At 45.7% G+C, this 1,153,433-nt stretch overlaps 1 protein-coding gene and 1 pseudogene across 4 annotated transcripts; both read left to right on the top strand.

The window, feature by feature from the left end:
• Positions 1–196,650: 196,650 nt before the first annotated feature.
• On the top strand, positions 196,651–1,148,146 carry ARHGEF7 (Rho guanine nucleotide exchange factor 7). Of its 4 annotated transcripts, XM_078657528.1 has the most exons (22): positions 196,768–197,190; positions 301,441–301,524; positions 418,547–418,631; positions 467,837–467,967; positions 504,750–504,951; positions 534,585–534,673; positions 560,261–560,355; positions 560,939–561,034; positions 602,088–602,210; positions 675,386–675,524; positions 711,856–711,915; positions 765,132–765,278; positions 807,459–807,545; positions 835,184–835,262; positions 858,177–858,316; positions 864,496–864,720; positions 924,957–925,050; positions 941,253–941,342; positions 980,865–981,041; positions 1,058,203–1,058,302; positions 1,084,082–1,084,136; positions 1,147,716–1,147,985. In XM_078657528.1, exons 1-22 carry the CDS (start codon positions 197,026–197,028, stop codon positions 1,147,836–1,147,838), a joined length of 2,586 nt encoding a protein of 861 aa, XP_078513654.1. In that variant the 5' UTR covers positions 196,768–197,025; the 3' UTR covers positions 1,147,839–1,147,985. The 4 variants fall into 4 exon arrangements, with proteins under 4 accessions (XP_078513655.1, XP_078513654.1, XP_078513657.1 ...); XM_078657529.1 differs by lacking the exon at positions 980,865–981,041 and having other exon boundaries at positions 196,651–197,190; positions 1,147,716–1,148,146; XM_078657530.1 differs by lacking the exons at positions 196,768–197,190; positions 301,441–301,524 and adding an exon at positions 308,626–308,715.
• LOC144772878 (eukaryotic translation initiation factor 1 pseudogene) lies at positions 1,111,054–1,112,128 on the top strand (annotated as a pseudogene).
• Positions 1,148,147–1,153,433: the final 5,287 nt, after the last annotated feature.

Here is a 1,153,433-nt window from a genome sequence, read left to right as displayed (position 1 = left end):
TGGTGCAATGAGCAAGGGACTCATGTCTGAGTATACCCTTCCACGCTTAGGGTGGACAAAAATATTTACAACAAGGGGTGGTGAGGGACAGAGTCTCTGAATTAAGCAGAATACTCTCACCCAGTCAAGAGATCAGGGCTAGATCCAACACCGTTTTTTAGCTCAATGCACCATCCCAGTTTCAGAACCTGGCTGTATGCAAATTAGTCTGTTCCTGTCCCAGTGCATGATGGGAACAGGGCAAACCAAACTACAAAAGCCAATTCTTACACTGGGAAGGAAACAAGCTTCCGGGGACCGGTTTCTGGCATTACAGCCGTCTTCGGCCCGGCTTGCTTGAATCCTGATGGTGCAATGAGCAAGGGACTCATGTCTGAGTATACCCTTCCACGCTTAGGGTGGACAAAAATATTTACAACAAGGGGTGGTGAGGGACAGAGTCTCTGAATTAAGCAGAATACTCTCACCCAGTCAAGAGATCAGGGCTAGATCCAACACCGTTTTTTAGCTCAATGCACCATCCCAGTTTCAGAACCTGGCTGTATGCAAATTAGTCTGTTCCTGTCCCAGTGCATGATGGGAACAGGGCAAACCAAACTACAAAAGCCAATTCTTACACTGGGAAGGAAACAAGCTTCTGGGGACCGGTTTCTGGCATTACAGCCGTCTTCGGCCCGGCTTGCTTGAATCCTGATGGTGCAATGAGCAAGGGACTCATGTCTGAGTATACCCTTCCACGCTTAGGGTGGACAAAAATATTTACAACAATGGGTGGTGAGGGACAGAGTCTCTGAATTAAGCAGAATACTCTCACCCAGTCAAGAGATCAGGGCTAGATCCAACACCGTTTTTTAGCTCAATGCACCATCCCAGTTTCAGAACCTGGCTGTATGCAAATTAGTCTGTTCCTGTCCCAGTGCATGATGGGAACAGGGCAAACCAAACTACAAAAGCCAATTCTTACACTGGGAAGAAAAAAAGCTTCCGGGGACCGGTTTCTGGCATTACAGCCGTCTTCGGCCCGGCTTGCTTGAATCCTGATGGTGCAATGAGCAAGGGACTCATGTCTGAGTATACCCTTCCACGCTTAGGGTGGACAAAAATATTTACAACAAGGGGTGGTGAGGGACAGAGTCTCTGAATTAAGCAGAATACTCTCACCCAGTCAAGAGATCAGGGCTAGATCCAACACCGTTTTTTAGCTCAATGCACCATCCCAGTTTCAGAACCTGGCTGTATGCAAATTAGTCTGTTCCTGTCCCAGTGCATGATGGGAACAGGGCAAACCAAACTACAAAAGCCAATTCTTACACTGGGAAGGAAACAAGCTTCCGGGGACCGGTTTCTGGCATTACAGCCGTCTTCGGCCCGGCTTGCTTGAATCCTGATGGTGCAATGAGCAAGGGACTCATGTCTGAGTATACCCTTCCATGCTTAGGGTGGACAAAAACATTTACAACAAGGGGTGGTGAGGGACAGAGTCTCAGAATTAAGCAGAATACTCTCACCCAGTCAAGAGATCAGGGCTAGATCCAACACCGTTTTTTAGCTCAATGCACCATCCCAGTTTCAGAACCTGGCTGTATGCAAATTAGTCTGTTCCTGTCCCAGTGCATGATGGGAACAGGGCAAACCAAACTACAAAAGCCAATTCTTACACTGGGAAGGAAACAAGCTTCCGGGGACCGGTTTCTGGCATTACAGCCGTCTTCGGCCCGGCTTGCTTGAATCCTGATGGTGCAATGAGCAAGGGACTCATGTCTGAGTATACCCTTCCACGCTTAGGGTGGACAAAAATATTTACAACAAGGGGTGGTGAGGGACAGAGTCTCTGAATTAAGCAGAATACTCTCACCCAGTCAAGAGATCAGGGCTAGATCCAACACCGTTTTTTAGCTCAATGCACCATCCCAGTTTCAGAACCTGGCTGTATGCAAATTAGTCTGTTCCTGTCCCAGTGCATGATGGGAACAGGGCAAACCAAACTACAAAAGCCAATTCTTACACTGGGATGGAAACAAGCTTCCGGGGACCGGTTTCTGGCATTACAGCCGTCTTTGGCCCGGCTTGCTTGAATCCTGATGGTGCAATGAGCAAGGGACTCATGTCTGAGTATACCCTTCCACGCTTGGGGTGGACAAAAATATTTACAACAAGGGGTGGTGAGGGACAGAGTCTCTGAATTAAGCAGAATACTCTCACCCAGTCAAGAGATCAGGGCTAGATCCAACACCGTTTTTTAGCTCAATGCACCATCCCAGTTTCAGAACCTGGCTGTATGCAAATTAGTCTGTTCCTGTCCCAGTGCATGATGGGAACAGGGCAAACCAAACTACAAAAGCCAATTCTTACACTGGGAAGGAAACAAGCTTCCGGGGACTTCAGGTAGCAGCTCAACATTCGTCACCCCACTCATCACCGCATGTACTCTAGACCAAAAAGACACAACTTCCGGACATTCCCAGACGATATGGAGGAAGGTAGCAATCATACCACAGCCACGCCGACAAAGTCCATCCTCAGAAAAACCCATATGCATCAGTCGCGGACCAGTGACATATACTCGGTGCAGAATCTTCAGCTGAACGAGTCGCAGACGCGCCGGAATCGCGACCTCTTTAGGAGAGGATATCGCAGCCTGGCAATCCTCATCATCCAGTTCCAGCCCATCTTTAGTCCAGGCACCACGAAGCTGAACAAGCAAGTCTTAGCGAGTATTGATACGTTTTTTATAAATAAGGGAGATAGTGCTGTCTGGAATATGTCCGTCAAGCACTCTGTCTTCCAGGGGGGAGCTTTCCTGAATATCAGAACCGGTTGGAAAAACAGACCCAATGGCATGACGAACCTGGAGGTATCGAAAATATTCCGAGTCGTTCAAACTGTATTCCTGTTTCAATTCGGCAAAGGTCTTAACTCTATTCTTAACCCAGAGGTCACCTATCTTGCTAATTCCGATGAAGTCCCACCTATCAAAACCCTTGGACGTCCACAAGTCACCAAGTCTCTCCACTGCAAACAGAGGGGTTGCCCTGGACAGCTTATCTGCCCATCCAGTAGCCGCGGTCGCGCTGCCCCACACCCGCACAGCCACTTCAGTGGGTCCCGTCAAATTCTTTCTAGCGCCTCGAGAGTAGAGAGCCCTATAGTAGTTTCCCCCGGGCAACAGCCACCGACCATCTCGAATGCAGGATTTGAGACTGGACCGTACATGGCATGGTTCACAGCACACAGCTGAGATGCCCAGTAGTATCTACGTATATCAGGTAACGCTATACCCCCATCGTACCAGGGCAACGTAAGCTTAGCCAACGCAATACGGGGTCGGCCAGTCCAAATTAGTTTTCTCTGAAGGCATTCGATTTCACGAAAGTAGCTAGCCGGCACTAAATCAAGTGTGTTTTGTACGGCGCACAAAAACCGGGGGAGAGACATCATTTTGAACAGGGCCGCCCGTCCCAGGGGGGACAAGGGTAGACCACACCATGCAGCGACGTCCGACCGAAGCCGGGCGAGTGGAGGTAACAAGTTACGCTCATAGCGTATCACGGGGTCAAGTGAGACATAGATTCCTAAATACTTAAAGCCTGCACTAGAGACCGGGATCGGGCATACTCGGGGTAGAGAAAGAGGATCACAGGTCAGCGGAAAGATACACGACTTGGACCAATTGATAACCAACCCGGAGTTACGTCCAAAGGAACTCAATACATCAAAGAGGACTCCTAGCGACTTACGGGGGGACGTCAGGTACAGTAAAATATCATCGGAATACAAAGATATACGATCTTCGAAGTCAGGGGACCACCGAATACCCTTCAGCGAAGGCTCCCAGTGGAGCCAGGCAGCAAGGGGCTCGAGCGCAAGTGCAAACAATAACGGTGACAATGGACATCCCTGCCTCGTGCCTCACCCGAGAGCAAAGGGCTCCGAAACTCTGCCGTTAACCACAACCTGCCCCAACGGCTGCTCATACAGTAGTTTAACCCATGCAATAAACTTCGGACCAAATCGAAACTTAGCAAGAGTAGCCCACAAATATGGCCACTCAACCGTATCAAAGGCCATCGTGGCATCAAGAGAAACCAAGATGGCCGGCTCGCTGAGAGTCCCCGCCCTCGCGATGACGCCGTGAAGACGACGGAGATTATGCGCAGTATTGCGTTGGGGGATAAAACCAGACTGATCAGGGTGAACCAACTCGCTAATCACCGTAACCAGTCGGTTTGCCAAAAGTTTTGCCAATATTTTAGGTTCGGCATTCAAAAGGGAGATCGGGCGATACGATGAACAGCGCTCGCGAGGTTTGCCATCTTTAGGAATAACCACAATAGAGGCCAGCCTCTGGTCCCTGGGAAGGAATCCAAGGTCTCGCGATGCCGCAAACATACGAAGCAGATACGGCGCCATCTTATCCGGGCATAGCTTGTATAACTCAACCGGCATACCGTTGGGGCCAGAGGCCTTCCCCGAGCGAAGGGAGCGTATAGCGAGCGCAACCTCGTCAATGGAAAAATCAGCCTCCATTAACACCCCATCCGACTCCGAGAGACTAGGCAACTCAAGATCACGAAGCAGCAAGTGCGAGTCCTCCTCCGGCAAGCCCGAAACCGGCGCGTATACAACCCGAAAGTGCTGGGCAAACACCTCAACTATCCCAACCGGGTCAACGACTCGCGTTCCATCAACTTTCTCAACTACAGGCACACCACGATTCATTCTGTCTCGCTTATCCAGCCAAGCAATCAACTTCCCTGCCTTATCACCCACATCATACAGACGCCCCTGCTGCACACGATTCATTGCCTCAGCCGAGCCAGTCACCAAGGCCCTGTAATCAGATTGCTTAAGGGCCAGGACATGTAATTTCTCGGGTGTAACCCCTGCTTCCAACCGTTCCTCCAGGACAGCAATCTCAGACTCCAAGTTCACCACCTCCTCATTTTTGCGCTTCCTCTCACCGGCAACCAAAGACAGGGTCTGACCACGGATCACAGTTTTATAAGCCTCCCATAGGGAGACCGGGGAGGACACCGACCCCTCATTTTCAGTGAAATAAAAGTTCATACACTTGACCACCTCAGATCTGATTTTAGGGTTGTGAAAATGCCACGGATTGATCGGGGCAATCCGGCCTCCAGCCCCCAGATGTATATCAATGTGGAGCCATAGCGGGGAGTGATCCAAAATTCCTCTAGCCAAATGCTTAATTTCACGCACCGAGACCAACTGCACCACCGGCACAAGGATATAATCAAGTCTCGAGAGACTTCCATGGGCTCCCGAGTGGAAAGTATTCTGAAGCCGGCCAGGGTGCAGTTGTCTCCAACAGTCTCCCAACCCAAAGGCGTCCAAAAATTTACCCAGCCATAGCTGCGACGTAGGGAGGAGCCTGGGAGGGCTACGGTCACTCTCACCATTCACCACAGAATTAAAATCTCTACCCACCACAAGCAAGCCATCGGGCAGGCCCAGAATCACCTCACCCAAATCGGTGAAGGTAGTAGACTGCAGGCCAGGCGGAACATAAATAGACAGTATGGAAATCAACTTCCCTTCCCATCTCCCAGTAATAGCAGCGTAACGGCCTCTATCGTCCAACACCGTGCCATCAATCTCCAGAGGGAGGGAGTTCCTAACCAGGATACCAACCCCCCTCGATCCAGAGGTGAAGCCGGAATGAGCCACCAAACGGTAACCTCGTCTGTTCAGTGCATGACATGTATTGCCCACCAAGTGGGTCTCCTGGAGCAAGACCACATCCGGGGAACATCTCTTCAAATATTGTAGTACAATCCCACGTTTTATCCTGTCCCCAAGACCATTAACATTCCAGCTCAACACCCTGAGTCCCTCACCCCCATCCCAGAAGAAAACAGACCGCCCTCCCCATCTCGAAACAGCCACATGTAACCTGCAATAATTAACCCTATTTAAAAACACATTTTATATATATTACTTCTGTTAGGGGCTACAATTTATTTCTATTCTTAGATTATTAAAACAGTTACTGTGAATAATTTGCAAAACATAATAACATAACATACTAGTTTTTAGAACAAATGTTTGTTACTACCCTATGCAACAGTACTCAGTTCATCAACCTTAAATGAATGAACGTCTCAGTAGGTCCAGCTAGAGTTAGAACCTTCCACCCTGATATTAAACTCAAACCTCTGCACCGGGCACATTGGCTCACTGAGCCATTAAAAGCAACCCCAAATGGGAACAACCTGCACATTTGTATTATACCTAAATGTATGCATTTACTGAAGCCTAAGGCACTTTAAAGCTATTGTAAATGGCAAGAATGCTGTGTGCATAGTTTATTTTACCCAAATTCGACTTTGATATTTGGGGCACTTAAAAATAAATATCCTATAATTGTGTTACATATTAATCATCCTCAGAATGTACTTTACAGATTGCAGAGATTGGACATTAGACATATCTCATGCAAATCCTTAGAAAAAAGGAGTTTTTTACGCCTGCGCCAAGTGAAATTCCATATGCTAATGTCCTCATTATGCAGTACAACTTAAATTAAATTATAATGCTAGGAGGTCACAGTATGAGTATTAAGCTTTATAAATAGTAAAAAACGAATTTAGAAGCACTTATTTTTAATAATTCTTTTTCATAATTAATAATTATTTTTAATAAACCCAATCATGTTTGATAATTCCACATATAAAAGCAAGCTGCATCCCTTGCCTATCATTTTTAGACGCATTCATTTATAAGCCTAAGCACAGAAGCCTAACTTGAAACATGACACATTTTTGCGCCACTTTTTTTAAAAAGGACAATTATTATTTAGCAACAGAACCAAAAATATACTTACAAAAATGCTTCAAGAGAGGAAAACCCTTAATTGAAATGTCTTCCTGTAATACAAAATAATGAACCTTATGTTTGTAACATTTTTAAAACACTATTCTGAAATGCAAAGATTCACCTGTGCAACTGAGGGCAAAGTCCTGGCTGAGTAAACATTCCTGTCTACGGCAGTAAAAGCTCTTCTCAGTATTGCAACACGAGCATGGTGGCAGTCTTTTTCAAACTAAGACATATCAATGCGTGTTCTATAATATGCGTTTGAGTTCAGCAAAAATGTACTTCAGCTGAAGTGTTTGCCTGTTAATATCTAATACAATGTATGTAAGTAAAAAATGCTATAAGTTAATTTTTCTACAAAACACACAATTTCGTTTTTGAGGCCTTTTTTATTCCTAGTGAATGTGAATTTTAATTTAATTTTTTAAGCATTTAGACATTTTGCTTAATAGACTGAAAACATAAAAAAAAACACAAACACACATTGAGCTCATTTCAGACATAAACAGAAAGGGGTCAAACACTCAGGACACACAATACAGCGCGCTTTAGCCATTCATTTAATAAATAGCGCCATCGCTATTTACTTAAAGAAGGTGCACTATTGGGAAAACCACATAGACATTTAAACACACATTTAACCCACAGATCAATACTCAGGACAGAAATAAAGGACAGCCCACAGACTGTACTTAAACCAAACCATTTGTAAATACTAGTTGTAAGTCATATTTACAAGAAGCGCTTCTCAATAGTGTTCCAAAAGACTGCAAAAACAGCCCCACAGACTGCTGTATGTCCAAGAAACCAAAATACACTCAATTCACTAGCTTTGGCTGGCAGAACACCCAAAATCGCTCTGCATATCTCCATTCATAAAATTGCACAGAACAAAGGATCCTTGTTTGTATTTTGTCATATTTTAATTCCCTGGGGATACAAAATCACCAAGGAAGAAATATGTTTTTATACCTAAACCTATTTAGATATTCGCTCTAGGGGAGCCGGCTAATTTACTTCATATCACACTATGGTACCTTTCAAAAAAAGCAACACATTCTTCGATGTGAGCTTGAAAACTGGCATGCCAAAAATATTGCAGAATATGCAAATATTATAATCAAAGTAGTGCTTAAGGTACTCTTTGTACGTGCACCGTTCAGCAAAATAAGATAGAGAAAAATCTCCTCATTACCTGCCTACACAAATTGCAATTTGCATATCAAATCCATACAAATCCAAAGTTGGCCATCACAAATTCCAAAATTCCAAAGCTACAGTAAGCGTTACTAAACTACCTTACTCTTACCAATCAAAAGGTTGTCCAAATTCTAACTGCCAAGTTCTGAATGACCTAACGGTCTTTTTTAGAATACTCATGCCAAAAAGTTCTCAGTCAGGAGTGACATCATGTGGAGGATCAAAATCAGGAAGATCAGAAATATACTGGGCTGCAGAGACAAAGAATCCCCAGAATCTCCGTGCACAGAGTACCTCCTTAGTAGAGTCCTGTCCTGTCCTCCTCAGTAGATTTCAGTCTCCTGACAAGATCACTCCCTCAAATAGTCACTTCTCTGATGAGGTCCCCGTTGGTGCGCCAATTGAAGAAATCAAAACTCCTTCTCAGGGGTCTCACTAATACAAAGAAGAAGTTGACACAGAAGCTGGAATATAAAATAACATCTTTATTAAACTCAAATGAGTGAGACTACGTCACACAGAAGCCTTAGCAACTGAATGAGGCAGTCTAAAGAGTACAGAACACTGGGGTCTTATATATGTGAGGGTTACAAACTCAGCATAAATGTAAGGGGAAGTCCTAGCTCATGCAAGCATGCAAAATGCCTAATATGGACATGCAAGATCTGCCAAATATTAGCCAATAGGAAAACATTCAAAACAAGGCATCATGTAACCAGAACGTCCCCCTTGGGTTGTGTTTTTGCCCAACCCCATAAGTCAATCAATGACAGCACCTATAGGTCAATCAGTAATGGCAGGACATGTCTGTATGCTTCAAAAGATCTTTTGAAGATTTTTGCGATTCGCACCGTTTGCGATCGCAAAATGCTTTGATGCATGTGCCTGTATATTTTCATTTACATTCTTTATTAGCTGATTCTGCATTGGACACCCACACAAGTGAGGTATCCTTTTTATCAGAAGACCAAGGTGAATGCTGGGTGTTAGGACATTTATGCCGACTTTTATTGCTTTGACACCTATTTCTACCACTAACTGGAAGAAGGGTGAAAGCACAAAAAAATTGGAAAATAGACAATGTCCCAGTAAAATGCCAAAACTGTGTAGAAAATGTTGGGTTTCTGACAAAAGTCTGTTTTTTCCTGAAATCTGGGGATATGGTGATTTTAGCACCACAACCCCTTTGTTGATACCTTTTGCAGGGGAAAAAACAGACGCTTTCTTATGCAAGCTCTCTTTTCCCATTTTTCTGAAAAAACTAAAATTAGGTGTATTTTGGCCAATTTCTCAGTCCCCTGCAGGGGAATCCACAAACCCTGGGTACCTTTAGAATTCTTAAGATGTTGGTAGAAAAGCACGCAGATTTGGCTTAGATAACTTATCTGGACAAAAAGCTACAGGGGCCTAAGCACACACTATCCCAAATGGCCAAAAAAGGCTTAGCATGGGAGGGTTGGGGGGGTGGGGGGGGCTAGCAACAAAGGGGTTAAAGCATACTCTTTCTTGTACCACGTAAAAAAATATTGCTATGTTTCAGCTATTTCCTCAGTTCCACAAATCCTGGATACTATTACTAATGCCAGAAACCGGTCCTGGGAAGCTTGATTCCGGTCCAGGGAAGACATGGCTTGGCAGTTCAGACTGGACTGTTCCCATGAGGCACAGGGTCAGACTGATTTGCATATGGCCATGTCTGAACTGGGGTGGCGGAGTGAGCTAAAGAACGGTGATGGATTAAACCCAGATCAGTTGACTGGGGGTGAGTGTTTGTATTGTCAATGCTCCGTCCATTACCATCTTTGGTTTTTCTTTGTTCGCCCTAAGTTGGCAGGGTACGCTCAGACGTGAATCCCTTGCTCACTTTTTTTTTTTTGCAGAGTTTTATATAGCGCAAACTAGACCCGAACCGAATCAGGTATCAGAGCGCTTTACATAGCACCAGTTACGTTACATGAGGACACACTTTCATTTTAGGCACGGGGAGATTAAGTGATTTGCCCAGAATCACAGGAGGTTTTTGGCGTCGTTACCGAGGCTCGAACCCAGATCCCCAGGTCCGAGGTCGAGCGCCTTAGCCGTTAGGCCAACTCCTGCCACTGGAGTCAAGCAAGCCCGGCTGAAGACGGCTGTAATGCCAGAAACCGGTCCTGGGAAGCTTGATTCCGGTCCAGGGAAGACATGGCTTGGCAGTTCGGACTGGACTGTTCCCATGAGGCACAGGGTCAGACTGATTTGCATATGTCTGAACTGGGGTGGCGGAGTGAGCTAAAGAACGGTGATGGATTAAACCCAGATCAGTTGACTGGGGGTGAGTGTTTGTATTGTCAATGCTCCGTCCATTATCACCTTTGGTTTTTCTTTACTATTAGAATCCCCAACATCTGGGGAAAAAAGGGTGCACATTGTCCAGGATATCTTTTATGTAAACTAATGAATTGTAAGAGAAAATTGCCACAGATATCAAAATCGAGTTTGGCACTGGGTGGGAAACGTCAACTAAGGAGTTAAAGCTATGCCAGACCCTTTGCTACGCCATCCCTACTTAATTGGAAGGCTTGCCCATTAACCCCTTCCGCGCTCATGACGAGCTCAGCTCGTCATGAGCGACGACGCTCGTACGCTGATGACGAGCTGAGCTCGTCATGTAACGCGGTGTTTTTAAAAACACAGCGCGCAGCGGGAAAACCGCTAGCGCGCATGGGGTTAAACTGAATGTCAGGAAAACAGCAACTCCTGATCAAATGTTCCTGCTCCGTTCTGAATCAATCATATATATATCTCTGTAACATGCATGCATGCATGTGCACATGCCACTAACCCTACAAATAGTGTTAGACTGAGCAGGCAGGGCCTGCTACATTACCTGACAGGGTTTGGTCTTGTGGTTTGCTTGCATAGTACTGTGGCCCAATGACACTGCTCGCACTACACATGTGAGGATCGGATTAATTTGAGCAACATCTGCACCATTGTATAACCATTATTTTTAATTAAAAAACACATGTATGGATCTTGGACCAGGGATATGGGCACATAAGGCACTGCAAAGGGAAGCTTCTCTTGCCCCTTGCAACATCCCTCCGATACCTCGTCCTGTGCATGGGTATGTGCCCATATATCTGTGGTTGCTGCACACATGGTATCTTCTATTGGCTACTTTAAAAAAATGAGACTGGACAAAGTTTGAGGACTTTATGTCCTGAAACCTAAAATATTAATGATTAAGAAAAGTTAAGTTCCAAACAGGAAATCATTTAGCAGTACATCATTAAATCAGTGATCTTCTGACTTTTTGTCTTTCCCACCTAGATACACATTTTTTTATGTTAAACATATAACATAGCAAACACAAGGAGATGATGGACGGAGCACTGAAACTCCCACCCCAGTCACAGCCAGTCACAGAAACTCTCACCCCAGTCACAGATCTGGGTTGAATACATCATCATTATTTAGCTCATTTGCCACCTCAGTTCAGATCCAGCAATATGCAAATCAGTCTTGACCCTGTGCCTCATGAGAACAGTCCAGCCGGAACTGCGAAGCCAGGTCTTCCCAGAACCAGAAACAAGCATCCTGGGACTGGTTTCTGGGTAACACCCTACATCAGCCTGGCTAGCTTAAATCCAGTGGCAAAGTGAGCAAGGGATCCACGTCTGGGCATGCCCTGCCAACTTAGGGCAAACAAAGCAAACACAAGGAGATGATGGACAGAGCGGTGAAACTTTGCAGACACTCACGCCCAGTCACAGATCTGGGTTGAATCCATCATCGTTCTTTAGCTCACTTTGCCACCTCAGTTCAGACCCAGCAATATGCAAATCAGTCTTAACCCTGTGCCTCATGGGAACAGTCCAGCCCAAACTGCAAAGCCAGGTCTTCCCCGAACCGAAAACAAGCATCCTGGAACCCGTTTCTGGGTTACTCCCTCCATCAGCCAGGCTAGCTTGAATCCAGTGGCAAAGTGAGTAAGGGACCCATGTCTGGGCATACCCTGCCAACTTTGGGCAAACAAAGCAAACACAATGACATTCTGCATAGCTACTGAATATAAATGACACAAATTTTACAAACAAAACGTACAAATGAGTGTCCTCTGCTTGCATATTAAGTTCTGTGACATACTGATAAGCTTTTGTTGCACTGACATTTGGCAAAAAAAAGAATATACTGCAGGTTTCGTGTACACTTCTTCATTTTGTGATTTCATTTTGTGAATTAGCAAAGCTTTATTGTTTTGTAATTATATTGATATTGCATTTATTTGGCACCTGACGAAGCATAATGGCAGATGGTACTGTACTCCGTAATCCAAACATAATGGTTAACCCAGTGGATTATAGTAATTGTATTATATTATTGGTTAGTGTGTTAGTGTATTAGTCTGCTGCTCTGATGGAACTGTTTGAAGCATTTCCTCCAGTTATTAGTGGTGCATTAAGTTAATAGGGTTTAGGCGTGATTATTAGGGCAAGTTCATGCTAGTTGAACTAAAAGGCAAAAGTAGATAATGTAAAGTAGTTAGATATTGTGGGATTGCAAGTATAGGTTAAAGGAGGAGAATTTGTGAGTAACAAGAGTGGGATGAGTAAATAGGATTGACAAGATAAATGATTGCAGTAATAATGACTCAGTATGGAAGACGTGCATGTGACAGTTCTTCGAGGTTACTAAGGCAGGCAGAGGATGGAGTGCAAGGAGAGTATCATTCAAATAGCAAGGTAGGATAGAGCATAAAACCTAGCAATACATACAGGGCAGTTTTGGTGCAGAGTTTTTTTAGGTATATTCTGTGGAACGATCTTGAGGTAGGATGTAATCAGACGAGCTATAAAGAGTAGGATAAAAGGCTGAAAGTTGATTGCATGTAGGCTGGTGATATGTGTTGTTGCATGTTTGATTGTTCCGTTTAGCTCTTTATGGTGTGATACATAGGTGGTATGTTTCTAAGGAGATGTAGTTATCTTTGATATTAGTAGGGGTTGTTTGTAAAAGGATTCTGCTGATTTAGCTATCTTTTGACCGTAGAAGGTCCTGGAGGTTACCTGTCTGTAGACAGACACTGAGCAAATGTGGATTCTTTGTAGGATCATAATGGGAATAACCCAGCCTTAAACATCCTCCTGAAATCTAAGTGAGCCTCAGTGGCTCTAATTTTTACTGGTACGGAATTCCATAGTTTTGGAGCTTAAACTGAGAAAGTATTGTCACCAATTGCTTTCTTCAAGTAAGTTGGAATTATTAAGTGAAGTGCCAGTCTGGAGCTGTAGTTCCTGGACTGGGAGTATTTTATGATTTTTGCATGAATGAATTTGCTTCTTATAGCTGTGTGTGATGTATAGTAGTTTGAAAGGAGATCATCTTGCAATTGGGAGCTAGTGTAGAGCCTTCCGGACCGAATAGATGCTGGTTCATATATTTAGCTTTAGGAGTAGTCTTGCTGCTGAGTTGTGAATTCTTTGTAACCTTCTGATAGTTGAGAGTGGAATGCTGTTAGCATAATCAAGTCTGGAGATGAGTAAAATTGTTGCTTACCTCACCCACAGAATTGGAACACAGGATAGAGACTATCTCTATTGAAGTAAATCTGCTTAGAGTTGACCTGAGAAAAGTGGCCGACAAGGTGGCTGAGGGGAATGTTGAAAGTCTGTCGGGTGGACTTTTATCAGCTTAAGCAGAACCTCGATCTGAAGCATAGGGTGGGGGATGTGGAAGGAAATATCCGTTGCAGTAACATAAGGGTGCTGGGTTTCCTGGAGAGGTCGGACGGTGCTTCGGTACAGGAGTTCTTGGGGTGCCGGGTACAACGACATCTGTGGTCTACGGACCTTTTGTAGATCTTTGTGATAAAATGGGCACACAGGGCCCTGGTCCTTTTGCCCCCTCCCGGTGCCCCCGAGGGCGTTCATCACTAAAATCCTAAACTACTGGGATAGAGACTGTATCCTGCGAGCATCCAGGGAACAGGAGGTTCCATTATTTGAGAATAATAGGATTGACTTTTTTCTGGACTACATCAGGAAAGTACAGAAACAGAGTAAATCTTATTTTGTCTGTCAAACAGAAGTTGAGGGCAATACAATAGAAATATATGCTCTATATCCCTCCAAACTGAAAGTCGTATCCCAATGGAGGTGCATTTATTTGAACACTCTGATTAAGTATGGGACTGGCTGGACCTAAGGGACGGTGTCTCCCTGGGGCCCTGGAGAAGACGTAGCTGAGAAGAACTAGCAGCAGGATTAGGACTGGGCCGTGGAGGGGGCCAGCCCAGGGGGAGGGGGATTAGAGGGAGGTGGAGCTCCACCCCACCACCAATGTAATGATTCAGGAGGATGGCTCCATGAAGCTGATAGCAGTGGGGGGGACACAGGCACCAGTTGGGAGGGACAGCTTGTCTGACATCCGGGCCCTACTGTTGAAGGTATAGGGCTTCTAGCTGATGCTGTTCCTGAAATGTTGTTGCCTGACCCGGTGAACTCTTAAGCACATGAATGTGATTGCTGCCTGAGAGTGGTATGTGGAGTGGTCAAAGGCCTCTTTCCCATACACCTAATGTAAATGTGGCATTTTCCTGAATGAGAACTGCTGAGGGGGATGCTGTGGCGTCACCATTATGCCTCCTCCTGGGAATACATTTCTAGAGAGAGTAATCGTTCAGGTACTGAACTGCTTGTACTATATTGTGCAGGGGTGGGCTTGCCTGCCTTCCTTTTTCTCACACTCCCCCCACCTATTTTTCTCACTCCCACCTCTAGCTTACCCTGTCCTTTTTCCTCAGTTCTTCCCCCTCTGTAGTTCTTTTGATGGCTGGGCTGAGCTGGGTGGGTCGGCCTGAGTGTTATGGCCCTGGCCCTTTAGGATGCGGCCTGGGAGAAAGTGTTGGCCCTGGCACTTTATTTGGGTGGATGTGTATAAGCCTTACGCTTTCCTATACAATTCCATGGGTGTTTTTTTTTGTGGTTGGGGGTTTGTTGTTTGTGATGTGTTGTTATAGGTATGCTGGAAGGTTGCAGATTGCTGTTCATGGGGCAGTTGCTGTTCTCCTTAACATGGTCACATTGGGGATAGGTACTGATTCTTGACTTGGAACATCCGGGGCCTGAAAACTTACACTAAATAGTACAGGATGTTATGCTTTCTGAAACGACTCAAGGTCCATGTGGCTTGCCTTCAAGAAATATATCTAAGTGAGATAGCTAAAAAATGAATTACTCCACGTATACCAGGGGTGTATTGATTTGGGTAGCGCCTGGGGTCCCATTCGCTCTGACATACTTGGATGCAGATGTAGGGGGCCATTATGTGCTTCTTCAGAGTTTATTAGTTGAGTGGGACGTTTCTATCCTTGATACTTAAGCTCCTAAAACGGATGATCCAGATTTTTTTCTAAGGTGTATAAGAGCTGGTTAGCCGGGATGTGGATGTGCCGCTGCTCTGGATGGGTGATTTCGATTGCGTATTGTATGGATATCTGGACAGGCTGTGCCCCAACTGAGCATGAAACCTCGCATGACTACTCGTTGATTGAGTTGATGCAGAATCTGGGTCTGGTTGATGTGTGGAGATCGCATTTTCGACAGAGTCAGTTGTACACCTGCTGTTCCATCACGCATAATATGTATTTCAGGCTGGATCGTGTGATGTTGGCTGGGCTTCCGGTGGACGAGAGACTGAATGTGTCCTACCTAGCCAGATTTTGATTTGACCATACTCCAGTTAGTTGTGATTTGAGATGGGGAGCCTCACCAGAGCGGTGCCTGCACTGGAGGTTCCCGGTGGATGTACTTACTATACTGATGCAGAGGGCAGAGAGGCGCTGTCGCTAGCACTGACGGATTACATGGCTCGCAATTGGTGAAGTACTTCCCGCAGACCCACCGAGTCGGAGGCTATGAAGACGGTACTGCGGGGGCAATACATGGGCTTAATGTGCAGGGTGTGGTGGTAATTGGGGAGAGAGAGGCGAATTTGGCGGGATTGCAAACCGGTGATCTGGTTGAGATGTAGGGCTGGAGGGAGGAGGCGGCATTGCAACTCCACATAGCGGATATCTGGGACAGGATGGATAAGTTCCCACTGACGCAGTATCGGCAGCGGCTTCATAGTGAGGGTGACAAGTCTGGGGTCTCCCAGGCCTGGATCCGGCATAGAGAAGCAGCAGTTGCACCGGTTGCCCACTTGAGGGCACTGGATTGTGCCTTGAGTGTCAAACGGGAGGCGATAGTGAAAACTCCTGGAGGAGGTATACAAAAAGACCCAGGGATCACATAGGCAGGGATACAGAATTTTCTTGGGCTGCTCACACTTCCCACAGTGAGGAATGGGGTGTGTCTCGAATTGGAATCTGCCCACACACTGGAAGAAGTAAGGGCAGCGCTAAAGTTGCTTCTTAAACATAAAGCTCCTGGAGGGGATGGGTTCCCCCCATAATTCTATCATGCTTACTCGACCATCTCACAGAGGGACTCCTGGAGGAGTATCTAGAGGCTCACGACAGGGGAGAGCTGTCCCTGACCATGAGGGAAGGAGAAACAGCATGATGCTTAAGCCCAGGGGGGATAAGAAGGACACTGTTGCTGATTGGCCACTCACTATGTTGAATACTGATGTGAAGGTCCTCTTTAAGATGTTAGCTAACTGGCTGGGCGAAGTAGTGGGCGGCCTGGTCCATGAAGATCAATACAGGCTTATCCCAGGCCGTAATATAGGTATGAATCTGACACAACTGACACATATCCTGCACGAGGTAGAGGGGGAAAGCAAAGAGATGGTGCAAGTGGCGGCAGAAATAGAAAAGGCATTCGGTACAGTTGATTGGGGATACTACTTGGAAGAACTGAGGGTTCTTGGCTTAGGCCCAAAATTCGGCACCTGGATCCTATTACTTTATACAAGCCCGAATGCGTGGATCAGAATAGGTTCTCTCCGCTCTAAAGGCTGGGAACTGGGTAGGGGCACCCGGCAGGCTGCCCATTGTTATCCTTGTTGTTCACTTTAGCAACGGAGCCCCTGTTGATCATGGTATCCTAGGACCTGAGTCGATGGGGCATACATGTGGAAGAGATGAGACACCTAGTGTTATTTTATGCAGATGATGTTTTTCTCAGGACCCCACAGGAGTCACTCTGAGAGCTGTTGTGTATCCTTGATGACTTTGGAGCGGCCCTGGACTGTGTCTGAACAGGAGAACGTCGCTGATGTTTCCTTTCGCGGCGCTGCCAGGGACTCCGGTGGAAAACCTCTCGTACTTGGGCATTTCGATGGGAGCTGGACAGATTTCACTATCTGGGGATTACGGTCGCTCACTCAACGAAGATTCAGATGCAATATAACAAGTGCCGAGTTGTGTACTCTTGTAAGTCCTCAGTTTCCTTTTGGAACACCCTGCCCTCTCACTCATGGGCAGGACCGCTATTTTGAAGATGTTGCTTCTGCTGCGCTGTCTTTATACCTTACAGCATTCCCTTAGTCCTCTTCCCGCCTAGGTATTTAGGAAACTGGACACCCTGCTCACCTGCTCACTTCCTTGGTATGGGCAGTTGAGCGTTTCAGAGTGGCCAGGACAGCATTGATGATCAGCACAGAGAACGAAGGATTGGAGGCACTGGAACTGGAATTTTATTACTTTTCAGAAATAATGCAACATGTGGCGTGATGACTGGCAGAGGTAGTAAGTTGGGAAACCCGTTTATTGTTAGGGCGTGTGGGTGCAGAGGACCTAGTGGTGTTGATGTAAGGGTCTCGACTAGCCGGCCTTATGTGGTCAGGCGGACGGCCAGAGTGTGGCAGCGGTTGATGTACGTAGTGCTTCGTAGGGCCCCCTTTCATAGGGAACCACCGTTATGAATACTTGCCTCTCTTCGTTGCATGGAAACCAACATGACATATCAGGTATGGCGAGAGGGTGGCTGTGTACCTGGGGCACTCTGGGGGTCATGTTGACCTGTTGAATGGGGAGGCATTTGGTGTCTCTGTTATATAAGGCCATGGAGGCAGATGTGGCTCACAGGACATTGCGAGCTCGGGATGCCATGGAGCGTAACAATGGTGGATGAGAAATGAGGGCATGGTGTAGTGAGGTCGCAGCGCAAAACAAGGGGAACTAATAGTGATCTAAAACTGCCTAGGAAGATGCAAAAATACTTTCTTTTATTAGGTTGCTCTCACTGGCAGGATTAAAATGCAGTGCGTGGAACAGTATTGATTTAAAACTGCTCGCTAATTGAGGTCGACATGTTTCAGCCAAGAGATCAACGATATGTATCAGTGGCTTTCTTCAGGACCAGAAAGGTATTAGTATTCGCTGCTGCTAATGGTGATCTGGAGATCAATTATAGGAAAAAGATACAACACCAGTAATCCTGCGAAGCTGTATCAGGATTTACTGGAAATATCTGTGAAAAGAGAGAAAACAAAAAAAACAGCACAATCAGTTATTCGTGCTTCACTAGTAACATACTGTAATTACTTCTGTCATCAATAGATATCCAATTGTTATTATCTAGAGATGAACTTACCCTCAACTGTAGGATAAAACACCTCACCTCCACCTGGCTACAGCTCAGGGGAGGAGGCCCCGCTCTGTGGGAAATAAAAATATTAAATCACACCTATTCAAATTTCATGGTGGGATTCTTCGTGTTCAAAAACAATTGCTCAAGGTGTGTTCCAAAACGTAGTGTGGTGTGGTATCGCCCCTAAGGCTGGTGATTAAGGAAGAGTAGTTAAGTGAAATTTACAGGCTAGGAGTTCTTTAGGATACTATTCGGTACTAGTATCAATGTACCATATCATGCTGTGTTATTAAAGTTTAATTTATATGCTGGCTTTGTCTCCCTCTAAAAAGGAGCCTTAGTATTGTAAAATAAGTTTAAGTTGTATCACAAGTAGACGAAACCCTGTTTTTGAACTACCTTGTAATTATTATGTTACAATAATTCTAAAGAGTAGGGCCAGAAAATAGATCAGATGAAAAAAGGAGGTGGGGGTTATCGAATTACCCTTAGTTTTAGTCAACAAGACCAAGACCATTTCCATGTGAAAACCCTTTCTGACAATCATAAAAAGTACGGGTGCTTTTCTTTAAACAACTAATGAGAACTAGAGGAAACATAGAGAAAATGGCCTCAATAGCCTTACCTGTCCGTCGGTACCCCATCACGGTACTGAGCTGCCCCTGGAGGTACCGGACGGACAGGTAGGCTCACTCTTTATAGTGTGGATGATTAGAAAATTGCATCAGGTGCGACCAAGAATTGGCAGTTTCTTTCAGAAGATCCGCCTTAATGCCTTTTTTAACCCCTTCGACGCTGATGACGAGCTGGGCTCGTCATGAGGTAGCCTCCTCGCACGCTCATGACGAGCCCAGCTCGTCACGTAACATGCGTTTTTAAAAAACTCAGCGTACGGGCGGAATTCCGCCCGCACGCATGCGGTTAAGGATAAAGATACTATCGACATTGGAGAAGACACCAAGAACACAGGATTGAGACCACCCTCGACGTTTAACCCGCCAGCACATATGGTTTCGGCACGAGTGACTTCTTTTGAAGAAGCCGTGTTGCATGATGTTAGCAACATAATGGATAGAGAAATTGCACAGTATCAGAATCTGACTAAAGTGCAGAAACAGGCACTACAAGATCTGTCCCAGGATGAGACCATCACAGTTAAACCCGCTGAATAGGGGGGCGCAATCGTGGTGATGAACACGGAGGCATACAGAACAGAGTGAAAACAAACCGATAGAGAAGGGTCCTAGGGCATATTTCTAGACCTAGCATGGACACAGCCCCCAACAGTCAACGTAGAAAACACAGAATGTACACTGGTCTATAACAAATCCACCTTAAAAAACATGAACCAACAGAATCAACAAAATCAAAGTGTGGAAGAGTGCCTCAAAAGATACCCCTAATGGATAAGGATACCCATCAGTCACTGTCCGATACCGCCCTAGTCATCATCTGGGCTTCCTTACACCCCTCTCATCGTGAATCATAAAAGATGTAAACAAGGACTAGATGTATACGTCCAACATCTAATTATGAAGCACGGAGTCAGTTGAGAGATGTTGAGTGAAGGTATCAAATGATGGGTGGAGAATGAAAAAATTGCAGTGCGTGAAAGTGTGTGAAGTAATAAGTGAATTAAAATTGGGTAAATGAGAGAAACGTGAGTTTATTATTATCGCTGGGTGGTGGGTGGTGTTAGAACAGTGAATATCTCTCTCAAACGGTGTACATGTCTGGAACTAGTAGCGCTCCTCTACGGAGACTTGACCTAAAGATTACATAAAGGTACACTATCTGAATATAAGGTATCTTTCCTATGTGGAAAAATACCCATCAGTTGCCGATCCTTGACGCCCTGTTCATCATCTGGGTTCTTCCATATTGGGAAGATATGATTTTTCTTATAACCACCACTGAAGACATAACGTTATCATTACAGTGGAACCTAGTGAACATTAACTGGTGTCTAGGTGTAACTGGACAACTGTAGAGCAGTGCAAGTGAAAAGTGAAGAAGAGTGAACTGTGGAAATGGACAGAAGGACGTCCGGAGTACCGACAGGAAGTGTGGGGCTCCATGTACCTGCGCTGTGGCCAGGTGGGGTGGAGTGTTACTCTCCTCTGAATGAGAGAATGAGATTCTACTGAATACCCAGGTGATAGTTTTCTTTCTTCTCACTTTTTTCACTGAGCAGTCGCGATTATGGTCCTGAGGAAAGCAGCAGGATACCTTTAGGCTCCTATTAAGTCTGCAGAAACATGTCGACCCCACTCTAGTATTAGTGATTATTTGTTGAAATCACTATTATCGCACGCATTTTAATGATTTGGGAGTATTAAGGCTTCAATAAAATTTTCAACCTTACTACTACCCAATTTTATCTGTCCATTTGCACAGTTCACTCTTCTTCACTTTTCACTTGCACTGCTCTACAGTTGTCCAGTTACACCTAGACACCAGTTAATGTTCACTAGGTTCCACTGTAATGATAACGTTATGTCTTCAGTGGTGGTTATAAGAAAAATCATATCTTCCCAATATGGAAGAACCCAGATGATGAACAGGGCGTCAAGGATCGGCAACTGATGGGTATTTTTCCACATAGGAAAGATACCTTATATTCAGATAGTGTACCTTTATGTAATCTTTAGGTCAAGTCTCCGTAGAGGAGCGCTACTAGTTCCAGACATGTACACCGTTTGAGAGAGATATTCACTGACCTACTGCTACTCTGTGTTTGTGTATGGTTTGATTTAGAGGCTGTAGCAGGTTTAGGTCTTTAAACATCCCCTTGGGCCCTCCCCTCTCTGGTTGTTTGAATGGTGTTAGAATAACCATGGATACCATCCCATATCACAGATATTTCTAAGTTCCTATACAATCGCGAACAGCGCTGGGTGTTCAAACTTAAAAGTAACATTATTGGGTTAAATGGTGAGATACCCTGGCTATCTGTACACTAATTCTTCCCTTAGCGATCCAAAACTTAAGCAATCTCTACTTTCATTCATCTATTGTGAGATTCAGCAATATGATTACAAGAGATCATCCGCATACTAGTACATTAACATCTAGACAAACACCACATATGTTTGTAGATTAACCTTTGATTCCGATATTTATATACTTAATTCTCTCTAATATAACATTGGAATCAAGTTAGTGTGTGTGGGAGACAATGGGCAACGTTGGCGTGTATGATTGTAAAGCGCAACATTGCCCAGCTGTAGGGAGCTGGTCAACCACCCAGGGTGGAGAAATTGATGGAGGACCTGGATTGGGGCATGTTTAGGGAGAGGACGGTTTATGTCGCCAGGGGATGTCCCGCGAAGTGGGAGAAAGTTTGGGGAGCCTGGAACAGTTATCGGGGGGATTTATGTGTTCCACCAGTTGTCATAGACGATGCAGCAGCGCATGAGGCCCTGTGATCCCCAAAATGTTATCCTGTATGTATAATTTTGTGATACAGAACTGTATATACGATACTGTGAAAGTGATAAATGTCACCAGATGCCTTTTCTTTTTTTGATTTGTTAATAAAAAGATATTAAAAAGAAAACAATAACACAGCAGGATATGGTACATTGATACTAGTACCGAATAGTATCCTAAAGAACTCCTAGCCTGTACATTTCAATTAACTACTCTTCCTTAATCACCAGCCTTAGGGGTGATACCACACCACACTACGTTTTGGAACACACCTTGAGCAATTGTTTTTGAACATGAATAATCCCACCATGAAATTTGAATAGGTGTGATTTAATATTTTTATTTCCCACAGAGCGGGGCCTCCTCCCCTGAGCTGTAGCCAGGTAGAGGTGAGGTGTTCTATCCTACATTTGAGGGTAAGTTAATCTCTAGATAATAACAAATGGATATCTATTGATGACAGAAGTAATTACAGTATGTTACTAGTGAAGCACGAATAACTGATTGTGCTGTTTTGTTTTGTTTTCTCTCTTTTCACAGATATTCCCAGTAAATCCTGATACAGCTTCGCAGGATTACTGGTGTTGTATCTTTTTCCTATAATTGATCACCAGATCACCATTAGAAGCAGCGAATACTAATACCTTTCTGGTCCTGAAGAAAGCCACTGATACATATAGTTGATCCCTTGGCTGAAACATGTCGACCTCAATTAGCGAGCAGTTTTAAATCAATACTGTTCCACGCACTGCATTGTAATCCTGCCAGTGAGAGCAACCTAACAAAAGAAAGTATTTTTGCATCTTCCTAGGCAGTTTTAGATCACTATTAGCTCCCCTTGTTTTGGGCTGCACCCTCACTACACCATGTCATCACATATGGGATTCTAGCATCCTAGCTACACTAGGGAACATCATTTGAAAACATCCCTGAGCTCTCCCTCACAGTGAGGCAGTTGTTGCCCTCGGCAGGACTAGGATTTCCTGCTGGGAGGAGGAACCCATATGATGAAGCTTGTCACCCTCGGGTGAGTGAGGGTTCTAGTCCTTAAGGGATAATTCCCCCTTATTGGTTATATCTCATTTATCATTTTTGAGCGAACTTGCACTTTCACCACACACAACTCACGTGCTAAATACATAGACCAGAGGTAGTATGGTGTTATAGATTTTATATATGGGAAGTTCTCCTCTTTGGTCTCTAAACTTAATTCCCTAGGACCCTACCCCACCATTTTGTTGTTATAAGAATGAGAAATGAGCCAGGGTGTGCGCTCCTACTCATACAGTTTCTGGTCATGCGCAGTTTAAGCTTGTCCACTTTAATTTCCTTCCTCGCACTTATATGACTCCCTTAAAACTAAGCCGCCTATATTCTGACCGAGCCTTTTACTGTCCCCATAATATTGACAGGGTATATTTTATGCATTTGGCTTGGGGTTGCCCATTAGTATATGCTTTTTGGACTCTGGTAGTGGATAGGATTGCACTTACCACGGCACTGCAGGGAACCTTCCTACCTCAGTTTTGCCTGTTGGGCAATATGATGAGACCCAAGAGGAGAAATATCTTATAAGGTCCTACAATTAGCTCTGGTATTGGCCAGTAGGGACAGGCTATCACATGGATGGGGCAATGGGTACCTTCGCTAGTTCACTGGTAGTGATATGTGGTGGAGTAGTCCCCAGCAGAGGAGATCTATATGGAGAGTAGTAGGACTGATGACAAGCTGCAGCGGGATGTGGAAGCGTGTGTGAAATTGTTTCATCATTTTCTAGCTTCCGATGGAGCCTTACGTGACAAGAATAAAAATACTGACGGTTATGATGTGATTGATTGCTTCTGAAATAATACAGATCTCATATTGCTTGATAACTGCATTTTCCTGTTATTCCAATACTATGCGTAGCTTATAAATTGACTATGAACCTCCTAGGAACAGTTCTGTGCCTTATTTGATGTGATGGGTTTTGTTCGTAAAACTATGATGGTATCTGTATGATAAATTTCTTGTGCACCTAAGTTTAAACATGCTGTTTACATGATACTGTTGATGTGTTTTGAATAAAAAAAGTTGATTAAAAAACAAAAGTTGTTGCTTGCACCTTTTGAGGAAATCCAAGATGTAGAAGCAGGCATTTTGTATTCATTATGTAGAAAGTCAATTGAGACAGCCTGTCCACGTCAATATTCATGGAAAGTGTAGAGTCAAAGAAGATTTCACAATCTGTCACTTTTTTTGTTTTTTTTAGAAAACAATGTTCTTCATGTTTTAACAACTGACAAACAAGCATGGTAATTGCCACTGGAGTTAACAAGATTCATCACATCTTTAGCTGCTTTTTGCTTGGCTCCCGGTTCATCTGGCCAGAAAGATAGAGGATCGTAATTTTTCCCTTTGCTACAGGTCATTATTTCTATTTATTGCATCTAGAGTTAGGATATATAAAAGTATTTATACAGTACCATTCTTAATGTATTTTATCCAAGATGTAAATGTGAAACATTTAAGTGTCTTTCAGTTTTGCAGCCCTTAGCGAACAAGACTATGCAAGACACGCAAAAACAGTTATACCTCTGCTTACAGTAATAGTCATTGTAGAGCCTGGGGACCCTTTACAGCCCCCAACACCTTTCTTTGTAGCCCGCCCCGGGTGCTCGCGCCGGCACAGAGATGGCTTTCTGATTTCCTGGGCACCCTGGGGCTGGTGGACGGTTGGCGGGTGCGCCATCCGGCTTCTGCACATTACACCCACGTTTCGGCGGCTCGTGGCAGCCTATCACGGCTGGACTATGTGCTGCTTCTGGCGGCTCTGGTGTCCAGGATCCTCTAAATTAAATATCTCGGCAGGGGAATTTCAGATCACTCCCCTCTGTGGCTCAGCCTCGATCTCGGGTTGTCGACTGTAGGCAGAGTGGCGCCAATAGGGGCTTGGCGGTTGAAGGACCCATTGATAAAGAAGGAGGTGCTCAAGATGTCGGACCGATACTTCCGGGAGAACGAGGGGTTAGTAGATTCTGCCCAATCCCTCTGGGAAGCATATAAAACGGTAGCTAGAGGTGAGGTACTATCCCTGGTGTCGAGGAACAGGAAGGAGGGGCAGGCGGAAGTGGCTAAAAAGGAGGCGGAGGTCTTGCTTTTGGAAAAGAGGGTGGCTGCGTCGCACGGGCCGGCTGACCTTCATCTGCTGAGACTCCGTGAGGAGGAATATAGACTTCTTGTTAGGGATCGCGCGGTGGCCCAGCATAATGCTGTCCAGAGCCGCATATACGAGCATGGCGATAAGGCGGGCAAGTTGATTGCTTGGCTTGAGCGTGGGGAGTGGGCGTCTAGGCTGGTGCCGGAGCTAGAGGGGCTGGGGCCGAGTAGGGTCACCGACCCGCAGGCCGTAGCGGATGAATTCTCTGACTATGACCAGAAGGTGTACACGGTGGGTAGCAACTTTACAGAAAGGGACAACAGCAACATGATTTGGGATATAATTATGCCACGCCTATCAGATGACGATATGCGTTATCTTGATTCGGCGCTCTCGGATGACGAAATTGCACAGGCGATTAGGCAGGTTAAGTCTGGCAAGGCGACGGGTCCTAATGGGATACCTATTGAAATGTACAAATTGAACGCCAGTAAGCTCCCCCCTCACCTGCGCGCCATGTTCGTGGAAAGTAGAGAGAGAGGGGAGCTTCCATACGACCAGCGTGTGGCAAACATAGTAGTCCTACACAAAGTAGGCAAACCAAATACATCCTGTTCCTCTTTTAGGCCCATATCGCTTCTCAACGCGGAGCCCAAAATACTGGCGAAACTGTTGGCAACTAGATTAGTTAAGGTGATCACGACTTTGATACACCCAGATCAATCCGGGTTCATGCCGCCCCGGAACACGGCGCTAAACCTGTGTAGGCTGCATGGTGTTCTTGGAGGGTCCCCCTGGCTGCAGGAACAGGCGGTCCTGGTGTCCTTGGACGCCACGATGGCCTTTGATAGAGTGGAGTGGCACTATTTGTTTGCAGTATTGACAAAGCTAGGCTTTGGAAGTGGGTTTATCGGTTGGGTGCGCTTGTTGTATGCGAACCCCCTTGCGGGGGTGGTCGTAAATAACTGTAAATCGAGGGATTTCTCCCTGGGGAAGGGCACCAGACAGGGTTGCCCGCTGTCTCTGTTACTCTTCGCTCTTGCGATGGAACCGTTGGCTGCCTGGGTCAGATGGGACATTACTATACGCGGCTTGCGGTGGACGCCTACCTGGGAGGACAAGATCTCGCTATATGCTGACGATGTTGTCAGGATTCAGCCCCTGTACGGCATTGGGCGGCACGGAACTACATTTCCCATGATGCCGAGGTACTGACAGGAAGTGATAAAACCTGTCTTGGTGCGCGAGTGGTTGCGCGTAATTCTTCCTGTTTGGTTCCTCGCCGGGTTGGCGAGGATTGTCCTGATACCGGGGAGTGTTTGGAGCTGACGAGGCTGAGAACTGTTCTTCGGCGGAGTCCGTGAGTAAAACGGAACGGTGCCTGCGGATGCACTGCCTCTCCCCTGTTGCGTTGTTCCGTTAGCTGGCCCTTGCCGCTGGCGGATCCTTCTTTGTGGTACAGCGGGTTACTGCGAGCCTTCTGCCGCGTAACGCCGTATGTGAGGATACTTTAATGGTTCAGAGTTAGACATTACAGCGGGTTACTGCGTGCTTGGGAGGCAGCGTAACGCCGTCTGATTCTAGCGATTGGGAAGGTGTTCTGAGGACTTTACAGCGGGTTACTGCGAGTGGCTGCAGCGTAACACCGTCTGTATTTTGGGATCCTTACTATCAGTGCCTTATGTGCGGAGCTTGGCGGTGGTCGCAACCGCAGGTTACCGTTACTAGTGGAATTTCCTTTGGAATCAAACTTCTTTACTTTGGCTGTGAGAATAACAGCGCTCTTGGTTACTTTGATATTTACAGATACTATTATCCTAGGTAAGGGGGTAACCAACGCTTATTTCCAGGGAAGGCTTCTGTATGGTACTGTGGAGTAGCCTTCAGTCAGGGTGACTTTCAACCTTGTCTTGCTGCCTTCACATTTCCACCGTTCCTGTTGGTTCTTGGGTCCTGCATGGATCATAGGATTTACAAGCAGGGTAGGGGTCTGGATAAAAGCATTTGTGTTGAGAGTTCTGTGATGATTGACAATACACTGATGCTTTATTCTGTTTTCCTCATCAGATGGTGTTACAGGGTGTCATATGGTGTTCTGTTATAAAATAATGCAGAGGACGCTCAGGTATTATTGATATCTGTGATCTAGCGAGAATTGATGAGAGTAGTTTGTGTACGAGTATCTTATTGTTGTGTTTATGTCTTTTCAGAGCCTTTGTCCCTGCTGACCCCTCCCCTACCTGGTGCCCCTCGCTTGATAACTCGAAGACCCTGGGGGGGAACCCCATGTCAGGGTACTTGGTGATGTCAGGAGATGGTCCTTTATTCTACTGCAGCTGAATCCTGCGAAGCCAAACCTGACAGAATTACGCGCCCACGTCATTTGCTTCGCCCGGTTCGGTTGTAGTGGAATAATGGCCACCATGGATGATGTGATGCAGGCTCTTCTGTTAGTACAGCAAGGGTTGGCTTCTTCCCAAGCAGAAGCCACTGCCTTAAAAGAAAAGGTCGAGAGATTGTCCAGGAATCCGTTTGATACGAGTGCTGGGGCCTCTCAGATACAGGTGACTGTCCCTCCTCCCATCCCTCTGGCTAGTCTGGAGAGGTACTCCGGAGATCCCTCTAAGGTGCAGGTGTTCTTAACACAGATCATGTTACACTTCTCCTGCAAACCAGCTTCTTTCCCAAATAACCACTCACGAGTTGCCTTCGCCATATCATATTTAGTTGGGGATGCGGCTAATTGGGCGGTTCCTTTGGTACGAAATAATGATCACATTTTATCTGATTGGGCGGCTTTTAAGGCGGAATTTGAGCGTGTATTCGATCGTAGAGCTACCACATTTAGTGCAGATAGGGAATTGCTTGAGTTAAGACAAGGGAAAAAAGATCTGATCACTTATTTAACCACATTTAACAGGCTGATAGCCGAGACTGAGTGGCCCGAGGAGAAACGGATGTCACTGTTTTACCAGGGCCTACGAGAGGAGCTCAAGGATGTCATAGCCCAGATAGATCCCCAACCCACCACTTGTGCTGCTATGATTAGCTTGACCCTGAGATTAGACGGCAGAATGGTCGATAGAGGTGGGGACAGACGGAGATGGGACAGGGGGTCTTACAGGTATGACAGGTTTTTCCGCAAACCTATCCCCTCTCCGGAAACGGGAGCGGAGCCTATGGAAATAGGTGCTGTTAGACCGGCCCTGTCCAAAGAAGAAAGAAATTCCAGACGCATGCAAGGGTCGTGTATGTATTGTGGGAAGAGAGGGCATTTTGTAAGGGAGTGTCCTACCAAACCCAGAACCTCTGATTATGGGTCCAGTGGCAAGAAAGTAGCTGTGTCATCATCCTGTAGTCCATCACAAAGCAGCGAACCATTAGAGAGGGGGAGGTCAGATCAAGGATTGCAGCTTCTTTCCCTGACGGCTTTGGCGCTAGTGGATAGTGAGACACACATGAATATACTCATGGATCTAACACACAAACACGAGACGCATCAGGTACAAGTGATGTTGGATTCAGGTGCCACCGGCAACTTTATCGACAGCGGCTTGGTATCCCAGTTGGGCATACACAGGGTGAGATTGGGAAAGGCGGAGGAAGTGTTTACTGTTGATGGACAACCTTTGAAATCAGGGTTGATATTGGAAAGAACAGAAACGGTGGTTTTGACATACAAAATGGCTATGGAGAGGCATACTGAGAGTCTGGCCCTGAACATAATAGAGGCACCTCAGTACGAGGTTATATTGGGCATGCCGTGGTTGTGCTTCCATAATCCCATCATAGAATGGAAGACAAAAACCATAACATTCTCAGCTGAGGAATGCATAGACCATTTGTTTTCGCTGCATCAGATAGCCGTTGCAGCTTTGTCTCATGCGTATGTAGTGGCTACTGCAGAAGAGAAGGAGGTGTTGTTACCCTTGGAGTATGTACAGTACGAGGATGTGTTCAGTGAAAGGATGGCAGAGCTCCTGCCCCCCCATAGGGAGTATGACTGCCGTATCGATCTGATTGAAGGGGCTACTATTCCCTCATGTAGGGAGTATGCGCTTTCCGAACCTGAAACTAAGCATTTAAGGGGGTATTTGGACCACTACCTTGAGATAGGTTTTATACAGCCTTCCAGGTCTCCTGCTGCGTCGCCTCTTTTCTTTATATCTAAAGCTAATGGCGATCTGAGGGCCTGTGTTGATTATAGAGTCCTCAACAAGAACACAGTGAGGAACAGATATCCGTTACCCCTGATTTCTGTGTTATTAGACCAGGTGAAGGAGGCCCAGATCTACACACGACTGGATTTGAGAGGGGCGTACCATTTGGTACGAATAAGGAGCGGGGACGAATGGAAAACAGCCTTTAAAACCAGGTACGGGCTGTATGAATATAAGGTCATGCCTTTTGGCCTCTGCAATGCTCCTGCAGCATTTCAATTCTTTTTAAACGATGTATTGAAAGACTTCGTGGATTTGTTTGTCGTTGTCTATATCGACGACATTTTGATCTACTCAGTAACTCCACCGGAACAAGTAGGTCATGTGTGCAAGGTGTTGGATCGGCTAAGGGCGCATAAATTGTACTGCAAACTTAGTAAATGTGAGTTTGGGGTGAGGCAGGTTGAGTTCCTGGGAGTGATGCTGTGTCCGGAGGGTTTGCAGATGGCCGACAGGAAAGTGCTAGCTGTGCAGGAATGGCCAACTCCAAAGACAGTCAGGGAGGTGCAATGTTTTTTGGGTTTTGCGAACTACTACAGACGGTTTATCCTGCAGTTTTCCAAGGTGGCTGTTCCCATTACTAAGTTGCTAAGGAAATGGTGTGAGTTCCAGTGGACTCAAGAGGCCGATGAAGCATTCAACTATCTCAAAAAGGCGTTTACGGAAGCCCCTGTTTTGTCTCATCCTCGTACAGAGGATCCTTTCATAGTTGAGGCAGATGCATCAGATGAAGCAGTGGGAGCAATCTTGTCCCAAAGAGATCAGTGCACGGGCCAGCTACATCCTGTAGCTTACTTGTCTAAGAAGTTGAATACAGCCGAAAAACACTATACCATAGCCGAAAAGGAACTGCTGGCTATTAAAAGGGCATTTGAGGAATGGCGACACTATTTGTGGGGTGCCAGACATCATATCACAGTATATACAGACCACAGGAATCTGCAATACATGAGAACCGCAAGACATCTCTCCCAAAGGCAGATGAGGTGGATGCTGTTTTTTGCAGAGTACGATTTTGTGGTGACCTTCCGCCCAGGGGCGGAAAATCATAAAGCAGATTCTTTGTCCAGGTTAGATACCGGCGGGCGAGGACTGTTCGAAGGAGGCCGTACCAGTTTCCGTTATAGAACCATCCAAGGTGGTGAGAGCTGTAACAGCTGAAAGGTTCTTGGATAAGGTAAAGGAACAGCATTCGGTGGGTGAGTGGAATGCCTGGGTGGCTCAACACAGCGAGCGGTCAATGCGACAAGGGTTGCCGTTCCATCGCTCCAAACTGTACCTGCCCATTTCCGCTCTACGAAAAGAGGCCTTTCGGTGGTGTCATGAGTCTCCCTTGGCAGGTCATCAGGGTATCAAGAAGTCACAAGAGTTGTTGCAGAGACACTTCTGGTGGCCAGAGCTCAATAAAGATGTGGCGGTTTGGGTGGCTGAATGTGAGGAATGTGCAAGGGCGAAAGGAGAGACAGGGGGCAAGAAAGGGAAATTGATGCCCATGCCCACACCTATTAGTCCTTGGACACACATAAGTTTGGACTTCATCACAGGTCTACCCCTAGAAAAGGGGTTCTCAGCGGTCTTGGTGGTGATAGACAGCCTTACTAAACTTGGACACTTTATTCCTTGTACCAATCTTCCCACTGCCAGCCAAACTGCTCAAATTCTCATGTCTAACGTGATCAAATTGCATGGAGTTCCCGAGACTATCGTGTCGGATAGGGGACCTCAATTCATAGCCAGGTTCTGGAAGATGTGGTGTAAGGCCTTGCACATCGATTCTTCCCTATCAACCTCCTTCCATCCGCAAACGGACGGGCAGACGGAGAGGTTGAACCGGACACTGAAAAAATATTTGAGGTGTTATGCCAAAGATGCTCAGGAATCATGGGTAGATATGTTGTGGATGGCAGAACTGGCATATAACATTTCATGGCACAGTTCGATTGGTCTGTCCCCCTTCCATGCCACGTACGGGTTTGACGCTAAGGTACTGCCTATCAACATCCCTGTAGAGGTTCGTAACCAGCCTAGGGTACTGATGGAAGTCAGGAAACTGCAACATCTACAGAAAAAGGTGAGACAGCACTTGCTTCAGGCTAAGGAGGTGTATAAGAGATGGGAGGACAGACACAGACGTGACGGACCCCAATATCAGGTGGGAGACAAGGTATGGTTGTCAACTAAAAATATCAAGTTCAAGCTGCGCAGAATATTCCACCCCAGGTTCATTGGGCCATATACGGTGTTGAAGCGTATCAATCCTGTGGCATACAAGTTGCGCTTGCCCGGTTCATTGAGAATACACCCCGTCTTTCATTGCAGTCTATTGAAACCAGCTGTGGGTGCTAGACGCCGAGCTCCTCCTCCGGTGGTGTGTGATGGGGGTCTGGAATATGAGGTCAGGAGCAATAAGGATTCCAAGATGCGCAGGTGGGTGCTGTGGTACTTGGTGTCCTGGAAAGGGTATACGGCTGAAGACGACTCCTGGGAATCATGTCGGGATGTGCATGCCCCTGCGGCTGTTCGTTCATTTTATCGCCGGTTCCCTGCCAAGCCGGGGCCGAGAAGGCGTTAGGAAGGGGGATGTACTGTCAGGATTCAGCCCCTGTACGGCATTGGGCGGCACGGAACAACATTTCCCATGATGCCGAGGTACTGACAGGAAGTGATAAAACCTGTCTTGGTGCGCGAGTGGTTGCGCGTAATTCTTCCTGTTTGGTTCCTCGCCGGGTTGGCGAGGATTGTCCTGATACCGGGGAGTGCTTGGAGCTGACGAGGCTGAGAACTGTTCTTCGGCGGAGTACGTGAGTAAAACGGAACGGTGCCTGCGGATGCACCGCCTCTCCCCTGTTGCGTTGTTCCGTTAGCTGGCCCTTGCCGCTGGCGGATCCTTCTTTGTGGTACAGCGGGTTACTGCGAGCCTTCTGCCGCATAACGCCGTATGTGAGGATACTTTAATGGTTCAGAGTTAGACATTACAGCGGGTTACTGCGTGCTTGGGAGGCAGCGTAACGCCGTCTGATTCTAGCGATTGGGAAGGTGTTCTGAGGACTTTACAGCGGGTTACTGCGAGCGGCTGCAGCGTAACACCGTCTGTATTTTGGGATCCTTACTATCAGTGCCTTATGTGCGGAGCTTGGCGGTGGTCGCAACCGCAGGTTACCGTTACTAGTGGAATTTCCTTTGGAATCAAACTTCTTTACTTTGGCTGTGAGAATAACAGCGCTCTTGGTTACTTTGATATTTACAGATACTATTATCCTAGGTAGGGGGGTAACCAACGCTTATTTCCAGGGAAGGCTTCTGTATGGTACTGTGGAGTAGCCTTCAGTCAGGGTGACTTTCAACCTTGTCTTGCTGCCTTCACATTTCCACCGTTCCTGTTGGTTCTTAGGTCCTGCATGGATCATAGGATTTACAAGCAGGGTAGGGGTCTGGATAAAAGCATTTGTGTTGAGAGTTCTGTGATGATTGACAATACACTGATACTTTATTCTGTTTTCCTGATCAGATGGTGTTACAGGGTGTCATATGGTGTTCTGTTATAAACTAATGCAGAGGACGCTCGGGTATTATTGATATCTGTGATCTAGCGAGAATTGATGAGAGTAGTTTGTGTACGAGTATCTTATTGTTGTGTTTATGTCTTTTCAGAGCCTTTGTCCCTGCTGACCCCTCCCCTACCTGGTGCCCCTCGCTTGATAACTCGAAGACCCTGGGGGGGAACCCCATGTCAGGGTACTTGGTGATGTCAGGAGATGGTCCTTTATTCTACTGCAGCTGAATCCTGCGAAGCCAAACCTGACAGATGTGCTCCTTTATCTCACCAGCCCTGGGGCCTCTTTTCATAACTTCCTTGATGTGCTGGCTGTTTTTGGGAGGTATTCTGGGTTAGCCATTAACTGGACTAAATCAGTGATGTTTGTAATATCCGGAGACCCGCCGGTGATCCCGGAGACGTGCCCTATCCACATTGAGACTACAGGATTTAAGTATTTGGGTATATTTATCACGCTTGACCCTAAGTTGCGGTACGATTACAACCTGGCCTCACCGCTGGCCAGGTGCAGGAAAGATGTGGAGCGCTGGAGTGCCCTTCTGCTTTCTTTGCTCGGCAGGGCCACTCTATTTAAGATGATGGCGTTGCCTCGGTTTTTGTATGCTTTGCAGAATTCGATGGACCTGGTGCCAACCGAGTATTTCAAGGAGATTGAGGCCCTGCAGAGGAAGCTCCTGTGGAACGGCGAGGCCCGTATCGCTTTCAATAAATTGACTCTCCCGTGGTATGATGGCGGGATTGGGCTTCCGGACTTGCGGAAGTACTACTGGGCCTCGCAATTAGCTGCGGTAAACCACATAATCTACGGACTCCCTGGAGATCCGGGCTATGCGATGGATCGGTCATTAGCCCGGGTGGAATGATAGATAGAGCTTTGTACTCTAAGCCAGGGAGGTTTCTGTTGACTGGTCCGACTGCTCATGCGGTACAAGTATGGCATGCTACCACTAAATGTCTTGGGTGGGAAGGCAGATTGATGCTTGCTACCCCCTTGTTCAATTCTGAGAGGTTGGGCAGTCTGCGGAAGACCAAGGGGTTCGATAGGTGGGACTTTATAGGTATTACCCAGATTAAGGATGTGTGGGGTAAAGACTCTATACATACGTTCAACTCCCTTGTCAAACAATATAGTCTGCACCAGAACGAATACTTCCGATATCTGCAGGTGAGGCACGCTCTTGCCGCTCACGTCCCCAGGGACACAGAGCTCCCGGAGGCATATCCTCTCGAGGACCGGGTACTGGACGGACATCTCCCAGAGAAGGCTATCTCATTGATATATAGGAAGTTGGTTAATAACTCTGAGGACCCGCTGTTGAAGATCAGGACTCAGTTGAGTGTGGATGGGTTAGAGCTGGATGATGAAAATTGGACGGAGGCGGTGTCATCCCCCAGAGTAGTTGCTATCCAGATGCGGCTTCGATTGGTACAGTTGAAGGTATTGCATAGGTCCTACATTACCGGGCCGCGCCTGGTGCGAATGGGGAGAGCTGAGAGTGGAGACTGTCGGAGAGGGTGCAGAGACGTGGGTACCCTGATGCATATCCCCTGGCACTGTGAAGTGATACAGATGTATTGGTCAAAGATTCATGATAAGTTGAGAGAGGTGTTGGGGGTGAAGGTGCGGCCTGAGGCTCGTAGATGTTTGTTGAATGTGTGGGAGCCGACTGATTTGAATGCGTATCAAAAGCAGTGGGTTACGCTAGCATATATGGTGGCCAAGCGTAATATAGCTCAGCTTTGGGGCGCTAGTCAACCGCCTCGAGTGGGCAAGTGGATGGAAGACCTTGACTGGTGCATGTTCCGAGAAAGATCAGTATATGTGGCCAGGGTTGTCCGCGGAAATGGGGGAAGATCTGGGGAACTTGGAACAGTTACCGCGGGGGACTTTGTGAGCCACCCATGCCGGAGCCTGACCTAGAAGCACAGGAATCCCCTTGACCCCAGTGTTAATTGTCATCTGTTAAATTCTGTACTGTGCCATTTAGACCCGTGAGTTGATATCGTACGCTTTCGTCTGAGACTTACCTTTTCTTTATTTTGTTGTAATGTTTCTTATTGTGTAATAAAAAGATTTAAAAAAAAAAAAAAGAATTTCAATTTTATAATCACCATATGCTACAGCTTTTACATCCGGTTTCTGCAGCTTGACACCAGACCACTTGTTGTTGAACGTAATTTCAGAAATCATGGGAACAAATGAACCAGAGTCTGCTATAATTCTTAGTTCCACCTCACAAAACATTACCTCACAAAAAGATACTTCTTACTTAGAGTCACACCTCTGACACTTACTACACTACATCAACTCTGTTAAAACAACATTCGTTAGCTTCTCTCCTAATATTTGTTCTTCACATTACTGAACACTGCTAAGTTCCACGGACAAGGTACTATTATACATACACGGATGAACTTTCCAATTATTTTACACTTGTTACACCTATTTCCATGAGCTGGGCAATTAACATAGTTACTGATATGTATGGTGGATCCACACCTACAACATTTACTGGAACCTGCTGATAAGAACTTTTTGTAACTTTCGGTTTTGTAATCATCTGTTATTTTGTTTTTTAAGAGCACATACACTGACAGCATTTTATCCTCAGATATAGCTTTCACCTACTGTACAGATCGCTATGTTCCTTTTGCAATCTTGATTTTCTCATCCAATGAAGGATTAGTGCAACACAATAAATGCTCTTTCACCTTTTTTTTTTTTTATAAATCTTTATTAACATGAAGGCATATTAAACACTTAGTATGACACATTCAAGCTTTTAGATCCGTATTTGAATGTTACAGTTCTGGAAGTTATAGTACGTATTACATATTCTTCATCCGTGATTTGATCTACCCATCTAAAATCCTATATATGCGCTTCCGTATATTCATATATTAGTCATCAGAGTTTATAATTTTTTTCCCCGCTATGTGCTATCTAACATGAGCACCCCTTTTACAAATCCTAAGAGAACCCCCCCCCAAACGTGAGTCATCACTTTTAAGTATGTTTCCACACATTTCTTCCTATCAGCAAGTCTCCATGCCCCTTTGTCACCTCTCAGGTGAGTTGTTTCAAACCTTTGCTGCATTTGGTCCGTTCAGGCAGCCACCCCCTACCCCATCTGTTGCTCATCTTCCCCCTCGGAGTCCAGGTCGTCTCCTTCCAGTAAGGGTTCAAATATCTCACCCCTATAAACATTCCATGCTGCCCACACCTTGTTCCATTTGCGGGGGGAGGCTCGAAGGACGTAAACCGCTCTTTCCGTAACCATCAAGATATCCATGTTTTTAGCCCATCTGTTCGGAGTGGGCAATTCCGGAGCCCCCCACTTCTGTGCAATATCACGCTTAGCCACTGTCATGGCTAGTGTAGCCCAAAGCAGTCCATATCTATCTAGGTCGTTGGGGTCCCAGATGTTTAAGAGGCATTTGCGTGGTTCTGGCAAAATGGAAATCTTAAGTGTCTGGGAGATTGTGCGCATTATTTGTCTCCAGAATTCCTGTATTTGTGGGCAGTCCCATAATGTATGAAATAGTGTTCCCTCCTCCCCGCAGCCCCTCAAGCAAAAGGGATGGGGTGCTCTATGTATTTTGTGGAGTAGCGTTCTGGTGTAATAGATGCGGTGTAAAATTTTAAGTTGTACCAGTCTGAACTTTGCCGAAATGCCCACCTCTCTCGGGGAAGCCAAAGCTTCATTCCACTCCGCTTCATCCGCCTCGCCTATCTCCCCCTCCCACTTTTCTTTGAGTTTCAGCGTGGGGTCCTCTATGTTGTTGACCAGTTTTTTGTATGTGAGGGAAGTTGCGCTCTGTTGCATAAAGTCTGTCAATAGTCTATTCTCAAGTGGTGAGGATTCCGGCAAATCAGTGCCCGTTGGGATCGCCTTGCGCAGTGCGTGCCTAATTTGTACGTACCTAAATGTTTCTGTGGGCCTGAGGTCATACTGCTGCTGGAGTTGTGAGAACTCTACTACCGTGTCTTTGTCCCAAAGGTCCCCCACCGTGGAAATACCTATGGAGTCCCACTGCGCAAACCCTTTACACAATCTAAGGTTTCCTAAAGACCTCGTGTCCCATAGTGGTGTCATTTTGGTGAATCTTCCTTTCCAGCCCAGTCGCGCCTGTGCTATATGCCAGAGGGCCGCCGTATGCTGTGTCGGACCGTGCAGATGTTTGAGTTCCGATTTATTATATAGTACTGAGAGCATGCGGTCCGTCCCCAGCTGCGACCAGTCTGCTCGGTATGCTGGGTCGTCTCTCGGGGTGTGGATCCATTGGTTAATTATTTTAAGTTGAGCTGCCCAGTAATATAGCTGAATGTTGGGAAGCGCAATCCCTCCCTCATACCAACTTTTTACCAATTTGTCGTAGGCTATACGTGCTGGGCCATTATTCCAGAGCAGGTTGGAGACTAAGGCTGCAATTTGTTTGAAATATCGCGGTGGGACAGGATGCGGGGTGTTTTCCAATATATATAGGAACCTGGGGAGTGCCATCATTTTATACAAGGCTGCCCTTCCTAGGAGGGTGAGGGGCAAGGTCGCCCAGTGCTTAACGTCTGCACGTAGGCGATCCATAGGTGGTTTTAGGTTGTTAGTAAAGAAATCTGCTTCAGAGTGTGTGATGACAATGCCCAGGTATTTAAAGGAGGTCGTCGGTGCTGCCAAGGGGCAATCCTCCTGTAGCCGTGGTGCCGGGCCCTTCAGCGTGTATATCACCGATTTTGACCAGTTCAGGGTATAGCCTGACGACTTCCCGTGCGTGTTGCAGAGTTTCAGCAAGGCTGGGATTCCGTCGTCAGGTTCAACCATATAAATGAGCATGTCGTCTGCATATAGGGAGATTTTATCCTCCCATCCCTCCTCCCATTTAATGCCCTTAAATAATGGCGTTGTTCTAATCAGGATTGCTAAGGGTTCGAGCACCAACGCGAAGAGTAAGGGTGACAAAGGGCACCCCTGCCTAGTCCCTCTGCCCAACGGGAATGTTGGCGAGATGTGGCCATTAGCCACCACCTGCGCAACCGGTTTTGTGTAAAGTAGTCTTATCCAGGCTATATAATTCGGCCCAAAGCCCATCCGTGCAAGTACCTCAAAGAGATATTCCCATTCTACCAGGTCGAAAGCCATTTTGGCGTCAAGGGAGAGAATTACAGCCTTCTCCGAGAGGAGGTGTGAACGGGCCAGCACTCCATGAACCCTCCGGAGATTCAGCGCTGTACTCCTGTGGGGCATAAAGCCCGATTGGTCGGGGTGGATCAGGGTGTGCAGGTGCGGCATCAGACGGTTGGCCAGAAGTTTAGCCAGCACCTTGGCCTCTACATTAAGTAATGATATCGGGCGATATGAGGTGCATTCAGCCGGTGGTTTTCCCGGCTTCGGTATCGCTATAATCGTGGCCGTGCGTTGATACAGCGGCAATTCCGCCTTTTCCCTACTCTCCATATACATGTCCAGTAGGGGTCTACTGAGCTCTGAGGCCATCGACTTATACCATTCCACAGGCAGTCCATTGGGACCCAGCGCTTTGCCTGATTGCAGTGCCTGAATTGCCAGCTGAATTTCATCCTCTGTTGGGTCTGCCTCTAGGTCTTGCGTATTCTCTGGTGTTATGCTGGGGAGGACAATGTCCGCCAGTGATATTGCTGCCGTCTGCGCAGTGACGACATGGTCTGGGGTGTATATGTTTTGAAAATGACTTGCCACGGTGCGCACAATTTCCTCCGGATGTGTCAGTTCTGGGCTGTCAGCAGTACGCAGTCTCTGAATACCTCTTGCACTTCCCCCTCTCTTATCTAACCACGCCAGCATTTTCCCCGCTTTGTCGCCCACATCATAAATTCTATGTATAGTGTTTGTGATGTAATCCTGCACTGTCGTTTTGAGGTGGGCCTGGTATTGTTGTTGCCGTAACAGCAGTGTGTGTGTTGTGGCTGGGGAGGGGTTTGCTATATGAGCAGTATTTGCTTCGTTAAGTGTCAGCTCTATTTCTGTAAGTTCTCGCCGGGAATCCCGTTTGTGTCCCGTTATGGCTGCTATTGCAGTACCTCGAAGGACGGTTTTGTATGCTTCCCACAGGACTGATGGTGAAGCCACTGTCCCAGCGTTTTCAGCAAAGTAATGTGTTGTCGCTAGTTTAAGTTTCTTCCGAATTTTGGGGACTTTTAGATAGTTCGGGTAGATTGGGTAGATTCTAGCACCTTTCTTTTCTCTGGTGGTAAGAGTTATAGCGATTGGTGAATGGTCAGATATGCCCCTGGGCAGGATGTCTACTGTGTCCACAGACCCCAGTCCCACCCCCAGGAACAAAAAGTAGTCTATGCGAGATAGGCTGTTATGTACGGCGGAGTAAAAAGTGAATTGGGTTGCCGCGGGGTGTAGATGTCGCCAAACGTCCACAATTCCCAAGGCTTCTAAAAAGTCAGGGAGCGATGCAGTCCCTCTTGAGCGGTTTCTGGTGGGAAAGGTGTCCATCGCAGGGTCTATTATTGCGTTCAGGTCACCCCCTATGATTGTGTCTCCTTCAGGGAGGTCTAGGAGGAATTTGCCCAGGGCAGGCAATGCTACGGAGTGGAGTGGAGGGGATGTATACGGATACCACATTAAATGGCTTGCCCTCTCACTGGCCATGTATAGCTGCGAAACGTCCCTGGTCATCCGTCGCGCGGTGTGTAATTATAAAGGGCGATGTCTTTTTCATGAGGATCCCCGTCCCCCTGGACCCGGAAGTGAATTCTGCATGTATTGCCATTGTATAGCCGCGTCTATCAAGCGCTTTGCATGTTGTCCCTGCAAGGTGTGTTTCTTGGAGCAGAACTATATCCGGGCCCTGGCGCTTAATGGCTTGTAGGACTAATCCCCTTTTTATTTTGTCCCCTAGGCCCCTGACATTCCAGGTTAGCATGCGCAATGGGGGCACCCCTATAGTCACAGGGGCACCCTCAGTGGGTGTAGCTTGAAGTGGTTGGGTCATTTAATCGTTGGGATGGTGTCGCGTGCAATGCGTCATTAGGTTCAGTGCAGCTGTTGCATTGCGTGATGATGCATTGGAGTTTGCCGATACTTAGAGTATTAGTATATTGTGTGGATTGAGTGATGACTATGAACAGAAACATGAACAATAAAACTGTACCCCCATCCCCCCTCCCTGCTCCCCTGCTCCACGGACAAACCCCCGCCCGTTTCCCCAACATTGCAGAGTGCTTTAGTCCTTCCCCAACTATCTTACTTGCTCGTGGGGTTGGTGAGTCCCTTACAGGCACCAACTGCGCCCACCTTACTCAGCTGTACCAGGTCCAAGGTCCTTCGCGTCACACTCAGTTCTTCTCATATATAGTCAGTCTTCAGACCGGAGCCAGTTGTCCAGAGTCAAGCGGATCTTGTGTAACGTCAGATTCCGTTGCTGCCGTGTCATCTTGACGAGTCGTGTGGCTGGTCTGACTGCCCATTTGCTTGCCGTTACGGTGATTTGGCCGATCCCTGTGTGGACGGTGACGCTGCCCCACCTGCCTCCAACCATCCAGCCAGTCTTGTGCTGCCTCCGGTGTGTCGAAGAACCACGCCTTTCCATCGGCCACTATCCGTAATTTGGCAGGAAATAGCATGGAGTATGGCAATTCCCTGTCTCGTAGTGCTTTTTTCACCTCTGTGAATGATTTGCGGCGTCTGGCCACCTCCGCCGTGTAGTCCGGGAAGAAGGATAAGGTTGCGTTCTGGATCTTAACAGGTGGGGATACCCTCGCTGCTTGCAAAATTGCATCCCTGTCTCTAAAGTTAAAGAGTCTGGCCAGCACAGGCCGTGGCGTTGCTCCTGGCTTAGGTGTTCCGCCCGGAACCCTGTGTGCTTTCTCCACTGAAAAGAAGTGGGATAGTCCTTTGGGTTGCAGTTTGGTCTTTATGAGATCTTCGATGTAGAGGTCCATTGCGCCCTTCCCCTCTGTTTCCGGAAGTCCAAGGATGCGCACATTATTCCTTCGAGAACGCCCTTCTTGGTCGTCCAGCTTATCTTGTAGAAGTTTGGTGACTTTCTCCATACGTTCCATGGCTATTTGTAGTTCCGACGTGTCTTCTACAAGAGATTTCGTGACCACCTCTACCTGGGATACTCTTTCAGTCATTTTTTGGAAGTCCGCTCGTAACAGCGTGACTTCAGAGGAGATTGAGCCCACCGTTGTTTTGACTTCTGAAAGGGTTCTCATAATGTCCTCCAGCGTAACTTTCTTGGTCCCTTCCGTTTCTGGGGTAGCACCCGTGGAGTTACGCCCATTGCTTTGCGATTGTCCGTGATGGTTGTATGCAAACTTATCCAGCTTGGCCTGCGTGGATCCACTCCTAGTTCCTTTGCCCGCCATGATTCCGGGGCTTGCGGAGTCCGGAGCCGTCCCCCGCTGTGCCGTGGTCAGCTTTGTGCGACTCTCTTTGTCTCTTGCGTGTGGGTCAGGGAACAGCGGGTCGGCGTGCACCTCGTTATGTCGAGTGTCTGGTTGAACTGTCCTCTCAGCCACCTATCGATACTGCATCGATCCCTCTACGGTCGTGTTACAAACCAGTGGCCGCTGAAATGGCTGTGGTGACTGCGGTGTCTCGCTCCGCTATACTCAGTGTCTAGCGCGCCGTGTCGTTGTCTGTCCTCGATTGTGTCCCGAGCATGGACGGTTTCATTGGCCTTTATGTTGGGCCTCCCGGGCTGGATCAGGTCAGCCGCCACATCGCCAGGCTGAGTGTCTTTCCGGGTGTTCACAACCCCTCCAACGTGCCATGTATGGTGTTAACACCACTGGTCCGGCCGGAGCCCCATCAGGTTTTCTCCTGCTTTGGCGTTTAAGACCGTTGCACCCCTACTGGGCCAGGACTGCCACTACTATCATGTCAGGATGGGCGCCGCCAGCTCCTTTTGTGTTTTTGCGCGTGTTAGCGCCGAATCTATCCGTCCCCCGGGGGCACCCGCATTTACTGCTATCGGCCAACTCCCGGTGTGTTCGGCCGCACTGTCCTAGAGGGTGAATGGAGGCTGTCTCACCCGTTGTGGCCGCCGGCTATCAGTCGCGGCCGTTCTGAGCCTATCGTTGTCCCCCCGGGGGAGCTCACCGTCTTGCAGCGCGCCGCCGGCCGCTCCGTCCTCCGCCCGTCTTCACTTCCACTGCCTCTCTTTTGCCGCCGCTTGTAGGCGTCGGTAGATGTGCCTGCGAATCACAGCCCTCGGCAGTGTCCCATAAGGTGCCTCTACTGTGCCGGTCTCTGTGGTGGGCGGTCTCGTGCTCCTGGTAGGGCGCCGGGGAGCCCCTCCCCAGTCAAGCCGGTCCGGTCCCACTTCCGCCGGGGCCGGAGGATTACACAAGGTCGAGGCTTCCTTCCTGTTCACAGGCCCCTGTGCGCCAGTGCGCTGTTAGGCAGTCTCCGGTCTCCGTTTTTCGCCAAAAGTTGGTCTGGTGATGCCGCTTCGAGCCCGGACCTGATCGCTGCCGCTTCGGGTGGGTAATGTAGCGGATTTGTGCGCCGGATTAATGATTAGGCCGCAGTGCCCTCAGGAGCTCTCACGCTATGCTGCCGCCATGCTTGGCTGCTAGCCACGCCCCCCCTCTTGCACCTTTTTTAAAGAACAATTTAGAACAATTTAATCCTTTAGGTACTGATCTAAGTAATTGTCAAAACAACACAAACTTGACAAAATCCTTTAAGCAGCTACTTACTGGTCAAATGACTCAGATAAGGATTGATTCCTTGAATAGAAATTGAAACATTCTAAAACAATACGGAGTTCATCAGAAAAATGAAGTGACCGTCTTTTCTGTGCCTCTACATACACATTTCAATCATCCGAATCACCAGCTTCTATACCAGATGGGGGCTGAAAAACCGGCAAATGATCGAGCATTTATTTTTTGCCCTTGTTCCACCGATAACTCTTCCCTCACTTCCCAGAATGGTACCACATCCTTGTTTAAAGACAGCTTTTCAAGCCACCCTCTAATGACAAAGTCTTTGACACTACACAAACATTTATCTTGCCTAAGAGAATCGATCCAGTCTTTCTTATCAATACTTTGCATATTCTCCCTGACTAACAAGGCTAAGCAGTACTCGTCCCACTCATTCTTAATATCTTCCTTGTTGTCTAAAGGTAAATGACTCAAGAAAAGTGCTATTCTGTTGCTTACACCTGGAACGTATTCAACCTCAAACACAAAGTCTAGTAATTGCATAGATAATCTGCTGATCCTAGTAGAAACATTACTCAAACCCTGTGAGGTAAGCACTTTCATTAGTGGTTTGTGATCGCTCCTCAACACTACACAACTACCCCAAATAAATTGCCTAAAATGTTTAAGGCCCCAGACACATGCTAACGTTTCCCGTTCGATAACGGAATACTTCTCCTCAGTTGGAGTGAGAACTCTAGAAGCAAACGCGACTACGCGTTCGCTACATCCTCTGTCACGTTATGGCATAGATAGAGGTTGGGGATACAATTAGGTATGTATGGCTGCAGCGATACGAATGCGCGAGTACATCAGCACTACATCCCCCAAAATACCATGGGGGGCCTATGTTAAGTGTATTTTATAAAGCGCACTGACACCGAAGCTTCCTGGCACTGATAGACAGAACAGCTGGGGGGGAAGCAGAGATGACAAGATCTAGTCAGAGATGGGGAAAAGATGGGTTTTTAACATTTTTCTAAAGTTCGAGAGGGAAGGGGAGGATTTGATAGAGAGAGGGAGGAGGTTCCAAAGCACAGGAGCCAAATGGGAGAAACGGCGGCCGCCGAATCTCTTAGTTTTGCTCCTGGGGATGATCAGCAGATCGCGGTGGGCTGATCAAAGATTGCGTGTGGGGCAGTGAGGGTGAATGAGGGATTTTAAGAAAGCGGGACCAGGACAGTGAAGTGCTTTAAAAGTGAGGCAAGCCACCTAAACTGGCCTTGTTTCTGAGCCCTACATAAGCACCGCCTGCAGGGGGCTCGGGGCTTGTCAATGACGAAGCTGCACCTAGGATGATTGTGTTGGTTTGAATTGTACACGCTGGTGAGCATCCTGGAGCTGTTAGACGGCTTGGAAGTAACATCCTGTTAAACCCCACCGGATACGTGCATCAGATTCACTCATGGGCGGGAGAGCGCAACAGAGCCATCTGAAAGGCTCGGATTGCATCTCATTCACTGCTTCTCTTGTTTTTTGTTCATCAAAGACTCACGCGCTGGAGCGCGCACAGAGCCAATTGAAAGGCTCATCTCAGGAAGGGCAATTGCTTTGGTTTGCCTGCACTCGCGCTGGAGAGCGTAACGACGCCGACCTAAATAACTCACAGTCCATGAAGATTCCTTTCCTGCACTTATTTTGTTTGTTGTTTTTTATACGGGCTGAAACACACCAAGGGCTTTCATAAGGCTCTGATTCCACAGCTGCATCAGCTTCTTTATCAGCATTTCAACCCAGGAACTTCATGTCATGACCAGGAATTGTTTTGTGGGTTTGAACGCCAGTAGGTGGCCACAGTGAGGTGTACTCTTTTCATACCGGAGGATCCTTCTTAGAGCTAAGTGTATTTTTACATACTTTGTTTGAAGGCAATAACGCTGTAGGGGAGCCGCAAGCTCAGTACACTTCCTTGAAGATCAGGCTATTTCTTTTGTTTTGTTTTTTTACTTTTGTGCTTTTTGGCATTAAGACAAATGCGGCATGACTAAAACATAAGTGCTTACACAGATTCTTTACAGTCTTATGCTTAATACACGCTGTGGCTGATGCATACATATATATGTTGTGCTTGTATGTTGTTACAGGGAACACAGGGCTAGACAGCTGGAGTGAGAGAACCGGACTAGGTCTACAACTCCAAGTGAAGTCCCATCGTGTGATTTCGCAGCTACATCTTTATTGTTTCCTTTGTCCCTTTTTTCCCTTTTCCCTTTTATGGTCTTGTCTGTGGAGTGTTAATACTGTACTCACAGGTCACTCCACATTGGGGATAGGGTTACACAGCATCATTCATCGCTACCACTATATCCGGCTTTGGAGGTTAGTGGTTACCTGTTGGAGATCTGACACCTCTTGCCATTGCGACAAGACAGCTCCAACCCCTTCCCACTGGAATCAGTTGTGACAAAGGTTGTACACTTTGGGTCAAAACCTTGGAGAGCAGGAGCTTTACAAATATCATCTTTAATGCTTTCAAAGCTTGCTTGACATTCTTTTGTCCACTTGAAACTGTTACCCTTTTTTAACTTCTGTCTAATGTCATACATTTTCTCCGAGAAGTTCCGGACAAATTTCGAGTAATACTCTACCAATCCTAAAAAGGTACATACCTCGTCCTTGGTCTGTGGAACAGGGGCTTCTTTTATCGCATCAACAAGAGCGGATTAAGGACTGATGCCTTTTGAACTAATTTCACGACCAAGGCAAGTGACTTTTTTTACTGCGAACTTGCACTTAGACTCTTCAGCAATTAGACCAAACTTCTCTAAGGTAATGAGTACTGCTTGCAGTTCAGTGTCATGATCTATCCTATCTTTTCCCATGACCAGGATGTCGTCCTGAAAAAAGATAACCTTCCCCATGCACCTAAACAATTTATACATCAATCGATGAAACATGCCCACAGCCGAGGCTAATCCAAATGGAACACTCTTAAACTGGAAACAGCCAATAGGAGTTATAAATGCTGTGAGATGTTTACTGCTGTAATGCTGGGGAACCTGGTGGTATGCTGATGTTAGATCAATGGTAGAGAACCACTCCATTCCCTTTGTTGCTGCTAATTACTCTTCAATCTTGGGCAGAGGAAACCTGTTCACAAAAATATTCTTGTTCAATTCCCTCAAGTAAACACATAAGCGAATGTTCCCATTGGCCTTGCGTGCTACAACCAGAGGAGCTACCCAATCCGAAGATTCTACTTGTTCTATCACCCCTCTCTCTACAAGTTTATTGAGTTCCTTGATTACCTCCTCCCTAATGTTCACCGGAATGTTCCACAATTTGTGTATGCAAGGTTTCACATTTTCTTTAAGTCCAATTTTATGTACAAACCCTTCCAACTCACCTACCTTCCCTGAAAATACTTTAGGAAATGTAGTCACCACCTCCGCCCTTTCACGATATCATTCTTCACAATCAGAACAGGTTCTGGACTGTTTGGGTCTAGTATTATACCTGGAGCTCCCTGATCCCCCCAACCTAAAACACAAGGACCAGAAGCAGTTACCTATAGTTTACATTTCGCCTGTCTACCCTTGAATTCAAAAGGAAGTTTCCGGAAACCCAAAAGATCAAAAGGTTCCCCCGATAAACTCTGAGGAGGGATGTCGGCTTCTTCATGGTTTGAGCCAACCTTCTCACAAAATAGTTTCAACCATGTTTCCTTGTTGATGATTGTAAATGGAGACCCTGAATCAGCTACTAGTGACCCACGAATACCTCCCACAACCACTTCGCATACAGGCTTATTTCTTTTTGTGCCTTTCACACACAACACATCATCTTCCAGTACACACAAGATCTTGGGATTCTTATTACCACTCAGACCACCCGGATCAGTCGGGCTTTATGTCACATCGGAATACGGCCCTTAACCTACGTCGCCTGCATGGTGTGCTGAGCAGAACGTCTACCATACTGGAGCCGGCAGTTCTGGTGTCCTTGGATGCCACCATGGCATTTGATATGGTGGAGTGGCCCTATCTGTTCGCAGTTTCAGGTAAATAGGGATTCGGCCTGGAATTCATAAGCTGGATTCGCCTCCTAGACTCTGGCCTGACGGCCCGTGTAGTGGTAAACAACCGCAAGTCCTCAGACTTCCTGTCAGGACCCCACAAGTCTTACCTGTTACTCGTGGAGCTATCACGCAGAGATGACGTGAGCAACCTCCACCATCCCTCTCCCTCCCTGATCAATTGTGAATGTCCAGACCCAGGCAAGGATGGGACCAGGGGAAGTTGTCAAGATGTTGGGAAGGGACGTCGACTGTGAAGACCAGGTGGGAGTCTCTTTTGGGTATTGCCAGCTAGACAAAGGAACAAGCAAGTGGTTAGTGAGTCTATTGCCCGTCTGTCTAGCTCAAACACATACAACAACCATACAGTACTACAAGACTTGAATCAAGGTATACAGTCACCTGGAATTGAAGGCGTGTGCTCCTGATAGGATAGGTCTCCAAAGCGTAGTGCTATAAAATTGACAGGCAGGGTCAGCTTCATTTTCTACCAAGTCAGAAGAGGATGGTGCCTGTACTCCCACAGTCTGTGCCAGGAAACAAAAGAAACGTCACTTGTACCAGTGTGGTAGCGGGCAGAAGGCAAAAACCAGGGTGCTCCTATGTGGTGACAAGTGCAAAGAAAAGAAACCGCTATCACGCTTCCCTGTGCGTGATGCAGATAGGCAAGAGAAAATGGCGCTCCTGCGCTGTGAAAGCAAGCAGTAAGGACGCGAGTACGCTTCCCTGTGCGTGTCGCGGTTCTAGGGCCTGCGCCTTGTAAAGCAAAGGCGGTGAGGAGGCGACCACACTTCCCTGTGGGTCTCGCGGTTCTGGGGCATAAGGCGCTCCTGCGCTGTGAAAACAAAACAGAAAGAACTTGACCACGCTTCCCTGTGCGTGTCAGTTCCAGGACAACAGGCGCTCCTGCGCGATGAAAAGCAAAGGCAATGAGGAGGCGACCACGCTTCCCTGTGCATGTCGCGGTTCTGTGGCATAAGGCACTCCTGCGATGTGAAAACAAAAAGGTCGTGACCACGCTTCCCAGTGCGTGTAGTGTGATTAATTACCAGCAAGGTTTTCCGGCAGGGGTAACAGCCGTCCAAGAAGATGCCTCAGTGCGTCTTTGAAGGTCAAGGATTCCGGGAGGTTACTGGTGGGTGCGGGTTCGAGGTGTAGGCAGCCAGCGTCAGGAAACATCCAGTACTAGAAGCACAGATGGGTTTGAGTGCCGCGGCTATATGCGGTCTTACCCGGAAGTGCTTCCCGTCGGCTCTGGTGCACCTCCTGACCTGAATGCTAGACTGCTGATTTGTCTAGCGGTGTTGCACTCTACTGACAGTACCGGAACTCACCACACCACACGCATACCGCTAGTCCCCAGGGGCAGAACCATGACACTTCCAGCTCAGTATGGGCACTAGACAGGGCTGCCCCCTGTCTCCTCTCCTCTTTGCGTTGGCATTAGAGCCACTGGCGGCCTGGATCAGGCAGGACCGGTCAATCCGCGGAATGAGATGGTCTCTGGAGTGGGAGGACAAGATTTCACTATATGCAGACGATATCCTCCTTTACCTCACAAATCCAAGGGCATCATTAATTTGTCTCCTGGATGTTTTGGCAATATTCGGAAGGTACTCTGGGTTCATGGTAAATTGGTTCAAATCGGTAGTCTATGTCCTTCAAGGTGACCCGCCTTTAATACCACTAAATTGCCCTATTCAGATTGCAGCAGAAGGGTTCCGATACCTCGGAATCTATGTGACACTGGATTCGAAACTCAGGTACGCCCGTAACCTCGACCCACCCTTGCAGAGGCTGAGGAGAGATGTCGCACACTGGCGGTCTCTTCCCCTCTCCATGCTGGGCAGAGCATCCCTTATTAAAATGATGGCTCTGCCACGTTTTCTAATGCACTCCAGAATACTATAGTCCCGGTCCCAGGGTCTTACTTCAAAGAGGATGAGGGTCTCCAGAGACAACTGCTGTGGGAAGGTAGGCCCCGTATTGCGTTTTCAAAACTGACTCTTAACTGGTATGATGGGGAATTGGCCTTCCAGACCTTAAAAATACTATTGGGCATCTCAGCTGGCAGCCATCAACCACTGGAGTTATGGGCACCCAGAAGACCCCGGGTACGCAATGGATAGGTGGCTGCTCCCAGGGAGTTATTATACTAGAGCACTATATGCCAAACCCCGTAGATTTCCACTGACTGGTCCTACTGCACACGCCGTCCAGATATGGCACACGGTCATCAAACACCTGAAATGGGTGAATAAACTCACACTGGCCACACCGTTATGGAGCTCGGAGAAGTTGGGTAGCCTCTGGAGATCCAAGGGTTTCAATAAGTGGAACCTCATAGGGATCTCACGAATCAAAGATATCTGGGGAGGAGGAACAGTTCTACCATTTGCTTCACTCAAAACACAGTACCGCCTGTCAGATACTGAGCACTACTGATACCTCCAAGTCCGCAATGCATTACTTACTCACATCCCTAGAGACACAGCGCTCCCGGAAGCCTCCCCCCTGGAGGACAGGGTGCTAAATGGGTACCTCCCAGAGAAGACCGTATCGCTAATATACAGGAAGCTGATTAACAACATGAAAAACCCGTTGCTGCCGCTTAGGGGGAAGTGGAACGGGGATGGATTAGAGTCGGATGATGAAGACTGGCAAGAGGCGGTCTCCTCCCCCCGTGTAGTTGCAATTCAGGCCAGACTGAGATTAGTACAGCTTAAAATACTGCATAGAGTCTATGTAACGGGACCCGGCCCGGTACTTATGGGGCGGGCGGAAAACGATGAGTGCAGAAGGGGGTGTGGGGAACCGGGAACATTTATCCACATACTGTGGGGCTGCCCACGGATACAGCAATATTGGAGAGACATCCACCGCACATTGCGGTCTGTACTGGGAGTCGTTATGCACCCAGAAGCCCGGAGATGTATACTAAATGTCTGGGAGCCCACGGATCTCAACACCTATACAACGCAATGGGCGACGCTAGCATATATGATAGCTAAACGCAACATTGCCCAGCTGTAGGGTGCTAGTCAGCCGCCCCAGTTGAGGAGGTGGACAGAAGATTTAGATTGGTGTATGTACAGGGAGAAATTAGTCTTTGTCGCTAGAGGTTGCCTTGGGAAATGGCTTAAGGTGTGGGGAGCTTGGAATCGTTATAGAGGTGACATTTGTCTTCCGCCTGTTCCGCAGATTGATGCTGACTCGATTGATACCCCTTGACATGCTTAAAATAATAACTGTAATGATTTTTGTATAATATGCAATGTAACTGTAAGAGATGAAGTTGCCTGCTTGTACTCAATTGATGTGCCTTTTGTGAAATTGTTCAATAAAAAGAAATATATAAAAAAAAAGATCTTGGTACTCTCCATATCAGAGTCGGAGTTGCACTCTTCATCCATTTCTTCCACTACACACTTGACGGCTCTGGATTTACGACACACATGTGCAAAATGACCCCTAGTGCCACATTTTGCGCAGTTTTGCCCTAGGGCAGGGCACCTTGTTTCATGTGCTAAATGTCCTGTACTTCCACAACGATAACACTTCCCTTTCAAATCATCCATTGTATGCTTATTCTTCCCTACAACTTTATCTTCAATTCTTTGTTTTTCCGGAATGTCCTTTTTCGGTCATTTCTTCTTTACCAATTTGACAGTGTCATCAGTGCTTTCCCTTTTTGCTGAAGACACAACTGCTTTAGCATATCTAGATGTAAGTTCCGATTTACGAATGATATTAGTGACTTCCTGTTAACTTGACTCTCCATGTACCCACAACCTATCCTGTAAGCTTAGATTATTGCAATGCATTATGACTTGGTCCTTCACTAGTTCTTCTTCCAACCTTTCGATCATACAAGAAATAGCCAACTTCCCTAGAGGAGCAGCATAGTCCTCAATTTTCTCACTTGGCCCTTGCTTCCTATGGTAGAAGTTGTAACGGTCTATTGCTTTGCAAACTGTAGGTGCGAAATACACATCCAGGTCAGCTAAAGCATGTTTAAAAACGTCACCTTCATCACCTGCACGTGGTTTCTTTTCCATATGATCATAAACTTTGAGACCACCATTACCGAAGCAATGTAACAATGTGTTTTTCTTCCTTTCCGGTGTTAACTCTCAAAAACTATTAATGTAATTCATGAATTAGACCTTCCATTCTTCCCATTGTAAACTGTTAACTTCAGCCTCAATCATCATGAAAGGTTGTAGAGCTGGCAAATTCATAGTTGCCATGCTTCACAATTACTATGTCCCAACGTAACAAAGAACTTTCTTTTAAAATGTAAATAAAAGAAAAAAATTAATGAACACTCAAAAAAAAATATTACATTCCTTTTTCCTCAGACAGCTTGCTGGCCCAGTGTAAGATTCATACATAACACAAATATAACTAAATTCACCTAAAAAAAAGAAGTCACGAAGTAGACAGGCGTGCCTGTCCACCGAGTGCAGGCTGGATAAACTCTTTTCTGCATACCTGTTACTCAAATTTGAAAGGTGTGCTAGTCACAGTGTGCCAGCTGACTTCCAGTGAATACGCAGGACAGGTCGATATTGTTTCACAATTGGGATCGGCAAGGTGTGCCAATCACTGCGCAATTAACTGTGTCAATGGTGTGCCAGTCACTGTGTGCCAGAATACATCCGCAGATATACCAGACAGGCTGATGTTGCTTTCCCAATTGTGATTGGTAAGGTGTGCCAATCACCATGCTTAAACTATGCGGATGCTTGAATTTGAGCTTAACTCTGTAATAATGTGCCTGTCACAGAGTGCAGGCTGCGAACTCCCTAAGATGCCCGCTGCGACGTGCGTATACGCGCTCACGTTGCTGCTCGTTCCAATCTTGCGCATCCTCCTATGCGCATGACGTAACTTCTGCCAAGTTCTAAGCTGTGCTGGCAAGATCCTCGCGTGTGTAAGTAACAGTGCCGACCAAGCGATTCACCGTTCAATTAGTTCTCCAATTAAAGAAAAATGTTAATTTTTAGGTTTCGCCTGGCGATCCGCTGCGCAGCAGCGTTCGCGCAGGCGAAATCTTATGTTTTTACCAGTATGGGGCTTTGTCCCGCCTTCTCTTACATTGGCTAGCTCCATAAATGGAGGCTAGCCATTGGAAGATAGATCTGTCCGTCATTGCCGGAGCAGATTCTTGGGCGTTCCCGCGATTTTTACTCATCCCACCCCTTTTCGTACGTCATGCGGTGGTGGGCGGGTGTTTTTTTTTTTTACGCCATGTTTTTTTTGTTTTTTTCGTCCTGCCTTTTGCAGGAGTGGGCTGCGCGATATATGTTGGTTTTAAGGAGTGGGCTGCGCGATTTATGTTGGTTTTAAACGGAGACAAAGGAGCCGAGGTTTTGTTGTGTTGAAGAGGGGACGCGGGACAGCTGCTCTCTGCCTTCAGCCGGTGCCGGTGGTGGAGGGGAAACAAGCGACGAAAACCAGTTGGACTTTCTGTATTCTTCCCCGTCCCTAAGCAGCTTCAGTTTACAGTCAGTTCACCTTGTTTTTTCTTGCCTTCTGCCTTTTGATTGTGCCCGTTCCCGCCCCCCCTCCCGCTGTCCGTGTGCCCGTTCCCGCCCCCCCTCCCGCTGTCCGTGTCTCCGGCCCCACTTGTAAATCACTTGAGTTTGTCTGCTTTAAGTTAAAATGTATGAAGGCATAATTAGACTTATTTCCTTTGTCACTGCCTTTTTTATTTGTTTATTTTAAATGTGTAGTTCGTAAATTTCATAGACCAGTGTGTGCGGGTTCCTTGCTGTTGGACAAGTCCACCCGCAGCCCCGCCCACACAAGCGCCTTCAAATTAATTCGGGGTGTAACCCCATCAGGCGGACACACTGGCGAACGGTTCCGCCTTCAGCCTTGCAGACATGTCGGATATTGTTCGGCACCTAAATGAGTGTTGCCATGGACTCGGCCGTGCTGCTTATTAACCCAGACGGTGCCCTTTGACTCCGGGGCCCAGCTGACGTCAGCCCGATGTGCCTGGCATGGGTTGTTGGTGCTGCCTGCTGAATCAGCGCTTTTCTTTCCCAGAAGATTAGATAGCAGGTGCTCTGCCTCACTCTGAGTCCGGACTGCGCTGTGTTTGTGACACCGCGGGCGAGGAACCAGGCTCGGCCACTGCCAGACTCGGCCAGGATTCTGTTCTGGCCAGTAAAGCCCGCAGTCCTGCTAATTCCTTGTCTAATGAGTAATCCCTGCTCTTTGGATGCGCCTGGACTGCGGATGGGGTAATTATGAGGCAATCGAGTGGGAAGGCTCGGGAAGGGCAGGCTGAAATGGGATGTCTTGATTTTATTTTAGCTCGCAGTCATCAAACGATGCGCCGAATTTCATTTTTTTTGTCACTGTATTTTTATGTCTCACTCAGCACCAGAGTGGCCATGAATTTTCAGTAGGTAGTTGGCTTGCAGCCTCAACCAATGGTCTGCATGTTTCCTTTACAATCAGTCAGCAGTGTGAGTGAGACAGCAGTGTGAGACCTTTTATTTATGCTTTGGTTTTTGAAACATAAATAAAACAAATTATTTGCAATGTCAATAGCACAAACTTGCGTAAATACGTGACCTATTGCATTGAAAATGCAATACAAATCGCATTTGCGAGAGATTAAGCTATTGCCATTGTAAATGACAATGCCATTTATTTATCTGTTTTCAAAACCAACACATAAATAAAAAGTTTGTTATTCACAATGCCAATAGCTCAAACTTTTCCAAAGGCAAAACCGTTGCATTGTAAATGCTTGTTTTTTTACGTTCGCTTGAGCTGCTTGTGTGGCCGCCGCTTATCTAGGCATCTGCGCAGCGTAATTAGATTCCGTACTTGTGGCCGAAGATAATGGGTTCCTTTTCAGTCCTAGAAAATCGTCGCCAATATTCTTGTATCAGGAAGGACACTGAAACGGAATATCTTCATGAGTAGACTTTATTCCAAATGTCCTGGAGAGGCAAGGTACAACCGTCTCCTCCCGTCCGATCTACAGCTTGAGTGTCCCGCATTCCACCGACCAGAATTCCACACCCACGCCAGTATATTCCAATAGGCGAAGCATGGATGACGTAAGAGAACACATACTCTCATGAACGACACAACAGTAGTCACCTGGCAAGTTTTCTATACTCGTACTCCAGGTCTCTTCCTGATCCTCCCGGGATTACTTCACATGATGGTCTTGAGACTGCCAAAGGCTCAATCCAACCAGTGGGCTCCGTGCGGTCCTTGTTTTTTCCTCGTCGTCCATTTGTAATGGATGCTTCTCTAAAATAACCACACTGAGATGAGGATGAGGTAAGTTTTCTTCTTTATTTGTTAACTTCAACAGAGCCCACCAACAATCATCCTCCTGCACCAGGACTACAACAGTGTGCTACTGTTAATGTCTGGTAAGTTTCTGTTTATCTCTGACTGAATAGGAGCAGCCATTTGCCACCATCTCTGTAGATGTAAATGTAAATGTAGTTGAGCTTATATAGCGCACAGCTACCCGCAGTGGGTTTCCCGGCGCTTGCTTAGGGAACCCTTCTTGGTATTCCCCTGTGAGATAGCAGGGTATCCACAAGGTGAAAGTCAGGCATCCCGCCGCGAGGGGCCGTTGTGGAGATTAAGCAAACTATTGCCCAGAGTCGCAGAGTGTGAACCCGTAAGTCGAGGAGGCACCGGGGCGAAAATTATTATCGAGTCTGTGGAATTTTTAGCCCAAGACCTGCCGAGGCAGGGAATTGAACCCTGGTCCAGGACCGATCTCAGCTTCCGGGTCTGCTGCCTCTAACCCCTGAGCCACACTTCTCCACTGACTTCCAGGTGTTAAAGCACTACTCTCTCTGCTTTTGCCCATAGACGTTTTAATTTGTTTTTTTTCCTATGAACAAGTTCTCAGAGGTTCACACACAATGTCAAAATGCAGCAGGTCTGATGAATTATTTTTACAGGAAGTGAAGGAGGGAATGTGAATTTGTACTAATATTGAGAGAATCCAGTTACCTAGCCAAAGTCTCTTGGTTCCTATCACCCTTATTCTTACCAGATACACCCTGATACAGTGAACAGCTGTGTTGGTCCTTCAATAATTCAAATCTGGAATCTTCTTAGTTTGTACGAAGACCCAATTGAGTAGACAGGAGTATGATATGAAAGTATTAACAGAACGTGAGGAGGACCCAGATTAGGAGCCCCATATATTATCATGAAGACAACAGTTTGAAAATTAGAAGAAGGTTACCACCAATAGGAATGAGAAGGGCAGCAGAGAGGGAATCTTCTCCAATGTACTCTGCCAGTGACAAACTGTGAATATCGACCCAACGATAAACGGGCAAAAAAGGAAGAAAACATGTTATTCCATTCAAGACGACTGGGACTGTAATTGAATAAACATATATTAAAATACAACAAGATTAGTTTTACACACTTGAAAAGAAAAACCAGTGAGATGCCCACAACACACATGAGATATTGATAGTACAGGGAAGGAGCTTGGATACAAGTCCTTTGGGTTTTACGATAAACATAATTCTCATAATATTATGTACTGAAGAAGGTGGGGTGAACCACTCAATACCACCGAAAAGCCTCGTTGACAACTTGTGATGAAATGTGTCCGTCTTTGTATATTACGGTTATTGTCAGTTTTGTACATCTGAGTAATTCTTCCTTATAATAAAATATTTGCTTATCGTATTAGGGAGATATTTTATATTGCTAACATTTTCCATACAGTACGAACAATGGTTTAATTTGTGTCTTTTTTTATTTGATACAATAGTGTATTATATTAATGAAATACTGGATAGACTATATTTTTAATTATGATTGTAAGTTTGGATATGTAAAGGGTTGATAATATTGAATAAATTAGACATTTTTACATTAAACAGTGTTCAGTGTGAGTATGTACGTTGTTACAACGCAAGTTTTACAACGCAAGCCTTTACAATGCATTGCTTTGGGGGGTGCTGGATAGTGAATAGTTTAATTTACTATTCCAACTCCAGTCCCCGTGGATAGTAGGGAAGGTATTGGATAGTAAATTAAAACTATTCCCTATCCTAGAGCGCCCCCCAGTGCAATGCGTTGTAATGGTTTTCGTTGTAAAACCTGCGTTGTAAAGGCACTGCGTGGTAAAAGTTGCGTGGTAAAGGATGGTTCCCTCAGTGTGAGGATAGCAGAGTATATGAAAGTGAATGGTGGATTTCCCCTTATAAATATATGATGTATATGAACATACAGTGGTTACAGTAAGAGTCTGTGACACAAAAGGGATACTCTCTTGTTTATTGTTTGACCCTGTCCCTTTTTGCTAGATGGGTATCCCTCCCATATCTGTGGATCTTCTTAGTACATATGGAATTTGCAGGTGGATGAACAATATAAACTTTTTACTCCTTCCTGATGGCTAAGCAGCGACCTGCAAGTTAAAGCAGACCTTTCAGTAGACACCAACGTCCTGCGCTCTCTTACTGAGGACTTGCCAGTGTGACCGATACAGACAGACACACCACACCTATACACCTGCTTCTGCAGCTCTTTTAGCTATCTATGTCATGTTATGGATGTATGTGCGGTAACTGCTCTGTTTACAAAAAAAACGGAAGACAAGAGTCTTTGATATATTAACCTCATGGCTGCGGCGCGAATTCCGCCGCATTGCTGAGATTCCAATCGCGGGCGTAGTCATGACGGCACCCGGCCGTCATCAGCACACGCCCACCGTGACTCATGACGGCCGGGAGCCGTCATTAGCATGGAAGAGGTTAACTATTAGTCTCTGCCCAGATTGAGAACAGTTATCACTGTAAACAAGTATAGCATTACTGCTTCTGGTAAGGCCACGTTAAAAGTGCAGCAATGCTGTCTTTGTCTGAAACATCCTTTTGACAGTACTGCAAAGAAGTGCTTAAACTGTCCCAGGGAAAATGCAAGTCCTTCTGCATCAGTGGCCACTGACAAATCAATGACATATATGGGCCTGGCCAGCATTTTAGTTTTTAAAATCTGGTCCCCCTATGTACGGGTCGATGAAAGATCAACAGGACTTCAAGGGTTGCTTGGGTAGTTGTCATATGCAAGAACATAGGGCTGTTAAAAAGCAGCTGGTACAGATACAAAGATCTAGGGTTCCCGTTGTTCTAGAACTTTGGATACAGAGACCATAGATTAGGGTATTTTGTATTGGTACTAAGGAGCGCATACTCGCTTGGTTTGCCGCAGGTCCATAGTCCAGAGTCAAAGGGTGCTGAGGTGATGGGCGTGCAAGCTGCTATTTTTTTATAGCATTTTCAAAGACACAATGTCTAACATGTAAACAACATACAGACCATAGTACGACAACATCCATCATCCAGTATGTTGCAATTTGACAATTTCACCTTAAGATATCTCCTGACATAGTACAGCTATTATGCACAATTAATCAACTTGGTGCGTGTATAAATATTCAATCAGGTATTTCCAGTAGTCTCTGGGCTTGGAGCCAGCGGGCAATTCCTCCTCATATGTTTGCAGAGCGTCCTTGCAGTACGTCATGTCCTGAATACACTGTTTGATTTTTGGAATCTTTCTACTTCCCCAGCATAGCGATATTCTGCGTTTACCTAGGAGTAGAGCAATGATGCAAAATTTGCGCTTAGTAGCATGCACACCTGGAACAATACCTAGTAAACAAGTAGGAATATTGCACACAAGGTTAAATTCCAACATAACACTCAGCATCTCCACAATTTTTATCCAATACTCATTCACTGCTGTGCAGTACCACGCTAGATGTATAAAATCTGCCATATCAGCTTTACAGCGGGTTGTATGTTATTACAACGAATTCCGTTGCAACGCATGCGTTACAACGGAATGCTATATCCACGAACAACCTTTTCCTCTAATTGTTCGTGGTGACGTCATACGTCGTTAAGAGGAAACGGGTTTCTTTCCGTTTCCTCTTAAACGACGCCGAGAGACTTTAGGTGAGTTTCTTTTTATTTGGGGGGCAGACACCCCCAAGCCCCCTTTTTTAATGTTAGCCTTTACCACACATGCCTTTACTACGTACCTCGTAGTAAAGGTATGCGTGGTAAAGGCTTTCGTGGTAACCACGCATGCGTTGTAATGCATGCGTGGTTAGTGTTTCCGTGGAAACGGCCGGGTTGTAGTGACCGTTTCCCCTTTACAGCGTTGACACTTTGCATCTGTGCGCAGGCCATATTTATAAAGCCTTGCCGGGGTATAGTATGTTTGATGCAGATACTTATAGTGCACCATAGGTAGGTTTCCATTGGGTGTTAGCATACCAGTTAGAGAACAAGCTACAGTGCATTCCTCCTCTGTAAGTGGGCCATCTAGTACCACATTCAATTTCCTTAGCGCTTTATGTGTGGTGTCAGCTATATCTTCTTGCAATGTGGCATAAAGTTTAGAGACCATGTTTGTGTTACGAGGTTCGGTAAGAATCAAAGTGCATGCTGCTATTTTGTCGTATACTTTGGTGAAGATGTAGGATTCTCTGATTGGTCATGTGTCATTGGCTGCTCTTGTCAGATCCAGTGCAGATGGTCTTAGGTTTTGCAGATGAACCTGTGATTAGAGTAGTGAGTCGGTTAGTGCTCTGAAAGCTGATTCTCTCTTCTCGTGTTAGGATATCAAGAGTCAGCACTATCCAGCAGCATTGTCTGCCTCGCCTGCGGTCTGACATCAAATATTTGGGGAGAGAGGAACACAGAACAAGGAGATGGGAAGAATCCCTTGCCTGCTTTATACTTTACATTGAAAGCCTCTGGGTTGACTCCCTCACTAAGGGTTGCCTCTGGTAGTCTGCACAGGTGCAATGTGAGGGTGCCTTTCAAAGGATGTCTTTGCAGTTGCCTTTCAGTCTTGTCGACTTTGATGCAACGTGGGGGTTAATTTCTTCTTGAAAATGCCAAATATTCAAATATTTTGTATTTCTCCGGTTGGATCCATAGATCCTCCTTTGGACCCTGGAGAAATGTTTGTGAGTACCCCTACAGCAGTGAACCTATTTTGTGTGTGCTGCATAGAAACAGACCACTAGGTGGCAGCATACCCAATAGCTATTTTATTTCTCATGCCTACATACATAGTCAAGAACATTGAAGAACATCTCTTCAAGTTACATAGACCAAGTTATTTCTTTACTAAAAAGGCAAATAAAGAACTTTTCAGAGTTGATTTAATAGTTAAATTACAGAACAGAAGGTAAACATTGCAAACTGTGACAAATACTTTTCTCCGCACTGTTGGGAGCTGGATGAATACAATTAAACTGTGGCCATCATCCCAGTTATTGACTGAAGCAAATGCTGTAAAAGGTTGGAATCCTACATGTGCATTCTCGACGTTACGCAGAACGTGCCAGTTTTGTATATTTTTTTCTGTGGTATGAGTGATCAAAACTAAAGGCTCTAATTCTGGCAGTAGGAATTACGGATCCTGGATTTCACACGCTTATAGTGTGCGATTCGTATTACTGTGTCTATTCCTATAACGAATACCTACACCACTGTAGCCAGAGTGGATTCAGAGATTCAAAGGGTTGCACAATAAAGCACCAGGTGCTTTGAGGACATGTGGCAAAGCAGAAAGACTGCTTGCCACAGACTCATGTAATCCACACATTGAGACAGCAGTGTCACATTGCAGGTAATTCCATGGCTGAAGAAGCTGCAAAAGTAACAGTTTGTACTGCTGCGGTTGCTGCACTCACTTGTTCTAGCACAAGGATAGACAGAGACATCATGGTGGCTTTCAATACTGCTTGCAACACCCACCACCTGCCTAAAGGCTTTCCACTCAAGTACTCCTACAAGTTAGATGCACAGAACATACCATATGCTCACATTCCTGGAGTGGGGGATAGAGTAATACCAAACACTGATCGCAGACTGCAGTTGATACTAGCCACTCTGTTGTTTGTTGTGCTGCCAGTTGAGGGGACTTGGTGTTCCAGAGGACCGCACCAAGAGCTGCCAAAGCAAGACCGGGGGAGGAGGCGGCCACAGCCTTTTTCACAATAGAAAGCGTGTTGCAGGCTCCTGTGGTTGGGGGGCTCCGCTCTGTTCTTTGTGATGCTGTCAGTGGAGGGGACTCAGTGTCACAAGAGAACGCGCCAGGAAGCGCCAACATGAGACCTAGGGAAGAGGCAGCCACACACCCTTTTTCCCTACAAAGCATGTTGCGGGCTCCCGTGTTTGGTGGGATCTCTGCTCTATTGTTTGTTGTGTTGCCAGTGAAGGGAACTCGAAATCCCAGGAGACCGTGCCAAGGGACACCAACCGCCACACACCCTTTTGTGCTACAAAGCTGTTGCAGGCTCCCACTCTGCGAGCCATGCCAGGGCAAAGCCATGTCTGCCTGTCATTGACTGAAAGAGGCAGGGCTGGGCCCCGTCTCTTGGCTTGCCGCTTCAGACCTCAAGGAGCCCACATTTGGTTAAGGTACAGGAAACATTTTTTTCATTTATATGTCGATTGTTTGCTCCTATTATGGATTCTTGGTGCGTGTTCAAGCATGGAGAAAAACAAGTTCATTGAGAGTGGCCCATTGATTGGATGCTCGAACGTGCTGTGAATGTGGTGAGCACTTAAATAGCACTTGCTGAAAGGATACTGTCTCTTGGTTCCACTGGCTCCAGTTCCGATCAAGTTTGTGGCCTCGGAGTAAGCTCATTACCGGCCTCTCCCGATATTATTGCCTCTACCGCACGTGATGGTGCCACTGCTTCAATGTTTCCAATGCCTCCTAATTCCCCAAGTTTAAGTCACCCATTAACATGTCATATGAAGGGCCCTTGTAACATGAGGGATAATGCTGACTCCCTGTACTACCTTGGAAATCCAAGGATGGTGCGTGTTCGAAACAACCCGGTAATGCAGCTTTCACCCCAGTACTGCCTGTCACTTTACCCCGTTGTTCAGCTGCAAGGAAAGCTGATAACGCTCCTCAGCTAGAGGTAAGGATCTATGATTGTATATCATAAAAAGGCGCAGAGCAGCTATGTGAGAATTTCCTTACTCACTTACGTACTTTGTTAAAATCGGTACTTTCTCCCATAGTTGCGTGCTTAGATGCTTTGGAATCTAAGCTGTCATCCTCTGCACCTCATCTGGTTCCCTTGCCTCACGTTGGAATATCTCCACAACCTTCAGCATCATTTTGCTTGTCCACGCTCCAACCTACTCCTGCGACCATGTTGTCTGCTTAAAATGCAGGACCTTTGACTGATGGAGTTCATCCAGATAAGCATCATGGCCTGATTCACCCTATGAGTAGTGTCCATGGCCCTGCCTCCTCTAACCCTTCTACTTATCCAGCGGGAAGTTCTAGGGTAGAACATCAAATGACGACCCTGAGCGAAGCTGCACAGTTTGTCAGCATTCCAGGCCAAATGTCTGCCCGAGCAGTGGTTAATCTTTCACCGGCCGCCTGCACATATGTAGTGGTTCTTATTGGGTCTCCGACCCTGTTGAAGGACCAGAGTGAGTCAGTGGAAGAATTGTACAACAAATCTTTGAAGTGGCTGGCGAGACATAGAGGTTTTCCTATAGCTCATGCTAAAGATAGTCCAATGCATGGTGCAACGCTGTGCTTGGATTGGACCAGACACTATGGACACTTTGGAAGGCTGTGTGAGTGTTCATTTTAGGTACCCGTTTTTAGCTTGTAATCTATTGTTTGGGGTTTATCCACAGTCTGCAGGCACCTAAGAGTAATAGCACCTTGGTACCACAGGGCTTTTCATAGAGGACAGAGAATCGCGATGTTAACAGAAAGAAGTCTCCCTCCAGTGGGCTCCCTAACTTCTTTGCTGAATCAGCTCATCTCCCAGCCCTGTTTGCCTCTTTTCTCTACATGTATTGTTCCTTATGGTATGTCATTCGAGACTCTTGCCCATGACCCAGTGGATCCCTGCAATTGGCTCAGAACCCTTTTCTGCATTCCGACGTCCAACAGATTGATGCCCTTTCTTCAATTGATTGACTTTCCAGCATTTTTAATTTATCTATCGTCTTCTGACAGTAAAAGAGATATGAGACCCACTCAGTTTGCTTTATCACTCAAGCTTATGCCTCGAAACTTAAATATATGCAGTCATTTGTCTGGTTTACCAAGATAAGAAGACACTCTTCACTGGTCCTGGGGATCTGTAATCCGAGAAACATTATTTAATATAATTGTTATACATTGCATGCCATTACAACGCAAGTCGTTACAACGACGCGTTGTTACATCGCATGCCATTACAACGCAAGTTGTTACAACGACTTGCTGTAGGGGCAGAAGGTGTTGGATTTTCAATCCAACACCTTCCCTACTGTTGCAACCACTGGAGTCGAAATGGTAAATTATTCTATGCCAAATGCCAGCGCAACCCCCTACAGCAAGTTTTTCTAACGTCTTGCGTTGTAATGGCATGTGATGTAACAACGAGTCGTTGTAACGACTTGCGTTGTAATGGCATGCATAGAAAACGCATGCGTTGTAACAAGTGCAATTCCTGTAATCCCACTCCTTACATCCAGTCATCCTCCTTTACTTTGGCACCCTCAGGAAAACACAAATACAAGGCCATTAATATACCGTTTCTCAACCTATGGATGTCCTTCACCAGCCCAGCACCTCCGTACAGTGAATGATCAAATCGTGACCATTAAGAAACAAAGCCCCCACTTCATGGAAGGTTGAAAGATGACACTTAGTACCACCGGTTCGTGCAACAGAAAGAGAAAAGACCATAGAAATCACTTAATTCTGTAGGTGAAAGTGATACACACCATGCCCATTTATCAACCAACAGTGTCTATAAGTTTACGCTGTGTGCTGTCTGAGAGGGGGAACAAAATTCCACAGAGACAAAGCCCAATACAGCGTGTAGGAAAGTAGGATCTGCTTTTATGTTTATCCCCATTTTTTGCCTGGTGCTAAACTGTTACTGAGTAGTCTGCTGGGATCCTGCTAATCAGGACCCCAGTCTATCTGCTTTCTCCCTTAAATTGGTGTGTTCATTACTTAGGTACTTATCCGTCCCTAGTATATGGTACTAAGGTACCCAGGGAATAGGTACCCCAGAGGACCCCCTATTTGCTTAAGCATTCATTGTTCCACCCATGAGAGACCATTCAAAATGGAACTACAGGCCTGCCATTGCAGCGTGTGTATGTTGGGGCTAGCAGTACATACTAAAGATACAGGTTTCCTATATCTAGGCTCACTGCACATAAAACCTATAAGTCACCCCTATAGCAGGCCTTATCAATCCTGAAGGCAGGGTGCTTGCTTCTAAGTGTGAGGGTACCCCTGCATGAGCAGGACACCTGTACAGCCCACGGAGTCCATTCTCCCGAGTTGTAAGTGAAGCAGCCCTATACTGTGTAGAGAGGCACCGCATAAGTACGCGATGACCATCTCAAAACTGGCTGCAGGGGGGCGTGGCTACGAGCCGACCGTGATGGCTGCGTAGCGCGAGTGCTCTGACACCGAGGCGGCTCCTTTTACACTGATCCGACTACTAATCCGCCACCAGTGTACCATCAGACGCGGACTCTGGGTGAGGAAACCAAGCGACGCCGGCTGACGCTTCCCCAGCCACAATCGAGCAAAGATAACCGGTGGAGCTCCGGCGGTCCAGAAGGGGCCCTGCCGCGTGTGCAAGCGCCGACCTGCCGCAACACCGCAGCCCGACCGGAAGTAGCCGTGAGACGGGCGGCCGGACCGGAAAGAGCCGATGGTGACGGCGGACCACGCCGACGGTAGTTTTTGTCCCCCAGAAGCGACGCGCCATTCCAGACGGGGGTTCTCCCCCTGAGCAGCCTCGATCCACGCCCACGCTGCCCTGAGGTGCGGATACCTTGCGAGTGGCCCGTGACTGGCTTCACAGTCGATACGAAGCCTGGCAGTGATGCTTGAATAAAAACGGCTGGCTGACCTGTGACATTGCTCTTCAGGGCACAAGAGTGAAAGACTGCTGGGCTCCGGGTGGAGCGCCCTGAAGCGGAGGACGCATTTGACTGGCTGGGAGGTAGGAGCGAAGAGTGCCACCGGCCCTTGAGTCAGACAGTGGCTGCTTTCCCGAGTATTGTGCCGGGGCCCTTGAGTGCGGGGGTGCGAAGGCGGCTGATCTTGCCCTGAACCACGAGAACCGGTGAGCGCCCATATCCGGAAACACGTCCGTGACCTCCGTGCCCGCTGCTTCTCAACTCTGGGCCCAGTGGTGTGCAGCGAGGGGCAGTGGGTATAACGGCTGACGGAGGATCACCTAGTGCTGCACAGGAGCGTCAGCTTTGGGGTCCAGCAGGGTCCCTTGCGAGACGGAGGAGGTCGGACTGCACACTGCTCCCTGACCAACAGCGCTATTGACCTGCGCACCTAGTGAAGTGGTGGAACTTTGGCGATCTGCGCCATCTTGTTGCTGAGGCTGCACTGTGAAGCGGCCCCCCCACGTGCTGGCTACCTAGAACTATGGCGAACAGAGGTCCCAGGGCCGCCGCAGCACAGGCAAAGCTGGAAAAATGTGCCTTCGACAAGACTGCCGCAAATCATTCGGAGGGTCGCCCCTCCGCGGGCAAGAGTCCGGAAGGTGAGGGCCCCAAACGGGTGACATTGGAGGATCTGATGAAGATGCTTACGAGTGTACAGGCGACGGTGGGAGCAATCTCTACTGATGTTGGGCTGCTGAGGGCGGACTTCCACAAAATAACGGAGCGTGTGGCCCAGGTGGAAGTGGTAACTAAATCGTTGGTGGAGGACACCTCTGAGCTGCAGTTAGCCACTGAACGACTGGAAGCGGTTGCCAAGAAGCTGCAAGAACGACTGGACGATCAAGAAGGGAGGTCACGGAGAAACAACGTCCGCATCCTGGGCATACCGGAGTCGGAGGGCAAACGTTCGATGGATTTATACGTGGAAGAGCTAATTACGACGAAGCTGCAGCCGAGGGGTCTCTCCCGTTTCTTTTCTGTTGAAAGAGCGCATAGGGTCCCCGGGGGGACGCCGAAGCCAGGGGCGGCGTCGGGTGAGGGGCTTCGTGGGGTGGTAGAGGTGGTAATCTGCCCCAGAGGGATCTCCGACCACTCCCCGCTACTACTCACATACACGAACCATCGCTCTCATAGGTCCCGTATGTTTCCGGTTCATGCGAATTATCTGCAACACGCCCCATTGAAAAAATCCCTCACCACTACTGCTGAGCACTTTTTTGGGGAGAATGCGGGCTCAGTAGACTCCCTGAGTACCCTGTGGGAAGCGTTTAAAACAGTGTTGCGGGGGCAAGCAATTGCGTCGGTAACGGCCCACAGGAGAACGCAACAGCAAGAACTTAGCACCCTGGAGGAGGCCCTTGCAACGGCCATCTCTAGACAGGACTCAAATCCATCTCTGGGAGCCGCCCAGGCGGTCCGGCTGTACCGAATAGAATGGATGGCATATCAGAAGGAAATGGTTAGGTCCTCGATTCAGGCCACCCGACACCGGGTTTACGAACTGGGCGATAAAGCAGGAAAAATGCTGGCTTGGCTCGATAAAAAAGAAAGGGCGGGTAGAGTCATTGCACAATTGAAGTTGCCTAACGGAAGCGCGACCTCTGACGCCGGTGCCATAGTTGACCTGTTGGCTGATCACTATGAAGCGATCTACGCTCCCCAGGCGAGATTCTCGGCGGAGGAGGCATATGACTACATTAAGGATCTGGCGATTCCCTGTCTCTCACCTGAGACAGCGCTTTTGTTAGAGGCCGATATTACCGTGGAGGAGGTGAGGGACGCGACGGAGGCACTGGCGTCTGGGAAAGCACTGGGACCCAACGGTCTCCCGGTGGAACTGTACAAACAAACAGCCCAGACGATGGCCCCCCATCTCCTTAACATGTTCAGGGACAGCCTAGAAGAGGGTATGCTACCGCAGGATCAACGTCTGGCCACAATCATCCCGATCCACAAATCTGGTAAGGCAACAGAGGAATGTACCTCTTACCGCCCTATTTCCCTGCTCAATGCGGAGCCAAAGATCCTCGCCAAATTATTGGCGCTGCGGTTGGCCCCCCACCTTGCCACTCTGGTACACCCGGATCAGTCCGGCTTTATGCAGAATCGTAATACCTCGCATAATTTGCGACGTCTCCAATCGGTGCTGGCTCGCCGAGAGTGTATACAGGAACCAGCGGTATTGCTTTCCCTGGACGCCACTAGGGCGTTTGACACTGTGGAGTGGCCTTATCTATTTGCGGTGCTTCGCCACATGGGCTTCGGACCCCAATTCTGTGCGTGGGTCCGACTGCTTTACACCGGCCCCTTGGCTCAGGTGGCGGCGAATGGACACATCTCCAGGGACTTTCCGCTCGGGCGTGGGACGAGGCAGGGTTGCCCATTATCTCCTCTGCTGTTTACATTGGTCCTGGAGCCACTGGTCAGATGGGAACCATCCATTAGGGGTATCCGATGGTCACCGACATGGGAGGATCGGATATCACTATACGCTGATGATGTCCTGCTCTATCTCACCTCCCCGAGGAAATCGGTCCCGGCACTACTCAATGTCTGCGAGAAGTTCGGGAGAGTATCGGGCTATAGAATTAACTGGTCAAAGTCAGTTCTATTCATTCTTGCTGGTCGCCCCCCCCCTACCGAGGGACTGTCCGTTAAATTACACTAACGCCCCCTTTAAATATCTGGGAGTTTACGTCACTCCTGACCCGGACGAATTCCACGTCTTGAACCTGAAACCCCCCCTGGAACGGTTTATTAGAGATGTCAGGGTGTGGCGCTCCCTTCCACTCACTCTTTTGGGCAAAGCCGCCCTGTTTAAAATGATGGCATTGCCCCCTTTTTTTGTACCTCCTTGAGAACACACCGTTTCCAGTGCCCCCCTCCTATTTTAAAGCCATCGCAGCGGCAGTTTCTAATCTGCTCTGGGACGGGAAACCGGCCCGTATTGCTCAGGACAAGCAGGTGAAAGACTGGTACGATGGGGGTATAGCGCTCCCTAGTATTGAGTTGTATTATTGGGCTGCCCACCTTAAACAGATCAACTACTGGCTGCACGCCCCACAAAAGGAACCAGCCTACATGGCGGACAGGCAGAATATCGACTCCCGGGGCCTGCTGAGAAACCTTTATAGCCGCACCATCCCGTCTGAGCTACATGGCCCGACCCGTCACACTATCCAAATCTGGTATAAAGCACACAGACGCCTTCACTGCGCAAACACAGTTACACAGATGACACCCCTGTGGGACTCACACAGGTTGGGTTACATGGGCAATACTAAGGGGTTCAAGGCATGGGACGCCATAGGAATTTCAGTGGTGGGGGACCTCTGGAAAAATCACAAAGTCGTAGATTTTGGATTTCTACAGACCAAATATGGTATGGCTAGGTCCGAACAGTACAGGTTCATGCAGATATGGCATGCACTGAGAGCAGCCATTCCGGCGGGTATGAATTTGCAGGAATCTACCCCTCTAGAAGACAGACTGTTAAAGGAACACTTGCCCCAAAAAGCCACCTCCTACACATACCGGAAACTAGTTAACAACCTCCCCGACATGTTGTCCAAATTACGCTCCAGTTGGGTGGCGGATATAGGTGACCTTGATGACTCGGAGTGGCAGGAGGCTCTCTCGTCACCGCGCGAGTCTGCGATTCCCTCCAGGCTTAAGCTGGTGCAGCTGAAAGTACTACATCGTACATACTATACCAGGACGGTCCTGTACAAGATAGGAAAGGCTGAACAAGATTACTGTCTCCGTGGGTGCGGAGAGAGGGGGACGTTCTATCATACCATTTGGGATTGCGGGAGGTTGGCAGGGTACTGGACAGCGGTGATGCGAACTATCTCTCAGACTGTGAATACCTCACTGCTGCCCGACCCGCGCTGCTGCTTACTGAACATATGGGAAGCTACGGACTTAACCCATCGACAGCAGGATTGGGTAATGTTGGGCCTGATGGTAGCGAAGCGCAATGTGGCTAAACTGTGGGGATCACCTGTAGTGCCCAAACTGAGAGAATGGTGCAACGACATGGATGATGCGATGGTGGCTGAGAAGGCAGTGTTTGTTCGGAGAGGTTGCCCCAAGAAATGGGGTCTGATCTGGGGGGCGTGGAACAGGTATAGGGGAAACATTTGTGAACCACCGAGAGAGGACTCAGATGAGTGTTTATCGGATTGAGAAATAAAACTATACTGTAGCTGTAGGGGGTGCCAAGCCCTGCAGCTTTGGAGAACTCCCGACATTTACGAGAGAGGGAGGGACTAGGAACGGTTCTGGAGTGCGTCACTAATATTAATGATACTGTGATTGTGGATAGATGTCTATTTACCCTCTGGGTTCGCTTTGTGTTTTTCTACTGCTGTGACCTTGTTTTCAAGGAATGTTTGGTTCTACAGTTAAAAAAGCAGACCTTTGTAATTTCAGACAATGATAATAGCTCAGTTAAGCACACGAGGAATATTTGCCGCCGGGCCCCTGGGATGCCGGCTGAACGGCTGTGTAATTCTTTATATGGTAAATTTAACACTGAAATGTTCGCGGCCGGCCCCAGCGGTTGTAGGCCCTAAGCTGTGTCCTGACGTTCATGTGCAATAAAGGTCTTTAAAAAAAAAAAAAACTGGCTGCAATAAATCCTATCTGGTATCAACCATGTTGGAATCATACCCCCACACCGTAAACAGTGTGACAGGTATGATTCCAAGCACTGGAAGAGCCCACCGTTAGGATCTCAGTGTTCAGCCTTCTTGACCCGGACAGCACAAAATGGTTGCTGCCGCCCAGAGACACGATTCTGCCCTCCTGCTGCTGAGCCAAGCTCGAGCAGGGGAAAGCAGAACAATAGGCATCCTGTCACAAGGAGGTGTGACCACCTCCCAGAAAGGATTAAGTGTATTGGGGTAGGGTGGGTGCGCTTGCCAGTGCCATTCAGTCTGCATGAGGGGCACATTTGGTGTCAATGTGCTTAGCCCAGTTCAAAGCAGTCCTGGGAGCCATTGGCTCACGCTCTGGCGCGAAACAGGACAAAGGACATGGGAGTAACTTCACCCCTGTCCAGACCCTCCCCTGGGAGGGTCCCCTTAATCGTCCCAACCCTTTCCCAAGGGTAAGTAAGAGCATACCTGTGTGTAGGTCCCTAGATTCGTCTTGTGACAAGATTAAGATCAAACACCACTTTTACTTCTACCGCCTGGGCACTCTGGACTTCACTGGACATCGTTAGGCCCAACTTCATCTCCCTTCCAGTCTGCTGCATTGTCTGTGCACCATACAGGAACCTTCCAAGGTCTGTGGGCATCAAAGACACCTGAAGGAATCTCCTTTGGAGTGAAGGAGTCACTCCCCTGCATTTGCAGCCACCACAACTAAGTCGACCGGTCACCTGATCCTGAGCTTCTCCGGACTCCGTAAGGTTCTGCAACACAGGTGGTGGTTTCCCAAGACAACATATCCAGGGGGGGTGAATAGAATACGCCTTTCCCAACGTTTATGCAGTCCATTTAACATTATTCCTACTGTGGGGTGGAAACTACGCCACACAACCAGGGGTGGGCCTCACGTGGAAAAGCAGAAATTGTGTCTGGCATGTTCTCCTATTCGTATGTCACAATGCTCAGCTCGCCTCCTGCAACTGGCATAAATGTTGCTGCGCTCAAGCGGAACCTCCAATTGGTCACGGGTGTTTTGGTGTTCTGCCCAGACCAGGTGATGTGGGATGATGTCAGTTACAGCTCTCCCCAGACACCGTAGACTTGATTAGACTCCCTTGGTGGAACTGGGTGTCACCCTTTATTCCTCCAAGAATGTATATATATATAGTGTCTTCTACACTTGTGTCTTCTGTGTTGGTGATACGGAGGATCTTCGTTAGGATCTGCACAAATTGCTCTACCTCCCCATTAGCTTTGGGGCCAATGTGGTGTGATGTGCCTATGTTTAATGTTCCAGGATTGGAGCTATTCAGCCCACTACCACCTATTAAATGGTGGCCCGCTATCTGTTCATACCTCATCTATAAGGCCATGGGTAGCCATGATCTTCTAAAATTTCAGGATGGCTTCTGTGGCCGACATGGATGGCACTATATCTACTTCAGGGTACCTAGAGAAATTTTTGATTGCAGTCAGGGAGGCTGCCGAAAACGGCACTGGCCCTTGGACCCAAAGTGTGATGTCTAAATTCAGTAATGGCAGGGCTAGAGGGTCAGGATTACTAGGGGTTTGGTATGCCACACAACTTTGCATTGCTTCGTCTATGAGATGGTTAAGCCAGTGGAACCAGACCTTGCTCAGGAGTTGGATTTTGGTCCTCTCTAGGGCTTAATGTGATCTTTGGGCTAGTTGGATCACCTGTTGTCTTAGGCTTTCGGGAAGGACCAACCATGTATATTACATGAGGCACCCTTTTTCAGTGATGGATGGCTCCTATCGCACATGGTGGAGGGATTGGAGGGCCCGCTGGGTTTCCTCCCTGCGGTGAGCGAAGTTGTTCAGTAGTGCATCCCAGTTATTGGTCCAGACTGCCATCATGGCCAATTGGAGGCAGTCACCCAGATGGGTATTTTCTGTGACATCAAGGCATTGGGAGTGGTCTAGCTCAATCGAGCACCAATCTCATCTACTCTTCGGTGTCATGGGCATCTCTTCTTCTGCAGGACTGACGTGTCTAGCATGCCTCAAAAGAAAATCAATTGCAAAAACAACAGTTGATGGTCAGAATGCAGAACAATTTCATAGATTTACCCCAGTACAGAGACCTGGGCCTAAATCCGTCGTTTTTTGCACTCCAAACCACCTAAAGAAAATCAGGCATGGTGCAGAGGAGCCTGTCCAGTACTCAATGGTGAACTGAAATTCTTGATGCTGTACCATACACTTCTTAATCTTGGGCAGTAGTTTGAAGGCAGATTCCCTGAAAATGGTATGAGTGGTGTAGGGTCCATGTAAACTGAATGGATGGCCGTACAAATAGATGTGGAAATGGCGGCACCCACAGTGAACAGCGTTGGTTTTCTTTTCAATTTGTGAATATCTTTCCTCGTTAGAGTTCTCTTGCACAGGCTACAGGAGCCCAGTCTCTGTAACTTCGGCATTGTGATAGTCCTTTGAATGGGCATCCACTGCTAGTTCAGGTTTCTTCTGGGGTTTGAAGAATGCAAGATTGGTTTCAGCAGAGAATGCCCATTTTGTGTTCCAAAAAGCATGCTCCTCTATTCTTCCCAATACCCAGGGAGTGGAAGATTTGGTGAGCTCACTCAGTAATGCATTGAGGTCAGGCAAGTTGTCGATAAAACAGCCACAATATGAGAGCATTCAAAGGAAGCCCCTGATACAGATGTTTTTGCAGGAGCGTTGTGGATTTGCTTCTGGGTCCGGTGCTACTCATGTGCAGAAAACTGGTATCCAAACAAACTGATGCTTTGCTTGAGAAACTCACACTTTTCCCTGTCAAGTGTTAGCCATGGTCTTTTAGCCAGGCAAACACAACTCCAAGGCGGGTGTGGCAGCTATCAAGCGTGGTCAAGAATTTCATTACCAACATTTAGCAATTCTTGTAGCTCTTTCAGGACTTCTTTAATGATGTTTTGAAAAACATCCGTGGCACTGGTGATACAGGAGTTTAGATTTTTGTACCACCTCTTTACGATGTAAGGTAAGACAGTGGTTATTTGGCAGGAATCAGGGTGTAGAGGTATTTGGTGGTACCCTGAACTCCAGTCCATTTTTAAAAAACACTTGTACTCTGAGAGCTCACCCTCAATGTCACCCACCATGGGCATTAGTTGGCTCTCCCTGTTGATAGTGTGGTTTGACAGCCTTATGTCTACACAGATCCTGCCAGCACCAGGTTGGATTGGTTTCTCCTCCACCACTCTGACAGAAACCGACTGGGTGGACCCACTACCCTTTCAATGATAAAACAATTACCCAATGCACACCAATAAACAGTACAGAAAGAGATGTCTCAATGGGCATAATATTGTACAAATGACCAAGTTCAGAACAGAAAAGAGGGAAGCGAAGTTGTGCGGTTCCTCTTTAATTGTATGGATGGCCAGCCGACACGTGTTTCGTCGTTAAGCGGTAACAATGCTTGTACGACTCATCAGGGCTGGGGAAGATACAAAATACATGATGGAATAGATAGTCCACACAACAAAATGAAGTTTTTCTTGTAGCAACTAGTGATTGCGTCTAGTTCTTGGTGCGCGTGAGAGTGCAGGTGAAGGTGGTGGTAATAATAACTTGATATAAGTTCAACTGGTTTTATAGTGGTAGCACACAGTGCCAAACACGGTGAAGACGAAAAAACCGTAACGACGGGTGTCAGGAGTGATTGAATGCAGGTGCGTGAAAAGGTGCAGGTGTGGGTGGTGCCGGTCGTCAGATGCCTATGGTAACTGGGTTGTCCCCTATTGGGAGTAGACAGATGAGGGTAAGTATCCTGTGATCGTAACATGGGTGATTGTGCCAACTGTGGTGGTTCTAGATAAAATAGGATTGGTGGTCCTCCGATGGTGTTGCTGAAGCATGCAAAACACTACGCGGGTGGAATCAAAAATGTAAAACAGGAGGGGTGGGGGAGGAAATGGTTTAAGAGTGCACGCGCACGTTATTAATGTGGGAAGTAAGACGGAATTGGCTGAGTACTTCCTACCTGTAACGCGATGAAATAGGGCCATAGGTCTATGGGGAAGAAGAATGAAAGAGGGAACAAAAATGGCAAGACAATGTATCAGGTTCAATCGAAGTTGAGAAATAATAATAGCGAGGAGCACTGTACATTTGAGTACGGTCCCATGCATGGATATTATCACAAACCAAAATAATTATTGAAAAAATGTGCAGACATGAAAGACTCACCGCTAAGCCGGTGATACTTCCAACCCGGCCCCTGCTCGAGACCAGGTTACTGCTCGTCGGTAATTGGTGCTCCAAATATCGAGAGTACTGCAGTTAGGGCACGCTGTTGTAAAATACAATAAAATATTGTATTAGTGAGACCCACTGGTGGCGCATACATAAAGTAAAAGCAAGGTCCTATCATAAGGAACGGGGCGTAGTTAAGGTAACAGAATCATTCATAGAGATTGAGTCTCAAAGTAAAAGAGAAGCTCTCACCTCTGTGTTTCAGAATCGGTGCTCCAGGCAATTATGGTGTATACGGAGCCACAAATGAATAAAGCGAAGCCTCTGTTTACGTGGTGCTTAAATGTCTGGGTTGGACGATCCGTAGTGATGGTCCAAGATGCTAGTGCTCGCACAAGTATGTGCGTTCTGTGAGGGACAAGAAAGGATAGAGCGAGCATTAGTATGCTCGTTTACACAAGACCGGAAAGGCGGTCTTGTCATCAAGAACGTGGGGATCGGACTAGAATACTCCGTGCGAGGGAGCCTAACAAAGGAATAAATAGACAAAACGAACAAGGGGCTTACCAGAGATTGAAGCGAGTTGCTGGTGGCACAGTCTGCGGGATGTGTAACTCCTCACAGCGGTTCCGGGTGCGGACACGTGATTCCGACCCGGAAATGAATTTATAGCTATTCGGCGAAATTGCCCGTATGTGGACAGCTAGAGCGCTGTTGCCTCTGGTTCGGTTTCTGTTTTGAAAGGAGCATGGAGCTTGTTTCAAGATGTGCGCAAAAAGGGCCAGGGCGAATCAATCCGTCCAGTCGAGGTAATGGCATGTATCAAAGGTGTCTAGACAGTATTTGTCAGTAATTATATACTGCGTGGCGAGATATTATGGGGTTTGACAGTTTACAGCCAATATATCAATGATTTGGGAGTGAACGGAAATTGGACAAGATACCAATTACTGCGTAGATAAGTCCCGCGATAAGACAAAAAATTATATAGTATCCGCGAAAAATAGTGAAATAAGTAATCGAAAGTTATAATCATCATGCAAAGGGGTGGTCATGCATCCGATCCACGACGTGTAGAGGTGATCAGTGACACATTAACATGGGCATGAAAAGCACATAATACATCGCATCGGTCGTATCAACTCAATAAGGGCAACATGTAAAGGTAAAAAGGTAGCTGATCAACACATCTCATCCCAATTAATTGTGGAAAATTATGCAAATGATCCAGATTGGGCACAAAAGTACATGATAGCATAGTTAAATGGAAATGCCTGCAGATTGATGGTGTTGCGTGTCCATTATGACACGAAGTGAGTGACATGAGTATCGCAGTAACATTTGTGGCATGGAATCAACATACATGTGTTACAAAGATGCAGACAAAAACAATAGTGTCATAACCAATAGTAGCCTCATGGACACTTCAATGCGAGACACTGCCGCAAGGGCAGTGGCGGAACAAAGTACAGTAGGTCTGGTATAATGTTCCCTACAGAAATGACAAGATTATAGCATGTAGAGACTCGCAAGCAGGAAATGATCAAAGGGGTCGGAAATGTACACAGGGATTCAGTCCCCTAGAAAGAATTGCATCTCCTGGTCATAATTGAGCCCCTGGGTCACGGTGCGAAGGCGGAGAATCCATGTTGCTTCTAGGCGTCTTAGCTTGAGTTCTCTATTGCCGCCTCGTGCACCAATGGGGACAGTGTCAATCCCATAGAACGAAACTTGTTTGTCCAAAGATTGATCGCCACACGCAGCCGCGTGTAGGGCCACTGGATATCTAGGATCCTGTTTGTGTAGCGCCCTTATATGTTCCGCTATTCTTTCTTTTAACGGGCGGATGGTGCTCCCTACGTAAATTACTACGAGGCGGCAATAGAGAACTCAAGCTAAGACGCCTAGAAGCAACATGGATTCTCCGCCTTCGCACCGTGACCCAGGGGCTCAATTATGACCAGGAGATGCAATTCTTTCTAGGGGACTGAATCCCTGTGTACATTTCCGACCCCTTTGATCATTTCCTGCTTGCGAGTCTCTACATGCTATAATCTTGTCATTTCTGTAGGGAACATTATACCAGACCTACTGTACTTTGTTCCGCCACTGCCCTTGCGGCAGTGTCTCGCATTGAAGTGTCCATGAGGCTACTATTGGTTATGACACTATTGTTTTTGTCTGCATCTTTGTAACACATGTATGTTGATTCCATGCCACAAATGTTACTGCGATACTCATGTCACTCACTTCGTGTCATAATGGACACGCAACACCATCAATCTGCAGGCATTTCCATTTAACTATGCTATCATGTACTTTTGTGCCCAATCTGGATCATTTGCATAATTTTCCACAATTCATTGGGATGAGATGTGTTGATCAGCTACCTTTTTACCTTTACATGTTGCCCTTATTGAGTTGATACGACCGATGCGATGTATTATGTGCTTTTCATGCCCATGTTAATGTGTCACTGATCACCTCTACACGTCGTGGATCGGATGCATGACCACCCCTTTGCATGATGATTATAACTTTCGATTACTTATTTCACTATTTTTCGCGGATACTATATAATTTTTTGTCTTATCGCGGGACTTATCTACGCAGTAATTGGTATCTTGTCCAATTTCCGTTCACTCCCAAATCATTGATATATTGGCTGTAAACTGTCAAACCCCATAATATCTCGCCACGCAGTATATAATTACTGACAAATACTGTCTAGACACCTTTGATACATGCCATTACCTCGACTGGACGGATTGATTCGCCCTGGCCCTTTTTGCGCACATCTTGAAACAAGCTCCATGCTCCTTTCAAAACAGAAACCGAACCAGAGGCAACAGCGCTCTAGCTGTCCACATACGGGCAATTTCGCCGAATAGCTATAAATTCATTTCCGGGTCGGAATCACGTGTCCGCACCCGGAACCGCTGTGAGGAGTTACACATCCCGCAGACTGTGCCACCAGCAACTCGCTTCAATCTCTGGTAAGCCCCTTGTTCGTTTTGTCTATTTATTCCTTTGTTAGGCTCCCTCGCACGGAGTATTCTAGTCCGATCCCCACGTTCTTGATGACAAGACCGCCTTTCCGGTCTTGTGTAAACGAGCATACTAATGCTCGCTCTATCCTTTCTTGTCCCTCACAGAACGCACATACTTGTGCGAGCACTAGCATCTTGGACCATCACTACGGATCGTCCAACCCAGACATTTAAGCACCACGTAAACAGAGGCTTCGCTTTATTCATTTGTGGCTCCGTATACACCATAATTGCCTGGAGCACCGATTCTGAAACACAGAGGTGAGAGCTTCTCTTTTACTTTGAGACTCAATCTCTATGAATGATTCTGTTACCTTAACTACGCCCCGTTCCTTATGATAGGACCTTGCTTTTACTTTATGTATGCGCCACCAGTGGGTCTCACTAATACAATATTTTATTGTATTTTACAACAGCGTGCCCTAACTGCAGTACTCTCGATATTTGGAGCACCAATTACCGACGAGCAGTAACCTGGTCTCGAGCAGGGGCCGGGTTGGAAGTATCACCGGCTTAGCGGTGAGTCTTTCATGTCTGCACATTTTTTCAATAATTATTTTGGTTTGTGATAATATCCATGCATGGGACCGTACTCAAATGTACAGTGCTCCTCGCTATTATTATTTCTCAACTTCGATTGAACCTGATACATTGTCTTGCCATTTTTGTTCCCTCTTTCATTCTTCTTCCCCATAGACCTATGGCCCTATTTCATCGCGTTACAGGTAGGAAGTACTCAGCCAATTCCGTCTTACTTCCCACATTAATAACGTGCGCGTGCACTCTTAAACCATTTCCTCCCCCACCCCTCCTGTTTTACATTTTTGATTCCACCCGCGTAGTGTTTTGCATGCTTCAGCAACACCATCGGAGGACCACCAATCCTATTTTATCTAGAACCACCACAGTTGGCACAATCACCCATGTTACGATCACAGGATACTTACCCTCATCTGTCTACTCCCAATAGGGGACAACCCAGTTACCATAGGCATCTGACGACCGGCACCACCCACACCTGCACCTTTTCACGCACCTGCATTCAATCACTCCTGACACCCGTCGTTACGGTTTTTTCGTCTTCACCGTGTTTGGCACTGTGTGCTACCACTATAAAACCAGTTGAACTTATATCAAGTTATTATTACCACCACCTTCACCTGCACTCTCACGCGCACCAAGAACTAGACGCAATCACTAGTTGCTACAAGAAAAACTTCATTTTGTTGTGTGGACTATCTATTCCATCATGTATTTTGTATCTTCCCCAGCCCTGATGAGTCGTACAAGCATTGTTACCGCTTAACGACGAAACACGTGTCGGCTGGCCATCCATACAATTAAAGAGGAACCGCACAACTTCGCTTCCCTCTTTTCTGTTCTGAACTTGGTCATTTGTACAATATTATGCCCATTGAGACATCTCTTTCTGTACTGTTTATTGGTGTGCATTGGGTAATTGTTTTGTATTTGTTAAACGTGTGCCCTGCACACTCTTTAGAGGGGTTTAGGGCCTTTTTCCCCTCACCTTTTTGCACCCAGACCTAACCTTTCTTTACACTTACGTAAGTTGTGCGCCCAGCATTTCCCTGAACTTCTAAAAAACCCGTTCCCCACAGCTTCAATCTCATTGCACAGGGGGGCAGCCGCTACGTATTGTTATCACTTTTTCATTCCAGAGGATAGCACCTTCTATTCCTCACCATGAATCGCGATAAAGCTGCCGAAGAGCTTTTCGAAAACCTGGCAAAAGGTATGTCCACACATAGAGCTACCTCAACCAATGTTCCTAACAGTACCAAGGAAGAGGGTCTGAGGGACAAATTTGTAAGATTGGAAAAACTCAAAAAATTAGAAAATTCTAAGTGGTGGGATGGCATCACTTTGAAACAGTATGTCAGACTCAAGCGCATACCGAGAGGTTTGAGAGCACAGATCTTCCCCACATATGACAATCTAGACCCTGATCTTTTAAGTAAATGGGAAGACGCTTTGATTAACAACTCCAATATCCTCATGGATATTCTCATTGAGAGCTCTGACCGCAAGGTCGCGAAATTTCAAGCCGAGATTGCCATTCTGGAGCAGGAGATCAAAGATCTGAATCGCCCAGAATCCACTGTAAAGAACTACACAATACTAGACGAGATTCTCCTTAAACATCAGAACGAGATCAAGAGTCGTAAAGCCAGACAGTTGAAAAGGGATGAGGCTGACTACACTGACGGCAGAATTTTCACATATGACAGAAAATACGACCATATGATTAACAAATCTACACCTAAGAGCAGAGATGGAGCAAATCTTACTGATGCCAGCTCTATCTCATCAAGCAGCACTTCACTGAGCACTATCAGCATCAGTGAAGATGAGTCGAACCGCACTGACAACGAAACAAATCCTTTTTTATGCGAGATCCAGCGGATAAGAAGGGGTATCCGCACACTAGAACCAAAACCCGCAGGGGTAGGAAGGGGCGTGGTAGAAGATTACCGGAAGAAACTCAGATCCGGGAACCAGCAACAGTAACCGACACACAGGAGGGGGAGGTACAGGTTATTAATCTTTCATCCAAAATCCTCACCACTAACATGATTTCCCTTCTGAGCAAAGGCTTAAACTTTAATCCCTTCTCGAATACTGATGTATGTAGACTTAAAATTGATTTGTTCAAGTTCACACGAAAACTGAAATTGAAGAAGCATTTTTCAAATAAAATCATGATCAATAAAAACCCTACAAACATCCCTACTGAGTTTGAACCTGATATTTTAACCATTAATGATATCCAAGCCACACACCTCCTTCTCTCTCTCACGGATGTAGAACGATCTCCTCAAGACATGGACACCCTACTAGAGGAACTTAATATAGAATCAGATTTCAGCATTGTCAGTGGGCTCAAGTCGAAATCCAAATGGATCCCCACATTACCGGGAGGGAACTCCATAGACAGCTTCCACAAAAGAGTTTTGGAGGACATTGATAAACTCGAACTGAAAGACACCAAACGAACATTTAGATACAAAGACAATCTTACTCCAGGAGAACGAGCAGCCATGAACAGCCTCATCAAAGATCATGAGATCATCATTAGGGAAGCGGATAAGGGAGGGAATGTGGTCATTATGAATAAAAAGGACTATGACCAAGAAATCCTCAGTCAGTTACAGGACGACACGTGCTATCTGCTTCTGGACCACAATCCCATGGCACCACTCACGACCCACATTAACCGATCTCTTATCACTTGGAAGGAGAGTGGCCTGATAAATGAGGACGAACTTCTGTACATGAAGGTCATTAAACCATCATACCCTTGGCTGTACACTCTCCCCAAGGTACACAAAAATCAACCCTTCCCTCCCGGACGTCCCATTATTTCCGGGATTGGGGGCCCCACAGAAAGAATTGCGGAATATGTCGACCTGTTCCTGGGGCCTCTGGTACGTAACCAACCGTCCTTTATACAGGACACGAAACACATATTGAGTATTCTCTCTGACCTACAATGGCAATCTGGCAACTTTTTGGTCACCATGGATGTGGTAGCGCTGTACACCAGCATCAAACCAGATCTGGGACTCGAAGTCGTCACTAAAACACTACAGAAGCGTCCAGCCACCATGTGGCAACACACCAACATGCTCGTCTCCATGATGGACCTCATATTGAATAATAACTCGTTTATGTTCAACAATTCATGGTACAGACAAATAAAAGGAGTCGCCATGGGCTCAAAATTTTCACCATCATTTGCCAATCTATTCATGGGCGCCCTTGAGAATGATCTTATATGGGGACCCAAAGGAGCGACCTTCATTGACTCAATAGTATACTGGGGGCGCTATATAGATGATTGTTTCCTGATTTGGTCTGGCACACATGAACACCTGATGAATTTCTACAAGTATCTCAACAACAACACGTGGGATATGAGGTTCACCATGATGGCGAGTCTCAACAGGATTGAGTTTCTAGACCTAGAGATTTATGTCATGGACGACAAACTGAACAGCAGACTCTTCAGAAAGGATACTGCTTGCAATGCGATTCTGCACGCTGGCAGCGCTCACCCGTCCCACCAGATTAGCAGCATTCCCTTTGGAGAATTCCTAAGAGCTCGCAGAAACTGCAGTAACGATCAAGATTTCAAGAATACTTTGGCAGGCATGCAGGAACGTTTTAAGAGAAGAGGCTACCCAGACAACGTACTGAACAAAGCGACATCTAGGATCTTGAAAATTCAAAGACAAGATACTCTGAAAAAGAGACCCAACAAGAAGACAGACGACCCTGGCACTATTCGCATGATTACTGACTTCAGCAACCACCACCAGGCACTGCGCAGGACCTTAAGCAAACACTGGAACATCCTGAAGAAAGACAAAAACATCTCGAATTACATAGGAGAATACCCCCAAATCACCTACAGGCGAGGCAGAACGCTGAAGAACAGACTAAGTCCCACAATACCTCGAAGCAGCACGGAGGACAATTGGTTGACCAAACGTAACATTGGCTTCTACAAATGTGGGTTCTGCTCCATGTGCCGGTGGGCCAAACACAGAACTACTGAATTTCAAGACACCAAGGGAGAAACCTACTGCATCAGAACTAACATTAATTGCACCACACGCTATGTGGTTTACATAATTGAATGCAGATGCAAGAAAATTTACGTAGGGAGCACCATCCGCCCGTTAAAAGAAAGAATAGCGGAACATATAAGGGCGCTACACAAACAGGATCCTAGATATCCAGTGGCCCTACACGCGGCTGCGTGTGGCGATCAATCTTTGGACAAACAAGTTTCGTTCTATGGGATTGACACTGTCCCCATTGGTGCACGAGGCGGCAATAGAGAACTCAAGCTAAGACGCCTAGAAGCAACATGGATTCTCCGCCTTCGCACCGTGACCCAGGGGCTCAATTATGACCAGGAGATGCAATTCTTTCTAGGGGACTGAATCCCTGTGTACATTTCCGACCCCTTTGATCATTTCCTGCTTGCGAGTCTCTACATGCTATAATCTTGTCATTTCTGTAGGGAACATTATACCAGACCTACTGTACTTTGTTCCGCCACTGCCCTTGCGGCAGTGTCTCGCATTGAAGTGTCCATGAGGCTACTATTGGTTATGACACTATTGTTTTTGTCTGCATCTTTGTAACACATGTATGTTGATTCCATGCCACAAATGTTACTGCGATACTCATGTCACTCACTTCGTGTCATAATGGACACGCAACACCATCAATCTGCAGGCATTTCCATTTAACTATGCTATCATGTACTTTTGTGCCCAATCTGGATCATTTGCATAATTTTCCACAATTAATTGGGATGAGATGTGTTGATCAGCTACCTTTTTACCTTTACATGTTGCCCTTATTGAGTTGATACGACCGATGCGATGTATTATGTGCTTTTCATGCCCATGTTAATGTGTCACTGATCACCTCTACACGTCGTGGATCGGATGCATGACCACCCCTTTGCATGATGATTATAACTTTCGATTACTTATTTCACTATTTTTCGCGGATACTATATAATTTTTTGTCTTATCGCGGGACTTATCTACGCAGTAATTGGTATCTTGTCCAATTTCCGTTCACTCCCAAATCATTGATATATTGGCTGTAAACTGTCAAACCCCATAATATCTCGCCACGCAGTATATAATTACTGACAAATACTGTCTAGACACCTTTGATACATGCCATTACCTCGACTGGACGGATTGATTCGCCCTGGCCCTTTTTGCGCACATCTTGAAACAAGCTCCATGCTCCTTTCAAAACAGAAACCGAACCAGAGGCAACAGCGCTCTAGCTGTCCACATACGGGCAATTTCGCCGAATAGCTATAAATTCATTTCCGGGTCGGAATCACGTGTCCGCACCCGGAACCGCTGTGAGGAGTTACACATCCCGCAGACTGTGCCACCAGCAACTCGCTTCAATCTCTGGTAAGCCCCTTGTTCGTTTTGTCTATTTATTCCTTTGTTAGGCTCCCTCGCACGGAGTATTCTAGTCCGATCCCCACGTTCTTGATGACAAGACCGCCTTTCCGGTCTTGTGTAAACGAGCATACTAATGCTCGCTCTATCCTTTCTTGTCCCTCACAGAACGCACATACTTGTGCGAGCACTAGCATCTTGGACCATCACTACGGATCGTCCAACCCAGACATTTAAGCACCACGTAAACAGAGGCTTCGCTTTATTCATTTGTGGCTCCGTATACACCATAATTGCCTGGAGCACCGATTCTGAAACACAGAGGTGAGAGCTTCTCTTTTACTTTGAGACTCAATCTCTATGAATGATTCTGTTACCTTAACTACGCCCCGTTCCTTATGATAGGACCTTGCTTTTACTTTATGTATGCGCCACCAGTGGGTCTCACTAATACAATATTTTATTGTATTTTACAACAGCGTGCCCTAACTGCAGTACTCTCGATATTTGGAGCACCAATTACCGACGAGCAGTAACCTGGTCTCGAGCAGGGGCCGGGTTGGAAGTATCACCGGCTTAGCGGTGAGTCTTTCATGTCTGCACATTTTTTCAATAATTATTTTGGTTTGTGATAATATCCATGCATGGGACCGTACTCAAATGTACAGTGCTCCTCGCTATTATTATTTCTCAACTTCGATTGAACCTGATACATTGTCTTGCCATTTTTGTTCCCTCTTTCATTCTTCTTCCCCATAGACCTATGGCCCTATTTCATCGCGTTACAGGTAGGAAGTACTCAGCCAATTCCGTCTTACTTCCCACATTAATAACGTGCGCGTGCACTCTTAAACCATTTCCTCCCCCACCCCTCCTGTTTTACATTTTTGATTCCACCCGCGTAGTGTTTTGCATGCTTCAGCAACACCATCGGAGGACCACCAATCCTATTTTATCTAGAACCACCACAGTTGGCACAATCACCCATGTTACGATCACAGGATACTTACCCTCATCTGTCTACTCCCAATAGGGGACAACCCAGTTACCATAGGCATCTGACGACCGGCACCACCCACACCTGCACCTTTTCACGCACCTGCATTCAATCACTCCTGACACCCGTCGTTACGGTTTTTTCGTCTTCACCGTGTTTGGCACTGTGTGCTACCACTATAAAACCAGTTGAACTTATATCAAGTTATTATTACCACCACCTTCACCTGCACTCTCACGCGCACCAAGAACTAGACGCAATCACTAGTTGCTACAAGAAAAACTTCATTTTGTTGTGTGGACTATCTATTCCATCATGTATTTTGTATCTTCCCCAGCCCTGATGAGTCGTACAAGCATTGTTACCGCTTAACGACGAAACACGTGTCGGCTGGCCATCCATACAATTAAAGAGGAACCGCACAACTTCGCTTCCCTCTTTTCTGTTCTGAACTTGGTCATTTGTACAATATTATGCCCATTGAGACATCTCTTTCTGTACTGTTTATTGGTGTGCATTGGGTAATTGTTTTGTATTTGTTAAACGTGTGCCCTGCACACTCTTTAGAGGGGTTTAGGGCCTTTTTCCCCTCACCTTTTTGCACCCAGACCTAACCTTTCTTTACACTTACGTAAGTTGTGCGCCCAGCATTTCCCTGAACTTCTAAAAAACCCGTTCCCCACAGCTTCTACCCTTTCAATGATGTTGGCAACCTCTAGAAGTTCCAGCTCATATTCCACTTTGGACTTTAAATAGAATGCAATCCCTCTGTGGTGGAGGGCGATCGGCTCGATGGACTTGTTTATGTGGTGGCACATGGCTCTTTGTTTAGGCACTATTGGTGTGGAACAGAGAGGCGGAATATTGGATCAGTGGTTCAACACTTGTGGCATGTATACCCAAAGCAAACTGGGCCAGGCAGTGGTCTTGCACTGTTTGACAGCCTAGTAGGAATCCTGTCCCTTCCTGGGAGACATTGACTTTGACTCCGGGGAGGAGTCTTGGTGTCTTATCTCACTATGAAATACTCCTGCCATTTGTAATGAGGTGGTGTGTCCAAAAGCAAAGACTCTTACTTTTGTTGGGTGCAGCTTTGGGGGTTTTGGCAGTGTGTGAAATACGTCAGCTGCCATGAGGTTAGTTGAAGCTGCTGTGTCAATAAGAGCAGTAATGGGTCGACCTTGCAGCTGGATGCGACACTTTGTGGCATTCTTGGTGGGCGTCACTTTTGACTCGACGGCCTGGACGAGCGAATGGACTCACTTAGCTTGTCATCATCCATGTCACTTTTATCTTGGGCCTCGGGTTCTCTCTCAACTACGAGTGCACTCTTCTTTAAGAGATTGTCTTGTTTTAGAGGTGGATCAACAGACTTATGAAGAGTGATTTAGTTTCCCACGCAACAAGCATTTCTTTGCTAATGCAGGGCAGTCTCCGGCATGAGCTAGCTGCTTTCGGTTTACTGGTGTCTTGATTGTCCTTTCAGAGGCTTATTCTAATGAGGTAGACTGATGCTGTCTTGACAGGTCTCTGGGGGGCCGTTTCCATGTGGGCTGCCCTCACTTTTGACAGCGCTTTTGAACGTCCTAGTGTGAGAATCTCATGCATGTGCATTTTCAGGACTTGTAAGATTTCCTCCTTAGCTGAGGCACACCCCTGGATGAATTGTGCCCTCATTTCATCCTGTTTGTCAGGCAGGGAGCAGGTACTGGCCAACTCCTTGAGGCAAAAGGTATCCACAGATTTGTCCTGGTGTTAGTGTGCTAGATGGAGCAGGAAACGTTCATAATCAAGGTTGTGAGTGGTTCAAAGTAGGTTGTAGAGCAATTCGGAACGTCCGATAGGTATGTGATGACCCAGTCTCGTTGACATGACTATTTTGTGTATGTCCATCCCTGAGAGGAGCAGCAATAGTGGGCTTTTTCTGGCGTCCTTAATGGCTAGCGAGCGAAGTATGTTTCATGGTGCTCGACACATGTTCTTCATCTCGCTGCTTCTGTGGGCATGGCCCTGTAGCGATGAATGCTTTAGGGGTGGGAGGGATGCCATGCTGATTCTGCCCGTTGCGTCTAGTGTAGGATAGAGGTGCAGCCTGGCTCAGGTGGTGCGATGAAGATCGTGACTTGGAACCTGCAAAAACACTGTTGTCAGCAGAGGTGAGCCGGAAGATACAGTTGCACCATCCTCACTGGGTAGCAAGAGAGGTAACAACCATCCACATCGACCATCTTGCTCTGGATGTTAGCCAATGAGTCCATGCTCCTGCTGAGCATTGGTTGATGGGCCTGCACTGCGAGGCACAGTGAGTAGTGGGTCTCGCTACAACACGAGACTGGAGCTTCTGGTGGTAACCAAAAACGTTTTGGACCTGTGCACGTTAGGTGTAAGTGTGCAAGGCTACTCAGGCCAAGGTAGCACAGATTGAGAGCTCATGGCAGACCTGCCCCCATTGGCGGTGTGTGTATGAGGCTCCTGGGGCAGTGTGATAGCAACTTGACATGCATGCTTGTAGCAGTGTCCACACGGACTTGCCCACTGTTCTGAGGCATCTGCACCTGCTGTGCAGCACGTTAGGGTTACTACAGGAGGTGCCGGTGTGGGTGTTAGCAGCCACTGCAAGGTCGATGCTCGGAGGCTCTTGGTGCTGGGGTGGTCACGTAGCAGTATTAGGAATGATATATTGACCGTTGACTCCATTTTCTGTGCTGACTTCATCTTGTATAACAGACTCCATTTCCTGTGCTGACACAAAGTGGGGAAGGGATTTTTTTTTAGCTCTTCACTTGTTTTTGCTCCTCACCGATCGGAGTGAACTGGAACATGTTGTGTGGGATGCGTACTTGGTACCTTTTCAGGGAATGTGTGGAATGTACAGCTCTATCTCGGAGTCAAAATACAGGGGTCTGGCCAGCTTTTGTCTTGACCTTGACACAGACCAGTACGGCCAGCTCGAAGAAGGGAGCGAAGTTTTTAAAACCTTCGCCTCACATTGAGTAAAATGTATTACAGGCAGAGGATCTTGACAGGCGGATTGGAGCTCACTTGTGGGGTAGACGTGCCTTCACAAGGAGAATCTAGATTTGAGTCCCTATCGTGAGTCTTGCTGGCTGCCAATGGGCTCCCCCAGCTTGAGTTGGCAAGGATGTCAAGTGAACGATCGGTGAGGTGTTATTTTGGGTATATCATTTCTAAGTCTCTCTGCTACATGTATATATGCTACATGTTATTCTGGTTTTGAGCCTAAGTTACTTGATATGTGGGAGTCTGCATTTATCAATATATTTTGCCTTCCTTTCCAAAATATTGAATTAATAAACATGTATATAGCATTTTAAATGCACCTGAATTTGTTTTCTTGCCTCGCCTTAAGAGACTGTTGGGTCTTGTTTTATCACCTCGTCTTTTGGCAGTGTTGTTTTACGTGTGTTATTTAAAGGGGCAGCAGTGCATTTTCCTCCTCTTGGGAGTGCAGGGTTTAGGTCAAATTAGTAGCACAACAGGCCGCCAAGGAGGACAGGTGCAGTCAGAGTGAGGAGGATCAGGACAGCCACGAAGGCGGTAGCACAGCAATGACGGGCTGTAGGGGCAGCGATGCCGGCATACTGTTGCCTTCCTCAACACCAGTGTAATGTTGTGCATAGCAGCAAAGAGCACAAACATGTACTGGACAACAAGGTTCGTTTATGCCTGGCCCTGCCCAAACGGGTCAGCTATTTATTATCTATATTGGTCAAAGCCCAGTGCTGAACAGCTATTCTCACACAAGCAGGTGCAGCATATCACCCCCCCCCCCCACCTCTGTCACTAGTCACGGGTGGGCTAATCCAGATCACTTGCAACACTACACCTGTATTGATAATTCAACAATATTGAGGTGCCCCTCTGGATCTGATTAGGTGATGAGCAAGAAGGAGAGCCCAGTGTTGTATGCCATCTGCCTACCCTATGCTGACCTACAGTGTTGAAAGTGTGGTTAGGGTGACTGGATTACCTCTGTTCTGGCCGATCAAGACTGAGCATGGTTAATTTCAAGTAGATGTGGGTATAGTGCTTGCATTAGGACCATACGTTCCTCCGGCTTGATCATTACACTGGTGGCTCGAAAGGAGACAATGATGCTGAACACTCAGGCAGGACCAATAAAACTGCCCAACCTAGGAACTCACCGGGGCCCAGAGTCTGGGAGCAATTCAACAGTCATGTGAGTCATTGGAAAACAAAATTGGCTCGCTATCGCTAGAAGTGCATCTGTTCAGAGCTGATATCATTAGATACTGAAAGGTAGATGAAACAGCTCATTAGGGACATTTCTAACCTTAAATCTACCATTCAGTTCAATGCAGACCTGGCACAACTTCTAGAAGAGAAAAGTAATTCAAGGAACAGAGGCATTCTTTTTCACACAACTAGACTGGAAGGGGTTCTGAAATGTTAGCCAGTACAATCCAAATATTTCTACACTATGCTCAAAAAGACCGGAAGCTCTGGAAGTGCTTCAATGACGTTAAGAGTAAACTAAGGGTACTGAATTTGCAATATATGCTCCTGCAAAACTACAAGTGACACACAATCGCAGATTCTACTTCTTTACAACCTCAGAGTTGGATTGGCTGGAGGTGGATGGTGCGACCAGGGCATCTCTGACGTTGAAGAGATCAGGGAAAGCACAGAGTGATGCAGTGCTCAGCATACAACCAGAGATGGGAAATGGCACACTAGGAGATCTAGCGCAACAAGCACCCAAATTATTCATTCAGGAAGATGGCACATTGGTCTGGATCTGAAGGTGAGTGGCTAAATTGACTGAATTAACTTGGATAGACAGCAATGAGAACATGGCAATAAGTCTGGCAAAGTGATATTGTTCTACTTGCAATCAGGCTTATGCATTCAGACTTACTTATGTTACCTAATGTACTGTACGATAGAATCTGATATGATGATGGGGAATATGCTCAATAGAGGAGTGACAGGAAGATTTGCTATTCTAATTATCAGAGAAATGCATTGGTTCTCTCCTTGATATGATGGATTTGCTGTACAATAAAGTGACATGCTCTTTCTACAATATGTTATGTGCTGGGGGGGTGTGGGATATGGGACGCATCTTCTGGGGTTGGGTAGGGGATTGAGAACATGGGGGATTTTGAGTGAGTACCCAGCAAAGTTGAAATTTCACTACTTTGATAATAGGGCGACAAACAATCAGAGAATAGCACTGTAGGGAGGGAGTTGCTGTGAAGGACTGTTGAAATTGTTTGTTTCATTGTTGGATTCTTTATATCTCTGTATATAGTGACTACTTTACTCTTGCCACATGACTTAGTGCCCATGAATATGCAACCTGACATTTTGGTCTTTCCTTCACAGGGCCTATTGCTTTGAGATCCACATAGGGTAAAAAATGATCAGGGACCGATTTGAGGGTATACCTGAGCCTGCTCTCCTCCAGCTATGTGTTATTAAAAAATAATCGATGCATGATGCTAAATTAAAATTCTTAGGAAAGCAAGTGAACGCACGTCCCCTGGCATGCTCGGTTCTCTAAGGATCAATCAAAGCAAAGTCGTGCCTCAGAATTGTCAAAGCACGCACCTAATAAGTCTTATTCTGTTGTTTATTCAAATGAAAGCAATCTCACCCCACTTGCTGAATAAGATTAAAATCCCTTCCAATTAGTATTAGACCTGTAAGAAGAGTTAAAATGTTATAGATTTCTTCCAGAGGTGTTGCATCATCTTCTATGGGCCCATAAAATTTCTAATATGCATGGCTTGATGAGAGCTAAAATCTACCTTGCACCGAGATCACATATCACCTGGATCACCTACCCTTCAAACTTATTGGTAAGTAGTGTAACAACTCCTCTAACCGCTGCGCCTGCCAATGCAAAAATGCCTGAGATATGAATTTGGGCATTTTCAGTAGTTTCACTTATGCTTTTAAGGGTGTCTCCTGGGCGCTTGACGCCTTTAGCTAAGACAACATAGATCTAAATTTACTTTAGTTATTAATGCCATTGGCATTACATGGAACTATATTTCTCCATTATGGAATCTAAAGATAATTATGAAACTTCTCCCCTTCACCACTCTCTCGTGTATATTGCCCCTAGGGTAACCCTCTGCGGCTACTGCCTAATTTCTGGGACCTATTTACACTAACGTGTAGTGTTGTCCTATTATCCTGTTTGTCTTTTTTTGTTTGATGGTGCTTATCACACCTCATCTCCCGTGAACCCTTTCCTCCCCCTCAGTTGAACCTCCCTTGTCTCTGGAACCCTCTCTGCCTAGGGTACCTCGGGTAGATCCCCTCTCCTCCTCACTTCATGAACCTTTCCCCTCCTTCCCTTTCGTCCACCACTCCCTCCCCTCCCCCTTCATGCACCCCTTCCACCCTGTGCAGAGACACAGTGGCATGGCACCCCTTCCTCCACAAGTGGGTGCCTTGGACTCTTCCAGAGATAGCCTCTGCCATAATAAATACTATATAGTAGAGAGGCCAATAATTCCACCGCATTTCTACAATTTTACATCATGGTCCAATAAAGAGCATACATTCAATACTGTATACGCATTTATAGACATCTTGCTTGTCATTTTGAATGTTCCTGCTGACACTGCTGCTTCAAGAGTTCATTTACTTGTTTAACTGTGCTTAGAATATGAAATTTACCATCCATTAGCACTTTAATTTTGGATTGTTGTACTAGTACAGCTTGAATGACTTGCTTCCTTAAAGTATCAATCATAGATTTACATTCTCATCATGGCAAGCTCCTGACATAGACATGTCTGAGAAGATATTGAAACATCCATTTTCCTTCGTCTGGAATCTTTTTAGGTTTCGACCTGGCGAGGGGCAAAGCCCCTCCCAGATCGAAAACTATTGTCTACAGTAGGGATGTTTGGACCGCCTCTGTCTATCATTGGCTAGCTCCATAAATGGAGGCTAGCCATTGGGAGACAGAGGCTGTCAATCGCGCTTTCTCTCGAAAACGCGATTCGGGGGCGTTTCTGGTGCTTTTTTAAGCCCCGCCCCTTTGTCCCGGGCCGCGCTGCGATTGGCTGCCGGCCCGGGACACCCCCGTGACGTCATTCCCGGGCCGCGCTGTGATTGGCTGCCGGCCCGGGACACCCCCGTGACGTCAGCCAATCACAGCGCGGCCGGGACCTGACTTGTTTATTTTTGTACGCTAAATCCACATTTTCACTGTTCTTTTCACATGTATTGCTTCAGTCTCTTAGTTTATGCTCTCGCTTTTAGATTACCATCGGAAAACTAGCTTCTTTCAACAGTTTGACAGTGAGCAAGCTTGGACAGTAATTGTTCACCATACGTGAAAGTTAGGGACTGTCCATCTACGCAGAAGCACTGTTTAGTGTAAGCGACGTGGTGGCCATCTTAGAAGTCAATGTTTACCGGTAAAGTTAACATGAACAGTCTCACTGAGAAAGCTATTTAATAATAACTTTTTATTTAAGGGTCTTAGCTTGAAAAAAATAGTAATTAAATCAAATTCAGCAAGTCCGAAATATTTTGTGCATCTCCCATTTAATTTTTCTTTTTGAAAAATTAACGAGCACCTATAGTGTTATAATTGTTCCAAGTGCGCATTTGAACTTTAATTGAGCTATGTATTTAATGTCAATAAATTCTTCTCTTCAGTCGTATGTTTCGCTGTTGTCGAAGTGAGAATCTACTTTGGGCTTTTTGGTAGAACCCGTGCTTGTTTATGTCGTTGTTTCCATTGGGGATTGTGCTTGTTTTAGATTTCAGACCTGGCATACGGCAGCGGAGGGCGGAAGCACGGGCTGAGGGTTGAGAGCAGAGGACGGGGTAGTGTGTGTGTGAGCTGGAGAGACCTCCATGAGAGCCTCTGCCACCGTCTGGGGAAAGCCGTGAGTGACAGCAGTTGGAGCAGAGAGGGCAGGTGAGAAGGGAAAGCTGGGCTGAGCGCTGACAGTGAGGGTCGGTGGTGCTGACATGTTATCACGTATAGCAGGCATGCCTGAGCCACCGCCCGACAAAACCATCCCACACAGGCATGGTTAACGCCCTCCACGAATACAGCAGATTCAGTTATCTCAGACAGACATCTACCCCCCCCCCATTTCCTCTTCCAAACCAGCTATTATTCCCAGCAATCACCTCCTCTTGAATGTCTTTCCCCTTCCTCCATTACTTGTTTCCTACTCACTGCAACCCCTTCATTGTGAAAGTCATAGGTGACATCTCACCCTGCCCCTTTAGCGTCCACTCACGATCGTGTCACTTTGCATCTTCTTGTTGTTTCCCACTACTATCACCATGCCGTAACACTACATTCTTTTTCGACTCTAATCACTCATTTTAAGCATCGGTATGTAAAATTGTGCAACATTTAGAGGTGCCTCTTTGAAATACTCGTCCAATAATCCATTAAGGAAAGTTCTGTCTTCTGCAAGTACCGTATTTTTAATTCATGTTCTATAGTCAGTGTGGCAACGTATACAATAATCCGTGATCTAATTTAGCATTAAAACGCGAAGTCCAGCCTATTGTAAAAGTTCTGTTGAGTGTCGCTGCTACCATTTAGAATTTTACAATAAAGCTACACGTCGAAATATCAAGTTTTATAGTTGCTGTATCTGCTTATATATGACGCTCTGGATTCCAAAACGTTGGCACTGACAGCCATTGTGTCCTTGTGACAGCAAGGTCCATATGTGAGTTCTAACCAATCCTCCCCGCAAAACTGAGCTTCATGCAGTCAATTTTGTAACGTTGACGAACCGATTAATGAAAGATTTTTCGGTAAGGACGTCATCAACACTCAATTGCCGTGGCTTTGTATAAGTAAGCAAAACACTTGTAAATAACTTTGTAAGTAACTTCAAAACGATTTCTTGTGGCATCATATTTTTCAATTTAAACAGAGCACGTTTCCTACAGGGACATTTTACCGACACCTTTTTGGAATGTAGGATTATACTGATATCCTAGAAGCAAAAAATATTCTCATCCCAGAATGGCAATTTTTTTTTATTGTAGCCATAGTAGGTATTTATGTTATGTAACAAGGTTTTATTTGTAGATTGAAATTAACTTTTCATTTTATAGTGCCTTTCCAGATTAGACCGCTAAACCGATAGAGCATATTATTGTGGTAGTTAGCTGTTTGTCACTGATCCGGATTTGTTTTTCTAGAGCAGTGTGGGTGGAACTTTAGGAAGACTTCTGTGTTCACTGCTTCCTATTATTCTTATCAAAGTGTTTGCCTGATTATGGAGAGCAAAATGAGCAAGTAATGCTATACGCCTTATTTAGTCTCATTTGAATAACCGAAATGTGTTTGCTAATCTTAACTAGTTTGTAGTATTGGTGAAACATAGCAAGAATTTGACAGGTTTGGAAGATTTCTGAACCAGCTATGCTATCTAACTTTATGTTCATTGTTGTATAGTCATCCATTGTTGCATTTTGAAATGTACTTTTGCCCATGCTACAAATATTACTCACCAGTAATCCTACTGTAAAGACACAAGTAAACCTACTAAATTATGTTTGTGGTCTAGGATTGGATAATATTGGTATGTGGACAGTTAAAAATGTTACATTGCACTGAATGTTATTAGTTGGTCAAGACAAGAACACTAATACTGCATCCCTCCAACTGGTATCTAAGAAAAGAGTACAGCTTGGTGCCTAATGCCGTTCATCACCTTGTTAACAACAAGCTTGAAATTGTCTTTTGCCATGCTTTGTGAAATATACCTCTATAAACTCTTAGAGGTTATCCAGAAGATTTTTGTTGAATTTTGAACATGAACATTTTATCAGTGGTGATATTATTTACAGTGCAAAACTTGAATAATTATCCACTGAAGATACTATATAATAAAACAAATATATTCAGAAAAGATTACCACAACGAGGCTGTGCTGCATTTATAGTCAAATCACACTTAGATTCAGTATTAAATCCTAGAAAATACAAACCGGGATCTTCTAGGTTTGTCTCCTATTTTAGAAAAAAATAGTCTAGTGTCCACTTGTTTACGTTTTACAATTCTGGAACAAGGGTGGTTAAACGTTAAAAAGAATGTGTGTTACATTGCAATTATCCCTGTGTTTGCTCTAATAATCATTCAGAAATGATTTAGACAACTCTGAAATACTTTATGTGATTTCTTAGCATTTTCTGTTTTAGAGTAAGTTTCAGAAGGGACAACATTCCAGACTCCACTGCTGTTCTTTCTCATTATGTTTTTCGACCTGAGTTTATAATACTCGTCAGCCCAATAAAAACAAGCATTGGCATAGCCAATAGGTCTCGTTTATTTTTACAGCGACCGACTACAAGTATTTGTGTCTTGTCCGGGTTGATGGTAAGAGAATTTGCTGCACTATATTCCTATAGTCTGCTCAATGCTCATTGGATGCCACTTTGGTGTGGTCCATAATAACTATATTGTTATTAAAGGCGAAACCGTTGCATTGTAAATGCTTGTTGATTTTATTGCCTCAGATAAAATCTCTCCTTTTATTCGAAAATCCACAAAGTGTACCAAAAATGTACGAGTTTTCTGACTGGAAAAAGGGGACTCTGAGGTCTCTCATAATTGAGAAATGTTCCACTTTCCCTCAGTCTTTTGGGAGCACATATTTCTGAACTAGTTTAGCAACAAGCTTGATAGGATCTTGCCCAGTCTCTTGTCCTTCTGGGATGCCGACAAACCGTAGATTTAAACGCCTGGACCTGTTTTCCATTTTTCCATGATCTCTTGACTTACTTTAGTTGTATCAAACTCAAAGCTCTTTTGGCAGTCTTCCAAATCAGAGATTCGCTGTTTTGCCTGCGTAAATCTGGAATTCATCTGAACGAGGCTAGCATTCATAATACTAAGCTGGAGCTGAACTTCTGAGTGTGCTTTGCCGTGAGCGTGTATTTCATACAGTTCCTCCAAAATCTGTTGAAGTATGTGGCCCATCTGGATACTTACCTCCGGAGCCGTGGCTCCTCCTGAAGCCATTGAAGGAATTAAATAATCATTAGTCTGGAGGGTCTCTGTGTTCGTCATTGGCCTTGCAGACTGCATATGAGATCCCAGAACCTTCTGCACTGCTTCACCTAGCTGTGCTGATACATGATTTATTGAATTAACATCTGCTTGCAGCTCCTGTTGGGAGAGATCCTGTTGGGACCCATCCCCATTGCTAGCATCACCGGTGTAGCTTTGCTTTCTCCTGACACTCTGCAGCAGAAAAGGGGGTATGCGGGTCTCTCATCTGTGGTTATGGATTCTTTCACTAGGTCCTTGGTAAGAACATTTATAACTTGTACAGCTGATAAACTGCCTTCTTCCAGAGAGATCCCTTCCTCTGGTAGAGCCTTATTTGGAAGGGTGAAGGCAGCTCAGCACTGTGCAAAGTTCCAGAGGCAGGAGAGCCTGTGAATTTAATTGAAGTTCCTGCTGTGCTGGTACTATTAAAATCTGGGCTATTACCCCCCGCCCCCAGCCCTTGGAGCCTGGGTGACTTTTGGCTTTTCCCTGATTGATACCCGGAGCCAAACTTTTAGCACTGCCTCCTTTGGCTGCATTTGGGCGAGCTTTGGTCATTTCTGCCCCTCTGATTTTGGCAGGAGTGTGGCCCTTCCCTGCTGTTTCTCTCACTGTGAGCCACATCATCAGTCAAAAAATGCCTGGAGGCAACATGGCCCTTGAATTGTTTCTTAGGAGGGAGGGAGGGGGCCCCTAGATATCCGCTGGTTGTCTATCAGACTATAACTAGAAATTCCTTTCTGTGTTATTCAACTTTAGGTTTGTAACCAATTGGTTTTACTTACAAGTTTTAAATTTCTTGTATACAGGTAAATGATATAGGTATTGATTATCACACAACACTGAAATGACTTATTTCTCTCAACATTTTATTTTATAAAGTTAAAATCATTCATATAAAATTCATCACAGAACATTTAGTATTCAACATGTATTTTTGGGCATGCCCTAATCTAATACAAAGGTCAATCCTAATCTTTTTTAATGCCCGAAAAAATAAAATAAAATAAAACAATATCTTCATACATTGAGAATTTTTATATATTAAAATTGCAAATATGTGCTATTGCGGGTGGTCCCTTGTCGACGCGTTTCGGTGCGTTGAGATCTTTTAGGGCGCTCCCGCGCCGCACGGCCACCAGCTGCTGCGTGTGCTTCCCCTTCCATTGTGCCTTGCTGCCCGACCGCCGCCTCGTGACCACGCCCCCTCCTTCGAGCGGCGTGGTCCGTGATCAACGCTCTTCTCCCTGTGCCCCTGGTGTATTTACTGTATTTACTGAGTAGAATTGTATTTGTTATAATTGTTGTTTCTCCCGCTGTATTTCCTGTTTCTTTCCTGCCTGTTGCCGCCCTCCGTCGTCCCTCCCCGCTCCCCGCTTCCCGCCACCAACGCTGACCCCACCCCTTTTTTCCTTCTGTTCCCTCCCCGCTCCCGCCTCCCAGCTGCTCCGCCCACCCGCGCACTTCGCCATATATGGCGACCGTGCGAACGCGCAGCGTTGACGCGCAGCGGGCGCGCCGATTGTGCGCCAAAGGTAAGCCCGTCTGCGCCCGTCCGCGCCTGGACCGCGCCCAGGGCCAGGACCCCTGGCCCCCACCGACGGAAGCCGACCCGACGAACCTACAACGCCGCCGACCTCCTCGCACTCAACACCGGCGGCATCCCGGGATGTCACCGAGCTACCCCGAAGCACACCCACGGACCCTTCAGCTGCCACGCCTGCAAGTTCACCTGCATCCGGACCTACCCTGCTCCACCACCCGCCAAGCCGAACACCAGCAGCAACCACCTCAAGTGCATCCTGCTCAACACCCGCTCCGTCCACAGACACGCCATCGAACTCTGGAACCTCCTCGACACCACAGCCCCTGACGTCGCCTTCCTCACTGAGACCTGGATGAACGCCTCCTCAGCGCCCGACATCGCCATCGCCATCCCAGAGGGCTACAAGATCACACGGAGGGACCGCACCGCCAACCAGACGGGAGGAGGCATCGCCATCATCCACAGAGACACCATCCGCATCACGACCAACACCGACGACACCCTAACCACCGCCGAACACCTGCACTTCCAGATCCACACGGACCCCAGAACAACCCTCAGAGGCACCCTGATCTACCGCCCCCCAGGACCACGCACACGATTCAGCGAAGACATCGCCGACTTCATCAGCCCGCATGCCCTCCCCTCCGCCGACTACATCCTCCTGGGGGACCTCAACTTCCACCTGGAGAACAACAGCGACCGCAGCACCAGCACCCTGCTCGACAACCTCGCCAACCTCGGACTCAAGCAGCTGGTGACCACCCCCACCCACCTCGCCGGACACACACTCGACGCCGTCTTCTCATCCAGCAAAGACATCGCCTTCAGCCACGCCACAGGACTCCACTGGACGGACCACAGCTGCGTCCACTTCACCTTCAAAAGAACGACGATCCACCACCACCAGCAACAGGTTGCCCGAAGAAGCTGGAACAAGATCACAGCCGACCAGCTCACCACCTCCCTGAGCCAGCACCCTCCCGCCGGCTCAACGAACCCCAGCCAGGCCGCCGACAACCTCACTAAGTGGATCAGCAACTGCGCGGGCGAACTCGCCCCTCTGAGGACCCCGCCCAGCAGACCCGGCAGCAGAAAAGCCCCATGGTTCACCGACGAACTCAAGAGCTCCAAGAAGAACTGCCGAGCCCTCGAGAAAGTGTGGAGAAGGGAACCAACAATGGACAACATGACCAACCTCAAGCTCGCCACCCGGAAACACCACCAACTGATCCGCGCCACCAAGAAAAATGCCTACAAGGACCGGCTAGACAACAACGCACACAACTGCAAGGAACTCTTCAACATAGTAAAGGAGCTCTCCAACCCCAACGCCGGAAACAACGACATCACCCCGTCGCAAGACCTCTGCAACTCCCTCGCCTCATTCTTCCACAACAAGATCGCGGACATACACAACAGTTTCAGCATCCAACCAACGCACGCCACGACCACAGCAACGCCACCCACCACCACCCTCCGCGCCTGGACTCCGATCAGCACCGAAGACACCATCCGCACTATGAACTCCATCCACTCCGGATCTCCAACCGACCCCTGCCCTCACCACATCTTCAACAAGGCCGACACTGTCATCGCACCCCACCTGCGGGACATCATCAACACCTCCTTCGACACCGCCACCTTCCCAGAGAGCTGGAAGCACGCGGAACTCAGCGCTCTACTGAAGAAACCTACAGCGGACCCCACCGAACTCAAGAACTACCGTCCCATCTCGCTCCTTCCGTTCCCGGCCAAAGTCATCGAGAAGACCGTCAACAAACAGCTGGCTGCCTTCCTCGAGACGAATGGATCCCTCGACCCCTCACAGTCTGGCTTCCGAGCCAACCACAGCACCGAGACCGCCCTCATCGCTGCCACCGATGACATCCGAACCATGATGGACAACGGAGAAACAGCGGCCCTCATCCTCCTAGACCTCTCCGCGGCGTTCGACACTGTCTGCCACCGCACCCTAGTACAGCGCCTCGGCAACATCGGAATCCAGGAGAAGGCACTGGAATGGATCACCTCCTTCCTCGAAGGAAGAACACAGAGAGTCCGCCTACCACCGTACAAGTCAGAGGCCACCGAAGTCATCTGCGGCGTCCCCCAAGGATCCTCGCTGAGCCCCACCCTCTTCAACGTCTACATGAGCCCCCTCGCGGCCATCGCACGCAAACACAACCTCAACATAATCTCCTACGCCGACGACACCCAGCTGATCCTCTCCCTGACCAACGACCCCGCCGCCGCCAGAACCAACCTGCACGAAGGGATGAGAGATGTAGCCGAGTGGATGACGACCAGCCGCCTGAAACTGAACTCAGACAAGACGGAGGTCCTCATCCTGGGCTCCTCGCCCTCCGCCTGGGACGACTCCTGGTGGCCCCCCGCCCTGGGCACCGCACCCAAACCAACGGACCACGCACGCAACCTGGGCTTCATCCTGGACTCCTCCCTCTCCATGACCAGACAAGTCAACGCCGTCTCCTCATCATGCTTCAACATCCTACGCATGCTACGGAAGATCTTCTGGTGGATCCCCACCGAGACCAGGAAGACCGTCACCCAGGCCCTCGTCACCAGCCGACTGGACTACGGCAACGCCCTCTACGCCGGAACCACCGCCAAGCTCCAGAAGAGACTCCAGCGGATACAGAACGCCTCAGCCAGACTCATCCTCGACCTCCCACGAAACAGCCACATCTCCGGACACCTGAGAGACCTGCACTGGCTCCCCGTCAGGAAAAGAATCACCTTCCGTCTCCTCACCCACGCACACAAAGCCCTACACGACCAAGGCCCGAGCTACCTCAACAACCGAATCAACTTCCACGCTCCCAAGCGCCACCTCAGATCAACCAGCCACGCCCTTGCCGATGTCCCACGCATCCGAAGAGCGACAACAGGAGGAAGGTCCTTCTCCTACCTGGCCGCCAAGACCTGGAACTCCCTCCCGACCGACCTGCGCCTGACCCAAGACCACCTCGCCTTCAGGAAGAAGCTCAAGACCTGGCTGTTCGAGCAGTAACGGCACCCCCCCTCCTAGCGCCTTGAGACCCTACGGGTGAGTAGTGCGCTATATAAATGTCCTGATTGATTGATTGATTAGGCACCTTCTTCAGGACAAACTTTAAAATTGGCTACTGTGTATTCTTCTTTTTGGATTGCTTTTTCGTCAATCGTTCCCACTTTTTGTTGGGTTTTGTCAGTCCCCGACTTCACTATGTGCCAGTTTGTAGTGTTTTTAAAAAACAGGGGATTGTTTTTCTACGTGTCTTCGGTAATCGGTTGCGTCTTTAGAAATTGCGCAAGATGTCAGATAGGTGGACTTTTTTTCTTTTTTTTAAATTCCGCCAGACAGTCTATGGCTTGTCTTCTGCGTTTAAAATAGGCGCAGGTCTTCACTTTATCATTGATGCTGGCGGCAGACTACCCATATGTGTGGAGAAGTCTCCTCTCTCGTTGCCTGAATGATGTAGCACTCCACCGTCGACACGTCCTCTCTCCCGTAGGTTGGTATCTATCAGACTATATCACATAGGGGGATAGATACTAAGTGTGGAGGCACCGGGTGACCGCAAGCTGCACCCTCACCTAGGAGGCCTGCCTCTGCGATCACCACTGTGCTCACCAATCAGAGGGTGCACCTATAGTGACCCCTCCGTCTTGCTGTTCCTAAAATCGATCTCCTCCTTGTCTGTGCAAGCTTAGTGGATTGTGAGTATCCCTTGTGATATTGCTTTCACCTGTGGGCCACCCGACTCCGTTGGTCACCTCTGTCACGCTGCCACCATCAGATAAACTGCAAACCTTGAAATGTCCTTGCCCATCCCTCTGTCCGGCATCGTCCTGGTAGCCGTCTCTTCCACGCACAGCTGGTTCTTGCACGACCCTACTGCTACTTTATTGCGGGGTATTCTTTGCTGCTCCGTCGCTGGCAGGCTCAAACACCATACCTACTACTGCCCCAGCGGCGGTTACCTGGAAGTGGTTCGATACTGAGCATGGCGGGAGCTTCCTGGCACCACCAACACGATGAGTTTTGGGTATGTGTGCTGTATAGAGTTTTTTCTGCACAATGTTGGCATGTTTACAAATCATTTTGTTTGGGCAGCATGCAAATTGTTTGTTCCGAGGGATGGTATTCAGTACACGGCCCAAATAAACACAGCTAGATGCGAGAACATCTTTACTTTACAACAAGTACTAGAGCAAGCCAGAAGAGTAGATCTAAACCTATGCACAGAAGAGTCCACCAGTAATTTGGCAGCGGCAGCCAAGTGTCTCAGCGACTACTTTATCTCTAGAGACATAATAAATAAGGCTCCCTGTGTTCCGTTTTTACTGATTTTTACAGATAAATACAGACAGAAAACCATTTATTTTCTTGTCTGTATTTATTTTTAAATGTGGAGAAAAACGGAAATTGGGTGCTTTTTGGGTGTTTCTAAATACACTTTGCTGTGTCTGCCAAGCCAATAACTGTGTGGATTGATAGGTAAGGGGGTAAAAAAAAAAACGTAATTTTAGTAAAGAGACTTGAAAGGCAGTGAATAAGGCGGATACGGAAATGTGCATATTTTTTAAGTGCATTGATTTATCTTCTGCAGGTCTTCATATCACTGAAACCTGACAGGCATTCAAGCATGACTGCATATTTATTGGTTAAATAAATGAAGAAATGTACCAGTTTCAGCTTTATTTTTTTCACAAAAACCATAATAAATATGGATAAATACAGTTAAAGTTGACAAAAAATAAATATGGATAAATACAGACGGAAATGTCAAAGAAATAAATACCATAAACCAGAGGACATGTTTTCAAAAGTTGTATGAGGAGAGCGAGCATGCAGGATGTCTCTTAACAAGGGCATTAAAAAAGTAATGGAATTGGGGTGAGATTAAGGAAAATTTTAATTTAGAACAAAATTGTATAGTAACAGATATTGATTAGATAGGTAGGGTATTCTTGGAGCATTATATGAATCTATAGACGGGTAGAGGCGACCCTTCATCTTGTGAAATTGAGGCCTTTCTATTATTTTTTTTAATATCTTTATTGCGTTTACCTTGAAAGTTACAGTTACAACAACAGACCCAAACTGAGTCCCCACTCCCCTTCCCATTCTGACATTTTTGACTTCCTCTGTACATTGTGCTGCATTGCATGTTCCTCTGGATTGTATACACAGCCATTTAGCCAACAACCCGTAATCGGGCAGGCGGCGCTTCATCACTGCTGCAAAGCTTTTTCCTGCAATTAAGCGATCAATCCAGCCCTTAAATCAGGTGCCAAGGTGGCGCTTTGAATTACGTCCCAAGAGAATTGCCAGTACTGTGCAAGAATTCAATATTTACCCGGATGATGAGCTGCCAGTCGCTCATAACCACAGACCACTCTTTCAGTCAAGATTTTTCAAAAGATTAAATCAATTTATTTTAATTTTGTTTTCTTATGTAAGAAAGGAGGATTTAAAATTTTGTTTTTGAATTGACACAACAGAATGTATAATTTAGCTTCTGTCTAATACATTCAATATATACATTGTGGACGTAAAAAAGTGGGGGATTGTTAGGCTGTGAAATTCGCAAAAGAGAGGGCAAGTATGCCAAGTTAAAGAAAAGAGAACGTTTAAACATTTAACACATAACACTCTCGGACATCATTTGACGACAGACAACAAAAGTAATTGTAGAAAAAGAAGAAGAGGGAACATTTCCTCTAATAGAGAATGTTTTTTTTAAATAGGCCCTGCAAAGCTTTTGTTTCTGTTTAGCAGGTACAACCTACTCCACTTAATGGAAAGATACATAAATACAATTATATTCCTATAATAGACCATCAATCAATATTATATTTACAATGCGTATTTTAGAACGATTGGTCTATATGAGCAAAGAATGTAAAGAAAACGGGGGGGTCGACGCGTTTCGAATCCCAAAAATTCAGGGGATTCTCTTCAGGACCAAACAACACAATCTGTAAGACATAAATTAAATAGAAAACTGTCAGTCATCTATGTGAGCGACTCTCAACTTCCATCCAGCTCTGCATACACTCAGATCATACCTGAATATCCTTGAGATGTCTTCACATCCGTGTGACTAGAAAAATGAAAAAGTAGGCAAATTTGTCTAATGGTTTTTCTCATGAGACTTCCAATAGAGGGGTAAGTTGGTCATTGCACTTACTTGGAAAGGTCAGTCGAATATTTCTTATTTAGTCTGCCTGGTTTAGGATTCTAAACCCATCATGATTTTCTTGGTTGTCACTTGTTTACTATTCTGAAAAAGAATTAATGAAAAATGGTTCCGTGAAAATGCACTTGTATGTGTGACGTTTTTGCGCGCTGTGATATTCGCTCGTATTGCAGTGTCTATTCAGAAGTATAGTTGTTCATTCGATGGAATTATCTACACGGCTGGGCTTAGCGTTTTGTTTTTGAGGGAACAATTGTTTGAAACACGATCGAGATACTCCATAGTTTGTGATCGCGAAGGTGCTGAGGGAATAGCTAATGCGGTGCCGGTATTAGTCCTTTCGTATGGGCTTACCTTCAATGTTTTCGGTATCCTCCTTACTGAAACGCCGCCAACAATGCAGACGCCATTCATGTATTACTTCCGGGTCGACTTCATTTAAGGGATCTGACTTCCGGGTTGACATATTAGGATTTCTGGGAAATGGAGTTTCTCATTGTATATTGTGGGAGAGTCGTGGAGGTTAGTTCACCTGTGTTCACGCTCGAACTGACCTGGATGTTTATTTGCTTGATATCACGTTGGATTCATGCTTCCACTAATTCATGTGTATGAAGTTTTTTGGATATGCACTCCAAATTACATTCGTGTTCCAATATTAATTTTTATAATTTCTGAAAATCAAGTACTGACTCCTATTATTCCTTGTAGGATGTTCAATGTCATTGTTTGATTATTCTTTGAAAAATGCAGAACAAAACAGTAAAGTGAAACCCGAGGGTTGTTTACCATGATAGGATTTTCTTGAGATGTTTAAAAGCAGACTTTCATTGAAATATTTATAGGAGAATTCCTAAAGATTGTATAGTTCAGACATCTCGTTTAAGCCTCGGATGGTTGTGTTAAATTTGAGAATAAGCATTGCTTCTCTCTGTCTCAGTTTGGCCTCTACATCTCCACCTCTTGGGTCTGGCTCTATTTTTGATATTACTGTCCATTTAAAGTCATTTTCCCCATGGGATTCTTCTATCCAATGTTGGACCAATGGAGCTGTAAGTACTCTCATTTTTTTTTTTTAAAACCTTTATTTGATTCAATCAAATCAGTACAAACGCAGGCCTACAACCACAAAGGACGGCCGCAAAATCAGGAGATAGAAACAGGAGCATTGCAATTGTTTACGGTTCAAGGAGTAATCACGTTATAGTCATAATACGTGGTTGTAGCACAACGAAGCACAAGGATAAGAGAGGTTTCATTTTTATAATATTGAAAAAGAAGCGGAGGCGATATCATCAGAGGCATCACATTACACAATAGACAAGAAGGGACGGCAGGGCGCATCCCTCCACGCAATCGAAAAGCGATGGTGAGCAATTAGGCCGAAAACACACTACGCCCGCCGAAGGCAGGCCAGGAGTAAAGGTCATACAATGGCGAGCAAGGTAGCGATAACAGCATATGAAAAACCCACCCGCCCAAGACAAAAAATAGAGGCAATTGCAGATGCCCGACAGAAAAAGGATGAAAGAAGGAGATACAGCTGACCCCACTAGGAGGAAGAGAGAAAGGGACCATAGAACAAAACAAACTAAAATAACAACCCCCCCCTAACACCCGCCACCCTACATCACCGTAATGGCTATGGCCTACCCCACTAACAGCGTGCCTTTCGCCCCAGAATTACCCTAAAGAAAGGAAGTAAAGATAAGAAAGAAGGAAGACAATAAAGAAGAAATTTGAGGAGAAGGGCCGGCGATGCAGATACCCGGTCCCTCCCACCCCCGCATACTAAAATCGTATAAACAGAAGCCATAGAAAGGTACGAAATATCAGCAAGCACATAAAACGCAATCAAGTATAGTCCACAAGACGTGTCCTTAGATCACCACCAACCAGCAGGAAGTCCCTCCAAGTCCCAAACAAGGTCACCCCTGGCCACTTCTGTTAATAGTAGAAATGTTAAACAGCCTCACAGTCGGGAGACAATTCGATACAAAAGGTTCAATCGTTCCAGGCAAATCAAATAGCGCCGCCGCCCAACATCGTCAGCCACCGAGAAACAACTGACGATGCATGGAGGAGGCCAGAATGCAACAATACCCAGACCACCAACAGTTCCAAGTCCAAAAACAGGTCCGCCAAGCACGGAAAGGAAAGCACAGGATGCGGGAAGCACCGCAGCACAGCCCAGGCCCCATGTACCATGGATCGTTGGAGCCTCTCCACTCGCTGGTAAGAAAAAGGCCCCGATGAGAGAACCACTTGCGGAACAGGTGGGACAACAACAAGATCAGGAACCAAATCCATTCGCGCCCCCAAGACTGTAGACTCAGCCGGGGAACAAGATACTGCGGCAGAGGGAGACTCATCGGCACCGACTCGGGGGCAAACCACTACGCTACAAAATGGCGGGTCAGCAATGGCGACGATCCTTCCCTCCAAGTCCCGGGATCTCTAGAGCAGAGCAGTCCGCAAGGTTATCAGTGCAGATAGTATGTGGCTATGCGTAAGCGTTACCCCACGTAGCCGAATTCCGGGGGTCTCAAGTTCAGCGAGTTCTCCGTCCCCGCGAGGAGTGCATCCCGAGACGCCATCCGCCATTTCAGCCATTTCGTTCTCCGTCACTTCCCCTCCACCTCCGAGTCCAGTCCGACCATCAGAATCAACAGGTCTCACGGCTGGACTTCGACATTCGGCGCTTGGTGCAGAAAGGAGAGTCAACCAAAGGCCTGGTGCGCTCCCCGCAGCTCGCCGGGAGCCAACCGCCGGTTCCCGGACGGGACTATTAACATGGCCGGGCGTCACACCCAGGGGGAACCGGGCGACACGGCCTCTCTCCGGCTCGGCGATATCTCGGGTTCACGGGGCAACCCACTATTGGGAGTGGGTTGGCACCAACTCTCCCAGCTCGCGGCTCTCAGGCTCCCACTGACCGGCTTCTCATCCAAACCGGGGCCGCCAACTCTACGAACACTGCCGGGCGACCTCTGCACTCGAGGCCCCGGCGTCAGCGCCACGAAGGCCGGCAAGCAGACGGGGACAGTTCTTCGGATCTACTGCACGGTGGAGCCCCAGACATAGAGGGTAAGTGATCGCTGCTCTTCAACAACTTAGATCGACAAGCTTCGCTCAGGATTATCGGCAGGATAGACGTGCGGGGAGGAAGGGCCCTCGGAGCCAAGCGTTCATGCGACTGTTCCGATCGCCATCTTGGCTCCTCCTCCAGGGATGAGTACTCTATTTTTAATTCTGGATTTATTCTGTGACATCCTTTGCCTAGCTTCCTGGTTCGTTTTCCCAATGTACAGCTTGTTACATGGGCAGATGATTCCATATACGAGGTTTCGCGTTTTGCAATTCGTAAAATGGTCATGCTTCCATGAAATCCCGTCATGTTGAAACAAATTGCCTTCAATGGTAGAGCTGCAACAGGTACCACATTTCCGATGTCCAGTGATTGGGGGAAGATTCACGTAGTCCCGTAGTGTGGAGGTTCTTGCTTTCGGTACAGCTGCTCGGACAATTTGATTGGCAATACTTTTGTCCTTTTTGAAGGCAAAAAGAGGAGTTTCTTTAAACTGGTCATCAAGTTCTTTTAGTAAGTGCCAGTTTTGATAGATGGTTTCCTTCAGAAAATTGGACGATGGACAGAAAGTCGAAACGCAAACTGTGCGTTTTAATTGTTTCTTTTCTTTCCTTTTAAGCAGTTCTTCTCGTGGGGTCCACCACGCTTGTTTGATGGCTTGTTTCAATAATTTTGATGGGTACCCACGATCTATTAGCCGTTCTTTTAAGGCATTGGCATGGTTCATGTATTCATCCTTGAAGGAACAGTCCCTCCGGATACGGAGGAACTGTCCAACAGGTAGATTTTGTTTTAAACTTCTTGGATGGCTGCTTGAATAGTCCAGTGCCTTATTTCGATCAGACTTCTTTCTGAAGAGGGTAGTTACTAGCTGACCATTGGAACAGTATATATCTACGTCTAAAAAGGATAGACGGGTTTTAGATGATTGTATGCGTGCGTTGTAACAAGTGCAATTCCTGTAATCCCACTCCTTACATCCAGTCATCCTCCTTTACTTTGGCACCCTCAGGAAAACACAAATACAAGGCCATTAATATACCGTTTCTCAACCTATGGATGTCCTTCACCAGCCCAGCACCTCCGTACAGTGAATGATCAAATCGTGACCATTAAGAAACAAAGCCCCCACTTCATGGAAGGTTGAAAGATGACACTTAGTACCATCAGTTCGTGCAACAGAAAGAGAAAAGACCATAGAAATCACTTAATTCTGTAGGTGAAAGTGATACACACCATGCACATTTATCAACCAACAGTGTCTATAAGTTTACGCTGTGTGCTGTCTGAGAGGGAGAACAAAATTCCACAGAGACAAAGCCCAATACAGCGTGTAGGAAAGTAGGATCTGCTTTCATGTTTATCCCCATTTTTTGCCTGGTGCTAAACTGTTACTGAGTAGTCTGCTGGGATCCTGCTAATCAGGACCCCAGTCTATCTGCTTTCTCCCTTAAATCGGTGTGTTCATTACTTAGGTACTTATCCGTCCATAGTATATGGTACTAAGGTACCCATGGAATAGGTACCCCAGAGGACCCCCTATTGGCTTAAGCATTCATTATTCCACCCATGAGAGACCATTCAAAATGGAACTACAGGCCTGCCATTGCAGCGTGTGTATGTTGGGGCTAGCAGTACATACTAAAGATACAGGTTTCCTATATCTAGGCTCACTGCACATAAAACCTATAAGTCACCCCTATAGCAGGCCTTACGAATCCTGAAGGCAGGGTGCTTGCTTCTAAGTGTGAGGGTACCCCTGCATGAGCAGGACACCTGTACAGCCCACGGAGTCCATTCTCCCGAGTTGTAAGTGAAGCAGCCCTATACTGTGTAGAGAGGCACCGCATAAGTACGCGATGACCATCTCAAAACTGGCTGTATGAATCCTATCTGGTATCAACCATGTTGGAATCATACCCCCATACCGTAAACAGTGTGACAGGTATGATTCCAAGCACTGGAAGAGCCCACTGTTAGGATCTCAGTGTTCAGCCTTCTTGACCCGGACAGCACAAAATGGTTGCTGCCGCCCAGAGACACGATTCTGCCCTCCTGCTGCTGAGCCAAGCTCGAGCAGGGGAAAGCAGAACAATAGGCATCCTGTCACAAGGAGGTGTGGCCACCTCCCAGAAAGGATTAAGTGTATTGGGGTAGGGCGGGTGTGCTTACCAGCGCCATTCAGTCTGCATGAGGGGCACATTTGGTGTCAATGTACATAGTCCAGTTCAAAGCAGTCCTGGGAGCCATTGGCTCACGCTCTGGCGCGAAACAGGACAAACGACATGGGAGTAACTTCACCCCTGTCCAGACCCTCCCCTGGGAGGGTCCCCTTAATCGTTCCAACCCTTTCCCGAGGGTAAGTAAGAGCATACCTGTATGTAGGTCCCTAGATTCGTCTTGTGACAAGATTAAGATCAAACACCACTTTTACTTCTACCGCCTGGGCACTCTGGACTTCACTGGACATCGTTAGGCCCAACTTCATCTCCCTTCCAGTCTGCTGCATTGTCTGTGCACCATACAGGAACCTTCCAAGGTCTGTGGGCATCAAAGACACCTGAAGGAATCTCCTTTGGAGGGAAGGAGTCACTCCCCTGCATTTGCAGCCACCACAACTAAGTCGACCGGTCACCTGATCCTGAGCTTCTCCGGACTCTGTAAGGTTCTGCAATACAGGTGGTGGTTTCCCAAGACAACATATCCAGAGGGGTTGAATAGAATACGCCTTTCCCAACGTTTATGCAGTCCATTTAACATTATTCCTACTGTGGGGTGGAAACTACGCCACATAACCAGGGGTGGGCCTCACGGGGAAAAGCAGAAATTGTGTCTGGCATGTTCTCCTATTCGTATGTCACAATGCTCAGCTTGCCTCCTGCAACTGGCATAAATGTTGCTGCGCTCATGCGGAACCTCCAATTGGTCACGGGTGTTTTGGTGTTCTTCCCAGACCAGGTGATGTGGGATGGTGTCAGTTACAGCTCTCCCCAGACACCGTAGACTTGATTAGACTCCCTTGGTGGAACTGGGTGTCACCCTTTATTCCTCCAAGAATGTATATATATAGTGTCTTCTACACTTGTGTCTTCTGTGTTGGTGATACGGAGGATCTTCGTTAGGATCTGCACAAATTGCTCTACCTCCCCATTAGCTTTGGGGCCAATGTGGTGTGATGTGCCTATGTTTAATGTTCCAGGATTGGAGCTATTCAGCCCACTACCACCTATTAAATGGTGGCCCGCTATCTGTTCATACCTCATCTATAAGGCCATGGGTAGCCATGATCTTCTAAAATTTCAGGATGGCTTCTGTGGCCGACATGGATGGCACTATATCTACTTCAGGGTTCCTAGAGAAATTTTTGATTGCAGTCAGGGAGGATGCCGAAAAAGGCACTGGCCCTTGGACCCAAAGTGTGATGTCTAAATTCAGTAATGGCAGGGCTAGAGGGCCAGGATTACTAGGGGTTTGGTATGCCACACAACTTTGCATTGCTTCCTCTATGAGATGGTTAAGCCCGTGGAACCAGACCTTGCTCAGGAGTTGGATTTTGGTTCTCTCTAGGGCTTAATGTGATCTTTGGGCTAGTTGGATCACCTGTTGTCTTAGGCTTTCGGGAAGGACCAACCATGTATATTACATGAGGCACCCTTTTTCAGTGATGGATGGCTCCTATCGCACATGGTGGAGGGATTGGAGGGCCCGCTGGGTTTCCTCCCTGCGGTGAGCGAAGTTGTTCAGTAGTGCATCCCAGTTATTGGTCCAGACTGCCATCATGGCCAATTGGAGGCAGTCACCCAGATGGGTATTTTCTGTGACATCAAGGCATTGGGAGTGGTCTAGCTCAATCGAGCACCAATCTCATCTACTCTTCGGTGTCATGGGCATCTCCTCTTCAGCAGGACTGACTTGTCTGGCATGCCTCAAAGGAAAATCAATTGCAAAAACAACAGTTGATGGACAGAATGCAGAACAATGTCATACATTCACCCCAGTACAGAGATCTGGGCCTAAATCCATCGTTTTTTGCACTCCACACCACCAAAGGAAAATCAGGCATGGTGCAGGAGCCTGTCCAGTACTCAATGGTGAACTGAAATTCTTGATGCTGTACCATACACCTATTAATCTTGGGCAGTGGTTTGAAGGCAGATTCCCTGAAAATGGTATGAGTGGTGTAGGGTCCATGCAAACTGAACGGATGGCCGTACAAATAGATGTGGAAATGGCGGCACCCACAGTGTACAGCGTTGGTTTTCTTTTCAATTTGTGAATATCTTTCCTCGTTAGAGCTCTCTTGCATGGGCTACGGGAGCCCAGTCTCTGTAACTTTGGCATTGTGATAGTCCTTTGAATGGGCATCCACTGCTAGTTCAGGTTTCTTCTGGGGTTTGAAGAATGCAAGATTGGTTTCAGCAGAGAATGCCCTTTTTGTGTTCCAAAAATCATGCTCCTCTATTATTCCCAATACCCAGGGGGTGGAAGATTTGGTGAGCTCACTCAGTAATGCATTGAGGTCAGGCAAGTTGTGGATAAAACAGCCACAATATGAGAGCATTCAAAGGAAGCCCCTGATACAGATGTTTTTGCAGGAGCGTTGTGGATTTCCTTCTGGGTCCGGTGCTACTCATGTGCAGAAAACTGGTATCCAAACAAACTGATGCTTTGCTTGAGAAACTCCACTTCTCCCTGTGTTAGCCATGGTCTTTTAGCCAGGCAAACACGACTCCAAGGCAAGTGTGGCAGCTATCAAGCGTGGTCAAGAATTTAATTACCAACATTTAGCAATTCTTGTAGCTTTTTCGGGACTTTTTTGATGATGTTTTGAAAAACATCAGTGGCACTGATGATACAGGAGTTTAGATTTTTGTATCACCTCTTTACGATGTAAGTTAAGACTGTCGTTATTTGGCAGGAATCAGGGTGTAGAGGTATTTGGTGGTACCCTGAACTCCAGTCCATTTTTAAAAAACACTTGTACTCTGAGAGCTCACCCTCAATGTCACCCACCATGGGCATTAGGTGGCTCTCCCTGTTGATGGTGTGGTTTGGCAGCCTTATGTCTACACAGATCCTGCCAGCACCAGGTTGGATTGGTTTCTCCTCCACCACTCTGACAGAAACCCACTGGGTGGACCCACTACCCTTTCAATGATGTTGGCAACCTCTAGAAGTTCCAGCTCATATTCCACTTTGGGCTGTAAATGGAATGCAATCCTTCTGTGGTGGAGGGCGATCGGCTCGATGGACTTGTTTATGTGGTGGCGCATGGCTGTTTGTTTAGGCACTAGTGGTGTGGAACAGAGAGGCGGAATATTGGATCAGTGGTTCAATACTTGTGGCATGTATGCCCAAAGCAAACTGAGCCAGGCAGTGGTCTTGCACTGTTTGACAGCCTAGTAGGAATCCTGTCCCTTCCTGGGAGACATTGACTTTGACTCCGGGGAGGAGTCTTGGTGTCTTATCTCACTATGAAATACTCCTGCCATTTGTAATGAGGTGGTGTGTCCAAAAGCAAAGACTCTTACTTTTGTCGGGTGCAGCTTTGGGGGTTTTGGCAGTGTGTGAAATATGTCAGCTGCCATGAGGTTAGTTGAAGCCGCTGTGTCAATAAGAGCAGTAATGGGTCGACCTTGCAGCTGGATGCGACACTTTGTGGCGTTCTTGGTGGGCGTCACTTTTGACTCGACGGCCTGGACGAGCGAATGGACTCACTTAGCTTGTCATCTTCCATGTCACTTTTATCTTGGGCCTCGGGTTCTCTCTCAACAACGAGTACACTCATCTTTAGGAGATTGTCTTGTTTTAGAGGTGGATCAACAGACTTATGAAGAGTGATTTAGTTTCCCACACAACAAGCATTTCTTTGCTAATGCAGGGCAGTCTCCGGCATGAGCTAGCATCTTTTGGTTTGCTTGTGTCTTGATTGTCCTTTCAGTGGCTTATGCTAATGAGGTAGACTGATGCTGTCTTGACAGGTCTCTGAGAGGCCGTTTTCATGTGGGCTACCCTCACTTTTGACAGCGCTTTTGAACGTCCTAGTGTGAGAATCTCATGCATGTGCATTTTCAGGACTTGTAAGATTTCCTCCTTAGCTGAGGCACACCCTTGGATGAATTGTGCCCTAATTTCATGCTGTTTGTCAGGCAGGGAGCAGGTACTGGCCAACTCCTTGAGGCAAAAGATATCCACAGATTTGTCCTGGGGTTAGTGTGCTAGATGGAGCAGGAAACGTTCATAATCAGGGTTGTGAGTGGTTCAAAGTAGGTTGTCGAGCAATTCGGAACGTCCGATAGGTATGTGATGACGCAGTCTCGTTGACATGACTATTTTGTGTATGTCCATCCCTGAGAGGAGCAGCAATAGTGGGCTTTTTCTGGCGTCCTTAATGGCTAGCGAGCGAAGTATGTTTCATGGTGCTCGACACATGTTCTTCATCTCCCTGCTTCTGTGGGCATGGCCCTGTAGCGATGAAAGCTTTAGGGGTGGGTGGAAGGGATGCCATGCTGATTCTGCCCGTTGCGTCTAGTGTAGGATAGAGGTGCAGCCTGGCTGAGGTGTTGTGATGAAGATCGTGACTTGCAAAAACACTGTTGTCAGCAGAGGTGAGCCGTAAGATACAGTTGCACCATCCTCACTGGGTAGCAAGAGAGGTAACAACCATCCACATCGAGCATCTTGCTCTGGACGTTAGCCAATGAGTCCATGCTCCTGCTGAGCATTGGTTGATGAGCCTTGACTGCGAGGCACAGTGAATAGTGGGTCTCGCTACAACGCGAGACTGGAGCTTCTGGTGGTAACCAAACACGTTTTGGACCTGTGCACGTTAGGTGCAAGTGTGCAAGGCTACTCAGGCCAAGGTAGCACAGATTGAGAGCTCATGGCAGACCTGCCCCCATTGGCGGTGTGTGTATGAGGCTCCTGGGGAAGTGTGATAGCAACTTGGCATGCATGCTTGAAGCAGTGTCCACACAGACTTGCCCACTGTTCTGAGGCATCTGCACCTGCTGTGCAGCACGTATGGGTTACTACCGGAGATGCCGGTGTGGGTGCTAGCAGCCACTGCAAGGTCGATGCTCTGAGGCTCCTGGTGCTGGGGTGGTCGAGTAGCGGTATTAAGAATGATATATTGACCGTTGAATCCATTTTCTGTGCTGACTCCATCTTGTATAACAGACTCCATTTTCTGTGCTCACACAAAGTGGGGAGGGGTGTTTTTGCTCCTCACCGATCAGAGTGAACTGGAACATGTTGTGTGGGATGCGTGCTTGGTACCTTTTCAGGGAATGTGTGGAATGTACAGCTCTATCTCGGAGTCAAAATACAGGGGTCTGGCCAGCTTCTGTCTTGACATTGACACAGACCAGTACGGCCAGCTCGAAGAAGGGGGACGATGTTTTTAAAACCTTCGCCTCACATTGAGTAAATTGTATTAAAGGCAGAGGATCTTGACAGGCGGATTGGAGCTCACTTGTGGGGTAGACGTGCCGTCACAATGAGAATCTGGATTTGAGTCCCTATCGCGAGTCTTGCTGGCTGTCAATGGGCTCCCCCAGCTTGAGTTGGCAAGGATGTCAAGTGAACGATCGGTGAGGTGTTACTTTGTGTATATAATTTCTAAGTCTCTCTGCTACATGTATATATGCTACACGTTATTCTGGTTTTGAGCCTAAGTTACTTGATATGTGGGAGTCTGCATTTACCAATATATTTTGCCTTCCTTTCCAAAATATTGAATTAATAAACATGTATGTAGCACTTTAAATGCACCTGAATTTGTTTTCTTGCCTCGCCTTAAGAGACTGTTGGGTCTTGTTTTATCACCTCGTCTTTTGGCAGTGTTGTTTTACGTGTGTTATTTAAAGGGGCAGCAGTGCATTTCCCTCCTCTTGGAAGTGCAGGGTTTAGGTCAAATTAGTAGCACAACAGGCCGGCAAGGAGGACAGGTGCAGTTAGAGTGAGGAGGAGCGGGACAGCCATGAAGGCGGTAGCACAGCAATGACGGGCGGTAGGGGCAGCGATGCCGGCATACTGTTGCCTTCCTCAACACCAGTGTAATGTTGTGCATAGCAGCAAAGAGCACAAACATGCACTGGACAACAAGGTTCGTTTATGCCTGGCCCCGCCCAAACGGGTCAGCTATTTATTATCTATATTGGTCAAAGCCCAGTGCTGAACAGCTATTCTCACACACGCAGGTGCAGCATATCACCCCCCCCCCCGTCACTAGTCACGGGTGGGCTAATCCAGATCACTTGCAACACTACACCTGTATTGATAATTCAACAATATTGAGGTGTCCCTCTGGATCTGATAAGGTGATGAGCAAGAAGGAGAGCCCAATGTTGAATGCCATCTGCCTACGCTATGCTGACCTACAATGTTGAAAGGGTGGTTAGGGTGACTGGATTACCTCTTTTCTGGCCGATCAAGACTGAGCAGTGGTTAATTTCAAGTAGATGTGGGGATAGTGCTTGCATTAGGACCATACGTTCCTCCGGCTTGATCATTACACTGGTGGCTCGAAAGGAGACAATGATGCTGAGCACTCAGGCAGGACCAATAAAACTGCCCAACCTAGGAACTCACCGGGGCCCAGAGTCTGGGAGCAATTCAACAGTCATGTCAGTCATTGGAAACAAAATTGTCTCGCTATCGCTAGAAGTACATCTGTTCGGAGCTGATATCACTAGATACTGAAAGGTAGATGAAACAGCTCATTAGGGACATTTCTAACCTTAAATCTACCATTCAGTTCAATGCAGACCTGGCATATCTTCTAGAAGAGAAAATTGACGATGCAGAACACAGTGGAATAATCTCCGCTTTGCAGAATTTCTGGAGCGAGTGGCAGTGGGGGTGCGGGGGACAATGAACAGTTGCTTGAGCACTGAATCTGCGGCGGGTCATAATTGCAAAACTCACTAATTCCAGGAACAGAGGCATTCTTTTTCACACAACTAGACTGGAAGGGGATCTGAAATGTTAGCCAGTACAATCCAAATATTTCTAGACTATACTCAAAAAGACCAGAAGCTCTGGAAGTGCTTCAGTGAAGTTAAGAGTAAACTAAGGGTACTGCATTTGCAATATATGCTCCTGACAAAACTACAAGTGACACACAATGGCAGATTCTACTTCTTTACAACCTCAGCGTTGGATTGGCTGGAGGTGGATGGTGTGACCAGGGCATCTCTGACGTTGAAGAGATCAGGGAAAGCACAGAGTGATGCAGTCCACACCATACAGCCAGAGATGGGAAATGGCACACTAAGAGATCTAGTGCAACAAGCACCCAAATTAGTCATCCAGGAAAATGGCACATTGGTCTGGATTTGGAGGTGAGGGGCTAAACTGACTAAATTATCTCGGACAGACAGCAATGAGAACATGGCAATAAGTCTGGCAGAGTGAGATTGTTCTGCTTGCAATCAGGCTTATTCATTGAGACTTACTTATGTTGCCTAATGTACTGTACGATAGAAGCTGACATGATGATGGGGAATATGCTCAGTAGAGGAGTGACAGGAAGATTTGCTATTCTAATTATCAGATAAATGCATTGGTTCTCTCCTTGATATGTTGGATTTGCTGTACAATAAAGTGACATGCTCTTTCTACAATATGTTATGTGCTGGGGAGGAGTGGGATATGGGACGCATCTTCTGGGGTTGGGTAGGGGATGGCGAACATGGGGGATTTTGAGTGAGTACCCAGCAAAGTTGAAATTTCACTACTTTGGTAATCGGGCGACAAACAGTCAGAGAATAGGACTGTAGGGAGGGGGTTGCTGTGGGGGACTGTTGAAATTGTTTGTTTCATTGTTGAATTCTTTATATCTCTGTATATAGTGACTACTTCACTCTTGCCACATGACTAAGTGCCCATGAATATGCAACCTAACATTTTGGTCTTTCCTTCACAGGGCCTATTGCTTGGGGATCCACATACGGTAAAAAATTATCAGGAACCGATTTGAGAGTATACCTGAGCCTCCTCTCCTCCAGCTATGTGTTATTAAAGAATAATCGATGCATGATGAAGAGAAGTGTGGCTCACTGGTTAGAGCAGCAGACTCTGAAGCAGAGATCAGGCCCGGGACCAGGGTTCAAGTCCCGACGCAGCAGGGTCTTGAGCTCAATGTCCGCGGACTCGATAATTCTCGGCTCGGCGCCTACTCTAATCATGGGTCCCACGCTGCAACTCTGGGCAATAGCTTGCTTAATCTCCACAATGGCCCCTACAACACTGGGATGCCTGGCTTCACTTTGGGGGTGCCCAGGAGGGGCCTCTCACCGGGAGAGCCAGGAAGGGTTCCACAGCGCTATACAGCGCCGGGACGCCCCGTCGGGGCAGCTGTGCGCTTTACAAAATACACTACATCTACATCTACATTTACATTTACATGATGCTAAATTAAAATTCTTAGGAAAGCAAGTGAACGCACGTCCCCTAGCATGCTCGGTTCTCCAAGGATCAATCAAAGCAAAGTCGTGCCTCAGAATTGTCAAAGAACGCACCGATTAAGGCTTATTCTGTTGTTTATTCAAATGAAAGCAGTCTCACCCCACTTGCTGAATAAGATTGAAATCCTTCCCAATTAGTATTAGACCTGTAAGAAGAGTTAAAATGTTATGGATTTCTTCCAGAGGTGTTGCATCATCTTCTATGGGCCCATAAAATTTCTAATATGCATGGCTTGATGAGAGCTAAAATCTACCTTGCACCTAGATCACATATCACCTGGATCATCTACCAAACTTATTGGTAAGTAGCGTAAAAACTCCTCTAACCGCTGCGCCTGGCAATGCAAAAAATGCCTGAGATATGAATTTGGGCATTTTCAGTAGTTTCACTTATGCTTTTAAGGGTGTGTCCTGGGCGCTTGACGCCTTTAGCTAAGACAACATAGATCTAAATTTACTTTAGTTATTAATGCCGTTGGCATTACATGGAAATACTCTATAGTTCTCCATTGTGGAATCTACAGATAATTATGAAACTTCTCCCCTTCACCACTCTCTCGTGTATATTGCCCCTAGGGTAACCCTCTGCGGCTACTGCCTAATTTCTGGAACCTAGTCACGCTAACGTGTAGTGTTATCCTATTATCCTGTTTGTCTTTTTTTATTTGATGGTGCTTATCACACCTCATCTCCCGTGAACCCTGTCCCCCCCCTCCCTTGAACCTCCCTTGTCTCTGGAACCCTCTCTGCCTAGGGTACCTCGGGTAGATCCCCTCTCCTCCTCACTTCATGAACCTTTCCCCTCCTTCCCTTTCGTCCACCACTCCCTCCCCTCCCCCTTCATGCACCCCTTCCACCCTGTGCAGAGACACAGTGGCATGGCGCCCCTTCCTCCACAAGTGGGTGCCTTGGACTCTTCCAGAGATAGCCTCTGCCATAATAAAAACTACATAGTAGAGAGGCCAATAATTTCACAGCATTTCTACAATTTTACATCATGGTCCAATAAAGAGCATACATTCAATACTGTATAAGCATTTATAGACATCTTTCTTGTCATTTTGAATGTTCCTGCTGACACTGCTGCTTCAAGAGTTCATTTACTTGTTTAACTGTGCTTAGAATATGAAATTTACCATCCATTAGCACTTTAATTTTGGATTGTTGTACTAGTACAGCTTGAATGACTTGCTTCCTTAAAGTATCAATCATAGATTTACATTCTCATCATGGCAAGCTCCTGCCATAGACATGTCTGAGAAGATATTGAAACATCCATGTTCCTCCGTCTGGAATCTTTTTGATTTTATTTCCTCAGATAAAAATCTCTTCTTTTATTCGAAAATCGACAAAGTCTACCAAAAATGTATGAGTTTTCTGATTGGAAAAAGGGGACTCTGAGGCCTCTCATAATTGAGAAATTGAACACTTTCCCTCAGTCTTTTGGGAGCACATAATTCTGAACTAGTTGAGCAACAAGCTTGATAGGATCTTGCCCAGTCTCTTGTCCTTCTGGGATCCCGACAAACCGTAGATTTAAACGTCTGGACCTGTTTTCCATTTCTCCATGATCTCTTGACTTACTTTAGTTGTATCAAATTCAAAGCTCTTTTGGCAGTCTTCCAAATCAGAGATTCGCTGTTTTGCCTGTGTAAATCTGGAATTCATCTGAACGAGGCTAGCATTCATATTACTAAGCTGGAGCTGAACTTCTGAGTGTTCTTTGTCGTGAGCGTGTATTTCATACAGTTCCTCCAAAATCTGTTGAAGTATGTAGCCCATCTGGATACTTACCTCAGGAGCCGTGGCTCCTCCTGAAGCCATTGAAGGAATTAAATAATCATTAGTCTGGAGGGTCTCTGTGTTCGTCATTGGCCTTGCAGACTGCATATGAGATCCCAGAACCTTCTGCACTGCTTCGCCTAGCTGCGCTGATACATGATTTATTGAATTAACATCTGCTTGCAGCTCCTGTTGGGATAGATCCTGTTGGGACCCATCCCCTATTGCTTGCATCAACGGTGTAGCTTTGCTTCCTCCTGACACTCCGCAGCAGAAAAGGGGGTATGCGGGTCTCTCATCTGTGGTTATGGATTCTTTCACTAGGTCCTTGGTAACAACATTTATATCTTGTACAGCTGATAATCCGCCTTCTTCCAGAGAGATCCCTTTCTCTGGTAGAGCCTTACTGGGATGGGTGAAGGCAGCTCAGCACTGTGCAAAGTTCCAGAGGCAGGAGTTTGAGAACCTGTGAATTCAATTGAAGTTCCTGCTGCGCTGGTACTATTAAAATCCGGGCTATTACCCCCCGTCCCCAGCCCTTGGAACCTGGGCGACTTTTGGCTTCTTCCTGATTAATACCCGGAGACAAACTTTTAGCACTGCCTCCTTTGGCTGCATTTGGGCGAGCTTTGGTCATTTTTGCTCCTCTAATTTTGGCAGGAGTGTGGCCCTTCCCTGCTGTTTCTCTCACTGTGAGCCACATCATCAGTCAACAAATGCCTGGAGGCAACAAGACACTTGAATTGTTTCTTAGGAGGGAGTGAGGGGGCCCCTAGATATCCGCTGGTTGTCTATCAGACTATATCACATAGGGGGGATAGATACTAAGTGTGGAGGTACCGGGTGACCGCAAACTGCACCCTCACCTAGGAGGCCCACCTCCGCGATCACCACGGTGCTCACCAATCAGAGGAGGCACCTATAGTGACCCCTCCATCTTGCTGCTCCTAAAATCGATCTCCTCCTTGTCTGTGCAAGCTTTGTGGATTGTGAGCATCCCTTGTGCTATTGCTTTCACCTGTGGGCCATCCCCCTCCGTTGATCACCTGTCACGCTGCCACCATCCGATAAACTGCAAACCTTGAAATGTCCTAGCCCATCCCTCTATCTGGCGACATCCTGGTAGCTGTCTTTTCCACGCACAGCTGCTTCTTATACGACCCTACTTCTATTTTATTGCGGGGAATTCTTTGCTGCTCCATCGCTGGCAGGCTCAAAAACCAAACCCACTGCTGCCCCGGTTACCTAGAAGTGGTTAGATACTGAGCATGGCGGGAGCTTCCTGGCACCACCAACCGGATGGGTTTTGGGTATGTGTGCTGCATAGACTGAGTTTTTTTCTGCACAATGTTGGCATGTTCACAAATCATTTTGTTTGGGCAGCATGCAAATTTTTGTTCTGAGGGATGGTATTCAGTACACGGCCCAAATAAACACAGCTAGATGCGAGAAAATCTTTACTTTACAACAAGAACTAGAGCAAGCCAGAAGAGTAGATCTAAACCTACGCACAGAAGAGTCCACCAGTAATTTGGCAGTGGCAGCCACGTGTCTCAGCGACTACTTTATCTCTAGAGACATAATAAATAAGGCTCCCTGTTTTCCGTTTTTACTGATTTTTACAGATAAACACAGACAGATAACCATTTATTTTCTTGTCTGTATTTATTTTTAAATGTGGAGAAAAACGGAAATTGGGTGCTTTTTGGGTGTTTCTAAATACACTTTGCTGTGTCTGCCAAGCCAATAACTGTGTGGATTGAAAGGTAAGGGGGTAAAAAAAAAAGTAATTTTAGTAAACAGACTTAAAAAGCAGTAAATAAGGCGGATACGGAAATGTGTATATTTTCATATAAGTGCATTGATTTATCTTCTGCAGGTCTTCATATCACTGAAACCTGACAGGCATTCAAGCATGACTGCATATTTATTGGTTAAATAAATGCAGAAATGTACCAGTTTCAGCTTTATTTTTTTCACAAAAACCATAATAAATATGTATAAATACAGTTAAAGTTGATAAAAAATAAATATGGATAAATACAGACGGAAATGTCAAAGAAATAAATACCATAAAACCGGAAGCCCTAATTATAAACCAAAGGACATGTTTTCAAAAGTTGTATGAGGAGAGCGAGCATGCAGGATGTCTCTTAACAAGGGCATTAAAAAAGAAATAGAATCGGGGTGCGATTAATGAAAATTTAGATTTAGAACAAAATTATGTAGTAACAGATATCGATCAGATAGGTAGGGTATTCTTGGAGCATTATATGAATCTATAGACGGGTAGCAGCGACCCTTCATCTTGTGAAATTGAGGCCTTTCTAGGTTATGGAATGGGATTGAAGCTCCCATAACGCAGTGTCAGGCTCTTACTTACGTTTCTGCAGGAACGACATGCAAGACGAGAGGTCTCAAGATTCCGTATTCACTCATTGTTCCCAACATAGAAAAAGCAACAATAGTAAATTAAGTGAAGAAGGAAAAGGAAGGAGAGAAGGAGAAGGCGTCCCACGACGTTTCCCACTCAAGGATAGAACCAGACAGCCAGGAGGATTTCCTAACCGGAGAGACAGAATATATGAGTATGTGGAAAAGAGCTGTGTTGAAATAATGATGTAGATATGGTGTATCTCCCTACACTAGTTGAGCAATTCCCTTCTTCCACTATATATGCATAAACTGTTCGAGTGGGATCTGTGGTTCTTTATAGAAATGAAAGGTGGCAGCATCAGTGAGGTAATGCAACAATGTGGTGTGAAAAGGAAAGGAAAAGAAAAGCTCAGTAACACCCACCTATGTATTAATGGAAAGGGCCCATGATATCAGGAGATCTAAAGTGGACTAAAAAATCCCCTAGCAGCTTGCTAGTACAGCGCAGTAAACAAATATACTCTGTATAGAAACTATAGTTAATACCTCCATAACTTCAGGAGGAAATAATATTGTATTCCTCTGTTTTATAGGAACACCCTATCAACAAGCATTTACAATGCAATGGTCTCGGCATTCTTAAAGTTAGAGCTATTGGCATTGCTTATGACATTATTTTTATTTATGTTTTTGTTTTTAAAACATAAATAAATGGCATTGTCATTTACAATGCCAATAGCAGGGCAGAAGAGCAAGCACAATGAACGAGGGGGCAGGACAGCAAGCACAACCAACTAGGGGGCAGGAGAGCAAGCACAAGCAACGAGGGGGGGCAGGAGAGCAAGCAAGCACAACCAACGAGGGGGGGCAGGAGAGCAAGCACAACCAACGAGGGGGGCAGGAGAGCAAGCACAACCAATGAGGGGGGGCAGGAGAGCAAGCACAACCAGCGATGGGGGGGCAGGAGAGCAAGCACAACCAATGAGGGGGGGGCAGGAGAGCATGGACAACCAACGAGGGGGGGGAGGAGAGCAAGCACAACCAACGAGGGGGGCAGGAGAGCAAGCACAACCAACATGGGGGGGCTGGAGAGCCAGCACAACCAGCGAGGGGGGGGCAGGAGAACAAGCACAACCCACGAGAGGGGCAGGAGAGCAAGCACAACCAACCAGGGGGGGGCAGGAGAGCAAGCACAAGTAACGAGGGGGCAGGACAGCAAGCACAATCAACTAGGGGGCAGGACAGGAAGCACAAGCAACGAGGGGGCAGGACAGCAAGCACGAGCAACGAGGGGGGGCAGGAGAGCAAGCACAAGCAGCGAGGGGGGCAGGAGAGCAAGCACAAGCAACGAGGGGGCAGGACAGCAAGCACAAGCAACGAGGGGTCAGGACAGCAAGCGCAACCAACGAGGGGGGGGCAGGAGAGCAAGCACAAGCTACAAGGGGGGGCAGGAGAGCAAGCACAACCAACGAGGGGGGGCAGGAGAGCAAGCACAAGCAGCGAGGGGGGCAGGAGAGCAAGCACAAGCAACGAGGGGGCAGGACAGCAAGCACAAGCAACGAGGGGGCAGGACAGCAAGCACAAGCAACGAGGGGTCAGGACAGCAAGCACGAGGTGGCAGGAGAGCAAGCACAACCAATGAGGGGGGGCAGGAGATCAAGCACAACCAACAAGGGGGGGCAGGAGAGCAAGCACAACCAGCGAGGGGGGCAGGAGAGCAAGCACAACCAGCGAGGGGGGGGCAGGAGAGCAAGCACAACCAACGAGGGGGGAGGCAGGAGAGCAAGCACAACCAATGAGGGGGCAGGGGCAGGAGAGCAAGCACAAGCAATGATGGGGCAGGAGAGCAAGCACAACCAACAGGGGGAGCAGGGGAGCAAGCACAACAAGCGAGGGGGGGTAGGAGAGCAAGCACAACCAGCGAGGGGGGGGCAGGATAGCAAGCACAACCAGCGACGGGTTGGGGGGGCAGGAGAGCAAGCACAACCAACGAGGGGGGCAGGAGAGCAAGCACAACCAACGACAGCGAGGGGCCAGGGGAGCAAGCACAGCGAGGGGGCAGACGCACAACAGAGGGGACAAAGGCACAATGAGGGGACAGAGGCAAGAACACGGGCACAATCAGGGAAGATAGGCAAGAAAAGCGAGCACTCATCGGAGGACTCGGCAGCTTTTCGACTTCTTCCAGCGGCGGTCGGGCAGAAATGGCCCACCCCACCACTGTGGTTAGCCGGCGGATTGTGTCTGAGGCCCTGTTCTTGCTCCTGTCCTAGCGGCTAAACAAGCTTCAGCTCTGAAAATGACCCTGCAGTTTCTCTCCTCTGCCCAATCAATAACACAAGTTCTTCAAAAAACAAGCCCCGATGAGTTTTTCCATCAGGACAAAACCAAAAACATGTTTTGTACCAAGCAACTTTTTTCTATTCCTAAGGGTTCTGCTGCGGTGCAGTCAAGGAGAAAGCCTAGCTGAAGTAAACACCTCAAATATGGAGGAAAAAAAGGACACACCACTTCTAAAATGAACATTGTCAAGATGGTAAACAAACACATGAAGGGCACTCCAGTGCATCCAGATTTTCTGTCTCAGCGCTGGTCCTGCCTGACACCGGAGTCAGCCAGGCGGGAGCAGGAGGCGTGGAAAGCAGGACCCCGGCTCCCCTCCCACCCACCGGAGCCGTGGGTCTGCGCCCCGCTCGGCTCTGCCTTTAATCACGGCAGCCCTTTTCTTATTCTGCAGCTGTCTCATTCCATTCGCCCTCTCGCTGACTGATACACTGATCTCTCGGTCACTCGGCTTTCTGCTCTGCCGAGCCCATATTACTAATAACACCTCCGCACAACCAGCGAGGGGGGGGGGCAGGAGAGCAAGCACAACCAGCGAGGGGCGGGGCAGGAGAGCAAGTACAACCAACGAGGGCGGGCAGGAGAGCAAGTACAACCAACAAGGGGGGGCAGGAGAGCAAGCACAAGTAACGAGGGGGCAGGACAGCAAGCACAAGCAACGACAGCGAGGGGGCAGCGGAGCAAGCACAGCGAGGGGGCAGGGGAGCAAGCACAGCGAGGGGGGCCGGAAAGCAAGCACAACGAGGGGGCAGACGCATAACAGAGGGGACAGTCGCACAATGAGGGGATAGAGGCAAGAACACGGGCACAATCAGGGAAGATGGGCAAGAAAAGTGAGCACTCATCGGAGGACTCGGCAGCTTCATGACTTCTTCCGGCGGCGGAAAGCGCCCCCATTTTCGCTTTCTGGGCGTTGTTTATGCTGTTGAGTGACGGATGACGTCACGGACTTAAAAGCTACAAAAAACACGCACCCGAATCCAAAAAAGACGGGGCTTGAACGGAGTGACACCCCTCTCCTCCAATGGCTGGCCTCCGTTTAGGAAGCCAGCCAATGGAGAAGAGGGGCGGGTTCAAGCCCCCGTACTAAGAAACATATCATCTCGGCTGCTCAGAGTACGCTAGGCCGGGACCTAAAAATCAACAAAAAGAAGAAACAGATCTCCAAGGCTGAGGGTCCTATGTTCAGATAAGTACTTATAAATATCTTATAGCAAAGACCTTTGGCAGAGCATATGCGCTGTTACCGTAAATGTAGAGTAACTGGTTTGTTGTTATCTTTCTTTGTTTTGCAGGACTGAAGAACGAGGATTCAGGAGTCTGCGAGCAGGAGCTGCGACTAAATCTAGAGAGGAATGCTGGGATCCCACCCTTGAACCGTAACAAGGATTTAGCAGACTGCGAGTGGGAGCTATAACAAAATTCAGAAAGGGACACAAGGATCCTGCCGAAGGACCGGAAGCACTCAGGTAAGTGACCCGCTGCAGCCCGCAGGACACACGGAGCGGGCGCAGCAGGCACGACACACGGGGAATCATAGAAGCTATAAAGGTGTTCCCGAATGCCAAAGCATGTGACAGCGATGGGCTTTTATCAGAATTCTACAAAATATTCGCAGCACAGCTTGTGGATTTTGTGGTGGAATTATATAATGGAATTTAAAATGGCGGCGAAGTCCCAAAGGAATTTACTGAGGCTAGTATTGTCAGTTTTCTTTAAAAAGTTAAGTCCCCACACCAGCCTTGGTCATATCGACCCATAAGTTTCTTGAATTATGACTACAAACTACTAACCAAAATCATGACACTTGAATTAGCCCCTACTGCATCATCTGTGGTTCATGGTGAACAGAACGACTTTTTACAGGGGAGAACCCTGTCAATAAATACGAACTTCCTTGTGCAGGCTATAGATTATTTCTCTAACAAGGTTGTTAGATGTAGAGAAGGCACTGTTATACCTCTGCTCCCCCATGATTCTTCCAGTTGATATGCATCAAACTTCCTTGCTAACTCGCCCCATAAGATATTTAGGTATTTTTGTTTCACATTACATTTTGGAATTATTTAAATTGAACTACATGTTGGTTCGCAGCAAATTACGTACAATGTTGACCAATTGGCACAATCTACTGCTATCTATTATATGACTGGTGGCAATTGTTAAAATGTTGATTCTTCCCTTACTAATTTTTGTCTTCTCTAATGTAATGATTTTAGTCAAGCAATCTTTTTTATGGAGGTGGATCAACCGCATCAGCAGTTTTTATGGCAATGGAATAGACCTCGTATCAAGCGATCAACGCTCTAGTTATCCATGGAAGATGGGGTCTGTAACGCCCCTGTATGCAGAATTACTATTGAGTAGCGTTTTTGGATTGGTCTAATCATGTGGCAGAGTGAAGCCCTTCCCCTAGCTGCTATTACCTACAGAAAAGACTGTATGAATATGGAATTTATTTAACAGTTTTTCTGAAGATTCCAAAGCTACCCAAGCGGGTCGGTATAAGTTTTGGCATATAATAACTAAGAGATTCACGCACTTGCTTGAAGAATACCAGATTTCTTTGTTACGTTCCTCGATACCCTTATCCTAAAATAATGTGGGCCATTAAGTTTATCTATACCGCATAGCATAATTTCGAAATTTCTTACTAGCACCACAGCTAAGAACCTGAGAGCAGGTATCGGCTGATAAAGTCAATATTACACCTGATCTTATATTCTCCTAGCGTCAAATTCACAATCATTTGCGGGCCTTTATACAGACCACCTGCGCTACTAAGGATCATATTAGCAAAGCACATTTGGTTAACAGATTGATTGGGATGGGCAGCTGGTATTAGATTTTATTTTTGTATCTGCACGATGCTGACGCTCTTTTGGCTTTCTCCTCTATTTCTCAATATCTAAAGAATAGGATGGATTTTGCTAGCTGGGGAAAATTCAATCTGCTGGCTTGGAAGGTGTTGCATGGAGCCAATTATAAGCGCAGGGCATTTTATTCAAATCGGCTTTATATTATACCCCATACCGCCATCACCAGATGTTTCCATCCTCCTCTGCTATATGCGTAAAATGTGGGCATTCTAGAGGGGACTGAGCGCATGTTGTCTTTTCATTCCCCAAAGTATTTGACTTCTAGTGTAGGATCATGGCCTTAAGCGCAAAACTTCAGGACCAACCCGATTTGCAGGGGGCACTCTTCGGGAGTCCACCCTCTAATTGTTCGTTTAGAACAACCCAACAACAGTTCTTTTTTATTGGGTCACTGGTGGCCAAGTCACTAATCTTACAAAGGTGGAAATCCTAATCCCCACCGTCATAGGAAAACTGAAGGGCAAAAATGGATTGGGTTAGGAAATTAGAAGAACTGTATGCTCAAAGGATGGGTGCACTCACAAAAGCTAAGGGAATTTGGGATTCCTCGAGGGAGGAGTTGGCAGATGAATAATGCAAAGTCGCAATATGAGTTGCTGGATGGGTTTGGAATTATGAATCTTGATATATTCTGTTGCTATTATATGCTGGGGTACTTATTTATTGCTTGTCAAATAAATGATTTATAATGGATTATTTTCTATCGGTTTAATTTCTCTCCATGGTAATTGTAGACCATAAATCCTGATCATCGACACAAAATAATTTTTTTTTAAAGAATATGCAACAGGCGGTACTGAATTTGAAGCTTTGAGCTTGTGAGATTTTGGGTATTCTATTTGCTACACACGACCACCTGCGACACCAGGTGCGTACAGTGCCCACCAACCATATACAATTTTGCCATGGAATGCCTATGGCTTAACTGATCTAATTTAACATGAGGCTTTCCTACCATACACGAATAGGCATTACCTTGATGCCCTGCTGCTACAAGAGGCTGTTCATTTGGAGACTAGATTTGATTTCCTGGCCAGGTATGATTTTAATTGGGTATATCATGCATGTTTCAGGAAAGGTTCTGGAGTTGGCATATTGCTGCACAAGTGATTTCCCATAAATATAACGAAGGGTCATAAGGATTCTGGAGGTACTTTCATACACGTATTTGGGACATCCTTAGCCCTTAATTATCGAATATATCCCTCACCCCCCTCAGGCAAAGTACGATGAATTAAGTTTGGCACACTGCTTGCTGGTACCTTGACTGGCATTACAATTGTGGGTGGAAATTTTAATACTATAATGTGTCAACACATGGATGAATTCAGCTCACCGTCCAGCACACTTCTAGGAGTATGCTATTAAGGGGGTGGTCTATGGCCATAGGTCTCTATGACATCTGGATGAAATAGCAGCATGTAAATACGGCCTGTACATTTCGTTCTTCTGTCCACGAATCATTTCAGGTATGGTTTACTCTTTTCTCCCTGCTGTGGGTTTGCACTGCATACAGCAGTGTACATCATGACCAATGGCATCTCTTGATGGTCCCCCCATGGAGTTGAAGCTAGGTTACATACTACACCAGACACTAGGTATTTGGTGCATGGATGCAGGCTGTCTCTTAGATGGACTTCTCTGATTATATCAGAGAGGAATCCAAATCTTACTTTGACTTAAACACTGGACCAGTATCTGCACATTGTACTCTGTGGGAAGCATACAAAACTGTAATAAGGGGAAGTGCTAGGTCATATTTAAAAGCCAAAGAGCGTGTGAGGGAGGCGAATAGACGAACATTCGATATACCTACACCGTGAAGGAACACAGGAAAGTGGCTCACAAAAAGTACACCGCCTGGAGACAGTAGATAAGCTAAAAATGCTTGCACATGGAGGTGCTTATTTACAATGGCAGTCCGAAACCGGTCCTAGGATGCTTCTTTTCAATCCAGGGAGGACATGGTCTGGCAGTTTGGGCTGGACTGTTCCCATTGGGCGCAGGGTCAAGATGGATTTGCATAAGGCTGGGTCCAAACTGGAATGGCACGGTGAGCAAAAAAACGATGGATTTAGGCCCAGAACTCTGTACTGGGGTGAATGTATGATCTTGTTCTGCATTCTGTCCATCAATTGTTCTTTTTATGTTTACAATGGCAGGCATCACAGAGACATGCGAGTAATATGGGGGACAAGTGTGGGAAGCTATTATATTGGTTATATTGGTTCAAGAATCGAGACAGGGTATCAAACACGATTGCACAGTTCCAAAACTCTGATGGTGGTTATTTGACTAGTGCTCATGCCATAAAGGATGCATTTTCAGACTTTTATGCTAGGAGGGTACCTCGCCAGCAATGACTAGATAGTCCCTTCACGAATTACTGACAGAATATCGAGGAGCAAAATATCGACCTGCAAAAATATCGGTGACAAAATATCGACTACCAGAATATCGAATTCCTATCTACAAACAGGTAAGTACAAAAATATCGAATCCAAAATATCATTGTAAATAATATAGAATGTTAAAATATCGAATTTTTTAAATGTCTTAAAAAATAATGTAAAATTAATGAAATAAATATAATTAAGTAAAACATACTTAAAAATGCTTAAATGGGGGGCGTGGCCAAGATGGCGGGGTAGGAAGACGTGTCTGCCGGAGCTCCCGACCCCATCCACGGCCCCAAGCCCTGATTGCAGCTAAGTCTCCCCCCCGGAGCCACACGGAGTAGCTGCACTGTCGGGGGACTGGTCACCGCCTGGTCACCACCGCCGGCGCCCCGCAGAGCAAAACTCACCGAGTTCGCGGAGACGGACTGCGGACCGGTGTAGGAGCCGAACCCGGGTCCCGACGGATCGGTGGCCTTGAGACGGTGGGGAGGCGCTGGACTGGCCGACTGGGGTGTGCGGAGCTTCTTGACGCCTGCAGACTGCGGGGCCCCCATAGCGGTGTGGTGCGGCGCGGTGTCCGAGGCGCCTCCACTCTCCTCTCTGCGCTCCAAGATGGCGGCGCGCCGAGACCGGGGATCTCCGCCCGGACCTGAGGTCAGCCCTGGGACTGCGCAGTGAGTGCGCTGACTGGAGTGGTTGCTCCCCGCTGCTGGGCGGGACCTCCCAGGCGGCGAAGCAGACGAAGTGCCGGACACAGCGGGCCCTCCGACCGGGGCCTGGAGATCTCCCCACCCGAGGTGCGGGTGTGACCGGGGTGAGAACTACGCGAGTGCCCGGCTTGGAGGCCTTCCCAATCTTTGCGAGGCGCCGGGCGCTACGTCCAGCGGGGTTGCGGCCCTATTGAGCGCGGTCTGAGACCGACTGGACGCGGGCACCTGACCAACCTGTGGCGCCCCCACGCCCCCGGCACCGACCCTCTTGTGCGCAGAGCCGCCAGGGAAGCCCGCAGAGATTTGAGGCAGACGGGGGAGCACCCTTCACGGAGCTTTCACCCCCGCAGATGCCTCGGAGCGCACAGGGGGGAGACGTCGGAGATCTGGCTGCCCTTCTCCACAATTGCCACGACTGAAGTCGGACCCAGGGAGGTACGGGGACACGACCGTGCTGAGGTGGTGCGTCATTTGGCCGCGTGTCCCGGCCGGCCGTCAGTGAAGGCGTCGGAGCCCCTGCGCCCCTGTTCACCCCGGAAACGCAGCACCGGTGACCCCCTGGGGACTGCGGGCGCAACTTTCTCCAACTCGGCCTGGGGTGCGGCGACTCCCCTGACCAGCCGTGGTTTTTTGGGGTTGCCGTGGACTTCCGCCCGCCCTGGCGGTGGACTCTTAGGGGTGCAGGAGTGGACGCGAGAAGGAGCTGAGACGGGCACCTGGTCTTGTGGAGGAGCCTACATCATGGCTGGTCAGCGAGGGGGTAAACGCAATGACCGCACGCTTCCGGAGATCCTCAACAGACAGCCAAACAAGGGGGACAAGACCTCATCTTCGCCTGGAGCCGCTGGGAGCTCGCACTCCGGTGCGGCGGCGGAACCTCCGGTCACCAGATCCTTTTTGGAGTCTCTATTTAGCACGCTGAGGGACGACTTCCAGGCCTTGAAGCAGGAAGTAGCAGGAGAGGTGAGAGAAGTCCGCAGGGAGGTGGAAGGTTTGGGTGAGAGAGTGGACACTGTGGAGAACTCCACGCACAGACAGGATGAAGAGATCACTCTTTTGCAGCAGGAAGTGCTGATTCTCAGGGAACAGCACTTGGATCTCCAATTGCACAACGAGGACTTGGAGAATAGGTCACGAAGGAACAACATTAGGGTCCGGGGTGTGCCATCATCGGAAGAGAACCCTGATATAGTCCGGTACCTGCAGGAACTCTTTCGCATGGTCTTGGGAGAAGGGGACGATTTCCTCATTAGAATCGACAGAGCACACAGGGTGGGACCCCGCAGAAGGGCTAATGCCCCCCCCCCGGACATCCTGGCGTTCCTTCCGGACTTCCCGCTGAAGGAAAGGATCATGGCGGAGGCACGAAAAGCGCGCTCGCTCACCTTCCGAGATCACCCGGTGGCGCTATATCAGGACCTGTCTACTCTCACGCTTCAGAGGCGTAAATCATTTAAGATCGTAACGGATTTCCTCAAGCAACACGACACGCCCTACTCCTGGGGGCACCCCTTCCGTATTATCTTTCAGTGGCAGGGAGAGACTCACCACTTGCGGAACCTGCAGGACACCTGCGGAATCCTGGGCATCACCGCGGAGGAGGAAGAGTCCAACACGCCGAGAAGACGGCGCACGACTGACGGAGAATGGCAACGAGTTGCACGAAGACGAAGGACAGCGGAGGAGTCGCGGAGGCCGGGATCTCCAACTATTAGAGCGGAACGTGAAGCTGCTGTTCGGATAGCGTCCGAGGAACTTGGAGGTTCAGTGGTTGCTGCTTTGACCGCTTAATCGTGCTCCGGGGGGAGTTCATTACAGCACTGTTCCAACAGCCGGCTGAAATGGGGGTGGGGGCGAAGGTTGGACCACGTGTGGCTGGACGTCCACTAAGGTAACATTCCACGGACTGGTCCGTTAGGGCCTGTCTGGGACTATTTCAGGAAGTTTTGGGTAGTTTGGGGCGGAGGGGGTGGGTTATGCGGCTGGGGGAGGTGCGGGAGAATGGGGGGGGGAGGTTGGGGATGTTGTGGTGTGAGTTGAGGGGCAGGGAGGGAAGGGGGTGTTGGGAGTTGGGGAACGGGAAAGTTGAAGGGGGAGAGTTGGGGTTGGCCCTGTCCAGTGCTTCTTCGGTATCTGCGAGTATTCAGTTAGAGGCATACGTTCACTTGGAAGTCATTGTGTTGCCACGCACTCTGGCCCGCACACATAGACAATGTAGTCCTGACCGTCCATGGCTGAGTTAAAGATAGTCACCCTGAATGTTAAGGGTCTGAACAATCCCACGAAGAGGAGGGCTGTCCTCTCGTTACTGGAAAACTCCTAGGCTGACATCTGTCTGCTTCAGGAAACCCACCTATTGGCCGGGGATTGTCACAGGTTGAGGTCTCGCCACTTCCCTACACAGTTCTTCTCCTCCAACACGACCAAAACGGCTGGGGTGGCCATTCTTTTGTCCAAATCATTCAGGGGGGAGGTGCTGCACAAACTTGTGGAACAAAAGGGGAGACTTCTAGCCTACAGATTTAAACTGGGAACCCTGGTATTCACGGTGGGCACAGTTTATGGCCCGAACGAACAGCAAGATAGATTTTTACGCCAGGCATTGGAGGATATCACAGCATCACCTGATATATATGTAATACTGGGAGGGGACATTAATTTAGTCTTTGATTCCTCAAAAGATAGATCAGCGCAGCGACACCCGCAGACTGGGGAACTATCACAGGCGGTGAAGGCGCAGTTAGTTGCTTCTGACCTGCACGACCTCTGGCGCGAGCACCACCCAACCGACAGGGACTTTTCCTATTACTCGCACGCACACAAGACATATGCCAGGCTGGATTACCTGCTGGTCTCTGGACCGGTTCGTGACTTAGCTACCGCCTCGGAAATGGGAGTCCTATCCCTTTCGGACCACGCACCGGTCTCGGGGACCTTCCTTCTCCCGCCGGGCTCGGCCCGGAGGGGGGTCTGGCGGCTTCGAGACACGCTTCTGCACAAGAAAGAAGTAGTGCAGAGTATTGTGGACTCTGTTAGGGATTTTCAGCTACACAATTCTAACCCTGACACCTCGCTATCGACTCAATGGGGGGCCCTTAAGGCGGTCATACGGGGAGAGTTCATTGCGATTTCCGCCGCGGACAATCGAGATAGGAAAATAAAGCGAGACGAGCTCACTCTGAGGGTTAGGGAGCTGGAGCACGTACACCGTCGCACCGGAGCTCCGAGAGTCTGGAAGCAGTTGAAGGTAGCTAGGAAACTCTTGTCCTCCTTAGACTTAGATAGGGCTGAGTATGCTGCGCTGCGCCTAAAACACGCCTATTACACGGGGGGGGATCGATGTGGCCGCCTCCTTGCGGCCAAACTGAGAGTGGCACACCAGAGTCGCCAGGTGAAGGAATTGACGGGGAGCACGGGACAGGGGATCTCGGGCGATGCTGACATTGCCGAGGCCTTCCGTCGATTCTATGCCGACCTGTATGCAGCTGAGGCCGCACAAATGGGGAACCCGGAGGATTACCTTGATTCGGTATCATTGTCCTCCCTAACCCCCGAGCAGGCAGACTACCTGGAGAGAGAGATTAGGGTGGAGGAGGTGGTAGCAGCGATTTCTAGGCTTAAATTAGGGAAGGCCCCAGGTCCGGACGGCTATACCGCCCTCTTCTACAGGACGTTCTGCACAACGCTAGCCCCAGTCTTGACCAGGCTGTTTAACTCTTTTTCTGACCTAGGGGCTATTCCTCCGGATCTCCTACAGGCGACGGTGTCGGTGATTCCCAAACCGGGGAAAGACAGGACACAATGCGGCTCCTATAGACCGATCTCCTTGCTGAACGTAGATCTGAAAATCTACACGGGGATCCTGGCGACGAGACTGGCACAGTACCTTCCCGGCCTGATTGACCCTGATCAGGCTGGCTTCGTGCCCGGAAGGCAGACTGTGGACAACACTAAGAGGATAGCACACATCTTAGAAAAGGCCTCCCGTATTCCCGGGGAGAGGATGCTGCTTTCGGTTGACGCCGAGAAGGCGTTTGACCGGGTGCATTGGCCCTACCTCGAAAGGGTGATGGCGCGGTTGGGTATGGGAGAGAAATTCCGGAACATGGTGTTTAACTGCTATAAATTCCCCTCTGCGACTGTGCGAGTGAATGGCTGTGGTTCCCGGCGGTTTGCTATCGAACGCGGTACGAGACAGGGGTGCCCCCTCTCCCCCCTCCTCTTCGCGGTCTACATGGAGCCCTTCGCTCAGCGGGTTCGGCAGAATGTAGCAGTTACTGGGGTACGAATGGGTGGTTTCACCCATGCAGTGAGCCTGTACGCAGACGATGTACTTTTTATGTTGGAGAATCCGGGGCAAGCCCTGCCCGCATGTATGGCTGAACTTAAGGCTTTTGAGAGGGTAGCTGGCTTTCGGATGAATGTGGAGAAGTCCACGGCCTTGGACATTTCCCTGTCTCCGGCAACCAGAATTGACCTGCAGAGACTCTTTCCCCTGCGTTGGTCACGGACCCAGGTACAATACCTGGGGATTGCGCTAGCCCCGACATTGCAGGCAAAGGTTTCCATTAACTATGAGGCGATGGGTGTGAAGGTGAGGGAGGAACTTGGAAGATGGAGCAAGGGGACGATTTCCTGGCTAGGCAGAGTAGCAGCGGTCAAAATGACCGTTTTACCCCAAATATTGTACTTATTCCGAGCACTACCTCTACAGCCCCCCAAGGGTTGGATTCAACAGATGCAAACTGAAGTGTCCCGCTTTGTGTGGCAGGGCCGTAAGCCCCGAATGCGCCGCGCCCTCACGACTCTGGCACCGGAGGCTGGGGGGCTGGGAGTCCCCGACCTCCGCAAATACTTCCAAGCGTCCCAATTGCGTTACTTGGTGGAGTGGAGTAGGTGGGAGTCCGACAAACACTGGCTCTTCCAGGACCAAGCAGTAGCCGGGCGCCCTTTACAGGAAATACCATTCCTTAGCAGGCCACACCGCCCCCCGAATCTCTATGCTTCTTATATCACGCGAGTTCCGCTGAAAGTGTGGGACTCTACCTATCGCACATTCGATCTCACCACCTTTCCCTCGCCCTTCACACCGATTGTGGACAATCCTGATTTCACACCGGGGACAGAGCAGGGGGCCTTCTCACACTGGAGGGACAGGGGCTGTAGGGCACTTTTCCACATGTACACCGCGGAGGGGGTTATTCCCTTCCAGAGCTTTAAAGATGAATATCAGATGGCCGAGACGGACCGCATGCGATACTGGCAAGTACGACACTGGGCCTTGCAGCCGAGCGTTAGAGAGTCAGCGGATAGGAAGTTGCTGCCGTATGAAAAGTGGCTCATAACCCGCACCTCGGACGCCAAACTCATAACTGACCTGTACAGGATGCTCCAGCTCCCATCTTCCCACTTCCACATTCCTGGTCGGGAGCGCTGGAACAGGGAGCTGGGGAGGACACTTAGCCCTAAGGAGTGGGATCATATTTCGTATAGGGCGAGACACTCAGCTTATCACGTGGGCCTCACGGAAACCTTCACCAAGATTTCCACATATTGGTATCACACCCCTGAACGATTGCATGAAATGAACAGGCTCCTTAGTGACAAATGCTGGCGGGAGTGTGGGCAGGTTGGTACATTAACACACATCCTCTGGGACTGCCCCGTACTGCAAGCCTACTGGTCGGCGGTGATAGATGAGATTGATGCAAGCTTTGAGATTGAACTGCCCCGGTTTCCAGCGTATGCCCTGCTGGGTCTCCCAAATGGCTTGATGTACCCGCTGAAATCTAGGAGGGGACGGCAGATTGCTATTATGCTGGGTTCGGCAGTCCAAAACATACTAATACACTGGCGCACGCCTACCATTCCATCACACACAGGTTGGCTGCACAGGTTGTGGCATGTTCTGGGGATGGAAAAGCTGTCTCTCACATTAGCGGGAGACGTGACCGGTTTTGAGGAGCTGTGGCAACCCTTTCACTCGCTATTGGCCACCGAATTTAAGGAAATTACATGCCCCAGATACCTGAGACTGCTGCGGCTTACGCCCCCGTTGTGAAGCACTGTTCCATTGAGGGGGGGGGGGAAGCGGGGCCACTCAGGAGCGGAGGGATTCGGGGTGGGTGATAAGGATGACGTTTTACTTCCACGATACGCAGCACTGGACAGGGAGGGTGGTGGGAGGAGGGAAAGTTTGTGGGGGGGTGTTGTTTACTTAAAGAGAGGTATAGGATTTTGGGACGATGCTCCTTCTTTTTCCTTTTTTGCACATTTCCATGCCAGCCGCAGGATATTGAGGCAGCCCCCAGGGCTGGGACATTTGAACTCTCATCATGGGACAGTTCCTGCCGTGTATTTGGCATATCTGTATGTCTGTTCTACTATGCAACTGTACCTTTCTAATAAAATACTTTAAACCTAAAAATTCTTAAATGACCTTAACATTAATAAATAATTAATGTAAATAAAAAAACATGCATTTTAATTTTTTTATACATATATTAACGTAATAATATTTACAAATATTCAATATTTTTAGCGTGGGATAGCGAGAGGGTAACATTTACTATTCCCACTCCAGTGAGTGCAACAGTAGGGAAAGCGTTGGATAGTGGGAGGAAAAAATTACTATTCCCACTCCAGAGAGTGCAACAGTAGGGAAAGCGTTGGATAGTGTAGGGGTAAAAATGACTATTCCCACTCCAGAGAGTGCAACAGTAGGGAAAGCGTTGGATAGTGTAGGGGTAAAAATGACTATTCCCACTCCAGTGAGTGCAACAGTAGGCAAAGCGTAGGATAGCGTATGGGTAAAAATTACTGTTCCCACTTCAGTGAGTGCAACAGTATGGAAAGCGTTGGATAGCGTAGGGGTAAAAATTACTATTCATACTCCAGAGAGTGCAACAGTAGGGTAAGCGTTGGATAGCGGAGTACGCCGCCATACGCCTCCGGCTACTATACCGGGGACGATCGGTGTGGGAAGCTTTTGGCGAGTAAACTACGTGAGCAAGGCCAAAGGCAGGGCATTCGCACTATTAGGTCCAATCGCGGGGAACAGATCACGGATGATGCGGCTATTGCCGCGACATTTGGAGACTTCTACACCAACTTATATGCGGCGGACACACTTGACGTGCTAGCAAGCCAGGCATATTTGGAGAGTGCGCCCCTCCCGTCCCTAAACGAGGCGCAAGCAGAGTTCCTCGATCGGCCTATTGGGCTAGATGAGGTGATATCGGCGATATTCCGCCTCAAACTAGGGAAATCGCCAGGCCCTGATGGCTACTCAGCGGCCTTCTACAAGACCTTCTGCCACCAGGTGGCCCCGATTCTACGAGACCTCTTCAACACTTTTGACCAACCGGGTGCAATCCCTGCACACCTATTGGAAGCGGCGATATCGGTTCTACCTAAACCGGGCTGTGACAACACCCAGTGTAGCTCCTACAGACCGATATCCCTTCTAAATATTGATCTTAAGCTCTATACTGGAATCCTGGCGAACAGATTGGCATCGTACATGCAGCAGTTAGGGGAACCTGACAGGGCGGGCTTCATCCCCCAATGACAGACCAGCGACAACACCAAACGAGTCCTCCATCTCATTGAGGTAGGGTCCCGGACGAGGCCAGGCTGCATGTTGCTCACCATCGATGCCGAGAAGGCCTTCGATAGGGTGCACTGGCCCTATCTATAACTCGTGCTGCAGCGATTCAGTATAGGGGAGACTCTCTGCAACCGCATATTGAATTGCTATCGCCAGCCTAACGCTACGGTTCGGGTCAACGGGCACACCTCTCCGTGTTTTCCAATAGGCAGGTGCACCAGACAAGGGTATCCTCTCTCCCCAATCTTGTTTGCGCTCTACATGGAGCTATTGGCGCAGCGGATCCAGCAGCATGACCTCATTAAAGGGATCAAATTCGGAGGAGACATACACAAGATTAGCTTGTATGCAGATGACATTCTGCTCTCCCTGACAGAACCGATGAAATCCCTTAGGGCCCTCTTTACTGAGCTCCGTACCTTCGCGAAAGCATCCGGGTTTAAAATTAATATAGAGAAATCAGAGGCCCTGAACCTATCTTTGTCAGCTGAGGGGTTCACCGAAGCCAAGGGTGAGTTCGATCTGAAATGGTCCGACTCCACGATCCCATACCTGGGAGTCCTATTAGCCCCGACCTTGCAGGCTACCGCAGACGCCAATTATACCAGGCTTCGCTCCCGCCTCAACGAGGACCTCAGGAGATGGAAGCGGCACTCGCTCTCCTGGCTGGGGCGGATTGCGGCCGTCAAGATGACCCTGCTGCCGCAATTCCTTTACGTGTTCCAGACCCTCCCGCTACGCCCCCCGATAAGTTGGCTCCAACGAGCGCAGTCTGAGTTGGCAAGCTTCATCTGGAACGGTCGCCGTCCGCGCTTCCAGCATGCGATCGCAATACTCCCCCCCCCCCCCCCGAACACGGCGGGGTAGGGATACCTGATCTTACTTTATATTACCAAGCAACGCAACTTCGCACCCTGGTGGAATGGCACCAACTAGAGTCAAGTAAAAATTGGCTCTTTCAGGACCAGGCAGTCGCTGCCAGACCCCTCCAGGGAATCCCGTTCCTGCCTCGTTGCCATAGGGCCCCCAACCTATACGCGTCACAAATCACAAGCACGGTCTTGGAGGTGTGGGACAGGGTGGCGGTCAAACATGGCCTTACCTCGTTCCCCTCCCCGATGACCCCGCTCTTCGATAACCCAGATTTTTCCCCGGGCCTGGACCCTAGGGCGTTTGCAGCCTGGAGACGAACGCCCTGCAGGGACTTGGGGCACCTGTTCGACCTGAACGGGATCCTTCCCTTTCAGAAAGTGAAGGTGAACTATGGCATATCGGAAGCGGACCGCCTACCTTACCTGCAGGCTCGACACTGGGCTTTACAGCCAACAATCAGACCAGGCGCACAACGCTTTCTCACCTCATACGAAAAGTGGTTATTGACGCGCACCTCAGATAAGAAAGTGATTTCAGATTTATACCAACAACTCCTACTCACCAATAAATACACATACAACGCAGGGAGGGTCAGGTGGGAGAGAGACTTCGGGAGACAACTTACACATAAAGAATGGGAAGGCATATACCCCAGGGCCAGGCACTCGGCCTATCACACCGGTCCTCAGTTCTTCTTTTTTCCGCGCCAGCAGCGCAGATCCGGAAAAAGTGGTACCTTAGTCACTTTTTCAGTTTCATACAGCCTGATTCATGTACATGCCGTTTTGCGTGTCCCTAATAGCGAATCATAGCGATTCGCTATTGAGGACACGCAAAACGGCATTCATGTAGGAATTGCTACTTAAATAGCGATTCCTACATGTTCTTTATTTGCGAGTAGCAATTTGCTACTCGCAAATACTCCCCATTCATTCCTATGGGCCAAGAGGCCCATAGGAATGAATGGGGATTTGCGAGTAGCAATTTGCTACTCGCAACTAAGATAGCGATTTGAAGGGTGCCAGGGGTGTCCAAAGGACGCCCTGTAGCACCCCTAAAATGCACTTTTGGACAGGTGTTGCGCACACACATGTCCAAAGGACATGTGTGTGTGCTACATGCAACTTTGAAAAATGCTTTTAAAAGCATTTTTCTGAGTTTTTGCTATTTACCGACAGGTCTGACCTGTCGGTAAATAGCGGCCCCAAAAGTTCAAAATCGCTATTTCTTGATGTTTCATGAATAGCATTTGAGGAATCTCTATTAGAGATTCCTTAAATGCTATTCCTCGCATATTTGCGACTTCTTAAATAGCGATTTTTGCATTTGGTATCATGAATACCAAATGCAAAAATCGCACTCGCAAAGGGCCAGATTCTCAGAATCTGGCCCTTTGCGAGTGCAATTTACCTACATGAATCAGGCTGCTGATCTTTTTTGGTACAAAAGGGGGTGGTGATGGACGGAGCATCTGAACCAATCAAACACTCACACCCAGTCAACAGATCTGGGTTTATTCCATCACCGTTCTTTAGCCCACTCTGCCAACCCAGTTCAGACATGGCCATATGCAAATCAGTCTGACCCTGTGCCTCATAGGAACAGTCCAGCCCGAACTGCCAATCCATGCCTTCCCTGGACCGGAAACAAGCTTCCGAGGACCAGTTTCTGGCATTTCAGCCGTCTTCAGCCCGGCTTGCTTGAATCCAGTGGCAAAGTGAGCAAGGGACTCCCGTCTGAGCATACCCTGCCAACTTATGGCGAACAAATTGGTACAAAAGGGGGTGGTGATGGACGGAGCATATGAACCAATCAAACACTCACACCCAGTCAGCAGATCTGGGTTTATTCCATCACCGTTCTTTAGCCCACTCTGCCACCTCAGTTCAGACATGGCCATTTGCAAATCAGTCTGACCCTGTGCCTCATGGGAACAGTCCAGCTCGAACTGCCAAGCCATGCCTTCCCTGGACCGGAAGCAAGCTTCCGAGGACTGGTTTCTGGCATTTCAGCCATTTTCAGCCCGGCTTGCTTGAATCCAGAGGCAAAGTGAGCAAGGGACTCACGTCTGAGCATACCCTGCCAACTTATGGCGAACAAAGTGGTATAAAAGGGGGTGGTGATGGACGGAGCATCTGAACCAATCAAACACTCACACCCAGTCAACAGATCTGGGTTTATTCCATCACCGATCTTTAGCCCACTCTGCCACCCCAGTTCAGACATGGCCATATGCAAATCAGTCTGACCCTGTGCCTCATGGGAACAGTCCAGCCCGAACTGCCAAGCCATGCCTTCCCTGGACCAGAAACAAGCTTCCGAGGACCGGTTTCTGGCATTTCAGCCGTCTTCAGCCCGGCTTGCTTGAATCCAGTGGCAAAGTGAGCAAGGGACTCACGTCTGAGCTGAGCTGTTCACCCTATGTGGGAAGGGTATGCCCAGACGTGAGTCCCTTGCTCACTTTGCCACTGGATTCAAGCAAGCCTGGCTGAAGACGGCTGAAATGCCAGAAACCGGTCCTAGGTAGCTTGTTTCACACACACATCACTAACGCCTTTGCGAGCAATTTGGCCTCAACATTAATTTAAAAAATTAAGCAATAAGAGGTACATCATATGGGAGACTTTCCTGGCTTCAGAAAACCCAAAATGGTAGCTCTTCGGAGAACATACGACAGCAATCTAATTGGAAAGCCTCATTATATATTTCTAACAAAGGTTATAAAAGAAGTAAGGTCTGTTTTTTAAAGAACTCCACTGGTAACCCTCTGGGGTCTAGAGTCTTGCCCACCTGCATAGAGGTCAACCCCTAATGCACAAGTTACTACTTGTGTAACGATATATCTGTAAGAGACATTAGTTAGTGATAGATTCCTTACCTTAGAATATCCCCAGGCGTCAGACTGGATCTGGAAATGTTTTGCGTAGCAGTACCCTCGCGTGTCGGTAGGCGTTGTCTGCGGCTCCGCGTCCGTCGTCGGCGTCGTGGGCGCCGTGATGACGTCGTCGGAGTACTTAGATGCCGCCTCCGCGTGCTGACGTCAGTTCTTAGACACAGCTTTTCCGTGCCAGAAGCGCTGAGCCATGTTAAAAACCAACACTGGTGCCATTGAAACTAGGGCCCTGTAAGGGGGTAACCCTAACCCTAGATATCGGTTCGCAGAACGGGGAGGATGGGTGGGCGGTAAGGAATCCATCACTAACTAATGTCTCTTACAGATATGTGACAAGGAGTGGTGGACCCCCAGAACTGACCCTGTGATGCCTCCTTCGTTACAGACGACTCCTTGGGAAACTGAACAGGACGAACATGAAGAAATAGAACCCGGTCCCTTTAACTGGGCGTTTTCTGAGGAGGAGGCCCGACCTCCAGTCCATGTCGGTACAGCCGGATTGGACAAAACCCAGGAAGTATGGTACGGGGCGTGTGACGTCACCCCGGTGGAGCAGGAGAGGAGCGGAGTCGGAGCCGGAGAGCGGAAAGGAGGACGGAGCGAAGAAACCAGGCGTATATCGGAGGAAGAGACCGAAGAAAGCGGAGAAGGGTCCCAAGGAGAGCCAGGAGGCCAACGACACTACGAGCCGCCGTGCCACTCTCCCGGGAGAGGAGTGTGGCTTTCTCAGGTACGGCAGCGTATGGCGGCCTGGGTGGGAAGCAAGCGCGTGTAGAGAGTGTAAATAGCCCCGTTCTATCCATAGTCCTCCCCTCCTCGTGTTTCTTTACCCCGCGTTTACCCCTCACCTTCTGTACTCACTGTCCCACACGTGTGCTGAGTGTACAGCATCGCCGGGTGAACCCCTATCACACAACACGGTCCCGAGGTGCACGAACCCCCAGAGGACAGTAGCACTAACGGCCCTGTTTCTGTTGGTCTTCTCTTTCCTGGGGAACCCGGAGCCTGTGAAGCAGACGCCTTACCTGGACAGCCCAGAGGAGAGCCGCACTACGTCAGCCCAGGGGGAACTCCTACCGCCGCCAAAACGGATCCTAGTCAATTCGCCAAAGAAAGACTGACTTTCAGGACAAGAAGGACCTTAATGTTGAACACTAAACGGGGTATCCCAATAAAACCTGCTTTGCCACAACAGACTGGTGTGTCTCTAATCCCTGACCCACCTGCCAGGCCCACAGTGGTGTCAGAAGTGGGATCTACTCCCTCAGAGCAAGAAAAAGCGGACATGGAACAGGTTATCCAAACCTTGATAGATGGGCAACAGAAGTTGGAGTGGGCTGTCAGTCAACAAATCAGCACGGCAGACGCTGACAGAGCCCTTTTCCGCTCCACGATGACGCAGCAAATGGACAACCTACAGAAAGTGGTACAAACCCCAGGGACTGCTGTGTCACAGGATCGAAGACCCTTAGGCCCTCATTCATCCGGAGTGGCCCTGCAGAAGTACGTCACCGGAGAAGACCCAGACGCCATCCTGGTCAACTTCGAAAGAGCAGCCCGCGCTTGTGGGTGGCCGGAAGAGAAGTGGCCCTTCTTCCTTGCCCCCTTGTTTGTAGGGGAAGCGCAGACGGCCTACCAAGTCGCTAACCATGCAGGCACCGCCACGTATAAGGAGATTAAAGGGGTAATACTAGACCACCTCGGGATGGATGCCGAAGCATATAGGCTCAGGTTCCGGAGGGAAAAAGGGGTGGCGGGAGAAAACCCGAAAACGCTATACTTAAGACTGAAAATGGCTGCAGAAAAATGGCTAAGGCCAGAAAACAGAAGCAAAGAAGACGTCATGACCAGCATTGTACTGGAGCAGTTCATGGAGGCATTGCCGTATGGAACTCAGAGATGGTTGAAGCAGCATTCGGGTCTGACAGCCGCACAGGCCGTAGAGATGGCGGCCAACTATGCCAGAGCGGCGCCTAGGTCGTTTCCCTGGGACACAGAAAAAGCCACAAAGACACCAATGCCTCCTCCGAAAACAGAGAAAAAGAGGGCTGTATTCGAACCTATGAAGCCACGGCCTTTCCGACCGGACATAACACCCATGAAAGGGCCCCAGTGCTTCGAATGCGGAGAGTGGGGCCATATAGCCCGCTTATGCCCACGGAAAAGACCCGTTGAGGGGCCCATGGAAGTCGGATACATCCCTAAAACAGTGCTATACACCGCGGAAATGGGACCTTCCTTTTATGTAAGAGTCAGGGTGAACGACTCCCCTGTTAAGGCTCTGTTGGATTCAGGGTGTAGGCAATCCGTTATCAGAGAAAAACTGCTATTCCCCTCACAGATAGGACGGGAAGGAGAAGTGCACATCCGATGTGTCCATGGGGACGTTAAGACCTATCCCCTGGCCCGCATCATCATACACCCTATAGGAAGAGAACCATGTACAGTGAGAGTGGGGGTGGTGGGGTCCCTCCCCGAGGAACTGATTCTAGGGGTAGATAATCCTCAGTTCCTGTCCTTATTCAAAAGGGAGCTAGACCTACGCCCCGCTAAAGCCTACTTGACTGTCGAACCATGGGCCCTAGACCGGGGATTTAAATTCGCCCAGTCCAACGACCCTTCACTGTTGAACGCATGGGAGGCAGCCCATACAGCACAGTCAGAAACCACAGCTCCCACATACCCCCGTTTTAGCAAAGAATGTGATCTACTGTATAGGGAAGGAAAAGAAGGGGACCATAAACAACTGGTGGTACCAAAGGAATTCCGTGAACAAATCCTGTTCTATGCACATACCCATCTAACAGCGGGACATAGTGGGGCAGAAAAGACCACCCAAAACATACTGCGATTGTTCTACTGGCCCGGTATATACAAAGAGACCGAGGCTTATTGCCATCGCTGTGAGGTGTGTCAGAGGAAGAATCTCACCCGACCGCCTTCGGTGCCTTTGCAACCGCTGCCCATCATTGGCAATCCCTGGGAACGCGTGGGAATGGATCTCATAGGGCCTCTGCCACGCTCCTCAAGGGGACACACATATGCCTTGGTGGTCGTAGACTACGCCACCAGGTTCCCCGAGGCATTCCCTGTGAGCGCCCCGACCTCTAGGAATGTTGCCGAAAAGTTAGTGGAGTTGTTCTCGAGAGTGGGGTTCCCACGAGAAATCCTAACAGATCAAGGGACTCCATTTGTTTCACGAATGATGACTGAGATCTGCAAGACGCTGGATCTCCGGCACATTCGCACGTCCGCATACCACCCGCAAACGGACGGTTTAGTGGAACGGTACAACAGAACCCTAAAGACAACCCTAAAAAAACTATTAACTACTGAACCCAAGGACTGGGATAAAATGCTCCCCTTAGCTTCATACGTGGTGAGAGCACAGGTCCAGAGTAGCCTCGGTGTTTCCCCCTTCGAGATGCTGTATGGTCGCCAGCCCAGGTCCCTGCTCGAAATCACCAGAGAGGCTTGGGAGAAGGAAGAAGCAAACGAACAAAGATCTCTCCTTGACTACACTCAGCAATTAAGGTCCAGGTTGGGCAAGCTGAGAGATTTGGCCTATTCAAACATGAAGACGGCCCAAACCCACCAAAAACGATGTTACGACAAGGGCAAAAGATGGAGAACCCTGGAGAAGGGCGACTGGGCCCTAGTCCTGCTCCCCACTACAACGCAAAAGATGAGGAGTGAATGGAAGGGGCCATACCAAGTACTGGAGAAGTACGGCCATACCACCTATAGACTGCAAATATCGTCCACACGCACCCAAACCTTCCATATCAGTCTACTGAAAAAGTGGATAGGTACAGTACCCCGTTCTTCTAATCTGGTCCTACCAGAACACAGCTCAGGGACCACCTTACCCTACCTGCCTGTCAATCCCGAGCTAACAACCACGGAGAAACAGGACCTCCACAAGGTCCTATCCCCATTCTCCCCCTTGTTTTCGGACCTGCCGGGATGCACCCCATTGGCAGAACACGAGATCCATACCACTACCGGGAGCATAGTTAAACAGAGAGCCTATCGTATCCCCGCAGCAAAAAGGGCCGATGTGAGGAAGGAAGTTGCCAACATGCTAGAACTAGGGGTTATCAGGCCCTCAAAGAGCAATTGGTCTTCTCCCATAGTTATGGTCGCCAAGCCAGTCGGCTCGACCCATTTTTGTATGGACTTCAGAGCTTTAAACGCTGTTTCGTCATTTGATGCATTCCCCATTCCCCGAGTGGATGAGCTAATCGAACGTATAGGAGAAGCCAAATACATAACCACCTTGGACTTAACCAAAGGATATTGGCAGGTACCCCTGAGGGAGGAAGACCGCCACAAAACCGCTTTTGCCACCGAGGAGGGCCTGTATGAGTTTAATGTCCTTCCCTTCGGTCTCCATGGGGCTCCTGCCACTTTCCAGAGGCTGATGAATAAGGTATTGGCTCCCCACAACAAGTACAGTTCAGTATACCTTGACGACATCGTCATTTTCAGTCACACATGGAAAGACCACCTAGAACACCTGACTAAGGTACTATCCTCCCTGAGGGATGCCCGCCTTCACGTGAATGCCAAGAAATCACGAGCAGCATTCCCGAAAGGGAAGTATCTAGGGTTCATGCTAGGAGACGGCGTTATAGCCCCACAAGAGGAGAAAATCAAAGCGATAACAGAGACGCTGTTCCCCTCGACAAAAAGGGAGTTAAGGGCATTCCTAGGTCTGATCGGCTACTATCGCCGATTTATCAAAAACTTTGCCGACCTTGCCTCTCCCTTGACTAACCTTTTACAGAAAACCGTCAGAAATGTCCTTCCTCACCCTCCCTCCACAGATGCCGGAAGAGCCTTCACATCGCTGAAGGAAGCAATCACCACCAGCACTGTGCTCATCCCACCTAACTTTGACAAACCGTTCATTCTGGCCACTGATGCTTCCGAGACAGGCATAGGGGCGGTCCTTTCCCAAATAGGTGAAGATACCGAGGAACACCCGGTTCTGTTCATAAGCCGTAAGCTTCATCCCCGGGAACAAAAATACCCCACTGTAGAGAAGGAGTGCCTGGCCATTAGATGGGCCGTTGACAAGTTAAGATACTACCTAGAAGGGGGGGCCTTCCTTCTATACTCTGACCATGCCCCCTTACAGTGGATGCAAAAGAACAGGACGCAGAACGCCAGAATTCTACGGTGGTTCCTGTTCCTTCAGCCCTTTTCCTTCACTGTGGTGCACAGAAAGGGAAGCGACAACGGAAACGCTGATTTCCTTTCCCGTATGCCGGTCCTCCCCGATCGGGAGAAACCAGGGGGGGTGGAGTGTGACAAGGAGTGGTGGACCCCCAGAACTGACCCTGTGATGCCTCCTTCGTTACAGACGACTCCTTGGGAAACTGAACAGGACGAACATGAAGAAATAGAACCCGGTCCCTTTAACTGGGAGTTTTCTGAGGAGGAGGCCCGACCTCCAGTCCACGTCAGTACAGCCGGATTGGACAAAACCCAGGAAGTATGGTACGGGGCGTGTGACGTCACCCCGGTGGAGCAGGAGAGGAGCGGAGTCGGAGCCGGAGAGCGGAAAGGAGGACGGAGCAAAGAAACCAGGCGTATATCGGAGGAAGAGACCGAAGAAAGCAGAGAAGGGTCCCAAGGAGAGCCAGGAGGCCAACGACACCACGAGCCGCCATGCCACGCTCCCGGGGGAGGAGTGTGGCTTTCTCAGGTACGGCAGCGTATGGCGGCCTGGGTGGGAAGCAAGCGTGTGTAGAGAGTGTAAATAGCCCCGTTCTATCCATAGTCCTCCCCTCCTCGTGTTTCTTTACCCCGCGTTTACCCCTCACCTTCTGTACTCACTGTCCCACACGTGTGCTGAGTGTACAGCATCACCGGGTGAACCCCTATCACACAACACGGTCCCGAGGTGCACGAACCCCCAGAGGACAGTAGCACTAACGGCCCTGTTTCTGTTGGTCTTCTCTTTCCTGGGGAACCCGGAGCCTGTGAAGCAGACACCTTACCTGGACAGCCCAGAGGAGAGCCGCACTACGTCAGCCCAGGGGGAACTCCTACCGCCGCCAAAACGGATCCTAGTCAATTCGCCAAAGAAAGACTGACTTTCAGGACAAGAAGGACCTTAATGTTGAACACTAAACGGGGTATCCCAATAAAACCTGCTTTGCCACAACAGACTGGTGTGTCTCTAATCCCTGACCCACCTGCCAGGCCCACAAGATATATCGTTACACAAGTAGTAACTTGTGCATCTGAAAGAGACACGTTAGTGATAGATTCCTTACCTTAGAATAGATACCCCAGCAATACCAACCCCGGTGGCGGGTCTGCGAACCAATAATCACACCAGAAAGTCCTGGAGGATAGAACGGCCAAAGAAGCCATCCCTCGGGACTTGGCAGTCGAGGCAGTAGTGTCTTGCAAACGTGTGCAACAATGCCCACGTAGCTGCCTGACAGATGTCTTGTAAGGGCACTCCCCGGCCCAGGGCAGTTGTAGTCGCCGTGGCTCGGGTGGAATGAGCCCGCAATCCAACAGGGGGCTCCTTTTTAGCCAAGGAGTAACATGCCTGGATACACAAGATGATCCACCGGGAGATGGTCCTCTTGTGCACCGCTTTCCGCTTCTTAGCGCCCACGTAACCAACAAAGAGTTGGTCATCCACCCGGAATTGGCGTGTGCGATCCAAATAGAATGAAAGCGCACGTTTTGGATCCAGACGGTGGAGCCGCTCTTCCTCTTTAGAGGGGGTGCGGAGGCGGAAAGAAGGTGGGAAAGGTGATAGACTGCCCGATGTGGAAGGCCGTGACAACCTTGGGCAGGAAAGATGGCTTGGTACGCAACACAACCTTGTCCGGATGGACAGAAAGGAAAGGAGGAGTACAAGAAAGGGCCTGGAGCTCACTCCCTCTCCTGGCAGAGGTGATGGCAACCAGGAAAGCAGTCTTTAGAGTAAAAAGGCGGAGAGGACAGTTGTGAAGTGGCTCAAAGGGAGCGCACATCAGGAATGTAAGAACAAGGTTCAAGTCCCACTGAGGCATCACAAACGGAACAGGGGGGAACGTGTGTGTGATGCCTTTTAGAAATCTATTTACAATAGGGGACTTGAACAAAGAAGCTTGATCAGGCAGCCTCAGAAAGGCTGAAAGGGCAGAAAGGTAGCCCTTGATAGTGCCCAGAGCAGAGCCCTGCTGGGCAAGAGAAAGAAGGAAGAGAAGAACCTCAGAGAGAGGGGTAGCAAGAGGATCCACAGCCTTTGCTGTGCACCATGCCACAAATCTGTTCCACCTGCAGGCGTATACCGACTTTGTGGAAGGACGCCTGGCTGCCAGAATAACATTACAGACTTCAGGAGGCAAGTTAAATGGCCTCAACTGCCGCCGCTCAATCTCCAAGCATGGAGGTGGAGACTGGACAAGTTCGGGTGGAGGACCGTCCCCTGCTGCTGCGACAGAAGGTCCTCCTGAAGAGGCAGACGTACCGGGGGATCGACTGACATACTGAGTAGCTCTGGATACCAGTACCTTCGTGCCCAGTCCGGAGCCACAAGGATGACTTGGGCCCGGTCGCGCTTGATCTTCTTCAGCACTCTGGGCAGAAGTGGTATAGGCGGAAAGGCGTACAACAGACCGCAACTCCACTCGCGACGAAAAGTGTCTCCGAGCGAGTGCCGCCTTGGAAATTCCAACACGCAGAACTGATGGCATTGCGCGTTCTCTTCGGTGGCGAATAGATCTAACCAAGGCTCTCCCCATTGCTGAAAGAGGCCTTGCGCCATGTCCGAGTTCAGACGCCATTCGTGATCCATCATGCACCGACGGCTGAGCTCGTCCGCCCTGGCGTTCAGAGAACCTGCCAGGTGTTGAGCCACCAGGGTCACGCCCTGGCGTTCCAGCCACTGCCAGAGGTGCAGAGCCTCCTGGCAAAGGGTCCATGACCCCACCCCGCCCTGTTTGTTGCAGTACCACATGGCAATGGTGTTGTCCGTGAACACCTGCACTATACTCCCCCGGACAGAGGGGAGGAATGCTTTCAGTGCTAGACGAATCGCCCGCAACTCCAAAAGGTTGATGTGGAGCCGGGCCTCTGCCGGAGACCAGAGGCCTCGGATCTCCGCCTCTCCCCTGTGGCCTCCCCAGCCCTGGAGGGACGCATCCGTCACAACTATGTGCTCCGGTTGGGGAAGGGAGAGGGATCTGCCTCTGACCCAATCGCGGTCCGTGAGCCACCACTGCAGTTGTCTCGCAGTGCCCTCCGAGATCAGGACGTAGTCGGACAGGTTGCCCTGATGCTGGGCCGACTGAAACTTCAGGTCCCACTGCAGAGCCCGCACCCGCCACCTGGCATGATGCACCAGTAGGATGCAGGAGGCCATCAGCCCCAGAAGCCGCAGCGTCAACCTGACCGAGACCCGGGATATAGGCTGAAAGAGTGGAATCAAAGCCTGAATATCCCTGACCCGCTGTTCGGGGGGATAAACCCGAAACTGCGCTGAGTCCAGAACCGCTCCGATGAAGAGGAGCTTCTGAGAGGGGCACAGGTGTGACTTCGGCACATTGAGGGAGAACCCCAGCTGGTGCAGGAGGTCTGCCGTTGTCTGGAGGTGGCTGACGACTGTTTGGGGCGAGCCCGCCTTCAACAACCAGTCGTTGAGGTAGGGGAAGACTGAAACCCCTAACCTGCGCAGATGAGCTGCGACCACCGCCATCACCTTTGTGAACACCCGTGGGGCGCTGGTAAGGCCGAAGGGGAGCACGGTATACTGAAAGTGCTCGTGGCCAACCGTGAACCGCAGGTAGCGCCGGTGGGCCGGCAGGACGGGGATGTGGAAATAAGCGTCCTGCAAGTCCAACACTACCATCCAGTCTCCTGGGTCCAGGGTAGCTAAGACCTGAGCCAGTGTCAGCATTTTGAACTTCTCCTTCCGGTGGAAGCTTTTGACATTCCTTAGGTCCAAGATAGGGCGTAGGCCCCCTTTGCCTTTCTTGGGTACCAGAAAGTAGTGGGAGTAGCAACCACACCCTACTTCTGGCCCAGGAACGCGCTCGATGGCCCCCTTGGCCAAGAGGGCCGTAACTTCCTCCTGCAGAAGCCGCAAATGATCCCCCGATACGCGGTGGTACTGCGGTGGCATGGCTGGAGGGGTCGCCTCGAAGGGGAGGGAGTAGCCCCTTCGGACAATTTGCAGCACCCACCTGTCCGACGTGACAGTGCGCCAGTGGAGGAGGTGATGGCGAACTCTGCCCCCCACTGGCGTCACATGGGCCTGAAAGCACGGACTAGGAGGGTTTGGAGGCGGATGCTGCGGGGGAAGGTGTGGACTGACCTCGCCGTTGTCTCCGACCGCCGCCACGGCGGTTTCCACGGCCGCCACCGCGTTGGGTATTACCCTGCGGAGCGTGGCTGGCAGCACGTGTGGGTACACCCCTTCCGTGGCCACGAAAGGAGTGAAAGGCAGCCGATTGCTGGCGCGGGGCCGAGAGGCCCAAGGACTTGGCCGTAGCCTTGGAGTCCTTAAAGCGCTCAAGTGCATGGTCTGCCTTGTCGCTAAAAAGGCGACGGCAATCAAACGGCATGTCCATGAGTGTATTATGGACATTAGCCGAGAAGTTGGCGGACCTCAACCAGGCGTGACAACGAATCGCCACCGTCGTTGCCATCGCTCTGCCCAGAGAGTCGGTGGTATCCAGTCCACACCGGATCGAATAACGTGCCGCATCTCGGCCTTCCACAAGGGCTTGGCCGAGTTTAGCCCGTACCTCCAACGGGCATTCTGGCAGCACGTCCGCGACCGTATCCCACAGAGAGTGGGTGTAACGGCCCAAGAGGCACGCGGTGTTGGAAGACCGCAGTCCCAGACTCAGGGAAGAGAATACCTTCTTGCCGTATTGCTCGTACCTCTTGGATTCCCTGTCAGGCGGCGCCAACGGAAATGCAGTCTGGGAATTTGAGGCCTGGATCACCAGGCTCTCAGGGGTGGGGTGGGTGGACAGGAAACAAGGGTCGCCCGGGGCCAGGCGGTGGCGTCTGGCCACGTTCCTATCTACATTCGAACCTGTAGCGGGCCTGAACCAAGTGCCCAAAAGAACGTCGGCTAAGGCCTCGTTAAACGGCAGCAGAGGCTCGGCTGAGGATGACTGCGGCTTAAGGACCTCAGTGAGGAGGTTAGTCCTCACGGCCGCGACGGGGAGCTGAAGGCCCAAGGCCTTGGCCGGCCTCATCAACACCACACTATAGGTTGCCCCCTCCTCCGTAGCCACGGTAGGAGGGGAGACAAAGCTAGTGTCTGGCGAAGTGTCTATACCACTGGCCTCCCCAAGTTCACCTGCCCAGTCCTCCTGGGACTGACACTCCCGTGTCAGAGGGTCCTCAGACCCCTCCCAATCCTCCTCAGCACCCATCTCCTGGTACTCAGGGTTAGCAAATGATGGGGCCGGTTCATGGAAAGTGAACTCTCTGAACGGCGTCTGAAGCGGCGCCGCTCCGGCGCCGGAACCGGGTCGAGGGAGGCATCGGGGACAGCGCCGCCCGAGGACGGCGCCGGGGGTGACACCTGAGGAGCCGGCGCCAGGGAGGTCGTTAAGTCCACTGGCGACGACCCGGATCCGGAACTGGATCCAGCGAGGCCCTGCGGCGCCGGGCCCGAAGGCGCCAGTGTTGTCGGAGCCGAAGCACCCAACGGTGTCGGGGCCGAAGCCCCCGACCCGCTAGGACTCCCAGACGGGTCCGCTGGGCCCGAAGGCGCTGCGGAGCCCGTCGGAGGAGAGAGGGACCTCATGGCCATGAGGAACGGCTCGATCTCCTCCGGCGCCGCGTTAGGCCCAGGGACCGGAGGGTATGAGGCCGGACGCGGCGCCTGTGACTCCGACGGAGCCGCGTGGGCGGTGTCACCCGAACCCCCGGCCGCGTCGCGCGAGCGTCGGAAGAGCGATGACGTCTCTTCGACTTCTTGTGCTTACCTGACGACTTCGACCCTGAGGAGTGATGTCGACTCCCGGAGCTCCGATGGCTCCTCTCCCGCGACCGGTCCCTCGACCTCCGTCCAGACCGGGACATTTCTCGGAGCGGGGCCGACTGCCGGAATTCGAGCCACTTACGGGACCGCTCCCGCCTAGCCTTCGAAGTCAGGGCCCGGCAGTCGGAACAGGTCTTGTCGTTGTGGTCGACGCTGAGACAGTGGAGACACCGGCGGTGAGGTTCGGTGACCGACATCAGCCGGTCGCAAACCTCACAGGGCTTAAAACATGGCATCCCTACCGGCACCGTTCGGAGTCGAAGACTTCGACAGATGATGATCAAAAGATCAAAAAAGTTTAGTCGTTCGCCGTTTTGTCCGTTATTCTACTCCCGCTGACCCTGTGCTGTGCTGAACTATACAAGGCTCCTACTTGGCTGTCGAGACCCTCTGCTCCTCCCGCCTGCCTCCCGCCGCCCTGCTGCTCTCATACAATCTAGAGCGGGGCCGCCGAGTGGAGTGTGGCGAGGGGCTGCCTACAACTCCCGGCAGCCCTTGAGGTCTCCAGCGTCACTCCAGCGTCACAACCCAGCGCCAGGAGGCGCATAAAAGTGTCACCGGTTCCGGTGAGCGGGGCTTCGCCGTTTTGTCCGTTATTCTACTCCCGCTGACCCTGTGCTGTGCTGAACTATACAAGGCTCCTACTTGGCTGTCGAGACCCTCTGCTCCTCCCGCCTGCCTCCCGCCGCCCTGCTGCTCTCATACAATCTAGAGCGGGGCAGCCGAGTGGAGTGTGGGGAGGGGCTGCCTACAACTCCCGGCAGCCCTTGAGGTCTCCAGCGTCACTCCAGCGTCACAACCCAGCGCCAGGAGGCGCATAAAAGTGTCACCAGTTCCGGTGAGCGGGGCTTCGCCGTTTTGTCCGTTATTCTACTCCCGCTGACCCTGTGCTGTGCTGAACTATACAAGGCTCCTACTTGGCTGTCGAGACCCTCTGCTCCTCCCGCCTGCCTCCCGCCGCCCTGCTGCTCTCATACAATCTAGAGCAGGGCCGCCGAGTGGAGTGTGGCGAGGGGCTGCCTACAACTCCCGGCAGCCCTTGAGGTCTCCAGCGTCACTCCAGCGTCACAACCCAGCGCCAGGAGGCGCATAAAAGTGTCACCAGCTCCGTCTCGCGGGACGCCGGGCGAAGCCCGGGCCAAGGGCGGGCCCGTTGTTGCCCGTTAGTGACCGGTAAGGACCGGACCGGGCCACCCCCCTTACTTCCCTCATAGGGACTCTCTGGAACACTGACTGATCCTTAGAGTAGGGCAACATGACCAGAGGCACTAGGAGTAAAACTAAAACTGTATCAACTGTTACCCATCTCACAGGTCCGATTGACTAATTTATATCGCGAAATAACGAGGTCATCGACCAGAGTATCTCCCTGTTGGAGCGAAGGGTATCTCTAGACCTTATGAATGCTAAACACTCTTCTCTGGGCCTCCTGGCCTCAGCAGCTTCTCCTATTCAACAAGACTCTAATACCCCTTCTTTGATACCGTCTACAACCACAGTAGAAACCCACACAGTCCCTTGTTCGGTGGATCTCTCAGTAACCCATTCTCTGTTAGACTCCCTCTCGTCAGTGGATCTTGAAACTACTCCAGATTTAGAGCTATGTCAAACCCAAGAGACCTCTCTAGATAAGCAGTCCCGTGGGGTTAGGGAGGGTGCGGTTCCAAAACGGGGGGACGGTAGAATAAATGATAATCTAGTTAGATCTAACGCCTCCACGGAGCCTGAGGGGGGCAGCCTGTTCCTCCTAGCTTAAACGCATTAAAGGCCAATTATCCTCCTGCGATTATTTCAGATAGCATACCAGATAATCTCTTCAACATGGGCCAGTTAGGGGGTTCCTGTAGGACTTGTAACACCACCCCGTTTCTATTATCTAGCATCAGGGAGCTTCTTATGCATCACCTAACACCTCTGGAAACCAGTTTGAGGCACCTTAAAAAACAGATAGCAATCCTATCTGCTACACCATCTACTCAGTCTAGTTTAGATCCAACAAAACAGGGGAAAGTGAAAGCTAAATGTCCAGTAATAGCTCCTCAAATGGCCCAATCAGGTCCTTGTAGCAAGCCGACTACAGCTGCAAAGGCTCCTATTGCGCAATCAAAGCCTATTGTACCATCAGTGCCTCCCCATTTAAACTCTGACATAGGCCTGGCCACGACCAGAATAGCCACCGTCCCGTCCCAGGTCCCCCCAGGTCCAGTGAAAGATTCTGACTTAGCTGCCAATAAAAATCAGACACCCATACCACCTAAAACACCGGGATTAAAATCCTCGGGGTAGAAAAAAGGGGAGTACGGCCAAGGCGCCCCATACATCTTCCACCCGAGGCATCACCCTATACGGTCCTTCTTACCGGTGTTCCAGAACTACCGGATGGTAACGATGAACCTTCTTGGTCCCTTAAAAACAAGGTTCTGCAGTGGCTTAGTTTAAACAGGCCTTTACAGCCTCGCCATTCAAATAGAATTTCTACAGTCCGCAGAGTAACTTGGATAGGGGATGAACGTAAATCAATACAAGGTGATTGCATTATAGTAAACTGTGATGATCCTACCACAGTCGACTATATTTGCTCCTGGCCAACATTGGAAAAAAAGGGGGGGAATCGATGCCCAACGTCTCTCCTTTTTTTACCCTCCAGTGAACACCTATCAATACTTCCCCACTCCAAATTGGCAACAACCATCTGAAGGGCACTGGAATCATGTGGGCCACAGATACAGAAACAGGAGCAGAGAATGGCAGACACAGTTCTGGTACCCAGGCAGGACCCATTTTCCTACGGAGGGTTGGCAAGGTTTTCCAATCAGGAATCGTTATGACTGCTTGGAAACGGTAGATTGACCGACAGTGAATGCAACTAGTGTGAATCAGGCCTCTAGAGTTTCCGGTGGTCCTCTTAGCCCCGGAACACAATCAAGTTTGCCAGAACGTCAAACTCTCTCACAATTAACAATGTCCATCCATAAAGTTAATAAGGACAGAACTACACTAGAACTTTCTTCTGCCCTCCCTAATAAAACGTTGGATGGACCCCCGGAGGCTTCCATTGGAACAAACGCCCTAAAATTCCTAAAGATTAAGGACCCTGTTAATAACACTAAGTCAGGGACTGTGGCCCTATCGGTGTGCTCCCGATTGTTTGTTACCTGAAACTCTACCACCCCAGCCAAATGACTATCTCCATACCACAAATGTGAACTTTTCAATCTTGTATTGGAATGTTGCAGGTTCACGCGCTAAAATGTCTCTACAGCCGTGGTTGGATACGATAACCGAACATCAGATAGTCTGCCTTCAAGAAACATGGTCAACTATTCCACATCATTTAGCGGGCTACAAAACATTTCACATCCTGGCCAGTCAGGGCGCCCTGGGTAGACCCAAGGGAGGACTGGCAGTTTATGTTGCCAATACCCTGTCTCCCCTAACGATACGCAGGTCCAGAGAAGACCCGAGCTATCAAATCCTGCAGCTAAAATTTAGCAAAAATAGTACTTACTTTTTAGTTCATTTTTATAACAATCTTGGAACAACGGATTGTATAAAAATTCTTAATGAAATTACCACTTTTTTATAACCGCACGTAATGAGTTTCAGACAACCCCAGCATACGTGGTCTGGGGTGGTGATTTTAATCTTCCACTATGCACTAACTATAAAAACGGAAACTGTGGCTTACTGGATGAACATGTAGTCCATTGCCCCATTTTGCGCACACTATTTGCGGAAACATACGAAATGAGTCCTTTTCATTAGAGCTTGATTTCGTTAATAATTTAGTGGATCCTCCATCTGACTTTTTACCAACCTTTCATGGTAGGGGGTTTTCCACTACTATCGATTATATCATGTCCTCTCACAGTTTGAAGGGTCAAGTGGCAAATTTTTATACCGGGTCTGACGTTAGTAGTGATCATTCTCCCATCAGTGTTACAGTTGTTCCTAAAAATGTGTCTTTGCATTCTAACATCATTAGCCAGCTAACACAAAGCTCATTAACTATGAACAAGGTGAATGGTTTCACAGTCAAATGGGCAAAGGTGGACCCAGCCAAGATCACCGAGAGGGTTCTCGAAAAAGCTAGACCTTGGGTTCTTGACTGCTTAAATCCAGACTCTTCTCCACAAACAATTATGGCCAGTTTTCAGAAAATCTTGGAGGTAATCAGAGAAGAGCTCAAAGCCAAGCACAAAAACAAAAAGTGTACTACAGAGAGATGGTTTAATACGAAGTGTCGAAAGGCTCTTTCAAATCTAAAGGCAGCCCTCTGCAGATCTACGAGGGATATTTCGGAAATTTCCAGCTTAAGGAAACTTTATAACTTAGCCAGAGTAGAACGTAGGAGAGAAATCAAGCAAAATCTCTGGGCACAATTACACGACAGCTGCCATAAGAAAGACAGCGCCCTCTTTTGGCAAGTTATTAGATCCCCATTCCTGGCCGATTCATCAGCAGGACAGCACCTAGATGTTGCGGTGACAGCCGATGAATGGGTCGACCATTTTTCTAAAATCTTTGGGAACTCCCAACTAGATCCTCCAGGTGAAGATCAGAGGGGAAGCAGCAAGTCGGGGAGAAACTGTTACCCGATTAACACCCACTTCAATCACATAGAGGTCACGAAAGCTCTTAAAGCGTCTAAACCCGGCAAAGCACCCGGGCCCGACGGAGTCCCGCTCGACTTCTTTCTTCACAACTTCGAACTTTGGTCTCCACTTCTCACCCAGGTGTTGGCTGCAGCTGCAACAACTGGGCTGATAGATTCATGGTCGACATCAATCCTGCTCCCCATCTTTAAAAAAGGCAACCGTAACGACCCTGCCTGCTACAGGCCCATCTCCCTTCTGGACTCCATGGGCAAAGTTGCGGGTCGGGTGGTTTTGGATCGACTTCAAGTCTGGGCCCTGACCAATAACATCATGACCGACCTACAATATGGCTTCCAGAGGGGCCTTGGGACTGTGGACCAGGCCTTGAATCTTGCCCTCTTGATGGGGAAGTATGCGGGAGCCAAAGGAGGTAACATCTTTCTTGTGTACGTTGACCTTAGTGCAGCGTTCGACTGTGTCCTGCACTCCAAACTCTGGGCTATTCTTAGTGACCTTGGGGTGGACCCAGCCCTTATCGTTTTTCTCCGAGAATTGTATTCCGACGCAACGGCATGTGTCAGATTTGGAGTTAATGGCGATCTCTCACCCTCTTTTTCCATCGGAAAGGGTGTAAGGCAGGGATGCGTACTGGCTCCCTTCCTGTTTAATCTTTACACAACGGTCTTGAGCTGGCCATGCTAGAAGGAGACAGGATTTACCACAGATAACCATCGCCCAAAACCAACACTGCTATACGCAGATGACTCGGTCATTCTCGCCAGAACATTGAACAATTACAAGAGCAACTAAATAGATACTGCTCTTTATGGGTTCTCTTGGCCTTAGAGTCAACATAAAAAAACTTTTACTATGCATGTTGGCCCCAGGGTCAAGAATCCCAAACCAATTTTTGTCGGAAAAACAAAGCTGGAAAAAACATCCGCCTATCCGTATTTAGGCATTTTGGTGGATGACTCTTTAAGCTGCGACAGGCCGCGGCCAGCAGAAAACTTCTTTTCCAGCGTGCAACAACGGCCCTGGTTTCTTTTTCCAGGAACTTGGAAAACCTGCTCCTTCTGAACTGCTCAAGATATACTACGCAAAATGCCATAGCGTGCCACCTATGGCCGTGGAGTATGGGGTTATGGCCCAACAGATCCTATCCAGACAATAGAGAATGGGTTTGTTAAATACCTGCTGGCACTTCCCACAAGGCGCCCCGATCTATGCTTCCATAATGAGCTAGCATGGACTACATCACTGATACCCATACGATCCCAACCAATCCTTTTATGGCATCGCATATGGACAAAAGCTGAGTGCCATTTAACACGTTCTTTGATTAAAGACTGTATGGATCTAACAAATTGGCGAAGGATTCCATGGCTGTTTACGTGGTAATTTCTTCAGAGACCTTGGACGTAGCCTTTCTTCGAGGACCCACCTAGTGTGGAGGACATTTCGAGAAGGGAGCTAAAAAGGATCTGTTTGAGTCACCTAAGAGAACTCCGAGGCTCAATTGAGATCTTAAAATCTTCCAATTCCCAAATTTGTGCAGTTCAGACGGATAAAGGTATGCAACCATACTTGTCATTTTATCTGTCCAACCATGAGAAATTTCTGACAAGATTCCGTTTCAATTCCTTTTTTCGTTTAGTTTCCTTTCCCCAAATACAGAACTGGTCGAACTCCATCGCGAATTGTCCGTGTGACGGTGTATCTACCCAGTCAACAATCCATCAGCCTGATTCATGTACGGGCCGTTTTGCGTGGCCCTAATAGCGAATCATAGCGACTCGCTATTGAGGACTCGCAAAACGGTATTCATGTAGGAATTGCTAAATAAATAGCGATTCCTACATGTTCTCTATTTGCGAGTAGAAATTTCCTACTCGCAAAAAAAGGAATAACTCCCCATTCATTCCTATGGGCCAAAAGGCCCATAGGAATGAATGGGGAGTATCCCTTATTTGCGAGTAGCAATTTGCTACTCGCAAATAAGATAGCGATTTTAAGGGTGCCAGGGGTGTCCAAAGGACACCCTGTAGCACCCCTAAAATGCACATTTGAACAGGTGTTGCGCACACACATGTCCAAAGGACATGTGTGTGTGCAACATGCAACTTAGAAAAATGCTTTTAAAAGCATTTTTCTGAGTTTTTGCTATTTACCGAGAGGTCTGACCTCTCGGTAAATAGCGGCCCAAATTAGCAAAATCGCAATTTTTGTAAGTGTCATGAATAGCATTTAAGGAATCTCTAATAGAGATTCCTTAAATGCTAATCCTCGCATATTAGCTAATTCTTCATTAGCGATTTTTGCATTTGGGATTGTGAATCCCAAATGCCAAAATTGCACTCGCAAAAGGCAAGATTCTGAGAATCTTGCCCTTTGCGAGTGCAATTTAGCTTCATGAATCAGGCTGCAGGAGTACAAGTTCAGACCTATCCTGGACCTTCGACTTCTGAACAAAGTCATTGTGAAGGAGAAGTTTTGCATGTTGGCCCTTTATCCAATATGTCCACATCTGCAAGTAAGAGTTTGGATGTGTTTGGTGGATCTCCAAGATGCTTACTTCCATATACCGATTGCCCTACGTCATCGCAAGTATCTGCGGTATTTGGTCGGACACAAACACTATCAGTACATAGTCCTACCCTTCGAGCTAAAGTCGTCTCCTCGAGTCTTTACCAAGTGCATGGCAGTGGTGGCAGCGTTCCTGCACAGAAGAGGTCTGTTTGTCTACCCATACTTGGACGACTGGCTTTTAAAAGGACCATCCCCTCGGCAAGTAAGGAGCAATCCTCAGGTTTGTCTGCAGCAGTTACACGACCTGGGCCTTCATGTCAACATGGAGAAGTCCGTGCAGCAGCCCACCCAGACGATCCATTACCTGGGATCCGTTCTGGATACAAACATGAGAAGAGCGTTTCCTTCGGAGGAGAGACTTTCATCAATGCAGCAGAAGGGCAGGATTCTGCTCCAGACGGAGGATCCAACAGTCCGTCAGGTGGCGTCCCTCCTGGGATCCATGGCTTCCTGCATTTTTCTCATCCCCAACGCCCGGCTGAGAATGCGACTGTTGCAGCAAGCCCTAGAAGACCAGTGGAATCAAGCAACGGGTCGCTGGGAAGATCGGATCGTGCTCTCCCAAGCAGTGAGATCCTCCATCAAGTGGTGGTCTCAGCCTCGGAATCTAATGGTGGGAGTTCCTTTTCACCAGCCACTTCCAGTGCAATCATTGGTGACAGACACATCTCTGCAAGGATGGGGGGCACACATGGGGTGCCTTCAGATGCATGGGAGATGTTCCGCAAAGGAACAATCTTACCACATCAACATGTTAGAACTGCGAGCAGTCCACCTTGCTCTGAAAGCTTTTCTACTTGCGATCGAGTCCAACTTGGTCCTGAGCCAGACAGACAACATGACCACCATGTTTTATCTAAACAAGCAGGGTGGTAAGCGGTCACGCCCTCTTTCCCTGGAGTCTCAGGCGATCTGGCACTGGCTGCTAGCCCGGAACCTCTCGGTGGTGGCAGTACACCTCCCAGGAGAGCAAAATATCAAAGCAGACGCATCAGCCGGAACTTTGAAGATCAGCCAGACTGGGTGCTGCACGACGAGGTGGTGGCAGACCTTTTCCATTAATGGGGTCGTCCCTCAATAGATTTGTTTGCAGACGACGAAAACAAAAAATGCCATGCCTTCGCAACCAGATTCCACCGTCCAGGGACAAGGGGGAATGCTCTTTTGATGGATTGGTCAGGGACATTTGCCTACGCCTTTCCTCCCCTGCCTCTGATCCCGAGGGTGGTGTCCAAGCTCATCAGATCCAAAACGAAGATGATTCTGATAGCTCCAGACTGGCAGCGACAGTGGTGGTACCCAGACCTTCTTCAGCTATCGGTACTTCCACACAGGAGACTGCCGTGCAGACCGGACCTGCTGACCAAAATGGGCGGGAGGATTCTTCATCCCAATCTTCCCTCCCTGAACTTGGCAGCATGGCTCCTGAGGTCCTGCAATACGGACACTTAAAACTTTCACAAGATTGTATGTACATTTTAAAAGAGGCTAAAAGACCCTCCACAAGAGTGTCATATGCGTTCAAGTGGAAGAGGTTCTTCCTTTGGTGTGTAGAACGTCACTTTGATCCTACGACGGGACAGGAGGATGTCATTCTTCCTTACCTTCTGTATCTAGCTAGATCAGGGTTAAAGTATGCTTCTATCAGGGTTCACTTGTCGGCCATTACGGCATACAGGAAGTCTCCCAGCCAGCCCTCTTTTTTTCCAGATGCGGGTGGTTAAAGATTTCTAGCAGGGGTTGAAAAAAGTTTATCCCCCGTTCGAAACCCTTCTCCTCTATTGGAGTTGAATCTTGTACTAGCCAAGCTTATGGGCCCACCTTTTGAGCCTATTCACAAAGCCTCTTTGCAGCATCTGTCCTGGAAGGCCGCTTTTCTAGTAGCGATAACATCAGCGCGCAGAGTAAGTGAAATCCAAGCGCAATGTCCGAAAGAGCCCTACAGTGTTTTTCACCATAACAGAGTGGTATTAAGGGCTCACCCTTCTTTTGTGCCTAAGGTGGTGTCTGATTTTCATATTAATCAGTCCATTTCCCTTCCATCCTTTTTTCCAAACCCTTCTACCCCTGCGGAGACGTCGCTGCATTCCTAGGACCTCAGGAGGGTGCTTAAATTCTATCTGGAGGGTACCAAAGGCATAAGGAAAACAGACCAGTTATTCTTGAATTATGGCGCCATGCGGACAGGCTTTCCAGCCTCTAAGAGGTCCATCTGCCGATGGATCATGTCCTGCATTAAATTGGCTTATCAGCTAGCTAAAAGGCCCTTGCTGTTGTCTCCTAAAGCGTATTCCACTAGGGGAAAAGCTGCCACAGTGGCTTTCTTGCATGATGTTCCAATGTCAGAAATTTGTAAGGCTGCGACCTGGAAATCGGTTCATACCTTTACAAGGCATTACTGTTTAGAATCCGATTCCAGGGCTGATTCTCAAGTGGGCCTAGCCTCCTTGAGGAATCTGTTTGGATAGCAGTCTATCTGTATCGGCTTAGTTTTTATAAGCTTTGTTGGTTGATTTGCTGGTTATGCTACTTTGCCCGCAGGGAGATGAGGTGAGGCTCGCTATTCTATTCTAGTGCTTATGACTATTGATGAGGATCCCCTGGAAGAGAAGAATTAGTTACTTACCTGTAATCCTAGTTCTCTTCCAGGGGTATCCTCATTAAATTCATAAGCAACCTGTAACAGGGGGAGTCCGCGTCCCCAGCGGCACAGGTACTCAGTAACCTCCATCCGGAACTCAGGTCATGACTCCCCCCTCTTATTTCCACAGAACACAGACTGGACACGTTCAGGAGAACAGTATAGTACACGGGACGAAGACGAGGACGGTGGTCCCTTTAATTGGCAGGAGCTAGGGGAGTGGGAGGAGCCACCAACGCCGTCAAGAGCAACCCGCGAGGAAGCCGGGGTGTGCTTGTTCACCGGAGGCGAAAGGAGGTGTTTGGAGAGCGGAGTCGAGTGAGGAGTTGGCGGAAGAGAAGGAAGTAGAAGAGTCGGAAGAGCGTAGAACCGAAACAACATCGACGGCGGAGAGGACGTGGAAGGAAGACCTGTGGGCGGCGCGGGAGCCAGGAGGCCTTCGGCAACACGAGCCGCCCAGCCGCACGCCTGGAGGTGTGTGGCTATCCCAGGTACAGGGACGTATAGCCGGCTGGGTCGGGAGAAAGGGTGGGTCGGTGACGTGACCTGGTCCCTTGGTAATCCCCCGGTATTGCCCCGTTCCCCGAATCCTCTTTCACACCCCCTTCCTTGCACTAGTGTTCAGAGTGTTTTGCACGGGCGGTGTTTCCTCACTCCCTTTCCCTATCACGATTGAAGTACTTAACAAAATGGACTGATACGCTCCCACTCTATCCTTTCCTTTCACACGCTTCGAGACGACGACCAAGCACCACGGTGCCTTCCAAGGAGGAGGCGAACCGCCCGAAGCCGATCCCCAAGAAGAGCCCCAGTCAGGCCCACTTGCACCGATTATTTGTTTGCACAAATAAACCCTTTGAAAACGAAGACACGTCTTCTGCCCTTTTCTGCCGAACCCGCTACAGTGGTGTTGAATGCAGGCACGCCTACCATCTGTACAGTAGAGATGGATGCAGTGGTACAGCAGTTAATAAAAGGGCAGGGACATCTGGAATGGGTAATGGAGCAGCAGATCCGTTCAGCAGAGGCGGATCGCGAAATAATGAAGGCGGCCATGACGGCAGGAGCCGGGGAACCACCTAAAACCTGGACAACGACCGGGGGTGGTGAAAGTCGAGGCGTACCCCACGGCACGGCGGGGGTCTCCCTACAGAAATACCAGCCGGGTGAGGACCCGGACTCGTTTTTGCTGAACTTCGAGAGAGCCGCACGGGCATGTGGGTGGCCTCTGGCGAAGTGGCCCTTCTTTTTGGCCCCGCTGCTCGTGGGAGAGGCCCAGGTGGCCTATCAGATAGCGAACCCTAATGGAGACACGGCCTATGCAGAGGTTAAGCGGATCATATTGGACCACTTAGGCCTCGATGCCGAGGCCTATCGGTTAAGATTCAGAAGGTAGAGGGGCGCTCCGGGGATAACCCGAAAACGTTGTTCATACGACTGAAAATGGCTGCGGACAAGTGGCTCACCCCTAGTGTGAGTACAAAGGACGAGATCATGGACAGGGTGTACCTGGAACAATTCCTAGAAGCGCTGCCATTTGCCACTCAAAGATGACTACAGCAACACCACAACTTGATCACTGCACAAGCGGTAGACATGGCGGCCTCTTTCGCCAGGGCGCAACTGAAGACCCCCTCCTGGGAATTAGAGAAAAATGCAAGAGTTGGTTCCAAGGTAGAGAAAAAACCACACAGGTCTCTGGAACTCCCCAAATCGCGACCCTGGAAGCCAGAAACCCCGGTACCCAGTGGACCACAATGTTTTGAGTGCGGCAATTGGGGACATATAGCCCGGTTATGTCCTCGACGAAAGACCCCCGAAGAACCCATGGAGGTTGGATACCTACCGAAGGCGGTCCTGTATTCGGCGGGGATGGGGAACAGCTTTCGTGTGAGTGTAAGGGTAAACGGGTCCCCCATACAGGCTCTACTAGATTCTGGCTGTAGACAGTCAGTAATACAATCCCAGCATGTGGAACAATCGTAATACATCCCGCAGGAAATGGTTAGTATCCGCTGCGTGCATGGCGACGTGAAGCCATACCCTGTAGCCAACATTCCCCTGGACCCCATACTAGGAGAACCCCACCTGATCAGAGTAGGAGTATTACCTTTGCTTCCCGAAGATCTTATTATAGGTACCGATAATCCCTCCTTCCTTCACATGTTCCAACAAAGTATAACACCATCAGGTAAAAGTAGCCGAGTCCAGAACACTACCAATCTGTCCCCCCTGCCTGCCTTTGTGTCTCCAGAACCATGGGTGCTCGACCGCAGTTTCAGGTTCGCCCAGAGTAACGACCCCACTCTTTTCAATGCCTGGGAGAATGCCCACAGGAACCTAGATCAGGACCCCCTCAGGTTCCCTAGATTCTACATTAAGAATGACCTACTCTATAGACAACGACAAAGAGACGACCCCGAACAATTGCTGGTGCCCGTTTCCTTTAGAGAACAAGTATTGTTCTTTTCTCATGCTCATCTCATGGCCAGACACATAGGGGCCGAAAAAACTACCCAGAATATCCTGCGCCACTTCTACTGTCCCGGGATCTATAAAGACACCATGGTGTATTGCCAAGAATGCGACATTTGCCAAAGAAAGAACATGACCAAACCTCCTGCGGTACCACTGCAACCTCTCCCCATTATTGGTTCCCCCTTCGAGAGGGTGGGAATGGATCTCATCGGGCCGTTGCCGAAGACCAGGAGAGGACACCAAAATGTGTTGGTTGTGGTAGATTATGCAACCCGGTTCCCTGAGGCCTTCCCCCTGACCTCTACTACAACTAAACAAGTAGCAGACAGAATGCTAGAGCTGTTCTCACGAGTGGGGTTCCCCAAGGAAATCTTGACGGACCAGGGGACCCCATTCGTCTCCCGGTTAATGAAAGAAGTTTGTCACCTGTTGAATATCCAACAAATAAGGACATCTGTCTACCATCCGCAAACCGACGGATTGGTAGAACGTTTTAACAGAACCCTGAAAACAACTCTCAGGAAAATGCTGGAAGTAAGCGGATCAGAGTGGGACCAACTACTGCCTTTGGCGCTGTATGTGATCCGAAGCCAAACCCAAAGTAGTCTGGGGTTTTCATCTTTTGAGCTCCTCTACGGCAGACAACCATTGTCATTACTGGAAATGATCAGAGAAGCATGGGAGCAGGAGTTGCCCGAAGAAACCCTGAAGACCCTTGAATATGCCCAAAACCTGAACTCCAAGTTGGGAAAATTAAGAGACTTGGCGTACACCCACCTGGAAAATAACCAGCGAAAACAGAAACAAGCATGCGACAAAGGAAAGAGATGGAGGAGGTTAGACATAAACGACTGGGCCCTGGTCCTCCTACCCTCCTCTACCCAGAAGTTCCGTGCTCAGTGAGTCGGTCCGTATCAAGTGGTTTCTACCGTCGGCAACACCAGCTACAAACTGAAAATGGGTCCAGGTAAGACCCAAATATATCATATCAATATACTCAAGAAGTGGCTAGGTCCCCCCCCCTACGGGGGTACATATTGCGTCGCCCTTTCCAAGAGAAAATCCATGATCCACGGTAAACCAGCTGATCATCAATGAGGACTTGGACCAACAGGAGGCACAAGACCTACAAACCACATTACGGGAGCATTTGTCCTTGTTTTCAGACCTTTCAGGCAAGACGAACCTAGCAGAACACCACATCGAAACACCTCCAGGGAAAATCATCAAGATCAAACCATACCGTATCCCCGAAGCACGGAGAAAAGGCATTCAGCAAGAAGTACAAGAAATGCTGAAGATGGGAGTGATCAGACCCTTAAAAAGCAGCTGGTCCAGCCCCATCGTCATAATTCCCAAGCCCGATGGGTCCCGAAGGTTCTGCATGGATTTCCGCGCGTTGAATGGGATATCCACCTTCGACGCGTATCCTATACCGTGGATCGATGAGCTCATCGAGAAACTAGGGGAGGCGAAGTATATCTCGACACTAGACCTGACCAAAGGGTATTGGCAGGTACCCCTGAGGGAGGAAGACCGCAAGAAAACGGCATTTTCCACCGCGGAGGGACAGTACGAGTTTATAGTCCTCCCTTTCGGACTCCATGGGGCACCTGCCACTTTTCAGAGGCTGATGAACACCGTTCTGAAGGACATGTCGGGTTTTACATCAGCTTACCTGGACGACATTGTCATATTCAGTCCGGATTGGAACACACACTTGAAACATCTGCACCAGGTGTTCCTGAAGTTGGAAGACGCAGGGCTGAAAGTAAATGCCAAGAAATCCCGACTGGCATACCAGAAAGTAAAGTATCTGGGTTACGTTTTAGGTCATGGTCTTATCGAGCCTCAGATAGAGAAGGTGAGGGCAATAGCCGACACTCCCTTCCCAAGCACCAAACGAGAAATGAGGGCCTTTTTGGGACTCGTTGGATACTACCGCCGCTTTATACCACAGTTCGCCCAGGTAGCCTCCCCCCTGACTAATACAGTAAAACTACAGGTCAAACAGTCAGTGTTGTCCACACCAACCTTAGCGATGAAAGATGCTTTTCACAACCTGACGCGCATTATTACATCCACCCCGGTCCTTACATCTCCAGATTTCAACCGTCCCTTTTTCCTCCACACTGATGCTTCAGATTACGGTATAGGGCCCGCGCTCTCCCAAATCGGGGAAGACGCCCATCCTGTACATCAGCCGAAAACTATTCCAGAGGGAACTCAAATACCCCACAATAGAAAAGGAGTGTTTGGCCATTAAATGGGCCGTAGAAAAATTGGCCTATTACCTAGAGGGACACCCGTTTACCCTCTACACGGACCACGCCCCTTTACTGTGGATATCCAGGTCGAAATCGAACAATGCCCGGGTCATGCGCTGGTTCTTGACCCTACAACCCTACACATTTACAGTGTGTCATCGTAAGGGTAGCGAAAACACAGGAGCTGACTTTTTATCCAGACATCCCCTTCCCGAGCGGAAGCGTCCAGGGGGGAGGTGTGTAACAGGGGGAGTCCGCGTTCCCAGCGGCACAGGTACTCAGTAACCTCCATCCGGAACTCAGGTCATGACTCCCCCCTCTTATTTCCACAGAACACAGACTGGACACGTTCAGGAGAACAGTATAGTACACAGGACGAAGACGAGGACGGTGGTCCCTTTAATTGGCAGGAGCTAGGAGAGTGGGAAGAGCCACCAACGCCGTCAAAAGCAACCCGCGAGGAAGCCGGGGTGTGCTTGTTCACCGGAGGCGTAGGAGGTGTTTGGAGAGCGGAGTCGAGTGAGGAGTTGGCGGAAGAGAAGGAAGTAGAAGAGTCGGAAGAGCGTAGAACTGAAACAACATCGACGGCGGAGAGGACGTGGAAGGAAGACCCGTTGGCGACGCGGGAGCCAGGAGGCCATCGGCAACACGAGCCGCCCAGCCGCACGCCTGGAGGTGTGTGGCTATCCCAGGTACGGGGGCGTATAGCAGGCTGGGTCAGGAGAAAGGGTGAGTCGGTAACGTGACCTGGTCCCTTGGTAATCCCCCGGTATTGCCCCTTCCCCGCATCCTCTTTCACACCCCCTTCCTTGCACTAGTGTTCGGAGTGTTTGCACGGGCGGTGTTTCCTCACTCCCTTTCCCTATCACGATTGAAGTACTTAACAAAAAGGACTGATACGCTCCCTCTCTATCCTTTCCTTTCACACGCTTCGAGACGACGACCAAGCACCACGGAGCCTTCCACGCCCCATACGAGGAGGAGTCCCGGACATTCACCGAGAGAGGAGGGAGACGTCCAGCCAAGGAGGAGGCGAACCGCCTGAAGCCGATCCCCAAGAAGAGCCCCAGTCAGGACCACTTGCACCGATTATCTGTTTGCACAAATAAACCCTTTGAAAACGAAGACACGTCTTCTGCCCTTTTCTGCCGAACCCGCTACACAACCCTCCCGCCTCTCCGGGCAAAGGACTTTTATTATGTTATCAACTCTTTGTGTCATGGCTTTTTTCAGTCACCGCAAAGAACAACCGACCTAACTGTCACCCCTGAGGCATGATGGGAAGCTGGGGGTCATGAGAGCCTTAAAGGCACAGTGTCAGTTTATATCTATGGTGCTATGAGTTAGCTTTTCAGACTTTCTAGACTGTGTGTTTGCAATGCAGCCTGGGAGCTTTCTATGCTTTCAGTCCTTTATGAGAGTTTTCTACTTACTGCTGAGCATTAAAACAGTTTCAAAACATGTTTTATTGTTGTTTTTCCCTATTTCTAATGCATAATCTCATGTTATGTTGGGAATTCCTTACAGCATTGCTCAGCTCTGTTGTGTATGAGGCTGCATTTACTTATTTCCATATATATATATTTTTATGTATATATATATATATGGGGATATATATATGTGGGGCACATATATAATTGTGTTTCCGGGGTCCCGTGCATGGGCGGGAATATTCTAGTGCTTATGACTTTGCTGAGGATACCCCTGGAAGAGAACTAGGATTACAGGTAAGTAACTAATCCTTCCCTTGCATAGACACCAGATTGGAAGAGGCCGTGAGGCAGTGCCCGACCAATCAGATTATGGGGCGCCCCGCCGCCCGTTGCTACGGAAGACACCAACAACTACCTGGGCAAAGATCATCTGGACTTTTGGAGCTTCCACAATGGGAGGTCAGCCATAGTCATGGTCGACGACCGGTCCAAGTACCCCGTCATGAAGCTGGTAACCACTACAGTGTTTTCCAAAGTAAGGCCCCTGCTGGAGAAGACACTGGCGTTACGAAACTTGAGTGGGCCCCCCTGCAGGGTACGGTGAGGGGCCCCCTCCGAACTAAATCGGGAGCTCTCCTGACAGAATTCTGTGCTGAGGGGGGCCCCCGCCACACTGCAGGGGATGCGGGGGCCACTGGGAGAAGACCTTTGCAGTATATGGTCTGCCAAAGACCATCCGGATGGACAACTGGCCTTCTTTTTAGGGCACAGAGTTTAGAGAGTACCTGGAGGCACTTGGAATCAAGCACCAGAAGATAGCACCTCAGTAGCCATTAGCCTACGGCACTGTGGAGAGGTTTATGAAGACCTTGGATAAAGCCCTCTACATTTCAGTGGAGTAAAACACAGACCTTGAATGGAACTTGCACAAAACAATTACCCAATGCACACCAATAAACAGTACAGAAAGAGATGTCTCAATGGGCATAATATTGTACAAATGACCAAGTTCAGAACAGAAAAGAGGGAAGCGAAGTTGTGCGGTTCCTCTTTAATTGTATGGATGGCCAGCCGACACGTGTTTCGTCGTTAAGCGGTAACAATGCTTGTACGACTCATCAGGGCTGGGGAAGATACAAAATACATGATGGAATAGATAGTCCACACAACAAAATGAAGTTTCTCTTGTAGCAACTAGTGATTGCGTCTAGTTCTTGGTGCGCGTGAGAGTGCAGGTGAAGGTGGTGGTAATAATAACTTGATATAAGTTCAACTGGTTTTATAGTGGTAGCACACAGTGCCAAACACGGTGAAGACGAAAAAACCGTAACGACGGGTGTCAGGAGTGATTAAATGCAGGTGCGTGAAAAGGTGCAGGTGTGGGTGGTGCCGGTCGTCAGATGCCTATGGTAACTGGGTTGTCCCCTATTGGGAGTAGACAGATGAGGGTAAGTATCCTGTGATCGTAACATGGGTGATTGTGCCAACTGTGGTGGTTCTAGATAAAATAGGATTGGTGGTCCTCCGATGGTGTTGCCCGGCACCACCCACCACTATAAAACCAGTTGAACTTATATCAAGTTATTATTACCACCACCTTCACCTGCACTCTCACGCGCACCAAGAACTAGACGCAATCACTAGTTGCTACAAGAGAAACTTCATTTTGTTGTGTGGACTATCTATTCCATCATGTATTTTGTATCTTCCCCAGCCCTGATGAGTCGTACAAGCATTGTTACCGCTTAACGACGAAACACGTGTCGGCTGGCCATCCATACAATTAAAGAGGAACCGCACAACTTCGCTTCCCTCTTTTCTGTTCTGAACTTGGTCATTTGTACAATATTATGCCCATTGAGACATCTCTTTCTGTACTGTTTATTGGTGTGCATTGGGTAATTGTTTTGTATTTGTTAAACGTGTGCCCTGCACACTTTTTAGAGGGGTTTAGGGCCTTTTTCCCCTCACCTTTTTGCACCCAGACCTAACCTTTCATTACACTTACGTAAGTTGTGCGCCCAGTATTTCCCTGAACTTCTAAAAAACCCGTTCCCCACAGCTTCAATCTTGAATGGAACTTGCACCGATTTCTGAGGGTGTACAGCAACACACCTCACTGCACCATCCAATGCACCACCCAATGTACCCCAATGCACCTGATGTCATGGTTTGTCGGTCGGGCCTGCCACACTACAGTTCCCAGAAGGCTCAGCGCTTGGGAGGAGCCGACAACAACATATAGGGAGGAAGCAGCTCGACGTGATCTGTACGTGATTCTTTGTTTGTTTCTTAGTCGAGTTATCTGTTTGGAGTTCTCGTACCACGTCAACTCAGCGTTCTCGGCTGAGGCACTGTCTGGGGAAGTTGACAAGTCCCTGTTTCTTTAGTCCTGAACGTTCGGCGGCTGCCGAACGTAATCACCAGCAATTGGATTCCCTCCGTCAGCGGCTCGGCGGAGGTTGTCAGATTGTGTTCTCGGCGGAGACACGGTATGAAGCAGTGAGTAACATTCCAGCGTTCTCGGCTGAGACGCTGAAGGGGCAGTTGAGGAGGTCCTGTTTCTTTCCTGTCCTGAACGATCGGAGGCTGCCGAACGTAAGAGTAAGAGCATAGGGAATCTCTCCGTCTGCGGCTGCGGCGGAGGTTGCCCGATCGTGTTCTCGGCTGAGACACGAAATCCGGCAGTGTGGGTCTTCTTCGCGTTCTCGGCGGAGACGCGCTGCACCCTTGTTTTGGATCGTATTGCCCAATTGCGGGAAAACAAGTGAACGTTGTTCCAATTCGAGAACTCATGGCAAAAGCTGCTGCCATAACTATCGTAGATCGGGACATTCAACCATAAGGGGTAAGCCTCCAGTGAGGTCCTAGATTCATTCCTTTTGTTCCTTATAGCATCAAACTGTTATATCCTTTCTCTTCTTGGATGTACATTTTCATAGTGCAAGACAATGCATCCTGAAAGCAGTACTGATTATTTTTGTTTCATTCACGACATTCCTTTCCAACGATGATTGGAGAGGGGTTCTTTATTCTTTACGTTTGTGTTGGGGTGTCTGGAAGGTACGTCTGGAACGCGGGGCGCTGTATTTAATCAACCGTGTGTTGAAAGCATGAATGATCTTCAATTTGTGTTTTTTGTATTGTAGAATACAAGTGTTCATGGTAGAGAGACAAATCTACTACTTGGCACAAAGGGAAAGGACAGCCTCCAGAAAGCTGCTTGTGGTACGTGTTCTACTAGCGAGACTCTATGAGAGTAGTTAGAGATATATGTACTTACCCTTGTGTTTTTTCTCGTTTCAGTTGTCCCTTTCCCGTTCCAGACCCTCCCTTACCTTTTCCCTCGCTTGATCCCCTTTATGCTCTGTGTATGGTTTATCAGTCAGAGTGTAGGGTGACCAGGAGGTGGACCCCTTTTGAGCATCACCCTGATCCTGAGGAGGGGACATCCGTGACAGAATCACGTACCCACGTTAGATCCTCCTCCTGGTCAGGGGTTGTCGAAGGATGGCCACGTTAGATGATGTCTTACAGGCCTTAGTTTTGGTGCAACAGGAGTTGGTAACATCTCGTGCAGAAACCGCCACCTTGAAAGAAAGGTTAGATAGACACACCAGAAACCCTTTTGATGTTTCGACGGGGGCTTCCCAAATACAGGTGACAGTGCCTCCCCCTATACCCTTGGCGAGTCCAGAAAGGTATGCTGGAGACCCTCTTAAGATACAGACCTTTTTGACTCAGATCACCCTACACTTTTCTTGTAGGCCGGCTTCTTTTCCTACTAACTTATCGAGAGTGGCTTTTGCTATTTGGTATCTCACAGGGGATGCAGCCAATTGGGCAGTACCTCTAGTTCGCAACGGTGATCCTCTGTTAACGGACTGGGATGATTTACGAAAGGAATTTGAAAGGGTTTTCGACAGGCGAGCCACTACTTTTAGCGCTGATCGTGAACTATTAGGGTTGCGTCAGGGAAGAAAAGAGTTGGTGTCCAATATGACTACCTTTAATAGGCTAGTGGTAGAGACCTCCTGGCCGGAGGAAAAGAGAATGGCCATGTACTACCAAGGATTGAATGAGGATCTTAAAGATGTTTTGGCACAGATAGACCCTCAGCCCACCAACTGTACCGATCTCATTAATCTCACTCTAAGGTTGGATCGCCGGATGCCAGAGAGGGGTGGAGAACGTAAAAGAGGAGATCGAACAGGGGGTGGAATGGAAACTACAGAACCTGTTGGTGTAGGAGAGTGGGGTCTGCAATCCTATGGTCACCCGAGATTTTTGCTTTTTGCTTCACTGGTTTACGACTTTCCCTGGCTGTGGGCCTGCTAATCAGACCCACAGCCTAGCTGTTCTCTCTCTAAATTGACAAGCATGTACCTTAGGTGCATTTACCAATTGGTACTGGGCCACCTTATCAGTCCCTGTACAGTGTACCATAGGTATCCAGGGCATAGGTGTACCCAGGGCCTACCAGGGGCTGAAGCATGTATTATGCCACCCCTGGCTGGCCATATAAACAGACACAACTGGCTGCACGACAGCTGGGGCAAGGTGGTGTAATCACCCTTTGCTGTAGATATAGTATACCTATATCTAACCCTAAAAATGGACACATATATTCCTATCAGTCACTCCTATGGCAGGCCTTATCAATCCTGAAGGCAGAGTGCTTGGAATTATGTGAGATGGTGCTCTGGCATGAGCTGAGCCCGTCTGCAGCTTGCGGAACCAAGTCCTAATAGCTGTTCCATGATAACGCTATACCATATACTCTTAAGTGCATTATAATCCTCACGGTTAAATGCTAACATTGGTATAGCATTATCAAAACATGTCGAGTAAGGTGTCATACGAATTGGAATACTACCCCCTCGCCAATTCTGGTGACGGGGGTAGCATTCCACCCTTCTAGAGGGACACGACATGTATGTAACTGTGAACCCCGGTTAAAGTTAACTCGAGCCTTGGCATCACAAAATGGATGCTGCCATCACAGACACAAGTCTGACCTCCTGCTGCTGGGAGTCCTTCCAGCGAGGGAGGCTTGGACAAAGGGTTTCCTGCCTTGGGAGGTGCTAGCACCACCCCAGACAGGATTTTGTGTATTGGGTAGGACAGGCCTGAAAGGAATGAGACATGCCCGGGGCACACAAGGTGTCCTGTGCATACACCGGTTCAAACCAGTTGCTGGGGCATCCCTGCCCCAGCTCTGGCGCGAAACCGGACAAAGGATAGGGGGTGTAGCCACCCCCCTTCCTGGTCCCACCCAGGGGAGGGACCTAGTCAGTAGTGCAGCCCCCTTTAGGAGAATAAAGGTAGGAGCTGGTCCCATTCCAAATTAGATTATCCTGAACAACTTTACAAGAAGAAACTCTGGACTTCGACGTTCTGCTCCACAGAAGACTGAAGAATCTCCCTTGTGGGCAAGGAGTGTCCACCCTGCACAAGCAGGCACCATCAAGCGTCCAGCGGCTTCACTTTGTCGTCTTCCCTCGAGGATCCAGACTTCAGAGCCCGACGAGACCCGGATTCCCAGATCTCTCCGACCTCAACCTAAATCTGCAGCACAGCTGAGATCCGTGGGTGCGACGAGACACGTGGGACCGGCCATCTTGAAAGAAACTGCACTTCGCTTCCAGCACGACTCCCGAGGTAAACTCGACCAAGTGCTTTGGGGACTGAGAAGCCCCAGCCCCGAGCAGCTCCTGCACCGAAGATCAGCCCTCCAGCATCCACGAGATCTGCGTGGGGCCCTTCTGCCTGATTGCTGCTCGACGCGTTGTCTGGTCACTTGCCGGCTGGCTAGTGGCCTCCTAGACGACGCACTTTGAAATCTTCACTGCTGGTCTGGTTGCTCCAGACTGGCCCTTGCTCCCTTCCAAAAGAGGAGCACCCTGGACCCTCCTGGTCCACTCCAGACGCCGTTTCCACTCACCGCGTGGGTTGCCTTTGCCAAGGCCTGTTGACGCCGAATCCGGATCCAACACGGCCGACAGCGAGAGCCTGCGTGGGACAGCTCGTGCCTCCATCCTGGTCGTCGAAGACACCTCCTTGTCCACGTGGCTGCAGAGACAAGCATCCACTCTTCACCTGATCGCGACGACAGCATCTGGTTCCTTCCTGGTTCCACACCGGTCCCTGGCTAGTGACTTTGAACACTGTCACCTCTGCTTTCAGGTCATCTTCTTCACCGATCCACCCTTGGATCGCACCGGACATCTTCCTCCTGGTCGCCTGCAGCATCTGTTCCTCCAGGCTCCATAGATTTCAACGCGAGAACCCAACACACTTTGACACCTATGCACCCGCAGCCCGTGGGTGAGGTAACGAGAGCATTTCGGTGCTCAAGGGTAGTTTAACTGTCCTAGTGTCCAGATCCACAGTCGTTTTAGTCCTAACTAGTCAGGATTGTTCGTACTCACCTTTAACTTGAACTGTACTGTCCATAGACGTTGTTACGCATCTCGCGTGTGGGTTCACACTCTGCACACGCGTCCCGTGGGCCTCCTATTACTTACCTAAGGTGAAGATAGCGTAGTCCTAGCGAACCTCCAGCCTCTGGACTGCTCCATTCCTTTTATCGACTTTCACATTCCACTTACTTAGTATATGGTTTGTCGTGCCCCTAGGGCACCATTGTAATTTTGTGCAACTTATCGTATTTTTCCTAAGAGATTGTCATGTGCTTAGCCCTCTGACCTCATAAAGAGTTCAGAGGTGTTTGTTATTAATAAATATATTGTTTATTTTCATAACAACCTGTGTGGTGTCCTTTCATCTGGTATTCAAGGGGTTATATTGTGGTAAAACAGCTGGCTTCACATGCCAAAAGAGTTTAGCCTAAGACTGCTTTGTCCATGCTACTATTAGGATAGCTGGTCTATAAGGTTGACTTACAACCAATCACCATAAGGGTTGTTTAGACTGATACAAGGTGGTCACTAGAACTAGTGAACATCATATTTCAGGCAACTTCTCACATTGGTGTGCAGCGGTTGGGATTTGAGCTTGCTGTTGTTTTTACCAAATATAATCTTGAAATATCATTTGAAAGATCACATATGGTACCATAGGTACATATAACAAGCTTAGAAATACTCTGAGTTCTACTGAACCAGATGTTGTAGTAGAAAGGGCCTAGCACACCCTGACTACAACTCTTAGCAAGGGATCAGTAGGAAAACCCATAGTGTAGGTAGGTGCATCACTTACACCTCACTAGAAAGCATGTCTACCCATGGAGAGTCTTCAGAGACTCCCCTAGTGGTTAGTGACCCTCCACAGGTCCTTTCCAGATATGCATCTCTCAGTTTCCAGGAGATGAGACAATTGTGTACCTCCAGGAAATTGAAACAGGGTTCTAACCCTACCACTCCTTTTCTGTTAGGTCTCTTAGAGACATATGATGCTAGAAGGGCTTCTAACCCAGGCCCCTCTAATCCAGATGGGAGCATGCCCCCCTTAGAAGGTACTCATAGTGATCCAGACCTCCCTGAGACAGAGAATGTAGAGGAGGAGGAGGAACCATCTGGGGATGAGGTAGACAATGGGCAACCTTTAGTCAGCAGACTTACAAGGGCCAACTTAGACCTACATAGGGAGGGACCTGGGGGACCCCCAGTGCCATCCACTAGCAGGCCTAACTTTGGGGTCAGAAGAGATAGATCTCATTCTAGGGACTCCAACAGATCTGTGCACTCTCATGCATCTGCTCAGAGGAGGATGCCTTCCCCTCAGAGGAGAGAGCATGAAGCAAAGATGAGGGAAGCTACTCTGAGGATTCAGAGGGAAGAACTTGCCCTTGCCAAAGAGAAGCTTGCCTTTGCTGAGAGCAACAGTTGAGTGGGGTAGTCCCCACTGGTGGCAGCAATATCCCTAGGGATAAAGAAAGGGGTTTTGATTCTAGAAACCTGAGTAAAATAGTGCCCTCCTATAAAGCAGGAGATGATATCCACAAGTGGATAACTGCTCTGGAGAGGGCCTGCAAAGTACAGCAGGTACCCCAGAGCCAGTGGGCAGCTATATTGTGGCTCTCCTTTGAAGGTAAAGGAACAGACAAGCTCCTCACTGTTAGATATGAGGATGCTAATGATTACCAAGTCCTGAAAAATGCACTGATTGATGGGTTTGGCTTAACAACTGAACAGTACAGGTTAATGTTCAGAGATACCCAGAAAACTCAGGCTCAGGATTGGACTGACTTTGTTGATTGTGCCACTAAGGCTTTGGAGGGCTGGTTACTGGGAAGTAAAGTTACTGATTACACAGGATTGTATAATTTAATTATGAGAGAGCAACTCTTAAATAATTGTCAGAACCAGTTGTTGCATCAGCACCTGATTGACTCAGATCTGACCTCTCCCCAAGAATTGGGAAAGAAGACTCAGATCTGACCTCTCCCCAAGAATTGGGAAAGAAGGCAGACAGATGGGTCAGAACCAGGGTTAAGCAGCAGAACCAGAACCAATGTGGTGGCCAAAAGAAAGCAGACCAGAGGGTAATACTGAGAATAGGCAAAATAACTAGAAGTCTTCAACAGGGCCCCAACAACCTAAGGAGGGTGGGTACCAAAATTCCCAAAAGAAGAAGAATGATGGTCCTAAGAAGCCATGGTGCCAATACTGTAAAAGTAAGACTCACTGGTTTAGTGAGTGCACCAAGAAAGGCCAAACTCCTACCACTACTGTCCCTAAGACACCTGCACCCCCTAGTACAGTTAGTAGTCGTAGTGTACCTCCCAAGGCTATAGTTGGGTTAACCCTGGGAACTGAGGTTGGTTCTGACTTAGTTAGAATACCTACTCAGGCAGTTCTTGTTTGTACTGGGGACATGGATATGACCCCTACTGTAAGTCCTAGTACTCTGGGCAAATACAGGCAAACGCCTTTGATAAATGGAAAGATGGCTCAGGCCCACAGGGACACATGTGCCAGTGTCACTATGGTGACACCAACATTTGTGGACCCTGACCAGATCATGCTAGGTTCAGAATACCTAGTGACCAATGCTAGCAATGTCACTACCAATCACAGTATGGCAGTTGTTAATTTCTCCTGGGCCTCAAAAGGGTTTTAGTTAGTTCATACCTCCCAGTAGATTGTCTTTTGGGCAATGATTTGGAATCCTCACTGTGGTCAGATGTGGTGTACAGGACTGATGTAGAAATGCTAGGTCTCTCCTCACATGTCCTTGCTGTGACCAGGTCACAGGCCAAGAAATGCCCAGCTGAACAAGTGCTGGATCCTGGAAGAATGGACCAGACACTGCCCAAGAGGAAGAGCAGTAGGGGTAGGGCTGAGCCTTCCCCCCTGCCTCAGGTTGAGGATCAGCCCTCTCAGGAGGCTGACCCCAAGACCCCAGAAGGAACTGTCCTAGAAGAGCTTGAGCCTGAACAGGTTGAGTTTCTTGGGACGGGGGACCTTCCAGGGCAGACTTGCGGCAGGCACAGTTAGACTGTTCCTCCCTTGAACCCCTCAGACAGCAGGCTGCTGCTGCTGAGGCTGCAGGGAATGCTACTGGTGCCCATAAGGTATATTGGGATGAAGGACTCCTATACTCTGAGGCAAGAGACCCCAAGCCTGGTGCTACCAGGAGGCTGGTCATCCCCTTGTCTCTTAGATGTTTCCTTCTCACCTTAGCCCATGAAATTCCCCTTGCAGGTCACTTAGGCCAGACCAAGACTTGGGACAGGCTTGTTCCACACTTTCACTGGCCTCATATGTCTGAGGACACAAAAGAGTTTTGTCGCTCATGTGTCACCTGTCAAGCCAGTGGCAAATCAGGTGGCACAACAAAGGCCCCCCTCATACCACTACCTGTGGTGGAGGTTCCCTTTGAAAGAGTGGGGATTGACATTGTTGAACCAATGGACCCCCCAACAGCATCTGGGCACAGATGTATACTGGTGATAGTGGATCATGCCACCAGGTACCCAGAAGCTATTCCCCTTAAGACCACTACAGCTCCTGTTGTGGCCAGGGCCCTACTTGCAGTTTTCACTAGAGTGGGGTTTCCTAAGGAGGTTGTCTCTGACAGAGGTGCAAACTTCATGTCAGGATACTTGACTGCAATGTGGAAGGAGTGTGGTGTAAATTACAAATTTACCACCCCCTATCACCCACAGTGCAATGGGCTTGTGGAGAGATTCAACAAGACCCTCAAAGGGATGATAAAAGGGTTACCAGACAAGCTTAGGCGAAGATGGGACATCCTTTTACCCTGCCTTCTGTTTGCTTACAGAGAGGTCCCACAGAAGGGGGTTGGTTACAGCCCTTTTGAGCTTCTGTTTGGACATCCTGTAAGAGGACCCCTATGTCTTGTGAAGGAAGGATGGGAGTTACCTCTCAAAAAGCCTAAACTTGACATAGTGGACTATGTACTTGGTCTCCGCTCCAGGATGGCAGAGTACATGGAGAAGGCATTTAAAAACCTGGAGGCCAGCCAAGAACTTCAAAAAGCTTGGCATGACCAAAAGGCTGTCCTTACTGTTTACCAGCCTGGACAGAAGGTGTGGGTGTTGGAGCCAGTGGCCCCAGCAGCTCTCCAAGACAAATGGTCTGGACCCCATACCATCATTGAACAAAAGGGAGAGGTCACCTACCTGGTGGACCTTGGAACTCCCAGGAGCCCTCACAGAGTACTTCATGTGAACAGACTCAAGGCATTTGTCTGCAGGGAGGACATGGGCTTGCTCATGGCCACAGATGAGGGACAGGAGGAAGAGAGTGACCCTCTCCCAGACCTGCTCACTCAGAACCCTGATGATGGGTCAGTTGATAGTGTAGTCTTTTCAGACAACCTCTCTGAGCATCAACAAGAGGATTGTAAACAGGTTCTTCAAGCCTTTAGACAAATGTTCTCACTGACCCCCAGTCAGACCAACTGGTGCACCCATGAGGTGGACACTGGTGACAGTCTGTCTATAAAGAGTAAAATCTACAGGCAACCTGACCACGTCAGGGACTGCATAAAGAAAGAAGTACAAAAGATGTTGGAGTTGGGAGTCATTGAACCCTCAGAGAGCCCTTGGGCTAGTCCTGTAGTTCTAGTGCCTAAACCTCACACCCAGGATGGTAAGAGAGAGATGAGGTTTTGTGTAGACTACAGGGGTCTCAATGCTGTCACTAAGACAGATGCCCACCCAATACCTAGGGCAGATGAATTCATAGACAAGTTGGCTTCTGCAACCTTCTTGAGTACATTTGACCTAACAGCTGGTTATTGGCAGATCAGGTTAGCTGAGGGTGCCAAGGCCAAGACAGCATTTTCTACCCCAGGAGGTCATTACCAGTTTGTGGCGATGCTCTTTGGTTTGAAAAATGCACCTGCCACTTTTCAAAGGTTGGTGAACCAAGTTCTCACTGGGTTGGATGACTTTTGTGCAGCATATCTAGATGATATTGCTGTCTTTAGCTCCACCTGGGAGGATCACCTGATCCACCTGAGGAAAGTTTTGGAGGTCCTGCAAAAGGCAGGCCTCACTATCAAGGCCACCAAGTGCCAGATAGGGCAGAGTCAGGTTGTGTACCTGGGCCACCTTGTAGGTGGAGGCCAGGTTCAACCATTGGAGAGCAAGATACAGGCCATAAAGGGCTGGGCTCCTCCAACCACCCAGACACGGGTCAGAGCTTTCTTGGGCCTGTCTGGTTACTATAGGAAGTTTGTCAAGAATTATGGGTCCATTGTGACACCACTTAATGACCTGACAAGCAAGAAAATGCCAAAGAAAGTTCAGTGGACAGTTAGCTGTCAGAAGGCATTCGATGACCTAAAGCAGGCCATGTGTACTGCACCTATTCTCAAGAGTCCTGACTACTCCAAAACCTTCATTGTCCAAACAGATGCATCTGAGTTGGGTGTGGGAGCTGGTCTTTCTCAACTGAATATTGATGGTCATGACCAGCCCATTGCTTTTATAAGCAGAAGGCTGACCCCTAGAGAGAAACGTTGGTCAGCTATAGAGAGGGAGGCCTTTGCTGTGGTTTGGGCCCTGAAGAAGTTGAGGGCCTACTTGTTTGGAACTCACTTCAAGATTCAGACCGACCATAAGCCCCTCTTATGGCTAAATCAGATGAAGGGTGAAAACCCCAAACTTCTTAGGTGGTCCATTTCCCTACAGGGGATGGACTTTACAGTGGAGCACAGACCAAGGACTGACCATGGCAATGCAGATGGTCTCTCCAGGTATTTCCACTTAGAACAGGAAGACTCAGCTGGTCAAGGTTAGTTTAATGTCCCTAAGTTTGGGGGGGGGTTATGTAGGAGAGTGGGGTCTGCAATCCTATGGTCACCCCAGATTTTTGCTTTTTGCTTCACTTGTTTACGACTTTCACTGGCTGTGGGCCTGCTAATCAGACCCACAGCCTAGCTGTTCTCTCTCTAAATTGACAACCATGTACCTTAGGTGCATTTACCAATTGGTACTGGGCCACCTTATCAGTCCCTGTACAGTGTACCATAGGTATCCAGGGCCTACCAGGGGCTGAAGCATGTATTATGCCACCCCTGGCTGGCCATCTAAACAGACACAACTGGCTGCACGACAGCTGGGGCAAGGTGGTGTAATCACCCTTTGCTGTAGATATAGTATACCTATATCTAACCCTAAAAATGGACACATATATTCCTATCAGTCACTCCTATGGCAGGCCTTATCAATCCTGAAGGCAGAGTGCTTGGAATTATGTGAGATGGTGCTCTGGCAATAGCTGAGCCCGTCTGCAGCTTGCGGAACCAAGTCCTAATAGCTGTTCCATGATAACGCTATACCATATACTCTTAAGTGCATTATAATCCTCACGGTTAAATGCTAACATTGGTATAGCATTATCAAAACATGTCGAGTAAGGTGTCATACGAATTGGAATACTACCCCCTCGCCAATTCTGGCGACGGGGGTAGCATTCCACCCTTCTAGAGGGACACGACATGTATGTAACTGTGAACCCCGGTTAAAGTTAACTCGAGCCTTGGCATCACAAAATGGATGCTGCCACCACAGACACAAGTCTGACCTCCTGCTGCTGGGAGTCCTTCCAGCGAGGGAGGCTTGGACAAAGGGTTTCCTGCCTTGGGAGGTGCTAGCACCACCCCAGACAGGATTTTGTGTATTGGGTAGGACAGGCCTGAAAGGAATGAGACATGCCCGGGGGACACAAGGTGTCCTGTGCATACACCGGTTCAAACCAGTTGCTGGGGCATCCCTGCCCCAGCTCTGGCGCGAAACCGGACAAAGGATAGGGGGTGTAGCCACCCCCCTTCCTGGTCCCACCCAGGGGAGGGACCTAGTCAGTAGTGCAGCCCCCTTTAGGAGAATAAAGGTAGGAGCTGGTCCCATTCCAAATTAGATTATCCTGAACACCTTTACAAGAAGAAACTCTGGACTTCGACGTTCTGCTCCACAGAAGACTGAAGAATCTCCCTTGTGGGCAAGGAGTGTCCACCCTGCACAAGCAGGCACCATCAAGCGTCCAGCGGCTTCACTTTGTCGTCTTCCCTCGAGGATCCAGACTTCAGAGCCCGACGAGACCCGGATTCCCAGACCTCTCCGACCTCAACCTACATCTGCAGCACAGCTGAGATCCGTGGGTGCGACGAGACACGTGGGACCGGCCATCTTGAAAGAAACTGCACTTCGCTTCCAGCACGACTCCTGAGGTAACCTCGACCAAGTGCTTTGGGGACTGAGAAGCCCCAGCCCCGAGCACCTCCTGCACCGAAGATCAGCCCTCCAGCATCAACGAGATCTGCGTGGGGCCCTTCTGCCTGATTGCTGCTCGACGCGTTGTCTGGTCACTTGCCGGCTGGCTAGTGGCCTCCTAGACGACGAACTTTGAAATCTTCACTGCTGGTCTGGTTGCTCCAGACTGGCCCTTGCTCCCTTCCAAAAGAGGAGCACCCCGGACCCTCCTGGTCCACTCCAGACGCCGTTTCCACTCACCGCGTGGGTTGCCTTTGCCAAGGCCTGTTGACGCCGAATCCGGAACCAACACCGCCGACAGCGGGGGCCTGCGTGGGACAGTTCGTGCCTCCATCCTGGTCGTCGAAGACACCTCCTGGTCCACGTGGCTGCAGAGACAAGCGTCCACTCTTCACCTGATCGCGACGACAGCATTCCTAAGAGATTGTCATGTGCTTAGCCCTCTGACCTCATAAAGAGTTCAGAGGTGTTTGTTATTAATAAATATATTGTTTATTTTCATAACAACCTGTGTGGTGTCCTTTCATCTGGTATTCAAGGGGTTATATTGTGGTAAAACAGCTGGCTTCACATGCCAAAAGAGTTTAGCCTAAGACTGCTTTGTCCATGCTACCATTAGGATAGCTGGTCTATAAGGTTGACTTACAACCAATCACCATAAGGGTTGTTTGGACTGATACAAGGTGGTGACTAGAACTAGTGAACATCATATATCAGGCCAACTTCTCACAGTTGGTACGAAGGATATAGGTCCTGAGCCTATGGATATAGGAGCTATTCGACCCCCTTTGACAAAGGCAGAAAGGGAGAGCAGGCGTGCACAAGGCCTCTGCATGTACTGTGGTAGAAAGGGGCACTATGTCAGAGAATGTACTTTGAAGCCTAAAAAGAAAAACCCTTTCTATTCTGGTAAACAAGTGGCCGTCACGAGTGCGGCCTCAGTTCCCGAAGCTCCGTCTGATAGCAAGGGGGTTATGCAGGTCCGTAGCCCAACTCAGGAGTTGAAGATTCCTTCATTGGAGGTTTCCACTGGGAATAGGCTCAGAAACACACATTGTATTATCTATGTTCCTAAACACGGAACAACAAAGACACCCAGTGTCGACAATGATAGATTCCGGAGCAACCGGTAACTTTATCGATAATGGGTTAGTTGAACGGTTAGGACTAGGAAGAGTGCCTACCCTTCAGCCCGAAAATGTCCTAGCGGTAGACGGCACTCCATTAAAATCAGGTTCCATTGTGGAACACACTGAAGTGGTGGAATTAACGGTGCCTGGTGAGCTAACGGACCATATAGAAAGGATTGTGTTGAACATAATAGAGGCTTCGCAATACGAGGTGATTTTAGGGATGCCTTGGTTGTGGCAACACAATCCTTCCATCGACTGGAAGCAGAAATCGGTTTGTTTTGATTCAGACCTTTGTATGTCTCAGTGTCTGAAATCTCATGATTCCCACGTTTTTTCCTTGGCCCATGCCTATACAGTTGCCACAGCAGCTGAGAAAGACGTAGTGTTGCCTTTAGAATATGCAGGATACCAGGAGGTGTTCAGTGAGGTTAAGGCAGAAATACTCCCACCTCACCGGGACTACGATTGCCAGATAGACTTGGTGGAAGGGGCAGTGGTGCCTTTTTGTAGAGTTTATACTTTGTCAGTTTCAGAAACAGCCCATCTCAAGGCGTATTTGGATCACTTTTGTTCCATTGGATTTATACGACCTTCACGTTCTCCAGCAGCCTCTCCTCTTTTTTTTATTTCGAAAGCGAACGGAGAGCTGCGCACTTGCATCGATTTTAGACAGCTCAATAAAACCACTGTAAGAAACCGATACCCTCTTCCGCTCATCCCCGTCTTGTTGGATCAGGTGAGAGAGGCAAACATCTATACCCATCTGGATCTGCGTGCAGCCTATCATCTGGTACGGATCAGGGCGGTTGATGAGTGGAAGACGAAGTTTAAGACCCGTTTTCGGTTTGAATGAGTACTTGGTAATGCCGTTCGCGTTGTGCAACGCCCCGGCGGCATTCCAATATTTTTTGAATGACATCATGAAAGACTATCTAGGACGTTTTGTTGTGATTTATATTGACGACATTTTGATTTATTCGGATTCCCCAGCTCAGCACGTTAGTCATGTTCTCTTGATTTTGCAGAGATTGCAGGAGAACAGCTTGTACTGTAAGCTCAGTAAGTGTGAGTTTAATGTTTGCGAGGTGGAGTTTCTGGGGGTGATCCTAAATCCACGAGGGTTCAGAATGGCGGAGAGGAAGGTGGAAGCGGTCCAGGAGTGGCCAATTCCCAAGAATGTGAGAGATGTTCAGTGCTTCCTGGGTTTCTCTAATTACTACAGGAGGTTTATCTCTCATTTTTCTCAATTAGCCTCTCCAATCACTCGGTTGTTGAGAAAAGGTGTTCCTTTCTGTTGGACACCCGAAGCCATGGAGGCGTTCGATCAATTGAAAAAGGCCTTCAGCACCGCTCCTATCCTCACACATCCTCAAATGGATGTGCCTTTCATCTTGGAAGCCGATGCATCCGACGTGGCAATAGGTGCAGTGTTGTCCCAGCGAGATAAACAAACAGGACAGCTGCATCCGGTGGCATTCTTGTCAAGGAAGCTCAACCATGCAGAAACAAACTACACCATAGCGGAAAAGGAACTTTTGGCAGTCAAAAAAGCTTTCCAGGAATGGAGACACTATCTGTGGGGGGGACAACATCCAATAACCGTGTACTCTGACCATTGAAACCTCCAGTTTATGAAAACAGCCCGGCACTTGTCTCAACGTCAAATGCAATGGATGCTTTTCTTTGCTGAGTATGAGTTTACGATAACCTATCGTCCAGGAGCCGAGAACAGGAAAGCGGACTCTCTGTCCAGACAAGTGGATCTGGAAGGACAGTCGAAGAACGATCCCATGCCCATACTATCCCCGGAGATAGTGTTGTGTACCATAACTGTAGATCGTTTTTTAGAAGCAGTTGCTAAACATCATTCTCCGTTACAGTGGAAAGAGTGGGCTGATAAAAACATAAAACGTACGCTGAAACATGGCCTACCAATGTATAATAACTGTCTGTTCCTCCCTGTTCACGCCCTCAGGTTGATGGCGTTCAATTGGTGTCATAATGCGATGGTGGCAGGTCATACGGGACATCAAAAGATGGTGCATGCACTACAAAGACATTTCTGGTGGGACGGACTGGCAAAGGACGTGAGACTGTGGATAGATCAGTGTGAGACATGCGCACGAGCTAAGAGTGAACAAACAAAATCCAAGGGAAAGCTAATGCCACTTCCTACTCCTTCTCGACCAAGGCAAGTTATCAGTATGGATTTTGTGTTGGGTCTACCTCTGGATAAAGGTAGTAATGCCATCTTGGTGGTGGTGGACAGTTTCACGAAGATGGGACATTTTATTCCATGCAAGAATCTTCCTACAGCCTCGCAAACAGCTCAATTGCTGTTGTCTCAAGTGATTCGCCTCAATGGAATACCCAAGGTCATAATATCTGATAGGGGTCCGCAGTTCATCGCCAGGTTTTGGCACATGTGGTGTAAAGCATTGAAAATATCGGCTGCTCTATCGACCAGTTTCCATCCACAGTCCGATGGACAAACAGAGAGGCTGAATCAAACTCTCAAGAAGTATTTGCGCTGTTATGGTGAAGAAGCAGCTGATTCTTGGGTGTCTTTGTTGTGGTTGGCTGAACTGTCCTAAAATAACGCCTGGCACTGTTCAACTGGTGAAACACCTTTCAGGGCCAACTCTGGTTTCCATGCCGATACCCTGCCTGTGACGATTCCGAGTGATGTGATGAATCATCCCACGGTGGCAAGCCAGGTGAAGGCCCTCTTGAAGATTCACCGGCGGGTTCAGGCGCATTTGGATAAGGCCAAAGTTACCTATAAGAAATGGGAAGATCGACATCGTCAAGATGGCCCAACGTATCAGGTGGGCGACAGAGTGTGGCTCTCCACCAGGAACATACGTTTCCGTTTCCACAGCATATTTCATCCTCGGTTTATTGGGCCTTATGCTGTTGTTCGTCGTATCAACCCTGTGGCGTATAAATTGAAGCTCCCTGCTTCTTTGAGAATCCATCCTGTGTTTCACTGCAGTTTGCTGAAGCCTGCCCGGTCAGCCCGTCCCAAGGAGGTGCCTCCTGTACTGCGGGATGGGCAACTGGAATACGAGGTGCGTCAGATTTTGGATTCCAGATACAGACAAGGCTGACTCTCGTTCCTAGTGTCTTTGAAGGGTTACACTGCGGAGGACGATTCTTGGGAACCGTGCTCAGGGGTCCATGCCCCCGTGTGGGGCGCAGTTTTTATGCTCGTCATCCGGAGAAGCCTGGTGCTAGGAGGCGCTTGGGAGGAGGGCATACTGTCATGGTTTGCCGGTCGCGCCTGCTACACTACAGTTCCCAGAAGGTTCAGCGCTTGGGAGGAGCCGACAACAACATATAGGGAGGAAGCAGCTCGACGTGAGCTGTACGTGATTCTTTGTTTGTTTCTTACTCGAGTTATCTGTTTGGAGTTCTCGTACCACGTCAACTCAGCGTTCTCGGCTGAGGCGCTGTCTGGGGAAGTTGACAAGTCCGTATTTCTTTAGTCCTGAACGTTCGGCGGCTGCCGAACGTAATCACCAGCAATTGGATTCCCTCCGTCAGTGGCTCGGCGGAGGTTGTCAGATCGTGTTCTCGGCGGAGACACGGTATGAAGCAGTGAGTAACATCCCAGCGTTCTCGGCTGAGACGCTGAAGGGGCAGTTGAGGAGGTCCTGTTTCTTTCCTGTCCTGAACGATCGGAGGCTGCCGAACGTAAGAGTAACAGCATTGGGAATCTCTCCGTCTGCGGCTGCGGCGGAGGTTGCCAGATCGTGTTCTCGGCTGAGACGCGATATCCGGCAGTGTGGGTCTTCTTTGCGTTCTCGGCGGAGACGCGCTGCACCCTTGTTTTGGATCGGATTGTCCAATTGCGGGAAAACAAGTGAACGTTGTTCCAATTCGAGAACTCATGGCAAAAGCTGCTGCCATAACTATCGTAGATCGGGACATTCAACCATAAGGGGTAAGCCTCCAGTGAGGTCCTAGATTCATTCCTTTTGTTCCGTGAAGGATCAAACTGTTATATCCTTTCTCTTCTTGGATGTACATTTTCATAGTGCAAGACAATGCAACCTGAAAGCAGTACTGATTCTTTTTGTTTCATTCACGACATTCCTTTTCAACGGTGATTGGAGAGGGGTTCTTTATTCTTTACGTTTGTGTTGGGGTGTCTGAAAGGTACGTCTGGAACGCGGGGCGCTGTATTTAATCAACCGTGTGGTGAAAGCATGAATGATCTTCAATTTGTGGTTTTTGTATTGTAGAATACAAGTGATCAGGGTAGAGAGACGAATCTACTACTTGGCACAAAGGGAAAGGACAGCCTCCAGAAAGCTGCTTGTGGTACGTGTTCTACTAGCGAGACTCTATGAGAGTAGTTAGAGATATATGTACTTACCCTTGTGTTTTTTCTCGTTTCAGTTGTCCCTTTCCCGTTTGAGACCCTCCCTTACCTTTTCCCTCGCTTGATCCCCTTTATTTGAATTTGAATTTACAGGAATTTATATAGCGCACGTATACCCGGCGGTTTCATGGCGCTAGAGGATGCCTAACCCAGAGCTAGAACAGAGGAATTACTGAGGTGGGAAGGCGTGTGAAAAGAGAAAAGTCTTAAGAGCCCTACGGAATTCAAGATAGGAGGAAATGGATCTAATGTACAGGGGGAGGGAATTCCAGAAAGTAGGAGCTAGGACAGCAAATTTCAAACCCCCTGATCTGCTTTTTTTGAACCGGGGAACAGAAAGGAAGAATTTAGTGGAGGAGCGGAGTTGTCTGTTGGGACGATAAACATTGATGGCGGATGAGATGAACGCTGGGGCAGTCCCCGCCATGACCTGAAAGGTAGTGCAGCCCAGCTTAAAGAGGGCCCGTTCTTTGATTGGCAACCAATGTAGAGATTTAAGTAGGGGAGTGGTATGATGAAATCTGGGCAGCCCATAAATCAGGCGGGCAGCCTGATTTTGGACTAGCTGGAGGCGGCGGAAGGCATATGCGGGGGCACCATTATACACTATATTCCCGTAGTCCAGCCAAGAGAGGACCATTGCCATTAAAATCAGTTTTAGGACGGGAGAGAAAAGAACCGGGAGATTTTCCTTATGGTGCGGAGGGCAAGAAAACAGGAAGAGACAACTGAGCTGATCTGAGAATGGGGAGTGAGGTGTTTATTGAGTGAGATCCCAAGCGTTTTGACTGAGGAAGAGGGCGTGGGGGGAGTGCCCAGGGAAGGAGGCCAAAAGTTGGGGGACCAGGGACTGGGAGTGCTACCAGTTGATCCAGCGGCCTATAGGAAATATGCCATAAGCAATGCTACCCAACTCTACAACCTACTACCTAAAATATTTCTCTAACTCATGGACCCATTAATTAAACATGACATATTTTGACCTACTGAATCGGGTGATCAAATTAAATCTATATACACCTTATTCACAAATTATATACAAACTATATACAACCGCGGTAAATGTTGACGTCATTTGAACAAAACCTAACTATTTAAATGACCACCATGGCGATGGCATCTAGCTAATAGTAACCTGCGCTTCTGAATAACCAAGACCAGCTTGTTTCAAAAGTAAGATTTTTATTAACTAATTGTAGATAATTCAAAATATAGTTTTATAAATGCAATTTTATTAGAATTATAGCAAGCATGTTTGAAAAGTGACATAAGAAAAATACAGTCTAAGCAAGAAATTATAAGTTTAGCATTTCTAAAGTCCTAAGTCCCTAGCTAAGCTAAATAAATGAAATAGTAAAGTTCTTTGAGGATTCTTACGTGCTCCACGCAAAGTCCAGCAGCACGACACCCTCATCGGAAAGTCAGAAAGCAGCAGCCAGCCCATCCCTAGGGCATGGACTTTTTATACCTTTCTATGCTAGCTAATCTAAGTAAAGGAAAATTTTCTGCAAAAGTCGATGTCTTATTGGTCGGAGAGTGACAAGTGACATGTCACCCACATTTCAAAACTTCCATTCGGTCATATTCTTTAGGACCATTGTCTTTCTCGTACGTGTTCCAAAGCTTCCTTGATTTGCAACAATTTTAGCAAGAGTTCTCACTGACTCCATTTCACTTCCGCGGATGCCAAGTTAGCAAGTGTTCTTTTCTACCGGTTTCTGACCTTGACCACGTCCGACCAAATAAATGACAACCTTTGTTCAGTGAATGTGACTCTGATGGAACTTTTTCAAAATGGACATCTCATACTCCTTGCAGAGGTTAAATTCATCGTTTAGCAAACTCGAGCAAACTAGGCCCAAAAGCAGGCAACTTATTTTTCTAGTATAAAACAAACACAAGAAAAGTATTAATGTAAGAAATATTATTTATTCTGTTTCCACCCTTCGTTTACTAATTGATTAACCCACCCAATTAGTCTAATGTTACCTAGCACCAAGCAACAAATAAGCAGCATTTTATATCTACCAGTCTTCATGAATCCATAAAACCTTATATGCACCTAGAATAGTAGAAATGACATCACATATACAAGGAAAGCAAAATAAGCACATGCTTCTTTTAAATCTGCTGCAGTTAGTAATGACAAAAACGAAAACGACAAAATTAATTTATTATTTTTGCACGAACAAAAGATGCAACAATTATGCACGTTTATGAGCACACATGTTAAAGTCCCCGTGTGTAAAGTTTAATCTAGGTTGTGTTAGCATAACACATCACAAAACATTAATATTATTATTTATGTTATGGAAATGTGACTTCACGAGTTTAAACAGATTTCTGTTTTCTATCTCGCTCCATCAACTCCCTCATCTGGTGATTAACAAATCACCACACCACCACCCAAAATTTGGAAATTTAGACTTTCTGGAAAATGATTCAAATTCATCTGTGTCAGTATTTCTAAAAATCTGTTTCTGCAAAATCCTTGCAATTGTCATAACGAGCTCTGTGTAATTCCTGCAACTCAATCTCCCTCTCTTCTTCTTTTTTGAGTTTAAAAATTCTTCTCTTTTCCTTCATTTGTTTCTTTCTCTTATGCAACAAACAACCAATTTTTGTCAAAATGAAAATGAATATTATCACAATCAAAGGTGCCAAAATCTTGCCAAGAACTGAACTTCCAATGTCATGGAACCAATTTTTGATCGATTGGAATCTTTTTGAAAGTCTTTCTGTAAAATCTTCTTCTTCTAATGGAATTATCTCTGAATGCATCTCTGTGATGTTCTTAATGTACATCTCAATGTTCTTACTTTCATCAGGGATATATGTGCAACAATGTTGCACATGTAAAATGCCACAGACTCCTCCCTCTTTTGCCAGGAGTATGTCTAAAGCAAGGCGATCTTGAATCACCATGGATCTGATTGCAATGACCTCAACGTTCACTAATTGGAAACCATCAGCTGTATCTGTTGACAACCTGTCAACAATTGTGGACAATTTTCTGATTCTCCCTGCGTTCAGGGTTATACCTACAATAGGTATCACTGCTTGAAAAATATCTCCCAAAACTTCTGTAAAAGTTTCTCTTTTAGCCCTATTTACATAATTGTGAATTTTGAACAATCCTTCCGAATCTCTGTCAACATGGAACATTTTAGGAAAAACAATCCCAACATAACAAGTTCCATACCAATGATCAGGAAGGTTGTAGTAAGCCTTGTCACCACAAACAAAATAAATCCCAGGGAAAATTGGATCTTTTCCACCTTTGAATCCCCAACCTCCCATGATCTGATATGTATCTTCACAATTACTCGCACCCACAAAGTAGTTATCAAAAAGTGTATTATCTCTCCTAATGCAAAGCTTTCCACTAATTGGTTTGTCTATGTGAATTGCAACATTATCAAGCATTTTGCCATTATGCTTCTCATCCTCTTTCTGCCAGAACCTGGACTTAGTCTGCTTGACTATCTCATTTCTCTTGTAAATTGCTCTCCTCTCTTCAACCAGGTTCAAAAACTTCTTTCCCTCAGCACTTAGTTTGCAGGTTAAATTGTTCTTGTAAGCATACTCATAGGTGAGTTCATTAGTAACAAGGAAAAATTCCCTCATCTGTTTGGCTCTCTTATGCTTATTCAAAGCACCCTCAATTTTTAAATTGGCAAAAATCTCGTCAAAATCTGAATAATAGTATTCTAAGCGACCAGTCTGATAGAACAAGCTAGCTAACACACTGCATGTCACACCATATGTAAGAGGAAGCATATTGTATGTCACTCCCTCAGAAACAGAAGTAGGTAATTTAACACAGACATAACAATCTTTTGCATCCATTACCTTGACATATTCACTCAAAAGCTTTGTGAATGTATTGCTTGAAAAATCACTGATAGCTTTGTCCTGATGAATGTTAGGTTGATGATCAATAACTTTGCCAGTTGCACTATGTTTGTTTTGACTAACTGAAGCTTTGCTTGTCATGTTGGCTTTGTGAAAATCTTTGTTAATCTCAAATGAAATAATAACAGCTAAAACTAACCAGAGCAGAATTAAAATGAGCAGACACACCAGAGTCATCTTACAGCATCTCTTAAAAATGGAACATCTTGAGGTACTCTGTTCCATAACGTAAGGCATTTTTGGTTAGTTTTGCCTTAAAAAGAAAAAATTAAAACTATTTTAAAAATGTAATAAAAATTAATTATTTACACCCCCCTTTTAAAATATATATATATATTTTTTTTTTAACCCTAACAGTATTTCTTCGACCTTATGTCACAAGTAAAAAAAATTTCAACTAAACAACTTTTCTTCAACCTTGTGTCACCTAACAAGATTTCTTCAGCCTTTTGCCAAAAACTAAAAACCCAACAATCCTATTAAAATTTCTATACTTCAATCATTGTCACTAATTTCTTCAATTTCTTCTTCTTCTTGACTACTATCGTAAATGTCAATGACAGGTGGAATTACTAGATAAGTCCACTCAGGTGATTTATATTTCTGATTTGGCCTTATAATCCTTTTCCCTTTTCTTGTTACTACTTCGATTTTTCTTCCAACTCCAACTTCCTTTTCAGAATCCTTTTGACTACTAATTTCTTCCACCTGCTCCTTCGGCTTTTTGATCAACCTGACTCTCAATCTTCCACCAGGCCAGAAATCTGTCTTCCTCACAAATTTTCTCTTTGGTTCTGAAGCTCTTGTCTCAGACTTCCAAGATCTTTTCTTTGGACTTCTACTTTCACCATCCACATCACTTCCTTCAGTATCACAGTCAGAAACTTCAATTATTGACTCAGGAACTTCTCTATTCGGCAGTTTTACTCCTTCAGGAACTACACTTTGTCTTCCATCACTGGTACTCGGTAATTCGTCTTCCTCCTCCTCTTCAATTACCTCCAACTTCCCAGATTCTGGATTTCCGTTCCTTACTTCAGAGCTTAACTTCTGCTTTTCGATACTCTCCTGGTCAGAAATTTCTTTTGGTTCAGCCTCTCTGTCTTCAATGGAATTCACTCCATTAATTTTCCTGACTGAATCTTCAGTCGTTTTTCCCTCTGATAGATTCTCTTCTTCTCCAGAATCTATTTCAATTATCTCAGAGCTTTTTCTTGTCAATTCTTCATTCACAGGCACAGGTTCCAGATGTCGACCTCTTTGTCGATCTTCAGTCTCTAGATTTGTTTCACCTTCTACTTCTGAATCAGAATCTTCTGTAGTATCACTTTCTACATCTGAACTCTCAGGAGTAGGCACTGGAATGGTATGACTAGGATGTATCCACCTTTTCAATCCTCTGCATTTCACTGCATTTGTAGTAACCAGAATTATTTGTCTAGGCTTCTGCCACCTAGGAGCCAAACAATTTCTTCTTCGATGTACTTTTGTTCTGACCCAATCACCAGGTCTCAAATCATGTGTCAGAACTTTCTCATTTGATTGTGCTTCAGTTCCCACCTGATTAGACACAGAAGTCACTATATCAGATAACCTTTTACAGTAATCCAAAATAGCACTGTCATTTATGCTCAACAGTTTGCCTACAGGTACAAAAGCTTGCCTCATGACTCTTCCCATCAGTATTTCATGAGGACTCAAACCTGTCTTTTTATCAGGTGTACTTCTCAATGACATTAAAACAAGTGGAAGAGCATCGGTCCACTTTACACCTGTTTCCAGACACATTTTTCCAATCCTGTTTTTAATTGTCCCATTAATCTGCTCAACCACCCCAGATGCCTCTGGTCTGTATGCACAGTGTATTTTCTGCTCAATGCTTAATGCTTCACATATCAGCTTCATTAGTTTGTTATCAAAATGGCTTCCTCCATCACTCTCAATAGTGACTGGAAAACCGTACCTTGGAATGATTTCTCTGAGTAGCAATTTTGCCACTGTAATTGAATCACAATGTCGTGTAGGAAATGCTTCTACCCATCTTGAAAACAAACAAACAATCACAAGAACATATTTCAAACAATTGTGTAGGGGCATTTCAATGAAATCCATCTGCAACCTGGTAAAGGGACCACCCTCTCGACCAATTACCCCTGTACCTACAACTGATTTTCTGTTTGGATTCATTTGTTGGCATGACAAACACCTTTGACAAAAAGACTCTGCAATGGTTCTAAATTTTGTATTGAACCAAGTCTCTCGGAAAAGTCTAATCATAGAATCTCTTCCAAGGTGAGCTGGGCCATGATACAATCTGGCCATATCAGCAATCAAACAGTTTGGTAAGACTACTCTGCCATCTTTATAGACCCACACTCCATCCTCATCACGTGGTCTACAATCTGCTCGTAACCACAGATCTTTTTCCTCATCATCTGCTTCATTTTGTAAATCTCTGATCTCCTGCCATGTTTCTACAACTGTTGTTAGCATTAATGAATTTGAATCAGTTTCTTTACTCTTCTCCCGATTATATGCACAACATTTCCTTGCGCAGTACTTTGCTGTCTCATCTGCATAGGCATTACCTTTTGAGATATAATCCACTCCTTTTGTGTGTGCAGCACATTTTACAATTGCGATCTCTTTCAGCAACTGTATGGCTTCAATTAATCTTTTGATGAAAACTGCATTTTTAATTGGTGACCCTGCTGAGGTCAAATAGCCTCTCTGAGACCAGAGCTGTCCATAATCATGCACAACCCCGTACCCATACTGACTATCAGTAATGATGGTATCTCTGATGTCCTTTGATACTTCACAAGCACGAATCAAAGCAATCAATTCAGCCACTTGTGCTGAACGAATTCCTTCAAGACATGATGCTTCTTTGACATCTGCAACTGTACAGACTGAGTATGATGCTTTCAAAACGCCTCCCTCTGTCCTTAGACAGGAGCCATCTACAAAGTAGACAACATCTGATTCAGGCAAAGGTACATCTTTAATGTCCTGCCTTGGTTTGGTGCAAAACTCCATGACATCCAAACACTCATGTTCCACCTCATTTTCATCAACAATTTCAGAATCAGGCAGTAATGTAGAAGGATTCAAATTCAGACATCTTGAAATGGAAACATTATCTGCTCCTAGTATGATTTTCTCATACTTAGTCAATCTACTGCTTGTTAAATGATGAGTTTTACCTCTTGTCAGTAATATTTCAACCGAATGAGGTACAAAAACCTTCACAGGAAATCCCATTATGATTCCTTCGCTCTGTTCAAGACTGACACTTGTAGCTGCAACTGCTTTCAAACAACCTGGTAATGCTTTTGCAATGGGATCAAGAACTGCAGAGAAGTATGCAATAGGTTTCTTTAGATTCCCATGTCTCTGAATTAACACAGACAATGCACATCCTTCTCTCTCACTGCAATACAGTTCAAAATCTTTCTCATAATTCGGCATGCCCAAAGCAGGAGCTTGACATAAGCTCTTTTTCAAGTTCTCAAAAGATTCCATCTCAGCCTCATTGAGAATAATTGGATCTTTCACATCAGACCTTGTCAGTTTCTGTAGTGGTTTCGCAATTACCGAAAATCCACTTATCCATTGTCGACAGTAACCAACCATTCCCAAAAACATTCTAACCTGTCTTTGTGTTCTTGGTGGTTGCATTGCTTGAATCATTTTTATTCTCTCAACTGTCACCTGTCTTTTTCCCTTTGCAATTCTGTGACCAAGATATTTCACTTCTTGTTTGCAAAACTGTAATTTTGCTGGAGACACTTTATGTCCCTCATCTGCAAGATGATTCAAAAGTATTATTGTGTCTGTCACACAATTTTCTCTCGTTTTAGCAGCTATCAACAAGTCGTCGATATACTGCACCAACGTGGACCTACCAGGTAAGTCTAAATTTTCCAAAGACCTCTTTAACAGCTCATTAAAGATTGATGGACTCTCTGTATACCCTTGAGGGATTCTGCACCATGCAAGGGTCCTACTCTGGAATCTGAAAGCGAATATTTCCTGACTCTCTGGATGTAGAGGAACAGTAAAGAATGCATTGCAAAGATCGATGACAGTGTACCATTCAGCATCATGTGGAATCTGATACAAAATAACTGCTGGATTTGGAACCACAGGACAACATGGAACAACGATCTGATTAACCTTTCTCAAATCCTGAACTATCCTGTACGTTCCATTCGACTTTTTAATTCCCATGATCGGTGAATTACAAGGACTACTCTCAATTTCTTTTAAAACACCTTGTTTGATGAACTTTTCAATCACAGGTATGACTCCCTCAATTGTCTCTGCTTTCATTTTGTATTGAGGAATATTAGGAAATTCTATTCCCTGCTTCAGTGTAATTTTGACTGGATCGACATGTTTCATCAGACCCATCTCATTCCCAGTCAAATCCCAAATTTCAGATTTCACTGTTTCCTTGAGCTCTTCTGGCAGATTTTCTTTTTCAAACGTAGGAAACAATTTTGTTTCCTCTGTTTCCATTAACATCATTGTCATCCTGTACAATCCATCTTCTTCCATTGTTTGTAATTCAACCCCTTCAGGAGAACAATATATTCTGCAATTCATCTTGCACAATATATCTCTACCCAATAGATTCACTGGACTACTGTTACAAACCACAAATCTGTGCTTGTCTTTGAAATTTCCAAATTCGACTGGTACTGGATCAGTCAAATCAGTCCTGATTTGTTGATTGCTTACTCCAACAACTTGGATGGTATCCCCAGAGAGAGGTAGGTTTTCAATTTCCACTGATCTAACAGTAGAACGGGTAGCACCAGTGTCCACCAGAAAAGTGATGTCTACATCATTAACTTTCCCATTTACAAATGGACCAGACTGGTCAACCTCAAGAGTGGCTCCAACAACACACTCTTCCTCCTCTCTCGGGCACCGTCAGTAATAATCATCAGAATCACTTTCCTGTCCTTCTGTTCACAAAAACTGTTGTGCTGCATTTTGCACCCTTTGCCTTTGTGGTTTTATTACCTGATCATCTCCTTGAAATCCCACACCTGAATTATATCTCTGAGTTCCCCCACAATTTGGAAACGGTGGCTGTGGCACTTGATTCTGACGGTTATTCACCTGATTCACCTGTTGCTGATTCACCTGTTGTTGCAACTGTCGCTGAAGGTTTAATTTGTTTACATTCTGTTGCAACTGTAGCTGTTGCTGCAGGTCAACATCATTCTGCATCTGTGGATTTAACAATGGACTTTTTAAATTTCTAGGTGGTTTCTTACATTCGTCTCTCCAGTGTCCAAGCTCGCCACAATTAAAACAAGGTAATTTTTGTTTCATCTCCTCAATCCTTGGGTTAATTTTTCTCACAAAATTATTACCTTTTAATTTTCCTTGCCCTTGATTCGAATTTGTAGTTTGAACAAAATTCGTGTTTTTATTACCAAGACTAGCAATCTGATGCTCAGCCACTTTTACCTGAGCCCACATGGCTTTCTCCTTGAGTTTCTTTTGTTTCACTTCTAACTCATCACTGCAGTACTTCGCTTTCCTCAAAATGTCATCAACAGAAAGTGCTTGCCATCCGACAATACTGTTTCTGATCATATCTGCAATTTCTGGTTTCAGACCATAAACAAATCTGTAGACGAAATGACTCATATCTTTCTCGTCTAATTTTTCATAGCCACTGTATTGTTTAAAAATCAACAGTAACCTTTCGTAAAATGAATGGACTGATTCTTTTGTTTCCTGGTTTGTTCTTTCGATTTTTACCCAATCAACCTCTTTCGGTGGAATTTTATTCTTCAACCAGTAAATCACTTTTTCATAAAACTCCATAACAAGAGGATTTGGAGCACCTGTTTCCTTATTTCGATCAGGTTCTATTTTTGGCCAACTTATGGCTATTTTGCATTCTGTCCAAAGATCTGATGGGACAACAATATCAAAAAATCCATCCAGATCAATCCACAGAACCTTTGAGACTTTGATGAACCTGTCCACTTGCCTATACCACTCGACTGGCTTCTCCCTCAGTCTTGGAAAATCATTTGTGAACAGCAGTATGTCCTGTCTCGACCATGGGACATGAACATATCCTCCACCTGCAATCTCTCTCATTGGAAATTGTTTTGACAATTTTTCCAATTTCTCATCTTCCTTCTTTTTCGTCCATTTCACTCTCCACTTGCTCAATTCTCCCAGTTTTTTAATGTAAACAATCAAATCTTTTATGTGAATTATTCTTCCCATTGAGTTCAAACTCTCAATGTCACTTTCTGAAAAGTCTAATCTGTAATGTTTTGCAAAATTCTTTTGCCTGCTCAAATCAATCTCAAGTTCAGTTGCCAGTTCATCCAACTGATCATATTTGTTTTTTGTTTTCCACTGAATACTCTTGCAAATGAACAGTAGTTCATCATCTCGATAATAATTTAAACTGTCAGGACCAATCGTACCGATTATTAATTCCTCAATATTTGCTTTTAATTTTGCAACATCAAGTTTAGGTTTGGTCACCCTAACCTCAGGACTCTCAGCATCAAATAAGTTCAGTCTTGTCCGGATTTAATTTAAGATGATTGCAGTTCATCCAACCACTGATGAACAGCATAACAGATTGAAAGTTGTGAATACTGACAGGGGAGTGTGAAAGATGAAAGATGCTCTGTGTATGGTTTATCAGTCAGAGTGTAGGGTGATCAGGAGGTGGACCCCTTTTGAGCATCACCCTGATCCTGAGGAGGCGACGTCTGTGACACCTGATGTTTCAAAGGCATTTAAACGACAGCATACCTACCGGCCCAGGCTGAAGTCTGGCACATGTGATGCGGAAGGCCACGCAAATGAGGTGCAGAAACCAACGAAAGAGTCAGTCGGGCAAGGAAGGCGGGTGGTCAAGTCCTGGTGAGGGACCACCACCCGGGATGGAAGTTCCACACCACGTTCGAGAGAGGAGCTTTTCCACCAAATGCCTTAGCCCAGGAAAAGGGGATGCCACGTGACCCTGGAAATTTATAACCGATCTGGTCTCCACCTTCAAATAGGTTAGCTTTATACCTGTCCTTCTTGAATGCACCATACGGACCTGGGGCCCACGACAGACACCACATGAACCAGGAACAGGCCCAAACACCACCCAGAGCTCCTCTTTCCAAATCAAATCAGATTCAAGTCTGTGGTGGATTCCTCGAAGCCATATTGGGAAGGCTCGTTAATTCAATTACCGCTCAGAAACCGTACAAATAATCCGCGGTGCGCTATAGATAATAATATCCCCTTAAAGTAACAGAATACACATTATGTATTTTTAATATTTCGTGTAAACATTTCGTAGCCGTCACCTTGCTTGAAATCCATAAATCATAGAAACTGCCACTAATTACGATAAATAAATTACAGGTATGACGTCATTGTTATCGCGGAAACTACTGATCTCTGTGCAACAACAAAAGCGGACCGTGTGACATAATAATATATAAATCGCCGAGCCCACAACAACTGAATGTAACTAAAGCCATGTTTTCCCTGCTCATACGCACGGACGTCTGTGAGGCAAACGCCGAAAATGCAGCGCGTTTCGCAGCGCACCGCGAGCCAGAAGGCGCTGACAATACCAGGGAAGCTGCAGAAAAAAAATGCCTGCATGACAGGCCGGGGGTTTCTTTGTGGCAGTGGGTGTTTTCACAGTGCCAGTGATGTCATGCGCCGGCAGAGGAGGGCTGTGCTGAGCAGCACTGCAGGTTTGTGTGTGTGCACTGGAGGAGGAGGAGGAGGAGGAGGAGGGGTGGGGGGAGAAGAGGCACTTGACAGTCAGCCAACAAAACACCCGAGAGGGGAGGAAGAAGAGGGGGGAGGGCGAGACTGAGGGAGCCGGACCTACAGGACGCGAGGATCATCGCCGCCTCGCCTTCTGCATGGGGAAGGAGGGATCTGTCAGGAGAGCCGCTAGCGTCAAGGCTTCAGGTGGTGGCGGCGGCGGTGGGGGGAGGAGACGGACAAACACTGCAGGGCAAGGGGGGATCCGTTTTCAGTTCCAGTAAATCTCGGGGGGCTTCCCTCGCCTGCTCCCTGGGGCCCGTGGCCCTCTCTGGGCCCTGGGGCCGCTATGAATTCGGCGGAGCAGACCGTGACCTGGTTGATCACACTGGGGGTGTTGGAGTCGCCCAAGAAGACCATCTCGGACCCGGAGGGGTTTCTGCAGACGTCCCTGAAGGATGGGGTGGTGCTGTGCAAACTACTGGACCGGCTGCTCCCCGGCTCAATAGACAAAGTAAGTGGATCACGCCTCCCCCCTCGTGCATGTGTGCTATGGAGCTAAATGTTATCTCGCTAAACTGCGTTATTGTTGTTTAAATCCGTTGCTGTCGGTTGCCCACCATCTGAGACGCTCTGACTATAAATAATGCACGTGCACCAGTTGACGTTGTAATAGCACTGTAGCACATTCAGTAACTGAGTGAGGCGAGGGGCTGCAGGGCTCACTTGTGGCTTACACTCGCCCCAGTCAGCGGGGGGGGGGGGCATGTGTCATTACCAAGACTACGGTGGTGCACATTCTCTATATACGTGTTCGTGCATGTGTTCTGTCTTTCAGGAATATAAACTTGCTTTTAGAAATATATATTTGAAAACTGTAATTACAAATATATATATATATATATATATATATATATATATATATATATATATATATATATATATATATATATATATATGTGTGTAACAACACTGGGCAAGTCAAATTTGTGCGTTAGGGAGACAGACAGATAGATATGTGTGGTAATGATCAGTCTGTTGCTGTTAGCGGCTCAGATCTCGCTAGGGTTCACCCGTGTCTAAATACTCCCGTATAAGTATGCATGGAAACCTAAAATAACCTACTCTTAAACATTCGAATAGCAATCGCTGTTGCACTGAATGTCCCTGACACAGGCCTTCCTCCCTCCTTACGTTAATCAATGTAACGATGTGTGGGAAGCAGGGCATTGGGAGGCGAAATGCCTGCCTTACCGAAAGCCATTTGAGTGAAATGAAAGGGTGAACAAGCAGCCAGCCAGATTGCGTGTGCACATGTGGAGGGGGAGGGTAGGCAGCCGCCTACAGCCACCATTCCACTGCACGCTCATATACATAAAAAAAAACACCCACTTCTCGAGACGAGAAGCCCCATTTTTTGCAGTCACTGGTACATTGGCTTGTCAAAGCAAAGCTGCCTCTTTTAAAATCAAAGAAGGAGGCTGTCTGTGTTTGACACAAACGCTTCTATCCTGGAATAGCCTCGGTATAATCTAAACTGTTTTTTCTCTGCCATGGCAGACGCGGTTAAAAAAAATGCCTGCCTTGAGCTCTGGTGGCACCCTTGTAGAGGAACACTGAAACCAGATACGGCAGCAGCACCAGTAAAGGCGCCATTGTCAGGCAGACGTGCTCATACCCGGGCTGACTTGTAGGTCACTCTTAAAGGGGCAGTAGCACCAGGCAAAAACAAAAATCACAGTTTTGTGTTGAACATATGCCTGCATGTTTGGTCGAGGCCTATAACACCTGCTTACTTTTATACTGCACGTTTGCGATGTTGATCCTACTTGTTGTAAGGCGACATGATGTGCTCTGCAAAACATGCACACGCACACAAACGCCACACCGCATTTAGTTTGTACAGGTGGTTGTATATGGTGGGTACTTGCACTCGTTTTAGGGACATATTTTCATCATTATACTTTGACCCAGAGCAAGAGAGAGAAATCTCGAAAAGCGTGTAAGTTGAGTGTGTGTAAGGCTAAATAACCGTTGGTATTTGCAGTGCATTTCTGAATATATATATATGTATATATATATATATATGATAAGATCATATTTATTTGAGTGATCAGTCTTTTAAAAAACAAAAACCATCACACCAATGACATTTATAATAGTACTACTGCATACTTATATAAACACGTAAATCATTAATAGAATTTTTACATAGTTGGTCTAAAACACACACATATATATATATATATATATATATATATATATATATATATATATATCTATATATATATATCTATATATATATCTATATCTATATATATATATATATATATATATAGATATATATATATAGATATATATATATATATATACATATATGCTACTGGTATACCTCCAACTTGCCCCAGGGAGCGGAGCACTGTACAGGTGATTCGAGTTGTTTTGATGTTATGTTTTTGGTCAAAATCAGCTTCATGTCTAATGGGACTTGGTTGGATGTGGTCTGTGAGTGATACAAAGGCAGATGATATTTTTTGCAGGCCTCTACAGGCAGCTAGTGTAGTCCTCAGATGGTGAGTGAGGGACTTGGAGCTTAATGTCAGGAAAATAAGCAAACCAAGGTAAAGGGAGTTGGGTAGTCAAGTCTTGAAAGAACGATTGCCCTGACCAGAGAAGCTCTAGATGAACACAAGGATTGGTTTGAGGTTTCTAACAGTGTAAAGTGATAGTTGCCTAGTAAGACTTTGAAGTAATGGTTAGCAGCAACCAGGCCCCTAGACGTAAGGCTGTGATAGAGCAACTTTCTGATTTTATACTTTTATGTGTAGAATATCTATGCACAGGCTTGACATGGGGATACTGTGCATGTGAGCGCACATAGGAGAATGCAAGGTTGACAGATGAGCACCTGTTAGATATTGTATCCTGATTATGCCTGAATCTATTTGTTTTAAAACTAATAAAAATATATATTTTTTAAAAATAGGAGAATGCAAGGTGGAATTCTGTCAACTTTGTTCGCAGAGAATGCAACCCTTATTGGCTGCCAAAATACATTGCATAATTGCGAAATACAAACGTGTTTTGTTAGGTATAAATAGGAAGAAGGAAAAGGAAGAGCGTTCATGGCAGTGGGTTGGGGATTTTCCCTAGTCCTGTGTTCTTATCTTTTGTAAACTTCAGAGAATCTTTCAGGTCACAGTCCGAGTTGAAATACATCCTAATGGATCGATATTTTCCAATTTATGGCTGCAAATTAGAAAAGACTACATTTTACTTTAAAATTAATTGCCTTATATCTTCGAAAATTGTTGCTCCAATATCCCATTTCACTTATTTTTCCTTACAGTTACATAGGCCCTTATTTCAAGTGCCACACAAAATCATAAATAGGGCGAAAATGGTCTTTGCTCTTGATTTACCAGTTCACGTAGTGCAGCAGTTTTGCTCTCACATGATATATTTCTCCACCCAAATTTCGCCGGACAATAATACCTGGCGAGCATTGCAGAGGCAAAAATACACGCTTCCAAGCTTTGTTGCACAGACGGCAGTAAAACTGCAGTATTATCACTTTATCTAAGATTCTGAGGTGCAAAATTTGGATTTTAGAGGGAAACTTACTGAGGGGATAACATACATGCTACGTAGTGGTATTCCCCCCAGCCGAAACCTACACAAAAACTCACCATCCCTTGCAATTGATGCTATGGGTTCTCATTATGAGCCCCTTATGAATCCCAATGGGGCTGGTAAAGATACCCACTAGCCCCATCGAGATCCCAAGGGACCGGTAACATGAGCTAGTAACCCAATTAAGATTATGCGATATGTGATATTTCCACAGGTGTGGTGTGTTTCAGCCAGCCACTTGGGCTTCTGGAAACAGCTCAGATGTTCAGGTGAAAGTCCACGGGATGATGGTGGGATAATCATGTGAATTTTGTGCCTTATTTCCGTTTCCATTGATAATTCTTCATTTCTGAGATTACCTTCCCAGTCCCTCAGAATGATTACTGCCAGGTGGAGGTCAGAGTACCAGTCCAAAATCCGAGAGAATTATAATGTGGCACAAAGTATCTTATGAATTTGACACCATCTTTTATACCTTGGAAAAAAACTGTCCATATGTTCTAGTGGTCTTAAATGTATTACATTTATATTTGAAAATGTACAAATTAATTGTGGCGGCGTGGCAAGTTGGTACAGCCAAGCTGTACCATTAAGTTCAGAGTTTTTACTTGTATTTGAAAACATGAGCAGTCCCCTTGACCAAAGAGGGACAGGTTACGTACACAGAGCTAAATTCTTCCTACAGGATGTACCTGGTGCAGATAAGTGTGTATCCGGCAGCTCGCGGATTCCGTTTCTAGTTGAGACCATTTAATATGAGTGGCATTCAAGCAGGCAAATATATGAAGTGATATTTAAACAAGTCCTTTTTCCGCTTATTGATCATGGCCCATGTGCGAGTTCCCATTCACTGAGCCTCCCAGCAGTTGATGCAACTTCATGCCCTTCTGGCTGACTGGTGCACACTAAAGGCCCACCACATCCTCACATCTAGCTTTCTTCAGCCATTGTGCTCAACCTCCTCTTTTTTCCTGTTTCCATTTCCGCCAGTTTGCTAAAAATAGGTTTTAGATCCATGCAACCGCCATAGGAAACCATGTTTCAAGGCTGTTCCCAGCACTGGCTTTTGGGATGAGCCACTGAAACAATCAAAACAATGTTGGTTTCACTTGCCGCTTCCAAGATCACTCTGTGGATGAGCGCCCTGGAGCTGAATACACACTGGTCTGGGTCTGCAGCACTGTGGGTGAGGCAGGAATGTTGGGCAGGCCCCAGCAAATATGGGAAAGCAGAAACACAGAATGTAACTACAGAAGAAACAAGCCCTGGAAAAGCCAATAGGTTTGTGTTGGTTGCAATCCTTTTGACTTTGTAAATGCTTGTTTTGGTTTCTCCTGGCTTTTGTAAAACTGTATTTTTGAGGAACTGCTGGACCATCACCCATACAATAAATAAATATTCGCTAAAAGCTAAAATATAATTATATATATTTTCGGCCTCACAAATCATACTTTGCTATGGAAGTTCACTTTGCTGACGGGAATCAGTAGCCCTTCCAAGCTGAATCAACTAGTTGTGCCAGACTGCCCAACAGGCCAATTCAGCACTCAGGGGAACTATTTTGTGTGGATATGCTCTTTGTGAAAGAGCAGAATATCTTTTTTCAACAAATATCTAACAGTTTTTTCATGTGTTTAAGTTTGCACTAGAGGTTCTAATTGTATTCTTCATGCTTGCAGACATGCTGTCTCTTAGAAATAAAAGAGCTATGCACCGAGGTTTTAAGTGGTTTATGGGAAAGATGATGGCATGACCGTGTATTATATGAGATCAAGTACCCCCTGCCGTACAGTGTAAGGATATTGGAAGTCACTTAAGAGTTCCCTAACCTTTTAAAGCCTAGTTCCTCTATATGCGGATGGATCTCCTCAGGGAGATGGATCTCTTCAGTGACTTGCAATACCTTGTAATGTATGTCAGGGGGTACTTTATCATATATATATACATATATATATATATCCCCCCCTCCAGAAATAATAAAGCAAGTTACCTGTTAAGGAGAAAACCGGATTGTTCATTTGTTCATTTGCTGTTGTGTGCGCCCCTAAAGCTACAGGCGTTTGGTGACATATATATATATATATATATATATATATATATATATATATATATATATATATATATATATACACACACATACACCATGAGTGATCCCGACCGGTTGGGCGTTCGAAACTCGTTACAAAAAGATTTATGTAATAATAAATCTCCCTTTTAGCATCTACTAATTTTTGCCTGGGAGTGCGTTTTACTGGTTTTTTGGGGGGGGGGGGGGAGGGAGGGGGGGAATGTAAAAAAGAATAAAAAAAGATATATATAACCCCCCTGAGCATAAATATGTGGCATGGACACTGGCACTCGTTATGCAGACACGTGTAAGGTGTCAATGTGGCGATCTTGGTCACATTTTGTTACACTGTATATAAAGACACCTCATGCAGCAGTAAAGGAACTTGAAAGTCAACAAACAAGACGCATCTCCACGTCCTCGAGGCACACAGCAGTTCTAGCATGCGTTCTACCTATATGTCCTCCCTGGATACACTTTAATCAGGCTTTGCCTTGTACTTAATTCTTAGCCTCCTCCTAAACTTTAGTTCTGGTGCCTTCCACATTAGGGTCCTGTTGCACTGCAGGACTAACTGTTCTTCTACCATATAAAAGAGCAGAGTCAAGCTATCTCTTATCACTCTTCTATCCAACTGATTGACGGTATCCGCCCTCTCCAGCCCTGAGAGTTAAATCTAACGCGTCCACCACCCCTCTTAAGGTTGGTTGCACCATTAGTTTCTGATTCAGTGCATCCAAGGTTAATGCAAGACATTTTTATGCCTGAAAGTAAACAAGCTAATGTATGTGCCTTACAGCGAGAATTCATAAATTGCACAACACCCACGATAATGTGCTGTTGTGCAGGAGCGGGTCGGTGCAGTACAGACCCACCTAGACAATGCATCACATGGACCAGTAGCTCCCCACTCTGTCGCTGCACTACCACGTGACCTCATATTCCATGTTCCCACGGTCCCTTCACAAAAGTGTGTTATGCCACGCCCGTACATATATGTTTTCATGGCTGTCCTGACGAGTTTACTGATTTTAAATCTTATTACCAACCCCCATTGTCATGAAGGTATTAGTCCAACGTGATATTTATTTAACCCCATCTTAAGTGGTGACGTTTTGGCTGGACTGCCCCCCTCTAACTATATCAGAAAGTCACCATACAGTGTGACTGTGCTACTTAAGTTGGTAACTCAACTCCGTGTTTGAGCTGTGATATTCTTGTCAAGCCAAAGGAATGGAGCTTCTCTACTTTAAAAAGGTCATGGGCATCCTCATAGTTTGTATAGCTAATCTCCATTAGCTAATCTCCATCCAATTATCCCTGTAGTCACTTGCTGCGGGCCGTTACAAATAGCTGTGTGTTATATCCTGCCTATGTGTTAATGTTTCTCCTATGTTACCTGGCTCCCAGCTGCACATCCAGTGTGAGTGTTCTGAGTGGAATGTTTGTGTGATGGAGATGATTGGAATGTTTGGGTGCCTGTATGGTAGTTGAAGATGGCTCTCCTGGTGGGGCTGCTTTACATGGATGCTAACATGTAACCAAGACTTAATAAAGAATCTACAAACTACTCTTCGGCTACCTATCTTACATCACAACATAATTTTGGCGACAAGGACGGGATACAAACCCACGTGTGCAAAGCACAATGGTGCACAAACGCACCGGGAGCCGCACAGCATTATGTTGTACTGCGTGCCGCTATCTTTGTCCAGGGCAGCACGCAGGTCTCTACAATACGATTGAAGCTGCGATTGTCGTGATTGGATGTATGGAGGTTCTGTTCGGCGTCGCTTCTCTGTGACAGATGCAGATGGCACGGGGCACCTACGGCAAATGCTTCACTTTCTTGGTGGTAAGGTAGCTGTGTCTGGTTGACATGTTTCATCGAAGGGACTAGTGAACTATTTATATTTTTTATACAATAGTCAGAAAATTGGTAGGGTACTTTACAATTACAATGCGAGCTGGCAGGTGACTTGGGTATCACCATTCTAGTACTGAAGTGTTTTTCTTTGGACAAATTCTTGGCAATACTGTATGCTAGGTTTGATGACAATTCATCAACAAGCTGTTCTGCATATAGCAAATATTCAACAGTTCTGCTGGAAATTCCATCGGACAACATTCGCCTTATTTACATGTGGGAGAAGTACTTAAACAAAGAAACATTTGTTGCAATATGGGCTAGTGAGGCATCATACGGGTGAGAGGTCGCTCACCGGCAAAGTGTTTAGTTGTTTCTGGTCTTCGTTTTATTTTCTTGCCATATTCTGTAATTTTTTTTGTATCCTGCGCATTTTTTGTCATTCTCAGCATTGTCAATTTTTGGGTGATTTTGGCACGTGTATACAGCTCCATGTTCATAATGCCTGTAAGGTTGTTACTCTTACATTATATATCTTTTCTGGCGGTACATGGCAACATAGCACGTCACATATCCTACATAGGATTATTTAATGGGTATTGTTTGCCCATTTTCTTATGTCTTATAGGTAACCCTACATGAGTACTATTGTCTTAGTGGGTGGTCACCCTTTTTCAGTTTGACTTTACACACCCTTTCATGAGGGTGCTCTTAATGTTTTAGCGGGTGGTGGTCACCCATCTCTAGGTTTGTAGTTATACACCTTTCCTGGAGGGATTGTCATGTAGGTGGAATTTTCCTGTATTTGCATTACACGTTACACTCCCTTACATGAGGGACAGGAATATGTTTTAGTCCCATTTTTACGCTGTACACGACTAACCCTTTCATGAGGGATGTCAGAATGGGTTAAAGACCCATTTCTATTATTTTCTAACCCTTACATGAGGGGTAGCTGAATGGGCGTCAGTCCCATTTACATGGATTACATTAAAAACCCTTCCCCTTACAGTCCCATTTCTGCAAGTTTTTGACCCTTACATGAGGGGTGTCAAGTTGGGTTTTAGTTCCATTTTCCCAGCTTACATTTCTATTCCTTGCGTGAGTAAACCCTGGAAGGAGTACAGTTCTCATCTGTCAACATTTTTCTTATGTTTCCCTTGATATGTGATTGAATTCTCGGGATGCGTGTCACCCATTGCTACATGTTACAATTTATTTCCCTGTTCGGGGATGTGTGGTCGGGTGTTTTACACCCATGTCTTCTGTGTCTTTCTGATACAGTTTCTCATACAGTGCTTTTGAGTTTTTCTTAGTCAGCTGTCTAATTTCTTGTGACATTTTTGTAAACATTGTTTCTGCATCTCAAAATATTTCTTGTGCATCTATTTTATTCATCCTCTCTGTTTTCTTGATTGTTCAGTCCCTCTCGAGAGGTTGTATTTTACCTTGCGTTCCTGGGTTCTGAACTATTTTCTTTATATGTACATTTTTGTGTATAGTTGTTCCCACTTAGTATTGTTATTTTAGCTTCCATTTAAAAGGGGGAGTATTTGTTATATCCTGCCTATGTATTAATGTTTCTCCTATGTTACCTGGCTTTTAGCTGCTCAGCCATTGTGAGTGTTCGGAGTGGAATGTTGGTGTGATGGAGATGATTGGAATGTTTAGGTGCCTGTGTGGAGAGGTGGGGCGTGAAGATGCTGAGCAGCAGGCAGGCTGCTCCTGGTGGGGCTGCTTTACATGGATGCTAGCCTGTAACCAAGACTTAATAAATAATCTACTAATCTTCGGCTACCTGTTTTACATCACATCACAGTGTTTCAATGCAGTCTAAAAGAAGATGTCCATGACCTATTAGCGTGGCTTATGCTATCTCACATTATTTGATATGGCTTATCCTACAACTCAAACACTGCATTCAAGAAAAAAATATTTGTTACATTATCAGAAGATAGCTGTGGTGCTGGCCTAGGATATCTACTATATGTTCTTTCTCCTGTCCCCTGACCAGCAGAATATATTCCCAAGTGGGTCATCTCAGGAGCCTGTTTACCAGTGAGTGAAGAAATTGCAGACAACAGCATAGTATGTGCTTCTACTGAATTTGAGGGGGAGAGGGGTAGATAGTTCCACACCTGGAAATGAGGAGGCCCAGAAGTAAGGAAAATACTTCTGTGTGGTGGCTTACTGCCCCGTCTCTCTCTAAGTTGGCCAAATCTCTTTGTGCTCACTTTTATTTCCCACATCACTTATAACATAACATGTGTATTGTAAAGCGCACGTTCACCACTACGGGTATTTGGCACTAAATAACAGATGTTTCTTGTTACCCAACTCAATGGTACTCATTTTATCGACCTCAGATGAATTTGAACATGTGGCCATTAGGTTGAACACAGGCCCCTGCAGTAGAGGCATTAGTCCACTGAGCCACCAGACCCGCCTTATTGGAACTACTGGCCAATCATTACATGCTAATCTAGATTCTGAGGTAGTGGACAACTACATGGATCAACAGTTTGCAAAATAACATTCCTTAGCTGTGTTAATCAAGAAAAATCCAAAAAACATCAAGTTAATGGACATGTCTCCACTAAATATCAGGTGGTATTAAGAATAGATGCATTGCTTTACACATGGAAATTCAGTCCGATAAACAGTACATTTATGTGAATATGACTGATGACCCACAGTTCGAAGTAATGTTGGGCATTATCTTGTTTTCCTACCACTACACCATTGCCTTCTGACAAAATAGGCAACTACAGTTCTCGGTGCCCATTTGCAACAGCAATATTACCACCATCCCGACTATGCCCAGTCGTTTGCAAAGCCATGAATACTGTTCCTAGGTGCTATTGGGATTTCCGCATATTCAGTCCTTTTCAGTCTGAGCCACGAGAGACTGAGAGTGTAGTAGGAGTTAGAACTTAGTGAAGAGGGGTTCTTTGACTGCATTCAAGAACAAACCACATCAGCTCAATACAATGTTGTAGTTTTCAGTTGTCGAGCCAATTGATTTGATTTATCAACAATTTTCCTGTAGTCTGCTTACCTTGGTTGCTTGTTAGTGTGAGAAGTTGGCCTGGTATATGATGTTCACTATTCTATTGCGCACCTTGCACCAGTCCTAACAACCCTTATGGTGATGGTTGTAAAGTCAACCTTATAGACCAGCTATCCTAGTGGTAGCATGGACAAAGCAGTCTTAGGCTAAAACTTCAGAGAGCATATGAAGCCAATTGTTTTACCAATTATAATCCCTTGAATACCAAATGAAAGGACACCACACAAGGTATATATCAAATATATATGTATTTATTACTAACACAACCCCTCTGCACTCTTTATGAGGTCAGAGTTCGAGATACAGCACAAGTTACTCGATAAGCATACTATAAGTTGCACAAATACAATTCTGCCCTAGGGGCCTCACGAACCATAGACTAAAGAAGTGGTATAAGAAACACTTCAGGAAAGGTGAGTAGGCCTAGGGCATAGGAAATCGCTGGGGCTACACTGAACAACCAAGGGCTTGGAAGTAGGAGACCCACAGGATGCATGTGCAGTGTCTAAACACACACGCGGGTTACCATAGAGTTTCAATGGGAACGTAAAAGTTAGACAGTAGCTGATTTCGAACACTTCCGGGTGGACTACGGAAAAACCCTGTTAAACTAGGACACTTGGATAGTTATTACCGACGGGAGCACCGGAATACTCGAGTTACCTCACCCAGGGAAGCCGGGTGCATAGGTGTTCTTTCGTGTCGGGTTTCGTTGATCAATCCTATGGAGAGCTGCAAGAAAGTGCTGCTAGCGACCAGGAGGAAGATGTCCGGATGGATCCAAGGAAGGATCGGAGCAGTGAAGAACCTGAAAGCAGAGGGGACAGAGTCTGGGTCACTAGCCAGTGACCAGGAAGGAACCAGTAAGGAACCAGGCGATGTTGAGATGCAATCAGGTGAAGAGGTGAAGTTTGTCTCCGCAGCCACGTGGACCAGGAGGCGTCGACGACAACCAGGAGCTGGATACGGACTGTCCCACGAAGGATCTAGCTGTTGGCGGTGTCGGTATCCGGATTGGACCCAACAAGCCCTGGCAAAGGCAATCCACGGAGGAAGGGAAGATCGGCTTCTGTTCAGACCAGCAAGGTCTGGGGAGCTTTCCCTTTACAGGAAAGCAGGAGCAAGCCCAGTGCAACCAGGCAAGCGGTGTTGTTTCAAAAGGATGTGTTTAGGAGGGCCATTAGCCAACGGGCTAGCAACCGCGAAGACGTGTCGAGGAGAAATGCAGGCGCAGGCCCCATGCGGCACTCGTGGAGTGTGAAGGGCTGAGCTTCGGTACACTTACTGCTCGGGGTTGGGGCTTCTCAATCCCCAATGCACAACTTAGAGGATGCCACAGAAGCTGCACAATTAGGAAAAAGCAGGTATTGCAGGATGTCCGGTCCCACGTCTCTCGTGTCCGCCACGGGTCTCTGCTTTGCTGTGGATGTGGGTCGGAGTCAGAGAAGTCTGGAATTCCAGAGTCCGCGTCGCCGAGTTTTCGGGTTCCGGCGGGAGCGTTGACAAAGCAAACCGGCAAGTTACTGGTGGTGCCTGTTTGCACAGGGTGGTCACTCCTTGACCACAAGGGAGATGTCTTCAGTCTTCTAGTCGAAATGGAACGTCGAAGGTCCAAAAGTTTGTTTCAGAGTTTCTTTCCAGGATAATCTAAAGTCTCTAGACTCAGCTCCTATCTTTATACTAAACTAAGGCGCTGGATTACCTGCTAGGTCCCTCCTATGGGTGGAACCTGCCAAGGGGATGGTTACACCCCTTTCCCTTTGTCCAGTTTCGCGCCAGAGCTGGGGCTGGAGTGCCCCAGCGGGAAACATCCTTTACAACGCAACTTTTACCACGCAGTGCCTTTACGACACAACTTTTACAACGCAAACCATTACAACGCATTGCGCTGGGGGGTGCTCTAGGATAGCGAATAGGTTTAATTTACTATCCACGGGGACTGGAGTTGGAATAGTAAATTAAACTATTCACTATCCAGCGCCCCAAAGCACTATGCGTTGTAAAGGCATGCGTTGTAAAAACCGCGTTGTAAAGGCATGCGTGGTAAAAGCATGCGTTGTAATGTCATACATCCGCCCCAGCAACTGGTTTGAACCTGGCTATGCATGGAGCACCTTGTGTGCCCCAGGCAGTGTCTCATTTCTTTCAACCCACCCTGCCCGAATACACTAAAATCTGTCTGGGGAGGTGCTAGCACCTCCCAAGGCAGGAAACCTATTGTCCAGGCCTCCCCTGCCGGAGTTTCGTCTAGCAGCAGGATGTCAGGCTCGTGTCTGTGGCAGCAGCATCCATTTTGTGATGCTGAGGCTCTGTTTAACTTTAACCGGGTAAAGCAGTAACCACATGTCTTCTCCCTCTAGAAGGGTGGAATGCTACCCCTGTCGCCAGACTGGCGAGGGGGTAGTATTCCAAAGTGTTTGACATCTTACACAACATGTTTTGATAAAGCCAAACCAAAGTTAGCATTTAACCGCGAGATTCATAATGCACTTAAGAGTATATGGTATGGCTATATCATAGAACAACTATAAGGACATGGTTCCGAAAGCTGCAGACAGGCTCAGCTCATGCTAGAGCACCATCTCACATAAAACCAAGCACTCTGCCCCAGGATTGTCAAGCCCTGCCATAGGAGTGACTTATAGGTATATATGTGTCTGTATATAAGGGTATATATAGGAATACTATATCTAAGCAAGGGGTGATTACACAACCTTGCCCAAGCTGACTGATCAGCCTGTGGTGTCAGTTTGGATGGACAGCCAGGGGTGGCATAAACATGCTGCAGCCCCTGGTAGGCCTTGGATGCACCTATGCCCTGGGTACCTATGGTACACTATACAGGGACTCACAAGGTGACCCAATCCCAATTAGGTATGTACCTAAAGTACATGGAGTCCATTTTACAGAGAGAGCAGATAGCCTGGGGCCTTGAATAGCAGGATCCCAGGCCAATTAAGTCAAAAACCAGCTAAACACTAGGCAAAAAGTTGGGGTAACCATATAGTCTGATATCCACCTTCCTACAGTGAGGCGCATAACAAACCTCCTAGAAATGTTCATTTATTGTTGTCCTTACTGGTCACATTTTGACCCGAGTGCGCTCACACAAGAATTTCACATTGTTTCTTTTAAGGCTTTATTTGAAGTCAATTTTACTACAGAATAAATGTAAAAAATATTATTGCAGATATCTAACCAATAGTTGTGAATGTGCAAAACTTAAACATTATAAAAATAGGCAACATAGTACTTTTTGAGTATCCCAGCATATCAAACCATAGCAAACAAACGTAGTAGCATAAACGTCTACTGCTTTATGAGGGTTCAGTATTTATTTTTTATCATTGCACATGCATACCTGAACATAATTTATTTTCCAAACTTCATCTAGTCTCCTAGGCAAGGCGGAATGTGTCTCTGTGGCCACATTGTTATCCACTTATGGCGATGGCACAGTTACATGGAGAGTCACTCTGCTCCTTCTCGCATCTGAAGTTCCTCGCTCTTTCTCTTTCTCTTGCATCAAACATTTGAATGAACAAATGAATACATAAGCTAGAATCATTGTTGACAGAATTACGAAGAGAATTGCTCTGCTTTCTGCTCCTTCTGGGATCTGAAGTTTCTTGCTTTTTCATCATGAAGGCTGTGAATGATTTGTTCATATCATTCACACTGTTTATTTCGGGAAAAATCAACCTCATGACTCATGAGATAAGGTGAGAAGAAAAGTGTGAGAATACACTTACACTTCCATGATAAAACCACTGTGCGTTTCTCTATGCATCAAACCTTTAAATGAACAAATGCGTACATAGGCTAGAACCATACTAATAAAATATATGCTATATGTAGCACACACTGTTGCACATTGATAATCAAAAGTGCATAGGAGCTAATCAAGGATTGTAAATGAATTGTAACGTATATGGTCTGAGACCTTGATGAGCAAGTAAGCTAGTGCATAACATAGGAGACTCTTAAGAAACATACAAGTTAAAACATATGACTGTCCTATGGCATTAGTCATGATTCATAATTGCATGTCTGTCTTTTTAACACATGCCAGCCTATACTGCACAGAACATCAGGTGTATGTTGGGTGCATTTCATTAGTATATAATGAAGGGGTTAGATCAACAAAGAATGAGAACCTGGAGGGGAGCTGGTTGTGTCAAACTGAGACCTTTTACTTTAGTGAATGAAACCAATGTGACTGGTACCATCATCATACGTGGACAATGAACTGCCATTTCCCTATCAGTCTTTTTTATCACCATCTACCCACGTTGAGGTATGCGTAGAGGCAGGATGGAATTAGGCAAAGGAGTTAATACTGGACATTCAGTAAGGATTTGTGCTCGCAGGCCTGGTGTAAATTAAGCACTCACTGTTAAAAATGTGTGCCAAGCTGTCCAGGCACCCAAAGGTGTGCCAATTTTGATGTAAAGCCACTGTTTAGCAAGCAAGGGGGGGCCTGCGCAGGAAGGAGATGTGAAGAAAGCAGTCACGGCCGGCATGACTTGTGGGTGGGGGTTGGGAGGCTGCATGCGGGGAGAGGGTCATGCGTGGGGGTTTGTTTAATTTTAAAGAAAAAGAAAAAAGTTAACTTACCTTCGCCGGCCCGGTCTGGTACCGCGTCGTCTCTGCTTCTCTGCTCCTCAGAGGACGCAGGCAGCCTCCCTCCCCTCCCCTAAGCCAATCACAGTGCTGCAATGGCAGCGTTGTGATTTGTTGGGACGCCGACCACACAGGCGTCGATGAAGAGGCCATTTTTGGGTTTCGCCTGCCGAAGGCTGCGCTCTGCGCAGCTTTTCGGCGCAGGCGAAATCCTTTGTTAACTATAAGTGCTTCGGGAACGTCCCCCGGCTCCCATTGGCTAGCTCCATAAATGGAGGCTAGCCATTGGGTGCCGGATCTGTCCGTCAAGGCCGGACCAAATTCGGGGGCGTTCCCGAGAATTTTTCTCTTTTGCCCACGTCATGCGGCGGTGGGCGGGGCTTTTTTTTTGGCTGGTTGAGGTTTTTTTTTGCCATTTGGCGGCCGACCGCCGGCCGAGGAAGTCCAGGCTTGATTGACCCCTATGGCCCCACTGCTCCGCACCAGGATTCTCCTATGGAGTATACCCGTCTTGTGGGGTTATGTGTTCAGTCAGATACCTTCTTTATTAAGGCACATTAGTCCGGCGTTTTTCCTTCACCCGGTATAGAGGCAGGCAGTCAGTCAGTCATTCTTTAATTTTTTCATTTGATGGAACGATACTGCGCATGCGCAGCGTCTCCTTCACGACTTGCGGCAGCCACTCTGCACTCGCACTGAACACTGCTCACCACTTCCCGATCCCGGAAATGGAGCACACCACACCCGGCGCCACGAGATTTGCGGCATACTTATAGAAGGCCGAACACTGTCAATGTAAGGCAGCCGCTGGAAGGGGTAGGTGCAGAAGCACGAGCATCCTGCTAGAACCATGAGTAAAACTCCCCCATTAGGGGGACGAATGCGTGGTATCACTGACAGTATCTACCTACAGAGATGCTTGTATGTATGTACCTCGCCGTGTTTATCGATCGGGCGGGGGCTCACTTCGGGGGCCGCTGCTCTAATGATGGTGATTAATCTCCTCAGTTTGTCTCCGGGCACGATCACCCCCACCTCCCCCCTCCGGGGTGAGTTAGAGACGGGCTGGGAGGAGAGCGTTACAAGGGGATGCCTCGGAGGTTACTTGAATGACGGGGGCGGGTCTAAAGAAGCAGCGGTCATCTGCTTACTCCAGCCCCCAGCCAAATTCAATACTCGTGTTTAATTGCACTGACCTCCTTTCCCCGAGCGCCGAGGGAGGGGGCGGCCTCCTTCCGCTGCACATGGCGTGGGGGGTGTTCATGCAGGGCTCTGGCACACGGGGACGCCTGCCCGCAAATAAAAATTATTCGGCTCCTCAGACTGGAGACAACCGATTTTTAACAAGGTTAGACGGAGGCTAATGGGACGTGCTAATTCCTCCTACTTCTCCAGACCTCTCTGCCGCCTCTCCCCCTCCCTCCCCCAACCCCCCTCTCTCTTCGAGAAGACTGATCGGGAAGTGGTGTAATGGGTCTTAACGCTAGCTCTACATTTTTTCGCTGCTTTCTGAGAGCTCATTTTCCTAAAGTGTGTTTTTTGGTTTCGCCTGCGTGAACCCTGCCAGCATTATCACCTGCAACATACAAATGACCTGAAATGCGAAGAAAAAAATAATAATAAAATAAATAACACAACAGAGCCATGATGCAGAAACTGAACGCTGTGCGGCAACGAAGGGCATGGGGTGTTTCTCGTCACCGCCACCCGGGCCAATAGCAGGCAAAGCAGCAGGCGGCGTCAACATACTGTATAGCTCTATGGATGTATATATGTGTATATTCATGACGTAGACGCCGGGGGCGTGGGCGGGAAAGACGAGAGGGCGGGGGTCTGTCATGTATTTACTTTGGCAATACTTGTCTGACTTGTCGTGCCAATAAAGTAGATTGTATCATGTTGTGAAGGATGGGCGGGCAGAGGAGAAAAAAAGGGGAGGAGGCAGGGAGGGTAGAGGAGTAGAGAGGGCAGAAAGGGGGCGGCAGGGCAGTGCAGGGGAGGAAAAGAAGGAAGGAGGAGGGCAGAAAGAAGGGGAGAGGAGGAGGCCACGAGAGGGAGACAGACAGGGGAGGTTGGAATGAATTGCTCGTCTTGCCAGCTGGAAGGCTCGGCTCCCTGAAAGTTTTCTCGGTGTCCTTTCGCTTGTCTTCTATCGGAGCGGACCCTCAAGGTGACATCTGGCCCGCCCCACCGGCTCCGCGGCAGTGCACACGCCCCTTAGCCCCGGCACCGACCTGCCAGTCGGGCTCCCCGGATGTGGCTCGAGCGCTGTGCCCGGCTTCCCACCTGCTCTCCCGGGTCCGAAGGCGCCTCAAAGCCTTGTTCATCTAGGCTGCATCACATTGTTGCCAGGCTTCAAACCTCCGATTGGCACAAGTCTTACTGTATTTAACCAGCTTGTCTTGCTTTTGCCCAGTTCTTCTCTTAGATACTTTATTCTCTGCGTGGGTTTATTTCGGGTGACGCGCTCTGCTGCGTATCTCCCCTCGTAGCTTGGACCAGCCCGTGGGTTGCAGGTTATATTTTTTTTTAATAGAATTTCTGTTCTGACTGCCACCGACCCTCCGTTTTCTTTAAACTGGATTTATTTCAAAGATTTCCGGTGGAATGCACGTTCGCTAATCGCCACCCTCAGCCCCTGGCACGGAGCGTCCCAGGGAGTGCCCGGACCTCCTCGTCGCTTCAGTGGATATCAGTCTGGGGCGGGAAGGCTGGCTGCAGTGCTATGGAGTGCTAGAGAGTGCAGAGTGCCTAGGGAGTGCTAGAGAGTGCAGAGTGACTAGGGAGTGCTAGAGAGTGCAGAGTGACTAGTGAGTGCTAGGGAGTGCTAGAGAGTGCAGAGTGACTAGTGAGTGCTAGAGAGTGCAGAGTGCTAGGGAGTGCTAGAGAGTGCAGAGTGACTAGTGAGTGCTAGGGAGTGCTAGAGAGTGCAGAGTGACTAGGGAGTGCTAGAGAGTGCAGAGTGACTAGGGAGTGCTAGGGAGTGCTAGAGAATGCAGAGTGACTAGTGAGTGCTAGGGACTGCAGAGAGACTGCTAGGGAGTGCTAGGGAGTGCAGAGTGACTGCAGAATGCTAGGGAGTGCAGAGTGGCTGCCGAGATTAACCTAATGGCAATGTAAATGACAATGCCATTTATTTATCTGTTTTCAAACCCAACACATAAATACAAATTTTGTCATTTACAATGCCAATAGCTCTAACTTTTCCAAAGGCGAAACCATTGCATTGTAAATGCTTGTTTTCCATGTAGGCTGCATGCAGCCTACATGGAGAAAAGGGAGAGTGCGTATGACTGGTTTGGTCGGCCTTGGACAGACTAAACAGTCAGCGCCCTCAGAGTGGGCAAGCCACCCCTCCCCTGCCCTAGAGCAGGACCGCCCACCCGCCCGCCCCTAACCAAACCCTCCTGCTTTCTTGCAGTGCGAGAAGCACATACATAAAATGGTATTTATTATACCATTTTATGTTTCTGCTTCTCGCACTGCGAGAAAGCAGTGGGGCAACGCTCCTCGGCCCACATGGAGGAGTCACCCCTGGGAGAAAGGCTCAAACTGTGATTACGTTTGATGAATCAAGGGAATGGCTGGATTATTACCCATAGAGGGGAATACAGCAATACAGGAAGACACATTTAGAAGCACGTTTAGGTTAAGTTACAGAGGGCCTAAAAGCAGAAGATGGACAAACAACATGGAATCAGGCATGCTGGATGTGGTATGGGGAAATAGGCAAATATGTTGCCAAGGGAAGAGTGGTTTGGTACTTGGAGTAATGTCAAAGGAAACGGAGAGGGACTAGAAGCTAATACATTACCAGTCATGGCCAAAGAAAGAATCATTGAACAATTTCATTGTACAGAGCCATTACTCCAGCATTTTCCAGTGTTGACCACATGTTTGCATTGGAGTGGGAAGTGGCAGCGATGGCAAAATGTTACATCAAGTGTGCTTTTCGACTCTTGGCAGTTTACTTGGAAGAATCTGGCTTCTTGGGCAGATAATTTAAAGTGAGCATCCACTTGTATACTGCCACACCAAATGGACTGTTTACCGTTGTATGTAAAGTTAATAAAATCTGTATTTTATTCAGAGTATTTTCACAATATCATTTGTGCAGGTAACAAAGCTTTTCTGCAAAACGTATTATTACCAGTTTTTCAAAGTATACATACAGTGGGCTTTGGCTTCACTCAGTGGAGTATTACCCTCTCATCACAGGCTAATGGCTGTTTAGTGTATCATAACGCCTCCCATGGGGTGTGTTCATTGCAATGCATGAGGGGCTATGTTATGTCTGAAAAATACACTCAGTCATCACACATTCAATTCTTAATTCAATTTTTAAAATCATTAAGGACCTTTCTTCCCCCACCTGCCTAAACAACGAGGTAGCAGCCTCGCAAAAATGATGTGATGACATTGCTCTCTACTTCCAGGACAAAATTGACAAAATTGTTAACACACTCAATCCTAATAATGAGCGCCTAGATGATTTAGAACAATCGATGGATGAAGATCCTCCCCAGCCAAAGGTTCTGGATAACTTTTCGGTCCTCACTGATGACGTTTTTAACAGCTTGGCGCACCGTGTAACTTCGGGCTCCCCTCTTGATCCCCTTCCTCATAAAGTCTGGAAGACATTTGGCAAAGAAACCTTCCCATGGCTGAGACAGATCTGTAATCAATCGCTAGTGGAAGGAACTGTCCCGGAAAGCTGGAAACAGGCGGCGGTGACCCCGTTGATCAAAAAGTCCACCCCAGACCCGTCAACCCCGGCAAGTTTCAGGCCTATCTCTCTCCTGCCTTACCCGGTCAAAATCCTGGAGAAAGCAGTTAGCAGGACACTGTCGTGCTTTCTGGAGGATAACCTCCTGCTTGATCGAGATCAATTTGGGTTTCGACCAGGCCACGGGACTGAGACAGCGCTTGTCACCATGATGGACAATCTGCGCATGCGAGCCGACAACGGGAATGCTACTGTTCTAGTGCTTCTCGATATGTCGGCAGCATTCAATACAGTGAATCATCCCATCTTAGTGGAGAGACTTAAGAGGCTAGGGGTGAAGGGACGAGCACTGCAATGGCTCCAGTCCTATCTGGTAGGAAGTCAGCAGGTAGTGACCTTAGCACCATTCTCCTCCAGCAAATCTCATGGTAATACATGGGGTGCCGCAGGGCTCCGCGATCAGTCCCATTCTCTTTAATGTATATTTGCAGCCCCTACTCCCTATTATTAAGTCCTTTGGAGTTAGCCTAGTCAACTATGCTGATGATACTCAGCTGCCGTTCTCCTTAGAAGGTGAACATGCGATCTCCCTGGACACATTCCAGCAGTGCATGCATCGCACGGCTGGCTGGCTCAGGAGAAATTCCCTTCAATTTAACAGCGGGAAGACTGAGGTGTTGTACTGCTCCTCTGCTAGGATGCCCAAACCTTTACCTTGTGAATTTAAACTCACTCCCGAGGAGGAACCAATAGCGCCGGCTAATAAGGTACGCATTCTGGGGGTTTTGATTGACGATAACCTTCAGATGGAGTCTCATGCAAATAAGACCGCTAATGTATGCTTCTCCTTAATACGCATGCTACGAAAAATACTTCAGTTATTACCAACTGAGTCACGCCCACTGGTGGTAAGAAGTACAGTGTTAAGCAGGCTGGGCTACTGCAATGCTCTGTACTTGGGTGCCCCACAATACATCATTCAGGGATTGCATAAAGTACAGTCCGCAGCAGCAAAATTAGCACTCAACAGGCCGCCTAGCTCATCCACCACCTTGGCTCTGAGTGAGCTACATTGGCTGCCCATTAAGGAAAGGGTTCATTTTAAATCCCTCTGCCTGGTCTTTAGAGCAGTGCATGAGCTGGGCCCAATCCCTTTGCAGAAAAAGTTTTTGTGGTACCAACCCAAGAGGCAACTCCGCACCTCCAGTGCCGTTCTACTGACGGTCCCCAGATTCAAACATGCCAGGTCGAGAGGGAGGGCATTCAATGTGGTGGGTGCCCGCCTTAGGAATGAACTTCCCCTGAATCTCAGACAAACGGACTCCTTGATAGAGTTTCGTAAGAGCTTAAAAACCTGGCTCTTTCCCTAAAGCTTAATCTCCTGCTTCCTATCTATTATGTCCCGACTTTTTCCACTCTGGTCACTTTCTACAGTTGGAAGCGCCAGGATACCCATAGGGTGACAGTATGCGCTATATAAGTACCAAATCAAATCAAATCAATACATGTATTGTATATATAAAAGAATCACTTTTTAGAATTTTTTTCTGCCCTTGTGTAAGTCTTTACTACTATCGCCTTTACTGCAACCATCACTTCCACCACCATTACCACTGCTATTATCACTACCATTTACATTTTTTTTTTTTTACATATTTTATTGATTTTACATAACAAAAGTCCAGGAAACATTAGCTGGTATTGCTTACATGACAGCATAGGAAATCCCATAGGGAACGTAAGTGCAAGCATAGAAAAAATATACTGCCCCACATCTACAACAATATCAGCAATTGGCATTGACAAGCCAGGGTATCCACATCACATCACCCACTTTCCGTCATTGCTCAATATGTTCACATCTCATCTGAACATGTAATGTTATATATCTTACAAGAATAACAATCCCTGGTAACTTTGTCTCGCCTACTAAGAGAGACTAAAACTACCAACTATACCCACCTCAACTCCCCCTACAGGCTCAGCCAAAATCCTCCACACCCGAATGACCCACAATAATATAATACAATTATGTAAATCCCATGCCACGTTGTATGAACAATAATTATATCGCAGTATATTATAAACGTACATCAGCCCATATTTGGCATAGCACTTTGCTAAGAGCTCGAGTGAGTGTGTAATCAATTCATCAATATGCTTGCACATCTACTGCTATAAATTCTTCCAACATCGCATTCCATTCCATGGAAATGGGTCTTTTACGCAATCCCCTGTGTCCTTCCCTTTTTAGTACAGCACCCTCTGCCCTTCCCCACCTAACCATTTCGTTGTGCCATTCTAGTACTGATGGCAGTTTAGCAGTCTTCCACCTCATGGGAATGTTCCGCTTAGCTAGGATTAAGGCCAGATTAGCAAATTTATTAATAGGGGTTCCCTTCTTTCCTCTTGGGCCCAGCCTCAATAGGCAGTATTTCAAGTGAGTCATTATTCCGCACCGGGTCGACATCATTTATTATGTTATATACCGATGACCAATAGTGTCTTAATCTTGGACAACTCCACAGCATATGTATTTACTCCGCTTCCGATGAGTGACAGCGTGGACAACTATCCACTGTTTCTGGAAACATGGAATTCAGTCTGTGTGGAGTCAAATAGGCCATATGGATAATCATGAGCTGTATAAATTTAAACTTAGGGTCCCTGGATACTTTCCTTGGAAATTCCAACAGTGTGTCCCATTCTTTATCGAAAAATGTGCACGGCCCACTTCCATGTTTCATTTGACGCGGAGGGGCTGGAGTGACACTGCTGCCACCGTGCAAATCCCTCTGTATAGCCATTTTGTCAAATGGCTACCGTTTCCCATCAAATATTGCATAGTGAGTAGTGCGTGTGTTAATGGTTCTATACCGTCCGGAGCCTAAGTAGTGCGTCTGAATAGAGAAATTTTTGCATGCAGGAGAAACAATGTATTCGGCACCCCATGTTCCAGGACAAAGACATCATGTGGCATCAGGGTAACGTCCGAGAAGAACATGCCCACTGTGTTTACACCTGCATCCCCCCAGGCCAATATTCTCCTACTGGTAACAGTTTCCAACTGTGAGGGGAGTCCTACAAGGGGGATAGTATGGCGTAAGGGGCCACTGTCTTCGTGTATCTCAAAGCACTCCACCAGTATAATAACGCAACTCTCAATAAGTGTGGCGCGGTTCGATGAATCCTGCTACTGGGTAATAAGAGTGTATGTAAGTCCCTCGTTCCCATGACTAAAGAGTCATATCAATCTCTTGTAGATTACGGCCTTCCACCCAGTATGCCAGCCATTGTAACTGGCTCGCATAGCAATAAGCTTTCAAATCCGGTGCCCCCGTTCCCCCTTGTTTCGTGTCCAATTGTAGTTTCGCGAGCCCAATGCGCCTGCGGCCTGTCCCCCATATCAGGTCTATCAATAGGGAGTTTAATAATTTAAATACCTGCGCTGGGACGATGATGGGCAAATTAGTGGAGTAATATAACAACCTAGGGAGCATCACCATTTTGGCAATAGCCACTCTACCCGCTACCAACAGGGGCAGGGAAGTCCAGAATATTATTTGGGGTTTGAGCGCAGCTATACTGTTGTAGTTCTATCTAGGACCCTAAATTCGATAGTCCTGATTTATGCCCTTATGTGGTTATAATGAATAATATCCTTATAAAGGCATAAGAATCATATCCATATTTAGTCATAGCCCATGCTGTCCAAATTAAGCAAGGCTACTTCCCCAGGCTCCTAGCAAGTACAACGAGTTCTGTAAACAAACCAAACCTCCAGCAACCTGGGAATTCCCCATTGCTTTTGTTTTGATTTGATTTCGTCCTAGAACTCCTGTGAGCACTCTAAGAACGGCCAGTTCTTAGTGACTTCTTCATTTACGTCTTATGTCCAACCTTACGTCAAGCCCGGCACCTTTCAGGTATAAATATACCAACGTTGCCTTAAGCAAACACACAGTGGTGGTTTTGGAGCAGAGCAGCTATCTACTTGCCCGAGAGCCCAGCTGATGCGAGAGCCCACGGACGCTGCCCCTCCCTTTTGACGCACTGAGAGAGACGCTGTCTTTTCTCCTGCCGAGAAATCCAGCTCCGGTGTTTCCAGATACCTTCGTGGGTTACTGGGATATCGTATCCTGAGAGAGAGAGATACAAGACCTCCTGCTTTCTAATACCAAGGTACGGAGCTGACTAAACCCTAAAGAAAATTCTTGATTCAGATCCAACTTAACTTAAACTGCTACTTACTTACTCCTTCCCACGTATTAGGCTTAGGTCAGGTACACCGGGGTAGGCGTATTTAGAAGCACCAGTTGAGTACGTTAGTCAATGTATATAAGTATGTATATATTTTATCCATTTTAAAGTATCTTATGGCTAAGAAACCATATCAATGCTTTTACAGTATTATTTCTTAATCCTCCTTTTACTGTACGCACTTTACTTTACTATGAGTATTGCAATTGTGGCAATTCATTTCTCTTGTATGAGAAAGAAGACTGCTCAATAAATAACAACCTTTTATTGAAAACGCCCGTCTCTCTTTTCTCTGCACTCTAGTGAAACTAAGTATGCACACTTGACTGAGTGAAATAGCTGTCTATTGTTTTCACACGACTCTAGAGATACACTCTTATTCTGAGGGAGCAAAGTTGTCATGTTATATGGTTGTCAGAAGCTAATCCCTTCTTGTCTATCCAGGGAGGTTAAACTCCTCCTCGCTTATTCGAGAAAGTTTCTAGTGACCTCTGAGCTAGCTGGCAAAAACGTAAGTCTAATATAGTCAGTAGAGACCTAGTCGACCTCAGTCCTACGATTACACTGCTGAATATATTATTCCAATGCGCAAAGCCTATTGGGAATATAGGAACTACACTACATGGCGCCCACGTTTGGTAAGGCGATAAATCTAACGCAAGACGTTAGAGTAACTCAGTCGTGCTTTTTCACACAGACCCTTTTCCCGTAAATACTCCAAAAGACGTCTGGAGTGGGTAAAAGGTTAAAATCCGCCGGAACCTAGTAGGAAGAGATTCCTATGTATAGTTTTTGGTTTAGTCAACGTTGAAGGATACAGTGTTCCAAAATATTGTGCACCTAATCTTTGTTTCCTTGAAACTTCATCTGCAACAAAAACCTTTCTGTCAGTAAAATGTCAGAAAGTGAAGACGAAAGGGAGGCAGCTAGAATAGCAGCTCAACTCCTAGCGGATGACACAAGTCTCCGAGACAATGACCCGAATGTTATACTCATTCCGGTCAACATAAGAAAAACTATAACTCTTAAACTTATAGAAAACGGACTGACATCACGAGGTGGTATAGTCATATTCGTGATAGAAGCCCATGAATATCGGCAGACAGAGGTATTCTATTCATGGATAAACTTTCCAGCAGCAAATGCTGTCACATACGAGTTCCACTATTACAAAATAGAGGAACCTCTGGAAGAGTACACCCCTTTTGAGGAGGTGGAAATCCCACTAAATTACCAAGAGCACCTGCCCTGGTTTAATGGCGCCCTAAAACATAACAATCATATCACCAGGCTTGGTCCACTAGGTAGACCAGGAGCAACGTGGCCGGTTCTAGCCAGCTACACACCATATCCAGACATCGAAAAAATGTCAGTACCAGAACTTTTAGCACAGCTAAAACAACTGATTAAAATACATAGACAATTAGTCCAATATGTAATGCGGATTTCAACAGTCCAACCAGCTATTAACATTCCACAGCTGACCCCTCATCAGGGGAACACAAACAAAATTACACCACAGAACATACAATCCTGTCTTGGTAAAACACCCGCAAAACGGGAACAAATTCTATTCTGGTTAGCACAAAAAATAACTCAAATAGAGGCAGTGTTTCCGGATACTACCCCTACTGAGAAACACAGAATTCTGACTATCTGTCTTCCAATGGGGATCGCACCACATGTGGAGGACTGTGACTCTTGGGGCACAGTCTTTGCTTCCATTTACACAAAAACACATGGTGTTCCGTCCATGGCGGTAATACCAGATGTGCTAAGACAGATTCAAAAGGAATACGGTCCAGAACCTGCTTTAACTCTGGGTATGAAATTACTGAAAGACTTCAAGCAGGTCTCAGCTATATTATTAGCCAACATAAAAGGAGAAGCAGCATATGTGGCAATCCACCAGAAATTGAAAGAAACAGATATAGCAGAACAACCATTTGAACTTGCCAGAATCATAGAAAAATCCTATGAAGAACTAGGAAGAGATAGTTTGGGTGGGAAACCAGTAAAACCCCAACTAACTGAAAATCCTGAAAAGATATTTATTAAAAATAATCTAAACACTCCAAAAAAGAGCTGGGATGGAAATAAACAATCCACTCCCAAAGAAAAAAGATTCCAGTCCAGAGGAAGGTCTCCTCGGCGGAGAGAAAGATCTCCGGACCAAGGAAACAAGTCTCCCCAGAGGGAGCCCTCTGAGAAAAGATACAACCTTAGAAATAGGGATAATTTGAAAAAACCTGATAGATATCAAGATATTGATACACGTCCCTCTCGATCTTTTCAGACTTCCTCGCAGAAATCGGAAAGAAGAGGACGGTCAGAACACAGGGAAGAGCACGTCAAGTCCAAAGACAAGGAACCTGCTCATCTAAATAAAAAATTACAATTTCCAAGAAAGAAGGTAGCCAGTATTAAAATAATTAAACATGCCGAGGATACTGAGGACACAACTGAAAAACGGAGAGTGGGCCCAGACAATGCTAGACAGCGCAGCATAAGTGACCATAGCTCGCAAGATCTTGATGAATCTTCTGGAGACAGTGGACACGAATGAATACATTCAGGTGGAAACTGCAGATACCAGAGTTAGCAAACCTCATAAAATATACGAAGTAACACTGCGTATAGAGGGAGATAAGACTAGGAAAGTAAGGGGTCTATTTTGGGATAACCTTTCAAAAGGCTATGACATCCTTTTAGCTGAGAAAGACTGGCCACCAGAGTTTGTCAGGGAGTGCCCTCATGGCGAAGAAATGATTATGCCTGCCTTCTCAAATCATGTTTCAATTCATAAAAAATATACATATGCAAGAAAATGGGCAGTAGCCCAAGCCCCTGCATTATATAAAAATCATGTAGGTTGGGATGAGGACTCTCCTCCTCACAAAATCCAGTTAAAATGTCAACCAACTGCACAAAGGCAGTACCCAATTAAACAAGAAGCTAAAAAACAAGTCAGGGAGATCTTAGATCATCTTGAATACCAGGGGGTGATTGAAACATGCACCTCGCAAATGAACAATCCTTTGTTTCCTGTCTCCAAGCCAGACGATTCATATCGTCTAGTTTTGGACTACAGACACCATAACTCATGTTGCAAGACATTTGCAGTACAAAACTCACACAGTGCAGCACTAATGAATAACATTGTGCGCAAAAAATACAAAACGACATTAGACATCTCTAATGGATTCTTTTGTCAAAACATTGCACCTGAAAGCAGGTATTTGACCGCTTTCTCAATAATGGGGTCGCAGAATAATTTCTGTCGACTCCCACAGGGATTCAAGAATAGCCGAGGATTATTCTCAGCAAGGGTAACAGAGTTACTACAAATTTATGATGATGAAACACTATCTTATGTCGATGACATCTATCTCACATATGATGACTTGGATACTCACTTGAAAAGAGTAAACACCATAATACTTGGGTTTGCTGCAGAGGGTTACAAATTCAACTTTAAAAAGTCACGAATTTCCCATCTAACTGTCCTGTTTTTAGGATATGAATTATCAAGTGAAGACAAAAGCCTAGCAGACAACTTCTTAGAGAAGTGCGCTGTACTCCAAGCACCTAAAACGCTGAAGAACTTACAATCAATACTAGGTTTCCTGAATTTCGGAAGAACTTACATTCTAAATTATGCAGAGAGGGTTAAACCTCTCTATGAATTAATAAAACCTGATTTCAAACAAATCAATTGGACTCAGAAACACACAGAAATATTAAGATCATTGCAAGCAGACATGTTAGCTAAAACAAAATTGCAAACTCGCAAAAACATACGCAACCTTGTAATCCGAGTCATCCCAGGAAGATGCGGATTCACGTACCTGACCTCTAATGAGGGAGAAACGGTACCAATAGCTTACAAATCACACTGGTACACACAAGCTGAAAAAACATTCAGTCTTACAGAAAACATTGTAAATGCGGTTCAAACTGCTGTAGCAAAAGAAAGAGCCCAAGCACAAGGCAAAAGGATAACTGTTTTAACATCAGAATCAGCCTTTGAGGCATTAACAAGCCCACGTAATTTGACTACCGTGGCATTAGATCCAAAATGGATCGAATGGGAAAATTCTCTTGCTGCAGAAGACGTGAAATACTATTTTGACCCGAACTTGAAAAAACTGAAACATCTAACATATGAAAAAGAATATCCTCTGCCAATCGAAATTCTTCCCCTACAACTTTACGCCTGTGTAATATATACAGACTGATCAGCACAACCCACAGTTTGGGGTAAGCGAGCTTACAGTGCTGCGTGCGCGGTTGTTAAATGCGGGTGGCACGGAGGTAAATTGAGACCACTGGTAACTATGTCTCAATCTGTAAAAGACAGTTCAGGTCAACGTACTGAACTGCTAGCTTTAAAAATGGCGCTCGATATTGCCGATCGCGAATTCCCGACACTAATAGTGTGCGATTCGCATTACTGCGTCAAATCTTACAATAATGACTTGCAGAACTGGGTTCAAAACGATTACAAAGATGACACAGGTGCCACAATAAAGCATAAAAAGCTTTGGGAACAGGTTGTTCTTTTACAGAAAGAACTACAAAAGACTCACGTGATACATACACGGAGTCATCAGAGTGATGGCATTCAGGCTGTAGGGAATTCATTGGCTAACACAGCCAAAGCGGAAGCAACTATTCCGGCTTCCGTAGCCACAAAAAAGCGTTCAGAAAAATACATAGACGGGGAAACCATGCTGGCAGTAAAAACGTCTTCAAAAGACGACTGTGCAGCACTACCCGTAAACTATCCACTCAATTATACATACATAATAGATGCAAACTCCGTTCCTTTTGCTCTAATCCTTGGAGTGGGGGATAGAGTAATTCCAAACACGAACAGGAGAGTCTTGTTAATAGCTGACGCACACATGGGTGAAGGTCTAAGGCACCAAAAGATTAAGGAATCTCTGAAAGTATTACAATCAGAATATTGGTGGCTGGGAATGAGCCTGCAACATCACAAATTTGCAATAAACTGTCCAAACTGCAACAGAGATCGCAGTGGCGAACCAGCCGGAGTTTTGCCATGGCTCTTCGTTTAGATAGCATAAGACTATCTATACGAAATATCCAGCAGAAAAAATGCGTCCCATTAACATTCAAGACTAGATTCACTAAAATGTAGACACCAGCGCTCGGCTGACGCCAGAACTGTTATAAAAGATGTGCGAGTCCATATCGGCACATACGCAATTGGCATGCTACATTCTGACCAGGGTCCTGCTTTTAGCTCTCGAGCTTATAAGGAGGCCATGACCAGCATGGGCATTGCATTGCGGTACTCTTGTCCCTTCCATCCTGAGGGAAATGGGATTGTGGAAAGAAAAAACCGGGACATAAAGCAATCTATAACGGCGAGGGTATTGGGTTCGGGTGATGGGTGGGTCCAATATTTAACAAGTGTCCAACGTAGTCTTAATAATCTGCCAAGAAATTCTCTGAAAGGTTTCAGTCCGTACGAACTATTGTTCGGGACTAGAATGCATATTCAGGACCTCGATAGTCAGACTTCAGTGGTAGAAGAAAAATGCTTTGAAATCAAAGATCGTTTGGCTATTTTACAGGACTTAAATGAAACAAGAAAAGACCTGAGCAACGTAAAGTTAAAACAGCAGCCAACAGCTACTGAAGATAAACCACCTGTCCCAGCAAGGCCTGCCTGGATTCCAAAGATTGGGGATCTGGTCTGAGAGAAGATCGCGGTGAGGAAGGAATTTGGGCCTTCTTACAGAAAAGCAGTACCTGCCTTAGCTATCAGCGGAACAAGATCAGTTGTACTACCGCCCCTTGCTGATAAAAAGGAGAACGAGTTGTATCGATCGACCTGGTAAAACCACAATCATGTGGCCAATAATAAGTAGTAGGCCCAGTGGACTCCCAAGAAGTAGCAGAGTACCAAAACTTGCTACAATACAAGAGGTTAAAACTGAGAGACTAATCACATTTGATAAACCTGCAGTGAATCAAAAAGGACTATGCAACAAAGCCATGGAACTTATGCCTCTTGAAACCCAAATTGCAACAGTTTGTCAAAAAACACCAGTCTACAACGATGTAGCCTCAGACTATGCTAATGAAACAAAAAATGCAAAAGCAAATGAAAATCCGGAAGCAATTCCAACCATTGACAGAACTGCATCTGGCTACTTCATCAATTTCGATAACTTTTCTGAAGATCCAAGCGAACCTGAACAACAAAAACTTTTAAAGACAAATTAATGGAACTCTTTCATCAACTCAAGTAAACCTATCTGATTTCTCCATGGATTGAATTTTGGATTGTGTTAGGTGCACTTTTCCTCCTGCTTTGGCTCATCATGGTTCTTTGTTTGGGAAAATTCATTGAGGGAAAATACAGTACAATGGACACTGCAAGTCAGAACATCAACTTGGTCCTAAAGCCTCACAAGTCATCTCACATCGAGAAAAGAGAACTATCATCAGTGAATGTCACAGCCAATCCAATACATGGGACAAAACGGATTACGAAATCTATGGCCCGGTTGACCTCTTGAAATATCTACACCAGTTCAAGGTTTCATTAAATGACTTTGTAAAACCGAGTACATTCTCTGATGATTGGGACTTTGAAAGTATTAATGATATGATGTCAGATTTAGTAATGTCAGCAAAATTTACAGAACATGATTACTTACAGGGTTCATCAAATTATGAAGAAATGTATTGTTATAATCACTTTGCACATCACTATTTGCATAAATCTGCTCAGCCCAGAAATGTTTTTAATTATAATCAATGGGAACATTGTGCAACTCCACCGAAAGGTAGTTCAAAAAATTTTTACGGGAAATTCCCGTACTTCTAAGGATTTAACACAAGTGATGCAGAAATGTTTTATTTCAAAATGTTAAATAAGACAAGAATGAAAACAATGCTGACAAATACTAAATTGATCTACTCGGAAACATTTTATGAAAAAATGAACACATTTGGTTTTGATTTCTGGAAAAATACCATTAAATCAAAAACCATCTGGGGTACCAAAGATTGGCAGGTCCAAGGGTTAGAAGCATTATTTAGAGTCTGCATGATCCCAGAACAAATTATATTCTTGAATGATACCATTCAACAGACAACCTGTCTTGGCCTAGCCAAAATTAAAGACTTAAACAAACCGTCTATTCCAAAGCCAACACCTGACAGTAATAGCACTACAGATGTTGAGATAGACGTATCCTATATTTTAGGTTTAAGTATTTTTATTAAGGAAATACAGCAGTACAGCAATGTAAAACAAGAAAAGGACCAGGCAATAACAGATAGCACCTAGTATGAGAAATCAATGCTGATGTAGTCTCTAGAGTTCACCGCCACCCTCAAGGTTCTACAGTCTGAACTAAGCAAGAGCCTCTATGGGTGGCACCCTCGAGCATTGTAGTCGTGCGTCGACCAGGAAGCAAAGAACAATCCCACTGTATTTCACAGTTAATGTAACAAACTACCCCAACAACCCCCTATTCCCATCCCCTTCCCTCCCCCCAACTCTCAGTCCGGTGCTGAGCAAGGAAGTTCTCGGAAACACATAAGCCCTTTCCCATCATGTTCCCAACGTGCGTGCCCCACTCATCCATTCCCCACAGGCCTTTTAGGTGATCGGTGGTGTAAGTCTAAGGAGTCTCAGGTATCTGGGGCACGTAAGCTCCCTGAATTCAGTGGCCAATAAAGTATGGAATGGCTGCCACAGCTCCGTGAATTGGTCCATCTCCCCCGCCAATGTAAGCGAAAGTTTCTCCATGCCCAGTACATGCCACAGCCTATGCAACCAACCCGTGATCGAGGGAACAGTGGGAGTGCGCCAGTGTATTAGAATGTTCTGCACAGCGGAGCCCAAGGCGATGGCTATGTGTCTCCCTCTCCGGGATTTCAACGGATACATCAAGGCATTAGGCAGGCCCAGTAGGGTGTATGCTGGGAAACGAGGTAACTCTATGTCAAAACATTTATCAATTTCATCGAGCACCTCCTTCCAATAATCCAGTAGCAGGGGGCATTCCCATAAGATATGCGTCAGTGTCCCAGTGTGTCCACAAGCGCGCCAACATGTAGTGTCTAAGAGCCTGTTCATTTCGTGCAAGCGTTCGGGAGTGCGGTACCAGTACGTCGAAACCTTGGTGAAGGTTTCCGTGACCCCCACATGATATGCAGAGTGTCGCGCTCGGTATGAGATCTGCTCCCATTCCTTATGACTCAGCGTCCTCCCCAGCTCCCTGTTCCACCTCTCCCGGCCAGGGTTATAAATGTGTACGGTCGGAGGCTGTAGCATTTTATATAGATCCGATATGAGTTTCGCATCTGAAGCACGCGTCGCCAACCATCGCTCATAGGGGAGCAGGTTCCTGTCCGCTGCATCCCGCACCTGTGGATGTAGCGCCCAATGTCTGACCTGCCAATATCGCATCCTGTCCGCCTCCACCAGCTGGTAACTCTCTTTAAGGCCCTCAAAGGGGAGGATCCCATCCTCTCCGTACACATGGAAAAGCGCTCTGCAGCCTTTCTCCCGCCAGTGCGCAAAGGCACCCGGTTCTGTCCCTGGCGTGAAGTCTGGGTTGTCCACAATAGGAGTGAACGGAGATGGGAACGAGGTAAGCTCGAACCGTTCGCAAGTGGCATCCCAAACCCGTAACGGAACCCTAGTGACCTGTGAGGCGTAGAGGTTCGGGGGTCTGTGCTGTCTACGGAGGAATGGTATTTCCTGCAACGGTCGACCCGCCACCGCCTGATCTTGGAAGAGCCAGTGCTTATCCGACTCCCATCTGCTCCATTCCACCAGGTACCTCAGTTGAGACGCCTGGAAATATTTGTGAAGGTCAGGGATTCCCAGCCCCCCTGCCTCCGGCGCTAGGGTCGTCAATGTTCTCTTCATCCGGGGCTTGCGGCCTTGCCAGACAAATTGGGATAGAGCCGTCTGCATCATCCTTATCCAACCCTTAGGGGGTTGCAGCGGAAGTGCCCGGAAGAGGTATAAGATCTGTGGTAGCACAGTCATCTTCAGCGCCGCTATCCTGCCCAGCCACGATATCGTCCCCTTGTTCCATCTCCCCAGTTCCTCCTTCACCTTCCTGCCTAACGTCTCATAATTGACCGCTATCATCGCCGGCAGTGTGGGAGCCAGCAAGATACCAAGGTAAGGCACATGGTCCCGCGACCACCTTAGTGGGTAACGCCTCTGCAAATCTCGTCTCGTCCCAGGCGTCAGGGAGATATCCAATGCCGTGGATTTCCCCATATTCATCTTGAACCCGGCCGTTCTCGCAAAAGCCCCGAGCTCTTCCATACACGCGGGCAAAGCCCTCTGCGGATCCTCTAGCGCAAAAATGACATCATCTGCATACAAACTAACCGTGTGGGTATAACCCCCCATCCGCACTCCCGTAGCATCCGCATTACATCTCACTCTCTGGGCAAAAGGCTCCATGTAGAGAGCAAAGAGTAGGGGAGATAGTGGGCACCCCTGTCTTGTGCCGCGGTCAATATTAAAGCGCATCGATCCACAGCCGTTGACCCGCACTGCCGCTGACGGGAACTTATAACAATTAAAGACCATGCACCTAAACTTCTCCCCTATACCCATTCGAGCCATCACTCGCTCAAGATACGGCCAATGCACCCGGTCAAACGCTTTTTCGGCGTCGACCGATAGGAGCATCCTCTCCCCAGGGATCCGCGACGCCTTCTCCATTACATGCACCAACCGCTTAGTGTTATCCACCGTCTGCCTGCCGGGTATAAAACCGGACTGGTCTGATTCAATCAGTCCAGGGAGATATTGCGCCAACCTCGCAGCCAATATCCCTGTGTAGATTTTTAGGTCAACGTTTAGGAGGGAGATCGGTCTGTACGAGCCACACTGGGCCCTGTCCTTCCCCGGCTTCGGTATGACCGACACCGTGGCATGCAGGAGATCCGGAGGGATAGCGCCTGGGCAGTCAAAAGAGTTAAACAGTTTGGTCAATATTGGAGCTAGGGTAGTGCAAAACGTCCTATAGAAGAGGGTGGTCCCGGAGCCTTCCCGAGTTTTAGCCTAGCGATCGCCGTGATAACCTCTTCTATCCTAATCTCCCGGTCCAGGTAGTCAGTCTGTACTTGAGCTAAGGACGGGAGAGTCACTGAGTCCAGATATTCATCAGGGTCCCCAGTCACTGTACCGTCCTCCGCGTAGAGCTCAGCGTAGAACTGACGAAAAGCCTCAGCTATATCGGCGTCTTCCGAGACCGTGCGCCCGCCCGGCACCGCAAGTTCTTTGACTCGACGGCATTGGTGTGCAATTCTGAGCTTAGCCGCTAACAACCGACCACAGCGATCCCCCCCTGTGTAATAAGCGTGTTTCAGACGGAGCGCCGCGTATTCAGCCCTATCCAGGTCTAGAGACGACAGAAGTTTCCTCGCCGCCTTAAGTTGTTTCCAGATTCTAGGCGCCCCCGTGCGGTGATGCACCCGCTCCAATTCCCTGACCTTGTGCGTGAGTTCCTCCCGCTTAACTTTCCGTTCCTTATTTTCGGCTGCCGATACTGATATAAACTCTCCCCGTAAAACCGACTTAAGCGCTCCCCATTGAGTTGCCAATGTGGTCTCGGGGTTAGCGTTGTGAAGTTGAAATTCAGTCACAGCCTCAGTGATACGCTGCACCACAAGTTTTTTGTGCAAGAGGGCGTCCCGTAGCCGCCAGACTCCGCGCTGCACCGGGGTCGATGGGGGCAGAAAGGTACCCGAGACTGGTGCATGATCCGACAGGGAGATGACCCCGATCTCAGAGGCAGAGGCCATGTCCCGAACCGGGCCAGAGACCAGCAAGTAGTCCAGCCGTGCGTATGTTTTGTGTGCGTGCGAGAAATAAGAGTAGTCCCTATCTGCAGGGTGAAATCCTCTCCAGAGATCGTGCAAGTCAAGTTCAGCTAAATGCGTTTTCATGGTGTTCGACAGTTCCCCCGTCTGTGGAAAGCGCTGTGCTGATCTGTCTAACGAGGAATCAAACACCATGTTCAGGTCCCCTCCCAGGATGAGATGTTGGTCAGGGGATGCTGTGACGTCTATCAATGTGGTGCGGAGGAAGTGTTCCTGACGTTCGTTTGGGCAGTAAACCGACCCCACCGTGAATTGCAGGAGCCCCAACTTAAACCTGTACGCCAGTAATCTCCCTTTTTGGTCAGCCAATTTGTGTAGCACCTCACCCCTAAAGGATTTAGATACCAATATAGCAACCCCTGCTGTTTTAGTGGTGTGGGAAGAAAAGAACTGCGTGGGGAAGGAACGGGACCGCAATCTATGACAGTCACCCACCAGCAAGTGCGTTTCCTGTAGCAGACAAATGTCAGCCTGCGTGGCCTCTAACAATGAGAGAACTGCCCTTCGTTTAGTGGGGTTGTTTAGGCCTTTCACATTCAAAGTCACTACTTTCAAACCAGCCATATCAGATTAATGGAACCTCCCAGCACTAGACAAGCAAATGCGACAAACACCGACTTCTTCTGCAGATCCGCCCTTAATGTCTGGCTAATCTGAGCGAACAGAACTGAGACACCGGACCGAGCTACCCCGAACTCCCCCCTCCCGGATCCCAAGACCCCCGGACCCCAACTCCCCGACCCCTGTCTCCCCTTCCCCCGTCCCCCAACATGAACCTCCCAACCCAACCCCCGTAACCTTACATAGTACAAATAGTCCCAGGCCTGCCCCTTACGGACAGGTCTGCGGTGATTTACCTTCATGGGCGACTTGCCACCAGCACCCCACCCTCGCAATCCCGCTCCCGCCCCCTCCCCAAGCCAGCTCCATCAGTAATGCATTGTCAATCTCCCCCCGGAGTCCAGTTATGCGGTCAACGCCACTTCTCCCTCGACCTCTGAGGTCTCATGTGCCGTTCGAATTGCGTCCGCCATTCCAGATCTGACCGCAGGTGAATCCGGCCTCCGTGAGGCCCCTTGTGTTCTGCGTCTCGAGACTCTCCGCCAGCCACCGCCAGATGAACTCATCCTCCTTCGTGGTGTGGACGACTCCTCTTCCTCTGCTGTGATCCCTAAGACTTCGCAAACATCTTGAAGAGACCGCAACTGGTGCGATTCCCCGCTCCATCGGAATATTAGGCGAAATGGGTGCCCCCAGGAGTAGGGCGTGTCGTGTTGCCTTAGGAAGTCCGTCGCAATCTTGAATGCCCTGCGCTTCTGGAGCGTGGTCGCAGCGAGATCCTGATATAGCGCCACTTGGTGACCTCTAAATGCTATTGATTGTGTCTTCCTCGCCTCGCGCATAATCCGCTCCTTTAGCGGAAAATCAGGAAGGAAAGCCAGTACATCCGGCGGAGGTCCACTCGCCCGCCGCTGCGGGCCCACTCTGTGAGCTCTATCAATCCTGATAGGGAAATCCGCAGGTTCACCAAGGACAGTGCGAAACAGGTCCTGCAAATAGGCCGCTATGCCGGAGGGCTCCTCTGTAGACGGCACTCCCCGGACTCTAATGTTGTTCCGTCTCGCTCTGTTTTCCAGATCCTCACTGTGTGATTGAAGGTCTATGTGTTGGTCCCTGAGGCGGAGTACCTCCTGCTGCAAGTGCGTAATCTCATCATCCTGGCGCTGCGTGGAGCTCTCAACTGCTTCAACCCTCTCTCCAAGTCCATCTACCTCCCTGCGCAGTTCCCGTACTTCACCGGCCACCTCCTTCTTCAGCTCCTGAAAGTCATCCCTCAAAGTCCCGAACAGGGACTCTAAAAAGGATCTGGTGACCGGAGGCTCCCCGTTGCTCCCTCCTTGAGATCCGCATGCGCCTCCCGACGGTGTCGAAGTCTTGTCTCCTTTGCTGGGCGGTTTATTGAGCATGTCCGTGAGCGTGCGACTGCCTCCCTTGCCGCCCTTTTGCCCGGCCATCCTCCTCACCGTGCCGCTGCTCGTGTGCGAACCCCAGCTGCCCCCAGCCAATCCGTACTCTAATCAGGCTTGAGTTCCTGGCATGCACCTGCGCGGACCTCCGCTTTGTGGGCCGGTCCGAGATGAAAACTGCGACACAGGTTCGGGCCCCCGGCTTCCGGTCACTCATGGAAAGCCCCGCGCCATTCGGCCGCCGATGGTACTCCACCGCCCTCTCAGTGAATAACAGGCTTTGTAGTGGTCCCCCGACCACGCCGGTGTGAGAAGTCTCAGACAGCCGCCACACTCAGGGCAATGTGGGCTCCACTGGGGCCCCGTGTCTCAAAGTTCACTCCCAGCCCACTCCTCACCTCCGTCTCCGAGGCCGTGGCAAGCTCTGACCTGGGCCCTGCCCTTGGCCCCTCGGCTCCGATGCTTCGACCTGCCGCACCCCGGCCTCAGTCGCAATCTGCGGGCACCAAGGATCCTCCACCACCGGCAGCCGTCCCTGCGAGAGGGGCCTGCCCCGCCTTGCCACTGTTCCCTTCCGCCTCTGTCTCTTGGGCCCGGTGGTGCTGCGGCGTCAGCCCCGCACCGATGTCATGCCCCTCAGACTCCGGTGTCGCCCGCGGTAAGTCCGCGATGCCTTTCGCCCCCCAGCCGCGTTCAAGTAGGCAGGTGTCGCTAAAACTGTAGGATCTCCCCGGTGCAGTGCTCCGTAGGCCCTCGCTCCACCGAGCAACCTTCACCCGGTCCACCCCTCACCTCTGCCGGCCAGAACTGGGGGGTCGGGGGCCAAGGCCCCGCTCCGTCGCCGTCCAGCTGCCACACCTCAGAGTTCGCTGATCAGGCCCGGTTGCGGTGTCTACCGTGCGCCGGGACCTCTGCCCTCCGGAAATCCGCCCCGGACTGTGTGCCGATGCTGGACGCTCGCGGCCTTGGGCCTCCGCCAGCTAGGCCGCTGCCGCGGCCTCAGGTAGATCTTGGGGCGGAATCAGGTCCAGAGCACTCCTCTTCGCTGGAGCAGCGGCTAGGGCGCCCCCGGCCCGGGCCCACCGACCACCGGACCCCCTGTGTACCTCCGCCTTTCTCAGGGTATCTCGCCAGGGTCCAGCCTTCCGCCACTCCGCTCCGGCGGCGGTCCGTGCCTCTGCTCTCCTCCGGCGAGGCCGCAGCCGCGGCCTCGCGTAGCTTCTGGGGCGGGGCCGAGACCGGTTTGTGCCGCTGGGCGTCGGGCCAGGTCTCCTCTAGCCCCGGTGGTCTGTACAGCAAAGCCGCCGGCGTGCGGCCGGACTAATTCAGGCCCGTCTCTCCGTTCTCTGGGTCGGCACCGCTACCGCCGGGTCTCCGATGCGGCCCGCACCGTCACCCTCGCTCCGTGCTCCAGCGGCAAAGGTTTCTGCCGTCCGCTCCGTGGCTCACCGGAGGACCGGAGTTCCGCTCAGCAGTGCCTGGAAGCCTTCTCGCCCACACCCGGTCGCCTGGAACGGCTAGGGGGGAGAGAAGCGATGTTTAGGGCTCAGGGCCTAGGCGGGCGCGGGAGCTCGGGCAGAACACGTCCGTTCACTCCGCCATCTTGGCCACGCCCCTCGTATCCTATATTTTAAACCAAAACAGAACACATCCTGATTGGAAAAAATGGTTGATCTGGCCCACAGACACAAATAACTGTCAAGATAGATTCCTGAACAAAACACAGGGGTTAAAAATGACCAAGCCAGACCCAAGATACTCCCAGAGACAACATCCAGGGATAGTCACAACATACAGTGTAGGGAAACTCTGCCTCGAATGGCTACAGAAATCCACACTGGCTGAAATTAAGCAACACTTGACTTTACTTAAAGACGGTGCTGACTTGCGTGATTTCATAATGGGACCACGCAAACAGCGTCAAAAACGTTTCATAGGGGCCGGTATATATGCTGCATACACCGAAGCTTGGAAAGTGATGCAAATTAAAACAGCAGAAAAAATACGAGAAATTGATCGTATTCATTTGGAAAAATCATTTTCTGTTGTGGACAATGGGTTAATGACTCTGTCCTCCAGAATATATTCACTGGACAGTATTGTATCCTCTGCTATTGATATAATAGAGCAGGACTTACTAATGTTACAACACGGTCAGTCCCAATTACGTTCTATTGTACAGCTTGGCTGGACGTTGCAAAATCTGTGTTCAGGCTACGTGCCCTGGCGTTTAATCAACACAACGTCATTATTCTCTATCTTTAACCTCACTGATAAACAAATCAGTTTGGCACACAAAGGAGCAGACTATACGATTCTGAGCATTGAAAAACTTGAGAGATTACCATTGACAATGTCAGAAAGACCTGTCATTGAATGGATAATACACGGAATAATCACAATTCCGATAACAACTTTCCAATTTAAATACTGCCAAGAGTATATACCAGCGGGCCAGTATGAAAGGTTGGGTAAAGGGTACATTAAGTCATCATGGAAATTACCTTATACACACACATGTTACAGTGAAAAGAAACAGAATGTATTTCTTAGTGGAAAAAATTGCAAACAATCACTAAGCGCTATACTTCTGTGTCAAGGTATTAACCTGCATGGGGCCTGTGAGGGGACTTCAAATAACCTTTCATGTCACCTGCAACACAAATAGCGCCATTCTTTAGACGACTTTCTAACGGGAGTTACATTCTAATAGTGGACCACAGCTGTTGTGGCATGGTGCCAGGGAAAGCCTATCTCGTCAGCGTGAGTTCCATGGTCACCTGCTGTATGCAAGTATTGTATCCAAACAGCACTCCGGATACGGAGGCAACAATTTGGCCTTCTTTGAATATCTCTTCTATTCGAATTGATACTTTAAGTAGAATAAAGTCTGTACTTTTACAGACAACTGTGCCTTTAACGTCATCAAAAGAAACGTCTGATCTGCAAGTTGCAAGGACAACGGCAGAGATACATACCCCTTTATCAACAAATTGCCCCGTGCATTTCGTAGAAATGCTAAGCCAAATCCTAAATATGTCAGATACCAGTGGTATCCCACATATATTTAAGACAATTTTTTCGGGACTGTTAACACCCTTCGAAACAGTTCTGGGCATTTTTCCTAATTTTGTCCATTCTGTCTTTGGCGGCCTACCACTTCTGTTGGGACTCGTAGCAGGCATTTTATTTTTGATCCTTCTGCTCCGATATGGCAAGCCAAGTCGCAGACAAGACTCCAGCAACAATGGAAGAAACGATCCTAGCTATAAGCTATCGGACCGCATAACTAAAGTCCTTGGATTAGCCCGGCTAAGAGATCTGAATATGACTTGGTTTCTTTCATTCAGACCCATCTGTCAGAATTGCATCTTAGCTGTGCTTCGATGTATGCTATGCGGAGAAGAATGCGTGTTGGACGTCTGTCTTACACTACCATCAGCAGTACCAATGGATACAGATACTTTGCTAAGTCCTGTAACGGCTCATGCATCGTGTTGTCTCCAGCGGCTACCCATTCTGATTACGGCATTCGTTGAGACTTCACCACTACGATTGGGGGTAGTGAAGTACGAGGTGAAAGCAGCATCACCCAGGTACGACCTTCTGTGAGCATTGCTGATCCTGACATCGATGATAGCAATCATTCTCACGACTGCACTGTTGCGGCTTTTTTAAACTTAGTCGAACTTTCACCTGAAGCCGTAGACCAATTTTTTGAAAGTCTGTCTGAAATGATGTTCTCCCCTGAACAGAAAGAATAACTTTTTAAGCAACAAGCACACAGCGTTCCCTGAACTCTGAATTCGGCCTTCAGCTTTGATAAACAAAAGCTACTGAAAATATTTGGAACTATTTTTTTCCCTGAAGCGAAATTATTTTTTTTCCACTTCCAAAATATTTACCTTTTTTTGGCACATGTACTCTGCTTAAAGTAGAACTATTCTTAGAGAACAGAGCTTCTATTTTTAGGAACTCTAGAGACAATATATTACCTCAGCCTCTAGCAAATGTACAGAATTTGTATTATTATGTGATGGAATGGTCTCGACCTTCTTTTCTGTATTAAGAGCCATTTCATGTGTAATTTTCGCAATTCATTCAGCTGATATATATATGCATTTTTTAACTGAATGATACCACTGCTTGAAAAACGTACAGTACCATTACTCATTTTCGTGTATTACCATATACCATTTCAATATGCAACTTTATGTATTTTGGGGTGGGTTGGAAAACACATGCATCATTATATGTTTACTATTGCTTCGTTTTAAGTAATGAGGGACATTAGATCGTGGAGTGGGTGTTGTAGTTCTATCTAGGACCCTAAATTCGATAGTTCTGATTTATGCCCTTATGTGGTTATAATGAATAATATCCTTATAAAGGCATAAGAATCATATCCATATTTAGTCATAGCCCATGCTGTCCAAATTAAGCAAGGCTACTTCCCCAGGCTCCTAGCAAGTACAACGAGTTCTGTAAACAAACCAAACCTCCAGCAACCTGGGAATTCCCCATTGCTTTTGTTTTGATTTCGTCCTAGAACTCCTGTGAGCACTCTCAGAACGGCCAGTTCTTAGTGACATCTTCATTGACGTCTTATGTCCAACCTTACGTCAAACCCGGCACCTTTCAGGTATAAATATACCAACGTTGCCTTAAGCAAACACATGGTGGTGGTTTTGGAGCAGAGCAGCTACCTACTTGCCCGAGAGTCCAGCTGATGCGAGAGCCCACGGACGCTGCCCCTCCCTTTTGACGCACTGAGAGAGACGCTGTCTTTTCTCCTTCCGAGAAATCCAGCTCCGGTGTTTCCAGATGCCTTCGCGGGTTACTGGGATATCGAGTCCTGAGAGAGAGATACAAGACCTCCTGCTTTCTAATACCAAGGTACGGAGCTGACTAAACCCTAAAGAGAATTCTTGATTCAGATCCTTGGCAAAACCAACTTAACTTAAACTGCTACTTACTTACTCCTTCCCACGTATTAGGCTTAGGTCAGGTACACCGGGGTAGGCATATTTAGAAGCACCAGTTGAGTACGTTAGTCAATGTATATAAGTATGTATATATTTTATCCATTTTAAAGTATCCTATGGCTAAGAAACCATATCAATGCTTTTACAGTATTATTTCTTAATCCTCCTTTTACTGTACGCACTTTACTTTACTATGAGTATTGCAATTGTGCAGATTCATTTCTCTTGTATGAGAAAGAAGACTGCTCAATAAATAACAACCTTTTATTGAAAACGCCCGTCTCTCTTTTCTCTGCACTCTGGTGAAACTAAGTATGCACACTGGACTGAGTGAAATAGCTGTCTATTGTTTTCACACGACTCTAGAGATACACTCTTATTCTGAGGGAGAAAAGTTGTCATGTTATATGGTTGTCAGAAGCTAATCCCTTCAAGTCTATCCAGGGAGGTTAAACTCCTCCTCGCTTATTCGAGAAAGTTTCTAGTGACCTCTGAACTAGCTGGCAAAAACTTAAGTCTAATATAGTCAGTAGAGACCTAGTCGACCTCAGTCCTACGTCTACACTGCTGAATATATTATTCCAATGCGCAGAGCCTATTGGGAATATAGGAACTACACTACAATAGCACAGTTTAAGTTACGTCTAAAATATCCTCCGTTTCCCTGTATATCTGAATTCCCAGATATTTGAAGGTAACAGGTGCTGTCTGAAACATCCAATTACGAAACCGTATGCGATCTTTACATGTTACATCAGTAAAAGAAATACATAGGACGTGGTCTCATTTATAGAGAGACCAGAGAGCCGTTGAAATGTATCAAAGATAGTAGGTATGGGTTCATAGTCCTCATCCAAATTATTGAGATATAATATTAAACCATCCGAATATGCAGAACGATATGAATATTGGTTACAATTGTTATCCCTTTGTGACCTGTTATAGTACGAAGTTTATGTAGGAGAGGCTCTATGGCTAAAATAAATAATAAGGGTGACAGTGGGCAGCCTTGTCTGGTACCCCGCGCTATTTTATATTGCTGCAAAATTTGAGTTCCCGTACGTGCGCGGGCCGTGGGTTTCGTGTACAGCAGCCTCACCCAACTTATATATTCCTCTGGCATGCCAAATCTCGAAAGGGTATATAACATATATTGCCAGTGTAGGGAATTAAAGGCTTGACGAAGATCGAGCAATATGCATCCCCATGCAGTAACTGCTGCTGGTGTATAAGTCATTATTTAGTGCAATCTTCTGATATTAAGAGCCGTGTTTCTGCCCGGGACAAAGCCGCATTGATCAATGCGTATCAATTGCTGGATAAACTGAAAAAGTCTATTCGCCAATAACTTACTCAGGATTTTATCATCCGTATTTAGAAGTGAGAGGGGTCTATAACCTGCCATATCCATACTATCTCGTCCTGGTTTCAGGAGTGAGACCACCGTCGCTTGTAATGTGGTAAGGGGAAGTGTACCAGTATCCAACGAGGCCTGATACAACCGCTGTAAGTGAGGTACTAATAAGTCAGAGTATGCAGCATAAAATTCGATGGGTAGACCATCACACCCTGGTGCTTTATTACGAGGCAGAGCTTTTATCGTCCTTTTAATTTCCATGCTAGTCACTGGCTGTCTCCGTCCTCCTTGTGATCATTTAATAATTGCAGGAGTTGTAGACCTTCAAAGAAGGGCTCAAAGTCTGCACCATCAAATTCTGCCGGTTTCGCTTATAATTTCTCATTGTAATTTTTAAAGGCAGTATTTATTTCTAACTGGGTACAGACAGTGTCACCTTCCATATTTTAAATTTCAAAGGTAGGGGACACCGACGGGGCGCCTTTAATAATTTTAGCAAGAAGTGGGCCTGCTTTTGCATGTTGTTTCTGAGTATAAAGACAATAGTCCAAAATGCGCAGTTCGTGTGCTTCTTGTAACGGAGCCTTCTGTGATCCGTTCAGTACTGCTTCCTGCTCTAATTTACCCTGGCTGATTTCGACCTCCGTAAGCTGTTCGATTAGAGCAAGTTGTGCTCCCGCTCTTGTGCTTATTGCTACCCCCGTATCACGGTTCTTAAGGCGTCCCATTCGATTTGACGTGTGCTCGCTGTTTCTGCATTTTCAATAAAATATTTGCCTATTGCCATAGATAGTGCACTGTGGAAAACCAGGTCTTCTAATAGCATGGGTTGCCATTTCCAAGTTGGTAACAGTGCGGGGACTCTGCCCCACATGAGTGTGAGTTCTATGGGATTGTGATCTGACAATGTTTTATCCAAAGGTGTTGTGTCACTAACAAGGGCATTTAAGTTCAAGGAGCAAAATATTCTGTCTTTGCGGGTATGTAACCCATGAGGTGATGAGTAGAAGGAGTACTCCTTGCTAGTGGGGTGAGCCATCCCCCCATGTTTCTCCTATTCCCCACCCGTTTGCCGAGCCCTTGAGTGCTTCCTCTAACTTTCTACATTCTGTATTGTGCAATGCGGGGTGCAACCTGTCCAAATCAACATTGAAGTCGCCTCCCAACACCCAGGGGTATTCTTCCCACCCCACTAACACAGTGCTAAGAATCTCTAAGAATTTGTCCTGATCTGTGTTCGGAGCGTATATACTTCCCACCGCAATGTGCTCCGCATCTAGCAAACCATGTACCAGGACATATCTGCCATTCGAATCTATCTTCTGCTGTAATAATTTGAATGGGGTACCATTCCGCATCCATATCACAGCCCCACGATTGACCCCCTCCATTTCTTTTGCATTTTTCAGCTTCATCATGCTTCAGGTGGGTTTCTTGAAGAAACGCAATATGAGTTTTCCTTCAGTTTAGCTGCGCCAGTATCCTATGCCTTTTATGAATGGAACCCAACCCCCTTACATTCCAAGAGCTGTACGTATATTTACTACGATGTGTCATAAGGCCCTGAGTATGGTGTTCTGCCATGAACATAGAGTATAATAGGCCATTCTGGTACAACATAACCTGTAGGTGAGTCTGTATTTCTATGAAAACTCTCCAATACTAGGTTCCCCACATAACATTAGCGGACCAAACCATGAAACAAAGTTTAACAGGACCCCTCTATAAAATATAACATAGTGCATTCGCCAAAGGGGGGGCGGCAACCTCTAGATTCTTGACATACTTTACCCTGCATGCAATTACATTAGAATCATATTGCTCCAGCACAAGCCCCACCGTCGTAAAATAAACATGGATAATAGGACCATCAATTATCAGTGTATACAGCGATTCATACTTATCTATACACTATACTACACCAGCATCTGGAGGGCTCCGCATTCAACTCTAGTAATTGTTTGCAGTCTGTGGAGTAACCAAAGAAAACAGTGCCAGACTAGTTTCAGAGTCTTAGTGAACAGTGGCATCTTCCGAAGAGTTGACAGACACAACAGGGGACTTGGCATAATGTACCGCCAACGCTGCCACTGTCAGGAGAGCGTCTTTTTGACTTTCCGAGATCTGTTCCAGTGATGGGCTTACACTAGGTCCAGTTCTAGGGCATCGATTTTTATTCATTTTGGCTTCATCTTCACGCTGTGCCAAGGACTGTGTAGATTGGCTCGGCGGGATCGAGTTCTGGGACGCAGTAGGTGTGAAAGTGATTTCCATCCAATCTGCTACTTCCTAAGGGTTGTCAAAGAAGAAGGATTTTTGTCCAAAAATAACTTTCAATCAGGCCGGGAAGAGTAAAGCATATTTCAAATTATGCGCTCGTAGTTTCTTTTTAACTTCCTGGAAGGCGGCTCTTGCTTTCTGAACCGCCAGCGTGAAATCCGGGTACAGGGAGATCTTTTTATTTTCAAATTGGATGGGAGCGTTCCCCCTCGCTGCACCAGTATCGTGTCCTGGTCTCTATAGTTCAGTATGCGTGCTATTAGTTGTCTGGGCGGTGCCCCCGGAGGGGGAGGTCTATGTGGCACCCTATGAGCTCTCTCTACACTATAGAGTTCCGTGAGGCCTCCCCGTGCCACATGATCTCGCAGCCATTTTTCAACAAACTGAGTGGGATTAGATCCCTCACTCCTCTCCGGTATTTCCAATATACAGACGTTATTTCTGCAGGATCTCCATTCTGCAGCATCCACCCTATCCTGTAATCCTTGTAGCTGCCGTTGCAGTTGTTCTACTTGGGAACTATGCATTGTTTGTTATGGTATCAAGTCATCTAAGGCAATTTTATTCAATGCTACTTTGTCCGCTAACTTCTTATCATCCGCCTTCAACAGGTTAAGGCTAGTAGATAGCGTACCTATTTGAGTTTCAATCTCCATGCTTGATTCTCTGATTTCTTTTAGTATCCAGTCCAGATTATCAGTGTTTTGTTCAGGTTCTGTTGGGTGGGACTACATCTGTTTCAAGACTTTGCGATAAATCGCTACGTGTTACAGGATTCGTGTCTTCAAAGGCAGGTGGATCGGGCTGCTTAGCTTTAGTACGGCCCATTATGAAAAGGAGCTGAGACCCAGTACAACAATCCCTTCCTGTACATTGGGCTTAAAGCACGAGCAATTACCACACTAACGCTACTCGCTGAGGACTGTAAATGGATTCAACTGCAAGTAGTCGAAATCCGCCCTCACAGGAGCGCACTTATCAAGGCAGTCTGTTTCAGCGGTTGTGCTCAAGGCTATGGTGCGAGGGAAGTGCCAGATGCTTTGTAGTCGTATGCGTAGTGGTGCTGCTGTGTTTCTACATATGCTTAATGTTCAATATGGCTGCCTCACATTGTTGCCACGCCAGCAGGCACTCAGGGAACAACAGGGCAGCCCAAAGCTTTCAGATCAGCCGATACATTCTCGCTCCTTTCAGTCTCTCTAGGTTCCCCTCTGCCACTGGAGGTCGCGCGCCTCACCTCGTCTGTTGGTGAGCACTTGTAGTGAGTCAAGCGTGGTAACAATGCTGTGACAGCCTTCCCTTATATCGCCGTCTCAGGAGGCCGTTTCATATGCCCCTGTCCGTTTCACCTCATTTATTTTCACTCCTCTCAGCCGTTCAACAGCATGGCAGACAAATGACGTGGTGTACCTTCTCTGATGCTGCCCAATACGCTGGTGCTTTGGCTCGGTGTGCATCTATCGCCGTATCCACAGTAATGTTCATGCGCTCACGGTGTATTCACGTGACCCTCCATCCAGGCAATAGAGAAGCATCTATTGATATAATGACCCCACAGCCCGCCTCTCCGTGTCTGTATGTTAATCTCTCGAGTCCACAATGCAGCAGGAAATAGCACTGTTGTGCGTCCTTGTTGCTCACTGTTGCGCGGCTATTGGCACGGAATCTACGGCTCCGTCTCGGTTGAGGACTCCGTCTCTAGCGCTGGGAGGCCTTTGGTAGCCATGCACTCCACAAGTGTAAATTCATGCATTGGTTCATTCAAGGCAGTCGGCGCCGGTTAGATCTTTTAGTACTTCGGACGAGGGGGGGCCTATGCACTGTGGAAGCGTCACTCCAGACTCGGGTACAGGTCCGTTGCCCTCAAGCGCTGCCCTCCGCTATCTTGCTTCTCACAAGCTTCTCAGTCGCCCAAAACTCAGTTTCTGTCATACTCAGCACTCCGTGTAGTACACTCACCAATAGTGTGGGTAAATCAGTCCATAGAGTAGCTCCGTGGTTATTCCGACTACTCCTCCTCAAACCACAGTGTGACGTTTGATCCGGCACCTCCCGGCGCCCTGCCCATTCCGAACCCCCGCCATTATCACCACCATTAACAACACTAGCACCATTACCAACAGCACCATTACCACCGCCATTGCCACCAACATTACCATCTGTTTGCATGGTTTACTACATGAAAGTAAGACCTATTGGCTTTGCCAATGCTTGTATCATCTGATCTCTACTGAGAATTATTTGAGAGCTGAAGGAGAACGTAGCCTGGTAATGTATCATGGGGTCGGACATCCTAAGCAAAGCCTCCTATCTTTGGAAAATGTCCACAGTGTGATCCTCTAGCACAACTTTCTTAACCTTTTGACTATTGTTGACCCCTTCTAAATCATTACTGGTACCCAAGACCCCCCCTCAACCCCTCTCCCCCCCTCTCCTCCCTCCCCCACTGAATCATTAACTGGTAACCGGGGACCCCATTAAGTAATATATGGAAGAAGGCGACCCCGGCCTAAGCATCTTTTATGATTTGAATTGCAAAAAACATACGTAAAATAGAGAAACAAACCTCCATCAAATAAATATACAAATTATGAGTAGGGCTCCCGGTTTTATGGTATTTATCCATATTTTTTTTTGCTAATTTTACCTGTATTTATACATATTTATTTTGGGTTTTGTGAAAAAATTAAGCAGAAGCTGGTATATTTCCACATTTATTGAACCGAAAAACATGCATTCATGCAGTGATATGAATCCCCGCAGAAGATAAATCAATACACTTGCATGAAAATATGCACATTTTGGTATCAACCTTGTGCACATCTACTGCTGTTTAGGCCTCTTTACTAAACTTCCTTTCTTTTTTACCCCTTACCTGTCAATCCACACAGCTATTGGCCTGGCAGTCATGGCAGAGAGTATTTAGAATCACTCAAAAACCAAACCAATTCGCATTTTTATCCACATTTAAAAATAAATACAGACAAGAAAATAATTGGTTTTCTGTCTGTATTTATCTGTAAAAATCAGTAAAAACAGAGAACAGGGAACCTTAATTATGACATATTTTATTTAAATTCCCAAACAAATACAAAGAAAAATCAACATTTTAATTTTAATGGGAAGATTGGAGCTTTTCTAAATTAATTTGAGGCCGCTCATCGTCCGTATTGCATATTGTTTGATGCGCTTAACCAGCTCCCACAAATCAATCAGAGGATACCAACTTCATTTTCACCCTCCAATTTCGTATTCTTTCACACTTAAAGAACGCTTTAAAGTTCTCAACTTCACATTTATATACAATTGATTAATCTGTTATTATTATTTATTTTTCCAACATGTTAAGAACAACTGCTCCTTCAGATTTTCAGGGTTGTGGGGTTGGAGTGAAAGCAAATGTAGAGGTACTTGTATAGTGCACGACTACCCGGAGGCATCTCGGCGCTTGTACGAATACTGCTGAGGAACCCTTCCTGGCCTTTCCCTGTGAAGTGCCCAATCCTGGGCACCCCCAAGGTGAAGCCAGGCATCCTAGCGTTGTTGGGGCCATTGTGGAGATTAAGCAAGCTATTGCCCAGAGTTGCAGAGTGGGACCCATGATTAGAATAGGCACTGAGGCGAGAATTAACAGGTCCGATGAAATTGAGCCCAAGACCCGCCGAGGTGGATATTGAACCCTGGTCCCGGGCCAGACTTCTGCATCAGGGTCTGCCGCTCTAACCATTGAGCCACACTTCTCAATGGTAGCAAGTGATCCAAAACACACTGAAGAGGAAGGGGGCTATTTGGAAGGGTTGTTCGCCCTCTCATGAAAATGGGTTAGTTGGCCCAAATAGTGTATTTTAAAGCACTACATTCGAAATAAATGTGTTAAAAATCTATGGGATTTTCAGGCAGTCCTGAAATATCCAATTACTCCAGGCTACGGCCGACTACCTAGGAGCATTATCTATGTATATGTTTTTCAAAGGTAAATATGCACCAAATCAAAAAGTTGAATGGATGCACTGGTCAGTTCACCTTCATGACAAACATTACTATAACTAACTACCAAGCAATGTCAATGCGGCCTTCCACCTATAGTTTAGCTAAAACACCATATATTGTGAGCACTTAAGAAGTGACTAACAAGTCAGTTTGGCTTGTGTACTCTATAAATGGTCATTATTAGTATAATTATATACACCACCTGCAGAAAATATTTACATTACACATAATATGCACTGAAAAGATATGTTATGTCCCAAGCCTTTTGTGAAGATATACTGCAACATATCTTTTTTGAAATATCCCTTTATTAGCATTTTATAAAAAACAGTAACCAAAGAAACTGGCGTATGGTAATCAAGTGCCCAAACAAGATCAAAACATACATTTTTACTTCTCTCCAAGTGATCCCTCACTGTGAAAGGCTACACAGTACAAACGGAGCTGAGTGCACTGGTGCAACGAACAGCAAGAGAATGAGTCACAAAAATGCCACATGGTCAGTTTGTCAGTAGACAGTGAATTACGTTTCTTTATCCCTCTTATCCAACTACTCAGCTGGAACACCTAAGCTCTTACTCACTCACTAATAGTCCCTCGCCTCCATAGGCATTCTCTCAATCCTGACCTATCTGTGGATATCAGCAGGCCCGAATTTTTATAGCAGCAGCATTGATAACTTCCTAAGACCAGTGCTGTAAATGGGCCGGTACTAACCGGTACAGAGTACCAGCACTTTTTAATTTTCGCCCATTGAGTACCGGAACTTCTCCTAGGACCAGGAGAGTGCCAGTACTCATGGGGGCCTCGGCAGCACTTTAAACACGACCTGTTTGATTCTGCAATCCTGGGCTGAGATTGCATAGGTTGCGCCAGAACAGCAGCTCTTGTCACCTGGACACAGCAATCTTGTCGTGCTTCCCTGCAACTCTTCCAGCAGCGTGGGGTGACAGGGTGTTTTGTTTACCCTTTGATCCTGCACAGTAGGAGTTGAGAGTCCACCATAAATAATGGACGAGGGCGTGGGGCGCATTTTTCAGGGCAGTACAGCATTTTAGCATGCCATTGTTTTAAATGACTGAAAATGTTAGTTCATCAGCAATTTAAATTAGGAATTTTTACTTGAATGTAAATCCCTATCCTTGCCTCCAATTTTTTGATTACCCTCTAACCAAAAAACACCGTAAAGGCAAAACAAATTTTTTGGGTTTGGTGCATTTAAACCGCTTGTTTGGTATGGGAAACCAAGCATAATCCAAATAGCTGGTAATGCTTTTGCATGCTGGGACTCGTAGTTCCTCTTTCTCATTATAAGTAAGGGTTTCTAAAAATTCCAGCATGCAAAGCTTTGATGGCAAAATTCAGAGACGGTTTTGAACATACCCTTGTTAGTAAATGCTTTCTATATGATTATTAGGGCCATAACCATTGGACAGATGCTTTCGATTTTCTTACAATGCACTTGGATTTCTTGCATATAAAATTTGGAAAGGTTGAAAACCTAGCCCTGCTCCTGGCTCTGCCCCTAGTCCCGCCCCACACTCCACCCCCCCATTCAACCACTCCTTTTGGTGAGTACCTGCACTTATTTTTTTTCCATTCAAAGCACTGCCTAAGACTGCTGTCCAAGACGAGGCCCAACAAAAAGAATTGTTTCTATTTTATCGGTAGCAGACCCAGTAAGAATAGCTTGGCCTTTTGCACCGGTCTCCACTCAAAACCTCACTTTAACAGGGAATTATTTGCTCCCACCAGAAATCCACCATCACACTACAGTCCCACCGCATGTGGCAGTAATTTGCATTAATCCATAAAACCTACAGTTGATAAATGGTAGAAAGTACATCTTCCAGCAGTGTCTGTTGCTCCACACTGTTAATCTATTAATAACGTATGGAGAATGACATTTTTTATGTTGTTGGTATGTGTGTTGACTGCACTCAAAGATTCATTTTGTGTCAGAGAGTATCATCCAAGTGACTTCAATCGCTGGGAGGGCTAGGTATCATGGAATGACCATGTTTTATAATGTTTTTCAAATTATACATTTAAAGTGTTAAGATGCTGAGAGGACATTCGGAAGCGTTTCCTAAATACAAAACTGCACTGGCTGTCTGAAAATGTAAAAAATTGCAATGGACCCAATTCCAGAAAACAAATATATTGTTTCCATTATTTTGGCCTTTAGTGTAATTTGCTACTGATTCATTGTGTTAATTGTGTGTGCCTTTGTTTTTCTTCTTCACTTAACGTGACGTTGAAAAATAACATTTACCCAGACCCTCACCTCAAACATTAAAATCCAAAACCTGAAAGTAATTTGCTAGAAAAGGACATATCTGTAAATTATTTCGAGATTGCCTTCGTTGTGAGCTAAGGTGCTGGCCAAAGTAAGTTTTAGTATCGAACACAGCCGGTCGTGGGGAAAAAGGGTTATGTTATGTTAATTGGTATTTGATAGTGCGTAATCACCAATGGTCTCTTAGCGCTTATGCGAGAATAGCTAAACTGTACCAGCCGTTACCTGTCAGTGCACCTACCTGGTCAGAGCCATCTTGTCCCCAGGCCTGTCTGGACAACAGAGTCTTAAGCTCTTTCCTGAATGGAAGGAGAGAGTCTTCCCTATGCAGACTTTCCGGTAGCTTGTTCCATAGTTGGGGGATCAGAACTGAGAAGGCTTGCCCGCCCATGGTGGCTTTCTCAAAGTGCTGAGGGCAACTAGTACCGACATTGGTTAAGATGAAAACGGAAAGTGTTTTTGTGCGTTATTCGTTATTCAACTGGGTGAGAATGATTTGGTACACGCACCAGGGTTGTTACAACAGAGGGACATGAACGAGGATTAAAGGAAGATCCACGCTGGAGGGGAAGCTGAATGTATGGTCTGGACTGAGATGTTTCCCAGAATGATTTGGAGAGGGACATGTAAGCCTAAGGCCAGAGACAATGGTCATAGAAAGGTTAATAGGGTTAAATGTGTATTAAAATCTGTGTGTCGTGCAGTGGAATGTGACTGTGTAATGGACACTGACAGATGGAGTGTTTGTGCTTAGTTTCATTCAGTTCGTTTGAGCTCTTTGCTAGCAGGGTTGGACTGGGAAAGAAAATAGCCTCGGGCACCAACATAAAAGTGGTCTCTCTATTAGCAAATCACCTAAAAAGTGGCCCACGTTTGCAAATCGGGTGAACTTTTGAACTTTTAACACGCTGTAGTGCAATCTGGAAAAATATAAGAAATGACGTATAACTAACGCACTTTTTAATCTTTTGCAAGGAAGCTTTGCAGCAGGCCACTCAATAAAATTGAGGCTTTTATTAGTCGAATAAAAAGTGGTAGTTATAATTTCACTTATATATTGGAGTTTAACCCGTTTGCTGCTTCGAACGTTCAGCGCCAGTGCTGAACGTTCGAAGAAACGGGTGTGGCCGCGTCGGCTGTTGGTCGTGCGCAGCACCAGGGAGGTAGCTCGCGCAACGGCCGACGGCAGCAGCGAGCGGGTTAAACAAAACTAGTTTTTTTTAAAATAATATTTTTATTGTGTTTTCATTGACATGGTACATACAAATAAAGACGTAACATTTGTGGCAAATAGATCACATCGCTTATTCTTTTATAGAACATAAAGAACATAATGAGCGTTTAGTTTGTAGTTGTTGGGTGGTTGGTTACATTTCCCAGTGAGCAGGTCCGTTGCAACGGACCTGTTCTGTTGGCCCTGTGCTTGTTCCTAAACATATAACATGAACATATAACATGTAGGTGTTGGCGGCTGGTTGAAGATCTGCGTGCAGCACCGTGCCTGGTTGTCGATGCTTGTGTTGTCTGTGGTGGCTTGAACGGATCTAGGGCGTTATCTAGGGGTGACCACATCTCTCTGTTGGGTTTCCTCCAGGGTGTGTATCTTAGTGCTGTGTTGTCGGCTCCTCTTAAGAACGTTACCCAGTTTAGCCACCCTTTGAAGGTGGCCTTGGAGGTGTCTTTTCATTTGGCTAGTACAATCTTTGTGGCGCTCGTTAGGAGGAAATCGAGAAGGTTTCTGTCTTGTATGTTGATATCGGTGTTGAGGTGTACTGTTGTTAGAGTGCAGAACTCTCTTTTGAGGGTACAGCCTAGTGTCTGGTTGGTGAAGTTGAACACTTTATCCCAAAAAAATGTGACCTTGCTGCATTGGAAGATTAGATGTGCTAGGTCACCTGTTGCATTATTGCAGTTCCATAATTGGCTATTCTCTCTTAGGCCTAGTTTCGCTAGACGTGCAGGGGTCCAGTGTGCTTGGTGCAATAACCAGAATTTTGTTTGCGTGAGTACTGGTGATATTATGTTTTGCGTAGGGGAATACCACATGGTAGCCGTTTCCTGCTCTGTGAGATTTCTGCCTGTCTGGGTTTCCCAGTAGCGTTTGCTTTTATCGATGAGTTTTGAGGAAGTTGGGCGGAGGAGTTTATATAGGTGTGATACATGGTGTCCAGTCTTGTTTAGGTTTTCTATAAATTGGATAATTGAGGGGGTCAGTCTACCTAGGTTTGCTTTTGTGATTGCCGTTTTAATGGCCAGGAAGTTGTATAGTTCCACCTCTGGGAGGCCGAACCTACTCTTTATGGTATTGAAAGTGAGGGGTTTGCCTTTCTCTTCTAGGTGTCCTCCACGTTCTTATCTCTAGGGGTTTGCCTCTGTATTTTATCCTAGGATTTGCCCAGAGTGCCACCCATTTCGAGTTTTTGAGGCTTATCTCTAGTTTCTGGTCTACCTTAAGGAGGGCCAGTTTTGTTACCTTGAATATTGGGTTCCTTTTTAGTGACTGTTTATTGGCTGTGAGGAGGGATAGGGCGTTCTGAGTTTTCGAGGATGGCTCGCTCTAGGGATAGCCAGGTCGGTGTGTATTTCTGGTTTTGTATTACCCAGTGCAGTCCTTGCCTGGCTATACAGGCTGTCTGAAATGTTCTCAGGTCTGCAACATCGAGACTTCCTAGTTCTTTTCTCAATCTTAGTTTTTTGTGGGCTATTCTTGGTTTTTTTGTCCCTCCAAATGAATTTGTTCAGTGCATGGTCTATTTTCTTATGGAAGTCATCTGTTAGTGCTAGGGGGAGCATACAGGCCAGGTAGTTAACTGTTAGTATGACCATCATTTTGACTGTTTCTATTCTTCCCCACCACGTGAAAAATGTGGGCGACCAGTTCTCCAACAGGCCTTTTATCTTTTTCAGTGTACTATCCTCGTTTTGTTCGAGGGTGATTCCTAGGTATTTGATCGATTGCGTTTGCCACGCCAGCCCCGAGTATCCTAGTGTTTCTCTGGTTGTGTGTCCGTTCATGGGCATGCACTCTGACTTATCTCTGTTTAGTTTGTACCCGGAGTGGGAAGCGTAGGTGTCAATGGTGCTCATGAGCGCTGGTATGGATTCTGTTGGATCTTCTGTAATGATCAACAGGTCGTCCGCGTAGGCCGCCAGCTTGGCCGTGGTATTATTGATGGATATGCCTGCTATGTTCTTGTTGGTGAGGATGTCCTTGATCAGTGGTTCTAGAGCTAGTAAGAACAGCAGTGGGGTTAGAGGGCAGCCTTGTCTGGTCCCTCTTTGGAGGTCGAATGGGGCTGAGGTTGTACCGTTGATGGCGATCTGCGCTTTTGGGTTTTTGTACAGGGCCATGACTTTTTTGGCGAACATTTCTCCCAGGTTGTATGCCTGTAGTGTATTTACAGAATTGCATTTGTATTAACAATTTGTAAAACTGTCAGAAGCTCGAGTCACAAGACAAGCAAGGTTTTTGCTTTGAAATATAAAAGTTGTCTTTGGAAACGTGTGTCTTTTATTCACAGGCCACTCGGTGAAGTGGAACGCTCGTCCTTAGTCAGGCGGAAGAAGTGAATGAGTGATAAAAAACAGGACACTCTCTGTATCTGGTTTTGTGCAAACTGGCAGCTGCGCCTTCTATGGGGGATTCATCAGTTCTTCCCGGAGAATTACCTAAAAACCTTGGTCCAATCGCTAGTTCTCTCTAGACTGAATTATTGTAATTCTCTTCTGACTGGCCATCCCAAATCTCACCTCCCCCCCCTCAAATCTGTTCTCCATTCAGCAGCTCGCTTCATTTCAGGGTCCAAACGAAGAGACCACATCACTCCTATCCTGTCTTCTCTCCGATGGCTTCCCATCGAGGCTAGAGCTATCTACAAAACGGTGTGCATCACCTACAAAGCTTTGCACTCTTCCTCCCCTCGCTATCTGGCGATTAAACTGAAATTGTCTGGAGGCTCAAGACCTTCTCGGAATGCGGAAAAGTTCCTGCTTGAGCCCCCCTCCTTCAAAAGGGAAAAATTGATCGCGCAATCGTTCTCAGGTAATGCGGTGAGAATCTGGAACTCGCTTCCTCCTTTGCTCCGTGCCATCACCTCCATCGAGATCTTCAAAGCGGACCTCAAATCTCTTCTATTCCAAAGACACTTTCAGAACTAATTCCCTCCTTCTCAGACACCGCCAGGAAGTTCTTTAGTCATTGTAAATTTGTCTTATATATTTATATTTTTTTTGTACATTCTGTGCTTGCTGTGTTTGATATTGTGTTCCTTTTGCCTGCGTTGTTTTGATTCTATGGCCTTCTTTTTTTCGCCAGGAAGTTCTTTAGTCATTGTAAATTTGTCATATATATTTATATTTTTGTTTGTGCATTCTGTGCTTGTTGCGTTTGATATTGTGTTCCTTTTGCCTGCGTTGTTTTGATTCTATTGCCTGCTATTTTTGTTTGTTCCATTTTTGTAACAGTTCTCTCATGTAACGTAACTCGTTCTATTGTACAGTGCTCTGACACATGCGGGTAGTCAGCGCTTTATAAAAATGCATTAAATAAATAAATAAATAAAAATATGCTAGAAGAAAAGAGATGTGATAGAGAGACAGGGAGAGGAAGGGGCAGTGTTTTAAGTGGGCCGGGTCTTGCAGGTGGTTCTAAAAAGCAGGTCCTGAGACTTGTCTCTATCGGGCTCCCCATGTTTTTTCTGCACTCGCAGGGTGGAAAAAAAAATCGGAACTCTGCAGCAGAACCACTGCTTAAAGCCTATGGTGTAACTACAGAGAGCCTATGTATAGTTCTTTCCCAGTCTCATGTCAGAACTGAAGCATTTTCAATATATTATATACAACAAAGCCGTAGTTGTTGCTTATTCCTCTTATACAACTAACAACCATTGACAAAAAGCTAATATTCCTGGGTTGTGGTAGGTGTAATGTTACTTGCTGTATTATACATCTGGATGCAATGAAGCAGCAAAATACCATTCGGGCGGCACACTGTGCTAAGCACAGCTTTTAAGCTTACTGTGTTTTTAAGCCACACCCGTAATTCTATCGGCCACACCCCTTTGAGAGACCCTCTAGTTTTGTCATCCCATTTAAAGCCCTGGGTGGGGGGAAGGGAGGGAGAGCGATTGATTGAAACAAAAGAGAGCGCGATAGCAAACAGCTGCTTGCGGTGAGCCCGTGGTGCTGCGCGTGAGAGCTATGCACCCCTGCTGCCTGCGCTCAGTGGGGCGGGAACCTTTGTTGTTGTTGAGGTGCAGAAATTATTTGTCATTAGCCAATTGTTTGTGATCCAGAAGTGCTAGCAATGCCAGCTTCCTAAGTATTTCAAGCCGAGGGGGGCGGCGGCGCCTCAAAGTGTCAGCATTCGTTCCGGGTTGTTTCAATTTGAAGTGCTTGTGTTTCAGCTGTGACGCTTTCCTTTTGCGCACTATACTGTTTGGGGCAGATTTATGATGACTGGCGCATCCCCAGGGATGCGCCAGTCATCCTGCGCCACTGCTCCGCCACCCATGGTGCGCCGCATTTACAATGCGGCGCACCATGGGGCAAAAACGGCACAGATGCGTGACGCATCTGTGCCGAAAAGGTGGCGCATTGCTGGAGCTGCGTCGCAAGCGCGACGCAGCTCCAGCAAGGCTCGGGGGTGCCCCATCTCCACAATGCTGCGTCAAGACCTACGCCTGCTTCAAGCAGGTGCAGGCTTTTGACGCAGCATTGTCCTGAAAGTGACTGAGTGAAATCTTATAGATTTCACTCAGCCACTTTTGCGAGGCGCACCTGCCCCGGAACGCCCACCCTGCGCCGGAACGCCTCCTGATGGCGCAGGGCTTTACAACGTGACGCATCTCCTAGATGCGTCACGTTGTAAATAGGGCGCATTGTTTGCGCCGCCGTTGCGTCAAATAAAGTGACGCACCGGCGGCGCAAGGCCTTCATAAATCTGCCCCTTTGTGTTTTGAGTGTGTGGAAAGTTTGCATTTGTGCTGCTGCTTGGGCTAGCAGTAACACTACTGGGTGTGCTGTACCAGCGCTATGTGTGTTGTTGCGTCTGCCAAAAACCACTAGACTGCTTCCCTCTATTTTATGAGGGTGAGACAATGTGGTGTTCTTGATCCAGCTGGAAAAAAACATTATTTGGCCGTGGCACTAGGGCGAGGTGATGGGGTGGCTAGCAGCACTTCTGTGTGAGAGCGCCATGTAAATCATGGCAGTCTTGCACAAAATACTTCACAAATTGCTTGTTGTGAAGATAGCAAACTTCACACACTTATTTACGTTGTTTATTAATTTATGAGTTTGTGTACGGCCCTGGACATGTCACCTTGTGCCTTAAACATTAGGAATATTTGCAACATGGTTCTTGTAAACTTCCCACATATGGGGGGGATACACTGTCACAACCCCCATTAATCTGTGCAGGTGTACGTGCGTGGAGCAGCGGGCTGTGGCAAAGGGGTTGAGTCACAGGGCTGTGGTTACAAGTAGGCTAGCATTGAAGCACAGTGTCAGTGCCAGTTTTAGCTCTCACTTTTGACAGCGAATGGGCTTTTTGTTGCAACACATATTGTTGTCTTACAGTGGGCTTAGAGCCCGCCCTTGGTTACTGTTGGTTGGTTTCAATGCACCATCATAAGCTGTGTTGGCTTTCCTTCATCTTCTTCTTGTGTTTTTTCAGCCCCCCAGAGCACGAATGCATACTATGTCCTTCCAGTGGCTCAAGCGTAATTTTTTTCTTTTAGTTTAAGCACTCTACGAGAGTGCATGTTTTCCCACTGTCTCCCTCGTGTGCTTCTCTTCCCCTCATCCATGCTCAATGTTCCTCACCCATGTGCTTTTCGCCCACCCCTGTATTGTCTTCTTGCCCATGTCCTTTCTTCCTGCCAGATCCACGTTGCTCTTTCACTCAATTGATCTCCTACTCATGCCCCGTGTTGCTTCCCCCACGAACGCCCTCTGTGTGGTTCTGCCTTTGTCGCTTACCATCACCTGCTTTAAAAACCCACCCCACCCACGTCCCCCTGTTGCTTCCGCCCCCAATCCCTGATCCATCATGTTGTTTCTCCCACCCGGTTAAAATAAATATATATTGTAACTTATTGAGCCAACTAATGATTTTGTAGGCAGCACATGCCTGGTGTGTACGCCTACAAAACAATGTGGCTGGCTGCATCCAAAGATTTTTTCTGTGAAATTCTTTAGCCATGCTGCTCAGCATCGTCCCAAAAGCAAAACCTATTGGCTTTGCCAGTGCTGGTCTTCTGAAATTGCTCCTGCTGTGGCAGCAGGAGCCATTCTAGAAGGATGCTGTGGCAGGGAAAACCAGTGAGAGCCACAACATTCAAGGCCTGCTTCTTGCTCTAAGAAATAGCTTGCTCCAAGAAATAGCTCACCATAGTCCTTTGAGTAAAACACTCTTGTGGCAGGCCAACACTTTGACAAATGTTAGTACCTGCCATATCTACAGTAGAGGTGGTTAATGAGCAATATAGTATGCCCAAAAAGTTTAGAGCTGTTATCAGTGATCTTAAAAAGTTCCTGGATATGACATTAAGTGACTAAACCCACAGGAGCAGCCATGCCCCAGCATCCTCACACTATGCAGCAAATGCTGTTCTTCCATACCAGGATTCAGGCACTGCAATCCAGCACTGCTACTTTTAAGGTCGGAAAACACTCTTGGATATCTCGAGTAATAAAAAAAGAAATAGAAATGCGGAAAAGGCCTTTAATGGCTGTTCACCCTCCTATGACTTAAGTAATTAAATGATGAACAAGCTTGAACCAAGAAACTTAAGCATCTTGTGCTCACCACACTGCCTAAAAAGTCCATCATGGACCAAGATATACAATCACACTTAAGACCCCATATCAGACCTTTCTTGTTCTGCAAAGGCCTTCAATCTTGTGGTCGGAGTCTACCTTTTCGACCTCAAGAAATGCTTTTTGAAAGACTATCGGTCCGGGTCCCCAACTGAAGCACAGAAACCCCCATCATCTATGTCAGAGACAACCCGCTCTCCAGGAGAGGCCTTGGTCTCGAATGACAAAGATCCTGCTGTATCCATCAATAGTATTTGATACTGTTGCCCACAATACTCTTCTCAGCTATCTCAACAGTTCGATAGAAATAAACATTCTTCTAAAAAATGGCTCTCACATCATCTATCTTGTTGCACGAACCAAAATATAAGTTTCATCATTCAGTTTCCAGTTTGAAAATTTGCCAAACAGGGTATTGAGGTATCTTTTTCAAACAAAAAGAGGGTGGGAGCTTACTGTCTTACATCCCAGCACTCAGTTGGCCCCAATGCATCATGGTAAATGCAGTGCATGGTAACACTTACTTCTGTGACCATCTTTAGGTTTTCATCCTTGTTGATGCAGCCAGTGCTGTGTATCTCTAGACATGTTTCAGGATATTAGTCCTTCTTCAGTAGAAAGCAACAATTTGAGTGCTGGACATGCTGCCCAAAGTCTTCTCGGTGCGCTGTACCACTCACTGGGCGCAGGTGCATCTGCCATCATTCATCAGCTCATTAGCTCAGTGGAGACCTTTCAAACAAAAATATGGTGGGAGAACACTGCTTTACATCCCAGCACTCAGTTCACCCCAGTGCATCATGGTAAATGCAATGCATTATAACACTTACTTCAGTAAAAGTCTTTTTTCACCCTTGTTGGTGCAGCCAGTGCTGTGTATCTCTAGACACGTGCTTTAGGATAGTAGTTCTTCTTCAATATAGAGCAACACGTTGTTTTGGGGCTGCTGGAAATGCTGCTCAAAGTGTTTATTCTGCCCTTTAGTTATTGGCAGGGTGTCGGAGCATAACTCCAGTGTGAGATTGTGCTTTGTGTGCGTGCCTTGGCTTCATTTCAGTAGTCTCTTAATTGATTTGGCATTGTTTAACAATGGATATTCTTACAGAGAGTTGGATCATCGATGATTTTCTGCATTCCTCCTTCTGTTTTGATAAGAATGCTCTCAGAAGTAAAGGTGTTACCCACATAGGTTTGATAATCACATCCTCCTCTGATAACCCTATGCCATAAGCAGGTTGTCCCTATGCCATAAGCAGGTTGTATTTTGTATATGTAGTGAGACACAGAAATATTGTTGTTTTCCTAGATCATCTTCCCTTCTAGAGGTTGCTGAAAAATGTCCTACTTCTACAGATAACGATGTGGGGCAGTGGGGGTTGGGAGGTTGGGCCCTCTCCCCTTGTCTGTTGCATTTGGACCCGGTGGACGGTGTCCCCAGGGCCCATTAATGCTAGGTAGGGGGCTGCACACCCCTCTCCCTTTAGGTATTGGCCACACAGGATGGGGTCCCTGGGGCCCAGGAAGGCTTAGGAGGGAGGCAGCACAACCCCTCCACTGCTTAATTGCCTGCCCCCTTTTTATTGTAACTGGCCTTTCTTGGCCCCAGGGAAAGGGATATTTGGGGCCAATTAAGGCTCTGGGAGGGGGACCTGCAAGTCCCCTCCTCTTAATAATTGTGTTTTGGCCTCGGGAGATGGGGTCCCCGGGGCCTGAAGGCCAGCCCTATGTCGCACATGCTGAAGAAAGGCTGTGCTTAGCGTGGGATTGGCAGCCTGCTGGCGGTTTGCAAAAAATGCCTTGCTAATGACCCCACATTTTACATCACTCCTCACATCTTCTATGACATCATTGGTAGTATTACTGCAATATTTGCAGTGAAATTATTGATGAGAAAACTGCATAGCAGGTGCGAGTTATAGTTAACTCACAGAATGAGTTATAGTTATTTGAGAAAACTATAACTGGTGGATTTCAGTGTTCTGTTTAGAGTTTAAAATCTTACATTGTTACTGAACATTTCACCTAACTATAACGTTACATTAACCTTTGTTTTTTCAGTGAATATATACATCGCACAGACTTAGCTTATAGGGCCTTTCAGTCAGTCCTCTTCATATATTGGCCTGTTGTCTTATTCATACTTTTCTTCCACACACAGCATACAGAATGAGCAATATGTGGGGCCACTTCAGTCATTGGCTTTCTTCGGTGTGAGTGACCGCATTCTGCCCTTTCCCATTGAGCACATCTTTGAACAAAGTAGTCCTCTTCAGTGCCAAAGACTATTATGCAACAAGTGCACTTTTTTAAACCAAAACATATTTGTGCTATTAGCCAAGGTTCTTTATATACTGGCGAGGGGCCAGCAGTACCCAAACCGTAAAATCGTGCAAGAAATCCGAAAAAGCAAGCAATGACAAAGCCAAAACTGGCAACGAATGACAGACCTATTGACTTTGCTAATCCTTATGTAAAGGTTCATATATTCTGTCAAGACTTGGAAAGTGGATCATTGTAGAGTTTTGGCGAACTTGGGGTCCAATACACCCAGCCCAACTTTTTATGTTTCTACAGCAACCTAAACATAGATTTTTTAAATCAAAAATACCTTTTACATCCCCTATGTCATATTTCATCTTTCCATTTTAGTATGTTAGTCCTTCAACAGTTTCACACAAATGTGTACTTTGCAACTACACCTTCTTTCTTGAGGTTGTTGGCCGCACGCCTGCATTATTTAAATTTGGAACACAATCTATGCAATCACTATGTACACCAACTGCAGTTGTGAAGATATGTCTGTACCCGTTCAGTCCTTTCAGACAGGGTCTGTCCATTCAGTTTGATCGGGCTCTCAGTGGCCAAAATGATCTATTTCCTGGGTTATCGCAACAGTTACGGTGAGGGCTTGCAATACAAAAAATAACCGTTTGCCTTTATTGTCATTATTGTGTCAAAAGTACCCCATCCGCACCCGAAGTCCTTAATGTCACTTTTTATAAAATTAACCACATCCATACTGCTGAAAATGCAGAGTTCGAGGTATGTGGGCTGCTAAATTCATATCTTATGCATAGATCGCCGCCTAGTGTTGGGTCCGGATGATTGCACATTGTTGTCCTGGAAGAGTCTTCGAAGTATCACGAGATAGGTGGCTCCTCCCCTGGACTACAGTGCGCATGGGCATCGACTCCATCCCCAGATTGTTTTTTTCCGCCATTGGGTTCGGATGTGGTTTCGACGTCTCCGTGTCGGAACCGAAAACAACTTTGTTCTTAAGGCCAAAAGGCCTTCGTTACCTGCGTCGGTATTGTTTGCGTACGGTCTCGAGCGTCGTCCGACTCTCTGAGCCGGACATCTACGGAGTCAAGTAACTCTTCGATCGAGGCCCTCTCGTCGCAGCAAGACCCGACGAACTTAACATGGAGCGGAGCCCGTTCAAGTTCTGCCCCGTCTGTGGATCCAAATATCCACACATCGATGTGCCGGTCTGTAATAAATGCCTATCTCCGGACCACAACGAAGAAAACTGCATGGCCTGCTCTAAGTTCAGGTCCAAGAAGATGCTCAAGCATCGGCGCCCAGCGCCTCGAGGCCCAGCGAGCGGCGCCGGCACCCGACGACATATTCGACGACCCCGCGGAAGACGGCGGCAGCCATCATCTCCAGATTTCACCACCGTCGACGGAGGTCCAAGCCGATCCCGAGGAACATGTCGAGGGACAGGGCCACGACCTTGAATACGTCGAGGAGGTAGGGGACGACGAAGAAGTTTATGGGGCCGCGGAAGATAGCTCAGAGGAAGAGCTATGCCCCGAAGTCTACATTATTGAGGCTCAGGTCACGGGATCGCCACTCAGCCTTACCCACGACCCTGCACCGCTATCCCCGGCCCCGCCTTCTGGCCCGGCCACGGACACTCAAGCGGAGCCGCCATCTCAGATATCGAAACCGAAACCTTCGGATCCGACAGCACCAAAGATGGCCGACGTCCAGCCAAAATCGAAACCGAAACCTTCGGAATCGACCAAACCTAAAATGGCCGACGTCCAACAAAAAGTATCGAAGCCTGCTCCTTCATCGGCTCCGTCGCCCTCAGGCCCACCGAAGTCGAAGAAGGCTGTCGAGTCGACAGCGTCGCAAAAGGTGCGGAAGGAACCATCCTCTAAGACGGCCGTCCATCAAGTGTCAAGCACAGTTGTTCCGGCACGGACATCTAAGTCTGTTGACACGCCTTCGGACGCTCCTACGGCGCCGTCAAGTAAACGCGCTGTCGAATCGAAGTCGACTAAAAGCCACGGCCCGAAGGCCGCAGGCACTACGGCAGCAACGGCGTCGGCGCCAAAGACTCCAACGGAGCCGCGACACGTTGCAGCCGAAGATTCGTCGAGGCAAATCTCGACCACACCGGGGGAGTCCGACGCCACCGAACATCGGCCGTCGGTTACCAAACCCTCTGCCTCCTTCACAAAGCAGGTGACCGACTCCCTCAAACGTATTAGGGAGAAGACTTTGTCGTCAACGGCACCGCCTCCAAAGACCTCGACCAAGCTTCTCTACACTCTGCCACCTAGGGTGGCACCAAAAGCATTTGCACCAAGATCGGTGCCGAAAATCGCTAACACGTCGGATCCTTCGACGCAAAAGGGATGCTCGGATCAACATCAAGCCTCAGAAGACCATTCTGAGCATTACATCGATGCCCAAACAGGGAAATTGACCCTCTACAAGAGGAAAATCTCTTCCCAACCACTGGAATCCTATGTTATTCCACTAAAGAAGAAGAGGCCGGAACAGGACATTCCTGCCCTTGTTGAACCTATTCTGCCACCACCAAGAAGAAGTCCATCTCCTTCACCCACACAATCAGGAGGAGAGGATGATGGACAAGATGACCAATACAATTTCCCAGTTGACAATGACCCTGATGTTCTGCAGGACTCATATGACGACACTAGGGACCAAGGTGGACATCAGGTGGTACAAGATCCACAAGGTTTGGGACACGTACATCTCCAGCGGAGGATTCTGCAGCATTTAATGCTTTAATAGAACGGGCAGCAGCAAATCATGATGTGGACATGCATGCTGACCCGGTGGAGGAAGATTTTTTGTTCGACAGTTTCCCTGTCTCTGAAAGAACAGTTAAAATACTTCCTATGCTCAAAGGTGTCCTTAAACATGCCCCGGAGATCTTTAAGGAACCTACCAGGGCAAGAGTGGTGAACCCACGTATCGAGAAAAAATACAGGCCAGCACCTGGAGATCCTGCCTATATTCGGGGACAGTTGCCTCTGGACTCGTTGGTGGTCGCCAATGCCCGCAAGAGGGCAAACTCCCAAACAACGGGTGAAGCTCCTCCCCCAGACAAGGAGTCGAAAGTGCTTGAGGCATCCGGCAAAAGGGTGGCTGCGCAAGCTGCCAATGTATGGCGTATAGCAAACACACAGGCACTATTGGCACGATACGATAGGGCGCATTACGACACCCTAGAACAGCTCCTTCAACACCTACCTGATGAGTTTAAGGAAGCAGCCGAAATGCTCATACAAGAGGGAAAGCTTATCTCAAACGCTGCAATAAAGTGTGCACTTGATGTGGCAGATACAGCGGCTAGGGGAATTAACACTAGCGTCATGTTAAGGCGACAAGCTTGGCTTCGTATATCTGGATTTAAGCCTGACATTCAAACTACAATCCTCAACCAGCCCGTCAATCCTGACAGACTGTTTGGTCCAGATTTAGACACCACCCTTGAAAAGATTAAAAAGGACAACGAGACTGCTAAGTCCACGGGGGCGCTTCAGTCACAACAATTCAGGGGAAGCACTTTTCGTCGCTCAGGAGCACGTGGTGTTACCAGAGGACACTTGGGTCAACAAACACAATTCACAAAGGGTGGTGCGCAATCCTCGTACCCCAAGCAGGGTAGAGGGGGTTACAGAGGTAACAGTGCCAAGGGCAGAGGCAGAGGGAACAACAACTCCCGTTCATCTGCCGCCAACAAACAGTGACTCTCTGTCACTGCCCCCCGACCATACAACACCTGTCGGGGGGAGACTCCAGCAGTTCCTGCCAGTCTGGACGTCCATCACCACAGACAGGTGGGTGAGAAAACTTATCCAGTACAGTTACTGTTTGGAGTTAACATCCACTCCTCCCAACATTCCCCCAAGACACCGTCCTATGTCGGCAGAGCACTTGCACTTATTGCAGCAGGAAGTACTGGTGATGCTGCAAAAAGGCGCAATCGAGCTCGTACCAGTGGAAGAGGAAGGCACAGGGGTCTATTCCCTGTACTTCCTCATCCCAAAAAAGGCGGATCCCTCAGACCTATTCTGGATCTACGCCCCCTCAACATGTACATACTGTCAGAACACTTTCACATGCTGACACTGCAACAAATCCTTCCCCTGCTCAATCAAGGGGACTTCCTAGCAACCTTGGACCTCAAGGATGCTTATTTCCACATCCCACTCCACCCATCCCACAGAAAATACCTCAGGTTTACCATTCAAAACAGGCACTATCAGTTCAAAGTCCTACCCTTCGGGGTGACTACTGCCCCCAGAGTGTTTACAAAGTGTCTGGCGACAGTGGCGGCGCACCTCAGGAGACAGAACATACATGTCTACCCGTACCTAGACGACTGGCTTGTTCAAGCAAAGTCGGAACGACAGTGCGCCGCGGACATGTCCCACACTATTCAACTCCTTCACAGCCTGGGGTTCTCGCTAAACTACCCGAAGTCGCACCTTCAACCAAACCATGTGCGGCAGTATCTGGGCGCGACAATAAACACCCTGACTGCTATGGCTCAACCAAACCCAGTCAGAATCAACAGCATTCAGTCGCTAATCCAAAAGTTCAGACCGCAACACTCCCTGCCAGCGAGAGTGTTCATGCAGTTGATAGGCATGATGGCCTCCTGCATCTTCATAGTCCCACACGCGAGGTTGCACATGCGCCCGCTCCAAGAATGCTTGGCAAATCAGTGGACACAGGCTCGGGGACAGCTGACAGACCTAGTGTTGGTGACCGGTCGGGCATACAACTCTCTGCATTGGTGGAATCCACACAACCTTTGCAAGGGACGACCGTTCCAAGAGCCAGTGCCACAGATAATCCTAACAACGGACGCATCTCTCCAAGGGTGGGGAGCTCATGTGCCCCACTACACTGTGCAGGGACTGTGGTCCACCCAGCAGCAGAAGTTGCACATCAACTACTTGGAATTGATGGCAATCTTCATGGCGATAAAGTCCTTCAAAGTACATTTGTGCAACAAAGTCGTGTTGATCCGGACGGACAACATGACAGCCATGTACTACATCCAAAAGCAGGGAGGTACTCACTCACCACAACTGTCTCATCTGGCTCAGAGCATGTGGAAGTGGGCCATTCAGAGGAACATTTTCCTCATGGCGGAACACCTCCCGGGCAAGGACAATCAGATGGCGGATCTGCTCAGCAGATACAGCCATCAAATGCACGAGTGGGAGATACATCCATCAGTACTCCACCCGTACTTCCAGCAGTGGGGTCATCCAGAGATAGACCTGTTTGCCACAAGGGAAAACGCAAAATGCCAAAGCTTTGCCGCCAGGTTCCCTCACCCGGAATCGCAAGGGAATGCGATATGGATGAACTGGTCAGGCAAATTTGCGTACGCTTTTCCCCCAGCGCCTCTCATTCCGCTGGTGGCAAGAAAGCTAAAGCAACACTCGATGACTCTCATCCTGGTTGCTCCAACATGGGCACGCCAACCATGGTACACCACGTTTCTAGAACTTTCCGTGGTACCGCATCAGAGGCTGCATCTCACATCCAGGCTCTTAACGCAGAACCATGGCGACATTCAGCATCCAGATCCGCGACAGCTCAATCTGGCGATCTGGCTCCTGAAGTCTTAGAATTTGGCTACCTCAACCTGCCTCCAGAATGCATGGACATCATCCGGGAGGCAAGAAAGCCCACTACCCGAGCTTGCTATGCAGCAAAATGGAAGCGGTTTGTCATGTACTGTACAGACAACAATATCAACCCGCTGGATGCATCCATTCCTAACATCATCTGCTATTTGTTACATCTTTACAAATGCAATCTAGCATACGCTTCCATTCGGATACATTTATCCGCCTTAGCGGCTTATCTCCAGAATAGGCAACACCTCTCTGTTTTCAGGGTGCCTGCCATTAAAGCCTTCCTAGAAGGACTGAAGCGAGTCATTCCTCCAAGAACACCACCAGCTCCAGTGTGGAACCTCAATGTGGTCCTCACTAGGCTGATGGGCCCACCTTTTGAGCCACTGCACTCCTGCGAGATTCAGTTTCTCACATGGAAAGTGGTTTTTCTCATTGCTATCACATCGCTCAGACGTGTAAGTGAGCTGCAGGCGCTCACAATCCAAGAGCCATTCATCCAGATACATTCCAACAGGGCAGTGCTCCGCACTAACCCCAAATTCCTTCCTAAGGTGGTGTCACAGTTTCATATCAACCAAACTATTGACCTGCCTGCATTCTTCCAAAACCCACAAACAGTAGCAGAAAGAATGCTTCATACATTAGACGTTAGGAGGCCGCTAATGTACTACATTGACAGAACACAACCCTTTAGAAAGACACAACAACTTTTTGTTGCCTTCTCAGCACAGCACAAAGGCAACCCCTTTTCCAAAGCAGGAATAGCCAGATGGATTGTTAAGTGCATTCAAATCTGTTATCAAAAGGCTAAACGTACTTTAACAATACCCCCAAGGGCGCACTCCACACGCAAATTGGGGGCCTCCATGGCTTTCCTGGGGGACATTCCCTTAGAAGACATTTGTAGAGCAGCCACATGGTCTACACCACACACATTTACCAAACATTACTGTGTAGATGTGCATTCAAAACAGCAAGCAGCTGTAGGACAGGCTGTTCTCAAGACACTTTTTCAGGCATCTGCAGCTGGCACGGGCAACCGCCCTTAATGGAGGGACTGCTGTGTATTCTATGCATAAGATATGAATTTAGCAGCCCACATGCCTCAAACTGAATATGCTACTTACCAGTATGCATCTGTTCTTGGCATGTAGGGCTGCTAACATTCATATCGCCCGCCCTCCTCCCCGGTGCCCGTAGCGGCTGCAGATACTCTCTCTATATTCATCATTAGCATGGACATCCTTTACACTATTTCACTCCATCTCTGCCACAATGGCTAAAAACAATCTGGGGATGGAGTCGATGCCCATGCGCACTGTAGTCCAGGGGAGGAGCCACCTATCTCGTGATACTTCGAAGACTCTTCCAGGACAACAATGTGCAATCATCCGGACCCAACACTAGGCGGCGATCTATGCATAAGATATGAATGTTAGCAGCCCTACATGCCAAGAACAGATGCATACTGGTAAGTAGCATATTCATTACTTTATAAATCAACAGAATAATGGCATGAACAATTTTAGAACATCCCTTTTAATTGTGTACATCTGTTGGTTGCTACTTGAAATCGTATTTCTTATTAGACTGGACTAGATATGGAATTACAGAGTTGGAATGACATTGGCTTGAGTTTTTTTTATACAGCTAATTTAACTTTTAAAATGTTTTAAAAACACACCCAGAATGTGAATTGTTTGTGCTACAAAAAAGCCCATCCACGGGAAATACTCAAGTGCAAAACATTATAGTATTTCCATAGACAAGCATATTGCCCCTGCCCCATCCCCAAAAGAGCAACTGTTCTGGACGAGAGCTGGCAATTTAGAGAATATTGGAAATGATTGGGACAGACACAGGGAAAGTGCAGAGGAGATCGTGATGCTTGTGGGACTGAAAGAAAAGACATGTAAACAAGTATGGTTCAGAGAAAGTCGAGGGAATCAGGGGGGCACACATTGGAGAGGCTGTTAGGGATTCCAGGGTTGGTAGAAGATACAGGCTGAAAGAAAGGTGTCAACAGACAACGGCTTGATGGAGGCAGTGCTTAATTTGAGTTGGTGGTAGCCGGTGGGAGCCAGAGCGCCTATTTTTCCCAATCAGTGGAAAAACACACAGATCGGGAAGACCGAGAATAAGAATGACTGCAAAACGGTCAATAAAGTAGGACGCAGGGACCTGCAAGAATTAGATACGACACACGGAGTGTCTGGTAGTGGATTAAAGAGGCATGAGGTGGATGTAAGCCTACTAGTCTTGGTAGTATATGCGCCGTCATTTAATTACACAGGCTGCAGGCTTCTGAGCAGCGCTCCGGGCACCGGCAGTCTTGCTTTTCCAAATTAAACAGTGAATGGAGGGGCCCAGCTGGAAGTGATAAAGGACTATGTTGCTCAAGGATTGCCACTTGAACACAGAAGCTGATATATCTTTGTTGTAAGTTTGAATCTATCTAACAGTTCTTTGCCACCTAGTTGATTAATTGTTGATGTAGATGGATTCGAATCCACTGGTGTCTTATCCCCAGTCCTCAGGGACAAGCGTCCAATTCTAGTTAAATGCCACCACTTCAGCAGTAATGGTAAACCTAGCAGGCAATGCAGAAGAGAGGCAGTAGTCTCAAACAACCATTGGCCCCGAGTCCAGAATTGGTACACAATGATGGGCAGTTCTTGGGTGCTCGTACTAATGTAGATTACCCTGTCTCATCTACTGTCGACCCAGCACATTAGATTCACACAGTTGGGTTCAAATGTTTCAGTTAAAAGGGTGCGCAAGTGAGAGATTTTCGCAGGAAACTGGCTAATTGCATGCAGAAGGTGGATGATAGTAAATGTGTTGCATGAGAGATAATCTTAAGAAGGAGAAAAGATAATTTTCTTGGAAGGTGATTGAGGGGAGACATTTGTTACATAGGGGCATACAGAAACAATTGTTGTTAGGTCTCAACTTATTTAGTCAACTTCTTTTGATCGTAATCACTGTGAACAGCCAATGTTCTTTTGTATCCAATTTACTAACCTGTGGAAGAATATAAAGATGAACCAGCCTTGCCCTTTGAAGTCGCACCCTTTTGGTCGCCACTATTTACGGTGGTGAACGTTCACCTAACTAAGGGCCTGATTACGAGTTTGGCGGTGTGGTAGCAGGCCGCCACGCCAACGCCCTGCTAAGACCCCATCAAACTCGTCCGCACACCGCCCACCAGATTATAAATTAATTTGTGGTCTGGCGGGCGGTGCTTTGGCGATCCAACTGCAGTGCCTGGTAGGAAGACCCGCAATGGAAGCGCCAAATCATGTTCCTGCACGGCATGGGCTGCGAAGTCTATGCCGTGGAGGAACTGGGGAAACTTGCATACAGGGGGGCACATCATGTGCCCACCTTCATGCATCCCCTGTCCCAGAGGCAATGTGGGGCCCAGTACGGCTCCTTAGTTTCCTCACAGCTACACTTTTCATGGCGGGCTCACCTATCAAAAATATGCTTGTTTTTTAATCCTTTGAATAGTCTTTCTTACCATCACAGTATGGGGCAAGCTTATCAGGTAGCGTGGGCATGCAGCAAAATTGTGAATTGTATAGCATGACACAAGTATTCATACAGCATATTTCTAAATATTCATAACTGCAGATGTGGTCCATATCATTTCTCAGTCCCACAGAGGCTGGGGTCCCGGGCAGTGAGAAGGCAGCAGCTGTCTTCTATAGCTAGCAAGCATGATTGAAGATATGTCAAGATATGATTCAGCAGAGGTTGGGACACATATTGGTTGAATGTCACAGATGATGCCGGAAGAATATTTTGAGGGTATATAGCATAATGCACTATTTGGTCTGTGTCGAAGCTGTGGTCATCACAAACGTTCGGATTTTTCATGCATGCGTTTTCATATGTGTCCTAGGACCCATGTCCTTGTGAGATGTGTCTTCTTATGAGGCATAGGTTGGGGGCCTTCCTCAATGTTACAGGTGCTCGATGGATCTTTAAAATATTGCAGTGAAATATGTGATTTCTTTATGCTCACACATAATAATAATAATAATAATAATAAACTACCGTATTTTAAAAACAGAGGTTTCAATAAAGTGCGACATGCATAATCCAAACAGTGGCATGTGCAAACCAAGTGAGCCATAGATTCATACTGATGGCACCGTCTACAGGTGGTGACCGCCTGTAATGTTTTTCAGCTGGAGTTGATATCATTTATTGGCAATACCATCAGCCTCACTGCCAGAATTTGCTTTAAAACTGTCTTGTTTAAGGCGGAGTCAAGGTATGGCTGTCTCAGTTTATCATGGAAGGAACTGGCTAATAGCCTGATGTAACTACTGGATGACTGATTCCTTCATGTCATTTTCCTTAGATAGCCAAATATGGTACATCTGTTCCATAGCCTTCAATTGGAGTATGTAAATACCTGTGCAGTTATTTGCCCCAATAACATTTGGTATTCCGAGCAGCAACATACAGAGCCTTGTGTTTTCTTTATCAATGGGGACGGCATTTAAGATGTTCTTTGGGCCTTTACATAATTCAGATTCACGATTTCTAGTATTGTTTACACGCCAAGCTTATGGTGAGCCATTATTTTGTGTTCTGACAGGTAAATAGCATCACCTGAGTTTGCTGCACTGTAGGGGCCTCACTCCAGCTGTGCATTCCCTTTGCTTGCCACAACTCCTGCAAAATGAATCTACCGTTAGAAACTGGGGGAAATGCATGGGAAAGTTTCCTACGAACACAATACTTATCCCAACAATAACTAATAACCACTGGACTAACCACTAACCTTGGGCTCCCGAATAGTGTGTCAACCTCCATAAAGCCATTAAACGCCTTCTCAGTGGTATTAAGCGCTATATAAATGCAGTTAGAATAAATGTGTCACTGGTGGATCGCACTTGGGTTTCATTGGCTGCATTTAATGTTTGTGTGGAGGAATTTCATTTGGATGACTTCTGAGGTGTGCTGTATTAACAGTTCATAGAGCAGTCACAGGACATTCAGATGTCGATTTTCATATGACAGATAACCTCTCCTGCGAAAACACTATTGACATTTTCGTGTATTACAAATTACCGTGCTTCTTTATTTATGTTGTGTAAGCAGACTCGTGCTTGGTGATAGAGCTGTAAAGTTTCTGTTTTGCAGCAGTTATGTAGCTGTAATGCGACTAGACTGCAGTTTCAATTTTTAGTGTGGAACAACCTTTTAATGGTTTTATGGCCGTGGGTTGTTGGTTGGAGATCAGTAGGAAGTTATGAGCGTTTAAACAATATTCATTTTATATAGCGGTTCTCGTTATGGGAAGAGAAAAATACCGTTTTCCCTCGTGGAGAAATGAAATGTTTAAAAATTCGCACATTTGACCCCAGTAAAATGTAAAATTAATGATCTGTAGAAATTTTGTGAATAGCATTATGGTAATACTGGTGCTTTCTCTGGCGCTTATTGTCCTTTCTAAATAGGCTTTTCTTTTATTTTCTCTCGGTTTCGTAATATGAACTAGGAAGCGAGAGCCAGACATGGGCGGTTTTCAGTTAGTTGAACAAAAGAATTGGAGTCTATTATTTGGGCACGGGGTGGGATTGAGAACTGAAGAAAATCTTAAATCTCATGTCTGTGAGCGATTTTCTCTGTCCCTTTCTAATGTCTTTACAGCACAGCCCATACTTTGTAGCACCGTGATGGAAAAGATAATCCAGTTTTACTATGCACTTTAGTTATTAGTGTAACCCAATTTTCGAGATGTAGGTATTCTTTCCCTGCATTATATTTCCTGATTGAAACAATGTCCAAAGCTCTCCTGGCCAGACCACTCTCTTGTGCTCTTTCTGCTTTTATTGGTTCGAGAATCTCTCTCAAGCCTCCCAGTTGCATATACAAATAGAAGTTACAAGTTAGAAGCACTTTATTAAAGTAGGCCTTTGCGAAGTTTCAGTTATTCCGCAGTAATGTGTAATTCCCAAATTTCACATTACTTGAAGGTTAGACGTTTTTTGCTATTTCGCATGATGCAGGCTTTTCGTGTGATTTTTGCCTGAAGGAGACTGTTAGTGCACAAAATATTTCTGCGAGAAACATTTTCTCCTAAACCAGCTTCCTGCCTTTATCTCACAGGAGGTATACCCTGCCAGGGAAAAGTGTCTCAGTATTAACAAAATGTGTAATACTCGTAATGTCACAAAAAAATGTGTATTTCCCAGAAAACTTTGTTAATTTCTTCCACCAATAAATAATCAAAAAGAATGTATGTATGAATTAATGAATGTTTAAAGGAGAGGAATGACGAACCCTTCCTGAGATTGGCTCGGATCGGATGTGAGACCTGGGAGACTTCTTTTCGATGACCACTAAGTAGTTTCTCATACACAAAGTGTAGTTTGAATTGCAGGAAGGAAATGAAAGCATTCCTGGAACCTCTATGTTAAGGTTTTTCTGTTGTGCTTTTAAAAGATGCCCACTGAATTCCAGCCTCAGCAGTATCTCACATTTACATGTATTGGAAAGGGGCTGGTTCTTTCAGTATGGGTGTGGCTATAATTGGTGCAGAAGGTGTAGTGGCACTGGGGCCAGAGGTGTGAGGGCCCTACAGGGTAAGCTTTTACTACCCCAGAAAGGATGAGGGGAGGAATTTTCTTTGCTTGCATTAGAGCCAATGGCACCCCTTGCTATCCCACTGCTTTCGCTGTCTACTAAAGCGGGGAGGTGCTGAAATGTTGAAACTGAGTAGTTTTTTGTAACCGTTTGTCTAACTGAATCTTTGCTAATTTCTAAAGAATAAAAGACAAACAAATCGAGTAGGTGTCTGGTTGCGTTGCTTTCCCTTTTTAGGTCTAGCTTAGCTGTATAGATATCTGCCTGACCTATTTTACCAATTCTTTGAAATGTACAAAGAACGTGCTTGTGCTTCACCCAAACGAATATTATCTCACCTCACGTCATGCTATTGGCTGTTCTTTGTATCAATCCACCCTGTGTGCAATGCACATGAAGGACAATTAAATACACTGAATCACCACACTACATTTGTTATGTCATACATGACCTGGATGCAGAAAGCCATCAATTTCTGTTTTGTTTTTACACTGAAGAATGCTTTTCAAAAGCAAGCAAAATCTACTGTCTTTGCCAAAGCTGTTGTGAAATGGTTTTGCTCATGAAACCAGACAATTAGTTGGATATTGGGCATGGCCAAGAGGGGGCACGAGGCCTGCATCTTTAGTCAGGAAATATATTTGTGGTGGTAAAGAAAGGCTGGAAACATGGAAACACTTTTCCAAAAAGGTACTCCGTCTTCCATTAAACTGCTACAGGCATGACCCGACTAAAGAAATCTTTTAAGGCATAGATATAAAGAACTCCAGCATTCCTAACTATTCACAGCCTACATCATTGCTTCAGCTAAATTCATTGAGTTTACAATAAACAATATAGCATATGTTTTCATTTACTCATTATCTGTGGACTTGCATCAAGACCTACTCCCACTTTCGGTTTACGATTTTCACTGAGATACTGTACTATTCTACTATGTGTGGTTAACAGGCATTCACCTGTTGACATGGATTGACTTTTCTTTGATAGCGTATCTTCCGATGGATATTTCAATGAGGACAATGCTGAATTCCGTACACCTCAGCGTCTGATCTATACTAATTTAGTTGCCCTCTTCCTACTCCACATTCAACTGTAAGCCACTTTACCATGTCCATTTTCCGTAAATTTAATGAAGAAGCTATTGGCTGTTTCCAGGAAATGGCTATATGCCTTTTAGCCAATGGCAATCCTAAAGGGATCAATTTGATTAGATTATTTTCTCTTTTCCCACCAGGATCTCTCCTATTAAACATGCACCCAACTAGTTGTGACAGTCACTGTACTATTTCCTGCTAAAACTGAGGTATCCTTACTGAAGACCACCAGGGCTTTAAATAAGCCAGTGCTATCCGGAACAGAGTACCAGCACTTTTTTATTGTGAGAGGGAAAGTACCAGCATTTCTCAAGGGAAATGTAATACTTTTCATTGGAGAGTACCGGCACTTCTATTTTTCTATTTCAAGCACTGAAGACCATCACATACTGAAACGTGCCCACTTCCGTTTAACATTTATAGCAAATAGCGCTGAAGTCAGGGTGATTGTTGTGCTTTAATTGGGGAGTTATATACATTCTGTGTTTACATTTATAAGGAATCCGTTATGACAAGGCATTTCTTGTCACCGTTCTACAGTTTCTGTATTTTTGGATGTATGTCGTTACAACACATGCTTTTTCCCCACATGCCTTTACAACGCAAGTCGTTACAAAGTCTTGCGTTGGGGGGCGCTGGATAGTGAATAGTTTAATTTACTATTCCAACTCCAGTCCCCGTGGATAGTAGGGAAGGTTTTGGATAGTAAATTAAACTATTCTCTATCCTACAGTGCCCTCCAGCGCAAGTCGTTGTAACGACTTGTGTTGTAATTCCTGCGTTGTAAAGGTACTGCGTGGAAAAAGTTTCGTTGTAAAGGCTGTTTACCGTATCTTTTATGCCAGTCTGCTTCTTCGATTGAGTCTCCGAAATCTTTACCTCACTTTTCTTCTAATCAGTACAGGGTTGCAAGAATATATTTGGGAAATAGATTTGCCGCTTTACCAGCATCAGAATTATTACATGCGTTTCTGGTTCTTTGGTGAAGTATAGACATAGCAATGCTACTGGAAAAAACTTAGAAAGCTGCAACGGCTGTACAGCCAAGCTGACAGTACGATTTGAGATCCTTGTACCATATTTATAAACAACAAAACAGAAAGTTTGCTTGGAAAGAAAATGAAATTTACAAAAAAAACAATCAAAGTACACTGGCATAGAGTTTTTTCGGAGGGACACAATAAAAGAAATTAAATTTTTAGCAAAAAAAGAACAGTCCTAATCTGAAAATACTATTGTTAGTAACTGTGTTGAATTTTTGTCACACTTCGTGACTGCGTTTAATTCCAACGTTTACTGAAGGTCTGCCACTTCTTAGGATCTAAAACATACTTATTTATTGAACAAACACTCATTGACTTTACCTATATTGGCATTTTTTGGATTGGTAAACAGGAAATTCTAATAAAATATTATCTTGTAAAGTGTTTCCTTTTCGGCGCTCTCACAGCAGCACCTGTGCATAGCGTACTGTTAACCACACATACCAGTAGTCGGAGCTCACAGCAAGCCAGCTCAGGGCATACCTGATGTGCTAGAAAGGGTGGATTGCTTTGATGTAGAGCCTTTACATGTACAGAGTACAGCGTTTTCAATACCAATAAAGTTCCCTCCCTTTTCTATGTTAGCACTTTTACATATTTGAACCCATACCACACAAGCAAATCTTCTATGATCCTTGTAACAACAGACCCCATCCTGTCAGAATCTGCATTTTTTCAAGGGATGGCGTTACACTGAAAAGGTTTTCTCTGAAAAGCACTAACCTCAATATGTGTTTGTATGCAAATTGCTACATCTTTTATCTTTCGGGGAGATTTCGTATGATACTTTACCTCTATAGTAAATTCTTTGTGTATTCACTGTAACACAATATTCTGATGAGAGGCAGTGAGTATTCAGTCAGCCATTTGAGTCTTGCCTTTCAAAAATCGCCGACACGTCACAGAAGACCTGTTGCCCACTTCTTATCTCGATGTAGACAGTCACTGGTGGTTGGTTTGTTAACGTTTCAGTTTGTCTCTTGTTTTTCTGTGCAGGCTACCTTGTTGCGAGAGTCTTCGTTTTCTTTGACTTCGGCTGATGTTCGCTGCAGTTTGCAGTGTCTCTTTTTCAAGTTATTTCAGGTTCTTTTTGGTTACTTTCCCCTCCATTGCGCCTTCTGATGGGGCATCCATGGACCAATTATTTATTAAGTGCAGCGTTTGCCAAGCCATCTTTATACTGTTGGATCAAAACATCAAACAAACAAAAAGGAATAGGACACTTTACCCTGCACACTTTTACTCCGCATGCTATTACCCCGCAAAATAATTTAAAACGCAACGCATTCCCCATTACAACGCAATTTACTATTCTTACGTCACCGGGGTGTTACTTTGGGGAATGTGTTGTAATAGTTTGCGGTGTAAAGCCCTGCGTTGTAAAAGATTTTGCAGTGTAAAAAATGCGGCGTAATGGCATGCAGAGTCACACGTGAGGGGTAAAGGGTGTTTCCCAACAAAAAGTGTTCATGATGCAGAAAGTTAAGAGAACTCCAATGGGAAAGCAACCAAGACTTTTAAAGCTTTTTAAAAGTACAGGACAGGATATGGAGAGTATTCATTGGCACCAGACCTTGTCGCCAAATCTTACATATTTAGTTTTCGATACAGTGATGGAAGGGAAGTCAGTGGACTATAGCAAATGACTTGGAGAGTGACAATTGAATTTGGAAGCAATGAAGTTAGGTTAGTTCTGATGCACGGCTTGGTAGAATATGATCATAGCTTTAAAAGTGATTCTCTTACACACTGTAGCCCATGTAGGGATCGAAGTATGGGCAAAATGTGATCCTTCCTTGGATGCTATTTGGCGAGTGCAAAAACAACAATTGATGGACAGAATGCAGAACAATGTCATACATTCACCCCAGTACAGATATCTGGGCCTAAATCCATCTATATTTGCACTCCACACCACCCCAGTTCAGACATGGCCATATTCAAATCAGCCTTGACCCTGTGCCTCATGGGAACAGTCCAGCCCGAACTGCCAAGCCATGTCTTTCCTGGACCGGAATCAAGCATCCTAGGACCGGTTTCTGGCTATCAGCCGTCTTCAGCCAGGATAGCTTGACTCCAGTGGTGTGGAGAGCATGGGACTCACGTCTGAGCATACCCATCCCACTTGGGGTGACAAATGCAAAAACAACAATTGATGGACAGAATGCAGAACAATGTCATACATTCACCCCAGTACACAGATCTGGGCCTAAATCCATCGTTTTTGTGCCTTCCACATCACCCCAGTTCAGACATGGCCATATGCAAATCAGCCTTGACCCTGTGCCTCATGGGAACAGTCCAGCCCGAACTGCCAAGCCATGTCTTTCCTGGACCGGAATCAAGCATCCTAGGACGGGTTTCTGGCTATCAGCAGTCTTCAGCCAGGATAGCTTGACTCCAGTGGTGTGGAGAGCATGGGACTCACGTCTGAGCACGTTTTTGCATTTGTCACCCCGAGTGGGACGGGTATGCTCAGACGTGAGTCCCGTGCTCTCCATGCCACTGGAATCAAGCTATCCAGTCTGATGAGGGCTGAAAGCCCGAAACCGGTCCTTGGATGCTGGTTTCCAGCCCAGGGAGGACCTGACTGTTCGGGCTGGACTGTTCCCATGGGGCACAGGGTCAAGACTGATTTGCATATGGCTGGGTCCAAACTGGAATGGCATGGGGAGCAAAAAAACGATGGATTTAAACCCAGATCTCTCTACTGGGGTGAATGTATGACATTGTTCTGCATTCTGTCCATCACCTGTTGTTTTTGCATTTGGCGAGAAGCAGCATTCTTGACCAATTGCAGGCAGTATTGATTTTTTCGGATGTTGTATCATACACTGCGTTGCCGAAGTCCAAATAGGATTGAAGTAATGTGTTAACAACTGTGATATGTAAATGATATTCTATAAAGAGCAAGATAATTAAAAAAAAAAGATTTTTAAGCTGATAACTAATGTGGCAAGTACATTGTTTTGTTTGAAAATCTAGGGAAAAGGTTTGGTCTATGTTGATGCCCAGGTGATATGCATCCACTTGACTGAGGTAGTTCATTGGCCCATAGCTGTTGGCCAGATGTTCTCATCAGTGGTGGAAGTGGATCTAGATGTGAGTAGAACCTCAATTTCTGCAGGATTTAGTTGGAAATCTCCACCTAATAAGGGCCAACTTCTTTTGACAATCAGTGATGTTTTTGGCCACTAGGATGGATTGTGAGAATTATGCGATTGTCTGAAAATCATCTGAGTGTCTTCAGCATACATGTGAAAGCATCCCCATGAAACAAGTGGGCAATGGGCCACTTGTAGATGTTGAATAAAAATGATGCTAATGAATCTTGTGGGAAACCTGAGCTGACCTCCTGTAGATGGGCTTCAGAGGTGAAAAGACTCAATGACTGTGTTCTGTCATTCAGCACACCCAACTACCTTTAGCTGTAAAGACTGTAAAAGCATTTGGAATGGTGAATGGTGTTCAAGGCTGCTGACAAGTCCAAAATGATCAAGGCCACGACTACAACCACCATCCACGGCAAAACGGACATTGTCAATGGCCAACAGGACCACGGCCTCTCCACTTTTGTCTAGTTTTAACTGAGCTTGAAAAGGGATGGTAATTGCTTTATATAAATTTGCATGGTCAATGGTGATCCAGAGAACTAGTAGTTTCACAAGTTGACTGACAGCAGTTGGTCCTTTGTAATCACTTGGCAAGTTTAAAGACTCACATTTCTAGATGAGGCCAAATCATAGATCTAAAAGTCAATAGGGAGGGAATTACCTCTTGCATAATTTGAGAACGGATGGCTAGAATTTTATTAACAAAGGTAGCTGAAAGATCATAACACTGATTTTGGGAGGCAGTAATGTTAACCTGAAAAGCAAAGAATTTAGTAAAGGGTTGGCTTGGATCAGATACAATTGTGAATGACTGAAATGCTTCTGGGAGTTATTAGTCACTCCATTCAGTAGTTTGGTGGCTGCAGTAAAGTCTTTTGTTTCCACCGGAGCATTTTATGATATGCTTTGTTATCTGAATTTAAAAATATAGTCTGTCGTTGTGTGGCGGGTTCGAACTGCCCTGCAGGCCTAGGGCAATCATTTCAAAGGTTGGGATGAACTTAAAGGTGCTAAGAGCCCAACTGGATGCAACACTTGTACCCAGTTTGTGAGAAATCGGGTTGTTGATTTACTGGGTGCGAACCCTGGTTAAACAACAGCAACAATCCATGGCAGGGAGAAGCACAGTCACAAAATTAATCTCTACTTAACACTGGGTAGCTTGGCATAAGAAGCAGTCTAGCTGATCTTGGAAGCAATGTGTAAAGTATTTATGAAGCACGCAATAAGTGAAAATGTAACACAAGAAAAATCCTACACCAATATAGAAAAATAGAGTAAATGTTAAATTATTTGACACCAAAACGACAAAAATCTAATCAGTAGAACCAGAGTTAGGATTTTTTAATAAAAACAAGAGCCTAAAAGGTCAAAGCGCCAACCACAGACTTTAAGTCACGTGAGACCAGATCAAAGTAAAAAAATATGGCTGACTGCAATGGAGTGTGGGCCTGATACAGGAAGTGGATTGGTCCCGATGGTGCTTACCTTCGAACTAAGAAGAATTAAAAAAAAAATAATCTGAGAAGGTTAAATTCAGCGGGGCAGGGCTGCAAGCAGTGTCTGAGGAGGGAGAGTTATCATCAGGAGTGGCTGGACGAAGTCGTGCTGAAGATTTCTATGCTCGGACTTAGTCACTTTTTGGGAAGTTGAAAATCTCCAGTGGGACTAGGCAGAAAGCTTGAGTCAAAGACCATTCCAGGGGCTCAGATACCCCTTTGTCAAAAGACCGCTTAACAGGATATGCTGCTGTGGAGACTAATGTAGCAGGAGCAGCCATGAAGTCAGCCCGACCAGTGATGCACCTTGGATGGATTAGCAGGGAGGTTGGTCCCCTTCTTCCCTCAGTTCCCAGAGCAGTTTTTAGCCAAAAAGGTTCTACGTCCCAAATTTTGGATTCTGGCAATTTGGGCACCTTTAGCACCACAACTAAGCATCCGGGACTGGTGGCACAGGACTCTGTCAGACTGGGTCCAGGTTCAAGATGGTGGGAGCCTTTTATGCCCCTGTGGCTTGGAACAGGAGATTAGCAAACTATTCCTTGGAGTCACTCTGGTAGTCCTGGGCTCAGATGAAGATGTATGCAGGGCTCAAACAGCAGGGCTGGCCTCTGAGGGTTCAATACAGGCTCCAGACAGCAAGGAAGTCCTTCCAGGTGCAGCAAAGCAAACTTGTGAAGTACCACAACAGGCCACAGCAGCAGGCAGTCCTCCGAGAGTCCTTTAGCAAGTCCTGAAAGTGAAGAGAAGAGTGGATCTGAGGGCCCTATTTGTGTACCTAATGCCTCCTTTGAAGGTGGGAGACGTTTCTAGAGGTTTCTTTTGATCTGCTTGGAATTTCCTGTCTCCCTGACCTTGCTCCAAGCAGCTGCAGAGACAATGTGGAGGGGACAAGCTGCTTCTGTGAAGGCAGAGCACAGCCTACTCAGTGGCAAATGGGACTATGGCTATGCCCAGCCCAGTCCCCCCTCCCCAATCCTGCCAGAAGATGGCCCATTCAGGCACACTTGATACCTCTGCCTGCTGTGTGACTGTCCGGGAAGAATTGTATAATTAGTATAGGGAAATATGAAATTAATTTGAGCAGCACAAATGTTAGTCTGTTATTTGAATTGGAAAGGAATAATGGTGGGATAGAAGAGGAAAGACTGGAACGTTTTTAGGGGGGGAATTCATAGCACTAGAAGAGGGTTTGGGATGAGTAAAGGGGAGGTGGAGGGGGAAGAGCCAGATGGAAGGGTTTAGGAGGCTTGTTTGCGAGATCTGAATAGTAAAAGAAGTATGAAATGATGCAAGGAGGGGTTGAGGAGGGAAGAGTCTAGAAAGGGTTATTTTGGGTATCACAGTAGTGGTAGGGATTTTGGGATGAATGAGATAGTGGAGGTAGAGAATATATTGAGAGAGGTAGAGGTTGAGAAATAGGGTAGTGCATTGGAAAGAGTGGTAGAATGACCTTTGAGATGAGTTAGGGAGGAGGTAGAGGATATATTGCGAGCGATATAGGGTTAGGTATAGGGTGTTGCATTGTATATGCTGAATTAGAAGCAAAGTAATAAATATAAAGATACACAAGTACATGGAAGGTATATATGTATAAGGAGGTAATATATGTAGATTAAAGTTGCATTTAATAAACTCAGACTTTCACGCGTTGTACTTTAAATTCATTTTTTTGTAATCCAATAGTGAAGCACTTATAGATAGTTATAATAAAAGGTTTACTTATTTATGCAGTCACATATTCATGTTAATATAGAATGTATCTATAAATAATATGTACATTTATTAAGCAGAGCTAACGAATATCCATATCTTTAAAAACGTAATTACCATACACATTTATACAAAGCAATACACACATGTAGGTACACATCTATAGTCCAAATAAATGCTTATATACAGAGAGATATGCTGCATATTTATGTTAGAGAATGGTGGTTATGTGGGGAAGAGCCAATTCTTGAATAGTTTATTTATTTGAAAAGTTTTGTATAGCTCTGGCTAAACCCGGAGGTATCAGAGCGCTTTACATGGGGAGGTACAATTGCTTCAAAACATAGTTACAACAGTTTCAGGTACGTAGTTACTGGATATAGCAGAGTTACAAAGGGATGCGCTCAGGTATGGGGAGGGGAAAGGCCGGCAGGGGAGAGATTCGGTGAAGAGAGTGAGGGAATAGAAGAGGAAGATAAGGAGTGAGGGAGTACAGAGGGGAGGGCGGGGGTAGGAAAACACAAGGGGGCGACAAGATAAGAAACAGTGTCTGACGAGCTGATGGGTAGGTGATGGTCAAGGGGGGGGAACCAGAGCCATCTCCTCAATAGCTGCGTAGGGCAACTCCACCGGTCATCAGATCAAGGTTGCTCGGTCGCCGAAGTACATCAGAGGGTTAAAGTATCAGCCTGGAGGAGATTATCAAAAGGTCTAAAAGAGAGCGCCTTACATGATGTGAGGTGCTGGGTTCCCAGCGATAATGGGAACATTCCCAAACCTCCGCTATGTGAAGAATCCCTTAAGACTGAGGACTCGCTCAGAGTGGTGTCTGAGGCTCTAGGGCATGAATGCTAGGATCCCTCCCCAACAAGGGGAGAAGGAGTGCTTTGGTAAGGGGCACATTCAAGGACGCCAATAAAGGCCTTTTTCGGCTACGTGTGAAACCCTTAACACTGTGGATTCTCTCTGAGGGGAATCTGAGACTCCATGGCAAAAATGCTGGATCCATCCTCAACAAGGGGAGAGGGAGTGCTTTGGCAAGGGGCACAAACATGGATGCCGTTTAAGGACAGTTGGGCGCTAGGGGAGGACTAATACAGGAGACCGGGGGAAATGAGAGTAGGTACAGACTCCTACTGCCCTAGAGCAGCCAACGATGAAGGTAGAAGGGAAAAACCATGAAAATAAAATAAGTATTCTGCCGAACTGAACCTAGCTTAATCAAAGTCAATAACCCTTATGGTCTAAAATGGGAGGGCTGGCAGAAAGAAGTGAGTTAAGGGTGAAAGAGCGTAGGCAGAATAAGGAGATCGTAGAAACATTCCAAAGGTTGATTACTTGGTGTACAATGTGAGACACTCCTTTGGAGTGGTAATTTGGAGTCACTTGGAGGCTATGTCCTGTGGCCTAGCAGTTACACATTTTTTTGAACAGGGGTGGATTGTACCTCCTCTCCAGGTGCACACCAAAGTTAATAAGTTATGTTATAATTATTATTATTATTATTTTGAGCACGTGTTTAAATTGAGTGCATACCAGCTGTTTTTGCTTACTTACCCTTTCCAAAAGTGGCATTTTAACAGTTGTAATTTAAATTCTGACAAGAGGATTTTTCATCATCATTTAATAGATACCAAATATGAAATGCTTTCTGGGTTCCAATCAAAAGTTAGGACTTATTTAATGTAGTATGGCAACCCAATGTTGTCCTACTGGACAGGCAAGCTTCACAATAGTGAAAAACTAAATGTAAGAGTTTTTCGCTACCAGGATTTGTAAAACTTAAAAGTACAAGTCCAACTTTTTAATTACAAGGCAGCGTAGGGCCCAACGTAGGGGTGACTTCCAGGTAATAAATGGGGAGTTTAAGGCATGGCAAGGGTGTTAAATTGCCAAGTCGAAGTGGCAGTTTAAAACTGTATTCAGGCTGCAGTGGCACACCCGAGACGTTTTAAGGGTCTACTGAAGTGGGTGGCATTATATGTGCTGCATGCCCACTAGTAGCATTTAATTTACAGGCCCTGGGTATATGGTATACTACTTAACAAGGTACAAATAGGTAAATTAAATATTCCAGTATGGTGTAAACCAATTTAACCATGCTTAGGGGAGTGAGCACAAGCACTTGAGCATTGGTTAGCTGTGGTAAAGTGCATAAAGTCTTGCGGCCAATAAAAACGAATGTTAGCAGAAAAATGGAGGTAAGTAGGCAAAAGGTTTGGGAAAGAGCATCTCAAGGCTGAGTGGTGCAACACAGTGCATCTCTCTTGTATGAAAATTAAAATCACTAAGGCATTTGCGTGAGGCTAGGAATGGCTTAGTTATTAAATGTAATTGTAAGAAATACATTTCACATGCTGATGATGACCTTTGTGAAAAATGCAGTTCAGACATTTCACCTTTGTGTGTAATGTCTAGTGTTTGTCAAGTTATTAAGAAGTAACGAAAATGGGTGCGAAAAGAGAAAGAAAACAGTCAAAACCACATTGTATTTAATGCCTATGAGATACTTGGGTGCTACATTCTACACTTCCACGTTTACAATTCGGTCATGCCATGCATGGAACTGTCGGGAAAACATAAAACACTCTGGATTTACTCATTTTAAGGAACTATTTGCAAACAGATTGGATCATATGGTCCTTGTTATTCTGTCCTCTCATTGGAAGTCATGATTTGGTTCTAAGGCACACTTGCTGTTGAGCTGGGCTATTGCCCTGCCTCTTCTTGGCTAATTCTTTGGCCCAGCATTGCAATGTATGGATACCTTAAGTACCAAACTGCATTTTCCAGCAGTCTGCTGGTGTTTTTACAGCGTGCTGTACTTTCACCATTGCATATCTAGTCATAAATTGCAACGTGCCATTTTAAGCTGAATACCTTTAACCCCTTCTATGCTCATGACGAGCTCAGCTCGTCATAAGGCACACAGCTCGTGTGCTGATGACGAGCTCAGCTCGTCATGACCACACCCGTTTCTATTGACCTTCAGCACAGCAGGCAAATATCTCAAGCAGTCAAGGTGCTTATGTGAGTATATAAGTATATGTCTATTACTGGGACACTATGTGCCTAGAATTACATATTGGGCAAAGTAGCCCGTTGGTATTAGGCTATTGTGGCAAACTTTGGTTTTAAGTAGTGTGCTTCCGAGAAAATGCTATTGCGTAATGTGATCCTGCACCACAGAGACCTACCACTACCAGAACGGCCAGCAGCAGTTGAAAAAGCATCACAGAAGAGGAGTGGGCTTCCGCCCTCTCCGCGCACTGGCCCAAACACACCAGCAACTTGCTGCAATGCAAGCCAGGAAGTACCTCAACAGCTGAATCACTGCATCACCAACATCCTGTATCTTGTCAAAGGCAAGAGACCAACCTCATAGTACATAGAGGAACTCTGGCTAAGCAAACGCCACTGCAAGCAACTGAAGTGCAAATGGAGAACAAGCCAAGACACCACAGATAAAGACGTCTTTAAATCAGCTCTAAAAGATAACCTCTAGCAGGTACGGAACACCAGGCGCACAGCTCTTGCAGAGTGCATCAACGCCAGACCTAAGAGCAGCAAGAAAATCTTAACCATCAAAGATTTCACAGTGCCGCCTGACAACCCTAGCAACACCACCCACTAACAAGACCTTTGCAACAAGCTCTTGGAATTCTTCTGTAACAGAACCACCTCCATATACAGCATTTTCAACCTTCAACCAGACAGTGTTACGCTGCAACGTAACTTCCCATCATGGCTGAAGAATGGGCCCAGACCTCATGGTCTATCGTCACCACCATCTAAATCACTCCTACCATGAAGATCATCTACTCAGGGGCCCATTTAACCCTTGCCCCCACCATGCCTTCATTAAAGGACTCCTACTGATCAGCGAAGCTCTGGTACCCATCCTCAACGCCTCCACTGACTTAGCCACATTCCCGAACACCTGAAAACATGCCGTCCTGTCTGTGCTCAAGATACCATCCACTGGCCCAGCCACACTTTCCAACTACAGATCCATCTCTCTCCTACCATACTTGGGAAAAGGTCTTGGAGAAACTAATCAACGTATGCCTTTTTTCCCCTTGAATGAGGTCTGTCAAGGATCCACCTTCGCCCCCTTCCCCTTTCTAGATAACGTATACCTCAGACCACTACCAGATCTGATCTCCTCCTTCAAACCCAGGTGCTACAACTACTTGGGTGACATTATTATAAACTTCAAAACCCATCAGAGTTGGACTCCTGTGCTATCAGCCAATGCTGCTTAGCTGTAGTTGTTTGGATGCAGTTGAATTATCTGAAATTAAACACAGAAAACACGGAGATGTTAGCCTGTGGAAAAAGGCTCACCTACCACTAGACCACCATCTTGCTAAAACAACATGGCCCACCACCTAACCAATCACTTCTAACTTGATATTGTGGCGCGAGCATCAATACGTATCTCTCCCCAATACCGCAAGTGAACCAAGTTACAAAGGAACCATTCTAATATATTATCTACCCTCTACTTAGAAATTGAGCAAAAGGTATAAGGCACCATTAGTCTAGTACTTTTCTCTAGAGAATGCCAGTGGCACATTTAGAGCATCTCACCTAGAAGGCAAGAAAATTCCTTAACTTGAACATCAAATCATGCATGTCTTCTGAACTTTCTTATCTACAGTGGCTGCCTTTGGCTACATGTATGATCCTCTGAGTGACATGAATAGCTTATTGTGCCATTCAAATCTCAGCATCTCAAATCCAGTATTCTGATGCAAATCAGAGTGCTTTGCAACACTGAAGTGCTATATAGATGCCACATTCAAAGAGAGGCTGGTCTCTGTCAGCAGTACCAACCAAGGGCATAGTCTCTGTGTGCGCAAGATGTGCAATGGCCAGAAACCTGAGTGACCCACTGAACCCGTCCTATTGATGTATTTTACAATTCTAACAGCTACCATGGATCCATTAATAGAAAGAAAAAAAACTTCTGTCCATAGTTGCTTTTAAGTGAGCCTCAAAAATCATGTGGAAATTAGGGACTAACAACAACTGCCTTACTTGTTAGAAACATGGCACCACACCATCATAGTTACAAATATTGGAAAAATCCAGATTTCCAGACATACAGATTATACATTTGGCATATTTGTTCAAGGAGAATTACAAAATTCTCATGCTTACTCGTCTAGGGGACAATGAGGGAACCCTCAGAATGGCATTCATTTCTGAAACCTAGACATTCGGTGAAGTCTTGTGATATCAGACTTTCATTCATGTCTTCGGTTCTTTATACTTATAAACAAAGAAGCTGCAAGAAGTAGAATAACACTTCCGGCATGATGTGTAAATCTGAAATAATAAGGATATAAATGGCTAACTAAGAATGCCATGCCATCTTGCATGTCAAATCAGTTTCAGATGAAAATAATTCAACCCACACCGGGTAGTACTGTGTAGGGTAATGTATAGTCGGGGATGGATTTTTAATGTGACTATCGTAAAAGACAAATTTTCAGTTTTCAGTAAACTGAGTCAACGATCTAAAGAGACATAGGAAAAGTATTGGGCTAAAATGGGTACTGGAGGGGTTTTCTTGGTTTAGTTGTTATATTTTGCTGGATGAGTCGATCATGCTGAGGATATAGTGTTGAAGTGGGGTTTAACACATTTTCATAAGATATGGTCTACTTACGTCACTGACTCCTTGGCTGACTGTCAAATCATTAGGCATCACGCTAGACTCTAAACTGGATTTGACCAAACACATCAAGATTTCGGCCAAGAGTGCCTTCCTCAACCTGAAACTTCTAAACAAAATTAAACTTTTCATTCCATCCAAAGATCTCAAACAAGTCACCCAAGCATTGGTTCTGTCACGACTGGACTATGGAAATGCAATCCTCTCGGTAATACCCAAAACTTACCTTGCTCCTCTGAAAAGAACCCTCAACGTGGCAGCCAGAATGGTCACTGGAATAAAGAAATTCGATCACATTTCTCCGGCACTAAAAGAACTCAAGTGGCTACCTATAGAAATGCGGGCGAACTTCAGAACAGCCTGCCTCACCCATAAAGCCTTTCACACAGGCAAGCCCGAATATCTGGCAGCCAAACTCAAAGCACGAAAACAAAAAACCATGGCCAGGTCCTTTGCCAGAAATGCTCCCAAAATATGGAACTCTATCCCCCCCTACATCAGAACTATTCCTTACTTCCCGAAATTCAAAAGCCAACTCAAAATGCTTTTCCTCGACCGCTCCCAATCGAACAGATAGGAACCGCTTGGAGTGTTCAAAACGCCTTTGCTCTCTTCTCAATGCGGATGGCCATCTCTACTCTGACTCGTATCCTGAACGTCTCGCTGACTGTACTATATTTGCTGTCTTTTGCACTGCTCTATACTTGTTGTAAAGCGCTCCGATACCTTCCGGTCTGGCTAGCGCTATATAAAACTTCTTAAATAAAATAAATTCCATGTGGGCCTAATGTAGGTGTTAACCCATTTTCAGCAGTAGTGGGCTTCCCACAAAGAGCATAAATGGTCTCAAGTTGAACTTTCAAATGCGTTCCTTCTGATTGACCACCATATCCTGTTGCCCCATGAATTGGACACAGGTACTTTGTCTTTGAATGAGACCATGGCTTCCGAAACTCATCATAAGGTTGTAGTTGGGAATCCCAGCTCATTTGGAGAGGTGGGTTCTTGCCTGACGAAGATTCTGAGCCTTTTTTTTTTTTAAAGGTTTTCGAAGAATCTTCGCCATCTGGGCTCAAGCCATTTGTGTTTCAGTCCTTGCACTGCAGAGAAACTAGAGCATAGGGAGATGTATCATAATATATTGATACAATCTAGTCCGCTGCTGCAACACACATTCACTATGATTTGTGAGTCAACTAAGTGGAGCAAATGTAAACCTTTGAGCCAAGTGTCAAGCCTTGAGCTGATGATTTTAATGTGTCAAGCCATCTTGATGCACAGACTTCAGTCATAAAGCAATAACTGGAAACGGATAACTGCATATCAGAGCTTTTTCCACATTAATGCTAGAAGTGCTATTCCTTTTAACCACCTTGCTTATTAGCTCTGCATATGTAAAATACCTATGTATTTTTTAAGAAACACTCAAACTGGACAATGAGTAGATTGTGTAAAATAATGTGTTTAATATATTTCTTACTTCCAAACCATTTACCACATTCTAGAGTAGGCCTTAACCGCTTGCCCTTGCTAGTCCTAGATAGGAAAGTGTACAAAAGGAGTAGCTTGATTATCCAGTTGGACTGCAATAGTACCCGAGGTCCTGGCACACCAGTGGTAATCAATAGTACCCATCGGATAAAATGCCCAGTAAAGACTAAATGTGAGAGTACCTAAAAAAGGCCTCACGTTTCTATAAACAGCTCTTCCTTCATGTGGGCTAATGCTACCAGTGCCCACAGTCCTGCTTGAGGCCACTACTTAATTTCTCAGGGTGTTTCTACGTTCCCTTCTCAGTGATTTTCTACATTGATAATAACATTTCTTCAGTGCTGAATTCGATCAATTAGTTGCCATTTTAATAAATTAGTAATTTAGAGTGGTGTTGGGCCTTCTCCACTGCTCTCTGTTAACATGGTTTCTCCGTCTGACCTCTGAAGGCAGTTTATTTATTTACTCAAAGTGAAAAACAGACTAAACCATATTTGGTCACAAGAAAGATCACTTGTGTCAATTAAAAAAGTTTATTTAATTCCGAATCGACTCTACGAATTGAATTTTCCTCTACTGTAGACAGAGGAGATTCCATAGTCTGGGTCCAAGAACGGAGAATCTATGGTTGCCACAAGATCTGCAGAAAGCTTGCCGAACCCTGGAGCAGAAGGGTTGAGCAAGACAGTACAAGGGGATTTTGTCAGTCAGATATTTAGGCAATAGGCCTTCAAAGTACTTTTGGGCCAGTGCATGTTTTTTAATGTACACTCTTGCCTTTGCCTCTAGCCAGTGTAGTCTTATTCTCAGGTGTGGGATTCCATCACGTCACCGTAAACCAAAACTCAGCCTAACTGCTATCATTTTGATCAATTGGAGCATAATCGCTGGGAATTGTAATGGTTCTCCAAAGGAGCATTCCCGTTGTCATGTTAATGCAGCCTGTGACTCTTTCTGTTGACATAATGTTTTCAGTTCTCACCTTCCATCTATGAACCACTCACATGGGCCTCCATTTTATTACATTAGTTTTGAGTACCTAGGGTCCACTCTTTTGTGTTTAGCCGGTCTAACTTCGTATGCTGACCCTCGCCCTGAACAAAGAACAGAGTGGTGAGAAGTGCTGAAATGTGTAGACTGTCTACATCACTACTGATGCTTGTTTTCAATTTGTGGAAAGGTTGGGAAGAATAATAATGCCCTGTCCTCTCTGTTTTAGCAGTGTGGGAAGCAAGAACCACGGAGTAAAAAAATATTTTCATTAACACAAACGTTTTGTTCACACAGTGAGGGGAAGGGTAGAGAAGGCTTCTAATGCAAGGAGGCAACAGCAGTGTTATTTTTTCCTAATAGCAGCCGCGGCCCGTACAGGTAAGAGCGGTGGGACTGGGTGAGGGGTTTTTCGAGAGACGAACACAAGAGAAAATCTATTATTTATTTAATTTTCCCTTGTGGTCGTCTCTCGTAATCATTGCCCCCCGACCTCCCCCCACGGCCTCACCGCTTTTACATGCATAGGCTGAGACTGCTAATGGGGGAAGCGCAGCGAATAAGCTTGTCATAGAGACACATTGTTATTGTGTGTTATTTAATGCCGATCGAAGTATTTAATGGTTCTAAGTAAGATCTGCTGCCTATTATGAAAAACAGCGGAGAAGGACCATACCTTGGAAACCGAACAGTATAAGAATGAGCTTTGCTAGGTGCCTCATCTTCATGTTCTGTGGCCATAAATCTGTGACATTTGCAGTCTGTTGATGTCATATTATAGGCATCTATGGCATGTGTTTGTGGCATAGGAGATAGATTATATATGTTTTGGGCAGTAGTATATGGGAGCGTTCAATAAAAATGGCATACTTGTATTTTACGACAACACTTGTGGATTTACGAAAAATAAAAAGCTAGTATTATGGGGACAAAATATTTATTTAATATAGTGACTAGCTCTTGGTTGTAGGGCTAGAGTTCATTTACCCAAAATGAAAAACTGGTAAGCATGTTTCCTCACTATGATTGAAACAAATTCAAGCCAAATGTGGGTGTTTTGTGATATTTCCTAGTCGCCTGCAGCCTCTTACTGTTATGGTTGTTTTTAGGTCTAGTTTGAAAATAGCATTAGCTTCCCATCAGCCTTATATGTTTAAAAAAAATAATTAATAAAAAAATACATATATGCATACGTTACATAGCGGGGCTTTGGGGTAGCTCTGTTAATCCACTGGTCTGCGCAGCTGTCATTCACATTTAGCATATGCTGACAAGAGTATAAAACAATGTGTCAATCTACTTCAGCTATGTTTCTCTTGCGCCGAGTAATGATATTTTGCCTGATCGCATGTGCACATCTATCTCACAAGAATGGCATTTCAGAGCTAGGCATCGGCAGCCAGTACTTTACTATGCCAATGCTTATTTTCCTCATTCTTTTTCTTCTTTTAATACTTCCTTCTGTGTTTGAACTACAACTTCAAATTACAGTAATTCTGTAGTTCCTTTGCTTTGCACCAGTAAGAATCCTACTGTCATGTGATCTACAAGAAAAGTAAAACGAGTTTCTATTCCATGTGCACTAGCTGGCTAGGAAGCACCTATACTGGAAAAGGTATCTGCAATTGTTTTTAATGTTTAACTTTTTTTTTGCAAGTATATGGGAGCCACATTTAAGAGGTGGAATTTTATTGGGCCTATGGTTTCAAAAAACTAAATAATCGTGACAGCTTGCCAAAGGAAGACTGCATGAAAGGTAAAACTTTATTAAGAGAGAGCCTTCGCCACATCTAGTCTTTGGGGCCAGCCCATTAATATTAGCGTAACCTCACAGATACTGTACACACAAGGGTTATAATTTGAATGGTAGCTCTAGTGACTGATCGTTTCAGATGGATCACTTTGAAGGATATGAATGACTTCTATGGACTGAAATGTAGATTTGTATAACTTACTTTTCACACACTCACCCCAAAAGTATACGTCTTTCATAATACATAGCTGAAAATCTATTTTGACAAGACTGCAAAGTGAAAGGAAGTCAAAGTAAATAAAAATGCTCCTTGCATTAAAAAAAAAAAATGATAGGAGCCCATATCACATTTCATACTCCAACTATTTATACTCCTTGTAAAACAGATCTTTGTAGACTGTTAGAAACGGGGGTCACTAGTTGGCTGTGGCTGGCATCCTATCCAAGTAGGTATCCTTCTAACTAGTCCGGGTAAGGGAGTTACACACCCAAGATAACCCCAGCTCAACTCCTTGGTAGCTTGGCATAAAATCAGGCTTGTCTCACGGGCAATTTGTAAAGCATTTGTACATAAACATGCAGTAGCATAGTGAAAACACTACAAATGGACACCACACCAGTTTAGAAAAATACCCAATCTTTATCTAAGCAAAACAAGACCAAAACCACAACAAATCCAACATACACAGCTCAAGAAATCACAGATTAAAACAGTTCAGTCCATATAAAAACTATGAATGCATCACTTCTAGCACAAAGTGCCTGGGATTCATCAAAATCAAAGCCGTATACAGATGCAGGGGAGGTGAGGCACCTTAAAGGAAAGTGATGCGTCGGTTCCTTACAAGCAGGGAAGTTGATGCGTTTGTTCCTCACAAGCAGGGAAGGTGATGAGTCTGTTACTTGCTCCCAGGGGAGGTGATATGTTGGTTCCTTACTGCCATGCAGGGGATGGGAGGTGCTAGTTCCTTACTGCGAGAGGAGGTGATGTGTCGGTTTCTTACTGTGCGGGGAGGTGATTCGTCATTTCTCCGGACACGTGGGCTCATTTCCTTACTGAAGCCCTGCGTCTATGCAGACTAGGCCCACAGGTGTGTTGTGTGGAAATCCAGACACGCTGAGGTCGATGCGGCGGTGAAAATGGCGCTGCGTTGATCCTTTCAGCCACACAGCAGGGCCTGCGTTGGAAGTTGGAGCAGGTATCTAGGACGTCAGCGGCAAGGTACTCGGGACTCAGGCTGCAGGGGTCTCTGAGCACACAAATAGGTGCTGCATCGGTTCTTAGATCGCAGGGATGCGTTGTTTGACCGCACAGCAAGCTTGCTGTGGGAAAAACAGGCGCAGGAGGTTGCAGGATGGATTTTCAAATTATTTTTGCTGCAAAGCCACCTCTCCAAGAGCCCAGAACTGGATTGGCACCTCTTGGCAGGTCAGAACTCTCAGGAGGAGTCCAGGCGCTGCAGGTGAAGTCTTTGATGTCCCTGAGACTTCCAACACGGGGCAAGCACACACAAGTCCTTGGGGAACCTTAATAAGCAGGATACAAAAGGAAAGTCCAGTCTTTGTACTTCTCAAAGACAGAAGCAGTAGGTCAGCACAACTCAGCAACAAGCAAAGTGGCATTTCGCCTCCTACAGCTTCTCCAGCTCTTCTGCTTTGCAGAATCTCTTCTTAGTCCAGAAGTGATTTAAAAATGTGGGGTTGCAGGTCCTAAACTTATAACCCTTTTGGCCTTTGAAGTGGGTATATTTCAAAGGATAGTCTTTGTAATGCACCAATCTTGCCTTGCCCTGTCCTGGCTCCACACACACTACAAAGGAGTGGAGAAAGCATTGTGAGTGGAAAGACAGAGTGTCAGCGACAACTCCTCCCACCACTCTAGCCCAGGAAAGCCCATCAGCCTGGTGATGGGAAATAAGGATGTGCAGGGCACACCTCAGCTTCCTGTGTGCGACTGTCTAGAGTGAATGCACAAACAGCCCAACTGTTGATTCCATAGGCAGGCAGAGGCACAGGATGGTAAAGAACGGAAATGCCCACTTTTCTAAAAGTGGCATTTTTAAACAGTTTAAAAATCACCTTCACTCAAAGATGTATTTTTAAATCCTGAACTCAGGGAGCCTAAACTTCAAATGTCCAGCTCTTCCAAATTTAAAGTTACACCTAGAAGATGTTACCAGGCCGATCCAATGATAACCTATGGGAGAGATAGTCCTTGCAATAGTGAAAAACGAAATTGGCTGAATTCCATTATCAGGGCATGTAAAACACACCAGTACATGTCTTATCTTTCACATACACTGCACCCTGCTCATGGGGGTATCTTATGGGTGCCTTACATGTAGTAAAAGGGAAGGTTTAGTCCTGGCAAGTGGGTGAACTTTCCAGGTCAACATGGCAGTTTAAAACTGCACTTGCAGACACTGCAGTGGCAGGCCAGAGGCGTGCTTATAGAGCTACTCATGTGGGTAGCACAATTAATGCTGCAGCCCACTAGCAGCCTTTTAATTTACAGGCTGTGGGCCCACGCATTGCACTTTACTAGGGACTTACCGTAAATATATTATGCCAATCGGGGATAACCAATCTTAATTATAATCTGCACAGGGAGCACTTGCACTGTAGCACTGATCAGCAGTGGTAAAGTGCCTAGAGTTTGAAAACCAGTAAAACCGAAGTCCAGCATGCAGTCAAAAATACAGGAGGTAGTGGCAAAAAGTCAGGGGAAACCACACCAAGGATGGCAGGCCTAACAGACATTTTAGGGCAACTGGACTGACTAAGACACTGTTTTGTCGCCATTTTATCATATTTGATTTGGGGAGGATGACCTCCCAAACGCCAATACCGGTTTGTCATACCTTGAAGGTATTGGATTATGTAATAAGTGCCCTTCTCTACTGCTGGAAAGCATGTTTTTTTTATGACAACGGATGTAAAATGTAGAATTTGTCTGCATATTGTACAGTTTTTTATGTGGGACCTCTTTGTGGGTATGTTGGGCTCTCTTGCTTGGTGCAGTTTGAAAAAGCTACTAGTTTTGGTGACATTAAAAGTTCATCAGCTCTGGTGGCCATGCACAGGTTATGAAAAGTGCTGAGGAAGTAAAGACTTTTCAGCACATAAACCATTCTGGTTGCTTTTGAAAATATAACCGTGTGTGTTAAAATTAAATAATGCCCATTGGGTGCCAATATTTTAAATTTTACTATGAAAGAAAAACAATAAACATATCTGTTAAAAGTTCCACAATGCAAATTGAATTGCGCTAAAATGCATCACTGACCGAGAAACCTAAACATTATGCAACTACATAAAAGTCTGGCACAGAGAACTTACTTGAATAAAGAAGAGAGACTTTGTTAAAAAATGAAAAAGAATAGACAGCTGCCTTTGTCCCATTGCTGCCCCGGTGAAACAGTGCTCCTCTGCCTTGTATCCCATGACATGCTTAGTCTGTAGCGCAAAGTTGCAAACATAATAGCCCGCCAGGAAATGAACACCATTGCATGAACGCTGGAAAGAAGCTGAAACGTTTGCCATATCACCCTCACCCGACGGCAGTGAAACTTATCTGCCAACAAAAAGTTCAAACTAGGGACAATCTGCACACAAATTAAATATAAAATACATATTTAAGATGGGTGTGGGTGCTTTCTTATAACTGTTTTTGAGTGAGATGATCCTTGTGTGTACTTTCAAATGATAGATTCTTTATTCTGAATCAAGATCTGATAAAGAAAACAACAATTGATGCATTCTCGTGCTCAGTTACTTCCATCTTCACACTACGCACTCTGCTTTTTGCCAATGATACATCTCCACAGGACCATGAGGGAGGAGAACACAGGAAAAGAGCCATGCTCAGTTTCTGAATTCATTCCCAGATTAAATATGGCTGTGAAACAAACCTCTGACTGAATGAACTAGTGCATCGTTCATCATAGCGCTGTCATACCTTTGAGTCAAAGAAAATATTTTAAGGGCGTTTTGAAGGAGCAGTAGGTGAAGCTTGTGGCTGACAGACCTATTGGCCTCATTGGCTCTCCTTCTGAACAGTCTATTCTCTTTTTTTGTTGATTTTGGAAATAGACGGCTTTGAAGCAAAAACAGACCCATGCAAGATGCTTTTGTTTTCCGAAGCCCGTAGACGAGATGTTCCAGTGGTAGGGGACTGAGGACTTGAGGGGGTTGGACGGGTCAGGAACCTTGGAGGGGTTGCAGCTAATCTACAGATGGGCAACATGAAGCTCTGCTGTCCTCCTCCTTCCACATTCCTTCCCTCTTGCTCCATGTACTTCTGGGTGCATACAGACTGGTTGTTTGATTCAATCTTAATTAAGAACAGGTGTGAACCAGAGGCAAGATGGCGGACGAGAGCTGCGTCTGCGTGAGCAGCTATGCAGCATTCGCAGCTAAATCGCTTCCCATCATATGGATTACTAAAGATTTGCCTCTCGAATAACTGGAATTGCTCCTGTATTGTTGATCTTGACTGGCAACTTACCTGGGGGATGCACCAGGATCTTTATTGCAGTTTTCAGCGGTCCCTCCATGCAGCTTGGTGTCTCACGGCCGTTACTGTGAGTCAGCGTGTGGAGTTGGGCGGGACCAGCAGCTCGAATGCGGCTGCTTCAAAACTTCGATCACCGGCTTTGAGACGCTGCCGGTGTAGCATGGGGAGGAGGTGGAAACATACCGACAACGATAGCTGGGATAACGGCGAGATGCCTCTCAAAAATGCTAACGTTGGCTCTGGAACTGCTATGGTGTCCAAAGTGTCGAAACCAAAAACCAGAGCCACTACTGCGGCAACAACGGTCATGGAGGACATCTGCATTTCAGAGGAAACTCAATGTGCTGGTGCAAATACTACCCCCAAAAATGCAAGAACAGGGGAATTGAATCCGGCGATCATTCTTCTTTGAACAGACACCCAACCGCAGTGGATTCTGGGAGTTGTAGGACTGGAGCAATCCCTAAAATTCCCGGTATGTTTAACCAAAAAAAGAATTTAAATATAACCAATGACGGGCAAACCAATGTTCCTAACTTAAATCTCCTGCAGAAAGAAGGTCATAATGTTGATTGGGGGATAAGGAAAATGCTCTAGCGGCTAAGGATAAAATCCCCTCTGGGGCTGCATTTATAGGACCGGCTGGTCAGTCTATCCCCTTACCCGGGGGGGGGGGGGGACGCGAAGTAAATAAGCAGGAAAATCCAGCGGCGCCCATGGTTGCTATAAGTACTTCGCAAATATCAGAGCTCTCCGGGGATACAGAGTCTATTGACTCGGCTGGCAATTTCTATTCTATGTCGGACCTTTCCAATGCATTGGAATCCGAGAGCTTAGATGGGGACTGGAGAGATGATCTCAGTGTCACCAGCCTAACCAGCTCGGCACAGGATGCTCAGAACTCTGTTGTTGGAGAGGATGGTAATAATGGAATATCCCCCTCCTCTAGGTTGGAATGGGGGGGGGGGGGGGGGGGAAGAAAACACCATACGCAAGGCTCCGCAGGTCTCGGGCAGACCCGGTGATACTACAGTAGGCGTTGATGTTCAAGCTTCGCCAGTATTAACCATTGCTGCTGAAACCTCCTTAGGAGATATGGCTCAGACTTCTGAGATTACTCTGGGCACACTCTGCCAGGTTATGCTCCAGCACCGGGAAGAAACAAAGTCTGAGAACTTACGCACGCAAGGAGCTGTCCGACGGCTTCAAAACAATCTGCGACGAGTGGTTAAGACCTGCAATGAGATGGTAGCTAGAGTCGTCGAAGCCGAAGGAAGGATATCAGCGATCGAAGATGTTATGACTCAACAGAAGTCTCAAATTTCCTCACTGGAGACATTAAAGGAAGAAGTTCATTGTTAAACTGATCGATCTGGAAAACAGATCAAGGCGTAACAACTTACGAATCTTGGGCATTCCGGAGGGGAGTGAGGGGGAAACATTAGGCAATTTGTGGTTGAGCTCTTCAAGGAGGCCTTTCCGGAACTATCTCAATGGCAGCGGGACTCAGAGCTCCAACGAGCTCATAGATTCCCCTTTCAAAAGAATAACAGAACGGCCTCTATCGTAAAACCCAGAGCCATACTGATTTGCCTAAATAACTTCCTGGCTCGGGAGGCTCTCTATGACTTGGCCAGACCGGATCAGAAGCGTAAGGGGAAAGGTCAGGAGTTCTTCGTCCGGCCAGATTACTGCCAGAGCCACCGTCCAACAGCGCTGGCAATTTCGACAACTTATCCCAGCCTTCCAAGCTAAAGGGGCCCAAGCTTTCCTCCTTAACCCCTCAAAGTTAAAAGTCATTTTTAAAGAAAAGACATTCTTCCTAACCTCCGAGACCGCAGCAAAAGCTTTATTAGCATCTTTTTAACTACATTTTTGTAGTGTATGGAACGTCTATTGATCTATGATGTTACTTATGCATGTTATTACGTTTCTCAGAGGGTCTTTCAGTTGTCGGTGTAGATAATTTCTTTTTCTTTTTTTTTTTCCCCCCTGGATCACTTAAAGTGAATATCTATGTAGGGAGAGGACCTCTTTATGGTATGGTCAGATAATTTGATGGGCGCGAACTGCGAGGGGCACTATGCTTCTCAGGCCATCAATTCCAGGGTCTATTCAGTCCCTCTGCCTCAGGTGGGTGGGTTTTTGGGTGGGGCACAAGGGTTGACAAGCAGTGACAGACTTTTTTTGTAAGAGAGGCTTTGGTGGCATTTGGTGCTGCAGTATACTTTTTGGGATAGGATTCGTAGAGGACTTTGCAGTTAAAAGTGCTGTTTTTTTTACTTTGTGGTCTCTTCATTAAAACTGTATTATGGCTAAGCTGAGGATCTGCTCCTGGAATATCTGTGGCTTGAACAACAGGAAAAAAAGGGGGATTTGTGCACAAATAATACAGTGTCAGGTTCGCAACCCGGACCCCCCCCTTTACCGCATTCTGAGGCCGGACGCACGGCGCTTGCCGCAACCACCTTCACGAACCTGCGCCTTCCGACCGGCGGCGTGTAGAACAGGCAGCGTCGCTGCCGCCAAGAACTACGCTACCCAGAAGGCCTGTCACGGCATAAATGGCGGCCGCCAGTAAGGAATGGCGTTGGATATTGCCGGACACTAGCGGAGCCTAGCATACCTCGGGAGAAGCGTGAGGCCAGCGCTTGTCTCCCTTTCATGACTTTGGACCCTTGAACACTTCCAGGAACATTTTGCGCGCAACGTTCGCGGAGCCATTCCGCCCTGCGTTGTTCGACCCCAGTACCTGCCTGCCTGCTACCAAGGGGGTTGGAACGAGCAGTGCTGACTGAGAGCTGCCCTCCCGAACAGACTAACCATCAGAGAATACTAAGGGGGTTCCAGGCGGTGACTATAACCGCAGGTTCCCCAAACCTGAATACTGACCTTTACCCTACCGCAGCAAGCGGGACTCGAGCGGCATTGTCGGCCGCTACTTTGCACAGTGCCCTCCGTTGGTGAGCTACCTGGACGGGTGCTCTTGCGGAGGACGGTTGGTCCCTACGGTTCGCTCGGCATTGTCGGCCGAGGAGGGGTTCTGCAAGGAGTTGCTGACCGGTGAAGGGTATCGTTGACTTTATGTTCGTCCTGTCTCTTTGTCAGATGTGTGCTCTCTCGGATGTGACATTAAACATCCTAACAGTTCTATAACTCAATGTTGTCTGTGTGCTTGTACTTGTTACACGCATTGCTTAGGAAACTGGCGAACCAATCCTGCGCTTCTCTCGCACACACAAGGGGAACCCGGTAGGCAGCCTGAGCGCTTGGTGCACGGGTGGGTTCTCTCTGTGGCGGTCCTCACAAGCATCAGGTTGACCCTGAAGACCCAGAGGATCACATACAGACTATGAGATTAGATCTCCTCTGTCTTCAAGAAACACACTTGTCATGGAATGATAGGCGATGGTTAAACGATTTGGGTATGCCAGTATTGAGTTGTACACGTCAAGGTACTACTACAAAAGGGGTTGCCATCCTTATGAAAAGAGGTTTGGGTTGTCTCAAACGTAGTAAGGTGGATTTGTATGGCAGATGGATTATATTAGAAATTAGTATAGAGGGTAAACTATGGACTATCTGCTCAATTTATGCTTCAAATCTGGACGATCCAGACATCCTAAACTTCTTAAGTTTAGAATTAGCTGGCTGGCCCTCCCCTTTAATATTGTGTGGAGACTTCAATATTCACTTAGATCAAACTTTTGACATTCATTCTGATCTGGCTTATCAAGGGCTTAAAAAAAGACGTATAAAGCATTAAGAGGGTTAGTAGAAGAATTTGGGCTATGCGATGTCGGATTTGTTAAGAATTCTCCTACGCCAGGCTTTACATTCTTTTCTGCACCGCACCAAAAATTTGTCAGACTGGATTATTTCTTTGTCACCTCTGGTCTTTTAAGTAACACCGGCTATGAGATATTCCCTCGAATAATCTCAGACCATAATCCAATTTTGATAGAGATCAGAACAGGCTTATGCTCGACATTAGATCTGATAGTATGGTCATTGGAACAGAAACTTTTAGCGGACCCATTATATATAGAGCATATGAATAAATGGATTGAGGATTTTTTTGATTTTAATCGAGGGTCTGCCTCTATTCAAACTGTTTGGGACTCTTTTAAAGCCGGGGTGCGCGGAGAGACCTTGTCTTTTTCTATACATAAGCAAAAAAAGGCCCGAAACACATTAGCCATGTACTACAAGGCAGTGTCGGACTGGGAAGCTAAATTAGTTACTGCCATTAATTCTTTTCAAGATACCGATCATATTAAAGCTACCCTTGCTATACATAAATCTAAGTTGTATGAGATTTTTTCGGCCAAGCTTGCAGAACAGGTGGCAATTTTCCGTTCACAAATATATGAAGTGGGGGAAAATTCTGGCCGGATCCTGTCCCAAAAAATTAGGCAAAAAGGTATATAATTCGATTAATAGCATTCAGGATGAGGTGGGTCAAATATACCATCAGCCTGAAGAAATCTTGGAGGTTTTTCGGCAGTTTTATAGCAAACTGTATGATGAGGACATATTATCGTACTCCGAGGAATCTATCCTAGATTTTATCTCTCCTGACATTTTAACTAAATGGACTTCCGCTCAGGCGGCATTACTGGAGGCAGACATTACGTGGGAGGAAACAGAGGCGGCTATTCTTTCTCTTGCCGTCGGCAAAGCTGTGGGCCCGGACGGCTTACCGCTGGAATTCTATAGAGTTTTTCGTAAGGTTTTAAAACAAGATTTGCTGTCCACTTTTCTGGAAGCCCAGAAAGGAACGGCTCCAATCTCCTAGAGACAATCGATAATAATGGCCTTCCTCAAAAAGGACAAACCCCCTCTCAATCCTGCCTCGTACAGGCCGATTTTCTTAATCAATGCAGATAGCAAGTTTTTTTCAAAATTTTTAGCTTCTCGCCTTTCTGGTATAATATCTGCATTGGTTTCACACTGGCAGCACGGCTTTATTCCTAACCGCGATACCGCGGACCATGTCCGGCGAGTGATCGCTCTAATGGACTGGGCCCAGGGGACTAATACGGCACTTGGGATCACCCTGTTGGATGCAGAGAAGGCATTTCACACGGTGGCCTGGCCGTACCTCTGGGAGCTTTTTTCATTGAAAGGCTTTGGCCCTCAGATGATCACAGCATTAAAAGCATTGTACGACTCACCAACTTCCTGTATTAAAATTGGGGGGGGGAAAAGTCTGCCTTGTTTCCTATTCTTCGCGGTACAGGTCAAGGCTGTCCGTCATCACCACTTTTGTTTGCCCTGTACATTGACATATTTTTAAATAAATTGAACCAAGCGGATGATATAGCCCCCATGAATGTTGCAAATATCAACTATAGAGCTCTTGCTTACACAGACGACATTGCGGTGACTACCACCGACATTGTAAAGGCGCTACCAAAGATAGAACAGCTTGCGACCCAGTTCGGTGCTCTCTCGGGTTATAAATTAAATCTGACCAAAACCCAAATTCTATATATCGGCCCGCATCCTCTTGTACACCCGAAAAGCGAATTTTTCATTGGAACGCATAGATCATCTTCACTTATCCTTATATGGTAGAAATAACGTTTTTAAAATGCTTATACTCACGAAATGTTTATATATGTTCAGAACAATCCCTCTCGAATTCCCCTCAAGCTGTTTCAAGCAATTAGAACAGATGTCGGCTAGATTCATCTGGGTGTATAAGCGCCAGCGCAGAGCTTACAAGAAGATGATCCTCCCAAAGACAAGGGGTGGGTGGGGCATTCCAAACTTTTTGTTTTATTATTTTGCTTCAGTTTTACAGTTTATTACCCTTTTGATAATAGGTGCGAAGGCCCGAATTCCAGTGAGCCACTCACCATCAATATACAAATTTGCATTGGGAGTGGAGACCTGCGGCTGCCTTTTAAAAAAATGTTGAGCCTAGTTACTTCAAAAAAACTAAGTTCAAGATTTTGAAAGCGGCGATTGCGGTATGGAAGCAGATTAGGCGCTACTTAGGGATTCAAAAAATGTCATTGTATACACCCCTTTCATCCATTATTTTCCCCTCGATCTTTAGAGATCCTATAATGGTTAGATGGCGGAATTCTGGTATTCAGTGTGTGGGCGATTTATGGCAAAATGATCATCTTATATCCTTTCCAGAGTTGTTGGCTAAATATAATCTTACAAGTTTTGATCATTACAAGTATCTGCAAATATATAGCTTAATACTTTATGGCCCTCAAGAAAGGTCTGGGCTTCAGAGGATTCCTCTTATTGACAGCTTGTATAGCAAAAGGAGAATAGATTTTTTTTATAACCTATTACTTTAATCATTTTCAGACGATATAGCAACTGACCAAGAGAGATGGGCGGTGAAGCTTGGCAATGATAACATTCTGATAGAGGAATCTATTGCCCTCCCCAACACTCTATTGCCCTGGCCAACACTATTTTGATAACTGGGAGATCACGATCGCAACATTACATGGCTTTATTTGATTTATATTATACGCCATCGAAAAATTGCTAAATGGGGATCAACAAGGGGTTCATCATGTAGTAGGTGTGGTCTGTTTGCCGCTGATGCAGCACATATGTTCTTTTCTTGTCCTCAACTAACTCGGTTTGTCTCTGCAATTCAAACTTTCTTATCACTCTTGCTGGGTTCTTCACTTACTCTGACAGATGAATTAGTTCTAATTGGATTATCCTCAGAAATAGTGTCAGAGGGGGAAATTTTTTTTTCATTTTTATATCTATGGCAATTATGCGTGCTTGCATTACACAGGAATGGATTAGCCCAGATCCTCCTCCTTTTTTCGCGTGGAGGACTCGCCTCCTGGCTATGTATCATATGGAAATGGCTATCTATAGAACAAAGGGTCGTAAAAAAAGAGCCCTAGGTAGGAAGCTCTGGGCGCCGGTCCAGCACTGGATTCAAGGGGAGCTGGACTGAGACTGTGTCTGGTTTCAGTGTTAATAGCTGTTCAGTTAAAGTAGATTTTTTTTCCACTCTTGGTTTATGATGATCATTTTTTTCTGCTGGTATTGAGGATGAAATTCAATCGAATGTATTATAGTGTAAGTTTTTTTTATTTCTCATGTTATTAATCTGTACTATTTGAGACTGATGTAGTAACAGTTTACCCGCTTTGACCTGTTTTGATCTGTCTCTTTTACAATGTTTTTTTCTTTCTTTTGTTAACTATCTCTGTAATCTGTCCTGCTTGACGGGGAGGGAAAAAAAAAATGGGAAAAACTCAAGAATACATTTTTTCCCAAAAAATATGAAATGCATAATAAAGTTTTTTTTAAACGGAAAAAAAAAAACGAACAGGTGTGAACCAAATGTATTTGTATGTAAATATTTGCTTTAATATGCTGGAAGCATGTATCTCCCCTACATGAGGCTAGAACCCTTCCCATTTTAAAGACAGCTGTGTTGCTTTTAGACCTGTTGTGCTAACCCTCATTTCTCCTTCTACCCTTGCCAGGTCTACCCTGAGCCGCGGACCGACAATGAGTGCCTGGGTAACATCCGCGAGTTCCTGAGAGGCTGTGGCACCCTACGGGTGGAGGTGAGTGGTCTTTATCTGTGCATCTGAAGGGACATTACAACTGCTCCTGATCCAGTAGTAGTGTTGCACTGCACCAGCAATCAATTTGTTATGTGTACTAGGGATATACTCCTCAAAGCAGTGATACCCGGGATCCAAGCTGGCCGTGGTTCCTCCACGAAAAGTTGCCTTTAGACTGTAGGCAACAGAACTATTTTAAGAGGTGGTAAATATGGGTTGCTATATTGTGTCTCTGAGCAAAAACCAAACACAATCCAGCTATTTGTTAATAAAAGAATGAAGAAAATATTTGTTTTTCTAAAGAGTGTTTTACATTGTCCACAGAATACTTGGGGCCTGGTTTAGAGCCTGGCGGATGGGTACTCGGGCACAAAAGTACCAGATATCCTGTCTGCCTTATAACAAGAGCAGTTTTAGTAAATTTTAAAAGGGCGGCCGGGATTACAATCATACTTGTGAAGGAGTACTCGTCTGCTAAACTCTGAATCAGCCTCTGGATTTGACCTGAAACAAAAATGTAAATCAACCGATAATGCTCTGAGCAGGATTTACTATTAACAAAGGAGTTAAATGCTTTGAAACATATGGCAAAATATTTACACAAGTTCATCGAAGATAGTGAGCTGGAATGGGGTTAAATTTTGGACAATAACTGTAAAACATTAGTCTATGGGTTGAAAATATGGGAAAAATTGCGACAAAAGGTTTAGCGAACATGGACGATAGGAGACATGAATGGCAAATAAGAGATTGCGTGGTTAAAGGATTATGCCCCTGTAGCCATCAATGAAACCAGAAGCAATCCCCCTATTTTTAAAAGGTGAACTTTGAGATGGTAGACCTGGAACGATTGGAAAACATGGTTCAGAGACCAGAATTCAGGCTTTAAAAGGATGAACCTCAGGCTATAAAAGGATGCACCACAGTTTATAGAGTAACTGTGATTTTCAAGAAAATCTAGTGCAATAAATCAACAAATTGGATCTATGATGGGGGAATTCGGGTGTTAGCTGTGGCCTGGGTGACCTGCTTAAAGTATATCCATCAAAGCGAGTATCCGAGGGGGGCAAATGGAGTGAAAAACTGTGAAGTCAATAGAGATTCACAATATTTGGCAAGTTCCCTGGGTATGACATTTTCCTCACCAACTGAAATCTATGGGAAGCTTGTGGCTTGCTGAGAGGGTGAAAAGAATGTCAATGTAGGAGGCATGCCCCAAAGGTAATTTGGGAAGTTGTAAGCTTCTGATTTAGTTTTAGCTGTTATTTAGGAAGTTCATTAGGGTGAACACTAGTATGTGCTTCATGTCTCCTTCTACTGCATATAAACTTTACATTCAATAAGTCCAAATGATAATTGTGCAAGTGACTTGTCTTACCAGGAGAACAGCCACTTAATTGGATTTCTAGGAATATTACTTTTAGTTATTCCTTAAGTGTATATTTGTCAGGCCTGTGAAAACCCTGAAAGGTTTCATTTCCTATGGAAAAGGAATAGAATTTGGTGCAAAGCTTCCATGTTAAATTGTACCTGAAGCTCATCTTTATTAATGTCAACACTGCTCTATTTCAAATTTCATTTATGAAAATATTCTTTCACTTGCTGCATTACATCCTTGGGAAGGGGAGTTTGTTTAAATTGGTAACTCTGGGTGTCAAGTTTGGAAAATAGAAAACGGGACCATGTTGGTGCACTGGGTAAATCACTGCCTTTGATAACTCGTAAACTATGAGTTATTAAACTGTACTCATTAATAAGTGCGTGAGTTGCAGACGATAGGAAGAGTTTAAAGTGTCAGTGGCTTTGCACAGTTGTTGAAGGTCATCATCTTCCTTCATTAGCACTATTTTCACACTGATTATTAATAAGCCTCACCAACAAAAAAACAAAAACAAAAAAAAACACTTTTCCACATAGGCCATAAAATGCTCAAAAGAACTTACAAACAAATAATTCTGATTCCTTCTGCCTATAGCAATCAACAGAATGAATAGCATTTTGCACTAGACAATTAAAATATTGGCTTTCCATCTTGACCTTTAAATTGTTACACGGTGTTCTGGAGATTGATGGAATATCATTCAAACTCAACTCATTAATCAGAAGCTGCAGGATAATAAGAAAACAGTATTGGTGTTGTGAACAGGTACACTCCCCCGCTGACACAGTGTACTTCTCCTCACATTTAAGTCCTAAAAAATCCCATGTAAGTGCTGGTATTTTGTCTTGGCCTAAACTCAGAAAATTAGGTTTCACTTCTGCCCATCCATGCAGTGTTCCATTAATTGCTGGAAACAAGGCGAGCCAATAGATGGGAACATGTCCGAACAATGGCTGACACGCCTGCAAAAGAGAAAATTGTCGTTCGTGTGTTCGTTTTGCCTAAGAGAAATGGCTGTAGACTTTAAAAAATAAATGCTTCCGACATCAATAAAAAAGGCCATCAGTGGTTGACTTAACACAATTATTTATGACGTAGGCAGGGCAATTTGCTGAAAGAATATCTCCATTGACTTCTTTCAATAGCTGAAAAATAGAATAATGTTGTCAAATTTTCCCATTTGCATTGTTGCTACACTATAGGATAATGTTTGCATTTCAAGCCACGTAGTGTTATCTTCTATTCAGCTCAGCAATTGCAGAAGCGGTCTTTGGAACAACATCACAAAAGTCTATAAAAGTATAGGTCAGGCCATAAATGGAAGTGAATTGCATCAACAAAAGTACATGTAATAGAATGTTTTTCTTGTTCAATACATACTACCAACTGAGAAACATCCATCCTATAGGTCTTCATCTGCTTGCAGCAAGAATATTTTGGGTGAATTGTATTGGTTTTTACATAGAGCTTTCCAAAGTTCCTGGCGAGGCTCAGAGAGCTTTCCAGAGTAGTACAGTGGTATTATTTAGTTAGCACTTCGTCCCACTCTTGCAGTTGTTAAGTGCTCTGAAAGCATCGGATTCCTGGAGGCCATTCGCAGTGCATTGTTGAAAAGGTGTTGCGTGCAATTAACACAATAAGCTATGTTGGTATGGACTGCTAGGTTTATTGGTGTGGATATATATGATACTTTCATGCAGCCGCAGGAGCATAGATGTTTACGTAATGAGCACCAAAGGTCTCCTATCATTAAGAAATACTTATTGCGAGTGAACTGCAAAACCAAATGTAGATGGTTGACATTGTGCCATTTTCCAACAGTTCACACCATAATAGATACTATAGGCTGCTAACTCAAAAGTAATCAATATGTGTTTAATGCAAATGGGGGAGAGAAGCACGTTAAGAGCACTCTGCCTGAGTAAACAATTCTGTACACCACACTTGAAATAGTGCAATAAGGCAGTTGGCACATAAGAACAGTCAAAGAGCCTGTGTGCCATGTAGCTACTTTGGCAGTTGCTAACCTGAGCTATAAGCGAATGGTAGTAGAAGAAGAAAGTCCGCACACTGTACCCTACGAATTCAGTATAAATAATGGAAGACAAGCACAAATGCATTACGTGTGATTGACAGTAACTAAAAGGCTTTTGCTGTAATACAACAAAGTAGAAATGTTTAAAATATTAATCAAGGGACAGCTTACTTTGGCTAAATCTGTCTGATAGGAAAATTGACAAAATTGTTGCCATCTTGGCCCTGACTGGAGCGTTTCTGACCAGCTCTGATCTCGATTCATGTGTGTAGTAGATACAACACTACTACGGATGCAGTTGAAAAATATATATCCTTCACCAGTCCTCGTAATTGTTTTCCGAACACTTAGTTATGCCACGGTGTCTGTATTTGACAAAGCACTCTGGAAAAAGAGTCTACGTAATGAATGGACCCTCTGAAAATTAATTATCATCATTGACTGCCTCCACATCGGACACTGGCACATTTGATTACTTTAATAACTGGTATGGGTATTGCTCTATTGCACCTTCTCCTGACTTTGAATTTGACATTGTTTTATTCCTGAACGTAGCCAGTAAAATATACAACTAAAACTCGTAATTAAGGACGAGAGCTACTAATGTACTGATCACAAAAAAACTGTTGCAAATTGCGCACCAACTTTTTGCGACTAGTTATTTTTTTTAACTGATCTATCTATTTAATATATCTGGAAGTAAAATAACGATTCAAAGAGGATCGCAGAATGACTTGCCAAATTAATAATCAGTAGGCTGGTAGCAAAATATTACTCTCTTATTAGCTAACTTCACTCGGGAGGTGGCCTGCAAAGGACAGCAGATCACCACCCCTGTGAATGCATTTCAAAATATTTTTTAAAGCCCTCCCAGTTTCTTAAGGGAAACTGGGCCTTCTTTAAAAAAACAAAAACAAAGTCAGTTTTGAAAAACTGCATCAAGAGTTAACTGTGGTCCCCTCGATCACCGCCTACTCCACCTGAAGCTGCCACCATGATTCACAAAGGGGAAGTGGTCCGAGGGAGGGATGGTCTTCCCCTCTGCTAATCATTAACTACCCCAACATGGGATGGGTTACCTTTTCAAGGGTTTGCAACCGGAATAGCAGTTGTAAACCATTAATAAATAGGATACTTCCAATTTGAAAGGGAGGTCCCATAGCACTCCCTTACAAATTGTGAATTGATATACATTTCTAAACACATTTAACAATTCAGAAAAACGTTTTTGAATCATTAAATGGGTTTAGGACTTTACACCAGATTTATCAAATCGGAGGGTTTGTGGCCATTAAAAACATTCATACATCAGGTCCTTTCTTAGGTCTCGCTTAGGCAGCACATGCGGTCTCTTGAGACATACTCTATCTACAGTGTAGGCTTCAAGCACTGGCTCTATTTGGCAAGCCACATGCACAATTTATATTATTGTATCCGAATTGGCTATCTGCCTTTGTGACTGATTCGGAGACGGTGACAGACTGTGTGATGCAATGCCTGTGTCTGCCTCCTGAGATAGTATAACTGTCTGAGGAGAGCTCCTTCCCATCGTTTCCTCAGGCCCAGACCATAAGCGTGTACTCCTGCTAGTTTTAGCCCTGCCACTGCTAGTCCACTGATTAACATGCCATGCCTGTACATTTACAGACACGCTTGGGCAGACTAGTAGACAGTCTCCCAACCACCCATGATGGAACACAGGTCTACCACACTGCCACGGAGGGTAAACCCTGAAGGCATCACCACCACCTTACTCGAGGTGTAGCACTGGGAAAACCTCCTCCTCCTTCGCCCAAAAATATGGGCAGCTGCTGCAGGTGGGACTGCCATTGGTACATACCACATGGAGTATCCGGTGTCTTTAAAAGACAAACATGCTATATATGCCGAACAGGGCTGCTGCTCCCTGTGTCAGTCAGCGACTCCACCTAAGCCCAGAAACGTGAGTAACACTTAAACCCTACAGATTTAAGTGGTAGTATACCACTTGTTAGGGATTATTCATGCTTACCCAATTTACATTCTCTTCCTATGGCTTTTTAAGGGCTGCCGCAATTGACTAATCCGATTTCAAATGTCTTCCAAGAGGAGTCTTGCGCGCGCAGCTCTGAGCTGTAAACAGCTGGTCCATCCTACAAGGATAAGCCGATCCAATAGTGACAGATACATCTTTTAGCCAATCCGATCTGTCACAGTCATGTACCAGCCTGCCTCGTTGCCATTGGCCCTTGTTGGGTGCGTGCTGCTGAGGGCTGTGACTGATTCAGGCTTATATCCTCTGTCTTTGTAGTTATCTTCCGTGCATTGACACTCTCTCGTCAACATGAAAATTGATAAAGCACTGAAGTACTAACTGTGCCTAGGGCAGGTGTTGCTCGATACACTTAAGATGTCTCAGTTACTATGGTGAGACCTTACTGCATTGAGCTGAGCCAAAGCTATCAGTGACACTCTTACCGATTGTCATCTAGATTAGGTTTTCACTTCTTAAGTTTGGCAGATTCAACGGTCTATTGTATCCCATCCATTTGTGCTCGATTTCCAGCTTCTTCAAATTAACCATGACAGTAAGGTGGCGCTGGACAGATCCAAGGCGACTCCTCACAGCCTCTTCACCGAGCAGTATTGAACTCCCCTTAAATGAGTCCCCTCCAGCCAAAGCAACACTGTGCTGGAGAGCTCATTCTAAAATAGATTAGAAGAAAAGAAGCACAGTAACATCTGTGTGTACACGGATTATGTTATAGCTGCTCAGTGTTCACCCCTTCCTAATCCTACTGGTCTGTTTAGTTACGAAGCGCCACGAAACATTAGTGTTCTTTTCCTGAAAGCATCAACGGTGCCAGAAGCGCTTCCACTACAGAAATTGTTCTAATAAGGGGAAACCTTTTTTCCGCCCTGGAAAACAATTTTATCAACGTTTATTAAATCATAACAGTCCTTTAAGTGCAGGTTTCGAAAGCGATATTCCGGTTAACTGACAACACTTCCTTACAGGTTAGGTTGCACGTAGTATTGTTCAGTTAAGTTCCTTAAAACCCACTCACATATGTTATTTCCCAAGCCAGGGTGTCACTAGGGTCGAATACCACAGTGATTTTCTCTGATCTGTGTCCCAAGGTGGTACTTTCTGGGATCGTGTTGTCAAGCCGAGATCATATGATGGCATTTCCAGTGAATTAATCATTATTCTAAACCGTGGTATTACAGACTTGCAAATCTTCCTCTTTGATCGTCCGCCGGGCACGCCAGCCCCAAGTCCGGCAGTGACCCGTTCGTCATCGCCGCGAATCATCTGAACCACTCAGATATTACCGAACTGCCAATGCCTCCACTGTGGTACGACCTGCCCCCTCAGACCCACACACAGCCTTGCCGTAGCGTTACCTACTGAAGCTTTACTAGCCCGGTCGCCTTCGACACGAACTCACTTCAGCACCTCAGTAGCCGTGACTAGCCGATATCCAGCTTCCAGCATTGCAGCTCGGCAGTGTTTCTTTCTTTTACCATTCAGGAGTACAGGAACTCTACAGCCAATGAGCATCGCCGAGGTCTGCACTGCGCATTAGGATTGGTTGAGTTTTTACCAACAGTCCAATCCCGGGGTAGTTTACATATCAGCACTCCCGCCCAACCTCAGATGACTCCCAGGATAAATTCTGTCCTGAGATTGGCTTTCATACGACCCGGAAGTACTGGAATTAGGGGCAAATGTCGTCCATTAAAAGATCAATAACTGGGATCAGACATTAGGCTGAGTTTATTGGCGGTTTGTGTAAGTATTGACCAAGTGGTCAATTTAAGCGTATTGAATATTTATATTCATATAATTTTAAGTCCTTGATTCTTCCCGCAATGGATGAAATAAGGACTCAATTTCTATGAAGCAAAGAAAGGGTCCCAGAATTCCCCGAGCCGTTTGTCTTTCACATTATATTATTTTTGAATGTATGTCTTGAAATCTGCGCAGGAACTATTAAATGGGAACAGTTCCTAATGACCATGTGACCTGCTGTCATTAATAGACACATATTTGTCTTTGGCTGAATGAAACCCGATGTTGTCATAGACAGATTTAAATTGCGCTTTGTATAGTTTTTTTTGAGCGGGCAGGGATGTTAGGAAGAGGCGGCCATCCGTTGCATTTGATAGTTTCTGCCCGTAAATCTTCCTTTCATTGTGGTAAATTGCCTAGATTTTTTCTCTGTTCTTAAGGTGTAGCTTGATTTGCTTTTTCGGTGTTATTGAAAACGCATGCCTTGCCAATCAGTACAAAACCAGAGAATGGAATATAGTCGTGGGGGTTTCAGATTGTGTATTTGTTGACTGTGATAATGGTCAATAGTGGTTTCTTGTTTGTGAACATGTTTTAGTTGGTTTCTGCTGCTACGTTTCAGACCGTTGACAAAATGCATTTTTTTTAATGAATGTTTTCTGACTACATTATCTTTGCATAAATAATACAATTGCCATTTGACCACACTACTAAACAACATTAGAATGCAAGCAGATTATATTTTGAAGCAATGATAATTGTTCAAAGGGACATTTTTCGGACAAAACCAATGAATTGGGGTTTAGCGGCTTGATTGGATATTGTATTTTAATTGCTTTTATATAGCGCTTACTACCCCTGATGAGGCGTCAAAGCGCTTTTTCGGCGAGTAGCATGCTACTGTCTGTTATTTAGATTGAAATGGATAGTGGGCGGATCGAAGGAAAGGATTTATAATTTGATTAATTTTTTTGGCGCTCGTAGCTGTAGGAGCAGGCTTGGGATGAGTAAAAGGGAGGTGGAAAGGGAGGAGTCAGAGAGAGGGTTTAGAAAGGCTTGTTTTGGGGATCGGAATAGTAAAAAAAAAGGTATGAGATGATGCAAGGAGGGGTGGAGTAGGGAAGAGTCTCAAAGGGGTAATTTTGTAGATCATAGTAGTGGTATGGGGTTTGGGTGGAATGAGAAAGTGAAGGTAATGGATATATTGATCGAGGTATAGGTTGAGAAATAGGGTAGTGCATTGGAAAGAGTAGTAGAAAGAGGATTGAGATGAGTTGAGCTAGAGGATATATTGAGAGAGGTATAGGGTGAAAAATAGGGTAGTGCATTGTATATGCTGAATTAGAAGAAAAGTAATAATTAAGTAAAAGTAAGAAACATATAGATCCAAAAGTAATAAAGATATAGATCCATAAGTACATGGAAGGTATATAAATGCATAAAGGAAGGTAGTATATGTAGACTAACGATGCATTAAATAAACTCCTATTTTCAAAGTGTCTACTTTAAAGTTGTTATATATATATATATATATATATATATATATATATATAGTAGATCAATAGTGAATAATTGCAGCTAAATAGTTATGATAAAAAGATTCACTTGTTTATCAGTCACTTATATACATGTTAACAATGTAGAATAATGTAATCAGTAAGATGTACATTTGTTAAGCAGAACTAATGAATAGATATAATCATTTGTTTTTAAACATAAGTAATCTACACTTATACACAGCAATAAACATATAGGTACATATCTATAGTACAAATAAATGCTTATATACAGAGAGATATGCTGTCTGTTTCTGTCTGTTTGTGTATGGTGGGTATGTGGGGAAGAGCCAATTGTTGAGTAGTTTTCTGAAGATAAGGTGGTTATCTGTGGATCTTATGTTGGGGGTAAAGTGTTCCATAGTTTGGCTGCTTGAACAGAGAATGACGTTCGACCCATTGTTTTTTCTTTTATCTTGGGATTTTGAGGTGAGGTACCACTCTAGAGCGGAGATTCCTTTGTTGAATGTGTTAGGTGATTTTATTCCTGATGAAGAGTGGTCTCGTTCCATGTATTGCTTTGTGGGTGATACAAAGCAGCTTGAGCGGGGATCTTCTGGCAACCGGTAACCAATGCAGGGCTTTCAAGGGAGGTGAGATATGTTCTTGTGGTTTTATATCTAAGAGTAGTCTGGCAGCAGAGTTCTGAATTCTTTGTAGTCTTTTTATGGTTGTTAAAGGTGATCTGTGATAGAGGCTATTGGCGTAATCCAGTTTGGACAAAACAAGGGAGATGGTAGTGTGGACCTTGTGTGGAAATCCCAAAGGGAGGAAGATTTGTTGCAGCGTTTTTATAGTAACAAAGCTTTATCTGGCTAGGTTGTCCAATTGGGCATTCATCAATAGCTTGGAGTCCATGGTCATTCAGAGGTTTCTTACTTCCTTTGATGTTTTAGGCGGTATTCCCAGATCATCGGCCACGCGGTGAGCAGGTCATAATGTTTCCAATCCCACACATGAGTGTTTCCATTTTTGAAAGGATTCAGTTTGAGATGGCTTCACGTTATCCATTGATCCACTGCTCTCAGACAACTGAAAATTGGTGAGTTTCCGAGGTCTTTGGAGCATTCCAGTCGAAGGCGTATTTGCGCGTCATCTGCATAGTTATAGCATGTGAGGTGAAATTGATTGATCAGTGCCGGTAATGACTTCATGTAGATGTTGAAAAGCATGGGCGATAATAGAGCCTTGAGGGACCCCTTCTTTTTTTAAATACGGTTTGGATGAGAAAGGTGGGGTATGGATGACATTAGTTCTGTTGCGAAGGTAGGACACAATCCGGTCTAGCGGTGTCACCTCTATGACGTCTTTGTAGCGTCTTTGTAGCAGAGTGTCATGATCAACCTCGTCAAAGGAAGCCAGGAGGTCCTAGAGAAGTAGTGCAGCAACCCTGTTGTTTTCAACTGTGTTCTTTGGGTCATCCCAGATGGCAAGGAGGGCAGGTTCTGTTCCTCTTCCTGGACGGAATCCTGTTTGGAAGTTTGCAAGTATGGCATTCTCTTCAATGAATTGTGACATCTGGGCAAAAGCTGTTCTTTCTATCAGTATGCCAAGTTAAGGTCCGTTTTGAAATCGGTCTATAGTTGTCTGGGTTCAGCGGGTCCAAGTTTGTTTTCTTCAGTAATGGGCGTATGTATGACTTTTTGAGTTCTTCTGTCAATATTCCGACAGTTAAGGATTTGTTGATGATTCTCCTTACTGGAGTGGCAGCAGAGATCGTTACAAGAATTGTCTTGAAGGTTTGCGGTGGACAAGGGTCAGAAGAGCTGCCGGCAGGCCTTCTTGCTTTGACCAGGTCCATAAATTCATTGTCTGAAATCGGTTGGAAGGAACTGAGAGGCTGAGTTAGAGTATTCTTGGATTGTAGCTTTGGAAAAGGGTTATTACTGATGCTTTGACCATATTTTAGGCATGAGTCCGTGTCTGCTTTGTCCTTGTAATGATTTGCCAGTTTGTCTGTGAACTGTTGAGTAATGGGATGAGCTGCTTCTAGGCAATTTGGTTTACCACATTTATTGTGAAATCTATATAATTCTTTGTTTGCACATTTAGTATTTTGAATCTGTCCGAATAGTATTTTTTCTTCGCTTTTTTTGAGAGCTGACTTGTACAATCTGTTAATTTTCTGTAGGTTAAGTTTGTCTTGGTTGGTGTTTGTTTTGAGCCAGACACGTTGCAGCCTTCTAATTTGTTGTTTTATTTCTGTATTTCTCCAAGGTGCTTGTTTTTATTTTGTTCTATTGTTTGGTTTTTAGTGGTATCAGGATATCAAAAGCTTCCTGTAGCCACTCATAGTTTTTTAACAAAATTTGTTTCTAGATCTCTACTGGATGTTAGTTGTGTTTCTAAGTGTTCCAAATTGAGATTGTTCCACGGCCGATAGGTGGATGTATGGAAGGTTGTTTTAGGTGCATCGCTTAGTGTTGTTTTATGTTGGAAGGCAAGCAAATGGTGCTCTGACCATGTGACCGGAGTCCTCGTTTAAAAGATTGCTAGTTCTGTTGTAGCAATTATGACATCTAGGATGTGTCAAGCAATATGTGTGGGTTCGTGGACAATCGGAAGCAGGTTCAGTACTTCTAGGCCAGTGATGATTGTTTTTGGATGGGGCATATTTGGTTTGTCATACCAAATGTTGCCGTCACCCAAGATGCATAGGTTGGATTGTAGTGTTATCAGGTTTGAAACTGTGTCTAGCAGTGCATCTGGGAATGTTGCCTTACTAGGTGGAGGACTGTAGAGGAGCAGGAAGTTACAGGAGGAAGACAGTGTAGTGTTGTAAGATGATATTGATAAACGGTGTATTCCCATTCCCACAAACCCAAATTCAAAGTCTTAGTGTCCTTCAGCTGTATTCTTAATTTGTGTGTACAGGTCTCCTTTGTTTTACTTTTTGAGGGTACATACATGATTGCAGTCAATCCTTTTGTCCCCTGACCTAACATAAAACTTCCTATGTGTTTTACAAGAAGTACTACCTAATCAATAGTAGTGCTGCTCAGAAGTGAGATGAGTTTCACGCCATACTCGCACACCCCTTTCATTGGCAGTCCCTATTTGTTATCTGTGCCTATCCTTCTCAAATTCTAGTTGGCAATAATGAAATCAATGTTTGGTGTTTAAGTTTCATATCTGCAGACCATATAAAACCACTACCAGAATCAAATGGAAAATGGTCAGCGCTATATTATTGTCAAGGTCTAGCCCTATGAAGGAGAACAATCTGAAAGAAGCACATCTGTTGCCTTCACCTAACAAGCACTGGCAAAGTCAATCAGTTTCTCCTATGCGAGAGCTATTGGCTTTGCCAATGTCTTTTTGCCATGTTGTATAGCGGCATGGCTAAAAGTTAGGGATGTGGCGTGGCATCAAGGGACATAGATTAGCAGAGTAAAGTGGCATACATTAGATTGGTATAGCTTGGGGTGGCATTGAGTGGAGTGGCGTAGAGTAGACTGGAGTGGCGTGGAGTGAAGGAAAGTGGTATAGAGTGGCATTGTATGTAGTGGAGTGGCTTCGAGTTGTACAGTTGTGGGTGGAAGTAACTAAAGCGTCAATAGAGATGTCAGATAGTGTGAAAACCACATTAATAAGGAGTCTTTGTTTGTGTTAAAAGTAGGAAAGCATATTCCACCTCCATAAATAATACTGAAACGCTTATAAAATAAAAAAGTGTTCTGCAAAAAAACGAGGACAAACAAAGACAAGGAAATACAAATGTACTTGGACCATGCTCCAGCGAGGAGCAATCGCAAGAAAGAAAGGAAGGGAAGCATACGCGAGCTACGCAGTCGAAAGATTGCAAATGAGTGACAACTAAATCAAAATACTGGAAGGCTTCTAAATTAAAAATTGTGCATTGCAAAACGTTGAAGAAGAACAAAGACAAGAAAGAACACTTATACTTGGTCCATGCTCTAGGGAGGATCTAACACAAGATGGGCAGAGAAGCCTGCAATAGCTAACCAATCAAAAGAGTGCAAATGAGTTATAACGAAAACAACTAATGGTATGCTATGGGCAATATGTAAGGCCATTCCGTTTTAAATAATATTTTTCGCAGCACATGCAAAATCCTCCACGTAGAAAGCAAGTGAAGAACTGCCCCCCCCACACATAGAGTGCCTTCTAGGTTGACTAATAATCCCAGAACTTCCGTTCCCACACACCCTTTTAGTAGGATGGATGGAAGTTCCCAGGTCTTGAACTAGATGGGAATTTCGTAGTTACTAACAAAGATTACTGAAAAGTAATGTGGATATTACCCTAAATAACTGAATAACATATCCACCACTCAAATTACTTTCATATTTTTGTGTACAAATTTTCAACACTAATCTTTTATGGGTTGCGGAGTGGCATGCTACTCGTAAAAAAAAAAGCGCTTCGACACCCCATCATGGTTAACATGCGCTGTATAAATGCAAACCCTTTTCCCTCTTCTATCCCTCCGCTATCCTTCTCACTCCAAATAACTGACTAATATCCACCACTCATGAATATTTGGAATGGTACACCACTGAGCTTCTCTTCTAAGAATCAATAATACAATATATACGGACAAATGTTCCTATCAGGTTTCCCCTTTATTAGAAAAGATCAAAGTCTCTGCATCAATGTACAGCATCCATCCAGCAAACGCGTTTCGTTCAATTGTCATTGAACTTCATCAGGGCTTTTATAGTAAGCAGACCCCCCAGGATATAGCGGCATGGATTGGCAAATTTAGTGGCACAAAAATGGAAATTTAGCGGCACAAAAATGGAAATATAGCGGCAATTTTGTGGCATTTTATTTGCTCATTTTTCCTACAACAAACACCGATATCTTCGTTTTTTTAGTTATTTAACAACATGAAGCTATGTATATTTGGTTTATTCACAATGTAGACACTCTGTTTCCCTCGAAAAGCAAAAGACTGCCCATCAGCAGCCCAGGGCAGCAAAACATTCTCTCAAATGTTACTCTTCTGGGCCTTTTAAACATGAGATAGCTGTAAAGTAAAAGGTCATACTTGTGTTTCTGAAAAAAGGAAAATCCCACTTGTGGTGACGGTAGGAGCAATTAGTCTAGGGGCCCCAACAAGGTGAATATCATGGTAAATACTAATATGTCTATTCATTTTATAGACTTGAACGAGATATGTATGGCAAGAGAGATAAGAGAAGAACCAAGAGGTCACTGCCAGAGGTCTTAAGTGAAGTGTCAGAGCAGATGTAGGCTAAGACAGAATGGTCACGTGTGTTTAGCCTCTTGAATGCAGTGGATGACCTGTTGACAGCCACTACTATCCGTCACTACTTTTAACCCCTTGCACGCTGATGACGGAACCGCTCCGTCATCAGCTGCGGGTGCGCTGTGCTGATGACGGAGCGGTTCCGTCATGGCCCGCCCCGCTCGATAGAACGCTCATGCGCGGCGCGAATTACGCGCCTGCGCTGAGGGTTCTATTGAGCGGGGCGGGCCATGACGGAACCGCTCCGTCATGAGCACAGCTCAACCGACGCTGGTGACGGAGCGGTTCCGTCACCAGCATGCGGCCGCCCCGCCCCCTTAGCACTGCGGCGGAATAGCCGCCGCAGTGAAGGGGTTAATGTGACTTCAAGAAACTCGTTTTTCAGTTTTATACAGTTCATGCTTGGAGCGCTGTACATGAGCACCAGTTACATAACACAAGCAGTGCTTGAAATGGAAAAATAAAAGTGCAGGTACTCTGTACCACAGTACCTGCTTGTTTCTGAGAAGTGCCAGTACTCTCCAGGGCTCGAGTTGGGGGTACGCGCAGGTACACGGCGTCGCCCCACTTTTTTCACAGGGTGGACGCCATCCCCCCTGCCTAGAAGCTGGGCCCCACAGAAATATGCTGAACATATCCTGGTGTAATTTTCAGACACCGGGACACATTCAGCATGTGACGTAATTTTTTTTTTTTAACTTTATTTTTATTGCAGAATTAGACAATATACATCCAACTGTTCCGGGCATCCCGCTGGTAATATACTAATACGCCTCGTCTTCAACATAACTTATGCATATCACGGCCATTTAGCCCACATCCCGGAGGTCGGGCGGCGTTAGCAAATCAATATCACAATTGGTGTTTCCTGCGGGGGACCTTAGGTTCTGCCACTCGGTTTATCCAATTTCTGCTTTTCTGTAGTACCATGCGCTATAGCCCTGTCAGGCAACCAGACTTAAATCTAGGTGTTTGCATCTCAAGTGCTATCAGTGAAGTACCCAGGCCTAGTGCAAAACCTCTGTCCCATTACCGTACACCACATTGCAGAACCGTTTACTACGGCCACTCCTCGAAGGGAGTCTCCAGATTAACTGCACCACCTCAAGGACCATCTATCAAATTCCAAAAAGTGCAACCCCCCCAGAGTAACAGTAGATGTCAATATTCTAAGTAAACCTACCCCCCCCCTAAACTGTGATTCAGCATGTGACGTCATGAGGTCATTTGCATATTGTCAGTCCCCCCCATTTCTTTTTATAGAATTTGTGCCCTGGTACTCTCCAAATAGAAGTATTGCGTCTCTTTTGAGAAGTACCGGTATTCTCCCTCTCAAAATAAAACCATACTGGACAGTACAGGCCCATTTAAAGCACTGAACACAAGGACATATTCATTTGTTGAATCACATGATGTTGAGCCGACGTGAGGCTAAAACCTGTTTTCTGAGCTCGAAAGTCGGTAGCTCTAGACTTAGCACAACCGCACCCACAGAAATGGACACATTTTCAGTATTATATACACAACGGAGCCGTAATTACATCGGCCACACTCCTATGAGAGACAGCCCCCCCCGTTTTATTACCCAATTTAAAGCCCTAGGCATTCCTTATTGCTCATTTTTGGTCCCAACCTTGTTTAATTTATACACCGCCTCTTTGACTTCCATAGTACGATTTTTTAGATTCTCCTGGCGTAGGGCGATTACCTCGAATAATTCTAAAACTGGATAGTAAACTTCAACCTATACAGATTAGCATGCCACATAATATATCTGCAGCGAACGTCAGGGTGAGTAAACACCGATCAAACCAATGTAGCTAAGACTACATTTTTATTTATAGAGTACTGTACCTCCTACTGCTTAATCAAGTGACCATGGGGTCTAGGTACCTCTCCAATCCCTGTAACCGCTGCTAGCACTTTACGATATGTATACCTAAGCAGTCTTTGACACACTCACATAAGATTAATACGACCTCTGTCGTATGTTTTTCTTTCTTCGTATGCTTCGGGAAATACTCAATTTACGGACTTGTTTATCTAGTTCACAGTGGAACATGCAACAATTGCTTCCAGTCTAGATGATTAATGCATCTGGTTGAGGAATCTGCCAACATGTCAACCAACGCATATTTTAGCACCAAGGGGCCGAAGCTTTACAGAACACAGGCTTCTAACCTATTTAACTTTTCGGTTGCAACTAATGCAAAATACTGCGGAACAGGTCATATAAGTCCTGTTACCTGGCTTTGCGGACTTTAGTAGATGCTCTTTTACTTGACTCTAGTCGCTGTAGCACGTGGAGTTCTGTGTTGTTCCCCTTCTGACTACAACTTCAACACAAACGAAGTGATCATCAAAGGAAAGAGAAGACAGACTACGGAACCTTTCGTGCTACTGATTAACCAGACCCCCCAGGATATAGTGGCATGCTAGCGTCATGCATTAGCTTTTGTAACAATGCCGCAATTTCTACTAAAAGTGCCGATTTCGCGGGCACTTTTGTAAAAATTGCTGCATTTTTACAAAAGTGCCGATTTCGTGGCAAATCGCGAAATCCCGGAGGGTCTGAGTAAGGCATAAGTCAAACATCCACTTTGAGTGGCAAGATTGATACCATAGTACGTATAGTTTGGGTTATATTTACATAGGTTCGTATATCTCAACCAGAGCTGGTAAATTTCAATGAGAACTGGCCCTACGTCAGGGCCCTGGGTATGTTAGCCTGTCATCAATACCGTATTAGCGCATCGGTATGCCCAGTCTCCAGCCGGCGGAAAATCCACCACTCAAATTACTTTCCTATTTCACTATACTAATTCAACACTAATCCTTTATGAGTTCCGGAGTAGCGTGCTACTCGCCGAAAAAGCGATTAAACGCCTCGTCAAGGGTAGTACACGTCATATAAATGCATTTACGATACAATCCAATATTGTCCATCTTCTTTGTCTGAGTCCTAATCACACTAGTACATATTAAATTCACCCGTGAGCTTGATGATGCTGAAATAGCGCAACACTCTGTTTTACTTACCAAATACAAAATATGCAGTGCTCAAATTAAATCATTCCTCAGAGTAGCAATTCTAAACTGCATGGTTCAGTATCCCACCTGTAAATTATAGTGGCACACAGCAGTCTGTAAGCTACTCAAGTGGCTGCTTTTCAGATGTCTACTTGGGCCTCTCCCCAGAACTCTACCCAGGAGGTCCCCATGGCCACAGCAGAGTGACCTAGAACTGGACCTGGAAACTGAATGTGGAAAGGCCACAAACTAGAGTAACTGATAAGCTTGCCTGCCTACTTAGAGTGGCAGCGGTGTGGTATTCATATGTTGTAGCTGAAGCGAAATACAGGTTGTGGTTCACCAAAAGGATTAAGCGTGGGAGATAAATCTTCATGCTTGACCAATATTAATCATCTGTAAACTCTCACCTCCTGGAAAGCAGGTCAAAGACTGCTCTCTTGGTTGAGATTATAGTGCAAATGATTAGGAGATGGATCCTGTTTGGTTGCAGCACCGTCTGTTGTACCATGTTCCTGTTCATCCGTTGTAGGACCACTGAGTGAATCAGAGCTCTCGCCTTCTTCATCTACGGTAATCCTCTTGCTAATTGGAAAAGGCGGTGGGAAAAGGTAACGGAAGACGATGTGGCCACTGGGAAGGGAATCTTGATCTCTATAGTCAAAAAACATTGACTCAGGAGCAGCAAGCGAGCAAAAAATGTGTGTTTTTTATTCATAATAATTTTTTTTATGTTGGCAAACTAGTCTAATCACAGGAACCCCCACTAGTGTCCAATCTGCAAGTACTCCTGTGAGGACAAGAGGGGTCTAACCTAATCCCCTTAGAAGCTGATTTCCCCAGGATGTAAGCAGTCCTGAGAGAGTGAATGTCCACCTCCTGCTTATATTCCCAACTGGTGCTCTACTCTGTTCAGGGGCATTAGTGAATTCACGATTTATGTACAATCTGACGAAGTGATGATCTGTTGTGGATATCCCTGAAATACTTTTAACCCCTTCGATGCTCATGACGGAACGGTTCCGTCATGAGCGTCGGTTGAGCTGTGCTCATGACGGAACCGTTCCGTCATGAGTCCATAGGCTCATTAGAACGTTCAGCTGAAGGTGCTAAAGGGACAGCAATTTACCTTAGGGTAACCACATTGTCTATTAGTTCCTATCTGTAATATTGTCACCTCTACATGAGACCAGGGGCCTTAAGTTAACTGGGGCCACTCTGTAGCACCTGAATTTTGCATATGGGTCTCTATTAGGGTATTCCCACTTGGGAATCTAAGACATACAGTTTATGACAGGAATAAAAAGATTGAAAGCAGGGGAATTCACTGACTAGTAACTCAAAACATGTCTGCCCAGAAGCTAGACTGAAGGGCCATAAAACACCAGGTGCTTCTTCAACTGATACCTTTTGATGAAATGTCTTCTGTGAAACCACTGGCTCTGAGCTTCACAGCTCAGATCTTTGTCAGAATCCCCTGAAATTGCAAAACCAGTCTCAGGTTGCTTGTCATCTCTTCTGGAGGCGACCTTACCTGATAGGTTGGGACGGACTGTTCCAATGAGGAGCATGGTTGGTAAGTGATTTGCACAAGGCATTTGTCTAGAGTGTCATGGTGGGTGAAAAACGAAGGGCTGGAATGTGGGTCAAGGAATTTCAAGTGGCTGAGATTAATTCAAGCATTCCATCCATCACTTGGTTGTTGTTGCACCTAGGTGATGGCACAATATTACGATTGCAGTCTCCACCACATGATTCAGATAGACAACCGGCACCATTCAGAGCACAGTTTTAGTCAGTGAGGCAGTAGCAAAGAACCCAGTCTTAAAAAACACGTGCTGTCAGCTAGCACAGGTTGCTTTGCAGTGATGTCGAAAAGTTCCAAAACAATGTTAGTCTAAACAAGATGTAATACATATGGAAGGGCTGTCATTACACCTCCTCATGTTTGACTTGGAAAATAACTGACTGTGCAGGGTGTGTATGTTCTATTCCCATTGATCAATACAATCAGTAAGAGCAGAAAACTGGGTATTCGGTGCACTCAGCAGCATCTGTGGCCACTCCTGAAGCCAGTGATAGAACCAGCAGTCAGACTGCAATGCCAAAGCTTAGAATATTGCTATAATCCATGCTGGGTTGAAAAATACGTATTTGTTTTCAAAGGGGTATTTTTATGAAGAACTTAGTCAAAAGCATATAAGGGTAAATGATGTTTATTTTCCAACTGGAAATCCTTTCCAGAATTTACAAACTTCACTGAAGAAAGTTCCACATACTGGTCTAAACAGACTTTGCTTAACTTTGTGAAGCTAATGCTTCTAATAGATTTCAAGCTGCCTCTAGCAGGCTTCTATTCATGGAAACGGTTTCCAAAGTTACCCACTTAGGAAAATGTGAGCAGAGCGAGCAGGGCATTGTAGCAGCTGGGAGACCTCACAATGGTGGTCTGTTGGAGTAGGTTCCTATCAGCTCCGCTGACCACTGTCCCTTAACCGAGGACCATACAGAAGTGATGCAGCCCAGCACCTTACACTCAAGTGTTGCCGCCAGACTCTTTGCGCATGAGCGTCATACCTAAGCACCAGAACCTCAGACAGAGGGATAACTGTGAGATAAGGTCTAACGGAAATCTTGTATAGCAAATTGGTTCGGGATATGACCACTCTTAAATGAAAAGTTGTTGCTCAACAAAGATTTAACATTCAGTGTGCATAGTTTGAGTTTCATAATCATAGCGGGCTCAACCAGGACTTGTCTGCGGTGTTAAATATTTTGTAGGGTTTGAGACTGGACAAATGACTGTCTGGCTACAACATATGAGGAAGGTTGTAGAGAAGAACAAATGACATTGTACGTCACAGATAACACTGTAAGTAAGTATTTATTTGTTGATTAATTAAAATCATTACAATTAAGAAAAGATAAAAACAACCAAGTAAAACAAGCATATACAGTGGTAGATGACCATTCCATCAAGACATTCATACATTACGCAAATAATTAAAATACATTAGACTTACTAAAATGCCTTATAATTGCCCCAAAAACTATTATAGCAGCATTTACATAAAATGACTTGTGTTGGCAGATACCGATTTTAGCTGTAATTCATATAAGAACAATAATAAAATACAACATTATTACATTACACAACAATTAAAATACATAAGACTCACTAAAAGTGCCTTATAAATACTCCAAGAACTAATATAGCAGCATTTACATAAAGTGACGTGTTAGCAGTTGCAATTGCATATGCAAAATTTGACTATATTCCATATGCAAGCAATACGAAAAAGTGCAATATGCATGACTATATTAAAATATACTCCTAGTCCCTTAAGCTAAATTAACACTTTGCATCCAATGATCCTTAAGTTATGTTTCTTTACATATTTTATATCGCAATACAGATATTTATCCGTTCTACTCCCTTGAGTTTCTTCTCTGCAATAATAATAAACTTTGCAAAAAGATAAGTAAGTTTAATATTCTCTCCACTCAAACAGGTAATAATTGCTTGTCTACATGTTCTAATTCCTAATTCATTAAAGATCGATTTTAAGATGGATTTCCGAGCGTAAGCCAATGCTGGGCATAAGGTTACTATATGGATTATTGTTTCATCCCTTTGCCTACAAAGCCTGCAAATGCTTGATGGCCATTGATTTTCCCATTTTGGTATGCCATCCTTTGTCAGATATCTTCCCAACCTTAAGTGCATAAATTTATTCTTGAACTTTGGTTTTAAGTGATATGCTAAATAGGGTTGAGGCATCAGTTTACCAAAGGAATTAGCAATTGACCAGAAATGATTTCTTTTCCTTAATTCTTCTTTATCAGCTATGGCCGTTAATAGTGCGGCCATTTGATTCATTTCTTTTTTAAAAACTACTTTACTCCTCATTTCATTTTCTAAATTAGTGCAATCAAAATTATATAAGCATTCGGTTAGGTAGAGCTGCCAGTTTTTTGAATACTCTCCTTCTGATATTTCGAGCCAACAAAGCTTTGCTAAAGATCCTTCCTCCGAGCGGGCTAATGTTATTAAGGACTTCAGAAATGCCGATTGACGCGCCACAAATTGGTTTTTCAATCCAAATTCCAATCTTATGTTTGCTCGACTGATATATTTAGGAATTTTAAAAACAGCTTTATAAGTTCTAATTTCTATGTCGTCGAGCACTTTCGCGTCTTTACCCCGAAAGATGAGTCAGCAGTAGTCCAAAGATGGAATTAACTTTGCTCTCATCACCTTCATCAAATGATCATAATTAGGGCATAATAATTTGTCTCTTAGTTTCCTGAAGGCAAATGCAAGAGAACAACCCTTGGCTTCAAGGTTATTAAAATGTTGTCTAAATTTTAGACCGTCATCAAACGTAATCCCAAGGTATTTATAAGATTTCACATTTTCAATTACCAGGCCATTAATATTCCACTCTTTAGTCCTATGTTTCCCTTTTCCCATAGTCATTATTTTTGTCTTTTTTGTATTAATTGTTAGTCCATTTTGTTTAACATAGCCACTAAAAGAGTCAATTAACCTTTTTAACCCTATTTCTGTTTGGCTCAATAAAATGGTATCATCTGCATATTGCAGGTATTTAATTTCTTGACTCTGAATAAAAGGCGAATGTGAATTACTATCTTTAAGATGGGCTGGCAAATCTGCCATAAAAAGATTAAAAAGGCAAGGAGCCAACACACAGCCTTGCTTTAATCCCACATTCGTATCCAATCGACGGGTCATATGCTTTCCATCGCCAATTTTGATCTGTACCCAGGTCTGGGAGTATAACAGTATAATCATCTTTAATAAAGATTCTGAAATACCCCAATTCCTTAACTTACCCCAGAGAATATTTCGCGGCACAGAATCAAAAGCGGCTTTTAAATCGATAAAACACACATATAATCTTTGCATCCTGGTTTTGGCTCTCTCACCTAATAATGGTAATAAAATCAAATTGGTATGGGTAGATTCTCCCTTTCTAAACCCAGTTTGGAAATTGGGGATAAGATCTTCCATTGATGCCCAAGCCTCTAGTTCTTCCAACAGGCAACTAGCAAATATGTTTGCTTCTACATCGGTGAGCGTAATTAAACGATAATTGGCCGGATTATCCTGTGGGCCACTCTTATATATCGGTTGAATAACACTCCCATGCCAAGATAGCGAAATAAGACCTGTTTTAAGAACTTCATTAAAGAGAAGCATTAGCAGCTCTGGCCAGTTACTTATATCAGCTTTAAATATTACGTTCGGGATACCATTTGGACCTGGTGCTCCATTGGATCTAATCTTATTTATCATTTTTTTTACTTTATCGAGCGACCAGGGCCCCAAATCCACTCTACATTGGGAAGGGGGAATACTACCCTCACTCCCTCTATTATTTTATGCATATCAATTGGACTATCATTAAAACATTTATCATTATCTAGGCATTGGGTATCTATTTTCTTATTAAAGAAGCTCACCCAACTCACTTCATCAACATTAGCACTATTGCTTCTATTATTGCCGTTCTCGATGTTATTAATAATGCTCCAAAATAATCGTAAATCTTTGGATTTACAAGCATGATGGACTTTTGCCCATGTTGTTTCATAAAAACCTTGCTTAGCCCTCCAGATTTCCCTTTTATAACTCTGTTTTAACTCTCTGATTTTAAACGATGCAATTTGCAACGATAGCCTATTTTTGTTCCGGTGCAGTGATCTTATCTCTTTATTAAGCTTTCTTTTTTGATATAGTAAATGAGAAGAGTACCATCCTGGTTTCTTAGGATTTAATTTAATACCATTAGAGGGCTCATCTCTAGCAGATTTAGCCAACAGTTCATCACATAAATGTGCCCATAAGTCAACCATAGCTTTCCCTTCGTCATAAGCTGCATGAACATCCTGGATTAAACAGTCAAGCACTCTCAAGATTTTATCCTCAGTTTTAGCATTCCATGTTAACCTTTTAAGATTAAAGGATGTTGGTACTTTTACCAGAATCTTAGTTTCTGGTAAATGGTCTAGATCTATATCAAAATTGATCACTTGTGGATTGTGATCACTTTCAATTCTTGGGGCAATCTTGTAGCTTTTTACTAACTAATATAATTTCTCTGACATTATAGTGTAGTCTATTACAGAGGAGCTATCTGCTTTGTAGAAAGTCGGAATATTATCAAGGTCATGCATAATCTTTAAGTTGTATTTTTTAAACTCACAATCCGTCCATTGAGCTAACCATTTTGAGTCTATTGTCTGCCTTTTAAGAGCAACAAAGTGCATATTAAAATCACCAGGAATAATAAATAATGAATCCAAGTGCTCATAATATAATGTTTTTATCATCCCACAAAGCTGAGTAATTTGGGTAGATCTAACCTTCTTTTTGCAACTTAAATACACATTTATCAAAATAATTGAGTGACTTGCTATTAGTTTAACGCACTGTAACCATTTTACATGAAGGTCAATTTCAAAGTGAGAGGCTTTTAGTTTTGATGATATATATATGGAAAGACCACCACATGGGCGACCTGAGTTGGCTTCTCGTTTTGCAACATTACAGTATTCAACATAACCTATAAAAGGTTCTTTTGACGTGATCCAAGTTTCCTGAAACATCAATATACCAAAAGCCTTCAAAAAATAAATTGCATATTGATCCTCGATTAATGATTTTAGGCCATTGGTGTTCCAGGAACAAAGGATTTGATATATATCAATTCTTCGTTTCAAAATTATGATTTGCTAGAATTCCTGGAAGCCAACTCCAATCCTCTACTAACTCTGGGACTTTCTTCAATTCCTCGCAGGTTCGCAAACCAGACTGGCTACTTGTTATCTTGATGCCATATGCTAAATTCAATTCCTTAGATGCGCCTGACGCATTTTTAAAAACTCTAACTTGTTCCACTATGTCTCTTTTTTTGTCATCAATTTTTTGAGTAGCCATAGCTAATTTTTTATCATCCCCTTTTGATTCAATTGGTATTAACAACATCGGGTAGCTGGATGCCTGAACTCGCCAAAGTTTAATGCCCCATTTTTCAAATACACTACTGTTCGCCATTATTTTATCAACAATTTCTATACTTGACCAAGTTGTAATTGTTATTTCCCTATCACATTTTTCACTTTCTTTTTTAAACTCCACAACTTCCAGATTCGTTGTTACCACATCTTTAAGATCTATAGTAGCATGTAGTAATTTCAGGATGTTACCACGATTTAAGATATCATGTAGGCCTCTTGAAGTGTATTGAGGGCTAAAGGCAACTTTCCTCATATCGGGCGACAAATTTAAATGCTCAACATTATCTTTCTCAATTTTAATTTGCGGACATGGATTATCCTTAACGGGCACAGAAATCATTTCCGTTATCAAGTTGACTTCTTTAACTTCCTTTACTAATCGCTCTTGTGTCCCACAGAGGGCCACTTGATCGAATCTATTTACACCTTGCTGATAAATGTGATTCACTAAATTCTGATTAACAATATTATTTTGTGCATATTGGTCAACCACTACTTCATTACTTGATTTCCGGCTTAATTTAAACCCCAGTTCGTTACTCATAGTACCCACTTGATCATTAGAGTCCTCTATATTCTCAATATGACTAGGTTGCGTACTAATGACTTCCACAATTGGTGATTTATCAGAAGCTTTATCTTTTATTATTCTTGGAGCTTCGCCTATGAGGCCAGAACTAAAATTGTGATCTGCGTCCCCTAGTTTTTCAATGTCACACTCCATTGTTTGATTTGCCTTTACCTTAAATCCTGATTTCCTATTGGGTCCAAAAATCGGGAAATATGATTTCATTTGAACTTCCTTTACTTTCAAGGATTTAGGATCATCACTCATTTTATTACTAATAGGCTTTAATTCTTGTGCTTTCTTATTATGAGCTTTCCTTAACCTTTTTCTAGTCCTTTTCGAAAGGTTTGTTGGTTTTAATGATCCGCTTGGATCTTGGTGTTGTTTTGAACATATCTTTTTTATAATACTTGAATCATTAGTTAACCTTGAAAAATCGCTAGTCACATGCTCCTTTACCAAGCTATCATTAATTATGTCGCTTTCAAATTTCGGATAGGGGGTCTCGGTTGCTTGTAAGTTGCTATCTTCCTTTACGTGTGGCAACTTATCAGCGTCAACAGATATACTTAATTTATTTGGTTGTTTAATGATTACATTTCTACCTTGGTCATCTCTACCCGACAGCAGTTTAACTTCTTGCACCATAGCACTTACTATTGAGGGCAAATCAGAGATCTTATCGATCAACTGTGCACAGGTGCAGGTTATGAATGGACTATCCTTATCTGCTTGCACCTTCATAATCAGGTTAGTCAGATGCAAGAGTTTGGTATCAATGCCCGCCACATGGGACGCTAGCGTGTTTAAAATATCCACCTGAATATCCAGTTTGTCTGAGTGGAAATTAAGTGCGTTAGTAATTGAGCCCATGGTGTGTAAAAGGCAATCCCATAAACCCTGCGCCATACTAAGCTCACCCCTTTTTGAGTCACCTGGGGTTCCATGCTGGTCAACCTCTACTTCAGATAATGACAGTATATTCACTGATTTAGACTGCTCTATAAGGTCTAAGCTATGTTGTTTATGTGTATTAAGAATCTTCTCAGAACTGCCAACACCTTGATAGAATGATGATATATTGTTATTAAGGCTATTGTCCATTGTTATATTTGACTGGTCCGGATTAAAAAAGCTAACATTACCACCTTTAACTGAACAGTTAATTGGGCTTGGGTAGTAAGTCTTGTGTAACTAGAATTGGTTCACTTTGGCTGTCCTTAAATACAAACTTTCCAACTTCGGTACTGACTTCAGCTCCCAGATCATATACATTATCATGTTTATTTACTTTCCTAGACATACAAGGAGACAAGTCGCACAATCCGGATTCCCCTTTATAGGTCGTCCCTTGATTGGTAATTTCAAGATCATTGGCCAGCCGAGTCACCCCCTGAGCTCCCCCAACACAGACATGAATTTGTACCTGAGCCTGTATCAGACCAGCTACCATTGAAGGATGGAATGGGGGTGTGGAGACAGACGCCAACACTTTATCTGTTACAGCATTTTCGCCTACTGTTCGCCTATCCTGATTAACCACTACAGCATCCAATTTTTCCTGCAGTTTAGGTTGGATCAGATAACTATCTGAGCAACTTATTTTCTCTTTTTTACACAGCGGGGGAGGCAAAGGGGAAGACAGTGAACATTCACTAACCCCCCCACTAGAGTCTTCCTTATATGAGGACTTCCTTTTATGATTATCTTTGCGATCATCTTTGCATTTATCTTTATCAGATAGAGTTTGATGGTACTTAAAAAGTAACTCTTTATCGACGACTGCGCCACACATGGAGACCGGATATGACACAAGTCTTTACTAAGGGAGACAGAAGACACTTTTTCCTCAGCTGGGTTACACAGATTCTCCTCTGAACAGGCACTTCTTTTGTTAATTTGCATGTTTCCCTCCTGTTCTCCATTATCCTTATCCCTGCACATGTGCGGGTCTTCTGTAATCTCTGTTGTCCCCTCTGGTTTTTGAATTTGTATAGAGTTTTGTGGACCCCCACATTGGCGACCGGACCTCATCATCATTAGACAAGCAAACACCACCTTACACCATACACAGAAGACCACCTACTGCTTCTCTCTCCTTCTCACTTTTGAGTTTGTGTGCCCAAAGTTCTTAATTGAAATGGGATACAGGTTTTGACAGGGTTTGACAGATTCGAGGGCGGGACAGCTTCCAAGTGATCAATATTCCAATATTCTGATATTCAAATATTCAATCAGGGGAGCACCTCTCCACGGGTGCCTCCTCAATGGTCCTCTGGTCCTTACAGGTATGGAAAAATGTCACCCCGATCTCTGACTCATGCACCCCCACTCCCGGCGCCTGGGCGATTCGGCTGCACACCGACCCCCGTCTGGCCACCGGGACTATGAGGTACCTCAGGCTACACTCTTGCTCCGCTCTGCTCAACAACTCGACTGCAACAGCTCAGCAACGCCACCCATCAGTGACAAAGCTGATGCTTCTCTTCCTCTGAACTCAAGCAGTCCACACACGTTTTGCAGCCACCCGTCTGGAAATGTCCGTCAACGTGCTATAGAAAGTGTAATCTCCCCCAGTGTTATTAAGTATGTCTGCGTGGGGGTTATGAGGGTGATAATAGTGAGCATGCAGGCTTTTTAAATGTTCTCACTCGTCAGCTCACCTCATCTCATCTGGTGCTTTGTGCTGTACCCCATACCGCCAGTTGCTGTGTCACTGTGCCCTTCCGCATAGGCTCGGGCTCGATAATTTGTGCATGCCAATCATCGCTGCCGCTGCAGCCGAGACAGCTTTTCCCTTGGTCCTTACAGCTCCTCGCAAATCATGGACTGGGTTAGCGATGAGGGTCTGTCCTCAGACCAGAATATTTAGATGCAGTGTGTTGAAAATTGTGCTCAGATATGCAATTTACGGCGATCCCCCGTGGCTCCTGTCACGTTGGAGGGGGCTCACTGCTCCTGAAGCGCTAAAGAGTTAAAGAGCCGAGAGCAGCTCGCGGCACCTGCCGCCGCACAGGGGACTCCTGCTGCGATGGGAGGTACTCACTTCTCCGGTGCCCGCAGTTCGTTGTATACTTGAAATAAATGCAGGCTAAGTTTGGCGCTACAGCTTTGCAGCCACCACCACTTCTGACCCCCGGCACGGCAGCCTGCGACCACGATCTGCGAGCCGCAAACCACTGTGGTGGCAGTCACTGCTTCCCGCCGGTACAGATAACACTGGTGCCAGAACAAGATGAGAATGGTACAATACTTTGCGTATACAATGATTAAACTTCTTCTTTCATTGCATAAAGTATTGATTTGTTTAGGAAGGCACTTTTGTGAGTACTGTATTTCCTATAGCTGATGAAGGTTGTAAAGAGGTAGAAATTGGCGTCCCTGACCCATATTTTGTTGTTACCTCCTGTTAGCAATCACTTACGTTGGGAAAGCAAACAAAGTATGTTCGATCCAAGATTTAAATTAAATGATTTATTAAAGGGGACTGCTCTGATACCAGACTGTAACATTTTTTTTGGAACCCTTAAAGAGTTCAAAAGACACACAATTGATGGACGGAATGCTGAACAAATCAAAACATTCACCCCCAGTCAAGAGATCTGGGTTAAATCCATCATTCTTTTGCTCACCATGCCACCCCAGTTTAGACCTGGCCATATGCAAATCAACCTTGACCCTGTGCCTCATGGGAACAGTCCAGTCCTTCTTGGACTGGAAACAAGCCTGGCAGTTCGGGCTGGACTGTTCCCATGAGGCACAGAGTCAAGACTGATTTGCATATGGCCAGGTCTAAACTGGGGTGGCAAGATGAGAAAAAGAATGATAGATTTAACCCAGATCTCTTGACTGGGGGTGGATGTTTTGATTTGTTCTGCATTCCGTCCACCAATTGTGTGTCTTTTGCTTTCTTGCCCTAAGTTTGCCAGGTATGCCCAGACGTGGGTTCTGGGCTCACTGTGCCACTGGAATTAAGCTATCCTGGCAGAAGAGTGGTGAAACCCCGAAACCGGTCCTAGGATGCTTCTTTCTGGTCTAGGGAGGACCTGGCTTGGCAGTTCGGGCTGGACTGCTCCCATGAGGCACAGGGTCAAGACTGATTTGCATATGGCAAGGTCTAAACTGGGGTGGCATGATGAGCAAAAGAATGAGGGATTTAACCCATATCTCTTGACTGGGGGTGAATGTTTTGATTTGTTCTGCCTTCCGTCCATCAATTGTGTGTCTTTTGCTTAGAGAGTTTAGCAGGTTTCGGACTTGTAACTTGTTCTATTTTTAGGTGTTACTGGTGTAGTTGAAGTATGAGCTGTGTGAAAGAAGACAGATGCCATACATATCAATGTTATTGAATTGTTAGGGAATGATACAGTGTTGAGGGCTACGAAGAGTATCAACAAAACCGTAGGACAGTTTTGGCAGTTTTCATTTTGAGTTCTCTGCAAATGTGATGCAATATGTTCCACTAGCTCAATTTCCATCGTGCAAACTAAAACAGAGCAAAGATGAGACTTGTAACTAGAAACAAGATGGCTCGCCTTTGTGGTGGGGAAAGGTCTGGAACTGTAGAAAGTTACAAAAAGTACAGTACCCTAACAAGTGTGTTATTGGGACACCACAATATTGCTTCAAAAGTGGAATTCTATGACAGATAATTCATATTTTTTATCTCGTTGTGTACCCAAACAAATCAGTCATTAGTAATTGTTCTTCAATTATTTGGGGATGATATTGCAGGAAGGCTTGAGTGAAATGTTTGCTAATTTGTAGATGACGTGAAGGTCTTACATTGGGTGAAGAGTGCTAATAAAATGAGACGAAGCCTCGGGAAAATAGCTGAAACCGTGCCCTGGCACTTGACAACTAAGATCCACTGCAGCCAATTGATGGTTCATACATTCGGAGTTTATAATGCCAGAGGCATACTGCTTAATAAAATCGCAGAAAAAGGGATGTTTCATCTCGAGTTGGTTGCCCTTGAGGAAAGACACTTATGTTCCAGCTGGAAAACGCTAAACTAAATATTGGAGTCGCTGCCTCCAGGAAGCATTTTGTGTATCAGCTACTTCATTATATTTTCATATGGGTAATCCTTCTGAACTGCTAGATTGAGTTATTGTAGCATCTGATGCAGTCTGTCGTTTGTTTTAGTTTTCTTTCTGCTGACTTGCTCGCTGCATGGGAGGCCTTAACTCAATCGTACCGATGTTTCTCGGCCCTGCTCCTCTGTTCCACATTCTACCCACCTTTTTAGGCTCTCTTTTTCTACCTGTGCCATCTTGAAAAGTCACACTTCTTCTCTTCTAGATATTCCCTCCTTAACCGCTAAATGTTTTAAACTGGAAGCTCTGGAAGGACCGGTTAAGTTTCTTCCTGTAGGTCTGTTGAGACAAAGCATTTTCTTTGGCCTCAAACCCTGCTTTATTAACCTTCTTGTCCCTACATGTTTCTTCACTTTCTCATCCTCCTAAATCAGCCTACTTCAGTTCCACAGGACTTCTAAGTGTTGCTTCTTCTATTTAATTTTCTAATATCATCTATTTCTGCGGGTTGTGTCATTATAGCTTCTTGGTCGATATTTGTAGGAAAGTGCCCCTTTTGACATGGTTAAACCGCCCCCCCCCCCCGAAATGTTGATATTGTTTTTTGTTGCGACTTTGATTGAAAGTGTGCTCTGTTCCTGCTAGCCAGGTCCCCAGAACCAGTGTCTTTTCCCTAAACTGTATGATTGTTTCTCAGTTGACACCCCCTTTAAGTAAATAGTAGCCCTGGTACCAAGGGCATTGAACCTGCAGAGGGTCCTTAAGGGCTGGTGCACGAATTGTGCCTCCCTATGGGAGCTCTTGTCAAGCTTATGCAACTGCCATTGCAGCCTGCGTGATGTCCAGGAGTTCCGGTCCCACGTCTCTCGTGATGGCTACAGGTCTCCGCTTTGCTGGGGACTCGTGTCAGCCACGGAGATGTCTGGAAGTCCGTGTCCTGTGTCGCAGATTTTTCGGGATCCGGCAGGAGCCTCGAAAATGCAGACCGGTAAGATGCTTCTTTGGTGCCGGTTTGAACAGGGAGGTCACTCCTTGACCTTAAGGGAGATTTCTTCTGTCTTCCAGTCGATATGAATGTCGAAGTTCCAAGATTTCGTCTTCAGAGTTTCGTCCAGGGTAATCCAAAGTCTCAGGGAGTGGGTTCCTATACTTATACTAAGTTTAGGGGTTAGACTAACTCTAGGGTCGCACCTATGGGAGGACCTGGGGAGGGGGTGGTACACCCCTCCCACTTTGTCCAGTTTTGCGCCAGACCTGGGGCTGAGTGCTCCTGCAACCGGTTTGAACTGGGAAATGCATGGAGCACCTTGTGTGCCCCAGGCAGTGTCTGAAAAGCATTAACTGAATGCAACCCACCCTGTCCCAATACACTAAAGCCTGTCTGGGAAGGTGCTAGCACCTCCCTGGTCAGGAAACCTATTGTCCAGGCCTCCCCTGCCGGAGTTTCATCCAGCAGCAGGAGGTCAGACTCGTGTCTGTGGCAGCAGCATCCATTTTGTGATGCTGAGGTTCTTTTAAACATTTACCGGGAAAGTAAGTGTGTACATGTCTTCTCCCTCTAGAAGTGTGGAATGCTACCCCACGCCGCTAGAACTGACGAGGGGAGGGGGGGGGAAGTATTTCAAAGTGTTTGACAAAGCCAAACCAAAGTTAGCATTAACCGCGAGGATTATAATGCACTTAAGAGTATATGGTATGGCCATATCACAGAACAGCTATAAGGAAGGGATTCCGAAAGCTGCAGAAGGGCACCCTCTCACACAAAACCAAGCACTCTGCCTTCAGGATTGTCAAGGCCTGCCATAGGAGTGACTTCTAGGTTAATATGTGTCTGTTTTAAATGGTGGATATAGATATACTATATCCCAGTAAGGAGTGCTTACACCATATTACCCAGGCTGCAAGTGCAGACATGTCTTGTCATTTTGGAAGGCTTCCCAGGGGTGGCATAATACATGCTTCAGCCCCTGGTAGGCCTCTGGGGTACCTATGCCCTTGGTGCCTAAGGTACCATATACTAGGGGCTCACAAGGTAACTCCGTAACCAATCTGGTATGTACCCAAAGTACATGCAATCAATTTAGAGAGAGTACAGCTAGGCTGTGGTCCTGATCAGCATGGCCACAGCCAGACTAATGTTGAAAAAACAGTGAAACACAGCAACAAGTGGGGGTAACCATAGGAAGCAGATCCTACTCTCCTACACCAACTACTATTATTATCAATGGCCTTTCTTTGGTAGCATCACCAGCTCTTCTTAGAGGACCCCACATATCTACTGCTGTGGAGCCTGTTGCTTTCTACTAGGTTTGCCATTGCTACTTCTGGGTTTTCCTCATACTTCATTAAATATACTATTGCAATTCTGTGGACTTCCTTAGCTAGCCTCTTTGCCACCAACAGTGAAAGGTATTTTCAGTTTCCACATGTGTTGCTTTCCACATCTTTTTTGTCTACAATTTGGATTCATGGCCTGGGGATATCTCGCTGTTAATGAAAATGCTGCAGATATACACATGGGCATGGTCTTCTGGGTCTCCTTACGAGTGGCCTTCTGCTGGCTGTTGCACTTGGCAAAGTAGAAATTCTCTACTCATTCCGGATATTTTGTATTTTTTGTTATCTTCTCTTGATGATTTATCTTTTTTTGCAGCAGCTTTTAATCGTGGCTTGCCTCTTGGAGATCTGAAAACATTTTGTATCTCTTTTTAACTATACGAGTCAAAGGTGAAATAAATTATCTAGTTGAGTTAGCACCCAGGGTGCAATTTGTACTGTGCCATGTGTGCTATCGTTTGTTCCGCCCTTGGGAGCTATTGTCCCAGTGTTCAGTTTTGTCCAGGCCCATATCTTCTCTGCTGTTTACTTCTACATCCTGCTGTCTGTGATGCTTAACATTTTTGGCATTGTCTTGAGTCTCCTTGCCCTACCTTTACAGCAAGCAAATCAACACCTTTCAGATTTGGAGGGGAGGAGGGTGGTCCAGGACCACATACAAGAGGTTGGTAAAGACACCATCTTAAACAACATTGCCTTTTAAATGATTGTTAAGGGAAGGTGTTTGACATTAAAAGTACCTTTCCCAAGTCCCACCCACAGTGAGTTGCTCTTTATGTCCATGAACTCGATTGTGTTCTGCTTCACTACTGCCCCTCGGTGTCTTAAAAGCTCTTTCTCTTCCATTAGCCTTGTCTTTTGTATTGCCACCATCAGTTCACTTATGTAGAATATCATTTGTTCATATCCTGAATGACTGTCAAGCTTTGAATCAAACTGCCTCACCCCAAGTGACTGTGGGGTCTGTTTGTAAATTAACATATTATCCAAGTAGAGAGAGAAGTGACTTCTGATCGTCACATAATCTTCCTGAGCAAGGTGTCTGGTCGAATACATTGGGCCATGGGTTTTATAGTAAGAGCAATCTGGAGAGGCGGCAAAGAGCATTTTTATTTCATCCTCTCTTGTAGTGGGAAAGGCCCTTACAAATGGTTGTGACCCAGACCTGGGCCAATGGTTCTTTATAGAGAAGCCTAATAACTTCAAGAATTCTGCATCTAGATACATATTTCCATGACTTCAAACTTGAAGTCCAGTTTTATTAAATCAGTGGCCTTCTCAACAACCTTTAAAAGGCCTGCAAAAGACCACTTTATCCTTTCCACTAACTTCAATGCATTATGCAATCCTCTGTTAATTTACGTTCTGAACCAGTTTGGTATGAAAAGACATTGGTTTGAAGCATGAAGTTCTCCGACTGTTTACCAGCTTGCAATTTTTGTATCCCGATTCCTTACAGCAATGAATCTTTACTGGTAATCTGTAGCATGAATGCTCCATTCTTGAACTCATTAACACCTCCTGGTCCTGTAAGTAAGTTTTGTTCCCTAGCAGGTTGAATAACTTAGCCAGGGGCTTTGAGACCAGCCTTTCTCCTTGTTGCATTTCCACTGATATTACCCTATTTCTTTAGCTATTATATTTCGGTACAGCCCCTATCTCCCCTCCATTGTGAAAGAAGGTAATCTGAAGTCCGCAAATACTCAAATGTTAAGACCAATATTAGCTTCCTTGGAGATTATTTGCTTGTAAATCCTGAAGGTTTGGAATTTTTTCCTTTTACGTTCGTTACTTTGGTAACCTTTTCGCTCTCAAGCATATTTTACTGATGGGTTACACCTCACCTGATTGTCTCTGCTGCTCAGTCAAACAATTCTTATGATTACTCTAACCTGAACTTTTCTGCCCTGTGTTGTGCAGCCGTGTATTGTCTTTATTATTGCTCCAATCTACTTTCTATTTTTCTTGACTGGAAAACAAATTAGTGTCGGAGAGCTTACGAAAAATCGATGCTCCTTTCCTAGTTTCGAGAGATGGGAACGTAAGACTGTCTAGCAGAAAAGGAGCACAAATTCATTCCGAACTATTTACCCAGGTGGAAAAGGTAGTATTACACTTGGAGTTTGATAGGACACTGTCCTAATGACTCAAATATGTGAAATTGTTCTGCGTCCCAGCACACCCTTTGTTTCCTGTTAGGCCCTGTGCCTCAACGTGGTTTAGTTGGGCGGAGAGCTGCAGTCTACTGGGTACGCCTGCTCTTCGAATAACGCACGCTCTAGAATCTTGGCAGACACCCTTCACCTTCACCTCTTTCTGCACTTTACCAGGGACATGAGATAATAAAACGGCATTGTTCCGGCCTCCTTTTCCCCCTCGGGCATGTCTCTCTGGAAGCTCTGTATAGAGCCTGGTTGCCATTTCCTTAGTCTGTGGTTGCAAGTTCTGCTGGGAACTATTTCACTCCTAATAACATCTTGAGAAACCCACATATTGATTCTGGCAGGTTAATAATTTGCTTTTGTTCAGTGTTTCAGTAGAACATGGCAAGAATGGGAATTTGGCCAGTACATCCATTCACATGCATTTGAAAGATTTCACCTCTATTTTCTTTGACCTTTTTATTTTAATATATCTTCGTTTCAGTATGTTTGCAGACAAGGTTTCAGCCTGATCCATGATGAATCAGTAATTGATGATATGTGTTTATTGCCGTTCATATGACCCTTATGCCGTTTCTAAGCGCTGTAAATCGCAGGCTTTACTAGTACCCAATTTAGTGGTACTTAATTTAACGACTACGAAAGGATAGACGGTTGAGTTTACCGTGTCGGGATTTAAACTTGTGGCTGCTTTCTGGCATTACCAATATAGAAATTCCTAGTAAGTAGTATGAATAACTGACACCTACAAAATGATGGGTGGAGCATTGTGTAGGGGCCTGAAGAACTGCGAGTCCGACGAAGGACTAGGGGAAGCTAGAAATGAAAACATGTAAGTTGTCAAACCACGAGTTCCTTTGGCTTTCGGAAATGTCAGGAATCATTACTTTTGAAAACCTTCACTTTCTGGACAGTGGGGGTCGGGAGCAAACGTTTACACACTTTATTTAAAACTCCACCGACGTTCACAAAATAAGCTTGTTTAAAACATCACTAACTCTTTGGTAGCGTGGCTGCGCCCAAAAAGTTTGAACATCACAGAATGTAATGGATTGCTGCACACGGAGCAGTAGCTATTTAAAATGGAAATAAAGTAAGCAATCCCAGTTCCTGACTGTAACATAAACCTGAAGAATCCGAGCTGGGTTATTTCTTTGCCAGTGATCTTCTATGGAGCTAGGTGTGATTATACATGACTGGGAACAGCTCGGTCTAAAACTAATCTCAACAAAAAAAGAATGTAATATGCTCAAAAGGAAATTCCAAAAAAGGAGTGTATGTATTAAAATCACCCCAAGCAATCCAAAAAGTAGTCAACGAGCCTTTATAGCTATGTTATTTAGTCATTAAAGAAAGCCTATTGTAGGGGGTCATAGAAGTCATTGGTGTGTGAAAAATGTAGTAAAAAGTGACAGTATTTGCATATATGCTTCAGAAAGACGAAGTTTTACTTTCTGATAAGAAGCTGAGGCCAGCCTTCGAGGTGGACGAGCCACTTAAGGCTTTAGCCAGAGTCCTGGTTCTGGCTCAACTCAAGGTCCTTTTTGACCATCAAGCTTAAAATGGACCAAGCCTTAATGCTGCTTTTGCCTGCCACCCAGGCTCTACCATTATGGGCCAACAATCAAAAACAAAGCATAAATCTTTGGTATTTAAAAGGAAGAAAAAGAGGTAGCCATCGAGTGGGTGAATTGCGTAACAAATCAGAAAACCTGGTACCAATCCTGTCTTCTCTGCTTGACCAAACTATGTGAGCCTATGCAAATATTTTATTTTACATAACCTCCTTTTTCCTCGTTATCATATATGAGAGCATATCCCAGTATGTGAGTTCAGGGTGTGAGGTGTACAAAAATAATCTTATGTATTTAGGTGAAATGTATCTGGTTGATGATGAAATACCTTTTAATTTTTAAAGAGGCTATCTAATAATTTCACATTTTTGTTGCATATTTTCTGGGCTGGGCTTGTGCGCGGGCTGTTGGGAGTCCAGCCAGGCCCCTCACTCTGCTCTGGGTCAGCTCTTCCTGTTAATTTGTTGGCTCACCCACCTCTAGCCAGAATACTGAGCTTGACCGACATTTGAGCACCTCATTCTTTTCGTATTGAAACCTTGGGCTGCTGATATCAGCCGTGGGTGCCCTGGTTGAAATTCTGCATTTAGCCACAATTTAGGATTGTATTTTTGTGGTTCTGCAGTCGAAGTTCAGATTCCAAAAAAGGTGCGTTATTGAACTGATAAATCGCTCTCAGTGTGGATAAAATGAATTCACAAGAACGAGTATAATTTCTAGAATTATTATTGCCTGTGGTGTTTGACCATAAATTCGTATTCGCGGCGTCTGCCACAAAATACAATTTTTAAAATTTTTGGGGGAAATCTGTTTTATTGTTTTTCAGCCAAACAGCATATATATCGGAGTACATATACACATATAGTAGCAGTATGTCAAGGAACCACAATAACACGCCTACCACAGTTCGCATTGTAACTCTGTCACCATTAATTAGCGCAGCACTTAATTCCCGTGACATCACTCCCTCAGTAGTCTTCAGAGTCATCATCAGTACTATCATCATCAATTTCTGGCACTGGCTCACAAATGTCCCCTCTATAGGTGTTCCACGCAGTCCATATCTTAGTCCATTTTTGGGGGCATTTCCGGGTTCTATACACTGTCCTCTCCGTTGACATGATGAGGTCCATATATTTACACCATTTTGTTAGTGACGGTACCTCCACTGCCCCCCAATGTTGCGCAATGTTACGTTTCGCCACTATGAGACCCAAAGTGACCCATGTCTGTCTGAGTCTCGTGAGATCATTAGGTTCCCACACATTCAGGAGGCACCTGCGTGGCTCCGGCGTGAGTGACACATTCTTAACTTGACCCACAGGACTATCATTATGCAGAAGTTAAAGTTCTATCTCCGAGCAAGTTTCTTAGTTGATTTCAGAGGGAATCTTGCACTTACTTCAATTAAGTCTCACCATTGCTGACATGAACCCTTTTTGGTGCCTGCGAACAGAGCACCATGGGTGGCTTGCCACTGCGCTTTTACTCATTCACGGACTTCAAATATTCGTGTATATCTACATACCAGTTTATATTTTCTTTTGCACGTTTTTAGTTGTAGCAGATTGCCTTTGTAAATTGAACTGTTTCTCCCTAGCAATTAGCAGATGATTCATTTCTACCCAAACGGGTCCTTCTGACGAAGCATTTGTTAAATGTCTGTTTAATGTGTTAGTTGTCATGCCGCTGAATTTTTTAACGCGTTACGATACCTACTTGAGTGTGGGCGATATGACTTAAAAAGAAACCCATGATTCGTCTAAAAATACCAGAACAGAAAAAACTGGATAGAAGAGATAAAGCAAACCGTCCCTCAAGTGAATCTGTCCATCGTTATCCATTGCAGAATGAAGTTTGTGTATGGTTTGATAAAATATGATTCCTTATGGGGCAGATGAGTTGCCTGATTTGCATATTTTATTTCATTTAACAATATTTGTAACTTGGACTGAATACTCCAGAAGGGCACCACTGACAAGATTACTTGGGGGGTGGCATGAGAAACTGAATGATTTAAGACTTTTTGTAATGATGATGATATGTCCGGTTCATTAGGGCTGATACTGTGTTTCTCACAACTTCGTTGGTTACTGGACAAGCCAGGGATGAATTTTAAGATTTGCGTCCTATTCAATAAATATATGCAAGGTTCTCTGCCCATGTATTTTGCTGAAAGATTTCACAATGCTGTTCAAGTTGCTTGTTGTATTCTGGAGATGTCTCTGCTAACACTTCCAAGAACTAACAGTGGATCCCACGGGAATTGCTGTCTTCCTGTGCTGGATCATTGAATGTGGATTTGCCTTCTGATTCATCTGAGGGAAAATCCACCTGCAGCTGCTTTTAGGAAAGGTTTAAAAAGTTGGATTCTCTGATGTTCTTTCCTGTTCTTTACGGTCTTGTCTCGAGTTCTTTTACTCATACACATAGAATTAAGCCTGTGAGGCATCTCTTGTAAATATTAAATAAGTATTGGCCTTTATGGCATTTCTGAAAATATATATCGTTTTTTCAGATACAAGAGCAAGATGCACAAGGCAGTTGAAAGTTAGGTATAGGATATTTTAATTTGTGTTCTGAAGCGGTGCCTGTTCTTGCTCTGTATATGTATCTTATGCTTGCTTCCTGGGTATTCAGATGATGGCAAGTGATCTTTCGTCCCATCTGGAAGGCCGCACTTCATTTTGCATTGCTGATCTTGGGAGCTGTGCTGAAGTCCCTTTCAAGACGTCGCTCAAAGCTTTTTGAGTACAGGCTGACTGGATAAGGTGTAGTGCGCTGGGCTAACGTAGTCTGGGCGTATGTAAATTAGTGTGTAAAGGGAAAGGTGGAAGGCAGAGGGTCCCACAGCTAGATTCTCCAGAAAGCAGCCTGAATGGATTGATGCAGCCAGTAAGAGGAAGTGTGCTGAGGTGCCGCTGTGGACGTGTGAGGAAGAAGTATCGTGCAATATGGCTACTGGCTATGGAAAGGATACATAACAAAGGGGCACAGGCGTTGTAAGCCCCTGGCCCTCGCTACCACTAGTTCGAGGGGCCATAAATGAAGTTTTAGAAATATAAAGTTAACATGGCTTTAAGCATACAAAACAATTACAATCCGTACCATACTGTACAATGACGGGCCATACTGTACAATTTCGGAGCATTTCCTACCATACCATGTTATACAATGGCAGGCCATACTGTACCATAAAATACAATCACATACCATATCATACTATACATTGGCAAGCCACACCCTACCTTAACATAACATACCATAGCATAAAATGACTGGTTGTACCGTTCCATACCATTACATACCATACCATACGATACTATACCATACCATACAGTGACCATACTATATAATGAGGGGTCATACCATGAAATGACTGGCATAACATGCCATACTATACTATGATGGGTCATGCCATTTTATACAACACTAGCTTACCCGTCGCGCATTGCTGCAATCTCCAAAGAAAGGAAATTCAAGGAAACTCGTTATGAGAACATTCAATTTACATTGTGTCATTTTTATTGAAACTTATTTATTTTAATATGGAAAACATTTCAGTGTTGTTTTAATTCTATTTATTTATTTGAGTGCTTGTGGATACACAATTTGTTGTTTTTCCGTCTGGTGCGTACATCATTATTCGAAAGATTATGAGGGCCCTGGGGAGCCGATTTTTAAAAAGTTTTTATGCCAGAAACCTTTGCGGGAGTGTACTCAACAACTTCCCAAAGTTTCCTGGCCATCGGATGAATGCTGTTTTAATTCTATTTATTTATTCGAGTGCTTGTGGATACACGATTTTTTGTTTTTCCGTCTTGTGCTTACATCAGTATTCGAAAGATTATGAGGGCCCTGGAGGGGCCGATATATCAAAAATTTAAAAGCCTAAAATCTCTCCCTAATAGGAGATCAACTACTCATTACTCCTTATCAAAAGGGGTTTCCTTCATCAATGAGGAGCATCAATTTCTGTTTATTAGCTAGTTCCTAGACAATGGACCAAACTATGTAGCACATTTCAGTCATACATTGGGGACTGGAAAAATTAAATAACATTTACGTTTTTAGGTGCTGTGGGCGGTTTGTCTGAACTACAGTGGAGCCAAAGAATGATGACTAGGAACCAACATTCGTCCTTATAACTGAATCATGCACAGCCTGGCTTGCAACGGCAACTGTTTTCTTGCTTATTTAGGTTACCTTCTCCTCTTCAGAACCTCAGTTATGGATATGCGCTTTACATGGATTACAAGAATTATTACATTAAGTCTACTAGCTTCAATAGCATTGCAATGGCCAAAAATATTTTCAGATGTAACAGTTTAGTAGTGGTGGTGGTCTACTGAATGAGGCAGGCATGATGATTTACTAAGAAAGTCATATCACAACCATGCAGGATTCGCCAACTCCCATGCCACTGATGAGATTAAGACGTGTGTCTCCAGCATTCAAACATATAGACACAAGATCATGAAAATACTGAACAAGTACTGAGTGGAAGACAAAAGATGGCTATCACTGCAACCTTTTCACATTCCTGTAAATTTGTAATTCTATAGAATCACAGAACACTTAACCTGTCCAGGCACTGAGTTGCTTCACCTAGAATTTGGGAAATTATCCAAGGACTGGCATGAGTACACACTGACGTCCTGCTAAGTAAGTGGCTGGGCACGAATCTTGCAGTGAAATACGAGTTGGCATGGTTCACCCTAAAGATTCACCCTCCAAAGATAGAGAGCCCAATAGATTAGCCCTAAGAGGTACACACTACCAAACTCGTATTAGAGTAATGAAGCCTGTAAACTCTACTGATGGTTCCTACTTTCACTCGTTAAGTCGATACAGCAGCAACACTGGGAACTAGAATGTAATTGGCGAAGCGTGCTACCTTCTCTCTTAGCTCAATCTGCAGCTGGGACAGAGGCATAGCAGAACCTATACTGCTTGACAGTCTGTTGTAATAAACCGCAACAGAAACAGTAATTCAGCAGTCGACACCATGATAAAGGTGATATCTGACCTAAATGAAGCATTTCATCCTCAAGTGCTCGAACAATACAGTCAATTAATGAAATGAGTTTCTGGTGCAGGTCATGCACCTTTTAACACAGGATAATCTGTGAGAGAAATTGCAACTGTTTAAGAAGCTGAAATATTTAACTACACACCTACGAAACTTCACGTGCAAATGTTCGGTCAAACAGGTGATATGCAAAGCAGGTCCAACAGTGTGCAGTAATTAAAAGTAGAAACCATAACAGAGAAGCAGAGAGGGTTCTCGGGTTCATCAAACCTGTTCATTAGGAAATAAAAAACAGGGTAAGTACACAAATAAAAAGCAAGGATTATCCAAGATTAGGGCGACCTGCGTATACATCATGAGGGAGAAATTAAAAACGAATAGAAATCATAAATAATACAACAGACTGGCTAAGTGAGGTAGCATAAATATTGATGTGGGGAAGTTAGTCAAAAATAAGGAAAAAAAAGTTTATCAAAATTTTCAAGAGGTTTTACTTCACTGGCAGTAATTTACTTTATGCTAGGTTACATGAATAAGATTGCAATATTGACAGCCGTTAACTACTAGTTGCAACACACAAACTCGCACAAAATCGGTGGCTATATCAATCACGTAACGTTTTACTTATCAATCCCTGGAGAAATACACTTATCAACTCTCACCAAATACTACAGCTAGTCAGAGGGTTTCTGCCACAGGTGCAACAGTCATTCCATTACTGCTATTCACAACATATTTTCATGCCTCAGACCCTACAAGATTTTGCTATTTGCAAAAAATATCGCAAAATCCACTATGGAGCAAATTTGGGGGAGTGGGGAGCACAAACTGCGTTCTGGAAGCAAACCAGGTAAACAGATTGTTTTTAGTTTTGTGTTCTTTAGGTCTCATTTTGCAAGGGAGGACTATACAGAGACATAATGCGAACTGACTGAACTGCTCATGAAATGGGCAGTTTTTTTGGCTGTCACTGAATCGTATTTGATTATGGAGAACCACACAGACTGCTCAAATTAATTGGGGAACATTTTTCCCTCCATGTTGGGGGGGAAGCACTTTTTTGGGAATTAATTGGAATTCGCTTCGGCATACTGCAGAAACAAAATTCATCCTACACTAAAAGGTGCCATCGTGTACTCTTAGACTCTAACTCACATTAGAAGGCTGACCTGTTGTTCCACTTTTAGCCCTTCAGCATCCTCCTATTTGTTGCTGAGTGTTTAGGAAAAGGGCAAAGAGTTGAGACTATAGATGAATAAAGGCTTTAAGAGTCCTGGTTACTTTCTGTTCCTACTGCTGTCTTCATGCCACTGTGACCAGAGGTGGCAAGGGCAGTGCTGAGGTGCCAAAGTACAAGCCATGAGTATTACTATTCTAATTGATGTTGATGGCAGGGACATTGGCTGTGCGACGGAGTACCGTTATCATGAAGTTTATTTTGTGGAGTTGACCCCACACGTTAAAACAAACAGCTCTAAATAATAAAGTTTCAATGAAAACATCAAGATCAAATACAGAAAAAGCAGCAAATGGCTCTCGATGTTGCTTCTTTAGTCACAATTTCATATATATTTTTACATCTTATTTTGTTCACACCCATAAACTATTTTATATCTTGATTCCTCTTCCACAAAGTTCATCCACGGTTCTAAAATCTGCTTACACCATAGACCATATATTATTGTGTGTCAGATTTTAAAATTCTCAAAACAGACTTATGCCTTCAACCCAAGTTCAGGCATATCGGGCAAATCCGTATTCATCTTGTCTGTGCATAAACAGGACAAAAGAATAAAAAATGATCCTTCATTTCCTGTCACATTCTTGCAAAAAGGTCATCTATCAGAGCTTCTACCCCCCACCCCATGAACACCGTTTAGCAGTAAAACTATAAATAGGTAATATACCTAGTCTTAATGTGATCTAAAGCTTTTATTCTAACAAGCGTTGGCATAGCCAATAGGTCTCGCCTTTGGGACCTTATAAGTATTTAGTAATGCAGCACAATATCCTTGGTGCAACAACAACAAATGTTGCATGGGTAAACACTTATAAGGGCCCAAAGGCGAGATCTATTGGCTATGCCAATGTTTGTTTCTCTTGTTCTTGTTATCCTGGTCATATCAAGTAGCGCTCAGAGGCTATGTGATTTACCCAGTTGGGTGGTTTGATGGCTAACCACTTTATCTTTGCTGCCTGCAACCTGGCACGCCCTGACAAAGTCTTTGGGGTAAGTTGATTTTTAAACGGGTGCCATCATATGTAGATGGAGAGTCTTCTAGGTGGCTGACAGTGATGAAAATGGTGGTGAGAACAGATCATTAAAAAAAAAATTAATATTGAATTTTCCATCTTTTATTTTATTGTTGCCATGGACAGATCTAGTCGAGTCAAAATAATGGGAGAAGGCAAGCATTTGATAGGGTGATCCCATTAAACTGAACCAAGGATGAACAACTTAGAAGAAGGCGACATAGGTTTGAAGAGTCTATGGTGTCATTTTGTTTGCAAGGAGGGTAAATGGAAGCAAAAGAGAAAGACCCGTCAAATGCAAATGAGTTAAAAGATATGGCAAATAAGTAGATCCATTGCCTAAAAAATTCCTTGTTTCATAATTCTAACTTTTTGATTGAATAGTCTACATTTTACAGAAATACGAGTGTAATGTTTATAGTCTTACCTCATTATTGCATTTTCCAATTCCATTTGAGTTAAATAAATTCTATCAAACCTTTCATTTAGCTGTGAACGCTTACAGTTCCATGACCAGGGTTCCTAACAGTCTATGGTCTAGGATTTCTGTTGTACACCATTCAGCTGTAATTCTCACAAAATAAAGATGAGTATGCAGCAAAGGGGTTATGTGACACAGACAAATTGTACGTTTTAAATGAGACTTCTAATTTGCGTACAAGAGAATAAAAAGGACCCATCTGGTTAGGCTTCGCATTCACCGGATCCCTTACGCCGCTGGCTGCAGTTATATGTTTCATGACTGACTATCCTCATGATGTGCTGTGCCATCAAACAACAGCGGGGGTTCTCCAGAGGAAAAACAAGTCTTAATAACAATCATACCCTTTGCATGTTCCGACTCGAGATCACTCTTCATGACACCGTACAGTCAGTGTGAAAGAATTTGCCCAATTCAGTTGTTTCCCCTCAATTTATTCTATATATTTATAGAGCTCACAAGAAAGGGGCAACACTTGTTCACTTTAACTTGCATGGCCAATACATTCAATATGTGGACTATTGCTCGTCATATTCTGAAGCCAGCCCCAGAAACAGACCGGTGAAACAAAGAAATCTACATGGCAATCCCACAATTGTACGAAGTGACATGACAACAATGAAAATAGTTTAAAAAAAAATAGGCAGGTGAAACAAAGTAAAAGAAGTCTAAATAGCAATCTCAAAATTGAACAAAAAGTGGCTTGACAAAAATGAAAATAGTTCCAAAATAATAACATCTAATAGGAAATCGCGCACAAAACTAATATACAGATATTACAAAAAAAATATGAACCAATCTTCCAAAAGCCAGAAACTGGGTACTAGTTGTTTTTGTTGGGCTATTGGAAGAAGAAGAAAAAAAAATCAGACGGACTAGTAGGTTTTCAGAGCCAGTCAAAAAGCTGAACAAGCTGTGAAGTACAGCAGGGACGTTTCGCTTTATAGGGAGGCTGCTGGGGTTAGAGAGTGGGCAAAGCAATCCTGTTACACAAAGTGAAATGATATAAAGAAAGAAGTAGAAAAATATATTACGTTTACTGCAAAGTACTCGTTTCTCAACTATATGTTCAGAGTTGGTCTCATCTTGGTTCAAAGCAGTGTAGATTTATTGTCTTTTACAACTGAGGGGAACTTCGGCTCTCTGTGAGGGAGAGTCCCAGTCATGTTTAAGGTGGTGAAACATTGACTGTACTGCCCTGTTTCTCCACTGATCGAGGGCTTGCTTTGTGTCCTGAAAGATTCTTAAGCATCTCCCTGCACTTTCCTCCAAACAACTTCCTAAGAAAAAATAAATACATCAATAATCGAACTTCGGGTAGGTACTTCATGCACAACTCTGAGGATCGTGAAATAGGGTATCAAAGTTGAAGAGCAGGAGTGAAAATGTAAGCACACACAAAGGTATATGCCATTGCTACAAAGAAATGTACGAGTGTGAAACAAGCAGGTCTAAACTGATGCTGATGACAGAAAAAAACAAGCACTTTGTGTGAAAGTGAAAGTCCTTTTCTTGTGCAACTTCCTGGATACACTTACACATGCCTGGCTTGGCGAGAGTCATCCAGGACCGGCTTCAGCGACATGAAACGGAAAAGCAACGTCGTACATCGCGAGGAGGGAAAGAGGACTGGCGGTGGGGGGGGAGGTATGAGGAAGAAGGCCAAGAGAGCAAGGAGAGAAAGACTGAAGGAAAGGGGGGAGGAAATACCAGTGTCGTCTTAAAGATTCTGAGAGGTCCAGGCAAGTCTGTATACCAGTTTGAGGGATATGTTGTGGCAGTGAGCACAAGGTGTCTTCTACATGCAGCATCTAGCGGCTGGCGAACGCTCTAATGAACATCTGTTTCGAATTATCGTGGTGAAAGCAACCACGCTAATTCAAAACCTCACTTGTGAGAGAGAGGGGGAGGAGGTGAGCCTGCGAGTGGTGCGCGCGCTTGGGAGAGCAGTCTGCTCATTTTCAAGCACTGCACTCATGCTTGTGGCGCGCCCCTGTTCGCTTGTGGTATATAAATAAATAATACCGGATCTATTTTTGAATGAATGAATGAATAACAGATAGCTCAATAAAATAAGAGTCAAGATTCGAGGTAGTAGGAGTTTCTGCAGGTTTATTACAGCATAAGGACAGGATCAGGACAACCTGCATAGGAACAGGGGCCCAGCAGGACAACTGGGGCCCAGCAGCTGCCGGGGCTTGATCTGGGATGAGCGCGCTAACTTTTAATAACAATACATCAACTTATATACATAGCGCAAACACATAGCATTACATTGCAGTAGGCGTAACAGTGGGTGGAGCAGAAGGTGTGACGCGTAGCAGTCGCGAGAGATAACAGTAAAAAGAGGTGTAACTGAGAGTATACATAGACATGTGATGCAAACGTAACAGAATATGTCATGAATGGGCGGAAACTTTGGAGGGGGCTACCTAAGGAGCCGGGACCTCTAACCTAATGGTGCGCGAAAACTGGCAATGACGTGTTACTAGGAGAAGCTGGGGGCTACGAACTCTGTACTAGGAGCAGAGACTAGAGTCTGGAGGGTCAGAGCGACATGTACCTAAACCCTATCTGGTATCTGATGTTTAGGGAACATGTTGATATAAACTAGAAGTCATGAGGGGAAAAGCTAACTTGACTCTAAGACTGGACCATGCATTATTCTACATGTAGTGCGTGATGAAGAATATTAAATGACCATTTAAATGCAGTATTTCTCTAACATGGAGACGAGAAGGCTAGACAATGACGGAAACTATTGATGCAGTTCAGTAGCTTAGGAATGCAGAAGAGGAGGACTGAACTGATAGCTGGAACTATAACATACTTTTGGCAGACTCAGAGGCAGAGCCAAGCTGCACCGGGCACTGCGAGGCAGGAAGTAAGTGAAAGGTCGAGGATACAGGTGGGGGCTGTATCGCTCCTCAGCGAGGCTTTCAGGAGACAGGAGCTGAATCTGATGTCCGGGCCCTTTTGAGGCCTGGAAACGGGGACTTTATAATGGAATAACGTGCACACTGAGGAACGTGGCAACATTACTTTACATAGGCCTGATATTCGTAGTATTCACGAGGACTGGAAACTGACATATCAGAGGTGGACACAACTGTAATTGCGTCTTTAATCAGACATGGGGAATAACATATGCATATTGATCATGCACACATAACATATGATGGATGAGGCGTAGGGACACAGAACATGGCAAAATTTACTTTTCCACATTCCCTCCTTGTCACTACGTTTCCATCAGGAAACATCAATTTTCATGATACCATCTATCATTTCATACAGTACCATTTGCTCGTCTCGAATTGTCTTGGAACGGGATTTAGAACGGGGCTTGGGACTAGGAATACAAGAGGTAGCACACATGCTGCAAATCGCAGGGCCACATTGTATACAGAGGCAGCAGCTAAATATGATCGCTACTGCAATACCTAGAAAGGACAGGACTTTCCATCCCCATGCGGAAATTATATTCCAGAACCAACCTGACCATGTCCAGGTGCCTGGATCTTGATGTAACAGATGGGCGATTTTATGAAGTCTGGTTATAGCTGAATAAACAGACGGCGCGTTATTTGGAATGAAAATGCAGCAACTAGATCCGATGACTCTACAGGCCCCGCCCCTATCGGCCAGTATGACGTCAAGGACGAGACGATTTTGCAAAACGACAAATCTCATAGCAGATTGTTCTTCGGTTAGGTTACCTAGAGCAGAGGCAGTCTCATTTACTACAGCTTCAAGGGTTCTTGTTAACCTACGGATCAGTTTACTATTCTGGACAGGTCCTACAAAGAAGAAGAAACCTTTATTGAAATCTGTATACTGTTCTAGAGTAGTTTCAGTATAATCGACAATTGGGGACTCCCTTCTATGTCTAATGTGTACTAGATGTGTGTTTCTGTGATAATCAGATGGGGCTAGGAAAACAGGTGGTAGTAAGAAAGCGATGTAACAGGTTCCCTCCCAATCGAGGGGCAGACGGACATATGCAGTTTGACCACAAATAAAATAAGAATGACGTGAAGCTTTGAAAACAGATTTCCCACTGTCACTATACTGGATAACAGTAGTACATTCACTATGACCTACATGTATGGAACCATAACTACGGACACATAATTCGCCTTTGACTGGTAGTACTGAAATAGCAGGTAAGTCTGGAGTAGTATCAGACTGAACATTCAGGACCATGAAATTCGACGAATAATTACCTAAATTATAAACTTCATTTTCTAGATCTAAACCTGTTCTGTGGGGGAAACCTTGCTTGTCTGGAAAACATGTACTGTTAAGAAAAGACATATCGGTTGAGGATGACGTTAACGTGGACCATGCTCCACACGAACCATTATGTGAGAATGGATAAGGAAACAGTGGCAGAACTCCCTTCGGTGTCTGAAAAGGGGGGAGTCGACCACACACCCAACAATTAGTGGCATTGCTGGTCTGGTGTGAGTAATGTAACATACGGATAAATGTGTTGTTGCGCATAGCGAGGCGGTAAGAATATTCGTGAGGAGGCAGATCACTAAACGTGTGCTCTACTGTAGCATTAGCAGACATATTTACATGAGGAACTGGAAAATACAGATAGAACGCATAGCTGGTGCAGGAAATCATTATGCTGATGAATAATATGAAACTTAGAAAAACGATACATCTGATTGAACTTTGACTGACTCTCTCACTATGGGGGTCTATTTTATACATATCAGAAACAGTCTAACCGTTTCACCTAGGGGAGGACTTATACAATCAAACTGACTGGCTTATTTTACTAGACCTGAGCTTTAACTTATACTCCTGTTGCGGAGTTTTCTCTAACAAGGGAGGGGTTGTAGTAATGTCTTGTGCGGGACAGTCCTTTAAAACAATGTTCTGGCAGTCTTTAGAATCTTGGGAATCCTTGGAAATGTTCTTGGAGACTGGTTTCAATCCATTGAAAAGTTTTACATGAGAAAGATGGACCCACCCCTTCCTGCCTTCCAACTTGACGGCAGTACGGGTGGTCAAGAGGACCTGACGTGGCTCCTTCCAACGTGGTTCCAGCGGACTTGATCTGTCAAAATTTCTGATCATCACCAAGGAGCCTGGAACGATCTCGTGCGGTGCCACCTCGGTATTGTCTGGAAATGCGGCGGCAACCTGTGAACGACATGAGTTGAGGGCAGACATCAAGGAAGCTAGGTAATCTGTCAGCATATTACATGAAACATCGGTAATACTTCGGGGTCTAGGAGTACCCCACATGTTAGGGGGCCGGCCGAAAACGACCTCATACGGGGACAGACCTGATCTGGAATGTGCAACCATGCGCATATAAAACAAAGCGACTGGCAGAGCTACTAGCCAGTCCACACCTTTGTCTTTACAAACGTTTGCGATACGGATTTTCAGAGTCTGATTATGTCTCTCGACCAGACCGGCTGCTTCAGGATGGCGTACACAATGGAACTTCCACTGGTACCCTAACAACAGGGAAACGTGCTTCATTAACTCTGAGGAGAATGGCTGACCGTTATCAGAATATACGACTCTAGGGAGTCCATACCTAGGGAAAAATTCACGAACCAACTGTTTGGCAGTGGTCGCGGCTGTGTAATCTGGGACTGGATATGCTTCTGTCCACCTGGACAAAGCGCATACTACTACAAGGACATACTTGAAACCTCGACATCGCTCCATTTGAATATAATCCATCTGGAGGACCTCAAAAGGGTGGTCAGGAGGCTGGAAACCACCTTGTTCCACCGGGACACTTTTACCTGGATTAAACTGACAACATATCATACAGGTACGGACTTTCTGTTTGGCTGCAGCTCGTAAATGCTTATTGAACCAAATATTCTGGATACTGTCTAACATAGCTTTTTCTCCTAAATGTGCTGGACTATGTGCGGTATTGATAATGACTTGAACCATAGAGTCGGGGAGAAACCATGTGGCTCTACCCTTCGTTAACCATCCTTGATCTGTCTGGACCCCTCCTTGTTCAGACCATTTCTTGATTTCTTCGGGAGTAGCATGTAACTGTATATCTATGACGTCTTGTGTAGGGTCCTTAACTGTCATGCATGTAATCGGATCTGGAGTATGTGTCTGATTAACTGGAATGTCTGGAGTCTGTGCTGTAAGCTTGGCTGTGCGGTCTGCTAGATCATTACCTTGGGAAATAATGTCTGTAACTTTCGTATGTGCTTTGCATTTCATGATAGCAATGGATGTCGGTAAATGTATGGCATCTAACAGGGCTTGAATAAGGAGACCATGCTGAATCTTGGTTCCATGAGAAGTCATGAAACCTCGCTCCTGCCAGAGCACTCCGAAGTCGTGTACAACTCCAAATGCGTAACGTGAATCTGTGTAAACATTAACTTTCAGGTTCTTGGCGTGTATACAGGCTTGTGTCAGAGCGACTAGCTCTGCTGCTTGAGCGGACAGGGTATCAATACGGTGTGTTTCAATAACTTCAGTGTCAGTAGTTACTGCATACGCGGCGACTAGTTCTCCTGTACTAGTTCTCATACATGAACCATCCACATAGAGTGTCAGGTCGGGATCTGGTAACGGAATGTCTGTCAGGTCTTGTCTTGGCTTTGTCGTAATATTGACTACTTCCACACAGTCATGTGGGTCTGGATTTGAACTAACTGATGGTAACAGTGTAGCAGGATTCAGGACGTTGCAGCGTCTAATTTCTATGTGTGGCTGGAACAGTGTCAATTCATAACCTGTTAAACGTGCAATTGTCAAGTGCTGAGTTTGTGTTCGGTTCAAAAGAACTTCTACGGAGTGTGGAACTTGTACTGTCAGGGAATGTCCTAAAACTATGGAATCACTTTGTCTGATAGCTAGTGCTGTGGCTGCAACTGACTTGAGGCACACAGGCAACGCCTGGGCGACTGGATCTAATGTGCTCGAAAAATAAGCACAGGGCTTGTATTGTCCTGCTTGATCTTGTGTGAGAACAGATAATGCTGTACCTTCGCGTTCAGTAACGAAAAGTGTAAAAGGCTTACTGTAGTTCGGTGTAGCTAGAACTGGAGCTTGACATAGGGCTTTCTTTAACTCGTTGAAACTAAGTGTATGGTCAGATGTCCAAGGGAGGACAGTCGATACGGCTGCCTCCTGTGTCGTTAACTGTATCAGTGGCTTGGCTAGAAATGCATACTGGGGAATCCATTGTCTACAATAAGAAGTAAGGCCGATAAAGGCACGTACCTCCTTCTGGGTTCTGGGCTGGGGAAGACTCGCTATTAACTGGATACGGTCGGGTGTCAACTGCCTACCCCTCTTGGACAGCAAGTGTCCTAAGTATACCACTTGCTGAACACAGAATTGAAGCTTCGAAGGTGACACCTTGTGCCCCATCTCGGCTAGGAAATACAGAACCGTCAGTGACGCTCGCTCGCAGTCACGTTCAGAACGGGCTGTGATCAGTAGATCATCGACATACTGGAGCAGGGCAGTGTCAGTTGGCATGTGAATGTTGTCTAGTTGTCTCTTAAGTGCTTGACTGTAAATACTAGGACTTTCTGTGAAACCTTGAGGAGCGCGTGTAAACATATAGCTCCTTCCATTTAAACAAAATCCGAAAAGAAACTGGCTGTCTGGATGAATTGGAACACTAAAAAATGCATTCTTGAGGTCAATGACAGTGAAAAACATGGCTTCGGAATCAATGGCTGTTAACAGGGAAGAAATGTCTGGGACAACTGGGTACTGAGGAATAATACATTTATTAAGCTCTCGTAAATCAATCACTAATCGATATACTGGGGGTGCATTTGGATCAGTACGTTTCATGACTGGAATGATCGGAGAATTGCATACATTGGAGTCAGTTTCTACAACTACTCCTTGAGCCATGAGCTCGTCAATAATTTTGGATAAGGCTGCTACAGCCTCGGGTGGCAATCTGTACTGTCTGATTCGGGGTAACACTACACCTGGCTTGAGAGTCACACGATGGGGTGTGATTTGCATATAACCTACATCAGTTGGACCTTGCGCCCATAAGTGCTGTGGAACATTAGACAATCTTGAATCAAAATCTCGTAATACATAGTGACCCTTAAAGTCACGTAGGAACAGACGTATTCCCTCTGGGGAACAGCAAATGACTGCACCTAACTCTTTCAGTGTCTTAATGCCTAACAGATTTTCTGGACATGACTTAGTAAGTAACAGATCAGTAGTACGGGACAATGGACCTACTTCTAGAGTGACTGGCTTTGATATCTCATTAACTATTGGCTTTCCTGAAAATCCAAGGGAAACATTTCTTGAGCCTGAGAGCGGAGCCCCTGGAACTTCGGCATGACTAATTGTGGTCCTACTTGCCCCTGTATCGATCAAAAACTTTCTGTCTTTCCCTAATACTTGACTGTGAACATAGGGACCTTCTTGATCTACAGGTATCTCGATGAGAGGCAAGCCTACCTCCCTCTCTAGGCTGTTTCATGAATATGGCTGGTACTCTGGATACTCAGACTGTGCATACTGGTACATCTGTGATGTGACATGCTGTGTTGCAGCAATAGGCTGCGGTACTGTAACTGTCTGTTGTGCATTCTGTGGTTGAGGAGTCTGTGAAACTTGTTCTTGTCTCGGCGGACGTGGTCTTTCTTTAGTCTTACCAGTAGCTATATTATGTTTCAGAACTGCACACTCGTTTATAAAATGACCTGGCTGTTTACAATAATTGCAGTTCCCTTTAACGGGAGCTGCAGGATGACTGACTTGATTCGGACCCCTCTTCTGACTGTCTTGAGGAACAGATTGTGCAACTAGCACTTTCATTTTCGTGTCTTTCATACGTTTTCTCTCGTGTTCTTGCTCTTCCCTGATTCTATTCTGGTGATACTGGAGCATCTGGAGCATCTGGGACGGAGTATTAGCTTGCCAGGTGCTTTCGACTTTCAAAACTCGGTTTTTAATTTGTGGGCTTGAATTCTCGACTAATTTAGTAACAAAAAGGTGAGGGTATGACTCACTACTTGTCTTGAGACCACTATTAATACTGAAACATTTTTCAAACCTAGAATAAAAATCACTAATATCTTCATCTTGTTTCTGTTTACAGGCTGAGATTGCATCCCAGTCTTCCTTCCTCGTTGTCAATAATCTAGGTAAAACTTGAATCAATAATTCTGGTAATTCTTTACATTTATCTCCAAGACCGGTACCTGGTACTCGTGCCTTGTCTTCAGCTTCTAGAGCTGCCCAATCGATCTTTTTCTCTCCCACCTCCCATTCTTTTTCCTTTAGCTTTTCATACACCCCTGCGGGTAACAGGACCTTTAACATTTTAATGATATCTGGGTAAGTGTATTCTCCCATACGGAGCATGTCTTTTAATTCTCTATGGAACCCTGCTGGATCTTTGTCATGACAGGGAATTAATTTCTTCATTTCAAGAAGTTCCATCTTTGAAATCGGAGTGTATACAAACACTCGTTGCATTACGCCACCCGCCCCTTGGACTGGGTGGACTTCTCGTAACGGATTCTGTCTGTCTATGTAAAATGATTTACTTTCTGGGGGTGAGACATGAACAAAATGCGGGTTCAAGAACGTTCTATATTTGTGACGCTGTTCTAGAATGACACTAATTAAATCGGTACCTAGACCTCTCCATCTATACTGGAGTAACTCGTTCAGGATATCATGCAACGGACCTGGATCAGAGTGTTGACCCTCATACAGAGTAATGAGGTGTTGAATCATATACATACCCACCAGTCGCTGCTCGGCTGGGGGCAATTTCAGAAACATTTGTGCCACTATTTCGTCTGGAAAAGTGGTAGAATCAGTAATCCATCGGACTGCTGATCGGGCTAGTTCTTGTTCATGCATGGTACTTAACTCACTATAACCGATTCGTGATTTCAGAATATGATCGGTAGCTTGAAATACTTGTTCTAGAGAACCTAGTTCTGGTGCTGGATGATGAAAAACAGACTTGGGTTCTAGGCGTAGGCGTAAATGGCGATCTGGAAATCTGGATTTTCCTACATACGCTATTCTGGCGGAATTCTCGTCTTCCTCTTCAGGATCAGAGATACTTTCTTTCTCGCTTACTTGTGCTGCTTTACGCTGGTCGTGTAACCTTATTATTTCTTTACGGATTTTCTTGTACATACTCTCCATAGCACCGACGGTCTTGTGCTTACCCTCGGCTATATTATCACTCCACCTTGTCAGGATTCTCATTTCGGCGGGATCTTTAGACGGGTAATCTTGTTCTCTTATTAGACAATTGATCAGAAACTTTAATATCATGAGCTGGATCTCGGCTTTCCTTTGAGACATAATCTCGCCAATACTTTCTGGATCATCCGCTGTACGGATGAAACGATATATTCTGTCTAGATCTTCTTTCATATTCGGTAAGGTGACTAGATACTCGGTCACTCTCCTTACACGTAAGGAATATAAAACCATATTATATTCGCCTGGAACTGGATCATAGACACATTCGTTAAGGGTTTGCCTGATTTCTGTAACAGACTGATGTTTGGGCGTGCGCTGTAACGCTTGAGCATGTAATTCGAGTAATGTTGAACGCTTGTGTGGCGGCGGGGTTTGAGGAGGACCTCCTCCTGCGGCCCCTAGACTAGAATCGTCGACTGACATTCTTCGTCCTGGCAGGGTCGGTAATTGTAACGTGGGCTGGACTTGTATGGCGGACTGGGCCGGGGGAGCTGTTAAGGGCACCCCGGTGTCTGGAGGAGCATGAATTACCTGGTTTACAGGGACTGGCGGAGCGCGAACAGGATTTGCATATTCGGGAACTGTGTCGTCCAAATAGGACGAAATAAAAATATCAGCTGCGGTCTGTTTGTGACGTAGCTTGGTCGGAATTAATGGTGGCGGGAAATTACTAGATGCCTCTGGGGTCGCTTTTGGCAAGCCCTCGGCAAGAAGAGGATACATACCCTTAACAAGGGCATGCCTCTGTCTGTCTGACTGTTCGGCTTTGACTTGTTCACCTATCTCGATTAATTCTCTTTCTTGGGCTCGTTCTTGGGATTCTCTACTTAACTCTGACTTCCTGACTTCCTTTTCCGTTCTTTTATGCGCTTCTTTACGCCATAACTCGATGGCATCTTTCTGTGACTGTCTGGCTTTCTTTTTCCATAATGCTTCTTCTACTCGCATGATACATTCGGCATCCCATGTACCCGATACGGGCCATCTATACTTTTCTTCTAACTGTTTGGTATACTCTACCCATAAATCTAGATATAATATGGCGCTTATGCCATGTTTCTGATACATAAAGTGACCTGGACTGTCCCTAGGCGGAACAGGAACTGCTGCTTCCAGCAGACCCTTTCTAGTTTTTAACTGACGTAACTTGGAAAATATAGGCATGACTGAACTGTAATCTGGACACAATACAATATTCAATGAAAACACGAAATCACATCACACTCATACCACAACATTAAAATACATGAAGAACATTATAAATAGCAGTTCGAACAGAATATTACCTGAAATACTGAGAACAGAAATAGAACAGATTTTCTCGAGAACGGAACAGACTAGAGTTACTGGATGCACTGCTGTAACAGTACGGAACATACCGGTCCCATAAAGGGACGCATCAAGACCCGTATCCACCTAGGTGAACACTTCGTTTGTGAGTCTGGGCACCACCAACCCACGGACCAGGAGTCAATTTAGATTGGTCCTGTCTAGATACTACCTCAGCAATGGTACTCACCGGGCAGCACGGAACGGAAGGCCTCGGACTGGACTGGACGACGGACGACGAACTTCGGACTTCAGTTACAGGTGGGCCTCCGGATACCTCGGACCTTGGACTCTCGGCTTGGGCTCTGGTCGGGACTCGCCGCGTTCCTCCACCGTCTCGTTTGGATGCTGGACCGCCTCCTCCGTGGGCCTGAGGGATACTTGGAGCAGAAATATCTGCCAGTGCACGGTATGGTTCCGTCACGACTGCAGAGGGTCAGGGGGTCGGCGTGGCTTCACCGACGCGTGGGGAAAGGGCAAGTCCCTATTCGGGCGCCATTATGTGGTATATAAATAAATAATACCGGATCTATTTTTGAATGAATGAATGAATAACAGATAGCTCAATAAAATAAGAGTCAAGATTCGAGGTAGTAGGAGTTTCTGCAGGTTTATTACAGCATAAGGACAGGATCAGGACAACCTGCATAGGAACAGGGGCCCAGCAGGACAACTGGGGCCCAGCAGCTGCCGGGGCTTGATCTGGGATGAGCGCGCTAACTTTTAATAACAATACATCAACTTATATACATAGCGCAAACACATAGCATTACATTGCAGTAGGCGTAACAGTGGGTGGAGCAGAAGGTGTGACGCGTAGCAGTCGCGAGAGATAACAGTAAAAAGAGGTGTAACTGAGAGTATACATAGACATGTGATGCAAACGTAACAGAATATGTCATGAATGGGCGGAAACTTTGGAGGGGGCTACCTAAGGAGCCGGGACCTCTAACCTAATGGTGCGCGAAAACTGGCAATGACGTGTTACTAGGAGAAGCTGGGGGCTACGAACTCTGTGCTAGGAGCAGAGACTAGAGTCTGGAGGGTCAGAGCGACATGTACCTAAACCCTATCTGGTATCTGATGTTTAGGGAACATGTTGATATAAACTAGAAGTCATGAGGGGAAAAGCTAACTTGACTCTAAGACTGGACCATGCATTATTCTACATGTAGTGCGTGATGAAGAATATTAAATGACCATTTAAATGCAGTATTTCTCTAACATGGAGACGAGAAGGCTAGACAATGACGGAAACTATTGATGCAGTTCAGTAGCTTAGGAATGCAGAAGAGGAGGACTGAACTGATAGCTGGAACTATAACATACTTTTGGCAGACTCAGAGGCAGAGCCAAGCTGCACCGGGCACTGCGAGGCAGGAAGTAAGTGAAAGGTCGAGGATACAGGTGGGGGCTGTATCGCTCCTCAGCGAGGCTTTCAGGAGACAGGAGCTGAATCTGATGTCCGGGCCCTTTTGAGGCCTGGAAACGGGGACTTTATAATGGAATAACGTGCACACTGAGGAACGTGGCAACATTACTTTACATAGGCCTGATATTCGTAGTATTCACGAGGACTGGAAACTGACATATCAGAGGTGGACACAACTGTAATTGCGTCTTTAATCAGACATGGGGAATAACATATGCATATTGATCATGCACACATAACATATGATGGATGAGGCGTAGGGACACAGAACATGGCAAAATTTACTTTTCCACACGCTCCTGCAAGGTGGATGCCGCCACAAGCACGAGTGTGTGCTTGAAAATGAGCAGAGCGACGGCTTAATGCCCTCCTATGCAGCGCATGTGCGCTGCTTAGGCGAAACCTAAAATGGGAGTACATTGTTCGTATATGGTTCGAATTTCATAGTAGACTTAAAGTTCAAGAATGTATCACTTAATTCTCCATCCCCCTGCTCGCACAAGCCAGTTCTCAAATGATATTTTGTACCAGTGTCTCATTTTCCATTTATTGCTCCTCGGTTTGTTCCAAAAACCTAGCAACCTTAAAGTATAAAACCTGTCTCTTACTTATTTCAACCAAGGTGCTGTATGCCAATAAACCTTTCTAAAGGGGGCCAGCTTGTCTGTATGTTAAACGTTTAGCCTTTAAACACGCTGTCTCGGGTCTGTTATATCTGCATCTCTCCCAGATCCAAAAAAACATCCCCATGAAACAAAACAAGCATTAGAAATGCAATCGGGCTCGGATTTATTTGAGTTTGAGCTAATGGCATTGTAAATGCCAATGTCTTTTTGCCATGTGTTATGGAGTGTCTGCATGTGGTGTGTAGTGGAAGTATGTTTGTTGAATTGTAATTTTACCAATGGTGGCATGCTGTGCTTTATATGAATATGTTTAAAAGTAAAGTGTACCATACTGCGATTGCTTGGTGGAAAAGTGCACTGCCGGCTGGAGGTGTGTGTGCCTGGTGGAAGGGTGCACTGACGGCTGGTGGGTGTGTGCTTGGTAAAAGCGTGCACAGATGGATGATGGTTGTTGGTGTTTGTGCATGGTGAAAGCATTAATTGACGGCTGGGGGTGTGTTGTTGTGTGTGTTGTTTTCTGTGTGCTGCTGAGTGTGTGGTGGTGAGTCTGTGGGGGTGAGCCTGGGGAGTGAGTGTGGTGGTGAGTGTGTTGTGTTGAGTGGTGACAAGTGTGTGGTGTTGAGAGACTGAGGTGTGTGGTTTGTGTGTGCGTTATGTGTGTGTGGTGTATGTGTGTGTGGTGTTTTCTGCACACTCACACACTGCCCCGTAACATTCACACACTGCTCACCCGCACACTCCCAATGTCACCCTGCATAGTCACACACTGTTTACCCTGCACACTCATTCTGCACACTCACACAATGTGCACCCTGACACACTGTCTCAGCAGTCACTCTGCACTCACTGTCACTCTGCACTCACTGTCACTCTGCACTCACTGTCACTCTGCACTCACTCACTCTGCACTCACTGTCACTCTGCACTCACTGTCACTCTGCACTCACTGTCACTCTGCACTCACTGTCACTCTGCACTCACTGTCACTCTGCTGTCACTCTGCACTCTGCTGTCACTCTGCACTCTGCTGTCACTCTGCACTCTGCTGTTACTCTGCACTCTGCAGTCACTCTGCACTCTGCAGTCACTCTGCACTCTGCAGTCACTCTGCACTCTGCAGTCACTCTGCACTCTGCAGTCACTCTGCACTCTGCAGTCACTCTGCACTCTGCAGTCACTCTGCACTCTACAGTCACTCTGCACTCTACAGTCACTCTGCACTCTACTGTCACTCTGCACTCACTGTCACTCTGCTGTCACTCTGCACTCACTGTCACTCTGCTGTCACTGTCACTCTGCTGTCACTCTGCACTCACTGTCACTCTGCTGTCACTCTGCACCGCCACTCTGCACTCTGCACCGCCACTCTGCACCGCCACTCTGCACTCTGCACCGCCACTCTGCACCGCCACTCTGCACCGCCACTCTGCACCGCCACTCTGCACTCTGCACCGCCACTCTGCACCGCCACTCTGCACCGCCACTCTGCACCGCCACTCTGCACCGCCACTCTGCACCCCCACTCTGCACCCCCACTCTGCACTCTGCACCGCCACTCTGCACTCTGCACCGCCACTCTGCACTCTGCACCGCCACTCTGCACTCTGCACCGCCACTCTGCACTGCCACTCTGCACCGCCACTCTGCACCGCCACTCCGGCCTGGGGGGGGGTCCTCCTGGTATTCCGGGCCATAGCACCGTGTGAGGAGCCGGCAGGAGACGGAAACAGTGTCAGAGAGCCATAGCACCGTGTGACAAAGTGAGGAGCCGACAGGAGACAGACTCAGTGTCACGAGAGCCACAGCGCCGTGTGAGGAGCAGGCAGGAAACGGTCACAGAATTACGAAAGCCACAGAACCGTGTGAGGAGCCGGCAGGAGACAGACTCAGTGTCAGGAGAGCCACAGCGCCGTGTGAGGAGCAGGCAGGAAACAGACACAGAATCACGAGAGTCACTGCACCGTGTGAGGAGCCAGTGAGAGACAGACACAGAGTCACAGCACCGTGTGAGGAACCGGCAGGAGACAGACCACAGAGTCAGGAGAGCCACAGCACCGTGTGAGGAGCAGGCAGGAGACAGACACAGTGTCACGAGAGCTACAGCACCGTGTGAGGAGCCAGTAGGAGGCAGACACAGAGTCACAGCACCGTGTGAGGAGCCAGTAGGAGACAGACAGTGTCACGAGAGCTACAGCACCGTGTGAGGAGCAGGCAGGAGACAGACACAGTGTCAGGAGAGCCACAGCACTGTGTGAGGAGCAGGCAGGAGCCAGACACAGAGTCACGAGAGCCACAGCACCGTGTGAGGAGGAGCCGACAGGAGACAGACACAGTGTCACAAGAGCCGGCACTCACACACCAGCTGCAGTTTCAGGCGTCCGATCATACTCCATACAGTCCACCACTATTATATTTATATATGTACAAAATTCTCTTTTCTAGATATTTCAACTTCACTATCGTCCACAAACAATGAACTACACAGTCACAACTAAATACATTGAATTAAGATGGTATTATATGCTGTGCACAGAAGCCGAAGGAAAAATCACAACGTCGGACAAATATTCTTTTAAACGAATCGAATCCCCACGCCGCTGTTGAGTGGCTCAGGACAGGGTTTCTCCAGAACGCGTTTGGTGCACTTCACGGGACGGATCTCTTACGAACTGTGTTCACCCGACCGTTTCCGCCATTCATGTCGCAGCCAAGTTCGTATTTCTTTTAATCTTTGCGAATGAAGAACAGCGAAGTGTCCATCTCCACGTATGGACTGTGACACCTCCAGACATATGTGTGTCTAGTGTATGAAACCCTTCTGTCGCCATCCAAGGAGTTAGTGAAAGTCTTGTTCTCGGCTCCAAACTCTTCCTCTGAAGTAATTGCCGGCGCTCCTCTCACGGCTACTTTCTGTTCTTAGAGAAAGGGTCCAAGTGTCCGCTAATGATGGCCGCAGCTCTTACAACTACTTTTCGTGTGTCCGTGGGCTGGAATGAGGTTTCTCGCGCACACAGCTCACGTGCCGCAGGACTGAGCAATAAAAAATGATGTCATATTTGACACTGTGTGATTCCGGCTTGGAGCCCGCTCGAGTGCCAGAGTCTCAGGAACACTTTTTCACATTCCCGAGTGCGCTTCGAGCGGGGGAAGCCGAAGAAATGGTGAAAAAAACAAAAGGCGCTTTAATCGAAATACACATAAACATCTTTATGAGGCGTGAACCTTGCAGTGCATTGTTGCGTACCTGTCAAAAATGTATTGTATTAAAAATATATATGTACGTTTAACTTTATTGCAACACATTCTTTTTAGCGCTCTGTACCGTGCTCTGTTGCTCCAAAGCGGTGTCAATAAATTGGTAATACATTTTCCGATCCCAAAAGGATGAAAGCGCAAGGATGTAGGCTTACGGCTAGAGCGGTCGCCCTCGAAGCTGGAGAACGGGGTTCGTGTCTCGGCAACGACGCTCAACATCCGTGATTCTGGACAAATCACTTAATCTCACCGTGCCTAACAAAACAAGGAAGCTGCGCGCTGAGCGCTGCAGAATTGTGAACGCGCCCGGCCATCTGGATTCACTAACGGAGGCACCCTGACAGCTCCTAATTATAATTTATGTACTTCTTTGCGCGAGCACGAACGAAATATGCCCAAAATGGCGGAACAAAACTACATTTACCCTATCACTTCAAGCCTATTAAAACGAAAACACAAGGAAGACGAATCACTGGCCAGATGACAGAAAACCCTAAGGAATGTGTGGAATTCCTCTCGCCAAGGCCCTAGGAGATACTTCTTTTTTTTCTTCATTAACATTAGGATCTCGAAACTCCTCCCCCACTTACAGTGGGGAGGAGTCCGAGCCCTAAAAATAGGGTAGCACATACTACAGGAAAGGAGGAGGCAGGGTTCAGACTCCATTGTCCTCAAGTCGCTCTTATGGATCATGCTCTACATTTTATTCCGTCTTGTACATAGAAATGTTTCTCAAAATACAGTTTTCATAGTGTAGTTATTAAGGTTCTATGAAATAGAAAAAACAAAATCTCTTGACTTGTGCAAAATGTAATTAAAAATAGGCAATTAACCTTGATGAATTATGGATAAAAATGGCTACTTTTTTGGCGTGATAGAGATTTTGCACTAAATTTCATATTTATGCCCCCAAGCAACTATGCAACCTTCTGGATACTATTCTCAATTTAGATTTTTTTTTATTAATAAATGCATGCTTTCATGGTAATGGGAGTTGCAACTTACCTCCCAGTTGTTGCACTTCTATTCCTTGGTGCAGACCGGCTGTGATGGAAACAACCATTTAAATAAATTTCTCCCCTTCCTTCCCACCCCAAAACCCTTTCATTATTTTTTCACCTCCTAGTATCCAGGGTGAGCATGAAGGAGTGACCAGCGTTCACTCAACTTCAAATTTAATTATCTTTTTCTTGTATTGTTTTCATCATCATGAGTGTGTGGCTTCGGGTTTAGGAATTAAAGCAAATGCAGCAAGGTTCTGTCTGAAATATGTATGTGGTGCTTCAGTGTTGGTCATGGTAATCAAAAAAGCTATGCGTGCCCCTAGATGACCTTGAAGGCCCAACACTAGGTAAAGTTAATTAATTGCTTACAGACTAAGTTTGCCTTCAGAGGGTGGGTAGCTTCTGAGATTTAGGAACGGGCTTGCTCTTTCCATGTAAGAGGAAGAGATTCCGTGTGGAGTTGATTGATGGGACAGACAGGCATAGAAATTGTATAGGCTTAGTCTTGTAGTATCACCATGTCTCGGCGAAGAAGCATAATTATAGTAGAAGGTCTGAGCATGCCTTACCGTGGTTACATGCATGGGTTTGGGTTCCCGAGTTTGGCCACTGGTGCAGCAGAGGAGCGAGCACTGAGTGTTTTTAGAATGTCCACAGTGGTGAAGTTTGACACATCACTGCTTTTTTCCTGGTAACTGTTTCTTTTTCAAATAAAAAGCAGTACACCTCTGTGACCACCCTATGCCTGTTTCACAGCATTGATCCAGGGTTTCTGTATCGTTGGTATCCAAGAGTTCTGTGGCGTCTCGTTGTCTTAACATATGACAAATTCACGGAGGGCGTCCTTGAGCCTCTGGCTTGAGAAGAGAGTAGTTCAAGCATCATAGCTGTGACTGCAGCGGGCCGGTCTGGGGTACTCTTGGCCATTCTTCCACTCCATCTGGTGGTGCTACTGATGTCCATTATGATATCTTCTGTGTCAAAATCTGACCTGATATTGTTTTGCCTTTTATTAGGGAAGGTACTCTCTTTTAATACGTTTGATGTTGTTTGTGGTGTGCATTTTACTGAATCAAAACACTCCAGCCCTAAACAAATGGGAGAATAGTGAGATAATGCTAACAAGATGAATCTAGCTCTCCAGATCTCACAAAATTCTAGAGGTCCTGATGGGAGGGACAGGCATTATGCATTGCTTGTGCAATTGAGCGACACCTGAAACGTCGTCTACTGGTTAAAAGCCCAAAGATTTCCTCCTATGGCTAACCGAGTCCTATTTAAAAAAGAAAACCACTGACCGCATCCAAACGAGAATTTCTGGACCACAATGTCTCTGAACGGACCATCCTGAAGGAAGAAATTATGGATTGAAATATTTTATCTTCCAGTGTATGCCGAGGGGTGTCCTCCAGAGACAATTTGAGAGAGGAGAGGCAAAGCAGTATGTTTGTCAGTCAGTGGGGAAACTTTGTGCAGCCTGGTGAGAGTCTTAGAGGGGGGAGGGTGTCTGGTCTGGAGGGGAAACCTTACATGAGGTTGAGTGGAGTACTCCAAGAAGAATATTGGATGGATGGCTTCTGAGTGGCCCCAAATAGCAGCAGGAATAGATTTTTGCTGACTCTGCTCTGCATTTTCATTTAAAATATGGGTAAATTTGCACTTTGATTACCTACCAGCAGTTTTAAATAAAAGCTACGTTGCAAGTCTTTGGACTTATGCAATGTGTAATCCTACTGTACACTACACCAGCTAGTCTTGAAACTGATGGCAGACACTTCTTTTGCGGATTACAATTTGATATTGCTTTATTGAGGAGAGTGTGTTTTCCCTTTTAGGTTTAAGCCGCAGTGCCCAAAAAGATGGACATGTATGGCAGACTTAAAACTTTACTAATATTTTGCTAATTTATCCTTCTTTCTCACTTTGGCTGAGGTTTGCCAGAAACTGATAGCTGGCATAGTCGAGAAATCCGCTTTGGTACGTTAAATTCTAAGATTAGTATTAAGGGTGTATAGGCCAATAGTGGGAGTCTTATTTATTCAACAAAATATTCTGTTGGTTGACTCTATATTGGTTTATGCAGTTCACTCCAGGACAAGGACTGAATTAATCCCCATTTATTGTCAGAGAGTCACATAGAATGAATGCAATGGATTAAAGTTCCTGTGTTATGTGATCTGTAGATGCGGTTAGTACTTTGGGTAGATGCCAGTATTCCTTGTGACCTTCTATTGAAAACACAGAATCAGACGGGGATGTTGCGTCGGGTAGCAGTGGATCAGATGTATTGCCAGTATATTCTTAATTCTTAATTGAGCTTCAACTAAATTGCTTGTGGGGTGGCTACCTTTTTGCTGATGATGCACCACTCTTTGAGTGTTTCAGGGGTTTTCCCCAGATACACAATCAAATATGTTAAACATGGAACTAGGTGGATTGAAATTATTTGGTGACAAAGTGGATAAGGCGTTAGCGAAATGTAAGGAGTCCAGACTTACAACGTTTTCATTGGTATTTTAATCTTTCATGCCGTAGACCAATATAGATTGTTGCCTTAAACCCCTCTGAGACCTTTGTTTAGTCTGGGATTAAACATTTGGGAATCGGCTACTGTACAACAAACCTCCATGGTCCGAGAACAGATGCAACAAAAGGCAGTTGTGCCATCTTAAGCTGTGCCACAATGTAAAGTACAAAGTTCCCCAGACTGGGTAGAGAGGAGGTAGAGTATGTCGATATGTAGTGTGTATAGAGAGAAAGAAAGAAAAGCCAAAGAGGGGGGAATCCCCTTGTTGGGACTAAAACCCTCACACACCTAGCAAGCTAGATGTCATGCTTCATCATATGGGTTTGCTCCTCGCTGAACTGGCGCTGCAATGTTCAGCGGGCACCCTCAAGGGGGCTCTTTAACGGAGATCTTTAATCCCTGCCATATGGTGCATGCGGGTGTGTGGGGAAGAAAGGGGTGTAGTCGTAGGAGGTGAGGTGAATGTAAAAAAGGTGGGTCAGTCCACAATAGAATTTATTGGAGTGGCTGGCGCCCTTGGTAAAAAGGTGGGAGGGGAGATAGTTGCTACTGGTTTATGTTGGGCAAGATATCTACAACCCCCTGGTGTGGTCAACATGTTTCATGCCTACGCGGCATTTCATCAGGACCCAAAGTGGGACGTACTACACAGTGAAAATAATATAAAAGTAAAGATTAAAAATCTGTAGTCATACAACCTTATGCCAAAAGGTCATAAAGGGGCAGGCAAGGAAATCCTGCTCGGTATGAGTGACCTAAAAGAATAAAACATAACAGAACACCGTGACAGTTAACTGTTTGTCTGGCAAACTCACACGACACACATAGAAAGGACATACTCGTATTTACAAGGAGAAAGGGTAAACCAATTGGTTAGAACAGTGGTTGCATTGACATCAAGCTGTGTCTACTTAGTGGGGCGCACAGTCATATGTCATGCACAAAGAAGATACATCTTAAGCTGTAACAGCTTCGGTGACTTGGTGCTGTTTTGACAACCCAATGTATCATACGTTTCCGTTGGTAGCTAGGCAGATGGGCTTCTACTTGGGATGAGAAGAACGGTCTGTGGACCAATAGGCATACAGACAGTAAACCTAGGTTAACGTTTTCCATTGAAAGGTTTTCTTTCAGACTGCCCTCCACTTTCACACCCCAGAACAGATGCACACAGAAATAAACCTTAAATTGAGTTTTCATGAATGTTCTTACAGCTGACTACTAAAATAAGATCTAAGAACTGAACATGTGGTTTTGCTTCAAAATGGGAAATAAGAAAATTGAGATCTACTTCACACCGAACAAAGACCCCAGGGGAAAAAATTCATTTCTGGATGGTCTCCCCAGGGCAAATTATGACCGTTAATAAAAGACAATTGGATGGTGCCCCATGCTACCCAATATGCATATTTCCATATTTAAATTCTTATGGTGTGTCAAAACTGCCTGTGTTTGAGAGTGGAAAGTAGACTTTTTCAATTCAGGTGTCTGTCTTTTGGCCTGAGAGCACATTGAGTGTTCATAAAGGGGCTGGCAGTGGTGGCTGCTCATCTGTGGGTTCACAGAGTGCAGGTGTGTTACCCGAATCCTAGACTAATAAAGGAAGCTTCTCATACATGGATGGCATTTGCATTTCAGAATACTGTGACAGTGCTACACTTTAAGGATTTTCTCTGAGCATTCCAAAATCAAAGCTGACCAGGATGCTCCGATTTAATGGGGCATTGATGAATATTTTATTTAACAAGCTTTCCAGCCTTTATAGGAAGCCCACACATACAGGAGCTAAGCTTTTTGTTTGTTTTGAACAGGACAATTTAATCCTTTCAGCTTCTGATGTTAATTCAGATCATGACATCCTTTTATTCTGCTTTTACCTTATGTAATACTGACGTAACTTAAATTTTGTAGTTGAAGCATCAGGGTCAGCATACAGATCTCCTGATGGTGAAGTAGAATGTTTGTCCAGGCTCTAATGCGGTGGTGGCTGGATAAAAGTCTACTGAACAATCGGAGTGGATTCTCCACATCATTTGTTGGCGATCAGATTTACTCTTGTTTAAATTTCTTGCTTGAGTGCATGCACTTGAGTGTTCACTGACAATCCCACTGTGTCAACAGATTGTGAACAGTGGCATCTTGAACTTGTGCAGGAAAGCTATGATGCATTGGCCTTTGGTTATCTATCTATATATATATATATATATATATATATATATATATATATATATATATATATATATATATATATATATATATATATATATATATATTATATATATATCACAGTGAGCAGGTTTTACATTTCTTTATACCAATGGAATCTTCATCTAGATGTGGTTTTAAATGTTTTCAGTGCCCAAAGGTGGATCTCTTTACAACTCGCCAAACAAAAGTACCTGGTCCACTCTCGTGAGTTCCTGAGGGAGTGTGCTTGGGGATATGCAGTATTGATCCTGTTTAACTAAAAGTATGACCTATGCCTCTTCACCTTGTGACTGGGTGTTTTTCTTCCATCAAATGCTTTTCAATGGATTAAGGACATTATAAACATGAATGACTATGATTTGGTGGAATTGGCCTAGGAGGCTCTGTTAGAGTAGTCTTTTGCTTTTCAGAAAAGGGAGGCTGGCACATGTGCAAGTCTTTCCATTGCTTTGTTTACAGGAGTGAGGCAGTTTGTTTCACCCGAACCTGACAGCATGTTGTTGATACATTTGGCTCCTAAGAAGCAGAGATTTGTTGGGTATGATATCTTTGTTAAGGTGGTTGGTAAGTACAAGTGGTTCAGATTCCACAGATGATGGAATTTAGGACATCTTTATTGACTTGTTTAATTTTCTGAAGTGCAAGTTTACTACTTGCCTAGGAAGATATTTAGATACCAACTGTTATAGGTCATTTGCCACAATGCTCTTTATTATTTATTTGTTAAAGATTTTTTTAAGATCCTTGTGACGTTTTCTTTTGGAGGGTTTTATGAACAGGTTTCACCCTGCGTAGTGCATTGAGTAGTTCTTCAGCTTTGTATTGACTCTGTTCATTTGGTAGGTGTGCCCTATTATGCCCTTTCATTGTTGTTGATGGATATCTTATCATTAAATCTGTTTGGCTGGTGGCATTTAATTCAACCAGAAATATTAAACCTTATTGGGAGATTTGAAGTGCACAGTGCTTCAAAAAAAGACAAAAAAACACGGGCCTGATTTAGAGACGGATTAAAAAATAATTTAGGGCCCGAATACAATGCTGTCGGAAGAGACTCCAACCATCGGTTGGAGCCTTTCCGACAGCATAGTAATGTACCTGTCAGATTCCTTTCTGCCCGCCTCATTACAATATAGGCGGGCAGAAAGGATTCTGAGCTGTCTGACGGTCTCAGAGAGCCCGTCCGCCTGTTGAAATGCTGTCAGTAATCCCAAGGGTAGCTCTTTCTGCCCAAGGGATTACGATGTTGGATTTCTGAAGCCTTTCTGTGCCAGCCTTTCTGACACAGAAAGGCTGTCTAAACTCGACTTTGGGGGGCCCCCAGAAGGGCCCCAATGAGTGCACGGCCTCCGGTTGGATTCCGAGGGTTACCTGTGGTGCCCACTGTTGATCCCTGTACCCCGTGACAGGGAGCGTGAGGTGCCTGCCACGGGTCGCAGGGAGGAACTGCACCACCTATTTTACAATGAGAGCATGTATTCCGGCAGGAATACATTCTCTCATTGTAAAGTATAGGCATACGACCGAACCGTGTTCGGTTGCATCCTAATTAGTCAGTCAGTCGGCACTGCCGACCAGGTGTCGGTCATCCCTTGACTGAGACTGTCGGGCGGAGGAAACTCCGCTCAACCTCATAATGAGGCCCACAGCCTTACTTTTTTAGGTCTCGCCTTAGCGACGCAGCGCATGCGCTGCTCGCCTTGGCGAGACCTATAGTCGTCGCTTTTGCGAGCGAATGGGGACAGGAGGTGGCACGCGCCCGGACAGGCGATGTGCGCGCGCCCATCTCCTGTCCCTGCTCGCGGCATTTGAATAGAACGCGCACCATGCGCGTTCACTCACACGGCGACAACTTCTTTTTTCAGCCACAGAAATCTGTCTTTATAGTAAATGCAAAAGGAGGAAGCTCGCGCCTTTCAAGATCCGGGCTGTCTTCTCGTTAAGTGATTCAGAAAGGGAAAATATTGTGAAAAAAGAAAAAAGTCACGGCTCTTCTATTCTCCACCTCACTCTGCGAAAGACAATGATCCGTGGGAGTTAGTTCTGCATCACAGTTCTAATCTCCAGGCCGTAACAGTCGGCGTGTTTCATCTTCCCATCAATGATTTATGTGTACTTAACCGGAGTGACAACTACTACTTTCAAAGACTCTTAGCATGCACTCAAGCAGCCATGTAAAATACCAAACAGGCAAACACGTTTTCAGAAACAATACCCACTGAAAAATGCAACACTACAAAAAACCGGTCCGAAGAAAAAACGTGTTCTTTAAGCTCAAGCAATCTAGACACTTTTAAGCTATCCATTCAAACAATTTTAATTAGTAAAATGTTTGCTCGTCCGTAGAGATATGATTTATTCGTCAATTCCAGCCACTCATGCATGTATTTCAGATTATTTTCGATCATGTATTGCTGTATCTGTGTATCTTGCAGTGAACTCTGTTATATTCTATATGAAAGGGGAAGAACATGTTTTTGTATTTAGCATGGACGTTATGAAATGGGGGCTTATATCAGACTGTAAGTACCTCTTCCTTATCATCTTCCTCATAGTCCTTAGTTATTTGAGGTGCACACGGACTGGGGTGAGGGTGATGGAATTACAGTAATGAGATTACTGGTATTTAATCAAGGCATTCCTGAAGAACCTCTATTTCAAGGGGCAAACAAAGAAAACTGGGTAAAAGTATGGTCAGAGATTAATTTAGGAACACAGAATATAACTGTAAGGAGAACATCGCAGGCGTGAAATGTTGTATTATTTATATTATTTGGATGGGCGCGTGATGAAATTGAGGCATATTTAGAGAGCTACCATAGTAAAATAACAAATTTTACTAAAGGCATGATCCATATTCTTCCTGTCTTACTTTTTTTCCTTTGGGGAATTTATTTTCCCACATGGAAAAATAACTTCATTTACACTCCAGCAATTTTGGGAGCTAGAGTGTCTTTGGTCCATTCCCACTCTAGAAAGGGATTTTTCTGAGTGTAACAGTAAAATATGAAAGTCAGATTTGGTAAGGAAAAAGTATGGGAAGGGATTTACTCCTGGTCCTATGAGGACAAAATAATCAACTTTTAAGTGTTGCGAAAAGGTTTGCGAATACCCATAAACAAATACGTTTGTGAGTGTGCACACATTTTCAGGGCATTCCATTACTGGATTACTCTCAAGAAATTGTTTGCATGATCAAATATTTTACAAATGTAACCCCACCTTTTGTAAACATAAATGGGTTTATGCCCACGAAAATAGGACATTTGCTTAAAATAAGCAATTTGCGTGTGAAATGACACAAGCTTGAGTAGGAGGCTTTTGAGTGGCTGGTAGGCCAGTTGAAGCTCAGTGCAGGGTGGAGTGCACTGGTGGGCATCCATCTTGGTTATATTAAAGAGCACTTCAACCTAAATTTTCACCTAGGTAGTCTATGTCCTGTGTTTCGAGAGGAAACCTGACTAGCAAAGATCAAAGAAGGTTGTGTTGCTTGAGGTTGGTTTGTAAGCGAACATAGACCGCTTTGTTCCCAAATGTTTTCCCGCTTAAACATACCTGTAATGGGCTACAAGTTGCTTAGACATTTAAATGAATATGCTCCAAAAAAAGGGACAGTGGAAGAAGGCTCCCTGAAATCTGCAGATATGTAATCCCCCTCAGCATAATCATCACAGTGCCCACAGAAGCAGTGGTGAATAAAGTAGAGTTGTGACTCAGTCGAACATTGTAGATACTGGGACAAGCTCACACCATCCATGGCAGCACTCCTTAAGCCAAGCATCTCTATAACACTATTGGCTGAAACTTAGGATTGAATGATGCCACTACCAAGTAATATATTCTGCATTCCCTCTTCAGTGTTACCCGCCCTCTACTCAACCACCTGAAAGAACTTGGCACCCACTGTGATTCAGGTACCAGTTGCCTACCTCTCGCTCAACCCACTGCTGATTACCAGGACCCTAATAGGACCTGCCAAGTCTTCTACTTCCACTGATAAACCCACTGAATCACACCACACAACACCCCTTCAGGACGCATAAACTGGAGATAGCGCAACCAAATATTACAAAACAATTAACCTCATTAATTGTGTCATTGGTAATGCAGTATACAAATACATCGACAAATTTGAAATGTCATCTATGATGTGATGTAAGGCCAGGAGGAGGAAATCGTAGATGAAGTCAAGGCTGCACAGCTAAATTAACTGATAAATTTCATGGTTTAAAAAATATATTTTCTGTTTTCAATGTCAACTCAGCTTAAGTACTTTTTCAGTGAACTACAAAAGATTGTATTGATACTGCTAAATGCTACGGAGCCCAAAATGTGGACTGCTAAATATTATCGAGTCCAACATTTTCCCTGCGATGTAATAGAGTACGTTTGCTTAGAGGAATATATGACGTTACAATGCATGCAATTACCACGCATGCTTTTACAACGCAACTACTATTACATCGCATAACTTTACAACGCATGCCATCACAATGCATTTTTTTAAACTACCATTAAAATGCATTCCATTACAATGTATACCATTACAACGCATAATACTTTTAGGGCAACAGTAGGGTAAGAGTTGGATAGTGTAGGTCTAAAAATTACTATTCCCACTCCAGTGAATGCAACAGTAGGGAACGTGTTGGATAGTGTAGGGGTAAAAATTACTATTCCCATGTACCACAAAACCCATACCCACCCTAATACTAAAAAAAATCTCCATTACTTAGCTTATAATGCGTTGTAGTGGCATGCATTGTAGTGGCATGCGTTGTAGTGGCATACGTTGTAGTGGCATGCGTTGTAATGGCATGCAATGTAAAGGCAGTTGCGTTATTATTATTATATTATTATTATAATTAAGTTTCTAAAGCGCTCAGCTACCCGTAGGTTTCCCGGTGCTAAAACCAAAAGGTGAGGGGAGAGTCAGAAGAGAACTGTTAGATGTTGAATAGCCAGGTTTTTACCTGTCTGCGGAACCTAAGGTAGTTGGGTTCAGTTCGTAACTGAAGGGGAAGAGAGTTCCAGAGTGAGGGGGCAAGCTAGACAAAAGAGCGGCCACCCACTCTGGCTTTTTTAATTCTAGGAACTGAAAGTAAGTGTTGGTTAGAAGATCGTAAATTACGAGGGGGACAGTATTGTTGTGCCAAGGAGTTGAGATAAGGTGGAACTAGACCAGAATTTATTCTGTGACTGATGCAGAGGGCCTTAAATTTTGTCCGGTTTTCAATTCGGAGCCAGTGCAGGGTGCGAAGGGCGTTGGAGGTAGGGGAGGTTTTAGGTAATTTGCAGAGAAGTCGCGCGGCCATGTTCTGGACTGTCTGCAATTTACGCGTCACCTCTTTACTGGCTCCCAGAAGAAGGATGTTCCCGTAGTCCAGTCTCGAGGTGATAAGAGCCTGGACCACGGTTTTCTGAGTGTCCAGGGGAAGCATCCAAATGATTTTACGCAACCACTTAATGATGGTGATGCAAGTGGATGATGTTTTGACCACATGGTTCTTCATAGATAGTTGGTCGTCAAAGATGACACCAAGGTTGCGAGCTGTTTTGGACGGGGTAGGTAGAGGGCCCATTTGGGAAGGCCATTGCCGGGGTCCCCATAAGCTGGTGTTGTGACCGAATAGAAGAATAGAATAGAAGCGTTCTAACAGTTGCGTTGTAAAGGTAGGTCATTGTAATGACTGCATTGTAATGGATGTTTCCCACTTAAAGTCACTGCCAGGTAAGTACTTTACTGGAATTCCCACCGCTATGTAAACAAGCGGTGCATAAACACACACTTTGTACGTATAGTCCGTGCGTAAGCGAAGCTTTGCTTCTCATAAGCAAGGGCTATAAGTACAAGGTGCTTGTTCACGCACAGCTTGCAGGTTTTCAAACGCATAAATAAAAGGCGTTGTCATTTACAATGCCAATAGCTCAAACTCTCGCAAAGGTGAGACCTATTGCATTGCAAATGCTTGTTTTTTAACCTGGGAATTCTTAGCTAGAGGAACTGCATTGCATGTCCTTAATTTCTCAAATCGAAACTACACCTTTGCAGGAAACTTAGTCTCCTTTTACTTTTTCAGAATAATAGGTTACACCCTTCTAAGTCAGATCAAGAGTAAATTTCAAATAGAAGAAAACCATTGTTGCCAAGATTTTATTCCACCTATGTGCCTCTAGTCCCTCATGCCCAGTACTCATGATTCAGGTCAGCAGCAGAAAGTTGGTCTCGCTAAACCTCGTTCGTGGTGTGTAGATGTGGACTACCACTCTGGGTCTAGCTCAAGGACAGTGGTGTACGGTGTCTAGGTAAAGTACTGCACAAATATCACATATCCCATATAGTATGAATGCAGTATCTTCTGATTTTTTAAGTGCATTATCAAATAATAGCTACACATGAACACAAATCAAAATAAGTGCAAACAGGTAATGAACAATGAAATTAGTAATCTCATTGGGAATTTGGTAAACTTAGATGAAACACAGTTGCAAAGCAGTAAACGCGGTGTTTCTTAAAACACGCCTAGAGCGTAGAAATGCAGAACCACTGCAAGAAAGTCTGGAATTCTTCTTTCAGTAAGACATTGTTTGCGATTGGCTATTTTTTGTTTTTGAACAGTGAAAGGATACTGTTTCAGAATGGAGGATCACAATCTTACTATCAAAAGATGGTTATTTTATATACTTTGGTATGGATTAACGTTCCATACTGTAGGGGTTTGAGAACACATAAAACAGTATGCGGTAAAGCAACATGGTGTTCGTTCAGAGTATCAATAATGTAATCAGTGGTAGGGAACTGAGTCTGAGTTCATGTGTGAGCTCGCTGACCAATAATAGAAGCTGACCCACAAACTCTTAGGCCTCCAAACAAATTGGACTGGTCTCCATGACTCCTGCTAACAAGCTACCCATCTGGGTGGTAGACCATTGATTATGGCAGGATCAGTAAAAAAAAAATACAGTGAGGAGTGTGCTTGCCAGGCAGACTTCACTTGTCTTACCTGCATTTGTAGCGATAGATCTGTCAGCAGCCCACCTTGCTCTCCCATGATGGATTCAATTGGCTTCAGCAGATATTGGCGTCCATCTGGATTCCTTATTAATGCTATTAGGCGAGGTGCAGAGCAAGCTTGGGCTCGGGCCTCTTTTGCCTGGCTGTGGGATTTGCACAAAGTCAAGGTCGCAAGAGGAGAAGGGCAGACCTTCATTGGGTACCCTCCAGCTCCACTCGCTGGATACACTGACCGCAACAGAGTAGATGCAGATCCAAGTACACTAGATAGTAAGCTGGGGAGGGTAGTTCTGGCGTAACTTTCAAAAGCTATGCAGTTCAGCTAATGTCTGCTCCCAGTCATGGCCCAGTGCATATGCAAGTTTTCTTCCTCGGAGAGAGGTTTGGGAAAGTTCACTGCCGACCAGTCACTGCAGTGGTCTACATCTGTCCTCTGCATTGTAGCATCTATTCCTCCACCTTGGAAATGCCATATTTGGAGAGGTGTAGTGCAGCGGCCAGGGCAGCTAACTTCAGAGCACATGGTTCACGGTTCGATTCCCGGCTCCGGCGGCAGCTCAGCTCAGCACCATGTGACTCTGGGCAATAGGTCACTTAATTTCCACGACGGCCCCCAGCGCCTTGAGACCCGTAAGGGTGAGTAGTTTGTGCTTTACAAATACGGATTTACATTTACTCCGAATTAAAATTTAACAAATCGTGATGGCTAGCAATAACCAATTGTGCACCAACATTGTCCATGCAGCTTTTTACCATAACTCGTTTTATCGTTTGCAGTGGGTACAACAGAAATAATTATCTGTAATGTTTATGTAGGTGAATTCATAAAAAACCAAATGAACAGAAGAGTGCACCCCAAGGCTCTATGGTTAATTTGTACGTGGAAGTATTGAGGAAGCTTGCCTGGTTTCAACGCTTCAACTAAGCTCCTCAAAAAGTATTCATCATTTGCTTGTGCCGAACGGGGGGGGGGGGGGAGTAGTAAATAATATGGGATAGATGCATGAAGATGCCTTTAGATTGAAAAGTTTCTAGAGACAGTCAGCTTTCCGTGGCTTTGAAATGTACTTTTTAGGGTCTGTTTGGCCAGCAATCCTTATACAGTACCTACTCCGAAAGAAATAAAATGCCTGACCTAAAATACATTCTTTACTATTGAGGACGCTAACAGCCAAAGTCACTGTGTGAGCAAAGTAGACTCTTTAGCGAATCAGCAGAGGTTTTCTTGTAGACATTTTTCAAAAATGAAGGAAAATTATTGAATTTAATTTTTCGGTACAGTTTAAAATGGTATACATTTTTTAAACCATTCTGAATATACGTCCATGAACCAGCCTGGGTATTCTAGGAATGCGTCATCATCTCTCTCTTTTAGCACAGACGCCTATGTGAGCGTTTTATAAAATTGTGTGATGGATGGAAACACTGGATGAACATCAAAAAAACATGTTTTTGTGAGTGAACTTATAATCCCGTCTTCTGCTGTACATCACAACAGCAGTTTGAGGAGATCAATAGTTTGGTAGTTTTTACAATATACTTTTTATTGAAAGACAAGTTTCATAGAACAAAAGCTGACAAACGCTAAGCACCACTCGATCATTGGTTCCTTGCAAGTCAGAATAGTTGCTTTTATGGCCCAATAACCTTCAGAATGCGCACGTCTGCACCTGCAAAAAACCCCTGCTCATCTGGTGGCTCTACCCAGATTCTCCCTTTAACCTTACCCCCTATACTTGCGCCGGGCATCTCACACTTTCTCCCATATTTTTGGGGCAGCCCCTACTTTTGTAAATCACTTGTTCCACTCTCTGGCACCAATTCAAGTCCTCTTCCCAGTCTGCTATCTCTTGACGGATAGTAACGCCCCATGCACTTGTGATATTTCGCTTAGCAACCCCCTCTGCCAGCCGCAGCCAAATCTCTGTATATTTAGGCCACATCGCTTCACCGGTAATCCCCTGGAGTAGCCATTTAAAGTTCAGAGGGACCACCAGTGATACAACCTGAGACGACATCTCTGTCGTTCTCACCCAGTAACTCTGAATAAGCAGGCACTCCCAGAGGACAGGGAAAAACGTGGCCTCGCACTCACAGCCCCTCCTGCTCTGCGGAGACTCTGCTCTACCTATTTTATGCAGTAGTGTCTGCGAGTAATAGGGCCTGTGTAGTAATTTAAATTGAACCAATCTAAATCGAGCGAGAATGGCTATGTCTCGGAGGCTTTGGATGGCCTCCACCGTATATTCATCCTCAAGGTCCCCTATACATCCCCCTCCCCCATTCCACCTTCAATTGACCCAGCTGGTTTGGGGGAGTTGTCAACTAGTTTTCATTAAATTACCAATACCCCTTTGTCTGGTATGGCTTAAGTGAGTATCCGGTCCTCCAGAAGGGAGGACTCTGGTAGTAGTCCCCCCTCTTGTACGGAGCATCTGAGTGCATGCCCCAGCTGTAAATACCAAAAACGTTTAGATTCTGGTAGAGCGTACTCCTGGCGAAGATCTTCAAAGTGAATTAGAGCTTGGCCTCTCTAGATATCACCCGGGAGCTCTATGCCTATTAATTCCCACTTTGAGAACTCCTAGTCCCCCCACCCCCCCCACCTCAGTCAACTGTCTACTGTGCCACAGCGGTGTCAAACTGGGGCGTTTCCCTGTCCAGCCCTAGAATACTGTCTGAGTGTGCTGTAATATATCTTTCTCCTCGCACCATACAAGAAGCCCTCATATCCCCTCGGCACTTAGCTTCTCTGTCCACCCTATATGCCGGGTCTTGAGGGCCTGCAAAAACCCAATCATTAACCACAAGGAGCTATGAGGCCCAGTAGTATTTCAGGATGTCCGGAACCACCAGCCCCCCCCCCCATCATATACTCCTCTCTGTAATTTGCTTCAACGCTATTCTCGGGGCACCACCCTGCAACGAGTAACCGATGGACCTCTCAATCTATTTTCTTAAAACATCTGGAGGAATTCTTTATGACGTGTTTTGCACGACCTACAGAAATGGTTGTAGGCTCATTTTATATAGGACTGATCTGCCCATCAGTGTCAGCGTTGGGCTGCACCAGTGCACCACGTCTTCTTGGAGCCTCTGTGACTAGGGAAATATGTTTCTATGGAGGCACTCCCGGGGATCTCGAGTAACCAAGATCTTCAAATTCCGAAATCTCTCTGAGACAACCGGTGCCTGACAGTCTTGGGGCAGGCGTGGACCTGCATCCAAGAGTGGATACATCACCGACTTGGACCAATTAAACGTGTGGCCAAAGGGTCCCCAAAAATGCAAAACACCTGTATAATCCTAACTAATTAGGTAAGGGGTCGCATAACAAAGGATGGAAGTCCTCAGCGTTGAGGAAAATCGGCTCCTCCAAACCCCTGGGCGACTGAATCCATTGGACCAAGGGGTCTTGGAGGATCCATGCCGCCAACAGCTCGAGCGCCAAAGCAAATATCCTGAGGGAGAGTGGGTATCTCTGTTGAAGGCCCCCCCACAGCGCAAAGCTGCAAGACGTCACACACTTCACATGCACCCTGACCATGGGTGATCGGTAGAGCAGCTTGATCCAGGTGCAAAACCGTGGCCCAAAGCCCAGCCTCCCTAACACGGCAAATATGTAATTCCATTCAATGAAATTGAATCGGGTCCTGGCATCCAAGGCCTTTAAAACTGCCTGACCCGCTGTCGGCTACTGCCAGATGGAGTACTTCATATAGGCGTCGATGGTTAAGTCAGGTGCTCCTATAAGGCACCAAACCTGACTGGCCCAGATGCACAATCAAGGAAATTACCTTTCTGCAATCTGGTTGCCAGGGCCTTTGCCAGAACCTTTGCCTCTACATTTAACAGGGATATCTGTCAATAGGATCCGTAGTCTGTAAGTGGCTTGCCCTCTTTGTATAGGACTACAATAGTTGCTGTTAATGGGTCCTCGGGTTGGCAGCCATCTTTGCATTCCTCCTGGAACATTGCTAGCATAGGTTTGGCCACAATGTCTGCCAGCCCTTTATACAGCTCAACCGGCAACCCGTTGGGGCCCAGTGCCTTTCTTGACTGAAACTCCTGCAACGCTCGCGCCAGCTCTTCCTCTGTCAGATCCGCCTCTAGAATTTCCTGTTCCTCTCCAGTTAGCTCCTGAAGAGAGAGATCCCTAATCAATATGTCACATTCCGCAGCCATCACGGAAGACTTGACAGCATATAGGGCCTCATAGTAAGAGGCAAAGGCATCTGCTGTAGCTGCGTTAGTGGTTTGCATGGCTCCCGACTGTCAGTTTCTTTCAGTACCCAGGAGCGTTCCTTATCTCTTCTATCAAGACAGACTAAGAGTACTTACTTCATCCTCCACTACAGACAGGCATCACCAATGCATGCCTATGCGCAAGAGTCTCCACCAAGGCCCGCAGCTCCTGTTGGCTGAGCTGTAGTCAACGGCAATGTTCAGAGGTCCTAGTAACTCTGGCCACCTTTTCCAGTTAGGCTATTTGCTTTTCAATAGCACGGCATCCCCCCCCCCCAATAAGAGCAGAGCCTTTCCTCTAATCACTGTCTTGAACGCTTCCCAAAGGGTGTGACCGACCCCTGGTTGTCTTTGAAGTAGAGGTCCGCACTTTCACGCAGTTTGGGCCGCGTTGTCCATCGCGTAGGAACCTGGTATCCAGCTTAGGGGGCATCTGAAACTCTAGTTGGACACCTATCAGGGAATGGTCGGATATACCTCTTGCATGATGCACCGAAGACCTGAATCTGGGCCTGAAGTGTAAAGATATGAACTATTTTGGAGAAGCTTCTGTGCGAGGGAGAGAAGTACGTGTAATTTCGATCTTGAGGGTTGTGTTCTCTCCACAAGTTTGAGCAGCCCAGTGCTGCTGCAAATTTAAGACAATGGACCACCCTCTAACCCCCCCTTCCCCGTATCAGTGTTCTTCACCCTGTCAAACTCAGCATCCATGACTGCGTTTGTGTCTCCTCTCAATACCAGGATCACTGATGGCAACATCAGCAGCAACTCCCCCAGATCTGGGAAAGTTGTCCCGTGGAGTCGTGGTGGGACGTATACAGAGCACAAATTTGATGTAGACACCCTCCTGAGTCCCAGTTAACGCTACAAAGGAGCCGTGTATGTCGTGCCACACCCGGTGGAGAATGAAAGGTGCTGATTTTTAATAAGGATCCCCACTACTCTGGAGTAGTCTGTGTACCCGATGCGGGCCCGCAGAGTATATCCAAACATATCTAGGGCTCTATAATAATTACTTTGGAGGTGCCTCTACTGCAACATCACTAGGTCTGGGCCATGAGTTGCAGATGCTGCAGTACCAGCATGCGTTTTATTTTTACTACTTAGACCATTCGCATTTCAAGACCAAATGGTCAATTTGCATGTGGTATTGTGTGTCATTGGCGTAGTAACCTTAAGGATCCTACCCTTAGACACCAGCATTGGTTCCCCCATCCTGTCTCACCCTGGCCTGAGATCCCCTAGACCCCCTCCACTCTAGAGTGAGCATATAAAGCTGCTGTAGACCGAAACAAGTGAATAGTCCACTAAAACATCCCCCACAAAGTTACCCTGCATTGTGAGTCCTGAACTACCCACCAGCCCAACTTGTAGAGTGCCTGTCGCCCCAGAATAACCGTCTAATAAAAAGGGTAGGGCGAAGCCGCCCAAGTGATGAAGGTTGGGATGAACATAATAACAGAAGTTTAACATTCTCCTTGCAATTGTAAAGTACAAACGCTAAGCCAGGTTTTGTGTCAGCATGTCCTATAATTGTGGAGCTTCCTTTGGTCATTTCCCCCAGACCCCCCCCCACCCCCAACTCATGCTCATCAAGTCAAGTACGTTACAATGCCTTCTCATTTGTCGCAACTCTCCTGAGAGGCTCTCTGAGAGTACTGCTTACATGTCCTGCTGAAAAGGCGGCAATATCTAGTATCCAGCTGAGGGAAAGGTTCACCAGTCCCTATTCGCTGTGTTGCGATTTGTTCTGTGTTTTGCCTTTTTATTCCCTGCTTACCAGCCACTCTCGAACCAGTCCCACGCATCCAAAGGTGTGATAAAGTTCCAGGTTTTTCCATTAGTGATCATTCTACAGCTTGGAGGGGAGAAGCATCATTTATTTAATGTCTTTGGCCTGCAATGCCTTTTTTACTTCATCAAAGTTTTTAAGTTGATGCTGGACTTGTAGAGTAAAATCCAGGAAGGATTCCTTAGTGCCATTTACCCTGTGACAAATTGCCTGTAGTATAGCATCCCGACCTCTGTAATTTAGGATCCATGCTACTATTGTACACAGGGGCCCCAGATTTCGGGGGGGGGGGGGGGGGGGAACCCAACGCTCAATGTGCTCTCTTGACTGAGAAGAAATTGGATAGTTTTTTTGATTTGAGCTTGTTGAGGAGAAGATCCTCAAAGAAAAGTTTCATGCTAGGGCCCTCCGATCCCTACGGGACCCCCATTACTCTTACGTTGTTCCTCCCTGACCAATCTTCCTGATCCTCCAGCTTGGCGACCATAATTGTGCTCTGTTTTGCTCTTACTTGTCCAAGCTTTTAAGTTGCAAGGGCTTCTGGGAGGCAGGCCCTCACCATTTCCTGGGCCCTCTGCCCTTCTGTGCTCAACCACCATTGGTATTGCCAGGGAGCTGTAGACTATCTTTGCCGGCAGACAATGGGGCCACCCGGTACTGCTCTCGTCTCACAGGTTCCGTGTCCACAATTCAAATCTAGTTCAGCCCCTGGTAATACAGTCTAAGCAACAAAGCACTCTTAATACAACTCTAACAGTTGTTTTTGCCCACTTATGCACCACTGTATATTTAGCTTCTAGGCTCCACTAATTTAAAGATGGTTTGCAATTTTATAGAGTCCATTGAGTGTAGACTAGAGGACTTGAAGGAGTCTGAGCGAGTCTTGCATCATATAGTTGTGTTAGTGGGAGGAGGAATATCCCTGGAGCGGAAGAAGGAATCCACACCACACTGCTCCGAATGAGTACATCTTGGTCCGTTTGTGAAATGATTTTGGTGTGTGAGGCTGTGTAGGCCTGATTTGCCAGTCAAGTTCTGTCATGTATTCCTATAGGTTCTGAATCGATCCCCCTATTCCTGACCCTATTCTAGTTAAACAAACCAACAAGTTAACTAGCAGACAGCCCATGAGGCAGAAAACCCCCATGATGCAGATACCGTTATCTGACGCAGTCACACTACGGCACAGGAACGTGTTATCTGATTAGGTCATAACGCTTGCGATCTAATTAGACAAGCGATATTCCTCCAGCCCCTGATAAGGCATACGGAGTTCTCATAACAAATCAAACCTATGACAACCTGGGCAAAACCCTGCGGCCATTGTTTTGATTTCACCGAGAACTTCAGTAAAAGAATGTGCTAACGAGCAAGTCGTATGACATCCTTATTGACGTATCTATGTCCATCCTTACGTCAATCTCTGCACCTTAAAGGTATAAATATTACCGATCTTGCCCTATGCAAACACACGCGTGGTGACGAGACGGAGCAGCCATACTTGCCGAAGCCAAGAGCAGAGCAGACCCCGCTGGCAGCAGCCCCGCCTTCCTGACGCGCTGATAGACGCGCTGCTTTCTCCTGCCGAGAATCCAGCACCGGCGTTTCTGGGTAGCCCTCGCAGGCAGCCTGGAATATCGAGACCAGAGAGAGAGAGATACCATTCCTCATTCATCCTAACTTCCAGGTACAGAACTGAATAACCCCTCACAGAGAATTCTTTAGTTATTCACTTGGCAAAAACAAACTTAACTTAAACTGTAACTTTCTATTCCCGCCCACGTATTAGGCTTAGGTCAGGTACACGGGGTAGGCGTATCTAGAAACACCAGTTGAGCACGTTTAGTCAAATGTATATGTGTATGTAATATATTTTATTCATTTTAAAACATCTTATGGCTTAGAAACCATATCAATGTTTTTACAGTATTATTTTATACTATTGCTTTTAATGTATGCACTTTACTTAGCTATAAGTATTGCAATAATATCGATCCATTTCTCTTGTATGAGAAAAGAGACTGATCAATAAATAACACCTTTTTATTGAACACGCCCGTCTCTTCCTTTTCTCTACATTCTGATGAGACTAAGAATGCACGTACTGACTGAGTAAAATAAATTGCCTTTTGTTCACACAACTCTCGAGATTTACTCTTGATTAGGGGAGAGCAAAGTTGTCATGTTCTATGGTTGTCAGAAACTAAATCCCTTCTTGTCTAATCAGGGAAGTTAAGTCCTCCTTGAACATTCGAGAAAGTTTCTAGTGAACTCTGAGCTAAGCTGGCAAACCCAAAACTTTAAGTCTAGTATCGACAGTAGTAGACCTAGTTAACGTCTGGCCTAGGCCTTTACTGCTGTAGGTATTATTCCAATGCGCAGAGCCTATTGGGATGATAGGAACTACACTAAATGGCGCCCAACTCGTTTGGAAAGGGCGATAAAACTAACGTAAGACATTTAGAGTAACTCAGTCGTGCTTTCTCACTCAGACCCCTTTTCCCAAATACTCCAAAGACGTCTGGAGTGGGTGAAAGGTTATATCCGCCAAGACCTCGCAGGAGGGAACTCCTATGTATGGGTCTTGGTATAGTCAACGTTGAAGGATACACTGTTCCAAAATATTGTGCATCTAATCTTTGTTTCCATAAGAAACCTGATCTGCAAACAAACAAAAAAATAACCATCCTGTCAGTAGAATGGGAGACAGTGATGAAGAAAGAGAGGCAGTTAGATTAGCAACTGAACTCGCAGCAGCTGATGCTACCATGCAAGACGCAGACCCGGATATAATACTCATCCCGGTCATTAAAAGAAAATCTATAACCATAAAACTTATAGAAAATGGACTGACACCTAGAGGTGGTACAGTCATATTCGTAATTGAGGCACACGAATATCGGCAGACAGAGGTATACTATTCATGGATACATTTTCCAGCAGCAAATCCTGTAACAAAGTACTTCCACTATTACAAAATAGAGGAACCTCCTGAAACGTACACTCCTTTCGAGGAGGTGGAAGTACCACTCAAATTTCAAGAGCATTTGCTCTTATTTGATGGCGCCCTAAAACACAATAATCACATCACCAGGCTCGGTCCTTTAGGTAGACCAGGAGCAACGTGGCCGGTCCTAGCCGGATACACACCACATCCAGACATCGATGGGATGTCTGCACCAAACCTTTTAACACAGCTAAAACAACTAATAAAAATACACAGACAATTAGTCCAATATGTGATGCGGACTTCAACAATTCAGCCAGCGATTAAACTCCCACAGCTGACCCCTCACCAGGGGAACACAAATAAAATTACACCACAGAACATCCAGTCCTGCCTAGGTAAAGTACCGGCTAAACGGGAACAAATACCATTCTGGCTAGCGCAGAAAATCACCCAAATAGAGGCGGTGTTTCCAGACACCACCCCGCTAGAAAAGCACAGGATTCTGACTATCTGTCTTCCAATGGGAATCGCACCACACATTGAGGACTGTGACACTTGGGGTACAGTCTTTGCTTCCATCTACACAAAAACGCACGGTGTTCCATCCATTTCGGTAATACCAGATGTGCTAAAACAAATTCAAGATGAATATGGACCTGAACCCGCTTTAACTCTTGGTATGAAATTACTAAAAGACTTCAAGCAGGTCTCGGCTATATTATTACTACAGCTCCCAGCTTGCTCTGCATCATCACCGCTTCCTCTCCCTGTGGAAAGCGCCAGGAGGCGCACAAAAGGGAACAGCTCCCACAGAGGAGCGGGGGACATCACTAGCGCACACCGGCTCCAGGAGGGGTCATAGCGCTACACTGCATGCTGCACGCTGCACCAACCTGCCAGACTCAACCACGCAGCGCCGCTGGGTTCCTGACGCTGTGACTGGACTACAGCTCCCAGCTTGCTCTGCATCATCACCGCTTCCTCTTCCTGTGGAAAGCGCCAGGAGGCGCACAAAAGGGAACAGCTTCCTCCGCGTCGCGGACGCGCGCGGACGGCGCCGGGCGGAGCCCGGGCAGAGGGCGGGCCGTCTGTGGCCGTCTAGGGACGAGGAGGGACGGGACGGGCCACCCCCCTTACGCCCAGGACCGTGGACCTAGATTCAAAATGGGTAAGAGAAAACTACCCTCCCCTACTGTAGGTGGTACACCTAAGGATAAAGCCCCCAGGAAATCTAACAGCATTCTCTCCTTTTTGACCTCGGAGGTGGGGAAGTTGACTACTGAAATCGCAAGAACTGAACGCAAACTGGGGCTAGAATCATCGCTGAATAGCAAAGAGAGTACAAGCCATCCACAATCTGGTATTACATCTGTTCCCCTTGAACCAAAAATCGTTATTGCCCCGCCTAAGGAGGCTGCGTTACCTCCCCACTCCACTACTGCTGATTCTAATGGGGCTACTCCCAAACTCTCTAGCTTAGCTCGAGTATGCAGACCATTAAATATAAAGCAGACAAAAAGACAGTATAAAAAAAGGAACACGCAGAATCACAAGGGAGGAAAGGGCACGGTGGGCTCACTGGAAAAGGCTATCAGAGACATGGTGGAAAAAGTCATCACTGACAAGATAGAGCCCACACTCACAAAAATAGCCTCAGATATTATAGACGTCTTACACCAGTGCGTCGACGGCATCTTAAGGAAATGTGAACGCCTGAATGCATGCCATACAACTGCCGAACCAGCTACTTTTGTTTTTAAAGGTAATATACCGGCGGATCTAGGCACTAAATGTCCTCAACCAAATTTTGGTAGTAAAAGACCAAGGGAAGATTCCCCAGCTGCCAGGAGTGCTGTATCCAACTTGCCCTCTGGACCAGCAACTACCACGATAGTCATTCCCAGTTTAACAGGAGTGACAAATAAGCCTGCTACTCCTGTTACTACAGGTCAACAGAACCTACCTAGCCCACCCAAGCCTGTTCGTCAACCTTTTATTAACTTACCTCCCGAGGCTGCTCCTTTTGTAGCTATTTTGGTAAATGTTCCCCCACTTAAGTCAGGTGAACAAGAACATCCGCCCCAATTGTTAGCAAGGACTAAGTCTTGGGCAAATTCGACCTGCTCAGGAGACAATGAAGTTTCCAATGCCATTGTCTCTGTTCGGCGGGTGGGCTGGATTGGGCGAACTAACAAAACTACTGATGGAGACTGCTTGATAATCAACTTCAATAATCCGGGAGAGGCCCGCAGATTACTTTGGGATGCTTCACCCCTAGAGGGTTTAATTGCTGGGCCCATTGCCGTACCCTTGGGCTTTTTCTATCCTAAACCTAAACCTCACCCTTACTTGAACTTAGGTTATGACCAAGGCAGGGGATTTGATAGGACACCTAGTTTGCCCTCCCATCCTGTTAACACTCGACCAGAACCAGACTATAGCTGGTCCACGATTAATAGGTTGAATAATCATAAGGCGGTCACATACACTCCAATGTCCCTTAATAGCCCTTTAACCCTGCATAATAGATTCACGCCCTTGGCTCAGGCGGTTGAACATAATTGACGCCCAGCCATTAACACCACTATGCTCAGACAATCTATAGGGAACTGTCCCCCTCAAGGAGTTCCCAGCAGAAAGCCTAAACTCATAAGCTGGAATATAGCCGGCCTTCGCTCAAAAAGGGAGGACAGTGCTTGGCTGAACCTTCTGAACCAACATGACATCATAGCCCTGCAAGAAACTTGGGACCGCAACAACAATTTCTGGGTTCCGGGGTTCACATCTTACTTTGTCCCAGCGACCAGATCTTCCAGTGGAAGGGACAAAGGGGGCCTTATGATCCTGACTACTGTCCAACTGGCGGGAACTGTTAAACAAATAACCACTAACTCCCCCAACTTCTTGTGTCTTGAGATCAGCTTAGCCAATGGTAATAAATACATCCTTATTAATTTTTATAATTCTGTAATAGATGGACACTCCACTGAGCATCTCTGTTCCCTACAGTCTTTTTTGATTAATTTTAAAGAACGTCAAACCTCTTTGTTGCACATTATAATTATGGGGGATTTTAACACGCATCTCTGTAGGCTTTCCTGCCACATTGAAGACACTGACTGCCCTACCTCAGGCGATTACCAACACTTTGAACACAACCCCAAAGGATTGGCATTAGAAAACCTCCTTGCAAACGTTGACCTCTATGAACCGGGGTTCAATGCCTACAGTGAAAGGGTTAAGACATATAGTGCTAGAAACTCCGAATCCATCATTGACTACATTTTTGTTTCCCCTGGATTATTAAGTTGGGTCGTCTTTTACAACGCAGTTGTGGCTGCGTTTAGTGACCACAACCCAGTCATCCTTGAGCTTGCCTGCTCTGCGGGCCTACTCAAGGAGGGAACAACAAAAATGCCCGCGCAGGCTGTGCGGCCCACGGACCAAGGAAGAAGGCTGAAGTGGTCCAAAGTAGTTCCAACTGAGTTTTTTAACATTCTAAGCAGCAAAGCCCGCAATGAATTAGATATCTGCCAAGACAACTCTAAACAGGGGGAGGATGTAATCATCGCCTTTGATACCTTGTGTGCTTTAGTTTCTGATGAACTCACAGTTAAACCCAGGAAAAAGACTCGATCGACCAAGGGCTGGTTCAACAAAGCCTGCTCGAAAGCACACACTTGCCTCCTGAATGAACTAAAAAAATCACCTAGGGACAGAAGGGAAGTTGCCAGACTAAGAAAAGAATACTATAATATTATTCATGAACGTAAAGAAGCTCTTAAAAAGGATGCATGGGCCTCACTAATGGAAAAGGCCACCTTAAGAGACAGCACTAGCTTCTGGGCTATTATAAACAATCCCCTGTTTTCTGGAGAAGCGAATGATATCCTAGAGGCCAACATCAGTGAGGAGGATTGGTTAGCTCATTTTAAAATCATCTATGGGAGTGACCAAATATGCGAAACACCTACTATCCTCAAATCTAATCCCCTCAAGCCAGCACTCTCCTTTAATATGGTAGAAGTTGAAAAAGCTATAACCAACACAGTAGGGAAGAAAGCGCCAGGCCCAGATGGCGTCCCAGCCGACATGTTCAAGGCCAACGTCTCCTTTTGGGCAAACATCCTGACCAATGTCTTCAACGCCGCCAAGAAACATAGCCTGCCTGTCTCCTGGTCACACGCCACCATCATTCCAATCTTCAAGAAAGGCCAGAGGGGAGATCCGAGGTGCTACCGCCCCATCTCACTTATCGACTCGTCTTTCAAAATCTTGGGGAAAGTGATACTGGCAAGGATCGACGAATGGGCTGCCAGTAATAACATCTTATCAAATGCCCAATACGGGTTTCGTAAGGGAAGAGGGACGGAGGATCAGTGCCTCAACCTACATCTGATCCTAGGCAAATATACAGTGGCATCCAGAGGATCAATCTACCTAGGGTTCATGGACCCGTCCACAGCCTTCGACCTAGTGAATAGGTCCAGGCTGTGGGACATCCTCTTGGAATTGGGGATGGACCCTACCTTGGTTCATTTTCTGGCTGAGGCTCATCGGGACCTAGAAGCGTCCATCAGGATGACACAGGAAGGAGCCTGTACAGCTGGATTCAAGTCTACCAGAGGGGTGCGACAGGGGTGTATCCTCGCCCCAATGTTATTTACACTCTATATTAACCACCTTGAATCCACATTGGAGCTGGCAACACTCGACGTCCCGCGTTTTGGTGGACTGACCACTCCGGTCCTCCTCTACGCGGACGACGCGGTGCTCGTGGCACGTACTCCTCTTGGGCTACAAAGACTATTGACATCCTTCGATGCCTTTATGACCTCCCTTGATTTAAAAATCAATACAGACAAGTCCCATGTTATGGCTGTAGGTGGCAGAAAAAATAAGGACATGAAGACCTTCTATTGTGCTAATACTCCTATTTCCAATGTGAGAACTTTTACCTACCTGGGGGTAGTATACGACGATAAGGGCACGTGGGCACCTCAAATATCTGTCAAAACCAATGCCATGAAAAGAACAGCAGCCGCCATTGTCGGCTTTTCAAAACGTCTGGGAGGTAAGCCCACGGAAGCAATGCTGGCACTCTACAGAGCGAAATCAATCTCAGTAGTAAGATACGGGGCTTCCATCTGGGGTTATTCCAAAAATATAGAATCAATACAGATGGAAGAAAACAGATTCTTACGTATGCTACTAGGATTACCTCAATCTACAGCCACTTTTTCTGTCCATATGGAACTAGGCCAGGGGTATATCAGTGACATCATCAAACAATCCCCTATCCTGATGTGGTTAAAAACATGGCTGAACTCCAACTTAACTCTGAACCACACAATTATGAGAGACTGCCTACTTCTGGACAATATGAAAAATATCCCGTGGCTAGCATATATCAAAAAAACACTAACTTCCCTGGGCCGCCCAGATCTTTTCCATAAACCAGACTGCATCGTGAAGAATGACCTGGAATGGTTCAAAGTGACTTTTTTTAAAGTGAGAGAAATGGAGCGGGAGAGCTGTGAGCTTGCGAAACCCACTGTGAGGGAGCACTATATTTCCAAAACTACACCGGCCATTGAAACTTATTTAACAGTAGTGTCTATTCCATTACATCGCTGGTTATTAACCAAACTAAGATTTAACCAGATTCACTTGCTGTTAAATGACTCGAAGGCATGGGCCAAGCCAGAGGACTTAGCGGCCTGCAAATGTGATGGTTTTTCTCTGCAGGACACTGCTCATTTTATGTTCTTCTGTGGTATATATGATTTGCCCAGGAAAAAGTATATTGTTCCATTGCTTAAGAACAAGGGGTTCGTCCAAATCAAGCCTGCCCTATTTTTCTTAAAAAAGTTAGATTCACCACTATTTATGTTTAGTGTCGCTAACTTTTTGGTAGCTGCTTTTCGTCTTAAAAAACGTTCTGGAAATAGATAACTTATCAGTTTTTGACAATACCCGATGGAATTATTGAAAAATTTCTGCATTTTTTAAAATTCTGTAAATATCTTAATTGTTCTATTTTAACAGTGACTGCAATCCGTTGTAACTGTACCCCTTAATTATGTATTTTATGTCTACGTGCTTTTTATGATTCGTTATGAATCGAAATAAAGTCGTTTTGAAGTTGAAGTATATTATTAGCCAACATAAAGGGAGAAGCAGCAAACGTGGCGATCCGCCAGAGGTTAAAAGAGACAGATATAGCAGACCAACCAGCTGAAATTGCCAGAATCATAGAAAAATCCTATGAGGAACTAGGTAGAGATAGTTTAGGTGGAATACCAGTAAAACCACAACTGACTGAAAGTCCAGAAAAATATTTTTTAATAATAATTCACCAAAAAAGAACTGGGATGGAAACAAACAATCCAATCCTAAAGAAAAGAAATTCCAGTCCAGAGGAAGGTCTCCTAGGCGAAGAGAGAAATCTCCGAACCAAAGACACAGGTCACCCCAGAGTGACCCCTCTGGGAAAAGATATAACCTTAGAAATAGGGATAATATAAAAAAGCCTGATAGATATCAAGACATTGATACACGTCCCTCTCAATCTTTTCAGACTTCCTCGCAGAAATCGGAAAGAAGAGGACGATCAGAACAAAGAGAAGAGCACGCCAAGTCCAAAGACAAGGAACCTGCTCAACTAAAAAAGAAATTACAATTTCCAAAAAAGAAGGTAGCCAGTATCAAGGTAGTTAACAATGCCGAGAATACTGAGGACACAACTGAAAAACGGAGAGTGGGCTCAGACAATGCTAGACAGCGCAGCAGAAGTGAGCATAGCTCGCAAAGTCCTTATCAATCATCTGGAGACAGTGGACACGAATGAATATCTTCAAGTGGAAACTGCGGACACCAGAGTTAGCAAACCTCACAAAATATACGAAATAACATTGCGTATAGAGGGGGATAAGACTAGGAAAATAAGGGGACTATTTTGGGATAATCTCTCCAAGGGCTATGATATCCTTCTAGCTGAAAAAGACTGGCCACCAGAGTTTGTCAGGGAGTGCCCTCATGGCGAAGAAGTAATTATGCCTGCCTTCTCAAATCAAATTCCAATTCATAAAAAATACACACTTGCTAGAAAGTGGGCAGTGGCTCTAGCTCCTGCCTTATATAAAAATCATGTAGGATGGGATGAGGACTCTCCTCCTCACAAAATCCAGTTAAAATCACAACCAACTGCACAAAGGCAGTACCCAATTAAGCAAGAAGCTAAAAAACAGGTAAATGAAATACTAGATCAGCTAGAATACCAGGGGGTGATTGAAACTTGCACCTCACAAATGAACAACCCTTTGTTTCCGGTCTCCAAACCAGACAATTCATATCGTCTAGTTTTGGATTACCGACACCTTAACACATGTTGCAAAACTTTTGCAGTGCAAAACTCACACAGTGCTGCACTAATGAATAACATAGTGCGCAAAAAATACAAAACAACCTTGGACATCTCTAATGGATTCTTTTGTCAAAACATAGCACCAGAGAGCAGATATTTAACTGCATTCTCAATAAATGGCACTCAAAAACAATTCTGTCGGTTAGCCCAGGGGTACAAGAACAGCCCGGGGGTATTCTCAGCGAGAGTAACAGAATTACTACAACTATATGATGATGAAGCATTATCTTATGTCGATGACATTTACTTAACAGATGATGACTTGGAGACTCACTTGAAGAGAGTGAACACCATAATACTTGGGTTCGCAGCAGAGGGTTACAAATTCAATTTTAAAAAATCCAGAATTGCCCATCTGACAGTCCTATTCTTAGGATATGAGTTATCAAGTGAAGGCAAAAGCCTGGCTGACAATTTCCTAGAGAAATGTGCCGTAATCCAAGCACCTAGAACACTAAAAAACTTACAGTCGATTCTAGGCTTCCTAAATTTCGGAAGAACATACATTGCAAATTACGCAGAAAGGGTCAAACCCCTTTATGATCTGATAAAACCAGATTTTAAAAGATCCAATTGGACTCAAATACACACAGAAATTTTGAGATCCCTACAAACAGACATGCTAATTAAAACAAAATTAGTAACACGTGATAACACACGCAATCTTGTGATTCGAGTCATCCCAGGAAGATGCGGATTCACATACCTGACCTCTAATGAGGGAGAAAAGGTACCAATTGCATTCAAATCACACTTGTACACAGAAGCTGAACAGAAATCCAGCAACAAAGAAAAAATTGTTCATGCAGTTCAAACCGCAATAGCTAGAGAAAAAGATCAAGCTGACGGTAGACATATCACAGTCAGAACAGCAGAATCAGCCTTTGAGGCACTAACAACACCGTGTAATTTACCAACAACAACATTGAATCCAAAGTGGATACAATGGGTGAATTCAATCACAACGGACAAAGTATACTATTACCTTGATCCAGAACTAGAAGAATTGAAAAATCTAGAATATGAAGAAACATATCCTCTGCCAATCGATATTCTGCCTTTACGACATTACGCCTGTGTAATTTATACAGACGGACATGCTCAACCTCCCGTTTGGGGAGAACAAGCACACAACCCCACATGTGGGATTACAAAAGAAGTGTGGCGCGGAGGTAAACTAAAACCTCTATTAACAAAAACACACTCAGTAGAAACTAATTCAGAACAACAAACTGAAATATTAGCTTTGAAAATGGCGCTAGATAATGCGGATCGCGAATTCCCGACACTTATAGTGTCAGATTCATATTACTGCGTCAAATCATATAACAAGGATTTGCAGACATGGATTCAAAACGGTTACAAAGATGACACAGATGCACCAATAAAGCAGAAACTGCTCTGGGAACAAATAGCTCTTTTACAAAAAGAACTACCAAAGACTCACGTGACACACTCACTGAGTCATCAGCGTGATGGCGTTCACGTTGCAGGGAATTCATTGGCTGAAACAGCCACAGCGGCAGCAACTAAAACGGCTCCCGTAGATCGAAAAAAGCGTACATTAAAATACATTGACGGTGAAACAGTGCTGGCAGTGAAAACGTCATCAAAAGGCGACTGCTCAGCGTTACCGATCAACTATCCACTCAATTATACATACATAATCGATGCAAACTCCGTCCCTTTTGCTCGAATCCCTGGAGTGGGGGATAGAGTGATTCCAAACATGGACAGGAGAAACTTGTTAATCGCAGACGCACATATGGGCGAGGGTCTCAGACACCTCAAACTAAAAAATTCTCTGGAAGAATTACAATCAAGGTACTGGTGGCCAGGCATGAGCCTGCGTCACACCATGTTTGTAAAAAACTGCCCAAACTGCAACAGAGATCGCAGTGGGGAGAGAAACAGTTTAATACCTCGTCGGTTTACTCCAGGAAAAAGCAGGAGTAAAAAGGAAGGGTTGCGATTAACTTATACAGGCTAGTTCCACTTATAATGTAGATCACCAGCACTCGGCTGACGTCCGGACTGTTATACAAAGATTTGCGAGTCTAAATGGCATATACGCTAAGAGCATGCTATGTTTGACCATTGTCTCCACTCTAGCCCTCAAGCATGGGGGGAAACATGGCCAAATGAGCATAGCCCAGCGGGAATCTTCTCACTTCCTTCCTGAGGGTACGGGATGGTGTAAAGAAAAAACCAAGGCATAAAGCAATCTATAACGGAAAGGATATTAGGTACGGGAGCTGGGTGGGTCAAACATCTAATAAGTGTCCAACGTAGTCTCAATAACTTGCCAAGAAATTCTCTGAAGGGATTCAGTCCGTACGAATTATTATTCGGAACTAGGATGATTATCTCTGACCTTGACAGTCAGACTTCAGTGGTGAAAGAAAAAAGCTTTGATATCAAAGACCGTTTGGCTATTTTGCAGGACTTAAACAAAACAAGAAAAGACCTGAGCAACATAAAGTTGAAACAACAGCCAACAACCACTGAAGAACCACCACCTGTCCCAGCAAGACCTGTCTGGATTCCTAAAGTCGGGGATCTAGTCAGGGAGAAGATCGCGGTAAAGAAGGAATTTGGGCCTTCTTACAGAAAAGCAGTTCCTGTCTTGTCTGTCAACGGTACAAGATCAGTTGTACTACCGCCACTTGCTGGTAAAAAGGAGAACCGAGTTGTATCCATCGACCTGGTAAAACCACAACATGTGGCCGATAACAAACAGTAGGCCAAGTGGACTCCCAATAAGTAGCAGAACACCAAGGTTTGCTACCAGTACAGAGGTCCTAACGAAGAGGCTCATCACATTCGAAACGCCTACAGAAGAACAACAAGGACTATGCAACAATGCAATAGAACTCAGACCTCTGAAAACCCAAATAAAAACATTTAGCAGAGACACACCAATCTATAATGAAGTACCAAGTGAAAATGCAAGAAACAGTAATCCTGAAGCAATTGGAACAATTGACAGAACAGCATCTGGCTACTTCATAAACTTCGATGATTCCTCTGAAGGCTTCAGTGAATCAAAGACACAGCCATCATCAAAAACCTTTAAAGATAAAGCCAAAGAACTTTTGAAACAACTGAAAGAAACATATCTGATTTCTCCATGGATTGAATTTTGGGTGGGTTTTGGTGCATTTATCCTCATACTTTGGCTCATCATGATACTAACATTGGGACGCTTTATTGAGGGAAAATATGCAAAAATGGACACAGCAAGTCAGAAAATCAACTTGATCCTCAAACCACACACATCTTCACACGTCGAGAAAAGAGAACTTTCTTCAGCCAACTTCACAGCCAATCCGATACCTGGTGGGGTAGCCTGGGACAACACTGACTATGAAATTTATGGTCCGGTCGAGATCCTGAAATATCCACACCAAATTAAGATCTCCTTGAGTGACTTTGTAAAACCAAACTCATTTGCTGATGATTGGGACTTCGAAAGCATTAATAATATGATGTCTGATTTAGTAATGTCTGCTAAATTTACCAAACATGATTATTTGCAGGGTTCTACCAATTATGATAGTATGTACTGTTATAACCACTATGGTAAGCATTTTTTACATAGATCTGCACAACCTAGAAATGTTTTAAACTATAATCAATGGGAACATTGTGCAACACCTCCAAAAGGGAGCTCAAGAACCGTTTACGACAAATATTCATATTTTTCAGGTTTTAACACAAGTAATGCTGAAGCATTTTATTTTAAATTATCAAATAAGACAGGGACCAAGACCATGATAACCAACTCAAAATTGTTATATTCAGACTCATTCTTTGAAAAAATGAATACCTTTGGATTTGATTATTGGGACAAAAATGTTGAATTGAAAAGTGTTTGGGGTACAAAAGATTGGCAAGTACAGGGTATAGAAGCTTTGTTTAGAGCCTGCATGATCCCAGAACAAATGATATTTTTAAATGACACTGTTCAACAGACCACCTGTCTTGGCTTAGCCAAAATCAAAGATTTAAATAAACCGTCTATTCCAAAAGCCAACAATGTTTAGCAATAACTCTGATACAGATGAAGAGATAGACGTAAACCATATATTAAACCAAAACAGAACACATCCTGATTGGAAACAGTGGTTGTTCTGGCCCACAGATACTAATAACTGTCAAGACAGATTCCTGAACAAAACGCAGGGGTTCAAAATGACCAGGCCAGACCCTAGATATCCTCAAAGACATCACCCAGGGATAATAACCACCTACAGTGTGGGCAAATTATGCCTTCAATGGCTACAAACTTCCACACTGGCAGAAATTAAGCAACACCTAACTTTACTTACTGATGATGCTGACTTGCGTGATTTCACTATGGGACCACGCTAACAGCGTCAAAAGCGTTTCATAGCAGCCTCTGTATATGCAGCATACAATGAGGCCTGGAAGGTTACTCAAATTGAAACAGCAGAGAGAATACGGGAAATTGACCGTATTAATTTGGAAAAATCACTTTCTGTAGTGGACAATGGGTTAATGACTCTGTCCTCCAGAATTTTTTCTTTGGACAGCATTATGTCTTCAGCAATCGATATATTATCGCAAGACTTACTGTTATTACAACACGGTCAGTCACAATTGCGTTCTATTGTACAGCTTGGCTGGACGTTACAAAATCTGCGTTCAGGCTATGTGCCTTGGCGTCTAATCAACACAACGTCATTATTCCAAATCTTTAACCTTACTGATAGACAAATCAGTATGGCACAAAAGGGTGCTGATTATACAATCTTGAGCATTGAAAAACTCGAAAGATTACCAGTGACAATGTCGGAACGACCTGTCAGTGAATGGATAATACATGGGATAATAAATATTCCAATCTCAACCTTCAGGTTTCAATACTGCCAAAAATATATACAGGCTGGCATGTACGAGAAATTGGGAAAGGGGTACCTTAAAACAACATGGAACCTGCCCTATTCACATGCATGTGTCAGTAATAAAGGACAGAAAGTGTTTCTTAGTGGCAACAATTGTGCGATGTCACTAAGTGGCACACTTCTGTGTAACGGAATTAGTTTGCATGGAGCCTGTGAAGGGAATTCATACAACCTTTCATGTCACCAGCAAGGCGCACCTGCAACAGAAATAGAACCATTCTTTCAAAGACTCTATAATGGGAGTTACATTCTAATTGTAGACCGCAGATGTTGTAGTCTTATGCCCGGGACTCCTTATCTAGTAACTACCACTGCGAAGGTCAAGTGCTGTGGACGCTCGTTGTTCCCCAGCTCCTTCCCAGACAGGGAGGCAAGGGCATGGCCCGATTTGAAAATTACTTCTATTCGAATAGATACTTTAAGCAGAATGAAAACAGTGCTTCTTCAGACGCCTACCAGGCTCTCGTCATCAAAAGAAACGTATGATCTACAAGTCGCAAGGACGACTGCAGAGATACATACATTATTATCAACTAATTCCCCCGTACATTTCGCGGAAATCCTGAATGAAATCTTAAATATTTCTGATACCAATGGGGTCTCAAAGGTATTTAAGACAGTATTTTCAATGGCATTAACACCATTCAAAGCCATACTGGGTATTTTTCCAGATTTCGTCCATTCGATTTTTGGCGGACTTCCCCTGATCTTGGGACTAATTGCAGGAATCCTATTCTTAGTCCTTGTTTTTCGTTATGGCAACCCATGTCACAGACAAAACTCTGGCGACAAGAGAAGAAACAATCCTAGCCATTGGATACCGGGACCGGATATCAAAAATCCTGGGACTCTCCCAGCTTAGAGACCTGAACATGACTTGGTTTCTATCATTTCGACCAATGTGGCAAAGATGTGTTTTACCTGTATTGAGGTGTCTGCTATGCGGAGAAGAATGCGTGTTAGACACATGTCTGACGCTACAGTCGGATGCGCCGATGGATGCAGAAACATTGTTGAGCCCGATCAAGGTTCATGCTTTGTGCTGCCCTCAAAGGCTACCAATCCTGATGACGGCATTCGTGGAAGCTTCACCACTGCGATTGATGGGTAGTGAAGTTCAAGATGAAAGCAGCATCGAACAGGTACGACCTTCTGTCAGCAATGCGAATCAGAATGTCAATGAAGACAATCATGCACAAGAATGCATGATTACACCTATTTCCGAGTTAGTGGAACTTTCCCAGGAAGCTGAAGACAGTTTTTTCGAAAGCCTAAATGATATGATGTTCTCACCCGAACAGAAATAGAGACTTTTGAGCAAGCTCGCACACGGCGTTCCCTGAATTCGGCCTTCAACTTTAAATAATAAAGTCCCATGAACTATTTTTCACTCCAGTTCACGGACAGCAACTCTTTCAGAAGCCCCAATTAATTTTTTCGGTTTTTCGGGACACTTATCTTCTGCTTAAAGTAAGAAACTATTCCTAAAGAACTAAGATTTCTATTTTTAGATACTTTATAGACTTTAGCTGCCCACTGGTATGTTCACAAATATTTTATTCTGTGATGGAATGGTCTCGAAACTTTTTTCTGTATTTAAGAAACCATTTCATGTGTAATTCTCATATACCAAATAAGCAATAATGTATACAAATGCGTGATTACTTTAGCATTATTCCATAGCTTGAGTGCATACAATGTATATGTCTGCAAATTTTCCGTATATTTGAAGAATTTCAAAATGCATTTATGTATTTTGGGGTGGTAAGGTATACACACTACTCTATAGTATGTTGTACTATGTTATACTATGCCTAGATTAGTAAATATGTCCATAGTTAGCGTGGAGTGGGTGTCATGTATTCCTATAGGTTCTGAATCGATCCCCCTATTCCTGACCCTATTCTAGTTAAACAAACCAACAAGTTAACTAGCAGTCAGCCCATGAGGCAGAAAACCCCCATGATGCAGATACCGTTATCTGACGCAGTCACACTACGGCACAGGAACGTGTTATCTGATTAGGTCATAACGCTTGCGATCTAATTAGACAAGCGATATTCCTCCAGCCCCTGATAAGGCATACGGAGTTCTCATAACAAATCAAACCTATGACAACCTGGGCAAAACCCTGCGGCCATTGTTTTGATTTCACCGAGAACTTCAGTAAAAGAATGTGCTAACGAGCAAGTCGTATGACATCCTTATTGACGTATCTATGTCCATCCTTACGTCAATCTCTGCACCTTAAAGGTATAAATATTACCGATCTTGCCCTATGCAAACACACGCGTGGTGACGAGACGGAGCAGCCATACTTGCCGAAGCCAAGAGCAGAGCAGACCCCCGCTGGCAGCAGCCCCGCCTTCCTGACGCGCTGAGAGACGCGCTGCTTTCTCCTGCCGAGAATCCAGCACCGGCGTTTCTGGGTAGCCCTCGCAGGCAGCCTGGAATATCGAGACCAGAGAGAGAGATACCATTCCTCATTCATCCTAACTTCCAGGTACAGAACTGAATAACCCCTCACAGAGAATTCTTTAGTTATTCACTTGGCAAAAACAAACTTAACTTAAACTGTAACTTTCTATTCCCGCCCACGTATTAGGCTTAGGTCAGGTACACGGGGTAGGCGTATCTAGAAACACCAGTTGAGCACGTTTAGTCAAATGTATATGTGTATGTAATATATTTTATTCATTTTAAAACATCTTATGGCTTAGAAACCATATCAATGTTTTTACAGTATTATTTTATACTATTGCTTTTAATGTATGCACTTTACTTAGCTATAAGTATTGCAATAATATCGATCCATTTCTCTTGTATGAGAAAAGAGACTGATCAATAAATAACACCTTTTTATTGAACACGCCCGTCTCTTCCTTTTCTCTACATTCTGATGAGACTAAGAATGCACGTACTGACTGAGTAAAATAAATTGCCTTTTGTTCACACGACTCTCGAGATTTACTCTTGATTAGGGGAGAGCAAAGTTGTCATGTTCTATGGTTGTCAGAAACTAAATCCCTTCTTGTCTAATCAGGGAAGTTAAGTCCTCCTTGAACATTCGAGAAAGTTTCTAGTGAACTCTGAGCTAAGCTGGCAAACCCAAAACTTTAAGTCTAGTATCGACAGTAGTAGACCTAGTTAACGTCTGGCCTAGGCCTTTACTGCTGTAGGTATTATTCCAATGCGCAGAGCCTATTGGGATGATAGGAACTACACTACAGTTCTACATATTGAAAGTGTTCCAGGAGCTCATATAGCCACCACTGTCGACCTGGAAAACCTTCTCCTGATATTGAATGTCGCACCCAGGATTCCGGGTGTATCAGGTGCTACTACTATCCTTATTGAGCCGGGCCAGGTGCCCTAGGACCCTGCTTTCCCACTGTAATTAATTAATTAGAGGGCCTCTTCTCAGGCCCACTTCATGACGGCAAGGGCTCCGCTCCTCGCCCCACCTTCAGCGGCCCGGTTGCCGATTTATCGCACTGCATGGGGACCCCTGCGCCGCCTGGCCCAGGACTCTCGGCTCCCCATCCCTTGGTCTTTGCCCACGGGCCAGTCAGTACACAACCCAGCTACTGGTCCCAAGGCCCCCGGTCACTTGCCAGCCGAGTTGCTCCTGAATCTCTGTGCATCACCTCGGCTCACCTCTCGCTGCGACCGTGCAGCCTTTCCTGCCATGATACTAGGCCTCCTCAGTACCTCTGTGCTCCGCCCCTTCTCCCGTACTGGACAGTCACTCACGACTCTGTTCCCGCTGGACCCCCCTCACATACTGCTTCTCTATCCAGCTCTTTCATCACTCTCCTGCACCCCAGGCACATCAGCGAATGGGGGGGGGGGACGGGACAGTATAGCACCTGTTCCTCCCGTCAAAACCGGCAGGCTGCCTGTGCCGTTTCTCTACGCCTCTCAAGCTCGGACCACCATTTTCTGTATCTGAAAGGGGTGGGGATTATGCTCTGCTTCGGCTCAGCAGCTTGTGTTCTCTGGATTCAATCTCTTCTCTGGCAAGCAAGGTACAAAGATTTCACAGCCCTCTGCTAAATCTCTGGGTTCTGGCAGAATGGACGGATTTCAGGGGATTTCACCTGGGTGGCTTCTGAGTTCTCTTAGCTTGAGGCCATCTTCACCGTCGGTTAGCCACGCCGCCGAGTTTGGGCCTCCTTGGCGAATTTATTTGGTGTCGCAAAATCAACTTCCAAAAGTACTGGGTCTAATGGCTTACCCACTATGGTACTGTTGTCAGTGCAGCCCCTCCAGCAGAGTTTTGATGTTCCAAAAATGGTCTTCAGCTTGACAGACATATCATTTCGACAGAACATTGAATGGATTTTTTTGTGTTGAGTACAGATAGTGGACTGTGTTGATGTAGGCCAGATGATGATGAGCCAAGTCTTTAAAATTACCATACAGAGCTTTCTCTGCAACTTCTCCATATATTTGTATTTACAGTAGGTCTGAGAATCTCTAGAAGAGTATAAAGATTAGAGGTGCCTTTCCTAACCAGATTACGGGCACAAAACAAGAACAGAGTGGAGAGTTTTAAATCGATTGCCTCCTCATATACATTTAACTGAAGCACCTGCATTAGTCTGAACTTGTTGTTGGGTGACAGTTGAAAAGCTTCACCGTTCATGATTTTCTCATTTGCATAATCGTCACCTAACCGAGGCAGGTATTTTTTAGGGCCACTGGAATACGCAGCAGTGAAGCGCCACTTTATGTGTTGGGTTGATTAAGTTATGCACCAAGAAAAGGTACATTTATGTGGCATAATGCAGCACATTTTTTGATACTATGAGTTCATTATTTTGTTTTGTTACTTTTACACATGGAAATATTTCTGGGCAAAGATTTTTCATAATTAGTGCCAGTTTAACAACCACAGACAGAGAAAAGCAAATAAAAGATGATCAGTTAACCTTTCATAAGAGCCTTCCACTGCTCTTGTACCCACTGTGCTTCATTTTAATTGTTTGATCTGTTTGAGCTAGAAACAATTTTTTTTATTAAAATCTGCAGATTATACCTTGGGTGATGGATTATGTGGCAAAAGCGGCAAATCCAGAATTATGTGGCCAAGAATTTGCATAATCCCATAGGCCCTAGTTTGTTTTTATTGTCTAGTGTGGGAATTAAATGGCCTATATCCTAGAAGTGGAAATCAGCGATGAAAACTATTGGTGTCATCTGGGATGGGTGTGATGTAATATTGACTTCCTTTATGTATTAAGTGCTTGGCTTAATTACACTTGTAGGGCATTCTGAAGGAAACCTAATACGGCTTTGTAGCGGCACTAACTTCTTAGTTTCCTGTAGAAAGCGTAATTTATTTGGTAGCGATGGAGAGTAACTTGGTATCCTCCTTGGTACATATGATTTTCGCACATTAGCAGAGCAAACCACTGATCCGTGTTGAAGTATCACGATCTGCAAACAAATTGGAAGTTAGTTCAATGTACCATCTCCTGAAATAAATTTTACAAAAATAATGGCAAATCCTTAATAAAGAGATGAGTTTGGCTTGGGTAGTGGGAATGGAAACTTTAAACTAGTGTGACATTTTCCGTCTTTTTCATTGGAATGAATGATCTTGAAAGAAGTCATCCAGTTGATTTGACTTCTTTGTTCAATCCTTTGCGGTGCTCCCCAAGAGTTTTCCTTCTGCTTAATGGTCCTAATTCAGTTTTTGGCCCATTCTAGTCCAACGATGCAAAAACAACTCATGTACATTTATATGGTTAACTATTTAAACAAAGTTGCTGTTTTAGCCTAAAATCTAAGTTTTGTATTTCCATGAGCAATTTTACATTCTATGGTGCTGCGGATACACAGTTCAAATCCCGCTTTTATTTCCAAAATAACTCCAGTGACTAGAAATCCTGTAATTAAGGCCTTTTGGGTCAGTCAAGAAATACAGAGCTAGCCCCTGCATACTAATTCCAGTCTCGATTCATTGAAGTCAGCACAAGAATGACGTTTCCTTGGAGCAGGGTACTTGCTTCATGCATGCATGTCCGCAGTATATTAGGCCTACTTAGAGTTGGTTGTCAACAGATGTACTGAACTGTGCAGGTACAATTAGCTTGGTACTAATGCAAGTTTTTTGTTTTTGTTTTTTTGACTGGGCTACATAAGAAGAGAAATTTCCGAGCAAGGGGCATTACGGGGTGCTGATTGAAAAAAAGTGTAAACAGCTTTCCCTCATCCTTACAAAATGGACAAGTGTGCATCAGATTGTTTTACATTACTTTCTTGCTCAGAAATTTGTGATTGATGATTTTATTTGTATGTTCTTTTTCAGAGGGGTCTTTAGTAAGATCAACCGAGTGCAGTTACACCTCCAGAGAATGTTCCAGTTCCCAATGTATAGTATTGCTAAGCGTCCTTTAACCTGTGCGCAGGCTAGAATGTTCAAGATATATAGGTTATAGCAGCAGGGGGTGGTACATCATTTTATAGTTGTGTAATTATTTCTCTACAAACTTTTGAATAAGAGGACGTGTATTAAAATCTGTTCTTTTTTGTCATACTTATTTTACGCCCATTGATCTACAGTTTCTTGTGTACTTAAGTTCTGATGTGTCAAGTTAGCTTTGTAAATTTCTTTAACCTGAAGTGATACTTGGGACTGAATGACTGTAGTGTCTATCAGTGGAGCTGGACGAATTCACTGAATAGCATTGGGCAAACTGACCCTTTTAAGGCACTTCCTGAAGTTAAGGTGGTTACTGATCAGGCGAAGCTCCAAATGAAGTGTGTTTCCAGCCTCAGGGTGAATAGAGATGTTAAGTGGAAACGCATTTTCATTTTTAAGTGCCAACCACTCAAGGTATAACCTGGCAAAATATATGCAGAAAATCACTTTGCTTTGCCTGAATGTATTATTGTGCTCATGTCACCAAGATGGCTTCCCTTAAGTGGAGGACACTTGACATTTCAAAGTATGATTTTTCTTGTAAAGTTATGTTTTTTTTTTGTCCCATTATGTCCTGTGATTGGGTTGCTAATTGGCACAGCTGTACTGAAGTAAAACCAGTTAAGTTATATGCCCTTTTAAGAAAACCTACTTTGGCAACGCCTAGAAGTGTCACATATGCAAGGTCTATTGACTTTGTCAATGTTATTTCTGCTATGTACATCACAGCTGAAGGCTTTAAAAAAAACAGCTATGACATTGTCCATGCTAGCTGTGTCCGTTTTATTTTTATTTTTTTAACTTTCACCCACTCTGCATAGCACCTGCACTCCTGTAGAACGTAGCTTTAAAAAACATTGACAAAGCAAAAAAATAGAGCAGTTTGGCTTCTTCAAATTTTTTTTTGTTTGCCATGTTGTTGTCTAACAGTCCGGCTGGTGTGCATCAGAAAAGCTGTGTGTAATATATTTTACCAGTAGAATGGCAGTGTTGAACATTAGACGTGAGGTGCGTCGGAAGAACTTTTTGTGGACTTAAGTGGTTGATTAGCATCTTGTGCTACACATATGAAATTATGTGCATTGACGGAGCTGGTTGTGAGACTTTGTTTCCAATGCACCTCATACCAGTAAGCACAATTCTGCCATTTTAATAGTGCACGTTGTGATGCCCTTCGGAATAGGGTGCATTGGAAGAGGTATTTAGGCCTCTAGGTGACGAAACAGTTGATTTTACTGTACACCAAAAATAAGGTGCATCAGAAGAGCTCTCTGCAAGTCTTAGTGTTTCAGTAGCCTAGAGTGATCCTATCGGAAATGATGTGCATAGGCTGGGCTGTACATGAGTATCTATGCCAGAAGCAGCAGGTAAATCCTATTTGGATCGAGTTCCAGTGGGAGAGCCAGTGCTAGAATGCCGGTGGATGTTGTTCTTCGTTGATGGGGTGCCTGGGGGGGGGGGGGGCTGCAGTAGGCTCTGTGTTGGAACAACAGGGGTGTTGCACAGCATAAGTTTGGTGCATCAGCAGAGCTGTGCTCAACTCTGGGCTGTAAACGATTATTGGCACATCACACATGTGGTGCATCCATAGAGCTGTTCGAGAATCTTTGTGCTTGACTAGTGCATAAGATGAGAGGCACTTCACACGAGGAGAACCCGCTGAGCTGTGTGAGAATCTCAACCAGTCACAATCAATCCCATTTGTTAATACATGACGTAAACTGTAACAAGTCAAAAGAATACTTATCTGCTCAGAAGCAGCAAACAAAAGAGGATGAACCTGGAGTGTTGAGGGGTTATGTTGTCTTGGGAGCTCTGATTCATTGTGATTTCATGTTATTCTTGGAAGCTTTTATGGTTGCTGCTCAAATGTGGTTAATAAAATGTTATGCCTAAAGTTAGCCTCCTGTTTTGTCACATCTGTGCTGGAGCAAAAGATGAAAGTCACATCACCCGAGGAGAATCAGCTGGGCTGTGAGTCTCGGCACTTGGAACTACAGCTTGATGCGCCCCATTGTAAAGTCTGAATTATTGGATTATGGCTTGGTGCGGATTATGGTTTGAAGTTCCAACCATCATTTATTAGAAAGAAAGAAAGATTGCTCGGGCACTAATAAACAATTCTGTTCCTTGCCTGAAGGTATTAGACTGGCATCTGCCACGCACTGCTAAGGGTAGGTGTGATGAACCCTTCCTTTGCTGAGGAAGGATGGCTAAAAATAAAAACATTAACATAGACAATAGATCTGATGCGGGCGAGATCTATTTTCCAAAGTGTGTGTGGTTTTTCTTTTAGTGTTTTTTTGCTATGTGTTGAATCTGGAGGTGAAACCATAATCCTCCCAAAACCATCTGTAGCAAGCGAGAAAGTCATGATAAAATCAGTCTGACCAACAAAAACAAAGTGTGTGTGTGAGACTGGAAAGCCCACTAATGGTAAGTAATGGGTCGGCAGTAAGCCCCCCCCTTTTTTTTTTTAGAGCTCTACATTCGCTGAGTGACAGTGCAGACTGTCTCAGAAGAGACATACAACTGACAACATTTTAACATTTGGTGTTCGTAGAAACAAAAATTATTTGTTTCTTTCGAAAAATGGACCATATTGGGGTTACTCCAAGTTACCCCTAACACTCTTTTTCTAGTATTACCTTTTAATAATTTCCCATTTACGATTTGTCAGGAAACACCTCTTTTGCCAGGACCATGGGCTTCCTCTGAACAGCTTAAAAGACTTTCTTAGGATCGACACCAAGCCTACCTATGAAATCGACCTGTCTGCAGTTTCAAAGTGCTGATGTGCATTATATCAACATTTGGTTGTTTCAGTGTCCTGTTTGTAATAATAATTATTTGAAATTCTGAGCGCACACTATGTTTAAGGGCTAGTTGTTTTTAATGCATTCTGTTGAAGGTCAATGGTTTCTCTTATTGTTTGGCTATTTTAGCCACTTATTTTGGTTTAAATATTTCCTTCTAAAGAAACATGAGAAAAGTTAATAAGATAATGTTATCACAATTTAGATAAATGTTATCATCTTCTAAAAAATGCACTAAAGCATTACACATGACCCACACCAAATATGCCTTAGGTGAGGGCTAGAACTGGAGGGAACAATAAGCTACCTGTATATTACTGAGCTGTTAAACATTTAACTCCAGATAAACAGGACATTTGGAGAATAGGGAGGTTTCTAGGTGCAGACTGACTTTTACCTAAATCTTGTAATAGTCTGGGAGTCCTGGGCACCATTCATGTCTTTAGTGCCCCCCTCCCCGGGACCCCCCCCCTCCATCGCTGGGGATTTAGAGCAGCTCCCTTGCTAGTGTTGAGCCACTTCTCTGTAGGGAGACGCGTGTTTTAAATATGCTGTTACAAGTACACATTCTATGCAGAAGGCCAGCCCTATTACCATGTTAACAGATACTGCTCACTTGCTTGCACCTCTGCACAATGCTCCACTCCAGTGTGCATGGCTGCTCAAGTCTTCTGAGTCCTTCCGAGGTTGTAAACCCTTACACAAACCCAAAATGCACTGCTGCAGACGTACCCCCAGCAAGCAGTTCTAACTAGCGCATAGAGCATTCAGGCTATGCCCCCGGACCATGTGCAGTTGAGCTCACCGTGCTGCCACTTCGCAGTGAGCAGCTTTAGCTTGCTGAAGGAAAGACCTGTTCCTGCTGGAGTATGCCGTTAACCTGCACTAGTATCAGAGGACCAGAACGAACCAAGAAGAGGACCGGACAGGCATTGGGCAGGGTCTCTGCTTACTGTGAACCAATGTCTAGTAGTCCTTCTATAAAAACACACCTTAAAACGTCATGCCCCTTATAGCACACAGTACGTTTAGAGCATCTAGCAATATAACTTCTACACCCCGTTTGCCAGTTTTGCCTACTCCGATGATAATACAGAGGCTATGTACAGTTTTGGGCACACTCAGATGTAAAAGGCCATGCACAGTGAAGGTTGGCCACATGCAGCGGGTTGGGGCATGCCTGTGGAGAAGCACCCCACGTCCACCCCAACCCGGCCTAATGCGTAGCAGAGTAAAGGATGATTTCATAGACGTTGGCGGTAGTGTATTAACCGCATGCGCGCTAGCGGTTTTCCCGCTGCGCGCTGCGTTTAAAAAAAAGCCGCGTTACATGACGAGCTCAGCTCGTCATCAGCGTGCGAGCGTCGTCGCTCATGACGAGCTGAGCTCGTCATGAGCGCAGAAGTGGTTAACAAACGCCCAGATATTTACCACAAAAAACTCCTTTATGGTGACTTTCTGGTTAGTTCTGGTTCACAACCTTAACATTTGTTTAAAAACAAATACAAATTCCCTTAAAACAGTTAGAGTAAAGTTATGCATAATACTTTAATAACAGAAAAGTTACGTTGAACAGTTCTGGTTAGCTTCATGTACCATAACGTGCACAACAGCCCTGTGCGCATAACTCGCACGCAAACTGCAATATGCTTATGACCATGCAGAAATTATGCCAATAAGTAATACCATCTAATATCACAACATCGTTAAATACATCACATACTTAAACTATTAAATAATGCTATTTCATAGTACTTTAATTGGACATAGTGCATTATTGCAAATCAAGGGTGAGATAATAAGTATTAGATTTTCTTTTGTAGTCCCCTCTGTGTTTTAAACTGTCTTTAGGTTTCAGCAAATCAAAACCAGTGGTGCGTTTAGATAATATTCCTTTCTTCCTAGTAAGTACTTCAAAATTGAAAAGGTGTTCTAAGTGTACCTTCTTTCTAGGAAGCATTTGTACTTTTCTATTAAAAGGTATATGCAATTTTTAAAAATTATTTTTTATTACAAATATGTTGATCTTATTTAGGGAGTGGTATGTTTTCTTTTTTTGTTTGGCGCCATATGCTTGCAATAAAACAAATATTGACAATGCCAATAGGTCTGGCCTTCGGAAGCTAGTGCACACCTAATTTATATTTTTATTGTATTTACAGCGTCAGCTCCTTGAGACAGGGTGTTCCAATCCAAAGTAGCTTTATTCGAGGTATACTCATTAAAGCACAAGACAACAACAATTAAATAAGAACATTTAAAAATTCATACATTGAATAATTTAAAAAAATGTGATCGTATATCCATCTCACCGCAAGTGGAAGTAATAAAAATAGCATTAATAAAATTACTTTTGGATTATAAAACTCATTCACAATAATTTAAAACAATTTTAAAATGAGCAGTGCATTAAATGGGCATATCGAGAAAATTACAATTAAAACCACCCAAAGATTACCCAGATTTACATTTCAACCTTATGGCCCATGCCCATCCTAAGTATTTAGCTACCGCTATTGAGATAAACGGTAGAGAACTGGTTCGAATGAGCCTTTCTGCTTCAATGCTCCTGTATGTGCCCAGTGTTTTACCCATTGGAGTCAACCAACACTCGTCTAGGCAACACATCGGCAGGGCAGGCAAAAAACAGGTGGCCTGTTGTTTCACTACTACTCCCACAGACAGGACAGATATCATTGCCTGTGCTGGTCCACCTGCCCTTAAAGGACTGGAGCGGTAAAGAACCTGCCCTAAATTGGAAATAAAGCTTCCTATCTCCAGGCCTGGTGATGCTATCCCAATAAGGTTTTAATCTAGGTATAAGTTTTACTTCAAGGAAAACTCCCGCCAAGGAGGATGAGTCAAGCGTTAACAGCAATCCACTCCCAGTACTTAATTTTCATAATATTTTTGGAGGTGAAAGAAGCCTCTACAGGGTTCTCCCATAACGTTTGCATTCCCAAGCCAATCAGAATATTCCAAACACACCTTAGCCAACCAATTTTCTTAAAAATATCGGATTTTATTACATCTAAAAAACCCTGAGCATATGATGAGAGTTGGGGTGTTCGGCTGCAATGACCACATCTACAAGCTTATAGTAACATATATATGGGCCACTTTTTTTGTCTACTCGAGGGCCTTAGATATGATTTTATTATAGAAAAGCAAAGAAATGGGAATCAAATCATGATTTGCCAGCACTTGTCTTAAGGTCCCTATCAGTATTAGCGAAGAAAAAAGGTGCAAACAACGGGCTGGAAGCCCAATTCCCTATACTCCCTTGAGTTAGAAGCTGATTCAAAGAACCTAGCATTCAACAATTTATTAACACATAGTAGCCCAGCACACTTTAAACACAACTTGTAATAGTCTCAAAAAGCAATTCAAAGGGATCTAGTTCCATAGACGAGTCGATGTTCAATTTCAATTTATTCTTTATTTTCATTCTTTAAAAGCTTTTCAAAGCATCACTTTTGAAACCGCCAACGCGTTTCGTCCCATCCAGGGACTTCTTCAGGGCTTGAAAAGTAAATATAGGCTATTCAGTTTGGTAATCTTTCATTTAATCGCAACTGGTGATTATTAAATCTCAATTTAGAGGATATTCAGTTTGGTAATCTTTCATTTAATCGCAACTGGTGACTATTAAATCTCAATTTAGGGCACGGTACCGTGGCGAACCATGTGAAGCGGACACGATCGAGGATCTCTATTGCGGGACCGGAATTACTGTATCCGGGACACTGCTCCGCAAAAAAAGACTTCTTACCTGCTAAATACTATGTTCAACAAATGAGGAAGCGCCCTAAATTGAGATTTAATAATCACCAGTTGCGATTAAATGAAAGATTACCAAACTGAATATCCTCTAAATTGAGATTTAATAATCACCAGTTGCGATTAAATGAAAGATTACCAAACTGAATGGCCTATATTTACTTTTCAAGCCCTGAAGAAGTCCCTGGATGGGACGAAACGCGTTGGCGGTTTCAAAAGTGATGCTTTGAAAAGCTTTTAAAGAATGAAAAATAAAGAATAAATTGAAATTGAACATCGACTCGTCTATGGAACTAGATCCCTTTGAATTGCTTTTTGAGACATTACAAGTTGTGTTTAAAGTGTGCTGGGCTACTATGTGTTAATGATTTTATTATAGATCTGCCTGAAGTAGTGCAAGAGATTAAGTGTGCCCAAAATTTAAAATAGGGTCTTCCATTAAAATCAATCCTTGAGTGGATGAACACGACCATGATAGCCTGAAAATGTTCACTAGTACGTTTTTGACTGTCATTCTCAGCCCTGACATATTCTATGTCTAAGGTGTCCTAACTGTCCTGGGCCTCATTTATTTGTCAAATTAAAGGTTAACAGGATGAACTGGTGATTTTGTTTGGTTTAGACCTCAGATGTCTTTATAAATTTTATATATTTATTTATAATGTAAAGATGATAGCACACCTGAGTCTGTGGTATATTTGACTGAAGGCCGTGTGAGGTGCTTTACTTCACTGTATGAGTGAATATCAGCCTATGTGTAAGGACAGTATGGGCTAGTGTGCAGGGGTTGGGTAATTTGTCCTACGAAAGCCAGTGGTGAAGTTGATGCAATGTATTCTGGAAAAGGATATTTTGCGGTTTAAAGTATTGACCACTAGCCTCAGTGTGCATTATTAGCAGGTGCCCACTTCCCCACCCTCTTCTGCTTCTCGGCAGCAAGGTTAGTTCACCTTGTCTCAAACGGTAAGAACTCGCCCTACCATCCAGCGAGACACAATGCAAAACATCCTGTTTTAAAAGCACTGGCCGCCTGTCAATCCCGTTCACTAAATCTAAGGGCATTCTTAGAAATTTCTTTCTTCTGCCAGGTATTGAAAAACTTATTCACAGTGAATATCAAACCATTACCAAAACAATTCAGCCACCTTTAAAATGTATATGCCCCCTGCTAAGAATTGCAAAGCCAATCCTTTGAACGTTTTCAAGAAGAATATTGGAGCTATTACATATTTGTTTTTGGTCTGAATCATCTCAGCCAGGATTCAATTATGAAGGCACATTCCATAGATGAGAGCCGCAGCACACATTACTTTGGTCTCTGATCCTTTTGGTGACTAGTGTGCATCAGTGCCTGAAATGTTACTTTTACAGGGGGATCTGTTGATGAGGTTTGTGGTAATACCATGTTCAGATTAGGAAAATGTAATAGAATATTCATTATTTTCTTTGTCATGTATAGGATGAGGTTGGAGAGAGTAGAAAAATAATCACTGTTGACCAGATTTGCAAAACATAAGGAACAAAGTCAGGGATGTGTTCTGATTGGATTGCTCATATATTTGAAAGCAGCTCATTATTCTTTGAACATTACATAGTAATCTTGGAGACGTTCAGTAAAACAATGACCGTCCTTTTTTTCGAGGTCATAAACTGTATGCTTGACGATTTTTTTTGGTCAGGCAGGCAATTGTACCTTGGTGAAAATTTGATGCTGTTGTGCATACTCAAACTAAATTTTAGTTTTGTTTTTTCTCTCCACTGGGAAAAATACTGTTCTTGTAGAAACCCCTTCACGTGCATCATTATCGTGGAGGTGTTCTTGTTCCATTATTACCATGAAATTGCACATTTGCTAGTGCTTCGGGGTGGGAAACTACTTGCAAGAGATTTGTGAAAAACCATTCACCAATGAATTTGAGAACATTTGGCTACTTATGCAGATGAGATCTCCCTCGAACATCCACAAACCTGCATCAGCCCCAAATTTTCTAATGTGAAAATATCTAGTGGCGGAATTTCTGTGATAGCAAATGAAATTTCTGAGCATAAAATTCCGATTATTCTGCGACTCTGGATTGGAATTGTGCCGCACAAATCCATTTGTTTGTGCATATCAGTTAAGAATATGTGTACAAATAACCTTCTGTTCCATTTTTGTGTCGGTAATGACCTCTTTAAAGATAGTGTGTGTGTGTGTGTGCGTGTGCAGGGGCCAAGAATTTTTCTTAGGAGCCTGGTGCCGGGGGTGCATAGTCTTAATTCCATGTCATGTTTCTTTCTTCCACTACCCTACATTTCTGATCTCTGTGTCCCATGTGGGTTCTTTGTCATCCCTGTTTTCCCCCTTTGTCACTGTTTTCCTTCCTTTCTCTTCCTACTTCTGTCTCCATTTTTAGGTCTTGCGTAGCGCAGCGCGCATGCACTGCTTTAGGAGAGGGCCTCTTGCAATCACTCCAGACCTTCACTCGTGCATGTGGCGGGATGCAGCTTGCGGGAGCGAGCAGGGGCGCGCAGGGTGCCATCTGTTCTGTATCGTCGCTTTCACTATTGCGGCCGCATTGCTGCGCTTGTTAAACTTTCTCTTTTCTCCTGACACCATTTTTTCTAGTCTCATTCCATCATGCCCCACTCTCCTACACATTTCTCCTATTTTCTTCTCTTCATCTCTACGTTCTGTAGTCCCTCTTCCAGACTCCTGTTTTCTTTCTTGTTTCTCCCTCTCTCTCTCTAAATTGCATCTCTCTCAACCTTCTGTGTCCTCTTCCCTTCCACACCTCTCCTTTTCAGGTCTACTAATCTCTTGTCTCTGTACTCTTTACTAATCTCCAGATTTTTCTCTTCCACCTTTTTTTCTTCTCTCCAACTCGCCCTTCTTTTATAATCTACCTTTTCCTCCCCACACCTCACCTCTTCTTCTCTCTATCAGTTACCCATAGCAGCACTTTCCTCTCCCTCGTTTTACACCCTATGTATCTCCTTCCTGTCTATATTGTATCTCTCACCAACGTAGCCCCCTTCGCCATCCTCTCTGCATGCATCCACCCCCTAACCTTATCTCTTGTCTTACCTCAGCATTTGTTATCCGGGGAGAGGATGTGGGTTACAGCCAGAACTAGCGACTTTGCAACTGGGAAACCACCTCCAAGTCTCGGCGTATGCTCAGCATACTGTGATTCTGGACAAATCACTTAATATCTCTGTGTTTAATGTAACTAGTGCACATGTTAAGCCCATCAATGCTCTGAATACACCTACAAAAAATGTCTTTTCTTGTCTCTCCGTTCTCTTCTTAGGTCTCCCAACCTTAAGTTTCTTTACTCCTTTCCCTATTTTTTTTGTTTTGTCATAATTTTTATGTCCCCTACTGTCGCTGCACCTCTCCCATTTGCTTGCTATTTTTTATGACATTTTTCACCGTTTAAATAGCATTTGCTTTTTTTAAGCAAGGCTCAGTGATTTAAAGCAGTGAGGGCTGACACCTGCTTGTGAACTGTAACAAGGGCCACTTCAGTCTTTTATGCTTCCCGGTTCGACACTTTGAGGCCATTACATTGGGTAATAGTCATAGCAGTTTTTATAGCACACTGAAACAAAAAAACCTGTGGTACTGAGTTCCATATAAAACAAGTTAATTTAGGATGGCATTTTCTTTTCTTTCTTGGCACTGCCTCTGTGTCCTTTCCGACACCAGCTTTGCCCCGTTCTTCTCTCCCGTCTTGCACAATCTCACTTTTCACTGACCAAGCTTTCATTTTCACTTTCAGTGCTCATCCCACTCACCTCTCTTCACAGCCCCTTTTTCTCCCGCCCTCCGACCCATTGGCTCCTTCTCCCACTCATTTCTTTCCTCCCTCTCTACACGCACTCACCTTCCACTCTCAGCTTTGCTACATATTTCGTGGTTTTGGTTTGAAAAAACACAACTGTAATGTATTGCAACATTTACATATGGCTTAGTACCCTATGTGGGGCGCCAGAGCGCTTACCTACATGGGTAGCACGCTGCAGCGTGTATTTTGAATTTTGTTCTGTACTGCCGAAGAAGAGGCAGGCTGTTTAACACCTCATAACCGCTCCTCCATTCTTAGCCCCGGAACACCGCCCCCAGTTAACCTACTGTAACCGATTGTCTGCATCTCTGCAAAGCTCGAAGCGGAGGGCCCCTGGCTCCACATTTTAATTGAAGAACACTAATTACAGGACACGAGGTCGCATTAACAGCACTGGAAGTGATGTTTTCTCCACAAGGGGCGGTTTAGTTGAGTTGTGCGCCGCATACATTACTGCATCAATTTATTTCCAGAAGATTCTTTTCTCTGACCCAGAATTTGCTCTGGGTCAGAGTGTCCTGGCTCAGGTGCCTAGAGACGTCCTCCCGCAGCACTATCCTGACTGCATCAGACCCGAGTTCCTTTTTCCTTTCACTTCCCCGTGTCCCTTTCTTCCTAGTCCCTTTCTTCTCATTGAAGATAGTTACTTTCAGCTCAGTGATGCCTTGCCTTGCTGGCACTGAGTGATGGAACATAATATGCTTTTGTACCGGGTGAATTCAGGCACTGTATAGACTTTCGGACCGTCCTAAATGTGGTGGGTGTCTGTTCGTGCTGTGTGGGGCGTAGCTACTTATGGTGCAGCCGGAGCACTGGCACAAAGGCTTTTTGAACCCTGATTAATGCTGTATGTTACTACCTCAGCAGTAGTCCAAGGAGGCAGATTAAATATCACCTCACCGGATGCGTCAGACCCCCTATTACGGGTGCACTAGTCCATGCCACTGGTAACTGACGGAAACTTATCTAGTACTTCGAATGGTAGAAGCCTCTTTTATGTAACCCGCTTTTGTATCCTCAAAACGCGCAAGACTCCCCATTTTCCGGTACCGCCACCCTAATTGACTGGTGTGCAATACAAAAGCATTTGCTTTTTTTACCGACAACCGCGCTTCACCACTCCTTAACTAAATCGGAGGAGCCCCTGTTCGGTGTAGACTGACCATCCTCCCCTAAAATAATATTAGGACAGCGAAACACAACTAGAGTAAAGGCATGTATTGATATGTCCTGATGATGGTCCTAAATTAAATATGGATCGAAACGTCGTCGACACTATACACGTGATGATTTGTATACTCCTCCATTGTGTAAATCACAGAATGTGTATGTAATTAATAACTGTCTGTTCCAATTTTTTGATTACTTGACAGACTTCTTTCTTGCCTTGTAATTGTTTGTTTTTTATGGTTGTGTATATGTGGTAGTTGGACGCAGGCTTGTGTTCCACTTAGAATTTGCTATATATTTCGCTACATTTGAGTGTATTTATTATTAAAACATGTCCGGCTGTACATTGAACAAAGATTCCAATTTTGGTCTATTTGTACCTTGCTTTTAAATTGTGATTGATGTTTGGGACCACTGTTCTTTGAAATATTGCATACCCCCAAGGTCCCATACTTACTGCTACTTTGGGTTTCCCTTGTTATATATAATAGTATGTTACTACCTCAGCAGTAGTCCAAGGAGGCGATTTTCTTGCCTGCACCAGGGCCCATGGCATCCTTGCAACTCTACTGCTGGGTTTCTTATGATATTGATTACCTGGCAGTGTGTAATTATAATTGCATTTATATAGCGCTTACTACCCCAGGCGAGGCATCAAAGCACTCTTTGGCGAGTAGCACGCTACTCCGGAACCCAAAAAGGATTAGTGGTGAATTAGTATAGTTAGAAATTACATTAATTTGAGCAGTGTGTTGGTCTCTTTTTCGCTAGTAGTGTTCCTTAAGTCTGATTGTATGTCAGATACTATGTGGTGGTTCAGGTCTGGTTGTTTTGTAGTATATTAGGATCTGTTCGTCCCTAGCTATGTTGACCCTCATTATGAGTTATGTGGAGCGGACATACCTCCTGGAATTCAAGATCTGATTCCAAGTGGGTCGGTTTTTATGTATTGGTTTATAAAATGTAAATAACAGGCATTGTCGTTTACAATGCCAATAGCTTATACTTGTGTAAATGCGAGACCTATTGCCATTGCTTGTTTTACCTTTGTCACTTGTCCTGGTTCAAAGTACTGGTCCCCAAAATTGAGTACCAGTGCCCATCACTGGTAATTACCCACACAAATTCATTACTGGCACATCGGGCCTTTAATATCTCATGGTTAAACTATATAAAATATTTTATGCATGATTTAGGACACCCGGAATACTATGAGGATCCAAGCTCTGCACTCTTGGTTACTTGAAAAGATCTTAAAAGACAGTGCATGACTCTTTTAGAGACATGCAGATTTTCTGCAGAAATAGGGAGGCCAACAATCCGGTCCAGTCAACTGATATTTACTACATATGACATGCAGCCATACCTAATGTATATCAGGGATATACAGGATAGATTTGTCCTGACCTGATTTAGGTTTGATATTTTCCACTGAATTACATCTTTTCCTACAATGAATGACTGGTCGAAAATGCTAAGTAAGTGTCCATGCGGTGATGTCAGTGCAGTCCACAATTCAGGTGTACTTTTTTGCAAATTTTACTTAGTACAAAGAAAGAGGTGGGTTTTACCAATTTTAAAGATATTGGGTTTTAGACAATGCACTATTTTTTTTTAATTTTTCAGAATGAGGGTCTTACCAGGTATATAGCACAATTTTTATGGACTGTAATTGGATGCAGGAAGACTATGATATCATACATTTTAAATATGAATGTTTTTTAGGATACTGTATAAGATTAGCAGTTTGATTAGATTATTGTATATGTCAATTTATAAATACATGTGTCTTTTTCATTTGAGATGTGTATAACACATACTGGTTTTTATTGTGTCTGATTTTATGATTTTTTTCTAAAACTTGAATAAAGCAAATTGAAATGAATACTGGCACATCAAGTTCTGTACTATGAATCTTTTGTGCTACAAGGCTGAGGTGTGTTAAACTAGTGTTATTTTGCTGTACATACTTTGAAGATCTACTTACAGGTTTGAGTATAAAATTGACATTTATTTAGTTATAACTTTTTATTATAGATCGTGAACATGACCCAAGAGGGTATCAATGCACTTTATAAGTGGTCAGGAAGAAAGAACCAGTAAAACAAATAACAAAATCTAGAGCGAACCAGGAAGGGTGGGTCCCAACAGGAGGCAGGAAGCCAAAACGGAGACCAATCCACCCACTAAATTTAAATATACATGATCTTAAAAAGTCCAATACTTTATAAGGGTATAGCAAATGTAGCCTAGGATGGCTGAGCCATAACCCCTTGCATTCTGCGCACATGTTCGCGCTGTATAGCTGATTTAAAAAGTGGACGGGATTCGGACGGACCCTGGCTGCCCTCCGCACACGCCCACTGTGACGTCGGACGGCCAGGGGCCGTCCAAAGCATGCAAGGGTTAAATAAAAAATGTGTTCATTAGTAGTACTTTGGCTTCTTTTTTGAATGGTATGGTTGAGGGGATCATTTTGCATTCAGGGGGGACGGGAGTTCCATATTCTCAGGGCAATACCCAAGAAGGTTTGATTTATACTTTTTCTTGTTTTTGAACTTCTGTGGTTTCAGCAGTAAGGTGCTGGAGCTTTTAGCAAAATCAAAAAAAGAATTTCAATGTTCATAAATATTTTTTTATCTTTGTAAAGGTGTTCTGCTAATGAGCGTCGATGAAAGGGCCTAGTAGTGCATTAACTTGCCTTGGAATAAACAGAACGTTAAATATATACTTATTTGGACTTCTGTTTTAGGCAATTCTGGACATTACCCATCGTTTTTCTGTATAGCATATTGGTTTTCACTTTTTAAATTTGTAGGTAGTAAAGACCACTCATCTAGCTGCTGAATCTGCACCCAAAACACACATTGGCCTGAATAACCCTCCACATCACAAAGGTCACCAGTCACTTTTTCTCTCTTATGTTGAGAAACTGTTCACTTTGTCAGTTGAATTTCTTTCTTTCTTTCTTTCTTTCTTTCTTTCTTTCTTTCTTTCTTTCTTTCTTTCTTTCTTTCTTTCTTTCTTTCTTTCTTTCTTTCTTTCTTTCTTTCTTTCTTTCTTTCTTTCTTTCTTTCTTTCTTTCTTTCTTTCTTTCTTTCCCATCTGAAGGAACTGCAATCTAGACTAAGGATGTTTCCCAATTCATTTAGGCTCCCACATTGTTTCTATTCTTGTATTGCTGTTCTACTCTAATTTATGTTCAGCATGCTTTGTCGGTTAGAGGTAAAATTATTTTTTTTACTTTCACCTACCAGACCGCGCAAGCTTAAGATCTATTGTAAAATACCTATTGTGGATTTACCAAAACTTGCTTTGGTTTAACGCATGTCCATTGCTTACCATTGTGGCTTTTTTTGCTTGTTTTTTATTTATTCTTTTTCCTTGTCCATCATGTGTTGGTCTATTAAATACAAAAAAAGATGGCACATGTGTCATTTTATAGTTGCTAGCTCATGCACACACCTACAGAATGAAATGACTGGCAGCAGTGGCCGAAGATTTTTTTCCCCCAACATTGGTAAACTGTTTGAATTTTATTGTTGTGAATGGCACTTCCAAATGAAGTAAATTTGCCAGTAAGCTGGATTTTTCACTTTCGCACATATAGGAGCAGAGATGAAATTGTTGTCCTTTCCAGGTTAGGCAATGGAGCATAATTAGATGAATACCCAGAAACTTGATAACACTGAAGGTGTTCACATACCTCTTGCATGTAGTTTGACACCCCGGAAACCTGTACAATTTGACTCCTTGAATGGAGTAAGAGAGAAAAGTTGACAAGATGATGGCGTCTTCATTAAGCAGATCATTCATCTTCAGCGTATTTATCTGGTGGTGGAGCCCAGTAAAACATCTTTGTCAAAACAAACTTCTAATTGCACTGCTTCACCCACACTGTTGATTTATTACGCCTCCAACCTTAATTGTTTGGCTCTCCCTCTTACTTAGGCAGATGACATCGCTCCTTTCTAATTTGTAAAATTATTTTATACATTCTCCGCTTCCTTCAACCTTCCTTTGACTTACCCACCTCGCATCTCCAGCCAGATGATACTTCTGCCCACATAAAATGATCAGTCGCAATTAAAAAAAAAAAAAAAAAAAAAAAAGTAGAAAGGGTGGCACCAACCCAAACACTGAGTGGTTAAAACCTGAAATCTCCCCATTTGTAATGGGCATTAAAAATAGCCATACATACCGGGTTGCAGCTTATGTGCTTGGGTGACTTGCTTTACTGATACTGGCAACATATCGAAAGGTTTTAACAGTGTACAGAACTAAAATATGCTTTTTACGTTCTAGCCATTAGAAGTGTCATTGAAATAATTTTAAGTAATCATCAATATATTAGTTTACTTAGCTGTACATATACCTAGGCAAATTAGAATTCCATTTAGTGATTTCATGTAAAGGTGTATGTTCTATTGTTTCACGAAAGTATTTCGGAAACACCCAAAACATTTCTTAAATTTAGTTTGTTGCTTCTGTTAAGATGTTGACTTCCCCTTTATTTTTATTTCCAGACTTTTGACGCAAATGACCTCTACCAGGGGCAGAACTTCAGTAAGGTCTTGAATTCCCTCGTGGCTCTGAACAAAGTAACGGCAGGTAAAACTGGTGACATGTCTTTTGCTTCTCCCACTGATAAAAGGTGCTCCATTCTGTCCTTTCTTTATACGAAGATTAACTAAGCATTTTCTTTACAGGCTGTACGAGGTATTTTGTACCCATCTAGGAACATACATTTCAGGAAGAGCTGACAGTTTATGGGTAATCAAAACCGAGTTATAGAGGTGGCTTAAAGAAATAATTGCCCATATGTCCTCCAGAATGTTGTACTCTACGTGTAGTGACAGAGCTAAAGAGTCCTTTCTTAAGTTTATTTCACATATTTATCTATCTATATATATATATATATATATATATATATATATATATATATATATATATATATATATTGTTTTAGGTTTCCTTAAGTAAGAAACAAACTTCAAAAGATGTTGCACTGATGCACAGGGGAAGGAGAAAATGTCACAGTGTTTTTTAGAGTGTTTTAAGACCATTACGACAACAATTTCTAGAACAGGTTGTATAATATTGTGATTAGTTTAAAGAAATCTAGAGAGTTTTTGAATGATAAGGTAGTAACACACAAGATAATTTGTGGCAAAGCCAACAGACCTGGTTTCAATGTGCCGTTGTGTGTAAACAAAGGCTTTCGCAAATGTTTACAGGTGTGTTGCATGCACCAACTGCCCTTTAACACATTAAAGACTGCCAGTGCGCTTTTTGGTTATACAATAGTCCCACATGCGTTCTGACGGAAACACATCCAAGATGTGCTGATAAACTAAACTGCCAAGAAATTGAAGTCGGAGGGTTATACTCCTTTGGACCAAGATAAAGCTCAGGCTATGTTTGAGTTTGAGTTTAAAAGTTCTTGTAAAGCGCGACGTATACCAGCGGTTTCTTGGCGCTATAGCTAACGGGGACTGAGGTTTAAAGGGAAGGAAGGAGAAGGGAACAGTTATTCAAAGGATTTGGTGAATAAATGGGTTTTAAGGCATTTACGGAATTGTGAGTAGAGGGGGATGGAGCGAAGGTCAAGGGGAAGAGAGTTCCAGAGGGTGGGGGCAAGGAAAGCAAATTTGGAACCGCCCCACTTCTTTCTCCGGAAACGTGGGATAGAAAGGAGGGACTGGGAGGAGGAGCGTAGGGCCCTGGTGGGGGCATAAGAGACAATCTCAGAGGAGATGAAGGCCGGCGCCAGACCTGATCGGGCCAGGAAGGTGATGGATGCGAGCTTGAATTGAATTCTAGCTCGCACGGGGAGCCAATGAAGAGATTTCAGGAGTGGGGTAGAGTGGTGGAACTTGGGGAGATTGAAGGCCAGGCGGGCCGCTTGGTTTTGTATTTGCTGTAGGCGGCGTAGGCTGTAGGCAGGGATCCCAGCATATAGGGCGTTCCCGTAGTCCAGGCGGGACACCACCATGGCCAGGATAATAAGTTTGAGGGCAGAAAAAGTGAAGAAGCGGGACACCCTACGTATAGTACGCAGTGAAAGGAAAGAGGAAGACACCACAGAACTAACCTGGGAGTGTAGGGTGAGTTGAGAATTAAGTTTTATACCCAAGGTTTTAACTGAAGAGGAGGGAACAGGAGAAGAACCAAGAGAAGGGGGCCAAAAAAGAGGGGACCAGGGACTGGACGAGCCACCCGTCAACACCAACTCTGTTTTATCAGGGTTGAGTTTAAGGTGGTTGTGGTTCATCCAGTCCCTGATGTGAAGCATGACAGTTTGAAAGTTGAGGACAGCCGAAGGAGAGGAAAGATTGAAGACCAGCTGGAGGTCATCCGCATAATTAAATACGGCGACCTCCATCTGTTGAAGAGAGAAAATCAGTGGGGCAATGTACAGATTAAACAGGAGGGGAGAGAGAGAGGAACCTTGGGGGACCCCGCACTGAACTTTCCGGGTGTCCGCTGTGAAGTCACCCAGGCGAACTGCCTGGGTGCGGTCGCTCAGGAAGGAGGACAACCAGACCAGGGCACTCCCCCCGATCCCCGCCGCCCCGATACGGGAGAGTAAGATGTTGTGATCTACCGTATCAAAGGCGGCTGAGAGATCGAGGAGCACGAGGGCCTGGTGCTGATCGGTGTCCATACCCTCCCTGAGGGTGTCTAAGACCGACATGACAACGGACTCCGTAGGGTCAAGGATCTTTCACATAGGCATTATGTAGCAGCAGCTCCTAATCTGTGCTAGTCCTCTCATCGTTTAAATTCCTCATAATGTCTGTGGGCATCCGGATGGCTTCTTTTTACCAAATGGGTTGTTTTTCTCATCAAAATGACACTTTCTTGATGGAAAACAATGTATCCACTTTGTTTCTGTTGGTGATGTATATTTAAAGAATTGGTAATAGTGGGTAGCAATACTTGGTGGTCTCCAGTAAGAGAAAACTTTTTAGGTCTCGCGACCTGCATTGCACTGCGCAGCAATGCTCGCGCAGGCGAGAGTCCTTTTGTCTGGGGTTCAGAAATGGACCCTGTCTGCTCTTCTGTGATTGGGCTTAGAGAGCGTGTATTTTGTTAACAAAAGCACACAATAGGCCAAAGGCGGGCGCATTGCTCCGCCCATGGCCTATTGGTGTCTGTTACGTGCACCAAAGCCCATATGTTTTCAATTATCGTTCCCAGACACGTGCGCGATAACATATGCCTCGCAGTGGCGCGCGCTCACCACTCGCGGGCTTGTTGTTTTTTTTTTTTACACTAGCGATCGCTTTTGTGATCACTTTCAGTGCCACTTGTTTTTATAAGCAGCGCTGCACAACGCGCTTTTTTAATGTGGTTACATGTACCAAGAAATGAGAAGACGGTGGCACATGAAAGGCTCTGTGGGGAGCGTTCGGCAAATGAACAAACAATGTTAGGAACGTAGGACAATCAAAAATTGTGAGACACCTGGGGCAGGTGGACTGATAGTGCGACAAGAATGAGGTACATGGGCCGGCAATGCAAAAATATTGGCTATTTACGAAAAAAGTAGCAAATTAGTTTTGATTTCTGGCGGGTGGCAGGGTCCATACTCTGAAATACCTTAAACATCAACCACCCTTTTGTGTTAATTTAGTGTTGTAAGGATGCATTGAGCTGCAGTGACCGAATTCATTTCCTGTCCGAGCCCTACAAACATATTCCTTTCTACTCCTTTCAGCCTCTCCGCTGTGTACTTATCTGTTCGTGCAGATAGTGCTTAGTTTCAGAGACGCCCCGGGGGCACTTACCTGTTCGTACAGATGGTGCTCTACTTTGGGGTGCATGCTCTTTTCCTGGTCACGGGACTACTTTTTCTCTCTAGCTTCACAAGACCTTCTCGCCAGGGGGACCCTCTCGCGCCTGCACCGGTTTCGTCTTAGTCCCAGCTCCCTCTGTCAGCCCGACCCGGGCACCGCTCCTCTGAGACTCCAAGACTCTCCGGGCATTACCTCATAAACTTATTTCTGGCAGGGGCAGCGCGGGCGGGAGTAAGATAGGTGGGGCAGGGAGAGCAATTGGCGACCTCCGTGAATGACCCCTTCACCCAACTGTTGGTCACGCACATCTAACTTCCCTAGGTTTAGGATAACAACTTCACAAAACTGATGAGCTCACGGTCGCTACAACCGAAATTGTTGTCTTAGCCTCTGAAAAATAATTTATAACTGCCGAACGATGACTGCCTGGCTCTAGCCAGAAGTGATAATGACCCTCCAATACCGTTCAAAGGCTCTGATTAGCCATTCCATTCTTTTGAGCTGCTCCATAACTTTGTAATGTTATAATTAACAATAACAGTATTTCTAATACTGATATAGTTCCTTTATAACTTTAATAACTAACTTTTCATTGTTTGTAATAAAAAATAGATCCATTTTAACTTCATAATTCTTCTTAGAAGTACATGTTATGCTCATCTAAAAACATGCATGGTTGATTGTTGCAAATAGAATGGCATATTCCTGCATTGCTCTTGCATTTTGTTATGTTACATATGTTTTATATGGCAAACTTTCCGTTTATTTTGCTTGCTGGTGCAGTTGCCTGTCTAATTAGCAAAGTTCATCAACTGGTAGTGGGATACCTTGTTCGGGAAACCCTTTATGGTGCGAGGTGATGGCAGTGAGATGTGGAGTTCAGTTATTATGTTCGTGTGCCCCAGCCAGAGTATCCATGTCTGTGTCTTCCTACTAGCAAGTGTCTCTCTAACCATGTGTGTCTCTCTATTAATGCATGCGTGTCTATCCATGTCTGTGTCTCTCTATTTCTTTGTCTCTCTATTCCCTGTCTGCTTCTTCCTGCCTATGTCTGTCTTCTTAGCAAGTGTCTCAATAACAAGGTGTGTGGCCCTATCATGTGTTGTGTCTCGCTATCCATGCCTGTGTCTCTCTGTCCATGCCTATCTCTTCAGAGCAAGTGTCTACATGGCCATGTGTGTCTCCCCATCCATGTCCTTGTCTCTCCACGTCTGTGTCTTCCTATCCAGCTGTGTCTTCACAGCAAGTGTCTTCCTATTCATCAGTATTTTTCTAACCATGCCTGTGTTTCTCTATCCATGCTTGTGTCTCGTTACCCATCTCTGCGTCCATGCCAGTCATGTCCGTTTCTCAGAGCCCCTCCTCCCTGCCCAGTGCTGAGCCTGTGTCTCCAAGCCCAGAGTCTAATCTCTTGTGTGTTTCTCTGCCCTGCTGTAATTGCCTGTGTGATTGCCTCCTGCTTCAGTGTTGATGGCCGTTTTGCCACACCTTTGTGTCTGTGTCCTTGTTTCTCTCTCAGAGCATGCATATGTGACCCCTGGCCCACTGCTGGAGTCTGAGTCCGCTCGCCTTCCATTCTGTGTGTTTATGCTGTGAAGTCCAAGTTCATATCATTTTAACTCCACAAGAGCAATGCAAACGACGTTCTACAGGGAGACAAACAGAAGTTGTTTTTTTTTCCAGGTGAAACAGAATCACATCTTAGGAAGAAACATCTGCTTGTGTGTCCATGTATTTGGGTTCTTGCCCGCTATATGAGTGCCTGATGTATGTCTGCGCGACCAGGGCACTGCATCATTTTGAGCCATAAATTCTGATTGTGCCCATCGCTGCCCGCAAACGCAACATCCACAACCACATCCACAACCACACACACAACCACACACACAACCACGACCACACAACCACGACCACATAACCACAGGCACAACCACAGGCAAAACCGCACACACAACCGCACACACAACCGCACGCACAACCGCACGCACAACCGCACGCACAACCGCACGCACAACCGCACGCACAACCGCACGCACAACCGCACGCACAACCGCACGCACAACCGCACGCACAACCGCACGCACAACCACATACACACAACCACATACACACAACCACAAACGCACAACCACAAACGCACAACCACACACACACACACAACCACACACACAACCACACACACACACACAACCACACACACACACACAACCACACACACACAACCACACACACACACACAACCACACACACACACACAACCACACACACACACACACACACACACACACAACCACACCGTCATAGCACACTTTCACCAGGCACAGACACCATCAGTCGTCAGTGCACGCTTTCACTGGGCACAAACACCACCATCTGTCAGTGCACGCTTTCACCAGGCACAAACACCACCATCTGTCAGTGCACGCTTTCACCAGGCACAAACACCACCAGCCATCAGTGCACGCTTCCACCAGGCGCACACACACCACCAGACGTCAGTGCACGCTTTCACCAGGCGCACACACACCACCAGCCGTCAGTGCATGCTTTCACCAGGCACACACACACACACACACACACCACCAGCCGTCAGTGCATGCTTTCACCAGGCACACACACACCACCAGCCGTCAGTGCACGCTTTCACCAGGCACACACACCACCAGCCGTCAGTGCATGCTTTCACCAGGCACACAGCACCAGCTGTCAGTGCACAATTCCACCAGGCACACACACCACCAGCCATCAGTGCACAATTTCTACAGGCACACACATCACCAGCCATCAGTGCACACATCAATTGTTAACGCATCTACAATTAACTATTGTAGCAAACGCAATATGGCGCACTTTACTTTTAAACATATTCATCTAAAGCGCAGCATGCCGGGGGCATGGCCAAGATGGCGGCGTGTGCGGACGGACGGCTCCGGAGCTCCTGCCGACGGCCTACTATAGCACCGCCTTTCGGGCCGATCCAGCGACAGTCGGCCTGAGCATTCGTGGCGGCTTTAGTCCCGAACCCAGGGAGCAACTTTCCGGGTCGGAGGTGGCTACTGCGGTGAAGTTTGCAGCCCGCGAACTTGAACCGGTTGGTCTTGCGTCTGTGCTGGAGAGGCGAGGCCCAGACACCCGAGGCCAGCGGCGAGACTCCTGAGGGGAAAGGCGGCGGACCCAGTGGACCTGCGCACATAGGCGCTGACACCAGGGCTTCAGCTTTGGCAGCTTTGGCAGCGGCGGCCCGGAGGGCTGTGTTCTGATGGATCCCCAGCAGTCGAGGTCTGGAGTGGCGCGGGGGAGCCGGGCCCTGGCCGCCATCTAGTGTTGAGCGCGCCATCCCTGGGCCAACGGAGCTGGGAGCACGGATCGGTGGAGCTCCAGTGGGCAGGGAAGAAAGCCCCTTAGCAGTGTGGTGGACGCTGGCCCTGTCGACCTCCCCCCGACGAGAGTGGCACAGTGAGTTGGGCGACCTAGGACGTCAGCGAGGCGTGAAGCCGCAAGGAACAATTTGCCGGGCTTGGGCTTCCCGTCTGGCTTTCCTGGCATCAGTGAAGGTTGGTGGCGGTGCCGGCGATCTGCACTCTGCCGGTGAGTGGAGCTGCGGTTCCCCGGCGGCGGCTGGCGTGACAGGAGTATGGGATGGTGAGCATCGTGGTGCGGCCCGGGGGGCCTCTTCGGCGACGAGGACGGAGGCTGGTTGACTGAAGGTGCAGGAAGTAGCTGGTTGCAGGCATCGCACCTGGCAAAGCAAAGGTAGGGTGCAGTGGACAGACGAGCAAGGCGCCAGGGACCGCCATTTTGTGGAGACTCTTCCTTTTGGGCCCAGGTTCCAGGGACTGTGGCTGCGGCCTGCGGCAGTGGGGAATTCCTCCCCGCCCCCCAGAGTGGTGGGGGCATCCGACTGGTGTCCTCGGCGTGATGGAGGGAGTCTCTGGGAGTAGCGACGACATTCAGCGGCGGATTGCGGCCGGCCGGGACAGGGACGCTGGGAAGTGAAAGAGCTGTTCAGGTACAGGGACCCTGTATCCGGCAGACCTGCGGGGAGTAGACCTGTGGAGAGGCTGGGAAGAACTGGACGCGGCATACCGGTCCGAGCAGTGAAGGTAGGCCGTGCCCCGTCCAAAGTTTAGTAGTAGGGAGCGGGGCCCAGAGACGCACGCAGCGACCACCGCTGGGGGTGGAAAGAAACCTGCTTTTGAGTTTAACTGGTCAAGCCCCAGCTGAGAGACATTATAAGACCACTGTGGTATCCACCTTGAGGTGTGGCTGGTTCTACACCGTGCAGAGGAGCTATCGAGGGATGCTGCAACGCTGTAGAGGGGCCCTAGACGTACGCTGGGATGCGGCAGCACATGGACAGCCTTTCAGGTTTGACGGGGATGCGGAGCTGTGGGAAGTGACATGCCAGAGCAGTAAGGGGACGATGTGCCGCAGGCCCGTACCGGGGTGCACGGCTGGTGTTTGATGTTGCCCTCGGGTGAGGAGGAGTGGCAGGTCTCACCAAGGACTGAGTGGACACGTGGGGGCCCAGCCTGGCTCACACGCCACGACCCATATTAGCGAGCCCATCGAGGCTTGATTTCCTCACTCCGAGCCACCTGCAGACAACCAGGCCCACTGTGGATATCGGGTTGTGAGCGCGCTTGACACGTAATTGCTGTGGCGCTTGGAGCATGCAATGTCCACTTTCAGAGGTCGGAAGGACAAGACTGTGAAGGATCTGTTTGCTAAGGTCCAGGCGAACCAGCAACTCAACGCCATGGCTTTAAACTTAACCCAATCCGCCTCGGAGCAGGGGGCTGGATCAGATCCAATCACCAAAGCTTTTTTGGAGTCACTGTTTACGTCCTTGAGAGAGGACATCCACACATTAAAGAAGGAGTTCACTGAGGAAATAAAGGAGGTCCGCAGGGATATGGACAGAATAGGCGAGCGGGTCGCCGACCTTGAGAATAAGAGTGACGGGAAGGGCACAGAAATAGCGGCATTACAGCAGGAAATCCTTCGGATACACAACCGACAGGTCGACCTTCAGACCCATCTTGAGGACCTGGAAAATCGCTCCCGGCAACATAATGGTAGGATCCAGGGAGTGAAGCTGACCGACGATACGAAGGATCTGTTTCGATTCACAAGGGAACTCAACCACATTTTGGGACGTCCACTTGAGTCAGAGCCCGCCTTAACAGGGCACACAGGGTGGGCCCCCGCGGGCCTCTTCGGCTCCACCGCCAGACATCCTGGTCTGTGTACAGGACTATCACACCAAGGAAGAGATCCTCCAGAGAGCCAGGCAGATGCTCCCAATGTCCTTCCAAGGTGAGTCACCGGTTCTGTTTCAGGACTTATCAGCCCTCACTTTGCAAAAACGCCGAACCTTCAAGCCCATCATGGCCCATCTACAGCAACGTAACATCTCTTACAGCTGGGGCCACCAGTTCTGCTTAGTGTTTAAACTGGAAAACAAACTATCAGCTGCGATCTTTGTCTGAGGCTTGCCGTTTGCTGGGCATTGACCCGCCTACCGAGGAGAGCGACTCGATGAGCCATGCCGTGGATACAGACTATTCTATGCCAGATGGCGTCGGCAGGGCAGGTGGTGCAGAGTGAAGAAACCCCCAGCAGCTGAGATCGTGGAGGGCCAGCGGGCCGCAGTGGAGGCGGTCACATCGGAACTCATCTCCACCTGGCTGACTTATGATTTCCGAAGGCCAAATGTTTGCTTGTTATGTTTCTCAGGCCGTTGGCGGGAGGGGGGCTGTTGAGAGTTAGACGAACGACCCCGATTCACTACACTTTCAATCACCTACGGATGATGGACATTATGATTGTGCTCACCTTCTTTCGTTTTAGGGATTTTCTTTGGGGTGGGGAAGTTGTGGCGGGGATCCGATGTTCCAAGTCCACCGAGTGCTAGAGGTTGCGTTAGGTGCCCACTACCTGGGCACTCCAGGGAAGAGAGACACTCAAGGTCCCGGGCATTCTCCCGCTAGTGTGCTTCTTCAGCTTAGTAGATGCTAGCTGCGGAGCTTAAAGTCCTTACTTTAAATGTGAGAGGGTTGAATAATCCAGTAAAGCGCAAGGCAGTCCTCTCATGCCTAGAGGACTCCCAGGCTGATATCTGCCTCCTACAGGAGACACACCTTCTGCAGAAAGATTGCCACCGCCTTCGGTCCCGTAAGTTCCCACTACAGTTTTTCTCTTCCAGCACCACAAAGACTGCAGGAGTCGCTGTTTTGGTAGCTCAGCGATTCAAGGGTAAAGTACTGCACAAATAGGCGGAGATCAAAGGAAGGTTTTTGACCTATAGGTTCTCCTTAGGCGCTTCCAGGTTTACTATTGGGTCAGTCTACTCCCACAATGAAGGTCAGGAAAGTTTCTTTCACTCAGCCCTCACAGAAGCCTCAAACACACCGGACTGCCACATTCTGTTGGGGAGAGATCTAAATTTGGTCTTTGACAACACCCTAGACAGATCATGCCAACGCACTTCCCAAACAGGTATTCTCTCATCGGAGGGATTGTCCTGCTTGCGCGAGTTAGGCTTCATAGATTTGTGGCGCAGCTTCCACCCCCAGGGTCGGGAATACTCCTATTATTCTAGAGCACACAAAACATATGCCTGCTTAGATTACCTGCTAGCTTTGTCATCTGTGCATGCGCTGGTGACTGCGGTAGAGATAGGGGCTGCTTCCCTATCGGATCACACACCAGTGACAGTTGTCCTCTCCCTCCCACCAACCCAGCGCACGATACGGACCTGGCGCCTTCGGGAGACATTATTACACCGCAAGGAAGTGGTCACACGGATACAGAGTCTTATCACTGACTATCTTTCTCACAATAGCAATACAGACACCACACTTGTGACTTTTAAGAGCTGGAGCAAATGCACCAGAGAAAGTGGTCCCTCGAATATGAAAGCAACTTAAACCGGTTCGGCAACAACTAGCGGCTATAGATCAGGATCGGGCGGAATTCGCGGCTCTGCGGCTAAGGCACGCATATTACACTGGTGGAGACAGGTGTGGGCGCCTACTAGCCCATAAGCTGCGCGAAACTAGACAACACGAGTGTGCAGGAATTTCTTCGAGGGGACGGTAGGCACGTCACGGAGGATACCGATATCGCTTGTGCTTTTAGTGAATCTACGCCGACCTCTACGTCAGTTCCCCAGTGTGGGACTTAGCTGGAGAGGCCTTTCTTGACTCAGTTTCCCTCCCAGCCCTTACGAAGAACCAGGCGGAACATCTCAAGCATGACATTCAGCCAGAAGAGGTTATCACCGCCATCTCACGCCTTAAATTGGCGAAAACGCCTGGGCCGGATGGCTTCCCTGCAAGCTTCTATAAGACATTCTGTGCCCAGGTTGCTCCCCTCCTTACATGCCTTTTTAGTTCCCTCTCAGAACCTGGGGCGATCTCAGGGGATCTCTTGGAGGCTTCTATTGCGGTCATTCCTAAGCCGGGGAAGGATCGGTTGCAGTGCGGGGCATATCGTCCTATCTCGCTCCTTAATGTTGATCTTAAATTATAAACAGGAATTTTGCATGCCCATCTTGGGCCTCACATGGGAGGCCTAGTCGACTCGGATCAGGCGGGTTTTATCCCAGAGCGCCATACCTCTGATAATACTAAGCGGGCCTTGCACCTTATCGAGAAAGCTACACGTACGAAGGGAGAATTCATGATTCTGGCTATCAACGCAGAGAAAGCGTTCGATAGGGTCCATTGGCCCTATTTGGAGAAAGTTCTGGATAAGGTGGGGCTGGACGTTAAGTTCCGTACATACGTCCTAAACTGTTACAAATTCCTGACAGTAGCGGTCCGTGGTAACGGCTGCACATCCCCCCGGTTTGCCTTTGAACGAGGCACGAGGCAGGGGTGTCCCTTGTCGCCCCTTCTCTTCACCCTCTACATGGAACCGTTGGCACAGAGGTTGAGGCTTAACCCGAGGGTAACGGGAATCAAGTTCGGGGGCTACGTTCATAAGATTAGTCTTTATGCCTACGACGTCCTCCTCTCGTTGTCTCCCGCGTGAGTCGGTGCCCGCATGCCTTGAGGATCTGGAGCTATTTGCATAAGCGGCCGGGTTCAAGGTTAACAGGGGTAAGTTGATGGCACTCGACCTGTCCCTGGAGAGATCCACCCGAGATTTTCTACAGGTATTGTTTCCCTTCCATTGGAGGCATTTAGGAGTTCTAAAGTTAGGAGTCCTAACTTTACTACTCCTAAACTGAGAAAAATCCTAATTTTAAGACTTTTGGTATTCTCAGAAGGCATTTAGGAGTCCTAAAATTAGGACTCCTAAGTTCTGTGATTACCGAAATGATTAAGTGCCTTCTGTGAATACCAAAATGGTAGTAAGTTTAGGATTTTGTCTTAAGTTAGTTCTGTGAATCGGGCCCGGAGTGTTTACTTTATCTCAGAAGCGTCTTCCGTTACTGTTAGACGGAGGAGGTGAAGGTACTTTGGACATGTAATGTCATTGAATTTGGTGGACATCAGGGCGAAAAGAGGCCTCCACACCGCCCTAAAGCCGGACCCCGAGCCGGTGTGAGTGGCCTGAATGCGTTCCATCCATAAAATGTACCATCTGTTTTCCATTGCGGGACTTCAGTGGAAACATTAGAGGATTGGGCAATCCGAATACCACATAGGCTGGGAATCTTGGAATCTGTGTCTTGAAGTGCACATCAATTTCATCTAAAATCTGAGGCCAATAATTGGAGCGAACCGGGCAGTCCCACAACAAGTGCAGCAAGGTCTCTTCCTCCCCACACCCCCGCCAGCAGGTAGAGCTACAGTCTGGATTCCCCTCGTTTAAACGTATAGGTGTCAGGTACCAGTATGTAACTATCTTGAAGGCTGTTTCCTTACGGGCGGTGTTTCTCACTATATGTTTGGCCCTATAATAGATGTCCCCCCCATTCCTTCTTTGAGAGTTACCTACCCAGCTCCCTCGTCCACCGCCTCTGACCAGGGGATACCCTCTGCGTGTGGCTGGCATGCGCCGCATGTCTTTTAGCTCAGAGATCAGTTTTTTGTCCGATGTCTGTTTTTTGTCCGATGTCTTTGTGACCAGCCATTTTTTGTATTTCGTCAGCTTTCTATTTACTTTAGGGTGTACGTCGGGATGTAGAAGCCAGTGTCACACCTGCATGTAGTGATACCTTTCTGTCTCAGGGAATGTGTACAAGGCGTGGCTTGCCATGCTCCAAAGGCTGTGACATCCATTCCTGGGTAGAATTTCCTATTCCCAAGCAGGGGCATCATCTGGGAGGGAAATGAAGTAAGCTTTTCATCGTAGCCACCTCCTCCCACGCATCCATCACCGCCCTATTGATTGGAGACCCCAGTAGACCTTGCAGCCTATCAGCCTTTTTCAAAAAGGGATCCTTCCACAGAGAAATCTGAGCCAATGCTCTATCTTGGAACAGCCACCGCTTTTTGGATACCTCCCGGCTCCATTCAACCAATGTTCTCAGTTGAGCGGCTCTATAATATTCCTCTAAATTCAGGGTCCACAGCCCTCCCTCGTCTGCCCTCAGATAACCCATGTCCCGACGCATGCGTGACCTCGCCCCTGCCCATACGAATTGTTGTATCGCTTTCTGTAGTGCCTTGAGTGTCCCTTTCGGTGGCTTGGCCAGTAGCGTCTGAAACAGATGCAGTGCTTTCGGTAGGGCCTAAATCTCATTTGCGGCCACCTGCCCGTTAATGACATCTGATGGCACTTCCATACCTGTAAATCTTTCGTGATCAGTTTGGTGAGTTTGTCATAATTTCTGATTATTGTTTGTTGGACCGACGGAGACAGCTCATTCCGTAAGTAAGGGATCAAGTTTGTTACTTGGATCCCTAAGAACTGAACTCCCTCCCTCAGTGACGCCACCCGTGCCACAGCTAGATTTAGGATCTGTGATTTCCCCAAGTTGACTTTAAAACGGGACACTCAACCAAAGACCTCCCCATCCTCCAAAAATGCTTGAACCGACCTCTCGGGAGCCTCTAGCGAGGTCAATATGTAATCCGCATACAGGCTTATGACCGGTCTTTCCTTTACAAATGGTATGCTCCTGATTGTCCTGTACCCTCTGCACCAGCGGTTTGATGTATAAGCCGAACAGGAGGGGCGACAGTGGACATCCCTGCCTGGTACCTCGTTGGATGGGGAAGGGATAAGACGAAATCTCGTTGACACTAATGGAGGCGGTGAGAGAGCTATAGCAGCACGCAAGCCACTTTCTAAAGCGTTCCCCTAGCCTGATGTGGGTCCGTGTGCGCTCCAGAAAACTCCAGTCGACCCGATCAAACGCTTTCTGTGCGTTAACTGTCAACAGCAGTGCATTAATTTTCTTGTGGTGAGCCTCGTCTATTAAGTGAAGGGTCAGTTTCGTGTTGTCCCCCCTTGACGATTTTGGATAAATCCTGCTTGGTCTGCGTCTATTATTCCTTGTCTGGGCACATTAGAAAGAAAGGCAAGAACCCATTTTTTGTTAATATTAACTGTATGGTTTCTGGCAGAATGAGCGAGCAGGGGACTTGGAGAGAAGACCCTGATGGTGTTGCCAGTATATTTGAGTTAAATGACAACACTCAGACCTCATAGATTAAAAAAGGTGGGAAAGGGGTAGTCCATAAAAATTACAAAAGGAAAGATTTTTCGGTCCAGCACACATCTTCCTAATTGCATTTATATTTTGCTACAAACGTCTTAGTTCCGTCCAGAAAACGTATTCCATTTCAAGAGCACAAGTCCTCACCCAATAGTTGTGGCCTGCTCCATCATCTTGCTTTGCTCCTCGTTGGGCTGGTGCTGCAATGTCCAGTGGGCGCCACTGGGGGGTGGGGGGCACGTTGCCAGAGATCTGTTTTTTGTATTGCCTGTTGGACAAAAGTTTATGGCCAAAAAGTCCTTCAGGAAATGATTCGAGAACGTTTATAGGAATTGTGTGGACATGTCTAAAACAGCAGTTTAAAATTAACTATTCGTGGGGCCAATGTTAATGGGATAAAAGTAATAATGGATCCTCTGAGTATAATATGATTCGTAGCTCCTTCTATTTGGTGTACATTTTTTGCACCTTATCTGTCCTAAAATGGATCAATGGCACTTATTTAGGACCGATCTGTAAACTTATCTATTATGGTTGTGAATGTTGTCTTGGTGTTAATGACCTACAATTAGCACAACATTCTGTGGAAAAAAATATGAGGAGAAACACTTGCGTACATACTTTCTACTTAAAATACCCAACAATTTGAAAAAACCCACATCCAATCGGGTCTCATGCAGATCATGTATTAAGTGTTTGTTGACTTCTATAAAAACAGAAACCCTATGTATAGTGAAAGGTGGTCAGATGTCGTTATAGTACTAAGAGCAACTTTCCAAATTATAGCGATGTATTCTTTGTGGTTTCATTTGATTTTCTAATTTGGTTCACCAACACATGGTACGTCAAACATGTGTTTCAAGCATAGGTGTTCAGTAGCCTCCTCCCCAAAGGACATCGCATGCAGGATAAAATGGGAATCGAGATGAGTCACTCGTGGTTCGTATATCTAATCGTTACTAATCACAACTTACATTCTAAAAAGTATTTAGTCTCAAGGGTGTTATTTTTTACAAAGTATCATGTAGTTTGTAATTACATGCAGCTGTATTAATTCCATTAGTCAGTAACAGTGGCAAAAATTTGTTTTTTAGATATCGTGCATAAATTCTTCCAACAACGAGCAAGCTTACCCTAATCCTAAGGTAGAAGGGCCCATTGGTTGTGGCGGGATCTTAGACTACCGGCTGGTCACCTGCAAAGTGTAGCCCATAAAAAGAAAACATACCAATCTAAGGAATAAGTACATACGCTTCTTCTCTTAGTGTTGTGGTGACACCATCCAGTAGCCTGTGCAGTATGCATACCATTCCACCGCCATTCCGAATTTGGATTTTATTCGGCTGAGACGCCGTGAAATGTACGCCGGTCGGACTTCATGTTTAGAGTCATATGAACAGCTCCATCTTGGGATGTGGGTTCCTATCATTAGCACTGGATGGAGCACACATCATTTCCTCCCATACATTCAGTCAAGCGGTCTAATTCAGGGTGTAAGTTAATCAGAACTAAATCTATTTGTTTTTGGATAGCTAGTCCTACATGCTTCTAAGAGTATGCATTATTCCATTGTAGTAAACCCATATATCTATTGGTATACTACCCTTTGTGGTTTTTTTTTGTTGAAAATCGCAACAAGCTTTGAATCCACTGTGTATCTTCCTTAACAAGGATATATATGTTGACACTTTCTTAAGGTGAACATTGTTCCATTCCAAAGCAGTAATATGTTCAGTTGTGTTCTGCTATTTGTTGTGTGATAAGTTACATACACCTGTAACTTTCCTGCATATATCTCCCCTTCCATCGGTACGTAATTATCATCTGCACACGTAGATCTTGAGCTAGGTGTGTGGTTGTGTTAGTCACTGTAATATTTTAGAAACCACTATACAAGTATGTTAAAACTATTTGCTTGCCCCTTTGTCTTGGCATGATGGGATCCCAGTGTGACAACTTGGAAAACTAATTTCTCATTAGTGTGGTGCACGGAATATCATCATTCCATCCTGATTCATGTGTTTCTTATTTGAATACTGTGAGAGGCTGGCTTAGTATATTGTGCTCACGTATCTAATTGTAGCACCCTGCACTAATCCAGACAACCCTTATGGTGATTTTAGTGGACTTAGACAACCTTAGAATGCTCTCTAAGTGGTAGCTGCGAAGAACAGCCTTCAGGCTTAGTACTGAAGAAGTGTAAAGCAGCTTGTTTTACCAGTACTTAATATTATGGTATAGTGTAAAGTGAAAAAGAACCACACAGTGTAGTTATAAACAAATATATATTTCTTATTAACACTCACTAACACAATGTATTATCTCCTACCCAGAGATATAAACTCAATACCTTGTCAACAGAATATGCAAGTAGCACAGAATACACAGTGGTCTCCAGGGAAAGAACAAACCATATACTAAAATAATGGAATGCGAACCGCAACTTCAGTCAAGAATGGACCCAGAAGACGTAGAAGAGTTGGGGACCCAAGGTGAGTCCATGTGCAGAGTGGAAACACAATTTCATACTCAATTCAATCCAATGGGTACGTCGCGGTTCCAAATTTAAAGAAAAACCTTTCTCAGTGGACCCTGAAGAACCCCCGTGAAAGATGGAAAGTTGGAGAGTCACCTACCCGGGATACCCCAGGAACCAGGATACCTACACCAGGGAAGCCGGGTGCTAAGTGATGTCGTAAACTTCCCTAGACCACAATGGAGGACTTCAGAAAAGAGGCAGGTGGCGAGGAAGGTGAAAGTGCCTGGTGGAACCCAAAGGTGGATTCAAGATTAGAGGTACTCGCAAGCAGAGGGGACCTAGTATATGCCACTCAGGAGTGACCAGGAGGCACGGAAGACGAATGCCCACCAATGTCGGAGATGCAGGAGAGTTGACTGTGCCCTTGAAGTTGCAGCTGTGCGGACCATCCAACGCTATAGAAGACCAGGAGCCTTTCACAATATGTCCCACATCGGATGTCGAGAGCCAGTGGGTCAGTGTCCAGCAGGGGCACCAACAAGCCTTGGCAGCAGCAAACAACGTAGTCTACAAAAAAGGTGCAGTGTCGGGATCAGCAAGGTCCAAGTGACCCCCCACGAGCAGGTAAGTCAGAGCGGGCCCTAAGCAAGAAGGGGAGCCCCCTGGAGCCAAAGAACACCCTCAAGAGGACCCACAGTCCGGAGGCAAAGGAGTCTCAAGAGGACCTCTAGCACCTCACCAAAGGAGGAAGGCCCACAGTGCGAAGGATGCGGTGCAGGCAAAGATCTTGGTTTCAGGAGATGCTTGTGGGTGGAGCTTCTTGGAGTCCGAAGATCTCTGACTGGACACTGGGTAGGATACGCCCATGTTCTTTGTCCAGTTTCATGCCAGAGCAGGAGCTAACGGCTCCCTGAACTGGTTTTAATTGGAGTATGCTAGGAGGGCACCGAATGTGCCCTTCAAAGCAGCCTAGTGGCGCTGGCATGTGCCCCCACCCTGTCCCAACACACTAAATCTTGTCTGGGAGGTGGGTCACCTCACTGTGACAGGAAACCTATTGTCTTGTCTTCCCCTGCTCGAGCTTGGCTCAGCAGCAGGAAGGCAGAATTGTGTCTCTGGTCGGCAGCAGCCATAGTTTGCTGTCCTGGTCTAGAAGACTGGCACCGAGCGCACCGAGGGCATCCCGGAGGAGCTTTACTGTGCATGAAATCATATCTCCCACACTGTTTATGGTGTGGAATTATGATTCAAGCACGTTTGATGCCAAACACGACTGGGTTAGTTATAGCCAGTTTAGAGACAGCCATCCTGTAATAATGCATGGCCACTCTATTTATCTTAATGACTGGTTCACTTACAACCCGGGAGAATGGACTCCGAAGGTTGTAGGGGAATCCTTCTCATGCAGAGGCACCCTCCCACTTGTAACTGAGCACCCTGCTTTCAACAGTGAAAGACCTGCCTTAGGGGTGACTTATAGGTTTTAAGTGCCTTGACCTCGGCTATAACAAAACGTCGTAAGTGGTGCTTGCACAGGCTGCAATGGCAGGCCTCTAGTCACAATTTGAATGGTCTCTCATGGATGGCATAATGCATGCTTCAGCCCATTGGAGACCCCTGGGGTACCTATGCTCGGGGTACCTTAGTACCATATACTAGGGGCTTGTAAGGGTGCACAAGTATCCAATTTGGTGTGTATCTAAGTACTCGGTGTCCAATTTAGGGAAGAAGCACAGACTGGGGTCCTGATTAGCAGGATTCCAGACATACTAGTCAGTAAAACATAATGACACCATCAAAAAGTGGGGGTGACCATGAAAGCAGATCCTACTTTCCTACACATACCCATCTTAATGCTCTCTCAAATAATACTCTTGGTAGAGCTGCCCTGTCTTCCAGTACTGGTTCAACTCATTTTGGTTGATCTGGGGTATGTGTCGCCATGAAAGTGGATTGTCCTTTTAGTCATAACCCTCTGACATAGGTTAGTGCTTCAATGCTGATTTATCAGTGTGGACTGTCCTTGTGGGCATGACCACATATTTTATATTACAAGAACAAACATTCATGTGTACATAGTTCTTAGTGTTACAGTTTGTATGTGTTTTTAGGTGTCATACAGTGTTATGTCCAATTTCCAACTCTTTTGTTCTTATTGTTAAGTCTCACCCATTGCAGGGACTGTACAGATAATGACTTTCAACTGGGGGTGACACTCCAACTACAAGGGATGCTTTTTACTGTTTCTGGTTTTCTTGATCATGTATGTACTAGAAAGCCCCTCATATTCTATGACCTTTTGAATGAAAACATTGGTTTTTGATTTTTATTTGATAATGGGGTGAATGTGGTTACACACGTCAATGTGGATTGGTCCTTTTTAGGTCTCGCCTAGAGCGAAGCGCGCGTGCGCTGCTCAAGGAGATGGCTCTTGGAATCACTTCAGATTTTCTAGAGCCTTCTGCGTGTGGATGTGCCACCTCCCACACATCCCATTGGCCTTTGCGTGTGGCTTTCAATAATTGACAGCACGCAAATGGCCAAAGACAGGTGCATCTCCTACCTCTCCTCAAAACTTTCACTCCCGTGGCCTAGGGGTCTCTGGAGCGCTCAGGGTGCCAGCGTTTTGCTCTTGGGAGCCAGCAGGGGCGTGCAGGGTTGCCATCTATTGTCGCTCCTGTTACAAATGCTTTCACTTTCGCGCAGTCACACTTGTCTATAGAATGCCCTTACAAGCACAACTTAGACAGACAGGCCCATGGATAGCAGAGTTTCTGCCATAGCAATTCAAGCAGCCTATTTCAAAGGACCTTCCATATTAAACGAGGCTTCACAGTATTACGTTGGCGCTTTACAGCTTATGTGTGTACTAATGACGCACTTCAATGAAGAGCTTTGCAGCTACTTGGCGTGCATGCACATAGCACCAAGAAAGATGGCATTGCGCCAGAGGTGTGTTTGCTTCCTATCAATACGTCTTGTTACCTGGGGGGGGGGCGGAGTTCTTTTAACGGTGTTCATTTCCTCGCTCAGGAAGCATCAATTCTAAAAGAACGTAGATTTTCAAAAGGCAATAGATTCCATACTCTGCCCTGCACTCCCCCCTTTCATATGCAAGCGCCGGTCCACCATGGAAACCCCCGCACCTCCAGCTAAACCTGATTGCAGCAAAGAAATTACCAACACCGTCTATTTCCTACTCTTCCCACAAGCGGCAAGAACAGCGCTGCTTCTGTTGCACTGAACTTCAGAGTGTGCAAGAAACCTTTTTTGTCTGTTACAGCGATGCCCCGAATTCCTCCGTACATGCCAACAGTATAGATAGAAGATGAAAGTGGGGGATTAAAAAAAAAATGTGGGTGAATGTATTTTCCCCATTAACCTCAATTGAAATCGAGGTAATGTCAGGCGGGGCTTTTTTTGCTTTAAATAAACTGGACTCTCCCTCCTGAATCGGGTCTAAACTCTTATTAATGCACCTTATTTAGTATTTGATACTAAATATGGTGGTCCTATTGTGTGCCAGTAGGTGCCAAAACATGATGTTCAATTATTGCACGTTGAGGCTAGTGCTGTCTTAAATGATGATAGTGTGTGTTTTTCAAAAGGAGTGAATATCTCAATTAAAGTGAGTGTAACTTAATGTTCGAGGCATATGAGCTGCAGATTCTAAACTTTGCATTAGATCGCCACCTGGTGTTGGGCTTGGATGATTGCATGTTGTCGTCTTGGTAGAAGTCTTTGCAGTTACGAGATAGGTGACTCCTCCCTTGGACGATAGTGCGCATGGGCATCGGCTCCATCCTTAGATCGTTTTTTTTTTTCGCCACTGGGTTCGGATGAAACTTTTCCGCTCTGGTTCGAAATCTACTTTTCAAGTACTTCGACGCGTAAAAATTTCTTCAAACTTCACCAAACAACGTTCGATACCAATCAACATCGGCTAGACTTCGTCAGCTCGATTCCGGTCTTCGAAGCGGGCTGTTGGGCCTGCCCACGCCGTGAGGCCTACACCTCATGGAAAGGACACCATTCAAAAGATGCCCTGAGTGTGGAGCAAAATTTCCACACAGTGACCATCACGAGGTCTGTAACCTGTGCTTATCGGCAGATCACGACAAATCCAGCTGCACAGCCTGTGCATACTTTCCATTGAAAAAGACCATTCGGGATCGGAGGGCCCGTCGATGCGACATGCAGAGATCAGCGCTGGAACCAGTGGATATCTTCGACGAAGGACCATGTGTCCCGGAGGAAGATTCCGATGATCTCCAGATCATATCCGAGGCAGATGACTCCATACCTTCGGGTCAACGCGTGAGTATCACAGCCCCTACCCCAGCCCAAAGACCAAAATCGAAGGCAAAGGTCAACACTCCACCTGCGGGGCCCAGTCGAGACCGAAAAAACACTTCGAAAGCCCTGCCATCGAACCCGACTCCGAAGAAAATAATGAAGCCTTCCGGTAGCTCCATACCGAGCAAACCGCATGTGCCGATACCACCTGCTCCCTCGGCACCGAAACAAAAAGAAGTCCTGGTTCCGAAAGACACTCCGAAACCGTTGACTCCGAGAGACAACTGGTTCCGAAAGACACTCCGAAACCGTTGACTCCGAGAGACAAAGCGGCTCCGAAAACAACAAAGCCTGTTTCCGATGCCCCGAAAACAGCTTTTACTCCGAAGCTGATACCCTCGATGCCGAAACAAACAAAGCCTGCTTCCGATCCTTCCAAGTACCCGAAACAGGCTTCGGCTCCAAAGACAATACCTTCGGTGCCAAAATCTACGCCAAAGGACCCAACATCTGCTTTAAGGTTAAAGACTAGCAACAAACCGGTTCAGAACGGAAAAGATCGGCGCCGAAGGCTGTGCCTCAAGAAGAGGAGCTTTTCCAACCAGATCCTTTACAGAAAAAAGGATCTACATTGATCCAGAAACAGGACATGTTTCCACCACACCACACAGGAAGAGGAAGTCGGATACAGTACCTACACCTCCAGTGCCTGTCAAGAAGAAGGACTCTGCCACATCTCCTATGCACCCTTCTTCTCCTGTATCTCCTTCTCCTGCTCTTCCTTTAAACATTTCACCTCAAAATTCTCCTACTCATTCTTCACAACATACACCTCCTCAGGATGTTGATGATGATGAGTATAGCATGGGGGGAGGTAGAGACCCAGATTACCCTTTTCCCTACCCAACAGGTTCACCAGACTGGGAGTATCCAAACCCAGGATGTACCAGATATTCCTGACCCACATATATATCCATCTAAACCTTCTCCTCCAGAAGACAATATTGGTTTTGTACACTTAATTAATAGGGCTGCCATCTATCACAATGTCACCATGCATTCAGATGAGGCAGAGGAAGATTTTTTACTAGACACTTTTTAACACTCCCAAAAATCTGTGCAAATACTGCCAATGATTAAAGGAGTCATTAAACATGCACCAGAAGTGTTTAAAGATACTGTAAGAGCTAGAATCTTAAACCCAAGGATAGAGAAAAAGTACAGAGCAGCTCCTGGGGATCCTGCCTACATTAAAGGACAGCTACCCTTAGACTCCCTAGTAGTTTCAAACGCGAGGAAAAGAGCAAATTCCCAAACATCAGGTGAAGCACCACCTCCTGTAAAGAATCAAAGATCATAGATGCTCCAGGGAAAAGAATAGCTGCCCAAGCTAGCAATACATGGCGCATCGCTAACACACAGGTCCTCCTCGCAAGATACGACAGGGCTCACTATGATCAGCTAGAGAAGCTCTTACAACACCTACTTGACCAATATAAGGCACAAGCAGATGACCTCATACAAGAGGGTAAGCTTATATCAAATGCCTCCATTAAATGTGCACTAGATGTAGCAGACACTGCATCCAGAGCAATAAACACCAGTGTCCTCCTTAGACGTCACGCGTGGCTAGGCCTTTTAACGATTTAAGCAAGAGGTGCAAACTATTATCTTAAATCAACCATTCAAACAACAACAATTGTTTGGTCCAGAGGTAGACACAGCACTTGAAAAAATGAAGAAAGACACTGACACAGCCAAGTCGATGGGAGCTCTGCAGTCCACCCAAGCAAGAGGCTCCTTTTGTCGCTCCTTCTACAGAGGAGGCTCCAAACAAGCTGGTTTAGACAATTCAGCTTCCTTTAAAACAAATACACAAACATCGTCTAATAATGAATACTTTAGAGAAGGCTACAGGGACAACAACAACAAGGGAAGAGGTCGAGGAAATAACAATAATCAAACCTCTCCCAACACAAAACACTGACTTCCTTCTGCTCCCCCAACAGCATTCCAGTCCTGTAAGGGGCAGACTAACAGTTCCTACCTGTCTGGAATTCCATCACAACAGACAAGTGGGTAAGACAAATTATCCAGTATGGTTGCTGCCTAGAGCTTACAGCTACCCCTCCACATATATCGCCCAGACAGCGTCCAATGTCACAGAACATCTAACGCTGCCCCAACAAGAGGTTCTCTCATTGCTGCAAAGAGATGCAATAGAGCTAGTTACGTTAAAACATCAAGGAACAGGGGTTTACTCACTCTATTTCCTAATACCCAAAAAGGACGGAACATTAGACCAATTCTAGACCTAAGGCCTCTCAATCTGTATATACACTCAGATCATTTTCACATGATCACTTTACAAGTGCTCCCATTGTTGCAACAAGGCGATTTCCTAACCACACTAGACCTCAAGGACGCCTACTTCCACATTCCCATACATCTTTCTTCACAGGAAGTATCTCGGATTTGTACTAGAAGGACAACACTATCAGTTCAAAGTCCTTCCATTCGGGGTCACAACTGCACCACAAGTGTTTACAAAGTACCTAGCAGTACTAGCAGCACATCTCAGAAGACAACATATCCACGTCTTCCTATACTTGGACGATTGGCTCATAAAAGTCAAGTCTTTCAATCATTGTGTCCAACACACATTTGAAACAATTCAAACACTGCACGACTTGGGTTTTACAATCAACTGCACCAAGTCACATCTCCAGCCCTCTCATGTACATCAATACCTAGGGGCTACCATAAACACCAATACAACTCCAGCTTATCCCAGTCCAGCCAGGATACAGAGCATTCAAGCCTTAGTTAGGTTTCAAAGCCAACACTCTCTCCCAGCCAGAGTGTTCATGCAACTAATAGGCATGATGGCATCTTGCATTTTTAATGTACCATATGCAAGACTGCAAATGCGCCCATTGCAGGAATGTCTAGCACATCCGTGGAATCAGGCACAAGGACAACTAACAGACCTGGTGTTGGTGGACAGCCGCACACATCGCTCTCTGCAGTGGTGGAACACCAAAAACTTGTCCAAAGGGCGGCCGTTCCTCGAGCCAGTTCCACAGATAGTACTGAAAAAAGACGCATCCCTGACAGGATGGGGAGCACATCTGCTCCACCATTCAACTCCGGGAAGATGGACCGCTCCACAAAAGGTGCTTCACATCAATCACCTAGAGTTGCTGGCAATTTTCCTAGCACCGAAGTCCTTCCAAGTGCGCATACGTAACAAAGCTGTCTTAATCCGGACGGACAACATAACAGCCATGTACTACATACAAAAACAAGGAGGCACACATTCCCTGCAGCTGCCCCACCCCGCACAAAACATTTGGGGATGGGCCATTCCACAAAAGATATATCTGCTTGCAGAACACCTTCCAGGAGTTCACAATCAGATAGCCGATCTGTTAAGTCGACAGACACAACAGATTCACGAATAGGAACTACATCTGCAAGTTCTTCAACCATTCTTTCATAAGTGGGATCATCCAGACATAGACCTGCTTGCCACACACGAAAACACAAAATGCCCAACCTTTGCCGCCAGGTTTCCACACCCGTTGTCCAAGGGCAATGTGATATGGATGAACTGGTGAGGCAGATTTGCGTACGCTTTTCCGCCAATTCCACTAATACCACTAGTGGTACGCAAGCTCAGACAATAGTCTCTCAAACTGATCCTGGTAGCTCCCACATGGGCACGCCAACCGTGGTTCACCACACTGCTAGAACTCGCTCTAGTTCCACACCAAAAGCTGTCTCTGACACTATCCATGCTAACGCAGAACCATGGAGACATCCGGCATCCAGATCCAATTCGACTGAATCTGGAAATCTGGCTCCTGAAGTCTTAGAGTTTGGTTACCTTAACCTGCCACCAGACTGTATGAATATCATTAAAGAAGCCAGAAGACCTACTACTAGAGCTTGCTATGCTGTCAAATGGAAAAGATTTGCCATTTACTGCACTAATACTCAAATTGATCCTTTGGATGCTTCCATCCAAAATATTATCTGTTAACTTCTCCATTTGCAGAGATGTAATATGGCATATTCATCTATACGCTTACATCTTGCAGCCATTGCGGCATATCTACAAAACAGACAACATATGTCGTTGTTTAGAGTCCCAGCAATAAAAGCTTTTATGGAAGGATTAAAAAGAATTATTCCTCCTAGGTTACCATCCTCTCCAGTGTGGAACCTATTGTTCTTACCAGGCTCTTGGGACCCCCTTTTGAACCTTTACACAAATGTGAACTGCAATTTCTCACATGGAAAACAGCTTTCCTCATTGCTATTACCTCTCTTAGAAGAGTTAGTGAGATTCAAGCTTTCACTGTACAAGAACCATTCTTACAATTAAGCCGTAACAAAGTGGTTCTAAGGACTAATCCTAAATTCCTTCCTAAAGTAATTACTCCTTTTCATCTAAACCAATCTGTAGAGTTACCAGTGATTTTTCAAAACCAAGACTCGGTAGCCGAGAGAGCTCTACACACACTAGATGTCAAAAGAGCTCTTCTCTATTACATCGATAGGACCAAATCCTTTCGCAAAACAAAGCAACTATTTGTAGCTTTCTCTCCACCACATAAAGGCAACCCCATTTCTAAATTAGGAATTGCAAGGTTGATTGTTAAATGTATACAAATATGCTATCACAAGTCAAAACGCACATTAACAGTTCCTCCTAGAGCGCACTCCACACACAAACTAGGAGCCTCCATGGCTTTCTTGGGGAACATTCCCATAGAAGACATCTGCAAGGCAGCAACATGGTCTACAACACACACCTTCACTAAACACTATTGTGTTGATGTGCAAGCCAAGCAGCAAGCTGCAGTAGGCCAAGCTGTCCTCAAAACTCTCAAACTACTGCAACGGATACAGGTGACCACCGCTAGGGGAGACACTGCTGCACAATCGATGCAAAGTGTAGAATCTGCAGCTCATATGCCTCGAACGGAAAATGCTACTTACCAGTATGCATCTGTTCTTGGCATGTAAAGCTGCAGATTTCTACAAGCCCTCCCGCCTCCCCGGGACCTGTATCTGTTCCAGTTTTATCTTAACTAGATATACACGCATGGACATCCTTTCTTTCTACTAACTCCATCATTTCCCATCATGGCGAAAAACAATCTAAGGATGGAGTCGATGCCCATGCGCACTATCGTCCAAGGGAGGAGTCACCTATCTCGTGACTACAAAGACTTCTTCCAAGACGATAACAACATGCAATCATCCGAGCCCAACACCAGGTGGCGATCTAATGCAAAGTGTAGATACCTGCAGCTCTACATGCCAAGAACAGATGCATACTGGTAAGTAGCATTTTCCTTTTCATACTTACCTTTCTATCAGTAATGATATCTGTCAGAAGTGGTTTATTTATTTATTTTTATTTTCAATTTTATATAGCGCGAACCGAAGGTATTGGCACGCTTTAAATCAGTACCAGTTACAATATAATGAAAAACAAGCATTTGCAATGCAACAGGGTACGCGAGTTTGAGCTATTGACATTGCAAATAACAAAGCCTTTTATTTTTGTTTTCGGTTTTAAAACAGAAAAAAAGGTATTGTAATTTACAATGCCAATAGCTTAAACTCTCGTAATTTCGAGACCTATTGCATTGCAAAGGCTTGTTTGGTTTTGGTTCTAGCAGTGCATCCCTGTTATTACTCCGCGCTCTCTTTCATGATTTTTGGATGATCCTTACAGGATAATCCCAGGAGCATAAAATGTTTGACAGTTCTTCTGCTTGTCGGTCATAATCCTGTAACTGGCCTGCTCTTAAGGATTCTGAGGAGCTATAGCCAACTGGAAATGGAAATTTGACCTTAGTATTGTGGGTCATGACTTCCGAATAGGAGTAACCTGATCTGATCAGTCTAATTCTTATTTTTAGGTCGAGCAGACTACTCTCAATGCGTGAGCATTGAGAGTCTGCTACAGACCTAATGTGGCCCGTATTCAGGAGAGTGGACACGACTCAGACGCGCGCTTTTGCAGTCTCAGTTTTGACCGCGGGAGCGCGCGTCTGAGCCGCGCTTGCGCAGACGAACTCCCAGCCCCTGCTTTCGCTTCGCTCGCATGCACTAACAGGGCATACACGCACACACACACACACACACACACACAGCCAGCCCCCACCCCCCTGCGCGCACCCATACACACGCTGCCGCCACCCCCCCTGCACACACAGACACGCACACACACAGACACTCACGCATACACACGCAGCCGCCCCCTACCCCCGCCCCATGCACCGGGAGATCTGCCATACCCCTGAATCGGTACTTACTGCTTAGGCGCCTCCTCGTACTTCGGCCGTCTAGAGAGTTAGGCTCCTCTGCATCTCCGGAGGCTCCGGGTGGAGGAGGCAGTGGTGGGAAGGCGGGCCCAGCTTCAGGGGAAGGACCGATGCGTCACGACTGCTCCTGGGCCATCCACTCCGTGGGCGCGGGCTTCGCGGAAGATGGAAGTCCCGCCTCACTACAGGCGTGACGCTCCCGAACTTCCGGTTTCGGGATGCGGGCCTGTGCTGCAGTGACTTATATGCACCAGAATGTCCACATACTGTTGTTTACCTCTCAAGGTGTTACAAGATGCTAACAGGTAATGATCAGGTAAGCATTGTGCTTTAAATTCAGCATGTTTTCACTTTGTAGAACCGTTACTTGCCGTGTTTTCGTCTTCCGACGCACACAAATGTCAACCTGGTGAGCCCATCTGTGAGCAGTTGCGTGCACGTTTATAAAAAGAGGCAGCTGCTGTGCTCAGACTGTAGACTGCCACCAGTCGAAAATCTGACTGTTATAATGTTTGATGTTATGCGCACTCGTGCTGCACGTTTTACAGAGCTGAACTCTGTTTACCAAAGTAAAACGCTGCAATGAAGCTGAAAGATCTCCTCTCAGGCGAGGAGACGAAAACACCGTGTTATAGTTTCCGGTGTCGGGGTGAAGCATGCAGTTGTTTTTGTGAAGCCAATAACATTTGTCTTTCTGTTTTATTTTTAAATTGTGGTGAGTAAGAATGATGATTGATATTGGACATCTGCAGGCAAATCATAACACAGATGTTGCTTTCCGACGTGTTTTTTGTGCAAAGTTTACTTCAGTGACTTTGAGTTCTTATGTGTTGCTAGAAGAATTACACTTACGTGGGTGTTGGGTTTTCCGAACTGTCCATTAACATGTATAGCATGGGGCAGGTAGAACGGGCGGGCTGGTGGGGGTACAAGATTTTTGCGATGCAGGGAGGTGTGCGCTCTTCCTGGGAGCGTCCGTGCCATGTTTCATTTGCAAGGAGCTGTGAAGTGACGCGCTCAGTCCTGTTTTCTTCATGTTTTAAGCCAGTCACACAAACAAGACGTGTTATTTGCCCCAGGTGATTACACCGGCTGTGCAGTGTAGTCTGGCAGTCACAGTGATGGCTGGTTTACGGGTAGCATCATACCACGACTCCCACCCAGCAGTTTGTAAAGCAGACACACCGACAGAGAATGTCCTGGAAGCCCCTGCAGCTTGTAGAGGAGATGAAGTAATAATCGTTTTGAAGAAAAAAAGCAGGATGCTGATGGTAGCAACTGTAGTAATTTAAGCGAAGTTGTCTTTTTGTTCCACATTTGACGATACATACTTTAAATTACATGGTAGGTCTGAAACGCGCAAATGGAAAAAACATGGTAATCCCCACGACTCAATTAGGCAACTACCAGTGCTCAAAACAAAAGGGATAATGTTGCAGCCTTGGTGAAGTCGAGGTAGAGTGCTTTTCAGTCTTATAAAAGATAGTGTAATTATGCCCGTTCCCATTTAAAAAAGAACCCTGACAGATTGTTACCATCTTTTAAACAGCACAGAAGTGAACAACACAGTGACCTGACATGCACGTGCCTTTAAATTCAGATGTTTATTCTTAAAATATACAGTGAGGTTACAACAGTGTGGAAAAGTAAACACACAGAAGAACATATGTAATGTGAACCGCCCCTTCATTTCACTGCCATGTTTGGTATGGTAATAACGCCAACCTTAAAGTTATAATTTCCACTATGTGGGGAAAAAACCTGGTGACTTGTCCAGCTTACATATATAAGAGCTATGTTGAGCGAAAGGCTTCCTTGAGAGAACATTAAATGCCCCATTCGGTTGTTTAAAGTCACACCACAACAGAAAGTTTATTGCAACAGGGGCCTTCCTCAATTTGGTGGTCTTTCTGTCACTGGGATTTATAATTCTCAAGACAATTAATGCCGAACAATTTTCTATCCATATTTGGTGATGCAGAGGTCTGGCCCGGGACCAGGGTTCAATTCCTGCCTCGGCTGGTCTCGGCGGATCTTGGGCTCATAATCCCCCGGACCTGATTTCTCGCCTCGGTGCCTACTCTAAGCATGGGTCCCACGCTGCAACTCTGGGCAATAGCTTGCTTAGTCTCCACAACGGCCCCCTACAGCGCTGGGGATGCCTGGTTGCACCCTGGGGGTGCCCAGGAGTGGACATTTCATGGGGAAAAACCAGGAAGGGTTCCCTAGCGGTATGAGTACAGCGCCAGGACACTTAGTAGTATCAGTGCGCTTTACAAATACGTCTACATTTACATTTACCTACAACTTAAAGAAAATAACTTTTTACACAGCACTTACAAAGTGTTGCCTATAATATATTCCCAAAAATATTTTCTCCTCCTGTGCCATAACAGATGGTGTCTATATGTGCATATTGTGTCCAGCATAGATGCCCAAACCAAATCAGTTAATTCGCAAAACGGCAGTGTGAGTGCCGTTTGCATTTTTAACAGATTTAAGACCCTGGTGTAAAATGTGAGCTCAGATGCATGTCAAGCAGTGTGTGGCTGGTGCACATCTTGCTGCATTCCTTTTTCACAAAGGAACGCAGCAAGATTTGGCCTGCCACACAACCACCACCTGTGCGCCTGCCTAGTGTAGGCTGGCTCCGAGAAATCACATACGAGAGGAGAGAGAAACATCCACTGCTCGTATTGCAAGCCCCATGCACTTCGCTGCTCTGGTATGCCACGAGCAGTGGAGCACAGAGTTACATTCCTACACTGACTTTAGAGACAAAAATGTAATTCAGTAAATTTGCAAATAATTGCTCTTCGATGGTCGTACCAATCAACTTTGAGGGGCACTACTGAACACCACAGCATCACTCGGTGCCACCACAATATCAATCTGTGCAACCATTAAACAACAACTAGTTCAAATATGTTCTCTCAATGTTTCAAGCTTTATTACAAATGTCACAAAAAGTTGTTAGTATTTCACTTCTGTTATTTGATTTTCGTCACAATAAAATACACTGAACATAATCTTCACAAAAGTTATTTACAAAAGTTTAAGCTATTGCCATTATAAATTACAATAACTTTTATTAAAGTATTAATTATTTAAAAAAATTAAAAGCCATTGTTATTTGTAATATCAATACATCTAAGTCACATAAATACAACACATATTGCATTACAAATGCTATAGGTGTCACATTTGCGAAAGTTATAACAATTGGCATTGTAAATAACAAAGCTATTAATTTCGCTATTTTCAAAACCAAAACATAAATAGCAAATTTGTCATTTACAATATCAATAGCTCAAACTTTCCTAATGCGAGACCTATTGCATTGCAAATGCTTGTTGTGTTTTGCAGCGTGAATCTTTTCTGGCTTAACATACTGTCCATTTTTCTGCCATCTAGTGGTTGGTGTCTGAAATTATCCCCCAAAAACATTTGTCCTACTTTTTTTGTTTTTTGTTGTTGGAGGGCTTCAACGTGCCTCCATTTGTTGCCTCTTGTGACATTGTCGTGCTTCCGCCGAAAGCTCCCACCTTTGTGTTCCCATCTTCAGATTTTTTTTTTCTACCATTGGGTCTGCTGAATGCACGCAGAAGGCTCTCCAACAATCGGAAGGGAAATGTTTCCAAAAATAGAAATTTGCCAAAAGTCTACGGGAGAGAAGAAGACCTAGGAAGAAGGTAGCAGAGTAGTTCTGGGAGCAGAACAAGGTATCCATACCGACAGTCCTAAGAGCACACGTGCAGGGAGCTCCCTGTACATGGTGATGGAGAAGACACCATTCCAGTTTTGCAAAAACTGTCACCATAAGTTTGCAAAAAAGGACCAGCACCCATCTGCAATCTCTGCCTGCCGGTGGATCACCGTAGTGAAGATTCCAATGCTTGCTCGTCGGTCACCCCAAAGACTCTGAGGGTAAGACTGTGACAGAGAGCAGCCCAGCATACCATACAGGGCCAGCATCCCACTCAATCTCTACGAGACTTGGGCCTTTCCAGAGATGAAGAGGAGAATATCGATGAAGGTTCAGAAGAGGATACGGAGACTGACATATATATTGTGGACGCCGACCAAGGGGGCTAGAAGATTTCTCGAACAGAGGTAAGACGCATAGTCCTTGAAGATTTTACCCGAGTCGCAAAAATCTGACTCTAAATTCTAGAAGGCAGCATTGGCATCGAAGCACTCGACAACTGCAAGCATGACCAGAGAGAAAAGGACCATGTGACCCTTTGAAAAGGACACCGCAGTGATAAAGAACCCCAAAAATTCCAAGATTTGAAGGACGATGAGGAAAAGATTCAAGTGTTTTGGATCAAGGAAATAAGGCATTTAAAGAACAAGCAACATGTAATGCTGTAATTGCTAGTACAGCGAAGAAGTATAAACACTCTTACAAGGATCCAAGCTACATAAAAGTAACAGTTCCAGCAGATTCAGTAGTAACATTACTGCTAGGAAGAGGGCTAACGTCCCAAGCATAACAGGACCTCCTTCAGATTAGAAGAGTAAATGGATGGACCTCTTGGGCGAAAGGTTGAAAGGAGTTCTTCAAAGCAGTGGCGTATTGCAAATTCCAACACACTACTCAGTCGTCACGCCTATGAACATTGGAGAATTAAATGAGACCTCTCCCAGAGCAGTACCAAAAGAGGGTAGCACATTTTGTGGAGGATGGCAAAAACATCAGCAATACCGGTTTAAAATCTGCATTGGATGCAGCAGAAACATCAAGCAGACAAATGATGGGCATTACTAAACAACACCATGCCTGGTTAAGATTTTCAGATTTTAAACCTGAAGTACAAGCTAACATACTAAATGCACGATTCAATGGGGAACAACTGTACTTGAGTGTGGTTGATGAGGCTCTGAATCAGTTGGAAAAAGGCCTACGAAACAGTGAAGTCAATGGGGACTCTACAGTTCAGAGGCAATATGTGTATGTGAATAGTACCCTCACAAAGACCCACAGGAAGGGGCTTCTTCCCTCCAGGAACATCACATCAGACGTACCAAGAGTCATAGAAGGGAAGTAGACTGGCAAGTCCATAACAACCACAAAACTGGCAGTACCAGTAAGAAAGACAGTAATTTCGCGATCTCCCACTCAGAAGAGGACAACCACAAAGCGGTTGAGTCTCCCAGTAAATAAGGGACTTGTCAAAGTTCACAAATGACACTTGTCAAACATCCGGGAGTGCAGGAGTAAGAGTACAGACGTACAAAGGGACAAAAATAGAATATATTGAACATCTACATTCAATAACACATTTCCTCCAGCAGTGGAGGAAATCACCACAGACAAGTGGGTTTTAAACCGAATACAATTCAGATATTGGAAAGAATTAGACAAGGCACCTCCATGCAAAGGTCCCTGTACCGTGGACCATGGCTAGCATGCGTCTGAAAAGCATAAGTATACATAAATCTGGATATTTTTACTATTTAATTCCAGACCCACCCCATTTCCATTTATGGTGAGATATGTAACTGCCAGTCCTCTACAAACCACTGTTTGGTACTTAAAACCAGGAGGATCCAGGTTAAATTCAACTCGACAAGTCCAATGATGTCTGCCCCAGTACGACAGTACATCCACCCACACTCAAACAAATGGGAAAAAATGTTTGGTGGAAAGGAAGGCACCTCACGGGCGAACAACCCTCGGGAAACTTGGCTGATGTTACCAATTCATTGCCCCTTTCTCATCATCGGTTACCAATCCGATTCCAAGGAAGCATAGTGTACACAGAAAGAGAGTGCGTGCAAGAGAAAGTGCTCAACAAGAAGCTAAATTAATAGCTCCCTAACGTGACCAAAATAAAAAGTGATATAAAATCATCAGCCACACTCACTATAAAACTTTATTGATCGTGCTAGTGTGAACTGGTGAGTTAAAAAGGCTGGTAGCTAATATCGCATACCAATACCTGACACCGACATGTTTCACTGCCCAACTGCTTTATGGCAGATTCATCAGGGTATTATCACTTGGTCACCGCACCACTGTCGGACATCTTTTTAGGACACTGTCGAGTTGAAGAAACACCCATTAAGAAACCTAATCCGAACCAATCTCAATTCCTTCTTTTGTAAAGTTATAACATCAGGGAGTTAAGGATTACCCTCAATCAGCCATGTCCTCTCCTACCAGCTGATCAGGCAAAAATCCGCCCTTTAGTCGATTGTAGCATCAATCTAAAAACAAAGGTCTGTAGTTAGAACTAGCAAATATGCTCTGCATCCCTATATCGAATGTACAATTATGTCTATGCGTGGGCAATACTTCTATTGAGCCCTGGACATAAACCACCCTTCTCCAAGCCAATACTCTTTTACATCAAAAAAGGGGGAGGGGATATGGACCCAATGAGCCCGAGGACCGGGTCGAGGACGTTTTTGCAGGAAGCATATATAACTCCCCGGTCGTGTGGCCCCACTGGGTAATGCTGTCATATGTTACCTTCGTCCGGCAGACCCTACTGTTAGAACCCACACACAATGTATATGCCGTCAAAAACAATCACTGTGCCACCCCAAACACTCTCCTCACCGTACATATATGAAGCCAGGACCTTCTATCATCCCAGGAACGCCGCGTCTTTACTCCCGGCGTTATTTAAAGGAGTGTAGATTTTGCTATGCTCGGGAGGTTCCGATCACGTGATTTCAGGCGCATGCTCACATTGGCATAGTCGTATGTGGAAATGACCAGCGCCATCTTGGAATGGGGTCAAAAAACGTTGTTACTAAGTCAAGATACAATCGCTGTTATTAATTAAACCCATATAACGCTCCTCCGCTATACATAGGTCCAGTAAAAGACGCAGGGCGTTCAGGGCCGTTTATTACGTCACAACTACCTTTTCAAATTGCAAGTACCTCTGTTATTATCTAGAATACATGGTGTTATCAAAACTTTATTAACCCGGTATTATAATAACAAAGAGTCTGGTCCTGCATACCATGGGCACAGACGTCGATATTGTTTACAATAGGATCACAAGGTTCACTCATAACCAACTGCCCAATATCACTAATGGGCAGAAGGAGCACCAACACTTGCAGGCTATGTAATAAATGGACAGAAATACCAGACACAAGTTCCTCCGCTATTTATAAGCCCAGTGAAAGAAGAAAAGCATTCATGACCGTTGTGAACTACAACTGCTTTTTCACATTGTAAGGACCTCTTTTATTTTTTATTGCGTAGATTAAAGGGCGCTGTCATAACTTTATAGACCAGGTATTGTAATGACACAGAGTCTGGTCCTACACACCCTGGGCACAAGCGCCGCCAGTGTTTACCATAGGATCATAGGGTTCACTCATAGCCAACGACCCATTATCACCAATGAACAGAAGGAGCACCAGAACTCACAGGCTGTGTAATACGTGGACAGGCTTACCAAAAGGCAATCATTTAACTCTGTTCCACTCAATGATCTCATTTAGGCCTTGTGTGTCACTGCGTTCTCTGTAAATCCACCTTGCTTCCTTATTTAATAGTACTGTCTCCATATTCTTCGGGTTGCCCTTTACTGTTTCTAGCACGGTCCACGTAAAGGCATGTTTCTCCTGGTGACAATGCTGAACGAGTTTAGTGGTGAGTTTACCTGACTTAATAGTGCTAAGGTGTTCTTGTATGCGCACCTTAATTTTCCTTGTGGTTAATCTAATATATTGGAGCCCACAAGGCCTAAATGAGATCATTGAGTGGAACAGAGTTAAACGATTGCCTGTTGGTAAGCCTGTCCACGTATTACACAGCCTGTGAGTTCTGGTGCTCCTTCTGTTCATTAGTGATAATGGGCCGTTGGCTATGAGTGAACCCTATGATCCTATGGTAAACACTGGCGGCGCTTGTGCCCAGGGTGTGTGGGACCAGACTCTGTGTCATTACAATACCTGGTCTATAAAGTTGTGACAACGCCCTTTAATCTACGCAATAAAAAATAAGAGGTCCTTACAATGTGAAAAAGCAGTTGTAGTTCACAACGGCCCTGAATGCTTTTCTTCTTTCACTGGGCTTATAAATAGCGGAGGAACCTGTGTCTGGTATTTCTGTCCATTTATTACATAGCCTGCAAGTGTTGGTGCTCCTTCTGCCCATTAGTGATATTGGGCAGTTGGTTATGAGTGAACCTTGTGATCCTATTGTAAACAATATCGACGTCTGTGCCCATGGTATGCAGGACCAGACTCTTTGTTATTATAATACCGGGTTAATAAAGTTTTGATAACACCTTGTATTCTAGATAATAACAGAGGTACTTGCAATTTGAAAAGGTAGTTGTGACGTAATAAACGGCCCTGAACGCCCTGCGTCTTTTACTGGACCTATGTATAGCGGAGGAGCGTTATATGGGTTTAATTAATAACAGCGATTGTATCTTGACTTAGTAACAACGTTTTTTGACCCCATTCCAAGATGGCGCTGGTAATTTCCACATACGACTATGCCAATGTGAGCATGCGCCTGAAATCACGTGATCGGAACCTCCCGAGCATAGCAAAATCTACACTCCTTTAAATAACGCCAGGAGTAAAGACACGGCGTTCCTGGGAGGATAGAAGGTCCTGGCTTCATATATGTACGGTGAGGAGAGTGTTTGGGGTGGCACAGTGATTGTTTTTGACGGCATATACATTGTGTGTGGGTTCTAACAGTAGGGTCTGCCGGACGAAGGTAACATATGACAGCATTACCCAGTGGGGCCACACGACCGGGGAGTTATATATGCTTCCTGCAAAAACGTCCTCGACCCGGTCCTCGGGCTCATTGGGTCCATATCCCCTCCCCCTTTTTTGATGTAAAAGAGTATTGGCTTGGAGAAGGGTGGTTTATGCCCAGGGCTTAATAGAAGTATTGACCACGCATAGACATAATTGTACATTCGATATAGGGATGCAGAGCATATTTGCTAGTTCTAACTACAGACCTTTGTTTTTAGATTGATGCTACAATCGACTAAAGGGCGGATTTTTGCCTGATCAGCTGGTAGGAGAGGACATGGCTGATTGAGGGTAATCCTTAACTCCCTGATGTTATAACTTTACAAAAGAAGGAATTGAGATTGGTTCGGATTAGGTTTCTTAATGGGTGTTTCTTCAACTCGACAGTGTCCTAAAAAGATGTCCGACAGTGGTGCGGTGACCGAGTGGTAATACCCTGATGAATCTGCCATAAAGCAGTTGGGCTGTGAAACATGTCGGTGTCAGGTATTGGTATGCGATATTAGCTACCAGCCTTTTTAACTCACCAGTTCACACTAGCACGATCAATAAAGTTTTATAGTGAGTGTGGCTGATGATTTTATATCACTTTTTATTTTGGTCACGTTAGGGAGCTATTAATTTAGCTTCTTGTTGAGCACTTTCTCGTGCACGCACTCTCTTTCTGTGTACACTATGCTTCCTTGGAATAGGATTGGTAACCGATGATGAGAAAGGGGCAATGAATTGGTAACATCAGCCAAGTTCCCCGAGGGTTGTTCGCCCGTGAGGTGCCTTCCTTTCCACCACACATTTTTTCCCATTTGTTTGAGTGTGGGTGGATGTACTGTCGTACTGGGGCAGACATCATTGGACTTGTTGAGTTGAATTTAACCTGGATCCTCCTACCAAACAGTGGTTTGTAGAGGACTGGCAGTTATAAGGGAATACATGAATGGAAATGGGGTGGGTCTGGAATTAAATAGTAAAAATATCCAGATTTATGTATACTTCTGCTTTTCAGACGCATGCTAGCCATGGTCCACGGTACAGGGATTTTTTGTAATTGAATTTATTTGAGTGGAAGGCTATCCCTTGTGTGTACCGTTTCTTTTCCCTCTTGGCTCCTTTTTGTTATTACATATACCTCCATGCAAAGGACCAAAGAAAAAGATACATTCAAAGGAGAAAACATCCAGTGTACTCAAGGAGGTAGAGGAAATGCTGTCAAAGGATGCTATAGAATTAGTTCCAAGATTAGAAAAAAACAAGGGGAACTACTCAACATGCTTCCTAATACCAAAGGTAGATGGGTCACTCAGATCAATTCTAGACTTGAGGTTTTTAAACAGATTTATAAAAACGCAAAAAATCAAAATGACTCCTGCAAGAAGTAATACCTCAACTACAAAAAGGGGATTACATAGCAACAATAGATTTACAGGACGCTCATTTACTCATTCCCATGAACACAAGCCACAAGAAATTCCTCAGATTTGTGGTAGACAACAAACACTCCAGTTCAAAGTACTAGCATGTGGAATAAAATCAGCACTAAGATTATTCACAAAGGCTCTTGCAATAGTAGCAGCACACCTGCAAAGGCAGGGAATACATGTTTATCTTTACTTAGACGACTGGCTGGTAAGGGCAAACTCATACAAAATATGCAAAGAGCACATGCAGCAAGTAATAAGAATGCTATACCACCTCGGGTTCTCAGTACACATGGAGAAGTCATTGAGAATTTTCTTAGGGTGCATTATAAACTCAATCCAAGCGGAAGTATTCCTGAGAGAAAAAAGAGCAATAGCACTATTAAAGGAGCTACAACTGTACCGGAAGGGGCAAGCTCTAACAGTAAGGATTGTGGGGATGCGACTAGGAACAATGGCTTCTTGCATCCTGTTGATACCAAACACCAAGCACATGAGACCATTTCAGGAATGGCTACAAAACCAGTGGTCACAGGCGATGGGAAGTTAAGATCTAGTGGTTGTCATGCAAAGGATATAGGAGGAGATAGTATGGTGGAACAGTTCACATATTACACAAGGAAGAACATTTACACAACCAACTCTAATTGTGACCATAACAGATGACTCAGATGGGATGGAGAGCACAGGGCGTCTGGAAAGACCAGGATGCAGTACAACAAATCAACATCCTGGAACTTAAAAACTTATTCCTAACCTTAAAGGTCTTTCAGAAAGAGCTCTGGAGAAAATAATTATTGATTCAAACTGACAACACAACCACCATGTTTTACATAAACAAAAATGTCTTTACCACTGTGAAGATTAGCACAAAAATGGGGTATTCGAAGGAAGATGGAGATCTTGGCTATCCACCTACCAGGGAAGGACGATATCGAGGCAGACAGACTGAGCAGACAAGCCTCATTGTCTCAGGAATGGGAACTGAACCAAACAGTTATCACCAGTCCATGGGGAATGCTATGCCGATAAATTGGTTAGGGAAATGAACGTATCCACCCCCGCCCCCATACCTCCGCTTCACCGGGTGATCAACAAAGGCAAGATCAACAGCATGACCTTTATACGAATTGCACCACAATGGAAGACAAACCTGGTTCTCAGAAGTGATAGAACTATCACAGGCATAGTTTCACAAATTACCAGTGAGGCAAGACCAATGCAGGAAGGAAGGGTGCTACACCCAGAACCAGAGTTTATTAGCCTGACAGCATGGCTCCTGTAGACTTAGAATTCGGACACCTAAAGTTTTAAGAGAGGCAAGAATACCAACAATCAGAAAGTGTTACTTACCTAAATGGAAAATATATTCACTTTGGTGTCTTAAAGAAGGATTATTATAAAATATCACTAGAGATAAAACGGTGCTAAAGTACTTTATACACCTAGATTGTAAGCGGACCTATGCATCTTTAAAGGTTCGTTTAGCAGCAATTATGGCGTACATAAGGTGGCACATTGAAAGAAGATTCTTCGCATTACCAATCATTAAGCGGTTCTTAGAAGAAGCAAAAAAAATGGCACCTCCGAAGAAGGTTGCACCCACATGCTATTTAAATATTTTGCTTACGCAATTGATGAAGGCACCTTTTGAACTGTTACCCAAGGCTACATTACAGATGCTCACACTAAAGACTGCTTTTTTTGGTGGCCATAACATCATTACACAAAGTTAGTGAGTTACATGCACTCACTTTACAGGAAACCTATTTTCAAGTACGCAAAGACATAATTGTCATGAGGACTGCCCCACAATTCACGCCAAATGTTATCTCTCAGTTCCACATGAAACAAAGTATTCAGATACCAAGTTTCTTTCAAAGACCTAAAACACACTCAGAGAGGACATTACACAGTCTTGATGTAATACATTGCTGCCCATCTTGCATCCAGAGGACAAAGGCTAACTGAAAAACAAAACGGCTTTTTATATAATTTGCAAATAGTTTTCTAGGAAGGCCTGTTACCAAGAACACAATTGCAAGATAAATATCACAGACTATTCAGTTGTGTCATAGGAATGCAGGAGAGACATCACACAACACTCCTGGTGCACATTCGACAAGAAAGACTGGAGCATTGCTTTCTTAGCAAATACTCCACTACAAGACATTTGTAAGGCAGCAACGTGGTCGTCGGTACACAATTTCACAGGACACTATTGTGTAGATATTCAAATGAACAAGGAAGCACAAGTATGACAAAAGGTCCTACAAACTCTGTTCTCAAATCCATACTCGTCTTCAACCAAACCACCACTGTAATAACAAACCACTACAAAATGTGTGTACTGCACGTGAATCCAGAGAAGATTCACGCTGCAAAACATATAGTTTCTTACCTGTCTGTGTAGTTTTGCAGCTTGAAGAATTTTCTGGATTCACAAGCAAACCCACTCTCCTCTGCCAAGAAGATGAGGAGGAAGCCGCAAAAGATGAAGAAAAAAAATGTAAAAGTGGTTACCAAAGGTGGGCGCTTCTAGAGGAATCACGACGACGTCACAAGGGACACCAAATGGAGTCACGTCAAAGCCCACCAGCACAAAAAAAAGAATCCGGGCAAAAGATTTTTGGGGAGAATTCCAGACCCTACCACCAGATGGTGGAATAATGTACAGCATGTGAATCCCAAAAATTCTTCAAGCTGCAAAACTACACCAATTGATAAGAAACTATAAGTTTCTAGAAAAACATTGTTAATACTTATGGCTAAAACTAAAAATGAGATCTGATTCCTAGATTGTCTGAGTAAATCTCAAATATGGGTTAATGGTGTTGCTCCAATCAAAAAAATCATTCTAGAGTGCACTCCATCTCATTTTTATATATTATCAAATGTCATGGCAAAACAATTTCGACAATGCTTCAAATAGTGGCCTTATCTCCAAGATAAAAGGTCTGCATGGTGGAGGTGTCCATCCTTTATGCATCTTAGGAAGGGTGCAATAATCAGGATCCTTTAGTGTTGGTTATCAAGGAAATCCACTTCCTTACGTGTAATTCACCAGAGTGTCTCGGCCTTGTTGAACATTATCCTGATCCGTTGACTCGGGCTTACAGTTGTATATTCCTTAATGAATTTGTAATATCTCATGTCACTGAGATGTCATAAACGTTCTTGTCTATACACTACTGTAGATTGAATAACAATGGCTCCACCCTTTGATAGTTTGATTATCTGCAAGTGACTTAATTGCTCTTTTCCCTGCATTGGTCGTGTTTTGAAATGGTTTTTCACGGTCAACTTCTTGATTTCATTCAGCACTGTAAATTCAAAGGTTGAGCCTTCATTTGGTATGGCTGCTGCTGCTGAAGGGCTTGTTGGCCATGAACTCTTGTCCAATAGGCGATACAAAAAGATCTGTGGCAAAGTGCCCCCTATGTAGCGCATTGGCCATTGCATTGCCACCTCAACGAGGAGCACAGCCAGATAATGAATCAGGATACCATTGGTAGTGTGAGGGCTTGCTCATTTAAAATGAGCTTCTCCTTGATGATCTGCTGGGTCCAGGCCCTCACAGTTGGTTTTGGAACCCTTTTTTGGTAAGGAAAGAGATAGAACAATGGTAGAAATAGAGGACCTTTGACTTGTTGCTTGAGTCAAATGTAGATCTAATATGTTCAACCAGCCAACTATGATGCAAAATTGGAAAGTCTATTTTTAACCCTGACTAAATCATAAACCCTCGTAATAAAAACAGTGTTAACAATGTAATAGCTATGGAAAAGAAATAAATTACAGAGCTACATCCGCAAGGAATCAGACTGCTGTTGGCGTCAGTCAGTACTGAAATTTGTGAAGTTGAGGAAGCATTAAAAACTGGAAATGAATCGGTTATAACCTGCTGTTGGTTGTAATGCATTATCTCCTTAGAATCTCTGGTCCTTGCTGCTCAGGCAGTGTGTGAGCTCATGGGATATTGGTGAGTGCCTGAAGGAGTGGACAGTTAGAGAGAGGGGGATGAGCAAAGAGGATACTGCTCCTGATGGGGTAATTTACTATATAACCTTTCCAATAACCCTACAACCTTTTAATCTACATGAATTGACTACCGGACTCCTGTTTACCAAGAAGGTATCTTTAAATTACAACAGAGACCTTGATCAGGTAGCTTATTTCATGAAGGTGGAAGAAGCCTCGATGTGTGAGAAGTTACTTCCGACTGGAAAGTGCAAGATGGTGTAAAGACTGTTTGCAGACACCAGTTGTGGTACATGTAGTGGTACAAGAGTTGCCTTTGATCAAGTCCGCAATACATGCATGGCTTATGACTAGAAAAAAAGCTTAGCTGGGAGAGAGGTTCAAAAGCAAATCATTTAGTGAAATGTGTTTTTCCCCTAAGAGCTGTAGATAAAAGCCAATAGTATTTTAATTAGTTGAGGAGTCTATGGTCAACATTGTCTCTTGTTTACAGATGATTCACATTGAAATAACATTTTTAGGTCTCGCGACCTGTCAATGCGCATGCGCATTGAGCGGAGCGAGACTATAGGGGCTTAAACAGACTTTAACTAACTGGCGATTTGATGCTGTGCCCGTGCGCTTTTAGGTCAATGCGCAAGCGCATTGACCTAAAATGCGCGTGCACAGCATCAAATCGCCAGCCATCTGTTCCCCAGCAGCTCTTCCCGCTCCGCCCCACAAGCTTCCCCCAGCGTGCGCTCTGCCTGAGCCGCACTCCTCCCACACCTTTGAAGTGAAGCTTAGCTTCACTTCAAAGGCCCCTGCTGCTTCACACTATCCACTCTCCCTCATCGCCGCTCTCCCCGCTCCGCCCCCTGCTGAGGCTATGTCGCATTTCTCTTCCCCCCCTCCCCACAGCAATGCCCTCAGTCTTGTTTCACTTTCAACTTACCTTTTCTTCCTTCCCTTCTCTGCCGTCATTTGAATCACAATTCCCCTCTCACTTTCAACATTCCCCTATACACCCCGGACTTCAATATGTGTCACCCACGAACCACCCCCCCACATTGTATCAACCACTTATCCTGGTCGTGTCTTATAGTCTTTCCTCTCTCTCCGCTCGCAACTCGTGTCTACCTTTCCTTCTTCTCATCCTTTGTATTCTTCGCATTATCTTACTCCTTCTTCTGAACTTCGCACCTTCTTACTCCTTTTCAACTTCATGACGTTCCAACTGACCCGTTCCCTATCCACCCACCACCCACTTAACATACCTATCTTCCTATTACCTCACTACCCCGCCTTCAGCCTTGAGAAAGCCCTGGCTTATTACAATTATTCACAGTTGGTCTTGTGATAATTTCAATAACTGCAAAATGTTGTCTTGGCAACTATACATTTATTGACCACAAGCTATTGTACCTGTGTACCTTGTGTCGAGGTGCCAAAACAGGGTCACACCAAAAGGCAGCTTTGCAGTAACATTACCTCTAAACACGTGCTGCAAAGGAATGCAGATGCCCCGAAACAAATGACTTCTATTCTGGGAAGATTAATCCTGGATTAACTAGCAATAATGTTATCTTGTTCTTCACACTTACATATTTACATTTTCTTATATACATATCCTTTTTCTTACTACTGAAACAGGGAGAGGCGGACGGGATAATGCTCGCCCCTCCCGGGAGAATTGCTATTTCATTACGAGACCGGAGGTCATCATAATGCATGTTGGTAGCCCTCTAGCACTACGTTTGCATATGCTCAATTCGCTTGCAATAATGTTTAGTGAAAAAAGAAGCATTCGACCACTTAGCCACTCTAATAATGTCTTCAAACCTTCTACCTTTCCAGAAGGCTTGGCTTGCCATTGCGCCTCTCCCTGAATATGCTTTAAACTGTTGTAAATCAAAACCAGCTTGTTGCATAATACATTTCACCAATCTAGCAATAGCTGCAGAAGTCACCGCTTGAAATGGCTTCACAAAAAAGACCATTAAATGAGTCACTCCATCAGGACGATACTCTTCCAATCTAGAATTGGACTCTTTCATTCAATCTACCATACATAGCTTCTTTCAAGCCTCAAATTTCAGATAGTAAATTGTATCCGACGTTGCCAAACCAAACAAGCATTTGCAATGCAATAGGTCTCGCATTTGCAAGAGTTTAAGCTATTGGCATCTGTTAGACCTGTCTGGCTTCTTGCGTAGTCCCTCCAATTTATTATTTATTTTGTCCCCCTTTTGCCCTCATACCTTTAATAATTTTTGTCCACTAACTTTTTCTAGGTGTTGGTCAAGGGGATAGGTGTTCTTTTCTCCCTCATAGTTTTTCACCTCAGGCCTAGAGGCCTGTTCTGTCAGGAAAATGCAGTAGTTCACAAAATGGAGGGCCCTAACTGTTTCAAGTCAAGTCAAGTCAGAATTTATATAGCGCACTACATACCCGTAGGGTCTCAAGGCGCTTGAGGAAGGGGGGGGGAGCTTTACTTATCGAATATCCATGTTTTAAGTTGTTTTCTGAAGGCTAGGTGGTTTTGAGTAAGACGGAGGTGGGTGGGAAGGGAATTCCAGGTCTTGGCCGCTAAGTAGGAGAAGGATCTTCCTCCCATGGTGGTTTTGCGGATGCGCGGAACAGCGGCGAGGGCTAGGTTGGACGAACGCAGCTGGCGGGTGGGGGTGTAAAAGGAAAGGCGCGTGTTGAGACAATCAGGTCCAAGTTCGTATAGGGCTTTGTGTGCGTGGGTGAGGAGACGGAACGTTATTCTCTTGTTGACGGGGAGCCAGTGAAGGTCTTTCAGGTGAGCAGAAATGTGGTCTGTGCGGGGGATGTCTAGTATGAGTCTGGCTGAAGCATTTTGGATGCGTTGGAGTTTTTTCTGTAGTTTCGCGGTGGAACCGGCGTAAAGGGTGTTTCCGTAGTCCAGACGGCTTGTAACCAGTGCGTGGGTGACCGTTTTTCTTGTTTCGGTGGGGATCCAGCGAAATGTTTTTTTGAGCATGCGTAGAATGTTGAAGCATGAAGAAGAGACGGCGTTGACTTGTCTGGTCATCGAGAGTGAGGAGTCCAGGATGATGCCTAAGTTCCGTGCGTGGTCCGTCGGTATGGGGGCTTTTCCTAGGGCCGTTGGCCACCAAGAGTCGTCCCAGGCAGAAGGGGATGAGCCTAGGATGAGGACTTCCGTTTTGTCCGAGTTCAGTTTTAGACGGCTGTGTTTCATCCACTCGGCTACTTCTTTCATCCCTTCGTGTAGGTTGTTTTTGGCGATGGTTGGGTCTTTGGTGAGTGAAAGGATCAGCTGAGTGTCATCAGCGTAGGAGATGATGTTGAGGTTGTGTTGACGTGCGATGGTTGCGAGGGGGCTCATGTAGACGTTGAAGAGGGTGGGGCTGAGTGATGATCCTTGCGGGACGCCGCAGATGACTTCGGTGGCCTCTGACTTAAAAGGGGGGAGGCGGACTCTCTGAGTTCTTCCAGCGAGGAATGAAATGATCCAGTCCAATGCTTTTCCTTGAATTCCGATGTTTCTGAGGCGTTGTATAAGGGTGCTATGGCAGACTGTGTCGAAGGCCGCGGAGAGGTCAAGAAGGATAAGGGCGACTGTGTCTCCGTTGTCCAGTAGTGTTCGAATGTCGTCTGTTGCTGCGATGAGGGCGGTCTCGGTGCTGTGCTTGGCTCGGAAGCCAGACTGTGAGGAGTCGAGTGATTTGTTAGTTTCGAGGAAGGTGGCGAGCTGATTGTTAATGGCTTTCTCAATGACTTTGGCAGGGAATGGGAGGAGCGAGATGGGGCGGTAGTTTTTGAGTTCGTTGGGGTCAGCTGTGGGTTTCTTCAGAAGGGCGCTGAGTTCGGCGTGTTTCCAGCTATCTGGGAATGTGGTGGAGTTTAGGGAGTAGTTGATGACATCTCGGAGATGGGGCGCGATAATGGAGTCTGCTTTGTTGAAGATGTGATGGGGACATGGGTCTGTAGGGGATCCTGAGTGGATGGAATTCATCAGGCGAATGGTCTCTTCTGTGGCGATTGGGTTCCATTCGAGAAGGATATTCGGAGGGGGTGACGGTTCGGAGGTGAGTGGGGTGGATTGGTTTACAGGTGTGTTATCAAAGCTGTTATGGATGTCGGTGATTTTGTTATGAAAGAATGAGGCAAGGGAGTCGCAGAGGGCTTGAGAGGGGGTGATGTCGTTAGAGCTGGCGGTGGGGTTGGTGAATTCTTTGATGATGTTGAAAAGTTCCTTGCTGTTGTGGGCGTTGTTGTCTAGTCGGTCTTTGAGTGCTGATTTCTTGGCTGTCCGTATTAGTTGGTGGTGTTTGCGGGTGGCGTTTTTGAAGGCGGCTTGGGTGATAGCATTTGGGTCTGTTTTCCAAGTTTTCTCAAGGGAGCGACAGAGCTTCTTGGATTTCTTAAGTTCGTCGTTGAACCAGGGGGCGTTCTTGCTACCTTGCTTGGTTTGATGTTTTTTCAAGGGTGCTAATTTGTCGGCGGTTTGGGTTAACCATTGTGTGAGGTTGATGGCGGCTTGGTTAGGGTTCGTTGAATAGGCAGGGGGTTTTTGAAGAAGCGATGTGGAGATCTGGTCGATGGTGATTTTGTTCCAATTTCTTCGCAGAGTTGGTTGAGGGTGGTTGTGGGTCGAGGTCTTATTGTAGATAAAGTGGATACAGCTGTGGTCCGTCCAGTTGAGGGGTGTGGTATGAGTGAAGGAGATATGCTTGCTGGAAGTGAAGATAGGGTCGAGTGTGTGTCCTGCATAGTGTGTGGGGGTGTTAACAAGTTGTTTGAGTCCGAGATTGGCGAGATTGTCCAGGAGGGTGGTGGTGTTACTGTCGTTGCTCTTTTCCAGATGGAAATTGAGGTCTCCCAGTAGAATGTAGTCTTCTGAAGGGAGGGCGTGTGGGGTGATAAAGTCAGTGATGTCTTCGCTGAATTTAGTACGGGGTCCTGGTGACCTGTAGAGGAGGGTGCCTCTGAGTGTTGTCTTGGGGTCGGTGTGGATCTGGAAATGAAGGTGTTCGGCGATAGCGAGGTTGTCATCTGAGCTGGTTGAGACGCGGATGGTGTTCTTGTGGACGATGGCGATGCCTCCTCCTGTTTGGATGGGGCGGTCCTTACGGATGATCTTGTAGCCGTCCGGGATGGCTATGGTGATGTCTGGAGCTGAAGAGGCATTCATCCAGGTTTCTGTTAGGAAGGCGATGTCCGGAGAAATGGTGTCGAGTAGATTCCAAAGGTCGATGGCGTGTTTGTGAACCGAGCGGGTGTTGAGAAGGATGCATTTGAGGTGGCAGTTTCCAACTGCCACATCTTAGACTGCCCCATAGGATAACCTTAGGCCTTCCAGAACTTTCTGGACCCTACTGGACTCTGTGTGGGTTATCTATAAAAGGGCAGGGGTCAGGGAGCCATTTTGTGTAGTCCAGAGTGTGAGAGGAGAGAGGCAGCAGTGTGAGGAGGAGGACGCGCTAGAAGAAGTTAGTTGGTCTACTGGATTGACAACATCTTTCAGAAGACGTTCCCCCTTGTGCTCCTGACCAAACCCTTTCATTGGTCTGACATTAATCTGGGTCAGTCAAGCAATCAAGAACTTTGGACACTTTCCCGTTTTGGGCCGTGTCCTACATCCACCTTCAAACCCCCCATTGGTTTAGTAATTGGCTCCCCGCCTTCATTCTGAAGTTCCAGCCTACCCGGACTGGAAGAACTGTGCCCGGTGTGTTCTGGCATCTCGTGCTGCTGAGGCGTCTCTACTGGGAGGCGTGAGGGGGCGTTGAGGTGTACAGTCCGCGGAGAGTGGCGCTGCCAGCTGTCAAAGCCCCGCGGTGAAATTGAAGGTGAGGCGGGCAGAACAGCAGCGAGACACTGCTCCTCCGCGCAAGGGCAGAGGCGTGTACTTCCCGGGTGAAGGAGGCGGCGCCGGCCGTGTCACTGATTCCCCCGCGCCTGCGCGGCTGAGGCCTACGTCTGGAAGGAGCGAGGGGCTCCCAAGCGGCAACGCATCTCCGGTCTCCTCAGCGTTTCCGATTCCGGTGAGGACAGGGGCGAAGGTGCAGCCTACATCCCCAGAGAAGCGGGGAAATTGGGCCATAGCCGGACCAGAGGCAGCTCGTCTGGCGCCTGCCCTCAGACAGCGAGTGAGGGAACGAAGGGCCGCCGTCATCAATCCTTACCACACCAGCACCAAGGTTGAGAGGCTGGCTGGGCGGGGATAGGCGGCCGTTACCGCTGCCGGTGGCATTTACAGCGGAGCCGTGTGTCAGCCCCCACTCCTGGGGACTGGGGCAGGACAGACACACAGACAGTAAGGAGAGTGGGGGTGAGGAGGGAAAGTGCTGAGCCCTCTCTGGGGATATTCATATCACGAATCCTAGTGCCTAGAAAGGTGCCCCGACATTCTGATCGTCTTTACTCCTGAGCTGTGCCCTAGTAGGTGGGGGAAATAGTTACATACTCCAGCTTCCTTGAGACAGGTCTGAGAAAGACATCTACCAAGCCAGAAACCAGGGGGGCTGAATCTATAGTCAGAAGAGCGCTGACAGTTCCTATCAACTGAGGACCCCCCTTCAGACACTTATAGAGGTAGCTGATGCTTACTGAGAACTTGTGAGTTCCCTACATTTCACTGGGTGTGCATTCACTTTGTATATAAAGGTGCAGATACGGGAGGAAAAGAGTTTAACACTGTAGTAAAGACAAAGCCAGTGGATTTGGCAGGTTAATGTAATGAGATGAATTGTTGTTGTTGATCATTAATGCAAGGTAATACTGCTGAAAGTAATCCTACTGAGATAATTTCACATTACTAAAAGTAAGCATTTCTGAATTCATGACATCTGAATGTTTAGACTGTAATTTCTTTTTCCCCACAGACAGAAAAGTGATATTAACTTCTCCTGATTAAAGGTGTAATTTCCAATTGTGAATACTGAGAACTAAAACAAAGAGAATATTATTTTTATAAACCAGTACATATTTTCCTAACAAATTGTTGTAGTGTCCTTTTTAAGTGTTATTGCGTGGATTTACTGCTGGGTGGTTTGCAACCTTCACACTTGTGCCTCTAGAATTGCATGTCTTACCCTAGGCCAGGCTACCCTAGGTGACCTGTCATCCCAGGTTCCAACAGCATCGTAAATGACAATGCCTTTCATTTATGTTTTAAAAACCAACACGTAATTAAAAGGCATTGCCATTTACAATGCCAATAGCTCAAACTCTCACAACTGCGAGACCTATTGCATTGCAAATGCTTGTTAGTGATTGGTATTTCAGGCCTTTCAAAAACCTAAGACAGCAGAGATTGCTAGACTGTAAAACAGTGAGTGTGGACGCCTCTGATTTAGAACCAAGAAGAACATGGTTTGTACAGCAAGCTCATGAGAGCTTGTAGCATGCTTGCCAAGCATTCAATTGTATACTTAATTGCTGTACAGACTTCAATTCTCTTTTACACTTTTAAAGCATAGGTTCAACTTTTCAAACCAGTTTAGTGGCATTTACTCTATATTCTATATGAGGATGTCCAGTAGTTTGGATGTTTGGCCTCCTGTGCTCTGCTGTGGGCTTCCTGTGACTTTATGGCCATGCCTTTGTCGTGTAGAATTCTGGGTAGTCACAACACTAGCAGTACCGCCAGAGTGAACAACAGTGCAATTTGTTGAGGATCGTCCTGCTCTGGTACCTTGCATATAATGCCTACTAAAGAAAGTTCATGAATGCGACTGTGCAATTTGCGACTTTACACAGTTTGCATCACACAAGCCCTTGAAGAAGCTGTAACTGTTGTATCTAATCCGATAAAAAAATGTGTACTTTACCATTTTGCCCCTGGGGCGTTTGTGCATTTAACCCAATTGGGCTGGTCTTCAACTCAGTGAGACATTGTCTTTCTCCCGTTGTGTTATATAGTGACTTGATGATTGTATGCAGTAAAATACACAGGTCACAGCATGTAAATAATCACATCAATTAACTTGTCTTAGACATTTTAACAGAATATTTGTATGTGACACAGGCCTGCAAAACAAACAAAATACTCGTATGATCTTAACACACAAAAGATGAAAATGGAAATTTTAGAAATTGTTACTATAAGGTAGTTACCGTTCTTTGGATTTTGTTAATATTTTTTACTGTGCTTTTCAGATATTGGATTGGGCAGCGACTCTGTCTGTGCAAGACCCTCCTCTCATCGGATAAAGTCATTTGACTCCCTTGGTTCTCAGTCTATACTCGGAAGGACATCAAAATTGGTTCAAGCTCAGTATCGAAGTCTGGTAGGCTTATTTTTATTGCTTTATGCTAAAGTTTTGCTTTTTAGATTTGTGAGGCAGTTGCGTAAGCAAATATTAGTTGCTTTGTTTCAAACTTTTTAGTGCTGAGAAGAGGGGTGCATTAACTGTTCAGCTACTGCACATGGAAAATAATTCAACGTTCCCCACTACTCACACGTATTTGATCTAGCTTTAAGCTTAGATTGCAGGTAAGTTTGTGGGCAAGGCAGATGTTCGAGGAAACCCTCAAAGTTAGGTTCATGATCATACTATTTTCATTGCCCACTTTTATGACTTTCCAAGTGGGCACACAGACTTTCCCTTCCTGGGTTCATACTGCCCACTTACTAGTTGCAAAATGAATATATTCAGAGGATCCCACGCCATAATATTCAAGACCTGCACTGTAACCGCTTCTATTTGTTTGTCATTGGTCTCATTCTGAAATACACACATTTTTGTTTGTCACCTGATTACCAACAGAAGTGGCTAGCATCTCCTACTTTAAAAGGTGTCACTTTAGAGTTGATGCACATATTTCAGTAAGGGCCAAATTAAATCTCACAAAATGAATACCTTTTTATTCATGGTTGAAGTGCAGTTACCAAGGAGCAATTAAACCTAGCTAAAGCTTGTTATAGCTTTTATTGTTAGATCTCATGCCATGCATGCACCGAGAATACTTGCATACTTGATCTTCTGTTTTGTGGTCTTCTGTGGAGATGGTGGGGCTTATGAGTGAGGCGAGTAGAGAGGCCAAGGTTGTGAGTCCACATTGAATGTCATGAGGTTTCAGATATCTTTTTTGAGGTGTGAGCTGTTTGAGAAACGGCAGGGTTATCACATCCAGTACGTACGCTATAGCTTACTAAAACCACCAATAAGGTTATCGATCTCTAAATACAGTCTGGGAAAGTACCCACGAATTTAAAGGAAAGCATTGTAAAACAAAAACCTAAATTGTCTAACTTTCATCCGGAAGAACTTCTCTTTACCTTAATATTACATTGCTCTAGGGTATTACAAAATTCTTGAAGTAGATGATTCACTGGTAGGCTTTTAACAGAAGCACTGAATCAGGAATACACAGTGCTTCATTTGTAAAAGAATCAGTGCTGATGCCCAAACCTCTCCTTTGAATCCAGCGGCTGCTGTTACTAAATGTCAGCACGGGGAATACCAATGCTACACAGTCTTAAGTTCATATCTGGCCTCTTTAATCCACTGCCACATCATGCCAGCCCCTTTATCTCTCTCTTTCTGGTCTCTTCCTTTCTCCCTTTGTGGCGTTTTTTTCTGTCTTACTCTGCCATTTTTCTTGTTTGTGTGTTTTTCCCTATCTTGCTTTCGGTCAATATCTGATGAGGAAACAGAAGTGCTGGCCCCCAGAAATGAGTGCTGGTGAGTCCCACTGGCTCAAATTAAGTACTGGAATTAAGATTAGTAGACCACAGTTTTGTAATCTCCAGTTTGTCAGAATGTGGGATACAAGGAACTGCCTTAACACTTGACCTAAATCCTTTCTTGACACCCACTCCCAAGAGTGATGCTAGACACCCTTCTCTCTACCCCTTCTATTCAAACTGGGGTGCTTGAGGGCTCGCCTATTACATCCTACCTTTTCAACATCAGCTTCGCCTTCAAATTATCAAGAATTTTGCACATTTGCTAACACAGTTTATTTTCCATTTAAGTGGTCCGTGTGTCCTATACGAGGATTACCCGCTTGATTGAATCATAATAAATCTTAGATGAATTCCAATGGGCTTAAAATGAACCTGGGCACAACTCAGGTATTTGGAACTACTCAAATTCAGGGCTTCTGCTTCTTCAAGGAATTCAAAAAGTGAGGGGGAGGCTCTTATCAGTAGTGGCAGATAATTCCACATTTCAGGAGCGATGCACGAGAAGCCAGTGAAGCTTACAGTACGAGCTTGGCTGAAGAGTAATGGGATCCTTTAACAATTGATCCAGCAGGTTGGTTCTGCGTGGTTTTAAGTCTATATTGCCGTTTGAAGATGCCAATATAAAGAGATTTACAATAATTAAGAAGTGAACCCAATGAAAGTGGGCACTATAGTTTTCCTAGCATCCACAGTCAAAGGAAGAACAGGTCTGAGCCTCCATAAAAGAAAAGAACCTGCTGAAATTGCCAAAGAGATTTGAATGTTCATTATCAATTTGATGTCAGATTCTTTACGTGAGGTTTGGGCTCAAGACGAGGACCCACAACGGAAGAGTGGAGCAAAAGGTATGAGCTTTGCCTATTATAAAGAAGGCCCTAGTTTTGAGTTTGCAGTTCTTAAATAGTGGTTTCAGGGTGTTAACAAGGTGGTAATTCAGAACTGAGTGCAGGATTCTTTGCCTTCTGTATCTTTGTTTTTTCAGCCCCTGTAGCGATGTGACATGCTATGTGGTAACAGGATATTTAAGACTACCCAGCCGTTTGTAACATCATCCAATTTTCTAAATTTCTCAGTGTATAGTTGGTTAGTTATGATTTCCGAAATTTAAATGGTGTTTACGTCCAAGGCACTGTAGACTGTTTTGCAATTTGGGGAATGAGTCAGTCTTGCTATTCTTATATGTTGATATGGTAGTGGTGCAGAATGCTTCCAATAAGGGACCAGGTAATCTATGGTGAAGGTTTCTGGCCAAATGTGCAGATTTCATTTCAGAGGGAAGGCGTGACTTGTAGTATAGTTCTTCAGTGGTAGAAAAGTGATGTGGATGTGATCTGACTGTGATGAACAATGTTAGGGAGATTTGCAGATTAAGATTTCCCTTTATACGTGCTGGGCTATTCATTAAGTTAAGTGACGGCAAGATTTTTCATGTCCAAAAACAGAAAATCACTGTCTTCAATTAATTACTAATCTTAATTATAGGATGTCGTACGTTTTCCAACACTGATAAAGGTTTCAGTTCGAAATTGATACATCATACACCTTGTTGAACAGCCATTTCAATAAAATGTGTTAACCCATGATACAAAGTTATATATGTATTATTTTACAGGTGCCCAATATAAAGCAATCCTGTTTATACTACAGAAGGCCATCCAATACTCTCACATCCTCCATCATATTTCACCATTCATAAACACAGTTTCTGGTGCTTTGGATAACTGTGAACCTTTGTCAGGCTCTAAAGAGAGCCATACGCCATCTCATACCAATAAACATCCAGAAAATAAGCATTGATGCAACAAGTTAGTGAACTAACATGCATAGAACCACCTTAGTCAGGCTGCAGTACGTTAGTAACAGAGCTTGTTGATGAAGAGCTTTTCTGTTTGTAAATATCAGGGCCTAGTTAGCACTATTTGCTTGAAGTACTAAGAACTCTTGGAGTTGATTTATAGAGGAGTATCTCATTACGTCACACTATATAGACCTTTCTTACATAGGGTCTCACCCAGTAAACAGCCTTACATTTTTTTCTCCAGAAGATGCTTGTTTAGCATTTCCCACAATTGCCCCCAATCTTCTGTTCAGCTGAGGAGTTTTAAACAATAGCTTGTTTTTAATTACTTGCCCCACATCCTAGCATTTTGATGCCTCATAATCCTTCCTGCGTCCAGTGTTGGCCTTCTCTACCCAATTCTTATGATCTGGAACAGAAGCACGTTATGAAGGTGTTGGAATAGTCTATGCAGGTATCTAAGTCCCTGCATAGGATCACCCTTTACAGTTATGTCCGAAAATGCAGTGCTTGACTGATGGCATCTGTAGGGGAGGTGTTTTTGTCTTTTTTGGGAGGGAGGTAGAAGTGGTGGCAAAGGTGAAAGACAACAAAGGTGGTGACCCAGATTTTCCAGTGTTTATAATGGATGTGGTGGAAACAGATTGTTTGCTAAGGTGAAGGCCACACTCCCTCCCCCTTCTTTTTCACTGTTCCCTGTAATGTTAGTTTGTGGACAGGTCAGTTAGCATGAGATGGAGTCCTCCTTTGAGTGGATCTCCATAAATTTCAGGAAATAAATGACGTTCTCATCGATCATGTTGGACTTGTCACCATCTTTGAGAGCTTTATGGAGCTGCAGGAAAGTAAGATATTCATTTTATTTTTATGACTTTCTGGTCATAAAAATAATACATAAGTTAAATGGATTTTTATTGTTCTTAGTTGTTTTATAAGAGAGATTGAGAAGAAAGGAGGGGGTAGTGGAGAGAAAGTGATCAGAGAGAGAGGAGAGAAGATGGTAGAACGAACGGTTGGAAAGAGACTGACTGTGTTAGAAGACGAAGTGAGCAGAGCTAGTTTGAGAACTATGCCAGGCATGCTTTTGGTTTCCTAGTCCGGTCCTTCAGTTTGCATGATGCTTTGCATTTATATTCATGATTATTTTTATTTTATCAACGTTACAAGTGAGGAGATTGGGAATTTTAGACAGCATCCCCTTCCTGAGTTCATTTTTCATTTACTCCTTTAATTCATACGTTCATGATTTTCATTACATTTGTATGATCTGCAGCCAAGAAAGCGATGAAAGCAATGCCTGAATTAATCCTTAGCCACTGACAATCACGTGGGACTTCGTAACATTCCCGTGGTGATTGCCAGTGGTTGAGATTAATTCAAGCTGTCATTACCTCACTTTTATTTTTTGCGGCAGTAGGTGCCCTACATGTGACAGCTATGCCCATCCATGGATCCCCATGCTCGCTATGCCACAGGACTCCAGCTGCACATTAGTGATGATGTGCAAGTAGACTGAAAGCGGTATGTTGTTGCTTGTGTTTCGTTCTGGAGGAGACCAGACCTGACTTACAGGAGTCAGGACCAAGACAGATTTACTTATGGACTGGAATGTGGCTCGAACAATCGCCAGTTGTCGAAATGAATTGAGCATGTTAATTTTGCATTCCTTCCATCACTTACATGTTTGTACGGTACGAGCTGTAACTGAGAAAGAATCCAAAATAAAGATAACGACTCATGCTTCATAATTCATTGTGGGTAACAAATTGAGTGAAGTATGTTGCATTTTTAATTTAGTGCAATGTGAGTGGTGATTTCTTATCCAGGCTTCTTGTTGAAGTACAGTGTGAAAGCAACAGAGTTTAAAAAAAAGTTTTTACATTTAAAATTCTAAACGTAGTTTTTTGTGGGTGGGTTCTCCTGTAATCTTTCTCATTTTATTTGTATGGGCGTTTCCATTGTATCTCTAACACTCGCCACCCCACACCGTTTCAAAGTATGCTATTCATTAGTCTATGTGTTTTAGGCCAATACGCACACCTTCCTTTCTACCGCCAGATTAGTTTATTCGAAGCTATGTTTTTTCTTTTCTCCTGCCAAATATATCATTTTTTGCTCTTTAAAAACCGCAGGGTCCCTAAAGTGACAGTGCTTTAACAATAAATTCCAGCTTACCCTTTTATGCGTTTCAGTTCAAGACATGGTGAGTTTAATGCCTAAGGCAGAGGTAAGAACTGTCAAGTTCATTTCATAAAAATATTGTACCATGCTCTCTCCTATGTCCCCTACTGATCTCCTTCTCGCCCATCTGATCCCCTAATTCTGAAGTTCACTGCTGATGTGTAAACATTGCGTGATGCCATATGGTATGCTGTGACTAAAATCAAAAGTGTTGAATGATGAATTAGTGCCCTCTTGACATGAAATGTACTTTCCTTGATACCAGCATACGACGTTTAGAGACAATTAAATGTTAATAGGAGCCTTGTTTTCTTTTACCCAGCTACACCTAGATAGTAACTAACTAAAACCCTTATAAATACTACTCCGTTGTTCCTTGGATCAAGGTACGTTTTGGCTTCCTAAAAACTTACTATGGTCAACCCTATTCTTCAAACTGGTGCTTATTCGAACATTAAGGACATTTCTCCCCAAAATTCCCCCTATCAAAATACAAGAAATTTAATTAGCTGGGCAATTAAATGTGCTCATGACTTTTACTAATGTATTGGGTGCTACCCATTCAGATGCCACCTTTTGCATGGCACACTATTGGATCTCTTGACATCTGTGGATGATCTTAGATTAAAGACAGATAGCAGGATCAAAAATGGTTGGATTTTATTGAACCTGTCTGCAACATTTGATACCATAGACAGTATCATCCTCATAAATTGTCTCCAAGATGTTGTTATAACTAACACAGCTGTGTCTTTGGTTTTGAAAAATTTCCGGAAGGCTGTACTAAATATGTGAGGCTCCCTAACTTTAAAGCTGCCGATCCCATATTTAAACATGGTGTACTGAGTTTGACTCAAATACCTTGTCTCTAACATTTAGATGAGGCTTCTAGCAAACTGCTTCCACGCTGATGTTATGTTATTCAATACTTGAAGAGTGCACAGCTACTCAACAGAGTGTCCCGGTGCTAAAGGCAGTACGTGAGTGAGACGGCTTCTTAGGCAAACTCCGCCAGTAAATTATTGCTGGAACAGCCACGTTTTAAGTGGTTTCCTAAAGATCAATAGGTCAGTCGTCTCTCGGAGTGTTATCGGCAGCCCATTCCAAATGCGGGCCACCTGCACTTGAAAGTTGCGACCCCCTCTACGGGAACGAGCAAATTTGGGCACAGTGATCAGATGTTGGTGTGACGATCTTAAGTTTCTGCCAGGAGTATAATAAGTCACCTGTTTCTTGATGTAGTGGGCCCCTGTGCCATGTAGCGCTTTAAAAGCCAATACAAGAGCCTTGACATGAATTCTGCTGCGGATGGGTAACAAATGTAGGTTCTTCAGGTGGGAGGAAATCCGTACTCTGGGGCCCAGCATAAGAATGGCCCTAGCTGCCACATTTTTAACAACCTGGAGTTTATTTAATAAACATTCAGGGAGGCCCAGAAAGAAAACATTTACATAATCCAGTCTCGAAGTAATAAGAGCCTTGACCACTGTCTTTCTGTGGGGGAGCGACAGAAGGGCAAGAAATTTCCGGAGCATTTTCAAAATGCAGTAGCAGGTACCTGCTACCGACTGAACTTTGGTTTTCATGGCAAGAGAATCATCCATCTTTACCCCTAGATTTTTCACAACTCCTGCTGAGGCCTGAGGGGGCGACATGTCTGACGGTCACCATTGTTTCCATGCATCTTAAATGAAAGATCCGAAGAGAATAACTTTGGATTTCTCCGGGTTGCATTGTAGCTGGTTGAGTTTGAACCAGGCAAAGACTTCCCTAAGGCATTTATTGATCTTCTCTCCATCAAGATCCTCACCCATCTTACAAGTGGACAACAGCTGAGTGTCGTCAGCGTAGTATATAATTGTTGCACCACAAGCTTAGCATTTAGCATGGAGCCTAGTCGAGCACTTGATGACATTGTGGATGGAGATCCCCTCAGGTCTGACGATCATTGGGGGAGACTTAAATGATGTGCTATGCCCCCATAATGATAGATGGCGCAGTGTTGGGTGGCTGGTGGGAACATGGGAGTCCAGGCTACAGTCACTGGTTCAGGGGACGGGATGGGTGGGCCCTTGGAGGCGACTCCACCCCACAGATCAAGAATTCACATATTTCTCCAGTGTTCATGAGTCATTCACCCTCATTGATTACATCTTCCTGTCTGTAACCCATCTCCACAGGCTTGAGACAGTAGATATTCTGCCTAGAGGCCTTTCGTACCACTCCCCTGTGTTGTTGAAGCTGTGACTAGATCATAAGCACTCCCCATTTCAATGGCGACTCTCGCCATGGCACCTGCAAGATAAGCAATATAGACTTCATATGCATGCCACAATCTCAGACTACGTCTCGTACAATACTGGGATGGTAGAATCCCCCGAAACCCTCTGGGAAGCTATGAAACCAACTCTTAGGGGCGTAGATATTGCATATTGCACAGCACAGCGAAAACAGCGCAGCGAAATGCTTATACAGACAGAGGCCCAACGTATAGACCTGGAGTGCAGGAGTAAGGGATTAGAGGGGATTGCGGCGCGCCAGCAACTGCCCCACGCTCAACAACTATATGCAAGTTAACTGTTACTCGCAGCAGGATAGATCAGTGGGGAGACAGGCCTAGTGGCCTGCTCCATCGCCTCTGCCAGCAGATGATTCATTCCATATCTGTCCTAGGTATTCATGGTCTCACCGGTGAGATCCTCATGAACCCAACACAAATTGCGGTGAGTTTCTCTGATTAATTCACATACCTGGATGATCCCAGGGAGACCCTTCCAGCAGCTACCAGCAGCAGTTTCTAGATGACTATCCCCCGCGGGCCCGGCCGACTCGCTCCGAGAGGAGCTAGATGTTCCACTGACTGAGGAGCTCTAGAGTGCTCTATCCGAAATGCGCTTGGGCAAGGCACCAGGCCTGAATGGCTTCCCGTGTGAATTCCACTGTTTCTGTTGTTTTATTTCCCTGGTGTTGCTGCCCGTCACGGACCTTGCTGAGGAAAATGCCACCTTGCTGTAAATAGCATCGGCCTCTCACGGCACCCGCTGCGCGGGTGCCGTTCGCCCTGAGGTTAACGAGGGAGGACTTATCACTCACTGGACTCTGAGCCCCTGAGCCAACTCGGGACTGCGAGGACCAGCATCCACAGCGGCGCTGACAAGCCGCAGCTGGTCCTCTTCCCGACCCCGCCCCTCACCTGGTTAAATCGGAGTGGGATTCCACATCCTCCGGTTTCTGTTGTTTTATTTCCCTGGTGTTGCTGCCCGTCACGGACCTTGCTGAGGGAAACGCCACCTTGCTGTAAATAACATCGACCTCTCACGGCCCCCGCTGCGCGGGAGCCGTTCGCCCTGAGGTCAACGAGGGAGGACTTATCACTCGCTGGACACTGAGCCCCTGAGCCAACTCGGGACTGCGAGGACCAGCATCCACAGCAGCGCTGACAAGCCGCAGCTGGTCCTCTTCCCGACCCCGCACCTCATTATTTAAACATTTCTCAGAACGCGCGCGCGGGTCGGAGTCCGGGTCGAAGCCCGGGCAAAGGGCGGGCCGTCTACGGCCGTCCAAGGCCGAACTAGGCTAGGCTGGGCCCATTCTCTTTCAAGTTTGTCATTTTACAATAATTTTTAGTTTTAGTTAACTTAAATAAATATATTGTGTTTTAGATTTGTGGGGCACACAGTGTGAGTAACCGTGAAGATGGCTGAAAGGGAGAGTAGAAGTAAAACTGCGAAAGGGGCCAAGCAGCTAACAGGTACTCTGGACGATTTTATTATCAGGTCTAATTCCGTAATAGACATGGGAATAAGTTTAATGGAACAGAGTATCTCTGGATCTAGCAGCTGCAAGGAGAATGTCCCAAGACCCTGCAATGAGTAAATCATTTCTCTGGGTAATATTGCATCAGCCAAAACTCCAGAACGAACAAATGGGCCTATTCCCATTATAGTACAGGTTGATGTTCATGAGGATATAGACCGAAATGCACATGCAATGTCTAGTACCCAAGTGCCACCCGAACATGTCATTGACATTACAAATACTAGTATGCTAGTTGAACCTGGGTTAAGCACTGCTGTAACTATCGATCAGGAGGTTAAGGGGGATGAGACCACCCAAAGACAACTTCGAGGCAGGCGGGAGGGTGCAGTCTCAAAAAGGAAACGTCCCAATACCACTGCACAAGCAAGGAAAAAGTTTATAGCTAGTAAAGCAAAGGGTAGTAGGGAAAATATTAATTTAGCAAGAAATAAGAGAGAAAGGGATAATACTAACTTAGTAGGTAATGGGAATGAGGTGGTTCCACAAGAATTACAGAGTGTGCAAGGAGAGACTACAAGTAATGTTGATGCAGAGGTACAAGAGAATCAGCGAGATACATCTGCCTCTTGCACATCTGCCTCTTGTAATTTGGGTGAATTGGGGGTAGAATGTGCGCTGGAAGGAAGTGAGATCTTGTTAAAAAACATTAGGGGAATTATAAAAAAACTTTTACGTCTCCTTGAAATTAGGATAATGTCCATGGAAAATCAATTGATCGAGGTTGAGAAAAGCCTCCTAACACTGACAAGTCTTGGTGTAGTGGGCTCCTTGTGTAATCGCACTGCAGCAGCTAGTAGTAACCAACCCCTGGCTCCTCTACCACAGAAAAGTAACATTAGTAGTAATAAAAATGTCATTAGCGCCAATGCTAAAGCAAATAAGCCAATTCCAGTAGTTGCCAATGCTGCGGTAAAAGAAACTCCAGCTCAGAACACTGTTCAATCAGTTAAAAGAAACACCAATCATGTTAGTAGTGGTACTAAGACAAACCAGCAATTTGCTGGATTTCAATTAGAGAGGAAACCCATAGGAGGCTATATTAACCTTCCACCAGATGCTAGCCCTTATGTAGTTGTAATGACTGGGGTCCCCGAGCTAAGTAACCCCCATGTGGAAACCTTTTTTTTCACTTAAAAATAAGGTTTCCCAATGGTTAAACGAAAAAAGGCCACTACCAAATTGGATAAAGAGTCCTATTTTAATGGTTCGTAGAGTACCATGGATAGGTCCGACAACGAAATCTATAACTGGTGATTGCGTGGTTGTCACTTTTGAGGACCCACGTACTGTTCACCATATCTGCACATGGAACTCATGCGGGGGAAATCTTCCATTGAAACGAGACCTCTTTCTTTTTTTTACCCACCCAGAATTCGACCGGGTGGGGGGGGGGGGGGGGGGGGGGGAGATTGGTCAATGTTTGGCCAAATGTCACAGCGTGAGTTCAGTGGTTGGGGGCCAGTTAATTCAAGGTCAGTCAACCCAAGGCCAGTTACCCCAAAACAATGGATGGGGGTACCGACATACAATAGATTTAGTTGCTTAGAGTCAGTAGACTGACTATTGACCAATACGGGTAGCACCGATACAAGGGAATTAAGTGTGGAGAATAATGGAGAAGTATTACTACCAGTAGCTGATCAAGTAGAATTGGTAAAGGAGTACGGTCCATTAGCAACTAGGTCGCAGATCTTAGGCAATGCTCCCATAGATGGGCGGACTGCCTATATTAATACTTATATTAACAACATCAATGATAATGCGATCTCTCCGGATGAACAACTTACAGGGTCAGTAGCTTTAAAGGTGAGGTCTCCATGCCTTGAGTCATCACTAGCAATTGGTAGTAATGGCAAAACTCTGAACCTAGTCTCATGGAATATAGTTGGTGTGGCCAAGAACTTGAGGGATACTGAATGGGCAAAATATAGACTCCAACGACTTTTGTCTCCTTCAAGAAACGTGGCTAGTTGATACCCCACACAGGGTAGGGTATGAGTCATTTGGTATTGGAGCTGTCCCTTCTCCACAGGGGAGACCGTCGGGTGGATTAATTACTTGGGTCAAGGTAACCTTAAGGATCCGGGTTGACACAATAGATGCTGGTACACCAGACATTCTAGCTCTGAAAATTACAACTAGCAATGAGAAGTTGGTATATCTTATTAATATATATAATAGACCAGGACCTTCAACTAAGGAGTCACCTACTATGGTTAAATTAGATTCCCTTCTAAATAAGATAATTGGCAAAGAGGCGGTCATCATAGCAGGTGACCTAAATTGCAATTACGAACCTGTTATAGGACTGAGCGAGGTATTCGAGGAAGAAGATCAAGCTAATAATATACCCTTGTTAGACACTGTGAAACCTGCCAATTGCTCAGTTTTGGCAGTCCAATTTTTAAGGTTAACAGCCGAGCATGGTCTTAGGGCCTGTAATGGGCGCCTCCCTTCAGATATTAAGAAAAAATCTACCTTTTTTAGACATAATAGTAAAAGCAACCTAGATTTTGTAATTGTTTCAATCTCCCTCTGGCAGTATATGGTTGATTTGGATGTGGGGACTAGGACTGAGAGTGACCATTATCCGCTGAACCTGGTAATAGAAGAGCACTTGTTTGTCGGGCAAGTGAATAAAACTACATCTAATTTAGGGGTGTCCCTAGGAGATGATCTGCTGGTAAGCAACAATAGACGAGCACTCAGTGGCCCCGTATCCTGGAGCATGAGCAAACTCTTACAGAAATCTATTCCCAATTTGGGAGTTCCATTGGAGCTCTTATAGAGTTCCCGTCTGAGACTAATAACTGCTCAGATTTTTTGGCCCTCCATAACGAGCTTTTAAAAAAAATAAAAACCTTGGTGACTAAAATGCCCCAAAAAAAGGCACACAATTCATTTAACCAGTCCCATAGTAAATCTTGGTATGGGAAGTCATGCAGGGAATCAAAGTTGAATCTCTTGCTGGCAATAAAAAATAAAGGCCCATTTGAAGTAAAAACAGCAAGAGTAGCTTATAAGCAGGCTCAGTTAATTGCAAAGAAGAAGTGGGAAGAGATTAGTTGGGCAGATATGTTGGCAGCCGCAAAAACTAGAGATACCGTAGGATTTTGGAGTTTGGTTGCCATCGGAACTCGTGCAGGGAGGGTCGTTAAGGATGTATATCTGGATGAACTCACTTGGGTGAACCACTTCACGACCCTATATAAAAAGTATGAAGGGAATGCTATCAATATAACTGATGAAGTACCATGGCAAAGGCATCCTAGGACCAAGCTAGAGTTTTCAATTAAGGAAACAGAGGTGGCAATTAATGCTGTGAAACGGGGGAAAGCGCCAGGCTTAGACAAAATACTGGGGGACTTGTATAAGCACGACCTTTTGGTATGGGTTCCGTACATAAATTATTTATGCAATTCGCTCGCCTGCAGCTTAGACTTTCCCGATAGTTGGCGGGGAGCTGAAATAGTTTTAACCTTTAAAAAGGGCGATCGGTCGGTGCCATCCAATTACCGGCCTATTAGGCTGATGGATATTCTCCAAAAAATGTACTCAAGACATTTTATCTCGAGTAAATGAGTGGCTAGAGGAGAAGATGGTCCTCACGAACCTTCAAGCAGGGTTCAGAAGCAAAGTGAGTACCATCGACCAAGTATTTAGATTCTGCTGCCTATATTGGAAATATGTCCGTATTAAAAAGGGCCACTTATACGTAGCCTTTGTAGATCTAAGGGCGGCGTTTGATTTAGTGCCACGTGAGCTGCTCTGGAGATCCCTCTATCAGTTAGGGTTACCTAGCTGTTTGTTGGTTCAAATAATTGAGCTTCATGCTGGGAACTATGCTAAAGTGAGGTGGGGCCCAAATGGCGAACTAACAGAAAATATACCCATTGAGCGTGGCGTTCGCCAAGGTTGTGTTTTGGCACCTACTTTGTTTTCCCTCTTCGTAAATGATATTCCCACGCACCTAGAGGGGTGCCAGAATGATTCACCTAAATTAAACGGTAAAAGGGTTCCCACATTACTTTTTGCGGATGATACCATTCTGATTTCGCAGACTAAAAAAGGTTTACAGGCACTTTTATGTTCTTTCAGTGACTGTTGTACCAATAAAGGATTGGAAATTAATGCTATAAAAACGAAGTGCATGGCCCTAAATCCAACTAAACCTGATAAAGGAACCCTTACACTACATGGCCAAAAACTGGAATTCGTTGACAACTTTTCTTATTTGGGGGTCTCATTGGACTCTAATTTTACATGGAGGCCTCAAATTGAGAAAAGTAAGATAATATTTGCACAGAATTCCAAGCCAATTCTTAATAAACATAGCCTAAGTACTAATAAAGCAGTGACACCCGCAGTCGAATTATTTAAATTCAAAGTCCAACCAGCAGCTCTTTATGGCGCTGAGATTTGGGGTCCCATGCCAAAAGATGTTTTTTCAACTATGGATAATAATTTTATGCGTAGTTTGGTAAGGGTCCCGAAAGGCACCCCTTTGGTGCCCCTTCAGTTGGACATGAATTTTAAAAGGACAGATCATTACACCATTGTCCGGCCTTTAATGTTCTGGGTAAGACTTTGGCAGACACCAGAACTTTGCGACTACAGGGATGGACTGAAAGAAATTCAGTGCTTGGATGTGTCGAAATCCAATCTATGGCTTAGACACATCAAAGTATGGCTCACTAATATAGGTTTGGTCCATTTATGGGAGAACCCAGAAAGGTTGCCTCCAAACTCAAAAACCCTGGTAAAAAAGGCATTTTGGGGCTTCATATTGGATTCATTGACTAGCGGAAAGAGTAGTGGGTCCTCAGTTCGTAATTTCTTAAGCTTCAAGGACCTGCCCTTATTCGAGGTTTGTCTTGATGAGATAGAGCCACCACTTGCCAAAACTTTATTTATGAAGTTAAGATATGGCAATCTTATGACCAATTCAACTGTGGCACGTTGGTCCAGGAAAAACAATTGTGATAACGTTATTGTCAATGATATTTGTACTATGTGTGATGGAAACCTGAAGGAAGATGATATGCACATCCTCTTCTGCCCTGCCTATAGGCTGGCAAGAATGAGGTGGATTAAACCATTGTGTAATTTCCTAGGAATAAGGTCTTGTACTAATGCACTTAGAATAATCAAAACAGATACAACGCAAACAATAATATTCAGTGCTAGTAGATTTTTACATTCCATTTATTTCATTCGAAGGAAGAAAGGATTAAAGCTGTAATAAGGAAGGGAGCGTAAATTGTGTATAAAGGACTCATACCTTATTTGATATTTGATATTTTATAAGACAAAATTGATAGATAGTACGCAATGGTGTAAAATAGTTTCAACATTTACTGATTGTAATTATGTTTTGAAATGTTTTTTCTATTATTGTATGTTTCAATCTGTAAATCTTTTATGGCTTTGGTAGCCGAAATAAAGATATAATGAATGAATGAATGAATTCCACAAAAAATCTACTCCTTACTGATCACCCCCTAATTAGCTGCACTCAATGCCACCGTAGATAAAGGGTGCCTCCCACAGGATTGGCGACACACAAAAATAGTTGTCTTCCTAAAGCTGGGCTGACCCCCCTGAGCTCCACGCCTCATACTGTCCAATATCTTTTAATGTAGAGGTTTAACTTCTGGACAAGGCTAACGCCAACCACATTGAACCACATATCACAGACCTAATACACCCTGATCAGCCTGGCTATATGCCAAGCCGCTCCACAATTCACAATATCCGCTGTGCCCATAACACTATTGCATCAGTAGATTGTCTCGAGGGACTGATGGCACTACTTGCAGATATGGCAAGGCCTTCGATTCGCTTAGCTGGACATACCTCTCTGCACTCTTCATTAGGCTGAACTTGCCACCGCCTTCTTGCTTATATCCACTGCGGGTGGTGAATGTGGACCCGGACGGGCTTAAGTATCTTGGGGTGTTTTTGTTGGCCTCTTAGTCCACCTCCTGGGACTAAAACTTGGCTCTACTATGGGTACAGATCAAGGACCAGGTTCGCTCCTGGTCACACTTACCTCTTTCCTTATTCGGCAGATCGGCCATATTCAAGATAGTCTCCTTGCCTCGCCTTCTCTATCAGCTCCAAAATCTCCCCTACCCAATACCGCCCACCTGGTTTAGACAAATGAATTCAATTCTTGTCCAATTCATCTGGGGTGGGAGTTCAGCTTGGGTGGCTTTGAGAACTTGCTTTTAGTCTGCTTACTGTGGAGACATGGCAACCCCAGACATCATAAACCGGTAACACAGCGATCAGTTGGTAAACGCAGTGAGCATGTTTGAAAATGGCGCTTACGTGAGTTCACATGATTTCACGATAGGACGGATACGTCTTATTGTGGGAGTCGAGAGGACGCTATTGCTAAACTCGCTGGCACGACTAGAACACGGCGTAATGTAAGGCGTGAGAAGTAATGATAGTGAAGATATAACGACATGCTTTTGACTAACCGAGGTAGGATATGGTGTCTGGTGCGCATTCGAGTAGAGATCTAAGTAGATCAGAGAGCTTAACATTAATGAGTGTCCTGGTTTGTTTATATACAGCGTGAAGTTTGGCAATAGCAGATCACTGTTGTGAAGGAGGAGGACCGTCAATATTTTGGTAAGGATAGTTGGGTCTAGGATGTTAATCGAGGTATTGATATGGTATGGCTTTGTGAAATGGGATCATTATTTATTATTTTTTCACTTCAGCTTGTATTTGACTGTGCTGGCAGTCAAAGGCTTCAATTTGAAGTGGAACCTCCTGTTGGGGTCTTCCATTAAGGTACAAACTACTCATGACCACTGGTTCACAGTGGGCACATGTGGTGTGTTAAGCGAAGTATAATTGTGACCATAAAATGTTTTTCTTGACACACAGGAATCGCCCACCCCCGCATAGGGTAGTGGTGCATAGTTCTTTGTTGGTTTTCGCTTTTGACTACCAGTAAGTTCTATTTTGACTTGAGGGCATCGCAGGTGTACTTGCACGCTGGGTGTTGAAATCACAGGTACTTCCACAACACACAAGGCAGCGATTCACTGGCTTAAGGTCGCACACATGTCGGTAATTGTTCATTGAGTACTGGCCACCATTGGGCTTTTGGCACGCTTAGAAAATCCAGTTAAAAGTTTTTTTCTATGAATTCTTTGTATGATCAGCAACATACTAGTGTCACCTTTACTAGGATGGTACCACAAAATGCATAAGCAATGGTTGCATTTGTCTCTTTACAGATTTTCTCCCCTGACGAAGGGACAAACTGTCCCGAAATGTGTTGGGCTTCGTTTTATTTGGATTTTGTTCTTTTTGATTACTTGTACAAATGGAATGTGTAAATAACTAGGATTATCAAATCTTGATTGAAATAGTCTGGAAATGCTATACTGATATTAGTATTATGTTTATTAAACGAAATGCACATGCAGTGAAAATTATTGATTTATTGTAATAAAGTAAAAAACTGATATACACTTTGTATTTATCCCCCCAGGCAGTGCACGTGCGAGTTCAGGTCGCCCTCCCGGGACCTGGCCCATAGTTGTTTAACCCCTGACATCAGGCATACCATGCAGCCTCGCACATCCTCAGCCTAAATGATTGGTGGTATGGGGACAGACGAGATCCCACGTACGCAGTTGAACGCTGGTTGATGGACACCATGACACTCCCCACACTCCTATATTCAAGCCAGTTGCTTAAAATGTTGCCGCCAGTGACTAGGACAGTGTTCGTGACTTGGAATCAATCACTGCGTTGCATCGGTTGGTGGGGCGGACTGATGAAGGAGCCCCATCCCCCCTAGGCATAAGTGCTTCTGCCCCAGTAATCAATGCTGTCCGGCTTTGGGGGTTGGGAGGCTATTGGCATAGATATGGTTGGAAATGTTGTTCATGCCCAAACTCTAAAGTCCTTCCACGAGATTCAGAATATAACCTGCCTCACTCGCAGTTTTATAAATACCTCCAGTTCAGCCATGTCTTTCTGCCGTACATCTCACACCTTGCAGACATATCCGAATTCAACCCTATTGAGGCTAAAGTTTTCATGGGGGAACGGGGTGACCACAAGATTTCTAAGATCTACCAATCCCTTTTGACTTTTAGCCCTACCACACTTGACGCAACCCTGGAGGCCTTGAAAGAAGACCTCAGCCTTCTGGATGATGAGGACTGGGCGGAAGCGCTGGAGTCCCCACACGGTGTGGCTGTCCCGGCACACCTACGACTCATACAATTTGAATACCTTCATAGGGTATATTTCACTAGATACAGGCTCTGGCGAGCCGGATTGAATGACTCCCCTCGGTGCCTGCGCTGTAAGATTGCAGGCTGCACTCTCACACATACCGTGTGGCAATGCACAACTCTCTTGAAGTTCTGGCAGGCAGTGGTCACATGCCTTTTGGAGGTATTGGGATGGGACATTCCATGATCGACACGACTGACCATGCTCCATATCACAGACGGCATCAGGGTCAACATATACAAACGCCATTTACCACTCCTTGGCCTTACACTGGCGAAACGCTATATTGCCAGGGCATTGAAGAATACTTCTGTAGTAGGGGATCTCTGTGTATAGTCATAATCTAGTGAATAGTCCCGCTCATGTGCGTGGACCCCGGCAATCAAAAATAATCTCTTAGCTGTCAAAAAATGGCAGAACTGCAAAGACACTTAAGAGATAATTTAAAGACAAATAATGCAGCCTATATCCACAGGCTACACTGTCCAGTACTTCAACTAGAAATTCCACCAAAAACACACACAACAGCACAGCCTGCCCAGTTTCTTCCATAGAGAAACTTGGCTCTACCAGTAAAAGCCTCTGGAATGATAGAGAGGAAGGCATGGACAGACACGCCCCATAGGCTGCCATTATGTGGCTTAAATAGGATACTGTGCCTTTGAGAGAACTTTCCAGAACTTCTCCCAGTATCCCAGAATGCACAGCAGGTCCCACTTACTTTCAGTTCTTTTTTCCGGCTCCTGCTAACAGGACCCTGGTGCATTGAGCTCTCCCTTTTTCAAGGGTTTATTGGATTTTGTGCACTCTTTGACTTAAAAGTGTTTTCATTTTGTGTACTTGGTGTTTCTTTTCATTCTTAGGTATTTGTTCAGGCTTTTTAGGGCTCTAAAAGGCCTGCTCTGTTCGACAAGTGCCCTGCATGTGGAAGGAAGAAGGCCAAGTCTGATCCACACGACGTCTGCATACTCTGCCTCCCTGAAGCACATGTTCCTGAAGGATGTGACATTTGTCAGACCTTTACAACAAGGACATTGAGGGACAGGCTGAAGATTAGGCTCCAAGGCCTAGAGGAGAGACGACTGCTGGCTGCAGGTGGGTCTGGGTAGGCTGGGAAGGATCCCTCTGCCTCTGCTGAGGCCTCTGGGGGGCTCCCCAGAGGCAGGAAGTCCAGCAAACGATCCCGGTCTCCGTCGACTTCGATTGCATCGACAACGACGTCGAGAGGGATGACGACGGTGTGTTCCCCATCTCCCCGGGGCTCCGGGTCGAGACAGCGTGTAAGGTCGACGTCGAAAGGCCTGGGTAGGCCGCCGTCGAAATCACCGCCGACGGCATCTTCGTCGTCGTCGGCGTCGAGCCATCAACGTCGAAGAAGGACCGGCAGGCATCGGCGCTCGCCGTCGAGGCGACACTGCCGTTCGCCGTCGAGCAGACATTCGGCATCGAGGGGATCCTCGACGTCGAGGACTGCGAGGAAGCGGTCGACGAGGAAAAGTCGACGTTCGTCGTCGAGAACTGACCGCTCGTCGTCGAGGTGGCGACGCTCGGCGTCGAAGAAGAAACATTCGACGTCGAGGAGACGGCGTTCGACGCCAGAGTCCCGGGGTCGACTTTCGACGCCAGAAAAACGACGCTAGATGTCGAGAAGGAAGAGATCGGCATCTGGGAGCCGTTCTGCCTCCCCAAAACGGCGCAGAAGGAGTTCTGGCGCCAGAAGTCAAGCGGGGTCTGGCGAAGGATGCCGGAGGCGGCGCTCAAATTCTGGAGGGGGCTGGTTCGCAGTCCCCTCCTCCGAAGAAGTCACCGGGCTCGGTGTACTCTGAGGTTTATACACCGCCTCGGCCTAAATCACCTCCTCCTCTACCTAAGGGGAGGACCTGCCCATTAAACCCCCGCTACCACCACTATCTCCAGCGGAGCAACCACCGCCACCACTTCCGCCACGTGGGCCTGCCCCTCGGTCGGAGAGTCCTCCGGTTCCTCCGCCACGGTCGGTGTCACTGCCTCGGCTACCTACACCACCTAAGGGGACCCCAAAACCTAGAACCCAGGATAAACCGCGGAAGACGCCTCCACGGAAACCTACGGAGCGTCCACGTACTGGGAGATCGCGATCACGTTCCAGGAGGAGGGAAAGATCGCGCCACCGGTATTCCACACGGTCGAGACGGCGCCACAGGAGGCACAGGTCTCGTTCACAGACAAGGTCCTCAGGGACCAGGGACTATTCTCAGACGTTGTCGGAATCACCAGAGACAAGGGTTTCACCAATTGATGATCTGGTGTCTTTTCAGGATGTCCTTTTAAGAGGTGCAGCAAAACTGGGCATCTCGTTGACGGTGCCCACGCCCAAGACGTCGGTGATCTTTGAGACGCTGCACCAGAAGCATCTGTCCAGGCCATTGCTACCACTGGTACCGGGCCTGGAAGAACCGTCCATGGACCTTTTTCTCACCCCGGCGGTGACCAAGGCGGCCCCCTCGAGGCTACAGAGAAAATACCGGACTCCCGACTCGGATCCGGCCTTCCGGAGGATGGAACCTCCTCCGGATTCTGTGATTGTGACGGCAGAGCGCAAACAGCATGCCACCACTCCATCGTCCACAGTTCCACCAGATAAAGAATCTAGGTGGCTGGATTCGTCTGGGAGAAAGGTTTGTGGGACATCGGCGACTTCCATGAAGGCTGCGAGTGCCACGGCCTTGTTGGGGCGATATGATCGAGCCCTCTGGGTATCCCTCCAGCAGTTTGTGGAACATCTTCCGCGTGAGAAGAGGGAAGATTTCCAGGAAGTGTTGAACGAGGGGATGTTGGTGGCGAATCAGGTCATCGGTGCTGCAGCCGATTCTTCCCTGCATGGTTTCTGCCATGGGATTAACCAGCGAAGACACGCCTGGCTCCGCCTCACGTCGCTAAAACATGACGCGCAACAAAGGGTTGCCAATCTCCCATTCTCTGGCGAAACCCTGTTTGGGAAACATGCGGATGACGAAATGGCCCGCATGAAGGCGGAGGCTGAGACGCTCACGGCTGTGGGTTTGGAAAAACCCAAGGATAGTAAGAAGTCGTACCGCCCGTTCCAGAGAAGGTTTCGTGGACAGGGCAGAGGGCGTGGTCAGTCTTCGGGACAACAACAGCAGCAGCAACAACAGCAGCAGTTCTGAAGGCCATTCCAGAAGCGCCAAAAAGGCAGAGGAGGCCACCAGTCGGCAACAGCGACTAAAGGCCCGGCCGGGTCTAGGCCCTGAGCGCTTACTTCCCCTACATCCGTTACCCACTCCGGTGGGGGGAAGCGTTCAATTTTTTCTGGAAGAGTGGAGAAAAATTACTCAGCACAAGTGGGTGCTGAATATTGTTTGCAATGGATACAGTCTTCGGTTCACCAGCCCGCCTCCATCGATCCCTCCGGTCAGCTCGCAGTATCAATTGCGCGAGCTCCAGGCGGAGGCCGATATCCTGTTAAAGAAAAGGGCGATAGAAGGCGTACCTCTGTCTCAAAGAGGAAGAGGTCTGTACCCCAGGTTCTTTCTGGTTCGCAAGAAGGACAAGAACGAGTTCAGGCCCATTCTCGACTTGCGACAGGCAAACAAGTGGATTCGCAGGGAAAAGTTTCGCATGCTGTCGTTGCATCAGATTTATCCTCCGTTGCAACAAGGGGACTGGCTGTGTGCTATAGACCTACGGGATGCGTACTTCCATGTGCCCATTGCACACAAACACAGGAAGTTCCTGCGGTTCCAAGTCGGCGCCAATCACTATCAATACACAGTACTCCCATTCGGACTGAAGTCTGCGCCGAGAACATTCTCGAAGTGCATGGCGGTGGTAGCGGCGCACCTGAGAAAGAACAAGGTGTTCGTCTACCCGTACCTGGACGATTGGTTGATCAAGGCCTCCTCCTTCTCGGAAGCACAAGCGGACTTCCAGAAGACGCGCGTTCTCTTGAACAAGCTGGGGTTGCACATCAACATGTCCAAGTCTGTCCCGACTCCAGTCCAGTGCATACAGTACTTGGGAGCCTCCATCAATACGCTGTCAGCAAGCGTGTCTCCTTCGGAGGAGCGACGGTTATCGCTCCTTCGGAAGGCTCAGGCTCTTATGACCACTCCATCTACAACAGTGAGGACGGTGTCTTCTCTACTGGGATCGATGGCCTCTTGTATCTTCCTGACGCCACACGCGCGACTGCACATGAGACCGTTGCAGGAGTGCTTGGAGGACCAGTGGGATCAGAGGAAAAGATCTTGGGACGACAGGATACGACTGTCTCTGCATGCTCTTCAGTCTCTGAAGTGGTGGTGTTCGGCGGAGAATCTCCTGAGAGGGGTTCCCTTCCACAAGGATATTCCCACACAGACTATCGTGACGGATGCTTCTCTTCACGGTTGGGGGGCGCACTCCGGAGACCTACAGATTCAAGGGACGTGGTCCCCGACTGAGTCCACACGTACCACATCAATTTCCTGGAACTCAGAGCTGTTCACTTGGCGCTGAAGGCCTTTCATCCGTCCTTCCAGACCAACTCGCTGCTTGTACAGACTGACAATACGACCACGATGTATTACCTCAACAAGCAGGGGGGCTCGAGATCGCGCACTCTGTCGCAGGAGGCGCAGGCGATCTGGCGCTGGCTTCTGGCCAGAGGACTGACGATAACGGCTACCCATCTGCCAGGTGTGCAGAATGTTCAGGCGGACGCACTGAGAAGACTGATTCAGGAAAACCACGAATGGGTCATAAACGACGAAGTACTAGGAGAAGTCTTCGCAAGGTGGGGAACTCCAGACGTAGATCTGTTCGCCACCGCCGAAAACAGCAAATGCCGAGACTTCGCCTCCAGGTACTACCAGCGGGGGACGCTGGGGAATGCGCTATGGATCAACTGGTCGAACAGCTTTCTGTACGCTTTTCCACCCATTCCCCTGATTCCGGCAGTGCTCATCAAGCTGGCCCGGTCCAGGGCGCGGATGATACTTATTGCTCCGGAATGGCCCAGGCAGTGGTGGTTCACGGACCTGCTTCACCGGTCTCTCCTTCCGCACATACGGCTGCCATGCAGGCCGGACCTTCTCACGAAGTTCGGGGGACAGATGTTACACCCCAACCTCTCGTCTTTGAGTTTGGCGGCATGGCTCCTGAGATAGTGCAATATGGCCATTTGAATCTGCCCAAAGATTGCATGGACATTCTGAAGGAGTCTAAGCGACCTTCCACTCGGACTTCCTATGCTTACAAGTGGAAGAGGTTTTGTATCTGGTGCAAGTCTAAGAACTTTGACCCGAGGACGTGCTAGGAGGATGTCATCCTTCCTTACCTTCTACATTTGGCGCAGTCTGGCCTTAATGTTCATTCCATTAAGGTCCATCTCGCTGCATTGACTGCCTACAGGAAATGCCCTTCACAGACTTCCTTCTTCCAGATCCCTGTGATCAAAGATTTTCTGGAAGGCTTGAAGAAAGTATTCCCTCCTGTCAGGCTCCCTTCGCCTTCATGGGAATTGAATGTGGTGCTGTCCAGGTTGATGAAGGAGCCTTTTGAACCTATTCATAAGGCTTCGTTGCAGCATCTGTCCTGGAAGGCGGCGTTCCTCGTGGCCATTACATCGGCCCGCAGGGTGAGTGAAATTCAGGCGTTGTGTTGCCAAGAACCTTATACTGTATTTCATGCTGCTTAGGTTGTTATGCGTACTCACCCTAAATTTCTTCCCAAGGTTATTTCTGATTTTCATGTCAACCACACCATAACTTTGCCTACGTTTTTTCAGAATCCTTCATCTCCAGCGGAAAGGTCTTTACATTCCCTGGATGTCAGGAGGGTGTTGAAATTCTATCTGGATAAAACCAAAGATATTCGTAGGTCAGACCAATTGTTTATCAATTATGGATCAGTCAGGACGGGTCTTGCGACCTCTAAGCAGTCCATCTCTAGGTGGATTATGTCCTGCATACAGCTGTGTTACCAAAAAGCTAATAAGCCCTTAGGGGGTAAACCTAAGGCTCATTCCACCAGGGGCAAAGCGGCCACGACAGCCTTGCTCCGTAATGTTCCGATTGCAGAAATTTGCAAGGCGGCCACTTAGAAGTCGGTCCATACCTTTGCTAAGCATTACTGCCTGGACACTGATGCCAGGGCAGACGCTCGGGTTGGGCAGGCTTGGCTGCGAAATCTATTCACACAATAAGTGGGTATTTCTCTTTTCTCCACCGCCGCTTTGGTGTGGGGATGGGCTTGCCATTCTTTTTACTAGATTATGACTATACACAGAGATCCCCTACTACAGAAAGAGTAGTTTCTGTCCTGTAACTCCAGTTCTGTAGTAGGGGTATCTCTGTTATAGTCATAAGCGCCCGCCCTCCTCCCCGGTGGAGAGAGATATTCATGTAAGGAATGCTACAGGTCTGGCGTGTACGCCTTCAAAAAGAACTGAAAGTAAGTGGGACCTGCTGTGCATTCTGGGATACTGGGAGAAGTTCTGGAAAGTTCTCTTAAAGGCACAGTATCCTATTTAAGCCACATAATGGCAGCCTATGGGGCTTGTCTGTCCATGCCTTCCTCTCTATCATTCCAGAGGCTTTTACTGGTAGAGCCAAGTTTCTCTATGGAAGAAACTGGGCAGGCTGTGCTGTTGTGTGTGTTTTTGGTGGAATTTCTAGTTGAAGGTACTGGACAGTGTAGCCTGTGGATATAGGCTGCATTATTTGTCTTTAAATTATCTCTTAAGTGTCTTTGCAGTTCTGCCATTTTTTGACAGCTTAAGAGATTATTTTTGATTGCCGGGGTCCACGCACATGAGCGGGACTATTCACTAGAATATGACTATAACAGAGATACCCCTACTACAGAACTGGAGTTACAGGACAGAAACTACTCCATCCCCACCACTGGTTGGGGCATGGAGGAGTGGACTGGATTTCTGTATAGGGTTAGAAATACCAAGATTTAAAGTGAGGGGTTGCCCTTAGAAGCTCTCAAAAATCTGGAAGAGGTGGGCGGACTATCGTGGTTTATATTTAGAACCGTCCCAGTTGATTCCAAGTGTGGGGAACAGATGTGAAGATAGGATGATGAGCGATAATTTGAGATATTACCATATTATCATTAGGCTTGGGTGGCTGAAAACTACATTTGTTAGACTTTATATCAGATATATGGCACTGCTGTTTATTGTTAGAGTAATAATTTAGTTATTATTCGATTTTGGCATTTATTATCCAGATATTGGAAATGTCTACATAAATACGGCTACCATGTACTCTGTACTACTGGAAATCCTGGTTACACCACGACTACCAAGGCTGTTGACAATAACATTTTGTTGTGAAAAAAAAGGCAGGAGGGAAATCTAAAAAATAAAGATTGGTTTGGTGGCTCTTTTTATAACCGTTCTTCAGTATTGAAAAAATTAGGCTTTTTATGTTGTCCCTTTTTAAACAACTTCTATTTAGTTTCTTAATAATAAAGCTTTGTACATCAACATTTAGTTTTCAACAATTATCACATTTGTATTTGTTCAGTGACATTCTAAGATAAAGCCAAGTAAGTTTCTGTGTCCAACAACAGCTGCAAATCACAATACAACACATCTATATTGATTTTAGACCTCTGTGGTCATCAAAGAGGCAAGACAAATTATTTTTTTCTGTTTTTGACTTTCAGACCAGTCTAGATTCTGTTAGAAGGTAGAGGTGGGTATTGTACTTTTAACACACCATTAACTCAAATATCCAGTGAACACAGGCAGGACGTGTCTTTTGCAAGCAGCTTATTGAGAAGGACCCTTTGAAGCTCTCTTTATCTCGCATCAAAATCCCCATGAAATGTGACCATTGTTTTTACACTACTGTCTGTGCCCTACCTCCTAGACCAGGGGTCTCTGAACTTTACTGTATTAAAAGCTAGTTATGTTCAATGAAAATCATAATGAGCTACTAACACTATTAGTGTTCTAATAATGAGCACATAGGGCATGATTACATTGGTGGCTACCATATGCAACGTTACCAGCAGTGAACATCTCCCTTCGTTAGGCATGGTCGCCACTAATAATGTAAAACATGTATTGTCACTTTGTATTGACTCTTTATGGGTAATACATAACAGCCATAGCTTCAATGCCTCTGGTACCAAGGAAAAAAATATTAGGAATAAATAAGTCTTCCCCCAATACTGCATTATTTATCGCTCAAATATCGGCCTTAAATCTATTTTGCAAATTCAGCCGTTTTCTCTAAACATCATGATGAGTTGTGAAAATACTTGCATTTGCGTCGTAAATTCATGGTTTTCAATTTTGTCAGACAAGTATTCAACCAGGCAAAAGAGTCTAATTTAGTAGGTTTGTGTTGCACACAAAATGGCTACTAACAGGTGGCTGGAGTGCTACCAGTAGCTCACGAGTTACTCAATGGATATTGTATGCCCCTCTCAAAGTCCCTGCTTACATGATGGACCCTTGTATCTAATAATTTCCCCTGATAGGAACGCCTTTATCTGTAAATCTATACATCTGAGAACGTAGGGGGCTACTGATCATTTTGTTTGCAAAAGGAACCCTAATGTGAGCCCTGGACCCTGTAGTTTTCCACAGCTCAACATTCAGTGAGCATGAAAGTCCTAAGGCAGGTCACAGGGTGGGTCAGACTTCGTGTGCATTCTGTTTGTTTCTTGTTTGAATAGTGCCAGTAGAAGTGCTAGTTTTATGGTGTGGTGATAGCCTTCATCACTGGAGTTTCTGAGCATGTAATGTGTGTCTTCAGATTAGAAGGGGTGTGGAAACCTACAGAGCACGTATGACAGACGCATTTCAACAGGATCTTGAGGAATATTTCTCGGTTAATGGCACATTATAGAGGGCGAGTCTATAGTGCTATGAGACTGAATGGGGTGCCATTACACAATTGGATGTGTAAAGGGAGGAATGGCTGTCCTCAAGTGTGTATGTTAAAGCTTAAAATATGGAAAAGTACCTCCGACCAATGAAATGTCACCCCTGCTCTAAATCTACCTAAGAAAAGGCTTTCTATTGCTGTCATCTCGTAGAATAAATAGTATAGGAACACATTTAAAATAGATTTGAGACTTGGGAATGGTCTTATTGGCTTCTTAATGATGATTAAATATTTTGTGGAAGTTTGATGACCCTCCTTTCTGGTGCACACCATCATTCTATAGAGGGTGTGCGTGTCAGTGGACATACATTCAAAATTCTTTCCAACCTTCATTGGTGTGCAGCATAATAAACATATTTGGTCTATTTCATTATGCTACACATGTTTTGAGGCCTGGAGATAGCTTTACCCATGAACAGGGATACTTAAAGTAAATATCGAAAAAAGTAACCACCCATCCACACTGGGGTGTTTATAGTTGGACTTCTCATGTCTCCCTCTTCCTGTGGAAGGTGCATCAATTAAGTGGTTTACCTAGAGGAGTTTTTCCTCCAAAATGTAATTAGAGAAAATTATTTGACAATGTTGGCTGTTTTTTATGGATGGTTTTTGATGATAACCTTTTAGCAATAATGATCAACAGATCTAATTTTTATTAGGCATTGCCTTCAGGCTGCTTTTAGCTGTTTGTTGTTGAATATCTGTTGTGGATAACACCAATTCTTACTGTGAATGGTCCCCCCACTTGTTACCATTAGTTGGCTTGCTTTTTCATCTTGTTTGCTTACTTCCTATTTAGTGTCCCCCCCCCCATTGTGCTTAGTCTTCTCCTGGGTTCTTTACCATCTTTTGGTTGAATGTGTTGTATCCTTCCATTACTTTATTCTACTAACTACTTTTTTCTTTTTCTTACAAGTGCATGTGTTTTTTGTTCTTTCTCTCGTGTGCTGCTTCCCCCCTGAAATCTCCACCTTATGCTGTCTGATCTGTTCCCACATTTCTTCCCCACCTTGTCAAAAGCATCACACATTGTTTTTCAGAACTATTTGCAACTCCCTCGCCCCCCCCCCCCCATAAACTTTTCTGTAATCCTACTCCTCTCGTCAACACTTAATCTACCCCAACCTGCTGCACCCTTGGCCCTTTCCCTGTCCATTTTTTATATGTCTGTCTATCTCGTGGTGGTCCTGCCGGCTGCTATTTGGCAGTGTTAAATTGCAAGTTGTGTATACAGCGCCTTGGAATGGTAAATATAATGAAACATGGACGCCAGACCATGATGTATGTGCGTGCATACATAGTGACACTTGAACTACCATAGTGTCTTGATGCATAAGTGTGCTAATGTGGTGACATACGCCTTATCGTACTTTTGTTTTTGTCGATGTGGAATGGCGATGGTAAAGCCAAACTATTGATTAACGCCTTTGAAAGGTGAGACATCTTGGTTTTGCCAATGCTGGTTATCTGTTCTTGTACATGCATCAATTTAATACCTGGACCTCGTATTGTAATTTGATGGCTATCAGTAAGGTTTCATTTAAAAATAACCATAAAGAATGTTTTATACTGTTATTACGTCTGCCTTGTTTGTCAATATTTCCTTGTGACCTGTTGGTTGTTGTACATAGTTGTGTAAATTGAGACTTGACTGTTGAATTCAGAAGTGTTATGCAGTGCTGGACAAGGAGACTAGGATGGACTGAGTGGCAGGAAAGTCGAAGGATAGCTGGACTCTGCTGCAAGTGGAGCAATTTATAGTTTTACGGCCCTCTTTGTGCCTGTGAGACTGATCATCATTCTGGCACCGTTCAGACTATCAGGTAGGCCTCCCCTTTTGTCCTGCAGCAATCGGTGGGTGAGCTGCTGATTTAAAATGAAGAGATAGTCGATGGAGACTCCTGGCACATCACTGCTTGCTCTTTCCTTTTGTGGTCCATGCTGCACATCAAACGGTGTGGAGGTCTAGAAACACAGCCCGCAATCGGAGGAGGATGCAGCCACAATCTTCTCCCCAGTGTGCATCAACTCCCTGGTTCTCAGTCATGTTGAGCCGGTGGGGATACACTTTTTGCATCCGCAATGTCAGGTTGTTATGAAGTGTTAGAAAAAAAGGGGCAACCCAGTGACCTGGGCCAGACCGTTATTATCAATCAAAGGTGGTCCCTATGGGGGAAGTGCAACATTGGACTTCACGGCTACAGTGTTGTAAAAAAAATCCTCTATGAGTTATTAGGTTATGCAATACGTGCATTTATCATACTAATTGCGTTCAGGTAATGCAAAATGATTCGTACTAATATGACACAACATTTATATTTCTCAAAAAACAGGGTGTTCCTAACAAGTGACGGCGCAGTAAGAGTGAATTGAGTGAAAACAGTGAGATTCTGCTATATACAAAAATATATACATGTGACTGATGGAACAATATGTTGTTATGCAAGGCACTCATTAAAAATGAGTATGGAAAACCACAATCCAATATTAAAATCAGTCCACATATTTTAATGTTGATGTTTCGATCCTCCCCTCCCACTCCACACACACAATTATTTAGGACAGGGTCATCATGAGGACTAAGTCAGAACAGGATACACCAGAGGATTAGTGCAAAAAGACCCTCAACAGTAGTATCAATCACAGTTTCGACCCCTTGACACCAATACTTGGGATGGTTTCCTGGGAAAACGTTAGCTACCTCCATTAAAATAGCACGGTACTACGCCGCCACTCGTTAGGAGCACCCTTTCTTTCGAGAAATGTAAATGTTGTGTCATATTGGTATGAATTGTTTTTACATTACATGAATGCAATTGGTGTAAAAAATGCACGTATTGCATAACCTAATAACTCAAGAGGAGTATTTTTTAAAAACATTATTGCAGTGGAAGTCCAAGGCTACACTTCGCTCATAGGGACCACCTTTTTTTGATAATAGATAGTTATGAAGGGCAGTCCAGCCTACAAGTTATTTGTTCCGATCATGCAAGAGCATTGATGTGGCCGGCCACAGGAGACTCCATCTAGCATGTAAACATAAACTTCGGTAAAGGGTCCGAGGGGAAATGAGATTACCGACCCTCTAATATCCTATCCGCCAATCCAACTATATTAACAACAAACAGGGATATTAGTGGTCAAAAAAGGGGGCTAAGAAAGAAATCACAGTGGCAAAAAAACGTCTTGTATATGTATCTTCATGATGTACCCAACAAGGAAAGAGAAACCCATCAGCCCACCCAGTGGCGGAGCATCATCATCTGGGATTTTGTAGGAAAACTGGTATCTCTTATAGGTATCTCACTAGTTGTTATCGTGAGATGTCCTATTGTGGATCCACCAGTGATGTAAAAGCAACCACAATGAAGATGCAGTGGTGCTGAGGAACAAAATGCAGTGTAGAAAATTGTGAAAACGCAATACGTGAAACTAAAATTAACTATTATGATGCCAAAGAACCAATTTATTGAGAGGTCATCATAATGTCAAGATTAAAAATAGTGTTAGATAGTATAAATAGATGGTCACTATCTTGTGATGATTAAGGAGGTCAACATGCTTCAGCCAAACGAGGACGGTAGATCGTCATGAGGCTTTCTTCAGGACCATATAAGTAACACTACTGCAAAAATTGGTGCGAAAAAAGTCATCATAAATAAACAATCAGAGATGCATCCTACCATATGTGAAGGTTCCAGATTCTGGAAATGATGTCTCTGTGGTGTGATTCTTTTCCTGAAAAATAACATATATATACTGTATTCCATCAGCATGGTTACTTGGTATCCATTTGGTATATCAACTAGACCCACCCAGAAATGTCTTGAGATCAGGCCTCACCTCTCCTGGCGCTCGCTCAGGCAATGAGGCCCCACTCTACAGATATATATTGAAAGAGAGGAGAGAAATAGCAAGATAACATGTATTATCATGCCGTATTTATATTGTCAATCGATCAACCTTGATAATTGGTGGAAACACGTGTGGGTAGTCCCTAACAAACCTTGTGATGTTCGATGATATTATATAAAAACCTTTGTGGTATAAGCAACCTAAATCATGTTATAGGACATAAAAATGAATGCCTCAGTATAAGCAGGCTGTTTGTAAATGCCAGCGTACATAGACAAACCGATATGTATATAAGAAGAGCTCTATAGATTGAACAAAGCTCATAAAAATGCTCATGTTATTTAAAAAAAAAAATTTTATTGAACAAAAGCAGAGGTAGTGTTTAACAGACAGCTATGAGTTACAATCTTGACATAAAATACGCACATCACAGCAGTGTACCACAAGCAAGATTACGAGGGGGGGACCAGGTCTAGCCATTGCCATATCAGTTGAGGGGGGTGTACACAGTATATATATATATATATATATATATATATATATATATATATATATGCCAACACACACGGTCCACACTCGCAGGTCCGTTCCACAATGAAGGGCACACTCAGCAATTACTCCGTCGTTTTAATGCCAAAGTTTATTATTGTGAATATCCGCAACTGGCAACCTTTTACCACCTGCCTAAGGTTCACAAGAGCAGAATCTGGCCACCTGGCCGCCCGATTGTATCGGCCAAGGAAAGCCTTCTGGAAAAGACCTCGACGTACATCGATAATTTCCTGGCCCCATTGGTACGAGACTTGAGTTCGTATCTTAGAGATACAAAAGATTTTTTGAGACTTATTCAGGACATAGCCTGGGAAGCAGACTTTGTACTAATAACATTGGACATAACAAGCTTATATACCTCGATCAAGCATGAGGATGGATTGAAAGCGATGAAATACTTCCTTGATAGGAGGGCACTGAAGTACAGGTCACACAACTGTATGCTAATTGAACTTGCAGAATATTGTTGGAAAAATAACATTTTCCTGTTTCTAGGACAGCTATACCTGCAACAACAGGGGACCGCGATGGGAACGTGCTTCGCCCCCAGCTACGCGAATCTTTTCGTGGGCTGGTGGGAGGAGCACGTGGCCTGGGCGGATGACAACAAAGAATGGGTGGAAAAAATAGTTTTATGGACACGTTACATTGATGACTTGTTCATAGTATGGCGTGGAACTGAAACTGAGGTAGAACGGTACATCGAGACTCTCAATGACAGTGAACTTAATCTAAAATTCACCAGCAACATAAGCAAGCAAGAGGTGCATTATTTAGATTTAAAAGTGTATGTCCAGGGAGATAAGATTGAGACATCCCTGTATAGAAAACCGACAGCAGGGAATTCCATCCTGCATGCCGGAAGCTACCACCCAAGAAGTGTAGTCAATAATATTCCCCTGGGAGAATTTTTGCGTATAAAGCGAAACTGCTCCACTGAGGAGGAATTTGCCAGAGCCAGAGCCAGAACAGAATCAGGGCAGAGGTTCCTTAAAAGGGGCTATTGCAAAGGTGTGCTGAAAGAAGCAGAACTGAGAAGTAATACTGTAACCAGGAATGAACTACTAATAGACAGGGCGAAATCGAAAGATACAAAGGTGAGACTGATAACCAACTTTACTGAAAAGTCACCAGAAGTATTTCAGATCCTAAAACGAAACTGGAATATATTACAGTCCGATATCACAGTGGGTAAACTAATATCAAGCAACCCTCTAGTTACATATAGGAAAGGACATTCCCTGAAAGATCTATTAGTGAGCAGCCACCATGACCCCAAACAGAAAAGGAAGACCCCGATTATGGGGTTTTACCCCTGCATGAAGTGCAAGGCCTGTAAAAACTCAAGGAAGGTAAAGGAATACGAGGTACCAGGGAAACCAAATAAGATCATCCCCAAACTCTTGAATTGTCATTCAGAGTTCACAGTTTACTGCCTTGTGTGCCCATGTGGCAGGAAATATGTGGGCAGCACAATTAAACAGACGAAGTTAAGAGTGCTGGAACACATGAGGGCGATTACCACCAAGGATCAGAGCTATCCAGTAGCTCGCCACTATGAGCAGATGCATCACAGTAATAGTAATCTGCTTTCCTATTTCATCCTTGACCAACTAACCAAGTCAGAGCGTGGGGGGGACTGGGTGAGGAAACTCAGGATCCTAGAATCCAAATACATTATCATGCTACAGACCAAGGCCCCGGTAGGTCTGAATAATGAGGAGGAAATGTGGATTCACATAGGCTGAGAGACAATGCTATATGACTGAACCTGTTTTGACACCTCTCTCTCCAAATGAACAACTTAGATCTCTAAATTTCGCCCATTCAGGGCTCAATATGATTATGAAATATGAGATTAGCTGGCACAAATATGGGCCACGTGAAGTGAAAAATAGCGCTTTCAAAACAATCTTGTGACTTAACAAGTAAAGCTACCATATCACGTAATCTATAGCTGATGTAATAGATTTGTAATTACAATTCATGTATATATATAATACTTATGAAGTATAGGAACTATAATCTGTTCCCTTATGTTCTTTGAATAGATGTTTGTGATTGTAGCAAGCATTTCTTGGACACTCCAAGATGGCCCCCACAGTAATGGATAATAATCACTGTGCCTTCTTTTATGTTTATTTTAATCACGTGATTGTGTTACAAAGTAACTTTATTTAAACTGTTTTCAAAACGCTCACTGATCGACACTGACGAAGGCGGGATCGCCGAAACGCGTTTGTTGATTTGTTTATGCAGCGCCAAAAATAATAAACTTTGGCATTAAAACGACGGAGTAATTGCTGAGTGTGCCCTTCATTGTGGAACGGACCTGCGAGTGTGGACCGTGTGTGTTGGCATATATCACGCATCTCACCGTGCGTGAAGGAGGCACCCAAGGCTAAGAGGAGCGACGGATGGTGAAAAGGCGTGTTAGGATATAGATATATATATATATATATATATATATATATATATATATATATATATATATATATATATATATATATATATATATATATATATATATATATATATATATATATATATATATATATATATTCAAAAACTATGCAGAACACCCTTTTGAGAAATCGGAGCCACACGAAGGTTGAAGTACAGTCCCTTTAATGATGAAAGACAGCCTGCCAGCAGGCTCATTCAGGAAAGCAAAATGTCCATAAGTAATAACGCCAGACGCGTTTCAGGAAACATCCTTTCTTCAGTGGCGTATCGTGGCACAGAAAGGCTGTATTTACAACAAGGGGTGGTGATGGACAGAGTCTCTGAATTAAGCAGAGTACTCTCACCCAGTCAAGAGATCAGGGCTAGATCCAACACCGTTTTTTAGCTCATTGCACCATCCCAGTTTCAGAACCTGGCTGTATGCAAATTAGTCTGTCCCTGGCCCAGTGCATCATGGGGACAGGGCAGACCAGACTACAAAAGCCAATTCTTACACTGGGAAGGAAACAAGCTTCCGGGGACCGGTTTCTGGCATTTCAGCCGTCTTCGGCCCGGCTTGCTTGAATCCTGATGGTGCAATGAGCAAGGGACTCACATCTGAGTATACCCTTCCACGCTTAGGGTGGACAAAATTATTTACAACAAGGGGTGGTGATGGACAGAGTCTCTGAATTAAGCAGAGTACTCTCACCCAGTCAAGAGATCAGGGCTAGATCCAACACCGTTTTTTAGCTCATTGCACCATCCCAGTTTCAGAACCTGGCTGTATGCAAATTAGTCTGTCCCTGGCCCAGTGCATCATGGGGACAGGGCAGACCAGACTACAAAAGCCAATTCTTACACTGGGAAGGAAACAAGCTTCCGGGGACCGGTTTCTGGCATTTCAGCCGTCTTCGGCCCGGCTTGCTTGAATCCTGATGGTGCAATGAGCAAGGGACTCACATCTGAGTATACCCTTCCACGCTTAGGGTGGACAAAATTATTTACAACAAGGGGTGGTGATGGACAGAGTCTCTGAATTAAGCAGAGTACTCTCACCCAGTCAAGAGATCAGGGCTAGATCCAACACCGTTTTTTAGCTCATTGCACCATCCCAGTTTCAGAACCTGGCTGTATGCAAATTAGTCTGTCCCTGGCCCAGTGCATCATGGGGACAGGGCAGACCAGACTACAAAAGCCAATTCTTACACTGGGAAGGAAACAAGCTTCCGGGGACCGGTTTCTGGCATTTCAGCCGTCTTCGGCCCAGCTTGCTTGAATCCTGATGGTGCAATGAGCAAGGGACTCACATCTGAGTATACCCTTCCACGCTTAGGGTGGACAAAATTATTTACAACAAGGGGTGGTGATGGACAGAGTCTCTGAATTAAGCAGAGTACTCTCACCCAGTCAAGAGATCAGGGCTAGATCCAACACCGTTTTTTAGCTCATTGCACCATCCCAGTTTCAGAACCTGGCTGTATGCAAATTAGTCTGTCCCTGGCCCAGTGCATCATGGGGACAGGGCAGACCAGACTACAAAAGCCAATTCTTACACTGGGAAGGAAACAAGCTTCCGGGGACCGGTTTCTGGCATTTCAGCCGTCTTCGGCCCGGCTTGCTTGAATCCTGATGGTGCAAGTTCATCACCACCCCCTTTTCTGAATCGTTTTTGGCCACTATAGGTGTGGCAGGGTATACTCAGACATGAGTCCCTTTCTCACTGCTCCATCAGGATTCAAGCAAGCCGGGCCGAAGAGGCTGAAATGCCAGAAACCGGTCCCCGGTAGCTTGTCTCCTTTCTGGTGAAGAATTGGCTTGGTAGTTTGGTCTGCCCTGTTCCCATGATGCACTGGGCCAGGGACAGACTAATTTGCATATAGCCAGGTTCTGAGCTGGGATGGGGCAGTGAGATAAATAACGGTGATGGATCAAGCCCTGATCTTTGGACTGGGTAAGAGTGGTCTGCTTAATTCAGACACTCTGTTCATCACCACCCCCTTTTCTGAACAGAAAGGCTGTAGGCGCTGCTGAAGAGCACTCAGTGGCTGATCACCTGCTCCAAGTGGGCGTGGCCTAATGCAAGGCCTGCTGGGCGATGTAGGGAAGCCTGAAACGCGTTTGGCAGTGGTTGCCATTGACTTTTAAAGCGCGTCCTTGTTCATGCTCTGCTGCATATCATTAAAGAAAAGTGCTACGAGTAACTTGCCTGGTGGCTCTTCTTCAAGGGTAACCTTTTGTTGTATGTGTGTATATGTATATATATATATATATATATATATATATATATATATATATATATATATATATATATATATATATATATATATATATAAAATTGTCCCCATTTCTCATCCCAAACACCAGGACACCCCCTGACCTTGTAGACCGTTTTTTTTTTTTTTTTTTTGGACAACATACACACATCCATAGCGGCAACCCACCTGATCAAGAGCGGTTTAGATGGTGAGCCCCATTGCATTGCTATTTCACGTTTTAGTAAGAGAAAGCCCAGAGCCGCCCACTGCCGTTCCATTGAAAATGCACATTTTAGAACCCCAAGACGAACGGAGGTTTTCAGAAAGAAATGGTAAATCATGAGTCCTGTTCTCAAGGAGGTTCAGGAGCCAGTGAGCGATGCAGTAAAAACGCCAAAGGAATGATTCTTCATAGCACCTTCAGCGTATCTTGTACCCCTACCTGTCTGTCGGTACCTCGGGCTTTGTCCTAAGCCGAGGGGGAGGTAACCGACGGAACAGGAAGGACGTTATTTATATCTTGCTAGTCCTAGTTCTAATTAAGAAGTGCGGACCAGAGTGGCAGCTGCTCGCAGGCCGGACTGGTATGCGGCTTATGTTCTGATTGGACGATTGTGCCGCACAATGTTAAAAAACCATCTCGGACCAGATAGGGAGCTGCGTTAGAATACTAAACCGGAAACAAACTCTATATCCGGTATATGCGCCCTCGAGAAACAGCTGGTGCTTGAGTGTGCAATTCTAACAGAGACCGGAAACTATTCCAAGTTGATACTCTGTGGTTTATGTTCTGATTGGTCGATTGTGCAGCGCAATGTTAAAAAGCCATGTCGGACTAGATAGGGAGCTGCGTTAGAGTACTAAGCCGGAAAACAACTCAATATCCGGTAAATGCGCCCTCAGGAGAACAACTAATGCTGGAGTGTGGCATTCTAGCAGAGACCGGAAACTATTCCGAGTGGATACTCTGTCCCCATTGGTTGTTGGTCGCTTTGATTCTGGCCTATAATTTTAACTATATGTCTGGTACATTTGAAATTGACTTATAAAAGGAGATCTGTGTTAGCTGCATCACATTAGGAGACAGTCTTACCACTTACTTAGTAGCATCACAACCGTGCCTTGAGTTTGATTACTCACACATTGTTTATTACAAAATCTGTTATTCCCTGGGGAAAAAGAGATTGTTCTAAGATGGTTCCTAATTGGGCCATTCATGTGAAGAATATAATGCCGTATATTTTCATGTGGTGACACCAGAACGATGACAGTAAATACATTCTGAAACACTTGTTGTTTTATTTTTTAGGACATGACCGATAATAGCAACCATCAAATGGTGGTGAGAGCTAAATTTAACTTTCAACAGACCAATGAAGATGAGCTTTCCTTTTCAAAAGGAGATATAATACACATCACGCGACTGGAAGAAGGAGGCTGGTGGGAAGGCACGTACGGTGGCAAAACAGGATGGTTTCCAAGCAACTATGTACGGGAAATGAAGTCCAGTGGTAAGTCAAAATTTGAACTTCCAAAATGAAATTGAGTTTTAATTCATTCCAACACAGAAAGTGACCACATTAGATGCCTTTGTATGTTTCATAGTTTTAAACTTTCTGTTGCTATTGACCAGTTTTCAGTAGAGTATTTTCAGCTTCACATTTGTTGGGGATGTATTCAAAAATGTTTTCAGCAACAGGATCCACTGGCACATAAAGGTGTTACACCCAGTGTCCCCTACACCAATGAATGATCTAACCATTGCAATTTATTTATTATATATTTGCAATGAAACATAAGCATGTGCTGGTACATGTGCTCAAATAGGTATCAATTCATTAATGTGCTTATCTTGGTTTAGAGAGACACATAAGTGCCAGTAACTCTTTAAGTGCAGTAACCATGTGAGATTAGGAATCCCCATGAAGTCTTAGTAGTGTCTTTTGGGGTGTAGGCAATGATCATGGCCCTAATTAAATAGTTTGCCCAGGGTGAAAAAATGTGGCACATGCTCTACGATTGAGGGGCTGAGCAGAGGGAAAGTTAGTCTTCTGACCTCCCTGGACCTTGAAGACATAGAGCATCTTTACGTTGGAGGTGTGATGATATTGCATGCCATAGAGGAAAGCTATGCACAAGCATAGTTTATTGTATTTATTTCAGTAGGCTGTAGAATGCTAACCTTATTACCCATGGTGGGTAATGAGTCTGGAATAACTTGGTGGGGCAATGCCCTACAATGTTTGTGCACGAGAGAGGGAGTCACGGTGGGACAGCTCCCCACAAAGCTGGTATAGTTTAAACAGCATTGGTAGAGTGCAGGGGTTTACCTTGGTTTAATGTAGTGGTTCCTGCTGAATGTTAGCTTGGTTACTGGACTGGGTAAGCTGAAGGTGCATAGGCTGCGCCTTTGAGTTGGGCTAGGGGAAAACAGAGAAAGTGTTTTTGGCAAATATAATTATGATTTCATTCTTATGAATATGTTATGTTCCAACGTTTTATAGAGTGCAAAGAGCTGCCTCAATCTGGCTTCCCAGCACTGATCAGTTTAGACAAATATTCATTATAGAATTCATAAAGTCAAGCCATTTTAATCTGAAATAAAATAAGGCTGCATATTCTCGCAAATGATACTTTTCACCAGTAAATTCTTATTCAACTACCTCCAAATTCCTCAGTCTGACTGAGGGACTCTTTCTTTGGGAGCACAACTTACATCAGGCGACATAGTAATTTCCATTAGCCTCTTGTATCACTAAGATCAAAGAAGGTGGCCTCATGCTTGGTTTTTATAAATGAAGTGATGAAGTTCTTTTAGGATTATTGTTTTTTACTAGACCGTTTTGGCCTTTAAAAATAAACCATTTGTCCAGATCACACTGTGTGGGTAAGTGTGTAAGTAGATGTGGAGTTTGGAGTCATTGTTTGTCAGATGCTTATCTAACTACTATGCCACATCTCGTGTCCCTGCACCACACAAACTATGTGGAAAGGTTATCTCAAATCTTCCTGTGCATAATTAAAGATGCACACATTCTATCGCTATACACTGTGCCCATGTAGGGCTCAGAAATATGCTTACTAAACATTGGGCCATTGAAGTCAATGGGGTAACCCAGTATCCCTCAGAACCTAGGAATTAATCAAAAGAACTACAGGTGGTTCTGTCGGGGGGGGGGGGAGAGGAGAAACAAGCAAATTGTTTTGATACATGTAAAGCAATAGACAGCAGAGTCTAGTAAAAAAAAATTGAAGACTTTAAAGATTGGAACACAAAAGAAAGAATTATTTCAATGCGTAATATTTACTCATTCATTTATTGTCTGTCACTTATAAATTATTCCAATTTCCAAAAAGGTGACATGTAAATAAGGTGAAAAACATGAACAAAGTGACATCAGTGACTATGTGATATATTACATAAAGTGTACATATAATATACAGAATGAGAGACTTAAAATGAAAAATCTGCCACTAAACAGTTTTTTCACATTTTCTCAGTCCTTCTATTTCATGTTTTTCTTAGGGCTGATTGGGTTGTGGGGCATGAGCGGGGATAACTGTTGACCTTTCGACCTTATGGTTTACGCAGGTAAGATGCGTCACTGCGGGTCTTCCTCAGGACAAAAAGCAGTAGACAGCCAAGACCCAGTATTCCTAATAGTCCAACCTTATATGAGTTGAAGGGAAATAGGCTTGTGTCCAGAAGCATCCATCAGCTATGTGGGCCTGTGATGGTTTAAATTATTGTGATGCCCTTACACATGGACCGGAGTGAAGTCAAATATTGAGCCCCTCTCTCATGGGTTCTTTGAAGAGCAGAGAGCATAGGTGAACAATCATCTCCTTCCCTGTCTCTCCTGCAACCATTATTGTATTACTCTTCCTCTTTCCTGCCATTGTTTCATTAGGCTAGCTCTGGTTTCTCTCCTCTGTCACTCCTATTTCCCAGCCTCCCTTCTTCTCAACTTGTGAGATGTCGTTTCAAGACAGGAGGATGATGGAGCACATCTGCCCAGCTCAAAGGAAAGTCAATTCACTAACGCCTGTATTTAGTCAGCCTCCCCTGTGTCTGCACCCATTCCTGCAATAAACCCCAGCACCCTCTATTTCACTATCTATTCCGTAACAGAAGGAACAGCAAATGTGTTGGGTACATGCAGGATTTTACTTATGGCTTTTTTCATCAGGGTCCTTGGCACACATGCTAGGTTTGTCCTGCCAACTACCTTCCACCAGCGGTTCCTGCATTAGGGCGGCGGAGCGTCGCCCGCCCTGCTGCCAGCGCAGAAATGATTTTATTACCGTTTTAATTTTCAGTGCAACTGGCCATCCCGAGCTGCGTGTTGGGGCGGGGCCATTACTGCTGACTGGCTGCAGTGGAGGAGGCACGGTTCACACTTAAAGTTGAAAGTGGGCATGTCACTTTGGTCGGCTGTCTTGTGATGGCTAGCCTGATAAGTGCACTTTAAACCCCTCCAACCCAAGCTGTCTTAAACAGCTGGATAGAGAGCAGGCACAGGTCTCCAGTGCCTGTAGGAGCGCTAAACCAGCCACCTCCAACCAATCCTGGTGCTTCTCTCATGCTGGTTAACAGCATGAGAGCAGCAGCTCGTTTAATTGGGGGAATTTGATCTGAGACTACTTGCTGCCTTTTTGCAATGGACTGTGGCAGAGATTGCAGAGGAGTAGGTAGGTATGTTTTTTAAAAATGTAATGTTTTATTTATTTCCACACTCGGTCAGGCAGTTTGAGAAACTCATACTGCCTTCAACCTCAACTCCAGAGCTCTTAATCATGGCCCGTTATAAACACTTTATAACTGACCACGGTTGGGAGCTTTACGGTTGCGCCTAAGGGCACTCCTGAAGTGCTTGACAGTGGGTCAATGATGTCCGCCTGATCACCCCACCACTTTTTAAAACAAGCAGCCACCACTGCTACCTTCTTTGTGCCTCCTCTTGCTTATACCACAGTCGGCTTGTTTTAAGAAATTTCCGTCTTAGGTGCTCATCTCTTGAAAGCATGGTGTTTGGTACCAGAACACAACGATACCTGTATATTATATTTTTGCAAGTAGGTCAAGCAAGAATCATTCGTACTGATGGACAAACATCTTTAGCTTCTGTCTTTTATAGGACTTCGTCAGACCGAAGCAAAAGATAAGGGGACCTCCACTTTCTGGCCCAGTAGACAGTTCTCTGTATTTCTTCAGGACAGTCTGTTTTGATTGAAGAATGGCTGCAGTAGTAGATACTGATCACTCCAGCAATAGGCTGATGAGGAGAACTCTGATCAATACTGCCTAACGCCACAGGTGTTAGGCAGTTCTGACTTAAATGTGTTGCAGAAGCCTAGGTCTATGACTGCCTTCTGGAAACAAATGTAATTGTTGTCACAGGAATACCATACAAGTACTACATCACTTTCATAGGCACAATTTTCCTCAGCTTGTACTGTGGCCTCCCAAAACTTTTAAACCCCTTTAGAGAAGCTGTTTCACCCACCTACTTGGCAAGGATGTCGGCTTTCTTTATAACTTTAGTTATTTCAGATATGTCCACCATAATACTTGCTTTCAATTCATTTCACAATATTAGTTCATTCTGGCTATGAGTAGAAGTGCAAATGACCCCTGGACTCTTCTTAAGAACAACTCATGGCCTGGACTTTCAGTCTCTGGCAACCTCTCGAGGATCTGGCTGTCCTTTAATTGCATCTGTACCTAACTCTGGGGTTGGGCTTGCTGCAGACCTTATGGACTCTCCACCCACTATCGTGATAAATTCTTGAAATGGTTGTCCCTTTGTGGATGCCTCTGAATCTCCTGTTAAGTTGGCATGATTAGGATTTTCAGCGCTACAAATTGTAGTCACTTCCGTTTGATTACAGACTGAGCAGACAGAGAAGTATTCCTTACTGGAAATGTGATGTGATCTAACCTGAGACGGGAGACGAGACAGACCAGAGGAGCCGAGCACAGAGCCGGGGAACCATTTGCAGACCACCGAGCTGCGGCTGCTTGTTCACCACTCATTCATTGCACGGACAGCCGGTCAGAGAACCGAGACCCGGGTACAGTGGCGAGTGCGGTTATAACATCATCTGTGGTTGGGACCGGGGGGGCCTGACATTTCTGCGTCACTGCCTCGGTCTTTCTCGTCTCTCCATTGGCCTCCACTCGTCTCGGCTTCTCATCCATCTGCCCCAGCATCAACCCCCCCATGTCGACAGGGTGCCCACCGATCTAGGCGGGCCCATTAAGGAGGGCAAGAAGACATGGGTCTGCAGTACAAGCAATGAAATCCGCAGGGGCTTGAAGGTGAAGGTTAGAGAAGGCGCACAAGCGCAGTGGTAGTAGCTACCATCTGCCAATTGTGAACCCAGGTGCACCCAAAGAAGCGGCCAGGCTAGGTTCGGGTGTGGCTTGTGGGCTGCCCAGTGAGTTCTCGCTTGCAGCTTCCTATCCCTCCAGCGCCACCCATCCCCCAGAGCTTCCTTCCCAACCAGTACCTTGCTCCAGATCGGTACCGGATCAGTACCTGCCTAAAAGTCTCTGCCAACGGCGCTCATCAAGTAACAAATGCCCTACACCCTACTCCACCAGGCAACACGAACATGCTCCTTACATCCCCAGGCACCAGGCCCAAGCGGATTGGCTGATAGGAGTGGGTACATTGGGGGTAGTGTTTGGGGGGGAGCAAACATCATTGGCAAGCCCCCCCAGCCAACTTTGTGTCTGAGTTCAGACACTCCTGGTGCGAACTTGGGTACAGTAATCCAAACTGCAACTGAGCAATGCCCCAGCATCATGGGATTGGGCAAGGTCCGACGACGCTTAGAGCAGCAAAGAAACACGCCCCAAAATCCAAATCTAAGCAGCCAGCACAAGCAGCCCTTGGGGACCGTCCTCCAATAGCTGAAATAACCAAAACACCTGAGACGCCCAAATTACCTCTTCCAGATCAGCCCACAGCCAAAAATACACCTAGGATCCTAAAAAACTCAGACTTTTTAAAAATCCTCAGGAGCCGAGGCACAGCTGTATCCAGATCCTGCCAATCAACTTTGCCACAAACTCCGATAGGTAATACCACAAAAACACCAAACATGCCGATAAGAGTTACCGTGCAAGTTCATTCTACAGAAATCGATCAGTACACCAGGGACCTACACAACAGCATATCTTCACCAACAAACTCGGGGGTAGACTGCCAGCTCACCATTCCCTTCCCCACAACCTTTTTAACTCCCCACACAGAGCCCATGACATTGCATCGCTAGAAAGATAATTGGAAACCTCAGCAGAGTGGCATGACCTCCTACTCAGCCCCTTTAAGGAGGAAGACGAAGACAAGGCTCACTCAAACATAATAGTAAACCCTGGACCAAAGCACAACTATAACGTTCTGCTTTCTCCAATAAAGACTCAATTTGAAAACGGCTCTAGTACCAACCTCAACATTTCTGAGGGCAAGCCTAAAAACAAGGAAAATCAATCAAGCAAAGTCCTCTCACCAACAAAACAATGCAGATCAGCCGGTCTTTCATCATCGCCTTCAGCACCCTTATGGATCCCTTTCATAAACACAATGGAGGTGATCTCCTCGACGCTCATATACCACGAAGAAAAACCTGAAATTCAAGTTTATTTATTGAATGCCCTGGCAACACATGTTGCAAGGATTGAACATAACCTGCAGGATCTAAATAGCCTAAATAAGCGAGTGCAAAATGACCCCACCACAGTCCACCATTCCTGCCAATGTTCTTCTACATTGAACCACTTAAGTCAGTGCCAAACATCCTGTTAGAAATCTTAAAGGAAGTTAAATCCTCAAAACAGCATTTGAAACACCCCCTAGAGGGAGTCTGGATAGTCCAGTCTCATCCCCCCCTCAAAAGACACTAACATTCAAGAGCGGCCCCCTGGCCGTCCACGGTAACTAGGACAATCTCATCCTGGTGAGGGAAAATGCACAACCGGTAATAACCAATGATTTGAAAGTGGTAGCTCCTCTGCCTACCCTGAGTATTCTGCCATGCAGCAACGACTGTCCCTAACCATAAGAGAATTCAAATGCCTCAAGCAAGAAATAACAGGCCAAAAAGACAGCCAACGCAACTATACCTTCAAACGGTCCAAGAACCAGATGCTAACATAGCGACAGACCCAAACAGCTGGGTCCAGCTATTTATCCCATATTTTTAAAAAAATTGCATCGACCAACGAATCTGCCCAAAACAAAGTCAAAAACACCGGCAGGCCTGGAACAGCATTCCAAATGGCATTTCCTTTGCAGCAACCACCTCTACAGCAGAGCATCCATACACACCAGCTCCCCCAAATAATCATCCACCTTGCGAACCTAGACTTTGGAGTAAGGCCACAAATGATTACTCTTAAAGAACTGCAAAATTAAAGAAATTACCACGCCTGTTCCGACCCATCCAACATTGTCAGCACTGATTACAAGCGAGAATGAGCAAATATATTTCAAAGCAAATGAAAGGGGTACGAAACTGGTCAAAGGCTCAGCCTAAACAAAGGCCCACAAACGATTATCATAAAATCTACCCAGATCCAAGACAGCACCCCGATGGCGTCAACAGCCACAGCACTAGCTAGAAGCCTCAGCAACCATGATTGTCCCCAGCAAAGGCCAGAGGAACAAATCTGGGCAGAGGGCCGGATCAGCCAACGACCCCTAAGCCCCCCCCCCCCCCAAAAATCATTATCCTCATTGGCCAAACCCAGCCTCCGTATTACTTTGACACACAAACGTTGGTAAGGGCCAAGAGCAGCCCAGGGACAACTCATCCCCCAGAAGTTAACGAGTTAGAAGCCTCTTTGAAATTAGTAATGATTCCTAGCTACAGTTCCAGAGGAAGACACGACATACTGAATAGAAGCGCCATCTTGAAACTAATTAATACAATAGAAACCCTGAACCACGTAAGCACACATGGTATTGAAGGCGTTAGTTTAAACCCAACCCGGAGCTGGCAGGGGCAGAAGCAACGGGGGTCACTTGGTCCAATTTTAAAACAGCCACAGAGGTATGGCATCACAGCTACAAATTCTTAAACTGGGGCATTGAGTTAAAACGAATGGTCTTGGATAGATAACCTAGCCCCCTAAAGATAAAACCGAACCACCCGCCAAAAACTGACATGGTCTTAAGGGGGACCCTCCAGGGCACAATAGGACCAGCAGGAAATTATTCCAGCAACCAAGAAAATCTCTTCATCAGTCACACAGCAGCTCCCGGAGCCCCGGGCTATTTGAGACAAGTTTCCCTGCAAAATCCACAGGCCTTCACCCCACTAATGGATGCCACATGATTAAATTCAAACTGCAGTATAATCTCTCAAACCCCTCCTAAAAATGTGCTCCTGGAACGTGAATGGCACTGGAAGAAATTGGTCTGTTTTCACGTAACGTCCGCCTGAACCAAATTGTAGTATTGAGGCGCACCTACAAAAAGGCAATCTGGTTAGCCAAAAAAATTCAACAGGAAAAAACATGGATAAAATTACTGCACAGACGCAAAACTAAAAACCGCAAACTTTTCTGGGCAGAAATTAACACACTTGCAAATGGTAAATTATGCGACCACAATGCTGGCATAACGGATTTAGACTGGACAACGTACATCGAAGGGGCCTGTTCAGGACAGGCAGCGACCAACACAACCAGGAAAGGCACAAACACAGAGGAACCTAAGCCCAAAAAGATCTCGTCGGAGAATTGGCTGGGTAAAAGCATGGCTGGTCGGTTTTACAATCGTATACCATCTGGGGCCCCCAACCATACCTCACATGCCACATTTCCCAATCCATCCAACACTTCTTACTAATCCGTATGAGAGTCTTTACTTCTAAAGATCAGGTGCCAACCTGGAAGCAAAGTTGGCTGGACTCCCTATGTCGTCTATGTGGTCTATTTGAGGAAACCCAGCTACACTTTATATGCAACTGTCCAGCCGTCAACTATCTTCGACAGACATTACTTTGCCCCGCTTTTTGGTCACTTAAAATAAGCTTGTGCCGCCAAGCTGTGACAACATTATTGAACAACCATTCAATTCGGCTCTACTGTAGGGCTGTAAAGTTTTTATCACACGTGAACAAACCACTATCAGCTCACGAGAAGCCATGCCAGATAAGTGAGTGCCCTCGGACGCTGCTGCAGGTGACCTGGGGGGAGAGTTGTTGACGCTGCTGTGCCCGCTCCTGTCCTCTCGCGGCCGGGCTTGGCTCCGCCCCCTTCTTGGTACCGGAACGACCGGCCGGGCTTTGCTCCGCCGGTCCAACACTACAACACCCAGGATCCTTTGGGGCAAACGCTCACGCAATCACCAGGTGCGCCAGGAAGCGCATAAAGAAGCGTCAGGGGCCGAGTCCTCTGGTGCCCTCGGACGCTGCTGCAGGTGACCTGGGGGGGAGAGTTGTTGACGCTGCTGTGCCCGCTCCTGTCCTCTCGCGGCCGGGCTTGGCTCCACCCCCTTCTTGGTACCGGAACGACCGGCCGGGCTTTGCTCCGCCGGTCCAACACTACAACACCCAGGATCCTTTGGGGCAAACGCCCACTCAATCACCAGGCGCGCCAGGAGGCGCATAAAGAAGCGTCAGGTCCCGCGAGGACGCGCGCGGGACGCGCCGGGCGAAGCCTGGGTAAAGGGCGGGCCCTCTGTGGCCCTCAGAGGCCAGAGGAGGTCGGGTCGAGTCATTCCTCTTGGCTGTTCTCTAGGGACTAAAGACATGAACTAAGGTATGCCTAACTAGAGACCAACCATTCAGAGCCTACCTACGATTGTTCCTGTTTATTTTTTCCGTAGCCCCTTAGTCTTCCTTTGTCTTTGTAGATATCCATTGGCCTCACACAAGGTGTGGGCAGTTGGGTCATTAGCTTGTCGCATTATGACCTCTAAAGGATCAGCCAAACAATCTGCCTCGCAAGGAGGGTCACTTAAGGGGACACTTGACCTTTATCGAACTAGGGTAACATCGGCTTTTGAGTCAATAGAACATAGCCTCCCTAAAGACACCATAGGTAGCAAACGATCCCCTCCAATGCTAATTGACTCGCCCAACTCTTTATTACGGAGGGAATTAAACGCGATTTGCAAAACCAGGTATATCCCCATTGAACAGGGAATTGAACAACCCTGTCTTACAACATGCCCCATGGGTATTGGAAGCCCTCAGATTAGGAATTCGCATCAACCTAATAAAAGTCCACTGGAAATCCCAATTGTAACAACAGACAAAATTACCACTCAGGGGTTAGTACATCCTTATGTTCCTACCCAGAGCATAAAACGTAAAGGTATGAAATATAAGGGGAAACCATCGAAATACCGAAAAATAACCTCAAACCCCTCTTTGGTTACCGCCACCATCACCCCCGACACACCTAAAGTGGGTCAAATACTGGAAACCCCTATATCCCTTTTACCATCTATTTTGTTGGCCCACTTTGAAGATTTGGTAAAAATTCTATTATCCCCGCTTATCGAAAGGTTAGAGAGAATTGGGGAAAAGCTCTCAACAATAGACAACAATACCAAGCCAACTAAGTCAAATAAGCAATCTCAGAGAATTGCTGCCTCAAAAATCTCTGACACGACTGCACACAGCAAAATTGCCCAGAATAACCCTTTTGATCCTGTACTATCAGTTATTAAAAATAAGGAGGTAGCCAATGAACTGACAATGGCACATAGTTCTGTTCCCAGAGCTGGAAGGTCGAAAGTAGGTAAATGTTCTGTTGGGCTAGCCGGGAGTAATAGATCCATAAATTTACCACCAGAGGCAGCACCCTACGTATGTGTCCTGTCGGGAGTGCCCGTGCTTGCCACCGGGAAGATTGAAGGTCACCAGGATCTCAAAAATAAAGTCCAGTTTTGGCTGACAAAAAATAGACCACTTCCATCCAACATCAACGGGGCAATCCTAAATGTCAGAAGGGTGGGGTGGATAGGCTCCCGTCCTAAGAACATAGCGGGAGACCTGGTCATTGTCAACTTTCGGGACAACCTGGTTGTCCCTTATCTGCAAAGCTGGGAGCCACAAATAGGAGACGGGCCTATATCAACACTTGAACTGTGCGATTTCTACCTAAGAACTGCATACTCGCCAAGCATTAGGTGGAGCGTAGAGGGATACCACTGGGAGGGTAGGAGGGGTCCTGAACCAACTAGATATCAGCAGTTACCTCCCTATAACTACTAGAACCTACCCCTTGGCCCAGATATGTACTCTGATAGAACTAGGATATCACTCCTATCAACTTTGTATTGTTTTATTGTAAGGAAATCTGATGTATTTTTATTTAAAATTGTATTGTTATTTTAATGTAAATTAATTTTGTATGCTTTTATGGTTAATAATCTTAACCGAATAAAGTACTTACTGAGACTGAGTGCCCTCTTAGGTATAGGCTCCAGCAATAGTCCAACCGGAAGCTATCCCTTGGACAGGTACTTGAGATTTATCACAAGCAAAATTGTAGCCCTTTCGACCCATGGCCAATGGTCCTTCAAACTCTACTTGGTTAAAGTTATCCCTGCCCGGATTGTATTTGGTTTTAAACCATTGCAGCAAATTCAAGCAATTTTTAAAGCTCGAGCAAGGCCCACACACTCAACTAGCACTCCACTGTCAAAGAATGTTAAAGCGATCTGAGGTGTGTTAAGATTTAAGCTGAATGTTTGTTGTCATTCTCCTGCGACAGACTACTTTTTCAATGTTTACTCATTTTACACAATTCTAGGTTCAGTTTTTAATAATTGATTGGACAAAAGAATTGCATATCAGCAAGTAATTAACAGAATATTCTCTCGAATTGTTCCGTTATATTTTGCTTTAAACTTCTTTTTGTATGCACAAACATAGGATTGTTTTTTAATCATATATTTGTCAAAATTTTTTGTATACTAGCAAACAATTAGTCAAATGATCTCTTTAATTGTTTTGCACATTTTATGATGGCCATATAACGTAACATATCATAATTGTTTTTTTAGTAAAATAGTTATGGTTTTAATTAGCTGATAAAATAAACTTTAAAAAAAAAAAAATTATTTGCATTTTATCAAAACTCAACAGTACAGTCGTGAAATCAGCAGTAGATATACCTCTATTCCCACACCCACCCACCTCAGAGCCCCCATTTTCTGTCACAGTATACAACATCTCAGTTCAAAGTCCATTGATATACGGCACACTTCTCTCATCACATCCCACCCTGAGCTCTCTCGTCGGCGCTCTTGCGCCCGGATAGTCAGATTTTCAATTCCCCCCCCCCCTCACAACCCCCCGTCCAACCCGTGATAATGTCGCCATTTGGACCAGACCCTTCGAAATTTCTTCGGGCACCCCCTCGCTTTATATGTCACTCTCTCGGCCGCCATGTAAAAGTCTAACCCTCTTCTCCATTCTTCTAATCCTGGCGGCTCCGGTGACCCCAGTACTTCGCAATATCCCTTTTCTCTACCACAGTGCAAGAACCAGGAAGGTGAGGAGTGGGCGTGGCAGGTCTACCTCATTAGTCATGCCCAATAGTGCCAGCTTGCTCCTGTTGGAGCGGGACCCCTAAAATCTCCCCCAGTTCCGTGAATATGTGCGTCCAGTAGCTTTGTATCATGTCACAAGCCCAAATGGTGTGATAAAAGTCTCCGTCGTGCTAACTGCATCTAAGACAGTGTGAGTCGTCTATCTTCCCCATTCTGTGGAGTCGCACTCTATCATAGTAGGTTCTATGCAGCACTTTAAACTGAATAAGGCGTAGTCGTGATTTAATTGCCACCTCCCAGGGATGCATTAACACAATATCCCAGTCCAGATCGTCCATGCCTCCCACCTCCGCCTCCCACACTTGTCGAAGCCTTGCCAGGCTGATAAAATAAACTTAAACTTAAATTTCAGCACTACAAGGATTCAGAGTTCTTGGTTTCTCCACATGCTCCAAAAGGTCCTAGGCTGCATGTGAGAAGTTGGCCTGGCATACGCTGTCCACTATTTTAGTGGGCACCTTGCACCAGTCCATACAACCCTTATTGATGATAAATGTAAGACCATCTTTATTGAAAGCTATCCTAGTGGTAGCTATGGAGAGCAGCCTTCAGGCTAAGTCTTAAAGGAGTGTAAAGCAGCTTGGTTTACCAGATTATAACCTCTTGAATGTCTAAATGAATGGAGAACCACACAAGGGAGATGTATCAAATATATGCATTTATTACTAAACAATCTCTTGTAATCTCTTTATGAGATTACAGAGCAAAGTACACAATTTATATGCAATCGAACCTCAGTAAATAGCACAATATACACTGGGCCCCGGGGGTAACCAAACCATATATTAAGAAAGTGGTATAAGAACCGCAACTTGACTAGACACAAGGCCTAGAGCCTGTAGAATCGCTGGGACCACAAGGAACCACCCAAGGTAGTGACAAAGGGGACCCACAGGGGATGTGTGCAGTGTAAGAACACAGCCACGAGACGCCGTTAGCTTCTATGGGTAAAGTCCCGGTTGAAATTTTAAAGATTAAGGACACTTAGGGGAGGACTTTGAGCAAACCCCTTTAGACTTAAGGGGTTCTAGGGCCAACACCCACGGGAGCACCGGAGTACTTGAGTTACCTCACCCAGGGAAGCCGGGTGCATAGGTGTCTTTTGGTGTCAGGAATCGTCGTTGATTTCAATGGTGATATGCTGCAAAATGCTACTGCCATGGACGAGAAGAGTGTCTGTGTGATCCAACCCTGGATCGAAGATGTGAGGAACCTGAAAGCAGAGGCGACCGAGTCTGGGTCCCTTGCAAGTGACAAGGGGCACGATAGACGAATGCCCACCAATGTCGGGTCAATAGGCAGAATGAAACATTTCCTGGCTAACGTAACGGAAAGTTTCAATTCTATCAAAGACTCGGAAGCGAGGATTATGCCTTCTTTCTCCACTTTAATGCATAGCAGCAAAGATATACAAAAGACTACATTTCTCATGGAACAACGGGAACATGTAGTCAAACAAGAAACAAGAAACACCTGGTAACAACCAATCGTAGGTCCATCACCAATGTCAAATCAGGGCACAGGCAGCCCAACATAGTTCTTCAACAGTGTCCTCTCCTCCTCTTTCTGAGCGCGTAGACAGTCACTCTCCACTCTTCAAGTGTCTTGTTTGTTGGAATCCGAGCCTGAGGGTAAGAGAAAACACATTACCAGAGGAAGCACTGGGATAAAAAGAAGCAAATCAAGCACAATGCAGTAGAAGAGCACTTATAAGCATCAGACTTAACTTTATTACTTACTGACATACGGGGAGGGGTCTCCTCCAGGAAGCCATGGCGGGATAATCCTCGCCTCCGAGTCCTTAATAGAATTTAAACTTTCCGTTATGTTAGCTAGGACATTTTTCATTCTATGTCAGGACTGGAGGTGAGGATTATGCTTGTTCAAAGCTTGCTCACAACCAAATGAGCCATATTCAAGACCGGTTTGAAATAAAACCGCTTGAATGTGGAATCTGAAGACCAGTCCGCCGCGTTGAGAATATCCTCTAGACGCGCCCCATGACTAAAAGCCTTCGAAGCCATGGCACCCCTTGTGGAGTGTGCTCCAAATTGGTTAAGGTTAATGCCAGCTTCCTGCATCACCCAACGCACCCACCTGGCAATGGTGGGTGAGGAAACTGCCTTAAAGGGCTTCCGCAATGAAATGAGGAATTGTCTTTCGCCAGGAGGCGGAAGCTCCTCCGTCATCTCCTCATAGGCTTTCAGGCAACAAACTACACAGAATCCGGAAACTGAGGGTATGAAATGGATCTAGTGTGGCACTTAATGTGTCTGAGTAAAGTAAACGTCACTCCCTCCGGAGTAAAAATCCTGCCAGAGATATCAAGGGCTCGCACATCTGAAACCAGTCTACAAGAAATCAGGCACAGGAGCATGGCCAATATCGCTGACAACTCTTTCCTGGAGAGGTATCTATTGTGCTGCCAGGATAAAAACAGGTTAAGGACCTGATTAACGTCCCAAAGGGTGGAATAACGCGGCACCGGAGGAAGGGAGAGGCGAATGCCGCGCAACAATCGGCAAACCAAAGGATGCTCATCCACTGTAGCCCCATCAACAGGCCCATGGCCGGAAGAAACAGCCGACCGGAAAGTGTTAATGGACCGATAGGCCAAACCCTCAGAGGCCAGCTGGGCCAAAAACTTCACTATGTGGTCCACATCTGTGACCAAGGGATCAAAACTCCATCGCAAACACCAACGGGTCCATCTGTGCCATCCGGACCTGTATTTCTTAACAGTACTGTCCGCCCATGCCTTCGAGATAAAGGATTCAGACACTTTCGAAAGGCCCGGGGCTTCCCATCGGCACCTGAAATCTGCCACGCCATGAGCCTCAGAGAATTTGTGGCCACCAGAGGGTGGAGACCCGTCCGGACTCAGGAGAGTTGGAAAGCGGGGGAGTAGGATTGGAAAATCCCAAGAAAGTTCCAGAAGAACTGGAAACCATACTTGAGACCTCCACAGCGGGGTGACCACCACGAGATCCGCCGCTTGTCTGTGAACTTGCGCAGTCACCCTCGTGATCATCGCAAAGGGTGGGAACACGTAACCCATCTCCGCACTCCAATTCTGGAGAAACCCATCCGTAGCATCCGCGAGAGGATCCGGTCGCCAGCTGAAAAAACGTGGGACCTGATGATCCAGCCTGGATGCGAACAGGTCCACCGCTGAGATGTTGTCCATTTTTAGAATCCCACAAGACTGAACTGAATCTTTCATCCAGCAACGTACTGCGAAAGACCCCACCAGAAGTTCTAAACAATTTATGTGTAACTTCTGTTCTCCGGGAGACCACAATCCTCCTGTAGAGAGATCTCCGCATCGGCTCCCCCAACCTAGCTTGCTGGCATCTGACTCTATAATCATATCTGGAGCGGACCCGCAGATCGCTCTCCCGTTCCACGCCTTCATGTGGTCCAACCACAACTGAATCTCGGCCCTTGCCTCTACGGACAAAGCGACCTTGTGAGAATACGGATATCCTTTTTTAAGGAAAAACCCTTTGAGGCGCTGCTTTAAAGGAGCGGGCCCGGGAAAATTGCTTGTATTGATGCGGACAAAAGTCCCATCACTCGAGCCAGCTGGCGGAGGGAAATCAGAGGTTTTGACAGAACCCGACGCAATTCGTGACTGATTTTGGTCACTTTCCTGCCAGGAAGACTGAGCGTAGATACAATGGAGTCTATGACGAACCCCAAGAATGTAATGTTCTGGGTCGGTTGCAACAGAGATTTCCTCTCGTTGATCACAAATCCTAGGTCCTGAAGGAGGGACACAGCCATCTGCAGCTGTTGTAGCAAGCGGTTCGGACAGGCCGCCATCAGGAGAAGATTGTCGAGGTAAACGATCATCCTGACTCCTCTGGACCATAAGAACTCCACTACCGGCTTGAGCACTTTGGTGAAACACCAAGGAGCCGAGTAGAGCCCGAAAGGGAGGGAAGTGAACTCGTAAGTGTTGTGGTCCCAGAGGAACTGAAGAAACTGTTGGTGGGGCGAGAAAATCGGGACCACCAGATAAGTATCTTTGAGGTCCAGACGGACCATCCAATCGAGGGGTCGGAGCACGTCTCTGAGAAGATGGATTCCCTCCATCTTGAAGTGGCGATAAACAAGCCATTGATTGAAGTCGCTCAAGTTTATCACCGGTCTTTTCCCGCCATCGGTCTTGTCGACCAGGAAAATGTTGCTCAAGAAACCCCGGGCATGCCGGGTAGTGCGGCAAATAGCACCCTTCTGGAGAAGGGAAGAAACCTCCTCGTTCACCAGGAGAGCCTTCTGCACGGAGAACTGAATAGGACGTGGCGGAGACGCCTGCACTGGAGTCCCCTCGAACTCTGTGAAAACCCCTCACAGTTTTCAGAACCCATGCATTGTGCGTGATGGTCTACCACACCTGAAAACATCGAGCCAAACGCCCCCCCTATGTCTTGTGGGGAATAAAGGAGAACTCACCTGGGCTAGAGGCTGCAGCTCCTCCGCAGTATCCTCTCCCTTTACCTGTTTTTCCTCGAGTGGGGTAAAAGTTCCCGAACCTGGACTGGTCCTGGTAGTTTCCAGAGCCTCTCTGGTTGGTTTGGCGTTATTGGTGACCGGCCGAGCGGCCCCGTTCTCAGCCGGCCCCGCGAAAAACACGGGGAAACACTTTTTTGATAGTGGACTGCGCCCGGTCAAGCGAGGTGAAGGTGTTCACAAATTTACCAAGTTCCTTGACGAAGGGCTCACCAAAGAGTCCACCCTGGGCCACTGCGCCTGCCTCAGAATCCGCCAGGTCTCCCAGCTTCGTGCCAATCTTGATAAGAAGTAACCGGCGGCGTTCTGTGGACAGGGCACAATTTACGTTGCCCATAAAAATCACAGCGTCTCAGGGAAAATCATAGAACCGGACTCCTTGGCCTCTTCAGCCATATCCAAGGTTTTTGTAATCGGGCCCAGGGCATCCAGGAGTTTATCCTGGCAGGCCCTCCAGGATCTGTCTATTCCCTTTTTGGGGTCCCTAATAAACTTCTGGAGGAAGGTGCCCATTCGCGGGTCAATCTCTGGTGTCGTAGCTACTTTCCCATCCAGGGAGGGGCGAGGGCACTCCACCCGCTAACAGTTGCGGGCTTCTTTTTCAAGGGGGCGCCGGATGTGAGCAGCCACATACGCCGCCACTTTATCAGCTGGGGTCCATTCACAGGTCCGTGGGTTGACTATATCGTTGGGGTCCAACATGTCTGCCATGATGGGTGGCTCTTGGGACGTCCCTGGAGTTGGCTGAGGGGCCGGGACTGAAGGCACGGGAACCTGGTTGGGTGGCGGAGATGGTCCTGGGACTGGGAGGAGAGGGGGGGGAGGACTGTCGGCCGACTGGCCATAAAGGCCTGACGAAGGCGGTCAAAAGCATCCCGGTCGACACCCGCTTTGCGGGGACTCTTAGGAAGGGGTGGAGCCCAGAGTGTCCTGGGAAGGCTGGGGTGAGGGGGTGGCAATCTGCTGCGAGAGCTTAGAAAAAAGCCTGCTCTATTTGTCGTGACAGCCTATCTTCTAAGGGGGAAATGGCTTGGTCTACCGCCTTGTAAATAGAGGTATCTACTGCCTCAAAAAAGGCGTCCCCCGAGGGTGTGTCAGCGAGGGGGTCTTCCTCCTCTTGATACTAGTCATATCCGTCATAATAGTCCATGACGCCACACAGCCAGTACAACTGTAAAAGGAATGAGTGGGTTACCACAGGCCTGTAAACAGAGGCTATTTTCCATGAGGCTGGGTGGCAGCCTGACAGTTTTAATGCGGCAACCGCAAATCAAAGGCTCCAAGCCCTGGGACAAAAATTGGTGACAAAGATACAAAACCCTCTTACACACAGGGTAATTGTTCTGGGCAAAGTCCCCTTTAAGTGTAACCCCTTTAAAATTACAAGACCTAAAGAGGCGTTCTACAGCTTTAACAAGCTGCCAATACAGGCTCTGCCTTGCTATGCACTCAAGTCAAGGCACAGAGCGTGGGGCACAACAGTAGCAGTAAAAAGAGCTTCGGAACCGCAATACACCCGGACGTTCTCCTCAGACCAAGGCTCCGGAACGGTCGTGGGCGCGACATTTGAAACTCCCTGAAGAGAGTTCAAACGTCGGGCCTCGCCCGCACTGCCTCCTGCGCCCTCTAGAGGTGGGAGGACTGGGAACACCACCAGCACTTGGCCGCGTAGCTACGGGGAAACCGTAACTGCTGCAAACTCCTCTCCGCGCAGCACGCCCGCTGCGGGAGAGGAAGGCAAAACCACACGGTGAAACGTGTAACGAAAAAGCAAGACTAGCTCAAGGAAATACCACAACCGTGCTAATCAACCGCCTGACATGCAGCATAAATCTAAAATACAGTGCGGAGCAAAGAATAAACCGGCATCAAATGCAGATAAAATACAGCGTGAATAACAGTACATCAAAAGAAATCACCGCATGTAGCGGCGCTTGTTAAATTAAAATGTCAATCACCACAACAAAGCTATTAAACAAAATAAAGCCTGAAGGGTACTTATCTTGCTGCGTAGCAGCGAAGAAAGAGTAGCAGAGGACACTGTTGAAGGACTATGTTGGGCTGCCTGGGCCCGATTGGACATTGGTGTTGGACCTATGATTGGTTGTTACCAGGTGTTTCTTGTTTTTTGTTTATTTTTTCATCGAATGATACCCCTACTTTTTTCGTCAAGGCACTCTCATTGATTTCTACTTTTGCCTCCGGCCGAGGGTGTTTGTACCTTTGCTATAAGCTAAATAAAACTCTCATTTGTTATACATGCACCAGTATTCTATCAATCATCGCTCATGTGTTAATGGAAAACCTGAGGAGCGCTTTTTAGGTGCTGCCCTGTATCGCAGTGGAAGAAGTTGCCATCTTTTTGCATTTTCTCCAAATGAGTACGCATTTTATGTATTGTTTTGAAGTCTCTCGCACCCATTGCCCCCTACATTCTGTAATTAATGAGCTCGATAATTTTCGAAAGATGTGGGGGTTTGTTTCCTCGATATGGAAGGTAGATTTTGCTAGACCCACCCTGTATTGTGGCTTTATTCACTAATTTGTTCTCTCCTCCACTGTATTCGTACCCCTGGTTTTGGGCTGTATGTAGATTCAGAATAGGCACAACTTCTCTAGGCCATCTGTCCGTACATTGGCAAAGCAATAGGTTTCGTCAATGCAAAATCTGTTAGCTTGTCAATGTTTTTTTTTATACTGTGCACAGCAGTTAAGCTCCTGAACAACATGTAAAACATAAAAAAAGCATTTGCAATTCAATAGGTCTTGCATTACTGAAAGTTTGAGCTATTGGCGTAGCAAATAATAATGCACGGTGATGCAGCGATATTTTCTATAACCATATCACCTTTCCCTGAAGTACCAAATCATACATTACTCATCAGTGGGGCCCATGACACTGCGAGTTACTCACAAATACTTTCATCCTACTTCATGGTTCGTTGTGATTCAAAGGAGAGCTGCTGGATCATAGCGGAGTGTCTAAATCAAAACTAAACATTTATACTATATACACCTGCAGTTTAAACGAATTTTACCATGGTTTTTATTAATGAGACCATTTATTCAGACACACCACCATTATGGTCAATGGATCTGCTAGTAAAAATTAGGCTAAGGAAAATACAAGACCAGTTTAATTCTCCATATATCTGACTTTTATTAAAGCAAAGTTTAGCATGTCTAACTGTTAATTTGCATTATTTATTTCTTTATTCAAAAAAATACCCTTAAAAGAGTAAAGTTTTATCTCAAACCGTTATATTCATTTATTTAAAGGATTCAGAAATAGATATTATTATTTAAGTTTCAGGACACAAGTATTAGCAAAAGACAGATAGTTCCCAAAGTTCATTTTCTCCTAGCTCCCTAACTAACAACCTCATCTAAAACTCATTTCTCATTTAAAGCAAATAGAAAATTAATTCAAAGTCTTACATCTCTGGAAAAATCCGCATTCCGACAGCATCTCAGGAGGAAATCGAAAAGAGAGTTTTTTCTTAAGTAAAGTCACGTCTTTTTATACCCTATTTGACTAACTTTATCTATCTACAAAAGTAACTGTCAGTACAAACTCAAGTCCTGATTGGACAATTTGAGGGTGGATGAGCATCACCTCATCATTCTAATATTCATTTTCTGTAGCATCAGCTGAAATTAAAGAGTTCTTTGTTTTAAGAATGTCCGGCCTAGTCACGTCCTCAACTTGCAATATGAAGTTCCTTTTCCGCGATTTATAATTCAGATGTCCATATTTTGTTGGCAGTCATCTGGACTTTCAAGGCATGCTGTCCTTGAACTGTTTTCGCTCAGGCACAGGCAGCTCACATTCCGTCTCGGCTCTAGCCGCACATGCGCAGTATCTTTCACTGTCACAGTAATTGAAAGCCTCCATTTTTTAAGTAGGCCTCACAAGCCAGAATGGGAACTATCATAGAAACAAACACAAATAAATGTTAATTATTGAAATATAACCCTTCTGTTTACCTCCCCCCATACTAAGGTTTTCCCTGTTAGTTGTTACCTAGCAAATAACCAACATATATGCATGGTATGCTCACCTGTCTTCATGTTTTTACCACAAAATACATAAACAGAAAGCACATGTATGCCGCTTTTGATTAAGTTAAAGCTTTTGCATTAGTAAACACCATGACAACATTACTAAATTAGTCATAGTTTTCCATGCAAGCAGATTAATATTCCCACGTATATTTGTGTGTGCATTCTATACTACGTTGATTAGTATATCAAACCTCACAATTAATAAAGGTTACATTTATGAGAAAATGACTTCGCGAGGGGTATTCAAAATTTTGTTTCTTCACTTCGCTCCATCAAAGGCCAATAGCTCAAGTTTTCAATAATGCGAGACCTATTGCATTGCAAATGCTTGTTGATTCTCTTGTTGCTGATTTTTGTTATATTGCTAGAATGTTCCCGCTTTGTCTATCAATAATGCAAATGCTATATCACCTTCTTTATACTGTTTATCAATTAACATTTTCTAGTCTTAAATAATCGGATTCCCTTTAAAGTTACTCTTTCTTTAGTATCTAGTATAGGGGGATCACCAGAGATTACTCCTCTCTTGAGATGAGATCATCAATTGCACCTAGCACACTAGGGACTGGATCCTTACTGCTGCATGAATTCCCCCATGGAATGCAGCTCTGTGCCCTGAATTAATAAGTACAAGAGATATGATTAGTGGTAAAGCAGACCGTTTGAAGAATAATCCAGTCATATTTCAGTTCGCTTGTTCACATTTTTGCTTCCTGCTAAATATTTTTAAGTCCTCTTTTGAGAGAAAGGTCTCTGATAGATGACTCTACATCAGGGTTGGAAGGGTGGATAAAGGGCTTCAGTAACTTACTGCAAGTTCTCAACTGGCTTAAATATGGTATGTATTCTCAATGAGGCATTATAAATATTCTGAGAAGTGTATCACGTAAATTATCCATGATGATGTACATTGTTTTGTTAGAGTTCATTTTGTTATCTAGAGTCTTACTTTTTTGTAGCTAGAGTGTACAATTGCCTCGTTGCACTACGTTATGCAAGGTTGCACTTAGTCTCACACCAATGTTTCCCCTTGGTTGGCTCCCAGTAATGACCCTCCTGACTCGCTCAGAGGCGGTTGCTCCCCACGCTCCCTGGCTCCTGGCATCGCTCCCTGGCTCCTGGTATCGTAGCGCTTCACGCTCCCTCCGTTAATTGCTGCTGTCAGCTGTTTTGCGCAGCGCTCGCTTTGAAGGAATTGCAGTTTATAATATTGATTGTACTTGTTTGCTTCATCGTAGCACTACATTAATTTAACTGATCCCAATTTAACGTTGCTCCCATTGAAGGAATTGCCGTTTATAACATTGACTGTGCTTGTTTGCTTGATCGTAGCACTGCATTAATTTAACATTGCTCCCATTGCCTACATTGTGATTAGGAGCTGCCTGGTACGATAGATAAAGCACACTGTATTTCACTGATCGCATTGCTTGTCAGTCATTTGTGCCCAGTTGTGCATCTGCCCATTCCTTTGAGACACCACAGACTGTGCCCCAATCTCGCCCTGTTTCGCTTTTGCTTTGCAGCCATTTTGTTGTTGTTGTGCCTCGTAGCCCGTTCCTCCGCCCCGCTCCCGCCTCCCAGCTCCTCCTCCCTCGCCCCTCCCCCCTCCCAGCTCCTCCTCCCTCGCCCCTCCCCCCTCCACTATCCACTTATGACAGATGCATCTGCGCGCAGCGTCCACGCGCAGCGGACGCACCCCATGCATGCCGAAGGTGCGCCAAAGGTAAGCCTGTCTACGCCCGTCTGCGCCTGGACCGCACCCAGCGCCAGCCCCCTTGGCCCCCGCAAATTCCACTCCGCCCGCATAACGTACGACGCCGCAACCCTTTCAGCACTTAACCCCGGCCGCCCACCAAACTGCTACCAAGCCGCCCCAGGACACACCCATGGACCCTTCACCTGCCACTCCTGCAAGTTCGACTGCATCAGGACCCACACCAAATCCACAAACTCCAAACAGAGTTCCGACAGTAACCACCTAAAGTGCATCCTGCTCAACACCCGCTCGGTCCACAGACACGCCATTGAACTCTGGAACTTACTCGACACTACATCGCTGGATGTCGCCTTCCTTACAGAAACCTGGATGAACGCCTCATCAACGCCCGACATCGCCATAGCCATCCCGGACGGCTACAAGATCATCCGAAAGGACCGCACCAACCAAACAGGAGGAGGCATCGCCATCGTCCATAAGAACCCCATCCGCATCACGACCAGTTCCGACGATTACCTCGCTACCGCCGAACACCTTCACTTCCAGATCCACACCGACCCCAAGACCACACTCAGAGGCACCCTCATATACAGACCACCAGGACCCCGCACACAATTCAGCGATGACATCACTGACTTCATCAGCCCACACGCCCTCCCCTCCAAGGACTACATTCTACTGGGAGACCTCAACTTCCACCTGGAAAAGAAAAACGACTGCAACACTACCACCCTTCTGGACAACCTGGCCAACCTCGGACTCGAACAACTTGTCTATACCCCCACCCACTATGCCGGACACACGCTCGACCCAATCTTCACCTCCAGCAAGCACATCTCCTTCAATCACACCACAGCTCTCCACTGGACGGACCACAGCTGCGTTCACTTCAACTACAAAAAGACCACGACCCACAGCCCCCCACAACCTATCCACCGAAGAAACTGGAACAAAATTACCACCGACCAGCTCTTCACATCGCTTCACCAAAACACCCCTGCCAAATCATCGGACCCAAACCAAGCAGCCACCAACCTCACACAATGGATCACCCACACCGCCGACGAACTAGCACCCTTGAAAAACCATCAAATCAAGCAAAGTAGCAAAAAAGCCCCCTGGTTCAACGATGACCTAAAAAAATCCAAGAAGTTCTGTCGTACCCTCGAGAAAGCCTGGAGAAAAAACCCAACCACTGACAACCTGGCCACCTTCAAGAACACCACCCGCAAACACCACCAACTGATCCGATCCACCAAGAAATCAGCATTCAAGGATCGCCTTGACAACAACGCCCAAAACAGCAAGGAACTATTCAACATCGTCAAAGAATTTACCAACCCCACCGCCGGCACCAACGACATCACTCCCTCCCAAGACCTCTGCGACTCCCTAGCCACATTCTTCCACAACAAAATCGCCAACATACATAACAGCTTTGAAAACCAGTCCGAAGACCAGTCCACTCCACCCACCGCCGAACCTAAACCGCCCTCTAACATCCTTTGCGCCTGGAACGCAATCACCACTGAAGACACCATCTGCCTGATGAACTCCATCCACTCGGGATCGCCAACAGACCCATGTCCCCACCACATTTTCAACAAAGCAGACTCCATTATCGCACCCCATCTCCGTGACGTCATCAACTGCTCCTTCAACTCCGCTACCTTCCCGGAAAGCTGGAAACATGCCGAACTCAACGCCCTTCTAAAGAAACCCACAGCAGACCCCACTGAACTTAAGAACTACCGCCCTATCTCGCTCCTCCCATTCCCTGCCAAAGTCATTGAGAAAGCTGTCAACAATCAGCTCGCCGCCTTCCTAGAATCCAACAAATCCCTCGACCCCTCACAATCCGGCTTCAGAGCCAAACACAGCACCGAAACCGCCCTCATCGCAGCAACAGACGACATTCGAACTCTACTGGACAACGGAGAAACAGCTGCCCTCATCCTACTTGACCTCTCCGCAGCCTTCGACACAGTCTGTCATAGCACCCTCATACAACGTCTCAGCAACGTCGGAATACAAGGAAAGGCATTGGACTGGATCATCTCGTTCCTCACCGGAAGAACCCAGAGAGTCCGCCTCCCCCTTTTAGATCAGAGGCCACCGAAGTCTTCTGCGGCGTACCACAAGGATCATCACTCAGTCCCACCCTCTTCAACATATACATGAGTCCCTCGCATCCATCGCACGCCAACACAACCTCAACATCATCTCCTACGCAGACGACACTCAAGTGATCCTCTCCCTCACCAAAGACCCAAACACCGCCAAAACCAACTTACATGAAGGAATGAAAAAAGTAGCCGAGTGGATGAGGAACAGCCGTTTAAAACTGAACTCGGACAAAACGGAAGTCCTCATCTTAGGTTCATCCCCGCTGCCTGGGACGATTCATGGTGGCCACCGGGCCTGGGAACCGCACCCATACCTACGGACCACGCACGTAACCTGGGCTTCATCCTGGACTCCTCCCTCTCGATGACCAGACAAGTCCACGCCGTCTCATCATCATGCTTCAACATCCTACGCATGCTCAAAAAGATCTTCCGCTGGATCCCCACCGAAACAAGAAAGACGGTCACCCACGCACTGGTCACAAGCCGACTGGATTACGGAAACACCCTTTACGCCGGAACCACAGCCAAACTACAGAAAAAACTCCAACGCATCCAAAACGCCTCAGCCAGACTCCTACTGGACATCCCCCGTCAAGCTCACATTTCCGGTCACCTGAAAGACCTCCATTGGCTCCCCGTCAACAAGAGAATAACGTTCCGTCTCCTCTCCCACGCACACAAAGCCCTCTACGACCTAGGACCCGAATGCCTCAACACACGACTGTCCTTCTACACCCCTACCCGCCAACTACGATCGTCCAATCAAGCCCTCGCCGCAATTCCGCGCATCCATAGATCCACCATGGGGGGGAAGATCCTTCTCCTACTTAGCGGCCAAAACCTGGAATTCTCTCCCCACCCACCTCCGCCTTACACAGAACCACCTCTCCTTCAGAAAGCAACTAACAACTTGGATATTCGATAAGTAAAATACCCCCCCCCCCCTCCCCCAAGCGCCTTGAGACCCTCTGGGTGAGTAGTGCGCTATACAAATTTTTGAACTTTTTTTTAACTTGAACCATTTATGGCTTCCTAAATATTGTCCCATCACTCCGTCTGAAGTGTAAAGAGCAATTTCTCTTTTAATAATGCGGCTTTCTGCCATAAAAGCTATGACCTTAAAAGCCTCTAGATTAAGTACCATTCATCTGCCATAAAATTACAAAAAAAACACTTGAAGTGGATGCTATTTTGAAATCCACAGTCACAGCAGGCTTTGGGAGACACGGGACCATTTGTTCCAAAACCACTGACTGTAATTATATTTTATTTTTCACATCTTTGACCAGCTCAGTGTATCGCTGGCCTCTGCACTCTTTATCAAAGGAAAGTGAAGAATGGTTTCTCCACTGAACATCAAGTTATGAGGACAGCAGCACCATGGCCCTCAGCCGTTTGTTTTTTAGTTACGTAAAGTATGCTTTGGTATTATTTTACTATTGAAAAACATATATATTTAGTAATAGTACAGATCCTTATAATAGGCTAAATCTATTCACCAAATAGATAGTTCATCCCTAAACAGTAATCTTTCTCGGTCGAAAAGATTGGGACGGGAACAGAAGCAACACGGGGAGGATGGAGGGGGGAATGACAACACAACTCTGGAGGGAACACGAAAGCAATGGGGTGGAGAGCACCACAGGAACACGAAAGCAATGGGGTGGAGAGCACCACAGGGTTTGGAGGAAAGTAACATAGTGTGCATGGGTGGGGAAGCAATGTGGAGAAGCGCACAAGCGAGCACCAGAGTGAGGAGGCAGTTGGGAAAAAGAAAGCTACACGGTGCAGTGGAGAGACTTTCACAAGAGAGGCGATTTGAAAGCGCACATACGCTGAAGGAGTGCTCCACACAAAAGAAGAAAAAATGACTGCTTGAAATGCATGCAGTGGGGGCAGCAACTTAAGACCAAGAATGTAAAGAGGCAATGCTCCATGGGATAAGGAAACAAGATTGACAAGCAATAAGAAGTGGGCAAATGAGTGACAAGGAGCGCCAACCAATAATAAGCAATGGCCCAGCTCCAAGCCCCTCTATGTTCTTGATAAGCCTAAATATGCCTTGCAACAGACAGCTTGTGCTCTTACTAGCAGGCTCGACCTAAAAACAAGAGGATCTCAACTTAGATTACACATAGGAATTAAACTTGAGGGCGAGGGAAGGGTCTGAGAGGGCAAGACTGTGCGTGTGTAACAAAATTGAAACAGATGGACAGCAGAAACCAGTCAAGATAAGAATAAAGGGAATTATGCAAACAATAACTAGGAACAAACTATGCAAACGGAAGAGAGAAGAGCATATTGAAAGCGAAGAAGTGCCTTTTTCAACAAATAAACAAAAAGAAAACCATAATGTGTTGGACCAGATAGAGCAAGAGTATGGGTAGAGACTAAGCAGATGAAAACACAAAAATAGTACATAGGTTTTTGTTTTTATTATTATATAGTTTGCACCAACAGGCCGAAGTAACTAAAAATATTTCATCCTGGGTATTCCTGGCAGGCAGATCTGTTGGTGTTGCATGCGCACATCCTTATGCAAATCCATCTGAATCTTTCTCAGCTGAAGGACTAGAGTTTAAAGCCCAATATTAAGCAGACCTGGGTTCAGAAACTCAGGGAGAGAAATTGTATTCTCACATATAAATAGAGATTACAGGCAACTGGAGAAAAGAGTAATAGTGTGTGTCCCGGTGATGAAGTTGAAACTTTTTCCAAACCCCTACTTTACTGTTCATGCCTGAAAATATTTTCCCAGGCCAGTCTTCACCCTCTGGGCCCAGGCTGAGATATTAAAAATAATTGCTTGAAAAACAACTAAGCAGGCTCTATCCTGCATCTCTGATGAGAATCTTAATACCGAATATGTGCTGGTTCGCTGCTTAGAAAAGTGTACATTCTGGCTTTTAAATGCCTGTTTTTCTACAGATTTGAGACTCCGTTTTACATATGCGGTGAAGAGGTACGGACGTATGAGTGATGTGCTCACTAGCCTGTAGACTATTCTCTGAATCTGCTCTTCGTAAACCGTGCAAAACCCCTTTGAAGTTAAAAACAACTACGTCAGTTCCTTTGAGGTTTTAGTGATTACATCAGTCATATTTTCACATGTCCTGGCCATAGAAAGATCCTTTTAATGAAAGTGTGCAACAACGTTTTTGCAAAGCTACTACATGGGGATGACTGGTGTGGGAAAATACACAGAACAAGGGCTATCTATGTAACTTCCGTTAAAAAGTGTGTTGTTGTGATTTTTGCGATAAAATCGGTCTGTCTTGAAAGGATGCTGAAATCTAAGGGATGTGGTCAGCATACCACTGCAAGTAGAGCCTTGAGAAAAGCGACTGTCGCAAGGCTGTACAGCCATGTGCAATAGATGACTGAATGAACAGAGATCTGTAGTTCTATTACATGTACATCGTCCAGTCCGGTCTTCATCCGCAGGTGCTACCTGATGCCAACCAGCTAAGGTGTCATCTCTGAACTGGGGTGGCAAAGAGAGCTAAAGAACGATGATGGATTCAACCCAGATCTGTGACTGGGGGAGTGTCTGAAAAGATTCAGCGCTTGTCCATCATCTCAGCGTGTTTGCTTTGTCATCTCCATCGAACCCCGCAGTAGTATCTGAGCGAGGTGATGAGGCTTTTCCAAGATCTCTGCGAGTGGACTCTTGGACACAGCAGTAAATGCCAGGGCAAAAGCTAACCCAGTGCCCCTGATGTCTTTCATCACAAATGGAGGCAGCAACCATAGTTACTTTAAGCTGTTAGCAGGTAGTCCCTTCTTGTGGGGTCAGACTCAGGGTTTTCTTGGGTTGTGTGGGCAGGCCACTAAAGGCCTCTATCCGTGATATGCATTGAATGTGACTATAAGGCACATAGCTGTGGTTGAGACAGATGTCTGTTAACTTCTATGTGGCTCTGTACCTATGCATTCTGAGGGATGCTGAGTTGGACCGGTTGGCTGTTAGGTAGGACTCGGGCAGTTGTAGCTAATGTACTCATCCTGTGTCCCACCAAGTGGTGCCCTAAGACATCATTTGGCAGGGGAGGGGAATGTGAGATTTTAGAGATTAGTACATATTGGTATGTCCTCCAGGTCAAACTGACTGCTTTTTGACCATTTAATCTTCAATGATTTCTAGTAACACTGCTTTCCTGATGCAGTGCTTCTGAAGACCCCTTTCATCAGTCCATAAATGTACACAGTTAACTTTGGGATACTGTGCTGAGCTGTATGTGGGTCAAGCACATTTTACCTTTTAACAGTTAGTGCAACTTACTAAACAAAAAAAAGGCGGTGGATTGTTGCTTAGCAGAAGCGAGCTACATGAATAATATTTTTACTGTTGCATGGTCTGACGAGTTGATTTTGAGATGACCCTGCCCCCTTAAGATTTTATCTTTAGCTTAGGTCCCTGCTCTTGTGTTGTACAAGCAGCTTCGCCATCATCCTTGATAAGAAAATGGAGGTAAAGCAGGAAAAAGGCAAAGCAAGGAAAAGTCAGACCAATTTGAATATTTTTGTGTCGCAGAGTTAATTTCATTCCGGTTTTAGTCCTATACTTCAGAACTTTTTAAAGTTAAAGAAAGCACCAGCAGTCACCGAGACATAATATTTCATGTAATGCAGCAGATTTTCTTGCCTGCAAAATGGGTCTGTGCATCGTAGAGTGGGCTTTTAGACTAACTCTATCTTTACTGCTTTGTTATTAGATCAACATTACTTCCATAAATGCCCATATCTTTGAAGGTTGTAAGACTTTACAATGCATGCTTTTACCCCGCATGTCGTTGCAACGCACTTTTTTACCCCAATTTGATGTCGGAAGTGCTTTGGAGTTTGGAATAGTATAATTTACTATTCCAACTCCAGTCTGTTTAACAGTAGGGAAGGTGTTGGAGTTAAATCCAACATCTTATACCACCTACAGTGAGCCATTTTCGCTGAAATGGCATGCGGGGTAAAAGCATGCGTTGCAATGCATGCGTTGTAACGTTGTTTCCCATCTTTGATATAGTATTCCTCATATGTTGATTGTCTAAAACTAAGTTTTTACTGCGTGTGGAATTCTGACTTGTATTTTACTTTCATTGTGATATTGCCACTCAACCTAAAACTATTTTGGCTTTCAGAAAAACCTGTTTCTCCAAAGTCAACCACCCTCAAAAGTCCGCCTAAGGGATTTGAAACCTCTGCGATTAACAAAAGCTACTATAATGTGGTGAGTCAACATTTTCCGTTTCCTGAGAATTATGTTGAGTGTTTGGAAGATAACAATTTAGAGTGCTTTAAATTTATTTCGTGATGGTAAAAAAAATATTGACTGCACCTGGAAAAATGCCCAGAATGTTTTTTTCAAGAATGATAACTCATCAGCATCGCAATCATAATGTTTTTACTTTAGTGCCCACAGGAACATATGTGATATCCATGCATATTTTAATTCCTGTGTAGAAGAATGATGTGATGTTTTCACAGATTGATGTTGGTTGTTTAAAGTGGGTACAAAAGAAAATCAATTTTGTGTTGGCAATATCCATTTTTTGCTTGTCATTCTGCAGCAAAGTGCATCTAGATAATGTTCAACATTATACAAACTGGTAAATTTCCCTTATCTTTCTTTACCACTAGTGCAGATTTAATGACCCAGTACCATATCTGAGAGGAGCATTTGCTGCTGTTTTGTATCTTAAATTTGTCTTAGTGGGCTAAGAAAGGCTTGGTAGGCTACCAAGTCCTGCCCTCTTAGGTCCCGTCACTTGAAAACTAATTAGTAAAACTGAAACAAAAATGAAAATAAGCAAGGGCAACATGCGCCTCAGGCTGTTATTGTTGCTTTGTGGACATGTGGCCTAGCAGTTTGGGTTTGGATGTTCATTTGTGGTGAAGTTTATATGGATCAACAGTCTGGATTGTACCAAGGCACATGAAAGGAAACTGCACTGGTAGCCATCTGGAATGATCTGAAGCATGTAGTGAACAAAAATGGAGTAATATGCTACAACTTATAGACCTGTACGCAGCCTTTGACACCACTCAGCATACACCGCTATAGAGATGAAAAGAGCCCTGCATACCAGGAAATAGAATAACTTGAGTCTCCTTATCTCAAAGTAAGGCAGATCTTGGAATATATGCCTCTTTTCACCTCTGCTCCTCACACCCCACATTGTGGTGACCCACAAGGCTTGTTCATCTCTTCACTCCTGTTTAACCGATACCTCACCCCTCCTTATGGGACCTAATCACATCATTGAGCATACTTCTCAAATTTATGGAGGATGATCAAAATCATGAGCTCCACTCTGCAAAAACGGAGATCAGTACCTGTGGCCCCTGGAACATCCGTCAGTCTACCGTAAACTGGCCCAAAGAATTGGAGCCAGCAGCATCATGGGAGCCGAGAAACCTTAGAGTAACCATGGAGTTGAACCTGTCCTTGCCTGCTCATGTTAATGATATTACAGTCTGACTTTACTCAATGTGAACTCTAAAGTACGTTTTCACTTAACTTGGGGAACACCAAAAATTACAAGCCATTCTCCCCCTTGCAATATCAAGGATTGATTATGGCAACTGGCCTGTACCTGGACATACGTCACTCCATACTGTGAAAACTAAAAAGGATCCAAAACAGTAGAGCAAGATCACAATTGTTCCGCCACTCACAAGCACATGACTCCAGATTCATTTGAAGATGCTTTGCTTTTCAATCTTTGTGTCATCCACAAAGCATTTCAAGGAAAATATCCACTATACCTACAGTTAAACTTCCATCGATCGTCATACAATAGGACACTAAGTTAAGATTATCACCCTTTCTGGCTCTTGCTTTTAAGACCGGGTTCATCAAAAGATCCTCCTCCTCCTTTTAGGTGACAATATTTTAAAACTCCTCGCAATCTAGTGTATGAATCCTAAACAACTACGTGAAATTCTGAAAGGAGTGAAAACTTTTTTATTCCCAAGATAAAGAACTTTATCAGACCGATAGATCATTTGGTGCCAACATCAAATAACAGTCCTGATCCCTAATCCGCACTGGCCAGTAGTGACCAAAGTCCCAGGAACTCTGCAGTCAGATATGTCAGGATCATTGTAGCACACTCTGTCCAGAGTAACTACAAGGCAGGTTAAGCCACATGAAGGCACTGTATTGGAGGGCCAAAATACAGGATGGTTAGCCACCAGTGGCGTACAAACTGAACAGGAAATACTGTATTGGTGAGCATTGTTATGACTGGAAAAATGGAATTTGCAAACTGCAAATAAATTAAACTGCTACTAGCTGCTAAATAGTTAGCAGTATTTGGTGCACGCTACATAAAACCTATACATCCTGGCCTCCTGGTTAAAGCATTATAACAGACATGCTGTAGTATAAGAAACAGTATCATCATAATTAATTCATCATAACCAGCATCTCAACCACCATAATGGATGAGCAACCAGTGGCTGAAGAAATCTGTGACCTATAGCTAACACACTGGACTGGATATCTCAAATGTCCATCTTTTCAAGACCTGCTCACTATACTTTTCAAACAATGTTAGGATACCCCCCCCCCCCCCAATAATCCTATAACGGATTACTGTAGCACAGAGCAACCATGTAGAGCTCAACCTCTTTCCCATCTCCTTCTCTTCCATCCATCTGGCCTCCCTCCCACATGCATGCTCCCACATGCACGAGACGGTGTAGAGTAGTTTACTCCATTTCAATTGCTTTGTCGATCGGGTTAAACACAAAATGCCTCAAATCATACAATTATAATTCTAACATTAACGTCCCAAAAACATAAAACCTAGACCAAATCACCCAAAATACAATAAAATCCTAAAAAAAGGAAAAGATTATTCTAACAAGGCAGCATGATTTGACTGTATGCACCAAATGGACAGTAAGAATCTAACAGTAGGAAATACCATATCACTACTTGAACCAATTTGCGTATTCTTAGATCAGTTGAGTATTGCCTCATCCCCAGTGTTCCCACATAACTAAAAGAAACAGTTTTATCTGGGTCTTATGTAAGCCTCACAAAGGACTAATACATGGCCCACAGTTTTATTAATGTAGTTACATAGGGAGCACAGTTTTGAACTCGATTTTGTGTTGAGCCATTTGTGGCTGAAATCAGCTGAGGGAGAGTCTAAACTTCAAGTAGAACATTATACCTTGTGGGTGGGAGGGGGATAATGACCAGAAACACAGCAAATATGAAAAAACATTTTAAGTTTAAAAATGTGTCTTTTAGTCCATCAACTGGTGTATCTGAGACCCATTTTTTAATCACAATTTCCCTGTGTTTTATTTTCAGTTTTAGCACTGACAGTTGATAGCCTATCTGGGGTGGTCCAATATTAATTTAGCCTCATACAGTCAAACCATGTCTGAATACATTTCAGCCTTGGAATGTCAAATACGTTCTTTTTGTAATATCTAGTAGAGCGGTCCATCCCAAGTGCTTCAGTAGACTAAATAAGAAACCAATATAGCAGTGGTCGAAGGTTGACAGCATCAATTATCATTTTGAGGCCTAGGTCGAGCCGAAATGAAATTGTGCGGGAACTCTGCAGGAGCTTTAAAAGAGATTTAATGAATTTAAGTCCTGTCCAGATGATCCATCTCAAAATAGGCCCATACCTCAGGACCATAAAGACCATGCTTCAAGCTTAAGCTCTGTATATTTCTAACATCCGGTATATAGAGTCGAACTAGGACATTTTCAAATAGCAGCTGCTCTATGCTTTATAGTTCACTTTTTAGGATTTGGGGAGTCCTTAAATGAGAATTCGATAATCTGACTTCCAGATAGTCAAAGTCTAAGAACTTCTCTAAAGGAATACCACCTATCCTGTCGGAACCATGGAAGGATCTGTGTGGGTTAAAAGCCATTGATTTAGTTTTGGAGACATTAATCTCCAGGCCATATCCTGAACTAAATTTTAATGTTGCATCTGCAGGAAAAAAGTGCAAAAGCTTTCTGATCTGCTAGGGAAGAAGAATAATTTTCACATCTGAACAGCTGATCTATACAACCATTAATATATGAAATAGAGAGGGTAGGTGCTAAGACGCAAGCGTGCCAAATTCTTCTTTTTATTTTAATTTGGTCTGTTAGTGCCCCTTTCAATCCCATTGAACTTGGACAAAATTATTAGAATATAGTAGTATTGTTATTATAGATAATAGATTCTCAGGGACACCCTGCTCCTATAAATTCCTGTAGAGCATGTTCTTGGGAAGAGGTCATAGCCAACATACAGATGCTGCAGCTTGATGTGCACTGTTTTCCACAGAAACAGTAAAATGTGGAAAACCTTATGCGCTGTGCTCACCTTCTGCAGTCAGCATGGGAATATATTCAGAATTATAATGAAAATCATAACCATAACACAAGGCCTGCAGAGTAAATTATAAAATTCCCTTAACTACAGTTATAATTTGCCTTTCTTCTACTTTTTCCCCTCCATCACAATGCTTGGTTCTATGTCTCAAGATAAGTAGAAACTTTTTGGCCTTTTCAAAGTTGGCTCCAAAATGCTTCACACACAGGTTCATAACAAACACAACACTCAAAACCACACATTCCCTCATGGTGTAATATGGAGCCTGTTTAATAACATGCTTCAGCGGCCTACAGTGAGGTATGATGCATTGTATAAATGCTGCAATTCACAAGGCTAATTCTCATATTGTTGCTTTCATATTTTTGTGAGAGTAAAAGGAAATTATATATGGCTGTGTTAAACCTCATTCTCTATTTGGGCTCATTGATATCTGTTGTCGAAACAAGGGTATTAACACAGTGCACAACTTATCATTGTGTTTTTTCATATTGGATGTTTAGGTTTCTACGGTTAGCAAGAAGACAATGTCTTTTTTGCAACCGGGAAGGAATTTCTCAAAACAATATGTTATACAGGGCCCTATTCTTTTACTGTCTGTGGTATTAAGAAAAGAATGCTATTTAATTGATTAGTTGCAGTTCATGGTTTCAGATCAATAAAATAAATGTGATCACAGGATTTGTGAATTGTATGCTGCAATTTACAAAGTCTGGACATTCCCTTGGTCCAGGAAGTTCCAATATTTGCGTTTCCAGCATAGCATTCACATATCACTCGATATATATTTTTAATGTTTATTTTATTCGCATGAAACCCAGCATAGGACTCGCACATACTTAAAGAAAATATTCCGTGCACTACTGATGTGTAAGGCCAGTGCATACAGGTTTAGAAGCTCAGCCTGACTGTAGTCCTCTCCGTGCAGCCAAGCCCCGCTTTGCACGGCCAAAGGCTTTGTGCAGTGGGGGTTGATAACCCACTGAGGTTTGAATGCAGAACATGGCTGCAGCGGTGGAAAACAAACTGTGCACACAAAAAGCAATGTTTATGACCTCACAATATGTTTACTACATTTATTTTAGTCTCTATCAAAGTGAAAGGATGTAATATGATATGAAATCTCATTTGTGAGATGATTTACAACTTTTTTTGTTGCATCTGTTTCATTAAGGTTGAGGTCATGAGCCTTGCATCTGCTGAATTTTGATTTACATGGCTGGTGTACCAGTTATGGATTTTGGTCCTAACCATAATATGAATTTCAGTGTTTCTTTTGGTTTTAATTGGTAACCATAGCTGCAGTGTAATTTCGTAAGTGAATATATGTTTTTAAAAACTATGTATTTTTCATCCAACATTCGTTGGGTAAATGGAAAACACATTTTGAACGTATTTGTTGTCCACTGGTAGAGTCTGCCCAGCCACCTGCAACATAAACCTTCTGGCTGCCAGTTTACAGTACGGATCTGTGAACATGGGTTGTGTGCCATTAAGGCAAGGTTTGTTTTGATAGGTGTGTGCTGGCTAGTCTTGTATATGATTCATTAGAGAAAAGGTTTTACAATTGAGGTGAGGGCATTAACAAAATACAGTGAACTAACGTTCCATTAGTGACTGGTTTCAGTAAAAAAAATGCACGTTTGCAAAATGTAACAATTTCAGGCTTTTTAGACCGCTCCCATAATACCCCCTGACTGTATGCAACTACATGCATAAGCATGAAAGCAAGGTTGGTAATTCGTTATAAAATAGCTTACGACTTTTAGGAATTCATAAGAGATCATGGAAGACTGTTTAGAAGCCATACTCCTAACAATCTTTTGTAAATGTCATTTTTGCATGAGAAAATATATATATATATATATATATATATATATATATATATATATATATATATATATATATGTCTGATCTTGCGAAAACCTGCTGAGAGATTGCAAAGTCACTTTCTCTACACCTTTTTTTTTTTTGCCTCCCTGGAAAATATTTTACTCCTGTCTCCAGTACTTTTCCAACCTTTTCCAGTTTACTAATATATGGGAGAGGAGTTAGTGGATACTTTGATCATGCTCCTTTGCCGGTGTACAAGGGTTCACATGGCATGCCATGACTGGAACTACCTTTCCTCCCTAATTCCAGCCCTTGTATGTAGATTAGTGGAAAGGTGGGAAATCTGAGCCATACTACAATCCAAACCCTGATGTAATAGGAACTCTAGCATAACTAGAGATGCTATTATCAGGCACCTATATCGAAAACGATGCCATTTATTTTTCATCTCGCTGCATGTCACCAAAAGGCACCAGTACATTTATTTACAGGACATTTCTGAAGCATCTTGTCACTATGACAAGTAGTTTAAAAAAAAAAATATTTCAGCCTTGTAATGTGGTCCAACCAAAGCTAACCATAACTTCACTTCAATCTTTGTTTTTCTTAGTGAAAAAAATACACACGCACTGCGCTGCGATACAGTATCTCATCTAAGACCCTCCAACATCATGGCATATAAAATTCACCAGAAGCCCAAAGGGAACATATAAGATCATATTGCACATTAGCTGTGATGGGATGGGATTTTTAATATACATGTTTATTTTGTGGTAATTAAATAAAGAAAGCTGAGTGCAACAAACAATGGCCAGTGAGTGGAATTAGAATGTTTTGGTTTTGTTTACCATTCATGAAATAATTGTTGATATACTAGTGGACAGTGGTGAGGACAGTGAACTTGTGCGATTCTGTAGCTGCATCTTATACTGCATATTTAGGGATTCAAACCATTTGCCCCAACTTTTGCCTAATTTGCAAATTTCGACAAAAAATGATGTTTCGTGTGGTGTCTCGGTTACAGTGCATGCATCCAGCTCCATAGCAACTGGATGATGCTCTGTAGTCAGGTTCCAGAACGTAGGGTGAGTGAGGACAGTTGAGGGAGAGTTAGAGAAGAAGTGAGATGTACCTGCTTGTCTTGGAATAAAGGATTACTTTACTTCTACTTGTTTTACTCCTCTTTACATTTTGGCGACGAGGATGGGATACGAACCCAAGCCTCTTGACTTGAGATGTATACCTGATCATCCTTGGGTAGAATTGAGCATTGACTGGCTAGGTCGCATCGAAGACGGTCATGGTTGTTTGAAGTATATTCTAGTGGTCATTGATAACTATTCTAAATGGCCAGAAGTTGTGATCATAGATAAGTGTGACTCAAAGGAAGTTGTTACTTCCATATAAAAATTGTTTTTACGCGAAGGTATTCCCAGAAACATTTTGAGTGATAATGGTCCTCAATTTACATCCGAGTGTTATCTTCAATTCTTAAAAAGGAATGAGATTAAGGAAAAGAAAAACCCCTGTTTATCACCCAGCAGGGAATGGCATAGTTGAAAGGTTCAACAGAGTAATTAGAGACCCTTCTACTTACTCTGAGGGAAGATCTCCTGGCAAATTTGCTCCCTAAATTTGCAACATCGGAAGCCAATCAGAGTGAGATCACTCGAAAATGCACAAGTTTGGAGAATAAAATGGATGAGATAGGTACTAGAACGGAGGCTTTAGAGGGAGAGGTCGCTACTCTCACAAAAGTGTATGAGGCGCACTCTAAGGCCATAACGGAATTGAAAGAGCAGAACAGGTCTCTGCAACTAGATTTGGAGCGATTGGAAATCCATTCCAGGAGAAATAATTTGAAGTTTCTAAAGGTTCCGGAAGGAATAGAAAATGGGGATGTGAAGACTCTAGTATGCAAACTACTGCGAGAAGGTGTATTGAAAGATAGACCAGACATTGAATTGGAAAAGGAGATCCAAAGAGCGCACAGGGATCCATTTCGGCAACATTCTGGGCGGAATGCACCAAGGAAAATATTAGTAAATTTCCTAACATTTTCGGTGAAGGAGCTGATTCTGAGTAGGGCGCTCACAGATACATCATTGCAGATCAACTCAGTTAAATATTCAATTCGTTCAGATGTAGGCAAGGTAACAGCTCAGCGACAGTGGGAGTTGGGTTCACGTATGCAGGAACTAAGAAGTTTTGGTGCTCAAGTCATGATGAAATTCCCAGCATCATTACGAGTTGTTTGGAACAACAAGACTCATAACTTCATTTCCCCACAGGAAGTAGACCGCTTTCTGGAAGCTATGAAAGATCACCAAGAAGTTCAGCAAGCGCAAAGAGAGGCCCGAAGCTAAATATATGTAAAAAAAAGACATTGTAAAATAATACAACAAAGAAATAAAAAAAATTAAAAAATTTTTTTGAAGAAGGGAAGTGTAGGAAAAGAAAAAAAAAGAAGGGAAAGTGAAAAAAAAAAAAAGAGGGAGTTAAATTAATAAAAAATAAAAACAAAAAGGAAGGGAAAAGGGCAAGAGGGAAAAAGGTAGAAAGGAAGAAGAAAGGAAAGAAGAGAAGAGAGGAAAGAAAAAAAAAATAAATAACTTTATTCATCACTATTTTCTTTTTTCTTTTTTCTTTTACACTTAAATACACAGATATGAGGTGGAGATAGAGGCATCGACACAGTATATGTATATGTAAATACACTAAGGTACGGCAGAGACTAGGCCAGGGACAAGGCTCTCAACGGCGAAAAGATCGCCAAGGTTCAAGAGGGGGGGTTCCTCAAGGCAGGGGAGGGGGGGGAGGGGTTAAAAGACATAAAAGAAAATTTTCCTCATATATCAATGTTATCTGAAATGGCTTGGGAAATTATAGTAATAGCAAATAATGACGACAGAAGGGGTGGAATAAACGCGGGGATGGCCATCTTTTTTTTTTTTTTGTTTCTTCTCCTGATCAATGGCGGGGGATAATTTAAAGTTTATAAGCTGGAATGTGAACGGGCTTAGAGAGGATAAAAAGCTGAAAAGAATCTGTGAGTTTCTGAGAAAATCAGATGCTCATATTATCATGCTAGAAGAAACACATCTAGACCAGAAAGAATGTAAAATAGCCTTCAAAAATCAAAGATGGATACAAGATCTCCTCTTCTCTAATCAAACCAGCAAAATAAGGGGTGTGGCTATCATTGTTAGAGTAAATAGTGGGGTAAGGGTGGAAAAGTACGATACAGATGACACGGGAAGATGGCTGACTGCCTTCATAACTATTAATAACATGAGGTTGACATGTGGAGTTTACTATGGTCCGAACCAGGACTGTCCAGATGCATTAATCAGCTTAAAATCCAGTCTATTGGAGCACGATACACCTATTATCTTAGGAGGTGATTTTAATTTAGTTTTTGATTCAAAACTTGATCGTACTTCTAGGGCCGTCTCTCTCTCTCTACCTAAATCGAAGAGAGAGCTTAAAACTATCATGAAAGAATTTAGTCTGATAGACGTATGGAGAGTCAAAAACCAGAAAAATAGAGACTACTCATTTAACAGCCACAGGCATAAGCATCATTCGCGTATAGATTTTTTCTTAATCGATCAAGAGCTCTTATCCAAAGTCATGACCACTTCCTATGTTCCAGCAATATTATCTGACCACTCAGTAGTAACCCTGTCTATAAAGATTCCACAGGGAGGGCAGGCCAGAAGGTGGACATTAGACAGATCGTTACTACAACAGGAGGAAATAAGGGGAGATATGAGGAGACAAATGAAGGAATATTTTGTGTTTAACAAGGCTACTGCTCCAGAACAAATAGTGTGGGAAGCTTTCAAGACCTACTTAAGGGGTTTATTTACCACTATAATGATTAAGAGAAGTAAGAATAGGAAGGAAACAGAGAGGAACTCATTGCAGGAGATTAAGCAAAAGGAGCAACAACTGCAGAAAGCTTCACTCGAACAATATGCCAACATACACATCTTACAACAAGAATTAGAAAATTTGAAAGCGAAATATCAGGCGAATCTTGATAAGATCATCAAAGAAAAATGGGATTCAAGTAAACTTAGCAACTTCTCATATGGGGAAAAATGTGGCCGCCTTCTTGCATGGAAGGCTAGGTCTGATAGAGCAAGAAATCAAATCAACGGCCTTAAAGTGCAAAGCTCTGGTGATATCTCTTATGCTAATGAGGTAATATCGGAAGAGGCAAGAAGATACATGCAGACCCTATATTCTGAAACCAAGGATAAATCTAATCTGGTTGTAGATGGATGGTTGGAGGGGGTCAGACTTCCGCAGTGTCAGGAGGACGATTTTGACTTTGTAAGATCTGAGATAAAAGAGGGGGAAGTCCAAAGTCAGATGAAGAAGATGGCAAAAGGAAAAGCTGCAGGCCCGGATGGACTCCCTGTGGAGGTATATCAAATTGGTGCGGAGATAATTGTCCCAGTTCTCACTTCTTTGTTTAACAAAATATATCTGGCTGGTGAACCTATTCCAAAGACCTGGTTGGAGGCCTCAGTTGCTTTAATCCTGAAGCCGAATAAGGACCCCCTGACTATTGAATCATATAGGCCGATCTCCCTGCTGAACACTGACTACAACATTTTTGCAGGAGTTTTAGCGGCGAGGCTGGCCAAAGTGATTAAAACCATTGTACATGAGGATCAGAGGGGTTTCATGCCAGGTAGGCAGATTAACGAGCTGACTTTTCAGGCCATCACAGCAATAGACTATGCTATTGATAAGAAACTTCCGTTGACTATTGTAGCAATAGATGCCGCAAAGGCATTCGATCAGGTAAATTGGGATTATTTATGGGATGTACTGTCCGCATTCGGCTTACCTATTAACTTCATCACCTCTATAAAAGCACTGTACCTGAACCCAAAGGCAAGGATTTTTGTAAATGGGACGCTCACAGATTGGGTTCAAATATCAAGGGGTACTAGGCAGGGGTGCCCCCTTTCCCCCCTATTGTTTAATTTATATATCGAGCCATTAGTGAATAAATTAAGGGCAGATCATTTAATAAAACCCTTTTCCATAACCGATTTGGATCTAAAATTCGCCCTATATGCAGATGACCTTTTAATGTTCACTTCCAATCCTGAGGTAGCAATACCTAGACTTTTTGAACATGCAGAAGCTTTTGGAAAGACCTCTGGATATAGAATAAATAAGGATAAAACGGAAATCATGCAATGGAATCAGGAGGCAGTGTTGCCTGAAGCAAAATTAAGGATGAGGTACCTTGGGATCCAGTTAGTCCAGGACATTACTCAGATATCGAAAGTTAATCTGGACAAGGTGTATAAGGAAATCTGTGGACAATTACAGCGTTGGTCTGGGCTCCCATTAAACATCTTCGGGAGGGTTAATCTTATAAAGATGATTATACTACCAAAGGTAACTTTCCTGTTTAACTCAATACCCTTATCTTTTGACACAAAGGCGGTGGGTAAATTACAAGGAAAAATAGGTTCATTTATCTGGAACTCCAAAATGCCCAGAATTTCTGCTAAAAAGTTAAGAAGACAGTTAAAAATGGGAGGTCTGGCGCTACCTGACATCTTGCATTATGCCCATTCCTTCCACTTTAAAAATTTCAGAGTCATGGCAGGTAAGGCAGATACATCTTTTTTGGGACGTTTGTTTCAGGCAATATTGCATGGTATCCCCCAAGGCCACGAATACTTCTTATTCAAGTTTGGAGACCCCAGATTTTATAAAAAAGGTCAGGCTAAAGGTTTTAGTCACGGCTCTGAAGAATTGGGTTTTCTTAAGGAAAAAATTACAAATTCCATACTATGCCTCTCAGGCCCCAATATGGGATTCTCCAGGGACCCCAGAATGTCTTAGAGACCAACTGTCAACCCCTCTCAAATTAGCAGGGTTAATGCAGTGGAGAGATTTACAAAATGATCAACAGCTGTTGGGGTGGGATTCCCTCTTTATGTTGACGGGAGGAACCCTTACAAGATTTAAATATTACCAGCTTTCAAGCTGGTGGTCTACGGAAATTTGGGATTGTACATCTAACCCGAAATTTGATTTTGTAAATAGAAAGGGGCGTTGGGATAAAGAGCTCGCTTTTTGGTATGAGACATTAATGGAAAAAGAGGGAGTTACTGATTTGGAACTTCAGAATCTCTGGGGAAATGTTGTGGGGCTGGATAGTAACAAACTGCTAGACTTGTGGGGGGATTCTTTTAGTCTGGTGAACGGAATAGTAAAATCAGCTCCTCGTAAACGAAACCATCTGTTCACATTGTACAGGGTGTATTTCTCCCCAAAAAGAATGTCAAGGATCACAAACCTACAACATAGCTGCCCAAGGTGCAAATCTTTAGAGGCAGATGATTTGCATATGTTTGTAGAATGTCCTAGCCTTAACCTGTTTTGGAAGAAAATGGAGGGTTTTTTGATGGATGTGCTAGGAACACGGATTGTGGTCTCACCGGTAATGATTCTGTTCGGCATGGAGACGGACTACCATCTCGCGAATCAGCAGACTAAATTTATTTTCTATGTGATGTTATTGGCAAGACGAGAAATATGTAAAGTATGGAAATCTGAAGATGCTCCCACTTTCTCTGATTGTTTAAGGTATATTATATATATATTAGTGAGTCTGATATAGCATGTGATAATTCCTCAGAGTCTAAGATCTGGGAGCTCCTTGTGGCATGGCGGAACAGATGAGAGTATTCCGATGATTTCACCTGGGTACTGTTGGTGCTTAGTCCTCAACCAATCCGAGGGTCGCCAAGTCACAGAGGTTGAGGTGGATAAAGCAAACAGTAAACACTAGAGGGGAGTATCTTTTTCCGGCCTTCTCTGGCATCGAATTCTGTGGTCGTAACATCGCGATGCCAGGGGGGGGGGAGAGGATCTCCGTCTAGAGCACCCAAATAATTGGTATATGAGGAATAAAAAAAAAAAAAAAAAATAAAAAATAAAAAAAACAAAACAAAAAAAAACTAAAATAAAAAAAAAAACAGAGTAATTATGGGAAGCATACAGGCGGGCAATAGTATGAATGAGGACTCGGAGAAAGAATTATACAGTACCATCTGGGCTTATAGAATTACTCCCACGTGCACAAGTTATAGCCCTTTCAAGATTCTTAGAGGGAGAGAACCATTTACGAAGGATAATGTTGCATGGAATGAGAATAAAAATTGTGGGAAATGGTCACCTGCCTTAGTTTGTTTTAAGTTACGCAAGGTCCATGAGTTATATGTAAATGATTATGGAAATAAACGTATTACCAAGGAAGCAAAATTACAAATTGGTGACTGGGTTAGAATAAAACTTGGGACTAAAGTCAAAAAAGGCAGTAGTAAGTTTTCGTCCCCCTTGCAAGTTATGGAGTTATACTCTAAATCTGCTAAATTGAGTGATAACAAGATTTGGCATCATAATAGAATTGAAAAAATGCAAAGGGAATGTTTCCATTGATGGTAATAAAGATAGTAAATGCTCATCGATGGATTGGATGTGGGATGAAGTTATCAATTGTGAGAAAGTGCCTCTTTCCAATAGCAGGAATTATCTTGTCAGTGCATCTTTACCTTATCATGCTCAGAGTGATAAACCTGTAACTACACGTGTTGGTAGGTTAGTCAAAGCTCCAGTGCGATTTAGAAGTTATGTTATGTAAGCAGTTTCTGGTCTTTTTTTTTCTTCTATGTGTACATATTTTGAGGTAAGGAGGTGGTGTGGGACGAATTCATGATAACTCAAGATCTCTCAGTATTCACATTACTCTGTGTTATTCACTTTATCTAGTATTTATATTTATGTGTATTTTTCTGTTTCATACTGTTATTTATATTTGTGTTTATTATACTTTTCCTTTCAAATCTAAAGAGGGAAGATGTGGTGTCTTGGTTACAGTGCATGCATCCAGCTCCATAGCAACTGGATGATACTCTGTAGCCAGGTTCCAAAATGTAGGGTGAGTGAGGACAGTTGAGGGAGAGTTAGAGAAGAAGTGAGATGTACCTGCTTATTTTGGAATAAAGAATTACTTTACTTCTACTTGTTTTACTCATCTTTACATTTCGAGTTTAAATGAATCAAAATAATAGTGCCAGAGAATGTGCCACGTAATTTAGATAACCTCTTCGCATAAGTTTGTTCTCCATTACCACTTAAACCTAGTGGCTCTGCCAAAGGTAAACCTGTGATTGGTTCTGGGGGCTGTCATAATGATGGTGACACCCACACTTCACAGGAAATTGTGAAAATGGATTCCATATTGGCAGTTCCCTGTGAACCGAGTTCTGTAGCACTGTATTGTGAGCAACGCAAATCTCCCAAACAAGTAATGTATAAAGTATATGGAACTGGCAACCCTGCCATATGGTAATTGTGACATCATAAACCATGAGGCCTAAGGCCTAGTGGTTCCCAAATGCCACTGGAGCCTCAGGAAGGCAGTACAGGGACTGAGTTAGTAGTTATATATTTGTCTGTTATATATTTATTTTGGGTCACCTAGCTTGAAAAGGGGTTTTATGGTAATCTATATTGAGTAGAAGGTGACATACTGAACTATACTATTTAGTTGTCTGCAGAAAAAGAAAACAGTGTAGTTAAAATAGAATTTTGGGGTAAAACAGCATTTGCATTGTTAAACGCATTACGTCTGTAGACGTAAGTGATAGTTCAAACTGAGCACTAATTGGATTTTAGATCACCCTACTGCATAATTTGGTTCTTCATTGCCACATAATCCTAGTGACTGTCACTGATATTTTCCATTTTTCACTGGACCATGTAAAATGGGCTTTAATAACACTGTGTTTAATGCAAGAAGGGCACCCAAAGAAGTAAATTAAATATATATGTAGATATAGAGAGTATCCCATTATGTATTTTTTTTCCAGAAATGGTCCCATATAGAGAGTATCCCATTATGTCTTTGTTTTTCAGAAATGGTCCCTACTCTATAAAACATAGGCACATTGATATAAACTTGTTGAATCATGGTTTATAATTTAGTACCGAAACAACCATAGTAAGTAATTCTCCTGGTTAGTAATAGTGCTCGCACTGCAATTGTGTATGATGCTTAGGACCAAAATCATTCCTTTATTAGAACTTGGGTATTAAAAATACCTCCCTTTGAAGGGATTCCTACATTGCTGAGGTGAAATCAAGAAAATGTATTTATAGAGCTAGGACAGCCGGCGACAGATGGTGAGAAAGCAGACTAGCAGTCACAAGTTTTCAGCTGTTAACGAATCAAGGCATGTGAATTAATTTTGCACAGTTTCAGAGACAGGTAATTCCAAAGTGAAAGATCCAGAACTGGAAAAGAAATCCTTGCCAAGGCATTCCTCTTGATACCAGGAAATTTAATCTAACAAATGTGGCCAGGATGTGGTATGTTTTTATCCAGTGTTTGAGAAGGCCGGATGACTCTAGCTGAGCGCCTTAAAGTTGATTTTCTGTTTCATCAGGAATTAGTGGAGGGTACAACCAACTTCAGAAACATGATCAAATTTACATAGCCCCATGACCAGTTGTAACTCCCTGTTGTGAATAAACTGCAGCTTTAAGATCTGATATTTTGGCAGACCAAGAAAAAAGGCGAAGTCCAGTTGAAAAGCATGATAGCACTGATAACAGTAGGCATTTGTCTCGAAGCAGACTGTAAGGATTTTCATTTGATTGCCAGGTGACAGGACTTGATCAAGATAAAATTCAGATTTTTCATAGATCCGTTTGGGGGAAGAAATGTCACTTAAAGAGGACCACACGAAGGAATCCATCCATGAGTAGCCTCCAGAGATCAAAACACTTGTCTTGTCCCCCTTTAAACTTGAAAGTGCTAGCTGCCATCCAACTCTTGATTTTCATCAGGGAAAATCTTTATTAATTTCTAGTTTATACATGTCTCTTACAGCCATTTCACACTTCTCAGAAAAGCAAAGCCAACGAATGATATATGTATAGATTTTCATTGGATTTGATAGACACTTAAAGTGTTGTTGAAAAAGGTCAAGTTTATATGTATAGTGTACATAACTTTATTGACTCTAGGTGCTTTGGAGGGGGCCTTGCAGGGCAAGAGTGTTATTGTTGCAATTTAACTGAAGATCGGGAGGAGAAAACAAGATTTGTTTTGTTTATCTTGACTTTGAGGTATGTCAGGGGAGTTTCTTCAGTGCACTTGTAGGTTAGGAGGATGATCTTGAATTTGATTTTTTCCTCTCCTGGGAGCCAGTGCCGACCTTTTAATTGTGCTGCCTCATGCTACAGTTTTGGAGTCCAACTATTATTAGATGACCAGCACTACTTTGGCTTTCTGCAGTCTTCTGCTTTCCCATATTGAGAGACTGCCCTTTAGGGCATTGCTGTGGGTATGGCACGTATTAATATATACTACAATAAGGTAGATTTCTTTTTATGTATTTTTTTTGGTGGCTTTACCCACTGCATCAGACTGAACTGAGGGCGTGGTTAGCCTCCAAGATTACTCATAGGTTTCACGTTTTTGACTTCATAGTAGCAGTTTGGGTATCAAAATTGGAGAAGGGCACAGTGTCCTTCATTTTTGGGAAGTAGTGAAGGCTAAGTACGGGAATTTTGGTTTTCGAGCTATTCTGCTTAATGCTATAGTGGCAATTGAATATGGTTCGAGTCCTCTGGAAAGCCTGAGAGTATGGTCACAAAACCTTTATTCCTGAGAGATTTGGCGGCAAACTTTGATGTATGGAAAGCCGCGTTTTGGTGCTCATCCATTCCAGTCATTTCTAAAGTGAAAATGTCCAGAACTCATCTGATTTACAGTTGCGTTAAAAATATCAAATAAGGCTACAATTGACTGGAGTGACCTTTTAATAAGTACAAGTCAACTGGTGGAGCACATTGCACTTAAAAAGCATTTTTGAAGAGTACATTTTTGCAATGTGTTTCAATATCTGCAGTTCCTGCAGCTGGAGCGACTGGTTATTAAGACTCGTTGACACTACTGTATTTAGCAAAATGTGTGACCGATCGATCTCAGAAGATGCACGTTCAAACCTATTTTTAAAATGAGTAAACTATTAGAAAGCTAGCTAGTTTGTCCGCCTAGAGGTCACTTCATAGGCATAACATTCTGTGAACCAACAAAAACAGATTTTGGTGTGATCCAAAGCAAATGAATGACTGTGTTAATGGATGAATTAAAATAAAACCGTTGTCGTTTTTAACGGAAATTACTACACAGGATCTATGATGTCAGTTCATTAACCCCTTAATGAGAGGTGTCACCATCTGTCCAAATTGTCATTGAAATTTTGAAACTTTGGTCTGGAGGAATTTCTGCAACTCCATTTTGTTGCCGTCATTGAATTTTTATCGTCACCGTTTTGTGTATGGTTAGTGACTGCTACTTGCTGACCAGAAACTATTATGAGAAGCTGCTTCGTTCCTAAAAATTTGTGTATGGTTAGTGACTGCTACTTGCTGACCAGAAACTATTATGAGAAGCTGCTTCGTTCCTAAAAAAGCAATCACTAAACCAATAGTGTTAATATACACATATAATATATATTTTACAAAGTACCTTATGCCTCTTCGGATCAGTGTCCAGAATACAAAATAGAAAGATGCATCATTCACCACTATAAAAACATTAACATGATGCATTTGTAAAATATATATCAGACATTCATTCCTCTTGCTTCAATGCAAGGCATGTTTGAAGGGGGGTAGCCAAGATGGTGGCCAAGGCAGACGACTTTGCATGAGCTCCACCCGAACCCAGCTTCATCCATAGATATCCTGGGCCCTTCGGACCCCTCCCCACCATCTGATGGTATACTCTGCCAACGGCGCTATCAGCAGGCCAGAAGACCACCCATAACGATCCCCCTGCGAGGACGCTATTACAAGGCGGTGGCACACCTGAAGAGGGCCTGCTGGAAACAACGGGTGAGTTGCCCATGTGGGACTCCTGAAAACTCTCTGGTACTGTTGACTTGCTTAGGGGTCCCACCTTAGCCCTGCAACAGAGCCCCACCTGAGACTGGGAGAGGGCTCCTTTCTTAAACTGTGTTTGTGCCTGAAACCTTCTGTATGGTTGAATTTGGGGCTTTTCACCTCTGCCCTTGAACTGCTGGCATAGGGGCTGTACTGGACCACAGTCTGGAGATGCTTTGCTAAGTGTGAGAGTGGTCAGTTTGTCCTCCTCCCCATAGGATCTGTGGCCTGAATTTGTGGAGGAGGGGGCCTCAGTCTTGCAACCTGTGATGGGGTGGGGGGTAGGCCCCCCCAATGCGGCTTGCTGACCCTGTGTAGGTGGTGTCTGCTTCCTGTACTAAAGGGTGCCCCAACAGCATAGCGCCTGGGTCCTACAGCACTGCAGCATCACGGTGAGCCTAAGGCAAACGAGAACACTGTCCTGGGGAGCCAACCTCAAGCCCCAGACGATGTCGCGGCGGAGGGGGATTTCGCTATGCCATCTGGAGGGCCACTTTGAGCACATCTTGCAGACTATACTGGATACCAAGACTGCGCTAGATTTCAGAATTGATTTGGTATCTGTAGATGTTGGACTTCGCCACGCGGACCACCGCAAACTGGCAGAGCAGGTCGACGCCACCTAATCCACTTTGACTGGTCTATGGCCCACATTGCAGAATCTGCAGACCCAGGTAAAGGCAGATATCTTATCCTTGCAACACAGAGCGGAGGACGCTGAGGGCCACTCTCTGCATAACCATGTGTGATTTGTGGGCTCCCAGGAAGGTGCTGAGGGCCCTAGCGTAGAAGTTTGTCGAACTGTGGCTGTCAGAGACCGTATTGGCTGGCAGGATACTGAAATTCTTTTTCATTGAGCAAGCCCATCGCCTGCCAGGCAGACCCCCACTGCTGATGCCGCGCCCATGCCTGGTGATAGCCCGGGTTCTCAACGGCTTTTTAGGGTAGATGGTGCACCGGGAGCTTCGAGAACTGTGAGATAACAGCATATCCTGATTACACCGCGGAGGTACAGCACTGATGCACCTCATATGCAGCAGTGAAGTCTCAGCTGCGCATCTTTGGGCTTTAATATGCGTTGCTGTTCCCTGCCAAACTTCGCATCATGTATGGGGACCAAACCCACTTTTTCCGAACTCCAGACAACACTTCGACCTGGCTATATCCAAAGGACCTTGTGGGCAAGCTGACCCTGGAGATTGGCTCACACTGCATCAACACCATCTCCGACCACTCAAGCCTTGCTCCATTCCGACAGAAGAAGAAGCTCATGAATGCGCACAGGCAGTCGAGGGGGTTTTGCGACATCTCCGTAACCCCTTTAAGGTCATGTGATCCAAGAGGGCCTTCAATATCATCTCAGACTCCGACGGCACCATGGTCTCCACCTGCGACAACACCCTGGTTCCAACAATGACTCCCTGCATGGATGATGACTTATGACCTTGTCCTGCTGCCTCTTCAAGGCGGTAAGCCAGCTATCATATTGTGTAGGTGTGTTCTGATTGGCAGATGAGTGGTGTTGGGGGGTGGGTGGGAGTGTACAGGAGAGCCTGTGCAGGCCGATCGGACTCTAACTGATGGTGACATACATCAGGCGATATGTTTCTCTGACACTCACCCCCCCAGCTTACCATATTGGACTGACAGACATTGCTGTTTAAAGTTTTGATTTGCTTAAATTCTTTCTGGTTTTATGGAAGAAGATGGCGTATCTTTTCCACCGGGGGAAGGTGATGAGGGAATGTTAATCTCTTGTTTTTGTTCATCTTGTTTCCTGGGGCTTCTGCTTAACTGATCACTTGCCTCGTGACCTCTGATTGGGAGGACACAGAGGAGGATACGTTGGTGCTCACACTGAGGGCGCCCTGGTGTTGGGTAGACACGCTTGCCATTCACTGCTTCCTAATTTGCCGCTCGCAAAGCCACACTTAATACACATGTGACCCGCCCACTATAATTTTATGACTTGGAATGTGACAGGTATGTCCACTACAGATAAGCGCTACAGCATCCACACTTATCTGAAGCGACGGCACATACATGTGGCATTCCTCCAAGAAACACATCTAACCAAAGCACAACGCCTCAATTTACATACAAAGTGAAGGGCCAGGTTTATGGCACCATGGTCTAGACTTACTCCAGGGGTGTTCTCATTTGGGTTGCCCCTGGTGTCCCTTTTTGTCGGACACCCTCAAGACAGAACCGGACGGCATTTATGTTGCTGTTGAGAGGCAACTAGACAGCAGACACCTGGCCATGGTGGCTGTCTGTTCCCAATGTGGGCCACCCGGCCTGTTTGGACGATCTCAGGCTGTCGCTGCTGCGCAACCCCCACACTACTGCCATGTGGGGCGGTGACTTCGACTGCGTGTGAAATGTGGACAAGGACAGTTCGATTTCCACCCCTCCCCTATGGCAGGGGAGGCCTGTCGACAGGATCACCTGTGGGGCTGGCTGGCCCACCATGGGGTTTGCGATGCTTGTTGCCTCCAACATCCAGAGGAGCGCAAATACTCCTTTTATTCACCTGTTCCCAGTATACATACCTGCATAGACCGGTTTCTCTGTAGTGCCCCTCTCATCACTGGGTTTCCATCACACAGAATATCTTGTGCCCATGCTCTCGGACCCCTGTCCACTCCTGCTTCAGTGAGATTAGACCCTGCAGTTCCAGAATACCAACATGGACACTACAGACTGATTCACTCCGTGCCTTTCCTTTCCGAGAGAGCCTGGCTGAGCTTAACACCTGCTCCGTCTCAACCGAGCGGTCGAATCGGACACTCATAAGGCCGTGATATGAGGACACTCTATTGCTCCCTCATGGGGTATCTGGTGGATGTTATGGAAGGATGTACTGGCCAAGGAGTGGGATAAGTTAGTCTAGAGACTGCTCAACTGCAGTCCCCTGCTTGGCTTGATTATTTACTACAAATACGAAGGGAACATAATGACAGTCATTACCTTGCCAGATTCCACGAGGAACGAAACTGTGTGGCAAGGTTGCTGGCGTGGCTTACACGTGACGAACGCCGCCCCTTAGGTGCGGTTTGAGCTCATAATGGCGCTATTCTTAGTACACAGTGTGACATTAATGCACTTTCTTGAGCTTTTATGGCTCACTCCTACATAGCTGTACCAGGTCCACCTGGTTCTTTCTTGCGCAATTACCTTTGGGAAATCCCACTAGGCATCGTGGTTTAGGTGGCCTATCTTGATGCTCCCCTTCAGCTCAATGAACTGCACCTAGCTATCTCACAAATTGCTTGTAGGAAAACCCAGCGCACAGGCTGTCTTCCGATAGAGTATTACTCTACCTATAGTGCTATCTTGACACCGAAGCTCCTGGAAGTCTACATCCCAGCACACAACACCAGGCACCTCCCTAATACGCTCCGTGAACTCTTATAGTGGTACTCCCGAAGCCAGACCGCGATCCCTTAGACATGCGATCTTACATGCCACTCTCAATGCTGAATCTGGGTTGTAAAATACTAGGGAAGGTCCAGGTGAACAGATGACTTCCACTGCTCAGCCCCTTAGTGTACAAAGATCAGAATGGCCAAAACCGGAGCGAAGCATTTTTTCAGCGTCTGTCGACTAGTGTGACTCGTACGGACTGATTTGGACACCGCTGTGGTTTCAATGTCGCTTGACATTAAAAAGGCCTTCCCCACTTTGTGGTGGGGGCGATTACCTGTTCGCAACTCCGGATGCAATACAGGTAGGGTTCCCCTATTGCCACATCAGCTTCATTTTTCTCTATTCGTCTTCAGTCTTTGACTATTTTTTGCTAATTTCAGTCTGTCAAACTTTTTACTGCAGACATATTTCCTTTATAATGAAAGCCTCTAATTATTTTTGAAAACGATGAATATTTAACAAAATTGACCACCTTCCCCCCCGTGTTGCTTACCTTTCCGCCCACCCTCTTAAAAAAAGAAAAAAAAACTTTTAGTTACCAATCCAAGTGGGATCTGTAACAAAAAATGTGTTTTTTGTTTTCTATGTTGCGGGTTCTAGCAAAGCCAATAGGTCACAAAGGTGAGACTTCTGGACTTTGCCGATGCTTGTTTTTGATTTGTCTTTGTTAAAACGACATGTCACTCCTTGCACAATCCTCTTCTTCAGCTAAAAGATGAAGCAAGAGAGTTCTAGAGAGTTCCAGAACTTATTCTGTTTGGCAGTTGACAGTGGCTGTTAGCTGTGAGAATTTCAACATACTTTGTTCCCGTACCCTTCCACTGTCTGTTCAGGTAGGTTCCTTCCTTCAGCCAACCGAATACGGAACCCAAGAGTTTTGATGAGAGTAAGTTGTTTTCCTTAATCTTTTTCCTGTGTGTTTGATCCAAGCTTATGCCCCAGATAATGACCTCCCATTATTTCATCTAAAAAACAATGCATCCTGGTCCCACTTCAACATTTACAGTGAAGACACCATATTAAAGACGCTAAACACACTGGAACCTTCCAATCACTTCATCGACCCGCTCCCGGCGAACTACATAAAAGACTTCATTCCTCTCTTACTACCCCTCTGGACAAAGATCATTAATACATCCCTTCTCCAAGGATCCATTCCAGACATTACTGTGATCCCCAAGGAGGGGAAGACCCCCCTGCTCCCAGAAAATTACAGACCAGTCTCATTAATTAATATGGACCGCAAAATCTACACCTAGATTCCCACAACTAGACTTCGAAAATACAATGTTAAACTCATTCACCCCTCACAGGTAGGATTCCTGAGAACAGGTTATCCAGCGATAACCCTCATATACTCTGTCACGCACTAGAAAAAGCAAAACTCTGTCTCCCGCATGACTAGGAAAAATGCTTGACCGAGTTGATTTGCACTATTTGAATTCGGCCCTGGCGAAGTTCAACCTGGGTGAGTTCCTCATTCGAATCATGTCATTGTACCATAACCCTGTCGATGGCGTTAGTGTGGTGTCATAAAAGTAGCTGCATGTGCAGATGATATCTTAATTACAACCGAAGACGCCCCTCTTCTATTTCTGTGTTAATAACAGCGATTCAAGAATTTACTGGTGTCTCAGGCTATACACTCTATAGGGACAAATCTGAGGTTAAACTTTTCAATTATATAGGAAATAAAGATTTCCTTGGCGACTCAGGCCTCGCTTGCCCACCAGGTTGTACCAAATATTTAGGAGTAAAATTCTTCAATTACCTCATCAGTATAATGAAGATTTGCTGCCTAAAGATGAATAACCTCTTTAACGGATGGTCACCTAAGTTTCTATCATGGTGGGGTAGAGCAGAGTCTCTAAAAATGATGATTACTCCCCGAATCAATGACCTAATTAGTATGCTCACTATGTCTCTTTCAGAAGTCTTCCTGTCTAAAATCAATAATACTTTTATGGCAGGGCAAAAAACTGAGTATCTCTCAAACTTAGACTCTCTAATGAAAATAGTGGTATAGGGCTCCCTTACTTTAGGAGCTACCAAACTGCATATGTATTCAAGAAATTTACTAACTGGTTTCTCGAAGAGGCAGACTATATACCTGTCTGGGTAAATATATAAAAATGAATCCTAAACAACAGACCTATTAATGCATACCTACCAATCCACAATTTCCATCTTCTCCATTCCAGATATATTATGGATATCTGCAAAAGGGCTATTCCAGAGTGGGCTACTTCTCAAAAAATAAAGATTGGTAATTCTAATTTGTCAACCATTTGGCTCAATCCTAAATTAAACTCGATGGTCAACCCGTACGGTGGCATGAATGGTCGAAAAAAGGAATATACTTGATCAAAGATATCTTTGATGGCAACCTCCCACTCTTCTTTTCCACTTTACAGTTTTGTTTCAGGCTAGACAACCTGGATTTTCATACATTTTTGAGATTGAGTCCGGATATCGAAATACCCAGCACTAAAAAAATAACCCAACACTCCCAGCTCTCATAACAAACTAGACAAAGTGGGACCTTTTGTATTCAAAGTATATGTTTACTAAATCCCACAGAGGTAACATCTCGTAATGAGCAGAAATGGGAAGCAGAACCAGCTGAAGCAACTTAATATTTGAATGGGTACGTATTTACAGATCTATATTTTTAATAAAGATCTCACTGATGCTATCTCAAACCAAATACATATTCATTCATAAATGTTACTGGACACCAGAAAGACTCCACAAACTGAACCTCACACAATATCCCAAATGCAGGCACTGTAATGTTCACATAGGTGGTTAAACACACGCTTCTTTACTGCATCAAACTCCAACATTTCTGGGATAACCTATTTGCATTTATCAAGTTCATCTTAGGCATTACTCCCACATGCAAACTCATATATATATATACACCTTGGACAGCTAGACCCTGAAATAAAGAACACGGCAGATGAAGCTCTCCTAGACCTAATTCTAACCCTTGCTTGTAAACTGGTTCTCACCAATTGGAAGAAATTTTACATAGTTTCATGCGGCGTGAATGGCTCACATTTCTGAGAGGGGTGGATAACCTCTCCATACAATGCTCTGCCTGGTGTCCATTTCACAAACCCATGTGGGACTTGCTTGATGCTGAACGTCCATCAACCCTTTTACCTCTCACTACGTCGGACTTGTATGTCCCTAGACGAACGTGTCCTTGGTTTCTCCACACTTATGACTTCCAATTTCCGAATTCAGTTGAATTGATTGTCTGATCTTTATCCACTCGCTTATGGTAATGACCTCATTGACTGATTCAAGTGTTGACTGTTTGTTCCACTCTCCGTACAAAACACCCTGAAGATGGTTTCCTAAGCAAACTCAATGGATCTTATCTAAGGTTCATTTAGCCACTCTCTTGCGGTACTGTCTTAATGTACCAACTCTTATATATTCTGTTTGCCACCTGAAATATGTGATAATAATAATGTGAAATGCTATGCACAGTATGTACCCCTCCCATCTTCTCTTCTGTACCCTTTTCTACTGTGCTTCTCAGGCTCAACTGTTAAAATGATATGCCATTAATGTCAATCTATTTCTGTATTTTATTTAATTGCATTCATGAACTGTCCCTATATGTATTATACATATAAAATAAAAAAAATAAAAACATTTTTAAAACATGTTTTAATCCCTATTTGGTCTAATCCACTGCCCATTTTGTAGTATTTCCTCGCTGTCTTCTATTAAAATGTGATAAATGAAGGAAAGTGGCCTGTACTAGACTTTTAAGTGCCCGTGCAGTCTAAACCACTTTATGATGCAATCAGCTAATCACAGTCTTTGATTCGTTTTTTGGTTGATTTCACCTTTTTAACTGGCTAACTGTATCGGAGCAAAACTGATGTACGTTTATCCTTCAGGCGTGTATGAATGGAGATGTTGGTACGCTTCCCAAGAATGGGCTGTTATAATCTCCTTTTTACCCAACATACCAAGCACATTGGTAATTTAAAGGCTATATATAAGTGGCTAGATTAGGAGAGCATCTACTGAGTCCTTTTGTCTAAGCAATTGATTCATCTTACTTGTGGAGTTTAGTATAATTACCAAGCTAAGGTCATAGTTATGGTAAATAGTAGACCAAATGTTACATTTTGTTGCCGCTCAAACCTTAAATCGACAATTTTGTGTTTCAGGTGCTGCAAAATATTTTGGAAACTGAAAATGAATATTTCAAAGAAATCCAGACAATGCTTTCAAGTTACTTGCGGCCTTTGCAAGGCAGTGAAAAGTAAGTTTGAATAATTTCGCCCAGTTTTCTTATTTCAATGACAGGCTGGTGCAGCATTTCATCTTGCTTGCAATTGTATTGTATGCACATGGTATTTTATAGTGCAAAGATAGCTATAAGGCAGTGCGATAAAGGGGTCAAGGGTAAAGATGCAGTCAGTGAGTGATTCCAGGGTTAGCTTTGTTTTAAGAGTGGGAATGGACTGTTGCTGCTCATTCAAATTTGAGAACCGTCATTTTGCTCTATATTTTAGTGCGAAATACATCCTTGTGTCAATTTGGTGGCTTAAGGCAGTATTTAAGGGATCTCACTGCGAACTACAGCTGCTTTTTTGTGTTGTGCGTTTTCTGTAACTTTTTACAGTTAATTACTGCCATTGACGGATAGCGAGTAATTGCATAAAGTGCGGTAATGCTGTCATTTTGTGAATTTTAAGTTACAGTTGTAATGCAAAATGTCCTAAAATGACACAAATTACATTGGCATAATTTGACTTTAACCCAGGCCTAGATGTATTTGGCTTCCTTCCTTTATTTGCTCCATAAGAGGAACCCAAGTAATTTGTGTTTTTTTTTAATTCCAGGTTGAATGTCACAAACACATCCTACTTGGTTGGAAATTTAGAGGAGATCTGCTCCTTCCAGCAGATGCTCGTTCAGTCCTTAGAAGAATGCACAAAGTAAGTTTAAACAAACATTTGCATTACTTGAGTCCACAGTACTCCAAGATATTTTGCAAAATTAATCTCGTACCAAATCGTTTTTGTTTTTTTTATTATTTGCATAAGCTGTTTCTTCCACGTGTCAGGTCAGTGAATTGGAAATGGGCCTTGCTTTCAAAGCGAAATCAGTTTCTCAGTCGAACAGCAATGTTAAGTTCAGACTGACAACTGTTATTGTGCTGCTGGCATTTGTTATAATTGTACTTTGTGTGTAACTTGTACAGTGTCGTAAAAGCACTCCTGTTTTTTAAATGGAAAAGGTGCTTAGGCAAATTATTTAATTGTTTTATATGTACAAGACAGGAGGTCGCACCATCCTTACTCATTCTCTAGTTCTGGATTAGATTAGATTCCACCCACCATTATTTCAGGTGACAAAATGGCATAACTCTATCCTGCTACTGGCATTCTTTGTTCTGAATCTTAATTGCCTATCCTATAACAGAAGAGGTGCCAGCCCCTCTAGCCATACCCTTGCAGGTACCTTTATTGCACAGTGAAGCAACCATTATTGGGAAAGCTGTTGGAGATGGATGTGTCTGACCAATTCCCACTCTTCTCCGGAGCCATGACTTTCTAGACCGAATGAATCAAGCGAGACCACAGCATGTAACTGGCTAGATAGCCTCTTTGGACTCGACTGATGAAGGACATTTGATGCAGAGAATATTATATGCAAAGTGTGGTTTATGGTACTGTGTGTTTCAGGTGCCCTACCATGTCCATGCACTAGTTTTGGACATATGCATGGACACATGACCCCCCCCCCCCGCCTCTCTCTCTTTGTAATCTGGATGCTGACAGAATGATGTCCTTAAAGGGTTCCAGTAATTGTCATGTTAGTTAAGGTTTTAGTTCTACCATTATTAACATATAAGGTCTTTATTCCAAACATTAGGAAGGCTTTCACTCAGGATCACTGTAGATCCTCATTGTAGGAAGACCTAAAAACCTGCTTCTCTAGATTCAAGGAATGGTGTGGGATGGCATTAGATGAGACTTTCACAAGCATACTACTCGTCGGGGTATGCTGCTTGTATCTAACTTCTTTTGAGCAGAAGGAAACTGTGTCTTTCTCTTGTGCAGTTAGGGGAAATGCAGAGTTTCCACCCTGATCAATTGGTATTGGAAAGCATTGGTTATACCTCCCAGAGCAGGCACCTTCATGTCCCCCCCCCCCAAAAAAAATATTCAGGAGATGCTCCTGTTACTCTGCTTCCTTTTTAAATGTAGGGTTAACAAAGATGTTTTTATTTGACTGAATTAATTGTATAAAATTTACCATTGGGGTTTTCAGCCAACCCAGTTCATGCATTGATCTTTTTTGGTTTCATTCACATTTTACTTCAACCCACTACAACAACATGGCTAACTTCAGTGTGCATGACGGCTGTCTTCTCTTTCAAAGAAGCCAATCAACACACAAAGTAGTAAAGGGCCAAGCACTGATAAAAGCAATGTGTGCTTCTTGAGTCCCAAAAATGACCGACAAAGCCAAAAACCTGACAGCCTATTCCAAATCTATTGGCTTTGCTACGGCTTGATTGTTTCAGGCAGGCCACCAAACCTTTGCCATGATTTATTGTGACCCCTATTGTGGTAAGAATGAATAATCATTGTATCCCTCCAAATGTTCAGACTTTTTTTGCGTCTTTGAATGTTTGTTTTCCTTAATTGGCTTGTACTTATAATCCTGCGTGAAATGGAACAAAAAGAGCAAGCAATGGCAAAGCCAATAGGTTTTGCCAATGGTTGAGCTCAGAGCTTTTGGCATTGTTAATGAGAATGTTTTTTAGCCGTATGTTTGTGAGGTTGGGGATGTGTCCTGTACTTGTTTTCCAATTTGTGTTATTTAATTTGAGGGGATGCCTGTGTGTTATGTATGTTTTTTTGCTTAGTAATATTTGCAGTCCTTTCTGTGGCCCTATGTGAAAGTTAATCAGTGCCTTAATGGCAGTTAGTGTGTTGATACTAGAAGCCTGTTCCATCACAGATGTGATACTTTAATGAGTCAGGCTTAGAACAACTGTTTGATGTTGTGTCCTCTATTTATTGGAAGCACATTCACATTGAGTTTTCTTGGCACTAAAACAAATAAACAAACTGGAAGGGACTAAGATAAGATGTTGGCCTACAATATTTCGTTTGAGAGTTTTTTTTGGGTGTAACTGGTTTGCTGCATCTTGAAGACACCTCAGACTCCACCAGAAGATTTTTGACAAAATACTTATATGAACGTTGAGATGATTCTATGTGACAGAGTAAAGGAACATTGAAAAAGGAAGTGCAGAGCTAACAGGGGAAAAAACACACACACACTCTCTCTCTCACACACAGACACATTCATACAATCACACATTCGTAGTGATCCGTTCAAGCTAACATCACACATACATCCATACAATCACGCATCCTGACTATCACCCCATGAACCTGCATACTTTTCCACTTGAACTGCACAGCCATTAATCCACAACAATGTGTTTATTTATCCCACCAAGCCCAGCCTTCCATCCATTCAATTGTGTGTGTGTGTGTGCCTGCATTTGTTGTCGGCGACTAAGTGGGTCTGTCCTAAGTGTGTCTATATGTGTATCCTCCATTTTTATTACATTTAGTGACTGCAAGCGTAATTGTGGCAGGTGAAATTATGCCTTAAAATGTGTGCAGCATGTGCATCATGGCCCTGCGGCATGCACATTAAAAAAACGTTAACTTGGAAAGTACAGAACTGAATTAACACCCGAACCTAAAAAAAAATCTATAAGACAACAAAACAAACATGTATTGGTCAACCAACGGGTTTGTTTTCACTATGTTAATTCATGCGCCACTAGCACATTAAGTGAGAAAAACAGTAGGGGGCCAGCAGGAGTGAAGATATGGCTAGAATTGAAGAGTAGTCCCTCATGCAGTTGACTGCAATAGTGGAGAATGGATGGTACAGGCAAATAGCCAATAACATTAGGTGAGCGATGAATACTCCACTGGGCTTAGCCAAGACATGAGCGACAAAGTCTCAGGCCAGTGACTGGTCAAAGAAAGCCAACAATGAAAGGGGAGGACCCCAAAGCCCACTCTATGAATAGTGTTAGCATTAGGTCAGTTTGGCAGCTCAGATATACAAACCCAGATATAAAAATGGTTAAAAATAAAATAAAAATGCATAATAAATTGCCAGTAATGTCTAAATAAAAATAATAAATGTACCTACTGAAACGTGGAGCAGAGGTGCAAAACTGAGTTAACATGGTGCAGCGTGGACCAGGAAAGGGAGGGGCAGACACTTAAGTAGGTGTAGCAGATCAATAGGGGGAGGGGCAGAAACTTGAGTTAGGGGTGCAGCAGGTGACTGGGCCCTTAAGCATTTCAATACGTTGTTATCCATTTTACACTTAAATGGTTGTGCTATTTGATTGATACAAATCAACAGGCATAAAATAGATTGCGTCAGGGATTTGTTACTGTTTCATAGATTGATTTCCACAAATAGTAATAAAAAACTGTGCGACTAATGAGAGGACAGAGGGTTGTGTTCCATAAACCTATTCTAACTTATGGTAGTGCCACGAATGTACCCGCAACATTCAGTAGTAAAAAGACTTCACACACAGAATTACCCATGCATAGCTATCAATAACAGGGCAGTTTTGCTGGCAGACTGTCTAGATTGAAATGTAAATGTGGTTAGCCGGCTATGTGTGCATATTCCTGCTTATAACGTTGGCTGGGCGGCTAGAGGTAAAGATTGCGCTTAATAATAAATACATATTGTTGTGCAACAGCTGTATAAATAGCAGTGTTAGTGCTAGTCAGTGTGATTGCTTCTTCCACAGCCAGGGATCTATATGTAATTGTAATTCCGTTTATATATCCTTTACAACCCCTGACGATGCGCCAAAGTGCTTTTTCTGTGAGTAGCACGCTACTCCGGAACCCAGAAGGATTAGTGATGAATTAGTATAGGGAAATATTAAATTAATTTGAGCGTGGTTATATTCTGTTGGGTAACCTTGACAGAAAGTGGTTAGCAATAAATGATTGGTATCTCCCTAGAGTGACCCCCCCCCCACCATTTGCCCTAGTCCCGTTTTTCTCAAAAAGTCCTTGCTTTGTGAAAAAGTCCAGATATGAGAATATTGGCTGCATTCAGTTTTCACACTGATGGTGTTTTTCTGAAATTGATGAGAGTTGCATTACTGCTTTGCTTAATAAACAAATGGGAGCAACAAAACTGTTATTACCTCTTAGTTTCCACATTTGTCATTTATCGTGCATTCATGTAATGAACTTCAGTAGTCCATTAAATGTAAATACAGCCCTAAATATCTTGTTTTTGGCAGCAGATTGATAATTCATGGGTGATCAAATTTAGAAAAAACAGCCAAAAAGCTGATAAATACCTTGAGGAACAGCTGCGATTTTCCTCACTAATCAGCCTCTCGCATATGGTGCTGTATCACCTCAACTCAAAATATTTCAGAAGAACAGGGTATACATTTCTAATTCAGTTGGAGGTTTACCTCACATTCTAACCCAGCTAACATAAAATTCTGCAAAAACGTGATGGAGTCGACCAGGGCCTCATTCTTTATGATATATTTGAAGTCCCAGTAGAGTCACACATCATAAAGTGGAGACGCTGGCAGTGTAATACTGACTGAGATAGTATGTGCATAAGTAGGCTATAGTAATGAATGACTGAGTAATGGCAAATATAATGCGTTACATTGTCAATAACGGCAACAGCAACAAGGAAGTAGAGCCCAAGATGAGCGGTATAACCGGGTATCAAATACAATATACTATTAAACACCACAGTGATTCCTACACGGTCAATCAAATAAAATAGAAACAGGCCTGGCCATAGCTGTTTTTATCAATGAATAATTAATTCATCTTCTGAAAGTAACACCAATAGCCCACTGCAAAGGGACCCGAACTGCAGCTTAGATTCTAACTATATCGGTTTTCCCAATTCAAGGATGCGTCCTGGGGCAATGCAACTCCCGGTAGGTGTGAATTTATCATTAGTAATAGTATTCCGCTAGCATGTCTTTCCTCATTAAAGACTAGAGCTGGTGGAGACGTGATGCTTCCAAAGAGAGTGTAATAAGTTATTATAGGGAGGACACAGAAACATTAACACGTTTGCACCAGGTTCCCTCACGAACCACCTTCATGAGAAAGCAAGTACTTTCATGAGTAATGGTGTCTCACAAAGCGTGCCGTTAGACTCCTAGTTGCGCTTAGGCTCTGCTTCTTGCATTGGTTATTTTACGGCTAATTCGTGACACCGCATTCTTAACGAGGTCCACATGGATTTAGACCTTCGACCGACCCCAGCATCATCATATATGGTTTTAATTTTATGAGCGATTTGACAGTTGGCCGTAGAGACAAACCAACAAAATGAAGCACGCAGATGGTGCTGAATTGTTTTATTTTTCTTGATGATTAACAGGGAATGCTGGCTTGGGTTATGCGATCTATTTCATGTATATGTTTCACCTGATGACCCTTTTATATATTTTCGGGAATAGTTGATCTAAATTAAGAGCATGTTCGCCCTCTAATGTTTTTTGACAATACAGTTATGACAAATGAGGATTGAGCTGCAGACAAGCCAAAAGAGCAATTTGTACAATATTGTACACAACATCATACTGCCATAAATACATTGGCTGGCAAGTCCTGCTTCCACAGAAAGTGCTGCCAGATGCAGGCTCGGTCACCCATTGATAAATATATAAAAAAAGTCCCAAATCAATGGATGAAAGGGGACACTGTGAAGAAGTTCGGTGGTGTGCTCGGGGAGGGCTAAACACAGGAAGTGGCATGACGTATGCATGCCCTTAACAAATGGGGAGAGCGTAAAGTGGAGTGACTGTGCCGGCAAAGGGGAAGCCTAGGGGAGACCGTGAGCCTCCAAAGCAGAAACAGCATGTCTAGGTTCGAGACAGCGCATGCGCGCCGTCTAGAGCAGAGACCTTAAAACTACTGCTAACAGTCCCAGTGGAGTTAAAGTGTTCTCCATGATCCTCGGTGCACATTCTTTACTGGGACGTCTCCCTAATTCCTTCTCTGACAGTAAAGATACAAGTACAAGCTGTAGGTATACATACTGCATTCGAGAGAATAGCCCACTTTGAGCTTCGATGATGCTAGCCAGAAGTTCAGAATAAGGTAATTGTCTGAAGGTGGTGTGTTTGTATGTATGTATAATACATATGTCTGTTAAACTGATACCTCACCCTGTAAAGGTCTTGTTGATGTGATATATCCGCTTTTGAATGTCAGGGGATGGTTCCTGTCAAACTATTTTAAGATTCTTTGTGCATTGAAGGGGTTCAGTGGCAAATGCTATGCAAGAGGGTGGGGACGAGCTCGGGAACAAGTAGCAATTAATTGGTCTCTCATTGTCAAGGAGAGAGAAGGCACATTCCATGTGTTAAATATGGCAGGAAAGAAATGGGTGGACTGCTTGGTGTCTTTTATGCAATCAGTTTATATAAATCAGCCTGGTTGTGAGTTCAGTTGGAGTGCACTTCAACAGTTCTGTGTTGTAGTGACAAACGTTAATCTGACTTTAGCCCTGCCATACGAGTCCGATATGACGCATCTGACCTGCTGGTTTTTCTTTTTATTGGCAGGTCAGATTTGTCCAGTCTATCCTGATGAATGCAATTCAGTGCCCATTATCCCCCTTTTTTAAGGTCGTAACTGGGCAGTGCATGTGCTGCTCTGCGAGGCATGCTGTATCCGTCCATGGGCTTTCAACATGCCCAGCACTTTTGGTTGGTTGGTTGGCCTTTATTTTGAAATTTATTTACTCTGGTTGGTGCAGTGCTTAATTTGTGCTGGGGGTTTCTGGTGCTCGGCACCTGCACTTAATTGTCCGCACTGCCTCTAGTAACAGTCCGTGGTCTAATAGCCAGCGTACCTTGGAAATTAAGTCTAAGAACGCCTACCACTTTTATGTGCTGTCTCGAATTAGTGAGAGAAAACAAAACCATGCAGAAAAAAGGAATAAAGTGAAAAGGCAGGCAAGAACCACCTCAGGATATTTGGTATCCCATCATTATACATTTATGTGCCCAGTGTCGTCATCTGGGTTTCCAAGCAACTGCCCCATGCTCTCCCTTGATCCTTAGGGAGCGACAGAGAGGTTGAGTTGCATCCTTTTGTGGATTCCCACAAGGGAAAACAAGTGCAAAAGGGATTTTTTCTTATTTGTGAAGTGTTTATGAAAGAGCAGTGCAAAAAAATGAAGAACGTGAGGTAAAATAGTATAAACTTCGGAAATATGCAGTACAAATACTCCTTTGGTGCTTACTCTGATAAGTCTTCCAATTTAAAACCAAAGCGCAAGTGAAAAAGAAACAGTTAGAAGTTAATCACTGTCTCGATGGTCAACATGTTTCAGCCACTAGGATACATTTCCCCTGGCTTTCGTCAGGACCTAAACATACACACCTTATGTCACTGCAACATTGAAAAAGATTCATTCATACATACAGTGTGTATCCTGTTGTAACGACATTCAAATCCTTGGTACAAGCATGATGCTTAGTGATCTCTAAAGGAAAAATCAATAAATGTAAAGATGTATCTGCATCAACTTGTTTCTTGCAACACCCTAATTCTTATAGACATACAGTGAAAATAAACAATGTGCTTACTATTGCTTGTCAAGGACTGGACCTCCCCTCACTCGGCGCCAGCTCAAATATTATTAATGAGGCCCCGCTCTGTAAAGTAATCATAGTCCCACAACAAAAATGTATGGACTGAATTTTGTACAATTGGCTGTGGCTATAAAAAGTCAGCCATCAATAATACTTACATATGTCAATATTAAAAAGAAAATCAGGCTTCATACTCGAATCCTAAGCTGCTACCACAGCGAATCAGAAGTATGACAACTAATCAGGATATATCAAAGTTGGTGTCTTATGTTTTCACCAAGACCCCCCAATTACCCTTACTTGAGTTAGGGGTTCTCAAAGGGTAAAAATTGAGCAGATGGTGGGACTACATTCTCAATTTATAAAATGTAGACTCTAGCATACATTGGGTATAATAACTACATGGCAAAACCATGTCTGTGATTACAGTGGGAACCATGCCCAATGAATAACACGCGCGTGTGGGTATGCTTAGGTTCTTTGTTTATGTCTAAATGCTCGATCCATAGATATATCTACTCTTGATGCCAAGTCTCCCCCCCCCCTTTTTCCAAATAGGAGTGTGTGTTTGGTACCATTGATACTGCGCTAAGACTTAGCAGCCTTAGAATGTCTTTTCTGATTTCTTGAATCTTGAAAGATACAGCTAGATGGTGGCTTATTGCACAAGAGGTGAAACTGTTTTTCAGTTTCGAGAAGGGCCATGGCACTTAACTCTTTACAAATTAAGCACTGGGTTGGTGAATAGTGTCGATCTGTCCTGCCTCTGGGTCCTTGGAGCCCGCCAATCAGAATTCACCAATTGTTTCTTCTCGTTGCCCAGCTCTGGCCATCTGTTGCCTCATCACTCTCACCCACACCCTCTTGTCATTGTTGCCCACACTTAATCTTCCCAGAGCCGTCCCCACACACTACCTCCCATCGTTGCTGCGTGTGTTTGCTTTTATATCCAGTATTGGGGTATCTCTCATAGATTCACATGCTTGGAATCATCCCCGCCGACAAGGTGGAAGTGTTGCGGTATAATAAAACATATAGGTTATAGTCATAAAAAACATTATACAGTAGGCTACTATGGACAGCAAAGTCACTACATTAGCCTATCTTAGTCCTTTTGTAAAAAGAACCACATTTGGAACCCAGCAAATCAGGCTGCTGCACCCTCTTAAAACCCTCTACAGAGAGGCAAATCCTTAGATTTTCTACTGCACGTCGTGTGACAGGGAGTCTCCCGGAGATCTGATCAGTTTCCTTCACCTTTGGTTGAACTTTGCAAGTAGCTATGTCTGATTCTTCCAAGAAAAACTTATTTTTGCCTTGTTCTTCATGTGGAAGAAGAGACTACATTTTGAAGATCCCCCACAAGGAATGCATTTACTGTTTTTATCCAGCACACAAGGTTAAAGACTGCAGGATTTGTAGAACCTTCCCTGCCAAGACTTTGAAAGACAGAGAAGGAAGATTACTGGTTTGGCTGGAGAAGTTGAAGGCTACATCTGATGTTGTTTCGGAGATGATGGCAGTGTTAGTCCTCAGGTGTCAACCCCTCTAACCAAGAAGAGGGATAGATCTGATGATCCTCCTGCGAGACAAAGTAAGACCTTGAAAAAGCCTCACTCTGAGACTGGTCACTCTTCCTCTAGAAAAGAGAAGCTTCCATTCTCTTCTGAGGTGAAATCTGGTGAGAAAAGGCAGATTTCTGTGAAAACTTCCTCAAAGCAGCAAAAAAACTCATTCGGAGTCTGTCCAGATCCCATCCATGTCGAAAAAAGCACCGTCGACGACGAAATCTCCTCAGCCGGTGAGTGCTTCCTCTTAATCGATGAAGAACATCCCGTCACCACCGAATGCTCCATCGACGACGGCACCATCGACGACATCAGCGGCTTCCACAATTACATTGTCGACGATGGTTTTTCCGTCGAGGACATCGATGATGACAATGTTGTCGGTAGCTACTGTTATGGCTATTTCAACTGGTACTGACTCACCGTCTATGTATATTTCGTCGATGCTGAAGCGTAAAAGACCTGCATCTTTACAGATTACGCCAGTTTTGACGTCAAAAATGTCATCTACCTTCCAATCTTCAAGAAGCTATGATCAGGATGTCTCTCATATTTCACCCTTGCCTCCTAGTCACTATCTAGAGGAGTCAGATGATGATGAACTTTTTAGTCCGGCACGACGATGAAGAAGAATACTATAAGCTTTGTGAGTCTCTGCGGGGTCCTCAAGAGACTTCATTTCAGCTCGAACCTATGGTACAAATGCCTGTGGCCTTAATGCAAGATCTCACAGCTATGTTAAGGGACTATAATACACATTTTCCACCACCAGCAGCGCCTGTTTCAATTCACCTTCCTACTCCTCCGGTATTTACAGATTGCAGGTCCTTCTGCCCCTATCAATAAACCTGAGGAGGTTTTACCTGCGCAATATTTAGTCCAGGATGATGATGATGACACTGTTGCAGAGGATAGGGCATTACCAAATTCACCTACTACTGTTGATGAATGGGATAAATACCTGATTCCTACACTGTCTTCACCAGTTCCTCAGGCAGTGGATTCCCTCCTGAAGATATTGGATGTTTTCGTGCGATTATGGAGAGGGCAGCAACCTGGTTTCATCTTCCGGTATCCGTGAAGCACACAGATTGATTTTAAGGACTAGAGTAGGAAGTCCGTCCGTTCTATCCCCATAATTGATCATATCTGGTAAGAAGGAACACAAATAATGAAGAATCCATTTTTCCTGTGCCTGCGATTCTTTTCAGAATCGATAAGAAATGCAAAGCACCAGCTAATGCTCCAGCTTGCCTGTCCGGACATCCTAGACCAGATTCCGTTATTTCACAGGCTGCTCAACGTAAGTCTCGGAATCCATCCATTCTTGTTACAGCTGCACTGGATAAGGATGGGAGGCGCCTTGATAACGTTGGTAAGCGTTTCACCACCATGGCGGGTGCTTCCGTTCGTGCTACAAACTCTCTGGCGATTCTAGGGAGATTAGACCACCAGCTATGGTCGGACATTGCCCCATATCTTGAATACTTACCTGATGACAAGAAGCAAGAGGCAAGGAAGATTCTCGTTGAAGGAGAAAGAGCTGCGTCCGAAATAATTAATATTTCTATGGATCTAGCCTCCTTGGGTTTTCGTCAGTGGGCTGGAGCAGCAGTCCTCAGACGTCAGAAATGGTTGAAATCTACCACCTTTCGCTCCGAAGTCCAAATGAAGATTTTGGACATGCCGTTCGATGGTGAAATTCCTTTGTTTCACTGTTGCAGGTGCTCATTTTCAATTCAAGGTCCTCCCCTTTGGCCTACATTCTGCACCGAGAGTCATTACGAAATTCCTGGCCCTGGTGGCAGCTCATCTCGGACTGCAAGGAATACAACTTTTTCCGTATCTGGACGATTGCCTAATAAAGGCTCCTTCTTTTCGGCAGGCTTCTCGAGCAGCATCCATATGCCTTCAACTATTTCAATCTCTGGGGCTGTCCTTCAACATTAAAAAATCAGCTCTTTGTCCTTCTCAAAGGATTCAATTTCTAGGAGCATTCTTGTCCAAAGAAAGGCAATCATGTCTGGTTTCTCTGACATCAGACCTCCAAAAAAGACAGTCCGCTTCTATGAGAATCATCAAATCATTCCTGGGAATACTATCCTCAGCAATTCTGTTGGTACCTCACACCCGTCTAAGGATGAGATTGATCCAAGAGGAGCTAGACAGGCAATGGCTACAATTCTCAGGGTGGTTCGACGACCTAGTGAGAATAACTACAATTATGCGGGAAGTGCTGCCTTGGTGGATGCGCTCCAAGATTGTCTCAATTGGGCTCACTTTTCTTCCTTCTGTGCTGGAGTTCATCCTCACTACAGATGCCGCCTCCCTAGAAAGGTGGGGCGCACACCTCCAAGATCTTTCCATACGAGGAAAGTGGTCAGCTGCAATGGCAAAAATGCATAACAATTTCTTCGAGCTTCGAGCCATTTTCCTGGCGTTGCAGTCTTTACTCCCAAGGCTTCAAGGGTCAACAGTTCTCATCAGAACCGACAACACCACTTGCATGCATTACGTAAGCAAGGAGGTACCCGTTCTCGCATACTGTCTCAAGAAGCTCAAAGCATTTGGGAATGGCTGCTTTTTCACATCACGATAAAGGTGGAACATTTGCCGGGAATTCACAACACTCTAGCGCGGTGGTTCCCAAAGTGTGCGCCGCGGCGCCCCAGTGCGCCGTGATGAGAAGCCAGGGGCGCCGCGCCGCCGCCCAGGATGTGGCTCCTTTGTGTTGACCGTGATCCCAGACCTCGCCCTCTGCATTTAAATGGCTCAATTAAGAGCTCGGTGGGTGAGGTTACGGCGGGCGAAATGTCTAAAGCTGTAGCTGCCTAAAGGAAGAGATAGATAAGGCGCCGGCCGGGTTTTGCTTAAACTAATGCAAGTGAGTTTTAAACCTCTGCAGTGAAAAACAAAACTGAAATAAAGAGCCCTGGTGCATTTGCACGAGTAGGTGTTTTATTTATGAAAGATATGCCAAAAAGTTATGCAAGACCCAGCAACTCTGGTCAGTTCCTAATCAGTTTTTACTGACCGCATGGAAGCAGTGCTTCGGCTCGAAGTGGAAATTAGATGAAGACGAGCATGCTGGTTAGGATACCGGCATGAGGATGAAAACCCTGAGAGTATATTACTATTTATATAAACACAGAAATGCTATAAAAGAAATACATGTAGCAATTTTTAAACAGCATGTTAGCCTGAAAATCAAAATGCATCTGATGCTATAACTCACTCCTGGCGATTCAAAAGAAAACTGCTAACTGGCGATTCAAAAGAAAACTGCTAACTGGTGTATGTTGCTCGTTTTCATTTTATTTAATTACGCAGTGTATTTAAAACATACTGTATTTTTCAATCAGCAATCTGTAAAATCTAATTCTATACCAACAACTGCACAACTTTACTGGTCTACCATGTGTTTCTCTCTATCCTTTGTAATCTGCAGGGCAATTTTAGTCCGTTGGGTGGGTGGGTGCAGGGTTATGGGACTGGTGGAGAACGTTGGGTGGGTGGTGCAGGGTCAGGGGCCTGGTGGAGAGCGTTGGGTGGGAGGGTGCAGGGTTAGGGTCCTGGTGGAAAGGGTTGGGTCGGTGGGTGCAGGGTCAGGGGCCTGGTGGAAATCGTTGGGTGGATGGGTGGGTGCAGGGTCAGGGACCTGGTGAAGAGCGTTGGGTGGGTGGGTGCAGGGTCAAAAGCCTGCTGGAAAGTGTTGGGTGGGTGGGTGCAGGGTCAGGGACCTGGTGGAGAGCGTTGGGTGGGTGGGTGCACGGTCAGAGGCCTGGTGGAGAACGTTGGGTGGGTACAGGGTCAGAGGCCTGGTGGAGAGCGTTGGGTGGGTGGGTGCGGGGTCAGGGGCCTGGTGGAGAGTGCTGGGTGGGTGGGTGGGTGCATGGTGAGGGGCCTGGTGGAGAGCGTTGGGTGGGTACAGGGTGAGGGGCCTGGTGGAGAGCGTTGGGTGGGTACAAGGTCAGAGGCCTGGTGGAGAGCGTTCGGTGGGTGGGTGCGGGGTCGGGCCTGGTGGAGAGCGTTGGGTGGGTGCAGGGTGAGGGGCCTGGTTAGAAGCGCTTGGTGGGTGCAGGGTCAGGAGCCTGGTGGAGAGCGTTGGGTGGGTGGGTACAGAGGGGAGAAGGGTGCAAGGGAGCGGGGAGAAGGGTGCAAGGCAGAGGGAAGAATGGTGCAAGGCAGAGGGGAGAATGGTGCAAGGCAGAGGGGAGAATGGTGCAAGGCAGAGGGGAGAATGGTGCAAGGCAGAGGGGAGAAGGGTGCAAGGCAGAGGGGAGAAGGGTGCAAGGCAGAGGGGAGAAGGGTGCAATGGGGAGGGGGAGGCGGGTGCAAGACAGAGGGGAGAAGAGTGCAAGGCAGAGGGGAGAAGGGTGCAAGGCAGAGGGGAGAAGGGTGCAAGGCAGAGGGGAGAAGGGTGCAAGGCAGAGGGGAGAAGGGTGCAAGGTAGAAAAGGGTGCCAGGCGAAGGTGAAGTAGGGTATAAGGGGGAGGGGGAGAATGGTGCGCGGGGGAGGAGGGTGCAAGGGGGAGGGTGAGAAGGGTGTAAGGCAGAGGGGAGAAGGGTGCAAGGGGGATGGTGATGAAGTTAACAATTTGCCCCCCCCCGGAAACATTTCAGCGGAAGCCCATGATCAGAGCTCACCCACACGTAAACTTCTTGTAACGCCACAGAGCTCCTTGAGCCTTTCTCTAGCCTGGTTACTTTTAGTGGGAGTGCTTTATACTACTCTATGATGATGGTGTTGTATGCATTGAGATGTACTTTATAAGATCTTTGTGATTGCAAATAAAGTTTTATGATCGTGATCCTTCATCACGTCTAGGCTTGATTCTTCATGTAGACCAGTGGTTCCCAAAGGGTGCGCTGCGGCCCCCTAGGTGCGCAGGTATAAAAATGGTGGGGAGCCACGGCCAACTGCCAATTAGGTCAAGGGAGCCACGAGTCAAAAAAGTTAGGGAACCACTGCTCTAGCGGACACTCTGAGCAGGACTTAGAAGTCATGTCACGTATGGGAGTTGGATCAATCAGTGGTGGAACACATTTTTCGGATGTGGGCATACCAAATCTGGATCTCTTTGCCTCCACAAGCAATCGGAAGTGCCCATTCTTTGCCATTTGGGAGCCGGAGAAGGGTTCGTGTGGGAACGCCTTCATGATGAGATGGACAGGGATCTTTGTTTACGCATTTCCCCCCTTTCCGTTGCTCCCAAGACATCTGCACAAGCTCAAAATGGAACCATGCTGCACAGGGCTCGACAAATCTGAAAAATTGTACTAGTCCTGCAGGTCTAGTAAATTGGAAAATCCACTCGACCCAACTGCAACCTACTTGACCTCTGTCTCTGAAAACTGAGCAAAAGTGACAAGTTAACAAGATTTAAAGGCATCTTTATTGCTCAGTCTCTTTGTGAGCAATAAAAATGCCTTTTAATCATCTTGTTATCTTGTCACTTTTGCTCCGTTTTCAAAGACGGAGGACAAAAGTTAGTTTGTCTTCCTACTTGCCAGAAAGGGCAAGTAGGACCTAAAAATAGCTCGTCCTCATCCATTTTCCCTCGCAAATGCGAGCGGGCGAGTGGATTTGTCGAGCCCTGCTGCATGATTCCCATTGTGCCTCGGTGGCCGCGTCCGCATTGGTTCACTGAGCTTCTCCTACTGTCCAAATGCAGACCGTACCGCCTTCCAGCAGTTCCGACCCTGTTATCAATGAGTAAGGGCCAGATTCTTCATCCTCGTCCAGTCCAATTGCATCTTCATGCATGGTTTCTGGATTAAAAGAATTAAAGGAGATAAACGTACCTCAGGATTGTAGAGGTATTCTTGCTAGGGCAAAAGCTCCTTCTACTTTAAAAACCTATGCTCTGAAATGGAAGCAACTCTGTTCCTGGTGACAAAGATATACATCCTTTAAGATGTTCTCCAGATAAAGTTCTGCCTTATCTTCTATCATTTTCTAAATCTGGTCTTAAGTTTACGTCGGTTAACCCCTTCGACGCTCATGACGAGCTGGGCTCGTCATGCAGTAGCCTGCTCACACGCTCATGACGAGCCCAGCTCGTCATGAATAATGGGTTTTTGTAAATCCCAGCACAGGGCTGTAAATCTCCTAGCATCGATGCGGTTAAGTTACATTTAGCGGCCATCTCGAACTACAGATGTTCTGCAGGAGGTGCATCCCTTTGCTCTAATTGCTTGATCAAACAATTTCTAAAGGGGCTTTTCTGAACTTTTCCCCCCATCAGAGCTCCTCCTCCAGAATGGAAACTTAATCTGGTGTTACAACAGCTCATGAAGCATCCAGTTGAGCCTCTTCACAAGGCTGACCTCAAGTACTTCTTCTGGAAAACGGCACTTTTAATGGCACTCACCTCTGCTCGGAGAGTCGGTGAAATCCAGGCTTTCACTATCAAACAACCTTATTTGCCTCAAAATATTAGACTGACCGATACCCTGCTAAAATTTAGAAAGAGTCTGAAGACATGGCTCTTTGCTAAAACCTAAAGACCTACTTCAGGCTCATCAAACAGTATTGATTGTCGTTTCCACCTGACACGAACATTTCTGTATTGTTTTTTCCATCTGATTTTTCCTTTCTGGCGCCAGGATACCCGTAGGGTGACAGATGCGTGGTATAAATATTAAATACAATACAATACAATTTGAAATTCACCAATGATTGTCCTCCTCAGAACTAATCCAACGTTTATTCCGAAGGTTCCCTCTACATTCCATCTTAATGAACCTGTTATACTGCGTTCTTTCTTTCCAAATCCCTCTTCCTCTGCTGAGAAGTCTTTGCATACCTTGGATGTTAAAAGGTGTCTGAAATTCTATATTTCACGTACTGAGCCCATAAGAGAGTCTGATCGATTATATATTTACTTTGGTGGTCAAATGCCAGGAACAGCTGTGACAAAATCCACTATTGCAAGCTGGATTGCATCTACTGTCCAATTCTGCCATTCTAAAGCTGGACATCCTTTATCTATGGAACCTCAGGCCCACTCCACAATGGCAGTGTCCTCATCTACTGCTCTGTTTGCCGTAGTACCTTTGGAGAAGATTTGCCATGCTGCGACTTGGAAAAATGTGCACACTTTTACATGGCATTACTGTCTTGTTCTGGGAACAGAGGCTGAATCAGCAGTGGGTCAAGCTGTGTTGTGAAACCTTTAGCCTCTGTAAGGAGGTGAATATATCATTACACGTTGACATACATATGGTGTATTGTTGCTTTCTGGTTTTCAGACTGTGTTTCTCAAATATATAGATGTACATATATATATATATTTTTTTATATTGACGCATATGTATTTGATGCTTTCCCTTATAAGAGTTGAATGTTGTATGGCATTGCTGTATTGGTTTTTACGAGGTATCTATTCTTCTTATGATACCCATCATCTGCTATACACCTAAGGATTATTTACTCTAATTATTCTGATTCTAAGCATGTGAATCTATGAAAGATACCCCAATACTGGATAAGAAAACAATTTACTTACCTGTAACTTCAGTTATCCAGTATTGGTATCTTTCATAGATTCACATGCGACTCACCCTCCTCCCTGGAGAGGCTTACCTTATTGCTATTGCATACTTGCTGTCACTTGTGCTACGAAAATCTGTGGGTTTGCCTCTCTGTGGAGGGTTCTAAGAGGTTGCTGCAGCCTGATTGGCTGGGTTGCAAATTTGGTTATTTTTGCAAAAGGACTAAGATAGACTAATGTAGTGACTTTGCTGTCCATAGTAGACTATTGTATAATGTTTTTTATGACTATTATGTATATGTTTTATTATGCCGCAAAACTCCCACCTCTTTGGCAGGGATGATTCTAAGCATGTGAATCTATGAAAGATACCAATACTGGATAACTGAAGTTACAGTTAAGTAACTTGTTTTCTTTTAAACACTGGAGAAGCAGCAATGCTTCCGTTATCCTCTTTTTTTAAGAAATGCGGCAGCTTTAAGAGGCTTAAAGAGGCCGGCGCTTTTGGTGCGCGGCGTAAAACTTACAAGGGTTTTGCACTTCATTTTTAACCTTGGTGCCTGCTTTCATCAAATGGGCGGATTTAGGAGACCGGGCCCTTTTAACCCCTTGTCTGCTGGTGACGGAACCACTCCGTCACCAGCCACGGACGCGCTGTGCTGGTGACGGAGTGGTTCCATCACGATCATGCCAGCGCCGCACGGCCCCCCTTCCCCCCCCAGCGCCGCAGCGGAATTACCGCCGCGGCCAAGGATTAATGCACCAGTAAATGCTGCTATACCCATAATATTGTGCTGCTTGACTAAATACTTCAGGCCCAAAGATGAGACCTATTGCATGGTAAATGCTTGCTTTAATACTTCAGGCCCAAAGATGAGACCTATTGCATGGTAAATGCTTGCTTTATTTTACTTCCACCTGTCCCCGCCCCACCTATCTACTTGTATTTAGGATATTGGGTTTGCTCTGATGGATCTGATTCGTAGTATTTGTAAGCTTTTTCTTCTATGGGCTCTTTCCCCACCCCTCTCCCTCCCCCGTCATATACTCCACCAAATCCCACACTACGGCGCGTTTTTCCCACATATCCGGTTTCTCTTTTGCCTTTTAGTTCTTTCTCATTTGTGCTTTCTTGCATCATTTTCGTTCCTCCACGGATGTCATTAGAAGTTGAAATTAAAAAAAAAAAAACATCTTGGCTTTTTTTGGGTCAATTTGACATTTATAAACATTACATTTGTATCGATCGATTTGGCAAGATGATGATTTGTCAACTTGTGTTCTGCAATTTGCTATCTACCAAGTTAGAGAAGAGTCTGATGTACCGGACACCCCCTCCCAACACCGCACGTTCAGTCTGGTAACTTGCAACATTCAGTGCCGCTTTCGTTCGGTATTTTCTACATTTTTATGTTAATCTCTGTATGTTTGCAGGGCCTTACTGCCCCCTTAAATTGCGCGGACCCATCATTTTGTGTGCAGCATGGTTACGTTTTATAGATGCAAATGCAATTACACAGCTATAATCGTGATGAGTTAACTATGAGCTAACACTGCCATCTGGTGGTAAATGGTGTTTTCTGCATATGAGGCGGAGAAATGTTATTTTTTCAATGACCGTAACAACGCACAACAGAAACGAGTGTTGTCACAATCAATAGATTTGACCTTGGCAAGCCTGGAATTTATAATTGAGATACACGAGATACAACGTAAAAGTACCGCGGTCTTAAAAGTGGGAGCATATAATTAGCATAAAAAAGCGTGATATCAAAGCTATAATTGGTCTAACAGTTTTGATTGTTAAGTAAAACCACTTTAAGACCGATACATAGGTGCAAGGGCAAAATGCCGTCACCCAGAGCGAAGAGAGCCAGTGGCAGAAGTAGGCTGAACCACTGCTCAATGATGTGGTTGGGCGGAAGTAAAATGTAAATGACACCTGATCAGACTAATGGAAGAAGAGGACTGACCGAAGTCTGAGCATAACTTAAATATTTGTATTCTTTTTCTTTAGAAAACGTGTGGCTGGTGAGACACTTAACGTTCTCTTTACACCAGACTTAAAAAGCAGTACGAAGCTTCCGCTGCCAATGAGGATTTAGCAGGAACCCAGACAATGAGTTACTTAACCTATATTTCAGTGTCATTGTTTGGACAAAGTATGATAGAAAGTTTGTTTTTTTAATTACAAATTTTATGAGTTTGGTGCCCGGAGCATATGTTACGGATGCAGTCTGAATGAGATAGTACTAATTATATCTAAACAGCAAATTAGCCTGTGAACGTACAGGCCCAATAACTAAAACTTGGCACAGGTTACTACGTGTTTCATTGTAAGTAATGTGTCCAGGTGTATGTGTAAAGATGACAGAACGACTCATCATGTCTGTATATGGTCCAGTTAGATGTGATTACTGGGTTTAGATAGGGTCTGATGGCAGGAGGGGGCAAGTCTATGCCGTGATATGTCGTCGAATGGGACCATATTTTTCTTTATTTCTGTGGGCAGACATGCGCCTGATACACCACGATTTCAGCCCCTATGCATCTGTATATGGGCGCCCTCCACCCACCCATTTTTGGAGGGGAGGTCCCCTTCCACGTTTGGGCCGTGTCCTGCCGTGAACTGCTTGGCAAGTGTGAGGCCCAAAAACAGCAAGCGCTTGTAGTTATTTCCACCTATCCCCTCCGTACTGTGGAGTAAGGAAAGCATAAGGTCAAATGGGAGACTCCAGGACAAGACCCAACCCAGGCATGTCCATATTTTATGCCAAAACGGTTGCAGCACCCCACAACTCCAGACCATGTGGAAGAAGGTCCCCTCCGATTCACCGCATCTGGATGATGCCCATCCTCCAGAGGCGGGAGCGGGTGAGGTGTGCTCGGTGAAGCTATTTAAACTGGATAAGGTGATATCGTGTGGCAACAGTCGCTCTGCGGGGAGTAGCGAGGGACTCTGTCCAGTTATCATCTATTGGCAGGCTAGCCGGCTCCCAGTGCCTCTCGGGTTTCGTGTAATGTGGTTTGTTTGTGGGCAATCAGTGTCTAGTACATCTGCCGAATCTTATGCTCACCAAGATCACCCATTAATAAGCGACCCTCAAGTGAGTGAAATTCCAGTAGGCCACTCAGCGAGCGAATTAGGGGAGTCATGGCATTTCTCAGCTGCAGATATTTGTAAAACTGTGTCCGGTGCAAATAATATTCTATTTGCAATTGCTGAAAAGATTTGAGGGTGGATCCCTGCATAATGTCCCCCAGGGTAGAAATTCCGAGGAGGTCTCCTGCATGGAAGCCTGGAAGTTCGGTGACGGGTCGCAGGTAAGTGCCTTGCCACAGAGGGGGGTCGTCTGCGTCAGGCATCCATCCCAGCCCTTTTCTTTACAATATAGTGCCAGAGCTGAATGACAGTTCTGCTGGCGGGGGCAAAAAGTCTAGGTGTATCTAACTGTATAGGAGGCTCAAGAGGGGAGTACCCGCCATCGCAAGTCACTCCACAGCATATGCTAGATCAGCATATGAGCAGTACCACCACTCATTGATATTCAACAGGTTGGATGCCGCATAGTAGGCATACATATCGGCTGCCGCAATTCAGCCACTGTACGTCAAGTGCGTGCAGGTTCGTAGAGCCACTCGGACAGCGCCCCCTCCTCATAGGAAATGAATCAGGAGTGCATTTACTTGGGCGAACCATGTGCGTGGAATATTGTATGGTAAATGTTGTAGACGGTATAGTACACGGGGCAGGGAGACCATCTTAAAAATTGCTGAACGCCCATACAAGGTCAACAATAGAGGGGGCCACATCTTGGTCTCCTCTTGGATACTCGAGAGCAAGGGATTACTGATATCGTGGGATATGGTTAGGTGAAAATTCCTAGATGTGTGAAGCCCTCAGTAGCATGGGATAACTGCGCGGCCCAGTAGCTGCGCCCCTGGTCTCTGCATACAGGAAACAACACTGACTTCGTTGGATTGGCCCCAAGGCTGGAGGTCTCCCTAAACACCCGGAGTGTCTGGAGGTCCTGGGGGCCAGAAAACCCGGGATCAGCCAAGAAGAACACGTCATCCGCGTATAGCGCAATTGTGTCCGAATTAGGGTGTCTCGCCGCACCCATGTAGCTAAATGCTCTATGGCCAGTGCAAATAACAATGGGGACAAGGGGCACCCTGCCTCGTGCCCTAATGTATTGATAAGGGTGTCGACCAGAATCTGCTGATCTAGGTAGGGTCTTCCACACACCCCCTGTCAGCATACATCCTAATTCAGTTAATGTCTCCGGGTGGCCCCGTCCCCCCACCACCTTCTGCCCATGTTTCTTCTTTCCACTCTCACCTACCAGTTGGATCGGGTACTCTATAGAGTCAACGGCAAGAAGCATATGCTTGTGTCACTATTGCAGCTCTACTTCTGCCGGTACTATGGAGAGCCACTCTCCCTAGAGTGCGTTTCTCATGTGTTGAGTCTCAGTCGCTGCCCTGTCCTTGGTGTGCTTTCCATGATTCACTGCTGTACCTGAACTGCAAACCAACCTATAGTTCTCATGCCTCTCGGTGAATGCCTATACTGCAGAGAGCATCTGAAAGACACACGTTGGTGTTAGATTCCTTACCTTAGAATATCCCCAGGCGTCAGACTGGATCCGGAAAGTTTTCGTCCGCAGTACCCCTGCATGTCGTCTGCGGCTCCGTGGCCGTCGTCGGTGTCGTGATCGCCGGGATGACGTCGTCGGAGTACTTAGACGCCGCCCTCGCGCGCTGATGTCAGTTCTTCTTTTTTCTGCACCAGCAAGCGCAGATTCGGGAAGAGCTAGTACCCTTAGTCACTTTTTGACTAACTTTCTTGGTCTATTTTGACTAACTTTTTCGAGTCGATTCGACTCCGGATGCCGGTAGGGATGCCTGGATTTAAACTGTGCTACGCCTGTCACCGTCTGATGTCGGTGACGTACCCCCACCGCCGGTGTCTCTACTGTCTCGGGGCTGACCCCGACGACAAGTCATGCCCCGACTGCCGGGCCTTGACCTCGAAAGCTAGGCGGGAGCAGTCACGTAAGCTTCTTGAGCTCTGGCAGGCGGCTCCGTGCCGCTCGAGGTCCCGGTTGAGGAGGAAGTCGAGGGACCGGTCGCGGAGCCGCAGCCATCGAAGCCTGTCGAGCCATCACCACTCGTCGGGCTCAAAGTCCTCTGGTAAGTCGAAGAAGAAGTAGTTGCAGAGGCGACATCGCTCTTCTGAATCCCCTCGCCGGTCATGCGACTCGGCCGAGGGTTAGTGTGGCCCCACCCTCGAGGCTCCGCAGGTGTCGCGTCCGGCCCCACACCCTCCGGTCCCTGGGCTTCACGCGACTCCGGGCGAGATTCGAGGTTTCCTCGTGGCCATGAGGACTCTCTTTCTGCCGTCGAGCCCCCCCGGTGCGCCTTCGGGGGCCCTAGCGGGCTGGCGGCTTCAGCCCCGTGCCGTCGGCGACTTCAGTCCCGATGCCGCAGGACCCCTCAGGATCCAGGCCTGGCGTCGACCTTAAGACTCCTACGCTGGCGCCGACCCCTACTGTGCCACTCTTGGCGCCGTCCTCGGACGACGCCGTCCCCGGTTTCTGCCCTGGTCCGGGTCCGACGCCGGAACGGCACCGCTCGTCGATGGGTGAGGCCTTCACCTACGACCTGGCTCTGTCCTTTATGCCTGTTTATCAGGACACGGATGAAGGGGAGGACCGGGTGGGGTCTGAGGACCCTCTGGCAGTTAAGTCAGGACTGGGAAGATGAGCTGGGGAAGGCCAGTGGTCTTGACACATCACCCGACACTGGTTTCATCTCTCCTCCCTCCGTGGCTACGGAGGAGAGTGCTACATATGGTGTGGTGTTGCGTAGGGCAGTCATGGCCTTGGCTCTTGAGCTCCCTACTGCGGCCATGAGGACTAATCTCCTCACTGAGGTGCTTCAACCGCCAGTAAGCTCTTCGGAGTCTATGCTGACGTTGAATGAAGCCCTCTCGATGTTCTGATGGGCACTTGGTCCAGGCCCTCCACAGTGCCCCCCTGTGGATTGGAACGTGGCCAGACGCCACCGCCCGGCTCCAGGCAACCCATGCTTTCTGTCCGTGCACCCCACTGCCGAGAACCTGGTGATCCAGGCCTCTACGTCCCAGACCGCATTCCCGTCCCCTCCCCGGATCGGGAATCCAAAAGGTTGGATCAGTTTTGAAAGAAACTGTTCTCCTAAGTCAATTTGGGGTTGCGGTCCATTAATACTGCATGCCTTTTGGGCCGTTATACCCACTCTCTGTGGGATACAGTGGCGGACTTGCTGCCTCAGTGTCCGGAGGAGGCCCGGAAACGGCTCGCCCAGTCTCTTGCTGAGGGGCAAGATGCGGCACGGTATTCCATCCAATGTGGAATTGATACCACAGACTCGCTGGGCAGAGGAATTTTCACGACGGTGGCGATCCGTCACCACGCCTGGCTGAGGTCCGCCAATTTTTCGGGGATGTCCAGAACACACTCGTGGACATGCCCTTCGATGGCAGTCGCCATTTTGGCGACAAAGCAGACAGTGCGCTTGAGGGTTTCAAGGACTTCAGGGCTACGGCCAAGTACTTGGGCCTGTCGGGCCAGCACCAGCAGACTTCTGCTTTTTGCCCCTTTCGTGGCCAAGGAAGGGGCGCCCCCACACGTTCTTCCAGCCGCAGAACCAACATCGACGCGGTCGCGGACATGGTAACCGCCGTGGCAGTGCAGGGGGACACAGGCCGGGTCATTCCACATCCACCCCCGCAGTATCTGCCTCAACGCCTTCCTAGTCCGAGCTTTCAGGCCCATTCCACACCAGTGGAGGGGCAGGGTTCATCATCACCTACTCTACTGGCGTACCATCACTTCGGACAGGGGGGTGCTGCAAATTGTCTGAAGGGGCTACTCCCTCCCCTTTGAGGTGACCCCTCCAGCCATGCCACCGCAGTACCACCGCATGTCGGGGATCACTTGCAGCTTCTTCAGGAGGAAGTTACGGCCCTGTTGGCCAAGGGGGCCATTGTGCGCGTTCCTGGGCCAAAAGTAGGACGTGGTTGCCACTCCCACTACTTTCTGGTTCCCAAGAAGGGCAAAGGGGGCCTGCGCCCTATCTTGGACCTCCGGAGCATCACTAGCTTCCTCCCCAAAGAGAAGTTCAAGATGATGACTTAAGCTCAGGTCCTGGCTGCCCTAGACCCTGGAGACTGGATGGTAGCATTGGACTTGCAGGACGCATATTTCCACATCCCTGTTCTGCCGGCGCTACCTGCGGTGCACGGAAGGCCCGAGCACTTTCAGTTTACTGTGCTCCTCTTCAGCCTCACCAGTGCCCCTCGGGTGTACACAAAAGTGATGGCGGTGGTCACAACTCATCTGTGCAGATCAAGGGTTCCAGTCTTCCCCTATCTCGACGACTGGTTGTTGAAGGCGGGTTCGCCCCAGACAGTCGTCTTCCACCTCCAGACTACGGCAGATCTCCTGCACTCGCTGGGGTTCTCCATCAACTTGCCGAAGTCACACCTGTGCCCCTCTCAGAAGCTCCTCTTCATCAGAGCGATTCTGGACTCGGTTAAGGTGACGCTGCAGCTCCTGGGTCTGATGGCCTCCTGCATCCTGCTGGTACATCACGCCAGGTGGCGGATGCGGGCTCTACAGTGGGTCCTGAAGTTCCAGTGGGCACAGCATCAGGGCAACCTGTCTGACCACGTCCTGATCTCGGAGGGCACTGCAAGACAGTTGCAGTGGTGACTCACGGACCGCGATTAGGTCAACGGCAGATGCCTCTCCCTACCCCAACGAGAGCACACTGTGGTGACAATTGTGTCCCTCCTGGGATGGGGGGTCCACATGGGAGAGGCGGAGATCAGAGGTCTCTGGTCTCCGGCGGAGTCCCGACTCCATATCAACCTTCTGGAGCTGCGGGCGATCTGACTTGTGCTGAAGGCATTTCTTCCCTCTGTCCGGGGAAGTGTAGTGCAGGTGTTCACAGACAACACCACCGCCATGTGGCACTGCAACAACCAGGGCGGGTTGGGGTCGTGGACCCGTTGTCAGGAGGCTCTGCACCTCTGGACCTGGCTGGAACACCAGGGCGTCACCCTGGTGGTTCAACACCTGGCAGGTTCCCTAAATGCCAGGGCGGATGAACTCAGCCGCCGGTGCATGATGGATCACCAATGGCTTCTGAACTCGGATGTGGTGCAAGGTCTCTTTCAGCAGTGGGGAGAGCCTTGATTAGATCTATTCGCCACCAAAGAGAATGCGCAATGTCATCAGTTCTGCGCGTTGGAATTTCCAAGGCGGCACTCGCTCGGAGACGCTTTTCGTCGCAAGTGGAGTTGAGGTCTGTTGTACGCTTTTCCGCCTTTACCACTTCTGCCCAGAGTGCTGAAAAAGATCAGGTGCGACCGGGCCCAAGTCATCCTTGTGGCTCCGGACTGGGCACGAAGATACTGGTTTCCCGAGCTACTCAGTATGTCAGTCGATCCCCCGATTGTCTGCCTCCTCAGGAGGACCTTCTGTCGCAGCAACAGGGGACGGTCCTCACCCGAACCTGTTCAGTCCCCATCTACATGCGTGGAGTTGAGCGGTGACAGTTGAGGCCATTTGACTTGCTTCCTGAAGTCTATGATGTAATTCTGGCAGCCAGGCGTTCCTCCACAAAAACGGTATACGCCTGTAGGTGGAACAAATTTGTGGCATGATGCACAGCAAAGGGTGTGGATCCTCTTTCTGCCCTTCTTTCAGATGTTCTCCTCTTTCTTCTTTCTCTTGCCCAGCAGGGCCCTGCTCTCGGCACTATCAAAGGCTATCTCTCGGCCATTTCAGCCTTCTTAAGGCTTCCTGATTAGCCTTCTCTTTTCAAGTCCCCTGTTGTAAATAGATTCTTGAAAGGCATCACACACATGTTCCCTCCTGTTCCTTTTGTGATGCCTCAGTGGGACTTGAACTTGGTGCTTACTTATCTGATGTGCGATTCCTTTGAGCAACTTCATAATTGCCCCTTCTGTCTTCTGACTCTTAAAACTGCTTTCCTGATTGCCATCACCTCTGCCAGAAGAGTGAGTGAGTGAGCTCCAGGCTCTTTCTTCTAAGCCTCCTTTCCTCTCTATCCATCCGGACAAGGTTGTTCTGAGGGCTCGTCCTTCTTTCCTGCCCAACTTGGCTATAGCCTTTCACATCAAGCAGTCCATCACTTGCCCTCCTTCTTTCCGCCTCCGCATCCCTTGAAAGAGAAAGAGAGGTTCCACCGTCGGGCCCCAAAACGTGTGCTCTCTTTTTACCTAGACAGCACATGACAGTTCAGGGTGGACGACCAGCTCTTTGTTGGTTACGTAGGCGCTAAGAAGGGACGGGCGGTGCACAAGCGGACCATCTCTCGGTGGGTCGTTTTGTGTATCAAGGTCTGTTATTCCTTGGCTAAAAAGGAGCCTCCTGTAGGCTATGCGCCCATTCCACTCTGGCCACGGCGGCTACTATTGCCCTGGGTCGGGGAGTCCCCTTGCAGGACATCTGTCGGGCAGCTATGTGGGCCTCGCTGCACACGTTTGCCAAGCCCTACTGCCTGGGAAGCCAAGTCTGGAGAGATGGCTTTTTCGGCCGTTCCGTTCTCCAGGACTTCCTGGTGTGATCTTGGTCCGCAGACCCACCACCGGGGTTGGTATTGCTGGGGTATCTGTTCTAAGGTAAGACTACCGTGTTTCTTTCAGATGCACAAGTTACTTACCTTCGGTAACAATATATCTGTAAGAAACATTAGTTAGTGTTAGATTCCTTGCCCCCCCACCCATCCTCCCCGTTCTGCGAACCGATATCTAGGGTTAAGGTATCTCCCTTTGAGGGCCCTAGTTTCATGGCACCTGTGACGGTTTCTTGCATGGGTCTGCATTCCTGGCGCAGAAAGCTATGTACAGAACTGATGTCAGCACGCGAGGGCGGCGTCTATGTACTCCGACGTCATCCCGGCTATCACGACGACGGACGCGGAGCCGCCGCCGCCGCCTTCCGACGTGCAGGAGTACTGCTGATGAAAACTTTCCGGATCCAGTCTGACGCCTGGGGATATTCTAAGGTAAGGAATCGAACACTAACTAATGTTTCTTACAGATATATCGTTACCGAAGGTAAGTAACTTGTGCTTCACTTCCTAGAGTACGTTTCTCATGTGGTGAGTCTCAGTCACTACCCTGTCCCTGGTGTGCTGTCCATGATTCACTGCTGTGCCTGAACTGCAACCTAACCTATGGTTCTGATGCCTATCGGTGTTATGTAGCAATTATAAAGCAAAGAACTTGTGATCTAAGTCAAAGGGAAGCTGTATTTTAGCTGAACGTTGGAGATTTCCAGTCCACCTTAGTCTCCATGCATTTCAAGGGCTCATAAAATATTACTGGAATAGAAGAAATGTGTTTTTGTGTGTGTGGTGTGGGCTGTTATTGATCTCTACAGAAACACTCTTCCCAGTGTACTTGTGCACATTGTTTAAAGGTTTTAACCGTAGTTATAATTTCTAATGTTTGAAACATTAGAGTCCATCTGCTTCGAGCTACACCAACATTTAATTTTGCACAAATAAAAAAGTACACCGTTGTAAATTTATATAGGTATCAAAAGTGGATACCACATCCTCTTATTTATGGAGGGGTTTATTGCTTCTTCCAGAAAGAATATGCCACTGTGCATAACCTACTGACACCCAGAGGCCCTTAAAATGATACATGTCACAGGTAATGCAATTGCAGTTCTGCCTTCACGGATGGCGTTGTTTTGAGGCCACATAAACCAAATGAGCACTTGGGAACAGCAATCTTAAAACCTATAAAGAATCAGAGAACTCGGATATAAATCCCTGCTGCGCAAGGCCTCTCATGTAAATCATGGTTTCTAAGATAGCACGTTTTCTTGCTCTTGTCTAATACGTTTTACTTGTTTGAGTTGCTGCTGAGCATTCGTTGAAGAAACACTGGTGCAGCCGAATACTTTGTGGTGGCTACGTTTCTCTCCACATTTCACTATATTTTTAAACACCCTGCTACTGAGTTTTGCCCATGTTTTAACCCATTGTATGGTTACACAGTAGACATCAAAAATTGAAATCAATAACTTTTTTCTTTTAGTTGTGTGCCCAAATAAGAAGAAGGGGAGGGGGTTTGTGTGGGGTATAGTTAGAGATAAGATAGATGTGACTCACTTTTTCATGAGTTTGTGACATTAAACATACTTTGAAAATCATGTATACATTCTTGTCCGATGGTCCCCATCGAGCGGGGCCTCGTATTTTAAGCACAAATCAGATACAGTTTGTTTAGGAAGCGAAAACACGAGCTGCGAAGATTGAAATGTGACAAAAGAAAAATACCAGGGCGAAAGACACCAGCAACTAGCTGTTAAAGAAGAGCTACACGAGTAACAACGCCGCTGATACACGGACATTGTTGCATTTAGGAAAGGAAGAAACAAGTTTGAAGGGAGACAGCTTAATGAACAGCTATACCGAACTAAAGAGTAAAAAGGTTATATAGTTACCACGCCCCATCTTGCTTTACTTCCTGGTTACGGGTTGGAAACGAGCGATGCCACGAGACCTCCCTTCAGTTTCAGTAATCTGAATGATCAGATACGGGCTGCCGGATAATCATAGCGATTTATGTAAAGCCACAGATCTCCGACGAATAACTTTGGTCGTAGCAATTCATCCACCGACCCGCATTGCGGCAGGAGGTTTGCCCTTCCCTCACTTGTCCTGATGAAGACCCGCCGTGTAAGGATCAACCTTCCTACAATTCCATGGGTCGAAACGTAGACTGCTATCTACCCCATCAACTCCTTTTCCAGCGTGATTTATACAGCCCTTTAGGAGCTTGATTGTTTAAACAAACTGTATCTGATTTGTGCTTAAAATACGAGGCCCACTCGATGGGGACCGTCGGACAAGAATGTATACATGATTTTCAATGTATGTTTAATGTCACAAACTCATGAAAAAGTGAGTCACATCTATCTTATCTCTAACTATACCCCACACAAACCCCCTCCCCTTCTTCTTATTTGGGCACACAACTAAAAGAAAGAAAGTTATTGATTTCAATTTTTGATGTCTACTGTGTAACCATACAAAGGTTAATAGTGCACTGTGAATAAAACATTGCACGTTCTGTCAACTTTTTCTTATTTCATTTTTCATTGTTTATATATTTGATATGATCTATTTTCTTAGTCTGGGACCCCTCTGTTCATAACAAAATACTTACCCAGGTCCCTTTGACTATATGGGTCCAACCCTGTTGTCCATAATATACATGTTTTAACCCAGCACGTTGTGGGGGAACGTCTAATGTTAAAAATAAAATACAGCATGGTTGCTTAAAAATCACACTCTTCTAAAGTTCTGCCGTTTTAGGGAACACTTAGTGAAACTGCATTTTCGTTATGTACATCTGTGTCTTTAAATGAGCCTTGTGATGTAAAGTAAAAGGGGCATAGTTCATAGCAGCATGATGAAATGATAAGCAAGTTACTGAACAAATCAGTTGCGCATTCCTCCCATCAGCAGACTTTGGCGTGTCTTGATTTTTGCTTTTCAAGTGCTCTCCACCTGATCATAGTTAAAAATGTAGGCTTCACATATTGGTTTTCCTAGAACACCAGATGTCTCCTACATGTAAATGGCCGCAAACTGCACATAATACCACTCAACGCAACGTGAATCAACTCCACATAATCACTAACCTCAATACCGGATAAATACACCCTGCATAAAGCTACTCTATGCTACATAGCAACAAACCACAAAAATACACTGCTTTCCATGCCACATAATTTCAGTCAGAATAATTTCGCTCATCGCCACCCAGTTATACTCCACACATTTATATTCCACACCACATAATTCAACAACAAACCTTGTATTTAAACTCAACTCAATTACATAACGAACCACATTCATCCCAACACAACAGAATTCCACATCATGCCACATAATTCAACAGCACACCAAATAATTGAACTCCACTACATACCACTCCACAACACAAAATACCAATCCGTATAATTACGCCCCACACTCAATGCCACATAATTACTATCCACATAATTCCACTGCACACCGTGTCATATAATTCCACCATACAGATCCGCTCTACATCACATTGTTCCATGCCACACAGTTCCACAACTAACCATTCCAATCCAACCCACATAATTCTACTCCACCACACACATTTCCACTCCACGCCATAACACATACATCCACTCCACTCCAAAACACATGGGCAAAATACATTGTAATTTACCACACCAATGTTTAGTTTTAGGCAGGCACAGCTCGCATCCCACACAGCTTCTTTGTTGTTCTTCTAACTCCATTGCTACTGCAGCTCCAGCGTTTGTCTTCTTCATCTATACAGCCCCCAAACCCTATCTATCCACAGGCCACATAATGCCACTCCACAAATCCACTCCACACCTCACAATTCCACTCCACACCTCACAATTCCACTCCGCTAACAATTCCAATCCAACCCCCATAATTCTGTTCCAAACTACATGAATCCACTCCAATGCAAACCAAAACACATGGGTAAAAGACATTGTATTTTACAATGTCAGTAGTAGCTCTGACACTCGCAAGCAGGCATCCACCACTAGACACCAGGGAGGGGGGAGGGGCCCCTTGGGCAAGGGCCTTTGCTCCCCCTCACACTTTTTTGGGCATGTTCAGTCTTTCTGTCCCCAGGCGATGGGGAGAGGGGGGGGGGTTATTACCACCTGCATGCTCCCTGGGGGAGGGGAGAAAGCCCACTAGACACCAGGATGTTTTTATTTTTATTATGTAAGAGGGGTGGGGGCTGCCCACAGTGGGCATGGCCATGCCCCCACCCCACATAAATGGGGATTGAAGCCTTTCTGCCTCCTAATGGGCAGGTTAGGCAATAGCCCTCGATCTGTCCTCCTGGAGTAGGTAAGCCCCCTAAGCACCAGGGACTGTCTTTTTTTGTGTGCAGGTGTGGGGGCTGCCAAGAATAGACATGCCCCCAGCAGAGAAGAGGCACAGTATTTCTGCCCCCCTGGGGGGGGCAGATATGGGCAACAACCCCTAATCTGCCCTCTTGCGCAGTAAACCTACTAGGCACCAGGGATTATTATTTTCTTTGTGTAGGGTTGGGGTTGCCCAGAATGGGCATGCTGATGCCTCTGCCCCTACCCCCAAACATTGACAGTGTTTCTGCCTCCCCAGGGGCAGATAGCTACTACACCCGATCTGCCCCTAGAAATTCCACTACCAGGGATATGTTTATGGGCATGACACGAGCAGCCCCATAGTCCATGATCGCTCCCGTTTTTTTAGGCACTCATTTCGTCCGTTTCTGGCTCCCTTGGGGACAGATCAACAATATTTGTAGGCTAACCTCCCTCCAAGGGGGGCAGAAAACCACCAGATACCAGGGAAAATTTGTGTGTGTGTGAGAACTGTAGTTCAGCTAATGGTCTTCGTATACTGATATTTGGCTGTCTGTGTGTTTGGACTGGCATTTTGCCGGCTGAGTGTGTGGACAGTCACTTGGCTGGCGGTGTGTGTCTACAGTCGTTTGGATGCTGGGGGTGTGTGTGGACTGTCGTTTGGATGCTGGGGGGTGTGTGTGGACTGCTGCTTGGCTACCGGTGTTATACAGGATATGGTGTACAGGATCTATATATTGCCAGCTATAGGCCAAGAAAAGGTGCACGAGAACACGGCTCACCGTTAGTAATACATACGTTGCTTGATACTGGTTCAAAGACTCTCGTACCTATTCTTCACCCATAGTGTTCTAAAGTTCTCTCTAGAATCTTTATCTTCAATCTATATTGTAAATAATCAAATTTTAGCTAGGCAACTAATGGAATACAGCACATTGGCAGATCAATTAGACACACTGTCTAGCAAATTCGTAGAAATATGATTTACAGTTGATGAATTTGAATTAAATAAATGCGATTGATCCCTCTAGATGTTCTAGTCGACTGAGCAAATCTTCTCTACAAAATATATTACAGTATCACACAGGAGTATTACATGGCAGAACTGACCGAAAATAACCTGGGTACAGAATGCAACAATTGCGGAAACGCACTGCAGTACATTGCGTGGGAAATTATGAATGCATGTATCCTTACAGAGTGAGGCAATCGCAGTTTAGTTGTAAAAGACGAGTCAATAGAAATGTCACTGACATTAGTCATGGAAACAGCTGCCTAAGAGAACATGTGCCTTAACAATATTAAGGGCGATCTCATTCACAACTTAGTTGGAATTATGAATAATATGGCATGATCATGGGCCACGTTCTAGGGGTCCATTGGTCGCAGACAAGTAATGCATGTATTTACGAAAAATAAAGGTAGCGATAGAAAACGCTTGAGGCCGAAATAAGCTTGCTGTACTTCAGATAGCTCTCTGCTTTTTTGATCTCTTAGAAAGGAGGAATTGATTAGTAGTGGCAATGAGTGATAGTGACTGTTAGTAGACTGCAGTGAGGTCTTGTTGTTTCCTCTGGGTGCTTCTGGCCTGTGGTTTGGTCTTCACTGTCATTTTAATATTTAAACATAGGACCTTCATCAACTTCTGATTGCGATGCCCCTCCTACAATAAAAATGTTGTTGTAAAAACGGCCCTACTTATGAATGCTTTGCTTGTTCTACTTCAGATATCTAACACAAAAATTAAACCAGCATTGACAAAGCCAATAGGCCTGGCTAAGATAAAGAAGCACAGGCATGCACTAATGAGGTATTGTACATTGTATGCACAAATGCTATCTGATAGAGACTTCTAGATACCGATTACTTACCTAAGAATATTCTCCAGGAGTCCGGCTGGATCCTGTAACTTTTTATGAGCAGTTCCCCTCCACACCGGTAGGTGGCATCATTTGTCTCTACTTGGCGTCATCAGCACCGGAAGTGATGTGCGAGGTGCCTATATAGTCGCCACCCCAGTGCACCGACGGCCGTTCTTTTCTTTCTGCACCATTCTGCACAGATCCCGAGAGAGCTACTCCCAGTCCCTTTGTGACTGACCTTCTTTTGTCCTTTTGTCAAAGATTTTTTGAGACTCTGTGTATTTGCAGGATGTTTGCCAGAAAGGTAGTTTTTAAACCATGTAGTGCTTGTCACGGACCTGCATTTGGTTTGCCTCTGGTGTCCTCAGCGAAACAATGTTGCCAAGACATGCGGATTGCTCCGCCAACCATCCCAAGACACTGAGGGAGCGGTCTCTCAGTCTCCTCGCCACTTGATGTCGAATGACTCCAGTGCTTCAGATCTCCATTGCAAGTAAGTTCCCAAGATTGCAAAGTCGTCCCATTCCAGGTTGTCGGGTAAGTCCGGTAAATCCCACAAAAAATAGTTGAAGAGGTCCTCAACTTCACGCACAAGTTTTCGGATGAGTCGATAAACCTTTGGCCCTGGAAGCCTAGCTCTGTGGTAGAGCCTGCACCCGGGTCATCTCTGCGCCTCCCTGAATTTTCAGGAGCCGGAGCAAACTCCACCGCCTTAAAAAGTTCTGTGAGGCCATGCACCTCATCCTTGGAGACACCCTCTGGAGACACCTCGAGCCCCACGGATCTAGGCCTAACTTGCCTTCTGCCCGCTGATTCGCCCTCGGCACCAATCTGACCTCAGGGATCCATTGACCGATCCAGAACGGTGCCGATCAAGCGACCCAACCATCCCTGGTGCCTGCTCCAGTGCCATCGCCACCGAGGCCCACTGGTGACTCTGCCTCATCTTCATTCCTGACTTCGATACAGAGCTGGACAGCCTCGTCTGACTCCGGAGCTGACTCCGGAGCTGACTCGGGGCAGACTCCCCATATCGGAGCCAGCGCCTTATCACTGAGACCGGTCTGCATTCGGTCTGCTGACCCTTATGGCTACTAAACATTAGAAGATCCTGAGGGCTCCTGTTATGAGAATCTGGGGGATGCCAGTGGACTGGACACCTTCCAAGTCACTGGCCTGGTCTCTCCCCCTACTGTGGCTACGACGGCGGCTGAGGTCCTGCTTGTAAAGGTAACCCTCAGTGGCAGTCAAGACAAACGTCTTCACTGAGATGCTTCAGACAGGAGTTGCCCCCCCACAGAACTCCCATTTAATGAAGTCCTTACTGATGTCCTACGCGGAGCCTGGTCTAACCCTGCACAGGGGTTCCTGTGCATAGAACAATTGTCTGATGCCATTGCCCTACCCAAATGTATTTATTTATTTATTTATACAGGATTTGTAATGCGCATGGCTGCCCCAGCGACGAGGCGTCCCAGCGCAACCAGAAACCGACAGAGATCAGGGAGACTAACAAGCGCGAAAAGTTACAGAGTGGGGAACAACCATGTTTTTAATGATTTCCGGAATGTCAGGAGATTAGGAATCGCTCGAATGCTAACTGGAAGATGGACTTTAGTTTCCTCAAACAGGTGGTCTAGGCCTCCACTCCCAAAATTAACCTCAGCTCATTCCCTACAACGCCACCGGATATGCAATCCCAAAAACTGCATACCTTTCGGATGAGGATGTTCTCTACTGCTATCCTGGCATTGTGGTCAGTGAACAGCGTGTGCCTCTATGGGCCATGGTACCATATGATCTGTTGCGCAATTGCTACCCATGTTATTGGAGGAGGCCCGAGCCCTACTCTCTCAAGCAATTGCTGATGGGAGAGATGCAACCAAGTTCAGCATAGCATAATGTGTATTTGTAAAGCGTGCGTTCACCTATGGGTATCTTTGCACTAAATAAGAAATGTTTAACGTTAACTAACTCAAGGGTACCCATTTTATCGACCTTAAGGGGATGAAAGGCTGAGTGAACCTTCCGGGATTTGAACCTGTGACCATGAGGTCAAACATAGGCCCCTACAGTGTAAGCATTTGTCCACTAAGCCACTAGACCCAGATGTAGTCTGGACATGAGAGACAGTCTGGGCAGAACAATTTCATAGTCATTGGCCCTGAGGTGCCACGCCTGGCTGAGAACCGCTGGCTTTTCGAAGGATGTCCGGGCTTCACTCGTGGACATGTCCTTTGATGGCTCCTGTCTGTTCTGTGAGAAAGCGGATTCAGAGCTGGAGCGCTTTAATGACTGTAGGGCTGCGCCAGGTCCTTGGATTTTTCTACGGCCCTTTGCCAAACCCAGTCTGCTTTCCGCCCCTTTTGTGGCCATAGAAAGTATTTCAAACTGTGTCTCTTTACTCCCAGTTACCACGGCCAGCAAGCTTGGCCATCTTTTTGTCAGAGAACACAGTTCCCACAGACCACATGTGACAGGCAGCCAGTAGTCGAAGCAGTCCACCCCCCCCCCCCTCCCCAGTAGCCGCAGACTCCAACCCCATTTAATTTGCTCTCCCAGCATCTCAGACATCCAGTGGAGGGGGGGGGGGGAGGATACACCATCACCTGCTCCACTGGAGGTCAGTAACATCTGACCTTTTGTGTTTTGCAGCTTATTCAGAAGCACTACTCCCTCCCCTTTGTGACCACTCTTCCTCAGATGCCACCCACTTAAGACAATATGACTGAGGACCACTTCTCCTGGCTCCGTAAGTGTTAGCTCTCTTGGCTAAGGGAGCTATAGAGAGGGTGTCCGCATCAGAAGTAGGCCGTGGTTGCTGTTCCCGCTATTTTTGTGCCTAAAAAGGATGGATGACTTTGTCCTATTCTAGACCTGCGCCTTCTCAACCTCTTCCTGAAAAAGGAGAAATTCAAGATGCTCATGCTCTCACAAATCCTGTCTGCCTTGGACCCGGGCACTGGATGGTAGAGATGGACTTATTCGGGGCCTATTTCCACATCTCCATCCTGCCGGCACACCAGTGTTACCTGCGTAGGCCAAGAGCATTTTCAGTTTGCAGTGCTCTTCTTTGGTCTTACCAGTGTCCCTTGGGTGTTCACCAAGGTGATTGCGTGGTTGCAGCTCACCTCCGTAGGTCCGGAGTTCCAGTATTCCCTTTCCTCGACAAATGGCTGTTGAAAGCAGGCTCGCCACAAGGCAGTCATCACCCATCTCCAGAGTACGGTGAAACTTCTGCACTCACTTGGGTTCACTATCAGCATGCCAAAGTCACAACTGACTCCCTCTCAGATGGTTCCTTTTATCTGAGCTGTTCTGAACACAGTGCAGTTCTGGGTCTATCCTCTTGAGCGACGAGTCCAGGATATTCATGCTATGATACTGATGTTTCAGCCTCTATCCTGGATTTTGATGAAAATGACCCCGAGGTTGTTGGGCCTCATGGCTTCCTGCATCCTGTTTGTAACACATGCCTGTTACCCTATTTGGGCTCCTCAGTGAGACCTGAAGTCCCAGTGGGCACAGCATCAGGGGAATCTCTGTCATGATCCCGATCTCGGAGGGAACTGCAAAACATCTGGAGTGGTGGCTAACAAATCACGATTGAGTCAGTAGCCTCTCTTCTCTAACCAGAACTGACTGTAGTGACAGATGTCATGCTTGGGATAGGGCGGCGGCCATCTGAGATAGGCGGAGATCAGAGGACTCTGGTCTCCAGCAGAATCTGGGCTCCACATCAGTTGGTTGGAATTTCGGGTGATCCAGTTGGCATTGAAAGCCTTTCTTCCTTCAATCTGGAGAAGGCTGGCACAGGTATTCATAGGTCACACCACTGCCACGTGGTACTGCAGCAAACTGGGCAGGGTGGGGTCGTGGACCATTAGTCGAGGCCTTGCACCTCTGGACATGGATGGAACACCACAGCATATCCCTAGTGGTTCAACACCTGGCGGACTGTCTGAATACCCAGGTGGACAAACTCAGCCGACGATGCCAAGCGGATCACAAATGGCGTCTCCACCTGGAGATGACGTTACATCTCTTTCAAGAATGGGTAGACTATTTGATTTTTTCACCTCCGCCGAGAACGTGCAATTGAAGATCAAGATCGATCGGACCAAAATCATTCTTCTGGGTCCGGATTGGGTACCCAGAGTTTTGTATGCTGAGCTGTTGAGCATGATCATTAGAACTCCGATCAGACTGCCTCTTCGGGATTATATATATTGCAGCAGGGCAGGGTTCTGCCCTGAATCTGAAAACTCTTCGCCTTCATGCATGGAAATTGAGTTGCGACAGTTGACAGCTTTTGATCATCCACCCGAAGTCTGCAATGTTATCTTGGTAGCTAGTCATCTCTCCACCAAGACGGTATAAGCCTGACGCTGTAGCAAGTTTTTGACATGGTGTGCAGATAAGCATGTTGACCCTCTGTCTTCACCCCTATTCCCTGGTTCTCTTGTTTCTTTTTCCTTAGCCGAGCAGGACTTTGCTTTGGGCATTTTGGCATTTCTGTGGTTGTCAGAACAACCATCCTTCTTCAAATCCCCAATCGTACAGAGATCCTTGAAAGGTCTCCCAACACATGTTCTTACCAGCACCTTTTATTATGCCCCAGAGGGATCTCAAACTGGTTCTCCTTTTCCTAATGTGCGCTTCATAACTGTCCACTCAGGTTTCTGACCATCAAAACGGCCTTCCTAGTGGTGATATTGTCTGCCCCAGGGTCAGTGAGTTACAGACGCTCTTTGGGCATCCTCCATACCTTACCTTCTACTCTGACAAACTAGATATTTGAACTAGGGCATCTTTCTTTTTGAAGGTGGGTACTCTTTGCCATGTAGGCTAGTTCATCACTCTGTGTACCTATTACTGCCTACCTATTACACTCGGTCTTGTCCCTCTATAGAAGAGTAGAGACTCCTCTGACTGGACCCAAAAGGAGCGTAGTCGTTCAACCTTGATCGCACTTGTGAGTTCTGGGTGATTGATCAACTCTTTGTGGGATATCTCGGAGCCAAGAAAGGGAAGGCAGTGCAGAAGTGGACCATCTTGCTATGGATAGTTAGCTGCATCAAAATCTGGTACGCAATGGACAAAAAGCAACCCCCTGAGAGTTTGCACACTCATTCTACCAGAGCCAAAGCTGCAACCACTGCATTAGCTCATCCATTTCCTGTCCTGGATCTCTGTCAGGCGTGGGCTTCGTTGCACATGTTTATGAAGCACTACTGCCTAGATAGTGATGTTTGGCGAGACTCTTAATTTGCCTGGTCAATCCTACAGGACTTCTTAGTATAATCTGTATAGCTGCCCCACCTCTTGGAAGATATTGCTTGGGTATCTATTCCAAGGTAAGGAATCTGCAGCTAGAAGTATCCAACAGATGAACAAGTTACTTACCTTCAGTAATGCCTCATCTGATAAAGACTCTGTCTAGCCACAGATTTCTTACCAACCCACCCATCCTCATTGCTCTGTGACCAGTTTAGAGCTACGGATCAATGCCTTTAAGGGCCATAGATTTAAACACCAGTGGTAGGTGTCCTCTTGGCTCCACGCTTCTATTGTGGATAGTTGTGAAATAAACTAACGTCCATGCACTGTAATGGCGCCTATTTAGGACTGTGCACATCACTTCCTGCGCACCTGAATATGCTTATGATTGTCCTCTCCTTGGACATGGCCTTGTACCACAAGGGCAGAGTCTTTTAAAGAGCTGCCTCTAATACAGTTACTTATTTCTAATAATTATGAAGTCTTGAAAGAAGCCAAGAAGAAATCTATGGGATCACAGTGCAGGAGTAAGTCAGGTTCCATCACTTAGGAGGGGTGGTCTAAGAACAGCAGATCCGTGCCAGACTTTCCGGCTAACCCATGCCAATGCAAATGTGCTTTGTTTAGGTTCATTGTTTGTAAGTCTCTTTCATGCATCTGTCCTGAAACTCTACATCGATTCGGCCCTTCTGGGCCTACTCTGAACATGCCCATTCTAAATCTGCTCAGTTCCTTGGCTGAACAGTTTTTGTGACTTTGCTACAATATTTTGTATCAGAATATACCTCCCTTGGAATTATTTGGCAGTGATTGGTGTGTATTGAGGTGGATCCCTTCTGTATGTGGGGGAAAAAACGATGTTCATATGATTAATTCTTTAGGTCCACAGCATACCTAGTGGATAAAGGAGACTCTCTGACCCATGGCTTACCTTGCGTTGAAGTGTACCTTTTCAGTTTGGTTTACAGCACCTAACCAAGTTGGTGTACTTAGGTTGCTCCCTACTAGATAAACATAGTCGATAATTCTCCTAGACAAGGTTGATAGTCTAAATCCGCCCATTCACAAACCTGAAATATGTATTTTCATATTAACTATCATGCATCTTTGCCTGTATCATTTCCTAGGTCTGCACGCTCTTATTTGTCCTGAAGTTTCACATATGATGATTTAATTATAGTTAACCTTAATGCTTTCATGGCATTCTGTACCGTTTATGCTGTATTTTTGGCCACCTTTTCCATCCCTCTGAAAATGTGTTCAGTCAGAAAAGCAGGGACTACTTCCATGACGTTTCACACTCTACAAACCCGAAAAAATGCCAGTCCCAAATTAATTCTGTAAATTCTTCTGTATGTGTAAGTTTTTTGCATTTCTTAATCATCCAACCTGTCTTTCTTAGCATGTATTTTCTGACTCGTTATGAGTCTTTACTGTTTGGCATCATCTTCTTCGCTTTCTGTGCTCTGTTTCTAGAATTTCAGAATGGCAGATTTAGATAGTTGGACATAAGCGTAGTGACACATTAGATACATGTGGTAGCTGTCTCTGACCCATTAAGGGCTTCTCTTTACCATTACTACCGTCTGATTTCCTTTGCCCACTCCAGACCTCTCCATTTTTGGAATACAGAGTGTGGTGTACAGTTGACACAAGTGAAGCTGGGCGTATAGTGTGTGATGAAATTTAGGGATGGGCGAAGTTTCATTCAGTGGAATTCCACTGAATTGCATTAAATATTAGCAAGATTCTGTGGAATTCCACAAAGAGGCAGAGTGCGCACCGCCATGTGCAATGCACACCCCTCAGTGCCCTTAAACCAAGGTAGGTGCACCACAATGTGCAGTGCATAACCCCAGGTGCCCTTAAACCGAGGGAGAAGCACTGCAGTGCAGTACATTACCTACAGTACCCTTAAATATGTAATATTAGCCAACAACTTGTCACTGCCCATGCATAATAGCACCTAAACTGTATAATAGGATATGGTCTGCTACCTCAACAGCCTGTCAATGTTCCCTCACCGTCTTACTTGTGAAAACCTTTCTGAACAAGTTGGCTTAAACATGCTGCAGTCGCATGCAAAGAAAATTGCATCAACATCTTAAATAGTTAATGGTGCTTTTGGTGCAGAACAGTGGATAACCAGGTACCCCTAGTGTAATGGAATAAACAACCAAGTCCTTAAGGACTCATACTAGCCTATATGAGGCACCACAAAGATCCATGATAGGATTAAATAACAGACATTTATTTTTTATTAAATACAATACCTACAGACCACCTTAAATCCAGTCAACAGGAATCCTAGAACAGTACAGGGTATCCATACTCAAAGTGGTATCGGAGAATTCAAGTGGTAGACAAACCAAATGGACTGGACACACCACAGCGTGGAGCTCACCAGTCACCGCAGAAGAGTGCTTTGACAAGCATTCAGATTACCCTGAAGCATCCCTCCAACTAGACTTACATAGAGCCAGGGAGGAGAAGAAACAGAGCCTTGTTCAGTAAATGAAATAGTATGTGATGAAGGAAGCCTGTCACGCAATCCGCAGGCCGAACAAAGTCAATGCGTGGGATCTGAAGAGCATGGACTGTATTGGCCAAGAACACCATACAACAAGCTGGGCATGGATCGGTTCTCCCTGTTGTTCCTTAAGCTTACTTGGAACTTGTGTGTGAGGAGTAAAGCTTGACCTTTCACCTTCTAGGCCTTGCCCACCTCTTGTGCTCCTGCCGTCATAGGCCAACCATCACCTGTACCACTGTGTGCGCGCCCAGGCAATCCCTGTTATCGCCAGTGCGCCATGGTCCAAAGAGACCATGTATTTGGGTTCAATCAAATACATGTCTTCCACAGTCTTAAATTGTATTCCTGGTTATTTGAAAAGCTTTAACTTATTCTCAAATGTATTTGTCTTTACTTTCTTTGACTTTGTCTTTTGAGATTGTTTAGCTAGCCTTATCTTACCTAATCTGCTTTCACAGGCCTATAAGTATCTCAAAGGATGTATCATTCAAGCACTGTTCTCTGTTTTTCCTTTTTGTTCTTTCAGTTAAAGTTGGTTTGTTTGGTCTGATTGTCATGATCAATCAGTGTTGTCTGATCATTTCATAAATATTTGTGTTGTATTTTTCACTCAGATTACCTGAAGCACAGCAGAGGGTTGGAGGATGTTTTCTAAATCTGATGTCACAAATGAAAAATCATTACCTTGCTTACTGTGCCAATCACCCTTCAGCTGTAAATGTACTCACACAGCACAGGTATGTTTAACACAATCTTCATGAATGCTGCTCCTGCCTCTGTGTAGCATAGCAATAGTACAGTTCTGCTTGAAGCAAGTTTAGTGTTCTTCTAAGATGGACTGCCTATGCTACTGTTATTGTGGGAACGTTGTGGTTTAATATTTTTTATCTGCTGAGTCGCCCTCTGAAAGCGCCGGGACACTCTTGTTGAGTAGCCGTGCGCTATATAAATAAAATCATAACATAACATAACATCTCCAACTCTGACGCTCCAAAGTTGGCAGCTGTAAGGGTGCCGGCAATTATGTTTGCCGACGACACCCTGCTGCTATCAAAGTCCGCAATGGGTATCCAGCGTATCCTGGATGGCTTTGCGGACTTTTGTGAGGGCCATGGTTTAGAAATTAACACTCTCAAAACTAAATTCATGGTCCTCAATCCCCCACCGAAATTCCACTTCAGCCCCAGAATCGCACATAGCAGGCTCGAGAGGGTGAAAACCTTTGAATACTTGGGTATTATGCTAAACGACAAATTATCCTGGAACACGCACCTCGAGAAAGCTCTCCTCAAACTGACCCAACACTCGGGGGGCATCATGAGCCTCTTGGCGAATAATAAATCTTCGATTAGGCCTATTGGTCCCCCAATGCAGATTTACAAAACACAGGCTAAGGGGGCTGCTATGTATGGGTCCGAACTTTGGGGGCACGTAGGAACATCAGACCTCTTGAAAGTGGAGAATAAATTCATCCGAAGGCTTGTAGGACTCCCTTCTAGCACGCCCCTAGTCCCCCTTAGGTTGGATCTGGGTCTGCGTCCGCTAGACGATGAACTGGCTTTTCGCCCGCTGGCTTATTGGCGCAGACTGTGGGCAACTCCAGAACTGGCTAGCTACAGACAGGGACTTCAGGAGGTGCTTGCTATGCCGAATGCTGGAAGAATCCATTGGCTCAAATTCATTAAACTGGAACTGGAGGGTCAGGGACTTTCTAAAATGTGGTCTGACCCCTTGGCCACTTGTCAACTTATTCCCAAAAAGGCACTAGCCAAGGCATATCACGACAGTAAATCATTGTCGCTTCTTAACGAACTAAAACCTGGGTCATTGACAGATTCCTTCATGTCCTTCAAGGCCACCTATAACTTCGAACTAACTTTAGATAAAGTCCACCCTCCCCTGCTCAGGAAATTATACTTGCAGTGGAGACATGGGTCCCTCCCCATTCGATCACTCACAAGCAAATGGAGCAAGGATGCAACTAGCATTTGCCCAGCATGCAGATCCTCTGACGAATCTGAACTCCACATTCTCTTTTTTTGTCCTGCTTATCGAGAGATTCGTAAACAATGGATAGTCCCACTATGCAGAAACTTGGGATTTGTGAAGTGTTTGGCTGCTTTTAGAGTTTTGAAAACCAATCTGACTGATTATATTGTGTTTGCGGTGGCCAAATACTTGGGTGCTATCTGGAGTATCAGAAGGAAATGCCTTAGGGATGGTAATTGATCCTATTGTTTTTACGACACTGCAGTGTAATTTGGGACTGTGCTACTGTCCGACTATTATATTTTATACTGTATAACCTTTTACAAAACCACAGTTTTAAAATGTATGTCTTATATGTCTTTTATGGTAAATTTTTACCGAAATAAAGATTTTTTGAATTGAACATAACATAACATTTTCCTTGCAGCATTTTAAGAGCTTTCAGAATTTGTTATAGTCCAACATTAAAGGGGCTTCCATATATGTACCTCTCTCCTCGCTCTGTTTGTTTTGTTGTTCCATATGACACCGTTTCACATGTAATTTTTATGTAAAACGTTTATATAATAATTTAATAGAACACTTGAGTGCCACAGATGGTTGTGTGGAATTATTGTGAGCTCTTCACTTAGGGAGGGAGGGGGGCTAAGACAGTACAGTCATAATAATGAACGCCAGGTTTCAGCTTGTAGATCTGGCACAGAGGACTTGGTGACAGAAGGTTTGGTACTGTAGTTTTGTTAGAATGTCCACTTATGTTACATGCCATGCTAGCTTGAGGGATGAATGTGATCGGCAATTTAAAGCCAAGGGTGGGGTGTTAACCTGGCTAGATAAACAAAATCCCTCAAAATGTAATGTTTATGAACGGAATCATGAATGTGGGCAGACGTTTTCCCTGTACTGATAATTGTATTCTGTTGTCTTTAAGGACTTTTGGTGGATGTTGGCTCCTAGGGCAAGTACTGTGAGAGATTTCAAGGATTCTACAGTACTGCCGGCTCACTGAGCGCCGTTGGGTGGCAGCCAAGCAGAAGATGCGTTTGAATTGTAAACCAACTGAGATGTGTGATGTTCTTATGCTTTAACTCACTAAACATGGCCAGGAAAATGGCACTGATATAACTTCTAGAAATTAGTTCTCACTATAGAAATCCTTTTGTGTCAGTATAGTGGCTCTAGAATCTTGGACCTTTGGGATTATTGTGCCAGTATTAAGCAAGAGGAGGCAATATGTGCAGAGACTCTACAGACCCACATCGCTTAATTTCTGGAAAGCTCTACACCCAATTGAATTGTTAAAAGCCAAAAGTCAGGGTTTATAGGAAAAACATACTTACCTACCAAGCAGGATTTTTTTTTAAGCTCAGTGCTATTATGAACTTTATAAGTCACGAAATAGTAATCTTAATACACCAAGGTCCGAGTCGATGTATTGTGTGCAGGCATTTCTTAAAAAGCTCTGGTATTGGCTAGCTTTGATTGTGATCTTAGGAAAAATTGGATGGGTTGGTATTCCCTTGACACTTAGTCAAACTATTATTGCAGCATTAAAATCTCTTCTAGATGGCTGCATTTTGTTCAGATTACAATAAGTCTCGCAGAGGCTTTGTGGCTGTAATACTTTCAAGTAGAAAGGTGAGCCTTTATTGTAATGAGTTACTACGTTCAACAAAACTTCCCAGGTAATTTTTTTACTGCGGGCAGGTAGCCAGCTTTTATTAAACATGATAGACATTGAACTTGAGCGGTGATAGCTGGTGTTATAAAATATGATAACTCTAGTTCCCTAGAAGCTCAATAATGTTACGAGCACAGTATATATCCAAGGTGTCCATACTGATCTTGACCTGTGCGAATATTCTGCCTCAAACTAGAAAGAATTCATAGTACTTTTTTGCAAGAATATTTTAATAAATAGCCTCCTCTGCTGTTAGGCTAACAATTGGCTCAATGTTTCTGGACAACAAGGTGACACTGACTGTGGTGCCCTGTGTTGTTAAATGTAACTTGGCCAGTAACCAAATCGAAAATACATTTAAAAGTTAATTAAGGACTATTAAACTGGGTGCAGTTTGAAGTCCTTGCTTGGGCTCGACTTCGATCAGATGCCCATGATAGCAGTTGGGAGTTTAAGCTTAATTGATGCAACGAAAAAGGTGATGGGATTTCATGCACACCAGCAAATTTGGGCCAATGTAACTGCAGACACTTTTGCTTGAAAGTGGCATAGGGACCCAGTGGCAACCTACCATAAGGCTGCAGTGAGCCAAGGAAACCTGCTATACCCATGCAGGCTTTATAGCGTAGGCGTTTGGTAGTAGCCTTAAAAATCACTGCAGCTGCACGCTGGTGCCTCTGGGTCTTATTTTGCAATCTGTCGTATGTACGGTGTAGGGCCACATTGAGATCACCGCCCCCCATTAATTCCATTGTTAGTAGTCCTCGTATCTCTGTACATAGTTGCATGTAGAAGTCAGGGTCATCTATGTTAGGGCCATATGTGTTGACGAGGCCTACTCTGGTGCCTCATAATAATCCAGTCAGGATAACATACCTTCCTTGTGTGTCTGTGATAGTTCGCTCCATTGTGAACTATGTTCCTTTCCTTATCAGGGTGATGACCCCACGTGCATAACTAGGGTATGATGAGGAAATTACTAGTTCTGCCCAGCGCTTCCCTAGTTTATCAGCTTTAGCGGGTGACAAATGTGTCTCTTGGAGCATGGCTATATCTGTAGCATGCCTGTCTAAATAGGCTAATACCTGTCTGATTTTCCTAGGGTTATTTAGTCCCCGTACATTCCAGGTGATCAGTTTTAATGGGATAGGGTTATTGTTAGCGTGTGTCAATGTGTTTCCAGATATAGCATCTAGCAGATTGTTTGTGGCGTGCAATGTTAACGAGCAATGACATCCAGGGCTCAACAACGTACATAGTGTGCTTGCATAGTGCCCATGGGCACTAGCAACTGTATCATGACTTGACAAAAAAGAACATGCAACTCCGTATTAATCCAACCCCTACCCCCCACCCGTCCCTCCCCCTTCATCAACCCAACTGTGACGAAGACAATTCCCATAATCAACCAGAGATTCCCCCCTCACACCCAATCTAAATAGGACAGAGAGGAAAATTGGTATGGTATACACACTGGGGCAAGGCCTGCTAGGAGGATATCCCGGTGGCGATGTCCACCAGGGGGTCACTCTGTAACATGTGGCAACATTCCAAGCATCAGAACCAATGCAGTACAATGTAATCGGATAGTTAACAAAAGTAACACAGTAAAGTGAACCTAGTTAAGGGAATACAGAAGCACCCTGTCAGTATGCAATGTCAGAGTCCTGCCAATTTCTATCTAGAGAGTTATAATGTACATCTATCTCTGTCAGTGCATAGGCACGCGCATACAGTTCGAGGTATGTGGTGGTGTAAGCAAATCAGCAAAATAGAGAGTGGGCCATCATTCAACATCGGAAGTATTCGCATGCTCATCAGGACTTCCTCTAGGTGACTTTCGGCGCGGGGTTGAAGACCTTTATGTCTTAGGTACTTGAGCTCGTCTTTCGGTTCAGTGTATATCTCAGACTTTCCACCCTCCGTTATTTTCAGCTTCGCTGGGTAGAGCATTGCATATGGTATACTGTGATCCCTGAGCATCTTTTTGGCTGCAACAAACTTCTTTCGGGCCTCCTGCACTTGCGGGGTAAAGTCAGGGTATATGGAGATGTCCATGCCTTGGTAGGTCAGTTTACCCAGCTCACGTGCTTTGCGCAGTGCGGCATCACGGTCTCTGTAATTTAGCACTTTAGCAATTATTGGACGCGGTCTGGATCCAAGCGGTGGAGATGGAGCCAGCAATCTATGAGCCCGCTCTACAATGAAAACATCGGAAAGGTTGTCTCTGCCCATTAAAGCGATGAGTAACTGTTCAATATATTGCTCCAGGGGGCCTGTATTGGTCGTTTCTGCGTCTCCCATAAGGCGTAGATTACTGCGGCTTGATCTTGCTTCTAGATCTTCGGTCTTTGCCATGATTGTCTTCAGGTGGGTATCCATTTGACCGTGCCTGGTTTCTAGTTGTCTTTATGCATCTTCCAAGTCCGAGATGCGCCGATCCACCATATCTATTCTTTCAGTATTGCCTATCCAGCCTCTCGGACATGCGGTCTACCCGGTATGTTAGGGAGTCAATTTTGCTGTCTATATTAGTAAGGGAGGCTTGTATCGCTGAGAACATCGTCTGGATATCACTAGTAGCAGAACCACCTGTGCTGGACGCTGCCTGCCGTGTATCATTTTGCCCATCCAGTTCACGGTCTGTATTTTTCTTGGTTTGCTCAAAATGTATTTTTGGTTGCTTTCTGTCAGGTTTACCCATTGTGGATTTGTGTATATCAGTCTAGGCGCTGTGAATATTTTAGCACTGCGGGTCACCAGCAACCAGGCCAGGAGATCTGTATGGGCGTAGCAGGGTTAATTACAGCGATAGAGAGGAGGTTGGAGGAATATGCTGTGCCGGGCACCTAGGGGTATGCAAGGAATAAACACACCCTCAGCGAATTTACTGCAGTAATGGCGCTGGTATTAGGTGAGCCTGTGAGGTCAATGATGAAGTCCCTGTAGTGTGTCTCCCAGCAGGACCCTATGGAGCAGCAGGCACCCCGCAGCTGATTCGGAAAAGGAAAAAGGCCGATGCTGATTTCCTTCAGGCTACACAAGTACAGGGGACGCCCGCCTCTCATGCCTTCCGTCTCAGCTTGCACACCTCGTGTCAGGCCCAGCACTTCTAGGCAGTCGGTCGGGCACGAGTCCCCCAGTCTAATGCGGCCCGTGGGTCTACAAGAGGGCGGGTGGCTTGGGTAGAGCCCCGCACCGCGGGCCACAGCTGTCCCGCCGTTCAAAGGGTCAGCAGTATGCAGTGTAGGTTCGCAGGCGCCATATTCGAACCCGTTTCACCACGCCTCCGGAGGTCCTCTAGCAAGTGTTGTGAGAATGCGGGCAGTAGCATGTACGCTTGTGTCCTCGCAATATCAGTCTAGATATGGCAATGTGGGAGCGCACTAGTCACAGAGCAACCGACGAGTTCTATCTGCCAGACACAGGCCGCGTACAGCAGGCGGCCTTTCTGCTCAGTCTCCTCCCCAGGGGCACTGGTTACCTTACTCTTGGATCACATCCACGGTGAGGCTGTGGGCTCAGTGAATGCAGTCTCTCGTCCCAGTATTCGGAGATGAGCATCCGCAGCACTCCGTAGGCAGCCGGCAGCTCGTCTCACACGGATCCAGTCGCCACCTCCAGCGCGGCTCGATTAAAGCACACCCACCATGGCCCGTCGCTGTCGGCAGTCAGGTTACGCGCATAGTCGCTGCACAGGCCGTATTGCAGCAGAGAGCATGTAAGAGTAATTTCTTCGCCCTCGGGCACCTTGGAACACACTAGTCAGCTTATTGGATCGGGGAAATGTTCCGGTTCAACATCACCGCTTATCTATAGCTCATGGGGAGGATTGAAGCTTAGGATTAATGCAGGATTTTGGAGTGACCGAAGGAGCTCACTCAGAAAGCGGCCATCTTCAGGCTTGGCTAGCTCCGCACCCGACCTGACCTCGCATACTTGGCGTGGCAAGTGGGACAGAATCAGAACGGAGTCCTTTCCATCTCGTGGACAGTCTCCACCGCCGTGTCGGTATTCCAGAATGTCACCAACCAGATCGGAACCTAAAGGACCTTGACTATGGAAACCAACTATAGCACGATTGTTTGTCTTCCACACCCAACAGGGGACTGGTGAGAACAGCACGTGGTGTGGAAAACCGGCGGTCATATGAACACGCCTGAACCGTGTTGGACTTAGTCTGCCCCGGAAGAGAAAGAGCGAACCATATACAAGAGCCACCCCTGTGCATCCATACCAGTTCCTTTCTTTACACGCCTTTAAGCACAGAACTGGGGATTTGCTCCCTTTTTGGTGTGCAAGGGAATGATGCCCCCACTCAAGACTACAGGTTTCAAACCGTGACGTGATTTTCAGAAACTGATGTCTGTGTTGGACCAGTACGAGGTCTGCCTCTTGTCTTGGTCTTGGGGCACGACTCCAAGACATTTAAAGGATGTTCGATCATGCACCTGAAGGCAATCTGGTATCTTGAAGTGAAGCACCGAACACTGAAAAGTTGCAGACCTCATGCAAGTCCCCTCCAGGTCGAGTGCAAAGACTCATTGCCACTCTCGAGGCCGCTCCTGCAATAGGTCTTCTTTGCGGTCGACTTTGTCTGGTAAGTTGAACACAAGAGCAGCATAAGAAGTTGAAGCTTGACCCATCCTGCCACTGTCTAAAGAGAACTCAGAAGGGCATCAAGGTACCAATTGAGCTCGTGCCCGAGGAGCAGATTCCTCAACTGGTCCTGCTGGGCGCATTCTTTCCCAGGCTTTCAGCAATGCTGCAGCAGGTTGAGGCCTTTAGGGAGGCCATGCTACATACTTTTGACGTTCTTTGGGCCTCCAGTCTGGTCAACAGCATTTACTTTGCATGCGATACTTCGCATGTCATTACAACGCGGTCGTTATAACGACCACGTTGTTAGTTCGCATACCTTTACTACGCAAGTCGGAACAACGACTTGCGTTAGGGGGGAGAAGGTGTTGGATTTAAAATCCAACACCTTCCCTAGTGTCCGCACAGACTGGAGTTGGAATAGTAAAATTATACTATTCCAACATCCAGCGCCCCCTAATGCAATTCGGTGTTCCGAATTGCGTAGTAAAGGTATGCGAACTAACAACGCGGTCGTACTAACGACCACGTTGTAATGGCATGCTTACTAAAAGCATGCTAAGTAACGAGTGCTATTCTCCAGTCTAGTTACCGTCAGCGGGTCCATCCTCTGCACAATCTGACCCCTTCAACCTGCATTGGGTTCCACACTGACCCTAGTGCTGACCTCCACTCCGACTCCAAGACCTGGAGCTATTTCCTTTTTTCTTGGCACTGGTGCAGACGTTGCTGCCGCAGGAGGTTGAGCCCTTGCCGACTCCAGTAACCAACGCTGAATCGAATCTGTCTCACCCCTGACTGAGGTTGCGCTGTGATTCCACTCCCGCTCACTCTGTACCTATACTTTCTTACTGATGCAAAACACCCCCTCTTTATGATGACTACAGTATATAAATTGATTTGCAGGAGGCCAGTGGGCTTGATACTTCCCCTGTTGCTGGGTTGATTTATTGCCCAATGGAGGACAGCGCTTCATTTGCCTTTGGGATTTGATGTGCAGCTGAAGTCCTTGACCTACAGTTGCCTTCTGCTGAAGTCAAGACAAATGTCCTTACTGAGGATTTCTGCCCTGGGCCAGCGTCATCTGAGCCCTTGCTTGAGCTTTTACGAAGCCCTGACTGATACTCTTATGGGCTCTTGGGCTAAGCCTTGTCTTGCCTACTGGTGAATAGGCAAGTGGCCAGATGCCACAGACTGGCACCTTGCAACTCTTATTTTCTGTTGCCGCATCCTACTTCTGAAAGTTTGATAGTCCATTCCTCTACCACCAAAGTAAACACTAATTAATTTCCCATGGCTCTTCCAGACAAGGAGTTGAAAAGGAGTGAGGCATTCGGGAAACGAATGTTCTGGTTGGCCAGCTTTGCATTACTATCGATCTATGTAGTCTTCCTGATAAGCTATTATGTGCATGCCTGCTGGGACATGGCCAACTGCATCTTGCTGGTTGTCCCAGAGGAGTTTCAGGCCTTTTTGGCTCAAACTATTCAGGATGGCCTGGATGTGGTCAAATATTTAATTAGGGCTTACCTTGACACTACAGATTAGATGGGGGCAATCAGTGGGTACTCAATGGTGCTTGGCCGAAATGCGCAGATGTGATCCACTGGCTTTTATGAAGATGTGCAGGTATTGCTTTGGTATATGCTTTTCGATGGTCCTGCCTATTTGGTGAGAAAGCGGACTCCACCTTCGAACACTTTAAGGAAAGCTGAGCCACAGTGTGTTCCTTGAGCCTTTCCACCCCTGCTTGTCAGTGTTCCCCTTAAGTTTTGCTCTTTCAGAGGGTACTCCAGAGGGCTGACCTATAAACAGTGTCAGACACCCCCCCCCCCCTCCAACACCGTCATTTTGTGGCTGTGGAAGGAGATAAAGAGGACATAGGTGGCATAAAATCACCTGTGTCGAAGCAAAATCAGACATTTTCTCACACTGTGGCAGTCCCTATCTGATAATGGGTCCTCCATATCATCCAGCAGTGTTATGCCTCTGTCTATCTCCGATCCTCCACACCTTCCTCCCACATCAGAGCAGTTTTCAGAGTAGCACCTCTCCATCTTGCTACAAGAGGTCCAGGCCGTACTGGCCAAAAGGGCATTCGAGAGGGTGCCAGCCTTGGAAATAGAGACGTTTTTTTAGTCTCTGTTTCCTCATGGCGAAGAAGGATGGAGGACTTCGTCCTATTTTAGATCTTTGCTCTCTGAACGCCTAACTGCGGAAAGACCAATTTAAAATGCTGTCACTGGCCCAAGTTATGTCTGTCTCAGATCTGGGTGACTGTATTTGTACCTTGGACATGCAAAATATATACTTTCATATGCCCGACCTGAAGTTACACAGTTTTTACTGCGGTTCAGGGTCGACAAAAAGTATTTCAATTTTTGTTACCCTACACCAATCTCCCAAATCAGTTGCTGGTATTCATTCACACACCTAGGGTTGCACTCTTACGATACCACTTGGCGAAAATAAGGTCTATGGCAAAGAGCCGCTTTGAGGGGTTCGTTGGGCATTGCAGCGCCTTTCCAATGATTAAGCAAGATCCAATGACAAAGCATGCCACCCTTGGGTGAGTGTGGGCTCGTGCATCTACGAGGTGATGCTACTAGTGACTGACTGGTATCCAGGTATTTACTACACTACCTTAAACCCTCATCAAATGGAATACTTTATTTAAATTAATACATGTCTGGAGAATGTGTACTGGACGGCAATTTCTCCCTGTCCTCCAACTGTTAAGATGTGTTTGGTCTACCACCCGAGGTTGTGGATGTTATCCTCGCAACCATGTGCCCCTCTGCGAAGTCTGTTAACCTTGAGCGCTGGGACAAATGTGTTGCCTCGTGTGAAGTCTGCAACGCAGACCCCTACAAGTCAAATTGGGGGATGTTTTACTTTTTGTGTTTTGACTCAGTAACGTTTTGCAATGTGCACCAATACAGGTTATTTGTCAGTTATTTTGCCCTTTCTGTGTTTGCCGGACCACCTGTTCTTGTTTACTTCACCTATTCTGATGAATTTTATTAAAGGTTTGTAACACATGTTTCCTCCCAAACCGTTTGTAATGCCACAGTGGAATCATAATTTGGTTTATTTTATTTTATTTTATATTATTTTGAAAGTTTTATATAGCGCGGACAAGATCTTTGCAGATATCAGAGCGCTTTACAAAGAAGGGGTACATGAGGGAGCATAGTCAAACAGATAAGTCAATTAAGCTAACAGTACAAATAGGTGGGGGCAAAGCCAATCATGTAAATCAATAATACAAAAAATATAACTAAGCAACGGGGTCAAACAAGTAGTACATATCGGTGCAGAGTCTTTAAAGATTCCGAAAAAATAGTTCAGATGTATTTAGCCATGAGGATAGCTTTTACTTCTTTCTTAAAGAGTGTAGTGGAAGAGATGAGCCTGGTTTCGGGAGGGAGTGAGTTCCAGATCCTGGGTGCCATTCCTGAGAAGGAGCGTTTATAGGTTTTTTCCTTCCGGAATCTTCGAGGTTTCAGCAGAACATTGTTTGTGCCTCTAGTGTTTCTAGCGTCGCCAGAGATTGTTAGCTTCTGAGTGAGGTAGCCGGGTGAGTTCAGGTGTACAGCCTTGTGTGTCATGCAGGCAATTTTCAGATGTATTCTGGCTTCAAAAGGCAGCCAGTTCAGGGATTTCAAGTCAGGGGAGATGTGAGAGTGCTTTTTTGACCCAGTGATGAGTCTCGCTGCAGCGTTTAGAGAAGCTCTTAGGGGTGCGGTAGTAGTTAGGGGGAGTCCGCAGAGGGCGATGCTGCCATATTCTATTCGAGGGATGACTAGTGCTTGTACTGCAGTTTGGAAGTCTTTGGCTGGGAGGAAGGGTTTAAGTTTTCTCAGGGTATTGATTTGGAAGTTCGCTCCCTTAGTTGCCTTGCTGATATGTTGCTGCATGTTGAGATTGGTGTCGAGTGTTATGCCTAAGGATTTTGCTGAGTCCACGATGGTGGGTTGGACATTGAGTGCAGTTAGGTGTTTAGGCCAAATTTGAGTGGTGGAGATCTTCGCTGGAGGTGAGATCAGAAGGAACTCTGTTTTCAGAGCATTGACTTTGAGATGATTATCAGCCTCCCAGGATTGGGTGCTTCTGATCGTTGAGTTCAAGAGCAGAATGTCTTTGGGGGATTGTAATTTGAGATAAAGTTGGGTGTCATCGGCGTACATGTGAAAGTGAACATTGGATGTTTGTAGCAAGGTGGTGAGAGGTTCCATAACTAGGTTGAACAGAGTCGGGGATAGGGAGGATCCTTGTGGGATGCCTAGCGTTACAGGTATTGGCGAGGACATCAGGTTGTTGCTCTTGAATTTCTGCGACCTGTTGTGTAGAAAGGAAGTGAACCACTTGAGAACAGTTCCCGATAAACCCATTCTTGTGTTTAGTAGTTCGAGTAAATTCTCATGTTTAACGGTGTCGAATGCTGAAGAGAGATCAAGGAGGACGAGGAGGCAGGTGTCGTTTTAGTCTAGCATTTGAAGTGCGTCGTCAATTATGTGAGTCATAGCAGTTTCTGTACTGTGTCCTGCTCGGAAGCCTGATTGATGAGGATTGAGGAGATCAAACTGTTCAATGTGTTTAGTCAATTGTAGTTGTGCGCATTTTTCCAGCAGTTTGGCGAGAGTGGGAATATTGGTAATGGGACTGTAATTGCTCAGATCAGAGGGGTCGGCTGTAGGTTTCTTTAGTAAAGGTGTGACTTGTTCAACTTTGAGGGAGTCAGGAATGGTTCCTTGTTGAAGTGAGCTGTTGATAATTTTAGTCCAGAGTGGGAGAAGCAAAGGGGTAAAGTCTTTTACAGCGTTAGCAGGAAGGGGATCCGTGAGGTGATTGGATGGTTTCAAGGTGCTGAGCCGTTTGCCAATTTCTTCTTCAGAGTAGGGGCCAAAGGTTGACCATGTAGCATTGTTTTTTGGATCAGTGGGTGCTATGCAGTGGGGTTTGGAGTAGAGTCTTGCGTCAATGAGGAGATCGCTCTTTATGTTGTCAGTTTTTTGGATAAAGAAAGCGGAGAAGTCTTCACAGGAGGGTGCTTCGCGTACAGTGCTGAGTGGTTGGGGTTGTTCCTTGGATTGTGTTCTGATTAGCTCAAACAGTTTTCTCGGACGGTTTTTTGCTTGGTCGAGTTGGAGGCTGAAGAAATCTGATTTTGAGCGTTTTATTTTCCTGAAATAGGCGTTTCTCTTTTTCTTCAGAGTTTTTAGGTGCAGTGCAGTGGCTTACGGACTCTCTGGATGCCCTCCTCCCTAAAAAAAAACAACTTACGAGGGGGAAGAGAGTGGGATCGGCGCCCTGGTACACATCTGAGCTGAGAACACTGAGGAAGGGCTGCAAGAGGCTAGAGCGGACCTGGAGGAAAGATTGGAGTGAAACGAGCCGGAAAGAATATCGGGCGGCTCTGAGTACCTACAAATCTGCTATTCGGGTAGCAAAATCTGGTTTCTTTGAAGAGAGAATAGGCTCTGCGGCCAACTCTTCGAAAGAGTCGTTTAGGGTCATCAAAGAACTCCTGAAACCCCCCGAACCTCAGGTCATTCACGAGGACCCACGGGAGAAATGCTCAGAATTGGCCTCTTTCTTTAAAACGAAAATTGATAATATTCTTGCATCCCTTCCGCGGCAATCTGAGGAAATCTCCTCTGGTTGTAACTCATGCTCTCAGCCAAGGACACGAGCAGTAGAGTTGGTTTCCCTTGGTCCTGTCACTGTGGAGGAAGTTCTCTCAGTCTTGACGACTATGAAGAGTGGTTCCCCGAAAGACCCGGCACCTATGAAATATCTAAAGCAGGTAGCCCCCACCATTGGTGGCCCAGTGACGGACCTTATAAACCTGTCTCTTACCCAAGGCGTAGTACCCCCCAGTTGGAAAGGTGCGGTTGTTAAGGCTCTCTTGAAGAAGCCCAATTTGGATCCTGCCGACCTTGCCAACTTCAGGCCTATCTCCCTACTTCCCGGCCTCAGTAAGGTGGCGGAGAAGCTGGTGAACAGTCGTCTCTCGGGCCTTTTGGAGGCCAACTCCCTCCTGGGCGACTCCCAAACGGGTTTTCGCCCCGGCCAGGGGACTGACACTGCCCTGCTGGCAGTCGTGGAGAATGCTAGGAGCATTTTGGATTCAGGGGGATCGGTGGCAGTGATCCTCCTGGACCTTAGTGCTGCCTTTGACACCGTAGACCATCAGGTGCTTCTCCAACGGCTGTCGGGGGTGGGGGTCTCCGGTTTGGCCTTCAAGTGGTTTGCTTCCTTTTTGGAAGGCCGTACATTTGAGGTGTGGGAAGGCCATGAAAAATCACCTTCAGTCCCTCTCCAGTGTGGTGTGCCACAGGGCTCTTCGTTGAGCCCTACTTTATTTAACGTTTATATGGCCCCTCTGGAGAGTGTGGTACTGCCGCTGGGTATCAAGATCATCAGCTACGCTGATGATACTCAGCTGGTGGTAGGCCTTTCCCGGTCGGCTCACCAACCCGACCGGCTGCACGCGTGTCTGGATAAGATCTACACGTGGATGTGCAGCTCAGCCCTCAAGCTTAACGGCTCCAAAACGGAACTGATGCTGTTGGGGAATTCCCTGCCATCTTTATCTCCCAGCAGCTGGCCCGATTGCCTTGGACCGGTACCTACTCCCAAGCAGGAGATCAAGAGCCAGGGGGTGTGGCTCGAGCAGGACCTTTCTTTTAAAACTCACGCAAAAAAGACAGCAGGCGTGTGTTTTGGCCTGCTCCGATCAGCCCGGAAGATTCTACCTCTCCTCCCAGTGGCTTCTAGAAGGTTACTCGTACAGGGGCTTATCATCTCGCGGTTGGATTTCAGCAACGCGTTGTTTCTAGGCGCCCCAGAATCTACTCTGAATAAACTGCAGCAAGTGCAGAACGCGGCCGCAAGGCTCTTGACGGGTCTCTCCAGGCGTCAGTCTGCTCACCCTGCGCTGAGGGCGCTGCATTGGCTCCCTGTTAGGGATAGGGTGAAATTTAAGTCGCTTTGTATCGCCCACAAAGTTCTGCAGGGGGTAGGCCCACCCATCCTTGGGGATATGGTTCAGCCTTACAAGGCCTCCCGCTCTCTCCGTTCTGATCATCAACATCTGTTGCAGGTTGAGAGGGTGAGGAAGGCAAGAACCGGTGGCAGAAGGTTCTCCATAAATGTGGCCACCTTGTGGAATTCTCTTCCTCTGCACTTGCGCTCGGAAGCGAGCATCCTTCGGTTCCGTAAACTTTTAAAAACTATCCTATTTTCTGTCTAGTTCCTGCACTATGGTGGTAGCGTATCTCTCTGGTTGAGCGCGGGGATGCCCAAGGGTAACCAGGCGCTATATAAAATTCAGTAATAATAATAATAATAATAATAATAATAATAATAAGGTGCGCTCTGCCATTCGCATGTCTCGTCTATCCTCATTGAGACTCCCGTCGTACCATGGATTGGAGATTTTAGTAGAGACTCTTTTTAGTTGCATAGGTGCTGCCTCATTAATTATTGAGGTCATAGCGTTGAGATAGTGGTCAGTCAGGGATTGAACGTCCGTAGCGCCGGTCGGTGGGAGTAGGAGATTGCAGCTGTTAGGAGGCAGAGAGCTTGGGTTGAGTTTTTTCGGGTCTCTTTTCCAGACTTTGGGCTTGGAGGATTGAACCGGGTTAAATTTAACTTTTTCATTGATGAAGAATGTGACAATATGGTGATCTGACCAGTCACAGGGTTGGATGGACTTGAGTTGGATAGAGTCCTCTTTGGAGATGATAAGGTCGAGGATAGAGCCTTTCTCGTGGGTCGGGCTGTTGCATATTTGGGTGAGGTCAAGGGCATTGAGGAAATTTTTAAGACTATTTACCACCGCGTCATTGCGATCGTTCCAGGGGAGGTTGAAGTCGCCAAGGTATATTTGGGTGAGCTGCCGCCCGGAATTGGTTGAGATCATATCCATGATTTGTTGGGAAAAGGTGAGGTTGTCCCTGGGTGGGTGGTAAATGCTGTGAAGAGGGCATATCAGTTTGCCCTCACTAATAATGTCGAGGCAGATGTATTCACATGATGTTGGGGATGGTAGGGAGGTGGAATTGACTTTCAGAACAGAGAGGTTGTTCCTGTAGATGCATGCGATTCCACCACCTATTTTGCCTGACCTGTCAAGTCTAATGATGTGGTAATTGGGAGGAACCAGAATGTCCATTATAGGTGACGAGGATTCAGTTAGCCAGGTTTCAGTCAGGATGATTAGGTCAAGGTCCGGCGTTAAGAGGAGATCAGAGATGGCGGCGTAATGTTTCGAGGCCGATCTGCAGTTGAGGAGAGTGCATTTGAGACGGGGTGTGTTGAGGGTGGTAGAGAGTTCTAGAGAGAGAGGGACTTTTCTAAGGTTATAGGGGATGGAGATTCTGCTGTTTAGTGTGGGGGGTCTAAGGGGATTTGAGTGTATCGTGGGAATGGTGAGGTGTGTGGTGGATGTGTTATTTTGGGGGGCTGGTTCGTAGGAGCGGAGGAGGGTGAGTGTGTCGAGGTCCGAAGGAGGGTTGCAGGGGCGACGTGGGCGGTTGTTGCGATTGCGAGCAGGGATTGAAGTCCAGTGTGGGGAGTGTTGAGCGAGAGTCAACCAGAAGGGTGGGGGACGTGTTGGGAGGGGAGGTGGAGGTGGGTGAGGGGTTGCAGGGGCGACGAGGGCGGTTGTTGCGATTGCGAACAGGGATTGACGTCCGGTGTGGGGAGTGTTGAGTGAGAGAGACAGCAGGAAGGGTAGGGGACATGTTGGGAGGGGAGGTGGAGGTGGGTGAGGGGTGTAAGGGGTGTGTGGAGAGTAGTTCTTTGATGATGTGCATGTCTTCTTTGATCTGGATGAGGGTGGCCATAATCTTGTCCAACGTGGGGTAGGTGTTGGAGGTGGGGGTGGAAATCAGAGGTGAATGACTGACCAGGGAATTAGCGTGCAGGTGGGGGAGTGGGCTGGTGTTCGTGCAGGGCTCCGTTGTGTTAGTGTACAGGATGGTGTTAGGGAGGAGAGAGGGTTTGGGCGGGAGGGGTGTGGATGAGGTAGGGAGGAGGTTGGTGGTATGAGTGAGGGCATTGGTGGTAGGCGGAGAGATCAAGGTGGAGGATGGGTGTATGTTAGTGGTGGTGGGGGTGCAGGAATGGTAGTGGGGGCTGAGAGTGGGGGGGGGAAGTGGGATTGAAGATGGTCCTGTTGTGGGGAGGGGGAGTTAAATTAAGAGAGGAGGTGTGTTCTGCATAGTTAGTTAGAGGGTAGTGGGGACTGAGGATGGGGGGGATAAAGGGTGAGATTTGTCGTTGTGCATGTCGTTCTGGTGCTGAGCTAGGTTAGATGTGTTGTGGGTGGGAGCTGTGATGTCAGGGGTTAGAGGAGTGTTAATGTCAGCTGTGATGTCAGGGGTGAGATGTATATATATATCATATGGTTATGGCGTTCCTCATGTTCACCCCCTTCAGCCAAATCCCAATTGCTTGTTCTCTTAAAAATATTTTCCTCATTGTGATCACTTAGCACATCCCGCGAGTTAGCTCCAGGCTCTCCTGGTGCAGCTACCTTACACCACTTTTTTCAAAACAAACTTGTGTTGAGGACCAGTGCAGCCTTTTTGCCAAACGTTTTGACTTCTTTTCATGTTTGATAATCCATCACTGTGCAACATTATTTGCTCTGCCTCACCCTTCGAAAGAGCAGGTGAGGGGACATCGGCTAGACCACAAAAGAGGCTTCAGCTTTCACATTGATCGCACCAAAGACCATCTGATAGATAATCAGCTTTTTAGGGGGCTTTGGGGTGAAGTAAAGTAAGACAGTACAGAGAAAGAACTTTGTTAAGGTGGATAGTCCTCTGCAGTAAAAACTGCTACTCCAAGAAATATAATTCTGAACAACTGGGGGCTCGTTCCACCAGGGTCAAGGTGCTATCACTGGATTAGCACGAAGAGTGCCTGTCCTTGACATCTGTCTAGCCATGACTTGGGTATCAGTGCATTAATTCACAAAGCATTACTGACTTGACAGGTCTGAAGGGAAGGACATTTTGCCCATTCGATCCTGCAGGCTCTCACCATCTTCTCTGTTCTGTGGAATGGTCTCCATTCCAGTCTAAACAATTCCCAACCTAGGAATATGCACACAGCTATATTGTTGGACTCCATGTCCCAGGGCATGGACAGAGTCAAGAAAGTAACTGTCAGCACGCATGGGTTGTACTTACATGTTGCTCCCTTCATTTCTGGAGAAGAGTAAAGTCTGTGTGGATTTGCACTATGCCACCTACCGGTATATGTGGGTATTGCTGTTAAATCTCATGGATCCAGTCTGGCTCCTAGGGATTTTCTAAAGGTGAGGAATCTACTGTCTGCGGTTATATAGAGTATCTACCAGAAATAAAGTGTTATCAAAGATAAGTAACTTGGTAGTCATTCACCATTAAACTGATGAATCATACAGCAGTAAAGCATCTGTGCAAAATTCATAAAAAGTAATGGCTGCCTTAGCCTCTCCCAAACCTATTTTAGACCACGTAACACAAACAAATCCATTGTTACATTAGTATGCACTGTATGTAATATCTAATGAGGGGTGGTACAAATGAAATGGTCTTTTTAAACCTCTGGTGGCTTTCAACTCTTATGCTAACGAGGCTCGACTCGGTTAGGTAGAATTCTGCCTGGTCACTGGATTTCTTTGCTTTTTGCAATCAGACTTTCAATCTACAATCTACGTGATTATATAGGAGTCTCATGCAACATGCACCTGGTTTCAAAACTGACCTAACTTTCCATTTCCCGAAACATGCATATGTTGTAGATATCTTAACTTATTCAGCTGAGACTTAGTCAACTGCCTGAGCCACTCTTCCTCAAAGGTTTTATTATTTAATAAATGTACTGAGAATTAGTCGACCGTTTTGTGGCTAGATGAATTTGATGCATATCCTTCCTCCATCAAACCAGTTTGCGTCCCAGGGGTAATTTTTGAGATTGACCTACCAAGGTCAACACAATTTGATCTATAGTGAAAAGTGTTTTTTTCAGTTGCTAGTTTTCAGAACATATTTTCTCTATCTGCCTTTCCTGCATTATGTAATTGTTATGGCCAATGCTTTTGTGTCCTCCAGGTTGAGGTGTTGGAAGCGCTTGGCACCTACAGCCAAACAAATGACTTGCTTCTATGTGGAGTGACTAATTCATTTTAAGACTGGTGCCCACAAGTCTTTAGGAACAATGGCCCTGAATTTCTTAATTGAAAGAGAGCTGTTACTACCTTAGTCAAGCATTAAGTGCTGTAGGTCAAAGTCTACTCCGAGTGACCCATAGCAATCGGATAGGTAACAGTGGACACTCTTCACCAATTCTTCAACCAAACCATGGAACCAACTGCTGCTCGGTTTCATCATATAAATGAATTTGTAGTGGGCTTAAAACCTTCCAACGACCAGGCACGTTCTCTGTGCATGGATATTTGCCTTAAATATAGAAATACCCGGAAACATTGCTGTTCCTATCTGGCTAACCCTTGTTTTGATGCACATTGTGCCTCCTGTCACTACTATAAATGCAAGGGATGCCCATGCACTATGCAAGTATTTTAACACAGCATGCCCCAAGAAGTCTGATATAGGGAAATTATGATCATTAAAACAAAAGGAACTTTAATATAATGTTTGGCACAGCCGAGTTCTACAGGTAATTTTGACATTGGCTGTTTTTAGCAAAAAACATACCCCTGCATGATAAGTTTCCAATGTTGGCGACTGATATGTGGTTCAAATGTCTTAAGATCTTTAAGCCTCCTTCTTGATAGACAACTGGGGATTGGTATGTGTGTCATTTCAGCATCAATGATGTCTGCTGGTCTTTGGGTAGAAGACATGTGCATTGTTGGTAGTAGCAATATAAGTGGGATGTCCATTAACCGCATGCGTGCGGGCGGAATTCCGCTCGTACGCTGAGATATGCGAAACCGCATGTTACGTGACGAGCTGGGCTCGTCATCAGCGTAGCAGGAGGCTACCTCATGACGAGCCCAGCTCGTCATCAGCGTCGAAGGGGTTAATAGCAGATTCGTTCATGAATCGAGCTGTTGGGGTGAATTCAAGTTGTTAACAACTATGTAGCTGACCCCTTGGTGACTATCAAAAACATAATTCTGTAATTAAATTATGTTGTTGATATCTAGAAGCTAGATGTTGGGCCAAATCATAGTGAATATATGTCTGTCATTTGTATGACAGGCATGAAGTGTACCATAAACAATCGTATTTACTAAGGGGAAAAAGTGGCAGGTCTCTTTCCGTCTCTCCCTCTCTCTGTATGTTTTGATGTAAAGTCCATTCCATAAAAGAAATAGTAACGTTTATTCTTAACATGCTTCATAAACCCTTTCCTTTGATTGTAATCTTTTTGCTCCATTTTCTCGTTCCCTTTGTCATAATGTCCCCCGTCTTACTTTCCTCTCTTCTTTTATTCATTCTTCATGTTGCATGCTCAGCGGTGCCCACCGATGATAATGTATACATTTGCAGGAGCCCCATCGACAAAGAAGAGTATGTTGCTGCTTGTGTGTAGTTTGTTAGAACATATTGAGAAAATGCCTAGCTATGGACCTGGTACTTGTACTTAAGCACTTCCCATTTAAAATTGCAAACATTTTTGCGATTTGTAAAAGGAACTTGGACATTTCTGATCTCCCTCGTTTTATTACTCCACTGTTAGGCAGTGATAAATCTGTATAAATCATGTGCAATTATAAATCTACTTGGGTGGCAGAGTGGGCTAAAGAACGGTGATGGATTAAACCCAGATCATTTGACTGGGTGTGAGTGTTTGATTGATTCAGATGCTCCGTCCATCACCACCCCCTTTTGTACCGCTTTTGGCCGCCATAAGTGTGGCAGGGTATGCTCAGACGTGAGTCCCTTGCTCACTTTGCCACTGGATTCAAGCAAACCGGGCTGAAGACGGCTGGAATGCCAGAAACCGGTCCTCGGAAGCTTGTTTCCGGTCCAGGGAAGACATGGCTTGGCAGTTCGGGCTGGACTGTTCCCTTGAGGCACAGGGTCAGACTGATTTGCATATGGCCATGTCTGAACTGGGGTTGCAGAGTGGGCTAAAGAACGGTGATGGATTAAACCCAGATCTTTTGACTGGGTGTGAGTGTTTGATTGATTCAGATGCTCCGTCCATCACCACCCTCTTTTGTACCGCTTTTGGCCGCCACAAGTGTGGCAGGGTATGCTCAGACGTGAGTCCCTTGCTCACTTTGCCACTGGATTCAAGCAAGCCGGGCTGAAGACGGCTGGAATGCCAGAAACCGGTCCTCGGAAGCTTGATTCCGGTCCAGGGAAGACATGGCTGGGCAGTTCGGGCTGGACTGTTCCCATGAGGCACAGGGTCAGACTGATTTGCATATAGCCATGTCTGAACTGGGGTGGCAGAGTGGGCTAAAGAACGGTGATGGATTAAACCCAGATCTTTTGACTGGGTGTGAGTGTTTGATTGATTCAGATGCTCCGTCCATCACCACCCCCTTTTGTACCGCTTTTGGCCGCCATAAGTGTGGCAGGGTATGCTCAGACGTGAGTCTCTTGCTCACTTTGCCACTGGATTCAAGCAAGCCGGGCTGAAGACGGCTGGAATGCCAGAAACCGGTCCTCGGAAGCTTGTTTCCGGTCCAGGGAAGATGTGGCTTGGCAGCTCGGGCTGGACTGTTCCCATGAGGCACAGGGTCAGACTGGGCTAAAGAACGGTGATGGATTTAACCCAGATCTTTTGACTGGGTGTGAGTGTTTGACTGATTCAGATGCTCCGTCCATCACCACCCCCTTTTGTACCAATTATAAATCTACATCAGGGGCTACAATTCTGCTGAGGTTCTACCATAAACTTATCGATGGCAAAGGTGGCTGTAGGGCACACAATTGTTGGCATAAACCCAGATTTTCTGCAGCTACTGTTTTTGTATTTATATATTTTTATTCACTTAACCTCTCGAACAGCAATGGTGGGACTGAGTTGTGGCAAAGCCCTTGATGGAGGGTAATGTAGATGGCATGCTTTCTGAGGAGAAAATGCTAATCCGGTTTTGGTAGAAGAGGAGGAGAAGTTGTTTTCAGGTGTTGAGGAGGTATTAGGATCAGTAATTGGCTGTTGAAGCGATCAAATTTGAGCTCCTCGTTTTACTGGCAAAGTGAACACTGAGGTGGTTTGCAGAAAGATCAGAGGCTACTGCGCTCAAGGAGATTTGATGCCATAGGAAAAATAACATTTTGTTACCACGTCCTGAAGCAACTGCCCTAGATTTGCCCCATGTATGGCCTGCCTATGTCAGCTGTGCTAGGCGACTCCCTCGTATAAGGATTTAAACCATGATCTGGCCCTTCTGGTGGAAAGGATGTGATGCATATTATGGTTTTGCCAGCATGGAATAAGTGGCAAGTAGTAAATGAGGGGCAAGTAAGGGTGGTCTCTGGCTTACATAGCATTGCTAAGCACAGAGTAGTATGTAAACATCTAGGGGCTGAATCACAAAAGCATTTATGAGCAAATCAGCGTTCCTGTCTTACTACTTTGCCTATTCTTAAAGGCCTCTGTAAATTGGCGCACAAAAGGGATTTGTGTACATGAAGTAGTGCTTCTGTAATATTTCTTCATTCTCTCTTAACCCCTTCGCTGCTAGGCCTTTTCCCCTCCTGTGCTAAGCCTTTTTTTGGCGTTTTGGAGTAGTGCGCGCTTAGGCCCTTGTAACTTTTTGACCACATAAGGTATCCGCGCCAAATTTGCGTCCTTTTCTTCCAACATCATGGGGATTCTAAAGGCGCCCAGGGTTTGTGGATTCCCTTGGAGGGGTCCCAGAAATTAACCAAAATATAGTGATTTTTTTGTTTTTTTCAGAAAAATGGGAAAAAAGGGCTGCAAATGAAAGCCTCTGGGTTTTTCCCTGAAAATGGTACCACAAAAGGGTTTGTGGGGCTGAAATCTCCATTTTCTCAGCTTTCAGGGAATGACAGACTTTTGTCAGAAAACCGAAAGTTTTCACTCAGTTTTGGCATTTTTCTGGGACATAGCCTATTTTTGCTATTTTTAGAGCTTTCCACCTCCTTCCAGTTAATGGTAGAAATGAGTTTGAAAGCAATAATGGATCCTGGAAAGCTTTACATTTTCGAAAAGTAGACAAAATTCTGAATTAAGAAAGGGGTCATTTGTCTAAATCCATGAAGGTTTCGTTATAGAAACTAACAGTTAGATATTGGAATATTTGAAATTTTGTTGAAAAAAACAGCCTTTTGTCTCAACGTTTTCACCTATAACTTTTTCTAATTTTGACAGCTCTTGGAAAGCAATATACCGTTACATTCGTTAGACCTTCCTGGTTGTGGGGATATATAGGACTTGTAGTTTCACCAAGAACCCGACGAACCCAGATCCAAAAACTGAGCAGCAACTTGCAATGGTATTTTTTCATTTACTGGGTATAGTGCACTTTGTCTTGGAAAATGTATACATGGAATAATCTGTATGAAAGACACCTATGTATTTCTGAATTGGGTACAAATTATAGAGTTCAGAAACAGTATATAATTGCACATTTTCAAAGTTGGGAATACTCATACTAGCATGAGAATTATTGGTCATTTTTCATAAAGATTTTTTTTTTTACACAATGTCTTTCATTGAAAGGGAGAAATGCATGAAAGCTCAATTGGTAATAACAGTTGATGTACAAATCTGAATTACCCCAAGTGTCCCGATAAAAACGGTACCTCACTTGTGTGGGTCGGCCTTGTGCCTGCGACAGGAAACGGCGCAAAATGCAACGTGGTCACACCTAAATTTAGCAGTTACAAATTGACCCTTTTTTGGCAAAGTGCCTACCTGTAGTTTTTGCACCCTAGCTCTGCCGGCACCTAGGGAAACCTAGCAAACCTATACATTTGTGAAAAGTAGACACCCAGGGGAATTCAGGATGGGGTGACTCGACTGCCTACCACCAGGTTTTGTTACCCAGAATCCATTGCAAAGCTAAGATTTTGACAAAATAAACACATTTTCCTCACATTTCTGTGGTGGAAAGTTCTGGAATCTGCGTGGATCAACAAATTTCCACCCACCCAGCGTTCCCCCAGGTCTCCCGATAAAAACAGTACCTCACTTGTGTGGGTCGGCCTTGTGCCTACGACAGGAAACGGCACAAAATGCAACGTGGTCGCACCTCAATTTCCCAGTGAAATTTTACGTTCTTTGGACAAAGAGACTACCTTTTGTTTTTGAGCCGTAGCTCTGCCAGAACCTAGGGAAACCTAGCAAACCTATACATTTTTCAAAACTAGACACCCAGGGGAATTCAGGATGGGGTGACTCGTCTGCCTACCCCCAGGTTTTGTTACCCAGAATCCCTTGCAAACATAAAAATTTGACCAAAAAAACACATTTTCCTCACATTTCTGTGGTGGAAAGTTCTGGAATCTGCGTGGATCAACAAATTTCCACCCACCCAGCGTGCCCCCAGGTCTCCCGAAAAAAATGGTACCTCACTTGCGTGGGTAGGCATAGTGGCTGCGACATGAAACAGCGCAAAACGCAGCATGGTCGCACCTCAATTTCCCAGTGAAATTTAGCACGATTCGGACAAAAAGACTACCTTTTGTTTTTGCGCCGTAGCTCTGCCAGCACCTAGGGAAACCTAGCAAACCTATACATTTTTGAAAACTAGACACCCAGGGCAATTCAGGATGGGGTGACTCGTCTGCCTACCCCCAGGTTTTGTTACCCAGAATCCCTTGAAAACAAAAATTTGACCAAAAAAACACATTTTCCTCACATTTCTGTGGTGGAAAGTTCTGGAATCTGCGTGGATCAACAAATTTACACTCACCCAGCGTGCCCCCAGGTCTCCCGAAAACAATGGTACTTCACTTGCGTGGGTAGGCATAGTGGCTGCGACATGAAACCGCGCAAAACGCAGCATGGTCGCACCTCAATTTCCCAGTGAAATTTAGCACGATTCGGACAAAAAGACTACCTTTTTTTTTGCGCCGTAGCTCTGCCAGCACCTAGGGAAACCTAGCAAACCTATACATTTTTGAAAACTAGACACCCAGGGCAATTCAGGATGGGGTGACTCGTCTGCCTACCCCCAGGTTTTCTTACCCAGAATCCCTTGCAAACATAAAAATTTGACCAAAAAAACACATTTTCCTCACATTTCTGTGGTGGAAAGTTCTGGAATCTGCGTGGATCAACAAATTTCCACCCACCCAGCGTGCCCCCAGGTCTCCCGAAAAAAATGGTACCTCACTTGCGTGGGTAGGCATAGTGGCTGCGACATGAAACAGCGCAAAACGCAGCATGGTCGCACCTCAATTTCCCAGTGAAATTTAGCACGATTCGGACAAAAAGACTACCTTTTGTTTTTGCGCTGTAGCTCTGCCAGCACCTAGGGAAACCTAGCAAACCTATACATTTTTGAAAACTAGACACCCAGGGCAATTCAGGATGGGGTGACTCGCCTGCCTACCCCCAGGTTTTGTTACCCAGAATCCCTTGAAAACATAAAAGTTTGACCAAAAAAACACATTTTCCTCACATTTCTGTGGTGGAAAGTTCTGGAATCTGCGTGGATCAACAAATTTCCACTCACCCAGCGTGCCCCCAGGTCTCCCGAAAAAAATGGTACCTCACATGCGTGGGTAGGCATAGTGGCTGCAACATGAAACAGCGCAAAACGCAGCATGGTCGCACCTCAATTTCCCAGTGAAATTTAGCACGATTTGGACAAAAAGACTACCTTTTGTTTTTGCGCCGTAGCTCTGCCAGCACCTAGGGAAACCTAGCAAACCTATACATTTTTGAAAACTAGACACCCAGGGCAATTCAGGATGGGGTGACTCGTCTGCCTACCCCCAGGTTTTGTTACCCAGAATCCCTTGAAAACATAAAAATTTGACCAAAAAAACACATTTTCCTCACATTTCTGTGGTGGAAAGTTCTGGAATCTGCGTGGATCAACAAATTTCCACTCACCCAGCGTGCCCCCAGGTCTCCCGAAAAAAATGGTACTTCACTTGCGTGGGTAGGCATAGTGGCTGCGACATGAAACAGCGCAAAACGCAGCATGGTCGCACCTCAATTTCCAAGTGAAATTTAGCACGATTACGACAAAAAGACTACCTTTTGTTTTTGCACCGTAGCTCTGCCAGCACCTAGGGAAACCTAGCAAACCTATACATTTTTGAAAACTAGACACCCAGGGCAATTCAGGATGGGGTGACTCGCCTGCCTACCCCCAGGTTTTGTTACCCAGAATCCCTTGAAAACATAAAAATTTGACCAAAAAAACACATTTTCCTCACATTTCTGTGGTGGAAAGTTCTGGAATCTGCGTGGATCAACAAATTTCCACCCACCCAGCGTGCCCCCAGGTCTCCCGAAAAAAATGGTACCTCACTTGCCTGGATAGACATAGTGGCTGCAACAGGAAACGGTTCAAATCGTACGGTGGTGAATTTACATTACCTTATTGCAAAACTACCTTGATTTTGGGGGGGGGGGGGCATCTTAGTTTGTGGCCCGGGGCTCGGTGGTATTCTTTGCAAAGTAGCAAACCCAAACAGTTCTGAAAACTAGACACCCGGGGGAGTCCAGGGAGGTATGGCATGCATGGGTCCCCCAATGTTTTCCTACCCATAACTCCCTGCAAACCTTAAAATTAGGTAAAAATTGCACTTTTCCAAACTTTTTGGCGTGGGATCGCCGTGCCGGCAAAAAAGTCGTACCACCCTGCGTTCCCCTTGTTCTCCCGAGTAAAAGGATACCTCACTTGTGTGGGTGCCCCAAAGCAGAACACGCCAAAAATGAATTTTGAAAAAAGTACTTTTTAGTCAGATTTAAGTTTTACAAATTAAGCACCCCAGCCTGAGTCACATGCCTTTGGCCCACCCACACAAGTGAGGTATCATTTTACTCGGGAGAACAAGGGAAACGCTGGGTGGTAGGACATTTGTTCCGGCAGCGAGATCCCACCCAAAAAAGTATGGAAAAGTGGGTTTTTTGACCAAAATTTCAGGTTTGCAGGGGTTTCTGGGTAGGAAAACATTGGGGGACCCACGCATGCCATACCACCCTGGACTCCCCCGGGTGTCTAGTTCTCAGAACTGTTTGGGTTTGGTAGTTTCCAAAGATGCCTGCCAAGCCCCGGGCCAAAAGCTCAGGTGACCCCCTCTAAAAATAAGATTATTTGGCTAAAGGTAATGTTTTCGTCTCCACAGTATGAATTGGGCCTTTTCCTAAAGCAGTCGCTATGCCTACCCACGCAAGTGAGGTACCATTTTTATCGGGAGACCTTGGGGAACGCTGGGTGGGAGGTAATTTGTGTGAGCCCAGTGATGCCACGCTTTCCCACACTGAAACGTGTGAAAAAACTGATTTTTTCCATGCAAAAAAATGAGGTTTGCAAGGGATTCTGGGTAAAGGAACGTTGGAGGATCCACGCAAGCCATACCTTCTTGGAAGCCCCCGGGTGTCTACTTTTCAGAAATGTGTGGGATTGGTAGGTTTCCCTAGATGGCTGTCTCGCACGGGGCCAAAAACCCAGGTAACCCCTCTTGCAAAAGCTGGTGGACTTAAGATTTTCACCATTGTTACATTCACCAGCTTTTGCAAGAGGGGTTACCTGGGTTTCTGGCCCCGTGCGAGACAGCCATCTATGGAAACCTACCAAACCCACACATTTCTGAAAAGTAGACACCCGGGGGCTTCCAAGGAGGTATGGCTTGCGTGGATCCTCCAACGTTCCTTTACCCAGAATCCCTTGCAAACCTCAATTTTAGCAGAAAAAAATCAATTTTTTCACACGTTGTAGTCTGGGAAAGCGTGGCATCACTGGGCTCACACAAATTACCTCCCACCCAGCGTTCCCCCAGGTCTCCCGATAAAAACGGTACCTCACTTGCGTGGGTAGCCATAGTGGCAGCAACAGGAAAAGGTCCAAATCGTACGGTGGTGAATATAAAATACCCTGAAGCAATATAACTTTGATTTTTTGGGGGGGAGGCACCTGAGTTTTTGGCCCGGGGCTGGGTGGCATTCTTTGGAAAGTAGCAAACCCAAACAGTTCTGACAACTAGACACCCGGGAGAGTCCAGGGAGGTATGGCATGTGTGGGTCCACCAATGTTTTCCTACCCAGAACTCCTTGCAAACCTTAAAAATAGGTAAAAATAGCACTTTTCCAAACATTTTGGCGTGGGATCGCCGTGCCGGCAAAAAAGTCCTACCACCCTGCGTTCCCCTTGTTCTCCCGAGTAAAAGGATACCACACCTTAACAGAGTTACTCAAAAGTCAAACATTCAAGCACGGCTATCTATTCCTCAAAGACACACACATACAGGTTGGATTTGGCACGAGGGCGAGTGATGGTTCAGTACATAAAATTTTATTAACAAGATATTTCAAAAAAATTAAATACTCTGTCAATAAATAAATGCATAAAAACTGAACCAGTGACTCGCAACTCGTGAGCTGTAAAGCCACGACAAGGCACCAACCGTTTTACAGGCCATTCACGCACCTTTCACACCTGATACAAACCAGACCATTGACACCATCCGAATGGAAAAGCAACACATAACAACAAACACAATAAGGGGCAAGGTACACCCTACTGCAGAAAGAGAAAAAAAACAATTATTACTGCACACCCATCTAATCCGCAAGCACACACACATACTGGTTGGATTTGGCACGAGGGTGAGTGATGATTCAGTACATACAATTGTATACGCAAGTAATTTCACAAAAATGAAATACACTGTGTATAATTGAAAGTATGATAAACTGAACCACTGACTCACAGCTCGTGAGCTGTAAAGCCACGTCAAGGCACCAACCTCTTTACAGGCCATTCATACACCTTTCGTACGCGTAACACATACAAAACATTCACACCGCCAGCCGCGGACCCATCACATTCCAACACTCACACCAGCAAACAGCGCCATTCAAGGGCCCATCACTTTCACACGCCGACATTTCGGACACTGCAACTACACAAAATGATGGACTGTGTGGAGTGTCACTCAACTAGCAGTGTGTGTAGTGACCAACAGAAAGTAACTACTCACACACCGCCTGCCGAGCGCCAGTCCACCCACACCACCATCCAAGCACCAGACCATGCACACCGCCAGCCAAGCACCACTCCGTGCACAGACAGCCAAGTACCACTCCATGCACACCACCAGCCAAGCGCCCCTCCACACACACCACCAGCCAAGCGCCACTCCACAAACACAACACCAGCCAAGCACCACTCCGTGCACAGACAGCCAAGTACCACTCCACGCACACCGTCCAGCCAAGCGCCACTCCACACACACCGCCCAGCCAAGCGCCACTCCACACACACCGCCAGCCAAGCACCACTCCACACACACTGCCAGCCAAGCACCACTCCGTGCACAGACAGCCAAGTACCACTCCATGCACACCACCAGCCAAGCGCCCCTCCACACACACCACCAGCCAAGCGCCACTCCACAAACACAACACCAGCCAAGCACCACTCCGTGCACAGAGAGCCAAGTACCACTCCACGCACACCGTCCAGCCAAGCGCCACTCCACACACACCGCCAGCCAAGCACCACTCAACACACACCGCCAGCCAAGCACCACTCCGTGCACAGACAGCCAAGTACCACTCCATGCACACCACCAGCCAAGCGCCCCTCCACACACACCACCAGTCAAGCACCACTCCACGAACACCACCAGCCAAAGACAAATCTAAACACAACACCAGGCAAGCGCAAGAGCACGCACACCGCCAACCAAACACCAGACCACGCACACCGCCAGTCAAGCACCAGTCCGCAGACACCGCCAGACAAGCACCAGTCCACAGACACCGGCAGTCAAGCGCCAAACCATGCACACAGTCAGACAATGGACACTACACGCAAACCAACATCATACATTAGTTTTTTTTTTAAATAAAAGAGAAACAAAAACAAATTGCAAATTGATACAAATCTACTAACTCGACAACTAAATCTAAAAAGACTACACAAATACAAACTTTGAAACTGAACAATAACTATTACAGAATAAAGACCAACCAGTTCACTTTACCACTCATTGATACTCCCAAAAATTCTTTTGCGTGTGGTACAATCTAAAACAAGCAGGTACACACAGCCCGGGGTTTGAAGGGCAGTCGGGGCAGTACATGCGAACCTCCTTCCGCAAACCTCTACGCCAACAGACTCTACATCTCCGACTGGGAAAGTCTTTTGAGGTTGTAGGAGGAATTGTATCAGCAAAGTGGCGATCTTTCAATCTGGCAACATCCTCCACCACTCCAACTCTAGGAACACTTGCCTGTTCCACTAAAACAAGGCTGCCTATTACAGACTCCTGAAACTTTACAAAAGTCAACTTTGACTGGGGACAAGATTTATGGAACACAATAAAAGCATTAGGTTGCCAAGTGGAAAAGATGGATAGCCAACTTCTTGTACCAAATGTAAGCCTTACGAAGAGCAGCATACGGTTCCAACCTCTGATCAACTCTGTCAACACCACCCATGTACTTATTGTAGTCCAGTATGCACACAGGTTTGCGCACTTCTGCAACCTGACCCCAAACATTCCGCGGTTCAGTGCTTTCATCATGTATTGTAGTCAACATGTAGACATCTCTCCTGTCTGTAAACTTCACAGCTAGAAGCTCCTCACAACGCAAAGCACTGCACTGTCCCCGAGCAAGCTTTCGACAAACAAGTTCTTTTGGGAAACCTTTACGGTTTGAGCGGATTGTGCCACAAGCAACAGTGTCCAATTTGGCCAATTCCCTAAACAACCGCACACCAGTGTAGAAGTTATCGACATACAAATGATGGCCTTTGTTAAAAAAATCCACGACCAAGTTCCCACACAATTTTCTCAGTCACTCCAAAAGTCGACGGACAACCAGGGGGGTTAATCCTGGATTCCTTACCAGTGTACACCCTGAAATTAGAGACATATCCAGTCTCACTGTCACACAGCATATACAGTTTGATTCCATAGCGTGCCCTCTTACTAGGAATGTATTGCCGAAATACCAAGCGGCCCTTGAACAACAGCAAAGACTCATCCACTGCAATTTCTTTCCCAGGATAAAAGATCTCAGAAAATCGATCAACCAAATGATCACGGACAGGCCGAATCTTGAAAAGACGGTCACAATCAGGGTGATCTCGTGGCAAAGCAAGACTATTGTCAACAAAATGCATCATCCGCAGCAGAAGCAAATACCTATCACGACTCATGACTGCCGGAAATATAGCTGTTGCCATCAAGGGACTAGTAGACCAATATGAAGCCATTGATGGTTTCCTAAGCAAGCCCATCAAAAAAGTTAAACCCAAAAACTTTTTCATCTCCTCCAAATTTGTGGGAGTCCACCGGGTAGCTCTAGCGTGGGGCTTAAGGCTGGCACTGTTCACCCTCAAAAAATTTTCAGCATACAAATTAGTCTGCTCTACAATCTCTGCCAAAAACACATCATCCATAAACAACTTGAAAAAATCAATAGGCAAAAAGTTTTCAGTGTTCACCCTACACCCTGGAACACCAGTAAATTCAGGCAATGCCGGCTGCACCATGCCTGGTGCAACCCAGAGGTCAGAACTTTCATCGTCAAGTCTTGCAGCCGCAGGCCGCCGCCCAGCTAACCCTTGTCTAACAACACCAACTGGAAGTCTAGCAGCCCCAGGCTGCAGCCCAGATGTCTCTTGCCGCACAATTGGCACATCACTGTCCTCCGCAACCACAGGCACAAGCATGTCCTCCAAAACCGTAAACACAGCAATGTCCTCCCCAACCACAGGCACATCATCCACACTAAAAGTAGCTTCATCAGCACTCAAAGTGTCTTCATCATCAGATGAAGCCATGCGTAGAGAAAACTCACTACCTGAATCTTCACCTCCCACCTCTGGCTCAGAATCAGAGTCAGACTCTGGACCATGGTCAGAGGAAGAATCAAAAAGCATTCCAACAACTTGCTGAGCAGTAATCCGGCGGCTAGCCATTATCCTTACAAATAAAGGAGTCTGCACAAACAACTCAACAACCCCAACACTGCGCAAAGTAAGATAAAAAAGTAAGACTTTTTCACCGAAAAATATATTTAGAAAAAATATACAATTCACTTACAAGACACAACTACACTTACCAGCACCTACTCTGCAAAGACACAGCAAATAGGCAACGATATCCCACTAGAAAGAAGAAAAAAAAAACCTTACATCTACAGAAGGACACATCAAAAACAAATGCAAAACATGTTTTACAATCACAACAAACAGCAACAACACATACTCGTATTACTACACACTTTGCAAAATAAACAATTACATTACAATTGAACAAAAAAAGTCTCTTACCAAACACATGCAACTACAGAAACAGCAGAACAACAGAACCACCAGTAACAGAACCGCACACTGCAACAATCTAAAGAGAAAAAAAAACAATACACATTAGAAGAAACAAAAACAACACACATTACAACAGGCTATGTCACAGGGTATGTCACAAATGGGGTGTCTGTCCCCAAGGGGGGAAGATTATAAATCATTATAAACGTGGGCCCCCTGGAAGCAACCCTACGGAGGGCAGAGAGGCCAAATAAAGACACGGCAGAACATACTGAAAACAAATGGGCCCAAGGAAGCAACCCTTGGCCAAGGGGTCGCTCCCTATAAAAAACAAAAACCTGGAGTACAGTGGGCTTTTCTATCCCCCCCCCCCCCCCCCCTGGGACCAGAAACTGTAAAAAAAACAGCCACTCCGCCCCCAGGGGGGGGGGGGGGGGGGGCAGAATAGTCTACAATATTTATAATGCCCCCTGGAAGCGACCCTTGCCCAAGGGGTCGCTTCCTTTATAAATATACTAAAATCCCTGGTGTCTAGTGGGCTTTTCTACCCCCCCTGGGTCCAGATGTGGCCCAAAGTCTAAAAAAAATTATGGGCCACTAGGAAGCGACCCTTCCCCAAGGGGTCGCTTCCTTTACAATTAGAAATAAATCCCTGGTGTCTAATGGGCTTTTCTGCCCCCCCTGGGTCCAGATTACGCGCTAACATGGGCGATCTGCCCCCAGGGGGGGCAGAAAAGTCTGCGTTGAAAAATTATGGCCCTAGGAAGCGACCCTTCCCCAAGGGGTCGCTTCCTTTACAATTATACATAAATCCCTGGTGTCTAGTGGGCTTTTCTGCCCCCCCTGGGTCGAGATCGCTCGCTAAAACGAGCGATGTCGACCCAGGGGGGGCAGAAAAGTCTGAATTATAAAATATTTGCCCCTGGAAGCGACCCTTGCCCAAGGGGTCGCTTCCTTTTCAAACATAAACAATCCCTGGTGTCTAGTGGGCTTTTCTGCCCCCCCTGGGTCGAGATCGCTCGCTAAAACGAGCGATGTCGGCCCAGGGGGGGCAGAAAAGTCTGAATTATAATAATATTGCCCCTGGAAGCGACCCTTGCCCAAGGGGTCGCTTCCTTTCCAACCAAAAACATCCCTGGTGTCTAGTGGGGGCATTACTGGTGCAGGATCGCGACGCTGTGCGCGATCCTGAACCAGTAATGCCCTGCATTGGGACATCAGGGGAGAGGAAACAGTGTTTCCTCCCCCCCGATGCCTCAAGGCACCGAGAAATGGCCCCCCCGCCCCACCGGAGCACCAAACACCGACCTTGTTCCAGGACGCCCTGGAAACAAATGGCTTCCAGCGCGTCCAGCGCTTCCTGATGACGTCGGCGCGTGCTGTGCGCGCTGACGTCACCAGGAAGCGTGGGGGGGCCAGGGGGTGGCAGCGGAAAGTCTTCAGATGCCACCCCTGCAAAAAAAAAAAGATCGCCGCACAGGGGGGGGGGGGGAGCGCCAGCGCTCTCCCCCAGGGCTGTACTGATGACGGAGCGGTTCCGTCATCAGCACAGCCCAACTGATGCTGATGACGGAACCGCTCCGTCATCAGCATCGAAGGGGTTAAATACCTTTGTGAATTGTTTCACAAAGGCATTTATGCATACATAAGTTGGTACTGCTGTAGTTTTACTTCACACACTCTTACACACCATTGTGAATTGGCCCGAAAACAGCTAAAATGGGAATATTCATGAAATGTTCTTATACAAATAGTACAAGTGGAAAGCGCTCTGCCCTCTGTGCTCTTTTACTAATTTACTAGTTGGGCGTTTTGCAACAGATTCACAAAGGCACGCAAGAGTGTGTAAAAGAGTACTCGTGTAACACTAATTTACATATTCATAAATGACATTGTAAATCAGCTTAGTATCGTATGAGAGAAAAGAACAAGATGATTTGAGAGTTACTTGAGAATTGGTAGGCAGTAGTTCTCAATAATGGAACATATTATTGATTGCAAAAATGTATTAGTAGTCTTTCTCTCAGCCAATCCAAACAGTGGCGGCTGGCATGGATCGTGGGTGGTGGCGGCGGGGTTAAGGGGGTCGAAAATGAGGGGAAAAAACGTACCTTACCGTCTCGTCTCTCCTCCTTGTCCCTCCGCACCATCAGAACAGGGAGCACATCTAGGGTCCCATAAGACAATCACAACTCTGCAATGCAGCGTTCTGATTGGTCTGAGCGCCACGGTTTGGCCTCAGCCAGGGAATGGGAGCCTGGGTATGCGCTCCACCCAGGCTGAAATGCAGCCTGGGTGGAGAACAAGTAAAGTGCGCATGAGTATTTGGCTGGCCCTAAACGGCCGGCCAAACATTAATGGGCATTTATAAAATGTGCTCACCACTCCCCCTGCTTCTGTCGTCGGAGCAGCCCCGCAAAGTTAGTTTAACTTTATTTTACTGCCACACATCAGTGGGGCGACGCTCCGAGCCGCCACTGATAGACTCTGTACGGTGGCCTAGGTATTTGACGTATCAGTACAAACGGTTTTCAGAACTGATACCTACTCCATAGCGTTGAACCCCACGTTTACATCGCCACGAGGAAATGTTAGTTTACAGTACGTGCAAGCTGTGTTTACGGTGTACACCGGCCGCCTAATAGCTGTTATGATCCGTCTCTGGAGCCTAAACACATCGTTTGCCTAAAGCAAGTGGAGCACAGGCTGCAGATGGGCTGGAGTCACAGAAGCCTTTGTACCGCCTCGCGCCTCCTGTCTGCCTGTCCCAGCGCCAGCCGTGGGCCCCGTGATGTCACTCGGCAGCGGCCTCCTCAGCACTGGCGGGAGGGAGCTGCGTCTCAATAGCGCTGCCGGAAGAAGCGCGGCAGGTGCTGCTCCCGGGTGGAGGCTGAGGTGACTCTCCTCGGCACTCCCGGACAGAGCGCGAGCTGGGTTCGCTCCAAAGCGGAGGCTGCCCTCTCCAGTGCCAGGAGCGGACTCTCCTCAGCACCCCCGGCGAAGAGCGGGGTCGGTTTGGCTCCTGAGCGGGGGCTGCGGTGTCTCCAGTGTCGGGACCGTCACTCCTCAGCAGTAGTGCACAGAGACCGAGCCCGGGTCGCCTCGAGCGAAAGCTGCGGTCTCTTGAGGACCAGGATCAGTCGGCACCCTCGGTCGCTCCTGAGTGAAGACTGTTCGACCTCTCTGTTTGCCAACATGCGTTGCCTTTGCGGCGTCCTGAGACCCCTCAGCAGCGAAAGTTCCTGTTCCATCTATTATAAAGAGAGGCCTCCTTCGAAAGAGTAAGTTATCTTCCTCTTCACTAACCGCACTTAAGGACTCGAGGCGCTTGAATATGGCATGGTCTCTGTTTAGCCCTCACGAAGGGTAAACACATATTTGAAGGTCCTCGTGCTAAGTAGTGTATCTTTGAGTTCCGTTACATCAGGTAATGGTAAAACCTTTTATTCAGAGTGCTTTGACACGACTTGAAACACTACAGAAGAAAACAGTGCGTTCTTGTGTATTGACCGGGGTGGAGTGTAGTAATTACTCCTCGCGCACAGGTTCGAGTTGAGCACCAACTTCCACTCATGAAAGAGGCTCACTTCTGATTTCATTTGACATCCTCTGAGTTTTTGTTAGAACGCTTGGGCAGGTCTCCGAGTCATTTTATGTCTGTTCTCTTGTGTCTTAAATGCCGAATTTCACAAACCTTGACATAACCTTTTGACACACACAGAAACACCAGCCGTTATATGTAAAAATGGCTTGCTTTTATTTGCAGTATTTTATTTTCTATATTGCACCTTCGAGACAAACTACTTTTAATGAATGCTCTCTGGCAACGAGACGTGCGCGAAATAGAAACAAAAGTACTTTTTTTCCCCACTGAAGCCAAATGGGTACTTGGAGCTCGGATAAATGATGGGTCTCCTTTTGTGTGCGCCTTTTGTTCGCCGTCCTGCGGTGCACGGTGGCATCTCTTCGACCACAGAGGGGATGATCATGTACAAGGCCGTACTTTGAGCGCAGAGTAGAAATTAACTGGCATGAAGGGCCCTTTGTGGCTGTCCTAGCAGCTGCGGTGCAGCAGCATTGTTCTGGAGGGCTTACGTCAATCCACTTCTGAATAAAAAACATAACTGATGCAAGGCTCGCACCGGGGGCTGAAGGCCACTGTTGTCCGTCATGAGGCTTCTGATGCTTATATTCTAATTTATGTGTTTGTTAAAATGTAAACACAGACTGGTAATCCTTATTTGCTTAATCAGAACACTGCTGTTTGAACTATTTCTTTTTCTTAGAGCAGGAATGTAAAAGGTGCGTTTCATCGTTTTAAATGCGTGCATCCTCAAAACAAATTGGATATATATATATTTTTTCCAATCGTCATTGAAGGACAGTGCGAAGGTGAAACTGAATGTTAAGATAAAAGGAAAATGCATTCTTTATTCTCAATCCCTATTATACTGTTAATCATAAAAGCAACCAAATATTCTTAAAACGATTATATCCTATTAATCCTTCCCTAAAATGTCCGGCCTGCAATATCTGAACACCAGAGTATGTTTACTTATCACATCAACGGTTATATACATTTTGAGCTGATTATTACAAGTCCATTTGTAATCCTCCACATTTAAAAATGTGGCTACTCTTACACAAACATCTCTTGAATGGTACAATAAGTGTACTGCTTTGGAAGGGTATCTCAAATACTGGTGACTGCGAAGAATGGAACAAATCATGGTTTTCTTTTTTTTTGTAAAATTTTTATTTTCAGTTTATGGTTTTCAATTTAAAATCTGATGGGTTATGCTTTATTCCGCAGGCTTTCCCTTGCCTGGTTAGTTTCCAAAGGTAAGATTACGATTGAGTTTCGCTGTGTTGAAAAGAACGAACGTCTTTCCAGGGTGTGGGTGCAGCCACTTCCTTGTAGGAAGATACAAGTTTTCCCACAGTGAGGTCAGACGTTTGCCACTTTAAACTGGCACGTGCAAGCACAGTGGTTTCTTTTGCTGAAAATTCAAAATGGAAAAGCCTGAGACTTAAATAAGAATATCTCATATTCGCATTGGTCAGAAACCCCGTTTTGAATTTAATTGTGAGATGCGTAGTTTTGCGAATGGCTATTTTTTGGTTATCCGTTTAAAGTAATGACCTTCACACCGGGCCTTTCATGTGCAACAGTGCAGGTCAGCATAATGGCTCCAGTGTTCACTTCCGATCTTTAGTTCCAGAGACCCGTGGGCCCTACTAGAGCTACGTCCTCACAGTCATAACTGATTCCTTGAAAATCTTGCATGTGTGCTTTTCTTAAGTCTTCATTTTCAGGGAACAAGGGGACCCAAGGCGCAGTAAGCTAAGGACCATGGGTAGGTACTATATTATCAAGAACAGTGGTCCTTAGAACAACAAGCCAATACACGAAAAAATAAATATAAACCAAATGGTAATATATTCCGGGGAAGTGTCCAGCAGGACAGTTTATTTCCCTGATACAAAAGTAATATAACAAATATAACACTTGGTGTGGTAGAAACGGGGCACCGTCCGGTGTCCGACTAACACACTGGAAAAACATACAACATACACAATAACAGGCAATAGCAAGACGTCTGATTAGAATATGACATACACCAATCTAAAGAATACACATATGCAAGAAAAAATTGTATCTGCATTCGTTGCATTTAGTGTAATATGTCGACGACGTTTCGAACCATACTTAATAGAGGTTCATCCTCAGGACAGAGGGTAATTGCCTTAAAGTTACACATTTGCGAATATCTCACTGGTAGTGGGATATATACCATGTAAAAAGAAGAGGAGACATAAAAAAGATAGAGACATGTCATTAAAACATTACCACAACTGCGTGCATAGATTGCATGACTCATACCATGCCAAGGTGCAGCCGGTAACGAGATGTGGATCATGCAAAGTATAGGCAGTGAAGAAAAATAACGAGGAACAGGGCTGGTTGTGCCGGGTGTCGAATCAACTGTGGCTAGTGCAAAAGTAAGGCACGGATGGAGTGAAGTGGCGGCGGGCCGGCGTGCTAAACATTCAATGCACCCAAAATCAGTGCGTCTATAGTGAGGGCGGGCGTATGTGGAATTTCGCTTACCAAAGGTGTCGCACTCTTGTAGGAAAATTCCTTAAGCTAGATAGTGTAGCTTAATTATAAAGTGAATCTAATGGGAGAAATATTGACACTATAATAGCCAAAAGAAGTAAGTTTCCCATCTAAAGTCGTGTTGAGAAATTGCTCATACCTTAAATGAGTGCCCTCAGTACTGTGGTCTGTGGAGGGAAGGGCGACATGTGAATGACTATGGCAATTACGATCGAAGTGACCGTGGTAAACAAAAAATGCGGGAAGGCCGATCTTACCCGATAGAAATAGTCACGATACCAAAGTCTGGGAAAAAAATACATAGGCAACATAAGTGACAGTGGTGTCTTAAACTTGACTCCTACTGCGAGTGCACATTGACCAGGGCTAATCTTACCTGGAAAAAACAGGGAGCAAGGCCACAATGGGGATTCTTGCCAGCACCGGTGAAGAACGCGGCGTCTCCGTGCAATGCGGGACGCGGCGAAGGTATGCGGAAGGTCACGTGAGAAAACGGACCAATCCGATTGCAACCAAACTTGGCGGCCATTTTGGATCGGGGAAGTAATCAAATGGCATGATATGGAGAGGGAGGACTAAGCTGCGATATGCAGGGCCGGTGTCGGCCATCTTAGAGTGGTGCCTGGCCCATTAAGACGTATAGGAAATAATAACTCAGTGAGTGCCCATGGGTGTCAATAAATATGAGTGGAGAGCGTGGGCTGGCGCGCCGTGAATCACAGACATTCAGAACATACCCTAAAGATAGTGTTCGATGGTAAATACATTTCCAGCACATTTCAAATATTTTACATTTACTTATACATTGTAAAAGTGAAAAAATTATTCAGAACCATATTTTACAATTATATTACAAGCTTGCGGAAGAATCCGTGGGGAGAAGAAAACAGATAATGTTAGATCAGGGAAGTCCAATCCTCAGTCCGATTCAATCCTGTGTGAAGACTTTTAGTCTTCAGGATCCATCTCAATTCCTCTTTGTTCATGAGTTGTTGCAGGTTGCCCCCGCGGCTCGGGAGTTTTACCAGGCAAATGATAGTCCATTTGAAATCCATTTCCGTATGGGATTGTTCTGTGAAATGCTGTACCAGGGGTGCATTCGCAGTTCGGCATCGTATCCTACTCCGATGTTGGCACATCCTGGTTCGTGCCTTTTGTGTGGTTTGTCCGATATAGATCATGGAGCATGGGCACAACAAAGCATAGATTGCATTGGAGCTATTGCAGTTTGAGAATTCTCTGCGTTCGTATTTCAAATCATTGTAAACAAACTCTTTGCCTTCTATAGTACTCTCACACATAGAACAATTACCACATTTTACATGCCCAGTGAGCTTCGGCAAACCCCATAGTGTGTCAATTGTGGTCATCTCTGCAGGTGCAGGTAGTGCTGCCCGCACCAAGTGATCTTTTAAGTTTTTAGCCTTTTTAAAGGCGAACATCGGTTTCTCCAGTTGGAGTTGGTCAGCATTCAGCACAGCCCAATGTTTTTTAATGCTTTTGGTAAGCGAGTTGGATATCGGAGAGAAGGTTGTTACACATACCATCCGGTTCTGTGTCTTTTTTGGTTTAGATTCCAACAAAACTTCCCTCGGACAAAACCATGCTCTTTTTAATGATGTTTTGATTAGTCTGCGGGGGTAACCTCGGGTGCTGAGTTTAGCGCTAAGTACATGGGCCTCTTTGAAGTAATCTTCTTTTAAATAACAATTTCTTCTCAGCCTTAGAAATTGTGAGAAGGGTAAGGAATCACGGAGCGCTCTGGGATGATTACTTTGATAGCTTAGTAAGGTATTGCGCTCGGTGGGTTTCCTATAAAGGCTAGTGATGAGGACGCCTTCTTTCTCCTGTATGTTTAAGTCTAGAAAGGGAATACTAGCCCTACTCTTGGTAAGAGTGTAGGTGAGGCCACTACAGTTGGAATTGAGCCAGTGTAGAAAAGGAGAAAGTAGATCCTCATTCTCCGTCCAAATCATAAAAATGTCATCTATATACCTTTTCCATAGGGCAATGCCACTATGGAAAGGGTTAGACGGGATCAGAATGCGCTCGCATTCAAGGCTATCCATGTACAGCACTGCCAGGTTCGGCGCGAAGACAGCCCCCATAGATGTACCCTTGATCTGGCCGTAGTACTGGCCATCGAACAAAAATTCTTCGTGAGGCAAATTTCCAATAGTTGGAGAATAAACAATGTGGGAATGAAATGTGGGCTCGGGCGGTTGTTGAGGACTTTTTCAATGACAAGCATTGAGTCATTTTGGGGAATATTAGTGTATAATGACTCCACGTCCAGAGTGCAAAGCACATTGGACGTGGGGTCAAATGGATGTTCCTCTATCAGGTTAATCATATGGGTACTGTCACGGATGTAACATTGAGTAGCTGGTATAAAATCCTTGATTAGCCCTGGTCAATGTGCACTCGCAGTAGGAGTCAAGTTTAAGACACCACTGTCACTTATGTTGCCTATGTATTTTTTTCCCAGACTTTGGTATCGTGACTATTTCTATCGGGTAAGATCGGCCTTCCCGCATTTTTTGTTTACCACGGTCACTTCGATCGTAATTGCCATAGTCATTCACATGTCGCCCTTCCCTCCACAGACCACAGTACTGAGGGCACTCATTTAAGGTATGAGCAATTTCTCAACACGACTTTAGATGGGAAACTTACTTCTTTTGGCTATTATAGTGTCAATATTTCTCCCATTAGATTCACTTTATAATTAAGCTACACTATCTAGCTTAAGGAATTTTCCTACAAGAGTGCGACACCTTTGGTAAGCGAAATTCCACATACGCCCGCCCTCACTATAGACGCACTGATTTTGGGTGCATTGAATGTTTAGCACGCCGGCCCGCCGCCACTTCACTCCATCCGTGCCTTACTTTTGCACTAGCCACAGTTGATTCGACACCCGGCACAACCAGCCCTGTTCCTCGTTATTTTTCTTCACTGCCTATACTTTGCATGATCCACATCTCGTTACCGGCTGCACCTTGGCATGGTATGAGTCATGCAATCTATGCACGCAGTTGTGGTAATGTTTTAATGACATGTCTCTATCTTTTTTATGTCTCCTCTTCTTTTTACATGGTATATATCCCACTACCAGTGAGATATTCGCAAATGTGTAACTTTAAGGCAATTACCCTCTGTCCTGAGGATGAACCTCTATTAAGTATGGTTCGAAACGTCGTCGACATATTACACTAAATGCAACGAATGCAGATACAATTTTTTCTTGCATATGTGTATTCTTTAGATTGTCTGGTGTATGTCATATTCTAATCAGACGTCTTGCTATTGCCTGTTATTGTGTATGTTGTATGTTTTTCCAGTGTGTTAGTCGGACACCGGACGGTGCCCCGTTTCTACCACACCAAGTGTTATATTTGTTATAGTACTTTTGTATCAGGGAAATAAACTGTCCTGCTGGACACTTCCCCGGAATATATTACCATTTGGTTTATATTTATTTTTTCGTGTATTGGCTTGTTGTTCTAAGGACCACTGTTCTTGATAATATATTTCTTAAGTCTTCAGGCCACTGTGCAATGTGCAGAGGGTCTTAGTTCTAGTGGAACTTCCTAACCATACCTCTGTCCTAATCTTTTCCCAGCATAAAAAAGCATGCTACCTAAAACCAAAGATAGCATGTGAGGTGTTTTCGTAATTGTAAACCTTTAACTAGGAAAAGTTTACAAAGTCATTGCCTGTGCCAAGATCTTGGTAACTGTCATAGTGCACATGGCAAAAAAGTAATGTGCAAATAACGCAGCACAAAACTGGTTGTTCAAGTAAATGAACAGGAAATCAATGAGAACGTGACTTTAGGGGGTGAAGGGTATGGGTTTACAAGATGCAAATCAGGCTAACAAGTGAAAAAAGTAGTTCCTAAACAGTACCTTTGTGAGTTGTCAGAATGTGGTGGACCAAAGTGTGAAGAATGATATATAGGTGTTGTTTTTTAGAGGTTTATTTTTTTGTTGTAAATACTAGGCATCTCATCTTTGGAAAAGGCTTATTTCAAATTATTTATTTCAGACACTTTTAGTTTATCAGAGTCAATGCACTTGCAACACATATTTCTAAGCTGCTGTTTGCTGAATGTCAGTTAATAAAATGATTCATACCATAGTCTTGTCTGCATTTCTGACTGTAACGAGGAAAAGTAAAAAGTGATACGTGGACTGTTTGATTTAATTTCAGCCCCTTGTAATTACTATAGACTGCATTTCAAGCCATCTTTTTTTTGTGGCCATAATGCCACTTCACATCGGAACCAGCACAATGCAAATCATTCTTGGTCCTTCTCCGATAGGAACAATCTAGTTCAAACTGCCAGGCCCCATTCAGAACTGGGACAAAAGCCACCCCAGTCTTGTTTATGCCTGTTTGGGCCCATGAGGACGGTGGACAATCATGTTGCAGGGTGAGCAGGGGCCCCGCATCTTGATATAGTCATCAGACTTAAAGCGTCACACTGAGGGAAACAAAAAAGTAATGGGTTGATTTCTTGAATTAGTCTCATCCTCAGGTAATTGCTTTTGGCTACAAGCCTGTCTTGTGGCCCAAAATAAGTACCAGTGGCTAAGATTAATTCAAGCAATCCACTAATCTCCCTCTGTTTTCCCTATTGGCTGTAATGACCCAAGAATTCATTTTCCTAAATTTGAGAACTTTACATACGGGTTAGACCCATCTTTACCCAATTTCATTCTTTGTAAAGGCATGCATTTCTTGTCAGTGGTGTGCTGCAGAGGGGTGTGTTCATAGCATGTGTGGCTGTAGATACACACTGCATACTCCTGCCATCCAGTGATGGGCTCGGAGGATTGTAACTTGTTTGTCTTCGAAGAAGTTTTTCAAGTCATGAGGTTTCGGTGACTCCATCTCTAGTCTTGGGTGCACATGGGCACCTACTCAATTGTTAGGCAGTTTTTCTCCACCAATGGGTTTTGATGTGATTCAGTGCGCTCCCAGTCTCGACAAGTACCTCAGTTCCTGTAGAGGCCTCGGAATCTGTTACTGTCCACTTTTTGTTAGCAGACTTAGTGTTCTCTACTGATGGTGGCGATTCCATTCTTTCAGTCCTTCGCCGTCAAGTGTCTGGACCTCGGGGCCCTTCAGGTCACTGCATGCTCTGGGCTACCCTTCAGAAAATGAAGACTCATCCGAGGTAAGGAAACGGATGCCTTTCAAGAGATGCCACCCATGTCACTCTTAATACTCCTCTACACGCTGTCTTTGCCTCTCGCAGGATCTAAACGAGCTGCTGCGATTGTTGTTCGGCATTGTGCAGTAAGAAGTCTCTAGGCCAGCGCTGAAACCAACGGTTGGCCCAGAGCAGGATGGTCACCCAATCTTCCGTGACACCAGCCCAGCAATGTGTTCACCTCGGAGTCAGGTGAGGGGGAGCTCTTTGAAGAAGAACTAGCGCCAGAGAATGTTCCCACCACTTCAACTAGCTCTGGTCCATGATTGAAGACCACACCTCGTGTGATGATCGTCAGTGCCCAGTCCCTCCAAAACTGCCCCACACCGGAGCTGAGCACCACCTCTCCGGGGAATGGGTGTCTAGTCCTGTGCCAAAGCTGATGTCACCAGTGGATGGGCCACTGCCTCCCAGTGCTGGTTTACACTGAACTAAGGCTTCAGAGCCAAAAAAGACGCATCTAGTGGACTCGATCCTTGACCGCCCCTGAGGCAAAGGGCCTCGGTTGGCACCAAGCTATCGAAGGCAGTCCTGCCATCAAAGCGGTCTTTGGCACCAAAGCAGTCCGCGTCCATGGCAAAACCCCCTGCTGTCAACCTATAGGAAAGCCTTCTTCTCAAGAGGCTACAGCAGGAGGTGGACTAATGCCAGAGGGGGATCAGTATCCACCCATGTACTGGAAAGACCTCTGCCTCTGATAAGACTCTGCCAAATAACAAAGACTTGCCTTTACCATTCTTTTAAGTGAATGACTTGTAATTTTCCATTGTTCACATATAGAGACCTACTTTCTTTTCTTTCAGCACGCTATGATAGTGCACGTTTTTTGTTGCTCTCATATTCATGTGCATCTCCCTTCCCCCAAACACCCGCCCCATCTGTCGGCTCCTTTTTGTTCTGTTATTTTATGTGTATTTGAATAACGCATCACTCACCTGGGAGGGTACCCTGGCACTGAAGCAAAAGCTGTATAGGCCGAGCCAGGGACGGGGCTAGATGAAAAGCCAGGTCTTCAGTTTCCTGCGGAATTCAAGAACTGAGGAGGATTTTCGATGTGCAGGGTAAGTCGTACCAGGCTTTGAGTGAGGTAGGAGAAGGCACAACAGAGATCCATTTCTATGTTTGCAGGATGTGTGTGAAAGTAGAAGTCTGGCAGAGTGGAGGTGTCTGGTAGGCTTGTAGAAGTTTGAGGTTATTGAGGGTACGTGGGACCAGTATTGTGTAAGGCTTTTTTGTGTGTGCATGAGTTTTAAGAGTGCTCGTTTGTGGATTGAGAGCATTGAAGTTGTTTAATGTGCAAGGTGAAAGATTGAGGGTGACCTTAGCTGCTGAGTTTTCTATGGTTAAGATTTTCTGGTCAGCTGAGGATTCATTCCGGAATGGATTGCTTTTACGTAGTCCAGCTTGCTAGTGTTGAGCACTTGGGGGATGTTTCTGTGAGTATTAGTGGGGAGCAAGATGAAGATCTTCTTGAGCATCTTGAGTGTGTGGAATCAGTAGACTGAGACTGCGTTAACTTGGACAGTCATGGTGAGTGGATTGTTCATTAATACACCAAGGTTCTTTCAGTGGGTTGCCTAGGAGGGGTGGGGTCCGGAGTTCGGCAGGCCATCAGGTGAAGTCCCAGAGCAAAGTGCGTTTGCCAAAGATTACTGCTTCCACCTTTTCTGTGTTAGGCTTGAGGAAGTTAATTTTCATCCATCTGGTGACTTCTATCATACAGGTGGAGAAATTGGTTCAGGTGTTTGGTGTCTTGTCAGAGGAGAGTATGAGCTGTGTGTTGTTAGCATAGTATATGATGTTGATTCTGCAGACTTGGTTGGTTCTGGCAAGTGGGCTCTCTTACGTTTTGTAGTGTGTGGGCTGAGTGTGGATCCTGGTGGAACTCAGCAGATGAGGTTGATGGCGTCTGAGGTGGAGGGAGGCCAGGCTCTCCCTTCTGTACTGCCTTTTCACTTTTCAAGCACCCACCTTTGTTTTTATTTCACCCCCAACTTCCTGTTGCTTCACTTCACACTCTCCTCTGTTGCTCGCTCACCTAATTGGTAACCGTCCCATCCCTTCTTTTCCAACCACCTAGCCCCTCTCTTGCGTTGATGTCTTGACCTGGCTTCTTTGAGCTATCTGAATTAATGTGTTTTTGCCCGAAGTAAATCCCTGATCTGTCTACCATGCAGTGCCTGAAACCAGCTCCTCCCTCTGCAGCCTGACATGGTCACTGGTGCATGCTGTGGTATGCAACCAGTCCCACATCTGCTAAGCACAATGACCACTCCCCCTCTCAGATCCCCTGCAGCCCGGTATAGGCAGATTTGCCATGTCACTTGGCACTACTGTGTGTCACATGATATCCGCTCCCTTCACATGGTCATCCGATGAGCAGCCAATATCATGTTGGCAGGAAAGAGGAACTGGGAACCACTGCTCAGAGTAGGTTTTGAACTGTCTTTAAATGCTCTGAACAGCCGATCTCCATTAAGCAGCATAAAAACAGCACAGGATATTGGTGGCAGTTCTCAGCAAGCTTATTTACTTGGGGGTGGGAATTGGTGGGGTCTCTTAGGTAGTTGTTGATGCTAGGTACCCCCCTTATCACACAGTGAAATATGTTTTTGAAGGTGGTAAATCTGTGTATGCATTTACTGGGCCCTCTCACAAGCAGAGTGTTATTTTTGTTTATTTATTTATTTATTCAAAGTTTTATATAGCGCGAACAGGATCCTTACAGATATCAGAGCGCTTCACAAAGACAGGGAAGGGGCAGTAGGAGTCAACAGAGATAATGGGAAACAGTATACTAGTCAATAACATGGTAATAACATGGATAATAAAAACATACATAAAACCAATCCATATACAATCAGGTAAGGGAGTAATATAGGACAGCACAAGTCATTGATCACACTACAGAGGTGTACAGGTGGATCAGTAAACCAACGTGTATCATATCTTGGTCGGTAGTAAGAGAGTAGCGTAGTAGTGCCCCCAACAAGTAGAGTATAGTGCCAGGGGATAGGGTGAGCAGTGATACAAAGCAATGCAGAGTCTCTGAACCAACATCTATAACGATCAGGAGATCTTGGCCAGAAGGATGGTTTTCACCTCTTTCTTGAAGAGTGCAGTGGAGGAGATCAGCCTGGTTTCAGGAGGGAGCGCATTCCAGATCCTGGGTGCCATCCCTGAGAAGGAGCGCTTGTAAGTTTTCACTTTCCCGAATCTACGAGGTTTCAGGAGAAGATTTTTTGTGCTCCTATTGGATCTCGAACCTCCTGATATAGACAGCTTTTGAGCGAGGTAGTTAGGTGCCTTGTGGTGCACGGCCGCGTGTGTCATAACTGCAATTTTTAGCTGTATTCTGGCTTCAAAAGGCAGCCATTTTAGAGACTTTAGGTCAGGGGATATGTGCGAATGCTTTCTAGAGCCAGTAATGAGTCTCGCGGCAGCGTTCAGGGAGGCTCTTAAGGGTGCTGTTGTGGATAGCGGGAGACCGCTGAGGGCCGCAATTCCATAGTCTATTCGAGGGATGACTAAAGCTTGTACAGCAGTTTGGAAGTCTTTGGCCGGGAGGAAGGGTTTAATTTTCCTCAGCGTGTTAATTTGGAAATTAGCTGCTTTTGTGGCTTTGCTGACGTGCTGCTGCATGTTGAGCTTGGCGTCGAGTGTGATGCCTAGGGATTTCGCCGAGTCCACGATGGTAGGTTGGACATTGAGTGCTGTTAGGTTGTTGAGCCAGGTTTGGGTGGTGGAGATTTTCGCCGGGGGTGAGATGAGTAGGAACTCAGTTTTCAGAGCATTTAGTTTGAGGTGATTATCGGCCAGCCAAGATTGGGTGTTAATAAGCGTGGAATTCAGATGTTTGATATCTTCCGGGGATTGTAACTTTAGATAGAGTTGTGTGTCATCGGCGTACATATGGAATTGAACATTGGATGCTTGAAGCAAGGTGGCGAGCGGTTCCATAACGAGGTTGAACAGTGTAGGGGAGAGGGTGGATCCTTGTGGAACACCTAGATCTGCAGGCACAGGTGTAGATAGCACATTGTCGATCTTGAACCTCTGAGACCGGTTGTGAAGGAAGCACGAAAACCACTTGAGAACAGTTCCCGATAGCCCCATTCTAGTACTTAGCAGCTCCAGCAAATTCTCATGTTTGACCGTGTCAAATGCAGACGAGAGGTCAAGAAGGATGAGGAGGCAGGACTCATTGCGATCCAGAATTTGGAGGGCGTCATCAATTATGTGTGTCATAGCTGTTTCAGTGCTATGTTTCGCTCTGAAGCCTGATTGATGAGGGTTGAGGAGGTCAAATTGATCAATGTGTTTTGTTAGTTGGAGTTGGACACATTTCTCCAGCAGTTTGGCCAGTGTGGGGATATTGGTGATGGGCCGATAGTTGTTTAGGTCAGACGGATCAGCTGTAGGTTTCTTGAGTATAGGCGTGACTTGCCCCACCTTAAGGGAGTCTGGAATGTGGCCTTGTTGCAAAGAGCTGTTGATGATCTTGGTCCAGAGAGGGAGGAGCAGGGGGATGAAGTCTTTTACAGCATTAGCAGGTAGAGGGTCTGTGAGGTGATTAGAGGGCTTCAAGGTGCAGAGCAGTTTGTGTATTGCTTCTTCCGAATAGGTATCGAAGTACTGCCAGGATGCCTTGTTTTTAGGTTGAGTGTCTGCCATTCTGGTGTGGTTGGGGTATCGGCTTACATCCATGATGAGGTCATTTCTTATGTTGTCAGTCTTTAGTTTAAAGAAAGCAGAGAAGGCTTCACAGTGTGGGGTGTCATTTGTTGTGCTGTTTGATTGTGTGGGTTGTGCCTTTGTTTGGGTCTTGATTAGCTCGAACAGCTTTCTTGGCCTGTTCTTCGCTTGGTCCAACTGGCGGCTGAAGAAGTCCGACTTTGTGCGCTTTATTTTCCTAAAGTAGGCATTTCTCTTGTTCTTAAGCTTTTTGAGATGCAGTGCTGAAGGGTCCGATCTCCAGGTGCGCTCTGCCATTCGCATATTACGCCTTTCGTCATTGAGCCTGTCATCATACCAGGGGTTAGAAATTGTTCTGCTCAGTCCTACTACTGAGTCGCACAAGGACCTGCTAAAAAAATAATGCTAATGGGATTTTATTGTTACTCTACAAACAATGCCATACTTATAACACAACTTTATGAGTAAGGCTGCACTGACGTGAGTAAACGCACCAGTGGGCGATGCCCGCGAATCCCAGTAAAACTATGTTACCGCCTCTGCCATGTTCAAAGTTTACCCTGAAACCGCTGCATGAACAGTAGCGGGCTAACAAGTGTGCATCGAGTTATAGTTACAATAATTACTTTCAGGCATTTGCATCGGTAGATGTGGCCAGGACATTTACAGTAGAATGGGCAGAGGTCGTACATAGCTCCAGCATTGATTAAGATGGTGGTGGTAGTGGTAGTGGTGGTGATGGAGGGGGGGGGGGGGGGGGAGTGGCTTCACGTATCGAAAGTAGTTTGTATCCTGGCAGATAGAGTACTTCAGTATGGTTGGCGGTTTTTAACCAAAGTGTCTGTCAAATAGGAGGAGCTTGAGGTCCTTTTTGAAGGGGATTAGGCAGAGGGAAGAGGGTAAGGATTCCAAATGCTTGTAGCACTACCGGAGAATGACTGGCGCATGTACCATTCTTTACTGAAGGTGTGGGTTCCAGGAGCAGGTAATAGGACATTTCTTGAGCCCCTATTTGCTCCAGAGATGTTCAGTTTCTCCTTTAGATAAGAGGGTGAAGAGTGCAGCGCTCTGTGGGTAATGCAGTCGGTTTTGAATTGGGCCCCCGCTTCAGTGGGATGCCACTGGAGGGTTAGCAGGGCAGAGGAAATGTGGTCAAGTTTCTTGAGACCTAATGAATTGAGCTGTTGCATAGATTGTTGCTCTTGGTGATCCTAGGTGAGCTTCGGGAATGCCTGAGAGAAGGGCAATTCCACAGTCTAGTCTGGAGAGAGCAAGAACCTGCACCACTGTTTTGAGTTCTTGCTCTGGGATTTTTCAGCAGGAGACACATTTAAAATGTATCTGTGTTCAGTGCCGAAATGTTGCTTTCAAAATCTTTAGAGCGCTTCAAGAGGCTGTCCAACAAAAGAGAAGGGGTAGATAGATTGCTGTAGCAGGAGTGCAGGGTGTGAAAGACAGCAAGCAAGATTGGTTGCTTTCCTTTGAGAGGGTCTAGGTAGTAGAACTTTATTAAATATATGTTGGCACTGGGGTGCCCGACCGCATTAGGTTATGAATAGAGCCCCACATGCTCGCAGGGCATGCACTGCCCTGTGCTCAATAATAGCAAGTTAACTTTCCCAGGAGAGCCATCACCACGTGGTCGTGTCTGTTCTGTCACACACATGTTCATACAAGCGTCTCCTCACTGCAAAGAAGCCCACTGTTTAATAGCAGTGGAACTAAAGTCTACAGCAATGGATACGTGCCAGTTCTCTCATTGCCACAAAGTGTCCACCTTTTGCCATTTTACCAAGATCGTTGTGGTTCCCTAAAAACATGTCCAGTTTTTCATGCATCACTAAATACTGGAGCGTTTGAGTTTTGAGGCCTCTCGGTCTGTTGTAGATAAGTAAACCATGTAAGCTGAAGGACATGGGAAATATGACTGACCTAACCTCAAACAACTTGTAAGTAACTTGTGAACTGAGGGAGTACCAGGTTTCAATCCAGCAGGGCTGTATCAGTTTCCCTTCTCTCCAAGGTTGAAAAGAGTGCTCAACTGAGTAGCACAGCACACTTGCTACATAAAATATAATTTATCATTGTGATTTTAATGTTATCAAATGAGAGGCTTCTGTGCAACACAACACTTAGGTTGAGGTATTTACCTCTCTGTTAATGCTCCTTTTCGAAGTTGATGAACTATGAGCAGCATCATGTGGTTCCTGCTTAAAACTGTCTCGAATGAGCATTAACAAAGCCTTGTTGTATCACCTATGTGAGATCTACCGACTTTGCCATTTTTTTTATATGTTGCACAACAGTGAGCGCTGCTGTGCAACATGGCTTAAAGTAAAAATAAGCAAGCATTTGTAATGCAATAGGTCTCGCATTAATATGAGTTTGAGCTATTGACATTGTAAATGACAATGCCTTTTATTTATATTTTGGTTTTTAAAACCTAAATAAAAGGCATTGTCATTTACAATACCAATACCTTAAACTCTCGCAAATGCCAGACATATTGCATCGCAATAAAGGGCCTTCTCGACCGCTTGTTAGACTGTAAATATGCGAGAAAGAGACCGGCCTGCGACGTCTTCAAAGTAGTGATAAATAGTGCAGTGTAAAAAACTTGATAACTGGTAACTTGTTATATTATTCCATGGTGCACTCTCGGCTCTGCTAATGTTGACCAAGCAGATGTCCACGGTACTTTGGGTAACAGAAACAACTCCCCCGTTGGCAACGTTGGAGCATAATTTCCTGAAACAAAACTTTTCATGTTGTGCTTCTGAGGTATTTGCACGCACCTTTGGTGCCATTGTGTTTGCTGACCATGCGCTTGTTTGGTGAATTAAATAGTACCGTCGATAACGCTCGATCCGTTTGTTGCTATACTCCACACTCTGTAGCACACACAACACAAATCTATACCGTTTACATGAAAAACGTCAGGTTGAGATGCGTGCTCTCTAATTAGCCCGTATCTATTGAAATACAGCTTATTTACAAATTCAAAACACATTTATGCCTCAAAACGACATCCTATTTTGCCGAATTCAGAAAGGTCAGTGCTACATTTTAGAATTTAAATTGTTACTTTTCACATTGTGAACAACGGGAGATAAAAACAAGCCTTACAGCTTTCAGGCCGTGCTTTTGTCGATGGAAAATTGCAGCAGTGCAAGCTATGTAGCCCAGAATGTCTGTGCAAATCGGCACTAGCATTTTCTAAACAGTCGGGAAAATGAAAAAAATGTGTGACCTTTGAGGCACTTGCTCTTTAGCTGGAAACATTGCAAGCTAAAGCGCGGGTGCTGTGATTGCTTAAAATGTGAAGAAATAGATTTTTTTCTATTTCTTAACATTTTAAGCAATGGCTGCACCCGCGCTTTAGCTTATGATGTTTGCAGCTAAAGCGCGAGTCGGCGACTGTAACAAAAGTAAGCAAATAAAACAAAAATGCTGGCCACACCTTTTTTCTCCTATTTGTTGACTTTTGTTACAATTGCCGACTCGTGCTTTAGCTGTAAACATCATAAGCTAAAGCGCAGGTGCAGCCACTGCTTCAAAAGTAAAGAAATAGAAAAAAGGTTTTGTTTCCATTTCTTTGCCCTTGAAGTAATCGCGGCACCCGCGATTTAGCTTAAGTTGTTTAATGCTAAAGCGCAGCGAATGGTAACAGGGACCAGACACAAACAGTGTTTCCCTTGCGGGAGCGAGCAGGGGCACCACCTATTTGCAAGATAATTAGAAACAGATTTTGCCAAAGGTCACTCCTGCAAAGGAAATGCCAAACGTGCACGCTTTCCAGTACAAAGCAATGCAAAACGTGCATGTTTTTGCCCAAAAAGCTGATCGATTCCAAAAGGTCCCCTCCTATGCAGCCCATGCGCGCTGCGTAGGCGAGACCTAGAAAGCACTATGATGTGGCCAACTTTGGCCTCATCAGTGTCTTTTTTCCCTTTGAAACCATTTGGTACAGCATCCTGCACTGCTGTGCAATATGTCTACAAATAGCGCAGGGGTTGGTGGGAGGACAAGCAACATGAGGGAGGAGAGCGTTAAACAAGAGAGTAAGAGGAGGACAGGAAGGGTGAGAGAAACATGACGTGAGCGCGGAGAAGGGTGGGGGTTTGGAACCCCCAATATTCTTAAATGCTACAATTGAGCCCTGAAATGGAGGGAGGAACTCGGTGCCGAATAGCGGGTCTTAAGACGGTGGAGAATATGAGTGAAGGAACCTGGTATGAATCGGCCGTCCCTGCTAACACTGATCCAGGCTGAGGTGAGCGCAGGGGGCACAGCCTCCTTCAGCTGAACACAGAAATCATTTATCGTCCGGGACACAGTTAAAAAATGAACACAGTATTACTGTGCTATCAGCCAGTCTAACAGTGTCTGTCCCTTGCCTGCATGCACACACATCTCCTCCCCAGCAAAAGGTGCGCTTGTGCACAACTGCACACACCCAAGCACGATCACTGACACACATAGACGCATATAAAATTTTTCTGAAATACAAGGATAATAAGAAATAAAGCAATGGAGGAGGGCTCGGGATTGGAGGAAACCCAATGAGAGCGGGCGGAGGGCTGGGTGAGGGTGGGGAAGACCGTACAGGGCCATGCACTGGCCAGAGTGCATGGCCAAAAGTAACAAAAATGGTACCTGGAACAGCATGCAGTCAGTGGAATGACACTGGCCACAAACCGGGAGCTGTGCTAGTACCATGCTGCATGGCAGGTTCAGAAGCCCCAGAAGAATGTAGGAGGAGGTGAGCAGCTGGCAGGAAGCACAAGGCGTGACCAGTAAGAAGCTAGGAAACGAAGGCGACATGGAAGCCAATCAATGGTAAGTATTGATAAGAAATGTGTGGGCTCAAATCCAGCAGTTTTTAAGCTTTTTATTAAAAAAAATTCAATAGCTTTCGCTGAAATCACATGCACGCTTTAGGCGAGACCTAAAAAGGAGTGTTAGGAAAATAAAACTCCGAATGTTTGCATCTGCTTAGATAGGGAATATTAATCTGCTACTAATGTAGACTGACAATAGAAGTGTTTTTAAGTGGCAACCTATTTCAAATCGATTTGCATAGAAACAACCATGGTATGAAGGCAGAATCAAAGAGCTTAAGCTTCCGACAAAGGAAAAAGATAAGTTGTTGAGTTAATATAAGAATAGCCACTTTAAGAATAATAATGGCCTCACTAAAGACTGTCTTAAGAGTTGTGTTCATTAGATTTAATGGTACCTTCTTTTATCCAGAATTCAGTTGTGATAATCTGTGCTATCTCAGTTTGAGTTGTTGCCCGCTAGCTATTCTAATCATAGATCCTGATGTGGGTTGGCACCAGTTTGCACCTTGCAACCCTTTCCTTCCTTGTGAGAAACTGAATGCTACAGCATAGCATGCCGATTTACCTTGAGGATGACACCCCAAAGCACACAACCAGGGTTTGCCTTAGCGGATTGCTCCGTTTCTCATTCAGAGGATGTCCATTGATAAACATAAGCACAGAATATTCCTGCCTATTTGCGGGATTCCAAAACTCTTTTTCTAAAGTATACATTTTTGTGTTACACCATTCTTTGGGAAGTCTATGAATTATCTACAAAGTATCTACGAAGTATTTTGTTTTGCAAACACAAGGGAAGCCCAAGGATGTATAGGGACAGATTTCACACGGGTGAAATAGGCCTGCAGAGTGCCCCTGCAGGCCTGTTATGAGTAAATTGAAGCCTCTATATACTGCTATTGTATAATACTTGAGTATTATCCCTACGGTTCTCAGATTGTGCTATTTTTCTTATCACATTGGTTTATGTATTCAGGCAAACCTTGACCTGTCCTGATGATGACCCTTAGATTGAGTTAATTGAAACGTCATCAACCTAATCACTCTGACCCAACTATCTATATGCAGTCGATTAGTGGGTGCAGTAGTGTTGTATTTTACAGAATTATGACTTTAAATCTGTATTTCTTTTGTCATCAATTCTTTTGCCTGTGTGTGTGTTTTTACCTGTATAAGTACACCCTGTTTTACTTCATGTTTTAATAAAATATATTTTAAGTTGCTTGGACAGTTCCTGGGCATTATTTCCAGTGCATTATATTAAGTTTCTATTTTTGTTTAGGGATCATTGTTCCTTAAAACTACAAAGTATTTTAGCAGCCTATAATGCAGGCTATATTTGCCAATTCCATTAATTTGCTTTAAAATCCATTACAAAAATAGAAATAATTCTAGAACAGTAGGAGACATTTAAAAACAATTTGTTTTCTAAGTAAATGAATTAATAAGTTCAATGTAGTCAAATAGGCTGCAACTGTGTTAAGCTGAAAGCGACTCTGTGCTTTAAGGGGTCCAGCAGGCCCTCTGGTATCTCATCATGCTCTGTAAGTGGCAATTCCCTCAGTTCTGTAGCGCTGAAGTCAGTTTTTTTAAAACCAAAAATTTCAAAATCTTTTTTAAACTGATTCACTTGACTGCCTTTGGACTTAGAGTATTTTCTGTGATTACCTGACAGGAAAATATTTCCTTTTTCCCCCAAAATGCCCTTTTTTTTTTAGCAAATAAGTCCAGGGGTGGTAGAAAAACAGCCAAGAAGGACATCCTTCGAGTTTATATGCTCTGCTTTCTGGTTGCTTACAAACCCAAAATTTGTGAGCACTGCAGCTCCTTCTACAGGCGTGTTTTGAGAGACCAGGAGAAAATTAGCGTACATGAATAGGTGGAGAGGTGAAAAAGTGCCATTAGTCTTCTGTTTTCCAATTCTCATTGGTTAAGGACTACCTGGAGAGCAATAAGAACTTTCCCCCCCAGTTCGGAGACCTCTTTTGTATGTGGGAATTAAATATTGTAATTTCAAGACTCAATCCAGTCCATAAGGACTTATTAAAACACCTCTTATGGAAGACTGCTTTTCTTGTGGCTATATCATCTGCACGCAGGGTTGGCGAAATACAGGCACTATGTTCCAATGAATCTTCTGGAGTTTTCTATAGTAATAGGGGGGTAATGAGACCTCCTTCTTAATTCCTCCCTCGGGTAAATTCGTTTTTTCATATAAACCAAACCATTACCTTAGCAATGTTCTTTCAAAACCCTTCTTCGCCGACAGAGAGATTCCTCCACATTCTTGCCGCAAGAAGAGCCCTAAATTTTATCGACACAAAATGTAAAGGAGTTAGAAAATCCAAACATTTGCTTGTTGGTTATTTTCCATTATGTTTAGGTTTGGCCACATCTAAGCAATCTCTATGTAGATGGGTGATGGCGTGCATTCAACTCTGCTACTAAAAAGCATAAAAACGTTTGTCTGGTAAGCCAAAAGCCCATTCAATAAAGGGTAAAGTGTCTAGTGCTGCTTTACTTAGAAATACATTCTCCTCTGCTATCTGCTAATCGGCTACCTGGAGATATGTTCATACCTGCAAGAGTCAATACTGCCTTGATTCAGATTCTTGTACAGATGCACAAGTAGAGGAGGCCTCAGTGAGAAATCTTTGTGTAGGCTCCTGGATTACCATTTTACCCCCCATATGAGCAGTTTGAGGGGATGGACTGCTGTTCTGTTTAATGCTTATGATTATCAGTGGTGATCCCCGAAGGAGAAGAATCAGTTTCTTACTTTAATCCAAATTGCCCTTCAGGGTAATTTCCATTGAAATAAGCAACAATCCCTACTCTCCAGGGAAAAGTAAAAGTTGAGTAACTTAGGCCATAGCCACTTAAATAAGGTGATGGCATACTGAAGGGCGCCCTTAAAGGCGCAGTGTTGATTTTCAGTTTAACATTGCTGCAGCTTATAAACCGTTGAATAGTGGAGCACCCCAAATAGGAATTAATTGTTCAATACTTATTGCAAGCCCCCTAACCATAGTTCATATGGCCAGACTTACATGAAACAATATTCTCTCATATTTCAACTTCTTCACTACAATTCAAATATGAATGTTGATTACCCTGTTACCCCAAGTGTTTACTTGATGTAACAGGTGAATCAACACTTATATTTGATTAGTTCTTTTAATATTAACATTTTTTGATCTGTTTTCTTCTTTTTATATGTACTTCTCCATCATCCTTGAGAAAGTCCCAGGTTTGGGACAAAACACATGTCTGTTTAAACATCAATGCGACTGCATTATTGTAACCACCTGTAATCATTGGTCTGAATTGTACTGAACTAGTGGAAATTATAACCTTCATACCATACAAAAATTAGAAGACCTTTTTTGATTCAACATTGGACTCTGAGAGAATGTTCTTTCATATAAGACTGGCCATACAAACTATGTTTAGGGGGTCTGTAATAAGTATTGGACAAGTAATTCATATTTTGGGTGCTCCGTTATCTGTTTTCAAGTGATTTGTGCTATGACTAACGGTCCTGGGTTCTGGCTGAGACACACTGTGGCAACAGTGTTTTTATTTTAGCACCACTGATCTTGTACATTAAAATTCACTGATGACAGGTATGTGTGACATTTCCCCTACTGTTGCCTTTCTTCTGTACAATATTTGCTGCAGTTTATTTGGCAACATTGCCATTTTTCTTTCCACTTCATTTTATGTAAAAAAACATGCCTGCAAACAAGGTTTTTAAATGCCACATGCTGTTCTAGGGACGTTTCTATTTTTAAATGGTTTTATAGACTGCTAAATTATTTTCTTATGTCACAAAAAAATTGCTGATATTCCTGAAGTAAGGTGAAAATGTAACACATACATTTTTACTTTGAAAGAAGTACTCTGGAAAACCGCACGTGGGCGGTAGAATCACAGCTTATGATTTTATTGGAGATATCCGTGAAGGAGATCTAGGATTAGTGGAAGCAGCCTTTCTGCTCTCATGATAGCCTAGGGTTGTTCTCCAGCTTCCAAAAAGAATGGAGGCAGCACCAAGTTCAAAGTCAATCACCGGAACCAAAGTTTGTTCAAAAAATATATATATATATTTTTTATTTTCTTATTCTCAAAGTGCACAAGACAGCCAACGCGTTTCGCTCCCCAACCACGGGAGCTTCGTCAGGGCAATTGTAATGGGCGGTTAGTCTTTCAGTAGTGCGGTCAAGTTGAGTAAAGAGAATCTGGCCAATGTAATGGTACAGATACTAGTGCAGATATTCCAAGGTGGGAATAAAGATATCACAAAGCACGAAGGGCCGTCGGGTAGTTCACACAGATTTCATAAAAAGATTATCCCGCAGGGTAAATATTAGTATCCTAGGTACACTGGACGTGAAGCGACGTATGTGCAGTCCTTGATAAGCTGCTGACACACGTGTTCCGAGAATATGTCCGGCAAAGACGGCCCGCTACGGTTCTCCAGCTTCCAGTGATGATACAGTTTCTGGAATTTGCTTCCTATCCAACTGTTATCCAGTGGTTCCTTCTAGAGGTTGGTAGTGTGCTTAGAGCCACCAGTGCATGAACAGCTGAAGAGGTAGGCCAAAGATAAACCAACATGCACATTCTTTGTTGTGAAGCAGAAATCCACTCTAACATCTGGCTATTTGGAAGTTGCAGTCTTTTCTTACATCTCTCTTCTCAAGTTCTCTTCCTTTCAGCCTGCTTTGAGAATTATGGATACCACATCACAATGACCCATCTTTAGTTTCTTAATTCACTTGTAAATCATCCCAAAAAGTGAGGTACAGTGTGCTTCAATATAAGTAGCAAGCAACATTTTCTGTTGATATGTTTTCCATTGGAATATGGTAGTGTTACTGGGTGATGTTGGATATAAGGGCATTTACTGAGGATTACTGACTGCTGGTAAAAATCTCAACCAGCACCAGAGAGTGATAGCGCAAATCACATATAATATGATTGAGGTTTGGTGGAAATGTGCCCATCTAGGTAGGTTTCCTAAATGATGGTTCAGAATCTGTCAAGAAACGCTCTTAGCACACCTGAGCAAGCACTCATGATTAGTGGTTTTCAAACTTTTTAGAACCACAACACAATTCTTTGAACAGCAGACGTTCACGTCCTACCTAGCTTCAATGGACATGAGGCAGAGCCAATTTTGTTTTTAATGTAATTGAAGCAGTTGTTTGTAAATGTCATGACCTTCATTCACTCAATGAAGTATTTTCTAGAGCACGACAAATCACCTGTGAGGGTCTTCAAGCACGGGAGAAGTATCTGCTGCGTGGAGAAGTTACCATTCAAACAGCCAGGTTTTGAGTTCTTTCCTGAATTGCTGAAGCAATGGTGCAGTCCTGAGTTGAAGGGGGGAGGTTGTTCCATACCTTGTCTGCCAGGTGCTAGAAGGAGCGCCCGCCACTGTTGGTTCAATTGATCCATGGGGTGTCTGAGAGGGATTGGGAGTGAAAGTGTCAGGTCAGTTGGTGGAAGGTTAGGCCTCTATTGATGTATGATGGTCCTTCAATGTGTAGTGCTTTGTAGGCGTGGGTTAGCATCGTGATCTGGCATCTCCTCTGACTTAACCACCCCTTCGATATCTGACTGTGGCTAAGATATTGATCAGCCCATAAAAGTAGCATATGGTGACCTGCACTGGAGTCTGTCGCCGGAGCACTTTTCAGAGTGGGGTGCTGGCCTGTGGCATTTGTTCATTAAAACCACAAGGCTTCTGGTCTTTATCAGTTATTTTTGTCAATTTGAGAAACGCTTTTGCAGCAGAGAATGGGATGAGGCCTCTTATCAATTGTTGTGTTGATGCGAAGCCCAGTGGTGCATTTTTTGTTTCAAATCATTTCATTGAATTTTCAGCAAGAATCAACACATGGACAGTAGTAAAAGGCATACTTATACAAGAAAAGTGCATTACAATGCACCAGCATGTAAGGGTTACAGCGAAGAGGGAAGTGGGAAAGACTGGTCAATCTTTACATCAGTGGTCTTCTGTGCCTAAGTATTGGTTCGATTTCACGTCAAATGCATACATAGTTTGAGTTAAGAGTAGAGCCTAACTAAACATTGACATTCGCTTCAGATATATGCATCCAAAAAGATTGATGATAGAGCGATACTTCGTGGTTAGTCTGTTAACTGATATACATGTACTGAAGTTGAACATAGAGAATATGCATACACCTAATGGTATTCCAATAAATGTCCAATGAAACAACGGCAGACCTCTGGTTCCGCACCTCACGCCAGTTCCAATTAGTGATGTTACTGCGCAGCCAACCCCAACACGTTGCTTGGCGCTTCTGTGCTCCAGATCAAAAGCTGCTGTTCATAAACACCTAATTGAATTCCTTTTGCATAAAATAGACATGTATTAAGGTTATGAAAATCATTTGAGGTACACTGCACAGCTACTGGTATCTCTCCAGTTACCTGTAAGTAGCTCTCCTGTGTGTACCCCAGCCTTCTAAATGAGAACCTTTTTCTTGGTTAAATTAAGATATCTATGACAAAATTGCATATTCAAGACAAAAATGTGTGTATTTTCAGAATTCATGAGCTGATGTTTGGACAAAAATTATTGAATTTTCAAAATATATTTAAAGCCGATTTATGAGTGACGCATTATATTGAGAGGGTTATTATCATTACTTTTGTGCGAGGTGCATTGCAATTATGGCTGTTTTGCATTACCTATATAGAGACACTCCAAATTGACCAAGCCGGTTTACATTACTGCTTGCAACCCTTTCTGATGCGCTGAGGTGATCACTGCTAGTGATTTTACATGTAGTGGGCAGTAAAGTAAAATTGTCTGAGGTGGTCACTATTACAGCACTTTACATATTGGTAGCTCGCAAAATCTTTAATTGAACACAAGTAGCTCTTATTACACAAAAGGTTGGAGATCCCTGGTTTAAGGTCAAGACAATAGATATCAGGTATTTGTGAAGCATTCATTCTGCCAGAGCCTGCATTTATGGCAGTGGGGAAAAGCAGATCATAAAGTACGTGAACCACAAACTCTGAACTGTTCCTAACAATTCCAGATAATTGGAGTGCATTTCTAATTCATGTTGGTATGGAGTTCCAGACTTTAACAGTCAGTACTAGAAATACACTTTTTCCAATGTGAGTTTTTCTGAACTTCACAATTTTCAGATGTGGTGCTGTTCTTGATTATGACATCCTTTTATGGTAGCATGTACTTAGCTTGTGTTCCAGTCTTTCTAGCACCAGAACTGGCTCTATACGCGATGCATAGGTCCTTCATAGAGTTGTATGGCCATAGGTAGCCAGAGAAAAGCTTGAAGGATGGGCCACTGCAGTGAAAGTGATAGGCAGAGTTGGGGAAACTCTAAAGTTGTTGATGTAGCATTGGAGCTGCATAGCCTTGACGCCCTTTGGGCTAAGTAGCGCAATACAAGTCGGAAGGCTCCTTGACGCCCTTTGGGCTAAGTAGCGCAATACAAGTCGGATTTCATTCATTCATTCATTCATTCATAGTATAATGTATTGGCATAGCCAAGTTGGAGGAGTACTATAATAATGCTCCCTTGGTGAGCGAACCCCAGGTAAGGGAGGGTATATCTCACTATCCTCAGGCTATAGGAGACTTTATTTAACTGGTCCACCTAATGTATTAGGCAGAGGCAAGAGTCCATAATCACTCCATGGTTCCTAATCTTGCTGAATGATTTTGGGGTGTCCCAGTTCTAGAGGCAGTGGCTGCTAGGATGATACAGAGATAGTGTCCCATAGGGGAGCATCTTTGCTCTTGAAAGCTGTGTTTCATGTGATTATGGGATATTCCCTGGTCTACTGCAAGCAAGCAGTGGCCAATGGCATGGCCACCCAGGGCTTCAGACTAGTTTTAGAATAACATAGTTGTCCTCAGTATAGTCCTAGTAGAAGTGAGTGAAGGCTTTGATGTCTGGGGAAGGGCTCAAATATTGAGTAAGTGCGAGATTGTAGGGCATTGAGGGACCCCTGCATCATGACTGAAAGGAAACATTGGAACAGAGGGTGGGAGATGATTTGATATCTCATTGTATTATGATATCCCATTCAACATTTACCTTTATATTCTGAGATCTATTCTGAGTAGTAGTGCTTGATAGTTGACCGTGCTGAAAGCTGCAAGTAGGTCAAGTACAAGAATCATTGCTCCTTCTTTCTGTTCAACTCTTGATTTGAGGTCATACTTTTAAAAAGGAATAACGTTGAAAGTAGGCTGTTCTCACAATAAGCGTTAGAACTGTCCATTCCTAATCAATCTGAAGTCAGACAGGTCTGAGGGATTGGGGTTGTATTGGTTTGATTTAGGAGACCTTGAGGTCATTGAGTTAGGAGCCAGAAAAGAAAGAATAGGTTGAAGGAGGTTTGTGTTTAAGGAGGCTGCCAAAGAGCTGAGAAGAATGCCCAGGAAGATACATTGTGAAAATTGATCTGCTGGAGAAGAACAGGAGCCACTAGCTTCAACCAGGCATAAATTCGTCATCTATCTGCAGTTGAAGCAATTAAATAGGGCAACATAGCTTGATCATGGTTCCTTGAAGTGAAAATACTGGTTGATCTGAGAAGGTCTTCATGTGGAGAGTTAGCTCAATGCCTTTGGAAATGTATGGTGGTTCTGCAAGGATTTTTGTAATCTGCATTCATACCTGCACTACAGTTTATTCTCATTAGCCTGCTTCTTTAAAAGTTTTTCTGGTCCTTTGATTTTGATTGTACTGCCTTATGTTTCATGATGAGCCAACCTGTCTTGCACCCAGTGGCCAGTGATATTATAGATGTGTTCAAGGAGTGGAAAGGTGGTGGAAAGCAAGAGGTTACGTTTTTGTATTAGCATTGTAGGTTCACTCAGCATTTTCTGATGGACATGCAGTTTCTCGCAATTTAAGATTTTTTAAAAATCTTGCTTGTTTGAAGATGTTTGGAGAACATTTTTTTTGTAAGTTCCACTTCTGGCTGTTTGAAGCACTGTAAATAAGATGTTGGTGTGGCAGGGAACGCAAGCCGCTGCCACAAGCCATTCTGCAGCCTTGTCATTTTCATCTGCCAGCCCAAAATTGCGGTCCGGCTGCTTTAGGGTGGCGAGGGAGAGCATGCCCAGCACCCTCACAGTCCCCGGTCCCCCGCAAAAAGGAACCTGCAGTGAGAGACTGATGTAAAGGTAGCGACTGGGAGGAAGCTGCAAATTGACTTAGCTAGTTGGCTGTTTGAAAGAGGCTGAACAGACGAAGGTACTGGGCGGTGAGGTGCAGGGCAGACAAAGGATAAATGCAGTGCCCGGGTCCGTCGACCCTGTGCCTCTGCTGACTGCACCCGGTAAGGGGGGCCCTGGGAGAGACGGACTGTTGGCAGGCCTTCCTACTGCCGACGCATGTTTAAAGGATCAGCGCACCAGGCAGTGCATGTTGCGCTGGCTGACACGGGAGACGATTCGCCTTTGGTGGCCCACAAGCTGGGCTGCCTAGACTGGACTGGAGCGGCAGTAGCCAGGGGCCGTGGCTGTGAGTGAGTCTCCCGGCCACTGTGTCACCTGGCGTGGTGGGCTATGGCTGGTGTATATGGGGGAGCCAGGACAACAGACAGATTTGCCAGCGCCTGCGGATCCTGCAAGACTGACTCCGGTGCCAGGTGAGGGGGCCCCGGGAAAATAACAGTGCAAACTCCTACAGGGTATAGACAGAACTTGGATGGTTCGCCTTGTTTTGAGGAGAACGCATACTTCACCCTACAACACCCTGTCACTCTGCTCGTGATGACCTGGTAACCTACGTTGGCCTCCGCCTTGCATGACTCAGACGCTCACAATTTCACTGTTTTTCCTCCTGGTGACCGTTTGGCTGTTTGCCTGCTCCCTGCTTGGGTGGGACTAAGTCTCCCGGCAGGCTCAGGAGGAGGCATTCATCCGATATAGAAGTGCTTCGTTTTGAACCGCGGAGCAAGACATGCCTTGGCGCGTGCCTGGGCCAAGACTAGACCCATCTATGCCTGCCGATGGGCTGTGCTACCCCTCTTTCAACTGTGCCCAAGGATATTCTAGTAAACTGTTTTTTGTTTCCATTATTTTCTTGCGAGGTAGACATATAATGGCTGTGGTGCGAAAAAGGGTGAAAGAAAGTAACATCAACAACATTAGTTTCCCTAGCAGATCCCACTAGCTTCCGCTGCACTCTTGATGACTTCCTTCAGCGGGCGGTGGGGTCTCTGAACAAAGAACCTGAACTAGCAGAAAGAAGATTTTCATTATCCTCACCCCCAGCCCATGGAGTAATGTCTGTGGAAAGACCAGAATTCTCCTCAGGAGTGGACAGAAAGCCTCAAGTTCAACCACATGTGCTAGATGATTGCACCCGCTCTATACTATTGAGAAACCAAACAAACTCTCCATCCCAGGCTGAGCCTGCCATTTTCCATACAGAGCTCCCTAATCCAAACCCGGCAAGAGAAAAGGGAATGGAGGCTGACCAAAAAGCAAAGAGATCCCACATAGCTCCTGTGAAACGTATGTAGGCTACCCCCTCCCCAAAAGATGTATCAAGTAGGGAGGTTGAAGAAGTTGGGGGTGGCTAGATTTCAGGATCTGTAGTAACAAATAGAGAGAGACCCCTTAAGCTTGTCAAGGGAAATGAGGTACTTTGAACCAACAGAAACAAAATTCCCTTGACCCACTGTTTCACAATGCTGGCATGCGATTATCAACCTTACACCAACATAATCCGTGCTATATTCCAGTTGTTAAAAATAACACTTTATTATCACAAAAATATTAGAGATCACATTCCATTGTCCATAAATAAAAAAATGAAGGTAAAGATTGGATAATACGATCTAAATGATAAAATCTCTTACAAGGAGCACCTCAAATACATGTAAATCACAAAATCACAAAGTAAATTTCTGCTTTAACCAACAAAATGCGATTATGACCAGCATAATCAAGACAACAGTAAATGTAAGACACTGTCTTTGTCATATACAAGTGCACATCTAATACGGCTCATGGACACATCAATCAATACATTGCTTTCATCAGTATTTGACCACATCCGTGTCTGTCCTTCGATTGTCCTCTGAATTGACGTCAACGCGTTTCGATGGTTTCACATAACTTTTTCCATCTTTGTCAAGACATAAAATTTCGTTGTCTTAATGGTAAACCAATTACTGTGTATCTTCTCCCCTAAACAGAACAAATGACATAATCAGTGACCACATTGTCTACATAGTCCCATCTTTTAGCATATCACATGGATACATCCTGTACTCTTAACTAGAATCTGTCCATTCAAAGAAGGACCACATTGGAATGCTGGATTACCACCTAATCCAGGTATTGACTAATTATTAGCGGTGGTACCCTGATAATGGAGCTACCCCTATATCACTCCATTCTCACAGTGTCCTACTTGATATTAACCTCATCAGGAGACATGTTCTCACATTTCAATGTTCAATAATCATAACATTGGGTTTTGTTCTCACAGTATCCTACTTCACATTAACCTGATCAGAAGACATGTTGTCACACTTCAATACTCAATAATAACATTAGATCTTATGGTAAATGTTTTCGATTTCTTTGTACTGTGTATTTATTCTGGACCCCACTGATCTAACCTTGTGGGTGTGCGCTCTCCCTCTCTTTCTGGTGGGGATCTCCTCTCTCTGGGTGATAAAGGGAATTTTAGGCATGCAGTGTTTCTATCCCCAAAGTTCTGCATCATGATTAGTTTTTAATCATATCATTTCTTCAGACCCCAAATTGCTGATCTCACCTCGTTGTTAAAATTCAAACAAGGCTTATCTCCTGCTCTCATACGTTATTGGGCCAAACCCTCCTTTCGCGTGTTACTCTTTTGATTCACTCGATTAATCCAACGAGTTTAAAAATCTGCAAGGGATATACCATATTATGTTGTTAATTTTGGTTATACCCCCTGTGCATCAGTTACAGTTTTAATTTACCAACCGGCCCCTCCCTATATCTGTTTATTTTACCTTGTATTTGGGGTTTACTCGTGTTCGGCTCTCGTCGTGTTTAAAATCCGGCATCTGTTTCCTGCCGTTCTTAAGGCTTCAAAACACTCTCTGTAAAACATAAATGTTTGCCCTTGTCATGTCTATACTTTTGGTATTGTCCAGTGTTTATTCCCTTTTTTTCCCCTATTTATTTCAGTTTACCTGAAATTGCGTCCCGCTCCCTGCGTCTGTATTTCAAGTAAATTTATTATCGCAGTGCTGGTCGACTTCTAGATGCCGCAGTTTGCTAGTCTCCCGCTGTAATACAACCAAAGGAAGTTTGAGTGTTAATCTCATTACTTCCACATCTACAGTCTCTGTACTTATTGAGGTTGCCCACCCGTTCCCCGGTTAGTGCGTGTTACCTCTATTCGGCGTTATGTCATCTAGACGTGGCAGTCAGAGTAGAATGATATCATTGGAGCACTCGTCGGTTTCCCCGCTATTTGACTTCTCAAAGCCATGCTGGGATTGGGTTGTGCCGATGTGTGGTCCCGCCCTTCCCCCTCGATCCTGAGAGCTGTATCCCCAATGGTGGGTCTTATCACGTGGTGTCGTACATGTTATTTTTTTGTTATTTTAGGATTTGTTTTGACTTTATTAAACTTTATTGGTCACTCGCTCTCAAGCTCTTTGCGAGATGTGGTGAATTTTCGCTATTGCCTATTGAAATATTATCTCGAGCCTGTTCCCAGATGTTTACCAAATCTTGCCTGCCCGATTAATCATTTGATCCCTTTTCTACAGAGCCTAATACTCTACTATTCTCTACTGTTTAAACCTTAACACCTCATTATCTTTATTGTACTTAACTTGTCTCTTATCACTAATTGTAGTGTACCATTTTCATGTGCAACCTTTCCTTCTTATTGTAAACTTAAAGTTTTGTAAGTTAAATGCAAAGCAGGTATGTGGTTTATTGAATGCGGAGGAGGAAAACCTAACTCACTTTTCACATACCATGTATGGGGATGCCTTATAAAATCTTATTTTAAGTCTTTCCCTTCTCATTTCGAGCCGTGTTTCTCAGGTCCCAGCTCACCCAAAACGGAGATAGCGATACCCACTGATAAATGGGTGGTGCATTTCACAGCACTTTTCCGCCCAGAAGCTACTCTTCTAGCTATAATCCCCTCAAACACTGATATTGTACAGTATAGACCCCAAATTCTTTCTAGCTCTCTACGGTTTGAGATTAAGGAAGTGGAGAAAGCAATCCATAAATGTACAGCGGGGAAAACGTCAAGCCCGGATGGTGCACTAGCAGACCTTTTTAAATCAAAGAACTAAGTCCTAGGTCTTGGTTGTTTAAGGAATAAGTAGCAAATGAAATGACATCTAAAGTGTGCCCAGCAAAGTGGATACCACCACACAGAGGTTTAGCACTTCCTGGTCCAAAAACAGCGATATCACCTGGTTCATGTCAGCCATTTTAGACCCAATATTAAGTTCTCAAAGGATGCATAGATCACAATAGTCAATGGGAGGAATACATTCAAGGAAGGCATGTGTGAAAACATGGTTGGTGGGCGGAAGAGGTTAGTGGAACAGCACAAATAAGAATACAGTTTTGTGAGCACCTGAATATACTTGTGCTCTGCAGCAGAGAACTTATGATGGCGGACATGATGTTATTGTAGAGAAGGCTGCTTCTCCACCAGATGTCTTGTTTGTGGTGTTTCGGGTGAAGATTTCTTATCTGAGAGGTGCAGTCTAAAGTCAGGAAGACACAGCAGCTTCTCCTATCCATATTATAAAGATGAGGTCCAGGTTGAGATCTGTGATTAGATTAAAGATTCACAACCAATCTTACATTGATGGGCCCACAGGACATGAGGATTTGATACAATGGAACCTAGAACGGGTTAGGAATAATTTGATCAGGAGGGGAGCTGATTAAGGGTTGGATTATGGCAAGGGGGATCACAGCCTTGAGTGCATTTAGGAGAGATTTGCAAGGTTTATTTTGACGAGGGTAAGTGGGTAGGTTCTAAGACTTTGCTGCGGAAGCAGAGTTTAAGTGAGTGGGAAGTGGGCGGAGAGGCTTGGAGTAGATGAAGGGGAGAATCTGGGAGGGGAAGGTAGGTTTAAGAAGTTGTTGATCACAGTAGAGGACAGTGAAGGTGCAAGTGGAGCAAACACATGAGGCTAGGGCTCACTTTCTTATGCCAAGAGTAAAGTGGTATGTGAGTGAATAAAAGGGGAGGAGAGTGTAGGTATGAAGTTTTCCATTGGCCCCACAAGATGGAAGGCCGGAAGGTGAGGCGTGCTTAGAACCTTAGACCATTTGTATGAATATGCTGGTCTATCCCAAGAGAGCCTTTAAAGCTTTCTGTAGGAGAAATGAATTAACCTAGTTTTAATTCTTTAGATTGAAAAAAATGAATAAAATATTTATGTCCAAAAGTTTCTTTTATCATAATTGATTGTTTATGTAAATTAATCTTTTTTTAAATGAATTTCTTTACTACTATTTTATTTTTCCTCTGGCTGAATTTGATCGTTTTCTGTAGCCTGTTGCGAATCAAATACACTGGAATTGAATACATATTAGAGTACTTGAGTTGCCCTAGGCTGCAGCCAAGGGAAACCCACAACCATTGATGACTTACCTTCTTGTCTGTGGCCAACTCTGAAAAGACATATTTTATTACATTTCAAATGGCACCGACCAAACTAATGAAGGGCGTGAATTGCAACGTTTTTTCAAACTGTAGATCATTTGTTTACTTGCATAAATTTTTTATATGTTTCGATGATGCGTTTTGTTTTATGGTTTACTCAGATTGGGTTGCAATGCAAGAAAGAAAACATGGTTGCAATAAGAATATGCAATTCATTTGCATATCAGTTGAGACTTTCTGCTTTTAGAGTTTGACAGAGTGGAAACTCTGTTGCAGATTGGAGGATTCCTGACCTGCAAACTTGCTCTTCCCAGCTCATTAGTGGTAGAGGAATCCCTGGTTGTGCATGTTTGGAACGTCTCCTGGTGTACAATTATTGGAAGCAGCATGTCTGCTAGAGGGGTACAGCCTTTTGTACATTAGAATGTCTGCCCTGTTTAAGGTGGTCCTTCCAGGACCAATTTTTCCCTGCCCAGATTTCACCAGGCGAGGCATAGCAGATCCATGGCGATTAAATTAACAATGACCTCCATGTGAAGGGAGGGTGATATCACTATGCATTAGGGTGATTTATTTCTTTTATTTTTAGAAACAAGCCACCAATTTCGTCTTAAAAACAGAAGACTATAGAGAGTTGAGAATAAAGAAGTATAAAAATAGAGAATCAGGGCAGGCCTTTACGACATGATGGCCTCCCTGACTTTAATTTATGATGAAAGTGCTCCTTCGGCTATTTGACTGTAGTGCTTTTGTCAGAAGTAATCCAACAAAAAGGTGGTTGCCTTAAAAAGGATGGGCAACCAGCTACGGGGTGGGCAGAGCCTGGCCCTCCAGTGCCTGACAGCTCTGCGGACTTCTCCCTGGGTTCTAAATAAGCCCCTGTGATTACCCATGATGGTTGCATGGATGTAACATGTATAGTTTCTGCATTTTTATTGCAGGTTGGATTCAGCATGTTGTGTAATACAGCTGTTGCTAATGCTGACAGAATAACTTGAAGAGGCCAAGTTACTCATGGATGATACCGGTGAAACCCCCTCTTCTATCATTGACTCTTCACGTATATCAGTTACCATGTGCCAAGAGGTCGGGTGACCATGACCCTAGGTTGTGCTGTACAACAGGATGAATATGAATTCTTTTACATTATACTGCATGCTATCATGCCACTCCACTGTAAACACCAATCTAAGTTGAATGTGTATTTGATTTTGTAAAACTTAATACATGGATTTAAAAAAAAATATATCCGTTATCTATCTTGCCATGCCCTGGTACTGTCTACGGTGCAGTGTGGCTCAGTATGAGCGGAATGCATCATTGTATAAGATTTTCTTGCTAAACAGAACATTTCAGAAGTTTTAGCTTTTGTAGTGAACTGTTATTTTCAGTATCTCATGTCAATGTATTCACCTAAGCGCACACCTTGCATATAAAGATGCTGACAGGAAATTTGAGGAGAATATTCATCTGGGTACCAGTCTCCCGCTGTTGACCCGCACGACTTATTACATGAGTTGCGTGCTCAGGTAAAAAGAAGTTACACAAAATTGCCTGATGAGAAGATTCATATTTTTTTTTACAATTACCAATAAGCTGAAATTTGGGATTTCACAGTCATAATTGAAATTTCATCTTGCCTATTCCGCATCAAATCCTATGTAATTGTAACAGCCTGAGCAGAATGTTTGGCAGTGCAGTAGGAGGGGAGCCATGGTGGATGGGTGGCTCAGATTTTCTAGAAGGGTGCGTCAAAATCCTTGTGATATGGTGAACAATCAGAGAGGAAAGGAAATGAATGTAGAGGTCTAAGTCACTTGGCCAAGGTGCTCAGATACAGCTTCAGAAATTAAATTGGCAGTAGTGGGCGACTGCAAGTCATACTCCGACGAGCAAATATGTAGAAGCGTAACGAACACATTCATATATGTATCAACACATAAACAGATGTGTACACAATCTTGTCTTTTATGAGACATTTTATTAGTAAATCTAAGTGTTTTGCATATAATCAGGGTCGGACAAGAACAAAAAATAAATCTGGGCACCAAAATAAGTGACTCTCATTAACAAACAGGATAGCTAAAATTATGGCCCACGTGTTCAAATAAGACCAGTTTTTAACTTGTAAAGGCAATCTGTGTAGGTATTTTGCAAGGTATGTGTGACTGCAAGCATTTGTGTTTGCTGCAGGAAATCCTTGTTGTAATATCCGAAAAATCAACAATAAAAACTGGCACACCTGGCCATAAAACCGGCTCCCAAACTGCTAAAAAACTGGCCGACACATTGGTCTATCGGACCAACCGATCAGGCATAGCCTGATTGCCCTGTAGACCAGTCTGACACTGCCCAATGCATCTCCAAGGCACCACTTTACTATTGATGTAAACTCCTTTTGTGTGAGTCTTGCCACTTTTTACCAATGTTATTATTATTGCTGTAGAGTCGATGGAGCAATGATGTGCCTCAGTTTGTTTTTCAGTCCGGCACCCCCGGTGTCTCATTTTCTTTCATACCCGAAGCAACCTAGCCAAATCACCAACCTCACACTGTATATTGGACAGTGTCTTTAGTAAGGTGAGCCTTATCTGCCATTTCTCCCTTTGTAAGGATTGAGTTACCTTCGTGCATTATTTGGGGTCATAAAGTCAACTTTTCGTAAATTTCGGATCTATACTCATACTGTCAACCCAGCAGCGGACAAGCACATCAAGCATTCACAGCATTGCGTCGCTTGGGCATCTTTAGTTAGCTTCTTAAAAACTATGTTAGATAGGCCAATCTAACTCTTGTAAAAAATTTATATTTTCTATAGCTTGAAAGTTCCATCCTCCACCTTTCCTTCACTTCACGAGCACTACCTTGAGCACTTTATACACTTTGTCACGGCGTAGCAACCACTGTAATTGCGATTTGAATAACAATCCAATCTGTTAATATTTGTCAATATAAAACTTTGTTGAATATCAAGTTATCCTGGTCACTATAATTTAATGACTATGGGGTGTTTTCTATTTTTGTGTTTTTCCCTTTCAGAGGTTCATTGATCAGTTGGAATTATTGTCGCATATATCTGCATATAATTGGTCATAAAATGGTTTAGTGCTCAAAAAGTGTGCATATATACAATTAAATATAAAATCACTAATGCACCACAGACTGGTTCATCAGTTAAATGTGTTATTAATACTCCAGCCTTTTATCAGATTTCCATAGTGAACCAATCAAGATGCAATCCAAGATGTTTTGCCACTGTTTCAAACCAATATTAACTGAAGAAGTCTCATCAGGATATGTGCCATCTGTTTGTGGACCTGCCAATTGAATACTGAGAGTGCCACGTGTTCTGTGTATGGGGAAGATGTCTCATGATTGATAGACAAACACTAATAAAGCATAGAGAATTCACTCCCCTCTGGTCACCCACATAACAAATGTTAGTAATGGGGACAATGCAGAGTGTGCACATTTTCAATTTGTATTCAATATTCACTTCTCACTGGAATAAGTCAATATGGAAACCGCTGTGAGTATTAATGCTCACAGATCTGAATACTAATTATTGCCTTACTTACCTAAAGTGAATTCCCTGACATCAGTCGCTCAGCGCAACATTTGTGTCGTCAACATGTCTCACAAAATAGGTATCGTTCGTTCTATCATCCGCTTATGTTTCGCATATTACTGAACAATACATTTAAAACAAATTGCTGTACTAAATCCTTCTACATCTCACTCAATGTATTTTGTCAGGAATTTGCTGCAATGATAGCGATAGCTGTTGCTTACTTAACAAGACATGTAACATTCTAGTTAGTAAGAGGCATTCTGTGTACATATTGTAGCTAGCGTAGCACTCAGGTTGGAGAAGATTCATCCACAATGCCTATTCAACTCTGTGTCTATTGAACCGGTAGATATATCCATGCTTAGTCTGATTTAGGTCTCATACAGCCTATCATTGTTCATGGAGGTTTATATGTGGCGAATGTGTGTAATTCCAATATCACAAATGTGTGACACTCTGCCATTGAAAAGGCATGAACGTAGTGTTGACAAAATATTGAATGCTTCTGTTTGTAGTCCCCACAAATATACTAGTTTCTGTATGGTTATGGTGACTGTATCTGCAGTCTGGTCTTCTTTCCCACCATAAAACCTATAACCTGGTGTACCATGTGAACTTTTAGGAATGCTGTCTAATGTTTTAAAGGTACTTCACTGGGTCACAGCAGTCCGTTTTGAATTGTTATCCTCATCGAAGTGCATATCTTGTATGTAGGTTTAAGTCCATGTTCTGAATTGTATATAATTGTTTTTATTTTTGAAATGTTCTTTTTTTCTAACCCTACTTTATGTTCTAAAACTATTAAAACACTTGTGTCATTCAAATGAATATCTTAATTTACATATATCTAGTACGTTAAAGGACTTTCAAAAAAACTAAGGGTTTGAGTTTGCAATAGATGGCTTTAGAAGCCATATATGTAGTAGAAGACATCCAGTATCTGAAGGGACTGGAAGGATTATCTGAACTGAAAATAGTTTGGTTCCTTACAGCGAAAATTTTGCATTCTGATGCCGATAGGATGTTAAAGATTACTTTGCCATTTACCCAAATGGCATCACCTTTACCTCTGCATACACTGTCTTTTAGAGAGGTTGTGTGCTCTTTGTTTGACCTACTGCAGCATTTCTTTTGGGAAGTGTGCTAAAGGAACAGACACATGGTACATTTGTGTTTCACCGTCAAACTCTCCTGGCAAATGTAATCACCTTTAAAACAAACAATGTTCAGCAAATAATTCCTACTTTTCATGCGATGCCTTTCTGCCTTAGATTATTCATATTGTATTTCTCCTGCGGCCTCCACATTTCAAGGAGCTACAAGAGAAGTCCCTAAGAAGACTGTGGTTCCATTTCACTACCCACCAACAGTGTATGTGTTGGAGGGTGGGTGGGAGGTGTAGCGTTTAGTTATTGACCTCTTCCATTCTTCTGCCCTTATTCCAGGCTTTTAATGTAAAGGGGATGATTGCTGAAGGGAACTTTAACATTCGACCTCCTGTAGCCTCCAAAAGGAAGAGGACCTGGATGTCAAAATTCAGAAGCAGTGTCCCACAAACTTGAATTGTAGAATTGTTCTTGCCAGGACCAAATCTTTTTTTTTAAATATAAAAGTAATTAAAAAGCAGTTGAAGATAAAGTATGATATGTCATCATATGATACAAAAATATCCATCAGATTGTCCCTTTAATCGTTTTCTGGGCATACAGATGAAAGAATAATTGAGCGCTTAGCAGACTAAGGCTAGTTATTTGAAATTGACTCTCCACTTTGAGGGAACTTTGTCAACCTGTCGTGAGCCGCATGGTGAGATTCTATTTTCGATGTGGTGATATTGCAACCATCGCTTGTCCATCAGACTGCCCAGGAGCCACATTCATAAGCCTGTGTAGATAGAGCATTAGCCTTAACCTGCTGGATCCCATCATTAATTTTAGAACTGTTTTCTGATTTTTGTAGGTATCGTAATATAAAATCTACCAAAATGTGTCTATGTAATTTGAAAAAAATGTGTTGTAAACTCCTGATTCTTCCAACCATGTAAGTGTATTCACTTTGGTCTCCTTCCCCCCTTTTCAAACTGCAGTGAGGAGCTGGGAGAGTTTATGGAGGTGAAGGGGGCCACCAGTCCAGGTATACTTGTTCTTACAACAGGACTTAGTAAACCTTTCATGCGTCTGGATAAGTACCCAACGTTACTCAAGGAGCTGGAACGGCACATGGAGGTAAGATTTTAATAATTTGATCTTCATTATAAAAGCATTGTAGCTTGTTTGCCTGTATAGTCTAAAGCAGAGTATCGGACCTGCACTACCTCATTTCACACAGAAAGGTCCTTGCTTTTGGGTATTTTTTGAAATTTCGCTTACATAACCAAGAAACCATTAATTTTGTAAAAATTACCAAGAGAATCAGAGAGACTAGCCCAGGGGAGAGTAATTATTTGAAGAACCACTTAATCAGCTTCTTGTGGAATTCAAGAAGCGAAGGTGGCTCTGATCTTATGTATTCGATTGTTCCATGCTTTAGGGGCGATGTAAGGGGAGGGTTGACTGCGGATTCTGCTTCTGTGAATTAATGGTATGTATGCTGGTGGGAGTCCGGCTGAGTGGAGGTACCTGGATGGTTGATGGAAGTGTATGTTGCTGTTAAGGCAAGCTTCATCTGTTTTATGTAGTGCTTTGTATTCTTTTATGCTTTGATCTGTGCACGCCTATGTATCGGTAGCCAGTGTAACTTCCTGAGGTGTGGTGTAATGTGGGTTTTCCGTGGATGGACGACGACAGTCTGGCTGCTGCGTTTTGAATGGCATGCAGTCATCGCATGCAGTCATCTCATGAGAGGTTTAGTTAAACCTGCTGTTGCGGGGTTGAAGGAAGGGCTCGGAGACTCGACCTTGGTAAGTAAGGTTTTATTTTTATGAATGCTTTCCTTTTTCTTTGAGAGAGTCTTTCTCGGTTCAATATAGCAGGATTTGTATTTCCTGGGCACGTCTGGAGTCTTCTTGGGTCTGTTAGGGTTCTCTCAGGGTCCTCTATAGACCACTCCTCATCGGTTGCGCCACCGTAGGACATGCAGGGAAGAAATAAGGTCCAGTTAGGAAGTTATCCTGGTCAGTTTATCCCAAGGGGAACCCGGGAGTGGAGGAACACCGTTGCACATGTGTATATACAACTACCTATATACACGGGGTGAGACAACTATGAGGTGAGGGTGTGTTGGGAACAGGATAGTAAGGGGAGGGGTAGCACACGGAGTATATACAATTTTTGCACTACAAACAGTAGCCAGTTGGACGCTCTATTTCTGAATGGCGCCTCCCCATCCAGCCCGATACCCTCTGCCGTACCTGGCTGAGCCACACTCCTCCGCGAGTGTGGCTGGGCGAATTGTGGTGACGGTGACCTCCAGGCACTGCAACCTCCGTCGGGTCGGCATTCTCCCGTCTCCTTCTCGCTGTACGCTCCTTCTCTGTCCTCCTCCCGGTCTCCGCTCCACACCAAACACGCTCTCCCAGTGTCGTCACACGACCTTCTGGCTTCCTCCTCTTTGTCCAATCGCGCGAAGTACACGTCATCCGAGGGCGTGGTCTCTTTTGGGTACGCCCAGTTAAAGGTACCTTCGTTTTCTTTGTCTGTGTGTTCTCTCCATAGGGACTGAGAGTCCGAGTTCCATTCGGTCTGGGGTAAGTCATAAGACGTTTGGGGCCAACCCTTCTTCCTGCCTGGTCTCCCTGCTACACCTGCATAAATGGAGTGTCCGTAGTCCAGTCTATTGTTGATGAGTGATTGGTGACAGTCTTGCTGCTCCTCCCTCCCACCAGCTGCTCCTCCCTCCCACCTCCCCATATATGCCGGCCGCTTTGCGGTGAGGAGAGCGACCCTTGACCCTTCCAGGTAGGTCGCTCCCTCTCCGCACAGCACCGCCTGTGTCTCCTGCCCCAGCTACCGCTGCTGAGGAACTTCGAGGCCCTCCATCACCCGCAGGCTACCACCTGCGCCTCATCCCTGGTGGCCAGTGGTAGGTCGTAGGTTTGCTCATCCTCCATTGTATGGCCTGTATTTTCTTTTATTGCTCCCGTTGTAGTTACTGCATTTTCATTGTTGTGTCTGTGACTGCTGTTGTCTGTCTCCCCCGCTGCCTGTACGTGGTCTGTGCCCATTCTCTCCCTCTGTTCCCCTCCTTTCTCTCTGCCTGGTCTCCCTTCTGCTCCCCTCGCTGCCCCCGTGTCTCTTTGCCCAGTTTTTCCTTCTGCTCCCTTCGCGGCTCCCGTGTCTCTCTGCCTGTTTTTGCCTTCTGTTGCTTAGCTGCCCCTGCATTTCTGTGACCTTTTTGCCTTCTGCGCCACTCATTTCCCCCGTTTTTTGTGACCTTCTGCCCCATTTCTGACCTTTTGGCTTCTGTGCCACTCGTTTCCCCCCGATTTTTTTGACCTTTTTGCCTTCTGTGCCACTCGTTTCCTCCGGTTTTTTGTCCTTTTTAGGTTTCGCCTCGTCGAAAGCTGCGCACCGCGCAGCTTTTCGGCGCAGGCGAAATCTAATGTTTACAGTATGTGTGTGTTGTCCCGCCCTCTCTTTCCATTGGCTAGCTCCATAAATGGATTGGAAGAGAGATCTGATCGTCATTCTGCGAGCAGATTCGTGGGCGTTCCCGCGATTTTTACTCATCCCGCCCCTTTGCGATCGTCATGCGGCGGTGGGAGGTGTTTTTTTTTTTTTAATAAGCTTTGTTTTCGCCATTTTGGAAGTGTCGTTTTCAGGGGTGGGTTGCGCGATGTCCCGCTCTCCATTCCCGCCCCCCCCGCTGTCCGTGTGCCCGTTCCTGCCCCCCTCCCGCTGTTCGTGTGCCCGTTCCCGCCCCCCCCTCCCGCTGTCCGTTCCCGCCCCCTCCCGCTGTCCGTCTACCCGTAGGTGCTTGTTCCTCTGCCACTGCCTTCCGTTTATGTATATACATTTGAAATAGTAGTACTATTTTTGCTACGCATGGCACGGTTACCCCTTGACTGCTCCCACCTTCTAACCGTCTTGATGATCCATTTTGTTATAAAATGTATCTGATGTCTTAGTAGAAATGCGGTGTTTGTAAACTGTAAGGGTGAGGCTCCATCTGTGGCTGGTCGACTAAGGCGAGGTGACGTCATTTCCGGATGCATCCTCTGCAGGGGAAGTGTGGTCGCTTGGGCACAACACCGGCGCAAGTTCATTTAGCCACAGCTGACATGACTTTCCAGTTCAGACCCGCCTCATAATAGCTTCAGAAGCTCTGCCAATAGCAGCGCGTGGTGCTGACAATATTAATTAATGCTCGTCATCGTGAGCAAACAGTGCGCCATGATGTAATGGATCATGTAAAAGAAACATTTGATGTGCGCATAGCATGTGTAAGTGGTTTCATGCACGTATTAAGAGGGACGAACTGTGCCGACCTTGATAAATTATTTTGGCTGGCACAGATTTGGCCCCGTAAGAGTGCAGTGCTTACAACCACATACATCTTGCTGTTTTTGCCTAAAATGTGGGCTCCGCTTGCTTTTCAGCACTGTACTTAAATAGAACTATACTGCTGTCTCTTCCCCTGTTTTGTAATTTTTTTTATTATTAATGTTTCAAAACGGGTGGGTGGGGGGGGCACGGTGGCTTTTCTGCTTTACATCTGCAAAGTGTAACTAGGTTGCAAGTTTGTCGAATGAGAGCTAAACCCGGTGATCAAAAATCGTGTTTTAATAAAGATGAGGACCTAGTAATTTCAGTCAATTGGGGGGATTTTTTTTTATAGGTAGTCAAGATATTCAGTTGCTAGGACATATGCACGAGTTCATAATTGTGTAACCTTGATTAATAATGGGTTCTACATTCTGATTTGGCATGTCCATATTATTTCGTGGTGTAATAAAAGGGAAAGGAATTCATGCTACTGAAAGTGTTGCAGAGTGCTGAGGAACATATCTAAAAGTAAGTGCCTCATTGTTTGAGACGCATTATATAGCACATACAGGGTCGGTTGAAAGTTAACCATGCATGTTAAGGTTAGCATGTAGTCCAATCATGATGAAAGAGTGCTTTATAAGTTTATTGACAAGTATGATTTTTTGTCTATATCCTTCTACTCTTATGTGCTAGATTGTACTGACTTGTGAAGACTAACTTTTTTTATTAATTTTTTTACAATTAACAGTTAATAAATATGTTTACATGATTTATAGAAAGGTTATAGAGCTGGGAAAATCATGCAATTTCCTATTACACTGGTTAGACTTTTTAGTTTCAGTGGACCTTGTTCTTAATTGTTTTCCACACCGTATTTATATAATTATGCATATGTATTTATTTGTACCATAGGCATCATGTGGCTAAAAAGCAACTTTACAATGCTGAGTGTCACTAGGCGACTGATAAATGGTCCCAAAGGGCAGGTTCCGAGTATGTTTGATCCACACAGACTCCCTTTGTCACTCAGCATTAATCGAGCCCGATTCTGTGATCTGGGCGGGGTTCAAGCAATTCTACATACCCTCTGTTTCTTCTGTCTGCTTTGTTAGACATGAGGTTCTGACTAGAAGAAGAAAGGGAAGAACACTTTTCAGAGTGACTAGGGAGGGCTAGGGAGTGCAGAGTGACTAGGGAGTGCAGAGTGACTAGGGAGTGCTAGGGAGTGCAGAGTGACTAGGGAGTGCTAGGGAGTGCAGAGTGACTAGGCAGTGCTATGGAGTGCTAGGGACTGCAGAGTGACTGCAGAGATTAAGCTAATGGCAATGTAAATGACAATGCCATTTATTTATCTGTTTTCAAAACCAACACATAAATACAAATTTTGTCATTTACAATGCCAATAGCTCCAACTTTTGCAAAGGCAAAACCATTGCATTGTAAATGCTTGTTGCCCTTTCTTGTGACCTTTTGCCTTATGTGTCACTCGTTCCCCCTGTATTCTTGTTACCCTTTTGCCCTTTTAGTGACCTTTCTGCCCTCTGTGCCACTCGTTTCCCCATCAATTGTTGTGCCCTTTTGCCTTCTGTTTCCTTCGTCGTCCCTCACCGCCCCCGCTGCTGCGTCCCCTGCGGCTCCGGCCCCATGACTGCCCATTCGCTGCCTCCGCCTCCCAGCTGCTCCTCACTCCCATCTCCCCATATATGCCGGCCGCTGCGCAGTTGCGCCGCTGGCGTGCCTAAGGCAAGCCTGTCTGCGCCCATCCGTGCCTGGACCGCGTCAAGCGCCAGAACCCCTGGCCCCCGCACCCGCCACGACGTCCGCCGCCATTACGACGCCAGCACTCTGCACGCTCTCAACCCCGGACGGACCCACAACTGTTTCCAGGCCGCCCCGAAACACACACACACTGTCCCTTCACCAGCCGGAACTGCAGCCACGCCAGCCACAGCGCCGACGAACCACCCTCCAAGAAAGACCTCAACCACCTCCGCTGCATACTACTGAACACCTGCTCTGCACGGAAACACGCCGTCGAGCTCTGGGACCTTCTCAACACAACCTCCCCAGACGTCACCTTCCTAACAGAGACCTGGTTGAACAACTCCTCGGCACCCGACATCGCCATAGCCATCCCAGATGGCTACAAGACCACCCACAGAGACCGCACCAACAGAGTCTGAGGAGGAATCATCTTCGTCCACAAGAACAGCAACAGGGTCTCGACTAGCACCGACAACACGCTCAGCACCGCAGAACACATGCATTTCCAGATCCATACAGACCCCAACTCCACCCTCAGAGGCACCCTCGTCTACCGATCCCCCGGACCCCGCCCCCAGTTCAGCGACTCCATCGCCGACTTCATCAGAACGCACGCCCTGACCTCCACTGAATACATCCTCCTCGAACTTTCACCTTGAGAACAGCAACGACAACAACTCCACAACCCTGGTCCATAACTACTCGTCAAAATGCCCACCCACCCCACCGCCACACGCTCAACCCCGTCTTTTCCTCAAGCCCGTACGTCTCCGTCAGCCACACCACTGAACTTCTCTGAACTCCGCCGAGTAGGAGCTCCCTGTAGGAGCTCCTGGGTTGGGGATCATCGTTTCGGTTATATCCCTGGTTAATCCCTCCATCTGCCCTTCTCTCTACACTGAATCTGATGCCCCGGACCCCTGGATCTCACAGCCCGATTCCGACTTACCAGCATTGAGGATTTCGGCACCCTTTCCGATCGAGCGGTGTGGGGTCTCGACTCGATGTTCTGGAGCCCCTCGCCTCTGGTGGTTGCAGTACCGTACCTGCTGTGATGAGTTGCAGGCCCCCTGCGAGCTTCTTGATCTGTTTTCTTTGGCTTGGGACTCTTCGTTGGAATCTTCGCTGACTCTTTGTACTTCGGTCCCCCCACACCGAAGGCTGAGGGGTTGTGTTGAGGGGTTGTGTTGAGGGGCTGTGGACAACAGAGACAAGTTCCAGTCCCCGGGATCGTCTCAACTTGCCTCCGCCTGGGGGTTCGCGCTCCTGAGTGGCGGTTCTTAGGATTCATCGTTCGGACGACACCGGGGGTGAGTGCCGCTGCACTTCGCCGCTCCCCGGCGTTGATTGACGTTGTGTTCCATGCTTCACTGTTGGCACTGGTGCTCGGGGCTCGTGCAGGGGAGTCAGGGAGCTAACACTGGTACTCTTTGGGACATCCCCGTAAACTTCTGTTCCTCCGAACACTCACCGATTGATCGGCACATTGGCACGGAAAGTACATGTTGCGGACTGCGTGGCTATGACGGTCGGAGTGTCCGCATAGGAGACAGCAGCAACGTGATTTTGCCAAATGCCTGAAAGTGAGGAGCAGTACTCAGCAAGGGAGCTACGCCAACGAGCCCTGGCCCATACTGCCCCGCAGGGAGGTATTCGGAGAGTGTCGGACTGAGAAGTTGGTCTGGTGAACAAAATGGCGGCAGTACTCCCGGGAGCTCCGGCCCTTGTTCAGGCTGCAGGCCGGCCGCGGAGGTATTGGTGAGCTCCGGAACCGCTTTGTATTTGCGCATAACTTTCCATAGTGAGGACATATTTATAAAAGGGGTTTGCAGAGCAACGTACCAACTGGTACGTGATCTGTCTCCCCGTTCGGGCTGGCTAGCTGCTGGAATGAGTTGCACTCACCGAGTTTTTGCAACTAATGAGCAGTGGTCCGATTGACATTACTTGGAGTTTGGTGTGGCACGGACCGAGCGGAGATCCCAATGGACCGTCCGGCACTCTGAAGGTGGCGCTACATAGTTGCAGGCTGCTGTGGAGGCCGCCTGGTTGAATCGGATCTGCTAGTACGCTGTGGCTTGGTTCCCTCGATCGGAGTGCTGCTGTGAGATAGACGAGGTGAGTTGGAGCCGCCTCGCCCCTCGGTCTCGAAACCGCTTTCAGGGTTTGCGGACCCCTCCGTTCCAACGTGATGCCGCCTACGTAGTGACTCCTTCATTAGAATTTTCTCCGGGCCATCACCATTCTCTGATTTTCGATTTTGCAAACCCCACAAGATGGCGAAGATCCACATGATCTCGCACCTCTAAATGGCGAGCGGCGATCCCTGAAATTTGAAATCTTGGTGAGTGCCTCTCCTTTCTCCTCCTGACGACCACCCAGATCTCTTGGTGTGTTCTTTGTCTCCCCCTACTGGGCCAACCTTGCTTATAACATTTGAACTAATTAGAAAACTCTGTCCAATCATTTCAATTCAGTCTTAGCCCTACTTATCACTTAACCTGATCACTCCACAATGCTGTCAATCAGACTTAGACTGGCAAGCTGTAAAACTACGCCGTCAGCTACATAAACAAAATGGAATAATAATAATATCAAAATAAACATCATTGTACTCGAGCCAGAGACGTTGATTTCAGACAATTACATCTGATGGAAGAAGGCATTATTTTTATTGTATTATATTTTAAAAATTTTAAATTGACTTTGCAATTGATGTTATGCTTTCTTTTGGTCCTCCCACTGCGGATAATGCACTAGCAGACTTTCCTTAACACTATCTGAAACTTAAACGACACATAGTGTCAGTATATTCTACAGTTTTTTAATTATATTTTTATTTTATTCTTATTTACTTATTTATTTTATTGTATAATTTGTTTTTTGTTATTGATGTTGTGCATTTGTTTTCCTAACATAACTTGCATGCTTCTAGCTGACTCTCTACTTTTCATGATGTTACTCTCTAGTCTGTATACATTTTATAATCTCTAGTGTACCCTCCTCCACCCTACCTTCGCGGCTCCTCTAGAGTGAGTCCAGCCTACTGCTTAATTGCTATCGACGTTTCAACATTCTTACCATTCAATCATGCGCCCATCTAACCCCACCCAGAAATCAAATCTCGTGCGCTACAGACCCAACTCCTGGAACATTAATTACCCATACAAAATGACCAGTAATGCAAAAAAGAACTTCAAGCAAAGCATTCTAAAACGACACCCTGAAACACTCATTGTAGATAACTATCACTCGGCGACCAACGGCAGCATGAAAACAAACTTCATTTTCTACACTAATCGCCCGGCTCAATGGAAAAACAGCTTCTCTCTTCCCCTCCAAGTCGCCAAGTCAGTAACAATTCCCTATGGGGAAAAAATCTCCACTACCACCTCCCCGACCTTCAAAGGGGATCTCATCATTTCCATTTACAGAACTTGAACCATTCTCATACAAGCCACCTACCCTCTCCTCACCACTTTCGATCGCCACTTCCCCACACTACTCTCTTCTCTAACTCAACTGAGCTATCAAACCCCTTCTCCCCCATCCCTCACCACCCTCACAAATTTCATGGATCCGATCCAATCTCCTACCCTGACGACCCTCTCCTCAACTCTTGGACTTCCACCATCCCTCACTACAATCACACTACCCCTATTCTCACTCTCCGTCGCCAATCACCCACCATTCTCACATCTCCTGATCCCTCCAGGAATAACGAACTCACAACTAACAATCCCCCCAAGGCCAATCCTAACAGCTTGGTCTCTAACCTCAGCCTGCCTGCGACTGTTATCCCCACAGACACTCCCCTCTCCGCCCCTGAGACTCTGAACCCTCCCCCTCTACCTTCCCCTACCTCCTACACAGACCCTGTTCCCACAACCCTTACTTCTCCCTGGTATTACTTCATTTCCAATCCAGTAGTCTACCCTCCCCTCTACAACTGCACCATCCCCTTCCGCTATCACACCCCCACATACACTACCCATCTCTATCCTCTCGGACACGCCCCAGAACTCCGATAGCCTTTCTTTAATTTCTCCTCCTCCTCACCTGGACTCTAGTCCCACCTCTCCTCCTCTGACCTCCGCGATTGGGAACATTACTAATCCCCATTGCAGCCCCCACAAGGGATTCTGGCCTCAAACTTAGTAAGAGGGCAGCTCGGCCCTCGACGGATGTAGAAACCCACCTCCTGTGTTGCTGGAACCTTTGGAGTCCATACGAGCTCAGGAGCAGCAGACCGGTCACTTGTGATGTGGTGCCTGCAGTTGCAGGGGAGTGAATCCTTCACTCCAAGGGAGATACCTTTGATTGTCCTTGATGCTCCAAAAGTCCTGCACAGAGCCTGTATGGCGCACGGGCACAGACGATGCTTCAGACTGAGAGGGAGACGAAGTAGGGCCCAAACGAAGTCCAGACGGTCGAAGTTCAGTGGTTTCTTGTTCAGAATCTTGTTCAGAATCTTGTCCACGTCGACTCTACGGTCCTACAGCCAGGTAAGTCCTTTTGTACCCACGGGAGAGGCTTGGACAGATACAGGGGACCCAACCTCTGGCACCATTTCCTACCAAGAACTCGGGCCTCCTCGCACCGAGTGCTCCCTGGGCTGCTGTTTGGTAGAATCGCTCGAGGTCCTCTTGCGACTCGTGTGCCTCCGGCCAGTGGGTACAATTGAGGGTCAACTTTTCTTTTCTTGGGCTCCCCTGGTTTCTCCAGACTTGCCCTGACTCCCCTGTGTTTTGGTGAGTCTCCTGGACCTTGCTGGTTTGAACCCTAACCTTCCTTGACCTTCTGTGTGGGTTGCTGTTGCCAAGGCTTCTGGTGCTCCCGCCGGACACCGACCCCTCAGCACTCAACATCCTTCGTAGGAAAGCTCACATCCGACTCCTGGTCGTCCTCGACGTCACCTGTCCCTTTGGCTGGAGAGTCAAGAACCACCTCAACGCACCTGAAGCACCTGATATCGGTGGGCATTTGTCTACCTAGCCCCTGATCACTCTTGAGTGACTCAGACTCTGTCCCCTCTGCTTTCAGGTACTCTTCAACAAGAATCCACCCTTGGATTCCAACTGACACTTTTCTTCCATCCAGCAGCGACTCTTTTTCGAAGTCTTCCTTTGGGTTTCTACAGTGGTTTCCGACGCCACTTCAGAACTATGCTCCCGGCTTCCCTGGGATAGGTAACTCTGGTACTACGGTATCCACGGGTGGGGTGGCTCTCCAACCTTCTAAGTTCCACGTGGTTTCTTCGAAGTCCACTGGAAAGGGTCCTTAAACTTTAAAACTTCCACCGCGACAAACCCATAGAATTGTTCACACACTGCACTCGTCCTCCGTGGGGTCCCTACTAACTCACTTTGGGTGGTTCCTTAGCATCCCAGCAATTCTACATCCTCTACACACTGTCTTGACTCGAGTCGTGGTTCTTATACCATTATTTTAGTATAAGGTCTTGTCTCCCACTTGAGCCCACTGTGTATTCGTGCTATTTACTATTGTTTCTGTGCTACAGTGTTGTGTGCTTTGAGATTATCTTTGTGGAAGATACTGTGTTGTACTAGAGAGTTATATTAAATACATATTTTTATAACTACTGTGTGGTTCTCCTTTCATTTAATCAATACTATAGGGTTGCATTGTGGTAAAACAAGCTGCTTAACATTCTTTCAAGACTAAGCCTGAAGGCTGCTCTCCACAGCTACCACTTGGATAGCTTTCTACGGTTATCTTCGATTGTGCAAGGGCCAGAAGTGCTCGGCCGGCTCCCGAGGCAGCACAGAAGAGTGCTAGATGTGCGGGGTGCCGGCGGGGGCAGCCAGGGGTGGGCACCCTGGACTGCCCTCCAACCCTGGTGACACGCGAGGGTCCAGGGTGGGACCGGGACCCTCAGAACAACAAAGTCGGGGGCCCGGGTGGGACCGGGCCCCCCCAAAAATGGGCAGAGCGGCCGGGGGTAGCTAAGTAACAAGCCAGATGGACGTGGCTCGTCTCGGCTCCCGGTCGGCACTGCTCTCCTGAGTTTGGTTGCCATAGTTGAATTATATGGATATCAATGTATATGTACAAATGAATGATATACACTGTGATTTTGTAAAGAAAAACTTTATTGACTAAAGTATTGAAATATCAGTGTACCTGGTGCATTTTCATTTTCCGATTTTGCATTATTCGATCACCATATGGGTTGTTTGGACTGGTACAGGGTGCCCACTTTAATTAGTGGACAGCATATACCAGACCAACTTCTCACAGTGGTTCTGATTAATATGCGGATGACTGTTGTGAAGGTATGTGCTAGTATGGTTGGGATTCATTGGTCTTGGGTTAGGGATGTTGAGTGGTAGGGGCTGAAGGGCCTGGGAATGCAGTTATGTTTAATTCCCGCAGCAGGAGCTTAGTATAATAGCTATCTCCTATTGAGAATATCCAATACAAATGTAGACTCCGTTTATAGTCTTTTTATATTGCCCCTGACTCAGAAATGTAATGCTTAGAGTAGGTCAGTAGCAACACACAATAATAGTCCATTCTGTGATGACTAGTCATTTTTAATCTAAAGATTTGGTTTCATTAGTATTTTCTAACTAGAGTTGGTTTTTCATGTGATATCCCACCCAGCTTATCAATCGGCCTCTATAAAGAGCTTTTAACACCTCTTGGTCTGTAACTGTACTTTTATCTAGTGCATGAACAAACTAAGAAAATCAACCGAAGGTTGCCTATTAATACATCTAGAATAGTGAATTAAACCATTTGAGTAGAGTGCAGGTAAATTGTTTGAATTTAAAAATATTTTCTAATATTCTTTTATTGATATCTTTAATGCATGAGGATAAGCTATCTATGTGAGGTCTATTTTTACTAATGAAATGCGTCCTAAGAGGTCTTATCTCCGAGGGTCATTACATTTATACTTTCTAACACAACATTTAAAACAAATCTTTCTTTATTGCTAGCCACTCAGACCTAATCACCCAATTGCATGTGCAGCTGCCAAGGAATAATTGTTTCATGGAGAGTACAGTGTTAAACTAACAGGTAATAATTAATTAAACAACTTTCGCTTCTTCATATATGGCAGAGTGTTAACAGTTGCATGTGAGATGTCTGAATAATCAACTGTACATAACATAATGTTTACATTGCTGGGGTGACGAACGGGGAAAAAGGGGGGGGACCATACTCAAAAACAGACCATCATGCCACAGCGTATACAAAAACATCTCATGTTGTCCATAGGACAGCAAAGTTTAGCGACCTGCTGTCAAGACCATAATGACCCCTCATTAATTGCTCCTTGGCCTGTCTTTAGTGTGTCACTCACCCACAACTCCTGACCTGCCAAGAGACACCTCTACAGCCATGGCCCAGCCCTTGAATCATAACTAATCACACCATCAGGAAGTCCCAAAGGTGAAAACTTGGTAATGTCAGTCAGTTGTTGCCTTCATGGTGGTCTTTTGTTGCTCCCAGTTTTAGAAGTTATGTGTCCCATATCTTGGTAGCTGTGCCCCTTGCACCTCATTTAGCAAGTAAAATCAGTGTCGGCAAATACCCATGTGTTAAGATCTTTGAGCCAGCTATTAATATCTTGGGGGATGGGGCGGGAGATTTCCAGGACCTTGCAATTTGGCTATAAACAAAACAAGTTGGCTTTGAAGGGCAAATGGGTTTCGCTTAGTCACGGGGCTGCTCTATTATTTAGTCAGACAGGATGGCAGTGGGGACAGGAGAGGAGAAGCCAGTTATCAAACCGTTTTTTTTCAGGGACGTGTAGCCCCTTGGTTGCTACACCTCTGGGGGTGGGCTGGGAAGCTCTGAGTGTCAAACGAGGGGTCTCGCCCTGTTGGGGGTGGGAAGAGTGGTGCATCCTGGGATAGCCATATGCTGTACATCCACAGAAGTAGTCATCAGGAGGGAGGGAACCTGGTAACCCATTGGCTACCAGCCACAACCTACCCTGAGGGCATTTTGTGAAGCTAAATGGGGCATTCCTGTCTAGCAGAACTCCGATCTCGACCCTCTTGGAAGAAGGACTAAAGAAGGACCGACCAGCTACACAGAGGGACCAGAAAAGGGAGTGAAGCCAAGAGAACTCCAAGGGCGAGCTTACTGGCCTCCTGCTCACAGCACAGAGACACAGAAGCAGCTGGGGTAAGTTGGTAACCCAAAGTCTTCAAGCTGCTACCACCGCAATTGTGCAGCACCGTGGGCAAACACCCGATGCACAGAATTGCATCTCAGTTTACTGAGTCCTGTCGAAGAGTCGCTGGGACCCTCAGAAAGAAAATGATCAAACCAGGAAGGAGTGTTCTGTGACCGCGACAGCTCGTCCAGTGACGACTGGACTTTGGGATAATCGGAGAGGACTTCATGGGATGCCAACCCTGCAAACAGGACCCCCGCACCATGTTCCTGGACCGAGGAATCCCTGCAGGAAGACCGCTGTCGACTGTGTCGCACCCACAGCATCCTTAAAGCATCTTCAACATTTTTCATCCCTTGCATCAGTACCACTCCAGAGGAATCCATTGCAACACTTATAAAGTACCTGGAACTGCTTTACGACTGCTTCACTTGTGAAGGTAACTGTTCTTGAGCACCTTCCTGGTTCCCCATCACCCCCCACCCTCCGGGCCAGTTTCCTGCCATAGCTGGTCACCCCAAGTACTTCTAACTGACTGTAAAGACACTTACCTAAGTTTTCCTTGAAATAGTTTCTAGGTGTGCAATTCGTTGATTTTGCAGAGGCTTGTTCGCAGTTGACTGAACTGGCACTGATTTATTACTGCTTGTAAAATCTATATCTCCGGAACCCTCTGTATCTTTTTCGTTCTATTGTCTACATTTTTATAAAAAAATTGTCTATTTTCATAAATTGGTGTCAAATTTCTTGAGCAATGTGTCAATTTCTTCTGCAATTGTTTTGGTGATGTTTAAATGGTTTACACTTGTTTTTCTGTGTAAGCCTTGTTGTTCAGTGCCACAAATACACAGGATTGAGCTGAGCATTTGATAGTTGAAACCTATTGGCCCTAATGGGGTTGGCAAGTGTATTACACAGTGAGGTTGCACTTCCGCACCATATAATAAATACCATTTCCTCTCAACAAGGTTGCAAATCTGCCCATCCCTGAAACCGAACTATCAGGGTCCAGCAGCCAATCACTAAGGAACCTTGAAGCACTGAAGCTTGTGAGCTTTCCTGATTCAGGAAATCAACCATGACTTTGACCATTGTAGCTGGGCTTCAGTGCAGTATAGCTCATAGTTGGTGCACCTTGGCCCCACCATCCAAGCGTTACAACTTAAATCTGAGAGCATGTCATGTAATTAAGTGAAAAAAAGTTTCTTAAGAAGCACCGGTTGGGCCACAAACATACAAAAGTCGTGGGAGAACCAGCAGCTTGTCCATCATGACCCAGAGACAAACTGGATTCAAGATAGCCTGGCTGATGAGGATCATGAATCCGAAACCGGTCCCAGGATGCTTGTTTCCAGTCCAGGAAAGAAATGGCTTGGCAGTTCGGGCTGGACTGTTGCCATGAGGCAAAGGGTCAGACTGATTTGCATATGGCCATGTCTGAACTGGGGTGGCCGAGTGAGCTAAAGAATGGTGATGGATTAAACCCAGATCAGTTGACTGGGGGGTGAGTGTTTGATTTGCTCAAACGCTCCGTCCATCATCCCCTTTTGTTTCGCTTTGTTCGCCCTAAGTGTGGCAGGGTATGCTCAGACGTGAGTCCCTTGCTCACTTGGCCACTGGATTCAATATAGCCTGGCTGATGAGGATTATGAATCCGAAACCGGTCCCAGGATGCTCGGGCTGGACTGTTCCCATGAGGCACAGGGTCAGACTGATTTGCATATGGCCATGTCTGAACTGGGGTGGCCGAGTGAGCTAAAGAATGGTGATGGATTAAACCCAGATCAGTTGACTGGGGGTGAGTGTTTGATTTGCTCGAACGCTCCGTCCATCATCCCCTTTTATATCGCTTTGTTCGCCCTAAGTGTGGCAGGGTATGCTCAGACGTGAGTCCCTTGCTCACTTGGCCACTGGATTCAAGATAGCCTGGCTGATGAGGATTATGAATCCGAAACCGGTCCCAGGATACTTGTTCCCGGTCCTGGGAAGACATGGCTTGGCAGTTCGGGCTGGACTGTTCCCATGAGGCACAGGGTCAGACTGATTTGCATATGGCCATGTCTGAACTGGGGTGGCCGAGTGAGCTAAAGAATGGTGATGGATTAAACCCAGATCAGTTGACTGGGGGTGAGTGTTTGATTTGCTCAAACGCTCCGTCCATCATCCCCTTTTGTATCGCCCAGAGACAAACTGGTCCAGAAGGGGGCAGGTTGGTGAGAAGCTGTCAGCACCTTCGTATCCTGTTTTGTTCAGCATTATAAAGATTGACACCAAGGTACTTGAACGTGTCGAATTTCCATTCTAATCTAGTGTGTAGTAAATTGCTTTGACTGTCGTGGGCTAAGTATCTCATGGGGAACAGGCAGGAATTAGTCCAAATAGTCCTGATACCAAATATATCCCCAAAGGCATTCATTGCTTGCGTTAATTTATTGACCACTACCCATGGTTTACAAATGTTAATTAGCGCTTCATCTGCATAGAGTGACAAAATGTGGCAAGTAGGGATCCTCCATTCCGAGCCTTTAATCTATTGCATGTACGCCAAAGGCTCCATGACAAGGGTGAAAATAAGAGGGGACAGGGGGCATACAAATACACGAAAGATATCAAGGGTCTTTTCAAATTTTATATTGTAGGGCCCGGTACCTAATTGTGGTATTCGAGCTCAAGGATACCAAATGGTCATCAGAATCACATAGGAGAGAAAGATAAATGATCTACAAAGAGTGATCTAAAGAGAGAAAGAAACCCATCAGCCCACCAGTTGGCGGAACTTCATCATCTGGGTTTAGCAGAAAAACACAGTATCCGCTAGACTCAACCTCAGTGCATTCATTGAGGATTGCTAGAATCGGATCAGGAAAAAGAAAGCCAGTAACCAGAAGATGAGTGTTTTAGAAGGCTGAAAGGGTAAGTTGCAGTGCTCAAAAACGTGTAAACAGAATTGATGGTGATATAAAAATGCCTGTTTTGATGTCTATAGAGATTCTTTATTGGATGCGACCATCAAGACGGCATGATTAAAAGCAGAGTGAATATAGTATGACAATATTACTATGCATCAGAGATATAGGTTGGTCGACATGTTTCAGCCCCTCCGCGCTTTCATCAGGACCTATGATGTGCACTACTGCAACACTTACCACAAATTGTGATACAAGTAAGATGTGTAGACCTACCAGTAGTGTGGTCTGTTATTCCAAAGACTCTCCTATGTAACAAAAACACAAAAAGAAAGAATATACACAAAACAAAGCAAATGTCAAAGTTTAGACAAATACATTTGATGTGTAGTTCTTGATGTATTCACATAGAAATAATTCACTCACCCAACATTGTAGGGAGGAAAGACCTCACCTCGCCTGGCACTCGCTCAGGAAAAAGAGGTCACGCACTGAGTAGAAAAAGATAAATATATCTACACCAGTATGTAACATGGAGAAATGTATCCACTAAGTACCTCTATATATCAGAATGCCTACAGGTCAGCAGAGAAACGGGTTCAAAGTAACTAATGAACAAAGACTCTCCAGTATATCCACATGAAATTTAGCATGGATTACATTGAGCTATTATATAAAGAACATTTTCCACAGGAACAAATTGGAGGCGAGGTGTTGGTTGACTGCAGTCTCCAAAATCTGTCCAGGGAAAATATTGGGAAAAACGCTTCAAAATAGCGCCTCAAATTGCAGTTGACCTACTATCTATAAAAAGTTGGCTTACTCCTAGCAAAAGACTGGGCGTTTTAAGCTCTTTAAGTTTTAAGACAGTCGCACGCAGCTCTCACTCACCTCTCTGTCGTTACCTCGGGCTATCAGCTGAGCCGAGGTGGAGGTGTTGAGACTGCGTGCCACTGTCGGTTAAGAATGTTTATTGCGGACCTGATTGAACACTCATTATGAGTACACCTGTATTCTGATTGGTTGATAGATGTAGGAGGAGCTGATATCGGCACAGTTGTAATGAACTATGTGTCGCTGTCAACGATGTGTGGGCTATTCTGATTGGAAGATGAAAACGGAACCGGAAATGCATGTCCGGACCTCCGCAGAAACTACGAGAGCCGATGTGCAAAATAAACATTGCTCGTTAGTAGCATGTATCGATGTACAAAGTAAACAGCACTCGCTGCTAGCATGTTACGAATACAGCTGACACATGGTGATAGTATTCAGATGGAGTCCCGTTTGAGTAGATCTAGAAGGATATACAGCGGAACACTGCGGAGGCTCGGTTGTAAGAGTATCCGTTCCATAGGTTCGTCTGTACTGAGACTAAGACGCATGCGTACAAGCGTGCTTAGTAGACCGATATCAAAGAAAGTGTCTCGTATGTTAACCTGTTGTCATTTCTGACCTATTATCATTTATAATATTAAGTGTGTTGTGATAAAACAAGTACGATGACCCTCTCACATTTAATAGTTATACTCGAAGGTGACGGTTGCTCATCGGTTCGGCTTTACTGAGACTGAGGCGCATGCGCAGAGGCGCACTTAGTAAGCCGATTTCAGTGAACAACAGAGACCAGGTGTCTCGTGTGTTGACCTGCTATTAGTTGTAAGTGTACTAAGACGTATCAGAAAGGTTACACGTGTGATGCCCCACTTCCGCTTTAATAATTATTTTCGGAAAAGGCAAAAACTCTCTAAAGGGAGTAGTCTGGTCGTTATGTGTGGATAGACACCCATCGGAGAGCTAGGACAAGTAGAGTCAGAGTGTCACAATAGGAAAGGCGATGCTCACCCATCAGACTATGTAGGGTAGACGATGAAATTTTGTGCACAGCTCTGGACAATGAAATATGTACACTAGTGTATGGAGATGAACAGTCTAATAACTGTGTGCACATATTTAAGGTTCAGTTCAGTAGTCACCCTTATGGTAATTTGATGTTTATTCATAACAGATTGCTAATAATGCAGATCTGGAAAGGTCTATTAAAGCTGTAACCACGGTATTTCGTCATTTAACCCCTCTGTGTCACATTTGAGTTTGAAGACCCATTTCTGCTCTTTCTTAAGCAGGAATTGAGAGATATCACTAACATGTGGTGGTATATAAGGCTGCTCCAATATTAACCATTCCAACTCTTCTGCAGAGTGTTTCATGGTTAAGAAATGGGCCGTCAACCGGGTTGCTTGTCTGTTGCATCTGATGGTGCTTTTATGTTCTTGTATCCTAAGCTTTATTTTCCTAGTCGTCATCCCTATGTAGCGAAGGGCTCATGCCCCTGCATATGGCAAATTGGTCCGAAATCCCCTTGCCCTTCTTAATTCTAGCCACCGGGTTAGCTTACAACAGTTTGATCTATCCAAGTATCTCCGGGACAAGACCTGTTCTCTTCAGGGTCAGCATAAGAAAATGCCATCCTAACGTATCGGCAACCTTTTTTTTCAAGTGAAACAGCAAAGTACAGGTCTCCACTGGAGTCGGCTGCCTCCATCAAAAACAGGTGTCCAGTATTAAGGAAGTTATTTCTTCTCGGTATGAACCTGTTCTGATTCTGGTGAACTAATTTGACTACCACAAGTAGTAAACGATTAGCAAGCATCTTGCCCAATATCTTGTAATCTAGATTTAATAGCGAGAGCTGGCGGTACAAGCACACATCCAAGGGATCTCTCCGTGGCTTCAGAGCACCATTATAAGAGCTTCGAGTAGTGACTGCTGAAGTTTACTGAAACGCTTAGCAGCTTGATACATGGCTGGTAATTTCTGTGAGGTGTAAACCCCATAGGTGGTATTAAATTCCTTGCTAGGTAGTCTGGCTCAGTGTTTATATTATATGCAATTTGAGGCCCTGGCTGCCTGCACATCCTCAACCTGTATGGGTTCCTCCAGCTCCTGAAATTGTGGTGTATTAACACTCAGCAGGGCAATAGATTACACACATTCCGTCAATTAGAGAGTGTCAATGTCCTCGTACAAATCCTGATAGTAGTCCTCAAAGGCCTCATTTATTCCCACTTGGGTATTCCTTGCTGCATTCTTACAACACCTGTTATGTCTCTGGGGACCTCTGACCTTAGCAACCAGGAAAGAACCTGGGCTAATTTGTTCCCCTCATGTTTCTGGTACAAGTGAGGCCTGTAAAATAAGCATTAGAAATGCAATAGGTCTCGCATTTTTTTGACTTAGAGCTATTGGCATATAGCTCAACAGTTGCCGGACAGAAATTGCCACTTTGCAGGTGCCGAACAGCGCATTGCTCCGTGAAACAGCCTGAAAGCCTAAAACTATGTTGATCGCCTACAAAATAGAAAGGCAGATCAGGATGACCAGGAAGAACGAATCTGACCCAATGTACCAATAAATCCCCGTATTTCTAAATGGCACAACAACAAACAAATGGCAATTCATGGGCATGCCAAAAGCCGATAGAGGAGATAACAACAGGTCTTGCAGACAGCGCATGCGCGCTGCCAAGGCTCGACCTAAAAAAGAAAAGGCTTAGGCCTGGCAAAAGGTTTATTTTGACAGTTTTAAAACTGCACACAGTGGGTAATGCTTAGGTATGTCTTTAGAAATGCAAACCGAACCACCACCTAGAGTTGAAGCAATCTACTGTGTGCCGAAGAGTTAAAGACTAGAGAAGTGTATAGAAACCACTGCATATGCCGTCTTATTTTAAATTCTTTGCAGAACCTAAAATGAGTATGCTGCAGTTAGCAATGCATGACCAAAAACAGTACTGAGCATTAGTTGCTCTTTCAAGGAGGGCTGAAGGTTGTCCTTTAAATTGACATAGAAATTGCAGTTCCTGACAATATTATTTGTTTGTGTAAACCGTGACCTTTGATAGCTTATTGTATTTAGATTTAATCCATAACTCTGATGGATGCCTCTTACTTGAGAGAGATGCAGATGATGGAGCGAGTTTTGAAAATAGTAAATATTTCCACATGAAAACACAAGTTCAGTCTTTCCTAGTCTATTGTGTCCAGGCTTGTGTAGCCTGATGATAATCATTTATGTTTACTTTGTTAGTTAAAGGATTGCCAGAAATGCCAAAGAATTGATAGTATTGCCAGGGTGGATGTACACAACTACAGAGCGGCTTCCCCGGAAGTTAGGCAGGAGTTTAAGGCAGATGTAAACAAATAGGGCAGTAGTCTGAATTCCTGCTCAACTCACAGTGCATGACATGCTGTAGGGCACGATACCCATGTGTACGTGGATCTTTGTCTGATGTTAGTCACTTTGCTCCGTAATATCAAAAATATGAAGAGTGATTGACAGTCTTGAAAGCCGCCACGTGGTGACTCCGAGGAGCACTTGCTATCTGAGATCTGTTTCCTTAGTCACTTAACCTTTTCATCATCTCTTTAAGCAAGTATTGTGACTTAAGAGGTCTCTTAATACGTGGCTACCTTCCCCAGCCACTGAAATATGAAACTGGGTTTTCAAGTAAACTTGCGGTCAATGGGATTGTTAATATCCAATGAAGTCTTAGTCACTAGACCCCTAATTTAAGGTTCTTTAAAGCAGTTCTAGGACATTTCACCAAGAACACTTCCCAAGTATATGTTTCCCTTTTTTCCCTGTGACGTAATTGTGCTGCTTACCTCCTTTATTCTATTGTTTGGTGAATAGCTGCACAGCACCCTTCTTTTTAGGTCCAGCCTGGGCAGCGCATTTGCTGCTGCAAGGCATGCAGTTTTGGAGAATGGCTTTGAAGCCCCGCCCACTCTCCTCCCATATTTGTTTTTTTAACTTTGTTGATTGAATGAAATCACAGTAATACATTACATGATTGAATGACATATTGCATGTTACCATCAAAATATTTCAGCTCAACATCAATCAAGATTATTCAGTACACATCTTCTACCAGTCTCTTGCCTGCGCATTTCCATTTCGATCGTGGGTGATACACATAAGTCTCCCCTGTGTTTATTCCACTGCGACCACTTCTTGTCCCATTTCATAGGGCATCACCTCGCCTTATAGACCTCTGTCTCTGCCAGCATACACCTGTCCATCTCTTTGACCCATAATGTGACACGAGGTGGGTGTTTGTCCCCCCAACCTCTAGCCACTTCTTTTTTTTTACCAGCGTGTAGCCCAGTGTTGTGAACTGTTGTTCGATTTCCGTTAAGTCAGTGGCCTCCTAGACGTTCAGTAATCCGTGTTGTGGGGTTAGTGTTGGTTTTTTCCCTACGGCAGTGGACATATGAGTTGTGGCTCCCTCCCAGAGGGGCAGGACCACAGAGTATGGTAAAATGTGGCCTGTTGGCCACATTCCCTTACACACCTATCATCAGATTTGGACCCTATTTTGGCCAAGACTACCCCTGTAATAAACGATCTGTGGAGTTTTCTAAGCTGGATTGGGCGGAATCTCTGAGTGATAGCCGCCTCACGTGGAGACATTGGTGCAGATTGCCAGTCATCGTCCTCCATGGGGCCCATATCATTTTGCCAGCGCACCCTGAGCTTCAGGAAGGTATCCGGAAGATTGTTACTCAGTTTCTTATAGGATAAGGATAAGGATATCACCTTTGAACTGAGAGGACCATCAAGCAGGCGATCTTCCAAAGGTGACGACTCCGGTATATCTGCAAGAGAGGGAAAACCTGCCTGTAGCGCGTGTCTGATTTGTAAGTATCTGTACATTTCTCCCTGTGCCAACTGATATTTTTCCTGGAGCTCACCAAAGGTCAATATCGACCCTTTTTTGACCAGATCTCCCACTGTGGATAACCCGATAAGGTCCCATTTGTCAAATCCGGGTTGATAGCCTACTCTTCCTAGTTTCTGAGTGAACCACAATGGCGTGGCCAGCGAGAGAGTGTCTGTCCAGCCTAGTCTAGAAGTGACTATACGCCAAATGTCCAGTGTATGTTTGGTCGGTCCGAAGAACTTCCCCTTGTGTTTCCTATCAGTGGTGTATAGAGCCCCCACATAACCCGAGAGGTCAGTCTGGTATCTATCGAGGGCATACGCTGGGTCGTCTGGAGGGTAATACATCCAATGATTAACAGTCACCAGCTGCGTCGCCCAATAATATCGTTGCAGGTTTGGGAGGGCTAAGCCCCCATCATACCAGCTTTTTGTCAGCTTCTGCCTAGCAATTCTAGGGGCCTTTCCGTCCTTTAGTAACGTATTAATTTCACCCTCAACAGCTCTAAAATACGAATCTGGAACTTTGTACGGACAGTTATGTAGAACATATAGAAAGCGAGGAAGGGCCAGCATCTTCAAGAGCGCCGCCCTCCCCACCAGTGTTAAGGGCAGGGTCCTCCAATGCTTTACATCTGCACGCAGTCTGGCCAGAGGCGGGGCCAAATTTGAGTCGTAAAAACAGACTGGGTCCGAGGTAACATAAATCCCCAAGTATCGAAATCCGTCAGCTGCTATAGTTATCACACACTGTGACGGGAAAGTTTGTGAATATGTCTAACCCAACACTAATCGATTTATACGGGGACGCCAAATAAAGTAGGATATCGTCTGCGTAGAGCGATATGCGGTCTTCTACATCAGCCGCCCAGTGCATGCCACGTACCATCACATCCTTTCGTATCTAGGCCGCGATTGGTTCCATGACGAGGGCAAAAATCAGCGGGGACAGTGGGCATCCCTACCTCGTGCCCCTGCGAAGATCGATCGTCCGGGAGGTAAAGCCGTTAACCCTCACCGGTCCCAATACCCCAGTATATAGAAGTCTCACCCAGGCCACAAATTTAGGGCCTAGCCCTGCTCTTTGCAGCACCTCTAATAGGTATGGCTATTCTATGGAGTCGAGCGCCATGGAGGCGTCAAGGGACAGTATTGCCGCGTCTTCTTCTATGTATGGTCTTCTAGACATGACGTTGTGTACACAACGTAAATTGAGGGCCGTGTTTCGCCCTGGCATAAAGCTAGACTGGTCCGGATGGACCAATGAGGTAATAACTGTTGCCAACCTGAAGGCCAAGACTTTCGCTAATATCTTTGTCTCCACATTTATTAGTGAGATCGGCCTATAGGAGCTGCAATTGTCCTCTGGTTTACCTTGTTTATAGAAAACTACTATAGTGTCAAGGCGCTGATCTAGGGGTAGCTGACCCCCTTCCAAGCTCTCTTCATACATGGCTTTCAGATGTGGTACCGTCAAAGAGGCTGTAGCCTTCAGAAACTCTACCGGGACTCCATTGGGCCCCATCGCCTTCCCTGATTTAAGTTGTTCTAGAGTCCGACTTATTTCTTCTGTTGATAGGTCTACCTCCATAACGTCCCTATCCGTCTCCGAGATGCATGGAACATTGCTGTTTGTGAGGAGCTGATGGGAGTCGTCAGCTGTATAGCTTGTAGAGGGGGAATATACCCTCTCAAAATAGTCGGCAAATTGTTCCGCTTTTTCCTTTGGGTGTGTTACCGGATCCCCGTCCGACATTGTCAGCTTATGTACCCATCTGGAGCCTTGCTCCCGCCTCTCCAGCCACGCCACCGGCCTGCCTGCCCTATCCCCAAGCTCATATAGTCTATGTTGCGTCGCACGTTGTCTGGCCACTGCATGCTCTCTAGTTTTGATCCGAAACTCGTCTTGTTTCAGGAGAAACATATGACTGGTGTTGGGCGAGGGATCCTGCGAATGTTCACGCTCTTGCTCAAAGAGTTCAGCTTCCACTTTATTCAGAAGTTCTTGTTTTTTGGCGATGTAGCTCGTCTTTAACGACCGGGCTAAACCCTTGATCATAACTTTGAAGGCCTCCCAGACTGTTAGCGCGGAGTCAGCAGAGCCCACGTTTTCTGTAAAATACTTCCCTGTTTGCGTACGGAGTTCGTCCTTAATGTCTGGGATGTGTAAGAGCCATGGTTAATCACTATCGTGGCAGGTGGTTGACGTTCCCACTGCGTATAATCCGTTCAAACCGGAAAGTGATCCGAGATCCCTCTAGGCAGAACTCTATATTGGGCAAAGTTACCTAGTGAAGACAGATGTGCAAGGAAGCAGTCAATACGCGACAGACTGCGGTGGGCACTGGAGAAGAAGGTAAACAGTTGGTCGGTGGGATGAAGTACTTGACCTATGTCTGCGAGACCCAGTGCTCGTACGAAGTCGGGCAAGGTTGTTAGCCTTGTCTTGGGGCTTACGTGGGTGACGATGAACAGTGTCATCTAAGGTCATATTGTAATCTTCTCCCATGAGTAGCACACCCTCCCGAAGTCCTGTCAATGTATTGCCTAGGTCCTCCAACTCCGCCTTGCCTAGAGCAGGCGGCAGGTAGACCGAGAGTAGATTGATATCCTTCCCAGCCCACTGGGCCTCCACCCACGCAAAGCGGCCCGCCGTGTCTGTCTGACTACGTCTTGTGTACAATAAGGGGTGTGGTCTTTTTCAGTAAAACAGCTGTACCCCTGGAGGCCGTGGTATAGTCTGCATGTGCCAAAAGTTTGTACCCCATCTAGTGAGGTCTTTGGATTTCTGCCCCACCAGATGGGTTTCTTGCAGCAAGACCACATTCGGTGAATGCCTCTTCAGGTATTGTTGCACTATGACCCTCTTAATCTGATCTCCCATCCCATTCACGTTCCAGGACAGTACAGTTAAAGATCATTTACTATCCTGCCCGATATCTGCGTGTCACCCCTCGTTCCCTCCTTCGGATCATGTCTGTGTAGGAGAATACATAAACCTGTACATTTAGCAATTGTCGTTCAACAGTCAATACAACGCTTTTACATTTTGAATGCGTGAAAACTGGTAGCAGAATAATAAGTTCTTCTTCCTCTAATTCATTTAAACGTTTCAGTAAGTCAATCATGTCATCAATAAACCTAGTAACATTGAAACAACCCCCTCCTCCCCCTCCCCAATCTCCTCCCCCCTCCCTAATCTCCTCCCCCCTCCCTGCCCCCCTGCCCCTGGATTCGAAACTACCCACCCCAAACTTGGCAGTGTGCTTCCCTCCCTCCCTAAGATGCTAAAGATACACTGGGTAGAGCAGCTCCCCTTCCAGTTGAGTCGGAGCATAAGAACTGGAAGTATAGCCATCCACTTTTTAACCACTGGAGTCCCCCCCCCAATACACCTTTGGGCGCTCAAGCAGTTCGTATCATAACTTTGGGAATTCCACATAAACAAATCACACAATAATGTATATAACCCCCATCCCCATCCCCCCAACTTGCGCTTTCTCAGTCTCCCATTGCAGCCTGTCCATGTCTTATCGCCCAAGGCATCAGTCCTGTTCTTCAAGTTGGCTAGGGCTTTCAGCTGGGCCACCGCGGTGCGCCTCTATTTGTGTTCCTCTGCGTTGGGCCGGTATGCCCTGTCTATCTCTCCTCTGAATCCCCACCGTGGTCCAGCCTTCCATCCATTCCCAGACTGCCTCCGGGGAGTCAAAGAACCCGGACTTGCCATCAGATTCGACCCTCAGACGTGCAGGAAATAGCATCGCGTATTTGATCTCTCTGTCTCTCAGTTCCTTTTTCACCGCTTGGTAGCTGCGCCTTTGAGTTTGAACATTGGCTGTGAAATCGGGATGAAGGGCTATCTCATAGTTCTCCATTTTCAAAGGGGGTTCGAGCGTGCTGTCTGCAGGATAATGTCCCTATCGCGATGGTTGAACACCCGCGCGATAATGGGTCTCGGTGGCGCTGCGGGCCTTGGTACAAGCCCCCCGTCCCCCGGGACCCTGTGAGCCCTCTTGATCGAAAAGTAGCTGGATAGAGTCTTGGGCTTGAAGTGCTTAGTGATAAGGTCCTCCACAAATAGGTCCGCTGCCTGCCCCTCTGCTCTCTCCGGAACTCCTAATATGCGAATGTTGTTGCGGCGGGCGCGCCCTTCGTAGTCATCGAGTTGCTGCGACATTCTTTCCTGCTTCTTCTGTAGTTCAAGCATCTGTTTGTAGTTCTGCGGTGTCTGTCTGAAGGGCACTGGTGACTATTTTAAGTTCTTTGACCTTCTCATCCATCTTGCGGAAGTCGGCCCGAAGGAGCGAGACGTCCACAGTAACAGAATCCACTGATGTTCGTACCCCACCTATAGCTGCCATGACATCATGGAGGGTGGGCTCCGACGCTCGTGCAGAGGCCGCCGCGTCCCCTTCTTTCCCCGATCTCGGGTAGTCACCTTTGTCGCCGGACTTTGAGCACGCAAATTATGCTAGTTGCTTTTGGGGGTTGCCCCTGAGGCCTCTTCCTCCCATCGCCATGTCAGTACGTCACCAGCAAGTACACCCGGTGGGGCAATCAAGAACAAGGATGAGTGTCACGGCGTGATCTCCTCAGTGCCCCTCAGGTTACAGGATGGGCGCGACTCCGTTCGTCCGACACAAATCTCAGGAATATATTCAGTGCGTCTGGCCACCGCAAGCAACTCCAGCTCTGGGACCTCAGACGTAATCGCAATTCCATACGAGAGCCACCGCACCTCGAATTAGATAGCGTCTGTCACCATGTGTTATTGTGGGCACCTCAAGCCGAACTGGGGGTAGCGACACACGCAGTTGTCCTCAATCTTCTCGTGGATAGCGCCTACCAATGGAGGGGCGGTATAGTTGCTGGTCCGCATAGCAGTCCGGGCCTCCACAATGCTCGTCCCTCAGTCTGGTTCCAGATGCGCTCCACCCGACCGCAGCAACAACAGGCGACAGTCATCGTCCCTTACCGCTTACAATTGCCGCTCCAAACTTTGTCCGTCACCTGGGTCCTTTCCCCATTCCGTCGAAGTCGCTGCCGCTCCTGCTTCGGCCCAGGCCCCAAAGCCGGGACCCCACGCTACCATACAGGCACCCAGGTCCTCAATAGAGAGCACCAGCAGTCTTATCTTGTTACCGCCCGCTCCACGGCCACTGGCAGCACGGGGACAGTGGAATTGTGGCGCTGCCGCTCGGCGGTCTCAACCTCTTGCACCCAACAGGATCCGTGGGCGTCTTCGTCCTCACCGGGGAGCCGCCATCGCTGCTGTGTTCGGGGGTCAGAGACAGCAATATTTCCGCCTGCACCTTGCCGCCTACTCTAAAAATTCCCTGGGGCGTCTGAGGATGGACCACTATGGATTCAGGCCTGATTCATGCAGGGATGGCAGCGGATAATGTAAGGATTAGCGTCAGGAAGGTAAGAGCTCATTTAGGCAGCGGCCATTGCGATCGGCCGCTAGTCACGCCCCCCTCCTCACATATTTTTAATTGGCTTGTGTCATTGTCCTTCGTAAATACTGGTTTCCGAGTCCTTACTAGGCTTGTTAGTCCCTCCTTGGTACCGCCTTCTCTGCATTTGTTACCTCCCATAACGACTTGTCTTTTTACACTTTATCTTGGCGATGAGACCTATTTTGTTTAATGATTTGCCCCATACCACCCACTGCGTCGCAGCCCGCTGCCCGCTTTTATTGTATTTACTTATGGTGATCCGCTTTAACTATAGTGGGCCCGTTTCTTTCTTATATCAGCACGGTCCGCTTTAAGTATAATGGCCGCGTTTACATATTTTTCTGTTGTTATTTACTAACTCCCGAGTGGCGCTTTCACATTCATGGAGGCCGCGCCCCTTTCTTCAGACGCCGCTTGTCTAAAGAAAGGGGCTTGGCCTCGATGAATGTGACAGCGCCGAATGGGCGCTAGTAATTTGCAAAGCACTAGGTCTCGCACTTGCGAGAGTTTAAGCTGTTGCATTGCCAATAGCTAAAACTCTCGTAAATGCGAGCCCTATTGCACTGCAAATGCTTGTTATAATATGGGGGTGCATTATGGGGCCACAGATTGTAAGGTTTTCTTTTTTTATAGCCTTTCTGTGAGCCTGCCTGTACTTTTCTCTGTGACCAACACTGCGATGTTATGCAGGGGGTGTTAATGACAGGTGGGAATCGGTGTACACCCAAAAGGCCCACATACTTTTTCAAGCAGTCTGATACTGTAGCCTGCATGAAGGAGCACGTTCGGGTATTAGCAAAAAGGTGATAACAAGATTTTCATTTTCCGTAAGGCTCCTTGAAACGATTCCCACTGCATTTAGTAACATTACTTTATCAACAGTGGCTTTCACATTTTTAGGTGTCACTTGATTTAGCTTGAACAGTTAAGTAGGGTTCTGCTATCAAGGGTGTGTTAGTAGCCACTTCTGCAAGCTTGTGAGAGGTACCAGTTTTCGTTTGAAATTAGGCTATTCCTCACTGAATAAAATCTTGGTGTTCTTAAAGTAATTCTTAATGCTTGCTTGTAAGTAGAATCGAACATATTCATTACTGTTTTGGTAGAAGGGTGGGGGCTTAATTGCATTTTGAAACTGGAAACGTTCAAAGGACGCAGATTTTCTACAGTTTTGTTTAATGATAATTTCTAGGTAGCAGAACAGCTTGGCTCTTATGTTTCCTTGAATTAAGAAGTTGCATCTCACAATATGCAGCGAGGCAATCTTTGCGATTAAGTGGTTTTGATATACAAGTCTCTCATTTTTTTGTTTTTATATTTATAAAGTTTTATATAGCGCGAACATGACCCTTGCAGGTATCCAAGCGCTTTACAATGATCAAGGCGGCATGTATAAAAATAACATCATCATCGACCAAGAACAAATTGTGCTATCAAGTGGGCTCCTAGTGAACAGACACAGGATCCAGTTGGACAGGACCAGTCTAAGAGTAAGAATATAGTTTGTGAGAAGTAAGCATGCATACATGCAAGGGATAGATAAAGTTCTGGAGTATACTTCATGTGTTCATCGGCATAGATTTGTTCATCAGTATCCTTTTGACTACTTTCTTGAATGAGGCAATTGAGGAATTCATTCTGATTTCAGGGGGAAGGGCGTTCCAGATTCTCAGGGCCATGCCAAAAAGGTTCACGTATAATTTTTATTTTTATGAAATCTTGGTGGTTTCACCAGAAAGGGAGCTTGTGCTTGTAGATGCTCTGAAGCCACCTGACAGATCTAGTTTCTGTGCAAGGTAACTCGGAGTGTTGAAATGAAGGAGTTTGTGTCATGCAGGCAATTTTCAAATGAATCCTTGCCTCATATGGAGGCCAGTTAAGTGATTTCAGGTCCGGAATGATGTGATTGTTCTTTTTGGATCCTGTAACGAGTCTAGCAGCAGAGTTAAGTGATGCACTTAGTGGCGCTGGCATAGCTCTGGGTAGGCCGCAAAGAATTGCACTCCCATTGTCTAACCTGGGAATCACTAGAGCTTGAACAGCAAACTTGAGGTCATCTGGGAGAAGGAAGGGTTTTATTTTTCTTGAGGTGCTCATGTGGAAGTTTGCTCTTTTTGTGACAGAGCTGATGTGCTCCTACATGTCCAGATTGTTGTCCAGTGTTTCTCCCAGAGATCTTGTTGACTTTATAATGTGTGCGACACAATTTAGTGCTTTTAGTTGTTTCCTTCATTCTGCAATGTCCGGAGAATGTTTGGGTGGGGCAATTGGAAGGAATTCTGATTTTGAGGTGGTTACCACTAACTAGGGTTGAGTTTAGAGACCTAATATCTTCAGGGTAAGAGATTTTTAACTACAGTTTTAAGTACAGTTCGGTGTCATCTGCGTACATATGATAGTAGATGCTAGATAAATTCAGCCAATCGGTTAGAGGTTCTATTAATATATTGAAGAGAGCAGGTGAGAGCGCAGATCCCTGAATGAACCTATAGAGTTATCTGTGTAGGGTTGGATAGGGACATCGTGATCTTGATTCTTTGAGTTCTGTTCTGTAGAAAAGAGGCAAACCAGTTGAGAATAGTCCCTGATAATCCGATCCTATGTTTAAGTAGGTCTAGGAGACTGTCATGTTTGACGGTATCGAAGGCCGACGATAGTTCCTGGGGGATTATTCTGATCCAGCATTTTTGGCGCATCATCAACATTGTGTGTGAGTGCTGATTCCGGGCTGTGGCCCTGGCAAAGGCTGGATTAGAATTGGTCTAAAAGACTGAATTGGTCAATGTGGTTGCACTGTTGAACATGTATACATTTCTTCAGGAGTTTTGCTAATGTCAGAATAGTAAGAGATTGGGCTGAAGTTGTTAATGTCTGAGAGGTCCGCGGTCGTGTTTTATTTAAATAGGGTAGGCTTCCCAGCTTTAAGGCAGTCCGGTATTGATTTTTGATGTAGTGAGGCATTGACTATTTTAGTCCAGAGCGGAAGTATGGACATTTTGATCTCATAAAAGAAGTTTGTTGGAAGAGGGTCACTGTAGTGGTTTGAGTGTTTGTGTTGTAAGGATTTTGAGGATGGCACTCATCAAAAGTGTTCACTATGCTCCAAGTAGCATTGTTTTTGGTGCTGTGTGCTGGGAAACCTGGTGTCTCTTCAATCACGAGTTTGGGGGCGCTACAAGGAGGTGTGCAAGAAAGGTCTTTGTAGCTGACCGCAGGTCATTTTCGATCTTTCTTGTCTTTTCCATGAAAAAGGAGGCAAAATCCTTGCAGTTAGGCTGTGGTTTAGAACGTGTGGGAGAAGCATTGTGTTTGTTATTGGATTATAGCTTGACCAGTTTGAGCAGTTTCTTTGGTCGATTTCTAGCATCATCTAATTGGCTTCTAAAGACATTTGCTTTCGAGATTCTAATTTGTTTGTTGTAAATGCTCCCCATACTCTCAGGATTTTAAGGTTTTCGAGGCACGATGCAGTTCTCCATGCTTAATCAGCCAGTCAAAGTTTACGTCTTTCTGTATTATGGCTGGCATTGAGCCAAGGTTTGGAGGCTTTGGTAGATATTCTTTTTAGCTGTAGGGGTGCTATTGTGTCTAATCTTTAACATGGAGTTGTTGTAATGGTTTGTTAGCTTATGGACAGCCTCAATACCCAAGGGAGTTGTCAGGATGTTGCTGCTGATGGATGCCAGATTGTTCTAGTTAATATTATGCATTCTCCTTTTCCATTGTTTGGGTTTCTTTGGTTGGCCATGTTTGTGTCTTCACTGATTCTGTGATGAGAAAGGTGATGCAGTGATGATCTGTCCAGTCAAAATGGATGATAGATTCCAGTTGGATGGCGTTACTGTTGGCAATGATGAGATCCAAGTTCGCACCCAGGTTATGGGTAGGACATCACAGAATTGCGTCAGATTGAGGTCCGCTATGAAGGTTTTCAGGCAGTTGACTGCTTGGTCATGTGGACCATTTAAGTACAGGTTGAAATCACAGAAGATGTGGGTGCTGTGTTGTCCTGCGTTGGTTGAAATGGTTTCCATCATTTATTATATAAAAGTATTGTTGTCCCCTGGAGGGTGATAGATCGTGTGCAGTTTGTGCCATGGGTGGTTGTTGCTCCAAATGTCAATGCATAGATATTTGCATGAGGATATGTCTATTTTGTTTGACTCTTATCACTGCAATATTGTTTCTGTGTATGCAGGCAATGCCGCCACAAGGCCCACTTGGTCTGGCTAATTTAATGATGTGATTAGATGGCAATAGAAGGTCAAGGGAAGGGGAGGAGGCTTCAGTTAGTCATAGTTAAATCATGATTTAGTATGCCTAGCTCGTGTGTGAGGACGAGTTCCACGACATCCGCTGCATGTTCCACAGCCCATCTGCAATTGAGTAGCATGCATTTCAGATGTTGTTTGGTGTCGTCTGTGGATGGCTGAGTGATGGGCACTTGCAAAACGTTTGACTTGTTTATAGCTCCGTGGTTGTGCCTTGTATCTCTGTATGGGTTTGTAGGGACTGTTTGGATTTGGGCCACATCACTTTGTTAGTGGGGTAAGTAGGATCATATAAGAGGAGGAAGGAATGAATGACTTTATCGGAAAGGGGCTCTTTCAACCTGTGGGGGTGGGAATCGATGTTGGAGGTAGGATATCATTTGCCCATTCAGGTGGGGGTATGGCAAGAAAGTTGAGATGACGTGGTCTGAGGGGTGTGCATTCGGTTTAGTGCGGAAATTAAAAACTAAATCGACATAATCCTCTCAGGTATAATGTTGTTTACTCTGTTGTTAGCCAACTTTGAGGTGATACTTCTGAGGCTTTTTAAATCTGCCTTAAATAATTGGAGGTCCAGTGCCATGCTATGCGGCTAAGTCTAGCATCTAAAGATGTGTGAAACTGGTGGGCGATGTTTGAGTACAAACACCTGGACATGGGAGCGGGGGGTTGCTTAAGCCTCTAGTATAAGTGTGCTTCTGGCCTGGGCACACCAATGGAGCGGAAATTGGGTTGTGGATAGCTTGGGGCAATGAGGTGGAGTACAAGTGAAGTGGTTGGGTAGGAGCATTTAGGTCTTTTGGAATAAGTATTATTCATAATGGGGCTTTCAGGCCTCGCACAGGCATTTTGTTTTGGTCCAGTGTAGTGTCTCTGGCATATTTACTGTATTCCCAGGAGTGTGTTCAGCCGACCAGGGGATAGTCCAGGTGAAATCGTTATTTTCATGGGTGTGTATCTCATTGATCGTTCCTAATGAGGGGTGTTAAGGGCTTATTCCAGATTGTTGATTCAAGGGTAGGGTCTCCAGTTCTCCATGTGTAGGCTGAGTGGTGATGTGATGTGTATTGTTGACCCTGGGGGAGACTTGTGGGGCAAAGGTATCAGTAGAGACCAGAGGGACTCGGGCCGTGGCTCGATTGTTACTATTTATAGCGTTTTTGATGATAGAGAAGGTTTTATCAAAAGTTTCTAGGTTGTTGACTGAGGATTGTATGAAGATAATCCCATTATTGTATAGGGTGATGGTTGCGTCCGCTCTGTAAGTCAGTGAGGGGGCTACAGAGAGTTTGAGCCCTTGTGGAATTTTCCTAGATCTCACGATCCTGAGCTGACTGAGCAGGGCTTTCCTCCATTTCGTTTTTCTTTTTCTGTAGAATACGAGATCGGTAAATATAGCTCCTTTTTTGTGCAGAAATATGGGTCTGAAATTTGCATATCTGGATGTAATTTGAGAAATCTGTGTTTTAGTGTTTTGGAAGCATTTTTAGATAGATTGGGATGATAATGAATTCTATAGGTATTGAAACCTACTTGTTTCAAGATAATTTTGGAAGCTCTAGTGTGGTTAGTCTCCACGTCTGGGTGATCAACAGGTGCAAATGTCCTTGTGAAAAGCATTAAAATGTTCTAGACAGGTGTATGAGTAAGTGTTGTGATGACCTTGTATTTTATAGCAAATTATAACAAGCATTTGCAATGCAATAGGTCTTGCATTTACACGAGTTTGGGCTATTGGCATTGCAAATAACAATGCCTTTTATTTTAGTTTTTTTTTTTAAAACCTAAATAAAAGGCATTGTCATTTACAATGCCAATAGCTTAAACTTGCGTAACTGCGACACCGAATGAATTGCAAATGCTTGTTATAGCTCTTTTTATCTCTACCCGTGCCACAGTAACCCACTGCAATACTAGACAATTACCAGGCTATTTATAGCCAGAACAGAGTTTGGCAGCCAGAACAGAGTTTGGCATCTAGTTGAATCGTGTATCCCCCCCCTAGATCAGCCCGAGGAGAGATCACGGCTTCTCTGAACCTGCCCGGGCGGAGTTTTGTTTCAAAAAAGTGCCGAAGAGCAGGGGACACATGGTATGATGGGGATACCAGATGTGACATAACACCGGGCTCATGTTATAGTGCTGTGCAATCTGTGTACGGAGCCGGGCTTCACATTTTCCATTGCACTTAATCCAAAAGTTTTCTACAGAGCAAAGACACCCGAACGCAATCCAGCTTACAAGTGACTAGCCCATAACTTCCAGGTAAATGGAACTACTGTTCCGGTGCAATGGTAGAGAGAGGGGCCTGGTTTCTTTTAGAAGGGGGGGGCTGTGTTCAATTGGGCTAGCCGGTTAGGTCCAACCAATGGGAAGCGTTCCTGGGCTGTAAAGCGCCTAATACAGACTTGGAGGATGTCAATCAATTTAAAGAAGAGCTTTTTGCTTACGTCTCCAATTGCAAAAAAAACTGACCCAAAGTAGAGGGAACCGGATGTGTATGATCTGCAGTTGGCAGTCGGGAGGTAAGGCCCCCATTTGGGAATCTCCCGCCTCATTAGGGAGGGCTGCTATGTAATCAAAACCTATTGTGTTTGAAGGTATTTCCTCCCATGCAGTGTATCATTAAAGGGGGCGTCTGGTGCACTCTGTAGGACCATACTCCTCACACTTTAATTAACGAGCAATGCTGGGGGAAGCCATGCGCCGGGACAGATTCCTCGATTCATAAAAGGGGGTGGTGATGGACAGAGCATCTGAATTAAGCAGAACACTCCTACCCAGTCAAAAGATCAGGGCTTGACCCATCACCGTTTTTTAGCTCACTGCACCATCCCAGTTCAGAACCTGGCTACATGCAAATTAGTCTGTCCCTGGCCCAGTGCATCATGGGAACAGGGCAGCCCAAACTACCAAGCCAATTCTTTACTGGAAAGGAAACAAGCTTCCGGGGACCGGTTTCTGGCATTACAGCCGTCTTCGGCCCGGCTTGCTTGAATCCTGATGGTGCAGTGAGCAAGGGACTCACATCTGAGCATACCCTTCCACACTTGTGGTGGCCAAAACGATTCAAAAAGGGGGTGGTGATGGACAGAGTATCTGAGTTAATCAAAACACTCCTACCCAGTCAACAGATATGGGCTTGATCCATCACCGTTTTTAGCTCACTGCACCATCCCAGTTCAGAACCTGGCTACATGCAAATTAGTCTGTCCCTGGCCCAGTGCATCATGGGAACAGGGCAGACCAAACTACCAAGCCAATTCTTTATTGGAAAGGAAACAGGCTTCCGGGGACCGGTTTCTGGCATTACAGCCGTCTTCGGCCCGGCTTGCTTGAATCCTGATGGTGCAGTGAGCAAGGGACTCATGTCTGAGCATACCCTTCCACTCCTATAGTGGCCAAAACGATTCATAAAAGGGGGTGGTGATGGACAGAGCATCTGAATTAAGCAGAACACTCCTACCCAGTCAAAAGATCACGGCTTGATCCATCACCGTTTTTTAGCTCACTGCACCATCCCAGTTCAGAACCTGGCTACATGCAAATTAGTCTGTCCCTGGCCCAGTGCATCATGGGAACAGGGCAGACCAAACTACCAAACCAAGACAGATTCCTCAGCACTGCCGCCGGGCCCTTCAGCCTGTCTGGGAAAGCGAAAGCATGCACGTGTAGGGACAAAAAAATGCACACACGTGTGCACAAAGATGGCGTCGTGCTGTCCACATGCGCATGCATTTTTTTGTCCCTACGCTTGCATGTTTAGCTTTACTATGGCGAGAGCAGCCATCTTTGTCCATTTGGATGCGCGTGAATTCAGCTTTGGCTGAATTTATTCCAAAAGGTCCTCTCCGTGGCGAGGGCAGCGCATGCGCTGCTCTCGCCTGGCGAGACCTAAAAATATGCAAAAGACAACGCACCATTGAGGCTTGTTGTGGTTGAATAAAAAGATTAGGGGAGCAGCAACAAAACCATTGCAAAATGGCCGCTCTTTTAGCAGCTGATAGTAAGCATACTATAGAGCTTAGTCCTTCTATGCTTTTGATGGACTTGGTGGCCTAATTTCTGCCTTAGTTTTGGATGTAATGTGAGGGAGGTCGTGCCATCTTGTGCTTCGGACCTCATGAATTGCAGGGCGAGAGAGAGCTCAAAATATTGCCCTTAAATCCTCTGCCTGATCTGTTCCCAGGCTGGTGGCAAACCTGGAGTCAGGTATGTAGTGTGGGGTGCATGAGTCCAGGTTGCTGGGCAGGCTCTCCTTGGATTTTGCCAGTTTTTCATTATTCCTCGCTGCAATTCTTATCTCAGTTAGTGAGCGCCAGGGAGTGGGCCTTGTGGTTTAGTGAATGTCAGGGAGGGGAAACTGCTGCAAAAACGAGCGCAATTGGATGTTCACCACAGCCACAGCAACCAATGGGAAGACGGCAGATACCTTCCTATTATGCAGAGCGCCCCATGCTCTCTAACGGGCAGGGAGGGGTTGTTGCAACCCTTGCCCTTCAATGTTATGGATAATGGGCCGTGTTTCCAGGCTTGTTTAATAAGGCCAACCAAGATCCTCTCGCTAGCACCGGGGAACCGGTCAGAGGCTTACCTCTGATTCTATGGCCCAGCGAGGGGTGCAAAGAGAGACGGGTCCCAGGGGAGAGGAGATGAGCTCCCATCAGGCAGCTAGCCACCTCACTGTCTAGTCAGATGCGGGCATAAGCACCAGCACTGTAGATGTACATTAAATATTATGCAGGTTTCCAAATCAAGTGTGTGTTAATTTAGGTACAGCTGAATGATTTCTGTAATGACAAGATAATTGTTTAATATAATGAAGATAAAAAATGAATGTGTTTCTGTCTTTAGGATTATCATCCTGATCGAACTGATATTCAGAAATCTATGACTGCCTTCAAGAGCCTTTCTGTAAGTTACTTTTACATTTAAATTATCACAGTGCATATTATCAAATGTTAATGGCGATATTTCATGACATTTATGACTGTAACCTAATGGGTCCGATAAAGATTATAGCTGTAAAAGATATGGTCAATGTACCCCACACCAATCTATGGAATGTTAGAGGTTCTAAGAGAATACTTCCAGAGGAGTCGTCCAATTAAAAAGTGCAAATTAAAAAGTACATAGAACTATCTATGCAAGTTTTAATGTGTATTATATTTTTCTATTTTTATTTTTCAATTTGGTGGTGTATGGGCTTTCAAGATTCTCTCTATTTTAGGTGTTCTTCCAACAAACCTAGTTCCACTATATCTAATTGATAATATTGCCATATTTGCTTGCTATCTTCAGCTTTCTACGATGATTGACATTTTGAACACACTTAGTTCAGATTTGTGGATAAAAGTGACCTGTATGTTTTTCCTGTCACGTACCATTTTGCACATGCACTTTTAGCTTTTATGAAACCTATAGAAATGTATATAATTAACCAACCACCCCATCATTTTTTTCCCTTGTTTGGTCTAGTCTAGGCAGCGCTTGTGTTTTCTTTTCAAGACCTGCTATATCTACTATGTGGGCTTACAGCCCGCCCATCACTACCTAGTCGTTCCTTCACATGCCCTTCTAAAAGGCTTGCTTTCATCTGGTTAATAGGTGTACTTTGTCCCTCCTTTTGATATGTTGCTCCTTCCCATGGAGCACAGCCCTATTTACTAGTAGGCTGTCACTATCGGCCATTTCTTTTTGTTTCGGGCACTATTTTTTTGTTTTTTTTCCCGTAACACAAGCGCACGTATTTTCAGTTGCTCCGTTCCTGTTACTCATCACATTTGCTGGGACAGATGTCGCTCCAAGCTCCGTTACTCTTTATCCTCGCATATGACACGAGCGCTCAAGTTTTGAATCGCTCCGTTCCTGTTTATAGTTACATTCGCTGTGTCAAGTGTAAATGCTTGAGTTATAATTTTGGTTTTTACTTTCTTTTAAGCATAGAGTTTTATTTTTAAAATGTTGGCATGTAATGTTAAAATACTTTGCTCATTTTCATCCTGATAACGCTTGATCTATTAGCAGAACCAGAACACCTGAGAGGATTGTTCACAGGAGGGGCAGGTCTAACACCTGGCACCCTGCTTATGTGCATACTCTGTGCCTGGCTTGTTGCTTCAGCAGGCGCTGGTGTGAAATCCAGTTCTCCATCATTGAATCTGTCATAGATTCACATGCTTGAATCTTCCCCGTTGTCATGGTGGGAGTCTCACAGTAATAGAAAATATAGCAGTATAAAAGAAAAACTCCATGAAAACCAATACAAATGCATCATACTTTGGTAACCCATCACCATTATTAAATGGTCCAAAGGTCAGCCAATGAGATGCCATCCCTGAGATCACAATCCCCAGCAGGGCCACGATACCTCAGATTTCTAACTGCACGTTGTGTGAGGAGTCTCCCTGAGCTCCGCTCAGTTTTTCACTCTGTAGTGAACTTTTGACCTGGCCATTCGATGGGGAAAATCCCTTTGGCAAGCACGTGGATGATGCCCTTCGGGGGATTAAAACAGATACAGACACAGAACATGCTTTAGGGACTCTTCAGCAACAAAGGTTTCAGTCCTTTTGTGGCAGAGGAACAAGAGACCATTACCAGCAAAGGCTGTCATTTCAATCTTACAGGTACCAGCCCTATCAACAACCAGGTGATCGACAATTTTCCAACCAACAGCAGTTTTGATCGTCCAATGCGCCTTACCTGCAACAGACGAACAGAAGGAAGACCTCAGCCAGAGTAAAATCTCAGGACAACGGTAGGAGACAGTGACACTCTCAGGGCGTCAACCACCTTGTCAACTTTCAAACCTCATTGGAACCACTACCTCTCTCAGTTTTACCAGCAATGGTTGCCAATAACATCAGACAGATGGGTGTTGGACATAATACATCATGTTCACACACTAGAATTCATTCAAAAACCACCGACCCGACCTCCCATTCCCAGAAAACACCAACATCTATCCATTCTAAAGAAATAGATTTTGAATCTCCTTATAAAAGGAGCAATAGAGGAGGTCCCTCATCAACGTTGAGGGAAAGGATTCTACTCGCATTTTTTCCTAATAAGGAAAAAATAAAGTACCAAGTGGAGGCGGATAGGGGATCTAAGAGGTTTAAACCAGTACATCAGAAAGCAGCTCTTCAGAATGTTATCGCTGCAAGAAATTCTGCTGATGCTGAACAGAGGAGACTGTATGACATCTTTAGATTTCTTAGATGCATACTTCCATGTTCCAATACATGTCAAACGCAGACAGTATCTCAGGTAAGGGGTGGTGGGGCACCACTACCAATTTAGAGTATTGCCCTTCGGTCTCCGTTCCACACCAAGAGTATTCATGAAGTGCATGGTGCCATTGGCAGCACATTTGAGACAACCAGGTCACCAAGTCTATCTGTATCTGGACGGCTGGCTGATGAAAGGTCCGACGTTCCAAGACACTCAGGACTTGTTAAAAACTTTCAGGAATCTCTTCGTGTCCCTGGGTCTAAAAATATATGTGGAAAAATCCTCTCTGATTCCGTCCCAAACTCTACAGTTTTTAGGGGCAGTGTTGAACACAAGAGAAGCAAAGGCGTATCCATTGGAAGAACGGATACAGAAAATCTTAAAGCTTAGTTCTCAGATGCAAAAAAAGAGTCCGTTTCAGTGAGGATGTTCAAGTCCATGCTGGGAATGCTTTCATCCTGCATTCCATTAGTCCCAAATTGCCGGCTTCATATCTTCTCGACCTACAATGGGTTCAAGCTCCAGGGTCTTTTGCGGACCTGGTCCTTATCACTCCACTAATATAGAAAGCACTGTCATGGTGGGGGATAAGAAAACATTTCTCAGCAGGCCTACTCTTCGAACCTCAATCTCCCAGTTACTTAATGACAACGGACGCATCCTTGCAGGGATGGGGAGCACATCTGCAAGACCTAGAAATACAAGGTCATTGGAACGGGCAAGAAGCGAAGATGCACATCAGTTTGTTAGAACTAAAAGCAGTGTTTTTAGGTCTCCAGGCGTTTCCTCTCAGAATTCATGATTCCCCAGTCCTAGTCAGAACGGACAACACAACAACTATGTTTTATCTTCTACAGCAAGGGGGTACAAGCTCAAAAGCCTTGTCAACACCAGCGCAGGAAATATGGCAGTGGCTTCTGAAGTACAATATCACTCTGCAAGTTCAACATGTCCTAGGAATCCACAACACGTGGGCAGATTCCCTAAGCAGATCAACAAGCCTATGCCACGATTGGGAACTGGATTAGCATCGGCTTCTTCAGATATTCCACCTATGGGGCACTCCAGGGTTGGACCAGTTTGCCACTCGAGACCACAAGAAATACAAACAGTTTGTGAGCTCATTCCCTCAAAGAGGATCACGAGGGAATGCTCTTCATCTTCGATGGACAGGAATGTTTGCTTACGCATTTCCTCCATCCCTCTGATTCCGAAAGTGTTAAGGAAAATTAATTTGGAACGGTGCCACTTGATACTAATAGCGCTGGCATGGCCGAGACAGTTCTGGTTCATGGAGCTTCTACGAATGTCAGTTTCTCCTTGAGTGTAGTTTCCACTGGTGCACGATCTGCTATCAATGAACAGAGGACAAGTGGTACATCCCCAATTAAGCTCACTAAATGTATCCGCTTGGAACCTCATGACCACGAAATCCAAACCCTGAATATTCCTCAAGAATGTCGTGATATTCTGACTCACTCGAGCAAATTCCACCAATAAGACCTATGCGGCAAAGTGGAAAAGGTTTTGCAAGTGGTGTTTGGATCACTCTCTACACCCTTTGCTTTCGACTCCAGAACACATTCTTCCATATCTACTGTATTTAGCCAAAGCAGGATTATCACATTCATCTTTGAAGGTGCATCTCGCCGCAATCTTAAGATAACGCAGAAGGCCGAGGCAACCTTCTCTTTTGGTCTCATAGAGTAATAAAGGAATTCATGAAGGGTCTTCTCAGGGTGTTCCCTCCAATAAAACGTCCGTCAGTACCGTGGCAACTTAACACAGTCCTTGCACAAATGATGAAGCCTCCTTTCGAACCTATTCATAAAGATGATCTGAAATTTGTGCCATGGAAGGTGGCTCTACTCTTGGATCTGTACCAGCCAGAATAGTCTGTGAGTTTCAAGCTTTTTCGATATCGGAACCTTTTATGCAGTTCAAGAAGGACAAAGTAGTACTGAGAACGAATCCAAAATGTATTCAGAAAGTTCCAACTTCATTACATCTGAACGAACCTATCATATTACCTACATATTTTAAAAATCCAACATCTATGGCAGCAAGGTCTCTTCACATGTTGGATGTCAGAAGATGCTTAAGATTTTATATTGACAGAACAAAATCTTTTAGAAAGTCAAATCAACTTTTAATAGCTTTCGCCACTCCCAGGCAGGGTTTGGCATTATCCAGAAATGGTATTTCCAGATGGATATCCTCAGCAATTGCATTCTGTCATAACAAAGCTGGAAAGCCTCTAACTGCAAAAGTTAGAGCACATTCGATAAAAATGGCTACATCTGCCGCATTATTCGCGGGAGTATCGCTCCCAGATATTTGCAGAGCAGCAGTGTGGTCAAATGTCCATACATTCACCAGGCACTACTGTCTGGGGACAGCATGGAAAGGAGATTGAGCGGTGGGTCAGGCTGTACTGCGCTGACTGTTTCTTTAAAGCATTTTTTATTTTAAAAGATTGCTTTTGTTTGAGAAGTAATACATGATATGTTTTCATGGTATTTCATATGTATATACGTAGTCTTTGTTATTATAAACATTCTGAGACACACAATCTGCTATGTAAACTAAAAGATCTTGTAGTCTTTGAAAAGGCTCTATCTGAACTATAAGGAAAAAAGAGGTCTTATCATTACAACGCTTTTCATGGATAAGATACTGCTTTCTATTGTGATTCAAGCTTGTGAATCTATGAAAAATTCAATGCTGGAGAAAAAACAAGTTACTTACCTGTACACTGTCGTTCTCCAGTATTGATATCTTTCATAGATTCACATGCGGACCTCCCAGTTTGTAAGGTCGACCACTTTTACCTCACGATACTATCCTTGGCTCACACTGGTGCTGGAAAACTGAGATATGGTGGCTCTGCTGGGGATTGTGATCTCAGGGCTGGCGTCTCATTGGCTGACTTTTGGACCGTATAAAAATGGTGATGGGTTACCAATGTATGATGCATTTGTACTGGTTTTCATGGAGTCTTTCTTTTATACTGCTATATTTTCTATTACTGGGAGACTCCCACAATGACGACGGGGAAGATTGAATCATGTCAATCTATGAAAGATATCAATACTGGAGAACCACAGTGTACAGGTAAGTAACGTGTTTTTTCCTGTAATGGACAGTGGACAGCTTGACACTTTGAGGCTTCATCGGACACCAGCAGAGGGGCTGCACATGAGTCTATTCTTCTTATAAAAACAGAGGCGAGGCATTATAAATGTGGTGCTTTACTTATCCCCACTAGCTCCCAGTTTTTTCAACCCTGTCCTCTTCCCCTCTCACCCACCTCATCTCTGTTTCTTCACTCCTCCTGTTAGTTACCCCCATCCGATTGACCAAGCTAGTAGGTCTCCCATCAGCAAGACATATTGGCTTTGCCAGTGCTTTTTACTAGTGGTGCAATCACATCTTTAATAAGTAACATTTCCAATAAAGTGCCTAGACATAATCAGTTTTGTAGTGTGCTTTATATTAAATAGATAACACAGAAAGGCTATCCCCAAGCTCAAGCAGCCAGTTCGGTAGTTATTCCCATTTAGCCAACCCACGGCATAGGGGCAATGAAGTCTAAGACACCTGTATGTTGCTCCCTGCTGCCTTCTCACATGGCTTTTTTTCTGTAAGGGTCTTGCAGCTGCCTTCGGCTACTGGGCTGAGTATTTCTTTTGTGTACACACCTCCTACTCCTCTCTTTCCTTCTCTGCCTCCTCCATTTCATCCTCTTTTTCCTTGCTTTCCTTCTCCTTCTTCTTTCCTTTTCTGTTTTTTCTACTTTCATTCCTTATTTCCTTTTCTGCCTTAATATCAATTTATAATTTACTGAATAAAGCAAGGTTAAAGGGACTTTCTAGTTAGGTGAAAATGTCAGTTAAAACATACTATTTTAAATGGACAAAACCACTGAAATCTACCAGTTATAGTTATCTCAAATAACTATAGCTTGTGCCCTAAAAACGATTGGTTGCGCGTCAGCCATGCACAGGTTATTTTATCATAGATATAATTTCAGATGTTGCAGTTATATTATTAATAATCTCATAGAACGTGTCATGAGTGATGTAATATATGAGGTAACTAGAAGTGCATGGCGAGTTTGTGAGATATAGTTACTTTAGGTTACAGTACCAGTTATAGTTAGTTAAAATACCTTTAACTGGTTAATTTCACTGGTTTTGTTAGTTTAATATAGTATGTTTTAACCGACATTTTCACCTAGGTATAACGTCCCTTTGCTATTTAGAAAAATGTTATCTGAAAGAAACAGGTTAGTATTAAATTCCTTACCTTAGAATATCCCCAGGCGTCAGACTGGATCCGGAAACTTTTTGCGTAGCAATACCCTTGCGCGTCGGTAGGTGTTGTCTGCGGCTCCGCGTCCGTCGTCCGCGCCGGGATGACATTGCCGGAGTACTTAGACGTCATTTCTTCTTTTTTCCGCGCCAGCAAGCGCCGATCTGGAAAAAGTTGTACCCTAGTCAATTTTTGACTAACTTTTTCGATCCTTTTTGATAGTCTTTCAAAGTCTCTTGACTCCGACGGTGCCAGTAGGGATGCCCGGGTTCGAACCCTGCGTCGATTGCAGCCGACTGATGTCGGTTACCGACCCCCATCGCCGGTGCCTTCACTGTATGGGCCCGACCACGACGACAAGTCATGCTCTGACTGCCGAGCCCTGACGTCCAAAGCTAGACGGGAGCGGTCCCGCAAGCGACTCGAGCTCTGGCAGTCAGCCCCGCGCCGCTCGAGGTCCCGGTGCGGAAGGAGGTCGAGGGACCGGTCGCGGGGCCGTAGTCACCACAGTTGCGGGAGTCGTCTTCGGGCTCGAAGTCCTCAGGTAAGAGGCACAAGAAGTCGAAGAGGCGACATCGCTCTCCTGACTCCCCCGACGCTCTCGCGTCGCGACTGGGGGTTCGGGCGACACCGGAGCCGCAGGCGTCGTGGCCTGCTCCATACCCGCTGGTCCCTGGGCAGAACAGGACTCCAGGAGATGGAGTCCTTCCTCATGGCCATGAGGTCGCTCTCTCCTTCGTTGGGTTCCGCAGTGCCTTCCCGCCAAGCAGCCGCGACTGGGTCCCCAAGCAGGCCGGGTGCTTCGGCCCCAGCACCATCGGGTGCTTCGCCCGACGCCGTCGGCCCCCAGGGTGTCCCCTCCGGCGCCGTCCCAGGACGACGCCGTCCCCGGTCCTACCCTCGATTCGGGTCCGGCGTCGGAGCGGCGCCGCTCTCAACGCCGATGAGAGACTTTTACTTCTACGACCCGGCCCCATCCTTTGAACCTAAGTACCAGGTGATGGGTGACGAGGGGGATTGGGAGGGTTCCGAGGACCCTCTGGCATGTGAGTGTCAGTCTTCTCAGGACTGGACAGGTGAGCTTGGGGAGGCCAGTGGTCTGGACACTTCGCCCGACACTGGTTTTGTCTCCCCTCCTACCGTGGCTACGGAGGAGGGGGCTGCCTATAGTGTGGTGCTGACGCGGGCTGCCAAGGCCTTGGACCTTGAGCTTCCCGTCGCGGCCGTGTGGACTAACCTCCTCACTGAGGTCCTTAAACCGCAGGCAAGCTCGGCCGAGTCTCTGCTGCCTTTTAATGAGGCCTTGTCGGACGTTCTTCTGGGCACTTGGTCCAAGCCCGCTACAGGTCCGCCTGTAGATAGGAACATGGCCAGGCTCCACCGCCCGACTCCGGGCGACCCTTGCTTCTTGTCCACCCACCCCACCCCCGAGAGCCTGGTCATCCAGGCCTCTAACTCCCAGACCGCATTCCCGACGGCTCCCCCCAATTGGGAATCCAAGAGGTATGAGCAATACGGGAAAAAGGTATTCTCCTCCCTGAGTTTGGGGTTGTGGTCAGTCAACACCGCATGTCTCTTGGGCCGTTACACCCACTCTCTGTGGGACACGGACTCTCTAGACCACTTATATCCAACAATATATACATTGAATACACACCAGTTCCAGCAGGGCGCTATCGACGTACTCCAACCACCCCCTACAGTGAAAGTGCCAGGGGGAGATCACTCTCCGGAGGAGGGTCCAAGTCCAGTCCCCTATAGTCAGCCCACCTTTTCTAAATTCGAAAGTGCTTACGGGGGCACCCCCTGGCCAGGAAGATGAGTTGTTCCAGCCCCATACAAAAGTCCATGCTGTTCTTCCAAGCAGCCAGGGGCGGAGCCAAGGGTGCCTTCCAGGCTCGAGCAATATCACGTTTAGCCAGGGTGAGACCAAGCAGCAGCAAGTGACGTTTGTAGCGATTTCCCCCCGACCCCCTCCATAACATGCAGTAGTGCCAATTTCGGATCCCTAGGCAGCTCCCACGCCAATACCTCTGAGAGACAGCGGAAGACCCCAGTCCAGAATCTATGCAACCCCGAACATCCCCATGTGGTGTGTAAAAGTGTGCCAACCTCTGACCCGCAGCGCAGGCAGTCCAGAGAACTTATCATACCTGCCTTCCATAGACGCTCCCTAGTGAAGTACGTGCGGTGGAGGTATTTGATTTGTATGAGCCTCCGGCGTGTGTAAATTGCCGCCCCCCTAGGACTCGCCAGGGCCTCCATCCAGTCTTCCTCCTCCAACTCTCCTACATCCCCCACCCACGCCGCCCGCAGCTTCTGTAGGTCAGGGGAGCAATGTCGCACCAAGGACTGGTATATACGGGATAGTTTTTTGTCTGGAAGTTCCCCCATGAACAGCTGGGCCTCCAGCGGGCTAAAGTCTGGGAGCGTGTCAATGCCCGTCAGATAAGGTGTCAAGGCATGTCGTTATTGGAGGAATCGAAAGAATTGAGAACGGGGCATCCCAAATTCAGTCTGCAGGTCCAGGAAAGACTTCAGTGTGGCACCCGACATGACATCTCCCAGAGAGGAGATACCTATGGCATCCCACCCCCCAAAGTCCCTAAGGGTCTCCAAGTGGGGCAAGCGGCCGTTGCTCCAAAGATGGGTCTCCCTAGTGAGGACATTCCACCATTTCATCCTGCGTAGCGCCTGCCGCCAGATAGAGAAGACCACTTGCGTGGCGGAAGGAAGGCCCCGCCAGAGCGGCGCCGAGTATAGTAGCGTGTGGACAGAGGACGAGCCCATCAGATGACGCTCCACCTCATAGGCTGGATCGCCCCTGTCGTCGTACCACCAGTCGTTAAGGACCAGGAGATGCGCTGCCTGGTAGTATGAGAGGATATCGGATGTGGCAAGGCCCGCATAAGTGGACAGGAAGCATGTCCGGAGTGCCACCCTTACGGGTCCCCCCCCCTCCCTCCCACAGGAACCCACCCAGCGCTGAGTTGACCTGCTGAAACCAGCGGGGTGGAATAGGATATGGATGGTTCCTCAGTTGGTATACAAGCCGTGGGAGTGCCACCATTTTGAATATGGCCGATCTCCCATATATAGACAATGGCATGCTAGACCACACCTTCAGATCCGCCCGTGTGCGATCCCAGACCTGAGTGAGGTTGCGAGCTCGGGAGACTCCCGCACTTTCGGTCAAATAGACTCCCTTGTACTTCATCCTCCCGGCAGCCAACTGTAAGTCCGCCACCCATTCACCTACCGCCTGTCCGTCGCCCAGCACCCACAAGGTGGACTTACCCAGGTTCACATACAGGCCAGAGGATTCCCCAAAAATCTGCAGGATGCGCAGCAGCCGTGGCCTAGACCGATCCAGGTCTCTGAGGAAGAACAGCACATCATCTGCGTATAACGCTATCCTATCAGTGAGGCCGGGGGACCACCGAAAACCCTTGAGCTGAGCGTCAATACGCACCCAGGGCTCCATAGCCAGCGCGAACAGATACGGGGAGAGGGGACACCACTGTCGCGTACCCCTCTGAACCGGAAAGGGCCGAGATACCACCCCCCCCAACACGCACGGATGCAGTGAGATCAGTGTATAACAGCTGTATGTAAGCCAGAAAGCGAGGTCCCAAGTTAAGGCGCCGCAACAGGGCGACCAGGTATGTCCAGCTCAAGGAATCAAAGGCACGATCCATGTCCGCTAAAAATAATGCAGCCGGCTCACCTAAACACCTCCAAGCAGAGATCGCCACCTGGGCCCGCCTGATATTGTGCCGGGTCGCCCTCCGGGGCATGAAGCCCGCCTGGTCCGGGTGTACCAGGTCTGCCTTGTAAGGCTTAAGTCGGTTGTCCAGGGCTTTGGCCAAGACCTTGGCCTCCGTGTTAAGTAACGATATGGGGCGGTAGGACGCGTGGCTCTCCGGGGGTCGGCCCGGCTTCAGAAAGACCACAACCTCGGCATGCCTCCAGTCCGGCGGGAGCACTCCACTCTCCCGCACCTCCTCAATTACCGGACGCAGCCGGGGGCCCACCTGTACATGAAATTTCTTTAAAAATTCACAAGGGAACCCGTTGGGGTCCGGTGCCTTCCCGGGGTTGAGTTCACCCAAGGCCGTGCCCAACTCCTTGTCAGTAAACGGCTTGTCCAATAAGTCCCGCGCCTCGTCAGGGACCGACCGCGGGGGGAGGTCATCTATGAACCGCTGAACAACCTCGCCCGACAGGCACTCCTGGGGTGCGTACAGCCCCTCGTAATATGTGGCAAAGCTCTCCGCGATAGCCGACGGCTCAGAAACCGATGATCCCGCCGAGTCCAATAACTGGGGCAGCGGTTGGGCGTGAAAAGCACCCTGACACAAGCGGTGGAGCATCCTACAGGATTTGTCTCCCCACTGATACACCAGACTACGGGTAGCCAACCAGGCCTGTCGTGCCTCATCAAGTAGGACCGCTGCATACTGCTGCTGAGCCAGGACTAATTTCCGTCCTATAGATCTACCACCGTCCTCCCTACTCCTACTTTCCAAGACTACCAACTCCGCCTACCGCCGCCTCTCCGCCCGGGCCGCCGCGCACCAGGAGATGTCCACCCCATGTAGGGTAGGTTTCATGGCTTACCAAAGGGTCGTCGGGTCGTCAGGTAATGATCTATTTCCTGCGTCATATGTTCCCTATAGTCAGTCTGTAGCAGGTGCCATCCAGACATGTGCCATCGGAATGGGAGCCTGGCCGGGCCTACACGAAAAGTAAGGGCCACAGGTGAGTGATCGGACAGGGCCCTCGGCAGGATGTCCGAGGACACGATTCTCTGGGCCAGTCCTCTGGGAACAAATAAGTAGTCCAACCTGGAGAACGAGCCATGCACCGAGGAAAAATAGGTATACTCTCGGCGCGCGCCATGCCCATACCTCCAGATGTCCACCCAGTCCAGGACCGTGACAAGGGCACGGAGCTTGGTGGGGGGTCCCTCCACGTCCGTGTCAGTCGCCCCCCTCCTCCACCGGCCCATGTGTACGTCCATCACATCATTCCAATCCCCCCCAACTATAGCAAGGGTGTCCGGCATCACATTCCAAAGGGACATGACCTTTTCGGCCAGGGACCACTGCAGCGGCGGCGGGGCATAGATGCTACCAAGTGTCACCCTGTCGCCACCAACCCTTCCCTGGACAAAGATGTACCTGTCCTGGGGGTCAGACCAACTCCGTTCATGTATGAAGAAACTATGCGATGTACGAGGACAGCTACCCCCCGGGAGCCTCTAGTGAAACCTGCGTGATAGGCATGTGTGTACCCAAATCGTTGTAAGCACAGCGCATTTGTACCCAATAGATGGGTCTCTTGAAGCAGCAGAGCATCTACCCTGGCCCTCTTGGCGTAGCGAAGGACTGCCCCCCGCTTGAATTTATCTAATACCCCCCGCACATTCCAACTCAAAATGCCCCGCCGGTCCAGCAGGCAAACATCCCAGTGTAAAGACAGCAGCAACATAAGCGCAACCAAAGCAACCCCCCCCCCCCCCCCCCCCCACCACCCCCACTCCGCACCTCCCAACATGGAAGCACCTGTCGTGGTCGGATCGCGGCCTGACCCTCAACGGGGGTCCGAGAGCCACCCCCTCCAATGGATCCCCTGAACATACCCCATAACTAGGGAATCGCCACTCCTATCCACCCACTCTTACAGGGCAGGTGTCCAGCCCAATACAGGGCACCTGAGCACTCCGATAGCAACCATAGAGTTCAATGTGAAAGTCACAGTCTTCATTTCACCCCACTCTGCAGCCCCTGCTCCGGACCGGGCCGCGGAGACACGGACCACGCACGAGAGACATGGCCAGATTCGGACCTTCTACGACGCCTCCGTTGACTTCTCAATCCGTCACGGCCCACTCCAATCAAGGATGAGTCAGTCGCCCCCCAAAGGCGCGTTGACCCTGATCTTGACTGTCTCGTCAGTCCATTGGAACACTTCCTCCGGGGAATCAAAGAACAGTGTGCGGGACTTGTAGATGACCCGCAGCCTCGCAGGATAGAGCAAAGCATATTGAAGTTTGAGGCCGCAAAGACGGGCCTTGGCTGCTAGAAACAATTGCCTCTGTTGCTGAACCATCCTCGTATAGTCCGGGAACATGATAGTAGCATTGCCAAGCATGAGCTGTCGCCTGTTTCAGGATAGCGTCCCGGTCAGAGTAATTTAAGAACTTGGCGATGATTGGCCTCGGACGCAAACCCACAGGGGGCTTCTGCATGAGGGCCCGATGAGCCAGCTCCACAACGAAGCAGTGGGAAAGAGTGTCCGGGGGGAGCCAACCCTCCGGCCATTGGGCCAGGAAGCGCTCCACGCAGTTCCCCTCGCATCCCTCCGGAAATCCAACAAAGCGCAGGTTGTTCCGCCACGCCCGCCCTTCTGCGTCCTCCACCCGCATGGCCAGGCCCTTCTGGAGCTTCTCCATCGCCGCTATCTTTTTCTTTAGAAAAGATATGTCGTCCTCCACTTCGGAGATGTGGGTCTCCGCACTGGCAATTCCCTCAACCGCGTTCCGTAAATCTTGGCGGAGCAGCGTGACATCCGCCCCTACCGCCCCAATCTTAGCATCCAACATGTCTCTGGACTGCGTGATTGCAGCCAATAACGCCGCATTATCCGGGGCCGGAGCCTGCGACCCGGCAGTGCCAGACGCCGAGCCGGCTTCGGTGAACTTGTCAACCATCCATGTGGCCCTGCGTCATGGCGGCCGCAGCGACTAGCCCAGGAACCGGCCCCCCAGTACTAATGTCTGTCTCTGTCCGGGGCCCGCAGGTCCTCAGAAGTCCAAGTGGGCCGACCGATCCACCACAACTGCCCACTGGTCCATGTGGCACGGCTCTTCAGAGAGCAGAGGCGGGAGAAGAGCCGCCGGGCAAGGCGCCAAGTCGCCCCCACGCCAGTCCAGGAGAATGAGTCCCTGGGCCCCCCTTGAGCCGATGCACGGGACACCACCGACCAACTCCGGGGCCCGACCTGACCCCCGCGTCCACAGTCCAATAGCGCAGGAATAGCCAAGGTGGTAGGTCACAGGCAGCCCACGTGATCGAGCCCCAGGGCCCCCAGTTCAAGCCACAGGCTGGTAATGCCGCCGCCGGCCAAGATGTATCTCCACGGGGGGAGGGGAGTGGCGTGGAGAGCACGGGACTCAAGTCTGAGCATACCCTTCCCACTCTGGCCATGTCTGAACTGGGGTGGCTTGGTGAGCAAAATAACAATGGATTAAACCCAGATCTGTGACTGGGGGGGTGAATGTTTTGCCATTGTGTAACATTCCATCCATCATCTTGTGTGTTTTGCTGTTCACCCTATGTGGGAAGGGTATGCCCAGACGTGGGTCCCGTCCTCACTAAGCCACTGTAGTCAAGCTATCCTGGCTGAAGACGGCTGATAGCCAGAAACCGGTCCTAGGATGCTTGATTCCGGTCCAGGGAAGACATGGCTTGGCAATTCGGGCTGGACTGTTCCCATGAGGCACAGGGTCTAGACTGATTTGCATATGGCCATGTCTGAACTGGGGTGGCTTGGTGAGCAAAATAACGATGGATTAAACCCAGATCTGTGACTGGGGGGCGAATGTTTTGCCATTGTGCAACATTCCATCCTTCATCTTGTGTGTTTTGCTGTTCACCCTATGTGGGAAGGGTATGCCCAGAAGTGGGTCCCGTGCTCACTAAGCCACTGGAGTCAAGCTATCCTGGCTGAAGACTGCTGATGGCCAGAAACCGGTCCTAGGATGCTTGATTCCGGTCCAGGGAAGACATGGCTTGGCAGTTCCGGCTGGACTGTTCCCATGAGGCACAGGGTCAAGACTGATTTGCATATGGCCATGTCTGAACTGGGGTGGCTTTGTGAGCAAATTAACGATGGATTAAACCCAGATCTGTGACTGGGGGGTGAATGTTTTGCCATTGTGCAACATTCCATCAATCATCTTGTGTGTTTTACCCTGAATTAGGTAGCTGGCTCTAATCTTGTGGCATAGTGGTTCAAGGCTTAGGATGAAAAGGGTTGGGGAGAGGGGGAAGCCCCGTCTTGTACCTCTCTCTAGGTTGAATGCTATGGAGAGTAGGCCCCCAGATCTTACATTAGCTGACGGGCTGCTAGAAAGAGCCTTGACCAGTTTGGTGAAAGAGTCTCCGAGGTTGAATTTCACTAAAGCATCGAGGGTAACTGCAACTGTTTCGGAAGGGGTCAATTTGGCTTTTTCCAAGATGTCACATAAGAGTTGGGTATTATCATTTGATAGCCTATTCTTCATTGGGTTAGGAGAGGTTAGAGTCCTTTGCAAAGAATCTTGGCATAGATTTTTGCATACAAATTAATTAGGGAGATTGGTCTATAATTCTTTACCTGCATTGATTCTTTGCCATCTTTTGGAATTAAAACAATGGTGGCTTCGCTGGTAGTGCCCGAAATGGTTCCAGAATCGGCAAAGTGTTGTTAGACTGACAACTGGGTTAGATTGCGTAAATGAGCGAAAAATTTGAAAAGGTTAGCCGAGTAACCATCTGGACTTTACTGGGTTTCAAAGAAGGTATTGCCGATTCAAGTTCTGTTATTGAGATAGGGGGGCTATGGGTCAATTCTCTTGATCAGAGATAGACGGTGTTAGATTTGGGGGTCCCTGGTTGGCATAGGTAGGTACCTGTGACAAATAGGGACTCTTGCGTCTAGTCAGGGTAAGGGGGTACACTCCTAAAATAACCCCTGCTCACCCCCTTGGTAGCTTGGCACGAGCAGACAGGCTTATCTCAGAGGCAGTGTGTAAAGCATTTGTGAACACATACAGTAATCAAGTGACAACACTACAGGTTGACACCACACAAGTTGTATATTGAAAATAAGTATCTGTTCGAGGCATGTGGGCTGCTGAATTTATATCTTAGCATAGATCACAAGAGTCTTCGAAGTATCACGAGATAGGTGACTCCTCCCCTGGACTACAGTGCGCATGGGCATCTTTTCCATCTTCAGCTTGTTTTTCTCCGCCAATGGGTTCGGATGCACTTCGACAATCCTCCAACTTCGGGACCGAAGTTTTTACAAATGTCTAAGGCCAAAAACCTTATACTTGCGACGGTATTGTTTCCGCTCGGTATCCCTCGACTCGACAACCCTCTCCATCGATCTTTGGTAGTCGACGCGGGCCGTTGTGCCTTTTCGACGCCACGTGGGCCTCCTGCCGATGGAAAGGACCCCGTTTAAAAGACTATCTCCGGAGCACAACGAAGAAAACTGTGCAGCTTGTGCTCAGTTCCGGTCGAAAAAAACTATCCGGAACCGAAGGGCTGCTCGACAAGAGATGCAGCGATAGGCACCAGAACCGGATAACATTTTCGACGACTAATATGAACTCCCGGAGGCAGCGGACTCCAACCTAGAACTAGTCACAGTAGAAGACCAGTCGGACTCCGATGAAGAGATCCCACCGGGGCAAACCGTGAGTACCAAAGCCCCTACCTCCACCTCCAGACAAGGCTCCGGTCAAAGCATTGCCTAAAAGCCTTAGCTGCGACCGAAACACCGCTTCAGAAGCCCCGCCTTCCGGCTCTGCTCCGAAGACCACACCAGAGACTTCCAGTACTTCCCAAGAAGACCGTCGACTCAAAAACGGCAGCAGAGCCGAGAACGGGCACCGACACCAAAATAGTTGTCGATCCGAAAAAGGACGTCCAGCCAAAGAAGGTCGTCGATCCGAAAAAGACCGTAGACCCAAAGAAGGTTGTCGATCCAAAGATCACTGTCGACCCAAAGAAGGGTGTCGATCCAAAGAAGACCGTCGACCCGAAAAAGGTCATCGACCCGAAAAAGGTAATCGACCCGAAAAAGGTAATCGACCCGAAAAAGGGAATCGACCCAAAGAAAGTCGTCGACCCGAAGACTGCCGCCGAGCCGAAGAAGGCCGTTGAACCGAAAAAGGCAGTCGAACCGAAAAAGGCTGTCCATCCGAAAAAGACCGTCGAACCAAAGAAGGTTGTCGAGTCAAACAAGGCCGTAGATCCGAAGGGAGCCGTCGAGCCGACAAAGGACGTCGAGCCGAAAAAAGCTCCACAGAAAAATAAGAACAAGCAAGCAACCGATCCAAAAACATCGGCGCCAAAGCCACGGACAGTGGAAGAAGAACTTTTCCATCCTGATCTAGTCAGGCCAGACCAAAATAGACTGTATATAGAACCTGATACAGGACATATAACAGTTTACAATAAGAACAAGAGAAGATTGGACACTGAAGCACTTTCTCCTGTTCCTCCTAAGAAAAAGGACTTTGGGACATCCCCTTCTAGACCTTTTACACCTCCTCCTTTCACTCCTAACATGCCTTATGTTCCATATTCTCCTACACCTCCACACTATGATGACGTAGAAGATCCTCAACAGGACTTTATAGACCCTGATGATCAAGGAAACCAGGATGGGACAATCAGAATGACCCTGATGACCCATATGATACACAACCCATACCCGATACCTCGCCATACTCCACAAAGCCTTCTCCTACTGACGACACTGTCCTTTTAACCAGCTAGTAGACAGAGCAGCTCAGTATCATGGTGTAAACATGCACACTGACCCTATAGAGGAGGATTTCCTATTTAACACCTTCCCAACATCAGAGAAGAGTGTACGTATACTCCCTATGCTGAAGGGAGTATTGAAGCGTGCACCAGACATCTTCAAAGACCCAGCCAGGGCGCGTGTACTCAATCCAAGAATTAAAAACAAATACAAACCAGCCCCTACAGACCCCTCTTATATCAAGTCTCACCTACCACTAGACTCCCTGGTTGTATCTAATACTAGGAAAAGGGCAAATTCGCAAACAGGTGATGCCCCCCCCTCCTGACAAGTAGTCAAACATTTTAGAAGCCTCAGGGAAAAGAGTGGCCTCTTAGGCAGAAAATTCCTGGAGAATTGCCAATACACAAGCTCTCCTAGCATGCTATGACAGAGCACACTATGATGAACTGGAGGGATTATTACAAGACCTACCAGAACCCTATAAGACAAAAGCAAATGACCTGATACAGGAAGGGAAATTCATCACTAATGCATCCATAAAATGCGCCCTTGATGCAGCTGATACAGCCGCTAGGTCTGTGAACACTAGTGTGTTGCTACGCCGGCATGCCTGGCTCCGGATCTCGGGTTTTAAGAATGAAGTCCAATATACAATACTCAATCAACCCATTAAACAAGATTTCTTGTTTGGCCCTGCAGTTGATACCATCTTAGAAAAGATGAAAAAAGATACTGACACCGCTAAATCCATGGGTGCACTTCAATATCAACAATCTAGGAGCTCCTTTCGTCTCTCCTCTTTTCGAGGCTCAGTCAGAGGCAACACATCCCAAACCTCTTCATCCTTTAAAAGTAGTGCACAAGGCACCTTTAATAAAGGCTCCAATAGAGGAGGTTATAGAGGCAACAATACCAAGGGCAGAGGACGTGGTGGTAATAACACCAAACAGTGACTCGTTCACACTCCCTCCAGACCACTTAACACTAGTCGGCGGCACAATAACACAATTCCTACCAGTCTGGAACGCCATTATGACAGACAAATTATCCAGTATGGTTACTGCCTGGAACTCACTTCTACTCCACCCAACATACCGCCCAATGTCCAAAGAACACATCACGCTGTTACAACAAGAGGTACTATCCATGCTGGAAAAGGGTGCCATAGAGCCAGTCCCTTTTCAACATCAAGGTACAGGAGTATACTCTCTATACTTTCTCATTCCCAAAAAAGATGGCTCCTTCAGACCAATATTAGACCGCAGAACTCTGAACAAATACATACTCTCAGAACATTTCAATATGATCACTCTACAACAAGTACTCCCACTACTCCAGCAAGGGGACTTCTGTAGTAGGGGATCTCTGTGTATAGTCATAATCTAGTGAATAGTCCCGCCCATGTGCGAGGACCCCGGCAATCAAAAATAATCTCTTAAATTGTCAAAAAATTGCATAACTGCAAAGACACTTAAGAGAAAATTTAAAGACAAATAATGCAGCCTATATTCACAGGCTACACTGTCCAGTACTTCAACTAGAAATTCCACCAAAAATCCACAAACAGCAAAGCCTGTCCAGATTTCCCTTGCTTTTACTGCAAAAACCCCTCAGAATGATAGAGAGGAAGGCCTGGACAGACAAGCCCCATAGGCTGCCATTATGTGGTTTAAATAGGATACTGTGCCTTTAAGAGAATCTTCCAGAACTTTCTCCCAGTATCCCAGAATGCATAGCAGGTCCAACTTACTTCCAGTTCTTTTTTCCGGCTCCTTGGAAAGGTTTTGTGGGTTCCACCACTGCAGAGAGCTGTAAGTGCGACTGTCTACCAACACTAGGTCTTTTAGTTGTCCTGGAGCATGGTTCCACTGCCGTGCTAGGCATTCTTGTAAGGGACGCATTTGAAGCCGAGCATGAGGGATGCTGCATAAACACTAGGGCTGGCAGGGAATGTTGTGGCAGAAATCTTTGAGTGAGAGACTGTATGTTGGCTATCCTGGCTGGATTTGGATATGCCTTCGCCACTTAGGTATTTATTGTTGCTTCCAGATATTGTTGTATATGGGAGGGTTGCATATGTGATTTTTCGGTAATTTATGGAAAATCCTACCTCATGGAGTAGCTGGATTGTCTGTGAGGTATGGCTGGCACACTGTGCGCAAGAGTTGGCTTTTATGAGCAAATCGTCGAGGTAGGGGAACACGTGGATATGTTGCCTTCTGAGGTGTGCTGCTACCACTGCTAGACATTTTGTAAAAACTCTTGGTGCCAAAGTTACCCCGAAGGGGAGAACTTTGAATTGATAGTGGTGACCTTCTATTGTCAACCTGAGGTATCTCCTGTGAGCTGGATGTATAGGGATGTGAAAGTATGTATCTTTGAGGTCTAATGTAGCAAGGAAGGAGTAGTTTCTGTCCTGTAACTCCAGTTCTGTAGTAGGGGTATCTCTGTTATAGTCATAATCTAGTGAATAGTCCCGCCCATGTGCGAGGACCCCGGCAATCAAAAATAATTTCTTAAGTTGTCAAAAAATTGCATAACCGCAAAGACACTTAAGAGAAAATTTAAAGACAAATAATGCAGCCTATATTCACAGGCTACACTGTCCAGTACTTCAACTAGAAATTCCACCAAAAATCCACAAACAGCAAAGCCTGTCCAGATTTCCCTTGCTTTTACTGCAAAAACCCCTCAGAATGATAGAGAGGAAGGCCTGGACAGACAAGCCCCATAGGCTGCCATTATGTGGTTTAAATAGGATACTGTGCCTTTAAGAGAATCTTCCAGAACTTTCTCCCAGTATCCCAGAATGCATAGCAGGTCCAACTTACTTCCAGTTCTTTTTTCCGGCTCCTGCTTACAGGACCCTGTGCATTGAGCTCTCCCTTGTTCAAGGGTTTATTGGAGTTTTTTGTTCACTTTTTTGACTAAAAGTGTTCTCATTTGATTCTTGGTGCTTTCTTTTCACTTCTGTGTGTTTGTTCAGGCTTTTAGGGATCTAAAATGCCTGCTTTGTTCGACAAGTGCCCAGCATGTGGAAGGAAGAAGGCCAAGTCTGATCCACACGACGTCTGCATCCTTTGCCTCCCTGAAGAACATGTCCCTGAGGATTGTGACATCTGCCAGACCTTCTCTACTAGGACCCAGAGAGAAAGGCTGAAGATTAGGCTCCAAGGCCTAGAGGAGAGGCGACTGCAGGCTGCAGGTGGGTCTGGGCAGGCTGGGAAGGCTCCCTCTGCCTCTGCTGAGGCCTCTGGGGGGCTCCCCAGAGGCAGGAAGACCGGCAAACGGTCCCGGTCTCTGTCGACGTCGATAGCATCGACGACGACGTCGAGAGGGATGACGACAGTGTGTTCCCCTTCTCCCCGGGGCTCCGGGTCGAGACAGCGTGGAATATCGACGTCGAGAGGCCTGGGTAGGCCGCCGTCGAGGTCACCGCCGACGGCGTCGTCGGAGTCGACGCATCGCCGTCGACGAAGTAGGCACCGGCGCTCGCCGTCGAAGCGACACCGCCGGTCGCCGTCGACCAGATCGCCGTCGAGGGGATCCTCGACGTCGAGGAGGAAACGGTCGACGACGGAGAAGAGGAAGAGTCGACGCTCGACGTCGAGGTCTGACCGTTCGTCGTTGAGGACGACGGTCGGCGTCGAGGAAGAAGCACTCGACGTCGAGGAGACGGCGTTCGACGCCGGAGTCGAGGGATCGACGTTCCAGGTCTGGAAAACGACGCTCGACGTCGAGCAGAAAGAGATCAGCGTCCTCAAGGGGCTCTGCCTCCCCTAAGCGGCGCAGGAGAGATTCTGGCGCTGGTTCCGGGGAAGGATGTCGGAGGCGTCGCTCACGCTCTGGAGGGTCTGGTTCGCAGGCCCCTCCCCCGAAGAAGTCTCCGGGCTCGGTGTACTCGGTGGTATATACACCGCCACGGCCTACGACCCCTCCGCCTCTCCCGAAGGAGGCTCCCCCGGTTACTCCTCCTCTACCTCCGCTTCCTCCGCTTCCGCCTACTGGTCAACCGCCTCCGCCGGTTCCCCCTCATGGTCCGGCGCAGTTGCCTGAGAAGCCTCCGGTCAGGCCACCGAGGTCGGTGTCATTACCTCTGCTTCCGACACCTCCTAAGGGGACTCCGACTCCGAAGCCCCGGGATCGACCACAGAAGACACCTCCACGGAAGTCGCCTCCACGGAAACCGGTGGAGCGCCCACGTGCAGGGAGGTCGCGCTCTCGTTCCGGAAGAAGGGAACGCTCGCACCATAGGTCCTCCACACGATCCGGACGGCGCCACAGGAGGTGCAGATCTCGTTCACGGACCAGGTCGTCGGGGACCAGGGATTGCTCCCCGACCTTGTCGGATTCCCCGGATACGAGGGTTTCGCCGATTGACGATCTGGTATCCTTCCAGGACGTGCTGTTACGTGGGGCAGCGAAGTTGGGCATTGCCTTGACGGTGCCCACTCCCAAGACTTCAGTCATCTTTGAGACGCTACACCAGAAGCACTTGTCTCGACCACTGTTGCCACTAGTGCCGGGTCTGGAGGAACCGGCCACGGACCTCTTCCTCACCCCTGCGATGGCTAGGGCGGCACCCTCTAGGCTTCAGAAGAAGTACCGGGCTCCGGACTCGGACCCGGCCTTTCTGAGGAAGGAACCCACTCCGGATTCGGTGATTGTGACGGCGGCGCGCAAACAGCACGCCACCACGCCTTCCTCCACGGTTCCACCGGATAAGGAGTCTAGGTGGTTGGATTCATCTGGGAGGAAGGTCTGTGGGACTTCGGTGACCTCAATGAAGGCTGCTAGTGCCACCGCCTTGTTGGGTCGGTATGACAGAGCCCTTTGGGAATCCCTTCAGCAATTTGTGGAACTTCTACCGCGGGACAAGCGGGAAGACTTTCAGGAGGTGCTGAACGCAGGGATGTTGGTGGCAAACCAAGTCATCAGCGCTGCAGCTGACTCTTCCTTACTGGCGGCGCATGGTTTCTGTCACGGAATCAATCAACGGAGGCATGCATGGCTGCGTCTCACGTCCCTGAAACCGGACGCTCAACAGAGGGTCGCCAACCTTCCATTTTCTGGCGAGACCCTATTTGGGAAGCACGCTGACGATGAGATGGCCCGCATGAAGGCGGAGGCCGAGACTCTCACAGCAGTGGGGTTGGAGAAACCCAAGGAGACGAAGAAGGCGTACCGTCCATTCCAACGACGGTTCGGTGGCCAGGGCAGGGGACGTGGCCAGTCTTCTGGACAGCAGCAGCAACAGCAACAGCAGCAGTTCAGGAGGCCGTTCCAAAAGCGCCAGAGGGGCAGAGGTGGCCATCAGTCCGCACCAGCGACCAAAGGCCCGGCCGGGTCTAGGCCCTCAGCGCTTACTTCCCCTACGACTGTTACCCGCTCCGGTGGGGGGGAAGCATTCAATCTTTTCTGGCAGAGTGGAGAAAAATTACTCGGGACAAGTGGGTGCTGAATATTGTTTGCAATGGATACAGTCTTCGGTTCACCAGCCCGCCTCCATCAATTCCTCCGGTAGGCTCTCCGTACCAACTGCGAGAACTCCAGGCGGAGGCCGATACCCTGTTAAGGAAAAGGGCGATAGAAGACGTACCTCTGTCTCAAAGGGGAAGAGGTCTGTACTCCCGGTTCTTCCTGGTTCGCAAAAAGGACAAGAACGAGTTCAGGCCCATTCTGGATTTGCGACAGGCAAACAAATGGATTCGCAGAGAGAAATTTTGCATGCTGTCGTTGCATCAGATTTATCCTCAGCTGCAACGGGGAGACTGGCTGTGTGCCATAGACCTCCAGGATGCGTACTTCCATGTGCCCATTGCACACAAACACAGGAAGTTCCTGCGGTTCCGAGTCGGCGCCAATCATTATCAATACACAGTACTGCCATTCGGACTGAAGTCTGCGCCGAGGACGTTCTCGAAGTGCATGGCTGTGGTAGCTGCACACCTGAGGAAGAACAAGGTGTTTGTCTACCCGTACCTGGACGACTGGTTGATCAAGGCCTCCTCCTTCGCGGAAGCGCAAGCTCACTTCCAGAAGACGTGCGTTCTATTGAACAAATTGGGGTTGCACATCAACATGTCCAAGTCTGTCCCGACTCCGGTCCAGTGCATTCAGTACTTGGGAGCCTCCATCGATACGCTGTCAGCAAGCGTGTCTCCTTCGGAAGAGCGACGATTATCACTCCTTCGGAAGGCTCAGGCTCTTATGACCACTCCATCCACGTCGGTGAGGACGGTGTCTTCTCTACTGGGATCGATGGCCTCTTGTATCTTCCTGACGCCACATGCACAGCTTCACATGAGACCGCTGCAGGAGTGCTTGGAGGATCAGTGGGATCAGAAGAAAGGATCTTGGGACGACAAGATACGACTGTCTCAACATGCTATTCAGTCTCTGAGGTGGTGGTGTTCCGCGGAGAATCTCCTCAAAGGGGTTCCCTTCCACAAGGACATTCCCACTCAGTCTATCGTGACGGATGCTTCTCTCCAGGGCTGGGGAGCGCACTCCGGAGAACTACAGATTCAAGGGACGTGGTCCTCGACGGAGTCCACGTACCATATCAATTTCCTGTAACTCAGAGCTGTTCACTTGGCACTGAAGGCCTTTAATCCGTCCTTCCAGACCGACTCTCTGCTTGTACAGACGGACAACACGACCACGATGTATTACCTCAACAAGCAGGGGGATCGAGATAACGCACTCTGTCGCAGGAGGCGCAGGCGATCTGGCACTGGCTTCTGGCTCGAGGGCTGACGATCACGGCTACACATCTGCCAGGTGTGCAGAATGTTCAGGCAGACGCACTGAGCAGACTGATTCAGGAAAACCACGAATGGGTCATAAACGACGAAGTACTAGGAGAAGTCTTCGCAAGGTGGGGGACTCCAGACATAGATCTGTTCGCCACCGCCGAAAACAGCAAATGCCGAGACTTAGCCTACAGGTACTACCAGCCGGGGACGCTGGGGAATGCGTTATGGATCAACTGGTCGAACAGCTTTCTGTACGCTTTTCCGCCCATTCCCCTGATTCCGACTGTTCTCATCAAGCTATCCCAGTCCAGGGCGCGGATGATACTGATTGCCCCGGAATGGCCCAGACAATGGTGGTTCACGGACCTGCTTCACCGGTCTCTCCTTCCTCACATGCGGCTGCCGTGCAGGCCGGACCTTCTCACGAAGTTCGGGGGGCTGATGTTGCACCCCAACCTCTCGTCTTTGAGTTTGGCAGCATGGCTCCTGAGATAGTGCAATATGGCCATTTGAATCTTCCTGCGGATTGCATGGACATACTGAAGGAGTCTAAGAGACCTTCCACTAGGACTTCTTATGCTTACAAGTGGAAGAGGTTTTGTATCTGGTGCAAGTCCAAGAACTATGACCCGACGACATGCAAGGAAGATGTCATCCTTCCTTACCTTCTACAATTGGCGCAGTCTGGCCTTAATGTCCACTCTATTAAGGTTCATCTTGCTGCATTGACTGCCTACAGGAAATGCCCTTCACAGACTTCCTTCTTCCAGGTCCCTGTGATCAAAGATTTTTTGGAAGGCTTGAAGAAAGTGTTCCCTCCTGTCAGGCTTCCTTCGCCTTCATGGGAATTGAACGTGGTGCTGTCCAGATTGATGAAGGAGCCTTTTGAACCTATTCATAAGGCTTCGTTGCAGCACCTGTCCTGGAAGGCGGCGTTCCTCGTGGCCATTACATCGGCCCGCAGGGTGAGTGAAATTCAGGCGCTGTGTTGCCAAGAACCTTATACTGTATTTCATGCTGCTAAGGTTGTTATGCGTACTCACCCTAAATTTCTTCCCAAGGTTATTTCTGATTTTCATGTTAACCAGACCATAACTTTGCCTACGTTTTTTCAGAATCCTTCATCTCCAGCGGAAAGGTCCTTACATTCCCTGGATGTTAGGAGGGTGTTGAAATTTTATCTTGATAAGACCAAAGATATTCGTAGGTCTGACCAATTGTTTGTCAATTATGGATCAGTCAGGACGGGTCTTGCGACCTCTAAGCAGTCTATCTCTAGGTGGATTGTGTCCTGCATACGGCTATGTTACCAAAAAGCTAATAAGACCTTAGGGGGTAAGCCTAAGGCTCATTCCACCAGGGGCAAAGCTGCCACAACAGCCTTGCTCCGTAATGTTCCGATTGCAGAAATATGCAAGGCGGCCACTTGGAAGTCGGTTCATACCTTTGCTAAGCATTACTGCCTGGACACTGATGCCAGGGCAGATGCTCAAGTTGGACAGGCTTCGCTGCGAAATCTGTTCGCACAATAGTGGTGTTAATTTTCTCTTCTCCACCGCCGCTTTGGTGTGGGGATGGGCTTGCCATTCTATTCACTAGATTATGACTATACACAGAGATCCCCTACTACAGAAGGAGTAGTTTCTGTCCTGTAACTCCAGTTCTGTAGTAGGGGTATCTCTGTTATAGTCATAAGCGCCCTCCAGCCTCCCGGTGGAGAGAATATGTTCCTTTACGGAATGCGACAGGTCTGGGCGTGTTACGCCTTCAAAAAGAACTGAAAGTAAGTTGGACCTGCTATGCATTCTGGGATACTGGGAGAAAGTTCTGGAAGATTCTCTTAAAGGCACAGTATCCTATTTAAACCACATAATGGCAGCCTATGGGGCTTGTCTGTCCAGGCCTTCCTCTCTATCATTCTGAGTGGTTTTTGCTGTAAAAGCAAGGGAAATCTGGACAGGCTTTGCTGTTTGTGGATTTTTGGTGGAATTTCTAGTTGAAGTACTGGACAGTGTAGCCTGTGAATATAGGCTGCATTATTTGTCTTTAAATTTTCTCTTAAGTGTCTTTGCGGTTATGCAATTTTTTGACAACTTAAGAAATTATTTTTGATTGCCGGGGTCCTCGCACATGGGCGGGACTATTCACTAGATTATGACTATGACAGAGATACCCCTACTACAGAACTGGAGTTACAGGACAGAAACTACTCCTTCCTTGCTACATTAGACCTCAAAGATGTATACTTTCACATCCCTATACATCCAGCTCACAGGAGATACCTCAGGTTGACAATAGAAGGTCACCACTATCAATTCAAAGTTCTCCCCTTCGGGGTAACTTTGGCACCAAGAGTTTTTACAAAATGTCTAGCAGTGGTAGCAGCACACCTCAGAAGGTAACACATCCACGTGTTCCCCTACCTCGACGATTGCCTCATAAAAGCCAACTCTTGCGCACAGTGTGCCAGCCATACCTCACAGACAATCCAGCTACTCCATGAGGTAGGATTTTCCATAAATTACCGAAAAATCACATATGCAACCCTCCCATATACAACAATATCTGGAAGCAACAATAAATACCTAAGTGGTGAAGGCATATCCAAATCCAGCCAGGATAGCCAACATACAGTCTCTCACTCAAAGATTTCTGCCACAACATTCCCTGCCAGCCCTAGTGTTTATGCAGCTCATAGGCATGATGGCCTCCTGCATATTCATCATCCCTCATGCTCGGCTTCAAATGCGTCCCTTACAAGAATGCCTAGCACGGCAGTGGAACCATGCTCCAGGACAACTAAAAGACCTAGTGTTGGTAGACAGTCGCACTTACAGCTCTCTGCAGTGGTGGAACCCACAAAACCTTTCCAAGGGGTGACTGTTCCAAGAGCTAGTTCCACAGGTAGTATTAACAGCGGACGCATCACTGACCGGTTGGGGAGCCAATCTCCTTCAATACACAGTCCGAGGTCTCTGGACAGCCAAGCAAAAGACACTACATATAAACCACTTAGAGTTACTAGCAGTATTTCTAGCAATGAAAGCCTTTCAGAAATACTTCTGCAACAAGGCTGTGTTAATCCGGACCGACAACATGACAGCCATGTACTACATCCAAAAACAAGGAGGGACACACTCTCTGCAGCTATCTCACCTAGCACAGAGCATTTGGAAGCGGGCAATTCCACAAAACAGTTACCTCCTGGCAGAACACCTCCCAGGAATAGACAATCAGATAGCAGATCTACTAAGCCGACACAGTCAACAAATAAACAAATGGGAGATTCATCCTCAAGTTCTCCAACCATTCTTCCAAAAGTGGGGACATCAGAAATAGATCTGTTTGCCACAAACGAAAACTCAAAATGCCCGTCCTTTGCCGCCAGATTCCCACACCCGTTGTCACAAGGCAATGCGATATGGATGAACTGGTCAGGCAGATTTGCGTACGCTTTTCCACCAACCCCACTGATTCCATTTGTGGCACGCAAACTAAGGCAACAGTCACTCACAATGATCCTGGTTGCTCCCACATGGGCAAGACAGCCATGGTACACGACGCTCCCAGAACTCTCAGTAGTTCCTCACCAAAGACTGCACCTTTCACCATAATTGCTAACACAGAACCATGGAGAAATCAGGCACCCAGATCCCAATCAGATGAACCTAGCGATCTGGCTCCTGAGGTCCTAGAGTTCGGATATCTTAACTTGCCTCCAGACTGCATGAACATTATCAAGGAAGCAAGGCTTCCCACTACCAGAGCATGCTACGCAGCTAAATGGAAAAGATTTGTAATTTATTGTAATAATAACCAAATCAATCCATTAGATGCCTCCATCCAAAACCTAATCTGTTACCTGCTACATCTTCAAAGATGTAACCTAGCATACTCATCCATAAGGCAACACCTTGCTGCTATAGCAGCATATCTTCAAAACAGACAACATGTGCCTCTATTCAGAATACCACCTATCAAAGCTTTTATGGAAGGACTTAAAAGATTATCCTTCCAAGGCATCCAACTTCTCCAGTCTGGAACTTAAATGTAGTTCTTACCAGACTCATGGGAGCCCCCTTTGAACCACTTCCTTCATGTGAACTACAGTTCTTAACATGGAAGGTGGCATTTTTAATTGCCATTACCTCCCTCAGGCGAGTGAGTGAGCTACAGGCGCTAACCATTCAGGAACCTTTCATGCAAATACACCACAATAAGGTAGTGCTTCGCACAAACCCCAAATGTATCCCATAAGTTATCTCCACTTTCCACATCAATCAGTCCATAGAATTGCCAGTTTTCTTCCAAAACCCGCAGTCCGTGGCTGAAAGAGCTCTACACACACTAGACGTTAAAAGAGCTCTGCTATATTACGTTCACAGAACAAAATCATTCAGAAAGACAAAACAACTATGTGTTGCTTTTTCACCACAACATAAGCGTAATCCCATTTCCAAGACAGGAATAGCCAGATGGATAGTTAAATGCATTCAAATATGCTATCAAAAGGCAAAGCGCACTTTAACAGTTCCCCCAAAAGCCCACTCAAAGCGCAAAATGGGGGCATCCATGGCTTTTCTAGGAAATTGTCCCTTAGAAGACATATGTAGGGCAGCTACATGGTCTAACATACACAATTTCACTAAACACTACTGTGTTGACGTTCCAACTAAACAACAAGCTGCTGTAGGCCAGGTTGTCCTTAAAACTCTTTTTCAAACCACTGCAGCTGATACAGGCAACCAGCGCTAGAGGAGAAACTGCTATGCAGTCTATGCTAAGATATGAATTCAGCAGCCCACATGCCTCGAACGGAAAATGCTACTTACCAGAATGCATCTGTTGTTGGCATGTAGGGCTGCTGACATTCATATCGCCCACCCTCCTCACCGGTGCCTGTCACAGCTGCAGGGTTATCTTTTTTACATACATTTACATGGTCATCTCTTACTTTCCTGTACTCCATCTTTGCCTCAATGGCGAAAAACAATCTGAAGATGGAGAAGATGCCCATGCACACTGTAGTCCAGGGGAGGAGTCACCTATCTTGTGATACTTCGAAGACTCTTCTGATCTATGCTAAGATATAAATGTCAGCAGCCGTACATGCCAAAATCAGATGCATACTGGTAAGTAGCATTTTCCTTTATATAGATTTAACACAAGACCACAAACGACAAAAATCCACAATACTAAGCTAAGCTAATGGTAACATTAGCTTAGTTCTCTTTAGATCTTAAAGTGTGACACTTTAAGTCAATGTACCTTAAGATGCGTAACGCAATACAATGAAAGTGTTGCAGGAAAGGTGATGCAGCGGTTCCTTACGGTGCTTCCGTGGCGTTGTGATGCGATGAAGTGTTGGTGCAAAGAAATAAAGATGTCGTCTTCTTCTTGGCGCGATACGATGCAAGCCGCGACAGGTCTTGCAACACGCTTCCCGGTGATGCGGCGTCTGCTGCGACGTCGATCCTTTTCTCCGGCGATGCGAGGCGCTCTCGTTTTGTGATGCGGCAGTTTGGCGTCCCGCTTCTTCCTCGTGAGTCTCGCTTCCAGCTCCTTGCGATGTGCAGTTCCTCAAAAAGTCCTGCACAACTGCAGGCACTTCCAAAGAACCCTTGGGGAGCTGGGGGGGTGAAGTCTGTTGTCCCTGAGACTTCAGCAGGAGGCAAGCTCTTTTCTCAAGCCCTTGGAGTTCCTTACATGTTGATGAAAGTACACACAAAGTTCCTCTCTCCTTTCTTTGGCAGTCAGGCAACCACTGCAGGCCAATTCCCCAAGCAGCACTTCAGCTTAGGGATAGTCTCTCCTCAGGTCCGCAGGTTCCACTCCTCAGCAAAGGTTTCTTCTTGTTTCCAAAAAGTGATCTAAAGTTCTGGGGTTCTGGGTCCCCCTTTTTATACACAGTTTATCTTTGTTCTCTGAAGGCAGAGAGGCCTTTGCGTAGTCCAAACCAGTCCTGGAGCACTCTGTTTACATGACTCCTCCTTACCTTTTACAGTGCAGGGCAGGGACATCAGATGCACCACAGGAGGTGGAGCCAGCATTGTGGAGGAAAGGCACAGTCCTATTCAAGTCCCAGGTACAACTCCTCCCACCCATCTAGATGCAGATCTCTCTATTAAGCACTGTGCTGACCCACCCTGTCTCTTGGAATCCCCCAGCCCCAGTCACTCAAACTCCCGACAAGGAATACACAACCTATCAGAGGCAGGCTTGGATGGTTAGAAAAGAAAATACCTACTTTCTAAAAGTGGTATTTTCAAACACAGAATGTTAAAACCAACTTCACTAAAAGATGTATTTTATCATTCTGAGTTCAGGCATACTAAACTCGAATTTCTACCTAGTTCCCTGAGTCAGTTAGGATTATAAGATGTAATAATCAAACTGCCCATTCTGGCCTATGGGGAATAGGTAGTGTTATAATAGTGAAAAATAAAAATGGCTGTAATTCACGATTAGGACATGCCACACACATCAGGGCTTTTCCTACCTTATACTTACATCGCACCCTGCCATTGGGCCTACCATAGGGGTGTCTGATATGAAGAAAAGTCAAGGGTTAGGGACTGGCAAGTGAATGCACTTGCTCGGTCAGCATGGCAGTACCAGACTGCACACAGGCTCTGCAATGGCAGACCTGAGACACACTTTTACAGGCTGCTTCTGTGGGTGGCACAACCAGTGCTGCAAGCCCATCGGCAGCATTTGGTTTACAATCCCTGGGCACACTCAGTGCACTGTACTAGGGTCTGACACGTAAACCAAACAAGCCAATCATGGAATCACTAATCTGTACATACATTTACAATAGGGAGAGCATATGCACTTTTGCACTGATCAGCAGTGGTAAAGTGCCCAGAGTCATAAAACCAACAAAAACAGGTCAGACAAAATACAGGAGAAAGTTCTGGGATAACTCTGCAAAAAAAGCCAAGTCCAACAGACAGGAGGGGAGTGTCAATGATGAAGGCTGCACAAGAGGGAGTTGAAATATCCGCATCATCTTTGTACAGAGATTGGTAAAAATCTATGAGAATTTCCAAGGTATTTTGTGGTCTAGTGTGGGTGACCTTTGATTTATCTGTGAGGGAATCAATTCCCTTGTAGTTTTCTTTGTGTTTTAGATTGGAGGCTAGGATTTTGCATGCTTTATTTGCTTCACAGATGTTAAGGCTTTTATATTTGTTGACCCTAAACCCCCGCTCTTTTACTCAAAATTCTGTAGTATTCGTATTTTTTTGGGGCGCGGGTGGACAGGATTTGAGGGTTCGAGTCCAAGATGTGGGAAAAATCCAGGGTTTTAATATCGGTTTCTAGTTCCAGGAGGTCTTTATTCTGCCCTTTATTGATTCTGTATTGGATTTCCTCGACAGTCACTTTCAGTTTATCCCAGTGAGTGGAAAGGGAGGTATCTGTAATTGGGTTGTCTTCTAAATAGTGTATTATGGTTTTCTCAATCATCTCCCTGGAGGCAGTGTCTTTGATTGATTTATCTTTGAACCTCCAAATCTTGCTAGGTAGGCGTATTTGCGCCGGTGAGGGAGAGGGTAATGGCAGAGTGGTCAGAAATTAACCTCTTAAGGATTTCTGTCTGGTCTACCAGAAGAACATGGGATTTGGAAATCAATAGATAGTGTGTTCTGGAGTAAGACTTGTGAAGGATGGAAAAAAAGGTATAGCCTCTTGTGTTAGGGTGTTGGAGTCTCCACGTTTCTTGTAGGCCAAATCGGTCACAAAGTTTGGCTAATGATCTGTGTGACATAGAGGGCTGGGGGTGGGGACTTGGACTGTCTATCAATGGTTACATCTAAAGGAAAATTTAAGTCCCCTCCCAAGATTACAAGATCGTCGTTTGGAATTTGCCTCAGGGAATCCCAGAAATCTGGGGCACCCAAGTTCAGTCCACATATATTGAGAACGTGAAAGTGGCAGTCATTTTTCACGAATTTTGAGTGTACCCATCTTCCATTGTTATCTGCCTAGTGCGATATGGTGGATAGGCCTTAGGTACTTGGAAATCAACATGGCAATCCCACCCCTCTTGTGTTCCATCAAGGAACAAAGGATGTTTGCAATCTAATTCCTCTCGAAACCTTCAAGTCCTGCATAGTCCGTTTTGGTTTCTTGTAGCAGAATAACATCCGGTTTTAGATTAAGTAGTTAGTTTTCTATTTTTTTGAGCTTGATTGGATGGTTAAGCCCCTTAACATTTAAGGAGACACATTTTAATTTACTATCTAGTGGGGAGTTATTCATGGCAGGGAGGTTAAACCATGGCTGTGTAGTTACAGGGAAAATACTGTATGGTGAGCTGACAGTGAGTTGTAGCAAAATGCTTCTAAGTAGGGGCACATCCCGGGGTATTCTGGCAAGTCAGAGTAGTCAGTGAAGATAGAAAAAGGAAGGAAAGTCTTACTAGATCACCAACCAGTGATATTAAAGGGAAACCCCCTGAGACTGTAGTGCGGATCTCTGAGCTGGAGTCGGTTGTCAGTAGGGGAGTCTGGAAGAAGAGCTGCAAGAAAAGGTAAGTACAAAGTTGCACACATAACAAACCAATTGCTTGTACACAGTTTAGACATAAACCTACCAGTGAGAAAAAAAAGCTAATGAATATTGGGAGAGAAAGACCAATAAATCCACCCACCCCAAACCCACCCACCCCTAACCCACCACCCCCTCCACCCGGCAATCGAAGCCCAAACGCAGTAAGTGAGAGAGAAGAGCTGCAAGAAAAGGAAGTACAAAGTAGTACACATAATGAACCAATACGTTGTACACAGTTTAGACATAGACCTACTACTGAGGAAAAAAAAGCAAATGAACATTAAAAGAGAGAGACCCATAAACCCACCCACCTCTAACCCATCACCCCCTCCACCCTTCCAACCCAGCCCTAACGCTGTAAGTGAGAGAGACGACATCGGGTGAAACACGCCTTCGCTGGCACATGACAAATAGCAAACAGTATGTAAGGGTAGAATCTCGCGAACAGTAGGGAAGAACATAAATGAAGAACATGTAACAGAGCGGCGAAGGGCAATATGCCCCAGTTCTCCAGTATTGGGGTGTCTTTCATAGATTCACATGCTTGAATATTCCCCGTTGTCGAAGTGGGAGCCCCACAGTAAATAAAATAGCAGTACAACCAATAATATATGTATATAAAAACATAATTACATACATTCCAAAACCATAAATACTTATAAGTACTAAGGTTAGCATTAACACATAGGAATACATTAGAAGAAAAAGAACACTCTTATAGCATATCCATGTCATTATGTTAGTCCAAACTACAGCCAATCAGGCTCAAGCACCCCTCTAGAACCTTCTCCTCAGAGGCTCAGGCCCTCAGATTTTCTACCGCACGTCGTGTGAAGGGAGTCTCTGGATTTCTACAGTTTTCTGGGACGACTTCAAGTAAGAAGTCTTTGTTTCGACCATGTGTTTCTTGTGGGAAATTGCGGCTCTTCTCAGAGAACTGTCACAAGAAGTGTATTTACTGTCTCTATCCAGAGCATGAGGTAGGAAAATGTAAAATTTGCAGGACTTTCTCAACCAAGACCCTAAAGGACAGGGAAGGGCGTCTCCTCCTGTGGTTGCAGAGGTTGAAGGATAAGGATTCACCTCTTTCTGATGCAGAAAGCCTTGCGTCAGGTGTGTTTAGAGCCACTTCTAAACATAGCAGTGTGCAGGATTTGCCATCTCCTTTCCTAAAGGAGAGGAAACTTCAACTCCAGAAGGCTCCTGCTGTGTCTCCACCTCCTTCTGCTACGCCTACGCCCCCGAGATCTGACTCTCAGGCGTCCACGGCTCCTTCTACGCATGTTTCCACAAAAAACGTACTAAATCGTCGACGGGAGCGTCGACGGTCGTCCCGACGATGAAATCTGCTGACTCCAGCTCTCTGGATACAACAGTGACGACGACTTGTGCCAGCGGGTCGTCGATGGCGGCTACGTCGACATCATCAGTGTCTGCGATGGTGTGTGTGAGCTTCAAATCTGTCTCGTTGACGATTCAAATCTCCTCGTCGACGTCTAAAATGGGAATCTCTTCGACATGTAAATCTTCGTCGACGCTTGCTGTGAAGAGAGCCTCTTTGTCGGCGGGTGCTCCGTCGAAGGTTCCGTCGACGGCTGTTTCGGCGGCGGCGGCTCGGTCCACGTTGGCTCCGTCGACGGCCGCTTCGCCGATGGCTGTGGTCTTGCTGTCGACGGATTCGTTGACGGCTGCTTCGTCAACGGCTGTGGTCTTGCTGTCGACGGCTTTGTCGATGGTGGTTGTCCCGTCGATGTATACCATCGCATCATTGCCTCTGGTGTCAATTTCTTCATCCGGTTCTGGGGCTTCTGCTGTTGACCCTCTGCACCAACGTCGACATGTGCCTTTGGATCAGCTTCCGATTCCACGTCACTCTCAGCCTTCATCGCCTCTTTTTGCTACAGGTTTGGAGCAGGACTCTGATGAGGAGGACGATGATGTATTCCGGGAAGCTCGAAGCCCTTTGGAGCTGGTAATTAAATGTCAGGACTATGAGGATGATCAGGAAGATCATTACTGCCATGAGGAGTAACATTCTGCTCAGGTTCCCACAGCACAAATACCGCTCTCCCTCATTTCTAATCTCCAATACATGTTAGAGGATTATTATAGACTATTTCCACCGTCTCACCAGGGGTCTCCTCAACCTAGGGTGCCTGCAACTACAGCAGCTCCTCAACCTAGGGTGCCTGCAACTACAGCAGCTCCTCCCTCTACTACACTGCCAGAGCCAGCTGTGCCTTCTGCGCCAATTACAACCTCTATTCAGGTCCATGCCACAGTTTGAGGATGATGACGTTCGCCCAGATCAGGAAGACGGCAAAGTTGATGATGATGATGGGAACATGGCGGATTGGGACGATTATCAGATCCAGACACCGTCTCCGCCACCTTCGGCTCCAAGGGATTCCACTCCTGTGGATATAGCTAGTTTTCACCAACTTATGGAACGAGCGGCGCTGCGCTTTAAGCTTCCTATGGTTCTGAAGGATAAGGACTGTTTTCTTTATGATTTCAAGTGTCAGCCTTTGAAACGGGTCCGGACAGTGCCCATAATTGACTTCATTTGGAACGAGGGTGTCAAACGGATGCAGACGCCAAATTCTATTCCGGCGCTTCTTCCTCGTTTGGAGAAGAAATATAGGGCGCCCCAGGGTTCTCCAGCTTGCCTGGTAGCGCAGCCTAAACCCGATTCCGTGATCACCCAGGCCGCACAGCGCCGTTCCAGGAATCCGTCTTCTCCTATTACCGCTCCTCCTGACCGTGAGGGACGTCGTCTTGATGCCATTGGATGAAAATTTTCCACTATGGCTTCTACCACCGTGAGGGCTGCGAATTCTCTGGCCATTCTGGGGCGCTACGACCGCCGGATGTGGTCGGATAAGTCTTCTTTTATCGACCTCCTTCCTGAGCCCTCCAGAGCAGAGGGTCTCCAGATTCTTCAGGAGGGAGAGAGAGCGTCATCAGAGATTATCGACTGCCCTGTGGACATTGCGTGCACTGGTTTTCGTCAGCTTGCGGGGGCAGCCGTTTTACGTCGTCAGGGCTGGCTTCGTTCCACCTCTTTTCGCCAGGAGGTTCAGTCGAAAATCCTCGACATGCCCTATGACGGCGAATCGCTTTTTGGCCAGTATGTGGACGATGCACTTTAAACCATAAAAAAGGACACCGAGACGGCTCGTGCCCGAGGCACTTTGCAGTTTCGCAAGCAGCCGTTTCTTGGTGCGCGCACCTCCTCATCTTTTCGCGGCGGATCCAACCAGTACCGCTCCTACGGCCAGGGAAATCAGAGATATTCCTCCCAGTCACAGCAGTCCTCTTGGCAACAGTCTACCAAGTCTTACAGAGGAAAGTCTTCCTACAGAGGCTCCTCTTCTAAGAAGCACTGACTTGCCTTCCCCGCTCAAAGTTGGAGGTCGAATCTCCCTTTTCTTTTCCAATTGGTCTTCAATCAACTCGGACCGTTGGGTGCTGGACATTGTATAAAAAGGCCATGCTTTGGAGTTTGTCAAGTTCCTTCCAAACACTCCTCCAACTGGTCCGCCTCCGGCTCACCTCAAGGAGCTCTTTCAACAAATTCGACTCTTGATTCAGAAAGGTGCCATCAAAGTGGTTCCCAAGTATCAGAAGGGGATGGGATTCTATTCCCGGTTTGTCCTCGTCCTCAAGAAGTCCGGCGAATGGCATCCGATCCTTGACTTAAGAGCCATGAGTGGAGAAGTGTGGCTCAGTGGTTAGAGGCGGCAGACCCGGAATCTGAGATCGACCGTGGACCAGGGTTCGATTCCTCGGCGGGTCTAGGGCTCAAAAATTCCACGGTCTCGACAATTCTCGCTCCGGTGCCTACTCGACTCACGGGGTCACACTCTGCGACTCTGGGCAATAGCTTGCTTAATCTCCACATCGGCCCCTCGCGGTGGGATGCCTGGCTTTCACCTTGTGGATAACCTGCCGGGGTTTCTCACAGGGGAATACCAGGACGGGTTCCCTAAGCAAGCGCGGAGATGCCCCAGGGTAAGTCCTGCGCTATATAAGTTTCATACATTTACATACATTTACATTTACAACAAGTACCTGAAGTGCCAATCCTTCCGCATGCTCACGCTCGCGGAAATTCTCTGCCTTCTCCCGAAGGACGACTTCATGACAACCATCAATCTCCAAGACGCTTATTTCCACGTACCGATACTTCCAAAACACCGGAAGTACTTGCGCTTCCGGGTAGGCCGCTGAGATTTTCAATTCAAGGTACTGCCTTTCGGCCTTCGCTCCGCCCCTCGCGTCTTCACGAAAGTCCTGGTCCCGGTGGTGGCATATCTACCTTTTGAAGGGCGTTCAAACCTTTCCCTACCTGGACGACTGTCTCATCAAGTCGCTATCTCGCCATCAGGCGTCTCTGGACACTCGATTCTGTCAGACTCTATTCCACTCCTTCGGTCTCTCCATCAACCCCGAGAAGTCTCAGGTCGATCCAGCTTCCTGCAGGACCTTTCTAGGCGCCACTCTGAATACTTCGCTGGCGAAGGCATTCGTGTCTCACGAGCGTCAGCTACGTATTCTAAGCCTAGTGGCTCTCATCCGTTCAAAAGTGTCCGTTTCAGTTCATGTATTGAAGTACTTTCTTGGGATGGCATCCTCCTGCATCTCCCTGATCCCAAATTGCAGGCTCAAGAGTCACCCAATTCAGGAGGAACTGGACAAACAGTGGCGTCAGGTCACCGGCTCTTTCAACGATCTTGTCCGGGTGACCGCTCGGATGAGGTCCACTCTCCAATGGTGGGCTCAACCGTCAAACATCGCTGCCGGTACTTCTTTCCTAATCATCGCTCCGAGCTCATCCTTACCACGGATGCCTCCCTGGAAGGCTTGGGCGCACATCTTCAGGGGCTTTCCATAAAGGGCAAGTGGACCCTGTCTCAACGCTCCTGGCACATCAACAGACTGGAGCTAATGTCCATTTTCCTGGCGCTCAAGTCTTTCCATCTTCTACTCCAGGGAGAATTAGTGCTCATTCAAACCGACAATACCACCACTATGCACTATGTAAACAAACAGGGCGGCACCAAGTCACCGCTCCTTTCTCAGCTGACACAGAGCATCTGGGACTGGGCACTCTGTCACCAAATTACTCTGACAGCGGTTCACCTACCAAGCATCTCCAACATCCTAGTGGATTCCCTCAGCAGGTCCGTGTCCTCGACCCACGAGTGGGAGTTGCATCAGCCGACTCTGGACTTCATCTTTCGGCTGTGGGGTCGCCCGGACATGGATCTTGTTGCGAGCCCTGTGAACCGGAAATGCCAGTCTTATGCAAGCTGGCTTCCCCATCAAGGGTCATGCAGGAATGTCCTTTTGATGAACTGGTGCAGTCTATTCGCCTAAGCTTTTCTGCCGATTCGGCTGGTTCCTCGAGTGTTGTGGAAAATGCGGAGACAGCCGTGCCACATTCTCCTGATCGCTCCCAGATGGCCTCGACAAGCGTGGTTCTCGGAACTACTGCTTCTCTCACAGTGCAAACCCATCCTCCTTCGTCCTCGAGCGGATCTCCTCACAATGGGCTAGGGTCAGATCTGTAATCCGGACCCCTCCTCTCTCAAATGATCAGCCTGGAACCTGAGCACCTTTTATTTGCCCCCTTGAATATTTCGCCAGCATGTAGAGACGTTCTTGCCAATGCGAGAGCTCCGTCCATAGTAAAGACTTACAAGCTAAAGTGGAAAAGGTTCTGTCACTGGTGTGCATCTGCCAACATCCATCCCGTGCACTCCTCTCCTGCTCAGCTTCTGCCGTTCTTTCTGCAGTTGGCTCAATCAGGACTTTCCCACTCCACTTTGAAGGTCTTCCTAATGGCAATATCTCGTTTTCGGCAGGATGGGTCTTTCTCTCTCTACTCTTCCAGAGTCATTCGGCAGTTTTTCATGGGGCTGTTCAGGATGTTCCCGCCCATTTGGAGTCCTCCTCCTACCTGGCATCTCAATGTTGTTTTGGCGCAATTGATGAAGGCGCCTTTTGAGCCCATCCACAAAGCGGATTTGAAATTTTTGACCTGGAAGGTGGCCCTTCTTCTTGCTTTGACCTCCTCACGTCGCGTGAGTAATATCCACACCTTTACCATTCAGCCTCCTTTCCTTCAATTCAAATCGGACTGTGTTGTACTTCGCACCAACCCGACATTCATGCCTAAGGTGCCAACTGATTTTAGAATCAAACATTTTTATTGTGCGGAGAGGACAGGACATCTTATAACACAGCCCAGCTGCCTACATTGACTCGCCGGCAGGGCGGATCCTTACAATAAATGAACACAGCGTCTGGGTCTACACCCCAGAGGTCAACCCCGCGTATTCTGGTGAATCACCACCGCCATACCTGCAGCACAGCATCCGCTTTTTAGAAAAAAAGAGTCAAAAGGAACTAAGAAAACGGGACCCCCCCTCCTACCCTAACCCTACCCCCGCCCGGAACTCCCCCCACCCACCCTGCCACACCCACCCCACTCCACATCAGCTTCTCCAAGTGCCACTTGTCCCCAGGGCCCCAGCCCCCTTGACTGGCTGCCACCAACGAGTCTTCAGGAGTGTGGCGTGGCGCCTACAGGTTCCAGGGGTATAAGTTGTAGGATTTGTAAGTACTTCGGGCACGTCACCTCCCGAAGGTCTTCGGACAAGAGCTGCAGAAACGGTGCCCAGAGGGTAGCATTTTCTGAACCCTTCCCATCCATTCCCAAGGAAAGCCGCTCCTTAGCAAGAGTGTGCCACAAACGCTGAATCCAGTCCAGAGTATCAGGTATCATCGGAGAGCCCCACTGTGCCAAAAGGACTTGCCGCGCAGCCAGTAGAGCCAGCGCAATATGTCACTGAGGGAGCGCAAGGGAAAACATTTAGGATGGGGTAACCCTAGTAAAACAGGTAGCCGGTGTAGTGTGGTCTTAAAAGCAGCATCCAGCTCATCAAGTACCGTCGCCCAATAGCGTTCCAACTTCGGGCAGCGCCACAGTAGATGAATCAGAGTCCCAGCCATCCCACATCCCCTCCAGCAGAGGCCTGACTTCGCCTTGTCCCACATCTTGACGCGCGCTGGGGTATAATACCAATAGGTCGCTGTTTTGTATGCTGATTCAGTACCTGCAGTGTTCGAGGTCGTGTGGTGCGCTCGATCGAACACGTGCTCACACTCTTTGGTCGACAGGGGGTTGCCCTAACTCCCAATGGACCTGCGCCTTCGTACGTTGTTTCCGGGGGCAGCACAAAATCATCGCGTAGAGTTCTGAAATAAGGCCCCGGTCGTCCTTTTTGCAAACTAGCCATCGTTCAAAGGCCTTTAGCGGCCGTGACATGAGGGCTACGTTGGCCGGGAGAGTCACTCAATGCGCCACTTGTGCGTGGTGGAACGCGTCCTCTTTGGCCAGCGGAAAATAGTCCGACTGTAGCGTGTAAAACGGGATCAGCCCGTCCAAATCAAAGAGCATGCCCACTCGCTTGCAGCCTTTCTCCCGCCAGCGGGAAAAGACCCGAGATGCGCAGCCCGGTGGGAAGGCAGGGTTATCCACTATGGGTGTCATTGGGGAGGGGAAGGAAGTCCATCCCTTACTTAGTGCTAACTGGTCCCACGCTTTCAACGTCGGAGATGTCACCGGGAAGGAATACAATCCCCATGCCCTGCAACTGCGCGGCAGCCAGAGCTCTCGCCATATATTACGTCCAGCTACCGTCTGGTCCATAAAGAGCCAGTGTTTATTGGACATGGGTCTGTTCCATTCCACTATGTATCTGAGACAGGAGGCCTGGAAGTAGGCAGAGAGCAGAGGGAAGCCCAGGCCACCCACCGCTTTCAGAGAGGTAGTCACTGTGAACGCAAAGCGCGGTCTTTTGTTGTTCCACAGGAACTTGTTAAGCAAACCCTGAAGTCTCCTCAACATGCCCGGTGGCGGGGTCAGGGGTAACATCTGAAAAAGGGATAGTATGCGGGGAAGCACCGTCATCTTAATTGCGGCTAATCTGCCAAACCACGCCAGTTTAAGGCGGGACCGGTCGGACAGGGTCTTAGTAACCTGCTCAGCTAACAGGGCATAGTTTAAGGAAAGGGTCTTGGCGAGAGTCGGGCCAGGCGTATACCAAAGTATGTGATGTCTGAGTGTACCCATGTAAAGGCAAAGTCTCTGCAGGTCCACCATGTCAGAGTCCGGGATCGAGATGTTGAGGATTTGTGACTTAGAGAAATTAACTTTAAACCCCGCCGCCTTGCGGAAGGCAAGGAGTTCCGCGGACAGGTACCGTAGGGAAGAGCAAGGGTCAGTTAAAGCCAAAATGACATTGTCCGCATAGAGACTGATTTTATGGTCATCAGCCCCAAAGCGGATACACAAAATATTGGCGTGGGCTTGAACGCGCTGGGCGAAGGGCTCCATGTAGAGTGCAAAGAGAAGTGAGGAGAGGGGACACCCCTGTCTCGTTCCCCTGCTAATGGAAAAGGGGGCCGACCTGCATCCATTCACCCCCACCACCGCTGTGGGAGCTGCATAGAGGAACTGGATCCATCGCAAAAAGTTATTACCTATACCAAAGGCCTTCAGCACCTCAAACATATAGCCCCAGTCGACACCATCGAAGGCCTACTCTGCGTCAATTGACAGCAGGAAAGCCTGCGCCTGAGAGCGGTGCACCAAGTCCAGCAGATGGAGCAGTCTCTTAGTGTTATACCCCCCTGCCTGGCAGGTATGAACCCCGCCTGATCAGGATCAACCACTCCGTCCATTAAAGGGCTAAGCCTCGCCGCCAACACTCTCGCAAATAACTCGCATCGATGTTGAGGAGCGAGATCGGTCTATAAGAGCCGCAATCCGTAGGATCCTTCCCAGGTTTGAGAATGACCGTTATGGCCGCTTCAGTCATGGAGGGAGTGACTACCCCAGTGTCAAGGAAGGAGTTGAAGAGTCAAGTTAAAAAAGGAGCCAGCTCCCTACAGTACGTCTTATAAAAGATGGCTGAGAACCCGTCGGGACCGAGGTGATTTAGCAAACTTTAGCCATGAAATGGCCGATATAACCTCCTCCACTCGGATCTCCGAGTCTAACGCTTCGGCCGACTCTGGGTATAGGGGTGTGATACCGGACGATGCAAGATACTTCGTTATGCTCTCATGTTGTGCGCTCTCCCTCGTGTATAATGATTGATAAAAGTGGCGAAAAATGTCGACAATGGCAGCCGTCAGTGGTGTGGGTCTGCGCCTGGCAGTCCTTGATCTCTGTGATGGCATAGGCCTGCGCTCGCGCGCGCAATCTATACGCAAGCATCCTACCCCCTTTATCTCCACAAATTTGTGTCGCAAGCGCAATAAGGCATATTCCACCCTGTCAAGATCCAGGTGTTTAAGCATGCATCTTTTTGTTTCGAATTCCCTCCACACCCTTGGGGCCCCCGTTATCTTGTGGATTGCTTCCAGGCCGCGCACACCCCCCTCCAATTCCGTACGTTTCTCCCTGCGCAATCTAGCATATGTGGCCGCAAGCGCTATGAAATCACCCCTGACCACTAACTTCAGGGCTTCCCAAATTGATGCTAACGAGGCGTCCCCAACCATATTTTCGGCCAGTTAGTGAGTGATGGTGTCGCGAATCTTCGTTACTAAAGAGTCCGAGTGTAACATGGAGTCCCTGAGCCGCCAACCAGCCGAAGGTGGATGGACGGCACTGAACGAGACAGTTACAGATATGAGTGCGTGGTCGGAAAGGGAGCGTGGTGTAACGTCCACATCGGATAAGTGAGGCAGGAAGGCAGATGTGGTCCAAAAAGTGATCAAGGCGTGCATACGCCTTATGTGCAGCTGAATAATAGGTGAAGTCGCACTCTTGGGGGTGCTGAACACGCCACACATCATGCAACCCTCCCTCAGCAAGCCACAGCTTCCCTTCTTGCGACCAGGCGCCAGTTTGGTGCGATCCATGTTCCGATCTATCTATCCCTCCCTCCATCACAAGATTGAAGTCTCCTGCTACCAAGATCAGTGCATCCGGAGACACCAGGACCTGTGCGAGGGCAGCACGAAGAAAGGGCTCTTGCTGGACATTGGGAGCATACATAGACCCTATCGTGAATGTCGATTTGCCCCATTGAACCCGCACCGCCAGGAACCTCCCTCTAATGTCTACCACTTGGGACAGCACCTTACAATGCATACGCATACTAAACAGCAGCGCCACCCCCGTGCTTCTTATGCGGACCCGAGGACCAAAGCTGTAAGGGGTAACGCTTATCCTGCATGCGCCGGACATCTTTAGCGAGAAGGTGCGTTTCTTGTAAGAGGCACACATCACTATCTGCGTTCTCCAAAAGGGACAGGATTTTGCAGCACGTTTCACCAGACTATTTAGCCCGCGAACATTAAGGCTCACCACTCTCAAAACCCTAGACATCCAACACCCAACAGAAAAGGAGGGCTAATACACATGCGGCACCTAGGCCCATAAAGCATAGCAAAGGCAACACAGGCTGTCGGTAGTTGTCCCCACTATCACTAGTTCGTGGGCTCCCGCTTCCAAATTCTCAGTCATAGCCATAGCGTAGAGAAGACCATAGCTAACACACAATGCTACATTGAGGCTAACCAAACACCACCAAGGGAAAACAAGCTGCCGGCCTCCACCCCCATCGACACTGGCATTCTAAACAGAACCCCCTCGAGCACTACCAGGCACCCCCCGAGCTTATGCGGAGCCCCACCCTATTCCCTTCCCCAACTCCCCCTCCCCGAAACAAGAAAAACCCAGAGTCCCACAACACAGCAACACTAAACACAGGAATAAATGATAGTCCATCGAACAGGCCCCAACCGCAGGGGGACATGGCGTCCACCAACCCTGTACCCAATTCCTGATACAGGACACTCCCCGCAACAAGGACACACACATGCAACTCAGCAGTTCCTCGTTCGGTCTCCTCTGGCGCCAGCTACAGTCTCCAAAGAGGGCCCAGTAATAGGCTTAAGGCTCAGGCGTCTCCGGGAGCATCCGTCACCAATGCTACGGAAGCCACCGCCTCCCCTCTCTCCTTCAGGCTCGGCGACAGGTCTGGTTTCAGCACTGGTGCCTGCCTGCCGACCGTCTGCCACTCTGTTGGGAGAGCCGTCGGGGTAGCGGGCCTCTCCAAGCCCAGCATGTTAAGGGCCGCTTCCAGCGACCTAACCTAGACCAATTTGGACTTCCACTTGAAGATAAGCCTGAACGGGTGCCCCCACGAGTAGGGGACCCCCTGCTCCCTCAAATAGTTAGTGACGGGTTTAAAGTCTCTCCGTTTGATCAGAGTAGAGGCCCCCAGATCCTGAAACAGCAGAGGTCGGTGGTCCCGGAACTGCAGGGGGACGAGGTCGCATGTCCTTCTCAGGAACATCTCCTTAAGTTGAAAGTCATGCACACATACAAGGATGTCGGGAGGGGGGGCCTTAGGTCTCCGTGGCAGACCCACGCGGTGTACACGGTCCATCTTAATCTCCTGCAGGCCCTCCTCGTTCAAGATGTGCCTAAAGAGAGCTTCCACATATTCCCGCAGGTCCGTACCTTTGCCTTTCCACGGGACCGCCCTGATCCGAATGTTATTTCGCCGAGACCTGTTCTCTAAATCCTCGGTGTGCGCTTGTAGGTCCAGATTCTGCTCCGTGAGGCGAATTACGTCCTGCTGCAGCCGATGAACATCTGTGAGGCTGCCCGCCGAAATGCGGGTCGAAGGAGTGCCGCACCACAACTCGCCGAGAAGGGGAAGGCAAGTCTCAAAAGGGCTAGCAACGCGCCCCCTGCCGAAATGCGGGCCGATTAAGGGCCACAGCACCACTTTTAGCGGGAGGAGGGGGAAGGCAAAGCAGCGCGCCTCCCGCTCAGCTCCGCTCACTGCCCTTGTGCCTGCCTCCACCGGGCCTGGGGGGGAAGTTGCTCCGACTCTGAAGGCCCCAATGGCTCCCTCGCCTACCACCAGGATGCACCGTCCGCCGAGTCGCGGACCGAGGCTCAGTGTCCCTCCGAGGGTCGCCCCGCTCCTCTCACCTTAATCTCCGATGCCCGCGTGGGAGCACTCACCCGCAGCACGGGGATCTCTACCTCCGCGTCCGCTGCAGGCCGACAGCTCGCCGCTCTCCCGGCTCCCGGGCAGATCCTGCCACCCCAACCACCGATGCTTCACTCGCTACAGGCCCGACACAGGCTGCAGCCCCTTCCGGCCGATCCGCCCCCGGCGGTTGAAAGGCCACTCTCCGTCTCTACTCCCGGTTGTAAGTGGGAGGTCCGCTGTTCCCCGACCTGCCTCGTGGTTAGCCTGGGCCCACGTCGGGAAGGCCGCACCTGGTCGCAGCGTTCCCAAGCCCCGTCGCACACAGAGGAGCCTTCCCTCTGTTGTTGTGCAGGTAGGGAGCACCTCCGCTCGCCCCCACTTGCTCGGATGGGCACCTTTAGAGGAGATATACAAGGCTTAGAATATGCTGGAGCCAGAGGGACCGTAAACCCCGTCCTACTCCGCCGCCATCTTGACCACGCCCCCCGCCAACTGATTTTCACCTCAATGAACCAGTGTTCTTCAAGACTTTCTTCGCTAATCCCCAATCTCCGGCGGAGCAACGTTTGCATTCATTGGACGTCAAAAGATGCCTTAAATTCTACATCGACAGGACAGTGCCCTTTCGTAGGTCTGATCAACTGTTCGTTGCTTTCGGACGCATACGCAAGAGGCGTTCTGTTACCAAGCCAACTATTGCACGTTGGATTTCCTCAGCAATTTCATTCTGTCATCAGAAGGCCGGCAAGCCTCTTCAAACTACAGTGAGAGCTCATTTCACCAGGGTGATGTCATCCTCTACTACCCTGTTTGCTGGTGTGCCGATTCCCCAAATATGTCAAGCAGCCACGTGGTCCAGCAGACACACTTTCACAAAGCACTACTGCCTTGAGGCGATCAACGAAGCTGATACAGCAGTGGGCCAAGCGGTGCTTCGCAATCTTTTTAAATAAGGTGAGCCTCTTTCCTGCCTCCTCCTGTATGGTTTCTACTATTATCTGTCTGGCAGCTTTATGTCATTTCGTTGCATTTTCATGCTAATGCACTGCGATTTTGTCTTGCGGCCAGCTATTACTGCTCACTATTCTATTCAAGCATGTGAATCTATGAAAGACACCCCAATACTGGAGAAGAACAATTATTACTTACCTGTAAACGTGGTTCTCCAGTATTGGTGTCTTTCATAGATTCACATGCGACCCACCCACCTCCCCTCAGAGGCTCGCTTCTCCTTCTAGACTGTTTTGTTACTCTTGTGCTACGAAAATTTGAGGGCCTGAGCCTCTGAGGAGAAGGTTCTAGAGGGGTGCTTGCGCCTGATTGGCTGTAGTTTGTACTAACATCATGACATGGATATGCTATAAGAGTGTTCTTTTTCTTCTAATGTATTCCTATGTGTTAATGCTAACCTTAGTACTTATAAGTATTTATGGTTTTAGAATGTATGTAATTATGTTTTTATATACATATATTATTGGTTTTATTGCTATTTTATTTACCGTGGGGCTCCCACGTCGACGACGGAGAATATTCAAGCATGTGAATCTATGAAAGACACCAATATTGGAGAACCACCGTTTACAGGTAAGTAACAATTGTTCTTCTCAGACATCAATGGGCACTTGGTCTAAAATAACGACGTAAGCATAAGCTGTGTGTATCCGGTATGAGTGAAATAGAATGAGGAGAGAAGTTACACACCAATATCTCTCTAAGGGCGAGGAGTACTAGGAAGGATGACCCAGGTGGGGGAATACTAGGTTCGAGATGTGGCTGTAAGCCCATTAGGTGGAATGGTACCCAGCAATCTGCCCAGCATATGGACCACAGGGAGATGGCATGGGGGCCAGAGATCACCCCAGATGGCGGGTCCAAGGAGGAGACAAAGTGCTGTATGTACGGAGTATGAGCTAAGAATGCAATAGTGCATACAGTAAACCACGTTTTTAAGTCACTATAATTAGATGAACTTCTATATATGCAAATGCTGTGTAGTGCTTTGATGTTGTACTCCATTAGGAAAGGCTATAAGACCCGGAGCTGTACAATGAAAAAGACTATTACTTGGGATCTGAAAGAGCCACGTTAGTATTAGATTCCTTACCTTAGAATATCCGCAGGCATCAGACTGGATCCGGAAACTTTTGCGTAGCAGTACCCTTGCGCGTCGGTAGGTGTCGTCTGCGGCTCCGCGTCCGTCGTCGGCGTCGTGGGCGCCGTGATGACGTCGTCGGAGTACTTAGACGCCGCCTCCGCGTGCTGACGTCAGTTCTTCTTTTTTCCGCGCCTGCAAGAGCATATCTGGAAAAAGCAGTAACCCTAGTCAATTTTTGACTAACTTTTTTGATCACTTTCGATTGTTTTCGAAGTCTCTCGACTCCGAACGGTGCCGTAGGGATGCCCGGCTTCAAGCACTGTGACGATTGCGACCGCCGGATGTTGGTCACGGATCCTCACCGCGTGTGTTTGTCTTGTCTAGGCGTCGACCACGACGACAAGGCCTGCTCCGACTGCCGGGCCCTCTCTTCGAAAGCCAGGCGGGAGCGGTCCAGCAGGCGCCTCGAACTCCGGCAGTAGGTCCCGCGCCGTGAGAGGTCCCGATCCCATGGGAGGTCGAGGGACAGGTCGCTGGCTCTGAGCCACCACAGCTCCGAGAGTAGGCCGCACTCCTCCAGGTCGAAGTCGTCGTCAGGTAAGAGGCACAAGAAGTCCCAGCGGCGTCATCGCTCTTCGGACTCCCCCCGACGCTCGCGCGATGCGGCCGGGGGTTCGGGTGACACCACCCACGCGGCTCTGTCGGAGTCGCGGGCGCCACGTGCAGCTCCACACCCTCCGGTCCCTGGGCTGAACGCATCGCAGGGGGAGATAGAGCGCTTCCTCATGGCCATGAGGAAACTCTCTCCTCCGACGGGCTCCGCGGCGCCTCCGGGCCCAGCGGACCGGTCTGGGGCCCCTAGCGGGTCGGCGGCTCCGGCCCCGACGCCGTCGGGTGCTTCGGCCCCGACGCCGCCGACGCCTTCGGGCCCGGCGCCGCAGGTCCCCACTATCCCGACGCCGCCTGCGCCGAGGGGTTCAGTTGTTCCGGCGCCTTCGGGCCCGGCGCCGCAGGACGCCGCTGGACCTCCTTCGGGATCTGGTTCGTCGCCGGTGGATCTTACGACCTCCCCGGCATCGGACCCTCAGGTGTCGCCTTCGGCGCCGTCCTTGGGCGGCGCCGTCCCCGGTTCCACCTTCGTTCCTGTTGAGCCGTCGGGACGGCCCCGATGGGCGCAGCTCCAGACGTCGTTTGGTGAATTCCACTTTTATGAACAGGCCCCATTAGTTGAGAACCCTGAGTTTCAGGAGATGGGTGGTGAAGAGGACTGGGAGGGGTCTGAGGACCCTCTGACCAGGGAGTGTCAGTCTCATGAGGACTGGACAGGAGACCTTGGGGAAGCCAGTGGCCTGGACACTTCTCCAGACACTGGTTTTGTCTCCCCTCCTACCGTGGCTTCGGAGGAGGGGGCAACCTACTGTGTGGTGCTGATGAGGGCTGCCAAGGCCTTGGGCCTTGAGCTCCCCGTCACGGCTGTGAGGACTAATCTCCTCACTGAGGTCCTTAAACCGCAGTCAAGCTCGGCCGAGCCTCTGCTGCCCTTTAATGAGGCCTTGACTGACGTTCTTCTGGGCACTTGGTCCAAGCCCGCTATGGGTTCGCCCGTAGATAGGAACGTGGCCAGACGCCACCGCCCAGCCCCGGGCGACCCATGTTTCCTGTCCACCCACCCCACCCCCGAGAGTCTGGTCATCCAGGCCTCTAATTCCCAGACCGCATTCCCGTCCGCCCCGCCGGACAGGGAATCCAAGAGGTATGAGCAGTCTGGAAAGAAGATATTCTCATCCCTTAGTCTGGGTCTGCGGTCTTCCAACACCGCATGCCTCTTGGGCCGCTACACCCACTCTCTGTGGGATACGGTCGCGGATGTGCTGCCAAAGTGCCGGTTGGAGGTACGGGCCAAACTCAGCCAAGCCCTTGTGGAGGGCCGGGACGCAGCCAAGTATTCCATTAGGTGTGGGCTGGATACCACCGACTCGCTAGGCAGAGGGATGGCAACGACGGTGGCGGTCAGACGCCATGCCTGGCTGAGGTCCGCCAACTTTTCGGCAGATGTCCAGAACACACTCATGGACATGCCGTTCGATGGCCGTCGCCTCTTTGGCGACAAAGCAGACCATGCGCTCGAGCACTTTAAGGACTCCAGGGCTACGGCCAAGTCCTTGGGCCTCTCGGCCCCGCGCCAGCAATCGTCTGCTTATCACTCCTTTCGTGGCCACGGAAGGGGTGCACCCACACGTGCCGCTAGCCACGCTCCGCAGGGCAATACCCAACGCGGTGGCGGCCGTGGTAACCGCCGTCCGGGCGGTAGGGGTCAAAGGCGAGGTCAGTCCGCACCTTCCCCCCGCAGCATCCGTCTCAAAACCCTCCTAGTCCGTGCTTTCAGGCCCATGTGACGCCAGTGGGGGGGCAGGGTTCGCCATCACCACCTCCACTGGCGCACTGTCACTTCGGACAGGTGGGTGCTGCAGATCGTCCGAAGGGACTACTCCCTCCCCTTCGAGGCGACTCCTCCAGCCATGCCACCGCAGAACCACCGTGTATCGGGGGATCACTTGCGACTTCTGCAGGAGGAAGTTTCGGCCCTCTTGGCCAAGGGGGCCATCGAGCGCGTTCCTGGGCCAGAAGTAGGGTGTGGTTGCTACTCCCACTACTTTCTGGTACCCAAGAAGGGCAAAGGGGGCCTACGCCCTATCTTGGATCTACGGTACGTCAACGGCTTCCTCCGAAAGGAGAAGTTCAAGGTGCTGACACTGGCTCAGGTCTTAGCTGCCCTGGACCCAGGAGACTGGATGGTAGCGTTGGACTTGCAGGACGCTTATTTCCACATCCCCGTCCTGCTGGCCCACCAGCACTACCTGTGGTTCATGGTTGGCCACGAGCACTTTCAGTTTACCGTGCTCCCCTTCGGCCTTACCAGCGCCCCACGGGTGTTCACAAAGGTGATGGCGGTGGTCGCAGCTCATCTGCGCAGGTTAGGGGTTTCAGTCTTCCCCTACCTCGACGACTGGCTGTTAAAGGCGGGCTCGCCCCAGACAGTCGTCAGCCACCTCCAGACTACGGCGGATCTCCTGCACCAGCTGGGGTTCTCCATCAATGTGCCAAAGTCACACCTGTGCCCCTCTCAGAAGCTCCTCTTCATCGGAGCGGTTCTGGACTCTGCGCAGTTCCGTGTTTATCCACCCGAACAGCGGGTCCGGGATATTCAGGCTCTGATTCCCATCTTTCAGCCGTTATCCCGGATCTCGGTCAGGTTCACGCTGCGGCTTCTGGGGCTGATGGCCTCCTGCATCCTTCTGGTGCATCACGCCAGGTGGCGGATGCGGGCTCTGCAGTGGGACCTGAAGTTTGTGGGCCCAGCATCAGGGCAATCTGTCCGACCACGTCCTGATCTCGGAGGGCCCTGCGAGACAGCTGCTGTGGTGGCTCACGGACCGCGATTGGGTCAGCGGCAGATCCCTCTCCCTTCCCCAACTGGAGCACGTAGTTGTGACGGACGCGTCCCTCCAGGGCTGGGGAGGCCACATGGGAGAGGCGGAGATCAGAGGCCTCTGGTCTCCGGCGGAGGCCCGGCTCCACATCAACCTGTTGGAGCTCCGGGTGATTCGTCTGGCACTGAAGGCATTCCTCCCCTCTGTCCGGGGGAGTGTAGTGCAGGTGTTCACGGACAACACCACCGCCATGTGGTACTGCAACAAACAGGGCGGGGTGGGGTCATGGACCCTTTGCCAGGAGGCTCTGCGCCTCTGGCAGTGGCTGGAATGCCAGGGCGTGACCCTGGTGGCTCAACACCTGGCAGGTTCTCTGAACGCCAGGGCGGACGAGCTCAGCCGTCGGTGCATGATGGATCACGAATGGCGTCTGAACTCGGACGTGGCGCAAGGCCTCTTTCAGCAATGGGGAGAGCCTTGGTTAGATCTATTCGCCACCGAAGAGAACGCGCAATGTCATCAGTTCTGCACGTTGGAATTTCCAAGACGGCACTCGCTCGGAGACGCTTTTCGTCGCGAGTGGAGTTGCGGTCTGTTGTACGCCTTTCCGCCTATACCACTTCTGCCCAGAGTGCTAAAGAAGATCAAGCGCGACCGGGCCCAAGTCATCCTTGTGTTTCCGGACTGGGCGTGAAGGTTCTGGTATCCAGAGCTACTCAGTATGTCAGTCGATCCCCCGGTTCGTCTGCCTCTTCGGGAGGACCTTCTGTCGCAGCAGCAGGGGACGGTCCTCCACCGAACCTGTCCAGTCTCCACCTCCATGCTTGGAGATTGAGCGGCGACAGTTGAGGCCATTTGACTTGCCTCCTGAAGTCTGTAACGTCATTCTGGCAGCCAGGCGTCCCTCCACAAAGTCGGTATATGCCTGCAGGTGGAACAAATTTGTGGCATGGTGCACAGCAAAGGCTGTGGATCCTCTTGCTGCCCCTCTTTCTGAGGTTCTTCTCTTCCTTCTTTCTCTTGCCCAGCAGGGCTCTGCTCTGGGCACTATCAACGGCTACCTTTCTGCTCTTTCAGCCTTTCTCAGGCTACCTGATCAGCCTTCTTTGTTCAAGTCCCCTATTGTAAATAGATTTCTTAAGGGCATCACACACACGTTTCCTCATGTTCCGTTTGAGATGCCTCAGTGGTACTTGAACCTGGTTCTGACATTTCCGATGTGCGCTCCCTTTGAGCCACTTCACAACTGTCCTCTTCGCCTTCTGACTTTGAAGACTGCTTTCCTGGTTGCCATCACCTCTGCCAGGAGAGTGAGTGAGCTCCAGGCTCTTTCTTGTACTCCACCTTTCCTTTCTGTCCATCCGGACAAAGTGGTGCTACGTACCAAACCTTCTTTCCTGCCCAAGGTTGTCACAGCCTTCCACATCAGGCAGTCTCTCACCTTGCCTACCTTCTTTCCACCACCGCATCCCTCTAAAGAGGAAGAGCGGCTCCACCGTCTGGACCCAAAACGTGCGCTCTCATTTTATTTGGATCGCACACGCCAGTTCCAGGTGGATGACCAACTTTGTTGGTTACGTGGGCGCTAAGAAGGGGAAAGCGGTACACAAGAGGACCATCTCCCGGTGGATCATCTTGTGTATCCAGGCATGCTACTCCTTGGCTAGGAAGGAGCCCCCTGCTGGATTACGGGCTCATTCTACCCGAGCCACGGCGACCACCACTGCCCTGGGCAGGGGTGTGCCCTTACAAGACATCGGTCAGGCAGCTACGTGGGCATCGCTGCACACGTTTGCAAGACACTACTGCCTGGACAGCCAAGTCCGGAGGGATGGCTTCTTTGGCCGTTCCGTCCTCCAGGACTTTCTGGTGTGATTATTGGTTCGCAGACCCACCACCGGGGTTGGTATTGCTGGGGTATCTATTCTAAGGTAAGGAATCTAATACTAACGTGTCTCTTTCAGATGCACAAGTTACTACTTGTGTAACGATATATCTGTAAGAGACATTAGTTAGTATTAGATTCCTTACCGACCCACCCATCCTCCCCGTTCTGCGAACCAATATCTAGGGTTAGGGTTATCCCCTTTCAGGGCCCTAGTTTCAATGGCACCAGTGTTGGTTTTTAACATGGCTCTGCGTTTCTGGCACGGAAAAGCTGTGTCTAAGAACTGACGTCAGCACACGGAGGCGGCGTCTAAGTACTCCGACGACGTCATCACGGCGCCCACGACGCCGACGACGGACGCGGAGCCGCAGACGACGCCTACCGACGCGCAAGGGTACTGCTACGCAAAAGTTTCCGGATCCAGTCTGACGCCTGGGGATATTCTAAGGTAAGGAATCTAATACTAACTAATGTCTCTTACAGATATATCGTTACACAAGTAGTAACTTGTGCATTAGAAGCAGGTGACGATCTTGTCTCCATCATACTAGTCCCTCTGTCACCTAAGAGTATCAGAATATCTTTTTGGTTGTTGAAGATGTGGCACCTTCCACTCTCCTTATCTTAAACGCATTTGAGTTTAATTGCTATGCGATTACTATACAATCACAATATGCGTTTAACAAGGCTTATGATGTTACAGAAATTTAGTACATAGCTGCCTAATGTAGTGCATACATCTTACAGAATTCTTAATGCAAGTGTACATTTTTCCATTGAAAGTGAAAAGTAATTGCATGTATATATTTCAGAAAACAATCCATAAGTAGAATTGCTATCCATTAATATGTTACAAAATGGATACATGCACATGGAAAAGTTAAAAAAAAATAAAGAAAAATAAGCCTTATTTGTAACCGAAATGGTCTGACATTTCCTACTTTTGGTAACCATTTGTGATAAGAGTGTAGCATCAATTTCAAGAGTCATTATTAAACACAGATGTAAGAAGGCAGAGAAGATATAATCCACTTTTAAGGTACATATGTAGTGCCTTCAAATGAAATGCTTCAGTGGTTGAAGCATGTGGTTTAACTGTGTTCTAGCTGTGGTAAAAAAAAGATTAAACACCACAAAATTATGCTATTAAGATAACTGTAAAATAAATACTGATTATATTCTGGGAAAACTTGTTGCTGTGGCTCATATTTCACAGTTTGTCAATTTGTGTTCTTTATTGATGGGAGACTCTTCTATATTCAATAGGCGCAGTGTCAAGAAGTGCGCAAACGGAAAGAACTGGAACTTCAGATACTGACTGAAGCTATTCGATGTTGGGAAGGAGAGGACATCAAAACGCTTGGCAATGTTTTATACATGTCACAAGTCATGATTCAGTGTGCAGGAAATGAGGTAAAGTCCATTTTTAAGTTTAATTTATTGCCTCTTGTACATGTTTTCCATGGGGGTTTACTTGATCACTCCCTTCCCCTTCAACCAATTTGGATTTATTGTATTAATGGCAATTTGCTAATTTTTAGTGTGCTCAAAATCTATTATTTTATTCTTTTGTGCAACAAAACTTGGAAATATTGTGGGAGTGTTTCTAGTTAGACATTTTTTATTTTTTGCGCAAGTTCACTGAAATAATGTAATTTCCATTTCCCTCCTTTCTCAGCAACAGCACAGTGTCCTACACTCGATCTATGCAACTTACACCTCCTTTCTTGGAGAATGAGTGGTGACAATTGGCTGCGTTAGATTTGCTGACTGAGGTGGTAAATGTAATCTTCATCGCCCTGCCACCAAACGGATTTATGCCTGGTGCTGGGACACAGTTGTGACCTGGTTCAGTGCCCATAAAGCAGACTCCATGTAAGCAAAGCTGTGGCCTGTAATTTAATTTATTTTTGTCTTTAACCCAGAAAGTAGTGGGCACTGTAAAAGTTGTTTTTCAGCCCTTTGAGCCTTTCTACTTAGGCCAGACCAACCATTCTTCTAAAACTCTCCTTTTGTGATGGGATTTATTAAAGGTTTGACACACGTTTCCTCCCAAGTCGTTTGTCACACTCCACCCTAAACTACATTTTCCCCAGAAAAATTGATGCAGACGAGCTAACATAATTGAAAGAGGACAGCCTTCAAGGTCAGCATCTCATGTCCGCTCGTCTAATGAGTAAATTACAGGCCCTCTCAGGGCAACCTCCCTACACCACGTCTTTAACAGACAAATTGGTGCTTAGGACATGGGCTAACTTCTTACCTAAAGTCATGACTCCTTTGTTAAGCAATCCATCACTCTTCAAGAGTTCTTTGCTCCTCCCTCATCCTTTGATAGATGAGGAGGGACTCTACCGGCTGGACCCCAAATTAGTTTTAAGATTATACATTGATTGTACAAAGTATCATTGAGTGGAACAATCTTATTTTTTTTATATAGTTTCTCTGGCAAAGAAGGGGAAGGCTGTCCAGAAGAGGACCTTGTTGAGGTTGCTAGTCCTTTGCATTAGGATCTGCCAAGAATAGCCCCTGGAGCGTCTCAGAGCCCAATCCAGGGTTGCGACATGGGTGTCTGTGCATACAATTGGAAAGCATTACTGCCTTGACAGCCTGGTCCGGTGAGAAGGACATTTTGCTGCTCTGTACTGCAAGACATTTTGGCTGAGTTCACTCCACAGACCCTCCACCTTGGGGAGGTACTTCATTGGTTTCTATTCTAAGGTGGCAAATCTGCGGATAGATGTATCCATCAGAAGAACAACTTGTTTGACATCAGTAACTCTCTTTGCGGTGAATACTTTATCTAACCGCAGATCACTTGCTTTCTGCCTCCCTATTCTGTGCAGTTTCATCTTTTTAAGGCCCAAATACGTCACACACTGTATCCAACAATTTCTGCGATCAAAGTTGGATGATCTGAGAACGTATCTCTTTTGACATGGTTATACCCCACTTTTTGCCTGGTATTTGATGTGGTTTTAGATTGTAGAGCTAGGGGTCCCTGCCAAACAGGTTCCCTGTGCCAGTGTTTCTTCCCTAAAACATATCCATTATTGGTACTTCTGCCCCCTGTAAGTCCCTAGTAAGTGGTACCCTGGGTACCTGGGGCCTCAGAGAGCTGAAGAGGGTCCCCTGGGATCCGCCTCATTCGGATCATGCCACTGACTTTGCAGCTTGCATGCCCTTGTGACGTGAAAAACGACAGTCGACAGGGTGCCATGCCTGCCAGCACTGCTTGTAGGTATAGGTAAGTCACTCCTCTAGCAGGCCTTACAGCCCTAAGGCAGGGTGCACTATACCATAGGTGAGGGCATAGCTGCATGAATAGATATGCCTCTACATTACTTAAGTACATTCTTAAATATTGTAAAGTGCCAGGGAGAGTCATCAGGAGTACATGGGCTGGAAACTCGACAACTTGAGTTCCCCAGCACTAAGATGGCTTCACTGAAACCAGTAGTGTTTCGTACCAAACAGCTCCTTGAAATAAATCCACACCAATGCCAGTCTGAGATTTATTAAAACATGTACTCGGAGGGCACCTCAGAGGTGGTCACCTACTGGCTTTAGGCAACCTGCCATTCTCACACACACACAGGTTTTTCTTTTTGGAGCCCTGGGTGGAGAGCTTCTGGTCTCTGGGACTAGAAACAATGCACATCCTGGGCAGAGGTATCACACCTCCTACCCCCAGGATGGGCCAGTGTTCGAAGGGGAAGCTTCAAAGGCCTGCCACCTTTGTATGGCGACCTCGAGCCTCTGCTGCTAGCAGCAGATGGCAGTCCCCAGTTTACACCCCCACTTTGGGCAGGAAAGCTTAGAAAGGTTAGGAGGTGTGCCCACCGGTGCCATATTCTCCCTTCAGATGGAGGTTGCAAATTTAAACTTTTCAATACCTCCATCTTGCAGATGATGGGACTCCTCCAACTAGGGCTTGGTCTATGCCCCCTCCAAGAGGAGGGTGGCATAATAGTGGGTGTGGTTAACCCAGGTAAGGTGCCTATTGGCCCTACCTACTGCTACCCTAAAAGCCCCCTAACTTTAGTATTTAGGTGGCTCACCCAGACCTAGAAGGTAGATTACTGCAACATACAAAGGACAAACCGACAACCTGCAGGAAACCCTGAAGGCGACTACTGACTTGGCCCCAGCCCTACAGGCTTGTCTCCAGCTTTGAAGACTCTGCTGTGGCCAGCGACTTCTAGAATCCAGAGGAAGACTGCCTGTTCTTTAACAAAGACCAGATCTCCTGAGGACAGTGGCCCTGTCCAGAAGAATACAACCACAAGGACTCCGGATCCATCTGGAACCACTACTCCTGCCCACTCTGCAACCGAAGCCCATGGCCAAACCTGAGTGGCTCACAGATCCAGTGAATTCTCCACCGCGATCCTGACCTCGAGTCCAGTGTTGGCTCTCTGGGTTTAGTTGCGGACTCGGTACCTTAGCATATATAGGTGAATGTTCTACATCTCTGCTGACGCATCACTCTTGTCTCGTGACCTTTGCTCTGTGTGTCATTCTCAGAACGCCTGTTCTCCGATATATGACAAGATATGTGTACTCAGAACAGCAGCTGCATTCTTTTATTATGTCTAGGTGCTAGTGTCTGACCAGAGAGAATAACAAGGGGCAATATTGATTTTCGTCCTCCATGGCCCGATCCCAGCATTTCCACCCGACTGTGACATTGAAAAGGCCGCCGAGGGTTTTCGGTACTTGGGGATCTAGGTCACCCCTGATCCTGTACTGTTCCACACTAAAAATGTAGCTGCGCTTCTGGACAGATTGCGCTGCGATGTCAAACATTGGCGAACACTACCCCTTTCCATGTTGGGCCGAGCCACGCTTCACAAGATGTTGGCTCTCCCCCGTTTCCTGTATATACTCCAGAACTGCCCATACAGAATCCCTGACTCATATTTTACAAATATTGAGAGTGAGATTCGAACTCTGCTGTGGGACGGAAAGACGTCCAGTATCGCCATGACTAAACTGACCAAGGGATGGTACGATGGGGGGTATTGCGCTCCCAGATATGCGATCGGTACTATTGGGCTTCACAGCTGGTGGTGGTGAACCAATGGTTGTATCGCCCCAATCCAACACATGTTGTCTGCTGGATGGTGCCATTCAATAGGATTATTTGTGTGGGAATTAACATGCTTGAAATAAGGTTTCCGTTCCTTAATCTGCTACGGTTTCATTACCCAAATTGATTTTAAATCATTTTTTTTTTTCCAGGAATCATAGCCTCAATTGTGTTTTTCCAGAAATCATCGCCTTTAAGGGCTAACTGGTATGACAAACACGCTGTATATATAAGCTTGGTCTGTGTAAGCGTATAGGTTTTTGGCAGGGTAGGGACTAATTTGAAATATGACGTGGGGTCTAAAGTGTCATATCCTGGGAAATACGTGAATTTGTCTTTATGCGTTGTAGAACTACCTTGTGGGAGACTCGGACAATGTTCCCATTGTGTATAATTAAAAGGTGTAACTTGGTTACTGGCTCTGTCCAGATAATGATGTCCAAAATGGTAGTAACAGAGTATATCTGAAAGAGGCACGTTAGTGATAGATTCCTTACCTTAGAATATCCCCAGGCGTCAGACTGGATCCGGAAAGATTTTCGTCAGCAGTACCCCTGCGTGTTGGTAGGTGGCATCGTGCGGCTCTGCGTCCGTCGCTGGCGTCGTAAGCGCCGAAATGACCTCACGGAGACTACTTAGGCACCATGCATGCGCGCTGACGTCAGTTCTTTCTTTTTCCGCGCCAGCAAGCACAGATCCGGTTAGATCACGTAACTTAGTCACTTTTTTGACTAACTTTTTGAGACTTTTGTCTCTCCTTCTTTTGAGTCTTAGACTCCTGGTGCCATGTAGGGATGCCTGGGTTTAAATCCTGCGGGGCCTGTCGCCGTACGATGTTGGTGGCCGACCCCCATGACGTCAGTTTCTACTGTCTGTAGCGCGACAATGTCTCCCGGTCATGTTCCGACTGTCTGGCCATGGCTCCGAAGGCTTTGCGGGAGCGGTCCTGAAAGCTGCTGGAAGCCAGGCAGTCATCTCTGCGCCGTTTGAGGTCCAGGGGTTGCTCGAGGGACCGACTGGGGAGCCATTATCATCGCTCCTCGGGTTCAAAGTCTTCACCCTCTGAATCGGTTAAGAGACGTCACAAGAAAAAGTCAAAGAAGCGTGTTTGCTCTCCGACGTCCCCCCGTCGGTCTCCCGAAGTGGACGATAGGGCCAGGGGTTCTTCTACCGTGGCTCCGTTGGAACCTGAGAGTCCCGCGGCAACTCCTGGCCATGTGCAAGAGTTTCTTGCCACCATGGACCGCCTTTTCAGGCCTAGGGCTCCCGCCGGCGCGCCTTCGGGCCCAGCGGTCCCTATTGAGGGCCCTTGCTTCTTACTGGCTCTGCCGTCAGCGACTCTGGCCCCGGCAGTGCAAGGTCCTCCGCCGGCGGCTTTGGCCCCGGCGCCACAGGGTCCTCCGCCGGCAGCCCCGGCGCCCCCTGCGGCTCCGTTCCTGGCACCGCCATGGGCTCCGTTCCTGGCACCGCCATGGGCTCCGTTCCTGGCGCCGCCATGGGCTCCGTTCGTTCCACCTCCACCCTTGCCTGAATTTCCGGGCAATTTTTCTCTGACTTGGGACCCTAATTGGGGCATGGAGCCGGATCGGCTCCGACCGGCACCGTTCCTGGCGTGTTTGTTTTCCCCTGTTCCTCCCCCTCCGCTGCCGCTTGTACCACGTGCTGTGGAGGAGGGGGGTGACTTGGAGGGGTCGGAGGACCCTCTTGCACCTCAGTGCGAGTCTGAACATGAGTGGGCGGAAGACTCGGAGGACGTAGGTGGCCTTGACCTCGCCTCTGAGCCTGGATTTATGTCTCCTCCCGCGATTATGGAGTAGGGCGCCACATACACTGTAGTGCTCTGTAGAGCAGCTGAGGCCCTTGACCTTGATCTGCCTGCTGTCACTCACAAGACCAACCTCCTTACTGAAGGGCTTCAGCCAGCGGCAAGTTCTATGGAACCTCTGCTCCTGTTTAATGAAGCCTTGATGGATGTTTTGATGGGCATCTGGTCTAGGCGTGCCACAGGGGTTCCTGTGGATAAGAACGTGGCCAGGCATCATCACCCGGCACCGGGTGACCCGGCCTTCTGACAAATAATCCGACTCCGGAGAGCCTGGTAATTCATGCTTCCACTTCCCAAAGTGCGTTCTTTACCGCCTCGCCGGATAAGAAATCAAAAAAACTGGAGCAGATTGGCAAGAGGTTATTTTCCTCTACCAGCTTGGGGCTGCGGTCAGTCAACACCGCATGCCTTTTGGGCCGCTACTTTCACGCTGTGTGAGACACAGTGGCGCAGACACTACCCCAGTGTCCGGAAGAGGTTCGAGCTGTGCTTTCCCAAGCTGTTGCGGAGGGGAAGGATGCAGCGCAGTTCGCCATTCGGTGTGGGCTGGACACCGTGGACTCTGTAGGGCGAGCGATTTCCACGACAGTGGCCCTGCGACGCCATGTCTGGCTGCGGTCCACTGGGTTTTCGGGAGATGTCCACAGTTCCCTCATGGACATGCCCTTTGATGGTACTCACCTGTTTGGCGATAAGGCAGACAGTGCGCTTGGGCGTTTCAAGGACTCTCGGGCTACTGCCAAGTCCTTCGGTCTCTACACCACAAGCCCGGCCACTTCGCCTGTGGGCGGCAGGATTCAACATCACCTCCCCCACTGGCGTTCTGCCACTTCGGATAGGTAGGTGCTGCAAACTGTCCGGAAGTGTTACTCCCTCCCCTTAGAGTCTGCCCCCCCAAGCCATGCCACTTCAGTTCCACTGCATGTCGGGGGATCACTTTGTGCTTCTCCAGCAGGAAGTCACGGCCCTCCTGGCCAAGGGGGCCATCAAGCGCATTCCTGGGCCAGAAGTAGGACGTGGTTGTTATTCCCCCTACTTTCTGGTCCCCAAGAAGGACAAAGGTGGCCTGCGCCCCATCTTAGATCTCAGGAAAGTTAATCGCTTCCACCTGAAGGAGAAGTTCAAGATGTTGACTTTGGCTCAGGTCTTGGCTGCCCTCGACCCTGGATGGTAGCGTTGGACTTGCATGACTCATATTTTCACATCCCCGTCCTGCCGGCCCAGCGGCGTTACCTGCGGTGCACTGTAGGCGGGAGCATTTTCAGTTTGCTGTGCTCCCCTTCGGCCTTACCAGCGCCCCCTTGGGTGTTCACCGAAGTGATGGTGGTGTTCGCAGCGCATCTGCGCAGGTCAGCGGTGTCAGTCTTCCCCTACCTCGACAACTGGTTGTTGAAGGCAGGCTCTCCACAGACAGTTGTCACCCACCTTCAGACTACGGCCGACCTCCTGCATTTGCTGTGGTTCTCCATCAACGTGCCAAAGTCACACCTGAATCCCTCTCAGAAGCTCCCCTCATTGCAGCAGTTCTGGATTTGACGCAGTTTTGGGTTTATCCTCCCGAGCAGCGAGTCCGGGATATTCAGGCTATGATTCCAATCTTTCAGCCTCTATCCTGGGTTTCAGTCAGGATGACCCTCGGGCTCCTGGGCCTGATGGCCTCCTGCATCCTACTGGTGCAACATGCCGGATGGCTATGCGGGCTCTGCAGTGGGACCTGAAGTTCCAGTGGGCACAGCATCAGGGCAACCTGTCCGATCATGTCCAGATCTCGGAGGGCACTGCACGACAATTGCAGTGGTGGCTCACGTATCGCGATTGGGTCAATGACAGATCCCTCTCCCATCCCCAGTCTAAACACACAGTGGTGACGGATGCGTCCCTTCTGGAATGGGGAGACCACTTGGGAGAGGCGGAGATCAGAAGCCTCTGGTCTCCAGCGGAGTCCCGGCTCTATATCAACATTTTGGAGCTTCGGGCGATCCGACTTGCACTGAAGGCATTCCTTCCCTCTGTCCGGGGAAGTGTAGTGCAGGTGTTCATGGACAACACCACCGCCATGTGGTATTAAAACAAACAGGGCGGGGTGGGGTCGTGGACCCTATGTCAGGAGGCTCTGCGCCTCTGGACATGGCTGGAACATCAAGGCATTACCTTGGTGGTTCAACACCTGGCAGGTTCCCTGAACGCCAGGGCGGACAAACTCAGCCGCTGGTGCTTGATGGATCACAAATGGCGTCTGAACTGGGACGTGGTGCAAGGCCTCTTTCAGCAGTGTGGAGAGCCTTGGTTAGATCTATTCGCCACGAAGAGAACGCGCGATGTTATCAGTTCTGCGCGTTGGAATTTCCAAGGCGGCACTCGCTCTGAGACGCTTTTCGTCGCGAGTGGAGCTGCGGTCTGTTGTACGCCTTTCCGCCTGTACCACTTCTGCTCAGAATTCTGAAGAAGAACAGGCGCGACCGGGCCCAAGTCATCCTTGTGGCTCCGCACTGGGCACGAAGGTACTGGTATCCTGAGCTACTCAGCATGTCAGTCGATCCCCCGATTCGTCTGCCTCTTCAGGAGGATCTTTTGTCGCAGCAGCAGGGGACGGTCCTCCACCCAAACCTGTCCAGTCTCCACCTCCATGCGTGGAGATAGAGCGGTGGCAGTTGAGGCCATTTGACTTACCTCCTGAAGTCTGTGATGTGATTCTGGCAGCCAGGCGTCCCTCCACAAAATCGGTATACGCCTGCAGGTGGAACACAATTGTGGCATGGTGTACAGCAAAGGCTGTGGATCCTCTATCTGCACCCCTTTCAGAGGTTCTCCTCTTCCTTCTTTCTCTTGCCCAGCAGGGCTCTGCTCTGGACACTCTTAAGGGCTACCTCTCTGCCATTTCTGCCTTCTTGAGGCTTCCTGATCAGCCTTCTCTTTTCAAGTCCCCTGTTGTAAATAGATTCTTGAAAGGCATCACGCACATGTTTCCTCCTGTTCCTTTCGTGATGCCTCAGTGGGACTTGAACCATGTTCTAACCGATTTGATGTGCGCTCCTTTCGAGCCACTTCACAATTGCCCTCTCCGTCTTCTGACTCTTAAGACTGCATTCCTGGTTGAGTGAGCTCCAGGCTCTTTCTTCTAAGCCTACCTTTACTTTCTGTCCATCCGGACAAAGTTGTCTTGAAAACTCGTCCTTCTTTCCTGCCCAAGTGGTCACAACCTTTCATATCGGGCAGTCCATCACCTTGCCCACCTTCTTTCCGCTGCCGCATCCCTCGAAGGAGGAAGAGAGGCTCCACTGTCTGGTCCCAAAAGTGCGCTCTTTTTTTATCTAGACCGCTCACGCCAGCTCTGGGTGGACGACCAGCTCTTTGTTGGTTGCGTGGGTGCAAAGAAGGGATGGGCGGTGCATAAACGGACCATCTCTCGATGGGTCGTGTTGTGCATCAAGGCCTGTTACTCCTTAGCGAGGAAGGAGCCTCCTGTTGGGCTGAGGGCCCATTCTACTCTGGCCACAGCGGCTACTACTGCCCTGGGTCGGGGAGTCTCCTTGCAGGACATCTGTCAGGCAGCTACGTGGGCTTCGTTGCACACGTTTGCTAGACACTACTGCCTGGACAGCCAAGTCAGGAGAGATGGCTTTTTTGGCCGTTCCGTTCTCCAGGACTTTCTGGTGTGATCTTGGTTCACAGACCCACCACCGGGGTTGGTATTGCTGGGGTATCTATTCTAAGGTAAGAAATCTAACACTGACCTGTTTCTTTCAGATGCACAAGTTACTTACCTTCGGTAACGATATGTTCGAGGCATGTGGGCTGCTAAATTCATATCTTTTGCATTAGATCGCCGCCTAGTGTTGGGTCCGGATGATCGCACATTGTTGTCCTGGAAGAGTCTTCGAAGTATCCTGAGATAGGTGGCTCCTCCCCTGGACTACAGTGCGCATGGGCATCGGCTCCATCCCCAGATTGTTTTTTTCCGCCATTGGGTTCGGATGCGGTCTCGACGTCTCTCTGTCGGAACCGAGAAAACTAGCTTTTTTACGGCCAAAAGGCCTTACATTCATTGCGTCGGTATTGTTTGCGTACGGTCTCGAGTTCTTCCGTCTCTTTGAGTCGGAATCTACGGAGTCGTATCACTCTTCGGACATCGAGGCCTTCTCATCGCAACACGACCGCAACTTTTCAGCATGGAGCGGAGCCCGTTTAAATACTGTCCCGTCTGTGGGTCAAAATACCCACATATCGATGTGCACCCGGTCTGTAACAAGTGCCTCTCGCCGGACCACAACGAGGACAACTGCATGGCCTGCTCCAGATTCAGGTCAAAGAAGACACTCAAGCTTCGGCGCGCGGTGCGCCTTGAGGCCTGACAAGCGGCCCCGGATCCAGAAAACATCTTCGGCGACCAAGAAGAAGAGGGCCTGAGCCATCATCTTCAAATCTCACCGCCCGCGACGGACATCGAGGCGGATCCGGAAGACGACGACGGAGTCGTGGGTCAAGGCCTTGAATACGTCGACGAAGTAGGGGACGTCGAAGAAGTTTATGGGGCAGCGGAAGATAGCTCAGGGGATGAGCTATGCCCCGAAGGTTACGCGGATCAGGCTCGGGTCACGGGATCGCCAGTCGGCCTTACCCAAGACCCCGTACCGCAAGCCACGGCCCCGCCTTCAGGCCCGGCCACGGACATACTTGCTGCGCAGCCCGTATCGAAACCGAAACTGAAACCAACGGTATCGACTACACCTAAAATGGCCGACCCGAAAACGAAACCGAAACTTACGGATTCGAGCGTCCCTAAGATGGCGGCCGTTCCACCAAAAACACCAAAACCTGCTGCCTCATCGACTCCGTCGGCCTCCGGTCCACAGAAGTCGAAGAAAACTGTTGATTCGACAGTGTCGAAGTCGTCGGCAGAGGAGGTTTCCTCTAAGAAGGGAGTTCGGCACGGGTCGACCGGTGCGACGCCGTCAAAGCCCGCCAAAGCCAGGGACAAGACTCCGGTGCCGACTGGGACGTCGTTAGTCGGACGCGTGGTGGAGACGGAGCCTGCAAAATCACACGGATCGAAGGCTGGAAGCTCAACACATCGGTCCAAGGACTCTGTGTCTACGGCTGCAGCATCAACGTCTAAGACTCAGAAGGGCCCACAAGACGTCGGATCCGAAGGCAAGGTGAAGGCCTCCTCGTCGGCGCCAAGTGCCGCTGTGAGTGACGCGTCCCTCATCGTCTCTTCACTACAGAGAATTCGGGAGAAGGCCTCTGCGACGTCGGCTCCGACCCCGTCGCACCAGAAGCCGATGGACATGCCGGCAAAGCCTGCTGGTAAACTTCTCTTCCTTCTGCCGCCAAAGGAGGCACCGAAGGCCTTTACGCCAAAAACGGCGCCAAAGACATCGGAATCGTCAACGTCTGCAGCAGTTTCAGGTCGACTACTCGACTCAGGAGAAGATTCTGAGCGTTTTATCGACGCAGACACGGGCAAATTGACCCTTTACAAAAGAAAGATCACTTCACAACCAGTGGACTCCTATGTTCTCCCACTGAAGAAGAAAAGGCTTGCTCAGGACGCTTCAGCCCTGATGGAACCTATCCAGCCTCCTCCTAGAAGGAGCCCAACACCTTCCCCAGAACACTCTGAGGGAGAGGAATATGGAGAAGATGACCAATACACTTTCCCCATCAATGAACCCGATGCACAGCAAGATTCCTATGACGACATAGGTGACCAAGGCACCCAGAATGTGGGGTAGGACCCACAGCCTTTCAGTGCACGTGCATCCCCAACAGAAGATTCTGCAGGTTTTCATGCACTCATTGAACGGGCAGCTGCTAATCATGATGTGGACATGCATGCTGACCCAGTAGAAGAAGACTTTCTATTTGACACTTTTTCAGTCTCTGAAAGGACAGTAAAGACACTGCCTATGCTCAAAGGTGTCCTTAAGCATGCTGCGGACATCTTTAAAGAACCTACCAAGGCGAGGGTGGTCAATCCACGCATCGAGAAGAAGTACAGACCAGCACCTGCAGACCCTGCATACATTCGGGGACAGTTGCCACTTGACTCCCTTGTGGTCGCAAATGCCCGCAAAAGGGCAAACTCCCAAACGACGGGTGAAGCTCCTCCCCCGGACAAGGAGTCAAAAGTGCTGGAGGCAGGGGGCAAAAGGGTAGCTGCGCAGGCTGCCAATTTCTGGCGTATTGCGAATACACAGGCACTATTGGCACGTTATGATAGGGCGCATTACGACACCCTAGAGCAAGTTTTACAACACCTGCCTCCGCAGTTTCAAGAGGGTACCAAACTGCTTATAGAGGAGGGCAAACTAATCTCCAACGCAGCCATAAAGTGTGCACTTGATGCCGCAGACACAGCAGCTAGGGCTATTAACACTAGCGTCATGCTGAGACGACAAGCGTGGCTCCGCATATCGGGGTTTAAACCGGACATTCAAACAACCATACTCAATCAGCCCGTCAATCCTGATAGACTGTTTGGTCCTGATGTTGACACCACCCTCGAAAAGATTAAGAAAGACAACGAAACAGCTAAGTCTATGGGGGCCCTACAATCACAACAGTTCCGGGGCAACACTTTTCGTCGCTCAGGTGCATGTGGAGTCACCAGAGGACAGATGGGTCAACAGTCACAGTTCTCTAGAGGTGGAGCACAGTCCTCGTACCCCAAGCAGAAGAAAGGGGGTTATCGAGGAAACAGCACCAGAGGACGTGGCAGAGGAAACAACAATTCCTGTTCCTCTGCCCCAAACAAACAGTGACTCTCTGTCACTGCCCCCCGACCATTTAACACCTGTCGGGGGGAGACTCCAGCAGTTCCTGCCAGTCTGGACAAACATCACCACAGACAGGTGGGTACGACAACTTGTCCAGTACGGTTATTGTCTAGAGTTAAAGTCCACTCCACCCAACATTCCACCAAGGCAACGGCCTATGTCCGCAGAGCACTTGCACTTATTGCAGCAAGAAGTAGTGGTGATGCTGCAAAAAGGCGCAATCGAGCTCGTGCCAGTGGAGGAGGAAGGCACAGGGGTATATTCCCTGTACTTCCTTATTCCAAAGAAGGACGGATCTCTCAGACCCATTCTGGATCTGCGTCCCCTCAACCTGTATATACTGTCAGAACATTTCCATATGCTTACACTGCAACAGATTCTTCCCTTGTTAAATCAAGAGGACTTCTTGGCAACCTTAGACCTCAAGGATGCTTATTTCCACATACCACTGCACCCGTCCCACAGAAAATACCTCAGGTTCACTATCCACAGCAAGCATTATCAGTTCAAGGTCCTGCCCTTCGGAGTGACCACAGCCCCAAGAGTGTTTACCAAGTGTCTGGCGACAGTAGCGGCGCACCTCAGGAGGCAGAACATCCATGTCTACCCCTACCTAGACGACTGGCTTGTTCAAGCCAAGTCGGAACAACAGTGCGCCGCAGACATGTCGACTACCATTCACCTCCTTCACAGTCTGGGCTTCTCGTTGAACTACCCAAAGTCGCATCTTCAGCCGGCACATGTCCGGCAGTTTCTGGGTGCGACGATCAATACCCTGACAGCCATGGCTCAGCCAAACCAAGTCAGGATAGACAGCATGCAGTCTCTAATCCAAAAGTTCAGACCACAACACTCGCTTCCAGCGGGAGTATTCATGCAGTTGATTGGCATGATGGCCTCCTGCATCTTCATAGTCCCTCACGCACGTTTACATATGCGTCCGCTCCAGGAGTGCTTAGCAAATCAGTGGACACAGGCTCAGGGACAATTGACAGACCTAGTGTTGGTTACCAGTTGGGCATACGACTCTCTGCATTGGTGGAATCCACACAACCTTTGCAAGGGCCGACTGTTCCAGGAGCCAGTGCCACAGATTATCCTGACAACGGACGCATCTCTCCAGGGATGGGGAGCTCATCTGCTCACTTACACAGTGCAGGGACTATGGACGACGCAGCAACAGAAGATGCACATCAACTATCTGGAACTGATGGCAATCTTCATGGCGCTCAAGTCCTTCAATGTACATCTGTGCAACAAGGTAGTGTTAGTCCGGACGGACAACATGACCGCGATGTACTACATTCAAAAGCAGGGGGGCACCCACTCGCCACAGCTGTCTCATCTGGCTCAGAGCATGTGGAAGTGGGCCATTCAGAGGAACATTTTCCTCATGGCAGAACACCTCCCGGGCAAGGACAATCAGATGGCGGATCTGCTCAGCAGATACAGCCATCAAATGCACGAGTGGGAGTTACACCCATCAGTACTCCGCCCGTACTTCCAGCAGTGGGGTCATCCGGAGATAGACCTGTTTGCCACAAACGAAAACGCAAAATGCCAACACTTTGCCGCCAGGTTCCCTCACCCACAGTCGCAGGGGAATGCGATATGGATGAACTGGTCAGGCAGATTTGCGTACGCTTTTCCGCCAGCCCCTCTGATACCGCTGGTGGCAAGAAAACTAAGGCAGCACTCGATGACACTCATCCTAGTTGCTCCAACGTGGGCGCGCCAAGCATGGTACACCACGTTTCTGGAACTCTCGGTGGTGCCACATCAAAGGCTGCGCCTCACGCCGAGGCTTTTGACGCAGAACCATGGAGACATTCAGCATCCAGATCCGCAACAGCTCAACCTGGCGATCTGGCTCCTGAAGTCCTAGAGTTTGGATACCTTCACCTACCTCCAGAATGCATGGACATCATCAAGGAGGCAAGAAAGCCGACTACCAGAGCATGCTATGCTGCAAAATGGAAGCGTTTTGTCATTTACTGTACGGCCAATAACATCAACCCGCTAGATGCATCTATCCCTAACATCATTTGCTATCTGTTACATCTTTACAAGTGTAATCTAGCGTACACTTCCATTCGGATACATCTATCCGCCATAGCAGCTTATCTTCAGAACAGGCAGCATCTCTCTGTCTTCAGAGTGCCTGCCATTAAGGCTTTTCTTGAAGGTCTGAAACGAGTCATTCCCCCAAGAACACCGCCAGCTCCGGTGTGGAACCTCAATGTGGTCCTCACCAGGCTGATGGGACCACCTTTTGAGCCACTACACTCGTGTGAACTCCAGTTCCTAACGTGGAAAGTAGCTTTCCTAATAGCTATTACGTCACTGAGGCGTGTCAGTGAGCTGCAAGCGCTCACAATCCAAGAGCCATTCATTCAGATTCATCCAAATAGGGTGGTACTACGTACTAACCCCAAATTCCTTCCGAAGGTGGTGTCACAGTTTCATCTCAACCAAACTATTGACTTGCCTGCATTCTTCCAAAACCCACAAACGGTGGCGGAAAGAATGCTTCATACTTTGGATGTCAGGAGGGCGTTGATGTACTATATTGACAGGACACAACACTTTAGGAAAACAAAACAACTTTTTGTTGCCTTCTCGCCACAGCACAAGGGCAACCCTATTTCCAAAGCAGGAATAGCCAGGTGGATTGTTAAGTGCATCCAAATCTGTTATCAAAAGGCTAAACGTACCTTAACAATACCCCCAAGGGCGCACTCCACATGCAAATTGGGGGCATCCATGGCTTTCCTGGGGAACATTCCTTTAGAAGACATTTGCAGAGCAGCCACGTGGGTTACACCACATACCTTTACAAAACACTACTGTGTTGATGTGCATTCCAAGCAGCAAGCAGCTGTAGGACAGGCTGTTCTCAAAACACTTTTTCAAGTTTCTGCAGCTGGCACGGGCAACCGCCGCTAATGGAGGGACTGCTATATATTCTATGCAAAAGATATGAATTTAGCAGCCCACATGCCTCGAACTGAATATGCTACTTACCAGTATGCATCTGTTCTTGGCATGTAGGGCTGCTAATATTCATATCGCCCACCCTCCTCCCCGGTGCCTGTCGCAGCTGCAGACATACTCTTGCATTCAATCATTAGCATGGACATCCTTTACACTTTACACTCCATCTCTGCCACAATGGCTAAAAACAATCTGGGGATGGAGCCGATGCCCATGTGCACTGTAGTCCAGGGGAGGAGCCACCTATCTCAGGATACTTCGAAGACTCTTCCAGGACAACAATGTGCGATCATCCGGACCCAACACTAGGCGGCGATCTAATGCAAAAGATATGAATGTTAGCAGCCCTACATGCCAAGAACAGATGCATACTGGTAAGTAGCATATTCAATCTGTAAGAAACCGTAGTTATTGTTAGATTCCTTACCACCCCACCCATCCTCACCGTTCTGCGAACCGATATCTAGGGTTAAGGACATCCCTTTCAGGGCCCTAGTTTCATGGCACCAGTGTCGGTCTCTGGCATGGCTCTGCGTTCCTGGCGCGGAAAGCTATGTACAAGAACTGACGTCAGCGCGCGCGTGAGGGTGGCGTCTAAGTACTACGATGTCATCCCGGCAACCACGACACCGACAACAGACGCAGAGCCGCAGACGACGCCATCCGACGCGCAGGGTTACTGCTACGCAAAACTTTCCGGATCCAGTCTGATGCCTGGGGATATTCTAAGGTAAGGAATCTAACACTAACTACTGTTTCTTACAGATATATCGTTACCGAAGGTAAGTACGTGGAACTTGGTGGGGTTGGGACCATTTGTTGGGGAGCTGAGCTCCTGGATATTCAAAAGTAGGGCGTTCAGGAGTACGGAAGGGTGTTAAACAGAGATTGCTTTTGTGTGTAATGGCTACTCCGCCACCTTTGTGGTCACAGCAAATGTTTAAAAATCCTGGCGATGAGGTCGACATAAGTGGGCGTTTAACCAGGTTTCAGTTAGAAAACATGTCCGTGTTATGCTGTAGGATGGTACCCGCTATATCGGTTGCATGCTTGATTGCTGATCTGCAGTTTATAAGTATGCAGCGAGATGTGGGTTTAGGTCTCTGTTCAGGATGGTTGGGTTGGATGGAGGTAAGTTGTAAGGGCGGTCTAGGAAGGAGGAGTATGTTCAAGCTCCTGTATGAGCGAAGTATAACCGGGATCTTGAGGGGAGGGGATAGGCTTGCGGGTATTACCATGGGAGTTTTCCATCAATTCAGACTCCTGGTGGGATGTCCTAGTCATGGAGCGTTTGGGTTTAGGGCAGTGCAGAGTGTTGGTGGCAGGGGCAGAGATTATCCATGGTTGAGGTGTTTGGGCACGGTGTGGATATTCTTTGCTACTATCGAAGTGATACTTATCCGTCCAAAATAGTGTTGATTTTGAACTCTAGCCGGCCTATTTATCAGCATTTGCGAGACACCCGAGACAGCGTAGGGGACTAGGTGTGCTGGGGCAGGTTTGGGCCAAGGGTGGGGGCTAAGGAGGGAGCCATCCTATCGGAGTGGAGTATTGCGGGGCAAAATTAGTGGGGTGTACCTCAGGCTGGGTTTAGAGCCTGGGGGCGTGATTCTGGATGTAAAACATTGTCGTCCAGCCAGTGAATGAATCTGCTCCTTGCGAGAGGGAGGCAGTGTGCGTGCATAAATCCGCTCATTGCAAGAGGGTGGACGACTTGGTTTAATGGTAGAGGAGACAGGGATGTCACCAGAGGTCAGGGAGGTGCAGAGTTCAGTGAAGTGTCGGACAAAAATGGTTAGGTTTTGTTCTGAGGCTTGGACTAGGATGTTACTATTTCTGTAGACGTTTATGGTCAGTTCGCCCCTAAAGTCCTCGGGTGCGGATATAGTGATGAGTTTGAGTCCATGGGAGATATTGGTAGATTTAGTTAGTTGAAGGAAGTTCTCTCTCTATTTGGCAGTTTTTTTGTGTGTAGAAGATGGAGTCAATTTTGTGGCCACCTTGTACTGGACTGTAGTAGATATCTGGAATTAGCGTTTCAGGATGCTCTTAGTTTTGTGCTTGACGTTTTTTGCGGACCATTTGGAAAGGTTTTGAGGGATTTTTATGCAGTATGAGTTGATGCCGTACCTTTCCATGATAGTGATGTGAAGTTGTGAAGGAGCATTAGTGAGCGGTCCTGCTACAGTATTATCAGTCTGGCAGTCAGAGTGGGTAAGGACTGATAGACGTAGTAGAGGCAGGGCCCCTATTGCTGGCACGAGGAAAGATGGGCAGATGTCACTGATGAGGAGGTGGGTGCTTGCCTCGACCAAGACATAGGGTATTCATGCTGTGGTAAAGACAAAAAGTAGCCCAGCCAGATTCCAACTTATTGGTGGCACTCCCAGCCTCTATCAGCCAAGGAGTTTATTGTATGTGCACTGTTGATTACATCCGACACGTTGAGGGAGTCCGTTAGTACTTTATTAGTTAGTCAGTGTGGGGCATATGGTCGGCAAATGCAGGCAAGTCGCTTTAGTGAGTTACTTAGTATCACTAATTGATGCGCTCCTAGTGGTCTTGGTAGGATTTGGGGTGGCTATATGGTAGCTTTGGTGTGATTTGGGCTACCCTCATGATGTTGGTGCCTATATCTGCCACAGCAGCCTATCCAGATAAAGATGGGGCCAGCCAAGGGTAGGGCTAGGGTGCCTTTTGAAAGGTTTCGGTAGGGTTTGGGCGACATCAGCGGGAGCAGAGTTCCAGACACCCCTTTCCGGTGCTGAATCTCCCAGGGTATAGGGTCCTTTGGTGGGCAGGCTCTTCTTCCAGCCTCCCCAGGTAGGGTCACGGAATGCCTCAGCCTCGGGCCCTGAACTCTTCACCTCATGGGAGCCACATCAGCCTCTGCAGACCCCAAGCACTCTCCCTGTGCCAGATAGAGGGGGGCCATTGTGTGCGAAGCGAGGGACCGGTCCTAAGCTCAGGCAACAGGGAGTTGCATCTTCCCCCACCCGGTCGTTTACCGACAGCAAAGTTATTGGCAAAACAAAAAACGCTCTTCCTATGGAACCTAGGTCCTAACTATAACTACTTACTGGCAACAGCCAGTAGGTAATATATGTATAAAATACAATAGTGGTTAGCACTTTGTAGGTATTGCTCAGATGCACTTTCATTTGAAAAGGCATTTTTTATGTATATGTGTGTGTGTATATTTTTTCATATGTAGAAAAAAATAATGCGGCCTTCCAGCCTCACTTAGTCTTTTGGAATTGGCACAGGGTATAGACAAGTACCGCTCAGTAAACACTAGGTTCCCTGTGTACTTTCAAATGCTGTTTCCAGGTTCCTTGAGGCAGGAGGACGATGCACAGGAGTTAAGGAAAGCTCTGGGGTAAGCAGTTCTTAATTTGAAGTGGTTGTCACAGGTGGGGCTCACCGTCCCTCATTTTTGGGGACCATCACTTATTATTCCTCATCAGAATTTGACCCACAGCAGGGAAAAAATACAAAGGGGGGGGGGAGAAGGAGGTAGAGAAAGAAGGAAAAAATGACAGAAAAAGAGTAGAGTTTGAAAAGGACCTGAAAGATTGAGATAAAGGAGCATTGAGTCAGTTGGTGGATAATAGAGGCTTGAGATGGACTCAATACTATGCAGTGTATATGCCCATCACCCAGCGCTAGCCACTGGCTTTTGAACAAAACCCGTTGCCTGACACTTAATCTCTAACAAATTAAGCACTGGAGGCAGGAGGTATAACTGCTTGGCATAACAAGAAGTCAAACCCTGTTCTCAGATTTTTCTTGGTAAGGCTTCCTGTGTCCAATGCCAGCTATGCATGGCTAAAGCCCATGTCCATTGGGCTCTCTGGAGGGGTGGAGGTTTTGGGGTTGAGTTGAAGACCGCTAAAGAATTTAGTTGGGCATTTAAAAAAGTCACTTAGAAAATGTTGGTTTCACAGTACCAGTAACGTATCAGAGTAGAATGCAAACCTAAGGGTTAATTAGCAAAACTCCAGTCAATCCCCTTAAAAGAGCACTGAAATTGATCAGTTATTATGAGCTGTGCAACCAAAGCTAATCTGTGCTAGTTCATTTCCTCATGTGATGTTAATGCTGGCTTTAGGGATGCCATTGATGATAGTGAAGACACCAGAATGGACCTTTAGGTCATCATTGTTGATGTGAATTCCTATGGAAAAAAATCTAGCTACACGCAGTGAGTGAGATGTGTTAGCTTAGTTTAATTGTGTTTATTTTGTTTTCCTTGTAACTAAGGTGTTGCTTGGGCCCCTGTTTTATTTATTTTGTTATTTTCACTTATTTAATTTCAGTCTTTCTTTCTTTTGCCTGACTTGCCTGTTGCTCATTTTCCCTCCCATTGCTTGAGGTAGATGGTGACTGGGCCCAAAACGGCACGCGTCAGCCAAACGTTTCAAATACCTTTCTAAAGCACACCTGTCTGTGACTGGCCCTCTGCGAAGTTCTAGCCGTGTTGCCTGTCACTACTAAGGAGAGAAGTCGGTAATTATATTCACCTCATCAAATAAATAGTCCCCGGGCTAAATGCCCCCTTCAGACTGAGGACTTAATTCAACCATTGCCATTGGAAAGAATTGTCACCAACTTCACAAGTGGGTATCACAAATCTTTCAACTTACGCTATCTCTGCCGAATTGAGTGTCACCTAGTCAGCATTTTAAACAAACCATTAGAACATTGTTGACAATATCGGAAGCATTTTAGCCTGATGTTTGGAGGCCTCTTTTAGATCTAGTCCTCCCTCCCAAAAATTCTTAATATAGGATAGAGAATCAAGTAAAGGGGTTGAGGTGAGGTTTAATAGTTATGTCTTGAATGTCTAACTATTACACAAGTTATCTGCCCAGCTACACAGATTTGGAGATCCTAGCAGTGACTTTATTTATAGCTTATGATATTTTATAATGTTGGCATAATCCTAATATATCATCCTCGCAATGCACATAGATAGGTTATGTAATGAATGGTAGACATACTAGTCCTTTTTGCAGCAACGTTTGATGAAGTCCTAGTGCTAGGGGAAATTAGTTTGCCGTAGATGACACTCTTTCTCACAATTTGCAGAACTAATCCTACGCTTAAATTCTATGGACATTTTGCAACTGGTGAATCAACATACACATCCAGCAGGTCAAACCATTGACCTTACATTTGTGGAAAACGAGAGTTTCCATTGTCTCGTTCTTGTTAATAACATGGTCAGATCATTAGATCACGTTAGAGTGCATGTTTTTTCTTGCTCTCTCCCTTGTGTGCTACTCCCGGCTTAAACACCTCTTACACCATGTATGCTGTGTTTTGCTTCCTCCGATACCTTGTCCACTGCTTTGCTATTGTTTTTTTCTTTCTTTCTCTGTAAATACCTAAGGGTTCCTATGGTGCTCTAGCACCTCTGTTACTCCCCTCGACCATTCAGTTTTGCCCCCCTCCATTGACTGCTCCCTATCCTCTCCCACCCGCCAACTCTGTTGCTATCCACTAAGCAAATTTCAAACTTTTCAATTTTGGAAAGTCCTGCTGCTGTTATTTGCTGCCAGGAAGGACTCTCCTTTTCTGAAACATCCCTTTGCACCCGTCTAAAACATATTTTACTGCTCCATGTGGCATCTGCCATCAGTCTAGGCCGCCGTAGTGTTCTAACGCTTATGTGCATATACACGTCATTGCGCTATTTTTTTCATTTTGTGAGGGGTGGTTTTTGGTTTGTTTTTTACTGAGGCTGCAGAGCATCAGCACACAACACTGGCAAAGCCTGTAGGTTGCAAATGCAAGCTCTATTGGCTTTGCCACTGTTTGTTGAAATCTTTCCCTGAATCCTCCAGTAGCTTTTATTGCTATTGTTCATGTCCATATTTTTTCAGCCCGAGACCTAAATGAAGATTGTGAGAAGTTGGCCTGATCTATGATGCTCACTAATCCTAGTGATCACCTTGTATCAGTCCAAACAACCCTTATGCTGATTGGTTGTAAAGTCAACCTTATAGACCAGCTATCCTAGTAGCGTGGACAAAAGCAGTCTTTAGGCTAAACTCTGTATGGCATGTGAAGCCAGCTGTTTTACCACAATATAACCCCTTTAATACCAAATGAAAGGGCACCACACAGGTTGTTATAAAAATAAACAGATATTTATTAGTTAACATACACCTCTGGACTCTTTATGAGGTCAGAGGGCTAAGCACATGACAATACTAAAAAGAAATACGAGTTCGCACAATGTTTACACGTGTGCCTTAGGGGCACTACAAACCATATACTAAGAACAATGGAATGCGAGGAAAGAAAGTACTGTAAGGAGATCCAGAGGCTGGAGGATCGCTGGGACTACGCTACGAACTAGGTAAGTACGGAGCAGGAGGCCCACGGGACTCACGTGCAGAGTGGAAACTCTCACGCGGGATGCGTACCAACGTCTATGGATGCTACAGTTTACAAAGTTACGGATTCCGGAAGAACCCGGCTGGATGGAGGGAAAACAACAGTGGACCTGGACACTAGGATAGTGAACACAGACTTCAGCACCTAGAAGCTTTAGTTGCCTAACCCACAGGCTGCGGGTGCATAGGGCTGAAATGGTGTCGGGTTTTGTGAGAAGTTGGCCTGATAGGTGATGTTTCCAATTCTGGAACCACCTGTTATCAGACCAAACAATCCCTTATGGTGTCTGGTTGTAAGTCAACCTTATTAGACAAGCTATCCTAGGGGTAGCATGGACTAAGCAGCCTAAAGGCTTAACTTAAGAGGTCGTGTTAAGCGAGCTGTTTTACCACATACAATCCTGTAATATCAAATGAAAGGACACCACACAAGTATATATTATAAAAATATATGTATTTATTACTAAAAACAATCCCCAGTATTCTTTATGAATAAAGGGGCACAAGCGTTAAATCCAAAGCACAGTTTAAACATACAAAGTTGCACAATTATGGATGAGGGCGGGTGGCCACTCAAACCATATACTAAACAAGTGGTATAAGAGATGCCACTCGAACAGTGGTTAGGCCTAGGGAATCGCTGGGAGCAGTCGGGACAAGCAATGCTGAAGTCGGGAACGGCCCACGGGATTCGGGAGCAGTGCGGAAAGCGCACGCATACACCAATGTTAACCAATGGTGCGTAAAAGTTGTAAAGTTAGGGTTTAAGGACACTTCCGCTGAACCTAGAGGAACAAAACTTAAGACACAGACCCTAGAGATGTGTACCAGTGTGGGAACACCGGCGGAGCAAAGTTACCTCACCCACAGGAAGCGGGTGCACAGGGTCGAAGTTGAGTCGGGTTTCGTCACGCAGGCTCTTGGTGCTTGAAGCTGAAAGGGCTGCAGGCGGGGTGAAAGGGAAGTGTCCGGTGGAGTCCAAGGATGGACTCAAGTCGAAGAGTACCTGAAAGCAGAGGGGACAGTCTGGGTCACTCAGCAGTGACCAGGGTGGAACCAGGACGGAACCAGGCAATGTCGGGCGCAATCAGGTGGTCGTCGAGGAGCTTCTCTCCGCTGTCACGTGGGCTCTGGGGCATCTGCGACGTCCAGGAGCGGGTCACGATCTGTCCCACGAAGGCTCTCACCGTCGGTGCAGTCGGCTTCAAGTTTGGAGCAAACAACACTTGGCAAGAGCAATCCACGCGGAACCGGGAGATTGCTTCTCACTCGAACCAGGAGGGTCAGAGTGGGGGCTCCTTTTCAGGGGAGCTGGTGCAAGTCTGGGGTCACCAGAATCACAAGTCGTATTCGTAGTTTCGTCGGCACAGGGACCACTAGCCAGCTGGCAAGTGACCGGGCCAACGCGTTGAGCCAAATGGAGCAGAAGGGCCCCACGCAGCACTCGTCGAGTGTGGAGGTCTGAACTTCGGTGCAAGAGTGGCTCAGGGTGGGGGCTTCTCAAACCCCGGTGTACAGCTTCGAGGGTCACTCGTGGGCTGCACGGTCAGCGTCTCGTGGTCAATTCAAGATGGCGTGCCCCACGCTTCCGGTCGCCTCCACGGGTCTCAGCTCTGCAGGGACTGTGGATCGGGCTGTTGGAAGGCAGGCAAGCTTGATCTCGTCGATCTCTGTCGCTCGAGTTCCGGCGGGAACTGCAACAAAGTAGACGTCGAGGGCTGGATGGTGCCTGTTTGCACAGGGTGGTCACTCCTTGACCACAAGGGAGATTCTTCGGGCTTCCACGTTGAGTAGGATGTCGAAGGGTCCAGAGTTTCGTTTCTTATGTTTCGTCAGGAAATCTGAAGTGCATTGGCACTGCTCCCACTCTTATTCGAATCTGGGGGGCGTGATTACCTGCTAGGTCCCCTCCTATGGGTGGGACCCAGGAAGTGGGTGGATACACCCCCTTCCTTTGATCCAGGCCGCCCTGGTACGAGGGCTGGAGTGCCCCAGAACCGGTTTGGCCGGATTATGCAAGGGGTAGCCTTGTGCGCCCCAAGCAGTGTCTGGTTTCTTTCAAACCTCCCTGCTACAATCCACTATCTCCTGTCTGGAGGGTGGTAACACCCTCCTGCGACAGGAAACCCTTTGTCCAGGCCCCATTTGGCTGAGTTTCGGTCAGCTGCAGGGGGCCAGACTCTTGTCTGTGGCAGAGGCATCCATTTTGTGGATCTAAGGTCCTTTTAGAAATTAACCGCATTTAAGTAAAGTAACATGTCTTACCCCTCTAGAGGGGTGGAATGCTATCCCCGTCGCCAGAACTGGTGAGGGGATAGTATTCCAAATCGTATGACACCTTACACGACATGTTTTGATAAAGCCAAACCAGAGTTGCTATATAACCGCGAGGATTATAAGGCACTTAAGAGTATATGGTATGGCATTATCCTGAAACAGCTTAGGGAGTTGTTCCCGACAGCTGCAGACAGGCTCAGCTCATGCTAGAGCTCCATCTCACATTAAACCACGCACTCTGCCTCCAGGATTGATGAGGCCTTCCATAGGAGTGGCTCACAGGTTTATATGTGTCCAGATATAGGTTTAGATATAGGTATACTATATCTAAGTAAGGGGTGATTACACCACCTTACCCCAGCTGAGTGATCAGCCAGTTGTGTCAATTTAAGAACCAGCCAGGGGTGGCAAAAGATATGCTGCAGCCCCTGGTAGGCCTTGGTGGCCCCTATGCCCTGGGCACCTATAGTGCATTATACAGGGGCTGACAAGGAGTCCATTTCCAATTGTGGTATGTACCTAGGGTACATGGAATCCATTTTACAGAGAGAGCAGATGGCCTGGGGCCCTGATTAGCAGGGAACCAGGTCAACTAAGTCAAAAAACCAGCTAAACACAGGCAAAAAATCTCGGGTAACCATAGTCAGGTAGCCACCTTCCTACAGGTTTGCTGCGTTGATCCCGGTGATGCCTGAAACAAGAAGATGCTGGCAGGCAGCCAGATGGAGGAGTCCGGTGGTTCCAAGGATGGAACTAGGAAGGAGAAGTCCTGAAAGGGAAGGGGACAGAGTCTCGGTCACTAGCCAGTGACGGTGCTGGAACCAGGGGCTGTCGCCGCGTTCAGGTGGAGGAAGGGTCACTTCTCTCTGTAGCTGCGCAGACCAGGAGCTGCTCTTCACGACCAGGCTGGAGGCACGAGATGTCCCACGTAGTCTGCTGCTGATGGCGGTGTTGGATCGTCGATCTGGTCAACAGGCCTTGGCAAGTGCAAGCCACGCGGTGGAACAAAGATGGCGTCTTGTGTGCACCAGGAGGGTCCGGGTGCTTCTCTTTCACAAGGAAGCAAGGGCCAGTCTGGGGGACCAGACTAGCAGTGTCAATCTTCGGGTCGTCGTCTCAGAGGTCACTAGCCAGCCGGCAAGTGACCAGACAACGGGGAAAGGCAGCAACCAGGCAAAAGGGCCCCACGCAGATCACGGGGATGCTGGGGGGCTGGTCTTTGGTGCAGGAGCTGCGTCGGTGTGGGGCTTCTCAGTCCCCAATGCACTCACTCGAGGAACCCTCGGGGGTTGTGCTGGAAGCGCTGTGCAGGTTTCTTCAAGATGGCCGTCTCCACGTTGCTCGTCGCACCTAGGGTCCCAGCTGTGCTGTGGATGTGGGTAGAGGTCAGAGGGGTCTGGAGGTCCGGGTCTCGTTGAGCTGGGTCGTCGGATTCCGGGAAGGAAGGACTTGCAGCAAACCGCACAGGAGCTTGATGGTGCCTGCGAAGCAGGATGGTCACTCCCTGACCATAGGGGAGATTCTTCAGTCTTCTGATGTTCAGGAGGTCGAAGGTCAAGAGTTTCTTCGTGGAAGTTGTCAAGATTAATCTGATTTGGAATGGGACCAGCTCCTACCTTTATCCTGCTAAAGGGGGCTGCACTACTGACTAGGTCCCTTCCCTGGGTGGGACCAGGAAGGGGAGTGGCTACACCCCCAATCCTTTGTCCGGTTTCCCGCCAGAGCTGGGGCTGGAGTGCCCCAGCAACTGGTTGGAACCTGTGTATGCACAGGGCACCTTGTGTGCCCCAGGCATGTCTCATTCCTTTCAGCCTGGGCCTACCTAATACACAAAATCCTGCTGGGGTGGTGCTAGCACCTCCCAAGGCAGGAAACACTTTGTCCAAGCCTCCCTCGCTGGGAGGACTCCCAGCAGCAGGAGGTCAGACTTGTGTCTGTGGTGGCAGCATCCATTTTGTGATGCCAAGGCTCGAGTTAACTTTAACCGGGGTTCACAGTTACATACATGTCGTGTCCCTCTAGAAGGGTGGAATACTACCCCCGTCGCCAGAATTGGCGAGGGGGTAGTATTCCAATTCGTATGACACCTTACTCGACATGTTTTGATAATGTTATACCAGAGTTGGCATTTAACCGCGAGGATTATAATGCACTTAAGAGTATATGGTATAGCGTTATCATGGAACAGCTATTAGGACTTGGTTCCGCAAGCTGCAAACGGGCTCAGCTCATGCCAGAGCACCATCTCACATAATTTCAAGCACTCTGCCTTCAGGATTGATAAGGCCTTCCATAGGAGTGACTGATAGGAATATATGTGTCCATTTTTAGGTTTAGATATAGGGAACTATATCTAAAGCAAAGGGTGATTACACCACCTTGCCCCAGCTGTCGTGCAGCCAGTTGTCTGTTTTGGATGGCCAGCCAGGGGTGGCATAATACATGCTGCAGCCCCTGTTAGGCCCTGGGTACACCTATGCCCTGGATACCTAAGGTATACTGTACAGGGACTGATAAGGTGGCCCTGGATACCTAAGGTATACTGTACAGGGACTGATAAGGTGATCCAGTACCAATTGGTAAATGCACCTAAGGTACATGGTTGTCAATTTAGAGAGAGAACAGCTAGGCTGTGGGTCTGATTAGCAGGCCCACAGCCAGGGAAAGTCGTAAACCAGTGAAGCAAAAAGCAAAAATCTGGGGTGGCCATGGGATTGCAGACCCCACTCTCCTACACAACCCCCCCCCCAAACTTAGGGACATTAAACTAACCTTGACCAGGTGAGTCTTCTTGTTCTAAGTGGAAGTACCTGGAGAGACCATCTGCATTACCATGGTCAGTCCCTGGGCGGTGCTCCACTGTAAAGTCCATCCCCTGTAGGAAAATGGACCACCTAAGAAGTTTGGGGTTTTCACCCTTCATTTGATTTAGCCATAAGAGGGGCTTATGGTCGGTCTGAATCTTGAAGTGAGTACCAGACAGGTATGGCCTCAACTTCTTCAGGGCCCAAACCACAGCAAAGGCCTCCCTCTCAATAGCTGACCAACGTTTCTCTCTAGGGGTCAGCCTTCTACTTATAAAAGCAATGGGCTGGTCATGACCATCAATATTCAGCTGAGATAGAACAGCTCCCACACCCAACTCAGAAGCATCTGTTTGGACAATGAAAAGTTTGGAGTAGTCTGGACTCTTGAGAATAGGTGCAGTGCACATGGCCTGCTTTAGGTCATCGAATGCCTTCTGACAGCTAACTGTCCACTGAACTTTCTTTGGCATTTTCTTACTTGTCAGGTCATTAAGTGGAGTCACAATGGTTCCATAATTTCTGACAAATTTCCTATAGTAACCAGACAGGCCCAAGAAAGCTCTGACCTGTGTCTGGGTGGTTGGAGGAGCCCAGTCCTTTATGGCCTGTATCTTGCTCTCCAGAGGTTGAACTTGGCCTCCACCTACAAGGTGGCCCAAGTATACAACTTGACTCTGCCCTATCTGGCACTTAGTAGCCTTGATAGCGAGGCCTGCCTTTTGCAGGGCCTCTAAAACTTTCCTCAGGTGGATCAGGTGATCCTCCCAGGTGGAGCTAAAGACAGCAATATCATCTAGATATGCTGCACAAAGGTCATCCAACCCAGTGAGAACTTGGTTCACCAACCTTTGAAAAGTTGCAGGTGCATTTTTCAAACCAAAGGGCATCACCACAAATTGGTAATGACCTCCTGGGGTAGAAAATGCTGTCTTGGCCTTGGCATCCTCAGCTAACCTGATCTGCCAATAACCAGCTGTCAGGTCAAATGTACTTAAGAAAGTTGCAGAAGCCAACTTGTCTATCCGTTCATCTGCCCTAGGTATTGGATGGGCATCTGTCTTAGTGACAGCATTGAGACCCCTGTAGTCTACGCAAAACCTCATCTCTCTCTTACCATCCTGGGTGTGAGGTTTAGGCACTAGAACTACAGGACTAGCCCAAGGGCTCTCTGAGGGTTCAATGACTCCCAATTCCAACATCTTTTGTACTTCAGTTTTTATGCAGTCCCTGACGTGCTCAGGTTGCCTGTAGATTTTACTCTTTATAGGCAGACTGTCTCCAGTGTCCACCTCATGTGTGCACCAGTTTGTCTGACTGGGGGTCAGAGAAAACATTTGTCTGAAGGATTGAAGGACTTGCTTACAATCCTTTTGTTGATGCTCAGAGAGGCTGTCAGAAAAGACTACACCATCTACTGACCCATCATCAGGGTTCTGAGTGAGTAGGTCTGGGAGAGGGTCACTCTCTTCCTCCTGTCCCTCATCTGTGGCCTTGAGCAAGCCCATGTCCTCCCTGTCAACAAATGCTTTGAGCCTATTCACATGAAGTACTCTGTGAGGGCTCCTGGGAGTTCCCATGTCCACCAAGTAGGTGACTTCTCCCTTTTATTCCATTATGATGTGGGGTCCAGACCATTTGTCTTGGAGAGCTGTTGGGGCCAGTGGCTCCAACACCCACACCTTCTGTCCTGCATGCTAAACAGTTAGGACAGCCTTTTGGTCATGCCAAGCTTTTTGAAGTTCTTGACTGGCCTCCAGGTTTTTAGATGCCTTCACCATGTACTTTGCCATCCTGGAGCGGAGACCAAGTACATAGTCCACTATGTCAAGTTTAGGCTTTTTGAGAGGTAACTCCCATCCTTCCTTCACAAGACATAGGGGTCCTCTTACAGGATGTCCAAACAAAAGCTCAAAAGGGCTGTAGCCAACCCCCTTCTGTGGGACCTCTCTGTAAGCAAACAGAAGGCAGGGTAAAAGGATGTCCCATCTTCGCCAAAGCTTTTCAGGTAACCCTTTTATCATCCCTTTGAGGGTCTTGTTGAATCTTTCAACAAGCCCATTGCATTTTGGGTGATAGGGTGTGGTGAATTTGTAATTCACACCACACTCCTTCCACATAGCAGTCAAGTATCCTGACATGAAGTTTGCACCTCTGTCAGAGATGACCTCCTTAGGGAACCCCACTCTGGAGAAAACTCCAACCAGGGCTCTAGCCACAACAGGAGCTGTAGTGGTCCTAAGGGGAATAGCTTCTGGATACCTGGTGGCATGATCCACTACCACCAGTATACATCTGTGCCCAGATGCTGTTGGGGGGTCCATTGGTCCTACAATGTCAATCCCCACTCTTTCAAAGGGAACCCCCACCACAGGTAGTGGTATAAGGGGGGCCTTTGTTGTGCCACCTGATTTGCCACTGGCTTGGCAGGTGACACATGAGCGACAAAACTCTTTAGTGTCCTCAGACATATGAGGCCAGTGAAAGTGTGGGGCAAGCCTGTCCCAAGTCTTGTTCTGCCCTAAGTGACCTGCAAGAGGAATTTCATGGGCTAAGGTGAGAAGGAAACCTCTAAGAGACAAGGGGATGACCAGCCTCCTGGTAGCACCAGGCTTGGGGTCTCTTGCCTCAGAGTATAGGAGTCCATCGTCCCAATATACCTTATGGGCACATGTAGCATTCCCTGCAGCCTCAGCAGCAGCCTGCTGTCTGAGGGGTTCAAGAGAGGAACAGTCTAACTGTGCCTGCCTCAAGTCTGCCCTGGAAGGGCCCCCTGTCCCAAGAAACTCAACCTGTTCAGGCTCAAGCTCTTCTAGGACAGTTCCTTCTGGGGTCTTGGGGTCAGTCTCCTGAGAGAGCTGATCCTCTACCTGAGGCAGGGGGGAAGGATCAACCTTACCCCTACTGCTCTTTCTCTTGGGTAGTGTCTGGTCCATTCTTCCAGGATCCAGCACTAGTTCAGCTGGGCATTTCTTGGCCTGTGACCTAGTCACAGCAAGGACATGTGCTGATAAACCTAACATTTCCACATGAGTCCTATACTCCACATCTGACCATAAGGAGAATTCCAAATCATTGCCCAAAAGACAGTCCACTGGGAGGTCTGAACTAACAACAACCCTTTTGAGGCCATTTACCCCTCCCCAGGAGAAATTAACAAGTGCCATACTATGGGAGGTAGTGGCATTGCTAGCATTGGTCACCAGGTAGTCTGAACCTAGTATTACCTGGTCAGGGTCCACAAAGTTTGGTGTCACCATAGTGACACTGGCACAAGTGTGCCTGTAGGCCTGAGCCATTTTTCCATTGATCAAAGGCGTCTGCCTGTACTTGCCCAGAGTACTGGGACTTAGTGTAGGGGTCATGTCCATGTCCCCAGTACAAACAAGAACAGCCTGAGTAGGTGTCCTGACTAAGTCAGAGCCCGCCGCAGTTCCCAGGGTTAACCCCACTATAGCCTTGGGAGGATTACTACCACTACTAACTGTACTAGGGGGTGCAGGTGCCTTAGGGGCAGTAGTGGTAGGAGTTGGGCCTTTCTTGGTGCACTCACTAAACCAGTGAGTATTACTTTTACAGTATTGGCACCATGGTTTCTTCTGACCATTATTCTTCTTCTTTTGGGAATTCTGGGAATTCTGGGACCCACCCTCTTTAGATTGTTGGGGCCCTGTTGAAGACTTCTGGTCATTTTGCTTATTCTCATTACCCTTGGAGTCTGCTTTCTTCTGGCCACCACCCTGGTTCTGGTTCTGCTGCTTGACCCTTGTCCTGACCCATCTGTCTGCCTTCTTTCCCAATTCTTGGGAAGAGGTCAGATCTGAGTCAATAAGGTGCTGATGCAACAACTGATTCTGACAATTACTTAAGATTTGTTCTCTCATAATTAGATTATACAATCCTGTGTAATCAGTAACTTTACTTCCCAGTTACCAGCCTTCAAAAGCCTTAGTGGCACAATCAACAAAGTCAGCCCAATCCTGAGACTGAATTTTCTGGGTGTCTCTGAACAGCAACCTGTACTGCTCAGTTGTTAAGCCAAACCCATCAATCAGTGTATTCTTCAGGACTTGGTAATTGTTAGCATCCTCAGCTCTAGTAGTGAGAAGATTATCTCTACATTTACCTTCAAAGGAGAGCCACAATATAGCTGCCCACTGACTCTGGGGGATGCACTGGACAGTGCAGGCCCTCTCTAAAGCAGTCATCCATTTGTGGATGTCATCCCCTTGTTTAAAGGGGGGCACTATTTTACTCAGGTGTCTAGTATCAAAACTCCTGTCTTTATCCTTAGGGATAATGCTGCCACCAGTGGGGACTGCCCCACTCAACTGCTGCTCTCTAGCAAAGGCAAGCTTCTCCTTGGCAAGGGCAAGTTCTTCCCTCTGGATCCTCAGATTAGCCTGTTTCATCCTTGCTTCATGTTCTCTCCTCTGAGGGGGAAGTCATTCTCCTCTGGGGAGAAGTCATTCTCCTCTGAGAAGAGGCATGAGAGTGCACAGATCTATTGGAGTCCCTAGAATGAGACCTATCTCTTCTAACTCCAAAGTTAGGCCTGCTTAGGGTCAGTACTGGGGGTCCCCCAGATCCTTCCCTATGTAGGTCTAAGTTGGCCCTAGTAAGTCTGCTGACTAGCTCAGGACCTTTGTCTGCCTCATCCCCAGAGGGATCCTCTTCATCCTCCTCCCCCTCTACATCTACTGTTTCAGGGAGGTCTGGATCACCAAGGGTACCTTCTAAGGGGGGCATGCTCCCATCTGTATGAGAAGACTTTCTAGCATCATATGTCTCTAAGAGACCTAACAGAAAAGGAGTGGTAGGGTTAGAACCCTGTTTCAATTTCCTGGAGGTACACAATTGTCTCATCTCCTGGAAACTGAGAGCTGCATATCTGGAAAGGACCTGTGGAGGGTCACTAACCACTAGGGGAGTCTCTGAAGACTCTCCATGGGTAGACATGCTTCTAGTGTGGTGTAAGTGATACACCTACCTACACTATGGGCTTTCCTACTGATCCCTTGCTAAGAGTTGTAGTCAGGGTGTGCTAGGCCCTTTCTACTACAACAGCTGTTTCAGTAGAACTCAGAGTATTTCCAAGCTTGTTATATGTACCTAGAGTACCTGATGTGATCTTTCAAATGATATTTCAAGATTATACGTGGTAAAAACCACAGCAAGCTCAAATCCCAACCGCTGCACACCAATGTGAGAAGTTGGCCTGATATATGATGCTCACTAATCCTAGTGATCACCTTGTATCAGTCCAAACAACCCTTATGGTGATTGGTTGTAAAGTCAACCTTATAGACCAGCTATCCTAGTAGCGTGGACAAAAGCAGTCTTTAGGCTAAACTCTGTATGGCATGTGAAGCCAGCTGTTTTACCACAATATAACCCCTTGAATACCAAATGAAAGGGCACCACACAGGTTGTTATAAAAATAAACAGATATTTATTAGTTAACATACACCTCTGGACTCTTTATGAGGTCAGAGGGCTAAGCACATGACAATACTAAAAAGAAATACGAGTTCGCACAATGTTTACACGTGTGCCTTAGGGGCACTACAAACCATATACTAAGAACAATGGAATGCGAGGAAAGAAAGTACTGTAAGGAGATCCAGAGGCTGGAGGATCGCTGGGTCTACGCTACGAACTAGGTAAGTACGGAGCAGGAGGCCCACGGGACTCACGTGCAGAGTGGAAACTCTCACGCGGGATGCGTACCAACGTCTATGGATGCTACAGTTTACAAAGTTACGGATTCCGGACGAACCCGGCTGGATGGAGGGAAAACAACAGTGGACCTGGACACTAGGATAGTGAACACAGACTTCAGCACCTAGAAGCTTTAGTTACCTAACCCACAGGCTGCGGGTGCATAGGGCTGAAGTGGTGTCGGGTTTGCTGCGTTGATCCCGGTGATGCCTGAAACAAGAAGTTGCTGGCAGGCAGCCAGATGGAGGAGTCTGGTGGTTCCAAGGATGGAACTAGGAAGGAGAAGTCCTGAAAGGGAAGAGGACAGAGTCTCGGTCACTAGCCAGTGACGGTGCTGGAACCAGGGGCTGTCGCCGCGTTCAGGTGGAGGAAGGGTCGCTTCTCTCTGTAGCTGCGCGGACCAGGAGCTGCTCTTAACGACCAGGCTGGAGGCACGAGCTGTCCCACGTAGTCTGCTGCTGATGGCGGTGTTGGATCGTCGATCTGGTCAACAGGCCTTGGCAAGTGCAAGCCACGCGGTGGAACAAAGATGGCGTCTTGTGTGGACCAGGAGGGTCCGGGGTGCTTCCCTTTCACAAGGAAGCAAGGGCCAGTCTGGGGGACCAGACTAGCAGTGTCGAAATATTCGAGTCGTCGTCTCAGAGGTCACTAGCCAGCCGGCAAGTGACCAGACAACGGGGAAAGGCAGCAACCAGGCAAAAGGGCCCCACGCAGATCACGGGGATGCTGGGGGGCTGGTGTTTGGTGCAGGAGCTGCGTCGGTGTGGGGCTTCTCAGTCCCCAATGCACTCACTCGAGGAACCCTCGGGGGTCGTGCTGGAAGCGCTGTGCAGGTTTCTTCAAGATGGCCGTCTCCACGTTGCTCGTCGCACCCACGGGTCCCAGCTGTGCTGTGGATGTGGGTAGAGGTCAGAGGGGTCTGGAGGTCCGGGTCTCGTTGAGCTGGGTCGTCGGATTCCGGGAAGGAAGGACTTGCAGCAAACCGCACAGGAGCTTGATGGTGCCTGCGAAGCAGGATGGTCACTCCCTGACCATAGGGGAGATTCTTCAGTCTTCTGATGTTCAGGAGGTCGAAGGTCAAGAGTTTCTTCGTGGAAGTTGTCAAGATTAATCTGATTTGGAATGGGACCAGCTCCTACCTTTATCCTGCTAAAGGGGGCTGCACTACTGACTAGGTCCCTCCCCTGGGTGGGACCAGGAAGGGGGGTGGCTACACCCCCAATCCTTTGTCCGGTTTCCTGCCAGAGCTGGGGCTGGAGTGCCCCAGCAACTGGTTGGAACTGGTGTATGTACAGGGCACCTTGTGTGCCCCAGGCATGTCTCATTCCTTTCAGCCTGGGCCTACCTAATACTCAAAATCCTGTCTGGGGTGGTGCTAGCACCTCCCAAGGCAGGAAACCCTTTGTCCAAGCCTCCCTCGCTGGGAGGACTCCCAGCAGCAGGAGGTCAGACTTGTGTCTGTGGTGGCAGCATCCATTTTGTGATGCCAAGGCTCGAGTTAACTTTAACCGGGGTTCACAGTTACATACATGTCGTGTCCCTCTAGAAGGGTGGAATGCTACCCCCGTCGCCAGAATTGGCGAGGGGGTAGTATTCCAATTCGCATGACACCTTACTTGACATGTTTTGATAATGTTATACCAGAGTTGGCATTTAACCGCGAGGATTATAATGCACTTAAGAGTATATGGTATAGCGTTATCATGGAACAGCTATTAGGACTTGGTTCCGCAAGCTGCAAACGGGCTCAGCTCATGCCAGAGCACCATCTCACATAATTTCAAGCACTCTGCCTTCAGGATTGATAAGGCCTTCCATAGGAGTGACTGATAGGAATATATGTGTCCATTTTTAGGTTTAGATATAGGGAACTATATCTAAAGCAAAGGGTGATCACACCACCTTGCCCCAGCTGTCGTGCAGCCAGTTGTGTCTGTTTTGGATGGCCAGCCAAGGGTGGCATAATACATGCTGCAGCCCCTGTTAGGCCCTGGGTACACCTATGCCCTGGATACCTAAGGTATACTGTACAGGGACTGATAAGGTGGCCCAGTACCAATTGGTAAATGCACCTAAGGTACATGGTTGTCAATTTAGAGAGAGAACAGCTAGGCTGTGGGTCTGATTAGCAGGCCCACAGCCAGGGAAAGTCGTAAACCAGTGAAGCAAAAAGCAAAAATCTGGGGTGGCCATGGGATTGCAGACCCCACTCTCCTACAAAGATGACATATGTACTGGATTGTTACATCTTTCATGACCTTGTGCGTATTTCTTGCTTATTTTGTTGATTGGTGAAGTATTGTTTATTTCTTGTTTTATTAATAAAATAAGTAATATGAATTGAAAAGAATGATCTGATGGCTTATCCAGTATTGGGGTATCTTTCATAGATTCACATGCCTGAATCATTCCCCGTTGTCGAGGCGGGAGTCCCACGGTAAAAATATATACAATAGCAGTGCCTAAAAATTTCTTGTAGTAGGCTGGAAAGGCCTAACTAGGCCTCAAAACTTAGCAGCCTATCTACATCATTATGTAAAAAGACCTGAAATAGTAGCCTCAGCCAATCAGCTGTCCTCACCCTCTAGAACCTTCCCAGCCCAGGCAGTTCTCCTTAGATTTTCACCGCACTTCGTGTGTAAGGGAGTCTCCCTGAGTGCCTACTCAGTTTTTGGGCTTTTTTGGCTTTTTTGCTCAGAAAAATGTCTGAAAAGAAAGCTCTTTTCAAGGCTTGTGGAACCTGCTTTAAGAAGAGAGTCCATGTGGATGACCAGCACTCTGACTGCATTTATTGTCTGCACCCCTCACATGTTGTGAAGGACTGTAGAATTTGCCGTACCTTCCCTCAAAAAACAATCAGGGATAGAGAGGCAAGGGTTCTTTTGTGGTTGAAATCTTCTTCCACTGATGATGAGGACAAGGCCTCTACCTCCAGCAAGAGAGCCAGATCCAGGGAAAGCTCTTCTCCTGAGAGGAAGAATAAACTTAAATCCTCTCAGAGAGCCTCAGAACCCTCAAAGAGTGCATCTTCTCCTCGGACGACAACTGCGAGTACAGCCCAGGCAAAAACTGTTTCTCTGGTGTCTGCTCATACTACTTCGTTGACTTCTACTTCTACAACTACTTCTACGGTCACCACTTCAGCTATTACCTCACCTCTGATGTCTATAAAAATGTTGTCATCACCTGTGAAGTCTTCGACGAAAAATGTCCCGTCGTCGACGTCTCCGTCGACGACGGCCCAATCTACCAAAACGTCCGGTCCGTCGACGAAACCACCATCATCGTCGTCGACGAAGGTCTAGTCGACGAAGACACCGACGACGCTCTCGTCGACGAAGGACTCGTCGACGAAGACCCCATCGACGGCCTCGTCGGAGAAGGACTCGTCGACGAAGACACCATCGACGGCCTCGTCGACGAAGGACTCGTCGACGAAGACACCATCGACGGCCTCGTCGAAGAAGGACTCGTCGACGAAGACACCATCGACGGCCTCGTCGACGAAGGACTCGTCGACGAAGACACCATCGACGGCCTCGTCGACGAAGGACTCGTCGACGAAGACACCATTGACCCCGTCGACGGCGAAATCATTAGTTCTGTCAACGGACAAGCCGTCGACGGTTCTGTCGACGGAGAATCCGATTACAATGGCTTCATCGTCATCGACGACAGCAGTGGCATCTGCTCCTCAGTTGCCCAGTTCTACCCCTACGAAAATTCAGTATACACATTTTCAAATGAAAACGTATCAGCGAGATTATTCCCACATTTCTCCGCTCTTACCATCACATCTTTTGGAGACATATATGGAGGAAGAGTCAGATGACGGTGAAGAGGATGAGGGTCCTTTCGGGGTTGCCCGTCACCCGTCTCAATTAAATATCAAATATTAGGAGGATGATGAGGATGATGACCATGGTCATTATGAGCATCAGGATTTCTCGACGCCATATCACTCACCCCATGCCAGACCTCAACAATCGGAGAATACTACTCAATTGCCATCTACTTTAATTCAGGATTTACAAGCAATGTTGGCCGATTATCGCCAGAGATTTCCTCCAACTCCGATTGCACCTGTAGTGCCGGCTACCCCAGTTAACTTGCCGAGGCCTCCGTCACCGCGGGCATCATTGTCTCCAAGACAAGATACTGGTCCTGCACCTCAGCATGACACGGATACTTCTTCTCATGATGACGATGATGGCAGGGAAGAGGGCGAATTGCCGGATAATACACCTATAGATCCATGGGAGGATTACGTCATTCCTATGCCTTCACCGCCTGTGACCCGACCTTCAGATTCTCCACCTGAGGATATCGGCGGCTTTCATAATATTATGCAACGTGCAGCTAATAGATTTGAATTGACCGTCACAGTGGAACAATCTGACTGCTTTCTGCATGACTTTAAAGAGGGATATCGCAGAGTTACCAGGGCTATCCCCATTATTGAATATATATGGAAGGAAGGCCTCAACATCATGAAAACGCCTGCTTCCATTCCTGCAGTCCTTCCACGAATAGAGAAAAAGTATCGAGCACCATCGGATACTCCATCTTGTTTAATAGGTCACCCTCGACCAGACTCTGTCATATCCCAGGCTGCACAGCAGAAGTCCAAGAATCCTTCTGTTCCCATTTCCACACCACCTGACAAGGAAGGCAGGAGACTGGATGCCATTGGAAAGAAGTTCTCTGCAAATGCAGCAGCCTCCATTAAAGCTGCTAATTCATTAGCTATCCTGGCCCATTACGATAGGCAGATGTGGTCCGATCTGTCTGAATACCTTGAATTGATCCCTGAAGATCAGCAACAAGAGGTGCGCAGGATTGTACTGGAGGGAGAAAGGGCGGCTTCGGAAATCATTGATTGCGCCCTGGATATTTCGAACACCAACTTCAGACAATTGGCCGGAGCAGCAGTACTTAGGCGTCAAGGTTGGCTCCGGGCTACCACCTTCAGGCCTGAGGTCCAAACAAAAATCTTGGACATGGCGTATGATGGAGATTCACTTTTTGGTAAACACATCGATGACGCTTTGCTGGCAATAAAGACAGATACAGAAACAGCTAAATCCCTTGGTACCCTACAATACAAGAGAGGATCCTTTAGGGGAGTAAGAGGCCGTGGTTACTCCTCCAGGGGGAACTATTCCAACCAGCAAAATATCCAATACCAATCTCAGTACAAACAACCGTACTATCAAAGCTCTTACAGACGCCTGCCTCTGAATCTTTCTCTCGTCAGGGAGGGAAACGACGCTCAAACAATCAAGGGCGTGATTCCAACAAGCGCCAATGAGCTTTGCCGGACGTCAGCCGTTCATCCTCCCCTTCCCGTGGGCGCCAAAATTTCCGCCTTTTACCAACAATGGCGGACAATAACTTCGGATCAGTGGGTCCTGGATCTTGTCAGGATCAGACATACTCTGGAGTTTTTACAGAAGCCACCAACAACGCCGCCCAGGGGTCCCCCTCGAATTCACTTACTCTTCAAAGAAGCCTTAAAGATGCTACACATGAATGCGATAGAACGAGTTCCTCCTTCTCAGAAAGGGAAAGGATTTTATTCTCGCTTCTTCCTCGTAGAGAAAACTTCAGAAGAGTGGCGTCCAATACTAGATCTGCGCAAACTCAACAAATATCTAAAGAAACAGAGTTTTCGCATGGTAACGTTGACGGACATTCTGAATTGTCTCAACAAAGGGGACTTTATGGCTTCTCTGGATCTGCAAGACGCCTACTTCCACATCCCTATTCACCCAAAACACCGCAAATACTAAGGTTTCAAGTGGCTGCCGTCCACTTTCAGTTCAAAGTACTTCCATTTGGCCTCAAATCGGCCCCCAGAATCTTCACCAAATGTTTAGCCCCAGTGGCAGCAATGTTGAGGTCCCAGGGAATACAAGTCTTCCCATACCTCGACGACTGGCTGTTAAAAGGACCATCGAGAAACTCCGCAATGGAAGCGGTCAGGAGTTCCCTATCCCTCTTTTCGAATCTGGGTCTGACTCTCAATTCGAACAAATCTCAGCTTCAACCTCGTCAGGAGTTGACCTTTCTGGGAGCGGTCTTGAACACTTTCCAGTGCAAGGCGTTCTTGACTCAGTAGCGACAGTACAAACTGTTGAAACTAGCAAAACAAAAATTTTCAAGAAGGTCACTTTCAGTTCGGACATTTGCGTCCCTTCTAGGGATGTGCTCCTCTGCAATCAGCCTCATCCCTATGGCGAGACTCAGAATGAGACCATTACTGGAGGAGTTACTTCGTCAGTGGAGGCAAGTCGACGGATCGTTCGACGACCGCATCAAAGTAACTACCAAAATGAAGCAAGCCCTTCTTTGGTGGTCGAAGGCGCCAAATTTGTCACCAGGCCTCACCTTTCTACAAGACATTCCAGAGTTCACCCTGACTACAGACTCCTCCATGGAAGGTTGGGGAGGTCACCTTCAGGACCTTCAGATCCAGGGACGATGGCCTCGTTGGTACCGACAGAAACACATCAACAGCCTAGAGCTGAGGGCCATTTTTCTTTCCCTGCAAGCCTTCCTTCCCAGGATTGCGAATTCGTCCGTGCTGGTGCGTACGGACAATACCACCCGCATGTACTATATCAACAAACATGGAGGAACAAAATCTCTCACCCTGTCGCTAGAGGCTCAGGAGATGTGGTAATGGGCCATACGCCACGGCATCTCCCTCAGAGCAGAACATGTGCAAGGCGTCCAGAACTCTCTAGCCGACAACCTCAGCAGAGCTTTCACGGGCTGTCACGAATGGGAGCTCGAACAACATCAAGTAGAAAGGATCTTTCAGACTTGGGGGACACCGACGCTGGATTTGTTCGCCACGCAGCAGAACAGCAAATGCCTGTTTTATGCCAGCAGGTTTCCTCAACAGGGGTCAAGGGGAAATGCCCTTTTGATGAGATGGTCCGGAATATTTGCGTATGCTTATCCTCCGATTCCGCTCATTCCGAAGGTACTGCAGAAGATGAAGAGGGAACATTGCACTATCATCCTCATTGCTCCCCGTTGACCAAGACAGTTTTGGTTTCAGGAACTCCTTCTGCTCTCTCAGCAGCCTCCACTTCGTCTCAAACCGACAGTGTCAATGTTAACAAGAGAGGGAGGCCAGGTCCAACATCCGGATCCTCAATCACTGCACTTGCACGCTTGGCTCCTGACTTCCTAGAGTTCAAGGATCTTAACATCTCCTCAGACTGCAGGGCGATCTTATCACAGGCCCGTAGGCAAAGTACCATCAAGACATATCGTTTTAAGTGGAAACGATTCTGCTCATGGTGTGGAGAAAATAATATTCATCCACTTCAAGCTCCTCCAGAAGACATCCTTCCATATCTGCTGTCTTTAGCTAGGGCTGGACTCGTTTTTTCGTCCATTAAGGTGCATCTGGCGGCGATATCCAGATTCAGGAAGAGTTCCAACAAACCATCCTTATGCTCATCATCTTTGATCAAACAATTCCTTAGGGGGCTATTTCGAGCTTTTCCACCAGTTCGTCCTCCTCCCCCTGAGTGGGATCTTAATATTGTTCTGTCTCAACTTCTAAAAAAAGGCCTTTTGAACCTATTCACAAGGCGGAGCTAAAGTTTCTAACTTGGAAAGTGGCTATCTTACTGGCTCTCACTTCAGCCCGCAGAGTCAGTGAGATACAGGCCTTCACTATTGCACAGCCTTTCTTACAATTCTCTTAAGACTTTGTGACACTTAGAACTAACCCAAGATTCATTCCAAAAGTACCAACTCAGTTCCACATCAATCAACCGGTCAAACTCAAAACTTTTTTCCCGGATCCTAAAACTTCAGCGGAGAAGGTTTTACATTCTCTGGATGTGAAACGGTGCCTGAAGTTTTATCTTCAAAAAACAAAGGACATCCGCAAATCCAATCAAGTTTTTGTTGCTTATGGTCAAGCCACCTTGGGTCAAGCTGTAACGAAAGCAGCTATAGCTAGATGGTTGTCTTCTACGATTATTTTCTGTCATGACAAAGCCAACAAACCTTTAACAAGAAAGGTCAAAAGCGCATTCCACCAGAACAATGTCAGTGTCAACGGCCCTTTTCGCTGGAGTGACGCTGGAGAACATTTGCCGAGCTGCTACGTGGAAAAGTGTGCACACTTTTACCAAACATTACTGTCTGCAGTCGGCAGTTCATGGTGATACAGCAGTTGGAGAAGCGGTACTGCAGCATCTTCTACACTAAAGTTAGACTTTTTACAGTCTTTTATTCTTCATTTGCCTGTTTTAAGCATATCTTTTCATTATGATGTTTTCGCATTTTCAAATGCGGTCATATATCTAATGTACTTATGAAGGTTTTGATGCATATGTTATGTTAACAAGTTTGTGCTCTATTACCTTCCTGGTTGTGTGGGGATGTATATGGTTTATTTTGTCTCCCACCTTCCTCTAACGACAGACATGATGTCACTGCTTGCTACTCTGATTCAGGCATGTGAATCTATGAAAGATACCCCAATATTGGATAAGAAAACAAGTTACTTACCTGTAACTACGGTTATCCAGTATTGGCATCTTTCATAGATTCACATGCACCCACCCTCCTCCCCGGCACGGCAGTTCTGTTTTATGGATACTCATTCTCACTTGTGCTGGGAAAATCTGAGGAGAACTGCCTGGGCTGGGAAGGTTCTAGAGGGTGAGGACAGCTGATTGGCTGAGGCTACTATTTCAGGTCTTTTTACATAATGATGTAGATAGGCTGCTAAGTTTTGAGGCCTAGTTAGGCCTTTAGGCTTTTCCAGCCTACTACAAGAAATTTTTAGGCACTGCTATTGTATATATTTTTACCGTGGGACTCCCGCCTCGACGACGGGGAATGATTCAGGCATGTGAATCTATGAAAGATACCAATACTGGATAACCGTAGTTACAGGTAAGTAACTTGTTTTCTTCTCAAGTCCTTGGAGAGAGAACAACTCCAGTTAACAAAACCCAGGGTTAGAGCACATTATATGACAATCACCTGTATAGCCATCCAACCGTATCTTGCCGTAGTTAACATTCCGTTTCACCGGTGGCTTCTGGTTAAGTTTAGATTTAACCAGATTTACTTGGTACTCTGTGACAGACAGGGTTGGTTCAAGCCTGAGGATGCACCTGTATGCAAATGCGACAACTTCTCCATTCAAGACAATATGCACCTTATGTTGTTCTGCCCCTTTTATCATGCTCCTAGACAGAAGTACCTGTTACCTTTGTTGAAGGGGAAAGCTTTTATGCAAGCAAAACCAGCTCTTCTATTTTTACAATTGCTTGATTCGCCCTTGGTAATGTTCAGTGTGGCAAATTTCCTTGTTGCTGCTGTGCGGATTAGGAAGAGGAAATTACAAGCTTAATAGTGTGGACTGTGATGAACGTGGTATATCTTGCTTTTTTGCACATGATGAGTTCTTTTTAATCTGATCTTTTTATTGTTTTTATATTGCATTGTATTGTATGAATTTTTTTAAACATGCACTTGGATTGACTTTTAACTGTTGTAGTATGCTTTTATGATTTTTAACAAAATCGAATAAAGTGGTTTTTGACTTCTTGACTTCTCAAGAGGTAAAAAGTGTTAATTTGATTTGCTGATTTCTTTAAGTGGATTCTGTGCCTTTTTGTAATAAATTTGAGAAATCAATGTTTTTTTCCTTAAGGAAAAGAATGAACGATATCTTCTACTCTTCCCTCACATTTTGCTGATGTTGTCTGCCAGCCCGAGGATGAGTGGTTTTATATATCAGGTAAGCTTGCTATTACAGGTAACCTTTTCTTTTACTTTCAGATTAAGATTTAACTTTAGCTACTGTTAATTTGACTATGGGGAACTTGCAAAATGCCTTTTATTTTCTGTTTGGAGTGCCAGTAGCAATCTAATTTTCTCCAACCGACTCTAGGCCTCTAATCTTCATGTAACCTAAGAGAATGTGGCATGTCCACTAACGTTTATTGTACAGACTTATTTTAAGGCAACATTTAATTACAGTAGTTTGTGTGGTGATCTCTTATGAACTCTGATGCCTTTTTTTAGTTTGCCGGACGGCTGCCTAAATATCATCCAACTGCATACAACACTGAATCTGATAGAGACTTCTGGCTGCAGATAACGTACATTAGAATATTCCCAGGCGTCCAACTTCATCTGGACATTTATGAGCAGTCTAGTTTGTGCACCAGTGGATGGTGTTTATGGCTTAGTCTGCTCCAGAAGTGATGTTTGTGATGCATATATAGACGCCACTCCAGTGTGTGACCTCCGTTCCTTCTTTTCCACACCATCAGCGTGGATCCAGTTTGAGCTTCCCTCATTCATTTTTTGACTGACTACCATCTTTTTGTCGACGACTGGTGTGCCTTTTAAAAAAATGTTCACCATGTCTTAGAAGAAACCCACCTGGTTAAAATCTTGTGGAGCCTGTCGTCAACAGATGTCTGTTACAGACCCACACTTGCTGTCAACTGAGTTTTGAGAGAGACCATGACTCCATGTTGTGTGCTTAGTGCAGAATAATGAACCCAAATGCCATCTGAGAGTGGGCCTTGAAGCCTTTGGCAGCTCATTTTGCGACTTCGCGCCTCTCCAGTTCCCGTTCATGCAGGAGTTCTTGGTACCTCTCCTGGGGTCACTCACGTCAGTCTTTGTATAACTCTAGGACTTCTTTGAGGACTTCTTGTGGGATTTACCAGAAGAAGTCAAAGCGCTCTTCGACTTCTCTGTGTCGGTCTCATTCCTCGTTCTCTGGTGGTCCTTGTGCAGCTGCCGTCGGAAACTGGATCTGCTCTGCGCATCCCTGAATTTCCTGGAGCTGGAACAACCCACACTCAGCTTTGCGAGTTCTACGGTGCCATGGCCCTCCTTTTTGGGGAGCCGAACCCCTCTGAAGCATCTTTGGGTCCTGTGGGTTTGGAAGGGCCCTCAACTGGAGCTCTGCCGGTGGGTTCCCCCTCTGCCCCAGTCGACCCCTTAGGATCTGTTTGTGGATTCGGATCGGCCCCGGCCATGACTTCATGACCTCCTCTGTGTACCATTCCAGGTGTACTGTTTTAATGGCGCCAAACCCATCATGATTCCAGAGTCCAATATTGAGCCGACTGGTGTTGCATGATGTCTGCCCCAGCGCCGACCAGGCCCACACTGCCTGAATTGGAGACCGATGCCTGTATCACTGGAAGGTCTATTGGACAACACAAATGGAGGTAGTCTTGCGATCTCTATTCCTACACGGACCCCTAGCAAAGTCCATGACCAATGATAACTTTTTGTTTTTTCAACTCTTTTTATTAAACAAGCAAAGGAAAAGAGACATTACAAAAAGGAAAAACAAAACCTTAGGTGAACACTTACAATCTCAATCACATGGGTTATTATGGCCAGATACAGAATCAATTGTTACGAAATTCAGTATTGGGATCATGGGGATTCCTGCACTTCAAATTCCGACCTTGGCATAGGTGGCTCACAGATCTCACCTCGATAGTTGTTCCACACCCCCATATCTTCACCCACTTCTTCGGGCAACCCCTGGCCACATACACTATTTTCTCTTTAAACATTCACCAGTTGAGATCTTCTGCCCACTTGGTGACCCGGGGTGACTGACAGGCCCCCCATAGCTGAGCTATATTCCGATTGGCAACCATATAAGCTAGCGTCACCCATTGCTTCTGGTACCCATTTAGATCTGTGGGCTCCCACACATTCAACAGACATCTTCGGGCTTCTGGTCGTATCTCTGCACCCAAAACTTCCCTCAGTTCATCATGAATCTTCGTCCAGAATGTCTGTATCACCACACAATGCCAAAGAATATATATTAAGGTGCCAGTTTCTCCACACTCTCTCCTACACTCGCTGCTCCCACTTCGTCCCATTCGTAGCAAACGAGTACAATTATATAGGATCTATGTAAGATCTTCAATTGCACAAGGCGGAGCTGCATCTGAATAGCAACTACCTTCGGGGAGGAAACTACCTCCACCCAATCTTCGTCATCCAGTTCTAACCCATCCGCACTCCACTGGGCTCTAATTCGCTCCAACGGGTTCTCCATGTTATTTACCAGCTTCCTATATGTATCAAAGAAATAGTTTTCTCGGGAATGTGCCCATCCAGTACACGGTCTTCAAGAGGTGACGCCTCCGGGAGTATCGTGTTCTTAGGGACGTGGGAGGTGAGGGCATGTCTCACCTGTCGATACCTGTAGTGTTCATTATCGTGTAAACTAAACGATTGTTGGAGAGACTCGAATGTACGCACTGAATCCTTCCCCCATACATCGTTTATCTGGGTAATTCCGATAATGTCCCATTTGTCGAACCCTTTAGTGTTCCACAGACTACCCAACTTCTCTGAGTTTAAGAGAGGAGTGGCCAACGTCAACCTGCCTTCTTACCCAAGATACCAATTGGCCGCGTGCCACACCTGCACCGCGTGCGCAGTCGGGCCAGTCAATGAAAACCTGCCCGGCTTGGAATACAGAGCTCTATCGATCATCCCACCCGGGGCCTGACCCCGGTCCATGGCGTAGCCTGGATCACCCGGGAGCCCATAGACAATATGGTTCACCGCCACCAACTGCGAAGCCCAATAGTATTTTCTCAAGTCTGGGAGTCCGATCCCGGCCTCGTACCACGGGAGAGTTAGTTTAACGAATGCTATACGGGCCCTGCCATCCCACAGGAGTTGTCGCTGAAGAGCCTCAACCCCCTTAAAATAGGAGGTCGGCACTGCGTCCATCAAATTCTGCAAAGCATACAAGAACCGAGGAAGAGCCATCATCTTGAAAAGAGCGGCTCTTCCGAGCAGAGAAGGGGAGTGCCCTCCAGCGCACCACATCTTTCTTACAACTGTTCAATGTGGAAGCTAAGTTATTGGCATAGCCCAACTGTGGATCAAGCGCAATGTAAATACCTAAATACTTGAATCGAACCATCTCAATCTGTATTGGGCATGAATGTGGGATCACTGGGAGGTCGCCCACAAGACAAAGAGCACCGAGTTTGCCCAATTTATACCCAACCCGGAATATCTCCCGAAAATGGCAAGCACATCCAGAAAGTTACGCAAAGATTCCTTCGGACTGGTAAGGTAGAGCAAAACGTCATCCGCATAAGGCGAGATTTTATCTTCCCAGTCGGGCAACCATCGTAATCCCCGTATCGATCTATCCCATCTGACCCAGGCTGCCAAGGGTTCCATCGCGAGTGCGAAGAGTAGTGGGGACAGTGGGCATCCCTGTCTCGTACCTCTTTCCAGCGGAAAAACACCAGACTTAGTTATTAACAACCACCCTAGCCAGGGGATTAGCATACAATAGACGCACCCAATTTATAAACTCACTTCCAAAGCCCAGCTTCGCCAACACCGCAAATAGATATTGCCACTCCACTCTATCAAAAGGCCATGGTGGCGTCTAGGGAGACCAGCACTGTCGGCTCGTGGATCCTTGAGCAACCCCCAAGGACACCATGCAGCCTCCGCAAATTTAGCGCCGTGTTGCGACGCTGCACGAAACCAGATTGGTCCGGGTGAATCAGAGTCGTAATCACTTTAACTAATCGAGTGGCAAGAAGTTTCGCTAATATTTTGGGCCCCGCATTAATGAGCGATATGGGCCTATACGAGGAGCATTGTGTCTTAGGTTTACCTGCTTTATGTATATCCACTATGTTGGCCACTCTTTCCAATGACAAATTTTATAAGGACTTGGCTGATGCCAGTGGTTGGTCTGGAAACTCCATCAGACTCTGTCCTCCTCTCTCCTCTCACAGTGGCTTTGGAGGAAGAGGCTTCCTTTGCGAAGGTAGTCCAGAGGACGGCTGAGGTCTTAGACCTGCAGCTCTCCCTAGTTCAAGTCCAAACCAGTGTTTTAGGGTGAGGTGCATCAACTGGGGTGGGCACAGAGGGTTTCCATCAGAACCTTACTACCCTTCAGCAAAACCGTCACTGATGTCCTGCTCAGGTCTGGGCTCAGCACAGGACCATTGCTTGCCTCCATCACCCTGCTCCTGGGGACCTAGCCTTACTGTCCCATCACCCAACCCCTGAGAGTCTGGTAGTCCAGGCCTCAACTTCCCAAATCAATCCTGGTGCGTTCCCTGCTACACCACTGGATGGGGAATTTAAGAGGATGGATACCTTCAGAAAGAGGATTTTTTCTTCTGCCAGTGTGGCACTGCGGCCAATGAACAATGCACACTTATTTGGCCATTATTCCCATATTGTATGAGATTTTGTTACGTAAATGCTGCATTTGGTTTTGGATAAGGCCTGGGCCATATTTTCCCAAGCTATTGCTGATGGACAAGACACTGCAAAGTTTACAATGAGATGTGGGCTGGATAGGATCGACTCACTGGGCAGAGCCATTGCTTCTTTGGTATTGCTGAGATATCACTATTGGTCAAGGTATACTGTTTTTTCAGGGGATGTCCAAACCTTGCTCATGGTCAGATTTTGATTCTTAAAGCCTTCATCAAATCTATTCAATCTGTCTACCCACAGGCAGGGCTGGTCGTGTCAGGCGATTTAAACATGTTCTTGCTTGAAAAGGACCAGGCCCAAACCATGACTCATAACAAATGGAACGGCAGATTTATCCCAAACATCATTACAAACCACCGGAAAAAGGACAAGTTCGGCCTACAGTGTGCATCAATGTTTGCCGAGGTCGGAATGATTGCTTTGAACGGCCGGTTTTCACAAGATCAACCAGCGGCCCCTACTAGAATTGCTAAACAGGCTCAATCAGTGCTGGATTACACTATGGTGGACTTAGAGACCTTGCAAACTATTGTGAGTTTCAAAATCATCCACAAACTGGAGAGCGACCACAGCCTACAAGCTTTCGAATTCAGTGTCCAATACAAAAGGGCCACAGCATGCAAAGCACTGATCGAACTTCCAAGCCTTTACAATCTTAAGAGACTAGTTTGGAATGGCAACAACATCAAAGAAATAATGATGTACGAGAAAAACGTACACACTGAAGTGTCCGAAGCAGATGCATCCGCCCTCCGGGACAACTGGGAAAATCTGATTACAAATTTAATGGAGAGATTTTCGACTCAAACCCAAATCATTAAAAGGAAAACTGGAAAATCACCGCATGTGCCTTTTGGGCCAATGTTGCATAAGAAAAGGTCACTTAATCGAGAAATCAGAAAACTACATGCAATAGCCAATACAAAGGGTGAAGAAATTGGCAAACAAATTTACAACTTGAGACAAAACTACAAAAAAGAAGTGTGGTTAGAAAAAGGAAAATACCAAAATGACATCTGGCAATCACTACTAGCATCTAGTAATTCTAATAACAAAGGGAAATTTTGGGCTGAAATTAACAAAGTGGCAAATGGAGCAGCACAGGTCTTCAACGTAAACATTCTCGAGGGCGACTGTATACAACACATCGAGCAAGCCCAAAGGAAAAATATCCCGGCTTGGTGCACTGACCAGCAGACTTCGCCACTAATAAATACCCAAGAAGCGGAGCACAAGCATATGCAAACTGGATAACGCCATCCCAGGTAGCAATGGTCCTTAAAAACTTGAGGTCCAAAGGCGCCCCCAAATGGCCTACCGAACGGCCTGTTCAAACAAGACCAACAGTTTTGGGCAGAACACCTCACCCCACTATATAATGATGTAGTGCAACCCGGAAGCATTCCCGAGTCATGGAGAGGTAGCATTTTACATCCTATTTTAAAGGCAGGCTCAAGGTCCGACCCAGGCAATTACCGCCTCATTGCACTCATAGATGTCGAGGCCAAAATCTATGCCTCGAATCTTCTGAGGGATCTGGAAGATTGGGTGAGTATGAAAAAGATTCTGCCGATTACGCAGAAAGGATTCAGGCCAGGAACCAGTACATCATGCAATCTGCTGGTGCTAAATCTCATAGTAGAAAAAAGTAGGGAAAACTCCGCGAAACTGTACACATGCTTTGTAGACCTCAAAGCAGCGTTCGACACAGTTCCGAGGGAGGCACTATGGCGAAAGATGGCCAACTGGGGAATAACAACAAAGCTGCTGTTGGCCATTATAAACCTAAACTCGAATACCTGGGTTAGAATAAAACTAGCCAACGACAGGTAAAATCTTAACCCATGTTGGCCTCAAACGGGGCTGTGTATTGGCACCAACGCTCTTTAATATCTTCACAGCGGACCTGGACAAGTGCATTGCGGAAACAGAAAGTGATCCACCAAAGCTAGCCAACCACAAAATCAGGAGCATACAGTACGCAGATGATATTGTACTCTGCAGTCAGACCCCGTTGGGACTTCAACGTTCCATCACAAAGCTCAACGATTACATCTGTGCACAAGGGCTCCAAATTAATTATAAAAAAACGAAGATAGTCTGTTTTTCCGCTCGGCCAGGGAGGAAATCCTTCAAATGGCAAATTGCAGGCAACACACTAGAGCAGACCTCCACGTATAAATACTTGGGAGTTGTAGTCGATGCTAGGTGGTCGCTGAAAGATCATCAGTCTTACAGAAAGGCACAGGCTATCAAACTAAGCTTCGCCCTAAATTTGTTAAAAAGAAAAATTAATTGCCCATCTAATACGCATTTGTTGAAGATAATATCTGCAAAATTTCTCCCATCTCTAACGTATGGATCGGAGTTGTACAAGGGAAAAGATGCTAACTTTTTGAACACACAACAGAGTTGTTCAAATACATCTTTCCTATCCCGAGGTTCGTATCTCAATCTCAGATCCGCTTGGAATTCGGTCTGCTAAACCAACATCAAATCAGACAAGCAGCCATATTAAAAACATGCTGGAAATTAAGAGCTGCTGAAGAGGACACCCTCATGGGGCATTGTTGGACTGAGATAAACAACCAGAAAAAGAGAAAAAACTCATGGAAAATGGTATGGGAGAACGCCGTCTCGAGCCTTAATATGGAAAAGGCATGGAACACAAATCAATCATTTGTGGCGTTCAAAAAAGAGACTAACGCAGCAGCAAAGCAAATATCATGGACAGCAGATAAAGCTGCCACAGCAAACAAAAAACATGGATGGACTGTGTTGGCCACATATGGGAAGCCGGAGCCACAACCATATTTAGTCAACCACATATCCCCAGCTGCACAAAAAATACTTTTAAAATTACGGCTGGGAACCACCATATTAAAAAATCACACACCTGCATGGAAGCAAACATGGCCAACACCCTCTTGTAGACTATGTGGGGAAATTGAAGAATCCTTGCTGCACATATTGTGTATTTGTCCATCTTTAACAAATTTGATACGTTATTACCTACTTCATGTTTTTCGACTTTCTCAAATTAGATCATGCCGCCCAGCCGTCATGCTGTCCTTGAACAGCTACAAACTGCAGACAGCTTGTAGGGCCGCTAGATTTTGCTAAAAGGCACTTCAGCTAATCACGAACACTGGGGCAAAGGACGGCAAAGGTCCGAATCCGACTGTGCAAAGTGCAAATATAACTGAAAAATCAATATGTACACAGACATTTTAGAAAGTTTCTTTATTCTAATGTATCTTTAGTTTGTTTATTTTAATTTCAAAGTACAAGTCGTTTCTTTTATATGAACAATATTGTAAAGGTTTTACTTCACTATATACAATAAATTTACTTACTCCATGGTCATGCCCTCTGATGGAACTAGTCTCTTCGAAGACCAGAAAGATTCACCCTTCAAAAGGTTTAAAGATAGTATAGCCACTGATAGGTCATTAGGGCTCTCTGTATCCCCCGAGAGCAGCATTCCACCTGATGCCTCTTCCGTACCTACGGTAAAGGCTACTAGCCGAGTCTTTTTCCACCTAGCCAACATGACTAGCAGGCTCAGTCATTTCGCTGATGTGGCTCCCGCAAGCCTTGTGGGGCACACAGCTATCTGCCCTCCCCTCTCAGTTAAAGCCTTTTTAGTTTGTCCACAATCCAGCATGGTCATCCAGTTGGGAACAGAATCTGATACCATCAGCACCAATGGAAGAATATTACATTAAAAAGGGTAACAAAGACAAGAGCTTGCTCTCCTTCCCTTATCATTATTTTGCAGCGTGAATCTTTTCTGGATTCACATGATGTGTATTATTCCGCCATCTAGTGGTTGGGTCCCGAATTATGAACTTTTTTTTTTTCTCCTGTTGATGGACGTCGACGTACTATCATTTGGTGTCCCCTTGTGACGTTGTTGTGCTTCCTCCGGAAGCTCCCACCTTCGGTCGCCAACTTCAGATTCTTTTTTTCTGCCATTGGGTCTGGATAGATATGGGAGGAGCTCCAAACTTTGGTGAGAAGAATTGACAAAAAGCAGGAAAAAAATCTTCGTAAATCTACAGTACAACGATACAAGGTACTGAACTTTGAACCAAGGTGCCGGAGGGTGCAGAGAGGGGATAGAACAACCTCATTGATGACCGGACAACAGTGCGCATGCAGGGTGCTCCCTATGTGTGTGGTGATGGACAAAACACAGTTCAAGTTTTGCCAGAATTGCCATTACAAGTTAGCCGAGAAGGACCAACATCCAGTCTGCAACCTATGCTTAAACGGTAGACCAACAAAGTGAAGATTGCAATGCGTGTTTGTCGTTCACCCCGAAAAACCCTTAGGGTAAGGGCGAGGCAGAGAAGAGTCAACTATAACATGCAGGGGCAGAGCACAGCACCATCGCTACGGGACCTGCGCCTCTCTCGCATGGAGGAGGACAATGTTGCAGAAGGGCCAGAAGGTGACCCGGAGATGGACATCCAAGTCCTTGAGGTCGAAAAGAGCTTCGAGAGAGGTAAGAAAACAATCAGCCTCTAAGAAACTAGACGAGTCTTGGCAAAAACTGACTGAGGCCTTGAAGGGAGCCTCGGCGTCAAAGCACTCTACGTCCGCAGCGGCATCCTGAGAAAAACATACCTTAGGATCCTTAGATAAGGACTCCTTAACAGGACGTCTGGAGACGGTCAAGGAAAGGACACATCTGCAGCGAAACAAGAGCGGTCAAAATCTGAAAAGCATGGCCTGCCGCTGGCATCCACCATCAAGGCACCTTCTACCGCGACAAGAAAGACTGAAAGTGTCGATGCTGAAACACACGTGTCTGAGATTGAGAAGAAGAGGAAAAGGCACAAAGTCGAAATGGTGAGTTTTTTTTACAACAAAAGGATTCCGACTAAACTTGAACCAATTCAAGATACCGCCAAATACCTTGACGGCAATTGAGAAGAAAATCGAGGATTTAGAGCCTCCCCTGACCTCTGGAGGAACAGGAAGCGGAGTTATTTTTCGAAGAACAGACTTACATCTGATCAGAAACCTCTGAGGTCCAAGAGCTGTAATGGCAAGACCTTGACACAGATTCCCCAGAAGAGACTGTCGACATCTATCCTTCGAGGCCTTCTCCACCAGACAATATCGGAATGTACAACCAAGTCATTAAAAAAGCAGCAGATACCTATGGAATACAACTCGAGGAAGAAAAACCGCAGTCTTTTTTTGTTGTTGGAAACTTTAATGTCTATACCATCAAGGAACAAATTCCTTCCTATGCTGCCAAATGTGCTAGACCATGGAAAGGAGGCATTTAAGGAGCCTGCCACCTGTAAGGCCGTCATGCCTGGAGGGGAGAAAAAATACAAACACTTATCCATGGATCCTAATTACATCAAGGGGTGGGTGACTGCTGACTCCAACATAACAGCCACAGCCAGGAATAGGGCGAATATACCAAGTATTACTAGGCCACCACCAGATCAGGAAAGCAAGAGAATTGCCCTCATGGGCAGGAAGGTCGAGAGAAGGGCATCGAATCAATGGAGCATCGCCAATTCTAATGCTTTGCTCCACCTAAACGCATACCAGTACTGGGAGGAGATAGGTGAACTACCAAACAGAACAACAGGGACAGCAACAAGGTTGACAATACCAGCAAGGAAGACCGTCCTTTCGAGGACGCCCCCGTGGAAGAGTTCTACTACCAATGGGGTGGGGGGGCGACAACCAAATTACTGCACTCCAAACAAATTACTGCACTCCAAACACAATAGACACTCCAAAAAGATCAGGGAGTGTACCCGCAAAGGGAGCAAAACAACAAAGGACAAACACAAACAACCAGTTCGCTTAACATTCTAGTAGTAGGCAGGCTAAAAAATGTCCTCCACAAATGGTGAGAGATCACTTAAAACAAGTGGATCTTGAACATAATACAGTACGGTTCCTACTCAAATCACCTCCAACTTTTTCTGCAAAAATCAGGGACTGGAAATGAATTTACAAAAAACCAAGTACATGGTTTTTAATGCCAACACCTCGAATTGCCCATTTCCCCGATTAGAAGGTAGGCCCCTAGAGAAGGTGTCCATCTTTGACTTAACCGAAAAGATGGAATTGGGGGACACAAATAAAGAAAGCCAGCCTCAAACTGACCCAGTCATGAGGGGGCATCTTGAAAGTCTACAAGAGTTGCACGCAAAACGTGATAGGCCCGTCATCAAAAATATATAAGACCCAGGCTACGGGAGCTTCATTGTATGGGGCACAACTGTGGGGCCACTGCCCATCTACCTCCCTCTTAATGACCAAAAACTCATTTCTCAGACATTTGTTGGGCCTCCCTATGAGCTCCCCACTAACACCGCTTAGGATGGCCCTAGGGATCAGCCCTATAGCAGATGTGGTCTCTTCCAGACCCCTCCTATATTGGCGACGCCTCTGGAGTACACCGGAATTGGCCGAATATATAGAGGAATTGAAGGATGTCATGCACATCCAAGGTGCAAGGAAACTCCCTTGGCTAGCCTATATTAGGAATACATGCCAGACCCTAGGGAGGTCAAATATTGGGACGACCCCAGATGAGATATGTCCAACAATCCCCAGAAGGTCTCTACTTGATTCTTATAGAGAATTTAAATTAGATCTACTATGGCTGGGGTCTAAGCCCGGCTGTTTAACCTCCAGAATTCTGGACATTAAGCAGCAATACAGGATGGAAAAGTCTCTTGACCACATACAGCTGCTTCTAGCCAAAAAACTATATCCAATTCAGACAAGGGGCACTCCCGCTTCAAGCATTTACGAACAAATGGCAGGGAGCCCACACTTTAGACTGCCCCCGGTGCGACCAAGTTGAGGAAAATGAAATGCACGTCCTCTTCTTTTGCCCTGCCTATGGAAAGTCTAGGTCTCGGTGGCTTCTGCAACTGTGCAGAAACATGGGGATCAGACATTGCGCAGAGGTGTATAGTCTTTTTAAGTACGAAACTGATTCACTTATTGTGTGTGCCATCTCACGGTTTCTATATTCAATGTGGTGCACCCGCAGAGCCATTCTTAAGCAAACTCCCCTAGGAAATCAGTAGTTTACTAGTAATATCCATATATATAAGTTTTTGTTAAGTTATGCAACAGACGAAAAACAATGCGGTTTGCACATATCCACACTATGGTTACTCTCACTGCAAATTAACTTCTTTTGATGGCCTTTTTAATCATAGAACTTTATCTGTTTTAACTCTGACCCTCTTTTAACATCCCCTACAAATATCTTTTAGATAAAGTCAAAATGCTTTTAGTAACCGACAGGCATTTTTATCAATGAATTAGCTTTTAGTCACAATATGTGTTATTTTTTCTTGTAAATAAATATAGTAACTGCAAATACCTTGCACATTGCACTTTATCAAACTATAGAACCTCGAGCAGGGAGTAAATCAAAGAATTTATCAAAAACCTCTATAACTTGGACTACTCCAATTTTAAAAACGAAGACAACATGTATGTAGTTTTTATAATGATAAAATTGTATTCTTGTTTTTTTTTTCTTCTCCCTTCTTATGTATCACAATGTAGGCATTATTTCCTTTTTTCTATGTTCTTTTATGGCCTGTATGGTCGAAGTAAAGCTTTTCTGACTGACTGACAAATCACCTCCAAACGGAGGCCAAAGAGGAAATTACATTCGAAAGGGGAAACTACTCAGCTACTCCAAGAAGTGCAAGAACTTCGGGAGAAAGAAGCTGTAGAGCTAGTGCCACACTGAGAAATAAATAAGGGAAATTACTCTACATACTTCTTAATTCCAAAGATAGTTGGAACACTGCATCCTATCTTAGATCTGAGGTTCCTCAACAAATTTATAAAGACTCAAAGGTTCAAGATGACAAATCTGCAGGAGGTGATACCATAGCTACAACAAGCATTTACAATGCAATGGTCTCTGCATTATTAAAGGTAGAGCTATTGGCATTGCGCATGACATTTTTTTTTAATATCATAAATAAATGGCATTGTCATTTACATTGCCAATAGCTTAATCGTTAAATAAATGGCATTGTCATTTACAATGCCAATAGCTTATTCGCTCGCAAATGCATGACGTATTGCATTTACACCCACACAGAGCCACACACACATACAGAGCCACCCACACGGTCACCCACAGTCATTCACACAGAGCCACCCTCACACAGACGGAGCCACCCACACATAGCCACCTACAAAAAAAGCTATCCACACAGCGCCACACACACACACAGCCACACACACACACAGCCACACACACACACAGCCACACAGTGGCAGTGTCAGCACAATCACATTTTCTAGTGGCCCTGCATATTGTGGGCTTACAAAGACTATAAAGTGGCTTGCAGCCGGTCCACTGCCTAACATTGGGTGGCCTTACTGTTGCTCTGATTTGCTTACTTTTTGATGGCTTTCCTTGCTTAAACCTGTGCATGTTGTTTGTCCCTGGAACATAGCCTATTTACCATCTCTTTGATAGGCTGGTTTATGTGCTTCCTTTTCTCACTTTTAGGTAGCTACATTTTTCTTTTTATCACTCCGTAAAAGTGCATGTGTTTCCCAGCTGTATCACTCATATGTTTTTCTTCCGCTCCTCTTTCATGTTGCTTTCTTACTGTTTCACCCTCTGTGAGCATTTTCTCGCCCTTGAGTTGTCTCCCACTACCCACTGTGTTGCTTCACCCTCGCTCGCCTTGTTGCTTCACACTTCGCCAACCCGCTCATTAGTTAAATGTTTTTTGGGAAACAGTTCTTTTGCACGACTTTTTTTTATTTACTGATCCATCTTGGAACAGTAGATAAAAACAAAAAAAAGCCTGTGTCCTTTTGTGGGCACACGCATGCTTGGTAAATGTATGCACATGTTTACAAAGTGACATGGTGGGCACTGCATCATCGGGTCTACTTTTTTTTTTCTAGCAATGCTGCAAACATCGGGTCTTTTTTTTTTTTACTTATATTGCACTGCCGCCGCAATGCTGTACAGCACGGCAGGAAAACAATGGCAAATCCAATAGATCTCAGGTGAAGTATATTGATTTTGCTAATGCTTGTCTCCCTTGATTGGTGCCCTCGATGCAGCAGAGGGTCTGGTGGTTTGCATTGCTAGAAAGTGTTGCCCCGTGAATGTCCCTTAAGGCAAAACACTGGGAGTATCTTCGAAGCAGCAGATTGCCTTGGGCTCTGGGAAGGCATGCCTTCATTACCGTTTCTAAAATCTGGGTGAATTGATCACCAATTTGGACTGGGAAGCAATATATTTGCTCTATTAGACCGGTTGAACTGAGTAACAATGATAGAAAACTAATAGCCTGCAATGGAGGGCTGGGTATGTGAAACTAAAGGTGAAGTTTCAAGTGCATCAGTGGGAGCCTGTTTTAAGGCATAGAACGTGAAGACAGGGGATGACTGGAATGTAGAATTGGCATGTGAAATTATTCCAAGTCAGGGAGAATACCATGTAATCAGGGCTTGACTTTAATTTGTCAAATTGGGGTATCATGGGACTTGTAGTCTTTGCTACGTTTGAAGCAACTGGCTAACACATCTCATAACAAAGAGTTGCATGACAGCCATGTTGGCATATTCTCCAGAGAAGCCACCCCTATTTAGTGAAAAACAAAAACTAGAGACATGATGCTAAATAACTCCTGGGCCCTGCCAGAAATGCCGTGATTGAGGTTACAGAACGCAACACTGAGGGACATATCATAGCTCCATTCGTTTATTTGACCGTATTATTCAGTGTAACAGTGCAACCTTAACGACTACTGCAATTCATTTCACAAGATACCAATTTAGAGACCTCCAAAATGATATCCCAAAGTGGCAGACATACATTATTTCAAAATGTGCCATTTTACATTCCTGAGGCAACAGTTATACGGGCAACTCGAGATTAACTGAAGTGTTTTTATGACCAAGGTGCGAGGGGATCGCCAAAAAGGCAGAGCAGAAATGTAAACACGACTTTGGCTCAAGTTCTGGGCTGTGAGCAAACATTGAAGCGATTCTGTCAGTCAGGCTCCTTGTAAAGCACAAAGGGCGCGTGGATCGGGGCGCAGGTGAAACAAGAAAAACGGCACATATTCTCCAGAGAAGCCACCCCTATTTAGTGAAAAACAAAAACTAGAGACATGATGCTAAATAACTCCTGGGCCCTGCCAGAAATGCCGTGATTGAGGTTACAGAACGCCACACTGAGGGACATATCATAGCTCCATTCGTTTATTTGACCGTATTATTCAGTGTAACAGTGCAACCTTAACGACTACTGCAATTCATTTCACAAGATACCAATTTAGAGACCTCCAAAATGATATCCCAAAGTGGCAGACATACATTATTTCAAAATGTGCCATTTTACATTCCTGAGGCAACATTTATACTGGCAACTCGAGATTAACTGAAGTGTTGTTATGACCAAGGTGCGAGGGGATCGCCAAAAAGGCAGAGCAGAAATGTAAACACGACTTTGGCTCAAGTTCTGGGCTGTGAGCAAATATTGAAGCGATTCTGTCAGTCAGGCTCCTTGTAAAGCAGCAAAGGGCGCGTGGATCGGGCCGCAGGTGAAACAAGAAAAACGGCACTCACCAGCTGTTTGGGGAGGCGGCGGCTCCTCTCTGCCACGGGCAGGGCTGCTGGGCTTCTCCGGTCGGCGGCGGCTGGGGACGGGCTTCTTCTCCTTGCCGGGCAGGAGCGCGGGGAGACCTCCCGTCCGCTTCCTGCCTAGCCCACTGTACTTCCGGGTCGCGGCTACGATTTTCGGGGCGCCTGGGCTGCGGCGGTAATGCGGGGCTGATGAGGGGTAGGCTCCCTCTTTAATTTAAATATACAGCGGGGTGAGCCCCCGATGGGGGGGATCCCGACGACGGGACTTCTTCTGGCGGCGGCGGTGGTCGGGCAGAAATGGCTGCCTCAAAGCTTCCGAATGTTTTCGGATTGGGGGCGTGTTTTGCTGTCCTGAGTGACGGGCGACGTCACAAGCTAAAGAAGAGCAAAACGTACGCCCCCAAATCCGAAAAAGACGGGGCTTGTTTGGAGTGACTCCCTTCTCTTCCAATGGCTGGCCTCCGTTTAGGAAGCCAGCCAATGGAAGCGAACGGAGCTGAGAGGCGGGTCTAAACTGCCCTACTATACAACATAAGATCTCCGGACCGGAAGCTGCTTCGCAGCTTATAGGTCCCTCGACCTAAAAAGGGGAGTATATGGCCACACTAGACTTAAAGGACACATATTTGGCAGCCATAATGAGCTCTGCAGATCTCTGCACAAACTTGTCATTATTCGCGAAGGCTTTGTGAACCGAGATATCCAAATTGCGTTTTCCGTTAATATCTCGCAAACTACTGAACGGATTTACATTAAATAACAAAACGTGATCTGCAAACTAAAAGCTACCTTTCGGCCAAATCCGGTATAATTCCTCCAGCGGTTCGGGCTTCAGGCGTGTCTAAAGACTCTATGGGAATTAACATGAGAAACACCGTTTTTCCTCCCTCTTTTTTCCTCTGCTCCTGCTTGACAGATCACCTCGAAATTTGCAAGCACAACAAAACCCAACTTGACATTGTTTTTGGAAAATTTCGTGAGGATTCGTCCAACGGTGCCAAGGTTATAGGCAAATCAAAAACTGCTTTTCCTATGGAAACCTGGTCCTAACTATAACTACCTACTGCGGTTTTCATATATATATAATCTGAAAAACAAAAAAAGAGAAGGGGACAGGGTAGTAGGAATACACTGACCCCCTACCAGGTCTAAAAAGTATTTTTGGAATTTTTTGGGCAATAATTGAGATTAATTTACAAATTTTCAGCAAAAAAAAAAACAGGCTCTCATGCTTGTTTTCAAAAAAGCCCCGGGTGGGCCAGGTCCCGGGGACATGCACATACATTTACAAAAATAAAGGAGGCTCTTGTGAACATTGGTGCCCACCGCTGCCCTGGGGCTTTATTGAAATTAGGATGGGGACCTTGCATATACCCCTCCTTTGGGCACTAAGAGCTCCGGAGACTGTCACCTCCCCGGGTCTTGAATTAAATTAGGAGTGGGGCTTACATATTCCCTGGGAACCACCACCTCCCGTGGCTAAATGAATACTAATGGCGAGGGACTCAGGCCATGTACATATTAAACAGCTCTGATCTTATGTTCCAAAAAGCCGAACCTCTACCCTGGACAGACCATGGGGTGGTGCGGTTCGCCATCCTTATTCCTCAGGCTAAAACAGTGACAGGTGAGGGGCAAACTAGCAGTATGTGTAGGCCTTGGAAAAACATCAAAGCAAATGATTTGGAGGAGTTGCTTCTTGCCTCTGACCCGGCCCGACCGACTGACGTAAGCATAGCTTCTTCCGAATATACAGACTGGATTGATCATGCTTGCCTTAAGTTGGCACCCCCTAAACGATGTCGACCCGCTAGGTCAGCGCCATCAGCCCCCTGGTACTCGGACGTCCTTAGAGATGCCAAAATAGTATGCAAAAAGCTAGAACGGATTTGGAGGTCCACCTATTCCGAGCACGACAAGGAAAAGCTTAAAGCCGGCCAAAGGGCCTATAAAGACGAGATCAGGCAAGCTAAGAGGGCCTACTTTACGGATCGTATTGAGAAGGCTAAGAACTCCTCAAAAGAACTTTTTGATACTGTCACCAGTCTGGCCTCTTCTAAGGCGGTGATGGTCCCGCCTAATCTAGAACTCTGTGAGTCCTTAGCAAAGTTCTTTCAGAATAAAGTTCACGTGATATTTACCTCTCTTGAACCTCAGGTGGCTCAGAGCCTCCATGACACTTCCCATAGGAACTCCCATGCGGGATCCACGGGGGCTACTTTCTCAACCTTTAACCCTGTGGAGGCAGAGGAAGTAGCAAAACTGTTGCTAGCCACCAAATCTGGTTCACCTTACGATCCTTGCCCCACTTCTATTGCTAAACTGGCGGTTGGCCCTATTGCGAACCAACTGGCAGGGATTTTCAACTTAATGTTTGAAAAAGGCAATTTCCCTACGATCTGGAAACGGGCCTCAATCAGCCCGCTCCTCAAAAAACCCTCCCTTGATATTGCGGACCCCAACAGCTATAGACCAATATCCAGGTTGCCACTGCCTGCGAAATTGGTTGAGCAAAATTATGAACTCCCAACTCTGTTCTTTCCTGCGCAATTCTAAAGGTCTAGACTCAGCACAACATGGTTTTAGAGAGGGTCACAGCACTGAGACGGCTCTGATTAAGTCCACAGAGGAGATCCGGAAGGTGCTTGACGAAGGGGGCCAGGCAGTGCTGATTCTTTTAGACCTATCAGCAGCCTTCGATACCGTCCACCATGCATTGCTACTAGATCGGTTGGAGGGCTGCGGGGTTCGCGGCCAAGCACTCAAGCTCCTGGAGGCCTTTTTAACTGAGCGGGTACAAGTGGTGGCCATGGGGGGAGTATGAATCAAGACCTTTCGAGCTCCCGGGGGGGGTCCCGCAGGGATCCTCCCTAAGCCCCACTTTATTCAACATCTACGTAGCCGCTCTTGCCCCTGTAATCAGATCCTTCGGGTTCGAGTTAACATCATACGCCGATGACACCCAGATTGTGGTCTCGGTGCTCCCGGGGACTGAGAGGGAGGTGGCAGGCAGGTTTCAGGATTGCATGTCGGCAGTCAGCTCTTGGATGGCAAAAAGCTGTTTAAAACTGAACTCATCAAAGACTGAGGTGATCATTTTTGGCCCATGTACCAATCTTTGGAGCCCTAACTGGTGGCCCACTGATATGGGGGCCCCTCCTATCCCTGTTACAAAGGTGAAGAATTTGGGGGTCGTTATTGATAACCTTCTCACCTTCAAACCCCAAGTCAATGCGCTGAGTTCCTCAGTACATTACATTCTGAGAATTATCAGAAAGGTTCTACCGTACCTTCCTGAGGGCTGTAGAAAGACGGTGGTGACAGCCCTCGTCCTATCACGCATTGACTATTGTAATAGTCTTTCTCTCGAGGCACAACAGGGAGTGCTCAACAAGCTTCAAGTTTTACAAAATGCGGCTGCCCGCTTGATTGGGGGTTTGCCCAAGTTTTCCTCAGTCTCTAAGGAGTTGGATAAACTGCACTGGCTTCCGGTACGGAAACGAATTAGGTTCAAGGCCCTTTGTATTGTCTTTAAGGCACTGCATGGCCTTGGCCCAGTGTTCCTTCAAGATCTTTTTCAGTGGTATAGACCAGGTAGACAACTGAGGTCGGCCAGTCTGGGGCTAGTTAAAACCACCCGAATCAAGAGGGCACGCTGGGGTGGAAGGAGCTTTGTCAGGGGAGCTGCGATGGCGTGGAACTCCCTCCCTCTCTCCCTCAAACTCAATACAAATCTCCTGGCATTCAGGAAGGATCTAAAAACATGGCTTTTCTCTCAATAAGTACCTAGACTTTCGCTTCTCTGGAACTATCACTTCAGCGCCAGGACGCCGACTGGTATCAGTGCGCTCTATAAGTGTAAAAAATAAATAAATAAAATAAAGAATGGCAGCCAACGGGCCATATACTGCCGTGGAGACCACCACCTCTCTGGGGCCAGTGCATGTTCTGGAGCGACTAATGGCACTGGGGACTGCCTCTCGCTCAGGTCGTGCTCCTGCTATCTCCCGAGGTGCCCACCCTCAGGAGAGACAGTTTGCTTTTGCTTGGCGAGAGCTGTGACGCCAAGTAAGGGCAAACACTAACTCATCTCCTAGCAAGCGGGAGCAGTCAAACTGCTCCAGCTTGCTGGGGCGGACTTTTCATTGGTTTTTCTGCCCGCTGTCATGCAGGCAGGGAAACAGATAAAGCATTTTCTTTTGCACACAGGAAGCTGCCCTTCCAGCAGCTCCCTGCATGCGGTAGCAATGCAGGCTCCTGCAGAAGGTGGAGAGCTGGATGGGACCGCGGGGGCCTTGAGGCTCCCCTTGCAGTCTCGTACAGTACACCCTGGTTGGGGCCGGGGCACCCAGGTGGATGTCCCAGGAGCCGTATTGGGCCTGGGGAGAGAGGCCACACCTAACCCCTCCCCCATTGAATTTTGACTGGGCCCCGCGCCATGCTCATTTCACAGAAATTATACCTCAGGAAGCCCTTACAAATATAAACATAGCAGGTGCCCCAGTTGAAGCTCCATGTTAGTAAAGCACAAACAATACTAACTTCTTGGGCTTGGCGAAGGTAAAGCAAGTGCTTTTTCTCTTGTATTCCATGTTGAAAAACAATACGAAATCCTGATTGGAGTTGAATTAATGGTTAATCTGTTGGAGTACAATCTGATGTATAGTGACTTTGAGGAGTGGCTTCTTTCTTATCTCTTGGTGAGAGCAGAGTCCATGGCTCTCCATTTTAAATACCCCAAGTATGCAAATATCACAAATCCATAGAGAGAGACACACACACAGACACACACACAGACACACACACACACACACACACACTCAGAAATCCACACAGGCACTCACAGACCCACATAGGCACTTATAGACCCACTCACAGACACTTGCACTCACCCCCCCGCCTCACACATGTACTCACACACCTAATCACGCATCCACTCTGTACATGGTGCTCCCTTTTAAATGCCCTAAGTATGCAAATGCCCAAAATCCATAGCACCACTCACACACCCACTCAGACATATGCAGGTACTCACAGACCCACACAGGCACATGGGCACCAACACCTACTCATTGAGGTACACACCCACTCAGACTCACACAGATAATCACACACACCCACTCTCGAAGGTTACAAGTTACAGTTAGAATTAAAAAGTTTCAGAAAACTTAGAAATGCACTGAAAAAAACAGGTTACAGAGACGTTAGGCTCCGATTTCACATGAGCAAAACCATAGAAATTCAGCAGTTATAGTTACCTGAGCTAACTAGAACTTTGTCCCCTGCTATACATTGCTTATGACCTCACATATTACATAACTCATGACATGGTCAGTGACATCTCTCATGACATCTCAAATGACACCAATGCACAGAGCTGCCACCTTTCACAAGTTGAAACTTCACGTCCAGTATGGGGAAGAAGACTTCCTCATGGATGCTCTCTCCTCTACACAGCGTTCCCTTCAGTACTTCTAATTCTAAAGGGTACACTTAAACCTGCTGGGGCCATCTTTAAGAAACCTGTTAAGGTGATGGTAGTTACGCCTTGGGTGGACAAAAAGTTAAAGTCCTCTCTCTCCGACTCACCATAGATTAAGAGCCACTTACCCCTATTTCCCTAGTGGCCCACGCAACTAGGTAGCATGCTAATTCAGAGGGGATTATTCAAAGAAAGGGTTTTTATATCACTCAGAGTATATACTGGGCGCTCTGCCTTAAGTGTACGCAATGTTTGTAGGAGCTGTAGAGATGGCTGTGGTGCAACTGGCAGGCGGGAAAGACCCTATAACCGCTCTAGAGTATGTCAGAATTACCAAACATACGAAAGTACAAATATACAAAAATGCCTATGCACACACACTAAATATCATTTGCAGTTGTGTCAAAGTGTAGACACACAATCGATTACTGCCAAAGACAACAAAACAATAATTGAAATTTTCTTTGCACTTATTGCTGTGGTTTCAGATTTTATTGGTTCCACAACCAGCAGACACGTGTTTCGTCGCGTTTGGAACAGTGTGTTCGCGACTCCTCAGGGCTGCGGTACGAAAAAGGAAAGAAAAAAGGTCGCTCCACCGGTGATAATTCCACCCCGGGGGGGCTCGTGACCATATATTCGAAGAATGTCTTTGTAGGAATGCCAAGTGAGTCTTAGAATGTGGCTGCCTTAATCTCCCTGCAGTGTGCATGACTGTAAGAAAGTGCCCCTTTTTGCATGGTTACCCCCCACTTTTTGCCTGACATCTGATGCAACGAGACTTTTTGCACTGGGTCCCTGCCAATCCGATTCCCAGGGCCTGTGTTCTTTCCCAAGACTGTGCCTTTGTACCCACAATTGGCACATTTCTGGCCACAGGTAAGCCCCTTGTAAAACGTTCCAGGAGTACCAAGGGCACTGTGACTAGGAAAGGCCTCTAAGAGCTGCAGCACCTATTGTGCTACATGCCACCCTTAGAAGCCCTCATATAATGGTACAGTGGCATGAGTCCTGTACCCCTACAGTGGCTAAGTCCATTCTTAGACATTGTAAGTATAGTAAAGCCATAACGATTTTATGGTCTGGGAGTTGGTCATTACGAACTCCACAGCTCCATAATGGCTTTACTAATAACTGGGAAGTTTAGCAGCAAACGTCTTAGCACATTAATCCCACACTTATGTCAGTTTTGCGATTTAATGTAAAATGCACTCAGAGGGCATCTTAGAGATGCCCCCTGAAAATCAACCAGCCCTGTTGTGGTTCCTGAATGGCTGCTTGCCATTTGCCACTGTCAAACAGGTTTCTGGACTCATGGGTAGAGAGCCTCTGCTCTCTGGGTCCAGAAACAAAACCCATCCTGGGCAGAGGTGTCCTGATTCCTCCCCAAGGATGGGTTGGGTCCACGGAGTCAAAGCTTCGAAGGCCTGCCGCCTTTGGAAGCTGTCCGTGCCTTTTGCTGCCTCCAGCAACTGTCTCCCACCGGTCTGGCCCCCCATTTTGGGCAGGAGAATTAGCGGGTAACTCAAGCTAGGAAGAGAGGTGTTCCCACCTTTGCCAACCCCACCCCTCAGATGGGGAATGCGAGGGGAAACACGCATCAACCCCCTCCATCTTGAAGAGGGGGGGGACTCAGACAATTCGAAAAAGGCTCATGCCCCCTCATGCATAATAGGGGGTGTACCTGCCCCAAGGAAGAGACCCATTGGCTCTGACCTGCACACCCCTTTAACGCCCCTCAATTTAGTATTATGGGGTAACCCTGATCCTTGCCTCCTCAGATTTTAGGAAGAAGCCACCTACTGCTTTGGCCCCTGCCCTACCGGCCTGTCCCGACTCAGACCTGCCTACAGCGAAGAAACCGGTCTGTCCAGCAGCCCCCCAGAGCCCTGAAGACCAGCCCTACACTCACCTTACAGACTCTGTCTCCTGTTAGCACGGGGTTTGCTCAACAAAGACTCCAAGGCCAATATCTGGATTCGACGAGACTGCAATTCTGCACCCTAGTTCGATTAGCCCAACACCAAGAGGAGTTCTCCTCAGCGATCCTGACCTGGGATCTGGTGATCCCCGACCTCCCTCAAGCTTCAAGAAGACGCCTGCAGCCTCAACTGGAAGGGTCCCCCCCCCCCCTGACTGCGACCAGAGCTGGTAAGGAAACCCAACACCAAAAGACACCCCTGCACGCAATGGCCCACGGCCTTGGATGCCCCAACTGACTGTCCAGGCATCCCTCAAGATCCCACCTTACCTCTCCAGCTGGTGGTCGCCTTCAGGAAGCCTCCCTGCCCGAGTCTGCAACATTTGCATCGAACCGAAGTCTCCATTGAAAAACACAGGGCTCCCCAATGTCGTTGTGGCACCCTGCACTCAGCTGCACCAGTGCTGCCGGTGGTGCAGCTCCTGCGATAATTGTTGGCCCTTACAGTGCTGGCCTTAACCCCAGGAGCTCCCACACCCGATTGGCCTTCTCGTAAGCAGTCCCTAATCGAAGGCTCCCATTGCCCTATTAGCTAACATTGGCCCCTGCACTCTGCATCTGGCCGCCCCAGTGATGCTGGCGGTGCAACTCGAGTGCCCATGTAGACCTAGGGCAACCTTGGTCGTAATCCCCAAAACTCACCTAAGAAACCGCTGACACTTTCTCCCATAGGAACCCATGCTAAGGGCTTTTGGGCCTAAAATGTTCTCTGTTGAACTGATGTTTGTATGGAGAAAAGAGAACTAAACTGCAAAGTATAATAAGTCTTACTTACTGTGCATTGTAAGAACATTAGGTGTAGTATCTAGGCATACAACTCCCAGTACTCAAAGTAATGCAAAAGTAGTTAAAACGTATTCTGAAAGTAATTACTGTTTAATTCAAACTACATTTTAAAGTGATACCAACCTGTAACAAATGCAGATCTATCTTCAATTGTATTTCTGTGTAAAAGTTTACAACTGAAAGTATATTTTGCCTACCTCTACCAAGTCCTGCTTGGTGCTAGAAATAAAATACAAGTATACCCTTTTTATACTTATTCAATTGGTCTGGATTCTGTCTGAGGGTGTGCGCTCAGTCTTGATTGAGTGAATACAGTGAATGCTTAACACACCCTCTGGATAAGCCTAACTGCTCGCCCACAGTACCACAAAGAGAGCTGTTAGTACTTCCCTAATTTAGCCTCTGCTATATCTCTGGGTACTCCCTGGACTCTGTGCATGCTATACCTTACTTTTGTATAGTATATTCAGAGCCAGCTTCCTACAGTAGCCATTCTAAAAAAAAGCATGCCAGCCCACAACTAGGGTCTGCTATACTTCTTAGTGGAAGTGGCTCATCCATTACTGTCTCCCTATCCTCTCCACAGGACATTGTCTGTTACTTTCTTCATTCACACAAGTCAGGTCTCGCCATGCGTCGATCAGACTTCATTTAACCACAGCTGCTCTTAAAAATAGGCAGCACACTTCACTTTTCAGAATCCTAGTTAAGGCTTTCATGGAAGGACTCAAATGGGTTATTCCATCATGGGTGCCCCCCTTTTTGGTGTGGAACCTTAACATAGTACTCGCTAGACTAATGGGTCCCCCTTTCGAATATCTTCACTCTTACCCGCTGCAATTTCCTGCTTGGAAGGCCACCTTCTTTGTGGCCATTGCTTCGCTCAGGCGTGTCCACGAAATACATGCTCTCAATCCCTACCCAAGGTAGTCTATAGTTTCATCTCAACCAGACTATAGAGCGTCCAGTGTTCTTCCAGCACCCAGAGTCGGAGCAGAATGCGATCTTTATACTTTGGATGTGAAAAGAGTGTTCTTGTACTACATTGACAGGACACAACTGTTTAAGACACAACAGCTCTTAGTGTCCTTTTCCAAACCACAAAAGGTGCCTACTACCTGTCCTTCCCAGGCCACACTCCACTCGCAAGAAAGGAGCTTCAATGGCTTAGTTGGGTAACAAACCTCTAAATAACATTTGCAAAACCACTACATGGTCCACCCCTCACATATTCACAAATATGCTCATGAATATTACCAGATAGGTGGAGCGACTGTACCTTAGGATTCAAAAGAATTCTTGGAGGAAAAACAAGTTGTGCACGTCCGAGCTCAACACTAGATGACATGGGTTTATGCACAGCATGTGAAACAGCACTTCATGCCACAAACCGATGCTTATAGGGTAAACAACATTTATTAGCCAGTGGCTGTTAAAAAGGTTTTTCGGTTTTGCTAATAACTTTGGCACCGTCTGACTATTCTACACAAAGCTTGCCTAAAAAGTGCTGCTTTTTGACTAATTTGTGCATAGAAAGTTTTGGGGTGATCCTTCAAGCGGGGGTTGTGAATAAAAGTGGGTCACAAAACCTATTTATCATCAACATGGGGCTATCCTTTAGCCCCAAAACCAGTGGCACAGCCAATGTTGCATTTGCAAATTGTTCTCATTTCTTCCTCATTTTACACTTCTTTAAATTCCATGTTTTCTTCTTTTTCATTTTCACTATAATCATTCATCATTCAAATCCAAATGCTAGTTTTATGCAATTTCCTGGGTTTCTCATGTTTAAGCGGGCCATCCGAACCTCTTCTTCAAAAGCACGTACAAAGGCGAAATTCATCAGAAGCAGTTTATTAATACCCAATGCATTTCGGGCCTCTGGGGGCCCTTCGTCAGGGGATAACTGAAAATAACAACGAAACATGTTTTAAAACACCTCCAATGTATATACAATCAGCCTCATGAAACTCTGCATGTGGTACACATTACACTCTGCTTAATATTACATCCTCAGCCATCTGCAATGATATGCTCTGTTCTGAACCTGTCAATTCTCATCGATTAAACAGCATTACTAATACATTTCTCCCACTAACTAAATCACTCACTCTCCACCAAACCCTCCTTCAAAATCAACCCTCTTCTCTGTCCCCCCTTACTTCCGTTGTATTCGTGCAAGACCCTTTCCGGACGCGCTTCACTTATCTCCGCCTTCTACTTTCCCATGTTTAAAAAGCCTCGCTCCTGTCTACTTTCCCACTCTCTTCCTTTTTACTAATAAATGTCAATAAACACTCTTCGTGAGGATTTCTTACTCCTCCGCTCTAACCAAACTCTCCTGGTCACCCCTCTCCCGTTACAAGCAACCCGACCTGTTTGCTTTGATCGCGTGGCCACTGGTTTTGGGGCTAAAGGATAGCCCCATGTTGATGATGTTTAGTTTTCACGTGCGTTTGGGCTAGGCACGTCACCAGTGTAAAAGCACGCAAAAGAAGGACATGGACATTTAAGATATGAGGAACATTAGTTTAAAACCAAATGTGTGCAACCCAATCAAATGTGATATGTCAATGGTTTATGCTCTAACGGGTTAGCACCCACCATAAAATAAAGACTTAAATATAAGAATATAGTAACAACGTGGTGAAGAAGGAATTGATTAGTGTCACAATCAACCGTATGATTGTTTGATTAATTTCCTTTTGATGTTCTAGATACCAATTTTGCATGTGTACTCTGTTTTGTTGCCTCTCGATTGTGTTCTAATGTATTTATTTAATGGCCAATTGGTAGCTGTTCATCAGAGGTGGGCAACAGTTGTTTAAACCACAAATAAGAACACTTCATGTAGTACGGCAAACTGGTCCCTAGCTGCCAATGCTTGTTAGTTTTACATAACAGGCAGTTCTAACTTCAATCCTGGTTTGCTTGAGGACTTGTCAATACCAGATTTTTATAATTGCTGAGAGGGTTTAAGGGAATTACCATTTAGTGGCCAAAATTTACAGTTACCTACATTTGCAAAGAGTGTCGTGTAGGACTTTGGACTGAATCAAGTCAAGCACTGCCTCTAGTGATGCTATCAGGAAAAGATATTGGCTGAACACAAATTGCAAAATATTCAATGTAATATATATTAGGACATTAGAATGATGAAAAATAAGCCTTCTGCTCCAACGTTGCAATGTTTGTCTTTCTATTTTTCCCTTTTTAATTCAGAACATTCTACCCTTGATGGGTGGAATGTTTTTAAAGCTTTCTGCCTTGGGCTTTACCATTTGCTAAAGGCTCTCACTCGTTCTAGGTCCTCGCCACTACAATTCTGGTACAAGGCTTTTAACGACCACTATAGCCCTTAGCAGCGGGCTATAGGTATATAGTAACTATTTTGACCCCTGCTGATAGAAGAGAAAGCTATGCTTATCATGTGATACCCATACCAGTTGAATCCAGTCATCATACAAAATTTAGAAGGTGCACATTACCTCAGTTAAATATCCTCCTGGACATGTATCTGCTCTTATGAGGCCAGTGTAGATGGAAGACTTTTTCGTCCCCCACCCCACCCCACCCATAGGGCTGAGATCAAGCTGACCGAAACCTATTTTTTTGCTCACACTATTAAAAACTCTAGTTAGGCCTTTAGACTTGTAAAAGCAGAGATAACGGGGTACATTTTTATACAGTTACATTTATTAGTGAGACATGGCAAGATAGTAGGAATTTGTTTTTATAATTTAGCAAGGATACATACCTAGTCAGTATATCAATGACGTGCAACACATTATCTTTGACAATATTCTTAGCTTGACTTAGTCTTGCCTTCACACACTTAATGTATTTGTATGTTGAATAAAATATGTATGGTTTTAGTATTTTTATCCAATACACTGTTTGTTATAGGGTAGAATCTTTGAAGCTGGTATGTAATGAACATAATATGTGGTATTGTCTGAAAGAAAAGGCAACATGACTGATATGTTTTGATTTGTGTATTTTTCATTTATCTGTATTCTATAAGTGTGCTTTAAAAATAATTGTTTATGCCAGTTTATTCACAAAGCAATCCCAAATAATTTTGCTAGTACATGTCACACCATTAGTGCCTGTTTACCCGTAGTGTATGCTCCAAATTAAATTTACAATGAAATACATTAAAAGGCAGCACATATTTATTTAGCCTTCTGTATGCTTGGTTTTGGTTTATTGTTTCTTTCTCTTATTTGACTAGGGAAAACTTCCTTTAACAGGGATGACAATCTCTAGGCTGGAAGACAGTGAACATCAGAAAAATGCTTTTGAAATAGCAGGTAAGATGCAAACATCTCAGCAGACTTTGTAGTGTTGCTTAACACAACAAGTACTTTTAGGCCTCACTGTTATGTAGTGTTGTGCAGAAATCTGGAGGATCAGCACACTTTGCGGACTAGACTTTAGCCCACACCCTTTTATTCCTGAAGTATAAGCAAGCAGTGCTTTTTGTTAGAAAGGAACACAAATAATTACACCTAAGGCTTTACCTACTTTATTTAATGCTCCTTTGGTGGAGTGGCCAAATAATTATCATGTGTATATTTCGACTTATTCACATTTGCAATTTTGTTATTTTGCTAGCTGTATAGTGTGGCCATCAAGAGTTACTGGAATATGCTCTGATCAAAGAAACTACTGCATAAACTTGACAACAAACTTGCCCTTTTTATCTGAGGGTTTTGCTTGGTTTAAAGTGACCATCCGGTGTATGTCAGATGGTCACAAAAGGTATATTTTCTTAGCTTTAGTAAAAGAAAGTCTTGATTTTATTGACTACAGGGAGATGAGTATTGTGCCTTCTTTTCTTGCATGTATTTATGGAGCAGCCAAGATAAAATATCAGTTCTGTAGTAGGGGATCTCTGTGTATAGTCATAATCTAGTGAATAGTCCCGCCCATGTGCGTGGACCCCGGAGCAATCAAAAATAATCTCTTACAGTGTCAAAAAATGCAGAAAATGCATAGACACTTAAGAGAGAATTTAAAGACAGATAATGCAGCCAAAAAGGCTACACTGTCCAGTACTTCAACTAGAAATTCCACCATAAAATCCACAAAACAGCAAAGCCTGTACAGATTTCCCTTGCTTAACAGCAAAATCCCTCAGGAATGATAGAGAGAAGAACCTGGACAGACAAGCCCCATAGGCTGCCATTATGTGGCTTAATTAGGATACTGTGCCTTTAAGGAACCTTCCAGAACCTTCTCTCAGTATCCCAGAATGCATAGCAGGTCCAACTTAGCCTCAGTTCTTTTTTCCGGCTCCTGCAAGCAGGACCCTGGAGCATTGAGCTCTCCCTTTTCAAGGGTTTTTGTTAGTGTTTTACACTAATTTCGATTTTTGGTACTTTTAAAGTACTTTGGTGACTTTCTTTCTGTGTTTCTGCACTCTTTTTTGTCCATAATGCCTGCATTATTCGACAAATGCCCTGAGTGCTCAAGAAAGAAGGCCAGGTCAGACTCCCATGAGGTCTGTATTCTCTGCCTTCCCTCTTCCCACATTCCTGAGGAGTGTGTGATCTGCAGAAGCTTCTCTGGAAGGACCCTGAAGGAGAGGAAGAAGATCAGGCTTCAGGTACTTGAGGAGAGAAAGTTGAAGGCACGAGGTGGGTCAGGAGGGGCTCCTTCTACCCATGCGGAGGCCTCTGGGGGGCTCCCCAGGGGCAGGAAGACCAGCCCTCGCCCAAGGTCTCCGTCTGGGTCAGTTGCGCTGACCACGACGTCGAGGGGACGGTCAACGGCCAGTTCCAGGTCTCCCCAGGGCTCTGGGTCGAGAAAACGTCGCCCGTCGACGTCGAGGAACGTGTTCCGGCCGCCGTCGAAGCCGGTGTCGATATCCTCGTCGTCGCTGTCGGCGTCGAGTGGTCGACATCGGAGGGCCCGGCGTCGGCGCTCGCCGTCGAGGCGACACCGCCGTTCGCCGTCGAGGACATCGTCGTCGAGGGGATCCTCGTCGTCGAGGTCGCCGTCGAGACGGAAGGCGTCTCCGGCGCCGAAGAGGTCGACGTCGAAGCATTCCAAAAGACCGACGTCGAGACGGTCAAGGAGATCGACGTCGAGAAGGTCAGAGAGGTCGACGTCGAGAAGGTCCAAAGGGTCGACGTCGAAGCGATCCAAGAAGTCGACGTCGAGGCCGGCGAAGAGGTCGAGGTCGCCGTCGAGGCACCATCGCCCGTCGTCGAGGTTTCGTGGCTCGTCGATCTGGTCGGGGTCGACGTCGAGACGGAGACACGGTTCGACGTCGAGAAGTGTGATTGATTCGGTCGACGCCGAAGGACCGTTCGACGTCGAGGGGACATCGGTCGTCGTCTGGGCACCGGTCTTCAACGTCTGGAGGTCCTAAGGACAGGCCCAGGACTGTGGGGGGCTCCCCACGCTCCGGAAGAGATGGTGGCTCGCCGGGAACGGCGCATTCCGGGGTGGATACTCCGATGAAGCCTTCTACACCTCCTTCGCGGCCTGCTGTGCCGAAGGGTCCGCCTCCGAAGGCCCCTACCCCACCTCCGAAGCCGGCTCCGCAGACCCCGCGTCCGGTTGCTCCTCCACCCCCGGTCCCACCGAGGGCGGTGTCGATGCCTAAGTTTCCGACGCCTCCGAAGAAGACTCCTAAGAAGCCTAGGACTCCTGACCCTGGGAGGCCGAAGGAGCGTCCGAGGCCCAAGAGGTCGAGGTCTCGCTCGGGGAGACGGGACAGATCAAGGAGTGGCCATGGATCTTCCTCACGATCCAGGCGTCATCACAAGAGACGTCGGTCCAGGTCACGTTCTCCATCTGGGACCCGTTCCTACTCGCCCACGCTGTCCGATTCGCCGGAGACTAGGGTGTCTCCGATAGACGATATAAGCACATTTCAGGAGGTTCTCCTGCGTGGAGCGGCGAAGTTGGGCATTGAGGTTGAAGCACCTACGGCTTCTACCTCGGTGATATTTGAGACAATACACAATAGGCACTTGTCTCGCCCCCTGTTACCTCTGGTGCCGGGGCTCCTTGAGCCCGCCGAACAGCTATTCCTGACGCCGGCAACGGTGAAGTCTGTACCTTCCAGGATCCTAAAAAAGTACAGGGCTCCGGACTCAGACCCAGCCTTCTTGAGGAAGGACCCGGTACCGGATTCGGTCATCGTGACTGCTGCACGGAAGCTTCATGCCACCTCCCCTGCGTCCACGGTGCCTCCGGACAAGGAGAGCCGTTGGATCGATTCTGCTGGTTGTAAGGCGTGTGGGACATCCGCCTCGTCCATGAAGGCCGCCAGTGACTCGGCTTTGCTGGGACGTTACGACCGGTCCCTGTGGGACTCGATGGAGCAGTTCGCAGACCTTGTCCCTCGAGACCGCAAGGAGGACTTTGTGGAGATCGTCCAGGAGGGGATGCTGGTCTCTAATCAGGCCATCGGCGCCGCAGCGGACATATCATTGCTGTCCGCGCACGGATATTGCCACGGGATTCACCAGAGACGCCACGCTTGGCTCAGGTTGACGTCATTGAAACCGGAAGCACAGCAACGCGTGGCGAATCTCCCGTTTTCCGGAGATACCCTCTTCGGGAAACACGCGGATGATGAGATGGCCAGGATGAAGGCCGAAGCGGAGACCCTGACGGCAGTGGGCTTGGAGAAGCCCAAGGAAAAGAAACCCTTCCGACAGTACCAACGTCGGTTTGGGTCGCAGGGTCGTGGAAGGGGGCAGTCTGCTGGACAACATCAACATCAACAGCAGCAGCAGCAGCAGCAGTACAGGCGGCCCTTCCAGAAGCGACAGGGTGGTAGAGGTCGTCAACAGTCCTCTACCGCGACCAAGGGCCCGGCCGGGTCCCGTCCCTGAGCTGTTACTTCCCCCTCGTCCGTTACCCGCTCCGGTGGGGGGAAGCGTTCAATTTTTTCTGGCAGAGTGGAGAAAAATTACTCAGGACAAGTGGGTGCTGAATATTGTTTGCAATGGATACAGTCTACGTTTCACCAGCCCTCCTCCATCGATTCCTCCCGTCAGCTCGCAGTATCAACTGCGCAAGCTTCAGACGGAGGCGGACGTTCTGCTAAGGAAAAGGGCGATCGAAGACGTACCTCTGTCTCAAAGAGGAAGAGGTCTGTACTCTCGGTTCTTTCTTGTCCGCAAGAAGGACAGAAACGAGTTCAGGCCCATTCTGGATTTGCGGCAGGCAAACAAGTGGATTCGCAGAGAAAAGTTTCGCATGCTGTCGTTGCATCAGATCTACCCTCAGCTGCAACGAGGAGACTGGATGTGTGCCATAGATCTACAGGACGCATACTTCCACGTGCCCATTGCATGCAAACACAGGAAATTTCTGCGCTTTCAAGTCGGCACCAATCATTATCAATACACGGTGCTACCCTTCGGACTGAAGTCTGCACCCAGGACATTCTCAAAATGTATGGCAGTGGTAGCGGCACACCTGAGGAAGAACAAGGTGTTTGTCTACCCGTACCTGGACGATTGGTTGATCAAAGCCTCCTCCTTCTCGGAAGCTCAAGCACACTTCCAGAAGACGTGCGTTCTCTTGAACCAGCTGGGGTTGCACATCAACATGTCCAAGTCGGTCCCGATTCCGGTACAGTGCATCCAGTACTTGGGGGCCTCCATCAATACGCTGTCAGCAAGCGTGTCTCCTTCGGAAGAGCGACGTTTATCACTCGTTCGGAAGGCTCAGGCTCTCATGAAAACTCCGTCTACGACTGTGAGGACGGTGTCTTCTCTACTGGGATCGATGGCCTCTTGCATCTTTCTCACTCCTCACGCACGGCTACAGATGAGACCTCTGCAGGAGTGCTTGGAGGATCAGTGGGACCAGAGGAGAGGTTCTTGGGAAGACAGGATACGACTGTCTCTACATGCTCTTCAGTCTCTAAAGTGGTGGTGCTCGAAGGAGAATCTCCTCAGAGGCGTTCCCTTCCACAAGGACATTCCCACACAGACCATCGTGACGGATGCGTCTCTCCAAGGTTGGGGGGCGCATTCCGGAGATCTGCAAATTCAAGGGACGTGGTCCCCGACGGAGTCCACGTACCACATCAATTTCCTGGAACTGAGAGCTGTTCACTTGGCACTGAAGGCCTTTCATCCGTCCTTTCAGACCAACTCTCTGCTTGTTCAGACGGACAACACGACAACGATGTATTACCTCAACAAGCAGGGGGGCTCGAGATCGCGCACTCTGTCGCAGGAGGCGCAGGCGATCTGGCACTGGCTTCTGGCTCGAGGACTGTCGATAACGGCCACCCATCTGCCAGGTGTGCAGAATGTTCAGGCAGACGAACTGAGCAGAATCGTGCAGGAAAACCACGAATGGGTCATAAACGACGAAGTACTAGGAGAAGTCTTCGCAAGGTGGGGAACTCCAGACGTAGATCTGTTTGCCACCGCCGAAAACAGCAAATGCCGAGGCTTCGCCTCCAGGTACTACCAGCCAGGGACGCTGGGGAACGCGTTATGGATCAACTGGTCGAACAGCTTTCTGTACGCTTTTCCACCAATTCCCCTGATTCCGGCGGTTCTCATCAAGCTGTCTCAATCCAGGGCGAGAATGATTCTGATTGCCCCGGAATGGCCCAGACAGTGGTGGTTCACGGACCTGCTTCACCGATCTCTCCTTCCTCACATGAAGCTGCCGTGCAGGCCGGACCTTCTCACGAAGTTCGGGGGGCGGATGGTGCACCCCAACCTCTCGTCTTTGAGTTTGGCGGCATGGCTCCTGAAATAGTGCAATATGGCCATCTGAATCTCCCAGAGGATTGTATGGGCATACTGAAGGAGGCTAAGCGACCTTCCACTAGGACTTCCTATGCTTACAAGTGGAAGAGGTTTTGCATCTGGTGCAAGTCTAAGAACTATGACCCTACGTCATGCAAGGAAGATGTCATCCTTCCATATCTGCTTCATCTGGCGCAGTCGGGCCTTAATGTCCATTCCATTAAGGTTCATCTGGCTGCTTTGACTGCCTACAGGAAAGGCCCTTCACAGACTTCCTTTTTCCAGATCCCTGTGATCAAAGATTTTTTGGAAGGCTTGAAGAAAGTGTTCCCTCCTGTCAGGCTTCCTTCGCCTTCATGGGACTTGAATGTGGTGCTGTCCAGATTGATGAAGGAGCCTTTTGAACCCATTCATAAGGCTTCGTTGCAGCACCTGTCCTGGAAGGCGGCGTTCCTCGTGGCCATTACATCGGCCCGCAGGGTGAGTGAGATTCAGGCATTGTGTTGCCAAGAACCTTGTACTGTATTTCATAATGCTAAAGTTGTTATGCGTACTCACCCTAAGTTTCTTCCCAAGGTTGTTTCTGATTTTCATATCAATCAGACTATCACTTTGCCTACGTTCTTTCAGAATCCTTCATCTCCGGCGGAAAGGTCTTTACATTCCCTGGATGTGCGGAGGGTGCTGAAGTTTTATCTTGATAAGACTAAAGATATTCGTAGGTCAGACCAATTGTTCATCAATTATGGCTCAGTCAGGACGGGTCTTGCTACCTCTAAACAGTCCATCTCTAGGTGGATTGTGTCCTGCATTCAGTTGTGTTACTGCAAAGCTAATAAGACCTTAGGGGGCAAACCTAAGGCTCATTCCACCAGGGGCAAGGCTGCTACGACAGCTATGCTCCGTAATGTTCCCATTGCAGAGATCTGCAAGGCGGCCACTTGGAAGTCGGTCCATACCTTTGCTAAGCATTACTGCCTGGACACTGATGCCAGGGCAGACGCTCAGGTTGGGCAGGCTTCGCTGCGGAATCTGTTCGCACAGTAGTGGCGTTATTTTATTCTCCACCGCCGCTTGGTGTGGGGATGGGCTTGCCATTCTATTCACTAGATTATGACTATACACAGAGATCCCCTACTACAGAAGGAGTAGTTTCTGTCCTGTAACTCCAGTTCTGTAGTAGGGGTATCTCTGTTATAGTCATAAGCGCCCTCCCGCCTCCCCGGTGGAGTGTTGTTCATGATCATAATGCTACAGGTCTGGCGTTTTCTGCGCCTTCAAAAAGAACTGAGGCTAAGTTGGACCTGCTATGCATTCTGGGATACTGAGAGAAGGTTCTGGAAGGTTCCTTAAAGGCACAGTATCCTAATTAAGCCACATAATGGCAGCCTATGGGGCTTGTCTGTCCAGGTTCTTCTCTCTATCATTCCTGAGGGATTTTGCTGTTAAGCAAGGGAAATCTGTACAGGCTTTGCTGTTTTGTGGATTTTATGGTGGAATTTCTAGTTGAAGTACTGGACAGTGTAGCCTTTTTGGCTGCATTATCTGTCTTTAAATTCTCTCTTAAGTGTCTATGCATTTTCTGCATTTTTTGACACTGTAAGAGATTATTTTTGATTGCTCCGGGGTCCACGCACATGGGCGGGACTATTCACTAGATTATGACTATAACAGAGATACCCCTACTACAGAACTGGAGTTACAGGACAGAAACTACTCCTTCCATCCTACTTAGAGAAAAAACTAGAGTATGCAGTCACATAGGGAACAACCAATCATGTTTCAGCAACTCTATAAACTTCTTGACCGGGAACAAGTCATCTTTACTTGTTGGAGCAGATCAAGAATGTTGACATATAGAAACTGTAACTGCAACAAGCCATTAGTAGATGCCATTAGTAGAGTAAAAAAGTCTCAAGGATGTAATGATGTCCATAAGAGGACGACCATGCTGGGATTGAGAAGAGCCGCTAGTAGCGCCAAAAGCTTCCTGATTGTAGAAGAACTGATCAAGAGTTAAATAATGTTTTCCAAGGGGATCTCCATTATGAAAATCCTTCTTAAGACATCTGGTTTATGGGTGTGACAGGCACTATAGGAAAAAAGGGGAGGGTTAAAGATGCAAATGCAGTGGGGTGATGCTCTCCATGTCTTCAATAAGATTAGGAATTTCCTTCACCAAACTAAGAACATCTACATTTTATTACAAGAATGGAGGCTCCTATTATGCTAGTTTAAAGCATAGCAAGAACTGAATGAGCAAAATGAGAAATAGATTTGTAATAAAAGGTTCTGGATGTGGAACACTTGACCTGTCCGCTGATTTGAGAATAACGTCCAGACCCGCACCCGCCCAAGGTCTTTAGACTCCATGGTACCTCTAGTGGAATGAGCCCCAAAAACAGAAGTGTCAATGCCTGTCACATTCATGTTTCATTTGACCCAGTGAGCCAAGGTGTTAGAAGGAACAGGTTAGGGAGGATATCTAAAAGAGATCAAGAGTTGAGATGAGGAGGGCATTCTCAAAACTTTGGGTTTAACAATATATTCAAGTAAGCAATTTTCCACACAGAATTTAGGCTGAAGAGGAAAATAAGTATATAAGACAGACGTTAAGATTGGTTTGGTTCTTCTATGAACCTGGAAATATACACCAGGTGCATATATCTACAGAAGAGTCATCTAAAGCTTTGACATTAGAACATTAGAAAGACGTTTCAAAGAACCCAGATAAAGAGGACAGTTAGTTTCGCAGACTGAAACTTTATTGATAACTGGAAATTCTCAGGCCAAATGAGAAATAAATTCAGAATAACCTTAACATCCCACATTAGATTATAAGTAGGTTTTGAAAATCTTACTCCATTTAAAATGTGGCAAATCGATGAGTGTTCTCCCACCAGTTTATCATCCTCTCTCGTATGCTCTCCTGATATTACTGGCTTTTAAGTATTGACTGTCCTGTAGGGATTTTCTTGGGAAGCTAAACAATAAACCACTAGAATTATATCTGCTGAGACGGAATCTGCACCCCTGTCCATGCACCAGTTATTCCACACCATCCTGGCTGATCTTTATGTTTTTGTTGTTGCCCAGGCCTCAAAATTGGCAAATGAACTGAGCAGCATCCCTGAAAATCCTGGTCTTATCCAGGCTTACCCGAAACCATCCACGCTATTAAGCCGAGGGACTGGTTGAGAGATCAGCTCAGGAAATAATCTTTGTGGGTTTAGAAGTTGAGTTGGAAAGAATAGAATCAGAATAGGCACATCTACTGATAGTTCTAGGGCAGTAGGGAACCAGGGTTGACACTACCAAAAAGGTTTTGGCAATAGTAAGGTAGCAATGTGATAGGGACTTCCAGCAGTAAATTCCTTACCTTTGAATATCCCCAGGTGTCAGACTGGATCCAGAAGATTTTCAAGCAGTCCCACTGTGCACTAGTAGGTGGTGTCATTAGCTCTGCGTCAGCATCGTCCGCGCTGAAAATGACGTTCACCGTACCTATATAGGCGACACCTCTCTCCTTTCTGCACCAGATAGCCCTGATCCGAATTGAGCTTTCACTCAGTCGCATTTGGACCGTTTTCTTTACTTTTCGTCTTTTTATTTCCTGGTTTGATGATGTCATTAAAGGAAACAGCTGGTTTCAAGCCATGTCGCGCCTTTCTTAGGCAAATGTCGGTGACAGACCCTCACTTGGTGTGTTTGTGGTGCCTGGAGCCGGGACACAACTCTAAGGTGTGAGGACTGCCACATCATGCACCCCAAGGTACTGAGGGAGTGATCCCTCAAGCCCCTCACCGCCCAACGTCGGTTGACTCCGTGAAGCTCAAGGTCCTGTTCATGTGGGAGGTCCTGGGACCATTTGCGGAGGTCCTGCCAATGGTCATCATTGCACTCCGTCATCAGGGAAATCAGGTAAGTCCCACAAACACAAGAAGTAGAAGATGTCCAATTACTCTTCGTTTTCCTCACACCATTTGAAGTCATCCGACGAGATGAGGGAGCTTTGGCAGTCCAGGTCCTGTGAGTTGGCGGGCCTGGTCTGGGTCTGCTCCACGCATCCCCAATTTTCCAAAAGTTGGTGCGATCCCTGCCCAGCTTCATTAGTGCCCACTCCACTTCCAACACCACCAATTACCCTCAGCGGGGCAGTCACCATTGTTATTCTCGAATTTGGTACAGAGTCAGATGAGCGTTGTCCATCCCTGTGTCCGCCGCTGACTGAGGACATTCTTTCCGGAGCTTAGCCAGTGCTGTATTTGATGGATAGGCCTGGTGGGGTAGACATTTGGGGCGAATCTGTGGACCCTATGGAGATTACCCGGTTGAGTAGGACAACTGGTATTAGGAACTGGGTAAAACCAATGGGTTCAACACCTGATGCTGGCCTGGTTTTCCCCTCCTACTTTGGCTACAGAGGAGGGAGACTCGTTTGCAGTGGTGGTGCGCAAGGCAGTAGAGGTCCTGGACCTCAAACTACCCTTAGTGGCAGTCAAGACTAGCATTTTGACTGAAGTGCTTCAGCCGGGTGTCACCTCTGATTCGTTACTTGCATTCATTTTGCAGAAAAGTAGATCTTGTTCTAGAAAGAGAACCATTTGTAATTTTGTCTAAATCTGTTTACTACTTTGGGAGGTATTAAAGAGAAACTTTTATAGATATCTAGGGATGCAGATCATCTGCAGATCCGTGGGTACCAGCGGATCCGAAGTCCTATTTGTATTAAAAAAAAGATATAAAGAAAACCTTACCCAGTCACACATCAGCCCCCCGTTGTGCATGGCCAAAGGCTGTGCGCAGCGTGGGGTTGGGTGCATGTGGGCAGGGGGTTGGCCGCAGGCCCTGCAGCCATCCCCTGCCACCACGGCCTTGCGAGGCGGTATTTGTATTAGCGTACAGTAATTATATATTACTTTTACGTTAAACAAAATAGAAATTCACTAAAAAAAACTAAGGTTACAGGGAGGTTATAGTTAGGTTGATGTTTTACCCACACAAAACCATAGAAGTTAATCAGTTATAGTTATACTTGTAGTTGTGAAGAAACTATTACTCGTGCTGTTAAGCCAAGAGTTATAGTTTCTTAACATGAGTATAGCTATAACTGTTGAATTTCTATGGTTTTCTGTGAGTAAAACATCAACCTAACTATTACAAACACAGAGAAATATATACATAAATACCAACCTAATAGAAGTATCACACAAATACATCATAATCCTATTTAGTACAATTTGCCAAATGCCATACTCTTAATTCATTGTCTCTTGTAGACACTCCTCAAAAGAAAACTCTTGATCTTAGTAATAACAAGACAGTTTTAAAACCTAAATGCATACATTTCAAACTGCATCATACCCAGGAAGATGTCAGACACTTTTCTTTGAGTTAGGTGTATGAACACATTTTCCCATAGACACAGAATGGGCAAAACTGTTTCATACATCTGGCCCTTTATGTTCTAATCAACTTTTTTTATGTTCACATCAGGAGCTTTTAAAACCCACAGTCCCATAGCCATAGATATTGTATATCTGTACGCAACTTCTATTAGTTTTGCCATGATCCCAATTGAACCGTATTCATATATACCCAATATTCGAGTGCAGAAATAACTTGTGTGCATGTTGTCTCTCATGTGTTTTCAATATATGTAGACCTCATAAACTGATTTCCAAAATAGTTTCTTTGATGTGAGAGTCACTGCATGTATAGATGCCTGCAATTTGTAACCATATGCCTAGTTATACTCATAAGTGACCCATAAAGCGAGTATTTAATATCATCGTTTTTTAAGGCGACTTGACACTTACTTTCAATTGTTGTAAATCTTGCTGAGGCTATTTAATCTTTTTTTAATTCAAAGTTCTTCAGTATTATACCAGGAACTTCTCCTAACAAGTCATTAAGAACTTATTCTAGAGAAAGATATTTATTGTCACTAAATATTATCACCAACAGACACGCACTCCGGATTCACTCTTTTAAGATAATTTGAATGTGATCCCTAACCTTTTATGAAGTTGTGAATAGGCCAATTGTATTGTCAGCAAGTGTTATATTGCCTTCATGTACTTTATAGGTGCCCCATGATATGGGAATCTAAAAATTAAATCACATATAAGTATTCAAATGCATTTTTAGGTCTGCATTGATAGCCGTTATTTATCATTATATTGCATGCTTCTGTTTTCAATTTTCTTCATTGAATGCAAATTCTGTTGTCCTAAGCCTCTCTTGGTGTATATATATGAAGTGTTTTATTATAGCACTCCATCACATTTTAGACTTCTACAGCTGAGCGGAGTATTTACTTGAGTCTAAGGCTGTATGTGTTGCTCATGATGAATAATGGCTCAGTCATTTTAGATAGACTCTAGCTGTCTCCTTATTTCGAATCATTGTGTGGTATCAGGATATTTTAGAAAGAGGACCATACACACACACACACACACTCCGACTTTCACACTCATGCTCACTCTCACTTACAAGCTGTAATACTCTGCCTTGAGTGTTAAATAAATGTTGCTTGCCATTTTCCAGTTCCGCATGATTTTTAAGTTCAGCATTGATGGCACCACGCTAATCCTATGCTTATACTATGCTAGTAAAACAAACATTTGATGTGAGCAGTTTTAGAATGTCAGGTGATGTAGTGTGTTACATATAAAGGAGCTGGTCTCCACTTAAAACGTGGGAACTACCCACAGTTCCTACTTTTCTTTGTTTTGCATATGTAAGTGTATCAATATTTCTCTCTCTATATATATATATATATATATATAACACCAACATCCTCCCTGTAAAGAAGAGCAGAGGACACTGTGGGGTTTACTTCTGTCGTTTATTTTGAAAACTGGACGGCATGACCGGTTTCGGCTAAACGCCTTTCTCAAATGCCACAGTTCATTATCGAGTCACTTGAATGTCTGAAATAAGCCCCTCCTTATCTAGTGATGAAGGGGTCACCTGCGCCACATTAGTCCACAAAACGTTACTGTAGCCCCATGTTCAGACTGCATGTCCCATAATGCAACTTGTTGGTGAATGCCATGTTGCAGGAAGTGGGCTCGGTGAAAATACAAGCAATAGACCTTGGGTCCCCTACTTCCAGCCACCTACTGCACAGGAACCAAGGCTGAACACATGAGTACAGTGCTGTGGTCTCTCCAGGCAATCCTGCATCGCTGACTTGCAGCTGCATCTCGGTCACCTGAATTGTAGGCGGCGGGTCGCAATCATCCGATCCCTCGGTAAGTGAACAGTTCCTTTTGCCCATATAGTTGCGACCACAAAGTTGGAAGGATCCTCTATCGCCTACCACGAGCTGCACGCCACATATAACACCAACCTCCTCTCGCTCTATATATATATATATATAGTTGCAGTTTGGGAAATAATGCACAGAAGAAAAACTTTTCTGCGTGGTGGTCCGTTCCTGCATGTAACTGCACGCAGTCAGGTCTGTGTGTTTTATATATATTTATATATCTATATATATATATATATCCATATCCATATCCTACTGGCGGTCGCCAGTAGGTAGTTATAGTTAGGACCTATTATCCCTAGGAAAATTGCAACATTATTTTCCCAATAACTTTGGTGTCGGTTGACGAATCTTCGCGAAATTTTGAAAACTCCTGGGGCGCTCCGGTCAGCTCCTATGTCAAAAGTTTCGGGGTGATTCGGCAAGCCGGGGCCGATAAAAAAAAGGGGGGTCCCAAAACGTGTTTTCTCAATGTTAATTCCCATAGGAAACTTTAGACACGGTTACATCCCGAACTGCTGAACGGAATTACACCAAATTTGGCAAAAAGGTAGTCCTTGGTTCAGAAAGATCCCTTTTTGTTAAATGGTGTAAATCCATTCAGTAGTTCATGAGAAATTGAAAAAAGAAAAAGTTTCAATATCTGTGCAGAGCCTAACGACACATATCATCGTGAGATCTGATTTGCTGTCAGCACTTCATCCTGGAATTGCTGGCAGCCATCTTGGGAGCAATATACATGATAGTACCCCATTGAAATGCATTGTAGTGAATCGAAGATTTTGAGGGTTACCAAAAGGAGAACTATAAAGGGTGATGACAGACTTTAGTTACATTAGAATTCATTTGTTGATGGTACCATACTAATTTCAGGAATTATGGTGTGCTCTAAGGTGATTTTACCCTGTGAAAAACCTTCTACTGGGATATCATGAATCATGTTTGAGAGAAAACTGAAGCTAAAATGAGAGCATGTTTTCTGTAAATTCACATTATCTTTCTCAGTCATGTGAGAATGAAGTCTGTCATTCTCAGTAAATCATGTACATCCAACAAGGGCAGAGACTGTCAGTTGATTCCTTTGTGTTCTACGGCAGCTTCCCAGAGTATTCTAAAGAACAACTAGAGTGCTAACAGCCTTACTTATGACAAAAGTATGGCACACCTGAAGCCATCTTGATTGGAATAAACTGGTAATACTTAAAACATTTAATTTAAAAAGGAACAAAATGTTGGGGTTCATTTTGTCATAGAAATCATGGTTCTCTTTCAGGGGATACTCATTAATAGTCATAAGCACTGAATTATCTCCGCCCATGTGCGGGAACCCAGAACATATAGCATAATACATATATATGTGTATATAGTAGAAAAGGAGTACTTAGTACGAAAAAATTATACACATATACAAGTATAAACCAATAATATGAAGCCCTAAACTTATCTAATAGGCTAAGAAAGCCAGAACTACATGCATTTCTCTAGTATGAAAATAACCCATAACATATAATGTAAGAGAAGGACATGTACAGTAATTGCATTCCGCAAAACAACCTTTTATTTTCATCAAAGAAAACAGGTAATGACAGGCAATTAGCCTAAAGAAGGCTGCACAAATAAATAACATCCCTGTACAGAAAAGGAAACTGGCACCTCGCCTTTAAGGCCTCAGAGAATCTGAACACTTTGCCTTAAGGCCTCCAGGGGAACCCTGCTCCCATCATGCACCACAGGTGACAGTTAGGTCAGTTCTTTTTTCCGTCTCTTTCTGAGAGGAACCTGGAGGTTGAGCTCAACTGATTTTGGCTTATTTCAGTCAGAATTTGTATTCTACCTACTTTATTCGATATTTCTTGTTGCTGGTGGTATTTTTCAATCTGTTCTGACTAATTGGTCATTCTTTTTTAGTCAGATATGCCACCTTTATTTTATAAATGTCCTTCCTGTGGGAAGAAGATGTCTAAAACCGATCCTCATTCAGTCTGTGTAGTGTGTTTACCTTCTTCACACAACACAGAAACATGTTACCACTGTCTTCAGCTTTCAAGAAGAACTTTGAAAGAGAGAGAGAAGATCAGGCTTCTTGGCTTAATGTAGAGAGGAACACATCATGAAAAGGGCCCAGGGAGTCATCTTTCATCTGGAGGGCCCTCCTCTCCGAGAAACGGCGAAGATCTTCTTCACCGGAAGCTAGAAGTAAGAAAAAGCTTCATAGCGTGTCGTCAACATCGAGACCAGCGGAAAAAGTAAGGTCGCAGTCGGGATCGCCGTCGAAAAGTTGACGTCGAGACCGGTGACGTCAACGCCAGTGAGATCGACGTCGAAGACCAGGTCGCCGGCTAGAAGTAGATCGCCGTCGAGGCCTGAAAAGCGAAAGAGATCGACGTCAAGATCGCCGTCGAGACATAAGTCGACGTAGAGGCATGCTTCGGGCTCGAAGCATGAGAAATCGCAGTCGACGTCGAAGCAACCAGCGAAGTCCAGGAGGTCGACGTAGAGATCTCCACCACCTTTCTCAAGGTCGGCGTCGAGGCGCTCAAGATCAACCTCTCAGACCTGTCTGAGGTCTTTGTCAATGTCAGAATCGGCATCGAGGATACCGCGTGATCGGCGGTCGACGTCGAAGGTGCCGACGTCGAGGCCTTCGTCTCATAGATCGCCGTCTTCCAGAGTGTCACCTCCACAGTCGTGGAGGTGGAAAAACCAGCGTCTAGACCTCAACGTTCGACGTCGAGGGATACTTCTTCTTCCTCGCTGGGGATAAATATTAAAGTTACACCAGAGGGCTCTCCGGTGCACAAATCACCTCCAATTAACATGTCTCCTAGATGGATGGAGGACATTAGACACTGAAAGATGCAACCCAGACTTAATGAGGCCTCTTACCATGGAGTGCTCAAGCCCTCCTGCTAGTAAGTCCCCGAGACGTTCCAGATCACCGTTAAGATGGCGTTCACGCTCAGAGCGCTCCAGATCACGCTGATCTCATACTCCCAGGAGAAGACAGAGGTCTCCTACAATGACCACGTCAACAAGGTCATCGTACAGAGACTATTCTCCTACTATTTCATCAACTCCACCTTCCAGGGTCTCCCCTGTTGATGATCTTGGGACATTAAGTGAGGTGTTATGTAGAGGTGCTAACAAGTTCAACATAACCATGTCTGTATTTCAAGTTACTTCACCTGTTATATTTGAGACTTTGCACCATAAGTTTTCGATGAAGCCTCTACTGCCTTTGGTGCCAGGGTTGCTGGAGCCTGCAATGAAGACTTTCTTGACTTCTGCCACAGTGGGCTGGGGGCCCTCAAGGAGTTCAAAGAAATAGAAGGCTCCAGACCAGGATCCCTTATTTCTACATACTGACCCTCTACCAGATTCTCTTATAGTCGCCGCCTCCAGGAAAGCACATTCTGCTACATCTATCTTATCTGCTCCCCCAGAAAAGGATAGCAAGAACATGGACTCCTTGGGACGGAGAATGTGTAATACGGCAGGGTACTTGATGAGAGTGGCTAGTGCAGCCGCTCTACTGGGGCGATACGACCGATTGTTATGGGATTCTTTGACAAGATTTGCGGAGAAATTACCCAAGGAAGATCAGAAAGAGTTCTTGGAGATTGTGCAAGAAGGAGGCCTGGTTGCTAACCAGATTATCAGTACGGCGGCTGATTCCGCTGATTTAGCAGCTCATGGATATGCCCTTGGCATCTGTTCTCGAAGATAAGCGTGGCTTCGCCTCAGAGGCTTCAAACCTGACGCTCAGAGGAAGATTGTTAATTTGCCCTTTAATGGATCGTTGTTGTTTGGGTCTCATGCATAGGACGAAACGCTAAAATGAAGACTGAGTTAGATACTCTGAAGGCGATAGGCCTTGAAAAAAAGAAAGAGTTTTGTCGTCGCTTTTGCCCCTATGACAAGTGCTCATTTCAGCAGCGAGGGCCAACATCTAACTGGTCATCGCAGAACCAGAGCCAAACACAACAAAGGTCCCAGTTTGAACAATGCAGGCCTGCACGGGGCAGAGGCGGTAACAGACAACAGTCTACAGCGCCAAAACAGCCACAGAAACAATGAGATGGGTCTTCCTCCAAAGCTGTTGTCCATTCCGGTAGGAGGAAGGGTGTCATTACATCTGGAGGAGTGGAAGCGTTTAACGAAAGACAGATGGGTCATCGACATTGTTCAAAATGGATATCTTCTCAAATTCAAGTCCCCTCCCCCATCTATACCTCCAAAAGGCATTTCTCACTGCGACCAAAGATTGCTGCAAAAGGAGGTGAACACCTTATTAAGCAAAAGAGCTATAGAGAAAGTTCCAGCTCTGCAAAGAAATAAAGGGCTCTACTCTCGCTTCTTCCTTGTACAAAAAAGAGGTCCCACCACAGAATACTGACCTATACTGGATCTGAGACTGTTGAACGGATTCATTTGCAGAGAGAAATTTCGAATGTTAGCACTCCATCAAATTTTCCCTCAGCTTCACCAAGGGGATTGGATGTGTTCCATCGATCTGCCGAACGCATACTTTCATGTACCGATATCAAAGAGACATCGCAAATTTCTGAGGTTTCGAGGGTCTGTCCAGCATTACCAGTATTTGGCTCTTCCATTCGGGCTCAAGTCAGCTCCCCGAACATTCTCCAAGTGTATGGCTGTGGTGGCCTCCTTCCTTCGCAAGCAGAAGATATTCATTTATCCTTACTTGGACGACTGGCTCCTGAAGAGCTCATCTCCAGCTCTGCTACAGGATCATCTCTCGAGCTGCCTTCAACCACTACGCAAATTGGGCCTTCACGTCAATTTCAAAAAAGTCCATACTAAACCCGACGCAAAAGATCCACTTTCTGGGTTCCTTCCTGGACACAGAAAAGGTAAACGTGTGTCCTTCGGAGGAGAGGTGGTTATCAATTCAAGAAAAATGTATGACCCTTCTTCACACGCAGTTCCCGACTGTTCGTCAGGTGTCATCTCTACTGGGGTCAATGGCGTTGTGCATCTTTATAGTACCAAACGCACGATTACACATGCGTCCACTACAGCAATGTTTGAAGGACCAACGGATGCAAATATCAGGGTGCTGGGAGGATCAGATAATTCTCCATCAGACAGCCAAAGATTCCATCCGGTAGTGGATGAAGAGATCGCACTTGATGAAGGGAGTCCCGTTCCACCAGGAGCCTCCAACTTTGACTCTAGTCACGAACGCTTCTCTCCAGGATTGGGGTGCTCATATGGGCCCTCTGCAAGTACAAGGTCTTTGGTCCAACTCCGAACGGGGTTACCACATCAATCTGCTAGAGTTAAGAGCTGTACATCTAGCTCTCAAGTCCCTGTTTCCGTCGTTCAAGTTTCGATCCATTTTAATTCAAACGGACAGTACAACAACGATGTATTATTTGAACAAACAGGGAGGTACCCGATCAAGAACGCTCTCCATAGATGCTCAAGCCATATGGAACTGGCTTCTGGCAAGAGACTTGTCAATAGTAGTTGTTCATCTTTCGGGCTCCCTCAATTCTCAGGCGGACTTCCTCAGCAGAGACTTTGTCGAAGCACACGATTGGGTTCTCAACGATGAGGTCGCACGCAGTATTTTTCAAGCATGGGGAACTCCAGACATCGACCTGTTTGCAGACGCGGGAAACACAAAATGCCCCGTCTTTTCATCCAGGTTTCGCCAGAAAGGATCTCGAGGGAATGCCCTGTTGATCGAATGGTATCAGAACTCACTGTATGCGTTTCCACCGATCCCATTGATACCAGTGGAAATCAACAAGTTGTACAGGGCCAACTCCAGGTTGATCCCAATAGCCCCGGAGTGGCCTCGCCAATGGTGGTTTCCTAACCTCCTTCAACTATCGGAAGTGCCACACAAGAGGTTGCCATGTCGCCCGGATCTTCTATCCAAGCAGGCAGGGAGAGTATTCCACCCCAATCTGTCCTCCCTCCGGTTCACAGCATGGATCCTGAAGTCATCCAATATGGCCACCTACAATTGAATTCAGACTGTATGGATATCCTTAAAGAAGCGAAACGTCCTTCCACAAAGAAGTCATATTCCTTCAAGTGGAAGCGATTCTTCCTATGATGTGTGAACAATGGACACGATCCCATCCGGGGTCAGGAACAGGTGATTTTACCTTATATGCTGCATTTGGCCAAGTCTGGGCTTCATTTTGCTTCTATTAAAGTTCACCTTGCAGCAATCACGGCCTATAGAAAGTCCCCCAACCAGACTTCTTTCTTTAGAATTCCGGTAGTAAATGATTTTCTGGACGGCTTGAGAAAGGTGTACCCACCAGTCAGATCTCCCTCTCCTCCATGGAAGCTTAACATTGTGTTGACAAAGTTGATGGGGTCTCCTTTCGAGAAGATTAATAAAGCTTCCTTACAGCATTTAACGTGGAAAGTCGTGTTACTGGTGGCCATTACTTCCGCTCGCAGGGTGAGTGAGATCCAGGCCCATTGTAAGGAACCTTTTACTGTGTTCCACGCTAACAGAGTTGTTCTCAGAACGCATCCTAGTTTTTTGCCTAAAGTAGTCTTGAATTTTCACATTAACCAGACTATAACTTTACCTACTTTCTTTCCGAATCCTGCGAATCCTCCAGAAAGGTGTCTCCATTCCCTAGATCTCAAGACGGTTCTTAAGTTTTATTTGGACAGAACAAAGACACTGGGGAAGTCAGACCGTTTGTTTATTAACTATGGTCCTGTTAACACAGGTTCTGCAGCTTCTAAAAGATCCATTTCTAGATGGATTGTTTCTTGTATTCTCCTGTCATACCAGTTGGCCAACAGAGCCCTTCCAGGGAAACCAAGGGCCCATTCCACTAGGGAAAAGCTTCTACCACCGCTCTCCTGAGGAATGTCCCCATGGCAGAAATTTGTAAAGCAGCTACATGGTGATCAGTTCATACTTGTACTCGCCATTACTGTCTTGATAGGAACACGCAGGCAGATGCTCAGATTGGCCAAGCCTCATTGAGAAACTTGTTTGCTAATACTGTTTAACATATATATGTCAAGGTAGTTGTCTGTTTTTTGCTCGTCCCTTCGGAAGTGGGTATGAGCTTGCTACTCTATTCAGTGCTTATGACTATTAATGAGTATCCCCTGGAAGAGAAGGATAAGTTACTTACCTGTAATCATAATTCTCTTCCAGGGGTATACTCATCAAAGTCATAAGCACCCTCCACCTCCCCGGACGAGCAGGAACAGTTTACTATTTATACTTGCATCTTGTATGCAGGTTCCTACAGGTTTCTTATACAGTACAAAAGAACTGACCTAACTGTCACCTGTGGTGCATGATGGGAGCATGGTTCCCCTCGAGGCCTTAAAGGCAAAGTGTTCAGATTCTCTGAGCCCTTAAAGGCGAGGTGCCAGTTTTCTTTTCTGTACAGGGATGTTATTTATTTATGCATCCTTCTTTAGGCTGATTGCCTGTCATTACCTGTTTTCTTTGATGAAAATAAAAGGTTGTTTTGCGTAATGCAATTACTGTACATGTCCTTCTCTTACATTATATGTTATGGGTTATTTTAATACTAGACAAATGCATGTTATTCTGGCTTTCTTAGCCTATTAGATATGTTTAGGGCTGCATATTATTAGTTTATACATGTATATGTGTATAATTGTTTTGTACTGTGTACTCCTTTTCTACTATATACACATATATATGTTTTATGCTATATGTTCCGGGTTCCCGCACATGGGTGGAGATAATTCAGTGCTTATGACTTTGATGAGTATACCCCTGGAAGAGAACTAGGATTACAGGTAAGTAACTTATCCTTAGTGCTGTAGAAAGAAAAAATTAGGACATGTTTCAAGTGTGATCTCAAATGTCTTCCTGTTATATTTCAACAAGAGCAGCCTGTCAGTTGATGCCTTTGTGTTTTACTGAAGCTTCCCAGAGTGTTCTAAAGAACAACTAGAGAGCTAACAGTCTTATTTATGACAAAATTATGGCACACCTGAAGCCATCTTGATTGGAATAAACTGGTAACTCTTAAAACATTTAATTTAAAAAGGAACAAAATGGAGGGGTTCATTTTTTCATAGAAATTATGGTTAGTGCTGTAGGAAGAATAATTAGGACACGTTTTATGCAACTGAGCCTCAGCGCAACCAAAAAACCTACGCGGGAAAGAGATAAAGGAGGAGGCAAAGAACAAGACAAAAGAGAAGAAGCAGGAGAGGGGGCGAAGGCCAGCGACAACTCATCGCCACATGGGAGAGGCATCAGGCGATCCAAGAAGAACAAATGATGGATGAGCAAAGAAACCTTTCTATTATAAACCTTTTCACCCATATCATCGCCCCTGAGGAAAGATCGGTCTTAGAATTAGGCCTATCTTTCTGCCCCACAGCCAATTTTGATTTTGCCAAAACCCGCATTGATCTGTTTCTGTTTTTGCGCAAACTAAAGTTGCTCAAACTATATACCTTAAAACATAACAGAGGTCAAACAAATACCACACAAACAGACAATACCCCCGCCCCCACAGACGCTGTATTATCTGTGGGTGACATTGAGACCTTAGCAACTATGGGGGAATTTCAATTGGGAACTAGAGCCTGGGAAACGGATCGGGACCTGCTAATCAGTATGGATATGGAGGTCAGCAAAAGATCCAGAAATGATTTCCAACCCAGATCTAAATTCAACCCGATTACACTGCATGACGGGATGGATACATTCCAAGAGACAGTGTTACATGATTTATTGGATCTATGGAAAAAAGATGGCAACAACTATGCTAGAAATCTAACCTCAGCACTAAGGAAAGGTTTTCAGTCTTTGAAACAGGCTACAAACTTTGTGATTAAACCCTCTGACAAAGGGGGAAATGTGGTCCTTTGGGATATAAACAAGTACAGAGTGGAGGCCAAGAGACAACTTGAATTCTCAGGGTGTTACCTGAGATCAAGCCTGGGGAGGTACAACAAAACAGTACAGGAATATCACAAAATGTTGCATGACTGGCGTGAGAATGACTTGCTCAGTCAAAACGAGTTCCTGTTTCTTTTAGTGCGCAAACCAGTCACACCGGTCTTTTATAAGTTACCGAAGGTGCAAAAACATCCCACAGACCCTCCAGGCAGGCCGATCATCTCAGCCAATCAAAGCCTCCTCGAGAACACTTCCATTTATCTTGACTACTTTCTTTGTCACTATGTCCTCAACTTACCGTCCTATTGCAGAGACACCATGGATTTCCTGTCAAAGGTACAGGAAAATCTGTGGAAAGACATCTACATACTGGCAACAATAGATGTTGTTGTCATTTATACCTGCATCGAGCATGACCTGGGCCTGGAAGCTTGTAAATATTACATCACCATGTATGACCATACTATGCTTCTGATGCGTATGCTACACTTCTGCCTACATAATAACTGTTTGTTTCTTTGAGGATGACTGATATGAACAGTACACTGGTACTGCCAGTGGAGCAAAGAATATAGGGGAGAGGAGGACAAGGATGGGTAACGCCTCTAGATCCATTGGGAGTAGTAATACTTGATACAGAAAAAGGGGAGAGCCCCCTAATAGGGCAAGGGGAAGGGAGAAAGAGAGAGGAGCTCCTCCATATTACTGTCGTGTAGTAGGAGGCGTTGGTTATTTTTCCCCCAGAAATGTTGAAAGGAATGAAAACTAAAAATTCAGCCTTCTAAAAATGATATGCACATATGGTTTGAAAAAAAAAGTTTTAGAAATGTGTCCAATCAAAAAATATATAAAATAATTTATTAAAAGATGAGATTGCCCATGAGCCCTGGCGTTGAAGTAGACTTGGGCAGATACAAAATGCCTTCATTCAGTGAAGAAGTGGACTGACTCATTGCTGTTTCCTATGATGGGTGGAAGCAAAGTCTGAATGACAGATGAACTGACCGAAGGATGTAGAGGGTTGATCCAATTCCCTATATAACTGTTTATATTTTTGTTATAATTGTTTTTGGCGAACTTGAGACTAGGGAGCCAGCCCTGGCTCCCTAGTTCTCTAGGCCAGACCTAAACACTAGTTTAGTAGCTATTTACCCAACTCAGAATGTAAGTGCATCATAGTCTATTCTGTGGTATACAACCGCTGAAGGGCAGTGCTAGTCATCATACTTGATTGTCTTCTCATAATTTGTATTTGACACTCTTCCTTCTAGTTTTATTATTTAACATTGTTTTCTTTGCACCCCAGGAAATATGATTGAGCGCATATTAGTGTCATGCAACAATCAACAGGATCTGCATGAGTGGGTCGATCATCTGCAGAAACAAACCAAATACACCACAATGGGAACCCCTACAATTAAACCACATTCTGTGCCATGCCACACGGTAGGAACCTTTAATATTACCATTTATCACCAGAATCATTTGGAGTGTTAGCGCACTATTACTTAATATGGAAACGATTACTCACTGACTCCTATGTGCTCCCTACATGGTGTTGGCTATGCCAGCATTAAAGGAGGAAGATTTTTCCTAATTTTTATCATTAGACAAGATTGTATATTTGTGCTTTTTGTTTTGCTTCTTTTCATGTGCCAACTTTGTGGCTTATACATATTTTATTTTACCAATAATTAAAATGTTATGAACCTATTTGATGCCCTTTTCCTTTCATTTGAAGGCTTTGAGGAAAGATATAGTATGGCACATTAATAGTTGTGAAAATACACCTAAGACCTGTATTGAACTTTTTCGCTATTTTATGGCTTTTTTATTGGATGAGCTTCATGGGTCCCTTGCCTTGCTAACAGTGCCATTGCTATCTGCCAGTTTCCCATATATTCCTAAGTGGTGTTCCGACAAGAGGAGATAACAGGTGCTTGTGGACCCTTAGCACAAACAACAAGCATTTGCAATGCAATAGGTCTCACCTTATTGAAAGTTTCAGCTATTCGCATTACAAATGATGATGTTTGTTGGATTTTGTTTTATTAAAAAATATCCCAGCAGTAGCATAAATAACGGAAGAAAATCCACGAAGCAAGACAAGGGTGCAGTATCACAGGCCGTTACTAGGTGTCCTTGTGGAGTTGTAAAGAGACCTCTACTAGCCATATAAGGTACTGCATCCTTACTTTTCTACTGCTGGGATATTTTTTAACAAAAAAAGCAATCGGTCGCGAATTAGTTGGAGTTAGAGCTATTGGCATTGCAAATAGCATATATGTGGTGTGTAGCGGAATTAAGTGGGTTGTATTGGATTAGTTAGTTGTGCAATTATGTGGCCTGGAATTGTGTGGTGCGGATAGGATTTGTGTAGTGGAATTATGTGGCATGATGTACTGTGGAATTAAGTGGATAGCAAATATTTGGTATTTAGTTTACTGGAATCATGTGCAGTGGGATTCTGTCTTATGGGGTGTAATGTGGAAAGGTATTTTGTGTTGTAGAGTGCTATGTAGTGAAGTTTAATTATGTGGTGCGCTGTTTAATTTTGTGGCATGGTGTGGAATTGTGTGGTGAGAATTGTATTTGTGTGGTGTGGACTGTATATATGTGGTGTGTTGTGTAATTGTGTTGTTGAGTTGTGTTGGAATGGTGTTGTGGAGTGGAATAATGTAGTTTTGTGTTGAATTATGTTGTGTATATTGGACAAGTGTGGAGTTGAATTGTGTGGCGTGCAACTGTGAGGATAGCGTTGCGTTTTGTGACGAAAAAGACCAAATAGTTAGGAGCTAAGCTCCAAATCTGTGTGTTTGGGTGTTAAAAATAAGAAAGAGTTATAGGTACTGGTGTTGTAAATGTAAATATTTTACTTGTGTGTTATGGACTGGAGTGGATGTATGTGGTGTGTAGTGGCATTATGTGGGTTAGATTAGAATTGTTATGGCGTTGTTGTGTGGCGCTGATTTGTGTCGTGGAATTATGTGGCATGGTGTGCAGTTGTATTATGTGAATAGTAATTTGATGTTTTTTTATTGTATTGGAATGATGTGGATTGTTATGTAGTGGAGTTTAATTATATGGTGTGCTGTTGAATTTTGTGGTATGATGAATTCTGTGTTCTAAATTTAATATATATGGTGTGTAGTGGAAATGTGCTGTGGAGTGGAATAATGTGGTTTGGTGTTAAATTATGTAGTGTGGAATGGATTTGTGTGGAGTTGAGGGAAAACATGTTGAATTGAATTGTATGGCACAGTGTGGAGTGTATTTATGTGGATTGTTATGTGTCGGTGTATTTATGTGGAGTGTATTTATGTGGTATTGAGTAGCACGCAATTAGATGGAGTTGAATTATATAATGTTAAGTGGTATTATGTGGATTGTAATTATGTTGTATGGTGTGGAATTTTGTGGCATTGTTTCGATTTATGTGGCGCTGAATGCTTGTTGTCTTTCTACAGTAGTGCTGACTGAGTACATATGAAAAAGCCTTCTCTTTAAAAAGGTCAAAATATCACGCAAAAGCTTAAGAAAAACATTTGTTTACAATTTCTAGAAAGAAAGCTAGCCTATTTATAGTTCCTGAGTGAGTAGAATTATTTGTTATTCTAGAAAAGGAGAAGTCCTTTTGTAGAAACCTGTGGGTTTTAGTTGTTTGCTTAAAACAGATAGTCCAGATGTATTGGTTACATCTAATATGCCCTGTTTACAGGTCTTGTGTTCCCTTGGATTTTGAATTATATTGTAGACACCTTAGACAATAAAGAGATTAAAAAGAACATTTTTACAAAAGCAGAACGCTAATCTATATTAAAGAAAAAAACATTTGAAGATTTCACAAATATTTTTTATGATAGGCTACTAGCGTTGGGATTATCGCGTAAATGTTTCTTGAAAAAGAAATTGATGATTTCGACACAACTTCCACGCTGTATTATAGTAACAGTAAAGCAGCACATGTTTCTTGAAAATAGACATAGCCTTTGATTGCTGATCCTTATCAAGGATGTCTCCTTCCTGGCGCACCCAAAAAAAGCTTGTGAGTAGTTTAGCAATAAACTCTATTTAAGAATAACAAACGACTGGCTTTCACAGAGCAGTGACATTTGCATTTCCTAAAGCTCGGTTTTCTAGCAACTGAAATGTGTGCTAAAGAAAAACACTCCTTGTGCATTAAAGTCAGAAAACTGCATTGAGTGACAGTAAATGAAAGATGCATGAGGCTGTTAATTCACATGTAATAAGCATAACAAGATTATTTATAAAGTGCCCTCCATTTTCCTATGTCCGCAGAGACAGCGTGTTTTGGACACAATATGTCTATAACACATTGCTAAACTGTCTCTGCGGACATAGGAGGATAGAGGGCACTTCATAAATAATCTGGTTCTTTCAAAAGTGCCACACTGCACCTTTGTGGAAGTCATTTTTAAGAAAGAAAAGGTGACTGGGGAAAACTACATTTAACGTGGGTTTGCCAAAAAAAAGTGTTTTTCCAACTTTAATCTTTCTCTGCCCTCGTGCATTACTAAACCCTCCGTTTGCAACTTTCTGTAGGGCAATTTAAACAAGCAACCGAAGGGAGGAATGTTGGTACTAATTAAAGCTGGGTGGGGGTGTCATTGTAAAACTAACAGCAGACAGCATAGAATAAAGAAGCAGGAGGGAGGGGGAGAAAGTAGCCAAGGAGAGGGAGGGAGCGTCTGTCAGTAATAAATTGTAAACAAGCAGTTGCAGATTGCAGGAAAGCATGTAGTACTTAAGATAGGAGATTGCCATTTAAGAAAATAGTGCTCAAAGACAATAAATAAAACCTACTGCGTAGCACCACAGTTAGAGGTCCAGTCCTCATGGGCACTTACAAAGAAAGACAAAGAGGTACTAAGGAGGGACTACTTAGCCTATTGACGAATCAAAAGCCATAATTTACAAAGGACGGGAAGAGAAGCCAATTGTAAAGATGGGTGGAACTTAATGCATATATACTGACTACTACATGTCTCGAAGAGACCGCTCAAGTGCTGCTCTGAGCAAGACTTAAAAATGTACAAGTACAGGTGGACGTTTAAATTTCTTTGCGTGTTTGTGTATCACAAACTGCCTGGAAAACTGCACCAGAAGCATATTTAGTTATTTATGTTTGTCTGCTGGGAACACTATTTTTACCATGGAGAAAGCCCTTCTCCTACATACTTGACAAGGTTGTCTAGGGAAGATTGCTTACCCATTCCATCCTGGAATGGGAATTAATCCAGTGTATGGTTTAAGTCAGTCTTTGACCATTTCCAGGCAGGGAAAGGTTCTGATCAGAATTTGGTAATGCGCAATTGCCAAACTTCAGGGCAAAGAAGCGTTGCAATTCCAACTTCCCACTGTTTTTAATGCGCCCCGGGCCCCTTTGGTATTATAGAAGGGGCGCAGACGCTTATGCATTCCCTTCTATAATACCGATAGCTCTGGCACACTTAAAGTGCCAGTGCTACCGTCAGAGGGTGTTCCCTCATTTGCATAGGCGCGTGCTGTATGCAAATGAGGGAATTCCTTTGACTCTGCGCCTCCACCATATTACAGATGTGGGCGCAGAGTCAAAGAAGCCCTCAGAAGGCGCACTAACAGTGCGCCATTTAAAAGGTGGCGCATTGTCAGTGTGCCTCCTGACAGCAGCCCTCTGCGGATTGTAAAGGGGGTACCATGGACTCCCCCAGACATCCCCTTGCAGGCGGGTGCAGTCACTGACAGCACCCGCCTGCAAGGGGATCTCTATTCAACTCTAAAAGTGCAGGCAGGTGCCGCCTGCACTGTGAAAACATGGAGCGGCTGCTTTGTTTTCACATGAATGAGCTGCCCCAGAGCCGTGCGAGTTCTAGGCTGCCCTGGGGGCAGCTCATTCAACATAATAGGGCGCATTGTGATTGTTTGCGCCCAACGCAACTTTTAAAAGGTGTGCTGGGCGCAAACAATCAATGCATAATACAGCCTCTGATCGGCATAATAAAGGTTAATTTGGTAGTAAACATAAATTTACAACCAAATTTAACTTTTCAAATGGGCCCGGTGAGTAAGCGATAACAGAATGTTTAACATGGCGTTCTGTTGATTAAAAATGCAGGGCAGCAGCCTACAATGTCTTAGACTTCCTTTCTTTCCTTACTTCCACATATTGCCTGTATTGAGGATGTTATAGTGGTGCCTCTTTCTCTACAGTGTGCACCCTGCAACTTCAGGGCCTTTGTCAGGATAGTTTATATTTATAAAATGCTTATACCCACTGATATCAATTAGTTTGTTTCTTTCAGTGTAGTGTCTAATTTACAGGATTTGGTTGTTCAGGTTCAGAGAGTCAATCATTTTTGGACTCTGACTTTCTTACTTGCATAAGGATGCTGACATCTTGTGAATTTTTGCTCCCTCTGGATGGTGCGTGGGATCTATGCCTCTCTTTGTGTCCTGCCATGGAGAATGTCTCTCCCGTCCTCTCACCCCATTGTTTCCTTCCTGTCAGCAAAACAACTTTCTGCTGTAGTGTTCCACTGAGGTTTGTTTTCATCCTTTTGTAGAATGGTCTAAGCTTTAACTTTATGCTGAGGATTCACTTCTGATGGTTGGCCTTGATGTGGGAGGTTAGACCATCGCCTAAATATTAAGCAACTCTAAAGGATTGTGCGACTATTATATTGATATACAGAATTGTGTATATTCATGTTTTTAGCAAACAGAAATTTGTCTCCCGTGTTCTGTGGTTCCCATCCCCTTAGCTTCCCAGTACCCTACTGTACTAAAAACTAGACTTTAAATATTATAGGCAATTTGTTGACTGCGTTTGTTAACTGTGTCCCTGATTTTCATCTTTGCACCTATAGCTACTTAAGGCCCTTCCTAAATGCAGGCTAAGAAACATCTAAGTTGCAAATCGTAGTTTAGATACAGTTAGATTAATGTAACCTGATTTGCTCTGTACTCCCACCAAAGATAAAATAAATATGATACGGAAAAACGTACAGGTGCCTGCTAACCTGATTGATCAATTCAGCCTTGTCCATGTAACAGGGAATTTGATAAAGCAATACATTGAAAAGCCCTGATTCAGTCATCCTTCTGGCTGGCTCCTGAAGGAATTTTAAAACGTATTTACTCTCGCCTGAAAAAGAACCAGTACATTTATGCATTGAGGAAGGGAATTTCACCACTGACCTAAACGAACAATGAGAAGACCTGTAATAAAGAAACTAAAATATCAGGCTTTCAACTTTTTGATCATTGATATTTTTCATATTGAGTACTACAGACTTCAAAATATGGAAATAAATGATTATTGTAATCTGATTGTGTACATTTTTTTTTTTAAACGGAAAAGGCAGTTCAATATATTTCTTCTGATCATTTTCGTATTCAGATTACACTTATGTCTCCTCCTGGCTTTTCACTTATTTTAATTTAAGGAATACAATGCTTGTAGTTATGTCAGTTGTAGATGATAAATTTGAGAATTGATGGTGGTGACAACATGTTAATGACACTTGAGAGTGTTTCTATACAGGCGCCTTTGTTTTGGCAAATACATTCTGATGGTACTATTCAGTATTATTTGACTACCTTTCTTCCCTTGTGCGTGATTTTAGTTGCCCTCGCATCCTGTCACGCCGTCCAGCAAGCACTCAGACTGCAAGCCGATGCAACTTACTCCAACATACCACACGCTCCCGCACCCTTCCCATCACGGAACACCACACACCACAATTAACTGGGGACCACTGGAGCCTCCCAAAACGTCTAAACCTTGGAGCTTGAGCTGTTTACGGCCTGCGCCCCCACTACGACCTTCAGCTGCATTATGCTACAAAGAGGTATGGGGTTGGTGTTCTAAAATATTGCTGTATGATGATATATATATAGGAGAAAGATGTTATGGGCATTCATCCCGAATTGTGCGATCGACTCATATTTAAGTCTCCTGAATTGGCATGTTTATTTAAGCGCTGCACTGCTTTTGTTGATAAGGTCTGTGCAATGTTATTATCTTGATTAATCACAAACCTATGTTAATACGTTAAACTCTTTGACGACTACCTCCACTTTTCAAGCTCAAAACTAGCTTTTCATTTTGATGTGGTGTGCTATTTTGTACAGTGCTCTAGGTATGGTGGCGCACTACACAATAGGACGGGTACTTTCTGTATTTAAAATGCATCCTAGTGCCTCCTAACAACTGCTGTTCCTTGGAGAATCTCTAATCCACCGGATTATTTTCACTTGCAACTTTAAGAAAGGAAAATAATTTTCTTTACTAGAAGATTGTTGTGGTTGTTTAAGTTGTTGTTTGTAACTATAAGATGGAAGCTTACTCCTAGATGTTTAGGTAGCATGGGATTTTATTTTAGTATACAGTGAGAAGGTTAAAGGCGCCATCCTTGAAGGCAGATCTTTTTCTCGTTCACTCTGTTTAGTAAGTGCAAATATCAATTGCAAAATCAATAAGCTCAAGGAAATAAACCAGGAATTTCTTAATCTCAAAACGGCCATTAAAAATCTCATTGACACCACCGCTGACCTGGCCCTTGATCTCGCTTCCAACAAGTCTTCGCAGGAGCTCCGGCATTTGATCCAGCACCACCATATCCCACTATCCCCTTCCACAGTGCCACCGACTTACCCCGGGCTGAAATCCTCAGGCCAGAGCTGGAATACCACCCCCACCCCCTACCCCAACGCCCCATCTAGACCCGCCAGATTAAAAAATCAGCTATCAGAACCAGATATTCTCTCCCTCCTCCGAGAGTACAACGCCCCTCATTCGGTCATATAAGCCCCTTCTGGATTTTCACAATCCACCCCTATAAATCTCCCTGAAACGAGAAAGCCTAAACAAAACAACACAGAGGCTAATCAGTGCATCACACCTAACCCGCATAGAGCCCCCCGACTCAACACCAATACCTCAAACCTCAACAACCTCATGCAGATCTCCATCACGCAGTCCTCGCCTATTGACCACAAAGCACACCTGAAAAGCCTGCCACTTAACTGTAGATTAGAGGTGAAACATGCCACGGACCTCGCAGATCTCCTCCTGGCTCAGGAACTTGACCTCCTTATCCTCACCAAATCCTGGCTCGCTGTCTCCTCAGGCCCCATCCTTGACATTCTAGTCACGCCCACCCACAACCTTATCAGACTCGATCGAGTTAAGAAAACTGGTGAAGGCATAGCCTGTATCCACCATAGATCTTTCTCAGCAAAACACTCCTCAGCTATTCTCTCATTCTGCGAATATTTATGCATAGATTTCACTAGTAAGCATAGACCCATTTGTAGCCTGCACATCATCTACCACCCACCGGGAGACAACCTCCGCTTTGTTGAATACACTATGGAAACCATCTCCTCCAACCTGGGATGACACTGCCCCCAGATCTTCCTTGGAGACTTCAACCTCCACTAGAATGATCCACATGATCAGGCGGTTAATACTCTCAAAAACTTCCTAGATGATCTCTCCCAAACCTCATATTGTGACAGTCCCACGCACAACCTAGGCTTGATCCTCGATCTAATCATCGCTAATTCCAACTCCATTCAACTCTATTCTATTCTCCCTGTGACTGGTTGTACCATCACTATATCACCTTCCGCATCCTGGAAAGCCTGAGCTCCAAAGATCACAAACACTAAAACAAAAACATTGGAAAAGATCCTTCCATAATACCAACATTAATGAGCTCATATCTCACTGCACTCCTTCCCTACTGCCCCCTGCAAACATGGCCAACGTTCACGACCTAACTGATCACTATAACAACGCCATGCTCGCTACCCTGAATATAACTGTTCCCCTTCACCTAAAAAGAAAGCCCATCAAAGACTCTAAACCATGGTTAAGTGACAGCCTAAATTCAGACAAACGCAGCCTTAGATTAACAGAACACGCTTGGAGATCAGCTCCATCCACTGATCTACTTAAGACTAAAAAGGAGCAGATACAATAAACTCATAAGAACGGCAAAAGCAACCTTCTTCAAATCCCAACTTGATGAAGCCAAAAATAGCCCAAAAAGAGTTAAGTCACAATCTAATAACACTTCCGGCCAATCACCTCACATCTCCTACCCTCAGCCGAGCTGTGATGCCATTGGTGACTTCTTCCTCGAAAAGACAAATAAGATTGAATCGGACCTCAAGGCGGCTCTAATCAAACGCTCACCCTTGCCTGACTCCTCTTTACCCACCCTTCCCCTTGCGTTGTGCTGTCCCTCCCCCAAAAACAATGCCTCTGGAGCCAATTAACGCCACTCAACGACGCGGCCATCCTCCTCATACTAACAGCCCTGAAACCCTCAGATCACTTTAAAGACCCCCTCCCCCCAACTTCTTCAAAAAAATTATAGGAAACCTAGTCCCTCTCTGGTCCAAGATCATCAACGCTTCGCTTCTCCAAGGGGAGGTCCCGGGCTGCCTGAAGGCAGGCCTAGTTCTCCCTATTCTCAAAAAACCCACGGCTGACCCTGAATAACTATTGACCTATCACAAACATTCCTACCGTGACAAAACTCCTCGAGAAATGTGAACATGAACAACTGCGCAAACACATTGAGCAATTCCAACTCCTCGACCAATTCCAATCGGGCTTCCGCTCTGGACACAGCACTGAGACGGCCATCACTGATATAGTTGACAATGCCCTCCCTTTGCTTGATCAGAATGAAGCCTGCCTACTAATACTACTCAATCTCTCATCTGCATTTGACACGGTCAAACATGACAACCTTCTGAACCTCTTGGAATGTAGGATGGGGCTCTCAGGCACTGTCCTAAAATGGTTTGGCTCTTTTCTCCACAACAGAATGCAAAGAGTCAAATCCAATCAAACTCTATCCAACTCCAGTCCCTGCAGACTGGGTGTCCCTCAAGGGTCCTCACTCTCCTCCACGCTCTTCAAACTTTTCATTGAACCACTGACTGCAATCCTCCAAGCTTCCACTATCACATATATGCGGATGATACCCAACTGTACATGAAATTATCTTCACCTGAAGATATCCAGTCACTCAGCGGTACCCTGCACAAAACCTTAAACTGGCTAACCTACAACCACCTCAAACTAAACGTCCTTAAAACGGAATTCCTCCTCATTTTACCCACTAGGTGATCCCCCACTGTGGGAACTGCTTAACAAACCTCACCGCTCTCAACTGCACACCACAAATCATTGACTCCACTAAATCATTGGGAGTTGTACTAGACAAGAATCTAAACATGCAAGATCACATCAGAGCATCTACCAAAGGAACAAACTTCCATTTGAGCATCCTTAGAAAACTTAAACCCTACCTCCCACAATATGACTTCAAATCGGCGGTGCAAGCACTAGTCCTCTCACGACTTGAATACGGCAGTGCTACTCTATGCGGTCTACCGAAACTCAGTTTAGCCCCACTCAGAGCACCTCTCAATGCTGTGACTAGACTTGTCATGGGTACCAGGAATTCCAACCACATCTCGCCTGACCTGAAAGCGCTCAACTGGCTCCCATTTGAGGCAAGGATCCAATTAAAAATTGTGTGCAACCCATAGAGCACTACACGTCAATACCCCTTTCTACCTGACCAATAAACTTGAGCTATCTGGTAGCGCCAGGCCCTCAAGGAGCACCAGCACTCTGCTCCTTAAGCCAAAGAAATTAAAAAAACTGAAAACCTACAAACGCTCTTTCTCCGGCATTGCCCAGAGAATCTGGAACTCCCTACCTGTTGACACAAGACAATTCCCTCAACTCTTGTCTTCAAAGGGGAAGTGAAAGCTCTACTGATTAGCAATACACTGAACTAGTAGCTTTGCTCCTTATGTCGCCCTGCCTGGTTTTAACTGACTGTTACCACCTGGCTTCTGCTACAGCCCAGTGTCACCCGCCATTATGCCACTGTTGTTCCTTATGTATCTTATCGTAATTGCTCACTGGCCACTGTCACGGTCCAATGTCGCCATTATGTCACTGTTGTTCCTGATGTATACTGCCTTATATTTCTCCCACAGCTTTCGATCCATGTCATTCGCAACTGTCATGTAAAGCGCTCTGATACCCACTTGGGTCATGTCCGCGCTATACAAAACTTTATATAAATAAATAAATATAAATAAAAAAAATTATTGCCAATGCAAAATTCATCTCCGATGCATAGTTTTTCATGAAAATTCAAGATGAACACATTTGCATTTCATTCTGATTAATTATTGCCGTTTCATTTTTTTATTGCTTACCAGAGCACTGCGTTAGCTCTGAGGGGCCCACCTAATAGAAAGGAACATTAGATTAGTGCCAGGATGTTGGGGTTCACAGCGGGTGGTGTATAAAGTCAAGCTTGACATTCCCACCAAATGCTGTGTAATGGAGCATTTCAGAACTTAGTGGAAGGTGCAGTGCATGGCGCTCATCCAGGTTAATCTGAGTACCACTGTGTCTCAGGAGGCCCAGTTCAGTGGTAGAACTGAATGGTGTAGTGAAATAACTGCAGGGTTATGGTAGATGCTTGATGGAACACCACTGAGTATTATGAACATAGGATTACATGCTCTGGTTTCCCTTTTTGGACAACTTAGCCATCTAGTGTTTAGGCACCCTTTCACAACTTGTTCCTGTAACTGAGTAAGTTTACCTCAAGGATTCTGCCCAGAGGTTGGAGAAATTCTGACCTCCCCATTGGAAAAAGCTCTAAAAGTGCCCTTCCAGAACCAAGCAGTAGAAAGACCAAGAGGGAGGACTTTTTTGCCCGACTGACCAGAGCAGTAAAAACAGTTGAAGACACAGAGCCGCAAGACTGGCAGGTACCATTGTTGGGGAACATGAGGATGAATGATGGTTCTGGCAACAAAAAGTAAGACAAATTAGAGAGAATTGATGCAAAAGTGATTCTCTTAGAGAAAAAGAAGGCTAACCGGGAGGAGAAACCCAGTGGAACAATAACAGCTGAGCCCCTATTTGCAACATTGGCACTATAGAGCGAAAGAGGATGACCTTTACAAGTCTTTCTGCCCTAGAAAGTTTCTGGTTTCTAGCTCAGAATATTTTGGGGATTATGCTGGAAGGTGTTTATTAAGAATATCAGTTGGTACTTAACACAATGTTGCCTCGTAAATTGTCACTATGCGGCAGGAGTACCTTTACATGGGAGTGCTTGTTTGTTGCATGTGCGACTGTAGATACACATGCTGTGCATACTTCTGCCATGTATTACTGGGTTTGGACGTGTACAACTTGTGTTTTTTCGAGTTACGGGACCTAGTGACTCCAACAAATAGTGGTTATGCACATGGGTATCAGCTCCATTGTTAGATTGCTTTTTTCTCCACCATCTTGTTCAGAAGTCGATGTGAGCTCCAGTTAGACGCAGCGTGGTATTCTTGCATTGCCTCCGGATCCGTTCCTCGGCGGTTGTGTAAACGATCAAATTTTCTCGTCGGTCTCCAGCACTTAATGTTCTATTCCATCCCAGTACACGACCTCCTGGAATACCAACCCTGAGGTCAAGAATGCCTCTGTGATGAAAAGAACTCCAATTATGTTCTGCCATACTTGCATTTTAAGTATCCAAGGACAGACCTCCATGAAGCCTGCAATAGTTGTTTGTCTCCCAAACACCATGAAGACTCCAGTTCTGCGAATCTTGCTTCTGAAATAAAAAGTGCCTTCCGAACTGAAGAGCTGGCCACATCGCTTTGACCTTTATGAAGCACAAAAGAGGGGTTGAAGACACTATAGACCTCTTTGGAGAGAGAGAGAGGAGTTGGATCTCGAACAATTGACGTAGACGTAGAAATAGAAGTGTCTTACTCACCGAAAAGCACTGACTCAAAGAAGAAAAGTCTTCACGGATCCAGTATCCTCTGAAGACCACAGTGATTACTATCACCTCCCCTACTTACCAAAGAAAGGCACCAGCCTCAACCTTCTAGGCCTCTAGTGCGCTATTGCCTTCCGGCATGGTCAACAGGGCTATTCTGAGCAGGACCTAGATCCCAAATTAAACTCTGCACCAAATTGCTCCTTGAGGCCTCGAGCATCGACTTCAACCATCACTTCACGCGCCGCATCCGGAGGCCCAAGCTTGGCCCCTATCTGAATCGAAGCGAGTAGACCAAAGGAATTTGGAGCGGAGATGACCTCCCCTGTAGCATTTAGAGCCAAGACACCCCACCTCCGTGCATTCGGAATCGAGACACCTCGATGCAAAGCATTCGGCTCAGAGATAGACTTTGGCGCCTTGCGAACGTCCATCCACACTGCAATTTGTAGCTGCGTCCTCTGCCGCTTCTGAGGTTTTTGAGAAACCAATCCTTGAGTGGTTGCAAGAACACCACGAAACCAAGCAGCATTGGGTCAATATCGAACCGGGCACTGGTGGAACCCTGGCAAAACCTCTGCAGGGGCTGAAAGAGAGCTCCTCACAAGAGGAAGTTGAATTTTGTGAAGTTGAATTTTGAGGAGTCCCTCAATCAGCCTGTAGAGCCCTTTATCAAGAATGCTAATACACGGCAGGGCTGCTTCTCCACTGCCTCCTGCTTTCCCTCCACTACCCTTATGATCTGACATATTGCCCACAGGGTCCCAGACCCTTGGGACGACTTATGACACACAGCCTCCAGCGGAGTCAGATCCATACCTCACTCCTAATGACATCACCTTGTAACATGGTGTTCTGCATAGGGCCGCTACCTTTCATAAGGTAGAGATGCACGTGCAATATGACGGAGATGATTTCCTCATGAAAACCCTCTTCTCCACCCAAAGCTCTATACAGTACCTCCTTATGCTCAAGGGATTTCTTAGACCGGCCACTGAAATCTTTAGAGCCATTTAAAGCAAGAGCGGTGAAACAGTCGACAATAAGTTCAACGCTGCCCCCACTGACCCACCATACATTCAGGGTCAGTTATCCCCTGATTCTCTTGTCATTCAAACTGCTGAAAAGCGAGCTAACGGACAGGGAATGAACACCTTCCGGGCCGGGAGAATAAGAATATTGATGCAGAGGGTAAAAGGGTAGTGGCACAGTCTACTGCTCATTGCAGCATCACTAATGTTATAAGTGTACTTTCCCGATATGACCGTACCCATTGGGATCAGATGGTGGACCTTGTCCAGCGTCTCTAAGAAGAGTATCAGTGATCATCTCCAAAACAAAAATCCAGGACCACTACAGATGCCTGTTCCTCGTACTGTGGTGCAGCTAAAACCCCTACCCCAGAACCCTCTTTCTCTTTTTTAAGAGCCATACAGCAGTCGACTTCACAAGGCTACTATAGGTGTCGATACAGGGGTAAAAATGGCAAAGGCAAGGGTACAGTACCAAAGTAGAAGGGAACGTCTGTCAAGTAATCCCTCCACATCAAGCAGCTGGAGTTGCTGGCTATTCATCTTGCTCTTTGCGACTTCCGACCTCTCATACAGACCAAAACAATCTTAGTTCTACGGACAACACAACTGCTATCTGTTACTTACAAATACAAAGGGTGCACACACACTCACTCCAGTTGTCGATTGTAGCCTAGAGCATCAGAGCATTCCTGAGGTGGACTACGAAAGGGCCTATCAGCAAGTCCAGAAATAGGAACTCTGGTTTGTACAATATTGTCTCCCTAAAAATGTCAGTCCTCTCACAGCATCTGTGCCGGACATGGTCTGTTACCTTCGTCACTTGCAAAGGTCCAGTCTTGCCTACACTTCCATTCAGTTACATCTGGCTGCTATAGCTGCCTTCTTACAGAACATAATTCATTGTTCAGAATACCAGTCATTAAGGCTTTCATGGAAAGCCTCCAATTAATTTTCCCACCCCAGATGCCTCCTGCTTGGAATCTTAGTATAGTTTACACAAGACTTGTGGGCCCTCCTTTTGAACCACTGAGCTGTTGCATATGGCTGTTCTTTTTTTGGAAGGCTTTCCTTATAGCCATCATTTCCCTCAGGCGAGTCCTTTCTTCATAGTTCTCCAGTTTTCATCTTAATCAGACATAAAACTCCCATTTTTCTTTCCACACCCAGAAACTGTAGTGAAACACACTCTACACATTTTAGATTTCAAGAGAGTGCTAATGTATTATATTGACAGAACAAAACCCTTCCGTAAGACTCAGCAACTATCTGTGCCCCACTTCAAGTCACACTAGGGGTGTACCATCTCCAAGGCAGGTGTTGCACGTTGGCTGGTCAAGTGAATACAGATTTGTTACTCTAATGCTAAAAGAAACCTGCACGTTCCCACCCAGACCTCATTCCACTCAAAAAAAAAGTGGCTTTCTTGGGCAATTTACCACCAGCTGATATCTGTAAAGCAGCTACTTGGTCCACACCTCATACCTTTACCAAACACTATTGTGTGAAAGCCCTGACCTGACCGCAAGCAAAGGTAGGCCATGCTGTCCTACATACACTTTTTCAGTCTTCTGCAACATCCTCAGGCTAAGCCACTGCTTTTGGGAGGACTGTTTTAGTCTATGCACAGCATATCTATGTACAGCCACACATGCCTCGAACAAAAAATATTACTTACCCTGTAAGCATCGGTTTGTGGCATGTAGTGCTATAAATCCACATGCGTCCACCCTCATCACCAATTGTTGCAGATATATTTTTTCTTTTAGTTATATGTAATACTTTGCCTTACATGGTCATCTTTACTGTGTCTTTATCCTCTGTCTCCAGTCTCGCCCTCTAAGTGGAGAAAAAACAATCTAACCATGGAGCCTATGCCCATGTGCATTACAACTACTAAGTGCTGTCACTAGGTTCTGTGACTCGAAAAGACTTCCTTCAAAGAAAAACAAACAGTACTCGTCCAAGCCTAACACTAGATGGCAAAAATATTCACAGCATGTGAATCTACAGCACTTCATGCCACAAACATGATTACAGGGTAAGTAACATTTCTCTTCCAGGGGATATTCTTCAGTAGTCATAAGTACTGAATAATCCCGCCCATGTGCGGGGATCCTGGAGCACATATTAAATACATTAATGTACGTAGTACCACAAATATATATGAAGCCAAAATATATATATATATGCAGCCTATAGTAATAGAGGCTAAAAAATGCCTAAATTACGTTGTCTTTCATTTAAAATGCACCACAACCATTCAACATTTCAGCGATCCAAAAAATGAAACTTTAAAGTGTAAAACATACCCTCTATTTGAAAGGAAAAAGCAAGGGAATGGAAGGCATTGTTAGCCAATCGGCTGCAATGAAAACCATAACAGAAAACTGGCGCCCTGCCTTTAAGACCTCCTGAAACCCCATCGTACCTCACAGGTGGTAATTAGGTCAGTTCTTTTTGACCAGCTCCTTCAGTGAGGACCCGGGAGCACTGAGGTCTTCAGTTTTGAAATTCCTATCAGAATTTTTATTTCTAATTCTGACGTTTTTGCCTTCACTCGACGTTTTTAAGTACCTTCTGTACTTTGAACTATTCTTCAAACTGAAAACGATTTTTTTCTCAGCCACAACATGCCATTTTTTTCATCAAATGCACTTTGTTTTCTAAAAACTAATTTTATTGAACATTTCCTCTTGTCCTAATACAATTACCAATGTAGGCATTGTTATGTTCAGGCCTTAGTAATGGTCGCTCACTCCCAGTGTCCCCCTCTGTGGACTAATCTCATATTGTGGCACCATTGCTTGTGTAGTTCTTGTTTCTACCGGTGCCCTTCACCTCCGTACTATTTGCCCGCTAACATCTTCGACCCTTACTGAGGTATGTGCTCAAGCCTGCTGCGTTGTCTTGTCTGCCTCTTGCAAGAGGCCAAAGAAACGACCTCTCCGCTCCCCTCCCTCCCCCTGCCAGGCGTGTCATATGTAGCAGTAGTCAATCCTTACTCGAGGAGTGTTGTGCATTCTAAGTCCCCCCCAGTCTAGCATGCTGCTTTCTAGCCCTCATGCCTTTATATGTGCGGGAGCTCCCCTTCCCTTCCTGTACTTCCCACCTCAATCCATACTAACTCATAGGTTATGATCTCCTGCTTCGCTCTCCTGCTGCTTCTAGTGACTTCTCGCTGCCAGCTTTCTTGGCTCCCCGCAACCTTCCTTCTCCCTCGCATACTGCTATGCGAGCTAGGACCCCCTGTGCTTTTCAGTTTCTTGTGATGTCTCTTTTTGTTAAGATACTTCTGGGTGCAGTGACCACGGTGCTCGCAAAGGTGACAGTAAGGGAAGTGGCCACAACCCCGGGGTATTGTCTTCTGCATTGGTTTCCCGACACTACTAAAAATAAGGTGACAAGTAAGTTACAGGATTCGGGCCTTATCTTAACAAAAAGAGACATCACAAGAAACTGAAACTGGCGTGAGGTATGCTCTGTTCAAGACATAAATGTGAACAAGTTGGAATCTGGTTTCTGGTACCCTTGTTTGCTCATTCTACCAATTCCCTTCCCATGTTTTTTCGACAGTTGGTTCTCTCAGGTCCTCCTTCCATTTCGGGTGTAATGTACTGAGGTTGGGGAGTGTCTCATGGCTGAGCTGCCTGTATAAACAGGTGACCGCTTTGTATGTCCCTGCTGCGGTTGCTACATATTGACACCTTTCTGACGTAGGGGTCTCCAAGAGTCCCCCCCCACCCCCATTGTTTATATATCACTGCTGTGAGGACAGTATGTAGGAAGTCTCCCCCAGGTTAGTCTTACCTCTCCCTGAAGTCATTGAAGGGAAGCAGGGTACCCTCTTTGTATAGCGTCCCTACAGTGGACACCCCCACTTACCTCCAGCCCTCTAGTCCTGCCCAGTCTCCTCCACGCGGAAGGGCTTCACATACAGTCAGTGGGATATCCGGGGCATATGGGCGCTTATCCTAGGACCTCTGCAGGCTTCTATTCCAGCATTTACAGATTACTTTTGGTTCGGTAGTCATCTCTCCCTCCTGAATGGGGAGCTTCAGCACCACACATGACAGGAGACGCAGGCTTGGCTTTACATCACCTTGTTGCATCTTCCTCTCACCCCGCTCGCCACTCATTACGTGAGCTATTGTAGCTGGGCCACGATATAGTAATACTCAAAATCGGGCACTTCCAGTCCTCCTGCTGCTTTTGGTCTCATTAGTGTTGAGTGCTACTCTGCGTCTCCTCGTTCACCACAAAAATGCCGTCATCAATGCCTGGAGTTGTCAAAACATCCCTACTGGGATTCACCCCGGGAACATCCCGAAATAATATAATAGTCTTTGTGAGGTCACCATCTTGAGGAGGGCAACTCTGTCTGCTACTGATAAAGGAAGGGTCCCCAAGAAATCAAAACTGTCTGTCACCCCTCTCAATGCTCTCCCACATAGCCCTCTAGCAGGTCTGCCTGGTTGTGGTTTACTTCGACTCGAAAATACGGCAGGCAATAATTCTCCCACAGGACTCCCTCCACCTCTTGTAGCCTTTCTCTACTTTTCGTGGCGGGGAAGAGGCATAACTTCGCCCAGTTTACCCTAAGGCCTGCTACTCTCTCCAGTGCCGCTAGAAGTTCCCTGGCGCTCTGAAGCTCCTCCCTCTCATTTCTAAAGAAGAGCAGTAAGTCATCTACATATAGTGCTATGTGGTGTATTTGTCCTGCTACCTCCAGCCCACGGTAGAAGCATCCCAACCTAGCTTTGGCTGCCAGAGGCGCCAAGGCACACAGCAGGGACAATAGAGGGCACCCCTGCCTTGCTCCCCACTCCACTCTATGGCAGTCCGATATAAGGCTACCCGTCCTGACTGGCCGTAGATTCCGTATATAGCAAGCCAGTCCATGCCACAGATTCAGTCCCCAGCCCGAATCTTCTCATTACCTGGAATCAATAAGGCAATTCAAGGCTATCAAAGGCCTTCTCTATTGCTACTGCAAAGATGACCGCCTCCCCCTACAGTAGGAGTTGGCCTCGAGCAGACGCAATAATCTCTGAACATTCATCGCTGTGTTCCTGGAGGGTATAAATCCTGCCTGGAGGCAGGTGGCCAGGAGCTTACTCAAAATGTTATAATCCAAATTAAGCATAGAGAGCGGCCTGTATGCCTTTTTATCAGATGGTGGTTTCCCTGGTTTCAGCAACTGGATAATCACTGCCTTCCTTGTCGACTCTGGGAGCCTTCCGAGCTGCTTAGCCTGATTATATATTTCCAATAGCAGAGATCCCAAGAGGTCGACATATGCGGAGTAAAACTCAACCGGGAGCCCGTCTGTTCCAGGTATTTTGTTTCTGGCCATTGCCTTGATAGCACTCCTCACCTCTCCCAGCTCTATTTCTCTCCCTAGTGACTCTGCCTCTTCCTCCAATATTGCTGGCAGCTCTATGTCTCCCATGAAATCCTTTATCTCGTCATTCGTGGGAGATACCCTACTTTCACATAGACAGGAATAGTACCTCAGGAATATGTCGTTGATGTCTTGTTTTCGATGCCGGACCTCCCCCCGCTCCTCTATCATCTCTAGGATAACTGATCCTCTCTGAGCCTGGCTAGCCAACAGCACCCCAGGCTTATCCCTTTCTGTGTAAAAATGTAAATTGATACTTGTAAAGCGCACTACTCACCCACAAGGGTCTCAAGGTGCTTGTACGTATACCGCTGTGGAACCCATCCTGGCTTTTCCTGTGAGGTGTCCACTCCTGGGCACCCACAAGGTGGAGGCCAGGCATCCTTAGCGTTGTGGGGGCCGTTGTGGAGATTAAGCAAGCTATTGCCCAGAGTTGCAGAGTGGGACTCCATGATTGGAATAGGCACCGAGGCGAGAATTATCAGGTCCGTGGAATTTTTTAGCCTAAGACCCGCCGAGGCGGGGAATTGAACCCTGGTCCCGGGCTAGTCCTCTGCATCAGGGTCTGCCGCTCTAACCATTGAGCCACACTTCTCCACTACATGGTGCGTGTGGGCACGCACCATGTAGTTTTTGTAATCAAAACAGCGTAGCCGCTCTACATGGTCGACCAGTGTTTCTTTAGCTGCCAAGAGGTCTTCTGGTTTGTCTCTCCTTTCCGGTTTCTCGCTCTCTAGCTCTCTGAGGCGTAGCTCTGCTGCTATGGTGTCCCTCAATAGCACCTTTCTCACCCCTACCCCTTATTACAGCCTGAAGGCTTCCCATTCCACCAAGGGGTTCGCAGCTGTCCTGGCATCCTCTTCAAAGTATTGCCCGATTGCTGTACGTATTGTTGCTTGAAATACTTGGTCCTCTAATGCCTCTGGCCTAGGTCTCCCGCTTGGGATTTTTGGCCTAGTCCTAGTCCAGACCAATCCCACCAATATGGGATTGTGGTCAGAGATCGTCTTCGCCAGGTACTCACTCGTCTGCACACATTCATGCACGTCTGGGGAACACAGTATGGAATCTAGCCGTACGTGCAATTTGTGTAGGGGCGAGAAAAATGAGTAATCCCTATCCCTATGGTGATGTGCCCTCCAGGTGTCTATCAGCCCCCATTGTTGCGGCCAATTTTTGCACGCTTCTGCTGCTCTGTGTATGGGTGAGTCTGGTAGGGGCGGTGGTAACTGTCCAACATCACATCTTCAATACAATTATAGCCCCTCCAACCCCCCAGTATCACTGAGCCCCGTCAGAGAGTGCTAGTGTCTTGGAAAGTGTGCTAGGAACGGGATTTGGTCAGTGTTTGGACCGTAGATGCTACCTATTGTTGCATCCTTCCCATCTAGTTTGCCAATAGTATCACATATCTCCCTTCGGGGTCTAATATTTACTTAGTGCATTGGAGGGGTACTCCTGCTTTTATCCATACTAGGACTCCCTTAGCAAAGGCCTAGTAGTTTGTGTAGTATACTTGCCCCCGCCATCTATGTTGTAGCGCCGCCCCTTTTTTCACAATAATATGCGTCTCCTGCAACTTTGCAATTTGGGCCCCCTTTCACTAAGCATGCATGTATCTTGTGATGCTTCACCATGGTGTGCATCCCGCTCAAATTCCACACGATGCATTTAAGGTCTGTGGGGGATGCCATTGGATTGGTCTTCTCCGCTCCCCATCTACTACCCCACCTCTGACCCCTAAAAGTAACTCCCAAACCCCCAACTCCCCCCTCCCTAGGACAGGTAAAGGTAGTCCGGATACCATCCGAACAAGAAGAAATGAAGGTAAAATTCTTTGTAGCTTCGGGGTCGTGGAAATTGCCAACCGGGACCAGTACGTCCGCTCAACTGATCTCCCCCTCTTTCATGTATGGATCTTCGGCCCCAGCCTGCCCTCCGACTATCATCTTTACCCCAAAGTGACCCTCCCACTCCTTCCCTCAACTCTGCCTTCAAGATGCTATGTTCCAGCAGGATCCATGTTTTCTCTGCGACTTTCTTCTCTCCTTAGATGACTTCATCCACCGATTTGGGCCATATCTTCGGGATGTCCGTGTCCGAGTTCTCAGCTGCGCTTGTTCCCCGTCTTTCACGTTCCAAGCCAGCGTCCAGCCATTCCCAGACTTCTTGCGCTGTATGAAAAAACTGCACTCCTGCCTTGGCAACCACTCTGTTGCGCAGGAAACAGCATGGAGTATAGGATTTGTAGCTGTCTCAGCTTCTTTTTAACTTCTAAAAATTAAGCCGTTTGTTTTTGCACTTCTCTGGTGAAGTCGGGGAACATCATCACCTTACTGTTGCCCACTTGTAGGTCACTTTTCTGGTGAGCTTGCTTAAGTATATGATTCCGATCTCTGAAGTTTAGAAGTCATGCCACTAGCGGTCGTGGCGGGGGCTCCCGGTTTGGGGATCCTGGCTGGAACCCTTTGTGCCCTCTCCAGTGCATAGAATGGTGAGAGTCCTTCTGGTACTACTTCTGTCTTGATCGAACTCTCTAGGAACTACACCATGTCCTTTCTTTCTTCCCTCTCCGGCATCCCCACTATGCCTAGGTTGTTCCTACAAGACCTCCCTTCACTGTCTTCTGCTCTCATTTCTAGTGTGGGGATATTGGAGAGTGTTTTTTCCATGGTCGCTACTCTCTGTTAATCGGCTGTGATCGTCTTTCGGTAGGTTAAAGTCCATACCAATAGCATCTATCTTTATTTCTAGGGCTGGCCGCGTGGTGGAAGTGTCTTTCCCCATGGCTAGACCATCGTCGCCATCATCTGCCTGGACACTCTTCCCTCCCCCCCCCGCCCCGCCCCCCCATATTGAGGGTGCTGTGCCCTCTTCATTTTGGCACCTTCCCCATGCGTCCAGCTGATCACTTGTCTCTTCAAGCTGGGTCTCTGCCTGAGGGCCCATAACTCCTCACTGATCCCCTGTGTTTTTGTCACTTAGATGGGCAGCTCCCCAGGATCCTCCCTGGTTGTCTGTGGCTGCCGACTGCTTAATAGAGGCTCCAATCGCCTCCAGCCTCAAATTTCTGAGCCTCAGTATCCCCATTTAGCTCTGAGGTTTCCACAGATTGCTCAGCAGTATACTGCAGCAACCCCCAGTTTTGAGTGCTCTCCCTTCTTCAATGGGACCTGCGTAGTCTCAGGTTTCTCTGGTCCCTGCTGAGTGTGTGGCTTTCTGCCCCCTGTGGGACTTCTGCAGCCAGTCTGTCTGATCTCTTCTCTCTGGTCTACTTCTAAGTGTCGTAGACCCGGGTCTCTCTAGGCTCCATACTCCGGTACTGTTTTCTGGGTTTGTTGGTATAGGGGTGCAGTTCTGTCGGTGCTCTCTTCCTTGCGTCTCCGTCCCCCCTCGGAGGCCCACCTGCTCACTTAGCACTGAGTCGTCCTCCTGAAGTTCTGCAGTCTTGCATCTGCCAGCTGAGGCCGCCCGAGCTACCGCTCCACAATTGCAAAACAGCTCAGCTGGATATGGTCTGCCCCTGGGCTGGTCAGGATTCATTCACAACAGGGCCTCTGGCAGCATTCCTCTATTTAGCTAGCTTTCCGCCCTTTTCTCCTCGCTTCAGCGGCCGCTGGACATTGCAGCCGCCATTTTCTCCGCCACCTCCCATGGCCGGTTTCTGCCTGCCGCGCTAAACTCCCGGCTCGGGGCTCGTCCAAATCGGCGGAGAACTACTCCGGTGCAGTTTCCCAACTGTTCCAGCCGGTTTTACTGCAGGCTTCCTCCTACATCAGCGGTTAGCCACGCCTCAACCATCAAATGCCCTTTGTGTGTCAAAAAGGAGGCACATCTGATCCACACTCAGTTAGTATTATATGTTTACCTTCTCCTTCTGGGCCAGAGACATGCTATCACTACCAACAACTTTCCAAGAGGACGTTTAAGGACAAGATGATTAGACTGCATGCCCTTCCAGAGAAAGGAAAGTTAGGACCTTCAAGAGACTTGGTGAGGGGTAGGGAGACTCATGCCCCTTTCAAAGAGCCCTCCTCTCATGACATACCTGCACACAAAGGGAGAACAGAAAAAACACAACAAAACGCTGTTCCCATTACCGTTGGCAGGTAGGAGGTCAACGTCGAGAGAAATATCTGTGTGCTCGCTGTCACGGGGACGTCGAAAGGGCCTTTTGAACATCCATTGGCATCGAAGCGTCCGATGTTGGAGAGGATCGCCGTCGAGACTGTCACTCATTGTCCAGTCGTACCAGAGATAGTAGACAAAGATAGACATCACCGCAGACATCAGAGTTAGCAGGCTCAACGTCAAGGCACTTGCTGGCTCACTGCTGGTCGATGTCGACACCGCCCCCAGAGACCGCTGGCCTCCTGTCGAAGGAGATACGACACCCTTGGATGCTGAGACACTCGTCGATGTCGAGAAAAATACATTCTGCAACAACTGAGCCAGAGAGGTCTCAGTCAACATCGAGGGCAAGAAGATCGGCATCCAGAAGCCGATCTCCCTCTTAACCGCATTGCTGCGGCGGCTTTTCCCGCTGTGCGCGGTAATTTTTAAAATACCGCGTTACATGACGAGCTCAGCTGGTCATGAGCGCACGGCAGGTTACGCTCATGACGAGCTGAGCTCGTCATCAGCGTGGAAGGGGTTAAAAAGGCAGAATAAAGCAAACCCTCAGGGGATCAGGTGTCTCCTATTGCAGAGAAATGTCCTACAGACACCATTAATATCTCTCCATGTTTGCTTGAGAGTGTCATAAAATGGCATGTACCACATCAAAGTCCAGAATCCGACTATTCCCAAACCTGCTCCCCGTCCAGTGTCCCTGAACGTACACCTCCACCTAAAAGTACTCCTCTTTGTACACTTTCTCCTGAGGCTCCATCATCACTTCCCCAGGTACAGACCCGATCTCCACAAAGGTCTAAATTCTCACAGAGGCGAAGATCACCGTCCAGGAAGCCACAGAAAAGGAGATCAAGATCTAGAACACCTTACAGAAGTACACTGTCAAGATCTCGATCTCATTGATCTAGATCTCGCAGAGATAGTCACAGGTCTCCCTCATGGCCCACCACCACTTCTCACTCATGGGTGAGAGATTACTCACCAACATTGCCGGATTCACCTCCGACAAGGCTTTTGTATTTGGATGACCTCATTCCCTACAATGATGTCCTAATCAGAGGGGCAACGAAAAAGTACAAGGTACCTGACCAAGACCCTCGCTTCCTCAGATTGGACCCACCACCAGACACGGTGATAATAGCTGCTGCCGCTAGAAAGATTCATCCAGGGGCTTCTTCATCTACAATGCCTCCTGATAAAGACAGTAAGAAAATGGACTTTCTGGGCAAAAAAATGTGCAATACTCCCACATCTTTTATGAAAATCGCTAGCGCCACCGTGTTATTAGGGAGGTACCACCGATCTCTCTGGGACTCACTGTCCAGATTTACTAAAAAGCTGTAAAAAGAGACCAGGCAAGATTCACAGAAGATCCTGCAAGAGGGTGGTCTGGTGGCAAACCACGTCATCAGTACATCTGCTGATACATCTCATCTCGCATCCCACGGAGACTCTCGTGGGATCTGTGCACGATGATCCTCCTAGCTACGCCTTACAGGCCTTAAACCTGAGGCCCAACGCAGGATACTCAATCTGTTATTCCCTGTCAACTCATTATTCTGAACACACGCGGATGATGAGATGGTGAAAATTAAGTCTGAGCTAGATACCCTCAAGGCAGTGGGCCTTGAGAAGTGCAAAGAATTCTACTGCAGGTTCCACCACTATGATTGTCGCTCTTCCCAGCAGAGGGTTCAAACCCCTCCCTGGGCAACTCAGCAGCTTTACCACGCCAGGTCGCATTTCCAACCCCGCCGGCTGGCTTGTGGAAGAGGGGTTCCTTGTTGTAGGAGGCTGGCTCACTATATAGTGTACACCTATTGGTGTACACCTATTGGTGAGGTACTGTGCAGGCAACCCTTAGTGATAGTAGTAGTGATAGCAGTAGTGGTCCCTGATAACGAAAGCTCTCAAGGGGTAGCTGTGGAGAGCAGTTGTTTAGTGTAGTTTGGTTATGAGTGATCAATGTTTGGTAGATTTACTGGATTTTGTGGGCTCCAAGGTCGCCCATCAGTAAGAGTCCCTCGAGAGGGTGAAATTCCGGCAATTCCGCCAGGAGGCGGATTAGTGGGGTCAGAGCATGCCTTAGCTGTAGATATCTGTAGAATTGTGAACAATGGAGGTGGTATTCTGTTTGTAGCTATAAGAAGGACTTAAGTGTGGTCACTTGCATTATATCACCTAGTGTTGACATCCCAATAAGATCCCTTGCCCGGAAACCTGGGAGCGCAGCGACTGGCCACAGGTACGTCCCATGCCGCAGTAGGGTTGTCTGCATCAATCGCCCACTCCAGCCCATCTTCTTCACTGTGTGGCGCCAAAGCTGTATAGCTACTCTACATGCTGGGGGTAAGTGTTCGAGATTTGGTAGGCTATAGAGGAGCTCCAGAAGAAGGGTATTTCCCAGTACGAGTCTCTCCACTGTGAACGCTGGGTCCGTCTGCGGGCGGTACCACCACTCATTAATGTTCAATAAATGGGAGGCTGCATAGTAAGAATATATGTCAGCTCCCGCGATCCCTCCACAATATGTAGATTGGGTACAGGTTTGCAACGCAACACGAATGGAGCCACCCCCCATAGAAAGTGGTTAAGGTGTGCTTTTACTTGTTGGAATCAAGTTTGTGGAATGGAATATGGGAAATATTGGAGCATGTATAGAATGTGAGGCAGGGAGACCATTTTAAAGATTGCAGACCGCCCGAACAAAGATAAAGGTTGAGGTGACCGCCTCCTTGTCTCCTCTCGGAGACAAGATAATAGTGGAGTGTTATGTTACCAAGATACCATTGGGCATGGCGAGATGTAGACACCTAGTTGTTGTAAGCCCTCCGTGGCATGAAAAAGCTAAGATGCCCATGTACCTCGCCCAAGGGCCCGCAAACTTGGAACAGCACCGATTTCACCAGGTTAGCTCCGAGGCCTGAAGTCTCCCCGAAAACACAAAGTATCTCTAATATTTGCAGGCCAGAGAAACAGGGGTCTGTTAAAAAGAACAGTACGTCATCTGCATATAACACGATCCAATCTGATATGTCAGCTACCAATCATATCCCCGCACAAGGGGATCCTGCCTCATCCATGCCGCCAGCAGCTCTTTTGCGAACGCAAATAATTGCTGGGAAAGTGAGCATCCCTGTCTCGTACCACGATTAATTGCAAATGGCGCTGACCTTATTCTTGTCACCCTTACGGAGGCAGAGAGCTCAGTGTATAATAACAATTTAGACAACTTTAACAATTTAAATGCCCATATCCTTAACAATATGTATGTATATTTGAGGGTGTATTAGATGCATTGAGTCATTGTTAAAGTAACATACCAGTGAAGTAAAACACTATGAAGGCACTAATACCAGCAGTGTAATGACTTGCATGTATGTCCCGCAAAGTAATGGTAGTATACCTGAATTGAGTGTTCTGGGCCAGCATTAAGTGTGACGTTTGCTACGTAGATCCCAAATGTATTTAATCGGAAGTTGGAAAATGCCTCCTCTGTATCGAATGTTGTATTAGAGTCAAGAGGCTGCCAACAGTAGCTATTCCAAATGAGTGTACAGAGGAAAGTACAGTCTCAAGAGGCAGCAAAGGCCTAGGCTGTGCTGTAATTTGAAGGATACAGAGTCCAAGTTTTCCCAGCCTTAGATTTTATAAGGTGAAGAGTGAGATTTAATAATTGTAAAGAAGTGCTTTCATTAAAAGATTGCTCCAGGTGGGCCACCTCCAAGCTCCAAGTTTCTTGGAAAGAGAGAAAATACATTTTCTGGGACTTAGAAATGATGAGAGTACATCTGGATTTTGGGCTAGGAATATCAGAAGGTGAGATGAATAATTGCATAAAAACATGAACATGCACATTATTAAGAAACAAACCTTGTTCATAGTGGGGTGAATGTGAGGGTCAGGAGAAAGGACTGTAAATGCTTATTATAATACACAGTGACATATTCACGTGTATCCTGGCCCTATTTGCAGAAAAGTTACTCAACTAGTTATGGTGAGTTTAAAGGTGAATATCAACCCAGTCAGAGGAATAAATGAGGGGAGGCTGGGGACGTAGTAACCTTTGTATAGAAGTAGGGGGTTTGCAGAAAAGGTGTTCTTTAAAAAGGGTTGGAGAAGGTTCCACCTATTGTTTGCTGAACTGTATTGCAATATAAAATGAAGGAGAGTAAAACTAATACTTGCCACAGGACTACCAGCAGGTTTCTTCCGAGAAATACAGTTATTGACTACAGAACAGACTATGTATTGTAACATTGTAGCAACATTGGTCCCAGGAAGTTGTAAAAGAGTCCAGAAGAAAATAGGAAGGCAAAAAGAAATCTAAGGTGAAGAAAACGGTGGGAAGTAGAAAAAATAGCAGAGAGATGAAATCAAAAGGATAAGATTAGCTGAAGGACCTTTGACTATTGGAATTAGCAATCCGTACAATCCTGTAGTGTATCTCCTCTAATATTTTAAAATAGTTAAGGTTAAGTGTATTAGAGTTACATCTACAACAAACAGATCCACCAATGTTTTCCCAGTTGAACAGAATGGATTTGGAAGTGTTGACAGTTCAAGCAATAGACCATAATGCTTCTGTAGTGACTTGGGATTTGACTAATGCACCCATGTACTCCCGAACATGTCATATTGCTGTCTGAGTGCCAAAAGACAATGTTATTTGTTTCCACTTTTTCAAGAAATGCTAAATTTGGTCAGTCACACATCATACGAGTTAGGCTGCCTTGAACAGAATAGCTGATAGAGACTATTGGTTGTTAGATAGAGACTATTAGTTGTAGATTCCTTACCTTAGAATTTCCCCTAGGCGTCAGTCCAGGTCCAGGGATTTTTCAACAGCAGTACCCCTACACGTCGGTAGGTGGCGTTGGTTGGCTCCACGTCCGTCGTGGAAGCTGGAATGATGTTGTGGGACCTTTATAGTCACCACCCATGTGCCCTGATGTCCGTTCCTTTTTCCGCGCCAGCCTAAGCACAGATCCAGAGAGAGCTACCCCTTTGCCATTTCTTGGCTAGCCTTTTTTTTTACTTCTGTTGACTTCTTTTTTCGAGTGTTGGACTCCTTGTGCGTCGAGGATGTCCCAGTGAAGGAACGGCTTCAAGCCCTGTGGCTCCTGACACTAGAAGATGTCCTTGACCGATCCACACCTAATGTATCTCTGGTGGCTGGAGTGCAACCACTTCTAGAAGTCGTGCTCCGAGTGCTGGGCCATGAATCCGAAGGTTTTGCGGGAGCGGTCCCGAAAACTGATGGATGCCTAGTGCACGGCTCTGTGTCGCTCCCGTTTTCTTTCGAGAGGAAGGTCCCTAGAATGGATGCGGATCCAGCACTCCTCGTCACATTCCAAGTCGTTGGGGAGGTCAGGTAAGCACAAGAAGAAGTGGTAGAAGCACAGCCGTTCTTCGACTTCACGTCGGTCGATGCAACGCGGGACTCTGAGCATTGTCGCTCAATAGCTCCGTTCCCAGAACTTCCTTCTGAGACATCTTTGTGCCTTCCTGCTTTTCCAGGAGCTGGAGCGTCTCCTGCCCAGATCCAGAAGTTTTACGAGGCCCTGTACGTCATTGGTGGGCAAAACGGCTCCATTGGTGCACCTTCGGGCCCTCTGGAGTCAGTTGGGGGCCCTAGGCCTTCAACACCAGCGGGTTTGGCCCCAACTCCGGATGGCCCCGTGGATCCGTTCTCTGATCCGGACCGACGCCGGTACTCAACCTTCCCCAACATCTGCCCCGGGGACGACTCTCCCGAGTTCGACCGTGTCCCCGGTTGGTGTTGACCCCATGCTCGTCCCCGATGTGGACGCGGAGCCAGACCAACGTTGGTCAACGAAGTTACAGATGCCGCAAGGGACTTTTGTCCCTGTGTTCATACCTGGTGTGAATTTTGTGGCACAAGGTGGGGAACAGGAATGGAAGGGGCAACTGGACCCTTTAACTGACAAGCTTAAAGAATCTATGGACTGGCGGATGGACCTGGGTGAGGACAGTAGTTTGGACACCTCCCCTGACACTCCCCCGGTTTCTTCCACTACCGGGGCTGTGGATGACTGAGCTTCCTACGTTGTGGTGGTAAGAAGGGCGGTCAAGGTCCTTGGCCTCGAGTTGCCTTCAGTGGCAGTCTGGACTAACCTTCTGACAAATGTGCTTCAGGTTGCATCTACCACTTTAGAAACCCTTTTGCCCTTCAATGAAGCCCTCACCAATGTTGTTCTGGGCACTTGGTCCAAGCCAAGCACAGGGGCTCCTGTGGATAGGACATCGCCCCCCTCCACTGTCCCACTACGGACGACCTAGTGTTCCTCATGCAACATCACTCCCCCAAGAGCTTGGTTGTCCATGCTTCATCTTCAAAGGCTCATTTCCTTCTGCATCCCCAGATAGAGAATCCAAGAAGCCGTACCATCCTAGGAAGAGGATTGTGGGAGGCTGACTTAGTATATAGCGCTTATTTATGTAAGTGTAGCACCCTGCACTAACCCAGACAACACATATGGTGATTTTAGTGGTCTTAGACAACCTTAGAAAGCTCTCTTAGTGGTAGCTGTGGAGAGCCGCCTTCAGGCTCAGTCCAGAAGGATGGTAAAGCAGCTTGTTTTACCAGTACTTAATCTTATGGTATAGGTTAAGGGAAAAAGAACCACACAGTGTAGTTATAAAAATATATATTCATCTTGAACACTCTCTAACACAATACATTATCTCCTACCCGGAGATATATGCACAATACACACAATGCTTTGGTAATAGAATTCGTAAATAGCACAGAATGCATAGTAGTCTCCAAGGGAAGATCAAACCATATACTAAAATAGTGGAATGCAAACCACGGCTCAAGCCAAGAATGGACCCAGGAGACGTAGAAGAGCCGGGGACCCAAGGAACCACCCAAGGTGGGTATCTAGGAGCCCCACGGAGGTTATGTGCGGAGTGGAAACACAGCCATGTACTCAATGCAAGTCAATAGGAAAGTCGCAGTTGCAGTTTTAAGGAATGTGCCTTTCCAGAGGATCCTGAAGCAACCCTGTGGAAGACAGAAAGTTGGAGAGTCACCCGACCCGTGGATAATACAGGAACCAGGATACATACACCAGGGAAGCTGGGTGAATAGGTGTAAAGTGACGTCGGAAACGGCCGTAGACCACAATGGAGGACTTCAGGAAAGCTGCAGCTGGTGAAGAAGGTAAGAGTCTGGTGGAATCCAAGGGTGAATTATTGACGAGAAGAGCCTGCAAGCAGAGGGGACAGAGTGTATGCCACTCAAGGTGACAGATGACGGAAGATGCAGGAGTGGTGACGGTGACCTTGTTGCTGCAGCTGTGACTACCAGGTGACGCAGTGGAAGACCATAAGCCATTCACGGGCTGTCCCACGTCGGAAGTCGAGAACCAGGAGGTCGGTGTCCCGCGGGAGCTCCAACAAGCCATTGCGGCAGCAGCAACAGGCGTGGTAAGCGAAAAAGAAGCAATGTTTAGACCAGCAAGGCCCAAGGGACTCACCAATTGCAGGAGAGTCAGAGCAGGCCCAGAGCAAGTAGGGGAGCCCACTGAAGCCAAAGAAGACCCTCAGGAGGACCTACAGGCCGAAGGCACAGGAGGCGCAAGAGTATTTTGAGCAGCTCACCAAAGATGTAGGCCCACAATGCAGAGGATGCAGTAGGGACAAAGATCTTGGCAGGAAGAGATACTGGAGGCTGCAGCTTCTTGCAGCCCAAAGATCTCTGGATTGCAGATTCAGCAAGCCTTGGCAACAGCAAGTCGACGTGGTGTACACAGGTTCTGTTCCAGCGGTTCTGAGTAGGGATACTGGTCTCAAACTTTCTGAGAGGACAGAGCAGGTCTCGAGGGCATCACAGAACCATCACCTGTGTTGTTGAGCCTTTCGAAGACCGTGGAATGTCAGGAGCAGCAGACTGGTCAGCTCCGTTGAGGTGCCTGCAGGGGAGTGACTTCTTCACTCCAAGGGAAATTACTTTGAGTGTCCTTGATGCCCACAGGCCTCTACAGGAGCCTGGAAGAAGCACAGCCACAGATGACGACGAAGACTTGCAGAACAGAGAGACCAGGAGCAGCAGGAGTCTTCCTTGGTGCAGTCTCTGTTCCAGGCAAAGTCCAAGGTGCCCAGATGGTTGAAGTTGAAGTGGTTTTGGGTTTGAATCTTGTCCCATGACGAATCTGAAGAGCCACCCACAGGTAAGCGCGTAAGTACCCTACGGAAAGGGTTGGAACGATTCAGGGTTCCCTCCCGGGGGGTGGGGTGGGGGAACGGGGCTGGACAGAGGGTAGGATACTCCTATGTCCTTTGTCAAGTTTCATGCCAGAGCGGGAGCCAAGGGCACCCTGAACTAGCTCAAACTGGAGTATACAAGGAGGGCATCAAATGTGCCCTTCATAGCAGTCTGGTGTCGCTGGTAAGCTCCCTCAACCCGTACCAATACACTAAGTCCTGTCTGGGATGTGGTCACACCTTTATGTGACAGGAAGCCTATTGTTCTACCTTCCCATGCTCGAGCTCAGCTCGGCAGCAGGTGTGTAGAATTGTGGCAAAGTTCAGCTGCAAGCAGCACTAGGTTGCTGGCAGACCCTGGAAGGCTGTTATTGGGTGCTTCCAAGAGGAGGCCCCCAGTGCATGGAATCATACCCCCAACACCAGTTACTGGGTTGGGGTATGATTCCAACATGTTTGATACCAAACATGCCCAGGTTCGGTATAGCCAGTAAATAGTTAGCCATCGCGTAATGATGCATGGCCACTATATATAAAAATGCAATTGCAAGCCTGGAGAATCAACTCTGGAGTTTGTAGGGGGTGTCCTGCTCATGCAGGGCACCCTCACACTTATAACCTAGCATCCTACCTTCAGGATTGAAAGGACTGCTTTAGTGGTGACTTATAGGTTTTAAGTTCAGTGACCTCCGATATAACAAAACATATATTTGTCGGAAGTGGTGCTAGCACCAGCTTACACAGGCTGCCAAGGCAGGCCTGTAGTCCGTTTTTGTGGTCTCACATGGGTGGCATAATACATGTTGCAGCCCATGGGCGACCCCTGGTGTACCTATACCCTGGTTACCAGAGTACCGTATACTAGTGACTTGAAGCGTACATCAGTAGCCAATTGGGAAGGTACCAAAGTACTTACCACTGTCAAATTTAGGGAGCAAGCACAATGACTGGTGTCCTGATTAACAGGATCCCAGTCAGACTAGTCATAAAACAGAATAACACCAGCAAAAAGTGGGGGTAACTATGAAATCAGATCCTACTTTCTCACACTAATACATAAGAACTTTTCAGCATAATCTTAGTCTTGTTGCCCTTACCGTTCTTGAAGTGCTCCTAAGAACTCAAGTTAAAGAGAGCCAGAGGGGCATCAGGTATTTAAAACTGAAAATAGGACACCGGCTTCAAAGGAGACAGCAGCTTCCCTGTCCCCACATTCCGTGTTCTGGCATTTGCCTTACAGTCCGGTTCTGTTTTTCTAGCTCATGAGAATGATCCTGGTACACCTCTTATTTTGTGACTGTAAAAGTGATTTACCATGGATCTTCTTGATTTTATGTGAGTTTACGGACAGCAATTGTATTTCTCCAGCTTTTTCACCATTTTTTCCCCTCTGAGACTGATGGTTGTCCCCTCATTTTTTGTTGAAAATACTCTAGCGGTGAAAGGTGCAAATGACCCTCTTGTTCAGTGTGTGGGTTGCCACCTAAATTCTCAGTGTGGAAAAATGTCTCTTTTTTTGTCAAAAAAGACCCTAGGGTATAATGGAGGTATCCGACTGGGGAGTTTTAGAGGATAACCTCAAATAAGAGCTCAAGAGTTGCCTGTGAAGGGATTTTAAATGAGTCGAATGTCTGCATCTAAGGACTCCAACTGAGATTATTCATGGTGTGGAGAAGGCACAAGAGACATCACCACACCAAGCACAGGCAGTAAGTCCCTTCAAAATGGAGTACAACATCAAATATTGATGCATGGTTCTAAGGAGACTTCCCTAGCAGCATTTCTGTCAGTGCTGACATGTTCTATGCGCTACATGAATATTCTAGTTCTTTATTAGAATACTGTGATCTTCTCACGCTGCTCTTTTTAGAAGACATCACTAACACAGTAATGTTACTAGTCATCCATCATACCCATGAATCTCCTGGGTAGATATCGACTGTCGAAATGCAGTGTTTTGGTAGTGTACAGTTGAATAATTTGCAATATGCAATACATTGGACTAAATAGATAGAAATAAATCTCCAGTTTTGCAGCGTGAATCTTTTCTGTATTCACATGCTGTGCATTACTCCGCCATCTAGTGGTTGGGTCCGGAATTGTAGTATTTCTTTTTAGGTCTCGCGACCTATCGATGCGCGCATGCGCATCGAGCGGAGCGAGAATTCAAGCGGCGAAAACATCATGAAACTACCAGCTTTTTTCATGGCGTTTTCCTGCAGTTCATGTGAACCACGTGTTCAAACATGAACGCGCATCAGCCTCCCTCCATTTGCCGCAGAGCACATCAAAGGGCTTCGCCCAGCGTGCGCTCTGCGGCTTCTCGGCTTCTCCTCCCCTAATTACGCCGCACACAGCCTTCCTGTATTTCTCCTCCCCCTCCCCAGCCAGCTTCCCCCAGGCCGTGTTCCCTCATCCCTCGCACCCCCTCGGCTCCCTTTCTCCGATTCCTCTCCATTTGTTCTTCCTTCCTCTACCTTTTCACATCCTCTCTCTTTGCCTGTCCTACTTCCTCTTCATACCGCTACACCTAAATCCTTTTTTTTCTAAAGTTCATTCATCTTATATCTCTCACGTGCACAGAACAACTTCTCTCACAAACACGCTAACTTTTCCTTTATCTCGCACATATACACATGTGCACTTCATTAGTTAATTCCCGTCCCATAACCTTTGTACTCTCTCGGAGGCAAGCTTGCCCACCCCCTCTCTCATGAAAACCCACTCACTCTCGTGCACACATGCACACTGATTTGTCGTGCCATGATGTTTGTACGAATCCACGTCTCCGACACACTCTCCCTCCCGGCATTGATGACCCTGACATTCCAATTAGCAGACTGTGAAATGCAGGGTTTCCTAATTAACACAGCCCTCCAACTACGCACTAGTCGTTAATAAAGGGCCATTAACAAGCTCGGATTCTGGCCATCCTGGAACTACACTCGGGCTCCTGGTTTTAAATACTACCTGCCCGCAGTGGAGCTTGTTTGTTGAAGATGCATGCTGCTGTAACCGCCATCTGCACTGGCGCGCGACGCAGATCGATGCAATAGGCTCATCCCAGGGACCAGAGGCGCGAGCTCCCCTCACACTCAATGGCGGGACAGAACAGCAGCAAGAGAGAGTAAGCACCGGTGGGAAGCAGAACTGGAAACTACCCACACACACCGAGCAGGGGCTCTCACGGGGGCAGCAGTGAACCACCACACACAAAGGATAGGGAGGGACATGTTGGGCGCCAGCAGGGAAAACGCGCCTCACACAAACAGGGAAAGAGGAGTCGGCAGCAGTGAAAACATCCTTCACACAAACACGAATAAGGAAAGAAGAGTTAGCCACAGAGAAAACACCCCTCACACAAACAAGAACGGGATAGGAAGAGTTAGCATCTCTGAAAACGCCCCTAACTCAAACAGAATAGAGAAAGAAGAGTTACAAGCAGCGAAAAACCTCCTTACACAAACAGAATAGGGAAGGAAGAGTTACAAGCAGTGAAAACGCCTTCACACAAAGGGAATATGGAAGGAAGAGTTAACAGCAGTGAAAAACGCCCCTCACACAAACACGAACAGGGAAGGAAAATGTTGGCAGCAATGAAAACACCCCTTACACAAACAACAATAAGGAAAGAAGAGATAGCAACAGTGAAAACGCTTGTCACACGAACAGAAGCACAAGCTTTATTGAAAAACATAATGCAACCCCTCCCACATAAAACAAGCATTGGCATTGCCAATAGGTCTCGCTTGGGGACCTTATAAGTATTTAGTTTTGCAGCACAATATCCTTGTTGCATAATCGGATATTGTGCTGCAAAAGTAAATACTTATAAGGTCCCCAAGCGAGACCTATTGGCAATGCCAATGCTTGTTTTTTTTTTTTTTTTGGTGGTGGGCGTTGACATACCTGTAAGAAAAAATATCAAGTGAAAGGAAGGTCCAAGGGAATATTTATTGACCCCACAACAGTTACAGCCCCCTAAACAGAACATACAAATACACAAAAGTAACTGTGGGTCTAGGCAGAAAAAAACAATATTATGTCTCTTAATACCACCATTTGGTGTCCTTCTGTGACGTTGACGTGCTTCCTCCGGAAGCTCCCCAGCTTTGGTCGCCTTCTTCCGATTCTTTTTTCCGCCGTTGAGTCTGGATCGTCACGGATGGAACTCCAAGGATTTTGAGAGAAAAATAAAAAGAAATTGAAAAAGATGAGTTCTATAGGTCCGCTATACCTACATTCGACTTTCCGGTCGTCGATTCCAGCATTCAGAGTACGCCAAAAGGTGAAAACAACAACACTTCAATGAACAACTGGAGAATGCGCATGCAGGGGGCTCCCTGCATAAGTAATGGACAAGACGCCGTTCAAGTTATGCGATAATTGCCATCACAAGTACGCGCAGAAAGATCAGCATCCAGTTTGCAACCTTTGCCTCCCGCTCCATCACCAAAGTCAAGACTGCAACGCGTGCTCAGCCTTCACCCCGAAGACGGTGAGGGTAAGAGAAAGACAGAGAAGGGCTAACTACAACATGCAGGGACAGGGCCCTCCACCATCGCTTTGAGACCTGGGCCTCTCCAGTGAAGAAGAGGACAATGTTGCAGAAGGGCCTGAAGTCGACGAGGACACAGATGTCCAGGTCGTAATGTTAGAGACGAAGACTTCTAAGGAGGTAAGAGATGCATCGGCCCCGAAAAAAGTTGAAGAGTCATGAATAATGGACTCAAAAGTCTCGAGATGAGCCTCGGCATCGAAGCAATCAACGACCGAAGAAGCATCCAAAGATAGGCTGCCGCCAAAGACCCTCGAAAAATTGGAGACGTCGAACGATGGACACGATAAAGGCGCTTCAACATCAACAAAGGAGAGGTTTAATCAGGCTTCCGCGACTGTGACGGCAAACGTGAATAGGAAGGCCGAAACTCTCGGTGTCGAAACACACGCAGCCGAGGTAGAAAAGAAAAGGAAGCGCCTCAAAGCCGAAATGGCAAGCATACTACACCACAAAAAAGAATTCGATGACCGCTTGAAACAGTTCTAGATTCCTCCGAAGGCTTCTACAGAACCAGACAAGGTTGTCGAGGAGTTCCAGCCTCCAACGACACCCGAACTGCTAGACGAGCAAGAGGAAGAAGATTACTTCTTCGACAAAGAGAGGGACGGAGACTGAGTCGGCTGCCTAGGAGACTCAGGTACTCCAATGGCAAGATCTCGACTCAGATTCACCAGAAGAGGCAATTTATACATATCCCTTGAGACCCTCACCGCCTGATGACATTGGAATGTACAATCCGGTCATAAAAAAAAAAGCTGCAGAAACTTATGGAGTGCATTTGGAAGAGGAGAAACCACAGTCCTGCTTTCTGTTGGAAACCTTGATGCTAATACAATCAAGACGCCAATTCCTCTCAATGCTACCAAGTGTGCTAGATCAAGGCAAGTAAGCATTTAAAGATTCTGCTACATGCAAGGCGGTCGCACCAAGAGGTGAGAAGAAATACAAACATTCCTCAAAAGATCCTAACTACATCAAAGGGTCAATAGCGGCTGACTCTATTATCACTTCCACAGTCAGAAAAAGAGCAAATGTGCCAACCTCTGCAAACAGCATATACAACAGGTGATACAAACACTAGTTTAGCTGGGGTTTTCAATTCATTGGAAACAATCATCACCAGAACAAGTAAAGGTGTTCCTGGCCACAAACCTTAACACAGTGTTAGGGAAGGCATTCCCAAGCAGCAAAAGAATATTAGCCTTGCTGAAGGAGACTCATCTCTACCAGAAGGAATTATGGCATCATCCATTTATGTAATTCCCACCATTCGTCTACACACGAGACCTTTTCAAGAATGGCTCCAAAAAACAATGGTCATAATCAACAGGGGGTTGGGAGGATCTAGTGATTGTTACACAAAGAATTCATCAGTAGATGGCATGGTGGAATAAGACAAACATATCAAGGGGCACAGCTTTCACACAACCAACACCAACAATCACTATAACAACGGATGCTTCCGCAAAAGGATGGGGAGCACACATGAACAATCTCAAGGTGCGAGGATTGTGGACACACCAGGATGCAGTGAAACACATCAACGTTTTAGAGTTGAAAACAGTGTTATTAGCCTTGAAAGCATTTCGAAAACAAATCTACAACAAGAAAGTATTGATTCAAATGGACAACACAACGACTGTGTTTTATATAAACAAACAGGGGGGAACTCAGTCTTTAGCCCTCTCTAATCTAGCCCAAGATATTTGGAAATGGGCAATCCAAGAGAAAATAGGCATAGTAGCCATACACTTACCAGGGAAGGACAATATCGAAACAGAGACTGAGCAGGCAAATGTCATCATCCCACGAGTGGGAAATGAATCAATTGGAATTCAAAAAGAATTTCAAAAAATGGGGGACTCCACAAATACTTATTTGCAACACCCCACAATACAAAATGCCCAAACCTCGCATCCAGGCAACCGTGCAATCAGTCCCTGGGGAATGCCCTATGGATGGACTGGTCAGGGATATTTGCTTACTTTTCCCCTGATCCCACTACTCCACAAAGTAATCCTCAAATGCAAAATCAGTCACATGACAATGATTCTCATTGCACCTCATTGGGCCATGCCAACTTGGTTCTCGGAAATAATGAAAATATCTCAGGGAACAATGCACAGACTATCAAGAAGGCAAGACCTACTAACATTGCAAATCGAAAGGGTACTACACCCATAACCAGAAAGCTTACCCTTAGCAGCATGGCTCCAGAGGACTTAGAATTTGCGCACCACAAACTACCCAAGAGTACAATGGCTGTTCTCAGGGAAGCAAGAAAACCAACAAGAAAATGTTATACAGCAAAATGGAAAAGATGCACACAGTGGTGCCTTAAGAAATAGCTCACAAACAAAATTACTAAAGAAAGAACAGTTCTAAAGTACTTGACTCATTTGCTTCACAATAACCTAAGCTACACTTCCCTAAAGGTGCACTTAGCGGCAATTGTAGCATACACAAGAGGAGAAACAGGGAGAAGTTTCTTCACTTCTCATGTGGTTAAAAGATTACTAGAAGGAGCAAAAAGAATAGCACCACCAAAAATGGTGCCAGCACCCAAATGTAACCTAAACATAGTTCTAACACAATTAATGAAAGCACCATTTGAACCATTACATAAAGAAAAGCCACAAAATGAACACCGCTTTCTTAGTGGCAATCACATCTCTACGCAGTTAGTGAACTACAGGCTCTAACATTGTAGGAACCCTACTTCCAAATACAGAGTGGTCAACGGAACAGATCCACTTTTCATGCCAAAGAAGGTATCACAATTCTGCGTAAATCAAACAATACAAATTCCAAGTTTCTTTCAAAAGACAAAAGCAGAAAGAACTTTGCATATACTGGACCCTGGAAAACCGCTCATGTACTACGTTGAAAAAACCAAGGAGTATAGAAATACAAAACGATTCTTTGTCTCCTTTGCTAAAAGCTTTTTAGGAAGACCAGTAGCCAAAAATACAATCGCTAGATAGATTGCACAAGCTATTCAATGGTGTCACAAACAAACAGGTGAAGCGTTACAAGGAGCGCCAAGGGCTCACTCAACAAGAAAGAAGGTAGCTACAATCGCATTTCTGCAATTACTCCAATTCAAGACATTTGCAAGGCAGCAACCTGTCTTCCATGCACACATTTACAAAGCATTACTGTGTGAACATCCAAATGAATAAGGAAGCACAAGTGGGACAAAAGGTCTTACATCATCTATTCACAAAACAAAGCTCATCTTCCACCCAGCCACCACTGGACTAGCAAAGAGCTACAAAATCTATGCAAAATGAATAGTTTCTTACCTGTCGGTATTGTTGTGCAGGTTGAAGAATTTTCTGGATTCGTTAGCGAACCCACCCTCCTCCGCCAGAAAGATGAGACAGGGGGAAATATATAAAAAGAAGGAACAATTTAAAAACAGGAGTCCGAAGATGGCGACCAAAGGTGGGAGCTTCCGGAGGAAGCACATCGACTTCACAGAAGGACTCCAAATGGGGGTATGTCAACGCCCACCAACAACAAAAAAACAGAAGAAATACTATAATTCCGGAACCAACCACTAGATGGCGAAATAATAAACAGTATGTGAATCCAGAAAAATCATCACGCTGCAAAACTATACCGATAGGTAAGAAACTATTAGTTCCGTGTTATTCTCATGGTCATTTGAAGCGCCATAGGCTGTGCTGTCAAAGTATTGTGGTCGCATAAATTTGAATGAATTATGGAGTGATTTTTTCATGTCTATAGATGTGCTGCTGTTTTTGTTTCAGATCTATTTTATTTTTCAGACAGAAACACAAATAACAAGTCTGACTGTACACAGCGTTAAGCCTACAACCCTATACAGGGCCGGCCGCGTAAATAAATGTATCAGCCACTGAGAACAAGTTGTAACACAGCGTATAGTCTACAACCCTCAAGGGGCCGGCTGCGTGGAAGGATATTTAGTGTCCGAGCTATAGGGCATAACGTACATGAAGAATTTTGAATTTGAATTTAAAAGCATTTATTTAGCGCGCTTATACCCAGCGGTTTCATGGCGCTATAGGAGCTACTACTAGCAACAGCAGCAAGAGGGGCAGGTTAGGCAGCAAAAGCTCTGGAAAAAAGGAAGGTTTTCAGATTCTTCCGGAACTCCAAATAGGAGGTTGCGGATCTGAGTGCCATGGGGAGGGAGTTCCAGAAGACAGGTGCAAGGACCGCAAATTTCGCCCCACCTGCTTTCTTTTTCTTAAAGCGAGGTGTGACCAGGAGTGCCATGTGGGTAGAGCGGAGTTCTCTGCCCGGCAGGTAGGGTTTGATGGCTGAGCATATAAATTCGGGGGCAGTGCCCATCCTAGCCTGGAAGGTGAGGCAACCTAGTTTAAATAAGGCCCGCTCCCTCACAGGTAGCCAGTGCAATGATTTCAGCAGTGGGGTTGCTCGATGGAATTTGGGCAGCCCATGGATCAGGCGGGCAGCCTGATTTTGCACTAGCTGTAATCGGTGTATGGTATAGGCCGGTGCGCCGTTATAGATTATGTTCCCATAATCAAGGCGCGAGAGCACCATTGCCATCACAATTATTTTCAGTGCCGGGAGGGAGAAGAAGCGAGATATCTTCCTAATTATCCGAAGGGGAAAAAAAGCAAGAGGAAACCACCGAACTGACCTGGGGGTTTACAGATAGTTGGGAATTGAGAAAGATCCCAAGGGTTTTAACTTTAGGAACCGGGAGGGGGGGACACCAAGTGAAGGGGGCCAAAACGAGGGGGACCAGGGGCTGCAACCACCTCCTGTCAAGACCAGCTCTGTCTTGTCAGGGTTGAGTTTAAGGTGGTTGCAGTTCATCCAATCTTGGATGAATAACATAACGGTTTGAAAATTCTGAACAGAGGAGGGGGAGTGAGAGAGATTAAAGATAAGCTGGAGGTCATCGGCGTAATTAAACACCGTGACCTCGAGCTGCTGCAATGAAAAAATAAGGGGATAAATGTATAAATTAAACAAAAGAGGGGATAAGGAAGAGCCCTGAGGGACGCCGCACTCCACCTTTCGTGAGGAGGCAGTAAAACCAGCGAGATGAACAGCCCCCATAGGATCCACAGCTACATCGGACAGGTAACAAGCCTAGAGGTAACAGACAGATCTAAACAGGAATCAGTACCATGAGAATAGGAAAAGGAAAGAGAGACAATAGGACAGACCAGAGGATAGAAGAGTGATGTGTGCGGGCAGGGGAGAATATGCATGTCATCACATATGCTAGCAGGAACCCGGTCCAGGGGGGCACCGCAAGCAAGCAGGTAGGCGATCAATGCGCTTATGGGAGCAGTCTGCCAGGGTCAGACGGAACAATCGCATCTTCAAAGAGGCGCAGCGTCCTAAGCCTAGCGGGCATTTAGCGCGCACGTTCAACCACACAGAGATATTTAATCAGTGGTTGCCAAACAGCCTTAAAGCGGGCATCACTTGCCTGCAGCCACGCTGTGAAGAGCTCCATTGCTATGACATGCCATAAGCGCAGAAACCAAGCAGCAACTGGGGGAGTCTCAGTCCGTTTCCAATATAAGGCTATGAGCTGTTTAGCAGCCCCCAGCATGTGGAGCGCCAGGATCCAGTCACTCCGAGTGAGTGCTTTCAGACCGGCGAGTTTAATGCCCAATAGAATCATGTTTGTGGCCTCAGGCAGAGGGAATCCCAACACCCCACTAATGTGACTAAGGACCTCCTTCCAGAACATGTTCAACACTGAGCACTCCCACCACACATGTACGAAGTCCCCAGACGCAGCCATACACCTCCAACACAAGGGAGAAGACGCAGGAAACATCCCATGCAACCGCAGTGGAGTTTAATACCATTGGGTCATTACTTTATATGCATTTTCCCGCTGTGGGATACTGCGATATATTTTGGGGATATCTTGCCACAGTCGGCTCCACTGCGCAGGCGTAATGTCCGTTGCAGATGTCGATTGCCATTGCCTTTGATACGGATGAGTGGGCACTACTGGAGGGTGTTGCAGGATCTGATGAATCTGGGATATCAGTCTCTTGGATTCATCAAAGGAGCGATCAAGCCTTTCAAAGGGGGTGAAGGCGCGGGTAGCTGCCTGTCGCATCTCGGACCCAGAGACCCAGTGCCTCAACTGTGCGTACTGCAGGCTTGTCTCCGGAGAGACACGGAACTCTTCCCTACATTGTGCAAAGGTCTTAAACACTCCCCCCTCTTACAGGTCACCTACCGTCCTACATCCTTCCTTCGCCCACGCAGCAAAGGCGCGCGTACGATGAGCCGGTGGGAAGAGCGGATTCCCCTCCAGAGGGGTAGCCATGTGAGGTCCCAGATGGTGCGCCCCGTCACCACCCAGTCCATATGCAACCACACCTTCTCACTTTCCGTCGTCGTCCACTCCACCACAAAACGGAGGTGTGAGGCCCAGTAGTAATCCACTAGGTTGGGACAAGCCAGCCCCCCCCCCCCCCATCACGTGTTGACATAAGAAGCCTCTGCGAAAAGCGTGGGCGGATTAGCCGTTAGGTCTCATTGGAGACCTTGTATTTTTTTTTTTTTAAAGACCTTTATTCAAGATTTAACATACATATACACTTACATGTTGTTGAAAGGTTCATATCAGTATATTCTCACAATCTTATTACTGTTGGATACAGTCTGCACAGGTCCTATGCACATGCTACGAGCCATAATCAATCCGTATAATGTAGTTCTGTAATCCTTGCAAGTATATTCTCATTCCTGAAACACATTCCTAAGGTCTTTTGTTTTATATTTTATATAGAACATTTTAACTTAAGGTTCTAAACTTAAAGACAGTCTTCACAGTTAAGCATTCCCACCATGCCCGTAATATCACTTTAGTTACGCCTCCTGCATTGCCTCGTGCAGCCTAAGTAACCTTCACTTGCATGACTCAACATCCGTGTCCGCAATGTACCACCCCACCCCTTGATTTACTATTCATCGTCTTCCTCCCCCTTAGAGTCCATATCCTCATCTTCTGGTAAGGGCTTGCATATTTCCCCCCTATATATATTCCATGCAGTCCAAACCTTGTTCCATTTACGGGGGCACGCCCTGAGCACATACACCTCTCTTTCTGTAACCATCAGCGTGTCCATGTTTCTGTTCCACATGTTCTTTGTGGGCACCTCAGGTGCGCCCCATTTTTGCGCTATGTCTCGTTTCGCAACCGTCATGGCCAGGGTGGCCCATATTATCTCATATCTATTCAAATCATTGGGGTCCCAGATGTTCAATAGACCTTTTCGAGGGTCCGGCAGAACCGAGATCTTCAGTGTCTGTGAGATAGTGCGCATAACCCGTCTCCAAAACTCCTGTATTTTCGCGCAATCCCAAATTGTATGGAACAGTGTCCCCTCTTCCCCGCACCCGCGAAGACAAAAGGGATGCGGTACTTTGTGGATTTTATACAACATAGTTCTCGTATAATAAATGCGATGTAGGATTTTAAGTTGAATCAGTCTAAACTTAGCTGAGATGCCCACCTCCCTCGGGGAAGCTAGCGCCTCATTCCATTCCGAGTCAGTAACCTCGCCTACGTCTCCCACCCATTTTTCTCTCAGTTTTATTGTGGGGTCTGCTATGTTATTAATCAGTTTTTTATATGTGAGGGATGTTGCGCGTTCCTGCATATAATCTGTTAATAGCCTATCTTCCAGCGGCGAGGACTCTGGAATGTCGGTGCCCACCGGAATCGCCTGAAGCAGTGCGTGTCTTATTTGTACATACCGATAGGTTTCCATCGGGCCTAGCCCATATTGTTGTTGGAGCCGTGGAAACGTGATCACCGCGCCCCCGTCCCACAAGTCACCGACTGTAGATATACCAATGCAGTCCCACTGCGCAAACCCTTTACAGGACCTCAGATTTCCCAGGGTTTGTGTGTCCCATAGTGGGGTCAGCTTGGTTATTTTCCCCTTCCAACCTAGTCGTGATTGTGCCAAGTGCCATATGGCCGCTGTATGCTGTGTCGGCCCCACAAACCGTTTAACCTGTGATTTGTTGTATAGCACCGAGAGCATGCTGTCTGCCCCTAACTGTGACCAGTCTGCCTTATAGGCAGGATCATCTCTTGACGTATGTAACCAATGGTTTATTATTTTAAGGTGAGCTGCCCAGTAGTATAGCTGTATATTTGGCAATGCTATGCCTCCCTCATACCAGCTTTTCGTCAGTTTATCGTATGCTATACGTGCCGGGCCATTATTCCATAGTAGGTTAGATATTAGTGCTGCGACTTGTTTGAAGTATCTCGGGGCGACTGGATACGGGGTGTTTTCTAATACATATAGAAATCTGGGGAGCGCCATCATTTTATATAGAGCCGCGCGGCCGAGGAGTGTCAGCGGCAAAGTCGCCCAGTGTTTAACGTCCGCCCGGAGGCGTTCCAGAGGCGGCTTTAGGTTGTTATCAAAGAAGTCCGTGGCAGTATTTGTGATAACTATGCCCAGGTATTTAAAGGAGTCGTGTGCCACAGCGAGCGGGCATTCTAGCTGTAGCACCGGCTTCGGCCCTTTCAGTATGTAAATCACGGACTTGGACCAGTTCAGGGTATAACCCAATGCCCTCCCGTGGTTATTACAGAGATCTAATAGCGCTGGGATTCCACTTTCAGGCTCGACCATGTAAACCAGGATGTCATCTGCATATAAAGATATTTTGTCCTCCCATCCCTCCTCCCACTTGATTCCCTTAAATAATGGTGTTTGTCTAATCAGTATCGCCAATGGCTCCAGTACCAGGGCAAAAAGCAAGGGTGATAGAGGACATCCCTGCCTCGTCCCCCGGCGCAGCGGGAATGTTCGTGAGATGTGACCGTTGGCCACCACTTGCGCCTCCGGCCCCGTGTAGAGTAGTCGTAGCGAAGCTATGTATTTGGGTCCAAAACCCATGCGTGTTAAGACCGCAAATAAATACTCCCACTCTACCAGGTCAAAAGCCATTTTGGCATCCAGGGAGAGAATTACTGCCTTTTCGGAGAGGAGATGCGCTCGTGCTAACACCCCATGAACCCGCCTGAGATTCAGTGCTGTACTCCTGTGTGGCATGAAGCCTGACTGATCCGGATGAATCAGTGTTTGTAGATGCTGCACCAGACGATTGGCAAGCAGCTTGGCCAGGATTTTGGCCTCTACATTAAGTAGTGAGATCGGCCGGTATGAGGAACATTCAGTTGGCGGCTTACCTGGTTTCAGTATGGCCACTATCGTTGCAGTGCGTTGATCCCGGGGCAATTCCGCCTTGTCAAGGCTCTCCATATACATTGCCAGCAGTGGCGTACTAAGTGGTTCGGCCATCATTTTATACCATTCCACTGGTATCCCATTGGGTCCTATTGCCTACCCTGATTGTAGTGAGTGTATTGCCTGTTGGAGTTCGTCTACTGTTAGGTCATTCTCCAGTTCCTGCATTGCCTCTTGTGGAAGTTCTGGGATGTTAATATTGTCAAGCGAGAGTAATGCCTCTTGCGCAGTGACAACACGGTCTGGGGTGTATATGTCGTGAAAGTGTTGCGCTAAGGTGTCTATTATTTGTTCTGGATGTGTCTGCAGTTGTCTGTCTTGTGAGTATAACCTCTGTATACCTCTATCATCACCTCTTCTCTTGTCTAGCCATGCTAGCAGTCTCCCTGCCTTATCGCCTACGTCGTATATTCTATGTGCTGTGGTCGCTATCTCTCCCTGGACCTTTGTCCTAAGATGAGCCTGATATTGTTGCTGTCTCAATTGCACCAGGTGCGCCGTTTCTGAGGTGGGATTAGCCATATGTGCAGTGTTCGCTGTTTGAAGCGACAGTTCGAGCTCCGCGAGCTCCCGTCGTGCTTCCTTCTTGTGCCTCGCTATGGTCGCCATCGCCCCGCCCCGCAGGACCGTTTTGTATGCTTCCCACAAGATTGTGGGAGAGGACACTGAGTCCGTATTTTCCTCAAAGTAGTGTGTGGTCACTGATTTTAGTTCCTTCTTAATCCTAGGGATTTTCAAAAAGCTCGGATGTATCGGGTAAATTCTGGCACGCTTCTTTTCAGCGGTGGTGAGTGACATTACTATTGGCGAATGATCAGATATTCCTCTGGGTAGGATGTCTATTTTTTCTATTGTCCCCAATCCAGCTCCCAAGAACAAGAAGTAGTCTATCCGCGACAGGCTGTTGTGTACCGATGAGTAGTACGTGTATTGCGTTGTCGTAGGGTGTAAGTGTCTCCAGATGTCTGTAATGCCCATGGCCTCTAAGAAACCGGGAAATGTTGTAAGTCCCCGAGGGCGGTCTCGAACGGGGAACGTGTCTAGTGTTGGGTCGACTATTGCATTGAAGTCTCCTCCTATGATTGTGTCGCCTGTTGGGAGGTCTAGAAGGAATTTCCCCAGCGCCGGCATGGCAACCGAGTGAAGTGCCGGCGGGATGTAAACTGATATGACGTTGATGGGTTTGCCTTCCCACTGGCCATGTATTGCTGCAAAACGGCCCTGGTCGTCCGTCTTACAGTGTTGTATCATAAAGGGTGAAGCCTTTCTCTTGAGTATCCCCGTCCCTCGGGAGCCTGTCGTGAATTCAGCATGCACGGCCATCACGTACCCGCGTCTGTCAAGCGCTTTACACGCTTTCCCCGTGAGGTGTGTTTCCTGTAATAATATTAAGTCTGGGCTTTGGCGCTTAATTGCCTGCAATACTATACCCCTCTTTATTTTATCCCCCAGACCCCTGACATTCCAAGTGAGTAAACGCAGGGGGGGCACTTCGGTCGCCTTAGGCATGTCCCTGGTGGGTGTAGCAGTTGTCTGATGAGCCATTGGATTGAGTGGGTAGTGTCTCAGCTGCCCCATTGGAGGCCTCTACAGATATGGTGTGTTGCTTGTGTAGGCGTAAGGATAGTACGTGATTTAGCGTGGTCGTGTGCTTCGTACCGTGAGTGGTGACTATGAATGCTAACAATAGAACTAATAACATGAAAACTGTCTTCAAAACTCCCTGACCCTCCCCCCTCCCTGCTTCCCTGCTACACGGACAAGTCCCCGCCCGCTTCCCCAACTTTGCAGAGTGCATATTCCCCTTCCCAACTGTCTTACTTGCTCGTGGGGGTAAAGAGTCCCGGAGCCCGGGGCTCAGTCCATCTTACTCAGCGGCACCCCCTCGTGAGACCAGAGGGTATTATCTTCGATCTCTGAGGCGCTCCCAGCCTACCGGTCGTCATCTGCGGTTATAAGGTTCCGTCCGTATGTTCTTCATTTCCTGGCCCAGTGTCTGATACTCTTTCTTGAGTCATCTCCAGTTCTGGACTCTGTGACAATCGGGTTTCTTGCTGCTTGTTCCGTTGTCCTCTGTTGGATCGGCGCGGCCCCTCCACTTGTCTCCAACCATCAAGCCAATCCTGTGCCGCCTCTGGTGAGTCGAAGAACCACGTCTTTCCATCCGCGACCACTCTCAACTTAGCCGGAAATAACATGGAATATGGCAATTCTTGGGCCCGTAGTGCTTTTTTAACTTCGACAAAGGTTTTCCTGCGTCTCGCCACTTCTGCTGTGTAGTCTGGGAAGAAGGCTAGTGTGGAATTTTGTAACTTAATCGGAGGTGAGACTCTGGCAGCCTGCAGTATCGCATCTCTGTCTCTGAAATTGAAGAGCCGGGCCAGTACCGGTCGTGGCGCAGCGCCCAGTTTCGGCGGTCCACCAGGCACCCTGTGAGCTCGTTCCACGGAAAAGAATTGGGACAGGCCTTTGTGTTTCAGTCGTTCCTTGATAAGATCTTCTACATATAAGTCCATAGCTCTCTTCCCTTCCGATTCTGGTATGCCTAAAATTCGAACATTGTTTCTTCGAGAACGCCCTTCCTGGTCATCAAGCCTTGCTTGCAGTTGCTTAGTGATTGTGTCCATTCGCTTCATCGCTATCTGTAGTTCCGAGGTGTCTTCTACCAGCGACTTTGTCACAATTTCCACTTGTGCCACTCGTTCAGACATTTTATGGAAGTCCGCGCGTAGCAAATTAACTTCTGTGGCAATGGTTCCAACTGTCGTTTGCACACTTGAGAGCGTTTTCATAATGTCCTCCAGCGTAACCCTCTTAGTGCCCTCCGCGTCTTGACCTTTCCCAGGGGACACTCGGGAGTCGTGTGGCTGCTGGCTGTTCTTGTCATGGATGAATTTGTCTAATTTTCCTTGCGTCGAGATGTTCCGTGAACCCTTGCCCGCCATGATTTGGTGGCGTATGGGGGGTCGCCGTAGGGGGTAGGACGTTGCAGTAGAGCGGTCCACTCTAATCTTCGGCTGTGGTCACTTCCCGGAGAATCTGCCTCCACCACTTATGGTCACTGTGATCAATAATACTAGTTTGGTGTCTCTCGGGCCCCACCTCGGGTGTACGTCTCTGGAACGCCTAGTGTCTTCACCCAAGAGCAGTATGCCCCCTGTCCCCTCCGGATCTAGTTATTGAGTGTCAGGCAATCCTCACAGGCGGGCGAGCTTAATGGCGTCTCTTTCCCCTGACCCTGTAATAGCAGGCACTGGCCTTGCGCTGGTCAGTTACTCACTTTAACGTAGGGGAGCCTACGGTGCTGGCCTTTCCGTGAATACCACCGTCTGTGCCGACCTGCGGGTTGCTGCTCTGGGGACCTGTCCTCTGAAGTTTGTTCGGCTTCCCCAACTCTTGCACCTGGTGTTATTCCACGCTGCCCGCATCTACTTTGCCGGGGGCTTCTCTCGGTGCACGGGTTTGCACATGAAGTTCACACCGCACTTACTTTGTCTTGCCGCAGGGTACGTGCTGGTAATGGTCGCTGCTAATAGCAGCAGCTATGCGCTCTCCAACAAAGGCGGCTATGTCCGGCACCTGCCTGCGCTGGGCTCGCTCAGCAGCGCACAATCACTGTTTGCTCCCTGGTTGCTGCTAACTCGTCGGGTCTGGCTGGGCGTAGTCGGCCTCTTCTCTTGAGCCACCGCGTCAGCTGGTCTAAGATCACGTCGCCTCTGCTCCTGGTCCTGTGACGATGGCGTCTTGTCCCGGATTCACTTTCGCAGTTCCACGCAGGGCAGCCTATTCCCTTCCCTCCAGGCCTTGGGTCGGTTACTTTTCCTCGCCGTCCGGGTGTCCCCTCTCTTCGTCTTGGCCCGAGACGGAGGGGGGCCAGGGGTGTGGGTCCCCTCTCCGATTCAGGTCCCGCTGTCCGGCTGTGGTGTCAGCTTCTACTCGGCCTCCGGTGACCGGCCAGTCACGAGGTCCCTCCGCCGGGCAATCTGTGCTCCTGCCAGGGCAGGCTCCAATTCCAGCCCGATGCTTCGTTGCAGGTTGTAGGCCCCGCCTCATTCACCACCGTGGGTCACTCCCTGGGCCTTGCTATGGTACAGCGCGCTCCGCGATTATTGGGGTCCTACCTCCAAGCGCTTCCCCCAGCTTCACTTCCCGCAGAATTTTGTAATATTATTTTATTGTACTTGGTTTGGGGTTCCTCCCGGAGGATCGGTCCGCACCCGGGGAAGGCAGCCGGGTTGGTCTTATTTCCGCCCGGGCTGCTGATCACGCCAGTCCGGGGCTGTACTGGGAGTGTAGGCCGCACTGCGTACGTTGCTGTCGGACCGTTTCACCTCGTCGGATTTTCACCGGGATCGGCTCGTCGCATACCCGCCGGTCTCCGATTGCAGGCGCCGCCTCTTCAGGTGGAAATTCTCGGATTCGTTCACCGGATTACTGGAAGTAGCCTCAGGGCTCAGGGAGCTCTCTGTTTAGACTACCGCCATGCTAGGTCGCTAGCCACGCCCCGGAGACCTTGTATTTGATGCAAGGGGATGGACGTGGGGAGACATTGAAATAAATGTAAAATTTTAGGGAGGATTGACATCTTAATGACATTGAGTCTACCTAGCCAGGAGATCGTTAGGGGATTCCATCACCATACATCCTCCAGGACTGCCCTCCGACACTCCCGCCAGTTTACTTGTGTCCAGAGAGGGAGTCAGCTGAAGGCCAAGGTAGCGAATGGAGTTGGAAGCCCATTGATACGGCGCAAGCTTCTTAAGTACAGGGATCTCCTCCTTTGGGATCGTGAGATTCAGGGCCCAAGATTTGTCTTGAATAATTTTAAGGCCGGAGGCCCGCTCGAAGAGCCTCAATAGAGTGTGGAGAGCTGGGAGGGACACCTGAGGTAGCGTCAGGGTGAGGATAAGGTCATCAGCAAAAAGCGCTACCTTATTTTCGCGTCCTCCAAGACGTATACCATGAATGTCCGTTGCCTGCCGTATCAATTCCGTATCAATTCCTCTAGGGGTTCAACTACCAGGGCAAACCACAAGGGTGAAAGGGGACACCCCTGTCGAGTACCCCTATGAATGGAGAAGGGCGCCGTGAGACGCCATTTAGCCTAATCCTGGCCTGCAGGGCGAGATACGGTGCCATGACCCTGTTGATCATCTTCGGGCCGAGCCCTATCTTATGTAAAACCGCTCGCAGGAAGACCCAATCCACCCGGTCGAATGCCTTCTCCGCATCTAGCGATAGGAGGCAGGCCGGTATATTCCAGTGGTGGGCCTTCCCCACCAGGTGTGGAATTCTACGCACGTTATCCGCCCCCTGCCGATTGCGGATGAAGCCAACCTGATCCGGGTCCACCAGCCCCGGCATGTGGGGGTCCAGGCGTTTCGCCAGCAACTTAGTATAAATTTTGAGGTTAGTGTTTAACAGAGCTATGGGGCGGTAGGTGTGATAGGTCCTTTCCCGGTTTAGGGATAAGCGCTATCTCCGCCGTACCCATATCAGACGACTGCCCATCTGTATCAGTGAACGATTTGTACAGCCGTAATAGGTGCGGTAAGAGCTGCGTTTGAAACATGCGTTAGAAAGACAGGGGTAGGCCATCTGGGCCGGGCGTCTACCCAAGAGGGAGATCCCTCATGGCCTCCGTTATCTCCTCCTCAGTGATAGAGACCTCCAGGGTTTTTGCATGATGGGGGCGTATCGGCGACCATGGAAGGCGACTCAAGACATCCGCCACCAGGTCCGAAGACGGTGGCTCCGCCTTGTACAATGCAGTTTAATAAGCCCAGAATGCCTCACATTTATCCTTTTCCAAGGTAACCCTCACCCCGTCCGACAGCTGGATGTTAGCGATATGGTTCTTGGCCCCCTGCGCCTTCAGACGCCTCGCCAGTAGCCCGCCCACCTCGTCTCCCGCCTCGAAGTACCGCTGCTTCAGCGCCAACAGTGCCTTTTCAGCCCTGTTTGTGCGCAGGATTCTCAGCTGACCCCGAAGATTAGCAAGCCGCCGCCTTGACGCCAGTGAGGAGCGATCCTGGTCCCGCTTTTCAGCTGCTTTGATATCTTCTGTAAGGTTAGTCTCTAAGAGTCGAGCCTCTCGCGCCCGCGCAATCGATAGGGAGGTAATGTGACCGCGGATCATAGCCTTGAAGGCATCCCACAACACCGGGAAGGGCGTCTCCGGAAAGTCATTGTGAGCGAAATATGAGTCAATGGCAATCTGCAGGCTGTCAATGTCGGCTGGGTCCCGGAGAATACTCTGCGGCAGGCACCACCGCACTTCGCGGGTGGGGCAAGCGGCCGGGTCCTGCAGGAGCAGCTCGACATCGGCGTGATCCGAGAGCGAGATGTCAGACATGGAGGCCCCTAACATGTCCCGTATCAAAGTGTGGGAAACAAATAAATAATCTATACGGGAATACGAGCGATGTACAGGGGAGTAGTACGAGTAGTCCCGCAGCTCTGGGGCATGGTTTCTCCACACATCCAGCAAGCCCAAGAGCGTAATCTGATTGCGTAGGGCTAGCGACATAGTCCCCATCCCACTAAAGGAAGATGCACTATGGTCTTTATTAGGATCCCATACTAAATTAAAATCTCCCCCAATATTATCGAGGAATCGCCCTGCGGCACTTGGTCCCTTAAGAGAGTTAGGAGGTATTTGTCCTGCATCTGGTTGGGTGCGTACACATTACACAATGTAAATTGGCATTCTCTTCCAGGGGATACTCATCAATAGTCATAAGCACTGAATAGTCCCGCCCACGTGCGGGACCCCGGAGCAATAGCCAATAATATGCATATATCTACATATATATATATATATATATAAATACATATAATACGCATAAAATAACCATATATATATATAGATAATATGCATATACATATACATATGCAGCCCAAAATAACCATACTAGGCTAAAAAAAATGCCATAATAGCCTGTAAAATCTTTACATTTGCTAAATAAAGACATATAAAACACATTATATGATAATGTAAAGAAGAAAACACTGCCTAGGTTTTCTTTGAAACACAAAACCTTTATTTTCAATGGTAAAAACAGGCAGATAATAGAGGCAGCTTTAGCCTAGATAGGCTGCATTGTAACAACAGAAAAATCTGGCGCCGTGCCTTTAAGACCTCTGTGAGCTTCTAGGCTCCCATCATGCACCACAGGTGACAGTTAGGTCAGTTCTTTTTTCCGGCTCCTTCTGTGAGGATCCTGGAGCATTGCGCTCGCCAGTTGGTGATATATTTCCACTTTCTTCTGGTATTTCTCTAATTTTTTCGTCTTTACTCGACGTCTTTAGTCATCATCTGACTAATCCAACAATTTTTTACTGTTTTTTGGCTATTTTTCCAGTCACAATGCCGGCCTTATTTGCTAAGTGTCCGGCCTGTGGTAAAAAAATGGCTAAGACAGTCCCTCATTCGGTCTGTGTAGCTTGTCTACCTTCTTCTCACAAACCAGAACTTTACTCCCACTGCAGCGAGCTTTCATGTAGAACTTTGAGACAGAGAGAGAAGAGCAGGCTTCAGTCCCTGTATGACAGAGGAGAAACTGTGAGTGGAAGAGAAGATGTTCACTCCAAGAAGCTTTCTTCTCAGCGTAAGGACAAAGGGGAGAAGAGAAAACATCGGTCCCCTTCAACTTCGAGGGACAGATCTTCTTCCAAGGTACCTGTGTGCTCAAAATCGGCATCGAAATCACCGTCGCGGCATACGTCGACGTCGAAGCATCCCTCGCGGTGGAAGAAGAATTCGCCGTCGAAACAAGGTGAGAAGCGACATGAGCGTAGGCGGTCCCGGTCTGGCTCGCCTACGACTGCAAGAGGACGGGACTCAACGTCGTCTCATCGACGTCGACGGTCGCCGTCGGGAGGGAAACATCAGTCAAGGTCGCCGTCGAGAGGTGCCATGACGTCGACGTCGAACCGGGCAGTAGAGGTTTCGACGTCGAAGAGCCCCAGTCATGCGACTTCGAGGCACACAACGCCGAGAAAATCATCGCCGTCGAAGCGCCTCACGTCGACGCCGAAGAGGCATTCGTCGTCGAGGAGGCCGCCGCCGAGGAGGCCGCCGCCGAGGAGGTCGCCGCCGAGGAGGTCGCCGCCGAGGAAGTCGCCGTTGGAAAAATCGACGTTGAAGAGGATGTCCTCGGCGTCTCCTGCTGCAAAAAGGCCTAGAACGGTGTCCAAAGACCGGTCTAAGGTTTCTGAGAGGTCCTCTTCCTCACCTGAGTTGCGGATTGTACAAATCTCTCCAGAGCCTTCGAGAGCGCCTTCACCTACAGGGGCTAACATCTCGCCGCGATGGCTGGGTGAGCTTAGAGACTGGAAGATAAGAAAAATTAACCTTCCAAGGTCTTGTCCAAGTCTCCGGTGTCTGCTAGATCAAGGTCACCTCTGGTACGGGTGGTACACTCGGCAATACGACGTGAGCGTACTCCACCGAGAAAGTCTCCATCGGAGAGGAGGCGAGCTTCACCATCTCCTAGGTCTTCTCGTCGTCACTCCTCCAGAAGACGCGATACTAGATCTTCGACAAGGTCTACAAATTCGAAGAGGGACTACTCTCCAACGCTGTCCTCAACTCCTCCGAGTAGGATTTCACCAATTGATGACGTGATCATCTTTAATGAGGTTCTCTGTTGTGGTGAAGCGAAACTGCATATCGAGATGCCGGTCTCTACTGCTAAGACAACGGTCATTTTCGAGACCTTACATCAGAAGTTGTCATCAAGGCCTTAATTCCTCTGGTTCCGGGTCTGTTGGAACCTGCGGAGCACAAATTCTTAACCCCGGCATCCTTGGGAGCAGTTCCTTCGCGGATCGTAAAGAAATATAAGGCACCGGACAATGATCCTTTATTTCTGAGGTCTGAGCCACAGCCTGATTCACTCATCGTCTCAGCGGCTCGTAAGAATCAGACAGGAGCGGCATCATCCTCTGTGCCCCCTGATAAGGACAGCAAAGCTGTGGACTCAGTAGGAAAGAAAATGTGTGCCACTTCTGCTTCCTACATGAAGGTTGCCAGCGCCTCCACTTTACTGGGTCGCTATGACCGTTCTCTTCCTTGTCTCGCTTTACAGAAAAACTTCCAAAAGAAGACCAGCAGGATTTTCTGGAAATCCTTCATGAAGGTGGGCTAGTGGCTAACCAGGTGATTAGTGCAGCTGCAGATGCTTCCGACTTGTCTACACATGGCTATGCCCATGGACTCTGTGCAAGACACTCAGCTTGGCTAAGGCTTACGGGTGTTAAGCCTGAAGCTCAACACCGAATTCTGAATTTGCCGTTCAATGGTAAATCGCTCTTTGGGTCTCATGCTGACGATGAGATGTCAAGAATGAAGACGGAGCTCGATACTGTGAGAGCTGTTGGTCTTAAGAAGAGAAAGGACAGCTTTAAGAAAAAATACCGTCCTTATGATCGGAGACAGGGCCAGCAGAGGGTTCAAACCCCTCAATGGTCGTCACAGCAGAATCCGGGAAGATCTCAGTTCTCCCAGCGTCGTCCTGGTAGAGGAAGAGGGGGCATTTCCAGACAGTCTGCACCTGGAAACAAGCAGCATCAACAAAAACAGTGAGTGCTTGCTTCCCCTGAGCCCGTTACCCACTCCGGTGGGGGGAAGTGTTCGCTTTTGTCTGGACGAGTGGAAAAACATCACAAACGACAAATGGGTGCTGAATATTGTGCAAAATGGATATGCAATCAGATTCAAGTCTCCTCCACCTTCCATTCCTCCTCAAAAGTCTGTGTTCCATCGACTTCATCTTTTGAAGCAGGAGGTGTCTGCATTAATCTTAAAGAAAGCCATCGAGGAGGTCCCGAGGGCACATCGTCGACAAGGCATTTACTCCCGATACTTTCTAGTTCCAAAGAAAGGTCCAAACAAGGAGTTCAGGCCCATACTAGATCTCAGGCGCCTCAATCAATTCATTCAGCGAGAAAAGTTCAGAATGCTGGCGTTACATCAAATAATTCCACTTCTGCATCAAAGGGACTGGATGTGCTCCATAGATCTTCAGGATGCTTATTTTCACATCCCCATCGCCCCAAAGCATCGAAAATTTCTAAGGTTTTGCATACAAACCAGTCATTACCAGTACGCAGTCTTGCCCTTCGGGCTAAAATCAGCTCCTCGCACCTTCTCAAAGTGCATGGCAGTCGTAGCGGCTTTCCTAAGGAAGAGACACATTTTCGTCTATCCCTATCTAGACGATTGGCTGCTAAAGAGTGCGTCCCCGAGTCTGCTTCAACAACATCTCACGTTCTGCATACATCAGCTGCGGAGGCTGGGCCTGCACGTGAACTTCAAAAAGTCTATCCTCAACCCCACACAGAGGATACACTATCTGGGCGCACTTCTAGATTCAAAGGACGCAAAAGCGTATCCTTCGGAGGAGAGACTATCCTCTATTCTCCTCAAATGTCAAACCTTACTAAAGAATCCTCGACCAACGGCCAGACAGATCTCGTCTCTGCTAGGATCCATGGCGTCTTGAATTTTCCTCGTTTCGAACGCCAGACTGCACATGAGACCTCTGCAGCAGTCTCTGGAGGATCAGTGGTCCCAGTTTTCGAACCGTTGGGAAGACAAACTGTCGTTACCTCTGTCAGTGCGGATCTCCATTCGATGGTGGATGCAGCGAAGTCATCTGATAGTGGGAGTGTATTTTCAAGAGGACATGCCCAGACGATCGCTGGTGACAGATGCGTCCCTGCAGGGATGGGGCGCCCATCTGGGGCCCCTTCAAGTTCAAGGAGTGTGGTCAGAGAAAGAAAGACTGTATCACATAAACATGTTGGAACTCCGAGCGGTCCATCTGGCTCTCAAGGCTTTCTTTCCAGCACTCACGTCAGCCTCTCTGCTTGTTCAGACAGACAATACAACAACGATGTACTATCTGAACAAGCCGGTCGGAACGAGAACCAGACCTCTGTCGCTGGAAGCGCAAGCAATCTGGAAGTGGCTTCTGGCTCGGGGTATGACAATTTCAGCTGTCCATCTGCCCGGTGTCCTCAACGTCCAAGCGGATGACCTAAGCAGACACTTCGCAGAAGCACACGACTGGGTCTTAAAAGACGAAGTGATAAGAGATGTCTTCCGGGCCTGGGGGTCACCAGAAATCGATCTCTTCGCGGACGCCGACAACGCAAAATGCAGCGTCTTCGCATCCAGGTACCCACAACGAGGGTCCAAGGGGAATGCTCTATGGATAGACTGGTCCGAGAAATTACTCTACGCATTTCCTCCGATTCCACTCATTCCCTTGGTGATCAAGAAAATGTACAAGTCGCAGACAGACATGATTCTAGTGGCTCCGGATTGGCCTCGCCAATGGTGGTACCCGGATCTCCTCCATCTATCCAAAGTGCCGCACAGGAGGCTTCCGTGTTGTCCGGATCTGCTGACGAGAGAGAACGGCAGGGTGTTCCATCCCAACCTGCCGTCCCTGAAGCTAGCAGTATGGTTCCTGAGTTCGTCCAGTATGGACATCTAGGTCTCTCGCAGGACTGCATGCTCATTTTACGAGAGGCAAGGAGAGCTTCTACAAGAAAGACGTATGCTTTCAAGTTGAAGCGTTTTTTCATGTGGTGTGCTGCTGAAGGACATGACCCGATTCGAGGTCAGGAACAGGTACTGTTACCATACTTACTTTCTTTGGCCAAAGCAGGTTTACAGTATTCCTCTATTAAAGTCCATCTGGCAGCAATAACAGCATATCGAAAGTCCCCTACCCAGGGGTCTTTCTTTCAAATGCCAGTTGTGAAGGATTTCCTGGAGAGTCTCAGGAAAGTGTATCCTCCCGTGAGGGCTCCATCACCTCCTTGGGAACTTAATGTGGTTTTGTCTAAATTGATGGGTCCTCCATTTGAACCTATACATAAGGCTTCCCTTCAACATCTGTCATGGAAGGTGTCCTTTCTTGTAGCTATCACTTCTGCGCGCAGGGTGAGCGAGATTCAGGCCTTTTGTGCTACAGAACCCTATCTCGTTTTCCATGCGAATAGAGTGGTGCTTCGGACTCATCCCAGATTCCTTCCTAAGGTAGTCTGGGATTTTCACATTAACCAGTCAGTGACACTACCTACATTTTTTGCTAATCCGAGCTCTTCAGCTGAAAAAGCTCTGCACTCTTTGGATTTGAAAAGAGTTTTGAAGTTTTACCTTGATAAAACTAAAAGTGTTCGAAAGACTGATCATCTGTTTGTGAACTATGGTCCTCTAAATACGGGCTTGCCTGCATCCAAGAGGTCTATTTCTAGATGGATTGTGTCATGCATTTTGTTATGTTATCAATTGGCACGGAAACAGCTCCTGGGTAGACCGAGAGCGCACTCCACTAGAGGAAAGGCTGCTACTATAGCAATGCTTAACAATGTTCCTGTTCATGAAATTTGTAAGGCGGTTCACACCTTTGCTCGCCATTACTGCCTTGATTCTGATGCTCAAGCGGATGCCCAAGTTGGGCAGGCATCCCTGAGGAATTTGTTTGGGTAATATCTATATGAGTGTACCGTTTAGAGAGTCTGGTATTCGTCCGCAGGGTATGGGATGGGCTTGCTACTCTATTCAGTGCTTATGACTATTGATGAGTATCCCCTGGAAGAGAAGGATTAGTTACTTACCTGTAATCCTAGTTCTCTTCCAGGGGTATACTCATCAAAGTCATAAGCACACCCACCCTCCTCCCCGGACGAATACCAGAACTGTCGCTTTTACATGTTACCCATGCAGTTATCACACTGTTATACGCCGTCCAAAAAAACTGACCTAACTGTCACCTGTGGTGCATGATGGGAGCCTGGAGGCTCACAGAGGTCTTAAAGGCACGGCGCCAGATTTTTCTGTTGTTACAATGCAGCCTATCTAGGCTAAAGCTGCCTCTATGATCTGCCTGTTTTTACCTTTGAAAATAAAGGTTTTGTGTTTCAAAGAAAACCTAGGCAGTGTTTTCTTCTTTACATTATCATATAATGTGTTTTATATGTTTTTATTTAGCAAATGTAAAGATTTTACAGGCTATTATGGCAGTTTTTTGAGCCTAGTATGGTTATTTTGGGCTGCATATGTATATGTATATGCATATTATCTATATATATATATGGTTATTTTATGCGTATTATATGTATTTATATATATATATATATATATATATATATATATATATATATATATATATGTGTGTGTGTAGATATATGCATATTATTGGCTATTGCTCCGGGGTCCCGCACGTGGGCGGGACTATTCAGTGCTTATGACTTTGATGAGTATACCCCTGGAAGAGAACTAGGATTACAGGTAAGTAACTAATCCTTGTCGCATCCCCACTGTGACCCTAAGGAAGCGACCGTCCCCACTCCTAAATGGTTTAGCCTCCCCCTACACAGTATTGCCACACCTGCCGTCTTGGTATCCACTGCAGCCCAGAATTGAAGGGGGTATTTCGGGGCGCCACACGCTGCTCATCAGCTGGTAAGAGGTGAGTCTCCTGGAGAAATATGATGTCAGGACTATGCCGGAGAAGATAGTGCCACGTCTTTCTCCGTTTATTGGGGGAATTTAGACCCTTGACGTTAAGCGTCAAGACTTTCAGTGGACGACGTAGATCCCCAGTCATGGTGGGGTCCCAGGCCAGCCCGCACAGCAACCTCCCAGCGCGCCTCGAGGGGAACATGCAGATGTTAAGGACCCCTCCGTCACCCCACGTATCGCGCATCGCAGCCGCATAGGCCCCCACCCGACACATCCAAAGGACAGAATAGGACAGAAAGAAGAGGCCAGAAAGAGACAGAGATGTAAGAGCAGAAGAGAAGGATCAAAAGGCGGCCAACAGGGCCATACATTCCTGTTCCAGGTTCGGGACATCCTACACCCTAGGATCAGACAATCCTCGATTTGGCACTCCCACCAGAACAGCCAAAAAGAGGGGTAGCGCCCCGTAACCAACTCAACCACTACAAGAGCCCCCCCCCCCCACAATGCAATCAAATGGCCCATAAGGTGGCTGGGAAAGGACTCTCATATTCCCCCCCCCCGGAAGGGAGGGGAGACTACCTCTAGCGCCTAAAGTGGACATAATGCACCCACAGGTGAGTCAATCATGGAGTTTTCGGTTGTTGCTTAGGGCCAGACGCATCCCCCTCCGGGGATCTGATATGCTCGATGATATCCTGCTTTGCCTGTGACGCCGTCTGTTCATCTATGGGCGGTGACTTGCGGCGATGTCGCACCGTGGACCAGTCCGGACGTGCAGGGATCCTCGTCGCGATAGGGGTTCTCGAGGGGCTGGCCGGCGGTGAGGACGGCATGCGGAGTAGCTGGGCTACCTTCCTGTAAGAGTGCACCACTCTGCGCTGGGTCTCCCATGTAAAGATGAGTGCAAACAGATGCCCCCATTGGTAAGGGATTTCCAGACATCGCAGCTTCTCAGTGATGGGTTTGGAAACTCGCCGTCGCCGCAGTGTGTTGGGTGCTAAATCTTGAAAGATCTGAGACCGGTGACCGTCATATGTGAGGTCTGGCTTGGCACGCACCGCCTTGAGCATGGCCTCCTTCTCCACAAAGAAATGAACCCTGGTGAGGATGTCCGGCAGAACTCCTGGGCGCCCAGCCGGGTTCGACACCCAATGAGCCTGATCCAGAGTTGGCGGCGAGGCATCTTCATCCTCCCAGACTTCGTGCAATAACTGTGCCACGGAGGTGAGGGCGTCTTTCCCCTCTGCTCCGAGTGGAACCCCCGGATGCGGAGGTTGTTCCAACGACTCTGATTTTCCAAGTCCTCTTGCTTTACTTATAATTCGATGTTCTGCTCCTCAAGGGCGGCCAGGCGCTGCCATATCTGCTCCTGTTCCTCTGTGCGAGTATCCACAGTCCTTTCAAGACCATCAACTCGGTCACCCAGATCAGTCACCTCTTTCCTCTGCTCTTTGACGCAAGAGTGCACTTCGGTGCGTAAGGAGCCTATCTCCATCTTTAAGTCCGCCATAAAAGAGGCCATAAACGCCAGCGTGACCGGTGGCGAGTCTCCCCCTGGTGAAGGGCCAGAGTCAGTCGGGACTTGTGCAGTCGCCTTGCCCCACATAGCTGCCACAGAGGTGTCTTTGGGGATTGCCCCCGATGCGCCTTTGCCCCCCCTAGAGTGCGTCATCATTGGGCGCGATGCACTCCGCAGCAGGGTCGCCGCCCAGGACACCACCGGCCCACCACAGCACCTACCAGAGTAAACAGCAGGGTTAAGAGGCCAAAGGCACCAACTATAGAAGCCTCCAGCCGGCCAAGGCTTCGCCTGCTAGAGGCAGCGCAACGGGGGTCCCCAGCACCCGGGTAGACCCCCAGGTGAGATTCTCCAATACACAGTCGTTGTCATGTGGGGCACCAATGTGGCAGGCCTCCCTCACGCCACAGTAAGGAGTAGCAGGTGTGACTGCAGGCAGGCCCAGGCCTCCCAATTCTAGCTCCAGCCCACTCAGAAGTCCCTTGTCCAGGGCCGCAACAACTGCACCGAATGCTGCCAGCCAAGGCCTCAATGCTAGCTTGCCAGGTGCCCCACTGTGTACCGCCAGCTGGGGGGGGGGGGCCGCAGATACACAATGCTCAAAGGGAGGCTATGAATACCCCGCACGGCAGGTAAACAACGTGGCAGCAAGATCAGTCCCACTCTTAGTGCAGCACCAGACCCGGGGGGCCCCAGCACCACCAGCGCATCCCCAGATGGGTGTTCTCTTTACGCAGCTATTACCATATAGGTTGCCAAGGTGGCAGCTCACCTCCACGCAGCAGTTCGTGAGGCAGCGAGCGCGCCAATAAGCAACCCCTGCTCTCCAGCTCACCCGGGCTCCACAAGCCACATCAAGGTCTTCCGCCACTGCCTCCCCCAGTCGCAATCAGAGCGGCCACTAGCACCAGCAAGCAGGCAGGTCACTCGAGGTGTGTACCGGGTCCCCCAGTACAGGGCCTGTCCACAGCCCCCGCTCGCCCCAGCAGCACAGGCACCAGACAGTCAGGCCATCAGGGATGAAAAGCCTCGGAAGGCTCAGCGTGCAAGGGCCCCTCTATCTCCTCTCAGGCCCCCTCCTTGTCAGCAGACAGGACGAGCCCCCAGAAGTTGAGTGGGCTCCAAAGCAGCGCCGACGGCTCCAGTCAAAGATCAGCAAACAGTCTTAGGGGGGCCCCAGTTCCCCACTCACCACACAGCGTCAAATGCGCTCTCGAGACTCCCACCAGCTCTCTGTCCCTCATGCGACCAGGTCTCCCCACTGAGGGCGACCGCAGCCGTCCAAGCAAAATGGAGGGCCACCCCCACTCCGCGGGAGAAGAAGATGGCGGACGTGTCCACAGGCCACCAAATCTCCCCAGGCCGCCGGCAATTCAGGGACCCCCGCTGCCGCCTCTCTCAGCTCCTGGCGGCCCGCTCCCCGGTGCTGGCGAACGTCAGCCCTCCACAGCTCCGGGACGGCTCCCGCACTTCTCCGGCGGCTCCGTCCAGATCCGCCGCCAGAGACCGCCACACCGCTGCAGCCTCCTCCCACGCAGGGCAGGACAGCCCGGTACCTGCTCCGCATGGGCACCGCCTCCGGTGCCCCTCGTCACGGCCCACTCGCCAGCAGAGCCCCAAGCCACACCAGGCACAGGCACAGGCAGGCTGCAGGCCCGCAAGATGGCGGCCGGGCCGTACCAGGAGCAGCCACTCGCCCCCAGGTAGGGACAATTTCTTCCCAAAGCAGGGTCCACTGTAGCATCTAACCAGGTCCCAAAGACTTCCACCTGCTAGGGGGCTCAGTCCGCGCCCCCCAGACACTACCAGGCTTCTCAAATCACGCTGAAAACGGTGGCAGGCCGGAGCTCCCACAACACATGCCTCACTCCATTGCTGAGCAAAACCAAAGGAAATGGACGGAGCGTTGACAATACAAGCACTCACTCCCAGTCAACTGATCTGGGTTGAATCCATTACCATTCTTTAGCCCACTCTGCCACCCCATTGCACCATCAGGATTCAAGCAAGCCAGGCCGAAGACGGCTGTAATGCCAGAAACCGGTCCCCGGAAGCTTGTTTCCTTTCCAGTGAAGAATTGGCTTGGTAGTTTGGTCTGCCCTGTTCCCATGATGCACTGGGCCAGGGACAGACTCATTTGCATATAGCCAGGTTCTGAACTGGGATGGTGCAGTGAGCTAAAAAACGGTGATGGATCAAGCTCTGATCTGTTGACTGGGTAGGAGTGTTCTGATTAACTCAGATACTCTGTCCATCACCACCCCCTTTTTGTAATTATTTTGGCCACCATGAGTGTGGAAAGGTATGCTCAGACATGAGTCCCTTGCTCATTGCACCATCAGGATTCAAGCAAGCCAGGCCGAAGACGGCTGTAATGCCAGAAACCGGTCCCCGGAAGCTTGTTTCCTTTCCAGTGAAGAATTGGCTTGGTAGTTTGGTCTGCCCTGTTCCCATGATGCACTGGGCCAGGGACAGACTCATTTGCATATAGCCAGGTTCTTAACTGGGATGGTGCAGTGAGCTAAAAAACGGTGATGGATCAAGCTCTGATCTGTTGACTGGGTAGGAGTGTTCTGATTAACTCAGATACTCTGTCCATCACCACCCCCTTTTTGTAATTATTTTGGCCACCATGAGTGTGGAAGGGTATGCTCAGACATGAGTCCCTTGCTCATTGCACCATCAGGATTCAAGCAAGCCAGGCCGAAGACGGCTGTAATGCCAGAAACCGGTCCCCGGAAGCTTGTTTCCTTTCCAGTGAAGAATTGGCTTGGTAGTTTGGTCTGCCCTGTTCCCGTGATGCACTGGGCCAGGGACAGACTAATTTGCATATAGCCAGGTTCTGAACTGGGATGGTGCAGTGAGCTAAAAAACGGTGATGTATCAAGCTCTGATCTGTTGACTGGGTAGGAGTGTTCTGATTAACTCAGATACTCTGTCCATCACCACCCCCTTTTTGTAATTATTTTGGCCACCATGAGTGTGGAAAGGTATGCTCAGACATGAGTCCCTTGCTCATTGCACCATCAGGATTCAAGCAAGCCAGGCCGAAGACGGCTGTAATGCCAGAAACCGGTCCCCGGAAGCTTGTTTCCTTTCCAGTGAAGAATTGGCTTGGTAGTTTGGTCTGCCCTGTTCCCATGATGCACTGGGCCAGGGACAGACTAATTTGCATATAGCCAGGTTCTGAACTGGGATGGTGCAGTGAGCTAAAAAACTGTGATGTATCAAGCGCTGATCTGTTGACTGGGTAGGAGTGTTCTGATTAACTCAGATACTCTGTCCATCACCACCCCCTTTTTGTAATCACTCTGCCACCCCAGTTCAGACATGGCCATATGCAAATCAGTCTGACCCTGTGCCTCATGGGAACAGTCCAGCCCGAACTGCCAAGCCATGCCTTCCCTGGACCGGAAAGAAGCTTCCCCGGATCGGTTTCTGGCATTGCAGCGGATTGCTTGAATCCAGTGGCAAAGTGAGCAAGGGACTCACTTCTGAGCATACCCTGCCAACTTATGGCAAACAAAGCAAAACCAAAGGAAATGATGGACGGAGCGTTGACAATACAAGCACTCACCCCCAGTCAACTGATCTGGGTTGAATCCATCACCAGTCTTTAGCCCACTCTGCCACCCCAGTTCAGAAATGGCCATATGCAAATCAGTCTGACCCTGTGCCTCATGGGAACAGTCCAGCCCGAACAGCCAAGCCATGCCTTCCCAGGACCGGAAACAAGCTTCCCAGTACCGGTTTCTGGCATTGCAGCCGTCTTCAGCCAGGCTTGCTTGAATCCAGTGCCAAAGTGAGCAAGGGACTCACGTCTGAGCATACCCTGCCAACTTATGGCGAACAAAGCAAAACCAATTGCTGGTCAGGCCACGCCCCTCCCCTCGTGCTGCTATTTTTAAAGGACTTTTATACTGAGCTGAGTTACTGCAGCACATGAATAGAAAGTAAGTTGTTGACTTTTGCACTAATACTTGTCTTAAACTAGCTTTTTAACTGCATAGCAAAGTAGCATATGTACCTCCAAGTAGATAATCTGAAAACGTTTGCACTGTAGGCAGTAATAGCGAAAGATAAGATATGCCTTTAATGGTCATCCTTTTAAGAAAAGTGTCACTCTCCCACAAATGTTTTCCCCATTATCCAACTTTTGTGTACCAAAAATGTAATTTGCCTTGAATGCCAACCTTTTTTTTCCCGGCACCTTAATTCCATAACACTGTTATACTCTGTGTAACTAAGTTGGCTAAACCATCCAGAAAGGAAACACATAGTTTGCTTTCCTTAAGTATCAGTGTTTTCCCGAATATACGAACGTAGGTTTGATTGTCTTTGTTTCTTAGGAAAGGTTTTGTGCAGCGCAGTAACATTGTTTATGTGGTGTTGATATGAACTGTTCATGGTGAATACAATTAATTCAAATGGTATGAGCAGACCTGGTCAGTTAAGCTTTGCTATTGGCAGTAGATTACTGTCTTGAGAGAAATCTGGTGGTTTCCTGTTACGTTTTTGTGGGCATGTTATTCTACAGTGCACCACATTGAAAAAGTAATGTCCTCTTCACAGGAGTAGTTTGTGAAGAGTATCATCTGTTCCTGTGCTATTCTTAAATCACAGTCAATCTAGACAGAACATTACATGCAATTACTTACCCATTAATAATTTTAGATCTCCACTATGCTTATTTTATGATTTGTTACCAAACACCATCCTCCTTGGTTTTCGTCATACTCATTCACTTCTCTTTTACTTTCCTGTTCTACACTTTAGAGGATGTCTTGTATTCTAAAGGTAAGAGGTAGTGCAATGACTTCAAAATGATTTCTTAGATGTGGAACGGAAATCTGTGTCTCCTGCCATTTCCTTTTGCCATTTCTACCTTTACAAAAATAGTGTAATTCCTGGGTGAACTTCAATTGATTGTCAAGTGTACCTCCTTTCTTGCGATCGATGTGTATTACCTAACTGCCATTAGAGTTAAATGAGTTTAACCCCCCATTAAAATGAACATAGTCCCCTTGTGCATCTGTCACAAACTACCCATCTTGTTCCCTCGTTTCAAATGAACTTACTCTTTTCAGGAATTCTGTTGTTAATTTCATGAACATGCCCACAAATGACACGTTATGTGTATGTGCATATGTGTGTATGTATGTATATATATATATATCTATATCTATATATATATATATATATATATATATATATATATATATATATTCACAACGAAAAGACTCCTACTACTTCCGAGTGGCGAAGAAGGAGAGACGGACCACTGCATTCAGGCAAGATGTTTATTCGAACCAAGTTAATCTAGCATGATCAGATGACGCGTTTCGGGCTCGAAAGCCCTTGTTCACATAAAGACTGTATATCTGCTGGTTCTTTTTAAATACTGCTGCAAACCCGCCCTTGTCACAAGATACAGTCACATGATAATGGAGCCGAACAACAGACTTCGTAATGATTTATCATTTGCATCTTATGATTGCATATGCGTCTTTCCATGTGTTGTTGTTTATATAATATAATGGAAAGAACAGCAAATGCATATTAGCTGGTGTCTGTAAAAATTTATTAAATCACTGTTTAAATACATTTCGTGCATGTGAAACCAAGAATATTCTATTCAAAAAAAGGAAAAGAAAGAGACCCGAGAACAACTATATATGGGTGTTGAAGTAAATTAGATCTCCTACACCACACCTATTACTCAATGCTATGTATTAACAAGCATCTATTACTGGATAAATCCATTAATATAAGACTCTCAATTTCTTAATCCCAATGCACAACTGTTCACATTAGAATCCATCTCATGTGATTATTGCCAATATAGATGTTATCTATCGGGCTCTTAAGAATGTGCAAAAGAATGCGTAGCAGCAAGTAAGATATAATTGTGCAAAACCGTGCTAATATAATCATCAAAATGAGAATATAGTGCTTTAGTATGCTAAAAATGAATGTATAAATATAAATATAAATAGGACATTAGAAATGCAAAATTGCATATAGCTAAAATCTTATAAATAACATTCATACATACTAAATGAGCAGTGCAATAGTGTTATAAAAACATTGTTTTGATATAGCAACCATATGAGGTATTGCTTTTAGTTTTTTTGCGAATGCATATGTAAAATAAAATTTCAATTCCAAACACATCAGATATATAATAGCAATCACGATCACAAACTTTGATACTCTATCCTGATGGCCTACCTAATTCATTTTGTTCCATTTTGCAGGGATCACACATATACAGCCAAATTAATTCATAATACATAAATAAAAAATAAAACTATACTGTAGCTCAACCAAACTAATTATATATATATATATACACACATACATATATAGACACACATTTGATGGCGAAAATCAAAGCTTAAACACAGTTGATTTAGGGAGATGAATACCCTATCACTAGATTACAGTGAAACAAACTATGTTTTTGAAGATTACTCAAGAATTAAGCCATACATTTTGTTTCCTCCTGAAGTATTTTTGAAGATGCTTTTTTGTTTGTACAGGAAGCATTTTTCATGGTGACTCCTCTCTATGACTTTGACTAAACCATTTGTGCTGTCCTTCCTGTAGGATCTCAGTAAGAGCCCCAAAACCATGAAAAAGCTCCTCCCCAAGCGCAAGCCTGAGCGGAAACCATCTGATGAGGAGTTTGCATTGCGGAAAAGTAAGTTCTCTCTGCTAGTTGCAGCAATAAAATGCCCAGTATTGAAATCTGTCAGAAGACATAAATGTGAAATATTTGTCTGGTTTGAAATACTTCTGAAAATGTCAAACATGCTTCTCTAGAAGAGAGTTCGTAAGAAAACAGAGTGGAAGTCGCAGACTCCGCACACTTCAAGGTCGTCCAAAAAGCACAAGAAAGAGAGGCAACGAGGGTCTAAGCATCACTCTTTGAAGGAGAAGTCGTCAAAGTCTGTGTCCCCGGTCCAGCGTCGTCATACGGAGGATGACATCTCCCCTTCTCCTTCACCACAGGTGTCTCCCGTGCACATTCTAACACCGAGGGATTCTCCAATGCCGAGGGGCTCTCTGACGCCCAGGGAGGAGTCTCCTGTGCCTCACAACGCTCCGATCCCAGATCCGGTGTCTCCAGCGCCACAACCAGAGCCCGCTCTACGACCTTGATCTATCTCAGGTCAGGCGGCTCCGGATCCATACCCACCTTTCCCGGTTCCAGGTGCGGATCCGTTGCATTTTCTTAATGCGATGTATGGCATGTTTGCCAGGGTGGTTCACCCATCTGACACACCGGTTAGCCCTGTGGGTCCAGTTTCTTATAATTTAGGCGTTCCCATCATTATGCCCTGGCACCATTCATGCCAATGACTTTGTCTTTGCCTCTCCAGACACCGAGGTTCTCAACGCGATTACATCTAAGGAGGGATGGTCCTCTGTTGACTCCGGCTCCGAGGTCCCCGTCGCCACTTCTGGCGCCGCCGACTCTGAAGATTCGATTGGGGAGGGAGGCTCAGAGGCTTCCCGAAGGGGAAATCCAGTAGCAACAGGAGCAGGCTGAGGAGGGGGAGATATTAGACCCTATGGATGATTTTGTAGGACTGCAAGAAGCCAAAGGGCTTGACACATCACCGGAGTGGAAGCTCTCCTCTCCAAAAGCTCTTCTCTCTCAGGATGTGGCCTCATACGATTTAGTCATTAGACATGCTGCTGACCTTTTGGAATTAAAGTTGCCAACGGCACAGGTCAAATCAAATATTTTAACAGTGGTAGTTCACTCCCCTTCTGCGGTGGAGCCTTTGCTTCCTTTCAATGAGGCTCTAACAGATCCGATTTTGGATATTGGGCAGAAGCCAATGTCTGCCCCTGCTGTGTCAAGTACGGTGGCAAGGCACTATAAGGTGGCGCCTGGGGCGCCAGCATTTTTATCATTGCACCCTTCGCCTAAGAGCCTTGTGGTTTAAGCGTCTTGTTCCTCAAAACAATCTGCTGGTTCCTTTACTTCTACTCCAGGGGATAGGGACTCCAAGAAGTTGGGACAATCTGCAAAAAAGGTGTTTTCAATGGCCAGCATGGCTTTGAAATCAACTAATGTCACATGTTTGATGGGGCGTTATAGCCATGCATTGATGGATTCCGCCAAGGAGGTAATACCGAAGTTGTCAGAGGATGTTGAATGTGCTGTCTGACACGCAGGCTGCAGCCTGTCAGGTGATCCTGTCGGCCTTCATACGGCTGACTCGGCTGCCAGAGTGATGGGCTCTTCGGTGGCAACTAGGAGACATGCCTGGTTGAGAGGGTCAGGATTCTCCCCGGACGTCCAGGTCACTCTGTAATACCTTCCCTTTTAGGATCAAGACTCTTTGGAACCACTGCTGATTCTGCTTTACAGCGAATTAACGATAGCAGGGCTACTGCTAGATCCTTAGGCTTGCAATCACAGCCTAGGGGTTTTGGTTTCTGGAGATTTCGAGGCTTTGGGAAGGCGGCTCCTTTTCGAAGCCTACAACAGAAACGGAACTCTCTGTATCAGTCATACAGGGGGAAGGGAAGAGGTCGTCTGCGATGGGCTGCTCACCAACAGGTGGTCTCCTCTGCCCCTGTCCCCACCACTGGCCCTGCAGGGAAGCAACTCTAGATTCCCTATCTTGGTGCTTGTTGGTCCTGTTGCAGGTCATGTGTCCCATTTTCTACAAAATTGGAAATCTGTCAGCTCTTTGGATTTTGAATCTTGTAGAAAATTGGTACTCCCTTACTGGGGTTTTTCTCCTCCTTAGCCTCCTCACCAGGGTTGGTGTTCGGAGGACCATCTGATGCTTCTGCAACAAGAGGTCCAGTCCCTGTTACCCAAAGGTGCGATAGCGATTGTTACGGAGCAGGAGAGGGGTCAGGGTCCAGGGATGCTACTCCTGGTGTTTCCTGATCCTCAAACAGGATGGTCGTTTGCGGCGATCCTGGATCTCAGGGTCTTGAATTTTTACCTCAAATATGAGAAGTTCAAGATGTTGACCCTAGCTCATGTACTTCTGGCGCTGCCGCAGGATAACGGGATGGTGTTTATCGATTTACAAAATGCATATTTTCACATTGGCATCCTGAAGTCGCTTCGGAAGTATCCCCGTTATCTCCACATTATCAGTTTGCAGTCCTTCCGTTCGGTCTAACATCCACGCCTCGGGTCTTTCGCAAACGTGATGGCAGTGGTGGCAGCACATCTCAGAAGGTCAGGGATTCCTCTTTTCCCCTATCTGCACGACTCGCTGCTCAAAGCAAGGTCGCCAGAGATGGTGCTGCATCATCTGCAAATACCAAGTCGACTGTTGTTCAGCTTGGGTTTTTCGATAAATGTACCCAAATCACACCTGGTGCCCTCTCGCAACCTGTTTATAGGGGCGGTGCTGGATTGTACTTTGAGTCGTGCTTTCCCACCTCCCTAGAGGGTTTTAGACATCCCAGCTATGATCCCCATATTTAAAAATTGAGCGGCTGCTCCAGTCCTGAAGGTTTGGTGCCTGCTCGGTCTGTTTGCTTCCTGCATACTGTTGGTCAACAATGCATACTGGCACATGAGAGCACTCCAGTGGTGCCTCTTCAGGCAGTGATTTCAGCACAATGGAGATCTCAGGAAGCTGGTCAGAATCGCCAGAGACACTGCGGCGGATCTGTTATGGTGGAGTGTTTCAGGCAACCTGACTCAAGGAAAGCTGTTTCAACCTCCTTCTCTGGTGACCACATTGATAACGGATGCCTCCACTCTGGGGTGGGGTGCTCATCTGGGGGATCTGGAGATCAAGGGTCTTTCCTCTGGCGACCAAAGATTGCTTCATAGGAATCTTCTGGAATTGCTGGTGATATGTTTGGCTCTAAAGGCCTTTCTTCCCTCCCTTCGCGGTCGGTCAGTTCCGGTAATGATGGACAACCTTACTGCGATGTGGTACATCAACAAACCGGGAGGAGTAGGGTCGTATCGCCTCTGCAGAGAGGCTCTGCGGCTCTGGTCCTGGGCTTGGGACCTCCAGATTTGCGTAATTGCTAATTATCTGGCCGGGATGCTGAATGTGCGTGCGGACAAACTCAGTTGGTTAATACTTGGCCGGACACGAGTGGAGTCTTCAGTCGGAGGTGGTTCATCGGTTATGTGGGAAGAAATGAAGTGCAAAGCTGTCCACAAGCGAACGCTTTTCAGGTGGATCATCTTGTGCATTAAGATCTGCTACGCCTTCGCCAAGAAGGAGCCCCTCTGAAGGTATTAGAGCTCATTCTACTAGAGCTAAGTCTTCTTCTTCAGCTTTGGCTAGAGGTGTCCCTGTTGTGGACATCTGTAAGGCGGCAACTTCTGCCTCCCTCCACACTTTCGCTAAGCATTATTGCTTGGATTAAGAGGTGAGTAGGGACAGCCATTTTGCTTGTTCTGTGCTGCCGGATTTTTTGGTATAGGTAGGTGGACACCTTCCTCCAGGAGCGTGACTGCGTGAGGATTTAATTCAAAAGGTGAGGAATCTACAGGCAGATGTATCCATCAGAAGAACAAGTTACTTACCTTCGGTAACGCTTTTTCTGGTGGATACAGTATCGGCCTGTGAATTCCTCACTGACCCACCCGCCTCCCTGTTCTCTACCTACTTACACCGAAAAGATTTTTGGACATCATTTTCTTGTATTTTATTGCCATTTGCACTGATATGATATTTGTCGCTAGGAAATGTCTATATTTTAGAATTTCCATTTTTCTTTCTTCTTAAAATCATATACTATGTATATTTGTGTATATATTGTATACTGTATATATTTGCGAAATGTTGTCGGTTCAGGCGTTTGCCTCTAAAGCAGGGAAAAAATGGGTGGAGCGGACGTCAGCACGCCAATGAGGTCGTCTTTTGGCTCCGAAGATGTCACACAGAGTCGCGAGTGGAGCCTTGCTATTGTGACGTCCTCGTCGACATGGGAGATCTATGAGAAAAGTTTCCGTGGAAAGGGGTAATTCAAAAGGTGAGAAATCCACAGGCAGATACTGTATCCACCAGAAAAAGCGTTACAGAAGGTAAGTAACTTGTTCTTCAATCCAGACAGGTTGGATTTAGCCTTTGTTCTTTCAGAGACATTGTTTGGTATTGAGTCCGGTAAATTCACACCTGCCTGTCTGTTATTTGAAGTGCCAGTTTTTTTTCGCCGCAGTTTAAATGCCATTATTATCCTACTATCATAATGTGGTGAGATAATATTTGTAAATGTAAAACGGGCACTTTACCTTCCCTACGACTTGGAATATTTGCTTCATTTTATTGCTGGACTCTAATTATAGATATTTATTAGCTTTTGTAGAGCATAACTATCACTTGGTAAGAGTCTCTAGATAGTTAATTCAGGTGCCTAATTAAACAACTGTAAATCGGGTAGGTAGTTGCAGAACAGCCAGGCTTTTATTTGCCTTCTGAATCAAAGTAAGTTTGTCCCATACTTAGATTAAGAAGAAGAAAATTCCAACATTGTAGACCAGATAAAGAGAAAGTTCTACCTCACAATTTCTCATTTCTATATTTGTGAATATTAAACTGAGTTTTTTCAAGTACCTCAGATACAGCACCAAGTTATGTTTGCATAGTTTCTGGGAGAGGAATGGGAATCCTGTGCCGTAATCGCAAAAATAGTTTATTTTCTATTTTAAAAATGTACTTACAAATCAAAGTAAAGGCACTCTTACTGTTTGTCTTTACTTCTATTTTCCTTCTGAAACCTGATCAAGTGGAACTATGAAATGGAGATGTGCAACAAAACCATTTCTGCTACAAATTTGAAAGTTCATTTCAGGCATGATTTCTTTTCCCAGGAAATTTGGCAAAAATAGAGAATAATAGTAGTAAAAAAAACCTGAAACTTTACAGGGCAGACCCACATAAGACATGTAAACAGTGTCCCCATCCTCAACCCTTACAAGTTGCCTCATTGGTTGCAGCTTAAGAGGGCGTATCTCCATACATAATGAGAAATTGTAGATGTTTACCCTCAATTTTTCCAAAATTATATATATATATATCCAAACTCTAAGCGCCCTGTAGCATTTGAGAGCACATGCGACAGCGCTCTGACCATCCGGCCTTCTCTTGCAGCCTGTCTTCCTGCTTCCTTTTGTTTAGTATGCCAACGCGTTTCGAGGTCTCACCACCTCCTCCTCGGGGCTGCCAACAAATAACATCCGCTGTTTGCATAAGATATCACTTTATTTATATACGTCATTGTTCCCATGGGCGTGTCATTTTGCACAGGTTCTCTCAATGCCTCTTGGGATACGAAGTCCGCTATGCAAACAGTTTATTTCCTGATAGTCAGTTCAGATGTGCATTTGTTACTTTGGGCCGTGGGGAGCGGCACCATCGTCAACTGGATGAGAAAAGAAATCGCCAGTGATTTGAGGCTGTAAAACTGAACTGAACCAACACCTGGCAGGTTCTCTGAATGCCAGGGCGGACGAGCTCAGCCGTCGGTGCATGATGGATCACGAATGGCGTCTGAACTCGGACGTGGCGCAAGGCATCTTTCAGCGATGGGGAGAGCCTTGGTTAGATCTATTCGCCACCGAAGAGAACGCGCAATGTCATCAGTTCTGCGCGTTGGAATTTTCAAGGCGGCATTCGCTCGGAGACGCTTTTTGTCACGAGTGAAGTTGCGGTCTGTTGTACGCCTTTCCGCCTATACCACTTCTACCCAGAGTGCTGAAGAAGATCAAGCACGACCGGGCCCAAGTCATCCTTGTGGCTCCGGACTGGGCACGAAGGTACTGGTATCCAGAGCTACTCAGTATTTCAGTCGATCTCCCGGTTCGTCTGCCTCTTCAGGAGGACCTTCTGTCGCAGCAGCAGGGGACGGTCCTCCACCCGAACCTGTCCAGTCTCCACCTCCATGGTTGGAGATTGAGCGGCGACAGTTGAGGCCATTTGACTTGCCTCCTGAAGTCTGTAATGTCCACGAAGTCGGTATACGCCTGCAGGTGGAACAGAATTGTGGCATGGTGCACAGCAAAGGCTGTGGATCCTCTTGCTGCCCCTCTCTCTGATGTTCTTCTATTCCTTCTTTCTCTTGCCCAGCAGGGCTCTGCTCTGGGCACTATCAAGGGCTACCTTTCTGTCCTTTCAGCCTTTCTGAGGCTGCCTGATCAACCTTCTTTGTTCAAGTCCCCTATTGTAAATAGATTTCTAAAGGGCATCACACACACGTTCCCTCCTGTTCCGTTTGTGATGCCTCAGTGGGACTTGAACCTTGTTCTTACATTTCTGATGTGCGCTCCCTTTGAGCCACTTCACAACTGTCCTCTCCGCCTTCTTACTCTGAAGACTGCTTTCCTGGTTGCCATCACCTCTGCCAGGAGAGTGAGTGAGCTCCAGGCCCTTTCTTGTACTCCTCCTTTCCTTTCTGTCTATCCGGACAAGGTTGTGTTGCGTATTAAGCCATCTTTCTTGCCCAAGGTTGTCACAGCCTTCCACATCGGGCAGTCTATCACCTTGCCAACCTTCTTTCCGCCACCGCACCCCTCTAAAGAGGAAGAGCGGCTCCACCGTCTGGACCCAAAATGTGCGCTTTCATTCTATTTGGATCGCACACGCCAGTTCCGGGTGGATGACCAACTCTTTGTTGGTTACGTGGGCGCTAAGAAGGGGAAAGCTGTGCACAAGAGGACCATTTCCCGGTGGATCATCTTGTGTATCCAGGCATGTTACTGCTTGGCTAAGAAGGAGCCCCCTGTTGGATTGCGGGCTCATTCCACCCGAGCCACGGCGACTACAACTGCCCTGGGCCGGGGAGTGCCCTTACAAGACATCTGTTAGGCAGCTACGTGGGCATCACTGCACACGTTTGCAAGACACTACTGCCTGGACAGCCAAGTCCGGAGGGATGGCTTCTTTGGCCGTTCTGTCCTCCAGGACTTTCTGGTGTGATTATTGGTTCGCAGACTCACCACCGGGGTTGGTATTGCTGGGGTATCTATTCTAAGGTAAGGAATCTATCACTAATGTGTCTCTTTCAGATGCACAAGTTACTACTTGTGTAACGATATATCTGTAAGAGACATTAGTTAGTGATAGATTCCTTACCGACCCACCCATCCTCCCCGTTCTGTGAACCGATATCTAGGGTTAGGGTTACCCCCCTTCAGGGCCCTAGTTTCAATGGCACCAGTGTTGGTTTTTAACATGGCGCAGCGCTTCTGGCGCGGAAAAGCTGTGTCTAAGAACTGACGTCCGCACGCAGAGGCGGCGTCTAAGTACTCCGACGACGTCATCACGACGCCTACCGACGCGCAAGGGTACTGCTACGCAAAAATTTCCAGATCCAGTCTGACGCTTGGGAATATTCTAACGTTAAGATTCTAACTCTAACTAATGTCTCTTACAGATATATCGTTACACAAGTAGTAACTTGTGCGTTGCCAACTTCATATATACAGGTCCAAAAATAACTCCAGATTTTTTTTTTTGCTAGGTTATACTTGTGAGGGCGCTCTGCACGAGCGAGACACCCACTACAAACCTCACAGCTGAGTCTCCAGGCTTTGTAAGTGTGGTCAGCCATTTTTATATAGATAGTGGCCATGCGTCATTACGCTATGGCGAACTATCTATTGACTGTGCCAACCTGGGTATGTTTGGTATCAAACATGTTGGAATCATACCCCCAACACCGTTACCGGTGTTGGAGGTATGATTCCATGCACTAAGGGGCTCCTCTAGGAAGCCCCAGGTGCTCCTGATGACAGCCTTCCAGGGTCTGCGCGCAAGCTGGTGCTTCTGCCAACCCCAGACATGATTCTGCCCTCCTGCTGCAGGGCTGAGCTCAAGCAGGGGAAGGTAGAACAATAGGTTTCCTGCTACAGGGAGGTGTGACCACCTCCCAGACAGGGCTTACTGTATTGGGCTGGGATGGGGGCACTTGCCAGCCACCGGACTGCATTGAAGGGCACATTTGGTGCCCTCCTTGAACACCCAGTTTGAGCCAGTTCAGGTAGCCACTGGATCCTGCTCTGGTGCGAAGCTGGACAAAAGACATTGGAGTATCCTCCTCTCTGTCCAACCCCTCCTCTGGGAGGGAACCCTGAATCGTTCCAACCCTTTCCCTAGGGTACTTAAGAGCATACCCGTGGTTGGCTCTTCAGATTAGTTGTTGGACAATATTCAAACCCAAAGCCACTTCCACTACGACTTCGTGGTCACCTTGGACTTCGTTGGACTTAGCCTGGAACCGATACTCCATCAAAGAAGACTCTTGCTGCTCCAAGTCTCGTTGTTCAGCAAGTCTTCTTCATCGTTTGCGCCTGTGCTTCATCTAGGTTCCTCTCCAGGCCTGTGGGTGTCAAGACACCCGAAGGGATCACTCCCCTGCATCTGCAGGCACCGCAAGGAAGCTGATCGTTCTTCTGCTCCTGATGTCCTACGGACTCCGAAAGGTCCAGCAACACAGGTGGTAGTTCTGCATCTTCCTTGAGGCCTGACCTGTCCTGTCCTGTCAGCAAGTATGAGGCCAGTATCCCTCATCTCAACCAACAGAACAGAATCCCTTTGCACCGCATCGACTTGCCGCCGCCTAGGCTTGTTGACTCTGAATTCCAGAGATCTTCAGGCCACAAGAAGCTCCAGCCTCCAGCATCTGTTCCTGCTAAGATCTTCGTCTTCACCACATCTTCTGCACTGTGGGCCTACATCTTTGATGAGCTGCTTGAGGTCCTCTTGCGACTCCTGTGCCTTTGGCTTGTGTGTCCTCTTGAGGTCTTCTTTGGCTTTAGTGAGCTCACCTGCTTGCTCAGGGCCTGCTCTGACTCTCCTGCACTTGCTGAGTCCCTTGGACTTTGCTGGCCTCAACGGTGCACCTTCTTCGTTTACCACATATGTTGCTGCTGCCAAGACTTGTTGGTGCTCCCGCCAGACACCGACCCCCTGGTTCTTGACTTCCGACAAAGGACAGCTCTTAAACGGCACCAGGTGGTCCACAGCGTGACCGTCATCACTCCTGCATCTTCTGTCATTGGTGGACATTGTTTTTCCGTGCCTCCTGGTCAACTCCGAGTGGCATAGACTATGTACCCTCTGCTTGCAGGTGCTCCAATTCAAGAATCCATCCTTGGATTCCACCGGACTCTTTCACCTTCTTCGCCTGGGGCATCTTCTCTGAAGTCCTCCATTGTGGTAGACGGTTTTTCTGACTTCACTTCACACCTATGCATCCGGCTTCCCTGGTGTAGGTGTCCTGGTTTCTGGCGTATCCACTGGTAGGGTGACTCTCCAACCTTCTGTCTTACTGGGGTTTCTTCGGGTTTCACTGGGAAGGGTCCATCTTAAAAACTGCAACTGCGACTTTCCCATTGACTTGCATTGAGTACGCGGCTGTGTTTCCACTCTGCACAGGAGCCTCCATGGGGTTCCTTGGTACTTACCTCGGGTGTTTCTTTGTGTCACCAGCTCTTCTGAGTCTTCTAGTCCCGGTCTCGACTTCGTTCGCAGTTTGCATTCCACTTCTATAGTATATGGTTTGGACTCCACTGTCTATTTGTGCTTCCTTACCTGTTTACAGTTGAAGTATTGTTTGTATTGTGTTTATATCTCTGGGTAGAAGATATATTAGTGAGTGTGTATAATAATTATTCTTATGTTTTTATAACTACGCTGTGTGGTTCTTTTTTGTTTAACCTACATTATATGATTAGTTCTGGTAAAACCAGCTGCTTAACACTCCTTCTTAACTAATCCTGAAAGCTGCTCTCCACAGCTACCACTTAGACAGCGTTCTATGGTTGTCTAAGACCACTAACCTCCCCAAAAGGGTTGTCTGGATTATTGCAGAGTGCTTCATTTAAATAAGTGTGCACCATATACTAAACCAGCCTCCTACACAGTCGAAGTGGGTGTCCCACGGGACCATAATAAAGCAGGATGTTTCACTATTATAGGCTATAATGCCAATGAAAGCCAGTTTAATAGCCTATCTATGTCCCTTCTAAAAAAGGCAAATGCAAAACAACAGTTGATGGACATAATGCAGAACAATGTCATACATTCATCCCAGTACAGAGATCTGGGCCTAAATCCATCGGTTTTTTTTGCACTTCACACCACCCCAGTTCAGACATGGCCATATGCAAATCAGGCTTGACCCTGTGCCTCATGGGAACAGTCCAACCCGAACTGGACCAAACTTGAGCTATAACCATTCAGGCAACAGCACCCTCAGATTTTCTACAGTACATCCTGTGAAGGGAGTCTCCCTAAGCTCTGCTCAGTTTCTTCAGCTATTACTTCTTTTTGGATCATCCAGAATATTTAATATTTAATTTCTGTGTCCCAAAAGTGGACACAAAGCCTGATCGACGTTGGTTCAGATGCCAGAAAGGACTTTTGTCCCTGTGTTCATCCCTTCATTTTGGGCCAGGAGTGGGTGAAGAGGAATGAGAGGAGCAGCTGGACCCTTTAACCAACCAGCTTAAAGTACTGGACTGACGGAGAGACCTGGGTGAGGCCAGTGGTCGGGACATTTCCCCTGACACTTGATTGCTTTCTCCCTCTACTTTGGTATGGAAGTGGGGGCTTTCTACGTTGTGGTGGTAAAGGCAGCCAAGGTCCTTGGCCTCGAGCTCCCTTCGGTGGCAGTCAGGATTAACCTCATAACAGATGTGCTTCAGCTGCAAGTTCCAATTCTGTACCCCTCTTGTCATTTAATGAAGCCCTCACTGTTGTCCTTCTGGGCACCTGGTCCAAGCCCAGCATAGGGGCTACTGTGGACAGGACAATTGCCAGCCGCTACTTCCCCGCTTCGGGTGACCCAGTGTTCCTGACTCAACATCCCTCCCCTGAGAGCTTGGTTGTCCAAGCCTTGCCTTCGATAGGCAAATTCCCTTCTGCTCCCCTAGATAGGGAATCTAAGAAGCTGGACCATCTTGGAAAGAGGATTATTTTCTTCCTCCAGCTTGACGTTGCGGTCGGTGAATACCGCTTGTCTCGGGCTACGACCAGAACCTTGACCTCACAACTACCACCCGTCCACCTCAGCGGCTACTGAAGGGGCGCCCAGCCACGTCCTGCCCAGACCAGCCACCCTGTCATGCAAGCTGTCCAGCCTCTGCCGTAATGGAAACGTTTCTGCCTATGGCACCAGAAATAAAACCTATATCTTCTACTAGCATAATTTGGCAAATATCTCCATGGCTGTGGACGTGGGACCCAGCGTCCTTGTGGAGACAGGATTGCTGGCAGTCCATCACATTGGACAAGTGGGTTCTGCAGATAGTCTGAAGGGATTACTCCCTCCCCTTCAGGACTACCTCACCCTCCATGCCACACTCGTACGAATGCATGTCAGAGGATCATTTGGTGCTTCTCTGAGTGGAAGTTACGTCTCTCTTGGCCAAGGGAGCTTAAAGAGGGTCCTGTGCCAGAAGTAAGACTTGGTTGTTACTCCTGCTACTTTCTGGTACCCGAAAAAACAAAGACCTGCATCCTATCCTAGATCTCTGGGCCCTCAACAACCTCCTCTGTAAGGAGAGGTACAAAATGCTCACCTTGGTACATGTCCCTTCTGCCCTCGACCCAATAGACTAGATGGTAGCGTTGGACCTGTAGGACGTTTATTTCCATATCCCTGGCCTGCCTGCCCACAGACATTACTTACGGTTCACGGTGGGCCGCGATCACTTGGTTTACTGTGCTCCCTATAGCCTTACCAGTTCCCTTTGGGTTTTCACAAAGGTGATGGTTGTTGCAGCTCATCTGCTCATATCAGGGTACTAGTCTTCTCCTATCTTGAAGACTGTCTATTGAAGGCGTGCTCTCCCCAGGCTGTCGTCTCCCACCTCCAGACTATTACGGATCTCCTACACTCATTGGGGTTCACTATCAACATGCCGAAGCCACAACTGACTGCCTCTCTGAGTCCAGGATATTCCGGCTAGGATAGCGATGTTTCAGCTTCTATCCTGGATTTCGGTGGGAATGACTCTGAGGCTGCTGGGCCACATGGCCTTATGCATCGTGCTTGTAGATCATGTCAGACGGCATATGTTGGCTCTGCAGTGGGACCTGAAGTTTCAGTGGGCGCAGCATCACGGGAACCTTCCCAACTACGTTCAGAGCTCAGAGGGAACTGCGAAACCGCTGCAGTGGTGGCTAACAAACCAAGATTGGGTCGGGCTTGATCCCTCTCCCTTCCCCCAACCAGATCTAATGGTGGTGACAGACGATTCACTCCTGGAATGGGGCTGCCACCTGGGAGAGGGCGAGATTAGACGCGTCTGGTCCCCGGCGGAGTCCAGTCTCCACATCAACCTCCTGGCGCTCTGGGCGATCAGACTGCCACTGAAAGCATTCCTTCCCTCTCTGAAAGGGGAAATGGTGCAGGTGTTCACAGACAACTCAACCGCCATGTGGTACTACAACAAACAGGGTGGGGTGGACTCGTTCACTCTTTGTCAGGGGGCTCTCCTCTTCTAAACATGGATGGACCATCAGGGCATAACACTGGTAGTTCAACATTTGGCGGGTTCTCCGAACGTCAGAAAGGACGAACCCCACAGTCGGTGCCTGGTCGATCATGAATGGCGTCTCCATCCGGAGGTGGTGCAAGTTTTTTTTCAGCGGTGGGGAGAGCCTTGGTTAGATCTCTTCGCCTCTGTAAAGAAGACGCAATGTCAGCAGTATTGCGCGTTGGAGTTTCCCAGGAGGTGCTCGCTCAACTGCGATTTTTATTGTGAGTGGAGCTTTGGCCTCCTCTATGCCTTTCCGCCTATACGACTTCTGCCCAGAGTGCTCAAGAAGATCAAGCATGACCGGGCTCTAGTCATTCTTGTGGCTCCAGATTGGGCACGACGAGTCTGGAATTCCGACCTTCTGAGCATGGCCATCGATCCTCCGATGAGATTGCCCCTACGGTAGGATCTTCTGTCGCAGCAGCAGGGGAGAGTTGTTCACCCAAACATGTCCAGTCTCCACCTCCTTGCGTGGAGATTGAGCTGCGGCAGATAATGGCTTTCGACTTTCCACCTGAAGTCTTTGATGTCATCTTGGCAGCCAAGCCTCCCTCCACTAAATCAATATACGCTTGCAGATGGAAAAGATTTGTGGCTTGGTGAACAGCAAAGGCTGTTCCTCCCCTTTCTTGCCCTCTTTCAGAGGTTCTCTTGTGTATACTTTCTTTGGTCCAGCAGGGCTCTACGTTGGGCACCCTTAAATGTTATCTTGCAGCTATCTCTGCCTTTGAGACTTCCAGATCAGACTTCCTTGTTCAAATCCCCCATTGTTAGTAGGTTCTTTTAGGGCAGTACTTGTTTCCTCCGTCTCATTTCATAATGCCCCAATGGGATTTAAATTTAGTTTTAACCTTTCTTATGTATGCTCCCTCTCAGGCTACTGACGCTTAAAGCTGCTTTCCTCATTGCCATCACCCTTGCTCACAGAGTTAGCGAGCTTCAGGCTATATCTTCCAAGCCTCCTTAACTGTATGTCCATCCGGATAAAGTGGTGCTTCGAACAAAAGCCTTGTTCATCCCTAAAGTGGTCACACCCTTTCAAGTGGGACAATCCATCACTCTGCCCACCTTTTACCCTCCCCCGTATCCCTCCAAGGAAAAGAAGAGATTCCATTGCCTGGACATAAAACAAGTGTTGTCCTTCAATCTTGATCGTACCAAAGACTTCCGGGTGGATGATCAACTCTTCGTTGGCTATGTGGGAACCAAAAAAGGTCTGGTTGTGTAAAAGCGGACCATCTCTCGATGGGTTGTCCTCTGCATTTAAATATGCTATGCATTTGAGAAGAAGGAATCTCCTATGGGGTTGTGTGCTCACTCTACTAGAGCAACAACAGCAACCACTGCATTGGCACATGGAGCCCCACTCCTTTATCTGTCAGGCGGCAACGTGGGCATCCCTGCACACATTTACCAGACACTATTGTCTGGAAACCCAAGTCCTCCAGGATGGGAACTTTGCCCGTTCAGTCCTCCAGGACTTCCTCGTGTGATCTTGGTTCGCGGACCCTCCTCCTGAGATGGAATTGCTGTGGTGTCGGTTCTAAGGTAAGGAATCTTCAACTAATAGTCTGTATCAGATGAACAATTTACTTACCTTTGGTAATGATGTATCTGGTAAAGACATGTATTAGTTGTAGATTCCTTACCTCTCCACCCATCCTCCCAGCTCTGTGAACTGATTTCTAGGGATAGGAACTCCCCTACTGGGCCATAGTTTGGACGCATCAGTGGTCAGTATCTTTTATGGCTATGCCCTTCTGGCGTGGAAAGTCGTGTTAAGAACTGACGTCAGCGCACATGTACTTCATCTATATAGGTCCAGCAACGTCATCCTGGTGCCAAAGACGGACTTGAAGCCGATCGACGTCACCTACCGACACACAGAGGTACTGCTGTTGAAAAATCTCCAGATCGAGCCGGATGCCTGGGGGAAATTCTAATCGAAGGTATGTAATCTACAACTTATATGTGTCTCTACCAGATACATTTTTACCGAAGGTAAGTAACTTGTTCTTCTCAACTCAAGAACCTTCCTGCGCCTTGCAGGCAATTTAGTACTTCTCAGAACTAATCCTAAGATTTATTTCCAAGGTTCCTTCGAATTTTGCCTCAATTAACCTATAATATATTGGACTTTCTTCTCATATCCAACATCACCAGGCGAGAAGTCTATTCATACGCCAGGTATCAAATTATATCTAAAATTCTACTTGCATTGCGCTAAACAACTCATGAGAACTGACCAACTGAAGGACACACTCATAAGGGTGCTTCAGTTACGATTGCAACTATCGCTCTATGAGTTTCAGCTGCAATCCAGTTCTGCGACTTGAAGGTTGGCATCCCTCTCACAGCGAAAACCAGGGTGCACTCAATTAGGGCAGTTTCCATCTCAACTACTTTGTTTGCAGAAGTGCTTCTGGAGTAGATATTTTTTGATGCGACTTGGAAGAGTGTTCATATAATTAATGCTACATTATTACCTGGAATCGGCATGGCGCAGTGATTCAGCAGTTGGACAGTTTTTTCCACACCACTTATTTCAATAAGAGGAGCCTCATTTAGTCCCATGTGTTTGCTTATATATTCATGCCAATTTTATTATATTTTTATATATATATATATTTATTAAATTGCATGTGAATGTTATGTATATATTTTCTACCCACCATTCGCGCTAAGGTTATAAGATATACAAGTACAGTAACTGCTTGCTATTCTGATTCAATCACGTGAATCTATGTAAAATCCCAATACTGGAGAAGAATATAAGTTACTTACCTGTAACTGCAGTTCTCCAGTATTGTTATTTTTCATAGTTTCACATGCGACCCACCATCCTCCCCGTAAATTATAACTCTGAATTATTATTCCCCCACTTGTGAGGGACTCAGCCTCTGTTTGGATTGTTCCAGTGGGTGCTGTCTGTTGCCCGATTTGTTATAGATCAAGTTTGGTCCTTTTTTTAAAAGGACATAGGCTATTAAACTGACTTTTTCCGTTGCCATTATAGCCTATGATAGTGATACATACTGATTTATTATGGTACCGTGGGACTCGCACTTCGCGGAATGATTAAAGCATGTGAATGTATGAAAGATACCAATACTGGAGAACTGCAGTTACAGGTAAGTAACTTATTTTCTTATGCCGCTGTATATATATGTGAATCAGCTGTGTGTGTGTGTGTGTGTATGTATATGTGTGTATATATGTATATGTATATGTATATATGTATATGTATATATATATATATATGTATATATATATATATATATATATATATATATATATATATATTCAGCAGATTCACTTGTCTTGATTTTACAATTAGACAAATTTGTTGTAAGTAATACAGTTATTTCTGTCTAAGCCAGGCTAACAATACCTGTCTCTTCTAAATGAAGGCACAGCTGCATTAGAAGAAGATGCTCAGATTCTTAAAGTAATTGAAGCTTACTGCACAAGTGCCAAAACACGGCAAACCCTCAATTCGAGTAAGTGGACATTTTTGTTTTGGTGATACTTCTTTGTCATTTTCATAGGGGAGTCTTCTGATTATGGGACTAGTGGTTTAAGCATGCGGGATTAATGCTTGTTTACTGCAGATAAAATGTGAACATGTAAGTTGAAGAAATTTGAGGTCCACTAATAATATTTACCTCCGGTGTTTTCAGCTGAAGACTCAGCTCTGTGAAAAAGGAGTTTAGCCACTTGTTAAAACATGAATATTTTCAAAGGGGTTTGCGAAAAATAAGCAATGTTATTGGCTGAGATGAGTTACAAAAGTTAAAACATTTATTAATACAATCAACTTTAGTTTCATTAGTACAGTGAGCTAACACAGTGACCAAAAGTTAAATGTGTTATGAGTGAGACAAATTGGTGATACGGTCAAAGAGTACAACATAGAACACTTCATGGTGCATGAATGCACGGTAATGGACCTGATAATTGATGCATGTTGAAGGTACACAAGTATAAAGGGGTCACTCGACATGTTTAGTTGCAGGAGAAATTTTTTCAAGGCTATAATATTGTGTCCAAGGTAAAGATGATGTAAACTCAATGTGATGTAACAACAGTAGAAATTAAGCGTCATCAAAATGTGGGAAACATGTCTGGGGTTTGTGTATCTCAAAAGCAAGTACTGGAAATATGTTGAGAACAAGTAAGGAATTAAGGTGAACATTTCTGGAACTAAAAAAAAACAATCAATTTGAGTGCTCTCTAAAACAGTCAGTCCAAAATATACAATAGTCTTCTGTTCTGAATCGACCATCTGTCCCATTCCACAGAATCCTTAGCATTGTAATGTGGAGAATGGCTATCAGACAGTTTAATTATTTTTTTACTGTAATTTCTTCTTAACACTTCCTGGTTAAAAATACAGCCCAAAAAGGGCCTACTTGAAATGGGCACTCTGCGCTTCTTTTAATGTAATGAAGATCCCATTGACCGTGAAAATAAACTGCTGAGATTCTGAACGCAGGTAAAACAAAATGTACGTTTGTGAAAACAGTTTTGTTTTCCAAAGTGAGATTATGAAGCTTGTTTGCCCCACAACATTTCCAAATCAGAAATTTTACTTTAAAGTTACCTTCTGACATCCATTTTTAGTGCTAGTCTTTGCAATTTCATCTGCTGAAATGCTTCAAATTGTCATTTCTTCTGCACTAAAAAGTTTGTTCTGTCAATACAAAACATGTTCAACTCTTAATGTCTAGACATGACTAGTGACTCCTGTCTCACATCTCTTTGCTTGCTCCGTGTAGACGCTTTTAAAATCTTTTTTGAAACTCAGAATTCAGCGACCTCTTTAACATCTACAAGCAGGCTTCATAATGGATAAAATGATTATTTTGTAATCTCCCTTCATTAACGTTGATATTCCTTATTCTTTTACTCCATTTGAAAACAGAAATGTCCCTAAATATTCTGGAAGAGGTCTACTTGCCTCTAAACTAGGGGCATAGTTCTAATTATGTGTCTCTATTTTCTGTAGACCAATGCACAGCATTAGTAATGTTTGGAAAAGTGTAAAGGGCTCCAATCTGATTTTAGATTAAATTGCTACATTTTCATCCTACATTTTTGTGGTGGTTCATTTATTATTTTTAATGAGCGAATGTCTCATTTAAAAAATAACAATCCCTTTTTCCATTGGCCATCAACAGAGGTCCTTTACACGCACAAAATACCCTGTCCAATGTCAGTGTCACTTTTTGTCGGTTATGTTTTTTATTTTTTTACCCAGTAGATAGGATCTGAAGGCTCCACTTCCCTGCATCTTCGATTATCTTTAGACATGCATGTTTTTGGTGTGATGCACTTTATATTTGTTTTGTTTGAATAATGTTTCCCAAGCCTTCTCTCTGAGGCCGAACTTTAATTCATATAGGCGAGTCATCCTATTACAAATAAATACTACTCACCAAACAACCATATTGATTTTGAGTAAATAGCAGTCATACTATAGCTTTGAAGCTTGCTTTAGATAAAAGCCAATCTTTCTACTGGTATTTGGATAATCTTCTCAATGTGCAGCATAAACAAAAATAACTATTTTACATAATACATTTTCTTCTTTGTTTATTTGAAAAAAATCATTCGTATTTGTAAATCTGTTCAAACTAGTAAGACTGTGGCTTCTGAGGTGGCACTTGTTTTCACAACCGAATTCAATAATGTATGCCCATGCCCAAGCTTTAACAGAAGAGATGGTTCTTGCCTGCAATGCAGACAGTATTTCATAAAAATTGTTAGTAACTATACATCTGGTACTCCTAAAGACCCATTTCCCTTCAAAGTTCTCAAATAACATTTCCTATGAATCACAAAGTGTTGTTGGACATCCTATTATTGTCCCTGAAATATAATGTCACTTCGAACAAAAGCCTGCCTTAGACCTAGACGAAGCACTAAATCTGCATTGGTCGCTGTCTTGAATGATCTTCAGCTAATTTACCAGCTGAAATCATTCCTGCACCTTAATTCTGTTAGGCTTGTCGGCAACCCTCAATACGGTTGACCGTAGCCTTTTTTTAACAATCTTACCTGACTCATTTAATTTCTCCACAATAGATGTCAAATAGTCATTGGCAACAACATTTTTCCTGAATCAGTGTCTCTACCAGAGTCCCACTTGGATTGTTGCTTTGCCCCAGCTAATGTAACATCTACATCCAGTCTCGATCTAAATTAATTCGAGGTTTTGGGTGTAAAGTATATGGTTGTATGGGATTTCATACAAAACTATATCATGGAATACCATTACTGTGAAAACATTATACCTTAACTGTTTAATTCAAACTTTCAGAATGAATCGAATTTACCATTTCATAGAAACATATTCATAGAGTGTCTTTTTGTTCAACATCGGCTTTTACTTGCTTATTTTTTAAGGTGTACATAGAAGTGTTTGCAGGTCTTACTTTCAGAAGCAGTTTTGTCAGTTATTTATTTCAGTGCTTTACTTCAGAGTACATTGTAGGAAAGTGCCTCTTTTTGACATGGGCACCCCCACTTTTTGTCTGCTATTTGATGCCATTTTGACTGAAGTGCACTGGGTTCCTTCTAACTAGGTCCCCAGTGCCAGTGCTCTTTCCCCTTAAATAAGGAAAATGTTCAATTGTTCCTCATTTGGCAAGAACTTTAGCACCTCTAAGTCCCTAGTAAATGTTACCCCTAGAACCTAGACCCTGGGTACTAAAGAGGGTCCTTAAGGGCTGCAACATGCATTGTGCTACCCTAAGGAACCCCCCACCAAACTTGTGCAGACTGCTATATCCGGCTGCGTGAAATGGTGCAGACAAATGTGAAAAAACATGGTCCACACCCTCTGCGTCATGCCTCCAGACACTGCATGAAATATATTTGTTACCCCTACAGCAGTCCTTGCAACCCTAAGGCAGGATGCATTCTATTACATGTGAGGACCTATTTGCATGAGCAGATATTCCCCTGTGCTGTCTAGTGCTATTGCCAGATAGTACAAGTGAACAGGGAAGCAATCTTAAGTTCATGTACTGGACTCCGGTCATTATGAGTTCCCCAGCTACATGATGACATAACTGAAAACTATGGTGTTTCGAATTAAACATCTTGTCTTAATAAATCCGTACTGATACAGTAGTGGATTAATAAACTCGTGCACACAGAGGGCACCTTAGAGGTGACCTCTGAAAACGTACCAGTCTTATAGTATTCTGTCTGTCTGGTATAGTCCAGCCTGCCACCAGACATGGTTCTGACCCCTGCAGGTGCAAGCGCACGCTCTCCGAGGCCAGAAACAATGCCTGCTTCGGGGGAAGGTGCTCATACCGCTTGCCAGGATCACTAGTGAATCTGCATACCAATGCCAGGGGCTTCAAAGCCCCTACCACCTTTGATATGCGACCACTGCATCCCCAGAACTGGGAGATGCCACTCCCTGCCCTGTGGCCCATTTGGCACCAGAACAGATGGGATATTACCTGTGCAAGGACGCTTGGTACACCACGAAAGAAGGATTCCACCATGTTGAATCAAATTCAGCCACATCACAGAACTCACCTTGATCGACCACGCCATTGTTAACTTCAACATCTACGAACGCTCAGCACACAAACACCAAGCCCGAAACCTCATCAGACCTTGACCAGGCCGTCCATAATTTCCCTGCCGACCGAGTTAGCGTGATGAAACCAGCAAAAAACAATAAAACCTCAAAACAAGCCAGCTGGTACACAGTCAGGATCACCAAACGCAACTCTTATCCAACTCGAGAAACGATGGCAAGCCACAAGGTACCCCTCCGACATCGACACAACAGCCAACCACACGAAACAACTCTTCAAAATAGTCAAGGAATTATCAAACACTGCAGCCACAGTGAAAACCATTCATTCCTCCCAAGAACTTTACTACAACCTCTCGGACTGCTTCCACAGCGAGATCACCACCATCTACAAGAAATCCGACCCACAGCCATCAACCTCAACAGCTCGTCCAACCAGCACACAACAGCTGAATGAATGCCACCTGGTCTCCGTTCACCACTCAAACCACCATGGCCATCATGTCATCCATCCAGTCCGGGGCACCCACGGACCCCGGCCCCCACCGCATTTTCAACCTCAGAAACAACCAGCATCATCAACACCTTCATCTTCACAGCAGTCTTCCTGTACAGATGGAAACACGTAGATGTCAGACACCCCCCCCTTAAAGATACCCTCCACTGTCACCAGTGAACCATAAAATTATCGACTAATCTCCCTGCTTCCGTACCGGGCCAAATTACTCGAAGGGCATCAACCAACAGCTCACCGAATACCTGGAACAAAACCACCTATTTGACACCTCCCAATCAGGATTCCATGTCAACCACAGCACAGAGACCGCGCTATCGGCTGATATAGACATCAGAACCCTGATCCTCCTCGACTGCTCTGCGGCGTTCGACACTGTTTCCCACCACATCCTCATCAACAGACTTAGCAACATCAGCATACAACAACACACCCTCAAGAAGATCGGCTCCTTCCTTACTGGACGCACACAGAGCATCCGGTTACCTCCTTTCACCTCTGAACCCAAGGCCATCATATGCCGTGTAGTCCAAGGATCATCCCTCAGCCCCACCCTGTTCAACACCTACATGGCCCCCCCTTGCAGACATCATCAGATCCCACGGTATCAGTTTCATACGCAGACGACACTCAACTTATCCTCTCACTCACCAAAGCCCCCTCCCCCACCAGAACTAACTTCTGCCATGCCATGACCGGTGCAGCCAACTGGATAAAAGACAACTGCCTTAAACTCAACACCGACAAGACAGTAGTACTGAACTTCAAGAAGAACATTTCTGTAAAGGACCACAGATAGTGGCCAGCAGAACTCAAGTCAACATCCACGCGTACTGACTATGCATTCAACCTAGGCATCATCCTCGACAGCTGGGGTGTAGTGACTCCAAGGGTAAGGGGCCCATTGGTTACTACCGTTCACTAGCCCTAATGCCCCTAAATTGAGTATTTAGTGCCCCCTGATGCCAGGAGCTTAGATTCCTCTCACTAAAGAAAGAAGAGGACAAAGAGCAGAAGAAGCTAGAAGTGAGGACTGCCTGTGGACTTATGCCACCAAACCCTGTCTGCTTGCTCCTGTCCTGACAGTTGCAGAGAACCCGACTTATTCTGCAGCTGTGCATCCTCTAAAAGTCTTGAAGGGCTGTCAGCACTGTGCCAACCAGCCAGTATCTCCCTTGAAGTGGAGTAGCCACTTCTCTTCCACCTGTAGACACCAACCCCGTCATCTGGTTCACCATTCTGCTGACCACCTGGTCCACCAATGCATCAGCTACCCAGGAAGAGGTCACTATGTTTCAGGAGGTCAGACCCCTCTCCCCACCAAGTGTGAAGATGCTAAGACCAACCAGAGCTGCCCTGCCCCAATACCCGGGGTACCGGACCCCTTGCAGCAACCAACGCTTGTTTGGAGCCCAGTCCGGACTCCAGCAACGAAACGACCATGGAAGGCTACCAACCTGTCCCAGCACCTCTGCACCAGGACACTTGTGGGCAGGTAAACTCGAACTGCTGCTGGTGCTTTGAACCTTGACCCCCTAGCATTTTAAGTCTTAAAGGGAACCCCCAGAATAGGCAAGTACCTGTATGCCGTATGTTTTTCTCTATAGGAAAGCATTACTGCGTAAAAATGCACCTGATAGACAACTAGCAACAGATTCCTTAGCTTAGAATATCCCCTGGCTTCAGACTGGATCCGGATTTTTTTTTTGCAGCCGCAGCAGCACCTCTGCTTGCCGGGAGATGGCGCCACATGCCCCCGCCCTGACGTCGTCCACGGACGTGACATCAGTGAGGTCATATAAGTCCCTCGTAGTGCGCTGACGCCAGTTTCCTTTTTTTTCCACGTGCAACGCAGATCCAGAGTAAGTGGTTCCTCTGGCCTGTTTTCAGGCCCCTTTTTGACGCAACGCGTCTGGAACAGTGTGCGATGCCTTCGGGCTTGTTGCGGCAAATGTCAGTGACGGACCCACACCTTATCTGTATGTGGTGTCTGGGCGAACACCGCGACTCAACGGATTGCGACGCCTGCCACCACCTCAAGCCGAAGTCATGGCGGGAGCGCAGCATGAAGCTACTGATGTCCCGTCTGTTTCGGTCGGAGTCCTCTCTGCCCCTGGCCTCCTCCTCAGCGGCAGGTCCCTCTGACACTGGGTTCCATTTGCGGCGTTGGTCGCCCTCTGGTTCCCAGGTGTGTTTTTCGCCTCTCTCGGGTAAGTCACGGCGCATGTCGCCGAGGTCCTCTACCTCACTTCCTTCTCTTGTCAGGGGCACTAGGTCCCGGAATCCTCCGGATGTGCGCCCGGGCGTCACCCCTCCTCTATCCGCCTTATCCTGGCGCAGGGGCGACTCAGACCCAGAAGGAGGCTTATTCCGCGGCTCTACAGGCCTCTCTTGGGTCCTCTCCTCTCCTCTCCCTGGGGCGTCCTCGGTGCCTCCGCTACATACGGGGTCTCCGACGGACTCGCTGGTGGGTTCGCCCCCGACTGAGCCCCTGCCCTCTAGGGATGATGGAGATATGGCATTGTCATGGCACGGCACGGCTGGATCCCCCTCTCCGACCATGGCACCCCTGCCACGCCACACAGGCCGCGGGGCTCCCTGTGGCATTACAGATGGTTGCTGGTGCTCTGCCTTCTGGGCACGCGGCTGCCTGTCCGGAGGCGGAGTAGGCGCCCGTCCGGCGCCGCAGACTTGCCTCCCTGGCTCCGACGCCATTCCTTACTTCGGAGTCTGAGCCTGTTGGGGTTCAGGCTGAGTCGGCGCCGGTCCGGCACCATAGGCTTGCCACGCCGGCGCCGTCCCTTTCTTTGGAAGCGGAGCTTGTCGTAGTTGACGTGGAGTCGGTGCCAGACGTTGCAGGGTCAGCGCCAACCGCAGTCACCCTGGCGCCGCCCCGACCCCGGATTATTGACTCCTCTCCGGAGACTTCCCGGGGAGTTCGGCACCGCCTCAACGTCTGGCGACACTGGATCTGTCCTTGCCTTCCCCCCCCCCCCCCCCTGGAATTTGTGGCCCCGGCGGAATCACCGCCTCCTCAAGAGCCCCATCAGGACCATCATTCGTCAATGGGGCTTCCTTCTTTTGGGCATTGGTCGCATCCTCAGTTTATTGGTCAACCTTGTTGGGGTTGGAAACTTAGTTTACAGCCCTCACCCGCGGATGAGTTTCTGTCCCCTCCTCGGAGGGCTACCGAGGCCGGTGCAGCGTTCATTAGGGTTGTCTCCTTGGCAGCTTGTGCTCTGAGTATGCAACCCCCTTAGTTCCCTCTGCTGGTTAACCCTCAGCTGGATGTCCTTCACCACGGTTCGGGGAATGTAGAGCCGCTTCTGCCCTTCAAAGCTGCTCTTTATGATGCACTTTTGGGCACCTGGGCTCGGCCAGGTTCCGGTGATCTGCTGGCTCGTTCTATCTTGCACCGGCCACGTCCTGCTCCACATGATCCAGTTTGCTTATTTGTTTACCCAGACTTTCAGGGGTTTATTCTGCAAACTGCTTTCCCTTCCTTGCCTCAGCTGATGTTTCCTCCCTCCCGGGAGTCCAGATGGCTGAAATTGTGGGCTCACTAAATACAATGTGTGTCTTTGCTCGGGCTACCTCTGCCCTTTGGGTCTCTGCTGAGTCTCTTCTATCGGCCACCTCTGAGGGCGCTCGTATTGACCTCCTTCATCTTCTCCGTGAAGGCCGTGATTTGGCGGAATTCACAATCGCACGGCCTTACTGCGGATTCCTGAGGCCGAGCTATGGCTGGTTCTGCTGCCCTATTCTCCGGGATGCTGCCTTCCCGGAGAATATCCGGGAGCGCCTTGTTGACCTACCTTTTGATGGCGTCCTTTTGTTTGATGCCCACGTCGATTTGGCTGTTTAGCGCCTCCTTGCGGGCTTTCGCCCTCCCCCATAGTTCTGTATTCCGCAAGTCTCCATTGGACATTTTCTGGGATAGTTACCCTTTTATTTAGCATCCACCAGTTGCTCTATACTTTTTTTAGGCTGGCAGTAAGCCTACTGTGGCGGTGTTCCGCAGGTTGTTGTGTTCTGTCCTCTGACTGTGCTTTGCCCTAAGAGGGGTTTCTCCAGTGTTTCTGGGGGTGTGCCTTACTCCAACTGGGGTACTTGTATGCTATTGTATAGCTCTGCTATGCGTCAGGCGGACATGGAGGTCCCTTTGGGCTCTCTACGTCCGCTGACGCCATTATCTTACCGTTGCACGGTGTTCAATGTTGTGCCTTGTGGCACTATCTCCTATACGCCATAGATCGCCTTGCTTCAGCCTTCCATATGTGCCTCATTCCCCTCCTTTGGAGGTTTTCACTGTATTTTAACACGCTTCCAAATGCGACGACTTCCTACCACGGGGGGCACTAGGTGTGTTCCTCCTATGACACCCGTATTTGTGTGGTCGTGGCTCGCCCCCTTTGATAGATATATATATACTCGAGCTTGCCCTCGTTCTGTATTGCGGTGTTCTTTCTTAGCATGTTTAAGTGCACTTCAGTGCCTTTTCCTGTATTTTTGGCAATAAGGGTTCCTTGCGTTCCACTCCCTCGGGTGGTACCCTGCGCTTCAGGATGCTCCCTTCTTGGTGTTCATATAATAAATAGTCCCTCTCTTCTGTAAGGGGTAAATTTCCCCTAACAGTCGGAGGGCGTGGTCTGTAGATCTGAGGTTCTTCTCAACATTTAAGCGTGTTCCTCTGAACAGGTCCAATTGCCACTTTTGGTGCCTCTGCTGCCACTCCCTTCGGATGTGTAATTATTCATTGGGTGTCACCCTAAACTATATCTGCTGTGTCTGCGGGAGAGCTCCTCTGATGCTGGTCGTCCCCGGTGATGCACCCTGGATCTCTGTATTTCGTGAGTAAGTTCTCACCTTGGCCTTCAAGCTGCCTGGTTGGGCAGTCCAATGCTCATTTTAGCTACGCCACCTCATTGTCTCCGTGGGTGTCTGCTCTGTGCATGTTTTTGTTGTGGCCCACATCAGTGTGCTTCAGAGTGATACTGTTCGCCCCGTCCCCCCTTTGGTGACTAGGTGTGCACTTGGCGTGTCCTTTGTTCCCACCTGTACTTCTAACACGTTGCTCAGTTCCTGCCTCTTGCCCTTCAATTCCTGGATGTGGCCCCTCCGGCCTCCCTTGCATGAGCTCTAGTTAAATCTCTTTGTGTTATTCTCTAGCTTTGGTTGGTGTCCACTTTGTGCACCATTGGGCTGGGAGTAGTTCTTCTTCCTCCTTCGTTCTGGACACTCTCTTCTGTTCTGGGATATAGCTAGTGCCGTTTATACATCTCATACTCCTACGAGTATGGTGCTGTGCCATTCTGGCAGTGTTTGGATGCCTTGTCTCCCATTGTCTTTTGCTCTTACGAGCTACTTGGGTAGCTGTCTGGCTGTTCCGCCGCAGCCTTCCCCATAGTCCGCCACTCTGTTGTCGGCTCAGTGCTTCAGGCACTTTCTGTTGTTCTATTGCACACCCTCCTTCCTCTTGGGGTATGGCTGTGGTAGCTATTCTAAGTGAAGGAATCTGCAGCTAGATGTCTGTCAGATGTACGAGTGAATTACCTTCGGTAACGGTGTATCTGGTAGAGACGTTGTCTAGCCACAGATGCCTTAACGCCCACCCATCCTCCCTGTTCTGCGAGGGTGCTCACATGGTTACACCCCCTTTAGCAATTGCCATATGCGGCTGCCTCCCTCCAGGTGGCTTCTTTCCAGTAAAACTGTACCTTTTGATTCACCATCTCAGGAGATTCTTCTTCTTTTGTTGCCAGTCCCTGTCCCCTACATCACTGACCCATAAAAGCTCTTTCCACACCTAAACTTCACCTGTCCCAGAAACCTAAAACCTCCTCACTACGCCCATTCCTGACCCCTAAATGACACCCATCCCTAAACCCTAAATGACATTCCAACCCCTACACTCCAATAATCCCCGAACCCTAAAACCTTTACTACCCCTAAACACTACTCATTACCGAACCCTAAAATCCTCTTTCTGTGCCAGACCCCATCCATCGCTGACCTCATTAAGCCCTTCACCACAGCTAAGCTCCACCCGTTTCTTAACCACAACAAAACACTCATTGTCCCTAAACACAACCATCAATGACCCCTTAAATCCTCTCACCACCCCTAAACTCTACCCATCTCTGAACCCTAAGAATCCCTTTCTAAATCTAAACTCCACCCATGCCGGAATCCTTAAAACTCCTCACCTTCCTAAACTCCACCCAACCCTGAACACTAAAAACTCTTCACAACCCCAAACCTCTAGCCAACACTGAACCCTATAACCCCTCAATACCCCACATTCATCCCTAAAAACTGGGCTCATCCATGAACCCTGGAAATTCCATTTAAATATTTACTTTAATTTTCAATTTACTTGTATTTCCTTAAAACTGTGTTTTTCCGTGATTTGAATTATTACAGAGTAGTTTCTCAGTTTTCGTTTTTTCCATTAATTCACATACATCAAAAGTATATACCTATGCAGATGACACTCAACGTATTTTTCGTCATGACTGGCCAGATTTTCTACTGCTAGGTTTCAGTGAGTCTCTGCAATGTCAAAGCATAGATAGACAACAGTATGTTGAAAATTTCAGTGGGTAAAACTAAGATTCTTGTGATTGGCTCTCACTCTTAGGCCTAGACCTTTTCTCTGTGGCCTAACAGTTCAGGGAATCTCCATTAATAATCATGAACATTGAATAATCACTCCCATGTGCAGGATTCCGAAGTGCTTATTTTAAATGTATGCTATTTTGTTTTCCATTTTCGCCTCCCTTCAGGAAGGCCAAATCTTTTCATGTGACATTAAATACTTTTGCAGCCTCTAAACCCTGCTATGTTTGGCCAATCTATTACTTTACTTATAATAAGACCAAAGTGATCTAAAGGAATAGAAGACTAACTAGGAAATGAGTAACAGTTCCTAAAAACCTCATTCACAATTATTTTAATTAAATGTAATGGATTTGAAGGGATCATGGCAATGTAGCCATTTAGGCTGAAGTTGTTAACATTAAAACTCACACAGCACCTTTAACAGCCCACAGCCCTCCAGTATCCCATCATGCCCACCAGGGAGCAGTTACCTCATTCTTTTTTCCGGTTCTTGCTGACAGAATCTTTGAGCACTGAGCTCAGTTGTTTAGTCTTTCTTCTGCCTCCTAAATCCCTACAGTTTATTCAGAACAGCTTCACTAAATATCCTTTGACCTCTAGTGTGTTTTTCTTTCCTTCTTCGACTGAAAATATTTACGTTGCTTAACAAAAAAAAGCCATTCGTATTTGCAAAGTGACTTGTGTGTGGAGTGAAGCACAATCGGACCCCTATGATCTGTGTATATTTTGGCTCACATTCTAGAGAGATGCCATTACTAAAGGACCTTTTCCAGGCAGACCTTGAAAGACTGAGAATATTCACCTACATGGTTACGAAGTGCCACGCGGCAACATGAGGCGCTATTGGAAGGAGCAGGGAAGTCACATGATCGAGGGGTGGGTTAGTCCTCTGCCAGTCTTCCACTTCCCCTCCCTAAGGCCTCCACAAGAGTGAGATCCAAAACTAGACAAAATCCTGAAAAACTGCAATGGTTCCATTCATCGTCCAGGCAAGGTACAGTGCCAACTTACTCGCCATCGAAGACTATCAACGTCAAAGGGAAGAAGATACTCTGTCGAGAGACATTTAACATCAAGGCACCGGTCAATGCTGAGACACGTTAGTTATTCCTTTTTCACATGCAAATCTAAAGATTGGGTAAGAAAGATTAGGGTTAGAAGATTGCCGGCTACATCAGACTCTGAATGTACTGGAACATATTCGCCAAATAGATCTTCATCTCCGGCTTTCATTCCGGAGCCTTCAGCTCCTGCTGCTCAGATTTGTCATCATACTTAATCTCTACAACACCTACTTTCGCCAGTAACTTTTTTGCCTCTTCCACCTACTTCTCTGGCTCCTCCTCCATTAGTGCCTTTGAGGAACAACGTCTATCAAGACCATCTGTGGCACCAAAATAAATCTGACTCTCCTATGCCTAGATCTAGGTATCACCACAGATCGAGATCGAAATCAAGGTACTGCTTTCATCACTCAAGATACACCGTCTCTTCTATGCATTCTACTAGGCATAGATATTGATCTAGAACACATTCCTGTTCATCTGGATGTGTGACATCCTCTGACACGAGGTTTTTGGCTTCTTTAATTGACTCTCCTCCAGCAAGAATCTCCCCAGTTGATGTCGTCAACACGTTTAAGGAGATGCTCATTTTGGGAGCTAACTGCATATTCCTTTGCCTGCCACTAAAGCGAACATGCCGGTGGTTTAGAGAGACTTCACTATTGTTCATCCACAAGCTACTACTTCCACTAGTTCTGGACCTGTTATAGCCAGCATTGAAATTATTCCACATGCCTGCCTCAGCTAAAATCATGCCATCCAGGCTGCAAAAGAAGTACTGGTGTGTAATCAGGGTCCTCTTTTTTTCATCCAGATCCTCCACCTGATTTTCTCGTGGCCTTGGCAGCAAAAAGGTTTCATGCCAGGAGATGTGACTGATCAATTTGGACTCTCATTTGTTGATAATCTTCCAAGAGATCCCAGAGAAAACTGTTTAATTTTTGAATGAGCGCATGATATTGTTCAGTCAAGTTACCAGAGCAGCAGCAGATCCATCTCTGTTGGCTGCACATGATACTGTGATGGTTTGACCTTTAGGAGATATTCTTGGCTAAGATGAGCCTCAAGCTAGAATTTCAACAACGGATGCTAAATTTACCTTTCTCAAGAGTATTTGAAAGTCATCACAATGACAAAGTGGCCCATATGAAAGATGAAATGGAGACCTTAAAAGCTGTTTTTCTGGAGAAAAGGAAAGACCAAAAGAAAAACTCCTACAGACCTTATGATCGGCAATACTATATTCAGAGTTATCAGACCACTGCGTGGCCTCAAGGTCACAAACCGCTGCAACACAGGCCTTTCCACCAGCAAAGGCACAAACTAAACTGTAGAGGTGCCCACCAATGAGCTGTAAAAACAGTTGATGGACAGAATGCAGAACAATGTCATATCTTCACCCCAGTACCGAGATCTGGGCCTAAATCCATCATTTCTTTGCTCACCACACCACCCCAGTTCAGACATGGCTAAATGCAAATCAGCCTTGACCCTGTGGCTCATGGGAACAGTCCAGCCCGAACTGGCAAGCCATGTCTTCCCTGGACTGGAATCAAGCATCCTAGGACCAGTTTCTGGCTATCAGCCGTCTTCAGCCAGGATAGCTTGACTCCAGTGGCATGGAGAGAACGGGACTCACGTCTGAGCATACTCGTCCCAAATGCAAAAACAACAGTTGAGGGACCGAATGCAGACCAATAACATACATTCACTCCAGTACAGAGATCTGGGTCTAAATCCATCATTTTTTTGCTGACCACACTGGATTCAAGATAGCCTGGCTAATGAGGATTATGAATCCGAAACCGGTCCCAGGGAAGACATGGCTTGGCAGTTCGGGCTGGACTGTTCCCATGAGGGACAGGTTCAGACTGATTTGCATATGGCCATGTCTGAACTGGGGTGGTGGAGTGAGCTAAAGAATGATGATGGATTAAACCCAGATCCGTTGACTGGGGGTGAGTGTTTGATTTGCTCAAGCACTCCATTCATCATCCCCTTTGGTATCACTTTGTTCACCAATGAGCTGTAGCAGGTAAACCTCCTGCAAGGACAAAAACATCAGTCTCTACTTGCCCCTCTTCCATTACTCACTCTGGTGAGACGAGGCATTTTCAACTACCCAGAAGTGTGCATTTCTTTAACGGAAGACACATCAGTACTGAATATTTTTCAGAATGGCTACTGTCTCAGATTTGTACATCATCCGCCAGCTACACCACCAAAGAGTTTGTCCATGTAACATCTGAAGCGGCTTCATCAAAAAGTAAATGTGCTGCTGCAGAAGCAATTCGTGGAGGTTGTACCTTTTTCCCAAAAAGGAATGGGAATTTATTCCCATTATTGTTTTGGTTAAAAAACAGTAAGCCCCAAACAACTATTTCAGATCTATTGCTGATCTAAAACTTGCAAATAAATGGCTATGTAAGGAAAAGTTTACGATGCTGGCATTGTATCAGATGCTGGCATGTTTGGAGCTGTGCTCCATACATCTTCTAGTTGTGTACTTTCATATACCAATAGCCGAGAAGGGGAAACGATCTTTACCACGGATGGTAAGTACGTGTGTGTGTGTGTGTGTGTGTGTGTGTGTGTGTGTATAGTTTTTTTGATTACAGGTAAGGCTTAATTTAGGGTGGGTAGTGTAATGGTCAATTTAGGTTTTAGGTGTGGGTAGTAGTAAAGGGTTTTAAGGTGCAATTTAGGGTTTAGTGGTTAGTCGTGGTAAGCTAATTTTAAAAAGGGGGAGTTGGAGGGTCTTTTCTTAAAAACACTTACCATGCGAGGTAATGACCATCCATCAAGAAGTACCACAGATTTGTGGTCGGCCGGGAACACAACCAGTACAAAGTCCTTACATTTGGCATCAAGTCTTCCCTGAGGAGATTCTTGAAGTGCATGGTGGTTGTTGCAGTGCATCTCAGTAGATGCAAAATAGTCTGTGCAGATCTAGACAGCTCACTGATCAGTGCATCAGCATCTCAGAAAACTCATCAGCATATCCAAATGACAATGAGGGCATGGGGATCTTTCTATTTTAGTCTTCGGATGTTATCATTAAATACTTCCAGCCACTGGTCGTATGGGCCTTTGTTCGTTGACAAGGAGAAATTAAAGGGAACAGTCATTACCTCATACCGTAATAGTTATTGAAACCCATTTAGCATTTCTAAAAGTCAAGAGAGTTGTTGTAAATTAAAGACTTTTAATAACAGTTCTAATAGGATTTAATTTATTTTATTCTGCAAATATTATTCTTTAATCATCATTTTTATAAATTCAAATAATCCATTAGTCAATATTTCTGAACAAAGTAAAATATTATATTGTTAAAGATTGCAGTGAATATAGAGCTTATGCAATCAGTGTATTCTGTAAAGGGATTTCCTTAATCTAAATATAGGAATAGAATGGCACTTTGAGCCAGAGTAAAGGTGTCCGTTCAGAAACCCAAATAAGAACTTTAATGAAAGAGAAAATAAATAAGCATAAAGCTTTTGCAACTAAGCAAAGAAAATTTCAAGTTGGAAAGGATTCTCAGCTATAAATCAGCAGACGTCTTTTATAAGAACAAAACACAAGAAAACCTCTCCTGAAGAGAGAGAAACCTGCAGATACCAATAAAGAAATCCAGAGTGCTCTTGCAATCTAGAAGCCAGACGGTCATGAAAGAGTATCCTAGTGTAGTCTAGGAACAAACGATTATATAAATTCAAAAGAACACAAATTGAGACAGCTGACACATTCTCTGTTCTCTGTGTCCAGTTGGATTCCAGCAAACATTTGTTTCTCACGCCTTCACAGAAAACCACAGAAGTCTCCTTGGAAAGATATTTTGTCCCTGTCTTCTGGTTCAGACAGTTCTTATCAAGAGTCCTATTTCCTGTAATTTCCTCTCCTACTGGTCAGAATCTTACTGTAATTTGCCTAATATAAAGCAAATGTCTGTTCACTAACTAGCAGACTGCCTCTGAAAAGTTACAGCATCTGCAGTGGGAGCGAAAAAAACATCTTATGCTAAAAAATTCAACATGGAAAACATGCCTTTCAATGCTAATTTGTAAATCACTGTTAATTTTGCATCAGTTGTCAGGCTAACTTAAATCAATACATATTTTACTTGTATGCTTGCAACGACTACCCATTATAAATTTAGCATTTATTATACTGGAGTTATTTTGTATAATCTTTTGATCTTTCTATTTGAATGCATTTTCTTTTTAAATGTATAAACTTTACATTAGTAATAATCTCTACATTCAGTTGCTTTGGCCCTACACGTCAATCACGAAAAAGTTACATCATCCTCAGTTCAGTCTTTTCTCCGTCCAGGAGCAGTAATAAATAACTAAAAAGCAAAAGTGTATCCCTTGTAGGATACACTGTTATCTATACATCTGAAATATTGCTGTCTTTTGGAAGCTTCCCATTTGGCAGGGGAGCAGGTTTTTTTCTGTACTGGGCTTAATGCCATCCTGCATCTCGCTGGTCCCAAATGCAGGCCTCTGTCTCAGACCTTTACAGGAATGTCTGGAAGACGAATGGTGTACATTCTCTGACAAATGGGAGGACAAGATCATTCTTTTTCTCAATGCAGCGCACTCTGTCAAGTGGTCATGTCATCCAGTGAGCCTCCTTAACGGAATTATTTCATCAGGACGTTCTGTTCCAGACAGTAGTGACTACTGCCCCCTCACAGATTGGGGTACACACAAGGGTAAGTTCAGGCAATGTGGTCCTCAAAAGAAATGACATGCCTCATCAATCAGCTGGAGCTGAGCACTGTACATATTGCTCACTAAGGCCTCCTTACCCTCTTTCAGGACCAACTCCCTCCTTGTGAAACTGACAACACAATAACGATGAACTATCCCAACAAGCAGGGAGGAACGTGGTCCAGAGCTTTGTCTCTGGCATTCCAAACTACCTAAAATGCTTAATAGCCAGAGACTTGAGGATCGCTGTAGCCCATCTTCTAGGGTCCAGAACATTCAAGCGGGCTCCCTAAACACAGCAATTCATAAAATCCACGAGTGAGTCCTCAACGACTCTCGTTCATTACGTCTTCTGGGACTGAGGTTTTCCCCAATTACACCTCTTCACCACCACATAGAACAGAAAATGCCCAGATTGTACCCCTTGTTTGTAGAACCTTGAGATGGAGAGGAATGCCCTATTACTCATGTGGTCTGGGAAATTTCTCTGATGCCCGTAATTCAAGCAGTAGTTCTAATTCTTTATTACACTAGAGTCAGAATGATTTAAATAGCTCCAGATTAGCCATGGCAATGCTGGTTCTTTACATGTCAGAGCAGCCACACAGAAAACTGCTATGCAGATTGGACCGTCTACACAAGTTTGGGAGCCAGATGTTACTTCTATATCATCCTAGAGTGCAGCCTAGCTCATGACCTAATCCGTTATGGACACCTGAGCCTTCCACTGGATTTTACAGACATTCTAAGAGAAGGTAAACATTAATCGGCAAGAGTATCCAATTTCTTCAAATGGAAGAAATTCTGTTTTTGGTATAACTTTGATCTCACCACCTGCCAAGACTAACATGTTTACCTTATGTGGCTTGATCTGGTTTACATATCTGATAGAGACTACTAGCCGCAGATTCCTTAACGTAGAATTATCCCCAGGCGTAAGACTGGATCTGGAAAACTTTTTGCCACAGCATCCCTGCGCGCCGGGGGGATGGCACCACGTGACTCCGCCCTGACGTCCTCCGTGTCCATGACGTCAGCGAGGACACATAAGTCCCACCCCGACCACGTCAATTTTTTCTATTTTCCGCGTGCAACGGGGATCCGGATTGTGTCCTGGCCTGTTTTCGTGCCTTCGATTCTTTTACACGCTTTGGCGTTAAGTGGAACAGTGTGTGAATGCCTTCGGGCTTCAAGACGTGTACCTCCCGTTCGCGTTCCATTTCGGCGACGTGTGGTAAATAAATAATTAATTACCGGTACTATTTTTCTATGCATTCAATAAACAGATAGCTCAATAAATAAGAGGCAGGATCCGGGGTATCTGAGTTGAACAGGCTTTAATCAGACACAAGGGAAGGGACAGGATCGGAACAGCCTGAAATAGAATGGCATGGAATGGCAGCTGCAACGTTTCATTAACAGTACATGATATATATAGTAAAACGTTACAATTGCATTGAATACAGTAGGCGTAACAAGTGACAAACGTAAGATAAGAACACATGGGCGTAAAAAGAAGGCGTGCATAGGGCGTGCACGAAGACATGTGATGAGAACGTCACAGAAGTGTCATAAATGGGTGGATACATGGAGGGGGCTACCTGGGCAGCTGGAACCTTTAACCTAGTGGTGCGCGCAAACGGGCCATGACGTGTAACTGGGGAGAGCTGGGGGCTCTGACTTCTGCACTAGAAGAGGAGACTAAAGTCTGCGATGTCAGGACGACATGTACCTATAGCATATCTGGTATCTTGTGTTTGGAGTACATGTTGATAGAATCTAAAAGTTATCAGAGCAAAGGCTACTTGACACTAAGACTGGTGCATGCATATATTCTTCATGTATTGTGTGTGCTATGAATCTTCTATGGATATTAATACAGTAATTCTCTTGCTTGGAGACAGGAAGACTAGACTATAGCTGAAAATGTTTATGCGGTTCGTTAGCTTAGGAATGTGAAGACGGAGAGCTGAACTGATAACTGTAGGCATAACATATTCTTGGCAGGCAGGCAGAGCCAGGCCGGGCACCGCGCTGCGCGGCAGGAAGTAAGCGAAGGGTCAGGGATGCGGGAGGGGCTGCATCGCTCCTCGGAGTGGGTTCAGGAGACTGGAGCTTGAATCTGGTATCCGGGCCCTTTGAGGCCTAGTAACGGGGACAATTCGATGAATTAACGTGCATAATGTAAAACGTTGGCAACATGGGCCTGGAAGCCTAATTCATGTTGCTTTCACAGGGACTGGATAACTAACATACTAACGTTGGACACAACTATAATTGCGTCTTTATTCGGTCATAGGGGGACATATATGCATATTAATCATGCACATATTACATAGGATGGGGAACACGTAGGCACACATGACAAGGCAAAATACAATTTTCCTCATTCCCTCCTTGTGCCCTACGTTTCCATCAGGAAACATCAATATTCATGATACCATCTATCATTTCATATAGCATCATTTGCTCGTCTCGAATCTTCTTGGAACGGGACTTAGGACTTGGAATACAAGATGTAGCGCACAAGCCGCAAATCGCAGGGCCACATTGTAAACAGAGACAGCAACTGAATATGATCATTACTGCTATACCCAGGAATGACAATACTTTCCATCCCCAGGCAGATATTATACTCCAGAGCCAACCGGACCATGTCCAGGTGCCTGGATTCTGGTGTAACTGATGGGCAATTTTATGAAGTCTGGTTATAGCTGAATAAACAGACGGTGCGTTATTAGGAATGAAAATGCAGCAACTAGATCCGATGACTCTACAAGCTCCACCCCTATCAGCCAGTATGACGTCAAGGACGAGACGATTTTGGAGCACGACAAATCTCATAGCAGATTGTTCTTCAGTTAAGTTACCTAGAGCGGAAGTAGTCTCATTCACTACTGCTTCAAGGGTTCTGGTTAACCTACGTATTAGCTTACTATTCTGGACAGGACCTATGAAGAAAAAGAAACCTTTATTGAAGTCTTGATACTGTTCTAAGGCAGTTTCAGTTTGATCGACAATTGGGGACTCAGTCTCCCTTCTATGTCTAACGTGCACTAGATGTGTATTTCTGTGATAATCGGATGGGGCTAGGAAAACTGGTGGCAGTAGGAAGGCAATGTAACATGTTCCATCCCAATCGAGGGGCAGACGTACATATGCGGTCTGACCACATACAAAATATGAATGACGTGAGGCTTTGAAAATAGATTCCCCACTGTCACTATACTCGACCACAGTAGTACAATCACTGTGTCCTAGATGTACTGAACCATTCTTTCTGACACATAATTCGCCTTTTACTGGTAGAACTGTAATAGCAGGCAAATCTGGAGTAGTCTCGGACTGAACATTCAAAACCATGAAATTCGAGGAATAATTACCTAGATCATATACTTCATTTTCTAGATCTAACCCTGTTCTATGGGAAAGACCTTCCTTGTCTGGAAAACATGTTCTATTCAGAAGGGACATATCATTTGAGGATGACGTTAACGTGGACCATGCTCCACACGAACCATTGTGTGAAAACGGATAGGGAAAGAGTGGCAGAACTCCCTTCGGTGTCTGGAAAGGGGGGAGTCGACCACACACCCAACAATTAGTGGCATTGCTGGTCTGGTGTGAATAATGTAACATTCGGATAAAAGTATTATTGCGCATAGCAAGACGATAGGATAACTCGTGAGGAGGCAGTTCACTAAATGTGTGCTCTACTGTAACATTAGAAAACATATGTACATGTGAATCAATAGGAGGAAAATATATATGTAAAACATAACTTATGCCTGTAATCGTAAGACTCAGAAATAACATAACGAATAAAGTAACAATGCAACGACTTCGAAGATTCTTTCGATAACGTATTATCTTAGAGTTTCGACTAACTCTCTCACTATGTGGGTCTATCTCATACATGTCAGGAACCTGTCTAACCGTTTCACCCGAGAGGGACTTAGACGATTAAACTGGCTGACTTACTAGACCGTAACTTTTCTTTATACTCCTGCTGCGGAGTTTTCTCTAACAGGGGAAGTTTAGAGTCAGTATCTGGGCAGTCCTTGAGAACGGGGCAGTCTTTGAAAAAAGTCTTTGGACGGAGTCCATGAAATCGTTTCACGTGGCTGGAATGCAACCAGCCTTTACGGCCCTCCACCTTGATCGCGGTCCTTGTGGTCATCAGGACGAGCTTTGGTTCTTTCCAACGGGGCTCCAGCGGACTTGAACGATCAAAATTTCTAATCAGAACGAGGTCGCCTGGTATGACCTCGTGCGGTTTCACTTGGATGTTGTCTGGAAAGGCAGCGGCGACCTGTGAACGACAAGAGAGTAGTGCAGACATCAAGGAAGCCAGGTAATCTGTCAGCATATTACTGTCAACATCAGTTATTTTACGTGGCTTAGGTGTACCCCACATGTTTGGGGGACGACCGAAAAGTACCTCGTAAGGAGACAGACCTGAACGGGAGTGAGCGACCATTCTCATGTAAAAAAGGGCGACTGGCAGTGCTACCATCCAATCTACGCCTTTCTCTGCGCATACCTTTGCAATGCGGATTTTCAGGGTCTGATTATGTCTCTCTACGAGACCAGCTGCTTCGGGATGTCGTACACAGTGGAACTTCCACTGGTACCCTAACAGAAGAGATACTTGTTTCATGAGTTCGGAGGAGAATGGCTGGCCGTTATCTGAATACACAACCCTCGGTAATCCATAGCGGGGGAAATACTCACGAACCAACTGCCTGGCAGTGGTCGCGGCAGTGTAATCTGGGACTGGATATGCTTCTGTCCATCTGGACAAAGCGCATACAACTACGAGGACATACTTGAAACCTCGACATCGATCCATCTGAATATAATCCATCTGGAGGACTTCAAAAGGGTGGTCAGGAGGATGGAATCCACCTTGTTCCACCGGGACACCTTTACCTGGATTGAACTGACAACAGATCATGCAGGTACGCACTTTCTGCTTGGCTGCTGCTCGTAAATGCTTGTTAAACCAGAGGTTCTGAATACTGTCTAACATGGCTTTTTCTCCTAAGTGTGCTGGACTATGTGCGGTGTTAATAATGACTTGAACCATAGAGTCGGGGAGAAACCATGTGGCTTTTCCCTTCGTCAACCATCCTTGATCTGTCTGGACCCCTCCTTGTTCAGACCATTTCTTGATTTCGTCTGGGGTGGCATGTGACTGTATATCTAGTACGTCTTGTGTAGGGTCCTTAACTGTCATACAAGTCGTCTGAACGGGAATGTCTGTCTGTGTCGTGTTAACTGGAAGGTCTGGAGTCTGAGCTGTAAGCTTGGCTGTTCGATCTGCCAGGTCGTTACCCTGGGAAATGATGTCAGTGACTTTCGTATGTGCCTTGCACTTCATGATAGCGATAGCTGTCGGTAAATGTATTGCATCTAACAGAGCTTGAATGAGGGGGCCATGCTGAATCTTGGTTCCATGAGAAGTCATAAAACCTCTTTCTTGCCAGAGTACTCCAAAGTCGTGTACGACTCCGAATGCATAACGTGAATCTGTGTATATGTTTACTTTCAGGTTCTTGGCTCGTATGCAGGCTTGGGTCAGAGCGACGAGCTCTGCTGCTTGAGCAGACAGGGTGTCAATACGATGTGTTTCTATAACTTCAGTTTCAGTAGTCACTGCATACGTGGCTACTAGTTCTCCTGTACTTGTCCTCATACATGAACCATCCACATAAAGTGTCAGGTCGGGGTCAGGTAATGCAATGTCTGTCAAGTCTTGTCTTGGTTTTGTCATGGTGTTAACAACTTCCACACAGTCATGTGTGGCAGGATTTGAAGTAACTGAGGGTAACAGTGTAGCGGGATTTAAAATGTTGCAGCGTCTGATTTCTATGTGTGGCTGAAACAATGTCAGTTCATATCCTGTTAAACGTGCAATAGTCAAGTGCTGAGTCTGTGTTCGGTTTAAAAGAACTTCCACGGAGTGTGGAACTTGTACTGTCAGGGAGTGTCCTAACACTATGGAATCACTCTGTCTGATAGCTAGAGCTGTGGCTGCAACTGACTTGAGGCATGCAGGCAGAGCCTTGGCCACCGGATCCAATGTGCTAGAGAAATAAGCACAGGGCTTGTATTGTCCCGCTTGATCTTGTGTGAGAACAGATAATGCAGTACCATCGCGTTCTGTAACAAAAAGTGTAAAAGGCTTACTGTAGTTTGGTGTCGATAGAACAGGTGCTTGGCATAAAGCTTTCTTTAACTCATTGAAAACAAGTGTATGTTCCTGGGTCCAAGGGAGGACAGTCGATGTGGCTGCCTCCTGTGTCGTTAACTGTATCAGTGGCTTGGCTAGATATGCGTACTGAGGAATCCATTGTCTGCAATAAGAAGTGAGGCCGATAAAAGCTCGCACCTCCTTCTGAGTCTTGGGCTGTGGAAGGTGTGCTATTAACTGGATACGGTCTGGTGTCAACTGCCTACCCCTCTTGGACAGTAAGTGTCCAAGGTAGACCACTTGCTGGACACAGAATTGCAGTTTCGAAGGGGACACCTTGTGCCCCATCTCGGCCAGGAAATACAAAACTGTAAGTGACGCACGTTCGCAGTCACGTTCAGAACGGGCTGTGATCAATAGATCATCGACATACTGGAGCAGGGCAGTGTCAGTTGGCATATGAATATTGTCTAGTTGTCTTTTAAGTGCTTGACTGTAAATACTAGGACTTTCTGTGAAGCCTTGAGGAGCTCGTGTGAATTTATAGCTTCTTCCATTTAAACAGAATCCGAAAAGAAACTGGCTTTCTGGATGAATAGGGACACTAAAGAATGCGTTCTTGAGATCAATAACAGTAAAGAACGTAGCTTCGTAATCAATGGCAGTCAATAGGGAAGAAATATCTGGAACCACTGGGTACTGGGGTATGATACATTTATTAAGTTCTCGAAGGTCAATCACTAATCGATAAACTGGAGGTGCATTGGGATCTGTACGTTTTAGAATCGGAATGATAGGAGAATTACATACATTGGAGTCAGTTTCTACAACTACTCCTTGAGCAATGAGCTCGTCAATAATTTTTGATAAGGCTGCTACAGCCTCAGGTGGCAATTTGTACTGTCGGATTCGTGGTAATACAACACCTTGCTTTAGAGTGACACGATAGGGTGTAATGTGCATACAACCTACATCAGTTGGACCTTGCGCCCCTAAATGCTGTGGTACATTCAATAATCTTGGATCAAAATCACGTAATACATAATGACCTTTAAAATCACGTAAAAACAATCGCACTCCTTCTGGGGAACAGCATATAACTGCTCCTAATTCTTTCAATGTCTTGATGCCTAGTAAATTTTCTGGGCATGATTTCGTAAGTAACAAGTCTGTAGTTCGGGACAATGGACCAACCTCTAGGGAAACTGGTTTCGATATTTCATTAACAATAGGCTTTCCTGAAAATCCAAGGGAAACATTTCTAGAGCCTGAGAGCGGAGCCCCTGGAACCTCGTCATGACTGATGGTAGTCCTACTTGCCCCTGTATCAATCAGAAACTTTCTGTCTTTCCCTAATACTTGACTGTGTACATAGGGACCCTCTTGATCTACAGGAATCTCGATGAGAGGCAAGCCAACCTCCCTCTCTAGGCTGTTTCATGAATACTGCTGATATTCTGGATATTCTGACTGTGCATACTGGTACATCTGCTGTGTAACGTGTTGTGTGGCAGCTATAGGCTGCGGTACTGTAACTGTCTGTTGTGCATTCTGCGGTGGTTGCGTATTCTGCGAAACTTGTTCTTGTCTAGGAGGACGTGGTCTCTCTTTCGTTTTACCAGTAGCTATGTTGTGTTTCAGAACTGCACATTCGTTTATATAATGACCTGGCTGTTTACAGTAATTGCATGTCCCTTTAACGGGAGCTGCAGGATGACTAGTTTGATTCGGACCCCTCTTCTGACTGTCTTGTGGAACAGACTGTGCAACCAGTACTTTCATTTTCGTGTCTTTCATACGTCTCCTTTCATGTTCCTGCTCCTCCCTGATTCTGTTCTGGTGATACTGGAGCATCTGGAGCATTTGTGACGGAGTATTAGCTTGCCAGGTACTTTCGACTTTCAGTACTTGATTTTTAACTTGTGGTAAAGAATTCTCAACTAGTTTGGTAACAAAAAGATGTGGATACGATTCACTACTTGTTTTCAGACCACTATTAATAATGAAACATTTCTCAAATCTAGAATAAAAATCACTAGTGTCTTCGTCTTGTTTCTGTTTACAGGCTGAGATGGCATCCCAGTCTTCCTTTTTCGTGGCTAGTAATCTTGGCAAGACTTGTATTAACAATTCGGGCAATGCTTTAGCTTTATCCCCAAGACCGGTACCTGGAACTCGTGTATTATCTTCAGTCTCTAATGCGGTCCAATCTATCTTTTTCTCTCCCACCTCCCATTCTTTTTCTTTAATTTTTTCATATATGCCCGCAGGCAACAGGACCTTTAACATTTTAATGATATCAGGATACGTGTATTCTCCCATACGGAGCATGTCTTTTAATTCACGGTGGAACCCTGCTGGATCTTTATCGTGACAGGGTATTAACTTTTTCATTTCTAAGAGTTCTATTTTCGTGATAGGGGTGTAAACAAATACTCGTTCTAGATCACCCCCCTCTCCCCTAACTGGATGTACTTCTCGCAACGGATTCTGTCTGTCTATGTAGAATGATTTTCTTTCTGGGGGTGGGACAGGAACAAAATGTGGATTCAGGAATGTTCTGTATTTATGGCGCTGTTCTAAAATGACACTAATTAAATCGGTACCTAGACCTTTCCATCTGTTTAGGAGTAACTCGTTTAGTACATCATGTAAAGGACCTGGATCAGAATGCTGATCCTCATACAGTGTAATGAGATGCTGGATCATATACATACCCACCAGACGCTGCTCGGCTGGGGGCAGCTTCAGAAACGTTTGGGCCACTATTTCATCTGAAAACGTGGTAGAATCACTAGTCCATCGGACTGCTGATCGGGCTAGTTCTTGTTCATGCATGGTACTAAGCTCACTATAACCTATTCGTAGTTTCAGAATTTTATCGGTGGCCTGGAATACTTGTTCTAGAGAACACTGTTCTGGTACGGGAGGAGGAAAAACTTTCTTGTAATCTAGACGTGAATGTCTATCGGAAAATCTAGTTCTACCTACATACGCTATTCTGGCGGGATTCTCGCTGTCTACGTCTTCACTTGAAGAGTCATTCTCTTTCTCAGTTGCTCTTTTTGCTTCCTCCTTCTGGTGTATACTTATAATTTCCTTACGAATTTTCCTGTACATACTTTCTATACTACTGTCTTGTGTTTTCCCTCGGCTATATTGTCACTCCACCTAGTCAGGGCTTTCATCTCGTCTTTGTCTTTATCAGGATAATCTTGCTCTCTTATTAAACAGTTAATCAAGAACTGTAAAATCATATTTTGAATCTCGGCTTTCCTGTGTGCCATAGCTTCATGAATACTTCCTGGATTCTCTCCTGTACGGACAAAATGATATATTCTGTCTAGATGTTCTTTCATCTCGGGCAGGGTGGCCAAAAAGTTGGCAACTCGCCTTAAACGTACTGAATATAATATCATGTGATCTTCGCCTGGAACTGAATCATATATGCAGTCAGTAAGGTGTCGCTTGAGGTCTGCGTATGTAGTCACTTTTGGCGTACGCTGTAACGCTGCGTCTCTCGGCGTCAGTCGTTTTACTTGAGGCGGGGTGGTAGGAGCACCTCCCCCCGCTCCTCCTGAACTAGAATCGTCTGTTAATACTGAACGTGCTGGTAAAGTAACTGGCAAAACGGGCATACGTAATGTGGGCTGGTCCGGGGGTACTGGCACATTAACGGGGTCCCCGGGACCAGTGGCTGGAGGAACAGGAATTACATTATTAACAGGGTGCTGGGGGTGAGCAGGCGGAATAGGATTTGCATATTCTGGGACTGTATCGTCCAAATAGGACGAAAGGAAAATTTCAGCTGCAGTCGGTTTATGACGTAGCTTAGTCGGGACCAATGGTGGCGGTAAATTACAGGGTACTTCCGGGGTTGCCTTCGGCAAGCCCTCGGCAAGAAGAGGATACATACCTTTAATAAGGGCATTTCTCTGTCTGTCTGACTCTTCTGCTCTAACTCGTTCACCTTCTTCTAGAAGTTCCCTTTCTTGGGCTTTTTCTGAGGATTCCCTACTTAATTCTGCTTTTCTGAATTCTTTTTCGGTTCTTCTATGAGATTCTTTACGCCATAACTCAATGGCATCTTTCTGGGATTGTCAATCAATCAATCAATCATTGACACTTATAAAGCGCGCTACCTACCCGTAGGGTCTCAAGGCGCTGGGGGGGGGGGGGTGCCGCTACTGCTCGAACAGCCAGGTCTTCAGCTTCTTCCTGAAGGAGAGGTGGTCTTGGGTTAGGCGCAGGTCGGTCGGGAGGGAGTTCCAGGTCTTGGCGGCCAGGTAGGAGAAGGACCTTCCTCCTGTAGTCGCTCTTCGGATGCGGATGCGGATTGTCTGGCTTTCTTTTTCCATAATGCTTCTTCTACTCGCATGATGCACTCGGCATCCCATGTACCTGATACAGGCCATCTATATTTCTCTTCAAGATTCTTTGTATAATCCACCCATAAGTCTAGATATAATATGGCATCTAAGCCATGCTTGTGATACATAAAATGTCCAGGACTGTCCATAGGAGGGACAGGAACTGATTCTTCGAGTAACCCTTTTCTGGTTTTTATCTGACGTAACTTCGAAAACAGAGGCATGTCTGAATAGTACTTGAACTAAACACAATACACAATAATCACAGTAATGAAATGGCAAACAAATCACTCATACCACGACATAGAAATACATTAAATAACAGTTCGAACAGAATACTACCTGATACACTGAAGACATAACGCTTGAATTTCTCGAGAACTGACTTACTAGAATTACTGGATGCACTGCTAAAACAGTACAGAACATACCGGTCTCATAAGAGACACGTCATACCGTATCCACCTAGGTGAATACTTCGGACTGGATCTGTGTACCCAAACCCATCGGACCGGAGACAAACTAATGACCCCGTCTAGATACTTCCCCAGCAACGGTACTCACCGGGAAGCAAAACTTGAAGGCCTCGGACTGGACTGGACTGCTACTGGACTGCTACGACGTCGAACTACGAACTTCGGACTTCAGAAACAGGTGGGCCTCCGGATACCTCGGACCTTGCTCTCTCGGCTTGGGCTCTGGTCGGGACGAACCGCATTCCTCACTGCCTCATCTGGATGCCGGACCGCAGTCTCCGTCTCCTCCGTGGGCCTGAGGGAGACTTGATGAAGCAGAAATATCTGCACGTGCACGGTAGAGTTCCGTCACGGCTGTAGAAGGGTCAGGGGGCCTGCGTTACATCGCCGGCGCGTGGGGAAGGGGCTCGTCCCTATTCGGGCGCCATTATGTGGTAAATAAATAATTAATTACCGGTACTATTTTTCTATGCATTCAATAAACAGATAGCTCAATAAATAAGAGGCAGGATCCGGGGTATCTGAGTTGAACAGGCTTTAATCAGACACAAGGGAAGGGACAGGATCGGAACAGCCTGAAATAGAATGGCATGGAATGGCAGCTGCAACGTTTCATTAACAGTACATGATATATATAGTAAAACGTTACAATTGCATTGAATACAGTAGGCGTAACAAGTGACAAACGTAAGATAAGAACACATGGGCGTAAAAAGAAGGCGTGCATAGGGCGTGCACGAAGACATGTGATGAGAACGTCACAGAAGTGTCATAAATGGGTGGATACATGGAGGGGGCTACCTGGGCAGCTGGAACCTTTAACCTAGTGGTGCGCGCAAACGGGCTATGACGTGTAACTGGGGAGAGCTGGGGGCTCTGACTTCTGCACTAGAAGAGGAGACTAAAGTCTGCGATGTCAGGACGACATGTACCTATAGCATATCTGGTATCTTGTGTTTGGAGTACATGTTGATAGAATCTAAAAGTTATCAGAGCAAAGGCTACTTGACACTAAGACTGGTGCATGCATATATTCTTCATGTATTGCGTGTGCTATGAATCTTCTATGGATATTAATACAGTAATTCTCTTGCTTGGAGACAGGAAGACTAGACTATAGCTGAAAATGTTTATGCGGTTCGTTAGCTTAGGAATGTGAAGACGGAGAGCTGAACTGATAACTGTAGGCATAACATATTCTTGGCAGGCAGGCAGGCAGAGCCAGGCCGGGCACCGCGCTGCGCGGCAGGAAGTAAGCGAAGGGTCAGGGATGCGGGAGGGGCTGCATCGCTCCTCGGAGTGGGTTCAGGAGACTGGAGCTTGAATCTGGTATCCGGGCCCTTTGAGGCCTAGTAACGGGGACAATTCGATGAATTAACGTGCATAATGTAAAACGTTGGCAACATAGGCCTGGAAGCCTAATTCATGTTGCTTTCACAGGGACTGGATAACTAACATACTAACGTTGGACACAACTATAATTGCGTCTTTATTCGGTCATAGGGGGACATATATGCATATTAATCATGCACATATTACATAGGATGGGGAACACGTAGGCACACATGACAAGGCAAAATAAAATTTTCCTCAGACGGACCCTCACCCAATTTGCATGTAGTGCCTGGGTGAGCACCATGACTCGGAGAGCTGCGACGCCTGCCAGCACCTTAAGCCTAAGTCACTGGGGGGTGGGGATGAAGTTGCTGTCTGCACGCTTGTCCAGGTCGGTGTCATCCCAGCGTCGGTCCCCTACCTCGGAAGCAAGGAACCGCCGGTTTCGTCTGCGACATAGTCTTTCACCGCGGCCCCAAGGGCGTGGCTCTCCGGCTGGTAGGTCCTTCAGTTTATCTCAGAGGCTTTGTCCTCCTTTCAGGGTGGGCGCTTGCTCCACCCCCCCTCGGAACATTCGCCCCCACCTGTCGCCTTCCTACCCGCCGTTTTACTGGCGTTAGAGGCGACTAGGGCCCAAATGACAGCCTACGCAGCAGCACTGCAGGCTTCTTTGGCCCTTCCTCCACCTCCCGAGACGTCCGCGAATCCCTTGGCCTCGCGCGGGGTCTACCGTGGAGTCGCTTGCGGCTCCTGCATTTTCGGCTCCAGGTTGTAGGAGGGTGGTGTCGTCGAGGTGTGGTCCTTCGGGGCTCCCCTCATTGGCGCCCGGCATCACTGCCTCGCCACAAATCCCCTTGGGGCTCCTTGTGGCGTCGCAGGAGACCTTCGGGACTCTGGGCTTGCCCCCGAGTCCCCCTCAGCCCTCTGAGCAGCCAGTTGCCTTGCCTGGTGCTGTTTTTCCTGAAAATATCAGGGAACGTCTCGTTGATCTACCCTTTGACGGGGTTCTTCTGTTTAACACTCATGCGGATTCCGCCATTCAGCGTCTTCTTGCGGGGCTCCATCACCTCCTCCTCCTCAGTCGGTGGTTTTGTTGATCCTACGGGTCTTAGTGGGAGGTGTTATCCCACTACTCCTGGAATCTGGTGTTGGGATGAACGTTACACTTTCTGTGAGGGATACTGTGCCCTCGGGGTGTAGAATTGGCCTACCTTTTCAGTTGGCTGCTGGTTCAGCCCCTTTTGGCAAAGAGTGTTCTTTTTTGCTGCTTACTAAGCCTTCTTTGGTTTCTGCCGCAGGTTTTCTAATTTGTTCTCTGATGCGGGATATCTTCCCTAAGAGTGGTTTCCATTCTGCTTGGGCAGTGTCCTACGCTACGTGGTGTATTTGTAGCTATTGGAAAGCCCTGTCTTACACTTGGAAGGTGTGGACTCCCCCTTGTGGGTTCCTTGCCCTTCCTGGTGTTGCTATATGCCGCGGTGCATTTTCTTGGGCAGATGCAGCGTTGTGCTGCAGTGTTTTTGCCCTTTGCCTGCCGTTTGGCCTGGTCCTCTGTATGGTGTCCAGAAGGGTTATTTCCTGTGTTGATGACTTGGTTAGTCCTATTTGTTTCTCCTCTTGTTTTGCGGCTTGTTGTTGGTTGGCACCCAGCTGCGCCATCCAGTACTTCTGGTCCACGGCCAGGGGCCTTGGAGTGAGGCCTGGCGCACCTGCTTCTGGTTTTTCGGGAGCCTTATGGGACTATGTTTTTCTCTTCCACCTGCATTATTACTGAGGAGCTGTTCTGTCTGGCCAGTTGACGTCCAGCTGTGATGAGTTTGGCTGCCCTCTTCACTGGGTGTGTTCCTGGTGGGGGGCTCTTGCCCTCGTTTCTGCTCCTCTCCTTGGAGTCTCTGGGTTGCACGTCTTCGTTGGTACTCCCCTGCGTTGCCTGTACTTGGGGCTTTCGATGGAGGTCCCTGGTATATTAGCTGCTGGCCTCCTTTCGCATTGCCTGTACCTGGGGCTTATGGTGGAGGTCCCTGGTACATTGGCTGTTGACCTCCTTTCCTACTGCTTGTACCTGGGGCTTCCGTGGAGGACCTTGGTACATTGGCTGCTGGTCTCCTTTCGTATTGCCTGTACCTAGGGCTTTCGATGGAGTTCCCTGGTACATTAGCTACTGGTCTCCCTTCATATTGCCTGTACCTGGGGCTTCCGATGGAGGTCCATGGTAAATTGGCTGATGGCCTCCTTTCGTATTGCCCTTCCTTCTCCTGCTTGGTGAGGGCGGGGCTGCCGCTTGTTGTGGTGACACATCCCCTGCGGACGGTGTTCTCCGCGACACTGCGGTACTAGTCTGCTTGGGGGGAGAGGGGGGAATGGGCTCTTTCCCCTGTCCCTGTGGCTCATCCCCTGTTGGGGAGGACTGGGTTATTTCCCTGTCCCAGGGATTGTCCCCTTTCGGGGTCTTGGGTTCGCCTGAGCTGGGGAGGTACTCTCGCAGACCCTCCTTCCACTTGGGTATGGCTAGGGTATCTATTCTACGTTAAGGAGTCTGCGGCTAGTAGTCTCTATCAGATGTACGAGTTACTTACCTTCGGTAACGATGTATCTGGTAGAGACGATTCTAGCTGCAGATTCCTTCACGACCCGCCCTTCCTCCCTGTTCTGTGAGGACCCTCTGAGTCTTCTGCACTCGCCTGCCTCCGGGTGGTTGACTTTTGCAAGTGTCTTTCTTACACCCTCCTTTGGGGGATGCTCGCCTAGTTGTTCTATTCTTGACTTTATAGGCACTTCTGCGCCCCTGCACCCTGATCTCCGCTGTGGGGTTCGCTCGTGCTTCTTCTTTCCTTTGTCGCTTGCACTTCTGCCTCTGGCAGTCCTTGGGGTTTCGGTACCTTGGCTGGTCTCGACTTTGGCGTTCGGGAGACTTTCTCCCTGCTGGTGTTGTCTGAGGTTGAATGGTCATTGCTCTCCGTTCTGTCCTTTGTGTCCCTTTCTGTTCCGGGCGATGGCTGCAGACTTCTTGGTCTGCTGTGTATTTCACATGCTTCTGCCCCGGGAAGACTGTTGTATTTGTTTGCAGGATTGCTTTCCAGTAGCCGTGCCCTGCCTGTTCTTTCATTCCAGATCTTGGTGCCTCAGTACCTGGCTCTATTGTGGATGGTTCTGTTCCTCACCATTGTTTCTTTCCCTTCTGTTTAGCGGGGATTTTTCGTACACTGTTCCAGTAGTCTCACAGTTTTTGTTGGTGATGGCTCCACGTTGTGGCGCAGAAAAGTTCTCAGAAGAAAACAGACGTAGGGGCGCCGGGGTGGGACTTATGTATCCTCGCTGACATCACGGACGCGGAGACGTCAGGGCGGAGTCACACCACATGAGGTAAATCTGCTTTAGTTCTGCGAATCCACTATTGCGGATGTTTGATTGGCTTCCGGTTGCCAATAGAATTCCTTTTTAAAGTACTCCTGCTAATGTAGAAGTGCCTTTTTGGTTCTGCTCTGAATTTCTACAAATTCAAGTTGAGGAAATGTCTTCCTATGCGTTACCTTTTTCTGCATCCAAAACCATGTTAAGTTTACTTTGATATAAGTGGACCCTTGCGGAGGAAAAGCTTTCACTGTACTTCTTTCCAGGCTGTGGAACAAAATGCCTTCCGAGATTTATAGTACATTTCTACTCCTCTTCTTATTAAAACGTTAAAAATACATCTTATGTAGTTGAACTATGTTTTAACCCTTAAGGTTACCATGAGACATTAGAGTATATGTGTGCTTTATAAATCTTTTTAACATAAACATATTTATTTTAAATGGTAAATATAAACCAGGTTTAAAGTTTACTGTTCTATTTATCAGTTGTTGCCTTATTTTAGAGAGATGATAGATTCATTCTTTTAATCGAGTTGAAGTATGATCTTGATTTAGTTCTGCCTTTTTTACAGTAGTTAAGAGATCGTCAACTTCTTTCATTTGAATGTTATCTCAAAAGACTTTTAGCCATTGTTTTTTCTTCCTTCAGCTTATGCCATCAATGAGCTTCAGGTAGTGGCTGCAGACCCACTTTGGACTGTATAAGTTATGCATATGGCAAACCCTTATTTCTATCAAAGCTGGGAGAATGCGTTTCACACCTGTTAATTGTTCCTCTGTCTGCTCCCTGGCTTTGCAGAACATTTAGGCCAAGGTAACGACTGGTCTGAATTTTCTGACCATCTGACTCTGTTTGTGAAGGGATCGAAATTCCGAGTTGGGTTCTATTTACCACATCTTATAATTATTGCATGTGTTAAATAACTCACACTTCATTAAATTTCAGTAGGTCAAACCTGCAGAAAGTTAACATGTGAAACATGTACGGAATTTACCATATAATGCGGATTTTGGTGTGCTAGGATCAACATTCTGCATATTATCCCCTAGAATGTTGTAATAGGTGCTGTTTGTTGCACCCTATAAATAATGTACCCCAGGGCATATTTATTTACTGGTGTGATAAATAACACCTTCATTGCATCAAACTCCGATCCAAGTGCTTAATCTGCTACTAAATAAGCAGCATTAAGAAGAATGAACAGAGACTGAGGTGTGCAAGACATAGAAAACAGTGTAATATTCGACTAGCTCACTCCCTGCATAATCCTGTGTTAGGAATCCATACAAGACTTGCATGAGGGCTTCACAGTCTTCAAAATAAGAGTGAAACCATCTACAACATTAGTTATCAGACGATTTTTAATTCAGGATTTGAAGAATGTAACCCTGCAAAATACGTCTTTGCTAAGGCTCTGTGTCTGTACTCGCAAGCAAAAAACAGGAACACTCTGTGGCCTCTGTGTGTGTGAGGTTTTTTTTCTGGGTTCAAATGATCTCGCTCTCTCTCTCTCTCTCTCTCATCTCCCTCTCTCTCTCTCTCTCTCTCCTACCTCTGTGGATTCTTCCAAGAGGTTCTCAGTCATAGGTAAAAGTGTGTACATTTACATTGGATCTTGTGGTCTACCTGTCCTTTGAAAGATGGAATACAAGTGGAGCTGGATGTGATGAGTTTCTGCAGCATACTGTTTTTGAGTATACTCTTGTGAAGGAATCTGGTCTTGTCTAAAAAAGGGTACTGCCAAAGCATGTTTAAGGTGTGTATCATCTTTCGTTTGGATACTTAAATATTAGAAAACATTCTCACCTTAACTCTTGTTCCTATTGCAAGGTCAAAAATTCCCTTTCTCAGTATGGATTTTGTCAAATGTTTTTCATTTGGTTCCCCTAAAACTGTGTTAGTGAATTGAGGACAGACTTGAATCTTGGCAGCTTCATAACGGAGTTCTGTGGTGCCAGTGAGTGACTTTTTCTTGCATTATTTCCTGTAGGGGAGAGGAACAAGGAGAGCAGGATGATGCTCCTGCTATGAAAAGCAATTATTTCCCTTTACATATTGTAATAGTAATTCTATAGCGCTTACTACCCCCGACGAGGGGTTGAATCACTTTTTCGGAAAGTAGTACGCTACTTCGGAGCCCAAAAAGGATTAGTGGAGAATTAGTATAGGGAAATAGGAAATGTATTTGAGTGGTGGAAATGTTAGTCTGTTATTGGGTTGAAAATGATAGTGGAGGAATAGAAGAGGGAAGGGTTTGCAATTATGTAGCGGTTGTTACCTCCGATGAGGTGTTGAAGAGCTTTTTTTTAATAATACGCATCTTTGTTTTACTGTTGTATAGATGCAGAGTTCCCAGCATATGACATATCTCTGAAATGTCTCTTTTTAGTAGTATAATGAGAAAGTCCCAGTAGTTTTGATTGTTTTTAGAGGTAATGTGGCCAATTCCATTGCAGTGCCTTTCATGGGGTACATGCTGTAGGCGTTGTCTAAACTTAAATATTGCAATTACCAAAGTCCGATTGCTTACTTAGTTGCAAATACCAACACATTTCCCCAAATATTGATGGGCTCGTTTAGAGGTTGACAGTGATTATTGTATATCTGCCCTGCTACTGCATATGTACAGATATTACTTGGAATCATATTAGTGATGCATTCTAAAACACCAGTGATGTGCTAATATCAACTCAGTATGAAAAAATATCACCAACAAAAGAATAGTGGTACCTCTCAAGGTGGGTGGAATGCAAAAAAAGTGCTGAAACTGTGAGTGCATGTTCTCAGTCATGGGATTCTCTCGGATATCCGTAAACAAATTGAATATCCCCGATTCTTGCGTGATTCCCTGGAACAACATTGGAAAAAAACATTTTAATGTGTTGGAAGCATGCTAGCAAGAGGCAATATTTTCTACTACCCCTAATTTTGTTTTGTTTTGTTTCAAAAACAGTTCCAGTTAGCCAAATTAGTGTTTTACATTTGGCTGAAAACACTACTGAACTATTCCTATTTCAAAACCCCAAAAGTAGGAAAAACTTAGCCTCTTCTAGTTCCTCCGCCTTTCAGGAAATGATGCAGGACGAGACTCACTAGCACCTCGGTATTCTGCTATACAGATGCCAAGATTCAACTCTACCCTCCCTTTACTATCACAGTCTTAGGGGAAGCAAAAAAACACCTGATGAAATCCATATGAAGAAAGGGAATTTTCGCACTTACATGAGGAACAATGGTTGCCTGTTCCACAGTTCTACTAAATTGTTAAAATCTGGAACTTTGGAATTAATTGATCAATTTGTACAAAAACAACATTTTCAAAGCACCCTTCGTGAAGCAATGATTACATCAGATCAAGACATAATTGTAGCCAAAGACTCATTGTATCTGACAGCAAAGTCTCATGTTGTAACTCATTTTCCGAAAGGTTTGTAACACTTGTTTCCTCGTACCCCTTCTGTGGTGCCCCAGCAGGACATTAATCTGGTTGTCACGTTTCTCATGTGATCCCCCTTCAAGGCTCTACACAGCTGTTCTCTGTAGCTCTTACCCATTAAAACAGCCTTTCTTGTGGCCATTATTTAGGTCAGACGGATCAGCAAACTTAAAGCTCTCTGTTCTACCTCCATGCCCCAGCATTTTCCCTGGCAAACTGGTTATTCGTACGGGTGCCTCTTTTTTGCTGAAAGTTTCCCCCTATTTCATGTTGGCCAGAGCATCTCTGCATACTTTTTGTGTACCCCCTCACCCCTCTAAGGAGAAGGAGAGACTCCATCACCTGGACCCAAATAGAGCTCTTTCCTTTTACATTGATTGCAGTAAGGGCCTTCTTGTGGACGTTCAGCTCTTTGTCGGGGACACTGGAGCGAAAAAGGGCAAGGCTGTACAGAAGCGGACCACCTTTAAGGATTGTACTCCGCATTAAGTTTTTTCTACGCGTTAGCTAAGAAGCAGCTTTCTAAAAGCTTGCTGTCCCAGTCCATCAAGGTCACCACTGCTGTGTTGGCACAGAAGGTACCTGTTCTGGATATCTGCCAAACCGCTATGTGGGCATCCCTCCGCATATTCATGAAGCACTACTGCTTGGTTTGTTAAGCCTATTATGACAGGCATTTTGCCATTCGATTCTCCAAGATTTTCTCATTTGAACCAGTTTGCAGACCCACCTTTGGTGAGGTATTACCTTGGTATCTTGTTCTAAGGTTACAAGTCTATCAAATCAACAAGCTACTTACCTCCAGTAACTCCTGTTGTGGTAGCGATTCTGTGCAACTGCAGATTCCTCGCTGACCTACCTATCCTCCCAGCTCTGTGAACAGAGCTCTTCACTCTACAGATCTCATTAAATACTGCTTACTGGTCAAAACATTGTTTTTTATGTGACTTTACGTTTTTGGCACAGAAATAGTCACAAAAGATACTGCCAGTGTGGTGCTTATATGGCCACCACAACATCACTTCTGACGCTGAGCCAATCACCACCTTCTGGATCTAGTGTGACGCATGGGGAGTATTCTAAGGTGAAGAATTTACGGTTAGATAGTTGCTTCCAAAAATGGCATTACCGACGGTAAGTAACTATTTCAACAAGGCGCCTATATCAAAATAATCAACTTTTAAAATGTATTTTATTAACTTGTCCTCATACATGACACATGCCCAAGATCTAAGATGGGAGCGATCTAACGGGTAGCGAATATCCCAAATAGCTTGGTCTCTTTGTCATTTGGGCCTCCTTCAAACCATATATGAGGGAGATTCTGCTCGGCATCACCAGCCTCCTTAATTTTTGAGGTCCGTCTTAATCATTGGACGGTTTTGAGATGCCATAGTGATGCAGTTTCCCCCATGGTCGGCTTTCACCTGTGTATCATTAGCATGCAGTGGATCCCACATTTTTATCCTTTTGGCAGACCCCTTTATACAATCCAACCTACAGGTGTGTCTAACATATGAAACCCACTCATGTGGTGAAAATAATCTACTTTTGCCACTTACTTCAAATGACTATGGCATTCAAGAAATACTTATGAGTTGTGATTATAGGGCAGTTGTCTGGCCTATTTTAGACTTCTCTCTTCTGAATAGTGATGTTACCCCTCCATAAGAAATAGCAGACAGAAAAGAGTAAAAATAATTTTTGCTTCATGGGTAAGTGTTGTCACAGGGACCTTTCTTCTACTTTTCCAGAATGTGTTCGTCTCTACCACACTGATGATGAGTAAGATTTGTAACAACAATGTCCCTTTCAGTTATTTAGATTAACAGATAAGATCAGATATTTCTTAAGTGGCAAGAAGGTGAAAACGTTTTGAAGGTTGCCCAACATTTGATCTAGTTTAAGAGACCAGTGTTTAAATACATTGGAACGCATCTGTGACTTCCCTTTCCCTGTGGGTTTTTCAACAATCTTGATAAAGTTGTCTGTGTTCTTACACTGTTAATTATTTTATTTTTGCAGCTTAAATCTGGAGTTATCTTTGATAGAGCTCTTTTTAATTTTTTTTTAAGAAAATCTTTGTTTTTGGTTGAACAGGAATTGCGTTCAATTCAAACATTTTCTTTTTCATTTTTTATATTCAAGAAAACTCAGCACATACTAAAGATATAAGCGAGTTAACATCTCTGACTGAAATAAAAAAAAATTTCAAAGATACTATGATCTCTAAATAGGTTTATATATTTGTATTTATCTTCCAGGATCAGTCGGTTACTGTGTTAGATCAAACAGTTACTGCCTAGCTGGCTAATGACTCACGCCTTTCATTACATTTGTTACATTAATTTGACACTAAAAATAGAGCTCTTAATCTGCTTTTTTTTTTAGCCTGCTGGAGAACTAAAGATTTAAGGCATGATATGCCTTACAAGTGCTTTCATGCACTCGCATAGTAAACACTTGTCTTTTCTTTTTGCTCTAAAATACAACTGTTGATAATTTGCTTCTGCTAGCCAATTGGACAGCTTCCAATATATTAAGGTCTGTAGCTCTCTTAGCATTACTTGTCTTTGCTTTCTTGGCGTCCCCTGCAGAACACTTCCAAAACCCCTCCGTTCTCCTGCTCCATCACCCCTCCCTCGTCTGCATCCCTACACCCCTCAAAAAAAGTTTACACCATCTTTTAGCACTTTTAAGCATAGTTTTCACCTAAACCTGCTTCTTCAGAAAGCTCTTAGAGAATTGGCAGCTAGCTTGATTTTGAAATCGATGTCCATGTTAGAATGCCTGTAATTTGAATGTAATCCTTTCACATATAACCAGCCTATTTTAAGAGTGATTGTGAAAATTGATCTCTTTGAAACTTGTGCATCAGTATTGTCTTGTTCTGCAATACAGACATATTTATTTCCTAAAAATATCAGTCCACAAGATTACATGTAAGTATGCATCAGTGGCTCTTATTCAAAAGATAGGTAGTGGAGGCCCTGTATTTCTTATAAAGCAGGCTACATGTGAATGAAAATGTATTGGTTTGAAAAGGTTTGGTGAAACATCCATTGGCAAAGAGAAGAATTGGTAAAACCATACCTAATGGACATTCATTCATACATTTTTCTCGATTGAAGCAAAAATTGTCACTTGCCTGCTTTATAGGTTACCAATAAATCAAACTAAAAATAATTTCTGACTAGAACTCACTTGAAAATTAGAAATCTAAATCTGTTGGTGTCCTTTTAACAATATTTTCTCTCTTCCTTCTCTTCCCATCATTGTTTGCGTTTTGTTTTACGTTATTTTTTTATTGTTGCTATTCCTTTACATCACCCTTCTCCTCTTCGCCTTCTCCATTTCATTCCACCCATATACATCCTTAGCATGGCAAGGCACTGACCTGATGCATAATCACGTCTTGGCTGATGATGACCAATCAAGTCTTGATTCCTTGGGTCGTCGCAGTAGTCTTTCTCGCTTGGAGCCTTCAGACCTCTCCGAAGACTCTGACTATGACAGTATATGGACAGCCCATAGTTACAGAATGGGGTCAACATCTCGTAAGAGCTGCTGCTCATATATCTCTCACCAGAACTAATGCACTTCTGAGCTTTTCTTAACAAATGCCTGTTATTTCACAACTTGCTTTTCTTCGATGTATTCTTGTGCTCCATGTCTCTATAATGTGATGTTTTAACAACTCTGAGTTTGATGTTTCACTCCTAACCTACCTGAATTTTATGCAGACATTCACGTACCATATTAATCTAAAAATTGAAGTATATTCTGCAAAGGATATACTCTGTGGTCTTTTTATGGCTGTTGATGTGTAGCTTAGTAATTTGCATTTGCTTTTATACTGATGTCTTTGTGATTCACCAGCGTGTGCATTATTGTCTTTTGTACAGAAATCATACTGGTTTGTGAGGTGTGTCAGCAATATTAATGTTCAAATTTATAAAGCACATTTACTAGTATGAATTATGTAAATATTGATAAGGTATACAAATTAACTTGGCCTGTAAATATATCCTGTTCATTTGCAAGTACTGCAAACGAATAGCAAAACTGCTTTGAAGCAGTTACAATGCAATTAATTTTAAAGGCATTTGGGTAGTTGGCAAAACTAAAGTATTTTCTAAGTATTAAATTGTATTCTTAGCCCTGGTTTTTTATTTGTACTGCCAATGTAGTAAAGGATTTACAAATCTGCTTAGAAAATCAGCAGTGCAATAACCAACATTCGTAGGGTGCTAATTTGAAAACCGGTGAGTATTCAAAACAAATTCTTAGGAACTTGTCCTAGGATATGTGAAAGAGAGCATGTTGAAAAACAGTAAATCTCGTCTGTTTAATTGCTTGTGTATGTGTCTTTAGCTATGATCAGGGAAAGAATAGATTCTATCTCTCTAACCTATTCTGTCAGTTACCTAGGATGCTATTCCATTTCATGTCTGGGCTGTGTTCGGAGTTCACTTGTGTGTGGCCAAATTGGAAAAAGTGGCATGTTTCTGTCATGAGCTCAGCTCTCTGAGCAATCTTCAGTAGGCTATCCTGGTGAATATTATCACACGAGGACCTTAGAGCCCTTCATTTGATTTACTATGGTGCCCATTGTTTGTGTCATTTGCCAGAGTTATGTGCTCTGACATTTCTTTGCTGAAAGTGATTCTCACAGAGCAGACTGGTTGCCGCCAAGCTTTCTTGCAAATTTAAGTGAGGTGAGGCTTACCAAAGGGAGCTTGCTATGATCTTACTCTTTGCAGCAAAATATTCTACTTTGTGACAAGGTGATTGGAAGAAATGCTCCACTAAGGGATACCTTTACTTTGAGACTTATTCTAGATTTAAAAGCTGCGTGGCTGTCTCTTCACAAACTTCAGTCTTGACTTAGAACCGCAGACAATATCTGTTGATGTCCAGTGTTTTCAAATCTGTTTTTAAGGGACCTCAGCAGTGGAAAGATACTAAAGGAAAATGATAATCCTCTCAAGTGTTGTCCATAGTTATCCATCCTGGGTCTCGAGGGCTCACCAGTTGCATCTTATATTCTGAATAAATGCATCCAATGGTTCAGGATATTACATTTACCCTAAAGTGTCCTTTGTCTGGCTATGTCCTTGAAAACTAAATTAAGGTTTATGCAAGTGACTAGGAATTGCAGAGGGTCTATATCAGGGGTCTCCGATCTTTTCTGTAGTGAGAGCTACTTCTTTTTTCATTTCACAAAAAAATTTTATTGAGAGAGTATCAGAGAGCATTACAGTCATGAGCATATATCAGGCATGGTTCAAATATTGACGAAAGCAAAACGAAAACAAAAGGAGGATGAAGTAAATAAAGAAACTAAGGAAATTAGACATTGCATCAGTTCACTGTGAAGGTGTCACAACAACAAGAGGTGCGAAATAATCGTACAATCTATTAAGACCAGCATCTTGGGAAGGGGAGCAAGAAATTCTGTGAAAAAGTATGCATCAGCAATTAAAATTATGCGGTACTGAAAGGGCGCTATCGAGAGAGGTGCATGTGAACATCAGACAATCACGCAGGCTTGAAAAGGTCGAAGTGAGCATCGAGTGAGGACCATAGTTTCCTATGTGGGGGACGCCATGGTGTAGAGGCAAGCGCTATGTTATCGGCACCTCTAAGGTTTGATATCCAATTGAGCCAATGGGGGGAAAGAGGCTTCACCTGTGTCCTTCCAATTATTATTAGTGAGAGCTACTTCTGATCAGTGCACATCATTATGAGCTACTGAGCCTAAATAACTCTCGCATTGGTACCAGACTCCCCCACTCCCAGCTTCATTGACTTTAAGCCTAATGTCCATAGAGCCTGATAATATTGTTTGAACAAAATACTTTGACGAGCGGCACTATGAGAGGGCTGGCTGTCATGTGTGTCAGTGAGAGAGTGGTCGTTGTGGATGTATAAACGTGTGTGTATGAAGGAGATATATTCTTATGGATGAATGAGAGCCTGTGTCATATGTACTTGCAGTACAGGACATACCTTTCACCATATGTGTCACTGTTACATGTATAACACAAACATACACATTTTCTTTTTAAATGGGAGAACTTTAAAGTGCAGAAAAATGTTCTGCAAAAATGTTCATAATATGAAACATTTTTCTACCTTTAAATTTCTTTCATTTATTTAAAATGGCAGCATTTTTCTGTTATTCTTATGGCACAGTGTCTACTTGTCACTGGGAGCAAGAGGCCTGCTGTTTGTAAATGCAACACTTTTAAATGGGAGAAAATTAAAATGAAGAGATAACTTAATCATTAAGGTAACTTTTCATTTAAATGTTCTCCCATTTAAAAGCATTCAGAAACATAATTTTGTTCACAGCTCTAATATTGACATGACAAGGAATTTTATTGAAGAGTTAAATACCTCAGTGCTTCAGTTATTTACCCCTGTGCCCCAGCCTGAGTCATAAATCTGAGTGTGCACTGCTCATTATCAAGTCTTCTTATCTGCAGCTTGATGATAATAATGTAAAATAAACACAGCTTTCCTTTAACTTTAAAAGGATAATGTGACCTTGTGCTTATTTGAAAATAAACTCAAGGCTGTGAGCTACTCTGAAGGTGTGTGACAACCACTGGTAGCTGGCAATCGACTGGTTGCAGACAACTGGACTATATTGTGTTAAGTTGCCGAGTGCTCTTATGTTGGGCTGCAGCCCGTACTCAAACCTTGGAAATCCCTGCCACCTAGTGGTAGGAACAGAAACAGCTTTTTCTTTATTTGTAGTTGTATATAGCGCAAACTTGACTGATGGTATTGAAGATCTTTAAATGAACACCAGCTACACAAGGTCTCATTTTTAGGTTTCGCCTGTCGAAAGCTGCGCAGCAGCCTTTCGCGCAGAGCGAAATCTTATGTCTTACACTGTGTGGCTTTGTTCCGCCTCTCTGTTCCATTGGCTAGCTCCATAAATGGAGGCTAGCCATTGGAAGAGGGAACTGTCCGTCATTTCCTGAGGCGATTGGTGGGCGGTCCGACGATTTTTTCTTCCCCTTTCCGCCCCTTTGAAAACGTCATGCGGCTGTGGGCGTTTTTTTTTTGTTTTTTTTGTCGTCAAGGTTTGTTTTCGTCGTTTCTCTGAAGATGGCGGCGGGGCAGTAGCTTGCCTGAGAAGCTCCGCAGTTTGTGGGCTCAACGCACATTCCAATCTTGCACATCACGGAACAAAAGAGCCAGAGGACTATTGCAGAGGATGCAAGAAATGCTTATGAGATCTCTTCGTATCAGCGGTGCATGCATAGCAACCCAGGGCACTCGAAATTCCCATCGAAAAATGGCGTCCGGTCAACAGAGCATTGGCCGATGCTTAACTTGAGCTACTGCTCTTCACAATTTAAAAACGTTCTCTTTAAAGCGCTCGCTGGCCCTGAAGGATAGCGCTGGGCCGAATACCTAAACTTGATATAAATAAAAAAGCGTTTTGTTCCGTGCCAGTTTGTCGGTGCCCACTTTGGGTTATTCCTGCGGCAAGAGGACACCTCCCACCGCCTTGTATGTACGGTCCTCGCCAGACCTTTCATGACCTTCCCCGTAGCACCGAGTCGCCAATCATCCTGACCCTGGGGTGAGACCCCTCGCCCCGCTACACTCGGGTCCACGGAGGGCCTCGGCAGTCCTGTGGGGTGCCTTATACAGCGGCGGTCGCAGAGCCTCTTTTTGAAGACCGTATTATCTTTATAGCCCTTTAGGGAGGCCATGGACACAGATTATGGCATCCTTGGCCCTCCCACCCCTCCATATGTGGTATCTGCCGGAGCCCAAAGTTCTCCTCTGCCACCCCGGACACCCCGAGGCCTGCCCTGGCGGGAGATTCCTTGTGACCTTCGGCCTATTAGCTTGTATTTGTGCACCTCGCGCGTCGGCCGCGCTTTTTACACCATACTAAAAATTACCGCTCGTTCAAGTCCGTGTTTAACTGTTGTTCCTGTTTATGTAGCGCGCACTGCTTAACGTACTGTATCTAGGCGCTTTTGAGACATGCCTGCGTGATAGAGATCAGTGGTACTTAGGGTACAATACTTGGCCTCAGACTTTTCTAGGACCTTACAGGTACCCTGATCTCATGGGGCCCCAGATCAGTAGGGGGCGCCAGGTAGTGGCGTGTCTCTGTCACTTCTGTTCGCTCCCACTGACACCCCTGCCTTTGAGATGCGCCCCTTTTCCCCAGCAGCACCGGCTGACCCTTAGCTACAGGAAAGCTGTGACACCCTTCGCAAGTACCGCGTCGTCCTGCTCCTGGGAATTTATATTCAAGAGTATGCAAAAACCTGAACCAACCTAGGCATTGATGCTACCCTCCGTCTACCGACCGCTCCGCCATGAAACGGGCCATGGTCTGAGATACTGCCGCATTTGCGAAAGATTAAGCTATTGACATTGTAAATGACAATGCCATTTATTTATCTGTTTTCTAAACCAACACATAATTTGTCATTTACAATGCCAATAGGTCTAACTTTGTCAAAGGCGAAACCGTTGCATTGTAAATGCTTGTTTTTATTAGGCACAGGCAAATCAAGTAATTTGCCCAGAGTCACATGATGTTGAGCAGGCGCTGAAACTAGAACCTTGTTTGTCAGTCCCAAAGTCGGCAGTTCTGGCAGGAATGCCACATCGTCATCTGTAGTGGTTTTAATACAAAACTGTGTGCACCTTGGCACAGAGTGTGTGCATGCAGCATGCTCTTGTCCTTGCTCGTATGTGCTACCATACCATTTCTTTTTTTTACCAGACAATATGACGTCGAACATGCTTCTCTTATGTCGGCCTAATCCCAAAGCTTTAAGAACTTTTCGATCTAATCATCTTAAACTCCAGTGCTCTGGTTTCAAGCCACGCTTGCCACTCCATCAGCTGTTTACAGTCACTGGGGGCATCTTGTATTTGTGGAACACTCATCAGGTTCACCCCATGGTCTCTGTGCTACCAGTGGGACAGGGTTCGTCCTGACCTGCTTGGGTTGCAAGCAGAGTAAGCGTATGTCAGAACCCCTTTCAGAGGGCCAGGGGGCAAACAGAAGTTAATGGGCCCAGCTTGGGTGTTGAGGACTGTTACTCCTGATGTCTTGGGGCCCAACCCACTAGGAGTCCTGAATAATTGGGCCAAGTACTACCCCAGGCAGCACTTGACTCTCCGAGGTCGCTCAGGTCGAGCAGTCAAAGGCTCGTCATGGTGAGGTGGGTGCTAGGCTACACAACCTTATAACTCAACATACAAACAGTAGCTGAAATATTTGTCAAGTCAAATACTATCATTTATGGAAAAAGGAATATTTAATGTAAACACACACAGCTGTACAACTTACTGATTAATCCACACAGCCTTCTTAGGGTTTTAGGCTGGCCCTCTCCAGGGCAGGATTTCCTAGTTCTGCTGTCCCTTCTAGTAGGAGTGGCTATTTTCCATTTACATAATGGAGGCGCCTCCAAGAAGCAGTCCAAGCTAGTCCCACTTACACCAAAGTTTATGCTTTGTCTTAAGAGTTCACTTGTGCCTCTACGATAAATTTGTGCAAGTCTTTTGCGCCCACTATGGCACGGAACAGTTTTACCTGCCCCGTTGGCATCATTTTGAATCCAGAAGTACCAGGGGGCTCCTTCATGAGCTCCGGTCTCCCTGTTCCTAAGGTCTGCGGCCTCTTGCGGTCTTTCCCCAATTATGCATAGGGCCTCCTCCCACCGCTTCAGGAGCAATCAGTAAGTGTTCTCTGAAGCTTCCTCGACAACAGCCCTTTCTCCACAGAGTCCCATCCGGGCACAAAGGTGGGGAGAAGAGTTGGCCTAATGGCTAGGGCGGTCGACCTCGAATCTGGGGAACCGGGTCTGAGTCTCGGCAATGACGCTGAACATCCTGCGATTCTGGGCAAATCGCTTAATCTCCCTGTGCCTAACAAATAATGAATGTGTTCTCATGTATTGCAGCTGGTGCTATGTAAAGCGCTCTGATACCCGATTTGGGTCAAGTTTGCGCTATATAAAACTCTTAAAAAAAAAAAAAGGGTGTAGTCACCTCCCTCATGGGCAACAGCCTTGTCTTAATGGGGGACACGCAGTTATCAACTACCACAGGAACTTGGGCAATGGCCCACAGTTCACGGTGGCCGCCTCCTGGCACACGGGGTAACTGACCGCCGGTCATTCACTATTGATGGCCCACACTTCATCATGGCCCCCATCCAGGCACACTGGCTCACAGGCTGCCAGTTTTACACCAGCGATGGCCCCCACTTTACAGTGGGCCTGTACTGACACATAGGGGTCACCGATGTCAGGGCTCCCACAGGCAATGGCCCAAACGTCATGGTGGCCCCCTTGGTCTTAAGATGCCACTGACTACAGCGCTCTCACAGGTGAATGGCCCACACTTCATGGTGACCCCCTTCCTGAAACACTGGGTGGCGAACTTCCTCATTAGCGACTGCCTTGTCTTCATGGAAGCCACCTCCTGGCGCACGTGGTCACAGACTATGACAGTACTTCCGTGTCCCCCTCGCCCCCTCCCTCCTGGCACATGGGATGTTCGATTACTGGCCGTACACCGGCGATTGCCCACACTTCACTGTGGTCTCCTTTTGGTACACAGGGTTACCGGCTACAGCATTCACATGCTGAGGCGACGGCCCTAGCTTCTGCATGATCAGGCGGACTGCCCATCCTGCAATGTTCCCGACTATACTGGGCATTTCACACTTCGCTCACCAGGATCCGCTCGACAGGATCCTTTTTGTACCTCGCTCCTTCCAGACACACTCTTCCTCCTCATAGGGGCCTCTTGTCTTGGCAGGCAGACCATCGACACTTATCCTCATAGGAGGCTCTGGTGTTGGCAAGAAGGCAGAGGGCTAGTGCTCCAGTTTCAAGGCAAGTGCTCTTAACATCCTAAGTGATGGTCCCTCACTCAGCTGGAGACTGGCAGATCTTGGTCCCCAGTCCTGATTCTAGTAGCAAGAAGTCTTGGCGATCTTCCCTCTCCTGATGAGCCGGTATTGTTCAACCAAGGATGTTGCTCATCCTCCCACCTTTATAGTCCAATTCAGACACAAATGTTATTTAATGCCTGCCTTTGGAATTTGTGTTGGGGTCAGGTCCCTTAGATTGCTCTCTCCTTTTCACTGGCCTTTGTCAAAGCGACAGTCTGCCACAACAGCAATGGCTCCAGTTCTGAGTGGCCCAAAACGTAGGCCAAGGGAGTAACTATGGATCACACCTGGCTGTCAGCCTCCACTGAAATATTCCCCATAAAGGCTCAAGGAACTAAACCTTCCTCTCTTTCAAGATTTCCCGGAAGTGCCCAACGTAACTGTCCCACTATCTTCCTGACAATGAGCCCAGGCCTCACTGACTTCCTGGAATCAAACAGCCCTTTTATATTGACAGAGGATGCACTTTTCCTCTGCCATCAGTGGTTGTGTCCTACCCTTGCTCTCATGAATTTCAGCAAGATACATTTCTTGGCTGAGAGTTGCAGTCCTCACCTACAAAATGGAACTCCCCAGCCTCCATGTTACGTACAATCAACAGGAACACTTGTGCAACCCAGCTCTCACACACAAGTATCATTCGCTGTCAGACGCTACACACAGTCCATGCAGGCCAAGGGTGAGGTAAGTACACAACCACGTAACTTTACACTAGTGGGCCAGTAGGCCCAACCCCAGTGACACCGGTAAAAAGGCCTGTTCACATTTCTGCTACTATTGAGCACAACACTGGTATGTTGCCCCCACCACAATTGTCACTTAACTCTAGGTAAGGGCAGTAGCTCTCTACTTTCACAAGGGTAGCACTTAGTGTGCCCCTTCCATCACTTTGTCCACCTTCTTTCCGCCTCTTCATCCTTCAGAAGAGGTTCCACCCAAAACATGAGCACTCGTTCTATTTGAAGCGTCCACAACAGTTCCAGCTCAATGTTGGCTACGTGGGCGCCAAAAAAGGTCGGCCCGTACACAAACGCACCATCTCTCGGTGGGTTGTTCTGTGCATCAAAGCAGGTTACTCGTTGGCCAAGAAGGAGCCTCCTGTGGGGCTGCGTGCCCATTCTCCCAGGGCAACGGCAGCGACTACTGCTTTGGGACGCGGCGTTCCCTTGCAGGACATTTGTCAGGCAGCTATGTGGGCCTCGCTCCACACGTTTTCCACGCATTACTGCCTTGACAGTCAAGTCCGGAGAGACGGCTTCTTTGGCCGTTCTGTTCTCTGTGACATCCTGGTGTAAAATTGTTCGCAGACCCACCACCGGGGTTGGTATTGCTGGGGTATTTATTCTAAGGTAAGGAATCTATCACTTACGTGTCTCTTTCAGATGCACAAGTTACTACTTGTGTAACGAAATATCGGTAAAAGACATTAGTTAGTGATAGATTCCTTACCGCCCCACCCATGCTCCCCGTTCTGCGAACTGATTTCTAGGGTTAAGGTCATCCCTTTCAGGACCCTAGTTTCATGGCACCAGTGGTCAGTTTCTTGCATGGCACTGCGTTCCTGGCGCGGAAAGTTGTGTACAGAACTGACGTCAGCGTGCAAGGGTGGCGCCTAAGTAGTCTCCGTGACGTCATCTCAGAGCTGCACAACGCTGCCTACTGACGCACAGGGGTACTGCTGACAAATCTTTTCTGATCCAGTCTGACGCCTGGGGATATTCTAAGGTAAGGAATCGATCACTAACTAATGTCTCTTACAGATATATTGTTACACAAGTAGTAACTTGTGCATTAGGTTACCTGAGTTACAATTAGAGTGGTATCTCTATTCCCTTATTTTCCCAAGTGTGAGATCCAGGGTTTCTGTGTGCGTATTATACACTAGTACAGCGTAGTGACCACATGAGAAGTGCCTTTTAAAGGTTGGAAGAATCCTTAGTGCGGTTTGTTCTCCCTTAATGTTTGTCTTGGGTCTCGTGTGGACTAACATGTTTTTGGACATGGATATTGGAAAAAGAAGACCTCAAGCTAGAAGATCACATACATTAAAATTTATCAGTGGTACTCTCTAGCTGGTCAGATTTCAAATACCTGTGAATGTTCGTAATATGTTTTTTTGTAGTACATTTTACTTTTTGTGTGAAGACATAGAATCCAACTTGATTATAAAACCTTGAAATACAGTCCCCAAAAATGTGGATAGCACTTTCTAAACCATTTTTATATCACATAGTAATGTGAGTTCATTAATCCATGCAAAACCAGGGTTGTAAGAATTCCAAATGGAATCCTGGTTTAAGAGCATATGCCATTTATCCCTTCAAGTATAAACTATTTTAATTACAGAACAGCAGTATGTTGAGTGACTTCCCAGAAATCCAACTATAAATGTTCAGAGTCATAATCATCCCAATCCATAATGTCTGTCTTAGATTAATCACATTTTTGTTTTTAGTTTAAAAAATAATTATTATTTAACACTTAACATGTTCTCATACACTTCGAATCACAAAATCCCTCTTTTAAACCACATTGTAAGGGGCTTTGGAATTATTAAAAGAGACCAATAGAGTTGTAAAGCACTGCGAGTTGCTGTTTTCGGGATGAAAAGTGTACGACCAGTGTTGTACTCTGGTTCATACCTCTGCTCCCATTCCGCAGTCTTGTAGAAAGAAACATGGCAATGCCCTTAAAAGTTAGCTTCTATGTATTTTACACATCGTGGTGTTAAAATATTACTACCTTGATATTTGAGCAATGGAATTGCCTACGTTTTTAAGCTCGTTCATCTTCAAATATTAATCTATGTTGTAGTCCAATTTTTCTTAATAGGTCTTTTAGATGATATTGTACCCACCTTTTGACTTGCATGCGACAACAGCACTGATAAATCTGCTTCCGAGTTACTTTTCATGTGACATTAGTGCTTGTATATATACTACTGAGATAGTTTTATTGACCAGTTACGTTGCATCTATAGTTTGGATTTTTCTAGGACATTGTGGGAGCGATTCATTTCAAGGTGCTTTGTAGATCCTAAAACCTGCCTGTCTTCAGTAATATAATAGAAATCTATAAAAGTAAGGTTTAGGTCAAAGTTTTGGTTTGGTCAGGAGGGTCCAGTAAGCTGATATTAAACGCAGTGCATGGTTGCAAAAATTCTGTTACACAGTACTTGTACTATTACTATTTTCATTTAGTCTTATGGAGTGTTTTCTATGCTATTGACTCTGTTTGCAAAGTAAAACAGAACTACAATTGATATAATTAGAATGGTCCTATAGTTCATATTTGTGTGCAAAAGTGCTTTATAGTCAATATTTATGCCTATCTTCCTTGGTACAAGGGGGAGCAGGTCCAATCCTTCAAGACTCCTCTCAGGTCACAGACAGCAGGCCCAGTCCTCTCTCTTATTATTTTGCAGGGCCACAAAGTGTTATGAAGTGGATGCCTGGACAATGCACATTTGTGCGTGACACAAGCTAGTGAGTGAAGCTGGCTCCTGGCCCCTCCTTACACAATGGGTTGAAAGTTCCCTGAAGTAACCCTACCCACTTTTGCAGCGGTCCCTGTTTTCCATACTGCAAACAAGTCCAAAATGCCAAGTATTGGCACAGTTGCAAGATGGTGAGTCTCCGGCCTCACTTAAATGGTCCCTGAGGGTTGCGTGTATGGAGGGGGGAGTGTACGAAGTTAATCCTAGTATCCTCCCACTTCTAACACTAAAGGCCAGTTTGAGGCAAGCATTGTACTCCCAAAACAACTCAGAGCCAACCAAACATCTTGTAGGATAAAAGCAGGGTCCTTCAGCAGCTAGATAGGAGATCCACAAGGATTGTTTTGGCATCCTGTTTTCTCCAACTCAAGAGTGACCCAAATTTTACGTGTGGCTGAACAGATCTGTCAGGCAGTATTTGACACTGGTGCTAAAAACGATGCCCACACCCCACACTTCATGTTATGTGTAGCTCAGAAGAGCCCTCTCCGCCCATTTTAGTCATCCCATTGCTGGCTCCTGGGAGACATTTCACACCTCCTTTATAACTATTCAAGGCTCAGACCAGGCTGAGAACTGGTATAGGCATATGTTGATTAGCCATCTGACAGTTCAGGCAGATAAAGTGTAATTTCCAAAAGGTATTTCTCCCTGCTATTTATAAAAAAATCTGACTGCACCATTGAATTTGATTTTTATTAACTATTAAAATAGTGGTTTAGTTATTTTTTCAGCTGGTTCCTTTGCCAAGATACAGTATTTGTATTGTATTCTGTTCTTGGCTTTTTACAGCCTGCCACAGTGCAATTGGCTTTTAGGACCTTGTCACTGTACAGAGATGGTCATATTAATTTTCTACATGTTCCACTTATATATTCCATGAACCCCTCCTTGTAGGCCACAATGCTCACATAAGTTTGGCTTACTAATATGTAAAATTGAAGTTTTTACCTGCCAAAAAGGTTTATTTTATGTTAAGTGTCATACTGCAGCATTATGAAGGCAGCAGTTAGCCTACATTTAGGCAAGAAGCCATGCAAGTTTTCCTTGTCATACCAGTAGATGGCACAGTGTGTTCTATAGCCCACATGTGACATTTAACTTCCATGCTCTTGGTGCACTTTTACACTACGTAATAGGGACCTAAATGCAAGTTAAATAAACCAATTAGGAATAGGCATCCTGTTTAAAGGGTGAGCAGAGGCACTTTACTATTGGTTAGCTGGGGTAAAGTGCAGAGAGTTCTAAAGCGAGCAAACAAAGATAGGGTTTCAGTAAAGGCAAATAATCCACTATGCAGAAATGCTGTCTTATTTTTGACAAGCTCCTAGAAGGCCAGATTTGAGTCTCTGTGGAATTCTTTGGATTTGGTACAAGGACTGATGTAGGGGCATTATTAGCCTTTTAGGTTCATATCTTAACATCGTTGTTGCTGCTCATATTGATAGTACAAGCTTGTTAGAGTTAGAGAACCTCAAAATCTGAGAGTTTGCTAATTTGTACAACCTTCACTCACAACTGGGCTAACACACGCATCCACTAGAGGCAACACTATGTGTATATATAGAATCCTTAGTGTCTGAACTTAACTGACTTCAAGCCTTTGCTGATCCTTTAGATGAATAATACATTAAAGAGGGCGTGTGAGGGAAATATTTACTGACCTTGCATTGTTATAATCCCCTGGCTCAGTGAAAAACAATAAATAACAACGGGTCAAAAAACAGAGAGAAAAGCCAACAAAACAACTATGTGCTATTATTAGGATACAATCCATGAATCCAAAGTATGCATGGTGAAAAATATGTTCCCATCAGATACCCGTCCTGTCCCGCCCTACATCATTTGGAATCCTTCACCAGAAGGAAGTGGAATCAATTCCACTTTGGATTAGGTAGATTGTGCCCTAATCGTTTTTGAAGGATGCAATGATGGAATAATGTAAACTATATTGGTATCAGGGGGTAAAAAATTTTTTTTTAAATTAGCAGTGCAGAAAATGCTATGTGTAGCATGTGAATAAGTGAAATAATATTGGGTTGCAGGAGTGGAAAAAAGTTTTTAATAAGATCCTACCCACACCCAAGGTTAAAAAACAGTGCGAAGTAGTGTTAGCAAATAACTACTTAGGTGTAATCTAGGTCGACATGTTTCTGCAGATTATATAGGCTCACGCGATGCCTGTCTGCTTCATCAGGACCTTCACAATAAAATGCTACTGCTGGTAATAGTGTTTGTAGTGATTAAATCATATCACCTGGGGTCGCCAAACAGAATGATCCAGATGGTCAACGTCAGGTGGACGAACAAAACATACACAGACAATTGAGAAAAGAATGCACATAGTTAAACAAGATGGCTTTAGACACAAGGAAAAACTCTCATGATATTACATGTTATGCCAAACAATATTGGTCACTGGTTGCTCTTTTAGTCAATCTGATAGCAAAGGTCAAAATGACCATATGGAAATAGACAAAATAAATCTCAGTATTCACTCACCCAAAGTCTGGGGAATGAACTCTCCACCTCACCCGGCTACAGCTCAGGTACAAATGGAGCACCGCTCTAGTGAGTGTAAAGAAAAAGAAAAACCATGAAAGAGAAAGACCTCTCTAGAGTTAGTTCACCAGACACACCCTTACCCCAACCTGTTCGGTTTAGCAGTCTTAAATTCCAGCGTGGTATGGGGAGGGTCAATAATGTTAAAAATAGAACAAAGACAAGTTTGGCACTCAGTAAACGATGTATGTGCTCGGACTGCCTTTAGTACAAACTTCCCCGTCTATGTTTTTTTAAAAGACGGGTGCCTTTACTGAGCACAAGTGTCGGCGGTGCTCTCTAATGCGCTCGAATCGCATTCCAAAGCTAACAGCCTTTCAGCAAGGGCTGCTCACTCGAGCTCACAGCATAGCTAGCGTGATTTCCCAAACCCCTTACCTGTCCGTCGGTACTCCCCGCCTCCGTCTTGGCTGTCAGTGGGAGGTACCGAAACGGACAGGAAGCGGGTATTTGAATTGTTTTCCGTCGCCCGACTGGAGAGTCACATGACGGATTTCGTCGCATGTGCCTGAACTACAAAATTCCTGGGGATTGTAGTTTGCATGCCGGAATAGTGACTCGCTCAATCACGCGCGTTTAGCCTGTCGGGGAGAGTCATATGACGGATTTCCTTTAGATGAACCATGTAGCAGCCACTTTTTCATTGATCTTCCAAGAGCAGCATCAAACCACCTCGTAAATCCAGGGCAAAACAGAACTTGATCAAACGTAAACCTTCCGTGTTCGACTCTGCACTAGATTCAACCCCTTTGGTCGCAGACACTGACTCCGTCTCAACAGGCTTTAATGAATGGATCACTTCTGCTTCAGACACTATTTCTCCATTGGAAAGAAGAAACATTCTCTCCATTTGAAACGATCTGCCACCAAATTTAGAAAAAGCTTGACCAAGTCCAAAAAAGCATGTAGAGAATGTGAACAGCCATAGAACTGTCTTATTGTTTGTAGTCTGACATGGGTCTTGTGAGAGCTTTCATTAGCTGTTATGCTGAGATAAAATAGACACGTACCGCTTTTCATTCTTGCATTGCCACCACCGTGAATGTCTCTTCAGAGGGATTTACCATTTGGAAGGAATTCACTGACCCAGTCTGCAATGCCAGTTCAGCTCCAGCTTTTGCTGAACTATCTGAATCTCTGGCCTTTTTCTTTTGCACTACAATTTAGCTCTTGCAAGTGTCGTTTCAGTCCAACAATAATGACTAATCGGCTGTCTGTAGTCCCGGAACCTACTTAAATTGATGGGTCTTTGATTTCTAATTTTAATAACCAAATGAATTTCATTGCACTCTCCATAGAACTAATGCATAAACATACTTGTGCGTTCAAATCGGTCTATTGTGCTGATTGTGCCCAACACATTACATGCAGATGGCAGTCGGTTCCCTCACAGCCAACTTAGGCAATTTGATACATTTGTCATTTTAATTGTCATTATGTATTACCACTGTTCATTGGACCTTGAAGCAAGTCCATGTAGTTTCAATCTTGTAGCAACCGTATTCTGAACTTATTGTATTGAACAATTATCAGTCTATCTCCCTCCATCTGTGTCCAAGGCTGTGAAACAGAGTTATTGTGCATTTGTCATACTTTTTCCAAAATAATGTAGTTATTGATTCCAGTCATGCTGGATTCAATCCCTACACCCCACCCCCAATGGCACAGAGGTTCCTTGCTTACCATTCAAAAGAATCTTCACGTGATGTTAGACCAAGGTGGGATGGCTGCCTTGATCCCTCTAGAACTGTTGACCATGTTTGACACTGTATCACATGCAGTCCTCCTTACGTGGCTACTGAAATCTAGTATATGAGGTAACTCGTTAGAGTGGGTATCTTTTTATTTGCAAGATCAAGTACTTTTCAGTCTTCCCAGAAAACCTTGTTAAAAGGGATCAGTCAGGGCTCATTCTTTAACCTATTCTTTAAAAACATTACGTAACCGTCTTGCGAATCTTATCTGACCTTTTGACCTGCCGCACAAGTTACTACTTGTGTAACGATATATCTGTAAGAGACATTAGTTAGTGATAGATTCCTTACCTTAGAATATCCCCAGGCGTCAGACTGGATCCGGAAATTTTTGCGTAGCAGTACCCTTGCGCGTCAGTAGGTGTCGTCTGCGGCTCCGCGTCCGTCGTGGGCGGCGTGATGACGTTGTCGCAGTACTTAGACGCCGCCTCCACGTGCTGACGTCAGTTCTTAGACACAGCTTTTCCGCGCCAGAAGCGCTGAGCCATGTTAAAAACCAACACTGGTGCCATTGAAACTAGGACCCTGAAAGGGGGTAACCCTAACCCTAGATATCGGTTCGCAGAACGGGGAGGATGGGTGGGTCGGTAAGGAATCTATCACTAACTAATGTCTCTTACAGATATATTGTTACACAAGTAGTAACTTGTGCATCTGAAAGAGACACGTTAGTGATAGATTCCTTACCTTAGAATAGATACCCCAGCAGTACCAACCCCGGTGGTGGGTCTGCGAACCAATAATCACACCAGAAAGTCCTGGAGGACAGAAGGGCCAAAAAAGCCATCCCTCCGAACTTGGCTGTCCAGGCAGTAGTGTCTTGTAAACGTGTGCAGCGATGCCCACGTAGCTGCCTGACAGATGTCCTGTAAGGGCACTCCCCGGCCCAGGGCAGTTGTAGTCGCCGTGGCTCGGGTGGAATGAGCCCGCAATCCAACAGGGGGCTCCTTTCTAGCCAAGGAGTAGCATGACTGGATACACCAGATGATCCACCGGGAGATGGTCCTCTTGTGTACCACTTTCCCCATCTTAGCGCCCACGTAGCCAACAAAGAGTTGGTCATCCACCCGGAACTGGCATGTGCGATCCAAGTAGAATGAGAGCGCACGTTTTGGGTCCAGACGGTGGAGCCGCTCTTCCTCTTTAGAGGGGTGCGGTGGCGGAAGGAAAGTTGGCAAAGTGATGGACTGCCCGATGTGGAAGGCTGTGACAACCTTGGGCAGCAAAGATGGCTTAGTACGCAGCACAACCTTGTCCGGATGGACAGAAAGGAAAGGAGGAGTACAAGAAAGGGCCTGGAGCTCACTCACTCTCCTGGCAGAGGTGATGGCAACCAGGAAAGCAGTCTTCAGAGTAAGAAGGCGGAGAGGACAGTTGTGAAGTGGCTCAAAGGAAGCGCACATCAGAAATGTAAGAACAAGGTTCAAGTCCCACTGAGGCATAACAAACGGAACAGGAGGGAACGTGTGTCTGATGCCCTTAAGAAATATATTTACAATGGGGGACTTGAACAAAGAAGGTTGATCAGGCAGCCTCAGAAAGGCTGAAAGGGCAGAAAGGTAGCCCTTGATAGTGCCCAGAGCAGAGCCATGCTGGGCAAGAGAAAGAAGGAAGAGGAGAACCTCAGAAAGAGGGGCAGAGAGAGGATCCACGGCCTTTGCTGTGCATCATGCCACAAATCTGTTCCACCTGCAGGCGTATACCGACTTTGTGGAGGGACGCCTGGCTGCCAGAATGATATTACAGACTTCAGGAGGCAAGTTAAATGGCCTCAACTGTCGCCGCTCAATCTCCAAGCATGGAGGTGGAGACTGGACAGGTTCGGGTAGAGGACCGTCCCCTGCTGCTGCGACAGAAGGTCCTCTCGAAGAGGCAGACGAACCGGGGGATCGACTGACATACTGAGTAGCTCGGGAAACCAGTACCTTCGTGCCCAGTCCGGAGCCACAAGGATGACTTGTGCCCGGTCGCGCTTGATCTTCTTCAGCACTCTGGGCAGAAGTGGTATAGGCGGAAAGGCGTACAATAGAACGCACCTCCACTCGCGACGAAAAGCGTCTCCGAGCGAGTGCCGCCTTGGAAATTCCAACGCGCAGAACAGATGACATTGCGCGTTCTCTTCGGTGGCGAATAGATCTAACCAAGGCTCTCCCCATTGCTGAAAGAAGCCTTGCGCCACGTCCGAGTTCAGACGCCATTCGTGATCCATCATGCACCGACGGCTGAGCTCGTCCGCCCTGACGTTCAGAGAACCTGCCAGGTGTTGAGCCACCAGGGTCACACCCTGGCGTTCCAGCCATTGCCAGAGGCGCAGAGCCTCCTGGCAAAGGGTCCACGACCCCACCCCCGCCCTGTTTGTTGCAGTACCACATGGCGGTGGTGTTGTCCGTGAACACCTGCACTACACTCCCCCGGACAGAGGGGAGGAATGCCTTCAGTGCTAGACAAATCGCCCTTAACTCCAACAGGTTGATGTGGAGCCGGGCCTCCGCCGGAGACCAGAGGCCTCTGATCTCCGCCTCTCCCACGTGGCCTCCCCAGCCCTGGAGAGACGCGTCCGTCACAACTACGTGCTCTGGTTGGGGAAGGGAGAGGGATCTGCCGCTGACCCAATCGCGGTCCGTGAGCCACCACTGCAGCTGTCTCGCAGTGCCCTCCGAGATCAGGACGTGGTCGGACAGGTTGCCCTGATGCTGGGCCCACTGAAACTTCAGGTCCCACTGCAGAGCCCGCATCCGCCACCTGGCGTGATGCACCAGTAGGATGCAGGAGGCCATCAGCCCACAGCGTCAACCTGACCGAGACCCGGGATAACGGCTGAAAGATGGGAATCGGAGCCTGAATATCCCGGACCCGCTGTTCGGGTGGATAAATCTGAAACCGCGCCGAGTCGAGAACCGCTCCGATGAAGAGGAGCTTCTGAGAGGGGCACAGGTGTGACTTTGGCACATTGATGGAGAACCCCAGCTGGTGCAGGAGATCTGCCGCCCGAAGACGGCGCCGGTGGTGACACCTGAGGGGTCGGCGCCGGGGTGGTCGTTAAGTCCACCGGCGACGACCCGGATCCGGAACCGGATCCAGCGGGGCCCTGCAGCGCCTGGCCCGAAGGCGCCGGCGGCGTCGGGACCGAAGCCCCCGACCCGCTAGGACCCCCAGACGGGTCAGCTGGGCCCGAAGGCGCTGCGGAGCCCGTCGGAGGAGAGAGGGACCTCATGGCCATGAGGAACCGCTCGATCTCCTCCGGCGCCACGTTAGTCCCAGGGACGGGAGGGTATGAGGCCGGACGCGGCGCCTGCAAATCCGACGGAGCCGCGTGGGCGGTGCCACCTGAACCCCCAGCCGCGTCGCGCGAGCGTCGGGGGGAGTCGGAAGAGCGATGATGCCTCTCCGACTTCTTGTGCTTACCTGACGACTTCGACCCTGAGGAGTGATGTCGACTTCCGGAGCTATGATGGCACCAATCCCGCGACCGGTCCCTCAACCTCAGTCCGGACCGGGACATCTCTTGGCGCCGGGCCGGCTGCCGGAGTTCGAGTCGCTTACGGGACCGCTCCCGTCTAGCCTTCGAAGTCAGGGCCCGGCAGTCGGAACAGATCTTGTCGTCGTGGTCGACGCCGAGACAGTGGAGACACCGACGGTGAGGGTCCGTGACCGACATCAGCCGGTTGCAATCCTCACAGGGCTTAAAACCAGGCATCCCTACCGGCACCGGTCGGAGTCGAAGACTCGAAAAAGGATGATCAAAAAGATCAAAAGGTTTTAGTCAAAAAGTGACTACGGTACCACTTTTTCCGGATCTGTGCTGCTAGAGCGGAAAAAAGAAGAACTGACGTCAGCACGCGGAGGCGGCGTCTAAGTACTCCGACGACGTCATCACGGCGCCCACGACGCCGACGACGGACGAGGAGCCGCAGGCGACACCTACCGACGCGCAAGGGTACTGCTACGCAAAAATTTCCGGATCCAGTCTGACGCCTGGGGATATTCTAAGGTAAGGAATCTATCACTAACGTGTCTCTTTCAGATATACGTGCACGATGTGCATTTGATCCTTTAAATAGGCTGGAAAATTCAGTCTACAACAAGCAACCTTTTCGGACTGCTTTAGCTATCAAACTAACTGAACGAATGACGGCCATCAAAGTTTACCTTGGGGTGGGGGGGGGCATGTGTGGGCGATGTTCCTGGGGCTAGGCTCACATCTGGCCATCAAATTTGTAGCCTGCTGATCTAGAGCAGTGCTACCTTTGTGGCTTCTGCTTACATCTTAGATGTTGACTTTGACAGGGATCATCTGTCTTTTGCACCCGTATTATTAGCATGTTTTCCTCACTTTAAGGGCTTAAACTCTTTCGCTTTCTTCCACCTCGGCATCACTCGTGTTATCCTAGCTAAAGTCTCCTCTTGCTGTGACTATGGCAATGCTATTTACTTGGCCCATTGTCTGCATCTTGCAGTTACCCTTCTTTTTCAGGACCTTCCTTCTGGAGGATCAGTTTGTGTCTCTCGTTCTCTACATAATTTTCAGTCATTATCCAAAGGAGGTGTCGAAAAAGAATTTGCATTTGTCACACAGCCGTTTACAAAAGAGGTGCAAAATTAGCAGTAATCTCTTCTGCAGCCGACCAAAGCGCAATTTGCCTTCAGCCTCTTCCTTTCTCCTGAATTTTCTTAAAATCATGAAGGTCCGTCAGGGAGGCTGATACATTTCTTTGCAGGTCAGCATGACCTGAAACAAATTTCCATTATGCCTTTGCACTATTTCTGAACATGCATGTCATCTGCTGGAAATGTTCGACTTTTTATTGTTTTTTTTTTTTTTGTTGTAGATACTAATCTCTTAATCCCCTCTAGCTGACTTCTGCTGAGTGCTAATGCCAGCACCCCGTTACATATATGTGTGTGTGTGTGTGTGTGTATATATATATTCCACCAATCCCGCTTCCCATGAGGAACGGTCTGGCACATGCACAGGTACTCTTCAGGTAAGCTCACCATCTGGACACATCAAGCTTAGTATGATCATCGCCTTCGCTGTAACACCTGGCAGCCTCGTTTCGGCATCCTTGCCTTCCTCAATGCCAGCTGTGTGTGACAGAGAACGCCATCGGGGTTTTGAATAATGTCACAGTCACTCCCATTGGAGAATAATTGCGGTCACAGAGAGCGGACTGCAGTTTCAAGTTCGTACTCACACCACCAGCTGTACATGTTGTTGTCTCTGGCTCGCAATATTCCAAAGCCCCAACGTGTAGCAGCATGTGGACCAAGTCTTGCCGCATGTTAGGTAAAACGCTTTCCCAATCTGTGGATATAGTAGAGTGACTATGTCCCAGGCACACAATAATGCCCTAACTGAGTCAGCTGACCGGCTGCATCCTCCCCACTCCTTCAAATACGATGGTGATTCTGTTCACCTGAAAGAGTCCTGTTCGCAGACAATCTGCCACTCTTTCCCCAGCGCAGCACCAATATGCTACTTCTGGGGGGGGGGGGGGGGGGGGGGGGGGGGCTCAGGGCTTATCCTCTTACGCTCACACCAAAGTTGCCGACAAGCCCCGGAGCATCAAACCAAGAGGGGTGTGCCAGTATTCAGGCACCGGCCGCCTGACCACATACTCCACCAATCTCGCTTCCCAAGAGAAATGGGCTTACACATGCACAGGTACTCCTCAGGTAAGCTTTATTCTCACCATCTGGACACATCAAGTTTAGTATGATAGTCTCCATCGCTGTAACACCTGGCAGACGCGTTTCAGCATCCTTGCCTTCCTCAATGCCAGCTATGTGTGACAGAGAACGCCATCAGGGTTTTGAATGATCTCACAGTCAATCCCATTGGAGAATAATATATATATATATATATATATATATATATATATATATCACAAACACCACATCTCAACGTTGCTTGAAAGAAATGCCCACAGATGCAACATACTACGATATTTTGCTGGTGCTCGAAAATAAAGTTGTATTGCATGCTCGTGCTGCCCATGACTCGTTTCGGCCACGACCTGTGGCCTTAATCACATGTGTGTGTATATATGTGTGTGTATATAAATATATATATATATATATATATATATATATTCACATGTGTGTGTATGTATATATATATATATATTCACGTGTGTGTGTGTGTGTGTATATATATATATATATATATATATATATATATATATATATATACTCTCCTCTCAATCAATCAACTGGATTTGTAGAGCGCAGCTAATCACCCGTGAGGGTATTCAGGTGATGCCTCTAATTGGGACATTTATATCCGTATGTTGCAAAACTTCTTTTTTTTGTTTTTGGTTCATTGTACGTGCAAAACTCATCCTCTTGGTAGCTGTACATTAGGCTTTGTCTAGTCCATCTTTATCTTTTTGTACACAGACAGTACTTTAGTTTAGGCCTAACATACATTCTCCAGTGTGAATACAGCTTCCTCATATCTGATGGTTGTTTTTACTTAGCACGGTAGGTTCCCCAAGCCTTATCCTCATTCTCTAGTTTACAATGGCTAAATATGTTTCAAAGAGTTACTTTTCCCTGAAGATGAGAGCAATCATGAGCAACACGATTATGGGATTCCAGGAACTGCACATTTCATCAAGTTGATGTAAAAATAAGTGGTCTGGGCATTACTAAGTTTCAGATTCTCTGAGCGCATCCTATTCATTATGTTTAGCCTTGGCAGACAGATACTGTGAACAAAACTGAGCTGCATTAGTTTGAGATCATATCGCCTCAACATATCCACAGGTCATTTTTTCCTACCCAGATGATTGACTTTTTGCTCGGCAACATAGAATCTTTGCTGGTTTTTCTGCCTACCCTTTGTGTTTACTTCTTTCTTATTTTGTCCTCTTCCCTTGGGGTGATAATTGTTTTGCAGATGCTTATGTCCTGTGTAAAGAGACTCCGCTTGTCTGGCAAGCCTTCTGCTGTGTCACTGATAATGCCTTTAAAAAGTATGAGCCTTTGTATAAATTACTGTTTCAATGTGATGTACTTCGAATTGTATCAACACAATGTTTCCTATTCTAGTAAAAACATCACTGACAGCCATGGGTTATCCTGCCCGTCTTCAAGAAGAAGACACTCTGATACCACAGAATTTCACATAATATGTGGGTCTTCGCACTCGGACAAGAGCTAGAGATAAAAGAGTATTCATGACATAATTAATTAATTTACAAATTAAGCCTCATATTTTGCTACTTAATTAAATTGTTGCTAAAGCGCCCATTATCTGTGAAATGCATGCTGGTAAATAATGAAGACCGGCATGAGAGTAGCCTCATTTCCAATTATGAAGTGAATCAAATAAACACGTTTTGTTATTTGGACAACGTGTATCCTTTCAACTCCAATGTCCACTATTACAATAGCTAAACCTAATTGTAAGCCTTCCAGGGCACATTACTAGGTATTTGTTTTCTTCTGTTGGAAGAGAGACATTTTAGGCAAAACAGAAAATTATAGGGAGGGATTGATAGGAGACAGAGGTGTGATGTTGAATGTGCTGTTGAGTTTATCAACTTTATGACCAGATTTTCTGTTCTTTCAGAAATGCCTGTTCACGATTTGTTGGTCGAATGCTTACCCTTGACTAATTTGACCTAATTTAGTAGATGTAAACCTTACATTGGTATTAGCATACTACCTACCACTGTTTTTTAATGCATTGCTTACAATGTCCTTGGAAGTTTGTGTTAGAATTACCACAGATTGTGTTAATGTACCAACCCAGCTTCACCTATATAACATTTAAGCACATTTAATGCATTAGAAAAACCACCAGCACAAGAAATGTCCCTAAACCAAATTCTGTAAGACGAATACATGCCCATAGACACTGGGTGCTCAATGCAAACCTTTCAGTGAAGACCATGCTATCTAAGCCTTTTACTGTTCTACTGCATACGAGATAGAAAATACTTGAAGAGGATTCTGTACGTTGGGCCTCAATTACCCATCAGCTATTATTGGGAACACCTCAAATTCCCTGTGTCTTCCCATTCTTTCCAGTATCACCCTTGCGTGTTTTTCAGTACGAGGGTGGTGGTTAGCTATAAACTGTTGTAGGGTGGATGGTGACTATCGAAGGAAAACATAGTGGCATGAAAAGCCCCTTACTTTTAAGGTGAATATATGCATGCCAGGACTGAAATACTTACAAACATAATGTGTGGTCACAGGAGTGGGTCTGGGAGAAAATACTGGAGTATACAGAGGGGATCCCACACTTACCCCCTTTTAAAACGTTGATACAAAGTGATTTTTACCAATGTATTATTGTTGTGGGAGGAGAGAAGTAGATGACGTCATGAAATATAGGAAAGTAGGTAATTGATTTACCCGCTATGTTCACAATTCTGTGAATATAGTGGGAAAAATGCCAAGTAAGCTTTTGTGTGTACCATTTCTTTAATACCATTTAGTTGTTTAAAATTTAGTATTTAGCAAATTAAGTATTTATTTTTTGCTTTGATTAAAGACCTTCAGTTATGACACTGATTTCTTTACCCTTTAAATGTAATGCCTGTGGGTGCACTTGGGCTTTGATTTCTATAAACAAATTGTTTTTTGGTGGTGCTTGGATGATGCATTTTATTGGGCCTCTATGCATTAAAGTGGAGGCAGTACACTACCTTTGCCATGTTACCTTTACTGGGTTTTTAAGCTTGCAGTCTAGAATTGAGACATACGCGACATTTGCCAAAGGTGGTGTGAACTGTTGGGAGGTATTAATTAATCACACATTTTAACTAAAAAAAACAGCATTGAAACGGTGGTATTCAGTGTTTCGATTTTGTGGAACTCAAATTGAAAACAGTAATTTTAGCTTATGCAATTTTGTAAGATATATATATTTATACATGTGTACAGTTTGTGGTGTCTTACTGTATTTGGAAATTCATTTTGGAGGTGGATTACTCTTCACATGACGTGATTGGCATTCCCATTTATTTGTGTATACACTAAATTCATTCCTGGCCAAAAAGTGTTGAATTTTTGCATAATCTTGCCAAAACTCATTATTGCAAATATAGTAAGAAACAAGATGTGTATATATCTATATATATTTATTGTGATTTTCTCTGTAAATTGTAAATGCCATCTGCAGTTGGCAGCTTCTTGAAAATGCTAATACGTTGATGTAGAACTAAATGTTGCATTCTATTGTACATTATGCATATAATTTCTTTGTGGTTACTTTTAGCAAAAGTGTTTTTTTTTTTTAAAGAAGCAAACATTTGTTATGTATAGTTGAAATAAATGCTGCTTTTGATAGCCTGTGAGTTTAATATTTCATGACTGTGGAGAGGGAAAAAGACAATATAGCTTACGCAGCATATGCCTGTTTGTGCTTTCCCAAAAAGCCATGTGCCAAAATCATTCAAGGTGCTTTAGCAGAGGTATTCGTGCTCTCTGGGTGATTACAACATGGTCTAATCCAGGACTGTTAAGCACGGGCCCGAAGGCCCAAACAGGTGTAGTATGACGTTACATATAATTAGTTTAGTTTAAATTTGACAACTTTAGTTGCAAACTCATTGGTTATTCTGAAATTAAGCGATGATACAACTCTTGTGGAACCGTGTTGGACACTCCTGGGCGTTCAGTCATTATTTGAGATTTCCTTTATTTATTTTCTCTGTGCCAATTTAGAATTCTGTTGTTTTTTTCGATGTCTTTGTGCCATGTTTTGATTTAGCTGTCAAGGTATTTTATCTTGCATTATACTCATTCCTAAATTCCTTATTCCATTCCATAAAATTAATTCCGTTAGTCTCTTAGTTTTGTTTGTAATTTGCACAATACAGATAATTATAGTGGGCTTCGCGGTTATCAAAGAGAATACATTGGGCAAAGCTTAATGTCACTTTGCACCTGATACATGGGGTTGGGTTTCTAAGATCCATGAGGAGCATCTTTAGCAACATCTGTGCAACCAAACAAAATGGACCTACGTGCACGATTTCTAACAGTGATACAAGTGGTTAAAGAAAAAAACAAATTAAAATAACAGCAAATTGTGATACGTTTTTAAGATTGTTCACTAAAGAATTTTTTTAATGTTTTAAATAATCTTATGCTCTTCCCACTATAAAGACCTTGTAGGTAACACACCACTTTGGGTAGACAGTGTTGCATTCAACCAATATCTCAAATGGAAGGTTGTATGCTGTTCAGACTGCAGTGATGTTGCACTCAAAATGAGGTCTTAACTGTGTGTAACCCAAACAGTCTTGGTATGTTGCACCAAGTAGGACATGCTTTAACACAAGACCCAAAACCCACAAATCTCCCATAATTCTGTTTGTGCTGTCATGCTACATAATATTCCGTTTCCACGTTATTTTTAAATGTTTGTGTTGTTGTCCGTGAACTCTGAGAACCCACTGGGCACCTGGCTTGGCAGCTTGGCAGGAAATGTCTGTGAACTTGAATCTCCCGAATGTGGCTAAAGGCATTGCAAGGTAAACATTGAATGTGAACCTCTTTTGATGTGTACTCACTAATATGTTTGAAGAATTCCCCAAAGGGACACTATCAATATTCCCCAGTTGGCTGCCCCATATCCCCCAACGGTGTGAATTTATTAAACCCATTGGAAATGTGTTTTCTTTTTTAACTGCCAGTGTCTTAGCAAACATAAATCAGATGTGTGGATATCTACACAGAGTAAGCACCTTATTGCCTTGTTTTATTTCTCTCAGCATACTTCTGTCTGAAGGCTGTAATGGATAAGTTAATGTGGGTTCACTATTCTTGCATCACTCACTATGAAAATAAATAACATGCATAAATCCTATTTTGATAAATTTGGAAACTGCTGACTGGCATGAAAGTAGATCTTCAGATAGTGTTTTGAGAAACAAGGCCTGGGAGATAAATGGCTTAGACATTTGTAGAATTGAAACAATTGGATTGACAGTGTCCCTTTGAATTGTGAAATAACCCAAAACATTTTTTCAAAGGTGGCCGGGAGTCTGAATCATATTTCTGAACAACAATTTGACTACTTATATTTGTCTGGCAAAGTTAGTACTTAACATGACTAGTCAAAATATTTTAGTTATTTGATAGAATACAACTGTACTACCAAACCGTTCTTCTTTTCATTCATTGTTTGTGTTGTTTATTTGAATTACAATTAGTTTTATTTTAAATCTGCTCCATATTATATCATTGTGCAGGTGTACCTGTTGTTTGAGTGGCATTCTTTAGATGCATTTACTTCCTAACAACTGCTTACATGACATACTCATTCTCTGCAATTTGAGTAACTGCCATGCATCGGTTAAGAATGTCCAAACACCTGTTTCTTAAGGCTTAAACTAAGCTTAGCCAGCCTGCCTACCACTCCTGTATTTAGTTTTTTTTCATTGCTGAGGTAGTTGGAATTTGATTGTTTCCTGATTATTTTATTTTTGTGTTTTGGGGGATGTGAGGCAGCGGGGGAGGCTGCACCGACTGTAACTTATGAGATGTATGATCAGTGGTGGATCAAATAGCTGCATTCGACTTCAGGCACTGCCTACAGTATCCGGGTCAAACACAACCAAGCCATACATGTGGTGTTTATTCTTCTACTGGATACTATTTCCTCTGCAAGTAATTTAATTGACTTTTGCAGCCAGGTCCCCTAAATGTTCTCCTCTTACCCAGTCAAGAAGGCCTCTGTCACCACTTGGCTCTGGTGGTCCTGAAGACCAAAACATGCCCTCTACACAGAGAATACTCCATGCAAGGTCTTGTTTAGCATTCTGCCTCTCTGGCAGACAGTGCTGACACCATTGAGTTCTCGGTGGCTGCTATACAGACCTCATGTGCAGCCTTGACTGATGTGCTAACAAAATGGATGACATTGATCAATTCTCGAAATTGTATTGCATACATTTTTCAGTCCGGGACACAAAGTGCACTTACTTAATCATCTTTAAACCCAGTCTAAAATGACAATGCCTTCATAAGAAAAGTACACTTCAGTTTCCTGTAAGCTGAATTATTTACAAGTTTCAACTTTCAGAGATTCATGGAGAGCACCAACGAGTGCAGTCAAACTGTTGTTGTTAGAGAAAGAGGTAAGCAATGCTGCCTTCTGGGTGACCAGAAGACAATCCCTCAGGTAAGGAAACACCTGCACCAGAGACCGATATGGTTCCACCACAGTGAACACAGTCATGATGAACCCAATGAGAAGCACCTCTAACCAGCAAAATTCTAAAATGTAAATACGAATCTGGATTCTCTTGGCATCAATGCAGTCTCCTCTCTGCTGAACATGTCTTAAAGGCACCATCCTGAACCTTTGCCTTCTTTTACATTTACCAAGCGCCCTGAGACGTAATGTAAGTCTCCAGTTTTCCCATCTCATTTTGTGATATGTGGTAGTACTTGGAGTCCATAACAGTATTTCAGTCTTCTGATGACACTGAATTTGGTTAAAAACTATTGGGCAAAGTATTGAAAGAAATATATTTATACTCCAGCAATAATTGTGCAAACTAATATGTGATACAGGTATTTAATTCAGTAGTACCAATATCTTCCCCACCTTGTTCATGAACTATTTTGAACAAATAACTATTTTTTCAAGTCTACTGAACTGTATTATATTCTGGCACCTCTTCATCAATGACGTTCTTGAATGGAAAGATACAGCCGAGCCTTTGTGGGATTGAGTTTACATATGCTGTGTGAAACCTTTAAATTTGGTATGGGTATACTAAGTTCTTTGGCAAGTGTTCTGGATTTACAGTTCTCTGAAGTGGAGGTCTGAGTATCTTTTAGATTTATACATCAAGTCACAGACAGGAGTGTCTGCAATTAGGTTTTCATGCCCCTCGAGTTAAAAATGTTTCTGCTTGTGATTGGCCTTTGACTAGAAAATGTGAGCATATATAATAGCCTAGCGGGATGCCAACCAAGTGCTATCTTAGCTTAATTGATGCGTCCACTCTTTGGGCCTTTGCATAGTTGTAATGTGAGGTATCCCAATTTCAAAATGTGTTTTTTGGCAACAATGACCGGAGATAAGAAATTGCAGGTCTTGTAGCAGATCTGCTTTATAAGGTATAAGGAAGACAGTGAAGCAGAAGGTGGTTGCCAGGTTTCATTTTAAGCAATTTGTTCAGATGTCTACTTGCTTTCTACCTCTGCGTCTATCAAAAGCAATTAGGCTGCCCAGATTGTATCCATATGTTACAATGGGCCGTATTCAGAAAGGTTTTTCACATCTAAGTTAGCTGCAGGTGCATAAATATTGGTGTTTCTGAGAACAGACTTGTTCTTCATGGAATCAGTAATGTGGGATTACACCCCTAGATTTGCTCACAGGCTTCCTGATAGTATGGTGGAACATTCTTAGGAGCAAATCTGTGTCTGAGAGCATGTATTGTGGCATTATTTGTTGGGTTACCAGCAAATGCTGATGCTTGCCCAAAGAATCACAAACATCTGCTGGTAATTTCCCAACCTGAAAACTTTGATAGTTTCTCCTGTTAGTGGTAGGGCGGAGTCTCATTTCAAGGTGGGAATGTAAAGGGAAAGGTCAAAAACCCTACCACCATTTCAAAAGAAAAATTATTTCCCTAAAGTGAAACACAAAAAACTAAGGTACCAATGCCGATGTACCTGTATGACACTTCAGCATGTGAAAAGGAAACACTGGTATTTGTGTATACTAAAGTTATAGAATCCCAGGAGTACCCTGTAACTTCATTATGAATTCTACCAATGAATAAACTCGCTCAGATCATAGGTGGAAGCCTATGTGAGTAAATGCCCATCTTTTTCCTCTCCCTTTTCAGTTGGATAATATATTCCCATATTCAATAATTGTTAGACCGCTCTTTGACAAATGTTTGTTTGTATAAGCTTTATTTCGACAACTCGTGTCATAAAAGCTATAGAAGACTCAAGTTGTAATGAAAGAAGAAATATAAAAATAAACAATTCATGCAACAACTTATTACAGTTATATACATACAAGCAATTCATCTTAATACACGGCTACGGCAATAGAACAATATAAAATTCATCAGATCAATAATAAAAAGCAATACAACATTGCAAAAATAAATCCTACTTTAAAACGGTATGGAAGAGGAAGGAGCGTCGCAGTGCTTTCACATTTGGGGCCTCTTCAGTTGGTCCCAATTCACAATACTCACCAGGCCTTTTTATTGATTTTCCAGCCCCTTCAGCACAACATGGCGAAGTGGTTATGAACGATAAAGTGCATGTGCATAACATTTGGGTAAAACAGAGATTGCCATCTTGACTGCACTGATTAAGGCCACCGACGAGATTAGAACAGTCATGGACACAGGGGGTGCTGCCGCTCTGGTGTTGCTTGACTTGTCTGCGGCATTCGATTCGGTTGATCATAAAACCCTGTTAATAACCTCGAAGGCGCTGGGCATCGCTGGAAAGGCCTTGACATTGTTATCTTCCTTTCTTGAGGGTAGGATACAATCAGTGGCCCTGGGGAAATTGACCTCTTCATCGTTCACACTTCCCTGTGGAGTTCCTCAAGGCTCTTCCTTAAGTCCCACTCTTTTCAATATTTATGTTCTGGGACTGGCATCCTTATTAGATCCTTTGGGAAGACACTGACGTCATACGCAGATGATACCCAAATTGTGGTTACCATCACTAAAAATACTTCACCACCAGTAAACAGGTTTAGGGACTGCATGACAGCAGTCAGCTCTTGGATGATCTCCCACTGTCTTAAATTAAACTCCGGGAAAACGGAGGTGATTTTATTTGGTAAATTCTCTCCGTCATGGTCACAAATGTGGTGGCCAAAGGATCTAGAGTCAGCACCTACCCCGGTTCCCAAAGTGAAAAATCTGGGTGTGGTTATAGATCAGAAACTTGACTTTGAAGCTCAAGTCAAAGCCGTGTCATCCTCCAGCTTTTTTATCCTTAGAGCCATAAAAAAATCTTCCATTGATTTCCTCAGAAAGCAGGACTACGGTGGTTACATCTCTCATCCTTTCGAGATTAGATTACTGTAACGGGCTATATCTTGGCATACCAGCTGAACAACTTCAAAGGCTCCAAAAGATCCAAAATGTGGCCGCCAGACTTCTTTTGGGAATTCCCAAATTTCACTCTGTGTGTATTTATCCCCAAAGATTGCATTGGTTGCCAATAATAAAACAAATCACGTTTAAAACCCTCTGCATTACATACAAGGCACTACAAGGGGCCGGCCCTCAGTTCCTAAGATGTTCACTGCATTGGTACTCCCCAAACAGATGCTTGAGATCACAAGGAGCAAAAGAGATACTTTCCCAGAGAGTTTTTAAGTCCCACTGGGGAGGCAGAAGATTTATGGTGGGAGCTACCACGCTTTGGAACTCCCTCCCGTTTAACATCAGAAGTCTCCCCTCTCTGACACTATTCAGGAAGGCTATTATAATCTGGCTATTCACTGATTAATCCCGTATGCCTGCTTTCCCGGTTTGCTAGCGCCAAGACACCTTTGGGTAATCGCGCGCTGTATACATTTATAACATAACATACTGCTGAGTGCTGTGGCGTTCCTATCTGAGCCTTCCTTTTTATAAGCCATGCATGGCTTAGAAACATGGCCACTCCGCAAGCGAAGGGCGGTCTTGAATCTGATCTTCAAATACACAAGGCAACCCAGTGGTTCCATGTGCCCAGTTGCCAGCAGATTGGTTTTAGCCATTTCGTCCTTGGTTTGCCATAGGCCTGGCAAACAAACATAACATGGGCAACACTTTCCCCCTGGTCCTTGCAGCATGGGCAGTCCTTTGGTGTTGGATTACATGGATGCTAATTAGATGTTGCCTCACAAACAGGAAGTGTGCCAAACCTAAAATGGATGTATAACATCCTGTCCCAAAGGACCTGAATTATGTCTAGCTAGGGCTCCAAATATCTAGTATGTTTATGTTCTCCCCAAGTTTGGTTTGCTGGATTCTTGCTGTTCCACCAATTCCCAGTAATATCGTTTGAGCACTTTTTTCCTGGGTGGGTCCTGCTTAGCCCAGTGGGATTGAAGCCCTAGTGCAGACATCAATTTCCTAGCTTTGGTGATCCAACCTGCCTTATTGCTTGTGTCTATCCGGATAACCTCAGATAAGGCTTCTACATAGGGTAGGAGCTCTGGGGTCCACCTAATGCGAGCCCAAAAGAGCAGCGGGCGAAGCCTAGCTAAATCACCAATGGCGCACCTAACCATATCAAGCATTGGGAGAGTGAGCTGGATGTTTTGGGGGAGCATCACTAGGTCCCTTAGGAATTTATGCTCAGATCTCCAGAGATTGGGAATCTTGTCGAATCCCCACAGGTCTGCTCCATACAGAGCTGTGCTAACTGTGTTTGCATCGTAGACCTGGAGGGCTGGAGCTATCAGTCTGCTGCGTCAAGAGCGGTGTTCCTTCCCTAGGGACCCCGTTACTCGCTTGTGACACAACACCATCTTAGTTAGGTGAGGCTTCCACAATATCTTGTCTGAGAGAGACAACAAGATTGTCAAAAGTACCGACTCTTTCCAAGGGAGTCCCACCTAGCAAGAGGCTGGCTGTGTAGGACTTGATGGGGTTAAAGGCCATACATTTGGTTTTTGAGGTGTTAATGACCAGCCCCCTGGTGTTGACAAATATGTAAGTGCTTCCAGTAGCATGACTGCCAGAAAACATACAATTTTACCATCGATAGAGGAGTTCTTTCCAGCAGCGCTTGCTCTCCCTTTTATAAGTTTGCGAAACAACATTACATAGACTCAGTTTGCATGCTGGAGCTTTGTTTGGAAGTTAAATGGTTTAAATATGTTTTCGGGTAGGTTCTTTGTCTTTCTTTTTTGTTAATCTGAGGCACCCATTCAAATATTGGGCATTTTTGGGGGAGACTTTTAAAGAAAAAAAATCTGTAGAGAAAAGAGTATACATTATTATAAAATGTTAACTACTTAACCCCTTCCATGCTGATGTCATGGCACACAGTGCTCATGTGCTGATGACGGCTCCCGGCCGTCATGACCGCACCCGCGATCGGAATGTGCCGCACAGGCGCAGAATTGCGGCCGCGCCTAAGGGGTTAAAGCATACTGTTTTCTCTCTCAAGAATATTTTTTAAGTATCAATATTCTTTCACAGTCCTGAGATCATCAGATGAGTTCTGGGCTGATTTAAGTAATGTGTTGTGCACTAAAAGTTAAACACCATGAGACATATGTGGGCTCACCATCAATAAGTGGGACTTCGGAGTAGCAAAAGGAACAACAGACTGCGCCTTTAGGAGCAGTATGCTTTCAGTTTCATCGGTGCTAGAGATTCATACCTCCGAACACCCCTCATCTCACCACTGATCTGTGTAGTAGAGGTAAAGCTGGAAAGAAGAAAATGTTCCCTTCCCAGAGGTACTTCTCCATAGTGGATCCCTCAGGGATCGTCGCAGGACAGTGATCCTCAAACAGGGAGGAAGAGGCCGCCCCTCGGGCATGGACCAGTGCTCCTCATCCCTAAAAAATAGAACAGTCTTTCCGCCTCACAAAATGTAAAGCTTCGACACTGTATTGGCAGCACTGTATCCTTCAGAACCAACTTCGCTTGCGCTGTCTCTTCGAGGCATGTTGTTTACACTCTGTGGGCCTACAGCCCACACATTGCCTTTTTTTATTTGTTCTTTTGATTCCTTAATAAATGCTTACTTTCTTCTTTACTTCCTTCCTTTGTCCCTCCGTTTTGTGTTTTGTTTCCTCCCACAGAGCACCACCAAAGTACTGGTATCTTTTCGTGTGAATATTTGTGCTTGTTTTGTGGGACTATTTATTTCTTTTTTTCCTGCTCGTGTTACACTGTTTTCCGGTCTTTGGTGCATGTTCAGCTTCAGCTTCTGCTCCCGTCGTTGCTTGCATTTTATTGCATCTTCTGTAGTTCACTTAATCTGCCTTTGCTATTTGCCCACCACCACCTCCCGCCTGTTGCTGTTTGTTATATTTATCAGCTAGTTAGCACTGTCTTTTCCTGAGCCATCTTAACCACTGACTGAAGGAGTGGACTATACCATAATAACCAGAAAAGCAAGTGATGTTTCTTTTTTCAAGTGAAGATTGCTTTAATGCTGAAACAGTAGCTGCTCCTTCCGTTCTCCCCAAAACTAATGATGGAAAATTGTAATTTAGTACACATCTTATGGCATAATGTGTTTTTCCAGTGTCACAAAACAACTCTCCTTTTTACTGCTGTGTATGGTACTCCATTCATTTCATCACTCACCACCCCTTTTTCCGTGAGTTGGGCCCGTCCTACCACTTCTCTCTAAGACGGGACAGCCCCAACCCTCCAGGGTTCAGGCAAGGAGAGGATCTTTCCGTTAACGGGGATGACAGTTCCTACCTCGCACTCGAAGTGCCACGAAATCCTACCAGAGAATGTACATGGTCTCTTTCAATTGTCAAAGTGTACATTTTTTGATTTTGCCACTGTCAAGCTAATATATTCACAGAGTTGGTGAAAGGCATAATTAAAAGAGGGTGTTTCTCGGGGATAAATCAAATTTCCGATTATCTGGTGTAAAGATACTGATTTTCCTGCAGGTAGTTTCAGTTTTGTGTATGCCGTTAAGCTAGGTGCCTGTAGTATCCAGCATGCAGTGTGCAGTTGGCTAAGTAGCCTAGACTGACTGAAAACGTGACACGTGTAGAGGAACAACTTGGTAACTATAAAGTGATCTCATCTTCCCACTAATTTTGCAGCAGCCAATGCAATTATCAGCTACAGTATTACCAAAGCTGTTTAGCACTTCCAAGCCTTCCCCTATTCTCACAAGGCCAGCAGGTGATGGCTTCCAAAAGCTGTGTTCTCTTTACTGGGTCCTTAAAATTAGTACATTCTGAACAAGTGCTGCAGCAGGTGGGGGATCAGAATTATCACTGCGTGTGCGCACGCGGCCTTTTAATTACCTTCAGGATATAACGAGGCCATTAATTTACTATGTACAGCAGTTACCCAATTGATTAATGTTTATAGGTACTTCTAAAATGTACATTTGGCAAAAAATAAATGCTGGGATTTACAAAAAAAAAATCCACCTGCAGGAGTTTACTGAATACTTTAACCCTCATTGTTCTCGCGGGAAAGTTTAATTGTTTTAAATAGGTTGGTTGGAACCTACACGCGATATAGAACGAGGCGCTGACAACATTTTGCAAATTTTCACAAGATGGTGATGGTATTTCAATATATATTAGCTATTTGTCAATATATTGCCAGTAAGCAATTTTTAGCTCAACCTTGGAAACTAACCCAATATCACCAGTAGATGACCATAAGTTGGAATATCGAATCCGACCCCGACAAACCTTTATAGCCCATAACCAGGAGATTCTACATGCCCATGGTTGCCTCATAACATCTTCAACAGCCATGCAAAAAGGAGAGCGTTCAGGGACGACCCACAACCTTCGTCAAAAGTGGCCTCAAACCCACTACATCATTAATCCGTTTGAAACCATAGCCAGGTCGTAGAGGGATTAGCGGGTACTCACTGGCAAACCACAAAGATTGCGTGCAAAATGATTTTCTATTATTTCTAGTGGACGTGAATCTTAAAAACCCCAAAGTTCTCCCCAGTGAGTGAGGCCTCTAATACCCGACTTGTATAAATCTCGAGAGTGAGAGTCACTGGATGGAAAGCGGAAACCCGGTGCACCCTCAAAATACCTCAACAGAGTGGAGCCAAATGTTTGGAAAAGAACCCCAAGGGAACAAGGCTTCTATCATCTCTCCCCAAGCAGAATCTAGCCCCGCTCCTAAGCAACCTCTCGCCCAGATCAGGGCTTCTACAGTTGTCTACTACACAGTCCCCCTCCAATATTTTTTATGGATGGGCCCACCTATCACATCCTCCTCACAGGCTGAATATCTTGATATTCTTGTACTTTGAAACCTGTGTGCCTAGCCAACCAGTCACAAACCGTATTCTTTAATTTCACATGAAATTCTGTACCGGGGCCCTGGAAGGAGGGGACTCCTGTTATGATAGCCACATATGGATAACAAGCAGAGGGAAGATTCAAATGAGCTTGAGAAGAGAAAAGGAAAACTAGAGGCAGTGAATTGGACTGAAGGCTGTATAAATTCCCTGAACCACTGTGGAAACGAGTGGATGCCCTATGAGCACTTGCTCTTCTGGATCCAGACTGTTGGTAGCAAGAAGCATCCACAATTTGAGCTTGTGTCACAGTGGACCTGTGCTGCTAGGCATAGGAACAGAGATGGTACTATTACGAACAGTACTAGGGGGCTGCAGCCAGGACTCAGCTAGAGTCCACTGGCCACAAGTAACATTTTTGGGGGAAATTGGCTGTCTAACAAATTATCCAAAGAAACAATGTTGTCCAGCAATGGATAAAGACAAGCATGTACAATAAAAAAATGTGTCCAATACGCTGTCCCAACCAAACACTGGCAGATCACCCACTGCAGTTGCTGCCCTGCACAAAACCTGCTAGTACATTGACCCTGGGGTTGTCTCCAAAGTGACCACATGATTTTCAGAACCAACTCAATGTTTACTATTAGGATGTGATTTGGTATTGCTCCCACACTTAACTTGGCGTTTTCTTTTAGCGCAAGGTTTGTTTTCACTAGGTAGCTTGGTCTCCAAATTATCATTACTGCTTGAAACAAGCACATTGGGCAACTGACATGTAGCCGAATAGACTAATACATCCAACAGGCTAGTTCGAACAGAAGGCAAAGGGCTTTCAAGATGGCCAACCAAGGAGGTCAAGGGGAGCTAGAGGCAACACCAAAGTCTCTGGACAACCGGCTTTCAGCCAGGACAATTTCCTTCGAGACAACACTAACAGCACAGGCCAAAAAAGAGTTCAAAGTACCCACTCCCCCCACAGCCTCCCCACCATGTTCTCAGGTTTCGAGACTCCACTTACTCCTTTCTGCACATGAGGTGGATACTTCTCTATGTCCCATCTCTTGGAACATCCACACATTGCAGGGTCTGTGAGTCATTTTTAGGTCGAGCCTACTGGATAACACATACTGTCTGGTCCAAGGTATATTTTGGGTTACCAAGAACATACAGGGGCTTGGGGTCTGCCCATTGCTCACTGTTAGTTAGGTTTCCTGTAATTCTAATTTGCTTGCTTCTTATTTGTGTTCCATCTTGTCAGTCTTGTTTTTGTCACTCCCATGAAATATTGCCTCTTTACCATCACCTTTGATTGGCTGACTTTTACGCTTCTACTGCTTGCTTAATAAGCATAACTTTTTTGCATTTCGGGTAAGCACCTAATGAGAATGCATGTTTTTTTCCAGTTGTCTCCCTCGTGTACTTCTCTCCTTATTGCACTTGTGATATGCTATCTGTAGTCCATGTGCTTCTCCCAGCACCCTTCCATGTTGTACTTGCATGCATTCCCCATTGCTTTCTCGTCGGTGTGCTTTTTCCCTATCTGCTCAAGTTGCTTTTTCACTCATTGCTTCACCTTCCCACCACACCCTCTGTTGTTTCCCCACCATCGCACCCCTCTCTCTCTCTCCTGTTGCTTCTCCTCCTAACCCCATAGTCTCCACCGTTACATGCTCACCCGGGTGCTTCTCCCCCGCCAACTGTACATTGCGGTCTCAAACATTGCTTCTTCTCCCAAGTCCAGCCATACATGTTACTTCACACCACCCATGCCCTTCTCTCATGTACTGCTTCGCCTCCCCACCTCCTTCCTCTCCTAGTTTCCTGCTTTCCCCACTGCATTTCTCTCACCCACTCCAAATTGCTCTCTCTGCTGCTTCCCCTTCCCACACCTGCACCCTCCATGTTGCTAGTGCCCACCTAGCTCTTCAAGTTGCTTCTGCCACCCCATCTGTGTTGCTTCCTCTCCCTACTGCTTCTCCACCCTTAAAAAAAAAAAAACGTTTGTATTTTTTCTTTCTTTCGAGTTACTGGTCCAACTTGAATCTGTAACTAAACAGAAAAAAGGAATTCATTTTGTAGGTACACGCATGAGTGGTGCACATGCCTCCAAAATAACATGGTTGGCTGTTTCAAAGGCTTTTTCTTTAATGCTTCACTACATCAGGGAAGCCAATAGGTTCCAAAGGCGAGACCTTTTGGCTTTGTCATTGTTTGGTAATTTATGTAATGTTTGCTTCTTTGGCACGTTCTGTGTGGCAGCTGTGTAACAATTGAAAACATTTGTTCATGCCGAAAGATCACAATTTTGTTCTGTAAAAGTAAAGTAGGCAAACTTAACTGAAGCCCAATTTCCATCCTGGTTTACTTGTGGTTCGGAATCATTGTGCATTTGATCCAGAACCAGGAGTGAGTGACATGCTTCCTCCTGCTCCAAAAGGGCAATGACCTGTTCTCTTCATAGCCAGGCAAAACTCAACCACTTTAATACGGTGGGCAAACTGTCCACGTCCACTGCATTCCTTTTGTAGTGTGGTGGACGTGAGCAGTTCGTCCACCCCATTAACAAAGAAAATTGTTCTGGTGCATAAAGTGAGAGAAGTCCCCTCATGTCCTGATTTGTAGGTCTCGCCTGTCGATGCGCATGCGCATCGAGCTTGCGAGACTATTGGGGCTTAAACAGTCTTTAACCAAATTGCAAGGAATCGTGGCGATTCCTTGCAGTGCCCGTGAAATTCAAGCTCAATGCGCATGCGCATTGAGCTTAAAAGCTCGTGCACATCAGTTCCCTCAGCCGGCTGCTTTAACAACCTCTCCCCGCTCCGCCCCCTCCCCTGCCCGCCGTGTCGCATTTCTCCTCCCCCCTCCCCTTCTCTCCCTCCGTCTTGTTTAATCCCTCCGTCTTGTTTAATGTAGCGTTCTTCCATATCCGCTTTTATCGCATTCATACACCATCCGCTACTCTATACACGAGCGCTTGCACTCTCAGTGTATGTCGGGATGAAGGCACATGTCACACACTGTGGCCGGTGAATTGCTTTGCCGACTTCCTTCGTCGTAAAGGGTACTTGTCCTCATCGCAGGGTTATGGTCATTATTTTCGGTCCCCATCACATTATTTTCCCTTCTGTTTATTCTTGTGTTCCATATCCGCTTTTAACGCGTTCATAATACACCGTCTGCACTCTCAGTGTATGTCAAGAGGAAGGCGTGTGTCACTCACCGTGGCCGGTGAATTGCTTTGCCGACTTCCTTCGTCGTAAGGAGTACTCGTCCTCATTGCAGGGTTTTGCGGTTTCTTAATAACGTTCGGCTGCATTCTGGTAACAGTCAATGTGCACCCGCAATCTATACTTGGTGCTTTCTCTGTTTAGATGCTGAATTGACTGGTTGCAAGTTGTGTATGTGTGTATACCCACCTAGGAAGCGCATTCAGATGTTTCAACAATTGCTGTTCAACCTTGACAGCGTGCTTTAATTATTTTCGAGCGATCCTGTACTTTCTATAGGACACGGAGAGCCCAAGCGGCAAAAATGCACAGCACTACGCAAGAAAATGTTCCTCTCCCCAAAGCCCTGGTATTGTATGTTCCCTTGAAGTCCTGATCTCCATTTGGGTGGGGTGTATTATTTACAAAGTGAAAGCTTGTTCTTTTTGTGACTTGCGGTACAGTTTTGTTTGGCTTTGTAATAAAATCTCTATTAGCTCTCAAGTGCTTGGCAATACTCCCCCCTCCCCCCATCCAAAATTCGTCATCGCTCCCGGCCCCGCGGCCAATGCTTGTTTTTCCTCGCTCTTGCCCAAATCACTCGCATGAACTCAAAAGACCGTGTAAACGCGCTTTGTGGTTCTGTTTAGGAACCAATATTTGTATTTGCCCTTCTGTTTTCAATTGCGGCTATTTGACCCTGCTGTTTCAACAGATAAAATGCAAATTGCAAGCAATTCGTCCCAAGCCCGAAAGTGTGCTTCTGGGAGGAGGAGCTTTAACACATACACGCAGCCACCTATCTTAATAGCTGTGCAGTCGGGGATACAGGAGCTTTCCTAGCTACGGTGCTGGGTGCAGGAGGCAGAGGTCGTCTGTATATTCATTCTTCAAGATCTTATGTTTGCTCAGTATGTTCCCTCCATTAACTGACACCTTTCGATTGTATGCATTCGAAATGTCTCGGCATCTCTCTCTCTCTGGTCGAGCTCCTCTGTGTTTTGTTTTAAACTACTTTTATTTAAAATGAAACGGGTGTGGTGAAAGAACGACACATCCTCCGTACCTCACGATAATAATTAGTTGATCTTTAAATGGCTTTGACACGCAAGGTAGCAACACGGAGACATTTTTAGGAAAGGGTTTATTTATTGCACAGTTGGAGTTTCATACAATCAATAAGAAATGTATCTGTGTCGTACAGCATATTTTAAATTTCAGTTTTCAAAGTGACACATTAAACTACTGAAAATATATTATTGCAGTTTCCTTTGCAAATATGCGAACAAACTCCCCGACCCTACTTATTTCTCCCACTCCCGCTTGCTACCCTGCTCCCCCTCCCCCGCCTCGCACCAGACTACCATTTGTCGCATTTAGACTACCTTCTCCCCCACCCGACTTGAAAGGCAGCCTCACACACCAACATTTGTCTCTCACACCACAGACTCCTGCTCCCCCGCCCACCCAGCAATGCCGAGAGCTATTCCCTCCCACTTGTTACTGTCTCGGCGCTATCTATCACACAACGTGTTTTTTTTCCGGGCCCGGCTTTCACCTTTGAAATGTGGGGCACGTGGACCCGCTGGTAGACGGGGAGCGAGGGGGTGCGGGGCCTAGCGCTTAGATGGGCATCTCGTTCTACCCAGCTACACCCTTTCTACCCGTCAGGGTGCCGTTGTTGTGATGATTGTACCAATAGTTTTATATATCAACAGGTCTCGCCCCCTACGGCTCTGTACGCCTGGCTTTACATTTCAAAATATTAATCTGTAACTCAGGGAGCTGTTGATGTAGTCATGCGTCTACTGTTTATAAACGTATGCATACACCTGGTGCTCGTTGTACCAAAGGGAGAACCTATTTGCACGCATTCGTGAAATATATAATACATATAATGCGGTGGTAAACATGTTTGCAAATGGAATTGTACGGCAATTTTCGCGCACTTTGCTGAACGAGGAACTTTGCCGACCTGCGTTACCCTTTGCTAGATGCTCTGCGTTCGAGTTCAGGGTGTACGATGGTGATCTGCAGCACAGGAAACAGGACAGCAACTCACTAGAACGTACACGTTTTTCTTATAGCTACTGTTTTTATTTGTACATTATATTATAGTATTATTTTTATTTTTATTATTACAAGATTTATTTGGTTTATCACAAACCATGGACAGCATTAGCATAAAACGCTTATAGTTAAACAGTCAGTTGCATCCTCCGGATATTCAGTTCCTCCGGTCAGTAGGGCTAAGCCCAAAAACTTCTCCCCCACCCCCAACACTTCACGATCTCTTCATCTGTGTACATTATCCAAAACCATTGCATTGCATATACTGTGGGAGCATCTACTCCTTCCTAGCTATGTTTCGAGGGTTTGTTTTACCTTTAAATCACCTACAAGCTAATACATCAAAAGTGGAAGGTTGACTCAGTCATTGAAGAAGGGTGTTAGTAACTTTTCGCTGTTTTCGCATCCACCACCACCACCACCACATCCACCACCACCGCCGCATCCACCACATCCACCACCACCACATCCACCACCACCACATCCACCACCACCACCACATCCACCACCACTTCACCATCGCATCCACCACCACCACATCCAACACCACATCCAACACCACATCCACCACCACCACATCCACCACCACCACATCCACCACCACCGCATCCACCACCACCACCACATCCACCACCACCGCATCCACCACCTCATCCACCACCTCATCCACCACCTCATCCACCAACGCATCCACCAACGCATCCACCACAACCACCACATCCACAACCACCACATCCACCACCACCACATCCACCACAACACCACCACATCCACCATCACCACCACATCCACCATCACATCCACCATCACATCCATCACCTTCACATCCACCATGACATCCACCACCACATCCAACACTTCCACCGCATCCACCACCACCACCACCACATCCACCACCACCACATCCACCACCACCACATCCACCACCACATCCACCACCACCACATCCACCACCACATCCACCACCACCACCACATCCACCACCGCATCCACCACCACCTCATCCACCACCACCGCATCCACCACCACCACATCCACCACATCCACCACCACCGCATCCACCACCACCGCATCCACCACCACCGCATCCACCACCACCGCATCCACCACCACCACATCCACCACCGCATCCACCACACCCACCACCATCACTTCCACCACCACTTCCACCACCACTTTCACCACATCCACAACCACCACATCCACCACCACCACCACCTCCACCACCACCTCCACCACCACCTCCACCACCACCACCTCCACCACCACCACCTCCACCATCACCACCTCCACCACCACCACCTCCACCACCACCTCCACCACCACCTCCACCATCACCACCACCACATCCACCACCACCCCCGCATCCACCCCCACATCCACCACCACATCCACCACATCCACCACCACATCCACCACCACATCCACCACCACCACCACATCCACATCCACCACCACATCCACATCCACCACCACCACCACATCCACCACCACCATATCCCCCAGATCCACCACCACCACATCTACATGTGTGTGGCTCTGTGTGTGTAGGTGCAAATGCAATGTTCTTGGATTGTACTGAACATAATCTTCACAAAAGTTATTTACAAACGTTTAAGCTATTGCCATTATAAATTACAATAACTTTTATTTAAGTATTAATTATTTACAAAATTAAAAGCCATTGTTATTTGTAATATCAATACATCTAAGTCACGTAAATACAACACACATTGCATTACAAATGCTATAGGTGTCACATTTGCAAAAGTTAAAACTATTGACATTGTAACTGACAAAGCTATTAATTTTGCTACTTTCAAAACCTACACATAAATAAAAAAAGTGTCATTTACAATACCAATAGCTCAAACTTTCCTAATGCGAGACCTATTGCATTTCCAATGCTTGTTAGAATTTCTTTTTGTTACTGTCCAGCACAGCACGCTGTTCTCACTGTAACAACAGTGAAAGCAGACGGCCTGATTAAGGGCTGTCTGCTTACATTTTGATCGGTGCTCGGGGGCATAAGTCCGCCTCTAAACCCCCTGAGCACCAATATGTAGGAGAGGTACTGCTGGAAATGAGACAATGCTCCTGTTCGTGTTACCTCTCCCAAGTGGAACCCTGCTTGGGGATCGTGATGCCCAAGCAATAATCGACCCACTAGCACCTAGGTATGGGACAGTCCTCCCCTGTGGGGGAAAAATGCAACATTCTGCCCCACATGAAAAGATGGACAGCCCAGTAGACCAAGGGAAAAAGAATCCAAAAATACGGGTTGGAGGCGACCCTTGGAGGCAAAAATCCCATTAGACAGCAGGACAAATTTGTGGGTGTGGGTGTGGCCCACCCTTGTATCTGGCCCTGTCCCTACCCCAAAAGGGCTCCAATAGTCTTTTGGACCCCTGAGGGACTAAAATCGCAGTGGACACCAGAGAAAAATTTAAAAAGCGGTGGGTCAGCTCGACCTAGCATCCGGACAGTCTTTTATTCTCCCCAGGGTGCAGTCTGGGTTGGGGAGGGGGCTTACCTTTGATTCTCCTGTCTAGAGGCCGTAGTATCTTGCTCTCTTGACGCAAGATACTTTGGCATTACATAAAGGGCTTTTCCATAGCAGAACTAGCCTACAGTGTCTCAGCTTTGGCTTTAGGGCATTTAGGTAAACGTATATAATGATGGGGGCACGGTATTCTCAACTACCGAAATGCATCAGAGCCTATTTGAAACTAGATTTCAGCAGTGTTGGTGCCTGTTTTAAGTGGAGCAGGAGTGGAGGATTTGTATATATGTATATATATATGTGTATATATATATATATATATATATATATATATATATATATATATATATATATAAACTAAAAAAAACATAGGTTTCAGAGACGTTATAGTTAGAAATTAGCATTTAAAAAACCTTAGAAATTCACAGAAAAAAACATAGGTTTCAGGGGTGTTATAGTTAGCTGGACATTTCACTCATACAAAACCATTGAAATTCCTCCGTTATAGTTAGTTCTGCTAACTATAGCACGTGCACCCACAATGCATTGCTGATGATGTCACATATTACATCATTTATGACATGGTCAGTGACATCACTGATGACATCACTGATGACATCATCCACGTGACGATCGGATATACCTCATCATACACTAGTATAACCTTTCATCACTCACTGTAAAATACATTACCATATTTGAAACCATTGACACACCAATACCAGTTACTACATACCCACTCACTGATTCCTAATTCTACACACACAACTACCCATTCAACAACAGAATCACTTATACATGCAGTCACTAATTAATAGAACACTATCAAATGCACATATACACATATATAGATTTTGACACATCAGCAGTCATCTTAGACGGTTATGCAGTCATCCTACTCACGCATGAAAAAAATTAACCACACTTACATTTACTCACAGAATTATACACACAACACCTCATTTATTCAAACACATAGTAACTCATAGTTAATATGTTAAAAAATCACCATTCCAATTATGCATTCATTGATGTAGTTACTCACAATCACTGACTCTTACATATACTTATTTATATACACCAACTTTCACATACAATGCCTTTTATTTTTTTACTTTGTTGAAGATGTACAACTAATACATATATTTGCTCACCAACACACACATAAATACACACAAATATACTCAGTCACCCCAACAACTGTTTCCACATGCACTCTTAAACCCATACACCTAGTCAATCAACCATTCACACATCTATGCATAGTTACACACACCCAATCCAACCACACACAAACTCCGTGTCCCATACAAATACTCACCCAACTAATCTATAACTAATATACACACTCATGTAGTTAGTGGTCAAATGATGCAGCATGTTATACAACAACAGAGACAGTGTTGCCCACATTCACATAGTTTAGTTACTAATCCATGTATTAAGTGACACACTTTTAATTACTCACTTAAAAGACAGTCAGACAGCTACTAAATCCTCCATCCAGACAGTTATATATCCACTCCGTCTTCAATACAGATTGGTAAATATATATTACATTTTTAAATTTCAAACTAAACCACAATCACTGGATGATGTCATCAGTGATGTCACTGACCATGTCATGAATGATGTAATATGTGACATCATCAACAGTGCATTGCGGGTGCGCGAGATATAGTTAGCAGAACTAACTAACGGAGGAATTTCTATGGTTTTGTATGAGTGAAACGTCCAGCTAACTAGAACACCCCTGAAACCTATGTTTTTTTCTGTGAATTTCAAAGGTTTTTTAAATGCTAACTTTTAAGTATAATAGTAGTTATACCTATTTTTTGTACTGATTTTCTACAGTTTTTCAACTGTTTATTTATAAATATTTTATTCATTAAACAAAATTATATTTTTTTCTAAAAATTGCAAACATTTTTTTTTATTTCAAACTGAAATATTGTTTACTTTTTTTATTTTAATATATTTATATTATTTTCACAAAAAAAAATTCGGAGTCGCACACCCAAAGCGTACACATCACGGTGGGTGCGTGGTTCTAGCCGCCATTTTAGAAAAGTCGTGAAGGATCTGCCTACGGTGTGCGACGGTTGCGTGTTTTTCAGTTACATCATATACATTTATTATTACGTGATGTGCGTGATTGGTATGCGACCAGTCTGCGACTCCTGCACATTCGCTACACATGCGCATTACGGTACGCAACGCTTACGTGCGGGGACGCGCTGGGTGCGTGACTCCCGCAAAAACAATTTATGTTAAAAAATGAACGTATGTGTCTATGATATACATATTAGGGCAATAGATTATCTAAGATATTCATATAAATAATGTATTTGTACTTATAATACATTTTTATTTTTAAATATATTTTGCGAAGTCGCGTGAGGTGCTTGCTTCGTGAGCGCAGAGTGCGCGGATCCCATGTGACTTAAAAAAAAAAGATTTCATTGGTTCATAACATTTCCCACTGTAACTATTGAAGGACCCCACCCATTTTAATCATTCTTGTTGGAGCATCTTTAGAGAGACATCTCTTTTCCTACAAGAACCCTTTTTGCTTGTGTTTTTTTTGGTGTTTTTCCAAAAATATCAAACAAAATGGCATCTGGACAGCAGCAGGAGGAAGTATCTTCTGAAGAAGAATTCTTGCAGGAGGCAACACGTCCACAGAGGCAGGAATCTGTTGTGTGGAAATTCTTCACTTTTCCAACTGGAGAGAAGAAAGTAAATGCGAGAAACGTGACATGCAAAATTTGTGACCGAGTCCTGTCATGAGGCAGTGAAAATAAATACTCTTGTGGCACTGCTTCTATGTACAAGCATCTCCGGACCACACATCCTCTCAATCTTGCTCGGGTGGAAATTAGAACCCCTCACCTGCTGTGGCAAGTACGTCTAGAGCATCTTCAGGAACACCTGCAATGGACATTAGGCCAGAATTCGCCTTTCTCAAGCAACACTGCGGGAAGTGTAAGCAACTTATATGCTTCGGTGAGCAGTCGGTGGATGCAGTTTGTGCTGCGTAACGCAACCCTCGTTGTTAATTATTTTTTGTTGTTGTTTTTGGAATAAGTAATTCCAAAGGTTTCCTGTTTTATTCATTCTTTTTTTTGTTCATTTTTTGAAAAAACACCAAAAAAATACAAAATTGTTCAAAAAAATAAAAAAAAATACAACAGAAAAAAAAGTTCTTATCAGAACTACCTTATCTGGTTAAAGGAAAAACTATAATTGCAACGTAATGTGTGAAAGTTTGGTTGAATATATGTATACAGCATGATTGACTGAATTAATGTATTAGTAGTGTATGGTGAATTTATAGGTGAAGATTTATGAGGAAGTACTGCAGCGTGACACTGCAAGCTCTTTAGCTGCACTGCACTGTGGCACTTCCAAAGCACAGGGATGTGACATATGTACATAAATATGTTGCAACTCTGTGCTTCCCTCTGCACTGCTGCACAAACTGCAGCCATGCGGTGACACAGGCACCCTTGCACCATGGTGCAAGGATGGCTGTGTCGTGGGTAGATTGTTTTTGTGCAGGAAGGTGTCCCTTCCTGCACAAAAACAATCAGTAAAGGCATTTTCCTCTTTCAATGTATGCTGTGGAATGCAGCATGCATTGAAAGAGGAAAAACTGAGGAGAAATGAAAACAATTCTCCTCGTTGCGCCTTGCTACACCAACTCTAGGATGGCGCAGCATTCACACACATCTCCAGATTTACGATTTCGCATAAATCTGGAGATGTATCTTGTTCTATGGTTGTTGTGTGGGAACACCCACAGCAACACCTATGGAACGCCCCTTCAACGCAAAGTTCTGTGTATGAAGGGGTCGTATTTATAAGGAGAGGAAAAACCATGCAGAATGGCTTTTCCTCTCCTTGTAAATATGAAGGAGTGCTTGGCGCCATCACTTCGTTACAAAAAGTGACGTACTGGTGGCGCAGGGTGCTTGTAAATCTGCCCGATAAGTGCTTAGGTATTGGCAGACAGATACAACAAGAACATAGTGCTGGATGAGTGCAAGGCTGCCCCCTTGCCCCAGCCCTCTGTTTCCATGTGCAGACCCCTATTCCTTTATGGTCTGTTATGCTGCAGCTTTCTCTCCTGTCTATTATGGTCAGCTAGCTAACATTGCATCTTCCCCTCTGTTGTCCATGTGCATGGTCCTGTCCCCTCCCTATTGCTTTCTATGGATTGTTGTGCTGTAGTCCTGTCCCGCATGCCCTGTGTGGTGTATTGTGCTGCTGCAAACCCTGATAACTGCCCTGTAGGGTCAGTTTGGTGCACCTCTTCATGTCCCTCCTGTCCTCTGTTATCCGAGTCCATGTCCCTACCCCAATTCCTTCTGCCTTCCATGATCCAATGTACCATACTTGCTAACATTTTGAACTTGGTAAGAGGGAGATTTTGAAAAACAACTGGGGTATTGATGTTCCCCTTTGACTTGCATTGAAAAGGAGGAGATTGTAGACAGGAGACAGATCAAATAAAGCCCATTTGGTCTTAAAAACATTGGACATTTCCTGGCTGAATTGGGTCTGTTGGCATGCATGGTTGTACTACAACTGCCTCTTCCTTCTGCCCACAATGGTCTATTATATTGCCACAGCCTCTCTTGCCAGTCCTGTATTGTTGGTTTGTTGCCCCTGCCCCCCTTTTCCACTGCCCTCCATAGTCTGTTGTGCTGCCACTGCCCTTCCTGCCTGCCCAGTGTGGTCAAATTGTTGCCTCTGCACCCTCCTACCTGCCTTCAATTTTCAGAGTCCGTGCCCCTGGCCTCTGCCTCTGAACAGCATCCTAATGAACAACTAGATTGCTAACATTCTATATTTATTACAAAAGTGTGGAACGCCTGACGTCATCTTGATGTAATCAAAACTGTAATACCTAGAGCATTTCCTTTAGGAATTACATATATGAGAGGGTCTTATTTGCATCAAAATTATGGTTAGTGCTCTAAAAAACTAAAATAAAATCATATTTTCTGAGTTTTCAAATAGAGACAAAGCACTTTTAAATTATTTGTATTCTTTGTTTTTTTAATCTGGTGGACCACTTGATTAAATGTTGCACTTAGGGGAGAGGATGTGGTGTTACATCCAGAGCTGCAGACTTTGCAACTGGGGAACCAGGTTGGAGTTTCAAGCTTCAGCTAGACATTCTGTGATTCTGGTCAAATCACTTATTCTCCCCATGTCTAAAACCAAAATGAATTTGTTCTTGTGCGATGTAACCACTCCACATGTAAAGCACTCCAATATCCGACAAGTCTGTACTATATAAAACTGCAAAACACTAAAAATAAAAAGTGTTTTGCACACTTCTGACATTGGGCTACATCTAGGTGATATTTGTGCTACATTTGGGCTCTTTTGTCTCTGGTGGCCATCTTGGAGATTTATTTGGTATGAAGTTTCCTAATTTCCTCATTTGTTTTAGTCTCCTCAGTAGGAAATACTTTCAGTTTTTTACTTTGATTCCATCAAGAAGGTATTCAGATGTGTCACACATTTGCCACAAATTCTGAATGTTAGCACTCTAGTTGCTCATTAGATCATTGTAGTAAAGCTACTGCTCACCAGGGAAGTCTGCTGCTGGTATTGAAAGTGCATGTTTCCGTCTGCATGTCAGACTTTTTTAATGAAATAGAAGAGGATTCGAGAAGTCACTCAAAATGTGCCCTAATTTTTCTTTCTGCAGCACTAATCATACTTTCTATGGCAAAGTGAACCCCCTCAATTTGTTCCTTTTTAAATTAAATGTTTTAGGAGTTATCACTTTACTCCAATCAAGATGGCTTCAGGTGTACAATATGTTTGTCATAAGTAGGACTGTTAGCGCTCTAGTTGTTCTTTAAAACACTCTGGGAAGCTGCAGTAGAACACAAAAGAATCAACTGACAGTCTCTGCCCTTGTTGGATGTACATGTTTTACTGATAATATCAGACTTCATTCTCACATGACTGAGAAAGATAATGTGAATTTACAGAAAATATGCTCTCAGTTTAGCTTATAGATCACCTTCCAAACCTCTGTGGGAAAAGCATGAGAAAATAGTTTTCTCTCAAACATGATTCATGATATCCCAGCAGAAGGCTTTTCACATGGTAAAATCACCTTAGAACACACCACAATTCCTAAAATGAGTATGGTACCATCAACAAATGATTTATAATGTAACTAAAGTCTTAAAACCTTCTATTAACTGCAATGCTTTTTAATGAGGTGCTATCATGTATATTGGTCCCAAGATGGCTGCCAACACTTTGGATGAAGTGCTGACAGCCAATCAGATCTCACGATGAGATGTGTGGTTAGGCTCCGCCAGAGATATATATATATATATATATATATATATATATATATATATATATATATTTCTTTTTCCATTAATATTTAAAAAACTACTGAACGTATTTACACCATTTAACAAAAAGGGCTCTTTCTGAACCAAGGGCTACCTTTTTGCCAAATTTGGTGTAATTCCGTTCAGCAGTTCGGGCTGTAGCCGTGTCTAAAGTTTCCTATGGAAAATTGCATGGAGAAAACACTTTTTGGGACACCCCTTTTTTTCTCGGACCCTGCTTGCCGAATCACCCCGAAACTTTTAAGATAGGAGCGGACCATAGCGGGCCATGAGTTTTGAAAATTTCGCAAAGATTCGTCAATCGGCGCCAAAGTTATTGGGAATAGAATGTTGCAATTTTCATATGGTAACTAGGTCCTAACTATAACTACCTACTGGCGACCGCCAGTAGGTAATATATATATATATATATATCGCGAAGCTCTTCTTCAAAGCAGCACCTTCTCGCTGTCAGCATGATGAAAAGAGCACGGACCACAAGATTCTTAAAATACAGCTTGGTTTATTTGGTTCTTCTCACAAACAAACGGCAGCCAGTACGCGTTTCGTCCCTCCCAGGGGACTTAATCACATGACGCGCATCAACCATTGGCCTTTCATTTTTAAAGGTTACACTTTATTTTTTTTTATTTTTTTTGTATGTACACCATGTGATTACAATTTTTAAAGTGCCCAGTGCTTTATAAGACAACCCTCAACATTGTGAAGAGACAATGGTAGAATATTGTGCTCCCTAGACCCAATGGTATAAGATTGATGTTGGGTTTTTGTTCAAAGTTAAGTCAATTTGTTCAATGTGCAAATATGCATATAAATACATAAATACATAAATACATATATAAACATTAAATATATAAACATTCGAATCACTACCACAGTAAATTTACATTGATAATGGTCAATCAAAATTTCATTATTTAAATGTATAAAAACATATAAATATATGAGTATATAAATAAATAGATAAAATCAAGGAATAATTGGATACATCTGTTACAATTATTTGTCCAGTACTAATAGTTCAAGTACATTTCCTGTTTTTATGAAATTCTTGTTGACTATTCATTATCCTTGCTTAAATGCCCGATTGTTTATTGATCTGTGGCAGTTACATTAGATATGTACTCCTTCAATCTATCTTTCTAGACCCTAGGTCTGGACTCGATGTTCTTTTAGGTCAAAGCCTTCTCTTTTGTAATCACAATAAAAGTGACTGGTTGTACAATAACAATCAATGTGCAAAAGCTGTGCTTGGAAAAAAAGGTGAATAGTGTCTGATAAATAAAAAAAAATGGTGATTTAAAAAGCAAAGGGAAGATATTTTTGCATATACAGTAAAATTACTCAGTGCGGATTTACTGGCCATGTTGTGAGGACTGGATCATATTTAAACATACCGATTCATTTAATTTAATTGGTCAAAGAATACTATTAGGGTTGGCTAATAGGGTTCCCTTCATAAAACTGGAGGCCATTATCTGTATAGACTGGCATGTAGTTCTTCCGAGCTATTTAATCCATTAGGAGGCTTAGTATCAAGCTTTAAAATGTAGTGCATCTCTAATAGCCGAAGTGTCTTTTCCCTGTCCCCTCTGTATTTCTCTGGACAGAATCTATAAGGAAATATTTAAGATCCTTTGGGTTGTTATCATGGCGCTCATGGAAGTTGCGAGCCACTGGATAAGCCTGATCATTGTTTTTAACGGCACGGATTTGCTGAAGTACTCGCTTATGTCCTTGCAGTATTGTACTCCCAATGCATCTCAGTGTACACAATGGCATTCCATCACATACACCACATGATCCGTTTTGCAGTTTAAGGCCATTTTGATTTGTCTGACTGGTCCGCCAATGGGGGTCGAATTGCTAGTAGTTGACACCCCATGTTGGCAGGCTTTACATGTTTTACATTTATGAAACCCCACTCTTTGGTTTAGCCACGATGCCTTAACTGGAGGACCACAAGGATCATTGTCTACCAAGGTGTCTTTCATTGAAACTTTCCTCCTATATGTTATGGAGGGCCGTTTGGGGACTATCTTGCCAATTACTGGATCCTGTCTAATCAGATACCAATTTTTGTTGGATGATATTTCTTATTGCTGTCTCTTGCCGGTTAAATTCCAGGATTAACCTGAAATTACTTGGTGTTTCATCAGGAGTAAAGCTATTTGGCTTCTGTTTCAGTAGAGTTTCCCTTTGTTTGAGACTACTTTTAGTCAGTGCTGTTGCTAGACATTTGTTGCTATAGCTTCTTTCTCTGAATCTGGCTAGACATTCATTTTGTGCAACTTCTAAGTCTTTGCTGTTACTGCATATTTGCTTTAAGCGCAGTAGCTCTCCATAGGGTATACTTTGCTCTAGATGGTTTGGGTGCGAGCTACTTGCATGCAGAATTGCATTTCCTGCTGTAGGCTTTCTATGCAAATTAGTCTTTAGTTTGCCCTGATTGATGTACACCTCAACATCCAAAAACATTATGCTGGTTTTGCTGATATTAGCAGTAAAACTTAAATTCAACTCATTGGTGTTAATTGATTCAATGAACATGACTGCTTCATCCTCCGTGCCTTGCCATACCAGAAACAAATCATCAGTGAATCTCCACCAGCTTTTAACATGGTTGGTTATGATTTCCGAATGGTTTTCCATGAGAACCAGCTCCTCCCACCAGCCCATTTGTAGAGACGCATAGCTAGCTCCCACGGCTACTTCTCGTGATTGCTTGTACAGAGTATTTTTAAACATGAATATGTTATTCATTAAACACATTTCAACCATGTTGACTAACATTCTGGTGTGTTCAGCATATTGAGGCCCTCTCCTGGACAAGTAGTATTGCAAAGCTCTTAGTCCATCCTTATGTTTAATGGATGTGTATAGTGAGGCTACATTGAGTGTAATCAAAAGGTAATCTTTTGGCACAGGAAATTCATCATTTTGGCTAGGAAGTCCCCCTTGTCTTTGATATAGGAGGCCAATTTGTGGACATGCTCATGTAGAAAGAAATCTATGTATATTGAGGTATTCTCAAAAATGCTGTTTCTAGCCGATATAATTGGCTTTCCAGGGACGGTTTCTTTCGTCTTTGTATACTTTTGGAATGAAGTACATTATTAGAGTTTTTGGGTTTGCAATCCATATAAATTTATATTCATCTGTTATTAATATGCCGGTGTCACGCCAAGCCATCAATTTCATTTTATATGTTGAATGAACCAAATTTAAAGTCATTTTGTTACTTCCACAGTAGCAAGATTTGTCGTTCAGTTGACTCATTGCCTCCTTTAAATAGTCATCTCTTCTCCTTAGTACCACGTTGCCGCCCTTATCGGCATGTCTAATTGCTATGTCCTTGTTGTTTTTTAATTTTGTCATCAGTTAGTGGTATTAAAGCTCATTCTTATTTTTTGTAGCGTTGTTTTTTGCTTTGTATGTGGATCTGTTCAAGTTTTTTAAACCATTAATGACTTGCTCCTGAAAGATATCAATTGTATCCTTGATCATTAGTGGATAAAATGTGGAAGGTGGCCTAAATGGTGTTTGACACAACTTGGTTTTAGTTATTGATGTATTTTCAACATTGATTTCACTTGCATGGTCTTCCTCGTGCATTAGATCATACAGGATTTCCACCATATTTTGTGATTCTTGGTTACTTGTGGCCTTAGTATGCTCTTCTTGTGTTGATTGATTGTTTCCAGCTGAAATTGCTTCAACATTGTCAGATTTTGATGGTTTGGTTTGTGCATAACATTTTTGGAGCTTTAGTTTTCTGACGCTCTTGTATTTATCAGATCGCGATTTGGCATAATTGAATGAACTCTCTGGGCAGAAGGATAGTCCCAAGGCAAGCAGTTGCTTTTCTGCAGTGTTTAGAACTGGGTCTGTTAGATTTATGACAGTTTTATCACTGGTTGCATCCATATTGATTGGCCCTATTTTTTCCAGAATTTCTTCTGCTGCCGTTTTGGTTGCCTTTTGTTTGTCCCTTCTTCTGTTTGCCTTCCTTCTCTCCCTCCGTTTTCTGTTTTGCCCCGATTTGGATTCGCTTGCTGTTTTCATGGCCTGAACGATTGGAGGCGCTCTCTGCATAAAAAATCCCCTTCCTCAGTTAGGGAGTGTCTGCGAGCTGCCGGTGGTTTTGTTTTTATATATATATATCCTCCAAGCACACTCTCCGAACCTCCACGCTGGCGAACAGAGAGAGACGGACCCAGACACATATGGCAGGTAAGATCTTTTTATTTTCTCCCTCTGCGACGCGTTTCGTGCTCCTTGTCCCCTTCATCACACATATATATGTATATATATCTCCTGCTCCACTTAAAACAGGCACCAATCCAGTTTCAAATATTCATTGACAGGAGGCTGTAATGGGTTTCGGTAGTTGAGACTACCGAGCTCCTATCATTATATATGTTTACTTAAAAAACCTAAACCTGATATATATCGGTTTTTTTTTACCGTGCAACATGTCCAAAGAAATATTGATTTAGCCAATAGATCTCAGATGGGCAAGACCTGATGGATTTGCCAGTGCTTGTTTAGCTCTATTTATGTGCAGGACTCAAGAGTAAGTAGAAGCTTACGGAGACTTTTTCACCTCATTGGGGATCTTCTTTAGGAATCTTTTGGCAATTCTAGTATACATACTGATAGCCTCTGATAGTGTTTCCTCTGATAGTGTTTAGTAGAAGGTGTGTTACTGAAATGTCTCTGGCCGGTTATATCCAGTGTTTGCATCAAACAAATGCTGAGTGGAAAGCACGTTTTTTCGATAATTCGTATATTTGTTTCATAGTAAAATATTTTAATTAGGACATAAATGGTTTGAAAAGCTTGATATCAACAATGGAGTTTATTTACATGAAGTAGTGTTGGGTGAGTGGTAGAAACACACTTCGAAAATAAAGAAGCCACTACATTGAGCAATGATAAAATGACCTAAGTAAATGTAATTAATGTTGAGACTGAAGATAGAAACGACCTGCTTGAGTTTGGTTATGCAAATGCTTTGATCTCCCCATAGTCCTCCTTCATGCAATGTAAGGTATTCAGTGGATAACTTAATAGCTGTACAATTGTCCGAGTATTTTAGAATGATATAGAGCGCGCTTTTGGATCAACTGTGGGAAATAGTGAAAGGTCCTTCCTCTGTACTTGAGTCATTCAGTGTATGGAATACATTATTTAGATATCACCCTTACGGAAAAATATCAATACATGTAAAATTTTAAAGCTCCTCAATTTTTCAGATATTTTGACAAGAATGTGATATCAACTACACTGTATCGGAAGGGCATGACATAACAAAGTGTCTTCAGTATACTTCATTTAACGAGTTGTTATATGTGACTTGCCCAAATTCTAGAAAGCAGAAGACCCTGAGAGGCAAATAGAACACTCCTCTCCTTCTCCTAGTGTTGGCCCAACACTCTAATGGTGAGGTATCTCAACATAATTCTCGAGTATGGTGACCCTGGATGTTGGGATACTCTGAGGTCTGTGTGCCTATTAAATCCCTTAAAACTGTTGTATACCAAGGCGTACACTGAAAGATTTCAAGCCAGGGACTTGATTCTTTGGGTATCTCGGTCTGGTATCCTCAGAAGTCAGCTCTACTAAACCCAGGCCCAGTTAGCATGCGGTCTAATCAGACCCATCACTTTTTATGCAGTTCACGATGACCGCATGATAGGCCAAAAGCTATTTCTGGAACGTTTTGCACGAAATCAAGTGGTGCAGTTCCATCCTCAGCATTTAGCATTTAAGCCTCATGCTTCAGGTCTTCAGCTACTGATGCCCGACTTTATTCCTCCTGGGTAATTGGGCAGGGGTTTTTGATGGTGATGGATGTGATTTCTGCAATTCCTTTTATTGATTACTCCTCAGAAGATTGAATCGAGGAGGAGGCGTGTGCCTGCATCACTCCGGAATAAGGGCTAAGTAACCATACAATAGCCCCCAAAAGAACAGTACCAGTTATCCATTCTAGTTCAGGGTGACTTGAGAACTAATTTGGGTAATACACCTAATTCATACTCTGTACTTATTAGGACTACTAATATTGCATTTTGCTGGTAAGTAAAGTTGCATTTTCTTCAAAGCACCTGCTCAGCTGTGCATGGATTTGATGACAGGGCCTTGGTATGGGTGTCACTGAGAAAGTTGGACGAACCATCTTCTTCCATTTGCTCATACAGCATTGTGTTGTGAGAATGTTTTAAATAAAGATATAGATCTGATTGTTCCTCCAAGCCACTAAAAAAGGGTTCTGCAAATTGAAATATAGGGATTTTTCACCTTTTGCTTACTCCCTGAGCCCAGAAAATCAAACTGTTTATGTATCCACTGATGGAAGCACACACTTATTTTAAACTCGCTTGATGGGCATTATTCACCTATCTAGTGGTTGGATACAGAATTATGTATGTACCAAAGTTTTAACGTACAACTTTATGGACACAATCTCCAAAATTTGAGTAAATAAGTTATTACACAGATTTTAGTGCAGAGTCCCAGGCTTACTCTCCAGCCATCCTTGCCATAAGATGTCCATTGGGCACTCCGAGTGATGGTTACTAAGGGTCTTAAATTGGTAGCCATTGTGCCAGTGTCAGCCATAGTGATGTCTGAGTTTTTATGTCGGGCGTTAGCCAAGACCATTTTATTTTAGTAAAATTATATGTAGACTATTTTTCTTATGGGACTTCAGCCAGTCCTCTTCGTCCATTGGTCAGTTTTTGTGATTGCCATTTTTCTTCTGCCCTCTACAGCATACATTGGCCAATTTCATTGTGAGAGATGGCATTCTTCCCTTTCTCAAGGAGCACATCCGCACACCAAGTTCCCCTTAGTGTCACAGACTACTATGGCAATGCGTACTTGAAACCTAAATAAATATTTATGTGTATCTATGTATGTATCTCCTGCAGCTCCCCCAGTCAGCAAAGTTTTACAAAAACATGACAAAACAACCTTTGTTTAAGCCAAAAGGCTGGTATCTAATGCCAGACCTGTTTCCTTTGAAGGGGGGCTGGGGTGTCCTCAACTGTTCTTAGTCATCTATATTTCGGTCTCAGTAGATGACAAGAAAATAACTGAAGCAGTGGTGGCTTAACAAGTTTTGTGCGTTTCTACCCATCATTTCTCCACCATTTCATTTTGGAATCTATCGCCACAAATTCGCACCAGTCACCACCTGTTGACATGGAAGATAGCAGGGTGTAAATAATTACCCAATTTGTCTCTTGACTGTTTGAAGGTGTCCAAAGTATGATGTAAAGAAGCAAGAGTTGGACTACAGAGCAGCTGTGGCTGCCCTACCAGTGAACCAAAGAAATCATTGTGTGCCTATGACCTTACATATCGAAAAGCAAATGACTGGTGTACTTTGATTAGTGTTGTAAGATTTTTATATATGAAACAGTGGCGAGACACAGGCGAAATGAACAAAATGATAGCACCCGCAGGAGCAGCAATTGTTTTTGTTTTTTATTGCAAACACGTACAGTTAAACTGAGCTTAAACTGGAAGGAACTTCGACCATGTAAGCTGGTTTCATTTTTATTTCTCAAACATCTAGTCATTCAGAGCTGTCTTAGTACCGTTGCTTTAACCATATCTGTAATGTTTGTATAATAGGCAGCAATGTATACCCAGGAACCTGTTCAGAAACGTTAAATGTCAGTTCTAGATATAGTTTTGTAGTATTTAGCAGATATTATTCACCTATTACATGACAACAGTTAAAATGTGCTCATACACCAAAGCTCCAATTTGTCCAATATTGTCTAAATATTATAAAATTATATCCCAAAAGGACTGCCCTATATTGACATTTAACAATGCTATGACTTGAATCCCTGGGCTTCTCTGTGTATTGAGGATTGCATTTGTCAGTAGGCATGGCCGCATCTGTGTAACGTTTGACCTTATTTACACATGACAAACATGGCTTTCTCTGATGATTTGGAAGTGCGTTATATTTGACTATGAACTGTTTATTTCACCTTTAAAAAAATAGAGTGACAAAATCCACTTTGTGGACAACAGCTGCTCGTATTCTGGTTTGCGTTCCCATCCTCCGCGCTAAGTTGATGCTAATGGCGACATAATAGCGCAATGTTGCTTAATGATGTATTTTTGGGTATTTCTGGTGTCACGCGTAATGTGAATTTTCCAAAATACTAAAAGTTAGTGTAATTTAAATTTCAACCCGACCTCTTAGTAACGAAGAGATTCCAGCGTACTTAGTGGTCGCTATTTCAAAGTACTTTTTAAAAGAAAATGTTGATGCCCGTCAGTGGTTTGAAATGTATAGATTTAACAGTGGCAGGTGCTTCCAGATGAAGACGAAACCTATTGTAAACTATTAAAAACAACTCCCCTATGATGCAGTGATGCTATAATCTAACTTTCTTCCTGCTAGAATATATCTCCCTCTGTCTTTGTTAAATGAAGGCGTGCACATGTGGGTGAACAATATGTATAGATATATATAAATATATGTGGATACATATGTCTAACCAAAGAATTAACGGCACTCCAAGATGCTGTGCTGTTGTTCACAGGTGACAAAAAACAACAGACTAAAAAGGGCAACACATTTCAACCGCGAACTGTCTTCATCATGGCTTCAGTCGTTATGAAGACTGTACGCAGTCTCAAGCATCACCTCAGCCTCTTGAAGTGTTCTCAATTCTTTGGTTGGATGGAAATTTGTTTGCAGGGGACAGACTCCCCCGTAACGAGTACAGACGCGTAGAATGTCAGTAGAAAAAAAAATATGTATATATGTGTGTGTGTGTATAAATAATACACACACCATCTTGTTAGTGGAAGCTTCACAAGTTGAAAACGACCGCATTAGCATATGGATGTTGGGGGAAACTACAATATACAGTCTAGGACTAGTTTGGACCACTCTGTTAATTTGCTGTTACTTTTGCCTCTTGAAGTGTCTTGAAAGTGTAGTAGTTCATGCTTATATGTAAACAAAGAGAAGAATCTTTTTTGATTTTCCATAATGCGCTTTGAAGCTCACTGTTTACTCAGAGGGGGCTAGTCAAGCGTACCTTATCATGTACAATGTTGATTGTAATGGTAAATGGATGTAAAAATGTTTTTCACTCCCAGGTAAAAAATTACTCACCTGCTAAAAACGTCGACCTCGGACTATTAATATTTTTTTGTACTGGTGTTTTTTGTTGTTTTTTTAAATTTGTATTCAATTCTCCAGACAGTAATGTAACAAAGCAGATCAGTTACATGCATTGTACAATCGTCTCATTTCAGACATCTAGTAAGGGAGTTCTTATAACAATAAACAGTACAGTTAGGATCACGTTACACAGTTTTAAATTCCATATGAAAAAATGCAACTCCACATAAGTTAGAACAGTCTGTAACAAACTGTTCTTATGGAGACTTGATATCAATATGAAGAAACAGAGCAAGAATGGGGGTGTCAAGGTGACTGAGTTAATAAGGGACGAATCGTCGGTTTGCCTACAAATAGCGCCAGTCTTGGGGGGGCGGGGGGGTCGTTATTTTGACTGGACATATAGCGTACGCTAGGTGTTAGGCGCTGAGGCAACTGCCGGGTCATTTCCTATCGGGGCATCAGCTATCAATGTTTCAGTGTCGTCAGTGAGGTGCACATCCCTTTCTCTACGCCAGGTCGTGAAAAGTTCACAAATATCTTTCGGGCGAGATGCCATTGGCATTGGATCCAAAAAGCCGCCAGCTGCTCTTGACAATAAGCCACTTCTTGGATCCAGTCAGGAACTCGGGGTTGTCTAGGGGCTCCCCAGTGTATGGCCCGTCTACGCTTTGCGACCAAAAGCAACATAGCTGTGAGGCGGCGTGACTCAGGTGGTGTCTCCTCTACGTAGCCTAGCAGCGCAACTAATATGGAGCATACCAGTGGCAGTCCTGTGATGACCTGCATGGCACCATATACCTCCCCCCAGAAACCAGATACGACCAGGCAATCCGACGCAATGTGTAGGAAGGTGGCAGCTTCACGCTTGCACTTCCAGCAGCGCAAATTAGGTCTTAGCTTCAACTTGAATAGCTGTAAGGGGGTGCGATAGTATCGGGGCGGAAAACATTTAAAATGTATAAGTCTCAGCTTGTAGTTAGGGGATAAATATCTTAATTGCGAGCAACAAAACGCCCATTGTTCATCTGTGGGCAGATGAATCAACTCGTTTTTCCACTGTCCGGGGCCTTTGGGGCAACCCATAGAGTGTTTGTATGCATGAGAGTATAGACCCTGGTGACCAATTTACGAGAGGTCGGTGTGGTTAATAATTGTTCTAACGGTTGCATAATAACTGGATGAGCTGGTAACGTAGGATGTATTGTTTTGCAGGTAGCTCAGAATTGATAATAGAGGAGTAAGTCCAGGATCGGTGCCTGTCTAACATCTTGACATGTTGGCAGGCCTAAAAACATGTCCTGTGTATATAGGTCACCCAGCGTAGAGATGCCCATTTTGCAAGCATGTGCGATGGCATCCGTGTCATGTAGGAAGAGGAAGTGTGGGTGAAACGCAAGCAGTGTGGAGGGTGCATAGAGCAGTGTGGTACCTGTCCTCCTCCCCAGGCCCTCCGAGGCCCAGCGAAGGGTTTAAACTGTATTTATTTTGTTTGCGTTTCTAAGATAGGGTTGATAAACAGCCACATGTAGGTGGTTTGGATCAGCCACGTCACTTTCAATGGCCACATGTGGCTGAAACGGGATGGGATGTACCCAAAGGTGAAGAAACTGTGGTTGCGCGCTCAGCTCATAAAGTTCGAAATCAGGAGCTCCCAGTCCTCCCTTCGATAGTGGGCGTGTCAGCAGTTCCCAGCTTACCCAGGGTTAGCTGCTGGCCCACATCAGAGCAATCATGACGGTTCGCAGATGTTTTTTTTTTTGTACTTGTTCATTGTTTTTTATTTTTATTTAACTAAAGTGCAATAATGCCAGAAACAATTCAAGCTTCAGAGGGTAAACAAACAAAATCATACTTAATAAACCGCATAAACAAATTTCAAAAATGCTGTTAAACATATCCCCTCAATAAGCCATAATAATACTGAAAAGGCAATAAAACCATTCTGCCATTTTATCCTGTTCGTAACCTACAGCCGACCACCTATGTACTTTTTGTGCAGTAGCACGGCAGCCTGAGTTTACAGTGCACTAAAAGTTGCTGCTGGTGATCTACGATATTTTCACCAAAATGGAATTATCCAGTACTTTGTTTTGGGAGAACCTGACTCTCAGGATAGTGGGTTACTGTAGGATGTGGTGTGGATTTAGAGACAAAAAACAGTATAACTCTGTAGATAAATTAGTAACTTGAATGTCTAGTCACTTCATATCAAAAGAAAATTACTTTAATGTAGCTATATGCCCAAATAATCAAGTCCTGTGACCTAAACTAAAGTAATTCCACTTAGAGGCAACCTCTTTTTCACCTTTCTTTTGGATTCACAACCAAAATCTTGGATTTATTCCACTTGAATTGGAAGTTTAGACTCCTTGCAGAGTTTTTGATACTCTGCCAATAGTAGCTTAAGTCCTTTGTTGGTACATACACATTGGTCTTCATCGTCAACGGAGAGCAACACAGGAACTTGATCAAGGTCCAATTTTCAGACGTCACTTTAAATTGCCTATAAGATAGCATCAAGCCCATTAGTAAAAATATTGAAAGCAAAGGGATCAAGATACAATGTTCGTAGAAACCCTTTACTGTGATAAAGACTTTAGTGAGCTTCTCATTCCAACTATGATAAACACAAGCTACTGTGTAAAGAAGTCTCTGATAGCGACATCTAACTGCAGATTCCTTAACTTTGAATTGTTCCCAGGCGTCAGACTGGATCCAGAATTTTTTCAGCAGTATCTCTGCTTGTTGGGAATGGCGCTGTACTGCTCCGTGATGATGTCGACTCCGGTCATGACGTCAGTGGGGCCATATAAGTCCCCTCCAGCGCACTGATTTCAGTTTCTTTTTTTTTTTTGTTGCTGCTACACGGATCTGTAGAAGAGGTTCCTCAGGCTGTTTTTGGCTTCCTTCATCAGTTTTTTGTTGGTGGGAACAGTGTGTCTTTTTACTCCATGTCTTCAGGCTTTAAGCCTTGTGAGTACTGTAGTAGGCAAAATTTGGTTACTGCCAAAAGCTGAAGCCGAAGGCGCTTAAAGAGCGCCGTATGAAGTTGCTTGAGGCGCGTATGTCGTGATCTTCGGAGACTTCCTGGCCTCTGTTTTCATCCCAGAAGGAGGTCCGTTCTCTGGGACGATCAATAAGTCAGAACGGGTCCAGAGGACCTCATTCACCAGAGACATCAAAAGGTAGGAAGCTACCCCCACTGTATGATGTACTAACTGTATGTATCGCTGCCCCGATTGTTATGTTCATATAAAATAAAAAATATTTTTTTTTTAAAAAGGTATGAAGCTGATGAAGTCGTGGCATCCTCCGGTTTAATTGCTTGGAGACTCCATCTCCCAAGGCTCCTCCTGCACAACGGTAAAGAGGCCTTATGCGACTCCGCACCGCGTCTTCCCATCTTTCTGAGAGCCGGGCCGTCGATGGCCCAGATGAGGGAGAATTATAACTCTTTACACCTCATCTCCAGGGCTTCACCGTCTCAGCGTCGAATGCAGTCAACAGCACAGACTGAGGGGAATGTGCTGTTCGTTCATTCTCAGGAGGAGACTTCTGTAAGTCACCTTGTGTCGGCTGAGATGGGGCTTTTTCAGCCTATTTATGATACTATTACTTCTCAGGTGGAGTAGAGCTGGATTTCTGCTCTTAGTGAGGCTAGTGAGCTGGAATCTTCACCAGCTTCGGGGTAACTTTCTTCCACATAGTCTTGCTAGGGAGGCAAATTCCACCTTCGCAGATATGCTGAGAAAAGTGGCTATAGTTTTGGTCTTGTCGCTACCTACAGTGCAGAGGTCTATTGACCCTCTGATTGAGGTCCTTTACCAAGGACAGACTGGGAAAGAGCCTGTTCTTCCGTACAGTGAGGCCCTGTTTCATATTTTATTAGGAATTTTGTCCAAGCCTGAATCCAAGGTCTCCGTGGATCAGGATATCTCTCGCAGACACTTGCCTCCATCTGGGGACCAAGTTTGTCTCCATAGACATCCTCCCACTCGTAGCCTGGTGGCTCAGGCTGCAACATCTTCACATGATGCGGATTCTGCACCTTAGATTTCAGTGAATAAGGATTCTAGGAGTCAAGGTGCTTGTGGCAAACCCATCTTTGCTTCTGCCAGCTATGTCTTGAGATTCACTAACGCTTCGTGTGTGCTGGGACGTTTTTCCCATGCTTGGTGGGATTCTTCACAGAATATGTTGCAATGTCTTCCGGATAACCTCTGTTATGAGGTTGGTGGCTTGAGGTGGTCAACAGCCAGCTAAGCTTAAAATTAGGTGTGGCATGGACACTACAGGTTCTGTGGCTTGAGCCCTGGCATCTGTGGTGGCGCAACAACGTCTTGCTTGGTTGGAAGCTTCAGGTTTTTCAGAGGCTATGCAGTCAACTTTGGTCGACATGCCATTTGATGGTGCCCATCTCTTTGGGGCTCCGGCCTGATGCAGCATTAAGACACCTCTGTGATAGGAGAAGGAATACAGAGTTTATGTTGTTTGTTTATTGTGGGTGCTCCACTTTATAGAAGCATTGTGCTGGCAAGCTCAAAGACTGTTTTGTATTCTTTCGAATACTCACACTCTTGGTTTCCTCCTTTATTGGAGGGTATATGTAGTTTCTGTGTTCAATTTTGGGACATGGTGTTTATGTGAACTCTGTCTAAAGTTACCTGAGAGGCAGTGTCTGAAAAACGTTTACCTTCAGGCTGTTTTTGGCCATTCCATTTATTGTAGGAGAATATTAGACTTTCTTAAAAGCTCTTCTTTATTTTCCTGCGATGTTCTTAGCATGCATTGTTCTGTCTGGAGGTTAGATGTTACCGGTCTCCATGACGGCATTTGTTCCTTCTCTAGTATGCATCTGTTATTCACTGTACTTTACTGTCCATGAGAGATCATGGTGTGAACATATGATTTGTTGCTTCTCGAAGGAGCAAGTGTGAACTTTTAGGTAGTACCAACTTTTTCAGATACTTTTGACAGGCAACATTATCTTTAAGCAAGTCGCCTACAGTATTTTATTGTTGATGCAATATTCGTTTTGAAAATATATTGTGTGGAGGAGATCGGCGAGTTTTTCAGTTCCGCTTAGCTATTGTGTATATGGGGTATAAGTAAGTGTGCGCATATATGTGTGTGTGAATATATGTGTGTATATATATATATATATATATATAGATATATATATATATATATATATATTACAACAACCCCCTCCACACGGGAGAGGAATGAGTCGCCACTCCATCCGATTTTACCAGTTTTAATTTGCAAACAGCACGTTCTTATTAATTCCAATGCATTTCGGTCACTTCTGTGACCTTCGTCAGAGATGAGGAAAGAAATTCGTAGGTCGGCGCAGCAAACAACTTATATATATATATTTTTTTTTTATTTATTTTTTTTGTCAAGGGGGCAGGGGGTCTGCCAAATAAAACTTGCACTTGGACGAAAGACTTTTGAGTGCTGTCATTTTTCGTTAAACTGAAGGATTTTATATATATATATATATATATATATATATCGACAGCGGCACCTAGAATTTGCACCACTTGCGTTCAGGAGCATGCTAACAAAACCACACAACTTTATATATATATATATATATATATATATATATATATATATATATATATATATATATATATAAAAGTTGTGCGGTTTTGCAAGTGGTGCAAATTCTAGGTGCCGCTGCTCACGCTTGTTATATAGCACAAACACCCCTTCTTATACAAAAACGGGTTTGCACTCGAAGTCTGGATCACTTCCTTTATTGAGCCAGAAAGCATCAATGAACCCTGAATAGATGTTATTTGCAGCACAGAAAATCAGCCCATGGAGACACATTTCGGCTCGGTTAGCCTTTCTCAATCCAGTTAGCAGCCATTTTTGTTTTCTCCACTTATGTATGATTTTGTTGAAAATAGAAGAGATACTTTCCCCACTGATTTTATTACAACCCAGTTCAAGTCTGTAATAGGTAATTAGAAAACAGTTATCGCCAAATTGCTACACACTAAATATTAGTGTTAATTACAGCAATTGAGGTAAGTTCATTGCTATAATATTGATAGTTTATTTCAAAACCTTCTAATTGTTATCAAACGATACAACTTGATATGAAAATCAGTCTGTGCCGCTGACATAGTGCATGTTTTTAAAAGCACCTTCAATTTGTTGCGGTCCAATCTGCAAAAATAGGTGTCTAGCCTACACCACAGTACAGTCCCCGCTAAGAGAGCTTGATGGCTCTCAGGGTCGAATTCCTATCCTTTTACCGACCCCCACTCCATCTCCAGTTATGTGTCGGGGGCAAGCCGGCTTCTACTTCGAAAAGTTGTGCGTTTTTTTCAGCTTGCACCTGAACGCTGTGGTGCAAATTCTACACAGTATCAACAACGGTTCTGTTGGGCAACAGAATTCCTTCTAGCTTTCATGTATCATTTCATTAATTACTTTATCAGCAGTATCAATTTACCTTCAATTTACCAAAGAAATGAATAAGAATAGGCAAATCCAGAACAACCAATAGGTTACAAAACTATTATTTTATGAATTCATTGTCATTCATAGTAACCCTGCATTAAATATACACATTTATAATTTCTACAACAACGGCGCATCAGAGTAAAGTGACAGTGACATAATAGTGCAGTGATTTATCGTGCAGTGAAATTGTAAACAGTGAAATATGTACAAGTGAACGAGCAATTGGGGTTTAAAAGCGGCCAAAGCAGTATTCAATCGGAAATATTCCCATGGGACACTGAAGTTAGCAATTGTTTATGGAATATTCCGTGTTGGTCCACAGACTTCTTTAACCGTCGACGTTTCGACCCTAATGACGCCTAATTCGTGGGTCACAACGGGTCTTCATCAGGACTAGGGGATTGTGGTTGAATAAGACTGATGTCGCCTGTTGAATTAATTAAGATGGGGTCAGAATTTGCTTTTGGTTTGTGAGTCAAAGAGCATGACTTGACTTACTACTCTACTCACCTCTGGGGTGCCCGTCTGTAGTATGGGGCACAAACCCAGACCTCCACTGGTTCACTGGCAGTATACTCTGGTTCCAGCGGTCATCTATGGAGACACATGGATCTAGTCACTGTGCGTCCCCTAATAATTTTCTAGATAATTCTGGATATCAGACTGAAGTCTCGCTTACCATAGTCGGTAGTTCAATAACGCAGACTCTTCATGCATATGACTTCTGTACCTCAAGAAAAGAGAGATGTAGGGGGACCATTAATTACATCCACCACCACAATACGTAAGTCTGACGCATACCATGTAGTTGCTTTATCAGACCATTCGCACTATTCAATTGTGGTGCGTGTTAAACATGCATTCATTAAGGGCTGAAATACTTTAAAATTATTCTCTCAATCACATATTAAAAAAATTGAGAAATGGTTGCTGCCATACATCGATCAGCAATTTGGCCGCGTTGAACTCAGCGCAACCTATGTAACTACTCCAAATTAACATTTGTTGGGCCTGGGGGTGGTGCAAATTCTAGGCACTACTGCTCGCACCTATTATGTAGCACAAGCACCCCTTCTCATAAAAAAACGGGTTTTCACTCGAAAGATTTTATGGCGAGACCTTTCACTCTTAATTTTGTTGTGCGAAACCTGATAAAATATAACTAATTTAAATCTGTTTGTTTGTCATCTTCACGTCTTTACTATCATTATGTAAACCTATGGGTGGTCATTTTGTCTAAAGAATATATTTTGTTCCAGGGATAGACTATCGGCCAAATTTCTTGGTACATAAATTGTGTCTCCAGGCCTTGCAATAATGGCTCATTAATGTTGGTTTTAATGGGAATGAGTTCTGGAAGTCCTTCTTTCTGGACAGGTCTTCAGATATTTCTTTATTGATATAGAGAATGTGGTTGCATGTCATTCGTTTTGTCCTTGGCCCTTCTAGGGGTTATTTACTAATGTCTGACTGCTGTCTGATGTTCTTGCTTGGGGTTTTATCCTGTTCCCCTTAAGGCCCGGTTCTTTCATGCCTGCAGGGTTTTCTTATTCATATTGTCTGTGGTCATTGCCACAGTCTTTATTACAGCCCAGGCTCTTTTTCTTCTATTACTATATTTGGTCGGTTGTTGGTTATGACCAATTGGTTCTCTTTGAGAGACTTTGTAGAATTAGTTCACAGATCCTCCTCTGGGTGGTTATAGTTATGGTATTTAATTCAAAGTTAAGAAATCTGCGGATAGATGTCTCTGTCAAATGAACAAGTTACTTGACTTCGGTAGCATATTATCTGGTAGAGACACAGTCTAGCTGCAGATTCCTTAATACTCTGCCTCCCCACTCTGCAAACACCCTCTAGGAAAGGGACTCAACAGACCACTTGGTCTTGCCACATAGGTATTGTTTAGATGCTGCCATACCATCCATTTTCAATGGTGAGTGGTCGGTAGAGTGGGGGGAGTTTTCTCTTTTACACTGGATTAAACCCCAGTGAGAAGTGTTGATTCATTTAGTTCTTTCTTTGAAAGTCTTTGTCTGGTATTATCGTACCTTTTATTGCACTGGCACGATCTCACGTGATGGTGTGATTCAACAAACAGCTAGGTCTTGTTTTAAAGGTTTTGTTTCAGTATAACCATACTATTCATTATATTTGGTGAAAGGTCTGTAGAATGTAAGGTATTTTCTTTTGCATGCTGGTTATATACTAGGGCGCTTCGTTGACTTTTTGGGAACTTTCTTTAAATTCCTTGTCTGGTATTAACATACCATTTGATGTTACTTCTTTATTAATATTTCGAAGGTTTTTTGATATTTTTGGCACACTGTTTCTATAGTGGCTCCGCATTCTGGCTCGTAAGGTTTCACAGAAGAGACTGACCCCCCGGGACTTGTATGGCTGCATTGATGTCGTGACGGGATTCAGCATCATCACGGAGCCATACGACGCCATCACCCGGGGCTCAGAGGTAATGCTGAAAAATTCCGGATCCAGTCTGATGCCTGGGGAGAATTCAAAGTTAAGGAATCTGTAGATAGTACGTTACCGAAGGTAAGTAACTTGTTCACCAGGCATACATTCTCAACTAAACATGGGACAAACAGTATTGTTGTCATGTTAATCAAGCCTAGGTCAGTTGTCTGCTTTGAAGGTGCTTTTTTAGATTCAAAATTGCTAGATACATAGATTAAGATGTGAATGTCACTCCCTCCAATTGAAGGAAACATTAACCAGCAACATCTCATGTAACTTCAGGGCTAGGATCATGGTTCACACTTAATCAGATTCAAGACCTTCTCTTGAGACTGGTTCCCACAGTATGAGAATACAGATCTAAAGTTTTGACTTCCCATAGTAGCAACAAAAGAGGGAGGTATAATCCTCCCATGTTTGGAGACAAGTAGGCGCACCCTTCTTAACTTAAGAAATTAATGGGGTGTCCCTTGATCCTGGTGTGGTTGGGTTGTGGAGACTTGGGTCTCCTGGGCACACTCCTTTTCCTCAAGATGTCCCCTTATGCATATCCTTAGCGTAAGCTTGGCCTTGACACTCATGCTTTGGGCCGAGTCACTTCCTCCTGGCAGATGCATAGCAACTTCAGAGTCCGACAGATGAGACTTTTCTCTCAACAGGCCAAGGAGCTAGGTGAACGTGCAGGCTAAATTCAAACCAACCCGAGCAAAAGTTTCACTTGTGGCTCTTGCATCTTCTAATCTCATGATGCAGCTGCCCGGACATCCTTGGTGCTGAGTTGAAATGTTGAACCAGATAATCTGAGGTGGCCAGGACTGTTCTTCCTCTGGTGCTCAATCCTGGCATGTTAGGTAAACCAAGACCTTTTCAAAGAGCTGGGTGCACTTGCAATCCTGGGCTATCACTGTTTATGTTTTAGAGCACAAATTCACAGGCTTCCTGCTCTGCTTTTCCTCCTGTTACCAGTTTTGGCTGCCTTACGTGGTTTTGGTCATGGCTATAAAGGGGGAGGATTAGATTTCTTTCTGGAGGGGCATGTCTGCTACGTCGAATTACATGGGCTAGATAATGCTTAATTAGTTTCATGGAGGGAAACTGGTGATGGCTATGTGCAGTCAGGCATGTCCAAAATGGCGCTACTAGCCCTAACAAATGATGACCACCAACCTGTGCAGCAGACAAATGTGAAACACAGTGGACTACAGCACCACATATTCCATTCACACAATAATCCTGTATAAGTTACATTCACTGCAGGAATCTTTCATTCATGTCCCAGACATGGTGAAGGCAAGGACCCCCGTGGGTGTGTCTGAACAGACTTTTACAAGCTACTGCCAATAAGCATCCACCCTGCCCACACTGCATTCACAAGGGGAACAGCTAAAATGGCTTATGCTCCTAATTACAGAATGCTCCACAATCACTGTTAGTATTGAATAGAGGGGCAGCAGCCACATTTGCAAAAAGGTGAGCTTTGCGTGCCCTTCTGATGTCTCACAGTGGAGTAAATTAAAGAACTCTTAGTAAGCTTTCACGATTGGCAGCTCAATAGGCTAAAAGTACAGAAACATACAAGGACAATGTGGCACATCTTTACAAAGCAGTGCAAATTGCTTGTATTCCACTATACAAGCATGTAAAGCTCTCAAACCATCTGCTGCTAAAAAGACAAACTGAAGAGATAGCTTTTCAGCTTGCTGGCACTAAGGTTGGCAAACAGATGTCAGAGACACTTGCCTTATTGCAGGAGTGGATGCAGGGGAATCACACATACGCTTAACTGTCATAGCATGTCACTTGCTCCACTGATTCTGGCTTTCTCATTTGTAGCAACACATGGTGGGTAGGAGTAATTGGGAGTTCTGCTGCTATACTCTGAGGCCCAGCCAGTGGCAGTGCTTTTGGGAGAACACTTTCTCCCTGCAACATTACTGTTGGCTGATACTCTGGCAATAGCAGTGCAAGGTAAGAGGTGTTAGAGTAAACCCAACTTGTGACTGATGCTCAGCGGATTAACCCACGGTTTCATCTTGTGGCAACCTTATGTGAGTTAACTGTGCCTAACTGACCCCATCTGTACAAAATGAGAATTTGCGGTCAAAGGAAGCATACCTATGTGTGCTGGGGAAACCTCTCGTCATTACCATCTGCTTTGGCTGCACAATGCAAGGCTTGAGGCAGGATTAAACTCTTGACTATTCGCTCATCAAGAAGCTTAATGTGTATTGAAGGTGTGTCCTACCAAATCCGCAGTTGACAGCTCAATACAAGACCCACTATTAACAGTTCTGTATCTGTGAGCCCTGCCCATAGCCAGTAATAAAACGTGAAGTTGGTAATGAGAGCCTGATGCAGCAACACATGCTGCAAGGACTGTGACCAAAAATATTAGTTTTTATTTCTCTCTTTCTGATTGATACTTCTAACTACAGATTCCTTACATTGTGAATCTCCTTAGGTACCAGACTGGACTTGGAAAACTGTATGCAGTAGCTTGTGTGTACCAGCAAGAGGCGACATCTGCCTCTGACGCAGTTCTGTCCTGCCTCTGGATAAGATGACACAGTGCCACATACAGGCACCAGCCCTATGCACTGATTTCCATTACTCTGTTTTCTCTCCTTTTCAGGCGGATCTGAAGCTCCTCAACCGTTTTCAGTTCTTTTTAAGAAAGTTATGTCAAAACCTTTGACAGTTTGCTTAGATGTCTCCTACCAAAATGTCATGGTTTAAGTTGTGCTGTAAAATGTCTGTCAAGAACTTGCACATCTGCTTTTGGTGTCTCTGCACCAAGCCGCAATCCCAGTCATGCAACAAATGCTCCTTAATGCATTTTAAGGCTGCAAGCTGCATGAATCTGCACTTAGTTTTGCCAAACAGAAGAAGCAAACCCGTTCATGCTTAAAGGTGTGATATTGGTCCTGTTCCCGTTTACCATCTTCGAATAGGTCAGGGACGAAGTAGAAAGACAAGTCCAATAGAAAATATGAAAAGACCAAGTGAGGCTCTTCCCCTTCTCGATGTTTCCGCTTTGGGAAGAAGTCCATGTTTGATGCTTCTAGGAGGCAATTCCAGTTTCATAGTCTTAATTCAAACCAAATTCTAGTTCTGGAGCAGATGCACCCCAAGTTCCCTGGACCCTTGTCCACTCCAGAGCAGAATCCAGTCTTTAAGGCGGCCATGCTGCAACCATACCAAACTGTTACAGATCCCTCTTGCAAGCCTTAGGGCCCTACGGTTTAGTCAGGGCTTCAAGTTTGTATTCCCCTTGTGGGTCTTTCCTCTGCACTGACAGACGACCCTGTTCCACCTCCATGCCTCAACCCCTTCCCCCTTCTCTGCAGGCTGTTCACATTTCAGTGCTGGGTCATGCACCTGAGCCACTCGTTCCAGAATCTGCTCCGACTCCATTGGTGGATCTAAAGTCGACATCAGCTAGGATGCATCCCATGTTGATTTGCTCGATTACCAATGGACACCTAAAGATAAGAATGACTCTTTGCCTGTCCCTTTACCTTGGCAGTATTTCAGTAGCATGGAGCCGCTCTTTTGTTCTAACTGATGCTGTTCAAGGACTTGAGAATGTTCCTCATAATGAAAACGACTATAAGAAGCCACACACCTTCCTCTCTCCTCGATACACTGATGCTGACTTTTATTTTAAAGTGCAAAATGACAGTGGCTCAGACACATCGGAAACCAAATCTAATTAGCTTTGAGACCCTCAGCAGAAGAAAGTGTCTCTTCTACGGCCGTGGCACATAGAGGCACAGAGTTATTGGATTTACAGTTCCCCACACTAGAATCTAAGGCTAAACATCTGACCAAGATCTTTCTTCCTTTGCCATCAGCTTTGAAACCCTTGCTTTTATTTAATGAAGCCTTGTCTGAGCTCCTACGCCTCCGTGGTCGAGACCCTGCTCACCTCTGAGAGTGAGTTTACCTATTGTGTTGGTGCACAGACTTGCACCTGTGCACCAACTTTCTTAATGCTGCACCCTATGCCTGAGAACCCTGTGGTTCAAGCCTCTACTAGTTAAGTTAATCCAAACATATTTCCACCTGCTCCATCATCGAGGGAATACAAGAAAATTGATGCTATGGGCTCTGTGGCAGTTCTGTCCCACCGGCTCTGCTGCAGCACTGCCCCACCGGCTCTGCTGCAGCACTGCCCCACCGGCTCTGCTGCAGCACTGCCCCACCAGCATAGTCAGCGGCTGTCTTACCTCAGCAAGTAACTTCATGGTGCCACCACCGTGAGATGATTCAATTTCATCTTGCAATCCTGCGTGATGTCTTCTTTTCCTCAATTACTTTCTTACCCCGCAGGTCCCTTCAATGTGGACCTGGAGCTCTTTTTCCCAGCTTTTTTTGTTGTTGATGCTTTTATTCTAAAAATGCTCTTTTTGGCACTTTGCAGAGATGTCTTCCCCCTAAAACCACAGTTTTAAGCTTTGCTATGCCTCTCAAAAACAGACATCTGTCTTTGGTTCCTTGGCTCCAAATGTGACTCATCTGCCTGCAACAAATGTCCTCTGATGCCATTGAAGGCAATCTGGGAGCGGTTAGCAAGCTCAGTGTTGCCAAGTTCTGTTTGATATCTCCAGCTCAATCCTGGTTACCGTCTTCTTGTGCGTCCAAGACAAAGTCGAAACGCATGCCTCAATTCAAGCTCAGGAAGTACATGCTGGCTGGACTCAGTTTTGCTGTTCCCACTCGAGGAAGAAGTAATTCAGTCGGCACTTGAAAGCTCCAGTGCGGGCTCTGTTTCGAGAATGGAGCTGATGCTCCCCTAATTTGTCAAACCATTATACGCTCTGCTGCAGATTGATGCCTTTGCAATGCTGCTGTTGTTCCAGACAGATCAGGGGCCCTCTAGCATGTCTTCGGCTCACAGATCCATCAGTCTACTTTTGGAATTCTACCAGAGCTCATCACCTGGCCCCAACTGACCCTTTTGGCCTCAGTCAGTGGCAGGATGCGCATTGCCACATCAGCCACAGGTCACACTTCCCTCAGACATGGATCCAGGGGTGCCAGTTCTATACTCTGCTTCAATTCCTGTGTCGGATCCTGTGCTGACTTCAGTCAGATCTCGACCTATGTTTCCCTGTGAACGAACTAAAACACAACCTTTAACCTGGGAGGCTTCCTCTGACGTTCCTTTGCCTTGATGCCACCTCATTTTTGGTTCTGCCTCCAGTGTGATTCAGGGGCCTCAACAGGATCCCAACAAAAAGATGACAATGTGGTTAACAATTTACTACCACCTCACTATACTGATGCAGGTCGGCCCCACCCTTCAGAATGCTAGTGATTTAAGCACTTTCGCTGAAACGGAATAGAACTCTCTTTTAGATATCCTTGCTGAGGAGAGCGTGTTGTTTGCAGTGTTTATTCACAAGACTGCAAAGGTGTTGAATATACATGTGCCCACTGTGGACGCAAACTGACTGACTGACATTTTGCAACCTGGTAACTACTAAGCCATTACTGCTATTTAACAAGGCCCTGACTGAGGTCTTATGGCTCCCGGTGCATCCTTTGTTCAGCACCACGTTTGAGTAATTTGATTGGTCAGTGCCACAGATCTGCCTCTGGAACCTGTCCTTCATGACACTACATCTGACTCGGGAGAGTCTATTCGTTCAGGCTTCGGCATGCAAGGTGAACCTTAATGCTTTCTCCACTGCTCCTACAGACAAAAAATACAAGAAGATTGGCACTGTAGGCAAGAGTTTTTTATTTGTACAGTTTGGCCCTATGTTTGTTGAACTCTGTTGCCACTTGTGCCACATGCACATCAAAAGAGATCTTCCACTCGCTACATGAAGTCTTTCAAGCTCCATTTGCTCAAACAACACAGTGATCAGAACGTGGCCAAATACATCCTTAAAGCCAGTGTGGACACTACGGACTGTCAGCCTTGCAATAAGCTCTAGCTTTATTATTAGATGACCAGCTTGGGTGCATGCTACCAGGGACGCCCAGGCATCATCGATGGTAATGCCTTGTGACGGGGCCAGGCTCTTTGATGCTAAGACAGATTCATTGTTGGAGCACTTTAAGGATAGCTGGTCTACAGCACATTTCATGGGACTACGTTAGGGCCTTCCCTACTCGCAAAAGCAGCCTGTCCAGCTATACATGGTTCCATATGGAGATATTGTGGCAGAGGGCGTGACACCAGCATGTGCCGCGATCTTTATCCTTCTCACAAGTGGCAGCAACTGCAAAATTGTAGATTCTCTTCTAAGGGTCATATGGGACTTGTAAGGGGTAGAATCGAAACTTCCCTGCCTGGCAGGCATGCAGTTATTTTGGACAATGGGGTCCTTCAAATCGTTTGGTTTGGTAGTGCCCTCCCATTTTTGTTCACCCTCCTCATATTCCACCAGTATGTGGTAAGGCATCAGCATGCTGCTATTCTCGAAAGAGAAGTCCAGACGCTGCCAGGGCTGCAATTAAGTTGGTGGTAAAGAGGGACACAGGATTCTACTCTCTGAACTTCTTGGTCCCCAATGAGCGTTTGAGGCTGCTATTGGACCTCGTGCTTTGGAACGCCTTCTTCAGGAAGGCCATGTTAAAAATGCTGATGTTGGCTCAGGCCCTAGTGGCTTTGGATCCTGGATCCTGGAGATTAGATTGTTTTCTTGCACTCGCAGGAGGCATACTTTCTTGTACTGATCTGCTATGTCACAGGCATTTCATTGGTTTGTTGACAGATCAGAGAACTTTCAGTTTACGGTCTTGTACTTTGACCTTAGCGGTGCATCGTGGGTGTTCACAAAAGCGATATCATTGGTTACAGCTCATCTTTTTAGCCTGGATATTCATGTATACCTGTACCTCTACAATTGGCTGCTAAAGGCAGGCCTGGTCCATTCATGTTTACTTGGAAATGACTTTCATTGCTGTTCACCAGAAGTTTTCTATTGATGAGCCAAAATTCCTTATTTAGCCTGTGCAGAGGATTCATATTATGTGGACTGTCTTGGGCATGGGGCTTTGATGGACTTTGCAACTCTAACAAATCCAGGACTATTAGCTCGCTTTTTCGTGTTTCCTTGTTTCCATTCCTGATGCTTCTGAGGCTTCTTGGTCTCCTGTCCTCGTAGATACCACTAATGCCTCAAGTTGGTACATGCAGCCTCCGCAGTGGAACTTTCACCTGCAAAGCACCCAACACAAGGGGTGCTTCTCGGACATCATACGCATATTGCAAGGCACAACCCAAGAACCTCCGTAGTAGATGGTGAATACCAACCTACCGTGTGGCAAACTGTTATGCCTACCCTATCCAGAGCTCACTGTAGTGTCTGATGCTTCATCTCTGGTATGGGGAGAAAGTCACCTGGTTGAGATGGAAATTGGATGCCTCTGGTCTCCAGTAGAGCAGTGTACCGTATCAGCCTTCTATAGCTGCGCGCCATACATTTAACCTTCAAGGCCATTTTGCCTTCCATGAAGGACTGACCATCCAAGTCCTGACAGGCAACTTAGCTGCCATGTGGTAGTGTAGAAAGCAAGGCAGAGTGGGGTTCTCCATCCTCTGTCTAGGGGCTCTGAAGCTATAGTGGTGACTAAGCCCACAAAGAACCTCCCTGGCAGTCAGTCACTGGTAGGGTTCTCTGTACATCTGACTGTATGAACTCGGCAGGTGTCTTCTTACTGACCACAAGCACAGAGGCAATGGATGATTTTTACTGCTAGCCACCCATTCATGAAGTCCATATACTTTGGACGCTGGTCTAAGTTCATCACGTAGTTTTAAGACAGATGGATTGAACCTTATCAGATAAATTCTTTGACGTTTTGTTTGTTTTGCCTCTGGTCACCCAAGGCTATGCTGTTGGTACAGTTAAAGGGTTCTGATCTGGGATTCATTTGTTTAATTGCGCAACCCTCTTTATTCAGGTTGTTCCTTGTGATGTTTTTCTAAAAAGGGCTTTCATAATTGTTTTCCCTGCTCCATTTTTCATGTTGTAGTGTGACCATAATTTGGTCCTCACCTTTTTGATGTATGTGCTGTTTTAGCCTAAGCACATTTGCACTCTGTGACTTTTGACCCTCAAGACGATTTTTCTCAATGCCATCCCTTCAACTACTCTGAATTTCAAGCATTGTCTTTTAAGCTACGAGAGATCATCTTTTTCTCTGATGTTTTGTTACTTCGGACTGAGACCCAATAACCACTTGCAAGCTTGGGTAACAAAATTTACTGAATCAGCTGAAGTCAATGGCCATGAAGGGGGTAATTCATAAAACAGTATGCTTGGTCCAGATATTTAGGCAGCTATCATATACGACACATTGAATCAAATCATAAGAAATCAGCAAAATCAAGTGTTTAACCTTGTTAAAGCAAATAGCAAAGCAATTAAATTGGATAAACCAAATCAATCATGGGGGGGGAAATGAATGGAAAACAAGCATACAAAAATAAATCTATTGTATTCAATGTATGTATAATACAGAATAACCTACAATAGTAGGGGTGCAGAGTAAAGCAACCAGACACACGTCTGGTACAATACATTCGTATGAGACAGATGTATGTCACCTCCACTCTCAAAAAACAACCAGAAAAACATATCCATGAGCTGTAGAATGATCAGTAAATTGCAAAAGAGTAGTTGAAAAGTGTTGACGTTTCGGTCTCTATAGTGTTAAGTACTTGAGAACATCCTCTGGGCTAATTTCATTTGTGAAATCTGTGGTCCACTAAGATGCCTAATTCCCTGTGGGGCGAGAGAAATTGACCCGATTTGAATAATTAGATCTGTTTAAATGACCAACAAAGACAGAGTCCTAAGTTGTAATTTGGCTAGGTATCGGCTCTAGTGTGGTGTGGAAGAACTCGTACGAATAGCAAACCATGAATCAAACACACCAGCGCTCCTTCCTCAAAGTTAAAGTCCTTTTCATATGGGGCAGTCCATCATGCCCCCCACCCCCCATTTTTTCACTGCCACAACTCTCTAAGGTGGAGGAGAGACTACACATCTTCAATCCGAAGCAGGCCTTTAGGTTCTAGATTTACAGGAGGAAGGAGCACCGGGTGAACGATAAGCTCTTTGTTGGATTTGCCAGTGCAAAGGAAGAAAAACGATTCCCGCATAAAAAACAGGAACTACCCATGCTTCCTTAAATGGTGTTTTATATAGTAATCAGGCTGATAAGTTGTTATAATAAGATTTACTGCATTTTCTCCACCAACTTGGTGGGCTAATCCATGTAGAACCCTCTTTGATAAAATACCTTTCTTCTGGGAGGTAAAACCTCAGCGGCCAGTCTTCTACAGAAATCATCAGTGCAGTGATAGGTAAGTATTGGAAAGTAGTGGTACTCCTATCAATAGAAACATTGACACTGACTTAGTACTGTGCTTATAAAATATTCTTTGTGCATGTAGGTGACTTTTGACAGATAAAGATTGTGCGTTTGCATTGTTTTGACACCATCATTTCCAATGTGGAAAGTTTAGTGCAGTCATGTTGCTGAAGTTACTGTAGTCACTTAATGTTTTTGGCTACTTGTAACCTCAAATACATTTGCCACCACAAACAAAATCAAGCATGGACTAAAACATTCACATCTGGGTGAACAAAGCCATAGTCCATTGATTAATAATTAATTGCTTGTTTTATTCAGATTGAAGTTGTATGCACTGCAGTTTAGTAATTTATAATTTTCATTTTGTTCACTAGGCTCTCGTAAGGAATCTGCTCCTCAAGTACTCCTTCCAGAAGAAGAGAAAATTATCGTAGAAGAAACAAAAAGTAATGGTCAGACTGTGATAGAAGAAAAGTAAGCATTTCTCGTGACTGAGGAAGAGTGGGCAATGCCACCTTTATTCCATACATGTGCGAAATCAGTGATTGGATTGGAATAATGTGTTAGCCTTTGTAATTGAATAATGTGTTCAGCTGTGCTATCTTCTATAGAATGATCTACTTAATTACCAGTAATCTCTGTTAGGCCAATCTCCTTTTCAGGTGGGTGCCAAATGTATAGGTCTCACCCGACACCAAGCTTAATACCAGGATCTAGGGAAAAGGTACATGGGAGGATGTTCCAAAGTATTATAAGTACAATGACAAAAAAAGGGAAATTTGAGTAATGAAGATTACTGCCAAGCTGTTTCCAGTTTTATCCTCGGGCCCTTTTCATCTGAGTCTTCAGATGCCATAGCAATATGTCTTAATCACAATCCCCTAAAGGACACCAACTCATGAAAATTATGCAGTTTGTAGTTTTACTGGAGAGAAAAGTGCAATAGGAGCGCATCTCTCGGGGAGTGTAGCAAAAAGCACTCTGCCTAAAATGCTATGAAACCCTTATCCCTTGTGTCAAATCTGTAGAGAAAGAGAAAACAGATGTAGGAGCTACCCTGGCCACGACCCTACAGGTATCCATAATGGATGCCACCATCCTTTGAGTTGATCAATTATTTGCACCCGTAAAACAGCACCCAGTGAGCCATAGTCTATGGAAATCAGAGATTTCATTCAGTGAATCAAAATAGATCCAATTTCCCTAGGAAGAAACAGATCAGTAAGAATCTAGACGGTAATCATATTCACAGGTAAATGCTCACAGTTATTGTTCACACCTGACAGATGCCATTCTCCTTCTCCGTGGTTCTTGTGGATTGGCGAAATTAAGGTAGGATTCATTCATATTTCTGAGGAATGGAAAGTATGACCGTTGGTACAAATGCAGGCCAAACAGTAATCCCATATTCTCTGAGAGAAAACACATAGAAAGGGGAATAAGCCATAAATGAACCTAATTGTTATATTCTTGTGGCTGCCATAATTGCCACTAGAAAATTGTATACCACAGTAAGGAACCTAAGACCCACATCAGACAGGGAAGTGAAGAAGCCACTCAGCAGATGATAACCCAGCCCTTAATAAAAGCTAATTCTCCCAATGGTTACTTAAATACTTAAATGCCTGCACCAAGAGAGTGGATTCTGCTGGACCCAACGCTTACCCATCCTGAAAGAACTGTAATAGAAGTCCTGCCTCACAGCTCAAAGGAATTGCATTGAAATTCTGGGAGCATGACACAAAAGAGTGCTGTCCATAAGATTTCTTAGTGCACCCTGTGGGACTCCTAAATTGATTTTGTCTTGTCAGGAGGAAGTTGTAAACATTGAAGCTCAACATTCTGAACCTCCAAGTTAAAAGTGGTAATTTTATGCAGATCCCCCCAGAACAATGTAATAAATGCAGAAACAGTTTCAGTACAGTTAACAATTTGAAGGATAAAAAACATCTTCATATGCTTCCAGAAATGAACTTTCATAATTGCTTCCTTTTCTTCTTCTGAATCCATATGAGCAGCCTGAAAATCATCAAGGGTTGGAAATGTGCATAAGAGAAGAGACCAATGGGAAGTCTGAGCATCTACTGCCTCAACTTCCGTCTCTAAGGTTTGAGCGATGAAACGAAGCAACAGCACATTTATGTAGCTTACAACTAGGTCTTGGGTTCAAAGTCTTCCAATGCCGCTCACATATCACTTGAGTCAAAAAGAACAAGCATTGGCATAGCCAATAAGTCTCGCCTTTGGGACCTTATAACTGTTTAGTTATCCAACACAATATCCTTGGTGCAACAACATCAAGTGTTGCATGGCTAAACACTTATAAGGTTCCAAAGGCTAGACCTATTGGCTATGCCAATGCTTGTTTTGAGTGAGTGGCTCGTGCAGGTATGTCACTGTGAGGTAGAGATGCTGTGAGTGCTTTTACAGGAGCCCCTGTGACATTGCGCCTCTTCAAAATGTATCTTGTGTCTGGTGTAATACTTCTAGCACCTATTCCCATCTTCTCGCACCTAATGCATCCTTAAATGTCCCATGTACAGCCGGGGTTGACACTCCTATTGCCCCTGCCTGCCAGTGACAGTTTACCCGTCATGGGTGGTGGACGTGGTGGTGGTGGTGGACATGGTGGTGGTGGACGTGGTGTTGGTGGTGGACGTGGTGTTGGTGGTGGACGTGGTGTTGGTGGTGGACGTGGTGTTGGTGGTGGACGTGGTGTTGGTGGTGGACGTGGTGATGCTGGATGCGGTGGTGCTGGATGCGGTGGTGGTGGACATGGTGGTGGTGGTGGACGTATTAGTGGTGGAGGTGGGCATTGTGGTGGAGGTGGGCATTGTGGTGGAGGTGGATTTGGTGGTGGTGGTGGACATGGTGGTGGTGGATTTGGTGGTGGTGGTGGTGTTGGTGGTGGACATGGTGGTGGAGGTAGGTGTGGTGGACGTGGTGGTGGTGGACATGGTGGTGGACGTGGTGGTGGTGGTGTCATATAGATACAGCCTACCTATATACCGTGTAAAGTTAGCATGAGCTTATTAAAATGTTTAAACGCCATTTTTCCTTTTGCAGCTTTTGCGCACGACACATAATTGTTATTTTAGCTTTCAACCTAGAAGAGCGTTGTGATTTACATGAGAATAATATGTTATTGCTCTGATATCAGCTTTGTTTGGTAAAATATGTCTGCACAGTGAGTGCTGAAGCTTCCCAGGATAACTCTACACAATGTTGTTGTAAGGTCTGATCTTCGCACCTTTCTAGACATAACATGAATGCAGCTGCTGCCAAAATCCGGCTTTACGCGAGTTTTATATTGCTTTGCTGAGAGTACACAAACACACACTTGATGGTGCTTCACATGCAGAGAGCTGGTGGAAGATGATGTGATCCTCTGCCACTGAGATTTTGAGGTATGGGCCCGCTCTGATATCAGCTTTGTTTGGTAAAATATGTCTGCACAGTGAGTGCTGAAGCTTCCCAGGATAACTCGACACAGTGTTGTTGTAAGGTCTGATCTTCGCACCTTTCTAGACATAACATGAATGCAGCTGCTGCCAAAATCTGGCTTTACGCGAGTTTTATATTGCTTTGCTGAGAGTACACAAACACACACTTGATGGTGCTTCACATGCAGAGAGCTGGTGGAAGATGATGTGATCCTCTGCCACTGAGATTTTGAGGTATGGGCCCGCCCTGCTAAAACCCAAAGAGACCTTCATAGATATTAATATACTATGCTAGTTAGGGAAGGTAAGAATTGGGTGTTGCTAGCATTTCAGTATGCTTTCACCATTTGCTTTCTATGAACTAGTAACTATGCTGATAACTTTGTTTCTTATAATATGTTTGCTTGTATTATATAAGATACTGCGTTTGAGAACCCTGCATTAGTAAATAAATATTTCAAATATGCACGTGTCCTCTTTTACTCCACGTTCTGGTTTGAAATGATTGCATAACGAAAGAGTGTTCATGTGTTCCACGATACCTGAGGTATTCTAAGTTCATGTTCTGGTCTGTCTAAACATTAGGAAGTTCTTATGACCAATGAGACACTGTAGCTAGCTCGGTAAGGGGATTTTGGGTACTGAGGTGAGTTTTGGGCCACCCTAATTCACTGAGGTTCCAGATCTCTGTGAGTTCAGTTAAACAACAAAGGAGTGACTCAAACATAACAGGATGAGACGTAGAAGAAGCACGTGGGTGTGTAAAAGGAAAGAAAAAGAATCACAGTGATTTTTTATAAAACCCTCACTCACCCAACTATTGGGTGACATGCTTCATCATCGGGTTGTTCACCGGGTATGCCAAGTGCATGCCCGGTGTGCTGCTACACCTGCGACTGCAGTGGAGCTGGTGACTAGAATAAAAGCAGTGCAAAAAGTGATAGTGAGTTTAAAGTGTCAGAATAAAAAGGTGCGTGTTCCAACCTATACTCAGTTTTAATAAAGGTTGAAGCATGCACAATGTTAAAAGGTTTGGCGGACAGGTTTGACAATAAATTTGAGTCAAACGGTCCTGTTTTTTAGTTCATATGGTCGACATGTTTCTGCTCGTAGCGGCCTCTTTAGCCGAGCTTTCTTCAGGACCAAACTATAACACTGGGCGGTATACGCACGCTAAGGCGTACCCTAACCTCAGTGTACTGGAAAAAGAAAAGACTCACGGTTGTTTACCGGAATACCCTGGTATTTCCAGGATGTTGTAATCTGTGGAATAAAGACAGAGAAACAGGGCCAAACATATAATCATAGACATGAAAAAATGCATGGGTTCCTTTATCCACCACAAATTATTTTGTCACACACCACCAAATTATGTGCTCTTCAAGAGTATCATTCTCTTTTTTTATGAAATTATTTCAAATAGGGTTAATTTGTATATTTTGGTCGGGTTACAGAAGGGAGTTCCCTCTTCACTCTCACAAACAAACCACTTTAGAGGGCGTCAAAAAGACGCGTCTACAACTGTGTTTATATAACTATTTCAACACAGTGTAATTTAATGAAATATCACGATCACCATACTCGGTTTTTCAAGGAATTGTGCAATTCTAAAAACAATCATCAAATTAAAACCACACTACTCGCACAAGGGACGTGGGGGAATATCGCGGAGGAAGGAAAACAAAAAGCTGTTTGTAATTACGTGAAAGTGCAATTGACTTCACTTCATAGGTCGGTGGGGCGGGTTTTCTTCACACCGGAAAAAATCTGGTGAAGAGAAAAGAACGGCGGTGTCACAAGCCGTCTAGGTCTAAAGAGTGGGTGAGAGTTAACTACGACAGTATCTGTTCGTTGCTCACCAGATCTCTGTGCACAGTTCTGTAGGAGAACGGAATTCCCGCTACATTGCGCCCAACGTTGTCGGTCTTATATCATGACACTCGAGTAGTATATCATTCAATCCTTAACCCCTTCATTGTCGTTTTCCTGAAAACGGCGGTGTCGGAAAACCTACCTATTTTTGGAATAGGTCTTTTCAAGCTTGAATCTTTATAAAACGGTTTCCTTGAATTACTACCCAGTTGTGCTACAAAGTTTACTTTGTTTTTCTACGTTCCTGTGCCGTCATGGCTCAACCAGTGGACATTCCACAGCATAGTCGAGTTGCGGTGCGCAATCATTTGCAGACTTACCAAGTACCCTTGGAGGGCTTGGCTGTGATAATGGTGTTGAGTGCGGATGCTGCTTACCGATACGAACTGTTCTATTCGTGGGTGACGTTTCCGGCTGTGGACGCTAACTCTGGTTTGTTCCACAATTACACTCCCTCACCAGTGCCAAATGAATATACACCGTACAGAGCACATGAAGTTCCTATTGATCATTGGCAGCATCGAGTTTGGTTTGGTGGCGCCCTACCCCATTCTTTGACCGCTCCGAGGTTAGGTCCTTTGTCCATTCCAGGCGCAAATTGGCCTATTTTGGGTGGATTTACTCCTCATCCTCAACACGGCAATTGTACCCTGGCGGAAGTTCGTAGACTACATGTTGTCTCTATTGCCGTGATTCGTGCCTTGGTACAATACATAGGTCGTCGTCTTCCGGGTGGGCCCCCGGGTGGTGCGGCGCTTCCGGCCGGACAGGGCGGATTGAAGCTCAGTCCTGTGATGGTCAATGCTGTGATGGGCAAGCGTTCCCAGGAAAAGGATGATTTTCCTTTCTGGCTTGCCGGGAAATTGACCAGCTGGAAGCAGTCTTTCCTAATACAACTCCTGGTGATAAGCACAGGCTTTTAACAATTAGTTTACCTAAGGATTTGGCTCCTGAACTTGCTGATGACTGTGTGACCTGGGGTAGAACATTTGCGGCAGTCTACGCGAGATGTTATGGCACTTCGTCTATGGTTGTCCTGTCGACGATCATTAAACGTGTTCAAGACGATCACGGACCGGAGGCTGCGGTTGAATTGGGTATGCGCCTGTGTGGCTCCTTTGAAATAGTTCGCGATCTCATTCTGGCTAATGTCAAGGGGGATGCAGTGAACTTTCAGGTGGCTAATGCGTTGGCGGCGATTCCCGATGCCGAGAAACCCCAACAATTGGCGAGAATTGTTGTGGCCCCTTATAAAACTGTGGGTCGCAATAGCAACGGTCTGAAGCCTTTTTCTGTCAAAGAGAAAAAGCAACCCCAAGGGCAGGCTTCTGAAACAGAGGTTCAGCCCAAGTCCAAGAAACAAAATTGGCCTAAAAAACAGAAACAGGGTAAGCAACAGCAACAACAACAGGCACAGTGATCTCGTCCTGCATCTCCGTTACCTGCTTAAACAGAACGTGTTTATGACTTGCGCGATCGCGCAAAGATTAAATCACCTGATCGATTTCAGGTTTCTGATCAACGTTCTCCTCGTTCCTTTCAGGAATCGTCGGCCACGAAGACCGGTGGTGGAGGAGGCGGAAGGGGTCGGGGTCAGCCCCGCCCAAAAGAAGGTGCAGGACAACAGGACGGCTCTACGCCGAAGAGACCGCAGTTTGCCAAAAAGAAAGTCGCGGCTTTAACAGCGCATCGCTATGCCACAGATAGTGAGAACGCGGCTTCGGAATCTGACTTGGGCTCTGACCTTTCTGGACAGCGCGGCGGAGATAACCATAGTGAGAGAGGCCCTGCGTCCACTACTGAAGGTGACAGTGACTGACATTTATGTTGTGATTGAAACAGCTGATACGAGAGTTGCTCCCCCTGATAGACTTTTTTAAATTGTCCTGTTAATCGAAGGTGACATGCAACGTACCATAAAAGGGGTATTTTGGGAAAATCTTTCTTCTACGTATGACATTTTACTTTCGGATGCTGACTGGCCCCCACCTTTTGTTCTCGCAGCACCGCGAGGGGAGGAGGTAATCCTCCCCAGTTTCGCGAACACGGTTTCGAAAGAGCATGCGCTGAATTTTGCAGAAGAGTGGGCTAAGGCTCTAGCACCGGCTCTGTACTGCAACCAATGTGGTCGGGATAAATTGTCCCCATGCCACGAGATTCCTTTACGGTCTCAGCCGCAGCCCCAACCTCAATATCACATTCGGCGTGTAGCCAAGGCTTCCGTCGCGGCAATCCTTGAACAATTGGAATATCAAGGTGTAATTGAAACTTGCGTGTCACCGATGAATAACCCTCTTTTTACTGTAACCAAGCCTGACGGTTGGGTTTTGGGGTACAGGGGTATTTTTAGGGTTTAGGGATAGGTTTGGGATTTGGGGTACAGGGTATATTTATAGGGTTAAGATGGGTTAGTGTTTAATGGTGTTGGGGTATTTTAAGGAGTAAGGGTGGGTTATGATTATGGGGTGCAGGGATATTTAAAGGGAGCCGGGTGGAATTAGCACACAGTAGGAGACATGGCATGAAGGGCGGAACGTACTACACGCCCCCAGCGTTTGTCACGCCCCCAGCACACGCCCACAGCACAACGCAGACACACCCACAAGGGACTACTTTGCTGACACTGTTCTTTTACCTTTTAAATGTATATGATGGGCATCTGCATAGCCTATGTCCTTCCTCTGCAACAGCCCTTTCCAACGCTGTATTGGGTGTTGTGATTGGTGCTGTGGTTCCTGAGATTACCCGCCTCAAAGGTTTGGGCTCTCTCTTTAATATATTAGTATAGATAGATGTATGTATGTAACTAAGATCCCTTTGGTTTGGGCTACAACCCCTTTTTAGTGTGCACGCTCTCAGATTATTTTTTCCCGCCATGGAGTTCGGAGGTGCCCTGCAGACTGTGGAGAAAACACAGCAACAGAGATGCAGGATAGGAAGCCTACCAGAAACATCAAGGAGATAGGTGGTTCAAAGGAACGTTGCATGAGGGGATAATCTTGAGCAAAGCCGCTTGTTTTAGCGCTGCTCACATTATTCCTCATGCATAAGGCTAGTACACTTTACCTGCCTTTTTAAATACCCTTGCGAGGTATTTGAGAAATGCTATGATTTTCGGATGAAGCCTCAGCCCCCAGCATAAGGGACGAGGTAAGAATTTGCACTTTACTATTGGAGCTATGGTGAACTGCTCCATGCATGAGCACAAAACGTTTAAAAATGCACCACAGACGCATTTATCAAATTCGGTCAATATCATTATGTGTAACATACCTATGCTTACTGTAATGTTCTGTTACACACTTCGTATGCCGCTTTATATTGCTTTGGAATCCATTTAAAGGGTTTTAGAAGTGCGTTTGAAACGCACCTATGAAGAGGAAAAATGTGCTTCTTTCATACACTAAGGTGTTTATTGATAATGTTTACTTATTACCCAGTCTTTCCTTGGTTTCAACCATCACTGAAAACTTAAACAAGATTTGCACGCCGTGCTTAAAATGGTTTAACGTTGCAAACAAAAAGGCTGTGATATTTTTGCTTTTGGAGATCTCTTTAACAATATACAGCCCAGCGGGGTCCCCTCCAAGCATCTAACATGTAGGTATAAGAAACATTTCATCAAGTAAGGCTTCCTGCGAGACAAGCATCTTTTAACGGCATTAAACGTGTAGGCCCAAGACAATTTCAACACAGTGACATATGTAGTTAAGATCTGGGAGGCTTCTGGAAGGGGGCTGTGAAGGTCATAAAACTCCTTTTCAGTTCAGACACACATGGGGCTCGACACATGGGAAGCTTCCATCAAGGGAGTGTAAACATCATGAAATGGCCTTCATGTTGAGCACAAATACCTCCTAAATCATATGCTTATCTCCTAGATGCACATTTCTTGGCTGCCCTAAAAGCAAGGACACAACGGCAGAACTCTAGTCCCAATAAAAGAAAACAAGAGCACTCCATTGCCTTTCTAGGTCGCCGCCTACCAGACAGCAGAGCTGTCTGGCTATGAAAAAGGCATCTTGGGGACTTTCAGAAAGTTGATCTGGTAATGCATTCTGCCCGTGGCTGTCATTGAATTTGTGGTTTGTAATTCATGTTTTCTGCCTTTGCATTTGTTGTCTTTATTTGCCTTTGGCTGTGCAACGTGATTTAGTATTTCCCCATACTAAAGCTGTGTTTAAAGTATTTTTACATAAACGTTTTTTATGTAAAAACAGGCCTTTATATCTTGTTCTTATCTTGTCGCATTTGCTGGGCATTCAAAGATCGAGGTCAATGTCAATCTGTGTTATTGTGGGAATCTGGTGTTTATTTTGCTTTTGGCTAACTTCAAAGTGAGGGTGTTTTTGGGAAGAAGTAGCCTGCTTGTGCCCTTTTTAGGTCTCGGCCTGGCGAAAGCAGCGCATGCGCTGCTCTCGTCGTACAAGAGCTTCTTGGAATCAATACAATTCTAGAAGTCGTGTCGCGCTCCGCCTCCGTTTTTGATTTGTGCGCGTCGTTTTGCGTCATAGATTAGGCAAAACACAGTGTAATGAATGCATCGGAGGCAATCTTTACACTGAGGGTTGCCACCCTGTCCTCTTTTGGCCCCGCCCACCGGGATTTTATCTTTTACTTTGTGGCAGGAGACAGTGTCTCTCAATTAGCCGCTAAGCACTTTTTTTTTGTATTACTCGTTTGCCTTAAACAATGGCTAAACACGCTTTTTATTTCTCCATTCTCTGCTTGGTTTTTTTTTTCTGGCATTGTGCTTGTAAATATGAACAAGCAAGGCATTTCTTGGCACTCTGTCGGGACATGGCACCCGCAGTGAAACGTGCAAAGCCTTCAGCCGCTTTCTGCTTGCTCCCTATAGCCGCTCTCTCTCACTCCCTATCTCTACAGCAATTGGGGCTTAATTTGTCAAAACAAACCGTGAAATGCCGCCCTTGTTGTCGGATGTGCCAAGGCGAAAAGGAAAGCTGAATAGTTGTTGCATTTCACGTCTCTTCCTCCTCTGCTACGAGGTCTGTCTGCACCCCGCTCCCACATCCACACCCCTGGCCTAAAAGCTGTTTAAAGAAAGGCAGGGGCATGTCTCGGGCGGGGGGGGGGGGGGGGGGGGGGGTTCAGCGCCAAAATCGCATCTGCATTCTGATCTATACACAAGAAGATCGTCTCCTCGCCCACTCTCGCTCCAACTGTCTGGAGTTTAAGGACTGATTTGCAACAGCCCTAGGTGCATATTCTGTCTTGGCTAATCTCTCTCTCCATCAGTCCTCTGAAGTGCACACCCAGCCTCCACTGCACTGCATAGCTGACAAGTTCCTCGATGCCACGCCTTACACCTTTAACCAGCATTGGCTTTTTATGCACCGTAACATTGCATCTTGGGAGTGGGATATTTTCTTTTAATATGGTAAATGTGGCCTCAAATACAGAACGCAAAGCGCTGCTGGAATAAATCGAAGACCGACTGAAATTGCCACACATGGCATGGATCCATTTTGGAACCATGCCAGACCAGCTCTACCTCTCCACCGTCCTGAGGTGGGTGCATAGCACTGCCTGCCTGCACACGGCCTCTTCTCCTGCCCTGTGAGTCACAGGCAGCCCCCCCCCTTCTTCGGCTGCCTGTCCCCCTCCCTCTCTACTGGCCCGGTGAGGTGTGCACTCAGCTGCGACTGATTCCATTCTGCACCAGCTCTGGGAGGTGTAGGGCCAGCCTATATGTCCCCGCTCCTCCTCTACCCCAGGCCACGGGGGTGCAGGGAGCGCCTAGACGCCCCTCCTCTCCATCTACTCCAGCTCTGGAAGGAGCATACCCCGCCTCCTACCATCTTTGATTCTGGGCCAGAGCTAGACTTGGCCATTTTTTTCCTTAACATTTTCAGTCAGAAGACAAGAGTTTTCTGTGAGCCGGAACCTCGTTGATTCAACGAACTCGGGGAATAGGTTTCACACAAAACCGTTGTGCACATGTAGCTGCATTTCCTAGCGTTTCAGAGTTAGTACTGTATGTTAATTCAACATCAGATCTTTGTAGGGAGGACTTATTTGTGTATTTTTCATAGTTGTAAAATCCTACATGCTTTCAAGGTTAAGGGTATCCGGTTTGATTTCGTGATTTTTTAAACGTTGAGCTTGTTTAGCTCCATTTTTGGAAGCCCAGTTGCACATCTTCAAAGCCAAAGAAAAAGTTATTAACTTGGGTTCTGGGACACAATCACACCTCAAATCCAGCTGTGCCACATTCTTTTGCAGAGCAATGCACGTCTTGCGGAGTATGTCTTCTCTGCTGTGTTTGGCCTTTTTACCGAGATGTCTACCCGTGCACAGACCTAAGGGTCGCTCCCTGCTGCGTCAGCCCCTAGGGGGTCACTGAAGTTCAGAATGGATGTTTGCTCATTCAATGTCACTATGGACCCTGTCTCCAGCTCTGAACTTTCCACCTGTAAGTCATCAGGTGTCTGCTCATCAAGACTGCAACACCCATATTCTCCAGTATTACATCTTTCATAGATTCACATGCTTGTATCTTCCCCGTCATCATGGTGGGAGTCTCACGGTAACAGAATGACCAAAGCAGTATCATAGAGAAGATAAAACTGCATAGAACATCCCATAGGGACCATAGCATTTGGTAACCAGACCATGTCGTTATTTGGTCCAAAAGTCAGCCAATCAGCATTGCTGCCCTGACCTCACACTCCCCAGCAGTAGCTTCCTGCCTCAGATTTCCAACCGCCTTCGTGTGAGAAAGGAGTCTCCCTGAGCTCTGCTTAGTTTTCTGTTCCTGAGTGAACTTTTGACCTTTTGCTTCTTACATCCTGACTACTGGATTAGGTATTGTGTGCTTCTATTCCTCATTATGGCTGACAGCTCTAAAAAGAGGCTGTTCAGGCCGTGCAGATCCTGTGGGAAGGCCAGGCTATACTTTGAAGACCCTCATAAGGACTGCCTATATTGTCTTCATCCTAAGCATGTGGCTAAGGATTGTAAATACTGTAGAACCTTTTCTGTCAAAACTCTTAGAGACAGAGAGGCTCGCTTGCTGTTATGGCTTCAAAAGAAGGCCATCTCAGACTCAGATTCTGGGGAGGAATCTTCAAAAATGACACCTAAGAAGAGAAAGGCCCCTATTTCTGAGGAGAAAGTGGAGCCTAAGAAGAGCAAATCTAAAGATAAGGCAACGTCATCTCTTCCTATTACTCCTCTGAAGAAGCTGTCAGATCAGAAAGGGACAGGGTCTGCTCCACCGACCAGTTCCCTAGCTTTTGCTTCAAAATCTGTGGAAAAGCCTTCAGCTCCGTCGACGACGACGGCTTCGTCGATGACAGGATCTAAAGCAGCGTCGACGACGACGTCGACGACAACAACGTCGACGAGTAAGATTACCCCGTCGACGAAGAGACCGTCGACGACGACATCGTCGACGACCGGTTCGACGACGAAGATGTCGACGGGGGCCTCGTCGACGATGTACCCGTCGACGAAGGTTCCGTCGACGGTGTCGTCGACGGCACCGTCGACGAAAATCATTATGACAACGGCAAAAGCTTTCAAGTCACCACAGTCGAAGACTATGATTTCTATCCGGTCTTTTCAGTCATCCAAGGGTTCGGCGACTATCAGCAAATCGGCGGAATTCACATCATGGACGAAGATTTCACCTCTTCCACCATCTTCTTTGTTGGAACAAGACTCAGATGGAGAGGATTCTTCAGGTGCCGCCTATAGTCCTTCACAGCTCCAAATAAAGAGCCAAGACACAGACGAAGAAGAGGTATTTTCTTTCAAGGACAGACCTCAATCTTCTAGATATGAATCGTTCCAAGACACAGGTGACTATAATGAAGAGGAGGACAATCAAGAAGAATCGCGAGAGGAGGTACGACAGGACACAATGTCTATACCAGTGTCTCTTGTATCTGACCTCAGATTCATGATAAACGACTACTACCGTCGTTTCCCAGAGGCAAACGCCCATCAACCAGCAACGCCGGTAGCTCCTGCGCAGTCATCACAGGCAAAAGCTTCCATTCAAGAGCAGGGGGTGAGATCACCGCCAGTGGTTACAATAAGAGACGATCTAACGGAATCCAATGAGGATGAACAACCTGAAGAAGGGGAACTTGTTCATGAGGCTTCGGGGCAGGAATGGAGTGAGTACATCTTGCCATCGGCCCCGTCACCTGACCCGCTGCCATCCACCTCCCCTCCTCAAGACATTGGAGGGTTCCATGACATCATGGAAAAGGCGGCGAAGAGGTTTAAATTAGACATGGAAGTTAAAGAAACAGACTGTTTTTTGTATGATTTCAAGGACGATGCCAGGAAATCAGCTAGGTCAATTCCGATTATTCCTCATGTTTGGGAAGAGGGCCTAAAAATTTTAAAGACACCGGCTTCCATAGCGGTTTCCGTTCCAAGGATTGAAAAGAAGTATAGAGCGCCAGAATCGGCTTCAGCCTGTCTAATAGGTCACCCCAGGCCGGAGTCAGTTGTGACGCAGGCGGCGCAAAGAAATTCAAAGAACCCGGTGGCTACTTCCTTGGTGCCACCTGACAAAGAAGGAAGGAGAATGGACGGTGCTGGTAAAAGGTTTGCAGTCATGGCAGCATCTACTATCAAGGCGGCCAATGCTATGGCCCTTATTAGCCGTTTCAACAGACAAATGTGGTCAGATCTGGCACCCATACTGTCTGCGCTACCGGAGGATAGGAAAGAGGAAGCAGCGGCCATCCTCCAAGACGGAGCAAGGTCTGCGGCTGAATCTATTGACATCGCCATGGACGTTTCTTCTATGGCTTTCAGGCAAATGGCTGGGGCAGTTTCGCTTCGTAGACAAGGCTGGCTTAAGGCGACCTCTTTTCGCCCGGAGGTGCAAGCAAAAATTGTGGACATGCCGTTCGATGGCGAAGGTTTGTTTGGAAAACATATAGATGAGGCGCTGCAAGGCATAAAATCTGACACGGATACTGCTAGAGCGCTCGGATCTCTTCAACAAGGACGTTTTCAGTCCTTTCGGAAAAGAGGTACAAGAGGTCAATTCAATCAGAGATCTTCATATCAGTCCAACAGATATCAGCCGTATAACCAACAGAATTATAGGCAATACAATTCAAACACCCAGTTCAAGCCCTACAACTCCTATTACCAGCAGCAATCTAGGGGCAAGTCTGGCACCAGAGGGAAGAATCAACAGTCTAATAGACGTCAATGATTTCAGGCTGGCGCTCCCCACAATGCAGATCCCGGAAAACGACCACTATCTGTCTCAATACTTCAACAACTGGATGTCCATAACATCGGACAAATGGGTCCTAGATGTCATCAGCAGGGGTCACACCCTGGAATTTACAGAAATGCCACCGAATCATCCCCCGGTGATCAGGCTCTCTCAACATCGTCAGGAATTGCAGAACGAGGTCCACTCGCTTCTGCAAAAGGGAGCCATAGAAGAAGTACCGCAACATCTCAGAAGGAAAGGCTTCTATTCGCATTTCTTCCTCATCAAGAAGAAACAGACCCTGAAATGGAGACAGGTATTGGATTTGAGGGATCTGAATCAATACATAAAGAAGATTCCCTTCAGAATGTTATCATTACAAGAGATCCTGCAAATGTTAAAGGAACAAGACTACATGGCGTCCTTGGATCTCATGGATGCGTACTTCCATATCCCAATTCATTGGAAGCGCAGAAGATATTTACGATTCACCGTGGAGAGTCGCCACTTTCAATTCAAGGTCCTTCCATTCGGACTCAAATCGGCCCGAGGGTGTTCACCAAATGCATGGCCCCGGTGGCAGCCCATTTAAGATTGCAAGGGCATTACATTTATCCGTATCTGGACGACTGGCTGGTGACAGGTCCATCATTCAGAGAGACAGCAAGTTCTCTCCACTGCTGCATTCGCCTGTTTCGACGCTTGGGACTAAGGACCAACTTGGAGAAGTCCTCGCTGACCCCGGCCCAGGGCATTCACTTCTTAGGAGCGTGGATATGCACCAGGACAGTGAAAGCTTATCCTTCCGAAGAACGGATGACAAAGATAATGGGTCTAGTCTCGGCCCTTCAGCAAAAAAGGTTCACTTCTGTGAGAATTTACAAGTCCATGTTGGGGATGATATCTTCTTGCATCCCACTGGTTCCAAATTGCCGTCTTCGAATGAGGCCTTTACAGGAACAACTGGACGAACAGTGGGTTCAGTCCAAAGGCACCTTCGAGGATCGCATTACCATCACGAACCGTATGAAGGTGGCCATGTCATGGTGGAAAGTACAGAAGAACTTTGATCAGGGCTTACCCTTTGTGACTCACTCACAATTACGTGATGACTACAGACGCCTCCTTACAAGGATGGGGCGCTCATCTTCAGGAGCTGGAGATCCAGGGTCTCTGGTCAAACTGGGAGGCTCAGCTTCACATAAACATGCTAGAACTCAAAGCTGTGTTCCTGGGGCTCCAAGCCTTCTTACCCAGGATACGTCATGCATCGGTGCTTATTCAAACGGACAGCACCACAACTATGTTTTACCTGCTGAAGCAAAGAGGAACAAAATCCAAACTACTTTCAATGTTGGCGCAAAGAATCTGGAAGTGGCTAATAATCCACGGCATTTCGATCCAAGTGCAACATATACAAGGCATCCTCAACACACGGGCAGATGCCCTGAGTCGCACTCCGAATGTGACGCACGAATGGGAACTGCACGACACTCAGCTCCGCAGAGTGTTTCAAAGGTGGGGCACTCCCACATTAGACTTGTTCGCAACCAAAGACAATTCAAAGTGCGTCCAGTTTGCGTCCAGGTACCCTCAGCAAGATTCCAGGGGAAATGCATTCCACATGGATTGGACGGACACGTTTGCCTACGCGTTCCCTCCGTTTCCGCTGATACCACGAATACTTCGCAAAATGAGGGCGGAACCTTGTCAGGTCATACTGATAGCACCAGCCTGGCCGAGGCAGGCATGGTATCCAGAACTGCTACGGATGTCCATGGTCAACAAAATTCAGTTTCCGACATTCCAGAACCTCAATTCCATGAAAAACGGTCAGATTCTTCATCCGGACCTGCAATCGCTAAAATTGTCCGCATGGAACCTCATGAGCGGGAATTCCAGAACTTAAACATTCCTCAAGAATGCAGACGTATTCTATCTCAAGCCAGAGCTATGTCAACCAACAAGACATATGCAGCTAAATGGTCTCGTTTCTGTCACTGGTGTGACAGTCAAAACTTGCATCCGTTAACAGTACACCCTGAAGGTATTCTGCCTTACCTGTTGTCTCTATCTAAGGCAGGACTGTCGCATGCCTCGGTAAAGGTACACTTGGCAGCAATATCACGCTTCAGGAGACAGCCAAACGAGCCATCTCTCTGGTCTTCCAGGCTAATAAAGGAGTTCATTAAAGGACTTTTTAGAGTTTTCCCACCCATTCGGCGCCCACCAGTTCCATGGCATCTCAATACAGTCCTGTCGCAACTTATGAGGCCTCCTTTTGAGCCTATCCACAACACAGACTTACAGTTTCTTTCATGGAAGACAGCCCTGCTCCTAGCATTAACCTCAGCAAGGAGGGTTAGTGAAATTCAAGCCTTCTCAGTGGAAGAACCCTTTTTACAATTTCGCCAGGACAGGGTTATTTTAAGGACAAATCCTACCTTCATACCTAAAGTCCCTACGTCGTTTCATCTCAATGAGCCCATTATTCTGCCTACCTTTTTCAGCAATCCTTCATCTGATGCAGAAAGAGCATTGCACTCTTTAGACATTGCTAGATGTTTGAAGTTCTACATTGAACGTACAAAGACATTCCGCAAATCCAAACAATTATTTATTGCTTTTGAAGGCCAAAGGAGAGGCCTTCCTCTATCAAGACTGAGTATTGCAAGATGGATATCATCGGCTATTCTGAAATGTCATGAGAAAGCGGGAAAACCGCTCTCTTCTACGGTGAATGCACATTCCACAAGGAAGATGGCGACATCAATGGCCTTATTCGCAGGAGTGTCGCTGCCAGACATCTGCAGAGCAGCAACGTGGAAGAGTGTGCACTCTTTTACCAAGCACTACTGTCTGGACACTGCGTGGAAGGAGGACACGGCAGTGGGACAAGCTGTTTTGAAACGCCTGTTTCAATAAGGTACAATTTGATGACTTGCTAATTTGTCTATTCAATTCTTTTACCTTATACTTACATGTATTTTCATATATATACATATGTTTCTGCATACTTGGTATTATACGGATATGTATTATTCTAACATTGCTTTATTGCAGAGCTTCCTTCTGGGTTCTGTCCTGGAAACGCTGTAGACCTTTGTGAGCACTGCTTACTACTCTGATACAAGCATGTGAATCTATGAAAGATGTAATACTGGAGAAGGAATTAGTTACTTACCTGTACACTATAGTTCTCCAGTATTATCTTTCATAGATTCACATGCGCCCACCCGCCTCCCCGTTTCGCAGGCAGAACCTGTTTCTCGGTATTTATCCATGTCTCTCACTCGGGGACGGAAATCTGAGGCAGGAAGCTACTGCTGGGGAGTGTGAGGTCAGGGCAGCAATGCTGATTGGCTGACTGTTGGACCAAATAACGACATGGTCTGGTTACCAAATGCTATGGTCCCTATGGGATTTTCTATGCAGTTTTATCTTCTCTATGATACTGCTTTGGTCATTCTGTTACCGTGAGACTCCCACCATGACGACGGGGAAGATACAAGCATGTGAATCTATGAAAGATAATACTGGAGAACTATAGTGTACAGGTAAGTAACTAATTCCATTTGCACGTCAACATGATTTGGCCAGGGTGTTTTAAGCCCACAAACGTTGTCTTTTTGTTGTTGATTTGTTCGGCTTAAAATTACCCCCAACTGCAGAGCAAGCTAACAAGGAAATTTAATTGAGACAATTTTAGTTCTCTGATTTTCTATTTGGCTGTTCAAAAATGTTTACATGATCTGCTAACCTCGATAATTTTTTGATAGTGTGATAGAGGAGGGCCTTGAGGGCGTAAGGAGTTCTGCCAATCACTCTCCTCTCTCCTCAAAATACACAAAAGAAGTTTTTATTTTTCCAATAATCTTTATTTTTGATTTTTATGTTTATTTCTACTATAACTTTCCTCCATTATTGCAGCAGAGCAGAGGCATACATTTATTAAAGGAATGACCTAATCCTCCCACCCCCAAATGCACATGAATTTGTTAAGAAGAGAAGTGAGACTGTACATATTTGGACTTTTTACAAGACGGGTAACCAACTTCAGCAAGGTGTGATGATTTATCAACATGTGTGTGAGTGTATGTGCGCATGTGTAAATGTGTGACCATGCTGTTGTGTTATTTGTGTGTGTATATATCCCCCAGCCCACGTCTTGTAAATTGAAAAACAAAGCAGATTCAGGTTACGTCTTTAAAAAAATGCCAGTTTCTTTTGTTTTGTCGGTGTAATTGTGTTTTCTGTTCTGCCTTCGGTTGTATGGCGAAAGATGCATACAGGTAAAGAAGAAATAATCTGTGAACTGGGTGCGCTCTCGGACTCGTCCCCGTGGCGGGCTGTGAGTGCTGGGCTGGGCCTGGGTGGAGTGAAATCACGCGGACGCCTTCCCTGGCTGGCGCCCGAGCCCTGCCGGACCCTGAAGCCTGGCGTGGCGGAGGGATGCTGCTGCTCTAATCTGGGATCAAACTTAGGCAGGTGCGAACTGGCTTTGCCTGCCCCGTCCGCCTCATTCCCATCCAGAGTGCGATAAATCTATACTGGTGCGCACCGTGATTCTTTTGCAGGCAAACAAAAGAAGATCTGATGGCCAGGCATCTGAGTTCAATATTGGCTAGTGCTTCCAGCTAGTTGGGGGCCACCCCACACATGCTTTTTTTGCATGCTTGAAAGTTAAGGGCTCGTTTTGTTTTTGTTTATATGGCTTTCTTCTTAGAACAATTCATCCTTCGATTGTAGAAATGCTGAAGATATGCTCTGCCACCATGGGCATTTCTCTGCGTCCTTTGCATTGTTCACCACCCAGATACTTTCTTTGTTTACCTTCTCTGTGTATATTTGCACCACAATTGTCCATTTTTCTCGGGCACTGCACCACTGGGACCCCCGCCCCTCCCTGGCACACCCCGGCTGCAGAGCGGGGTCTGCTGCGCCTTTCTTTCCTGATCTGTTATTATATTTTCACTTTAGTTCACCAGCAGCAACGCAGATGTTAAATATTTACTGTCTGAACCCAATGTAACGGTATCACCTGCACTTCTCAGGAGCAAGCAGGCACTCTAAATAGTGAGTACATGCAATGCTATAGTTCAGTTTAAAGCACTGGGTGGGTGAATAAATGATTTACAAAATCATCCAACCTAGGAAACACGTTCACAAGAATAAATTAATGTCCTTCGATATGTTTATCCTGCAGGCGTTCTTTGGTGAACACCTTTGAAAGCATTAGCAAACCGCTTTAATAATATACGATATTTAGCTGCAAAGATCCCCCTGCTGGTGGTCTTCAACTCATCAGTAATTACTTAGGGTTCGTTGATCTTTCCATAAACAAGCTTTAAAAATGCAATAGGTCTCGCCTTTCATTTAGTTAAAGCCATTTGCTTTGCTATACAATACCATTAGCAAAGCAAATGGCTTTAACTTAATAAAAGGCGAGACCTATTGCATTTTCAATGCTTGTTTAATTTTAGACTTGGCCATCTCAAAAGGTATATCGTTCTTCATCTGCACAAAACATTTGCACGATGTTTGCAAAATTCCTCTTCTTTGGTGAATCCATTTAATTTGTGAAACTCCCTTTTTAGGACCAAAGTACAAAAACGCACGTCAGTCTCCACGTCAACCTAACATATGGTGATCTTGGGCAATTTACAGTTTATAGCCCATTCCCTGTCATTCGTAGGATAAGGTCTTTTCACAATAGAAAGAGCCAGCCACATTGTAACACAATTTTAACAATGATTGGTTTTCACTTTGATGTGTGAAGCATATGCTTTATTTATGACATCTGTGGCAAATCGTTTTGGGGAGTTAGATAGGTTTAAAGGCACTTTTTATGAAAACTTTTGGGTTACTTTTAGCTACACAATAATTATGTATTCCATCTACAACTATTCCCTTTTCAGAACTCACATATCTGGATATAAACTATTTCCTCATTTGTCCTTGCAGGCACAAGAGTCATAATTTGAATGGTGTAGCCCAGAAGCTCTTGGAAACCCACTGAACACAGATTATTGCTATATTTTATTACTAAACAAGCAGTCACAAGTGCAATTACTTTAGCAAAGCCAATACGTCTCACATAGGTAAGACCTATTGGCCTCTACCAGTTCTTGTTAGCCTTAGCTTCTCAAAGGCAAAGCTTGGACTAATGCTTTCAAAACACACATGTATACTTTACATGCACATAAGTGTTTTTTGCATTTCCCAATAGCTATTCTATATAACGTAGCACTCACAGTAATACAACATATGTGCCTAAAGAACAAACTAATAGAGGTGCAGTTGCAACATTTACCAGTTACTTTGGCCACTTTGTAAAAAAAAATTGTCTGCATAGAATTTACCACATGTAATGGGAGAACAGAAGTTCGTAAGGCAAATATTAACGCATGCACATGTGAGGCTTATTCAAGTGAGCCACAAAACTCTGTAAACAAGTTGCAATTGTATGTTTCTTCTGTACAGTAACCTACTACTTATTGAGTATGGCAAGAATTCACCCAACAACCTGCGAACCAGGGCATGTGTGGCTTGTTCACACACTAATAGGCACTTGGGCCTGGGATGTTTATATGCATACACAAATACACACACATACATATGGCTATCTACAAATTCCTTTCAGATGTATACCCAGGGTAAAATTGCATAGCAACAGGAGTGTTTTTTCTGCTCCTAACATGGGTTTGGAAGGTGTTTAGTGCGAGGACTATTTTCTTGAATTGTAGTACGTGTATGTGCTATACTGCTTCTGTGGGACTCCATAGGCCCCTGAGTTTTTTTTATTATTGATGTATGCTCCACATCCTGTGTGGAATGCAACCCTTGGTATGGTCGTAGCGGTAGATAGCTATTTGCCGAGTACAAATCTGCACTGTTTGCATATATATTAGACTGGTTCCTGAGCCAGCATAAGTATCAGTGGAGGCGTCCAACACACTGGTCTCTTGTAGGTCCAAACATAAACTGTCATCCTATTGTGGGGGTAATTCACCCCCCTCATTGCCGAAAGCTGGTTGACTTTTGTCAGCATGTGATCCAAAAAGTTGTTTGAGTGCTGGAGTGCAGCTCCTAAGTGAAGGCAATATTTTGGCAGTTGGAATGAACTGGGGCTGGGTGTGTCGGGCCTGTTTTAGGATGCATCATCAGTCGAGATAAAGTCAAACTAGGCAATAGGAACAGCGTCCTCTTTTGGTGCTGTTTTGACCAGCGTCGTGGAGAGAACAAGTGTTTTCTTGTGCTGGGTTCGAAGTCTGTTCGAAAGCGAGAGCCGAACATGAAATGGGCATAGACGGTGTAGAGGACTGATCCGGTGCTGGTGACCCGAGTGGAGGCCTCCGCGGATCCATGGGACCTGAATGCCCACCAGAGGGAACTAAAAGACTGCCAATGATTCACAATATGGCTTCTCTAAAAGCCTCATTCTGTTGAGACATGGCCGTTTGCCCCATAAATTCAGGGTGCATCGGGATCAGCAGCAGAATCAACTCATTGGCGAGGTACTGGGAGGCATATTGACATCCTCATGACTCACAAGCTTGGGACAAGTCAAGCTTGGCCTTTTTGTACTTCTTCTTTGCCTTACTCAGACTCTTGTACCACAACAATGACCTGTCGCGGAACAGGTCCATGCCATCTACTTCAAGTGGAAACAAGACTTATGCAACTTCTTGCTGTGCTGGGCAACATCCAGCTTGCTTTGCGTTCCTGGATCTCCTTCAGATATAATGGCACAGTTCTTGCATGAGTTGAATCGTAGCCCTAACCCAAACACAAGGAACTCACTCGAGGGCTCTGTCAGACATCTGTTTATAACAGTCCCTACAAGGTTTAAATCCTGTTGTTTTAGGATGGGACATATTCCCTTGTGCACTGGAAAATAAGAATTTTGAGAAAAACAGGTCAACAGATGAGAAAGAAAAGTTAGGGGATAGCTCTGGATGCACATACGAAAGTGCAGAAAGAAAGGATCTGGTAAAAGCCCGCCAAGAATAATAGGTCATTTTAATGAAAGGAGCCATCAAGAGGGTGCCGGGAACGGAAATAGGGACTGAATGATTATATCCCCTATTTTCTAGTGACCAAAAAGTATGGAGACCTTTGTCTTATTTTAGATCTTAGACCTCTCAATTCGAGATGCTCACGCTGGCCCAGGTTCTTCCTACCATGGATCAAGGAGACTGAATGGTAGAGTTGGGCTTGCAGGAAACCGATTTCTATGTTCCTTCCTGCTCAGCCACAGGTGCTACTTGCAGCTTAGGGTAGGCCAGGAGCATTTTCAGTTTATTGCCCTCCCCTTCAGCCTTACCAGTGCCCCTTGGGTGTCCACAAAAGTGAAGGTAGGGGTCACAGCTTATTTTCAGAGGTCAGGCATACCAGTCTTCACCTACTTCAAACGTTGAATGGCGGGCGTGCCACATTCAGTCGTAGACCACCGCCAGACGATGGCGAACTTTCCAACATCATTGGGGTTCCATCAATCAATCAATCAATCATATCATTTGTAAAGCGCACTACTCACCCGTGAGGGTCTCAAGCCGCTGGGGTGGGGAATGCTGCTACTGCTCGAAAAGCCAGGTCTTGAGGAGTTTTCTGAAGGTCAGCAGGTCTTGGGTCTGCCGTAGGTGGATGGGGAGGGTGTTCCAGGTCTTGGCGGCGAGGTGGCAGAACGATCTGCCGCCTGAGATTGCTCTTCGGAAGCGGGGGACTGTAGCGAGGGCGAGGTCGGCGGAGCGGAGCTGGCGGGTGGGGGTGTAGAAGCTGAGTCGTCTGTTGAGGTACGTTGGTCCGGTGTTGTGGAGTGCCTTCTGTGCGTGGGTGAGGAGCTTGAATGTCATCCTCTTGTTGACCGGGAGCCAGTGCAGGTCTCTCAGGTGGGCTGTGATGTGGCTGCGGCGAGGAATGTCGAGGATCAGGCATGCAGAGGCGTTCTGGATGCGTTGGAGCCGTCTCAGGAGTTTGGCCGAGGCTCTTACGTAGAGGGCGTTTCCATAGTCCAACCTGCTGCTGTCAAGGGCCTGGGTGACTGTTCTTCTCGTTTCAGTGGGGATCCACTTGTAGATCCTACGGTGCATGCGGAGGATGTTGAAGCAGGAGTAGGAGACGGCGTTGACCTGTTTAGTCATGGAGAGGGTGGAGTCGAGGATGACCCCTAGGTTGCGTGTGTGGTCGGTGGGTGTTGGAGCGGTTCCCAGTGCGGTCGGCCACCAGGAGTCGTCCCAGGCCGAAGGTTTGGATCCGAGGATGAGGACCTCCGTCTTGTCCGAGTTCAGCTTCAGTTGGCTGTTCCTCATCCATTCAGCAACGGCCTTCATTCCTTCGTAAAAGTTGGTTTTAGCGGTGTAGGGGTCCTTGGCAAGGGAGAGTATCAGCTGGGTGTCATCGGCATAGGAGAGGATGTTGAGGTCGTGCCATGTGTTGAATTCACACTGGACTCTTTCTCGGAAGCTCATGTTCATCCCAGCCATCATGGGTACTGTGTACTTTCTAACCTTCCTTCCAGATCAATGATTCTAGGAAATCAGTGTTTCAGTCTTGGTCCTGGGGCTCAGTGAGAGTGTCTCTGAGGCTTCTTGGTCCGCTTGAATTCATGCATCCTGCTTGTTGACCATGCCAGATAGCATATGCAGGCACTGCAGTGGGATACGAAGTCTCAGTATGCCCAGCACCAAGAGAGCTTGCCACATTCTATATAGTTTTTGGAGGGGAGAGAGAGAGAGGTCTGCAGCAGTGGCTACCCGACTGCAATTGGACCTGCAGCTGATTCCCCTCCATGCCCCACCCAGGCTGGGGGAATCTTTTGGGAGAGGTGGGTATCGGAGGACTCTGGTATCCAGTGGAAAACCAAATTCATATATCCATATCAAACTCCTACCAACAATGAAAGGGAGTCGAGTTCAGGGACAACACATCCGCCATGTGGTAATAGAACATGCAGGGCCCGGGTCCTGTGCCAGGAAGTCCTGAGTCTCTGGAACTAGCGGAATTGTCAGGGCATTTCCCTGGTTGTGCACCATTGGCGGGGTCTTAAGATGCCTTAATGAACAAATTCAGTTGGTGATGCCTAGCAGCTCATGACTGCCAGTTACACCCAGAGGACGACACAGGGCGTTTTCCAGCAGTGGTGAGAACCCTGGCTCAATATTTTTGTCCCTGCTAAGAACATGCAATTCTAGCACTTTTGCGAGCTGGAGTTCGAAGAAGGCTATCTCTTGGAGACTCATTTCAGCAATAGTGGAGTGCAGGGCTCTGGTATGCCTTCCACTTCTGCCTGTTCTGTTTCCAGTAGTGAAGATCAAGAATGACCTGGCACAGCTTATATTGTTGGCTCCAGATTGGGCCAGGAGTCTGTGTGTGGTATCCACAACTTTTGAGCTTGAGCATCTGTTCTCCAATCCGGCTACTGCTTCAGAAGGATCTTCTGTCAGAACAGCAGGTCAAGGTCTTGCACTGGTGCCTGCACAATCTTATCCTTCCTGTGTGAAGATTGAGCAGTGGCAGTTGACTTCAATTGATCTCCATCTCGAAGTAGTGGATCTCATCCATGTAGGCGGGTGCTGGGACACATTTAGGCTTGGTGTGGCACCCATAATATGTACCCGTTGCAAGTCAAACAGTTGTATCTATTGTTGTTCACTTTGTCTTGGCCCAGTAGGTTCTTACAGTGGGCACTGTTAAAGGTAATTCGTTGGCTCTTTGTGCGTTTGGAGGACCAGCCCTCTTTCTTTAGATCACCTTTCTGGTAGAGTCTTCTAACCGCAAATTCCTTACAGTATAGTATTTCCCAGGTGTCAGACTGGATCTGGAAAATCATGAGCAGTATTTCTGCACATTGGTAGGTGGCTCTTATGGCTCAGTCGATGTTGTTTGCGCCGAATGTGATGTGTGCAGTGCCTATATAGGCACCTACTCCAGCACATTGACATCAGTTTCTTTCTTTCTGTGCCAACCCAAACGTGGTTACATTTGAGGAAAGAGGTAAAATAAGATTAAGGATACCTTGTGATTATTAGTCGTTTCACTGGGGAACATCATTGTATTAATCATTGTACTAAACAGTATGCAAGGTTGTAAACTGTGTGCTTTTTATGTCACTTTAGCTTTATTATGGTAACAAAATTGAATTTTACCTGTGAGCTATATTGTAATACATATGTGAAATGTAGAATAGTAATGGGTAATAGTGAATATTTGAGATATTGTGCACAGAGTGGATCTGAGTGAGGTCTAATGGACAAGAGCGAAGCACAAATTGTCTATGATCAGAATCCGGAGGTGAAAAACTTCCCCTTTATTCACTTTTTACCCCCTCATAATTTTGTCAGGTATGGCCCCCAAAATCATCAGCCTCTGCTTTCAACTGCTACACGGGTAGAGCAGTAATGTGAATAGCCATCCATAACATGGCCTCTCATCTATGAACCCCTTGACTCAAAGAAAGAAAAAAAAAATCCTCCTGCTACCACACCATCCTCTGTTGATGCTGCCCCCCTACCCTCTTGAGACTGCGTATTATAGGGCCTAATTTATTTTGTATGGCTTTACATATACTGATTCGTATTAGATGTGAGGTTCAAACCAGCATTATGAACATTTACCCTAACATGGGCAGTACTATTACATTTGTATGCATATTTTATAAAGGCACTTAGATTTACAGAAAGTGCTGTGATAACTTTAATTGTTCTTACATTATTTTTTTCTTAGGAGCCTTGTTGATACAGTATATGCCTTAAAAGATGAAGTGCAGGAGTTGAAGCAGGTATGCATCTTATCAAGCAACCTAAATATGTCTTATACTTTATTTCCCTTGCCTTTTATGACATTTGTTGTGGCTTAGCGATTTTAGCAGTAATTGGATACATTGTCGCATATGAAACTCTTTTTTGCATATGTCTGGTTATGTTCTCATTTTGTAGGGCGGGTTTTTTGTGCAGGCTTTTGGAGAAATTCGGCAATATTAACATCGGTGTTGCCAAATAGTGGTTGATTAACTCACATTTTCAGGGTACAAGTATACTTCATAAAAGTATTTGATTTGCAGGTTATATTTTCTGGTTTTAACCTCCAAGTGCTTCCAGTACAATGGGAAGGAGGTATTGCTCCACAGATCAGGGATTTCTTCCGTTTAAACTTGTTATGCATTCTTTGTTCAGAACATAGCAATACATATGACAATTTTTCCAAGGTTTGTCAATGTCTAGAAGACCTTGTGTGAGTTCATAAAATTTTGAATTATGGAAATATTGTAAACCTTTTGTGTAGTAATGAAACGTTCTATATCAACACCTTCCTGCAGATTCCTTACCTTATGTGTTATTTCTCAGGCTGCAGACTCATCTGGAAAACTTCTCCCCTTCAATCTTTCTCCAGTACAGTCCGGTGCTGCCAGATGGTTTCAGCTGTGTCTCTAGTATGACACCCAGGTGTTTTTGAACCGGCTTACGTAATGGCATCACTTGCTATTTTTCTGCACTTCATTGAGATGGTGTGTCTTGTTCTCTGAAAATCCAGATACTGGAATGATGAGAACAGAAACTTCTAACCCCTGTGCAGGTTGACACCTTACATTTTGCTATGCTGAATCTCTTTAGGACAGCTACAGTTGCTTCTGCGTCACCCCCACAAGGGGTGGTGGACATGATCTGGCAGTTTTGGCAATTCGGACAGCTCCCAAAAACGCTGCGCCTCCATAAGCTGTGGCCCTGGTGCCCAAGAAAACAAAACCTGCCAAGGCACGCGAGTCATTCTTTAATCAGAGCCTCCTTTGGCGCCAGCACAGATTCCATCCATTAGGTAGTCTACACACTGCCCTCAAGCCATCATTGTTGGAGGAAATTATTTCAATGATGTATCCGTGGCAGAACAACTTCCTAGGGCTCAGAGTTTCACACGGAAGGCAGAATTGTTAGGCTTTTACTTAGAGGCTCTTGCAATGCATGATCAGAATTTGGGCTGCACAGAGTGTCCTGTTTTGGAGGTCTTGTGGAAAAGTACAAACTGGGGGGCACTACCAACCAGAATATAAGATCCTTAATTATTGCCCGGCGATGTCGCCTCTTGAACCCACAAAGAAGTTAAACTATTGAAGAGGCAGGCGCTGGAGACTGGAAGGCAGGAAACAAGGTTTTTATTCGCTCCGGAGGAGAACACAACGAAAACGGACAGAAGGTATCGTTCTGAGGTGCTCTAACTGCATCCCTGAGGCCTGGCCTCTTATACACAAGTTTATCTCTTTATTACATGTAACGCATTCTCGTTGATACTTTGATGTACGGAAAGACATCCTCAGAATCCCCCCTTCCCAGCCCGTTCCCATGCAAGGCTACAGTGGAAGTCCCCGCCCCGTTCACAACAGGTGATGATCATCGCGCAGCTGGGTATTCCGCCGATTCACGGAGTGTGCGGGTTTCGATCGGATCTCGTGGGATGGGGGGGGGGCTTTGATCATCTCGGGGGTCCTTTGAGGAGGGAAGCTTCCTATTGTATGGGGAGGGGCAAGAGATTGGTATCGGCAGAGCTAGGTGTCGGCCTGGGAACGGGGAAGACAAACGGGCACACGGGGAAAAGGGGTTTGCATCAAAAGGGCCGGAGGTCATGACGGGGAAGCAGGGAGGTGTCGCGCTGGGAACAGGATGAGGGCCTGGGGCAGAGCAGCGCCGAAGAGGGGTTTATGACTCAAGGCAGGTGCAAGCAGGGGGGGGGTTGCCAGCGAAGTTAGGAGAGAGAGAGAGAGACGCGCTGGCTCTCGGCGAGAGCAGGGAAGCCATGGTGTCCAAAATGGCGGCTGTTTTACGCGCACAAAAGGTTTAAGGAGAGCAAGAGGGCGCCGATAATGTTGACGGTTTTCAGCCTAACTTTTAACAGTCCTCCCTTTTCAACATATCTAGCCAACTTGCTTACTCAATGTCAATTTTCATCAAATTCCTAACTTCGGTATCATATAATGCCCTCATATGTTCGCTTCCAATGTCCACAGTTTTGGAAAAAATACAACTCGCACATAAAGAACACATAGGTGGCAAACATTGAATTCCTAAGCATAGGCCACATATTACAACTACGGGAATCAGGATAATGGTGAGCAGTCTCCAGCCCCAGCTTTTGACGGTGTCCCAGAACCAACCACCAAGCGACCATTCTTCTTGCTCTTGGTGAACTTCCGAAGAGAGTCTGTGAAGATGTTCGATGGCTTTGTACACTGAGGGTGAGTTGTCCGGTATGTATGTACAACAGCTGGCCCCAATAATGCGGCATGCTCCTCCACGGTCCGCCAGAACCACATCTAGAACGAGGCGGTTCTGAAGAGCCACCAAACGGACCGCTTGGAGCTCGGCAGTGTTGTTGGCAAAGATGCCCGCTGTGATGTTCATGGTTGTCTCGACTGCCTGAGTCAAATGTCGGATGGCACGGCTGTTTGGCATCGGGCCCCAGAGGGGGACGAGTCCTTTCATAGCATCGAGGAACTGTGCCCCTGTTGAGTCGGCTTGCTCAACGTCTTTGGCTCGTTTTTGTCTGTGGTGATTCGCTGGGGCCACATAAGTTGGAGGAAGGACGAAGGAGATGTAGCAAGTGCCCCCCCAGCCTTTGGGGAGCCAGGTGTAGGCCTTCGTGCCACAGATGAAATACATGTTTGGGGATGACACAAAGGAAGGTGGATCCGTGGAGTCCAAAGTTCTGGTAAAGCGGCAAGCGCTGTGACCCACCAGCTGTGTCCCAAGTCCTTCTACAAACATGTGGCCGGTGACGTTGATGACCGTCAGGGCCACAGTCAGAGTGGCAGCCGTTCGTTTCCGCAGATAGGAGAAGGTGGGTCTGGTTGGATTGTTGAACACCTGCATTTCGATTCGTTCTTTGGCCGGAATGTCCATTTGGATTGAGTCGCTGGGGGTCAGCGGGCAGAAGTGTGTCTTTGTCTTGTTTCGCCCGGCCCCGTGAGAAGAATGTGCTGCAGCTCTGCTGGAGGTGGCATTTCCCGTATAGCTCTCTTGCAGGAGGATCAGCCAGGCAAGGCAGGAGCCGTGGACGGAGAAGGGTGAAGGGATGAATGGTATTGAATGTCCAGTGGCATGGGGTAGCAACCCACAGATCCAGCAGTTGGTGGCGTTGGTGGCAAGATTGTGCTGGTGAAGTAGCTGCACGAAAGAGTTGTTCCAAAACTCCTTTCGCCTCTCTCTTAGTTGAGGAGAGAGCGAAATTAGATAATGTTCCTTCATGGTGGTAGGCTGAGCAGTGGTTAGGAATGTTTCGTGAGCAGGTGCGTGTTCTTCCATAATCCAGAGCGTAGTCATGAGGAGAAAACAGAGGAGGATTACGATGAAGAGTGCAATTGTCTTTGAGCTATGGAGTCTGTCTGTTCTCGGATTTCTGTAGTGGGTATTTCCTGTTGTCTCAGTCGGCTTCTTGTTTGGCGCTTCCATCATCTTCTTATCTGGCGCTTCCATCATCTTCGTCTTCAAGGTGCTCGGTAGTGGGCAGGACCACAGACTTAGTTTCAGCCTCTCTCCAGGTAACCCTTGGTAGTTTGGGTCACCGTTCTGAGATCCTTTAACCTAGTCCGTGGCCTACTTAGCCGAAGCTCCCTCCTTTCGACGCAGGAAATACCCTTCTCGAGATGGCACAGTGGGGTCAGGATGTTTTGAAAGTTCAAGTGTCTCTGTATCAGGGTAGCAGTTCAACGATGGTCGGTCCTGGTTCAGGAGCTCTTCTTGGGTGTTGACGGTGTCTGTCGTGGCCAGGGCTGGAGAGACCTTTTTGCAGTGATGAGCGTGCAGCCAGTGTTTCTTCCCCTCCACTCGAAGTGCGGTCCGAGTGGTGATCAGCACTTGCCAGGGGCCCGTCCACCGGGGTTACAAACTCTTTGATCGCTGAAAGTTTCGGATCAGCACGAAGTCCCCCGGCTGGATGGCGTGACCCGGACCCCTGGAAGCATCGGGGATGGCCTGCTGCACCTGCTGATGAAGGACAGACAAAGTTTCAGTCAATTTGTACAGATAATCAGACATTAGGACATCCGGAACGTCATGAATGGAAGTTGGTTTCGGGGCAGACCAGACACTCATGGGTCGGCCGAAGACAACTTCATAAGGGGTTAAGTGATGTCGGGTGGGAGTGGAGCGCATCGATAGCAATGCCAGTGGGAGGGCGTCTGGCCATTTCAGGCCCGTCGTAGCCACTATTTTGGCCAGTTTAAGCTTTAGAATGGCATTGTGTCGTTCGACAAGCCCAGCAGATTGGGGGTGGAAGACTGCGTGGAATTTCTGTTTAATACCCAGCCCATTTAGGATGAGCTGGATAACGTTGGCTACAAAGTGGGGGCCATTATCACTCCATAAAACACGACAGAGGCCATAACGGGGGAAAAACTCTTTTAACAGGACCTTCGCAGTGGCCATAGCGGTGTTGTCACGGGTTGGATATGCTTCCACCCATTTGCTAAATGCGCACACCACGACAAGTACATATTTCAGGCCTTGGCATCTGTCTAGTTGGATGTAGTCCATCTGCAGGACTTCAAATGGATGGTTTGGGACCCCAAATCCCCCCCGGGGTACTACAGTTCCCTTCCCGGGGTTGTGTTGCAGGCATATTAAGCATTGTTGGACCAGGCGTTTGGCGGAATCTGGGATCTTGTCATTGTGCCAAACCCTGGAGACAAGTTCGATCATGGGGGCTGATCCTATGTGGGCAGGGGAGTGTGCCATGGTTAATATGGGAATCAAGTATGAATCAGGTAGCAACCATCTGTTCGTGTCTTTTGTCCGCCAGCAGCCTTCATCGTCTTTCAATCCCACCCGTGCCCATTCATTCAATTCGTGTTGTGTGCTAGCTGTTTGTATGTCTCTAATTGTGTCCTTGGCGTCAGTCCAGTTTTCTGCTTGTGACCTGGTCACGTACATATGTGTTGTCGTTCTATTTTCAGCTGTCGTTCGGGCGGTGATGTCGGCTAGTGCATTTCCCTGTCCAATAATGTCTGTCACCTTCTTGTGTGCCTGGCATTTGATAACGGCAAGTTTGTTGGGGAGGAGGACAGCTTCGATTAAGGCGGAGACTAAATCCCCGTGCAAAATGGGTGTGCCGTGTGAGGTCAAGTATCCTCTCTCCCTCCAGAGGAGCCCAAAATGGTGAACCACCCCGAAGGCATACTGGCTGTCGGTGTAAATGTTCGCTGTGGTTCCTGTTGCCAGGATGCAGGCTCTCGTCAAAGCAATCAGTTCCGCTGCCTGGGCAGATCGCTGGGTGATGCGGGCTGTTTCTACTACAGTTCGAGCCGTGGTGACTGCATAGGCAGCGGAAGTGGTACCATCGGAGAGTTTGATGCAAGAACCGTCCACCCACAACTCCCCGTCGGGGTCAGGGAAAGCTGTGTCTCTGAGATCGACCCTACTCCTGGTCTGTTCGTCCGTAAGAGTCACGCAGTCATGTACGGGGTGCACATTGGGATCGTTCTCTGGCAAGGGTAACAGAGTTGCTGGGTTCAGTGTGGTGCATCTTTTCAGGGTGATATGGGGGGCAAGCAAGGTCAGTTCGTATCCAGTCAGTCGTGCACTCGTCAGGTGTTGCGTCTTGGTTTGGTTCAGGAGGGTGTCGACTGCATGGGGTACCAGTACCGTGAGGGAATTCGAGAGTACAATCCCCTCACTCTGTCGGATAGAGACTGCAGCAGCAGCTACAGCTCGAAGGCAGGCAGGCAAGGCTCTGGCGACAGGGTCAAGAGTGGCAGAGAAGTAAGCGCACGGTCGTTGCTTAGGACCGATGGCCTGGGTCAGGACAGATAAAGCGCACCCCTCCCTTTCGTGAGTGTAAAGGGAGAAGGGCTTTCTGTAATCAGGGGTACCCAGGACAGGGGCTGAGCAAAGGGCGTCTCGTAGTTCTGTGAAGGAGGTTTGACACTCAGGAGTCCAAGGGAGTGGGAAAGGGACGTCTTTGTTTAGCAGAGAAAGCAGTGGTTTTACAACGAGGCTGAAGTTTGGCAACCATTGTCGGCAGAAGGAGGTGAGGCCTAATAGGGAGCGAACCTGCCTCTGGGTTTTAGGGACAGGGGTGTCTAGAATGGTCTGGATTCGATCAGGGGTGAGTTTCCTTCCATCTTTGGACAGAAGGTGGCCCAGGTAAGTGACCTGGGGTAGGCAGAATTGCAACTTCTTCTTGGAGACCTTGTGGCCATTTTCCGCAAGGAAGTGCAAGAGTTGAATGGTGGCGGTAACCGCTAGAGGGGTGGTGTCGGCTGCCAAAAGGATGTCATCGACATATTGTACCAACACCACCCCGTCGGGTAACCGGACTTGGTCTAGTTGCCTTTTGAGGGCCTGGCTGTAGATGCTAGGGCTCTCCGTGTAGCCTTGAGGGGCTCGGCAAAACCTATATGAGCGGGATTTTAGGGTAAAGCCGAAGAGATATCGGCTGTCTGGGTGGATGGGGATGGAGAAGAATGCGTTCTTGAGGTCGATGACGGAAAAGGTGGTGGCAGTGGATGGAATCAAGGTCAGGATGGTGGTGATGTCTGAGACCACAGGGTACTGGGGTACCACCACTTTGTTGATCTCTCGGAGGTCGATGATGAAACGGTATGCTTTCTCATCTCCCTCTCCCTGCTTCTTGATAATGGGCAAGATAGGGCTGTTGCAAACGTTGCTAACCACTTCCTCTACCACTCCTGCGTCTATCAGTGACTGGATAATCATTACCAATGCCTTCTCGCCCTCTGGCGATATCCGATATTGTGGGAGTTTTGGGAGTGTTGCGTCTGGTCGGACAGTAATGTGTACTGGGTCAATTAACATACGCCCTACGTCCGAATCCGCTTTGGCCCACAGATACGGAGGTAGAGTGTCAAGCAGGGACGCGTCGACGTCGGTGATGGAAAACATGTGTCGGGGGGAACAATGTCTAAGCAGAACGGGGTTGTCGTAAAGAAACACTCGAACTCCATCTTGAGAACACCTAATCGTCGCTCGGAAGTGTTTCAGTAAGTCAAGTCCCATAATGGCGTCAGGGCTATTGGAGGAAAGCAAGAACGTGGTGTCGGTGGTGTTGTTTTCTATGTCAAAGAGAATCGGGGCAGACAAAGGGTTGGTGGAGGGCGTTCCATCGAAACCTGTCGATGTTATGAGTGAGCCAGACAAGGGTGCCCTTGGAATCAGTCGTTTAGATAACGCACTACGTGTTGCGCCAGTGTCTACCAGAAATGGAGACTTGGTACCCAGGACCTTAGCAGTGACATAAGGGCCCTGCTGGTCAACATAGAGCTCGACTGGATCCCTCCCTCGCCCTTGGCTGTCCTATGCAAAGGTGTGAGTGTCGTCATAGTCAGATTGTTGATATTGGTTCTGTCTGGGTCGATCGAACGTATTTGGTCTGCTTGATCTGTCATTAGTCGCGTCATTTGGGGGCCCTCGTTGTGGTCCCTTAGGTCTCGGTCCGTTTGCTACATCCCTGGGGTCTCTGTTCCTGATCATTTCCAGGAGAACTGGGCACTGGGATTTCCAATGGCCAGTCCCTTTGCAGAAAGCGCACTGGTCATCTCTAAGGTCTGTGCGTCCACTGTAGGGAGTCAGAGTGCGGTCCTGGGGAAATGCAGTCTTAGGGACGTTTGTCTGGTAGTTTCCCCGGTATTGGTCTCGTCCTATAGTCACCCCTTGCAGTTTGGCAATCATCACCCTCTCTTTTAAGTCTTTCTTCTTTTTCTCTGTCGCCCTATTGTTTTCATTTTTCTGATGCTCATAATATTGGGCCATTTGGAGAATCGCTGTAGGTTTGGAGGCTGCCCAACTACTCTCGCTGGCCTGTAGTTTCTGGGAGATGTCCAATGATAGGCCCTTAACATAATTCTGGACAAACAGATGGTGTCCGGTTGCAGTGGTCATGTCCTGGCCGCTGTAATCGGAGAACACCGTTTCAAACCGGGAGAAGTATTCCGATACATCCTCCTGGGGTTTTTGGCGACAGGCTGTTACTATCGACCAGTCCACTTTCTTTTCTGGGATTAGGGTTTTTAATTTCTCTACAATTTTATCTGGGAGGTCTAGAATGGATTTCAACGGCTTTTGTCCTGGTCCCCGTTGTTTGTCCAAGTCATCGAGTTGTGACCAGGTATGTCCGAACAGCTCAAGGTGGTCGACTTTCCGGATTTGCTTCCACACATCAGCTGGTAGACATAACCCGAAGAACAAGTCGATGTCAGCCAGGGTCATGATAGTTGAACCCAGGGCTGTACCCAATTCAGTATAGAAGGCAGTGGGGTTTTTACGTAGGTCGGGTAGAGATTTCCGGAATGTCAGTATCTCTTGCCGGTCCCATGGCTGGTAGACCCAGTTGTATACTACCCTTCCCTTCGCATCTTGGTTGTTTGCATCATCGTGAGTCCCTGTACCCCGAGGAGGAACCCAGTAAGGGGCAGCCTCACGTATCGGCATCATGGTGTTAGATTGCTCGGTTGGTGGTTCGGTCACTACGGGGGCCGCGGATTTAGCTCCCGGCTTTCGTTCAGTGAGGTGGCGGAAAACCTCAAGCGTACGCGTAAGGAGGTCCGACACATCACACTCGCCCTCATCCCCGATATCGACCTTCCGGTACAGAGTCCTTAGGCTCTCGGGACCTTTGTCTCGATATCGGTCCTCGTATGCATTCAAGACATGATAACACAGTCGTACGGTAAAATGTCGTCTGTGACTCCCTGTATACGAGCTGAACATATCTGTGATGTACTCTTCATCATCCTTCCTTTCTACCAGTGTCCTTGCTATTTTGTCGATCCCCGCTCGCTCATCTTTGTCTAGCCTGTTTGTTCTTGCAAGGCCAGCCCCTCGAGTCTCATGCTCGTTTAACGTTGTTGTTGATGCGGGTTTTAATACAAGGGGTTCGGCTGGCACAGAGGCCATTGGGGCCGACGCTGTGGCGGTACCTTCGTTTGTACCTGGGGGTGGCGCGTGCTGCGCCAAGGGTTGAGAAGGGGCATATGGAGGGGGCATGTAGATGATAGGGGGACCTAACAGCAGGTCCTCATTGGCTTGTCGTTTCGAGGGTAAATCAGGGTAGAGCATGGAGGGGGTTCTAACCGGACACTGGCTTGGCGTTTCCCTTTCTAGTTTCTGTTTAGCTTTCTCTCTTTCCTCTATCTCCTTTTTTAGTTTCTGAGCAGCTAGGTGGGCTGCTTTTTGCAGCTCTTTTTCCAACCTACTCTCAGTTTTCTTTTTACGCTGTTCAGTTTCTTTTCGCCACATGCCGAAGCTATCAAGCATAGTAGGTGTTGTCTTGTTTTTACCTAGGGCAGTTTCTAGCGTTTTTATTTTATCATCATCGAAGGATCCTATCAGGGGCCATTGACTTTCTTGACCCTTTTTTGTATATTTATGCCATAGTTTACTATAGGCTATAGCGGTCAATCCATGCTTCATGAACATGTCCTTATTAGGGGTGCCTTCCAGCGGGGCTGGATGGTCCATCTCTAATAGGCGGTCCGGGCTAAACAGGCTACTCATCAGTGGGGAGAAGACAGACATGACGGCTCGTAACGAGGGACTAAAAAGTCAGCACTGCCTATCTTATCACTAGATGCAAAGACTAGACAGAATATTTCTATTCTACGTTGTTTGCAGGCAGTGAATACCTCATGGATCACAATAACCAAAGACCAATAAATAACAATGGGGAGAATGAGTAGGTCCGCAAAGATCTGCGTTACCTACCTTTTTCACTATCTGCAAAAAGGGTGGTCTCTTCCCTGTTTGCAGACAGGGAATCTCCAGGAAACAATAATTTTGCGAACAACAGTTCAGTTTCAAGCAATTATAGGGTGGGGGAGAAAAAAATAAGCACGGCTGCTACCCTACCTATCCTCCACTGCTTGCAAAGAGAGAGACCTTTGTTTCTCCGTTTGCAGACAGTGAATCCCTCATAGATCAAGATAACAAAAGACCGATAAATAACAATGGGGAGAATGAGTAGGTCCGCAAAGATCTGCGTTACCTACCCTTTTCACTATCTGCAAAAAGGGTGGTCTCTTCCCTGTTTGCAGACAGGGAATCTCCAGGAAACAATAGTTTGTGAACAACAGTTCAGTTTCAGGTGATTATTGAGTGGGGGAGAAAAATAAGCACGGTTGTCTGCCCTACCTATCCTCCACTGCTTGCAAAGAGAGAGCCTGTTGTTTCTCCGTTTGCAGACAGTGAATCTCCAAATAAACAAAAAGAGCAATACTAGTATTTAACAAACAAGCAATCAAGCAATTTTTTCGCAATTTGTCGTGGTAACACGACCTTACCCGGACCGCATGGACAGTTTCCTGACTTCCGAATCCAGCGCCCGATCGTCCTCTCTTCTTCGTTATCCTCGCGGCACTCCTGATGGTTCCCAGTCAGGACCGTAGATCACTCGAGAGAGGTCTGTTCGGAACCAGTGAAGTTCGGATGATCGGCTGTCAGACGAGGGTCTATCGGACAGACGCGTTCCCGATCGTTGCAGTCGTTCACTTTGTCGTCAGGACCTCTCCCACTGGATCCGTGGGTCGCTGATGGGCCCCACGCTTGGGACGCCAATTGTGGAAAAGTACAAACTGGGGGGCACTACCAACCAGAATATAAGATCCTTAATTATTGCCCGGCGATGTCGCCTCTTGAACCCACAAAGAAGTTAAACTATTGAAGAGGCAGGCGCTGGAGACTGGAAGGCAGGAAACAAGGTTTTTATTCGCTCCGGAGGAGAACACAACGAAAACGGACAGAAGGTATCGTTCTGAGGTGCTCTAACTGCATCCCTGAGGCCTGGCCTCTTATACACAAGTTTATCTCTTTATTACATGTAACGCATTCTCGTTGATACTTTGATGTACGGAAAGACATCCTCAGAATCCCCCCTTCCCAGCCCGTTCCCATGCAAGGCTACAGTGGAAGTCCCCGCCCCGTTCACAACAGGTGATGATCATCGCGCAGCTGGGTATTCCGCCGATTCACGGAGTGTGCGGGTTTCGATCGGATCTCGTGGGATGGGGGGGGGGCTTTGATCATCTCGGGGGTCCTTTGAGGAGGGAAGCTTCCTATTGTATGGGGAGGGGCAAGAGATTGGTATCGGCAGAGCTAGGTGTCGGCCTGGGAACGGGGAAGACAAACGGGCACACGGGGAAAAGGGGTTTGCATCAAAAGGGCCGGAGGTCATGACGGGGAAGCAGGGAGGTGTCGCGCTGGGAACAGGATGAGGGCCTGGGGCAGAGCAGCGCCGAAGAGGGGTTTATGACTCAAGGCAGGTGCAAGCAGGGGGGGGGTTGCCAGCGAAGTTAGGAGAGAGAGAGAGAGACGCGCTGGCTCTCGGCGAGAGCAGGGAAGCCATGGTGTCCAAAATGGCGGCTGTTTTACGCGCACAAAAGGTTTAAGGAGAGCAAGAGGGCGCCGATAATGTTGACGGTTTTCAGCCTAACTTTTAACAGTCTTCCCCTTAAATGAGTGCGGGTGACTTTTAAAAAAATCTAAATATACAAAATGTGAGTGGCCTGGGCACTTCGCCTAAAGGAGACATTCTTTATCCCGGCGGTCCCCTTCAGAAGTTTCCTTTTTTACAACTGAGGTCCAAAAAGCAGCCCAAGTCTTGGAATTGACCTAACCCTCTGCAGAATCGAAGTCAAACATATTGACTGAGATTTTGCAACCCTCCACCTCAGTGGTGGACACCTTGCTTTCATTAAACAAGGTTGTTCAGTCATGGCTGCATGCGAGAAACCCTTCTCAGGCACACGGCCACAGGCACATAACCAGATGCCAACTGCCTACTCTGTGTGACCCACAAGTATTGACCTCTCCCCGAACCTGAAAAGTTGGGTAGTGTAAGCCACTTCAAAACAAAACCCAATTGGCTTTCCTATGACACCCCCAGCAGAGTCGATTACATTTTACTCTATGGGCTGCAAGGTATTTTCTTCCAGTAGGCTAGCTTTCCACACTGCAAATACAAACTGCATTATTGTCTGATATGTACACACCCTGCGGGAACCACCATAGCTTACCAGATCATACAAAGAAGCAGTTTACTGGTTTGGTCAATGACATCTTGAATGTCTCTCAGCAGATTCTAAAATGTGACCTGAACCTGCAGCTCAATCCATGGCTCTTCAGGAGATGTCCAATGACCTGTCCTATGGTGAGCGGCTGTTCAGACAGAACACTAGATTACATTAAAAACAGCAGAGCTACTGTTCACTCGCTGGCCCAGCCTCAGCAGTGAGGAAATTGCACCAGTAGTGTTGAAAGTTGAGGCTGCTCCAGGCAGTCCAATCCTGGCACAATCAGTCATTCCGGCCAGTGCTGTGCTGGCTCTGCTGTTCTCAAACCTGCCTGATTCCTTTCCCCTGTATGCTGCCATTTTATGATAGGTGGCGGGGGGGTCTACAGTTTTTTCAAGATTTTGAGGGGAATTACCACAACTGATCAGAGGGTTAGCCAGGTAATCCACAAGGGCTACATGCTACCCTGGCCCATCTCCCTGACCCCCCCTCCTTACATAAGGATGATCTCTTTGCCACACACCAAACTTTTGGAGGAGGAAATTTGTGCCTATTTTAAGTCCCTCAAATTGGAGGTTTTGCTTGGACATATATGTGGTACCTCTGGAAGAAAAAAGTTTGTGTTTGTACTCCCATTTACTACTTGCTCCTCAAAACAATGGTAGTTTGAGATCCATTCTTGGCATCTGACTTTTGAACTTGTTAATTTGGCAGAACAAGTTCAAAATGCTGTCCATTAGCCAAGTTGTCTTGGCCCATGGATTGATTGTGATCACTGGATCTCTAGGATACCTCTCGAAATCTTCCAATCCTCCGTACCAAGATATGTTACCTAAGGTTCACCAAGGGGTCCCAGCAGTATCAGTTCATGGTTTTGCAGTTCGGACTGATAACAGTGCCATGTGTTTTCATTAAAAGCAGTGCCTGTTCTGGCTGCTTCACTACTGTTTTTAAGAGTCCATGCATTTCCATACTTGTTAGTGAAAGCGGAGTCCCTTGTGCTATGAACACACACAGTGTATAACGACTCTCCTCCGCGACTTGGGCTTTGCCTTCAATACTTAGAAGTCTCACCTGAACCCAATGCAGAGGTTAACCTTCATAGGTGTGCATGGAGGCTTTTACTCCTCCTCAGAGGATCACGGATATTCTGGAGAGAATTCTAATGTTTTTGACACATCATCCCAGTTCTGCAGGTCTTATATCTGCTGGACCTCACTGCCCCTTGTGTCTTACTGCTGTTTCACACAGATGGTGGAATAGGGCCCTCAAGTGCTGCCTGTGATGGTAGAGACTCCAATATCAAACAAGCCTCTCTGCTCGTTCGGATCCCTCATTCAGTACAGCTGGATATGCACCGGTGGATGCAGCCCTCCAACCTCTTGATGAGCTGTCCTTCGGCTTCCAAAAGCACAGGCAACTGTGGTCATAGATGCCCCCTCACTGGGTTAGGGTGCCCATCTGCTCAAGGCCTTTGGTCTGTCGGCGCAGCACATGCACATAAATCTTCTGGGTCGGGGTGGTCTGCCTTGCCATGAGGACATTTCCTTATTCCTTCCATCTCAGGGAGCTACATTCACATTCGTTCTGACAAAACCACCGCCTTCAGTTATGTCAACAGTCAGGGCAGTGTGGGGTCATGGACTCCGTGTTCAGGGGTGATATGCTTGTGGCAGTGAACACACCAATGTTTTTCCCAATAGCAGTTTGTCTTGCAGACTTTCTAAATGTGATGTGAGAGCTGATGCACACTGCACTCTTTAGCTGGTAGGATCATGAATGGGTACATTACTGTGAAGTGGTGGAACTGACCTCCGGATTAGGGCCGCCATTCATAAATTTCTCTGCCTAGAAATGTAAGTGTCCTCAATTTTGTGCTATACATTTAACTCTCTCTGGTTCCTTAACGTATGCCTTCAGGTTCAGCTGGTCTTAGGACACCTGTATTCATTTCCACCAAAAAGTTATGCACAGCTAATCCTAATTTCCCCAGATTGGGCATGGAGGATTTGGTGAACTGAACTTTTGGCACTCAGCAACCTTTTCCTCACAGAAGGAGCCTACTTTAGCAGAAGGATTGTCACGTCCTTAATTAAAAAAGCTGCAGCTGCACATGTGGACATTCTGATGAGGTTTTTTTCATTACATGTGAGGCCAGGAAACCCACTGCAAAACCCATCTACATGGGTTCCTGGAACAACTGTGTTCAGTGATATCAGTTGGCAGGCCTAGTTATATTTTTCTTTCTAATTCCTGTCTTTCTGATGTTCTTCGATTTGCACTGTCCTGTGAAAAGCAGGGTCTGGCAGTGGCTACAGTTACAGTTAAGGGTATTTTGCTGGCCTTTCTGCCTTTGTGTTTTCCCAACAATCTTGGTTAGATCAAAATTAGTGGCACATTTTCTGAAAAGTCTGCTTTACTTGTTACCTCCCAGTCAAGTCAAATAACTTTATTTCGGCCACCAGGGCCATACAAGTACAAATGCGAACATGGTTGAAATAGACATTGATTAAAATATTTGATTTATTTCCATACAGTACAAGTTGTCGTAAAACGTCCCCAGTAAATATTATTTAACCCCTTCCATGCTCATGACGAGCTCAGCTCGTCATGCAGTACACAGCTCGTGTGCTCATGACGAGCTCAGCTCGTCATGAACAATGGGATTTAAGGGAGATGAGCACCAAGCGGGAATTGCTGTAGCATTGATAGTGTTAAGATATCATTCATTCATTCATTCATTCATTGAAACTTTATTTCGGTTATTGCAGCCATAAAAGAACATTAAAAAAAAGACACAACCACATTGGATACAGATCACACAGATAATCAATTAGCACATATGGAAATCGATGGTACACAGGGAATATTAAGGTCACACTTCGGGAGGTTGGCCAATAAAAATCATCACTATGGGGAAATTTGGCTAATTAAAAACCAGAGTAAAAATATAAATTAACTTACGATTTTTTTAAATTTGTTTTAATATTTGTATCAATGATATACCCAAAGCTCATCATCAAGTAGCAGCCATTTAAGCAGGTATTACTATACTTCACATTATTTAATCATCAGGTAACTACACATATAAACTGAGATTTTTTAAAAGATCCGTAGTCCCGGCAGATGGTAAACAATAGCAGATTATATGAATTCTAATATCAATTTTTAAGCAGGTGCCTTCGTTTACACCACATTGCAAATAGAAATGAAGAAATAGTGACGACAAAAACCGGGTTATTGTCTGTTTTTAGAATCCTAAAAAATTCTATATAATTTCTAATACCTAGGTTTCTGCAGAGTTGAATCACCCACTTAGATCTAGGCCACTTATTAGCCGAGCAGAAGAGCACCACATGAATCGCAGTTTCTTCCTCCAATAGGCACCAGGGACAGGGACAACTAATTGCCCCCGCCCACTTATTAGTTAAGGCATGGAGTGGGAGCGTCCCACATCTAAATTGCAAAAAGAGCTTTTTTGCTAGTGGAGGTTGGATAGAATCGAGCACCTGCTCAAATTTATATTGATGCTTAATATCCAGGAACCAACAAGTTAAACTGGGAGAATTAGCCGTCTGTGAAATTCGTGTCAGTTTGTATTCATTCAGAGCACTTGCTCGAGATTTTTTTGAAATCGCTAAGCAAGTCTCCTCTGGTGCGGACCATAAATCCTCCCTTCCAATTGCTCGGAATGAGTCCCTAATAAAAGACAACCAGGGGATTCTTCCAGGTCCAAGAGTAGACAGTACCACTTTTAATTCCATTCCTCCCTGTAGTGGCCCAACTCTGGTGTGCTCCAAAGCCGTCACCAGTACAGCAGTGGGTGTGAAGAGATTAGGTCCGCAATCGGGAGGACGTCCAGACCCATCCTTAGTGGTACTAGGGGTGTATTTTTGGGCAGGCGTAAAATCTGTCTAATAAAATTATTTTCTGTTATTGTAAGGACATTCGCTATGTACTTTCTGATGCTGAAAGACTTATTTCTGGCCATTCCCAAGCAGCCTCCAAGCGTGGTAGCGTGTAGGAGTTGCCTTCTCCATATTTAAAAAAGAAGAGGATGTCTCTTTCCTTGGCCCCTGCGGTATCTTCACCACTTCTTACCACTTCTGGGCCCATGAGACCCGGCTCTCAGGCTCCTGCTGCATCTTCCTCAAGTTTTTCTGTGAAGAAAACTGATTTTCCGTCGACGACGGTGTCGTCTACAGTTCTGTCGACGAGATTTGCTGTCTCTGGTTCAAAATCGACGATGACGGTCACGACGACGCTTGCTTCTGGATCGTCTACAGCCCCTTTGTCGACGTCATCGTCGTCGATGAAGGTAATTCTCAGTTAAAAGACTGTGTCGTCAATCATCCCAATTTCGTCGTCGTCGACGAAGAAACCTCCGCCGTCGACAGTACGATCGTCATCGACGAAGGGTGTGAAGATGTTGGTTTCGTCGATGCCTTCGACGACGAGTGTTCCGTCAACGAGTGTTCCGTCGACGAAAAAGATAAGACAGAAAGTTCCGTCGACATCTACGTCGAAGAAGGTTCCGTCGTCGGCACCACTGCTGTCGACGACGTTCCCGTCGACGATAGCCTCGCCGACGACGGTTTCGACGAGGAAGCCCGCGAAGACCATTACACCGTCTATGCCTCCGAAAGCTCTGTCGACGGAAGGATTGCCATCGACGACAAGGTCTCAAAATGTAGAAAAAACAATACCGTCTACATTTGCCTCGCTACCTTTGTTGCCACTGTCTTCCAGCAAATCAGACCAGGTTGCAATTTTTCCTGAAGGGGGTATGGCTTTACCACCCTCTCCTTTGTTTGCTACAGACTCAGATCAGGAGTCTGAAGAGAATGTGCATAAAGCTTTTACTGAGGCTCGGAGTCCGTCAGATTTAATTATAAAGTGTCAGGACTTTAGTAATGATGAGGAGGAGCAGTATGGCCAACAAGATGAAGTTCAGACTCAAATGCCAGCTGCGATGTTGCCTTTGTCGCTGATTTCAAACCTCCAAAATATGTTGGATGACTATAATCGGCGTTTCCCGCCATCACCACAAGTGCCTACTGTACCATCTGTATTAACCCAGATTACGGAGCCGTCAACTGCTCCTTCACAACCTTCACCGCCTGCTGCCATTCAGAGACACACATCAATTCAAGTACCCGCCACTGTGTATCCTGATGATGATGAGGAGAATCCTCCAGAACGAGAGGATGGAGAAGTTACAGATGTGGATGGTGATGATCAGATGGCGGAGTGGGATGACTATCGGGCACAAACACCATCCCCATCTCAAGTGACGCCAGGGGATTCTCCTCCGGTGGATATTGCAAGTTTCCATCAATTGATGGATAGAGCGGCTCAGCGTTTCAAGTTACCACAAGTCCAAAGGGAGGAAGATTGTTTCCTTTATGACTTCAAGAGCCAACAATTCAAACAGATTCATACTGTCCCAATTATACATTTCATCTGGGCTGAAGGGGTGAAACTCATGAAGACGCCAAACTCTTTGCCGGCAAAATTGCCAAGGTTAGAGAAGAAATATAAGGCGCCGATCGGATCTCCAGCATGCCTTACTGGCCAGCCGAAGCCAGATTCTGTTGTTACAGAGGCAGCTCAGAGAGGATCCCGGAATCCTGCATCTACTATCACAGCTTCTCCGGACCGGGAGGGCCGTCGCCTTGATGCTCTAGGGCGCAAGTTTTCATCAATGTCTTCCACTACTGTGCGGGTGGCTAATGCTATAGCCATCTTGGGTCGATATGACCGTCAAGTTTGGGCAGATATGTCCGCCTATGTGGCATTACTTCCGGAGGCTTCCAAGGCTGAAGTGTTGCAGCTTCTTCAGGAAGGTGAAAGAACATCTGAAGAATTGATTGATTGCACAGTGGATGTAGCCTGCACTGGATTCAGACAGCTCGCTGGAGCGGCTGTCTTACGTAGGCAAGGTTGGTTGCGCTCCACCTCCTTCAGTCAGGAAGTTCAAGCAAAAATTCTTGATATGCCATATGATGGCGAATCACTCTTTGGAGCACACATTGACGAGGCGTTGCAATCTATAAAGAAGGACACGGACACTGCACGTGCCTTAGGTACTCTTCAATTTAAGAAACAGCCCTTTCGGGGTGCTCGAGGACGAGGCACCAATTATAATTTTCGAGGAGGAAGCAATCAATATCTCTCCTATACCCATGGCAACCAGCGTTTCTCCGGAAGCCGTCAGCAGCCGTCCAAGACCTATAGAGGGAAGTCCTCTTACAGAGGATCTTCCAATAAACGGCAATGACTTGTCTTTAACTCTGCAAATTGGAGGTCGAATCTCTCTGTTTGGTTCTCAATGGTCCTCCATCACCACGGACCGTTGGGTGCTAGACATTGTGGAAAAGGGCCATGCATTGGAATTCGTCGAAATCCCTCCTCCAACTCCACCTTCTGGGCCGCCTCCTCCGCACCTCAAGAAACTTTTCCATCAGGTTCACCTTCTGATTCTGAAGGGTGCAGTAGAGGTAGTGCCAAAGTCTCAAAGAGGGAAGGGGTTTTATTCCCGTTTTTTCCTAATCGTCAAGAAGAACGGGGAATGGAGACCAATATTGGACTTGAGAGCGCTCAATCAATATCTCAAGAATCAATCCTTCCGCATGCTAACGCTTACAGAAATCTTGCGTTTGCTCTCAGTCGGAGATTTCATGGCTACTATCGACCTCCGAGACACCTACTTCCATGTCCCTATACTCCCAGGTCATCGGAAGTTCCTACGATTCCAGGTGGGGCAACAGCATTTCCAGTTCAGAGTACTGCCATTTGGCCTCCGTTCCGCCCCTCGAGTCTTTACCAAGATATTGGCTCCGGTCATGGCCTTTCTTCGCCTCCAAGGTGTCCAGATATTCCCATATCTCGACGATTGCCTCCTGAAGTCGCAGTCCCGCTCACAACTTCTTCGCCATACCTCCCTTTGTCAGAGGGTGTTTCGCTCCTTGGGCCTGTCTCTCAACCTGAAAAAATCCCAATTACAACCTGCAACTTGCAAGGATTTCCTAGGGGCCACATTAGATACCACGCTGGCAAAGGCGTTTGTATCCCTGGAACGTCAACAGAGGATTCTTCGTCTAGTGTTTCTTCTACTGTCAAAACAGTACGTTTCAGTTCGACTGCTGAAGTCATTTCTAGGGATGGCATCATCGTGCATCGCTCTCATCCCAGACTACGGACACGTCCTATTCAAGAAGAATTAGACAGACAGTGGCGTCAGGTTACCGGATCCTTCAACGATCTGATTTGTGTCACGACTCGCATGAAAGCAGCGCTCAAATGGTGGACACAGCCATTGCATCTTCCAGCAGGAATGTCGTTCCTATTCAGACACTCCAGATCTTACACTCACAACGGATGCATCTCTGGAGGGATGGGGGCGCACCTCCAGGACCTGTCAATAAAAGGAAAATGGACTCTACATCAGAAAGCCTGGCACATCAACAAATTGGAGCTCATGGCTATTTTTCTAGCGCTCAAGTCGTTTCAATCCGTGCTGCAAGGAGAGTCTGTCCTAATACAAACAGACAACACAACCTGCATGCACTACATAAACAAGCAGGGCGGAACAAAATCTCCGGTACTGTCTCGCCTAGCACAGGCAATTTGGGACTGGTCACTCAAGCACCAAATCACGATCACCGCAGTTCATCTCCCAGGGTTGTCCATCCTCCTGGCGGATTCCCTAAGCAGATCCTGGTCATTAACCCACGAGTGGGAGCTACATCAACCAACCCTTCGACATGATCTTTCGTCGCTGAGGTCGCCCAACATTGGATCTCTTTGCAACGCCGGAAAATCGGAAATGCCCAGCTAACGCAGGTTGGCATCCACACAAAGGGTCACAGGGCAATGGCCTTTTGATGAACTGGTCAAATCTGTTTGCTTACGCCTTTCCTCCAATCCCTCTGGTGCCTCGGGTGCTTTGGAAGATACGGAGAGAATCCTGCCACATCCATTGCTCCCAGGTGGCCACGACAGGCATGGTTCTCGGAGTTGCTCCTTCTGTCCCAGTGCGAGCCCATCCTTCTTCATCCTCGGATGGATCTTCTTTCCATGGACAGGGGTCTCATCTACCATCCGGACCCCTCTTCTCTATCAGCCTGGAACCTGAACACTGTGAATTTGCGCATCTAACCATTCCTCAAGAATGTCGAGACATCCTTGCTCAGGCCAGAGCTCCTTCAACTATAAAGACTTACAAGTTGAAATGGAAAAGTTTCTGCCATTGGTGTGCTGCTGCCGGTGTGCATCCCTTGCGTGCAACGCCTGCACAGCTCCTCCCTTTCTTCTTTCAATTGGCTCAGTCAGGATTGTCTCATGCTACTTTAAGAGTCTTTCAAGCGGCAATTTCACGCTTCCGCCACAATGGCTCCACCTCCCTCTGTTCCTCTAGGATAATTCGCCAATTTTTCAAGGGACTATTTCGTAAATTTCCACCAATTCGGCGCCCTCCTCCTGCGTGGCGCCTCAACATTGTTTTGGCGCAATTAATGAATGCACCGTTTGAACCAATACATAGAGCTGACCTCAAGTACATCACCTGGAAGGTTGCTCTTCTTCTTGCATTGACGTCTTCGCGTTGAGTGAGTGACATTCATGCATTTACGATCAAACCACCATTTCTTCAGTTTCAGTCGGATTGTGTGCTGCTACACACTAACCCTACTTTTCTTCCTAAAGTACCTTCAGATTTCCACGTCAATTAACCTGTTATTCTGAAGACTTTCTTTGCTAACCCGCAGTCTCCTGCGGAACAATGCTTGCACTCCTTAGACATTAAACGGTGCTTGAAGTTCTACATCAGCAGAACGGCCCAGTTCCGCAAATCTGACCAACTCTTTGTAGCTTATGGACGTTTTCACAAGGGACGTCCAGTTACCAAACCTACGATAGGCCGTTGGGTGTCTTCGGCTATTGCTTTCTGCCATCAAAAGGCAGGCAAACCTTTGCAATCTTCGGTGAGGTACCATTCTACCAGATCAATGGCGTCCTCTACTGCACTATTTGCCGGTGTCCCGCTGCATCAGATTTGCAGAGCAGCCACGTGGTCCAGCAGGCACACGTTCACGAAACACTACTGTCTGGGTGGCATGAATGAAGGGGATACCGCAGTAGGACAAGCTGTGCTTCGTAATCTTTTTCAATAAGGTGAGCCTCTGTTCTACCCTCCTCCTATTAGTTTCCAAGTACTTATTGACTGTTTGATATATATATATATATATATATATATCAGTGTTCCACACATATGATTTTCAGTATTTTATTATGCATTGTAACTATGGAAACTTTCTTTGGTACTGACTGCTATCTATTCTATATTCAAGCATGTGAATCTATGAAAGACACCCCAATACTGAAGAAGAACAATTGTTACTTACCTGTAAACAGGTGGTTCTCCAGTATTGGTGTCTTTCATAGATTCACATGCGACCCTCCCTCCTCCCTTCAGAGGCTCTCTTCTCCTCACAGACTCTTTGGTCACTCTTGTGCTCGAAAATCTGAGGTGCTGAGCTCTGAGGAGAAGGTTCTAGAGGGTTGCTGTCGCCTGATTGGCTGCAGTTTGGACCAACATAATGACAAGGATAGGCTGCATATGGTTTTTTCCTTTCCCATGCATTCCTATGTAGAATTATGGGTAGGCAGGTTATGCCTTTTTCTAATACATATTTCAGGTTTTTTCTTATGATTATATATATATATATATATATATATATATATATATATATATATATATATATATATATATATATTTAGTATATTATTGCTATTTTATTTACCGTGGGACTCCCACTCCGACGACGGGGAATACTCTAGCATTTGAATCTATGAAAGACACCAATACTGGAGAAGAACAATTGTTACTTACCTGTAAACAGGTGGTTCTCCAGTATTGGTGTCTTTCATAGATTCACATGCGACCCTCCCTCCTCCCTTCAGAGGCTCTCTTCTCCTCACAGACTCTTTGGTCACTCTTGTGCTCGAAAATCTGAGGTGCTGAGCTCTGAGGAGAAGGTTCTAGAGGGTTGCTGTCGCCTGATTGGCTGCAGTTTGGACCAACATAATGACAAGGATAGGCTGCATATGGTTTTATCCTTTCCCATGCATTCCTATGTAGAATTATGGGTAGGCAGGTTATGCCTTTTTCTAATACATATTTCAGGTTTTTTCTTATGATTATTTATATATATATATATATATATATATATATATATATATATATATATATATATATATATATATATATATATATATATATATATATATATATATATATATATATATATTTAGTATATTATTGCTATTTTATTTACCGTGGGACTCCCACTCCGACGACGGGGAATATTCTAGCATTTGAATCTATGAAAGACACCAATACTGGAGAACCACCTGTTTACAGGTAAGTAACAATTGTTCATAATCGAAAATGGGGACCCTATCCAATGGTCTATCGTCCATAGTAGGATGCGGGCAAGTAGTAGTACTGGCATTGAAGACCATATATTTTGTCTTTTTAATCTTAACCACCAGGTTCCTCCTCCTGCAGAACTGGCTAAATTCCTCTAGTACACGCTGCATCCCAATCGATGATTTCGAGAGGAGCAGGGTGTCATCCACAAACATTAATGCAGGAAATGTGCGGTTAGCTAGTTTTGGGGGGTCAATATCCTTAACGACAAGAAGGTCTTTATTAAGCCCGTTAAGGAAAAGGGATTAGAGAGTTGACGCGAGCACACAGCCCTGCCTCACCCCCTTTTCAACAGGAAATGGGGCCGTGAGTTTCCCCATTCCTGCCGAACCTTACTCTCGCGAATGTTCCCGCATGAAGACGTCTGAGCTGGTGACATAGGTATGGTGGTGCCCCCATTTCCAGTATAATGCCCCACAACTGTTCACGATCCACCTTGTCAAACACTGATTTAAAATTCACGAATGTAAGGTACAGGCTCCCCCCCTCCAAAACTATATGCTTCCAATAGATCAATTGGAGCCTAAATAACTGATCTATGGTTGATGTTTTACTTCTGAAGCCTGCTTGCAAGGGGGTTAAAATATTAAAGTCCTCCAACCATTCTTGCAGTCTGGCCAGCAATACTCTAGAAAATGTTTTTGGGGTCACATCGATAAGGCTAATTGGCCTATAATTTAAGATATCAGTAAAATGATTTTTTTTAAAAGCACATTGATCAAATTTTAACATCGCAGAAGATAAGTTTCCTGTGCAGGATCCGCATATCGCCTAAGAATTTAGCAAGAGGTATGGCATATGTTAAAGAACAATCTGACCTCAATATGTGAAGGGCAGCTAAGTGGCTACTTTGGCATATTCGTCTACAGATAGGAGCCAGCCAAAACTTGTGCTAGCGGGCATAACCTGGGCAAACAAAAAAAACATATAGGACAAACTCAGCTTGAGAATGACATGCAGGACAAATATCTATAACCTCGGCCAACTAACTCTTTGTAAAAGCTCTCAACGGCAGAGCATCTGCTCTGGATTGATCATATAGTTTTCTATCGCAAGATGCAGTCACCTGATCCCTGTAAGACTCTTATCTAATCCGGGACTTAAGGTATAAAAATGTTTGCGATAGAGTATTAACGTCTGCTCTTGCTGCAGCTTTTGCCTCTACCGCTAACCAGAATACGTTTTTGAAGGCACTTTTTGAAGGGAAGGATATAGTAGCTGCATGGGTCACGAGTTTGGAAGCCCCGATGTACTCTGGCATCTCTTTGATATATTTGAGCCAAATAATTCCTACTGAGTGGCTTTTTAAAATAACATCCTGAAGGGCTGTTGTGTAGTGCTCGAGTTTTGGGGTAGGCCATAGCCAAGCAAAACAGAACGTATGGGGAGGGCCCTAGGGAATGTTTCGAGACCTGGTGTGAACATAGTCCCCAATTATAACTTCATTTACATATAAGATGTCCACGGGTCTAAATGCAAAAGACTACCTCGACAAAGATTCGATTCTAAAAAACAGCAAAGGATATAAGTGTGTTAGTAATCCTGGAGATTAAAAAACAGAGCAAACTAGAGCAGTTTAAACAAATATCTGCTCGGATTAAAGTTAGGTTGACATGTTTCAGCAATATAAATGGACACTCCTGTCCTTGCCTTCCTCAGGAACTTCAAAGGTGATTGCTACTGCAATGTGCAACGTGAACCAAAGAGGTGTGTTTGCAATAAAGAAAAATAGTTTCACCTGAAATCCTAGGTGTCTAACGATTCCTTTCAATAGTAATAATGAATCGAAATTGCTAAGAACGATCACACTCCTTGGTAAATACAAAAGTTTAACAATTCTGTTATGCGTTTGTTGGTGCTATTTGAGTACTCCCTTCTGAGGGGTGGGAGTTGAAAATAAAACACTGTTGCATTATTCCGACCGGGAGTAACGTCCTCAAATGCACTCCAAAACTTGTTTTGTTTTGAATAAAGTTTTATTGAAAATATCCTTCAAAATGTATTCGAACACCTTTGATGTTGTTTCTACATCAGTTAAAGTTTTGTCATCATTCTTGTTTATCGTATTTACAAGGCCCAATGCATTTCGGGCAGTATGCCCTTCATCGGGGGCATTTTCATACTGTTGAGGAAGAATAAACACAACTTTGAAACCTTCAGATATTTTTGTATAACATCTCTAATATTTACCACACTTTATGATACCTTATAACCAGGTGAATAGACTTGTTTGTAAATGAACTCTAGTGAATTTAACGAACTGGCTTCAAAAGAAAAGGTCATACACAGTAATAAGAGACGTGGTGGTTTGTGGGAAAGTGAGTAAATGATGAGAAATATATTGTGCACTCGTGTCTCACAATAAGCAAAAGGAAAAAGAGTGTCTGAAACCAGGTTGTAGGTGGGTAAACTGTGTATCTGAACATGCGGGAGAAACTAAAAATACGTCCTACCTTCCATGCGGAAGCAGTTTTAAATGTCAACGGTGCGTGAGATACGATAGCATTTGTTTGTTTCCTTTAATAATCTGTAAACGAAACGAGAAGTAACATAGCGTAGATGGTGTGCTGTTAAACAGACACGCGGAAGTGCAAAAAATGTTATAGGCAGTATGTTATCGCGTACCTGAGTATATTTCTCATCATTTACTCACTTTCCCTTAAACCACCACGTTTCTTATTACTGTGTATGACCTTCTCTTTTGAAGCTAGTTCGTTAAATTCACTACAGTTCATTTACAAACAAGTCTATTCACCGGGTTATAAGGTATCAAAGTGTGGTAAATATTAGAGATGTTATACAAAAATATCTGAAGGTTTCAAAGTTGTGTTTATTCTTCCTCAACAGTATGAAAATGCCCCCGATGAAGGGCATACTGCCCGAAATGCATTGGGCCTTGTAAATACGATAAACAAGAATGATGACAACATTTAAACTGATGTGAAAACAACATCAAAAGTGTTCGAACAAATTTTGAAGGATATTTTCAATAAAACTTTATTCAAAACAAAACAAGTTTTTAACCCCTTCCAGGCTGATGACGAACTCAGCTCGTCATGAGCGTTACCTGCCGTGCGTTCATGACGGGCTGAGCTAGTCATGAACTGCGGGGTTTTTAAAATCGCCGCGCACAGCGGGAAAAGCCGCCGCAGCGATGCGGGTAAGGAAATTGTTCTCTGAGTGCATTTGAGGACGTTGCTCCCGGTCGGAATAACGCAACAGTGTTGTAACGATTCCTTTCTGCATGTGGGCTAATTGGCCACTGAAAAAAATAATTAAATTATTACTGAATTATAGTTCGCATCTTGAAAAGGTCATAGGCAACACGTCGGGTGTCTCTCTGTCGACATCCTGGTATGACATAAATGTCAATCCTAGATGCATTTCGCAAACATTATCATTAGTTACATCTTGTTTTATACTATTCCATTCATGCAATATCACTCCTGCTTACCTATTTTGCAGGAGGAAAAGGTCTCACCTCACCTGGCTGCGGCTCAGGGAGAGGAAGAAACAAAGTTAAATGTCCCATTTCCTCCTATGTGTCTGTGTATTCTCAGATGCATGTTCCTCATTTGTTAGTTATATTCTCATATATAGATGTATCCAATTAGGCAAATTATCTCCTGTTCCACTGTTCAGATACATGCTGAAATCGGGACACAGAAGATTATGATATTGTTTTTGGCATCATTAATGTATGGTGCCACCTCCTGTCAAGCACTGACCAGTTCTAGTGTGCAATGGTGACAGCTTTGAGACCACCATCTTTATCCATACGTGTGTGTCAATAGGTCTCCAAAGCTAGAAGCTATTCATGCCGTGATGACTATCTTACATGTTCCTTCTACGAAGCCACTATTGTGTGTTTACACATAAAATGAATGTCTCAGCCCATGGTTAGCAAGATGCCAAACCCTCTCGATATTCTGCCATGCACAGTGGGCATATGCCGCAAACTGAAAATAGTCATATGGTGCTAACAAACTGACCCAAGGTAGGCTTTCGGAATATGTTACATCGCCGGTGCCCTCTCATAACACTGACGTTAATTCTTACGAGAACAATAAACATAATGTCCCCTTCACCTGTCCGTCGGTACTTCACGCCAGCTTCCAAGCCGTCTCGGGGAGGTACCTGGCGGCATTGTGTGGTTGTATTTACTTCCTGCGATTACGGCTGGTGTATGGCACATCTTTTGTCCTTTCTGAGCTGTTGTTGAATTATCGTTTGTTCGAGCCCTCCCCGAACAGACTACAACCATCCGCCCAGTACTCAGCCGACAGTTTCCATCAAGGAAAAAGAAGCATATCGTATGTCCGGTATCCAGAACCTCCAGTCGTTCGACCCCTTTGCGGATGGCAACCAAGAGTGATGCCTGGCTCCCAGCAGGGACAGAGGATTCTATTCATATAAGGATCCAACAGAGAAACGGCAGAAAGACCCTCACAACCGTACAAGGGATTACAGATGATTACGATAAAAAGAAGTTAGTCAAGGCCTTTAAAAAGAAATTTGCTTGCAATGGTACTGGGGTTGAGCATCCAGAATACGGAGAGGTAATCCAGCTTCAAGGTGACCAGCGTAAGAACGCATGCCAGTTCCTCATTGAGGTGGGACTGGCAAAGGATGACCAGCTTAAAGTCCATGGCTTCTAAATGCTCCAGTTCGTAGGATTCCATCTGGAATGAGTAGCCAGTCCTCGTCTCAAGTTAAACTGAACAGCATGTGAAAATGCCCTTTCACAATTTTAAAGACATGCTACATTAATGTAATAAACCGCATCAACATCTGTAGTGGGAGGCTCTTTGCTGGAGGGTTGGTTGGAAACAATTATGACAGGACTGTAATCCTAAAGTAAAACATGGCACAGAATCCAACGCTGTGTAAAATTCCACAATCTAATAAAGCATTTCAGAAGTCCAAGTATCACATGGCACACGTGCAGTATAGTAGCACAGTTTTTGCAATTAATGGAGAGAAAGGCTAACTGCTAAGATAAAATACTAGATAGTGATGCGAGAGGCTCCCTATGTGTGGCACTGTAGCATTTTGGTTTTACCCTGACCAGAAGCTTACCCCACTTGATATACCTAGGTGAGAATCACACTGGTCAGTAGAAGAGTTTAAGAAACAAGACAAGGGAACAATAACAGATGGGCACTTTGTGCTCTATTAATCCAGGTATAAAATGAAGCTACAGAAATGGGGAGTGCTGCTAGCTAATTTAACCATTATGGCGAAAAGCATATGAGCTTTGTTTTATTTGTAATGCATTGTGTATGGCGTGTCACGTAGTACAATCACGTGATAGTGCATCATATGTTTGACTGCTGGGAGTTGTGGTTCCCTTACTCCCATGTGCCCGTAAGGCAGCGTTTAGTCTGTATTTTTACAGATGATGACCTGTATCGTCAATAGAAATGTTAGATAATAGACCAGATCGAACAAGTCAGTATTCTATTGAACTATAAATGTCCTGCTGAAATTTCAGGTCATCGTTGGGTAATACGGCCAAACCTCCGTATTTCAGATTAAAATTACCAGTGATATGTGCCTATATCACCTAATCAAGATCGGTACTCTTTGCAAGTATAGAGGAGGACAAGTGAGTCATCATATACAGCGGGATTCAAACAGAGGAAGTCCTACACTGCTGACTCTCATTTTCAATAAAACTTTATAGAGATATACTGTTTCTGCTAGGGATAAGCCAACAAATATATACTACCACCCCCATAAGCAACAATAGTAGACCATAGCCTCCTTTAATATAGCAATGGGCGAAGCCTGGCTTTATCCTCCTGGAGATTTCGTAAGCTCAAATCCATAAAATGTGGAATTAAAGTGGTACTTGGAGGAAGAGAGACCAGTTTACGTAGAAATTTAATTTCAGCAACCTTAAGTGTATCAATGTTTGTGTGATCCCAAAGCTCTGCACCATAAAAAGCTGACCCTAATGCCTTTGCTTCGTACAATTGAATAGCAGGCCGAATACGTTTAGAGTAAGAGGCTTTATACTCTTTGTGGATTACCCCAGATATTTGATTACGTTTAAAAACCGCTTTGGTGAGATGCTTCTTCCATGCCATATTACTGCTAAAAATTATACCGAAATAAGTCAAACTATGAACAGTTTTGAGAGGCTCACCCCCAAAGATTAACCCTTTTTATATGATTTCTAGGGGTTTAACATCTTTAACTTTGTGTTCGAGGCATGTGGGCTGCTAAATTCATATCTATTGCATAGATCGCCGCCTAGTGTTGGGTCCGGATGATTGCACATTGTTGTCCTGGAAGAGTCTTCGAAGTATCACAAGATAGGTGGCTCCTCCCCTGGACTACAGTGCGCATGGGCATCGGCTCCATCCCCAGATTGTTTTTTTCCGCCATTGGGTTCGGATGTGATTTCGACGGCTCCTTGTCGGAATCGAAAGAAACTTCCTTCTTAAGGCCAAAAGGCCTTCGGTATTCGCGTCGGTATTGTTTGCGATCGGTCCCGAGCATCGTCTGACTCTTCGGGTCGGACTTCTGCGGAGTGGTTTACTCTTCGCGCATCGAGGCCCTGTACTCGCAGCAAGACCCCGGCGACTTCATCATGGAACGGAGTCCGTTCAAGCGCTGCCCCGTGTGTGGGTCTAAATACCCACACATCGACGTGCATCCAGTCTGTAATAAATGTCTATCGCCGGAACACGACGAGGACAACTGCATGGCCTGCTCCAAATTCAGGTCAAAGAAGACGCTCAAGCATCGGCGCGCGGCGCGACTTGAAGCCCTACACGCAGCCCCGGCACCCGACGACATATTCGACGACCCCGCAGAAGAAGGCCACAGCCATCATCTTCAAATCTCACCACCATCGACGGAGGTCGAGGCGGATCCAGAAGAATACATCGAAGGACAGAGCCAAGACCTTGAATACGTCGAGGAGGTAGGGGACGACGAAGAAGTCTATGGGGCCGCGGAAGATAGCTCAGAGGAAGAGCTATGCCCCGAACGTTACTCGACTCAGGCTCAGGTCACGGGATCGCCACTCGGCCTTACCCACGACCCTGCACCGATATCCCCAGCCCCGCCTTAGGGCCCGGCCACGGATATACCGGAGGAGCCACCGTTGCGTGTATCGAAACCGAAACCGCAACCATTGCTGTCGACAACACCTAAGATGGCCGACATCACGCCAAAAACGAAACCGAAACCTTCGGTCTCCACGGCTCCTAAAATGGCCGCCGACTCGGCAAAACCGAAACCGAAACTTACGGCTTCGACAACATCTAAAATGGCCGACGTCCCGTCCAAGCCAACGAAGCTTGCTCCGTCTTCAACTCCGTCGCCTTCGGGCCACACGAAGTCAAAGAAGACTGTCGACTCACCGGCGCCTCAAACGGTGGCCAAGGACACGTCCTCCAAAAAGGTCATCCATCCTACCTCGACGTCTGCAGCGTCTACCACCAAACGCACGGTCGAAGCCAAGTCCGCTAAGGCCCAGGATCCGACAGCCGGAGCCACTACTCATCGGCACAAGGATGCCGGAACGGCATCGACGGCGTCGGCGCCTAAAACTACCACAGGGCAGCGTCCCGTGGAAGGCCAGGAATCATCGGTGGCCACTTCTGCTACGCCGAGGTCCTCCGAAGCGGACGAACATCAAGCGTCGGTTGCCAAATCCTCGGCTTCCTTTACGAAACAGGTCACCGACTCCCTCAAGAGAATTCGGGAGAAAGCCCTGACGTCGGCGTCTACCGCACCGTCGGATCCGAGACCTGCAAAGTCGTCCTCCAAGCTTCTCTACGTTCTACCACCAAAAGTGGCGCCGAAGGCGTTTGTGGCCAAAACGGTCTCAAAGAACACCGAAACGCCGGAATCTTCGACGCCCAGTCCCAATTTGCCTCGGCCAACTGCGTCGGAGGACAATTCGGAGCACTACATCGATGCCCACACGGGGAAATTGACACTTTATAAAAGAAAGATCACTTCCCAACCATTGGAATCATTTGTTATTCCACTGAAAAAGAAAAGGCCAGAACAGGACATAACTCCACTTGTTGAACCTATTCAGCCTCCACCAAGGAGGAGTCCAACACCTTCCCCCCACCAATCAGGGGGCGAGGATGATGAACAAGATGACCAATATAACTTCCCTACTGGAAATGACCCTGATGTACACCAGGACCCATATGTCGACGCTGGGGACCAGGACAGCCATCAAGTGGTGCAGGACCCTCAGGTTTTTGGGTCACGTACGTCACCTACTGAGGACTCAGCAGCATTCACTGCTTTAATAGAACGGGCAGCTGCAAATCATAATGTGGACATGCACTCTGACCCGGTGGAGGAAGATTTCCTGTTTGACACTTTCTCTGTCTCAGAAAGAACAGTCAAAACACTCCCTATGCTGAAAGGTGTCCTTAAACATGCACCAGATATCTTTAAGGAACCAACACGAGCAAGGGTGGTAAACCCACGTATTGAGAAAAAGTACAGGCCAGCACCTGGAGACCTTGCATATATTCGGGGACAGTTGCCTTTGGACTCATTGGTGGTCGCAAATGCCCGCAAAAGGGCCAACTCCCAAACGACGGGTGAAGCTCCTCCCCCAGACAAGGAGTCGAAAGTGCTTGAGGCTTCTGGCAAGCGGGTGGCTGCGCAGGCTGCCAATGTATGGCGTATAGCAAACACACAAGCACTGCTGGCGCGTTACGATAGGGCGCATTACGACACCCTAGAACGGCTCCTTAAACATCTACCTGATGAGTATAAAGAAGCAGGCGAAATGCTCATTCAAGAGGGGAAGCTTATATCAAATGCTGCAATTAAGTGTGCACTTGATGTCGCGGACACAGCGGCTAGGGGGATTAACACTAGCGTCATGCTAAGGCGCCAAGCCTGGCTTCGTATATCTGGTTTTAAGCCTGACATCCAAACTACAATCCTCAACCAGCCCGTCAATCCTGACAGACTGTTTGGCCCTGATGTAGACACCACACTTGAAAAGATTAAGAAGGACAACGAGACTGCTAAGTCCATGGGGGCTCTCCAATCTCAACAGTTCAGGGGCAACACTTTTCGTCGCTCAGGTGCGCGTAGTGTTACCAGAGCACACTTGGGACAACAAACACAATTCGCAAGAGGTGGTGCGCAATCCTCGTACCCCAAACAAGGTAAAGGGGGTTACAGAGGTAACCGTGCCAAAGGCAGAGGCAGGGGAAACAACAACTCACGTTCCTCTGCCACAAACAAACAGTGACTCCCTGTCACTGCCCCCCGACCATCCAACACCTGTCGGGGGGAGACTCCAGCAGTTCCTGCCAGTCTGGACGTCCATCACCACAGACAGGTGGGTGAGAAAACGTATCCAGTACGGTTACTGTTTGGAGTTAACCTCCACTCCTCCCAACATTCCCCCAAGACACCGTCCTATGTCGGCAGAGCACTTGCACTTATTGCAGCAGGAAGTACTGGTGATGCTGCAAAAAGGCGCAATCGAGCTCGTGCCAGTGGAAGAGGAAGGCACAGGGGTCTATTCCCTGTACTTCCTCATCCCAAAGAAGGACGGATCCCTCAGACCCATTCTGGATCTGCGCCCTCTCAACATGTATATACTGTCAGAACATTTTCACATGCTAACACTGCAACAAATCCCTCCCCTTCTCAACCAAGGGGATTTCCTAGCAACCTTGGACCTCAAGGATGCTTACTTCCACATCCCGCTCCACCCGTCCCACAGAAAATACCTCAGGTTCACCATTCTCAACAAGCACTATCAGTTCAAAGTCCTGCCCTTCGGGGTGACTACTGCCCCCAGAGTGTTTACAAAGTGTCTGGCGACAGTGGCAGCGCACCTCAGGAGACAAGGCATACATGTCTACCCGTACCTCGACGACTGGCTCGTTCAAGCAAAGTCGGAAAGACAGTGCGCCTCACACATGTCCCACACTATTCAACTCCTTCACAGCCTGGGGTTCTCCCTAAACTACCCAAAGTCGCACCTTCAGCCAGCCCATGTGCGGCAGTATCTGGGCGCGACAATAAACACCCTGACTGCTATGGCTCAACCAAACACAGTCAGAATCAACAGCATTCAGTCGCTGATCCAGAGGTTCAGACCGCAACACTCCCTGCCAGCAAGAGTGTTCATGCAGTTGACAGGCATGATGGCCTCCTGCATCTTCATAGTCCCGCACGCAAGGTTGCACATGCGTCCCCTCCAAGAATGCTTGGCAAATCAATGGACACAGGCTCAGGGACAACTGACAGACCTAGTGTTGGTGACCGGTCGGGCATACAACTCTCTGCATTGGTGGAATCCACACAACCTTTGCAAGGGACGACCGTTCCAAGAGCCTGTGCCACAGATTGTCCTGACAACGGACGCATCTCTCCAAGGGTGGGGAGCGCATGTGCTCCACTACACGGTGCAGGGACTGTGGTCAACCCAGCAACAACGATTGCACATCAACTACCTAGAATTGATGGCAATCTTCATGGCACTCAAGTCCTTCAAAGTACATCTGTGCAACAAGGTCGTGTTGATCCGGACGGACAACATGACAGCCATGTACTACATCCAAAAGCAGGGCGGTACTCACTCACCACAGCTGTCTCATCTGGCTCAGAGCATGTGGAAGTTGGCCATTCAGAGGAACATCTTCCTCATGGCAGAACACCTCCCGGGCAAGGACAATCAGATGGCGGATCTGCTCAGCAGATACAGCCATCAAATGCACGAGTGGGAGATACATCCATCAGTACTCCACCCGTACTTCCAGCAGTGGGGTCATCCAGAGATAGACCTGTTTGCCACAAGGGAAAACGCAAAATGCCAAAGCTTTGCCGCCAGGTTCCCTCACCCGGAATCGCAAGGGAATGCGATATGGATGAACTGGTCAGGCAAATTTGCGTACGCTTTTCCCCCAGCGCCTCTCATTCCGCTGGTGGCAAGAAAGCTAAAGCAACACTCGATGACTCTCATCCTAGTTGCTCCAACATGGGCACGCCAACCATGGTACACCACGTTTCTAGAACTTTCCGTGGTACCGCATCAAAGGCTGCATCTCACATCCAGGCTCTTGACGCAGAACCATGGCGACATTCAGCATCCAGATCCGCAACAGCTCAATCTGGCGATCTAGCTCCTGAGGTCTTAGGATTTGGCTACCTCAACCTGCCTCCAGACTGCATGGACATCATCCGCGAGGCAAGGAAGCCCACGACCAGAGCTTGCTATGCAGCGAAATGGAAGCGGTTTGTCATTTACTGTACTGACAACAATATCAACCCGCTGGATGCATCCATTCCTAACATCATCTGCTATTTGTTACATCTTTACAAATGCAATCTAGCGTACGCCTCCATTCGGATACATCTATCCGCCATAGCGGCTTATCTCCAGAATAGGCAGCACCTCTCTGTTTTCAGGGTGCCTGCCATTAAAGCCTTCCTAGAGGGACTGAAGCGAGTCATTCCTCCAAGAACACCACCAGCTCCAGTGTGGAACCTCAATGTAGTCCTCACTAGGCTGATGGGCCCACCTTTCGAGCCACTGCACTCCTGCGAAATTCAATTTCTGACGTGGAAAGTGGCTTTTCTCATTGCTATCACATCGCTCAGACGTGTTAGCGAGCTGCAAGCGCTCACAATCCAAGAGCCATTCATCCAAATACATTCCAACAGGGTAGTGCTCCGCACTAACCCTAAATTCCTTCCAAAGGTGGTGTCACAGTTTCATATCAACCAAACTATTGACCTGCCGGCATTCTTCCAAAACCCACAAACGGTAGCAGAAAGAATGCTTCATACATTAGACGTTAGGAGGGCGCTAATGTACTACATTGACAGAACTCAACACTTTAGAAAGACACAACAACTTTTTGTTGCCTTCTCACCACAGCACAAAGGCAACCCCATTTCCAAAGCAGGAATAGCCAGATGGATCGTTAAGTGCATTCAAATCTGTTATCAAAAAGCTAAACACACTTTAACAATACCCCCAAAGGCGCACTCCACACGCAAATTGGGGGCCTCCATGGCGTTCCTGGGGAACATTCCCTTGGAAGACATTTGTAGAGCAGCCACTTGGGCTACACCACACACGTTTACCAAACATTACTGTGTAGATGTGCATTCCAAACAGCAAGCAGCTGTAGGACAGGCTGTTCTCAAAACACTTTTTCAAGCTTCTGCAGCTAACACGGGCAACCGCCCTTAATGGAGGGACTGCTATGTATTCTATGCAATAGATATGAATTTAGCAGCCCACATGCCTCGAACTGAATATGCTACTTACCAGTATGCATCTGTTCTTGGCATGTAGGGCTGCTAACATTCATATCGCCCGCCCTCCTCCCCGGTGCCCGTAGCGGCTGCAGACACTCTCTTGCATTCATCATTAGCATGGACATCCTTTACACTATTTCACTCCATCTCTGCCACAATGGCTAAAAACAATCTGGGGATGGAGCCGATGCCCATGCGCACTGTAGTCCAGGGGAGGAGCCACCTATCTCGTGATACTTCGAAGACTCTTCCAGGACAACAATGTGCAATCATCCGGACCCAACACTAGGCGGCGATCTATGCAATAGATATGAATGTTAGCAGCCCTACATGCCAAGAACAGATGCATACTGGTAAGTAGCATATTCATTTATCCGTGTTGAGCTCTAATCCCCTTGCGGCACAGAACTCTTCGAAACATGCCAGGATCTTCTGGAGGCCACTTGGGGTCTCAAGGACCAACAGAGTATCAGCTGCAAATAAAAGTATTTTAGTTTTTACATGAGCCAGCACGGTTGCATCAGTACCAATTTGAGTTAAAAAGGGTGCAATGTTTATATATAGTGAAAATAAAGTAGGGGCCAGCACGCAGCCATGGCGAACACCTCTACCCACTGTGATGTGGTCTATCATCTCTTCCTGGTTCCCCCATCTTATTTTGCAAAATTCTCCTCATGAAGGAGGACAACCAGAGATACTAAGAGTGGTGTCATTTTCAGATCAATGAGTGTTTGCCAAAGTTTTAAATGGGAAACTAAGTCAAATGCCGAGCGTAAGTTGACAAAGGAGACGTATAAGTTACCCTTGCCAATAAGCACGGTCAGCCAATAGATCATAAGAAACTCTAAGGCCTGGTCTATTGTGGAATTTTTCTCAATCAAAGTCCCACCTGGTAAGGACTAAGAATTGACTTGCCTGCCATCCAATCTTTCATTTTTGCAAAAACACATTGGCCGATTTTCTGTATACAGTCAATAAGCCTTATGGCTCTGTAGTTAGATGGTACTGATCGGTCACCTGTCTTACGCACAGAGATGACTCTGGCATCTTTTAAGGACTCAGGGGTGGGACCTCCCACATTGATAGCATTCATTCAGAGCAAGATATATCATCCATGAGCCTCCTTATCGGATAGAGAAAACATAAGCTGGAACACCATACGGGCCGGCAGCTCTACCCATGACTGTGGCCCTTATGGATTGTTCTACCTCAGCACAGTTGAACAAATCATCCTTAGGAAAGTAGCAGAGTGTCTGAAAGTTAGAACAAGAGGGAAGGTTTGGGAAAATGTGGGAGCTGGAAGCAGTGTATAAAGTGCCAAAGTGTGCGGCTCACATTGATGAAGCTACACTATTTACTGGACCAGGTGCAGCTGGAGCACCCCTATGAGTTACTAGCCCCCCAAAACAGGGTAAAATCTTTGACTGCACAAGCTAGGTTAAGAGTGGCCCATCTCTGATCGTCCCAATTCCTTTTGGCTTTTGCAATAGCATATTTATAAACTTTACAGATTAAGGTTATGCTGGGCAGCTCTCTGTTTTTAAAAGCCCTAGCTAAAAGTCTTTGGTGTTCACGACACTCCACGTCAAACTAGGGTTTCGCCTTAGTCGTTACCTAAAGTTTGCCTGGACTGTAAAAAAACCTGATAAATGTTCAAATAAAGCTGTGTGATTTGTGACTAGTTTGTTTGTTGTGAGAAATTAGTTTCCCACCCTTTATCAATGGCATGGTATTGTTAAAATCGTCAGTGAAGGCAACAATTATCTCAGGGCGGTTAACTGCTTGATTCCATCTTAAATGCCTTTTTCCGAAGGTCATTCGGACATCTCTAGAGTGAAGAATAGTAAAGGAGCAAGAGGGATGATGGAACAAAGTCCTTTCAAGGACAAGGCAAAGGGGTTGTGATCACTCTAGCATCGTTCAAGGATGGTCATATCGTTGACACCGAACCACAACCTAAGGTCAATCAGGTTATAGTCAATCCTACTTGTGTGAAATGGTTTGTTAAATGTATGAGCACCCATCGTGTCTGATTTTGTACACTTTATCTTTGCATGTGACTGTAGCCTGTTTAAGCCAACTTGTCGGAAAGTTTTTCACAAGTAAAATGGCAAGGGAAAGTTAGCAGGCTGTTGAGGGAGCAAACCTTATCCTATTTTACAGTTTTGGTGCTAGTATGCATGTGAAGTGACAAGTTGTGTGGCTAATATTACTTATATAAGGGCACCAAGGAGAATGCACTGCACTGCAGTGCATTTACCTTGGTGCTCTTACATTCTTTTTTAAGGGCACCAAGGGGTATGTACTGCACATTGTGGTGCTCACTCTGCCCCTTAGTGGAATTAAACAATTAACATTGGAGAGGATGAATCAAGCAGCCCATCGAGTTTTAGGATTGTGCGCGATAAGACCCCTCCTTTGGTCCCTCTATTATATAGATTATAAAGGTGAAACTTCAACTTGTTTTTACAGAGGATTTCAAAGGCCAAAATGTCGGGTGATCCAAAATGTTGTTGCCATGTAACACAATTAAGGAAAGCTTTGACCCAGAGGGTTAGGCCTCCAGACAGTCTACCCTGTTGGCCTGAAATAGCTGAGATAGAAACGTTTAGGAACCCAGGCCTATAAATTGGCTCAAGGGACCATGTTTCCTAAAAGGAGCATAATTTGTGTTCATCCACAAAAGTGGACCAGTCAGGTAATGAGCACTTTGACCAGAGTCCAGCAAAACGTTCCATGAGATCAAGAGTAAGTTATTAGAGTTTGTCTGAGGGGCATAACAGAAGAAAAGGTACTTTCAAATGGACGTCTGGGTGAATTATCAGAAGATGTAAGTGTATGTAATAGGGCTAGGTTAGATAAAAAACGAGCAGTGCTTTGACCGTTACCGGTAGGAAATACATGTATGTTCATAGAGGAAACCTCTAAGAAGGTGGTCATGTTTGTAGGTGTATGTTGTAGAGTCTGTCAAGTTTAGGAATGGGGACCTGCTTGGTTGAAACATAATGCGTAGATGTGCATTAAGGTCTTGTGAGATTCGGGCTTGATATATGATGCACACTTATGTAAGTGGGCACCCTGCACCAATCCAGACAACCCTTAAGATGATTTTAGTGGTCTTAGACAACCTTAGAAAGCTCTGTACGTGGTAGCTGGGGAGAGTAGCCTTCAGGATTAGTCCAAAAGGAGTGTAAAAGCAGCTTGTTTTACCAGAACATAATCATATTGATATAGACTAAGTGAAAAGGAACCACACAGTGTATGTATAAAAATATGTATTTATTATATAACACTCACTAACACAAACAGGTATCCCCTGCCAGAAATACGCGCAATGCACACAATACTTTTCAATAGAAACAGGTAAGTAGCATGTAATACACGTGGTTACAGGGGGACGAACCACAACTCGAGTCAAGACTATACCCAGAAGATGTAGAAGTGTCAGGGACCCAAGAAACCACGCAAGGTAAGTAACTTGGAGCCCCACGGAGGCCGTGTGCAGTGTGGGGTGATGACCGTGTGATCAATGCAAGTCAATCGGTAAGTCGTGTTGCAATTTTAAAGAATGCCCCTTCCCAGTGGACCCTGAAGAAACCCAGTGGTAGACAGAAGTGTGGAAAGCCACCCCACCTGTGGATACCCTAGGAATCAGGATAGCTACACCAGGGAAGCCGGGTGCATAGTTGTGAAGTGGCATCGGAAACCGCTGTCAAACCCAATGGAGGACTTCAGGAAAAGGCCACTGCTGGAGAAGAAGGTGTCCGGTGGAACCCAAAGGTGGATTCAAGTCGAGAAGTACCTGAAAGTAGAGGGGACAGAGTCTATGCCACTTGGAAGTGACCAGAAGGCACGAAGACGAATGCCCACCAATGTCCGGTACTGCAGGAGAGTTGGCGGTGACCTTGGAGCTGCAGCTGTGTGGACCAGGTGACGCTGGAGTCTTACACGAGCTGTCCCACGTCGGATTTCGAGAGTTATTGGATCGGTCTCCGGCGGGTTCACCAGCAAGCCTTGGCAACTGTAACCAATGTGGAAGGGGTGAAAGGTGCAATCTCGGGACCAGCAAGGTCAAGGAGACTCACCACAAGCAGAGGAGTCATGGCAGGCCCCAAGCAATCAGGGTTGCCCAAAGAATACAAAGATGACCCTTAAGAGGACCGACAGGCCGGAGGCACTAAAGTCGCAAGAGGACCTCGAGCAGCTCTCCAAAGATGCAAGCCACGATGCAAGAGATGTGGTGAGGGTGAAGATCTTGGTCACTGGAGAGGCTTGAGGTTGGGACGATTTGGTGCCCAAAGATTTTGCAACTTCAAGTCGAGGCAGTGCACAGGGGCTCGGTTCCAGCAGCTCTAACGAGGGGTACTGGGTTAAAACTTGGTGAGAGGAAAGGGCAGGCCTTGAGGGATGTGGAGAACCACCACCTGTGTTGCTGAGTCTTTTGGAGTTCTTAGGAGCTCAGGATCAGCAGACTGGATTAGTTCCGGTGCCTGAGGATGCAGGGAAGTGACTCCTTCACTTCAAGGGAGATTCCTGTGTCTCTCTTGAATACCCATTTGTAGTGGTCTCCCATGGGTGGCATAATACATAGGTGTACCTATGCTCTGGGTACATTAGTACCATATACTAGGGACCGATCAGGATTCACCAGTGTACAGTCTGGGATGTACCCAAGTACCTACTAAACCAATTTAGGGAAGAAAGCACAGAGACTGGAGTCCTGACTAGTAGAATCCCAGTCCGACTAGTCAGAAATAGCATTACATCAAACAAAAAGTGGAGGTAACCATAAAAGCAGTTCCTACTTTACTACAGGTCTTCAATAGGGAAAATAGTTTGATTAGAGGTCAACTCAGTTAAAGAGGGAAGGATACAAGGCGGCAACTGGGGGAAGAAGCTGACCAGCTACTGTTTTCATCCCAATGGTCACAGTGCCTATTAACTGAAGATCACTTAGTCCACTGAGGATGCCTGTAAGAAGAATGTTCGAGTCAGTCAATCTGGTTGAGTAAAGATGTATTGGTTCCTAGGTTTAGGTGTGCTGATGAATTGGTATATTTCAGCTGAATGTTAGATGAACTTGGGGGAGAGGTCCTACGATCCAGATAAAGGTTATCTGCCAGATAAGGGGTCAACAAAATTAGCTTTATGGTATCAAAGCCAGGGGAATTACTTCCTGTTTTCTTAGCTCTAATTAGGTTGTTTCGAATAAGAGATCGGTATCCGCAGACGTGGTGAATCCAATGGTGCCCCTTGGTTTTGAGGAAGTCCTCTGACTCAGTCAATGAGTGGCTGGTTAATTTAGGAACGTTGATCATAGAAATTTACCCTCGAGTTGTAGACTTATTCTTGATTTGGTGCAAGTTGTTCGTCTGCTCATACCTGCATGAGCCTAAATGGGAGTAACTATGAATTTGATTGGCTCTTTGAGATTGGGTCTGTTATTCAGCAGTGTTGTTGCTGTGTCTTGTTGGTGAGTGCTCTCTCCGGGCTAAAGGTCTGGGTGGAGGGTTCTCATGGAAGGGCCTTGCTTTTTTGGAGAGGACATGTTTTAGGAGTGGGGGTCCTTGAGCAAATTTAGGGTTTGGGGCAGCTGGGTTCCTGCATGCGCCTAGTAGCTGATTAACTATGGAGGTCAAAGAAACATCTAGGGATTCTAATACAATACCCTTCTCTTTCATGTATTGAACTAATGAAACATGGAAAGCCTCTTAGGTGGTGAAGCACCCTAACCCTATCAAATTAACTTGTAGCTGTTCTAACTTGCTAGCGTGAGTGGGATCCCCTGCGGTGTGTTGGTCCTCTTGCAACTCAGATAATAAAGCAGTTAAGTGCAGGGGAAAACCTCGGTGTGTGACTCAAGTATTTCAACAGGAGGGGCATCTGAGGAAGTAAAGTGTATAACAACCTGTGTGTCAATAGGTAATACACAAGGTTGCTCCCTGGCGTTTAAAAATATTTTAGGTATTTTACAGGGATTTCCTGCCTCCTGGTAAACAGGAGGACTTGAAGGAAAGGGATCTGTAGAAACCGAACTTGTAGTTGGTCGCTTTCAACTAATAGGTTGTCAATCCTGTCAATAACACAGTTATTCCCAGGAGTTTTCTTTGACTTCATGGTTTTAGCCACCCCAGGACCCCCTTCCATAGCCTTACGTTTAGCCATGAAATTACTAGCAAATCGATAACAGCAGGCCCAAATTCAGGACACCAGAATGGAGCAATTAAGCAACCAGTCGCAGCTTTTATAGTTGAGCTCAAAAGTTAGGTAAAGTCAATAGTCGAAAGTAGCGTTAAAGAGTTCAGTTGTTGGGGGAGGGGCGCGATGTTGGCTGAGGGGTGGACCATCCTTCGGGTGCAGACGGGCCCGCCCTTGGCCCAGCTGCAGTGGTGAGCGTGGTGCTATAAAGCACAGCGGCAATTACGGGAGGCGGCTGGCATCAGGCTCATCCTCGTGGAAGCAAGGATGTCAGGGCTATGTAGTCCGTGGGCTGCAATGGAGGTGCCCCATCAGCACTCAGCATACCGCGCCGCGGTGGTGAGCAAGACACTATAACGCGCAGCAGCAATTATGGAAGGCAGCTAGTGTTATGCCCCTCCTCCTGGAAGTAATGATGTCCTGGCTAGGAAGTCCCTGGGCTGCAATTGGGGTGCCCCCTCGGCACTCACCGTCCTTTCACTCCATGTATTTTTCATCAATGAGATTTGTATTTTGCGATAACTTTCATGACGATATCCCCAGTTGAGCCACTGCACAACTTTTCGGTTCAGCCTCTTACCTTGAAGACCGAATAGCTGGTTTATTACTTCAACTCGTAGGGTCTAAGAACTTCAGGCCTTTTCAGTTCATCTACCTTTTGCAGTTTCTACTCTAATAGGTTGATCCCTCACCCTTGTCCTGGCTTCTTACATTAGATATGTATCTGCATTTCGTAGCGGCCAGTGAAGTACCCTTCCATCATTCTTCCTCCTCCTTTCCCACCAAGGGGGAGGAACAGTTGCTTAGACTCTAATCCAGACTTGTAGTGTTATATTACATTGACTGCACACAACAGGTCAGATTGGATAATCAACTCTTTGTTGGCTTTGCCAGAGCGAACAAGGGCAAGGAGGTGACCAAACTCACCATTTTGTGTTGGGTCATCCTCTGAGTTATAATCTGCTATGATCTAGTCAAGAAGGCTCCTCTTAACAGCATTCACACCATTTATACTAGGGCCTGGTTGCTCCTACAGCAATTACCAGATGTGTCCCGGTTGCTGACACTCCAGGCAGCCACATGGTCTTCCTTGCATACATTTGCTTCACATTATTGCCTCAAAGCCGAAGCACACTGTGATGGATACTTTGCCAGGGCTGTGCTGCATGATTTCCTTGCTTAACCAACAGTGCTCAGTCCCACCTCCCAGAAGGTATTGCTTTGGGACACATTCATAAATTGAGGAATCTGCGCAAAGATATATCCATCCAAAGAAAATGTTACTTATGTTTGGTAACAATGTTTCTCTTGGCTATAGAGTCTTCCGGCGTATTCCTCAAAGGCCACCCTCCCACCCTGTTTGTTAGTACTGTGATTATTATGATCCCTAGGTGTACAAGCATGTTATGTGCTGTATTTGTTGTGGCTTTGATACTCGAGTGTTTTGGTGGATAATATACTCTTGTGTCATCAAATCTGGAAGCGCAGGTAAGAGCTGAAGCCACATGACGGTGCTGAAATTATACTACTGGAGAAAGGTTTTACAAACCAATCTTGAGCCTGGGAGTTTAATTCATGAAGTGAGGAATCTGTAGGAAGATTATGTATCCACCATAAATATCGTTATCAAAGGTAAGTAACTTTTTCTTTTCCCAATGAGCGAATTCTGTGTCTATTTACTACAAAAGTGATCAAGTGTCCTATCACAATTTAGATAGCCCTGTTTCTGTCCCAGAATATATTTTCTTCATCTCAGACATTCACATACAGTTTTGCTGAGTACCTGCTTTTGTCTCTCTCTAGAAGTAGAATTTTCTTTTTTAATGAGGTTGAGAGCATTTATCTTTTTTAATGTCAGTAGAGCAAATTCTGAAAAAGTATTATCCTATGTTCCTTAAATTGAGGGTGTGGCTTTGCATGGTTTACTGACCTGATTCACCATTTCTTGTAAAACGTGACCCAAAATAATAGTGTAAGACCGCTGATGCATCTCTCTCCCTCTGCTTGGGTTCATGTTTAGTTTGATGCTGTGGCCTCTCATCTCATAAACAGTGTAATTTTTTGTTTCTGGTTCCAGCATGTCCATAATCCAACTAGCTATGAATGTGTCAGGATTGTCTGTCTCAATTCTCTCAGGGAACCACAGTATCCCAATTAGGTTCTGTTCCAAAACATTATCTACAATCTGTTGCCCACATGCATCAAGCGTTTTTGCATTCGCAAACGGTGCGAATTGCAAAATTCGGCCGTTTGAGAATGCAAAAATCTTTTTTGGGATGCAACAATTCTTTTTTCATTTTTCGCAATTTCAGAAATCGCAATTTTTTGCAATTTCTTAAATTGCTATAGCATTTAAGAAATCGCAAGTTTTGCGAATTCTTAAATGCTATGCATGATTTTTTTAAAATTGCGAATTTGCAATTAGGAAGGGGAAAATTACCATGAAGTAAGCCTTCATGGTAATTTGCGAAAAGTTTTAAAAATGCACAAAAGTTCATTTTTGAAACTTATATTTTACACACACACATGCCCTTGGGACATGTGTGTGAGTGAAATGTACTTACGTGACATTTCAGGGGTGCAGGGGGGGTCCTTTGGACCCCCCCTGCACCCTTGAAATTGCATTCTCATTTTGCGATTCCTTAATTGCGAATTTGCAAAATGAGAATGCCTTCCCATTGATTCCTATGGGCCTCTAGGCCCATAGGAATCAATGTAATGCGATGCCTTAATTGCGATTCGCAATTAAGGAATCGCAAATAAAGAAAATTAAGGAATCGCAAAAACTTTTGCAATTTCTTGATGCATAGGATTTTGCAATTCCTAAATTGGGATTCCTTAATTTTCGCAATTTAGGAATCGCAAATTCCTACAATGATGCATGTGGGTGCGTGTTCCTTATGTCAGTGATACTTTCTCTCAGCGGTTCTTGGGAGCTTATAGTACTTGCCCTTTTCAAGCTGCACCTACCCTGTTCTTAAGCTCGTCTGTCCTACTATACATTGAGGTAACTCATTTAGCTTATCAAATTGTGTCTCAAGTCTGATGTAAGACTTTCCTGGGTTGCCAATAACATAGTCTTTCATTGGCAGCACTTGCTCTATCTGTGACTGTTCAATAGGCTTTATTTGACATTTTCTCTACTTTAGGGCGAAAAGAAAACAGTTTCTGGTGAATATTTCTAACTGCAGAATCCTCACCTTTGCAATGTCCCAGGGTACAGACTGGACTCAGAAGATTCTCCCAGCAAGGACTCCTGCACGCCAACAGCTGGCATCATGTTGCTTTGCAGCATCCTTATAAGAGCCACAGCCTCGACATCAGTCCTTTTCTTTTTTCATCCTTCGACCCATATTCAGAGCTCCAATGCCTACTTTGATTTTCCGGTGAATCTACAATTTTCAGGCAGTGTGCTAGGCACAATGTCTCCTCCAAAGATAACAGAATTAAAGCCCAGCTGTGACTACAGGAAACAGATGCCTGGCGCAAACATGATGCTGGGAAATATCTTAGTGTGTTGGCCTAGACATGACCGATTTGGTACCTCCAGGCATTCCTCTGGACTTGCCCTTTGAAGGAACTAGATTTTTAATGAAAAGGCTGAATTAGCACTTGAATTAATTAAATAAGATGCATCACAGTGCAATCCTGTGGGTTGTCATCGGCCTCCATTCCATCAATTCCACCAGTATAGAAAATCTGTAGTGTGTTCAAGATGACTATGCCCTTAACTTTTTCCACTGCCCTAAAATACCCTACACCAGGTCACGTTTGGCAGACCTCAGGCTTGATGCAGTCTGCCTCCTGCCGGCCTACATTGCAAAAGAACATATGCAGACTCAGAGGAACAAAGGATGAACTCTTGCTACTTAGTTGTTCCGATGAAGGACTAACGCCTCAGACTTCTACCAGACCTCCAGCCTTTTAACCTCTTTCTGAACAAAAAAACAATGTCAACATGTTTACTGTGGATCAGATCCTCTTTTGTCTGTATCCTGGAGACTGGATGCTGTCCATATCTAGCAGGACACATTTTATATACCTGTCTTGCAAGCCCACATATTCTGTCTGCAGTTCACAGTTGTTGGAACACTTCCAAATTTGCTGTGCTGCCCTTTGGCTTGAATTGACTCCTCAGGCGTTCACGAAAGTGATGGTCAATCTGTATCTTAGGGGATCCGCAATATATGTATTCTCATACTTTGACAACTGGCTGCTAAAGACAGGCTGCCAAAGTGAGTTGCAGACCACCTCTGGATGACTGCCACAATCTTGACCTCTTTGGAGTTTACATGAGCACGGTCAAGTCCCATCTGAGCCCTATATAGAGGATCACCTTCATAGGGCCTTTCCTGCATACAGTGGCATTCAAGGCATTTCTGCCACCACAGTGAGTCTGAGATGTTCTGGGTATGATCCTGATAATTTGGGTTCAGCCCTGAGTCTTTGAGGATGGTTTAGAGGCCTCTTGGGCACCTCACCTAGTTTATCCTCCTTGCCTAGTGTGCCATGCAGGCCCTACAGTAAAATCCCAGATTTCAGTTGGCCCAGCACAGGGGCTCTCTTTTTGACTCCATCCATATCTCACAGGAGGCAAGCTGGCATATTCTGTGGTGGCAGGCTAACCCCAGTCTAACCTGCAGCAGGGCACTCTCCCTTCCTGATCCAGAATTCACAGTTGTGAAAGGCATCTCACTAATCCAGGGAGAGGGAGTTATGTTTGAGATGAGGTCAGAGGCCTGTGGTCTCCAGCAGAGCAACTGCTCCATATTCTCCTTTCGGAGTTTCCTGCAATCTAGCTGCCCAGGCCAGCCTTCATGCCTCCCTTCACAATTAGGCTTATGCAGGTTATGACGGACAACCACAGGTCACTGCGTGGTGGTGAAACAAGCAGGGCAGGTTGGGGTCGTGGATCATTTGCCTGGAAGACTTCAACCTTTGGAGATGGCAGATTACTGGGAAGATCTTTCTGGTAGCCCCTGAACCCGAGACTGAACAAGCTCAATAGGCATTGGCTTGTGGACCACAAATAGCATTTCCAACCAGAGGGAGCACTAGGCATCTTCGAACAGTGGAGTCTGCCCAGGCTAGATCTATTTATCATTGCCGAGAATGAGCTGTGTCAAAACTTGTGCGCTCTAGAGTTCCCTCCAGGAGGGACACTGGGTGACACAGAAGCATTTGGACATGGGCCTCATGTACCCATTCACACCATCCCTCTTTGAGAGAGTCAGGCAAGTCAGGACAGACTGGGCCCAAGTCATTTTGAAAGCCCTGGTTTAGGCCAGGAGGGTATAGTACTCAGATCTCCTGAGCATTTGTCCTCTAATCCAGCTACCTCTTCAGGAAGATCTACAGTCTCAGCAACAGAGGAGGATCCTACACCTGAATCTATGCAACTTTCACTTCCATACATGGAGATTGAGCAGCAGCTGCTAAGTTCTTTTGATTTTTTGCCAGAAGTGTCTTTGCAGATAGCCATCCTTCAAAAATATCCATTTATGCTGGATTCTGGGAGAATTTTATGGTCTGATGTGGAGCCGGTCATCTTGATCCCCTGCAGGTCAAATTCTTGGATGTATTGTTGTTGGCCCATCAAGGTTTTGCTTTTGCAGTGGGCACAGTTAATGGTTACACTGACCATTTCGGAATTTTTCTGTTTGCCAGATCAACCTTCCCCTTTCAAATTACCTGTTGTGATGCACTTTCTGAAGAGTCTGACTCACATTTCTGTTGGATACCGCAGCTTCATCACCTTGCTAATATTCTCCAGACATCAGACTGGATCCGGAAATTTAAAGCCCTACTCCGGGGCGCCAGCAGCTGGTGTCATGCAGCTCTACGCTGAGGTCATTCCACTCTGGAAGTAAAAAACGTATAGAGTGCACGTCCACTCTGGACAGCCTATGGACCACCCATGCGTGCTGGCGTCAGTTCCATTACTTTTGTGCCTTCAGAAGCGAACCTGGAGCTACTCCTTGGTGTTTTCTAGACCCTTTCCTGCAAAAGTTTACCAGTGTGTAAGGGAACATTTCACCCCCAAGATCACATGGTTCCACCTGTATATGGACTTCTGCAAACAAATGTCTGTGACAGACCCTAATGAAGTATTCCTTTGGTGCCTAGGGTCAGAGCACAATTCTGGGGCTTCTGATGACTTCGCCCAGATGAACCCGAAGGCTATATGGGGGACCGAGAGGTGAAGCTGTATGTCATCAAACATCAGAAGAGTCCACAACTTGACCAGCCAAAGTTGAAAAGAAGGTCCTGTTCCTGGTCCTACAGTCATTCCTGTGGCAGATCATAGTCCCAGTCCAAGGTTCAAAAGACCCTGAGCAGGAATTTGACCCTTTTATCACTCCAAAACCCTAGAGAGGCGTGAGTGAGTCAACATACTCCCAAGTCTCAGAGCCAATACAGCGTTTAGTCTCGCTCTGAGTTTCTTGGACTGTCTGCAACGTTGCAACAAGTGGAGGCCTTTAGGGAGGCCATGCTGCACACTTTACCAGTTCCCTCTGCCTCGCCTTCGGGCCCCAAGGGTCTGCAGGAGTATTCAGTCAGACTTTTACCGGCAGGTCCACTGTCTGTGCCTCTCAAACCTACCTGTGTTTCAGCACCGGGTCTGGTGCTGACTTTGATTCTGGTGCCACCTGCTGTACCGGTTCCTATCACACAGATGCCAGGCCAACGCTATTCATGCTGGAGAAGGATTTGTAACCTATTGTGCTCTCCAACTCTGAGCAGAATCCACCACAACAGCGACTGAAGCTGCGGCTCGATTCCACAGGAATGCATCCACGTGGTAACCCTTCTGATCTGATATTTTGCCCTTACAATGTAGTAGGACCTTTTTGTCAGTGACTTTGATACAGACAATTTTGATGAGGGAAGTGATTTTGTCTGTCGAAATGATTAGCAAAATTGGTAATAAGAACTATAAGATGCCAGGGGCTTGGATAATTCTCCAGACATTGGCCTTGTTTCTTCTCTCACACCTGCCACCGAAGGAAGCTCCTCCTGCGCTGTCGTTATGTGGAGGGCTGCAGAATTTTTAGATCTACACCTTCCCACTAAGGAGGTAGCGACAGATGTTCTGACAGAGGTACCCCAGCCTGGTCAAGCACCTATAGAAACTCTGTTGTCATGCTTCAAAGCCTTCGCAGATACCCTTTTGGGCACCTGAGCGAAACAGTGTTCGGGTCCACCAATCAATGGTCATTTCACTCGTCTCCATTGATTGGCACCAGGCGACCATTACTTACATACTCTGCAACCTACACTAGAGAGTTTGGTAGCGCAGGTGTCCACTAGTAGGGTAATCCTAGCTACTTACTCACTGCCTGCCTGTTTATGAGTATAAAGATTGAGACCATTGGCAAGTGTATGTCCTCATCCCTGAGCATTGCTTTGCTGTTTGTAAACGCCAGCTGCATTCTAGGCTGTTACTCCTTTCCCCATTGGATACAGTGGCCCAAGTTTTACCAGCAGCTCCGGGTAACCTTAGGGAGACCCTGACACATGCTATCCATAATGACTGCAAAGCAACGAAATCTGTAATTCGCACTGGCTTGGACATGACTGCTTCTTAGGTCAGGTGATGGGTACAAGTGCCACATCAATGCCACGTCTGGATGAAGTCTACAGGTCTCTCTGGGGATGTCCAGGCACTCTTATAGATAAGTCCTTCTATGTCTCTTGCCTTTTTGGTGGCAAAGAGGGTTCAGCCGTGTAACGGTTTAAGGAAAGCAGGACACTGCACTTTTGCATGTTGGAGTTCCCAAGACGGCTCTCTCTCTGAGACCGATTCCACCCGAGTGGAGCTCCGCACTCCTGAATACTTTCCCACCTTCCTCTCCTGGCCAGAGTTCTGAAGAAAATCATAAACATCTGTGCCAAAGTCATCCTCATGGCATCAGATTGGGCCTGGAAAGTGTGTTACCCGCAACTCCTGGGCATGAGCATCTGTCCTGCAATCAAACTGGCACTTTTGGAGGATCTTCTGTTGTAGCAGCAAGGCAGAGTGCTGCACCCAGGCCTGCACAGAATAAATTTGCATGCTCGGTGATTGAGCGGTGACAGTTGATTTCATTTTCAGATTTCACCTGAGGTTGTCATCTTGTCAGTGAGACATCCCTGTACAAAATCGGACACAATTGCGCCTTGGTGCGGCACCTGCTAAATTGGCTCACTGTAAGCCAAGTTGTATTAAGTTTTGGTGTTTATGTCCCTGGGCCAGCAAGGCCTAGTTGTGGGCACTGTTAAAGGCTATGTATTAGCTCTTCCAGGTTTTTTTGCAGTTGCCTGATCAGCATTCTTTATTTAAATTAGCTGTTGTGATGAGACCTTTGAAAGTTTTTAAACATTGTTTCCACCAATGTCATCTGGGATGCCACGTTGGGTCTTGAAATTAGTGCTCACTTTTTGGTGTGCACCCCTTTTGAGCCACTGCACAGTTGCCCCTTGACACTTTTAACTTTGAAAACGATCCTTCACATTACCATAACATCTGCTAGGTGTGTGAGTGAGCTACAGGCTTTCTGTTAACCCACCTTGTACAACATTCTTCCCAGATATGTTGGTGTTGATGACTCAAGCTTCCTTTCTATCAAAAATGGTCACTCCGTTCATGTCTAGCAAGCTATCACCCTTCTGGCAATTTATGCTCCACTTGAACTCTTAATGGAAGAAGAAATGCTCAATTGTTTGGACCCTAAGAAAACACTATGGTCTTATATATACATATATATATATCTCACCAAAGAATATCTGGTGGTCAGTCAGCCCTTTGTGGGGGTCTCCTGGGCAAAGAACAGGAAGGCAGTGCAAGAACGGACCACATCCTGAGGAATTGTTCTCTGCATTTAGATCTGCTATGCAGTGGCTACAAAGCAGCCTCCAGAAGGCTTACAGGCTCATTCTACAAGATCCAAAGCTGCTTCCACTGCCTTGGTATGTGGAGCGCATGTGCTCAGTATTTGTTAGAAGGTATGTATGCATCAGTACACACGGTCATGAAGCACTGCTGCATGATAGCCAGGTCATTGAGAAGGGCACTTTGCCTGCTTTGTCCTGTAGGACATTCTATTCTGAGTCAGTTCACAAACCTTCCCTTGTGGAGGAATTGCTATGATATCTAGTCACACCTGTTTGTAGTCCTTCTGTTCGGCCTTACTTCCACACCTCAACTGGACACTACTGTGAGTCGTGCTTTCCCACCTCTAAAGAGGATTCAAGACATCCAGACTATGATTCCACTTTTTTAGAATGGGGCAGCTGTTCCAATCCTGAAGGTCTTGCGCTTGCTCGATCTATTTGCTTCCTGCATACTGTTGGTCAGCCATGCATGCTGGCATATGAGGGCCCTCCAGTGGTGCCTCCGCAGGCAGTGTTTTCAACACAACGGAGATCTTGAAGAGGTAGTCAGGATCGCCAGAGACACTGTAGCAGAGCTGTTATGGAGGAGTGTTCCAGGCAATCTGTGAATTAATGAATATATGTCTTATAAATCGCAGACTTAGCCCAGGGGCATCAAGGCGCTGCGGACAGAGATCAGTGTATCAGATGTTAATGAGTTACAAATCTAAAAAGGTTAGGGAAGGTGAAAGATTATAACAAGTGAAAAGCCAGGTCTTCAGGGATTTACGAAATGAAGAGTGGGTTTCCAAAGTGGAAATTGGGGAATAAGCAAATTCCACAGGTTAGCCCCTATCAGCGAGAATGCTCTCCTCCCCCCCCCCCCCCCCCCCCCCCCCCCACCTGACTTTCCTGAACCTGGGAACTATTACACGATTCTAGCAGATCTCGAGTCCTTGTCAGCAAGGTATCTTTGAAACATTTTATTGATGCCTTCTGACTCCCTATTGTGGACGGCCTTGTGGACCAGGCATAAGGCTTTGAACACAATTCTCCTCCCCAGCGGGAGCCAATGAAGGCTTCTCTCCCTGGTGGCTGAAACTGAATGAAATTTAGGGAGACCCATCATCAGCCTAGCGGCTGCATTCTGCGCCAGTTGGAGTCGATGCTGGAGTCCCTTGTTTATCCCTAAATAAAGGGCATTGCAGTAATCTAGCCTAGATACCACAAGTGCCACCACCGCCTGTTTCCGAGCTGGAGGGGAAAGAAAACCGAAGATCTTCCTAAGAGTCCGTATCATCCCAAAACAGGTCGAAACAGTTCTGTTTATTTGTGAGCTCAGAGACAGATAGGAGTGTACAATGATGCCTAGATTCTTGGCACTAAGACAGGGGGAAGGGCAAGATCCGAGAGAGACGGGCCACCAAGCCTCTGACCAGATGTCCAACTTGTCTTTAAAGATTAAGACCTCCGTTTTATCCCCATTGAGTCTAAGATAGTTCTCAACCATCCATGCAGCCACCGCCGCATACAGTTTTTGAAATTTACTGCTGAAGCTGAGACCCTCTCCGTGATGGAAATCAAAATCTGAGTGTCATCAGCGTAGGAAAGGACTTCAAAGCCAAAGGACCTTACCACGGCGGCGAGTGGGGCTACATAGATATTAAAGAGAGTAGGACTCAATGAGGATCCCTGGGGGAGTCCACAGAACAATTGTTTGGGGGCAGACAGAAATTGGCCCATCTTAACTATTTGTGAGCTATCCGTGAGGAAAGATGAAAGCAGACTTAGTGTGGAATCCTCTATCCCGATTTCCTGGAGCCTGCCAACCAGTCTACCCGGAGAAATCATATCGAAGGCTGCAGTCCGGTCCAGGAGGATCAGTCGGGTGGTGTGACTAGCATCCACCTGTTGCCGAATGTTGTTAAAGACAATGGTTAATGCGTCTTTGTACTGTGTTCACTCCTGAAACCATGCTGTGAGCCATCAAGCAGTTGGAATTCCTCCAAGTAGGAACTGAGATAGCGGTTAAGATGTCCTGTCTCAAGGGAAGCCATTTCAACCGCCATCTCCGTTGGCCACAGTGATAACGGATGCCTTCACTCCAGGGTGGGGAGATCATCTGGGGGTCAAAGGCCTTTGGTCTCCATAGGAAAGATTGTTTCACATAAATCTTCTGGAATTGTGGCCGATATGTTTGACTCTCTAGGCCTTTCTTACCTCCCTTTGTGGTCAGTTAGTTCAGGTCCTAACGGACAACACTACCTCGATGTGGTACATCAACAAACAGGGAGGAGAAGGGTGGTATCTTCTTTGCAGAGAGGCTCTGCGACTCTGGTCCTGGGCTCAGGACCATCAGATTTTTGTGATTACAAATCCACTGGCAGGAGAACTGAATGTGTGTGCGGACAGTCTGTCAGCAGTATTTGGCCAGTCACGAGTGGCGTCTCCATCCAGAGGTGTTCCTTCACATTTTCAGGATGTGGGGGTTTCCTCAGTTGGAACCTGTTTGCCACTCACGAGAATGTGCAGTGCCAGTCTTTCTACAGTCTCCAGTATCCGTTACAGGAAGCGTTGGGGGACGCGTTTCAGTTCGATTGGGGCTCACAGCTTCTAAACACATTTCCTCCCATACCATTGATTCCTCAAGTTCTGAGGAAGATTCACCAGTACTGGGTCTATGTCATATTGATTGCTCCGGATTGGCCGCGAAGGGTGTAAGTACATAGACCTCCTTTACCTCTCATCGCACTCTCCACTCTGTTTCCCTCTCGGGGTAGACCTCCTCTCGCAGTCGCTGGGGCAGGTTCTACACTCCCACCTCCAGAGCCTGCACCTTCATCCCTGGAGATTGAACGTGTCAGTGTGAGCTCATTCTTTCTCTCATCAGATGTGGTGGATGTTATTTTATCAGCCAGGAGACACTCCACCAAACCTGTCTATTCTGGTAGGTGGACCAAGTTAGTTAAATGGTGTGGAGAGGGATCGATTGATCATTTGCAGGCCTATTTGTCTGATATTCTGAGTTTTTCTTTTTCCCTGGCTCAACAGGGTTGTGCAGTAGCTACTGGTAAAGGCCACTTGTCTGCCTTGTCGGACTTTCTCTGTTTGCCAAATCAACCCTCTTTAAGTTTCCCATAGTTATGAGATTCATTAAAGGTCTCACAAATAGGTTTCCTCCTCCTCCTTTTATCATGGCCCAGTGGGATTTAACTTTGGTTCTCACTTTCCTAATGGATTCACACTGAACCTTTACACAGTTGTCCCTTATGGTTCCTGTACCTTCAAGGGGTTTTGTCATTATACAATTCACATAGAATTTCAACAATATTTGAGGTCCTTATATGTATAAGACCAATAGTGCAAAGCAACAATCTCAAATTTTTATGCAATTTATATAGGTCACTGCAAGTGATCCAAAAGAGAAGAGGGAGAAGGTGTGTATGAAAAAGTTCGTATTTAATACTCCAAAAATAAATTGTTTTTTAAAAAGGGTACAGAAATATAACAATGTTATAGGAGAAAATGATTCAAGAATAACAATCAAACAAAAACTCTCTATGACAATTGTAAGCGCTTGTCCGCTTCTTCACAGTTGATCAATTATTAAAACAGACAAAGCATATATGTCGACGTTTCGGTCTCTAGTCTTGAGTTGAAGAGACCATCCTCAGGACATATAAATCATATCTGGAAAAACCCTGAAAAGACAGAGTTGTAATTAAAAAACAATCTCAATCGCCTATACTGGGATAAAAATAATTTTGACTACTCTTCTATACATATGACACCATCCCTCTCTATGTTTAAAGACAATCATTCGACGTCTAACTGAGTTCAAATGTACATTGAGCCAGCAATTTATACATCTATCTAAGCGTTGTTGCGGAACTTTGTTACACAATACATCTAAATTTCAGAAAATTATGCATTTATATCAACTTTCCATCACAAGCTGGGCATGTCTATCATGACAATACTATTTATGTTAACCCTTTTTCAATATTTATAAACATTGTGTTTGCAGGATGTATTTGTCTTACTGAAGCACTCGCATACTTGGAGTTCTACTCAGAAAGGCTTTTGATTTAATCACACAAATTTTTTTTAAAACAGGAATTCCTACAACATGTAAAAGTATGGTCCTAATCACATACTTGATATAATTATTTGCAAAACATTCTAACAACCCTGAAGGCAAAGAAAAAGTTGGTATTATACAATGGGAGAATTTACTTACACACCATTTATTTCAAAGTTTACAATCCGGTTGCTAAATGCAAAGGTTTACAAATCACAAAATCTACCTAGGATCTATATATACCTGATAAGATGTGGTCTTGTAGCCTCCAAATACACTTTATTGATGATTAAAAAAGGCGATCGATAATGCCCTGTGTAAGAATTAGAGTAACTCGATTAGCACTGTTAGAGTTTCAATGGAACTGGGGTTAAGGGTTAACTTAAGTGAGATCATACCTTCTGTATAGTAAGTGGCATATGCAATCTTCTACTTGAATGTATTTCGGTTGGTTCAGCTCAAATAACTCTCGCAGTTTAATGCGGGCGGTTAAGAATTGTCAATCTGTTTGAGAGAATGCTTATATCAATGCTACATTTAATATATGAACGAGTTTTTAAAAAAATGCTTGATTTGTTATTACCTCCTGCGCAAATTGATGTCGCACAGAGTCTTCCCCTTTACTTTAATTCTTTATGGAAGACAAAAGATCTGTAAATCAAAAGCAACAGAAATCTATGAAATATTTTGTTGCAGCATGACTATTGGTTGGTGTAGTCGGGGCTAATTTCAAGTTCTCACCTGCATGAAGAGCTGAATGAATCGTCAGCGTGGCTGCATGCACCCAAAATGAAGCAAGGATTAAGTGCAGCCAAGTACTGTGTTTATAAAGCCTGTCGTTTGGAGATCGAAACAGGACTAACATTATTTTAGGCATATGTCACTCGCATAGATAGGACAAATTACGGCGCCATCTTTGAGTTGGCAAATTATTGTGGCTTGCTTGGGAATTTTAATATTAGTCAGCAGTATAGCAAAGTAAACTGCGTTTTTACTGCAACATTTCATTTATGTTACCTTAAATAAAATATCCTATCATTTTTCGGTATTGAGGGCAAAATGGGGGATTACCGTTTGAAGATCAAAACAGGACTAACATTTACTTAGGCATATGTCGCTCACATAGAACAAATTACACCTCCATCTTTGAGTTGGCTAATTATTGTGGCTTGCTTAGGAAATTTAATTTTAATCTGCAGTATAGTAAAAATAAACTGCATTTTTACTATAACATTTCCTTTATGTGGCCTTAAATGAAATATCCTATCGTTTTTCGGAGTTGAGGAAAAAATGGGAGATTACCTGATAAATTATACAAATTCTCAATTCATATCTTTGTTTTTGTTTGTAATCGCCTCTCATTTATGAGCAAACACTAAGGGGCCAATAATGTACTCTCATCTAGTCTCTCTATCAGGGCATAATCATCGTTACGATTTCACAATGTGTCTAAACTATTTCGAATCATAACTTTATTAATCTTATCGACTAAGAAACTACTTACATTTATCCCTGATATGTTTGTATCATTGATGTACTGAGCATATTGTATAGTACTTACATCATTTTAAACAGACACAAGTGTGGCATTATATCGATTATGAATAACTAAAAAACGGTATGTAGCCAAATTTATACAATTGCTAGAGCATACATTGAAGTACAAATTCAAAACAAATTTGACAAAATAAAGGCTCAGTTTAAGTCACAATTTATAAATCATCTAAGGTATAATATTCAAAATTTCAAAAGTGAACATTATCCTTAGCCTATTGATGTTCTCATAGCATAGTAATTTGCATGATCACAAAAGTCATATATATAAAACTGCCTTCATAATTCAAAACGGACAATATACATTGTTACATTATTATATTCCTGAATTCTATACAGTGTCCATTTACTACATTAACAGTTTAGGCAAGTATGGATATCTAAATAGGCAGGTTAAATAACAACACCAGTTGTTTATTACAGACAGGCTAAGGTGTGCCATTCAGATGCACTATTAAGACCCTTTTCAATCGTGTTAGCATTACAGATGTATTTACCTTCCCTTAAGGTAAGGATCCGATCCACATTTTGTTGACGTTTGGTTGGTTTAATTACATCGATGACCCACCAAGTCATTTGATTGAAAGTATGTCCTAATCTGATGAAGTGTTCTACAAGAGGTGCATTTTCAGTTTTGCACCTCTTGTAGAACACTTCATCAGATTAGGACATACTTTCAATCAAATGACTTGGTGGGTCATGTAATTAATTGAAAAGGGTCTTAATAGTGCATCAGTAAATGGACACTGTATAGAATTCAGGAATATAATAATGTAACAATGTATATTGTCCGTTTTGAATTATGAAAGCAGTTTTATATATATGACTTTTGTGATCATGCAAATTTCTATGCTATGAGAACATCAATAGGCTAAGGATAACGTTCACTTTTGAAATTTTGAATATTATACCCTAGATTTATAAATTGTGACTTAAACTGAGCCTTTATTTTGTCAAATTTGTTTTGATTTTTGTACTTCAATGTATGCTCTAGCAATTGTATAAATTTGGCTACATACCGTTTTTTAGTTATTCATAATCGATATAATGCCACACTTGTGTCTGTTTAAACTGATGTAAGTACTATACAATATGATCAGTACATCAATGATACAAACATATCAGGGATAAATGTAAGTAGTTTCTTAGTCGATAAGATTAATAAAGTTATGATTCGAAATAGTTTAGACACATTGTGAAATCGGAACGATGATTATGCCCTGATAGAGAGACTAGATGAGAGTACATTATTGGCCCCTTAGTGTTTGCTCATAAATGAGAGGCGATTACAAACAAAAACAAAGATATAAATTGAGAATTTGTATAATTTATCAGGTAATCTCCCATTTTTTCCTCAACTCCGAAAAACGATAGGATATTTCATTTAAGGCCACATAAAGGAAATGTTATAGTAAAAATGCAGTTTATTTTTACTATACTGCAGATTAAAATTAAATTTCCTAAGCAAGCCACAATAATTAGCCAACTCAAAGATGGAGGTGTAATTTGTTCTATCTATGTGAGCGACATATGCCTAAGTAAATGTTAGTCCTGTTTTGATCTTCAAACGGTAATCCCCCATTTTTCCCTCAATACCGAAAAATGATAGGATATTTTATTTAAGGTAACATCAATGAAATGTTGCAGTAAAAACGCAGTTTACTTTGCTATACTGCTGAGTAATATTAAAATTCCCAAGCAAGCCACAATAATTTGCCAACTCAAAGATGGCGGCGTAATTTGTCCTATCTATGCGAGTGACATATGCCTAAAATAATGTTAGTCCTGTTTCGATCTCCAAACGACAGGCTTTATAAACACAGTACTTGGCTGCACTTAATCCTTGCTTCATTTTGGGTGCATGCGGCCACGCTGACGATTCATTCAGCTCTTCATGCAGGTGAGAACTTGAAATTAGCCCTGACTACACCAAGCAATAGTCATGCTGCAACAAAATATTTCATAGATTTCTGTTGCTTTTGATTTACAGATCTTTTGTCTTCCATAAAGAATTAAAGTAAAGGGGAAGACTCTGTGCGGCATCAATTTGCGCAGTAGGTAATAACAAATCAAGCATTTTTTTAAAAACTGGTTGTTCATATATTAAATGTAGCATTGATATAAGCATTCTCTCAAACAGATTGACAATTCTTAACCGCCCGCATTAAACTGCGAGAGTTATTTGAGCTGAACCAACCGAAATACATTCAAGTAGAAGATTGCATATGCCACTTACTATAAAGAAGGTATGATCTCACTTAAGTTAACCCTTAACCCCAGTTCCATTGAAACTCTAACAGTGCTAATCGAGTTACTCTAATTCTTACACAGGGCATTATTGATCGCCTTTTTTAATCATCAATAAAGTGTATTTGGAGGCTACAAGACCCCATCTTATCAGGTACATATAGATCCTAGGTAGATTTTGTGATTTGTAAACCTTTGCATTTAGCAACCGGATTGTAAACTTTGAAATAAATGGTGTGTAAGTAAATTCTCCCATTGTATAATACCAACTTTTTCTTCGCCTTCAGGGTTGTTAGAATGTTTTGCAAATAATTATATCAAGTATGTGATTAGGACCATACTTTTACATGTTGTAGGAATTCCTGTTTTAAAAAAATTTGTGTGATTAAATCAAAAGCCTTTCTGAGTAGAACTCCAAGTATGCGAGTGCTTCAGTAAGACAAATACATCCTGCAAACACAATGTTTATAAATATTGAAAAAGGGTTAACATAAATAGTATTGTCATGATAGACATGCCCAGCTTGTGATGGAAAGTTGATATAAATGCATAATTTTCTGAAATTTAGATGTATTGTGTAACAAAGTTCCGCAACAACGCTTACATAGATGTATAAATTGCTGGCTCAATGTACATTTGAACTCAGTTAGACGTCGAATGATTGTCTTTAAACATAGAGAGGGATGGTGTGATATGTATAGAAGCTTAGTCAAAATTATTTTTATCCCAGTATAGGCGATTGAGATTGTTTTTTAATTACAACTCTGTCTTTTCAGGGTGTTTCCAGATATGATTTATATGTCCTGAGGATGGTCTCTTCAACTCAAGACTAGAGACCGAAACGTCGACATATACGCTTTGTCTGTTTTAATAATTGATCAACTGTGAAGAAGCGGACAAGCGCTTACAATTGTTATAGAGAGTTTTTGTTTGATTGTTATTCTTGAATAATTTTCTCCTATCACATTGTTATATTTCTGTACCCTTTTTAAAAAACAATTTATTTTTGGAGTATTAAATACGAACTTTTTCATACACACCTTCTCCCTCTTCTCTTTTGGATCACTTGCAGTGACCTATATAAATTGCATAAAAATTTGAGATTGTTGCTTTGCACTATTGGTCTTATACATATAAGGACCTCAAATATTGTTGAAATTCTATGTGAATTGTATAATGACAAAACCCCTTGAAGGTATTTCTACCCTACCATATCCTTTGCCCAAACCCTCAAGGGTATATTAGGTTGCTCATTTGCCGTTACTCTACCTTATGGTTCCTAGCATTTACAACAATATTGCTGGTTGCATCACTTCCACTAGAACGATGAATGTGTTGCAAACTCTTAGTTCCAAGCCTCCATTTACTTTATTCCATGAGGATAAGATGGTTCTTAGTACCAGAGCTGCTTTCCTGACTAAGATGGTCACTCCTTTCCACCTAGGGCAGTCCATCACCTTACCCACTTTCTACCCTCCCCTTTCACCCTTCTAAAGAGGAGGAGAGACTTCATCGCCTGGACCCCAAGAGGGCGGTCAGCTTCTACCTGGACAGAACCAAGGACTTCAGGTTCAACGACCATCGGATGTGTGGGCAAGACGAAGGGCAAGGCAGACCACAAGAGAACGCTGTCCAGGTGGAACATCCTCTGTATCAAGATCTGCTACGCCTTGGCCTAAAAGGAGCTTCCTGAAGGTATTCAAGCTCATTCTATCAGAGCAAAGTAGTCGTCTTCGGCTTTAGCTAGAGGTGTCCCTTCGGTAGACATCTGCAAGGCGGCAACTTGGGCCTCCCTCCATACCTTTGCAGAGCACAATTGCTTAGAATCAGAGGTGAGGAGGGATGGCCATTCTGCACGTTCTGTGCTGCAGGATGTTTTGGTAGAGGCAGGCAGGCACCCTCCACTACGGGCAAAACTGCGTAGGGATTCATTTAAAAAGGTGAGGAATCCACGGGCAGATGTATCCATCAAAAGAACAATTTACTTACCTTCGGTAACGCATTTTCTGGAGGATACAGTATCTGCCGGTGAATTCCATACTGGTATCTTACCTCTCCAGCGAAGCAGGATCCCTCAGAGGGCCTGCCATGTGGTGATCTGAGCTTTTTTTTTTGCTGGCTGCAGTGCAGTATGGAAGCCTCATGCAAGCTCCCTGTTCAGCCCATCCCTCTTTGTAAATTGACTGCCGATTGCTGATCCACCATCTGCACTGCTAAACTGCTGGTAATGTTAATTCCTTCCTCCTCTGCTAATTCAATTGATTTATGTCACATGTCTTCGCAGTCTTTACCAGAAGGCGGAGTCCGCTGCCGTCCTGGTACACAGCTTGCCATGCCCCCTAACTTGGGGTTTTTTGCTGTCATTTTTTTTCTTTTCCTACATTTTTATATATGTATTAACCTACTTTTTCGTTTTTATGGATACCTTCCTGTCCTATAATAATTACAGCGTGTCCCAGAAAGTAACATTGAAGGAGTGTGATATTTCCTAATCAAGGCTCAGCCAGTAGCCTTGACTCATGTTTGGGTTGATCGGGGTACACTCCAATAGGGTACAAGTCTTTGAGTCAAGTCCAGATGGGTAAATCCAAGTGCTAGGGTTTTCCCCCAGTCTGTATACAGAGAACCCCATAAATAATACCTTATTATAGTTTTCTTTGTGGTGGTTATTCTCAACCTAGCATTCACACCAAATAACTGAGTTTAAAACTGCACTTGATGTTCTTAGTCTTTTGGAATAATTGATCCCTTAACTAAAGCATGGTCTGACATTGCTCTTTTTTCCTTAAGGACAGTCCAGAACCTCTTCTAGGCATGAGCTGAAAGTAGGAGGAGTTGGATGACAAGCCATAACAATCTGTTAAGCCTCCTGAGGGCTTGCTGTCCCATTCTACCAGGGCCAAGGCTGCTTCTACTGCATTAGTGCCCAGGGTCTCCACCCTGGACATCTGCCCTGCCAAAAGACAGCGTGGGTGTCCCTCCACATGTTCACAAAGCAGCACTTCACTGCCAGCTCACAGACCCACCTCAGGAGAGGTATTGCTTGGGCATCTATTCTAAGATGAGGAATCTGCAGTTAGATGTCTCTATCAGAAGAACAAGTTACTTACCTTTATTAACGCTTTTGAGGTAGAGCCTCTAGCCACAGATTCCTACCCAACCCACCCGTCTTCCCCGTTCTGCAAACTGGGCTCTTCACCCTAAAATCCTATTAGATTCTACAAACTGATCATACAATCATTCTGACATGGTTCCGCGTTTTTTACACAAAAGAAACTGATACCAGTGCACCGGGGGAGCGTCTATATATACACACCATGAACGTGGAGAGGGGTTTAGGATGTGGCTTAACAGCTAGAGCAGTCTACCTCGAAGCTGGGGAACCGGGTTCGAGTCTCAGCAGGGACGCTCAACATCCTGTGATTCTTGGCAAACCACTTAATCTCCCCATGTGTAACAAAAATGAATGTGTCAGTCTGTATCGCAACTGGTGCTCATGTAAAGCACACCGATACCTTTGGGTCGAGTGTGTTTTTATCATATGACCCATCGAGAAACGGATTATAAAACATGACACCCTTCAATAAAAACATACTCTCAGTAAGCATGGAATGTATTCTTAGGTCATCTAGGGTGTATGAGGCTCTGAAGTACTAATGTTCTAACCGAGTATTTTACTTAGCATTGTTGAATGTGCCTGGAACACTTTCAGTTCTCCTTATTGGTGGATTAGTGTAAAAAGTGAGGTCCTTGCACTCTGCACTGCTAGAGATTATAAACTCTTCATTAGAGTTGGGGGGGGGCTAGTAAATCATCATTTGTCAAAAGTTAAGGTGAGGCAAGGAATTTGCCATCCTGTCTTGTTTTCTCTATCGCTTTTAAAGCCTTGGAGAAAACAAGTGGGGGTGATAGAAGATAAATTGTGGAACTCATTAACTGACTGGACCTTTTCTAGGAAGTATTGCGACCAGACCAAAATGCTTATTTTGTGAAAGTGTATTTTTCTTGAATGTCCTGAGATGGAATGCGTCTGGGAGCAGTGTCTCACTTGTTATATTCTTCTGAAATTGTGGGGGTCTTTGACTCCATTGACAATGTTGTCCTGTTGGGCAATATTCAGTGAATCTGCATCATGGGTAGAGCACAAACCTGGCTTCATGCATACCTCCATGATCTTAGACTGTAGCCATGTCACCCTGCACATCCACATTAGTTCTATCTTGTGTGGTCTGCAGGGCTCCTCAGTATCTTGACACTTTTTAATATCTATGTTCCTTCTTTGGTACTCCCAGCTTTCCTAAACCTGCTTTCCAGTTTTATATGTACACGGAGGACACATTGATAATTCTTAAACTAAAAGGAGAGCTGAGTGTCTCTACAAAGTTGTGGAACTTTTTATTGCTGTAATTGTGACTTAACCTAATGCATTGAATTCAGGATAGGACTTGAAAAAACTTTTTTTAGATTAAATATACCAGACTGCATAAACTGTCTGGTTGAGAAAGACTTATTGTGGGCTTACTAAGAACATACATGGGCTTGCAGCCGACAATAGCTCACAATTAGTTGGATTTTCTATTGCTCTTATTTGCTTTCTTTTCGTTAGATTGCTTCCCTTGCTTCACCTTGTACACCTTGTGTTTGACAATCCCATAGAGCATAGCCTCTTTACTGACTGACTGCTGTACTTTCTTGGCTCGCTATTTGGGAATTACTTTTTTCTTTTTCTTGAAGCACTCCATGAAAGTGCATGTTTTCCAGCTGTCTCCCTCAGGTGCTTTTCTCACCCCCCCCCCCCCCCCCTATGTGTTTCTCTCTCATATCCATGTGCTTCTCAACGTTATGCACTTTGCTGTCTTTCACCCATATGTTAGGTTTCTCCCTTTGCCCAGTATTTTCTCTCTAGTGTTACTCCACCCCCCGCTCGCCATGTTGCTTCTTCGCCAGCCCGCCATGTTGCTTCATCACCACTCCCTCCCCAAACCACTGCTACCCCACTCACTCTTATTTATTTTTTTAACCCACTTATCTGCTACATTTTTATAAAGCTCTCTGCCTCTACTTTTTTTATTTTTCTTTGCCACTTAAACTAGGATTGGTAAAGAAAAAAAAGCCTGTGTCCTTTAGTAGGCGCCTGCTTGTGATTTGAACTCATGCTCACGCCTACAGAATAACATTGTGGCAGCTTCTTTATGGCTTTTTTTTATCCATTCTGTGCAGCAGCCATGGTGCTGCCCAGCATGGGTAGTAAACATTGGCAAAGCTAATAGGCCTCATTAGCGAGAACTATTTGCTTTGCCATTGTTTTTTTCTTTGTCTAAATAATTAAATAGAAATACATTTCACTGCAACCCCTCTGTAGGTTTTGGAAGCACGATAGATAGGTACCCTTTATGTAGCACGTGTTTGTATTTGAAGCTTTATAAATAGACACTGTTACATGGCCATTGAAGCCATTGTTTTTTAGTACTTAAAACACCCAGGGAACGCATGTTGACAAACCTGTTGGGAATATTATATTATTTACCCATGATTCATAGTTGGTTACTTTGAGTGGTTTCTAAACTCTATAGAATTTGTTATCACGGATATTCGCCTTATTTTTTAGCATGACGTTCTATTTGTGATTTATTTTCTCTATTATCAGGACAGTAAAAAGATGAAGAAGTCCCTTGAAGAAGAGCAGCGAGCGCGCAAAGACCTCGAGAAGCTAATCAGAAAAGTTTTAAAGAACATGAACGATCCTTCCTGGGATGAAACTAATCTGTAACCTCCTCGTCGTAGGTTCTTTTTGCTGAAAGACCAGGGATCAAGAGCCAGCTAATCAGCCTTTGAATGCCCGACTACATGTGAAAGTACGAACTGCAGTGCAGGATTTTACTGAGTCGTCTGGGTAATGCTGTGCGAGCAATATCTGAATGTGGAAGCTACAGAATGCACGGCTGATAGGCTAGAGTGCATTTCATGGATTCAGAACAGCTCTGCCTTCAATCTGTATAAATTACCTCATCGTGCAGGAAGTGGTTTCTTACTGAAAATCCATGCTACTTCAGTAGATTTTAATGAAAAAAAAGAAAACTATAAATATTCATATATAAATATATATATAATTTCGTATTTTGTAAATAACCTTTTTAAATGCATATTGTGATTAATGTGTCAGGGCTGATTCAAATGTATACTTGTTTATATAATGGTCACATCTGTTAATAAAGTTTCCAAATCGATTTGAGTATAGAAAGATCACGACATTTTCAACCTGTTTTATGGCAGCTGTTCATGTGTTCGATACACCAATGACCACATATTTAAGTAATTTAAAAGCCTTTTTTTCAGAAATGGTGCACTCTTCAACGATGTTTAATCGTGAACAGTATTATAACCTTTGCATTCATTTCAGGTTGAACTCCAAACACAAACTAACATGTTGCATTATATGCTAATGCTTTGTGACCCCACATATTTATTTAATGTGTTTCTAACACTAAATTGCAACATTATTACGATTGTACATAGTCGCCTTCATTTTTTATATTGAATGTACTGTCACTATTAAGCTGTCATGCTTTCCACTGTAATGCATGTGCAGCACTTTTAAGAACAGCTGGCTGGTAAATTCCTCAACGTTTTTTCCAACAGCAAAAAAAATTCTGTAAAATGTGTATTTATTTTACGGCCAGTATAGCCCATGGAAATAAATAAAATCTAACCGTTTTTTGGATGGGAAGAAAATGAAATGCAGATACAAAATAAACAACACGTATTCACATGCGTGTCGTGAGCCCTCTACACCATGATTATAGTTGACTTAAATGGAAAGCACTGAATCTTGGTTCGACAAGTGCAGTGAAAGAATGTTAGGTTTCCTAGCAAGAGCCAAAGGAAGCACAATAACGAAGACTCATAGTGTTGTTTACCAGCCACCCCGGAGAAGTCTGGTTTTTGGAGGTGTTGGCCCGGCTCGGAGGTGTGATCCGTCAGAGCACAGAATGTAAACGCTCGCATTGGACTGACTGAATGCATTTGTGTGGCCTTCGAAACTATCGTAACCGCCGTCGAGAAAGAAGCATGCATTTCCACTTCAATGCTAGTCGATCGGTTGGTTTAAGGAAGAGGTTCGAACAAACAGGGGAAAAAGTATCGCAGTTCGTTTGAAAAAAGTGCCATCCTTGAAGGAATATTGTTATTGAGTAATGCAACAACCAACTTACAAACTAATAGTTACACCGAATTTTGAAAACACAGAAGACGTAAGGGGTACGTACAGTACAGTAAAGCTCTTTGTAGAAGACATCCTAAGTCGGCGTCCTTAGAAGCATTGTTTTTTTTTAATGCTAATTAACTTTTTTTTGGCTGAAAATATGTGAACGAGCATTCCAGAGGTAATCTAAAAGTGAAATATGAAATGTATAAGTAGCTGGTTTGTAATTTTCACACATCTGCCCTGATATCTGCTCCATGACATTCTAATGTAAAAGTAGTAGTGATAATGTTTCCAATTTTTTCTTTGCATATCTGCTGATGTTAATTTCTATGTTCCCGAAAGTACTCGGAGTGTTCCCGCCTTACACGTTGCCATAAAGCTTACGAGCGAAGTGTTGTTAAAAAGTACAGGGGTGATTTTAGGAGTGAATCGCAGTGTAGGGGAGGGGTTTCTATATTTTTCTCACGAACGTTCATTTTTCATTAAGTAGGCACTCATTCTATATGCCCAATTTAAGTGCTATTTCTTTGGGATAAAAGAAATAGAGGACTGGTATGTCTTTTTATGCATTTTCGTTTTTTTAATAAGTTGGACTGCACCCTGGTGCTTTGATGTGTACCTACGGATTTCATACAGACTTTCTCTGTGGTTTGCTCTAAAATCTGTTTGTTCAGGAGTTATGACTCGACCATTTTACAGAGGAATGCAAAAGGGAAGGTACTGCACGCAGTGAAAGTTCAATCACGAGCCGCAATAGTGGGTGTGCTACATTGTTGGATTAAAAGGAAAGTATGTATTTTCTTGCATATCCTTGGGCTTTCTTGCCATGTGCAGTATTTTAAGTGGCATGTGATTTCAAGAGCTGCTCTTATTCTGATGCATCTCACCCATTCGTTCACTTGTGTCTTTGTTACATGAATACTAAATGTGCTACTAACAATAAACTCAGTATACTTGAACACCGCAAGTAAGAATTAAACATATGAGCATTGTGTTTTAAAAAAAAAAGTAAATATCTTCTATACAAATCATGTAAAACCGAGCATCACTGAATCAGTTTCACACCTAAAATGAACACATATTCTAAACGTATGTTGGACATTTTCTAAGACTGTAAGAAGATGTATACGCATGACATGCGATGCTGGGAAATAAACGTAACTGTTTAAATTATCACATTATTGGATTTTTGAGTGTGGAGTGTAGTTCAAATCCTGTATTATCAGCAGAGTACAAAAGCTATCATGTCTCAAGCTAGTGAAGCATTCAGTACAATACTAGTTCCTAAGATCTAACCACGTCAGCAGCAACAAACTAAATGTTCAGTATCATTACCAGGTACTGCATCAGATGCAATAAGTATGCTACCTTTACATTCAGACACCATCACAGGAGTGACATCAGGAGTCCTTACACTGCAGGTAAGTTTCCAGTCTTTTACTTTGCAGGTAAATTACTTGCACATGCCCTAACCATACCAGTTTGTATGTATATATGTTCCAACCGTGTGTGGCTTTAGATACAGATGCTCTGCATACTCCTACTATACAGTGTTGGGCCCCAGATGTTTGCACCATGTTTACCTTTGAAGAAGTTTGAGTTACAAGACCTGTTGTGACTCCAACCTTGGTCCACGATGCAACAGGATGCCACCTCCATTTCAGATGGTTTTCTTCTGAGCCTTGGGGCTCGGATGTTTGAAAAGGCAGCTCGAGGACACACACACGCTTCACTTATTTCTTCTCTTTGCCAGCTGCTCACCTCTCAGCAGAAAGGAGTATCACCATGGTGCCGAGAGTTACTCTGTGCAACGGTCAGGAAATCTACCCAATGGTCACCAATGTTAACTCTCAAAATACCTTGTCTCGAGGCCCAATCTTCAGCAAGTCTCGGGCCTTCTCAGCAGTAACTTACAGAAAGCATCTAGGGCAAGGAAATGGAAAGTACTCCCTCCAGTTCTGCCCTGTTGTAATGCGAAGTACCAGTGGACTTACCACCACAACGCTTGCCTCTGCCTTTTGCCCACCCATGCCTGCCGAGCCTTCTGGTACCTTATGGAACAATTGTGGAGTCCACAAAATGCAACTGCATGCCTTCTCCAAAACACCCAGTATCTGAAGACCTAATCGGCACTGTGGATAAAGAATCTGGATCTTCTGGCTTCCCAGCATCCCAAACGGGCAAGGCCATCTTTTTAGAAGACTCTGAAGCAGAGGAGGAGAAGACACATGAACTTCGTGAGCAGCAGGTGCCGGGTCTCTCAAAACAAAATCGACTCCCCACCTCAAACGCATCTAACGGCAGTCAACAGAATCATTCTTTGACACTGCCTCAACCAAGAGCAGCTGAAAAGTTCCATTCAGAGAAAAAGTCTGCTCTGACTCGCACTGCCATCTGTCTCTAAGCCGAGTCGAAGACACCCTCAATGCCAGGATTAGCAGAGGAGTTGATCATCGAGACGCTTCCTGGATTTCAAACAGAAAAAGCTGTTCATCCATCTGGACACAGGCAAGATACTGGCCACGTCTCCCGCTCTAGGGCTCATCTGCTTCAGAATTTTCAGAATCTACTGCCGGCCGCTGTCCTCCCCACCCCTGTCCTGAAGAAGAACCGCCTGGGATGCACATGAATACGCTCCCTTTCCTAGGGCCCAAACGTTGACGTTACAGTCATTATTAAGTCTTCACAATCCCCCGAACCGAACAGGAAAATATAATCCCTGCCGGAGGGTTATGTTAGCGCTTTGGACTTGACTATAATACGTGTTTTCCGCTCTTTGTATTCATATGTCTTCCATGTCACCCTTGTACAGCACAATTGTCACTTATCACGATTAGTCACTCACTGTACACTTGAATCCTATGTATTTATTGTTGTGTGTAATTTGTCACATGACAGCCAGCCCAATACATTTTTAATAGTAAAGATTAGAATTTACTGTTTATTTGAATGTTTTTCTTTTGGTGTGATACTTGAAATTTGTTTCTTTTTCTTAAATAACCTTTGTGTATTGAATACTGTGTACAAACAAATTGTCGCTCCTGACAGAACCACCTTTTCCTACTGTGTATACTTACCCAGGTTCTGAGGGACACAGGGTCACCCCATTATCTTTAATGACCCAAAGGCTCTTGAGCGAGAGGCGAAGCTGTTCATGTCCCAGGTGAGAAAGGAGAAGAGGCTGCAAAAGATCCAAGTCGAAGTCAACAATCCTGCACACCTCGAGGTCGTCTAAGAAGCACAAAAAGAAGCGTCAACATGGGTCCTGGCATCTGTCTTTGAAAGGCAAGACTTCAAGGTCGGCTTCTCCGGTTCAGTTGCATCATGGTAAAGATAACATCTAGCCTTCACCCTCTCGTTCTCTACAGGTGACTCTGGTCCATTCTCCAGCACCAAGGGATTCGCCGGTGCCCAGGGAGTCGTCTCCAGCTCCTCTTGCTTCCCCGGCCCCGGTGTCACCAGCGCCGCAGCCTGCCTCTCGGCCTTGGTCGGACCCAGACCAGGCAGCACCGGATCCTTACCCACTTTTTCCGGGTCTGGGTGTGAGTCCATCACATTTTCTTAATGCTTCGAGCGGCACCGCTGACCACTACTGAGGGTTCTCCTTTGGCGCTGATGTCTCCGGCGCTGGGTCTGGCAACACTGATGCCGTTCCCGAAGATGCACTCCAGGAGGTATGCTCAGAGGCTGCTGGAAGAAGAGGAGTACCAGGGACAGCAGGAACAAGCTGAAGAGGGCGATATCGTTTACTCTGTGGATGACTTCAAAGGTCTTCAGGAGGCAAGTGGCTTGGACACTTCCCCGGAGTGGGAGCTTTCTTCCCCAAAGGCAATGCCTTCTCAGGACGTGGCTCCTTATCATACAATCATCAGGAAAGCTGCTGACCTGTTGGAGCTGCAATTGCCTACAGCTGAGGTCAGGTCTAATGTTCTGACTGAAGTTTTTCCCTCTCCGTCTCCAGTGGTTGAGCCTTTACTGCCATTCAATGAGGCTTTAACTGAGCCGATTCTGGAAGTTAGTCAGAAGCCTTTGTCTGCCCCTGCAGTTTCCAGAGTGGTGGCAAAATGCTATTAGACTGCTTTGGGGGATCCGACTTTTCTCACCTCCTACCCTTCTCCGAAGAGCTTGGTGGTTCAAGTGTCATGTTATCCACACAGTCGG

Source organism: Lissotriton helveticus, chromosome 8 (assembly GCF_964261635.1).
Source record: "Lissotriton helveticus chromosome 8, aLisHel1.1, whole genome shotgun sequence".
Classification (NCBI taxonomy): domain Eukaryota; kingdom Metazoa; phylum Chordata; class Amphibia; order Caudata; family Salamandridae; genus Lissotriton; species Lissotriton helveticus.
Note: the sequence above shows the minus strand (reverse complement) of the source record. Positions and strands in the feature narration are given on the sequence as shown.

Excerpts from the sequence above, each read along its gene's own strand:
- ARHGEF7 (XM_078657528.1), top strand. The coding sequence starts at position 197,026 with ATGAATTCGGCGGAGCAGACCGTGACCTGGTTGATCACACTGGGGGTG. Across the intron at positions 418,632-467,836 it reads TCTGAACAAAGTAACGGCAG|ATATTGGATTGGGCAGCGAC; the intron begins GTAAAACTGGTG and ends TGTGCTTTTCAG. Across the intron at positions 864,721-924,956 it reads CTGCATTATGCTACAAAGAG|GATCTCAGTAAGAGCCCCAA; the intron begins GTATGGGGTTGG and ends TCCTTCCTGTAG.